Below are 1,097,654 nucleotides of genomic sequence, written 5' to 3' on the forward strand. Positions count from 1 at the left end.
CATATGGGCCTTTTGATTTATGCCAATCATCTGTTTCTAAGATGCGAACCAAATCCCTTTTAGTAGATTGATAAGGGGCTGTAAACCTCAGCTCTCCACTATATTGCCCAGCTCATCTTTTATGTGTTCCATGCAATCTGATTCTTGAGCTTTTGTGGATGGATTTTTTAAAGCCAAACTGGCAGCCACATAAGGTGGGGGGTCCTCCTCTACAGAGTCTTCTTGCCAAACATAGTAAATTTGGGCAGTACTTTTATTAAACATCTATGTCAGGCCAGTTTCATTTGCTAATTTAGCATCTGTCTTCCATGTGCAAGCTAATCTCCACATTCCTTCAGTGCACAGAAGAGGACCATAATCGTGCAGAAAAGTTTGCCATACTTGTAAATCAAAAGTTGCTTCAGATTTTAAAGGTTTATCCGTTCTTTTGTCCATTCATACCCATTTATCTAGGGGCTCATTATAGGCAGAACCATACCTTTGTTTCATATATTCTCTAGCACTCCTCTTGCGCTGGGCATTTTCTGAGGGTCTCTCACCCTTCATTCCCTTATTTCATTTAATGCCCATAATGACTGGCTAGTCTTTTCTCTTCTCTACTTGTGGCTATACCCTCTTGCCTCTAAAACAAATAGTACAGTAAATCTGCAGATTTACAAGAGTAGTCTCCACTTATCTACGTGGATAGAAGGGGTTTATGACAATAGCCAAAACACACACTAAGAGATCCTCCTCATCTCTTCTCTTCTCTGTGGGTTTTATCTGACCCTACCATGCGCCTCTGACCCAGGTCACCCACAAGGAGTCAACGCAGAGAAATGCAGAGGATTCTTTCTATCCACACACAGTCCAACCTGTGAAGGGGACACAAACACATTCACACACACGTTACCAAACCAGAACGGTCCGACACTGGGTCTGGTTTCCTTGAGAACCAACAGATAAGACACAAAGGAAAGGCAGAAAATATAAGCAAACTTAAAGCGGAGTTCCGGGCACGAAAACTTTTTTACAGTGAACATACCCCCGGGACAGTCAGGGCTAGTACATTCCACAATGGCTAGACTCTGATCTGTCCCGGTTCGCACTTACCTGCAAGAAGAAATACTCACTTATAAAAGTTCTTCTCCAGCGTTGCCATCTCTGTTGTGGGCAGCTGAAGCCGGCACGATCCTCTTCTGCGTCCTCTTCCGTGTCTTCTTCTCCCAGAATGCGCCTGCACCGGCCCCTCTCGTCACTTCCGGTGCGGCGCCACATTCCTCCACAGCTTCTGGGCATGCCCAGAAGCTGTTTAGCAGGGAGTGCGGCGTCGCCCCGGAAGGGATGAGCGGGGCCGGTGCCGTCGCATTGACTCCTGGGAGTGATGACGTTCAGCTCCCAGGAATCATTGCAAGCCAGGAAGTGACGGCGGAGCCGCGGCGCAGAGGGAGGAAGTGGAGAGTAGGTGAGTATATTTAATCAACAATTACAAGGTGAGTAAAAAAAAAAAAATACCTAACTACCCAATTCCTTTTCAGGTGAAGGAGACCAAGCGGACGGGCACAAAAAAAAAGGTCGATTTTGTGCCCGGAACTCCGCTTTAAGGACAGCTTACATAGCCGGCATTTAGAGGTTTGCGTTCCCGATGATCCCGATCAAAGCGTGGTTCCTTCTGGAGACTGCCCACTCCTGATATCTGACTTTCTTTTTTTTTTTTTTTTGTAGACTTTTCTGGTTGAGACCCTAAATAAAAGTTAACTCGACAATTGCAGGAACAGATTCACAGGACGCAATCTCTGTGTTTAAAATGTCCATTCATGACAAAATGTATTATTACATGTTATTTTATACATAGATAAGAAAGGGTTGGTGTGGGATGTTATTAAAAACTAACAAATAGAAATATGTTAAAGACTAGTGAATAGAAATAATATCATAAAAGTAAAACCCTGAGAGGGGAGTGGGGATAAAGTTAGGGAGAGCTTCTAGCAGAAGTTGTGTCTGTGAGATAAGTGAAGGTTACAGAACACATTTCAACAAAGGAAGTGTCAAAAACTGTATTTTCATTCCTTTTTGAGACTTTTTGTGGTGAATAAGTAGGGGTACAATGTTGTTAAGGGGGGCTACCAGATTCCGATAAACCCCCTGCCTGCAGACCTCCACAACCACTGCCCAGGGTTGAGGGGAAGAGACCCTTGCCCCCAAAGCAAGCCCCCAATATTGAAGGCCTAGTATGGTTTGGGGGTCGGGGGGAGGGGGGCACTTGCTTCCCCCCCCCTTTCCTGGCTTGCCAGGCTGCATGCCATTTTTTTCACATTTTGTAATATGGGCAATGTTTTTTTTTTAAATTCAGCTGTCAGCAGGGAAGCCAGCTGATGATTCATCCGTTGTTAAGGACACGGTGGTCAGCTTACCAGGCCGCTCCTTAACAACCAGCTATTCACTATGCTCTGGTTGGGGGTGCATTGCTACAGCCAATCGGATCTTAGAATACACGCAGTGCATTGTGGGGAGCTCGGCGGGCGAACATCCCGCTGAGCTTCCCGCAAATTCGGGTGTTCGACGAACACCTGAATGGGTGCTGTTCGGAGCCGAACCGATGCTTGGCCCGAACCGTTCGTCCATCACTAGTGATCAGTTAAAATCACTTTAACCACTTCAGCTCTGGAAGGTTTTACCTCCTTCATGACTTTAACTGAGATTTACACAGCTCTGCCACAGTGCAGTCCTGTCTGGCAGAACAGGTGACTTGATGTTTCCCAGTTGCAGGTAAAGAACAATCTGGGATGAGCAGCTCCAGGAAGATCACCCTCCTTTGTCCCCTGAAGTTCCCACAGTGACTGTCAAAAACAGACCTATGCTACATTGTCAGAACCACAGACCAAGCAGGCAAAACCTTGACAAGTACTTTTCATCTGAATTTCCATTTATTTTACTGTCGCCGTTTACTGTCTATTTTTGTAAAAAAAAAAAATCTCATTAAATGATATTTAACCACTTGCCGACTGCCGCATGACTATTTATGTCGGCAGTCAGCCCCTCACAGGCAAAGCGACGTAGGGCTACGTCGCTAGCCTGTAAGGGTTTTGGGAGCGAGCGCGCGCCGCCAGATGCGCGCTCCCGCTCGGTCACAGACCCCCCCCCCGACGCGTGTGCCCGGCGGACCCGATGTCCACCGGGCACTCGCGATCGTCCGTTACAGCGGGAGAAAGGCAGGCTGCTAGTGTAAACATGGCCGCCTGTCAGTCTCCCCTGTGTAAGCATGGTGATCAAACGGTTCTACTATATAAGACTGTTGATCTCTGTTCTTACACATCAAGCCACAACCAATCACAGTTAGAAACACGCCCCTAGGACACACTTAACTCCTCCCTCTCCAATACAGTTAACTTCTTCACTGCCAGTGTCATTTTTACAGTAACAGTGCATATGTATAGCACTGATTACTGTAGTAATGTCACTGGTAACCCCAAAAGTGTCAAAAATGTCAGTCAAGGGTCCGATCTGTCCGCCCCAATTTCGCAGTCCCACAAAAAAAATTGCAGATCGTCGTTAAAAAAAAAAACAACAAAAATGACAAAAATCTTTCCCTTTGTTAGTAAACGCAATAACTTTTGCGCAAACCAATCAAAATATGATTTTTGCAATTTTGTTTACCAAACATATGGTAAAAAAAAATTGGCCTAAAATGTTAAAAAATTTTGATTTTTACATTTTTTTGGGGAATTTCATATAAAAAATGTGAAAAATATTGTTATTTTTGCAAAATTGACGCTCTTTTTTTGTTTATAGCGCATGATCAAAAAATCGCACAGGTGATCAAATACCACTAAAGAAAGCTCTGTTTGTGGGAAAAAAAGGACGCCAAATTTGTTTAGGTACAGCGTTGCACGACCGCGCAATTGTCCATTAAAGTAACGCAGTGCCGAATCGCAAAATAGGACCTGGTCAGGAAGGGGGTAAAATCTTCCGGGGCTTAAGTGGTTAAAGTATAAGCTCACCTTTTCAGAAAAAATGAAAAGGGGAACACTGTACAACTTCCCACACCCAGTCCTCTCTGTGGGTGATGAGCTGTTAGTGCCCATGCAGCATGTGCAGCGGTCCACATATATTAAATCCCCATTCTTCTTCCTCTGCATTCTGCAGTTCTTCGGGGACAGATCGTAATTATTTTGATTGGTTAGTATTTGCACATAGAATCATTCTAAACTGTCCCCGAAGCCATACAAAAAAAAAAAAAAGAAGCAGGAGAAGGATGGAAATTTCAAAACCCCAGACCACTACAGTTGCTGTGTGGGTGCTGGCAGCACATCATCGATAGAGGTAAGTACAGCAGGGATCGGTTGAGTGGGATGTAGGGTGTTCACCTTTTCATTTTTTTCTGAAAAGGTCAACTAACCCTTAAAAGGCTAAGTTCACCTTTTCTTGAAATAATCCAATGGAGTCAAGGGGCTCCAGTAAGTAGAAAATATTGGGCAGCCTTGTTAAATGTTCATTCATTTTATGTCATACTTGCAGGCCATTTAGACCCCCACCAAAATCCTGCCAAAAAACTCCCAGTCAGCAATATCCACATCCTATCTTGTTGCTAGGATGCAAATAACATTGGTTTTCACTCTTGTAACGCTGCTAGGGATTGTCCAACAGTTTTATCGTCCTAGCAACAAGGAAGGACTTAGAGATTGTTGTCTTGGAGTTTCTTAGCAAAGGTTCTGGTGGGAGTCCCTAATGGCCTGCAGGTATGACAAAAACTTTAATGAACATTTTACAAAGCTGCACTGTTTTTTAATGTCTGCTGGGGTCCCGTGACTTCATAGTTTATTTTTAGGCAAAGGTGATGCTAGCCTTTAACATTGGTATGCTTATAAAACCTTTAAAGACCTTCTTGCCTCATTCTTTATTGAACATAGCAAATCCACCTCAGACTCCTGTCATTTTCTGGCTCAGAGATTGCAGGCTCACATTACAGTCCTCCCAAAACCAGGGAAAGACCTGACGTTTAGTAGTAGTTTTAACCCCATATCCCTAATATATGTGGATTTTGAACTCTATGGCAAAATTCTAGCAGCCCCTCCTCTTCGTATCATTCACCATGACCAGTTATTGTTGGCAGGCAAGCCAGTAACAATATCTCGCCCACTGCGGGTTGTTTCTGCTAAGTATTTATATCCACTTGATGCCAAATCGTGTACATCTGGTTATACCTGGGTTATGGCTGCAGCTTGCCATTGTCCTTGCATTGATTTTTTACAGCTGTAATGCTTTTTCATCTAAAAGTAATCCTAGTGGCTGATTAGCCGCTGGATTGCTTTTCAGACAGCAGGAGGGGACAGCTCCCCCACCCCCTCCTGTCTTCGACTGGCACTTCTCTCGGCTCTCCCATGTGCTCAGGAAACCCAGTATCTAATTCAGCTATGCCGCTGGGTTATCATGAGGTGCCCAGTCGACTCTATGGTCTAGGAGGCCGAAAGAAACTACATGGCATCACTTCCGGTTAGGCAGATGTAAACACTGCCTTTTTTTTTGTAAAGCATGACATCAACTTTCTTTTTTATTTTGATCTCATGCTTTTCAGGGTAGAGGAGAGATCTGAGGTCTTATAGACCCTTGATGTGTCCATAAAGAGTACCTGTCAACCTTTATTTCTATCACAAAGGGTGTTTACATTTCTTGTAATAGAAATAAAAGTGATAAAAAAAAAATGCTGTAAGTCCTTCTTAAGTTTTTTGGAACTCTGCATTCATGTTGATCTCGACTATCACTGGTATTATAACGACCCTTGATCCATCTCTAGCCTTATTTGGCATCTTAAATGACAAATTTCCTAAACAATTTTGTAATGTAGTAATGCATATTCTCATAGCTGCTAGACTTACAATTATGAATAGGTAGAAGCAGGATGAGGCCCCTAATGTAACAGAAGTTATTCACAAAGTGAACTTACATTGCTCATATGAATACTTTTTTGCACTATCTAATGAAAGGAGCCAGAGCTTTAAAGGTATTTTAAAGTTGTTTTTTTTTTCTTTAAAATAACAAACATGTTATACTTATCTGCTATGTGCAGTGGTTTTGCACAGAGTAGCCCGGATCCTCCTCTTTTAGGGTCCAACACCAGCACTCTTGGCCCTTCCCTCCTGCCTGGTGCCCCCACAGCTAGCAGCTTGCTCTGGGGGCACCCAGGCAGGCACAGACTGTGAAATATGTTGCATTTCATTTGGAAATCAAGGTCCCAGAGTCTGGAGGAAGAGTGGAGAAGAACAGAATCCAAGTTGCATGAGGTCCAGTGTAAAGTTTCCACAGTAAGTGATGATTTGGGGAGCCATGTCATTTGCTGGTGTTGGTCAACTTTGTTTTATCAAGTCAAAAGTCAGCGCAGCCCTCTACCAGGAAATTCTAAAGAACGTCATGCTTCCCTCTGCTGACCAGCTTTATGGAGATGCTGATTTCATTTTCCAGTAAGTGCCAAAAGTACCAATACCTAGTTTAATGAACATGGTATCACTGTGGTTGATTGGTCAGCAAACTCGCCTGACCTAAACCCCATAGAGAACCTGTGAGGTATTGTCAACAGGAAGATGAGAGGCACCAGACTTAACAATGCAGACGAGCTGAAAGCCCCTATCAATGCAACCTGGGCTTCCGTAACACCTCAGCAGTGCCACATGCTGATTGCCTCCATGCCACGCCATATTTATGTAGTAATTCATTCAGAAGGAGCCATCTGGGAAGACGTCACTGATGACGAAATGCGTCGGATTTGGCTGTTACTGAAGACTTCACGCTTGCTTAGCCATCACTCGCGGTGTTCCTTTCCTGACAGTTTGCAGGTTTTTTACTCATTTGAGCCCGTTTACAACTCATCGAAGGTACTTTTTATATATTTTAAACAAAAGGACTTAAATGTTAGCAGGCTTCACTATGCTTGTTCATTTTTTTTTTCCTGATCCATTTGGAGCTGCTGATGAGCAGCCACCGCCAAATCTCGGATGCAAGGTTATTTTGTGCTTTTATGACCATTATAATTTATGGTCTATGCTATCTTGTAAGAAGCGTATGCTAAGTGTTGGTGCTTGGTGGTGGATTTCATCAATCAACATCAATCAACATTACTTACACACCTTTTTGCACTTTATGGACACTTTTGTTTAATATTGAAAAGGACTTTTTCGTTTATAAGGACTTTTGTATCTGTATAACACTGGATTTTGCTTTTACTGTATTTAATTATATCACTTTCATATGATTGATTTTTTTTCAGTGATATATTTTGCTCATTATTTATTCACTGCATGTTTAGTTGTTTTCATGCCACATTATTTACCATATGATTATTCATGATTGCACTATTAGGATTTAGTGCCGCTTCTTATTTTTATAGTGCATAATATACTGTACATGTACATACTTTTCAGTAAAGCAACATTTCTGTATTAAAATACTTTTTTTTTTTATTATTGGTCTTATGTCATATTCTAATTTTCTGAGATATTGAATGAATTGTGAATCATCAAAAAAAAAGAAATGCTTGAAATATATCAATGTTGTGTAATGCATCTATATAAAATATAGGAGTTTCACTTTTTGAATTGAATTACTGAAATAAATTAACTTTTTGATGATATTCTAATTTTATGAGATGTACCTGTACACTCTCTGATCTGTAAGAAAATAATAGTTAACTGGACACCAAATTCCAGTCTACCTGAGCGACATCAATCACAGAGATCTGTTAAAAAATGTTTCTCCATACACTGCAAGGCTTCAATAACAGTTGTAACAGAAATAATATTTTTGTGGAACATTTTAACTGATGTCTTAATCAATTTATTGCTCTAATTTAGGTTTGATATGAGCTGTGCTGCAGTCAAGGTGATGTTCATGTTTGTCTTTCCTCCTACACTTCTTTTAAATGAGTTTTATATCCTCTGAACGTTAATTATGCAAATTGTGCTATTTGTGGGGATTTAATGACCTATGCACCATTAAACAAACATTCACAGCGCATTTACTTTTTTAACATGTATTTGCATCTAAATCACACTGATACATGTGTAATGAGTTTACTTACACCGTTCTTTGCAAATAACAATAACAGCAATATGGAATATTGCTCAGGAAAAAAAAATGATATTTTTAGAAGGTAAAAAAAAATAGACAATATTTTGTTTTATATTTATGCACTTAAAACCAACATTTTGTTATATTCTACAAACAGATATTTAATAACAGGTGCACCCATGACACTTAGTTTGTCAAGCAAGCGGGACTTAAAAACAAATGGCAGCACTGTCTGCCTGCTGTTTGGCAGTCAATGAATGACTATTCAAGCCAAGCAGTCTGTTCTAGGAAAAATGTAATCACCAGTCTCAGTGATATGATCTCTCATTGATTAGGTCCGTTTTATGCTATTTAACCACTGGCCTCAGGAAGATTTACCCCCCTTCCTTACCAGGCCATTTTTTGCGATATGGCACTGCGTTACTTTAACTAACAATTGCGCAGACATGCAATGCTGTACCCAAACGAAATGTAGGTCCTTTTTTTCCTCCACAAATAGAGCTTTTTTTTTGGTGGTATTTGATCACCACTGCTTTTTTTTTTTGTGCTATAAATAAAAAAATGACAGACAATTTTGAAAAAGAAACAATATTTTTTACTTTCTGCTATAAAAACATTTCCAATAAAAAAATTGAAAAAGTCTAATTTCTTCATCAATTTAGGCCAATATGTATTCTGCTACATATTTTTGGTAAAAAAAAAAATTCCAATAGGTGTATATTGATTGTTACATATAGTTACATAGTAGTTGAGGTTGAATAAAGACAACAGTCCATCCAGTTCAACCTGAGTAGGTGTGTGTGGACCTATTCATTTCCCATACCCCTGAATGTTTTGATTTTGGAAATGTATGTCCAAGAGTCTTTTAAAAGTAGCCATACTCCCCGCAGTTACTACCATTTGTGGAAGAGAGTTTCACAATCTTATTGATCTTACTGCAAAAAACCCTTTGCGTAGCCTGAGGTTAAATTGCTTCTCCTCTAATCGCATTGTATGGCCTCGTGTCCTCTTACATTCCTTGCGAATGAATCGTTACTAACTGACACTTTTTTAGGGACCAGTGACACTAATACAGTGATCAGTGCTAAAAATATGCACTGCCACTGAACTAATGACACTGGCAGGGAAGGGGTTATAATCAGGGACAATCAAAGGGTTAACTGATTTCCTAGCCAGTGTTTTAGTGTACTGTGGGAGGTGCCGAAGAAGTCAACGTAGCTGTACACTCTGACGTAACGCGTATAGGGGGCGGAGCCTACGTGCCTGACGCCGACTATCTTCCGGGTAGCGCTACACACTGAATGCCATACAAGCAGGCACGGCTTAGTGCCTGATAAATGTGAGTAATATTTCATATCTCTAATAAAGCCTGCAAAATATTTAAAGCAGAGAGCACTAGATTTTTTCCTTATATCTCTATTGCATGTCCCGGCAACCTCCGGAGATGAGAGGCTGAAGAGTCATTCCCTGGGGTCCTTTGTCTTCATACAGGCTAATGCTGGCCCGTTTGGATCTTATGCTGAGGTGAGAGGCTGATTTTCCTGGTGGAGGGATTTGACACATTGGTGTTTGTTACCATTTCTCACGGGATCAAGGCTCCTTGGGTACTACTATGGACACTTGAGCACAGCATTTTTTGAATTGCACTTTGAGCACGACATTATTTGAACTGTATATATGGACAATTTTATTGTTTATACGGACACTCAGTAATATTATTCTGTGCACATCTGGCGCATCACGTTTTTCATTTATATTTCTTTGATTGTGAGGTGTGGACACGATTAGTGTATGCTGCCGGTTATATTTATTTATTTTTATGCACATTGATATTTATTGCACTTCATGTGAATTTCCTACACGGTTTTGCGCTGATAGTTTTTTGTTTATATACATTAGATATCAAAACTAGGGGGGGTACTCATAATTTTAACCACTATATCATACCACTGAAAAAACTAAATAAGTATATATATAAATAAGGTCACAAAATACGGGAGTAATGCAATATGCAATGCTACCTCTTTATTGTACTTACCAAACACCTACAGACAAGCTTTCAAGAGTTTTCCTTTCTTCCTCAGGTATTGCTTCAGACCTGAAAATGAGGAAAACTCTTAAAAGCTTTTCTTTATAGTTTAAAGCAATTTCAGCAAACAGTTTACCCAGTAATAACCCCTAGTATTGATGCCAGTTTACACAGTAATAACCCCTAGTATTGGTGCCAGGTTACGCAGTAATAACACCTAGTTTTGGTGCCAGTTTACTCAGTAATAACCCCTTGTATGGGTGCCAGTTTATGCTGTAATAGCCCCTAGTATTGGTGCCAGTTTACGCAGTAATAAATCCTAGACTTGATGTCATTCTCCCAGCGTGGAGGAGGTAGGGAAGAATAGTGAGACCTGCCAACCACAGTGATAAAAGTGTTAAGGCCAGCCGTGACAGTGGTGGTGGTCTTAACACCTTTATCAACTTCATGGGAGATCTTTATGACTTCCCCATGGGTCTCCTGATGCACTACAGTACAGCGCACCTCTCCATCCGGGACTCCTTCCCTCCGCCCCACACCGTGGTGAAACTAAGGGAGAAGGCTGCTACAGTGCACCTCTTCAATCCAGGATTCATGCCCCTACAGCAGGGGTGCCCAAACTTTTGAGGAGTGAAGGCCACTTTAGCAACTTGGTAACCGGTCGCAGACCACAATGAGTGGAGCAGACAGATGACAGGTACGTGTCCACTCAGCATATGCAGGGCAGACATGGACACAGCCCTCTCTACTCTATGGACCCTCCAATCCGATTCATCCAGAAAGAAGGGGATTGATGCCCTTCTCTTTTTTTAAGTGGATCGGATTGGAGATAGGTGGGTGTAAACGGGTACAATTCCATTTACAACTGCCGCGCTATAAAGGTGAATAGAGGGTCTGATTGGGTCCACCTGAAAAAGAGACAGGTGGACCCAATTGGATTTATTGTGTGAAAGGGGCCTAAGACTGCTTTCACACAGATGCACTGCATTTTTCCTGCACCTCAACTGATCTCAATCTTCACTTCTTCCTCAGGATTCCTGCAGGTATTGCTGGCTACTGCTGTCCCCCAGGCTGGTACTGCTGGTGGGTACTGCTGGCTTGTACTGCTGGCTAGTACTGCTGGTGGGTACTGCTGGCAGGTATCGCTGGTAGGTACTGCTGGCGGGTACTGCTGACTGGTACTACTGGTGGGTACTGCTGGCTGGTACTGCAATCTGGGCTTACAGACCTGCCATCCCAGAGCAGGGGGTGGGATCCTGTTGAGGGGCACATGGGGGGGCATAGCATAATGTTGGGGGGGGCACCGTCCCCTCTGCCCCCGCCCCCTCCCAGTGACGCCACTGCCCTCCATCCACCTCTTTGAACGAAACCCATCATCCACCATTCGCTGGCTGAATGAGAAAAAAAAAATTAACCGCATACTCAGACGAAGAGGCCTAAGGGAAAAAATCCTGAAAAAGTCGCAAAATACTAAATTTTTGTCAAAAGTTTGAGTTAGGTGTTTGATTTGTCTGCCGCAATGTCGCAGTCCTGCTAAAAATCGCTGATCGCAGCCATTACTAATAAACAAAATAAATAAATAAAAATTCCACAAACATATTGCATTGTTTGTAGACACTATAACTTTTGCGCAAACCAATCAATATGTGGGATTTTTTTTTTTTACCAAAAATATGTAGCAGAAAGTTTGAAATATTTGCAAATGTATTAAATTTTAAATGTAATAAATGTATTTACAGCCTTTTATCAATACTTTGTTGAAGGACCCTTGGCACCAATTACAGCCTCAAGTCTTTTTGAGTATGATGCTACATGCTTGGAACACCTATTTTTGGGCAGTTTCTCCCATTCTTCTTTGCAGGACCTCTGAAGCTCCATTAGGTTGGATGGGGAGCGTCGGTGCACAGCTATTTTCAGATCTCCACAGAGATGTTCAATAGGGTTCAAATCTGGGCTCTGGCTGGGCCACTCAAGGACATTTACAGAGTTGTCCTATAGACACTACTTTGTTATCTTGTCTGTGTGCTTAGGGCAGTTGTCCTGTTGGAAGATGAACCTTTGCTGCAGTCTGATGTCCAGGGCACTCTGGTGCAGGTTTCCATCAAGGATGTCTCTGTACATTGCTGCAATAATCTTTCCTTTGATCCTGACTAGTCTCCCAGTTCCTGCCGCTGACAAACATCAAAACATCCCCACATCATGATGCTGTCACCAGCATGCTTCACTGTAGGAATGGTATTGGTCAGGAGATGAGCAGTGCCTGGTTTCCTCCAGGCATGGCGCCTGCCATTCAGGACAAAGAGTTCAATCTGTGTTTCATCAGACCAGAGAATTTTGTTTCTCATGGTCTGAGAGTTCTTCAGGTGCCTTTTGGCAAACTCCAGACGGGCTGTCATGTGCCTTTTACTGAGGATTGGCTTCAGTCTAGCCACTCTACCATACAGGTCTAAATTGGTGGAGTGCTGCAGAGATGGTTGTTCTTCTGGAAGTTTCTCCTCTCTCCACAGAAAAACGCTGGAGCTCTGTCAGAGTGACCATCAGGTTCTTGGTCGCCTTCCTGACTAAGGCCCTTCTACCCAGATTTCTCAATTTGGCTGGGCGGCCTACTCAAGGAAGTGTCCTGGTGGTTCCAGAGAAAGTTTTCTGTACCCTTCCCCAGATCTGTGCCTCGATGCAATCCTGTCTCAGAGGTTTATAGACTATTCCTTGGACTTCATGGCTTGGTTTGTGCTCTGACATGCATTGTTAACTGTGGGACCTCATATAGACCGGAGTATGCCATTCCAAATTATGTCCAATCAATTGAATTTAGCACAGGTTGACTCCAATCAAGTTGTAGAAACATCTGAGGGATGATCAGTGGAAACAAGATGCACCTGAGCTCAATTTTGAGCGTCACAGCAAAGGCTCTAAATACTTATGTACGTGTGATTTTTTTGTTTTTTATTTTTTTTAAATTTGCAAAAATTTCAAACAACCCTCTTTCACATTGTCATTATGGGGTATTGTTTGTAGAATTTTGAGGAAAATAATGAATTTAATCAATTTTGGAATTAGGCTGTAACATAACCAAATGTGGAAAAAGTGAAGCACTGTGAATAATTTCAGGACGCACTGTATGTTCACCTAAGAAACCTGCTAGTGACTCACTTCCCACTTTGTATTGACAGAAATCAAAGTGCCTGAACTCTTACTGATAATACAATCTGTCTTCCAGCTCCTTAGTAATCATAATAATACAAATTCAGAGCCTTCAATTATATATTTCTCTTATTCTGAGCTCAAACAGACTATGTTAACATAAATAAGGGAGCAAATATAAATCATTCATAAGTAAGCCTTTACATCTATGATAATATAAAACTTAATATTCAGATTCTAGCAAAAGACCAATTGTGGAAGGTTCCCTGGGGAATTGCAAGCTCTAATTAGAATAGCAAAAAAAAAAGTTATGTGCGGGATAATAATATAGTGGAGGGGGTTAAGGTTAACGTATATCTAAACCCAATCATTAAAATATCATATAATATTTAACAAGTTGATGTTATTTCAATTGTATTTGAAATATTTTTTAAATCTGCAGCTCCTATTAAACTGATTCTGGTGATCCTGCCATGGCACTTTCTGACACCACTCTCCCATTTAAGCTCCTGCATTGAAAAGCCTTGTTTACATGGGTGCAGATTAATCTGTAGTCCAGTGTTTGCGCACAGACGATATACAGGTGTCCCAGGTATCTGCATGAAGTCAATACCATTCATGTCAACTGGGATGTAGCAGCTGCTTCCAGTTTAACATCCATGTAGGTAGGGCCACTGATAGAAATCATGGGGCCCTGTACAGCATACCTGACGGGGCCCCCTTCTGTCCCACCCTCAACCCCACCCCTGGCCATGCACCTGGCCCCTTTCTAGACCCCGCCTTGAAACAAAGTGCAGGAACAGGCTGGATGAAGTACATGTAGGTGATCCAGCCTGCCGTGCCACCCTGCTGCAGTAAATGTACTGAGGGTGGACGGCAAGCAGTTAAAGGGAAAAGATTGGGGTTGGGTCCATGTGATAGGTCTGATCAGGTTCGCCTGTTGTTTTTTTTATGGAGTGATGGATCTAAATGGACTTGTGTCAATTTACACCCGCCTACCTCCGATCCAATCCACTAAACAAAACAGAAAGGGATCTGTTCCCCTCTATCTAGCACATCGAATTGGAGGACAGTCGGGTGTAAACGGACAGCCAGTTTGTTTACACCAGCCATCCTTAGAGCAGAGTGGGCTGTGTCTGTGTCCACTCTACATAAGCTGAGTGGTCACAGACCTGTCATCTGCCCCCTTCGCTCAGTGGGGGATCAGTGGACAGATCCCCGCTGAACAAAACAGATTCCACTCCGCGGGAAAGCCTGGATAATAAACATCAACACAGGGAGATTAAGATCATCAGCATTATGATAACACACAGTCAGCAGTCAGCAGGTGCTCTATCATGGCTGGCACTGTCACAGTGTGTCACAGGACATGGCTGTTGGGTGCCGAGACCTTGTTAACTTATGACCAATAAGTTAACAAAATTTAGCACCCAAAAGTCATGTCCTGTGACATACTGTGACAGAGAACCTCTGCTGACTGCTGCCTGTGTGTTATAGATGGTAATATGGATGGTGACATTATAGGAATGTACAGTGTGCTGTAGTATATCCTTCACCCACCCCCAGCAGCTGCCTGCCGCCGCCGCTCACCTCACTGCCTCTTGCTCTCTGTCACTCAGGCCGACTACTGGCTGAGCGGGGAGTTGAGCGGAGGAAGATCACTCCACCAGGGAAGGAAACAGGCAGCTGCAGCGGCAGGCCGGCACTTTAAGCAGCGGAGTGGGCTAAGAATGCACTGCTGGAAAAAAGTTCCTTTACTCCCACATCATCAGAGAGGAGGGGCCTGGAACATAGCAATAATACACCCCCTAAGCTAGTAGGAGCAGCTGAGTGGGGGTGTAGTTTAGAAAACTGGTTTGTTTTTTTATTTTGTGCTGTCTGTGAGGCTGCCCAGCCCCCCCCCCCCCCCCACGCTGAGCTGAGGATGCCAGTCCCAGTACAACAGGGCGGGTTGTACTGGTCTATCAACGGCCCTGCTTGTAGGAACCCACATTGTCTGCATTCAGGGACACGCACCTACATGGATGTCAAATAGAAAGCAGCATCTGTTTCCATGCACACATATGTAAGGGACTGCCTGCATGCGGATGCATGAAACACCAGTGCATCCTGTACAAGCAAACACTGCATTAGTAAGACCTTATCTGGAATATGCAGTAAAGATGTGGGCACCAGTTCTCAAAAAGGATATTGGGAAATTGGAGAAAGTGCAGAGAAGGGCAACCAAACTGAATAGAGACATGGAGGAGCACAGCTATGAGCAATGATTAGAGGAACTGAATTTATTCTCTCTTGAGAAGAGGAGATTAAGGGGGGGTGGGGGGGGGATATGAGCACCATGTAAAAATACATAAGTGGTCCATATAGGGAACTCGGTGTTGAGTTTTCACTTTCAGGTCATCAGAGAGGAGAGGGGCACTCTTTACATCTGCAGGAAAATAAATTTCAAATACAGAAAGGTTTCTTCATAGTAAGAGCTGTGAAAATGGGGAATAGACTGCTACAAGAGCTGGTTCTTGCCAGCTCAGTAGATTGCTTAAAAAAAGGCCTGGATGCTTTCCTAAATGTACATATGATGACACTAGAAAAAAAAAAAAAAACAGGAGAAAATAGAAAAAGAACAATGGAAAGGTTTTACAGTAAGGGATTTCTTAGCACTTAAATATCTCATGGATCTGCTAGAGGGAAATGAGTCTTCTGCGGGTGACTCTGCAAAGAGGGGTTCACCAGAGGTGGCTCTGGAGCTCTCCCCTCAGACACAGCCCCCCGTGGAGCCTCCAAAAATGAGGAAGAATTCTATAAAATTCCCTCCTCTACAAAAAAACCCCAACATTTGTGCGTTCTTATCTCAAGTCACTTAGAAAAATAAAAATATGGATTTTGGGGTTCCCTCAAATAATAATCGATCCGCTGAACACTGGCAAGCAATAAATAGATTACGTAAAGATGAGAACCTTATAATCAAAATGGCAGATGGACAGACACATGTATAGAGACATGTGTCTGGACATTCTCTCCAATAAAGATTGGTATGCCAGAGTCTTAGAGGAAACAATTTTGAAATTTAATAGTGACTATGATGTGCTGTTAAGAAATGCATATAGAGAGGGAATTATCAGCTAGGACATTTTTGAAGCCTTGCAAGTCCCCCATGCCAGGGTTCCATCTTTTTACGCATTACCAAAGACCCACAAAAACATCAAAAAACCTCCTGGTCATCCAATTATTTTAAGAATAGGAGCAAAAACTGAAAAAGAAAGTCGTTTAGTTGACGTATTCCTATGACCACATGTGCTTAGCCTCTCATCATATATTCAGGATACGATGGATTTATTGTGAAAACTGCATAACATCACAATACTAGCAGAAAGTATGTTAGTCTCTGTTGATGTAGAGTCTGTCTACTGCAATATCCCTCACACCACAGGCATAGCAGTGGTGGAGAAATTCCTACACAAAATGGAGTTATCTACTAGACCCTAAAGTGCATTCATTACGCAGGTACTCCATTATATCCTTACACAAAATGTTTTCACTTTTGACGGCTCCCACTACCTCCAGGTACAGGGGGTTGCGATGGGGACATGTTGTGCCCCATTGTATGCCAACCTGTACCTGGCGGGTGTGGGAGCAGGAAGTATTTTCCGATGAATATTATTCTGTGTACCTGTCTAGCATTTTGTGCTCTACAGGTATATCAATGACATATTAATGATGTGGAATTCTAGTGAGACGGCCCTACAAGAATTTATGGATGATCTGGCAATCAATGCATTTAATTTAAAATTCACCATGCAAAGTGATCCAAAAAGTATATCATTTCTTGATATCAACATATACAAACAGGAAGATAGTACATTGGGAACATCCCTGTTTAAAAAAACCCACCGTGGGAAACATTTTACTTCACACATCTAGTGCTCACCCCCAGGCCCTGATCAGGAGCATACCATACTCACAATACCTAAGAATTGAACAGAACTGCTCCAACTTGGGCCAATTCAAAAAAGAGGCAAAGCTATTGAGATCTAGGTTGCTCCTGAGAGGCTATACAGAAACCACTTTGAAAAAAGCATATAATTAGACATGCCAAAAAGATAGACATGAGATGCTGTTTGCAAACAAAACCAAAAAACAACCCGATACAGTGAGAATTGTCACCACATATTCTGGGCATCACTACCTGGTGGAGGAGGTCATAGCAAAACATTGGCACCTTTTAACTGGTGATCCAATATTGAAAAATCATTTTAGGGAATACCATCAACTCAGATATAGGAAGGGTAGGTCACTTAGAGATCGTCTAGGCCAGAACCATTTTCAGGAAAATTCCCCTCTGTTGGATACTAGAAAGGGAATATATAGATGTGGGAGGTGTAAATACTGTAAGTGGATTCTGAAAGGATCCTCATTCATATTGCCAAATGGACGCACGCACACTATAGTACATCATGTGGACTGCCGAACTCAAGGAGTCATATACATTATGTTCTGTAGGTGGGGGGCATTCTATGTTGGGAAAACAATTATACATCAGAAAGGATATATGATCATATCTATTATATTAGAAAGAACCTCCTATATACACCTATAGAAAGACACGTTGTCCTCAAACATAGACATGATACATCCATGGTTCGATTCACTGTCCTTGAAAAGGTGTTGGAGGACCCTAGAGGTGGCAATTTTGATAGAAAGCTATCACAGCGAGAGGCAATGTGGATTTTCCGCCTCAATGCTACCTCTCCACCAGGCCTTAATGATTCGTTAAGTTTTAAGCCATTCTTATAACAGCTGCTCTGGCTTTTTTTTTTTCTCTTTCCATTGTTGTGATATTAGTACAAAATATAGAATAAACATTTAGAACTTTTGGTAGTTTGTAATAACTCCATATTACATATTGCAAGCAATAAGGGTTATTGTGTGACATAAATGGAGGAACGATGCTGTACCACTCAAGACATAATACACTTGCTTGAGCCTCAGTTGTTATGGTGATATACAGTTATTGCCGATGGTGCTGATAATAACATTTTGTGACATCTCAGAGCCGTTTAGTCCCACAGGTTCCTAGGCATGGTTAATAACTGGGGACAAAGAGGCACTCTTATGTTCTCCTTTTTTAAACCAAGCAGGTGGTGTTGAGGGGGTTGGAGCTAGGGGAGCTTATGTGGGATATTCTGTATGGTTTTATTTTAATTTCTGCTTTGTGGTGTTTTTTTGCCACACGGGCCATGTGTGTCATTGATTGCCCTGGTTGGCTGCGATACCGTGGATCGTGTGGGCTGGGAGCTCAGGGGGTGTTAGATGCCCGGCCCCAGTTTCCTCCCAAATCCTCTGTGCCATTCGCGTAAGCATGGGCAGTTTTTGCTTTCACGCATGTGTGATCGGGTGGGCCTGGTAGGGGGGACTGGCGTACGAGCAGGGACAGCTGCGCCATCGGGCGGTAAAGTGGGAGTGGGAGTGGATGTGCATGATTGACTTGATTGGATGCCCTGGTGGTGATGGGCCTTTTTCATGCATATGCCCATCTGTCTATCAATTGCATACACACAGGCCACATTTGTACACTGATTGTTTGTTACGGTGAAGAAACCTTTTCCATATTTTGAGACAAAATCTCTTTTCCTCTAGACGCAAAGAGTGCCCCCTTGTCCTCTGTGATGACCTTAAACTGAATAACTCAACACCAAGTTCACTATATGGACCCCTTATGTATTTGTACATGTTGATCATATCTCCCCTAATCTCCTCTTCTCAAGAGAGAATACATTCAGTTCCTCCAATCTTTCCCCATAGCTGAGTTCCTCCATGCCTCTTATCAGTTTGGTTGCTCTTCTCTGCACTTCCCCCAGTTCCCCGATATCCATTTTAAGAATTGGTGCCCAAAACTGAACTGCATATTCCAGATGAGGTCTTACTCATGATTTGTACAGGAGCAAAATGATATCTCTCTCTCTGGATTCCATGCCTCTCTTAATACAAGAAAGGACTTTGCTTGCTTTGGAAATCGCAGCTTGGCATTGCATGCTATTATTAAGCTTATGATCTACCAGAACACCCAGATCATTCTCAGCTATGGATTCCTCCAGTTCTACTCCCCCTAGTATGTATGATGCATGCATATTATTAGCCCCCAAGTACAAACTTTACATTTATCAACATTAAACCCTTAATCTGCCACATAGTTGCCCAATAAAACAGTGCATTGAGGCCAGCTTCTAAGTTGGAGACATCCTGTAAGGAAATTATTCCACTGCAAAGCTTGGTGTCATCTGAAAAGACTGAAATTGTACTTTTAATCCCAGACTCTATATTATTTATAAAGATATTTAAAAGTAAGGGTCCCAACACTGAACCTTGGGGTACACCACTGATAACCTTAGACCAATCAGAGTAAGAATCATAAACCACTACTCTCTGAATTCCATCTTTTAGCCAATTTCTATCCATTTACAAACCGATCTTTCCAAGCCAGAAGACTTTAGCTTACACATTAGCCGTGTGTGTGGGGAACTGTGTCAAACGCTTTTGTAAAATCCAAGTATACCCTGTCTACAGCCACCCCTCTATCCAAGGTTTTACTTACCTCCTCAAAAAGAAATCAGGTTTGTTTGACATCTTCTGTCTTTCATGAATCCATGCTGTCTGTTGCTTAAATTTTTTTTTTCCAGCAAGAACTAATCTATGTGGGCTTTTATTAAACTCTCCACTATCTTCCCGACTATATAAGTTAAACTAACATGTCTATAGTTACTTGGCAAAGTGTTTGATCCCTTTTTAAATATAGGCACCGCATTGGCACTACACCAATCCAGTGGTACTATTCCAGTCCTTAACGAGTCCCTAAAAATTAGAAACAAAGGCTTTGAAATGACAGAGCTCAATTCTTTTAGGATGCGTGCGTGGATGCCATCTGGTCCAGGCGCTTTATCCACCTTTATTCTGTCTAAATAATTCTGGACCATATCACTTTTGAGCCATTGTGGATCATTTGGGGCTGTGTCAATACCATCCTCATTATGGTCATGAGCTCCCCCATGCTCCTTTGTATACACAGAGCTGAAGGAAGTATTTAATAAATTTGCCTTCTCTTTGTCCCCAGTCGCCTACTCCAGATTGTTTTGTAAAGGGCCTACATGCTCAGACCTGACCTTTTTACTATTAATATATTTTAAGGATTTTTTGGGGTTTGTGCAATCTTTTGCAATATGTCGTTTATTTTGAATTTTTCCATCCTTGATTTCCTTTTTACATATTATGTTACTGTATATTCTTTGTAACAATTTACCAAAGATAGTGTTCCTTCATTTTTATATTTTTTAAACGCTCTTTTCTTTTTGTTTATAGCTTTTTTAACTTTGGCCGTGAGCCACATAGGTTTTATTTTTAGCCTTTTTATCTTATTGTCCATGGAAATATACTTTGCAGTGAGCTTGCATCCAGTCTTTTTGAAAAATTCTCATTTCTGTTCTGTGTTCATCGATGCCAACATTCCCTCCCAGTCTAAGTCTTGGAGAGCAGCTTTCATCCTTGGAAAATTTGTTCTCTTAGCGCCGGTTCACATTACCGCGACGCTACTTCCCGGGGCGACCTCCGAGATCGCGGTGCGAGCAGCGCGCCGCGACCTCGGAGCGGCCGCCATGGACTTCATAACATTGAAGTCTATGGCGGTCGCCTCCTGGTCGCCCCAAAGAAGCTCCGGACCCTTTTTCTAGGTCGGAGCGACTTGTGTCGCTCCTATTAGAACGGGTCTGCAGCTTCTCTATGGGAGGCGACCTGCGGCGACCTGTGAGGTGACCAGGTCGCCTCACAGGTCGCCCTAGTGTGAACCGAGGCTTAAAGTTAAGTGTTTTTATATTTCCTGTATGCGTTTGTTGCTTACAGCTGACATTAAATTAAATCATATTATGGTCACTGCTACCCAGATGTTCTTTCATATACATATTATTAATAAGCTCTTCATGGTTACATAAAGCCACATGTTTTCATTGTGCACCGTTACAACCTTCTAGCCGCTGGTGTTCTAACAACCAATGACGTTATTGGTTGATAAGGAAAACGTTGGGCGCCTGCACTGCACTTCCCTCTCCTGCCCCTCTCTGTCAGCATTGGGTTTGCATTAGCTGAATAAGGGAGGGAAACTGAGGGAAAAGAGAAACATTGGAACACTAGTCAGTACCAGTGTGCAAAGGTGTATGTGCTTTGGAAGAATAAATCATATCTAACGTTGGGTGTCCTACATGTGTGAATGTTTCTACATTATGTCAAACTAATATTTACATATCTACATTTTAGAATAGGGTGCCCCAAGATTGTGCATACTTTTAAAGGGTGCCTTGAGTGAAAAAGGTTGCGAAACACTGAACTAGATGGTCTTTTTTCAATGAGACTAACTATGTAACTATGTAATGGCCCTTCGCACAGAAGTATACTTTAGTAAACTTGTGTGAAGGCCTTACTCTGTCTGCCTATGACATTTTTTTTTTTACTACCCTCTTACCTAATACCGGGTTGTCCTCAGTTCACCTATTCACCTGCCCAGAAAATCCAGAGTTGTCCTGCTGTTGATTGCTTCTTCATTGCTACTGCTGAGTCTCTTCACTGCCATCCTATTCAAAGAAATCATTGGGAACCAGCCTCTTCTTGGTTCAGCTCCTGAAGACATGCCTGCCTGTCCACCATCTACCTTTGTCTCCTGAATGAAAGCCCATGCCTCCTGGGATATGAGACATGCATGTCCCAGGAGACACCAGAAGCGTAGCACCTCATTCTTGCCTTGATGAAAATGGAGGACAGGAGTGGGCCCTAAGTGCGGTTCACACTCTTGCGGCTGCGGCGATCACATGTAATATCGGAGCGCACTGCTCCTTCGTTACATGTGACCGGCTGTGCGGTGCGAATTCAGCCGTACACTTGTATGGCTAAATTCGCACTGCACCCGCACAAAAGTCGCACATGACCCTTTTTTTCAGCCGCATCAGGATCGGATCGCACAGTGGTTCACACTTGTGCGATCCGATCCTGTGCGAACTGTAAAGATCGCACTGCGATATGCGATCAAACTGGGGGTGTCGTTAACATTTCATTGACACCCCCAGCGTATCGCATATGGCAGTGTGAACTGCCAAGGGTGCGTTTGCGATGCGGGAACAGGCTGCAAATTCGCAGCCTTCCCGCATCGCATAAGTGTGACCCGGCACTAATAGATATAAGTTAAAAAAAAATGTAAACAAAGAAAATAAATATAGAAAAATTCTCATGTGCTGCCCTAGTCAAAATAAACAACAGACAGCTGCTGAAAGCACCAACACCAATAACCAAAATAACAAAGAACTAATGCTCTGTTGCTAAATGATATGAAAAGGTAAATAACCTCCAGAGGTGCTGACACACAAGAAAAAACTAAGCACTCCAGAGAGAAACCCCTCCAAAATGTTGCAATAGGTGATATATCACTGTGTATCCCAATATAAACTGAAAATTAAAATAATGAGAGTAAGAAATAAAAAGTGAAGTAAAAAGAGCTAAAAACGAAAATGAATTCACATATAATAAATATAATATGTGAAGCCAATAATAAAATGATATAATATACCAATCGCTATGTGAACTATCAAAACAAATACTTAATATGAGTATAAACACCTGCCAGAGGTGAAGACACCTATAAAGACAATGGGGGTTATTTACTTAAACTTCATGGTGCAAAATCTGGAACAGTTCTGCACAGAAGCCAATCAGCTTCCAGGTTTTATTGTCAAAGCTTAATTGAACAAACTGAAGTTAGAAGCTGATTGGCTACAATGCACAGCTGCACCAGATTTTGCACTCTCCAGTTTTAGTAAATCCAGTGTAACCAATCCCTTAATCCAATAAATACAAATACTTGAGAGCCCATTCACACTAGCACGACTTTTGAGGCGACTTGTGTCGCCCCAGGTCACTTGACATAACAAAAGCAATGTTAATCAATCAGTGCTGTCTTAATTGGCACTACTGAAGTTGCTCCGACTTCAGAAAAGGGTCCTGTACTACTTTGAGGCGACCTGTGATCCGACTGTCCCATATACTTCAATGGGAGTCGCCTCCTTATCTTTATTGACACGTCTTGTTATCAGACTTTCCAGGAAGAAGAAAGAGATTAGCCAGGCATTCCCCACAGACAAAGTCGCCTGTCTCTTCAAAGTAGTGCATAAGTCTCTTCCAAGTCTCTTCCAAGTCTCTTCCAAGTCTCTAAACAAGTCTCTTCAAGTCACGGGGTGACTTTCTGGTCGTGGTAGTGTGAACCGGCTCTTAAAATATGACAATAGTAGATTTAAATAATAAACACATGGGAAAATTCAATGAACAATACTAAAGATCTACTGAAACATGACAACATTTTTTTTTTTTTTTTTTAATGAATTCAAGTGTAAATTCAAAAGACCCAATTACACATAAACATTTATATAATAGCATATTTCATAAAGTCCCAATTATATGTGAAACTTCATGACAAAACAATACCCATAAGATAAATGTAAATGTGACCCTCCACCAGCCAGCATGCTCCTTTTATAAAGCCTTATGGTATTCATGGTGGTCTTAAAACTTGCCCTCAGGAGAAAGATAAACCAGCAACATTTAGCAGGAAAACAAAGAGACAAAGAACTTCCATAGTGCAGCAAATTTTGATTCAATCCACATACAGTATAATACATAAAAAGCCACTCACAGTGTATCTAGCAACAAAGGGCTTAATGAGACACCAAATGTGTGCGCAGGAAGTGACGTCAACCAGCTTCTGGTCCGACGCGTTGCATCACAGAACACGTGACTTCATCAGGGGAGGAAAATAAAAATTGGATTTGTGTATTGTGGAGGAATGGAGGGTTGTGGAGAAAAAAAAATAGTTTTCTACTTTGTGAACAAAAAAGTGTGAGAGGGATAGGTGGCGCTGCCTAAGGGGAGAGTGGTGAGTTGTATTTCGGTCTGGCGTACCACAACCAGAAAAAATATATATTTAAATTGTAAAAAAAAAAGAAATGTGTAATATAAGTGATAATTATTGCATAAATAAATATATATACACCTCATATAAATAGTAAATTAATAAATAATTAATATTAATATTATTTAACCACTTCCCGCCCGCCCTATAGGCAAATGATGGCGGGAAGGTGGTTACATTATCCTGACCGGACGTCATATGACGGCGGCAGGATAATGCACTCCCCCGGGGGGCACGCAGATCAGCGATCGGTGATGCGGCGTGTCACTCTGACACACCGCATCTCCGATCTCGGTAAAGAGCCTACTGACATAGGCTCTTTACCATGTGACCAGCTGTGTCCAATCACAGCTGGTCACATAGTAAATAGGAGGTGCCTGACAGGCACAAGTAGAGGAGAGCCGATCTGTGGCTCTCCTGACGGGGGGGGGGTCTGCACTGGTAATCAGAGCATTAATTACCAGTGCAGACCCTTGGGGGGTGCCACTAGAACCACCAGGGATGCCCACCCATGACCCCAGGGATGCCCACCATGGCCACCAGGGATGGAAATCAGGGCTCAGGGAGCCTGCCAGTGCCCTCCCCATCAGTGCTGCCCACCAGTGCCCTCCCCATTAGTGCTGCCCACCAGTGCCCATCATTGCTGTCCATCAGTGCCGATCAGTGCCGCCTATCAGTGCCCAACAGTGCCCATCAGTGCTGCCTATCAGTGCCCATCAGTGCTGCCTATCAGTGCCCATCAATGCTGCTTATCAGTGCCCAGCAGTGTCACCTATCAGTGTCCACCAATGCTTCATATCAGTGCTACCTATCAGTGCCCATCAGTGCTATCTATCAGTGATGCCTATAGTGCCGCAAATTAGTGACACCCCATCAGTGCCACCCAATCAGTGCCTGTCAGTGCGGCCTCATCAGTGCTCATCAGTGCAGGAAAAAAATGTATCTATTTACCAAATTGTATAATATAAACAAAAAAACGTTTTTTTTTTTTCAAACTTTTCGGTCTTTTTTTATTTGTTTAGCAAAAAAGAAAAACCTTGCGGTGTTCAAATACCACCAAAAGAAAGCTCTATTTGTGGGAAAAAAAATAACATAAATTTGGTTTAGGTACAGTGTTGCATGACCGCGCAATTTTCATTCAAAATGCAACAGCGCTAAAAGCTGAAAATTGGCCTGGGCAGGAAGGGGGTGAAAGTGCCCAGTATTGAAGTGGTTAAAGTGGCATGTGCTAAAGGTTGAAAATATGTAAGTGACACTATGAACAACAATGTAATACACCATAATCATAAAAAAAGTATAAAAAAGGGAAAACATGTACACAGGGATGAATAAATAAATACGTTCAATCCATCAAAATCCACTGTTAACAATACTCCAGAAGGTGACTATGTGCTAAAAAAATTGATAAGTGCTGTGGACCGAATGTAAAAAAGTGGTTGAAAAAGAGAAATTTCCAAACACTCGCCCAGCGCTTAATGTTAAAAGGGAGAAAACACACAATGATAAAATAATTATAAATTTTAAAATGTCATAAAATTTGCTGATCGCAGCCGCTGTAATAATAAAACAGTCTGTAGAAAATATAATAAATACTAGAATTGAAAAAGGTTCAGCATTAATTACATACAGCAGCGCTCAATATGTGGTGGCATATTAAAGATCATATAGTCCTCATAAACGAGTGATATAACCGCCAAAACCAGTCTCTGTTTAAAACAAAACCAGATATTCCATGTATTAATGATTCTCCCAGTGCTTGATGTATATAATCCGGCATTCACCTTCACCACATCATGCGTGACCCCTTAAGAATGGACACTCACCAGAAATACTGTGGTCATACGCCTGTTGCAGGAAGCTGAACTCAGCACTTCTCACGTTGACCTGTCACTGTGGATATTGTACCTTCTGTATAAAGTCTGGGCTCTTAGGCCGTTGACATTACAATGACTGGACCAGGAGTACTAACAGCTGAATGAGGGCTTGGTGCTTGACCACATCAGTAGCGGTTCACTGCCTTGTGGAAGTTCAATTCTTTGTCCCTGACTGATACTCATGTGTGGAGGTCATCTGATGCTAACAGAGGTATTCCGGAGTGTCAAGGGTTCAAGCAACCAATGCTTACAGGCGTATGACCACAGTATTTCTGGTGAGTGCCCATTCTTAAGGGGTCACGCATGGTGTGGTGAAGGTGAATGCCGGATTATATACATCAAGCACCGGGAGAATCATTAATACATGGAATATCTGGTTTTGTTTTAAACAGAGACTGGTTTTGGCGGTTATATCACTCGTTTATGAGGACTATATGATCTTTAATATGCCACCACATATTGAACGCTGCTGTATGTAATTAACGTTGAACCTTTTTCAGTTCTAGTATTTATCACATTTTCTAAAGTGCTGTGGACCATTGCAAATAAATTATTTTATGGTGATATGCCCCAAACACAATAACGTGAAAAAGTGTTGCAGTGTGTGAATGAATAGGACACTTTAGAAAATTAATGAATAAATATACAGTATAGTCCATAGAAATATCAGTCCCAGACAAACATGAAGGTGGATGGTGGAAATAAAAGTGCTCGTGCTCCCCGCATTTCCAGGACTGCACTCACCAGAACGAAAAACCCCTGGGTATCACGTCCCAATAGCTGGATGATGAATCTGTTTGGTACAGGTAGGCCTGAGGTTCCCACAGGGATATCACATCCCAATCTCTCAATAGGTATGGTTAATTCTCAAACTGAGCCGCTTAGGCCATTGATGCCGGTCCGATATAGCAATCTCCAGGTGAGTAAAGATGGAAAGACCACATAGCGTAAATCCGCATATATGATTTTATTGAAGAAAAAATATATTGTACTCACATGTACAGATATATAATAAGCGTGTTAAAACTGCAATTACAGATGCGTTTCAACGACCAGAAAAGGAAGTGACATAATGGGGCTCTACTAGTTTCGTCGTGAAGATGTCATCAGAAGCGTTCATTACGTCCTTTCGTCACCTCTATATACACCCAGGTAACCAGGCAATGGGGTGTCACTCTTCAGAAGCTCTGCTAACCTGTCCTACTGCACAGGCCAAACCCCTAAGTGTTACTAGGTAACGGGAAGCGGCGAATAACAATAGAACTCCGCTTATATTGTAATTAACATATTGGAACAAATCACTGGCTGATGTTTAAAAAATAATAATGTGAAATTTGGTATAAATACATAAATTGTATTCAAATAGCCGAATGTATATTAAATGCCACTAAAGGGATATATATGGAGCCCCATGATCTGGTTAATATATACACTGTAGGGTCAATAGGAATACCATAAACATTATATAGCATAAAATCCCATATATCAAAAAAAAAAAGTAAAATGTAATAAATACGGTTTAAATAATTTTGAGTATTACAAGGACTCAAACCCATATGTATATATAAATAATGAGTAAATATATTTAATGTATGATGGATAGTAATGTAAAAAATTGCTAAAAATTAGATTGTTAGATGTTACATTTATGAGCTTTTCCTCCACCTTCTGGGCACGCCTCCCTGAGGATTGGCTGGAGGTCCATAAATATTCAGACTGCCTGTTCTGTTCTCCTTCCCACTATACTTCCAGAAGACTCCAGAAGACTCCAGAAGACAGGGGGGAGTAGCAGAACAGCAGTGTGTGAGACACTGAACAGCTCGAAAAAAATCAACCCCTTCTCCATTGTTTACAGAAGAGCTAACTAAATTTACTTATTCTGAACTAGGATTTATGCTAATAAATCCTGAAACATTCTTGGCCACCATTGAGAACCCGTTCTATCCTTTGGTAGGGAACAGCCACAAATCCATTACAATACAAAGCACTATGTAACTGGTCAGATTGCATTTTTCTGGAGATTCCTATAAAGCCAGGAGGCAATCAAACTCTCTGCCTTTATAAACACCTTGCCTATACAATCCAACACAGACAACACTATCATGATTTTACTTTCCCTTTCAGATACAAAGCACATTACCTCAAAAATGATCTAAACAGCCATCAACCACCAGAATATCTGCCCATACTTGAATAAATCTGTGACATTTTTAATAATGTCCCTTTCTTTTCCAGGGGAATAATATTCTCAATGAAATGGATCTATCATGCACATTCATATCATAAAAGTAATTTCTTCAAATTGGGAAAAGGAAAAAAAAAAGTTTGATAATGTTTCAGTGAATCACTTTCTTATTCTACAAGATAATCTCCCTGTGATAGCAGAAACGGAGGCGATCTGACCAGTAATATCCGATAATGCTGATAAATGGCAGCGTTCGGGTAATTGCTTCATAAAGTTATAACTATTAAGGCTGCATCAAACTATTCATTTTACATTACTCCTGAATAGATGAAGCACAAAATCCTGGGAGCGAAATACGAATCATTTCAGACGACGGTGAACTTAAAAAACATTAAAATGTGAAAAGAGGGAAGTTAAAGTGGAGATTCCAGCAGATGTATGAAGAAAGTTTTGTAAAATGAAATAAATTGAATGTTTTAGAACAGAATATATACTTTCAGAGGGAGAAGCGTACCTTTAGCTGTTTAGCGGCATTACCACTTCTGTCTCCAACATTGACCTCTTATGGCTTTACTGAAAACATTTGAATACTGTAGTACCTGGAATAAGTTACAGTCAATGAAAGTATAAGTAAAACCAATCACTAAACTCTCATACATTCTTTACCATTTTAAAGCTGAACTTCAGAATAAGCAAATACTGTGTACATACTGTACAAAAGGCGTGTGTGTTATTTCTTGAATCTTGGTGTACTTTGTGTATTTCTTCCAGATCTGTGCAGAAATCCAGTGTGAACCTTTAACTCTGTGCAAGAGCTTCCAGTAATACAGACCACTCCCTGCTGCTCTCTCTTCTTGTGCAGGGTGACCGGTCTTGTCTTCACCCCCTCCTGCAGTTTTCTGCAGGCAGCTTGGAGTGGGTGGAGCCTGCTGGGCTCCTCTCACAGCTTTGCTCTTTGCACAGGCTTTGTGCAGCACAGTGATGATGTCACTGCTACTTTCACAAGGCAATATTTGTGTCTGTAAAGGCATTAGGTGTATACAAAGAAAATTATTATTTATTTATTTTTTTTCAAAAAAGCTTTATTGAAAGGTTCATATAAACAAAGTATATTTAACAACAATGGAACCAATCCCATCATCATTCTTGGAGGTTCAAATATGTAACGTGGAGCATATGTAAACAGAATAGAACAGGTTTATAACAAAGGTGTTTGTTAGATTGACTGAATCATTAAACAGTAACATCAAGAAGAGATCAATGTTAAGGAACATTTTGTATTCTATAGAAAATGCGGGAGCATAATCCAGTATATCAAGTTTCATATTGAGTAGGGGAATTTCTATCAGATATGGTATCTATACCTTAAAAATATGATTAACCCTTTTCTGACAAGAGGTAATTAATACCTAGATGTTCAGGTCAAATTTAGTAATGACAGCATATGTCGATTAACTTTGCAATAAGTAATTTGCATGCCTAAATATTTTTTAGGTTTTTATTTGGTATACTTTTTTAATTCAAAACATTTTTGTTTAATTATAGGCTGACAATTGATTAAATTGCATGTTTTTAAATTTATTTTCTAACTTTTAATTAATTTATTATCATTTTCATACTGCAACTAACTTACATTAATAATAGATGACACTGAAGACAATCATGAAAATATATAATAAAATACTTACAAAAATGTGAGGGGTGTACTCACTTTTGTGATATATATATATATATATATATATATATATATATATATATATATTTATATTTATACACATACACAAACAAATAAAAAACGGAAAAATTGGGCGTGCAAAATTATTCAGCCCCTTTACTTTCAGTGCAGCAAACTCTCTCCAGAAGTTCAGTGAGGATCTCTGAATGACCCAATGTTGACCTAAATGAATAATGATGATAAATAGAATCCACCTGTGTGTAATCAAGTCTCCGTATAAATGCACCTGCACTGTGATAGTCTCAGAGGTCCGTTTAAAGCGCAGAGAGCATCATGAAGAACAAGGAACACACCAGGCAGGTCCGAGATACTGTTGTGGAGAAGTTTAAAGCCGGATTTGGATACAAAAAGATTTCCAAAGCTTTAAACATCCCAAGGAACACTGTGCAAGCGATACTATTGAAATGGAAGGAGTATCAGACCACTGCAAATCTACGAAGACCTGGCCGTCCCTCTAAACTTTCAGCTCATACAAGGAGAAGACTGATCAGAGATGCAGCCAAGAGGCCCATGATCACTCTGGATGAACTGCAGAGATCTACAGCTGAGGTGGGAGACTCTGTCCATAGCACAACAATCAGTCATATACTGCACAAATCTGGCCTTAATGGAAGAATGGCAAGAAGAGCTGTTTTGCAAGAGGAATGGGCAAAAATTTCAGTCTCTCGATGTGCAAAACTGATAGAGACATACCCCAAGCGACTTACAGCTGTAATCGCAGCAAAAGGTGGCGCTACAAAGTATTAACTTAAGGGGGCTGAATAATTTTGCACGCCCAATTTTTCAGTTTTTTATTTGTCAAAAAAGTTTGAAATATCCAATACATTTTGTTCCACTTCATGATTGTGTCCCACTTGTTGTTCATTCTTCACAAAAAATTACAGTTTTATATCTTTATGTTTGAAGCCTGAAATGTGGCAAAAGGTCGAAAAGTTCAAGGGGGCTGAATACTTTCGCAAGGCACTGTATATATATATATATATATGCCTAAATTGAGTGCTAAAACATTATTGCTATAGCTGTTTTTTTTTTTTTTTTTTTTTATATATATTTATGAATATTTTACTCTACTTGTAAAGTCTTCAAGCCTCATTGTGAATCCACTGGACACACAGATACATTTAGATCACGATTAGATATTAAATCCTCCCAGAAGATGGTTGGTATATCTCTATCTGATGACAGCCATCTCCCACTTTATATTATTTCCTTTTGATAAGACACAAGTGCTCTGCATGTGGAATGTAGTATATAAAATATAAATCGGATCAGTCTATGGATGTGTCAGATGTATGTTGATGAATAGCAGGAAGCCAAAGTGATTTACTCTATAGGCCGTATATCTTTAAGTCAGTTAAGTGCTGGGTGAGTCTATTAGGAATCAAGAGATCCCTTTGCGATGCTTCATGGTTCACTAATAATCCTGTGTCTGAAATGTGTAATATTAACTTTCTTTCACAAAGTCCATCAATTCTGTATTCTTTTCTTTTTGCAGAAATAACTACTTATACATTTTGTTTCATTTTGTTAATGCTGTGGGCGATGAGACTAGTTTATTATATTTATAAATGCATGAGCTAGAGAATATGCATTACATTTCTGTTCAGTAAACTTCGTGAAAATCAGTGACTAAATATGAGGTACACATACACACTGCTTGTTTAAAGTGCAACACTAGCCAAAACTTTTTGGGATTGATGAAGAAAGGGTTAAAGTGTATCCAAACCAAAAAAAAAAAAAATTAATATTAGATCACTTCTTGTCTCTTTATTAAAATTACACCACTGAATTTTTTTCTGATATAGATTCACAAAAAATACCTGTTATCTTGATATCACCTACAATTGCAGCATATGCCAATGATCTCTTATTCTTTATATCATAGTCACTTTACCCAATCTGATGCTGGAATTGTTATCAAATTTTAAAATTAACTACCAAAAATTCAAAGCCTTTAAAGGAAATATTCTGGATGATGAATTATGCCACATAAAACATCGTTTTTGATTTCAGTGGGCACAAACCGCCATTAAATATGAAGGGACTATGATCCAAGAAGATCCTATCTACATTTATAACTTATAATCCCCCCCTTCCCTTTTAAAACATATCTAAACTAGGTGTATCCATACCTGGTATGGAAGATGTAATATCGTTAAGATGAACATTTACCTAGACAACTAGAGCACTGCATATCAATATTTCGAGAGCGTTCCTTCAAAAAGTCAAAACCACTTTTAACCGCTTGCCGACCGCCGCAAGTAGATATACTGCGGCGGTCAGCCCCTCACAGGCAGAGTGACGTAGGGGTACGTCACTAGCCTGTGAGGCTCTGGGGAGCGCGCAGTCACGGACCCCCCCGCGTGCGTGACTGGCGGACCCGATGTCCGCTGGTCACTCTGCGATCGTCGGGGGAGAGGGAGAAAGGCAGGCAGCTTGTGTAAACAAGCTGCCTGTCATTCTCCCCTGTGTAGAAACACTGATCATACGGTTCTACTATGTAGGACCGTTGATCAGTGTTCCTACAGCTCAAGCCACAGCCAATCACAGTTAGAATCACGCCCCTAGGGACACACACAGCCCCTCCCTCTCAAATAAAGTTAACCCCTTCATTGCCAGTGTAATTTTACAGTAACAGCGCATATGTATAGCTCTGATTACTGTAGAAATGTCACTGGTAACTCCAAAAGTGTCAAAAATGTCAGTCAAGGGTCAGATCTGTCCGCCTCAATGTCGCAGTACCGCAAAAAAAATTTGCAGATCGCCGCCATTACGTGTTAAAAAAAAACAACAAAAATGACAAAAATCTTTCCCTTTGTTAGTAAACGTGATAACTTTTGCGCAAACCAATCAAAATACGCTTTTTGCGATTTTTTTTTACCAAACATATGTAGCATAAAACAAATTGGCCGAAAATGTTAAAAAATTTTGATTTTTACTTTTTTTTGGGGGGGAATTTCATATAAAAAAATGTGAAAAATATTGTTATTTTTGCAAAATTTACGCTCTTTTTTTGTTTATAGCACATGATCAAAAAATCGCACAGGTGATCAAATACCACCAAAAGAAAGCTCTGTTTGTGGGAAAAAAAGGACGTCAAATTTGTTTAGGTACAGCGTCGCACGACCGTGCAATTGTCCGTTAAATTCACGCAGTGCTGAATCGCAAAATACCCCCTGGTTTTTTAGCAGCCAAATCCTCCGGGGCTTAAGTGGTTAATGAATCCATATGCAACCATATACTAGCAAGAACTCATCCATCATTTGTACAAACTTCAGGGAGGACCTGGTCTACCTGATATGTTATTATATTATCTAGCTATACATCCAAACCGAATAGTCGACTGTTGCAGACACAATACCCTAAAATGATGGGTCAAGAGAGAAAAAGCTGTCTACTCACATAATGCTTTTTAACACATCATGGTGCACATGTTACCAAAGCTTGAAATCCTATCTCACCCTAAGACCCACCCTAGCAGCCTACTCAAAGTGTCATGACTGTGCATGTGCCTTCTTGAGGAGGGGGACACATCATGTTTGGAGGGAGAAAAATGCTGACTATGACCCTAAGAATACCATTCCTACAGTCAAGTATGGAGGTGGAAACAATATGCTTTGGGGCTGTTTCTCTGTTAAAGGTACAAACTGACTTTTCCGCATTGAGGGGCCAAAGGATGGGGTCATGTATTGTAAAATCTCGGATGAGAACTTTCTTCCCTGAACCAGAACAATGAAGATAGGTCATGGATGGGTCTTTGAGCATGACAATGACCCAAAACATACCACCATGGCATAAAAGAAGAAAATGACCGCACACCACCACGGAATCCAATGAAGAAAAGTTCATTTATTCACATAACTGGTAGTGAACAAGAAAATAGCAGTCGTGTGAAATGCGTCTATTGTCCTACCCTGATGTACCTTGTACCACTTATGTGAATAAAGGAACTTTTCTTCATTGGATTCTGTGGTGGTGTGCGACCATTTTTTTCTTTTATGCTTCTCCTGGTGTCGAGCCGAGGTTCAGCACCCACTTTGAATCGTGGACTTTGACTAGACTGTGCGGTGTTATCTCTCTTCATTTTACTACCAAGGCAACAAAGGAGTGGCTCAGGAAGAGACACATTAAGGTCATGGAGTGGCCTAGCCAGTCTCCAGACCTTAATTCTATAGAAAATGTATCGAGGGAGCTGAAGCTTCGAGTTGTCAAGCGACAGCCAAGAAACCTTAAGGATTTAGAGAAGATCTCTAAAAAAAGGGGGACCAAAATCCCTCCTGAGATGTGTGCAATCTTGGTCAAGAACTACAAGAAACCTCCTACCTCCTACTGTGCTTGCCAACAAGGGTTTCTCCACCAAGTACTAAGTCATGTTTTGCTTTTGGAGCAAATACTTAATTTATAGCATTTATTTTATGTGCTTTTTTTTCTGGATTTTTGGTTGATATTGTGTCTATCAAATAGAATACACCTGTGATACAAATTATACAGTAGAGCCTTCATTTCTTTTTTAAGTGGGCAAGCTCACAAAATCTTCAGGGGATCAAATAATTATTTTCTCCACTGTATGTAATAATTCTTTATACAGTAAATACAGTCATTTGGTAAAGGGGTAGAATTATTGATTTACAGTATGTCTGGAATAAAGCGGTTTTCAATGCATGACAGTGTTTTGCAAGATTTGTTAGCTGCAGCTTAGCATTGCATGCTATTGCTAATTTTGCGATCTAAAAACCATATAGATATCCACTTACTCCCCTGCAACTCCTCTTACTGTTGGGGTCCCCCAAGGTTCTGTCCTTGGACCGCTACTATTCTCAATCTATACCTCCTCCCTGGGTCAGCTAATAGCCTCCCATGGCTTCCACTACCATTTTAATGCTGATGACACCCAAATCTACCTCTCTACCCCTCTGCTCACCCCAGCAGTCTCCTCCCTCATCACTGATCTATTAGCAGACATATTAGCCTGGATGTCTCACCACTTCCTCAAACTGAATCTATCTAAAACCGAGCTCATAATATTTCCTCCTCCACGTGCCCCTTCCCCGGAATTCTCTGTCAAGATCAATGGAACAACTATCAGTCCTTCCACACATGCCAGGGTGCTAGGGGTAACCCTGGACTCTGCACTGTCCTTTCAGGCTCACATCCAGTCCCTGTCCAAATCATCCGCCTTAACCTCCGCAACATCGCTAGAATACGGTCCTTTTTAACCAATGACACCACCAAGCTTTTAATTCACGCCCTGGTTATCTCTCGCCTCGACTATTGCAAATCCCTCCTCATTGGATTACCCTTACATAGATTATCCCCCCTTCAATCCATAATGAATGCTGCTGCAAGACCTATCCACCTTACCAACCGTTCAGTGTCCTCCACCACTCTCTGCCAATCCCTTCACTGGCTTCCACTCACCCAACGAATAACATTCAAAGTGCTAACAAAAGTTTACAAAGGTAACTACAATGGAGGGGGCAAAATGGGACTTTAGAGGTGCAAATGATGGAGAAAAATCTGGATTCTCAAAAAATACACATTTTATTAAACATAAAGGTATAGGACAAGACACAACATTAATTAAAATGTTAAAAGCAAGAAAATGCACTCGATAATATCAACTCTACATGTTTCGCCATCTTCATAATAGCTTCTTCAGGAGTTTTGATAGATATTTCTCGAGAGTGAACATTTCTAAATTGCAAAGAAAAAACATGAAAATAGAGCACTTATTAAATACAATAGGGCATATATCAATGGTCCTATATTGAATGCCCGCATAAATTTCTACTATTTTAGTGCTAATGGCAAGGAGTACCTTAGAAAGACCTGAACCTTTTCATTTGCCGGAAGTGGAAGCGACGTAGGTGCAGAGGCAGGGGTGAGTAGGGAGGAGGGGACTGAGACACCTGATCCCTTAACGTTGACCCATAGAGAAGATGATAGCCAAGCCGAGAATAACACATGAAAGGATGATGAGAGACTGCAATATAGGAATACATTTGAGAAATATAAATTACATAGATATCCTATGGATAGCTGGATATCAAATTTAACATCATAAGTATATTTACCAGTTCAGTTCAGGGGTATAGAAATACCACAAAGGGCACCCCAATAGTGATAATAAGGAAAAAGATATCCCACAGTTTCCAAAGAGAGAGATATTCCTTTAAAACAATAGAAAAGAATACTATAAGCATAACCTCCATAAGGAGAGAATTGCTAGCATTCTATTAATTGTAAAAAGTATATATACGGTAGAAATACCATTTACCCTGGTGATCCAATGTTATATATATCCAGAGAATATGCCGTAGAAATTGGTTAAATCAGAGGAAATGTTTGAATGATGCGCTCCAATGCGGGGCTGCATAGGGGATAAAGATAGAATATACAGAAAAGGGAGAGGTTGAATCGCCATATTCAATGATCGAGAAATGAAAAAAAAGGCCAATAAAGAGAAATTCCATTACCGCATGTGTCTCTGAAAAAACGTCCTCTTCCCCGGTGGTCTAGTGGAGTACAGACCAATGGCGCCGGCATTTATACATCTCCTCCACTCCCTCGGCGTCTGACGTCACCGAGGGAGTGAGAGCGAGGCATGCCCACCGGCCAATCGGAGCCCAAGGAGGAAGTGCGTCATTACGGCGCAACGGCATCACATGGTCCGGCCGGAAACCGGAAGTCGAGGATAATAACATCCGGTCCGGCCGCCATGTAGCGCTGTAAGCAGAGAGAAGCAAAGGAGAGAAGAACTAGGCCAAATAGAGGGAAGATCATTCCTCCAAGTGGGCTAAATAGTCCTAAGTAGATAAAGATCGACATGATAAAAACAATGCCAAAAATTATACTCTAATAGAGGTACATATGGAGAAATTGTAAAGGATCCTATAGGAACTCTGTCACATACAAGGACCCAAAACACAATTACAATAATGAGGACACAATTAATCAACTCAATTAATCCATTGAATGATTGAGTGAATAAAAAAGGAGAAAGAGATCTATTAGAAAATATTTTTATAGGGCTCCAATATAGGACGGCTGGGAATGAAGGGCGGTGTCTCTACTGACCAGGCAGGACCAAAGTACCTGGAAGCAATGTAGAGCACCACGGGTGCCCATATGGGCAACAAGGATGGGAGCAGGAAATTTAGACTCAGTCCAAGGATCCTCCCATAAGATGGAATTAATTTCACCATCCAAAACTAAGCACCCATAGTCGCATACACTTACCGGCAAGGATCAGGAGATTATTATAAAGTTAAACCAAGAAGGATCCTTTGTTCAATCACAAACTGATGGATTCCATCTGAAAAATACAATGCAGAAACAGCTGCGCAAAAGGATATAATACATATTCACAAGGTGAATCCACCATTCCGTGGATTTACAAGTTGGGGGCAACGCATGTCTCAGTACAGCGACCCTTAAAGCAACAGGATGGAACCAGCAGTGGAGTACAGATACTCTCTGAGAGAATATGACCGTATGGTGTGGTTACGGCTGAACTTCTTCGGACCCAATCCACTGGAGAGATCCAAGCGGTTCGTGAAGAACTTAGTGTTCGGGACTCTGCTAGACAGGGCAGAGAGAGAGGGCCAGCTGGCACGTTGGGAGGAACTCCAGCGGCAGGTACAGTTAAGGGAAGAGGAGAACCCAGTCTCCATTCCCCAGCGGCAGCCTGATTTATTGGGAATTGGGAGCCCAGTCTCCATTCTCCAGCGGCAGACTGAGTTACAGGGGGCAGAGACAGTCAGTCCTGTCGCCCAGCAGCAGATTGATTTGTTGGGAATTGGGAGCTCAGTCTCCATCCCACAGCAGCATGGTGGTGTATCTAAAGGGGAGACAGTCGGTCTCCCCCTCCAACAACCCGTCTCCAACCAGGCTACTTCTGTAGTAGCGCTGGTACCAGGGCAGAGTACCGCTGGTCTCTGCCCACTCAGCAACCCACCAAGGCAGTCTACCAGTCCCCAACACAGCCAAGGTGAGGCACCTGGACATGGACAAATTTCTCTTCTACCCAGGTGTAGTAACCAGTTATTTTGGGTGGGCTGTACTGCTGTTTCTGTTTTGTGGGTGGGCTGCTGGACTAACAAGGGCACTGACCGGCAGAAGGTCAGATACCCTGTTAGTCTGTTTGGAAAAGGGGAGAAATGTGACGAGACCAATCTCGCCACTGGGCATCGGAGAAGCCTGGTTGCTCGCCTCCTGCAATGTGACTATGGACTCTCTCATCAGCCCATGCTAAACGTAAACCCCATGGCGATTTGACTGTGTGTGTGGCATCTGAGCGCTGTTTGGATATGTTGAGCGCTCAGATCCAGGCTATCTGGGGATGGGTTGAATGTGGGGGTTCTGTTCAGTAGACTGGGAGTTATGCATTTTTGTGTCTTTTTGTGTTTCTGTAACCATGTGGCAAATGGAGTCTTGCCTCTATCTTGCAAGCTAAACCTTATTCCTGTAAACTGTAAGGCACAGGAAGTGCACTCCTAATATGGTCATTCCAGGAAGTTCTGAGGAGACGGACTGTCTGAGGTGGCTCTCCATTCACCTATTGTCAGGTGTGCTAATGACCTCACCTGTTGTCTGCTAAGGGATGTATTGACACTGAGAGTAATGTGTATTGAGGGCTCGTTAGGGAACCATTGTTCTGTATCTGACCAATCCCTGTTGACTCATTTTCAAGTCCTCATTTGCATGGCAGTCCTTCTGGTCAAGTTATCTGACCAATCACTGCTGACTCATTTTCAAGCCCTCATTTGCATGGCTGGAGAGGACCTTATTGGGAACTGCAGGTACTGTGCAATTGACCAATGGGAAAGCGGTTGTTGGGGGAAGGATGTTCCAATTTCTGTATAAAAGTGTGCTGTGTTCTTCCAATAAAAGTTGTTGTTCCTGTTTTACCCTCAACTCAGAGCTTTGTCTCGTTCTTAGGGGGATTCACTGTATGCTGTTGGAGACTGATTGCTAGGAGTGTAAGCTGATGTATGCTTTTCCTGTTCGTCTGCTAGCAGCTATTCGTGAGGTTCCAGGTTGGAGTGCTATTTTGTATCCAGTTCGGGAGTTTGGTGTTCTGCAGTAGCTGTGCCTGTCTCTCAGAAAGGGGCATATCGCCTAAACGGATTTTAACCCCTTGTCTGCTGAAACGGTCCGTTACAGTGCCGTATCGCAAAAAATTACCTGGTCACGAAGGGGTGAAAACCTTCCGGAGCTGCAGTGGTTAAAGAAGAATGCTACAAAAAAATTATTACCATATATACTCGAGTATAAGCTGAGTTTTTCAGCATGTTTTTTCATGCTGAAAAAGCCCCCCTCGGCTTATACTCGAGTCACGTTGTCACTTAGCTTTACCCCGGTAAGTGTGCATGCCCCGCCACCACTTGGGAAAGCCCATACACGTTCAGCTATTTGTGGGCTCATGGCATATGCGCAGTGACATGTTGGCGCCGGGTGGCGCCATTTTTAAATAAAAGGCGGAAAGGTAGGTGAGACTTCTCTGCAGCACTGCAGGTAAAGGTAAATGAGACTCCTGTACCATGCCCACAGTACTGAATCACCTGTACTATCAGTGCCATGCCTGTATCATATCTGTGCCATGCCTGTACCATATCTGTGCCATGCCTGTACCATATCTGTGCCATGCCTATATCATCTGTGCCATGCCTGAACCATCTCCTGTGCCATGCCTGTACCATCTCCTGTACCATCTCCTGTGCCATGCCTGTACCATCTCCTGTACCATCTCCTGTACCATGCCTGTACCATCTCCTGTACCATCTCTGTACCATCTCCTGTACCATGCCTGTACCATGTCCTGTAGCATCTCCTGTACCATGACTGTACCATCTCCTGTGCCATGCCTGTACCATCTCCTGTACCATCTCCTGTACCATCTTCTGTACCATGTCTGTACCATCTCCTGTACCATGCCTGTACCATCTCCTGTAGCATCTCCTGTACCATGACTGTAGCATCTCCTGTAGCATCTCCTGTAGCATTTCCTGTAGCATCTCCTGTACCATGCCTGTACCATCTCCTGTAGCATCTCCTGTACCATCTCCTATACCATGCCTGTACCATCTCCTGTACTATGCCTGTACCATCTCCTGTACCATGCCCACAGCCCTGCATCTCCTGCTCCATGCCCGCAGCCCCTGCTCCATGCCCGCAGCCCCTGTTTTGGGTCTCGTGGTGGTCCAGTTGGGTCCAGTAGCAACTGCATTTCCCATCCTAGGCTTATACTTGAGTCAATAAGTTTTCCCAGTTTTTTGTGGTAAAATGAGGTGCCTTGGCTTATATTCGGGTCAGCTTATACTCGAGTATATATGGTAGTTAAAGCAACAAGTGCTTTTTTTTTTTTTTTTTAAACACAACTATTCCTTTATACGCTTATTGGGATTTTTTTTTTTTTTTTTACCAAAAACATGTAGCAGAATATATATATTGGTCTAAATTGATGAAGAAATTTGACTTTTTACTTTTTTTTTATTGGGTATGTTTTATAGCAGAAAGTAAAAAATAATGTTTTTTTTTTTCAAAATTGTCAACCATTTTTTGTTTATAGTGCAAAAATTAAAAACTAAAAACCGCAGAGGTAATCAAATACCTGATCATGAGAGGGGGTAAACATTCCAGGGCTAAGGTGGTTAAAGAGCCAGAAAGTAGATCAGCAGCACAGATCTGCAAAAAAAAAAAAAAAAAACAATGGAAAAAAAAGTTAGTGAATAATTTGTCCTCCAGTTCGGATATATTTTACCCAATAACTTGCACATGTATATCTATTAAAAAAATTATAGTTTCTCTTGAATTCAATTGATTTGATGGTGCTGTTATTTGTGCCTGCCATCATTGGCAGCAAAAGTCTCAATTCAATCATTTGCAAGTCTCTCCCCGTGTCTGTTTCAGGAGTAATCCCCCCGCTGGGTTAATTTGGATCCAGGTGACTTAATACATTTGGAGACTTGTGCATCGGGCTTCATGTCTGCCCCAGCTAATCATTTACATTTAAAATGATAATCATTGGTGTATGGCATTCTAAGTGTGTCATTTTCAATCCTTGATTAGATTTTTTTCTCCCTGTGTTCTGCCAAGCCAAAGCATGTGTAAAAACAATTAAAAGTTTGAGCTGGAAAGGGATTTAATTACTCTTTGAATTCCGTGGAATATATAACACAGCTGTTCATCTCCAAATGCAAAACCTGGAATTAGCATTTTCACAAAAAAAAAAAAAGTGATTCATCTTCAATTCCAGGTCGATGATAATTATTCAATGTTTAATTAGAAGTCGCTTCCATGTTCAACATACCTGATCATTTGCCAGTTGAGAATAAGTCAGGTTTGTTCTTAGGAGCACTGAGATTCTGGCTCAAAAGACCAATGAAATACATTAACCACTTACAGTATATGCTTTGCTGTTTAATAAAGGGCACTGCAGAAATCACCCTCAGGAGTCAGTGCGCCCAATAATGACTGATGTCAGCTGTCGCTGCACAACTCCGTTCATAGACACAAAGTACAGAGCTGATTTGAGTGGCTCTGTACCATATGATTGCTGTTATGACCAATCATAGTGATCACAGGTGTACACAGTGCAGTGTTTACATCTGAGAAGGCTCTTACAATGAAGGAAGGAAAAACTATAAAATGAACAAATCATTTATTAGAACCAGATCAGTGGCTGCAGCAGATTCAGGGTGGGGGGGGGGGGGTTGATTGTGGGATTGTTTTTGTATAAAAACCCCATGCCTCTCTTATCCTGCACATCTGTACATTAACCCCTTTTTCTTTATCCTCCCACTGTATGTGCCCTGCAATTTAAAGTGACAATAAACTCTTGTTTTAAAGAATTAAGATCTATTAAAGTGGTTGTAAGCCCTATTTCCGAACTTGTACCTATAGGTAAGCCTTTAATAAGGCTTACCTATAGCTACTGTAAATATCTCCTAAACTTGCACCGTTTAGGAGATATTTACTTTTGATGCAGCCGATGATGTCATCGGCACATGCGCTCTGAAGAAACGGCCACCCGTGCCGTTCCTTCGGGAGTGATGTAATCGCCCTTCCAGCCAATCAGATGGCCGGAGGACGCGAACCAGGAAGCAGGATGGCCGAACATGTGAGCAAGCTTCGTTCTAAGTTAAGTATTTCATAATGAGCTAGTATGCGTTGCACACTAGCTCATTATGCCTTTGTCCTTACAGATTTTTTTTTCTCATGTATTTGCCGAGGGTTTACTTCCTCTTTAATGTATGAATGTTACGTATGTGTTCTTAAAGTGGAGCTCCATCCAAAAGGGAAAGCTCTGCTTATATGCACCCTGTCCCCCTCATTGACACATTTGGCACTTTTTGGGGGGGAGGAGGGAGTGGGTACCTGGTTTTGACAGGTACCCACTTCTACTTCCGGCTCAGATTGCCACCGCAATCTATGAAGCTGTTCAGCCCCCACCCCCGCAGCCTTTTTGGACACACACTGGTCCCAGAAAACTGCAGGACCATTCACACAGCACAGTGTAACTTGCGCATGCGCAGTAGGAAACTGGCTGTGAAGCCGGAAAGGCTTCACTGCTGGTTTCCCTTACCTAAGATGCCGGCACCTGCACTCTAAGCTGATTGAAGATTCAGATTGGATCCTTGTACAGGTAAGTACCTTATAGTAAAAGTCAGTTTTTTGGAAGACTGAAGCTCCTCTTTACCTCAAAAAACAACATTTTATTGCTCTCCAAGTCACAAAATTCCTTTTTTTTTTGCTGCTGTGATCCCGACATTCTGTTAGAGGTTGGCTACATCTATCCTGAGATGGACTATGCATAGAGCAATGCACATGACCACAACTAGCATGCACCTTACATTCCAAACAGGAATTAAGTGGGAGAAGGAAAGGTTTGGATACTCTCAGAGGACATTACAAGGAGGCAGGAAAAACACAGAAAGAAATGATTTATAGTGGTTGTAAACCCTTACATATAACCAATGAAGTGATTGGCCTCAGGTGATACACAGAGACTAAACAGATCATCCTGCATACAGTAAATTGTACCTGTTTATCTACAAACTTCTCTTCTCTACATCAATAGAGTGTTCAGAAAAAAGGGGGCAGAGAGGTAAAATTACACTCCGCAGAGCTCAGTGAGGAAATTTCTGAGAGCTGGTTGGAGGGAAGGGACACACCCCCTCCACTCAGCTCACAGGAACAGAGCTGAGGCTGTCATTAGCTGGAGGTCCCTCCCCTGTCACCTTTTTTTCTCAGTTATCAGGAAAATGTATCAGAAGTGATTCACATTGATAAAAGAGGAATGAAGCAACAGACAGAAATGACACTTTGTGCTCTTAATTGAGACAAGCACATACTATAGAGGGATATGATTTGTTCATGTTTCATGTCTGAAGTTTACAACCACTTTAATGAAAAATAGATGACAGGGTCATTAAGTAGTGGATGTGTATGGATTATTTTTGGAGATTCAGGATATTGTTTAGAGTCTCCTCCTCTTCCATCTCTGTATGACCTGTACATTCAATGTATTTAGTGCACCGTTAACAAGCTCAACGTTTTCTTCTCCTTAATACCAGTATGGATTTTTTTTTCACCAAAAACCATGGGGTATTTACTTCCCAAAAAAGAGGCCATTTGGAGGGTTTTTCATATTGTCCTAGAATTTTTTATTTGTTACTAAATGCATTGTAATGAATCTGAGATAACACATGGGGATGCTATCAAATAATGCTTGATATACCCAAACCTAAAGACTTAGAAAATTATGAAATGATGCAACACCAGTCAGTATAGCACGAACATAAAAAAAAAATCAAGAAAGTAAACAGTGTTTCATGTGCCAAATGTGAAGTCTCTCTTAAATCAATCTCCAAATATTTTCAGATAAAGACCTTCTACCACCTTAATCAAATGCACACTCACTAAACCATAAGCTATAACAGGTACAGAGGACACAGCATGTTTATCAGGCACAAATGCTCCCCAGATGATGTCACGCTTACCCTAACACAAGTGGTAACACCATGGCTGGTTTTTGTGTTTTGTGGTCTTCACCTATAGCAGCCCCCTTTCCTAAAAGGCAACGAGGCCAACCAGTACTTGGTTGCCCCCCATCACTTATACACAATGCAATAGTGCCTGGTTACCACGCGGTGGCATGCGCGGACTGAGCACAACAAACAGGTACTTGCAGTTGGCAGACAGGCAGAGTGGTTCGATGACAGTCCAGGTACAAGGCAGGCAAAGTTCAGAATAGTCAGGATCAAATCCTTAGTCAAAAGGCAGGCAGAGTTCAGAGAATAACCAATATCCCATCCGAGGTCACAAATGAGGGAATCCAATCTAGCAGAGCAGGGCAGGCAAACAGGGAGCTTAGAGCACAAATTAAATATTACAAGCATGAGACTGCAGGCTTGGCTGGCTTAAATCAGGTTTGGTCTCTACCTAGAAACTGACCATATCAATCACCTTGCAGGTGAACAGACATACAGGGATGCATCATAGCCAAAACCAGGATGCTGGAATGAGACCAGCAGCTGTCAAAGAACAGGAGTTGATTACACTCTCCTGACAGGTGTGTATACTTTCCACTCCAGAATCCCTCATCTTAGGCAGCGGCAAAAGGCAACTCCTACTGGAACAGATAGAGCATACACAGGAGTTGAGAGAGCCACTGAATACCTATTTTCGAATTAACTAGTTTTGTCTAAATGAACGTTTTCAAGGGGTCTTTAGGATGGTTTATAATGTGTCACCTATTTACGATTGTGGGTATCTTTGTTTTTTTCTGATTCACAAGCACATATCATTTATATTTATTAAAACAACATATATTTTTTTTATTAAATTCTTCCACCATGGCTCTTTTTGGTGTTATGGGCAGGACAGTGAATTATAACTATTGTACATGTAAAAATGCCTAATATCTAGAAATCTTAAATATATGCACCTTTTTATTAACTATACAGCTCTGATGTATATAAAAGCCTACACATATTGGAGGTCCCTGTACTCGTAATAAAAAGAAGAAAATAATTAAGTGAAAATATTTGTAATAGTATTACATTTACAAACTGTGATACACATTAATCAAACTAAAACATTAAGGCCCCTTTCACACATGCAGACCGTTCATTTAATCAGTTCAGTCATGTCTAAATGGATGAAGTCAATCAGTTTTTAATCAGCGCTCATCAGGTTTGCATCAGTTTTTTTTACATCCACTACCAATCAAAAACGGATGAAAAACTCACCATTTGTCAGTTTATACCCATTTTTCGTCCGATCTTTTTTTTTTTTTTAACAGGATAAAAATAGAGCTTTGATCAGTTTAAAAAAAGGGATGATGATGGAGGCTGATGTACACTGATGTAAATGGATGATCCCCCATTTACATCCCTTTTTCCATAGAGATGCATTAATGTCCATTTTTCATCCGTCCACGGAGAATGGATGGAAAATGGACAAATGAACAGCATGTGTGAAAGTGGCCTTAAACTACATTTTTGTTATTATAAAAAAATCAGAGCTGGGAATTTATTAAAACTGTGTTAAAATTATATATATATGGATGTAGCACCCTCCTAGGTAGGTGCTAGGTTAACCACTTCCATACAGAGCAGTTAGACCCCCTTCCTTCCCAGACCAATTTTCAGCTTTCAGCACTCTCACACTTTGAATGACAATTGCACAGTCATGCTACACTGTAACCAAACAAAAGTTTTATCATTTTTTTCACACAAATAGAGCTTTCTTTTGGTGGTATTTGATCACAACTGGGTTTTTTTTTCTTCGTGATATAAGCAAAAAAAGAGCAAAAATTTTGAAAAAAAAAAAACACTTTTTTTTAGTTTCTATTATACAATTTTGCAAAAAATTAATTTTTCTTCATACATTTGGGCCAAAATTTATACTGCTACATATCTCTGGTAAAATTAACCCAAATTAATGTATATTATTTAGTCTGTGTGAAAGTTATTGAGTCTAGAAGCTATGGTACCAATTACTGAAAATTGATCACACCAGATGTACTGATGGCCTATCTCCTTTCTTGAGGCCCTGAAATGTCAGGACAGTACAAATACCCCCCAAATTACCCCTTTTTGTAAAGTAGACAGTCCAAGGTATTTAGTAAGAGGCATGGTGAGTTTTTTGAAGTTATAATTTTTTCCCACAATTCTTGGGAAAATGAAGAAAAAAATGTTTTTTTCTTTTTTTTCCCAAAACGTTGTCAATTTATAAGCTATTTCTAACACATAGCATGTACACAGCAAAAATGACACCCCGAAATTCATTCTGCTACTCCTTCTGAGTATGGTGATACCACATGTGTGAGACTTTTACACAGCCTGGCCACAAAAATAGACTCCACGTCCAAGTAGCACCATAAGGCATTTTAGGAGCATAAATACACATAAAACTTTCTTACTACCTATCACACTTTTCAAGGCCCTAGAGCACCAATACAATGGAAAAGTCCACAAAATGACCCCATTTTGGAAAGCAAACACTCCAACGTATATTCTATGAGGCATTATAGGTCCTTTGAACATGTCATTTTTTTCCACAAGTTTTTGGAAAATGTGGGAAAAAAATAAAAACTTTTTTTTTTTACACAAATTTGTCAATTTATAGGATATTCCTAACACATAGCATGTACACAGCAAAAATGACACCCCAAAATACATTCTGCCACTCCTCCTGAGTATGGCAATACCACATGTGTGAGACTTTTTCACAGCCTAGCCATATAGAGGGGCCCAACATCCAAGGAGCATCATCATGCATCCTAGCCACTTGCCTAGGCCTATTTTTGACATTTGGTGTTTACAAGCTAAAATCAGTTGTTTTGCTAGAAAACTGCTTAGAACCCCAAAACATTATATATTTTTTTTAGCAGAGACGCTAGAGATTAAAATGGAGATTATTGCAATATTTTTTATCACACCGTATTTGCGCAGCGGTCTTCCAAACGCAATTTTTCTGGAAAAAATTCACTTTTTTTAATTAAAAAATAAGAAACCAGTAACCAGTAAAGTTAGCCCAATTTTTTTCCATAATGTGAAATATAATACGCCGAGTAAATAGATACCCAACATGTCATGTTTCAAAATTGCGCACGCTCACGGAATGGCGACAAACTTTGGTACTTAAAAATCCCCATAGGCGACAATTTAAAAATTTCTACAGGTTGCCATCTTTGAGTTACAGAGGAGGTCTATGGCTCAAATTATTCCCCTTGCTCTAACGATCGCGGCGATACCTCACATGTGTGGTTTGAACACCGTTTACATATGTGGGCGGGGTTTCCGTATGCGTCGCTTCTGCGCGCGAGCTAACGGGGACAGGGCGCTTTAATTTTTTTTTTTTTTTTACTATTTTTTTTATTTATTATTTTTTATTTTTACACCGTTTAACAAAAAAAAAATGGATCATTTTTATTTCTATTACAAGAAATGTAAACATTACTTGTAATAGAAAAAGGCACGACAGGACCTCTTTTTTGTGAGATCTGGGGTCAAAAAGTCCTCAGATCTCACAAGTACACTAAAAGATAGAAAAAAAAAAAAAAATATTATATAAAATGAAAAAAAAAAAAGGACCTTTAAACCGGTTGCTAGGCAACAACATTTTCCATAGCTCCGGTCCTCCAAGACCATAGAGTCAAGTGAGGGCAAGCTTGCCCTCACTCGACATCCTGTCTGTGAGGATCCGGGACCGGATCGTTTTCCCCGCTGCCGGCGGGTCCGGTAAGTGGGGAAAAGGACCGGACGCGGCGGGGGGGGGGGGCACCTCTTCCGCCATCCCGGAAGGGTGATCCCACGGCGAATCCGCCGCTGGGACCACCCTTATCGGAAAGCCAACCGTCCACCGTTTAAAAAAATACCAGGGTTATGGCAGCTATCTGCTGCCATAACACCGGTATTTAGGTTTAAACGGAGGACGTGTATAAACCTTTTTGGACTTGGACATGGTGGCTGTATGAAGGGTGACAGGTACTCGGGTACTTTGTTGGGCAGGTGACAGGCAGGTGACAGGTACTCTGGTACTGATGAGCAGGTGGCAGGTACTCGGTACTCCGATAGGCAGGTGACAGGTACTCGGGTACTCTGATGGGCAGGTGACAGGCAGGTGATAGGTACTGATGAGTAGTACTGATACTGATAGGTGATACTGTACTGATGGGTACTGATGATCAGTTCTGATACGTGATAGGTACTGATGAGTACTGATGAGTAGTGATGGGTACTGATGAGCAGGCGGCAAGTACTCAGGTACTTCAGGCGTCAGGTACTCTGATGAGCAGGTGGAAGGTACTCGGGTACTCTGATGGGTAGGTGACAGGTACTCGGGTACTCTGGTGGGTAGGTGACAGGTACTCAGGTACTCTGATGATGGGTACTCCGTTGACAGGTACTCAAAGTACCCGAGTACCTGTCATCAGAGTACCTGTCATCAGAGTACCCGAGTATCCGTCATCAGAGTACCCGAGTATCCGTCATCAGAGTACCCGAGTACCTGTCATCAGAGTACCCGAGTACCTGTCATCAGAGTACCCGAGTACCCGTCATCAGAGTATCCGAGTACCCGTCATCAGAGTAACCGAGTACCTGTCATCAGAGTACCTGCGTACCCGTCATCAGAGTACCTGCGTACCCGTCATCAGAGTACCTGCGTACCTGTCATCAGAGTATCCGAGTACCTGTCATCAGAGTACCCAAGTACCTGTCATCAGAGTACCCGAGTACCTGTCATCAGAGTACCCGAGTACCTGTCATCAGAGTACCTGATGGGCTGGTGACAGGTACTCGGGTACTTTGATGGGCTAGTGACAGGCGCTCTTTATTGGGGGGGGGGGGCAATCAGTGTGTTTAGCGTGCACTGTAATCGGTAACTAGCTGTTACCACACTCTCTTCCTCACACAGGATCAGTGTGTGAGGAGGAGAACACGGTGACAGCTAGTTACCGTGTTCTCTGTTGACATTTGTGACCGGCTGTGATTGGACACAGCCGGTCACGTGGTAAAGAGCCAATTTCATTGGCTCTTTACCTAGATCGGGGATCGACTCTGTCCGAGGGACGAGCCTCGTCCCCGATCGCTGCTCTGCGCGCCCCCGGGGGCGCGCATTGCAGAGAAAACGAGCGGCTCGTGCTGGATTTCTATTTATATTGGCTGTTTACCTTGATCAGGGATGGGCTATGTCCAAGGGATTAGCCTCACCCCCGATCGCTGCGCTGCGCGTCCCCGGGGGCGCGCAGTAGTAGCTAGAGCGGGCGGACGTCATATGACGGCCGCCCGGATCCGTACAACCACTATGCCGACGTCATATTACTATGACTCGGTATGGAAGTGGTTAAACTCATAATTGACCCTATACTGCTTATCAGGAGGGTCTGATCTGTCAGTTAGCCTGTCACATGTTTCCAGGTGTGTTCTGTTGAGTCTGGGGAATCTCCCCACTGTATCCAATGAGGGACCTTGGTGGACAATGGAGGAAACCTAGCCAATAGCACACCAAGGTTTATGACTGTCCCAGTGGGTGGGTATTGCTGCAATGCATCCTGGGATTGGGAATAAATCTGGAGGGAGCATTTGACAAGGCGTCTTTGGGCAGGAAGCCAGGTCCCAGGAGGAGGGTGACGACTGTATCTCCTCCTGCTGCTGAGGAAGGTGGTCCAGGCAGTCGGCCTGGGGACCAGGGGTTGAGCTGTGCTGCAGAGGATCCAGTGTCTGCTGACCAAGTGGAGCTGCTGGGCAGGATTCTTTTGGAAAAACAGTATCTTGAGTACTTAAGCATCTGCCCAGTGGTCTGCCTAAGAGAGGGGACCACTCCAGAAAGGTCAAGGGGATCAAGGAGTCAGCTAACCCGGTGTGTTACAGTAAAGGGGGTGCCAGATCCTCCCTGCTTATTGTGCATAGTTTAGTTCCGTTGGATTATCCCACTCATCCCTTCTCCTATCCAAGTTCCTAATAAAACATAAAAACCAAAGAAACTGGACTGATCCTTGTCTGAGGTAAAATCACTTGGAAACATGTCTGAATGTACTACTGCACTTGCTAATGGTAACCCGTCTTCAGCAGCTCCCTTGGGAGTATTGCTACATGTGTGTGTGTGTATATATATATATATATATATATATATATATATATATATATATATATATACAGTACAGACCAAAAGCTTGGACACACCTTCAAGAGGTAGTCACCTGAAATGGTTTTCACTTCACAGGTGTGCCCTGTCAGGTTTAATAAGTGTGATTTCTTGCCTTATAAATGGGGTTGGGACCATCAGTTGTGTTGTGCTGAAGTCAGGTGGATACACAGCTGATAGTCCTACTGAATAGACTGTTAGAATTTGTATTATGGCAAGAAAAAAGCAGCTAAGTACAGGAAAACGAGTGGCCATCATTACTTTAAGAAATTAAGGTCAGTCAGTCCAAAAAATTGGGAAAACTTTGAAAGTGTCCCCAAGTGCAATCACAAAAACCATCAAGTGCTACAAAGAAACTGGCTCACATGCAGACCGCCCCAGAAAAGGAAGACCAAGAGTCACCTCTGCTGTGGAGGATAAATTCATCCGAGTCACCAGCCTCAGAAATCGCAGGTTAACAGCAGCTCAGATTACAGACCAGGTCAATGGCACACGGAGTTCTAGCAGCAGACACATCTCTAGAACAACTGTTAAGAGGAGACTATGTGAATCAGGCCTTCATGGTAGAATATCTGCTAGGGAACCACTGCTAAAGAAAGTCAACAAGCAGAAGAGACTTGTTTGGGCTAAAGAACACAAGGAATGGACATTAGAACAGTGGAAATCTGTGCTTTGGTCTGATGAGTCCAAATTTGAGATCTTTGGTTCCAACCACCGTGTCTTTGTGCGACGCAGAAAAGGTGAACAGATGGACTCTACATGCCTGGTTCCCACCATGAAGCATGGAGGAGGAGGTGTGATGGTGTGGGGGTGCTTTGCTGGTGACACTGTTGGGGATTTATTCAAAATTGATCACATACTGAACCAGCATGGCTACCACAGCATCTTGCAGCGGCATGCTATTCCATCCGGTTTGCGTTTAGTTGGACCATCATTTATTTTTCAACAGGACAATGACCCCAAACACACCTCCAGGCTGTGAAAGGGCTATTTGACCAAGAAGGAGAGTGATGGGGTGCTGCGCCAGATAACCTGGCCTCCACAGTCACCGGACCTGAACCCAATCCAGATGGTTTGGGGTGAGCTGGACCGCAGAGTGAAGGCAAAAGGGCCAACAAGTGCTAAGCATCTCTGGGAACTCCTTCAAGACTGTTGGAAGACCATTTCAGGTGACTACCTCTTGAAGTGTGACTCTACAATTTTCATAGTCATGAAAATAAAGAAAACTCATGGAATGAGAAGGTGTGTCCAAACTTTTGGTCTGCACTGTATATATATATATATATATATCCCTAAAACTGTAAAAATTATTATGATGGCCAAAATAGTCACAAAGCTATTGTTACAGTGACCAACACATACTGCAACTGCTAAATTTGGCCTGAACATTGAGGGATCCTTATTGAATGATCCCTGGCCATAAAAATGTAATGGCCATATTGAATGAAAATAATTAAAATGCAATAAAAGCTGTCATACCCACTGCTATTAATGCCTAGGAGTGCCATCTTTTCTTTGACAAATTAGTTCAGTTTGCTGACAAATTGTATCCTCTGTTAAATAATTATATACAGCTACACTGTTGTAGTGGGACCCCTTAGTTGATTTTGGATAAAGTGCAGCGGGATTTGACCCCCTGTCAGGTTTTTTGTTTGCTGTTTAATTCCCCATCAGGGAAATTCACTCACCCTCTCTAGTTGTCCTGCTTATCATTATCATCAAAAGTCAAAGTGAAGAAAATCACATATTTTTAGTTGTCACTAGAACAGAAATAGAGAGAAAATCTTCCAATGGGGACACTAGTTTTGGTGGCAACTGGGGATTCCCTCACTTTGGAGGGATTTCCTCTCACTTCCTGTTTTGACTATGGGACAGGAAGTGAAGAGAAATCTCTCCAATGGAACACAGAAGAACTGCTAGTTCTACTTCAAGCAAAGTTGTATTGTTCTTGGGAAAGTATTACAGCTGTACCCTGGGGAAAGTGAACTTTTCCACTGTGCAGGAGCTTCCTAAAATAAAGACGGGTCACTGCTGCTTTCTCTCCTTGTGCAGGGTGACTGGTCTTGTCTCCGCCCCCTCCTGTAAGTTTCTGCAGCGAGTATGTAGTGGGTGGGGCCTATTGGGCCCCCTCCCACAGCTCTGCTCACTGCACAGGCTATGTACAGCGTAGTGAAGATGTTATACTACTTTTTTTCTCAATAAAAAGTTTTATTGATGAAACAGACATTACAAACTGTAATACAAAAGGGCAAAACATTATGAAAAGGGGTCATAGTATAAACAGAAAAAAATGGAAATATTAACAATAGTGATGTTACATTGGTGAAAACAAAAAGAGAAAAGGTCAGAGCACAAACAATTACTGTATGTTACAAAATAAGAAAAATTATGTTTGTCAACTTTGCTTTACAAAAATAGCAATGTAGGTAATTATCTACTAGAATTAAATAACATAAGACAATTAGGCCTTAAAGGGTAACCTAATTTCATAGGGAAAAAATAGCAAATAAAGAAAAAATAATATAGCGTATACAATTGTAACACAAATCATATTGTAATTAAATGTTATTAAAAATTACCTTTCCTTTTCAAGCTGCAGCTCTGTAATTTTCTGAAAATGCAATGCAGTATGGCTACTTGGAGGTGTTCTGTACACAGAATGTATACTGACCACACCCCCAGAAACATCATTTCCTGCTTGTGTGATTGGCTCACCAATTTTCCCAGAAGTCTGCACTAAGATACAAGTCAGATTTCTGGCATCCCCTGCAACAAAAATGTAATTTTTGGTTAGATACTCCCAATAGGAACATGTATAAAGGGATGCAGGCCCAGCAGCTTTCCTCATCAGTGCTCTGCAGCTGCACAGCTGATTAATAATTATGAAGCCACTCCCATTAGACTCACTTAGCACAGGAGCACAGAGGAGCAAACAGTGATTTCTTCAGTTTGTTAAAATCAGGGGTCAAGTCCTCGGAAAAAAAAAGTGTGGGAAAGAGCTAGCGCTATGAGCAATGTGTTTAAGTTAATACAAGCCAAAAAAACATTTTTCCATTTACACGAAGGTCAGGTTAATATAACCCAGCCAGCACGGAGTTCCTCCTTACATCAGAGTCTGCAGAATTCCCCCTTACAGTGCAAGGGAAGGGGAATGCTGCAGATTATGATCTAAAGGGGAACTCTGATATAAGGGGAGCTCTGGTGACCAAAGGCCCCCTTATATAAGAGTCCACTGCGTTCCCCTTTTCATCAGAGTTCCCACTTACATCAGGTCTTCAGCATTGCCCTTTACATCAGAGTTCCCTTTCACATCAGTGTCCACAGAGTTCCCTCTTGCACTGTAAGTGGTAATCCTGCAGACTGATGTAAAGGGGAATGCCAGAAACTCTGATGTGGGGGGGGGAGGCGACTCTGGTGACCACCTTCCGCAGAGTGAATGCACTAAGCTGCGGGGGTCCTGAATTGATATTAGGGGGAACCTTTATATCATTGTCCCCTTACATTATTGTATTCACTCCCCCTCACATCGGTGAACCTCCCCCCAATACAGATGGTCAGAGGTTACGGACATGGTACAGGAGGTGGTCAGAAGCTGCGGACATGGTACAGGACATTGTTGTAGGCTGCAGACATGATACATGAGATGGTTAGAGGCTGAAGACATGATACAAGAGATGGTCAGAGGCTTCAGATATGGTACAGTAGATGGTCAGAAGCTGCAGAAATGGTACAGGAGATGGTTAGAGGCTGCGGACATGGTACAGGAGATAGTTAGAGGCTGCGGATATGATACAAGAGATAGTTAGAGGATGCGGACATACTACAAGAGATGGTTAGAGGCTGTGGACAGCCACATTTTAATGGGTGCCGCTGAAGTTAACAGACATTTACGGGCAGCCTATAAATTAAAGGGTGGTTGGCAACACTGCCCCACACAATAGTGTCCTCCTCTGCCTCCTCTCTTCACCCTTCCCTACAGTAGTGTGCTCCTCTGCCCCCCTTAACCACTTAAGCCCCGGAAGATTTTACCCCCTTCCTGACCAGGGGGTATTTTGCGATTCGGCACTGAGTGACTTTAATGGACGATTGCACGGTCGTGCGACGCTGTACCTAAACGAATTTGACGTCCTTTTTTGCCCACAAACAGAGCTTTCTTTTGGTGGTGAAAGGGTTTATGTGATTCCGCGCTTAGGATAGGGAGTGTATATGGAAAAAATTACACCGCACCTGGCTGCTGCCCACTTCAAAAAATGCAACCCTAAAAGGGGAGCATTTAGATAGATAGGGGAAATGGAAGAAGTGATTGGCGCTGCCCAGTGGGGTATTTGGGAAATCAATCTATGGTTGCTGCACTCCTGAGTTGAGTTTTATATAAAAGTCTGTGCAATATAATTTATATTAAGACCTGTGTATAGCCTTATAAAATCATGAAACAAATAACTAAACTGTGTAAAATCAGAGGTGGTCTATGCGCATAATCTAAACATGAAGTAAAAACCTTTAAAATTGGGTAAACATATACATACAATATGTGCAATAGGTGAATATAAAGGTAGACGGAAATGAGTGAAATTGAGAGTGTGACCACGTCATTTCCGTCTACCGAACCCGAGGCTCGGAACGCACATCCGGCGGTTGGCACGCACGCTAATCCCAAGAGTGCACCGCGAGAGAGGAGGTTGCGGCTCCTATGCCAGACGGGCATACGTTAGGTTCCACTATTATGTGAGTACATGTCTTCTTTACTAATAAAGTTGATTTTAAAACGATAACACACTATCGGAGGCTCCTTCCCTTTTCTTCTCCATACCCGGGTACTGCACTGGAGTTTATTATACCTACTGAGCTGACATCTGATTACCAATAACGGAGAGAGATCGAGGTCTGGGGATATCCTGATTGCCAGTGTATGGGAGCGATCCCTTATTATCGACCCGCTGTTTACCCCTGTAGGGGTAAGGGAATCTGGTAAGCGCAGGACCCCAGGCTCAAGGGAACACTTTTTCCTTCCGCCCACCCACCACACTCTGGGCTTAGAGAAAAGAGCACCTTATCCACCATATACGGACTATATATATATAGGACTTTTTTGGATCTATCAAATCACCGAGATTGCACATGTCTTTGGATTTATTTGTTTAATAATTTATACGGACACCTTTACCTTTTGTGCTGCCGTTTTTGCACAGCTATATATAAGAAGGATTTTTTTTCACCTTTGCACTTTTACACTTATTCGCTTGTAGCTACATATATATATATATTTTTTGCACTTATATTTATTAGAATTTTATGGATATATTTATTGATTGTGATTCCATGGTTGCTAATTTATGATTAGTTATTTAATTATTTAATTATTTATCACTCCACTCCTGATATACACCATTGCACTTTTTTTGCACTTTATATTCACCTATTGCACATATTGTATGTATATGTTTACCCAATTTTAAAGGTTTTTACTTCATGTTTAGATTATGCGCATAGACCACCTCTGATTTTACACAGTTTAGTTATTTGTTTCATGATTTTATAAGGCTATACACAGGTCTTAATATAAATTATATTGCACAGACTTTTATATAAAACTCAACTCAGGAGTGCAGCAACCATAGATTGATTTCCCAAATACCCCACTGGGCAGCGCCAATCACTTCTTCCATTTCCCCTATCTTTCTTTTGGTGGTATTTGATCACCTGTGCGATTTTTTGATCATGCGCTATATACAAAAAAAGAGCGTCAATTTTGCAAAAATAACAATATTTTTTCACATTTTTTTATATGAAATTCCCCAAAAAAAATGTAAAAATCAAAATTTTTTAACATTTTCGGCCAATTTGTTTTATGCTACATATGTTTGGTAAAAAAAATCGCAAAAAGCGTAAAAGCGTATTTTGATTGGTTTGCGCAAAAGTTATCACGTTTACTAACAAAGGGAAAGATTTTTGTCATTTTTTTTTTTCCATTTAAAATTGGGGCCAGACGGCGCCACTGAAAAACTGTGCATGTGCTCACCTGGCCGAAAATGGGCGAGCATGTACAAGCTTTATCGAGCCTGGCAGGCTTCAGAACGGAGCAGGCTCAGTTAGTGCTGATGTAAGGATTTTTGACACCCTAGGCGAAACCTAATTTTGCCGCCCCCTGGCTTCACCCCCTTTGCCCTGCCCATGTATTATACGGCAAACAACCTAGACATGAGTCCCCACTCATGCCCATCAGCTTAAGGTAACCACATTTCCAAACTGCCTATCAGGGACACTGCCCCCCCCCCTTCCCAAAAAAGATTATTTCAAATCCCTCGCCAACAATGGAATTTATCACCCCTTTCCCTCCTGTGTGGCTATCTCTATCATAGAGCACTAGGAGGAAGTGATGTCACTTTAGAGCAGCGGTCTCAAACCTTTTTGACATGGGGGATTGATTTTGTAGAAGAAAATTTTGCCAAGGACTGGAGGGGGGGAATGTAGTTTCAAGGTTGTCGGGGAATTCGGTGGCTGTGATTTGTCATGCAAATGGCTGGTGTTAGAACTTAAATCATCCCAACACCATGCTTGATAGTGTCAGGATGATTGAAGCATATTATTTCTATTATTACATTGTAATATATAATAAAATAGTTCAACTCACCATAATGCAGAATTAGTGGGAACTCCGAGCTTGTCACTTGCCACCAGATACAGTGTGCCACCGTCGCCTGCCACCAGACGCAGCTTGTCACTTGCCACCAGATACAGCGTGCCACCATCACCTGCTACCAGATGCAGTGTGTCACTTGCCACTGTTGCATGCCATCAGTAGCAGAGTATCACTTGCCACTGTCACCTTCTGCCAGATGCAGCGTGTCACTTATCACTGTCACCTGTCATCAGATGCAGTGTGTCACTTGCCACTGTCGCGTGCCATCAGATGCAGCGTGTCACTTGCCACTGTCGCCTGCCATCAGATGCAGCATGTCATCTGCCACTGTCGCCTTCTACCAGATGCAGCATGTCACTTGCCACTGTCGCCTTCTGTCAGATGCAGCGTGCCACTTGCCACTATTGCCTGTCCCCAGATGCGGCATGTCACTTGCCACCCACAGCTGGCCACCAGATGCCGTGTGCCACTTGCCATCCGCAGCCTGCCACCAGATGTTGCGTGTCACTTGCCACCTGCAGTGTGCTACTTGCCGCCCTCTCTGACCCTTCTCGTCAGCTGGGCATGCTGGGGGCTGCAGTTTCCCCAGTCCATGGGACTACATGTCCCACGATCCTCTCTGCTTCTTTTTTATTTATTTTTTTTCCTCTTGCCAATGGGCAGGAAACAGAGCCCTCTTCTGCCAGCGGCGGCTTGGGGGGGGTCCGAGGAGGGGGCAGCAAAGTTTTTCCATTTTCATAGGCCAGTCCTGCAGGACGCTGCTGCTAAAGGGAACAACGTTCCTGCGGTGGAAAAAGTACAGGAAGGCCGTTCTCGAGTCCTGCTTAAAATCCTTTCAATGTACATAGATCACCCAGCGGGGAGTGTTTTTTTTTTTTACACAAAAGTGGAGTTACGCTTTAAAGTAAATCTGGGTAAAGTTCCGATAAGGAATCACAGGTTTCATCTATGGTGATTCATTATTACTACTGTTACAAGGTAATTTCTGGGTTTGCAAAGGCATTAAGTGCAAACAAAGTAGATTTATATCCTTTTTGGCTATATAGAATATATTTAATTTAAAGTTTTGTGCCTGGAGATCAGCTTTAACAGTTAATTTGCTGACTATAATTAGTAAAAACAATAACTATAATAATTAGTAAATACAATACTAATAATACAATACTAATAAATACAGTAATTAGTAAATACAATAACAATGACTTTAATTAGTAAAAACAATAACTAAGATTTTTTTTTTTTTTCCTGGGGGCGTGGTTTGGCACCGGACCTCGATGGCCGCTTGATAGAGCCGCTCTGTGCATAGGGGGATAAAAACCTGCTTTATCGCATATTTCCCTGCGGTCAATTGCCATGCTTCGATCCGGCCGAAGCACCTCAGCCAACAGGGTGTTATCGGATCCACCAGCGGGCCTCGGGAGTACTCCACTAGTGCTCCGCTCACAGACTATGGAACAGCGCGCGGCCTCCCCGGCTCCCGCCCTAGGCCCTTCCGCTCTCCACGCGAGCTTGCAGTCTCACCCGGCCTCTACATCTACTATGGCGGCACCGATTCCTAGCCTCCAGGACCTACAAAATGTTGCCTTGGACATTAAACAAACTCTTGGGGCAGCCATCACAGAGCTCACAGCGGAGCTTCGATCGGTTACTGCCCGTTTAAACGACACGGAGAAAGCTACTGCTACACAGGGCTCTGCCATCCGGCAACTGCAGCGGTCCTCAGACGCACATATTGCCCATATGATCGAAGTCAACCGGCAAATCGAGGACCTCGATAATCGGGGAAGAAGGCATAACATTCGCCTTCGAGGCCTCCCTGAAAGAGTTGAGCCTCAAGATCTGGAAACAGCACTCAATAACATATTTAATGACCTTATGGATCGCCCCCATGACTCTCCAATCGAGTTTGAGAGGGTGCACAGGGCCCTCCGTACCAGGGGTGGTGACTTGGATCCCCCAAGAGACGTTATTGCCTGTCTGGTCAGTTTCCCTCTCAAGGAAGCCATCTTGAGGAAGGCCAGATCTAAAGACACGATTCGCTTTAATGGCTCGGAAGTGAAGCTGTTTCAGGACTTGTCAGCCATTACTCTGCAAAACAGAAGGGCGCTGCGCCCCCTGCTGGAAGTTCTTCAAACACGGGGTATTACATATAGATGGCGTTTCCCTTTCTGCCTTTTCGCCTCCTCGGGCAACAGAAACGCTTCTCTGCGCACCCCGGATGACCTCACTGCTTTTTGCGCAGCACTCGACATACCTGAAAATGATCTTCCCGAGTGGTACTGCTCGTTTTTTCCCCCAGACCCCTGGATTCAGGTCTCCACAACGGGAACACCGAAGTCTCAGAGGCAGAGCCACAAGAGCAGACGCACGCGTCATCGTTCCAGCACTAATTCATCTAGATCCAGAGAAGACAAAACAGGCACCCCGCGCCGCTCCCCGCATGAAAGAAGAGATCGTCCGGAACCCTGAAGTCCTCTCACTTGGTGAATGATTCTGTTTTATCCCCGGTGAGTGACCCACCTGCTCCCTAGCTCTGTAGGTTCATGGAGTATTACCCCCCCCCTGCTTCTTACATGCCCGAGACGCCCATGACATACATCCCTTGAGACTTTCCTTATCACCTGGAGGACTGAACCGCTGCATACCGTGAACTGGCTAATCAATGTCCTATGTATTGAACTTGCCCAACTCCGGAACTTTGCCACGGTCCCTGTAACCCTCCTACCCGTCCACCCCAACCCGTAGTTATAAAGTCTCTTATGATGCTTGCCCACAGATTCCCCCCTTTCCTATCCCCCCCGGATTGGGTCGTGTAGGTCTCCTGCCTGGACAATGATTGACCTAGATGATCATTTTGCTTATGCCTCCAGCTACCAAAGTTGTAGTTGGGGTGAGGGGTAGTTGATTTTGTTATTCCATTTTCTATGACACCGCTCATTACCATTAGGTTTATGAGAGTAGCGCTCAAGAGTCATGGGTTTTTACTTGCATGTTTGGGATATGCTATGGATTTCATGCGTTGAATGATACTGTCTGCTTGGGATGTGGATGGGTGACACGAGTTGTAAAGCGTGCTTATGTAGGTCCTTTGAATGGGATGGGGTAGGCTGAAAGGGACGTACACGTGTATATGCTTAGAGACAGTGTGCAGCTTTATAAAAAGTGCAGTAACATGCTTACCACACGGTGACATCTATATTCTAATGCACATCTGATATTTAACTTGAAATGGCAATGCAGATAATGGGTTGCAGAGATATAGAGTCTGGACCCCATGCTACTTGATTTATTCTCTGTTGATCTATGTGCACTGATTTAATAGTTATTTTTGAGTTTTAAGCGACAGGAAGTCTAAAGTGGGAACCTTAATACCCTGTCTAGCACGCCTACACGACACTCCAGTTACTTAACTACTGTTCCTATCTAGATGATGCATTGCTTGATTATTCATCCCCCTATTACGACTCTGGGGTTCTAGGAGGTGGAACCCCTATATAATGGGACCTTTCACGGGCTACATAATTGGTCTCTCTGACATACCTCCGAGTAGCGTATCTAGACATGACAGAATCTCATGTATGATTCCATCTTATACCTAGCTCAGATTGTAGCCTACTGTCAATGCACCCCCCTAATCTAGCGCCTACTGGATTGTACCATTTCTAATGGTGCACTCCAACACCCCTCCTACAAAAGCAGGGCTTACGGGGAATCCAACCAGTGGGGGGAATCTTAATTTACTTGACCCCTTTCTCGTTAAAACCAGACTAACACCAGATTTCAACATGGCTAGCAGTGGCTGGGTAAAATAGTGTCCAGTTCTCTTGAAAAGTTGGGGGAGGTCTTTTCAATGTCTATCCATGCTGCGATCTAAGATTATTGAATATTTTTATAGTTAATTAGGTGGAACCACTCACTGGGGAATGTTATGGCCCCACTGTTATCACTGAAGTTTCCTTTTCGATTTAACACCCTATTTTGTTTCCTTATTCTTTATAGTAGGTTTTTTCTGGAAGGCTATCGAACTCAACCCGTCGGTTTGAACATGGTGAGTTTTGGCCAGTTTGTTGTTCAATTATACACAAAAATTTGCTTCTTTAGAACTCCCCCACTTCATGCACAGTTCTCTGTCCGGCTAGTGACCGCTTGTCATACACACTCTCCAACACAACGGTAACTCCTAGTTACTGTTGACCCATAATACAATTTGTATTATTTCTACCCCGCACAGAACCTAGGCGGATCACTTGGAACCTACCTTCTCTGCGGGGTTCAATCACCCTCCTATCTGACTTTATCTCAACTCTATTTCTTTTGCCCAAATCAGGCCCTATTACCTAATCTTCCATCTACTTTCTCCCCCCTCCTACAGCCTATCCTGATCATTTCCTTTGCTTAATACCTTTTTTATTTTGAGGCCCGAGGCATAAGTGTCTAGCACATCTAGCTCACTTTTGCCGTTGCTGAGCTTTCTCTACATCAACCCGCCCCCACTGTCTCTCTTACCTTTCTACCCACTTTTTCCACCCCCCCCCCCAACCCTTCCTTTTTTTTTTTTTCCCTACTGAACATGCAGAACACTCCTCCTCCCCCCTGGGGTCAATTATGCAAATTAATCTCAATCAATGCCCAAGGGCTGAATATCCCTGAGAAAAGGTCTCAATTGTTAGCTGAGGCCCACAGGATGCGTGCACAAATACTTCTGATCCAAGAGACACATTTTAAAGAAGGCGAGGTCCCCAAGTTAATGAACAAAAACTTCCCACTTTTTTTCCATGCGCCTACGGTAGGCACTAAAACTAGAGGAGTATCCATACTACTCTCAAGGCAGGTAGATTTTCAAGTGGTTGATGTCAAACGCGACTTGGAAGGCAGATTCCTCTTTATCAAGGGGAAACTAAACTCAAGACCAGTAACTATTGCGAACATTTATGCTCCCAACTCAAAACAAGTCCCATTTTTTCGCTCAATGAGTCAAGAGCTACTGGACTTCGCCTCGGGGATGCTGATACTTGGCGGGGACTTTAATGCCCCCCTGAACCCTCACCTGGACTCGTCTACTGGCTCTTCTGTACTCCCCTTTCGGGCACTGCGACAAATAAATATACAATTGCAAAAACTGAGGCTACATGACACCTGGAGAATATTGAATTCGGACAGTAAAGATTACACGTTTTATTCCGCCCCCCATGACAAATTCTCTAGAATCAATTATTTTTTTATTTCCCAAACAGATTTACCCCTATTAGTTTCCACCTCCATCGAACCCAGAGTTCTCTCTGATCATAATCCCATCTCAATGACGATCCGATTCACGAATACGGATACTAGACGTAAATCCTGGCGTCTAAACCCCTCTCTTCTGAGAGATCTAAAAGTAAAAGATGAGGTCCAAGAAGCACTCTCCACATTTTTTGCAGAAAACGACATCCCTGACTCGTCCCCAATTGGCCAATGGGAGGCTTATAAATGTGTGCTCAGAGGGAAACTCCTCTCACTGGCTGCTACCCAAAAAAAAGCCAGGCAAGCCACTCTCGAGTCTCTTTTTGCCAAATTGGGTGCTCTCGAGAGAGCTCATAAACACTCTCTTGCCCACGATACCCTATCTGAACTCACAAAAACTCGACAAGAGATTAGAGACATCCTCAACATTCAGAGTCACCGTAGACTTGCGTTAAGTAAAAGAATCTTTTTCGAACAAGGCAACAAAAGTGGCAGACTGCTGGCCAGAGCGGTGCAGACACAGAAAACATCAGCCAACGTTCATCTCATAAAGGATAACGCAGGCACTAAACACTGCTCCACAGAAGCCATTGCCAAACAGTTTGAATCCTTTTACCACACTCTATACAATCTCCAACCCTCACTTCATCACCCTATGTCGCCTTCCACCAGATTAGAGAAGATGAAATCCTTCTTAGAGAAACATTGCCCTCCCCCTCTTTCACGCTCAGACGCCTCTGTTTTGGAATCACCCCTAACAGAGGAAGAATTCGATAGAGCGATTAAGGAGATGAAACCCGGTAAATGTCCCGGGCCGGATGGATTCTCTTTATTTTATTACCGTATGTTCTCAGACTCTCTTAAACCACAATTCCTTAGAGCATTCCGAACATTGGCTGACACATCTCACAGTTCCTCCACTTTGTTGGAGGCCCACATTACGGTGATTCCCAAGGAAGGCAAAGATTCTGCACTGGTTGGGAGTTACCGTCCAATATCTCTCTTGAATGTCGACGTCAAGATTTTTGCCAAGATCCTTGCGAATCGCCTACTCCCACACATTCCCTCACTGGTTTCTCTTGATCAGGCGGGCTTTGTACCCGGCAGGGAGGCTAGGGACAATACCACGAGAGCCCTGAACATACACCACTGGCTCACTACTCGAGGTGTTCCGGGCTTCTTTCTTTCCCTGGATGCCGAGAAGGCGTTCGATAGAGTGGCCTGGGACTATCTCCTGGTTACCCTGGAGTCTATGGGCATTTTACCTCGGATGCTTTCGTCTATCCGAGCCCTTTATACGAACCAGACTGCTAGGGTTAGGGTCAATGGCCACCTATCGGACGCCTTCAATCTATCCAATGGAACCCGGCAGGGGTGTCCCCTCTCACCAATCTTGTTCATCCTTTCAATTGAACCCTTTCTAAATATGACACGCGCCAATACGAATATCAAGGGAATTGATATAGCAGGCTCTTCTCATAAAATCGCCGCGTTTGCGGACGATATGTTACTCTTCCTGTCTCAACCCCATATTTCGCTCCCAAATTTGCTTCAAGATTTGGAATTCTTCAAATCTCTCTCTTATCTACAAATTAATTATACCAAGTCCTTTGCCCTTAATATATCCCTTCTCCAGTCGGAAGTCATACGCTGTGCCTCAAATTTCCCGTTCAAATGGGTCGCTGAGTCCATTCCATATCTCGGGATCCTAATACCCCGAAATCTGTCGGACCTCTACAGGTTGAATTACCAACCACTCCTCAACTCCGCCAACGATACCCTTAGATCCTGGAAGGCGATACAGGTATCTTGGTTCGGACGAGCCTCCCTCCTCAAAATGTCGATACTACTGAAATTCCTATACCTGTTCCAAACAGTCCCAATTCAACTCCCAAATTCATTCTTCATTTCTTTCAAGTCATGCTCCCAGAAATTTGTCTGGGGAGATAAAAGACCCCGAATCAGGTATCTCCAACTGACGTCCCCCAAAGAAAGCGGTGGCTTAGGCCTTCCGGACCTACATACATACTATAAGGCCTGTATATTAACTAGATTAGTGGATTGGAACATCCATTCATCCACTAAAGCAGTCATTGAGCTGGAGAATGCCTTCTCGACCATTCCTCTACAAGTCCTATCCTGGCTCCCATACTCAGTGCTAGAAGAGGACCTGAAGACTCATCCTCTCATAGCCCCCCCACTAAAGCTACACAATACGTGGCGCAAAGCCAAGAGAATAAATCTGGCAGCTGGTCCCCTAACATCAATTCGCTGGAACCCCGCTTTTCCATCAGGCATGTCCATTTCTTTCCTCCAAGACATCTGGCCGAACGCAAGAATTCCTGCTAGACTCTTCTTCCACAAGGGGTCCCCCTTGTCCTGGGAGGAGATTAACCAAAATATTCAACCTTACTCTATCCCACTGTGGATATTTTTCCAGATTCGTCATTTCCTGACTCACCGACGAGCCCTATCTGACTGGACAAGACCTTTGACGGGGATTGAGGCTCTTTGCGAAAGACCTGGCCCCCAGAGACACACAATCTCGACCCTATACCGCATTTTACTATCCCCCCCGCCAATCTCCTCCTCGTCTTTTGTCCAAGCTTGGTCCAGGGACCTGCATCTATCCCTTACGGAAGTGGAATGGTCCGCTATCTGCCAGACCATCCAAAAAGCCTCAATAAGCGTTACGATTCAGGAGAATGGATATAAAATCCTAACTAGATGGTACCAAACACCTGATAGACTTCACAAATTTTGCCCTACCGTCCCAAATGTGTGCTGGAGATGCAATAAAGAACTGGGAACTATGCTACACATTTGGTGGGAATGCACAGCTCTCAGACCCTTTTGGACGAAAGTCCACAACTTGATCAAAGAAGCCACCTCGTCTGACTTAGATTTCTCTCCAATGCAATACCTACTGCATTGGACACCTTTGCATAGACACAACTACAGGAAATCACTGGCCATGTACATGGTGACAGCAGCTAAGTTATGCATCCCGTGTCACTGGAGATCAACCACGATTCCTTCCATCAAGGAATGGTTCCATAGACTGAATCATATTGAGCAAATGGAAGAACTGATTAGCATTGCTCATGACTCCTTCTCAATATTCGCCACTAAATGGCAGGCATGGTCCAGCTTTAAAAATTCTTTGTCCTATAACTCGGTTATGACCTCCTCCTAAATAATGTGAATTTAAATGGACTTCAAAGTCCTACAATGATACTGTACCCCGGGGGGATGGGGGTTCCTGCTTTTCCCTCTCTCCCCACTTCCCCTACTTCTCTTTCTCCTCTTTTTTCTCCAACATATGCTACTCCCGCTGTCACACCTGAACCCCATCTCTTATCTGAATGGAGGCGCAACCTCTATTAGTGTATCCCACCAATAACCTGCACTTTGATTGATAAAATTTGTCGCATTATGATCTAAACTGGCCAAACCTCATTGCTCATTAGAATGCCTTGAAATTGTTAATCATACCTGGGTATGATTATTTATGTATTGTTACTTCGCATCGCTATTTATGGTATTCACAATTTAGCTATTTGTGCACTAAGGTCAACTAATGTCTTTCTCCTCTTTGTAAGTTAAAGATTACTCCTGAGTTGGTCCCTTGGACCCAACAACTGTAACCTGGCTGTGCCCACTGTAATGCATTTCCTTCCTCTTATGATAATTCTGGTCTCCTTGCCCTCTGAGTGTGACAGACGATAACAATATTACAGATGTGCCCATTCTCTCTTCTGTTTTTGTCCTTTTGTTTTGTCATATTTTTGTTGAATCCTATTTTATTGTATTACCTTTTGCTTGACTTGTATTGTACAACTTTCACAAAATAAAAATCTTTATGGAAAAAAAAAAAAAAAAACAATAACTAAAATAATTAGTAAATACAATACTAATAATTACTAATAATTAAATACTAATAAATACTAATAATAACTACAATAATTAGTAAATACAGTAATTAGTAAATACAATAACAATGACTGTAATTAGTAAAAACAATAACTACAATAATTAGTAAATACAATACTAATAATTACTAATAATTAAATACTAATAAATACTAATAATAACTACAATAATTAGTAAATACAGTCATTAGTAAAAACAAAAACAATGACTGTAAAAACAATTACCGATGTCTAAATTAGAAGATTTCCAGTTTAGTTAATTTTAAATTCATTTTAGCAGATTCTGTAATTCTGTACTCCAAGCAATAGTTATTCATAACATTTAGAATTCTCTGTAGATTGGACCAATCTGTAGGAATATATTCAAGTGAACCAATTAATTTGAAATCCATCTTATTTTTTAAATCGGTTTGATCCTTATTGATTACAATTTAACTTTTATTAGGATGACTCTCAGTAAACTCTTTAATTTCTCAAAATATAGACAAAAAGGCTCAGATTTCTTCATTTCCCGCACATTCTCTGGCTGTCCGGTTTTCATCCATACAGCATAAAATATCAGCATCACAGAAACAGCTACAATTATGATTGCAGATTCTGATCAAAGGGAATCATTTATGGGGCTGACGCGGCAGTATCCTGGTGGGACGATTTTTTTTTAGTAACAGCAGGATGCTGTGAAATTGAAAGTAAGTGCGAGACTTTCAACCCCGACTTTTTACACGGCAGCGGCTCTGAGCTATGAAAAGAAGACAGCTTTTGTTGTCTTCCAGTGTTACAACATACATAAATCCTTAGTGATCCTATACTGTACACTATCTGCAGATGATAAGCACTGATAAAACACCATTTAGTAACAGACTCAATCAAAGATAAAATCAGACATAAAACAATACAGCTACAACGTTGGCATTAATTGTCACTGGCATCCTTAGTTATTATTGGCTGCATAATTCAGCTTGATGAATATGAACAATAATTGTGTCATATAAAAATGTAAAACTAACAACATAGCCTGAAAGTTTTTTTTTTTTTTTATCATTGCAAATGAACATTTTTCAGCTGTAGCTGAAATAATTTGGTGTATATGCTCTATTGCCTGATCTATTAGTTTGCCTGTCACATGTTTCCAGGTGTGATTCACTGGGTCTGAGGGAGTGAACCCACTGTATCCAATAAGGGATCTTGTTGGACAGTGGAGGAAACCTAACCAATGACACATCATGTTTTATGGCAGTCCCAGTTGGAGGGCATTCCTGCAATGCGTCCTGGGATTGACCATAAATACGGAGGGGACATGTGACAGGGTGTCTTTGGCGGGAAGCTAGGTCCCAGGAGGAGGTGGCAGCTGTCTCTCCTCCTGCTGTGTATGAGGAAGGTAGTCTTAGGTGGTCGGCCTAGTGAACCAGGTGTGAAGCTGAGCTGCAGACGATCCAGAGTGATGACAGTGGAGCTGCTGGCAGAGTCTCTTGGGAAAAACAGTGTCCGTGAGTACCAGGAGGTTTGCCCAAGGGTCTTCATAGGAAGGGGGACCACTCCAGAGAAGCCAGGGGGATCAAGGAGCTAGCTAGGAAGTGTAACAGTAAAGGGGGTGCCGTGTGATTGACCCTGAAGAATAGGAACAAAGGGGTGCCAGGAAGGCCCTGAAGATTGTTCTGCAGTACAGTCCAGTTTACCTCAGACAGTTCATTTCTTACTACTTCGCTGCTACTGACAAGGTGAAGCAGTGGCCTAGCTGCACTTAGCATTATTTAGTCCTCCCAGCTAATTGTGCATAGTTTTATACGTTGGAGTATCCCACTCATTCTCTTCTCAAATCCAAGTTCTCAATAAAAACACAAAAACCAAAACTCCTAGACTGTTTCCTGACTGACCCAAAATCACTTAGAAAATGTTGAACTGTCATGCTGTTGCTAATGGTAATCCAGGGGAACCCATAACCAGCAGCTCCCAAGGGAGTAGTGCTACACAAGGAAGAAGAAAAACATAGTGTAGTGGGTGCTGCCAGCTGTGTAATTTTCTACGCTGTTTGCCCTCCCTCTGGTATACTGGGCGAAAGCACAGGGCTGTGGGTGGCTGCAGCTAGCTGCTGATGGTGAATCTGTGTAATTCTCCACTTGCTCTCTGCTTCTCCCCCTCTCTCCTGGTAAACAGCAGAAGGACCAATCAGCAAAGAGTGAAGAGGATGATGGGACATGTATTCCTGTATAGAGTGCTGCCCATTGGAGACTAATGGGTGAACTACAACTCACAGGTAGCTTTGGTAAAAGAGGAGGACAGAGCAAAAAATTTTCCGGGGCAAATTCTTTGAGATGAGCAGATAGAGAGAGAGAGGCTGCAACCGTGTCATTGGGGGTCAGACAGAGCAGAGCTAAATGTGGAGGGTTGAAGCCACTTCCAGGATATGATCAATTCAACTAAAGCCGTCAACTCAGTGCTTCTTCTTAAAAGATCCTTTATTGATGCACAACAGCAAATACAATGTCCATAGATGCTAACGCGGTTCGGCCTCAGCCTTCCTCAATGATCTATGGACATTGTATTTGCTGTTGGCACTCTTTCTTCACATAATTTATATGGCGGTAGAGCTTGGGTGAGTCTTGTACATACTTCCAGGATATGAATCTGGCTGCACTGCTTACCATAGTCGCCCCGGTCAACCCTGAGTGAGGAGACACCTAACCAGAGCAACCACTGCTGTTGTGTCGCTGGATCTGGTGAGAGGGCCTCACGGCCACTGCTTGCTATAAGTACCTTATAGCTATAGTACTGCCTGCAGGCCATGTTGACACCGTTAAAGCATGCCAAAGGTTACTGGGCCCCAACATTTAGTGTGCTGAAGAGTCAGAACTAAAGACTGCTCCTTCACAATTTCCACCCAGAGACCTTTTGCCCCTTTGTGGCATTAAAGAGGTACCTCTTTAGAGTGCACTCTAAACTATTGTAGTATCAGTGCCAATCATACTGCATTAAACAATTACTTACATTGGTTAATGCTGATTTGCTAATTCAAGTATTTATTTCAGTTAGTGGTATAGAATCTGATTTGAGTTATTTTGGCATAGGTATTACTTTGTCTAGAAGTCTGTCTTCAGATTTTCCCACTGTGTGCTCAGTTATGTTTTACTGCCATTTATTCTAAATCCATATTAATAGAGGAAGGTGTTTATACTTGAGCCCCTATACATGCTTGCAGTGATTTTTATTTAACCAGATGTGTCAGAGGGGTTGAGGTTGTTCTTGGAGTTGAGACAAAGAATAGCATTGTTTAAGAATTGCATTTGTTAAAATTATTGTAAAGGCTTCTCTGCATGAAAGTAAAAAACCTTCAGAATGCATCTCCACCCGCAACCACCTTAATACTTACCTGAGCTCGATCTCAATCCAGGGATGTGCATGAGAGCAGCTGCTCTCCTGGGTCTCTGCCTCCTTATTGGATCAGAGGAAGCAGTGGGAGCAGATACCTGTCAAGCTCATACCGGGACACACAGAGTAGGGCTCGGGAGCAAGCACATGTCGGTGCCCCCAAAGCAAGCATGCTATGGGAGCAATCAGCGAGGAGGGGGAGGAGCCAGAGGTGCCAGTGGGGGACTCAAGAAACCAATGCACAGAGCAGGTAAGCAAAACATGTTTGTAATTAAAAAGATTTAGTATCACTTTAAAAACACTTGCAAACAGTAGCTGTGAGTGTAATTTTATACAGAAGCTGCTCCTGTAATACAGAACAGGTCTTGGCTGTCATTTTGACAGCAGGGATTTGCATGTAATAGCGGCCTGGAGAATGGCAGCAGGTGATAAGGAGCAGAACATAGGAGATAAGCTCTAGGAACTTGGTTGATGTGTTTTTTTTTCTTTTTTTTTACAGGTAGGACCTTCGACAAATCTCTTACATCCAAAGTTCAGAAGTGGTAAGGATAAATCCTTAACCTAAATGCACTTAGCCTTTAAAGGGTTAGTTCACCTGTAATTACATTTTCCAAAAAAATCCCTATGCACTATAATGTCCTCAGTACATGAATATTCAGTGAAATGCTAGATGCCTGGTTCTAATTCTGGCCATCTGGCTTACTTTAGGTTGTTGATCCAATACTAGTATTCTAATAAAGACTTTTGGCCTCCTGATGTTCATACTTGTTCCTAGTCAAAAATATAGAAGGGTCTAAAAGTCAGTCAACCAGCTTTTTCCAAAGAAAGTCATTAAAGGCAGCCCCATATTTTTCTCTTGGCACCTTTACTTTGGGAAGACCCCTTGGCACTAAGCCGCACTGAGGTCATTTTAGTGTTCAATCTACAAATCTCTGCATTTGATACAATCACAAACATAAAGAGGAGAACCCTTATAAACATGATCATGCCGAAAATTACTTTCAGCTAAATCCTGTAACACTATTTCATACTATGCGTTTCCTGTAAATGCCTTATACTTTCCCTTAAATGTTTATAACCTAATGTGTCATTGATCATTCCCTTATCATCATTTTATTACTAGGAAGATATCAAAGTCTTGGGATAAAGAAGAATCACCTCTGTGTGACCAAAACCGAATCCTTAAAAGCACCAGGTGCTCTGTGTGTGCTGTGCACAGTTAGACTCAGCATCAAGGTCTCTGGAAGGGGGCCCTAGTAATGATGCAGCACAATGCCAGAGGATAGCTTTGATTAGCACTCATGATTTGATGTAATGGCCGAGTCCCCAGGCAGCTGGGCAGACTCTGCAGACACCCGCTGCCAACCTCGCTAGCCATAATCAGCATCCCCTTTGCAACAACATGACTCTCTGACTCCAGTTTTGATCTTCACTGTCGCAGAATGCCCCTTCAGAGGAATGAAGACAATAACGTTACAGCAGTCAGAAGGATCCCAAGCATGGTTTCAGGTGAAGCAAGTTCGTTACCAGCAGCAGAGTTTACTTCTAGAACAACTAAAACCCAACCCTAGGATCAGCCCCCACTATAGTTTTTTTCTTAAATATATATACATACCTTTTTCAAAGTCTTCAGGTTAGGTGACATGCAGGGTACTCTTCTTTTAATCCTGCGCCAATGATGGGGGATCCTGAGTGATGCACAGAGCAGTGTTTCTCAACTCTGGTCCTCAGGGCACACGAACAGGCCAGGTTTGCAAGAAAACTGAAATACATCATAGGTGATATAATTTGCTGCTCAATGACTGCAGTATTCTAGTCTGCATCTCCCCAAGGTAAAACTTAAAATTTGGCCTGTTAGTTTGCCCTGAGGACCGGAGTTGAGAAACACTGGCATAGAGCAATGCCGATGCCATGACTATCTGCATCTTTATATTGTGAACAAAGGGCAGATTGGTCGGCCCATGAACTGAACTCACAGTATTTCTCTCAAAAAACTGAGGACTTCATGTGGGGAAAAAAGTACTGCAGAGGACAGCTCTCGATTGAAGGTGAATATTGCCATCTCAGATGCATTTTTCTTTTTACCACCTTCTAGGGGTATATTTTGAAGGTAAAAAAGAGATGAGCTTTAAAGTAGAACTGTGGATAGGCTATGGGCATTTACATATTTTACATCACTGACCTATGTAGCTGGAGGCACTGTGAAAAACCTCATCCTCAAAGTTCACAATAGAAACAGTAAGGTTCCCTTAGCCAGGTATCAGCACCCTGCCTTCCTCTCTTCCTATCATGTTGCTCTGTTGCTGTATGTTAATATAAGATATCAGAAGGCTGTTAGGATGTCACTGCTAGGAAGGAAGGGGGGGGGGATGGGCTTGAGCTGCTGAAAGAGTGAAAATAAAATTGTGAAAGTTAAGCTGCAAGCTTTGATGAAGAATGATGATGAATTACTACATAGTGTCCACAGCTACAGAGATCATTGGAGGCTTGTTTTAAAGTTTATTTACTGCCAGTTAGGAGTATGTATGTAAATATTACAGTTGGGTGAACAGTTTAGTCCGGGCATGAGTTCAGACTGAACATTGGCTGTTCGCCTGTTAAAAGAACACCCGAATTATCAGGGCATTCGACCATTTGTTCAGCCCGCTTAACGACCACAATGCACTGCGCCACTGCACAGTGGAAGCCCTGATTGGAAGCAATGAAAGCTTTGCCCAATCAGGGCACATAGCACTGTCAGAGCCATGATTGGTCACTGTGATGATGACTCTATTCAATCATGGCTCATTGCTCTTAGTACCACCTCACACTATAAAAATGTTCTTCCCATTGCGGCTATTTGCAGTGTGATATTGGCGTGGAGAGAGATGAAACAGGGCTCTGTTCAGTGCTACTAGCGAGTTAGTGTGCTATAGTGTACTATTGTGATTCTATTGTGAGTGTAGAGTGTTCGTTTAATGTGAACCTAGTGATACTGCAGTGTGAGTGTAGCGGGACCAATTATTTTTACTTTAGTGTCATTTTATTTTGTCAGGGCAGGTTTCCTGTAATATATTTCAGTGTGTTACTGCACGTTTATCGCAGTATATTGCAGTGTGTTATTGCAGGTATAACGAAGTATATTTTAAATCCGTTATTTCACATTTACAGCAGTATATCGGAGTGCATTACTGCACGTTTAATGCAGTATATTTTATTGCAGGCTTACTGCAGTATATTGTAGTGCCTTAGTGCACACTTACAGCAGTATATTTCAGTACGTTACTGCATGTTTACCACAGTATATTGCAGTGCGTTATTGCAGGTTTAACTCAGTACATTTCAGTGCGGTATTGCACGTTTACCGCAGTATAGTTCAGTGCATTACTGCACGTTTAACACAGTATATTTCAGTGCATTGCAGGTTTACTGCAGTATATTGCAGTGCAATAGTGCACGTTTAACGCAGTATATTTCAGTGCATTATTGCAGGTTTACCGCAGTATATTGCAGTACGTTAGTACACGTTTAACAGTTTCAGTGTGTTATTGCACGTTTAATGCAGTATATTTCAGTGCGCTAGTGCATGCTTACTGCAGTATATTGCAGTGCTTCAGTGCAGTTTTACTGCAGTATATTGTAGTGTGTCAGTGGAGTGTGTCTGTGTAGTGAGTACTCAAGGTGAAGTGCACCAAATACCACTTTCCATTGATTAAAGTGCATCCACTTACACATTTCCCTATCTTTATTACAATTTGTTAATAAGCTCACCCCCCATCATATCTGGGGGGCCAACAAGGAGAGACAGACGTTCCCATGGCACTGTAAGGGGGCCAGCAGCATCTGCATTCACAGACAAAGGAGGACCTGGTCCATCCTCAGGCAGGGCATCATTTCCACTGTTTAGTGATGTTGCCCATGCTATCCAGCCACAGCATGCAGAAGAGGTGGTGGACTGGCTTACTAAACCCTCCTCATCCTCCTCACCCTCCATCACCCAAGTAGAGCCTAGTGTGCAGTCCACCAGAGCTGCCAGAGTGGCTTCTTCTGCCTCTTTGTCCACCACCAACACCCAAAGCCCAATTTTTCCGCCATCATTTTGCCTGGCATATCATTTAAATTTTTGACTTTAAGCCCAATTCTTGCTTTCATTAAGAGTACCTCTATAGGGTTACGTTGTGAATGCACCACCGACACCCATAGCCCAATTTTTCCACACCTACACCAGAATTTATCCCAAAAATCTCTAATCTTGTTCCAAGTGCACTACATTGTGGCCTCATCATACAGACTGGCTCCCCAAGCCGTTGTTTACAAAATAAAGAAATCTTGCAGGGAAAATGTCATTTTTTTTTTTTTTATAAATGTCATTTTTGCTGCAGCAGGTTCTATACACAGTACAGATGTGCCACTTTACAGGCATACTAAGGGAACCCCCCAGGCACTACATTTAAATGCATTTTTAATTTTTGTTGCTATTTCTCATTTTTATGGTTTCACGTTAAGCATCAATAAATCACTTCTCATTTAGGAATAATGTTTTTACAAACTTTGTGTTCATGTCCCTCAGGGCAGCACCTGGTCCCCTTTGCCCTTTTTATGCCCAATAATTTGCATATAAGCCTTCAAAATGGGCACTTTTGATATTTCAAGTTCAGGTCCCATAGACTTCAGTGGGGTTCGTTATTTAGTACTGAACGTTTGCGATGTTTGAACGTTCTGCCATGAACCGAACTGGAGGTCGTTTGGCCCATGTCTAGTATATATGAGAACTCTCATAGCCCGCCCATAGTTTTATGTTAAGGGTGTCCATAAACCATCAAGGGGGGTCAGTTGCCTTCAGGTTCCTTTCTTAGTTGCGTGGTGCACAAACATGGTTGTATGTCGCAGTGCACCTAAGCTCAGCAGAAAAGGGGAAGAGGAGAATGACACTGCTTTTTGTTCAGTTGGTCTTATTAGTCTACCTGCCTACAGCAACTTATGGTGCTATGTTTGCCTTCCTAGTGGCACTTATCACAAAGGTTACAAAAGTGGTTGGAACATATATTTAAATTTGCACAATTGTTACCCCTGAACTTGATCATGTTACAGCGATTCATGGGTTCCTTAGATAAAGGATTGTCATCCAGTCTATCTAAAATGTCTGTATTTACTGGTTGTCATTTTGTATCTATAAGTAACTTTTCTCCAAAACAACATTAAATTGTATCTAAACCCTACAACTTAACTTTTACTAAATTTAAAAGTTTAATCTTTTTGTTATACTTTTTTCTTTCAAATAAATCATTCTCAGTAATCCTCAATTAATTTACTCAATTCAGCTGCGACATTGTCACCCTGTTCTACTGATTTCAACTGCCATCAGCTGCCACTGAAGCACAGAGACACAAGATTTATTTAAAAAATCTAGAGGATGAACACAGCATAGAGAGAGAAAACTGAAACAATGTAAACATGTTAGATGTACAGGTGCATCTCATAAAGATAGAATATCATCAAAAAGTTCATTTATTTCAGTAATTCATTTCAAAAGGTGAAACTCATATATTTTATATACTGTAGATTACACACAGAGTGATATATTTCAAGCATTTCTTTCTTTCAGTTTTGATGATTAATGGCTTACAGCTAGTGAAAACCTGAAATTCAGTATCTCAGAAAATTAGAAAATTACATAAGACAATAAAAAAAAAAAAAGACTTTTTAATACAGAAATGGCTAAAGTGTGTCTATGTGCAGTATAGTATGCACTCAATACTTGGTTGGGGCTCTTTTTGCATGAATTACTGCATTAATGTGGTGTGGCATTGAGAAAATCAGCCCGTGGCACTGCTGAAATATTATGGAAGCCCAGGTTGCTTTAATAGTGGCCTTCAGCTTGTCTCCATTGTTGGGTCTGGTGTCTCTCATCTTCCTTTTGACAATAGCTCACAGATTCTCTATGAGGTTTAGGTCGAGTGAGTTTGCTGACTGAGATAATGAAATTTGTGTTTTTACTAGCTGTAAGCCTTAATCATCAAAATTAATAGAAAGAAATGCTTGAAATATATCACATCTATATAAAATATATGAGTTTCACTTTTTGAATTGAATTACTGAAATAAGATAATAAGATAACCATCCGATGATATTCTAATTGTATGAGATGCACCTGTATATATACTCTTCCCCTGTATAAGTATCACTTCCCCTTTGTGTAGGGCATATATATATATATATATATATATATATATATATATATATACAGTTGTGCTCATAAGTTTACATACCTTAGCAGAATTTATGATTTATTCACCATTTTTCAGAGAATATGAATGATAACACAAAAAACTTTTCTTTCACTCATGGTTAGTGTTTGGCTGAAGCCATTTATTATCACTAAACTGTGTTTACTCTTTTTATATTATGACAACAGAAACGACCCAAATGACCCTGATCAAAAGTTTACATACCCCAGTTCTTAAGAGCATGTATTGTCCCTTTTAACATCAATGACAGCTTGAAGTCTTTTGTGGTATTTGTGGATGAGGCTCTTTATCTTCTCAGATGGTAAAGCTGCCCATTCTTCCTGGAAAAAAGCTTCCAGTTCCTGTAAATTCTTGGGCTGCCTTGCATGAACTGCACATTTGAGATCTCCCCAGAGTGGCTCAATGATATTGAGGTCAGGAGACTGAGATGGGCACTCCAGAACCTTCCCTTTACTCTGCTCTAGCTAATGACAGGTCGACTTGGCCTTGTGTTTAGGATCATTGTCCTGTTGGAATGTCCAAGTACGTCCCATGTGCAGCTTCCGGGCTGATGAATGAAAATTTTCCTCCAGTATTTTTTGATAACATATTGCATTCATCTTGTCATCAATTCTGACCAAATTTCCTGTGCCTTTGTAGCTCATGCATCCCAAAAACTTCAGCGATCCACCTCCGTGTTTCACAGTAGGAATGGTGTACCTTTCATCATCGGCTTTGTTGACTCCTCTCTAAATGTAGCATTTGTGGCTGTGGCCAAAAAGCTAAATTTTGGTCTCATCACTCCAAATGACTTTGTGCCAGAAGGTTTGAGGCTTGTCTCTGTGCTGTTTGGCGTATTGTAAGTGGGATACTTTGTGGCATTTGCGTAGCAATTGCTTTCTTCTGGTGACTGGACCATGCAGCCCATCTTTCTTCAAGTGCCTCCTTATTGTGCATATTGAAACAGCCACACCACATGTTTTCAGAGAGTCCTATATTTCACCTGAAGTTATTTGTGGATTTTCTTTGCATCCTGAGCAATTTTCTTGGCAGTTGTGGTTGAAATTTCAGTTGGTCTCCCTGACCGTGGTTTGCTTTCAACAGAACCCCTCATTTTCCACTTCTTGATTAAAGCTTTTTTTTTTTTTTTTTATCCCTTTCCTGTTTTATACAGTTCAACTACCTTTTCCCGCAGATCCTTTCACAATTCTTTTGCTTTCCCCATGACTCAGAATCCAGAAACGTCAGTGCAGCACTGAATGACAGATGCAAGGGTCTGTCGGGAGTCCAGAAACTCAATGACCTTTTATACACATGCACTAATTACAAGGAAACAGATCACAGTTGAGGATGGTTACCTTTAATAGCCATTCAAACCCCTTTGTGTCAACTTGTGTGCATGTTATCAGGCCAAAATCACATGGGTATGTAAACTTTTGATCAAGGTAATTTGGGTAGTTTCTGTTGTCATTATGATTTAAAAGGAGTAAACACAGTTGATTGATAATACATGGCTTCAGCCAAACACTAACCATGGGTGAAAGAAAAGTTTTTGTGTTATCATTCATATTCTCGGAAAAATGGCCAAGAAATCATAAATTCTGCCAGGGTATGTAAACTAATGAGCACAACTGTGTATACACTGCCTGGCCAAAAAAAAAAAAAAAAGTTGCCACCAAGGAAAAGGTGACACACGTTGGACCACCTTTATGTTGGAGTACCCTTGTTCCCGGGCATGGTTTTCACCCAAAAGGACCCTCCCGGCTTTCTCTAAAAGCCACTTGGCTTCTCCCTCCTTTCATCTCTCTCTCTGCACTCTTCATCTATTCTTTTTCCTCCAGTTGTGAAATCCTTTTTCTGCTCCTCATGCTATCAGATGGAGTGTGCAGAAGGTTGAATACTTGTTTCCAAAGGGGACATTTTTTTTTCCTCTCATTTTCTTATATTTTGATAGCCAACACAAGGTTTTTTCTTTAGACATGAGAGTGGTTCTTTGAATTCTCTTCTCCCTCTCTGTAGGATGCAAGCGGCTCTGGCTTTGACATTCGCTAGACTGGTGGCTCTAGATGAGGGCCAGAGGAGGGGAAGCCTTCCGGTGCTCCAGATACCCTTGATGGGGTCTCCATGTACACAGTTTGATCCCATGGGGGAGGCGTGTCTGACTCCCACCGGGTTGGAGTAGCTCTGGCATTGCTCCCTTCCCCTAGCCCGGAATCTCCTGGGCCTTCTACGGCAAGAGGCTTAGAGGGTGTAAGAAGCTTTTGCTACATATGCTTAGTTTAAATTATACTCTCTCTGTCTCTATATAATTACACAAACGACTCTAAAGGGTTTAAACTATTTGTATTGTACTTGTTCATTTACATCTTTGGGCCTTGCAGGCTAATTTATTATCTGTATGTCCTTTTTATTGCGATATTTAATAAACATATTGAAAAGAAAAAATGACTAAAGGGTCCTTTAAAGTCAGGATCTCTCCAGAGTCTTGAGTCAGAGTGACTTCAGCTGACAGCAGTCTCTAGCCTGTTGTCGGCTGAACACATGTCAGAAGAGTGCAGAACTAATATAGTAGATATAGGAAATGTACCATATCTTCCTATCCATTTTCTAATGCTAACTGAAAAAGGATTTAAAATAGTTAATGTCGACTGAAAGAGTTTAGCTCCATTTTAATTATAACTCCATAGTTTGGGGACATTGTTTAAAATCATGGGTTGGCTTCACAGAAAAATTTGATACAGTAGGTGTCTGTTATAACCAGAGATCCCCTTTAAATGGTAAACATTGCTAACATAGCCATTTCTTTTTGACCTAAATATTCAATTTCAGAGAGTTTTTTTTTTTTTGACAGGAAATGAGGAAAACAAAGCTGGTAATTGGCACTCAGTTTTGAAAACACTTCACTAGACTATCTCGCTCCAGTGTAAATGATAAAACTCTGCCCACATTATCCCAATTCTCCGTCTTCAAAACATGCCATTTAGGCAAGCTGCGTTAAGTAATTGGCATAACAATGGTGATAATGGTATATTTGGAGGAAAATGAAGGTAAGGAAAATAATGTGTACTGACAGAGTGTATGATGAATAAACAATGCCAACCAAAAAAAATGCAAAACACAAATTATAGCGAAGCTTTGAATGGCTAAAGTCATCGAGGACAATTGTGGAAAATGTGTTAAGTGATACTGAATGATATCCCTATTTTCCATGTAATCTATTTTTTACTGTGTTGTTCTGCCTCCTTGTATCATCCTCTCTGAAGTCCTGAAGCTCTCCTTTTCCCTCTTACGTCTGTTTGTTCGGAATGAGCAGTGCACGTTAGTTGCGGTCATGTACACTGCTCTGTACACACTATCAAGTCCATAGCCCATAGTCAATCTTGGGGATGACTACGTTCCTACATACAAGGGAGAATTATGGTAAACAAGCATAGCCACCCTCTTCCTCCCAGCAAATTTTTTTTGTCTTAATCCCTATAACAGATGGGATGTAATTATATGATGTACACCGTGTTTCCCCAACAATAAGACCTACCCTGAAAATAAGACCTACTGTTATTTTCAGGGAAGGCTGCAATATAAGCCCGACCCCAAAAATAAGCCCTAGTTTAGTGTCTGTAAAATCCTAGCATCCACTCTATTACTGTGTTATATAATGTCCAGGGTGTTTCTGTAATCTAATAGAGTGAAATACCTTTGTTACAGCGCCGCTCAGCCCTCGGCTGATTCCCCGCTCTGCTCTTCTCCTCTTCTCATAGCTGTCAGCGGGGGATCTCAGTCCCTCCCCTCTGCAGTGTTCAGAGCAGGTCACAGAAGCACATATTCCTGTATCTCGGCTCTCTCCTCCCTCTGCTGGCGCTTCCGTGACCCCCAGCTGTCAGCGGGGGAGAAGAGAAGGACAGCATAGCGGGGGATGAGCTGAGCGGCGCTGTAACAAAGGTATTTCACATTATTATATTACAGAAACACACTGGACATTATATAACACAGTAATAGAGTGGATGCTAGGATTTTACAACCACATTTACTAGGTTCACACAGGGGATTCCTGACAGGCAGGGAGGGAAGAGAAGACAGCACATTACAGATAAGACCTACCCTAAAAATAAGCCCTATTGTGTCACTCTTTTAGTGGCAAAATTAATATAAGACCTGGGCTTATTTTTGGGGAAACCTGGTATGTCTAAAAATTGGAACTCTACAGTACATACACATATATATGTAGCACTACTCCCATGGGAGCTGCTGATATCGGGTTCCCCTGGGTTGCTCATAGCAACAACTTGTGGATTCTTAGTACTTTAGATTCTTGGCTCAGTCAATAAACAGTCCAGGGATTTGGTTTTTATTGTTTTATTTTAGAACTGGGATAGGAGAAGGGATGAGTGGGACACTCCAACCTGGTAAACTATGCACAATCTTGAGGACTTCTAGCTATAGTATTTGAAGGCAAACTACTTGGTAGATTACTCTTCAGGGTTTTACTTGGCACCCCCTTTCTCTCTAACTGTGTGCGCTCACTTTCCATCCACTGACCTCACTGGAGTGGTCCTCTTCCTGGGCAGAGCCCTTGGCAAGCCTCCTGGTACTCGCGGACACTGTTTTTTCCCAGGTAGCTTTGTCCTCAGCTCCACTGTCAGTTTCTCCAGGAACTTCAAGGCTCAGCTCCACACTTGGCTCAATAGGCCGACTTCCTGTGACCACTTTCCTCAGCATGTAGAAGGAGAGACAGCCGTCACCCTCCTCCTGGGACTCTGCTTCCCACCAAAGACACCCTGCCTCATGTGCTCTCCTCTTTTATGGTCAATCCCAGGATGCACTGCGATGGTGCCCTCTGAGTCTCCCGCAAAAGCCTGTGCATCATTGGCCAGGTTTCCTCCACTGTCCAACAGGCCTCCGTATTGGATGCAGTGGGGATACTCCCTCAGACTAGATGAATGCACACTGAGCACAGAGAGCAGGACTAACTAAAGATCCGGCTCCCCTGATAAGCAGAAGAGCAGATAAAAGCTTTTGTTCCTAGCACCTATCTAAGAGGGTGCTACATATATATTTGACTTTTTTTGTTTATATTGGCAGCATTGTTATTCAAATATAGAAGACATTGTTCTCCATCCTGTTTGGCGATCCCAGCAGTTGTACCTTTGGTTTCTATTTTGAGGAATTATAGGATACTGGCAACAGTAAAGCCTTTTGGTATTTAACCACTTTACCACCGGAGGATTTTCCTGCTAAAAGACCAGGGGTTATTTTGCGATTTTTTACTGCGTGACTTTAACGGACAATCGCGCGGTCGTGCGACACTGTACCTAAACGAATTTCACGTCCTTTTTTTCCCACAAACAGAGCTTTCTTTTGGTGGTATTTGATCACCTGTGCGATTTTTTGATCACGCGCTATAAACAAAAAAAGAGCGTAATTTTTGCAAAAACAACAATATTTTTCACTTTTTTTTATATGAAATTCCCCCAAAAAAAAATGTAAAAATCAAAATTTTTTAAAATTTTCGGCCAATTTGTTTTACGCTACCTATGTTTGGTAAAAAAAATCGCAAAAAGCCTATTTTGATTGGTTTGCGCAAAAGTTATCGCGTTTACTAACAAAGGGAAAGATTTTTGTCATTTTTGGTGTTTTTTTTTTTAACGAGTAATGGCGGCGATCTGCGATTTTTTTTGCGGTACTGCGACATTGCGGCGGACAGATCGGACCCTTGACTGACATTTTTGACACTTTTGGGGGTACCAGTGACATTACTGCAGTAATCAGTGCTATATATATGCACTGTTACTGCAAAAATGACACTGGCAGGGAAGGGGTTAACAGTATTGGACAGGGAGGGGTTAAGTGTGTCCTAGGGGCGTGATTCTAACTGTGCAGGGACAGGTCTACTAGTGTAAAAACAAAGATCAACAGTTCTACATAGTAGAACTGTTTGATCTTCACTTTTACACAGGGAGAACTGACAGGTGGCTTGTTTACACAAGCCGCTCTGTCTTTCTCCCGCTGTAGCGGCGATCGTAGTGTGACCGGCGGACATCGGGTCCGCCAGTCACACTCCCGCACTCCTCCGTGAACGAGCCGAGGCGGGCGCGCGCCTCGGCGGGCGCGCGCCCGCCCGCTATTGGCTCTGGAAGGAGTGACAGGCGAGCGACGTAGACCTACGTCACTCTGCCTGGCCGGGGCCGACTGCCGCAGTAAATATACTGTGCGCAGTCGGCAAGCGGTTAATAAGGTACCTTCTTTATCCTACATATCTCTTACAGATGGGTCAGTATTGGAACCCTTAGAATGTGACACTCATGTTCCATTATAATGTATATTTGTTTTGTAACTTGCGTCTGTATACTTATTGATATATTTGCATTATAGGTCATTTGTACTGGACCTCTGAAGTAGAGATACAAACCTCGAAATGCGCCAGTTGCCATCCTGATCTGTTTTATTCTTATTTACAAAAATATACTGTTTAAGCCTCTGACTTTAAAATCCTACAAAAAGAGGGTTCTCCAAACCCTGCAAAACCAACTGCACAGAGCAGGTAAGTATAACATGTTTATTATTTTAATGAAAAATAATTAAAGCTTTACCATAACTTTAAGCCTGCCATACATGGGTGAAAAATCAGCCAGTTAGGGTCCTTTCACACGAGAGGTGCGCTCGGCGGACTCCATTTTGCGCAGGGGGATGACAGATCCATCTCCGCTCACTTTGCAGAGGAGACAGATATCAGAACTCTATGGGATATTGGATGAAAATGGACCGCCTGTCCGTTTTCATCTGATCCTATCCGATCCGATCCTCCAGACGGAAGGAAAATAGGTTTCCATCTGTCCGGATTTTTTGGACAGAATTGGATAGCAGCTGGTGTCAGCGGACGTGTCTCGGCTGACATCTGCTGCTCCATAGAGGTACATGAAGCATCCGATCAGGTCCGCCTGAAAAACTGACAGGCGGACCTGATCGGAAAGCCTTTGTGAAAGGGGCCTTAGGGTTATGCTCAAATGATCAGAGCCTCCAGCTATAGCCTGCAACACTGATCATTATATTCTATAATCCAAAATAGGCAGCGCCAGTGGAAAGTCTCTACAGCACAATAAAAAGTCCATATATTCAGTGAGCCAGAAGAATCACCGCACACCACTGGCTAACAGATGGAAGTATTCGTTTCACACAGCACCATCTGAGTATAAGGTAATCTGCTTACCAGACGGTATTGACTCTCACATTATAGAGAAGTCAACACCAGTCTGCAAATGCAAGGAAAGATGGTATTCACATGTTATCACTATGTTGTCTTTTACGACCAATGCAGATATAATGAAAATCTTTGTGCATCTGCTGAAGTGCTTACGTCCCAATGTTCCGACCCTCCTTAGGTGGAATGTTGGGACATAAGTGTGCTATTGAGCCACGGCCTATTCATATTGATGTATACATGCTTTTTTATATCACTGCTTGTGAGTGCATTATTTTTAAAGGTTTTTCCTGCCTCCAAAGAACCCAAAAAATGCCCAAAAAAACGCTTGCTACTAAACCGGCAAGGTGTGAAAAGCGAGAAGCCACTAACCTGTTCTATAAGTGACAAAATACAAACAATCTTTTTTTTTTTTTATGGTTCTGGACATGCTAGAGAGCTGAGACTTCACAGGTACACTTTTTAGACCCCCCAAATACTAAATCCAATTGGCTCTCTATCAAAAATGACACTTTTTAAGAACTTTTTTTTTGTGTGATTAATAGTCCCTGGGGTATGACCCAGAACCCTAGGTACTTTTTAGGGGCATTTATTGGGTTTTAGGGCTTCAAAATTGTGTTTTTTGATTACCGAAGTTCGGGTCCCATTGATTTCAATGGGGTTCTGAAATCCGGGCCGAACTTTCGGGAAGTTCGGATGTTCTGGCCAGACCGAACTTTTGAAAAGTTCGATCATCCCTAGTCCTGACAGACAACATAGTGATAACATGTGAATACCTTCTTTCCTTGCATTTTCAAGCTGGTGTTGACTTCTCTATAATGTAAGAGTCAACACCGTCTGGTAGGCAGATTACCTTATACTCACGTGGTGCTGTGTGACACGAATATTTCCATCTGTTAGGCACTGGTGTGTGGTGATTCTTCTGGTTCACTCAATATATGGACTGTTCATTGGGTTGTAGAGACTTTCCACTGGCGCTGCCCCTTTTGTGTAATCAGGGCTGGCCCAAGACATTGTGCTACCTGGGTCCAAGAATGAAATGCTGCCCCCCTCAAATAAAAAATAAAAAATATCACACCCAACAAAAGGACCCCATATCCATTATTTTATGTAAATATAACCTTTAGAAAATATTATATATACTGTTATCTTCTTCCATAACTCACCACCAGACCAGTCCACCAAACACTCACTGTCTGTCCTCAGTCCTCCTGTCCCTCCTGTGTCTGCCGTGCCCACCACCCTTGAAAATCCAACCTGCCCTGCGTAAGATGGAGTACGCTGATATCTGACGTCTGACACCAAATCACATGAGGGAAATTCCCCGGAGGAGGTACTCTGCCTCCTCATACTCATCAGTTTGCATCAGTATGAGATGGGGAAACGCCACCCGTAACATGCATAATCTATGGCTTACCCTAGTTTTCCTGGAGTTCATCTTTAAAAATAAGTAGAGTTCTGCTTTAACTAACAGAAGCCAGTCTAATAAATATTTTAGTAGGCATCTAGGCAGGGAACACACTGACTACTGGCTACTGCACAATACATTCCATAGTGCTGCATAAGGCCTCGAGCCACAAGTTGGGAAGCTGGGCTATAACCAGGAGTTATGCCCATGGGTATCATTGTTATTTGCCCATGTCAACCAGATCTCAAGAATTGTAATTATTCCTAAAAATAGTAATAGTAGTATTAATTTAAATATAGAACAAGTAGTGTGAAAATTAAATTAGTTTTATTATGTGTGTGAGAGCGAAAAATGGAAAAACTATAGTTTAGTAAAACCCTACACCAAGAACCAAGTCTGCCAATATCATCTAAGCACCAGCCAAGAGTGAGAGGTGATGGAGAATTTACTGCCCCAAAAACACTCTCGCTCAAATGAAAAGTTACACAGTGTTTTCCTTCCGTAAATGGACCAGCAATCAGTCTATAGTTAGCCAAAGTGAAATCATAGATTGACAATACCTAATCTCTTTCTTATGTGGCCTTGCTTCTAATTTACTGTTTGTATAGTTCTGTTTTTGTAAAGGCACTGCTACGCACTTCCAGACTCCGAGGATTACGTTTGGACCTTATCGATATTTCTAAGAGCTCTTAAACCCGCAAACACCAGAGGTAGCAATTTTCTAAAGTAGTTTGTTTTCTCTTGTGTCCAGCATATGCTTTCCAACATATGTTTCTTGTCAAACATTCTGATGAGTTTTTTTTCTTTCCTGAATTGATGTCAGTCAGAATTAAGCTAACAAAAATGGAATTTTCAAATTGAAAAATCAACTGTTTTTTTTTTTTTGTACCGCAGTATGGAAAAGTTATTTAATTTAATAAAAAAAAAAAAATCCCACAATTCTAAAAACAGAGCTGGAAATTTTGGGTGCCAGTAAAAATAGCAAAATTGCAATTAATAGTGAGAAAATGTAATCTTCATTTATACAAAACAATAAAAAATGAAAGTTTTTGCTATTTCATACTGTAGTTTAGCAGGTATCGAGGATGGAAAAGAAAAGAAGACCAGCAGTTTAATTTTAATCACTTTAAGTTACTTTGCCTAGGATGGATTTCATTGGCTTCAACAGGTCAACTAACCTTCACATTGTTTAAAGCGTAACTCCACTTTTGTTGAGAAAAAAACATTCCCCTCTGGGTGATCTATGTACATTACAAGGATTATACCAACTGTTCCTATCCTGGTTATTCTGAAGAAATCCCAGTGTGTTCGTCCATATCCATATGGTGAGTCTAAGCCCTGGCTCACACTGGGGCGGCTTCAAAGTCGCCCGACTCTGAAGCCGCCCCGTACAGAATGACTTTACCACGGCTTGCAAACAACTTCTTTAATGGAAGGCAATGCAAGCCGCTCCGAAGTTACTGCCAAGCAGTGCAGGAAACTTTTTCTAAGTCGGAGCGACTTGAGTCACTCCGATTAGAACGGTTCCATTGCACTAAATGGAGCGCAACTTGTCAGGGGACTAAGACGCTTAACAAGTCGCCCCATTGTGAACCGAGACTAATGGGAGTCGTTCCTATTATCAACCAGCTGCAGCACCTGAAAAGCTCTAATGAGGAAAGTTGCAGACTCTGCATCCCTTTATATGTGATTTCCCTTTGGGAGTATCTAACCAAAAATTACATTTCTGATGCAGGGGATGCCAGAAATCTGACTTGTATCTTAGTGCAGACTTCTGGGAAAATCAGTGAGCCAATCACACAAGCAGGAAATGATGTTTCTGGGGGGCGTTCCGTACACATTCTGCGTACATTTTGTGTACAGAACAGTTCTGGGTAGCCATATTGCATTGCATTTCACAGAAAATTACAGAGCTGCAGATTGAAAAGGAAAGGTAATTTTTAATAAGATTCAATTACAATATGACTTGTGTCACAATTGTATACGCTATATTTTGTTTTGTTTATTTGCTATTTTTCCCCCCACAAAAGGGGAGTTACCCTTTAAGGCCTAATTGTCTTATGTTCTTTAATCCTTTTAGATAAATACCTACATTGCTATTTTTGTAAACCAAAGTTAACAAAAATCATTTTATCTTATTTTGTAACATTGATTGTGCTCTGACCTTTTTCTCTTTTGTTTTTCACCAATGTAGCACGACTATTGTTTATATTTTATTGCATCTCAACTTTTCCTGTTTATACTATGACCCCCTTCTAGGGCTTTTATAATGATTTTCCCTTTTACAGTTTGTAATGTCTATTTCATCAATAAAAGTTGTAAAAACATCTTCACTGTGCTGTACATAGTCTGCGCAGAGAGCAGAGCTGTGGGAGGGGCCCAGTAGGCCCCCAACCACTACATTCTGCCTACATAAACCTACAGGAGAGGGCGGAGACAAGACCAGTCATCCTGCACAAGCAGAGAGAGCAGCAGTGACCGGTCTTTATTACAGGAAGCTCCTACACAGTGGAAAAGTTCACTTTTCCCAGGGAACAGCTCTAATACTATCCCAGGAACAATACAACGCTGCTTGAAGTAGATCTAGCAGTTTTGGTTGGGCTTCTATGTTCCATTGGAGAGATTTCCCTTCACTTCACAGTCAAAACAGGAAGTGAGAGGAAATCTCTCCAAAGTAAGAGAATCCCCAGTTGCACCAATAATTTATGTGAGATAAAATCCAAAATGTTAACCTCTTCCTTTAAATGGATGTAGCACTGTCCCCGTAGGGCTTTCTGTGTGATGAATTCTTGGTCCTCCTCTAAATATCTGCAGTCACTTAGGCTACAGTTCACACATTCATCCTTACTCCCAATGGCTTGTTACTCAATAAACATTCCAGGGGTTTTGGTATTTATTGTGGAACTTGGATGGGAGAAGAGAATAGTGAGATACTCCAACTAGAACTATTTGTAGTTGATAAGGACAACTCTCACTTGGCCTCACCAGGATACTTGTGGAAGCAGTCTCACTGCTTTAACCATGCTGCCACTTTTAAGGAAGGTGTTAAGTCTTCTTGCTCTCTCTTCAGGAACAGGCATGGTGAACTATGTTATCTTTAGGACACTCTCTAGCATCTCCTTTACTGACTCCCATTCACTGACTCTTCTAGTTGAAGGGATTGCCCTCCTCAGGACAGATCCCTTGACACAGATCTGTACTCACTGTATGCAGAATCAGATCCTTTCCAGGGTTTCCTTTCCAGTCATCTCTGCAGAACCTCCTGGTTCAGTTCCTCTCTACTCTTTAGGCTCTCAGGTCGACCACCTGAGGCCGCATGGCAACTTCTACAGAAGAGAAGGAGGCACTTGTGCTGTGCTCCACTGAATGTAATGCGATTCAAATAATTACCCGGGGTGTGTGAAAGCAATCGGGAGGCAGCACAACCATCTAAATGCTTCCATCTGAATGGCAGGAGTCTGCTTGTCAGATTCACACACAATCTTGGTGGCTGTAGCCACAGGGAGTGTGCGTAAAACACGTACAACGTACTGACCTAGCAGCATTTCAGTATTTTCAGTGTTGCCTTTAAAGCCACATAAAAAGACCCCACCTTTAGGGATTTTTCTTTTTTTTTTAATTGGTACATACTCTCTATGGCAGTGATCTGTCCCTATGCCTTTTTTTTACAATAGTTTGCCTATGAGCCCTAAAAATGACCAGATGTTAACTACTTTCCACCCATTTAACTTACTTATACAGCGGCAAGGTGGCACTGCTGCACCAGATCATGTACCTAGTATGCGATCCAACATTTCCGGGTCTGGGGTGCGCGCGGGGGCACCCGCCGATCATTCAGTACAGAGGCAGAGTGGTGATCTGCCTATGTAAGCAAGGCAGATCACCATTATACATATATATACATATATGTGTGTGTGTATAAATAACCCTATACAGAAGTTCAGATGTTATGCCTGCCTCCAAAGACGCCCAAAAAATGCCCAATAAACTCCTGCAACAACACACCTGGGCGTTTTTGTTGCAGGCGTTTATTGGGCATTTTTTGGGCATCTTTGGAGGCAGGCATAACATCTGAACTTCTGTATAGGGGTATATATACACACACACATATATGTATAAATACACATACACACATATAGGTGTGATAGGAGCGGAGCCACATCCCTGCAAATAATTTCATTAGCGCATGGATGGGGTTCCGCTACTTTCACACCTATATGTGTGTATGTGTTTATATAAATATATGTGTGTGTGTGTATATATACCCCTACACAGAAGTTCAGATGTCGTGCCTGCCTCCAAAGATGCCCAAAAAATGCCAAATAAACGCCTGCAACAAAAACGCCCAGGTGTGTTGTTGCAGGCATTTATTGGGCATTTTTTGGGCTTCTTTGGAGGCAGGCGTGAATCTGAACTTCTGTATAGGGGTACATATACACACACACACACATATATATATACATATATATATATATATATATATATATATATATATATATATATATATATATATATATACATACACACATATAGGTGTGAAAGGAGCGGAACCCTATCCATGCAAATTATTTAATTAGCGCATGGATAGGATTTCGCTCCTTTCACACCTATATGTGTGTATGTGTATATATACATATATGTGTGTGTGTATATATACCCCTACACAGAAGTTCAGATGTCATGCCTGCCTCCAAAGACGTCCACAAAAAATCCCAATAAACGCCTGAAACAAAAACGCCCAGGTGTGACAGGAGCGGAGCCACTACCCTGCTCTACTGCAATTCTAAGACAAACAATCTTTTTCTTATGGCGGTCACCCTGACATGGATGAGTTCTGTCACCCTGGCATAGCAGTCAGAGTCAGTTCCCCCTAAACTACATTACGGTCACCCTGACACTTAACACTTTCCCTACAGAAATTAGATTTTTGAATCTAACTATAGTGGTACAGTGCCTTGCAAAAGTATTCGGCCCCCTTGAACTTTTGCCACATTTCAGGCTTCAAATATAAAGATATAAAACTGTAATTTTTTGCGAAGAATCAACAACAAGTGGGACACAATCATGAAGTGGAACGAAATTTATTGGATATTTCAAACTTTTTTAACAAATAAAAAACTGAAAAATTGGGCGTGCAAAATTATTCAGCCCCCTTAAGTTAATACTTTGTAGCGCCCCCTTTTGCTGCGATTACAGCTGTAAGTTGCTTGGGGTATGTCTCTATCAGTTTTGCACATCGAGAGAATGACATTTTTGCCCATTCCTCCTTGCAAAACAGCTCAAGCTCAGTGAGGTTGGATGGAGAGCGTTTGTGAACAGCAGTTTTCAGTTCTTTCCACAGATTCTCGATTGGATTCAGGTCTGGACTTTGACTTGGCCATTCTAACACCTGGATATGTTTATTTGTGAACCATTCCATTGTAGATTTTGCTTTATGTTTTGAATCATTGTCTTGTTGGAAGACAAATCTCCGTCCCTGTCTCAGGTCTTTTGCAGACTCCATCAGGTTTTCTTCCAGAATGGTCCTGTATTTGGCTCCATCCATCTTCCCATCAATGTTAACCATCTTCCCTGTCCCAGCTGAAGAAAAGCAGGCCCAAACCATGATGCTGCCACCACCATGTTTGACAGTGGGGATGGTGTGTTCAGGGTGATGAGCTGTGTTGCTTTTACGCCAAACATAACGTTTTGCATTGTTGCCAAAAAGTTTGATTTTGGTTTCATCTGACCAGAGCACCTTCTTCCACATGTTTGGTGTGTCTCCCAGGTGGCTTGTGGCAAACTTTAAACAACACTTTTTATGTTTATCTTTAAGAAATGGCTTTCTTCTTGCCACTCTTCCATAAAGGCCAGATTTGTGCAGTATACGACTGATTGTTGTCCTATGGACAGAGTCTTCCACCTCAGCTGTAGATCTCTGCACTTCATCCAGAGTGATCATGGGCCTCTTGGCTGCATCTCTGATCAATCTTCTCCTTGTATGAGCTGAAAGATTAGAGGGACGGTCAGGTCTTCGTAGATTTGCAGTGGTCTGATACTCCTTCCATTTCAATATTATCGCTTTCACAGTGCTCCTTGGGATGTTTAAAGCTTGGGAAATCTTTTTGTATCCAAATCCAGCTTTAAACTTCTCCACAACAGTATCTCGGACCTGCCCGGTGTGTTCCTTGTTCTTCATGATGCTCTCTGCGCTTTAAACGGACCTCTGAGACTATCACAGTGCAGGTGCATTTATACGGAGACTTGATTACACACAGGTGGATTCTATTTATCATCATTAGTCATTTAGGTCAACATTGGATCATTCAGAGATCCTCACTGAACTTCTGGAGAGAGTTTGCTGCACTGAAAGTAAAGGGGCTGAATAATTTTGCACGCCCAATTTTTCAGTTTTTTATTTGTTAACAAAGTTTGAAATATCCAATAAATTTCGTTCCACTTCATGATTGTGTCCCACTTGTTGTTGATTCTTCACAAAAAATTACAGTTTTATATCTTTATGTTTGAAGCCTGAAATGTGGCAAAAGGTCGCAAAGTTCAAGGGGGCCGAATACTTTCGCAAGGCACTGTATATAGTACCCTAACTACACTAGATATCCCTTTCCTCACACTAATAATTGCTAAATGACACTTTTGCAGCAGGAGTAACAGAACTGCTTCCACTCTCTTCCACAGCCCCTGTATTACAGTGCTAGCGATTTGGCGGGGGCTATGTTATATACTGGGGGGGCGTATTCACTACTGATTGGCCTCTGGACCCCCTAGTCACTCCAATCACATTCCTAGCATCCTCCTGCCCCCTCAATTGACTTTTACTGATGTTTCTGTTCCAATCACGGGCTTTTAAAGCCCAGTTCCTGTCCCATTGCATTTTGGTCGGTTCTGGTTGCCGAATTCCTAACTTTTTCCGCAAAAAGTTCGGAATTCGGCCGAATTTCGAACAGTCAATGTTCGGGTGGAACCGATGGTCGACCTGAACCATTTGATCATCCCTAATCACCATTCTGTCAGCAGCTAGGCACACAGTTAAAGCATTTGTTACCCCCCCCCCCAAAAAAAAAATAAATAAAAATAAAGATCCTGTAAAGTATGTTATACAGCACAGTGCTTGTGCTGTGTAATTTGGCCCACCGTATCACCTAAAGTACCTGGCTGATCCTGCCAGTTTCTGCCCTCCTCTCTGCAAATTGACCACAACATATCATGGCTGCTGAGCCCTGACGCCATGGTCAGTGTATGATCCTCTGTCATTCGCAGATCTGTCTGCTCTCCTGTGTCCTCCCCCACCTCCCCTCCCTTGCCTGTCAGCTAGTGACAGTGCCCCCCCCCCCACTCTGCTGCTGCAATAACTTTGCAAATCTTATATAATCCTTTGTTTTTCATTATACTAGGTTCTCCTGTCTCTGTTTTTTATAAAAAAAATTCCTTTTATTACAGTTTTCAGAGCGCCAAACAGCGCTCATGTGACCGGCCAGTTTGCTCTCTCAACTGCTCCTCTCTTCTGTCTCCTGATGTCAGCAGCAGAATGTCGGCCCTGCTTGCTGCAGCTGACAGGCGGGGAGAGGAGAAAGGCAGCGGGTCACATTATTGCCAATTGGCGCTCTGAAAACAGGTATAAAATGCATTTATTTTCTTATAAAACACAGAGACAAGGACAACCTAGCATAAAAAAAATCACAGAGGATTATACCAAGTTATATCGCCCCTGATGTTTAACCCCTTCCCAGTGTCATTAGTACAGTGACAGTGCATATTTTTAGCATTGATCACCATATTGGTGTCACTGGTCCCCAAAAAGTGTCAAAAAAGTCAGGTAGTTTCCAACGGTCCCGCTATAAGTCACTGATTGCTGCTAGTACTAGTTAACAAAAATAAATAAATAAAAATATCCCATAATATGTAGACCCTTTAACTTTTGTAAAAGGCAATCAATATACGCTTATTGGGATTTTTTTTTTACTAAAAATATGTAGCAGAATACATATTGGCCTAAAATCATGAAGAAATTCGATTTTTTACATTTTTTTATTGGATATGTTTTATAGCAGAAAGTAAAAAAAATATATATTTTTTTTCAAAATTGTCTATTTTTGTTTATGGCGCAAAAAATAAAAACCACAGAGGTGATCAAATACCATAAAAGAAAGCACTATTTGTAGGAAAACAAGGACATACATTTTGTTTGTGTACAACATCCTATTACTGCACAATTGTCAGTTAAAGTAATGCAGTACCATATCGCAAAAAATGGCTTGGTCATGAAGAGGGGTAAATCTTCTGGAGCTGAAGTGGTTAATAACAAGATTCACTTTTCATAGACATCTATGGGATTTGAGTTTGCTTAATTGCAAACAAGATTCCCCAATGACTGGGCAAATTAAACTCGGCCAGATTCACCCACACCCATTCTTTGCTTAGAATCCAATAATATGTAAATGACTGTGGAAAGTTATGTGTTCCTGTGCCTTTTTAATAGGGGTTATCCACTTCCAGAGACTGATGCACGAAGGAACGCTATTCGTGCCGTGACCTCCTCTATAAGTGTAGAATATAACTGAGAAAATAAGTTTCCACCATTATTATTAATGCTACTTTCTTCTTTCACATGGCGAAGGACTTTGGGCAGCTTGGGCACAACATCTAAAAACACAATTATAAGTAGCTATCTAAACACAGCCTAATAATATTGTCAATTATATCTTCATTGAGTAATTATTTCAGTCAATTAAGGACAATCTGTCACTTTTCTAAACACACAATAATTTCCTCTTCATCTGTAAAAAAATAAAGAAGAATGATTAATAACATTGAACGGGTCGCATTGCTGACCATGGGAACACTTCACAATGATGGTCTTCTTACCAGGGATGTTAATGGGTTGGTTCTACACCTGGGTAAACAGTTGAGGCAAACTTTAACCATTGCTTTTAATAATTGCAATACTTATTATTTCTAAGCATTGACCTAAGGATTGAAGGTCTGTTCCTTCCAAATTTGATCATTCAGGTTTTCCTGGCTGTTACTACAGCCTTAAGTACCAAGAGAAAACACCTATACTGTCAATCAATTACTTTTAAGTGAACGAGTAGTACGTTACCCTGCGCACCAAGGCCTATTGTTTGGCCGATTTTATTCACATTTTATTGATTTTATGCACTATATTTATTGCACTGTTTGATGTATACAATTCATGTGTTATATATTTATTGCTTTTATGTCACTTTAACGCTGCTTTACTTTGTAATAATTAAAATGTACAAGAACAAAAATAATATAATATATCACAGCTTGCCAGTACTTAGATGTGGTGGCTGCATTAGTGTTCTAGTAGCATTTCAGCAAGTACAGAAAATACTTGTGGAACTTGCCAGAAATACAGTATCCTTGTCGCATACCAGCACATTATGAGAAACTTACCTTAAAACGAGGACCTCCAGCGCTGAGCTGTTACTGCTGAGAGAGCTTTCATCTTTCCCTGGTCTTGCTCCTGGGTTCGCAGCCTCCAGGTAAATGAGTGGCCAGGGGCGCGATGATGTGTGCAGGAGCCGCCATTTACAGGACGGGCTCTGAAGCTCCAGCATGGTAAGCTGGCCCTTCAGAGCACATGCGTCGGTGACATCATGCATGCACTCGGAATATCTCCCAAACAGTGCAAGTTTAGGATATATTTACAGTACCCACAGGTAAGCCTTATTATAGGCTTACCTGTAGGTATAAGTGGTATAACAGAGTTTAGTACCACTTTAACATGGAAACATAGCTCCCTATGCGAAAAAAAACGAAACTCTCTGGTCAGAAGTCATTAGTTTCTACCATGTTCTCCAGGGGCTTTGTTAAGGGGGCTTTAAATAACCTTCAGGCCTAAAATGTGCATTTTAACACATATGCAAAAATGACTCTGGTAACAAAAAGGGTAAAACATCTAAACTTTCAATGTTGTAAAAGTATTATGTGGCAAATAAGGAATATTTTTAGATAGGAATGGTTCCAAGATTCTATAAAACAGCTCTGTGTATTTTTCTTGGATCTGCTGAACATTTGCTTAAAACACCGTACTCTACAAGTTTTTTGTCCAGTAATACATTTTCTCACAGCTCCTTGTTAATAAAGATGCTGGCTTTTCTGTCTTGCATACAGATAATCATTAAAGGAATCACGTACGAGTCCTTTTGGGACATATGATTACATAAATTTGTTGCAACGAGTACACAACTGTGAGAAATCACATGACAAATTACAAATCACATCAAGAAGCACTTTCAATTTGAGCTTTTCCTAAACACCCCTGATAATTTCTTTGTTAAGATAACCAGAAACGGTTGGGTTTATACAAGGATTTGAATATTTAGTCTGAAAACATAAACTAGAAATGGGAATTTTTTTATTTATTTGGATCAACTTTTTCTAAATGCCTCTTCAGCTTCAGACCCCGGATGTGTGTGTGTGATATTGATGGAGTGATAAAAGTGAAAGATGGTTCAGATGGATCTACTGTAAAGTGATTTTTCCAAAGCAGCAGATCTGTGGTTGAAATTAAATATTGGTGGATCCTGTTATGGTCCTAGGCTGCTACTTATCTGACAACAACAAAGGAAGCACTTGCCGGGCAGTAAATCTTTGGATGTGTACTGAGGCAGTGCTGGCGCTACCTATAGGCAAGGTAGGCATCAGCCTACAGTGCAAGTCAGTGGGGGGCGCCACTATGGGGATGTGGGCATTCCTCCCATCCAGCCCTGACCTCTGGCCATTCAAACAATTTACTTAATTGGAGTGGTAACCAGCAGGGCTTTTTTTTCAGCTGACGCCAATGCTGCACGTTTCTCCCTGACTCCCTGTCGGCACTGGTGACTCTGCCTCCCCCCACCGGTACTCTGTGGCCCAGGGGCAGACTAACCAATCGGGTGCTGCCCTGGGCGTGCATGGAGAGTCAGGAGGCAGCAGGTGCTGGGAGTGAGACTGCACCCGGCTCCAGGAAGCGGCAGGGACAAAGAACAGCTCTGAAGACTTCCCAGGACCGATGGACAGGCTAACCGGAGCCGGAGAACGAGGACGGGTGGGAGGTGCAGGTAGCCAGGGACAGTTGCATTTGACAGTAAATCGATCCTCTGGAAGGATCAGCTCCATGACCTCCTGTCCTCACCCAGCTACAAGAACGGGCCCTGCCCACTGCTGGCATGGTAGGTACTGTACTGAGTTACACACACCTTCCCACAGACTGCAGAGTGGGCTAGGAGTCTCTCTCATTACCCCCCCTTCTCCCCCTCTTCTCCCTCCCCTGTCCTCCCCCCTGTCCTCCCCCTCTCTCCCCCTCTTTTCTTCCCCCCTCTCCCCCACTCTCCTTTCCTCTCCGCCTCTTCTCTCACCCTCTCCTCTCCCCTCTTCCCCCCCTCTTCTCCCATTTCCCCTCTCCTCTCCCTTCTCCTCCCCCCTCCTCCTCTCTTCACTCCTCCTTCCTTCTCCCCTTTCCCCTTCTCTTATCCCTCCTCCCCCTTCTCCCCTCCCTCCTCCTCTTCCCCCCTCTCTCTTCCTCCTCCTCTCCCTCGTCCCCCTCTCTTTTCCCCTTGTAGTACATAACGCACCCCTCAACCCTGTGCTCAGTACGTAGCACACCCCGCAACCCTGCGCTCATTATGTAGCTAACCCCTGAACTCTGCACACAGTATGTAGTGCACCTCGCAATCCAGCACTCTTTATGTAGTACAATAGTGTAGTTAAAAAATGCAGACCTCTGTATTCTGTGCATTATGCACTTCTGACCCCTGCATTGTGTGTATTACATATTTTTGTTCCCTGCATTCTGTGCAATACACACTCCTGACCTCTGCATTCTGTGCATTACACACTCCTGTCCCCTGAATTCTGTGCAATACACACTCCTGTCCCCTGAATTCTGTGCAATACACATTCCTGTTCCTTGCTTTGTGTGCATTACACACTCCTGCCCCCTACATTCTGTGCATTTCACACTCCTGACCTGTGCATTCTGTGCATTACAAGCTCCTGACCTCTGCATTCTGTGCATTACACACTCCTGACCTCTGCCACCTCCACTGTATGCATGAGTCAGGGGCGGAGCCAAGGGGACAACAAAATGAGGTTTTGTCTATGGTGTCTAAAATCCTTGTACCAGCTCTGAACTGAGGAGCACCAGCTACAAGAGATCAACACTCCTTGAATGACTTTATGGAAAATGTAATGGTTAAAAGCATTAAATACAGCCAACTGGTTTTGAGGGGGGAACCCCCACCCCTCTTCTTCAGGGCTTGAGTAGTTGATGCTAATAAAATCACAGCAGGATGCACTAAGGGACCTGTGTTGAGGTTTTTTGAAGACTAACATCTCCTGTTGACACTAAAGGCTGCCAGCTGCTTCAGAGTTTTAGTCAAACAGTTGCTGTTAACTTTTTGACCTCATAGACTGTCTTCCAGCTTTGGGGTGTGCATAAGAGTAGAAGAAAAACTAAGGCCTTTTTTCTTTTTTAAACTATACTCTTATTTGGCACCATTACAATTAATCAGAAGCTGAGAGATAATGGGGTTGATTTATTAAAGTGTTACTAAACCCAGGATCCTGCATTCACTATATCTGTTCTCTGACAGTACACAGAACATGGGAATGCAATTATTTTAGTAAATATAAATGTACGCGGTGACAGACTACTATTATCTGACACTGCAGACTTATTCTCTGCTCTCTCAGACTGTCTTTGTGCTCTCCTAGTGTTGGTCTACGATTTCATGCATCATACTCCTGAGACTGGAAGAAAAGAATTGTGGGATCTGTAGTCTTCTGGAAAGACAGTTCTGCACTCCTGAACTGTTTGAGAACTACACCTCCCAGGAGGCCATTCGCTCCAGGGGAGAATTGTGGGAGAGACTAGAAAGGTATCTGCTGAACAGGCCCAGAGTCTCTTGCTTCCTGGGATCCATCGTGTGTGCATTGGTCCGCCACAGAGAGAGAGAGAGGACTGCAGCCTACTTCACACCACCCAGCTGTCTGCAAACTTAGCCCAGGTGGGAAGCATGACACTAGCTACATCGCGGACATCCCTGCAGTATCGCCAGTGGCGGTCGGACTATAGGGGGCGCAGGGGCGCCGCCCTCCCAATCTGTGGCCCAATAAAAAAAAGAAAAAAGAAAAAAAAAATACAATTTTCAGCCCACTAGGGGCGCCAGACTAACTGGTGGCTATTGGGGGGGTGGGGTTTTGCACCCCACGTGCGTGCAGCAGAGCCGCCGATTGGCGGCCTTCTGGGGGTCATCGGGCGCAGAGCAATGCGCCCCGTTACTCCCCACTTTACTGATGTCCTGGCTGTAATTGGTCCAGTCTCCAGCCTGGACCAATAATAGAGGACATCCCTGGTGACGTTGTGAGGGGGGCGGTGCGTGCGTTAGTTATCACCTTCCCATCCGCCATCAGAGAGGAGGGCAGCGGGCGGCGCGCATGGAGGAAGAAGACGTCCGGTCCGACCGAGTCTCCTGATTCGACTCCCGAGCAGCACGCCAGGGACGGTGACGGCACGCATGCAGGTCGAGGAGGAAGAAGACGTCCGACCGAGTCCCTAGCAGCACGCCAGGCACGGTGACGGCAGTGGCACCAGTGTGAGGTAAGTAAAGTGATGCCTCAGGGGGGGCCACACACTGCTTTGAAGGGGGCATGTACGCTGGTCACTGCATTGAAAGGGGCATGTATACTGGTCACTACATTGAAGGGGGCATGTACGCTGGTCACTGCATTGGGGGAATGTATACTGGTCACTACATTGAAGGGGGCATGTACGCTGGTCACTATATTGAAAGGGGCATGTATACTGGTCACTACATTGAAGGGGGCATGTACGCTGGTCACTACATTGAAAGGGGCATGTATACTGGTCACTACATTGAAAGGGGCATGTATACTGGTCACTACATTGAAAGGGGCATGTACACTGGTCACTACATTGAAAGGGGCATGTATACTGGTCACTACATTGAAAGGGGCATGTATACTGATCACTACATTGAAAGGGGCATGTATGCTGTTCATTACATTGAAGGGGGCATGTACGCTGGTCACTACATTGAAAGGGGCATGTTCGGTGGGGTTTGTGCTAGGGGGCCTGTACTGTGGGGTTTGTGCTAGGGGGCCTGTACTGTGGGGTTTGTGCTAGGGGGTTTGTGCTTGAGGGGTTTGTGCTGGGGGGGGGTCTGTACTGTGGGGTTTGTGCCACTCTCAGTCAGTGTATCCCATAATAGGGTGTCTCTCACAGTATATCCTATAATAAGGCCCCTGCTCCCTATTATGGAATATACTAGTACTGATGGACCCTTAATATGTGATATATTGGGAGAATTTGTTCACGCGAGCAAAATACAGGGGACAAAATGGGTGGAGTCTATAAGGGGTGGGGCTTCTGAGAAATGGGAGGGGTCAAAATGGAAGGGCGGGGTATTGCGTCCCACCATCTTAAAACTTCACCAGCCGCCACTGAGTTTCGCTGATTGTGTTGGAGTCGGTGGGACTCACTGAATCAGCAGAGCACAGCCATCTCAGAGAGTTGACTTTGCTTGTTCTTCCAGGAGTTTTAAGAGGGTCATCAGGATTGGTGAGAGAGCACCTGCTCAAAGTCCAGTTATCAATTGCTACAGCATCTCTTGAGCACTGTATACAGACACCCTACTTTTGGATCAGTTAGTGGATCATCATTAATCAGAACCAGCTATCTTGCCTTTCCAGCCTCACACTGTGCTACACTTGGGAATCATTTGTTCTTTGAGCTCCAACTGCTGGTGAAGATAGAAGAAAGGCCTTCCATTCTGAACATTGCATTTGTATTGCTTTTAAAGGGGACACGCTACTGGTATCTAGATTAACTCATCTCTCATTAGGATACAGGTACTATAGGCCGGCCTGGGGTTCCCCTTTAGTAGGAGTTTTTTATAGCAATGTATAGCTTTCTGGGAGATTCATTCACTTATTTTCTGGTACTGTCTGGTACTCTGTATATTGGTGTTATTTGCTTGTTACTATAACTGTTTTTTTTTAACTGTTCTCTTAGTATTATTTCAACTGAGCTTGGTGGTTCACCCAGGGTCTAGTTTAACCACTTCAGCCCTGGAAGTTTTTACCCCCTTAATGACCAGGCCATTTTTTGCGATTCAGCACTGTGTTCCTTTAAATGACAATTGCGCGGTCGTGCGATGCTGTACCCAAATAAAATTGATGTCTTTTTTCCCCCACAAATAGAGCTTTTTTGGCGGTATTTGATCACCTTTGCAGTTTTTATCTTTTGCGCTATAAACAAAAAAATAGTGACAATTCTGGAAAAAAAACAATATTTTTTACTTTCTGCTATATAACATTCCCAATAATAAAAAAAAAATGTAAAATCAAAATTTTTCATTATTTTAGGCAAATGTGTATTCTGCTACATATTTCTGGTAAAAAAAAAAATTGCGTCTACAAACTAGGGGAAAGATTTATTTCATTTTTATTTATTTATTTTTTTTTTTTATTAGTAATGGCAGCGATCAGCGATTTTTAGCGGGACTGCGACATTGCGGCGGACAGATCGGACACCTAACTGACATTTTTGACACTTTGGGAGGGACCAGTGATATTACTACAGTAATCAGTGCTAAAAAATATGCACTGTTACTATAATAATGACACCGGCAGGGAAGAGGTTAACACTAGGGGTGATCAAGGGGTTAAGTGTGCTCCTAAGGTATGCTTTCTAACTGTGGGGGGGGGGGGTGGGAGACTCAATCACAGGAAGAGAGAAATCTGTGTCTCAGCTTAGCTGAGACACAGGATCTCCCTCTGTCTGTGTGACAGCTGAGCTGTCAGCCTTGTTTACATAGGCAGACGGAGCTCCTGTCTCTCTAGCCGACGATTGCGGGAGGCCAGCGGCGATCGTGCCCGCCCCTCCTGTGGTCCAGCTCCCGCTGTGTCTGCACGCACCCCCTGGAGTCTTAAAGGCATATTACATACATATGCCGCAGTATATCTGAGTGGAGAGGTCCTTAAATGGTTAATAATACCTCCATTAAGCCTTCATTTGAGTAAAGTCAATCTAAAGAGTTAAAACAGATCTGCATTGTGTCATTTAATGGTATACACAACATATTTGAACCTAGAGGGTCAGGAGGGCTGGACAGTTCACAGGGTCAGAGCAGTGCAGAAGAACATACAACTACAAGCAACCAGTGGTGGGATTCAAAAATTTTAGTAACCAGTTCCGACTTTCCCAGCAGAATGACCAGCGTGCCCCCTTTCAATGCACAGTGACCAGTGTGACCCCCTTTCAATGCAGAGAGACCAGCATGCCCCCTTTCAATGCACATTGCCCCCAATGATTGCAGAGTGCCAGCCACAGCATTGTCCTCAATTATTGCAGAGTGCCAGCCACAGCATTGCCCCTAATGATTGCAGAGTGCCAGCCACAGCATTGCCCCAATGATTGCAGAGTGCCAGCCACAGCATTGCCCCCAATGACTGCAGAGTGCCAGCCACAGCATTGCCCCTAATGATTGCAGAGTGCCAGCCACACATTGCCCCCAATGATTGCAGAGTGCCGGCCACAGCATTGCCCCCAATGATTGCAGAGTGCCAGCCACACATTGCCCCCAATGATTGCAGAGTGCCAGCCACAGCATTGCCCCTAATGATTGCAGAGTGCCAGCCACAGCATTGCCCCCAATGATTGCAGAGTGCCAGAACACAGCATTTCCCCCAATGATTGCAGAGTGCCAGAACACAGCATTGCCCCCAATGATTGCAGAGTGCCAGAACACAGCATTGCCCCCAATGATTGCAGAGTGCCAGAACACAGCATTGCCCTCAATGATTGCAGAATGCCAGAACACAGCATTGCCCCCAATGATTGCAGAGTGCCAGCCACAGCATTGCCCCCAATGATTGCAGAGTGCCAGTCACAGCATTGCCCCCAATGATTGCAGAGTGCCAGCCACACATTGCCCCCAATGATTGCAGAGTGCCAGCCACAGCATTGCCCCCAATGATTGCAGAGTGCCAGCCACAGCATTGCCCCTAATGATTGCAGAGTGCCAGCCACAGCATTGCCCCCAATGACTGCAGAGTGCCAGCCACAGCATTGCCCCTAATGATTGCAGAGTGCCAGCCACAGCATTGCCCCCAATGATTGCAGAGTGCCAGAACACAGCATTGCCCCCAATGATTGCAGAGTGCCAGAACACAGCATTGCCCCCAATGATTGCAGAGTGCCAGAACACAGCATTGCCCTCAATGATTGCAGAGTGCCAGAACACAGCATTGCCCCCAATGATTGCAGAGTGCCAGCCACAGCATTGCCCCCAATGATTGCAGAGTGCCAGCCACACATTGCCCACAAAATGATTGCAGAGTGCCCGTCACAGCATTGCCCCCAATGATTGCAGAGTGCCAGCCACACATTGCCCCCAATGATTGCAGAGTGCCCGTCACAGCATTGCCCCCAATGATTGCAGAGTGCCAGCCACACATTGCCCCCAATGATTGCAGAGTGCCAGCCACACATTGCCCCCAATGATTGCAGAGTGCCAGCCACAGCATTGCCCCCAATGATTGCAGAGTGCCAGCCACAGCATTGCCCCCAATGATTGCAGAGTGCCAGCCACACATTGCCCCCAATGATTGCAGAGTGCCAGCCACAGCATTGCCCCCAATGATTGCAGAGTGCCAGCCACACATTGCCCCCAATGATTGCAGAGTGCCAGCCACAGCATTGCCCCCAATGATTGCAGAGTGCCAGCCACAGCATTGCCCCTAATGATTGCAGAGTGCCAGCCACAGCATTGCCCCCAATGATTGCAGAGTGCCAGAACACAGCATTGCCCCCAATGATTGCAGAGTGCCAGAACACAGCATTGCCCCCAATGATTGCAGAGTGCCAGAACACAGCATTGCCCTCAATGATTGCAGAGTGCCAGAACACAGCATTGCCCCCAATGATTGCAGAGTGCCAGCCACAGCATTGCCCCCAATGATTGCAGAGTGCCAGCCACACATTGCCCACAAAATGATTGCACAGTGCCCGTCACAGCATTGCCCCCAATGATTGCAGAGTGCCAGCCACACATTGCCCCCAATGATTGCAGAGTGCCCGTCACAGCATTGCCCCCAATGATTGCAGAGTGCCAGCCACACATTGCCCCCAATGATTGCAGAGTGCCAGCCACACATTGCCCCCAATGATTGCAGAGTGCCAGCCACAGCATTGCCCCCAATGATTGCAGAGTGCCAGCCACAGCATTGCCCCCAATGATTGCAGAGTGCCAGCCACACATTGCCCCCAATGATTGCAGAGTGCCAGCCACAGCATTGCCCCCAATGATTGCAGAGTGCCAGCCACACATTGCCCCCAATGATTGCAGAGTGCCAGCCACAGCATTGCCCCCAATGATTGCAGAGTGCCAGCCACAGCATTGCCCCCAATGATTGCAGAGTGCCAGAACACAGCATTGCCCCCAATGATTGCAGAGTGCCAGCTACAGCATTGCCCCTAATGATTGCAGAGTGCCAGCCACAGCCACAGCATTGCCCCCAATGATTGCAGAGTGCCAGCCACACATTGCCCCCAATGATTGCAGAGTGCCAGCCACACATTGCCCCCAATGATTGCAGAGTGCCAGCCACACATTGCCCTCAATGATTGCAGAGTGCCAGCGATCCCCCGCACTTACCTCTCTCGCAGCTTCTCTTCAGTCCCCGGCTCCCCGCGTCTCCGAGTCTTCAGTTCTCCTGCGGTGCCTCCTCCTCGTCCAATGGCACGGTGTTTGCCTTTCGGCCAATCAGGAAGCGGGAGGACCCGCTCCCTGATTGGCCAGGAGGAGGATCCGTGTGACAATAGCGAATTCTCATTCGCTATTGTCACAGAATGGGCGGGTCGGGGCGCACTGCTCCGCTCCTTGGCCGCCACTTCTGTGGCTGCGCGGTCCGAGCGCGGGACATTCAATTGTACTGCGCTCGGACGCGCAGAGGGATTCAGCCGGTTCTGCGAACTCGCAGAACGTTAGTAACCGGTTCTATGGAACCGGTCCGAACCGGCTGAATCCCACCACTGCAAGCAACCCCTAAGGGGGCAGTGCTACATAAACTACTAAATATCCTTTTTCATCAGCAGTATATAGCAGTCTTATGACTTCTATGGAGTGTCTGGTTAAAGCTTGTAGGGGGAATTTTCATTGTACTCTGACTGTCCTATTAGGCTGCAGGACATCTGACCCTCTGTATAGACCAGGGATGGGCAAACTTTTTGACTCGAGGTTCGCAATGGGTTCATATATTGGACCCGGGGGCCGGACCAAGAGTAGATGGCAAAAAACACTGTAAAAAATTGCGTGACTTTGAGGTCACAAAAGTGTGAAAACGGCCTTCAGTAATTAAGGTATAGTGTGCCCCCTTTCAATGCAGAGTGACCAGAGTGCCCCCTTTCAATGCAGTGACCAGCGTGCCCCCTTTCAATGCAGAGTGACCAGCGTGCCCCCTTTCAATGCACAGTGACCAGCGTGCCCCCTTCAATGCAGTGACCAGCGTGCCCCCTTTCAATGCACAGTGACCAGCGTGCCCCCTTTCAATGCACAGTGACCAGTGTGCACCCTTCAAAACAGTGACCAGCGTGCCTCCTTCAATGCAGTGACCAGCGTACCCCATCAATGCAGTGTGCCCCCCCCCCAAGACCAGTGCACGTACCTGCAGCGGCGGCTTCTCCTCAGTCCCCCGGCATCTCCTTGAGTCCTCCTGCTTCCTCCTCGGCCAATGGCATGGGGTTTGGAGGATCCGTGTGACAATAGCGAATTTTCATTCGCTATTGTCACACAATGAGTGGGCTTGGGGCGCACTGCTCGGTGCCCCGGGTCCACCCTTTGCTGAAGCCTAGGAAATGAATAAATTAGCTAGCGCTCCGCGGGGCCGGATTAAAAGGTCAGCCGGGCCGTAGTTTGCCCATTCTTGGTCTAGACAGTGCTGATTGGCCCTGTGCTGATCACATGCACCCTCCCAAGAAAAAAAAAAAACTGTCTAGCAATAAACACCAAACTGAGCATGTGCAGAGTGCCCCCAAGGCTCTTTTCTTTTAGGAGATGGATTGGGGACAGTGGAAGAAAGGGAGGATCAGAGAAGACAGGATCAAACAACCTTTTTATACGATGCAGAGGATTAAACCCTTAGGTTTCACAGTGAGTATAACAAGCATGCTTTACTGCATACACACACTGATTTTACTGTTGTGGGTTTGGTAACACTTTAAGGAAATGTATAAAGGAAAACTACAGTGCAACCAATACATGTGGAGGTTACCTGCGAGTACATCAGGTGGAGGATTCACAAGGTGTATTACCAAAAAAGAAACTCACTATTGTATGGATCAGGATAATATGTGTCACAAGTAGACCTGTATTTGAAAGACTAATATTTATAGACAGTATATATGGACTGATATTTCACATAGGAATTGCAAGGACTGTATATTAACTGTGCGAGAAACCACGCCATGCATGTTGCTTTTTGGTTCATGTGTACATCAGTTTTTCTATCATTTGTTATAGAGGAGGGTGCTGCGACTATTGCTGTTAAGGTATCACTAGTATGAAGCACTATCGTTTTTGGTTTATTCTTGGTTTATTGCATGCGTAGCTATATATGTATGAGGCTAGGCACTTTCTAGGGCAGCACTTGGTGTTTTTAACCCCTGATTGCCAAGCATCACAAAACTAAAACTAAAAAGGGGGTAATTACAAGTCATTTTGCATAGCCTCTTATAATTTTGACTCCATTTTTAAAAAAAGCATAGCCATGACTGGTCTCCACTGAAGCATACAGGACTAATTCAAGATTGTTGCATTTTTTTAAACTCCTGACATTGGATCTCAAGTATCATCCAAATTAATCAACTTGACATCAGAGGGAGTCAGCATAATTTTTCGGAGCTGTCAGCAAATTAGCAGATTGTAGGGAGTGGAATTGTGAACCATGAAATTATAACATCCTTTAGCTTCATCAGTTGCCACGTCTTGTAACTGATAGGTGTCAGTCCAATTTTATGGTCTGTTGAACTGTGAATATATAATCTATGGCCTTTAAAAAAAAATTGAAACTAACTAATTTCTTATTTGCACTGAAACAATAAACAAACAAAAATAAAAACAGCCTGCTTTTTATGTTTTGGTGTTTATCTGTGATTAATTACATTAAAACAAAATACGTTTATAATAATGAAAATATTTATATATATATATATATATATATATATATATATATATATATATATATACACACACACAATGCCTTGCGAAAGTATTCGGCCCCCTTGAACTTTGCGACCTTTTGCCACATTTCAGGCTTCAAACATAAAGATATAAAACTGTAATTTTTTGTGAAGAATCAACAACAAGTGGGACACAATCATGAAGTGGAACGAAATTTATTGAATATTTCAAACTTTTTTAACAAATAAAAAACTGAAAAATTGGGCGTGCAAAATTATTCAGCCCCCTTAAGTTAATACTTTGTAGCGCCACCTTTTGCTGCGATTACAGCTGTAAGTCGCTTGGGGTATGTCTCTATCAGTTTTGCACATCGAGAGACTGACATTTTTGCAAATTCCTCCTTGCAAAGCCGCTCAAGCTCAGTGAGGTTGGATGGAGAGCGTTTGTGAACAGCAGTTTTCAGTTCTTTCCACAGATTATCGATTGGATTCAGGTCTGGACTTTGACTTGGCCATTCAAACACCTGTTTATTTGTGAACCATTCCATTGTAGATTTTGCTTTATGTTTTGGATCATTGTCTTGTTGGAAGACAAATCTCCGTCCCAGTCTCAGGTCTTTTGCAGACTCCATCAGGTTTTCTTCCAGAATGGTCCTGTATTTGGCTCCATCCATCTTCCCATCAATTTTAACCATCTTCCCTGTCCCTGCTGAAGAAAAGCAGGCCCAAACCATGATGCTGCCACCACCATGTTTGACAGTGGGGATGGTGTATTCAGGGCGATGAGCTGTGTTGCTTTTACGCCAAACATAACATTTTGCATTGTTGCCAAAAAGTTCGATTTTGATTTCATCTGACCAGAGCACCTTCTTCCACATGTTTGGTGTGTCTCCCAGGTGGCTTGTGGCAGACTTTAAACGACACTTTTTATGGATATCTTTAAGAAATGGCTTTCTTCTTGCCACTCTTCCATAAAGGCCAGATTTGTGCAGTATACGACTGATTGTTGTCCTGTGGACAGAGTCTCCCACCTCAACTGTAGATCTCTGCAGTTCATCCAGAGTGATCATGGGCCTCTTGGCTGCATCTCTGATCAGTCTTCTCCTTGTATGAGCTGAATGTTTAGAGGGACGGCCAGGTCTTCGTAGATGTGCGGTGGTCTGATACTCCTTCCATTTCAATATTATCGCTTGCACAGTGCTCCTTGGGATGTTTAAAGCTTGGGAAATCTTTTTGTACCCAAATTCGGCTTTACACTTCTCCACAACAGTATCTCGGACCTGCCTGGTGTGTTCCTTGTTCTTCATGATGCTCTCTGCGCTTTAAACTGACCTCTGAGGCTATCACAGTGCAGGTGCATTTAAACGGAGACTTGATTACACACAGGTGGATTCTATTTATCATCATTAGTCATTTAGGTCAACATTGGATCATTCAGAGATCCTCACTGAACTTCTGGAGAGAGTTTGCTGCACTGAAAGTAAAGGGACTGAATAATTTTGCATGCCCAATTTTTTAGTTTTTTATTTGTTAACAAAGTTTGAAATATCCAATAAATTTTGTTCCACTTCATGATTGTGTCCCACTTGTTGTTGATTCTTCACAAAAAATTACAGTTTTATATCTTTATGTTTGAAGCCTAAAATGTGGCAAAAGGTTGAAAAGTTCAAGGGGGCCAAATACTTTCGCAAGGCACTATATATATATATACACACTATATTGGTAAAAGTATTGGGACACCTGCCTTTTACACACACATGAACATTATTGGCATACCAGTCTTAGTCCGTAGGGTTCAATATTGAGTTGGCCCACCCTTTGCAGCTATAGCAGCTTCAACTCTTCTGGGAAGTCTGTCCACAAGGTTTAGGAGTGTGTCTATGGGAATGTTTGACCATTTTTCCACAAGCGCATTTGTGGGGCCAGGCACTGATGTTGGAGAGAAGGCCTGTCTCGCAGTCTCCGCTCTAATTCATCCCAAAGGTGTTCTGTTGGGTTGAGGTCTGGACTCTGTGCAGACCAGTCATGTTCCTCCACCCCAAACACGCTCAGCCATGTTTATGGACCTTGCTTTGTGCACTGGTCCAAATCATTTGGTGGAGGGGGATTGTGGTCTGGGGTTGCATTTCAGGGGTTGGGCTTAGCCCCTTAGTTCCAGTGAAGGGAACTCTTAAGGCATCAGCATGCCAAGACATTTTGGACAGTTTCATGCTCTCAACTTTGTGGGAACAGTTTGAGGATGGCCCCCTCCCGGTTCCAACATGACTCCACACCAGTGCATAAAGCAAGGTCCATAAAGACATGGATGAGCGAGTTTGGGTGGAGAAACTTGGGGTTGGGGTCCTGACCTCAACTCGATAGAACTTTGGGATGAATTAAAGTATACACTGCGAGCCAGGCCTTCTTGTCCAACATCAGTGCCTGATCTCACAAATGTGCTTCTGGAAGAATGATCAAACATTTCCATAGACACACTCCTAAACCTTGTGGACAGCCTTTCTAGAAGAGTTGAAGCTGTTATAGCTGCAAAGGGTGGGCCAACTCAAAATTGAACCCTACGGACTAAGACGCGTGTAAAGGCAGGCATCCCAAAACTTTTGACAATAGAGTATACTTTAGTGACCTCCTCCGAGGGTCTGGTAGGTTACGTCAGCTATCAGAAAGCAGCCTCCAGGACTTTCTACTTTGTACCATCATACACAGGATCATTATGGAGTTCAGCGCTCCTACAATACACAAGAAAACACATAATTGTCACTGGAACAGACGTCTCCTTTGAATGATTGAAGCGGTTATAGTTTCAAAGGGTGGGCCAACTCAATATTAAACCCTAGGTACTAAGACTGGGATACCATTAAAGTGCGTGTAAAGGCCGGCATCCTAATACTTTTAATAATATAGTGTGTGTGTGTGTATATATATATATATATATATATATATATATTCCCGTTATTATGTATATAATCAAATTTTTTAACATTTTCATTCAAAGCAGGCTTATGATGCACACATTACGCAGTGTTGGTGCCAGACAGCCTATTTGAGGGATGCTCTAACTTAATGTTAGTGCTGACTGGTTTTCAGGTTGTCCTGACCTGTATCCTGCATATACTTCCTATAATTGACATTACGCCAATGTTGGATCCTGCTTCATACAGCTGCCTGCTACATTCTGACCTCAGCTTCATTCATGATCTTTATTCACTTGTGATTCTGTACTGTTCTACCTGATCGTTATCTACCCCAGATTTCTCTGTGTCTCTGCTACTGTCTCTTATTCTGTCCCGTAAAATCACCTATTGTCAGCTCTGGACTAGTCTGGAACCACCTAGGATGGCTGATGGACTCTGCTATCCTAAACCTGCCGCCCAACTGAAGTTCCCCTTTAACTTCTGCTGGTTTCTCTCATGGTTCTGCTGATCTCTCAGCTTCCACTTCTGGTCACATTCTCTGCAGGATCATTCTGGTTGGCATCTCCACTACTTCGAGGTCCTAAAATCAACATCTCCTGGCACTCAAGTTCTTCCTGTCCCTTGGCACCATCATGTAGCCCTCACCTCTGAAAGGGTGGCTGATTGCCACAGGTTATGTTCCCCAATTTGAGGCAGCCAGGCACACAGCAATCATCGTCCACTCTGGCTCATTGATCAGTCAAGGGCAGTGTCTTTTTATGCTTGATTTTAGATTAAACTTGGATGGAGGGATCTGTAGGATACCCAGCAGTACTGTACACTAGTAAGAGGACACTCTGCTCCCAATCCACAATTCTTAGCATACTAGTTCCTCCCATAGAAGCCCAGGGAAGGAGCAACACTGAAGCATTGTAAGCTTTGTCTCAGTCCAGGCAATCGCAGGCACTCATGCTCTAGGGGGAGAGCAGCAACATAGTCACTAGTATTCTAGGCTCAGGTCTGTACTCACAATGTCCTTGCATAATTGGTTGCCTCCTTCCAATATCAGCCAGACATTCACCCGTGAGATTCCCAGACCAGATTCTTAGTGAAATCCTTGAACCATCTCCAAGGATTCTCTGAAAAGTAGGCCCCCCTACCACTATCCTAGCTGGGATCTCAATGAATGTATGTATAACTTCAGCTAAGCTGCCCAGAACGGCAGTAGTCCTTCAAGCTGTGGACTTCTCCTCCTGGACAAGACACCACTGTTCCAGACTCCTAACTATTTGTATACTCTTCAGCCTCCTACTGGGCACACCTCCACAGTGATTGGATGAGGCCCCATACATATTCAGACTGCTCATTTGGCTTGCTCTACTCCTATGTTTTGGGGCCTTGCAGAAGGCAGGGAAAAGCAATTATACCTGAAATCCCATGAGACCCAGATAAGACCAAAACAATCAACAACTGCTTCACTGATTACATACATTCATTTTCAAAAGTTAATCTGGTTGAAAAAAGACACAAGGTCATCCAGTTCAACCAACAGAAGAGCCCAAAAAGAACTAAATTTACCTGACATCCTAGAACCTAACTAGGAGGGTGCTACAATCTGTTCCTGTTCCAGGGGTGCTTGGGAAGGCAATACAGGAGAGCCCACCCTTGTTATTTCAGTTTCCTATCAGGTATGTGACAATTTCTGTTTACCACAGCGCTTTGCACTGCAATAAAGTCCTGCATGTAGTCCCTATTCTCAGTGCACACTGCAATGTATTTCGGTGCTTAGCTGGATATCCACTCTAAGAGGTGTCCCTGCTTCAACTGGGTTTTTGGCTGCTTGGTTGGTATTGTCCTTTAAAATTAGTTTTAAAAAAAAATTGCGCAAAACCACTTCAGTATATTCTGTGAAAGCATTTGTGCTGGGAGGATAGCATTAGCTAAGAACACTGTGCTCTAAAGTAGCTCTTGACTTTTTTTTTTAATAAATATCAGATGGATGATGTGTCCTCTCATTAAATGGACGCCTTAGGGAACGTTCTGGTTGTCAGGGAAAAAGTTCTTTGGGCTACCTGAGCTCATTATCTGTTCTATAAAGTCCTAATTGTTAGGCCTATATAGTTGCATCCATAGGGATTTTTTATATCAAATAAACTGGATTTTCATGGCTGTATATCAAAGGTTCAATTGTAGAAAGCACATTTTGTTCACTTAGAAAACAGTGGGCTTTGTTTTTCTCTTGTAAAAGATTAATGTTGCTTCATAGGTGTTAACAGTTTTTAAGGTATCTGCAAGAACAATATTGCAAAACTGTTAAAACTAGGGATAGACCGAAATGTTTTTTTTTCAGAGCCGATACCGATATTTTGTACATTAAAATAAAGACAATTTTTGACACAAATCTGGTACTGAACATGTTAATTTTTGTTTAATGCTTAATGGCTGGCTTGCTGGCACCATGAGGTGGGTGGCTAGCTGTCTGGCACCCTGTGGTGGGTGGCTAGCTGTCTGGCACCCTGTGGTGGGTGGCTAGCTGTCAGGCATCCTATGGTGGGTGGCTGGCTGTCTGGCACCCTGTGGTGGGTGGCTGGCTGGCTGGCACCCTGTGGTGGGTGGCTGGCTAACTGGCTGGCACCCTGTGGTGGGTGACTGGCTGGCTGGCTGGCACCCTGTGGTAGGTGGGTGGCTGGCACAGGGGCTGTGGGTGGCTGGCTGGTACAGGGCCTGTGGGCGGCTGGCTGGTACAGTGCCTGTGGCTGGCTAGTATGGGGCCTGTGGGTGGCTGGCTGTCTGGCACCTTGTCTGTGGGTGACTGGCTGTCTGGCACCCTGTGATGGGTGGCTGGCTGGCTGGCACCCTGTGGTGGGTGGCTGGCTGGCTGGTACCCTGTGGTGGGCGGCAGGCTGGCACGGGGGCTATGGGTGGCTGGCTGGTACAGGGCCTGTGGGTGGCTGGCTGGCTGGTACAGTGCCTATGGCTGGCAGGTACAGGGCCTATGGGTGTCTGGCTGGTACAGGGCCAGTGGATGTAGGTGGCTGGCTGGAACCAGGTTGTGGTGGGTGCATGGCTGTGATACACTCCCACTAGTCCCGACTCCAGACGAGGCTGTCCAAGGTGAGGGAGGCGACCTAAGAAGGCACAATGACGTCACAAAAATGTCGGCAATATCGGCCAGTTCCGGGACCGATACCCAGTGGCGGCTGGTGCTCAAAATTTTTGGGGGGCGCGAACAGAAAAATCGAATAGGCATTGCAGCAAAAAAACGCGGCAAAAAATTGCATGACTTTGAGGTCACAAAAGTGTGAAAGGGGCCTTCAGTAATCAAAGTATAGTGTGCCCCCATTCAATGCAGAGTTACCACAGCATGCCCCCATCAATGCAGAGTTACCACAGCGTGCCCCCTTTCAATGCAGAGTGACCACAGCGTGCCCCCATTCAATGCAGAGTTACCACAGCGTGCCCCCATTCAATGCAGAATTAGCACAGCATGCCCTCATTCAATGCAGAGTTAGCACAGCGTGCCCCCATTCAATGCAGAGTGACCACAGCGTTCCCCCATTCAATGCAGAGTGACCACAGCATGCCCCTATCAATGCAGAGTTACCACAGCGTGCCCCCTTTCAATGCAGAGTGACCACAGCGTGCCCCCATTCAATGCAGAGTTACCACAGTGTGCCCCCATTCAATGCAGAGTTAGCACAGCGTGCCCCCATTCAATGCAGAGTGACCACAGCGTTCCCCCATTCAATGCAGAGTGACCACAGCGTGCCCCCATTCAAAGCAGAGTGACCACAGCGTGCCCCCATTCAATGCAGAGTTAACACAGCGTGCCCCCTTTCAATGCAGAGTTAGCACAGCATGCCCCCTTTCAATGCAGAGTTAGCACAGTGTGCCCCCATTCAATGCAGAGTTAGCACAGCGTGCCCCCTTTCAATGCAGAGTTAGCACAGCGTGCCCCCTCTCAATGCAGAGTTAGCACAGCATGCCCCCATTCAATGCAGAGTGACCACAGCATGCCCACATTCAATGCAGAGTTAGCACAGCGTGCCCCCTTTCAATGCAGAGTAAGCACAGCGTGCCCCCATTCAATGCAGAGTTAGCACAGCGTGCCCCCTTTCAATGCAGAGTTAGCACAGCGTGCCCCCTTTCAATGCAGAGTTACCACAGCGTGCCCCCTTTCAATGCAGAGTGACCACAGCGTGCCCCCATTCAATGCAGAGTTAGCACAGGGTGCCCCTATTCAATGCAGAGTATCAGGGTTCACAATGTTCTTTACATCAGGTCCACAATGTTCTTTTTTTTACTTCAGAGTTCCCACTTACACTGTAAAGTAAATAAGTAACGTGTGGGTTAACACAATATTATGCTTAAATATTGATATTTGCACTGAAATTAGCCATTTTATGTAATTTTTTTGAATTGTCTGTAAAAAATGTGGCTCTGTCGTGTAAATTTTGGACACCCTCAGAAAATTTCACTTAGGGCAGTTGGCAACACTGCACCCCATTAAAGTGCCCCCTCCCTCCACTATTTATCCTGAGCACCAGGTGCCGTCAGATGGGCACTTATAGGTGGCACTGATGAACACTGATAGGTGGCATTGATGGGCACTGACATGCACTGATAGGCGGCACTGATGGACACTGATAGGCGGCACTGATGGGCATAGGTGGGCGGCACTGATAGATGTCAATAATGGGCACGTGTTGGCGGCATTGATAGATGGCAATGATGGGCAGCACTGATGAGGAGGGCATTGGCAGGCTCTCTGACCCCTGATTGGCATTCCTGGTGGCTATGGGTGGGCATCCCTGGTGGCCATGGTTGGGCTATTCCTGGTGGCTCTAGTGGCTTCCCCCAAGGGTCTGCACTGGTAATCAATGCTCTGATTACCAGCACAGATGTGCTGGTAATCAGAGCATTGTCAGGCGCGAGCTGAGGAAAGCCGATCAACGGCACTTCCTATTTTCTATGTGGTCAGCTGTGATTGGACACAGCTGGTCACATGGTAAAGAGCCTACGTCATAGGCTCTTAACTGGAATCGGAGATGCAGTGAGTCAGAGTTACACACCGCACCGCCGATCGCCGCTCTGCGTGCCCCCCCCCCCTGCTGGACATCCTATGACGGCCAGTCAGGATAGTGCAACCACTTTGCCGCCCTCATTTTGCAATATGGTGGGCAGCAAGTGGTTAAGGTAATACCTTTCATCTATCCAAGCAAGTGGTAGGTATATGTCAAAAGTTCTGTATTGTAACTATGTTTGATTTCACAGTGCAGGGTTACAGTGTATATAAACTAAAAACAATCAGCACAGTGGTGTAGTAGTTAGCACTTTCACCTAGCAGCAAGAGGGTCGCTGGTTCGAATACCAACCATGACACTACCTGCCTGGAGTTTGCATGTTCTCCCTGTGCCTTCGTGGGTTTCCTCCGGGTACTCCGGTTTCCTCCCACACTCCAAAGACATGCTGGTAGGTTAATTGGATCCTGTATAAAAAAAAAAAAATTGGCCCTACTGTTTGAGTTAGGAACCTTAGATTGTAAACTCCTTGAGGGCAGGGACTGATGTGAATGTACAATGTATATGTAAAGTGCTGTGTAAATTGATAGCGCTATATAAGTACCTGAAATAAATAAATAAATAAAATAAATGTAATATATTACAGGTGAAAAAAGGGAACCCTCATTAGTGTGCCACCATCCTAATAATTAACCACTTGCCTGCTGGTCGCTTAAACCCCCTTCCTGCCTAGGCCTATTCTCAGCTTTCAGCACTGTCGCACTTTGAATGACAATTACTCGGTCATGCAATACTGTACCCAAATGAAATTTTTATCATTTTTTTCAAACAAATAGAGCGTTCTTTTGGTGGTATTTAATCACTACTGGGGGTTTTATTTTTTGCTGAACACACAAAAAGGAGACCGAAAATTTTGAAAAAAAAACTCCCAAAAAGCTATTTTTATAGTTTGTTATGAGATTTTGCAAACAGGTAATTTTTCTCCTTTACTGATGTGCGCTGATGAAGCGGCACTGATGGGCCCTGATAGGCACTGATACGCTGCACTGATGGGCACTGATAGGTGACACTGATGGGCACTGGTAAGGCAACACTGATATGGCCGACACTGGTGGGTACTAATATGTGGCACTGATGGGTGGCACCGATTGGCACTGATGGTGGCACTGTAGGGCACTGGTAGGTTGCACTGAAGGGCACTGATAGGTGGCACTCATGGGCACTAATGGGCACTAATAGGTGGCACTGATGGGCAATGCTAGGCACTGTTATGTGACACTGATAGGCAGCACTGATGATGGGGCACTGATTGGCACTGATAGGTGGCACTGGTGAGCACCGGTAGGTGGCACTGACCTGCACTGGTTGGTGGCGCTGGTGGGCACTGGTAGGTGGCACTAGTGGGCTCAGTTGCTCTTCCTCTTTGGGACTGATGTCCCTCTGACAGCAGCCGGTGATCAGTTTTTTTTTCTCCTCATACTGATAGCGTGAGGAACAAAAAAAAAAGCTGATCGCCGGTTGCTGTTTACATCACGTGATCAGATGTCATTGGCTGACAGCTGATCACGTGGTAAGGGGCCAGGACCAGCCCCTTACTCTGATCTGTGATAAAAAAAAAAGGTGTCTGAAGCTGAAAGACCCCAACCACCAGCCCGGCGCTTATGGATAAAATATAACAGTATTTAGGGATAAAATTATAAATATCTAAAATATTGTATTAAAATACTTTAAATAATCATATAAAATCATGTGTATCCTTGTAGTACACCAGCAGCCACTGTAAGTAAAACTTCTGTGTATATAAAATGTATAAAATGCAACTCAATCTCCGGATCCTAATCAAGCATTATAGACATTCAGCAGCGCTTAAACATACACTGAAAATGTTAAAAGAGTCCATCCACATATCTAAAACAGTTCGTAGTGTTCAGAGTCAGAAAGTGTCCAAACGCAGTGCAGGAGAAACAGGTATAGTATGTATAATTTTCCTCAGATGCGAGGCACCAGTGTTCTCAAACAAAGGTTCAACAGCCTTCACCACACCGTCTGTGCTCCCCTATGCAATGGGCACTCACCACATCTCACATTAAATCAAGCCTGTATGCATAAGTTGCATGAGCCCTTGCTTCCAGTTAACCAGCCGTTTCCAGTGATTATACTCCAACCAGGGATATTATCAAGGGTTTCCTCAAGCTCAGGATCAGGCACCGTATCTCATCCAGATGAGAATGCAAGCAAACAACAGGAAACAGGAGATAGCGTAATATTGCTTAAACTTTATTTCCCAAATATACAACGCTCCAAATCCCCCTCAATATATCTGCTTACACTTCATCAAAATTCACACGCTTTATAAGTAATGTCTGGGACTAGGACAGTACCGCTGCTCGCCGACCGCGAGTCAAGGCGCCTCCTTGGAACAGGATATGTCGCTCTGCGGCCGCCTGGCGAGTTCCGGAATGTCAGCTGGTACTTCCTTTTGTCTCCAGGGTAGCAACGTACATGCGTCTTGACGCGTTTCGTCACGTGGGACTTCAACTGAGGACGCTGGTACGTTGCTAAGCTTGGGTTTATGTATGCAGCCGGAGGACCTCCCCCTTCGCATTCATTGGTTCCCATAATCACCGGACCTTATAGCTCCACCTCATCGCTACATAGCGGAGTATGGGCTCGGACTGGATATTACAATGGATGTTTTGAACCAATCAAATGGTACTCAGAACTTCTGCAAGTGCTTCTAAATATGGGTACAATGCTTACCTCCTTTCTCTGTGATAAGCCCTTAATCCCCTAGGCATGCCTCCCCGGTAAAAATAGCCAGAATTTGACCCCACGATCACATCGGCGGCCGATCACAAGTCTAATCATGTATGGTCCATGTTTATTATGAAACATTGTTTCTCCATGCTTTTAGGAGTCTGGATGTATATCTACCCATATTTCATTAATTGTATAGCCAGTCATATCCGGATGTATAAACAATATCAATACAGTAGACCTTACGATCGATATACAATAAAATCAATAAATTCATTAAAATCAGTGCCAAACCAATTCATTTAAAATCGGAATCATATTTCAAATAGGACATAATCAATTCTATTTGTGGCACATGATTCTAAATACAGGTTCTCTGGTGCTCATATCATGAAATAAATATATATGTTCTAATAAAATCGTTGTAGGCTAAAATTGCTTCATGTTAAAATGTTAAATCCTTAGAGTATAAAAATCTTAAAACCCCAAGCATATAGTGTACTAAAAACATACTAGTTAATAATTACTTAAAAAACAGTTCAGGTCCAAATCTATATTTAATCCTTTCGGCGTCAAAGAATTTGTCTTGTAAATCCATTCTGTTTCTTTTTTAGAGAGCTCCCTTACTCTATTACACCCCCTCCAGTTGGATGGCATCTTTTCGATGCCCCAAAACTTAAAACTTAAGACCTGAGGGGTCCCTGGAGTGTTTTTCTCTAAAATGCAATGGGACACTGTGTTCTTTAAAGCCAGTGGTAATCTTATAGATATGCTCTGAGATTTTAATCCCCAATTTTCTCTTAGTCCTGCCTATGTAGAGCAACCCACAAGGGCATTCCATCCCATATACTACATGTGTCGAGACGCATGAGATAAATTGTTTAATTTCAAAAGATTTGCCGTTTGCACTGGACGTAAACTCCGTAAGCCCTCTAAAGTGAGTCTCATGGACTCGCTGATCACAGAGCGAGCCGTGCGTGCTCCCCAGGGAGCACGCAGGCAGCTCATGCATGGGAGGACGTAGATGGACGACCTCCCGGCAATTTAGGTCCGCGCTGTAGCCGTCTTTCGACTATAGAGCGGAGGGGAAGAAGTTAATAGAGAAAAAGGCCACAGGCTCTCCAAACAGGAGAAAAAAAGGAGGGGGGGGGGTGGGGAGAAAAGGAAAAAATCCTATCACAATAAAGGTTTGTAACTGAGTGCCTTGTTCATACTTGGTACCTCAGTAGCCTTTGGATTAAAAATCTGCAAAATGAAAAAAAGAAAGAACATATATATACTTTGATAGTATATTGACTGTAGCTTTTGTAATTTCTCTCCTAGATACTTACCATTTTAGACTGCAGCCTATTGAACAGCTCACCTATATAAATAATATCCTTTCTTTGAAAAAATATCATGGGGAAACCCCCTTTGGGAACTGCTACATTAACCCACGGTGAATGAAATTGAATATCTATCCTGAACTTTCTAAGTAAGCCTATCTGGGTAGATCTATGCATATTTAAACAGGATAATAATAGATCCCATGACCCCTATACAGTATCTCACAAAAGTGAGTACACCCCTCACATTTTAGTAAATATTTTATTATATCTTTTCATGTGACAACACTGAAGAAATTACACTTTGCTACAATGTAAAGTAGTGAGTGTACAGCTTGTATAACAGTGTAAATTTTCTGTCCCCCTCAAAATAACTCAACACACAGCCATTAATGTCTAAACTGCTGGCAACAAAAGTGAGTACACCCCTAATTGAAAATGTCCAAATTGGCCCCAAAGTGTCAATATTTTGTGTGGCCACCATTATTTTCTAGCACTGCCTTAATCCTCTTGGACATGGAGTTCACCAGAGCTTCACAGGTTGCCAATGGAGTCCTCTTCCACTCCTCCATGACAACATCACGGAGTTGGTGAATGTTAGAGACCTTGCACTCCTCCACCTTCTGTTTGAGGATGCCCCACAGATGCTCAATAGGGTTTAGGTCTGGAGACATGCTTGGCCAGTCCATCATCTTTATCCTCAGCTTCTTTAGCAAGACAGTGGTCATCTTGGAGGTGTGTTTGGGGTCCTTATCATGTTGGAATACTGCCCTGCGGCCCAGTCTCTAAAGGGAGGGGATCATGCTCTGCTTCAGTATGTCACAGTACACGTTGACATTCATGGTTCCCTCAATGAATTGTAGCTCCCCAGTGCCAGCAGCACTCATGCAGCCCCAGACCATGACACTCCCACCACCATGCTTGGCTGTAGACCTCGTTGCCGCCACACACGCTTGACACCATCTGAACCAAATATGTTTATCTTGGTCTCATCAGACCACAAGACATGGTTTCAGTAATCCTTGTCCTTAGTCTGCTTATCTGCAGCAAACTGTTCGCAGGCTTTCTTGTGCATCATCTTTAGAAGAGGCTTCCTTCTGGGGCAACAGCTATGCAGACCAATTTGATGCAGTGTGCGGTGTATGGTTTGAGCAAGGCTGACCTCCCACCCCTTCATCCTCTGCAGCAATGCTGGCAGCACTCATACGTCTATTTCCCAAAGACAACCTTTGGATATGACCCTGAGCACGTGCACTAAACTTCTTTGGTTGACCAGGGCGAGGCCTGTTCTGAGTGGAACCTGTCCTGTTAAACCTCTGTATGGTCTTGGCTACCATGCTACAGCTCAGTTTGAGGGTCTTGGCAATCTTCTTACAGCCTAGTCCATCTTTATGTAGAGCAGCAATTGTTTTTTTCAGATCCTTGGAGAGTTCCATGTTGAACTTCCAGTGACCAGTATGAGAGAGTGAGAGCGATAACACCACATTTAACACACCTGCTCCCCATTCACACCTGACTGAGACCTTGTAACACATGACACCGGGGAGGGAAAATGGCAAATTGGTCCCAATTTTGACATTTTCAATTAGGGGTGTACTCGTTGCCAGTGGTTTCGACATTAATGGCTGTGTTGAGTGATTTTGAGAGGACAGCAAATTTACACTGTTATACAAGCTGTACACTCACTATTGTACATTGTAGCAACGTGTAATTTCTTCAGTGTTGTCACATGAAATTATATAATAAAATATTTGCAAAATATGAGGGGTGTACTCACTTTTGTGAGACACTGTATTTATAACCTTACACATTTGCACATCTAGGTAAGCTAGGCCCGATAAGCCACCTTTACCTGTCCGCCCTGGGCTGGTTTGTTTGCCCCCAGACTGCATTACTGCACTAGGAACTGGAGAAATACTGCCACAATGTAAGCCATACATATCTATAGATTTGTACATCTTTGTTGTTCAAAAGATATACATTAGACCAATATGAGTATACTTTTAACTTTAATTTTGTTTGTTTGAAGATAATTGTGCTTGTCCCCTCATTGTTCAATGGTCTTAAAGAAGCTATTAGCGAAACGCGTCGACCTTCCATTGGACAAGAGTATTTGTAAAACCTATACATTATCTAAGCGCAATATATTTTTCTCCATGCTAGGTAATTTGTAGGGTATATATGCACAGAACTGATGTTCAGGGGATGACCATGTTTAGATGGCCTACCCCTTGCTTTATCTGTGTTTGTGTAAACAATATATTTTACACTATTTGTTCAATAAAATTCATTTTTTATTCAAGATTTTGTACTAGTGTCTCATGTTCTGCCCTTGAAGTCCACTTTGTTTGACACAGAAGCTCCTGTTTTGAGAGCCGGTGGCCTTTTGCTGTAGGATTATATATATCAACTTACCAGTCTTTAAGATGGAGGTGATGGCTGCATTTGTTTTCTTTTTTTTTTTTGTAAGGAGCACAATATGATAACACTTGCAAGAAAGAAGCATTTATTGCTCCAATGCCCGGTTACAATATGCCCAACAACACCTTAACACGCCTCACAATGTCTGGAACACTGTAATCTGGAGTTATGAGACCAAAATAAAGCTTTATGGTCACAACCATAAGCGCTATGCTTAGTGTGGGAGTCAACAAGGCCTATACCATCCCCATTGTGAAGTATGGTGGTGGCTCACTGATGTTTTGGGGGGTGTGTGAGCTCCAAAGGCATGGAAAATCTTGTGAAAATTGATGGAAAAATGAATGCAGCATCTTATTAGAAAATACTGGCAGACAATTTGCATCTTCTGCATGAAAACTGGGCATGGGATGCTCTTGGACTTTCCAGTACCACCATAACCCCAAGCACAGGGCCACGTTGATCCTCCAGTGGTTACTGATGAAAGTTCTAGAGTGGTCATCACAGTCTCCCAGTGGCGTAGCGTGGGTTGTCAGCACCCGGGGCAAGGCAGGTAATTTGCGCCCCCTAACCCGTGGGATTTTAGCACTCGAGTCTCTTCCACTAGATTAGTTGAAGAAACCCTTACCCCCTAAGCACATGTATTGTTTGTTATGAAAATACTGATGTAATTAAAGTAAAATGCATCTAAGTACAAGTTTGAATGACCAGCTTGCCCCCTTTCAATGCAGAGAGACCAGCGTGCCCTCTTTCAATGCAGAATGACCAGCGTGCCCCCTTTCAATGCAGAGAGACCTGCGTGCCCCCACTCAATGCAGAGAGACCAGCGTGCCACCTTTCAATGCAGACAGACCAGCCTGCCCCCTTTCAATGCAGAATGACCAGCGTGCCCCCTTTCAATGCAGAATGACCAGTGTGCCCCCTTTTTAATGCAGAGTGACCAGCATGCCCCCTTCAATGCAGAGAGACTTACCTGCAGCAGCGGCTTCTTCTCAGTTCCCCGTGTCTCCTCGAGTCCTCTCGCCTCCTCCTCGGCCAATGGCATGCATTCGCCTTTCGGCCAATCAGGAAGCGGGTCTCGGACCCGCTGGGGTTGTCTCGGACCCGCTGTGGGTTGTCAGCACCCGGGGTCCCTTGCCCCGGGTGCTGACAACCCACGCTACGCCACTGGGAGACTGTGATGACCACTCTAGAACTTTCATCAGTAACCACTGGAGGATCAACATGACCTGACATCTTATTAAGACAAATGGGCAGCTATACCACCTGCAAGAATTCAGGGCCTCATAGACGACTATTACAAAAGACTGCACACTGCCATTGATGCTGAAGAGGGCAATACTTCTTGCTGTTATTTGTTTTATGATTGGTACATAAAGTGCATTACCAATTCTCCAAGTGTATTCAAACTTTTGAGCATAACTTTACTTTAATCACTTTGGCATGGACCAAAACAATTTTTACATTTTTGCTATGGCAAAAATTAGAGTGCAACTCATTACTTAAAGTGGAAGAACAGCCTAACTATAACTATACCGAAATATGTTCCCTCCCCCAATCCTCCTACTTATCCTGCCTAACCTGCAAAACAAGATGTGTATACTTACCTATTTTTTAATCCACTCCTATCACAATATCCCACAGGTCTGGCTCCCCTGTGTCAGTGAGCAGTTGCTGCAGGGGAGAGGAGGGAACACTGACAACGGCTGGGCCATGGTAGCCTATAGGTGACATCACTGCTCCTGGAGTTCATAGCTTTTGTTGAGCGTTCCCTGAGTCTGAGCTGCAGGATTACATGGTTGGACGGGATTAAAAATAGGTAAGAACATAGATCTTTTTAAACAGGTTAGGCAAGACAGGTTGGAGGAGGGGGGAGGGAACATATTTAGGAATAGTTAAAGTTCGGGTTTTCTTCCACCTTAAGATATCAAAGTAATACATATATTGATTTTCAGGATAAACAAGGCTTTCTTTTGTTGATATCATCTTGCAAAAAAATATATTTTTTTTATGCAATCCATAAATAAAGATTACGCTCTCTAGCTCCCTTGTTACCTCTTCCCATGCTCGCCTCCAGGACGTCTCCAGAGGCTCTCCCATCCTCTGGAACTCCCTGCCCCAGTATGTCCGGTCAGCTCCTACCCTGTTCGCCTTTTAGCGATCCCTGAAAAACTCACTTATTTAGGGAAGCCTACCCCAAATCCACCTAAGAACTGTATCTGAGTCACCTCCATCAAATCATTCCCTGCAGATATTACCTTTTGTACAACCTACCCCTCCCTTTAGATTGTAAGCTCCATGAGCAGGGACCTCCTGTCCCTTCAGTATAGAACTGTATTGTAATTGTACTGTACTCCCTCTACATTGTAAAATACTGCGCAAACTGTTGGCGCTGTATAAATCCTGTATTATAATAATAATAATGTAAAAAAATAGCGTTGGGCTATCTCTGTATGGGTGACTAGCATCGGGGAAATGACAGCAACAGGAATCGGCTGATTCTTGCAGCAGCTTTTGCTACCCGTGGGGGGCTAGCTGCGGCTGCTAAGCAATGCAAACTTTAATAACAGGTCATCAATGGCCACAGATTACCTGGTGTATTGCTGCTGGAGGCACTTTGTGTGTCATTTGAAGCCTCGTACACACGCACCGATTGTTGGCCGTGAATTTTCGGCCGCCGCCCGATCGGCCGATTATCGGCTTGTTAGTATGATGCTTCCGACAACCGACTGCGACTTTTCGGCCGAACAAAATCTGGTGTGCATGCTATAAAATTTTTGTTGGCCGTCAGCAGAACGGCCGATTGTTCCTCAGTCAGTACAGATTTCGGCAGACAAAAATCAGTTGAGCAAGACTGGGCATGCTCAGAGAAGAAAAAACACACGGAAAGTTAACCATCACATGACATCACTTCTGCGGTTGGTTGTTGTTGGCCGACAAAATTCGTGTGCAGTCTAGAGAACATTTCAAGCAACACAACAACACTGGACAAAAGACAGCTGATCGGTCGGCCAACAATCGGTGCGTGTGTACGAGGCTTTAGTGTACAGGGCTGGACAGCCGCAGTTAGCCCCTCACAGGTGTAAGCAGATTTCTGCTGCCGTCATTCACACTGCTGCTAGTCACCTGTGTGAATGTAGAAGTGTTAAATGAAAGCCCCCCTTGCCAACCTCCAAATATTTGCTAAAAATATCAACCCTATCTAAAAGCCCTTTTTACTTTCCTGTAGCCACAGTCATGTGACGCCCCAACCCCAGGTCTTCTCCTCTTCTGTTTACTTCCTGGTTTTCGTCCTTCTTCAGGTCAACACATCCATGCCTGCCTGACAGATGGTTTGATGGGCTATTTCAGGGTCCCCTCAGTATTAAGGAAAAGAAAGATGTCAGCGAAGAGGGGTTAAGGGGACCAGCAGTCTCAGAGGGGCATCTCAGCACCGGGTCAGTGGCCCCACAACTTGAAAAAAGGGCAGTATGGGATTAAGATTGGGGACCAAGATGAGTATATCACAAGGTAAAAAAGAAAAAAGTCTAAGGCCTCAGCCTCAGGGGTGCTAAGGCCCACATGAATGAGCCATTTGCTCATGAGGCTGGAGCCGCCTGGAGCTATGAGCAGGCAGCCTATGTTATTAAATGGTGATGCAGCTGCTGTACAGACACAGCTGCATGTCCTAATTTGACAGGTGCGCAGGGGACAGGTTGCATTGCATGGAAAGCAAACTGTCAAAACGATAGCCTGGAATGGCTAATAAAAGCATAAGGAGGAGCCCAAGCAGAGGGAGAGGGACAGGGCATTCTATGTATGCCCTGTGTACTTTTATTACACTTTTCAAGGTAATTGAAGCAGGCCTAATATCTACAACTAAGTAATGTAATAATTAATGTAAAAAAAAAAAAAAAGAGAAGGCGACACTTACCTACTCATGTGCAGGCACAGAAATTTTGCTTTCATCCTCTTTAATCAGCCTCCACCGGCGTTCTAGGCTCCTCCCCTCTTGCAGCAAGTTGGGGGCTAAGGAGGCACCCATGTGCATAGGCTTCCATAAAGTCCCATACCAAGCCATGTTTGCCCATAGACACAGAAAGCCACATCCCTGCTTTCTCCTCACAGGAGTTTGACTGATGGCAGCCGATGTGACCACTGCCCTCAATTTTTCCTGACACTGGAGCCAGTGGAGGTAACATGGAGCAGGTAAGTGTTTAGGGATAGATGCATAGGACAGGTGGTGGGGCATTTTTTTATCTAGCTATGAATTGTTTTACATAATTACATTAGTCCAGCTTGGGCCATACCTGTGGGATTCCTCTAGAATCTAAAAGTCACTGATCTTCACTTGCTTCCGGGTCCCATGCTGAGTGGCTTCCCTGATGCATTCTGAACTCAGGAGGAAGGCCACTCAGCATGGGCGCTATTCAGAAAATGATTTGCAATTCCTAAATAAATGCAAAGGTTCTCTGATTAGAAAAGGTGATGTCCATGATAAAATGCAAAGCATTTTCTGAATGCCGCCCAAGCTCAATGGCCGACCTCGTGTGATCATTCAGAAGCAGGGTAGCCACTTGGTGCAGGACCCAGAAGCTAGTGGAGATCACTGTAGTAGTGATGCCTATTACAGGTATTTCCAGCTTTTAGAGGAATCCACAGGTACAGTATATATGCATAGTTACATTATTCCAAACTGGACCAATGTAACTATTTCAAAGTATCCATATCTGGATCTCGTCTTTAAGGTAAAAAACATTTAGATTTTAGTAATATTTAAAAGTCAATAAAGGCAAACTTACAAAAAAACAAAACAAAAACATGCCATACTTCTCTGCTCTTTGCCCAGAGCAGCCCCGATCCTCTTCCTCAGGGGTCCCCTGCCAGTGCTCCGAGCTCCTCCCCCCACCGAGTGCCCCCATAGCAAGCCACTTGCTATACGGCACTCTTGTGTGCTTGCTCCCGAGCTGGCTCGGGGGGGTGGGTAGAGTCTGTTGCAGAGGCTTAAAAATTATAGAATAGAATGCATTAAGGTAAGAAAAAAAAAAAACATTTTGCCTTAACCAGTTCCTGACCGCCCACCACAAATTTACTGCGACAGGCAGCCCCTCCTGCATAAACCGACATAGTACTACGTCAGTTGCGTGCATGGTGCTGGGGGGCGAGCGCGCGTCGGCGGTGGCATTGGGGATGCCGATCACGGTGCCGGCGTCCACGATTGCCGCTGGCCACCCGCGACAGCTGACCGTTCTTCTCTCTGAAATGATCACAGAGCGCCTGTGATCCTTCTATATAGGATCACAGGTCTCTATGGTAATTTCAAAAGCCCATCCCCCCCACAGTTAGTAAACACTCCCCTAGGCTTACATTAAACCCCTTGATCACCCACTAGGTTAACCCCTTCCCTGCCAATGTCATTATTACAGTAACAGTGCATATTTTTAGTACTGATTACTGTAGTAATGTCACTGGTCCCCCCCAAAAGGGTCAAAAATGTCAGTTTGGGGGTCAGATCTGTTGGTCGCAATGTCGCAGTCCCGCTAAAAATCGCAGATCGCCGCCATTACTAGTAAAAAAGATAAATAAATAAAAATGACATAAATCTTTCCCCTAGTTTGTAGACGTGATAACTTTTGCGCAAACCAATCAAAATACGCTTATTGGGATTTTTTTTAACCAAAAATATGTAACAGAAACCGAATTGGTCTAAAAGGATGAAAAAATTTGATATTTAATTTTTTTGGGGGGGAATATTATATAGCAGAATGTGAAAAAATATTTTTTTTTTTTTTTTCCAGAATTGTTTCTATTTTTTTGTTTATAGCGCAAAAAATAAAAATCGCACAGATGATCAAATACCACCAAAAGAAAGCTCTATTTGTGGGAGAAAAAGGACATCAATTTTATTTGGGTACAGTGACCCACCAATGCGCCATTTTCCGTTAAAGTAACGCAGTGCCGAATCGCAAAAAATGGCCTGGTCATTAAGGGGGCAAATCCTTCCGGTCCAGATCTGAGACCACTTGAAGGACTGTATTGGTCGATATGCAAAGATTTTATTGATTCAGTCCTACAACAGCGGCTGGCAACAGATAAGTCTTTTCACTGTACAAATATAAAAATCTCCATCTCCACAATCACCTATTATGTTACTTTCAAAATGATCAACTCCAAGAAACAAATTGGCTCTTCGGAGCCTTACAACATATACTTACAGCATAACCTTGGAGAGAGCGGGAAGGACAAACGCCATTGTTTCTACCTATCAGTTACTTACAAAGGTTTATGCTGACACTTCTGTGAACTTCGGTCTTTGAACAAGAAAGAAATTATTTTAAGACCACTTATGAACATTCTTTTAAACATCAGTGTAGTTTGTTTAGCTTTGAATCTGTGTTCCCTTTAATGTTAGACACAGGAGTATTCCTTTTATTCCCCTTTTATGTCTTTAGATTCACAGAAAATAAATTTGCCTTATTTCGACGATTTTGCATCCGTTAGTTTTTAGATCAGCACTTCATTTCTGGGGTCTAGAAATGAACTGTTTTAAGTTTTGTTAAATACTATATAGTTCTTACTATTAGTTACCAATTGTTACATGGTAATCTAATCATGGTAATCATATTGCGCTTTGTAAATTTAGGATGCTTTGATTTTAGCTTGCTCTATAGTTTTCTATGGCCCTAACAGCACCTTTACTATATAATAGAGTCTCTGTTATGTCCTCTAAGCTTGGGCAGGTACAGTGTGACCTTACGTATTCTTTCTCAGCCTGATACTCCTGCCCTGATATGGAAAAAATTAGATAAAAAAAAAGTTGACTATGAGGACATTCCAGAGAACCCTCTTCTGAATCCATTCCATGTGTGTCTACGGTTTATTCATCTCTTTTGAGACCTTCCTTTGTCGTCACACATTCAGATGCACTGAGAACCAAAGAGGTTTGAAAAGGGGAATATGCACTCAGATAGCAGCAATCTGAGCATATGCAATTGTGCTGGTGATGCCAAATCCTTAGAAATTATCTATAGAAGAGGAAGGATTGGGAGACAAGGATTTTTTGGCACAACATAGTACTAAAATTCAAATTTTTATTTGTAAATATAAATAAAAACAGGGGAAATCACTTAAAAGTGACCTAATAATCTTGGTGGCGGTTCCCCATCCGGGGAGGGTCGCGTGTTTGTGGTTTGTGAGCTCCAGGAAGTATCTATTATATGGGTCTCTCTCTACCTCAGACTCATACTACAGTTAAAAGCACAGTACTAGGGCTGTGACACCAGCCAGATTTGTGTGAATCCTTGGTCGTTACGATTCCAAGGTTCTCTACCTCCTACTATCTATAGGAGCTTCCTGCAACGCACGATACCCTCCTCGTTATTTACAATTGATGTTGATGCACTTGTCTAGTTCTATAATAGTATACAGAATATTCCATTAAAAATGCTCCAGATGAAGCTTTGAAAAAGGCGAAACATGTTGAGCAATGTTGAAACTGTACACATGCATGTTTGAATACAACATCAGCTGGTCTGTTCGGACGGCAGCCCGTGTCTTCTGGCACCCGTCGGCAGGATTCCTCTGATGTCAAGTATTTGTTTATAGAAAAGTCTGCAATTGCCTATGCATTTTCTGTACGGCACTAATGTGTATACAAACTGCTACATAATCTGTATATATATATATTTTTTTTTGGGGGCCTTTTATTAGGTCACTTTTAAGTGATTTCCCCTGTTTTTATTTATATTTACAAATAAAAATTTGAATTTTAGTAATATGTTGTGCCAAAAAATCCTTGTCTCCCAATCCTTCCTCTTCAACCAGAGAGGTTTGATGAAATTTGGCTGGTTCAGCAAGGAATAACCAATTTTTCCACATGTGGTCACTGCAGTTGAACAGAAATTGATCTACCAACCGAAGAAGTCAAAAACTAAATGACCATGGAACTTTTTTGGAGGCCATACAAACACAAATATAAAATATAAAAGCCATCATTTTTGTTGAGTACATAGCAAGATAAAAATAAGTTAAAAGCGAAGTAATGCACAACAAACTATTTTTGTTTTTTACAATTTTCACTTTTTAATACATAGTTGCAAAGTTCCTTCATACAGAGATCCATTAAAGTGGTGGTAAACCATGTTCTACCACTTGTACTGTACCTACAGACAAGCCTACAGTAAGGCTTACCTGTAGGTACTGTGAATATCTCCTAAACCTGCATAGTTTAGGACAGTGATGGCGAACCTTGGCACCCCAGATGTTTTAGGTCAACATTTCCCATGATGCCCAACTACAATTCAGAGTGCATGAGCATCATGGGAAATGTAGTTCCAAAACATCTGGGGTGCCATGGTTCACCATCACTGGTTTAGGAGATATTCAGAGTACATGCAGCTGGTGACATTGCCACTGCATGTGCTCTGAAGGTCCGGCATACAATGGCGGACCTACAGGGCCTGTGCCGTAAATGGGGGCTCCCACAGCATGTGAAGAAGTGATGCCATCGCGCTCCCGGCCACACATTTAGCCAGAGGTGTGAACCCGGAAGGAAGACCGGGGGAAGGTGTCAGCTCTCTCAACGGTAACAGCGCAGCGCTGGAGGGCTTTGTTCTACAGTAAGTCTCTCGTGACGTGGTAGTATGCAATGCATAATAGCACATTATGACATTGCCTTGCAGGGGATTTTTTTCTCCATACCCGGCCATTTACTACTGCTTTATCATTGTGCCAGTCAACAGAAAATGATGAAAAACATCATTAACCGGTTGCCGACCGCCGCACGACTATATACTGCGGCGGTCAGCCCCGGCCAGGCAGAGTGACGTATCGGTACGTCACTAGCCTGTCACTGACTTGCGAGCCTATCGCGGGCGGGCGCGCGCCCGCCGAGGCGCGCGCCCGCCGCGGCTCGTTCACAGGCAAGTCAGTGCGTGTGACCGGCGGACTCGATGTCCGCCAGTCACACTGCGATCGCTCCTGTGAAGGGAGAAAGACAGAGCAGCTTGTGTAAACAAGCTGCCTGTCAGTTCTCCCTGTGTAAAAGTGAAGATCTGACCGTTCTACTATGTAGAACGGTTGATCTTTGCTTTTACACCAATAGGAATGTCCCTGCACAGTAGAAAGCATGCCCCTAGGACACACTTAACCCCTCCCTGTCCAATAAAGTTAACCCCTTCCCTGCCAGTGTCATTTTTGCAGTAACAGTGCATATGTATAGCACTGATTACTGCAGTAATGTCACTGGTACCCCCAAAAGTGTCAAAAATGTCAGTCAAGGGTCCGATCTGTCCGCCGCAATGTCGCAGTACCGAAAAAAAAATCGCAGATCGCCGCCATTACGCGTTAAAAAAAAAAAACACCAAAAATGACAAAAATCTTTCCCTTTGTTAGTAAACGCGATAACTTTTGCGCAAACCAATCAAAATACGCTTTTTGCGATTTTTTTTACCAAACATAGGTAGCATAAAACAAATTGGCCGAAAAATGTTAAAAAATTTTGATTTTTACTTTTTTTTTGGGGGAATTTCATATAAAAAAATGTGAAAAATATTGTTATTTTTGCAAAATTTACGCTCTTTTTTTGTTTATAGCGCGTGATCAAAAAATCGCACAGGTGATCAAATACCACCAAAAGAAAGCTCTGTTTGTGGGAAAAAAAGGACGTCAAATTCGTTTAGGTACAGCGTCGCACGACCGTGCAATTGTCCGTTAAAGTCGCGCAGTAAAAAATCGCAAAAAAACCCCTGGTCCTTTAGCAGCCAAATCCTCCGGGGCTTAAGTGGTTAATCTCAACGCTTTTCGGGAAACATTGTTCATTTCATCAGGAGGTTGATGGTGTAGCTACTCATAGTAGCCAGGGGACCAAAGAACTACTATTCCCAGCATCAGATGGAATCCATAGATGAAGTATATGGGAGTTGGGGAGACAAGAAAGTTACTGGGATGGAGGTATATGACCTAGTTTTTGTTTTTTCGAGTTATCAATCGACTTCTGTTCAACCCTGTTGGATAAAAGATGCTTCATCAGCGGTTGCCACACTGATCTGTGTATTCTGACAATCGGGGAGTCTCCCCACTTTTAGAATAATATTGCACAGTGGGGAGGATTCCCCCACCCATCTCAATTGTATTGAAGGGCGAATCAGTGCAGTTTTTTTTTTTTTCTATCAGCCTGCAAACCTGAACCATCTATGGCCAGCCTAAGTAATGGTGAGTGATGACCCTGAGTGAAAGAACACATCTTCGGCATCCCTATAGGCTAGTATGTTCCTCCCTGTTGTTGCAGACTTTAGCTGTGCTTTGCTAATCAGTTGCCTAATCAGTTTACTGTTCCAAAAGCAGGTCTGAGAATGTAATCAAGCAACTGATGGGCAAACTAAATAATACATAGTAACATAGTAACATAGTTAGTGAGGTTGAAAAAAGACATCAGTCCATCCAGTTCACCCTATGATGTGTGTGTGTTTGCTGTTAACCGTACATTGTATACCCCTGTATGTTGTGGTCTTTAAGGTGCCCATCTAATAGTTTTTTGAAACTATCAATGCTCCCTGCGGATACGACTGTTTGTGGAAGAGAATTCCACATCCTTACTGCTCTGACAGTAAAGAACCCCCTTCGTACTTTAAGGTTAAACCGCCTTTCCTCTAGTTTTAGAGAGTGGCCATGTGTCTTATTGTATTCCCTTTCTTTGAATAGGTTTTCCCATATGCTAGGGTCGCCAGTACAGTATTTGTACATTGATATCATATCCCCCCTTAATCGTCTCTTCTCCAGAGAGAATAAGTTCAGTGCTTGTAGTCTTTCCTCTTAGCTGATGTCCTCCATTCCCCTAATTATTTTTGTTGCCCTTCTCTGGACTCTTTCCAATTCCAGCACATCCTTCCTGAGGACCGGTGCCCAGAACTGGACAGCATACTCCAGATGTGGCCGAACCAGAGTCTTGTAGAGAGGGAGAATAATCTCTTTATTTCTGGAGTGAATCCCCTTTTTTATACATCCCAGTATTCTGTTGGCTTTGCATGCCACTGCCAAGCCTGTTGTCTACCTTTTCCCCCAGGTCCTTTTCCATCCTAGACTCACCCAGAGGTTCCCCCCTAGTGAGTAGCTTGCCTTTCTGGTTTCTGGCACCCAAGTGCATTACTTTACATTTTTCGACATTAAACCTCATCTGCCATGTAGTTGCCCATCCCATTATTTTGTTCAGGTCCGCTTGTAAGGTTTCCGCATCCTGCATAGAAGATATTGGCATGCTTAGTTTAGTAACATCCGCAAATACTGAGATTGCACTAGATATCCCCTCCTCTAGATCATTTATGAATAAATTAAACAAGATTGGTCCCAGGACAGAACCCTGGGGGACCCCACTTTCCACACCCGCCCAATCCGAGTACTCCCCATTAATCACCACCCTCTGGACTCTCCCCTGGAGCCAGTTCTCTATCCAGGTACTCACCCTATGGTCCATACCTACCTTCCTTAGTTTGTACAGTAAGCGTTTGTGGGGAACGGTGTCAAAGGCCTTTGCAAAGTCCAGATACACCACATCCACAGGCTTACCTTTATCTAGGTGGCAGCTCACTTCATCATAGAAGGTTAATAGATTGGTTTGGCAAGAACGATTTTTCATGAATCCATGCTGATTACTACTAATAATACCATTATGACCACGATATGTTCTTTCCCTTTTGCAATCAGCAGTAAGTTGGTTTATCACGGTCCCCCTGCCCTTCCCCTCCCCCACTCTCTGTAATAAAGTGCCTAAAACAGCAGCTGTCACTACAGGGATAGACTGGGGATTTGCACACAAAAAAATATTTCAACAATGCTAATAAAAATTTTTAAATCAGTGATTAATGCTTTTTATTATTATTTATTATTATTATTATTATTATTATTATTATTATTACTTAACCTGTTCCTGCCTGTGCTATAGCCAAAAGAAGGCTACAGTGCAGGCCTAAATTGCTAGGAGGGCATCCATTTACGTCCTCCCAAGCATGAGCTGCCTGATTGCTCCCTGCGGGGGGCGCGCGGCTCTCTCTTTGATCAGCGAGTCCATGAGACTCAGCTGGTCACAGATCGGAGTAAGGGGCTGGCCAATGACAACTGATCATATGATATAAACAGAGCCCGTAATCGGCTTTTTTTTTCCTCACGCTTATCAGTGTGAGGAGGGAAAAAAAAAAACGATCACCGGGTGCTGTCCCATCAGTGCTGCCCATCAGTGTCACCTACCAGTGCTCCCCAGTGTCACCTACCATTGCCCACCAGTGCCCATGAGTGCCACCTATCAGTGCAACCTATTAGTGCCCTTCAGTGCCACCTATCAGTGTATTTTAGTGCCGCCCTTTTGTGCCACCCATCATAGCCACCCATCAGTGCCACCCATCAGTGCCCACCAGTGCCGCCTTATCAATGCCCATCAGTGCCGCCTTATCAGTGCCTATCAGTGCCCATCAGTGAAGCCTATCAGTGCCTATCAGTGCCCATCAGTGCCGCCTCATCAGAGCACATCAGTGAAGGTGAAAAATTACCTGTTTGCAAACTATAAAAACTGTTTTTTTTTTTGTTTTTTTTTTAAATTTTCGGTCTTTTTTTGTTTGTTCAGCAAAAAATAAAAACCCCCAGTGGTGATTAAAAAACACCAAAAGAAAGCTCTATTTGTTTAAAAAAAAATAATAAAAATGTATTTTGGGTAGAGCGTTGCATGACCGCGCAATTGTCATTCAAAGTGCAACAGCGCTGAAAGCTGAAAATTGGCCTGGCCAGGAAGGGGGTTTAAGTGCCTAGTAGGAAAGTGGTTAATGTAGTTAATGTGAATTTTGTACTTCATCAAGAGTGGAGATTCTGATCATCAAAAATAAAAATTGGTGTCTTGTTACAAACATAGAAGGCTTCTATTTTGTATACCGTTTTAATAAATTTCCTTCTCATGTGTTTTTTTTTTTTTTTGGTATTATAGTTGACAATTGGATGAAATGGTTAAAAAATTAATAAAAACTGTTCTGGTTATCTTACAACTAAAACCCAAATTCAGGCTAAAAAAATATATATATATATATATATATATATATATATATATATATATATATATGTATATATATATATTTAAGCCCCTAAAAAAGGGGGTGTGATTAAGTGCCCATTTGCATGGGATTGTGGCCACCCTCAGCATAAGGTTTCAAAATATAGGCTTAGGGGCAGTTATGTACAGTTAGGTAGTTATTGGGTTAAATATCCTTCTAGTGCTGGGGCAGGTATTAGCCAATGAAAAGTCATGGAAGTGTCTGGAATGCAGGGGAAAGGCTATATAAGGCTGAGGTAGTCTGGAGTTCCTCCTTTTGCATCTGAAGAGCAAGAAGGAAGTTCCCCATCCCCCCTCCCCGTTTTTCGCAAGCACCTTTGTGTGGTTGGGTCACCCTGGTATTCTAGGGGGGATGTGTATTTTCTGTGTTCATTTTGAGATTACTGTTGCTCGAGTTATGAAAACTGAGCAATTACAATTCATCTGTTTTTTTTAAGTGATGTTATTTGATCATTTCAAATGTTTTGATGTTTACATATATTAAAACCAATAAAGTGTGCCACGGCCATTCTTTGCCAACATACTGCAAGTCTGTTTGGTCTTATTTCATTAAGTGTGGGGTCAAGTCCATTTGGGGTGTGAAAGGTGTGGCCTACAGTCCCATTTGGCGGTGTAAAAAAAGTGCAACTCTGGCTGCAATACTCACCTCTTCAATGGTGCTGTCCCCACAGTATTAGCTTTCTGCCACTTAATTCTCTCAACCTTCCAGGTTGACCGATGTTCATTGTCATTCAGTCTGGAAGACTGAGGACATCCTGTGAATGTAGGGTTTTAAATACTCATTAGCTTATCTTTTTGCATTTGGAACTATGCTAACAATTTTGCTCTGACAGGGAGAGAATACAAGCGAATAAGAGCACACCTACCTATCCCTGAGAGGTAAGGCTACATTTCAAAAATACATTGAAAATGAAGATTCAGCTTCCCAAAAATATAAATAAAGTGCAAAAAGAGGGGGTTGTAAACGGCGCTACCTCTGTGCAATAAATGCTGATAAAGTGCAAACAATTGCAATCAAATATTAAATAAATAAGAGGATGTGTCCCATAAAACCATAAAAGGTACGTGTATATATACTGTGTATACTTAGTGACTTTAAAAAAATGGATAAGATGTCCTAATGTGTATTAGGTAAAACTCAGGAAGTGCTGAGGTGCAATAAATAAATAAATAAATATCATAGACGGGGTATTTATTGTGATAAACAAATAATACAGTGCAATAAATTAGAATAAATCATGTGTTGGAAAAACTTGTTCAAAGCACTATTACTATTGTGGACGTAACATGCCGATAGAACCAAAATTAAGTGAATAGTGGTGATGAGTGAAACAGAAAAAATCCCTTAGGATAAAAAAGCAGCAGCTGCGAACACCTGTATGACCACTAGGTGTCGCGCTGTGTATACAACCTGCCGTATGTATGAGTCAGGCCAATGTAAGTTTCATGGGTTCCCCCTCCACGGTCAGCAAAGCACCAGTTGACGTGTTTCCATATGGAGAAAAAGAGAGAAGGGGAGCCCTGTGAAGAATCAATCACAAATAGTAAGTGAAAAACGTAGCATCCACTCACTGTGATAGCTGCCTCGGATCAGTAGCAATCGCCGGGAAGCTTCCGCGTTCCACGGCGGAAGAGTCTTGCAACCGGAAGTGACGCTATGACGCAATGGACCTGCCCTACGCGTTTCGTCATCGACGTCTGCTGGAGCACCTCACACTCCATAGCGCTGGTCACTTTCTGCCTTTATCAGCTTCCCAAAAATGCCCATCCCTGACATAGTTCTCTTTCTACATTAAAAAAAAAAAAAAAAAAAATTATAATAATAATGTTATCTGAATATTTGTCAGTTCAGTATGAGGTTCCATCATAAAAATTTTACAGATAAAATATTATTCCCACTGTGCATTTACCTATTTGCATTGTCAGTTTTTATTTATTTAGCTATCAATAGCAAAAACAGATAAGTGTCGGCTTAGCAGAAATCATACCGTACCTATTAACTTTCTTTCTCTCGACTCCTCTTTCATCCCCATAGTCTGGGAAAAAAGCCGAACAACTTGCAGCCGTTGTCAACATTTCCAAAAAGAAATGTTCTGCACTATGAATGCCTTTTGTGGCAGACTCCCGTAATGACACACACACATTACAAATGAACTAGGTTTGTATGAATCGCCTTAACCACGCACTTCATACATCTCCCACGTTCCACTTTCAGCCCATAATAAGAAAAAAAAAAAACAGAACAACAACTTAATAGACTTTTGCAGACCGGCGCCCATAGAAAACACGCGCTTGTTATTCATTTTAAGGGAGAATAGACCAAATTAGGAGAGCAACGGGAGTTGCATGTGTTGCCATTCTGTACCCTGCAAAGTCATTTATCACAACATGAAAACTTTTCCATCTGAAAGGGACTTCAACCTACAAAATAAGTGGTGCCTAGAATTATACATTACCCTGTGAATAATGTGGCCTGCTTTTTCAAGGTGAAAGAAAACCTTTCATAGAATTTAATGAAAAAAAAAAAAAAAAAGGAAAAAATAAATGTTTTAAAAATACCTTTTTTGATTAAAGCTGAACTTCAGACAGATGTAATAAACACAAATGAATGCTTCTACATAATCATTATTACTCTTTAACAAATTGCCTGAACTCGTTACACTGTATTCTCAGACCTTTTGAAGGAATTAAAACTTAACTTTACACGCAGGAGTGATTCACTTTTCTCACCACACATCTCTCCCACTAGAAAACATCACCTTTATTACTTCAATTAAAAAATACAGACACACTCATTATGGGTTGAACTGGATGGACTGATGTCTTTTTTTAACCTCACTAACTATGTAACTATGAACAAAATTATAAACGTAACACTTTTGTTTTTGCCCCATTTTCCATGAGCTGAACTTAAAGATCTAAGATTTATTCATAAATAGCATGGAGGACGGGGTCAGTAGCTCAATTTCAGTTTTTGCAGATGACACAAAGTTAAGCAGGGTAATAACTTTACATAGTGAGGCAGAAATCTTGTATGTATGCGGGTTGGCCCACATTTGCACAGGCATAGCAGCCCGTTGATTTGAATGGGCTGCTATGCCCTCGTTTTCCGCAGAAAACAGGTGCATGCAGCATTTAAAAAAATTCAGTGGCCTTGAAATCCATCATGCTTTTGCACCATGCGACTTACCTGCAGTTTCTGCACTGGCAAGCTTTCTGCATTTTTATATACGTGGGCCCAGCATTTTAAAAACACAGTTTGCATGTGCAGGAACTGCAGGTAAGTCGCATGGTGCAAAAGCAGGATGGATTTTACGGGCCATTGCATTTTTTTTAATTCTGCATGCACCTTTTTTCAGCAGAAAACGCAGGCATAGCAGCCCATTCTAATCAATGGGCTGCTATGCCTGTGCAAATGTGGGTTGCCAACCCACATACATAAGCCATCAAGCAGTGTCTGGCCTACCTGGTGACTGGACCTGGTGCTCAGCTCTGATCCGATGGCCTGCACTCTGATAACGGCTCCACTCAGTCCCACTCCTACCCCGAGGTGCCGCCTCCCATACAGAATAGTGCGCATGGCAAGGGGCGGGATCGGAGCGTTAGTGGAGCTCAAGGCCCTGCCTGCTCCTTCCTTGTAACACAGTGTGCTGCCGATGCCCAGGTAGCCCTGACCCCGATCTCAGTAAAATCCGACCCACTCAAACTTAGCTCGTGACCCACCAGTGGGTCGCAACCCACAGTTTGGGAACTCCTGTCTTAGATCATTGAGTTCAGCTCATGAAAAATGAAGGCAAAAACAAGTGTTTCATTTATAATTTTGTTCAGTATAAATAAAAAGATAAATAACTCTATTTCAAACTTCCATATTGGAGATTAAGTTTCTTACAGCTGAGTGCAAAAGAAATGATTCTACAGCAAACAACAAAATGGAGATCAAAGTAGCTCAATGGAGGAAATAGTCCACCAGTTTCAGATAAATTTCCTCCTAGTCAGAGCTAACACTCCTTTTTCTAATACTGACTGAACCTGGTTCTCGAATCCTGCACTCATCTGTGAATACATTTTAAAATATCAAACCACCTGCTCCCACAAACCCAACATGTTTCACCCAGTTGGGGTTTCATCAGGGATATGTTATTGTGACAAACTGATCTAAAGGTAGTCCCCGAGCTATCAACATTCGAGTTACGAATGACTCGTACTTACTAACAGAGGGAGAAATCAGAAGTGAGAGGAAATGTACCCCTAGAAAGGGAAATTTACTCCTCTAAGCGTTACCATAGGAAAAAGTTGTCTCCACCAATCCTTCTTTACATGACAACTCAAAGTTTTCAAAAGTCAATTGTCACAGGGACAGAAAGTGAGGTGAAACCTTCTGAACAGGGGCACAGACAGCAAAACAAACATTATGAGAGTGTAAACCTTTCCCTATGCTATCCAAATTTTTTTGGACTGGAGTTACAACCAGTTACAACTTACATACAAATTCAACTTAAGAACAAACCTACAGACCCTATCTTGTTTGTAACCCAGAGACTGCCTGTAAATGGGCCCTATAAATGTGCCCAATGGATCCCCCTGAGGAAGTCACGTGACTGAGTGACGAAATGTGTTAGGCAGAGCTTTGGGTGACATCATCGCATCATTGCGTACATCACATAACCAAATGTAAAGAAGTTGCTTTGACTATTTATGAGCCGTGGATGTACCTGCGTATTTGCTTTGCCATCTAAGTGCACAGATGTAAGGTGCGCTAAATAATGTGAGTGTTTTCTGCTGAGTTTATACACAATACAGTATTTTAAAAATGGCAAAGCACTAATTAAATTTTCTTTTCTGTATTATTGGTTCTGAGGACTGGAAGAAGAGAAATACAAGCAATAGAGAAAGACTAGGAAATCCCGTTTTAAAGGGGAGCACGCTTTATATAGCCTAATATAATATATTCATCATTATGAGGAGGTGAGAGCACAACTGGTGTTATTGCACTGGAGTGAAGGTGGAAGGTCACACATTTATATTTGTGAAAGTGAAGCTAAATATAAAAAGACTTTGATTTGCTGTGAAATAAATTGGCACAATTGAAGAGATTATCATTACTGACTTGATGTGAATTTTATTTTGATTGAACAAGCATTGCACTGTTTTGTATCATATTTGTAATTATTAATGCATCATTACATTTATTTTTCAATACAAGCAGTGTAAGTACTTAAACTTGATCTGGCATCAGCCTCTTGCACTCCCCGAACATCAGGGTTTAAAGTGGTTGTAAACCTCAGATATGAAATATGAACAAAGCATATCCCTCAATAGTGTGTACTTGTCTAAGTCCAGAGCACTAAGTGTAATTTCTGTCTGCTGCTCTGTTCCTCTGCTATCAGTCTGAGTCACTAATGATAAGTTTTCCTGACACCAAGAGAGAAACAGTGACCGGGGAGGGAACCCCAGCAGATTGACAGCCAAAGCTCTATTCCAGTGAGCTGTGGGAATTTAGGTGTGTCTCTTCCCCCCAGAGTTCTGCAGAGTGTAACTTCAGCCCTCCGCCCCCTTTTTTCTGAACTCTTAGACAAGCCTATAAATTCAGCACTGTAAATGGATGTAAAGAAGACTGCAGATAGACAGGTACAACCTATGTTGGAGGATTTGTTTCACCTCTGTGTATCACCTGAGGATAGTCCCCTCACTGGGTATATGTAAGGGATAACAACCACTTTAAATCTGAGAGGAAGAATCAGTTCATGCACCGACAAGAAGCATACTGATAGTCACAGGCTGGGCTCAGAGAACCTGAGTTGAATCATGTTAACTTTCAGATTAAGGGCATCTAGTGTCTGAAAAGAGTACTGCAGGAGAAATCTCTTAACATTACACAAAAGGCTGTATTTTTTATTTAATTTTTTTAAGTGCTATTCATTTTTGATATTTTTGTCTGCAGCTTTGTGTTGAACATTTCATAGATGTCTGAAGCGTAGCTTATCTTAGGATAGTGAGAGTCTGTCAAGAAGGAAATATGGCGCTGCCATTGCTGAGACAATCAGAGGGCCAGAGGTCACCTGAAATCTGACTGTAGTTAACATGTCAACTGCCTGGCCTCACGGGTCACAGGTGAGGTTGGGTAAAGAATACTCTAGTGGTCAGGCTCAGACAAGTAAAGCTACATAAGGTAGGGAGATCATATATAAACGTAGCACTCCCTGACCCCCAATGTCATATTATCACAGAAGCAGAGTAGGCTATCATTTGACATTAAGGTCGGATCCTTGGCAGTTGCGGAGTAATGAGTAGAGAGGATGACCAGTTAATTTCCAGAGCAAAGAAGTTTATTATATCCAATTCAAACTCCTGGGAGAGATGGTTAGGTAACAGGACACCTCATCGACATGGCAGACTTCAAAAGAAGAACAAAAAGCATTTAAAGCCCTTACCAATAAAGGACCTTTATTCCAATCTGGCATTCTCTGAATTAAGTTCCTGGCTGCAATGCAATGGATGGTTCAGCTACCAACTCCTTATGGGGAGATCACTAAACTTCAGTTGAGGACCAAACTTCTGCTTAGTTTCTCCAGTCCAGTTTAGACTGATGTTCCTCCAAGGTGCTTCTTTCCCCTTGCTCAGTACTTTAAGCCAGTGTTTCTCAACTCCGGTCCCCAGGGCACACTAACAGGCCAGGTTTTAAATATTACCTTGGGGAAATGCAGACTAGAATACTGCAATCACTGAGGAGCAAATTATATCACCTGTGATGCATTTCAGGTTTCTTGCAAACCTGGCCTGTTAGTGTGCCCTGAGGACCGGAGTTGAGAAACACTGCTTTAAGCCACAATCCTATACCTCTTTTCAGACACATGGACACCCTCTCCAAGTTGTAGGCCCAAAAGGATCAGACATAGAACTGCATGCCTCCCCTAAGGTAATTCCCCAACATTTATATGCCCTTCCAGGCTGCACCACTGGCAACACATAAACCCCAGTGGTTGGCCAGGAAGCGATAAATATTCATAATTCAGGCCATTGCAGCTTCCTAGCTGCAGTCAGAAACAAACAATAACAAGAGCCCAGGAGAGACCCACCTAAAGTGGATACCTACTTTACATTTGTTACATGTTTCCATTCAGATAGCATAACTTAAGAAATAGCATAACTTAAAAAAAAAATTAAAATGCAACTTACCTTTTTAGCTATTCTATTCTGGACCCTCCAGCAATGACTAAGGATGATCGAACTTTTCGACCTGTCCTCAAAAGCGCTGTAAATGTCATAGGCATTTCAATAGAAGTGAATGGGGGCAGTTGTAAAGCATCAACACCTGCTGAACGCAAGATAACACTAATATTGCTGTGTTTACACCTCCATCAGCTTTTAGATAGGTGCAGTCTGTAGTCCCCACTGCAGGTGATGCTCAAATGAAGTAGCAATGCAAAAGGAAAAGGAAGTTGTGAGGAACTTGGTTCCTCTTTGTCACAAGGAGACAGCTGTCTGATTGGATGCTGGCACCCCATGTGACTTCAGCGGCCATCGTGGGTCAGGCAGAGTCTATTTAAGAGTAGGGATGATCGAACTTATGAAAAGTTCGGTTCGACCAGAACACCCGAATTTTCCAAAAGTTCAGCCCGGATTTCAGAACCCCATTGAAATCAATGGGACCTGAACTTCGGTAATCAAAAAACACCATTTTGAAGCCCTAAAACCCAATAAATGCCCCTAAAAAGTGCCTAGGGTTCTGGGTCATGCCCCATTAACTATTAATCACACAAAAAAAGTTCTTAAAAATTGTCATTTTTGATAAAAAAGCCAATTATTGAAAAAAAAAAAAAAGAGAGATTTTTTTATTTTTACTTTGGATTTAGTATCTGGGGGGTCTAAAAGGTATGCATGTGAAGTTTCAGCTCTGTAGCATGTCCAGAACCATGAAAAAAAAAAAAAGATAATTTTTCAGTAGAACAGGGATGTGGGTCGGGACCCTCCTCCTTTAACTTTAACACCTATATGATCTTTTTTTCTGGTTCTGGACATGCTACAGAGCTGAAACTTCACAGGTACACCTTTTAGACCCCCCCCCAGACACAAAATCACACAAAAAAAGTTCTTAAAAATTGTCATTTTTGATAAAAAAAGCCAATTATTGAAAAAATTAAAAAAAAAAAAAAAAAAAAAAAGAGATTTTTTGATTTTTACTTTGGATTTCAGATCTGGGGGGTCTAAAAGGTGTGCATGTGAAGTTTCAGCTCTGTAGCATGTCCAGAACCATAAAAAAAAGGATTGTTTGTATTAGAAAACTTTCTGACAGGGGGGTTTGCTTCGCTGCTGTAACACCTTGCCGAATCGCAAAATACCCCCTGGTCGTTTAGCAGCCAAATCCTCTGGGGCTTAAGTGGTTAATAGAAGGCATTTTTTTGAGTTCTTTGCAGTCAGGAAAAACTTGTGTATAGTGGTACTGTGCACAAGTTCTGATGTTTTGCCTGCCTCCAAAAACCCTCAAAAAATGCCAGCAAAAACACACCTGGGCATTTTTTTTTGACGCTAGCGTTTTTTTTTGGCATTTTCTGGGGTTCTTTTGAGGCAGGCAAAACATCTGAACTTGTGTATAGTGGTGTATATACACACATACATATATTTATATACACACCTAGACATATATAGGTGTGATAGTAGCAGAAATATATGCTTGCGCTAATGAAATCATTTACAGTAATATATTTCTGCTACTGTCACACCTATATATGATCTTTGCAGTCAGGAAAAACATCTGAACTTGTGTATAGTGGTACTGTGCGCAAGTTCTGATGTTTTTCCTTGCCTCCATAAACCCCCAAAAAATGCCAGCAAAAACACACCTGGGCATTTTTTTTATGACGCTAGCGTTTTTTTTGGCATTTTTTTGGGTTCTTTTGAGGCAGGCAAAACATCTGAACATGTGTATAGGGGGTATATATAGACATATATGTCTGAATATATACCCCTAGACATATATAGGTGTGATAGTAGCAGAAATATATTACTGTAAATGATTTCATTAGCGCAAGCATATATTTCTGCTACTATCACACCTATATATGTCTAGGGGTATATATTCAGACATATATGTCTATATATACCCCCTATACACATATTCAGATGTCATGTCTGACATCAAACATGTCCTCAAAAAAGCACTGGCAGTGGCAGACCCTGCAGCATAAAAAATGCTTGGCTGGTGAGAAGCCATATGGGTGTGATGAAGCTATTCAGAGAAAAGATCATTTCTCTATATCGGTCACTCTGCTATGGAGGGGTTTTGTCACCCTGCCATAGCAGTCACTGCCAGTTAACCCTACACTACACTACGGTCCCCTTACACTTAACACTTTCCCTACAGAAACTGAATTTTTGAAGCTAACTAAAGTGTAAAGGAGCACTCTAACTACACTAGATATCCCTTTCCTCACACTAATAAATGCTAAATGACACTTTTAAAGTAAAATTCACAGAACTGCTTCCACTCTCTTCCATGTCCCTGTATAACAATGCTAGGAATATGGCGGGGGCGATCTTATATACTGGGGGGCGTATTCACTAATGATTGGTCTAGGGACCCCCTAGTCACTCCAATCACATTCCTAGCATTCTCCTGCCCCCTCAATTGGCTTTTGCTAATGGTTCTGGTCCAATCACGGGCTTTTAAAGCTCATTTCCTGAAGCATTGCATTTTGGGCGGTTCTGGTTGCCGAATTCCGAACTTTTTGGGCAAAAAGTTCTAAATTCGGCCGAACCTCAAACACCCAATGTTCGGGCCGAACCGATGGTGGACCCGAACCGTTCGATCATCCCTAATAATGACTACATACAATAGTTATCTTTGTGTACGAGAAGGTTGTGCAGCTGTGTTTGCCTGAATTACCTTGTCTGTATGGGATGTTATGACTAAGCGCCTCCTGGCGTGAAAGGCGTCAAAATTTACTCTCCCTGTGTGCTTTAACCGCTTGCCGACTGTGCACAGTATATTTACTGCGGCAGTCAGCCTCAGCCAGGCAGAGTGACGTAGATCTACGTCGCTAGCCTGTCACCGGGTTTTGAGCTAATAGCGTTCACAGAGGAGTCCGGGCGTGTGACCGGCGGACCCGATGTCCGCCGGTCACACTACGATCGTCGGTAGAGCGGGAGAAAGGTGGGCGGCTAATGTAAACAAGCCGCCTGTCATTCTCTCCTGTGTAAAAATGGAGATCAGACGGTTCTACTATGTAGGACCGTTGATCTCTGTTTTTACAATAGGAGACCTGTCCCATCACAGTTAGAAACACGCCCCTAGGACACACTTAACCCCTCCCTCTCCAATACAGTTAACCCCTTCCCTGCCAGTGTCATTTTTACAGTAACAGTGCATATGTATAGCACTGATTACTGCAGTAATGTCACTGGTATCCCCAAAAGTGTCCAAAATGTCAGTCAAGGGTCCGATCTGTCCGTCGCAATGTCGCAGTACCGCAAAAAAATCACAGATCGCCGCCATTACTCGTTTAAAAAAAACACCAAAAATGACAAAAATCTTTCCCTTTGTTAGTAAACGCGATAACTTTTGCGCAAACCAATCAAAATACGCTTTTTGCAATTTTTTTTACCAAACATATGTAGCATAAAACAAATTGGCCGAAAATTTTAAAAAATTTTGATTTTTACATTTTTTTGGGGGGAATTTCATATAAAAAAAATGAAAAATATTGTTATTTTTGAAAAATGGACGCTCTTCTTTTGTTTATAGCGCATGATTAAAAATGGCACAGGTGATCAAATACCACCAAAAGAAAGCTCTGTTTGTGGGAAAAAAAGGACGTGAAATTCGTTTAGGTACAGCGTTGCACGACCGTGCAATTGTCCGTTAAAGTCACACAGTAAAAAAACGCAAAAAACCCCTGGTCAGGAAGGGGGTAAAATCTTCCGGGGCTTAAGTGGTTAAGGACTTTTTCATTTTGCCATTAAAGTCTGTGGATTTTACTGTATATCAGTGTGCAGTCATCCACCTTTTGCTATTGTAACTCTGTCTGAATTGTGCAGGCAGATCCTTATTGTTGCATTGTGTGGGATGGAGGACAGACTTGGGACATGCTCACTCTAACGTTGTTAAAAAAAACCTTACGGTCAGCCATAACAACTCCTCCTGAGAAACATCTAAAAGGTAAACAATATTAACAAAACATTTTTTAGGCATGCTGTATGAATGACAATACATAACAAACATATGATTAGTACAGTTTTTCTCAAATTTGACTGCAAAAGTTGGATTACCCTTTAAGATGATTACAGACTAGCAACTCTAAATTTAAATAGATAATCTTGTTTAGGGCAAGGTGTCTTCAACTTTTAAAATCTGCAGCTTTCATTAAAGCGGAACTACACTGCATCAGAGCACCATAAATCAAAAATGCTATTTAATTCATCTTTAATACTCAAAGAAAACTCGCCAATCAGTCCATGTATTTTGCTGAGAAATCACTTTGAAAAGCACCCATCCTAGCATTTCTGGCCCGTGGCCATCTTGAATAAGGGCAGATGATTAATTTTGCATTTACTTCCTGGAATCCATCTGTCCTTAGTTCAGGCATGCAGAAAGCAGGGTGTGCTTATCTGAGACAACCCTTCCTCCCCTCCTGAAGAGTCTTGGGATGTGTGACATCATTTGCCTAGACATGGAAACCATAAAGTAACTGAAGAAATATATAAAAAAAGTAAATTTGATATACTTTACTATCTATTTATAAATGTTAGCAGAATAAGGATTAAAAAGAGTCATTGTTGATTGAGAGAGTTAAGTTCTACTTTAAAATATTACCCAGTGATGTTGCCTTTAAGGTCTTTGTTCAGGTACTTTATTGTGTGAAGCAACAATGCTCTCTTCCTGCCACCCACTTCCTATGCCATTACTATGTCACCTGCGCCCCCTAGCAGGGACTGCAATGCCGACACACATTACCAGGGCACATTCCACAGTTGTCACCTCACCATTAGGAAGCAAGTCCAGAGCAACAATGTGCAGCTGACAAGCTGGAGTAAGTGTATGGGACAGGCATTTTCTAAAGATGATCAGCAAAAATAAAATGAAAAAAAAAAAGAAAAGAAAAAAATCAAAAATTAAAACAGTTTTTTTTTATTTCATTCTTTTTATTAAAGGGACATTTTTTATTTTATTTTATTTTTTTATTAATACAAAACAGAGCCTATTGGGCATACCCAGGCTCAATACATTTTCCTATTTCATTTTAGGCCTCTTCTTTATTAACACATCTTTTTCCTATTATAACCTATAAAAACAAACAACAAAAAGACAAGAAAGAAAACATTTATTCCCAAGCATATTATCGCATCATAGCAACATTTCATTATTAGCTAATTTTTGCTTCCTATTTCCATATTTTTCACTTTGCCTTTACCGTATACCTATATATTACATCAATTTATCAAACTGTTTTTAACTAAAAAAAAGAAACAAAAAAAAAAAAAAAACAACATGGAAATTGTTTATTATACATGGTGTTTTAGCACTTATACCTTGGTTAACCACTTTACCACCGGAGGATTTTGCTGTCTTACTTCTGGGCCACTTTTTGCGATTCGGCACTGTGCGACTTTAACTGACAATTGTGCAATCATGCAACGCCGTACCCAAACGAAATTGACGTCCTTTTTTTCCCACAAACAGAGCTTTCTTTCGGTGGTATTTGATCACCTGTGCGATATTCACTTTTTGCGCTATAAACAAAAGAAGAGCGACAATTTGAAAAAATAACAATATTTTTCACATTTTTTTATATTAAATTCCCCCCCCCCCCCAAAAAAAAAATGTAAAAATCAAATTTTTTTATCATTTTAGGCCAATTTGTTTCCTGCTACATATTTTTGGTAAAAAAAATTGCAATAAGAGTATTTTGATTGGTTTGCGCAAAAGTTATTGCGTTTACTAACTAAGGGAAAGATTTCTGTAGTTTTTTTTTGTTTTTTTTTTAACGAGTAATGGCGGCAATCTGCGATTTTGTTTGCGGGACTGCGACATTGCGGCGGACAGATCGGACCCCTGACTGACATTTTTGACACTTTTGGGGGTACCAGTGACATTACTACAGTAATCAGTGCTATAAATATGCACTGTTACCGTAAAAATGACACTGGCAGGGAAGGGGTTAATTTTTATTGGTGATCAAGGGGTTAATGTATGCCTGGTGCTTACTGACGTGTGTGGGGGGAGGTGACTATGTGACACAAGGACAGATCAGATGTTCAGCTATGCTGAACCCTGCAATCTGACCCTGCCTGTCACTTAGGAGATCCGCCCGCTTGTGTTTACACAAGCAGGCGGATCTCCACACTCGATTCCCCAACGATCGGGGAAGAGCAGCGGCGATCGCCGCCGCTCCTCCCCTGGCCCGACTCCCGCTGTGACTGAATACAGTGGGGGCGAGCCTCCGGCGGCGCGCACGCGCCGCCGAGAGAGGAGAATGTCTGTTGATGTAGTACTACGTCGCCAGACGTTATCGAGCCACTTTGCCGCAGTAGAGCTCTAGTGAGCAGTGCGGAAGTGGTTAAATTCTGACCATTTTAGAGCTAATAGGGAAAGTAAATGCCATTGAATTAGGGTTTACCTTTTATGGTGGAGCAATCAATCACATGTGCAGATGGTAAAGCCTGGATGCAGGATTGGTGATGCTTCAAGCAAGTCACAGTATAAATGACACAAGACTATCTCCATGGTATTATTTTTTATTTCTCTACAATACCAACTCATCCTGACAACATTCAGTGATGGGAAATCACTTTTGAGTATTGCATTACCGTGATTGCACAAACCTGCTGAAAAGAATCATCAGGTGCTGTGGGTGACTACAAACCTTGTACGCTCAGGAAATGATACAACAATCTGTATCACTGTACATGATGAGTTGTCCAATTCCCCCGAGAATTCTGTGTCTGTCTATCTCACATGACGATGTGACAGCTGAAAATAGTTGGCATCATTTTGGTTCGGGAAGCCATTCTGTCTATCTCTATGGTATCATCCGAAGATAATGGATCAGCAAACAAGCACAATTTGTGGGTAGTGTAAAATGAAAGTATTCTTTTTTTTTATCTAAAAATGCTGCAGTAAAAAAGTTTACTCAACTCATCAGTTAGCAGCAGAGTGCAAAATGCTTGTCAATGAATATGTTCAATAAACAAATGAATCACTAATACCACAATATACCACAAGACATGGCAGTGGAAGCATCTCAGTTTTGGGCCTTTGGCTACCAGTCACTTGAGACTGCAGCATCTATTGTTTCTAGTGAGACAGATACTGGCTGATACAGTTAGGCAGCACATCGTTTATTTCGTTTTTTTCATTCAACCAAGGGGCCAAGAACCTGATGGTCACTCTGACAGAGCTCCAGCAACCTTCCAGAGGAACAACCATCTCGTTGCCGACCAGTCACGTTGACTGTACTGCGGCAAAGTGGTTAGTTATCGTCCAGCGACGTAGACTCGGAGGCTCGCTCCCGCTGTATTCAGTCACAGCGGGAGTCGGGCCAGGGGAGGAGCGGCGGGGATCACCGCCGCTCTTCCCCGATTGTCGGGGAATTGAGTGTGGAGATCCGCCCGCCTGTGTAAACAAAGTGGGCAGATCTCCTAAGTGACAGACAGGGTCAGATTGCAGGGTTCAGCGTAGCTGAACCTGCGATCTGTCCCTGTGTCACTCAGTCACCTCCCCCCACACACGTTAGTAAGCACCAGGCATACATTAACCCCTTGATCAACAATACAAATTAACCCCTTCCCTGCCAGTGTCATTTTTACAGTAACAGTGCATATGTATAGCACTGATTACTGTAGTAATGTCACTGGTACCCCCAAAGGTGTCAAAAATGTCAGTCAAGGGTCTGATCTGTCCGCCGAAATGTCGCAGTCCCCGCAAAAAAAATCGCAGATCGCCACCATTACTCGTTAAAAAAAAAAAACACCAAAAATGACAGAAATCTTTCCCTTAGTTAGTAAAAGCAATAACTTTTGCGCAAACCAATCAAAATACGCTTATTGCGATTTTTTTTTACCAAAAATATGTAGCAGAAAACAAATTGGCCTAAAATGTTAAAAAAAAATTTACATTTTTTGGGGGGGAATTTAAAAAAAATCATAAAAAAATGTGAAAAATATTGTTATTTTTTTCAAAATCATCGCTTTTTTTTTGTTTATAGCGCAAAAAAAGTAAAAATTGCACAGGTGATCAAATACCACCAAAAGAAAGCTCTGTTTGCGGGGAAAAAAAGGACGTAAATTTCGTTTGGGTACGGCATTGCATGACCGTGCAATTGTTAGTTAAAGTCATACAGTGCAGAATCGCAAAAAGTGGCCTGGACGTAAGACAGCAAAATCCTCCGGTGGTAAAGCGGTTAAAGGCACATGACAACCCACCTGGAGTTTGTCCAAAGACACCTGAAGGACTCTCACACCATGAGAACCAAAATTCTCTGGTCTGATGAAACAAAGATTGAACTCCTGTCTGGAGGAAACCAGGCACCGCTCATCACTTGGCCAGTACCATCCCTACAGTGAAGCATAGTGGTGGCAGCATCATTCTGTGGGGATGTTTTTCAGTGGAAGGGAATGAGAGACTAGTCAGGATTGAGGGAAAGATGAATGCAGCAATGTACAGAGACATCCCTGATGAAAACCTGCTCCAGAGCGCTCTGGACCTCAGACTGGGGTGAAGGTTCATCTTCCAACAGGACAACAACCCCAAACACACAGCAAAGATAACAAAGGAGTGGCTATGGGACAACTCTATGAATGTCGTTGAGTGGCCCAGCCAAGGCCCAGACTTGACCCCATTAAACATCTCTGGAGAGATCTGAAAATGGCTGTGCACCGACACTCCCCATCTAACTTGATGGAGCTTGAGAGGACCTGCAAAGAAGAATGGGAGAAACTACCCAAAAATAGGTGTGCCAAACTTGTAGCACCATACTCAAAAAGACTCGAGGCTGTAATTGGTGCCAAGGGTGCTTCACTAAAGTATTGAGCAAAGGCTGTGAATACTTATGTACATGGGAATTTTGTTTGTTTTTTATTTTTAAGAAATTTGCAAATATTTCAAACAGATTTCTTTCATGTTGTCATTATGAAGTATTGTTTTTAGAATTTTGAAGAAAATAATGCATTTAATTCATTTTGGAATAAGGCTAAAACATAACAAAATGTGGAAAAAGTGAAGCACTGTGAATATTTTCCAGATTCACTGCATATACAATGTCACAAGGAAAAAGACTAAGTTCTCATGGGGTTCAGAACAGCAGACCTCATTCCTGGCTGCTAAAGAAGCCATTTTGCAGCATCAGGGATTGGGACCCGTGAGATAAGGAGTACCATTTTATCTGGATGTAGTGGAGCAGGATGGTACCATATCTTAGAGTCTGTGGCAACCAAATGAAAAGAAAGAACAGAGAGCAATGCCAATTGGATTTTGGTCCAAACAACTGACAGGAGCATAGAAGGGATACACGCCCCTAGAGAAGCACCTGTTTGAGGCCTACACAGCATTAGCATTTGTAGAGACCATTACAGAAAAGGACACAGTCACCATCCGTACTGCATTGCCAATAGCAGAAAGGATGAGAGATAACTGACTGACCACTAGGGCAACTGTAGCCCAGAACCTGATACTGAAGAAATGTAAGCGGTACCTTCAAGAAAGAGGGGGTATTAAAGCTGGGGATGTCAGAGACATTTCAAAACAGTTGGCCGGGCTTGTTACTTTTACCAGCACCCATACAGAAGAAGAAATTCCTGTGCTGCAGTCATACCTCATTAAGAGAGGCTCCACCCTTTGAGTCTCTGTCAGAAAACAAGAAAGAGTCAGCATGGTTCACTGATGGTTCAGCCATAGTCACCTCGTCTGGGCGTAAATGGACAGCAGCAGCCTGTAACCCAAGTACAGTCCTGCAGGAGACCAGAATTGTAGGGTCCAGTCAGTATGTAGAGTTGAAAGCTGTAGTGATGACTCTTCAGGAGGATCCTTCACATGTCACTATCTACACTGACAGCTGGGTGGTCTTTAGAGAACTGACAACTTGGATGCCCACCTGGAAGTCCAATGAATGAATGACTTATGGAAAGGTGGTGTGGGGAGGTAAGGAAGTCTGGGACTTCATCTGCAAGAAAGCTCACTCCCGCACCTTAAAAGTGGGGCATGTTGACGCAAATGTGCCCCTTGCCCCAGACTTTGAGAACTATAACAGAGTGGCAGATGAAATTGCCAAGGTTAACGCAGTTGTGCCAACTGATCGTGAGTTTATGAACTTGGCCAACTGAGCCCACAAGCAATCTGGACATTTGGGGCAGAAAGCAACATTTGAATGGGGGCACAGCAGAGAGGATTGCCTATATTCATGGACATGATAAAGACTAGGGAACTGTACAGTGTGTGGAGAAGTGCGACAATAGTCATTGCAAATGCAACCCACTGGGTCAATTAGGTGGGAGCGAGAGGCCTGCAAAGATTTGGCATATTGACTTCATTGGTCCCCTGCCCTGGGGAAACAATGGACTGAGGTATCGTTGCACTGAAGTGGACACCTATTCAGGACTTTTGCTTGTTGATCCTTGCAAATGTGCAGATCAAGTCGCAACGCTTCAACTGCTACAGAAACTCATCGTTGATTGTGTCTTTCCCAAACAAGTCAAAAGTGATAATGGCTCACAACAATACAGTAATGGGCCAAAGATTCTGAAGTGTACTTGTTTTGCCACATCCCATACCATCCACAGGCAGCTGGTTTGATTGAAAGATACAACGGGCTATTGAAGGACCAGATACGCAAACTTACATCCACAAATACACTAAGGGGGTGGGATCAGGTCCTCACACAGGCAGTCATGTTATTAAATTCTGGGCTTATAGCTAAAAGCACACATATGAGAGGATAGTGGGGGCTGGGGCACAGATCCCACAGCTGGAGTGCAGAGTTCAGTACTTACGTAGGGTTCCTGAAACAACAGGGCTTAACAGGTACCAAGTTACTGCTCCCCATGACATAGAAACCAAGAGTGACATATCTGAAGCTGAAGCCTATCTAGGTAGGAATGAGAGGAAATCTGTCAGGAAGGTTTGAAGTTATATTTGCATTGGCAGATGAGCTTCAGCTCAGTGGCTGGGACTCTGATTGGTTAGTGGAGACTTCTCAGCAAGAGTGGAAAGTGAGGCTCTATAACATCAAACCTTCCAAAATAAACAGCAGTGATCAAAAGCACACTGTAACCTAAGTTAAGTAACTTTTAAGCTTATTTCAACTGTTTACAGACCATAGGCTGTTTATTTGTTAGTGTCACGGTGTAACGTGGCAGAGCCTGACGTAAGAGGAGTGGCTTACCGGGTAACTGGCATTGCACAGGTTCACCAGAGGCGCGGATTCTAAGTGTTAGCCGGTTTTCACCAGGGCCCCAGATGGTGGGGATGGACCTGGCTGCTTGCTAACACCAGGTCACGGCCCCCTGGATTCCCTGGGAGAGCCAGAAACAGATCCAGGACCAATAGCCGGTGACCTTTAGTGCATGTAGTGGATGTGGCTACTCTGGCTTTTAGTGCATGCAGTGGGTGTGACTACTCTGGCTTTTAGTGCATGTAGTGGGTGTGACTACTCAGAAAGTAGAAAAAATGTCATAGCATCCATGATTAGTGGCCATTGAATGGAAAAATGTCCCAGCGTTGATGGTCACAGTCACTTCTACGGCAAACAGCTCAGTCCAGAGGATGCCTGAGGATGCCTGATCATTTCTATCACAGACAGTTTGGCCTAGCCGCTACCCATTGACTATTGTGGAATATGTCCTGAACTTTCAAAACAAGATTCTGTTCTAATTTGGGACAGCCCCACAAGATTTTACAGTTAGGGTTTAGATGCACTTTTTTTGCCACTACAAGCTAAAAAGTTTTTACCATTTTTATTTTCTAATAATTTCTGGAGGGCTTTTCTTGTTGCTTGCTCTCCAATTTTATCCCAGGTAAACAGATCAGGACGAGACAGGAGGATAGTCAGGACAAGCCAAGGTCAGGGCGGGCAGCAGGTAATCAGAATCCAAAGACAAGCCGAGTCAGGTAAACAGGAACAGCAGATATAACAGGCACAGGATACAGGAGAGCTGAAGACAACACAGCAATCACCTAGAGTGACAGCTGTGTTTAAATAGGCCGTTTTGGCGCCAATTTGGTAGCCTCAAACTACACTGAAGTAGCCTCAAACTCTGCCGAGGTAGCCTCAAACTTCCACCAAGGTAGCCTCGAACTCCACCAAGGTAGCCTCGAACTCTACCAAGGTAGCCTCAGCGCATGCACATAGGCGTTCGCCGGTTAGCGACACCAGTGCGCCTGCGCAGGGTATTGAGTCCCTGACAGTTAGGAAGTAGGTAGCATTTGGCTTGTTATAGGTACCTGTACTGTATATATGTTATAGGTACATGTATATCAGTCTTGTATGGTATTCAAAATATTGTAATAATATTGTAATGTACAGCATTTTTGTTTAGTAAAAGCACATTTATACTCTACAGAGGTCTGAGCTTCCTTGATTATACTGCAAAGTAATCTTGCTAGATAGACGCAAGCAAAACAATTGGGGGCTTGTCTGAAACAGTGGGTGGAGCTACTCACAGGAATGCTGAATTTAAATAAATACAAGCTTTTCAGGTAAGGAGGGGGGGGGCGGTTTTGGCTTGGGGGATTATGTATGAGACCATACTCCATGTAACACCCCATATATGGGTGTACCATGAAACCTAGTCCAAAACTTTGACTTATGCCCTGTACACACGTGCAGATTGTCGGCCGAAAATGTTCGGCCGCCGAACGATCGGCCGATTTTCGGCTTGTTAGTATGATGCTTCCGACAGCCGACAGCGCACTTTCGGCCGAAAAGAATCTGTCGTGCAAGCATTAAAATTTTTGTATGCCGACACCAGAGCGGCCGATTGTTCGCCAGTCAGTACAGAATTCGGCCGACAGACAGCAGATTTGCAAGACTGGGCATGCTCAGAAAAGAAAAAACACAGGGAAAGTTAACCTTCACATGACATCACTTCTGCAGTCGGCTGTAGTCGGCGGACAAAATTCTTGTGCAGTCTTTTGCACTTTTCAACAGACACGACAGCCCGGGGACAAAAGATGGCCGATCGTTCGGCCGACGATCTGCACGTGTGTACGAGGTATTAGCCTTTAGGTTGGCACTACAAATAAAAATGTTCAGGCAATTTTCAGAACTTTTAATCTTCTCTTAATGCCAAAATCTTTGCAATCTACTCCCCACAAGCTCAAACAACCACCATAATTCATTTGATCATGATGTCAAAACTGGGCATTACATTGGCAACTTCACTACTGTATTTAATTTATAAAAAGGTCAGCTTAAAATAGGAAAACACTGCAGCAATTGTGTTTAAAGCTATATAATTTTCCAATTGAGTTTGATTGGGGCTATTGCAATCCAAGCTCCTCTAGGTCAAAATCAGCATTTTATTTGGTTGTCTTTAAATTGAAAAAAAAAAAAAAATTGCAAGTTAGATTGTACTATTACATTTTCATATGTATGGCCAGTTTTAGACTTGTCAAAGACAGGGCAGATGGCTCCCAAAATTGACAAGTGTATACCCTTAGATGGCCTGCACAAGTGCTGAAAAAGTGCTGAGAAATAAAAGGGACTGGACAAAGAGTCCCCCTTCCCAGACCTGTCAGAGAACATTGACCCTTCAACCATGAGATTGTCAGACATGATTTGTCAATTGTCTATCACAATCATTCTAAAACAGGACTCCTTAAAACCCTAGGGTTCCCCCAGAGGTTGAAGGTGGTCCTTGAGCAAGGAGAAATTTCTGCCTCTTAGATAAGTTATCACTGACACCAATGACCTTTTCAGCTATCTGTGTAGAGGGCATTCTGTCCAGTGACCAATAATGTAAGGAGCATTCTTCCCACTGACCACCAATATAAGGAGCTTTATTGTCACTAACCTCCAGTGTAATGGGGCCCTTCTTCAGTCCTCTGACCACCAATGTAAGTGTGTCTTTCCTACCCAGACCCCCAATCTAAGGGAATCCTACCACACTGACCACCAATGTCATGGAGCAGTTCACTGACCATTGTAAGGGAGGACTAAACAGACCACCAGTGTAAATGGGAACTTTACTGACCACTAATGTACAGGGGCACTTTCCACTGACCAATAATATGTAGGAGCACTATAGTTTACATCAGCTTTTTTCAATCCGGGTGCTCAGGTACCCTGAGATGCCTTCAGGTTTCTTCAGAGGTGCCTTGGCAAATTGCCTAAAATATGCTCCAAAAATGTATACAAGTCAGCAGGTGGATGAAGCCTGTCTTTTAGTTACACAAAAGCAAAAGTTTTCTAGTGCACCATTACAACCTTCTAGCCACAGCACCCTTATATAAAACTATTAGTTTCGTTTTTTACATTTTAAGGAGTGCCTCAAGATTGTGTATATTTTCAAAGGGTTCCCTGACTGAAAAAAGGTTGAGAAACACCGGTTTACATGGCCTGCACTTCTTTTATGGGCATTCCTATTATTTGTTCAATTTAATTAATATTAACCCCTTAATGGTGGCGCTCTCGGCCCTTTAAGAGGTTTCTGATGCCGTGAGGCGGGGCAGGGTTTCTGATCATGTGACCGCCGTGATTGGCTATCACAGCGGTCACATGATCGGAAAGTTCCTAATCGGAAGTAGAGATCATAAGCTTTTCATGTGTATATATATATATATACCCCTACACAGAAGTTCAGATGTCATGCCTGCCTCCAAAGACGTCCACAAAAAAGCCCAATAAACGCCTGCAACAAAAACGGCCAGGTGTGAAAGTAGCGGAGCCACTACCCTGCTCTACTGAAATTCTAATACAAACAATCTTTTTTCTATGGCGGTCACCCTGACATGGAAGGGTTTGGTCACCCTGCCATAGCAGTCAGAGTCAGTTCACCCCACACTACACTACGGTCACCCTGACACTTAACACTTTCCATACAGAAACTAGATTTTTGAATCTAACTATAGTGGAAAATAGTACCCTAACTACACTAGATATCCCTTTCCTCACACTAATAATTGCTAAATTACACTTTTGAAGCAGGAGTAACAGAACTGCTTCCACTCTCTTCCACAGCCCCTGTATTACAGTGCTAGCGATTTGGCGGGGGCTATCTTATATACTGGGGGCGTATTCACTACTGATTGGCCTTTGGACCCCCTAGTCACTCCAATCACATTCCTAGCATCCCCTGCCCCCTCAATTGGCTTTTACTGATGGTTCTGGTCCAATCACGGGCTTTTAAAGCCCAGTTCCTGTCCCATCGCATTTTGGTCGGTTCTGGTTGCCGAATTCCAAACTTTTTTAGCAAAAAGTTCTGAATTCGGCTGAATTTCGAACAGTCAATGTTCGGGTCGAACCGATGGTCGACCCGAACCGTTCGATCATCCCTAATGAAGACAACGCTGGATCCCTGGACTGGTAAGTGTCCTTGTATTACAAGTTAGCAGCTACAGGATTTTTGTAGCTGCTTGCTTTTAATTAATTTATTTTTTTGGGAGGAGGGGGGCTGAAGATTCTCTTTAAGTACGTGAATACGTCTAAAAAAAGTTTTCTGCAGCCGGTTACATAATGTAACTTTTGTAGCAGTAGATAACATATAATCTACTGTAACTGGTTTCTTTGTAGCTATTTCAACACTAGAAATAGAGAGCCTTGGTAAAATAACTGGGACACACTCAGGAGACCAAAAAATAGAACATTTCATTTTAGAAGGTAGAAATATATAGAAATCTGACCGAAATCCCTGAAGTGTCACTTTCCCACTTCAGTGACCAAAGAGCAAAGGAGATGAAAGTGATGAACAGAGCAAAAGTTCCATTACAGAATGTACCTAGACTCTAGGAAGAATATGGATGGAAGGAAGGAGGAAATTGCATAAGATAAACTCTCTGATATAATAGGATTTAAGTTTTGAAAAGTTGTAAAAACTGACCCATTTATTATACTTGGCACGTTATCGGCTTTTGTGGCTAGTCGAACACTGGAAGAAAAGCCTAATTGAACTGACCATTCTCCATATCCACCCACTGCTAATTAAAACCATCAAATGTAACAACTGAATATTAATGGAAATTAGTTTTCTGATAGCTTTCCAGCATCATCAGAGTGTCTCTCTATCCTGAAGTCACACATGAGAAACTTGCATTCAGAATGACTTAGAGGGCATGTCCTACCTACCGAGTGGTTTTCATTTTTGTCCCAGCATTTCTAGAAGAATAGAAAGTTGTTATAGCTGCCAATTTTCAGATCTTATATTTCTCTCTAGTTTCAAGTAAGCAAAAACCATTGTGTCCTCTGGTTCCAACATTTCCCTCTATTTGAGTATCAGATGGAGGCTACAGGATCACGTGAGAAGAGGTTCCAGTGCCATTCAAAGATTGTGTGGAAAATTTGCTGAATATAGCCAGAGGGAAGTATATACCATTAACACTGAAGATAATATGGTGTTTTGCTGTTATTTATTGAGATCTATAGACCAAGCTGAAATGTACACACACACAACTGGGGGTACTAGTGAACAACAGGCTTGGCAGTGGCATGCAATGCCAAGACTCTACAAGCAAAGCCACCAAAATAATGGCATGCATAAAAAAGGGGATTTACTCCAGAAATAAAGATATTATTCTCCCACTCTACAAGACTCTGGTCCGGCCACATCTGGAGTATGCTGTCCAGTTCTGGGCACCGGTCCTCAGGAAGGATGTGCTGGAATTGGAGAGAGTCCATAGAAGGGCAACAAAAATAATTAGGGGAATGGAGGACATCAGGTATGAGGAAAGACTACAAGCACTGAACTTATTCTCTCTGGAGAAGAGACGCTTGAGGGGGGGATATGATATCAATGTACAAATACTGTACTGGAGATGACCCTAGCATAAGGAACAAACTTTTCAGAGAAAGGAAATATAATAAGACACGTGGCCACTCACTAAAACTAGAGGAAAAATGGTTTAACCAAATACGTAAGGGGTTCTTCACTAGAGATGTATAGAACTGTTCGCCGGCGAACAGTTCCCGGCGAACTTAGCATGTTCGCGTTCGCCGCTGCCGGCGAATATATGCGATGTTCGGTCCGCCCCCCATAAGACATCATTGAGGCAAACTTTGACCCTGAACTTTACAGTCAGCAGACACATTTCCAGCCAATCAGCGTACCTCCCTCCCACACCCTCCCACCTCCTATAAATAAGCAAGGGCAGCATCCATCTTAGATCATTCTGAAGCAGTGTGTGTAGTGAGAATAGGGAGAGAGCTGCTGCTGCTGCTGCTGCTGCTGCTGTTAAGCTAGGGACAGTTAGTCAGTGTTCCTGGTCTTGCAGTGTTCTTGGTCCACTACTGCTGTAATATCAGCACCCCAAAAAGCCCTTCTAAGGGCTGGTATTTGTGTTTTTTTTTTTTTTTTATATATATATATATATATATATATATATACCTAGCGTCCCCAAAAGCCCTTTTAAGGGCTGGTAATTGAGTTGTTTCTTCATATATATATATATCTATATCTATCTAGTGTCCCCAAAAGCCCTTTTAAGGGCTGGTAATTGAGGATTTTTTTATTTTTATATATATACATATATATATATATATATATAGTGTCCCCAAAAGCCCTTTCAAGGGCTGGTAAGGTAATAGATTTTTTTCTTTATATATATATATATATATATATATATATATATATATCTATTGTACACTGCAGTTGCCTGCCCGCTGTGTGTGAGAGGCCACAGACCTACCACAGACTGTACTGTGTGCACACCACACTCATTTCGGGTGGCACAGGCACAGTACCTGGCATTTTAAAAAATATTTTTTTTTTCTCTGTCATAATTGCAGTGAGTGCTGTGTCAGGTCCACAGAGTGCACTGTACCCACTGCAGTGCACTGCCCACCACTGATATATATACGTTGGCACAGCATCTTGTTGCAATAAATTGAAAAAAAAAATATTTTTTATTATTGCAGTTGCCTGGGCTGCCAGTGACTGTCAGGTCCACAGAGTGTACTGTGCCCACTGCAGTGCCACTGTGTGCCCACCCACCACTGATATATAAGGTGGCACAGCAGCTTGCAAAGTAAAAAAAAAATATATATTTTTTTAAATTGCAGTTGCCTGGGTGCCAGTGACTGCTGTCAGGTCCACAGAGAGTGTACTGTGCCACTGCCCACCCACCACTGATATATAAGGTGGCACAGCAGCTTGCAAAGTAAAAAAAATATATATATTTTTTTAAATTGCAGTTGCCTGGGTGCCAGTGACTGCTGTCAGGTCCACAGAGAGTGTACTGTGCCACTGCCCACCCACCCACCACTGATATATAAGGTGGCACAGCAGCTTGCAAAGTAAAAAATATATATATATTTTTTTAAATTGCAGTTGCCTGGGTGCCAGTGACTGCTGTCAGGTCCACAGAGAGTGTACTGTGCCACTGCCCACCCACCACTGATATATAAGGTGGCACAGCAGCTTGCAAAGTAAAAAAATATATATATATTTTTTAAATTGCAGTTGTCTGGGTGCCAGTGACTGCTGTCAGGTCCACAGAGAGTGTACTGTGCCACTGCCCACCCACCACTGATATATAAGGTGGCACAGCAGCTTGCAAAGTAAAAAAAAATATATATATTTTTTAAATTGCAGTTGCCTGGGTGCCAGTGACTGCTGTCAGGTCCACAGAGAGTGTACTGTGCCACTGCCCACCCACCACTGATATATAAGGTGGCACAGCAGCTTGCACTCATAGTACAACAGTAACAACACATTAAAAAAAAAATGACAGGCAGAGGCAGGCCACCCCGCAAGGGCCGTCGTGGTCGTGGTGCTGTGATTTCCTTAGGCTCTAGAATAATGCCCAGTGTTCAGAGGCCACCACAGCCCCTGAACTCAAAAAATTCTGAGGCCATAGTTGACTGGCTTACACAGGACACCCAATCGTCTACAGCTTCCGCTCGGAACCTTAATGCACCATCCTCCTCCAGCTCAGCTTCGGGCACCTCTCAATTTACCACTCGCCAGCCCGCCGGCACCACCACCAACACTAGCACCACAGCCGCTTCACTTGATCCGTCAGAGGAGTTATTTTCACATCAGTTTGAAGAAATAAGTGATGCGCAACTATTAGTGCCAGAGGATGTAGATAACGGGGATATGTCTCAGTCAGGCAGCATTATACACATGGACGTACATTGTGATGATGATGATGTTGTACCTGCTGCTGCTGCCTTTGCTGAGTTGTCAAGTGAAGCGGCTGATGATGACGATGTGTCTGTGGATGTCACCTGGGTGCCTGCTCGAAGAGCAGAAGAAGAGGGGGAAAGTTCAGATGGGGAGACAGAGAGGAGGAGGAGACGAGTTGGAAGCAGGGGGAGGAGGTCATCGCAAGGAGCTAGTGGCGCAGTCAGACAGCATGTAGATTCGGCACCCGGGGTCAGCCAGACAGCACGCCAATCAACGCAAGCTGTTGCCACCACCAGAATGCCGTCCTTGCAAAGCTCAGCAGTGTGGCATTTTTTTTGTGTGTCTGCCTCTGATATCAGCGATGCCATTTGTAACCTGTGCCAAAAGAAACTGAGTCGTGGGAAGTCCAACACCCACCTAGGTACAACTGCTTTGCGAAGGCACATGATCTCACATCACAAACGCCTATGGGATCAACACATGAGTAAAAGCAGCACACAAACTGAAAGCCACCATCCTCCTCCTGGTCCAGCATCTTCAGCCACGTCAACCACTGCTGTCCTCCATGCCCCCTATCAACAACCCGCCCCTCCGCCTCTCACCTTCAGCAGTTCCTGCTCGTCACCTGCCCACAGTCAGGTGTCTGTGAAGGAAATGTTTGAGCGCAAAAAGCCAATCTCGCAGAGTCACCCCCTTGCCCGGCGTCTGACAGCTGGCTTGTCGGAACTCTTAGCCCGCCAGCTTTTACCATACAAGCTGGTGGAGTCTGAGGCCTTCAAAAAATTTGTCGCTATTGGGACACCGCAGTGGAAGGTACCCGGCCGAAATTATTTTTCACAAAAGGCAATCCCCAACCTGTACTCTATTGTGGAAAAAGAAATCATGTCACGTCTGGCACACAGTGTTGGGGCAAGGGTCCATCTGACCACTGATAGCTGGTCTGCAAAGCACGGTCAGGGCAGGTATATAACGTACACTGCGCATTGGGTAAACCTGCTGGCGGCTGCCAAGCATGGAATGCGTGGCTCTGCTGCAGAGGAGTTGGTGACACAGCCACGACTTGCAGGCAGGCCTGCTGCCACCTCCTCTACTCCTCCTACTCCATCCTCTATGCTAACCTCCTCGGCTGAGTCCTCTTCTGCTGTTGCGTCTTGCTCCACACCAACTGCACCCCCCCAGCTCCCCAGGGGCTATTCCACATGCCGGATACGACAGTGTCACGCTGTCTTGGGGTTGACTTGCCTGAAAGCAGAGAGTCACACCGGACCAGCACTACTGTCCGCCCTGAATGCACAGGTGGATCAGTGGCTGACCCCGCACCAACTGGAGATCGGCAAAGTGGTGTGTGACAACGGGAGCAATTTGTTGGCGGCATTGAATTTGGGCAAGTTGACACATGTGCCGTGCATGGCACATGTGTTGAATCTGATTGTGCAACGTTTTGTGCAGAAGTACCCAGGCTTACAGGACGTCCTCAAGCAGGCCAGGAAGGTGTGTGGCCATTTCAGGCGTTCCTACACGGCCATGGCGCACTTTGCAGATATTCAGCGGCGAAACAACATGCCAGTGAGGCGCTTGATTTGCGACAGCCCGACACGTTGGAATTCAACACTGCTAATGTTCGACCGCCTGCTCCAACAAGAAAAAGCGGTCAACGAGTATTTGTATGACCGGGGTGCTAGGACAGCCTCTGCGGAGCTGGGTATTTTTTTGCCACGCTACTGGACGCTCATGCGCAATGCCTGTAGGCTCATGCGTCCTTTTGAGGAGGTGACAAACCTAGTGAGTCGCACTGAAGGCACCATCAGCGACATCATCCCATATGTTTTTTTCCTGGAGCGTGCCCTGCGAAGAGTGCTGGATCAGGCCGTAGATGAGCGTGAAGAGGAAGAGGAAGAGTTGTGGTCACCATCACCACCACCAGAAACAGCCTTACCATCGATTGCTGGACCTGCGGCAACACTGGAAGAGGAGTGTGAGGAAGAGGAGTCAGAGGAGGAATGTGGCTTTGAGGAGGAGGAACACCAACCACAGCAGGCATCCCAGGGTGCTCGTTGTCACCTATCTGGTACCCGTGGTGTTGTACGTGGCTGGGGGGAAGAACACACCTTCAATGACATCAGTGAGGACGAGGAATTGGACATGAGTAGCTCGGCATCCAACCTTGTCCAAATGGGGTCTTTCATGCTGTCATGCCTGTTGAGAGACCCTCGTATAAAAAGGCTGAAGGAGAACGACCTGTACTGGGTGGCCACGCTACTAGACCCCCGGTATAAGCAGAAAGTCTGTGACATGTTACCCAATTACCGGCAGTCGCAAAGGATGCAGCAGCTACAAAATAAGTTAAAAACTATGCTCTACACAGCGTATAAGGGTGATGTCACAGCACAACGGGAATCCAACAGGGGAAGAGGTGAAAGTAATCCTCCTCCTACCACCACAACCACGCCGGCAAGGACAGGACGCTTTACAGACGTCTTGTTGATGGAGGACATGCGGAGCTTTTTTAGTCCTATGCATCGCCACAGCCCTTCGGGGTCCACCCTCAGAGAACGACTCGACCGACAGGTAGCAGACTACCTTGCCTTAACTGCAGATATCGACACTCTGAGGAGCGATGAACCCCTTGACTACTGGGTGTGCAGGCTTGACCTGTGGCCTGAGCTATCCCAGTTTGCCATTGAACTTCTGGCCTGCCCCGCTTCAAGTGTGCTGTCAGAAAGGACCTTCAGCGCAGCAGGAGGTATTGTCACTGAGAAGAGAAGTCGCCTAGGTCAAAAAAGTCTTGATTACCTCACGTTTATTAAGATGAATGAGGCATGGATCCCGAAGGGACTGACAGTGGGGGATGCATTTGACTAAAAAAGGCCTGGTGATGACTGAGATGCCTTGGCCTAAAAATGGTCCACACGCTGCTGTATATAATCATTCTCTGCATGCCGGATGACTTACGTGACGTCTCCGCCACCAACTACGGTTCAAGCAGCAATGTTTTAGTGCACTTTCTGCCTTAAAACCTCAATTTTTCAGGCCGCTGCTACAGCAGCGGCTGCAACAATACCTACTTTTTCATGCATGTGTACATGCCTAATTTTTCTGGCCTCTGGTGCTACACTGTGGCTGCAAAAAAACAAAAAACAAAAAAAAAGGCACATACATGTGTCAATTCCCCTTCGTGATCGTTACCTTGTCGTGGTGAAGGGGCTTGCGTATCACAATGAAGCGATCACCTCTAGGATTGTGTTGGCACACCCCAGATGATAAGGTCGTTGCTTCATTGTGTACAGACCAAAAGCGATCCGCAGGATAATTTTTCATAAAAAAAAACATTCATTTTCTTTCATTCTTTCTGCGGAGCTGGGTATTTTTTGGCCGCGTTACTGAATGCTCATGAACAATGGCTGTAGGCTCATGCGTCCTTTTGCGGAGATGACAACCCTGGTGGTCAGTCGAACCCAAGGCAACATCATCGACCTCATCCCATATGCGTTTTTTCTGGAGCGTGCCCTGCGAAGAGTACTGGATCAGGCTGTAGATGAGCATGAAGAGGAAGAGTTGTGGTCCTCATCACCACCAGAAGCAGCCTTGTCGTTGTCAATTGCTGGACCTGTGGCAACGCAGAGAGAGGAGTCTGAAGAAGAGAAGTCAGAGGAGGAAGGTGGCTTTGAGGAGGTGGAATACCAGCCACAGCAGGCGTCCCAGGGGGCTTGTTCTCACCTTTCGGGGACCCTTGGTGTTGTATGTGGCTGGGTGGAGGAAGAGACCTTCAATGATGTCAGTGAGGACAAGGAACGGGACATGGCTAGCTTGGTATCCAACCTTGTGCAAATTGGGAGTTTGCGGTTGTGCAAATGGACTGACTGACTGTTAAACGGGGAGTTTGGTCTGTCAGAGTTTGGTCTGTCACTGTGAAGCGGGCAACGGGCGTAACCCTTACACTACTTGACCGATAAAACATCATACCTGATCGTATTCACACACTGGATGTTTTAGTGCTGGTTTACACTGCCGCTACCACTAAAGTAGCGTCGCTTCCAGTGCGACTTTGGCGCGACTTAGCGCGACTTTGGCGCGACCTCATCGCGAGGTGACTTTTTATTTGGCCAATCACAATATCATGTTTTGTTACCGTCACCTAATTTCCTTTTCCTGTTTTTTGTTTTACATATTTCCCCATGTGTGCAGTGTTGTCTGTGTCATAGCTCAACTGATAGGCATGTTTGCCTTGGCATATCATATTTCAGCTTGCCAGAAAGAAAAAAAGACAGCTGGAAAGACACTGCATTAGTTTTCTACTAAAAATCATAAGAAAAATGCTGTTTTTTTTGGGTTGTGGACATACTACAGAGCTGAAACTTGACAGGTACACTTTTTAGACCCCCCAGACACTAAATACAAAAAATGACATGCCTGCCTAAAAAAATGCCCGATAAATGCCTGCAAGAGAAAAAGACAGCCGCAGAGAAGCCGTATTCCTGAAAATATAAGAAAAATGCTGTTTTTTAGGGGTTCTGGACATGCTACAGATCTGAAACTTGACAGGTACACTTTTGTGACCCCCCAGACACTAAATACAAAAAATGACATGCCTGCCTAAAAAAATGCCCGATAAATGCCTGCAAGAGAAAAAGCCAGCCGCAGAGAAGCCGTATTCCTGAAAATATAAGAAAAATGCTGTTTTTTAGGGGTTCTGGACATGCTACAGAGCTGAAACTTGACAGGTACACTTTTGTGACCCCCCAGACACTAAATACAAAAAATGACATGCCTGCCTAAAAAAATGCCCGATAAATGCCTGCAAGAGAAAAAGCCAGCCGCAGAGAAGCCGTATTCCTGAAAATATAAGAAAAATGCTGTTTTTTAGGGGTTCTGGACATGCTACAGAGCTGAAACTTGACAGGTACACTTTTGTGACCCCCCAGACACTAAATACAAAAAATGACATGCCTGCCTAAAAAAATGCCCGATAAATGCCTGCAAGAGAAAAAGCCAGCCGCAGAGAAGCCGTATTCCTGAAAATATAAGAAAAATGCTGTTTTTTAGGGGTTCTGGACATGCTACAGAGCTGAAACTTGACAGGTACACTTTTTAGACCCCCCAGACACTAAATACAAAAAATGACATGCCTGCCTAAAAAAATGCCCGATAAATGCCTGCAAGAGAAAAAGCCAGCCGCAGAGAAGCCGTATTCCTGAAAATATAAGAAAAATGCTGTTTTTTAGGGGTTCTGGACATGCTACAGAGCTGAAACTTGACAGGTACACTTTTGTGACCCCCCAGACACTAAATACAAAAAATGACATGCCTGCCTAAAAAAATGCCCGATAAATGCCTGCAAGAGAAAAAGCCAGCCGCAGAGAAGCCGTATTCCTGAAAATATAAGACAAATGCTGTTTTTTAGGGGTTCTGGACATGCTACAGAGCTGAAACTTGACAGGTACACTTTTGTGACCCCCCAGACACTAAATACAAAAAATGACATGCCTGCCTAAAAAAATGCCCGATAAATGCCTGCAAGAGAAAAAGCCAGCCGCAGAGAAGCCATATTCCTGAAAATATAAGAAAAATGCTGTTTTTTAGGGGTTCTGGACATGCTACAGAGCTGAAACTTCACAGGTACACTTTTTAGACCCCCCAGATGCTAAATCCAAAGAAATTTTTTATTTTTATTTTTTTTTAATTTTTCCAATAATTGTCTCTCTATCAAAAAATTATAATTTTTAAGAACTTTTTTTTGCGTGATCCCTCTCCGGCATGCCACAGTCCAGGTGTTAGTCCCCTTGAAACAACTTTTCCATCACTATTGTGGCCAGAAAGAGTCCCTGTGTGTTTTAAAATTCGCCTGCCTATTGAAGTCTATGGCGGTTCGCCCGGTTCGCCGGTTCGCGAACATTTGCCGATGTTCGCGTTCGCCGTTCGCGAACCGCGAATTTTAGGTTCGCGACATCACTATTCTTCACTGTCAGAGCAGTAAGAATATGGAATTCGCTTCCACAAGCAGTAGTATCAGCAGGGAGCATCAATAGTTTCAAAAAACTATTAGATGGGCACCTTAACCACTTGCCTATCGGGCACTTTCACCCCCTTCCTGCCCAGGCCAATTTTCAGCTTTCAGTGCTCTCACGCTTTGAATGACAATTGCGCGGTCATGCTACACTATACCCATATGAAATTTTTATCATTTTTTTTCACACAAATAGAGCTTTCTTTTGGTGGTATTTAATCATCTCTGGGTTTTTTATTTCTTAAAAAAAAAAAAAGAAAAAATTTGAAAAAAAAAAGTTTTTCTTATTTTCTGCGAGTAAATTTTGAAAATAAATACATTTTTCTCCTTCACTGATGTGCGCTGATGAGGCGGCACTGATGGGCACTGATAGGCTGCACTGATGGGCACTGATGAGGTGGCACTTATGGGCACTGATGAGGAGGTACTAATATGCCGCACTGATGAGCACTGATAGGCGGCACTGATAGGCGGCACTGATGAGCACTGATAGGCAGCACGGATGAGCACTGATAGGTGGCACTGCTGGGCACTGAGAGGTGGCACTGCTGGGCACTGAGAGGCGGCACTGACGGGCGGCACTGATGGGCACTGAGAGGCGGCACTGCTGGACACTGATGGGTGGCACTGATGGACACTGACGGGTGGCACTGATGGACACTGACGGGTGGCACTGATGAGCACTGATGGGCGGCACTGATGAGCACTGATGGGCAGCACTATCAGTGCCCACACTCAGTGCCCATAGTGCTGCCAGTCAGTGCTCATCAGGCACTGATGGGCACTGACTGGCAGCACTATGGGCACTGATTGTTTTCACTGATGGAGGGCACTGTGGGCCCTGATGGTGGGCACATTGTATTTTATTTACCTCTGTAGTAATCAGGGCACTGGTGATCAGTGCCCTGATTACGTTCCTCTGTGTCCCCGAACGGCTGATCGGCTCTGCTCCTTCCTCACACTGCAGTCTCTGTGTGAGGAAGGAGAACTGGCGATGAGAAATGATCTCATATGTTTACATATGAGATCATCTCTCATTGCATGGGCCGATCACGTGGTAAATGGCCGCTGTGATTGGCCATTTACCACGATTTGTGATTGGCTGTGTCCAAGGGACACGGCCGACACAGATTTTCCCCGATGCGCGCTCGCGGGAGCGCGCGGGGAGCCTGTCTCTGGCAGGCCGTATAAAGACGGCCTCCCGGAAATTAGAGTCCGCGCTGTAGCCGTACTTCGGCTATAGTGCGGATTGGAAGAAGTTAAAGACCACAACATACAGGGGTATACAATGTATGGTTAACATCAAACACACACACACACATCATAGGTTGAACTGGATGGACTGATGTCTCTTTTCAACCTCACAAACTATGTAACTATGTAACTGATCAATTGCTCTCTTTAGATAGATCCATTAAACATTTCAATTAGAGAGAGGGAGGGAGGGAGACAGCTTATATTTTACTCTCGCTTTAGAAAACTCCTAATGATCTCTGTTTGGCAGTGCAAAATCTGGAGAAGCTGTGCATGGTAGCCAATCAGCTTGGATCTTCAGCTTGTTCAATTAGGCTTTGACAAAAAAAAAATGGCAGCTGATTGGTTTCTTTGCAGAGCTGCACCTGATTTTGAACTCTACAGTTTTAGTAAATCAACCCAAAATAATTTAAAGTGTTAGCAAACCTTTGTTAAAAAATTGTATATGTAACATTATACCTTATAACCTTCTATGGATGTTGTGCCTGCTTCTGCAGCCTGTGTTTGCAGCACAATCTTCAAACAAAATAGTTACATAGTTACATAGTTACATAGTTAGTGAGGTTGAAAAAAGACACAAGTCCATCCAGTTCAACCTATGATGTGTGTGTGTGTTTGCTTTTAACCGTACATTGTATACCCCTGTATGTTGTGGTCTTTAAGGTGTCCATCCAATAGTTTTTTGAAACTATCAATGCTCCCCGCTGATACGACTGCTTGTGGAAGAGAATTCCACATCCTTACCACTCTTACAGTGAAGAACCCCTTACGCACTTTAAGGTTAAACCGCCTTTCCTCAAGTTTTAGTGAGTGGCCACGTGTCTTATTGTATCTCCTTTCTCTGAATAGTTTGTTCCTTATGCTAGGGTCACCAGTACAGTATTTGTACATTGATATCATATCCCCCCTCAATCGTCTCTTCTCCAGAGAGAAAAGGTTCAGTGCTTGTAGTCTTTCCTCATAGCTGATGTCCTCCATTCCCCTAATTATTTTTGTTGCCCTTCTCTGGACTTTCTCCAGTTCCAGCACATCCTTCCTGAGGACCGGTGCCCAGAACTGGACAGCATACTCCAGATGTGGCCGGACCAGAGTCTTGTAGAGTGGAAGAATAATCTCTTTATTTCTGGAGTGAATCCCCTTTTTTATACAACCCAGTATTCTGTTGGCTTTGCTTGCGGCGGCTTGGCATTGCATGCTACTGCCAAGCCTGTTGTCTACCAGTACCCCCAGGTCCCTTTCCATCCTAGACTCACCCAGAGGTTCCCCCCCTAGTGAGTAGCTTGCTTTCTGGTTTCTGGCCCCCAAGTGCATTACTTTACATTTTTCTACATTAAATCTCATCTGCCATGTAGTTGCCCATCCCGTTATTTTGTTCAGGTCTGCTTGCAAGATTTCCACATCCTGCATAGAAGATATTGGCATGCCTAATTTAGTATCATCTGCAAATACTGAGATTGTACTAGATATCCCCTCCTCTAGATCATTTATGAATAAATTAAACAGGATTGGTCCCAGGACAGAACCCTGGGGGACCCCACTTTCCACTCCCGCCCAATCCGAGTACTCCCCATTAATCACCACCCTCTGTACTCTCCCCTGGAGCCAGTTCTCTATCCAGGTACTCACCTTACGGTCCATACCTACCTTCCTTAGTTTGTACAGTAAGCGTTTGTGGGCAACGGTGTCAAAGGCCTTTGCAAAGTCCAGATACACCACATCCACAGGCTTACCTTTATCTAAGTGGCAGCTCACTTCATCGTAGAAGGTTAATAGATTGGTTTGGCACGAACGATTTTTCATGAATCCATGCTGATTACTACTTATAATACCGTTTTCATTACTAAAGTCTTGTATGTGGTCCCTTATCATCCCCTCCAAAATTTTGCAGACTACTGATGTTAGGCTGACTGGCCTATAGTTACCCGGGATATATCTCTGCCCCTTTTTAAATATTGGTACCACGTTGGCTTTTTTCCAATCAGCTGGCACCATACCCGTCTGTAAACTATCCTTAAAGATCAAGAATAATGGTCTGGCAATCACCTGGCTGAGCTCATTAAGAACCCTTGGGTGCAAGCCATCCGGTCCCAGGGATTTATTTATGTTAAGTTTCTCTAGTTTAGCTCTAAGTCTATCCTCTGTTAGCCATGGTGGCACTTCCTGAGGTGTATTATTTAGTTCGGCCTTACAAGCGGGGGTTCGTGTAGCCCCCCGATTCCTTTGTATGACCCCCAATATAACCACCCAGAGGGTGGCTCTTTTGCCATACAGGGTATTCCTAGAACCACCCTCCTGTGTATGCAGGAGGCCAAATGATGCAGACGGATTTAGCACATAATCATTGGGCATTTAGTCCTGATGCAGAAGGTTATCTGGAGCTAATGCATGCGCTGAGACAAAGGGGAGGGCAGGCTGGAAACAAGGCATCATGGAACATGTATTCCCTAAGCAAGGGATAACAAAATTTACGACCCTGGTATAGCCACTCAATGTGTGGCTCTTTTGCCATACTGGGTATTCATAGAAGCACCCTCATGTGCAGACTCTTGGCGAGAAGTACTAAGGTTTAGGAGGTAATAAAGTAGGCACGCCTGCACAGTATGTGCTAGTCAGGAATGATGCAGATGGATTTAGCACACAGATGCAGTATGGCTGGATGCAGGTAATCATTGGGCATGTATTCCTGATACAGAAGGCCATCTTGAGCTACTGCATGCGCTGAGACAAAGGTGAGAGCAGGCCGGGCACAAGGCATCTTGGGACATGTATTCCCAAAGCAGGGGATCACCCGACACTGCAGTAAGTGCTCCCAGATCCTGAAGTTTGGGGAAGCAGCGCTCTGTGATCTGGAGGTGGCAGCACTGAGGTGTAATGTAAGTGCCAGCACACATTTGCTGTAAATACTGTACTGGTGAATGTTTCCCTGGCTTGTTAAAGTGCAGTCATTCAAAAAACTTGGAGCATTTAATTTTCCTATACAAAATGTTTGTGTAGAAATTAAAAAAAAATGTACACAAAACCATTACATCTTATGCTAATTGTAAATGTAATTGATTTCCTGACTGTAGTCCAGTTGCAATGTGTCATGGAAACCACTGGTATTTCACTGGTTGATTTGCTGCCCAAAGCCAAACTCTTAAAAACCTAAAAAGTATTGGGCTGTGCTCACACTGCAAAGGAGAGTTTTTGTACTTTAACTTACCTGAACCTCTACTCGCCGGCATATGGTGTTCCCCCACGCTCTGGCAGAGAATGGGGGAAAAGACACTGCGGGGGCCAATCTAGCAGCACGGGGGTGTGGAGGATCAGGTATGTAAATGTTCTTTTCTATGCCCCCTGGATCTAAAAAACCCTTGAAGTGTGCATGCAGCTCAATTGCAAGGGATGATTTTTTGGTTTCCCAGGGTTGGGCTTTAAAGGAAATCTGTTACAGGAAAAGAAAAAGTTACCCTTACCCCTCTGATAATCACCCTTTGGCCTTTCAATGCTTTCCTACAGCTTTTCTGTGTAAGCTCCACGTCAGCACTCACGAAGGGTTATTATCTCCTTCCCATGTGAGTGTTTGGGGTTGACGCAGGAATGAGCACTGCGTCCTCAAAGGAAGGGAAGACGGTCACATGCTCCTTCATATGTGAAAGTACTGGGTATTTCAAAGGGCTCCAGAAAATTAACGGAGAGGTGGAGAAGTACAGCAAAGCTGAGTACTGGTGGGTTGTGCTTTCAAGAGAACCTGTCACTTTGGCCTGGATAGTCATAGCGACAGATTCTCTTTACTGGAAAATTGCAGAGGAATGAATAAAAAAGTTGCCTTTACTGAAAATACTATTTACCTGGCTGTTTTTAGTTTTAACACTTCCTAAGTCACTGGCCTAGCCTGGGAACATTGGAGTGATATTAGACCTCCAGATCTGCACACTTATAGAGTATGGATAGTCAGTTTTTTTTTTTTTTCCTTAGGTTTTCATAAAGTATTTGAACTTCTGCCAGGTTTTTTTTTTTTTGCCATCTGTATCCCCACCAGGTCGATTCACCCTCTCTATTTGTCTTTATGTATGCATCTGCTGTATGCATAGGCATACGCACAGGGTGTGCCGAGTGTGCACACTCTAATGCCCAGCCACATTTGGCACACCCCAGGGCTTTTATGCTGGCAAAATGTGTGGGATCTCCATTTCAGCACCTCTGCTAATTAATATATGGCAGTGCTGCAAGTGGGACTATTATTTAGTTGGATGTGTAACTCTTATAATTGAATCCACTGACCACGGAGTAAGCAGGCAGGCGGTCGCATTTTCCAATGCTACTTCCATAGTTTCGGCTCCAGCATCCCTGACAGCTGAGTATCACCCTGCCACCTGCTGTCAGGGATGCTGTAGCTATAGAAGTAGCATCAGGGCTGAATTAATCCCATTGTTTTTATCATCTAAAGTCTTGGCCGCTACCACTGCGGGGCTGCCACAGCCCACCATTGCCCTGTGTCCGCCGCCTAGAAAATTATTGGTTGCTAGGACCACCCCAGGCAAAGGAGGAGAATGTTCCCTTTTCCTTCCTACTCTGCCTCCGAGTGCTCCACCTCCCGGCTTCCGCCCTGCCAACAATAGAACCAACTGAGGTGAGGGTGACTCGCACAGTATATGTGCAGCACTGCAGCGGGCAGGGAGAGAGGGTATCTTCTTGTGTAGTGCAATCATTCTCAGTCACACTGTGTGGGGCACCAGGGAGCAGCTGAGAAATGGAAACCCAGCTTGCTATGCTGGGATTTGTAGTCCCATGGAGGAGAGGAAAAACACACACATACTGGGGAAGGGGGAGGGGCTGGTCATATAAAGTAAAAGACTCTGCACTGTGAGAGGCTGCTATTGCTGACCTGACCCCTTTATAGAAATACCTATTGTCTGGCACACTGATCTAAAGGGGAACTCTGCAGACTCTGGAGTAAATAGGAACTCTGATGTAAGTGGGATCTCTGTGAACTCTGTGGTAACCAGAGACCCCCTCACATCAGATGCCCCCCTTACATCACGGGCTGCAGGGATCCTCTTCGTGTCAGAGTTCCCCCTTACAGTGTAAATAAAGGGGGACTCTGATATAAGGGGTCTCTCATCACCTGCATCCCCCCTTACATTAGAGTTGCCAGCATTCCCCCTTTATCAGAGTCCCCCCTTACAGTGAATATAAAGGGGGACTCTGATGTAAATGGGGACTCTGGGAACTCTGATATGAGAAAATGCTGGAAACTCTGATGTAAGGGGGGACTCTGGTGACCGCATATTTGCACGCATGTGTGTTTGAGCTTTGGGGTGCACACCCTAATGCAATAGGCTGCGCACACCTATGGCTGTATGCACTGCCTGCCCCTGGTGGTTGGCTTTAAAACCCCCGAAGGAGAATATGGAGAGACAGAGAAAGTCACAGCCACATGCCCTGTATATGCTGATAAACCAGAAGAGACTATTATAAACAACTAGGGAGGTAGTAAAGTGCAGGTCTCTAACACACTGGTGCTCAGTCATATTGGAACAGGAAGGGGCCATCCCCAAACTGTTCCCACAAAGTTGGGAGCATGAAATTGTACAAAATGTCTTGGTATGCTGACGCCTTAAGAGTTCTTTCACTGGAACTAAGGGGCCAAGCCCAACCCCTGAAAAACAACCCCAGACCACAATCCCCCTCCACCAAATGATTTGGAGCAGTGCTCAAAGCAAGGTCAATAAAGACATGGATTTGCCAGTTTGGGGTGGAGGAACTTGACCGGCCTGCAGAGTCCTGAGCTCAACCCCACAGAACACCTTTGTGATGAATTAGAGCTGAGACTGCGAACCAGGCATTCTCGTCCAACATCAGTGCCTGACCTCACAAATGCACTTTTGGAAGAATGGTCAAACATTCCCATAGACACTCCTAAACCTTGTGGACAGCCTTCCCAGAAGAGTTGAAGCTGTTATAGCTGCAAAGGGTGGGCCAACTCAATATTGGACCCTACGGACTAAAGCTGAATACACACTATACAACTTTTGTTGTTAGATTTCCTTTACATTTACCTTCAACTATGTAGTGCAAGAGCCTGTCTGATTGCATACAAATTGTTTAGATTTGACCTCATATTATATGGTTTTGGTCAGAGGCGTAACTAGAACCTTCAGGGCCCCGATGCAAGAAACCATGAAGGGCCCCCCAGACCCCTGGCCGGGGCCCTTCCCTTCAAGCCCGGGGCTCTTCCCACTAATCCTGGGGCTCTTTAATCTCATTGCATGGCCTTTTATTATGGTCCCGCATCAGGATCCTTTCACAAGTTTTGCAGTGGGCCCCCTTCCTGCAATCTTGGGGCCTCCCCACAGTGGTGAAATGCCAGGGCCCGGTCGCAAGTGAGATCCTAGAAGTTCACCCACTGGTTTGCTACCGGGCCCCCTGGAGCATGGGGCCTGGTAGCGATTGCAACCCCTGCAACCCCTGTAGTTACGCCCCTGGTTTTGGTAAATCTAAAGGAAAACAATCTAAAGACAATTGTATAGTGTGTATGGCCCATTAGATTGAGATGCCATTAAAGTTCATGTGAGTGTAAAGGCAGGCATCCCAATACTTTTGGCAATAGAGTGTATATAAAAGATTAGAGTGCCACATTGGATAGTACAGTTCATAAAATATTCATTTCACAAAAAAGAAAAGCCTGTCTAAGTGGAGAATTCTTCTCCCAAGTGAAAGAATATCTTCCTAAGGGAACGTAGACAGCAACAAATAAACTTATGGGGGTTTTAACCCTTCCTACTTTAAAAAAAAAAAAAACAAAGAAAAAAGTTTGGGCTGGATAAAAATTTAGCTCCGGTCAGCAGTGCCATCTTAAGAGCATTAAATGGCCCCGGGCAATGCAGTGCACTGGGGCCCCACCTACGAATCACACACGAGAATAAAAATGCAAATTGTCGATAAGGCGATATTTATTGGTACAGCAGTGCCAGGCTAATGACAACTTCCAAGTTCGGTGGCTGGGTCCGGTGAACACACACACACGGACGGGAGTCAGACTCAACTATGCTATGCGTGCCTGTTCCGGTGGAGGTGGACAGGGATTCCTGCAGTTGTGGGCTCCCTCATCACGGCCCAAGTGGCCTGACAGCAGTGCAGGGCCAATAGGCGCTTGCCACCTGCTAAGTTCGGCGGCGGGATGCACAAGGGAATCGGGACTAATGCTTGGCTGGGGCTGGGTCGCTGGACAGCTAGGGCCCCCTGGGCAAGTGGGGCCCCCGGGCAACTGCCCTGTGTGACCTGCCGGTCAGAAGCTAAGATAAAGCTGAAGCCATTGATTCAGCATAGCAGTCAGGCAATTAGCATTTTCAGTAGAACTAGCCAGCATGGGCAGCCTATGTTTTTCTTTGAAAAGCAGTGTATAACTATATCAAAAAGGCCATTCTTCTTAGTGCTCCTATCTGCCACTTCTTGGATAGTCACACTGAGAGACTATTTTATGTTTAATGGTAAATAAGGCTAAATAAAATAGCAAGACACGCTGCACAATTACTCTGAAAAAGCAGCGACAAGCTAAGACATGACACAGAAGGGTTGTAGGAGGAAGAGTGGCCACTAGACTTTATAGAAAGTCATTATTCACACAAAACATGGATGCCTGAAGTGCCTAGAGTGCTTACATTAGTGCAAATATTAGTAATTTCTCTATTTTAAGAGTGTGAAGTGGTTTTATCAAACACCCTTGAAAGTATTATAAAACTGCCGCTATTACAGAAGATGAATATGTATTCAGCAATTACAGTCCTTACCAAGCATATATCTTTATACATTGGAAGGAAGTAAAAATTTATAATAATGAAAAATAATGTGCTGCTGATAGCCTACAGCTAGCCTGTACTGACAATAAAGGTAGTAAATTGACAGCAGTAGCGGACCTAACATAATTTATATATTTTTTCATGTTAGGTGGATGTAATCTAAATAACGTGTAGGTGTAACACTTTCAGGTATTTATTACTTCTCACCGAGATCACCGTTTTCCCTCTTGTAATGATGTTGTATCTGCTTTTCTCTCCAAAAGGAAGGATCTTTGTTCAGGCATCATCCAGGGTCACCGTCAACTTCCCGGGCCAAGATGTAGATTTATAAAGTACCTAAACGATAATGTTAACCACTTCTGGACCCAAAGATTTTCCCCCTTAATGACCAGGCCATATTTTGCGTTACTTTAACGGACAATTGCGCGGTCGTGCGACACTGTACCCAAAGAAAATTGACGTCCCTTTTTCCCCACAAATAGAGCTTTCTGTTGGTGGTATTTGATCACCTGTGCGATTTTTTATTTTTTGCTCTATAAACAAAAAAACAGCGACAATCCTGAAAAAATATATATATTTTTCACATTCTGCTATATAATATTCCCCAAAAAAAAATTAAAAATCAAAATGTTTTAACATTTTAGGCCAATTTGTTGTTTGCTACATATTTTTGGTAAAAAAAAAAAAAAATCGCAATAAGCGTATTTTGATTGGTTTGCGCAAAGGTTATTGCGTCTACTAACTATGGGAAAGATTTATGTCATTTTTATTGTTTTTTTTTTTTTACCAGTAATAACGGCGATCTGCAATATTTAGCGGGACTGCGACATTGCGGCAGACAGATCACACCCCTAACTGACATTTTTTACACTTTTGGGGGGACCAGTGACATTACTATAGTAATCAGTGCTAAAAATATGCCCTGTTACTGTAATAATGACACTGGCAGGGAAGGGGTTAACATTGTGGGTGATCAAGGGGTTAAATATGAGCCTAGGGGAGTGATTCTAACTGGGGGGGCGTGGCTTCTGAAATTACCATAGAGACATGTGATCCTATAAAGAAGGATCACAGGGGCTCTATGACCATTCCAGAGAGAAGAACAGTCAGCTGTGTTTACAACAGCTGACCGTCCTTCTGTGTCGCCAGGAGCGAACGCGGGTGTCAGGCGGCAATTGGAGCCGCCTGACCCGTGCATGGGCTTCCCCGCTGCCGAGTGGGGGCAGGAGCGTGCCACCGGTGGTGCGCACTCGTCCCCTAGCTGCCTGTTCATGACCTACGTCGATTTGCACAGCAGAGCCACATTGCTGCAGTAAATATGCAGGGAACCGGATAAGGAAGGATCTTTGTTCAGGCATCATCCAGGGTCACCAGCAACTTCCCGGGCCAAGATGTAGATTTATAAAGTACCTAAAAGGTAAATGTTAAATAAGGGCACATGTAGGTGTCTGCATGTAAATTTAGTTATCTTTTACAGCATGGCCTCTGATTTTTTTTTTTTCCAGGGAGGGGTTCAATCTTGTGCTACCAGAGAAAAATATTTAGGTGGTGACCGTTTGCATAAAGTGTGGGAGAGATCTAAAACTTGAACCTACTCATTGGGTACTTAGTAGCATTTGGCACAGTCCTTGTACACAGGATATCCTTTAATTACTATGGCATATGCAAGAGCGCAGTTGTCAGGAGTACATAATGCACAGGGAAATACACAAAGAATGACTAAAACTTAAATCTGTCCCCAAGCCAAATCCCCCCCAGTACAGCTACCTCCCTCCCAGTAGTAAAGATCCACTCTCCTCAGTACAGACCTGCCCCCAGTACAGATCTCCCCCAAGTACATAGCTCCTCCCCAGAACAGATTCCCTCTACAGTACAAATCCCCACCCTGTGCAGATTTTAACCCAGCACAGATCTCCCCCCAGCACAAATATTCCCCACCCAGTACAGATATCCAACCAGTCCAAATCCCCCAATTACAGATCTCCCCCCCAGTACAAATCTCCCCCCAACAGTGCATTAACCCCCAGCACAAATCTCCCCACCCTGTGCAGATTTTAACCCAGTACAGATCTCCCCCCAGCACAAATATTCCCACCCAGTACAGGTATCCCCCCAGTCCGAATCCCCCAATTACAGATCTCCCCCCACAGTACAAATCTCCCCCCACCAGTGCATTAACCCCCAGCACAAATCTCCCCACCCTGTGCAGATTTTAACCCAGTACAGATCTCCCTCCAGCACAAATATTCCCACCCAGTACAGGTATCCCTCCAGTCCAAATCCCCCAATTACAGATCTCCCCCACAGTACAAATCCCCCCCCCCCCCACCAGTGCATTAACCCCCTGGTACAGAGCCCCCCTATCCCCAGTTCAGCTCTCCCCCCTCCAAGATATTCACTAACCAGTATAGGCATTTCAGAGTGAGATGAAGTCCTTCCTCAGCAAGTCTCCAAAGTGAGGGGAAATTCCCTTTTTGACAGTTGTCACCAGAACAGATGTTCCCATTGGAAGGTTTCCCTTACCTTCTGCTCTGATAAAAACTGTAAAATATCGGACTTCCCATCCTATTCGGTCACAATAACCGTTATCAGGACAAATATAAAGGTTGAGACACAGACAACAATAACAACCTAACAGACTTTTTTGTTTCTGTATTTAGCAATTCCGTTTATTCAGAGTCAGAAGTGTCAATATGAGAAAATACAAGCATATGAAAAAGAAAAAATTCAGAATAGTCAGTTCATAGTAAGTACAGAAGAATTTGAAGGAGGGGGGGGGGGGGGGGGTCATTGAATGAAAATTCTAGCGAAAAGTTGTGACTCATGTGACTATTGGTATTGGTGGAATGAATAGTGCCCCCATTATTGGTATTGATGGGAGGAATAGTGCCCCATTGTTGGTAACAGGGGAAGGAATATTGGCCTATCATTGGTTTTACTGGGAAAAATAGTACCCTGTCTTTGGTGTCAGTGCAAGAAATAGTGTCCCATTCTTGGTGTCAATGGAAGTAATAATGACCCATCATTGGTGTCAGTGGAAGTAATAATGACCCATCATTGGTGTCAGTGGGAGTAATAGTGTCCTGTTGTCGTTGTCAGTGGAAGAAATAGTGTCCCATTTTTGGTGTCAGTGGAAGTAATAATGACCCATCATTGGTGTCAGTGGGAGTAATATTGCCCAAAGTCAATGATTACACGGCGCTCTCTGATGGTGGGTGGAGAAAAGTCAATGATTACACGGCGCTCTCTGATGGTGGGTGGAGAAAAGTCAATGATTACACGGCGCTCTCTGATGGTGGGTGGAGAAAAGTCAATGATTACATGACGCTCTCTGATGGTGGGTGGAGAAAAGTCAATGATTACATGGCGCTCTCTGATGGTGGGTGGAGAAAAGTCAATGATTACATGGCGCTCTCTGATGGTGGGTGGAGAAAAGTCAATGATTACATGGCGCTCTCTGATGGTGGGTGGAGAAAAGTCAATGATTACATGGCGCTCTCTGATGGTGGGTGGAGAAAAGTCAATGATTACATGGCGCTCTCTGATATTAATATTGCCCTGTTGTCGGTGTCAGTGGGAGGAATAGTGTCCCATTGTTGGTATCAGCTGCAGGAATTATGCCCCAATGTTGGTGTCAGTGGAAGGAACAATGCCCTGTATCTGTGGAAAGAGTAGTCCCCCAAGATCCGGATAAAGGAAAGCATAGGGCCACATCTGGCCCCTTGGCTGCAGTTTGCAAACTATTGCCCTGTGCTTCTGGGTTTTTTTCTGTTTCCACTGCCAGTTTGCTATGTTCCATGGGAGAACACATTTACTTTTGAAAGTCAAAGTCACTTATTTTGCATCACTGAGATGTTTTTATTCCTAAATATGACCTTTGTGTTCTACATAACGCTACAATAAAGTGCTCACATTTTACTTTATGATTTGGTTATTTTATTTTTCCTGCCTGTGGTTGAAGGCTTTATGTTTTTTTTTTGTTGAGTGTTGTTAAGTCATACAGCATATTTGTTACACAGGTTATAAAAAATACATTAGTTATGAAGCCTGAAAGTTATTGATTTACACTGCTTGAATTTAATAGTTCCAAAACCCCCATTAGAACCATTTAACAATCATTCCAAGCTTCAAAGTCAAAAGTGTTTCTTTTGAAAGGAGACCTGGGTTTGTATTATATTAACCGATACAATATACCCATCGGTTAAATCCACATTCCTCCGACCTTCTAATTATGAAAACCATAAAGCTTGTAAAATGTTTGATTGCTTTCTCTATGTTTGCTAATGGAACTCCACATCCACCCGTCTGCACGAGATCAACTATTTTCACATCCCATGTGATATATTAAGAGAAATTAATACCATACCTGCGTTTTAAGTGCTCTCCATTTAATCCCCAATGGTGATATACAATAAAGCATGACATGTACATTTACACTTGCATGAAGATAGGCCACAATTACAAAAAAAAAAAAAAAATATCAAACATCTGAATAAACAGTTAAAATGTCATGAGACCTACAAGGTTAAAATCAATGTATTATTAAAGTATACAATCATTTTTACATAGGCAGCAAGGTAATACATATAAATCACCTCTTCAAGGTCAATAGAAAACAAAAATATATATTATAATCTGCAACAGTAGCTATAATTGCATACTGTTTGTGTAAAATTACAGTTTATAAAAATGTACACAAGCCTAGGGTGGTATGTTGGGTTCCACATGTTATTTTCCTTATGTATTGTTAACATGACATATTTTAATGCTGATTTTAACACTTGGACTGCAATTTGAACCCCTTGAGCCTTCAGAATCCTAAATCAAATCTTTAATTCACTCACAAGTCTCTCCTTTATTTTTCTGTAGTCACCAATACTCAAGAAGTCACCAAGCTCAAGAGCTTCTCTTGTGCTGCTTTCCCTCTGTAGAAAACAGTTTAGTTGTAAAAAATAGGGATGGGTGAACGGTTCGGCCCGAGAATGAGTTCAGGCCAAACATTGGCTGTTCACCCATTCAATGAACACCCGAATTATCGGGGTGATGACCATTTGTTTGGCCTGCTGAATGACCACAATGCACTGTGCCGCGCACAATGCATTGGAATCCCTGATCGGCTGAAGCAGTGAAGGCTTTGCCCAATCAGAGCCATGATTGGAGAAAGTAATGATGACTCTATCATGGCTCATTGCTCTTAGTCCCACCCCACACTATAAAAGTATTCTTGCAATAGCGGCTATTTGAAGTGTGATACTGGCTCTGCTCAGTGCTACTAGAAACTTTGTGTGCTATTCTGATTCTATTGTCAGTGTAGAATATCAGTTTAGTCTGAATCTAGTGATAGTTCAGTCAGTGTAAGTGTAGTGACTATTCATTTTTACTTTAGTGTCACTTTATTGGGAATCTAGTGATAGTTCAGTCAGTGTGAGTGTAGCAAACTTTCATTTTTACTTTAATGTCAGTTTGTTTTGTCAGGGCAGGTTTACTGCATTATAGTTCAGTGCGGTACTGCGCGTTTAACACAGTATATTTCTGTGCGTTACTGCACATTTAACGCAGTATATTTCTGTGCATTAGGGCATGTTTAACGCAGTATATTTCAGTGCCTTACTGCACGTTTATTGCAGTATATTTCTGTGTGTTACTGCACATTTAACACAGTATATTTCTGTGCATTAGGGCATGTTTAACACAGTATATTTCAGTGCGTTACCGCATGTTTATTGCAGTATATTTCTGTGCATTACTGCACGTTTAATGCAATATATTTCAGTGCGTTACTGCACCTTTAACGCAGTATATTTCTATGCATTACTGCGTGTTTAACGCAGTATATTTCTGTGAATTACTGCACATTTAACGCAGTATATTTCTGTGTGTTAGTGCACATTTAACCTGTTGCCGACCACCCGCCACAGTTTTACAAGGTGACCCGGCTGCGCGAACCGGCATAACTGTACGTCAGTCACGCGTGGGGGTAGATGCATGCCCGCTGTCCCCGCGATGTACTGATTCAGTTCAGAACCGATCAGTCATCAGGTCCAGGCCAATGATTTGTGGCCTGGACCTGGTGATCGGTTCTGACCAAATGCAGAATGTTCTGTGCCTGTGTAATGTAAACACAGGCAAAGGAAATTATGCAATCTCCTTTCCTGGAGACGTTTGTGGTTCCAGCGTGAGAGAAGAGAGCATCAACAGTGAGTACACAAGCACTACACTGACACCAGTACACATAGGTACATATTTACCCCTGATAACCCTCCAGATAACCCTTTCGCTCCCTATCACGGTGTCACTATATACAGTACACCGATAATTTACTGATCACTGTATTAGTGTCACTTGTGATGCCAGTTAGTGTGAATGGCAGTTAGTGGTAGTTTAGCAGCAGTCCCGGACAGGTTTAGGGTTTACTAGCCATATATCCCATAATAAAAATTGTACTCCCCGAATGCCCCCAGTTAATCCCTTCACTACCCTGTCACAGTGTCACTATTATAGGTTTCAGATCTCTTTTCTGATCACTGTATTAGTGTCACAAGTGACGTCAGTTAGCATTAACATTAGTTAGCGTCAATCCAGGATAGCGTCAGATTGCCCACCACATATTTAGTAATACATTTTAACCCTTTGAAACACACTAAACACCACCATTACTAGTATAGTGTCTGAACGGATCAATATCTTTGATCAGATCAGAACTATAGTAGTGTCTGCAATAGTATAGTATAGTGTTTCTAAAACACAGTGTTAGCAGGATCAGCCCTGAAACCTGCCAGCACCTGCGTTTACCCCCTCCAAGAAGTGTAGTATCAGCAGATTACTGTCACTTCCAATACACAGCACACTAAACTGCAGCATTAGCAGAGTCAGGCCTGACCTCTGCTAGCACTAGCAGGCGCTTTTTTATCTGTGAGTCACACTAGGTACCTATGAATTTCTTGGCCAAAATGTTCAAACAGTGGTACACTAGTGAAGAGGCCTACACGCTGCTGAGCATGACAGATGAGAGCGATGGGGAATCTTTACTATCAAAATCAGGCTCAGCATTCGGTAGACTCAGTTTGCAGATACCACCATTTTACTTGTTTTACTGTACTGTATGCGAATATAATGTAATGCTTTATTACATAGTTTTCTTTGCAGATGCCACCATTCTACTGTAATACTGCACTGTATACTATTATATTGTAATTTTTTATTGTCACAGTGTTTTATTGTTAACCATTGTTTGCTTTGCAGGTACGCCCATCAGCTGCAGTACTGATTTGTTTATCCTGACAGCAACAGCGTTTGCTCTCAGCATATACGTAAATCAATGATTGTAGCACTGTAGGAGGTGATTTCACCACCGCAGTAAAAAAAAAAAAAAAAACATATATGGCGAAGCAAAGGGGATGGGGTGGACACAGAGGGCGGATCATTTTTCAAACACCTGTGACAAAAAAATGTAATATTCAATGGGCTCAACATGCCTCTCAGAAAATGATTTGGGGTGTCTACTTTCCAAAAAGGGGTAATTTGGGGAGGGTTGTACTGCCCTGCCAGTTTAGCACTTCAAGAAATGAGATAGGCAGTCAGAAAGTAAAAGCTGTGGTCGACCATGGCAGGGCCTGTTCTGAGTGGAACCTGTCCTGTTAAACCACTATATGGTCTTGGCCACCATACTGCAGCTCAGTTTCAGGGTCTTGGTAATCTTCTTATAGCTTAGGCCATCTTTATGTAGAGCAACAATTATTATTTTCAGATCCTCAGAGAGTTCTTTGCCATGAGGTGCCATGTTGAACTTCCAGTGACCAGTATGAGAGAGTGAGAGCGATAACACTAAATTTATTACACCTTCTCCCCTTTCACACCTGAGGCCTTGTAACACTAACCAGTCACTTGACATCAGGGAGGGAAAATGGCTAATTGGGTCAAATTTGGACATTATTACTTAGGGGTGTACTCACTTTTGTTGCCAGCAGTTTAAACATTAATGGCTGTGTGTTGAGTTATTTTGAGGGGACAGCAAATGTACACTGTTATACAAGCTACACACTCACTACTCTACATTGTAGCAAAGAATAATTTCCTCAGTGTTGTCAAATGAAAAGATATATAAAAATATTTACAAAAATCTGTGGGGTGTACTCACTTTTGTGAGATACTGTGTATTGCAATTTGGAGGGGCCACCGCTATGCCCCTGCCCTCTTCACCAGTCCAGTGTACCTCTGCCACCTCACTCCCAGTGACAGAATGATGGGCTCCTGTCGTTAGACATGTGCAATTTTTTTCAGTCCGAATACAAATTCTGACACATTTCTGGCTACATCCGAATCCCTGAATGAAATAGTAACAAATAGTAACGAATTTCATTGAAATCCATTAAGTTTTGTTTATTTGTTTTCTAACGAATCACAAATTTTCAGAACAATTAGAATTCAGATCGGCCGAAAAAAAAAGCCGACTAATTCAAATTCTGTGTGAAGAATAGCTGGTTGTTAAGAAGCGGGTCTGGAAGCTGGGGGCCACGTCCTTAACAACTGATACACTGTAAGTTATCAGTTGTCAGCTGAAATGTAAACAAAACAATGCCAGCAATAAAAAACTTTAAAAAAAAATGGTGTAGGGGTCCCCCCCTAATCCATGCCAGGCCCTTTGGGTCTGGTATGGATTTTAAGGGGAATCCTACTCCAAAATTAAAAAAAAAAAAAAAAAAACGTTGTGGCCCCCCCCCATACGAGACCCTTATCTGAGCATGCAGCCTGGCAGGTCAGGAAAGGTAGGGAAGCAATTTGTTTATTCATTTTCTAATTCCAAATTTTCAGAATGATTCAGATCGGTCAAAAAATAAAACCAATTCAAAGTCTGTGTAAATAATAGCTGGTTGTTAAGCAGGGGGCCAGTATATAGCAAAAACGAGTAAATAGTAGGACTTTAAATACCCCTCCAGTGATCACGCAGATACATTCATGTATAGAAAAATACAAAATTTTTTTTCTGACACTAAAATGTCTAAAAACTTATATTAGATGTCAAATTAATATCAACAAACATTGTCCACTGCAAATATGCATGGCTATTGTTCGAAAAATAGAGCTTAGGTCGACGCGTTTTGTGGAAATCACTGCTTCCTCAGGACCTCCTGTCTCTTACATAAGTGCATATGACCAAATAAATATATTCTAAAGACAAAGGATATAAGTTACAAATCATCAAGAAAAATAATTGAGTTTGTTTAAAATAATCATTACGTTAGACAGGTACACGATAGCTATCCCTGAAGAGAAGCTTGGAGTGGAGAAGAAAGGAGAACAAAATATAAGTAGCACTGCCCCCGTGAGGACTGCTAGATATTCAATCTTCGGGTCCCCTTGGTTACCAGCACTCAGCTATAGCAGATACAATTTCTTAATTCTTCTTGGCTCTTACTTCAATAATCAGTCCTGGGGTATTTGGTTGTTTTGTTGTTTTTTATATAATGGGGATAGGAGAAGGAAATAGTGGGATAATCTGATTTAACTATTCACAGTATTTGAGGACTCCTATCTTCTCTACTTCGCTTGAGGTATGGAACAGCCAGGCTGTTGACTCATCCTGCCACACTGGATGAATAGAAATTTAATCTCTTATCTTTAACAAGAGCCTATGCACTCATTCGTCAGGTTTCCTCCCACTGTCCAACATGCCTCCCTATTGGACCAGCGTGAAACACCCTTCTGACTGAATGAATCGCATACTGAGCACAATGAGCAGACCTCACTAACAGATCCTGCTCTCTGGTAGGCAGAGAACAATATAGATTTACCTGCAGCTCTTCTTGTAAGCAGATAGAGCTCAAAACTATACTCTCTCACTAGCACCTACCTAGGAAGGTGCTACATATATAAATATTCTACCCTTTTCTAGAATGATTTCATTCATGTATAATATAAACTTTTCAGCTGCCAAATTGTATATGGAGATATGATAGTGGGAAATCATGTGATGTTGGTAAAGGTCTCTCTGGCCTGTGGGAGAGTGATCATCCCCAGAGTAGAGGAAGCAAAAAATATATAATAAATTAATAAAGGAGCATATGATGATAGCTGGCTAATAGGTTGAAAGTGTGAAATGGTGTTAAAGGGGTGTGAGCGGTTTGTGAATGGGGGTGTATAATGATGCAATGCAGCATAATGATGGTTTAACAGGTGTGGATAGGTAGGCTTGTGATATAAGTAAGACCTGTGAATAATGTAAAATGTTGCCTGATAGGTGAAAAACTAATAGGTTTGTGAGCGTTTAATTGTAAGGTTATATGCGAGTGAAAAACAAAAGCAAAACTGTGAAATAAACTCAATAACATAGATACTGTAAATCAATAAGTGAAGGGTGAGAAAGTGTCATAGACAAAAGGAATAGAATGGGGGTAAAGGCAGCTAAATATAATATATTGTAAGAGTGACTACTTTTCATACATGATAACATGGTAAATGCTGCAGTGTGAAATGCTTACCTGTGTGTGGAAGAGCACTGGAGCAACCACTCAGTGTGAGAGTAAGAGAAGCAAGCCTGGCTTGATTGTCCAAAGCTGCCTGTATACTGTATACCCCACCTGGGGAGGTGATCACCTCAGGAGGTCGCTCATAGCAGGGGCGGGGACCAATACAATGGTTCCAGGCTCTATTTTATTGGGACGGCTCCTTCCCCACCCCAATCCATTAAGCCCTAATGGAAAAGGGGTAAGGTGTGCCCTGGAAAAGGATCCCGATGTTATACATGTGCAATTTGTTTCAGTCGGACAAATTTTTGGTTACAGCCGAATCCCTGAATGAAATAGTAACAAATAGTAACGAATTTCATTTAAATCCGTTAAAATTCGTTTTGTTTATTCGTTTTCTAACAAATTCCAAATTTTCAGAATGATTAGAATTTCGGATTGGTTCGAAAAATAAACGACTGTTTCAAATTCTGTGTGAAGAATAGCCGGTTGTTAAGCGGCGGGCCAGGAAGCAGGCCACCATGTCTTACCCACTAGCAGCTGAAATGTAAATAAAACAATGCCAGGAATACAAAAATGTTTAAAAAAATGGCTTAGGGGGTCCCCCCCAATCCATGCCAAGCCCTACTCCAAAATTATAAATAAAAAAATGTTGTGGCCCCCCCCACCCCCAAAATCCATACCAGACCCTTATCTGAGCATGCAGCCTGGCAGGTCCGGAAAGGGGGGGGAACAAGCGAGCGCCCCCCTCCAAAACCATACCAGGCTACATGTCCTCAACATGGGGGGGGCTCTGCCCACCCCTCCCCAAAGCACCTTGTCCCCATGTTGACGGGGACAAGGGTCTCTTCCTTACAACCCTGGGCTGTGGTTGTGGGGGTCTGCAGGCAGAGGAATTTTTGGAATCTGGAAGCCCCTTTACCAAGGGGGTCACCCCTTTGTGAATGAGTAGGGGTACATTGTACCCCTACTTATTCACAAAAAAAGTGTCAAAATAAATAAAAACAGTACACAGGTTTTTGACAATTCCTTTATTTAAAAAAAACAAAAAAAACAATGTTTCCCGATGTAGATCTATGGCCACTTACGCCGCCTATCGCACCCAAAGAAAAATAAAAGCTCTGCCCTCGAGGACAGCTGACTGCCGAATGCCTGCTTTATTGTTTGACAGTTATTAAATAGGTAAGGGGTGTGGCCACCTGGTGACATCACCTGGTGGACCCACCCCCTTGTGATGTCACCGACCGGAGATGCTGGGTCGGTGACGTCACAAGGGGTCATTGCCAGGTGGCTCCCGTCCTTACCTATATAAGAACTGTCAAATGACAGAGCCTGCAGTAGGTGGTCAGCCTTCATTTTTGGCAGAGTTGTTTTTTTTTTTAGGATCTGGCGGCAGTGTCATGCAGGCACCGCCGTTTGATAGTTCTTATAAAAGTAAGGGGTGGAGCCACCTGGCGATGTCTAGATTGTAAGCTCTAACGAGCAGGTCCCTCGGATTCCTCCTGTATTGAATTGTATTGTAACTGTATTGTCTGCCTTTATGTTGTAAAGCACTGCCCAAACTGTTGGCACTATATAAGTCCTGTATAATAATAATGTCACTGACCCAGTGATGTCACTAATTGGCCATGCCCCTTACCTATTTAGGAACTGTCAAACAGAATTTGGCGGTTAGCTGTCCTCACGGGCAGAACTTTTTTTCTTTTGAGTTCAGCCGTGCGGCGGGCGGCATGATTGAGGATGGATCTACATCAGGGGACATTGTTTTTTATTATTATTTTTAATAAATGAATTGTCAAAAACCCGCGTACTGTTTTTATTTATTTTTGACACCTTTTTTGGTGAATGAGTAGGGGTACAATGTATCCCATATTCATTCACATAGGGGGGGGGGGGGGGGGGATCAGGATCTGCGGGCCCCCTTGATAAAGGGGTATTCCAGATTCTGATGAGCCCCCTGCCCCAAACCCCTACAACCAAAGCCCAGGGTAGTGGGGAAAAGACCCTTGCAACCATCAACATGGGGACAGGGTGCTTTGGAGTGGGGGGCATAGCCCCCCCCTGCCCCAAAGCATCCCCCCCTATGTTGAGGGAATGTGGTCTGATATGGTTCAGGAGGAGGGGGGTGCTTGCTCGTCCCCCCTTTCCTTTCCTGCTAGGCTGCATGCTCAGAGAAGGGACAGGTATGGATTTGGGAGGAGGGCACGCCATTTTTTTTTTGTTTAAATTTGGCATGGGGTTCCCCTTAAAATCTATACCAGCCCTGAAGGACCTGGTATGGATTAGATTTTTTTCAAAATTTTTGTATTGCCGGCATTGTTTTGTTTACATTTCAGCTGTTAGTGGGGAAGCCCGCTCCTTAACAGCCAGATATTCTTTACACAGAAATCAAATTGGTCGATCATTTTTCAGCCAATCTGAATTTTAATCATTCTGAAAATTTGGCAGACCTCATGTGTCCACTTGTTGACACCTTCCTTCCTGTACCATGTGGCTATGGGTCTGTATAACTCGGATTCTGTCCCAGTTGCCTAGGGAAACCGACTGTTGGAGAGGGAGCTAAGACCCCGATCCCTTCTCTACGGGAGGACCCGTCACTGACATCAGGTACCCTGCTTATAACCGGCTGCAGTGTACCTTGCATTAGTTACTTCCTCCTAGGCCTTGTCCTGCCAAGTTAACCTTGTAGCAGTGGCTTTGCTTTATACCATACTATAATGTGTGCTTTACTGGCCCTAGTTCTTTCATATGTCAGGAACCATCATGCACCCCTTTAAATCACTTAACACAGTTGATGCAACTTTTACCTAAACATCTTGGTAATACAGTTCAGTGTGAACATTAGAACGTCCTTAACTATCTCTATTAGGCTGCCTAGGTATGCCTCAACAAGGCATGCTTGTGGTTCTCCAGGAACTGGTAAATCTCCGCACTCCAGGTGCCTTCTGCTGCACTACAAGCAATCCTTATCCGGTCTCTCCAGCATCAGCAATCACAACATTTCTTCTGGAGGGGGACTCTGAAGTAGCTGAAGATTACATCGTTAGGCTTGTCTTTTCTTCCTCCAATGGTGGCAGCGGCTCTCTGTGCACAGCCTTTCCCCCTTTTTGTTTACTGCACAGGGGAGGGGGCAGAGCCCAGAAAAGACCCCGGAACTGCAGAAAGAGGTCTAACCCCTGCCCAGCCTGGGCCGGCAACCTGCCTACAACCATAACATTAACTGATTGCTCTCCTCTCTCCTTGCTTTCCAAGCTCTCGTTGGAGGATGAAAGTTATGGTGTGTAAATAGCTTCTCTGTTAAGAAAAATTACTTTGGCCTAAGTAGTTAGAGCTACATCTTCAATTTCCCTGCGGAAGAACACGAGTCACTTCCAGACGACAGCGAAGCTGTAAGTATCACTTGTCTCCTCATGAATATTCAGAAAAGTAAACTTCACTAACTAGTGGAGCTTGTAGTTGCAAAGGAATTAAAGCAGAAAGTAACATAGAATGTTAATGAGGATAAGTGAAACATAACACACAAGGAGCACATAGGTGCTATAAAGTCATTATGATGGTGTGATGCTGGAGGTGTGACTTCAGCTTAAACTAGTTTCTGGAAAGTAAGTAAAAAATACAATTTAGACAGAGCTGTGCAGTATTTGAAGTGGTGCATTAACCTTCCTAGCGGTATTCCCGAGTGTGACTCGGGGTAAGATTTTAGTGCCAAAAGCGGTAACCCCGAGTCACACTCGGGGTAGCGCTAGGAAGATCGCTGGATGCTGGAGGAGGTTTTACTTACCTTTTCTCCGGGATCCAGCGATGTCTGCGAGCGGTGTGCGGCGGCGGAGCTCTCTCCCGATCGTCTGCGAGCCCCGGCTTCCGTCTCCGGCGACGTGACGTCCGCCGGGGGGTGGAACCGGCGGCAAATTCGAATGTAAAATGCACCAAACACACTGATATCGTTCAAAATAAAATAAAATCACATTACATTACCCCCCAGTGCCCTTTCCTGCAGTTTTACTGTACTTTTTATGTAAATATATGTATATATATATATATATACATATATATACAGTATATATATATATATACATATATATACAGTATATATATATATATACGTATATATATATACACATATACATATATATATATATACACACACACACATATTATATATATATATACATATATATGTATATATATATATATATATATATATATATATATATATATATACATACACACGTATATATATATATATATATATATATATATATATATATATATATATATATATATATATATACACACGTAATTCTTGTGAATGAGCAGCCCAAACCAACTGTATACATTATATATATATATATATATATATATATATATAATATATGTATACATAATATATGTATACATACATATATATATATATATATATATATAATATGTATAATAAATGTATACAGTTGGTTTGGGCTGCTCATTCACAAGAATTACATGCTTTCAGCACCTAAAATAATGGTACCGCTTTCAGCACCTAAAATCCAAAAGAATCATACCGCCAGGGAGGTTAAAGTACATGCCTGTCAAAACCCAAATTCAAACTGAATCTGAAAGGATAAGTCCAGGCAAAACCTAACTAAGGCTAAACCTGCTCTGTGCCACATTCTAAACCTAATCTATCTAACCCTCTATAGCAAAAATTGCTGTACTTACCTTTTCTGCACCCGAGCCGGTGAGGTCTCCAGTGACAGAAGCTCTGTGCAGGAGAGGACCGAAAACAGCTGTGAAATGAATGGGAAGTGACGTCACCCATAGACTTACTATGGGGCTTCAGTTGTCAAGTGCCTCTCCTGCACCCACCTCCATGCTTAGCGTTAGTTATGTTTTGCCTGGACTTATCCTTTAAAGCATTTTTTTTTCTTTATTTAGATAGAAAGTGGATGGGTTAAAACTAGTGATGAATAAACTAGCTGGGGTTTGCTTAGCAATTGCCAGCCCCAGATTACAATTTCATTGAAGTCCAGGGGAGATGATTCTAGTAATATTTTTTTCCTTGATATTTTTCAAAGCCAGTTTGCAAACTTTTGGAAAAATATGGCATGATAAGCTGGGCACTGCCTTGGGAATAATGCACCAATGCAATTATTTTTTAACTACTTGCCATCAAATGACAGCGGGGCGGTGCTGCTCTTGTTCTGGGAGGACATCATATGATGGTGCCCCCAGAACGGCTGCTCTCGCACGCCTGCAGGGGGCACGCAGCGTGGCAATGGCGGCTGCGCCATGTTCCTAGGACAAGACGCTACCCCGTTCTTGGTAAAGAGCCAATGACGTGGCTCTTTAACCATGTGATCGGCTGTGTCCAATCACAGCAGGTCACTTGTAAATGAGGAAGTGCCGTTTATCAGTGCTCCTTGCCTCACACTATGAAAGTGTGGCGAGGAGAGCCAATCAGCGGCTCCTCCTCAAAGGGGAGTCCAGGACAGGTAATCAGGGCACTGATCATCAGTGCCCTGATTACAATAAAGAAAAAACAATGCCTATAAGTGACACCCATCAGTGACACCAACCAGTGACCCCAATCAGTGCCCGCAGTGGCCTCAATCAGTGCCCACAGTGACCTCAATTAATGCCCATTAGTGATGCCAGTCAGTGCCCATCATTGCCTTCTCACCTATGCTGCCCATCAGTGCTGCCCATCAGTGCCGCCCATTAGTGCCGCCTTTTAGTGCTCATCAGTGCCGCCTATCTGTGCCCATCAAAATGTACTGACAGTAATTAAGAAAAACAGTAAAAAATAAAAAAACCCAGCAAGTGATTAAATACCACCAAAAGAAAGCTCTATTTGTATGAAAAAAATTATAAAAATGTCATGTGGGTATAGCATTGCATGACCACGCAATTGTCATTCAAAGTGTGACAGCGCTGAAAGCTGAAAATTGGCCTGGGCAGGAAGGGGGTGAAGGTGGCCTGCATTAAAGTAGTTAAAGGAGAACTGTGGGCAAAAACGTTATCCCATGTCCTTGTTGCGGATCTCCTACCTTCACCGACTATGCTGTCCAGCTTCATGTATGCTCAGTAGTTCCTCTGTAATAGCCTGATGATTTTGAAGTAAAACCGTTAATCCCCTGGGGTTTCCTGTTTGTAAGACCAGTGGCTGCTATTCCTCCTGTTCCCCCAGCCACCGGTCTTGGCACATCCTATTTGTAGTTCTACCTACAGCAAGAAGGGATGCACTTTTGTCCCTGCTTGCAGGCGGAGGGGTCTCATAGACCCTGCTTGTGGGCTGAGGGGTCTCATAGACCCCTGGTCTGTACTGCCCATGGAGGTGGTGTCCTCCTCTTCCTCCCTCCTCCTCTGCTCTCTGCCAGCACTCATCACCCCCCAACACCCCCCTCCCATCAGCCATCTGTCACGGCTGCACAGGGATCATTAGAAGAGCCAGTCAGATAACAGAGCGGGGATCTCCCGCTGTGACAGATCTTGCAGGTAAAATGCCGGTCATTGTAAAGTCCCACCTCCTGGACCGACTTCTGTGATAGACAGCACACTGGTCTAATGCCGGTCCAGGAGGTGGAACTTTACAGCGACCGACCTTTCACCTACAAGATCTGTCACAGCGGGAGATACCCACTCTGTCATCCAGCCGGCTCTCCTAATAATCCCTGCTGCACTTATGGGCACTGATGAGGCTGCACCTATGGGCACTGACAAGCTGCACTGATGGACACAGATAGGCTGCACTGATGAGTACTGATAGGCTGCACTGATGGGCATTGATGAGACTTCACTGTTGGACACAGATAGGCTGCACTTATGGGCACTGATGATGCTGTGCTTATGGGCACTGATGAGGCTACACTGATGGGCACTGATAAGCTGCACTGATGGGCACAAATAGGCTGTGCTTATGGTCACAGATGTGCTGCACTGATGAGCACTGATAAGCTGCACTAATGGACACAAATAGGCTGCACTTCTGGGCACTGATAAGGCTGCACTTATGGGCACTAATATGGCTAAACTTATGGGCACTGATAAGTTGCACTAATGGGCACATATAGGCTGCACTGATGGGCACAGATAGGCTGCATTTATGTGCACTGATCAGGTAGCACTGATTGTAATTGTCGTGCGCATTTAGCACATCAAAAGCTGTAGGCGAAATCCATTTGTTCAAGTCTCAGCCATGTTGTCCTAATAGCAGTGATCTTACCCCCCTCCCTCCTCCTTTAGTTCATGGAATTCATAGGTTTACCTTTAACAAACTTCAAAAGAGCCTGTTATCTCAACATAGAGACATCAGAAACCAGCTCTTAGGCCTTTGCAGATCTGTAAATAGCGAATTGAATTCTGTAGGTTTCCGCCGTCCAGGCCTATTGTAAAAGTTTGACAAAATCCTTTAAGAATAAATAGCATGCCATAAAATGATATCCAGAACTAATGGGTATCGTAAAGGCACTCGGAGATGGAAAGTTACTCTTCAGAGACCTCTGCCAAATTCAAAACTTAGCAAATCCACACACAATTCATAACATCAGACAGAAACATGACACATTAATTAAAAGTATATATTTGAATCGGAAATATCATAGGGAACAAATCAAGGTCATACATGACTAAGCTAGCACCTGCAGAAGGGAAGATCGCAATCAGATATCTCCTGAGTGACAGGTTTATCTGAGATACCCTGTGTTTGGTATCTCTAGACATGAAATTCAATACTGAACAATAATCTATCCGTTTCAAGAATGCAATCAGTACATATTGGATGATCTCAATAGTGGTATAAAACTATGTGTAAGGGAGGGCCATGATACTGTCATAAACATGATGGCCACTCCTCAGATGCTTTATTAATCAGCTGGCCTCTGTCAACACCTTTTGATCCCAGAGAAACAGAGGGAACATCTGTCAAGTTTGAGAGCCAATAATACCTGGCTCAACGACTGAACTCTGATAACACCCAGGACATTGATTGCCAGTATCCTTCCTTCTTAATTCTGCCTCATTTCTCTTTTGCTGTATTATGTCTTTATTTCTTTGAAACACTCTTTTTTCTGTAAACATTTTATTTGTACCCATTTTGACCTTTTCACTATTAAAACCCTATTCTTAAACCTTTTAAAACTGTCTTTAAGGCTCTCTTGTAATGCAGACTAAAGGAATCCCTGTATCTTCAAGAGTGTTACTGTAGTATAAATCTCTAAATATACCTGTCTGTGGTGACAGTGTGTGTACAGAGGTTTTTTTTTTTTAAATCATAATTGTAATGTTAAATTTGTGGAAGTTCCTGACTCTTAATTGATTAATTGGCCTAGTGACAATCCCTCCCAGGCTGCTGGCACCTAGATTGGGTCCCATAAGCAGGAAAATCGTTGCGCCGGGTGCAACTGAGGGTGACATTGTTACGTAAGTGACGTCGGGGTGTGAGATTGGTAAGTGATGAAGCTGCACTGATTGGCACTGATGAGGCTGCACTGATGGGCACTAATAATGACTCGACTGTTCTGTGTGTGCCTGTTCCCGTGGAGGCGGACAGGCATTCCTGCAGTTGTGGGCTACCCCTCCATGGCCCAAGTGGCCTCACAGCAGCGCAGGGCCGACAGGCCACCTTCACACCGGAATCGGGACTAATGCTTGGCTGGGGCTGGGTCGCTGGGTGGCTGGGTCGCTGGGGCCCTCCGTGATAGTGGGGCCCTCCGGGATAGTGGGACCCCCGGGCAACTGCCCAGCATGCCCATTCAGTAAGATGGCCCTACCCTAGCTGCAGGTGCGTGACCGACGTAGCCCCACGTCGGTTTGCCTTGGAGAGCCACACTGCCGCAGTAAATAGACGGCGTGTGGTCGGCAACCGGTTAAAGCATAAACAATCTGGTCCCAGTTTTCTAAGTGTGGTTATGCAGATTTGCCCATCCCTGCTGATGGTTCTAGACAGCAGGAGAATCTCTGGATTTAAGGTGAATATTGCAGCAAAGCTAACTTTGTTGTATCTTTTCATGGATTTTACATTTTTATTGTGTTTTTTTTTTTTTTTAATCAAATCAACACTATTTTAAAATATAAACGTTGTACAGTCCTCAGGCTGCCAGCTTTCCTACTATCTCTCACTGTAACTGTGCTCTATGTAGTGTGTATATTTTCCTGCATGTGAGATCAGAATTGTACGGTACGGTAAGAATTTCACTTTAATAAAATAACGGTACTTTTTTTTTTCTAAAGGTCACCCCATCTTTTAATAACGTTTCTGAACTGTAAATATTCAGGGATTTTGAGTAATTTATGAACACACTTAACAACCTATTAGGAGAGAAAATGAATGCCGCAATCAGACCAAACCTTCCTGCAGCCTTGTTACATTAGCTTTAAACATAATTTTTGTCATTAATTTGTTGAATTATACAGGAACTCCAGCGACACCATAATAGAAATGTGCATATTCAACATTACCTAAATTCTTCTAGAGAGATTACCTTGGAAATTAATTGCGAAAGCAATCTTCTGGCTAAATGAGTGAAGTTCATAAATTGATTGATCCGGGGTGTCATTATCTCCGCAGTTGCAGTCTCCAAACTCCACAATGTATGGTCTGGGGAATACGTTGTTTTCAATCCATGCATTGGTATTGATACAACATGAAAAATATTTAAAGCTGAACTACAGGCAGAGATAAAGGACACAAATGATTGCAGCTGTGTAACCATTAACCACTTCCGGACCGCTTACGTTATATTTACTGTGGCAGGGTGGCTCCTACAGGCAAAACGACGTAGATCTAGGTCGCTCACCTGGGAGAAGCTAGGGGGCGAGCGCGAGATGCTTGTGTCAGGCAGCTCTGATTGCCGCCTGACACCCGTGATCGCTCCCCGCAGAAAGAGAAGGACGGTCGGCTGTTGTAAACACAGCCGACCGTCCTTCTCCCTGAAATGATCATAAAACTCCTGTGATCCTTCTATATAGGATCACATGTCTCTATGGTCATCTCAGAAGACACGCCCCCACAGTTAAAATCACTCCCCTAGGGTCACATTTAACCCCTTGATCACCTATACTGTTAACCCCTTCCCTGCCAGTATCATTATTACAGTAACAGTGCATATTTTTAGCACTGATTACTGTAGTAATGTCACTGGTACCCCAAAAAGTGTAAAAAATGTCAGTTAGGGGTCCGATCTGTCCGCCGCAATGTCGCAGTCCCACCAAAAATCGCAGATCGCCGCCATTACTAGGAAAAAAAAAAACATTAAAAATGACATAAATCTTTACCGTAGTTAGTAGATACAATACATTTTGCGCAAACCAATAAAAATACGCTGATTGCGATTTTTTTTTACCAAAAATATGTAGGAGAAAACAAATTGGCCTAAAATGTTAAACATTTTTGATTTTTACATTTTTTTTGGGGGAATGTTATATAACAGGATGTGAAAAATATTGTTTTTTTTTTTCCCAAAATTGTCGCTCTTTTTTTGTTTATAACGTAAAAAATAAAAATCGCACAGGTGATCAAATACCACCAAAAGAAAGCTCTATTTTTGAGACAAAAAGGACGTAAATTTAGTTTTGGTACAGTGTCGCACGACCGCGCAATTGTCCGTTAAAATAGCGCAGTGCAGAATCGTAAAATCAGGCCTGGTCATTAAGGGGGCAAATCCTTCCAACCTTAAAGTGGTTAATATGTAATTAAATGTATTTTTTAAATGTAAGCAGTATAAATACGTGACTAAGACCTGGTATGGGCCTTTTGGCAGTTCCTGAACAGGTCTCAGAGGGAGAGAGGAAGAAGCAACACAAAGAGCCAATCAGTCCCCATCTCTCTTGACATTTCCTAGCCCTTTCCTCTTTTGGGAATTTCTAATCACTCTCTGTGCAGACTGAGTTCCCCTAATCCACCTCTCGCCTTCCTATATAACCTTTTATGTAGCTTCCAAGGGAGGGGCGAAGCGGAACCCTATAGAGCAGGTGTTTTCCAAACTTTCTAAACAAAGGGCCGGTCCTTCAGGCTTTAGGAGGGACTGTGGCCAGTGGAGTAGAAAATGCCCCAGCGTCAGTGGGAGTATACAATGCCCCATCATTGGTTTTAGTGGGAGGAATAGTGCCTCATTGCTGGTATGAGTGGGGAAAATAATGTCCCATCAATGGTGTCAGTGGAAGGAATAGTGCCCCCTCGTTGGTGCCAGTGGAAAGAATAGTGCCCCATCACTGGTGCCAGTGGAAAGAATAGTGCCCCATCATTGGTGCCAGTGGAAGGAATGGTGCCCCTTATCGTTGGTGCCAGTGGAAGGAATGGTGCCCCATTGTTGGTGTCAGTGGAAGAAATAGTGCCCTATCGTTGGTGCCAGTGGAAGGAATAATGACCCATCATTGGTGCCAGTGGAAGGAACAGTGCCCTATCGGTGGTGTCAGTGGAAGGAATAGTGCCCCATTGTTGGTGCTAGTGGAAAGAATAGTGCCCCATCATTGGTGCCAGTGGAAAGAATAGTGCCTTATCCTTGGTGCCAGAGGAGAGAATAGTGCCCTATAGTTGGTGGCAGTGGAAGTAAAAGTGCCCCACTGTTGGTGTCAGTGGAAGGAATGTTGCCCCATTGTTGGTGCCAGTGGAAGGAACAGCGCCTCACCGTTGGTGTCAGTGGAAGGAATGTTGCCCCATTGTTGGTGCCAGTGGAAGGAATGGTGCCTCATCAATGGTGTCAGTGGGAGGAATGGTGCTCCATCATTGGTGTCAGCTGGAGAAAAAGTGTCCCAAGGGACAGATAAAGGCAAGCAAAGGGCCGCACCTGGCCCCCTGGTCCAAGGTTTGGAGACCACTGCTATAGATTGTCATTTGAGTAACAGCTTAGAGTCTGTTGTGGCTGCTGACATCACATCTAAGATGTTGGCCCCCCAACATTATTCTCAGAGCTTTTGAATGCCCACACAAGGGAGGCTTTTAAATGTAAATAATATGCCTAAAAAAATATAAAATGCTCACATAACTTATCAAGAGGATTATTATTGACCTCCTAGAATGTCTGATGCATGCATGTTTTTTGATGCATTATTGTCCTCCTAGAATGTATGATGCATACATCCTTCCTCCAAGTGCATAACTCTATATAGCCCAATTAAACAGTGTATTGAGGTCGGCTTGTAAATTGGAGTCATCCTGTAAGGACATAATTCCACTGCATAGCTTGGTGTCATCTGCACTGAAACGGTACTTTTAATCCAGTGTTAATTTTGTCAATTACTTTGTCGACTAAAATAGGACTAACACTAAAACAATTCAGATGTCTAAAATAGGACCAAAACTAAAATGACAGTTTAGTCAAAAGACTATGACTAAAGCTAAATCAAAATTTGACGTCAAAATTAACACTGCACTACCACATAAGAATAAGCAGGGGACATCTACTAAGCTGCTGAAAGAAAAAAAAAATAAGAAAAAGGCTTTTCTTATTTTTTTTCCTAAAGTGATCGTAAAGTCTATTTTTTTTTTTTTTTTTAATTAAAAATAGCAAACATGTTATAATTACCTGACGTGGATTTTCACAGAGCAGCCTGGATCCTCCTCTTCTCGGGTCCCTCTTCCACTCCAGAGTCCCTCTTCCACTCCATCCCTCCTGTTGGGTGCCCCCATAGCAAGCAGCTTGCTATGGGGGCACCCATGCTGAGTCACAGCTCTGTGTGTCCATTCATAGGCAGACCACCGTTCTGTCATTCTCCTGAACGATCGCGGGTGTCCTGCAGCCATTCGCGCCCCCTAGAGCCCTTTTACAAAATCACGTACAGGTACGTGATTTTGCGCTTAAAGCCACCTCGCCACAGTAAATGTACGTGGGGCATGTCCTTAAGTGGTTAATGTTGGTAATATATTCAGGTAATTTGTGCAAAGGCATTATAGCCAATAGAGTTTCCTTTTTTTTTTTTTTTTTTGGGGGGGGGGTTACATTTTAAAATTGCACTCCTGTTTTTCAAAAAGCAATATTTTTGTTTGTTTATGAAACTTGGTTTTATTTATTAAGAAGTTATATAACAGCTAATTTTGTGCCTGTAGTGCATGTTCAAACTTTAATACAATAAATAATAACATGTTATTAGATTATTACTCCAGGAGTAGACTGTATATGAGTTTTGCAATTCTAGAGAAATGCTTAAATAACGCATTACAATTTACTTAAAGCTATTAGATTTTAGTCAGCTAAAACGTACTGGAGATTTTAGTAGAGTAAAATATGATTAAAACAAAAACAATTCAGATGACTAAAGTACGACTAAAACTAAAATGGCATTTTAGTCAAAAGGCAAAACAAAATCAAAATTTGACGTCAAAATTAACACTATTTAATCCCAGACCCTTTATAATTTATAGAGATTTTAAAAAGTAAGGACCTCAACACTGAACCGTGGGGTACACCACTGATAACCTTAGACCATTCAGAGTAAGAATCATTAACCACTACTCTCTGAATTCTATCCTACAGACAGTTTTCTATGCATTTACAAACTGATCTTTCCAAGCCTGTAGACTTTTTTTTTTTTTAAATCTTTATTCTTCTTTTATTGATTATTATTATATTATTATTATATAGGAATTTTATAGCGCCGACAGTTTACGCAGCGCTTTACAACTTGAGGGTAGACAGTACAAATACAATACACTTTAATACAGTGGGAATCAGAGGGCCCTGCTTGTTAGAGCTTACAATCTAATTGATAGAAAACATAACAAACTAAAATACAAAACAAAACTTCAACAAACAAAAAGATATGGGCAATATGTCACAGTGCAGCAAAGCCAAAAAAGGACCTACAATTATATGATACATACATTACTCGGTCAAGTACAGACGAGCAAAAAAAAAAAAAAAAAACATAAAAGAGCTGAGAAATGATATGAAAAAAAAAAAAAAAAAAAAACATCCATGAGCTCAAACAACCGAGGACATATCGGAAGCTGTTGAAGGTTCCGCTAGCCACTTATACCAAACTTTATCATATTTCTTTGGACATCCCCTGTGAGTGTATGTGTTTTTATATAGTGGTAGATTTTTATTTACAAGCTGTTTCCAGAAAGAAAGGGAGGGCGGAAAAGGTTGTTTCCACTGCATCGTAATAGATTTTCTGCCTGTAGACTTTTATTTTACACATTAGCCGTGTGTGGGAAACTGTGTCAAACGCTTTGGAAAAATCCAAGTATATCCCATCCACAGTTACCCCTCTGTCTATGTTTTTGCTTATGTATTCATAAAAAGAAATCAGATTTGTTTGACAACTTCTGTCTGGCTATTGCTTAACCACTGGAGGATTTTGCTGTCTTACGTCCAGGCCACTTTTTGCGATTCGGCGCTGTGCGACTTTAACTGACAATTGCGCCGTCGTGCGATGCCGTACCCAAACTAAATTTACATACTTTTTTTCCCCACAAACAGAGCTTTCTTTTGGTGGTATTTGATCACCTGTGCGATTTTTACTTTTTGCGCTAAAAACAAAAAAAGAGCGTTTATTTTGAAAAAAATAACAATATTTTTAACATTTTTTTATATGAAATCCCCCCCCCCCAAAAAAAAAATGTAAAAATCAAAATTTTTTTAAATTTTTGGCCAATTTGTTTTCTGCTACCTATGTGTGGTAAAAAAAAATCACAATAAGTGTATTTTGATTGGTTTACGCAAAAGTTATTGCGTTTACTAACTAAGGGAAAGATTTCTGTCATTTTTGGTGTTTTTTTTTAACGAGTAATGGCGGCGATCTGCGATTTTTTTTTTGCGGGACTGAGACATTGCGGCGGACAGATCGGACCCTTGACTAACATTTTTTACACTTTTGGGGGTACCAGTGACATTTCTACAGTAATCAGTGCTATAAATATGCACTGTTACTGTAAACATGACACTGGCAGGGAAGGGGTTAATTTTATTGGAAAGGTAGGGGTTAATGTATGCCTGGTGCTTACTAACGTGTGTGGGGGAGGTGACTGAGTGACACAAGGACAGATCGCATGTTCAGCTATGCTGAACCCTGCAATCTGTTACTGTTTGTCACTTAGGAGATCCGCCCGCTCTGTTTACACAAGCGGGCGGATCTCCAAACTCGATTCCCTGACGATCGGGGAAGAGCAGCCACCGCTCCTCCCCTGGCTCGACTTCCACTGTGACTGAAAACAGCGGGAGCGTGCCTCCGGGGGCGCGCAAGCGCCGCCTACAAGGGGAGGAGTCCAGCGACAGAATCGAGCCACTTTGCCGCAGTACAGTCCCAGTGACTGGTCGGCAAGTGGTTAAAATAGGCTGTAAAGCCGTGGTCATGTGCCAATCATTATTAACCACTTGCCGACCACCCCACGCAGATTTACTGTGGCAGGGCGGCTTGGCTGCGCATAATCACGTAGATCTACGATGATTAGACACAGCGGGAGCCAGGCCGCGGGAGGAGCGGGTTTGATCGTCGCTGGCCTCCCACGATCTTCGGCTAGAATGACAGAAGAGCCTCCTGCCTATGTAAACAAAGCAGGTGGCTTTTTCTGTCAGAGAGGCAGGGAAAAATCGTGTGATTCAGCTAAACTGAATCACAGATCTCTCCCTGCCTCTGTCCAACCCATCCCCCCCACACAGTTAGTAAGCACAAAAGGGAACACATTTAATTGATCACCACCAGTGTTAACCCCACCCCTGCCAGTGTCATTTATACAGTAACAGTTCATATTATTTAGCACTGATTACTGCATTAATGTCACTGGTCCCCAAAAAATGTCAAAAATGTCAGTTAGGTGTCCGATCTGTCTACCGCAATGTTGCAGTCCCGATGAAAATCGCTGATCGCCGCCATTACTTATAATAAATAAATAAATAAAAAGTTCATAAATCTATCTCGTAGTTTGTAGACGTGATAACTTTTGAGCAAACTGATTAAAATACGCTTTTTGGGATTTTCTTTTTACCAAAAATATGTATCAGAATACAAATTGGCCTAAACTGATAACAAAATTAGATTTTTTAGTTTTTTTTTATTGGAAATGTTTTATAGCAGAAAGTAAAAAATATTGTGTTTTTTTCCAAATTGTCGCTCTTTTTTTGTTTATAGCGCAAAATCTAAAAACCGCAGAGGTGATTAAATACCACCAAAAGAAAGCTCTATTTGTTGGGAAAAAAAAGACATCAATTGTATTTGGGTTCAGCGTCGCATGACCCCTCAATTGTCCATTAAACAACACAGTGCCGAATCACAAAAAATGGCCTGTTCATTAAGGGGGTAAAACCTTCCTGAGTTGAAGTTGTTAAGGCAGATTTCCTGGACTTAGTGAGCTACAAGGGCACTGTAACTCCTTGCTCTCTGTACTGACTCTGTTACTCTGATGACACTTGTACACTTCAGACACTCTCATGCCTAGAGGACATTACTTCCAGGTTTGCAGCATTTTGATGTTGGTACTACTGGGCCTGTATCAGGCTCCACCAATCTAGCAGTTCATGTCACCTCTCTCCCAGTGACACATCCCGTGGCTACTGTGGGATACAGGAAAGGCTCTGTTATCTCGCTCTCCAACCTCTGGGCTTGCTCTTACTCTCCCAAGGTACCTCAGACATCTTTCCAGTAACTCCAGGCTGGGTCCTTAGGCACTCTGTGCCATGGATCCGGTCCCAAGGAGTGGCAAACTGGCCGCTAGTGGAAGTGCCAAGCACCTAACCCCCTCCACTACCAGAGTGGCCCTTACCCATCTCCTGGATGATTGGCTGCCTTGCATGTGACACATCTTCCTCTAGCTCAGTCCTCTTCTTATGTTGCAAGCTCTGTTCTTTGAATACACTGTGTATGCATCCCTTTGAGAGACTTCAGAGGTGGCGGCTTGTCCATTGGGGGTGCAGGGGTGCCGCCCCCCTATCCATGCGTCCAGCCCCCTAATCTACATGCAGGGCGCCAGATGCATGGATTCCAATGGTGTTTTTTTTTAAGCACATGATTAGAGCCAGAGCCTCTAATAGGCTTCAAAAAAGGGTGGGCTTGGGGCGCAGAGCACTGCGCCCTGGGCCCACCCAGTTGTGTGACAATAGCAAATGAATATTCACTATTGTCACACGGATTCCCCTCCTGGCCAATCAGTAAGCGGTCCTGAGACCCATTTCCAGATTGGCCGAAAGGAGAAGCCATGCTATTGGCCAAGGAGGAGGGAGGAGACAGAGGGGAAGCCCAACCCATGGAGGAGACTGAGGGGGAAGCCGCCGCTGCCTGCCAGTCCTGGGTGAGTGAGCTGGCAACCGGGGGGGGGGGGTAGGGTGTGCTGGCTGGAGCTGGTGTGGTCGGGGGGGGTAAGGGTGTGGTCTGTCTGCCGCCCCTGGACTTCAGACCAGGCAATTAACAGTTAACAGTAACTTTACTGAAGAAAGGCAAACATGCAGGAGCAGTTCCTTTTAAAGCAGCTTCTCACACAAAATCCTCCCACTCCCAAAAGATGGCCGCGGAATCCTCCACAGCAACAAGCGTCACGCCAGTAAAGCTCTGCCTCTGGCTCCATCTTTTGGGAGTCCAGAGCTACTGTCACATCGGTTTTACATGCTGTACATGCTGTAACCTACTGGATATTGTGTAAGTGGCCAATTGTCTTTTAAATAAACCTTTAGTTGTGATATACTATACCATGAGGAGTCTCCATTTTTATCTCTGATATGAGGTCTGCTGAGCACTTCTACTGGGCTGCTTGACATAGAGGACTTTGGGATCTGGGATTGGCTCCACATGAGAGAAGGTTTATTGGGCACGCTTGACTGATCTCTGTAATGGGGGTCTGTCAGATCCGGTAAGAGGCTTGGACACCTGGTGTTTGCTGGTGGTGGCTTCTGGATTCACAGTCTATTGTTTTTTTGTCCAAACCACGTTTATACTGGATTCCCCATTCATATATGTGTGTGGACTTTATATGAACTTTTCTTTCCACTTGATCTTTTGTGGACTTTAATATAAAAAGTGCTGCATGTTATTCAAGTTTATTTACATCCACATTTCAGGATTGGTGCAAGCTGCTTTTCTTCATTTACATAGGGTTTGTTTATCAGGATTAGCACAGTAATTTACCCTTATTACATCTTGGCAGTGTTTCCCAGCAACTCTCTCATGGCAATTCAGTGGGCCCTTTTTATGTGGATCTCTGGAAAAATGATGGGAAAATCGAGCCAATCAATTCCTCATATCCACCACACATCTACATTGTAACAATTTATACATGACTGGATCAGTAAACTTGAAGACATGAGCACAGACAGGAGAAACAGCACCGTTTGAGACAGATAGCTGCAGAACATGAGTCAGCACAGCAGAAAAAACTTTAATGGCTTGTAGGCACCCGCCTGCAATTCTTTCTAGCTAAAAATCTCTTCTATGTGTTCTTTTAATAAACTCTATAGTATACTGTATTCCCTACTATAGAGGTTGTCGTGGCATACCTATCTCGCATTTTCTGGATACCTTATTGGCCTTTACAAGATACCTTGCTGGATATGCAGGATGCCTTGACTGGCATTTAGAATGGTTATCTTAAACAAAATGTCTTTTGAGTTAATCTCATTTTACTTTGATTTCTTTACATGTGTCACTGAGCTTGCAAAGGCTAAGAATATATCAGATGACCGAAATAGTGGAAATTCCCTATCTCTCAGAATATCAACTCTGTCTGGACATCTGACCACAAAGCCAATAATATCTTCTAAAAAGCCCCTTTGGAACTTTTATTGAACGTCACCAAGAAATTTCCCATATGACAGAGAATCACGATCTAGATTGACATAATGCTTACTATAATTAGTTGTTAACTTTGATTGGATAAAAGATGTTAATAACAACCCATTTCTTGTACGTCAGATTGTAATGACAAACCCATTTTTGAGTATATTTAAACTCCAGCAATGTTGTAATAAATCAGGTCACTATGATTCAGCCATCTTGAGTCTTGTCTGATCTCATTATATATATAGCTATATATTGTCTGATTTGGTATCACTGACTAACAGGTAACAGGTATTTTGTACCTGAGGGAAAATTCCACAACAATTTGGCGAGCCAGCCAGGAGAGGTGACGTCATCTGCGGACGGAGTGAGACATCTGGACTGCATTGGATACACTGAAAATATCTGGCCAGGTAAGCCCATTGTCTGCTTACAATGTTTTTCAGTCCATCCAATGACGTCCAGGTAACTCTGTTTTATTTTTGACGTAATACCCTCTTAAAGAACCTAAACCCTTAGTCGGTGTATATATTGCTACTAACATTTGTTGCGAAAGGTGAGGTTGGGTCAACCCTCACCACTGTGGGTGTCTTGGACACACAGGAACGTGACCCCCAGTTGTGTTCTGGTAAAGCGGTCTCATTTCGGAGTGTCCATTTGAGACGTAGCAAACATTGAATGTATATGACTGTTTTAGCCTGACATTTCATATACATGTAAAGGTTTCTATCTCTATGTTATAGTATATATGTAAACATATGCATATGGTAATAGGCTGTTTTTAAGGCCAGGTCACAGAGAACTTGGAAGTTATAGGTAAGTCCAGGTCACAGAGAACTCGGAAGTTAGAGGTAATTCCAAGTCACAGAGAACTCGGAAGTTAGAGGTAATTCCAAGTCACAGAGAACTCGGAAGTTAGAGGTAATTCCAAGTCACAGAGAACTCGGAAGTTAGAGGTAGTTATTCCATTTTTTTTGGATAACAGTGAAATGGGAAACTGGGTTTCCGTAGATACCGACCAGGGGTCGATGAGAAAGGTCATTAGGACCATGGCCTTAGAGTGTATGGGTAACAGGGTTACCAGATAAATGGGGCAGACCAGGGAGTTTGCATTCGAAGATTAAATCCTCTGGGAGCATAGTTTTTGGGCTACACAGCCAATTAAAGTGTTCTGTAGTTGGACAGCTAATAATCCTAGTTGTAGGATAAGATAAGATAGGATATGGCAGATTTTTGTAAAGTGTATGAAACAGATTTGGCAAGAACAAACTTAAAATCAGTTGCAGAAATATGGAAGCAGGAGAGTATGAAGTTGAATGAGTATTGATATTATGATAAATGAGTTGAAACAAGTATAAACAATAATGTGTTGAATTGTTTCATGAGTAGTGTTGAGCGAACACGGACTGTATTATTCGTGTTCGTACCGAATAATTGGATTTTTTGTACCCGAACACGGACACGGACACTTTACTGTATGTTCGGGAAAAAATCCGTGTTCGGTCGTTTTATTTCTGGGTTTTGCATGCTTTGGCGCTATTTTCATGGCGGGCTTTCAACAGCCAATCAACAATCGTTTAACTGGTGTGCCTTAAGCCATCCCAGCCATGCCTGCAAATGTCTCAGTAGCTGTGATTGGCCGTCTGAAGCATGTGACCAAGTCTTTATAAGTTCCAGGCAGCCGCAGCGTCTTCATTCTGCTGCTTAGATCAGGGACAGAGCACACATCAACGTGCTGGCTGCTGATTAGGGAAAGACAGGCAGGAAAAAACCATTTGTGTCCGGATAGAATTGAGGGACAGGTCGGAGTGTTTAGGCAGGGCGAGTTGTAGGCATTTTAGGGATAGAGTCTGCTGAATTATAGGGTCAGTGTCTTCTACAAACTACAATCGATATTGCTGTGTGGGGGGTGGGGTCTGCACTCAATCCTGATCTACGATCTCTTCTCAATCCTGTTAGGAAGAGGCTGCTGCTGCTGAATTTTAGGGAAACTGTGTTCTACAAACTACAATCGATATTGCTGTGTGGTGTGGGATAGGGGATAGGCAGGTGTCAGTGATCCACATCCATTTTTCTGTGTGTGAGCTGCAGTGAACACAATCTTTTTGGGCTGCAGTGAACACAATCTTTTTGGGGTGCAGTGAACAACGTCCTTTTTGGGGTGCAGTGAACAAAATCTTTTTGGGGTGCAGTGAACAAAATCCTTTTTGGGGTGCAGTGAACAACATCCTTTTTGGGGTGCAGTGAATACAATCTTTTTGGGGTGCAGTGAACAAAATCCTTTGTGGGGTGCAGTGAACACAATCTTTGTGGGGTGCAGTGAACACAATCTTTTTGGGGTGCAGTGAACAACATCCTTTTTGGGGTGCAGTGAACACAATCTTTGTGGGGTGCAGTGAACACAATCTTTTTGGGGTGCAGTGAACAAAATCCTTTTTGGGGTGCAGTGAACACAATCTTTGTGGGGTGCAGTGAACACAATCTTTTTGGGGTGGAGTGAACAAAATCCTTTTGGGGTGCAGTGAACAACATCCTTTTTGGGGTGCAGTGAACAAAATCCTTTTTGGGGTGCAGTGAACACAATCTTTTTGGGGTGCAGTGAACAAAATCCTTTGTGGGGTGCAGTGAACACAATCTTTGTGGGTGCAGTGAACACAATCTTTTTGGGGTGCAGTGAACAAAATCCTTTTTGGGGTGCAGTGAACAAAATCCTTTTTGGGGTGCAGTGAACACAATCTTTTTGGGGTGCAGTGAACAAAATCCTTTGTGGGGTGCAGTGAACACAATCTTTGTGGGGTGCAGTGAACACAATCTTTGGGGGGTACAGTGAACACAATCTTTTTGGGGTGCAGTGAACAAAATCCTTTGTGGGGTGCAGTGAACACAATCTTTGGGGGGTACAGTGAACACAATCTTTTTGGGGTGCAGTGAACAAAATCCTTTGTGGGGTGCAGTGAACACAATCTTTGTGGGGTGCAGTGAACACAATCTTTTTGGGGTGCAGTGAACAAAATCCTTTTTGGGGTGCAGTGAACAACATCCTTTTTGGGGTGCAGTGAACACAATCTTTTTGGGGTGCAGTGAACAAAATCCTTTGTGGGGTGCAGTGAACACAATCTTTGTGGGGTACAGTGAACAGAATCTTTGTGGGGTGCAGTGAACACAATCTTTGGGGGGTACAGTGAACACAATCTTTTTGGGGTGCAGTGAACAAAATCCTTTGTGGGGTGCAGTGAACACAATCTTTGGGGGGTACAGTGAACACAATCTTTTTGGGGTGCAGTGAACAAAATCCTTTGTGGGGTGCAGTGAACACAATCTTTGTGGGGTGCAGTGAACACAATCTTTTTGGGGTGCAGTGAACAAAATCCTTTTTGGGGTGCAGTGAACACAATCTTTTTGGGGTGCAGTGAACAAAATCCTTTGTGGGGTGCAGTGAACACAATCTTTTTGGGGTGCAGTGAACAAAATCCTTTTTGGGGTGCAGTGAACACAATCTTTTTGGGGTGCAGTGAACAAAATCCTTTGTGGGGTGCAGTGAACACAATCTTTGTGGGGTACAGGGAACAGAATCTTTGTGGGGTGCAGTGAACACAATCTTTGGGGGGTACAGTGAACACAATCTTTTTGGGGTGCAGTGAACAAAATCCTTTTAGGGTGCAGTGAACACAATCTTTGTGGGGTGCAGTGAACACAATCTTTGTGGGTTACAGTGAACACAATCTCATACTTCTGAAGATTTGAGGGTGCTGCCTGTTCCATACTCCTGCTCCTACTGCTCAACCATCCTTTTAGGGGTACAAACAATAGTAATTGGGGCCTAGTGTGGTGGTGTACGTGTGAGATACATACACTTTCTTTTTGATCATATTTTCTATTCCGCTATTCAATTAAATCCTTTGGGGATCAATTAAATTGCGTGATAGTCTGTGTCGGTACGTGTGAGATCCACCTTTCCAAGTTTTTGGGGTTCATCTCATACTTCTGAAGATTTGAGGGTGCTGCCTGTTCCATACTCCTCCTCCTACTGCTCAACCATCCTTTTAGGGGTACAAACAATAGTAATTGGGGCCTAGTGTGGTGGTGTACGTGTGAGATACATACACTTTCTTTTTGATCATATTTTCTATTCCGCTATTCAATTAAATCCTTTGGGGATCAATTAAATTGCGTGATAGTCTGTGTCGGTACGTGTGAGATCCACCTTTCCAAGTTTTTGGGGTTCATCTCATACTTCTGAAGATTTGAGGGTGCTGCCTGTTCCATACTCCTCCTCCTACTGCTCAACCATCCTTTTAGGGGTACAAACAATAGTAATTGGGGCCTAGTGTGGTGGTGTACGTGTGAGATACATACACTTTCTTTTTGATCATATTTTCTATTCCGCTATTCAATTAAAACCTTTGGGGATCAATTAAATTGCGTGATAGTCTGTGTCGGTACGTGTGAGATCCACCTTTCCAAGTTTTTTTGGTTCATCTCATACTTCTGAAGATTTGAGGGTGCTGCCTGTTCCATACTCCTCCTCCTACTGCTCAACCATCCTTTTAGGGGTACAAACAATAGTAATTGGGGCCTAGTGTGGTGGTGTACGTGTGAGATACATACACTTTCTTTTTGATCATATTTTCTATTCCGCTATTCAATTAAAACCTTTGGGGATCAATTAAATTGCGTGATAGTCTGTGTCGGTACGTGTGAGATCCACCTTTCCAAGTTTTTGGGGTTCATCTCATACTTCTGAAGATTTGAGGGTGCTGCCTGTTCCATACTCCTCCTCCTACTCCTCAACCATCCTTTTAGGGGTACAAACAATAGTAATTGGGGCCTAGTGTGGTGGTGTACGTGTGAGATACATACACTTTCTTTTTGATCATATTTTCTATTCCGCTATTCAATTAAAACCTTTGGGGATCAATTAAATTGCGTGATAGTCTGTGTCGGTACGTGTGAGATCCACCTTTCCAAGTTTTTGGGGTTCATCTCATACTTCTGAAGATTTGAGGGTGCTGCCTGTTCCATACTCCTCCTCCGACTGCTCAACCATCCTTTTAGGGGTACAAACAATAGTAATTGGGGCCTAGTGTGGTGGTGTACGTGTGAGATACATACACTTTCTTTTTGATCATATTTTCTATTCCGCTATTCAATTAAAACCTTTGGGGATCAATTAAATTGCGTGATAGTCTGTGTCAGTACGTGTGAGTTCCACCTTTCCAAGTTTTTGGGGTTCATCTCATACTTCTGAAGATTTGAGGGTGCTGCCTGTTCCATACTCCTCCTCCTACTCCTCAACCATCCTTTTAGGGGTAAAAACAATAGTAATTGGGGCCTAGTGTGGTGGTGTACGTGTGAGATACATGCACTTTCTTTTTGATCATATTTTCTATTCCGCTATTCAATTAAAACCTTTGGGGATCAATTAAATTGCGTGATAGTCTGTGTCGGTACGTGTGAGATCCACCTTTCCAAGTTTTTGGGGTTCATCTCATACTTCTGAAGATTTGAGGGTGCTGCCTGTTCCATACTCCTCCTCCTACTGCTCAACCATCCTTTTAGGGGTACAAACAATAGTAATTGGGGCCTAGTGTGGTGGTGTACGTGTGAGATACATACACTTTCTTTTTGATCATATTTTCTATTCCGCTATTCAATTAAAACCTTTGGGGATCAATTAAATTGCGTGATAGTCTGTGTCGGTACGTGTGAGATCCACCTTTCCAAGTTTTTGGGGTTCATCTCATACTTCTGAAGATTTGAGGGTGCTGCCTGTTCCATACTCCTCCTCCTCCTACTCCTCAACCATCCTTTTAGGCGTACAAACAATAGTAATTGGGGCCTAGTGTGGTGGTGTACGTGTGAGATACATACACTTTCTTTTTGATCATATTTTCTATTCCGCTATTCAATTAAAACCTTTGGGGATCAATTAAATTGCGTGATAGTCTGTGTCGGTACGTGTGAGATCCACCTTTCCAAGTTTTTGGGGTTCATCTCATACTTCTGAAGATTTGAGGGTGCTGCCTGTTCCATACTCCTCCTCCTACTCCTCAACCATCCTTTTAGGGGTACAAACAATAGTAATTGGGGCCTAGTGTGGTGGTGTACGTGTGAGATACATACACTTTCTTTTTGATCATATTTTCTAATCCGCTATTCAATTAAAACCTTTGGGGATCAATTAAATTGCGTGATAGTCTGTGTCGGTACGTGTGAGATCCACCTTTCCAAGTTTTTGGGGTTCATCTCATACTTCTGAAGATTTGAGGGTGCTGCCTGTTCCATACTCCTCCTCCTACTCCTCAACCATCCTTTTAGGGGTACAAACAATAGTAATTGGGGCCTAGTGTGGTGGTGTACGTGTGAGATACATACACTTTCTTTTTGATCATATTTTCTATTCCGCTATTCAATTAAAACCTTTGGGGATCAATTAAATTGCGTGATAGTCTGTGTCGGTACGTGTGAGATCCACCTTTCCAAGTTTTTGGGGTTCATCTCATACTTCTGAAGATTTGAGGGTGCTGCCTGTTCCATACTCCTCCTCCTACTGCTCAACCATCCTTTTTGGGGTACAAACAATAGTAATTGGGGCCTAGTGTGGTGGTGTACGTGTGAGATACATACACTTTCTTTTTGATCATATTTTCTATTCCGCTATTCAATTAAAACCTTTGGGGATCAATTAAATTGCGTGATAGTCTGTGTCGGTACGTGTGAGATCCACCTTTCCAAGTTTTTGGGGTTCATCTCATACTTCTGAAGATTTGAGGGTGCTGCCTGTTCCATACTCCTCCTCCGACTGCTCAACCATCCTTTTAGGGGTACAAACAATAGTAATTGGGGCCTAGTGTGGTGGTGTACGTGTGAGATACATACACTTTCTTTTTGATCATATTTTCTATTCCGCTATTCAATTAAAACCTTTGGGGATCAATTAAATTGCGCGATAGTCTGTGTCGGTACGTGTGAGTTCCACCTTTCCAAGTTTTTGGGGTTCATCTCATACTTCTGAAGATTTGAGGGTGCTGCCTGTTCCATACTCCTCCTCCTACTCCTCAACCATCCTTTTAGGGGTACAAACAATAGTAATTGGGGCCTAGTGTGGTGGTGTACGTGTGAGATACATACACTTTCTTTTTGATCATATTTTCTATTCCGCTATTCAATTAAAACCTTTGGGGATCAATTAAATTGCGTGATAGTCTGTGTCGGTATGTGTGAGTTCCACCTTTCCAAGTTTTTGGGGTTCATCTCATACTTCTGAAGATTTGAGGGTGTTGCCTGTTCCATACTCCTCCTCCTACTCCTCAACCATCCTTTTAGGGGTACAAACAATAGTAATTGGGGCCTAGTGTGGTGGTGTACGTGTGAGATACATACACTTTCTTTTTGATCATATTTTCTATTCCGCTATTCAATTAAAACCTTTGGGGATCAATTAAATTGCGTGATAGTCTGTGTCGGTACGTGTGAGATCCACCTTTCCAAGTTTTTGGGGTTCATCTCATACTTCTGAAGATTTGAGGGTGCTGCCTGTTCCATACTCCTCCTCCTACTGCTCAACCATCCTTTTAGGGGTACAAACAATAGTAATTGGGGCCTAGTGTGGTGGTGTACGTGTGAGATACATACACTTTCTTTTTGATCATATTTTCTATTCCGCTATTCAATTAAAACCTTTGGGGATCAATTAAATTGCGTGATAGTCTGTGTCGGTACGTGTGAGATCCACCTTTCCAAGTTTTTGGGGTTCATCTCATACTTCTGAAGATTTGAGGGTGCTGCCTGTTCCATACTCCTCCTCCTACTCCTCAACCATCCTTTTAGGCGTACAAACAATAGTAATTGGGGCCTAGTGTGGTGGTGTACGTGTGAGATACATACACTTTCTTTTTGATCATATTTTTTATTCCGCTATTCAATTAAAACCTTTGGGGATCAATTAAATTGCGTGATAGTCTGTGTCGGTACGTGTGAGATCCACCTTTCCAAGTTTTTGGGGTTCATCTCATACTTCTGAAGATTTGAGGGTGCTGCCTGTTCCATACTCCTCCTCCGACTGCTCAACCATCCTTTTAGGGGTACAAACAATAGTAATTGGGGCCTAGTGTGGTGGTGTACGTGTGAGATACATACACTTTCTTTTTGATCATATTTTCTATTCCGCTATTCAATTAAAACCTTTGGGGATCAATTAAATTGCGTGATAGTCTGTGTCAGTACGTGTGAGTTCCACCTTTCCAAGTTTTTGGGGTTCATCTCATACTTCTGAAGATTTGAGGGTGCTGCCTGTTCCATACTCCTCCTCCTACTCCTCAACCATCCTTTTAGGGGTAAAAACAATAGTAATTGGGGCCTAGTGTGGTGGTGTACGTGTGAGATACATGCACTTTCTTTTTGATCATATTTTCTATTCCGCTATTCAATTAAAACCTTTGGGGATCAATTAAATTGCGTGATAGTCTGTGTCGGTACGTGTGAGATCCACCTTTCCAAGTTTTTGGGGTTCATCTCATACTTCTGAAGATTTGAGGGTGCTGCCTGTTCCATACTCCTCCTCCTACTGCTCAACCATCCTTTTAGGGGTACAAACAATAGTAATTGGGGCCTAGTGTGGTGGTGTACGTGTGAGATACATACACTTTCTTTTTGATCATATTTTCTATTCCGCTATTCAATTAAAACCTTTGGGGATCAATTAAATTGCGTGATAGTCTGTGTCGGTACGTGTGAGATCCACCTTTCCAAGTTTTTGGGGTTCATCTCATACTTCTGAAGATTTGAGGGTGCTGCCTGTTCCATACTCCTCCTCCTCCTACTCCTCAACCATCCTTTTAGGCGTACAAACAATAGTAATTGGGGCCTAGTGTGGTGGTGTACGTGTGAGATACATACACTTTCTTTTTGATCATATTTTCTATTCCGCTATTCAATTAAAACCTTTGGGGATCAATTAAATTGCGTGATAGTCTGTGTCGGTACGTGTGAGATCCACCTTTCCAAGTTTTTGGGGTTCATCTCATACTTCTGAAGATTTGAGGGTGCTGCCTGTTCCATACTCCTCCTCCTACTCCTCAACCATCCTTTTAGGGGTACAAACAATAGTAATTGGGGCCTAGTGTGGTGGTGTACGTGTGAGATACATACACTTTCTTTTTGATCATATTTTCTATTCCGCTATTCAATTAAAACCTTTGGGGATCAATTAAATTGCGTGATAGTCTGTGTCGGTACGTGTGAGATCCACCTTTCCAAGTTTTTGGGGTTCATCTCATACTTCTGAAGATTTGAGGGTGCTGCCTGTTCCATACTCCTCCTCCTACTCCTCAACCATCCTTTTAGGGGTACAAACAATAGTAATTGGGGCCTAGTGTGGTGGTGTACGTGTGAGATACATACACTTTCTTTTTGATCATATTTTCTATTCCGCTATTCAATTAAAACCTTTGGGGATCAATTAAATTGCGTGATAGTCTGTGTCGGTACGTGTGAGATCCACCTTTCCAAGTTTTTGGGGTTCATCTCATACTTCTGAAGATTTGAGGGTGCTGCCTGTTCCATACTCCTCCTCCTACTGCTCAACCATCCTTTTTGGGGTACAAACAATAGTAATTGGGGCCTAGTGTGGTGGTGTACGTGTGAGATACATACACTTTCTTTTTGATCATATTTTCTATTCCGCTATTCAATTAAAACCTTTGGGGATCAATTAAATTGCGTGATAGTCTGTGTCGGTACGTGTGAGATCCACCTTTCCAAGTTTTTGGGGTTCATCTCATACTTCTGAAGATTTGAGGGTGCTGCCTGTTCCATACTCCTCCTCCGACTGCTCAACCATCCTTTTAGGGGTACAAACAATAGTAATTGGGGCCTAGTGTGGTGGTGTACGTGTGAGATACATACACTTTCTTTTTGATCATATTTTCTATTCCGCTATTCAATTAAAACCTTTGGGGATCAATTAAATTGCGTGATAGTCTGTGTCGGTACGTGTGAGTTCCACCTTTCCAAGTTTTTGGGGTTCATCTCATACTTCTGAAGATTTGAGGGTGCTGCCTGTTCCATACTCCTCCTCCTACTCCTCAACCATCCTTTTAGGGGTACAAACAATAGTAATTGGGGCCTAGTGTGGTGGTGTACGTGTGAGATACATACACTTTCTTTTTGATCATATTTTCTATTCCGCTATTCAATTAAAACCTTTGGGGATCAATTAAATTGCGTGATAGTCTGTGTCGGTACGTGTGAGATCCACCTTTCCAAGTTTTTGGGGTTCATCTCATACTTCTGAAGATTTGAGGGTGCTGCCTGTTCCATACTCCTCCTCCTACTCCTCAACCATCCTTTTAGGGGTACAAACAATAGTAATTGGGGCCTAGTGTGGTGGTGTACGTGTGAGATACATACACTTTCTTTTTGATCATATTTTCTATTCCGCTATTCAATTAAAACCTTTGGGGATCAATTAAATTGCGTGATAGTCTGTGTCGGTACGTGTGAGTTCCACCTTTCCAAGTTTTTGGGGTTCATCTCATACTTCTGAAGATTTGAGGGTGTTGCCTGTTCCATACTCCTCCTCCTACTCCTCAACCATCCTTTTAGGGGTACAAACAATAGTAATTGGGGCCTAGTGTGGTGGTGTACGTGTGAGATACATATACTTTCTTTTTGATCATATTTTCTATTCCGCTATTCAATTAAAACCTTTGGGGATCAATTAAATTGCGTAATAGTCTGTGTCGGTACGTGTGAGATCCACCTTTCCAAGTTTTTGGGGTTCATCTCATACTTCTGAAGATTTGAGGGTGCTGCCTGTTCCATACTCCTCCTCCTACTCCTCAACCATCCTTTTAGGGGTACAAACAATAGTAATTGGGGCCTAGTGTGGTGGTGTACGTGTGAGATACATACACTTTCTTTTTGATCATATTTTCTATTCCGCTATTCAATTAAAACCTTTGGGGATCAATTAAATTGCGTGATAGTCTGTGTCGGTACGTGTGAGATCCACCTTTCCAAGTTTTTGGGGTTCATCTCATACTTCTGAAGATTTGAGGGTGCTGCCTGTTCCATACTCCTCCTCCTACTGCTCAACCATCCTTTTAGGGGTACAAACAATAGTTATTGGGGCCTAGTGTGGTGGTGTACGTGCGAGATACATACACTTTTTTTGATCATATTTCCTATTCCGCTATTCAATAAAAACCTTTGAGGATCAATTGAATTGCGGGATAGTCTGTGTCGGTACGTGTGAGATCCACCTTTCCAAGTTTTTGAGGTTCATCTCATACTTCTGAAGATTTGAGGTTGCTGTCTGTTCCATACTCCTCCTACTCCTCATCCATCCTTTTAGGGGTAGAAACGATAGTAATTGGGGCCTAGTGTGGTTTTGTACGTGCGAGATACATACACTTTTTTGGATCATATTTCCTATTCCGCTATTCAATAAAAACCTTTCTAGGGCAAGATCTTAAATTACAGAAATATGAGGAGACCGTCAAATAAGGGCCGTGGCCTGGGTCGTGGTGCTGCTGGTAGAGCTCCTGTTGCAAGGAGAGGACGTGGTCGATCTGTGCCAGCTACACGCACAAGTGAAACACCTTCCTCAAGTGTGAGTAGGCGACAGAACCTGCATCAGTATTTGGTAGGGCATCATACGCCCCTAGAAGTGATGAGGCCAGAACAAGTGGAGGCGATAGTAGATTGGTTTGCTGCTGACAGTGCCTCCAGTTCCTTCACATTGTCTCCCACCCAGTCTACTGCAGAAAGGTCACAGTTGGCACCTGCAGCCGATGTCCAACCGTCTTTCACCTCACCCCCTTGCAAATCAGGCAAGCAGTCTGAGCCCCAAGCCATACAGCAGTCTCTTCTTCTTTTTGATGACTCTGTCAGCAGGGTTTCCCAGGGCCATCCACCTAGCCCTGCCCCAGAAGTGGAAGAGATTGAGTGCAGCGATGCCCAACCACTTATTTCTCAAGATGAGTACATGCAAGGATCATCGCAGCACGTCTCCGATGATGACGAAACGCAGGTGCCAACTGTTGTGGCGTTCAGCATTGTGGAGACCGACAAGGAGGGCAGGGGTGAAGACTGGGTGGAAGATGATGTGGAGGACGATGAGGTCCTCGACCCCACATGGAATGAACGTCATGCAGGTGACCTGAGAAGTTTGGAGGAAGAGGCGGTGGTCGCACAGAGCCACCAGCACAGCAGAAGAGGGAGCAGGGTGCAGAAGCGGAGCGGCGGTGCCCTAGACACTACGCCCGCTGCTGCCCAACACAGCAAGGGAACGAGCGCACCAAAGTCAGCTCAAAGGAGTTCTCTAGCGTGGAAGTTCTTTAGAAAATGTGCTGATGACAGGACACGAGTGGTTTGCACCCTGTGCAATCAGAGCTTGAAGCGAGGCATAAACCTTCTCAACCTGAGCACAACCTGCATGATCAGGCATCTAAGTGCAAAGCACGAGCTGCAGTGGAGTACACACTTTCAAAACCAAGAAACGTCTCTGGCTCATCCTGCTTCCTCTTCTGCTGCAGTCTCGGCCGATCCAGCCACATCTGTAGTGATACCGGCACCTGCCACCCCGCAAACAGACGATCTGTCAGCAACACCACCACCTGGGTCACCAACAACCATCTCCACAATGTCCCGTGGAAGCGTTCAGCTTTCCATCTCCCAAACACTTGAGAGGAAGAGGAAGTACCCCCCTACCCACCCGCGATCCCTGGCCCTGAATGCCAGCATTTCAAAATTATTGGCCTTTGAAATGCTGTCATTCCGTCTGGTGGAGACGCACAGTTTTAAAAACCTTATGTCGGTGGCTGTCCCACAGTACGTCGTGCCCAGCCGCCACTACTTTTCCAGGCAAGCCATCCCTTCCCTGCACAACCAAGTGGGGGAAAAAATCAGGTGTGCACTGCGCAACGCCATCTGTGCCAAGGTCCACCTAACTACCGATACGTGGACCAGTAAGCACGGTCAGGGGCATTATATCTCCCTAACGGCACACTGGGTAAATGCAGTGGCGGATGGGCCTGAGGCGGATAGCAATTTGGCGCATGTCCTTCCACCACCGAGGATTGCAGGGCGCTTCAGTTTGCCTCCTGTTCCTAACTCCTCCTACTCCGCTTCCTCATCCTCTACCGCCTCCTCATCCGGACAGCGTAACACCTTCACCACCAACTTCAGCACGGCCAGGGGTAAACGACAGCAGGCAGTTTTACAACTTGCCTGTTTGGGGGACAAACCACACACCGCGCAGGAGTTGTGGAGGAGCATGGAACAGCAGACAAATGAGTGGTTGCTGCCAGCGAGCCTCAAGCCCGGCCTGGTGGTGTGCGATAACGGGCGAAATCTCATAGCAGCTCTGGGCCTAGCCGGTTTGACGCACATCCCTTGCCTGGCGCATGTGCTGAATTTGGTGGTGCAGAGGTTCCTTAAAAACTACCCCAATATGTCAGAGCTGCTGCAGAAAGTGCGGGCCGTTTGTGCGCACTTTCGGCGTTCTCACCCTGCTGCTGCTCGCCTGGCAGCGCTGCAGCGTAACTTCGGCCTTCCCGCTCACCGCCTCATATGTGACGTGCCCACAAGGTGGAACTCCACCTTGCACATGCTGGAAAGACTGTGCGAGCAGCAGCAGGCCATAGTGGAGTTTCAGCTGCAGCACGCACGCGTGAGTCGCTCTGCGGAACAGCACCACTTCACCACCAATAACTGGGCCTCCATGCGAGACCTGTGTGCCTTGTTGCGCTGTTTTGAGTACTCCACCGACATGGCCAGTGGCAATGACGCCGTTCTCAGCTTAACTATCCCACTTCTATGCCTCCTTGAAAAAACAATTCGGGCGATGATGGAAGAGGATGTGGCACAGGATGAGGAGGAGGAGGAGGATGAAGAGGTAACATTTCCAAGGCTTTCAGGGCAGTCATTCGCAAGGGGCTCCGAGGGTGGGTTCCTGCACACAGGGCTGCTGTTAGGAATGATGGGGCCCCGTACAGCCTACCTGATGGGGCCCCCTTCAACCCCATCCCTGGCCCTGCCTCAAAACAAAATGCAGGTTTGTCACCGTTTACGTATATGTGCGGGACCAACATGCATGTTTGCAATTACGCGTGAGCAAGGGGGAATGGGGGCTTTAAAAAGGTTTTACATTTTATTTTATTATTTATGTTACTTTGTGCAAAGTTGCTGGGGCTATCATGCTGCAGGGATGACCAAGATATCACCCTTCCAATCCAGGGACGTGCCGGTGTTCTGTCAGAATAGCGCTACCTATCAGATTCTGCTACCGGAAGTAATATACAGACGACAACAACTTACTGCGCATGCGTCATGCATTCCAACATGGCTGCTATGCGTTCCAATAGGTTTCCTAATGTGACAGAACACGAAGCAGCAGCGGACATCTTCTTACACCCACGCAAGTCTTCAATTTTACATTTATTTTATCAGTAAACTCACGTTATAGAATAAATCACAGTATTACATTTGTATTATTATTGTATTCTAGTAAGTATAGCGAGAAACCTGCGGCCAATGTGGTGACGGCCACCTTGGTACACCCCGCACTGCTCAGCGACAAACTGATTCTATAGTGAAATAGATTGTTCCACTCGGTTGCGGTGAAATAGTCTATTTCAGTATATAAGGTGAGTTTACTGCTAAAATAAATGTAAAATTCAAGACTTGCGTGGGTGTAAGAAGATGTCCGCTGCTGCTTGGTGTTCTGTCACATTAGGAAACCTATTGGAACGCATAGTCGCCATGTTGGAACACATGGTGCATGCGCAGTAAGTTGTTCTTTCCGAATGCCACTTCTGCTAGCAGAATCTGATAGGTAGCGCTATTCTGAAAGGAACACTGATACATCGATGGGCGGGAAGAGGTTAAAGGGGAGTGGTTTGACTGCACATGTTTACTGTCCCCCAAACACAAGTTTAAAGTAGCCTCTCACTGTGTCCTATGATCACCAGCATGAAAATCACACAGTCAGCAGGTGCCCTGTCACAATGTCACATGGATGCTGGGGATGCTGACTTTGTTATGCAGCAACACTCACTACAGTCATAGCTTAAAGTCAGCATCCCCAGCATTCATGTGACAATGTGACAGGGCACCTGTAGCCTGTGTGATTTTTATGCTGATATCATAGGACACAGTGAGGACTCTGTCCTCTGTTCTTCACTCACTGTGTCCAATCCAGCCACGCTGTCCTCCTGCTGTTCCCTGTCAGCTGCTGAGCAATCTGCCTCCGTACATGATCACACTCTGCACTTGAGTAAGGGGAGGTGGGGCTGAGCAGAGAATTATTGAATCCCTCCGCCAGGCAAGGCAGTGGACAGCAGCAGCCAGGACTTTATGGCAGCAAATCACCATGGAACTAAATCCCATGTATACATGCAACCCGAAAATGGAAAAAAAGTCCCGCCACTGCACTCACCTCCTGGGCCCTTCTGCTGTCATTATAGGGCCCAGGAAAATGTAATTACACCCCAAGAAATTACAAATTAGGAAAAGGTTTAGAAAAAACGATTTTTTTTTGAACATGCAGAAATTAACTGTGATGCTGCCCGGGCCCCTTGTAGAGCTGATGGAGCCCGGGCCCGGTACAACAGGGCTGGTTGTACTGCCCTATCAGCGGCCCTGCCTGCACACACAAACGCCAGGGACACAATTGTCCAGCAGGGGCACAGTTCTGGAGGATGAGGAGGATGAGGAGGAGGAGGAGCTGGAGGAGGAGATGGAACCATGTTCACAGCAGGGTGGCACCCAGGCCAGCTCATGGCCATCACTGGTGCGTGGCTGGGGGGATACAGAGGACACGGACGATACACCTCCCACAGAGGACAGCCTTTCGTTGCCTCTGGGCAGCCTGGCACACATGAGCGATTACATGCTGCAGTGTCTCCACAACGACCGCCGAGTTGCCCACATTCTAACTTGTGCTGATTACTGGGTGGCCACGCTGCTGGATCCCCGTTACAAGGACAACGTACCGTCCTTAATTCACTCACTGGAGCGCGATCGCAAGATGCGCGAGTACAAGCGCACGCTGGTAGACGCCATGCTGCTGGCATTCCCATCTGACAGCCGCAGTGGAAGCACAAGGCAGAGGAGGAGGAGGAGGAGGAGGAGGTCGCCAACGCAACCAGGGCACCGCCAGCACCTCAGAAGGCAGGGTTAGCATGGCCGAAATGTGGAAAAGCTTTGTCAGCACGCCACAACAAACAGCAGCACCAGCAGCTCAGATGGAACGTCTTAGCAGGAGGCAGCATTTTACCAACATGGTGGAGCAGTATGTGTGCACACGCCTACATGTAGTGAATGACGGGTCTGCCCCCTTCAACTTCTGGGTCTCCAAATTGGGCACATGGCCTGAGCTTGCCCTTTACGCCTTGGAGGTGCTGGCGTGCCCTGCAGCCAGTGTATTATCTGAACGGGTATTTAGCACGGCTGGGGGCGTTATAACAGACAAGCACAGCCGCCTGTCCAGAGACAATGTGGACAAGCTCACGTTCATTAAAATGAACCAGGCATGGATCCCACGGGACTTTTCCGTACCTTGTGCAGAATAGCAATGGATACCGACCTTACCCACCCATTGTTCCATTTTTGCTCTTTCTCACTCTTTTGGGGTGTACCCTCATTTAAAATTTGTGAAAAGAAGCAGTGTTGGCTACCTCGTCCTCCTCCTCAGGGCCAGATTAACGTAGGGGCTATTGGAGCTGCAGCTCCAGGCCCCTACCTTTTATATAGGCCCCGGGTTGGCCATATTCACTGTTACCGCTCTTCTGTCACTTGTAAACACAGAAGTCTGGCTTCTATGCTCGCTTCCCCAGGCAGCACCCTCAGAACCTCCCCACACAGCGCGAAGGCCGGACAAGGAGGGACAGTTGCCGATGCATGGATGTGTTTATGGGCTTCAGAGACAGCATCCCATGTTGAATTAGGCATGCATGGCTGCACCCTTCCTCCTCTGGGTGCATGGCAAGGCACGGCCCTTAAGGCCCTTCAAAATCCTCAGCACCAAGCCCATGATGCTCTTAATCCGGCCCTGGTCCTCCTCCACCGCCGCTTCCACCTACACCGCCCATAGGTGTGCGCAGCCTATTGCATTAAGGTGTGCACCCCAAAGTTGAAATACACATGCATGTGTTTGCCAGCAGGGAGAGTAATGTATCGGGGCCATGTACCTGTAGGCAAAGAGAAATAGAGCAGAGCAGGTCCGAGGGAGATCTTTCCCATCTCCTCACTGGCAATGCTATGTGCCCTAGGTGATTAGGGTGTGCCCAGGCACACCCGGCACACCCTGTGCGCATGCCTATGTCACCACCACATCCACCACCACCTCAACCTCCCTCCTACTCCATATGGGCCTCGTGCTTCAGAGATGAAGAAGAACATTGTTTTATTTTTCTGTTTTTTTTTGTTGTTTTAAGTTATTTCCCTATCCACATTTGTTTGCAGAGCACTTGCCATGCTCTTAATTACGTTTTGCTGCCATTTGCAGCACTCTAGCCCTTTCCTTTGGTGTTTTAGAGCCATTTTAGTGCCTTAAAGTTCGGGTCCCCATTGACTTCAATGGGGTTCGGTGTCCGGGAAAAGTTCGGTAAAAGTCCGGGACACGGACCCGGACTTTTTTTTAAAGTTCGGCCGAACCCGTCGAACACGGACATCTAGGTGTCCGCTCAACCCTATTCATGAGAAAACACAGCAAATCTTGTATTCATAAGAAAAAAGTAAGGATGCTCATTGCCCTTTAATTCATAAGCCTGTCGTGGTTACTTTTAAGACAGGAAAAAAAAACAGGCTCTGTGTCTTTGATATAAAAAGAGGAAGTCGTTTTATAAGCTGGGAGTTTGTAGCACGGAGAAAAAGATTGTTTCTTTATATGATAAATGAACGGCATATGATATTTTTGGGGTTATTCTGTATTAAAGTAAACTAAGATGAAAAATAACATGTTGCCCTTCAAACCAGGAATCTTTGTTTAGACATTAAGGGTTACCGCAATTAAACCCTATTGGCACTGAGCCAAAAGTTTTAAAATAGAATAACTTTTTATATAATTATGGTATATTAAGTGGTATTTCAGGGGCATCCTCCGTAACCAAAGGGGAACCTCTGATAAGATTTTTGAAATTCGGGACAAAGTTTTAGAGGATATTTGTTTGAAAGATAAAAGTACATTACTTCCTGTCATTATGGGTGTATAAAAAGTGACCTACTACAAATAGTGTAAAGACAGGACATTAGAGCAAAGAATTGCAGCCAGCCCCTCTCCCCCAGATAGACAGGAAATAAGGTATACAGCTAACCTGTGTCCGCATGTCCCATCAGAAGCGTCTGAGAGGTTTACAATAGGAATAACAGTAGCAAGGGTGAGAGTGGTTTCCTGCCTGGCTTCAAAGGAAAGGGGAAGTCATTTAAAAAAAAAAAAAAATGTTTGTGTTGAGTTAAAATGTCAGTGTTCAGTTTCAGATGAAGTGCCCATTAATCCAGTATGTAGCATAAGTCTCTTGCCAGCTTGACCCAGTGATAAAAGGCTCCTCTCTAAAGCCCTGATGAGACCCTTTATGTAGATGGATCATGTTTATAAACAGAGGAGGGTAAGCCTGTAACTGGGTATGCAGTAGTAACAGCAATAAATAAACAAAAGGAATGCAGAGGCATTAAATCTAAAGTTCTAAGCACAAGCAGCTGATGGTTTTGGCAAAGGCCTGTGAATTTTAAAGAGTTAACATTCACATTGACATGATTTTGGTCATATTTTTTGAAAGCTTGTAACTTTTTGACCTCAGCCCAAGTTCTCTCGGTAAGTCAATAAAGCATGCACATATAATAGAGACTGTTCTTAGTCTTCCAGTGTTCCACCAAGGTGGCCATTTATTAAAAAAAAACCAAGGCACATGCAAGAGAGGACACAGAAGAAGCTGCAGGAAACGCAAGGGCCGACAGAGCAGCGAAGAAGGCTGCACTGGAACAGGTCCCTATCCGGGTACTGACACTCGTAGGAAAGCAACCAACTCCTGTAAGTATGGCAATCTTGATATCATTGCAGAAAAAGCCCCCTCACAGGAGCGTGAGAAGTGGCGGAAGAAAGGTGCAACACAGGATGTAACTGGTTGCTGGAGGACGGAGGAGCATTTCTGTCTGATCTCAGGCCCTATACCCGAGGGTGGCAGCCGCAGCTCACGGATCGTGTCATATCTCAAAGACTCTAATGACCACCTTGGTAATACAACACTGGTTAGCACCAGGTTTTCCTGGAGTAGCTGCAAAATATACTGCTTCTTGTCTTACCTGTGCTAGGTACAATGTTGGTAGAGCTGTAAGCACCCCATAAAAGCACCGCCTAATTCAGACTGTCCTTTCCAAGGAGTTCAAATAGATTACATTGATTTCCCACAGTCTGGTCCCGATGCACATGTATTAGTTCGTATAGACATTTTTCAGGATGGCCTAAGGCCTGGCCAGTCTCTAGGGGTAAAGTACAAACCACAGGAAAAAGGCTTTTGCCCCAGGTAATGTGCAGGTATAGAATCCCAGAAACTATGGAAAGTGACAGGGGTACTCACTTTACAGGAAGGGTTCTACAAGAGATCCTATCCACACAAAATATTGAGAAAGCCTTTTACACTCCATATCATTCACAGAGTAGCGGAAAGGTACAAAAGGTTGTATGAAAAAAAAAAAAAAGTTGAGTAAAATAGCAGAAACAAGTAGATTGTTTTACGTTTTTTCCTTTGTCAGGAACACTCCCAAGAGAGGTGTGGGTACCTGAAGCAGGTCTCTATTTACCACAGCAATTGCAAGCCACACACTCAGATCTCACTAGATGTGTTGCAACGCTTTAAAAGCAATTGACAAAAATGCATAATAGTGTGTTTTCATTCCTACCAGATCCAAATGAGGATACTAAGTCATAAAGTAAGGCTACTAAGAGTGCAATTGGTTACACCAACATCCCTCAAGGTAGAAGGGATACATGGATTCACGCCAGTCATTGAAAAAAGGTGGTACAATGATTTTGTTTTAATTTTTAATATGTATGGGAATTTTGGGTATAAAAGAGACAGACAACCTAAGGCCCAATGTACTGTTAAGTTTAAATACCAGGTAGCCAGGAAGTCAGGGTACTCAGGGTGCTAGATATGTCCACAATTACACCCAGAGTCCCAGACTATACCTGTGCTAGTAAACCCACTTGCATTAGAGGATCTAAATCAGACAGGGTTTTCAAAATCCTATAGAAACATTACCAGTACACAAAAGGACATGTTAATTCCCCCAAAAGTCGCAGGTTTTAAGAATCCTACAGTGTGTATAGAGTTCTATGGAAATAAAACTGATGTAGGGAGGGTGGACTATTCACAAGCACTGATAAACATATCCTGCCCACAGCTGACTGTGAACAGCCCATGAAATGAAACATGCATGCATTACAGAAATGAAACTGTTAAACATAAAATATGAGCCATATTGAATGACAATATGGACATCTCTCACCTAGGAGAAGCCCTCAGGTTTCTGTTGTTCAGACAGAAACTGGGGTATTATGCAGAAAAGTTATTAATACCCATTTTCACCCCAGGGTGGTCACATTCAGGGTTGGGAATCTATTGTGTCTGTGGCAATAAGGCCCATAGTTGACTTTCTCAGTGTGTCACAGGAACAGGTACTATAGCCTCTTTATTTCCAATAGTGTCCGCCCATCTTAATGAACACAGTCTTTTGGAGGTTTTGCTTTATCTCCTAAAATAATGAAAGTGGTGTATTTATATTGATGTTTATGATAATTGTGATCTCTAGTTATCTGTTGAATTAAAATAATTATGTGTTTGGTTGATAAGGTTACCAAGGCCAAGGAGACAACCTATTTCAACTTTATACGGAAATAAGAAGTGATTGATGATGCTGAGTATGCTGTAATGAGAAATCTGTCACCTCAAACCCCCCATGTATGAAGTAATCTCCGCCTCAGAACCTTACCAAGACTCGGACACCCCCCACTGAGGTTTGCCCTCTGGGCCAGTGTTCCAAGCGTAAGGGGCTGCTCCCTTGGAGGAATCTGATAAGCGGAATAGGTAGTTAGTTAGCCTGATCAATAAATTCTCAAGAGGGGGGAGATGTCGTGGCATACCTATCTCGCATTTTCTGGATACCTTATTGGCCTTTACAAGATACCTTGCTGGATATGCAGGATGCCTTGACTGGCATTTAGAATGGTTATCTTAAACAAAATGTCTTTTGAGTTAATCTCATTTTACTTTGATTTCTTTACATGTGTCACTGAGCTTGCAAAGGCTAAGAATATATCAGATGACCAAAACAGTGGAAATTCCCTATCTCTCAGAATATCAACTCTGTCTGGACAGCTGACCACAAAGCCAATAATATCTTCTAAAAAGCCCCTTTGGAACTTTTATTGAACGTCACCAAGAAATTTCCCATATGACAGAGAATCACGATCTAGATTGACATAATGCTTACTATAATTAGTTGTTAACTATGATTGGATAAAAGATGTTAATAACAACCCATTTCTTGTACGTCAGATTGTAATGACAAACCCATTTTTGAGTATATTTAAACTCCAGCAATGTTGTAATAAATCAGGTCACTATGATTCAGCCATCTTGAGTCTTGTCTGATCTCATTATATATATAGCTATATATTGTCTGATTTGGTATCACTGACTAACAGGTAACAGGTATTTTGTACCTGAGGGAAAATTCCACAACAAGGTTAAACTAACCAGTCTGTAATTACTTGGAGTAGTCATAAGTATGTGACATACAGAACATATTACAGACTACAGCAGTCAGGGGTATGTAACATACAGCACTGTGTGTTACATACCCCTAATCACTGCACTAGAGACATGGAGCCCAGTGCTAGCGACAATCTTCTGGATAAATATGGTTGTAAACTTTTCCCCACTCTATCCAAAATGGAATAATATGCCAAGCACAGGGGTACTTGCAAGTACTACAAGGTGCCTGGTCCTCATCAGTAATGTTGTTTGCTGAATTTGTTGGACCTGACAGGTTTAGGCCTCTTTCACACGGTCCGCCTCCGTAGGCGGATCCGTGTTGCTCAGCGGGGATCGACCCGCGATCCCCGCTGAGCCGGCGGATGACAGCTCCGTCTCCGCTTGCAGAGCGGAGAGGGAGGTGTCTCCGCCCCCGCTGCCCTCTATGGGGGATCGGATGAGAGCGGACCGCCTGTCCGCTCTCATCCGATCTGATCCGATTACTGAATGGATGGAAAAATAGGGTTTCCATCCGTCCAGATTTCACAGACAGGATCGGATACGGATGGCAGCGGGTGTCAGCGGAGGTGTCTCCGCTGACATCCGCTGCCCCATAGAGCTGCATGGAGGATCCGATCAGATCCGCCTAAAAAACTGACAGGCGGATCTGATCGGACCGCCCGTGTGAAAGAGTCCTTACCCTAAAACGTAAAGTCCAAGCTGGAAATATATGTGTGAAAACAGATGCAACACATATTCCTATCACTGTTGAATTATATGACATAATGCCTGTAGCATTATGTACTAGTACTGGTACAAGTTACCCACTGGAATCTGCAGCCACCAAGATAACGGGTGATAACTGTTTATCATAAAGTTTATGAGGAGTCACTTGTCACTGTGTATCTTCAGGCGGCATTCATATAAAGTATAGATTGATGTATTTACTGCCACGCCGAGCAGAAGATAAATTACTGAACTGAGACTGAACCTCATTTAAATTAATTCTGGCCTACTTATCTATCGCTGAAGATTATGTATCATATAAAACTGGCATTTCAAACATTTAGAGAAAAGTATGTTCCAGGAGCGGTGACGTCGCCTCTGTTTCCATGATGAATAATGACAAGGGAAAAGTAGTAAATTATCTATAGAGACACAGCTCTGATCCTATTCCAGATAGATGGAGCATGCTGTTGGTCAAAAAAGCCTGCAAATAAATAAGTATAAGAAAAACAGGGAGACAACAAGATAACAAGAGTGTTCAACAGGTATAACGGGAGAAACTTTTGGTCCTATTCAGTGAAGGGTTCCTAAAGGATATCTAAATGAAACAACACTAATGTACAATATTGTGCCTTATCAATCCTTAGATATGTCTGATGCGTTCATTTTCTTTTTCTCCCATTGTCAACCTAGGTACATTTATAAATGGCATGGTAAGCAAGGAGTTACCACAAGCTTCTGGCTGCTGCCACAGCCATTAGTTTTTTACCTTGGCTTATCAGCTGGCGAAGGGCTTTCCAACAAAAATTATCTGATCCAATAACTTTTACAGAGCTCTAAATGTGTCACCCCCCACCCCGTCCCCTTCATGGTTCTCAGGTTCTCCTGTTCATCCAGGAAGCACAGGACCATGGGAAACTGCTCCGACAATTACAACAGGAAGGGATCAAGGAACACCTGTTCCCTGATTCCCCTGGGATCGAAAAAAATGCAGACATTCAGGAGACAGCAGGATCAGAGGAGATGAAGGGAACAATTTAGGGTTGCCACCCCATCCCTTTAAACCTGAACACATATTAGTCACTTTACAACCGCCCGCTTCAGTTATACTGCGGCAGGCAGCCGTTCCTGGGCAAACCGCCGTTGGTCACGCGCAGGCAGCTAGGGGGCAAGCGCGCACCGCCAGCGGCACGCTCCCGCCCCGCTCATCAGCGGGGAAGCCATTGCACGAGGCAGGCGGCTCCGATTGCCACCTGACATCCGCGATCGCTCCCCGCTGAAAGAGAAGAACGGTCAGCTGTTGTAAGCACAGCTAACCGTTCTTCTCTCTGGAATGATCACAGAGCTCCTGTGATCCTTCTATGTAGGATCACAGGTCTCTATGATCATTTCACAAGCCACGCCCCCCCCACATTTAGAAACACGCCCCTAGGTACACATTTAACCCCTTGATCACCCACAGTGTTAACCCCTTCCCTGCCAGTGTCATTATTACAGTAATGCATATTTTTAGCACTGATTACTGTAGTAATGTCACTGGTCCCCCCAAAAGTGTCAAAAATGTCAGTCAGGGGTCCGATCTGTCCGCCGCAATGTCGCAGTCCAGCAAAAAAAAAACGCAGATCGCCGCCATTACTAGTAAAAAAAAAAACAATAAAAATGACATAAATCTTTCCCGTAGTTAGTAGACATGATAACTTTTGCACAAACCAATCAAAATATGCTTATTTACCAAAAATATGTAGCAGAAAACAAATTGGCCTAAAATGTTAAAAAAATTTGATTTTTACATTCTATTTTTGGGAATGCTATATAGCAGAATGTGAAAAATATATATATTTATTTTCAGAATTGTCGCTCTTTTTTTGTTTATAATGCAAAAAAAAAAAAAAAATCGCACAGGCGATCAAATACCACACCACTCTATTTGTGGGAAAAAAGGACATCAATTTTATTTGGGTACAGCGTCACACGACCGCACAATTGTCCGTTAAAGTAACGCAGTACCGAATCGCAAAATATGGCCTGATCATTAAGAGGGCAAATCCTTCCGGTCCAAACGTGGTAATTACACAGGTTCTGTGGGTGATTAAGGTGGCAATTAAACTCACTTAGTGCCTTACCTGCATTAAATTACCCACAGAATCAAAATGTGTTCGGGATTAAAGGGATGAAGTGACAACACTAGAACTAGAAGTCCATGACCATCAGAAACCACTAGGCCTGTAGCCTGATTGAAGCTATATTCACCCTAGCAATTGTGGGATGAACAGGGGATAAAGTAGCAGGCCTAGGGAGAAAAAAAAAACAATATATATATAAAAAAAAAATATATATATATATATATATATATATATATATATATATATATATATATATATATATATATATATATATATATATATACATCTAACCTTGAACATTCCAAAAGCATATGATTGACTTCTTAGCACACGACCGATGCACCACTGCATGCAGGTATCCATTAGTAAATCAGCCCAGGTGTTTCACTCATTGTAACAAATGCAACAAAATAAAAAAAATAAAAAAAGAAGCAAAAGGGACGTAACAGTAAACATTTCTAAATATACATACATTCATACATTTTGCAGTCAATATATCCTAATTGTATACAATATTAGCATATACCGTATATAACACAAAGCAACAAAATGTACAAAAATAACAAATTAAATGAAGAAGCACAATTGTTTTCATTGGGATCTGGAAATGTTTTTATCGGACTATTGTTATGAAGTGTCAGTAATGCAGGAGATGATTAAGGAAGTTAATCTATTATTAAAAGCAATGATTTATCAGAGAACTACAAAATTGTTATCGCTTTTGATATCCAATTTATTGAATGGCAAAAAAACAAAAGCCTAAGAAACAATACAGTCGGAATCTGTAATTACTTTTTTTATTCACTTTTATCTAGAAAATGCAATTCTATGGAGCATTTTTCAAGTAACATTGCCTACAGCATGGGCGCCTCATTTTACTCAGTAATACGCTTCAATTTCTACATCTGTGTTTATTAAGATTTTCAAAGATTCACACTGAAACAAATTTTTTTTTTAAAAAACTAGAAAAACAAACCGTCCCATTATAACCATTAATCAGATAAGGTAGTTGTATTAAAGAAAGGAGAAATCTGATTGATTGCTTTTCAACAATTTAATTTTGTGGAATAGTATTTGCTTTAAATAATTCTTTAAGCGGAACTTAAAGCAGTATTAAACCCAAAACCAAAAATGTAATAAATTTCAGCTCACCAATCATTAGATGCGGTGGCTGTATTAGGATCCCATCCGATCCGCTAGACGGATGGAAAAAACGGACAGGCGGATCTGAACGGTCCGCCTGTGTGAACGAGCCCTTAGTTTGGTTTTTAGGCTTTTTTCCCCCATGTTTTCACCTGGTGATCTGGCCAGTAACATACCTCCTCTATTAGAGTGCCCCCACTCTGGATGAAGGAACAACAGAGACAGCTGTGGAAAGTAGCATTGTTAATCTGGGGGGTGTTGGATGCACTAGTAGATTTAGAACCACTAACAAATTGAAACCAGCTAACAGTTTATGAGCAGTTTCAGCAACAGTTTTTTTCCCTATAGGATAAATGTTTTGCACGAATAAATAAAAGCTTGTTGGCAGATGCAGTCTACTTTCTTCACTGTGGGTGGCGCTCATCCACAGTGGCCCTGTAGCTGGAGAAGAAGCCAAGAGGAACACAGTTCTGCTATGGTTTCCTGAGTCACTGGAAAAGCAATCCAGTTGGATGCTGCCATTCCATGTGACTCTGGTAGCCATCTTGGGTCAGGCAGTGCCTACTTAAGGCCCTGGCTCCTAGGTTTGGCACAATTTTGGGAGTTGGTAGAGTAGGGACAGGTACCTCATCTTTTGAGGTCAGTACTAGCAGTAGGAAAAGGTTCCTGACGAGAAGAGAAAGGGTAGGGTCACAACTCTTTTGGACATCTTCCCGCTTGGGCATGAGACAGCCAGGCCACACTCTGCTCTCAGATGCTGTTAGTCCAGCTGATACCTGCTCTCTTCACACTATTGGAAACCGTGAGTGTGCCTGGTTGGACAGTATTCCCACCGGGTTTGTTGTGAACTGTTGTACTATTTCAATACAAGTTTTCCATTGCACCTGACTGTGTGAATTATTGCCACCACAGCATGCTGCACCCCACCTACAACCTGATCATTCTAAGCACTAACTATACTCCAACTGCTTTACCAGCCTACCCACTATCTGCTCTGTAACTTCTATATCTGCAGGACAACCTGTTCTGTAGAAGAACAACAGACTTACTGACCAGATCATCAGATGAAAATAGAAGAAAGCCTAAAAAAAATAAAACTGCAAAATCACATCTACGAATTATTAAGCTGCATTATAATTATTATTTTGGGTTTAATACCATTTTAACTCCTTGTAGCAACATTTTTTTCTTTTAGGTCCTTCCACATCTCTTTTACCAAAATGTAAAAACATTTTCGGTCTAGGCCGGGCTTCACTGCCTTTTGAGATTGCTATGTTACAGCTATCCCAGGAGGCAGTGTACCCTGTATCTGTTCCCTTGCTTTTAGCGCAAGCACATACATTGGAAAGGATGGTTAAACACACTTGTGTGATAAGCATGAGACTGCAGGCTTTGCTGGGTTAAATCAGGTTTGGTCTCCATCCAGAGATTGGTTACAGCAATCACATTCCAGGTGGACAGACAGACAAGGAGAAAGCAAAACAGCCAAAACCAGGATGAGACCAGCTGCTATCAAGGAGCAGGAGCTCCACATGCACATATACCCCAGGAGATTCCAGGAGTTTTTGGTGAAATGTCGCTATTTTGGCAAAATGCATTAGAGTCAATAAGGAAGGCAAAATTGAAAAGGGTTTTGGTCAATTTTAAGGGTGTAACAGGCTTATATAGGCTTCTGAGGGTTAACGTGATTCTAAAGGTTCTATGCATTAAGATAAAAAAAACCTTCTGTGTGCAGTCCCCCCCCCCCCCCTCCATACTTACCTCAATTGAGCACGATTGTGCACGAGTGTCCAGCTAAGCAGGAGAAAGAGGGGCAGCGCCAAACCGCGTCTTCTTGTCTGAATGGACACACAGAACTGCGGCTCAGCTGAGGTGCCCCCAAAGCAACTTGCTTGCTCTGGGGGCACTGAACAGGAGAGAGGGGCCAAGACAGCTGGCAAAGGATCCAAGGACAGGAAGATCTGGGCTGCTTTGTGCAAAACCACTGCACGGAGCAGCTAACATGTTTGTTATTGTTAAAGAAAAATAAAATGAGACTTTAGTATCACTTTAAGCTGGCCATAGATGGGTTGAAATCTGGCTGATTCAGCAGTGACCAGCCCAATATCAATCCATCTATGGCTGTTTCTGCTCAAGAGAAATCTATCTAATGATTGGGACTGCTGGGAAAAAAAAGATCCATCTATTGCCTGCTTTACAGAAGCTCCTTTTAACTATCCTCGACCAGTTCTTGTCCAAAAAAAACAGCCCTTTACTAGCTTCAGTATTGAACCCCTTCCCGCCCACACTATAGCCGAAGGACGGCTACGGAGCATGCTTACTTTGCTGGGAGGGTGTCCATGGACGTCCTCCCATGATTGCTGATGTGGGTGGTACGCTCTGTGATCGCTGAGTCCTTCAGACTCATCTGATCACAGATCAGGGTAAAGGGCCAATCACAGTGGCCCTTTACCACATGATCAGCTGTGTCCAATGACAGCTGATCACAGATGTGAACACAATCTGGTTATCGCCTTTCCTTTCCTCAAGCTGACAGAGTGAAGAGGGGAGAATAACCAGCTTGTGTTAAAGGGACTGATTATCAGTGCAATCCCAACAGTGCCTAGCAGTGCTGACAATCAGTGCTGCCAATCAGTGCCCATCAGTGCCTCCTCATCAGTGTCACCTATCAGTGTTGCCTATCAGTGTCCATCAGTGCCTATTAGTGCTGCCTATCAGTGCCCAAAAGAGCCACCTATCAGTGCCCATGAGTGACACCTATTAGTGCTGCCTATCAGTGCCCTTCAGTGCCATCTATCAGTGCCCATCAGTGCCACCTAGCAGTGCCCATCAGTGCCACCTGTCAGTGCAGCCTCATTAGTATTGCCTCACCAGTGCACACCAGTTCTGCCTCATTAATGGCCATCAGAGCCACCTATCAATGCTGCCTAATCAAAGCCCAATAGTGCCCATCAGTGCCCAATGCAGCCTATCAGTGCCCAACAGTGCATCTTCTTATGTGCATATCATTGAAGAAGAAATATTTCCTGTTTGCAAAATGTTATAACAAACTATGACTTTTTTTTTTTTTTTTTTTGATTTTCGGTCTTTTATTGTTTGTTTAGCCAAAAAACCCAGTGGTGATTAAATATCACTAAGAGAAAGATCTATTTGTGTGAGGAAACACAAATGATAAAAATGTCATATGGGTACAATGTTGCATGACTGTGCAGTTGTCATTCAAAGTGTGACAGCGCTGAAAGCTAAAAATTGGCCAGGGCAGGAAGGGGGTGAAAACAATAAAACAATAAAACTACTTTAAAAAGTCGCCTTCCCATAGATTTAGTACATTTGAGAAAACACAATATCTAAATTTGTTATTCGTAAAAAAAAAAAAAAACACTGACAAAGCACTGTAAAAAAACAACTAAATTCCATTTTAAAAGGCCAAGCTTCATATGTTTTTCACATCAAGTCTTATTACTTTGTGTGCACTTTTCTGCTACCTTGCTGTTGCAAGAAATATACTTATGTTATACAAGTTTATGTAACACAAGTTAATTAAGTCGCAGCAAGATGGAGTTTTGGGTTTCATGAAAACTCTGCTCTGATGGATCAGGTTGCCTTTGTAAAATTCTAATCTTGGAAGCCAAATTCTTTCCTTCTTTTGTTGCTTGAGACCACATTTTTCCCTCACTTGGGACTTAGATCAAAGTTATTATAACTTATGATCACTTTAAAGAGATTTCTGCTAAAATATTTAAAATAAAAATATTTATTACTAACTGATAAAGCAGACACTCTGACTTAAATCAGAATACCGTTGAAAGGTAAATGGAGATTGTTTCTCTTTGAAAAAGCAGACGTCGGCTTCAGTTGTAAGACTAATGGAGAATTTGACCACAGAAAGTTTCAAGGATTTTATTTAGAACAGATGAGAATATTATGTTTCCCTTAATATATTTTACTCCTTTAATTGCCAAAATGTCAAGTTTGTTGCCCACATCTTATCCCAATTTTCACTTTGCTTGTTTATTGTCCCCTTTGTCGCTATGTTTTTGTTTGTATTGTCCTTATTTCTCATTTGCTGCCTGTTTATTGTCCCATTGCCTGTTTATTGCCCCGAATGTATTGTCACAATTGCCTGTTTGTTGCCCATACATTATCTTGGTTGCCTCTTTGTTCTCCACAGTGCCAGTTTAGTGCCCATGTTTGTATTGTCACAATTGCCTACTTGTTGCCCATGCATCATCACAGTTGCCTATTATCCCTATTGTGTGCTTGTTGCCCATCAGTACTGTAACATATTGGACTAGGTGGGACTTTAAGTGAGACCCAAGCTGGTGTTGCCCGGCGTCTCCATCCCTATAACAAGAAAAAAAATGAGGTTGAAGGATTGTAAGAGGTGCATGAAAGTCAGCCAGCCCCCAGTCTGATGTACTCACCCTCCAGTCTGTCACCAACCAAATAGACCTGTCTCTTGGTACAAAGAACAGGGGTTTAGTTGACACACATTTGCAAACGCATGTGAAAGCTGCAGAGCCACTTCACTGCACCCTGTTAAATCTGCAGTCCTAACACTCCTAATTTAGTGTCCTCACACTGGAGGCACATGGCTGCTAATGGGTGGATGGGGGAACAGGTGAGAGGGAGACAGCCCAACCTCCCCCAACCCATCCCCATCCACGACTGGCTGTTGTCTCAAAGACTCAAATAATTAGGTTATAATGATGGTACAAACTGGAAGAGACCAGCTGAAAAGCATTACACCTCCATCCCCTTGGTGGATGCAGTATAAAGATAGGAAGGGATTTTATGTATGGGGCATGGTCTGTAAAGCACAATGCCTTTGAAATCCCTAATTTCTTATTTGGGACTTTATGTGAGACAAGCAGGTCATGCTATTGGTCTCCATCCCTGTATACGAAAAACACTAAGGTCAAATCAAAACTGCATCCACCAAAACGCACGAAAATCGCACGGTGGGACTTTAGATGAGGCACCAAGCTGTAAGCAAGGCGTCTCCATCCCTGGTTGCTTAAACATATTGGACTAGGTGGGACTTTAAGTGAGACCCCATCCACCCATTAGCAGCCTCCAGTGTGAGGGCACTAAATTAGGAGTGTTAGGACTGCAGATTTAACAGGGTGCCGTGAAGTGGCTCTGCAGCTTTCACATGCGTTTGCAAATGTGGGTCAACTAAACCCCTGTTCTTTGTACCAAGAGACAGGTCTATTTGGTTAGTGACAGACTGGAGGGTGAGTACATCAGACTGGGGGCTGGCTGACTTTCATGCACCTCTTGCAATCCTTCAACCTCATTTTTTTTTTTTGCCCATCAGTACTGTTGCTCCCTCTTTTCCCACATATTTTCTTTATTGCATTTTTGTTGCCCTGGTCTCATCGCAATTTTCTCTTTTTTGCTGACGAGTTTTGGTCTTTTCTTGCCTGTGTACTGTCCCCATTGCCCGTTTGTGTCTACATATTGTCAGAATCAGTCATGTGTTGCCCAAGTATCATCACAATTTCCAATTTATTGCCCACATGTTGTGCCCATTGTCAGTTTGTTGCTCATGCATTGCCCCCATTGCCACTTTGCTGACTGCCTATTGTTCCTATTGCCCATGTACAGGCGGTCCCCGGGTTACAAACAAGATAGGGACTGTTCTTAAGTTGAATTTGTTTGTAAGTCAAAGCAGGTACATTTTTTAAGTGTAGCCCCAGCCAAAATACATTTTTTGGATAGCATAGGGAAGGCTTAGCACCCCTGTAACATTTGTTTTGCTGTCTGTACCACTGTTCAGAAGATTTCACCTCACTTTCTGTCCCTATGACAATTGGATTTTGAAAATTTTGGGCTGTTGTGGAAACAAGGATCGGTGATAAAGCTTCAGTGGAGACATCTTTTTCCCATGAGAACTCTTAGAGGAGTGAATTTCCCTTCCTAGGGGGAGATTTCTCCTCACTTCCTGTTGTCTCCCTCCGTATGTAAGTAGGATTCGTTTGTAAGTTGGATGCTTGGAAACCCGGGGACCGCCTGTAATGTAATATTTTACAGTTTGTTGCCCATGTGATGCTACAAATGCCAGTACGTTATCCTCATTTGCTGCCCACTATATGTTCCAATTGTTAGTTTGTTGCCCACATTTTTTGCCCATATATTATAACAATTGTCAAGGTAGAATAAAGGATACCAAAATACGCAATACACAGTCAATGGGGCCCATGGATTGGTCCCATTGACTGTGTAGAAAAATGAAATGGCGCCTCCTATGAAGCTAATTTCTTTTCAAGCAGCTGCCATCAATTTTGGTATATACCAAAAAATGCATAGAAATCTTTTGTTGAGGCACTAGCTAGTAAACCAAATTCATATCCACATAAAAAACCAACATAAACACCAAATACATGAAAATAAAACAGCATCAGCAGCACTGAACTGTTTTATTTTCATGTATGTGTTTACGTTGGTTTTTTATGTGGATATGAATTTGGTTTATTAGCTAGCCCATAGACTGTGTTGTCCATGTATTATTGCAATGGCTTGTTTGATGTCAATGTATTATCACAAATGCCAGTGTGTTGCCTGGATTTGTTGTCCATGCATTCTAAAAATGAATTTATAAAGTTATGAAGTTGTAAAGTTATGTAATGCGCCACTAGACTCTGCAAACTAAAATTATAAAGAAAACTAGAATTGGAAAGAAAACTTAAAAAAGAAAGTGGGAAAAAAGTAGAATCACAAAAAAGCTGCACAACTACAGGAAAAATGTTGTAAAAAAATATATGTGGGTCATTTCTTTATTGAATATTAAAGTATTTTTTTTAAGCTTGTACCTACAGGTAAGCCTATAGAAAAGGCAGAGCAAAGGGAGAGCTGAGAGAGACGGGCACAGCACTGGATCGAGATTGGGCCCAGGTAAGTCTAAGGGGGGCTGGGGGGAGAGCTGCAATAGAAGGTTTTTTCCCTTTTCCCCGTCACGCCGACCATGTGCAAATATGCAGCCCCTCTGAACTGGGCTTTTTTCTGGTGGGTCTGCGTATTTGCATATCTCCCTTTGTGCTGGGAGAACCCTGCACGGGGTCTAATGATCGGGACCTGGAACGTCCGATTCCGGGTCACCTGATGGCTGGGATAGCCTCTGATTGGCTATCACAGTGATCAGTCACCGTGAAGCCCGCCCCCCTGTTTTCTGTCTCTGTGAATTGACGAGAAAGATACATTGTACCACTCTCTGTCCTTGCAGAGATAGAAAAAAAAAGTGTGTGTAGAAATAAAAAATAAAATAAAATAATTATATTAATTATTAAAAACATAAAAAAATAACTAGATCAAGGTTTGATCTAGGTCAATGCCAGGGTTTGTGTTTCCCAGGGTCAAAGGTCAAGGGTCAATATCAGGGTCATAGGTAAGGATCAGCATTTTTTTGAAAGGATTTTTTTTTTTTAATTAGTATCAGTGTCAGTTAGTATCAGTGTCTGTGTGTTGTAGGTAAAATAAAAAAAAATGTGCACTATTGTTTCTGGGCTGTACTACAGCTACAAACAACAACTAACATGCAAATATGTTGATATGCATAGGCGTGCACAGGGAGTCTACTAGGTGTGCCTGGGCACACTCTAATTACTATGCTTCAGAGTGGAGAGTGGGGGAAGGGGCTATAAAATATGTATGTTTACTAGAAATTTACTGGCGCCTTCCTTTTCTATATGAACACTGTGAACACACTGTGTTCTTTCATAACTGAAGCATAATAAACTGTTTACTATGCTTCAGCTTGTGAATGAATAGGTAACTGTTAGCACAGAGCACTTTCCATTCATTCATCGTCCAGTGCAGCTGAGGCTGCAGAGAAAAGCATGTGTGTTTGAGCTTTGGGGTGCACACCCTAATGCCATAGGCACTGCACGGGTAGTATGCGATCTTCAGGAGCAGAATAATTTATTTTAGGTTGTTCTTTGATGGTAGGTTATAGTAGTAGCAAGAAATATACAGTTAAAGTGGAGTTCCACCCTAGAACATTTTTTTTAGATAAAAATACCCCCGGGACAGTTAGGGCTAGTGCATTTAAGCAACGATAGCCTCTGAACTGTCTCCTGTTTCACTTACGTTTTAGAAGAAATACTTACCTTGAAAATGTCTTGTCCAGCGCTGCCATCTCAGGTGTGGGCAGCTGAAGCCGGAGCGCCCCTCTTCCTGTCCTCTTCGGTGACGTCGGAGTCCCAGAATGCCCTGCTCATCACTTCCGGTGCAGGCGCGTCATCCCTGCACAGCTTCTGGGCATGCCCAGAAGCTGTGCAGGGAATGACGTGCCTGCACCGGAAGTGACGAGCAGGGCCGGTGCAGGCGCATTGACTCCTGGGATTGATGACGCTCATCTCCCAGGAGTCAATGCATAGGAGGAAGTGACGGTGCGGGCTGTGGCTGCAGAGGAAGGAAGAGGAAGGAAGGTAAGTATATTTTCATTAAAAAGAAGGTAAGTGAAACAAAAAAAAAAATGTAATTATCCAATTCTTTTTCAGGTAAATTAAAGCAAGCGGACGGTGAAAAAAATATTTTCAGGGTGGAACTCCGCTTTAAATTGAAAAAAAAAATACTATTTTGGGCCAGTTTACCTTTGGTAATAAAAACAGTCAGCAGATATCCATCACTATTTACCACCAAAAAAATGCCCAATTCGTCCTGTAAAAAAAAACACGGTATAATCCACCTGGATGCACAAAGTAGTTGTGATGATATGTAAAGCTTTTACTAACACATGTCAAAGTTTCAATAGTGTGCTTAGGCATTAACATTTGTTTTTCCCTTATACATGAAGGGGTTAAGGATAATGTCCCCCTTTGGGTATGAGGCAAATTGTGAAAGTAATAGTCTTAAGCAGTCTAGTCTAGAGCAGTGTTTCTCAACATTTTTTCAGTCAAGGCGCCCTTTAAAATTATGGACAATCTCGAGGCACCCTTCAAAATTATGGACAGTCTTGAGGCGCCCCATTCTAAAATGTAAAAACGATTCTGATAGTTTTACATAATGCAGCAATAGCAGTACATGTAGGACACCCAATGTTAAAGATGATTTATTCTTCCAAAGCAAATACACTTTTGCACAATGGTACTGACTAGTATTCCAATGTTTCTCTTCTCCCTCGGTTTTTCTCCATCACTTAGCTAATGAGACCCCAAAGCTGATGGAGGGAGGAAGAGAGGGTCAAACTAGAATGATATGGAGGCACACTTTTGCAAACTGGTACTGACTAGTATTCCAATGTTTCTCTTCTCCCTCTCTTAGCTAATGAGACCCAAAAGATGACGGGGAGAGGCAAGTCGTAGTTGTACAGTTTTACTAACACATGTCAAAATTGCAAAATTGGGTTTAGGCATTTAGATGAGTTTGTAGCCACAAAGAGGTAAAAAAAACCTTCTACCTTTAGAATCACCTTAAAGCAGAGTTCTGCCCCCGCCCACCCCCTCCAAAAATTAAAAGTCAGCAGCTACAGATAATGTACACATACTGTAGCTGCTGACTGTTAATATTAGGACACTTACCTGTCCTGGAGTCCAGTGTTGTCGGCACCGCAGCCGATGTTTCCATCAGCTGCCAGGTGCTGCCGCCGCCATTGCCGGTAAGGAAACCCGGCAGTGAAGCCTTGTGGCTTCACGGGCGGGTCCCTACTGTGCAGTGGGGGGAAGGAGGATGGGTCCTAACTTCGCTGCGGCGCCCTTTCCCAGAAGTGGGGAAGGATACCTGTCAAAATCAGGAACCAGTTCCCCCCTCCCCCCTGAAAGGTGCCAAATGTGGAAGCAAAGGAGCGGAAGTTCCACATTTGGGTGGAACTCTGCTTTAATGGTGCAAAGTAGCCATAGTTAAGTAAATTCCAATCCATGGCCCAATTATGATTAAATGAATTACCTCCATCTATGTATTGTAAATGTGGGACTGAACCAATGCCCCCGCCCTCTCACATTCAAGCTAAGATATTTTACCCACAGCCTATACTCAAAAAAAAAAAAAAACCTGCATGACAAAGGCACAATGAGCTAGTATGCATCGCATACTAGCTCATTATGAAATACTTACCTTAAAGCTGAGTTCCAGCCATTCACTTACCTGTTCAATGGTCCAGCGATGCGGCCGCCCGAAGCCTCGATCCTCTGCCTCGGCGTCGGCATCACTGCTGTGGGCACCCGGCTGTGACAGTTTGCGGCTTCACAGCCGGGTACCCACTGCGCATGTGCTAGTCGCGCTGCGCGTCTTGATTGGCCGGAAATCTTCTCGGACCTCTGACGTGTCCCAGAAGATTGCAGGGAGGGAGGGGGAGAGGAGAACTTCCGTTCAGGGCGCCGCGACGCTCCGAGCGGAAGTGGGAGCGGGTACATGTCAAAACTAGGTACCCGCTCCCCCCCAAAAAAAATGACATGCCAAATGTGGCATGTCAGGGGGTTAGAACCACCTAAAGCGGAAGTTCCATTTTTGGGTGGAACTCCGCTTTAAAACGAAGCCCCGACACGGACCCTGCTGTGGGAGTGGACATGATCTCTCCATGTCTCTTCCGAGTTCGGCGGCTCCGGAGCTGGGAGTGGCCGGAGTCGCGATGATGTCACTCCCGCGCATGCGCGCGGGGGATTACCTTTCCAGCAACTTCCCGGCAAGGAACTCTGAAGGTCCGCCGGACCTTCAGAGCGCATGCGCCGCTAGCGTCAGCGGCTGCATGCAGTGCAAATATCTCCTAAACGTGTAGGTTTAGGAGATATTAATTGTACCTACAGGTAAGCCTTATTATAGGCTTACCTGTAGGTAAAAGTCAACAAAATGACTATACTACCGCTTCAATTTAGCACCAGTGGTGGACAAAGAAAACAGTAGGCCTCCAAACTAAGTTTTAATGACAGTTATTTTCAGCACTAAGATCCAATGAGAACTGAAGACAAACATTTACAAGGCTGAAAATATCTATCGAATGACGAGTAAAATTTGCAATTATAGCTCATTGAGATATAACAATGATCTTTGAGAAAAAAATAAATGTTATGAAAAAATAATGAAGAATATTATTAGATAAAATAGTAAATGTTGTTGAGCTCAGTATATCACTGCCATATAACCATACCATATAGCACTCCGGCGGCACAATAAACTGCGTCATTCCTCCATAACAAATTATGTAAATGGTCATAAGAACATATCACACTGTTACAGAAAATGATATCACCCAGCAAAAGCACACCAATGCCCTAAATACGATGAGGCTCAGTATAATTATCCCTATTATAGTGGATGTTATTGTACATTTTCCGTTACATTAGTGATCGGTGTTAATGCATCCGCTACATTGATAGTCAGTGTAAATGCACCTGCTTCATTAGTATTCAGTGTAGCGGCCCCACTAAATTGTTGGTCAGTGTAAATATCCTTGTCACATTTGTATTCAGTGTAAATGCATCTGTTATATTTGCGGTCTGTATAAAGTCGCCCTTTGCATCAATAGCTTATTATGATAGTAATTATTCCCTAATGGCATTGATGTAAATGCATGTGTTACATTAGTGGTCAGTATAAATTCCCTTATTACATTGGTGGGTGACACTAGATCCTTCATTACATTGACTTTCAGTGACCAAGGGGCCCTGGTATATTGGGGTTCAGTGGTAGAAGAACCCTGTTTCATTGGTTTTCAGTAGAAAAAGTGTCCCTGAAAAAGTATTCCTACCCCTTGAAATTCTCCACATTTTTTTTACAACCAAAAGCGTAATGTATTTTATTGGGGTTGTATGTGATAGGCCAACACAAAGTGGCACATAATTGTGAAGTGGAAGGAAAATGATAAATGGGTTTTACAAATAAACATTTGAAAAGTGTGGCGTGCATTTGTATTCATCCCCCTTTACTTTGATACCCCTAACTAAAATTTAGTGGAACCAATTACATAGTTACATAGTTGGTGAGGTTGAATAAAGACAAAAGTCCATCCAGTTCAACCTGTGTAGGTGTGTGTGGCTGTAATCATCTTGCATACCCCTGAATGTTCTGATCCTTGAGATGTACGTCTAAGAGTCTTTTGAAAGCCACCATACTTCCCGCAGAAACCACCTCATGTGGTAGAGAATTCCACAATCTTGTAGCCCTAACAGTAAAGAACCCCCCACGTTGCCTGAGGTTAAAACGCTTCTCCTCTAATCGCATTGTATGCCCCCGAGTTCTCATGCAATCCCTTCGACTGAACAGCTTTTTTTCTAAGCCTAGATCCCCATTTAGATATTTAAAAATTGCTATTCAGAAGTCACCTAATTAGTAAATAGAGTCCATCTGTGTGTAATTTAATCTCAGTATAAATACAGCTGTTCTGTGAAGCCCTCAGAGGTTTGTTAGAGAACCTTTGTGAACAAACAGCATCATTAAGACCGAGGAACACACCAGACAGGTGAGGGATAAAGTTGTACAGAAGTTTAAAGCCGGGCTAGGTTATTTTTTGTTTAATCGATTTTTATTGAAAAAAAATTCAGAAGAAAAACAAAGCAACAACAAAGCACATTGTTACAGAGTATGTGAAGCATGAGAAGAACATCTATGAGATTAGTAACAAACAACCACACAGTATGGATATACACCACATGTAACCTGTACCAATCAGCAATTGGAAGAACACAACCCAGGGTTAGGTTATAAAAAAATACCCCAAGCTTTAAACATTTCACAGGGCACTGTTCGTTCAATCCGTCATTTGAAAACCTACCAAGACATGGCCGTCCACCCAAACTGACAGGCCGAGCAAGGAGAGCATTAATCAGAGAAGCAGCCAAGAGGTCCTTGGTAACACTGGAGGAGCTGCAGAGATCCACAGCTCATGTGGGAGAATCTGTCCACTGGACAACTATTAGTCGTGCACTCCACATATCTGGCCTTTAGGGAAGAGTGGCAAGAAGAAAGTCATTGTTGAAAGAAATCTATAAGAAGTCCTGTTTGCAGTTCATGAGAAGCCATGTGGGGGACACAGCAAATATGTGGATGAAGGTGCTCTGGTCAGATATGACCAACATTGAACTTTTTGACCTAAAAGCAAAACGGTATGTGTGGTGGGAAACTAACACTGCACATCACCCTGAACACACCATCCCCACTGTGAAACATGGTGGTGGCAGCATCATGTTGTGGGGATGCTTTTCTTCAGCAAGGGACCTGGAAGTTGGTCAGAGTTGATGGGAAGATGGATGGAGCCAAATACAGGGCTTCATTCATCAAAGCATATTCATGTGTTTGAATGGCCCAGTCGAAGCCCAGACCTAAATCCAACTGGGAATCTCTATTAAGACTTGAGAATTTCTGTTCACAGATGCTCTCCATCCAATCTGACAGAACCTCAGCTATTTTGCAAAGAAGAATGGGCAAAAATGTCACTCTCTAGATGTGCAAAGCTGGAAGAGACATACTCAAAAAAACTTGCAGCTGTAATTGCAGGGAAAGGTGGTTCTACAAAGGAGTGACTCAGGGGGGCTGAATACAAATGCATGCCACACTTTTCAGATATTTATTTGTAAAAAATTTTTAAAAACCTTTTATCATTTTCCTTCCACTTCACATGTTCCACTTTGTGTTGGTCTATCGCATAAAATCCCAATAAAGTACATTTACATTTTTGGTTGTAACATGAGAAAAATGTGGAACATTTCAAGGGGTATGAATACTTTTTTAAAGTACTGTGTATTGGTGTTCAGCAGAGTCCTGTTATATTGGTGGTTAGAGGCAGAAGGGTCCTTTTACATTGGTTGTCAGTGAAGTGCCCCCAATAATAGGTGTTTAGTAGGAGAAGGTCCCATTATATTGTTGTCATTGGGTGAAGAGGCTCCATTTATTGGTCGGAAGTCAGTGGTTCCTTATCAGAAACAGAAGTTTCTCTAGATATGCTGATTCCCAGACCATCTATGCCACATCTATGAGATTACCAGCATCAGGCATCACCCACAGACCTGGAAGCTGCCATAGTCATTTAAATAACAGAAAGCACCCTGGTTATCATTGGGTCACTAGTGCCTCGTTTCCACTGAGCGGAACGGTTCGGGTCGGTACAGTTTGGAAGGGTTAGAATGGTCCGGTCTATTCAGGTGAGCGTTTCCACTGCAAGTCGGGCAAACAGGGACCATGCGGGGTTTACACCAAATGAGGTGTTTGTTTTGCTCTTTCACTTGACGTGAGCATTGATGGTTTCCTGTCCGCCAATCAGAGGACTCTATCGTGTGATGCCAGTAGCTCCGCCCTAACCGTACCGTACCATTTCCTATGGCCCTACATCTGAAGCAGGACCAGGAATGGTGCGGTTTGGTTCGGTTGTATGGGCCACTTTCATAATGGAAACACTCAAATTAGCGTACCGTACCGAACCGACCCGAACCGATCCGCTCAGTGGAAACGAGGCATAAGACTCTGGGGCCCATTAGAGCCTACACAGGCTGTACAGTTTATATTGTGCCACTGCAAGGCATTATACACCCCTGCAGAGTCTCAAGCTAACAAGGTTCCATAGATTCCAATGTTTCACGCTAAAGGCACTGCCTGAAATGCATTGCGAACCTTTTAATAATAGTAACCTTTTAATAGTAAAAACTAAAATGTTGAGGCAGCACTGGGCATTCCTCATTCAATTACTTTTGTACAGACAAACCTTGTTAATGTTAACTTTATATGACATTGCTTGTTGAATTAAATGGCTAATATTGTCCGTATGTTCACAGTGCCAACATTTTATTGAACCAGTGATCAAACAGCAGTTTTTGGCACAGGTTTTTTCGGTACCTTTAAAAGTGTCCTATCTGGTTAGCAATATAGGAGCTTCAAGGAAATTATTTTTATCCTTGCCCCACTATTAGGTGAGTTTCTCCCTGGAACAAATGTGCAACACCTGATATGCACATGCTTATATGCAGACCCACTGAGTAATGAAGGAAGAATAAAGATGACAGCTCTGGAATGTGTCCCTTAAACAAATAGCCAACAAGTTAAACTCTAATATTTTAGATCTGACTGATTCCTCATAAGTTGACCATCTGATGAAATCTGGCTACAACTGTTTTGCACCAGCAGACAGGGAAACATCTGGCCTCTACCCTCAGGATAAGTTAAGGTTGTCTCTTTTGCTGCTCTACAGCATAAACATGCTAACATGCACTTAGGTACAGCAAGAAGGTAAGGCAAAAAAAATATATATATATATTAGTGATCGACCGATATTGGTTTTTTTTTAAAACCGATACCGGTATTTTGGTCATCGGATATCGGTATCGGCCGATATTTTCGGACATGTAAAAAAAAATTATTTTTTATTTTTATTTTTTACCAGGTACTCCTGTGGAGGGATCTGGGGGTCTAAAAGACTCCAACCCCCTCCTCTGCACTGAAAAGCATTCAAAACGCCAAGTTAGCTGTTTTGAATGCTGTAATTTTTATTGAATTTGGTGCCGAGTCATGACATCACTTCTGGGTTTTTTACAAGGAGACCCGATCAGAGCCGAATGCGGCTTTAATCGGGTCTTCGGCGGCCGTGCAGGTAGGATGCCTGGGTCTCCGGATGGGATGAGAGACCGGGGGAGCCGTGGAAGGCGGCGGAAGGGGGGAGACTGGGAGTGAAGACAGCTGGGGGCAGCATAGCACTGCCCACATTACAGCACCTGCACCACTGCAGCAAGAAGACTGGAGCATCCACTCACTCTCTGCTTCCCACTGCTGATCACCAGAGACATTTAGGGCGAGACCGAGGGACTGGGACTGAGCCACTGAGAGCAGGATACCAAGGGTACCCAATCCATACCACAGCCGTTTTACACTCTATACCACACTTATTCCAAACCTAAATTGCACCTATACCAATCCTACACCACATTATATTGAACCTTTACCGCATCTGAACCACATCTATCTTACACCTATGCCGAGACTATTCTGAACCTATACTGTACCTATACTGCATACAGGTTAACTGGGATTGTCGATAAGTGCACTGACACTTTTAAAGACCCCCAACACTAACTGCCAGAAGGACATCTCAAAAGACTGCTCCTCCCATAATAAACATTCAGCAACCCCCCTTTGTTCCCCTGCCCTTTTCACTACCAACCTTCTTTTCTTTTGAACAGTGGTCTTGGCAATCTTCTTATAGCCTAGGCCATCTTTATGTCGAGCTACAATTCTTTTTTTCAGATCCTCAGAGAGTTCTTTGCCATGAGGTGCCATGTTGAACTTCCAGTGACCAGTATGAGAGAGTGAGAGCAATAACCCCAAATTTAACACACCTGCTCCCCATTCACACCTGAGAACTTGTAATACTAACGAGTCACATGACACCGGTAAGGGAAAATGGCTAATTGGGCCCAATTTGGACATTTTCACTTCGGTGTGTACTCACTTTTGTTGCCAGCAGTTTAGACATTAACCACTTGCCCACCGCTCACATTGAGCGTACTGCGGCAAAGTGGCACGATCCCGTCCAGCGACGTAGACCTACGTCGCTGGACTCCTCCCCCTGTAGGAGGCGCGCTCCCACTGTTTTCATTCACAGCGGGAGTCGGGCCAGGGGAGGAGCAGCGGCGATCGCCGCTGCTCTTACCCGATCGTCGGGGATCGAGTGTGGAGATCTGCCAGCTGTGTGTAAACAGAGCGGACGGATCTCCTAAGTGACAGGGACTGACAGATCGGAGTGTTCAGCATAGCTGGACATCCAATCTGTCCCTGTCTCACAAAGGCACCTCCCCCCCACACGTCAGTAAGCACCAGGCATACATTAATCCCTCCCTCTCCAATAAAATTAACCCCTTCACTGCCAGTGTCATTTTTACAGTAACAGTGCATATATATATATCACTGATTACTGTAGTAATGTCACTGGTACCCCCAAAAGTGTCAAAAATGTCAGTCAAGGGTCCGATCTGTCCGCCGCAATGTCGCTGTCCCGCAAAAAAAAAAATCGCAGATCACCGCCATTATGCGTTAAAAAAAAAAAACACCAAAAATGACAGAAATCTTTCCCTTAGTTAGTAAACGCAATAACTTTTGCGCAAACCAATCAAAATACGCTTATTGCGATTTTTTTTTACCAAACATATGTAGCAAAAAACAAATTGGCCAAAAATTTTAAAAAAATTTGATTTTTAAATTTTTTTGGGGGGGAATTTCATATAAAAAAATGTTATTTTTTCAAAATAAACGCTCTTTTTTTGTTTATAGCGCAAAAAGTAAAAATCGCACAGGTGATCAAATACCACCAAAAGAAAGCTCTGTTTGTGGGAAAAAAAGGACGTAAATTTCGTTTGGGTACAGCATCGCACGACCGCGCAATTGTCAGTTAAAGTCGCACAGCGCCGAATCGCAAAAAGTGGCCTGGACGGAAGACAGCAAAATCCTCCGGTGGTAAAGTGGTTAATGGCTGTGTGCTGAGTTATTTTGAGGGGACAGCAAATTTACACTGTTATGCAAGCTGTACACTCACCACTTTACATTGTAGCAAAGTGTCATTTCTTCAGTGTTGTCACATGAAAAGGTATAATAAAATATTTACAAAAATGTAAGGGGTGTACTCACTTTTGTCAGATACTGTATACTGTGGCACTACTACTATTACGTTCAGTGATTTCCTGTGATATTGTGTGTCTGTACACTCAACCAGGTGTGTCAGAAGGTCTAAGATTCTTGAGAAGGTCGAGGCAAACAACAGAGGACCTATCCTATCCAGCAGCTCCTACGGGATTAGAGTTACAAATAATAAAGCAATACAAAAAACAGGGAGAAAATCCAAAATGATGGTTAGTTTTGCAGTCCAGATGGTCTTTTGTGGATCCCTGACTACAATTGGGCTGTTAAAGGTTTTCTTTAACCACTTGCCGACTGCTCACTGGAGCTCTACTGCGGCAAAATGGCTAGTTCCCGTCCAGCGACGTAGACCTACGTCGCTGGACTTCTCCCCTTGTGGGCGGTGCACGCGCACCGCCGGAGGCTCTCTCCCGCTGTATTCATTCACAGCGGGAGTCGGGCCAGGGGAGGAGCGGCGGCGATCGCCGCTGCTCTTCCCCGATCGTCGGGGAATCGAGTGTGGAGATCCTCCCGCTTGTGTAAACAGAGCGGGCGGATCTCCTAAGTGACAGACAGTGACAGATTGCAGGGTTCAGCATAGCTGAACCTGCGATCTGTCCCTGTGTCACTCAGTCACCTCCCCCCACACACGTTAGTAAGCACCAGGCATACATTAACCCCTCCCTCTCCAATAAAATTAACCCCTCCCCTGCCAGTGTGATTTTTACAGTAACAGTGCATATTTATAGCACTGATTACTGTAGTAATGTCACTGGTACCCCCAAAAGTGTCAAAAATGTCAGTGAAGGGTCCGATCCAGGGGTGGACTGACAACTCATGGGGCCCCCGGGCAATCAGAGATCATGGGGCCCCCTGTGTCCACGCAAAGCCCCACCTACAAATTGCAGCTCAGCCACATAGGGTGGGCATTTAAATATCTACCACAGCATAGCCTGCATGGAAGTTCCTGGCTTCTTTCTGTAGTGTGTAGCCTCTCATGGGGCCCCCTACTGACCCTGGGCCCTCGGGCACTGCCCTAATCCCCAAATGGTCAGTCCGCCCCTGGTCCGATCTGTCTTCCGCAATGTCGCAGTCCCGCAAAAAAAATCGCAGATCGCCGCCATTACTCGTTAAAAAAAACCCACCAAAAATGACAGAAATCTTTCCCTTACTTAGTAAACGCAATAACTTTTGCGCAAACCAATCAAAATTCGCTTATTGCAGAAAACAAATTGGTCAAAAATTTTAAAAAATTTTGATTTTTACATTTTTTTGGGGGGAATTTCATATAAAAAAATGTGAAAAATATTGCTATTTTTTCAAAATTTACGCTCTTTTTTTGTTTATAGCGCAAAAAGTAAAAATCACACAGGTGATAAAATACCACCAAAAGAAAGCTCTGTTCGTGGGAAAAATTTTTTAATTTAGTTTGGGTATGGCATCGCACGACCGTGCAATTGTCAGTTAAAGTCGCACAGTGCCGAATCGCAAAAAGTGGCCTGGACGTAAGACAGCAAAATCCTCCGGTGGTAAAGTGGTTAAATACATTAAATTTCCCCCTTTGTAACCTGTACTACAAAGAACAGTGAGGGTGCATACATGAACAAGGAAGGAGTCCACATGACCCTTTTACCATAGCAGATTGTTTTTATTTTTTCAGTTGAGCAAATATTGGATTTAAGGCAAACAGCTTTTTACATGTTTGCCTCCAGCCTGCTCTTCGTATAATAATTTTGCATCATTCATCACATTTCTTGTTCATTGTCCCTACAACAATCGAGCAGCAGAGAAAAAACTGAGGCTAAACCAGAAAAAAAGTAATATAATTTTTCAGACAATGGAGTGTGGGAATCGGAAGACTGACTAAACAGAATTCATTTAAAACACTTAAAATATATTTATGTTAACTGTGTTTAGCCGTTTGAAGGATTTCTGCTTTGAGAATTACCGTAATGCAAAGATAGTAAAATAAATAAAAGGCATTTATTTGTTTTCTTTTGCATATACACATTTTAATGTTCTTGGTAATAAAGCAAATTCTGGTTGAAATAGTTTTTACTGGCCAAGCTGGCCAAGAACATTTGCAACTATTAACCTTTTATGATGATGATGTTTATAAATCTCCCCAGGCCCAAAACTCCGACTTCTGAGTCTTATTTTGGCACTGATCACTTATTAGGCAGAAAGCACATCCACAATACATCTATAAAATTAATCTTGTAATCTTTTTAATGTGGACAGATGTTCAGCGCAAAGAAAAAAAAATCCAATTTATCCCCCAGCCATTAACAGACTGAAAATATTAGCCTTCTGATCGCTTACATAGGATCTCTTTTTTTCACTTCTTGTTCGGTTGCAGTTTGCTCTTCCACTCAATACTTTAACTTCCTATTCAAAAGAGGTTACGTGACCTATTGGCGTGAAAGCACTTGTGTGTGCCAGTTTTTACTCACTGATCTTGTCAGGTCCTGTTTACAGCTGGACAGGTTTCAGTACAGTAAGCAAAATGAAGTCATTGGAGAGTTTGATTGTGGATAATGCAAACTTTCAAACATAATTTGGAGGTTAAAGCTGATGTCCATCAAATATAAAAGGACTCAAATGAATACAACTCTGTGTTCATTAAGACATCCGGCCTAAGTACCTGAATTTGACTTGGTATCAAGTTCTTGCACATACCTGGGAACTTTTGAAAATCATAATTCTTGAGAATGGGTGAAGAGTGGGGGTAGGGTATGGGGCAGGGCTAATAGTTATGCACACCGCACACTGCGGCAAATAGTGGGCGTGGCAGAAATTATGCAGACATTGGGAGACTGCAGAAGGCAGATGTATGTAGCATACATAGTGCAGGAGTCAGGTGTGTTGTGTACAGAGTGTAGGGGTCTGGAGTAAGTAACCTCAAGAGTGGAGGGGTCTGGAGTAAGTAACCCCAAGAGAGGAGGGGTCAGGAGTAAGTAACCCCAAGGGTGCAGGGGTCAGGAGTAAGTAACCCCAAGTGTGCAGGGATCAGGAGTAAGTAACCCCAAGGGTGCAGGGGTCAGGAGTAAGTAACTCCAAGAGTGGAGGGGTCAGGAGTAAGTAACCCCAAGAGTGCAGTGGTCAGGAGTAAATAACCCCAAGAGTGGAGGGGTCTGGAGTAAGTAACCCCAAGAGTGGAGGGGTCAGGAGTAAGTAACCCCAAGAGTGCAGGGGTCAGGAGTAAGTAACCCAAAGAGTGGAGGGGTCAGCAGTAAGTAACCCCAAGAGTGCAGGGGTAAGGAGTAAGTAACCCCAAACGTGCAGGGGTCCGGGTATGTAATGTACATGCAACATACACACACACTTCATATAAATACATGCAACATACATACACACTGCATCACATACTTACACACTGCATACAAATATAACATACATACAAAATACGAACACACAGCATACACATATAACATGCAAACCACATGTATACACACTGCATACATAAACACTTACCTCTCTACTGGCAATATTAGTTCCTCATGTCCGTGCTTGTTGGTGGCAAGCCAATGGGGGCAATCCCCACTGCCTTCTCTACTTTGACTCTGGCACAGCTTTTCTTCCTGCCATTGTCAGGCACAGCGGCACAGCTCCTTTTCCCATACATCTCCCTCCATCCTCCTAATCCTCCACAGATAGCTGGTAATTGTAGGGTGTAGCATGTTTGAAATGATGTCATGCACTCTATGCTTTGCTTACACCTCTGGAATTCAAAAGATGTAAGCAATCCAATATTGATCTGGCAACCAGAGATAAATTCCGGTATTGCCAGGTCACTTTTGGCAAGTTCCCAGCTATGCTCTTACAATCTACTGTACAGTCTGTACAACAGAGCTCAGAAAGAGGAAGGAAGAAGCATCACAAGAAGCCAATCAGACATGCTGTAGTGAAGAGAGAATGCTACAAATGGGGTTTATTACAAAGGTAAACAAACTTTGAACTTCAGACAAGATTTTCAAAACTTTATAAAAACGGAATCCAGGCAGATTCGCCCATCTCTATTCACCATCATGCCATGAGATCCAGAGAAATGCTCAGCATTCCAAATCTCGAAGAAAAATGCTGTAGCTCAGTGCAGGATTGTCTTTTTATTGAGATTTGGACTACTCAGCATTTCCCATAATCTCACCAGAAGGAGCGTGTCACCCTCACCGATGGCACCGTGGGCAAAAACCAAGGGAAAGGTAAGTATATTATCTTTTCAGGAGTGTTTTTCTTTAGCTTTAACCACTTTCCGACCGCCCGCCGCAGTTTTACTGTGGCAGGCTGGCTCGGCTGCGCAAAACAAGCCTTATGTTGGTCGTGCGCATGGTGCTGGGGGGCGAGCGCGCCGCGGGGGGCATGCTACTTCCCCCACTAGGCAGCGGGGATGCCGATCCACATAACCAGTGACCGCGATTGCTGCAGGGCACCCACGATCGCTCCCCGCTGAGAGAGAAGGACGGTCAGCTGTTGTGAACACAGCTGAACGTTGTTCTCTCTGAAATGATCACTGAGCGCCTGTGATCCTTCTATATAGAATCACAGGTCTCTATGATCATTTCACAAGCCCACCCCCCCATACAGTTAGTAAACACTCCCCTAGGCTCACACTTAACCCTTTGATCACCCCTAGGTTAATCCCTTCCCTTCCAATGTCATTATTACAGTAACAGTGCATATTTTTAGCGTTGATTACTATAGTATTGTCACTGGTACCCCCAAAAGTGTCAAAAATGTCAGTTAGGGGTCTGATTTGTCTGCCGCAATGTCGCAGTCTGGCTAAAAATTGCAGATCGCCACTATTACTAGTAAAAAATAAAAAATAAATAAAAATTACATAAATCTTTCCCTAAGTTTGTAGACGCAATAACTTTTGCGCAAACCTTTGGCGATTTTGTTTTACCAAAAAATATGTAGCAGAATACAAATTGGTCTAAAAGGATGAAAAATTTTGATTTTTATTTATTTTTATTTTTTTTTTGGGAATGTTATACAGTATAGAAGAATGTGAAAAATATTGTTTTGTTTTTTTTTCAGCATTGTCGCTCTTTTTTTATTTATAGCGCAAAAATAAAAATCTCAGAGGTGATCAGCTACCACCAAAAGAAAGCTCTATTTATGAACAAAAAGGACATCAATTTTATTTCGGTACAGTGTCGCACAACCACGCATTTGTCCGTTAAAATAACGCAGTGCCGAATTGCAAAAAATGGCCTGGTCATTAAGAGGGCAAATCCTCCAGAACTGGTTAAAGGATAAGTCCAGTCAAAAACGAACTAACGCTAAACCTGCTCTTTGCCACATTCTAAGGCTATTCTATCTAACCATGTAAAGCAAAAATCACTGTACTTACCTTTTCTACACCCGATCAGGTCTCCAAAGATGGAAGGTCTGTGCAGGAGAGGACCAACAACGGCTGTGATATAAATGGGAAGTGACATCACCCATAGACTTACTAAGATGCTTCCGTTGTCGAGTGCCTCTCCTGCAACCGCCTCCACGCTGAAGCCGCCACTGACAGATCAACGTGGGACCGGGCCGGATCGGGATAAAGTCTATCAGTGCAGAAAGTCCACTTTATCTTCTGTGGGACCCTGCCTGGGTGCCCACAAAGGGTTTGCATTCCTTGAGAGTGTCAGTTACATAAGTCCATAGCCCCGCTTGCCTCCCTTCCCATGTGCTCCAGCCAGCCTCAGTGCCCTTCTCTGTTTTATAGCAAAACAGGGCAGACTGCAGAACCCAGAAAGACTGGGATAACACAGAGCCTATGTCAGCCCTTTACTAATGCCCTGGCAGCCTGCTAGGTAAGCATAAATCACAACTTTTGAGTAACATGAGCATAGTTGCCAACATTTGAAAAATATTTCCAGGGACACTTTGCAGCACAGTTATAAATTACTTACCACACCCACTTCCCTAAAGCTCTGCCCACTCCACATGATTAATCTCCGCCTACGTATTATCAGATTCTAGGGTCTACTCAATAAAGAGAGAATTACAGGAAATTGAAAAGGGAATTTTAAAATTGAGGCCATAGTAGCAGAGTTGGAATAATTCTCCCATTCAGCTGCATTATTTCTGCCTAAAGTTTAAAATTCTCATCACAATTCCCTGCAATTCTAAAGTGTCAAATGTGCTCAGGTGTGACCGTACAAAAAATGTAAATATAAATAAAGTGCAAAGTGTAAATAAGTACATTGCCGGGACAATGTAAATTACCCGGGAGAGGCTCCTATTTGCTGGGACTGTCCCGGGAAAAACGGGACAGTTGGCAAGTATGCATGAGTTTGCATAGAAAGACATAACTAGTACAAGGTCTTGCAAAATTAAAGAACACTTACATTTTGTACCACACTGTAAGAACCTGCTTACAGATCCCTACAGAGGCTTATGAGGAACATGAGTTCTTCCTGCCCTCCACTCTCCCTGTATGGTGGTGCTGTCAGTTTCAGCTGTGCAGGGAGGCCAAGCTACACCTGCATACAAGTTGATTGAGTGATGAAAGAGCAGCAACATACTGATCCATGATTTTGATTGATCGTGCTGTTTCTATATGTCTGATCTTTAAAGTCTTACTGTTTATTAGTCATATTTTATTGATGCTCTTCATTTCATTTTAAATATAACTCAGCTGCATTTAAGAAACTCCCATTTGTGATAATGCATTTGTACATTTTCCTATGTCCATAAATAAAGAATTTAGAAAAAAAGAAATAGATAAATCTCTGTCTTTTCTCCAAAAATGTGTCAACTGGCAAAAATTAAATAAGCGAAACACCGATGGATATAATGGTGAGAATATTCTAAAATGATTCACTTCTTTTTTGGCTTAGTCAATGCTTTATTGCTTTGGACTGGGCCTGTTACAGAAAGGGGGGGGGGGGGGTTTCAAGTCTCTCGACTTGGAGCACACAATATACTGGGATATTACACTGTGACGATAAACTTTTATGAGGAACCATGCTATATTTGAATATAAATATGTGAGGGACAATGAATAATGCCCATTGTTACAGGGGAAACCCAGCTGCTCACTCCGCGTTTTACTCTCTAGACGGTCTAGATCGGCCTTTTTCAACCAGGGTGTCCAGGCACCCTGGGCTGCCTTGAGGTTTCTTAAGGGGTGCCTTGGCAAAGTGCCTACAAATTGCCCCAATATTGTATAGAAGCTGGTGGGTGGATGAAATCTGCCTTTTAGTTACACAAAGTCACAGGTTTTCATTGTACGCAATTACAACCTTCTAGTTGCCAACCTCCTAAGGACCAATTACATCACCAGTTGATAAGGAGGATGTCAGTTGCCTGCATATCATTCTTGTTTGACCCTCTCTTGTGTCTATCCATCATCTTTGGGGTCTCATTAGCTAAGTGATGGAGAAAAACTGAGGGAGAAGAGAAACATTGGAATACTAGTCAGTACCAGTTTGTAAAAGTGTATTTGCTTTGGAAGAATAAATCACCTTTAACATTGGGTGCCTACATTTATTGATGTTGCAGCATTATGTAAAACTATCCGAATAATTTTTACATTTTGGAATGGGGCGCCTCAAGACTGTCCAAAAGTTTGGAGGGTGCCTCGAGATTGTCCATAATCTTAAAGGGTGCCTGGACTGAAAAAATGTTGAGAAACACTGCTCTAGACTAGCTAGCCCCATCTTTCACAATTTGCCTCATACCCAAAGGTGGAAATTATCCAAATGGTAATGCCTAAGCACAATATTGCAACTTTGACATGTGTTAGTAAAACCGTACATATCATCACAACTACTTTGTGCATCCAGGTGGATTATACCTTGTTTTTTTAGGACAAATTGGGCTTTCATTTGGTGGTAAATGGTAATGGATATCTCCTGATTTTTTTGTTTATTGTCAAAGGAAAACTAGCCCCAAAATAGTAAAATTTAGCTGTATATTTCTTGTTACTACCAGAACTAACCACCAAAGAACAACCCAAAATAAATTCTCTTTCTCCTGGCGATTGCAGTGATACCACATATGTTTATATAAATTGGTGTAAAACTCCCTGACACTAGCCATTTGCTCATTGTATTTATTAATATTTATTATGTATTTTCCATGATATATCACATTCAACTTGCCATCACTATAGACTGTGACATTATATCTGGCAGCGCCACCCACCTCACCACCCAACACATATCTGAATATAGATCCTACACTATATTTTGAGGTAGGCTGCAGCCATTATCTTATCCATTAGCGCGGAATTCCCATTTTTTAAACCATCCCTGACACTAACTGACAATGATATAAATTTACAATTTTATTTTTATTTTTATAAATACTGCCCAAAATATACCGACTATGACCTTTGACCCTTACCTACCAAACACTACCCCGGCATCGACCTAGATCAAACTTTAAAGTAGAACTATAGCCACATTTTGTTGGACTGTACTTCTATGGATCACAGGAGTGCAACTAGTTTTGCACTCCTGTGACCCGTTTTCAGCAGACAGAGGTCTGAAGTCTGCTCTCTGCTGATGTCACAGAAGTCAGTCCAGGTACAGTGTCATCTTGACAATGGAAGTCAGGATCCGCCTGGTGCCTGGACCGACACGCGGCTCAGCCTCTCAGCGAGCTGCTGAGAGCCTGAGCCGGCCGCTTTCCTCTCCTCCACAGCCCAGCGTTTCAGTAAGTGAGGAGGGGGCCGAGCGGTGAGCTGTCAGCAGCTCTTTGATCCGGGAGCTGTCAGGATTGAGCGATTGAAGACCGGTTCTCATTGTAGAGGCGCCAGGGGACAGATGCAGCATTGGACCGATGCTGGATCCACCCAAGTAAGAATGTGTATGGAAAAGAAACTTCCATACATCTCTTTTAAGGTTTGTTATCTAGGTATTTTTTCTTTGTTTTTTATTTTTTTTTTTTTTTTTTACACAGTGTTGTCTGTTTATCTCTCTCTAAGAAGCAAACAAACAAAAAGGCACAAGCATCTAGTGCATCACCAATGGACATTTATTCAATCAAAAAGGGGGGATAAAAATTAACACTCACAAGATAACAACTAAAAATAGACCATGAGACACTCATGAGTCGTTGACATGGAGGGGTGTATAGCTGACGTGTTTCGGGGGCACACCCCCTTCCTCAGAGCGAAAGATCAGCCTAGCTCTGAGGAAGGGGGTGGGCCCCTGAAACGCGTCAGCTATACACCCCTCCATGTCAACAACACGAGTGTTTCATGGTTTATTTTTAGTTATCTTGTGATTATTCCTTTTTTATTGAATGCATGTCCATCAGTGATGCACTAGGTGCTTGCTCCTTCTTGTTTGTTTGTCTTTTTAGTGTCACTTCGGATTACCCCATCTGAGAAGGCTGCATCCACCTAGGTTTTGGAATTGCCACTACCTTGCTACGTTCCACCACAGAGGACCTCTTACCGCTGGAGGTGTTGGCTAATTTCTATTTTTTTCTCATTCTGGAAAAAGAGAGATACAATGAATCTTTCCTCTCTGTTCACAGAAAGAGACTGGGGCAGGCTTTACAGTGACTGATCACTGTGATAGCCAATCCGAGACTATCACAGCGATCAGGTGACCCAGAACCAGGAGTTCCAGGTCATGATCGTTAGTATGGGACCCAGGGCTCATGCTGACACCCCGGTCTCTGTGCAGGGAGGGCGCTGTGATATGCATACTGTATATGCAGCCCCACGGATAAAAGCCCAGTCCAGTGGGGCCACATATATACATACTGTTGGCGTGAAGGGTTTAAGGAACCTAATAACCTATAACAGTAACACCTTCATTGCATTCCACTAGATAAAAAAAGACTACAAGATGTTATGTGGATAATATAAAATATGGATAAATGCAAAGGGTAACACATTTTCAATCATAAACAATTTTTAACTTGCAAATTTAGGATGTTTGCACTTTATGACCGCCCACCGCAGTTATACTGCGGCAGGCAGCAGCTCCTGCGCAAACCGCCGTAAACATCAGTCACGCGCAGGCAGCTAGGGGGCAATCGTGCACCGGCGGCGGCGTGCTTCTGCCCCTGCTCATCAGCAGGGAAGCCAATGCAGCGGGCAGGTGGCTCCGATTGCCGCCTGACATCCGCAATTGCTCTCCGCTAAGAGAGAAGGACGGGCAGCTGTTGTAAACACAGCTGACCGTTCTTCTCCCTGGAATGATCACAGAGCTCCTGTGATCCTTCTATATAGGACCATAGGTCTCTGTGATCATTTCACAAGCCACGCCCCCCCCCACAGTTAGAAACACGCCCCTAGGTACACATTTATCCCCTTGATCACCCATTCTGTTAACCCCTTCCCTGCCAGTGTCATTATTATAGTAACAGAGTATATGTTTAGCACTGATTACTGTAGTAATGTCACTGGTCCCCCCAAAAGTATCAAAAATGTCGGTCAGGGGTCTGATCTATCCATCACAATGTCGCAGTCCCGCAAAAAATAGCAGATCGCCGCCATTACTAGTAAAAAAAAAAAACAATAAAAATGACATAAATCTTTCCCGTAGTTAGTAGACGCAATAACTTTTGCGCAAACCAATCAAAATATGCTTATTGTGATTTTTTTTACAAAAAATATGTAGCAGAAAACAAATTTCACTTTGCATAGAATACCCAATCACGTGCAAGAAAAAAAAACAAAAAACACCCCTTTTGTTTGCAAATGATTGGATGATAGAAGACAACAGATCTTCATCCAATTTACTATGTTCTGGGAAAAATCCCCTTGTAAAAGGTAACTTCATTTGCAAAGTGAGCTGTCTGTTTGACTTTAATAAATTAACCATGGTACGTCAGGAGGCAACTCCAGTGTTAATAACTCTTGAATTCCTTTTTTAACTTAAACTTTAGGTGTTTTACCCACTTGTTTTCCATGTGTTACAATATGATTGAGCACTGTTAGCATACACAATCTCTTTTCTTTAAAGCTGGGCAACTTTAGGAACTGCCATATTCATCCATCCAACAATCTAGATAGGCCATCTGTTGAGGAACATTGGAACTAAATCTCAGAGCAGCCTCCTTTTTTGTCAAATCAAAAAACCAAATTGTTTTGAAAAAGATAGGATAAATAAAAGGAAGAATAAAAAAAATAAAAAATGAGCTGATTTCTTTTTGCTGCAAACCCTTTAAAGTGATTGTAAAGTATTTTTTTAATGAAAAAGAACAAACATGTTATACTTACCTGCGCTTTTGCAGTGGATTTGCACAGAGCAGCCCCAATCCTCCTCTTCTCGGGTCCCTCACTGGCCCCTCTCTCCTGTTGAGTGCCCCCACCGCAAGCAGCTTGCTATGGGGCAACGGAGCCGAGTCACAGCTCCCTGTGTCCATTCATAGACATGGAGCTGTGGCCCGTCCCTGCCCCCTTTCTATTCTCATTGGCTGACTGACTTTGATTGGCAGCAGCAGGAGCCAATGGCACCGCGCTGCAGTCTTAGCCAATGAGTAGGGAAGTCCTGGATGGCCGGGACATTCCTACAACATCCCTGGATCTAGATGGACCTTAGGTAAGTATTAGGGGGGCTGAGGGGGGCTGCTGCACACAGAAGGTTTTTTTTATCTTAATGCATAGAATGCAATAAGATAAAAAAAAATCTTCTGCCTTTACAACTACTTTAATTGGGAAAAGAACAGATGCATGGAGACCACAGGTAATACCGGTAACTATGTTGTAGTCCTTTGCCATCTGCTTGCCTCTATTGAGTGCAGCTTCCACAGTACAGTGTGCTTTTTATAGTTGCTTGGAATTCAGTGTTTATTATACATATAGTTATATAGTCAGGTTGGAAAAAGATGCAATTCCATCTAGTTCAACCTATAGAAAAAAATAAATAAATAGAAAACCTCTGAACACAGAACCCTATACTAGCAGCTGATCCAGAGGTAGCCAAAAAAACCCTATTCACCTCTTTAAGACCGGAAGGATTTGCCCCCTTAATGACCAGGCCCTATTTTGCGATTCAGCACTGTGTTATTTTAATGGACAATTGCGCGGTCATGCCATGCTGTACCCACAAATAGAGCTTTCTTTTAGTGGTATTTGATCACCTGTGCGATTTTTATTTTTTGTGCTATAAACAAAGAAAGAGCGACAATTTTGAAAAAAAAAAAAAAAACATAGTTTGACATTCTCAAAAAAAAAAAATTGTAAAAAATCTAAATTTTTTAACATTTTAGGCCAATTTGTTTTCTGCTACATATTTTTAATAAAAAAAAAAATCGCAATAAACATATTTTGATTGGTTTGCACAAAAGTTACCGTGTCTACTAACTACGGGAAAGTTTTATGTCGTTTTTAATGTTTTTCTTCTTTTTTTTTTTTACTAGTAATGGCGGCAACCTGCGATTTTTTGCGGGACTGCGACATTGTGGTGGACAGATTGGACCCCCTGACTGACATTTTTGACACTTTTGGGGGGACCAGTGACATTACTACAGTAATCAGTGCTATAAAAATGCACTTTTACTATAATAATGACACTGGCAGGGAAGGGGTTAACAGTATAGGTGATCAAGGGGTTAAATGTGACCCTAGGGGAATGATTCTAACTGTATGGGGGTTGGACTTATGAAATGATCACAGAGACATGTGATCCTATATAGCAGCATCACAGGAGCTCTGTGATCATTTCAGGGAGAACGGTCGGCTGGGTTTACAACAGCCGACCATCCTTCTCTCTCAGCGGGGAACGATCGCGGGTGTCAGGCGGCAATCTGAGTCGCTTGACCCATGCCTCAGCTTCCCCGCTGACGAGCGCGGGCGGGAGCGCGCCGTCAGCGGCGCGCGCTCGTCCCCTAGCTCCTCCCAGGCGAGCAACGTATCCCTACGTCGCTTTGCCTGTACGAGCCAGCCTGCCGCAGTAAATATACAGGAGCTGGTCGGCAACTGGTTAAAGCATGGTCCAATATGCTCAAGCGGAAGAAAAGATTTCCACATCCTACAATGAGTTGGTAGTATAAATACACAACGATTGTTCCTCTTTGAATTGGAGCAGAGGGACTGTAGAGGAAACGCAGACATGACAAAAGTCATGATAATAGTACACAACGAAATGACGTTTGGATACAATAAGGTAACTGATACAAGGCCTTTACTACTTCCTTATTAGGAATGAAGGAACAGAACACTTTATGCAAGAAAAGAACCAAATGGTCAATTTCTTCTGCCAGTTTTCCCATCCCGCTGAAAATCCAGCTTTATTAAATCCTCCGTATTACAAAGCGATAAAACAATACAAGTTCTCTTGAACTGTAATACAATAAAAACTTTACAAGCCCAAGAAACAATTGTCCAATAAACCAAATGTTTGCAAATGCTGTAAAAATTGTATCATGTTATTGTTCCAGATAATAAAAGTCTAAATTGCAGTGGAGTTATAATCAGCCATCAGTAAAAAAGAAAGAAAAAAAAAAAAAGCTGCTTGGATATCGCCAAGTATTCCACAAAGTATAGTCTTTGAGATTTTATTTTTATTAGCATTTGAGCATATGATTCTAAGGTTTATTTTGCATTCTGGGGAATATGAATGTTGCAGAAAACCTTGGGCTCTTCGCAATAAATTAGACGTAAGCTTTGTCACCAGCTAAGCAAAAATATTGTGTAAAGGTAAAAAAAAATTTAAATCAGACCAGAACCTTACTTATTTTGGGTGAAAGGGTAGGCAACGCACATATTAAAAAAGATTCAGTAAGTACGGTGTAGCACTGCCCCCTTGAGGACTGCTGAAATGTGTACCTCTGGATCCCTCTGGGTTACCGTTAGCAACTGCAGCATACACAATTGAACTCCTTTCTTCCTTGCTCAGTCAATAAACAGTCTAGGGGGTTGCAGTTGTTTTTGTGTTTTTTTTTTTTTAAATAGGGATAGGAGAAGGGAAGAGTGGGATGATCCAGAATTGAATTATTCACAAAAGATGAGGACTCCTGTCTGTAGATGCAGCCAGGCTGCTAATTCACCTTGCCACTAGATGAACTTTAGAATAACGTTTCTGATTAGATGATTTGATTGAGTAACTATATTCAGGGTACTCGCCTAGCACCCCCTTTCACTCCACCAGCTGACACCCGTCCTCTGACTATACTACTCCAGGGTGGCCCCCTCTCAGGTCAGGCCCCTAGACACGATACTCACTACACTGTTTTTCCAGGGTCTTAAGGTGTCTCAACCCCTCCAGTCAGTTCTCCTGGACCTCTGGGTTCAGCTCCTTCCTTCTTGTCTCCAGGCCAACTGCCTGTGACCACATGCCACCTGCTACAGAAGAGAAGGCAGATGCCACCCTCCTTCCAGGACTCTGCTCACCAGACAAAGACCCCTAGCACATGTGCTCCTGGCTTTTATACCACACCCCAGAATGCACCTAGACAACCAGTCTGTGCCAATCACTGAGGCTGTATCAAAACCTGTGTATCCATTGGCCTGGTTTCCTCCACTGACCAATATGCCTCCCTATTGGACCAGTGTGGAACACTCCATAGACCAGATGAATCACACACTGAGCACTATGAGCAGACCTAACTCACAGATCCTGCTCTCTGTTAAGCAAAAAGCAATATAGAATTTGCCTGCGGCTCCTCTGATAGGCAGGCAAGAGACAAAAACGATATTCTCTCTCTAGCACCTACCTAGGAGGGTGCTACAATGGCAAGCTTAGCTTTTACAAGATATAGATTCTATAACAGATGTAAGTAAACTAACGGAAAGTTTGTGATACACTTGAGCTGTCATCCAGACTGACAAAAAAACAAAGATAAAAGCCAAAAATTGTTTAAAATAATAATATAATATAATATAATAATAATAATAATAAAAAAATAATGTTTAAAAAAACTAACACATAAAACGACATTCTCTCTCCTGAAAAAAAAAAAAAAATAATAATAATAACAAGAGCAGTTCACGCCCTGTCTCACTACAGAGGGCAATGCTAATACAGTGATCTTCACTAACTCCTGGGTCCTATACTGAGCTGCTGCCCTGCTGTATTCTGAATACACGAGATTGCTTGCTCATCATGGGCACCATTCAAGGAACACTTTGCATTTTCTTAACTAATGCAAAACATTTTTTGATTGGACAAGGTGGAGAGGCGGGGAGAGTGTAGGCGGTGCAGTTTGCCCTCCCCTCTGTACATGGTGCTGTGTTGCTGACCACTTTTCAGAGGGAATGGAATGTAGCACCGTCCTAGGTAGGTGCTAGGTAGGTGTATATAGATTTTGGCTTCTTTGCTTAACCACTTAAGCCCCGGAAGATTGTACCCCCTTCCTGACCAGGGGTTTTTTTTGCGATTTGACGCAAATCGTGACTTTAACGGACAATTGCACGGTCGTGCGACGCTGTACCTAAACGAATTTGATGTCCTTTTTTTCCCACAAACAGAGATTTCTTTTGGTTGTATTTGATCACCTGTGCGATTTTTTGATCATGCGCTATAAACAAAAAAAGAGCGTCAATTTTGCAAAAATAACAATATTTTTCACATTTTTTTATATGAAATTCCCAAAAAAAATGTAAAATCAAAATTTTTTAACATTTTCGGCCAATTTGTTTTATGCTACATATGCTTGGTAAAAAAAATCGCAAAAAGTGTATTTTGATTGGTTTGCGCAAAAGTTATCGCGTTTACTAACAAAGGGAAAGATTTTTGTCATTTTTTTTTTTAACGAGTAATGGCAGCGATCTGCGATTTTTTTTGCGGGACTGCGACATTGCGGCGGACAGATCGGACCCTTGGCTGACATTTTTGACACTTTTGGGGTTACCAGTGACATTACTGCAGTAATCAGTGCTATACATATGCACTGTTACTGTAAAAATGACACTGGCAGGGAAGGGGTTAACTGTATTGGAGAGGGAGGGGTTAAGTGTGTCCTAGGGGCGTGTTTCTAACTGTGATGGGACATGGCTACTAGTGTAAAAACAGAGATCAACGGTCCTACATAGTAGAACCGTCTGATCTCCATTTTTACACAGGGGAGAATGACAGGCGGCTTGTTTACATTAGCCGCCTGCCTTTCTCCCTTCCCGGCGAACGATCACGAGTGACCAGCGGACATCGGGTCCGCTGGTCACACACACAGACTTGTTAGGGAACGAGCCGGGGCGGGCGCGCGCCTCAGCGGGCGCGCGCATGCCCGCTATTGGCTCACAAGCCAGTGACAGGCTAGTGACGTACCGGTACGTCACTTTGCCTGGCCGGGGCTGACTGCCGCAGTATATGTACTTGCGGCGGTCGGCAAGTGGTTAACAGGGAGACAGCCAGGTAAATCTAGAAGCTGTCTGCTTAACAGGAAGCTGTGATTGTAAGATAGAACCTGCCCAATGTGCTCTGTTGCTGCCCATCTTGGCTTGATGTTTCACACTGATCCAATAGTGACACAGTGTATTGGACAGTGGGAGGAAACCATGCAGATGAGAGCAGGGGATATCTGTACAGCCCAGGCCAATAGGCATGGGAGGTGCCCTGGTGCATGCTGGGTGACTGTTCTCATATCTGAGGTGCACATGTGGCTCCTCGTCTTCGGCTGCAGAGCGGTGTCCAGGTGGGGATGGGGCTGCTGCCTCTCCCCAGCACAGGCTGCCATGCAGGTGGTCGACCTGAGGGCCAGAAACAGAGATGCTAAAACCCAGGGACACTTTTGAGGGCAGACTGAGGGAGGATTTCCATGGATCTCGTCTGGGATCACGGAGGAAGGTGTCCTGCGATCAGGGCCTTGTTGGTATAGACTTCCCACAGGGATCCCAGAGTCTGTTGCTGTTAAAATCCCCCTCTTGGTGCTAGAAAGTCAGCAGGCCTGGGTGTAAGCTAAAGGGGACACTGGCTAGTGTCCTGAAGAGTTCGCTGAGTCTGCTGCTAACACAAACAAAGGACTTATTCTTCCCATGCAAGTGCTGTATGATTGCGTAGAAAAGCTGTTATTCAGTTCCACCAAGTGAGACCAAGTAAGAGTTGTCCTCACCTGTACATAATTGAATTTGGAGTATCCTACTAATCCCTTCTCCTATCCAAGTTCTTCAAATAAAACACCAAAAACAAATCCCATAGACTTTTATTGGAGACAACGAGCGAAAGTGTGTGTGTGCACCTGGCAGTGTGTGATAATACCCAGTATCTGGCAACAGGATAATCAGAGGGAGGCCCAAGATAGATCTACAGTATATTCAGCGGCCCCTACGGGGGTAGTACTACATATAGATAAATTAAATGGATCTGTATACTGTAATACACTGTATACTCAGCAGCCCCTATGGGGGTAGTGCTACAGAAGGATGAGAGGACCGTTGTTCCTCTGAAGCCTCCGTAGGTGTCACCAGGGAAGCAATGGTCTGATTGGATGCTGTAACACTGGTAAACCTCAGCGGCCATCTTTGATGAGGGCAATGCTTATGAATAGCAATGTCTCCTTGCAGTTGGTGTGCACTAGCAAATTGGATATAGAATGTATGTATCAGTTTTGTAATGCTAAAGCTGTCAATTTCGCTCATCTCTACACATTGGCAGATTTAAAAAGATTGACAATTTTTGAAATTCTATTAACATGTAAACTCTTATATGAGATCTTAGTAACTGGGTTTAGATTTACTTTAGGGCTTCATCACATGTGGGGCAAGGAACTGCCGCTCTTCTCAAAGTGATTTACGCTTTGATCACGTTTCAGATGTGTTGGACTCTACATCCACGGCTTTAGGGCACTTGCATAGAGCCCCTATTTACTTAAATGCGTCAAGCCCTATGAATAAGTGATATATGACGAAACGCGTCAGAGCCGTAATCACTCTATTCACTACATGCTGGTTACCTGCAGATATCTGTAAGTTTAAATTAAAATTTTGACCATTTTAATAAATCTTATTGAAGAATTTTTTTACTATGTATGTTCACTCTGGCTTGTTTCTATATATTGGTGTGCTGCCGGGAGACAAAGCCATCACAACCCAGGAGTATATGGAAACAGTTTGATTGACCATCCCTCATGATTGGACTACTTTGGCCTGTTTGACCCATTTACTATAAGGTACCTGGGTCCATATTTTCTGGTGAGCACATATGCCTCCTATGTTGGTGCTGAGTTCTTTCTCACTGACAACTATGGAAATCTGAACACTTCAGCTTCACTTTCGATTTTCCATTATTTTTCACATTGTTATATGAATTATAGGCTCACCTACTGTGACATGAATGTATTGTTTATGTTACTGATTTTCACAGTTATATGCACAATCTAGTGAATGCATATTGATTGAGCACCACACTTTCTTTTTATGCGCAAGATTAGTGGGCAGTAGCACCCGCCCAAAGCAACAGGAGATATAATTCCTGCCGCGGCCATGAAACATCATGGCTGCGGCATGTGTGCACCCCTTGCTGCTGCCGTTGCAGCTCAAGGGAGGGGGGGGCAGGGCTTGGACAAGGGGTGGGCAGGAGGGACGGTTGCCCTGGGTGCAATGTTTTTTTGCAGGGATGGGGGGGCGCCTTGACCCTAACCCTAAGGGAAGGGGGGCGCTGTTTGGCATCCTTGCCCTAAGCACTGTATGATCTGCACTGTATGATCTTGTTCCGTCACTGGGGGGGGGGGGTTGAAGTTAATTAAAACTGTGGCTCAACTGTGGAGTTTTACCACCCTCCCCCCAGCCCTACACCTGAATTTCATATCTCCGTATAATAATAACAACACATTTTTGAAAGTGTGATTCATTGTCTACAAAGATATATCGGCTGTTTTGAATATTTTCTCTAATCCCTTTATTACAGCTCCACCAAGTGCAGAGAACACAACAATAAATAATACCAACGCTTGATTGTATAAAACCATGACTGAAAGACACTGACTAATAAATCTGGCTGTTTACTAACCAGTGCGGAGAGACTGTGCCAGCCAGTAAATAAAACGTACGTAATGGCGCGCGCCCCGATTAACTTCACCACTCAATCATGTTTACTGATCACTTATTTGTTAGATGTTGCGACCTCCAATTTTATCTTCACATTTCATCAATGACAGATCACAATGGAGTTAATACAACATATTTATAAGGCTGACGCGGCAAATGCCCTATTTCTACTGCCACTTGACCGACCCGTTAAAGAAAGTCAATTAGTCCGGATATGTAAACATTATCGCGTTGGTTGGATGGCGAAACCGAAGAGTGGTGCTCTTAATGAATTTTCGGAGTCTGAGGTTAACAAATTCAATTTATCGTCCACTCTGACGCTTTTATTTCATTTTATGTTTGAGAAACTGCAGGACACGCTCTCTTTCGACTGACTGATGTCTATAAATGAGGATGAGATGGTGCCTCCTCAATAAAATTAAACTGGCTCCAGAAACCATTTTAAATATTGAATTGTGGCTTAAGGTGCTAAAACTGCAAATGTCTTTTCATATTAAAAAGCAATGTCAATAGCTACGTTTATTTTACTGTGAGAGGCAGCATCTAATAAATGTCTTCATATCAAACTCAAGGACTTGATTTGATTTAAACTCTAGGAAAAAAGTTGAGCTAAATGCATATACATACTGTATATAATATGAGCTGTTTAACCGCAAAGGATTTATATATCAATCAGTACAGTCCAGAGATTTACACTGATCTGCCACACAGCAGGGCAAAGTGTTACCTGGTAGGGGAGGAGACCATACTTGCCAACTGTCCCGTTTTTGCCGGGACAGTCCCGGCAAATAGGAGCCTGTCCCGGGTAATTTACATTGTCCCGGCAATGTACTTATTTGCACTTTGCACTTTATTTATATTTACATATTCAGTTTTTTGTAGGGTCACATCTGAGCACATTTCACACTTTAGAATTGCAGGGAATTGTGATGAGAATTTTAAACTTTAGGCAGAAATAGTGCAGATGAATGGGAGAATTATTCCAACTCTGCTAATTTGGCCTTAAGTTTTAAATTCCCTTTTCATTTTCTTGTAATTCTCTCTTTAGTGAATAGACCCTATAATCTGATGATAAGTAGGCGGAGATTATTTATGTGGAATGAGCGGAGCTTCAGGGAAGTGGGTGCGGTAAGTAATTGATAGCTGTGCTGCAAAGTGTCCCTGGAAATTTTTTTAAAATGTTGGCAACTATGGGAGACCTGGTCTTTCTCTGCTGCAGGTCTCCTTCCAACTCTGTGACTGGACATTCGGGGTCCTTCCACGCGGCTTTTCACCCAGTGGATTCCGTTTTGTTCAGCAGGGATCGATCCGCCGATCCCCACTGAGCAGGCGGAGGACAGCTCCGTCTCTGCTTATTTTGCAGTGATGGAGCTGTCAGAGCCCTGTTCTCCCCTCTATGGGATATCAGATGAAAACGGACCGCCTGTCCGTTTTCATCCAATCCGATCCTCCAGACAGATGGAAAATAGGGTTGGATTTCACGGACAGGATCAGATTGGATAGCAGTGGGTGTCAGTGGAGATGTCTTCACTAACATACACTGCCCCATAGGGATGCATTGAGCATCTGATCAGGTCGGCCTAAAAAAACTGACAGGCGGACCTGATCAGAAAGTCAGTTTGAAAGGGGCCTAAGGCTTCTTTCGCACGAGTGGCCACAGGGTGGTAAAAACGAGCGGTTGATCCTAATTTTTACTGCCCTCCCAGTAGTGGAGATAGTGCCACTCAGAGCACCTGATTGGCTCCTTATTCAATTTTTCCTTCTCCAAGTCTGAGCTCTATTGCACAAGGACTGTGAGAGGCTGATACCAAGCCAAATTCAGGTACTTGCATAAAAAAAAAAAAAAAAAGAAAAGAAAAGAAATACTGTAAAATGGTCCAATTGTTCATCCATGCTTAACAATAACTATTACGTTAGGAGTACAAATTATTATCAGATGAACCGTGCATATTGTATTTACCATTCTTCCAATATAAGTGCTGTTTGACACATTCTGTATGATAACTTTTTACTTGTACAAATTATCCAGAAAATAATAAAACTTATGAAAAAAATAAAAATGCAATAAATGATGTATAAAGTGGTTCTAAAGGCTCATTCTATGCATGAAAGTAAAAAACCTTCTCTGTGCAGCAGCCCCCCTAATGCTCACCTAAGCCCCATCTCGATCCAGCGATGTGCATGAGAGTCACAGCACTCTGGGGACTCTCCTTCCTCATTGGTTGAGTCAATCACAGCCACTGAGCCAATGAGGAGAGAGAGTGGGCGGGGCTGAACCAGGGCCTTGTATTTGAATGAGCACACAGAGCCGCGGCTCGGGAACAAGACGGCTTGGCTGCCCCCATTGCAAGCTGCTTGGTCTGGAGCCACTCAGCAGGAGGGAGGGGCCATGAGCGCTGGCAAGGGACCCGAGAAGAGGTGGATCGGGGCTGCTCTGTGCAATACCACTACACAGAGCAGCATAGGCGTGCATTGCATTAGGGTGTGCACCCCAAAGCTCAAACACACATGCGTGTATATATATATATATATAGAGCAGTGATGGCGAACCTTGGCATGAGACGGTCAGAGACTGCAGACATGATACAGGAGATGGTCAGAGACTGCAGACATGATACAAGAGATGGTCAGAGACTGCAGACATGATACAGTAGATGGCCAGAGGCTGCAGACTTGATACAGGAGATGGTCAGAGACTGCAGACATGATACAGGAGATGGTCAGAGACTGCAGACATGATACAGGAGATGGTCAGAGACTGCAGACATGATACAGGAGATGGTCAGAGACTGCAGACATGATACAGGAGATGGTCAGAGACTACGGACGTGATACAGAAGATGCTCAGAGACTGAGGACATGATAGAAGATAGAAGAGCACTAGGGGAAGCAGAGAGCACTGGAGGAGGTGAAGGGCACGGTGGGCAGGGGGACAGGAGAGAATTAAGAGGGGGTTTGCAAAGCATTGTAGGGGGCTTGGAAGGTGCAGGGGGTAAGAAGCACTGGGGGGGGGGGCGAGCAGGGAAAACCAGGGGGGTGGAGAGCACTGGGGGGGACAGGGAGCACTTGGGGGTGGGCAGGGAAAACCAGGGGGGTGGAGAGCACTGGGGGGGGACAGGGAGCATAGGGGGGAGGGAGATAAAAAGCACTGTGGGGAGCTGAAGAGCATGGGGGGGGGCTAAAGAACAGGGGGTCTAGTGCACTGGGGGGGGGGGTTAAGAGCACTGGGGGGATAAGAACACTGGAGGGGGGGGGGGTTAAGAGAGCACTGGGGGGCCAGCAAAGGAAGTTGTATAGGAGGGGGATGGGGCAGCTGCATATAGAGGAATTGATCTTTCCCTATTCTTCCTGCAGGAGGGAGAGGAGGACAATCAGTTATTCAGCAGCTGCAGGAAGGATAGGGAAGGATGAATTCCTCTATATGCAGCTTCCCCATCCTCCTCCTATCCAACACAGAGCACACACACTTGGGCAATGAGCACTCACCTTCTTCCCACTAGGCCCCGCCCCTTCTTCCCGCCGAGGCTCCGCCCCCTCCTCCCCGCCGAGGCTCCGCCCCTTTCTTCCCGCCACGGCTCCGCCCCTTCATCCCGCCGCGTCTCCGCCCCCCGCTTGCAGCATGGATTGAAGGAGCTGCCACTGCAGCTGCCTTCACACTGCCATACAGGATCTCTCAGAGGACGCTGGCTGATACCCCCCAGTGCGCCCCCCTATTGGTACCCCACTGTGTGTGTGACACAGTCACTGTCATGTAGCTGCTTGCAGGGAGAAAGACCAGCTGTCAAAACTTAGCGGTGATGTCGGGGGTGGGCGGGATCAAGCAGCTGTCAAACACCAGCCAATGATTGGGCTGCTTAAGAAAGGGGCGGAGTCACATAAATGAAGCAGCTGCCCAGACCCCATCCCATTGGCTGGTGTTTGATAGCTGTTCGGTCCTGCCCATCCCCGACATCACACTGAGTTTTGACAGCTGGTCTTTCTCCCTGCAAGCAGTAACATTACCTGACAGTGTCACACACATGACAAGCCTCACTGTCTGCTGGAGCCAACAGCACAGCCGCCTCTCCACCGAGCAGTGGCGGCTGGTGCTCAAAATTTTTGGGGGGGGCGCAAAAAGAAAAATGTAATAGGTATTGCTTCGCGTCAAAAAACGCAGTAAAAAATTGCGTGACTTTGAAGTCATGGTACAGGCAGGGGCGGGCTGGGCCAGGGGGCAAGGTGGCAATTTCCCCCTGGGCCGATCTGATCCCCCCCAGAAAAGGCCGCTCAGTTTCTTCCTTAAAGTTCAGGATCAGTATGCATTTATTGTGACTGGTATGGCCGCCCGGAGACCTGGTTGCTAGATCACCAGCCGCTTGGCGTCTAGCAACCAGTGACGTCACGAACGGTCTCCAGAGGAGGAAGGCGAGGCAGAGTGGAGAGGACCTATCATGCAAAGCGGATCATCTTCCGCGCCGATTACTGGCTCCACCTGCCTCTGGCTCCTCCCTCCATCTTCCACTGTCGGGACTCGGGTAGCTGCAGAAGAGAAGAAGAAGAGGTATGTGCTTACAATGGGAGCTTTAGCTTACTTGCCATTGCCACTGTGGGAACAGCAGCATTCGTTGCTTTTAACTACATACACTGGCCGGTGATGTATGTAGTTAGAAGCTCCATTCCTGGTTTCTGTCTCTCCCCCAGTCCCCCTTCCCCCGAAGTGTCCTCCTGCACTCTGATCTCTGTCCCCCCTTCTGATCATCAGTGCCGTGCAATAAGAGGATCGGGAGGCGGAGCACACACTGCAGGAAGGGAGAGAGGTCAGCTGAGTTTATTCTAGAAGTCTGGAGGTAAGCTGCAACGTTTCTGCTAGGAGGATTTGTTTTGCAGTGAAGGGTCCTAAGTAAGAAGTACTGTAGAAGAGAGTGTGTGTGTGTGTGTATGTGTCTATGTATGTATGTGTGTATGTGTGAGTATGTGTCTATGTATGTATGTGTGTATATGTGTATGTGTGTATGTATGTGTGTGTGTGTGTGAGTATGTGTGTATGTATGTGTCTAAGATAGCAGCCCCCCCCCCAGAGTTGACAGACATTTCCCAAACTGACACACAGCCCTATCTATACCAACAAACTCCAATTACTATGTCCAGTAAGGGCTCTTTCACACGAGCGATCCGATCAGATCCGCCTGTCAGTTTTTTAGGCGGATCTGATCGGATCCTCCATGCAGCTCTATGGGGCAGCGGATGTCAGCGGAGACACCTCCGATGACATCCGCTGCCATCCGTGTCCGATCCTGTCCGTGAAATCTGGATGGATGGAAACCCTATTTTTCCATCCGTTCAGGGATCGGATCGGATGAGAGTGGACAGGCGGTCCGCTCTCATCTTATCCCCCATAGAGAGCAGCGGGAGCTGTGACACCTCTCTCCGCACTGCAAGCGGAGATGGAGCTGTCATCCGCCGGCTCAGCGGGGATCATCGGATCGATCCCCACTGAGCAGCACAGATCCACCTAAGGAGGCGGACCGTGTGAAAGAGCCCTTAATGTGAATTTAATTTATGACCATCCTTTTTAACCCTGTATCAACCAAACTCTGTACAATCAATAACTCACCACCTAACTAAACACTCTATAGGTCCTTCCACACGGGCATTTTGTCCAGCGGACTCTGTTTTGCTCAGCAGGGATTGATCCGTTGATCCCTGCCAAGCAAGCGAATGACAGGTCAGTCTCTGCTCACTGTGCAGAGACGGACCTGTCAGATCCCTGCTATCCTCTATGGGAGATTGGATGATAATGGACTGCCTGTCCATCTTCATCATATCCAATCCTCCAGACGGATGGAAAATAGGATTTCATGGACAGGATCGGATAGCAGCGGGTGTCAGCGGACATGTCACCACTGACATCCACTGCTCCATAGGGGTATATGGAGTGTCCGATTAGGTCCGCCTGAAAAACTGACAGGTGGACCTGATCGGAAAGCCCTACTGTCATACCCTCCACACTCCTCTCCTGTACATACCGCCCACTGTCATACCCTCCACACTCCTCTCCTGTACATACCGCCCACTGTCATACCCTCCACACTCCTCTCCTGTACATACCGCCCACTGTCATACCCTCCAAACTCCTCTCCTGTACATACCACCCACTGTCATACCCTCCAAACTCCTCTCCTGTACATACCACCCACTGTCATACCCTCCACACTCCTCTCCTGTACATACCGCCCACTGTCATACCCTCCAAACTCCTCTCCTGTACATACCACCCACTGTCATACCCTCCAAACTCCTCTCCTGTACATACCACCCACTGTCATACCCTCCACACTCCTCTCCTGTACATACCACCCACTGTCATACCCTCCACACTCCTCTCCTGTACATACCACCCACTGTCATACCCTCCACACTCCTCTCCTGTACATACCGCCCACTGTCATACCCTCCACACTCCTCTCCTGTACATACCGCCCACTGTCATACCCTCCACACTCCTCTCCTGTACATACCACCCACTGTCATCCCCTCCAAACTCCTCTCCTGTACATACCACCCACTGTCATCCCCTCCACACTCCTCTCCTGTACATACCGCCCACTGTCATACCCTCCACACTCCTCTCCTGTACATACTGTCCACTGTCATACCCTCCACACTCCTCTCCTGTACATACCACCCACTGTCATCCCCTCCAAACTCCTCTCCTGTACATACCACCCACTGTCATCCCCTCCACACTCCTCTCCTGTACATACCGCCCACTGTCATACCCTCCACACTCCTCTCCTGTACATACTGTCCACTGTCATACCCTCCACACTCCTCTCCTGTACATACCGCCCAGTGTCATATCCTCCACACTCCTCTCCTGTACATACCGCCCACTGTCATACCCTCCACACTCCTCTCCTGTACATACCACCCACTGTCATACCCTCCAAACTCCTCTCCTGTACATACCACCCACTGTCATACCCTCCACACTCCTCTCCTGTACATACCGCCCACTGTCATACCCTCCACACTCCTCTCCTGTACATACCGCCCACTGTCATACCCTCCACACTCCTCTCCTGTACATACCGCCCACTGTCATACCCTCCACACTCCTCTCCTGTACATACCGCCCACTGTCATCCCCTCCAAACTCCTCTCCTGTACATACCGCTCACTGTCATACCCTCCACACTCCTCTCCTGTACATACTGCCCACTGTCATACCCTCCACACTCCTCTCCTGTACATACCGCCCAGTGTCATATCCTCCACACTCCTCTCCTGTACATACCGCCCACTGTCATACCCTCCACACTCCTCTCCTGTACATACCACCCACTGTCATACCCTCCAAACTCCTCTCCTGTACATACCACCCACTGTCATACCCTCCACACTCCTCTCCTGTACATACCGCCCACTGTCATACCCTCCACACTCCTCTCCTGTACATACCGCCCACTGTCATACCCTCCACACTCCTCTCCTGTACATACCACCCACTGTCATCCCCTCCAAACTCCTCTCCTGTACATACCGCTCACTGTCATACCCTCCACACTCCTCTCCTGTACATACTGCCCACTGTCATACACTCCACAATCCTCTCCTGTACATACTGCCCACTGTCATACCCTCCACACTCCTCTCCTGTACATACTGCCCACTGTCATCCCTCCACACTCCTCTCCTGTACATACTGCCCACTGTCATACCCTCCACACTCCTCTCCTGTACATACTGCCCACTGTCATCCCTCCACAATTCTCTCCTGTACATACTGCCCATTGTCATACCCTCCACGCTCCTCTCCTGCACACAATACCCACCAGCATACCCTCCTTAGCATGTGTCCTTAGTCCCTTTCTTTGCATCAAATGTGAGACTTCAGGGATCTGTTTAGCCCCCTGTTATCTCACCAAAGCTCCCTGCACCCACCAGCGTTTTGAAAAATAAGGTATAAAATCATTAAATTAAAATGAAAAAATAAAAATGGAAAAAAATAATTGTAAAAATAAAATAAAAAAATCCAAAATGTGGCATAATTTATCTACACCCACTGTGTGCCGCAATGCACTATGCACACTACAGGTCACCATCTCCCTGCTAAGTTTCCCAGGGCAGTACTTTTCCCAGGGGCCCATGATGCTGGTAAGGTGGCACTGACCTCATTTCTTCATTGGGTCACCAGCTTTAAGTCTTCTGCCTGTCTGCACGTTCATGAGCTTCATGCCCTTCCACGTAGGCCTAATGCATTAATGTTGCATCATATTAGCAGCCATCTTTAAACCTGGGGGCTCATGATCTCCTATTGCCCGGGGGCCCCATGAGTTGTCATTCCGCGCCTGCCTGAAGACAAATTCCTTGTTTGGTGAACATGCTGGCCATACATTCCAAAGCTAGAGAATCAATGACCGGCAGCTCTGTGTACAGATCTCAGAGCACCTCCAAGGAAATGTACATCTATGGAGGTTCAATGCACAGATGAGAACACCAGTCTGTCTGCGTTCTGATCTGTACATTGGGCTCACAGATGTACAGTACATTCTGGGAGGTGTTTGGAGTTCCATGCAGGCTGCCGCCTGTCATTGATCTCAGCTGGTGGGCTGCATAGAACATCTGTGCAGTGCACCCCACGAAGGTATATGGATTGGATGTATGGATCAGTGTGGAGGGTATGGTGGAGAGTATGGTACACGGATGTATGGATCAGTGTGGAGGGTATGGTGGAGAGTATGGTGCACGGATGTATGGATCAGTGTGGAGGGTATGAGGGAGAGTATGGTACACGGATGTATGGATCAGTGTGGAGGGTATGAGGGAGAGTATGATGCATGGATGTATGGATTGGTGTCGAGAGTATGGTGTATGGATCGGTGTGGATTGTATGGTGGAGAGTATGGTGCACGGGTGTATGGATCGGTGTGGAGAGTATGGTGCACGGATGTATGGATCGTTGTGGAGGGTATGGTGCACGGATGTATTGATCGGTTTGGAGGGTATGATGGAGAGTATGGTGCACGGATGTATTGATCGGTGTGGAGAGTATGGTGGAGAGTATGGTGCACGGATGTATGGATCGGTGTGGAGGGTATGGTGGAGAGTATGGTGCACGGATGTATGGATCGGTGTGGAGGGTATGGTGGAGAGTATGGTGCACAGATATATGGATAGGTGTGGAGAGTATGGTGCACAGATATATGGATAGGTGTGGAGAGTATGGTGCACAGATATATGGATAGGTGTGGAGAGTATGGTGCACGGATGTATGGATCGGTGTGGAGGGTATGGTGGAGAGTTTTTTTGTTAAACCTCCTTTGTTGCTATTAAAATAAAATTATGATACCACATTGTATCAAATTTGTCTTACTATATAACATCAATATCCGTTTTAAAACAAGGTGGGCATGGATGGTGAGTTTATTCGGTGGTTCAATGGGCCACTTGACTGGACTTGCCCCCCAGGCCTAAGGCTGCCAGCCCTCCCCTGGGTACAGGCATGGCACAAGTGATGGTACAGGAGATGGTATAGGCATGGCACAGATATGGTATAGGCATGTCACGGGTCATGGTACAGGAGATGGTATATGCCCCCTTTCAATGCAGAGACCAGTGTACATGCCCCCTTCACTGCAGAGTTCAGCGTGCGTGCCCCCTTCAATGCAATGAACACTGTGCTGTGCCCCCTTCAATGCAATAAACACTGTGCTGTGCCCCCCCAATGCAGAGTTCAGCGTGCATGCCCCTTTCAATGCAACTGTGCTGTGCCCCCTTCAATGCAATGAACACTGTGCTGTGCCCCCTTCAATGCAATAAACACTGTGCTGTGCCCCCCCAATGCAGAGTTCAGCGTGCATGCCCCTTTCAATGCAACTGTGCTGTGCCCCCTTCAATGCAATGAACACTGTGCTGTGCCCCCTTCAATGCAATAAACACTGTGCTGTGCCCCCTTCAATGCAATAAACACTGTGCTGTGCCCCCTTCAATGCAATGAACACTGTGCTGTGCCCCCTTCAATGCAATGAACACTGTGCTGTGCCCCCTTCACTGCAGAGTTCAGCGTGCGTGCCCCCTTCAATGCAATGAACACTGTGCTGTGCCCCCTTCAATGCAATAAACACTGTGCTGTGCCCCCCCAATGCAGAGTTCAGCGTGCATGCCCCTTTCAATGCAACTGTGCTGTGCCCCCTTCAATGCAATGAACACTGTGCTGTGCCCCCCTCAATGCAATAAACACTGTGCTGTGCCCCCCCCCCAATGCAGAGTTCAGCGTGCATGCCCCTTTCAATGCAACTGTGCTGTGCCCCCTTCAATGCAATGAACACTGTGCTGTGCCCCCTTCAATGCAATAAACACTGTGCTGTGCCCCCTTCAATGCAATGAACACTGTGCTGTGCCCCCTTCAATGCAATGAACACTGTGCTGTGCCCCCTTCAATGCAGAGTTCAGCGTGCGTGCCCCCTTCAATGCAATGAACACTGTGCTGTGCCCCCTTCAATGCAATAAACACTGTGCTGTGCCCCCCCAATGCAGAGTTCAGCGTGCATGCCCCTTTCAATGCAACTGTGCTGTGCCCCCTTCAATGCAATGAACACTGTGCTGTGCCCCCTTCAATGCAATAAACACTGTGCTGTGCCCCCCCAATGCAGAGTTCAGCGTGCATGCCCCTTTCAATGCAACTGTGCTGTGCCCCCTTCAATGCAATGAACACTGTGCTGTGCCCCCTTCAATGCAATAAACACTGTGCTGTGCCCCCTTCAATGCAATGAACACTGTGCTGTGCCCCCTTCAATGCAATGAACACTGTGCTGTGCCCCCTTCACTGCAGAGTTCAGCGTGCGTGCCCCCTTCAATGCAATGAACACTGTGCTGTGCCCCCTTCAATGCAATAAACACTGTGCTGTGCCCCCCCAATGCAGAGTTCAGCGTGCATGCCCCTTTCAATGCAACTGTGCTGTGCCCCCTTCAATGCAATGAACACTGTGCTGTGCCCCCTTCAATGCAATAAACACTGTGCTGTGCCCCCCCCCAATGCAGAGTTCAGCGTGCATGCCCCTTTCAATGCAACTGTGCTGTGCCCCCTTCAATGCAATGAACACTGTGCTGTGCCCCCTTCAATGCAATAAACACTGTGCTGTGCCCCCTTCAATGCAATGAACACTGTGCTGTGCCCCCTTCAATGCAATGAACACTGTGCTGTGCCCCCTTCAATGCAGAGTTCAGCGTGCGTGCCCCCTTCAATGCAATGAACACTGTGCTGTGCCCCCTTCAATGCAATAAACACTGTGCTGTGCCCCCCCAATGCAGAGTTCAGCGTGCATGCCCCTTTCAATGCAACTGTGCTGTGCCCCCTTCAATGCAATGAACACTGTGCTGTGCCCCCTTCAATGCAATGAACACTGTGCTGTGCCCCCACAATGCAGAGTTAGCGTGCATGCCCCCTTCAATGCAACTGTGCTGTGCCCCCTTCAATGCAATGAACAATGTGCTGTGCCCCCTTCAATGCAATAAACACTGTGCTGTGCCCCCACAATGCAGAGTTCAGCGTGTGTGCCCCCTTCAATGCAACTGTGCTGTGCCCCCTTCAATGCAATAAACACTGTGCTGTGCCCCCTTCAATGCAATAAACACTGTGCTGTGCCCCCCCAATGCAGAGTTCAGCGTGCATGCCCCTTTCAATGCAACTGTGCTGTGCCCCCTTCAATGCAATGAACACTGTGCTGTGCCCCCTTCAATGCAATAAACACTGTGCTGTGCCCCCCCAATGCAGAGTTCAGCGTGCATGCCCCTTTCAATGCAACTGTGCTGTGCCCCCTTCAATGCAATGAACACTGTGCTGTGCCCCCTTCAATGCAATGAACACTGTGCTGTGCCCCCACAATGCAGAGTTAGCGTGCATGCCCCCTTCAATGCAACTGTGCTGTGCCCCCTTCAATGCAATGAACAATGTGCTGTGCCCCCTTCAATGCAATAAACACTGTGCTGTGCCCCCACAATGCAGAGTTCAGCGTGTGTGCCCCCTTCAATGCAACTGTGCTGTGCCCCCTTCAATGCAATAAACACTGTGCTGTGCCCCCTTCAATGCAATAAACACTGTGCTGTGCCCCCTTCAATGCAATAAACACTGTGCTGTGCCCCCTTCAATGCAATAAACACTGTGCTGTGCCCCCTTCAATGCAATGAACACTGTGCTGTGCCCCCACAATGCAATAAACACTGTGCTATGCCCCATTCAATGCAATAAACACTGTGCTGTGCCCCCTTCAATGCAATAAACACTGTGCTGTGCCCCCACAATGCAGAGTTCAGCGTGCATGCCCCCTTCAATGCAACTGTGCTGTGCCCCCTTCAATGCAATAAACACTGTGCTGTGCCCCCTTCAATGCAATAAACACTGTGCTGTGCCCCCTTCAATGCAATGAACACTGTGCTGTGCCCCCACAATGCAGAATTCAGCGTGCATGCCCCCTTCAATGCAACTGTGCTGTGCCCCCTTCAATGCAACTGTGCTGTGCCCCCTTCAATGCAATGAACAATGTGCTGTGCCCCCTTCAATGCAATAAACACTGTGCTGTGCCCCCTTCAATGCAATAAACACTGTGCTGTGCCCCCTTCAATGCAATGAACACTGTGCTATGCCCCCTTCAATGCAATAAACACTGTGCTGTGCCCCCTTCAATGCAATAAACACTGTGCTGTGCCCCCTTCAATGCAATGAACACTGTGCTGTGCCCCACAATGCAATAAACACTGTGCTATGCCCCCTTCAATGCAATAAACACTGTGCTGTGCCCCCTTCAATGCAATAAACACTGTGCTGTGCCCCCACAATGCAGAGTTCAGCGTGCATGCCCCCTTCAATGCAACTGTGCTGTGCCCCCTTCAATGCAATAAACACTGTGCTGTGCCCCCTTCAATGCAATAAACACTGTGCTGTGCCCCCTTCAATGCAATGAACACTGTGCTGTGACCCCACAATGCAGAATTCAGCGTGCATGCCCCCTTCAATGCAACTGTGCTGTGCCCCCTTCAATGCAATGAACAATGTGCTGTGCCCCCTTCAATGCAATAAACACTGTGCTGTGCCCCCTTCAATGCAATAAACACTGTTCTGTGCCCCCACAATGCAGAGTTCAGCGTGCGTGCCCCCTTCAATGCAACTGTTCCGTGCCCCCATCAATGCATAGCGCCACAGCATTGTTCCCAATCACTGCAGAGCGCCACAGCATTGTCCCCAATCACTGCAGAGCGCCACAGCATTGTCCCCAATGATTGCAGAGTGCGCCACAGCATTGTACCCCAATCACTGCAGAGTGCCACAGCATTGTCCCCCAATGATTGCAGAGCGCCACAGCATTGTCCCCCAATGGTTGCAGAGCGCCACAGCATTGTCCCCCAATGATTGCAGAGTGCCACAGCATTGTCCCCCAATGATTGCAGAGCGCCACAGCATTGTCCCCCAATGATTGCAGAGCGCCACAGCATTGTCCCCCCAATGATTGCAGAGCGCCACAGCATTGTCCCCCAATTATTGCAGAGCGCCACAGCATTGTCCCCCAATGATTGCAGAGCACCACAGCATTGTCCCCCAATGATTGCAGAGTGCCCACAGCATTGTCCCCCATTTATTGCAGAGTGCCACAGCATTGTCCCCCAATTATTGCAGAGCGCCACAGCATTGTCCCCCAATGATTGCAGAGCGCCACAGCATTGTCCCCCAATTATTGCAGAGCGCCCACAGCATTGTCCCCAATTATTGCAGAGCGCCACAGCATTGTCCCCCAATGATTGCAGAGCGCCCACAGCATTGTCCCCCAATTATTGCAGAGCGCCCACAGCATTGTCCCCAATTATTGCAGAGCGCCACAGCATTGTCCCCCAATTATTGCAGAGCGCCCACAGCATTGTCCCCCAATTATTGCAGAGCGCCACAGCATTGTCCCCCAATGATTGCAGAGCGCCACAGCATTGTCCCCCAATTATTGCAGAGCGCCCACAGCATCGTACCCCAATGATTGCAGAGCGCACACAGCATTGTCCCCCAATGATTGCAGAGTGCCCACAGCATTGTCCCCCAATTATTGCAGAGCGCCACAGCATTGTCCCCCAATTATTGCAGAGTGCCACAGCTTTGTCCCCTAATGATTGCAGAGTGCCAGCATTGTCCCCCAATGATTGCAGAGTGCCAGCATTGTCCCCCAATGATTGCAGAGTGCCACAGCATTGTACCCCAATTATTGCAGAGTGCCACAGCTTTGTACCCCAATTATTGCAGAGTGCCACAGCATTGTACCCCAATTATTGCAGAGTGCCACAGCTTTGTACCCCAATTATTGCAGAGTGCCACAGCTTTGTACCCCAATTATTGCAGAGCGCCCACAGCATCGTACCCCAATGATTGCAGAGTGCACACAGCATTGTCCCCCAATTATTGCAGAGCGCCACAGCATTGTCCCCTAATTATTGCAGAGTGCCACAGCATTGTCCCCTAATGATTGCAGAGTGCCAGCATTGTCCCCCAATGATTGCAGAGTGCCAGCATTGTCCCCCAATGATTGCAGAGTGCCAGCATTGTCCCCCAATGATTGCAGAGTGCCAGCATTGTCCCCCAATGATTGCAGAGTGCCACAGCATTGTACCCCAATTATTGCAGAGTGCCACAGCTTTGTACCCCAATTATTGCAGAGTGCCACAGCTTTGTCCCCCAATGATTGCAGAGTGCCAGCATTGTCCCCCAATGATTGCAGAGTGCCAGCATTGTCCCCCAATGATTGCAGAGTGCCAGCATTGTCCCCCAATGATTGCAGAGTGCCAGCATTGTCCCCCAATGATTGCAGAGTGCCAGCATTGTCCCCCAATGATTGCAGAGTGCCACAGCATTGTACCCCAATTATTGCAGAGTGCCACAGCTTTGTACCCCAATTATTGCAGAGTGCCACAGCTTTGTCCCCCAATGATTGCAGAGTGCCAGCATTGTCCCCCAATGATTGCAGAGTGCCAGCATTGTCCCCCAATGATTGCAGAGTGCCAGCATTGTACCCCAATGATTGCAGAGCGCCACAGCTCACTTACCGGTGGTGATCGAGTCTTCTCTTCCAGTCCAGATGACCTCCACTCCTCTGGAGACGCTGTGCGGCTGCGGCCTGGTGAGGTGACTGCCTGGTCGGGTCGTCCGTCTCTCTGAAGACGATTCCGGTGTCCGGTCTGCTCTCCGAGTCTCCGCTGAGTCCGCTCCGCTCTGCTGTGCCCGTCCGTCCACCGCACTGACTCGTGACTGACGTTCGCGACGTCAGCGGGGTCACGGGTCAGCATCGGATGTCCTGGATGATGATTGGTCCAGGCTGGAGACTGGACCAATCACAGCCAGGACATTCCGAAAGTGGGGGTTTCCTAGCGCTGTACCCTGCGCCCAGGTTACGCCCCAGAAGGCAGCCAATCGGCGCCTCTTCTGGGTCGTAAACCCCACCCCCCCACAGCCTCCACATAGGCCGGCGAACACAATTTTTTTTTTTTGAAAACTTTATCGATTTTTTTGTAATTTTTTTTTTTTTTAATTTTTTTTTCTTTTCTTTTTTTAGGGGGGGGGGGGGCGGCGCCCTGGCGCCCCCTATGCACAGGCCGCCACTGCCACCGAGTATCTCACTACCCTCAGTGCCAAAGATGGAGATCTGGCCCTACACTAACAGACACAAGGTGATTAGGGTGTGCCCAGGCACACCAGGCACACCCTGTGTGCACGCCTATGCAGAGCAGGTAAGTATAACATGTTTGTTATTTAAAAAAAAAAAAAAAAGAAACCCTTTAGTGTCCATTCACACTGGTACGACTTGTCAGGCAACTTGGTCAGCCTGACAAGTCGTGCACTGTCGCTCCCATAGTGTAGTACAGGACCGGTTCTAATATGAGCGACACAAGTCGCTCCGACTTAGAAAAAGGGTCCTGTACTACTTTGGGGCGACCTGGAGGCGACTTGCATTGACTTCCATTATGTGAAGTCCATGCAAGTCGCGCCGAAGTTGCGCTGCACGCAATTTCACAGGTCGCCCCCTAAGTCGGAGCGACCTAATGTGAACGGAGTCTTAGAATCCTTTTAACTAATACAGAGTTGCACTAACTTGTTTCCTTCTGTCTGCCTGCAGTTTAGGAAATGTATATTGGTATTGTATATTTTCTTTATTAGTATTGAATATTTTCTTTTGTTATTATGTGGAAACTAAAAACAAATAAATAAACAAATACAAATTATATAAAATATATTTTTATTCTTTTTTAATAAGGCAAATATCAAACACTGTCCTCTCTCCAGACAGTACAAAAAAATATAAAGAGACAGATCACAAATAACGATCGAATACAGAGGTACATAGAAAAGTTTATAAGGAGCCAAAAAAGTTTTTGGGGAGAAACCAGCCCTATGCGAAATAGAAAAAAGAGAGGTATTACCCCTTAGGGGGCAATAAAATATGGGCTTTTAAATGGAGACTCCCAAATAATCACACATTAATACAGTGAGCAAAATAATAATAAAAAAAAATACAATAATTATTAAAAAAAAAATAACAATAAAACAAAATAATAATAAAAAAATTGAAAAAAACAGAGCACCTTTACGAGAGTATCTTTAGAAAGCAGCGAATGTATAATTTAATATAGGTGAATCTTGTATTGCATGTATTTTACATTACAGTGATTGATTCACTTGCAGTAAATATTTGGTTAATGTAATATTCAGTGTTAAAAAAAAAAAAAAAAAAAACATGCCCCCCAATAAGAAGAGGACTAAATTACCTTAAATACAAAAAAAAAAAAAGCAAAAAACTCTAAGCTCCTGAACCAGGTAAAATATGGGTTTCCATTATGGTAAAATTTTGCTGATGATGAAATTGACAATTTTTTGGTAAAATCAATTTGCAGAATCCACTTTGCTGAGCATCTTGCTGCATTACAACGTGGCTTAGAAGTGGGGTGTACGGCTCACACTATTACAACCAGAGCGGACTTGGCTTTTTATTTTGTGACAGCTTTAGCTTTTTCTTTTTATTTGTGTGTTTATCTATAGTCCACAGCTTGCAAGAAGGCACGGATAAGATAAATGATTAAAAGTACCAGGAGAGAGTAGGAGATTAGGAAATATCCAGCCTCTGTGTGATGCTTTTAGTTGTTGAAAACCACCATAAATGTACACTGAGCATTCATACAGTACATTTAAAGCAGTATTAAAGTCTCAGCATTATTTTAGTTTAATGCATTGAGCACAGTAAAATAGACCCAAGTAAACTATTTATTAAAATTCTTACCCCAGAATTTGCAGCCTACAATCTTTTAATGCTGCTGGCTTTTGCTTTCTCTGTGCTACTTCCCTGAACTTTACGTCTTCACAGGCAAGAGTTAACAGTGGACAGTGCAGTCTCCGGTCATTTTGTTAGCTTGGAGAAGGTGGGTAGGGGAAGGAGGGACAGGGGAGTGCCTTGCCATCCTAGTCTATGGGGCTGTGTGTTTCCATTGATGCACACGTTGTCGGGAGACACAGCTCTAGTCCCTGCATGCAAGGGTGGCACCATATGCTGCAAGAGAGGGGAGACACCCTGAAACAGGAAACCTGGGACAGTGATCATGGATAGATTAAACTGGAACATAGGCAATGATTTAGCCTAGGTTCACACTTAACCACTTTAAGACCGGAAGGATTTGCCCCCTTAACCACTTGCCTTCTGTGCACTTAAACACCCTTCCCATCCAGGCCAATTTTAAGCTTTCAGCGCTGTCACACTTTGACTGACAATTGCGCGGTCATGCTACACTGTACCAATGATATTTTTATCATTTTTTTCACACAAAAAGAACTTTCTTTTGGTGGTATGTAATTATCTCTGGGTTTTTTATTTCTTACAAAAAGAAAGAATAAAGACAGAAAATTTTGAAAAAAAAAAAAAAGTTTTTCTTATTTTCTGCGAGTAAATTTTGAAAATAAATCTTTCTCCTTCACTGATGTGCGCTGATGAGGCGGCACTGATGGGCACTGATAGGCTGCACTGATGGGCACTGATGAGGTGGCACTTATGGGCACTGATGAGGTGGCACTTATTGGCACTGATGAGGAGGTACTAATATGCCGCACTGATGAGCACTGATAGGCGGCACTGATAGGCAGCACTGATAGGCGGCACTGATAGGCGGAACTGATGAGCACTGATAGGCGGTACTGCTGGGCACTGAGAGGTGGCACTGACGGGCACTGAGAGGTGGCACTGCTGGGCACTGAGAGGCGGCACTGACGGGAGGCACTGATGGGCACTGATAGGCAGCACTGATGGGCACTGGCGGATGGCACTGATGGACACTGACGGGTGGCACTGATGAGCACTGATGGGCAGCACTGATGGGCAGCACCATCAGTGCCCACACTCAGCGCCCATAGTGCTGCCAGTCAGTGCTCATCAGTGCCTAGATGAGCAGGCACTGATGGGCACTGACTGGCAGCACTTTGGGCACTGATTGTGGGCATTGATGGGGGGCACTGATGGCGGGCACTGTGGGCACTGATGGGGGGGCAATTTGTGTATTTGTTTTACCTTTAGTAATCAGGGCACTGGTGATCAGTGCCCTGATTACATTGCTGTGTGTCCCCGGCGCTGTGAGGCTCCCCCTCCTTCCTCACACTGCAGGCTCCTCTCATTGGACGGTCCGATCACGTGGTGAATGGCCGCTGTGATTGGCCATTCGCCACAATCTGTGATCGGCCGTGTCCAAGGGACACGGCCGACACAGATTTTCCCCGATGCGCGCTTGCGGGAGCGCGCGGGGAGCGGGTTACTGGGAGGCCGTATAAAGACGTCCTCCCGAAAATTCAAGTCCGCGCTGCAGCCGTATATAGGCTGTAGCGCGGATGGGGGGTGGTTAATGACCAGGCCCTATTTTGCGATTCGGCACTGCGTTACTTTAACAGACAATTGCGCGGTCGTGCGACCCTGTACCCAAATAAAATTGATGTCCTTTTTTTCCCACAAACAGAGCTTTCTTTTGGTGGTATTTGATCACCTCTGTGGTTTTTATTTTTTGCGCTATAAACAAAAAAAGAGCAACAGTTCTGAAAAAAAAAAAACAATATTTTTCACTTTGTGCTACATGACATTCTCAAAAAAAAAAAAAAAAAAAATGTAAAAATCAAAACTTTTTAACATTTTAGGCCAGTTTGTTTTCTGCTACATATTATTGGTAAGAAAATCGCAATAAGCGTATTTTGATTGGTTTGCGCAAAAGTTATCGCGTCTACTATCTATGGGAAAGATTTATGTCATTTTTATTGTTTTATTTTTTTTACTAGTAATGGCGGCGATCTGCGATTTTTTGCGGGACTGCGACATTACAGAGGACAGATCGGACCCCTGACTGACATTTTTGACACTTTTGGGGGTACCAGTGACATTACTACAGTAATCAGTGCTAAAAATATGCACTGTTACTGTAATAATGACACTGGCAGGAAAGGGGTTAACCCTGTGGGTGATCAAGGGGTTAAATGTGAGTCTAAGGGAGTGATGCTAACTGTGGGGGGGCGTAACTACTGAAATGACCATAGAGTCCTGTGATCCTATATAGAAGTATCACATGGGCTCTATGACCATTCCAGGGAGAAGAACCACTCTTCTCTCTCAGTGGGGAGCGATCGTGGGTGTCAGGCGGCAATCGGAGCGGATCGGGGGTGGCATCGCGCTCGCCCCCTAGCTGCCACTAGGCAAGCAACGACTTCTCAGGTCCCTCTTCTGCTCTCCTGGCCCCTCCCTTTCTTTCAGTGCCCCCTCAGAAAGCTGCTTGCTTGGGGGATTCACAGCTCCTCGTATCCATTCAGCTGAGGGTCGGCCCGCTCCCTCTCTCTCCTGATTGGCTAGCTAACTTTGATTGACAGCAGCGGGAGCCAATGACACTGCTGCTGTGTCTTAGCCAACGAGCAGGGGAGTCCCGGGTGGCTGAGAACGTCGTGGACATCACTGTATGGAGATGGGGCTCAGATACTCAGAACACAATTCATGGTCATGTACAGTACTTCAATCAACAAGGCACCTGCTCCTGTACATTACTCCAATCAACATGGCCTATGCTCCTGTTCTGTACTCCAATCAGCATGACTCATGTTCCTGCACAGTACTCCAATCAATACGGCCCATGCTCCTGTAGATTACTCCAAGCAACACGGTTCGTTCTTATGTACAGTACTCCAATCAGCATGGCCCATGCTCCTGTAGATAACTCCAAGCAACACGGTTCATTCTCATGTGCAGTACTCCAATCAACATGGCACCTACTCCTGTACAGTACTCCAATCAGCATGACTCATGCTCCTGCACAGTACTTCAATCAGCTTGACTCATGCTCCTGCACAGTACTCTAATCAGCATGACTCATGCTCCTGTACAGTACTCCAATCAACAAGGCTAATGCTCATGTACAGTGCTCCAATCAACACAGCTCATGCTCATGTACAGTACTCCAATCAACAAGGCTCATGCTCGTGTACAGTACTCCATTTAACACGGCTCATGCTTCTGCACAGTACTCTAATATATAAGGCTTATGTTTCTGCAGAGCACTCTACTCATCAATTCCCTTTCCTCAGCTCAGTACTCCAATCAGCAAAGTTCATTCACATTACTCAATTTTTAACCAAGAAGGCTCATGCTTCCACACAATACTCCAATCAACAAAGCTCATGCACCTGCGCAGTACTCCAATTAACAACACTCATGTTCCTACGTGGTACTCCAAGTAACAATACTCATGGTCTTTCATGGTACTCAAACCATGATGGCTCCTGCACAGTTCTCCAGTCAACACTTGTTCCCCTGCACAAAACACCATTCAACATGGCTCATGCTCCTGCATATACAGTACTCAAATTAACAACATTCCTGCTCCTGCAGAGCTCCCCAGTCAACAACACTAAAGCCCCGTACACACGCAACGATTATCGGCCGACCGATCGTCTGTCTTTTGTCCAGAGTGGTGTTTTGTTGGTTGGAATGTGCCTAGACTGCACACAAATTTTCTCGCCCAACAAAAATCTGCTACAGAAGTGATGTCATGTGTTGGTTTGTTTTCTTTGTGTTCTTTCTTCTCTGAGCATGCCCAGACTTGCTCATAAGATTTTTCCCTGTCGAAATCTGTACTGACTGCACGAAAATCGGCCGTGTTTTGACGGCGGACAAAAATTTTATAGCCTGCACACCAGATTTTTTTCGGCCGAAAAGTCGGAGTCGGTTGTTGGAAGCATCATACTAACAAGCCAAAAATCGGCAGATCGGACGTTGGACGAAAATTCCCTACCAATTTTTGACGCGTGTGTGCGGGGCTTTATGCTCCTGCATGGTACTTCAATTAACAATCGATGTTCCCTTGAAAAAGCAAGACTTAAAACAGTAAAACATAAACAACTACACCACTTATGGTTAGAGCTTACTAAACTGGCCAACTGAACTGTGCATTCTTTCAGTAAATGCTTGATACATGTTTTGCTAAGATATCTGAAGAAAATGCTACTCAATGGCAAAGACATTATCCCTTAAGAAAGGTGGCATTGGATGTTATAATAACAGCTTTTAAATGTCCTTGCCACCAAAGGTAAAGCTGGAAAAAGGAAGGAGTGAGGTGAACACCAGCTCTGGAACTCGGTGCTCCAACCCTGGGAGCAGCAAGAGTCAGAGCCAGGGCTGTTCTTAATTATCTCTCTCCTCAGCAGCAGGGCCATTAATCCAAGCCAAGCCGAGCATATTGTCAGATGCTTAGCTCTTTTGTGTTTCCAGTTGCAGCAGGGAAATCAAGGTCAGGATTTGTAGAATGGATGATGTTTCCTTTGAGTCATCATACCGGTAAATCCTCCTACCCACCTGTCTATGCTGGCCCTCGTCTCCATAGCCAAGGTGGTGGTCAGCCGCCACTAATGCTCACTCACAGTGGTTCTCCTGATAGGGAAGTTTCTTCTACACACCGTCAAGGTATAACTTATGGCTCTCGTGATGTGCAACAAGTCTTTCTGTGCTGTCATTGTTGGCAATGTCTCACAGAACAAATACAATTCCTCCAAACTTTCTAAAATTATAGATGAAAAAAAAAAAAGTAAACCAAAGAATAATGAAAATGAGTAAGTTTAAAGTCTTGAAAATTGTGAAAAATAAAAACCCTTAAAGCCAATGTTTAGGTATAAAATTTTACTTTATAGAGATTTCCTCTCACTGCTAGAGATGTATAGAACTGTTCGCCGGCGAACAGTTCCCGGCGAACTTAGCATGTTCGCGTTCGCCGCTGGCGGCGAACATATGCGATGTTCGGTCCGCCCCCCATAAGACATCATTGAGGCAAACTTTGACCCTGAACTTTACAGTCAGCAGACACATTTCCAGCCAATCAGCATACCTCCCTCCCACACCCTCCCACCTCCTATAAATAAGCAAGGGCAGCATCCATCTTAGATCATTCTGAAGCAGTGTGTGTAGTGAGAGTAGGGAGAGAGCTGCTGCTGCTGCTGCTGCTGCTGTTAAGCTAGGGACAGTTAGTCAGTGTTCCTGGTCTTGCAGTGTTCTTGGTCCACTACTGCTGTAATATCAGCACCCCAAAAAGCCCTTCTAAGGGCTGGTATTTGTGTTTTTTTTTTTTATATATATATATATATATATATATATATATACCTAGCGTCCCCAAAAGCCCTTTTAAGGGCTGGTAATTGAGTTGTTTCTTCATATATATATATATCTATATCTATCTAGTGTCCCCAAAAGCCCTTTTAAGGGCTGGTAATTGAGGATTTTTTTTATTTATATATATACATATTGTGACAGGAAGTCAGGTAAATCTGGGAAAGTAGTCACAGGAAGGAGATACATTTCCACCTGATTTAGAAAGTTCACTGATACTATAGGGTGTTGGCTGCAAAAAGAGCCAGCAGGAAGTTGAAAACCATTCAGCTGTTCAGAATGAGGAGATCAAGGCCTCTATAATTTGTCCAGAGAAAATCTATTGAGTGCTGCCTCCTGTCGCCGTGTGGGCTGGGAGAGGAAGGCAGACAAACGGCTGCATCCTGACGCCATGTGGGTAGAGGACAGTCCTGTGTGCCCCCTGAAAGCTGAGTGAGCATGGGGAAGACCTCCTGAAGCAGTGTGCGCTCAGGAGGGTAAAAACGAGTGAAGACGTCTCAAAGGTGAGAAGACGAAGTGTTTCTGTGTGAAAGAAAACAAAGGGACATGTTCAATGGACAATGTTTGTGCTGTGTGAAAAGCAAACAAATGGACATTTGAGTGTCTGCTGTAGGATCAGCAGTGTCGGCCCAACAGTAGGTTGGGAAGACTTCTTAGGTAGGTTCCAGCGTGAGAAGGTAGCCGCCCACAGAGGCAAGGATTTATTTTGTCTTTTATTTTATTTTGGCTGTTTTGACGCTTGCAATTGTGTGAAGTAAATTGCATGAATAAATCAGTCTTGTTTTCAACTTCTGCTCGGCTATCTCTCTGTGAAAACGCACCCCCAAAGGGGTCATCCACGCCTACCACCGAGCTAATCCCTTACATATGGTGGAGGTATGCAGTGGGCATAAGCAGAGATCCCTGCAAGGAAGTGCAAATGTTTGATGAACTTTGTCTGGTGCATGAGATTGCACAATCTATGTGTGCAGGAGAGAAGATCCTAAAAAAAAAAAAAAAAAAAAAAAACGTGTTTTAAAGAGACAGCGGTCTCAACATTTTTGATGAACTTTGTTGTGTCTGGTGCAAGGGACTGCACAAACTGTGTGCGCAGGAAAAGAGATCCCGCAAGAGAGAGAAAAACTACATGTGTTGAAGAGACAGTGGTCTGAAAATTTTTTGCTGGACTGTGAAAAATTTGTTTGTGGAGTTATTGAAGATGGGGCGTTCAAAACGCCTGAAAAATGCAAAGCTAGATGAAAGGAGAGACCGGATTCTATGGATGGAGGGGATGTTACCGTCTGAACCAGCCCCATCCATGCCTAAAGAGAGTCTACTAAAGAGGAAGGTTGTTGTCCCTAGCAACACTGATGAAACTGCTATGGAGACGCAGTGTGCTCAGATGAAAAGTAAGCTCAAAATGGAGGAGATGTTGAAACAACTGATTATATCAAATACAGCTCAACAGCAGGCAAATGCGGATTTTCAGCGGAGCTTTGCAGCTCAACAAAAGGCTCATCAAGAGAGCATGGCAGGCTGGAAACAGAGACGCCAGCAGCCAATGGAGGCCATCGGTTTGGAGGAAACCGAGTATGTGTGCAGGGCTGAGTTGGATGCCTTGCAACGGAAAATGGAAGAAAAGGAACAAGCCTTGGAATTGCTTAAAATGGAGCATAGAAACTTGCAGGAAACGAATGAACTACTCAAGTCTCATGTGTCACAGTGGGAAGAATCCACTGCTCTTCTTTTGGTCGAGTTGCAAAAACGCAGAGAGACTATAATGGAGAAAGATACCATCCTCATGGAAAAGGAAAGTGAAATTCAGACTTTGCAGAAGCAAAGTATGGCTGATATGTTGGAGTTGCGTAATCAGCTGGAAAAAAGTCTTCAGTCTTTGGGAGCTACAAAAATAGACCTGCAGGAGTTGCAGGAACAGAATGTTGCTCTGAAAGCGACATTGTCTCTCAGCGACAAAGAGAAAAGTGAAAGAGAGGCTAAATTACTGAGTACTGTGTATGAGCTCACTACTTTGAGCAATGTGGTAGATGAATGGCGTGCGGACTGTGAAAGTTGGAAAGGGGAAGCCCAACGTGTCCAGCAGCAGTTAAAGGAGAAAGAAGCCTGTGTGGCAGAATTACAGTCTCATTCCCAGAAACTAGCCAATGAGGTGAAGGCTCTTATGCAGGGAAAAGGAGATTGTGAACATAAGAGGGAAAAAGTAGAGGCACAGCTTCTGGAATCGCAAGTCAAGGTGGCAGAAGGTGACCGAGTGTGTGCCAAGCTGTCAGAGAAGGCAAACCGACTGCAGGTTGAGTTGGACAATGTTACAAATCAGCTTTCTCAAGCAGACAGCAAATCTAGAGAAATTGCGGAAGATTTTTCTATCTTGGAATCGCAGCTGCAAGACACGCAGGAACTCTTACAGGAAGAGAGGTGTCAAAGGCTGAGTTTTAGCACAAAGCTCAAACAAATGGAAGATGAGAAAAATGACTTCCTGGAACAATTAAAAGAGGAGGAGGAAGCAAAGAAAAACCTATCAGAGCAAGTCGCAACATTGCAAGCTCAGATAGCAGATATGAAAAAACGCATGGAAGAAAGCGTTGGTTCATTAGAGTGTGTTGAAGATGTGAAAAAGAAGCTTGATCAGATGCTTGGTGAGGAGAAGACTGTGTCTGCAAAATATGCAGAAGAACGCGACCGTGCAAAAACGGAGGCGCGTGATAACGAGAGCAAAGCCCTGTTCTTGGCTCGCTCTTTGGAGGAAGCTCTAGAGTGTAAGGCTGAACTAGAAAGTGTTAACAAACAGCTGCGTACAAAAATGGAAGAATTGGTCAGCTCCAAGGATGATGTTGTGAAAAGCGTTCAGGAGCTAGAAGAGTCTAAGCGAGTCTTAGAACAGCAAGTAGAAGAGATGAAGATTCCGTTGCAGGAACTGGAAGAGGAATTCCAGGCAACAGAGGATCTGTCCCAAAGAGGGGATAGTGTGCCTGATGCAGTTTTTAAAAGGATCAGTGTTTTGGGGTCTGTCCTGAGTGAGCCTCAGAAATGTGATGACATGTGGCTTGAATCACCCCTTTGGAATAAACCGTTCCTTCAAAAACTTCAAGCATTGGAAAATGTATCATTAGAACTTCAGCAAACAAAGGAGCTGAGTAAGAAATGTGATGATTTCTCAGTTCAGGCTGAAAACCTAGTGGGGAAAACTAAGGCTGTTGGTGAAAACGTGAAGCAAATGAATAAGTGCCTTTCAGGGAGTGTTTCCAAAATGGAACTGGTGAAAGACGGGTGGCAGAAGTTTGATCGTGATCTTGAGATGCATTCCATGTGGAATTCAGATAGAGAAAAAGAACTAGGTGACCTTGAGCGGTCAAATAGTTCAGCAGAAAGTGCATTGAAGAAACCTGTAAAAGAATGTGTTGCAGTTCCATGCTTCTTCACTGATGCAGAGAGGAGGTCTATAATGGATACCACCCAGATGATCGCTGGGTTCAACTGTGTTGTTGCCTTTAACCCCTATGTTGGTGTAAGGAAAGTTGATGATGTTCTGGTTGACTACTTCTGTGAAGAGTTTGGCAAGAAATATAAACTGAATATCAAATCAAATAGTAGGCCTTTACTGCGACTCGCTCAGGAGGGCAAAAAGTTTAAGAAGTTGATGAGTGCAAATGCTTCAAATCTGCCTATGAATATGAAATGTTTGGTGAATGATATTGATATCTCTGGGAAAAGGAACAGGGGTCACTTTGAAGAAATGTGTGACAGCCTGTTGTCTCAATTGGAAAATCCTCTGCACAGCATCTTAGAGCAAGCAAAGCTCAAGAAGGAAGATCATTCCCTTTTACAACAAAAAGTCAATGATTGTGTACAGCTGTATGGAGAGGCAACTCAAGTCACAGAGGGATGTCAAGAGTCCCTACTTGGAACAAGGCTTAGTGAAGCAAAGGTTCTCAAAGTTTTGTGGAAAACATTTATGGATTGCAGAGAGAGGCGTCTTAAGAATGTTGAAGACATTAAGACTAGCCCAATTGAGTTGCCTATGGATCACGGTCCTCCATGGTGGATTGGACAGACGGTTATGAGGGACAAGCTGTCTGACATTTATGAGAAAGCTGTCAATGAAGATGACAGAAACGAGAAGGAGCAAAATGATGCCAAAAATGCAGTTGAAGAATGTGTATATGAGATGAGAGACAAACTGTGTGGCATTTATGAGAAATCTGTCAATGAAGATGACAGAAACAGTTTCACCCGGAAGCTTGAGGATACTAGGAGGCTTATCAGTGAGTCAGCAGTGCTTGACACATGCGTGCCTGGAAATCTGTGTCCCAACCCTAGGGTTGAAACAAGAGGGGGGGGTATGTGACAGGAAGTCAGGTAAATCTGGGAATGTAGTCACAGGAAGGAGATACATTTCCACCTGATTTAGAAAGTTCACTGATACTATAGGGTGTTGGCTGCAAAAAGAGCCAGCAGGAAGTTGAAAACCATTCAGCTGTTCAGAATGAGGAGATCAAGGCCTCTATAATTTGTCCAGAGAAAATCTATTGAGTGCTGCCTCCTGTCGCCGTGTGGGCTGGGAGAGGAAGGCAGACAAACGGCTGCATCCTGACGCCATGTGGGTAGAGGACAGTCCTGTGTGCCCCCTGAAAGCTGAGTGAGCATGGGGAAGACCTCCTGAAGCGGTGTGCGCTCAGGAGGGTAAAAACGAGTGAAGACGTCTCAAAGGTGAGAAGACGAAGTGTTTCTGTGTGAAAGAAAACAAAGGGACATGTTCAATGGACAATGTTTGTGCTGTGTGAAAAGCAAACAAATGGACATTTGAGTGTCTGCTGTAGGATCAGCAGTGTCGGCCCAACAGTAGGTTGGGAAGACTTCTTAGGTAGGTTCCAGCGTGAGAAGGTAGCCGCCCACAGAGGCAAGGATTTATTTTGTCTTTTATTTTATTTTGGCTGTTTTGACGCTTGCAATTGTGTGAAGTAAATTGCATGAATAAATCAGTCTTGTTTTCAACTTCTGCTCGGCTATCTCTCTGTGAAAACGCACCCCCAAAGGGGTCATCCACGCCTACCACCGAGCTAATCCCTTACAATATATATATATATCTAGTGTCCCCAAAAGCCCTTTTAAGGGCTGGTAAGGTAATAGAGTTTTTTCTTTATATATATATCTATATATATCTATTGTACACTGCAGTTGCCTGCCCGCTGTGTGTGAGAGGCCACAGACCTACCACAGACTGTACTGTGTGCACACCACACTCATTTCGGGTGGCACAGGCACAGTACCTGGCATTTTAAAAAATATTTTTTTTTTCCTCTGTCATAATTGCAGTGAGTGCTGTGTCAGGTCCACAGAGTGCACTGTACCCACTGCAGTGCACTGCCCACCACTGATATATATACGGTGGCACAGCATCTTGTTGCAATAAATTGAAAAAAAAAAATATTTTTTATTATTGCAGTTGCCTGGGCTGCCAGTTACTGTCATGTCCACAGAGTGTACTGTGCCCACTGCAGTGCCACTGTGTGCCCACCCACCACTGATATATAAGGTGGCACAGCAGCTTGCAAAGTAAAAAAAAATATATATATTTTTTAATTGCAGTTGCCTGGGTGCCAGTGACTGCTGTCAGGTCCACAGAGAGTGTACTGTGCCACTGCCCACCCACCACTGATATATAAGGTGGCACAGCAGCTTGCAAAGTAAAATAAAATATATTTTTTTAAAATTGCAGTTGCCTGGGTGCCAGTGACTGCTGTCAGGTCCACAGAGAGTGTACTGTGCCACTGCCCACCCACCACTGATATATAAGGTGGCACAGCAGCTTGCAAAGTAAAATAAAATATATATTTTTTAAAATTGCAGTTGCCTGGGTGCCAGTGACTGCTGTCAGGTCCACAGAGAGTGTACTGTGCCACTGCCCACCCACCACTGATATATAAGGTGGCACAGCAGCTTGCAAAGTAAAATAAAATATATATTTTTTAAAATTGCAGTTGCCTGGGTGCCAGTGACTGCTGTCAGGTCCACAGAGAGTGTACTGTGCCACTGCCCACCCACCACTGATATATAAGGTGGCACAGCAGCTTGCAAAGTAAAATAAAATATATATTTTTTAAAATTGCAGTTGCCTGGGTGCCAGTGACTGCTGTCAGGTCCACAGAGAGTGTACTGTGCCACTGCCCACCCACCACTGATATATAAGGTGGCACAGCAGCTTGCCAAGTAAAAAAAATATATATATTTTTTAATTGCAGTTGCCTGAGTGCCAGTGACTGTCAGGTCCACAGAGTGTACTGTACCCACTGCCCATTGTGCCCAACACTCCTATAGGGTGGCACAGCACCTTGCACTCATAGTACACAACACATTAAAAAAGAAAATGACAGGCAGAGGCAGGCCACCCCGCAAGGGCCGTCGTGGTCGTGGTGCTGTGATTTCCTTAGGCCCTAGAATAATGCCCAGTGTTCAGAGGCCACCACAGACCCTGAACTCAAAAAATTCTGAGGCCATAGTTGACTGGCTTACACAAGACACCCAATCGTCTACAGCTTCCGCTCGGAACCCTAATGCACCATCCTCCTCCAGCTCAGCTTCGGGCACCTCTCAATTTACCACTCGCCAGCCCGCCGGCACCACCACCAACACTAGCACCACAGCCGCTTCACTTGATCCGTCAGAGGAGTTATTTTCACATCAGTTTGAAGAAATAAGTGATGCGCAACTATTAGTGCCAGAGGATGTAGATAACGGGGATATGTCTCAGTCAGGCAGCATTATACACATGGACGTACATTGTGATGATGATGATGTTGTACCTGCTGCTGCTGCCTTTGCTGAGTTGTCAAGTGAAGCGGCTGATGATGACGATGTGTCTGTGGATGTCACCTGGGTGCCTGCTCGAAGAGCAGAAGAAGAGGGGGAAAGTTCAGATGGGGAGACAGAGAGGGGGAGGAGACGAGTTGGAAGCAGGGGGAGGAGGTCATCGCAAGGAGCTAGTGGCGCAGTCAGACAGCATGTAGATTCGGCACCCGGGGTCAGCCAGACAGCACGCCAATCAACGCAAGCTGTTGCCACCACCAGAATGCCGTCCTTGCAAAGCTCAGCAGTGTGGCATTTTTTTTGTGTGTCTGCCTCTGATATCAGCGATGCCATTTGTAACCTGTGCCAAAAGAAACTGAGTCGTGGGAAGTCCAACACCCACCTAGGTACAACTGCTTTGCGAAGGCACATGATCTCACATCACAAACGCCTATGGGATCAACACATGAGTAAAAGCAGCACACAAACTGAAAGCCACCATCCTCCTCCTGGTCCAGCATCTTCAGCCACGTCAACCACTGCTGTCCTCCATGCCCCCTATCAACAACCCGCCCCTCCGCCTCTCACCTTCAGCAGTTCCTGCTCGTCACCTGCCCACAGTCAGGTGTCTGTCAAGGAAATGTTTGAGCGTAAAAAGCCAATCTCGCAGAGTCACCCCCTTGCCCGGCGTCTGACAGCTGGCTTGTCGGAACTCTTAGCCCGCCAGCTTTTACCATACAAGCTGGTGGAGTCTGAGGCCTTCAAAAAATTTGTCGCTATTGGGACACCGCAGTGGAAGGTACCCGGCCAAAATTATTTTTCACAAAAGGCAATCCCCAACCTGTACTCTATTGTGGAAAAGGAAATCATGTCACGTCTGGCACACAGTGTTGGGGCAAGGGTCCATCTGACCACTGATAGCTGGTCTGCAAAGCACGGTCAGGGCAGGTATATAACGTACACTGCGCATTGGGTAAACCTGCTGGCGGCTGCCAAGCATGGAATGCGTGGCTCTGCTGCAGAGGAGTTGGTGACACCGCCACGACTTGCAGGCAGGCCTGCTGCCACCTCCTCTACTCCTCCTACTCCATCCTCTTTGCTAACCTCCTCGGCTGAGTCCTCTTCTGCTGTTGCGTCTTGCTCCACACCAACTGCACCCCCCCAGCTGCCCAGGGGCTATTCCACATGCCGGATACGACAGTGTCACGCTGTCTTGGGGTTGACTTGCCTGAAAGCAGAGAGTCACACCGGACCAGCACTACTGTCCGCCCTGAATGCACAGGTGGATCAGTGGCTGACCCCGCACCAACTGGAGATCGGCAAAGTGGTGTGTGACAACGGGAGCAATTTGTTGGCGGCATTGAATTTGGGCAAGTTGACACATGTGCCGTGCATGGCACATGTGTTGAATCTGATTGTGCAACGTTTTGTGCAGAAGTACCCAGGCTTACAGGACGTCCTCAAGCAGGCCAGGAAGGTGTGTGGCCATTTCAGGCGTTCCTACACGGCCACGGCGCACTTTGCAGATATTCAGCGGCGAAACAACATGCCAGTGAGGCGCTTGATTTGCGACAGCCCGACACGTTGGAATTCAACACTGCTAATGTTCGACCGCCTGCTCCAACAAGAAAAAGCGGTCAACGAGTATTTGTATGACCGGGGTGCTAGGACAGCCTCTGCGGAGCTGGGTATTTTTTTGCCACGCTACTGGACGCTCATGCGCAATGCCTGTAGGCTCATGCGTCCTTTTGAGGAGGTGACAAACCTAGTGAGTCGCACTGAAGGCACCATCAGCGACATCATCCCATATGTTTTTTTCCTGGAGCGTGCCCTGCGAAGAGTGCTGGATCAGGCCGTAGATGAGCGTGAAGAGGAAGAGTTGTGGTCACCATCACCACCACCAGAAACAGCCTTACCATCGATTGCTGGACCTGCGGCAACACTGGAAGAGGAGTGTGAGGAAGAGGAGTCAGAGGAGGAATGTGGCTTTGAGGAGGAGGAACACCAACCACAGCAGGCATCCCAGGGTGCTCGTTGTCACCTATCTGGTACCCGTGGTGTTGTACGTGGCTGGGGGGAAGAACACACCTTCAATGACATCAGTGAGGACGAGGAATTGGACATGAGTAGCTCGGCATCCAACCTTGTGCAAATGGGGTCTTTCATGCTGTCATGCCTGTTGAGAGACCCTCGTATAAAAAGGCTGAAGGAGAACGACCTGTACTGGGTGGCCACGCTACTAGACCCCCGGTATAAGCAGAAAGTCTGTGATATGTTACCCAATTACCGGCAGTCGCAAAGGATGCAGCAGCTACAAAATAAGTTAAAAACTATGCTTTACACAGCGTATAAGGGTGATGTCACAGCACAACGGGAATCCAACAGGGGAAGAGGTGAAAGTAATCCTCCTCCTACCACCACAACCACGCCGGCAAGGACAGGACGCTTTACAGACGTCTTGTTGATGGAGGACATGCGGAGCTTTTTTAGTCCTATGCATCGCCACAGCCCTTCGGGGTCCACCCTCAGAGAACGACTCGACCGACAGGTAGCAGACTACCTTGCCTTAACTGCAGATATCGACACTCTGAGGAGCGATGAACCCCTTGACTACTGGGTGTGCAGGCTTGACCTGTGGCCTGAGCTATCCCAATTTGCCATTGAACTTCTGGCCTGCCCCGCTTCAAGTGTGCTGTCAGAAAGGACCTTCAGCGCAGCAGGAGGTATTGTCACTGAGAAGAGAAGTCGCCTAGGTCAAAAAAGTCTTGATTACCTCACGTTTATTAAGATGAATGAGGCATGGATCCCGAAGGGACTGACAGTGGGGGATGCATTTGACTAAAAAAGGCCTGGTGATGACTGAGATGCCTTGGCCTAAAAATGGTCCACACACTGCTGTATATAATCATTCTCTGCATGCCGGATGACTTACGTGACGTCTCCGCCACCAACTACGGTTCAAGCCGCAATGTTTTAGTGCACTTTCTGCCTTAAAACCTCAATTTTTCATGCATGTGTACATGCCTAATTTTTCTGGCCTCTGGTGCTACACTGTGGCTGCAAAAAAACAAAAAACAAAAAAAAAGGCACATACATGTGTCAATTCCCCTTCGTGATCGTTACCTTGTCGTGGTGAAGGGGCTTGCGTATCACAATGAAGCGATCACCTCTAGGATTGTGTTGGCACACCCCAGATGATAAGGTCGTTGCTTCATTGTGTACAGACCAAAAGCGATCCGCAGGATAATTTTTCATAAAAAAAAACATTCATTTTCTTTCATTCTTTCTGCGGAGCTGGGTATTTTTTGGCCGCGTTACTGAATGCTCATGAACAATGGCTGTAGGCTCATGCGTCCTTTTGCGGAGATGACAACCCTGGTGGTCAGTCGAACCCAAGGCAACATCATCGACCTCATCCCATATGCGTTTTTTCTGGAGCGTGCCCTGCGAAGAGTACTGGATCAGGCTGTAGATGAGCATGAAGAGGAAGAGTTGTGGTCCTCATCACCACCAGAAGCAGCCTTGTCGTTGTCAATTGCTGGACCTGTGGCAACGCAGAGAGAGGAGTCTGAAGAAGAGAAGTCAGAGGAGGAAGGTGGCTTTGAGGAGGTGGAATACCAGCCACAGCAGGCGTCCCAGGGGGCTTGTTCTCACCTTTCGGGGACCCTTGGTGTTGTATGTGGCTGGGTGGAGGAAGAGACCTTCAATGATGTCAGTGAGGACAAGGAACGGGACATGGCTAGCTTGGTATCCAACCTTGTGCAAATTGGGAGTTTGCGGTTGTGCAAATGGACTGACTGACTGTTAAACGGGGAGTTTGGTCTGTCAGAGTTTGGTCTGTCACTGTGAAGCGGGCGACGGGCGTAACCCTTACACTACTTGACCGATAAAACATCATACCTGATCGTATTCACACACTGGATGTTTTAGTGCTGGTTTACACTGCCGCTACCACTAAAGTAGCGTCGCTTCCAGTGCGACTTTGGCGCGACTTAGCGCGACTTTGGCGCGACCTCATCGCGAGGCGACTTTTTATTTGGCCAATCACAATATCATGTTTTGTGACCGTCACCTAATTTCCTTTTCCTGTTTTTTGTTTTACATATTTCCCCATGTGTGCAGTGTTGTCTGTGTCATAGCTCAACTGATAGGCATGTTTGCCTTGGCATATCATATTTCAGCTTGCCAGAAAGAAAAAAAGACAGCTGGAAAGACACTGCATTAGTTTTCTACTAAAAATCATAAGAAAAATGCTGTTTTTTTTGGGTTGTGGACATACTACAGAGCTGAAACTTGACAGGTACACTTTTTAGACCCCCCAGACACTAAATACAAAAAATGACATGCCTGCCTAAAAAAATGCCCGCTAAATGCCTGCAAGAGAAAAAGCCAGCCGCAGAGAAGCCGTATTCCTGAAAATATAATAAAAATGCTGTTTTTTAGGGGTTCTGGACATGCTACAGAGCTGAAACTTGACAGGTACACTTTTTAGACCCCCCAGACACTAAATACAAAAAATGACATGCCTGCCTAAAAAAATGCCCGATAAATGCCTGCAAGAGAAAAAGCCAGCCGCAGAGAAGCCGTATTACTGAAAATATAATAAAAAATGCTGTTTTTTTAGGGGTTCTGGACATGCTACAGAGCTGAAACTTGGCAGGTACACTTTTTAGACCCCCCAGACACTAAATACAAAAAATGACATGTCTGCCTAAAAAAATGCCCGCTAAATGCCTGCAAGAGAAAAAGCCAGCCGCAGAGAAGCCGTATTCCTGAAAATATAAGAAAAATGCTGTTTTTTAGGGGTTCTGGACATGCTACAGAGCTGAAACTTGACAGGTACACTTTTTAGACCCCCCAGACACTAAATACAAAAAATGACATGCCTGCCTAAAAAAATGCCCGCTAAATGCCTGCAAGAGAAAAAGCCAGCCGCAGAGAAGCCGTATTCCTGAAAATATAATAAAAATGCTGTTTTTTAGGGGTTCTGGACATGCTACAGAGCTGAAACTTGACAGGTACACTTTTTAGACCCCCCAAACACTAAATACAAAAAATGACATGCCTGCCTAAAAAAATGCCCGATAAATGCCTGCAAGAGAAAAAGTCAGCCGCAGAGAAGCCGTATTACTGAAAATATAATAAAAATGCTGTTTTTTAGGGGTTCTGGACATGCTACAGAGCTGAAACTTGACAGGTACACTTTTTAGACCCCCCAGACACGAAATACAAAAAATGACATGCCTGCCTAAAAAAATGCCCGCTAAATGCCTGCAAGAGAAAAAGCCAGCCGCAGAGAAGCCGTATTCCTGAAAATATAATAAAAATGCTGTTTTTTAGGGGTTCTGGACATGCTACAGAGCTGAAACTTGACAGGTACACTTTTTAGACCCCCCAGACACTAAATACAAAAATGACATGCCTGCCTAAAAAAATGCCCGCTAAATGCCTGCAAGAGTAAAAGCCAGCCGCAGAGAAGCCATATTCCTGAAAATATAAGAAAAATGCTGTTTTTTAGGGGTTCTGGACATGCTACAGAGCTGAAAATTGACAGGTACACTTTTTAGACCCCCCAGACACTAAATACAAAAAAATGACATGCCTGCCTAAAAAAATGCCCGATAAATGCCTGCAAGAGAAAAAGCCAGCCGCAGAGAAGCCATATTCCTGAAAATATAAGACAAATGCTGTTTTTTAGGGGTTCTGGACATGCTACAGAGCTGAAACTTGACAGGTACACTTTTTAGACCCCCCAGATGCTAAATCCAAAGAAATGTTTTATTTTTATTTTTTTTTAATTTTTCCAATAATTGGCTCTCTATCAAAAAATTATAATTTTTAAGAACTTTTTTTTGCGTGATCCCTCTCCGGCATGCCACAGTCCAGGTGTTAGTCCCCTTGAAACAACTTTTCCATCACTATTGTGGCCAGAAAGAGTCCCTGTGTGTTTTAAAATTCGCCTGCCTATTGAAGTCTATGGCGGTTCGCCCGGTTCGCCGGTTCGCGAACATTTGCCGATGTTCGCGTTCGCCGTTCGCGAACGGCGAATTTTAGGTTTGCGACATCACTACTCACTGCCAGGTAGGCCTATGGGAGAAAAAAATGTAAATTAACAGGGATTGTAACCCTTACCCACTGTAAACAAAATTTTAAAAAATATATGTTTTGGCTATACATATACTGTCAGGGATTAACTATTATGCGCAGGCGCATTGGCACTGCAAACCGGCGAGCGCCTATGCGCATGCGTGTACGCAGAGGAGCCTTGAATAGTTAGAGGCTACCATGGAACAGTTCGAAGCTACCATGGAATTGTTTGAGGCTACCTATCATTATTGACGCCAAACGTCCTATTTAAGGGGAGTGGTCACACTGAATCCTTGCTGTGTGACCTTCAGCTCTCCTGTCTCCTGTACCTGAATTACCTGCTGTTCCTGATCATCTGACCCGGCTTGCCTTCGACCTTGATTACCTGCTGCCTGCCCTGACCTCGGCTTGTCTTGACTACTCTTCTGCCTCACCCTGATCTGCATATCCACTACTGGCTATTGGACCTGGACCTGCTCTTGGCCTGGCTGGGGAATCCGGAGGACCGCGACCTGGTGTTAGCATGCAGCCAAATCTATCCCCACCATCAGGGGACCTGGTGAATATCGTCTAGCACTTAGACTCCGCACCTCTGGTGAACCTGTGTCCTGCCAAGATATCCTGTCAGCATCCCTGTCCTGGGATCGCACATGGTTCCAGGCTCTTCATCCGGTGAGACATTCCTCTACACGTCAGGCTTTGCCACGACATCCCTGACATATGCACTTTAAATCTCCGTATGCTTTTTCATTTTTCATTTTTTTTTTTTTTTTTTAATTGTTATTTTATTGTTCAACTTAAGTTTAATTTTTTAAAGCTTAAGTTTAGGTAAACATTTCTTTTAAAAAATCAGCACTATTTGAATTCTAAAGTCCTCTGCCCCCACCCTTTCATTCATCCACCCATACTCCATTAATAGATTGCTTTTCATTTATGGACACTATAGTACAGCTTATAAGAGCGCCTGTGTCAGGTCCAGTGCTTGTAATAAAGGCTTGTATTAAAGGCCTTGATGACGTCAGTGTATGACGAAACGCGTTGAGCTTGGTCACGTGAAATCACCAGGCATGGTAGTCAGCCATTTTGTTTGCCAACGATGTATGGTTTAACATGCTATTTTACCTGTACTGTTTGTGAGTATTTTAGTGTTTTTTTTTAACCACTTTACCGCTGCTCACTAGAGCTCTACTGCGGCAAAGTGGCTCGATAACGTCTGGCGACGTAGACCTACGTCGCAAGACGTTCCCCTCTCTCGGCGGCGCACGCGCGGCACCGGAGGCTCTCTCCCTTTGTATTCAGTCACAGCGGGAGTCGGGCCAGGTGAGGAGCAGCGGCGATCGCTGCTGCTCTTCCCCGATCGTCGGGGAATCGAGTCTGGAGATCCGCCCGCTTGTGTAAACAAAGCGGGCGGATCTCTTAAGTGACAGGCAGGGTCAGATTGCAGGGTTCAGCATAGCTGAACCTGCGATCTGTCCCTGTGTCACTCAGTCACCTCCCCCCCCACACATGTCAGTAAGCACCAGGCATACATTAACCCCTCCCTCTCCAATAAAATTAACCCCTTCCCTGCCAGTGTCATTTTTACAGTAACAGTGCATATTTATAGCACTAATTACTGTAGTAATGTAACTGGTACCCCCAAAAGTGTCAAAAATGTCAGTCAAGGGTCCAATCTGTCTGCCGCAATGTCGCAGTCCCGCAAAAAAAAATCGCAGATCGCCGCCATTACTCGTTAAATAAAAAAACACCAAAAACGACAGAAATCTTTCCCTTAGTTAGTAAACGCAATAACTTTTGCGCAAACCAATCAAAAATACGCTTATAGCGATTTTTTTTACCAAAAATATGTAGCAGAAAACAAATCGGCCTAAAATGATAAAAAAAAAATAGATTTTTACATTTTTTTGGGGGGGAATTTCATGTAAAAAATGTGAAAAATATTGTTATTTTTTCAAAATTGTCGCTCTTTTTTTTTTTATAGCACAAAAAGTAAAAATTGCACAGGTGATCAAATACCACCAAAGGAAAGCTCTGTTTATGGGGAAAAAAGAACGTAAATTTTGTTTGGGTACGGCGTTGCATGACCGCGCAATTGTCAGTTAAAGTCGCACAGCGCCGAATCACAAAAAGTGGCCCAGACGTAAGACAGCAAAATCTTCCGGTGGTAAAGTGATTAAATAAATGTTGTTATTATTAATATTGGGCAATAAAGTGTCTTCTTGCCTATCCCTAAATCCATCATGATCTGAGGCCCTGTCTTTGGTGGAGTGTGCCATAGTCAGAGGATTACAGAAGCCAGTAGGTCTTGTGGATATGGAGATTTGGAGTGGACTATAAGGCGTTTTTGACCGCTTTTGGCTAAGTGGTCCATCATATAGGATAAGAATTAGTGTGTATTTCTGCTTCTGGTGGTGGACATCTCATAGCACCTTTCTATGTGGAACTGCACCTGTTATATCCTTATCCTTGAACTTTCATGTGATATTGATATGGACTTCATTTGTGCTTAATGTAAAAGAGCTGCATTCACATTTTTTTTTTTGTAGTTGTTTTGTTTCTGGAAACTGTGCTAGCTGCTTTTGCCTGTATGATTTAGGACATTAAGAACATGGGTGTATTGTATTGTATTATCTACTATATTGCAGCTACCAATCTTTAGATGTGGTGGCTGCATTTGTTTTCTTTTTTAATGTGTTTTCCCCAACGTTTAGCTGCGTCAAGCATTTGAGAGGTGAATAATTTCATTGGCCAGAATAATAATTTATTCTGGCCACTGAAATGAACTAACACTCAAGTGCTGAACCTGCCCAGTGTTAATGCGCATTTAGACATGTTCACGCTCATCAAGCATTATTTTCTGCCAAAAAGCATCTCCTGGTCCTGGATGCTCTGGCTGTGGGTTTTTTTTCTGCCTGTAAATGCCTATGTGTGCATGGACACATTGGCTAACATGGAGGGGCTTTTATAAGCAGCAAAAAAAATGCCAGACCCCCTAGGAGCAGCTAAAAAGACATCCAGTGTGCATGAGGTCCAAAGTGTAAATAAAGGTATATTTTTTTTTCTTTTTTTTTTAGTTTTGGATAGTAGAGAGAGGGATTTCTGTTTTTATCCCTGTAAGGGAAAAAAAAAAAAAAAAAGGATTTTTAATAAAGAAATGTTGGCTTACTGAAAAGTATGTCCATGTACAGTATAGTGTGCACTCATTACTTGGTCAGGGCTCCTTTCGCATGAATTAGTGCATCAATGCGGCGTGGCATGGAGGCGATCAGCCTGTGGCACTGCTGGGGTGTTATGGAAGCCCAGGTTTCATTGATAGTGGCTTCCAGCTCTTCTGCATTTTTGGATCTAGTGTCTTGCATCTTCCTCTTGACAATACCCCACAGACTCTCTATGGGGTTTAGGTCATGCGAGTTTGCTGGCCAATCAAGCACAGTGATACCATGATCAATAAACCAGGTATTGGTACTTTTGGCAGTGTGGGCAGGTGCCAAGTCCTGCTGGAAAATGAAATCAGCATCTCCATAAAGCTGGTCAACAGAGGGAAGCATGAAGTGCTGGTGTTGGTCCACTGTGTTTTATCAAGTCCAAAGTCAGCACAGCCCTCTACCAGGAAATTTTAGAGCACTTCATGCCTCCCTCTGCTGACCAGCTTTATGGAGATGCTGATTTCACCTGCCCACACTGCCAAAAGTTCCAATACCTGGTTTAATGATCATGGTATCACTGTGCTTGATTGGCCAGCAAACTCGCCTGACGTAAACCCCATAGAGAATCTGTGGGGTATTATCAAGAGGAAGATGAGAGAAACCAGATCCAACAATGCAGACGAGCTAAAAGCCACTATCAATGAAACCTGGACTTCCACAACACCTCAGCAGTGCTGATTGCCTCCATAGCACACCGCATTGATGCCGTAATTCATGCAAAAGGAGCCCTACCAAGTATTGAGTGCATACTATACTGTACATGGACATGCTTTTTTTCTGTAAGCCAACATTTCTGTATTAAAAATCTTTTTTCTTTTTTTTTGTTATTGGTTTTATGTAATATTTCAATTTTCTGAGATACTAAAATGTTGGGTTTTCAATAGCTGTAAGCCATAATCATCAAAATTAAAATAAAGAAATGCTTAAAATATATCACTCTGCGTGTAACACATTTATATAAAACATATGAGTTTCACTTTTTGAATTAAAATATTGAAATATATAAACATTTTGTTGATATTCTAATTTTATGAGATGCACTTGTACATACTCAGCTCCATGCTGCAACATTGGTCTAAAGCTGCAGCTATCCCCAGCCGGCTCTAAGCCTGAGTACTGAGCGATAACATGAGTGCTGATCATTTGTCAGTCCCGCTCTCTGCTCTTCCAGTGCTCACTCGAGCGCTGGGTAAGGAGAGGTCGGGAGCAGCTGATTCAAGCTCTCAGCAGAGCGTTGAGAGCCAGAGCCAGCTATCAATCTGGCAGCTGAGTGGATCCTGACCAGTGGCGGCTGGTGTGTTGAGGGTGCAGGGGCGCCGCCCCCCCATCCATGCGTCCGGCCCCCTAATCTACATGCAGGGCACGGGACGCATGGAGTGCAATGGTTTTTTTTTTTTCAATCACCTGATTAGAGCCAGAGGCTCTAATAGGGCGATGGAAAGGGTGGTCCCGGGGGGCAGAGCAGTGCGTCCCGAGCCCACCCATTGTGTGACAATAGCGAATGAAAATTCGCTATTTTCACACCGATCCTCCTCCTGGCCAATCAAGAAGCCGGTCTAATACCGGCTTCCTGATTGGCCGCATGGCAAACCCCATGCCATTGGCCGAGGAGGAGACGGGAGCGGTAGGACCAGAGAAGACACGCCGCCAGGGTGAGAAGAAGCCACCCGCCGGAGTGAGAAGAAGCCGTCGCCGGAGTGAGAAGAAGCCGTCGCCGGAGTGAGAAGAAGCCGCCCGCCGGAGTGAGAAGAAGCCGTCGCCGGAGTGAGAAGAATCCGCCCGCCGGGAGTCCGGTACCTGCTCCAGGCAAGTGCACTGGTCTCGGGGGGTGGCACACTACATTGAAAGGGGGCATGCATGCTGAACTCTATATTGATTGGGGCACGGCACAGCACAGTGTTCATTGCATTGAAGGGGCACAGCACAGTTGCATTGAAGGGGGCACGCACGCTGAACTCTGCATTGTGGGGGCACAGCACAGTGTTCATTGCATTGAAGGGGGCACAGCACAGTTGCATTGAAGGAGGTACGCACACTGAACTCTGCATTGTGGGGGCACAGCACAGTGTTCATTGCATTGAAGGGGGCACGCACGCTGAACTCTGCATTGTGGGGGCACAGCACAGTGTTCATTGCATTGAAGGGGGCACAGCACAGTGTTCATTGCATTGAAGGGGGCACAGCACAGTGTTCATTGCATTAAAGGGGGTACAGCACAGTGTTCATTGCATTGAAGGGGGCATGCACGCTGAACTCTGCATTGAAGGGGGCACAGCACAGTGTTCATTGCATTGAAGGGGGCACAGCACAGTGTTCATTGCATTGAAGGGGGCACAGCACAGTGTTCATTGCATTGAAGGGGGCATGCACGCTGAACTCTGCATTGAAGGGGGCACGGCCCAGTGTCCATTGCATTGAAGGGGGCACGCATGATGATCTCTGCATTGAAGGGGGCATGTAGGTTGGTCACTACATTGAAGTGGGCATCTACGCTGGTCTCTGCATTGAAGGGGGCATGTATGCTGGTCTCTGCATTGAAAGGGGGCATGTACGCTGGTCACTGCATTGAAAGGGGGCATGTACGCTGGTCTCTGCATTGAAAGGGGGCATATACCATCTCCTGTACCATGACCTGTGACATGCCTGTACCATGACCTGTGACATGCCTGTACCATGACCTGTGACATGCCTGTACCATATCTGTGCCATGCCTATACCATCACCTGTGCCATGACCTGTTCCATGCCCTTACCATGACCTGTGCCATGCCTATACCATCTCCTGTACCATGAACTGTGCCATGCCTGTACCATCACCTGCGCCATGCCAATACCATCACCTGTGCCATGCCTGTACCATGACCTCAAAGTCACGCAATTTTTTGCCGCCAGCCGCCACTGATCCTGACAATATGGTTGGGATTCTTCCAGAGCCTGGAGTGCCAGCTAGTCTGTTATTAGCTGACTCACAGGAGAGCAAAAGTAAGATCACGCCTGTAACTTAGGAGAGACGTATAGCTTAAAAAGCTTTGGACATGTCACTTTTAATCAGAATGATCTTTACGTTTGTAAACTTACTTTGTGAAGATCCCCACAAATTAACTTCTTTGAATTCTGTGACAAATAGTCACTATGCCCTGTGAGTAGTCACTGTTGTGTCACACATTTCAAAGAGCCTTCCTTCTGATCAACAGATCTGCTGAGAGGAGGAGTTTCAGGAGGTCAGTACAGGAATCACTGCCAGCAGGCAGCAAGGTACCATGGGATATATAGTCCTTAGAAATTAGGAAGAAGCTGCAAAGCATGCAGGGAATCCAGGATGTTGTGGAAGATGCCAAAAAACAGTATCTCTCCTGCGCTCAAGTGGTATGCGGGAAGGTGAATGTTCAAGGTGGTCTTTCTTGCACAGATAAGGTGGTCTTGCTGCCCCCTCAGGACCAAGGGTATCCAAAAAACACTGTAAAACAATAACAAGAGAAGGGCGCACCGACCTTGAGCATTACCACTAAAAAGTTTATCAAAATCAAAATGGGTAGCGTACATTATACTTACAAACATAGGATGTATACAAGCATGTAGGAAATGGGAACCACTCACCTCCAGAACACTGCTTGTATATATCCTATGTTTGTGAGTATATTGTACGCTACCCATTTTGATTTTAATAAACTTTTTAGTGTTGTGGAAGATGGCCGGCAGACCGACAGCACTCACAACATGAGTGTAGATTTTCAAGTAAGCATATTCTGGATTTTTATTCTTGTTTTTATTGTTATTACAATGCTTATGTAATAAAGTGAAAGTGTATGCTGTGACCTAATACCTCTTTTAAGTAAATATAATGTGTTTAATAAATGTCCTTTGTGTCAGCTTGCCATTCATTTTTAGATTTCTGTAGTAGTCATGTAGAAGTTTCATAGTAGTTTGTGGCACTATATAAATCCATACCATACACTACTATACCGAATTATATTGCACTGTAAATTCCTGTACTATATTATGCTACACTATACTATTCTACGATATGCTGTCCTATTCTAACCTACAATAGATATTATTATGGGCTATCAATATTTGTAAAATTATAAATCAGACAGGTTCCCCTTTAAGAAAGGCATATCTGACAGTATGATTGAATAAAGCAGTTTCTGCGAGTCTGTCAATGTATAAGGGAGGACGCATTGTATTAAAGCTCACTCAAGTAGACTTAATAACTGCAGTGAGAGGGTCCTCAGGGCACATGATGTACAGGCATCTGTTCGCTTATGAAGGCTCATCATGAACTTTATATAGATGAGTTTAAAAAAAATTAAAAATCAAACACCCTAAGGTAGCAGTGCGCACACCGCTCATTGCATGCTAATCACTCTTTATTTCCAAAGCGCTGAACAATTTTGATAGTGTTTTCCTTTTATTTAAAAGAATCCATGTGCGCAATCCAATCGTCATGGGAATTCTCGGCATCACAGGTGATTTCATTAGAAATACATCCCACAAAATTACATTTTCGTTGCTATTCCTGTGTGAACCCCCAGGGCTAGGAGAGAGTCTGGATGCAATTTTCAATTTCGAAGAAATACAGACGCTTTGGGCTACGGAGACGGGATTTTCCTTCTATTGGAAAGGAAATTATTGAATAAAAATTTTACACACCTTAAACAGAATCCTACTCATTCTTAACATACTCTTTTTTGCCGTTCTGTAGTAGTTGCATACAGTGTATGGCAGCTGTCGGTGAATGATGTACTGAAGTCAGGAAAAAATCATGTTCAAAGCTGATCTCCAGGGACGGAAAAAAATCTGCTTTCCCACTCAACCTTCTTGAACCTAATCTCTCTCTCTCTCTCTCTCTCTCTCGCTCTCCCCCCCCCCCCCCTTCCCAGTAGCTCACCCTGCTGTTCGAAGTAGCGAGGTTAGGGAGCTGTCAAGAGCAGTGTTTCCAGGGGAAGACTGGCAACTTTCAGCCCAGGGGGCAAGTACAAATCAGAGGCCCATGGTGCAGCGACTCGGCCCCCTCCCACTCTCCCTCTTCCCAACCTCCTCTTGACCCCTTTTCCAGGCTGAAGCCCTGCTCCAGGTACTCTCTACTCACTGGCTGAATCTGGGTTCCCAACCTGGCTAGCAGGGGGCGGTTGGGGGGAGCTGGGACAGCTCGGCTGGGGCTGGCCAGGGGAGGAGAGTCTCAAGTGGGGCATGAAACCGGCCTCTGCTCAGAAACAGTTTACACCATCTATGCTGGGGAGGAAGGCCTGCGCTCTGTTCTTTTTTTTTCAAATATTTTATTTTATTTAGTCAGGCAAAAAATCGTAACAACAGAATACATATGGAACATCCACTGTACACAGTCCTCCAGCGAAGGCAAAGCAAAATGTAATGAAGACAAAACCATCATGTGCAACATAATGTGCCAGATTGGAAGTGAAGGCATCAGATACGGATCCCACCGGGGTGGGGGGGGGGGGGTTACCATGAAACCCTAAGTTAGAAGGCATACCCGAATAGATCGGAATTGTGCAATAACATGTTATAGGCAAGTGGTGTATCATGGTAAGGGAAGCCTCTGTAGTCATTGCGTGTGTAGTGGCATATGGTGCTATAAAAGTGTGTGAAGGGAGAGAAAGGAAGCAGAGGTGAGACAGGAAAAGGGAGAGGAAGAGGAAAAGAGGGGGAAGAAGGGGGGCAGGGGGGAGAGAGACACGGCGCTGGGCCAGGACACCCCACCAAGCCATCCACGTCACCAGGGCTCATGAGCACATCAGGGATTTCCCCCTGTCAGAGATAAGAAACATTCCAGTATCCCTATATCTTCTCGTATTTGTCACGTCTATGTAGCGCCGTGAGGGTCAGGTCCTCTATCTTATTGATTTCTTCCAGCCTGCGCATGCAGTCCCTGATGGTAGGTATCTGTAAAGTCTTCAAATATAATGGAATACAAGACTTCGCTGCAGATAATACATGGGGTACAATCGATTTTCTGTATTTTCGCAGCGGTATGCTAGTTGTAAAAGAAAGAAGGCCGGGGTGTCTGGGATAGTGTGTTCCGTGAGGACCCGTAGAAGGGAGCCAACTGCGGACCAGAATCCCCAAAGTCTAGGGCAGGACCAAAAGATGTGGAGGAGAGTACCCCGCTCCTCCCGACACCTCCAGCAGGTGTCAGATGTCCCTGGGAACATCTTGCTCAGGAGGGACGGTACTCTGTACCACCTAGTCAGCACCTTGTAGTTAGATTCTTGAAGTTTGATACAGGTCGGTGTCAAACAATCTTGCAAAGGTTTAGTCTTTGAGTCGGCAAGATCGTCAGCTGTAAATCCCGATCCCATTTGGAAATTAAGGCAGGGGTAAAGTCCTCTTCAGGAGACACCAATAGATTATAAGCTTGTGAAAGGGTCCCTTCCCCTGAGCAGAACTTCATAAGCAGTAAGTTCCCGACTGAAAAGGTCCGGCGTAGGTAAAGAGGGGAGAAAGTGGTGGAGTTGAGCCGCTTGCCAAAAATTCAATGCGTATCGGCCGTTAGGAGCAGTCAACGCCTCGATCGAGGGTCAGCCATCGGGGTGGGTGGGAGAAGAGCGAGGCTGTCACGGAGATGGTTACCCCAATCGTGGGGTGGGATTTAAGAGATGTTGAGCAATGATCCCGACACCACGGAGCACTACCCAGAGGAATTATAGATTGGGCTTGTTCTAGGCGAACCCATAGCTTATTCACCCCATGCCTGCGCCAATCCAACAGATGGGCTGCCTGGTAGTATTTGGTCACATTGGGGAGGACTAGACCTCCGTATTGCTTGGGTAGGGACAAGAGTGTGCGAGCTATGCGTTGCGATCCAGAACGCCAAATGTATCGTATGAAGAGGGAATGAAGCTGCCTGAAAAAGACAGACGGTAACCTGATAGGGAGCGCCTGAAGAAGGTACAAGATCTTGGGGAGTACTGACATCTTGATAAGATTGCACCGTACGAACCTAGAGTGGATGCCTCCGACCCAAGATGTGAGGAGCTGACGCACCGTCGTAAACAGCGGGGAGAAGTTAAGGATGTATAGCCTCGAGAGATCCGGGGCTATGCAGGTACCCAGATAAGTCAGTGCCATTTGAGTCCAACGGAATGGCAAAGATGATGAAATCTGAGCCAGGAGGTTAGGTGGCATCGCTATTCCCATCGCTTCCGATTTACTGTAGTTGATCTTTAAGTTGGAGCAGGCGCCGTATACCTCTAGTTCCTTAAGGAGATTGGGGACAGAGATTACCGGATTAGAGAGGGAAAACATCATGTCGTCTGCATAGGCCAAGACCTTGCATTCCAAGCCCCCTACTTCAAGCCCTGAGATATCAGGGTTGGCTTTAACCCTGCAAAGAAAAGGTTCCAGGGAGAGCGCGAAAAGCAATGGGGAAAGGGGGCATCCCTGGCGGGTGCCTTTGGCGATAGAGAGGGAGTCCGAGAGCACCCTATTGCATTTCACTTGTGCGGTAGGGCCAGAGTAAATGTGTCCAATCCACGACAGCATGGTAGTTCCGAGACCAATCGACCGTAAGGTAGCTGTCATAAATCGCTAGCTGACGCGGTCGAAGGCTTTTTCCGCGTCTGTGTTCAGGAGAACGCAGGGAGTGCGCGACGATCACACCACATGTATAATGTTCGGCATCTTAGAGGTGTTGTCACGTGTCTCCCGTGTTGGAGCAAACCCCACCTGGTCCAGGTGAATCAGGCACGTCATGAGAGGTCCGATGCGATTCACGATAATTTTCGAGAAGACTTTTAGGTCCACATTCAGTAGCAATATCGTGCGATAACTGTTACAAAGTGCCGGGTCTTTCCCCTCCTTCGGTATGAGAGAGATATGAGCTCGGAGCGAGTCTACAGAGAAAGCGGATTTGTTAGAGCCCAGGAGGTTGAGCCAAGCCAACCAGTGTGGGCCCAGAGTCTGAAGAAAAGTCTTATAGTAAGGGAGAGTGAAGCCATCTGGGCCTGGTGCCTTGCCCACTTTGAACAAACTCAGTGCCCCCTGGAGTTCCAGCATAGAGATTGGGGCTTCCAGCTGTTCTCTCTCTTCTTGTGAAAGACAAGGCAGTCGTGCAGTAGCCATCTGAGCAGGTAGATTATAGAGGTTGGAGTAGAACGCTTTAAATTCATCTGCTATCAATCTAGGTAGGGCTACCTTCTGTCCTGTGGATGACTGGACGTGGGGTATGTAATTCGCCAATCTCTGTGCACGGACGGAAGCCGCCAGTAAACGGCCACATTTGTCTCCAGATGAATAGAACGCCTGGCGAGATCTTTGTAGATCCGCCTTTGCCTTCGCGAAAAGAAGGTCTTTCACCTTTTGGTGAAGAGAGAAGAGTTCCATCTCTACCTCTCTGCTCAGGGAGCGTTTGTGTCTGGTTTCAAGAACGTGAATATCACCAAGTAGATTTTCCAACATCTGTAAGCGGAGCTTTTTAAGATGTGAGCCATGCTTGATGAAGACGCCCCTAACAACTGCTTTGTGGGCTTCTCATATCATCCCAGGGTCACAGTCCTCTGTTGTATTTTCACAGAAATAATCTGTGAGCTGCCGGAGAATCTAAGCTTGTACCTCTGTATTCTGAAGCAAGGAGTCACTAAGACGCCACACCTTGGTCCCTACTCCCGTGCCCTCCGATAGGTTAAGTCAGAGAAATTAGCGCGTGATCCGAAAAAGTAATCGAGCTGATCTCAGTAGCTCGTACCGCGTGCAGTTGGTGGTGCGGGGTGAGAAAAAAGTCAATGCGGGAGTAGGTCCTATGGGGGGGGGGGCGAAAAGAAGAAGTAGTCACGTTCACCACCATGTTGTAGATGCCAAGCATCCACCAATTGCGCATTATGGAGGGCTTGCAGGAACCATTTCCGGATCCCGTGTGAAACTGAGGACACCCCAGAGGAGGTGTCAACTGTGGGGACTAAGGGGATGTGGAAATCCCCTCCCATGATCAATTGGCCGTCTTGGAACACAGCGAGTTTCTCCAGGACACCCACCATGAAGGAGTCTTTCCCGTCATTAGGGGCATAGATAGATGCAAAGATGAGGCAGAAGGAGCCGACCGATCCCTTGAGAAATACGTACCGTCCCCCAGGGTCTAGCAACGAACCCTCACAAGTCTACGGCACACGGGCAGACAGTGAGATGGAGACCCCTTTGGATTTCGTCACAACATTAGTTGCATGATACGAGAGCAGATAAAACCGATTTTTGAGGGGGGGGGTAGGAGAGCAATAGGGGGTGCAGAGCAAAGAGGGCCTGAGAGCACGGGGAGGGGGGCAGCAGAAAGAAGCTGGATAGGAGGAGCGGTGGGGCAGCTGCATATATAAAAAACAATCTCTTAATTTTCCTCCTGCAGTCTCTGAATGCCTGCAGGAGGGAGAGGAGAAGTGGTCTTTAAGAGGCTGCAGGAGGAAATTATAGAGATTGTAAAGGTAGTATCCAAAGCTATATGCCATTAACTCTGGAAACCAAGTGTATCAATATATAGAAATATATAAAAAAACACAGTTATAAAAAAAAAAACCTCACACTCCATTCCCAGTTGACACCTGTAAGAGGGTGAAACGCGCCAGGCGGAGTAGCTGCGCTTGTCACTTTTGCACGGTCTGCACTGCCTTTATTCTTGAATGTTCTAAAGTCATTTTATGGATGTAAGTGCAATATTTTTTTCATTAAAGCTACAGGACTAGAACATAATGCACTATTAGTTCGTCCATTCTATGCACACAAGATCATATCCACTGTCGAGTGAACCTGTCGCATTGAATATAGGCTCCCACTGTTGGACCCTTGATGTGTATCAGAGTTTGGTATTGAGCCTTTGTATATGCGGAGGAATTTCTTATCATACTGCATGATCGCAGCTTTTGGTAAGCGGCCATTATCTATCAATCAGCATGAAGGTGGATCACTGAGCACCTGGAGGAATATTTATTTCAACATGTTTAACATTGTTTTACTGGCTGTGGACTTTCTGTCACTTTTTCACTTTGGGACTGGATCTGTTCTAATTGTTCAAGTTTTTTTTGTTTGTTTTTTTATCACATAAAGGTTACTTTGTTTCATATTGTGTTTTTTTTTTTATATATTTCTATATATTGATACACTTGGTTTCAACAGTTATTGCCATATAGCTTTGGATACTACCTTTACAATATTCATCATATGCAATTTTTTGTATGATTTTAAGGTAGCGCACTTTACTTATATTTTTTCACATGTACTTTTCTTCTATTCAGGAATATTAAGTGCAGTAATCTACCATTTTCAGTCAGGACATCCTCATTCCTTTTTTTCCAATTACAGAGATTGATTCTTCTATATTCAGCCACCCCTCCGCTCCTCCTATCCAGCTGCAGGGGGAGCCGCACCCACTTTCCCTCTGGTCCGACGTCTCCTCCAGCTACTTTCTAATAATGGTCACAGGTCAGCTAACCTGTAGTTTTCGAAAGTTTGAGTGTGAACCAGGCAAGGACTTTTCAGGCACAATTTTAATAAAAAGACATTTTATTTAAAGACATTACATTAAAATCAGCAATGAAAAGTGCATATATCTCAGAGAAAGACAGAATAAGTACATATCATGATATACAGAAATTGAGGAAATAAAATCCTACTGAATTAGGACAATAATTGATGAGTATTTACGATGCTCAGTGTTTACGATGCTAAGTATTTACGATGCTCGACATGTTTCGCTTTAAGTATAAAGCTTCATTAGGAGCTAATCATATCACTGTGTAAGAGAGTGGACAAACATCATTCAAACAAGAATCAATATTTTATGGACATCAAAAGACTATCAACATTAAGTATCAAAATAGTTGATAGACATATGCACCATGCAGGAGAACAACATTGATATACAATAATGCAAGGGTTAGACAGTCTCAGTTAGCTTGAGTCCAAGGGGAGCAGATATAATCTGGGGGACCGGAACACCAAACATGGAATCACATGTGGGGAGACCCCCCTGTAAAAGGGGGTATATATCTCTAGCAAAAATACTAAAAGGTAACAAAATCAAAAATGATGCATACCTGTATCTTTGTTGTAGTGCCATGAGCCAGGTAATTGGGCTCATCACAATGAGTTAACAAGAAAGGTGATCAATGATTGCAATTGGATTCCAGGTGTCAGAGAGTTGTAGAAATAGACTTATTTTAGGACCTGCTGGTGCATAAAACCAGCCAAGCCTATATTAGAAAAAGGAAATTTTTGATGGTTAACCATTATCTTCAATTAGGACAGCTCACCCAGGTGCGCAGAGAGGTTGTGGGATACAGAATGATATCATAGAAAATTTTTAGACCCAGTTTAGGATGAAGTATAAGAGGCTATGGAGTCACACATTGTGAAATCCAATGATGAGAGTAAGAGTTATACATAATACTGTAAAACCAAGGCCCAATATCTTTATATATATGAAAAAGAATGACCCACAGGCAACCAAGGGTAAAGAAAGGAAAAAGAGAGTCACTATATTTGTAATGGCGCATACCTGAAGCCTGATCTTTACAACGTCTGAGTTCAAAAGTTAGGAGCATATAGGCAAAAATGGCCCCCAGAGGAAGCGCTGATCGTGCGCATAATAAAGATACTCAGTACTGAAAGAGAGAGGCCAGAGGTATTTAGATAGCCTTCGATGTTCAAAAATGCAGCAAAGTGGTCCAAAATATATGTCTGGTTGACTCACCGAAGTATGGGTCCAAGTGCACATGATCACCTTGCTCGGATGGGGAACCGCCACCATAGTTGAATTATTGTCCTAATTCAGTAGGATTTTATTTCCTCAATTTCTGTATATCATGATATGTACTTATTCTGTCTTTCTCTGAGATATATGCAATATGCACTTTTCATTGCTGATTTTAATTTAATGTCTTTAAATAAAATGTCTTTTTATTAAAATTGTGCCTGAAAAGTCCTTGCCTGGTTCACACTCAAACTTTCTAAAATCATTGGGATGTGGCACATTATGTAAAACCTTTTGTGGCGATCAGAGTACTGCTATCTGAATTCGCTATCCTGTCTAACCTGTAGTTTTCACCCCTCCAGTCCAACAGTTGAAGTTAACTGGTCGACAGCCCGCTGTGGAGAGGTCCTGAGTGAGCAGGGTGGCCTTGAGCAGCCCAGCTGCCTTGATCTTCACAAGGACATGAGGACCAGTGGCCCTAGCCCACCGGGCAAATGTTTAGTGTGCCCTATTGCCAGTCCAGGCCTGATAGACGCACACAGCTCAGAGAGAGCCTATACATGTGCTTCCATAATAAGCAGCTTACTATGGGGAAGACACAGAAAAGGAGGAGCCGAGAGTGCACTTTGGGGACCCCAGAAGAGGAGATTCTGGGCTGCTCTGTGCAATACCATTGCACAGATCAGGTAAGTATAACATGTTTGTTATTTTAAGAGAAAAAAAGCCTTTTCTTTAGAACCACTTTAATGCTCCATAATGTGATGCATTAACCACTTAAGGATATTTATACTGCACACTGGACATATACTGCATCAGGGCGGCCCTAAAGCACAAAATCATGTACATGTACGTGATTTTGCTTTAAGGCTGTAGGAGGCACGCGCGTTGCCTGAGCTGTGCTCCTGCTGTGATGCTGTGATTAGACACAGTGGGAGCTAGTCCGTGGGACCAGCAGCTGCGATCACCGTCAGCCTCCTGCGATTCTTAATTAGACTGACAGAACAGCCGCCTGCCTATGTAAACAAGGCAGATGGCTGTTCTGTCAGACAGGAAGGGTGAGATTGTGTGTTCCTAGTAATCAGGAACACTGATATCTTTCTTACTGCAGTTAGTCCACTCCCCCCACAGGTAGAAAAAACTCCTTAGGAGCACACTTAACCCCTTGATCGCCCCTGATGTTAACCCCTTCCCTGCCAGTGTCATTTATACAGTAACAATTGGAGATGGGCTTCGTGTTGAACCTAAGTTCGACTCGAATACTGCCCGTTAACCGAATGGCGAACAAATGGGCTTCTTCGCGGAAACTTCGAGTTCCTGCATCCATAATGCACTGCACGCTGGCAGTGCGTTATGTGATTGGCCCAAGCATGGACTTTGACCTCTGATTCCACTTGACTTCTTGACTTCCACTGAAATCCCCGCTGGCCAAGGGAAACTAACCCACAACTATCTCAATTACAAGCCTGGTATTCTACCACCTATGCCACTGTCAAGCCTGAGTATGCTGAACACACTCTCCCTGCCTAACTAACTAACTAACTAACTTTTATCTCACCCACTGTGTGTAGGATGAGAGAGTAGTTAGTTAGGCAGGGAGAGTGTGTTCAGCCTAAGCAGGCTTGACGGTGGCGTAGGTGGTAGAATAGTAGGTTGCAATTGAGAGGTTGTGGGTTTTAATCCCTTGGCCAGCAGGTGATTTGTAAGTGCAATTCTATAGTTATTAATATATTGGCAGGGAGAGAGATTTTTGCTTTTAACAGTTTGTTGAGATCAGATAGTGCAGTGTATACCACAAAATTATATATATATAGGCACTTCAGTTTATATCAGTTTATTACAGTATTGCTGAAAAAAACGGCACCAAAATTAGGAAAAAAAAACAGTGTGGGGTTCCCCCTAAAATCCAGACCAGACCCTTATCCGAGCACACAGCCTAGCTGGCCAGGATGGGGGTGGGGGCAAGCACCCCAAAGCACTGTGCCCCATGTTTATGGGGACAGGGGTCTCTTCCCAATAACCGTGGGCTGTGGTTGTGGGGGTCTGCGGGTGGGAGGCTTATCGGAATCTGGAAGCCCCCTTTGACAAGGGGGCCCCCAGATTCCAGCCTCCTCCCAGATTCCAGCCTCCCCCCTATGTAAATGGATATCAGGTACATTGTACACCCTACCCATTCACCAAAAAAGTGTACAAAAACATTAAAGACAAAAGCCAGTTTTGCAATGATCATTCGTCCGCCCGCAACCGAAAAATAGAAAAAAAAAAAGAAGCTCCTGCCTCTTCGGATGCTTTCCACGCTAATGAGCTGTTTGAGTTTGACAGCTCTTTTATAGGGACCTGACGCTAAGAGCCGCCTCATAATGCACTGCTCAGGTGGAGTAAATAAATTACATAACGTCAATAAATTATTCACTGCACCTGATCAATGCATTGTGGGGCGCTCGCGACGTCAGATCCCTATAAAAGAGCTGTCAAACTCAAACAGCTCATTAGCGCAGGAAGCATCTGAAGAGACAGGAGATTCTGATTTTTTTCTATTTTTCGGTTTCGGGCGGGCGACTGATCATCGGGGGACACTATTTTCTTATTTCTATTTTTTAAGAAAGGACTTGTCCAAAACTGGCTTTTGTCTTTATTTTTTTTGTACACTTTTTTGGTGAATGGGTAGGGGTACGATGTACCAGATATCCATTCACATGGGGAGGTGGACAGGGATCTGGGGGCTCCCTTGTTAAAGGTGGCTCACAGATTACAATAAGTCTCCCTCAGACCCCCACAACCATAGCCCATGGTTGTCGGGAAGAGAACCCGGTCTCCATCAAAATGGGGGCAAGGTGCTTTTGGGGTAGGGAGGCAGAGCAACCCCCCCTGCCCCACAGTACCAACCCCTCCCCCTCATGTTGAGGGCATGTGGCCTGGTATGGTTCAGGAGGGGTCGCTCGCTCACCCCCACCCCCATCCTGGCCAGTCAGGCTGTGTGCTCGGATAAGGATCTGGAATGGATTTTAGGCGTTTTTTTTTTTTTCATTTTTTTATCTGTATTGCTTGGAGCCGACAACACATTAAAGCCGCGAACAGGTTTAAATGACATTTTTTCCTTTAGAAATGTCAGTATTGCTGCAGCAGGCTCCATACATCACACAAATGCGCCACTTTACAGGCACATTAAGGTCCCCCGGGACGATATTTAAAAGAGTTTTTATTTTTATTGTTTCACTTTAAGCATTATTAAAATCACTATTCCTGTAAAAGTTATTGTTTTAAAAATTTTGTTTTGCATTGATTCATGTCCCCCAGGGCAGTACCCCGGTCCCCATACACTTTTTTTGGGCCAATAACTTCCATTTAAGCCTTTAAAATGAGGACTTTTGATTTTTCATGTTTGTGTCCCATAGACTTTAATGGAGTTTGCATGTTCGTTAGAACATTTCCCCTGTTTGAGATGTTCTGGTGCGAACCGAACAAAGGGGTGTTCGGCTCATCACTAGTAACAATTAGGGCCTAGGGTTCTGGGTCATGCCCCAGGGACTATGAATCAGACACAAAAAAAGTTCTTAAAAAATGGCTATCTATCGTTTTGATAGAGAGCCAGTTATTGAAAAAAATTATTGAAAAAAAAAAAAGAGATTTCTTTGGATTTAGTGTCTGGGGGGTCTAAAAACTGTACCTGTGAAGTTTCAGCTCTGTAGCATGTCCAGAAGCAGAAAAAAAAAACAGATCATTTTTCTTAGAATTTCAGTAGCACAGGGATGGTGTTACCCTCCTTTCACACCTGGGCGTTTTTGTTTCAGGCGTTTTTTGGGCATTTTTTGAAGGCATTTGGAGGCAGGCATGACATCGGAACTTCTGTATAGGGGTATATATATAAATATATATGTGTGTGTGTATATATATATATATATATATATATATATATATATACATACAGTATATGTGTGTGTGTGTGTGTGTATATACATATACATATATATACTATATACACACACACACACATATATATATATATATATAGAGGTAAAGAGGAAGGTGTATGGCGCTGCCAAAGTGTACTAGTGATTCCGTATGTCCAACAATGATGCTAAATGTGTATTCAATATCAATCTCCACTGTGAATCCTAAATTAATAAAGTGTCGGGTGCATCATATATGTGACAAGTATAAATATGTGCAATAATATAGGGGATCCAACTTGTGAGGAATTAGTAATAGTGCTAAAACCGTGAAGTAAAAATATATGCAAATAGGTGTAAAAGGGTATTGAATAAAAATATATATATATAATTGATGAGTAATATCTAGAAAATAAATAAAAAAATTAATGAAGAATATAAAATGTGAAAACAGTTGGGTCCACTCAAATAAAAATGTGAAGATCTAAAACCTTATAATTGTACAGTAACAAACATCATATATGGCATAAACTGAGTAAACGATAGATGTATAAATCTTATGGCAGCAATAGTCCAAGTATAAGTAAGTCCGTGATAACTGAAAACCTAAAAAAGGAGGGTGGACCCACCATGGGAAAAAAAACCTTCCTAAAATAGGGAGCAGAAAGTGACTTGAGTGCAGGTGCTCTAATGACGAATATTTGGAGGTGCTCAGATGTTTAGTGACAATTCAGTGCTCCCTGCACCCCTTGGACCGCACTCACCAGAGCTGTACACCCCTACTCTGACACTTAAAAGTATCCCTACAAAAACTAGATTATTGAATCTAACTATAGTGGTATATAGTACCCTAACTACACTACGTATCCCTTTCCTCACACTAAAAGAACAGCTCCATACAGCAGAAGATAATTGCAAAATGACACTGGAGCTTTACAAGCAGCAGGAGAAACAAATGCTTCCACTCTCTTCCACAGCCTCTGTATTACAGTGCTAGAGGTTTGGCGGGGCTATGTTATATACTGGGGGCGTATTCACTCCTGATTGGCCTCTGGACCCCGTAGTCACTCCAATCACATTCCTACCCCCTCAATTGGCTTTTACTGACGTTTCTGGGCCAATCACAGGCTTTTAAAGCCCAGTTCCTGTCCCTTTTAGAGGTGTACCGAACTGTTCGCCGGCGGACAGTTCCCGGCGAACTTAGCATGTTCGCGTTCGCCGCTGCGGGCGAACATATGCGATGTTCGGTCCGCCCCCCATAATACATCATTGAGGCAAACTTTGACCCTGAACTTTACAGTCAGCAGGCACATTTCCAGCCAATCAGCATACCTCCCTCCCACACCCTCCCACCTCCTATAAATAAGCAAGGGCAACATCCATCTTAGATCATTCTGAAGCAGTGTGTGTAGTGAGAGTAGAGAGAGCTGCTGCTGCTGCTGCTGTTAAGCTAGGGACAGTTAGTCAGTGTTCCTGGTCTTGCAGTGTTCTTGGTCCACTACTGCTGTAAGGACAGCACCCCAAAAAGCCCTTCTAAGGGCTGGTATTTGTGTAATTTTTATATATATATATATATATATATATATATATATAGATATATATATATATCTATATATATATATCTAGTGTCCCCAAAAGCCCTTTTAAGGGCTGGTAATTGAGGATTTTTTTTTTATTTATATATATATATATACATATATATATATATATATATATATATATATATATATATATATATATATATATATATATATCTCTATTGTACACTGCAGTTGCCTGCCCGCTGTGTGTGAGAGGCCACAGACCTACCACAGACTGTACTGTGTGCACACCACACTCATTTCGGGTGGCACAGGCACAGTACCTTGCATTTTAAAAAATATTTTTTTTTCCTCTGTCATAATTGCAGTGAGTGCTGTGTCAGGTCCACAGAGTGCACTGTACCCACTGCAGTGCACTGCCCACCACTGATATATATTCGGTGGCACAGAATCTTGTTGCAAATTGAAAAAAAAAATATATATTTTTTATTATTGCAGTTGCCTGGGCTGCCAGTGACTGTCAGGTCCACAGAGTGTACTGTGCCCACTGCAGTGCCACTGTGTGCCCACCCACCACTGATATATAAGGTGGCACAGCAGCTTGCAAAGTAAAAAAATATATATATATTTTTTAATTGCAGTTGCCTGGGTGCCAGTGACTGCTGTCAGGTCCACAGAGAGTGTACTGTGCCACTGCCTACCCACCACTGATATATAAGGTGGCACAGCAGCTTGCAAAGTAAAACAATATATATATATATTTTAATTGCAGTTGCCTGGGTGCCAGTGACTGCTGTCATGTCCACAGAGAGTGTACTGTGCCACTGCCCACCCACCACTGATATATAAGGTGGCACAGCAGCTTGCAAAGTAAAAAAAAAATATATATTTTTTTTAATTGCAGTTTCCTGGGTGCCAGTGACTGCTGTCAGGTCCACAGAGAGTGTACTGTGCCACTGCCCACCCACCACTGATATATAAGGTGGCACAGCAGCTTGCAAAGTAAAAAAATATATATTTTGTTTATAATTGCAGTTGCCTGGGTGCCAGTGACTGCTGTCAGGTCCACAGAGAGTGTACCGTGCCACTGCCCACCCACCACTGATATATAAGGTGGCACAGCAGCTTGCAAAGTAAAAAAAAATATATATTTTTTTTTTATAATTGCAGTTGCCTGGGTGCCAGTGACTGTCAGGTCCACAGAGTGTACTGTACCCACTGCCCAACACTCCTATAGGGTGGCACAGCACCTTGCACTCATAGTACAACACATTAAAAAAAAAATGACAGGAAGAGGCAGGCCACCCCGCAAGGGCCGTCGTGGTCGTGGTGCTGTGATTTCCTTAGGCCCTAGAATAATGCCCAGTGTTCAGAGGCCACCACAGACCCTGAACTCAAAAAATTCTGAGGACATAGTTGACTGGCTTACACAGGACACCCAATCGTCTACAGCTTCCGCTCGGAACCTTAATGCACCATCCTCCTCCAGCTCAGCTTTGGGCACCTCTCAATTTACCACTCGCCAGCCCGCCGGCACCACCACCAACACTAGCACCACAGCCGCTTCACTTGATCCGTCAGAGGAGTTATTTTCACATCAGTTGAAAGAAATAAGTGATGCACAACTATTAGTGCCAGAGGATGTAGATAACGGGGATATGTCTCAGTCAGGCAGCATTATACACATGGACGTACATTGTGATGATGATGATGATGTTGTACCTGCTGCTGCTGCCTTTGCTGAGTTGTCAAGTGAAGCGGCTGATGATGACGATGTGTCTGTGGATGTCACCTGGGTGCCTGCTCGAAGAGCAGAAGAAGAGGGGGAAAGTTCAGATGGGGAGACAGAGAGGAGGAGGAGACGAGTTGGAAGCAGGGGGAGGAGGTCATCGCAAGGAGCTAGTGGCGCAGTCAGACAGCATGTAGATTCGGCACCCGGGGTCAGCCTGACAGCACGCCAATCAACGCAAGCTGTTGCCACCACCAGAATGCCGTCCTTGCAAAGCTCAGCAGTGTGCCATTTTTTTTGTGTGTCTGCCTCTGATATCAGCGATGCCATTTGTAACCTGTGCCAAAAGAAACTGAGTCGTGGGAAGTCCAACACCCACCTAGGTACAACTGCTTTGCGAAGGCACATGATCTCACATCACAAACGCCTATGGGATCAACACATGAGTAAAAGCAGCACACAAACTCAAAGCCACCATCCTCCTCCTGGTCCAGCATCTTCAGCCATGTCAACCACTGCTGTCCTCCATGCCCCCTATCAACAACCCGCCCCTCCGCCTCTCACCTTCAGCAGTTCCTGCTCACCTGCCCACAGTCAGGTGTCTGTCAAGGAAATGTTTGAGCGTAAGAAGCCAATCTCACAGAGTCACCCCCTTGCCCGGCGTCTGACAGCTGGCTTGTCGGAACTCTTAGCCCGCCAGCTTTTACCATACAAGCTGGTGGAGTCTGAGGCCTTCAAAAAATTTGTCGCTATTGGGACACCGCAGTGGAAGGTACCCGGCCGAAATTATTTTTCACAAAAGGCAATCCCCAACCTGTACTCTATTGTGGAAAAGGAAATCATGTCACGTCTGGCACACAGTGTTGGGGCAAGGGTCCATCTGACCACTGATAGCTGGTCTGCAAAGCACGGTCAGGGCAGGTATATAACTTACACTGCGCATTGGGTAAACCTGCTGGCGGCAGCCAAGCATGGAATGCGTGGCTCTGCTGCAGAGGAGTTGGTGACACCGCCACGACTTGCAGGCAGGCCTGCTGCCACCTCCTCTACTCCTCCTACTCCATCCTCTTTGCTAACCTCCTCGGCTGAGTCCTCTTCTGCTGTTGCGTCTTGCTCCACACCAACTGCACCCCCCCAGCTCCCCAGAGGCTATTCCACATGCCGGATACGACAGTGTCACGCTGTCTTGGGGTTGACTTGCCTGAAAGCAGAGAGTCACACCGGACCAGCACTACTGTCCGCCCTGAACGCACAGGTGGATCAGTGGCTGACCCCGCACCAACTGGAGATCGGCAAAGTGGTGTGTGACAACGGAAGCAATTTGTTGGCGGCATTGAATTTGGGCAAGTTGACACATGTGCCGTGCATGGCACATGTGTTGAATCTGATTGTGCAACGCTTTGTGCAGAAGTACCCAGGCTTACAGGACGTCCTCAAGCAGGCCAGGAAGGTGTGTGGCCATTTCAGGCGTTCCTACACGGCCATGGCGCACTTTGCAGATATTCAGCGGCGAAACAACATGCTGCCAGTGAGGCGCTTGATTTGCGACAGCCCGACACATTGGAATGCAACACTGCTAATGTTCGACCGCCTGCTCCAACAAGAAAAAGCGGTCAACGAGTATTTGTATGACCGGGGTGCTAGGACAGCCTCTGCGGAGCTGGGTATTTTTTTGCCACGTTACTGGACGCTCATGCGCAATGCCTGTAGGCTCATGCGTCCTTTTTAGGAGGTGACAAACCTAGTCAGTCGCACCGAAGGCACCATCAGCGACATCATCCCATATGTTTTTTTCCTGGAGCGTGCCCTGCGAAGAGTGCTGGATCAGGCCGTAGATGAGCGTGAAGAGGAAGAGTTGTGGTCACCATCACCACCACCAGAAACAGCCTTACCATCGCTTGCTGGACCTGCGGCAACACTGGAAGAGGAGTGTGAGGAAGAGGAGTCAGAGGAGGAATGTGGCTTTGAGGAGGAGGAACACCAACCACAGCAGGCATCCCAGGGTGCTCGTCACCTATCTGGTACCCGTGGTGTTGTACATGGCTGGGGGGAAGAACACACCTTCAATGACATCAGTGAGGACGAGGAATTGGACATGAGTAGCTCGGCATCCAACCTTGTGCAAATGGGGTCTTTCATGCTGTCATGCCTGTTGAGGGACCCTCATATAAAAAGGCTGAAGGAGAACGATCTGTACTGGGTGGCCACGCTACTAGACCCCCGGTATAAGCAGAAAGTCTCTGATATGTTACCCAATTACCGGCAGTCGCAAAGGATGCAGCAGCTACAAAATAAGTTGAAAAGTATGCTTTACACAGCATATAAGGGTGATGTCACAGCACAACGGGAATCCAACAGGGGAAGAGGTGAAAGTAATCCTCCTCCTACCACCACAACCACGCCGGCAAGGACAGGACGCTTTACAGACGTCTTGTTGATGGAGGACATGCGGAGCTTTTTTAGTCCTACGCATCGCCACAGCCCTTCGGGGTCCACCCTCAGAGAACGACTCGACCGACAGGTAGCAGACTACCTTGCCTTAACTGCAGATATCGACACTCTGAGGAGCGATGAACCCCTTGACTACTGGGTGTGCAGGCTTGACCTGTGGCCTGAGCTATCCCAATTTGCCATTGAACTTCTGGCCTGCCCCGCTTCAAGTGTGCTGTCAGAAAGGACCTTCAGCGCAGCAGGAGGTATTGTCACTGAGAAGAGAAGTCGCCTAGGTCAAAAAAGTCTTGATTACCTCACGTTTATTAAGAAGAATGAGGCATGGATCCCGAAGGGACTGACAGTGGGGGATGCATTTGACTAAAAAAGGCCTGATGACTCAGATGCCTTGGGCTAAAAATGGTCCACACGCTGCTGTATTTAATCTCTGCATGCCAGATGACTTACGTGACGTCTCCACCACCAACTATGGTTCAAGCCGCAATATTTTAGTGCACTTCCTGCCTTAAAAAACCTCAATTTTTCCGGCCGCTGCTACAGCAGCGGCTGCAACAATACCTATTTTTTCATGCATGTGTACATGCCTAATTTTTCTGGCCTCTGGTGCTACACTGTGGCTGCAAAAAAAAAAAAGGCACATACATGCGTCAATTCCCCTTCGTGATCGTTACCTTGTTGTGGTGAAGGGGCTTGCGTATCACAATTAAGCAATCACCTCTAGGAGTGTGTTGGCAATGTTGGCACACCCCAGATGATAAGGTCGTTGCTTCATTGTGAACAGACCAAAAGCGATCAGCATGATAATTTTTCATAGAAAAAACATAAATTTTCTTTAATTAAAAAAAAAAAAAAAAAGAGGACAGCCTCTGCAGAGCTGGGTATTTTTTGGCCGCGTTACTGAATGCTCATGCACAATGGCTGTAGGCTCATGCGTCCTTTTGCGGAGGTGACAAACCTGGTCGGTCGAACCCAAGGCAACATCATCGACCTCATCCCATATGCGTTTTTTCTGGAGCGTGCCCTGCGAAGAGTACTGGATCAGGCCGTAGATGAGCATGAAGAGGAAGAGTTGTGGTCCCCATCACCACCAGAAGCAGCCTTGTCGTTGTCGATTGCTGGACCTGTGGCAACGCAGTGAGAGGAGTCTGAAGAAGAGAAGTCAGAGGAGGAAGGTGGCTTTGAGGAGGTGGAAGACCAACCACAGCAGGCGTCCCAGGGGGCTTGTTGTCACCTTTCGGGGACCCTTGGTGTTGTACATGGCTGGGTGGATGGCTGGGTGGAGGAAGAGACCTTCAATGACGTCAGTGAGGACAAGGAACGGGACATGGCTAGCTTGGTATCCAACCTTGTGCAAATGGGGAGTTTGCGGTTGTGCAAATGGACTGACTGTTGGCCAATGGCCAGGTGACAACTGCACCCTGTTGGAGGCAGGGGCGCAGCGCAAGGTAGTGAACCCGATAGCAGACTGCTGCGGATGGACCGGAACATGAGCCCAAGATTCCCCAGGGCGCGGAGTCTAAGACCCAGCAGGTGTTCACCATAGCCTCTAGTGAGGAGGATGGACTTGGCTGCAGCTGGGCCCAGGTCGCGGCCCCTGGGGTCCCCCAGGTCACGCTCCATAGGGAGAGAAGGGAAGCAGCCACTCAGGACACACGGAATGGTGATGGGTAAGCCGAGGTCGGGGTAAAAGCCAAACAGGAACAGTCAGCGACAGAGCCAAGCCAAAGTCGGTACACAGTAGATCAAGCACACAGGAAACAGGAAACTAGCAACAGGAAACAGCAAAGCTAGCTGGCCTGCAGTGCACTGGTTAATATAGACTTCCTGTAATGGCGTGGGGTGGAGCCAAACAGGGAGGAGAGATAATAAAAACAGCCAGAAGGAATAGTCTGGCCCTTAATGCAGACATGAGGAATGAGGAAGGATAAGGAGGGACAGGTAAACTACCAGACATTTATTGCATGTCCATGACAATGGGGAGTTTTGTATGTCAGAGTTTGGTCAGACTGTCACTGTGAAGCGGGCGTAACCCTTTCACTATAAATATAATAAATAAGAGTAAAAATCTGCCTAGTTGCTATTTCAATGATATTGGTGACCAATCCAGATTGTACTGTGTATGGTGTGCTATCCAAAAATGTAAAATAAAATAAACCTGTGTGATATAAATTGTTGAAAATCGCACTTTATATTTGGTAACACTGTATGATTATTGAAGCGGATAACACATTTATTGATATACTCAGCAGCATTGGAATCACATGAAAACATTGACTTTTCACGAAACAATTTATATCACACAGGTTTATTTTATTTAATTTTATTTTATATTTTTGGATAGCACACCAAACACAGTACAATCTGGATTGGTCACCAATATCGTTGAAATAGCAACTAGGCAGATTTTTACTGTTGCGCAACACTATTTATTGTATTTATATAGCACAGAGCACTTTCTGAGGAGTGAGGTGTTTGCGGCAGTTGTAAAATCTAGATTAGGGGGGTAGCTCACAGGATTCCAATCTGATTTTGAGTAACCCTTACACTACCTGATTGATACAATATACCTGATCGTATACACACACTGGATGTTTTAAAGCACGTTATTCCAAACAATTTAGGAATTTTAGGTGATTTATGCCCTTTATGGAATAAAACCCGACTCTGCATCAACTACGTAATTTTCCATGGGAGTTTTGCCATGGATCCCCCTCCGGCATGCCACAGTCCAGGTGTTAGTCCCCTTGAAACAACTTTTCCATCACTATTGTGGCCAGAAAGAGTCCCTGTGTGTTTTAAAATTCGCCTGCCTATTGAAGTCTATGGCGGTTCGCCCGGTTCGCGAACATTTGCCGATGTTCGCGTTCGCTGTTCGCGAACGGCGAATTTTAGGTTCGCGACATCACTAGTCCCTTTGCATCTTGGACGGTTCTGGTGACCGAATTCCGAACTTTTACCGCAAAAAGTTCGGAATTCGGCCGAATTTCGAACACCCAATGTTCGGGTCGAACCGATGGTCGATCGAACCGTTCGATCATCCCTAGTAACAATGCCCGCCGCATTTGTCCGCCGAAATGTTGCAGTCCAGCTAAAAATCGCTGATCGACACCATTACTAATAAAGACACAAAAACAAAAAAAGTCCATAAATCTATCCCATAGTTTGTAAATGTGATAACTTTTGCTCAAACCAATTCATACACACCTTTTGGGATTTTTTTTTTTACCAAAATATGTAGCAGAATACAAATTGGCCTGAACTGATAAAGAAATTAGATTTTTTTATTGGGATTTGTTTTTTTTATAGCAGAAAGTAAAAAGTATTGTTTTTTTTTTTTTTCAAAATTATCAGTCTTTTTTTGTTTATAGGGCAAAAAATAAAAACCACAGAGGTGATTAAATGCCATGAAAAGAAAGCTCTATTTGTGGGGAAAAGAAGGCATCAATTTTATTTGGGTACATCGTTGCACAACCGCGCAATTGTCACTTAAAGCAATGCAGTGGCGTATCGCAAAAAATGGCCTGGTCATTAAGGGGGTAAAACGTTCTGGGGCTGAAGTGGTTAAAGCACATGCATCAATGTAACGCATAGCCAGTGGTTCTTTAAGATGTACAATCACTGATGTGCCAAAACATTTGTACAATAGAGCACTAAGCACACCTTCATTTTACCATTCACTTGCTGTTTGACTGAACATGTTTGCCTTCCGTAACACCAATTGTAAAGCCAGTTCCAGAAATCCACACTGAGCTGTTTTTACTTGCCAGCCATCTGATGGACCATTGGTCGGGAGTGACCAGCCTTAAGCAGCTCTGAATGCAGAAGCATGCGAAAGACAATGAAACATGAATATAAATACACTGAATATAGAGTATCATATTATAACCTTTTCCTTGTGAAATGAGCATGAAGCAGAATGGGAAGCCTGGGGGTTCAGTGACTTTTGTCTTTACTTCCTTGCTCATTATAATGTCGCCATCAGCGTTATCCACAGCTCCAGAAATGAACTTGCTGGAATGCAAAACAGGGATATTATTTGCGGTAGATGAAGATTGTTAGAGTTAGTAGCCTTTAAAGCTGAACTTAGGGGGAGGGGGGGGGACACACAGTTTTTGTCCATTTGCTGTGTAAAAATTAATTGTCCCACATTTGGCTGCTGCCAATGTTCTTTTCATTTTGCTCCCCATAGTACTGTGAATGTTGAATGTCCAATGCCGAGACTTTTAGTTTGAATGGTAGTACATTATACACAGATTGTTTGCTGTCCTCCATTTAGAAGCAGTCTTGTATTCTTTTCACTGAATGCTTTCTTTGACGGCAGGAGGAGAACGGTGGCGTCCATCTGCATTTATTTTTTCACAGAAAACCTTGCATTCAGTGAAAAGAATATGTAGCCATTTGCTTGGCTAAAGTAATATGGAAATTAAGACATTGCCCTTTATTCTTCCTCTACTGCACAAGTGTCAAACACAAGGCCCGTGGCCAAATGCAGCCCCCCAGGCCATTTCATGTGGCCCTCGCACCTCTCCTGCAGCTGCGGCACCCCCCTTGTCTCTGCCCCCACCTTGTCTCAGTAGTCGGCAGCAGAGAGGACAGATCTCCTTTGCCAGATCCTGCCCTTCTCTGTGCAGCTGCAGAAAAGCTTGACTTTGCCCGACTCCCCCCCCCCCCTTCTCAGCAGTCTGCAGCAGAGAGGAGGGCAGAATTCCTTCTACAGATCCTGCACCTCTCTGTGCAGCCGCAACACCACCTTGTCTCTACCTCCCCTGGACTCAGCATTCAGCAGACTCTGGAAGCTGACTTCATCCCTCCTCTGGTCCTCCTCCAGACCCTGCACTTTCTTCTTCCCAGATCCACCTGCATTTTCTTCTTGGCAGTAGCACAAGGTAAGGGGGTACATTGTGATGAAAGGAAGGGTGGGTGACTCTTGACTTATTATGGTGGGGGGCTCTTGTCATCTTGTGTAAGAGGGGTGGGGCGCTCATCTACTCATACAGATACAACCGACCCTTTGAGGGAAACCATAATGCTGATGCGGCCCCCAATAAAATTGAGTTTGACACCCCTGCTCTACTGACACTCTGATGTTATGCTGCACAATTCTCCTCTGGCCTGCAGGGGGAGAGCTAATGCCAAGCTAGCCCATAGACTTCTTTGCAAAGTGCTGAGCATCCTGGGAGTTGTAGTTTGAGACAGCAGCCATATAATGGAACGAATAGACTCTTTTCACTGGATCCCAATAGGCACCGTGCAGTAGGAAGGGTGAGAGATGATTTTTATTAACCACTTGTATCCGCTCTTTAAAACGCAAGAGTAAAATGCCAGGAGGGCGTAAATGGACATCCTTCCATTCTCGCGCTGCCCACGTGCCCCCCCTTTGGACATTGGCTGATCACAGATAAGGGTAAAGGGCCAATCACAGTGGGTCCTTTACCATGTGATCAACTGTCAGCCAATGCCAGCTGATCACGGAAGTAAACAGAAGCCAGTAACCAGCTTTTTTTCTTTTCTTCACGCTATCAGCGTGAAGAAGAGAAGAAAGCCGTTATTTGTCTTCTGTTAGAGGGACATCAGTCTCCTTAGTGCCCACCAGTGTTGCTAATTAGTGCCCTCCAGTGCTGCTAAGCAGTACCCACCAGTGCCATCTATCAGTGCCCATTAGTTCTGCTAATCAGTGCCCACCAGTGCCACCTGTCAGTGTCCATCAGTGCTGCCAATCAGTGCCCGTCAGTGTCTCATCATCAGTGTCACTTATCAGTGCCGCCATTCAGTGCCCATCAACGCCACCTATTATTGTCTATCAATGCCTCCTATCGGTGTCACCTCTCTGTGCCGCCTATCAGTGCACCTCAGTGCCACCTATCAGTGCTACCCATCAGTGCAGCCTCATCAGTGCCGCCTCATCAGTGCCCATCGGTGCAGCCTATCGGTGCCCATCAATGAAGGAGGAAAAATTCCCTGTTTGCAACATTTTATAACAAAATAAAATTTTCGTTTGTTTTTTGTTTGTTAGTCTGCAAAAAATAAAAAACCCAGTGGTGATTAAATATGACCAAAAGAAAGCTCTATTTGTGTGAAAAAAATGATAAAAATGTATTTTGGGTACAATGTTGCATGACTGCACAATTGTCATTGAAAGTGTGAGAGCGCTGAAAGCTGAAAATTGGCTGAAAATTGGCCTGGGCAGGAAGGGTACCCCCTTCCTGCCCAGGCCAATTTTCAGCCAATTTTCAGCTTTCAGCGCTCTCACACTTTCAATGACAATTGTCCAGTAAGCAAATGGTAAACTGCCCAGGAAAGCTCTTGCTCTTGGCACCGAAGGAATGAGAGAGAGCACCTCTGTCTGGATATTCACCTGCCAGTGGGAGACCATACCATTCGAGATCCAAGCCTAAAACCTCGTACACACGCAATGATTATCAGCCGACCGATCGTCCGTCTTTTGTCCAGAGTGGTGTATTGTTGGTTGGAATGTGCCTAGACTGCACATTAATTTTCTCGCCAGACAAAATTCTACTTCAGAAGTGATGTCATGTGTTGGTTTGCTTTCTTTGTGTTCTTTCTTCTCTGGGCATGCCCAGACTTGCTCATTAGATTTTTCCCTGTCGAAATCTGTACTGACTGCATGAAAATCGACCGTGTTTCGACGGAGGACAAAAATTTTATAACCTGCACACCAGATTTTTTTCGGCCGAAAAGTCGGAGTCGGTTGTCGGAAGCATCATACTAACAAGCCGAAAATCGGCAGATCGGTCGTTGGATGAAAATTCCCTGCCGATTTTCGACGCGTGTGTACGAGGCTTAAGACTGGGTGTAAGGACACCTGGGGGGGCAGCGCAGCACCGCCCACAGCACCCGCACCACTGCTGCAGGGAGACTGGAGCACCCAATTCATATTGTTTTTACATATGCATTTTACGTTTCCCTTAATTCACCCAACATGCATATATGTCTACCTTTGTAACCACATTATGAGGACCCCTATCCACCTAAAACCTAAATAGTTCAAAAAAACTTTATTAGGCATACACTATTCCTATTCGTTTATAAATCCGTATGCTTCTTTTTTTTTCATTGTGGCACTTTGTGTTGCATTTTTGTTCATGCGTCACTTCTTATTGTGTACACATGTTCATGTTTACAATCTAAAATCCTATCCTGGGCTTTTCTTTGGGTAAGGCAATCCACATGAACCCCATCCTACCAAAAGCATTTGCAATATGAATATCTGATTGTCAAGGAAAATATTTAATTATGAGTTTTTAAATTATTTACATGTAAGCTGTTTTTTTGGTTTTATTATGCTATACAACATGTTTTTTATAATGTTGCCGGAGTATAAAGCTACTATGAATGTAATTACATAGGGTCAAAAAACGAATTATAAATGAGTAGTGGGATAGCCAAAATGAAAGTATAAATAAAAGCAAAATTGTATTTATTTTTTTGGATAGAGGAGAGTTGGATTCGATTCTAGAACACCTGTTAGTTTTTATTGCTGTCTGTGCCCCCGTTAAGAAGATTCCCCCTTTCTATTTTTCCTGTTTAACATTATCATCATAAGTGAAAGTAACAGAAAACCAGCTGAACATCGGCCGTTTTTTTTTTTTTTTGAAATGGCAAATTTCTCCCGACATTCGGCCCCTTGTGTACCCAGCTTTAAGGCAGCCATACACAATTCAAACTGTTAATGGGCAGCAGTGGCAGCTGGTGAATGAATATTTGGGGGGTGGCAAAACCAACACCCCCCGGGACGGCTGGCCGGCAATCAAATCTACCACCCCCTCCCCAGACAGCCAGCCGGACAGCCAGCATTCTTATCTTCTCCTTCCCCAAGCGACTTTGAATCTCCTCTGGCCGTACGTCTCCTCCCTCTTACTGGTCAATGGCCAGTAAAATCTCTTCTCTTTTCAGCCAATCAGGAAAGGGGTCTTCCTGATTGGCTGAGAGGAAAATTAGTGTGATAATAGTGAATATTAATTTGCTATTGTCATACAACTGGGTGGGCTCAGGGCGCAGTGCTCTGCGCCCCGAGCCCACCCATTGTTGAAGCCTATCAGAGCCTCTGGCTCTAATCACGTGCTTCAAAAAAAAAAAAAAGTCCCCTATTGGAATCCATGCGTCCAGCGCCCTGCATGTAGATTAGGGTGCCAGACACATGAATGGGGGGGGGGGCAGCGCCCCTACGCCCCCAATGGATGGGCCACCACTGATGGGCAGGCTAAATGTACCAAGTTGATTGATCAATCAACTTCGGTACAACCAGCCTGCCAGATTCGCTTCTGATTATCACAAGTGGCTGTTATACTCGCTAGCGATAATACGTGTCTTCTCCTGGCAGGAAAGGCTTCCCCTACCCCCCATTGAGAGAATGCAATTGCTGATTCCCCTGTTAGCACTGCCTGTGTTGATGGGGGAATCATGCAAATGTATTTTCTGCAACCCGTAGTTGCAGGAAAGAAATTTGCACCGTGTATGTCCGGCCTTAATTTGCCAGAGGGTGAGGTACTGCCTAGAGGGTCGTTTTCAGCAGGAACAATGAAGCCCAAGCATCAACATCTCCTTTAGGGGTAAGTGTTTGTGGGGCGGGTCAAGGTGACAAGGTGATCGTCACGTCCTCAATACTCCCCTCCTCGCTGGGTGCCAAGTGAGAGTCACATTAGAAGCCTACTCCGGGGTGGGTTGTTCTGGGCTACATTTTTGAACAAACTCTAGTAAATTCTCTTGATGTCTATACAGCAACGGTCACTTGTGCATTTAGGAGGGACATGCAGAGCCAATGCCCTCTCCACCTGTCCAGCTTATCCCCGCTACCTCACTCCCAGTATGGATATGGAGTCCCACCGAGCACCTAGTGCAGACTCCATCCATGCACTTCACTTGACACTTACTCTTCTGTACATGTGTACAGATATAGGACCCCAGTGGTGCAGATCTACACCCGTTGCTATGGGGGGACAGATTCCGGCCAATGGAGTGCCGACAACATCTTCTTCGCTGCAAGGGGCTATCTCACCTGCCACATGTACACACTTAACAACAAGCTGCTAGAGAAAATTTTGTTACCCCTGGTAACCACTTGTGTGCTTCACGCTGTATTAACTCTTGTACTGTTGTCTTCATACCCCATGTACTTAGTAACCTGATTGTAGACTTCATGTGCCGATTACTTACATTGCAACCCTTTAGTAACTTCAGACCAGGTAAGGACAAAGGTTCAAGGCTCAGAATAAAATGCAGACATTCCCCTAACATCACTAGTTCCTAACTTCAGGCTTGTGGCTGCCCCAACATACCTGCTTAGATTAAGTACATAATTGGATTAAACTCCAATTCTGGCGATTCTCTGGTCCTCCAGACTCTGATGAAAGCATAGCAGCATTCTATTCCTGCATCTGTGGGCCCTCTGGATGTCCCTTATTCTCTTCCCCCTTTTTAGGCTCAGGCTTTCTCCTCTCTGGGTGCGGACCCTCTTTTTTTATTTTATAACATACGGAACCAGTGGGCTGGATCCAGCAAAACCCACAAAACAGAAAACTCAGGAACACACTTAACTCTTAACTTCTTGACTGGGCAGTGTAAACAGACAGCCGAAACTTCAAACTACCTACACATTACAATAGCAAAAGTGTGTCCATTGGTGCATATTGGGATGGTGTTTATCAGCAAGAGAGACATGGTTAGGGGACAGGCACAGTCCTGTGCTGGGTTGTTCAAAATAGTGCAGTGGTGGGCAAATAAAGTGGTGAGGGCAGGGTGAGTGGGTATATTTTAAAGTTGTGTGGGCAGGAGTGCCTGGGGGAAGAGTGGCGAGGCCAGGGATAAGTGGGGGAAGAGTTGTGAGGGCAGTGGAAAAGTGGTGAGAGCAGGGGAGGGTTGGGGGATGAGTTGTGAGGGCAGGGGTGGGTGAGGGTAAGAGTAGTAAGGGCAGCAGAAGATTAGTGAAGGCAGGGTGGGTGGACAGGGGACAAATGTTGAGGGCAAAGGGGGTGGAGTTCAGAAGAGAGGTGAGAAAGTAGGGATAAAATGTGTAGAGCAGGGCTTGTACAGCAGAGTGTATAGAATACCACCCGTATATTGCTCCAAACATTTAATGTTCATGTGTTGACAGTTTTAGAATTATATTGTTCAACTGTGAGGAACTGCAATACAGAATAGCAGTAAACTGGACACATATAGGGGATGCACGGGGCAAAGACTACTGGGTATGGAAAAGTCATTCAAAAAAGCGGCCATGTTGTTAGATGGAACAGGGGGGAAAGTCTGGGGGGATTGCGATTATAGTTGCCACCTTTTCTTTAAGCCAAACCCGAACATTTTAGCAGCCTGGGACACCTTTGGGTGCTCCAAGGAGAGTAGTAATGTGGGGAGCATAGTGAGTCGCAGCGAACAGTGGGTGTGCCCAAATTTCTCTTTCTGACATCGCCCTGCCAGACAGTGATGCCAAACTTGCCCCCAGACATCCGCTCACAGCTCCCAGATGCCAACAGATTTGTGTGTGACTATCTTGGTTACTTGGGGTACCATGGCCCAGTCTGAATCATGTGTTTCCTGAAACCCGGACACATAATTCAAAACCTGGACTGGAATTAACCTGGTTAATCCTGGACAGGTGGCAACCCTAGATGTGATGGGCACTTATAATTTTAAGATTGTCCCGTTTAGGTATGTTTTTCATTTAAACTAAGAAAACATTTTATATTCCTTACCACCTAACCTAGTGATTATCCGTTATGTATATTGTGAACATCAACTATCCAAAATCCCCTAAAACCTTTACAAATACAACGCAAGAGCAAACCTCCCCTACCCATCGCCTAGATTTTGTTTGAAAATGAATGTGCTTCACTTTAATGTGAAAAAGCCTAAAATCACACAGCTTTACAGAGAAGTAAAATAATCTAAAATAATTAAACGTTCATTGTTAGCAAAGCTGAAGATAAAGGTCAGGGAAGGAGGGAATATTAAAAAATCTGAATAACAAAGAAGCAAAGGTTTCAGCCTGTGTGGGTTTTACGTTCGCTGATAATAGTTACCCTATTTGAATAGCCGGCTTTAATCTTTCAGATTTTTAATCACAAAGTATCGTTTTTCCATATCAAGCCGATACATCATGGCAGCAAATTATGTTGTCGATGTGCCTAGTGTGCGCAGTGGGTGTTTTGCGGAGCATGAACCTAAAACCATTTTCCTAATTGAACACCATGAATCCCTGAGATGCTGACAGAGCGGATATCATCTTTCATTTCCTCTCGTCCTCATCCCCAGATATTAAAGAGAAACCGAAGCTTATTTCACAACCCCTTTGACATCAGTCTTGTAATTGTCACAGGGTATTTTGTCAGATAAAGCCATGAAACTCTTTTATCCCATCCAGGCTCCGTCATCCGCACAGACCCCTGCAATCAGAAATATAGGGACTAGCTTAGACTTTAAAGATTATAATTGCCTGCGGAGATCAAACTTTTAATATTTAGCTCAAACTTTCTGAAATTTGAAGTAAAGGAGAACTGTAGTTTTTTAAAGGCTTTCTCAATAAACAGAGATCAACTTTAAGGCTTCTGTGGATGGGCTTTGGGCTTGCGTCAATGAGTAAAGGAAGCTTGCTTCCAAGTGCATCCTGCTTGCATTTGACATCAGTTTGAGATTTTTCTGAGATCAATCACAGTTCACTGACAGGTGTATTTGACCTGTAATTCACCTCCTTCTGACCTTAATTTGACACCCTGCGTGAACCTGCCTTTACGTTCCTATTTTTTTTTGCATGCAGAGGGATGCAAGCTCCGCTATGAACAAATGCCTGTTGGCACAGGTCCAAAAGCTGAACTCCAACAGTTTACCAAGATGATGCACACTGAATTATTTATACAATTTGTGAAAGCAGTAAAACACTTTGAAACAGACCCTCGTTTACCTCTGTAGCTGTAGGCATCCTGGAGAAATTGATCTTCAAAATTACAACAAAGACCCTGAAATCATAGCTCTTTTCCTATACTTTTTATTGCCCCAGCTTCCTTCCAGCCTAATAAATTTGTAATGAATATGCTACTATAAACAAATTTAAACCTGATTTTGAAGTTTGTTGTTACCTAAAAAGCCTAGTACACATGGGCCGAATGGCGGGTGGCATCGACCGGTTTAGTAGAAACCAGCCGACATTTGGCCCATGTGTACTATTTAGCATAAGGTTAAAAACACTTGCAAATCCTGCATCTAGATAGGATCATCAACACAGTATACCTGGCTCCTGTCACAGACTCCATGATGCTAAGCCAACCAATAGCTGCAGAAGAAGGAGAGAGCGAGGCTGCAAAATGGCCACCGTGCTTACGAAACCCCCGTGGAACATACGTGCGTCGTGTACCAGGCTTAAGAATGTTCTACTTCACAGTACATGCAGCTAGAGGGGTCAGTGATGATTTGTTTTAAGGCTTGTCTACTGCTTGTAAATAAAAATTGTAAATACTTTAAAGTCCATGTCTGGGAACAGGTGCACTTTAATGAGTTCAGCTCTTTGTACTTATTATGTACAGTATGTCAAAAGACTAAATCCTTAAGCACAAGCTGATGGCTAATGGTTGTCTTTTAAGTGAGAGTGATGTGGCACCTGTACAGCCACCAATGACATTCACAGTATGGATGACGCTGTGTTTCCATTCCCCCACCCTGGCGGCACTTCCCCTCATGGTTCCTAGGCTCTCCCGCTTTTACCAGGAGCACTGGACCACAACCACAGACTTCATGATGAGCCGGGGGGAGAGTGTGGCACCATGGGGGGGGGGGGGAGCCGACAATGTGACTTCAAGTTACAGATCCTCCATTTCCTACAGATCCTCCATTTCCTGGCAGGTACAGCCATTGGAGCATCTAACTCAAAAGCAAATCTGTGCTCAATTAGCTATTTACTAACCCCTCATAATAGCAATATAGTAAGGATAAATAAAAGAAAAAAACACACCTGCAAATGAAAATGCAAATGCTTGCCCAGGGTGTGCATGTGTTTATAAATCGTGGTCACACCACACATGTGAGGTATCACTGTAAGAGCAATAATTCTGACACAAGAACAGGGTCTCTGCTTTCATAAAATGTTTAATGTTCTGGGGGTATAAGCAATTGTATGGCCAAAGATATAGACTTTTACATGTGTGCAAAAAATACAAACAATTGCTTCAATGCCAAAGAAGTTAAAGGGTAACTCCACATTTGTGGGGGGGAAAAAAATAGCAAATAAAGAAAAAACAATATAGCGTACACAATTATGTCACAAATCATATTATAATTGACTGTTATTAAAAATTACCTTTCCTTTTCAATCTCCAGCTGTTGTAATTTTCTGAAAATGCAATGCAATATGGCTACCTGGAGCTGTTCTTTACACAGAATGTATACTGACCACACCCCCAGAAACATCATTTCCGGCTTGTGTGATTGGCTCACCAATTTTCCCAGAAGTCTGCCTGAAGCTGGATACATACTATACAATTGTCTTTAGATTTTTTTTCCTTTAGACTTACCAAAACCATATAATATGAGGTCAAATCTAAACACTTTCAATTTGTATGCAGTCAGGCAGGCCCTTGCACTACATAATTGAAGGGAAATCTAACAACAAAAGTTGTATAGTGTGTATCCAGCCTAAGATAGAAGTCAGATTTCTGGCATCTCCTGAACACAAAAAGGTCATTTTTGGTGAGATAATCCCAATAGGAACACGTCTAAAGGGATGAAGGCCCAGCAGATTTCCTCATCAGAGCCCTGCAGCTGCCACAGCTGACAGATAATTATGAAACCACTCCCATTAGACCCACTCAGCACAGAGGAACAAATAATGCTTTCTTCAGAATAACAAAAGGTAGGAATCTGCAACAAAGTTTGTTACAATCCTTGTAATGTACAGAGATCACCCAGAGGGGAATGTTTTTTTCTCAACAAAAGTGGAATTATGCTTTAAATAACATTTACAGGTCTTGCCCCTTCCCCAGTCTGTGACTGGACAATGAAAGGAGGAGCAGTAGACTGATGATCTCACTGTCACACTTCTCCCATCAGCATGTTCTTTTTAAGCACATGAGCACTACTACGCATTGGAATGGCTCTTTGGACTGATTACCCTGGTACATTCAGTGACATGTACAAATATTAAAATATCAAATATTTGTTTCTTACATTAAAATTTAAATTCAAAACAAAATGTTGTATTGTTGTTCAATGTAATTATCTCGAATTGTACAATGAAGCGTTTGCATTACATAAAATTTTATGTTGCCTTTTTATTGATCCACAAGGTCAACGCGTTTCTCATTTCTAGCTTCCTCCAGACTGTATTTCTTGATCCAAAACTGCAAAGTTTGATAATGTTACAAAACTTGCAGTGTTAATATTGTTAGATATTTCTTACAGTTTTATTAAAGAGGTTGTAAACCTCAGATTTTTTTTTTTTTTTAAACGAACACCTGAAAGACAAACACATAATGAGCTAGTATGCATTGCATACTAGCTCATTATGAAATACTTACCTTAGAACGAAGCCCCGAAGTGCTGACCGCTCACCTCTCTCATGGGTGACATGTTGTGTCGACCTTCTTCCGGGTTTGCGGCATCCGGCCATCTGATTGGTTGGAGCCGCCATGACGTCATTCCCGTGCATACGCGCAGGAGCTGACGGTCACGGCACGGGGCTCTGAAGAAACGGCACGAGTGGCCGTTCCTTCAGAGCGCATGCGCCAGTGATGTCACTGGCTGCATGATGCAAAGTAAATATCTCCTAAACGGTGCATGTTTAGGAGATATTAAATCTTAATATAGGCTTACCTATAGGTACAAGTTGCAGAGGATGGTTTACTTCCTCTTTAAATGTTTTTCTGTTCAACTGTGAATAATAAACAGAGACCTCAAATGTTCACACAGTGGGGCAGGCACAGAGATATTGTTTATAAAACAAGGGGGGAAAGCATAGGTCCCTTTAACAGGTGGTCCTGCCCAAGTAGTTTTTGGGCCATGTCCCTGTCAATTTTCTAGGTGAGCGGTAGATGAGGACTGGTGTGTGGTTTTACAACTGGGAAAAAGTTTGTGGAGCAACACCACTTTCACATTGGATGCACACAGAAAACCAAGAGTATTAGGTGTAGGTGTCCGCCTTAGGAGAAGCATTTGTGACTGCTTCCTAGTAGAGATGAGAGATGCTGATAGCAAGAGCCATTTCACTGGGAGAAGAATGTTGTGTCATGTCTCCCCAAAACTGTGTCAGCACTGGACTCTTCTTTATGGAGTTGCTTTATTAAAAGAAAAAGAAAGACGTTGTCTGTGAAGAAAAAGCTTCCTTGTTCTGCTTTTGGAACTTTGCATTTCTTTAATAATATAAGAAAATAATTACCTTCCTATTTTATGAATGACAGTCCCATTTGGACATTTTTTTTTTTCTTGCTTAAGGAGTACTCTTGATAAAAAAAAAAAGCCATACATGAAAGAAAGGGAGCAGGAACCTGTGAAGATTTAAAGCTTTGGTAGTGGTGTGAGTGAACCACTTGCCGACCGGCCCATAGTAAAAATATGTCATTACTAGGGTTGAGCGAACACCTAGATGTCCGTGTTCGACGGGTTCGGCCGAACTTTAAAAAAAAGTCCGGGTCCGTGTCCCGGACTTTTACCGAACTTTTCCCGGACACCGAACCCCATTGAAGTCAATGGGGACCCGAACTTTAAGGCACTAAAATGGCTCTAAAACACCAAAGGAAAGGGCTAGAGTGCTGCAAATGGCAGCAAAACGTAATTAAGAGCATGGCAAGTGCTCTGCAAACAAATGTGGATAGGGAAATAACTTAAAACAACAAAAAAAAAACAGAAAAATAAAACAATGTTCTTCTTCATCTCTGAAGGACGAGGCCCATATGGAGTAGGAGGGAGGTTGAGGTGGTGGTGGATGTGGCGGTGACATAGGCGTGCGCACAGGGTGTGCTGGGTGTGCCTGGGCACACCCTAATCACCTAGGGCACATAGCATTGCCAGTGAGGAGATGGGAAAGATCTCCCTGGGACCTGCTCTGCTCTATTTCTCCTTGCCTACAGGTACATGGCCCCGATACATTACTCTCCCTGCTGGCAAACACATGCATGTGTATTTCAACTTTGGGGTGCACACCTTAATGCAATAGGCTGCGCACACCTATGGGCGGTGTAGGTGGAAGCGGCGGTGGAGGAGGACCAGGGCCGGATTAACAGCATCATGGGCTTGGTGCTGAGGATTTTGAAGGGCCTTAAGGGCCGTGCCTTGCCATGCACCCAGAGGAGGAAGGGTGCAGCCATGCATGCCTAATTCAACATGGGATGCTGTCTCTGAAGCCCATAAACACATCCATGCATCGCCAACTGTCCCTCCTTGTCCGGCCTTCACGCTGTGTGGGGAGGTTCTGAGGGTGCTGCCTGGGGAAGCGAGCATAGAAGCCAGACTTCTGTGTTTACAAGTGACAGAAGAGCGGTAACAGTGAATATGGCCAACCCGGGGCCTATATAAAAGGTAGGGGCCTGGAGCTGCAGCTCCAATAGCCCCTACATTAATCTGGCCCTGAGGAGGAGGACGAGGTAGCCAACACTGCTTCTTTTCAAAAATTTTAAATGAGGGTACACCCCAAAAGAGTGAGAAAGAGCAAAAATGGAACAATGGGTGGGTAAGGTCGGTATCCATTGCTATTCTGCATAAGGTACGGAAAAGTCCCGTGGGATCCATGCCTGGTTCATTTTAATGAACGTGAGCTTGTCCACATTGTCTCTGGACAGGCGGCTGCGCTTGTCTGTTATAACGCCCCCAGCCGTGCTAAATACCCGTTCAGATAATACACTGGCTGCAGGGCACGCCAGCACCTCCAAGGCGTAAAGGGCAAGCTCAAGCCATGTGCCCAATTTGGAGACCCAGAAGTTGAAGGGGGCAGACCCGTCATTCACTACATGTAGGCGTGTGCACACATACTGCTCCACCATGTTGGTAAAATGCTGCCTCCTGCTAAGACGTTCCATCTGAGCTGCTGGTGCTGCTGTTTGTTGTGGCGTGCTGACAAAGCTTTTCCACATTTGGGCCATGCTAACCCTGCCTTCTGAGGTGCTGGCGGTGCCCTGGTTGCGTTGGCGACCTCCTCCTCCTCCTCCTCTGCCTTGTGCTTCCACTGTGGCCCCGCTGTCAGATGGGAATGCCAGCAGCATGGCGTCTACCAGCGTGCGCTTGTACTCGCGCATCTTGCGATCGCGCTCCAGTGAGTGAATTAAGGACGGTACATTGTCCTTGTAACGGGGATCCAGCAGCGTGGCCACCCAGTAATCAGCACAAGTTAGAATGTGGGCAACTCGGCGGTCGTTGTGGAGACACTGCAGCATGTAATCGCTCATGTGTGCCAGGCTGCCCAGAGGCAACGAAAGGCTGTCCTCTGTGGGAGGTGTATCGTCCGTGTCCTCTGTATCCCCCCAGCCACGCACCAGTGATGGCCATGAGCTGGCCTGGGTGCCACCCTGCTGTGAACATGGTTCCATCTCCTCCTCCAGCTCCTCCTCCTCCTCATCCTCCTCATCCTCCAGAACTGTGCCCCTGCTGGACAATTGCGTCCCTGGCGTTTGCGTGTGCAGGAACCCACCCTCGGAGCCCCTTGCGAATGACTGCCCTGAAAGCCTTGGAAATGTTACCTCTTCATCCTCCTCCTCCTCCTCATCCTGTGCCACATCCTCTTCCATCATCGCCCGAATTGTTTTTTCAAGGAGGCATAGAAGTGGGATAGTTAAGCTGAGAACGGCGTCATTGCCACTGGCCATGTTGGTGGAGTACTCAAAACAGCGCAACAAGGCACACAGGTCTCGCATGGAGGCCCAGTTAAATTAAATAGCGGAATAGAAAATATGATCCAAAAAAAGTGTATGTATATCACACGTACACAACCACACTGGGCCCCAATTACTATTGTTTGTACCCCTAAAAGGCTAGATGAGGAGTAGGGGGAGTATGGAACAGGCAGCACCCTCAAACCTTCAGAAGTATGAGATGAACCCCAACAACTTGGAAAGGTGGATCTCTCTCACACGTACCGACACAGACTATCCCGCAATTCAATTGATCCTCAAAGGTTTTTATTGAATAGCGGAATAGGAAATATGATCAAAAAAAGTGTATGTATCTCGCACGTACACAACCACACTAGGCCCCAATTACTATTGTTTGTACCCCTAAAAGGCTAGATGAGGAGTAGGGGGGGTATGGAACAGGCAGCACCCTCAAACCTTCAGAAGTATGAGATGAACCCCAACAACTTGGAAAGGTGGATCTCTCTCACACGTACCGACACAGACTATCCCCCAATTTAACTGATCCCCAAAGGTTTTTGATTAAATAGCGGAATAGAAAATATGATCCAAAAAAAGTGTATGTATATCACACGTACACAACCACACTAGGCCCCAATTACTATTGTTTGTACCCCTAAAAGGCTAGATGAGGAGTAGGGGGGGTATGGAACAGGCAGCACCCTCAAACCTTCAGAAGTATGAGATGAACCCCAACAACTTGGAAAGGTGGATCTCTCTCACACGTACCAACACAGACTATCCCCCAATTTAACTGATCCCCAAAGGTTTTTGATTAAATAGCGGAATAGAAAATATGATCCCAAAAAAGTGTATGTATATCACACGTACACAACCACACTAGGCCCCAATTACTATTGTTTGTACCCCTAAAAGGCTAGGAGTAGGGGGAGTATGGAACAGGCAGCACCCTCAAACCTTCAGAAGTATGAGATGAACCCCAACAACTTGGAAAGGTGGATCTCTCTCACACGTACCAACACAGACTATCCCCCAATTTAACTGATCCCCAAAGGTTTTTGATTAAATAGCGGAATAGAAAATATGATCCCAAAAAAGTGTATGTATATCACACGTACACAACCACACTAGGCCCCAATTACTATTGTTTGTACCCCTAAAAGGCTAGGAGTAGGGGGAGTATGGAACAGGCAGCACCCTCAAACCTTCAGAAGTATGAGATGAACCCCAACAACTTGGAAAGGTGGATCTCTCTCACACGTACCAACACAGACTATCCCCCAATTTAACTGATCCCCAAAGGTTTTTGATTAAATAGCGGAATAGAAAATATGATCCCAAAAAAGTGTATGTATATCACACGTACACAACCACACTAGGCCCCAATTACTATTGTTTGTACCCCTAAAAGGCTAGGAGTAGGGGGAGTATGGAACAGGCAGCACCCTCAAACCTTCAGAAGTATGAGATGAACCCCAACAACTTGGAAAGGTGGATCTCTCTCACACGTACCAACACAGACTATCCCCCAATTTAACTGATCCCCAAAGGTTTTTGATTAAATAGCGGAATAGAAAATATGATCCCAAAAAAGTGTATGTATATCACACGTACACAACCACACTAGGCCCCAATTACTATTGTTTGTACCCCTAAAAGGCTAGGAGTAGGGGGAGTATGGAACAGGCAGCACCCTCAAACCTTCAGAAGTATGAGATGAACCCCAACAACTTGGAAAGGTGGATCTCTCTCACACGTACCAACACAGACTATCCCCCAATTTAACTGATCCCCAAAGGTTTTTGATTAAATAGCGGAATAGAAAATATGATCCCAAAAAAGTGTATGTATATCACACGTACACAACCACACTAGGCCCCAATTACTATTGTTTGTACCCCTAAAAGGCTAGATGAGGAGTAGGGGGAGTATGGAACAGGCAGCACCCTCAAACCTTCAGAAGTATGAGATTGTGTTCACTGTACCCCACAAAGATTGAGTTCACTGCACCCCACAATGATTGTGTTCACTGCACCCCACAAAGATTGTGTTCACTGCACCTCACAAAGATTGTGTTCACTGTACCCCCCAAAGATTGTGTTCACTGCACCCCACAAAGATTCTGTTCACTGTACCCCACAAAGATTGTGTTCACTGCACCCCAAAAAGGATGTTGTTCACTGCACCCCAAAAAGGATGTTGTTCACTGCACCCCAAAAAGGATGTTGTTCACTCCACCCCAAAAAGATTGTGTTCACTGCACCCCACAAAGATTGTGTTCACTGCACCCCAAAAAGATTGTGTTCACTGCACCCCAAAAATGATTTTGTTCACTGCACCCCAAAAAGGATTTTGTTCACTGCACCCCAAAAAGGATGTTGTTCACTCCACCCCAAAAAGATTGTGTTCACTGCACCCCAAAAAGATTGTGTTCACTGCACCCCACAAAGGATTTTGTTCACTGCACCCCAAAAAGATTGTGTTCACTGCACCCCAAAAAGGATGTTGTTCACTGCACCCCAAAAAGGATTTTGTTCACTGCACCCCAAAAAGATTGTGTTCACTGCACCCCACAAAGGATTTTGTTCACTGCACCCCACAAAGATTGTGTTCACTGCACACCAAAAAGGATTGTGTTCACTGCACCCCAAAAAGATTTTGTTCACTGCACCCCAAAAAGATTGTGTTCACTGCAGCCCAAAAAGATTGTGTTCACTGCAGCCCAAAAAGATTGTGTTCACTGCAGCCCAAAAAGATTGTGTTCACTGCAGCCCAAAAAGATTGTGTTCACTGCAGCTCACACACAGAAAAATGGATGTGGATCACTGACACCTGCCTATCTCCAATCCCACACCACACAGCAATATCGATTGTAGTTTGTAGAACACAGTTTCCCTAAAATTCAGCAGACTCTGTCCCTAACAGGATTGAGAAGAGATCGTAGATCAGGATTGAGTGCAGACCCCACCCCCCACACAGCAATATCGATTGTAGTTTGTAGAAGACACTGACCCTATAATTCAGCAGACTCTATCCCTAAAATGCCTACAACTCGCCCTGCCTAAAAACTCCGACCTGTCCCTCAATTCTATCCGGACACAAATGTTTTTTTCCTGCCTATCTTTCCCTAATCAGCAGCCAGCACGTTGATGTGTGCTCTGTCCCTGAATCTAAGCAGCATAATGACGCCGCTGCGGCTGCCTCGAACTTATAAAGACTTGGTCACATGCTTCAGACGGCCAATCACAGCTACTGAGACATTTGCAGGCATGGCTGGGATGGCTTAAGGCACACCAGTTAAACGATTGTTGATTGGCTGTTGAAAGCCCGCCATGAAAAGAGCGCCAAAGCATGCAAAACCCGGAAATAAAACGACCGAACACGGATTTTTACCCGAACATACAGTAAAGTGTCCGTGTCCGTGTTCGGGTACAAAAAATCCAATTATTCGGTACGAACACGAATAATACAGTCCGTGTTCGCTCAACACTAGTCATTACTTTGACATTTAATACCGGTGTGATAGCAGTAACTTGCTGCTATAACCCTGGTATCATTTTTTACTATGGCCGGTTCTGCATCAGATAAAAGTGGTCCCAGGGACGGATTCACTGTCGGATCACTTTTAGAAGCGGTTGTTTACGGGCTTACCAGAGCCATCGGTAAAGCCCGGAAGTGATCCGATACAGCCGGTTGCTGGGCAGGAAGTCGAGTGAGGCTAAGATGGCCGCCACTCGTCTTTATACTCTTGGAGGACCTGTGCAACATCTGATGTCACTTCTGGTTCTCAGGACAAAACATTTTTTTAAAAGTCAAAATGCAAAAAAAAAAAAAAAAAAAATATTTTGCTTTTAAAGGTAAATGAGAGAACTGAAAAAAGATGACCTGTCATCTTTATTTCTATTACAAGGGATTTTTGCAAAGGGGGGGAGGGGTACATTTGTTGTTAAGGCTCTTTCTCAAAGAGGGGCTATTTCTATAAGTGGGAGCGCTTCTGACTCTGCACTAATCATCTAAATGTGTCATCTAAAAACTTCTTCACAGGTATGGAAAGGAGCTTGGACTTTACCCATCAGGCGCTGGCAGGGGTCAGCATAGAGGAGGGAGGAATGGAGGAGACGCAAGCAGCAGAGGTACACAGCTGGGTGACTGTTAGGAATGTTAGGGGGAGGAGTGTCAGGGAGGCCAGTCCTGAGTTGATAGACCCCAACATGTTTGCCGAGTTGCAGGTTGAGGGGGATATCAACTCAGGGGTGGCAGTGCTGGAGCATGCGCCCTCCCCCAGCTGCCAGGGGGGGGGGTCGGCTCCAGGAAGAAGGGGGGGGGGCGTAACTCAGGAAAGGTTAGAAAGGTTGTGGTAGTGGGGGACTCAATTATCAAGAGGACAGAGAGGGCAATCTGTAAAAAAGATCTCGTGAACCGAACAGTATGTTGTTTACCGGGCGCCCGCGTTCGGCATATCGCAGATCTGGCAGACAGTTTGTTGTGCGGGGCTGGGGATGACCCAGCGGTCATGGTGCATGTGGGCACTAATGACAAAGTTAAAGGTAGGTGGAGGATTCTTAAGAACGATTTCAGGGACTTAGGTAATAGATTGAGGAAAAGGACCTCCAAGGTGGTTTTCTCTGAAATACTGCCTGTACCTCGAGCCACACAGGAGAGGCAGAAGGAGATTAGGGAACTTAACAAGTGGCTGAGGAACTGGTGTAGGAAGGAGGGGTTTGGGTTCCTGGAGAACTGGGCTGACTTCTCAGTCGGCTACCGGCTCTTTAGTAAGGATGGGCTGCACCTTAATGGGGGCGGTACAGCTCTTTTGGGGAGAAAGATGGCCACCAAGTTGGAGGAGCTTTTAAACTAGGAGACGGGGGGGAGGGCTCAGAAGTAGAGTCAGTAAGGAGGGAGCAAAGGACTGAAGGCAGTTGTAGGGTCAGCAGCGACAGTAGGTCCACAACGTCTATTGGTAGGTCTGTGCGGGAGAACCGCAGACCAAACAGGAATAAACATAACCAATCACGTTTAACTTCCGTAAAACTAAGAGGGGTATATGCTAATGCCAGGAGCCTAGCTAATAAAATGGATGAGTTGGAAATGTTAGTACATGAGGAGGACATAGACCTAGTGGGAATAACGGAGACTCTGTTCGACCCCTCACATGACTGGCTGGCAAATATCCAAGGGTATTCAGTGTACCGGAAGGACAGGGTAGGATAAAGAGGGGGAGGGGTATGTCTCTACGTCAAGAATAATGTAAGGGTGATAGAGAGGAGTGACATTACGGAAGGGATGAGTATGGAGTTAGAATCCGTGTGGGTAGAACTCCATAGGGAAGGAGAAATGGGAAAAGTAATTGTGGGGGTTTGCTATAGGCCACCTAAACAAGGGGAGGAGGTAGAGCTGGAATTTTTAGAACTTTTGGGTAAAGTGGCAAAGCTAGGATCAGTCATCATATTGGGGGACTTCAATTATCCCGACATTGACTGGGGAGAGGGGACTACACACTCACATAAGGGCCGTCAATTCACGGAAACCTTACAGGATAATTACATGTCACAGTTGGTGGATTCCCCTACCAGAGAAAACACAATCCTGGATCTATTGATCACTAATGACCCAGACCTAATCTCGGAGGTAGGAGTCCAGGACAACCTGGGCTCTAGCGATCACAGGATGATCACATTTAGGGTAAATAACAATATAGCAAGGCAAGTGGGGAACATAAGAACCCTTAACTTCAGAAGGGCAAACTTTCCAAAATTGTACTTGTTGATGGAAAGGGTAAACTGGGACCGAACCCTGGGATCCCTCACCACAGAGGAAAAATGGGAATGCTTTAGGAACATATTAAGCAAAGGCATCTTGCAGTGCATTCCTATGGGAAATAAATTTAGAAGGGACAAAGCCAAACCTGGCTGGCTAAACCGGAGCGTTAAAAAACTTATTAGGGGAAAAAAATTGGCCTTCAGGAAATATAAATCAGAGGGCACAGTATTGGCTTTCGACCAATACAAGGAGGCAAATAGGAAGTGTAAACACAAAATCAAGATGGCTAAAATAGACTTTGAGAGACAAATAGCGGAGGATAGCAAAAAAAACCCAAAGAAATTCTTTAAGTATATCAACAGCAAAAAAACTATGGCAGAGCATATTGCACACATAATTAACAATGATGGGAGGATGGTTACAGAGGACACTGAAAAAGCAACCGTACTGAATGCTTTTTTCTCATCAGTCTTTACACAGGAATCGGAGGGGTACACTGACCATGACTGTATAGTTAGTAGTAATACACAGGACTTGCCACTATGGCTAACAGAGGGTGAAATCAGGGAAAGGCTGGATAAACTCAACACAAACAAATCACCAGGCCCGGATGGCGTACATCCGAGAGTACTCAAGGAACTCAGTAAGGTTATATCCAGACCACTGTTCCTGATCTTTGCGGACAGTATTAGGACAGGAGATGTACCAGGGGAGTGGAGGAAAGCTAACATGATTCCGATATTCAAAAAGGGTCAGAGGCATATACCGGGAAATTATAGGCCTGTCAGTCTGACATCAGTAGTATGTAAACTTCTGGAGGGGATGATAAGGGACTATATCGTAGAGTTTGCTAAGGACAACAGCATCATCAGTAGTAACCAGCACGGGTTTACAAATGGGCGTTCTTGTCAAACCAATCTCTTAACATTCTACGAGGAGGTGAGCTGTGAGCTAGATAGGGGCAGACCAGTGGATGTGGTGTACCTAGATTTTGCTAAGGCGTTTTATACAGTTCCCAATAAGCGCTTAATTTATAAAATAAGGTCTGCAGGTATCGACAGCAGGGTTTGTTCTTGGATACGGAACTGGCTAAAAGGGCGTGTCCAAAGGGTGGTAATAAACAGCACATACTCAGACTGGTCTGAGGTAGTAAGCGGGGTCCCCCAAGGCTCAGTCCTAGGACCAACCTTGTTCAATTTATTCATAAACAGCATTGAGGACGGGATCAGTAGTTCAATATCAGTTTTTGCAGATGACACAAAATTAGGCAGGACAATAACAGCACAGCATGAAGCAGATATCCTACAGAATGACCTGGACAAAATAACGGAGTGGGCAAAGACATGGCAAATGAGGTTTAACGTGGAGAAATGTAAGGTTTTACACTTGGGGACTAGAAACATAAAAGCACAATACACGTTAGGAGGGGAACCCTTGGGAGAATCAAAAATGGAGAAGGATCTGGGAGTCTTGGTTGATGATAGACTAGGCAACAGCATGCAATGTCAAGCGGCAGCTGCCAAGGCTAGCAGAATATTAGCATGCATAAAGAAAGGGATGTATTCCAGAGATAAGACTATAATCCTTCCACTTTATAAAACTCTGGTCCGACCTCATCTGGAGTATTCGGTCCAGTTCTGGTCACCAGTCCTCAGAAGGGATGTGTTGGAGCTGGAGAGAGTCCAGAGAAGGGCAACTAAACTAATTAGGGGATTGGAGGACCTTGATTATGAGGAGCGTCTGCAATCGCTTGATTTATTCTCCCTGGAGAAGAGACGCCTGAGGGGGGACATGATAGCAATTTTTAAATATCTAAATGGGGATCTAGGCTTAGAAAAAAAGCTGTTCAGTCGAAGGGATTGCATGAGAACTCGGGGGCATACAATGCGATTAGAGGAGAAGCGTTTTAACCTCAGGCAACGTGGGGGGTTCTTTACTGTTAGGGCTACAAGATTGTGGAATTCTCTACCACATGAGGTGGTTTCTGCGGGTAGTATGGTGGCTTTCAAAAGACTCTTAGACGTACATCTCAAGGATCAGAACATTCAGGGGTATGCAAGATGATTACAGCCACACACATCTACACAGGTTGAACTGGATGGACTTTTGTCTTTATTCAACCTCACCAACTATGTAACTATGTAACTATGTTCACACTGCTGCAACTCCACCCAAAGCTGTAATACTGAAAACTGCTCTCCTTTTTGTTCTGTCTTTAACTGTGGTATGTTCACACTGCTGCCACTCCACCCAAAGTTGTAATACTGAAAAATGCTCTCCTTTATGTTCTGTCTTTAGCTGTTGTATGTTTGTTTTGTTTAACCATCTGTAGACTGTTCTCATTGCATTGCTTTATTGTCTTACCTTTCAATTTATAGCCTGTTTCCTATCTGTTAGCTGTCCTCTTGTAAATCTGTTTCTGAAGTGAAATGTTGCTCTGTTTAGCCAGTCATACTTTAGTAATTCCTGATTAGTTAATTGGAAAACACCCACCGCATCTCTAACAGTATATAAGAAAGCCTCTCTTGGGGGAAGGCACGTTTGCAAAGGGGGGGGGCACATTTGCTGTTGGGGCTCTTTCTCAAAGTGGGGCTATTTCTATAGGTGGGCGCACTTCTGACACTGCATTTCAGCGAATGCACAAAGTGAATGAACACATGAAAGGCTGAGCTAAACACCACACAGACTACAGGTGACCTTGTTTACCTCTTCAGCTCTTTCTCCTTGTAACATGCACTCTCTACCACTCCTTCTGACAGCCGTGTGCTCTCTCCTTAAACTCTCTTTTTCACCCCTCTTCTCCACCCAGCAGCTTACATATATCACCCTCACTTCTGTCCTCTCCTTATTACTGCACTCACCATCTCCTGCTATTTCTAAATCCACACGCACACAACACCTCCAGGAAACTGGGGCATGTCCCTTCATATAAATCACACTCTCATATTACCTCTCACCTTTTTTCTACTCCTAACATCTGGAGATATATCCCCAAACCCTGGGCCTCCATCATTTACCTGTACTGAACACACCCATTACCCTGCACCATCTGGCTGCCGCCACAATCAGCGTAATTTATTTCCCATCTCTCTTCTTCCCAAGACCAGACTCCCTCTCTCTTGTGCCCTTTGGACTGCCCGCTCTGTCTGTAATAAAATCACCTCTATCCATGACCTTTTTATCACTAACTCATTTAATCTACTCACCATTACCGAAACCTGGCTTCATGAATCCGGCACTGCGTCTTCTGCTGCCCTATCCCAAGGTGGTCTTTTCTGGACTCACTCCCCAAGACCCAGTGGACGCGCTAGTCAGCCCCATACTTAAAAAGCCCTCACTGGACCCAAACAATATTAACAACCTACACCCTATTTCCTAGCTCCCCTTTTCATCCAAACTCCTTAAACATCTGGTCTACAACCGACTGAGCGACCACCTTGCAGAGAATAGCCTTCTTGATCCCCTTCAGTCTGGATTTTGGCCTTAACACTCCACAGTGCTCTCCTAAAACTAACAAATTATCTACTAACAGCCAAAACCAATGGACACTATTCTGTACTCCTACTCCTGGACCTTTCTGCTGCCTTTGATACGGTTGACCACCCCCTCCTTCTCAAAAAACTCCACGCCTTTGGTCTCCATGACTGTACTCTTCACTGGTTCTCTTCCTACTTATCCAACCGCACCTTTAGTGTTACTTACAATTCTACTTCCTCCTTTCCTCTTCCTTTCTCTGTTGGGGTCCCCCAAGGTTCTGTTCTTGGACCTCTCCTATTTTCAATCTACACCTCCTTTCTAGGAGCTGACGTTACCCAAATTTATTTATCCACCCCTCGGCTCACTCCCACAGTCTCCTCACGTGTCACTAATTTACTATCAGATATATCGGTCTGGATGCCACACCACTTCCTCAAACTCAATCTATCCAAAACCGAACTTATAATTTTTCCTTCACCACATGCCCCTTCCCCCAATCTCTCAGTCAAAATCGATGGCACAGCTATCAGCCCATCCCCCCATGCCAAGGTCCTAGGTGTTGTCCTGGACTCTGAACTCTCCTTCAAGCCTCACATCCAAACACTGTTCAAATCTATCCGCCTCAACCTCCGCAACATCTCCAAAATATTCCCCTTTCTAACCAATGACACAACAAAGCTCCTAGTCAACTCCCTGGTCATCTTGCGCCTTGACTACTGCAATTCCCTTTTGAGTGGCTTACCTCTACATAGGCTACCCCCCTTCAATCTATCATAAATGCTGCTGCCAGACTCATCTACCTTACCAATCGCTCAGTGTCCGCTACTCCTCTCTGTCAATCCCTCCACTGGCTTCCGCTCACCCAACGAATGCAATTCAAAATACTAACAACATCTTACAAAGCCATCCACAATTTAGCCCTCAGCGACATCACTAGCCTAGTCTCAAAATACCAACCTAATCGCTCTCCTCGTTCCTCTCAAAACCTACTGCTCTCTAGCTCCCTCATCACCTCCTCCCATACTCACCTCCAGGACTTTTCCAGAGCCTCTCTAATCCTATGGAACTCCTTACCCCACTCTGTCCGATTATCTCCTACTCTATTAGCTTTTAGACCAGGAATGTCCAACCTGCGGCCCGGAACCTCAGGCAATGCGGCCCACTGCCCCCTGACAATTTTTTTTTGCTGGGGAGGAAGGAAGTCGGGTCAGGGGCATGGCCACAGCAGCTGCCAACTAACGGTAGGCAGAGGCTGCCTCAGAGGGGAGGGGAGCAAGTGCAGTGTTTCTGACTCCTACCACCATGACCACTTTAAATCACTGAAGTGGTCATGGTGGTCAGAGTGTTCCTTTATTATCGCTCAGAAGAAGTAAACCTCTGTATACTGATTCCATTTCATTTGATCATCCTCTAGTTGTATTAAATTAGTGCGGGGGAGCGTGGCGGCGCGGGAAGGGAGCAGCAGCATTTTATTACTTATATACCTTAACTATAGTATATATTTTATATGCGGCCCGAGAAAATGTCTCTACACTCAATGTGGCCCAGAGAAGCCAAAAGGTTGGACACCCATGTTTTAGACGATCCTTGAAAACCCTCCTCTTCAGAGAAGCCTATCCTACCCACACCTAACAACCGTACTTCCATTTTCTCCATCAGCTCATCCCCCACAGTTATTGCCCCTTGTTTCACTTGACCCTCCCTTCTAGACTGTAAGTTCTAATGAGCAGGGCCCTCCAATTCCTCCTGCATTGAAGTGTATTGTAACTATATTGTACAGCGCTGCACAAACTGTTGGCGCTATATAAATCCTGTATAATAATAATAATAATTTACAGTCCTTGTAATAGGAATAAAAGTAAGCAAAAACATAAAAAAATAAAGGAACAGTGTAAAAATAAAAAATAAAAAGTAAAATAAATAAGCAAAAAAAATAAAAATTGAAGTGCCCCATTCCTTCGTGCTTGCACTTAGAAGCGAATGCATAAGTGAGTCGTAAGTCATGCCCACATATGTAAATGGTGTTCAAACCACACATGTGAGGTATTGTTAAAGTAAGAGCAATAATTCTTTAACTGCAAATAGGTAACCTGTAAAAAAAATTGCCTATGGAGATTTTTAGTACCATAGTTTGTCGCCATTCCGTGAGTGTGCACAATTTTAAAGCATGTTAGGTTTCTATTTACTCAGTATAACATCATCTTTTACATTATACAAAAATTAAGTGTAACTATTGTGTTTGTTTTTTAATTCAATAAGTTGTATTTTTTCCTAAAAAATTGCATTTGAAAGACTGCTGTGCAAATACCGCGTGGCAAAAAATATTACAACAATCGCCATTTTATTCTCTAGGGTTTCTGCTGAAAAAAAATGTATAATGTTTGGGGGTTCTAAGTAATATTCTAGCAAAAAATACTAATTTAAACTTGTAAACAAAAAGTTCCAGAAAAGGCTGGTCAGCAAATAGTTTAGCCAGGCTGGTAGTTATCCTGTATCTACAGTGGTGATGGTCTTCACACTTACTGGTTCCATTCCAGGTGACTTGGGACTTTTGGGTACCTTGGGAAGAAGAGAAGAGAAGAGCCGAGGGCAAAAGAGCAGAAGAACGGACAGCAAAAGAGCAGAAGACCAGAAGACCAGGAGAGGGAGAAGACCAGAGAAGAACAGAGGAAGATTTTTAATAAACTTTCCAAAACGTCTCCTGTCGTTATTTACATACACTGCCTTTTATGGGGTGAATAGGTAGGGGTACAGTGTACCCCATACCCATTCACATAGGGAGGGGGTCCAGGATCTGGGGGGGCCCCTTGTTAAAGGGGGATTCCAGATTCCGATGAGCCCCCTGCCTGCAGACCCCCACAACCACCGGCCAGGGTTGTGGAGATGAGGCCCTTGTCCTCATCAACATGGGGGCAAGGTGCTTTGAGGTGGGGGGTGCAGAGCCCCCCCTGCCCCAAAGCACCAACACCCCCCCATGTTGAGGACATGTGGCCTGGTGTGGTCCAGGGGGGTGGGGCCTTTTCGCTCGTCCCCTCCCCTTTCCTGGCCTGCCGGGCTGCATGTTCGGATAAGGGTCTGGTATGGATTTTGGGGGGGACCCCACGCCATTTTTTCCCATTTTGGCGTGGCGTTCCCCCTTAAGATTCTCACAGCGCAAGTCGGATGCGACTTGCGGTGCAACTTCCATTCAAATCAATAGGCTCCCATAGGGAACCATTGATTTTGAATGGAGGCAGAAAAAAACGCTGCTAAAAGCAACGTGGCAAAACGTGCAATAACGCCAATGGAAAAAGCTACTGAAAGCACGTTTTTACAGCTGCTTTTTCCGGCGTCAGAACTAACTTTGACGCACGTTTTTTCTAACGCCCCATGTGCATGGGGCCTTAAATTCAAAGTTCAATACTGCTTCCCTTGTCCTTCCTCTATTTCTGTTTTTCCTTTTTTGTTTCTTTTTTTATTTATTTATGTATTCTTACTTTACCTATTTTACCATGTTATTATTTAGCCAGTGAACCATATATGTTTTTCTTTAGATCTCAATGGTGTTTGGAGACATCGGTAGTTTCCACGCAGGTCTTGTTTTGTGAAAGCCCCTAGTTTGTGTTGTAGGAAGACTTTGATAAATACAAACTCGACAGGTACCCCCTTTATCCTTTTTTCTATTGGAGGATTTTGTTGCTCCGATATTGAAAAAAAAAAGCAGAGAAATGCATAATAGATTGTAATTCAAAGCTAAGAAAAGTGATTGATGAATCTTTTCAGAACTATGGAAAGGTGCCTTTGAATGGCTGAAGCGCCTATGAGTATATTTGCATTAATGATGCAGGTTTTGAAAAAGCAATCAATGTAAGCACAAAAGAAATGCATGAAATAAATCATACAAAAGTATCAGGACTTCAACACTTATAAATAATTAATTCAGGATCTGAGATGGTTAGGAACCAGCGTGTAATCATTATTCACTGCTCTACATGCTTTAAATTAGCTGCAATTCGGAAATGTTTTTGAGATGCGGTGAATTGCTGAATGATTTTCAGGCTCACAATCAAGGCTCCTTTTTTTGGTACATGTAGGATATAGCAACTTATGATGAGCTTAGCTAGTAGATGAAAATCCTAGGCTAGTTGTCCCAGAGAAGAAACAATAATAATAAAACTGATTATTGGAATGTATAAAGTGTTCCAGGGTTACGAGCAAGAGCAAGAAGGGCTATTGATTTTAGTTGCTAGGATTGGATCTCCAATGAATATCTAAGATGTTCTGTGGCCTGGGGGTAAATCAGGATTTGAGTTGTATGCAGCTCACTCATACCATAATCAGATTTCTACATAAAGGTTAAATATATTTTTATTCAATGTATTTTTGTAATGCAATGGGTGTAAATACCTTAAATGGAATCAGCCTCCTGCAGTCTACTGTACAGCTATCAGAGAGGGGATGGTGCAAACAGCACAAAGTGATAGTTAACCACTTCTGGACCGGAAGGATTTGCCCCCTTATTGGCCAGGCCATTTTATGCGATTCGACACCGTGTTACTTTAACAAACAATTGTGCAGTCATGCGACGTCGTACCCAAATAAAATTGATGTCCTTTTTTCCCCACAAATAGAGCTTTCTTCTAGTGGTGTTGATCACCTGTGCAATTTTTACTTTTTGCAATATAAACAAAAATAGCAACAATTCTAAAAAAAAAAAAAAAAAAAAAAAAACAATATTTTTCACATTTTGCTATATAACATTCTCCAAAAAAAAAAAAAGTAAAAATAGTTGTGGCACTGCCCCCTTAAGAGCTGCTGGTTTTTAACACTTTTGGATTCCCCTAGGATACCCGTAGCAACTTCAAGCAGAAGTCTTAGCACTTTACTTTCTTGGCTCAGTCAATGATCAGTCTAGGGGTTGATGTTTTTGTTGTTTTTATTTTATATTGGGATGGGAAAAGGGATGAGTGGGATACTGCAACAATTGAACTATTCACAATTCTGAGGACTTCTAACTTGAGAATGCCGCTACTTCATCCTGCCACTGAATGAATCTGAGGTAAATGTTCCTTATAGTATTTCTATTCAGGGCACTCACCTAGCACCCCCTTTCCTCCAGCTGACACCCGTGCACTGACTACATTACTCTGGAGTGGTCCCCTTCCTGGTCAAACCCTTAGGCAAGATCCTCTGTACTCACGGTACTGCAAGTTGCTCCACATGTCCGGATATTTGAAATTCCTGCTGTTTTTTCTCCTCTTTGTCAGGTTCTGCAAGGATGGACCAGATGTATTTAGATTGGTCAGGGCCGTCCATGTCCATGTGATGGTGCTGACCAATTTGAATCTGCCTGGTCTGTCCTGACAGCACTAGATGAAAGTAGAGAAAGCAGTGGAGATTTTGAAATCCTCAGAACGGTGGAGTAACAGCAGAGACTGGGGACAGTACCAGATTTGATCCTTGGGGGGGTCCAGGGCACTTCAAGTTTGGGGGCCCCCAACATAGAAATTAGTCTTTCATGGGTCATCGAAGTTCTCAGATAATTCTTTATCAGTGTCAATTTTCCCAATGACTTTTCTCCCACATAACTGGTGACCATCATGCTCAAATAATATATTCTAAGAGCTACATTAACACCTGCAAAAGGTATCAGCAAGCCCTTCATCGTGTAATAAAACAGCCAGTTGATATAGAGAGAGATATGACCAGAGCTTGGCAAAGGCTGCAAACTGAACAATTTCCTCAACAGATGCACTTCTGAAGTGTCTAGGGAAAATAAGTTTAATTTTTTGATAAAGAAAGTCTAGTTCTCCCTCTGGCAGGGGGGCCCTTCTTAAAAATTAGGCACTGCCGGGGGGGGGGAAGAGGAGGAAGAGGTCTGGTGTTAGGTCACTTTTACAGATTTTCTGTTAAGGTGAACTAACACTTTAAATACCATATTTTCCGGCATATAAGATGACTGGGCGTATAAGACGACCCCCCTTATTTTCAAGTTAAAACATAGGTTACTCGCCGTATAAGACTACCCCCCTTTCCGAAGCAAGGCAACACCATTGAAAAACATCAGATTTCTTATAGATCTCCAAGGTACCCCAAGTACTGTAATACATGTAATCTCTCATAATATCTGCAAGGTACCCTAAGTGTAAGTATTACCAGTAGATGTAATCTCAAGACGCTGGCTGTGCGGGAATCCTGTACCAGTATACCGTATGTACCGTAGCTTCGGCTACATTCAGTATACCACGCTGAGCCAATCACAGTGGGCGATGTATTATATTATTGTATGCAAAGCCTGCTCGCATTGGCAGAGTCAGAGAGGCGGGCTGATGTTACTTTGCCAATCCGAGCAGGCTTTGCATTCAATAATAGAATACATTGCTCTCCCTGATTGGCTCAGCGCGGTACACTGTATGTAGCCGAAGCTCCGGTACATACGGTATACCGGTACAGGATTTCCACACAGCCAGCGTCTTGAGAGATTACATCTACCGGTAATACTTATACTTAGGTTACCTTGAAGATATTATACTCGGCATATAAGAGGACCCCCCATTTTTGGGGGATTTTTTTGAGGTTCAAAAGTAGTCTTATATGCCAGAAAATACAGTATTTTTTAGGTTATGCTATGTTAATGGGAACTTGTAACAAAAATAAAGTAAATGTTATCACAATTTGGCTGCAAAAGTGGACTATACACACAATATGCCTGTCAACTGGGATTTGCTGTGGTGTCTATGTGTGGTACATGTAGATCTCTACTTTATTTTTCTTGCTTTATTATGTTATTATTTTTGTTATCATCTACTCTAGAAAACTGCATAAACTATTGAACACATTTCAACAGATGATATTAGCAATGGTCTTGAAGAAGCAGAATTATTCCATGAAACACGTTGACCTGTCAGTTGGAATTGTGTGAAATATATATTTATGGTTGCAATTTGGATGGTCAAAGTGTTAAACATTATACCCTGAGTATGTTAGTGATGGTTCAAAAGTACATATTTGTCTAAGGCTTTACTGAATATAAAATATAAATATAAGTAAATTGGAGATTTTGATATACAGTATTTTCATTGAGTTCCATAATAAAAGTACAATTTCATATGCCTCCTATTTATTTATCTATTTTGTGAGATGATAGAACTCCAAGAAGAATGCTACAGAAAAAGGCAACTGATCGCACACAGGACACCGACTCACTGTGACCAAAACTAAGCCAGGCAATTTAAGATGCATTTTGCCCCTTAGGTTTAATCATTGAGGCAGTTAACTGCTGCAGTTGCCTCAACAATTAAGCCCACTATGGAGGGAAACACATCTGAGGGACCTCTGCTGCAGGTGGAGAGTAGAGCTGAAGCCATCTTGCATCACCTGGTTTTGTTTCGGTCACAGTTAGTCTTGCGTGCAATCGGTTGCCATTTTTCTATAGCATACTGTAGCCTGACATGCTGTTTTTTATGATCTGCACCAGTTCATTACATGTCATGTTGGCTTATATCAGTGATAGGAGCATTACAGTGGTACTTTTTCTTTTGTTACTCTAGGACAGTGGTGTCAAACTCAATTTCATTGAGGGCCCTCAAGGGGCTGGTTGTATCTGTAAGACTATGTATGCAGAGTTCAGGAGAGTGCTACATTCAGAGTGCTGAGGTCAGGAGTGCACTGTGTACAGAGTGTAGAGTTAAAATGTGCACTGTGTACAGAGTGCAGAGTTAGGATGTGCACTGTGTACAGAGTGCAGAGTTAAGGAGTGTACTGTGTACAATGTAAAGAGTTAAGGAGTGTACTGTGTACAATGTAAAGAGTTAAGGAGTGTACTGAGTGCAGAGTTAAGGAGTGTACTGTGTATAGAGTGCAGAGTTAAGGAGTGTACTGTGTACAGAGTGCAGAGTTAAGGAGTGTAGTGTGTACTGAGATCATTGGTCATCATCTGCCCCTGCCATGAGTGCATGCAGGGCAGGCAGGTATTTGTGAGAGCTGTGAGCTGCCAAGAGAAAAGCTGTCCTTGTAAACACAGAAGGCTCCTGTGTTTACAGGTAATAGTGGTGAACAGGTAGCAGAGAGCGAGAGCCAGAGGTGGCGGAATGGAGTTCCACCATGTTTTGGCTAAAAAAAATCCCTGGCTGCAAAGGCCACATGAAATGGCCTGGAGGGCCGAATTCGGCCCCCGGGACTTGTGTTTGACACATGTGCTCTAGGAAGTATGCATTTTACTGTACCCAGCTTTTTTGGGAATTTGTATTTATTCTGGGTGGTAAACACCTTTGTTGGGAACAGATAAAATTAAAATACAATTTTATGATATTATTGTTTTCTATGTATTATATTTATGCTTTTGATGTCAGAATGTCTGATTTATTTGGTACTGCACATGAGGGTTTAATCAATAGACTCCTGCAGGATTGTTTCAGTAATTAAACAAGAGTAAAATCAAATTACTGTTCTAATGTTCAGATTGAAGAATTTACTAGAGAAGAAATCATCCTTATTTTGCCTTTCTTTTTTTTTAGATAAATCCAAGTGAAAGATATTGAAGGGCAGATTATTCCACTTGGCCTACTCATTCAATTTTTTTCCTAACATTCAAGAGGTTCCAAATTACTTTAAGCAGAATTGGGAATACAATTTTAATAAATGTTTTTTGGGTATCTTAACAATACTAAAATAACATTATAAACAGGAAATTGGAAAACTAGTTACTGAAATTCAAGAATTTCAGCCAAGGTTTCGGCTTTTTCAAACTCTTCTACATAGAGAAAAAGGAAGATGAGCTCGGGCAACATCTGGAGCATTATAATAAGGACATTATCTGATAAAAAGACAAAAAACATTGTGAGATATCATCTGGCATTCCTGAGCAGGAAGGCATATAGATAAATGAAACATACATATGTTAAGAAATCTTTGAAATCTGCTTCAAATGTTAAAAATGTCAAAATGTGAAGATGATGATCGTAACCATTCTGATGCATCTTTCCTAACTTCTAAGATTTCCTGTCACTTGGATTTCAGGCAAGTATAAGCAGGCAATCACTTGGATAACTTGGTATTCACATGATAACTATAGGTGGTGTTAATGGCAACTATACTGAAATACATTTTTATGGTAATTCATCTAACTTTCTGAGCACACACGATGAGAAAAATAAAAATATTTCACCTAATCTGGAGGATAAATTGGAGAAAAAGATTGATGATTATGTATAAAATATTACAATATGAGGTGAACCTATAGAAATTACACACTCTAAAGACCAATCACGACTTCTGGCTTCGGGGGTAAAAAATTGTAACAAAATGCAAAAGAGCAAAACTATTGGGAATTCTGCCAAAAAGACAATCACTATGGACCAATTTGTGAATAACAAGATATACATAGATAATGAAAATACTGTAGCTTTGCAAGTATAAACTTTTCATTATATCATCTATCTGAAATTGAAAACCGGTTACATTCGGGTCTTATTTTTGTCTGTTGAGAAATATTGATAAATTTGCCTGAAAATGAATTTGAAAAATTATTCACAAGGAATCTGTAAGTAATACAGATGGGCTGTGATTAGCCATGTCTGTACTGTGACCAATCACAAAGATCAACACAATAATACACATTGAATGGCATGAATGGAAGCCATCAATTGTGTACAATTGTCATGTGATCTGCTGTGATTGGTCACAGCGATCTCATGGTACCCACAGCTGACCGGTACACAGATCTGTCATCCATTGTGTGCACCAGTGAAAAATCATCATATGACATCCACCCAGAACTCGAGAGTTCCTGCACAGCCATCATTTGACTATAGATGTGCACCACCTTACAGAAGGGCCCCAATGACAGCCGGCTAACCTTCACAAGGGTACCACTTTGTCTGTAATCTATACATCCACCTGCTATTAGGACTGTATGCATATAGTGCACCAGGAATGTTTTTTGAGTAGCTATTGCTAAGACTTACAGTGAGGTTTCTTTTATGCAATTCATGCTTTCACAGTTGATACTATTCTTACTGATATTGGCTAGTGTAGCAGAGCTTAGCTTTATTGGAGTGTAAGTTAGTTGATGGTGAGAGGTAAAATGCTGAGACTAACCTGCTTGTCAGTGAATCTTCCATATTTTGTTGTCCTGTTTATTTATTTTATGCATTGCATTTGCTTACCCTTCAATTTTATATTTATCTTCACATAAAAATAAAGGAAAAGAAAAAAGTGGGCTTTTGTAGGCCAAGATGAGATGGTCAGAATATGGTACAACACAGCAGATTTGTTAAAAACGCATGTTTATTAATCTATACTTGCTCATAAAAAGGCATGTGCAAACATGCTCTGAAGACATACCTACATTTAACATATAATAACATACAAACAAGAACACGGATATAGATAACCAAGTGGCGGGTCTCAACAAGAGAGTTGAAAAATGGTCCCTGCGCAGCCAACACGTTTCAATTGGTTTTGCTTCTTCAGGGCTTAAGAGACCAAGAAACCAACTAGTGTTCCCTCGTGTGTAAAATCATGGGGCAGACGGCAGATCCATGAGTAGACTCAAATAGTATAAAAGACGTGGACTTTATGTAGAAATACAATGATGATGGAAGGGTGGATTACACCCTCTTTATATTGTATATATGCAAACAAAGTATTGGGGTGCATGTGCATACATATAAGCACACGCTGTATTAGTATACGTTAATGATGCCCCAATACTATAACTGTAATAACATTAAAGCGGAGTTCCAGCCATTAGTGATGTCGCGAACATAAAATTCGCCGTTCGCGAACGGCGAACGCGAACATCAGCGAATGTTCGCGAACCGGCGAACATTGCGAACCGCCATAGACTTTAATAGGCAGGCGAATTTTAAAACCCACAGGGACTCTTTCTGGCCACAATAGTAATGGAAAAGTTGTTTCAAGGGGACAAACACCTGGACTGTGGCATGGCGGAGGGGGATCCATGGCAAAACTCCCGTGGAAAATTACGTAGTTGACGCAGAGTCGGGTTTTATTCCATAAAGGGCATAAATCACCTAACATTCCTAAATTGTTTGGAATAACGTGCTTTAAAACATCCAGTGTGTGTATACGATCAGGTATGATGTTGTATCGATCAGGTAGTGTAAGGGTTACGCCCGCTTCACAGTGACAGACCAAACTCCCCGCTTAACGCACCGCAAACAACCGCAAACAGACCAGAACTGACCAAAATGGGACAGGAACTGGGCTTTAAGGGTTAGGGTTAGGTTTAGTGTTAGGGGCTAGGGTTAGGGTTACGGTGAGATACTTAGGGTTAGGGCTAGCCCTAACCCTAATTCTATTTTTTTTCTGGTTCTGGACATGCTACAGAGCTGAAACTTCACAGGTACACCTTTTAGACCCCCAGACACTAAATCACACAAAAAAAGTTCTTAAAAATTGTAATTTTTTGATAGAGAGCCAATTATTGGAAAAATTAAAAAAAAAAAAAAAAAAAAAAAAAATTCTTTGGATTTAGCGTCTGGGGGGTCTAAAAAGTGTACCTGTGAAGTTTCAGCTCTGTAGCATGTCCGGAACCAGAAAAAAATACGAATTAGGGTTAGGGCTAGGGTTAGGCTTAGGACTAGGGTTAGGGTTAGGGTTAGGGCTAGGTTTAGGGTTAGGGTTATTTTTATGGCTAGGCTTAGAGGGTTAGGGTTAAGGTTAGGGTTATGGTTAGAGGGTTAGGGTTAGGTTTAGTGTTAGGGGCTAGAGTTAGGGTTACGGTGAGATACTTAGGGTTAGAGTTAGTACCCCTCTAACTTTAACCCTCTAACCCTAAGCACTAAAAATAACCCTAACCTTAGCCCTGACCCTAACCCTAGCCCTAAATCTAACCCTAAAGCTAACCCTAGCCCTAACCCTAATTCTATTTTTTTTCTGGTTCTGGACATGCTACAGAGCTGAAACTTCACAGGTACACTTTTTTAGACCCCCCCCCCCCCCACAGACAATAAATCCAAAGAAATTTTTTTTAAGTTTTTTTTTTTTTTTTTAATTTTTCCAATAATTGGCTCTCTATCAAAAATGACAATTTTTAAGAACTTTTTTGTGTGATTTAGTGTCTAGGGGGTCTAAAAAGTGTACCTGTGTAGTTTCAGCTCTGTAGCATGTCCAGAACCAGAAAAAAAGATCATTTTTCAGTAGAGCAGGGATGGTGGGAACCCCTTTTACACCTATATGATCTTTTTTTTCTGGTTCTGGACATGCTACAGAGCTGAAACTTCACAGGTACGCTTTTTAGACCCCCCCCAGACACTAATCCAAAAAAAGTCATGCCTGCCACCGTATATATCAGTGGTGGGTGGGCAGTGGCACTGCAGTGGGCACAGTACACTCTGTGGACCTGACAGTCACTGGCAGCCCAGGCAACTGCAATAATAAAAAATATTTTTTTTTTCAATTTGCAACAAGATGCTGTGCCACCAAATATATATCAGTGGTGGGCAGTGCACTGCAGTGGGTACAGTACACTCTGTGGACCTGACACAGCACTCACTGCAATTATGACAGAGGAAAAGAAAAAATATTTTTTAAAATGCAAGGTACTGTGCCTGTGCCACCCAAAATGAGTGTGGTGTGCACACAGTACAGTCTGTGGTGGGTCTGTGGCCTCTCACACACAGCGGGCAGGTAACTGCAGTGCACAATATATATATATATATATATATATATATATATATATATATATATAAATATATAATACTCAAATACTTTGAGGGGCTTTTGAGGACAATAGATATATATATATATTTATATATATATATATATATATATCACAGAACAAAAAAAATTACACAAATACCAGCCCTCAAAAGGGCTTTTGGGGACAATAGATTATATATATATCACAGAACAAAAAAAATTACACAAATACCAGCCCTCAAAAGGGCTTTTTGGGGACAATATATATATATATATTGTGACAGGAAGTCAGGTAAATCTGGGAATGTAGTCACAGGAAGGAGATACATTTCCACCTGATTTAGAAAGTTCACTGATACTATAGGGTGTTGGCTACAGAGCTAGCCAGCAGGAAGTTGAAAGGCCTTCACCTGTTCAGAATGAGGGAGTTAAGGCTCTATAATTTGTTCAGAGAAAGTCCTATTGATTGCTGCCTCCTGTCGCCGTGTGGGCTGGGAGAGGAAGGCAGACAAACGGCTGCATCCTGACGCCATGTGGGTAGAGGACAGTCCTGTGTGCCCCCTGAAAGCTGAGTGAGCATGGGGAAGACCTCCTGAAGCGGTGTGCGCTCAGGAGGGTAAAAACGAGCGAAGACGTCTCAAAGGTGAGAAGACGAAGTGTTTCTGTGTGAAAGAAAACAAAGGGACATGTTCAATGGACAATGTTTATATGTGAAAAGAAAACAAATGGACATTTGAGTGTCTGCTGTAGGATCAGCAGTGTCGGCCCAACAGTAGGTTGGGAAGACTTCTTAGGTAGGTTCCAGCGTGAGAAGGTAGCCGCCCACAGAGGCAAGGATTTATTTTGTCTTTTATTTTATTTTGGCTGTTTTGACGCTTGCAATTGTGTGAAGTAAATTGCATGAATAAATCAGTCTTGTTTTCAACCTCTGCTCGGCTATCTCTCTGTGAAAACGCACCCCCAAAGGGGTCATCCACGCCTACCACCGAGCTAATCCCTTACATATGGTGGAGGTATGCAGTGGGCATAAGCAGAGATCCCTGCAAGGAAGTGCAAATGTTTGATGAACTTTATCTGGTGCATGAGATTGCACAATCTATGTGTGCAGGAGAGAAGATCCTGACAGAAAAAAAAAAAAAAGTGTTTTAAAGAGACAGCGGTCTCAAAATTATTTGATGAACTTTGTTGTGTCTGGTGCAAGTGACTGCACAAACTGTGTGTGCAGGAAAAGAGATCTTGCAAGAGAGAGAAAAACTACATGTGTTAAAGAGACAGTGGTCTGAAAATTTTTTGCTGGACTGTGAAAAATTTGTTTGTGGAGTTATTGAAGATGGGGCGTTCAAAACGCCTGAAGAATGCAAAGATAGATGAAATGAGAGACCGGATTCTATGGATGGAGGGGATGTTACCGTCTGAACCAGCCCCATCCATGCCTAAAGAGAGTATACTAAAGAGGAAGGTTGTTGTCCCTAGCAACACTGATGAAACTGCTATGGAGACGCAGTGTGCTCAGATGAAAAGTAAGCTCAAAATGGAGGAGATGTTGAAACAACTGATTATATCAAATACAGCTCAACAGCAGGCAAATGCAGCTCAACAGCAGGCAAATGCGGATTTTCAGCGGAGCTTTGCAGCTCAACAAAAGGCTCACCAAGAGAGCAGGGCAGGCTGGAAACAGAGACGCCAGCAGCCAATGGAGGCCATCGGTTTGGAGGAAACCGAGTATGTGTGCAGGGCTGAGTTGGATGCCTTGCAACGGAAAATGGAAGAAAAGGAACAAGCCTTGGAATTGCTTAAAATGGAGCATAGAAACTTGCAGGAAACGAATGAACTACTCAAGTCTCATGTGTTACAGTGGGAAGAATCCACTGCTCTTCTTTTGGTCGAGTTGCAAAAACGCAGAGAGACTATAATGGAGAAAGATACCATCCTCATGGAAAAGGAAAGTGAAATTCAGACTTTGCAGAAGCAAAGTATGGCTGATATGTTGGAGTTGCGTAATCAGCTGGAAAAAAGTCTTCAGTCTTTGGGAGCTACAAAAATAGACCTGCAGGAGTCGCAGGAACAGAATGTTGCTCTGAAAGCGACATTGTCTCTCAGCGACAAATTGAAAAGTGAAAGAGAGGCTAAATTACTGAGTACTGTGTATGAGCTCACTACTTTGAGCAATGTGGTAGATGAATGGCGTGCGGACTGTGAAAGTTGGAAAGGTGAAGCCCAACGTTTCCAGCAGCAGTCAAAGGAGAAAGAAGCCTGTGTGGCAGAATTACATTCTTATTCCCAGATGCTAGCCAGTGAGGTGAAGGCTCTTATGCAGGGAAAAGGAGATTGTGAACATAAGAGGGAAAAAGTAGAGGCACAGCTTCTGGAATCGCAAGTCAAGGTGTCAGAAGGTGACCGATTGTGTGCTAAGCTGTCAGAGAAGGCAAACCGACTGCAGGTTGAGTTGGACAATGTTACAAATCAGCTTTCTCAAGCAGACAGCAAATCTAGAGAAATTGCGGAAGATTTTTCTATCTTGGAATCGCAGCTGCAAGACACGCAGGAACTCTTACAGGAAGAGAGGTGTCAAAGGCTGAGTTTTAGCACAAAGCTCAAACAAATGGAAGATGAGAAAAATGGCTTCCTGGAACAATTAAAAGAGGAGGCGGAAGCAAAGAAAAACCTATCAGAGCAAGTCGCAACATTGCAAGCTCAGATAGCGGATATGAAAAAACGCATGGAAGAAAGCGTTGGTTCATTACAGTGTGTTGAAGATGTGAAAAAGAAGTTTGATCAGATGCTTGGTGAAGAGAAGACTGTGTCTGCAAAATATGCAGAAGAACGCGCACGTGCAGAAACGGAGGTGCGTGATAACGAGAGCAAAGCCCTGTTCTTGGCTCGCTCTTTGGAGGAAGCTCTAGAGTGTAAGGCTGAACTAGAAAGTGTTAACAAACAGCTGCGTACAGAAATGGAAGAATTGGTCAGCTCCAAGGATGATGTTGTGAAAAGCGTTCAGGAGTTAGAAAAGTCTAAGCGAGCCTTAGAACAGCAAGTAGAAGAGATGAAGATTCCGTTGCAGGAACTGGAAGAGGAATTCCAGGCAACAGAGGATCTGTCCCAAAGAGGGGATAGTGTGCCTGAGGCAGTTTTTAAAAGGATCAGAGTTTTGGGGTCTGTCCTGAGTGAGCCTCAGAAATGTGATGACATGTGGCTTGAATCACCCCTGTGGAATAAACCGTTCCTTCAAAAACTTCAGCAAACAAAGGAGCTGTGTAAGAAATGTGATGTTTTCTCAGTTCAGGCTGAAAACCTAGTGGAGAAAACTAAAGCGGAGAAAACTAAAGCAAGTGATATAAATCTGGGAGAAAAAAGCAAACGCCACCTAGTGGAGAAAACTAAGGCTGTTGATGAAAACGTGAAGCAAATTAAGTTCAAGTGCCTTTCAGGGAATATTTCCAAAATGGAACTGGTGAAAGACAGGTGGCAGAAATTTGATCGTGATCTTGAGATACATTCCATGTGGAATTCAGATAGAGAAAAGGAACTAGGTGACCTTGAGCGGTCAAATAGTTCAGCAGAAAGTGCATTGAAGAAACCTGTAAAAGAATGTGTTGCAGTTCCATGCTTCTTCACTGATGCAGAGAGGAGGTCTATAATGGATACCACCCAGATCGCTGGGTTCAACTGTGTTGTTGCCTTTAACCCCTATGTTGGTGGAAGGAAAGTTGATGATGTTCTGGTTGGCTACTTCTGTGAAGAGTTTGGCAAGAAATATAAACTCAATATCAAATCAAATAGTAGGCCTTTACTGCGAAAAGTTTAAGAAGTTGATGAGTGCAAATGCTTCAGATCTGCCTATGAATATGAAATGTTTGGTGAATGATATTGATATCTCTGGGAAAAGGAACAGGGGTCACTTTGAAGAAATGTGTGACAGCCTGTTGTCTCAATTGGAAAATCCTCTGCACAGCATCTTAGAGCAAGCAAAGCTCAAGAAGGAAGATCATTCCCTTTTACAACAAAAAGTCAATGATTGTGTACAGCTGTATGGAGAGGCAACTCAAGTCACAGAGGGATGTCAAGAGTCCCTACTTGGAACAAAGCTTAGTGAAGCAAAGGTTCTCAAAGTTTTGTGGAAAACATTTATGGATTGCAGAGAGAGGCGTCTTAAGAATGTTGAAGACATTAAGACTAGCCCAATTGAGTTGCCTATGGATCACGGTCCTCCATGGTGGATTGGACAGACGGTTATGAGGGACAAACTGTCTGACATTTATGAGAAAGCTGTCAATGAAGATGACAGAAACGAGAAGGAGCAAAATGATGCCAAAAATGCAGTTGAAGAATGTGTATATGAGATGAGAGACAAACTGTGTGGCATTTATGAGAAATCCGTCAATGAAGATGACAAAACAGTTTCATCCGGAAGCTTGAGGATAATAGGAGGCTTATCAGTGAGTCAGCAGTGCTTGACACATGCGTGCCTGGAAATCTGTGTCCCAACCCTAGGGTTGAAACAAGAGGGGGGGGTATGTGACAGGAAGTCAGGTAAATCTGGGAATGTAGTCACAGGAAGGAGATACATTTCCACCTGATTTAGAAAGTTCACTGATACTATAGGGTGTTGGCTACAGAGCTAGCCAGCAGGAAGTTGAAAGGCCTTCACCTGTTCAGAATGAGGGAGTTAAGGCTCTATAATTTGTTCAGAGAAAGTCCTATTGATTGCTGCCTCCTGTCGCCGTGTGGGCTGGGAGAGGAAGGCAGACAAACGGCTGCATCCTGACGCCATGTGGGTAGAGGACAGTCCTGTGTGCCCCCTGAAAGCTGAGTGAGCATGGGGAAGACCTCCTGAAGCGGTGTGCGCTCAGGAGGGTAAAAACGAGTGAAGACGTCTCAAAGGTGAGAAGACGAAGTGTTTCTGTGTGAAAGAAAACAAAGGGACATGTTCAATGGACAATGTTTGTGCTGTGTGAAAAGCGAACAAATGGACATTTGAGTGTCTGCTGTAGGATCAGCAGTGTCGGCCCAACAGTAGGTTGGGAAGACTTCTTAGGTAGGTTCCAGCGTGAGAAGGTAGCCGCCCACAGAGGCAAGGATTTATTTTGTCTTTTATTTTATTTTGGCTGTTTTGACGCTTGCAATTGTGTGAAGTAAATTGCATGAATAAATCAGTCTTGTTTTCAACCTCTGCTCGGCTATCTCTCTGTGAAAACGCACCCCCAAAGGGGTCATCCACGCCTACCACCGAGCTAATCCCTTACAATATATATATATATATATATATATATATATATATATATATATATATATATATATCCCAAAATAACCTCAAATACCAGCCCTAGGAAGGGCTTTTTGGGGTGCTGTCCTTACAGCAGGAGTGTACCAAGAACACTGGCTAACAAGACCGAGAACACTGACTAACTGTCCCTAGCTATAACAGCAGCAGCAGCAGCGCTTTCCCTGCTCTCAGTAACACAGAAATGATCTAAGATGGATGCTGCCCTTGCTTATTTATAGGAGGTGGGAGGGTGTGGGAGGGAGGTATGCTGATTGGCCTGGAATGTGTCTGCTGACTGTGAGATTCAGGGTCAAAGTTTGCCTCAATGATGATGTATAGGAGGCGGACCGAACATCGCATATGTTCGCCCGCAGCGGCGAACGCGAACATGCGAAGTTCGCCGGGAACTGTTCGCCGGCGAACAGTTCGGGACATCTCTACCAGCCATTTCACTCACCTGTCCAACGGTCCAGCGATGCGGCCGCCCAAAGCCTCGATCCTCTCCCTCTGGTCTCGGCGGCGCCGGCATCACTGCTGTGGGCACCCGGCTGTGACAATTTGCGGCTTCACAGCCGGGTACCCACTGCGCATGCGCGAGTCGCTGCACGTCTTGATTGGCCGGCAATCTTCTGGGACCTCTGACAGGTCCCAGAAGATTGCAGGGAGGGAGGGGGAAGGAGAACTTCCGTTCAGGGCACCGCGGCGCTCCGAGCGGAAGTGGGAGCGGGTACCTGTCAAAACTAGGTACCCGCTCCCCCACCAAAAAAATGACATGCCAAATGTGGCATGTCAGGGGGTTAGAATACCTAAAGCGGAAGTTCCACTTTTGGGTGGAACTCCGCTTTAAATCACCATATCCACATCCATAAGATGATCTATTTCATCCTCATTAAGGATCTTGTGTGATTAACCAGGCAGATAGTTATTTAAATAATATTCCCGGGCAAGTACTCACTCCCTTGGTCATAGTGGGGAAGGGAGAGGAAACCAGAGGATGTCATAGGGAGTAGTTATAAGCTCCTCACAAAGGACAGTCCTCTTGTGTCCTTTGAGAGGAGCTTATAACTCCACGTCTTTTATACTATTTGAGTCTACTCACGGATCTGCCGTCTGTCCCATGATTTTACACACGAGGGAACACTAGTTGGTTTCTTGGTCTCTTAAGCCCTGAAGAAGCACAACCAAGCGAAACGCGTTGGCTGCGCAGGGACCATTTTCCATCTCTCTTGTTGAGACCCGCCACTTTTATCTATATCCTTGGTCTTGTTTTTATGTTATTATATGTTATATGTATGTATGTCTTCAGAGCATGTTTGCACATGCCTTTTTATGAGCAAGTATTGATTAATAAACATGCGTTTTTAACAAATCTACTGTGTTGTACCATATTCAGACCATCTCATCTTGGCCTACAAAACCCCACTTTTTTGTTTTCCTTTATTTTTGTGTGAATTACATAGGGGTGTGGCCTACTTTTTACCGTAATATTTTTTGTTTATATTTTTCTTATTAATACTCAAGTTGCTTTTGGTCTATTTTTTTACACAGGTGTGAGCAACCTATAACCAGGTGTGTTGGTGGGGATCGAGCAGTTTAACCGCTTCCCACGAAATCACGTACTTGTACGTCATTTTGCTGAAGTGGTTGTACCGGAGTGATGCCTGCAGCTAAAGACATCATCCTGGTACCATTTTATAAGAGCTTACAGTTGGCTTTTTAGTAATAACAACTGATGCGGCTAATCAGCCACTCTGCTGTCATTACAAGGACGTTCCCCCCCCCTCCCACCTCTCTGCCCGGGTCTCCCGTCCCACCGGGAGACCCAAATGACCAGCCCAAGTGGCCAGAGTCCCGAACAAAGCCAGATTCGGCTTTGATCGGGTCTCTGATGTAGTAATCTGGAAGCGATGTCACAAAGTCCTTTGGTTTACTCGGCAGCCAACGACACTGATTTTTTAAAAAAATGACAGTATTCAAAAATGCTGATCTTGGTGTTTTGAATACGGTACTTTGAAGTGCAGAGGAGGGGTTTGGGGTCCTTTTGACCCCAGATCTCTCCATAAAGAATACCTGTCACAAGGGATGTGTACATTCCTTGGACAGCAATTAAAGTGATCAGAATTTATTTTTTTTTTTAAATGGACAGTGTAAAAAAAGAAAAAGAAAATTAATAAGAAAAAAAAATGTTTTAAAGTGCCCTATCCCTCCGTGCTCGCGCGCCCAAGAGAACGCATATGTAAGTCGCGTCCGAAAATGTAAACAGTGTTTAAATCACACAAGTGAGGTATCGTCACGAACGTTAGAGTAAGAGCAATAATTCTAGTGCAAGGCCTCCTCTGTAACTCTAAACAGGTAACTGATAAAAATGTTTAAAATGTCACCTATGGAGATTTTTAAGTATTGTAGTTTGTCGCCATTCCACGAGCGTGTGCAATTTTAAAGCTTGACATGTTAGGTGTCTATTTACTCGGTGTAACATCATCTTTCACATTATACAAAAAAAATGTTACTATCTTTACTGTTTAGGTTTTTTTATTCATTGAAGTGTGTTTTTTCCCAAAAAATTGCATTTGAAAGACTGCTGTGCAAATACAGTGTGACATAAAATATTGCAACGAACGCCATTTTATTCTCTAGGGTCTCTGCTAAAAAATATATATACAATGTTCGGAGGTTATAAGTAATTTTCTATCAATAAATACTGATTTTAAAGCGGAGTTCCACCCTGGATTTGTTTTTGTTTTTTTTAATACCCCCGGGACAGTCAGGGCTAGTGCATTCCACAATGGCTAGCCTCTGATCTGTCCCGGGTTGCACTTACCTGCAAGACGAAATACTTACCTTGCAAACGTCTTGTCCAGCGCTGCCATCTCAGATGTGGGCAGCTTGAAGCCAGCGCGTCCTCTTCGGCGTCTTCTTCCGCCTTCTGTGGTCCCACGATGCTCTGCGCCGGCCCCGACGTCACTTCCGGGTCGCGCGCGTCACCCCTCCACAGCTTCTGGGCATGCCCAGAAGCTGTTTAGACGGGGATGACGCGCGCGACCCGGAACTGACGTCGGGGCCGGTGCAGGCGCAATGATTCCTGGGAGCTATGACGTCCAGCTCCCAGGAATCATTGCAGAGCCAGGAAGTGACGACGGGCCGCGGCCGAGGAAGGAGGAAGAAGGAAGTAAGGTAAGTATATTTTCTTCGCTACGAGGTAAGTAAAAAAAAAAAAAATATGCGATTATCCATTTCTTTTTCAGGTGACCCGGAGCGAGAAGATGGAGGTAAGTATAAAAATAGGGTGGAACTCCACTTTAACTTGTAAACAATAAATGTCAGAAAAAGGCCTGGTCTTGAAGTGGTTAAAGAGTTGTGGGAGAAAAGAGGGCCCATCATACTAAGCAGCTCCTGCGGGGGTAGCACTACATTAGTATTAGTATTATATATTATTAGTATTATACAGTATTTTATTATCTGCCATTTAAATAATTTTTAAATTATGCACATATGTTATATTTTTTTATGGATTTATATCTGATTATTGGAGTGGTGGCTTGCATATATAAAGCATTCCAAGCAAAGCTGGCGGATATGCCAGTATGGTTTTTAACACTTGTTGTATATACCTTTTCATTGCTAATCAGCTGTTTGTTCTATATCGACACTTCTGGTTTAAATTTTCTATTCTTCGCAGTGTGCTTGCTTGTAGATTGATGGTGCTGTGGCTTTTCTGCCCAATAGGTTATTTCTAGGTGTCATCTCTCTACTGTGCTGCTGGGCATGAACGGCAAACAGAGAGGACAATACCGGCGATGCTTGATGCGCTTTAGCATTGGTGACAAGGTTTATGTCATCACACACGCATTGTGTTTTTGGCTGTCCCTGCGCACCTGAAGTGATGTACTAATGGGTGGGAGATAGCAGTTGTTAACCACTTAAGCCCCGGAGGATTTTCCTGCTCAAAGACCAGGGCCTATTTTGCGATTCGGCACTGCGTGACTTTAACGGACAATTGCGCGGTCGTGCGATGCTGTACCCAAATGAAACCGACGTCCTTTTTTTTCCCACAAACAGAGCTTTCTTTTGGTGGTATTTGATCACCTGTGCAATTTTTATTTTTTGCGCTATAAACAAAAAAAATAAATTTTGAAAAAATAACAATATTTTTCACATTTTTTATATGAAATTCCCCCCCCCAAAAAAATCAAAAATTTTTAACATTTTAGGCCAATTTGTTTTCTGCTACATATTTTTGGTAAAAAAAAAATCGCAATAAGCATATTTTGATTGGTTTGCGCAAAAGTTATTGCATTTACTATCTAAGAGAAAGATTTATGTCATTTTTATTGTTTTTTTTTTAACGCGTAATGGCGGCGATCTGCAATTTCTTTTTTTGCGGGACTGCGACATTGCGGCGGACAGATCGGATCCCTGACTAACATTTTTGACACTTTTGGGGGTACCAGTGACATTACTACAGCAATCAGTGCTATACATATGCACTGTTACTGTAAAAATGACACTGGCAGGGAAGGGGTTAACTTTATTAGTGATCAAGGGCTTAAGTGTGTCCCTAGGGGCGTGATTCTAACTGTAAAGGGGCGTGGTTTGTCATGTAACCACAGAGACATACGATCCTACATAGCAGGATCGTATGATCTCTGCAGTTACACCAGGGAGAATGACAGACGCTTTGTTTACATCAGCCGCCTGCCTTTCTCCCTCTCCAGCAGGAGATTGCGAGTGGCCGGCGGACATCGGAGCCACCGGTCACTCACACGGGGATGCCCGTGAACGAGCGGGGGCAGGAGCGCGCCTCCAGCAGGCTCCTGGGCAAGCGACGTAGTACTACGGCGCTTTGCCCAGGAGGGGCTGACTGCCACAGTAAATATACTGTGGGCAGTCTGCAAGCGGTAAAAAGGAGGTTGGGGGGTGAGAGTAATGCGATTTCCTTGCAAAGGGTAGCTGTTCGAGAGGACTTTTTTGGATGTGGATGACCCACCAATGGCAAGATTCTCAAGTAAATATCATATTTTTCCTCAACAAAAATTACCAAAATAGGCCAGAAGGGGAAGAGGTGGAACTTTGAGTGATGCCAGAAATCATGTAATCAATAGAAACAATGTTATATAAAAAGTTATAAATGTATTAACATGAGTTAAAACATCCCCACAAAGTGGGACTCAAAAGACAAATAGTTAAAACAACAACATACACGATCAAACTCAAGTAGCACATCACAGCATGGGCCTGACAGTGTAGTGCACAGCAGGTTACAGTCCCATTGGTTCTTGTCCAAAGCCCCAACGCGTTTTAACTTATCCAAATCTTCTTCAGGGAGATGCTGGACAGTAGGATAATTTCATATTTTTCCTGTTGCTTCCATTCTGAGAGCTTCTTCTCCATCCTGTTTTTGGTACTGTATTCCCTCCATCAACCCACCTTCTTTGTTAAATGCTCTGCATGTCTAAAACAGTAGTAGAATATACATTTTTCCCTCTGTGGATGTCTGTGAGGAGTTTATTTTATGCATCTTTCTAACTAGAATAATGTAAGTAATTAATGCTATGTGATATGACTGACCATATGTTTTCCTTAATGTATGTGTTTTGTTTTATTATGTTAGCTCTTCATTTTTTGTCATTATCTACCCTAGATAAAGTATATAGGCCATTAAACACTACATTTAAACAGATGACATTTGCACTAGTCTTGAAGAAGCGGTTTATTCTGGGAAATGCGTCAATTTATATCTGTGGAACGACGTGAAAAATGCATTTATGGTTGCAAACTAGATGGTTGAATTGTTATGTAATCTATATCTACATTTTATATGCTGGTAATGATCTTAATGTACATATTTGGCTCAGCTTTTATTGATTTATACGATTTAGATTTTATACTCTAAGGTTTGGATATATTTTCTTCGAGTGCTGTAATAAAAGTCCTATTATCTATTTGATATACTTCCTATTTATTCATATATGTATTTGCAGGACAATAACACTCTAAGAAGTGTGGTATTTATATCTGCACCCACTTTTTTTGGTAACTTGAATTTATTTTTGACATAACTAGCACAACTCTGCTTTGCACAATTTGCAAAAGCCATCCAAATGTTTGGGCAATAGAAGAAGCCTTAAGGCCAGGTTCACATATGTGCGGCTGCGGGTTCATGCCTGGGGTCCGATGCGAGTCTGTTCACCGGTACAGGTGCAATTCAGGTCCGAATTTTTGCCTGAATTTGCACCTGAGCCGGACCCAAACAGGCACAGGACCCTTTTGCAATCTGCTCTGCGGTCACCCTGTTGTGAACTCCAATTATGCACATCCATGAGATCTGGTGTAAACATCATTGGGGAGCTGGCAAGAGAGCTGGGAAAAGGAAGCCAGCCACCAATGATGATTAAAAAAAATGGCAGCATGGGATTAGGATTTTGTGGGAGCACATTGCAGAAAGAATCATGTTGACACAGGTTGAAAATACATGTGTAGCACTGTCCTCACAGGGCCTAATAAATAGTTACTTGACGGGCTCCCTTGATTACCAGCACACAGTTACCTTGAAATATAGTCCTTCGATCCCTCCTTGCTCCTGATGGCTCATCACACAAATAAACAGTCTAGGGATATTGTTTTTTTTGGTGTTTATTTGGAACTGGGATAGGAGAAGGGAATAGTGGGATACTCCAGTTGAACTATTCACATTAGTTGAGGACTTCAATCTTCAGGCCTTCTAGGTTAACTGGAAACAGCTAGACTGCTTAATCCACACTGCCACAATTTTAGAAAGGGTTAAGTCTCTTGCTCTTTACTTCCTAACAATGCGACTTGGTGGATAATAACTTATCTTCAGGACACTCTCACTCACATCCCCTTTCAACTGACACCCGTTCACTGACTATCCTAGGAGCAGGGGTGCCCCCCCTTCAGTCAGGCCCCTTGACATGAGATTCTGTACTCACTGTACTGCAGAGACAGATCCTCAAGTGTCTCCTCTCAGTCAGCTTCTCTCGACCTCCAGGTTCAGTTCCTCACTGCTACTCTCCAGACCCTCAGAACGACCCCCTAAAGCTGTATAGCACCTCTACAGAGGAGGAGCCAGCCGTCCCCCTCCCTCTGGGACTCAGCTATCCAGATGAAAGACCTCAAGCACATGTGCTCCTATCTTTTATACAGTATCCCAGCATGCACCAAGGCACATTTCCTCTGCCAAATCACCAGGGCTGTATCAAAAGCCTGTACACCCATTCATCAGGTTTACTCCCACTGTCCAATTTGCCTTCCTATTGAACCAGAGTGAAACACTCTCTAGACAGAACGAGTAGCATCCTGAGCACAGACCTCACTAACAGATCCTGCTCTCTGGTAGGCAGAGAACAATACAGATTTACCTGTAGCCCTTCTGGTAAGCAGACAGAGCTCAAAACTATACTTTCTCCATAGCACCTACCTAGGAGGGTGCTACACATGCTTATGTACATTTTAATAGCATTGACAGTTTAGTAAGCAGGGGATAGACCTCTCAAACACAGTTCATGAATCGTCCTTTTTTTGACAATAGCTTGCTTATTTCCTCTTCAAATGGCCAGAACTAAATACCAAGGTTTGTCCCTCATAGACCTTATATGGTTTAATGTAAGGTTTGACAACATCAGACTTCAAGCAAGTTTCAAAAATGTGTTTGTGACCCAAATGCAGGCAGATTTACTGATCAATCTGAGAGACTTTAATGTTGCTTTAAAGTGGAGTTCCACCCTAAAATGTAACTTCCTACCATCTTTTTGCTCCGGGTCACCTGAAAAACAAATGGATTATCGCAATTTTTTTTTTTTTTACTTACCTTGTTTTAGAAGATAGTATACTTACCTTACTTCCTCTTCCTCCCTCGTCACTTCCTGGCTTGCAATGATTCCTGGGAGCTGAACGTCCTCACTCCCAGGAGTCAATGCCCCTGCACCGGCCCAGAAGCTGTGCAGGGATGACGCTGCAGCCCCGGAAGTGACGGCGGGCCGGTGCAGTGCATCGTGGGACCGAAGAGGACGGAAGAGGATGCAGAAGAGGATCGCGCTGGCTTTAAGCTGCCCACACCTGAGATGGCAGCACTGGAGAATACATTTTCAAGGTAAGTATTTATTCTTGCAGGTAAGTGCAACCCGGGACAGTTCAGAGGCTATCCATTGTGGAATGCACTAGCCCTGACTGTCCTGGGGTATTTTTATGTATTTTTTTTGTTTTAGGTGCAACTCCGCTTTAAGATCCCCAAAAAACTATTTCCTAAATTTTAACTCCAGCTTATATACAATATATATATATATATACTCTGTCTTGGGTAGGGAAGAGTTCAATTTCTGACAGTTTTTTCTCTTCTGTCTGAGACCCCGCTGGGGAAATTTCTCCTCGCTTTCTGTCCCTGTAACACTTCTATAAGAAAAGAGGGGTTGGACTATCTGTGAGATCAGAAGACACAAACAACAATAAAAAAACATTTTTAGAAGTTCTAAACCGTCCTTCCTCTACCAAAGAAGTGTTTTTGTCTATGCTCCCATTGGAAAGATATTCCATTTCTTTTTGTCTTGATAGGGACAGTCATTCGTAAATGCATCTCCTATATCCTTCTCATTATGGGGGCTGCCATTGACCAAAACTCTCAGATCCCGCTGATTGAGAGCCCTGATGGAGTTTGGATAGATCCGCACTATATACTGTATACATTACACTATAAAGGTGGACCATTTTTATATGCAGAGAGCATGCTTGGTGACAAGTGATTAGTTGTGAGATGGGACCTGGATAAGGAGATAATGGGGTTGATTTTATTAATGGCAAATAGTCTGCTTACTTTGTGAGGGAATTTTCCTGTAGCTTTGTAACTGTAGTGAAATTCACTTTGCAAAGAATACCCAATCCCATGCCAAGAATAAAAAAAACACAGTATTTTTGCTTGCACATGATTGGATGATGGAAGTCAGCAGAACTTCACCTCAAACACTTCCCTTGCGAAGTGCCTCTTTCCTTGCAAAGTGAACAGTCCAGATAGCAAACAATTGTGCCGCAAGTTTAAAAATGACTTGATAAGCTATTTCTAGACTTGCCAGGCTTTACAAGTTTGTTGCACAATTGTAGCAAGTCCGCATTGCATGACTCAAGATCAACTTTCTTTGCAAATATTCTGCAAGTCTGCTGCAAGTTCTAGTTCCGTTTTGTTGTGCAATAGTCATCCCACCAAAGGGGTCACTGTGGCTGAATTTTTCATGCTGTAGACTTGCAGAGCTCTTGCTGTAGACTTGAATGGTATGCGCTACCAGATAGCAGTATACTGAGCGCACATGAGTGTAAATAAGTGCCACATCCTACATAGACTAGAGATAGGTTGTTGGAGAAACATGGACTTTAAAGGCACTGAGTGTATTAAAATATAACAATTTTATTGATACACAACTGAAAATACATCAAAGACATAAGTAGCTGGTCTCAAAAAAGGCGTCAGTATATGTAACCTCCATAACAAACTAATGAGGTACAAACACAAACAAGAACAATGGTAACTGCGGTATTTTTAGATACTTCACATCAGAAGGAACTCACAGAAGATGACAGGTGTGTGTACTGTCGTCCATCGAGATCGGTTGATGTGATGATAGGTATACAGAAATTTTATAGAGCCAGGTTGCTCGACATGTTTCACTTGAGAAGCTTCTTCTGGAGCTAATAGTTCAATGCTCTGTATATAGTCAAAACATCAACATGGTATAGGGATCAACGCCTCAGTATGTTGGCGTCTACTTGCTGTAGACTTACCACTGCAACTTTGCTCTTGCTAGAGACTTGCCACGCAAGTTTGCTACAAATTGGAAAAGTACCAACTAGAACTTGCGCTTCAAGTGCTCTTGCAAGTGTACAACTTTCCAGTAAAAATGTGCAGCAAGTTATCAGACTTACAATTCAACACAAATTTGTGGCAAGTTATCCTTGCTATCTGGGAGCCTATTTGCCTTTAGTAAATTAATCCCACTATTTGGAGGCAGTAACATTATATTTTTATTCTCTATGACCCTTATGACCATTCCATGAGAATGGAATATTCCATGAGAATGGAATTTCATGAGATTGGAATCAGTCATGAAGAAATTCCATATGAAATTAGTAGGGTGGCATACATTTGAATTCTGAAATTACAGTTGTGAATATTTATGATATTGCTATCAATGCTGATGTGGCACATGGGGCACTACTACAACACAATGTATGATTGTATACATGTGAGGCATACAGTAGGTTTATGTCTGTTTGTAGCCAAGAAGCTTTTCTCCTATGTAGTGTCACCATTAGGGATGATCGAACGGTCCGGGTCGACCATCGGTTCGACCCGAACATTGACTGTTCGAGGTTCGGCCGAATTTAGAACTTTTTGCTGAAAAAGTTCGGAATTCGGCAACCAGAACCGACCAAAATGCAATGGGACAGGAAATGGGCTTTAAAAGCCTGTGATTGGACCAGAACCATCAGTAAAAGCTAATTGAGGGGGCAGGAGAATGCTAGGAATGTGATTGGAGTGACTAGGGGGTCCATTAGTGAATACGCCCCCCCAGTATATAAGATAGCCCTTCCTAGCATTGTAATACAGGGACGTGGAAGAGTGGAAGCAATTCTGTTACTTCTGCTCTCAAAGTGTCATTTAGGGGTATATATATACACACACACTTATATGTATTTATACACATACACATATATAGGTGTTATAGCAGAGAAGCCATATGGGTGTTAATTATTTCATTAGCGCAAGCATAGTGTTCTGCTACTTTCACACCTATATATGTGTATATATACATATAAGTGTGTGTGTATATATACCCCTACACAGAAGTACAGATGTTATGCTTGCCTCCAAAGACCCCCAAAAAACCGCTTGCTACAAAACCGGCAACCGGCAAGAACCGGCAAGAACCAGAAAAAAAAAAAACTTTTTTTTCTGGTTCTGGACATGCTACAGAGCTGAAACTTCACAGGTACACTTTTTAGACCCCCCCAGACACTAAATCCAAAGAATTCTCAATTTTTAAGAACTTTTTTTTGTGTGATTAATAGTCCCTGGGGCATGACCCAGAACCCTAGGCACTTTTTAGGGGCATTTATTGGGTTTTAGGGCTTCAAAATTGTGTTTTTTGATTACCGAAGTTCGGGTCCCATTGATTTCAATGGGGTTCTGAAATCCGGGCCGAACTTTCGGGTAGTTCGGGTGTTCTGGTCGAATCGAACTTTTCAAAAGTTCGATCATCCCTAGTCACCATTATCCCAACTTATAGGTATGACTGATAAAGTGTGGTCCAGTGGATTACAAACAGATATAACTGTAATTTCAAATTTCATCACAACCAAACATTGCTGCAATTTGTGGCCCCATAGATTCTCCATACATGTTCACTATCCGTGGAATATTCTGATACCCAGTGAAATACAAATACGTGAATATTTTATATAAACGTTGGCCTGGATTGGTCCTTATTGGATTTGTTATTTTCACAAAAAGGTCATTATGACCCAGAAACTCCAGCCTCCACCAATTTGTTCTCATGTGATGAACCTTTAATTTAGCCCTGGAGTCTACAACGTTTTGCCCATGGGCCAAAGACATGCCCACTGCAAGATTTTATCTGGCCCACAGCTAGAGTCAGTGGCCTCTCAAATAGGCCTTCAGGATCCCAACCACGTTGTAAGTTAGTGAGGTACAGGTGGATTCTGAAAGGGATTCTGGTGAGTGAAGGGGCTCTGATGGGGACCCTGATGTAAGAGAGGACTCTAAAATAAGGGGGACCTTGATGTAAATATGATTCTGATGGGCCCAAGTTTTTTTGGAATTTATTTTCTTTTATTCTTTGAATGTCTTTCTTTGTTGTTCTGAATCATATCATGCTGATTACAAAAATAGCAAAACTCATTCATTCATGTATAACATTTTTATGAACAGTGAATATTTGTAAAATATACAATGTGGCACTTGTATGGAAAAAGATTGGAGACCCCTGATCTAGCCTATATGAGATATTGTTTTCAGCATATGCCATTTCATAAATACCTGTATGAAATATTACCCTGATTATATCAATTATTGGACTGGAAAGTAGTAGAGCATTTTTAAATATTTTTTATATTGTATTTAGTGCATCCCCTAGAGAGCCGCTTGTAGTTTGGACCTTTTTCCTCCATTAGCGCACACAGAGCCAGGCACATAGCATTTTTTTTCAGTCTCTCTCTTGCGCAAGAAGCAGTCTAGGAGTTTGTTTTTGTGTTTTTTTATTAGGGAATGATGAACTTGGATGGGGATAACCCAGAACTGTAGAACTTGAACAGGCTGAGGATTAACCTTCTGGCTGCACTTGTCCACTTCTTTACAAAAAAGGCATTTACTTGTTCAGCTGCACCTGTACAACACCTGATGGTATTGCACTCCTGCTTGGCTGTACTAGCACATTTCAGGCTGTACTAGCAAACGTCCCACAGAATCTCTATACTGCCTGTGACCTGTCTTCTTTCCTAAAGACTAAAGCAATACACTGTCACTCTTGCAGCACTGAGGTCTTGTACTCACAGCCACAGGATCATCGGTTGCCTCAGAGGCGTAACTAGAACCTTCGGGGCCCCAGTGCAAGAAACCATGAAGGGCCCCCTGGGGCCCTTTACTCTCGTTGCGGGGCCCTTTATTACGGTCCCGCAGCGGGACCCTTTCACAAGTTCTGCAGTGGGCCCTCTTCCTGCCATCTTGGGGCCTACCCACAGTGGTGGAATGCCAGGACCCTGTCGCAAGTGGGACCTTTGCGATCCTGGAAGTTCACCCACTGGTGTCAGTAGGTTTTTTTTTTGGTATTTTAATTGTATTATTTTTATCATTTTATTTAATTTTTTTACAATGTGACTGTGACTCTGTCCATTCAGAAAAGGAAGGAGCTGGTAAATTACATATTTACCAACCCCTTCCTGGTTCTCTATTGTGACACATCCCCTGCAGCAGCCGGCAGGAGAGAGAAGGGAGCATTCTGAAGGGGGGGGCAGCACAGAAGGGGGGGGGGGGACCGGGGCAGCACACAGGGGCCCAGAGACAGCAGAACACAAGTATACTGGATAGGAGAAGTGGTGGGGGCAGCGTACAGAGGAACCAATCTCCTCCATTTTCCTCCTGCAGCTACAGAAGGAAAAAAAAAGGAGGACATTGATTTCTCTAAATGCTGCCCCCGCCTCCCCTCCTATTCAGGTGTACAGGGGAGCCACATGGGCCCCCTTGAGCATGGGGCCTGGTTGCGATTGCAACCCCTGTAGTTACGCCCCTGGGTTGCCTTCTTTTGATAACCACCAGTCCCTTTCCATGTGAGGGAGATGAAGACTTCTGACCCCTGGATTTCTGGGTTGTTGCTTGTTCAAGTCCTCCAGCTAAGCCTAGCTGGGACCCTCAATGCCTTCTGCTGGCTCCATCCCTGGCTTCTGCCCAGGAGGGAAGGGCCCCTTAACAGGGGTCTCCTCCTGGCTGGACCCTGAATTGCTGCCTTCCTTCAACCTGCTGCAATCTCCCCTGGCTTCTCAGGCTGAAACTATTTAGGGGGAGAGCAAGCAGCGCCAATCTAAGTGTGGTATTTTAAGGTCATCCAATCACCTCTAACTCGGAGCTCCAGAGTCCACCGGCGCATGTGGGAACATAGGACAGTGTGTATCTCAGCTATCCATCCAGACAGGACCATTGCAGTGGGGCTTACTATTGTATATGTCTGCTGCCTTCCTTTATCTTGCGAGTTTTATTACTTTTATTAAAACTGGTGCTTAAAATATTACACTTAGCTTAGCGCTGCTTTCTCTCCTTCAGAATTACCTACAGAGCTGCTTCTTACTCTGACAGCCTGCTGCCTCTACTTCTATGTGCCTGCCTTGGACTAAAGTATAATAGGAATATCCTTGCATTTAATGGACTGCCTATTTTATCCATAATACATAAGATTACAATGGGGAAAGGTTTGGGACTTGACCTCCTGACTAAAGCTTGGTACCTCCATCCCTATTTTTTGAAAGGGAAAGGGGAATTAGGACTTTAAATGAGATGCGTGACTCTAAGTGGGTATGAATACAACTAATTACCTAAGGTAATTCATATATGTAGGTGGAATGGTGACATATAATACAATATAAAAGATGGTAATGTTGAGAGCAAGTTTATTCAAAAAACTCATCAGCAAATGATAAAATGATTGCATGATAGAAAAATACATTCCAGATACAATGGTTTCCATGGGCTACAATTGGATCATAACATATAGAACATATATGTGTTATGGATATCAACAAACAAAAATACACGTTGAACAGAAATATGTAACAGTAAGTATAGAAACGCATGATTGTGATAAATTTGCATCAACAGGCTTGTCGCGTTTTGTGGAGTTCGCTCCACTTCATCAGGAGACGATGCATGCATATCTACAGAAAATGTATAGATAAACAGTAAATGTACTAAGTAATATCAGTATAAATACCAGTATAAAACACAGGAGGAAGGGTGGCGCAAAAAAAAAAAAAAAAAACACCAAATTGGTGGAGTCCCCTACCCTGATTTGACTCATGGTTGACTAGAATCAACTTGTGGTGCTAGCAAGTCAAGGGTGGTCTGGGGATGTCTCCACTGGGAGCTGTGGGAGTACTGCCCATTAATGTCAAGCACCCTATGAGATGATCTCAGGAGAATTACTGATATCTGTTGTAAGCAATGTGATGGTAAACCTAACAATCCTACTAGGAATCTGTAAGGAGTAATATATAATTATAAGTGGCGTGATCAATATGATAATGATAGTGATGAAGTGCTGAAATATGTGATATAGCTGAAGGTTACATCCCAAGGGAGGGAGGAAAAACCCCAGTGCAAAAAGTTTCTACATAGGTGGATCACAATGCAAATGTGAAAAAAAAAAAAAAATAGATAACAAATTAGTATGGATAGACCTAAGAAACCAAAAGTGGCATAAGGAATGTGTGAGTGAGTATAGACCCTAATGCTGGGGGAAGATATAGGATAATCTGAGGGATGTAAGACATGGTAAAGTGAGTCCAAAGGGAATAATATATGTCAAATGAAATGTCCTAAATTAGATGCAGGAGAAGACAGTGAGCAATATAAACCAAGTGCATAACCTCACAGTGCATAGTATAGCCATTGTCCAAGATACAGAGTAGCCCAGCATGGAGAAGAAAAAGAAAAATTGATAGGGAGTGTATCGTCCTCAACAGGATGGTATATATACCATCAATGTAGCCACAGGTGACTCCCAACGTCACACCAAAATGCATGACAAGAGGAGGAGCCACTCCTGAGTGATCTGGTTCACACAGGCATTGGCGCCAACGCTCCCTCGCGTAGTGAACGCCCAAAATAAAACATGTAAATATTAGTACACAGTATTACCATGGATTAACAATTGTCTCCATTCATATTGCAGCAGATCACCACACAAGGGGGCCTGCCAGCTGAAGCCATGGCTGTAAGCCATTTGCAGGGTTACCCACTTTAATCACGCACCTCCATCCCTGATTTAATAGTACAATGGAGAAAAGTTTGGGACTTTAAATGAGGCACCTCCCCCTCTACTATTAGTACATAAGATGTTTTCTATACCCATCGGCCATTGGTCACTCACTGCTATAGTTTTCCCCCTCCCAAGCACTTTACATATCCATTGTCAAACTATTTATGGGCTCTTCCCCACCTTCTGTGCACACCTCCCCAGGGATTGGTTGAAGCCCCATAAATATCCAGACTGCAGCCTCTGCCCTCCCACCTATTAGGTTGTGGAAACTTTCCACAATCCAGGAAAAAGGAGCAGAGCAGCAGCCTATAAAACCCTGAGCAGCAATAACCAATCAACCCCTGCTCCACTGGTTATAGTGAAGCCAAACCAGTTTACCTAACAACTTTACCTAAACCCAGAAGGGTGCTACATGTAAATTGGGGTACCTGGGTAGTTGGCTGGACGGGGCTGTTTTTTAAATGGTTTTGAGCATAATAAATGTATTTTGGACAAGCAGATACATGGTTGCATAACTGTTTATTTTGGACATCAATATGTATTCATTCAGGTCTATATCAGTCCCCATAATGAGGGGATCGTAGGAAATGAATATGTTTATTTAGTAAACTACTTGGGAAGACTCCGGATCTCAGTGAACGCTGTAGTACCTTTTTTTTCACATTTTGGGACTATCGGGTATCTTTGAAATACAGCCCTCTACACTGTTATGAATAAGAAGCATCTGCAGTTGAGTACGACGTTTTTGTGTTAGTTCCTTAGTGAATACACAGCTATCTACACTTGTCAATCACCCAGCTAATACATCTGCCTTGCTATGCTGCCAATAGATATAATATGCTACAAAGTCCTAAAGAAGGGACGCTATAGAAGGATACTAAAGTCTGTGAAGAGAAGCAATTGACACAGAGACCTGCCAACAATAAGATGGAGTGAGATAAGATTACATGCAGCGTATTCACTCTGTGTTTGGTTCTCAATAAAAGCCAAGAAATCTAAGAAAGCAAAAAATAAAATCTGACTACAACCACCATGGCGTATCAGAGCAGAGCTTCTTCTCTATCTCCTGTATTTTCATTTATTTTATTGTATAGTGAGTGCAAAGAGAAAACACTGCAGCTGTAGTTGGAAAAGTTAGATTTAATACTAAACTTCAGGCAAATATGAAATAATATATGCAAATGATATCTGCCTCCTGTACTCCCCTGTGCAACTCAGGCTGAGAAAAAGAAAGAGCATTACAAAGAGACAGGGTTTTTCCCACTGCAAATATGCTGACAGGAGAACAGAGAAGAGTGAGCAGAAGGACAACCCCATGAGTGTACTGCTGCTCCTTTGTCATTTGTCAGACTGGAGGTGTATTCTGTTATATTGTTTGTGAGGCCTATAAATCCCTGGCCTTTGTGCCGATCTTCACTGTGACAGCATTATGCCATTGCAGGAGGCTTCAGGACACGGTGAGGATCCTGTAGATAGATGATTAATAATGCATTTTTGTTGCCTCTCAAAAAATAATCTTCAACTCTGCAGCATGAAAGAGAGAAGATTGAGGATCAATTGTGTCATTTAAAGTGGTTGTAAACCTCAGACATGAAATATGAACTAAGCATATGTAGCACTGCCCCTTTGAGGACTGCCAGATTTCACACTTGTGGGTCCCCCTGAGTTACCATCAGCAACCTTAACATGCACAGTCTCTCACTTTCCCTCTTTGACTTGTCCAATAATCAGTCCAGGTGTATGTAGTTGTTTTTGGGTTTTATTATCAATTAGGGTTGGGAGAAGGGAATAATGGGATACTCTGAATTAACTATGCACAATATTGGAGGACTTCTATCTCTCGGTACAGCCAGGCTGTTGATCCACCTTGCCACTGAGGTGAATTTAGTTTTAAGTCTCTTTCCTAAGATGACTTGATGATCTAAGGTTATCTTCAGGACACTCTCCTAGTATCCTCTTTCTTGACAGCCGGCACCTGTCCACTGACTATCCTACACGTGGGGTGGCCCCCCTCAGGTCAGGCCCCTTGACACGAGCCCCTGTACTCACGATACTGTTTTTCTAGGGTCTCCATTGTCTCCCCTCCAGTCAGCTCTCCTGGACCTATGCATTCAGCTCTGTTCCTCTGGCCCTCAGGATGACCACCTGAGGCCATGTGTCACTGCTACAGAGGAGGAGGCAGCCGCCACCCTCACTCCGGGACTCTGCTCTGCAGCCAAAGACCCAGCAGCACATGTGCTCCTGACTTTTATACAGTATGTCAGAATGCACAGAGGCAACCTGCCCCTGCCAATCACCAGGACTGTACCAAAGCCTATGCATCCATTTGTCAGGTTTCCTCCCACTGTAAAACATGCCTCCCTATTGGACCAGTGCGAAACATTCTCTAGACATAATGAATCACATACTGAGCACAATGAGCAGAGCTCACTAACAGATCCTGCTCTGTAATAAGCAGAGAGCAATATAGATTAGCCTGCCAATAGATAGCCTGCACCTCTGATAGGCAGACAGGGCCAAGGCTTACCTGTAGGTACGGTGAATATCTCCTAAACTTAGACTGTTTAGGAGATATTCACAAACAATGCTGCTGATAATGTCACCGGCGCATGCGATCTGAAGGGACGGCATACCCGTGCCATACCTTCAGAGCTACATGCCAAAACCAAGGACTCCCAGATGTATGCATGGGAGTGACATCACCAGGGCCCCATCTATTCATAACAGCCATAGCCCGCAAACCCGGAAGGAGGTCCAAGGGAAGATGGCTGAGACAGGAGGGATCCGCTTTACAGGTAAGTCTGTCATAATGTGCTAGTATGTGGTGCATACTATTACATTTTGACTTAACCCTGCAGGGGAGCCCACTTTTTTTTTTTTGTGGCACTTTACTATTGCTTTAAGAGCACTAAGTGTACTTTCTGTCTGCTGCCCCGTTCTCCTGCTATCAGCATGAATCACTTCTGACAAGTTTTCCTGACACCAAGAGAAAAATGGTGACAGGGGAGGGACCTCCACCAAATTGACAGCCTCAGCTATGTTCCTGTGTGCTGTGTGGAGGCGGTCCCTTCTCTCCAATCAGCTCTCAGAGCTCTCCTCACTGAGCTCTACACAGTGAAACTTCAGCTCTCCATACTCTTTTTCTGAACTCTCAATCAAGCTTTATAAAATCAGCACTTTGAATGGATGTAGAGAACAGAAGACTGTAGATAAATACATTGATGTAGGAGGATTTGGGGGTTTACAACCGCCTTGCTGCAGATTGATTTAAGTATTTCTGGTATTTCTGGTAATTAGCTTAGTTTTATCATGCATTTGGGGTAATTGTTAGAATGGGGTTGGGGTAGTGTTTAGTAGCGGCGGGGGGGTCACTTGCCCAAGTAGAGCTTTAGGAAGGACAGGAAAAAAGCCATCAAAAGAATAAGCTTACGAAACTCCAAAATACCAAAATACTCCAAAATACCACATTCGGCTGGACATGTCCATTTCCTAGGGCTGTATTAGAATATTAGACACAGAAATTGTCTTGTATATCTAATCATTGTTTAGCTAGCCATCTGTGTTATATAATTAAAGCTCATTTGGCCAAAATGCTTCAAATAATTATATATTCCCACTTACAGTACATACAAAATATTACTATATTTCATAGTAGAACTTTGACAAATATGTTTTTCTTTGTTTTGACTTTACTAGGGAAGTTTTAGAACATCTTCTAGCTTTTTACTGCTATTAAAAAAAACAAAAGTTCTAAAATGTTCTATTCTACTAAAAAAAAAGAAAAAAAAAGATACCCATATACTAGAATTCTACTTTACTATGCATAGATTACAATACTATAATGCAGAGGTACCCAAACTATGGGGCAGATGTGGCCCTTTGTTTACCTTTTTCTGGCCCTTGAGGCACCAGATGTAAATGATGTTGCACTACTCCTTTAACAGACACCAATAATGGGGGACTGGTTCTCTTGATGATACCAATGATGGGGCACTATTCCTCTTTTTGAAACCAATGATCGGGCCCTATTCCTATAATTGACACAAATGGTGGGGCACAACTCCTCGAATTGGCACCATCAATAGGACATTATTCCTCCAATTGGCACCAGGGATAGCCCACTATTTCTCTCATTGACACAAATGATGGGTCACTACTCCTCCAATTGGCGCCATCGATGGTACATTATTCCTCCAATTGAAACCAACGATGGGGCACTATTCCTCTCACTAATAGCAATAACAGGCCACAGCCCACCCCCCTGAAGTCTGAAGGACAATAAATTGGCCCTTTGTTTTAAACTGCACCAAACCTTCCAGCTATCCCAGATCCTGTGGGGTTGTCCCACTCACAGCACTAAATCCTAAGGTTCAGATCATGGATATTCACCCCAACATCATGAAGCTCAGTGTCATAGGGAAAGGGGGAGAGAGAGGGGGAGAGAGAGAGGGGGGAGAGAAGGGGAGAGAGAGAATGGGAGAGAGAGGGGGAGAGAGAGAGGGGGGAGAGAGAGAGAGAAGGGGAGAGAGAGGAGGAGAGACGGGGGGAGAGAGGGAGGAGAGAGGGGGAGAGAGAGAGAGGGGGAGAGAGAGGAGGAGAGAGAGGGGGGAGAGAGAGAGAGGGGGGGGGGAGCGGGGGAGAGGTGGATGGGTTCACGTGACCGGCGTGTGACCGACTTTAAAAAGGAACCTGCAGTACTTTTTTGCGATTTTGATCCAGAGAGTGTAAAGTTGAATCAAAGCTGCACTCAAAGTCGCACTCTAAATCGCACAACTGTAGAGTCGCACTAGTGGAAATGTAGCCACCAGTGGCGGCCCGTGCATAGGGGGCGCCAGGGCGCCGCCCCCTACCCCTAAAAAAAGGAAAAAAAAAAGAAAAAAAACAAAACGAACAAATAAAGTTGTACAAAAAAAAAAATTGGGTTCGCCGGCCTTGCCTGAAGGAGCTGGTGGCTAGGGGGGGGGGGGGGGGGTGGGGTTACGTCCCAGAAGAGGCTGCCTTCTGGGGGCGTAACCTGGGACTTGCGATTGGACACCCCCACTTTCTGATATCCTGGCTGTGATTGGTCCAGTCTACAGCCTGGACCAATCATCATCCAGGATATCGCTGACGTCGCAATGGGGGCGGTGTCGGTGCGTGCGTCAGTCATTCACCGTCACCGCCACTCAGAGAAGAGGAGAGGCCGCCCGCCGGTTCCCGCCGCCGAGACGAGGGAGAAGGACCCGCCGCAGAAGAGGAGGAAGAAGCTGAGCCGCGCCGCCGCCAGGTAAGTTTGAAGGGAGCACGCACGCTGGTCTCTGCATCGATTGGGGTACAATGCTGTGGGCACTCTGCAATAATTGGGGTACAATGCTGGCACTCTGCAATCATTGGGGTACAATGCTGGCACTCTGCAATAATTGGGGGACAAAGCTGTGGCGCTCTGCAATCATTGGGGGACAATGCTGGCACTCTGCAATAATTGGGGGACAATGCTGTGGCGCTCTGCAATCATTGGGGGACAATGCTGTGGCGCTCTGCAATCATTGGGGGACAATGCTGTGGCGCTCTGCAATAATTTGGGGACAATGCTGTGGCACTCTGCAATAATTGGGGTACAATGCTGGCACTCTGCAATAATTGGGGTACAATGCTGGCACTCTGCAATCATTGGGGGACAATGCTGTGGCACTCTGCAATCATTGGGGGACAATGCTGTGGGCACTCTGCAATCATTGGGTTACAATACTGTGGCACTCTGCAATCATTGGGGTACAATGCTGTGGGCACTCTGCAATCATTGGGGGACAATGCTGTGGGCACTCTGCAATCATTGGGGGACAATGCTGTGGCGCTCTGCAATCATTGGGGGACAATGCTGTGGCGCTCTGCAATCATTGGGGTACAATGCTGTGGCACTCTGCAGTGATTGGGGTACAATGCTGTGGCGCTCTGCAATCATTGGGGTACAATGCTGTGGCACTCTGCAATCATTGGGGTACAATGCTGTGGCGCACTCTGCAATCATTGGGGACAATGCTGCGGCGCTCTGCAGTGATTGGGGACAATGCTGTGGCGCTCTGCAGTGATTGGGGACAATGCTGTGGCGCTCTGCATTGAAAGGGGCATGCACGCTGAACTCTGCATTGATGGGGGTACGGAACAGTTGCATTGAAGGGGGCATGCACGCTGAACTCTGCACAGTGTTTATTGCATTGAAGGGGGCACAGCACAGTTGCATTGAAGGGGGCATGCACGCTAAACTCTGCATTGTGGGGGCACAGCACAGTGTTCATTGCATTGAAGGGGGCACAGCACAGTTGCATTGAAGGGGGCATGCACGCTGAACTCTGCATTGTTGGGGCACAGCACAGAGTTCATTTCATTGAAGGGGGCACAGCACAGTGTTTATTGCATTGAAGGGGGCACAGCACAGTGTTTATTGCATTGAAGGGGGCACAGCACAGTGTTCATTGCATTATGGGGGCACAGCACAGTGTTCATTGCATTGAAGGAGGCACAGCACAGTGTTTATTGCATTGAAGGGGGCACAGCACAGTGTTTATTGCATTGAAGGGGGCATAGCACAGTGTTCATTGCATTGAAGGGGGCACAGCACAGTGTTTATTGCATTGAAGGGGGCACAGCACAGTGTTTATTGCATTGAAGGGGGCACAGCACACAGTGTTTATTGCATTGAAGGAGGCACAGCACAGTGTTTATTGCATTGAAGGGGGCATAGCACAGTGTTCATTGCATTGAAGGGGGCACAGAACAGTGTTTATTGCATTGAAGGGGGCACAGCACAGTGTTCATTGCATTGAAGGGGGCACAGCACAGTGTTTATTGCATTGAAGGGGGCACAGCACAGTGTTTATTGCATTGAAGGGGGCATAGCACAGTGTTCATTGCATTGAAGGGGGGCACAGAACAGTGTTTATTGCATTGAAGGGGGCACAGCACAGTGTTCATTGCATTGAAGGGGGCACAGCACAGTGTTTATTGCATTGAAGGGGGCACAGCACAGTGTTTATTGCATTGAAGGGGGCACAGCACAGTGTTTATTGCATTGAAGGGGGCACAGCACAGTGTTTATTGCATTGAAGGGGGCATGCACGCTGAACTCTGCATTGTTAGGGCACAGCACAGTGTTCATTGCATTGAAGGGGGCATAGCACAGTGTTCATTGCATTGAAGGGGGCACAGCACAGTGTTTATTGCATTGAAGGGGGCATAGCACAGTGTTCATTGCATTGAAGGGGGCACAGCACAGTGTTTATTGCATTGAAGGGGGCATAGCACAGTGTTCATTGCATTGAAGGGGGCACAGCACATTGTTCATTGCATTGAAGGGGGCACAGCACAGTTGCATTGAAGGGGGCATGCACGCTGAACTCTGCATTGTGGGGGCACAGCACAGTGTTTATTGCATTGAAGGGGGCATAGCACAGTGTTCATTGCATTGAAGGGGGCACAGCACAATGTTCATTGCATTGAAGGGGGCACGCACGCTGAACTCTGCATTGAAGGGGGCATGTACACTGGTCTCTGCATTGAAAGGGGGCATGTACGCTGGTCACTGCATTGAAAGGGGGCATATACCATCTCCTGTACCATATCTGTGCCATGCCTATACCATCTCCTGTACCATCACCTGTGCCATGCCTGTACCATCACCTATGCCATGCCTATACCATCACCTGTGCCATGCCTGTACCATGACTTCAAAGTCACGCAATTTTTTACTGCGTTTTTTGATGCGAAGCAATACCTATTACATTTTTCTTTTTGCGCCCCCCCAAAAATTTTGAGCACCAGCCGCCACTGGTAGCCACTAGGCCAGAGTGCGATTTAGAGTGTGACTTTGATGCAACTTTGATCTAACTTTACACTCTCTGGATCAAAGTCTCATCAAAAGTTGCATCAAAGTAGTGCAGGTACCTTTTCAAGGTCGCTGATTTTCAAAGTTGCATAGATGGGAACATAGATGGGAACGGGTGCCATTGATTAGTCGGCACTAGTGGAAAGGTAGACTTAGTGTGGTTGGGGTTGCCTGTACTATGATCATTGTAGACTTCCACCCTGTGTCCAGCTTCATTCTCCTATGGAAGTCTTCATTCAAGGCCCAGCACAGCTGTACTGTATATGTGCCCCCCACCATGTCCTGTGTGATTGGCTCTTTTTTTATTTCTTAATTTTCTCATGAATTAGGATGTACAATGCACCCTTACTGATGAAAGAACACTAGGCAGGAAACTATGATCAGCTCCTCCTATTCTGTATACGCCCACTGGTTACACAGGAACAGTGCCCCTCCCAGGAAGTGATGTCACTGGCTTTTAGTAGCCACACCCACTTGCTGCTATTGGACTTGGCAGGAAGAGGAACTGAAGTCATGTGACAGCACTGAAAACAACTGCAAAATAAAGGTAGAAAAACTGGGATTTTTTCATCTTGACACATAAGGCTGAACGTCGCTCACATTAATGATTGCAGGGGAGAGTTTAGGTATTAAGCTGTACTTCCGCTTTAACTTTCCCATGTCCCTACATACTGTTAATAAATATATAGCTTTATGTTTACATCGAGTTATCTCTAGAACATTTATAGCAGTCCACTTGGATATCGGACTGCTCAGTGCTTTTGCAGATCTTCTTCTTCCACTTGGATTTTTACTAAGCTCATAATCTCAGCCCGAAAAAAAAAAACATGAAAACAAGTGTTTGGATCTCAATACCGAAAGCAACCAATTTCAATTAGTGCCAAATCTGCAGAACTGCACCAAGGTTAAGTGAAAAATATGATTACATTTTCATTTGCTCTACAATACTGCAATATTGACGTTGGAGCTCAAAGAAGATTACGATGTGGATTTTGCAGCAACACAGTAAACAAGCAACTAAGCTTATTAAAAGCAGAACAGAAAATTGAAGTTATTACGGGAAGCTGATTAGGAGAGTTGAGTCAGTTTTTGGAAATACTAACTTAAAAAAAAGAAAAACTTAAAATGAACTTTGGGAATTTGTGTGTGTGTATAGTAGGGGTACAAGGACTGGGTATATTATATAAAACGTTCTGTGGTTACAACATACTTTCATTATTTAAAGCATTGTAATAACAATACAAATTATAGTTATTTTGACAGTATGTGATGCCTGTTTGCTGGCCATTTCTTTTCACAACATCTTGGATATTCTGCATGCTTAGCAACTTCTTCTCCATTTCTAAGAACTACATATCCAATGGTACTGTGCTCCTTGCAAACAGTGATTCCTGTACTGACTCCGCCTCCTGAAACTCCTCCTCTCAACATCTCTTTAGATCAGAAGGCAGGCTCTGTGAAATGTGTGACACAGCATTACTCACAGGGCATAGTGAATACCCGTCTCAGGATTTAAAGTGTTACTAAACCCAGGTCCCTGCATTCACTATATCTTGTCTCCCATAGTAGAACATGTAAATGCAATTATTTTTGTGTCTAAATAAAGCTTGTAAGAGGAGTTTTCATTCTACTCTGACTGTCCTGTGAGGCTGCAGGACCCCTGGCCCCCCTGTCTGGACAGTGCTGATTGGCCCTGTGATGATCACATGCACACTCTCGTGAAAAAGAAAAAAACTTTCTTGCAATACAGACCAAACTGAGCATGTGCAGATTGACTCTAAATTTGTCTGATCAAGAGAGGAATTGGGGACAGCACAAGAAGGGGAGGATCAGAGAAGACAGGATCAAACAGCCTTTTTAAACAATGCAGAGGATTAACCCCTTAGGTTCCATGGTAAGTATAACAAGCATACTTTACTCCATATACAGACTGATTTTACTGTTGTGGGTTTAGAAACACTTTAGGCCTCTTGCACACGATACTCCTGTTTGAGCATCTCCTTTTTCAGCCGTAACTTTTGTCTCATTGAAATGCGTGCATTTTCGCGCAAATTCACCTATATGCATTTGCGCAAATTCGCGCCTCTGAATATGCAAATTTTTTTTCAGATCGACAGTATGGGATCGTGTGCGTTCATTTGATCATATTTGCGCGCATTAGGCGTAGATTACTGTCCAAAAATGCAGATTTTTCTATTTTGTTCTTACTGAAGAATACGCGGCGCTCATTTACGCGCCTGTGTGCATAGGCACATTAGAATGAATGGGCTGTATTTTAGCTCATAAAGAAAAAAAGCTGTACTGAGCATTTTTAAGCTGCAGTGTGAAAGGGGCCTTAGAGAAGTTTATGTATGGGGACCTTTAAAAAGTAAGTTTGCAAAACCTCAAAATCATTCAAATTAAAAAAGAAGTTTTTTTTTTCAGAAATCCTACTTACCTAGGTGGATGCACCATTGGTCCGATGCTGCATCTGTCCCCCATTAACTCTAAGACTGAGAACCGAGCGATCAAAGACCACTGATCACTCAGTTCTCAGAGCTCTGTGAGCAGAGAGCTGGTAACTGTCAGTCTCAGCTCTCTGCTCTGTTCCACCCCAGTGCTCATTGGAGTGATGGGGTGTGGAGGGGAAGGAGCGGCTGGCTGAAGATCTCAAGTGGCTCGCTGAGAGGCTGAGCCAGGCGCTGGTCCAGGGCTGTGGGCGGATCCTGATATTATTTTGTGATCTTGCCCCAGCCTGGACCGGCTCTGTGACGTCAGCCCGCTGTCTGCTGAAAACAGGTCACAGGAATGCAGAATGAGCTTTGGCTGTACTTCTCCTTTATTAGAAGTAAGCCACAAATTATTAAAATAAAAATTTGAAATGCATATACAGTACAAATTTTTTTTTTTTTAACGTAGATACACATTAAGGATAAAATAGTTCCCCACCCTAAATGGCAAGAAGTAGTAAAAGGAGTTTCTGAGGGATATCTACAGAACTTCTATAAAAATTATATGTGGTAATATTTACCACTTTAGCCCCAGAAGGTTTTACCCCCTTAATAACCAGGCCATTTTTTTGCGATTCGGCACGGCATTGCTTTTACTGACAATCGCGCGGTCATGTGATGCCGTACCCAAATACAATTGATGTCCATTTTTCCCACAAATAGAGCTTTCTTTTGGTGGTATTTGATCACCTCTGCGGTTTTTAGTTTTTGCACTAAAAAAACAAAACAAGAGCATCAATTTTGAAAAAACACCAATATTTTCTACTTTCTGCTATGAAACATTCTCAATAAAAAAAATTTTAAAAATCGAATTTTTTTATCAGTTTAGGCCAATTTATATTCTGCTACATAGTTTTGGTAAAAAAATCCTAAAAAGCGTAAAATATATGGTTTGCCCAAAAGTTATAACGTTTACAAACTACGGGATAGATTTTTGGACTTTTTTTATTTTTTTTATAGGTAATGGCGGTGATCAGCGATTTTTATCGGGATTGCGACATTGCAGCGGATAAATCTGACACAGGGTGACACTTTTTGGGGACCGGTGACATTAATACAGTAATCAGTGCTAAATATTATACACTGTTAGGCTCCATGTACACGGGACGTTGTTAAAAGTCCCTTTGAATGCTGGAATTTTTAGGACGTTTGAAACGTCCGTTCGGTCGCGTTTGTACCCGCGTTTAGCGGGCGTTTAGCGGCGTTTGCGGGCGTTTGCGTTTAGAAGCGTTCCTAGAGGTCAAAAAAATTATTCCCCTTTAAAATGGAAAAACGCGAACGCTAAACGCGGGTCATCGCATTCAGATGCGTTCGGACGCGTTTAGACGCGTCGGATGCGTTTGTGCGTTTGAAACGCCGGGAAACACACGTTCGAACGCAAATAATTGCGTTCTAAAAAAAAGTCCCTGAACGCAACTGCCTGCAAATGACTGTAAACGACCTGGTGTACATGGACAGATAAGATAAAATGTAGATGGGTTCAGGGGCTTCTGAAAAAAACGCCCAACTGCTCCTAAACGACCATTTCCAGCGTCCCGTGTACATGGACCCTTACTGTATAAATGACACTGGAAAGGAAGGGATTAACACTGGGGGTGATCAAGGGGTTAAATGTGTTCCCTATATGTGCTATCTAACTGTGGGTGGATTGAACAGAGGCAGAGAGAGATTGGTGATTCAGCTTAGCTGAATCACACGATCTTTCCCTGCTTCTCTGACAGGAGAGCCTTCTTTCATTGTTTACATTCCAGACGTCTCCCCTGTTAGTTTTGCCCAAGATTGCAGGAGCCTGGTGGGTGATTGAGTCCACTCCTCCCATGGACTGCTTCCCGCTGTGTCTAAACACAGCGGGAGCGTGGCTCTGGAGTCGCGCGCGCACTGCCGAAACTGCGTGCACATAATCACATAGATGTGCGTGATTATGCGCCCTGCCGCAGTAAAACTACGTGGGGCGGTCGGCAAGTGGTTAAGTATCAAATATTAAAAAATTGTACTAAAGCTTAGGCATAAAGTTTATTTTTTTGATGGCACGAATGGGAGGGGCAACTGTCTCGGGCATTACAGTTTAATTTGGGGTTGGCAGCGTGACCATCACTCTCTGCTAAGAACTGCTAAATTACGCCCTGGGTTGCTGCCCAACATGTTGCCTGGGACAGGGCACCTTGCGGAGTGGCAGTGGATGACCTTGTCCTGGCACTGCAATAAGCAGGCAAGTAATATAGAGTGCAAATTCTGAAAGTTTCATAACTAATTTGGGTAAACCTCTCAGCTTGAGATGATGTCCTTGTTTCCTTCGAAATACATCTATATAAACCTGAGAAATATGATTTGCGAAGCCTTTCAAAGGACGCTTTCAGGCTGCCGTTGTTACTGCTGATGAATAGAGCTGCATCCGAGCCCCCCGTACTGTATTCTTCTATCTCTGCAGATACATTTCACGTACAGGAGATGGTAACTCACCGCTTACTTATTGGAATTAATGATGCGTTCTGGAAAAGGAAAAAAGTGCATGTTTGATCTCCGGGTTGTAATAAAGATAGATTGTAGCGCAAATTAAATCTGTGGCCATGTCTTGCATTTGTTTTACATATCTTAAATGGAAACTTCAGCTATCAAATACTTAACGTGATAAATTGCTCTATGCATTATCATAAATCAGTAAACAACACTGAGGAAGACGAATGATTGCACAGTCTGGCGTGTATCACTAAACCCGCATTAGGATTGGAAAATCATTTATTCGCTGTAAGAAACATTGGTTTTGTAAACATTTCTTCCCATAAATATTGTTTTTGCTTCAAAGAAAAACTTTTGACTCAGGATAAAAGATTGTCCGAAAACTTCGGTAGTATCGGATTATGGGTATGTAGTATTTCTTGTTCTTACAGCTCCAACAGAATCTACAAATAAGGTCCCAACGGCTGAGAACAAATTACCAATTAACCGGTTGCTGACCGCTTACCGCATATTTACTGCGGCAGGGTGGCTCTCCCAGGCAAACCGACGTAGGGCTACATCGGTCACTTGGAGGCAGCTAGGGGGCGAGCGTGCGCGGCCCCCGCTCGTCAGCGGGGAAGCCGATACACGGGTCAGGCAGCTCCAATTGCCGCCTGACGCTCGCAATCATTCTGATTCTGAGAGAGAAGAACAGTCGGCTGTTGTAAACACAGCTGACCGATCTTCTCCCCTGGAATGATCACAGAGCCCCTGTGATCCTTCTATATAGGATCACAGGTCTTCATGGTCATTCCACAAGTCACGCCTCTACGTAACATTTTAACCCCTTGATCACCCATAATGTTAAACCCTTCCCTGCCAGTGTCATTATTACAGTGCATATTTTTAGCACTGATTACTGTAGTAATGTCACTGGTACCCCCAAAAGTGTCAAAAATGTCAGTTAAGGGTCCGATCTGTCCGCCGCAATGTCGCAGTCCCGCAAAAAAAATCACAGATCGCCGCCATTACTCGTTAAAAAAAAAAAAACAATAAAAATGACATAAATTTCCCGTAGTTAGTAAATGCAATAACTTTTGCGCAAACCAATCAAAATACGCTTATTGCAATTTTTTTTACCAAAAATATGTAGCAGAAAACAAATTGGCCTAAAATGTTAAACAATTTTGATTTTTACATTTTCTGGGGGGGAATTTCATATAAAAAAATGTGAAAAATATTGTTATTTTTTCAAAATTGTTGCTCTTTTTTTGTTTATAGCGCAACAAGTAAAAATCGCACCGGTGATTGCTCTATTTGTGGGGGAAAAATATATAAATGTAATTTTGGTACAGTGTCGCACGACCGCGCAATTGTCCGTTAAAGTAACGCAGTGCCGAATCGCAAAATATGGCCTTGTCAGGAATGGGGTAAAATCTTCTGGTCTTAAAGCGGTTAAAAATACGCTCATTGAGAATTTTTTTTCCAAAGACATGTAGCTAAATACATTTTGGCCTAAATATATGACAAAAATGTAATATATTGGATATTTTTTTACTGTCAAAGTAGAAAAATATTGTTATTTTTTCAAAAGTTTCGCATTTTTTTATTAATATTGCAAAAAATAAAAAGCGCAGAGGTGATCAAATACCACCAAAAGAAAGCTCTGCTTGTGGAAAAAAAAGGACGTAAATTTCATTTGGGTACGGCGCTGCATAACCACGCAATTGTCAGTTAAAGTCGCACAGTGCCGAATAGCAAAAAGTAGCCTGGACGTAGGACAGCAAAATCCTCCGGTGGTAAAGTGGTAAAAGGGGACCCTTTATAAGCCCATTTCACACTGACAGAGTCTGCCAGCAAATTTGTCTGCTCGGCAGGGGATCTCTGCGCTAATCCCCGCCGAGCAGGTGGGTGACAACTGACACATGTCCGCTAACATCCGCCGCTCCATAGAGAGCAATGAATGGTCCGAAAAATGTCCAGTGTGCCAGAGGCCTTATGGCCCCTTTACATGGATGGACCGATTGGGTCCGCCAGTCAGTTTTTCAGGCGGACGCGATCGGTCCATCCATATAAAAGGGGCCATAAGGCCTTTTACAGCTGCTGTTTTTGGCGTCAGACGATTTTCTTTACAGCCAATAAATGCACCAGCATGTTATCCTATGTGTCCATGCACACATAGGCTATTATGAGCAGTTTTTGACGGGGGCAGTTTCTGGCTGAAAAAAAAAGAAACAAAAACGAAAGTAGTGGGTTTTTAGTGGCATTTTGCTGCTAACTGGCGTTTTTTTTAACGTTTTTTTAATCTATTGCTTTTTTAAGCCTGGGTTCTGTTTCGAGGTGTTGTTCACGGAACATAGCCTGGGTTCACACTGGTGCATGCTGAACACCGCATGTGATTTGCATCAAAAACACACCACATTCCTGTGCTTATCACATGTGATGTCTGTAAGATGCAATTTGAGCCATATATTTTGTATGGCTCAAATTGCATCACATTTGCACCAAAATGTTGTAGGACCCTTTTTTCCCCGCACCTGAACACCCATGCAATGCAATTCTGGCAAGCATTGCATTGTGGGAAAACAGCTAAGAGGTGATTTTTAGCTAAAAGCACCAAAAACGCTAAAAAATGCTGAAAAACGTCAATGCAAAAAAGATAAGAAACACTGAAAAACTCACTACAAAGCTACTGGCATTTTTATAACATCCAGTGTGCATGAGGCCACGCAGGGTTTTGTTGCACTTTGAAAGCCTTCCTATTGGTGTTTTAATATCTACTGGTGGCTCTGGCTTTCAGTGTTAAGTTGAGAGCCAGAGCCAGTTGTGCCCCCTCTCCAGCCTTGCGTTTCAGTGAGCGCTAGAGGGGCAGAGCAGAGAGTGGTGACTGACAGTCACCGCTCTCTGCTCAGAGCAACAAGAGTTATTAAATTTTACTTTTACTGTTAGAACAGTAAGGATGTGGAACTTCCTTCCACAATCTGGGGTGTCAGCAAGAAGTGTTGACAACTGAAAACATTTTTTTTCAATAAGCATATTAGCATACACAATATACAGGCATATGGGAAGTGGTAGCGACATAAATGCATACACATACTCACATGTGCATGGGCATCCGCAAGGGGGGTGGGGGGGGGGGCAAGTAGCACAGGACCCGTTCTAATAGGAGCGACACAAGTCGTTCCGACTTGGAAAAAGGGTCCTGAGCTTCTTTGGGGCGACCGGGAGCGACCTGCATTGACTTCAATGATATGAAGTCCGTGCCGGCCGCTCCGAGGTCGCGGTGCGAGCTGCGCACCGCAACCTCACAGGTCGCCCCCGCAAGTCGGGTCGCGCCTGTGTGAACCGGCTCTTAAGGGAACAGGATAAATATTTATTTTTTTAGGTTAACAAACACTCTAAAAATAAATTCTGCTGTTTCCCATTTAAAAATAAATACTGGCGAGTCATGGCTCATGCGGTGACTGATGTCGCCTTCATGACATTGTTGAAAAGAGGCGGAGCATGGGTGACCTTAAAATGATGCACCCCCCCCCCCCTGAAAAAAGCACATGTATGGAACTGGATGGACTGATGTCTTTATTAAGCCTTACCAACAATGTAAGAAAAGTTGATATTTGCCCAAAACTTCTACAGCCTACAGGGTTTTTCTTGACCCATTGGCTGTTTGTGCATAGCTAGGGTAAGCCAGTACTCTTACTCCCTGTTGCATTTTTAATCATTTTTATCCAGCGAGGAGATGAAAAGACAGACAGTCTCCTATGAAGGGTAATCATAAAAAGTTCTTCTTACACTGTTGCTTTGCCAATCGACACACTCTGCAAAGCTGAACCAAAGAAGGGGATTTTTGAGACAGAACACAGCTAGCATCCATTACTTCTATGCAGATAAAATTTAACGCAACAGCCATTTGGTCAACACTAGAGATGAGCTAAGGCGTGTTCGAGTTTCTACGTGCCCAATCCCGCCAGGAGGTCGACACTGCAATCCACTTATCACAGGCAGTGAGACATTTCCCAATCTGTGCAGCTGCGGATCGGGAAATGTCTCACTGCCTGTGATTAGCGGAGTGCAGTGTCGGCTTCCTGGCAGGATCGGGCACGTACGAACTCAAACACGCCCCAGCGCATCCCTGGTCAACACTGGTAAACATCAGTACCCTCCTGATCCTTATTTAGCTATTTAGACCAATTAGCTGAAGTTTGGGAAATAAGAATGGTGGTAATCAAAGGTCAAAGAGTCTACCTACTAAGGAGAAGATGGGTTGAGAGAGCTTCCAACTAATTTGTCAGTAAAGGATAAAGTGCCTTCAATGGGGATGGTCAGAATCTTGTTAAGGCAAGACACTGGAGAGTCAATTTCATTTCATGGTAAAATCCCCCAGAATAGGATAGAGGTTAGGATAGCATTTTAATACATTTTTTATTTATGTTTAGTGCTAAAATCTTAAATTAGAAATTTTTATTGGTTTCAGGTAACTATTAAATATTGCTCATGAATGTTTGACATTCATCACTTGCAGCCAACAAGATCAAAATGTGTTTGAAGAAAGACACATAACCCTTTACTCTTTGCTGGCAAGGTTGAGAACGTCTTTTGTAGTAGACGAGGGGTGTCCAAACTTTTGACTTTCCTGGGCCACATTGGAAGAAGTGGAATTGTCTTGGGCAAAACATAAAATACACTAACAATAAGGATAGCGGATCAGCAGAAAAAGCCGAGCTGATCACTAGTTAACAATAACTGATATAGATCTTCATTTTTTTGTAATATTTTTTATCATAAAAGTAAAACTAATACGATATTTGACACTGTTTTTGATAAAGGAACGCATCAATATTTGGTTTGATGGATGTAGTAGCAATTTTCAATAAATTCTCAAAGTGTTTATCAGATATTTTGGTTCTAATTTTGCCCTTCATGTGCTTCATCCTTGGAACTAGTTGCTCACAATAATGGGCCATACACACTATACAATTGTCTTTAGATTTTTTCCTTTAGATTTACTAAAACCACATAATATGAGGTCAAATCTAAACACTTTTAATTTGTATGCAATCAGGCAGGCCCTTGTACTACATAGTTGAAGGTAATGGGCCATAAACACTATAAGATTTTCTGAAGACTTTTTCCTTCAGATTTACCTTTTCTATGTAGTGCAAGGGCCTGACAGATTGTATACAAAATTGAAAGTGTTTAGGTTTCACCTCATATTATCTGGTTTTTGGTAAATCTAAAGGAAAAAGTCTTCAGAAAATCTTATAGTGTGTATGGCCCATAAATCTAAAGGAAATCTACCAACAAAGTTGTATAGTGTGTATCCAGCTTAACCACTTGCCGACTGCCTAACTCCGATCTACGTCGGCAGTCAGCCCCTCACAGGCAAAGTGACGTAGGGCTACGTCACTAGCTTGTGAGGGTCTAGGGAGCGAGCGCGCGCCCCCGGAGGCGCGCTCCCGCTCCTGCGTGGTCACGGACCCCCCCCCGCGTGTGACCGGCGGACCCGATGTCCGCCGGTCACTCGGCGATCGGCGGGGGAGAGGGAGAATGTCAGGCAGCTTGTGTAAACAAGCCACCTGTCATTCTCCTTGCTGTTAAGACACTGATCACTCGGATCTAGTATGTAGATCCGTTGATCAGTGTCCTTACAGCTGAAGCCACAGCCAATCACAGTAGAAAGCACGCCCCTAGGGATACACACAGCCCCTCCCTCCCAAAAAAAAGTTAACCCCTTCACTACCAGTGTATTTTTACAGTAACAGTGCATATATATAGCACTGATTACTGTAGAAATGTCACTGGTAACCCCAAAAGTGTCAAAAATGTCAGTCAAGGGTCCGATCTGTCCGCCCCAATGTCGCAGTACCGCAAAAAAAATCGCAGATCGCCGCCATTACACGTTAAAAAAAAAAACAACAAAAATGACAAAAATCTTTCCCTTTGTTAGTAAACGCGATAACTTTTGCGCAAACCAATCAAAATACGATTTTTGCGATTTTTTTTTACCAAACATAGGTAGCATAAAACAAATTGGCTGAAAAAGTTAAAAAATTTTGATTTTTACATTTTTTTTTTGGGGAATTTCATATAAAAAAATGTGACAAATATTGCTATTTTTGCAAAATTGACACTCTTTTTTTGTTTATAGCGCGTGATTAAAAAATCGCACAGGTGATCAAATACCACCAAAAGAAAGCTCTGTTTGTGGGAAAAAAAGGACGCCAAATTCGTTTAGGTACAGCGTCGCACGACCGCGCAATTGTCCGTTAAAGTCACGCAGTGCCGAATCGCAAAATACCCCCTGGTCGGAATGGGGGTAAAATCTTCCGGGGCTTAAGTGGTTAAGTGATGCAGAAAACAGATGACATGAATAAAGCATGATTGGAGTGGGAGATTTTTCTTTGGGGAAATAAAACTTATAAAAGTTCAGTAAAGAGACACTGTTAAATTTTTTTTCCATCGCATGTGTTCTCTAAGACTCCGTTCACACTATGTCGGATCCGACTTCGGGCCACCTGTGAAGTCGCGTGCAGCTCGACTTCGGCGCGACTTGCAGGGACTTCATAAAATGAATGTCTATGCACGTCGCTCCAGGTCGCCCCGAAGTAGACTTGTGTCGCTCCTATTAGAACCGTTCCTGTACTACACTATGGTACGCGACGGACCGCGACTTGTCAGGCTGACCAAGTCGCGGTCCAAGTCGGATCAGTGTGAATGGGCTGTAAGTGTAGGCGCATTTTTACAAAAAAAATAAATAAATAAATAAACATTTTTAACCTCTTAAAGACTGCCCACTGCAGTTTTACTGTGGCAGGCTGGCCCTCCTGCGCGAACCGATGTAGCTCTACGTCGGTCGCATGCCTGCAGCTAGGAGACCCCAATGCACGGGGCTGGCGGCTCCGATTGCTGCCGGCCACCCACGATCGCTCCCCGCTGAGAGAGAAGAACGGTTAGCTGTCGTAAACACAGCTGACCGTTCTTCTCTCTGGAATGATCACAGAGCGCCTGTGATCCTTCTATATAGTATCACAGGTCTCTATGGTCATTTCACAAGTCCCTCCCCCCACAGTTAGAATCACTCCCCGAGGCTCACATTTAACCCTTTGATCACCCACTAGTTTAACCCCTTCCCTGCCAGTGTCATTTTTTACAGTAACAGTGCATATTTTTAGCACTGATTACTGTAGTAATGTCACTGGTACCCCCAAAAGTGTAAAAAATGTCAGTTAGGGGTCCGATCTGTCCACCGCAATGTCGCAGTCCTGCAAAAAATCACAGATCGCCGCCATTACTAGGAAAAAAAAATTAAAAATGACATACATATTTCCTGTAGTTAGTAGAGGCGATAACTTTTGCGCAAACCAATCAAAATACGCTTATTGCAATTTTTTTTTTTTTACCAAAAATATGTAGCAGAAAACAAATTGGCCTAAGTGCTGGTTCACACTGCCGCTACCACTAAAGTAGCGTCGCTTCCAGCGCGACTTTGACGCGATTTTGACGCGACTTTGGCGCGACTTTGACGCGACTTTGGCGCGACTTAGCGCGAGGCAACTTTTTATTTGGCCAATCACAGAGCTGAAAATTGACAGGTACACTTAGACCCCCCAGACACTAAATACAAAAAAATGACATGCCTGCCTAAAAAAATGCCCGCTAAATGCCTGCAAGAAAAAAAGACAGCTGGTAAGACACTACAAAAAATTATAAGAAAAATGATTTTTTTTTAGGGGTTCTGGACATGCTACATAGCTGAAACTTGACAGGGACACTTTTTTGACCCCCCAGACACTAAATCCAGAAAATGATATGCCTGCCTAAAAAAATGCCCGCTAAATGCCTGCAAGAAAAAAAGCCAGCCGCAGAGAAGCCGTATCCCTGAAAATATAGTAAAAATGCTGTTTTTTAGGGGTTCTGGACATGCTACAGAGCTGAAAATTGACAGGTACACTTTTTAGACCCCCCAGACACTAAATACAAAAAAATGACATGCCTGCCTAAAAAAATGCCCGCTAAATGCCTGCAAGAATAAAAGACAGCTGGTAAAACACTACAAAAAATTAAAAGAAAAATTATTTTTTTTAGGGGTTCTGGACATGCTACATAGCTGAAACTTGACAGGGACACTTTTTTGACCCCCCAGACACTAAATCCAGAAAATGACATGCCTGCCTAAAAAAATGCCCGCTAAATGCCTGCAAGAAAAAAAGCCAGCCGCAGAGAAGCCGTATCCCTGAAAATATAGTAAAAATGATGTTTTTTAGGGGTTCTGGACATGCTACAGAGCTGAAAATTGACAGGTACACTTTTTAGACCCCCCAGACACTAAATACAAAAAAATGACATGCCTGCCTAAAAAAATGCCCGCTAAATGCCTGCAAGAATAAAAGACAGCTGGTAAGACACTACAAAAAATTAAAAGAAAAATGTTTTTTTTTAGGGGTTCTGGACATGCTACAGAGCTGAAACTTGACAGGGACACTTTTTAGACCCCCCAGAAACGAAATCCAAAAAATGACATGCCTGCCTAAAAAAAATGCCCGCTAAATGCCTGCAAGAAAAAAAGACAGCTGGTAAGACACTACAAAAAATTAAAAGAAAAATTATTTTTTTTTAGGGGTTCTGGACATGCTACAGAGCTGAAACTTGACAGAGACACTTTTTAGACCCCCCAGAAACGAAATCCAAAAAATGACATGCCTGCCTAAAAAAATGACCACTCATGAATGCCAGCAAGAATAAAAGACAGCTGGTAAAGACACTACAAAAAATTAAAAGAAAAATGATTTTTTTTTAGGGGTTCTGGACATGCTACAGAGCTGAAACTTGACAGGGACACTTTTTAGACCCCCCAGAAACGAAATCCAAAAAATGACATGCCTGCCTAAAAAAATGACCGCTGATGAATGCCAGCAAGAATAAAAGACAGCTGGTAAAGACACTACAAAAAATTAAAAGAAAAATGATTTTTTTTTAGGGGTTCTGGACATGCTACAGAGCTGAAACTTGACAGGGACACTTTTTAGACCCCCCAGAAACGAAATCCAAAAAATGACATGCCTGCCTAAAAAAATGACCGCTAATGCCTGCAAGAAAATTATGCTCTTTTCTTGTTCACTACCATTTTTTAGCAAAGTCGGATGACAAGTCGGATTACAGGTCGCTTCAATTAAGATAAGGAGGCGACTCCCATTGAAGTATATGGGACAGGTCAGATCACTGGTCGCCTGAAAGTAGTACAGGACCCTTTTCTGAAGTCGGAGCGACCTTAATAGCGGCAATTAAGACGGCACTGATTCATTTACATTGGTTTGGTCATGTCAAGCGACCTGGGGCGACCTGGGGCGACACAAGTCGCCTCGTGAGTCGCCCTAGTGTGAATGGGGGCTGAATGTTAAAAAAATTGATTTTTATTTATTTATTTATTTATTTATTTATTTTTGAATGTTATATAACAGAATGTGAAAATTGTTTTTTTTTTTTTTTTTCAGAATTGTCGCTCTCCTGTAGTTATACTCCTGACACTATAACTGTTGCGCAAACCAATCAATATACATTTATTGGGGTTTGTTTTACCAAAAATATGTAGTAGAATACATATTGGCCTAAACTGATGAAAAAATTCGATTTTTTACATTTTTTTATTGGGTATGTTTTATAGCAGAAAGTAAAAAATTTTGTTTTTTTCTTCAAAACTGTCGGTGTTTTTTTTTTTTATAGCGCAAAAAATAAAAGTCGCACAGTTGATCAAATACCACCAAAAGAAAGCTCTATTTGTGGGAAAAAAAGGACATTAATTTTATTTAGGAACAGCGTCGCATGACCGCGCAATTGTCCGTTAACGTAACGCAGTGCCGAATCGCAAAAAATTGCCTGGTCATTAAGGGGGAAAATCCTTCCTGTCCAGAAGTGGTTAAGTAAAGCCCCGTACACACGTACCGATGGTCGGCTTACAAATGTTCCTCTTTTCTCCCCGGGATGTCGGTGTCTGCTGAAAAGTGCAAAGACAGCACAAGGACAGCACAAGAATTTTGTCCACCGACTGCAGAAGTGATGTCATGTAATGGTTAACTTTCCCTGTGTTTTCTATTTTCTGAGCATGCCCAGTCTTGCAAATCTGCGGTCTGTCGGCCGAATTCTGTACTGACAGGCGAACAATCGTCCGTTCTGGTGTCGGCATACAAATATTTTCATGTTTGCAAGAAAGACTTTTGTCCGCGGATTGTGCGCAGACATCTGTCGGAGGCACCATACTAACACGCGTACAATCGGCAGATCCTTCGTCCACCGACGTTTGTATGCCGACGATCGGTACGTGTGTACGGGCCTTAAGTTTACAATTATGTGTTGGGCCACAGGTTGGTCACCCCTGTAATAGATGAACACAATTTACCAGCAAACATAAAGATAGCGCTGAACTTTCTCTAGAAGGGTCAGCTTGCATTTCAATAAAAATATATTTGATGTGCTCTGTAATGAATGCATATTTGGTTTATAATATTGAAAATGTTAAAACAAATCACTAGAAAACGTATATTTGATTTTCTGCTAGAAATAATATATCATATGTAGAAAATACACACTTGCGTCGTTTGATTATTATTTTTTTTTTCTCAGCAGAGACTCTGAGAATAAATTGTTCATAATAAATGAAACAACTTTTCCTGACATCTGAATCAGGTAACAATGTACACCACTCCATTCAATTCGGATAGCAATGCTTCCATATTTCCAGAAACCTGAGCGCTCTTCAAAGCACATAAAAAGTAGAATGTAATATATTTTATTTAGGCAGCACCTGCTAAATAAATAAATATAGTGATTGATCTGTGTTGACAATAAGTAAACAAATAGAAAAATAAAATGTTGCATAATTGATAGGTGTCATAAATCATTTAGTGCATGCAATATTGATCATTATTGACTATCTATCAGTGACGACTCTGATATAGTAGAGTTATGCAGCAGAAACCCAGTGAACAATATTCTCTTGTATATCCTGCCAAACTTAAAAGCAAAGTTTGTAAAATAGATAGATTACATTCTCTTGGCACAATGGCTGCTACAGCTGACTGCAATGGAAAGTTCACTTTAAGGCCTGTTTCACACGGGCTTCAGCTAGTATAAGAGCAGTGTGAACAGCAAGCTTTGACAAAGCATTTGCAGAGCTTTCATCAAGCTTTGCTGACGATTTTAAAGTATCATTCAGCTTCAGTTTGTAAATTTTGAGCACAGATCCTAAGGCCCCTTTCACATTCAGTTCATCAGTTCAGTCACCTCAAAATGTATCAGTTTTTCATCCGTTTTTTGCCAATTTTTTATCCATTTTTCGTCCGTTTTTCATCCATTTTTCATCCGTTTTTCGTCCATTTTTCATCCTTCTTTCATCCGTTTTTCATCCATTTTTCATCCATTTTTCATCAGTTTTTCATCCATTTTTCATCCGTTTCTCATCCATTTTTCATCCGTTTTTTTTTTACATCCACTGCCAATGCAAAAACGGATGAAAAACGGACCATTTGTCCGTTTACATCCGTTTTTCGTCCGATCCGTTTTTGACGGATGAAAAATAGGGCATCCATCTGTTTAAAAAAACAGACATTGATGGAAGGCCTCTTTCACACATACAGTCCGTTTGACCGTTTTTCATCCATCCGTTGACGGATGAAAAACGGACATCAATGCATCTCTATGTAAAAACGGATGACAACGGATGATCATCCGTTAACATCCATTTTCATCCGCTTCTGTCAATGTCTATTTTTCGGATGAAAAATGGATGAAAAAATGGATGAAAAAGGATGAAAAACGGATGAAAAGGGATGAAAACTGATGAAAATGGATGAAAAACGGACGAAAAACACATTTTTACACATTTTGACCTGACTGAACTGATGAACTGAATGGACCGTATGTGTGAAAGGGGCCTAATAGGAGTGATGATTGCCACTTTAACCACTTAAGCCCTGGAAGATTTTACCCCCTTCCTGACCAGGGGGTATTTTGTGATTCGGCACTGCGTGACTATAATGGACAATTGCGCGGCCGTGCGACGCTGTACCTAAACTAATTTGACGTCCTTTTTTCCCACAAACAGAGTTTTCTTTTGGTGGTATTTGATCACCTGTGCGATTTTTTGATCATGCGCTATAAACAAAAAAAGAGCCACAATTTTGCAAAAATAACAATATTTTTCACATTTTTTTATATGAAATTCTCCAAAAAAAATGTAAAAATCAAAATTTTTTAACATTTTTGGCCAATTTGTTTTATGCTACATATGTTTGGTAAAAAAAATCGCAAAAAGCGTATTTTGATTGGTTTGCGCAAAAGTTATCGCGTTTACTAACAAAGGGAAAGATTTTTGTCATTTTTGTTGTTTTTTTTTTTAACGCGTAATGGCGGCGATCTGCGATTTTTTTGCGGTACTGCGACATTGCGGCGGACAGATCGGACCCTTGACTGACATTTTTGGCACTTTTGGGGTTACCAGTGACATTTCTACAGTAATCAGTGCTATACATATGCACTGTTACTGTAAAATGACACTGGTAATGAAGGAGTTAACTTTTTTTGAGAGGGAGGGGTGGTGTGTGTCCCTAGGGGCGTGATTCTAACTGTGATTGGCTGTGGCTTGAGCTGTAGGAACAGTGATCAACGGTCCTACATAGTAGAACCGTATGATCACTATTCCTACACAGGGGAGAATGACAGGCGGCTTGTTTACATCAGCCGCCTGCCTTTCTCCCTCTCCACCCGACGATCGCGAGTGACCGGCGGACATCGGGTCCGCCAGTCACACGCGCGGGGGAGTCCGTGACCGCGCAGGAGCGGGAGCGCGCCTCCGGCGGTGCGCGCTCGCTCCCCAGAGCCTCACAGGCTAGTGACGTACCGGTACGTCACTTTGCCTGTGAGGGGCTGACAGCCGCAAGTATATGTACTTGCGGCGGTCGGCAAGTGGTTAACCACTTTAAGACCGGGACTATTTTTGTCACTTGGTGTATAAAACTACTTAGAACCCCCAAACATTATATATTTTTTTTAGCAAAAACCCTAGAGAATAAAATGGAGATTGTTGCAATATTTTTTATCATACCGTATTTGCGCAGTGGTCTTCCAAATGCAATTTTTGTTGGGAAAAATTCACTTTTTTGAATTAAAAAATAAGAAAACAGTAAAGTTAGCCCAATTTTTTTCCATAACGTGAAAGATAATATTACGCCAAGTAAATAGATACCCAATATGTCATGCTTCAAAATTGCGCACGCTCGCGGAATGGCAACAAACTTTGGTACTTAAAAAACCCCATAGGCGACATTTTACAAATTTCTATAGGTTACCAGCTTAGAGTTACAGAGGAGGTCTAGGGCTCAAATTATTGCTCTCACTCTAACGATCGCGGTGATTCCTCACATGTGTGGTTTTAACACTGTTTACATATGTGGGCAGGACTTCAGTATGCGTTCGCTTCTGCGCGCGAGCTAACAGGGATAGGGCGCTTTAATTTTTTTTTCCTATTTATTTTATTTATTATTTTTTATTTTAACACAGGTTTTTTTTGTTTTTTTAATTTTGATCATTTTTTTTTTACTATTACAAGAAATGTAAACATCCCTTGCAATAGAAATAGGCATGACAGTTCCTCTTTATTGTGAGATCTGGGGTTTAAAAAGACCCCAGACCTTACAACTACACTAAAAAAGAAAGAAAGAAAAAAAAAAAACGTTGAAAAAAAATAGGCCCTTTAAACCGATTGCTAAGGATCGGCATTTGACGTCGCTCCGGCCCTCCAAGACCATAGAGTCGAGTGAGGGACATCTTGCCCTCACTCGACTTCCTGTCTCTGAGGATCCGAGACCGAATGATTTTCCCCCGCTGCTGGCGGGTCTGGTAAGCGGGGAAAATGGCAGGGACGCAGCGGGGTGGGGGGGCGTAAGAGCGATTCCTCTGCGAATCCGCCACTGCGTCCACCCTTATCTAACAAGCCGTTCGCCCACTGTTTTAAAAAATACTGGGGTTATAGCAGCTATCAAAGTACCGACGTAAAACTGCGGCGGGCGGTCGGCAAGTGGTTAAGCAAGTTGCTAGCAGGCTTTCAACAAGCACCAAGAAGTGCTTAAGCCTGCTAGCAGCTTTTTTAACACCTTCCCAGCACTGTTGTTCTGGGAGAACATCCCCTAGCCCACCCAAAAGCACCTTGTCCCCATGTTGATGGGGACAAGGGCCTTTTCCCCACAACCCTGGGCTGTGGTTTTGGGGGTCTGCGGGTAGGGGACTTATGGACTTATCAGAATCTGATAGCCCCCATTAACAAGGGGGCTCCCAGATCCCAGCCCCCCCATTTGTCAATGAGTATGGGGTACATATTACCCCCTACCCATTCATCAAAAAAGTGTAAACGTGAATAAAGATAGTAAAAGAGTTTTTGACAAATCCTTTATTTGTCAAAAACTTTATTTTACTTTTTGACATTTTTTAGTGAATGGGTAGGGGTACTATGTACCCAATATCCATTCACATAGGAGGGGGCCGGGATCTGGGGGCCCACTTGTTAAAGGGGGCTTCCAGATACTGATAAGCCTCCCACATGCAGACCCGACAACCCCGGGCTGTGGAAGAGGCCCTTGTCCCCATCAATATAGGGACATGGTGCTTTGGAGGGGGGAGGCGTTTGCTCGCCCCCCCTTTCCTGGCCTGCCAAGCTGCATGCTCGATTAAGGGTGTCTGGCATGGATTTGGGGGGACCCCATGCAGTTTATTTTATTTTGCCATGAAGTTCCTCTTAAAAAAAATGTAAATTACATGCTGGTGCCTTGGGTGTTGGTGGTGCCTGAATACTGTAACCCCCCTCACAGTTACTCTTTTTTTTTGGGGGGGGGGGGTTTATACCTTAATAATATGAAGTGTGGAAAGGAAATACAGTGCTTGGATGCAATACTTTTGTGCTTGGTGCACTCTAAACCGTTTTATTATAGTTTGTTTTGTTTTTTGTTTTTTAATAAAGAAAAAATTAAGAAACCCAAAAAACAAAAAATGTGAGGAGGCATGCCTGCAATGCAGAATGGAGGAACAGCAATTATGCCCTAAATATTTCTAGTGCTGCTGTGGAAACATAGAAACATAGAATGTGTCGGCAGATAAGAACCATTTGGCCCATCTAGTCTGCCCAATATATCTGAATCCTATGAATAGTCCCTGGCCCTATCTTATATGAAGGATAGCCTTATGCCTATCCCATGCATGCTTAAACTCCTTCACTGTGTTTGCAGCTACCACTTCTGCAGGAAGGTTATTCCATGCATCCACTACTCTCTCAGTAAAGTAATACTTCCTCATATTACTTTTAAACCTTTGCCCCTCTAATTTAAAACTGTGTCCTCTTGTGGTAGTTTTTCTTCTTTTAAATATGCTCTCCTCCTTTACCGAGTTGATTCCCTTTATGTATTTAAAAGTTTCTTTTAAAAAAAAAAGGAAACCACTGCTGACGCAGAAAGAGGAACACCTGTGACGCAGAAGGGGGGGACAGCAATTATGCCCTAAATATTGTTAATGCTGCTGCGCCAAAAAAAATTAATAAATAAATAAAAAATGAAGAAAATCACTGCTGATGCAGAAGGAATAGCACCTACGATGCAGAAGGGAGGACAGCAATTATTCCTTAAATATTATTAGTGCTGCTGCGCCACAAAAAAAAAGAAAACCACTGCTGACGCAGAAGGAATAGTACATGTGACATAGAAGGTGGGGAGCAATTATGCCCTAAATATTATTGGTGCTGCTGCTACAAAAAAAAAAAAAAAATAGAAAAAAAACACTGCTGACGTAGAAGGAATAGCACCTGCGACACAGATGGAGGAGTACTAATAACGCAGCAACAGAACCTGATGCTGCAAAAAAATATATCAATGAAAAAAAGAAAGCGTGTAAGCAGCCTTGTATAGTGTGGGGCGTGGACTAAGCCCCTGAGCCATGATTGGCCAAAGGCACCCTCACAATACATTGTGCTGTGATTGGTCAAAGCATGCAGGTCAGGTACATGCTTTGGCCATTTATCAGCAATCAATGCACTGCGGGATCGCTTGTGCAATATGGGGCCCTCGTCCGCGAGCGAACTTCCTGCCAAGCGCCCCGTTTGTTTGTGTGTTCAACGAACACCCAAAGTTTGAGTCGAACTTACGTTCAACTCGAATATCGACCCCATCCCTACTCTAAAGTGAGGGAATCCCTGGTTGTCAACAGGGTCACCAGAACTGGTGTCACCATTGGATGATTTTCCATCTATTCTTGGAACAACGCAAAATGTAGGATTTTCTTTCACTTTCAGTGATAATGGTAAATATGACAAACAGAGAGAGTGAATCTCCCTAACATGGCACAGACAGTAATACAAACCTGACAGGTGTGCTAGTTCCTCTCCCCTCTATCCCAAACTAAAAAAAAAAAATTGCTTTTAGTTATACTAGAAATAAAGTATAGTTTGGATGCTTAAAAAAAAAAAAGTAAAGTTCAGTAGAAAGCCCACTTTTTTAACTTTAACAGTTATAATTGAATGCATGCCTTGAAAGTATCTGTTTTTAGAAACAGTTTAATCAATGGGTTTAGTTCCGCTTTAACAATTAAGGTCAAATTTTAGAAGCCATTTCCTAAAAGAAGGAGCAGAGGCTAATTTCTAGTGTTGTAGAATTATACTTTTTGCTACAGTTAGCCGAAACAGAGTAAGAGATCATTGCTGTGAACCCTTAAGGTTGCTTTGTAGGAAGAAATAACAGTTTTCCTGGATGCATGGGTAGGTTTGCTACAGTTATTTGTTTGAGGGCCCATACAGTAATCCTCCAATAGGATTAACGCGCCTTTCACACAGGGAGTCCGTCAGACGGACTCCATTTTTCTCAGCGGGGGATCGTTCCGCCGATCCCCCCACTGTGCAGGCGGATGACAGCTGTTTGTCCAGAGCTGTCAGGTCCCTATTCTTCTCTATGGGGAAATCGGATGAGAACGGACCGTCTGTCCGTTCTCATCCCATCCGCTCCGCCAGACGGATGGAAAATAGGGTTTCCATCCGTCCGGATTTGACAGATCGGATGGGATTGGATGTCAGCGAACATGTCTCCGCTGACATCTGATGCCCCATAGAGATGCATGGGGCATCCGTTCAGATCCGCCTGAAAAACGGACAGGCAGATCTGAACGGTCTGCCTGTGTGAAAGGGGCCTAATGGTGCAATCTTACCCCAAGTGATGGAATGAGCCAGCCAAGTCACTGCCTTCCCAATATTAGTTAAATATATGAGACCTGAACTTATTAAGATGGGCCTGAGCCCTGGACCAATAGACCAAAAATGTACAGTTAGTTTCTTTGGTGGAGAAGAATATAGGAGACACATGGGCTAAGAAATTAATTTAGTTATTTTGCTCATATAGTAACTTAAAAACAATTTTTTCCCTATTTTCTGGTCATATGACCCCATATGTGTTCAGCCCTGGAGGGGCCACTAAAAAATAGACAGGTTCTCTCAAGTAGTACAAAGGCTCCCAGTTATACAAGCACAGTCCCAGGCATACCTACCATTCAGGCTCAGTGTATGGGATGTCTTTTTAGTATTTATTGCAATGCTGAGGAACTTTAACAAGAGAGGAATTAGGGTCACAGGATACTCCAAAGCAATCAGTAACAATGTTGGGAGTACAAACTTTTCCTTCTAATTTTCCAACAGCATCTTTAGGGAGGTAGAAGGCAATGACTGGCATATCTAGCACACCCCACAACAGCAGTCCCTATTAGTGATTGTAAAGTCTGTTTTTTTTTTTTAAACAAACATGTTATTCTTACCTTCTCTGTGCAATTGGTTTTGCACACAGCACCCCGGATCCTCCTATTCTCGGGTCCCTCATTGCTGCTCCTGGCCCCTCCCTCCTATTGAGTGCCCCCCACAGCCAGCAGCTTCCTATGGGGGTACCGAGCCGAGCTGCAGCTCCATGTGTCCATTAAGACACAGAGCTGCCACTCGACCCCGCCCTCTCTCTCCTGATTGGCTCACTGAGTTTGATTGACAGCTGCGGGAGCCAATGGTGCTACGGCTGTATCTAAGCCAATCAGGAGGGAGAGTCCCACGATGGCTGAGGGACTTGTGGACATGGCTGGAGACAGATGGGGCTCAGGTAAGTATTAGGAGGTGCTGGGGAGGCTGCTACACACAGAAGGCTTTTTATTTTAATGCAGAGAATGCCTTAAGATAAAAAAACCTTCTGCCTTTACAACTCCTTAAAAACTCCTTCTGCCACTAAGTTCTCTTGTGGTACTTTGACAACTACAGTGCATCCGGAAAGTATTCACAGCGCTTCACTTTTTCCACATTTTATGTTACAGCCTTATTGCAAAATTAATTAAATTCATTATTTTCTTCAAAATTCTACAAACAATATCCCATAATGACAATGTGAAAGAAGTTTGTTTGAAATCTTTGCAAATTTATTAAAAATAAAGAACAAAAAAAAATCACATGTACATAAGTATTTACAGCCTTTTTCTCAATACTTTGGGAAGCACCTTTAGCACCAGGCCCGGACTGGCCATAGGGCACACAGGGCATTTGCCAGGTGGACTGGGGCCTCCGGGCCACATGGCCTTCTGGGTCCTGACTCACTATCCAGCTGCGCTGCACCTTAGGCTGACGCCGCTCACCCAGCTTCTTGGCGGCCGGCACCCGTGCCGTGAGAGCCAGGGTGCTGAAATTATGTGTCAGCTGACTATGAAGGGGGAGGAGCTGGAGGAGACCCCTTCAGCCTGATGTTAGGAAAGGTGTCTCTGGAACCGCACAGCCGCACATACCAGGGCCTGAACTGTTGATAAAGTGAGTGCGACTAATGCCAAAGGGGATTGTCTCTTTGCTGGACTGGGGCTGTAAAGGTAAGAAAACATCACTCAAGGCCATAATTGCTGTCCTATAATTTAGACAGCAATTATTTATGGTTAGTTTGTGTTTCAGCTATCCGGTGGAGGCAAATATTGCACAAGTGACATATATTTTCTACACTTGGCAACAGAGCATTTTCATCCTTTGCACTTGAATTTATTTTTCTGGACACCTTCATATGATCAAGGACACCTTTTTTAAATCTGTTTATTTATTTTTTTGACAGTCACATGTATATTGAGCAATCAAGCAATTTTTATTTAAATAATTTATTGATATGGACACTTTTGTTTGACCAAGAACATCTTTCCAGAGATGTTTTTTTTCCGGTTCAAGTGTGGGCTCTGGCAGGACCACTCAAGGACATTCACAGAGTTGTCCCATAGCATATTCTTTGTTATCTTGGCTGTGTGTTTAGGGTCATTGTCCTGTTGGAAGATGAACCTTCGCCCCAGTCTGAGGTTCAGAGCACTCTGGAGCAGGTTTTCATCAGGGATGTCTCTATACATTGCTGCATTCATCTTTGCCTGAACCCTGACTAGTCTCTCAGTTCCTGCTGCTGAAAAACATCCCAACAGAATGATGCTGCCACCACCATGCTTCATTGTAGGGATGGAATTGGCCAGGGGATGAGTGGTGCCTGGTTTCCTCCAGACAGGAGTTCAATCATTGTTTCATCAGACAAGAGAATTTTGTTTCACATGGTCTGAGAGTCCTTCAGGTGCCGTTTGGCAAACTCCAGGTGGGTTGGCATGTGCCTTTTACTGAGTGAGTTCCGTCTGGCCACTCTACCATACAGGCCTGATTGATGGAGTGCTGCAGAGATTGGTTGTTCTTCTGGAAGGTTCTCCTCTCTCCACAGAGAAATGCTGGAGCTCTGTCAGAGTGACCATCAGGTTCTTAGTCACCTCCCTGACTAAGGCGCTTCTCCCCCGATCGCTCAGTTTAGCCGGGTGCCCCGCTCCAGGAAGAGTCCTGGTGGTTCCAAACTTCTTTTTTTATTTACGAATGATGGAGGCCACTGTGCTCATTGGGACCTTCAATGCTGAATAAACTTTTCTGTATCCCCTCCCCAGATCTGTACCTCAATACAATCATGTCTTGGAGATCTACAAGCAATTCCTTCGACTTCATGGCTTGGTTTGTGCTATGGCATGCGCTGTTAACTGTGGGACCTTATAAAGCCAGGTGTGTGCCTTTCCAAATAATGTCCAATCAATGGAATTTATGACAGTTGGACTCCAATTACGTTGTAGAAACATCTCAAGAATGATAAGTGGAAGCAGGATCCACCTGAGCTCAATGTTGACTGTCATGGCAATGGCTGTGAATACTTATGTACATTTTTTTTTTTTCATTTTTTTTTTTTTTTATAAATTTGAAAAGATTTCAATCAAACTTCTTTTACATTGAAAATACATTACAGAAAAAAAAAAACCCTTGCCACATTGGGTGACTAACTACAAGCACAGGAACCAGACACCTTGTCTTGGAGCAGTCTATTGCTGTCCAGACACTTGACTTTCACACAGAATAAATGAGAACCCATAGCCAATAGTCACAGAACAGTCATAAAAATGAAATGATTGGCATGGTATAGTACAGGACAGTTCAGACTGGCTTTTGATACTTGGTACACTGTAACGTTACTGCAAGACAGCTTCTGCTGGAGGGGTGGTTATATGCCAAGTAACCGAATCACACTAGCTCACTGAAAAGGGTTTTTGGAAGGTTCTACAGCACTTTTCCCTTACGCTGTCCTTGCCTGTCAGGAATATTTCCCTGCGCTATCCCTTACCAGCAGGTTCCTCTGCCTAACCTGCCACTTGCTCAACTGCATGCCGAAATGACATAGAATTTGCTATTTATAGGCTCCCTTGTTAAAATGGCTGCCTGAACTCCCATGGGACTTTGGCAGGATATCAGCCTCCCCAGAGAGAACTAACATAGACTCTTATGGGACAACTTTCCCTTAAGAGACTCCTTATCCCCTGTAGCATCGGCACAGTGCCACCTACAGGAAGGAAGAATACCTTCACCTATCTACAACCTGGCTTGATAAACTTCAATCGAAAAATCAAAGGAGCCAAGTAGAAAATTCACAGACCACATGTAAATGTTCAGTTCTATTAATGGTCTTCTCTCTACTTCCACCTGTGCTCTATGGGGTTGATTTACTAAAACTGGAGCATGCAAAATCTGGTGCAGCTGTGTATAGAAATCAATCAGCTTCCATGTTTTAATGTCAAAGCTTAACTGAACAAGCTGAAGTTAGAAATTGATTGGTTACTATGCAGATGTGCACCAGATTGTGAGTGCTCCAGTTTTATTAAATCTCCATCTTTCATCAAAATATCCCCTTAGTTGTTTCCAGGACTATAAGTGTGGTGGTATAGTGCTAATGGCACCAGCAGTGGTCATTACTAGTTATTGAGTTATTATTACTATTATTACACAGGATTTATATAGCACCAACAGTTTTCGCAGCGCTGTACAGCATGAGGGCAGGCAGTACAGTTACAATACAATCAGGGCCGGCGCCAGCAATAGGCAGGTCAGGCAGCTGCCCAGGGTAGGGGGAGCATCAAAATCCGGATCCACAGCCATTTGCTGGGGATTCAGATTTTTAAAATACCTATCCCTCTAGCAGGCAAACTAAAATTTCCACCCTGCGCCCCATAGAAGAGAGGGCGCAGCATGTAAGCTTTTGTTTGCCTGCTGTTTAGTACACAGGCCGCTGTCAGCATGAAAGAGCCAGAGAGCAAAAGGCAGACAGGACGGTGAGTGTGTGCCGCTGTCAGAGCAGATCCAATGAGGCAGAGGTAGCAGGGAGGAGGCATGGGACCTGCTGTCAGGCAGCATGGAGGTGTGCGCTGGCTGTGCACACTGAAGTCAGGCCGGCAGAGGAGGAGTTAAGGATGGAGGAGGCTCCCCGCTTTTTGCAACTACCGCTGCCGCCGCTACCAGTGATTCGGGTGAGCTCTTGTCATGCCTGCCCCAATGACAGCTAACTCACTCTGATTGTTGCAGATTCCTCCACTGAATCATCTGGAGGAGAAACTGCGGGACTGGTGAGATCTGAGGGGTTGGTAAATCCAAGGTGTGTGTGATGGTGGAGGAGTATCTGATGTGTGTGTTAGGGGAGCAGTGATCAGAGTGAAGAGATCTGAGGGGTGTGATCAGACTAGGAGAATAGGGAGGGGGTGATCAGGATGGGGGGGTATCTGGGGGTGTAGTGTAATCAGAGTGGGGGAATCTGGGGAGATGTGTTATGGGAGAGGTAGGTGTGTGTGGGTGTGGGATAGGGTGGTCTGAGTGAAGAGATCTGGGGTAATCAGACTGGGGGTATCTGGGGGAGTGGTGATCAGGCTGGGGAGGGGGGTCTATAGGGATGTGAACAGAGTGGGGGGTATCTTGGGGTGTAATCAGGGTAGGGGTATCTGGGGAGGTGTGATTGGGGGGGTTATCTAGGGGTGTGATCAGAGTGGGGGTATCTGGGGGTGTAATCAGGGTAGGTGTATCTGGATGGCGGTATATGTGGATATATTCAGGGTGGGGAAATCTGGGGAGGTGTAATCAAAGTGGGAGTATCTGTGGGGGGGGGAGGGGTTGTGAGAGTTTGCTAATGGGGGGAACCCAGCTATTGGAAGTTTTGGTTGGCCTCACCTGCCAGCTGCCTGTAGCCAGTGAGGAAAAGCGAGGAATGCATAACCCCACCCCCTCATAACGCAATGTCATTTAGTGGAAGTTCAGCACAGCTCCATTTTCAATAGTGTGTGACGTCCTTCCCGTTGCACCCCATCACATTAAGGGAGCAATATGACAGAGGTACCAAAATGCGTCTTTGCCTATTTTGATAAAAATCCTTGCACCGGCCCTGAATACAATTCAATACAAGAGGAATAAGAGGGCCATGCTCATTAGAGCTTACAATCTAGGAGGGAGGGTCAAGTGATACAAAAGGTAATAGCTGCTGGAGATGAGCCAATGTGGGCAGGATAGGTTGTCAGGGATCATCGAAAAGCAAACAGAATAGGAAATAATCAGACAGAATGGGGTAGGGAGTCCCATAGGATGGGAGAGGCTGTGGAAAAGTCCTGGAGTCGAACATGGGAGAAGGTGATGAGGGAGCTAGAGAGCAGGAAGTCTTGGGAGGAGCGAAGAGAACAATTAGGTTGGTATTTTGAGACTAGGCTAGTGATGTAGCTCGGGGTTGAGTTGTGGATGGCTTTGTAAGTTGTTGTTAGTATTTTGAATTTCATTTGTTGGATGATTGTAAGCCAATGGAGTGTCATTGGTTAGAAAGGGGCCTAGAGGCCAAAAGAGTGTACAGAGTCCAGGATTACACCTAGAACCTTGGCATGCTGGGATTGGCTGATAGTTGTGCCATCGATCTTGACAGAGATATCAGGAAGGGACACGTGGGGGAGGAACAAATTATGAGCTTGGTTTTGGATAGATTGAGTTATTGAGTCATTGTTCATTATTATTATACAGTCCATTTGTCAAGGTGCTGTACACACCAACTGTTGGGGTTGTTGTCCAAACCTTCTGCAGCCAACAGTACTAATTTAGTCTTATTGGTGAAAAAATTATTTTGCATTTTATGACTTAGAGCCCTTTCACACCGAGGCGCTTCTAAACTTTTTCAGGTTCTTTTTGGGAGCTTTTAAAGAGTTTTTCAGGCGCTTTTGAAGAGCTTTTTAGGCGCTTCCCATTCATTTCAACAGAGAGAGGCATTTTTGAGGCGCTTTTTTAGTGCTCCAAACATGCTCCAAAGATGCCGATTTTGTCACCGCCAGCGCACCACCCCAGTATGAAAGCATTTAATAATTTTAATGGTAATAGGTTTTCGTGAGCTTTTCAGGTGCTTTTTTTTTTTAGCACCAAAGCGCTTGAAAAGCGTCTCCGTGTGAAAGGGGTCTTATGAGAACCATCTTTTTGTTCATTAAAATGGAACATTCTGAGCACTACCAAGGGTCCCATGTGCATCTGTTCCCTATAGACCGTGCATAGGGATATTGATACAGTCCCTTGTATATGTCCTTTACTTATGTCCCTAATATATGCACATGGGCATTGATACAGCCCGTTATACATATGTTCCAAAAAACAATATCTCTCCTGCGCTTGAGTGGTATGCGGGAAGGTAAATGTTCAGGTGGTTTTATTGCACAAATTAAGTGGTCTTGTTGCCCCCTCGGGACCAAGGGTATCCAAAAGGCACAGCAAGAGAACAACAAGAGAAGGGCACACCGAGCTTGTGCATTACCACTTAAAAGTTTATTAAAATCAAAGAAGGGTAGCGTACAATATACTCACAAACGTAGGCTACGAACAAGCATGTAGGAAATGGGCACCGCTCGCTTCCAGAACACTTCTCTACTGCTGGATAGCGTGATGGCGTCCTCAAAACCTGGTATTGGCTAGGGAGGACCCTCTTTCTCAGAGCCAAAATCCCTCGAAATGCATAAGCCATACCAGGTTTTGAGGACACCATCACGCTATCCAGCAGTAGAGAAGTGTTCTGGAAGCGAGCGGTGCCCATTTCCTACATGCTTGTTCATATCCTACGTTTGTGAGTATATTGTACACTACCCTTCTTTGATTTTAATACATTTTTAAGTGGTAATGCACAAGGTCGGTGCGCCTTTCTCTTGCCGTTTCCTTTTATATATGTCCTTTACTTATGTGCCTAATACACTACCTTGAATTGATCTATTTTTCATATACACCTTGAGCGCCAACATCATTTGTATCTGTTTGTATCCCTATATGGATATCACTTTTGCCCTGTGGGAGGCTATGGTTTTAAGTTTGATCCAGCACAGCCCTCTATATATTTATATACCTTTTATGCGCTACATTGTTTGGTCTTGTGTTCATTATTATAATACCTGTTTTTGTAAGCATTTATTTTTACTCAGAATTTATACATCATCTACTCACACAGCCCTATATTATGTAGACTGCATTTCTGCACTCCTGGTCTAAAGCCTATGAAAAAAATCATAACAGCCAGATGTATGGAAGACCACCGCTATTCTCTTCAAATGGCTTTACCAAATACCATTGTTTTCAACATCTGTGTGTTATCATTAAGATACATCTCCGCATCACACCTAATCAAAGGATTAAGACATTTTCTGCGCCGTATAAGCTCCATCGAACGCTGCCTTCCCGCCAGCCCACCCTTGTCATATCATCATCTGATTAGAAGTTTCCCGATTGCTTGCAGATGTGTTGGGCCTGTCAAACCATAGATGCCTAATCCTGCACAGGGCCAGGTAGGCTGACCTTTAAATCTTTAAAGGATATGTGATGCAGGGGATTATATCACCAGATGGAGGTGAATTATGAGTGGCAGACATATGGAGGGATCTTGTTTTCCTTCTCTGTGTCAATAAATCACCCTGGGGAACATCCAGATAGTCAAATATGATATATATTTAAACTAACAACTACAAGGGAATGACAGTCAGTCCTGGCTACCTTAATGAGGAACACGTTCCAATAGCTCTGTGAGTTTATTTTCTGTAAAATTAGATTTCACACAGGGCTGCACAGTTGGGAAATGGAACAAGGTGGTATAATAGTACAATAATGACAGCCAGGGACAGACTGATACCAGGCCTTGTGAATAATATATTTTACAGGGTGCTAGCTGAGAAGCCTATATCTACGTTGGGTGTCTTATTTAACTAGATATCTGGATTACTTGGTTTTGCATTCATTCATATATTATTAAGTGAAATAAATGTAATACAAATTTGAATAAATGTTTGTTTTTACTTCTCTGACATCAATTTCCCTGCAAAGTTTACCATTCTTTCACATGTGAGTGGGTTGACAGCTCAAGTAGGATTGCATCATTTCCACCCTAATGTTAACCGGTTCCGGACTGCCCGCCGCAGATTTACTGCAGCAGGCAGCCCCTCCTGTGCGAACCGAAGTAGGTATACGTCAGACGCGCGGCTGCAGCTAGGGGGCGAACGTGCGCCGCCAGTGGCGCGTTCCCGCCGCCACTCAGCAGCGGGGACTCCGATGCATGGGGCCGGCAGCTCCGATTGCCAACCACGACCCCCCCCTGAGAGAGAATGGTCAGCTGTTGTAAACATAGCTGACCGTTCTTCTCTCCGGAATGATCACAGAGCTCCTGTGATCCTGCTATATAGGATCACTGGTCTCTATAAACATTTCAAAAGCCCAACTCCCATACAGTTAGGAACACTCTCCTAGGCTTACATTTAACCCCTTGATCACCCCCAGTGTTAACCCCTTCCCTGCCAGTGTCATTATTACAGTAACAGTGCATTTTTTTGGCAGAAATGTCAGTTAGGGGTCCGATCTGTCCGCCGCAATGTCGCAGTCCCGCAAAAAAACACAGAAAAAACACAGAATGCCGCCGTTTCTTGTAAAAAAAAAAACAATGAAAATTACATAAATCTTTCCCGTAGGTGGTAGACGCGATAACTTTTGTGCAAACCAAGCAAAATACGATTATTGCAATTTTTTTTTTTTACAAAAAATATGTAGCGGAAAACAAATTGGCCTAAAATATTAAAACATTTTGATTTTTAAATTATTTTTTTGGGGAATGTTATATAGCAGAATGTGAAAAATATTGTTTTTTTTTTTGTAATTTTTTTTGTTTATAGCGCAAAAAGAAAGCTCTATTTGCGGGAAAAAAAGGACATCAATTTTATTTAGGTATAGCGTTGCACGACCGCGCAATTTTTTATATACTATACTACTTTATTTACAGTTTTAAGACAGACTTGGAAGGTTACTCTACTCTTTCAACATTACCCACATTCCTATTCTCACTAATTGTTGACCAGCACATACTTGACACCAACTCCTATGCAATGTGCATATCTACTCTTCTGTCTCATCTTTCTTTCTATTTTTCATCCTTGCTATTACCTTCCTATTGACCATATCATATGTCCTTCCTATATCTAACATATTACTCTATCACCTATATATGTGATAACTTTATCCAGTATCATATATTATATATTATATACAATACTACTTTATTTACAGTTTATGACAGATTTGGAAGGTTCATTCTCCTCCGTCTACACTCACCTACTATACATCTTCCATGGGCCCCACTGTTAGCTTGGTCGGTTGGACCCTTTAGCTCACGGGTCAGGCATCCCCCACCGCCGCCTCATTTAGCTCATTATGACTCCAGATACATTGGCCTGTGAGTATTTGGCACTCTATTTGAGTCCCTCATATTTACAGAATACTCCTTCATATTTTTATATATATTTTTTCTACTCCATTATTTTTTGCTGTTTCTCCAATATATGCATGTCTCTCTCTTTTTAGACATATTTCTTATGCATTTACTCTGAAGAAGCGAGGGTACAGCTCCCGAAACGCGTCAGTTCAAGATGCAGTATACTCATTTACTATGATATATGTATTTATGGCTATATTTGTGAGACTGTTATATACTGTACTATTATGATGTATACATTATATGATTTACTACCATGAATGTTATGCACTGTTTATATTTTATCTCAATTGACATTTTAATGCATCCCTGTGCATGATGTCTTTTTCCTTGTTTATTTTTAATCTACCGCAATAAAAGCTACTTTTTTATTATTTTTATTTCATTTGGATTTTCTTTTTTTTTTTTTTTACCTTCAGCCATATGTACTGTAACGCTCCTGCGTTTTATGTATAATGTGGATTTACAGCTGCAGAAATATTCCACTTCAGTAGTCATGTAGAGAAACGCTGAGACACCAATCCCAACTCCCAAGACTCATCATGTGTGGATAGTCTCAATTCAGCAAGTAGATACACACACTCAATAAGATGTTCCTAGAGTGACTTATATGTATAGTAATATAGTGATGATAGGCTGAAGAGACAGGTTGGGTAGAGATGGTAGATGACAGACACTTGAAAGGAATGTTCTTGAAAGTAAGATAGTAGCAGATGGGATGCAGATAGGTTAAGCAATCATGTATGGTAGCAGATGATAGAGTAGCAGGTGAACATACAGGATAGACCAACCCAGTGCAAGAGCAGATGGTATTAGGCTCAAGAGCTAGCAATCTTAGTTAATGCAGATGTAGTAATAGTCCTTAGTATGCAGAGCTAGATAGTGTAAGCTTTAGTATGAAGGTTATAGAGGTTTCCCCTGTGGGGTACTTATCACTAGTAGCAATGTAGTAGAGGAGAGGTTCGGCAAGAGAGGATGATCCGGTAGCGGGATACAGGGATCAGCAGCGTAGTTCCGATAGCGAGGTATGCTTGCAAGCATGAGAGCTTCAAGGCAGATTATGCGGCGTTGAACGAACATGTGAGTGAGACTGCCGGAGGTTGAAATAGCCGCTCCAGCGGCGCTCAGTGATGACAGCATCGGTCTTAAAGGTGTATGCGCACCTTACCAAAAGAGAATGGTGGGGCGCATACACTTAGGAAAAGTGGAATTAGGGTACCAAAGGTACCAGAACATTACAGTACCCCCCCCCTTAAGGCCGGCTCCTGAAGGCCTCTGGAGCTGGTTTGTCTGGGTACTTCGCATGAAAGTTGCGGATTAATCTAGGGGCATGTATGTCAGAGGTGTTTAGCCAGGTGTCGTCTTGGGGCCCATAGTTCTTCCATCGAACTAAGTATTGAAGTTTTCTTCTGTGGATACGAGAATCCAGAATCTCTTTTATCTCATATTCTTCTCCACCTTCAACTTGTACAGGAGGAGGAAGAGGGATAGTAGGCCTTATTCCTTGGTCAGGAACATGGGGCTTCAGTAGCGACACATGGAAAATGGGATGTATTTTGAGGTCTATTGGCAATGTAAGCTGTACTGCAGCTTTTCCAATAAGTTTCTTGATTGGGAAAGGTCCCAAGAAGAGAGGTCCAAGCTTTTTGCTAGGGATTTTCAGTCTTAAATTTTTTGTTGAGAGCCAAACGAGGTCCCCAATAGCATACTGAGGAGAAGGTCTTCTGCGAAGATCATAGTACTTCTTTTGTTGACTATGAGCGTGTGCAATGGTAGTATTAAGCAAACCCAGAGAGTCCTTTATTTGGGTAAGATAGTCTGAGGCTACTGGCTTATTTGAAGGAAGGATGCGTGGTGGAAGAATAGAGGGATGAAACCCATAGTTCAAGTAGAACGGACTCTGCTTGGTCGTACTGTGGGTTGCGTTGTTGTAGGCAAATTCTGCCAGAGGGAGAAGATCCACCCAATCATCCTGTTGGTAAGAAGTGTAACAACGTAAATATTGCTCGATGCATTGGTTGACTCTTTCAGTCTGTCCGTTGGTCTGCGGATGGTAAGGAGAAGTGAGCTTCCGCTCAATTCGTAGTATGTGACATAGTTCTTGCCAGAACTTGGAAATAAATTGTGATCCACGGTCAGACAGAAGAGTTTTTGGGATACCATGTAACTTAAAGACATGTTTCATCAGGAGTTCTGCCGTTTGTTTGGACGAAGATAGTCTGCGAATAGCAATGAAATGTGCCATCTTTGTCAGATGGTCCACTGACACCAAGATGGTATTAAATCCTTTGGAAGGAGGTAGTTCTACTATAAAGTCCAAGGACACAACTTCCCATGGAGTTTGGGGTATTGGTAGACTGCATAGTAGACCGGATGGTCTCGTAGTGTCAATTTTGGACCTGGCACAGACATTGCATGAAGAGACTAATTTTTGTATAGATGTTTTCATGTCAGGCCACCAGAATTGTCTGGTAATCAGATTAAGAGTCTTTGTCATACCCATATGTCCTGCCATAGGCACATCATGCGATAATTCCAAGATCTTGGTGCGCATGGTAGGTGGTATGTAAAGTTTGTCGTTGTAGTAGAGGAAGCCTTCTGCATCGGTATTTAGTTGTGGTGGGGGTGAATCCAAACTTATACCATGCAAAACCTCTTCCTTCAAAGAACGGACAACTCCAATAATACGCTTGTAAAGTATTATAGGAACGGAAGGGATTTCAAAGTAGTTTTCTTCAGTTAGTCGTGATAGTGCATCCGCCTTTTTGTTCTTATCTGCAGGTGTGTAGGTCACTAGGAAGTTAAACCTTAGAAAGAATAGTGACCATCGTACCTGTCGGTGAGAGAGAGTTTTGTTAGTCTGAAGATATTGAAGATTTTTATGGTCCGTGTATATAAGTATTGGTAATCGGGTGCCTTCGAGTAGATGTCGCCAATTCTCCAGAGCCAATTTTATAGCAAGCAGTTCCTTTTCACCCACGGGGTAATTTACCTCTGGACTGCTTAACCGCCTTAGCGGTAAACCCGAGCGTGACTCGGGGTAGGAATTTTCTGGTATTAGCGGTATCCCCGAGTCACGCTCGGGGTCAATGGGCAGAGCGTGCAGACAGCGCAGCGGAGCTTCTCTTACCTTATCCTGGCGATCCAGCGATGATCTTCCATTGCTGTGACCGCCAGCGAGATCTCCGCCGCTCGTCTGTCGGTAGGAGGACTTCCTAGTTCCGTTCCCTGCAGCAGCAATGCTGCATGGGAGCGGAACTAGGGAGGGAAATTCAAAAAAAAAAAAAAAAAAAAAACGTTGCACAAAACACATAACACATTTTATATTATATATATGCATATATATATATGCATATATATATATGCATATATATATATATATATATATATATATATATATATATATATATATATATATATGCAAATATATATATATATATATATGCAAATATATATATATATATATATATACATATATACACACACACACACATATATATATATATATATATATATATATATATAAAATTATATTATTGATTCGATTATAATTCATGCGTTATATATATATATATATATATATATATATACACACACACATATATATATATATATATATATATATATATATATATACACACATATATATATAATATATAGCGCATGAATTATAATCTAATCAATAATATAATTTTATTATATATATTATATATTAAATAATAAAATAATATTATTGATTCAATTATAATTCACTTGTTTGTGTTTCAAATTTATCACATCTGGGATGTCTACTAGACTCTTGTTTTGGTCAGGTTTAAGTCAGTAATTACTAAGAATTGTAGGCCTATAATACATAACGCCAAATTTCCATGAAAAGAATTGTACCGCTTTTGGAACAGAATTCCTGACAGAATCATACCGCCAGGGAGGTTAAGGATTTAGAAAAGAAGGCGACTGGATGGAGTGGTGAAGTGTTAGTTGGTCGTTGGGAGAGTATTGCTCCTACTGCCATGTTTGACGCATCTACTTCCAGAATGTATTGGAGGGATGGGTCTGGATGGCGTAGTATGGGAGCAGAAGTAAACCTTGTCTTTAACAGGTGAAAAGCTTTATTTGCTTCATCTGACCATTTGAATGGTCTCTTAATGCTAGTGAGCTGTGTGAGGGGTCTCACAATGGCAGAGAAGTTCCTGATGAATTTCCTGTAGAAATTAGAAAATCCAAGGAATCGCTGTAGCGCCTTGCGGGTGGTTGGTGTAGGCCAATCCTGAATGCAGGATATCTTACTCATGTCCATCTTGATTCCTGTTTTGGATATGATGTAGCCTAGAAACAGTACCTCTTCTTTATGAAACAAGCATTTTTTCAGTTTCACGTATAGGTTGTGTGCAAGCAATCTCGATAATACTAGTCTTACATGTCTTATGTGTTCAGAAAAGGATCGTGAATATATAAGTATATCGTCCAGATATACCACAACACAGACATCTAGTAAGTCTCTGAAAATATCGTTTATAAATCGTTGAAAGGCTTCAGGGGCGTTGCATAGCCCGAATGGCATTACAAGATATTCGAACAATCCGTATCTGGTTCTGAATGCAGTCTTCCACTCGTGTCCATCACGGATTCGAATGAGATTGTATGCCCTTTTCAGATCCAATTTTGAAAAATAGGTAGCTCCACGCACCTGCTCAATGAGTTCAGGGATAAGCGGTAGAGGATAGCGATCTTTTATTGTAATAGCATTCAATTGCCTATAGTCGATGATAGGCCTGAGACTTGAGTCCTTATTGCGGACAAAAAAAGAGTCCTGCTGCTGTGGAAGAAGTGGAAGGTCTAATAAAACCTTTTTTCAAATTCTCATCCAAATATTCTTTGAGATGGGAAAGTTCATCCTGTGAAAGAGGATAAACATGACCGAACGGCAATTTGCTATTTGGGAGTAGATCAATACTACAATCATAGTCTCGATGGGGAGGTAGTGCTTGAGCATTTTTCTCAAGAAAAACCTCAGAGAGATCCTGATAACATAGTGGTGCAATCTCATCTGTCACCACAGACAGGATCTTCCCGGAAGACGGGAGGTTAAACGTACCCTCGCAATAGCAAGAGAGAAAGGCCAGGGTCCGTTCCTTCCAATCTATGGTTGGTTGATGTGTGTGTAACCAGGGAAGTCCCAAAACAATGGGAAAGTGGGGTGAAGGTATTAGATCGAAGGTAGTGGTCTCCATATGAGACCCATTAGTAGTGACTAGGAGTGCCTGTGTCTGATCAGTGATCGGACCAGAGGATAAAGGAACACCGTTAATAAGACTCACTGAGACAGGTTTAGGTTTAGAAATAATAGGGACTTTATTTAAAGCAGCAAAACGTATGTGAATATAATTTCCACAAGATCCTGTGTCAATCATGGCCTTAGTAGTAATCCTGTTCTATTCCCACTGTAATGTTAAGCAAACAAAAAGGTAAGGGTTAGTAATTGAAGTTGTCAATCCCCCTAGGAGGACATGTGAACACTCACCCTTCTTTTTATAGACTAGGGGACAGACGTTTATCTTGTGATCCGGGGATGCACAGTACAAGCAGAGATTACCAGATCGTCTTCTGGCTCTTTCCATAGTTGATAGAGGTGGGCGTATGGTTCCTACCTCCATAGGAGTGGGGTCATCGGCCGAAATCCGAGAAGAACTGGATAATGGCATTCCCATTTTTTCAGCCTTTCTTTCTCGTAGTCTTCTATCTATGGTGATACTGAGTTGTATCAATGCATCCAGGGTTTTTGGCAGATCCGCTCGGGCGAGCTCGTCTTTAACGGCCTCTGATAGGCCAAGTCTAAATTGAGTTTTCAGAGATGCATCATTCCATTCTGAATCAAGGGTCCATCTCTTGAATTCTGCGACAAAATCTTCCACAGGTCTCCTACCTTGTTTCAAGGACCTTAATTGAAGATCGGCAGTACTCTGCCTATTGGGATCATCATATAGGCTAGTAAGTTCTGCTAGAAATAAGGTATAGGATTTGAGAAGCTGATCGTTTTTCTCAAAAAGAGAGTCTGCCCAGGCCCGAGGATCGCCTGTTAGGTAAGAAATAATAGTACAAACCTTAATGTGATCAGTAAGGTAGGTGCGGGGTTTTAGCAAGAAAAGTAACTCACATGCGTTTTTAAATTCGCGAAATTTTTTGGGATCGCCTGTAAATACCAAAGGAGGATTTATTTTGGGTTCAGGGGACTGAGCAGTGGTAAGTTGTGTCAGTCTGGTTACCTGCTGCGTCAGAGCCTGATTTTCTTCTCTTAATTCAGCAAGTGCGTGTATTAACGCAGTTACTTGCTGTTTTAATTGTGTCACCTGAGTGGTTATTTCTGCTGAATCCATTTGAGGTTCGTTCAATCTGTAACGCTCCTGCGTTTTATGTATAATGTGGATTTACAGCTGCAGAAATATTCCACTTCAGTAGTCATGTAGAGAAACGCTGAGACACCAATCCCAACTCCCAAGACTCATCATGTGTGGATAGTCTCAATTCAGCAAGTAGATACACACACTCAATAAGATGTTCCTAGAGTGACTTATATGTATAGTAATATAGTGATGATAGGCTGAAGAGACAGGTTGGGTAGAGATGGTAGATGACAGACACTTGAAAGGAATGTTCTTGAAAGTAAGATAGTAGCAGATGGGATGCAGATAGGTTAAGCAATCATGTATGGTAGCAGATGATAGAGTAGCAGGTGAACATACAGGATAGACCAACCCAGTGCAAGAGCAGATGGTATTAGGCTCAAGAGCTAGCAATCTTAGTTAATGCAGATGTAGTAATAGTCCTTAGTATGCAGAGCTAGATAGTGTAAGCTTTAGTATGAAGGTTATAGAGGTTTCCCCTGTGGGGTACTTATCACTAGTAGCAATGTAGTAGAGGAGAGGTTCGGCAAGAGAGGATGATCCGGTAGCGGGATACAGGGATCAGCAGCGTGGTTCCGATAGCGAGGTATGCTTGCAAGCATGAGAGCTTCAAGGCAGATTATGCGGCGTTGAACGAACATGTGAGTGAGACCGCCGGAGGTTGAAATAGCCGCTCCAGCGGCGCTCAGTGATGACAGCATCGGTCTTAAAGGTGTATGCGCACCTTACCAAAAGAGAATGGTGGGGCGCATACACTTAGGAAAAGTGGAATTAGGGTACCAAAGGTACCAGAACATTACATGTACTCACCTCATGTAAAGTCCCATGGGCCATTTTCCCTTTTTCCTATGTATGTATCGGGATGGAGGTGTGTTACTGATGTTACCAGACCATAAACCCTTTCTTTTTCCACGACCACGCAATTGTCTGTTAAAGTAACGCAGTGCCGAATCTCAAAAAATGGCCTGGTCGTTAAGGGGGCAAATCCTTCCGGTCCAGAAGTGGTTAAGAGTGAAGCAATAAATAAAACTGCTGATCAAGATGTTATCGCTCACTGATGCAATAGAAATAGTCCTACATGAATAGAGATTAGAGAGTAACTTTATCAAAATTAGATTTGCTGCAGAGTTACAGAATTTGACATTGGTGACAGTTTACTGGAGACAATGCTCTTTAATCTGCTCACTGGGATGCTTAGGGGAAATCTACTTGGAAAAAAATATCTAATTTATGATTTACTTCATTTTTAGGGTCATTTTATTTATTTGATTGAGCATTCTTTATTTTTTTTGTATTTGTGTATATCTGATTGGTATATGTGCAATAGGTGTAATATAAGTGTAATTTTTTATTTTTCTTCCATTTTTGTTTCTGTGGAAACAAAAGTAAAATAATAATGCTAACAATGGGCAGTGTTTCGGCACATAAACAGGTCCAGAATAGATGAAAAGATCTACCTTAACCCTCAGGTGCCATTTAAAGTCCATTGTACCCTGAAAAACAACAAAACCCCACCTTAATATCACTGTCCCTATTAACTTCAATATATTTTACTAAAATGGCAAAAGTTTGCCAAATTAAGAGAAATCTCAATATTGCTTGTCCTTACTTATGACTTTATCAGGACTTATGCAAATGCAGAAGCAAACAGGCAACTAGCAGTGATAAATGATAACCTAGGCTGCATTTATATCCAATATTTCAACAATTAAAGTATATCTAAAGTCAAAACATTATAAAATTGTACATGGACTGTGGATAGTTGAACTCTTGTCAGGTTTTTACTGCTGTCTCTGTCCCTACTTGAGATATTTGACCTCTTTATTTGTCATGGCAACCCTTGTCAGTTTGACTATTTGAGAAATTCAACATTTTATAGAGGGGGGAAACCTTCTGATAAGGTTATGCCTCGTACACACGCAACGATTATTGGCCATGAATTTTCGTCCAACGTCCGATCGGCCGATTTTTGGCTTGTTAGTATGATGCTTCCGACAACCAACTCCGACTTTTCGGCCGAATAAAATCTGGTGTGCAGGCTATAAAATTTTTGTTGGCCGTCAACACAACGGCCAATTTTCGTGCAGTCAGTACAGATTTCGGCAGACAAAAATCTGATGACCAAGTCTGGGCATTCTCAGTGAAGAAAAAACACAAAGAAAGCAAACCAACACATAACATCACTTCTGAAGTAGAATTTTGTTGGCCGAGAAAATTTGTGTGCAGTCTAGGCACATTCCAACCAACAAAACACAACTTGGACAAATGTCGGACGATCGGTCGGCCGATAATCGTTGCGTGTGTACGGGGCTTTACCTGTTCCACCTGCAACTGTCTAAGATGGGATTACTCCTTACTTCGTAAGATTCTCTCTCACTTCTCGTGACATCGGGAAAGGAAGTGAAGAGGAACTTCCCTAACAAGACACAGGAAAAATAAACCTGAGTTGAGATTTAAACAGTGTTTACTCTAGCAAAAAAAAAAGTTTGAGTTTTAGATATACTTTAACGTATAACTAAACCCCAAAACAAAAATGTAAGATATTGCAGCTGAAAAGTTTCCAGATGTGGCAGCTGTATTAGCTCAGGACAGAAGGAAGCTCATGTTCCACAATTAATCGAGGGCTCCCTTTTACCAGTTCGGTTTTCACTGGACAATATTATGTTCCTCCTGGTGGGTCTTACTGTCACCTCTGCTGATTTGACAATAGCAGAGTTGCCGAGATTTACTCCTTATGCTGCCGATCTTTAAATAGAATGGTGTCTGGTTTCCTTTTTTCATTAAACCTAGTGCAGGCTCAACCAGCAGATAGCTGATGAAACACAAAATGTAATAGGGGAAGAATGTAACTTTATTCTGTATAAAATTTATTGAATGTACCATGTGAACAGAACTGCATAAATATCATTTTGTTTTACCCATTCCGCGAAAAGTTATAGATTCTCTTCTAAGACCCATCTCCCGAGTCCCCAATGCTCCTTTGATCATTAAATAGCCATTGGCTCTTGGGTATAAGACAGCATGTGACCTCCCCCCAGCATGGACCCAAGTACCCAATCACCAACCCAGAAAACTCTCACTTGATGAAGTGGAGAAAAAAAGTTAACCCTTTGTGTAGCCCTACTCCCATGGGAGCGGCTCAGTGTGGGTCCCCCTGGGTTACCACTAGCAACAACAGTACTTTCAGACATGTTTTCAAGTGTGAGCACCTTAGACAAGAACCAGTCCAGTTTCTTTGGTTTTTATAGCCGGTTCACACTATGGCGATCCAACTTAGGGGGTGACCTGTGAAGTCGCGTGCAGCGCGACTTCGGCACGACTTGCAAGGACTTCATAAAATGAATGTCTATGCATGACGCTCCAGGTCGCCCCGAAGTAGTACAGGAACCTTTTTCTAAGTGGGAGCGACTTGTGTCGCTCTTATTAGAACCGTTCCTGTATTACACAATGGACCGCAGCGGTCCACGACTTGTCGGGCTGACAAGTCGCCTGACAAGTCGTATTGGTGTGAACGGGCTCTAAGGGTTTATTTGAGAACTTGGATGGGAGAAGGGAGAAGTGGGATACTCCAACAACTGAACTATGCACAATTAGGCAGGGACACTGAATAATGCTACTTGGCGTTTTGTTAGGGCTGACTGATGCTGGTTAACGCTGACTGATGCTGGCCTCAGCAAGGCAAGATACTAGAACTTCACCTCTGACTGTGGGAAAAGTCATTTTAAGCTCCCTAAGGCACTCCTTCCTGAGGTAGCTGACATTAGAGCAAACTGTATTGCTGAACACTTCAGTGCCCTTCCTGGTTCCCCCTTTTACTCCCTAACTTCAGGGTTTAACTACTTGGCACCCCCTTTACTGTGCACTCCTGGTTAGCTGGCTCCTTGATCCCCTTTGACCTCTCTGGAGTGGTCTCCTCTCTTAGGCAGACCCCTGGGCAGTTCTTGAGTACTCACGATGCTGTTTTTCCTGAAGATTTCTGCCCAGCAGCTCCACTTGGTTAGCAACTCTGGATCCCTTGCAGCCCAGCTCAACCTCTGGTCCCTAGGCCGACTGCCTGGACCACCTTCACACTTTACAGAAGGAGAGACACCCATCACCTCCTCCTGCAACTGATTCTCCTGCCAAAATCCCAGGATGTATTGCAGGAATGCCCTCCCACTGGAACTGACATAAAACAGAGTGTGCCCCTGGCTAGGTTTCCTCCACTGTCCAATGAGCTCCCTCGTTGCCTGCAGTGGGGACACTCCCTCAGACCCAGTGAATCACACTTGGAAACATGTGACAGGCTAAACTAATAGATCAGGCTCCCCTGATAAGCAGCAAGAGCCACATATATGCTTTGCCTAGCACCTACCTAGGAGGGTGCTAAATCTGTAAACTGCAACACTGTCGGACAGTTTTGCTTTTATCTTTAGGGTTACTTTGCATTAAAGCAAGGAAGTATAATCCCTGTAGTCTATTAATGTGCTTCACTGAGCAGAAATGCCACACATTTTAAACTACACTGTGCAAAAAAATGAAAGAAACACTTTTTAATCAGAGTATAGCATCAAGTCAATTAAACTCCTAGGATATTGATCTGGTCAGTTAAGTAGCAGAGGGGGTTGTTAATCAGTTTCAGCTGCTTTGGTGTTAATGAAATTAACAACAGGTGTACTAGATGGGCACCAATGAGATGACCTCCAAAACAGGAATGGTTTTACAGGTGGAGGCCCCTGAGATTTTATTCCCTACTCATATTTTCTGACTGTTTTTCACTAGTTTTGCATTTGACATCAATACGTGCTATTGTCAGAAGCTTTGCTGTGTCTCCCAGCACAGTCACAAGAGCATAGAGATTATTCCAGGAGACAGGCTGGAGGAGAGCTGGACAGGGCCGTAGAAGGTCCTTAACCCATCAGCGGGACCAGTATCTGCTCCTTTGTGCAAGGAGGAACAGGATGAGCACTGCCAGAGCCCTACAAAATAACTACCTGCAGGCCACTGGTGTGAATGTCTCTGACCAAACAATCAGAAACAGACTTCATGAGGTTGACCTGAGGTCCTTACATCTTCTAGTGAGCCCTGTTCTCACTGCCCGGCACCATGGAGCTTGATTGGAATTTCTAATTGAACACCAAAATTGGCATTACCGCCACTGGCACCCTTTGCTTTTCACAGATGACAGCAGGTTCACCCCCAGCACATATGACAGACGTGAAAGGGTCTGGAGAAGCCATGGAGAATGTTATGTTGCCTGTAAAATCAGTCAGAATGACCAATTTGGTGGTGGGTCAGTGATGGTCTGGGAGGCATATCCATGGAGGGACTCACAGACCTCTGCAGGCTAGACAATGGCAACCTGACTGCCATTAGGTATCTGGATAACATCCTTGGATCTATTGTCAGACCCTACACTGGTGCAGTGGGTCCTGGGTTTCTCCTGGAGCATGACATTACCCAGTACATGTGGCTAGAGTATGCAGCCAGTTCCTGGAGGATGAAGAAATTGATACCATTGAATGACCTATATGCTCACCTGATCTAAATCCAATTAAACACCACTGGGACATTATGTTTCGGTCCATCAGATGTCCCCAGGTTGCACCTCAGTCTGTTCAGGGGTTTATTGATGGCCTGGTTCAGATTAGAGGAAATACCCCAGGAAACCATTCAGCATCTCATTATGAGCATTACCCGAAGTTGTCAGTCATGCATGCAAGCACGTGGGGGGGCCATATAAACTACTGAGTACCATTTTGAGTTAAAGCAATGAAGTTTCAGCAAAATGGACAAGCCTGCTGCATCATTTTTTCACTTTGATTTTTGGGGTCTCTTTGAATTTAGCCCTATGTAGGTTGATCATTTTAATTTCCATCAAACTATGTGGCATCCTTTCATTCCAAGCACATTACACAGTCCATATCAGTATAGATATCCAGCATGATATTTTTCCCCATTGAGATCTGATGTGTTTTCAAAGTGTTCCTTTAATTTTTTTTGAGCAGTGTACTTACAATTGTAGGAAAACCATACAGCACATACAGAGTATTATAAATGTGTATACAACACCCATGCACGTTACCTAACCTTTCTAGCAATTGAGTAGTGTTGGGCGAACTGTTCAGGCCGAGCAATAGTTTGCCGAACACTCAAATTTCCTCAGCGTTCGGCGGGATGTTCCGGAACATCCCGCCGAGTGCAGTCAATATGTTGTTAAGGAAGGGGACCGGGTGCAGCGGGCGTCATGATTGATGATGGATCTATATCAGGGGACATTGTTTTTTATTCTTTTTTTTAATAAAGGACTTGTCAAAAACCCTTGTAGTGTTTTCATTTATTTTTGACAGTTTTTTTGGTGAAATAGCAGGGGTACAATGTACCCCACACTCATTCACATGGAGGAGGGAATCTGGGGGCCCCCTTTCTTAAAGGGGGCTTCCGGATTCCTATAAGCCCCCTGCCCACAGACCCCCACAACCACCGCCCAGTGTTATCCGGAAGAGGCCCTTGTTCCCATCAACATGAGGACAAAGTACTTGTGCTCATGAGGACAAAGTGCCCACCCAGCAAAAAGCACTCATCCCCCCATGTTGAGGGCATGTGGCCTGGTATGGTTCAGGAGGGCGGGGAGGCTCACTTGCCCCCCCCCCCTTTCCTGACCTGCCAGGCTGCATGCTTGGATAAGAATCTGGTATGGATTTTGGGGGTGACCCCATGGAGTTTTTGTTTATTTCATTTTGGTGTTCCCCCTAAAATCCATACGAGACCCAAGGGTCCTGGTATGAACTGGGGGGCACACCATTTTTTCTTTATTTTTTTAGTTAGCCAAGTGTCAACAATTGCAACCAGAAGTCAATTTAACCACTTCTGGACAAGAAGGATTTGCACCCTTAATGACCAGACCATTTTTTGCGATTCGGCACTGCATTACTTTACCAAACAATTGCGCGGTGGTGCGACACTGCACCCAAAAAAATTGATGTCCGTTTTTTCCCCACAAATAGAGGTTTATTTTGGTCATATTTGATCACCTGTGCGATTTTTATTTTTTGCGCTATAAACAAAAAAAGAGTGACAATTCTGAAAAAAAAACAATATTTTTCACTTTCTGCTATTTAACATTCCTAAAAAATGTTTTATTTAAAAATCAAAATGTTTTAACATTTTAGACCCATTTGTTTTCTGCTACATATTTTTAGTAAAAAAAAAAAATTGCAATAAGTGTATTTTGATTGGTTTGCGCAAAATCGTGTCTACTAACTACGGGAAAGATTTATGTTATTTTTATTGTTTTTTTTTTTTTTCTTTTTACTAGTATTGGCGGCGATCTGCGATTTTTAGCGGGACTGCGACATTGCGGCAGACAGATCGGACCCCTAACTGCCATTTTTGACACTTTTGGGGGAATCAGTGACATTACTACAGTAATCAGTGCTAAAGATATGCACTGTTACTGTAATAATGACACTGGCAGGGAAGGGGTTAACACTGTGGATGATCAAGGGGTTAAATGTGAGCCTAGGGGAGTGATTCTAACTGTATGGGGGAGGGGCTTTTGAAATGATCACAGAGACCTTTGATCCTATATAGAAGGATCACAGGAGCTCTGTGATGATTCCAGAGAGAAGAACGGTCAGCTGTGTTTACAATAGCTGACCGTCCTTCTCTCTCAACGGGAAACGATCACGGTTGGCAGGCGGCAATCGGAGCTGCCAGCCCTATGCATTGGAGTCCCCGCTGACTAGAGGGGGCGGGAGCTCGCTCCTGGCGGCGCGCGCTAGCCCCCTAGCTGCAGGCGCGTGACCCACGTAGAGCTACGTTGGTTTGCGCAGGAGGGCCCCCCAGCAGCAGTATACAGCTGTGTTTACAATAGCTGACCGTCTTTATCTCTGAGCGGGGAGCGATCGCGGGTGGCAGGTGGCAATCGGAGCTGCCGGCCCCATGCATTGGAGTCCCCGCTGACTAGTGGGGGTGGGAGCGTGCCAACGCTGGTGTGCACTCGCCCCCTAGCTGCAGGCGCGCGACCGACATAGAGCTACGTAGGTTCGCGCAGGAAGGGCTGCCTGCCGCAGTAAAACTGTGGCGGGCGGTCCGGGAGCGGTTAAAAAAGAACAATAAAATAGGCATGGCAAGAAGATGGAAAGGAAGCTTACACAGGGCTAGGACTTAGTGATCCAACAGGAGAACAGAATGGGCAAAATGAATGAGTCTCATAAAATAAAAGAAGGAGAAGTCATGGCTACCCCTTCTCTCCCAAAAAACTCAGCACCACCAAGTTGCAACAAAGCATCAGTCCAAACAGCCTGAATTGTACTGGGACAGCTCCAAAAAGGGAAGGAGAATTTGGGATAGAGTTATCAAATGCGAATGACTTTTTCTAAGTGAGGTTAAACAGGGGGTGGAAAATCTCATGTGTCTCGGTTTTAAATCCTGAAAGGATTAACCATCACTGTAGGTTGTTCTAGGCTGCTGATGGAGTCAGTGATGTTTTCTGATGAGCTGCGATTTATAATCTTGCCATCTTATGTAATCGTGCATTTTCTGCTGCAGTATTTCTTTGGTAGGGTATGGCTGAATCTGTAGAAGAAAAAAAGTCAGTTAATCAGCTGCTTCATTCAGCAAAATATTGCACATTTGTTTTGGACAAATGACTGTTGATGAATAACATGGTCGTTTTCAGTCTCTACAAAATGACAGTTGAAAAGGGAAGGACAACAAACTGATGGCACAAAGATGCATTCAATATACACTATAATACCAATACCAAAAGTATTGGGACGCCTGCCTTTACATGCACATGAACTTTAATGGCATCCCAGTCTTAGTCCGTAGGGTTTAATATTGAGTTGGCCCACCATTTGCAGCTATAACAGCTTTAACTCTTCTCGGAAGGCTGTTCACAAGGTTTAGGAGTGTGTCTACGGCAGTGATGGTGAAACTTGGAACCCCAGATGTTTTGGGACTACATTTCCCATGATGCTCAACTACACTGCAGAGTGCATGAGCATGATGGGAAATATAGTTCCAAAACATCTGGGGTGCCAAGGTTCGCCATCACTGGTCTATGGGAATGCTTGGCCATTCTTCCAGAAGCACATTTGTGAGGTCAGGCACTGATGCTGGAGAGAAGGTCTGGCTCACAGTTTGTGCTCTAATTCATCCCAAAGGTGTTCTATCAGGTTGAGGTCAGGACTCTGTGCAGGACAATCAGAAGGGAGAAGCGGAATGGGATACACCGCTCCAAAGCTTGCTGCAGGCTGAATATCCAGGGAAGGCTGTAATGATCCTAGAGCGCTGGGTGCTCGCCAAGGTCCACAGCCTGGAGATCCATGTAATAGAAGAAAAAAGTGGCACTTCCAACACTCAAGGAAACAAAGGTTTATTGCAGATACATAATTCCAACACCCGACATACAAGACGACACTGGGTCAGCAGACGCGTTTTACACCACGTGCTTAATCATTGCTGACTCTGTGCAGGCCAGTCTACTTCCTCCACCCCAAACTCGCTCATCCATGTCTTTATGGACCTTGCTTTGTGCACTGGTGTGCAGTCATGTTGGAGCATGAAGAATCCATCCCCAAACTGTTCCCATAAAGTTGGGAGCATGAAATTGTCCAAAATGTCTTGATATGCTGACGCCTTAAGAGTTCTCTTCACTGGAACTAAGGAGGCAAGCCCAACCCCTGAAAAACAACCCCTCACCATAATCCCACCTCCACCAAATGATTTGGTCCAGTGCACAAAGCAAGATCCATAAAGACATGGATGAGGGAGTTTGGGGTGGAGGAACTTGACTGGCCTGCACAGAGTCCTGACCTCAACCTAATAGAACACCTTTGGGATGAATTACTATAGAGTGGAGACTGCGAGCTAGGCCTTCTTGTCCAACATCAGTGCCTAACCTCTCAAATGTGCTTCTGGAATAAAGGTCAAACATTCCCATAGACACTCCTAAACCTTGTGGACAGCCTTCCCAGAAGAGTTGAAGCTGTTATAGCTGTAAAGAGTGGGCCAACTCAATATTGGCAAAATGTGAAGTGTCATCATAGAGTGGCACTATGGACACACCATGATACTCAGTGCCTCGTCCTAAATCATAGAAATCAAAAAAGAAGCAAAAATGGACTTTGATGGCACAACATACTATTACAAACTCAATATTGAACCCTATGGACTAAGACTGGGATGCCGTTAAAGTTAATGTGTGTGTAAAGGCAGGCGTCTCAATACTTTTGGTAATATAGGGTATGTTTAACTCTGGGAACAAAAAAAAACTTTTTTTTTTCTATTTTAGTATTGGATAGAGTGGGGAAGGGTTAGAAATTCTATGTGTTTTTTATTAATGTCTGAGTACTCAGCGTTGAGATTTTTCATTCAGCATGGTCACCATCAGGATAAGAAGTGAAGCAGATTCCTCCAGCAGGAGAACAGGCAGCAATAGGAACTGTTTTGCTTTAACCACTTTACCACCGGAGGATTTTGCTGTCTTACGTCTGAGCCACTTTTTGCGATTCGGCGCTGTGCAAATTTAACTGACAATTGCGCGGTCGTGTGACGCTGTACCCAAACAAAATTTACGTCCTTTTTTTTCCCACAAACAGAACTTTCTTTTGGTGGTATTTGATCACCTGTGCGATTTTTACTTTTTGCGCTATAAACAAAAAAAGAGCGTTTATTTTGAAAAAATAACAATATTTTTAACATTTTTTTATATGAAATTCCCCCCCAAAAAATGTAAAAATCCAATTTTTTTTAAATTTTTGGCCAATTTGTTTTCTGCTACCTATGTTTGGTAAAAAAAAAAATCACAATAAGCGTATTTTGATTGGTTTGCGCAAAAGTTATTGCGTTTACTAACTAAGGGAAAGATTTCTGTCATTTTTGGTGTTTTTTTTAACAAGTAATGGCGGCGCTCTGCGATTTTTTTTGCGGGACTGCGACATTGTGGCGGACAGATCGGACCCTTGACTGACATTTTTGACACTTTTGGGGTTACCAGTGACATTACTGCAGTAATCAGTGCTATATATATGCACTGTTACTGTAAAAATGACACTGGCAGGGAAGGGGTTAATTTTATTGGAGAGGGAGGGGTTAATGTATGCCTGGTGCTTACTGACGTGTGTGGGGGGAGGTGACTGAGTGAGTCAGGGACAGATCGGATGTCCAGCTATGCTGAACCCTGCGATCTGTCACTCCCTGTCACTGAGGAGATCCGCCCGCTCTGTTTACACAAGCGGGCGGATCTCCAAACTAGATTCCCCGACGATCGGGGAAGAGCAGCGGCGATCGCCGCCGCTCCTCCCCTGGCCCGACTCCCGCTGTGAATGAAAACAGCGGGAGCGCGCCTCCAGTGGCGCGCGAGCGCCGCCTACAGGGGGAGGATTTCAGCGACGTAGTACTACGTCGCTGGGCGATACCGAACCACTGTGCCGCAGTACGGTCAATGTGACCGGTCGGCAAGTGGTTAAAAAACGTGTTTCAGTGTAGTGTTTTTTTAAAAACCTTTTTTTTACAAAATCTTTTTTTTTTTGTAAGAAAAGGTTACAAAAACAGAGCCTGCAGGCATACCCAGGCTCGAAAAACAAAAACGGTAAGAAAATAAAAACATGAACAACAAAAACAGCCAAAACCCCAACTACATAACAGCTGCCTTAAGGAGATTGAGTGTGTACTCCAAAAAATGGAAGAACCTCAAAGAGGAAGGACTATTATAGAGCGTTAAACAAATGAGTTCAAAGAAAGGTGGCCAGTGGCCCGGCATCCCCCCAACCATAACAGCAAGAATAAAGTGGATTAACGTGCAGTAGTCACAATATCATCACAGGCATCGACAATATCATCGTGGTGTCTTCCACTTCTAACCAAATACTCCAAACTTTGGTGAATTTTTGGGGGCACCCCCTATTGGCATAGGCATCTTTATATAGTGGTATTACAGAGTTCACTAATGCTTTCCACATATTTAAAGTAGGAGCCCCATCACCTCTCCACCGCAACACTATTAGTGCCGGTTCACACTAGTACGACTTGTCAGGCGACTTGGTCAGCCTGACAAGTCGTGCACCGTCGCGGTCCATTGTGTGGCACAGGAACGGTTCTAATAGGAGCGACAGAAGTCGCTCCGACTTAGAAAAAGGGTCCTGTACTACTTTGGGGCGACCTGGAGCGACTTGCATAGACCTTCATTTTATGAAGTTCGTGCAAGTCGCGCCGAAGTCACGGTGCACGCGACTTCACAGGTCGCCCCCCAAGTCGGATCGCCATAGTGTGAACCGACACTTAGCATTCTCGCATAGAAAAGCAGGAGACCCAACAAGATATGAGCCGTGTAGAGTGAACCAACGCATTAACAAGTCCCAGAATGCAAACCTCGACCTTAGGCGGTACGGGAAAGGTAGTCAATTGGGTAATGAAGCCCAGGACCTCTGACCAATATGATTGTAAGGACAGGCAATGCCATATCATATGTGTGTATGTGGGTGCATCCAACTGGTAATGCCAGCATGTCCCCGGTACATTGGGAAATATCCTATGCCAGTGGTTCTCAACTCTGGTCATCAGGACCCACTAACAGGTCAGGTTTGCAATATAACTAAAATACATCCCAGGTGATATAATTTGCTATTCAGCGATTGCAGTACTCTAGTCTGCATCTCCCCCAGGTAATACTTAAAATCTGGCCTGTTAGTAGGTCCTGAGGACTGGAGTTGAGGACCACTGTCCTATGCAATCTAGTTGGTGTTAGGTGAAATTTGTGTAAGATTTTAACCACTTAAGCCCCGGAGGATTTGGCTGCTAAACGACCAGGGGGTATTTTGCGATTCGGCACTGCGTGACTTTAACGGACAATTGCGTGGTCGTGCGACGCTGTACCTAAACAAATTTGACGTCCTTTTTTCCCACAAACAGAGCTTTCTTTTGGTGGTATTTGATCACCTGTGCGCTTTTTACTTTTTGCGCTATAAACAAAAAAAGAGCGTAAATTTTGCAAAAATAACAATATTTTTCACATTTTTTTATATGAAATTCCCCAAAAAAAATGTAAAAATCAAAATTTGTTAACATTTTCGGTCAATTTGTTTTATGCTACATATGTTTGGTAAAAAAAATTGCAAAAAGCGTATTTTTATTGGTTTGCGCAAAAGTTATCGCGTTTACTAACAAAGGGAAAGATTTTTGTCATTTTTGTTGGTTTTTTTTTAACGCGTAATGGCGGCGATCTGCGATTTTTTTTGCGGTACTGTGACATTGGGGCGGACAGATCGGACCCTTGACTGACATTTTTGACACTTTTGGGGTTACCAGTGACATTTCTACAGTAATCAGTGCTATAAATATGCGCTGTTATTGTAAAAATACACTGGTAGCGAAGGGGTTAACTTTATTTGAAAGGGAGGGGCTGTGTGTGTCCCTAGGGGCGTGATTTTTTACTGTGATTGGCTGTGACTTGAGGTGTAAGGACACTGATCAACGGTTCTACATAGTAGAACCGTGTGATCAGTGTTTTTACACCGAGGAGAGTGACAGGTGGCTTGTTTACACAAGCCGCCTGACTTTCTCCCTCTCCCCCGACGATCGCCGAGTGACCGGCGGACATCGGGTCCGCCGGTCACACGCGCGGGGGGGGGGGTCCGTGACCGCGCGGGAGCGCGCCTTCGGCGGCGCGCGCTCGCTCCCCAGACCCCCCCAGGCTAGTGACGTTAATTAACGTCACTTTGCCTGTGAGGGGCTGACTGCCGCAGTAAATATACTGTGAGCAGTCGGCAAGCGGTTAAATTGAACCAAATGGTCTCTGGAAGAGACCAAGTATTTGAAGGGGTAGTCCCAGATATCCTCCCTGTCCTCTGAGTCCAGCTCCGGCACCTCCGCCACCCAGAATGCCCGCAACCCCTCCAGACCCATGTGCACACTCGGCAGTAAGGTACAACTAGAGTCTTTATTTGAATATAATTAGATATAGATGTAGCAGCAGATGTGTGTTAGCCAATGACAGAAGGGGGAATCGTTCCTCAAAAGCTTGAGCTATAGTCTTTCTAGTTAGCCAAGAAGCAATATTATTCTAAATCCAAACTTCTAGTGATAGACGTGAAAATTATCAGCCTAAATCTCAACACCAGGGCAGGGTTGGAGGTTCTGCCTGGTTTTGAATGCCATTGATATTGAATTGTTCAGGCTTATAAATACAGTATATATTTTGGATGTGTTTATATGTAAATATTTGAATGGGAGACTGTCTATCCTCCAATACAAGGTCATTTTTATTTAAAGTAACCCTAAATATTCAGAGTTCTGGAGGATTTTAAAATTTTTGTCTGGTACAGTACTTGACATTTACAAAGCAATTTCTATATCTCATGTAAGCCATGAATAATGACTTCGAGGAATACTTGTTAATATATTTCTATCTGCCTTAAGTGGTAAAATGATGCCTGGCTGAAGATATGGATTGAGATAACTGCTATATGCTATATCCTATGCAACTACTTCCTATAAGAGATACATCTTTTTTGGATTATATTAACCAGTTCTGGTCCGGAAGGTTTTACCCCCTTAATGACCAGGCCATTTTTTTTTTTATTCGACACTGCGTTACTTTAACGGACAAGTGCATGGTTGTGCGGCGCTGAGCCAAAATAAAATTGATGTCCTTTTTTTTCCCCCCACAAATAGAGCTTTCTTTTGGTGGTCTTTGATCACCTCTGTGATTTTAGTTGTTTGCGCTATAAACAAAAAAAGAGCGACAATTCTGACAAAAAAACTCTGTATTTTTCACATTCTGCTATATAACATTCCCAATAAAAAAAAAAAATGTAAAAATCAAATGTTTTCATCATTTTAGGCCAATTTGTATTCTGCCACATATTTTTGGTAAAAAAAAATATGGTTTGCGCCAAAGTTATCGCGTCTACAGTCTGGGGGAGAGATTTATGTCATTTTTATTTATTTTTATTTACTAGTAATAATGGAGATCTGCGATTTTTAGTGGGACTGCGACATTGCAGGGGACAGACCCCTAACTGACATTTTTGTCACTTTTGGGGGGACCAGTGACATTACTACTGTAATCAGTGCTAAAAATATGCACTGATACTGTAATAATGACCCTGGCAGGGAAGTGGATAACCAAGGGGCGATCAAAGGGTTAAGTGTGAGCCTAGGGGGTGTTTTCTAACTTTGAGGGGGATGGGCTTGTGGAATCAACACAGAGACCTGTGATCCTATATAGGAGGAACACAGGCGCTCTGTGCTAATTCCAGAGGGAACAATGGTCTGCTGTGTTCACAACAACAGACCACCGTTCTCTCTCCACGGGGAGCGATCGCGGGTGCCCGGCGGCAATCGCAGCTGCCGGCCCCGTGGATCGGCTTCCCCGGTGTCTAATGGGAGCGCTCTCCAAAACTGACATACGTATACGTCAATTCGCGCAGCCGAGTCAACCTGCTGTAGTATATCTGCGGCGGGCGGTCGGCAAGTGGTTAAAGTACTAGGTCATATGAATATATACTCTGGAGTGAAATTCTCAAGCAAATCTGAACTATCTAGTTGGAAATAATTACCAATACATAATATACACTGTAGTGTGATACTCGTGAACTCCTTAAAACAAACCAGACCCACCAATTTGTTTGTTTTCCCAAAACCTGTTCACATGGGCAAACTATAGCATATGCTACATCCATTTATGTGAATTGGGATGCAGCGACATCAAATGGCTGGTGTCATAGCTGATCACATGTGCAGCACCATTGCAGATGCAGATCAAACAGAGGCAGCTTCCTTAGCTGTAAGAGGATGTAGTTCCACTTTAACCACTTAAGCCCCGGAGGATTTGGCTGCTCAAAGACCAGGGCCTATTTTGCGATTCGGCACTGCATGACTTTAACAGACAATTGCGCGATCGTGCGACGCTGTACCCAAATGAAATTGACGTCCTTTTTTTACAACAAACAGAGCTTTCTTTTGGTGGTATTTGATCATCTGTGTGACTTTTACTTTTTGCGCTATAAACAAAAAAAGAGTGACAATTTTGAAAAAATAACAATATTTTTCAAATTTTTTTATATGAAATTCTCAAACAAAAAATGGAAAAAATCTATATTTTTTACCATTTTAGGCCAATTTGTTTTCTGCTACATATTTTTGGTAAAAAAAAAAACGCAATAAGCGGATTTTGATTGGTTTGCGCAAAGGTTATTGTGTTTACTAACTACGGGAAAGATTTATGTCATTTTTGTTGTTTTTTTTTTTTTTTTAACTAGTAATGGCAGCGATCTGTGTTTTTTTTTTGCGGGACTGCGACATTGCGGCGGACAGATTAGACCCCTGACTGACATTTTTGACACTTCTGGGGGGGCCAGTGACATTACTACAGTAATCAGTGCTATAAATATGCACTATTACTGTAAAAATGACACTGGCAGGGAAGGGGTTAACTTTATTAGTGCTCAAGGGATTAAGTGTGTCCTTAGGCGCGTGATTCTAACTGTAAAGGGGCGTGGCTTGTGATGTAACCACAGAGACATACAATCCTACAAAGCAGGATCGTATGATCTCTGCAGTTACACCAGGGAGAATGACAGGCGGCTTTGTTTACATCAGCCGCCTGCCTTTCTCCCTCTCCAGCGGGAGATCGCGAGTGACGGGAGTGACTGGCTCCGGCTCTCAGCAGCTCAGGTCCAGGCATGTGGGCAGATCCTGGCGCCATTGTACTTCTCCTTTAAATGTGGCGGTTGCAGTCATTTTCTTTTTTCCCCTTATTTTTACCTAGTAATTTTGCCAGCAAGTCTTTACATTTTATACTTTGTTTAACAGACCAAACTGTCCAGCAAAAATGGCAAGTTAAAATTTTTTACCACTGAAGGGGGTCCTTACCATGGTCCACTTTTATTAACCACTTGGAGACCCCCCTCCCGCAGATATAGTGCACCAGGACAGCTCTCCTGCGCGAACCGACGTACCTGTAGGTCAGGTCGTCCTCTGGGTTTGGGGCGTACACCCACGCCGCTGGCAACCTGCTCCGGTTGTGATTGGACACAGTGGGAGCCAATAAGCAGGTCCAGCGGCCGCGATGGGTGCCAGGACCCACTGAATGTTTGGTTTGTAAACAAGGCAGACCACTGTTCTGTCACAGAGGAAGATGGAGATCTTGTGTTTCTGCTTAGCAGGAACATGGATCTCTGTCTTCCCCAGTCAAAGCATCCCCCATACAGTTAGAAAGCACTCCCTAGGAGCACACTTAACCCTTTGATCGCTCCTGATGTTAACCCCTTCCCTGCCAGTGACAGTGCATTTCTTTTAGTATTGATCACTGTACTGGTATCACTGGTCCCTAAAAAGAGTCAGTGTCAGATCAAACAGAGGCAGCAGCTATTTATCCACTGCAATATTACAGTCTCGTTAAAAATTGCTAATTGCCACCATTACTAGTAAAAAAAAATATAAAAATAAATATTCCATTAATCTATCCCATAGTTTGTAGATGCTATAACTTTTGCCCAAACCAATCAGTATAAACTTATTGGGGTTTTTTTTACCAAAAATATGTAGCAGAATACATATTGGCCTAAACTGATGAAAAAATTTGATTTTTTTACTTTTGTTTATTGGGTACGTATTATAGCAGAAACTGTCAGTCCTTTTTTGTTTATAACGCAAAAAATAAAAACCGCAGACGTGATCAAACACCACCAAAAGAAAGCTCGATTTGTGGGAAAAAAAGGACATACATTTTCTTTGCGTACAGCTTCGCACGTCCGCCCAATTGTCAGTTTAAATGACGCAGTGCTGTACCGAAAAAAATGGCCTGGTCCTTAGAGGGTAAAACCTTCCGGGGCTGAAGTGGTTAATGTATACCAAAAAAAAAGGAAAAATGAAAAAAACTGGTATAATTCAGATAACCACAATTTATTCACATAACCGCCCCCAAGATGGCAGTGTTCACTATTTTGCTTTGCCATAGCTCTAATACAAGTGAGCAGTGCAATCTGGGAAATGTAGTCTCGAAGGAAGATCTTGCATACAGTGAAGCTGGGGTCACAACTACAAAGCCCATAAGTACCAGTAAAGGGGAGAGACAATATAAAACAGAAAGTCAGGGAAGGAGCTGAGCAGTTAGAGAGAGATGCTCCAACCAGGAAGGTGTGTGTGTGACCCTGCCATGCTGTTTGGTGGAGTGGGACTGCATTCTACAGGGCTGTATTAGAGCTATGGAGTAGGCTGCTGCGCTGAGCACCAAATCATAGGGATAACTTGAGGGGGATCTTCTATCATCCAGAGTCGCTGACTGTGCTGCATTCATCCTGATCGCCACACCCGTATCACTACCCCACTGCACAGACAACTCATTATCCCCTAAGGATTACCGCATAAGGACTGAAAGGGTCTCTGATCCACACAGTTGCTATAATCCTTCCTACCTGCCCCACAGGCCTGGCAGGGCCATTACCCTTCATTGACACTGCTCTCCCAACATTAACTCTTTCCAATCCACTCTCGGGTGCTTTAAATAGGCATACCCACTGACTGAGTTTAACCCTTAATTTAACCTTTCCTGAACTCTACGCCCTAGAAGTTCACACTGCTTTCCGCGCTAACTAAAGGACCCCAACTGAGCCGGCTTATGTTAACATCAAAGGACTATTCAGATCTTGTGGCCTGCCTGGTGGCAGCACTAGTTTTCTGATAGTGTATCAAATTCTCAGGCCTAATCCTAGCCCCTCTTAACCTAAAGTCTTCAAGTGAACTAGCCTACCATACTTTTTGTTAGCCTTCCACAGTCACCAGGGGCATAATTTCTCGGTCAGAGAGAGCTATTGTTTATGCTGTTAGTACTGCAGTACACTCTGAGTCCATGCTTAAAGGTACTTGGGTTAACTGCATTGCATTTGTATTGCACTGTTTTCTCATGTATTGACACTGAATTACTGATTCACTGTGTTATCGTTACACTTTGGTCTGCCTATACAATCTGTTTATTTTCCAACAGTCAGAGTGTGCCGTTCTTGTGTGACTGCTGGGAGTTCCCAGCCAGGGTATTCTGGTGGTACCAGTAGAAGTGAGGTTCCAGCTAGGACCAAAGAAAGAGCAGAAGACCAAATATAACCAACAGCTCCTGCAGGGCTAGCTCTACAAGCATACTGTATAGTGAATGGACAAAGGTAAATGCACAAGACCACATCAGTGTGTCAGAGGCAAAGATCCTTGAGTGTTCTTTCTCCACAGATCTGCTCTGTTAACAGATTCTTATGGATCTTCTGGACTCTGATAAGTATTGAGAATGTTCGATTGAGAACTAGCCCATGGTGGGCCTCTTTTTAGAGCAGCCATCTTGTTTGTTGAACTGTACTGATGAAATAACACTGTATAAAACGGTGTAACAAATACAAGGGTGTGTCTGTTGCTCCTCCATCCAGAGTGGAGACACCCCAAGACAGGAAGTCTGTTACCACTAGGTGAAAATACGACCAACCATGATCAGAATGTCTGCATTTGGATCCATGCACTTGCTCCTTGACATATCATTTGACATACAATTTTTCCGTGCAGCAGCTGCCTGTGCATCCACTTCTATGGGCTGCTTCAACATAGTTCCAAGGTGAATGTACACACATCAGCCAGCAGCTATGCATGGAGGACTAATTGCCTGTCTGGCTAAGTCCTAAAACAATCCAGAATAGGTAGCATACAGCATGACATAGCGCAAAATAGTTCAGAGTAAGTAACATACAACATGACATAGAGAATAAAACAGCTCAGGAGGATAGATAATGTACAGCAGAACATAGATAATAAAACAGATCATAGTAAGTAATGTACAGCACGACACAGAGAATAAAACAGTCCTGAGTAAGTAACTTACAGCACAATATAGATAATAAAACAGTTCAGTGTAAATAACATACATCATGTCATAGAAAATAAAAGTCTAGAGTAGGTAAAGTACAGCATGACATAGATAATAGTAATCGGAGTAAATAACGTACAGCATGTCATACAGAACGAAAAAGTTCCAGAGTAAATAACATGCAGCATGACACAGATAAAAAAGTAGTCCAGAATAGGTAACATACAGCACAACATAAATAATAAAACAGTTCACAGTAAATAACAAACAGTACAACATTTATGATAAGTAACGTACAGTAGGACATAGAAAAACCGGGGGGTTGGAAGGCACGGGGGGAAGGGGGGAATTGGAAATCACTGAGGGGGGATCCAGGGAGCGCATGGGGGTGGAGAGCACTGGGGGAGCCAGAGAGCATAGAGGGGGGGGAGATGAAAAGCACTGTGGGGAGCTGAAGAGCACAGGGGGGGGCTAAAGAGCATGGGGGGTTAAAGAGCATGGGGAGGGCTAAGGAATGCTGGGGGGGCCAAGAGCACTGGGGGGTTAAGAGCAGGGGGGGTGTTTAGAGCACAGGGGGATGTTAAGAGCAGCGGGGTGTTAAGAGCACTGGGGGGGGTGTTAAGAGCGGGGGGGGTGTTAAGAGTAGGGATGATCGAACGGTTCGGGTTGACCATCGGTTCGACCCGAACATTGGGTGTTCGAGGTTCGGCCGAATTTAGAACTTTTTGCTGAAAAAGTTTGGAATTCGGCAACCAGAACCGACCAAAATGCAATGGGCCAGGAAATGGGCTTTAAAAGCCTGTGATTGGACCAGAACCATTAGTAAAAGCCAATTGAGGGGGCAGGAGAATGCTAGGAATGTGATTGGAGTGACTAGGGGGTCCCTAGGCCAATCATTAGTGAATACGCCCCCCAGTATATAAGATAGCCCCCGCCAAATTCCTAGCATTGTAATACAGGGACATGGAAGAGAGTGGAAGCAGTTCTGTTAATTTTACTTTAAAAGTGTCATTTAGCATTTATTAGTGTGAGGAAAGGGATATCTAGTGTAGTTAGGGTGCTCTTTTACACTTTAGTTAGATGCAAAAATTTAGTTTCTGTAGGGAAAGTGTTAAGTGCCAGGGTGACCGTAATGTAGTGTAGGGTGAACTGACTCTGACTGCTATGGCAGGGTGACCAAACCCTTCCATTTCAGGGTGACCGTAGTGTAGTGTAGGGTGAACTGACTGCTATGGCAGGGTGACCAAACCCTTCCATATCAGGGTGACCGCTATAGAGAAAAGATAGTTTCTCTTAAGTCAAATTCGGTGCACTAATATGGCTTCTCGCCGGTCAGCCTGCTTTTTGGCTGCAGGCGTTTATAGACATTTTTTGAGGACATGTTTGGAGTCAGGCATGACATCTGAACATGTGTATAGGGGGTATATATACACACCCATGTATGTATATATACACCTGCACATATATAGGTGTGAAAGGAGCAGAAAACACTACTTGCGCTAATGAAATAATTAACACCAATATAGTTACGCTCCTATCACACCTATATATGTGTATGTGTAAAATACATATAAGTGTGTGTGTGTATATATATATATATATATATATATATATATATATATATATATATATATCCCTATACAGAAGTTCAGATGTTTTGCCTGCCTCCAAAGAACCCAAAAAAATTTCCAAAAAAACGCTAGCGCCAAAAAAAAAAAACGCCCAGGTGTGTTGTTGCAGGCATTTTTTTGGGGGTTTTTGGAGGCAGGCAAAACATCTGAACTTGTGTATAGTGGTATATATACACACACACTTATATGTATTTTACACTTACACATATATAGGTGTTATAGGAGCGGAGCCATATTAGTGTTAATTATTTCATTAGCGCAAATATATATTTCTGCTACTATCACACCTATATATGTCTAGGTGTATATATACATATAAGTATGTGTGTATATATACCGGTATACACAAGTTCAGATGTTTTGCCTGCCTCAAAAGACCCCAAAAAATGCCCAAAAACATGCCTGCTACTAAACCGGCAAGGTGTAAAAATAGCGAAGCCATATCTCTATTCTATAAGTGACATAATACAAACAATCTTTTTTTGTATGGTTCTGGACATGCTACAGAGCTGAAACTTCACAGATACACTTTTTAGACCCCCCAGATACTAAATCCAAAGAATTTTTTTTTTTTTCAATAATTAGCACTCTATCAAAAATGACAATTTTTAAGAACATTTTTTTGTGTGATTAATAGTCCCTGGGGTATGACCTAGAACCCTAAGTACTTTTTAGGGGCATTTATTGGGTTTTAGGGCTTCAAAATTGTGTTTTTTGATTACCAAAGTTCGGGTCCCATTGATTTCAATGGGGTTCTGAAACCCGGGCCGAACTTTCGGGAAGTTTGGATGTTCTGGCCGAACCAAACTTTTGAAAAGTTCAATCATCCCTAGTTAAGAGCACTGGGGGATGTTAAAGATCAAAAGCTTAGTCGGAGTTCCCCACTTGTAGATAATATTGTGGTTCCTCAGACATTTGTTAATGGTATTCAGCTTTTTATGCAGTTGCATGGTATGCTGGGATAGGTCAGCAAAGAATTGTAGATTTTCATAAGATTGTGGAAAGTTACCCATGTTGCGAGATGTGTACAGAAGCTGTTGTTTTACATGGTAGAATGCTTACATGGTAGTATGCGTAGTAGTGTATCCCTGGGATTATGCTCTGGGATGAATGAAGGCTTGGGTATACGGTGTATTCTATCAATGATTAGGTCCGCCTCTTTAAGCTCTGGTATCAGCACTTTAAATAAGTCGCAGGTATACATTCAGGGATACTGAGGCTGTAGAGATTCCGGAACCCCTCTTATTGTTAAGTGATTCCGCCTGGAGCAATCTTCCAGATCCTCTAGTTTAGCTTCATCCATGTTTTTGTCATGGGCATCCAACAGGTCATTGATAGTGTAGGCAAATTCATCCATCTTAGATTCTATATGGTGCACCCTATATCCCATAGCCTGCATTTCACCAGTAAAGTGCTTAGTAAGTTGTATAATGTCAGCATGCAATGTGCTTCTGAGTGAAACAAGCATATCCTTAAGTGCATTTTCTGATATTGGCTGATCTGTGGCTGAAAAGACTTTATGGATTCAGGCAGGTCTCTGGTAATATTCAGGAAGTCAGAGATAGGGGAATAATTGGCCACCTCACCCCCCTGTGTCTGCAATCAAACTTTGAACTTAGCTGGGCTCCCATGTGTAGGTGTAGAGATCGTTGGTGACCTAGGAGAACGGGGAGAAACTCTGTGGGCAGAGCCGCCTGTCAGCCGCTCTGACACTGAGGAGCGGTTGCCTTGTGGAGCAGCATGTGCACCGGCGGTGCTTATGCTTCTATTTACCAAACGAGAGAGAGAGAATAATAAAAAAAAAACATCAGTCTCATTACCTTCCCGCAGCGGCCGCACACAGAATGGAAGAGGTGGGTGGAGCCATTCTAGGCATGGAGGAGGACGAGGAGGATCCTCCCCCGCTGTGCATGCTGGTCCCTCTCCTCTCTTCCAGACGTCACTGGTTGCTAGATGTCAATCAGCTGGCCATCCCAGTAACCAGTGTAGCGCAGAGCCTGAAACTACAGCAGCTGGCACCCGCAGAGGAACAAACTGGTCGGGGGGGGGGGGTAGTTGCGGGCTAGACCACCAGGTAAATTAAACTGGGGGGGGGGGCAGAGTGGGTAAATTGCCACCCTGTGTGGGGCCCCTTGTCAAGTGGGGCCCCCGGGCAATTGCCGGGCGTGCCCATTCGGAAAGACGGCCCTGGTCCCCACTGTATACAATAGGGGAGCCTGTTGGACAGAGGAGGAAACCCAGCCAGTGACACACAGACTTTTGTAACTATCCCAGTGGGTTGGCACCAACAGTGGTGGATCCTGGGATATGTGACAGGGTGTCTTTGGGTGGGAAGCCAGGTCCCAGGAGGTGGGTGACGGCTGTCTCTCCTCCTGTTGGTTGTGTAAAGTGGTCACAGGCAGTCGGCCTAGTGGACCAGGAGTGTGGTGCTGAGCCAGGAGGTCCAAGAGACTGACAAGTGAAGTTGAGGCAGAAGCAACCTTGGGAAAAACAGTGTCCGTGAGTACTTAGAAGCATGCCAGGGGTCTGCCCAGGAAAGGGGACCGCTCCAGTAGAGCATCAACAGACAGGAGTTCAGCACACACACAAAGTTAGAAAGGGGGTGCCAAGTTAGACCCTGAAGAGTAACTTAAACAGGATCATACTTTTTATCTTCACTTCAGTAGCAAGGTGAAGCAGCGGCCTTGCCGCACACATTTCAGCTAGTGTCCTCAGAAATGATGCATAGTTCATAGTTGGGAGTATCCCACTCATTCCTTCTCCCATCCCAGTTCCAAATAAAAACACAAAAACCACCATCCCCTGGACTGATTATTGTCTGAGCCAAGGACTTTAAATGCCGTTCTGCCTGCTATCGGTTGTTAATGGTAACCCAGGGGACCCGCAACGTGTAAATCTCAGCAGCCCTCTAGGGGGCAGTGCTACATATAGAATATAAGTCATGTACAGCACAGCACAAAGAATCGAGCAATCCTGCATAGAGAATTTACAACACAACAAAGAGAATTAAACAGTCCATAGTAAATAATGAACAGTGCGGTATGTTAGCTTGTGGGTTAGCACCCCCTTCTGACCAGAGGTCATTTTCACTTATCAGGCCCGACATCAGAAGGGAAATGTGAGCCTTAATCTTCCTACTGGTTGACCACCACGATCCAGCACTGACATTGAGACAGTTCAGATAGACAGTGCAGAACACCAGTATTCCTACTAGCTTTTACAGACATTCAGCTCCTTAAAGTGTTAAACCCTTCCTAAAGTGTTAAAGTCCTAAATCCTCAACAGCATAATTAGTCTGTATATGTAGTGGGAGGGTGCGTGTGATCAGCACAGGGCCAATCAGTACTGTCCATACAGAGGGTCAGGAGTCATACAGCCTCATAGGACAGTCAGAGGAGAATGAAAACTCCCCCTTCAAGATTAACTAGTGCTTGCCCAGGCACTGATAGAAGTCACACGAGTGCCATATACTTCTAATGAGAAAAGGTATTTATCAGTTATATTTATTAAAATAGTTGCATTTCCATGTTCGATGTACTGTGGGAGACCAGATATAGTGAATGCAGCGTCCTGGGTTTAGTAACACTTTAGGGACTACGACGAGCCACTCAAATACATATCCAAGGCGTTGCTACTCCATGGATAAAGACTAGGTTCCTGGGACTATCCTCATGCCACAGCTGAGGATCACATGACAGGAATCTACTGTAGCCTCCGAGGTATCTCAACCCATATGAACCACCCCATCATCGGGACTCTTTGTCACTCAGCCACCACCGCTTACATCCTGAGCTGAATGCTACACTTTTCTCTTCCCGCATCTTCATATTACCCTTAAACAGGATTATTGTTTAACATAGTCCATACACATCACTTCCCAGGAGTCACTGAACGGGCCACACAATGCTTTTCCCAATGCTTTACTTAAGGCCCAAGGTAGATACAACTTTTCTGACACATCAAAATATTGGCTTAATAGTTCACAACATAGTTCCCACTTCACATTATTATACAGGGCTGCTGCGGTGCAATGTTGCCATTCCTACATAAGAAGAACATCTCCAAACATAAGTCCCAATCCTTCAGGCCTTATAAAGGGTACCTGCAAAGGGGATAACAACGTCTGCATGGTGACTTCATCTTTTCTCTCATTATCAGGCTCTACACAGCCCTAAACCCAATCAGAGCATACAGAGTCCAAAGTAAGTGATGTACAGCACAGTGTAGAGAGTAAAGCTGTCCAGAGTAGATTGCGCACAGAGGGGGGAGGTAGTGATAAAGGGGTCCAGAGTAAGTGACTTACGGCACAGTATACAAAGTAAAGCAGTCCAGAGAAAGAGATTTACCATATAGTGCACCAATCAAAATGTATTTTCTATGAGGACTCATTTTTGACCAAATAATGGCTCTGTCCTTGGGGCAACGCTGGTAATCAGGTGGCTGCTGTGTTGCTGTGGTCTTCTGAAAACTGAGAAGGCCATCACTACCCTCACTTTCCAGTGGTTTCAGGCCTAGTTCAGAGGGGATCCCAACCTACACCTGAGGCCCATAGGAATGGAGCCTTGGATAGTGGGAAGGTGCTTCTGCCACTGATGGACCCCACAATGTTTAACCATTCTCACACCTGACCCAAAATGGCTACTAAAATCCCTGTCCCAGGGTATTGGCTGTGTACTCAAGTCTCCCAGAGACCCAATGAGCAGTCCAACATATTGAACAGCAGCACCACTCACTATCCTGGCTTCTGAAGGGTATATTTACCCAGCTGAGGATCACCTTATACAGACATCCCAACCTGCAAAAACTCATTTCAGGGAGGTGGCACAACTAGAGGATGAAAAATGAAATGGAATCAGTATACAGAGGCTTACTTCTTCTGAGAGATATTAAAGGAACACTCTAACCACCGTGACCACTTCAGTGATTAGAAGTGGTCATGGTGGTAGGAGTCAGAAACACTGCACATGCTGGGACATTTACAATTATGTGCTGGGGGCTAGTTGCACCCCTAGCACATGTCACTTACTGCTGGCGGGTACTGCTGGTCTCTCTGGTCTCTCTGGTGGATCACACTCTCTGGTGCTGGTCTCAGGGGATCACACTCTCTGGTGCTGGTCTCTGGGGATCACACTCTCTGGTGCTGGTCTCTGGGGATCACACTCTCTGGTGCTGGTCTCTGGGGATCACACTCTCTGGTGCTGGTCTCTGGGGATCACACTCTCTGGTGCTGGTCTCTGGAGATCATACTCTCTGGTACTGGTCTCTGGAGATCATACTCTCTGGTGCTGGTCTCTGGGGATCACACTCTATGGGTCTGGGTATAAATTGGTCACACTCTGGTGCTGGGGTCTCTGTGTATATTGGTCACACAGTTTGGTTCAGAGGAGGTAAATTGGTCACACTGCTCTCTGGTGCTGGCCTCTGGGTTAATTGGTCAGAGTTGGTTTCAGAAGAGGAGGTAATAATACATACAGATGGCGAGGTCTCTTTGCAGTCAGTGTTGTGGCCAATGGCGCCAGTCAAACTGCTCCTGGAGTGGAAGCACATGGCTGAAGTAGAGAGCAAAGCCGCTGCTTCCTCTGTATGCCACTCCTCTGACAGGCGGAGTGCATTTGATATCACTCCGCCTGTGAGCCGGACCTACAACGGAAGTAGTGGCTCAGTTCTGACACTGCAGTCCTGAGACTGACACTGACACTTACAGCCGCTCTCACTCTGCCAATGCCGGGATATCGCCCTGAGCTTGCGGGTGTCCATGAGCTCAGGGTAGAAAGCGGGAGTCTCCCGCGACTTGCGGGAGACTTGAGATGTCTGCCTTATATGATTGCCTTCAATGAACATATCAATGAGATACATATTGATTTATGCTTCTTTACATTACACAGTTTACAGGGTTAACGGCCACATGAAATTTACACATTATGAAACACATGGCTTGCAAACTTTCACAACTGTTCCCAATGGTTGGAAGCCTTAGTAGAGGTACTGCGGTGCTCGTGGTGCAGTATTAACCACTTGCTGAGTACCGGTACGTCACTAGCCTGGGAGCGAATAGGGGCCGAGCGCGCGCCGCCGAAGGCACGCTCCCGTCCCCGCTCGTACCCAACAAAGCCGGCGCGTGTGACCAGCGGACCAGTGTAAACAAAGCCGCCTGTCACTCTCCCCTGTGTAAAAGCACAGATCACTCGGTCCTGCTATGTAGGACCGTTGATCTGTGCTATTACACCACTAGCCACATCCAATGACAGTTAGAAACACGCCCCTAGGGACACACTTAACCCCTCCCTCTCCAATAATGTTAACCCCTCCCTCTCCAATAATGTTAACCCCTTCCCTGCCAGTGTTATTTTTACAGTAACAGTGCATATGTATAGCACTGATTACTGTAGTAATGTCACTGGTAACCCCAAAAGTGTCAAAAATGTCAGTCAAGGGTCCAATCTGTCCGCCGCAATGTCGCAGTCCCGCAAAAAAAAATCGCAGATCGCCGCCATTACTCGTTAAAAAAAAAAACACCAAAAACGACAGAAATCTTTCCCTTAGTTAGTAAACGCAATAACTTTTGCGCAAACCAATCAAAATACGCGTATTGCAATTTTTTTTTACCAAAAATATGTAGCAGAAAACAAATTGGCCTAAAATGATAAAAAATTTAGATTTTTACATTTTTTGGGGGGGAATTTCATATAAAAAAATTTGAAAAATATTGTTATTTTTTCAAAATTGTCACTCATTTTTTGTTTACTGCGCAAAAAGTAAAAATCGCACAGGTGATCAAATACCACCAAAAGAAAGCTCTGTTTGTGGGAAAAAAAGGACGTAAATTTTGTTTGGGTAAGGTGTTGCATGACCGCGCAATTGTCAGTTAAAGTCGCACAGTGCCGAATCGCAAAAAGTGGCCCAGACATAAGACAGCAAAATCCTCTGGTGTTAAAGTGGTTAAGATGGTGCGCTATTTTGTGAGACCAGTTCCAGTGTTTACTCTTGCTGATCTCCAATACTCCATCTCGACTCTACTGGCAAGATCCCACTCCATCCAACCCCCCCCCCCCAAAAAAAAAATTTCCTCTTGAACCCAGCTTTTGCATTTAGCAGCCAACACAGGCAACCAATTTAAAACTGTAGGTAGTGTCGGGAATTCAAAATAAAGAACTATAATAAGAAAGTGCATACACCACATCTGATCACCACTAGGCCTTTTGGGTAACTATAAAATCTTTCATTCTAAAGGCAACAATATTTTCACTCTCCATTTCCTGTATGTGCATTAATCCTAGCAATCGCCGGCTTGTGTATGTAAGCACAAACCCTTTGTGTTTTGCCAATCCTTCTAAAAAAGAAAGCCATGTGTGCAATTTATGAACCCTCCCCTACTTATAAACTTAGTCAAATCTGGTGGGTAAAATAAAAGCAGATTTATGGAAGAAAGCTAAGTATGTCTTTCCATTGAATTATTATGTTTGATACAGCTGAGTGTATCTGCTGTGTACATTAGTTGTATATCAGGCAGGTGGGTCTAGTAAATGAAAAAAAAAATTCTCTGGGAACCAAAGGTCCAATATTTTTATGTCAGGAGGAAAGAAACATATGAAATAAATCAGGAAGAACATAATCAGGGAAGCTAATGGATCTCTTTATAGGATGTTAATGTGCATTGCAGGAAAAAACAAAGTTAATTTATATCCTGCTGTTATGTTTCTATTCTTGGTCTATAACATCTCACGCTAAAAGTCAAGAGACATCTGAGTCATCAGATTCCATTTTTAGGTACATTAGGGCTGCTTCTTTCCTAGAAATTTAACTTAACCACTTGCTGACCAGCCGCCGTAGTTATACTTCAGCAGGTTGGCCCTGTTAGCCCCCGTTCACACTGGGGCGACCTGTCAGGTGACCTGGTCGCCTGACAGGTCGCTGTAGGTGGCCTGCCATACAGAAGCTATGGACCCGTTCTAATAGGAGGGACACAAGTCTCTCCGACTTAGAAAAAGGGTCCGGAGCTTCTTTGGGGCGACCCGGAGCGACCTACATAGACTTCAATGTTATGAAGTCTGTGCCGGCCGCTCTGAGGTCGCGGTGTGAGCAGCGCGCTGCGACCTGTGAGGTCGTCTGGGGAAGTCGGATCGCCCCAATGTGAACGGGGCCTTACGCTAAACGACGTACATGTACATTGTGTCATGTAGAGGTAAATGGGGGAGCCAATCAGCAGGTCCAGAGGACACGATGTCAGCCAGGCACCCGCGATCGCTCCCCATGGAGACAGAACGGCGGTCTGCCGATGTAAACACGGCAGACCGCTGTTCTGTCAGTCAGTGGCGGCCTGTTCATTGGGGGCACAGGGGCGCCCCCCTATCCATGCGTCCGGCGCCTACATGCAGGGAGCCGGACGAATGGATTCCAATAGGGGATTTTTTTTTTTAAGCACATGATTAGAGCCAGAGGCTCTAATAGGCTTCAAAAAAGGGTGGGACACTGCGCCCTGAGCCCACCCAGTTGTATGACAATAGTGAATGAACATTCTGAGGGAGAGGAGGGAGGGGGTGGTAGATTTGTTGGCCGGCCGTCCCGACGGGAAGGGGGGGGATGTTGGTTTTGCCCCCCCCCCCCAAAATTTTTATTCACCAGCTGCCACTGCTGTCAGTGATGAACCAGGGATCCTGAGTTCCTCCTATTTAGGAACACAGGTGTCTGTGTTCATGCAGTGAATACAACCCCCAAACAGTTATAAAGAATCCCCTAGGCACACGTTTAACACGTTGATTGTCCCTGGGGTTAACCTCTTCCCTGCCAGTGTCATTAGTACAGTAACAGTGCATATTTTTTAGCACTGATTTCTGAAGTAATGTCACTGGTCCCCCCAAAAGTGTCAAAAGTGTTTGTCTGATCTTCTGCCACAATGTCGCAGTCCCACTAAAAATCACTGATTGCTGCCATTACTAGTAAAAAAAAATAATACATTAAAAATTACATTAATCTTTCTCCTAGTTTATAGATGTGATAACTTTTGCGCAAACCAATCAATATACACTTATTGAGATTTTTTTTTTTAAGCATAAATACTGTATGTAGCAGAATACAGATTGGCCTAAAATGATGAAAAAAAAAGGTTTTTACATTTTTTTTATTGGGATTGTTTTATAGCAGAAAGTAAAAAATATAGTTTTATTTCTTTCAGAATTGTCACTCTTTTTTTTTTTATAGCGCAAAATAGAAAAATCGCATTGTGGGGAAAAAAGGACATCAATTTTATTTGGGTACAACATCGCACGGCCCCGCAATTGTTATTTAAAATAACACAGTGCTGTATCTCAAAAAATGGCCTGGTCATTAAGGGGGTAAAACCTTCCAGTCCTTAAGTGGTTAAAGAGACAATGCCACTTTCCACTGAATAGGCAAAGTGAAAAAGTCAAGTGGTGCCAAGTCAACCAGGTGACTAATATTAAGGGGCTCTCTCATAAGAACGGTACAAACACTCCTAGAGTCTTCTGTAATGCTCTATATCATCCAAGGTAGACTTCTAGTTGCAGAGTAAGCTGAGTCTGCAAGTCTTGTAATAGGACATACCCAGTGCTTGAAGGAAGTGCTTTCCTCCTCTGCCCACCCCTTTCTTTTGCTTTGGGCTTGTGTGGGCAAAAGTGTAATTGGTGCTTTGTATTCTACTTTGAAACTCTCAGTCCCTTTAGAAAATAGCACAATGTATTGTGAACAGCATCCTGGAGAATTCCCAACTCCCCTAAAGACACTGGTCCCAGCCAAGTATCACCATGGACATCAGAGTAAGAGCAAAAATTCTAGCATAGGAGCTCCTGTTTAACTCTAAACTGATGAGCTGTTCAGGCTTTTTAAGTGTCAACTATGGAGATTTTTGGGTACCATATTTTTTTTTTCTGCAATATCACGGGGACACACAATTTTAAGAAATGACATATTTGGTATATATTTATTTGCTGTAACCTCATCTTTTATACTTTACAAAATAAATGGGTTTTATATTGTGTATGTTTGCACTAATATTTATCTTATTATTATTTTTTCATGAAAATGTGCATTTAATAAACATGTGCGCAAATATCTGAAGCACCCTCCCAGATAGGTGCTAGGTAGGGAGAGATTTGGCTCTGCCAGCCTATCAGGAGAGCAGCAGGCAAAACATAGCTGCACTCTGCTTATCAGGGGAGCCTGATCACTAATTAGGCCTGTTCAGTGTGTCTGATGTGTGATTCATCTGGGCTGGAGGAGTGTCCCCACTGTGTCCAACAGGGAGGCCGTTTGGACAGCGGAGGAAACCCAGCCAGTGGCACACAGGCTTTTGTAGCTGTCTCAGTGGGTTGGCACAGACAAGTGGTGCATCCTAAGATATGCTATAAAAGCCGAGGACACATGTGGCAGGGTGTCTTTGGGCGGGAAGCCAAGTCCCAGAAGAAGGGTGATGGTTGTCTCCTCTTCTGAAGCTGTGGATGGTGGTCACAGGCAGTCAGCCTAGTGAACCAGAAAATGTGGCTGAACCCAGAGGTCCAGTGGAGGCTGACTGGTGGAGTTGGAGGCAACGGTGGTTCTGGAAAAACAGTGTTCATGAGTACAGAACAATTTGCCCAGGGGTCTGCCAGGAAGGGGACCACTCCAGAGGCTAGAGTCAGCGGACGGGTGTCAGCACACAGGCAGTGAGAGTAAAGGGGGTGCCAAGTTAGAACCCTGAAGAGAATACCCAAGCAAGAACCTTTAAAGTATCTTCACTTCAGTGGCAAGGTGAAGCAGCGGCATTGCCACATTCTACAGTTTGCTGTCCTCAAGACTGTGAATAGTTTAGTCCCGGTTCACACTTGTGCGATGCGGGAACGCTGCGAATTCGCAGCCTGTCCCCGCATCGCAAACGCACATCTGGCAGTTCACACTGCCATATGCGATACGCAGGGGGTGTCAATTAAATGTTAAGGACACTACCAGTTTGATCGCATATCGCAGTGCGATCTGACAGTTCGCACAGGATCGGATCGCACAAGTGTGAACCACTGTGCGATCCGATCCTGATGTGGCTGGAAAAAAGGGTCATGTGCGTGTTTGGTGCGGATACAGTGCAAATTCAGCCATACAAAGTGTATAGCTGAATTTGCATCCGCATATCCGATCGCATGTAATGAAGGAGCAGTGCGCTCCGAATTACATGTGATCGCCGCACTCGCAGTAATGTGAACCGGCCCTAATAGTTGGAGTATCCCACTCATCCCTTCTCCTATCCCAGTTCCAAATAAAAACACAAAAACAACATCCCCTGGATTGATTATTGACTGAGCCAAGGACTTTCATTGCTGTTTATCTGCTATCAGTTGCTAAGGGTAACCCAGGGGGAATCAAGAAAGTGTAATTCTCAGCAGTCCTCGAGGGGGCAGTGCTACATATCAATAATTTGCAATTATCATCTTTTTATTCTACAGGGTCTCTGCTTTTAGAAAATACATAATGTAATGGGGGTTTAGGTCATTTTATTGCCAAAAATTAAGGTTTTTACATGTGTACAAAAAATTAAGAAATTTGAGCCGAACTGGTTAAATAAAACCTTTCCCTATTTGATTGCGTATAGGATGCCCTCCAGCCAAGAAATGAAGTGGGCTCTATTTTGCTGCAGCTCCTAATGCACAGTGTGCAGTAAAATCAGAGTAAGTCGTTTCAGTACAGGAGAGGAGCCTGTATAACTGTGCAAGACTGAAGGTAAGGCTGGAGTTCAATTTGCAGAATGATTTTGATGTTGGACATCCATCCTCACCCAACAGTTGGGTAGAACCAAAGATTCTGGTGGTGGCCACTCCCTGTGGGGCTCCTTGAAAGATAAAAGAGGCCAACTAATATTTTGATTGTTCAGCAACCGCAGTTGAGTGGAGATGGCATTTGAAACAACATCTTATTTGTAATTAGATCTAAATTCTTCTTAGAAATAAATAGCTATTAAAATATGGCTTCTTACGCTTAACAGAATCTACTTTCAGATGCTACAGACGTGTTCAGACTTATTAAATATGCACTTATTATTCATATGTTTATTCTGCAAACTCCGCAAACGTTAATGATATTTCACTTACACTGTAAATCTTATTTAGCCGTGATGTTTTCATAAACATTTCAAAAACTTTCCGACGGTAGACGTATCAATGGCTCAGTGCCGGTATCAAGCTCGATGTCTAAAACCACTCGACAGGTGTCAACCTTAATGGAATCACCATGTCAAACTCACCCCTTTCCCACCTCCTTGGGAATTTACGCAGACTATCGAGACAAACCACTAAGAGTGCATTACCATGAAAACCACATTACACGTAAATGACTTCAATTGGGTTTGGTTGTTTAATCAAATCAAAAATGAAAAGCGAGATTGCCAAAGTTACTAGTTTGCCTTAACGGAGCTGAGAAGTCATTGGAAGTTAAATGTTATGCTATGAATTTTAATGATATTTATCTAGCACAGGCAATCAGAGGGGAAATATACCTAGAACTTAAAAGAAATTATAATCTTATGAAAAGTAATTTTAATTAAACCTAGCAGCTCTAGGAGATGAAAAAAATAGAAAAAAACACAGTCTTTGAATTCAAGATTGTGTCTTTCTCAAGCAGGTAAGACTTTGTGTACCTAAAGTTACTGGAGAGTACAGTAAGTAGGAAAACAGAGAAAAGCTGCGCTTAGATCAATTGGTTCACTGCAACATATTCAAATGTCACATATAAATTAATATTAAGATTAATATTACATTTCAGCTGCTGCACATATGTCAGGACAAACATAAACAAGATATAAAAACAGGGAGGTGCAGCGCTAAATGGCGGAGATAAAATGAATCACAAAAGTCCATAAGAAATTGGGCTAGTCATGCAAGTAATAGCGACGTCATTGTTGACGAAACGCCGCGTCGGGCGGGTACTGGAACGTGTGACGTCATCGCGCTGGAGGACGTAGTGGCCATCTTTATGGTTTGAAACAGAGTACACACACGCTCAAGCCATTCTGAGACTTTGTAAGTGCAATTCTTTTATGCTCAATAAATTAATTTTGTGATCAGCATTACTGCACTATGAGTGTTTTTATTTTCCTTGGGGCCATATATTAACCCTTTCCATCTAGGAGAAACTTGTGTACCTGGTCTAGCCCAAGCGAGGTCTATAGGATATCTGGATCCTTGGATGAGCCTGCATTCGGGTTACATGCTTTGCACAGTTGTTATAGCCTGATGGTAAGTGACAGTGTGTTTGGTGCTAATCGGTGGTGGTGACACTTGTTGGCCTGATGATCATCTGGACTCCTGACTCTTACTCAGAGGTGGTGGCTATTACTTGCATGACTAGCCCAATTTCTTATGGACTTTTGTGAATCATTTTATCTTCGCCATTTAGCGTGGCACCTCCCTATTTTTATAGTACAGTAAGTAGGGCCTGGAGCAAGAGACTGAGGATTTTTTTTTTTTTATTGGTTGAGCCAGATGGGCTATGTAACTATGTAAAGGGCTAAATGACCAGCTTGTAGGTGGACATTAAGCACAAGGGGTTACAGCTCAACTCTAAGCAAACAGCCAAATACGTACACACAGTGCAGGGACAAGGTCAGCCAGCTCCCAGGGCAAAGAAGCCAAACTGTTTGGCAGGAGGGGCAGCTGCCCTTGGCTATATGGATGGGGGCGCCAGTGAGCTCATTTTGATACAAAGCATTTTGACAAGCAGATGACTGCTGGGGGTAGCATCCCCTAGCACATAATGAAGGGGGGGGGGGCTGATAGAGAGTTGCCCCAGCCATCCGCTTCTGAAGCCCCTTCATTATGTGCTAGGGGATGCTACCCCCCAGCAGTCATCTGCTTGGCAAAATGCTTTGTATCAGAATGAACTCACTGGCACCCCCATTTATACAGTAAACCGCTGCGCCAAGGGCAGTCGTCCCTCCATCCCACCCCTTGTCCCGGCCCTATGTACACAATTAAAACACATGTATAAGTGTGGTGTTTTGTATCTCTTTCCATCCTGTCCTGGGATTTACAAAACTTTGCCACACAGCACAACTAGGTGGATGACACACCTTACAGGCCAGGCCTCGTTCACAGCACCATGTGAGGGCCGATGTTTATCCCGCATTGGAATGCACAGGCAACCCCACTGATGTCTATTGAGGTGCAGCAGCTTAACGGACACAGACGTTGCTCCCAATTTGACATTCATGCAGGTGCAGATGCATTCCAGGCCATGCACCCACACCTACAGGGATTTAAAATTAGAAGCAGTGTCTTTGTCTGTGCAGCCACTGCATCCCAATAGACATCAGTGGTACTGCCTACACAGGTGTATGTAAGCAACATTTCCTGTGATTCCCGGGCAGTGGGTGGGCCCTTGACAACCTGGGCTCACAGGAAGTGGACTATGAGTCTGGGTGTCATTCAACCCAGATTAAAACCAGCGCTGGTTATTGGGTGAGTCTGCGTGGGATACTGACTATAGTAGGAGGAGCTGCCTTTTTGAAATTCTTCACATGGGGACTGATCTATTTACTTTTATACTTGAGCTTCCTTAAGGGCTGGTTCACACCAGAGGCTACGTTCAAACACAGCCGCTTGTGATTTGTTGGATGACAGCAGTACTAATGCCTCGATCCAGGTGCATTCACACTGTTCACTCGTTTTTTTTAATAAAATTTATTGAAATGTCACACAGGGATATTTTATTAAAGCGTAACTCCACTTTTGTTGAGAAAAAAAAACATTCCCCTCTGGGTGATCTCCGTACATTGCAGGGATTTTACCAAACTTTGTTGCAGATTCCTACCTTTTGTTATTCTGAAGAAATCATTGTTTGTTCCTCTGTGCTGAGTGGGTCAAATGGGAGTGATTTCTTAATTATCTATCAGCTGTGGCAGCTGCAGGGCTCGAATGAGGAGATCTGCTGGGCCTGCATCCCTTTAGACATGTTCCTATTGGGAGCATCTCACCAAAAATTACATTTTCATTGCAGGGGATGCCAGAAATCTGACTTGTATCTTAAGCAGACTTCTGGGAAAATTGATGAGCCAATCACACAAGCAGGAAATGATGTTTCTGGGGTGTGGTCAGTATACATTCTGTGTACAGAACAGCTTCTGGTAGCCATATTGCATTGCAAATTCAGATAATTACAACAGCTGCAGATTGAAAAGGAAAGATTATTTTTAATAACATTCAATTACAATATGATTTGTGTCGCAATTGTATACGCTATATTATTTATTCTGTATTTTTTTTCCCCACAAAAGTGGAGTTACCCTTTAAGCTCTATTAGCCAAAGAGTGGTGCAGTGTTGTGGACTGAAAACAGTTGTTTATGCAGTAATTTTATTTTTTTCAGGCCAAGCCTGATGATTGGAGGAGAGCAGATCCCAGTACAGCTAGAGAACTGACCACAGTGTGTTCTGCTTAGTGTGGTCAGTTTTTGAAAAGAAAGCAAAAAGACTTGCAGGGACACCAGTGATTTAACACAAAGTAAATCATAGAAAGAGAACAGGATACGTTTTTATACAAGTTTCTGGTACAGCAGGTACACATAAGGAATATGAAATGTTGGGTTTAAATATTCTTTAAGGAATTCTCCACTTTTGTAAACAAAAAAAAATTGATATAGCAAATAAAAGGACTGCACACGCCAAAGTATAATTTTATGTTCTTAAAATGACCTTTCCATTTCTATGCTGCAGCCATAATAAAATTCTAAAACCATTGAAATGTCAATGCAATATGGCAACCTGAAGGGGACCCCTGAAACCCCCATAAATATAATTTCCTGCTTTTGAGATTTGCTCCACTTATTTTCCCTGAAGATTGTATTTTGGCACAGGAAAAAAATGTAGGTATCCCTGCAACTAAAAATTTATTTTTGGTGAGATACTCCCTAAAGTTGGCTATACACTAGTAGGGATGATCGAACTTTTGAAAAGTTCGGTTCGACCAGAACACCCGAACTTCACGAAAGTTCGGTTCGGATTTCAGAACCCCATTGAAATCAATGGGACCCGAACTTCTGTAATCAAAAAACACCATTTTTAAGCCCTAAAACCCAATAAATGCCCCTAAAAAGTGCCTAGGGTTCTGGGTCATGCCCCAGGGACTATTAATCACACAAAAAAAAGTTCTTAAAAATTGTCGTTTTTGATAGATAGCCAATTATTGAAAAAATTAAAAAAAAAAAAAAAAAAAGAGATTTCTTTGGATTTAGTGTCTGGGGGGTCTAAAAGTTGTACCTGTGAAGTTTCAGCTCTGTAGCATGTCCAGAACCAGAATTACAGCATACCAAACCTTCAAAAATGACTTTTTTGCTTAACCGCACCTTTCTTTTGCTCCTAATCAACGGCTCAGCCAATGTGTATGATGGGGACATAATGCAGTGCACTGGGAACAAGATTAGAGGTTTTTTTGGAAAAAGGTGCTGTCTCTTTAAATGTGCATATAATTAACGGGTGTATTTCCACAATGGGGCTTTTATTACCAAATGTTTCAAGAAGTCCAAAGATGTATGTAATTGCACTTTATTTCATGTAAAATGGTGTTTGGTGCACTTTAACTTGAAATCTCACAAGAAACAGACATATATGCACGGATACATTGAGGGTTAGGGGTAGGGGCCACAATGTAGTGCAGAGTGAACAAGATTAGAGATGTTTTGGATGAATACTGTTGTCTCTTGACTTTGAATAGAAGTAAAGGATGCTTAAAAATTGGGCATTTGGTGGTGCGGACGATGCCTTGACACCATATCCCTATGAAAGTGCTGGTAATGAAAGCAATAATTGCCTTTGTAAGGAAAAAAATTACAATGATATGCATCTGTGTGACAGGTGCGCAAAAATTGTTGTTTGGGTGTTGGCGGAGCCATACCACTGTAAGCCCAAAGAGCTGGTGTTGAAGAAGGCGTAAAAATTATGAAGGTGTGCACCTGTGGAACAGGTGCGCAAACATGGTAGTTTTGGTGTTGGCGGAGCCTCCCCACCATAACCCCAAAGAGCTGGCTTTGAAGGAGGCCCAAAAATTGTAAAGGTGTGCACCTGTGGAACAGGTTCGCAAACATGGTAGTTTTTGTTTAGCATAGCCTCCCCACCTTAACCCCAAAGAGCTGGTGTTGAAGGAGGCCCAAAAATTGTAAAGGTGTGCACCTGTGGAACAGGTGCGCAAACATTGTCGTTTTTGTGTTAGCATAGCCTCCCCACCTTAACCCCAAAGAGCTGGTGTTGAAGGAGGCCCAAAAATTGTAAAGGTGTGCACCTGTGGAACAGGTTCGCAAACATGGTAGTTTTTGTTTAGCATAGCCTCCCCACCTTAACCCCAAAGAGCTGGTGTTGAAGGAGGACCAAAAATTGTAAAGGTGTGCACCTGTGGAACAGGTGCGCAAACATTGTCGTTTTTGTGTTAGCATAGCCTCCCCACCTTAACCCCAAAGAGCTGGTGTTGAAGGAGGCCCAAAAATTGTAAAGGTGTGCACCTGTGGAACAGGTTCGCAAACATGGTAGTTTTTGTTTAGCATAGCCTCCCCACCTTAACCCCAAAGAGCTGGTGTTGAAGGAGGCCCAAAAATTGTAAAGGTGTGCACCTGTGGAACAGGTTCGCAAACATGGTAGTTTTTGTTTAGCATAGCCTCCCCACCTTAACCCCAAAGAGCTGGTGTTGAAGGAGGCCCAAAAATTGTAAAGGTGTGCACCTGTGGAACAGGTTCGCAAACATGGTAGTTTTTGTTTAGCATAGCCTCCCCACCTTAACCCCAAAGAGCTGGTGTTGAAGGAGGACCAAAAATTGTAAAGGTGTGCACCTGTGGAACAGGTGCGCAAACATTGTCGTTTTTGTGTTAGCATAGCCTCCCCACCTTAACCCCAAAGAGCTGGTGTTGAAGGAGGCCCAAAAATTGTAAAGGTGTGCACTTGTGGAACAGGTTCGCAAACATGGTAGTTTTTGTTTAGCATAGCCTCCCCACCTTAACCCCAAAGAGCTGGTGTTGAAGGAGGCCCAAAAATTGTAAAGGTGTGCACCTGTGGAACAGGTTCGCAAACATGGTAGTTTTTGTTTAGCATAGCCTCCCCACCTTAACCCCAAAGAGCTGGTGTTGAAGGAGGACCAAAAATTGTAAAGGTGTGCACCTGTGGAACAGGTGCGCAAACATTGTCGTTTTTGTGTTAGCATAGCCTCCCCACCTTAACCCCAAAGAGCTGGTGTTGAAGGAGGCCCAAAAATTGTAAAGGTGTGCACCTGTGGAACAGGTTCGCAAACATGGTAGTTTTTGTTTAGCATAGCCTCCCCACCTTAACCCCAAAGAGCTGGTGTTGAAGGAGGCCCAAAAATTGTAAAGGTGTGCACCTGTGGAACAGGTTCGCAAACATGGTAGTTTTTGTTTAGCATAGCCTCCCCACCTTAACCCCAAAGAGCTGGTGTTGAAGGAGGCCCAAAAATTGTAAAGGTGTGCACCTGTGGAACAGGTTCGCAAACATGGTAGTTTTTGTTTAGCATAGCCTCCCCACCTTAACCCCAAAGAGCTGGTGTTGAAGGAGGCCCAAAAATTGTAAAGGTGTGCACCTGTGGAACAGGTTCGCAAACATGGTAGTTTTTGTTTAGCATAGCCTCCCCACCTTAACCCCAAAGAGCTGGTGTTGAAGGAGGCCCAAAAATTGTAAAGGTGTGCACCTGTGGAACAGGTGCGCAAACATTGTCGTTTTTGTTTAGCATAGCCTCCCCACCTTAACCCCAAAGAGCTGGTGTTGAAGGAGGCCCAAAAATTGTAAAGGTGTGCACCTGTGGAACAGGTGCGCAAACATTGTTGTTTTTGTTTTAGCATAGCCTCCCCACCTTAACCCCAAAGAGCTGGTGTTGAAGGAGGCCCAAAAATTGTAAAGGTGTGCACCTGTGGAACAGGTGCGCAAACATTGTCGTTTTTGTTTTAGCATAGCCTCCCCACCTTAACCCCAAAGAGCTGGTGTTGAAGGAGGCCCAAAAATTGTAAAGGTGTGCACCTGTGGAACAGGTGCGCAAACATTGTCGTTTTTGTCATAACCAAAATGAGGTTCTGTGAACGTAAAGAGAATGAGAGGAGGGTTTGAGGGTGGCACCATGGTCCAGGCTTAAACTGAGGCTCAACTGCCACATCACAACGATAGCCTAGGCTACAAGGTCTGCATCAGGTGCATCAAAGCTTGATATCCACGACTGATTCATCTTAATGAATGTCAAACGGTCGACTGAGTCGGTGGAGAGTCTAGTTCGATGGTCTGTGACGAATCCTCCTGCTGCGCTGAATGCCCGTTCCGATAGGACACTGGAAGCAGGGCAGGCCAACAACTCCATGGCATACTGGGCCAGTTCTGGCCAGTGGTCTAATCTTAAGACCCAGTATGCCAGTGGATCGGATTCGTCACATGAAAAGCCCTCTGTGTCACTTTGTGCCCTCACGTAATCGTCCACCATGTGATGCAGACGCTGTCGATGCGATGTGGCAGCTGAGAGGCCTGGGCGGTGAGGACTAAAAAAAGACCGAAAGGCATCCGTCAACCGCACGCCTTCTCCAACGCTCCTCTCGTGACCACCAGTAGAATCCATGGTAGGTTGTCCCCGCCCCTGCACCCTACGGGAGTCGGGGAACATGTTCACCAGATTCCTCTTGAGACTGTCCTCAAGGGATTTGATCCTGTGGACTCTATGGGTGGATGGGAAAAGCTCCGAGACTTTACACTTGTACCGGGGGTCAAGTAGGGTGGCCAACCAATAGTGGTTAGTCTCTTTAATGGCCTTGATTCTGGGGTCCTTTCGCAGGCTCTGGAGCATGATGTTTCCCATGCGTCGCAAATTAGCGAAGGCCTGAGAAGCTGACTCCTCGGGGTCACTCATAACGACATTATCTTCAACGGGCTCCTCCTCCTCCCAGCCACGTACTACTCCAAAGTGTCCCGAGGGAGTCAAACTAGGCCTTGCAGATTGCCGCATGTCTTCCTCCTCCTCCTCCTCAAACCCTGCAAAAGTTCCCGCAGAATCGTCCTCCTCCTCCTCTTCCACCCCTGGATCCTGCTCGGGCCTCTGGGAGCTAGGCATAATGGGGTCAGGATTCTCAGGATAAAGGGGGCCTTGAGAGGCAAGGAAGTCCTCCTCTTCCTCCTGCTGCTCTGCCTCCAGTGCCCTGTCCATAATGCCACGCAGAGTGTGCTCCAACAAAAACAGTACCGGTAGGGTGTCACTGATGCATGCGCTGTCCCGGCTGACCATCCTTGTGGCCTCCTCAAATGGCGAGAGGACAGCGCATGCATCCTTAATCAAAAGCCACTGCCGTGGTGAAAAGAAGCCCAGGCGCGCAGAGCCAGTGCTGGTGCCGTACTCGCATAGGTATTCATTGAGGGCCCTCTGCTGCGTGTACAGGCGCTGCAGCATAGCCAAGGTGGAGTTCCAGCGGGTGGGCATGTCACAGATGAGGCGGTGTACCGGCAGGTGAAACTCGCGCTGCACTTCGGCCAAACGTGCAGTGGCACTGTACGACCGCCTGAAGTGACTGCACACCCTTCTTGCCATCCTTAGCACATCCTGCATTCCCGGGTACGAGTTCAAAAACCGCTGTACCACGAGATTCAGGACATGCGCCAGGCATGGCACATGGGTTAACTTTCCCTGACGAAGGGCGGCCAGGAGGTTTGACCCATTATCAGTAACCACCATCCCTGGCTGCAGCTGGCGTGGTGTCAACCACCTCTGGGCCTGTGCCTGCAGAGCCCCAAGAATCTGAGGGGCAGTGTGCTGCCTGTCCCCTAGACACACAAGCTGCAGCACTGCGTGACACCTTTTGGCCTGATACATAGAATAGCCCTTTGAACGTTTACGTGGTATCTCATCATATTCAAAGGACCATTCTGCAGAGGAGGGCATGGAGGAGGTAGAGGAGGAGGAGCAGGAGGGGGTAGAAGTGATCGATCTACCCGGATCAGCGACACCACCAGCTGTTTGCAGACGTGGGGGCAACACTGGCTGCAGCACCGAGCCCTGGCTACAATCCCTTCCACTGGCAAGCAGTGTCACCCAGTGAGCAGTGACAGAAATGTACCGTCCCTGCCCATGTTTGCTTGACCAAGTGTCAGCCGTCAAGTGTATCTTACGGCTGACTGACTTGGCCAGGGATGACACTACATTGCCTTCCACATGTTGGTATAGGGATGGCAGGGCCTTACGGGAAAAGTAATGCCGACTTGGCACCTGCCACTGTGGAACTGCACATTTTGCGAAGTCACGGAAGGGAGCAGACTCTACCAGGTTAAATGGTAATAGTTGCAGAGCCAGTAGTTTAGCCAAACTACTGTTTAGACGCTGGGCATGTGGGTGGCGGGGAGTATACATTTTTTTTCGTTCCAGCATGTGTGGAATCGAAATTTGGCGTCTAGATGATACAGCTGGTGGTGTGCTGGAGGTAGATGCGACACTGCCTGCTATATCATCATCCCTGCCAGTGGAGGCTGCCAACAGGTGACGAGTGACTATAGCAGGGCCAGGAACAGACTGATGTGCAGGTGGAGCAGGTGGAGCAGATGGAGCATGAGGAGGAGCGCGAGGAGAACTAGGAGGCCGACTGACCAATCTTTGGCCCTTTTGTGGGTTCTTTAAATGCTCCTGCCAACGGGCCGAGTGGTGGGTTGTCAAATGCCTGTTTAGGCAGCTTGTACCCAGGTGGTTGACATTTTTGCCACGTTTTATACCCTTCTTACAAATCTTGCAGATCGCAACTGTTTTATCTGCATGGGATGTCTCAAAAAAGGCCCAGCAAGATGAGGTGTGTATAGTGGCCCGGGAGACAACAGGTGCGGCCTTAGATGGAGTAGGCCGTCTGCTCTCCCCTCTTGCTTGCTCTGCCTCCTCCTCAACCTCAGACCCAACATCTGACTCCATCAAAGACTGAGCATCAGGCCTGGCCTGGGAGACAACAGGTGCGGCCTTAGATGGAGCGGGCCGTCTGCTCTCCCCTCTTGTTTGCTCTGCCTCCTCCTCAACCTCAGACCCAACATCTGATTCTATCAAAGACTGAGCATCAGGCCTGGCCTGGGAGACAACAGGTGCGGCCTTAGATGGAGCGGGCCGTCTGCTCTCCCCTCTTGTTTGCTCTGCCTCCTCCTCAAACTCAGACCCAACATCAGACTCCATAAAGGACTGAGCATCAGGCTGGAGTAGATGGCCGACACTGTGGTCAAACAGCTCAGCTGACTCCTCTGCCATGTCTGAAATTGGGTCTAAGGGAGGACATGAGGTGGACATGGACTCATCTGTATTTGTTCTGACAACTGCAGAAGACTGACCACTTTTCTCTGCCTGGGTCACTGTAGTTGCAGATGATGCCGATGATGAGGGTTTGTTCATATAGTCCACCACCTCCTGTACATACTGTGGACGTATAGCTTGGCCACTGCCGGAGAACAATCCAAATGGTGGCCTGGCTGAGGACTGACCACCACGTCCACCCCTGCCTCTAGACACCCTAGAAGCTGTGCCCCTTTCCGCAGCAGGGCCACGTATGCCTTTTCTTGGTCTACCAGGCATATTTGTCACTGATGCGTTGGCAACTGTGTGCGGTGAAAAACGCACACTGCTATGCGACCCACAGTTGTCGCTGGATACAGCACAGCAGTTGCGGTTCACGCACAGTAGCAAAGCCTTTTGCACAGTGGACCTAACGCTTTGAACAACAGGCGTTAGGTTGTCACTGATGCGTTGGCAACTGTGTGCGGTGAAAAACGCACACTGCTATGCGACCCACAGTTGTCGCTGGATACAGCACAGCAGTTGCGTGTCACGCACAGTTGCAAAGGCTTTTGTACAGTGCACCTAACGCTTTGAACAACAGGCGTTAAGTTGTCACTGATGCGTTGGCAACTGTGTGCGGTGAAAAACGCACACTGCTATGCGACCCACAGTTGTCGCTGGATACAGCACAGCAGTTGCGGTTCACGCACAGTAGCAAAGCCTTTTGCACAGTGGACCTAACGCTTTGAACAACAGGCGTTAGGTTGTCACTGATGCGTTGGCAACTGTGTGCGGTGAAAAACGCACACTGCTATGCGACCCACAGTTGTCGCTGGATACAGCACAGCAGTTGCGGTTCACGCACAGTAGCAAAGCCTTTTGCACAGTGGACCTAACGCTTTGAACAACAGGCGTTAGGTTGTCACTGATGCGTTGGCAACTGTGTGCGGTGAAAAACGCACACTGCTATGCGACCCACAGTTGTCGCTGGATACAGCACAGCAGTTCCGTGTCACGCACAGTTGCAAAGGCTTTTGTACAGTGCACCTAACGCTTTGAACAACAGGCGTTAAGTTGTCACTGTATTTTGCTGCCTAGCAAGCACGTATACCTGCTGTGATACAGCAGCACTGTGCCACGTGCTCACTAAACAGAACCCTCACACTTTCCCTACAGAAACTAAATTTTCAAATCTAACTAATGTAGTACAAAGTTCCCTAACTACACTAAATATCCCTTTCCACTAAATAGAAAGCTCCATACAGCAGAAGACTGACACTGTCCCTTAAGTTTTTTTTTTTTTTTTTTTTTTTTTTTTTTTAACTCTAAGAACCAGCACAATCGCTGTATCTAACTACACTGGCTGTAAGCTAAATACAATTCTGCTATATGGAGCTTTAGAACCACTCGATATGTAGGAAATGTAGTGTAGCAAGCAGGAGTCAGACAGAACTGCTTCAACTCTCTTCAACAGGCTCTGGATAACTGTGCTAGGGGTTAGGCGGGGCCATCTTATATAGTGTGGGGCGTATTCACTCCTGATTGGCCTCTGGTCCCCGTAGTCACTCCAATCACGTTCCTAGGAGACTCCTGCCCCCTCATTGGCTTTTGCAGACGTTTCTGGGCCAATCACGGGCTTTTAAAGCCCAGTTCCTGTCCCAGTGCATTTTGGGCGGTTCTGGTGGCCGAATACCGAACTTTTGCCGCAAAAAGTTCGGTATTCGGCCGAATATCGAACATCCAATGTTCGGGTCGAACCGATGGTCGACCCGAACCGTTCGATCATCCCTATACACTAGTAGAATTTAGTTTGAAATGTTTAATTCTAAGAACATTCATACAATCTTCTAATAGTTAGAAGGGTCGAATAGTTGGTCGTTTTCGACCACAGTGATGAGAAAATTCTAAGGGGGAATGGAAATTTTTTCTTTTCGAATGAATGGATTTTTAACAGTGTAAGTGGTCTTCATTCAGGAAAGTCTATTTGTTCCAAAATCGAATCCTAAAGGCAAATGAAGTTGTAAAGAACATTTGTACAACATTTCTCAAGCTATCAGAAATCGACTATTGTATGGCAAACCTAAGCCCGATCTCTGAAAAAAACAACTTACCGCGCTCTACCCAATATCCTATTTAGGATCATGAAAAGAAAAGGCAGTGCTCTGACTCAGGCTCCTGTTAGCCATTAACTACTTCTGGACCGTAAGATTTTCCCCCTTAATGACCAGGCAATATTTTGCGATTCGGCACTGCGTTACTTTAACGGAAAATTGCGCGGTAGTGCGACGCTGTACCTAAAATTGATGACCTTTTTTTCCCACAAATAGAGCTTTCTCTTGGTGGTATTTGATCACTTTGTGTGATTTTTTTTTTTTTTTTTTTGCGCTATAAACAAAAAAAGAGCGACATATCTAAAAAAAAAAAAAAAAACAATATTTTTCACTTTCTGCTATAATATAACAAAAAAAAAAAAAAAATCAAAAATCTAAATTTTTTAACATTTTAGGCCAATTGGTTTTCTGCTACATATTATTGGTAAAAAAAATTGCAATAAGCGTATTTTGATTGGTTTGCGCAAAAGTTATCGCGTCTACTAACTACGGGAAAGATTTATGTCATTTTTACTGTTGTTTTTTTTTTTTTTTTACAAGTAATGGCGGCAATCTGCGATTTTTTGCGAGACTGCGACATTGCGGCGGACAGATCGGACCCCTAACTGACATTTTTGACACTTTTGGGGGGACCAGTGACATTACTACAGTAATCATTGCTAAAAATATGCACTGTAATGGTAATAATGACACAGGCAGGGAAGGGTTAACACTGCGGGTGATCAAGGGGTTAAATGTGAGCCTAGGGGAGTGATTCTAACTGTGGGGGGGGGGTGTGGCTTGTGAAATGACCATAGAGACCTGTGTTCCTATATAAAGGCATCACAGGAGCTCTATGATCATTCCAGGGAGAAGAACGGTCAGCTGTGTTTACAACAGCTGACCGTTCTTTTCTCTCAGTGAGGAGCGATCGCGGGTGTCAGGTGGCAATCGGAGTCGCCGACCCGTGCATCGGCTTCCCCGTTCCCGAGTGGGGGTGGGAACACCCTGCTGGCGGTGCGCTCTGGCCCCCTAGCTGCAGGGGCACCACCGACGTAGATCTACATCAGTTTGCGCAGGGGGGGCCTCACTGCCGCAGTAAAAAGGCGGCAGGCGGTCGGGAAGGGGTTAAATGTTCAATCATCCAAAGCAGTCGGCAGAATTGAGTTAAGCTGAGAATACAAAGCTTTCTGACTGGCTAAATCTCAGTGAGGAACGATCGTGGGTGTCAGGTGGCAATCGGAGTCGGCGGCCCCATGCATTGGCTTCCCCGTTCCCGAGTGGGGGTGGCAGCACGCTGCTGGCGGCGCGATCTCGCCCCCTAGCTGCAGGCGCACCACCGACGTAGATCTACATCAGATTGCGCAGGGGGGGCCTCACTGCCGCAGTAAAAAAGCGGCGGGTGGTCGGGAAGGGGTTAAATGTTCAATCATCCAAAGCAGTCGGCAGAATTGAGTTAAGCTGAGAATACAAAGCTTTCTGACTGGCTAAATCTCAGTGAGGAACGATCGTGGGTGTCAGGTGGCAATCGGAGTCGGCGGCCCCGTGCATTGGCCTCCCCGTTCCCGAGTGGGGGTGGCAGCACGCTGCTGGCGGCGCAATCTCGCCCCCTAGCTGCAGGCGCACCACCGACGTAGATCTACATCAGTTTGCGCAGGGGGGCCTCACTGCCGCAGTAAAAAAGCGGCGGGTGGTCGGGAAGGGGTTAAATGTTCAATCATCCAAAGCAGTCGGCAGAATTGAGTTAAGCTGAGAATACAAAGCTTTCTGACTGGCTAAATCAAAGATTGTGACATATTCCACCCACCTCTCTGCCTCAGCCAATCAGAGGAAGTTTTGTATTAAGAGAATACAAAGCTGCCTATGAATACTCAGCCCAACTCAATTTTGTTTCAGGGGTGGAAAAGGATATTCTGTTCCTGCTGCCAAAACACAGCGCTGTATATTGTATGTACTAAGGCTACATACAGTGTATACAGCATGCACAGCAGGCACACCTGTTAGTATAGAAAATGGTTAATTTGGGCCAGCTTGGCCCAAATGAACTAGTTAAAGTGATAGTCAGGGTGGAGATCAGCATTACTAAAGGAATTTAGGCACCACATCTTTCCTTATTGTAACATTGAGATTTAGTAATCATGAAGTTACATTCAGGAATAAGCCTGGAAAGAACATGTGTAGTGGTCACCCCCGGTGTGGCCACCGAGAATACACCCCGGTCTCTCTTGCTAGTACTGAGGCTGCCTGCCACAGACACAGTTCCATGCACACCAATACAGACTCAGTCTAGGGGATGTATTTTTAGAATTTATTATTGAATAACTTGAAACAGGAAGGGGGTTTGGGGATCAGAATACTCCAAAGAATGTCAAAAGTTACTGGGGGACTAATCTTCTCTAAGCAACTTTTCCTGGAGGTAACAGGGGATGGCCAGTAAATCCAGGACTCTATAAGAGCATTCCCAGGTCATGTAGCATCTTTTGGCACTTAGTTCCCTTCTAGCACTTACACACCCACAGCAAGGTCTTCACTCACAATGTCCCAGGAGCTGTGTCTTCCTCTCAGTATCCACAGGTAGTTCCTTAGTGAGGACTTCGAGACAGTGTCCTCCAGCAAACATAATCCTTTAGTAATCTTCTCTAGGCCCTCAGCCCAGCCCCTGCTGAGGCCCAGACTGAAATTTCTTGCCTCAGTAAATCTTCATCAAAGGGCAGCAGCTCCAGGAGAACTGGAACCCTCCCTGGAGAGGAACGAACACTCTGGGAAGGCCTTCCAAATATTTATTGTCTCCTCAGCCACCTTCAGGTTGTCTCCTTCCAGGGATTGGCTGGGGTATGATAAATATTCATACCGGACATTTGACTCTCCCTGCCCTATGTTCTGAAAGGGAGAAATGAAACACCCATCCAGGAATCTCTGACCAGACAAAAACAATAGATTACTGCGCCGTTGATTGCAGTGAAGCCAAAAAATAAATTTGGCCTAGCAGTCTAACTAGAGGGTGGAGCTACAAGTGGTACAACAAACAGCTATTTTTTCATAAAAAGGTACGAATCTGCAACAAATGTACATAGATTTCCAGGGGTGGTTTTTTTGTTTTTTTTTTTCTCAGAAAAAGTAAAAACTGTACTGAAAGAAATAAATAGGCTGCAATATCTCTTCTGTACATTTGAACATGATTGCCTGTCTCTCGCTTCCATACATTCTGGATCACTGACCTGGATCAAACATGCAGAAAGTTGGGTTCCAGGTTGGTAATTTAGAAGGCAAAGAATTCAGAGGATCAATGTGACAGTTAGGCACCTGTTATTTTTAGAAAGAGGTAAGTGTAATGTTCCGGTACCTTTGGTACCCTAAATTACACTTTCCACAAGTGTATGCGCCCTACCATTTACTTTTGGAAAGGTGCGCATACACCTTTAAGACTGGAGCTGTCATCACTCAGCGCCGGACTAGATGGCTATTTAAGGCGTCGGTTCTCACTCACATGTGTTCGTTCAAACACCCTTATCTGGATGCTAACCTTGCTTGAAGCTTCCATGCTTGCAAGCTTACTTCGCTGACGGAACCTCGCTGCGCTGATCCCTGTATCCCGCTACTGGATCATCCGCCTCTCCTGAACCACCCTTCGGCTGTATCGCTAATAGTGCTAAGTACCCCGCAGGGGAATTCTCTATAAACTTATACTAAGCTTACACTATCTAGCTCTGCATAGTAGAGACTGTTTATCACATCTGCATAAACTAGATTGCTAGCTCTTGAGACTACTGCTACTTTTCTGCACTGGGTTGATCTCTTTTGTATGTCCACCTGCTATTCTATCATCTGCTATCATACAACATTGCTAAACCTTCCTGCATCCATCTGCTACTGTCTCACCTTCAAGTGTCTATCACCTACCACCTCCACTCAACCTATCCCTCAACCTTCATCATTGTGTTACCACATGCATAAAGTCACTCTAGGAACCAGCTTGCTAATTGTGTGTATTTACTGGCTGAAATAAGACCTTCCACACATGATGAGTCATTGAGGTTGGGAATGGTATCTCAGCATATCTCTTACATGACTGCTGACGTGGAACTATTTCTGCAGCTGAAAATCCACACCGTATAAAAACGCAGGAGCGTTACAGTAAGCAGTTTTTGATATCATATTTCTTCTGTGGCAGGTTTTCTTTAATTGCTATGTATTTCATATGACTCAAACCCTTAGTTTCGCTATCATTATTTTCTCATTCTTCATGGTGATTTATTTTAATGTTTCAATGCCTTTCACTTGCAGATCGGTCTTTTATCTAACCTTATATGCCATGTAATTTCAAAGTAATGCCTTCGGTATCATTTACTGGAGTGCAAATGGAAATTTCCTCTGGCTCTGGTCTCTAGGAGATACTCAACAAATATAATGAAGGCTTGTTTCTGTCTAGTAATGGCTTTGACTGATCCAACAAGCTCAGCCACAGCCGCAGTCTAAAGCCAAGCATGAGACAAGATTGGCTGGGTGTGATATTTATTGAACAGAAAACCTTAACTTGACCCTGTCAAGATGGAAATATGGAGGCTGCCCCTGACTTGATTTTAAAGCTGAACCCCAGGATTTTAGCCACTTTGTACAATGTGATGGATTACTAGGGATTAGGTCCAACAAGGTGCATGCTACCTTGTGGACTTATCTCTTAAATCTACCATTTTTATTTTTACTATTGCTATACTTCCGGTGCTCCGAGGCTGGACCCTCCAGGCTCAGCGCATGCAGCTGCAGTCACCTGACCCTCCCTCCTGCCCAATCACACAGCACTTTGTATTACGTGAGCTAATTTACAAAATATAAATGGAAATCAACAGCAGAGAGGAGGGCAGGCAGAGGTGCTACTGTATGAGAGAGCAGCATCTCCCCTGTCAGAGCTTTAGAAATGTAACCATAGCATTACTCCTGGAGCTACGGAAATCTGTCAGATGTAAATTAAATAGATGTCCACGGGGTGGCATACACCTCAATGAACTTAACTCATAGTGTGCCAGCACATTATACAGATTGGCTGAATTCCTGGAGTTCGAGTTTAGAGAAGCATACTCCACGGCAGTGATTTCAGATCTTGCTTCACTGTCTAGCACAGCTTTTCTTGTCCAGGGTAACTCAAGATCTTGCTGGGGGTTTTCTTGGTAGTGAGCAGTGGCATATTGATCTTCAATCCAGTGTCTGCCTAATTTTCAAGCTAATGTCCCTCAACAGAGCAGTGCAGAACTTCTCCTTTCATCTCCAAAGTAAGTAGCAAATGACATAAAAGATCTTTTTAAGCTGACTGCAAGTATGGCATTCTTCCCCAATGTAAAGCATAATCTTTTTCCTACTGACCAGCAATGCACTGAAGTCTAATGTAACTACTGCCTCCCAGTATAAGAGGACATTTGTCCCACTGACCACCAGTGTAACAGGGGATTATTCCTCTCACTGGTGGTCAGATATTTCATTGATACCCTTTTCCCACTGACCATCAATGTAAGAGGGTCCTTCTCCCACTAACCACCAATTTAAAAAGGATCATCTTCTACTCACCACCAATGTACAGGGACCATCCCTTACTGACCATTAATGTATGGAATCACAGAGATGAAACAAATCCACCTACATGGGTTTTACTTGTTTATCTGAAGTCTTAGTCCAGAATAACACTCTGAAGAGCTCAGTGAGGAGAGCTCTGATAGCTGATTGGAGGGAACAGACACACCTCTTTACACAGCACACAGGAACCAAGCTGAGACTGTCAATCAGCTGGAGATCCCTCCTCTGTCACCATTTTTCTCTTGGTGTCAGGAAAACGTGTCATAAATGATTCATGCAGATAGCAGAAGAACAAGCAACATACAGAAATTACCCTTAGTGCTCCGGATTAAGACAAGTACACACTATATAGGGAGAACGAATCAATCAGATTCCACATACCTGGAAACACACACATGTAAAAAGACAATAAGTAATCAGTACGACAAAAACCAGATCAAAAAGAGATATCCAAAATATCCTAGAGCGGTCCAATTTCCAAATAGTAGCAAAGTGCAATCACCAATATCCCACTGACCCCCCTGTTACCATGGCAACATGTTCTGGCCACATCTGTCAGCCAGGAAGTGAAAAATAACCTCTGCTGCTTTCCAAAGACTTTGTTATTAGAATACTTTATTATTCCCAAAGTATCTTTTTGAAAAGTGGAAAAAAATACCCAATGATCCTGCCAGAAATCTTATGCGCTGATAACTACATGAGCACTCAGGATGTACTGTTATTAGTTAGCATTGTTCCCAGCTTTCACTGGACAGAACACCTCCACCTAAGAGATAAGGTGAGGGGGGGGGGGTTATTCTGTAGTCTTAATAGACCTCCCCTCCTAAGGTGACAATGCAGCTATTTTGATAGGTACAGTACAGTAAGTATGTTAGGCTGGCCATACATTATACAATTTTTGTGTTAATTTTCCTTTAGGTTTAACTTAAACCATGTAGCACAAGGTCCTGCCTGGTGGCAAACAAATTGAAATTGTTTAGGTTTGACCTCATATTATATGGTTTTGGTAAATCTAAAAGAAAATTGTATAACGTATGGCCAGCCTTACTGGCAGGATTGCCATGCACAAATGAAGGAAAATAAACTGAAAAAAGAAAACAAATGCAGCAACAATATCCAAGGCAGCCATAACTGTAAGGGGAGCATTCACCTAACTGGCCACCACCAATGTATAGGGGAATTATCCCAATGACCACTAATGGTCTTATCGTTGCAGGGGTTTCCTGAAAACAGAACATTTTTGAAGGGTTCCTTCAGGATGAGAAAAGGGCTGACATAAGGACTACTAAACTGCAATTTTTATTTTTTTTTTATTTTTGGGTTTACGTTTTAATCCAGTGTTTCTCAACCTTTTTTTCGGTCAAGAGACACTTTAAAATATGAACAATCTTGAGGCACCCCGTTCTAAAATTTAAAAACTATTCTGATAGTTTTACATAATGCAGCAACATTAATACACATAGGACGCCCAACGTTAAACTTGATTTATTCTTCCAAAGCAAATACACTTTTGCAAACCGGTGCTAACTAGTATCCCAATGTTTCTCTTCTCCCTCAGTTTTTCTCCATCACTTAATGAGACCACAAAGCTGATGGAGAGAGGCAAGGGAGGGTCAAACATGGATGATATGCAGGCAACTGGCATCCTCCTTATCAACTGATGATGTCATTAGGAGGTTGGCAGCTAGAAGGTTGTAATGGTGTACAATAAAAACCTGTGGCTTTGTGTAACTAAAAGGAAGGTTTCATCCACCCACTGGCTTGTATACAATTTTGGGGCAACTTTTAGGCAGTTTGCCAAGGCACCCCTATAGAAACCTCAGGGCACCCCAGGGCTGGAAAAATGCGGTTTTACACAGATAAAAGTGTATTCATCCATAAGCATAAGCGAATCTGTTCCCTGATCATAAATAAGTCATCTGATCTCCTCTGCAAGGCTTTACAGAATTTTCTCTCTCATATTGTTATTTTTACATACTTTGAATTACTGTAGCTGCCCGGTCTCCGCACAGAGATATACATATATTGATTTGCTCTCCACCTGTAATTTTGGCTGCTGTGGGAATGTAGTTTGTAGGAAATGAGTGGGCAGAAATCATATATATTTTATTTGCTTTATGCTTTGCTGCGTAAATTAAATATTGCTCTATATATTTTCTTTTTTTTAAGCCAACTGGACTCTGCAACTGCTGTATTTTAAGTATAAAGCTATATTTTTTGCTGCAGGTGGATTATATTACTCAACACCAAGCAGAAGCACACTTCATATCTAAAGATCTAAATTCGAGACATGTAGGCCACTCGAAAAATATGTTCAAATCAGAGAAAAAATGATACTTCTTTTTTATGTCCGGCTTCTTGGGTCTAAAAGTACAGTTAGCATATGTGGACCTATTACCATATTGATTTTTAATACTTTATATGTTTAATTGTCTGTGCATAGGAACATACAAGTAAATGCTCAATTGTTCTGCCCTTTTTATTTAGCAGCATAGCACCATGAATTACTTTAAATGTTGAGTGACCACATGAACTAAGAAAAAAAACTCCTGTGACATTCATTTTACGGCAGGTATGATATATACATTTTCACTATTTCTCCCCTGCCCATATGGTTTGCCAGATACCGGGTTACTTAATACAATTACATATACATATATATTTTTTTCTTTAAAGTTACTGATTCTAGGTATTTCATACCGGCCTATATGCCTACTAAGGATTTCCCCGGACCAAACGTGGATCATTGTGGCACCCACGGTCTTGCCGCTTACCAGCCATTTTCTACACTATTCTCTTGTCCATTGAACTATGTATATGGGAGACTTGGCACTCCTCTTTCGGTGAATACCATTTTTAATTGACAGCCCAGTTATCTCTATAGGAGGACTTCCTTTGGTAGGTACCCTTACTGAATGATGATGACACTTTATATAAAAATGGAATCCTTTCTGGATATGTCTTTACCTGCATAATACTAAATGTAAATGTATTCATATAGGTATAATTAGTGTATTGAACTTTGGTTGACCCCTGAAGAAGGGTATTACACCCGAAACGCATAGGGTCCAGTCCGGTTCTCTCCACCAATGGTACCTAGGAGTCTTCTGTACGGAAACTGGTCTGTCCTTGCATGCAATTTTAAATTTTGTGTATATCCAGCTGTTTTGTTGGGTATACATTAATTATGCATCATTAGTTATTGTTTGTTTGTTTTTAGCTATGTATAATAAAAATTGAAGTTGAAATACTCTATTGTATACTCTTTTCAGTGTTTCAGTGGCATTCAAAGTCCCAAACCATTGGGGGTACCCTCTTTCTATCTGTGACATTCAGCTGGTCTGAATAATGATGCAGATAGTGACAGGAGAAGAGCCTGTTTCAGCTGTGAGAGGTTCACTGTATGGGCGTGAGACTGACTGGAGACAGGAGGGTGTTGCCCACTAAAGAGTATTCCTCAATCAGTCAGTGCTCCCTCCTGTGAAGACAAGGCGCACATGTCCAAGCCTGTCTTTCCATATAGGTAAAAACTTTGACCAGACTGACATCTAATGGAAAGAGATGGGTCACTGCAGGGCCAGGATAAAGGGATGGGAAAGAGGGGAAGCTGCCCTGGGCGCTGTGGTTTCATGTGAGGTGGGAGGCGTTTCATGGAGACCTGAAGAAGGAGGCCACCCCTCTGAAACACGTTGTCTTAGCAACCAGACTTGTGTCATGTCAGGGGACCTCTCCTCTGTGCACTCAAACTAGTGTGCTCTTTGAGCGGTTGTCCGTCCCTCCTCTGCCTTGCTTGTGCGGCGCCGGCTGGACCGGGCGCATGCGCACTTCGTACAGCTCCCTCGAGGCAGAAGGATTCACTCCGGATGTCACGGGTCTTGGAGGCTGCTAGCAAGCGCAGGACGAGCGGCTGGCTGGCGGGACTTGGAGGAGAGATTTTGCCTAGGGAACTCCAGGAAGTGATCTGCTCTGCATGACTTTCATATACGCTTGTGAGTGATGTTTTATGGCTTTGTTTTAATTCAATAAAACGGTGTTATGCTAGGGCGGTTGTCCGCTCTGTCCTTTGTTTTTTCATACAGTTTCATGGAGAGTGCCTATCTACAAGCTGGCAGGAGTACTGGAAGAGGGGAAATTTTTGTTTGTGGAAAATTTTGGTTTGCAAAGGGATATGCTTGGGGTTAAGCGTGCTCACAATTTTTTGGGGGGTGGGGAGGGATTGGATCTTTGCTGACACATAATGCTCATACATTTTGTGGAGGGGGGCGTTATTTGGTATCTTTGCCCTGCGCGCTAGATGACCTTGTCCTTGCACTGGGACTCTGTCTTGCAGAGAAACAGTTCTCAACTAGGCAGAAAGCCTTACTGACCAAGCTGGGAAACTCCATAGATGGGAGGCTGAAGTTTGCTCGTGCCGGTATAGTGGTAACTAGACTTTGCAAGTAACGCTCATCCTGAAAGGGCCCGCTGGTTTTTCAAAGGTTCCACTCCCAGATTAGTGCAGCGGCAGCCAGGCACACAGCAACAGTCACTCTTTCTGGCTAAATGAACAGTCTAGGTTGCCCTTTTGACATTTATTGCTGAATAAAGTTGAATGGGGCAGAGGGAGCTGTGGCATATTCCTTTAACACTGAACAGTAACAAGAAGACACTTTTAATTTTGTCACTACTTCTTTGAACAGTCCCTCTAGTAGAAGCAAAGGGAATGGCATTCAATGCCAAGCTGCTGCAAGCAAAGCCAACAGAATACTGGCATGTATTAAAAAGGGATTGACTCCAGAGATTAAACAAAATATTTTCCCTCTCTACAAAACTCTGGTCCGGCCGCATCTGGAGTATGCCATCCAGTTCTGGGCACCGGTCCTCAGGAAGGATGTGCTAGAACTGGAGAGAGTCCAGAGAAGGGCAACAAGAATAATTAGGAGAATGGAGGACATCAGCTATGAGGAAAGACTACAAGCACTGAACCTATTCTCTCTGGAGAAGAGACGTTTGGGAGGGGACATTATATCAATGTACAAATACCGTACTGGTGACCCTAGTGTGACAGAACCCACTGTCACTGTGTGATTTGGAGGGGACTGTGCGCAAGCCTCCTATCGACAGACTATGGGCCAGAAGATACTGGAGACCTGGGGACATGGGGACATGCTGGCATTGAGTTAATGTAATGTAATGCTACAGCCCTCCTCCCCCAATCCCCCCCCTCCTGTTTCTGTGTCTAATTGTGTGGATTCATGACACATAGACAATGGTCTGGACTGGAGACATCTCTCCGCAGGGGGTGTGTATTGAGAGACTGCCTGTTTACCATAAGCTCATCAGGTTATCTGTAGCCTGTTTCAATGTACAAATGTTCAGTTCCCATTGGTTGTTCCTTGTCCCCTTCCCCCCTTTGGCAAGGCTAAGGGGAGTGTCCCTAACTGTATGTTTTGGAATTTAATGAACAGTTTAAGCTCTGGATGTTTAACCTTTAACACCTGTGTGGATTGTCTCGCGATTGAGGGGTTAAGGGCTGGGTATGGCTTCTCCGCAGGCTGTGGGTGCGTTTGGAGGACAGGAGACACAGGTCCGGCGGAGGTGCCCACCTGGGGTACTAAGATCCGTTACACCTAGCATAGGGAACAAACTTTTCAGTGAATGGGAATTTAAAAGGACTCGCGGCCATAAAATTAGAAGAAAATCGGTTTAACCTTAAATTGCATAGAGGGTTCTATTGTCAGAGCGGTAAGGATGTGGAATTCTCTTCCACAAGCAGTGAGGTGTCAGCGGGGAGCCTCGATAGTTTAAAAAAACTATTAGATGGGCACCTTAACTACCACAACATACAGGGTTAAATAATGTACTATTGACATAAAGGCTTATACACACACTCATCATAGGTTGAACTGGATGGACTGGTGTCTTTTTTCAACCTCACTAACTATGTAACTATGTATTATAGCTGAAAGCACTGTTCCTTTGGGAAAAACCCAACAGGCTAGTTGTACACAAGTCGATCAATGCATCAACTTGTGAACGGCCAGCCAGCACACACATGGGCTAAATTTTGATCCATGTATGGCCAGCCTAAGGTTTTTTCGTCTAGTTGAGAACTCTTTCTCTGCTAGACAGTGTACGTATGTGATCTGACACTTCTGGGTCTGGGGCCTGCACGGGCGCCGCTGGTGACCCGCTCCCACTGTGATCACACGCACAGTGGGAGCCCAGCGGCAGGTCCCGCAGACTCGATGTCCGCTGCCCCCCCCCCCCCCCGACTGTTCAGCACAGAAACAGAATGGTGATCTGCCTATGAAAACAAAGCAGGTTTCCATTCTCTCAGTAGGGAAGGCATTGATTCTGTGTTCCTGCAAACTGAGCACTGGCTAGGAACACATTTACCCCTTTGATTGCTGTTAACCCCTTCCCTGCCGGTCTCATTAGTACAGTGACAGTTCCCCAAAAAGTTTTATAAGTGTTAGTGTCTGATTTGTCTGCCGCAATAACGCAGTCCCGCTATAAGTCACTGATCGCCACCATTACTAGTTAAAAAAATAATTAAAATGATCAGTGTTGCAAGATATAGCTGGTGGCACTGTTCATTGGAGTAAAAAACCACCAGGCTGGTTGGACACAAGTTGATCGATACATCAACTTGTGAATGGCCAGCCTGCCTACATACAGGCTGAATTTTGATCCAGGTATGGGCAGCCTAAGGGTTTTTGTCTAGTTGAGAATAGGGATGATCGAACTTTTGAAAAGTTTGGTTCGTCCAGAACATCCGAACTACCCGAAAGTTCGGCCCGGATTTCAGAACCCCATTGAAATCAATGGACCCGAACTTCGGTAATCAAAAAACACCATTTTAAAGCCCTAAAACCCAATAAATGCCCCCAAAAAGTGCCTAGGGTTCTGGGTCATGCCCCAGGGACTATTAATCACACAAAAAAAAGTTCTTAAAATTTGTAATTTTTGATAAAAAAGCCAATTATTGAAAAAAAAAAAAAAAAAGATTAGGAGATACGCTCCTATAACACCTATACATGTCTAAGTGTAAAATACATATAAGTATGTGTGTGTACACAAGTTCAGATGTTTTCCCTGCCTCCAAAAACCCCAAAAAAATGCCTGCAACAACACACCTGGGCGTTTTTCTTTTGACGCTAGCGTTTTTTTCGGCATTTTTTTGGGTTCTTTGGAGGCAGGCAAAACATCTGAATTTGTGTATAGTTCTATATATACCACTATACACAAGTTCAGATGTTTTTCCTGACTCCAAAGAACCCAAAAAATGCCCAAAACAACGCTTGCTACTAAACCGACAATATGTGAAAAGCGAGAAGCCATATTCCAGATCTATAATTGCACTAATACAAACAATCTTTTTTTTATGATTCTGGACATGCTACAGAGCTGAAACTTCACAGGTATACTTTTTAGACCCCCCAGATACTAAATCCAAAGAAATTTTTTTTTTTTTTTCAATAATTGGCTCTCTATCAAAAATGACAATTTTTAAGAACTTTTTTTTGTGTGATTTTGTGTCTGGGGGGTCTAAAAAGTGTACCTGTGAAGTTTCAGCTCTGTAGCATGTCCAGAACCAGAAAAAAAAAGATCATTTGTATTAGTGCAATTATAGATCTGGAATCACACCTATATATGTCTAGGTGTATATATACAGACATGGGTGTGTATATATACCCCCTATACACATGTTCAGATATCATGTCTGACTCCAAACATGTCCTCAAAAAAGCACTAGCAACGCCTGCAGCATAAAGAATGCTGACTGGTGAGAAGCCATATCCCTGAAGCGAAAGTGACTTGAGAGAAACTAGCTTTTCTCTATTGCGGTCACCCTGCTATGGAAGGGTTTGGTCATCCTGCCATAGCAGTCACTGTCAGTTCACCCTACACTACATTACGGTCACCCTGACACTTCATACTTTCCCTACAGAAACTAAATTTTTGAAGCTAACTAAAGTGTAAAGGAGCACTCTAACTACACTAGATATCCCTTTCCTGACACTAATAAATGCTAAATGACACTTTTAAAGTAAAATTAGCAGAACTGCTTCCACTCTCTTCCATGTCCAGTATAACAATGCTAGGAATTTGGGGGGGGGCTATCTTATTTACTGGGGGGCGTATTCACTAATGATTGGTCTAGGGACCCCCTAGTCACTCCAATCACATTCCTAGCATTCTCCTGCCCCCTCAATTGGCTTTTGCTAATGGTTCTGGTCCAATCACGGGCTTTTAAAGCTCATTTCCAGAACCATTGCATTTTGGTCGGTTCTGGTTGCCGAATTCCAAACTTTTTGGGCAAAAAGTTCTAAATTCGGCCGAACCTCGAACACCCAATGTTTGGGCCGAACCGATGGTCGACCCGAACCGTTCGATCATCCCTAGTTGAGAACAGTTTCTCTGCTAGACAGTAGCCCAGTCTCTTTCCATTAGTGATCAGTCTGGTCAAAGCTCTTATCTATGGAATCAGATGGGCCTGGACATTCACCTTCGTGTATGTGCACACGCTGCACCTCAAGCAAACCTGTCTACACAGGAAGAAGCCCTAAACAATTTGGGAATACTCTTTTTTGTGGGCAACACCCATCTGTCTTCAATTAACCTCACACCTACTCAGTGACAGACTATATCGAACAGTATATATATATCACTTTTTATTTTGCCCATGGTTACACTTTAACCACTTTACGACTGCCCACCATAGATATGGTGGTGTGGCTGCTTTGCGACAGACCACGTACCTAGTACTTGATCTGACACTTTGCTGCCATGACCCCGGTATTTAACTTTAAATTAGCGGCGTATAACTGCGGCGGGGGCGGTCTGGAAGTGGTTAAAGAAAAAATATCTTCTCATAAGATTATGTGCACATTTAACCTTTTTAACCACTTAAGGACTGCGCCACACAGATATACTGCGGCAGGGCGGCTCTCCAATGTGAACTGACATACCTGTACATCGGCTCACACTCAGAGCTGTTTCTCACTCTGTAGTATTCCCCTTTGCTTCTCTCACAGCTGCTACATAAAAGGTTATAGTCATATTTTCTAGCAGAAGCACACATGAATAAAAAATAAGGAATAAAAAAACAAAAATAAGGATGAAATAAAAAATATAAAATGAATACAAATAAATGGAATGAACAAACACTGCAAGTGAGCATTTAAAATGTTTGATTTTTCTGTGCTTTTCTCCGTATATTTTTTAGGCTGATGACAGCATCTCTTTAGAAAGTGTTACTAAAGGCAATTTTTATTTTTTAAAATTAAAATTACAAACATGTTATACTTGCCTGTGCTTTGCAATGGTATTGCCCAGAGTGGCCCGATCCTCAGCCTTTGGGTTCCACTCCTCCTCTTTGGCACCTGCTATGGGGGCAGATGCGCAGGCTCACTCTCAAGCTGGGCTGTGTGTGTCTATAGACACACATAGCATGATTCGGCCCTGCTCCCTACTCACTGGATGTGTTTGACAGCAGTAGGAGCCAATGGCTCCCGTTGCTGCCTCCATGTCCAGTGAAAAGATAGAGAATGCATGGGCAATAGTAAGTATTAAAGTGGGGCTGGGGGGAGTTAATCTTGAAAGGTTTTTTACTGAGCACCGCTTCACACAAAAATTTCTGTGTTCAGAATGTGTTTCTGCATGCGCATTTACAAGCATTTTTTATGCATTCCGGGACATTTTTGATGATTTTATTCCCCCCTCTTTTTTGCCTAATCTCATTTCAGGACATGTGTGTCCCGGTGTGTATTTCATGTGTTTTGGTGCATTCCAGATGTGTTCCATACAGAAAATATACAACATGTATTACTGTCTCTGACTGTACTGGACCACACTACATGGTGTGAACTAGGGGCATTAGGATACATGTGTAGTACTCCCTAGCTAGTGTGCTAGATTAGTGTATATGGTTGTTAAGTGTAGGTAAATTGGCTTTGCTGAGAGCCAGGCCTGGGCTGAACCTGAATCAGGAATGAGTGATTCAGGGAGACTGGATGACTCATCAAGCAGCACCTCCAGTAACTCCCCCTGCTCTCTGGAACCTTGGAGAAGCTTTCAGAAGTGAAGGAGGGAGTTTAGGAGGAGATGCTTGCAGGGGGGGGGCACCTCCTAAATACTCTGGGGTCATGCCAGCAAGCGGCAGTCAGGTGGAAGATGGCGAAGGAGTGCTGAAGAGGCTGTTGGAGGCCCTTGAGGGTGCCCTCTAGCCTGAGGAAGGGGGGGGGTGACATCCGGCCTGGGGCTTGGGTTCTGGAGGGATACTCTACAACACAAGGTAGAATCCTTGCCTTGATACTGGAGCAAGTGTGAGGATAGCAGGAGAGTGTCAGCATGTCCAGGAGTTCTCCAGGATAAGTCAGCCAGGTGGGCTGGTGAGCGTGCAGTCTGGGAGGACTGTGGGAAAAATGTCAGTCTGGGAGGACTGTGGGAAGAGTGTCAGTCTGGGAGGACTGTGGAGAGAGTGTCAGTCTGGGAGGACTGTGGGAAGAGTGTCAGCCTGGGAGGACTGTGGAGAGAGTGTCAGTCTGGGAAGACTGTGGAGAGAGTGTCAGTCTGGGAGGACTGTGGAGAGAGTGTCAGTCTGGGAGGACTGTGGGAAGAGTGTCAGTCTGGGAGGACTGTGGGAAGAGTGTCAGTCTGGGAGGACTGTGGGAAGAGTGTCGGTCTGGGAGGACTGTGGAGAGAGTGTCAGTCTGGGAAGACTGTGGAGAGAGTGTCAGTCTGGGAGGACTGTGGAGAGAGTGTCAGTCTGGGAGGACTGTGGAGAGAGTGTCAGTCTGGGAGGACTGTGGGAAGAGTGTCAGTCTGGGAGGACTGTGGGAAGAGTGTCAGTCTGGGAGGACTGTGGGAAAAGTGCCAGTCTGGGAGGACTGTGGGAAGAGTGCCAGTCTGGGAGGACTGTGGGAAGAGTGTCTGTCTGGGAGGACTGTGGGAAGAGTGTCAGTCTGGGAGGACTGTGGGAAGAGTGTCAGTCTGGGAGGACTGTGGGAAAAGTGCCAGTCTGGGAGGACTGTGGGAAGAGTGTCGGTCTGGGAGGACTGTGGGAAGAGTGTCGGTCTGGTAGGATTGTCTGGGAGGACTTTGAGTGCCTCTGGTTGAGGCCTTGTCAGATCCACTAAAAGTGTCCAAGCTGGGACTGTGTTTTCTTCAAGCAAGGGAGTGCTGGAGGAAGAGGAGTGTACATTGCTGTACATAGCAAGAGTTGTCCCTTGAAGTTGCCTGAAGTCAAGTAGGCATCCTATAATCTCCCTAATCCCTATCCAAGTTTTATCCCCTCAATAAAATACAAAAACAAAAAGAGTGCTGGACTGTTTCCTGACTCAAGTGTGTCTGTGGAAAATCAGTGTGCCTGGCTGTGCAGGGTGGGGGATCCATTTCACTTTAGCCTTTAAAACCACTCTAAGGAAGAAAAGGCTGCCTCCAGGTAAACATGCTCTCACTTTCTGTATTGCTTTATAGTATATGTCCCATTGTTGGGAACTGAGAGGTGCTTTGATGCTACAGTTTAATTTCACATGTATTTTTTAATTTTTAAATCATTATCAAAGAATATTTGCATTGTGCTGATCATTTTCACATGACATGCCACAGTTTCCCTTTAAATCAATCTGAGAAATATCTTAATTTGTGTATGAAGAAGAAATTCTGAGACCGTCATCGACATTTTAACTTTTTTTTTTTTGTCACCTTGAAAAAAAAAAAAAAAAAATATTACAGCATATTTCATTTTTCTTGAAATGTCTTCATTAAATGTCTAAGAAAATGTAATTCGGCCTAAAGAAATGTGAAACTGGCTTTTCTGACTGGAATGCTTAAATTCACAAAGAAGATAATTGAGGATAAAATGAAAAGATGTGAAGGTTATAGGGGTGGCAGTCATTTGTTTTAGCTATTCGTGTTGAATACTTATAGAAGAGATTATGCATTGTGAAACACTTACAATGAGGCAACTGTCCAGGCCTTGTAGCACATTATCTAAAGTCGGCCTAAGTAGTAATTAAAATAGATTTACCAAATTTAAGCCACTTTAGGAAAAAGAATGCATACAAAACAGATAATTATGCCGCAAGTGAATTGGTAAAAAGCCTGTAAGGTGTAAAGGTTAAAATAAGCGTGATTAACGAAAGCATTAAAAAAACCCCGTCAAGGAATAACAGTATCGGGACCAACAAAGAAGACAGGAAATCTAAATGTGTTGGAATTGATTGTGTTATGGCCAGGAAATTTTAATTATGAAATTGAATATTTTCTTTCTTCGCAGGCAAGTTTATTTCAGGTTAATGCATACACTGTGTTTATGTTCCATCACCTGTGTGTCTTCTAATACCGAAATCTGAAGTTGGTATAACTAGGAGGTCTATAATGTTTTGAACGCGCCCATGGTGAATGAGGGCAGCTGAGGGACCGGGAGGGAGTATCCCTCATAGAGGTGTCATAGAATGGAATCAATGGTGTCTGACCATTATAGGTGGTCACCCAATAATAGGGGGTAAGTCAAATCAAAATGCTCAAATAGTCTCCTAGCCAGAATAAGCCCCATCATCATAGGTGGTCACCCATTCATAGGGAGTAACCCAAGTCAGAATTGTCACGGGTTTGTCTCCCAGCCAGAACATTCATTCAATTTAGAGTATATGTATGCATGGATATATTTCTGCCATTATACACAGATCACCTTCATTAATAATTTTGGATATAGCAGGGAACGAATAAAACCCCTTTTGGGTTTTTACTGCTATCCATATGAGAGCAAGGTGCAGTGTGCTGTGTCGGCAAGCAGGGAACACACAAAAGCCGAGGTGGATGAGAACAAAGTATAAAGTAGACATGTGAAGAATTGAAAAGTTTGTTTAGTTTTGGACTAGTTATGCTACTAATTTTGTTTTGTTGATTCATTTTGGAATTGGTTTTGTTTTAGTTTGTTTAAATTCATTTAGTTTATTCATTTTCTAACGCATTCCAAATTTTTGGATTCGGATTGGTTAAGAAAATGATTGACCCATTCAAATTCTGTGTGAAGAATAGCTGGTTCTTAAGGAGCGGACCTGGAACCCGGTCCTCAACAACTGAGGACTTATCAGCTGTCAGCAGGGTTGAAAAATAAAGAAAAAAATCAGCGTGGGGTCCCCCACAAAAGCCATACCTGACCTTTACCCGTGCATACAGCCCAGCAGGCCAGGAAAGGGGGGTATGGAATGAGCGAGTGCTCCCCCCCTCCTAAACTAAACTAGGCTCAACACAGGGGGTTGCTTTGGGGCAGGAGGAGCTCTGTCACCCCCACCCGAAAGCACCATGTTCCCATGGTGATGGCAGCAAGGGCCTCTTCCCCACCAGTGGTTGTAGGGGTGACTTATAGGAATTTGAAAGCCCCTTTAACAAGAGAGCCCCCCCCCCCATCCCAGCACCGCCCTCTCCCTATGTGAATGAGTATGGGATACATAGTATGACTGTATGAGTACTACTCGTTCACCAAAAAAGTGTGAGAAGTAAATAAAAACAGAGACAGTTTTTGACAATTTCTTTATAAAAAAGGAAACAAACAAACAAAAAATAAATGTCCCACAAGTAGATCCAACATCAATTACGGTGCCCGCCGCCACCAGTGAGCCAGAAAAAAAAAAAAAACTGCCACCATCTGCCAGCTCCACTGTCTAACAGTTCTTAAATAGCTAAGGGGCACGGTCCCCCCGATAACGTGATTGGGAGACCTTGCCCCTTGTGACATCATAGACCGGGGCGTGCTGGTTTGATGATGTCACAAAGGGCAGGGCCGCCCGGGGCCATTGCTGGGTATCCCCGCCCCTTAACTATTTAACCATTTCTGGACCGGAAGATTTTCCCTCTTAATGACCAGGCCATTTTATGCGATTCGGCACTGCGTTAGTTAGTTAGTAACTGAAAATTGTGCAGTCACGCAATGCTGTATCCAAATAAAATTTATGTCTTTTTTTTCCCCCGCAAATAGAGCTTTCTTTTGGTGGTATTTGATCACCTCTGTGATTTTTATTTTTTGCGCTATAAAAAAAAAAAGAGCGACAATTCTGAAAAAAAAAAAAAAATGATATTTTTCACAATCTGCTATATAACATTCCCAAAAAAAATTAAAAATCTAAATTTTTTTAACATTTTAGGCCAGTTTGTTTTCTGCTACATATTTTTGGTAAAAAAAATCGCAATAAGCATATTTTGATTGGTTTGCACAAAAGTTATCACGGAAGATTTATGTAATTTTTATTTAATTTTTTTACTAGTAATGGCAGCAATCTGCAATTTTTAGCGGGACTGTGACATTGCGGCGGACAGATCGGACCCCTAACTGACATTTTTGACACTTTTAAAGGTACCAGTGACATTACTACAGTAATCCGTGCTAAAAATATGTATTTTTACTGTAATAATGACACTGGCAGGGAAGGGGTTAACACAGTGGGTGATCAAGGGGTTAAATGTGACCCTAGGAGTGTGTTTCTAACTGTAGGGGGCAGAACTGGGGGCGGAAACATAGAGACCTGTGATCCTACATAGAAGGATCACAGGAGCTCTGTGATCATTCCAGGGAGAAGAACAGTCAGCTGTGTTTACAACAGCTGACCATTCTTCTATCAGCGGGGAACAATCGCGGATGTCAGGTGGCAATCGGAGCTGCTTGCCCCATGCATCAGAGTCCCCGCTGCCGAGTGAGGCCGGGAGCCCTCCTTTTTCTGCCAGGCTGCATGTTCTGACAAGGGCCTGGTATGGATTTTTTTTTTTTTTTTGGCGTGGCCCCACTGCGATTTTTTTCATAAATTTTTCATTGCAATTCTTTTTTTACATTCAGCTTTTAGTGGGGGTGAGTCCGCTGATAAGTCATCGGTTATTAAGAATGCGGTGGCCAGCATTCCGGGCCTGATCCTTAACAACCAGCTATTCTTCACACAGAATTCGAATCATCAAATTATTTTTTGACCAATCCGAATTCGAATCATTCTGAAAATTTGGAATATGTTAGAAAATGAATATCAAAACAAAATGAACCGCTTCAGCTCTAGAAGGTTTACTCCCCTTCATGACCCGGCCATTTTTTGCGATATGGCACTGCGTTTCTGTAACTGACAATTGCGCAGTTTTGCGACACTAAACCCAAATAAAATTGATGTCCTTTTTTTCCCACAAATAGAGCTTTCTTTTGATGGTATTTGATCACCTCTGCGTTTTTTATTTTTTGCGCAATAAACAATAACAGACTGACAATTTTGAAAAAAAAAAAAAAACAATATGTTTTTACATTCTGCTATAAAATATATCCAATACAAAATGTAAAATAATCAAATTTCTTCATCAATTTAGGCCAATGTGTATTCTGCTACATTTTTGGTAAAAAAAAAAAAAATCCAAGAAGCGTATATTGATTGGTTTGCACAAAAGTTATAGCGTCGACAAACTATGGAATATTTCTATGGAATTTTTTTTTTTTACTAATAATGGCGGCGAGTAACAACTTATAGCTGGACTGTGACACTGCAGCGGAGGAATCGGACACTTTTAAAACTTTTTTGGGGACCAGTGACACCAATACAGTGATCAGTGCTAAAAAATAGGCACTGTCACTGTACTAATGACACTGGCAGGAAAGGGTTTAACTGGAGAAAGATAACAAAAAGAGGGGCGCACCGACCTAGTGCATTACCACTAAAAACATTTATTAAAATAGTAAAATGCATAAAATATACTCACAAAAATGGTGGGAAAGTACACACAAATCAACAAATCAATAAATCAGTAAAGACGTCTCCAAGGTAGCCAGGCACTGCGTAATGCTGGACGGCGTGCAGCAAACCGCACGGAGCTGCTGTGGCTAGGCTGATGCGTTTTGAGGGCGAACACCCTTCCTCAGAGCCAAGAAATGCTGCTCAGGAATGGGTTTAACATGAGGGACGATCAAAGGGTTAAATGTGTTCCTAGGGAGTGCTTGCTAACTGTTTGGGGAGGTGCTTTAACTGTGGGAAGACAAAGATCTGTGTTCCTGCTTAGCAGAAACACAGGATCTCTGTCTTCCCTACTAACAGAACGGCGATCTGCCTTGTTTACATAGGCAGACCGCCATTCTGCCTCTGTCGGGAATGAATGGAGGGTTGCCGGTGGACATCAGGTCTGCCAGACCCGCTGATTGGCTCCTGCTGTGTCCAATCACAGTGGGAGCGGGGTTGCCGGCAGATCCTGAAGTACAAAATCACAAATTACAAGATTAGATGGGAAGCAAGTATATAAATGAAACACAAACATAGAAACTTATTTTTAAGTAGAGTAGGGGAAGGCTAGACTCTCTGTCAGATTTTATTTTCTATTAATGTTTATTTTGTATATAATCCCTAACTCTCTGTGTGGTGAAAAAAAGTAACCATGCCTTACGTGACTTGATTTTTGGACCACTTATAGCCTGCTGGCGCCATCTTGCTTGACAAAAGTCAACTGAACCAGGTGAACAAAGTGGAATCCAAAGTAGAAATCCTGGGTCAGATGAACAGTGCCGGCATCCAATCAGACGGCCATAGGGGGAAGTTCGTCCATCTGTGCTGTTTAGCGTGGATGGAGAAAGCAGATTTCTTTATTTCAGCCCGCCAGCAAAACAAAAAAATCCAAATTTGTTTTTTTTTATGTACTCAGAGTTGAGCTTCAAGAAGTCAATGCTCTATCTTTCCCTTCACAAATTAATTATATATGACAGAAAATGCAAATGTATTTTAACTCAGTACTAACATAACTTGCTTTATTTTGTTCCTGACATTTATTATTATGTTTCTGTGTTTTTTTTTTCCTTTCCATATGGGCTCAATAATTTCCATTTGGAAGGCAGCAAGTTTTCGATTATCTTTCCAAACCATCTAGCGTGGCGGCCAGTATCGGATGCAGTACAGACCTGCCAATGCCTCGTTTTTCCATATGTTGTGCCATGTACGTCCCCAGGCTCACTATAACTAACCAGCAGAAATCACAGAGACTTACGTGTCTGGACAATTTATGGAGGTACGCGTCATCCATCTGTTTTTTGAAAAACTCTTTGGATATTACAATGCACTCAGCTCCATCAGAAACCAGAGCCATGCCCAGGGTGTCTTCATAAATGGTGTACACCAGGCCCTAGAGGAAAATCGTGATATTACATGAAAATAATCACAACTATGTTTATTCAGTCATTGTACCCATTAAAGAGTAGCTTCAGGCAACAAGTACAATCAGTCAGTTAACTGCTGTGAAATAAAGAGGAACAACAGCAGCATACATTTTTATTGCATTGGTGTTTTATTAGTTGGGCAATTAAACATAATGGAAGAGTCGTTTTGCCATCTTTCTCTTCCATACTCTCTTCCCCGCTATATACAGTATAAACTAACTGAACGACTTTCGTTTTCTAAAGCACTGTGTATAATAAATACAGTAACTGCCATTTTTTTTTTTGATAAAATACTTGTTAACTCCTTATTTCATCCTTTGTTGCATTTCGGTGCTAGTGATCCCCTGCAGCCATTTTCAGTCTGCATGTACCCAAGTGTCCTTTTCATGGAGTTTCTCAGGGTTTTTTTCCTGAGGGTGGCAACAGGAGACATTGGCTGTCTAAGATGGTTTCAAAAAGCCACTTGTAGTCTCCACTGAAAGCCTGTGTGACAGGGTGACAACACAGAAGCACCTTTGGGAGACAGAGACAAAGCGTTGTCACCCTATAACAGAAAGAATCTTCAACACAATTCTATAAGAACAAACAGGATCCTTGGTTTAAAGACTCAGAGTTTTTATTCCAATCCATCAACATTGGAATTTAGAGAATAATAGCCGTATTAAGGTTATCGGAGTTCCGTCCCATAGAAATGTCCCTTTGTACCTGATTATGGAATGATATTCTAGTTAAGATAATTCTGTAAACCATATATATATATATACTCCTTATATCGTTTTATATCTTATGCACAAATACCGGTTCTGTCCTTGTTTTAAGTACTGATTACTCTAATAGCATTGATATATACAGTATATTATTGTGTAGAAAAGAAATCAGGTGCGCTAAAATTCACTAGTGTCACAAATCAGGAAAAGGTGTGACACTATAATGAGTGTCCCCCATATACCTGTGATGTGTTTCCAAAATTGATGTGCACTTGAACGGGTGTACAGTAAATACTATGCACCCTGGTGCATATACTTGGGTGTGTTATGGTGAATAGGTGATGATAAATGGATAATGTGATACCAACATAAACCAACAAAGTGCACAAGTAATTCAAAGAAAAAGTGTCCAATATTTCAATGGTTGCCACCTCAGTGTATAGTCCATATACATATAAAAGTGCATAAAGTCCCAATCGTCCCCTCACAGGCTAAAGTAAAATCCACTCTGTGGGTTCCTCTAGATCCGTGGGGTGCAGATGGGTTCCACCACCTTTGTGGCGATTAGCCCCTTACCATAGAGAAAAGAGGTTAAGGAAGGATAATCAGCCCAGTAGTGTCTTGGGAATTCAGGGAGGTCACCGTGAAATAATCAGATAGTAAGTGTGGCCTCTTACCGGATCGCTCAAACCAAAAGGCGACTGTCTCACTGATCTTTCGGTGTCTCAACCCAATCCCGGTCCACTCTTGTTCTGGGTGTTACTCTCCGCACAGGTGAGGGCTTCCACGTGTATCTCACAGAAACAGAATCAGACCATAGCGCAGTACCTTTGACAATTTATTAAAACAAAAGTATCCAGTGCACTTACAGTTAGATGTTAACTAATGGACACAGGAAACCGATACCAATATTGGAGAGGCCGTGGCCGTCTGCAGTGCGGTCCTCGGCAACTTGCAATGACGATGCGGCGCTCCTCTGTGACGCGTTTCCACTAAACAGTCGTCTACGGAAATAGGAGTGTCACTCCTATTTCCGTAGACGACTGTTTAGTGGAAACGCGTCACAGAGGAGCGCCGCATCGTCATTGCAAGTTGCCGAGGACCGCACTGCAGGCGGCCACGGCCTCTCCAATATTGGTATCGGTTTCCTGTGTCCATTAGTTAACATCTAACTGTAAGTGCACTGGATACTTTTGTTTTAATAAATTGTCAAAGGTACTGCGCTATGGTCTGATTCTGTTTCTGTGAGATACACGTGGAAGCCCTCACCTGTGCGGAGAGTAACACCCAGAACAAGAGTGGACCGGGATTGGGTTGAGACACCGAAAGATCAGTGAGACAGTCGCCTTTTGGTTTGAGCGATCCGGTAAGAGGCCACACTTACTATCTGATTATTTCACGGTGACCTCCCTGAATTCCCAAGACACTACTGGGCTGATTATCCGTCCTTAACCTCTTTTCTCTATGGTAAGGGGCTAATCGCCACAAAGGTGGTGGAACCCATCTGCACCCCACGGATCTAGAGGAACCCACAGAGTGGATTTTACTTTAGCCTGTGAGGGGACGATTGGGACTTTATGCACTTTTATATGTATATGGACTATACACTGAGGTGGCAACCATTGAAATATTGGACACTTTTTCTTTGAATTACTTGTGCACTTTGTTGGTTTATGTTGGTATCACATTATCCATTTATCATCACCTATTCACCATAACACACCCAAGTATATGCACCAGGGTGCATAGTATTTACTGTACACCCGTTCAAGTGCACATCAATTTTGGAAACACATCACAGGTATATGGGGGACACTCATTATAGTGTCACACCTTTTCCTGATTTGTGACACTAGTGAATTTTAGCGCACCTGATTTCTTTTCTACACAATTTTATCACCATTTGGTTCGAAGGTTGCAGCTATTCACACTATTGATCCTGCGCACTTATTTAATTTTATACACATATACAGTATATTATGATATACCATAATTTGTAACGAGATTATGCATTTCTCTCTTGTACCACTAATATACCCTCAATAAAAAAGTTTGTAAAAAAAAAAAAAAACAGAAAGAACCTGAACAAAGACGTTTATGGCAAGATTGTAGGAATTTTCTAAATAAGAGCTGCAGATTTAAAATCTAGACCAGGATTTCTCAACCAGGGTTCCTCCTGAGGTTGCTAGGGGTTCCTTGAGCAATGGGTAATTTCTGCCTCTCAGATAAGTTTCCAATGACACCATTGTTCCTTTTAGCTCTCTGTAAGGGGATAAATCTTCCCAATGATGACAAGAGTAAGGAACATTCTTCCCACTGACTCTGTAAGGGGGTGATTCTTCCCAATGATGACAAGAGTAAGGAACATTCTTCCCACTGACTCTGTAAGGGGGTAATTCTTCCCAATGATGACAAGAGTAAAGAACATTCTTCCCACTGACTCTGTAAGGGGGTAATTCTTCCCAATGATGACAAGAGTAAGGAACATTCTTCCCACTGACTCTGTAAGGGGGTAATTCTTCCCAATGATGACAAGAGTAAGGAACATTCTTCCCACTGACTCTGTAAGGGGGTAATTCTTCCCAATGATGACAAGAGTAAGGAGCATTCTACCCACTGACTCTATAAGGGGTAATTCTTCCCAATGATGACAAGAGTAAGGAACATTCTTCCCACGGACTCTGTAAGGGGTAATTCTTCCCAATGATGACAAGAGTAAGGAGCATTCTTCCCACGGACTCTGTAAGGGGTAATTCTTCCCAATGATGACAAGAGTAAAGAGCATTCTTCCCACTGACTGTCACATTAATGTGTCATGAGTTGTAGATTTTTAATTTTTAGCAGGGGTTCCCCGAGACCAGAAATTTATTTCAAGGGTTCCTCGGTGTTGAAAAGGTTGAGAAAGGCTGATCTAGACTAATGCTTTTGAAATTACATTAAGACAGTAAAGCAGAACTTGAGTCTGCAATACTCACCTCTGCAGCAGTGATGCAATAGCCGTAAGCTCCCTTGCCACTGCCAGCACCTTTGGCCGTTTTTTTTTTTTTTTCCAGCTTTGTGCTTTCATGGTTGCAGTTTTTATTTTTTTTGTTGCTGGGCAAAGTTCCACTTTAAAGTGGAGTTCCACCCTATTTTTATACTTACCTCCATCTTCTCGCTCCGGGTCACCTGAAAAAGAAATGGATAATCGCATATTTTTTTTTTTTTTTTACTTACCTCGTAGCGAAGAAAAAATACTTACCTTACTTCCTTCTTCCTCCTTCCTCGGCCGCGGCCCGTCGTCACTTCCTGGCTCTGCAATGATTCCTGGGAGCTGAACGTCATAGCTCCCAGGAATCATTGCGCCTGCACCGGCCCCGACGTCCGTTCCGGGTCGCGCGCGTCATCCCCTTCTAAACAGCTTCTGGGCATGCCCAGAAGCTGTAGAGGGATGACGCGCGCGACCCGGAAGTGACGTCGGGGCCGGCGCAGAGCATCGTGGGACCAAAGAAGGCGGAAGAAGACGCCGAAGGGGATCTCGCTGGCTTCAAGCTGCCCACATCTGAGATGGCAGCGCTGGACAAGACGTTTGCAAGGTAAGTATTTGTCCTAACAGGTAAGTGCAACCCGGGACAGATCAGAGGCTAGCCATTGTGGAATGCACTAGCCCTGACTGTCCCGGGGGTATTAAAAAAAAAATAAAAAAATCCAGGGTGGAACTCCGCTTTAAAGTGTCTGTAGCAAACCTTTGCTTTTTAGAAAAATTGTTAGAATTCTTCATAACCACTTGACCTCCAGAAGATTTACCCCCCTTTATGACCAGGCCATTTTTTGCTATACACCATTGCATTATTTTACCTGACAATTGCGCGGTCATGCAACGCTGTACATAAATAACATTTATGTCCTTTTTTCCCCTACAAATAGAGCTTTTTTGGTGGTATTTGATCATGACTGGGTTTTTAGTGTATGACTAGATTCTAAACAGTATAGGTACTTACTTTTCTCGTGCCATCTTAAGAGCATTAAAGGGCCCCGGGCAATGTGGTGCACTGGGGCCCTGCCTACACAGTCACCCACGAGAAAAAAAAATGCATATTATCGATAAGGCAATATTTTTTGGTACAGCAGTGTCAGGCTAATGACAGCTTCCAAGTTCGGCGGCTGGGTCCGGTGAACACACACAAAGATGGGAGTCAGACTGGACTGTCCTGTGTATGCCTGTTCCTGGAGGTGGACAGGCATTCCTACAGTTGTGGGCTCCCCGTCCACTGCCAAAGTGGCCTGACAGCAGTGCCGGGCCGACAGGCGCTTGCCACCTGCTAAGTTCGGTGGCGGGATGCACACTGGAATCGGAACTAATGTTTGGCTGGGGCTAGGCAGGTGGGGCCCTCCCTGGCAAGTGGGGCCCCCCGGGCAACTACCCAGGATGCCCATTTGGTAGGATGGCCCTGACTTTTCTTGCTATGCCTGCAAAAGGGGCCAGCCTGAAGTGATCTAGGAAGGCTTCTTCTTTTTTTACTAAAGTTCCACTTTAAAGCGAGGTTCCAGACTATCGTTTCTGAGCAGAGAAAGCTGTGCTTTTGGCTCTCTCTGGATACTGTAAGCCTGGATTAGGTCTGGAGTATAAAGATTCCAAAGTGTCTTGGGTGGGACGGAGCCTTCAATCCTGTGTCTGGATTTTATTGGATGCCTCCAGCCTGTGGGAGTACACAAGTGTGCATGGTCGTTCTATACTCAAGCCTTAGGATAGCTCAGGGCTTTCTGTTTGGAGACAGCTCCTATACTGGAAACAGGAGGTCTCACCCATGGGTTAGAGTAGCCCTAACCAGGAGTCAAGAGTCAGGAAGTCTCACCCAGGTGTCAGAGGAGCCCCAGCCAGGAGTTAGGAGACAGGAGGCCTCCCCCAGGGATCAGAGGAGCCCCAGCCAGGAGACAGAAGGTTTCAACCAGGTGTCTGAGGTGCCCCAGCCAGCAGCCAATGAAGTTTGGTACCAGGAGTCAGGTGGACTACTTTTGGTGTGTCAGGAGAACCCCTATTCAGAGGCCAGAAGTGGACTGTGAAGCAGGGTAATGCGACTGGATGCTAAGTGAACCAGGAGAGCAGCACAGTCAGAGGAACTGGAAGGAATAGAAGCAGTGTTGCTGACAAGGGAGCCTGATGGCTCAGCGTTTTTAGTTGACTATTCATGTTGATGTGGCAGAACCCCTGCATGGGCAACTGATGTTATGTGAACTTTCCATTTTGATGACTAAAAGTGAACTACCATGCCCCAAACTACAGTTTGGACTGGCACAACTCATTGGTAAAAACCCCATTGGAAAAGTTTCCCTACATTCTGGTTCTGGGGACAATCCAAAATTTGGGATTTTCTTTCTCTTTCACTTTTGGTGATAACAGTAAAAGGAGGTTGAATCTCCCAAACAGGGACACAGACAGCAATACAACCTTAATAGGTGTTCTAATTAGTGATCGACCGATATCGTTTTTTTATTGACGATACCGATATTTTGGTCATCGCATATCGATATCGGCCGATATTTTCGTACATTTTTTTTTTACTTGGCAGGTACTCTTGTGGAGGGACCTCGGGGTCTAAAAGACCCCAAACCCCTCCTCTTCACTTAAAAGCATTCAAAATGCCAAGTTTGGCTGTTTTGAACTCTGTTATTTTTTTGAATTTGGCGCTGAGTACCCGGAAGTGATGTCATGACATCACTTCCGGGATTTTTACATGGAGACCCGATCAGAGCCGAATGCGGCTTTGATCAGGTCTTCTCTTCGGTGGCCGTGCAGGCTAGTTGCCCAGGTCTCCCAGTGGGACGGGAGACTGGGGCGAGCCTTGGAAAGGTGGCGGGAGGCATCCCCTCCCGCTCCTTGTAATGACAGCCGAGCGGCTTCTCAGCCGCATCGGTTGTCATTACATAACAGCCGACCGTCGGCTATGGACGCCCGTACCGGGGTGATAGAGATAAAAGAGGTAGTGCTGCGCTGCCTCTCAAATGCAATATGTCCTTGATATTGTAAATAAAGAACTCTTGATGGTAGTAATATATTTAAAATATAGATAAAATAAATATGGTGTTCAAACTACTGCAATAATATAATAGACAATAAATATACAGAAAAAAAGCAATATCCGGTGATATGTGAAAGGATGTGCAAATTGCAAGGAGTTGTAAACAAATGAGATGAGGTAGCCAAATATGAAATTAATATAAGGTGCTAAGTGCTGAGAAACATGTGATTATAGTGATACGAGAAGTGTTGTTTAGCCAAATGATAAAACATTGCATATATCCGTCCAATCGATAGAAGATCTTAATATGGTGAAAAAAAGTAGTAATCCATCAATACATAAATAAATATAGAAGTGCTTTCCAAATAAATAATAATTATGTATATCTGTGCAATTAAATAAAGTCCTTAATGGAGTGAAAAGAGTTAAAAGTTCTTCCGCAGTGTCACCAAAAGTTCATTTATTGGATGTGACTAGTATTGCATATGAATAAACTTCCACAATGGTGTAAACAAGGATATAGGTATCCTTTGGGGGTGCAGAGAAATAATATTGAGGTGAATCCTTCACTCGTGGATGTTTTTGAAGAAAGTGGTGGTGTTCTTCTGTGCAGTGCCACCCAAAAAGTGTGCCTGGCCGCTCACTTTCTTTAAATACAGCCTGTTATGTTATAGGTGTCTCCTGGGGTCCTGGATGGATGGGGCCCGCTCAGTATCTTCAGATTTCACTGCTCCTTCTATTCCTGAGGGGTGTCTCTTAGGGATGGGGTTATATGAAAGAGCCTCTCATAGTGTAGTATATTTCCATTGTATTAGAAAAAATAGTAATAAGCAGATTCACATTTAAAATTTCAGAGTTCGGCGCTCTGAATAAATGTGGGCCTCACTTCCGGGTTTACTCCGTCTATGCCCTATGCGTTGCGTCACGTGCGCCGTGACTTCTTCCAGGGATGACGGAGGATGTGCTGGAGGACTGATTCATGTGCGGACTCGCCGCTAGAGGCCAAAATTGGATTGCAATTTACAACCATGTTGTTGTAGCCGTTATATGGTTTAAATGCATTACCTTTATACAGTAATGGGTGAAGTTGGTTAGATTGGTCTCGCCATAGGGTACTAATCAGGGACCGTAGTATATATATATAGCGGCATATAGGTGTCACATTATATATTTGACTGGAAAAAAAGGCATCTAGGTGGATCGAATCACTAACTACAAAAAGAGTGAAAAATAGATGCTAAAAACCGGGAGGGACATGCACACCTTCCAAGAGCATGGAAGCTAGCTGCAGGCATCACTCCGGTACAAGCACTTTCGTGAAATATCGGCAATATCGGTAAGCTCAGGGCCTGATTCTGATATATCGGAGAAAGTGCATATCGGCCCCCGATATATCAGCTTTGCCGATAATCGGTCGATCCCTAGTTCTAATCCCTACAGTCTATCCAAAAACAAAAAATAAAGGTTTTCCTTTAGTTATACTTTAAAATACATATGTAGCTCATAATGCCTATAGGTATCCTTATATCCATGGCTCACTTTTTTCCTATTGCCCTTTACAAGGGAATATAAAAGGGAAAGCGAATAAACAAACGTGATTGCATACAGTACCTCCTCCTGTACAGACTTACAATGACCCTTATTCTTGTTAAAAAAAAAAAAAAAAAACCCGTGTGAATCTTATCTCATTTAAAAGCCTCTATTCTGTGGATGTTAATCTTATCAGTCTTTCCTAGTGGTGTGATCTTTGTTCCTTTGTTCGGTATCCAATAACTCAAACCAACTTTCCCAATTCGGCTAAGAGAAAATGTTGCTTACTTTTAATAAGGTTAACGCTGCGATATTTATCTGCAAGGCGCCACAGTAACCCATGAGGCACATGTATGACCTTATTGCAGTAATGAGGTCAACAAGTCCTCTTCCTTCTTAACAAAACCTGGTCTTTAATTAGAGCGGTCCGAACACTGGAAATATAAAAACAACTTTCACCAGATGTTATCTTTCTCTCTCTTTCTTGTTTAGTGGATTTTATTGAAGAATTTTTGATTACAATTGAAAGATAATTGTAAGAACATACACACATAGAATATGTCATTGACTTTAAGTATAGTCCAGAGGGGATTGGGGGGAAGCAAAGTGTCCTTCTCGTTACAACATGGTCAAGTTGAAAAACAGTCCATCAACTTAAACCAACAGAAAAAACCCCGTAATAAATGAACTGAAAAATAATACATCTACTGATGCAACAATAGCTACAGTGTTGCATTAAAGAAGAATGTCAGGTAAGGATATTTTATAGCTAAAGAAGTTACATTGATCCAGCTTGGACCAATGTACCTATTGCCCGTGGAAGCTGGAAATCACTGAAGTAGAAACCCCACTTCCACTTATCACCACTAGCTGTCAGGTCCCATTTTGAGTGGCTCCCATGATCCAATCTGATTCTATGATTGAATGAATTTGAAAGTGTATTGTTATCACTCTCCAATCAGAGAGTACTTTGCATTCATTGAGAAAATGCAAAGCTTTCTCTGAATGGTGCCCATGCTAAGCAGTTAACCTCCTGTGAGATCCCGCAGGTATGGTATATACATAGTTACATTGGTCCAATCTGGAGTCCAGCTCTAAAACCAATAGAAATTCCCTTTTAATAAAGAGCATTTGAATAACAAACAAAAAGGATTACAATAAGCGCCCATTCACACTGGCGTGACACGACTTTGTGGGGTGACCTGTGAAGTTGGGGTGCACAGCGTGCACCGCAACCTCGGCGCGACTTGCACGGACTTCATATAATTGAAGTCAATGCAAGTCGCCTCCAGGTTGCCCCAAAGTAGTACAGGACCCTTTTTCTAAGTAGGAGCGACTTGTGTCGCTCCTATTAGAACGGGTCCTGTACTACTCAATGGCGAGAGTGCGACCGCGACTTGTCAGGCGACCAAGTCGTCTGACAAGTCGCGCTAGTGTGAATGGACCCTTAGTAGTGACATCATGTATATCATTCACCAACACAAATAAACTAGTGCCACAGGGGTATTGATACAACAAAAAAGAATAGATATTTTGTCAAATCTTGGGAATTTGGTTATTAATTATTGTTTTTAACCTTTAAGGTCACTATGCCTGTCACCCCTGATGGGTTCACACTGTGAACATGCAAGACTGTAGTTCCCTATTGAGCTACTACCACCTCACTAAAAGGTCCTATGTGTAGATCATTTTTAATTCCCTTGTTTATTGCTATCTGCGGGGCTAAGAAAGTGAGAACCTGTGCCACCAGTAACAAATGAGCAACAACAGGGTAGTTCCTTCTCCCTTTTCTATCTAATCCAATTGCTTGCTAGCAAGCAAACACCATAGTCCCATTTGTACTAGAAATCCCCTTTTAAAGCTCTTTTAAAAAAGCAGTATTGATTGTTGGTGTCTGGTGAGCTCAGCTGTCTGTCACTCTGCTCTTTACCCCCATTGGCATCCTCCCTGCCAGCATATGAGCACTGTGGGCCTTCTGGGAAATTAAATGTAGGATAACATATCAAGGACTATAGGAATTCAAAGAGAATGGCTTTGGGGTACAGTCTTGTATTTGGGTATATGAATACTACAGTATGTATCCTTAGATTTCAATCTCTTTCATTTCTCTTGGACTCCTAAGTGATAAGACTTCATTCTCTAAGGCGTGAAAAGAAGATGTTACCGATTGGGCTGATGGATCAAGCATGATCAGGTTGGTGAACGATCTTTCTGATGAAAGATTATGGTACAAACATACAACCGAGGGACATTTATTAAGCAAATTAGTGACACATCCGGGCTGGATCATCCACAAGATGACTTATGTTGGTGCCAGGTGGCATGTCCGGGGGCTAGCACATATAGATAGCTCACTAATATTATCAACCGGCTTTTAACAGAAGTGATTCCAGCAGTAATAGAGCTTCCCTATGCTTTTGCCTCCTTCTGGCTCCAGCACTCATTGGCCTCCTCTGTGAGAGTCTAAGGTCTGTTAGTTCTGTTCAGGATGAAAATCTGAAGTTTGGTGGAGGTCCACACTGAACTGGGAAGTGCTCATTTCTGATTAATTTTGGGTCAGAGCTGTCACACCTCTAGTTCAGTGGCCAGGTTAATTGCAGATCAGGGCACTGTTTCCCATTGTACATGCAGTGCAGGCAGAGAAAGCATCAACAGATTAATAGACCCCTGATGTCTCATTAGGGGTCATTCTCACGTGTGGCAGCCCTTGCTGCCCTTTTGAAAAGGAATCTATGGTGGATTCATTTTTAGAGGACGGTTGATGGGCAGTTGGGAGGCAATATGTTACCTCCTTTTCACTTGTTTTAACCCTAAAAAGGCAGAACCACTGTGCTGCATTTTATGCAGTTGCAATTGCTGCACAACTCCATTACCTTTAGCAAGTTGTGATCAGTGGCAGTACAGCTTGCCAAATTTGATTTTTTGGGTTCATGGCATGTGTACAGCCCTGAGTGGTTGCATGTTTTTGTTCAGGTGGGCAGTTAGGAGGCGGTAAAAATGGCCTCATGTGTCTACTTTTACCACCCCCCAGCTGCACATTTTATTGAGTCCTTAAAGAGGAAGTAAACCCTCCTCAGGAAGTTGTACCTATAGGTAAGCCTATATTAAGGCTTACCTATAGGTACTGTAAATATCTCCTAAACATGCACCGTTTAGGAGATATTTACCTTTAATGCAGCCAGTGACGTCACTGGCGCATGCGCTCTGAAGGAACGGCAGATCGTGCCGTTCCTTCAGAGCCCCGTGCCGTGACCGTCGGCTCCCGCGCGCGTGCGCGGGAGTGACGTCACCGCGGCTCCGGCCAATCAGATGGCCGGATGCCGCGATCCCGGAAGACGGGCGACTATACATGTCGCCCATCATACAGGTAAGCGGACGGCACGGCGGGGGCTCGTTCTAAGGTAAGTATTTCATAATGAGCTAGTATGCGATGCATACTAGCTCATTATGGGTTTCTCTTTCAGGATTTAAAGAAGAGAAAAAAAAAAAATCTCGGTGTACAACCTCTTTAAGGGAAATCCTTTACATTTGATGGATAATACGGAGATCATGTTTGTTTGTTTTTTTTTTACCAAAAAACATTTTTTTACTGAAAATATAGTTTTAATAAACTTCTGTGCAAATATTTGGCAACAGACAAAACAGGGTCTGCCATCCTCCCAAAAGCACATTTACAGTAGTTTCCTTTGAGGGGCTTCTTTATGGCCACTGTCATCTGCCTGCTTTGAGGGTGCATTACAAAGTCTAAGTGATTTAAATCAGTGTGATTGGAAGCATTGATCCGTGCGCCTAGCTTTCATTTTATTCATAATGTTTTCATATTTTTATTAAAATCTGTTTGGTTTTACATGTAGAGTTACTTTATCTATTTGGTATGGCTTGCAAGCGGTGATTATTAAAGAGGAAATGCTTGAAGTTCAGCTGGGAGTACTGTTAAGCGCTGTGAGATCCTCCTATCATAAGGCTGCATTCACACCTGAGCGTATCCATTTCAGGCGTTTTTTGGGCTTTTCTTTGAGCGTTTTTTCGAGCGTTCTTTGGGCGTGTCTCTGGCGTTTTTTGGGTGTTTTATGAGCATTTTTAGGGTGTTTTATGAGCGTTTTTTGGGGCATTTTTTGCAGGCGTTTTGATTTATGCAAGAACATGGGTGTGTTAAAAGGGGTGGGGACCATCTGTGTGTTTGAAAAACGCCAGTGAAACGCAGATAACGGCGTTTTATTGCATTCCTTTGGGACCAGAACAGCTCTTGATCAGCCCAAAAAGAAGCTCCTGTACTTTTTTGAGCTACAGGCGTTTTGCTTCAGGGGACACAATGCTGAGATGTGAACGGGGGCCATTGAAATGAATGGGATTTTGATTGTTGGGCGTTTTGGATTTTCACAGATGAGCGTTTTATGAGCTGAAAAATGCTCATCTCTGAAGTCTCAAAACGCCCAACAAGCATTTCAATGGCCCCTGTTCACATCTGAGCATTTTGTCTCCTGAAGCAAAATGCCTGAAGCTCAAAAAAGTACATGAGCTCCTTTTTTGGCAGATTACAAGCGTTTTTGTTAGATGTCAATGCCTTCCTCCAAGCACCTGCAAAAAACGCCTAAAAAAAAACGCCTGAAAAATGCCTAAAAAAACCGTCAGAAAAAACGCCTGAAAAACACCCAAAAAGCGGCCTGAAAATGATATGCTCAGGTGTGAATGGAGCCTAATAGTTGCTGCTTTGGAAAACATGTAAGGAAGAAGAGATTGGGGAGGAGATGACAGTTTGATTTACGGTCAGTTTACACCAGAGCACGGTACAGGAAACCTGCATTCTGTCCGTTTTTCCCACCTTGCGTTCCATACTCACTGTAATTGTGATCTGCAGCAAGTGTCAGTGTTAGGGCCCATTCAGACCAGAAACTGCGCTTCTACTGCATGTTTTTGCATGCACAGTTGCATGCACTTGATGCATGTTTACATGCAGTTGACATTCGTTTTTCCCACCGCGTTTGTCCTTTGAGGCCACGCCACTTCCATTCTTCTTTCTTTCATAGGGCTTTTTTGTGCACTGAAATGTGTTTGCACACATTTACATGCATTTGTGTGTGTTTTTGCACTTTTGCAATGCAGAAAAAGGCATTTTTGCTGTGTTTTGTTCACTGCACTGCATTGCACTGTAATGGTGTGAACTATGCTCATAGGATAACCTGGATTTCTGACTGTCTATGCAGTGGAAATGCAGTTAAAAATGCATCTAACTGCATCTAGTGTGAATGGGCTCTTCGCTTAATGGCACCCTAAATGCAGTAGTATCAATGGGATCTGGTTCCTGTGCGGATTTATTAAAGTAGGGCATGCACTAGCTTTGTGTGGTTTGGTGCAATTTCAGCCCATTAAAATGAATGGGCTGAAATGGCACTACACCTGGATTGCATGAGAATCACACAGGAATGCACAGTGCGATTTATGGAGTGAACCGGCCCTAAGCTTTTTAGATTGTCTTGTAATAAATAGGTCACTGTTTTCTGGTGAGCCCTCTGTTTGCATGCAGATAGTGCAATTTACTGGACACCAGATGCTTTGTAATGATCAGTGTATAATCAACACAAGGTGTGACACATAGAAGGTTGTTTTTAAATTGGATGGGAAGATTGCACAATATTACACTATATCTCTGTTGGACTTTTTTGTTTTTGTTTTATCTTGTGTATTTATTTGGAAATTTATGTTGCAAGGTTCAGACTGAATTTGTTTAGAGTGCACTATATCAATTGGTTTTATATATATATATATATATATATATATATATATATATATATATATATATATATATATATACACACACATATATATATATATATATATATATATATATATATATATATATATATATATACATATATATATATATATATATATATATATATACATACATACATATACATATATATATATTTTTTTTAACATATGTGGTTATAGCTGCACTTATATTAATAATAAGCGAAGAGTAACACAAATTACAATACATTCATATTAGGTATTTTTCTGTACCTGCAGAAGCCAGTGGAAATGTGCATGTTTTTTCCTTTGCATATTTATAAAGTGACATTCACTAAGCACTAAACCCTGTAGATCAGGGGGTTGCCAAACTTTCTAAAAAAGGGGCCAGTTTACTGTCCTTCAGACTTTAGGGGGACAGGACTGTGGCCAGTGGTAGTAGAAAATGTTCCAGACTCAGTTAGAGTAAAAAAAGCTTTGGGTTAGGTGGTCAGTGGAAGCAGAAATTGTGCCTCATCGTTGATGTCAGTGGAAGAAATAGTTCCCCATATTTGGTGTCAGTTGCAGGAATAGTCAGTGCTGTATCTTGGCCTAGGCCAACAAGGCCTAGGCCTAGGGCAGCACATTGCAGGGGGGCAGCATAAAAGCTGCACTACGCACTAGAAAAAAAACAGCCTCCTCCCGACTCGCCCACTAAAAAGGGTCCCTGCTGGCTTGCGCTACACACTTTTAGTATAGTGCCAGTCTTTTAGGGCGAATTGGGCTGGAGGGCAGGGTCCAGGAGGCAAATCAGTCTGGCACCCCCATAAAGCGGTCATACTGCTACCTCCTGGTATGATATGGTATGATATGATGGTATGATTATGGGCACTGCTGAGGCTGACCCTATGGGAACTGATGAGGCTACATTGATAGACACTGATAGAATGTGATTGTGGTCTGTGGTTTACAGATGACAGGGCGGGTCATAAACAGGAAGAGGTGTGGCCTTTACAGGAAGGGGGGCATCATATTTAAATTAGGGGGTGCACCAGTTTAGTCTGGCCTAGGGCAGCACAAAACCTAAATACACCACTGGGAATAGTGCCCCATTGTTGGTATCTGTGGAGAAGAATAGCGTTTCAACGTTTACAGTGCCTTGAAAAACTATTCATACCACTTGAAATTTTCCACATTTTGTCATGTTACAACCCAAAACGTAAATGTTTTTTTATTGTTTTATTTTTTTTTGTGATAGACCAACACAAAGTGGCACACAATTGTGAAGTGGAAGGAAAATTATAAATGTAGTGGAATCAATTGGCTATAGAAGTCACCTAATTAGTAAATAATCTCAGTTTAAATACAGCTGTTCTGTGAAGCCCTCAGACGTTTTTTAGAGAACCTTAGTGAACAAAGAGCATCATGAAGGCCAAGGAACATACCAGACAGGTCGGGGATAAAGTTGTGGAGAAGCCTAAAGCAGGGTTAGGTTATAAAAAAATATCCCAAGCTTTGAAAATCTCACGGAGCACTGTTTAATCCATCATTCGAAAATGGAAAGGGTATGGCACAACTGCAAACCTACCATAATGAAAAGAAATGGCTGCACTCAAATGTGGTCAAAATCCAGGTTTATTGGACATCCCAATGTGGCAAAAAAGTGACAAGGTAGACACGTTTCACACACTAGTACATGTGCTTAATCATTACGGTAATGATTAAGCACACGTACTAGTGTGTGAAACGCGTCTACCTTGTCACTTTTTTTCCACATTGGGATGTCCAATAAACCTGGATTTTGACCACATTTGAGTGCAGCCATTTCTTTTCATTATTGACTGTTCACGGAGGCGAGCCGGGGCGAGCACTGCTGTTGGTCATCAAGCTTCCCATTACCTTGAGCAGTGTATTTCTTTTCTTTGCATGCAAACCTACATGACATGGCCGTCCACCTAAACTGACAGGTCGGGCAAGGAGAGCATTGATCAGAGAAGCAGCCAAGAGGTCCATGGTAACCCTGGAGGAGCTGCAGAGATCCACAGCTCAGGTGGGAGAATCTGTCCACAGGACAACTATTAGTCGTGCACTCCACAAATCTGCCCTTTATGGAAGAGTGGCAAGAAGAAAGCCATTGTTGAAGGAAAGCCATAAGAAGTCCCATTTGCCATTTGCGAGAAACCATGTGGGGGACACAGCAAACATGTGGAAGAAGGTGCTCTGGTCAGATGAGACCAAAATTTAACTTTTTAGTCTAAAAGTAAAATGCTATGTGTGGAAGAAAACTAACACTGCACATCACCCTGAACACACCATCCCCACAGTGAAACATGGTGGTGGCCGCTTTTCATCAGCAGGGACAGGGGAGCTGGTTAGAGTTGGTAAGAAGATGGATGAAGCCAAAAACAGGGCAATGTTTTAAGAAAACTTGTTAGAGTCTACAAAAGACTTGAGACTGGAGAAGAGGTTCACCTTTCAGCAGGCCAACGACCCTAAACATACAGCCAGAGCTACAATGGATGGTTTAGATAAAAGCATATTCATGTGTTAGACTGGCCCAGTCAAAGTCCAGACCTAAATACAATGAAGAATCTGTGGCAAGACTTGAAAATTGCTGTTCACAGACGCCCTCCATCCAATCTGACAGAGCTTGAGCTATTTTTTCAAAGAAGAATGGGCAAAAATGTCACTCTCTAGATGTGCAAAGCTGGTAGAGACATACCCAAAAAGACATTCAGCTGTAATTGCAGCAAAAGGTGGTTCTATAAAGTATTGACTCACGGGGGCTGAATACAAATGCATGCCACACTTTTCACATATTTATTTGTAAAAAAATTTAAAAAACATTTATCATGTTCCTTCCACTTCACAATTATGTGCCACTTTGTGTTGGTTTATCAAGTAAAATCCCAATAAAATACATTTACATTTTTGGTTGTAACATGTGGAAACATTTAAGGGGTGTGAATACTTTTTCAGTGGGGGGAATTATGCCTCATTGTTGGTGTCAGTGGAAGGTATAGTGCCCCCATCAATGGTGTCAGTGGGAAGAATGGTGTCCCATTGTTGGTACATTGGTATCAGTAGAGGGAAAAGTGTTCCATATTGTTGGATTTATGCCCCATTGTTGGTCAGTGGAAGGAATAGTGCCCCACTGATGGTGTCAGTGGGAGGAGTGATGCATCATTGTTGGTGTCAGTGGGAAGAGCAGTGTCTCGTATCAGTGGGAAAAATTGTGCCCCAAAGGCAGGATAAAGGCAAGCTAAAGGCCACAATTTGGAGACTACTGGTGTAGATGAATAACTGTAATTTAAAACACATGTACCATGAAGATAAATAGTCACATAGTTAGTCAGGTTGAAAAAAGACACAAGTCCATCTGGCTCAAACAATAAAAAAAAAAAAAAAACAGTAAAGAAAACGCAACCATACAATCCCATATACACAACCCTATACCCGCAGTTGATCCAGTAGAAGGCGAAAATACCCCAGCAAAGCATGATCCAATTTGCTACAGCAGGGGAAAAAATCCTTCCTGATCCCCCGAGAGGCAACCGGATATTCCTGGATCAACTTTACCTATAAATATTAGTACTCACTTATATTAAGTACACCAGGAAAGAGTCCAGACCTTTTTTAAAGCAATCTCCTGAGCTGGCCAGAACCACCTCTGGAGGGAGTCTATTCCACATTTTCACAGCTCTTACGGTGAAGAAACCTTTCCATATTTGGAGATGAAATCGGTTTTCCTCTAGATGTAAAGAGTGCCCCCTTGTCCTCTGTGCTGACCTTAAAGTGAACAACTCAACACCAAGTTCACTATATGGACCCCTTATGTATTTATACATGTTGATCATATCCCCCCTTAATCTCCTCTTCTCAAGAGAGAATAAATTCAGTTCCTCTAATCTTTTCCATGCCTCTTATCAGTTTGGTTGCTCTTCTCTGCACTTTCTCCAGTTCCCCGATATCCTTTTTAACTACTTAAGCCCAGGAAGATTTTACCCCCTTCCTGACCAGGGCCTATTTTGAGATTCGGCGCTACTTTAACGGACAATTGCGTGGTCGTGCGACGCTGTACCTAAACGAATTTGATGTCCTTTTTTTCCCAAAAACAGAGCTTTCTTTTGGTGGGATTTGATCACCTGTGCGATTTTTTGATGATGCGCAATAAACAAAAAAAAATAGCGACAATTTTGCAATGAAATTCCCCCCCAAAAAAAATGTAAAAATCAAAATTTTTTAACATTTTAGGCCAATTTGTTTTATGCTACATATTTTTGGTAAAAAAAAAAAATTGCAAAAAGCGGGGGGGGGGTCCATGACCGAGCGGGAGCGCGCGCTCGCTCCCCAGAGCCTCACAGGCTAGTAACGTACCGATACGTCACTTTGCCTGTGAGGGGCTGACCGCCGCAGTATATGTACTTGTGGCGGTCGGCAAGTGGTTAAGAACTGGTGCCCAAAACTGAACTGCATATTCCAGATGAGGTCTTACTAATGATTTGTACCGGGGAAAAATGATCTCTCTCTCTCTGGAGTCCATGCCTCTGTTAATACAAGAAACAACTTTGCTTGCTTTGGAAACCGCAGCTTGGCCTTGCATGCTATTATTAGGCTTATGACCTACCAGAACATCCAGATCATTCTCCGTTATGGATTCCCCCAGTTCTACTCCACCTAGTATGTATGATGCATGCATATTCTTAGCCCCAAGTGCATAACTTTACATTTTTCAACATTAAACCTCATTTGCCACATAGTTGCCCAATGAAACAGTGCATTGAGGTAAGCTTGAAAGTTGGAGACATACTGTAAGGAAGTTATTCCACTGCAAAGCTTGGTGTCATCTGTAAAGCCTGAAATGGTACTTTTAATCCCAGACCCTCTGTCATTTATAAAGATATTAAAAAGTAAGGGTCCCAACACTGAACCTTGGGGTACACCACTGATAACCTTAGACCATTCAGAGTAAGAATCATTAACCACTACTCTCTGAAATCTATTTTTTTTAGCCAATTTTCTATCCATTTACAAACTGATCTTTCCAAGCCAAGACATCCACTTGCAGTGAATGTCACATTCACTAGTTCATAAATATGCCCCTAGGTCTCCAAAATGTGTAGATTAATGTGAACCACACATAGCAAATTGGAGTTATTCTGCTTTGCAAACACTTACTGGACCAAGGAGCTTGTTTTAATTCCAGGGCTCTCTTTTAATATGTGAAAGATCAATTGAATAGACCGCCAGATAAGCATCTGAAAGTCGAGGCTGAGTATTTCCAAACATTGATTTCCGCTTACATCCCAAATATGAACACAGGGCACAAACAGATCAGATACAAATTTTAACACCCTCACTTTTTCTTCCTCCCTATCTACATCAACTTTGCCCAGCAGCTTTTTATACTACGATAAGGTCTCTGAACTGCGGTGATATCCAATTCCTTCTCTAACATCTATTTTATTACACATAGAAAGCACTGATGACTATCTACGTATCTGGTGTAACAAGACACTATTATTGTACTGACTTGCTGGAATGATTATTTCAGTACAGTTAGAGAATGAAAATGAACCAGAAACTTTAAACTTTTACTTTTGTTTTAAAGCCTCTTAGTTGCAATTATTCTACTCAATAATATATTAGTAGGCTAGTATTGTTATGTTTTTTAACCAATAGAAGGTTTTTATGAAGTCAAACAGCATTTCTTTCATCTTGCAGCAGCTCTTTCTTTAAATCTTCTCTGATCAAAGTTCATTGATGCCTAATGTGTGTGTGTGTGTGTGTGTGTGTGTGTGTGTGTGTGTGTGTGTGTGTGTGTGTGTGTGTGTGTACACTGAACAAAATTGCCCCTATTTTTAATGAGCTGAACTCAAAGATCTAAGAAAGCCAGGACTCATTCGTCCACTCAAGTCGGAATTTTGTCCGCCGACTACAGCCGACTGCAGAAGTGATGTCATGTGATGGTTAACTTTCCCTGTGTTTTTTCTTTTCTGAGCATGCCCAGTCTTGCAAATCTGCTGTCTGTCGGCCGAATTCTGTATTGACTGGCGAACAATCGGCCGCTCTGGTGTCGGCATACAAAAATTTTAATGCTTGCACGACAGATTATTTTCGGCCGAAAGTGCGCTGTAGGCTGTCGGAAGCATCATACTAACAAGCCGAAAATCGGCCGAACATTTTCAGCCGACAATCTGCACGTGTGTACGGGGCATTAGGCACACCTGTGCAATAATCATGCTGTCTAATCAGCATCCTGATATGCCATACCTGTGAGGGGGATGGATTATCTTGGCAAATGAGAAGCGCTCACTGACACAGATTTAGGCCCCTTTCACATATGGAGTCCGTTCAGATCCGCCTGTCAGTTTTTTGGCGGATCTAAACGGACGCCCCATGCATCCCTATGGAGACATGTCCGCCGTCAAAACCGGAAAGATGGAAACTCTATTTTCCTTCTGTCTGGTGGATCGGATTGGATGAGAACGGACAGACGGTCCATTCCCATCCGATTCCCCCATAGAGATGCATAGGGACCTGACAGCTGTGTCTCTGCACACATTGTGGAGACACAGCTGTCATCCGTCTGCTCAGTGGGGGACAGAGATGTATAGTAACTTAGTAGAACTACTTCACGACTGTGCTTAATTACTGAAAGGCGGTATCTGTACTTTCCTGGAGTAGAATTTTTTTCTCCTACTTCCACTTTTAATTCACTACATTTTTTCGATGATTTCAATACTTCTACTCCGATATTTTTTTTTTGTGATTCATAGTTACTCGTTACAATTATAAAAATTACCACTGCCAGAACAGTAGATGGCCGGTTTCATGAAGTTCAAAAAAATGTGTATAATGTCATGTGTAAATCAGCGCATACGAAAATAAATGCTACTGTATGTATAAATAAAATGGTCTACATATCTGCTGTTAAGGGGAAAGAGAACCTCCCCCAACCAAGGAGAGTCACAAGCGTACATAGACCTTTTTTCTGGTAAGAGGCTGATTTTGCTTTTTTCACTGGAAGTTGAGAGCACAGGTTTTGCAGTTTTGTTTCACTGGAAGAGTCTATTTGGATATTATTTTGCACTTACCTTCATCCGCCGGGTAAGGGGGAAATCCACAAGGTGGTGGGAGGAGTCTGCACCTATTATTTGGAATAGCACCTGTTTAAATCCTGCACCTTTGAAAATATATTCATCTTGTTTTGTCACATATATATGGTATTATGGCATTATATATATATGGACTTTTTATTGACTTTGATTTCATTCACTCTTCCTTTATTTCATTATTGGAATATATTGTTGTATATCACATTGGTTTATATATGATTTGCGCACCAATAAGCTGTGGAGAAAAAAAAAAACATGCAGGGAAGAGAAGGAGGGATGCTTTAAAGGGGAAAGTGAGGGACATACTTTATCTGTTTTTGTTTACAAAAAGTTAAAGCCAAAGGAATTATGATTGTCCTTTAGGTTAATCATTTGAAATAATAAAAAACAATATGATGTTCAAACTTTTGACTTCTTTCTTTAATAACTACATAACACAGTACTTGTACTTTTACTTTCAGTACTTGAGTAGCAAAATTTAAAAAAAAAAACTACTTGCAATACTTAAGTACAAAAAATGTTGAATACTTTAGTACTTCTACTCAAGTCACTTTTTGATCGAGCACTTCCACTTCTACTCAAGTCACTTTTTGATCGAGCACTTGTACTTTTACTCAAGTATGGGTTTCGAGTCCTTTATACAAGTGTGGCAGGGGATCAGCGGATCGATCCCCCCGCTGAGAAAAACGGAGTCTGCCTGGCGGACTCCATGTGTGAAAGAGCCCTTTGACAGATTTGTGAATAATATTTGAGAGAAATAGGCCTTTTGTGTACATAGAAAAGGGTCTTAGATCTTTGAGTTCAGCTCATGAAAAATGGGGGCAAAAACAAAAGTGTTGCGTTTATAATTTTGTTCAGTATATATATATATATCTATCTATAGATATATATATATATATATATATATATATATATATATATATATATATACACATGCTCTTTGTTTCAGTGGGCAGTTGGGTGAAGCTAGCATTGAATGTATGTAATGGCAAGAGGTGCTGGGATATGCTGGAGGATCTATCGATTCTAGCTGCTGGGGATCTATTATTGCTGGAAGGGGTCTGTAGTTGAGGGGGCCTGCTGTTGCTGTCAGGGAATCTATTGGTCCTGGGGGGATCTACTGTTAGGGGGGTGTCTATTGTTGCTGGGGGGGGGGGATCTAATGTTGAGTGAGGGGTCTATTGTTGCTGGCTGCTGAGGGGTCTATTGATGTTGGCTGCTAGGGGATACATTTTTGCTGGAGGAGATCTCTTGTTGCTATAGTGGATCTGTTGTTGGTGGTGGGGTCTGTTATTGCTGGAGGTCTCTATTTTACTGTTTTTCCTGTTATAACTAACAAACTGTGCCCCTAAGGGGTTCCCTAAAACAAGCAGGCATCATTTCTTGTTCCTAACCCCGTGGGGCTGCATATATGCATACCTGTGTTTGTGCTGGTAACAGGCTGCACAGCATGCTCCCAGCACAGAGATCAGGCTCTCACTGGGAGCCCCAGGTCCCCGATTGCTGTGATAGCTTCTGATTGGCTATCACAGGATCAGTCACTTTTCAGTCCGCCCCTGTGTTTTTTCTACTCTTGAATGGCACAAAAGATACATTGTATCTTTTTCCCCTTGCTAGAGGAGAAAAGTGTAAACAAAAAAAATAAAAATGTAAATAATAATGATAAAAAATAAAGAAAAAAAACGGAAAATTGTATCATACTTACCGTAATTTTCCTTTCCTGGTGCCTATCCATGGCAGCATACTAGTGATAGAGCTCCGCCTCGACTCCACCTTCAGGATCAGTGAATAGCATAAATTAAAAGGTATAGCCCCCCCCATCATTCTCCGTAAATAGGAAAACCGAGGGAGGGATAGTATGCTGCCATGGATAGGCACCAGGAAAGGAAAATTACGGTAAGTATGATACAATTTTCCGTTTTCCTGGTGCCTCCATGGCAGCATACTAGTGATAAATAACTAGCTTACACGGGTGGGATAATGCTTAATCAAAAAATAAAGTTTAATTAGACAAAGACATTGCTGCTTGAACAACTCGTCTTCCAAATTCAACCGTCGTTAGGGCCCCTGGATCAACTCTATAGTGTCTGAGAAACGTGTGCTGTGACGACCAAGATGCCGCCCTGCATATTGTCTCCAATGAGACGTTTGCTCTCGTTGCCCATGAAGTTGACACTGCCCTTGTTGAGTGTGCGTTCACTCTGGAAGGAACATCCATGTTTTGTGCAGTATAGGCCTTTTGAATGGTCTTGACTACCCAGGATGCCAAGGTCCTTTTTGAGGCTTCCTTTCCTCTGTTTTTACCCCAAGGAATCACGAAAAGCTTTTCCGAGTTCCTGAAGGCTGCTGTCATTTCCAGATAGGCTTTTAATATCTTGGGAACATCTAGTTCCTGACACAAATCTGAGAAGACTGGTAATGCCCATGGTTCACTTAAGTTGTCTGGTGTAGTCACTTTCGGAGTAAAACCTCGAAGAGGCCGTAGCTCCACTCTGTCAGGAAAAAACGATATATGCTCCTCCCCTATTCCTAGGGAGTGCAAGTCTGAAATTCTTTTGCCGGAAGTGATCGCCACTAGAAAAACTGTCTTCAAAGTCAGGTTCCATAGCGAAATTTGCTCCACCGGCACAAAAGGGTGTTTGGACAGCATCTCCAGAATCAGAGGAAGGTCCCACTGAGGAAAGGGACTTCTACTTGGAGGACGAATCTTAAGAACTCCTCTGAGAAAGGTGATTACCAGCGGATTATCTGCCCATCTGATGCTGGTTGCCGCTGAAATCGCTGACACCTGAACTTTAAGTGTACTCAAGCCGAGACCCCTGTCTAGGCCAGACTGAAGGAAGGCCAATACATTTGAAACAGAAGGCGTGATGGGATCAAATTCTTCTGTTTCCGCGTAGGACACAAACCTATTCCAGATCTTAGCATATACGGAATTGGTTGCTGGCTTTCTGGCTTTGAGGAGAGTATTGATGACTTGCTGGGAGCATCCTAAGGATTCAAACCGCCTCCTCTCAACAGCCATATTCGAAGGTTCAGAGTCTGTGGTCTTGGATGGAACCTCCCCCCCTGTGATAGTAGGTGAGGAAAGGGGGGAATCTTGATCGGGGAGCATACGCTCATGCGTAGGGCCAATGGAAACCAAGGCCTCTTCGGCCAATACGGAAGGATTGCCAGTATCTGTACTGGTTCCCTCGTCAATCTCAGTAAGAACCTGTGAATTAGGGGACGTGGTGGAAAGGCGTAGCCTGTCGTGAACCGCCATGGGCAGGACAGAGCATCCACTTCCTCCGCTTGCGGGTAAGGGAGACGTGAGAAGAAACTCGGGAGCTTGGAGTTCTCTGGAGTTGCGAATAGATCTACTTGTGGGAGATCCCATAGGCTGAGGATCTGCTGAAAAATGTGCGGATGTATTGCCCATTCGTTGGTGTCCTCGAAGTCTCTTGATAAATGATCCGCCACTGTGTTCAATCTGCCTGGTAGATAGGCTGCTCTGAGGGCCACCAGATTCCTTTCTGCCCAGATCATAATGGGCTCTACTTCCCTCAGGAGGGTCCTGCTGCGGGTTCCTCCCTGCTTCTGGATGTATGAAACCGCTGCCCTGTTGTCTAGGCGTAGTAGGACCCTCTGCGCCCTCACCTGAGGAGCTAGTGAGGTTAGTGCCATGAATGCCGCCCTCAGCTCCAGAATGTTGGAAACCAAGCCTTTCACCGGAAAGGACCATCTCCCCTGAATCTGTATTGTTTCGCAATGCGCTCCCCATCCCTGGCTGCTCGCATCCGATGTGATCATGGTCCAGGAATGAGAACCCAGATGGTGAGGTTTGGCGAGATTCTCCGGATCTGTCCACCAATGAAGGCCTCTGCGCATTATCGATGTTATCTGGATCGTTTGCGAGAGTTGACGTGTGCGCCACTGGGACAGGAATCCCGACTGAAAGAACCTCAGGTGCCAATGTGACCATGGCACTAGAGGGATGCAGGAAGACATTGAGCCGATCAGACTCATACATTGTGAAGCTGACATGTAGTCCCTTCCTATGGCATGAAGTGTCTTTTGAATTATTGCTGTTGCCTTCATTTGGGGTAGAGAGACCGTGCCTCTGGCCGTGTTGAATTCTGCCCCTAAGTATACCATCACCTGGGTTGGAGATAGTTGACTCTTCTGCCGATTTACTAACCACCCTAGATCCTTCAGGGTTTGTAGTAGAATGTCCCTGTGGAGAATCAATTTCCGTGGACAGTCGGCTAGGAGGAGGATATCGTCCAGGTAATGATATACTCTTAATCCTTTCTCCCTTAGGGGGGCAAGGGCCGATATCAAGACCTTTGTGAAGACTCTTGGGGATGTGCACAGGCCGAAAGGCAGAGCTTGAAATTGTAGGTGGGCATGACCTACTGCGAACCTTAGATATTTTTGGAAGGCGGGAAGTATAGGAATGTGTAGGTAGGCATCTTGCAGATCCACAGATATCAACCAATCCATAGGCTGTACTGTTTGGATTATTGTCTGTAAAGACTCCATCTTGAATCTTTCCAGATGAATATAGCGGTTTAGACCTTTCAAATCTATAACCGGCCTCCAACCCCCTGTCTTCTTCTCCACCAGGAACAGGGTTGAATAGAAACCTGTGAAGCGTTCCCCATAGGGTACCGGTACCGCCGCTTGTTGAAGTTGAAGTGAAACTAGAAAGTCCTTTAAGGCCTGTGCCTTCTGTGGGGATGATGGTAGTGTCGTCTTTTTGTAAGTCGCCCGAGGTGGTTGCTGTTGGAATGTCCAGAAGTGACCGTAACGGATGGTAGAAAGGACCCAAGGGTCCTGGCATTTTGTCATCCAATTTGGTAAGAAGTGGCGAAGTCGGGCTCCCACTGGATCGGTCACTTCTTTTCTGGCGTCAAAAGGACTTTGTCTCCCCTTGTGGGGTAGTGAGATTTTTATTTTTTCTGGATGCAAGAAAGGAAGACTGGGTACCTTTCCAGGGCCTCTTATTGTCCCTGAATGGACGGGTCTGTCTGTAGCCTCTAGAATTTGACTGGCGGAACCTTGAGAGGAAACCCCTTGTTCTGCGTTCCTTCCTATCTTGTGGAAGAATACCAGTCTTTCCTCCAGTGACCCTGGAAATGGCCTTCTCCAATCTTTCACCAAATAGCGATTTACCATCAAAAGGTATTTTGCACCAGCTCTGCTTTGATGCCAAGTCAGCCGTCCAAGGCCTCAACCATAGTGCCCTCTTAGCCATCACTGAGTGGAGCATTGAACGAGAGGCGCACCTAATTGTGTCAATGGCGGCTTCTCCCACGAAGTCTGCCGCTAACTTCAATTCCTCAAGTGACTTGATAATATCCTCTTTAGGGACATCCTGTCGCAGAGCTGTCTCAACGTTGTCAGTCCAGGAATGAATGGCACTTGAGACTGAAGTCAGCGCAATAGCGGGCTTACAAGCTGCCCCTGCGGCCAGATAGCCTCTTTTTAGGTCAAGATCAATGCGCCTATCCAATGGATCTTTAAATGAAGTTGAATCTTCCATTGGAAGGGTCATGTTCTTCGCTAGACGCACCACCGCTGCATCCACTACTGGCATGGAGGATAAGGCTTGTATTCCTTCTTCCGGCAACGGATAAAATTTATTCACTCTGTTGAAGGAGAATTTTTTATCTGTCTTACTCCATTCATTCTCAATCACTTCCCTTATTTCTCCCATTAAAGGGAAAGCGACTTGTTTCCTCTTGAGAAAAGGGAAATATGACTTTGACTTAGGCCGGGGTTCCGCTGGTTCATCCCAGGCGATGGCCTGCTTAACCGCCTGAATAAACGGCTGAACTAAAGCAAAGTTGAAACCTGAAGGCTCTTCTTCATCTGAAGATTTGTCCGAATGTTCCTCCGAGGAAGGATCTCTAGTGGCTGGAACTGCGCTAACAGTGATAGCGGAAGGACCTGCGATCACCGGATCCGATTCCTGTGGCTGAGAAGCCTGTGGTATAGGACGAGCTGGGATGGTGGACATCAGCTCTGAAATTGAGTCCTTCATTGTTTGTTTAAGTAGATCAACTACTTGGCGGCTCTCCGTGTCACAACTGGCCGCATAATCCCTGAGACAGTCTTTACAGACCAGCTTTCTCGGGAGGGGTTCCGCGCCACAAGACCAGCACTTTTTTCTCGAAGAATAATGTGGTGAAGGAGAGCGATAACGGCTTCTGGATCTTGATCTCTCTGGGTATCTTGAGGAATGTGACCTGCGATCAGGACTGTGGTCATCCCGTCTTCCCGATGACTTTTGAGATCTCTTCGATGGTACTGGACTATGACAAACCAAAAATAATGGATGTCAATGGCGCACTCTTTTTTTTTTTTTTTTTTAATACTCACGAAAAGTTGGTCCCATACCTATTACGGTCAGGTGGATCTTGGTTTCGTGAGGAATGACTCATGGTAAGGGCAAAAGGATCAGCTGAAAAAGGAAAAATTATAAAAGAAAAATATGTATACAAATATATATATATACATATATATAAAGGAAAGGTAAGAACGACAGCCTGAAATTACCTACCGAGTGAGAGCAAACAAAAGGGGTCTGCAGGGCAAGGCTAGCTGAAACCGAAGACACTACCACTCTAAACTTCCTGCCTTAAATACCTCAAGCTCCACCTCCACCTGAACCGAGGTACCAATAGGATACAGGAAAGCCTTTAATCGGATCCCCCCCTTTTCTTTTTTTTTTTTTTTTTTTAGTACCGCCTCTTTAAGGGAACAGCCAAGTATGCTGTCCCTAATCCATTGCCAAATTTAACCTCCCCAGTCTGTTTCCTGATATAATCATTTGTAAAAATGTACTTGTTTTAAATTATCATTAATCTATATTTTATTTGTCCTTTTCCCCTTCTTCTTTTTTTTTTTTTTCAAGACCACGGCAAAATGGCCGCCGTGATCTCTACCGCGCATGCGCCGCCGCCGCGAAGTTACCGCGCATGCGCAGCCGCCGCCGCAACCCGACGTGTCGCCGCACCGCTGCTCCCACCGAAAAAATGGCCGCATCGGGAGTCAATGCGCATGCGCCGACCGTCGCGTCATCACAGCGCGACCGGCGCGAACGAGACACGAGGACGCCACGGCCCCAGGACCCGACATGGAAACCCTCGGCAGAAAGGAAAATAAATGCTAACAAAGGATACAAGGCACAAACCCCAGGTACAGCTTAAATAAAAGCAGGCATATTAAAATGAATAAATAGTGGGAAAATTCTACCTAAAGGGGAGCCAGTACAGGAAACAAACACACCATAGTAGACAAAACAGAAAAGCCAGGACAGACTGCTGATCCTTCTGCCACCATAACTTCCACCTCATATGTAATGATTTCCATATACATACGTATCAACACAAATGTATTTATATATGCATATAAATATATCTTTAGAAAAGACGGCATATTTGTTCCACGTTAGGAAACGCCGTTACTCACAGACCCCAGAAGATCCACAGAAGGGGTTCCCAGTCTTATTAGCGCGTTTAGCGGCCCAAGAACAGGGACTGCACACGGGAGAGGCTGAACCCGGTGGAAGCTGCCCGTTTTCACAGGCAGAGGTAGGGACATACTGCCATCTTCACTGCTCAAGAGGTATGAGGAAAAAAAGGAGAATGATGGGGGGGGCTATACCTTTTAATTTATGCTATTCACTGATCCTGAAGGTGGAGTCGAGGCGGAGCTCTATCACTAGTATGCTGCCATGGATAGGCACCAGGAAAACAATATTCAGGGTTTGATCTAGGTCAGGGTCAGAAATAGGGGAAAAAGTCATTGACAGAGTCAAAGGTCAGGGTCTAAAAGTCAGGGTCAGTGTATTTTACGTTGGATTAAAAAAGTTTTCATTTAGTGTTGGCGTCAGTGTGTTTTAGGTAGAATAAAAAAAATGATTTTGTTCTTTGGTAGGTCATAAAATAACAGTCAGGTTTCCGCTGATAATAAAAAATTAGATATCCATTACCATTTACTATCAAATGAAAGACCCATTTATCCTCAAAAGACAAGGTATAATCCACCTGGATACACTAAGTAGTAGTAATATGTACAGTTTTACAAACACATGTCAAAGTGGCAAAATTGTGTTCAGACATTGGGATTTGTTTTATTATGCGTCGTGAAGGGGTTATTAAAACCATGCGTTATTTGTTTTAATTCTAGGCTGACAAATTTGTAAAAAAAAAAAAAATGAAATTTAGAGCGCTTTTTTCTATTTATTACTTTTTAATTTTGTCAGTGTTGTAAATCCTGTATCTGCTGACTTTTAATCAGGGCTTTTTTTTCTCATAAAATAGGTGAAAGAACTCAATAACGACCCCCAAAACCCCCCTTTCCCCTCTTACACACACACACCCTCCAAACCGAGTTCAGTGAGGGGGTTACACACAAAGTGCAGAGTTCAGAGTTGCACTACATGCAGAGTATGGGGATGCGCCATGCATATAGTGCAGAATTCAGGGGTGCACTACACACAGAATGCAGACTTCAGCCTTCTTGCGCAAAATAAACAAAAAGCACCGCCTGAGGAAGCAGCACGCATGCTCCGAACGCGAGAACCCTCCTGCCACTACCGGATGTGACGGAGGACACTAGAAGGCTGCCCAGGATTCAGGAAGTGCCGGACTTAGCCTCTCTCACTTGCAAGGAGATTATCCAGTGGGGGTGTCAGCATCCGCACTACACCTCAGGCACCTGCATCTCCCTTGTCCCCATCCTGCACTCAGTGAGAGCCGCTTAGAAGATCAGATCTGTGGGAGCCGCTTAGGAGATCAGATCTGTGGGAGCCGCTTAGGAGATCAGATCTGTGGGAGCCACTTAGAAGATCAGATCAGTGGGAGCCGCTTAGAAGATCAGATCAGTGGGAGCCGCTTAGAAGATCAGATCAGTGGGAGCCGCTTAGGAGATCAGATCTGTGGGAGCCGCTTAGAAGATCAGATCAGTGGGAGCCGTTTAGGAGATCAGATCTGTGGGAGCCGCTTAGAAGATCAGATCAGTGGGAGCCGCTTAGGAGATCAGATCTGTGGGAGCCGCTTAGAAGATCAGATCAGTGGGAGCCGCTTAGGAGATCAGATCTGTGGGAGCCGCTTAGAAGATCAGATCAGTGGGAGCCGCTTAGGAGATCAGATCTGTGGGAGCCGCTTAGGAGATCAGATCTGTGGGAGTCGCTTAAGAGATCAGATCTGTGGGAGTCGCTTAAGAGATCAGATCAGTGGGAGCCGCTTAGGAGATCAGGTCTGTTCAGATCTGTGGGAGCCGCTTAGAAGATCAGATCCGTGGGAGCCACTTAGTAGATGAGATCTGTGGGAGCCACTTAGGAGATCAGATCTGTGGGAGCCGCTTAAGAGATCACATCTGTGGGAGCCGCTTAGGATTTTAGATCAGCGGGAGCCGCTTAGGAGATCAGGTCTGTTCAGATCTGTGGGGGCCACTTAGAAGATCTGATCTGTGGGAGCTGCTTAGGAGATCAGATCTGTTCAGATCTGTGGGAGCCGCTTAAGAGATCAGATTTGTGGGAACCGCTTAGGAGATCAGATCTGTGGGAGCCGCTTAGGAGATCAGATCTGTTCAGATCTGTGGGAGCTGCTTAGGAGATCAGATTTGTGGGAGACTTAGGAGATCAGATTTGTGGAAGCCACTTAGGAGTTTAGATCAGTGGGAACCGCTTATGAGATCAGGTCTGTGGGAGCCACTTAGGAGATCTAATCAGTGGGAGCCACTTAGGAGATCAGATCTGTGGGAGCTGTTGGAAGACAAACTGTCACTTGTAAACACAGAAGTCAGACTTCTGTGTTTACAAGCGATAGTGATGAGCAGGGAGCAGAGGGCCTGAGCCAGAGGTGGTAGAACTGAGTTCAACCAAGTCCCAGCTAAAAAAAAAACCCTGCTTTTAATAAAAGAACTCTTACCAAACTCTTACCTGTCTAGGGATCTAGTGCGGCGGTCCTCACACGGGCTAGTTCTTAACTAGTCCAGGTTCCCAGCGCCAACATCTTTGTATGGGAAGCTAACTGTGACAGCTTGTTGTTTCACAGCCGACTTCCTACTATGAATGCGTGAGCGTGTTGCGCTTTGTAAATGGTCCCGCAGCCTTCTGGGACCTGTGACTGGTGGGGAACAGAAATATCAGTAACTGCAAAGAATGAGAGACACCGGCAGCACTTAGTGTCATATGGTGGATCTCAGGAAGGATATTTATTATTGTATACAAGATCCCGCACTAATATATACATTATATTACCAAAAGTATTGGGATGCCTGCCTTTACACACACACATGAACTTTAACCACTTGCCGTCTGCTCACTCGAGCACAACTGCGGCACAGTGGTTCGTTATCGTCTGGTGACGTAGACCTACGTCGTCAGACACTCCCCTTTCTCGGCCGCGCGCGCGTGGCGCCGAAGGCCCGCTCCCGCTGTATTCAGTCACAGCGGGAGTCGGGCCAGGGGAGGAGCAGCGGCGATCGCCGCTGCTCTTCCCCGATCATCGGGATCTAGTGTGGAGATCCGCCTGCTTGTGTAAACACAAGCGGGCGGATCTCCTAAGTGACAGGCAGGGTCAGATTGCAGGGTTCAGCATAGCTGAACCCTGGATCTGTCCTTGTGTCACTCAGTCACCTCCCCCCACACACGTTAGTAAGCACCAGGCATACATTAACCCCTCCCTCTCCAATAAAATTAACCCCTTCCCTGCCAGTGTCATTTTTACAGTAACAGTGCATATGTATAGCACTGATTACTGCAGTAATGTCACTGGTACCCCCAAAAGTGTCAAAAATGTCAGTCAAGGGTCCGATCTGTCCGCCGCAATGTCGCAGTCCCGCAAAAAAAATCGCAGATCGCCGCCATTACTCGTTAAAAAAAAAAAAACACCAAAAATGACAGAAATCTTTCCCTTAGTTAGTAAACGCAATAACTTTTGCGCAAACCAATCAAAATACGCTTATTGTGATTTTTTTTTTACCAAACATAGGTAGCAGAAAACAAATTGGCCAAAAATTTAAAAAACTTTTTAATTTTTACATTTTTTAGGGGGGGAATTTCATATAAAAAAATGTGAAAAATATTGTTATTTTTTCAAAATTTATGCTCTTTTTTTGTTTATAGCGCAAAAAGTAAAAATCGCACAGGTAATCAAATACCACCAAAAGAAAGCTCTGTTTGTGGGAAAAAAAGGATGTAAATTTTGTTTGGGTACGGCGTCGCACGACCGCGCAATTGTCAGTTAAAGTCGCACAGTGTCGAATCGCAAAAAGTGGCCCAGACGTAAGACAGCAAAATCCTCTAGTGGTAAAGTGGTTAATGGCATCCCAGGCTTAGTCCATAGGGTTCAATATTGAGTTAGCCCACCCTTTGCAACTATAACAGCTTTAAATAGATTGTGTATGATTCTGGAAAATGGTTATTATTATAAAATTAAATATAAAAAATTATATATAAAATTACTTATCCCTGATGCTGCTTGTATAGTGACTGATACCTCAGGCAGTATGGCTAATTGAAAAAATGGGGAGAATACCGCGCTTCAAGGATCATTATATAAATAGCATTAAGCAATTAATCTCTCTTAATTACCTGTGCAATGTTAAACCAACAATACATGCATGTATCCAATACCTTCAAAATTGTACATACATATAAGTATTCAATATAAAGTGCTCAGTGACTTAGGTGCAATCACAAAAAAATATATAAGTGCATATATTGTAGAAAAAAATGGAAATATTGAGGGTAAATAAATAAAATAAAATGTTGTCTCAATTATGATGCTATATATCAATAATTAAATAAATACCATTATAGAACCAAATATTTTCACAGAAAAAAAGTGCTTGGTGATATCAGTGCAATCCCAGATATGAAATATAAAGTGCATAAAATTATTAATTCAGGTGCTAATGCTGTATATTCCTTCAAAAACTGCACCGTGCGTATACTCCAATGCTCTTTACCATTATCTAAAAATAAAAGTGATTTTTCAAAAGTGCTTAGTGCTGATGATCAAATAAACCGTGCTAGTTTGTTTCAAATACAAACTTTCACATATATTATATTATTTTAAATGAAAACAAGTCCATTCAGTAAGGTGCTTCAGTGTCCCAGGGAGGATATCCTCATCCCAATCTCAGTATTAATACACCTCTTCACCTCTATCATGTGCTATAAGAGTGCTTGTGCTCTTCAGTGTGATTCACTTCTAGGTGTGCAAACCGCTCACCTTACTCCTGAATATAATACGCCTTGGTTATTTATGCCAGTCTAGGGGCTTCACTCCTATCTCCAAATAATTATCCTTCCATCCTTCTGCGGGACTTGCAGGTACAATTCACAACCCACTGGTATAATTGCATGGGCATCCGCAGGTAGGGGCAAATGCCCCCCCCCCCCCGAAACTCAACTTCCCCTTTCAAGTGGTTGTTAAGCCACTTTATATCATCCTGTCTGGTTTGTTTAATAATCCTGTGTACCCCTGTGTCTGTGTCTTAAAAAAATAAGCCGTTCTTTACCAGTTTTCAGAGGGCCGAGCACCGCTCACGTATATCGTCAGCTCTCTCCTCTCTCCATATGACAGCTACCTACAACGGGTGGGGCCAAGGATTCCTCACTGATGTCAGTGGTGAGGGGAGGAGGAGGAGGAGGAGAGAGGCGGTGGGTCCCGTGAGCAGGGAGTAGTGCTCTGAAAACTTGTAAAGAACAGCTTATTTTTATAAAACACAGACACAGGGGCACACAGGATTGTTAAACAGACTGCAGACAGGATATGAAACTTTAACCACTTCAATACCGGGCACTTTCACCCCATTCCTGCCCAGGCCAATTTTCCCCTTTTAGCGCTGTTGCATTTTGAATGACAATTGCGCGGTCATGCAACACTGTACCTACACCAAATTTATGTCATTTCCCCCCCGCAAATAGAGCTTTCTTTTGGTGGTATTTGATCACCTCTGGGTTTTTTCCTTTTTGCTAAACAAATAAAAAAAGACTGAAAAGTTTGAAAATAAAAAAAGTTTTTTTTGTTTAGGTTATACAATTTTGTAAATAAATAAGTTTTTTCCTGCACTGATGAGCACTGATGAGACTGCACTGACAGGCACTGATGGGGAGGCACTGATGGGGAGGCACTGATGGGGTGGCACTGATGGGGTAGCACTGATAGGCGGCACTGATATGTAGCACTGATATGCAGCATTGGTGGGCACTGATAGGCGGCACTGCTGGGCACTGATAGGCGGCATTGTTGGGCACTGATAGGCGGCACTGATGGGCACTGATAGGTGGCATTGATGGGCACTAATGGGCACTGATAGATGGCACTGGTGGGCACTGATAGGCGGCACTTATCGGCACTGACGGGTGGCACTGACAGGTGGCACTGATGGGCACTAATGGGCACTGATAGGCGGCACTGGTGGGCAATAATGGGCACTGGTGGGCGACACTGATAGATGGCAATGATGGGCACTGGTGGGCAGCACTGATAGGGAGGGCACTGGCGGGCAGCACTGATAGGGGGGGCAATGGGGGGCTCCCTGAGTCCTGATTGCCATCCCTGGTGGCCATAGTGGGCATCCCTGGGGTCATGGGTGGGCATCCCTGGTGGTTCTAGTGGCACCCCCCCGAGGGTCTGCACTGGTAATCAATGATCTGATTACCAGTGCCAGCCCCCCCCCCTGTCAGGGGAGCCGCCGATCGGCGCTCCTTTACTCGTGCCTGTCATGCACGAACTAAGGAAAGCCGATCAACGGCTGTTCCTGTTTTACTATGTGACCAGCCGTGATTGGACACGGCTGGTCACATGGTAAAGAGCCTACGTCAGTAGGCTCTTTACTGAGATCGGAGATGCAGGGTGTTAGGCTGACACCTCGCATCACCGATCGCCGCTCTGCGTGCCCCCGGGGGGCGCGCAGAGCTGTATTATCCTGCCGCCGTCATATGACGTCCGGTCAGGATAATACAACCACAATCCCGCCGTCATTTTGCTATAGGGCGGGCGGGGTGTGGTTAAATGAAACTACAGCAGCAGGAGGGGGGGGGGGCACTGACACAGGAGCAGACAGGCAGGGAGAGAGGGGGGAGAGAGGACAGAGAAGGACAGGGCTGCAGATGACGGAGGCACGTAAACTGACCACAGTGTCAAGGCTCAGCAGCCATGGTATACCGTGGTCAGTTAACATAGGTGATAAAAGGGGCCAAATTACACAGCAAAGCACTGTGCTGTATAACATGCTTTAAGGGAACAGGATACATTTTTTTTTTAGGTTAACAAATGTTTTAAAAATAAATGCTGGTGTTTGCTCTTTAAAAATAAATACTCAAAATAAGTATAATGACTAAGCCCCTCCCCTTCAGGACATTGTTGAAAAGGGGGGGAGCATGGGTGAACAAAAATGATGCCCCCCCCCCCCCCCCCTGAAAAAAGTTCTGCGGACGCCCATGTATACTTGCAGGGTAATATTGATCTTACATGTATCGCTCTCCCCTTCACTCCTTTCACGCCAGTTAACTGTATTTCTCAGAAAAAGTTTTAAGCCTTCCTGGTGTAGTATTCTCAAATTTTATTAAAATAAAAAGCATAGTAACTTACAGTTTAAAAACAATTCAATCTGCTTGCCGCGGGGTTCCTTCATATATCGCATAGTGTCACTTCCAGGTACGTGTCCTAATACGCCCTACGCATTACGTCACGCTATCACGTGATTTCTTCAGGGGATTCAGCTTTGACTCTTCTGGGAAGGCTGTCCACAAGGTTTAGGAGTGTGTCTATGGGAATGTTTGAGCATTCTTCCAGAAGCGCATTTGTGAGGTCAGGCACTGATGTTGGACCAGAAGGCCTGGCATGCAGTCTGCACTCTTCATACCAAAAATGTTCTATTGGGTTGAGGTCAGGACTCTGTGCAGGACAGTCAAGTCCCTCCACCCCAAAATCGCTCATCCATGTCTTTATGAACCCTGCTTTGTGTATGGGTCCAAATCATTTGGTGGAGGGGGGATAATGGTGTGCGGTTGTTTTTCAGGGGTTGGGCTGAAAAAAGGAAACTCTCATGGTGTCAGCATACCAAGACATTTCGGACAATATCATGCTTCTAACTTTGTGGGAACAGTTTGGGAATGGCCCCTTCCTGTTCCAACATGACTGTGCACCAGTGCACAAAGCAAGGTCCATAAAGACATGGATGAGTGAGTTTGGGGTGGAGGAACTTGACTGGCCTGCAACTTAACCTAATAGAACACCTTTGGGATGCATTAGAGCTGAGACTGCGAGCCAGGCCTTCTCATCCAACATCAGTACCTGACCTCACAAATATGCTTCTGGAAGAATGGTCAAACATTCCCATAGACACACTCCTAAACCTTGTGGACAGCCTTCCCTGAAGAGCTATTATAGCTGCAAAGGGTGGGCCAACTCAATATTAAAGAGGAGCTCAAGTCACCTGTAGTAAAAATAAGAGTCAGTAGTACAAAAAGTGTAGCTGCTGACTTTTAATAAAACGCAACTTACCTGTCCCAGAATCAAGCAGTGAGCTCACCCCAGGCGGTCTCACCAGCTGTCTTTGGTTCCCAGCGCATGCATATTCAGTGTGGACACCTGGCTGTGACAGCTTGCGGCTTCACAGCTGGGTGCCCACTGCACATGCGCGAGTCATGCTGCACATCGTGAGTGGTGGATGCAGTCTTCTGGGACCTGTCAGCATCCCAGAAGACTGCAGGGGGAGGGAGGAAGGAGAACTTCTGTTGCCGAGTGCGAACAGAAGAGGGAAGCGGGTACCTGTCAAAATCGGGTACCACTCCCCCCCTGCCACCCCCCACTCCTCAAAAGTGCCAATTGTGCAAGAGGAGCGGGGGACGAGTCTTTAAAGAGGAACTTACCCTTTTCGGTGGAGTTCCGCTTTAACCACTTAAGCCCCGGAGGATTTGGCTGCTAAAAGACCAGGGGGTATTTTGCGATTCGGCACTGCGTGACTTTAACGGACAATTGCGCGGTCGTGCGACATGGTACCTAAACGAATTTGGCGTCCTTTTGTTCCCACAAACAGAGCTTTCTTTTGGTGGTATTTGATCACCTGTGCGATTTTTTGATCACGCGCTATAAACAAATAAAGAGCGTCAATTTTGCAAAAATAACAATATTTTTCACATTTTTTTATATGAAATTTCCCCCCAAAAAAAAGTAAAAATCAAAATTTTTTAACATTTTCCGCCAATTTGTTTTATGCTACATATGTTTGGTAAAAAAAATCGCAAAAAGCGTATTTTGATTGGTTTGCGCAAAAGTTATCGCGTTTACTAACAAAGGGAAAGATTTTTGTCATTTTTGTTGTTTTTTTTTTTTAACGCGTAATGGCGGCGATCTGCGATTTTTTTGTGGTACTGCGACATTGGGGCGGACAGATTGGACCCTTGACTGACATTTTTGACACTTTTGGGGTTACCAGTGACATTTCTACAGTAATCAGTGCTATACATATGCACTGTTACTGTAAAATTACACTGGCAGTGAAGGGGTTAACTTTATTTGAGAGGGAGGGCTGTGTGTGTCCCTAGGGGCGTGATTCTAACTGTGATTGGCTGTGGCTTGAGCTGTAGGAACACTGATCAACGGTCCTACATAGTAGAACCGTATGATCAGTGTTTCTACACAGGGGAGAATGACAGGTGGCTTGTTTACACAAGCTGCCTGCCTTTCTCCCTCTCCCCCGACGATCGCAGAGTGACCGGCGGACATCGGGTCCGCCGGTCACACGCACGGGGGGGGTCCGTGACCGCGCGGAAGCGGGAGCGATGAGTCTCACAGGCTAGTGACGTACCCCTACGTCACTCTGCCTGTGAGGGGCTGACCGCCGCAGTATATCTACTTGCGGCGGTCGGCAAGCGGTTAAACCTTAGGGACTAAGACTAGGATGCCATTAATGTTCATGTGCATGTAAAGGCAGGTGTCCCAAACATTTTGGTAATATAATGTATATTGAGAGTGGGAAAGTGATCATTTAAAGTACACTACTACCCAAAATATAAAATTACCATGGTAATGAGAGTTCTGGCTCCCAAATATTTAATACTTTGTGATCCTGCAAATCCACCTGCAGTGGGTTCAGTGCAGCATTGTCATCCCGTACAGCGGTTTCTTGATGTACGATGACACCACTGGCACTTATCCACCAGCGCCCAGAGGAAGGATCCCAAAGGGAGCTCTGCATCAATTTCTCTAAATGAAGGGAACCCTCTTGATCCCTCTTTCTAGCTCTGACAGAGTTAAGACCTTGGTGGCTCCTGTAAAAATGTGATAGGGCAAGAGAATTAAAGTAAGAAGGTAAGTTAGAGAATCCAACTGTGAGAATAATACTGCTGGTAATGCAATAATCTACCGATATAGCTGAGGCACAAGAGTAAATGTCCATCCTCTGTTGTACAAAACAACAGCCTAGAGGCCTGCTTCAGGTCAGGTGCCTTGGAAAAATGCACAATATACCAAAACCACAGATGTTTGGCATGCACCATACCAAGTTTTAATAGTGGGTCAAGAAGTAGCTACACATTTTAAGTGCAATCAGCTAGATTTTCCTGCACATGACCCACTGGAGCCCATAGTGGGGGATGGAATAGTCCTCTATGGTCTCCTGCCAGCCTACAGGAATGTCACAGCCCCACATTCAGGTCAGTGGAAATACTGGAGCCCAACACCTGCCTACAGCTTTCCAGGAGGAGAGAGCTAAATGTGACAATGTTCATTAATAGCAAGTTGCACAGCAGGCAGGATGTGGGACAGAGTCAGTGAGTCAATAAATCTGGACTTTGAAAAGGGCTATCACCCTCCTTAGATTTATGTTCATATAGTAGTGTGTGGGAGTGTAGATGACTATGTGCATTAGTTACAAATCATATGGCAGGTAGAACAGTTTGTACAATATATACAGTATGTCTCAACCGGGGTTTGGCTGGAGATACTACACTGCCTGGTCAAAAACAAAGTCGCCACCAAAAAAAAAAAGGTCACACACTCTAATATTTAGTTGGACTGCCTTTAGCTTTATTTACGGCAAGCATTCGCTGTGGTATTGTTTCGATAAGCTTCTGCAATGTCACAAGGTTTATTTCCGTCCAGTGTTGCATTAATTTTTCACCAAGATCTTGTATTGATGATGGGAGAGTCGGAGCACTGCACAAAGCCTTCTCCAGCACATCCCAATGGGGGTTGAGTTCTGGACTCTGTGGTGGCCAATCCATGTGTGAAAATGATGTCTCATGCTCCCTGAACCACTCTTTCACAATTTGAGCCCGATGAATCCTGGCATTGACATCTTGGAATATACCCGTGCCATCAGGGAAGAAAAAATCCATTGATGGAATAACCTGGTCATTCAGTATATTCAGGTAGTCCACTTCGCATTGTGGAAAGGCTCTTACTTTCACTATTAACCTCCTTGGCGGTATTCCTGAGTGTGGCTCGGGGTGGAATTTCAGTGCCATTAGCGGTAACCCCCGAGCCACACTCAGGGAACCGCCAGAGAGCATCGCTGGATCCTGGAAGAGGTTACTTACCTTGTCCCTGGGATCCCGCGATGTGTTCCTGCAGCATACGTTGGCCGGATCTTCCGTCTGATACTCTGTGCCCCGGGTTCCGTCTCCTGCGAGCGTCACGTCGCAGGGGGGTGGAACCGGCAGCAAATTTGAAAAGTAAAACACACAAACACACTGATATATTGTAATCCTATTGGATTATATTACTAAATAAAATACATTGAAATTAGTTTTCCCCCCAGTGCCCTTGCCTGCAGTTTTACTGTACTATATATATATATATATATAGATATATATATATCTATATATATATCTATATAGATATATATATCTATATATATATATACACGTGTATGTATATATATATCTATATATATAGATATATATATACAGTATATATATATACACTTTAACTTTTTTATAGTTATTTATTATATTATAATTTATGATTTTGTGTTTCAAACTTTATTATACCCGTGATGTTATAAAGAAGAACGCACAGTAAAAAGTTTACACAAAGTTGTCAATTTATAAGATATTTCTAACACATAGCATGTACATACCAAAAATGACACCCCAAAATACATTCTTCTACTCTTCCCGTGTATGGCGATACCACATGTGTGAGACTTTTGCACAGCCTGTCCACATACAGAGACCCAACATCCAAGTAGCTCTTCCAGGTGTTCTAGGAGCATAAATTACACATCTAATTTCATACTCTGATGAGCTGCAGAGAGGTATTTAGGTACTCTGATGGGCTAGAGACAGGTACTCGGGTAATCTGATGGGCTGCAGATAGGTACTCGGGCAATCTGGGCTGAAACAGGTACTCGGGCAATCTGGGCTGAAACAGGTACTTGGGTACGCTGGGCTGTAGACAGGTACTCGGGTACTCTGGGCTGGAGACAGCTACTCGGGTACTCTGATGATCTGCAGATAGGTACTCGGGTACTCTGGGCTGCAGATAGGTACTCGGGAACTCTGATGGGCTACAGAGAGGTACTTGGGTATTATGATGGGCTGCAGAGAGGTATTTGGGTACTCTGATGGCCTGGAGACAGGTACCCAGGTACTCTATTGGGCTGCAGATAGGTACTCAGGTACCCTGATGGGCTGGAGATAGGTACTCGGGTACTCTGATGACAGGTACTCGGGGACTCTGATGGGCTGGTGACAGGTATTCGGGTACTCTGATAACAGGTACTCAGGTACTCTGATGGGCTGATAACAGGTACTTGGGTATGCTGATGACATGTACTCGGGTACTCTGATGGGCTGCAGAGAGGTACTTGGGTACTCTGATGGCCTAGAGACAGGTAATCTGATGGACTGCAGAGAGGTACTCTGGGCTGGAGACAGGTACTTGGGTACCCTGGGATGGAGAAAGGTACTTGGGTGCCCTGGGCTGGAGACAGTTACTCGGGTACTCTGGTGGGCTACAGAGAAATACTCTGGTACTCTGATGGGCTGGTGACAGGTACTTTGATGGGCTAGTGACAGGTACTTTGATGGGCTAGTGACAGGTCCTCTTTAGTGGGGGCAATCAGTGTGTTTGGTGTGCACTGTAATCGGTAACTAGCTGTTACCGCAATCTCCCTCTCACACAGGATTGGAGAGCTTGTTACCGTGGTTTGTTGACATTCTGTGACCGGCTGTGATTGGACACAGCCGGTCACGTGGTAAAGAGCCAATTTCATTGTCTCTTTACCCTGATCGGGGATGGACTGTATTAGAGTGACACTCTCCATCCCCGATCGCCGCTGTGCTCCCTTATTTCTAACACTTGGGCAATTAGGTAGCAGCACTAAAAAAAAAAAAAAATCTCTTGCACCATTTTCTGCTTTCTGTCTTCTGAGGAGGGTCCCCTCACTTCCTGTTCCATAGCTACAACATGAAGTGATAAGAAATACCATAAAGTAAGGGAATCCCTGGTTGCCACCAGAACTAGTGTTCCCATCAGAATAATTACCCTCTATTCCTTTTCTGGTGACAACACAAAATGTGTGATTTTTTTTCACTTCCACTTTTGGTGAGATTGCCCCTCTGTTCCTGTTCTAGTGACAACTCAAAATCCAGCATTTTCTTTATAATTTTCTCTCCTTGATAATTGCCCCCGGGACAAATAGAGAGGTTTAATCTGCCTATTGGGGACACATAGCAATAAACACCTGACCAGTGTTCTAATCCCTCTCCACTCTAAAAAACCTAAAAAAAAAAAAAAAAAAAAAAGTTTTGCCTTTAGTTATACTTTAAGACAAAAAAAAATATTTTTTTAGATATTCTTAGATACACTTTAAAGTAAGTAACAACGTTATAATGTCAAGCCATTGTAAAGGCAATTAGTTCTTCCTTGGTTGGATAGAAAGTTCTATTTTCCGGTATTGCAAATTTTCTCCAAACTACATCACGAGGGCACGGTAAGGTAAAGACAATTTCCAAAACATCAGTATCTGGCTCATCCTTTAATCATGCTCCATCTTGTGATAAAAGTATCTCAAAGTCAAACATGCAGACTGATGCAATTTAATGGACACACACAATTATAATTATCTAGTCATAGTAAAGTTAAAGATCAGGGATAAAATATTCCAAAACCCGCAATGAAGGCGCAATAACTGCCTTTAATTGGAAACTGCACATCAGACGGCACTCACGCCGTGCCGGCTAATTTATATCCAACTTACTAATCTTTATTTGGCTGCATTATACAAGTGTCTGCCCTGAAGAAAATGGAACAGAAAGATGTCTTAACTACATTTCAATTCTATATTGTAGACGGCATTTTAAATAGATGTAATCTCATTGTGTCCAAGGAGGTTCAAGAGGATCTGTCATATTTAAAAATAGCGACGGGGCGGCACAGGAAGTAAGCCGGCAGGCCTGATGGGAACCTTGAAAGGAATTCAGCTTGAGAACATGCAAGTTGTAAAGGATATTGTGGGGCCAATTTAAAATGGAGAGCAGATGCTACAGTATGATCTCCACCGAACAATGCAATGTTATACCACAAGATGGCCTATATTTTAAAATTCAGGCCATGGTAGGAAGTTTGCTACACCCTATGACAGTGACGGTGATCCTTGGCACGCCAGATGTTTTGCAACTACATTTCCCATGATGCTCAACTTACACTGTAGAGTGCATGAACATCATGGGAAAAGTAGTTCCAAAACATCTGGGGTGCCAAGGATCACCATCACTGCCCTATGGGGTTTTCTCAACTGAACACTGCAACAGAACTCTCTGATTGGAGGGGGAAGCAGTCACCTGACTTTGACAGGTCATGGGATGGACGAGGCTTAACCAGGCTTGCATCTTGAATGTTTCATACCTTTGACTGGTGCTCCTGAAATCAGTACAATATACATTTGTAAAGCATATAATTTTGTTTTAAAAATGTTTTTTTTTTTAAATTTTTTTTTTTAATAAGGTCATATCACTGCTTTATAAATGGTTGATGATGGGAGATTTTTCAAGGCTTTTTTTTGGCATTTGGTTTGGAAACTAAACCATCAGGATAGATGTACTTGGGCAGATATCTCCATATATAAACACTATATTACCAAATGTATTGGGACGCCTGCCCTTTACACGCACATGAACTTTAATGGCATCCCAGTCTTAGTCTGTAGAGTTCAATATTGAGTTGGCCTACCCTATAACAGCTTCAACTCTTCTAGGAAGGCTGTTCACAAGGCTTAGGAGTGTGTCTATGAGAATGTTTGACCACTCTTGAAGAAGCGCATTTCGCATATGTGATCGGGTCCTGGTGTTCCACCATCATTGGGGATCCCAGCCTCCTCTTGCTGTCCTGTCCCTGCTATTGACAGCACTGGTCTCTGTCTCTATGGCTTTAGCAGAAGTCCATTAGGACCCAGTGCTGGTTATTTTATAGGGGTTGATGGGCACATGTGCAGGAGGGCCAGCACTATTGGTTGGAGACAGCTGAGCCTCCCACAGGTTGCCTAGCGTGGTTATGCTACATAGCCTTCCCTGTTGACATTCAGATCAGGATGTGATCCAGGTGATGCTCCCAGTGGGATCTAATATTAAATATGATTGTGGTTTTACTGATCAGAGCCCACACCTTACTGATATGGAAACCACATGGCTGCTGAACATATGGTTAATATATATGTTATTGTACTCTTGATGCTAATAAATACTGTGTTTAGTAGATCCAACAGGGAACATCACATGGATCACATCCTGATTGGCATGTCAACAGAGAATATGCAACAATACTGCTGTTAGGTGACCGGCGGGGGGCTCAGCTGTCTACAACCAATAGTGCAAGCTCTCCTCTGAATGCACCAATCAGTCCCATAATGTAACCAGCACTGGGTCCTAAGAGACTGTCAGCGCTGGCATAGAGACAGACGCCAGACCAACGCTGATAATAGCAGGGGCAAGACAGCTAGAGGAGGCTGGGGACACCCGCAGTGGCGGAATGCCAGGGCCCAGTCACAAATGCAACCTTTGCAACCCCAGTAGTTCTGCCACTGCATTGGACCCTTATATGGAGTTCCCTGGTGTACTGGTGACATACCGCTTGCTTTCTGCCACCGTGGGGTGGGGGGGGGCCAAGACAGTAGGAAGGGGGCCCACAGCACAACAGATCAGTGGAGAGGGCTGCGGGACCAATCAAGGGGGCCCTTCAAGGTTTTTTGTAACAGGGCCCTGAAGGTTCTAGTTACACCCTTGCCACATAATATTGGTATAGAAGATTAATAATAACCCCAGACACAGCGGGAGCGGATACACCTCTCCTATCCCTCCTCCTAACCAAGGCGGATTAGATAAGATGGATTACCCTACAGCCGCCAGGGAGGAGGATGCCAGTATTAAAGCTGAAAATAAATTAAATATCCATTGTTTTAACCGGAGGACAAAATCTTATTTTATCAGGGGCAGCACCCTAAAATCAGCGATTGTTACCAGAAACCAGGGGCGACTGGTCACCCTATCCTGGATACTGGTTCTGACCTTAAGAAAGTTTCTATGTGAATTGTGTCCATAAATCGAGAGATAAATTCGTTTACAGAATATAGTGTCAAACATTCCATATGCTAGAGCCATTAAATCATATCAGTGGGGTTCTGTTTCACTTGGATGTGTGTTTTTCCAGGAGCAAATTCGTAAATATTTGGCTGCTATGAAAATCTTGGATAGAAATGGTTTACCTAAGTCTGTCAACTCTCCAACAGAATATATCTTTATACAGACAAATGTACAGAAAATTAATCATCACGTTTTTAGTAACACAGCCCATTGGATTGCATTTATTTAGGAGTAAGTAAAAATAAAATGTCAGGTTCACTTCATAAGATGGATGTTTGGAATCTATCCAGTGCAGGGTGACCTAGAAAGAGGGCCATCGTCCAACGGTTCAGTAGTATGGTGTGATCCACTAGGGTGCTGTCTATACTGACGTGCACCGCCTGTGATGTCACAATCCTAATAGTGAGACTTTATAGGGTTTTATTATTACAGTTTAGGAACCTTATTATTACAGCTGTTTAATCAAACGGGATAGGGAATCCCTCCCATAATCCCCTATATTATCTGTGAATAAATTAATTATTCTTATCAGCTCCAGAAAACCTATTATGTGCAAAATATGTAGGTTGCCCTTCTTTTCCAATGATTTTGAAGTTTTCAAGAAATGTGTACATCAAAGAAGAAGACGATATAAACATTCCATATACATACATTGTGGTACAATAGATATTGTAGGATAAGTATATGAATGTCTTCCAACGTGCATACCTGATATAACATTACTCTCAATAAACCACATAAAGATAAGCAATAAAATAATGGCATATAACAGAAGGATAAGTATGTCTTGTTTTCTAGAGATGGGCTCGATGTTCTAGTCGAACATTCGCTGAACACATAAACAAACGTCGCGATCAGCAGGAGCGCTCCATAATGCACTGCGATCTTAGTGCATTGATTGCTAATGATTGGCCAAACCATGCACCTGACCTGTATACTTTGGCCAATCTCAGCACAATGTACTGTGAAAATCATGATTGGCCACAGTCAGGGGGCCTTTGGCCAATCATGGCTCAGGGGCTAAGTCCACGCCCCACATTATACAAGGCTGCTTAAATGGCAGCCCTGTATAGTGTGTTAGTGGAGATTAGGCAGGGTAGTAAGTGGATTGTGTGTTCAGTCAGTTTAGTGCAGTCAGTGTACTGCTGTGCTGTGATTCTTGTGTAACACAGTGTAGTGGTGCCACTGAAGTGTTGGTGTATACAACACATCTGTGTCACCCCACTGATACTGTCAGGGATACCACATGCAGGCATCCAGCAAGGGTGATCAGATCAGTTGGCTGCACCAAGGAATCAGGACCCAGATGGATAAAGATGTAAATAAGTTTATTAAGCAAAATGACACACTCCAATACCAACACCAGTGACCATAAACAAGTAAACAAAATATAAATGATAACAGTACAAAACCCCAATAGAACCTAACAAACTATATACAAAGGGATGGAGCAAACAATAGCAGGACAGGACAGGGACAGGGGACAAGGAAAGCAGGGAGCCAGGTACAGGAAGCAGGATGCAGGGAACAGGACTCAGGATCAGGATACAGGTTTCAGGATACAGGTTTCAGGATACAGGTTTCAGGATACAGGTTTCAGGATACAGGTTTCAGGATACAGGTTTCAGGATACAGGTTTCAGGATACAGGTTTCAGACAGGGACACGGCTAGCAGAGAAAATACTGAAGCACTGAGCCTCAGTGAAGGGCGGGCTTATATTCCCTCAGCAGTCCTCCTCAGGTGCAGCTTAATTAAAAGAACAGTCCAGCTGCTGGGAGACACCCGCTGGTGGGCCCTGGAACTGCGCCCCTCAGTTCCAGGAACAACAGTGCCACCAGCAGGTGACCCACGTAATGACACAGATCCTGACAGATACCATTGTTTTTTAGTTGAGAACTTTTTGCAGCAGAAGCAGCATTAGGTTCCGTTGCTGCATTATTAGTACTCCCCCTTCTGTGTCGCAGGTGCTATTCCTTCTGTGTCAGCAGTGGTTTTCTTTTAATTTTTTTTTGTGGCGAAGTAACACTAATAATATTTAGGGCATAATTGCTGTCCCCCCATCTGCGTAGCAGGTGTTCCTCCTTCTGTGTCAGCAGAGGTTTTATTTTTTTTTCTGGCGCAGCAGCACTAATAATATTTAGGGCATAATTGCTGTCCCCCCTTCTGCGGTGCAGGTGTTCCTCTTTCTGCATCAGCAGTGTTTTGTTTTTTTGTTTTTTTAGTGCAGCAGCACTAATAATATTTAGAGCATAATTGATGCCCCCCTTCTGCATCACACGTGTTCCTCTTTCTGCATCAGCAGTGGTTTCCTTTTCTTTTTTTTTTTTTTTTGGGCTTTCTTCATTTTTTTTACATTTATTTTATTTTTTGTTTTTTTTTGCAGCAGCAGTAAAAAAAATCTCCACAGTTGCTGCATCCTTATTTTTTTTATTTAGAAAAAAAATATTATTTATAGTGCACCAAGCAGAAAAGTGTTGCACCCAAGCACCATATTCGTGTCCCACACTCTATAATAAAAAGTTATAAAAATCCCCCCCAAAAAATAAAAAAACAATAATAAAACGGTTTATAGTGCACCAGGCACAAAAGTATTGCACCCAAGCACCTCACTTCCATCCCACACTCTATATTAAAAAGTTATAAAAAGCCCCCCTAAAAAATCCCCATCACGTCTGAAAGGCCAACAAGGACAGGCAGACGCTCAGAGGCCTCTAAAAGAGGAAAGCAGCCTCTGTGTCCACAGTGAAAAGTAGTGGTCGTGAACATGGTGCATCCTCAGCAGTCGGGCGCACTTGTCCTTTTTTTCCGGTGCTGGAAGTGTTACTGAGCCACAACATGCAGAAGAGTTGGTGGAGTGGATAACTAAGCCGTCCTCATCCTCCTCATCCTCTGTCACCCAGGCTCAAACTAGTTTGCTTCCCACCGCAGCTGCCAAAGTGGCCTATTCCACAGGCTCAATGCCCACAGCTACTACTTCCATAGCCTCACCATCATGCATTCAATGACAGACAAGAAACTAGCAGTCATATTCCCCCAGCTGCAGCATACTGCCAAGTTTGCTCCAGTGAAGAGGAGGGAGGGGATGATGAGGTCACTGACTGTACTTGGGTGCCTGAGAGAACAGAGGAGGAAAGTGAGGAGGAGGGGAGGCACAACTCAAACAAGGCAGGCTGTTCTCCAGGGGCCAGCTTAAGGGCAGCCACCCTATTGAATCACACCACAGAGCTCCACAGGTGCAGGATGCTGCTGACTCCCCACTGACTTCCAAAAGTACATTGGTGTGGGGTTTTTTCAACACATGTGCAGCAGACCGCAGCTTTACTATTTGAAATATCTGTCTGAAGCGGATTAAGCATGGCCAGAACACCAGCCGCTTGGGCACCACATGCTTGACAAAAAAAATAACGACCAGCCATGAAAGTCCGTTGGCAACAGCACCTGAAAGACCTACATGATAAAAAACTGCAGACTTCTCCTTTGCTTCTTATCTGGGATCTCTACCCCTACTATACCTCAAGTCTTCTGAAAAACCTGCACTGAGAGGGATGATGGTATAGCAATGGGTGCCACAGGTACTTGCACTCAGTCATCTAGCAGTATACCACCTGTCGATTTCACCAGGCACATTTTAGTACCCCAGTTGCTGAACCGTAAAAAAAAAAAAAAAATACTGTCCCAGCCATCCACATGCTCAGCATCTAAATGCTAGCTTGGCAAAATTGCTAGCACTACAACTGGTGCCTTTTCTCATCTGGTAAACTTTGTCCCCTTTCGTGAATTTGCAGAATGTGCTGTACCACAGTGGCAGGTTCCAAAAAGAAATGTATTTTCATGTAAAGCCATTCCAGCTCTGTACCATCAGGTGGAAGGCAATGTTTTGGCCTCATTGGATAGGGCGGTCAGCAGAAAGATTCTCATTATTGCTGACTCATGGTCCAGCAGGCATGGTCAGGAACGTTACATTTCCTTCACGGCGCACTGGTTGACTCTGATGGCAACTAGGAATGGTGCAGGACAGGGTTCAGTGCTGGAGTTTGTTCCGCCACCACGCCTCTAAAAAAGCTTGGGGTGATTCTGCCACATCTGTCTGCTCCACCCCCTCCTCTTCTTCTTCCTCCATGGCCTCTTCTGCTGAATTGTCCTCTGAACCAGCAGTGCTTCCTAAGCGTTCAAGGGGCTATGCAAGCAGTCAGCCTAAAAGATGCCATGTGGTGCTTCAGTTCATCTGCCTAGGTGACAGGAGCCACACCAGGCCAGAGATTCTGTCAGCTCTGCAGGGGCAGGCACAGAGGTGGTTGAGGCCATGGCAGCTTGAGCAAGGAATGGTTGTATGTGACAATAGCACCAACCTTCTTTCCTCCCTCCAACAGGGACACTTGACATATGTCCAATGCTTGGCACATGTCCTGAATTTAGTGGTGCAGCATTTCTTGAACAGGTACTCAAGCTTACAAGATCTTCTGAGGCACGCCAGAAAAATCTGTGGCCATTTCCGGTGGTCATCCAATGCCAACGCTCGGCTGGCTGACATTCAACAGGAATTAAACCTGGCCATCAACCGCCTCATTTGTGACATGCCCACCAGGTAGAACTCAACATTGGCAATGCTGCAGCAGCTGCACATGCAGCAGAGGGCCATCAATGAGTACCTTTTTGAGTATGACACAAGGACAGGCTCAGGGGAGCTTGGCTTCTTTTCGCTATGGCAGTGGCTGCTAATAAAGGATGTATGCACTGTCCTGTCACCATTTGAGGAAGCCACAAGGATGGTGAGTTGCGACAGTGCATGCATCAGTGACACTATCCCTCTAGTCTTCCTGCTGGACCACACGCTTTGTGGAATCATGAACAGGGCACTTGAAGCAGAACAGCAGGAGGAAGAGGACTTCCTTTCCTCACAAGGATATGCGGATATCATTCCTGCGTGGCCACAAAACACACAGAAGATAGAGAAGGAGGAGTAGGATTGTGGCAGCATGGATGTAGAGGATAACATACAGCAGTCTTCATGGGATGGTTTTCATTCCCCAGAAAACCCAGGAGTTGTATGTGGCTGGGAAGAGGTAGTTCATGACGATGTCATCCTTAGTGATCCAGGACTCAGAATCTCATGCCTCCTCAAATTTACACTACATGGGCTCCCTGATTCCGCAAAGCCTGCGAAAGGACCCGAGCATTTGTGGTATCAAGGAGAGGGATCATTACTGGTTGGCAACCCTTCTTGATCCATGTTACAAGGGTAAATTTGCAGAGCTCATCCTGCTTTTGCAGAAGGAGCAGAGGATAAAACATCTTGAGGACACCTTGAATAAAAATTGGTGTAACACTTTTTCAGACACAGGGAGGTTACTATTTCCTGGACAACGTGTTTCTGAGGCTTTGCTCGGTCAAAGGAAGAGTGGTGGAGAAGGCAGCCGGCTCACTGATGCCTTTAAACAATTCTTTAGTCCTCAGCTCCCAGGGCTGTTAGGTTTTAGAAACCATTGACAGTGTCTGCATCATATGGTGCAGGATTATCTAGGGGTAAGAGCAGACTTGGAGACCTTTCCAACTGAGAATCCCCTGGGTTACTGGGTCCTGAGGATGGACCACTGGCCAGAAATTGCTCAATATACATTTGAGTTACTGGCCTGTCCTGCTTTCTGAATGGACATTCAGTGCTGCTGGAGGTTTTGTGATGGATAAAAGAGTGCGTCTTTCCACAGACTCTGTTGACCGACTGACATTTATCAAAATGAATCAGTCCTGGATCAACTGCAGCTTTCAAGCCTCTGATGCTGATGTAACTGACTGATCTGGGATCCCTTGAAGACTGTCTATGCTGCCTATTCTATTCCTGAATCTTGAATATGCTAGCTTTCAACAATGTTTTTGGTTCAGGGCACCACCAAAATCCAAAGCCCAATTTTTCTTCACCTGTTTGACAGGTGCATGTAATTTTACTTTTTTTGGTGAATGGGTAGGGGTACGATGTACTCGATATCCATTCACATGGGGGTGGGGTCCGGATCTGAAGGCCCCCTTGTTAAAGGTGGCTTCCAGATTCTGATAAGTACCCCACCCACAGACCCCAACAATCACAGCTCAGGGTCATCGGGAAGAGGTCCTTGTCCCCATCAACAAGGGGGACAAGGTACTTTGTGTTAGGGGGAAGAGCCCCTCCTGCCCCAAAGCACCCACCCCCAAATTTGAGGGCATATGACATGTTATGGTTTAGGACGGGGAAAGGCCACTCACTTCCCCCCCCCCAATTTTCCTGACCTGCCAGCCAGGCTTCCTGCTCGGATAAGTGTCTGGTATGGATTTTGGGGGGGACCCTAAACAATTTTTTTTAAATTTTGGCTTGGAGTTTGACATAAAACTTTACCAGACCCAAAGGGGCTGGGATGGACTTGGGGAGGGGGGGACCCTCTGCCATTTTTTTAAATCTATATTGCCGAGTGCCGGCAATATATTACGGCAGCAAGCAAGTTTAAATTACATTTATTTCTTTACAAATGTTCGTTTTGCTGCAGCAGGCTCTATACATCATACAGATGTGCCACTTTACAGGCAGACTAAGGGGACCCCCCAGGCACTAATATTTCATTTTTATTGTTTCACTTTAAGCATCATTAAAATCACTGCTCCTTTCAAAAAGATTGTTTTAAAAAAATGTTTGCAATTGATAAATGTCCCCCAGGGCAGTACCCAGGTCCCCATACACTTCTTATGGCAATAACACAACAATAATTACATATAAGCCTTTAAAATAAGCCCATCCATATTGGTTTCCCCGTCGCCCCTCTGAGATCAATATGAGGGCAGAGGGGTAAACCGTGACAGCATGGCTATAGGGCCCATATCCACATTTCCATACATTATGGAATCAGTTGAGGGAAGAACAGTATGTTAAAGAAATAGTTGGGGTACTATGTCTTTCCCCTCAACACCTCACCACCCACCCTAAACATCTCCTATGGCCTATTTCCTTGATAGTTCAAGGGGAAAAAGAAAGGAGGTAAGGTTTTCCTTCTTGACATCTCGTTCTAAAATGCTTGTTCCCTGGTTCTCAGGCTGGCTCTCCTGCTTCAATGCTTAACTAACCCAAAACAGGTAGACAAGTAGCTCTGTTTGACCTAAATCTAACTTTCCTGATTTGCATAATTATACCTGAGAAAATATTGAAGCCAGAGGATTGGCATAACAGCCATGTAAATAATATTTTCAGAAAGAGGGCAGCAATGGCAGCCCCTCCATTTTTTTTATTTTATGGCGGGTTTGCTTTAAAGCTCAGTTTACATCAGCTAAATACATGCCAGCTGCATCAAAACAAAAGGTGTGCAAAGATTTACAGGTTGTTTTCTTTAGAAAGTAGCCATAGTCTATGTAAAAAAGCCTGTTTGATTAGTTAGATTAGTTAGAGCTTCCTAATTAGTAAAGCTCATTCTTCCTGCTGATTGGAGAGCTTTAGCTCTGACTCAGAATATCCAAACAGTGACTGCATCTGATGCAATTACTAGCTGGCCTCTAATTTCCCAACTTGCTTCATTGATGAAAGATTATTGAAAAATAAAAAGAAGCCCCCCCCCCTCCCTCCCCACACTTCCAGGGTTAAATACTTGTTAACTCTAGGGGTGAGGAAGAGGGTGCTCCCTCCTAGGTGACCAGTGCCTGAAGCCTCTAAAAGGTGCTCCCGGCCTGCAGTTGCACAATGATATCAAGCACAATGATGCAAGGGCAATAGTCAGCGTCGCACTGATTGGGACAGTCAAATCGCATGTAACATTGCGTCAATGTGAATGAGGCTCATTCTTCATCAACCTTGCGAGTTGCTACAAAGATATAATTTGGCAGTCTGATCACTGGAGGAGAGGAGACTGAGGAAATGCTGCCTGTAGCAGACTGAAGACATCATCTCAGCCTAGGCAAGGTCACCTGACTGGAGCTCAAGCAGGACTTTTTAATTTAGTGCAAATGATACTGTTACTATATCGTGGCATATCTGGATTCTTTTCTTGCAGACTTGAAAGTGAAGGACCTTTCACACGGGCGGTCCGATCAGGTTCACCTGTCAGTTTTTTCAGCGGACTTGATTGGACCCTCCATTCACCCCTATAGAGCAGGTGATATCAGCGGTGACATGTCCGCTGACACCCACCGCTATCTGATCTGACTAAAGGCGGATGGTGACCCTATTTTCCATCCATCCGGAGGATCGGATAGGATAAGATCGGGTAAAAACGGACAGGCGGTCCATTTTCACCCGATTTCCCTATAGGAGAGAGCAGGACTCTGTCCATCTCCGCTCTGCACAGTGAACTGAGCAGAGACCGACCTGTCATCTGCCTGCTCAGTGGGGATCAGCGGAGCAATCCCCTGCTGAGCAAAGCGGAGTCTGCCAAGCGGACCGTCCATGTGAAAGGACCCTTACTGAAAGGTCAAATTTTAAGAACTGCCCATAAAGTGGTTCTAAAGGCTCAAGGTTTTTTACCCTAATGCATTATATGCATTAAATGAAAAAAAAAACTTCTGGATGCAGCCCCCCCCCCCTCCTCCCATTACCTACCTGAGACACATCTCGATCCCTGTGATGTGCATGAGAGGAGCAGCTCTCCTTGGCCTCTCTCCTCATTGAATGACACAGCAGGGGGAGTCACTGGTTCCCTTTGCTGTCAATCACAGCCAGTGAGCCTATGAAAATGGAGCTGGGCAGGGCTGAGTCAGTCTCCGGAGCGAGCCTGCTCAAGTGCCCCCATAGCAAGAGGCCTGCTATTGGAGGCACTCAGCAGATGGGAGGAGCCAGGCCTGTTGATGGGGGACCCAAAGAAGAAAAGGATCGAGGCTGCTCTGCGCAAACCATTGCACAGAGCAGGTAAGTATAACATTTTTTTTTTTATTCCTTCCTTTAAAATCACTATATGTAAGTTTTCAGACACTTGGGGAATTTACTGGCAAACAGAAGGAACGTAAACCCTTGCAGCTTTGCACGTTGCACTACATGCTGTGTACACAAGTCACTTTTATAATGACAGATCCTAACCCAGGCGTATTTATTTGGAGACATTCTCTTTTTGTATATTAGATCACAAGCTGTATCTACTGATGAGAGCATGACTGTTTGCAGGATTCCTGGAGTGAAAATAGATTTTTATTAGAAGGCTGTGTCATTGAGATGGATGGATGGAATCAATCATTTGCCGCTCTCTGCATTGGTTACAAACATTCAGATTCCATTGTCAGTTATAGACAGATAAAATGACCAAATCAATGCAACAAATGCCGACATGATTCCCAAATGACCACTTCCATCCATACCTTATCACTATGACAGAGCCATGTAATAGAAAACAGGAATAAAAAAGTAAAAGCCGCCATACACAGCTCAAATCAATAGATTCCACCATCCACACAAACACATCTCAACTGCTAACTATATTAACACGAAAGTGAAAAGACAGCACTGAACCCAAAAGGTTGTCCAATTGGTGTTATCCATTATCCAATAGTATTGTATTGATGTTGATGTTGAACCAAATATCTACACCCTAGCGAATCTCCATAATTTCCTTCATTTGTTGTGCAGAATTATTATTGTTCATTAGTATGCTGACATCAAGGGTGTTTTTGGGCCATTACAATTTGTTTACTATGTGATTTTGGTTTCCCCTCTTTCCCCCTTCTTCTGCTTACTGTTAGTTAGTTCAGTCTTAGATAAACCTTCCTCATGTTCCCTCAACCAGTGTTAGACTCCATGCAAATTGGGCTTAAAAAAAAGTTCCGCCAGTTCCTTTGGCAGAAAAAAACTTTCATATAGAGCTTTTTTTGTATATAGTTTAGACAAGTTTAGGAGAGTTTTACGTTTTTCTGCCAGAAAGCTCCAATCAGAAACCCAAACCAGAAGGGTTTTTTTTCCTGCCTCTAAACATTGAGCTCAAAATATGTCTCTAATCAACCTAATGTGCATGGACACATAGGATAACATTGAGCTGTTTCTACAGGCAAAACACAAAACTCCTGTAGTAAGAGCAGATTTTTAAGTCTGTGTGCGTGGAGCTTTAGTAGTTTGCAGAGACAGGGCTTAGTAAATCATTGTCTCTTTTACTTTAACCCTCCTCTTATGTTTGCTTTCTGTTACTATCCATGATGTTAATGGGTCGGTTTTGACCCGTGTCTTAAATCAGCCATAAAATACCCTCGGAACAATTATTTATCATCAAATTTGTTTCTTACCTCTTGGTTACCTTGTTAGGCTTCTTTATCCTTGAAAAGATTGGTTTTAATATTTTTCGTGTGACCCCTTAGACCTTTCTTTTGATAGCATACCTCTCATTTTCAAATTTAAAAAATGGTAAAATAAAGTCAGCAACTCTGAAATGTATTGGTCCTATGTTTCTTTAGTTTATTTAGAGAAGCAGACAAGCATTCAAAGAGATAGGCCCCTCCCTAACTACAGCTCACAGGGTTGAGAGGTGATTGGCTGTCAGTGTTACTAAGCAGAGAGAGTGTTTATGATTTTTGTTTTGGCACTTATTAGTGTCCTATAATCCTATATTATAACTGGGTCAGAATTGACCCTAACACCATAAACGTCTTAATTTTTTACCACAGTATTTTATAATTTAGTGAAAAGGATTCTTTTTCTATTACATTGTTTAAATAGAGGTTCCTGACAAAGTAAAAAAATCTTGATGCAATAAACAAATTTATGTGATACTTATAGACATTCAAAAATGAAAACGGGTCGGTTCTGACCCTAACATAAGAGGAGGGTTAAAAGACTGGAAAAATATTCTCTGTACTGCAATTAACTGATGTAAAATTGGTATGGACTTAATTCATGTGTCTTATTGAAGCGTTAAAGTAGAACTATAGGCTAACCTTTTTTTTTTTTTTGTTCCGATAGCGTTCAGGAGGGTTATAACTCCTGTGTCTCAATGGGGAAATTTCCCTTCACTCCCTGTCCCATAGCCAAAACAGGAAATGAAATGAAAAGAAATCCCTGCAATTTCAAGGAATCCCTTGGGCCCCCCTAGGCCACCATGTTCCCTTTATTATGTTTTTGGGGACAACCCAAAATGTGTGATTTTCTTTTACTTTCACTTTGAATGATAATGGTAAAAAGACAAATAGAGAAGGTGAATCTCCCTAACAGGGACAGAGACAGCAATAAAAAACTGACAGGGGTTCTAATCCAGCTCCACTGGTTTCAAAACTACCCCTTCATCAGGGGTATTTTTGATTCCAAACAGCTGTTGAAGAGAACCTGTAACACCATTTCCTAGTGGAAACTCCGATGAAGAAAAAATTGCATTTTGGACTCCCAAAAAATGCAATTGTTGTTTCTTTTATTGTCCTCTTGACCCTTATTGGAATAAAATTGTGTCTGGGCTATTGTATTCAGCCACTGTTCGGCCAGCTCCGACAATTACTGAAATTGACTTTTGCTGAGCAGTGGTGCTTGCATCACCCACAGAGCGAATTTTTGTCAATTTAGCAGGAATGTGAAATTTGAGCCATCTATGGGAACCTTTAGTAGCAAAATATTCAAAGACTAATAGACCAGCATAACTGAGGGCCTAAGAACATGGTTATGAAATGTAATAAATGAGGGGTTCGGAATTTGTTGGGTGAAAGATTACATTGTAGAGGAGTGCTTAACTCTAAAGAGGAGCCAACATTTCAAAAAAAACTGCAGAGCTGGAAAGTTGTCCTACCCACCTATCTCATATAAATGTAGCACCCTCTAGTGTGTGCTAGAAGTGGGTGTAGGAGAAAAGCCTATTGCTGGCCAGGAATAACCTGTGTCACGGAATTGGGTCAGGTTTATTAGAGGCAAAGGCTGGATAGGTCATCTTGGCAGCTCTCTCTGGTACCCCCTGGTCTGGAAGGTTGGAAAACCATAATTATTTGTGAGGCCTCAGCCAATCTCCAGAGGTGGGCCAGTAGGGGGTTGAGACTGCCCCATAAATAAACATGGGTCATGCCAACAGGGGCTCAGGTGCAGGAAGGATCCTGCAAAAAACACAAAGGGGGGAGGCTTTCCTGGACAGATGGGAGCAAGACAGGACAAAGTAATGTGGGGCCTAACAAAAAGGGGAGACTGCCACATGTAGCCAGGCTCCCTTGAAGACAACGGTGTGCTTAAGTCTTCTATCCTTTCCCTGGGAGATTTCCTGAGAGTCAGCCAGGTGGGCTGAGGAAGAGTAGGGAAGCAGTCAGGAGGGCTGGTGAAAGAGGCAGATGCAGCCAGGTGGAATTGCCTGAATAATTGGTGCTGGAAACAGTGGCCACAAAGGAAGCTGTTTCTCTCTAATTGTGCTACTTTTAAGGGACTTTGGGTTCCTGCCTGTAATGGGCTGCTACTGAACTGACAAAGGCCTGTCATTTCCCTCAAGACTGAACCAGCAGGAGCTGTACAGAGGAAGAAAGGAACAAAGTGTGTGCAGGTGGAAGGCTAAAGATGTTGTTTATAGGAAGCTGTATATGCAAAGCTGTATATAAGAGACTATAAATAGGAAGATGTCCCTGAAGATCTTGTTCAGGTCAAGTGGGCATCACATAATCTCCCATCCCTATCCAAATTGTTAACCCTCTAATAAACAACAAAAACAAAGTTCTGGACTGTTCCCTGACTCTGAGTGCATGTGAAGATTCTGCAACTCCCACGGGGGTAGTGCTATATGATAAAAAAAACTCATGTAAGGCTGTCTCTTGGCAGTCAGTGGGTGAGGAGGATCTTTGGTATCGGAAACATTTGTAGGAAGATGTGGTAGAGGTACATCTGCCTATATGAAACCCTTTGGTACTTGTGGTTGTCTACCGAAATAATACGGAGAATTATTGCGTACAGTAAAGACCTATTCATACAATGACATGTGTTCTGGAAATGCACAGTAATGCAATGTTAATGTGTGTTACATTAACTATTTCTCAATTGTACCCCAACACAAATATACAGTGCAGAGCTGTGGGATGGGGCTGGCAACCCCATCCACTGTAGGCTGCCTGTAAAAAACTACAGGAGGGGGCAGGGACAAGACCAGTCACCCTGCACAAGGAGAGAGAGCAGCAGTGAGCGGTTTTTATTACAGGAAACTCCTACACAGAGGTAATGTTTCACACTGGATTACAACACAGATCTGAAAGAAATACACAAAGCACACCAAGATTTAAGGAAAAATACACATGACTCTTGTATATAGAACATATTTGCTTATCCCAGAGTTCAACTGTAATACACACTGCAGTGTAGTCTGAATGAGCCCTAAACTCCTATCTACTAATAGGGAAAAAATCTTTATACTTACAAAAACTTCTCCAGCCCTGAGAGTTTGAATATGGATAAATAATTGTGGTATTCTTTCATCTTCCGGTGTGTTAGATAATAGCGGGAATCTTTTGCCCATTACACCCCTGTTAATCTGTGCACTGGTTCTGGCTGCCTCATTCAATTTTCTTTCTTTCTGTAACAGAGGCAGGAGATGTTCCTCTTCAGTAAAATTATATGGCGGGTCCTCATATTCATCTCTGTTCTAGGAGAAAGAAAGGCACTGTATTTATTGGAAGATATCCCAAAGCTGATAAAAGCATTGCAACAGACAGAATAATTGGATTTTTGATTTACCATAAAATCCATTTCTCTGAAGTTTATTGATGGACACAGCTCCTTATCTTCTTGACCCTTGGGTTATACTACCCCCTACAGGAGTAGGACACTAGGCAGGAAAAAGCTTGACTATGCCTATGGGGCAGTCCCAGGGGGTATACTCCTACTCTTAGCTACAGGCATTCAGTTTTGTTACAAGCAGTGTCAGAAGAAAGCCACTCCACAGAGGGGCGGGTGCTGTGTTTGTCAATGAACATCAGAGAAATGGATTTTACGGTAAGTCAAAAATCCCATTTTCTCTTTCGTTTATTGATGGACACAGCTCCTTATCTTCTTGACCATTCGGACATCCCAAAGCAGTGTTAAACATGAGGCGTGGAAACAGCAAGAAAAATTCCCAAGGCTAAACCGTAGCCAACTAGGTAACATGGAGCTCAACCATAAACAACTGGAGCTCACCTGAAAAAAACAATTCCCCCCTTAAAGAGGACCAGGTCCTCCAAACAGCAGCCTGCAAAACCTTGCAGCCAAAAGAAGCATCTGCAGATGCCAACACATCCACCTTATAAAACTTTGTAAAAGTGTTCACAGACGACCAGGTGGCCGCCTTGCAAACCTGCAGCACTGATGCCTGATGACGTATGGCCCAGGAGGCACTAAACGCCCCAGTAGAGTGCACCTAAACAGTGAAAGGAGGAACCTGACCCCTAATGGAATAGTGTAAAACAATTCTCCTGCGCTCTAGTGAAATATGATGGAGGGAAGAGAAATGCTTCCGATGGACTTAGATGGGTATGACTTATGGTCTTGCTGCCCCCTCAGGATCAAGGGTATCCAAAACACACTGGAAGACAACAACAAAGAGAGGGGCGCACCAACCTAGTGCATTACCACTAAAAACATTTATTAAAATAGTAACAGGTATATATTATACTCACAAAGCAGGTGTGAATATTGCACACATCAACATGGTCAACATGGAATCTCCAAGGTAGCCAAGGCACTGCGCAATGCTGGATAGTAGCAGTTTCATGCGGTACACTGCATGCTATCCAGCATTACGCAGTGCCTTAGCTACCTTGGAGATTCCATGTTGACCATGTTGATGTGTGTAATATTCACACCTGCTTTGTGAGAATAATATATACGTGTTACTATTTTAATAAATGTTTTTAGTGGTAATGCACTAGGTCGGTGCGCCCCTCTCTTTGTTGTTGTCTCCCTAGTGGAATAGGCCTGAATCACCGTCTGTCTGATCCATCTGGAAATGGTTGCAGCAGAAGCGGTCAACCTTTTCATAGGTCCATCCGTGAGTACAAATAGTGAGTCTGACTTCCTAAAAGACTCCATAGCTGCCTGGTACACCCTGATTGCCCAAACCACATCCAGGGAATGCAAGACAATTTCCTTAGGATGTTTAGACCTGGGACATAGAAAAGGCAACACAATGTCTTCATTCAAATGGAAATCAGAGACGACCTTTTGAAGGAATGATGGACAGTGACGAAGAACCACCTTATCTCTGTGAACAACCAGGTAAGGTGAACAACAAGTCAACGTCACCAGCTCTAACACCCTGAGTAATAGCCACCAAAAAGGCCACCTTCTGGGACAAGGTAATCAGGGGAACCTCCTGAATATTTTTGAAGGGATATTTCTGGAGAACTGATAACCAAATCGAGGTCCCATGGCGGCATGGAGACTGTACTGGAGGAGCCAAGTGTCGAACTCCCTGGATAAAGGTACGCACCAAGGAAAGTCTGGCCAATGGACATTGAAAGAAAACCGCCAAGGCCAAAACCTGGCCCTTAATGATACCCAAGCCCAGGCGCTGCTCAACCCCTCATTGAAGGAAAAGGGGGAACCCCAAACAACGCACAACACGCAATGTACATCTTCCAAATACGATGGTAGATCTTCCTAGAGATAGATTTTCTAGCCTTTAACAGTGTAGGATTTGCTGATTCAGACAAACGTCTATCCTTCAGCAGCTGGCTTTCAACGGCTAAGCCGCTAAAGCCAGCAACTATAAGCAGGATGGAAGATTGGCCCTTGGGACAGCAGACCCTCCCTGAGAGGAAGAGCATCGGTGACCAGCCATACCAGATTGGCGTACCAAGATTAGTTAAATCAGACTGGAGCCACTAGAATATGTCTGTGGCGTCGGCCAGAGTATCTTGAGACCATGCCACAAACCTCTGTACCTTCCTTGAAAAGTGTACAGTAGAGAGAGCTGGAACAAATCTGTTTGCCCACCTTAGAATGCCGGCTACTTTCCGAGCCACCAGGATACTTCTTGTGCCCCCTTGGTGATTGACGTAGACCACGGCTGTGGCATTGTCCGATTGAATTCGTACCGGACACCCCTGAAGACAAATTGTCCAATGATCCAGACAAAGTCTGATCGCTCGGAGTTACACTACATTAATCGGTAGTCTAGACTCTTCCAGAGTCCAGACCCCCTGAGCACAATCTGTGCCGAGGACGCCTCCCCAACCGGACAGGCTGGCATCTGTGATGATAACCGTCCAGTACAGGGGGAGAAAGGATTTTCCCTGTCAAAGTGCCGGAAAAAGAAGCAACCTCTAGAGACTGTGGATTCTTGTCCCATTTCACCAGAATCTCTTTTTCCTCTGTGCAAACAGAAACGCCTCGAAGGTAGACACCATCAGGCCCATCCCCCGCATGCAAGCCCGGAGGGTCGATTGTCTGCTGGACAACAGAAGCTCAATTGCCTCCTGCAATGGCTGGAATTGTTCCAGAGGAAGAAACCTTCTGGCTATGGTTCGCAGAGTAATCTCAAAGTTGTCCATCAGAGCAGACGGAGGCTCCACTCGCAGAAGAAGATCGTCCAGGTACCCCAGTAAAGCAATCCCCCGCTCACGCAAAAATGCTAGCACCGGGGGCCAACACTTTTGTGAAGACCCGAGGAGCAGAGGCGAAATCAAAGGGTAACGCCACAAACGATAGATGTCGATAGAAGCAAGAAAATCCTCCTGCTGTAGAGACACCACTACCGTGCGAATGGACTACATTCTGAACATCTGTACCCGTACAAAGCAGTTTAGCGCCTTGAGGTCCAGAATTGGACGTACCTTGCCTCCCTTCCTGGAAACTGTAAAGAGATTTGAGTAAAACCCTTGAAAATGTTCCGAGTCAGAACTGAAACAATCACCCCTTGAAGTAACAAGTCTTGCACTGCCCCAAAGAGACCCCATAAGCACTCTGGGGACAAGTGCAGGTTGGAAGGGAAGAACTTTTCTGGAGGAAAAGACCGAAACACTATCTTGAAGTTGGACCGAGGACATTGTGGACCCACTTGTCCTGTACCAGAGAGGTCCACGGATCCGTAAACCAGCAAAGACGTCCCCCCACACCAGATATGGGTGAGTGGGCCCCTTCATGCAGAGGGAGCCTTGTCCGTAGGTCTGGAAGAGTCCGCTCATGTCTTGCCAGACCAGGCCCTCTTGGAACCTCTGGTGAAGGCCCTGAAGGACTTTGATCCCTTGTCTTGAGACCCTGAGGGACAAAAAGGCCTCTTATGAGATGAGTAGAATGGCCCATGTCTACGACGGGGCTCCTTGCCCTTGGTAGCCTGTGGAAGAAAAGTACTCTTCCCCCTTGTGAGACCCATAATGATGTCATCCAAGGAAGCTCCAAACAGGCGATGCCCTACAAGGGGGAGATCATATAAGGTCTTCTTAGAAGTCTGGTCTGCAGACCAGCATTTGAGCCAGATAATACACTGAAGGACCACTGCTGATACAGACAGCCTAGACCAACTGATCCGCCAGCTCCGCAAAGGCAGGGGGAAGTTGTTTCCCCTTCAGGTCTCAGCATAAATGTTTAGCCCATTCGATCAGAATTTGCAACACCGGGGCAATAGTAAATACCGGCCTAAGTGCCAAACCAGCCACAGTGAGCATATGGCGGGCCAGAGCCTCCGCCCTCCTATCAGCCAGATCTTTAAAGGCCGGGGACTCCTCAACCAGAATTAAGGTAGCTTTGTTTACCTGGAAAATGGCGAGTCCACTACAGGTGGGACCATCCACTTTTTAAGCAGGGAATCCTCATAAGGATACCACATAGCAAAACGCTATTTTGGACAGCCCCACTGTTTTGTGCCATTTTTTTCAAAGTAAGCAGAAAAGGGGAACACCCTCACCGCTTTGGCGGTGCTGTGGGTGCCAAAAGGGACCGGCGCCTCCTACGCAGCATCAGCCGCATCCTCCATTTTTAAAGTTTCAAGCACTGACACAATCAGTGCATCCACCGGTGCCTTTTTATGTGCACTAGAGGAGCAGAGGAATCATCCTCACTATCTGAGGACTCAGGGTGCATGGACGCAGACCCAGTAGGGTCATTCGAGTCCACAGCGGCCGAAACAGATTCAGGGTTTGATGAGACAGATGAGGCAGGGGAGGGCGGGGGGGGGGCTATATACTAAGCTCACTGGAAAACATAACAATCAGGGGAGGGCCGCCAACTGCGATCCTGCAAAGCCGACATCGACCAAGGGCCCACAAATGGACCACCTACTGGACCCTGCAAAAAAACAAGTAGTCGCCCTCCGAGCCCCTTCCTAGAGGCCCGCATATTAGGAAATAGCCCCCTTAAAAGGGGGCCACCCACCGTGACGCAGACGCACAGGCAGGGAACCCTAATGATCTTGTGGCGCTAAAAAGGGGCAGGTGTCCTACACAATAATGGTGGCATGGCTGCCATCAAAAAATAAACCGCCCCCACAGCGCCACCCCTTCCAAGGGAGGCACAAAGCTGGCCACATTGCCTAGTAGGCCGCAAGTCTAGGCCTAAATTTTTGTGGACGCCCAGCTGTTTGGACATGAGCCCCAGCGGAGCTAACCACCCAGAAGTAGCAGAGGGGAGGGTAGATGTCCAAACAGAGGGTAATGGCTTCAGCCACCCTTACTGGGGTCGCCCCACATAGCTCCCGACCAGTAGGCTGCAAAGCCGTGGCCTAAATTTTTGTCCGGATATGGCTGCGTGAAGCACGGACCCATAAATGCTAAACCATCTGCTCCCTCCGCCCAACAACTGCAGTAGGGAGCCCAGAGGACATGTCCGCCTTAGTTATCAACGCCCAGGGTGGTGAGGAACCCTGCTCAACCACCCGTTGCACACCAAGAAAAACCCAGCCAGCAGCAACTCCCCCCTTAAGAGCCTGTGACAAAAGCCAACCTAAAACCTCACCCAGGGAGAGGGGAGGGGGGGCTGGAAGACCCACAGTGACCGCCAAGAGGGGCTGGGGGGAAGGAGGGGAACCCAAGGGTCCCACCGTCCCAGGGAGGGGTCCATGTCCACCCCAAAACCCTCCAGGGGAAGAGGGTGAACAGCTACATACCACACCAGGAACAGGGTGGGCACCGCTCCTGACAAACCACCGCTCCATCAGAATGGGGGGGGCTGTCAGCCAGGAGGAACGCTGCAACTCAGGCCGAGGCCAGGTCATATGCGCCCTCGTGAGACGTTTAACTCACAGGCAAGCTCAATATATGCGTGCTCGCTGGGCAGACTGGGGAGATCCTCTGGATCCAGATTATCCAGTCTGTCGCCAAGCCTGGCAGTTGATTGTAGATTCTCGCAGGAACAAAATAACAAAGATAGGAAAAAGTTCAATTTAAAAGGAAAAAATTGCCAAGACCAGAGATCCCAGCAAGGAACCAGGTCCTTACTCCTGACTAGGCAGAAAAAAACCGAGTGCTATAGCTGAGAGTGGGAGTATACCCCATGGGACTGCCCCATACTGTAGGTGTAATCAAGCTTTTTCCTGCCTAGTGTCCTACTCCTGTAGGGGGGCAGTATAATCCAATGGTTAAGAAGATAAGGAGCTCTGTCCGTCAATGAACGAAAGAGAAACATAGTTTTAACCTGTGGTTTTATCTGATATTCTATCAAAGTGGAGACACATATCAGTGTATTATCAAGCGAGAATATTAAGAATACCTTTATTGCTATTGCTGTGCCCCTTTATCAGTTAATCTTTAAGGGACATTTCAAACAAAGAACACAAATGTAATATATTGCATCTTACTAGTCCATAGATGTGATGGCTGCATTTTTTTTCTTTTTGTCAGCCTCCTTGATGGCAATATGGCGGAAAATGCACTCTGTTAGCTTAGTGAAGGGAGGAGGGGAAGCAGGAGAGTGTCTTGCTATACTAGACTATAGAACAGTGTGTTTCTATTGTTGCGCACAGTGTAAGAAGATATAACTCTAATCTTTACTTGCAAGGGTGGCTCCATAGGATGCTGCAAGAGAAAGGAGCCACCCTGAAACAAGAAACCTGGGTCAGTGCCCATGGCACCAAATTAAACTGGAACTTTAAAAACATTGAACTGAAAGTGCCTAAGAAAAGTGAGTGTTTAATATCACTTTAATGGATGTTTTTTTGCAAAGGGATTAAAGTGTATGTAAATCTAAAGCGTTTTTTTTTTTTAACCACTTGCCGACCGCTCACTCGAGCTCTACTGCGGCAAAGTGGTTAGTTCCCGTCCAGCGACGTAGACCTACGTCGCTGGACTCCTCCCCTTGTGGGGGCTCGCTCCTGCTGAATTCAGTCACAACGGGAGTCGGGCCAGGGGAGGAGCGGCGGTGATCACCGCCGCTCTTCCCCGATTGTTGGGGAATCAAGTTTGAAGATCCGCCCGCTTGTGTAAACAAAGCGGGCGGATCTCCTAAGTGACAGACAGTGACAGATTGCAGGGTTCAGCATAGCTGAACCTGCGATCTGTCCCTGTGTCACTCAGTCACCTCCCCCCACACACGTTAGTAAGCCCCAGGCATACATTAACCCCTCCCTCTCCAATAAAATTAACCCCTTCCCTGCCAGTGTCATTTTTACAGTAACAGTGCATATGTATAGCACTGATTACTGTAGTAATGTCACTGGTACCCCCAAAAGTGTCAAAAATGTCAGTCAAGGGTCCGATCTGTCCGCCGCAATGTCGCAGTCCCGCAAAAAAAAACGCAGATTGCCGCCATTACTCGTTAAAAAAAAAAACACCAAAAATTACAGAAATCTTTCCCTTACTTAGTAAACGCAATAACTTTTGCGCAAACCAATCAAAATACGCTTATTGTGATTTTTTTTACCAAACATAGGTAGCAGAAAAAAAATTGGCCAAAAATGTAAAAAAATTTTGATTTTTACATTTTTTTTTTGGGGGGGGGGAATTTCATATAAAAAAATGAGAAAAATATTGTTATTTTTTTCAAAATTTACGCTCTTTTTTTGTTTATAGCGCAAAAAGTAAAAATCACACAGGTAATCAAATACCACCAAAAGAAAGCTCTGTTTGTGGGAAAAAAAGGACGTAAATTTCGTTTGGGTACGGCTTCGCACGACCGTGCAATTGTCAGTTAAATTCGCACAGTGCCGAATCGCAAAAAGTGGCCTGGACGTAAGACAGCAAAATCCTCCGGTGGTAAAGTGGTTAAAGAAGTAGTAAAGGATTAGAACCTCTGTTATATTTTTATTAGTATTGTCCAATCCATTTAGAATCCTGCCCTTTCTGTCTTTTGGGTGTGCACAGCCAGTGGTGATACTGTTGTAGCCAGATATCTGTGCAAAAGGTGCAACAGAGTAAAGCCTTGTACACACGCAACGAATTTCCGCCGACCGATCGTCTGTCTTTTGTCCAGAGTGGTGTATGTTGGTTGGAATAGACTCTGTTGGCTCTAGACTGCACACGAATTTTCCCGTACGACAGAATTCTACTTCAGAAGTGATGTCATGTGTTGGATTGCTTTCTATGTGTTCTTTCATCTCTAAGCATGCCTAGTCTTGCTCATAAGATTTTTCCCCGTCGAAATCTGTACTAATGATACGAAAATCGGACGTGTGTGGACGGACGACAAAAATTATATAGCCTGCACACCAGAATTTTTTCGGCCGAAAAGTTGGAGTCGGTTGTCGGAAGCACCATACTAACAAGCCAAAAATCGGCAGATCGGTCGTCGGACGAAATTTCCCGTCCGAATTTCTTATCGTGTGTACGGGGCTAGACACATCCACTGATGTTTTGGGACCACGCTAAACCCCTTTCTCAAGGTGACAAATATGAAACGTCTGTTCACACTGATGAGATCATCTCTCTGATTTCTCCTCCTATAGGCTTGTTACTTTTACCACTGCTCATTGACTGCTTGTGCTACTTTTCCCTCCTACCTTTTATATATGCCTGATTTCAATATTTTACTCATAAATATATATACAGTATAAATATACTGTATACACATATGTATATATACACTGCTTATAAGAATTAAAGGAACACCTTTTAATAGTATAGAATATAGCAGAATGTGAATTAACCTCCTGGGATATTGATCTTGTCAGTTAGGTAGCAGAGGGGGTTGGTAATCAGTTTCAGCTGCTTTGGTGTTAATGAAATTAACAACAGGTGCACTAGATGGGCAACAATGAGACAACCTTCAAAACAGGAATGGTTTTACAGATGGATGCCACCTACTCATCTTTTCTGATCATTTTTCACTAGTTTTGCATTTGGCTAGGGTCAGTGTCACTACTGACTACTGAGGTTGCACAGCAGTCCAACTCTTCCAGGATGGCACATCACGTGTCATTGCCAGAAGGTTTGCTGTGTCTCCCAGCACAGTCTCAAGAGCATGGATGAGATTCCAGGAGACAGGCAGTTACTCTAGGAGAGCTGGACAGAAGGTCCTTAACCCATCAGCAGGACTGGTATCCAGTGGCGGAGCTAGACTTTTAAAACAGGGGTGGCAAAGGGGTGGCTAGGTATTATTTTGGGGGGTCAATATACAAAGTGTAATTTAGTGTCAGATTCGTCCACCGCAATGTCGCAGTCCCTCTAATGATCGCTGCCATTACTAGTAAAGACAGGATACAGGTGGCGATCAGAGGATACAGACAGGATACAGGTTTGCCCCCAATGATTATTGCAGAGTGCCACAGAAATGCCCCCAATGATTATTGCAGAGTGCCACAGCAATGCCCCCAATGATTATTGCAGAGTGCCACAGCAATGCCCCCAATGATTATTGCAGAGTGCCACAGCCTTGCCCCCAATGATTATTGCAGAGTGCCACAGCCTTGCCCCCAATGATTATTGCAGAGTGCCACAGCAATGCCCCCAATGATTATTGCAGAGTGCCACAGAAATGCCCCCAATGATTATTGCAGAGTGCCACAGCCTTGCCCCCAATGATTATTGCAGAGTGAGACAGCAATGCCCCCAATGATTATTGCAGAGTGAGACAGCAATGCCCCCAATGATTATTGCAGAGTGAGACAGCCTTGCCCCCAATGATTATTGCAGAGTGCCACAGAAATGCCCCCAATGATTATTGCAGTGAGACAGCAATGCCCCCAATGATTATTGCAGAGTGCCACAGCAATGCCCCCAATGATTATTGCAGAGTGCCACAGAAATGCCCCCAATGATTATTGCAGTGAGACAGAAATGCCCCCAATGATTATTGCAGTGAGACAGCCTTGCCCCCAATGATTATTGCAGAGTGAGACAGAAATGCCCCCAATGATTATTGCAGTGAGACAGCCTTGCCCCCAATGATTATTGCAGAGTGCCACAGAAATGCCCCCAATGATTATTGCAGAGTGCCACAGCCTTGCCCCCAATGATTATTGCAGTGAGACAGCAATGCCCCCAATGATTATTGCAGAGTGCCACAGAAATGCCCCCAATGATTATTGCAGAGTGCCACAGCAATGCCCCCAATGATTATTGCAGTGAGACAGCCTTGCCCCCAATGATTATTGCAGAGTGAGACAGCAATGCCCCCAATGATTATTGCAGTGAGACAGCCTTGCCCCCAATGATTATTGCAGAGTGAGACAGCAATGCCCCCAATGATTATTGCAGAGTGCCACAGCAATGCCCCCAATGATTATTGCAGAGTGCCACAGAAATGCCCCCAATGATTATTGCAGAGTGCCACAGAAATGCCCCCAATGATTATTGCAGAGTGCCACAGCAATGCCCCCAATGATTATTGCAGAGTGCCACAGCCTTGCCCCCAATGATTATTGCAGAGTGAGACAGCCTTGCCCCCAATGATTATTGCAGAGTGAGACAGCCTTGCCCCCAATGATTATTGCAGAGTGAGACAGCAATGCCCCCAATGATTATTGCAGAGTGCCACAGCAATGCCCCCAATGATTATTGCAGAGTGCCACAGCAATGCCCCCAATGATTATTGCAGAGTGCCACAGCCTTGCCCCCAATGATTATTGCAGAGTGCCACAGCAATGCCCCCAATGATTATTGCAGAGTGCCACAGAAATGCCCCCAATGATTATTGCAGTGAGACAGCAATGCCCCCAATGATTATTGCAGTGAGACAGCCTTGCCCCCAATGATTATTGCAGAGTGAGACAGCAATGCCCCCAATGATTATTGCAGAGTGAGACAGCAATGCCCCCAATGATTATTGCAGAGTGCCACAGCAATGCCCCCAATGATTATTGCAGAGTGCCACAGCAATGCCCCCAATGATTATTGCAGAGTGCCACAGCCTTGCCCCCAATGATTATTGCAGAGTGCCACAGCAATGCCCCCAATGATTATTGCAGAGTGCCACAGAAATGCCCCCAATGATTATTGCAGAGTGAGACAGCAATGCCCCCAATGATTATTGCAGTGAGACAGCCTTGCCCCCAATGATTATTGCAGAGTGAGACAGCAATGCCCCCAATGATTATTGCAGAGTGCCACAGCAATGCCCCCAATGATTATTGCAGAGTGCCACAGAAATGCCCCCAATGATTATTGCAGAGTGCCACAGAAATGCCCCCAATGATTATTGCAGAGTGCCACAGCAATGCCCCCAATGATTATTGCAGAGTGCCACAGCCTTGCCCCCAATGATTATTGCAGAGTGAGACAGCCTTGCCCCCAATGATTATTGCAGAGTGAGACAGCCTTGCCCCCAATGATTATTGCAGAGTGAGACAGCAATGCCCCCAATGATTATTGCAGAGTGCCACAGCAATGCCCCCAATGATTATTGCAGAGTGCCACAGCAATGCCCCCAATGATTATTGCAGAGTGCCACAGCCTTGCCCCCAATGATTATTGCAGAGTGCCACAGCAATGCCCCCAATGATTATTGCAGAGTGCCACAGAAATGCCCCCAATGATTATTGCAGTGAGACAGCAATGCCCCCAATGATTATTGCAGTGAGACAGCCTTGCCCCCAATGATTATTGCAGAGTGAGACAGCAATGCCCCCAATGATTATTGCAGAGTGCCACAGAAATGCCCCCAATGATTATTGCAGTGAGACAGCCTTGCCCCCAATGATTATTGCAGAGTGAGACAGCAATGCCCCCAATGATTATTGCAGTGAGACAGCCTTGCCCCCAATGATTATTGCAGAGTGAGACAGCAATGCCCCCAATGATTATTGCAGTGAGACAGCCTTGCCCCCAATGATTATTGCAGAGTGAGACAGCCTTGCCCCCAATGATTATTGCAGTGAGACAGCCTTGCCCCCAATGATTATTGCAGAGTGCCACAGCAATGCCCCCAATGATTATTGCAGAGTGAGACAGCAATGCCCCCAATGATTATTGCAGAGTGCCACAGCAATGCCCCCAATGATTATTGCAGAGTGCCACAGAAATGCCCCCAATGATTATTGCAGTGAGACAGCAATGCCCCCAATGATTATTGCAGAGTGCCACAGCAATGCCCCCAATGATTATTGCAGAGTGCCACAGAAATGCCCCCAATGATTATTGCAGAGTGCCACAGAAATGCCCCCCATGATTATTGCAGAGTGCCACAGAAATGCCCCCAATGATTATTGCAGAGTGCCACAGCCTTGCCCCCAATGATTATTGCAGAGTGCCACAGCAATGCCCCCAATGATTATTGCAGAGTGCCACAGCCTTGCCCCCAATGATTATTGCAGAGTGAGACAGCAATGCCCCCAATGATTATTGCAGAGTGAGACAGCAATGCCCCCAATGATTATTGCAGAGTGCCACAGAAATGCCCCCAATGATTATTGCAGAGTGCCACAGCAATGCCCAAAATGATTATTGCAGAGTGCCACAGCAATGCCCCCAATGATTATTGCAGAGTGCCACAGCAATGCCCCCAATGATTATTGCAGTGAGACAGCAATGCCCCCAATGATTATTGCAGAGTGCCACAGAAATGCCCCCAATGATTATTGCAGAGTGCCACAGAAATGCCGCCAATGATTATTGCAGAATGCCACAGCCTTGCCCCCAATGATTATTGCAGAGTGAGACAGCAATGCCCCCAATGATTATTGCAGAGTGCCACAGCAATGCCCCCAATGATTATTGCAGAGTGCCACAGCAATGCCCCCAATGATTATTGCAGAGTGCCACAGCATTTGCCCGCAATCATTGCAGAGTGCCAGCGTCGTAGTCCCCCCCCCCCCATGAGACCGGCTTACTTACCTCACGGACGGACGGTCATCACAGCAGCTTATTATCGGTCCGCGGCTCCCTGCATCTTCTCAGTCCTCCCGCCGGCGCCTCCTCGACCAATGGCACGGCATTTGCCATTCGGCCAATCAGGAAGCGGGAGGACCCGCTCCCTGATTGGCCGGAGGAGGATCCATGTGACAATAGCGAATTTTCATTCGCTATTGTCACAGAATGGGCGGGCTCGGCTTCGGGACGCACTGTTCTGCTGCTCCCTGACCCTGGCCGCCAGCTTAGAGGGATCAGCCGGTTCTGCGAACCGGCTGATCCCATCCCACCACTGCCTGTGATTCCTCCGCTGCCAGCCTGGATCGGGGTGGCAACAGGGGTGGCAGGGACTTTTTCTGGGGTGTCAATTGACACCCCAGCTAACCCTCTGGCTCCGCCACTGCTGGTATCTGCTCCTTTGAACAGGATGAGCACTGCCAGAGTCCTACAAAATTACTTCCAGCAGGCCACTGGTGTGAATGTCTCTGACCAAACAATCAAAAACAAACTTCATGAAGGTGGTCTGAGGGCCCGACGTCCTCTAGTGTGGCCTGTGCTCAATGCCAGGCACCGTGGAGCTTGATTGGCCATTGAACACTAGAATTGTCAGGTTCGCCACTAGCGCCCTGTGCTTTTCACAAATGAGAGCAGGTTCACCCTAAGCACATACTGTATGACAGATGTGAAAGGTTCTGGGGAAGCCATAGAGAACGTTATGCTGCCTGTAACATCGTTCAGCATGACCAGCTGGACTAACCTGCTGCATCATTTTTTCACTTTGATTTTTGGGGTGTCTTTGAATTCAGCCCTCTGTAGGTTAATAATTTTCATTTCCATCAATCAATGTGGCATTTCATTCCTAAACACATTAACCAGTCCAGATCAGTATAGATATCCAGCATGAGATTTTACCCCATTGAGATCTGATGTGTTTTCAGTCCTTAATTTCTTTTGAGCAGTATATATATATATATATTGTAGAGAGGCGACCCCGGGTCACGGGGTGTGTTAGCAATCTGCACCTGGTTTTGATTAAGACAGGCCTGCTGATTGCACACCTGTGGGCTGGGTTCATATTATTTCCAGGGTTAGTAATCAGGGCTCCCAGTTGGAGACAGCTGCACCCAGGCAGACAGGAGGTCTGGCCCAGGAGTCAGGAGGACTCCAACCAACAGACATGAGGTCTGTGTATGGGAGTCAGGAGGGCTCCCACCTTCCCTGAGAGAGAGAGAGGCCACAGTTGGCAGACAGAGATTACAGGTCTGCAGGAGGCAGATGTATTCCGCAACAGCGCGGTAGGAAGCTGATCCCAAGGAAGCTACAAGGGAGCTTGGCCAAAGGATACTTGGGTTGGTCCGAGGATCAGACCTTAGGCCCAGGCATGAGGCCTGCAGCAGCCGTGTGGCATGTGAGTAAGTCAGGAGGCTGAACTAACCATATACAGTAATGGTGGAACCCCTGCAAGGGAAAATTGCTGTTTTGTGAACTTTCTTTATGCCTTTAAATAAAAGTGGGCTGCCATGCCCTTAAAAATGCAGTCTGGACTGGCACTTCTTCTTTAAATCCCATGCATCATTTGAGCTGAATCACCTTGAATCGTTACAATATATATATATATATATATATATATATATATATATATATATATACAGTAAAACCTTGGTTTGAGAGTAACTTGGTTTGAGAGCGCTTTGCAAGACAAGCAAATTTTTTAAATACATTTTGACTTGATATACAAGCGATGTCTTGATATACAAGTAGCGTCATGTATAAAAAAGAAGAGAGGAGCCTCTAAAGTGTATGGTTACATTTAATGAAGATTCAATATTTAGCAACTCACATGGTTGATGATTAAAAGAGGCATCCGGGGTAAAGCTGTCCACATAGACCATCCTCCGCACTGCCATCTTCATCATCCCTTCCCCGCTGCACTCCACGAGTGATTCAAAGCCTCACTTTCAGATCACTCTACTGCAGGCTATTCTTCCCGGTTATGATTGCAGACTGACAGTGGTGAGAGCCGGTGGTTCAGAAGATGGTCTATGTGGACAGCTTTACCCCAGATGCCTGCATACTTAGATGTGCCTGTTTTAATCATCAACCATGTGAGTTGCTAAATGTTGAACCTTCATTAAATGTAACCATATTGCTACACTTAGAGGCGCCACTCATCTGTTTTATATTCTGTAGCGCTGCTAGATTTAGCTTCTAATCCCCTTGGGAAGGCTGCATATTGTAGATGGACATTTTATGGTTACACAACCTATCACATTGCTATAATCTTTGTATATAGACTATAAACTGAAGGACTTGTGGAACGAATCATCTGAGTTTCCATTATTTCTTATGGGGAAATTCGCTTTGATATAAGAGTGTTTTGGATTACAAGCATGTTTCCGGAACGAATTATGCTCGCAATCCAAGGTTTTACTGTATATATATATATGTACATATTTATTCAAAATACCTTTAAAGCTAAGTGGCATAGATATACCCTTTAATTATAATATCAGTCTAGAACCAGGCAATATTCATACCTCTGTGTTTTCCTTTGGAGAGTTGCAGTGCGGTGTATTTTAGGCACATTTGCATACCTTCCCTGTGGAAGGTACTTTTTTTGCAAACTGTACTAAAGACGCAGCGAACAGGATTATTTTTAACACAATGCACTAAAATGAAAAGATGTGAATGCAACTAAATACTAAAATATTCATATAATAAAAAAATATAATCTGGGTTGCAAACCTACAGCTAGTTCTCATTATATAAAGGAATGTCTCTTAATTACACTGATAATTTACCATGCCACAGAACAGATTTAACATAGCTCGCAGCTGGTAACCAGGCCATATATATCCCTCATCTATCTTTATCATTTCTATATCCAGGGCATTAGTCATAATAATTAATATATGGAAGATGCCTTAACATATGTGCTCCCTAATGACACAGTTGTGTATATCTAGAATCTATCCTAACGCAGCCCAGGCACTTACTGCTCTTCTGTATCTTCCATCTGTCATCCTAGCGGGGTGCTGAGAGACCTGGAATTCCAAGATCACTTTTCATCCTTATAAGGAATGCCAAAATTTCCCTGGAATTTAGACCAGCTTAAAACAAAAAAAAAAAAAAACTCCCTGTCCTTTCAGGTGTGCTGCACTACATAAATGACCCATTTACAGATCCGTTGCAGAGCACCGCCACATACAGTAATGCACTTCTGTGCACTGTGCTGCTCTACTTGGCTAGAAATAATGCAAGTCCTTATTTTGTTCCTTCTGGTACTTGACAGCAACAGTCTGCAATAACGTAACGCAGTTTACCATGCATGCCTAATGCCATGCACTAGAACATAAAGGTGGTATAGGCCCTTTAAGGGATAGTCCATCTTCACTTGGCTTAACCACTTTTATACCCCCTTCCTGCCCAGGACAATTTTCAGCTTTCAGTGCTGTTACACTTGAATGACAATTGCGCGGTCATGCAACACTGTACCAAAATGAATTTTTCACACAAAAAAGCTTTCTTATGGAGGTATTTAATCGCCACTGGGTCTTTTAATTTTTGCTAAATAAACGAAAGAAGACCAAAACATTTTTGAAAAAAAAAACGTGTTTTTCTTAGTTTCCGTTATAACATTTGGCAAATAAATAATCTTTCTTTATAAAATTAGGTATACTCTATTCTGCTACATTTCTTTGGTGAAAATAACCCAAATCAGTGTATATTATTTAGTCTGTAGGAAAGTTATAGAGTCTACAAACTATGGTATATAAATATAAATGGATCAATCCTGATGTACTGATTTACAGTGGTGGCTGGTGCTCAAAATTTGGGGGGGGGGGCAAAAAACGCTGTAAAAAATTGCGTGACTTTGAGGTCATACATATCAATGATTTCTTTTTTTTTTTTCTAATTTCTTGAGGCCTGAAAAACACTGAGACAGTACAAATATCCCCAAAATGACCCGTTTTTGTATAGTAGACAGTCCACGGTGTTTAGTAAGAGGCATGTCTAGTTTTTTATTTTTTGAAGTTGCAATTTTTGTCACAATTTTTTGGAAAATAAAGAAATAAAAAAAAAAATATTTTTTCTTTCAATTTTTTTTTTTTACATACTATCACCAATGCAGTATAGCGTCACCATATAACTGGTGTGGCAATGATCAGGGATGCTGACTGGTGACAGTATGTAAAAAAAAAAAAAAAAAAGAAAAACTATTTTTATGTTTTGTTTCTAATTTTTGTAAATATTTTTTCTTTTTTATTACACTTTTTTTTTTTTTACAATTTTTTTTAACACACTGTGACCAGAGCAATACTGTGTTACCATAGTAACATTGTGTTACTCTAGCAATACCACGTTACCATAGTAACATTGTGTTACTCTAGGGAGGTGATCAGGACTTTTTTTTACATACAGTATTATGACTGCTTATAACAGTGAATTTCACTGAATTTTCATTGAATGAAATAGCTTCATTCAATGTTTACTATTGTGGTTAGCTGTGATTGGCCAATCACATGGTATAGACGGGCTGTGATTGGCCCTGCCTGTACCATGTGATCACTGCCCGTGGGGTGTACGCGAGGTGAGTTTTCGAAAAATGTCATATGACGCCCACCAGGAACGGTGAATGTCTCTCCTGTCCGTGATTGTACTATAGGAACTGGTTAAAGCTGAAGTTTAGATATGGCAGTTTTTACATAGTTATATTGGTCAAACTTGGACCAATGTAAATATGTATGTGTCATACCTGCTGTGGGATCCTCGTGAAAGTTGCTACAGTGATCTCCACTAGTTTCCCGGTCCCATGCTGAGCAACACAGAAGGTTGCTTGCTTGGCTCTTGTGCCAATCAGGGAACTGTTTGCATTTGCTCAATGAATGCAAAGTGTTTACTGAATAGACAGGGAGGGTGGGATGGGCGGTGGCGGCACAAGACCGGAAGCTAGTGGAGATTAATGTAGTAGAAGCGCCTACTACAGTGATTTGCAGCTTCCATGGGAATCACACAGGAATTGCACATACATATTGACATTGATCCAAGGTGGATCCAATGTAAAAATTGCCATACCTGGAATTCATCTTGAAAAAAAAAAAAGAAGTAGGAAATAAGTAGCTAATAGGCAGATACAGCTGCCTGGACACCACTCTTTAGATTCTGGACCCAGACGCCATTCAAAAAGCAATTACCTCCTGTGGTTGCTGGTTTTAGTCTACCCACTTAGAGTTGGTTCACACTGGGGCGATACGACTCTGTACTACTTCGGGGGCGACTTGTGCATTACCATGCACCATGACTTCGGAGCGACTCGCATGGACTTCACATAATGGAAGTCTATGCAAGTCGCTCCGAGGTCGCCCCGAAGTAGTACAGGACCCTTTTTCTAAGTCGGAGCGACTTGTGTCGCTCCTATTAGAACGGGTCCTGTAGCAGTCAATGGACCGCGAGGGAGCGCGACTTGTCAGGCTGACAAGTCGCGCTAGTGTGGATCGACTCTTACACATTTATTGTTAATGTTTATCAAGAGCATTTAAAAGTATTATTTACACACAAAAAACATGCTTCTGTCGCAGGGCATGCCTGCAATTAATCTTTAAGCTCTGTGCTCACTTTGCGTAAAAGAGCCACTTGAATAGTAGGATAGGAATTCTGGGAAGCTCTGTTCACAATACTGTCCCCATGGTTCATAGAAAATACCTGGCTACAAATTAAATTACTAAAGCAATTTGTAATAAGTTAAAACTACTTATCACAAAATGTCCTGCATAGCAGAATATATTTAGGCATTGGAGGCAAGGCAAGTGGAGTTTTTCTTTAAACCACCCCTATGCATCAGCAGAAAGTCAGACATGTACAAACAATAGTATTTCCCCTCACCTTCTTTCTCAATGACAATGGTCACAAGTACAAAAAAGGGGTTAAACCTTCCCAAAGGGAAGGCAGACAGCAAATCAAAACGTAACCCTTTCCCATCCAAAAGCAAAAAAAAAACCCCAAAAACATTTTATTTTTTCTAAAGATACCCTTTACATTTCCAAAGATTGTTCTTTAAAGCGGAGATCCACCCAAAAGTGGAACTTCTGCTCGTTTGCTTCCCCCCCCCCTCTAGTGCCACATTTGGCACCTTTTAGGGGGGAGGGGGGAACGGGTACCTGTTTTTGACAGGTACCCTTTCCCACTTCCGGTAGACGGCGCCACTGCACTGCCCCTCGGAAGTTTGGCCCCCTCCTCCTTCCTTAGGGTTCTTCAACTTACATCTACCTGGAGGCCATGCTGTAACGGTTGCCGTTTGCAGGTGAAAAGAGATAGTTGCCATCACAACCATACATGTCTTTTCAAGTCTGGAGGTTGTATGTCAAAAGCCCCTGTGACAGGAGAAAACAACCCGGGCCTCACCCATCGGTGTATTACACGTATATCTAAAAGACTATTTCATCACTCTTGCATATTTCACGTTCTCTAAAGTTGGGTGGTGGAGTTAGGATATTGGCAAGAGCAAATACTTCTCTCCCTTGTTTTGTGATACATTTCATTATGATGAACATTTTGGTTAGCTTCCAAAAAAAGAATAATCAACAGCTTTTAAGACTATTCCAATTAGTCAAACTGGCAACTTGCCTCTAGGGGAGACCTCCAGTAATGACAACTGTCATACTCTTTGGTAAGATCTTTCCTGTTGTCACCGTAACAGCAAAAGAGGAACCTGTTTTATTATAAGCAAAGCTGTCTAATGAAACTGATACTACATCGGTTCAATCCATGTCTACCAGAGATGTATAGTAACTAAGTAGAACTACTTCACTACTGTACTTAAGTACCGAAAGGCGGTATCTGTACTTTCCTAGAGTATAATTTTTTTCTCCTACTTCCAATTTTACTTCACTACATTTTTTCAATGATTTCAATACTTCTACTCCGATATTTTTTTTTGGTGCTGCATAGTTGCTCGTTACAATTATGAAAATTACCACTGCCAGAACAGTAGATGGCAGGTTTCATGAAGCTCAAAACATGTGTATTATCAGCGCATACGAAAATAAATGCTACTGTATGCATAAATAAAAGCTGCATTTGAAATAATAAAAAACAATATGATGTTCAAACTTTTGACTTCTTTCTTTAATAACTACATAACACAGTACTTGTACTTTTACTTTCAGTACATGAGTAGCAATTTTTTTTTTCAAAACTACTGGTACTTTTACTTTCAGTACTTGAGTAGCAAATTTTTTTTTTAAGTACAAAAAATGTTGAATACTTTAGTACTTCTACTCAAGTCACTTTTTGATCGAGCACTTCCACTTCTACTCAAGTCACTTTTTGATCGAGCACTTGTACTTTTACTCAAGTATGGGTTTCGAGTACTTTATACAACTCTGATGTCTACAAGGGCAGAAGGAAGTAAGGTGAGTTGCTTGTACAATTTATTGACACCTGACCATTGTACCTATATTGAACATCCCATTTTAAAACCTTGGGCATTAATACAGAGTTGGTTCTCCTTTTGTTGCTATTTTTTTTTTTTAATCAATGTTTTATTGGAAAACGTACTCAATACAAAGTAATACAATTGTTGAGCAATAACATTAGTATACAAACCACAAATTCAACCTGTAAATAATTCAAGCTCCGATAACCTATGCAGAATGTCGAGGGATTCCATCGACCATAAAAGCATGTTAAAATAAGATGGATATTGAGTAACTTTTTCACTTACACCAGACACCAGGAAGTAGAGGTGGGAGGTAGGGTGAAGGGAATGTCTGGCGGGAGGGGAGGGGTAGGTGGGGGTGGGGGAAGGGGAGAAGGGAGTAACCAGTACCTCGTGAGTGTTCAAAACTGCAAAAAAAAAGGCTACTGTCATCTTATATGTATAAGGCAGTTCTACCTCAACACCCTATGAAGCACCTATATAGACACCATCGCTGCCAAGCACAACAACCTATGCAATATCGGTAACGTGAAATAAAGTGTAGCCGTATGAGTGTTGGCAATTGTCCACCAAGTCAGTATTGGGGTCTCAGATCAGTTCAGAGGGGATGCGAGAGGCCCTGCAGGAGTAAAAGGATTGGGAGTCGGTAGGTTCCATTTGCGATCTATGATCGATCGGGTCAGGCGAGGATCCAATGTGGGTCCCACCAGTTCAATGTTTCTTAAAGAGGTGAGATCAGAGGAGAGTTCAGCAATAGTGGGGGCGGTGTCCGACATCCAGTGTCGCAGAAGCAATCTGCGGGCTGCCATCAGGCAGTTGACCAACCATGGTTTGAAAAGTGCTATGCATTTCCTGGAGTCTTTTGGCAATGGTAGACTTTCCGGATCTAGGCAATTGAACACGAGTGGGAAGATGTCTTTGGGGATGGACACCCCCAGCATTTTGGTGATGTAGCGTAATGTTTTGTCCCAGAAAGATGATACCTGCGGACAAAGCCACAGCTTATGCAGTAGAGAAGGAAAATGTTCTTTGCAGAGAGTGCATAGATGATGTGCTGGGTCTTTCGACCATCGGATGTGAGGGTAGTATGCTCCATGGAGAATTTTAAACTGCTGCTCCCTCCAGAATTCACAGGTTACATGTTGTCGAGTTGTCAGGTAGCTCTTCAAGATCCTGGATTGAGCATCATGTGATTTGAGCAGTTTATTCCACGATTTAGCGACTGAGTGCGCAGATCCCCGATAGAGTTCTTGGAGTAGTGGCTTATATAACTGCGATATCCTGTGTTTGGCCTGCAGAATCCATTGGTCTATCAGGGTGGGGCGGAATCCTAATGAAGATTATAAATCATTCACATAGCTTATACATTGCCTGAAATACAAATAGTGGCCTTTCGGCAGATCGTGTGTCTTGGCAAATGAGTCATAATTTAAAGGGATCCCAGTATCCGCGTCAAAAAGCTGCACCATCAACTTTATCCCCCTTTGGGACCAGGCCCCATATGCCGAATGTTGCTGCGCCTGTGGGAAGCCAGGGTGGTTATGAATGGGAAGATGTCTGGACAATCGTTGGGAAGACCCCAACCTCTTCCTCGTCTCTCTCCAAGCTGCCACCGTATCTCTAATCAGGATATTGTGGCGGAGAGCGTTGGGGACATCCCCTGTCCCACAGTGCAGCAAAGCGACTAAGTCGTGTGGAGCAGCCATTTGGGTCTCCAATGAATAATTTGTATACCGCGATTCTCTGCTGATCCAATCTAAGCAGCCCCGCAGAAGACACGCAAGGTTGTATATTCTCGTGTTAGGAAGATCAACCCCCCCCCCTCCCTCCGTGACATATGCAGCTTGTTGAGGGAGATACGAGGCCTTTTCCCATGCCAAATAAAACAAGACACTGCTTTATGGAGTCTATTAATATCCAAGTGTTTTAGTAAAATTGGGATCGTCTGCATAGGATACAGAAGTTTCGGGAAGGTGGTCATTTTATACAAGTGGCACTTGCCAAACAATGAAAGTGGCAAATTAGCCCAGGATTTTAACTCGGCTACCATCTTGTCAAGTACCGGTGTAAAGTTTAAGCGGTATATGGTGGAGGGAAAGCGCCCTATTTTGACACCCAAATAGGTAATGTGCGTGGTCGCTATTCGCAGGCTTGACGACGCTGCCCACTGAGGAGTGCGCGTCGTGTTCAGGGGTAATATCTCGCTTTTGTGGAAGTTGATACGGAGACCCGAGCACAAACGGTAGTCTGCGAAAATGTCCTGGATGAAGGGGAGGTCGTGACCTGGATCTGACGTAAAAATAAGCACATCGTCCGCAAACATAGCGGTGCGCAGTTCCTCCGTTCCCACTCTTATGCCTCTAAGATCGGGATGTGAAAGCAGATACCTGGAGAGGGGTTCTTGAGCTAGATTGAACAGTAGAGGCGAGAGCGGACATCCCTGCCTCGTCCCCTTGAACAGTCGGAACGAGGGAGAGATGTGTCCCGCTATCACCACCTGCGCCTGCGGACTCGCGTACATCATCCTGATTAAGTGTAAAAATTTGCCCGAAAAGCCTACTTTGGTGAGGACTCGATCCAGCCATTGGATATTCACGTTATCGAAAGCCTTTTCGGCATCGAGAACGATTATCGCCGCGTCCGTGCTCGGGTCTGCTTTGGAAGCCTCTAAAGCTAATAATACCTACCTAATATTAGATGTTGCAGATCTGCCTTTTGTGAACCCTGATTGCGTGGGATGAATGATAGAGGGCATTATGGACGCCAATCTGTCCGCCATCAATTTGGAGAGAAGCTTGGAGTCCACGTTGAGAAGTGAGATTGGTCTATAGGAGCCGGGGTCTAGAGGGTCTTTCCCTTTTTTATATATCAATTTTATATGGGCTTGATGGCCCGTGGGGAGGTAAGGGTTGCCGTCTAATATATGATTGTACACTAATTGCAGCGTCGGGGCGACCCCGTCGGCCGCTAACTTATAGAAATCTGGGGTGTATCCGTCGGGGCCGGGGGACTTGCCTGACGTGAGAGATTTTATGCCCTTGGTAATCTCCTCTAGCGAAAGAGGCTCGTTCAATTGTGAAAGTTGTTCCCGAGTGACCTGCGTGAGGGGGACCTTAGAGAGCCAGTCCGAGGCAGTATCCTCGTCCATATGCTCCTGACTGTATAAAGATTGATAAAATTTTGCAAAGACGTAGTTTATGCCTTGGGGGTCCTCTACCCTGTTACCGTCGGCATCTTTAAAAGCAGAGACTTGCGTCGGGGTAAAGGGACCCCTACAGAGAGAGGCTAGCAATTTGCCTGATTTATTTATTTATTATACCATTTAGGAATGGTACTTCCAATCCTGGTGCGATTTGTAAAGCAATTCCCATTTCGTCGCCCAGTCGTCGAAAGTCGCCTTGGCCTTGCGCCAGCGTTCTCTGTTTTCCTCGTTGTTTCTCAAGTTTAACGCAGATTGCGCGTCTCTCGGCAGGGAGCTGGCTGTCATAAATTCTTTGGCAATAGTCTTTTTGTACGCAGCAGCGTAAGATATAATATTACCTCTGAGCACGGCTTTCCCAGACTCCAACAAGAGTACGGGGGAGACCGTCGGCGAATCATTGAGAAGTACAAAATCTGCCCAGACCTCCCTGATGAGTGAGGCATTCCAGGATCTTTATTTAGGAAGGAGGGGAACCGCCAACACTTAGCAGTTGCAACCGTCGAGTAGATCGTCAGGTTAACCGAAACCGGGGCGTGATCAGACACGGCAATGTCGTGTATGCGCGGGGTGACCGTATAGGGGAGCATTTTGTGGTTGGCAAAAATGTAATCAATTCTCGTAAGCGCGTGATAGGGATTTGAGAAGAATGAATATTCCTTGCCCTCTGGGTTATTAAGTCTCCAAACATCTGAGAGTAAGATACTATCCGCAAAATCCCTCAGCAGAGGGGAGTGACGTGGGGATCTGGGTGTATGTGCGTCCTTTGCAGAGGACCTATCCTCTAAGGGGTGCATCAGCGTGTTGAAGTCACCTGCCACCAGAAGTGGTAGATGTAGGAACGGGGCTATCGTGTGTGTGACTGACTGGAAGAAAGAATCAGTGGGAGCATTGGGAGCATAAATCCTGGCCACCGCCCATTCCTGCAGGGCGGTCGCCAGGTGCAACACAACCACCCAGCCAGCATCATCCGTAACAGATGATTTTACTATTGTGTTAGAATTTTTATGTAGGAGTACCATTACGCCCGCCTTCCCCTTGACTGCTGGGGAGACCAGAACCTGCCCTACCCATAATTTTTTCATGCGATGGAAGTCCTTGGCTTCCAGGTGCGTCTCCTGCAGGATCGCGATGTCAGCTTTCAGACGTTTCAGATGTCTGAGCACTGCCATGCGCTTGTTGGGAGATCTGAGGCCCTTAACGTTCCATGAAATCACACTCATGGTGGGTTCCAGGGAACAAGAGCTAGATGCCGGTTAACAATCGTGAGTTTAGGTGTCACGGGGTGTGCATTGTTGCTGGTCAGCATTGGCGTAGAGGTAGCCGAGTGAACCCAGAATTCAAGCGGTGGTTGAGGTACAAAGGGGGTGTGAGGCATAGGGTATAGCCCAACAGGGGCATAAGGGTATATGGGGAACAAAGAGCAATCTGAGTTAGCGGACTTCTCTTTTTTCCTCATGGGAGCTCGCTCGCGCATTGGACAGCGTTACCAGACGTAGTCGTCACAGTGCCCCCTCAGCCGGCAACACAAAGGAACACTGTCGGCGGGCGTGTAGGTGGACCTGAATGAGGGTCCCGCACCGGCGAAAGGGACCATAGATGACAGTACAAGTAAAGGTGTGCGGGTCGAGCGGATGACAATCAGAACAGAAACTGTTAAGCAATAACCATGTAGAAGCGGTACAGGGAACATAATACTCATAACCAGCCGTCAGGCTTGAGGGAGGACAGTGACATGTACAGAAACTCGTCCGCGCATGTCAGTGCGTCCCAAACGGGTAACAGAAGCCATAGCACAGTGACCAAACCAACATAGTACAAACATCGTAGTCATATTTACCAATGGTATCTAAAGGAGTAGTCCGTCACTGGCGAAACACAGGATGATCGCATTTTGCCTCATTTAAGAGGTGGCGGTGAAGGTGGAAGCTGTCATCCAGGGTGTCTTCAACGGTATTTGCGTCTGTAAAAGGGGCCTGAGACTCGTTGCTTTTTAGCCGGATCTTTTCTGGGGCTCCGTTGTTCCCGGGCGCCTTGAGGGCGCTGGGGGGAAGGTGTGGTGGGGCGATCCAGCGTGATGTTGAAGTGGCGCTGCAAGAAGTGGTAGGCCTCATCAGGTGTGGAGAAGGACTTCTGTTCGCCAGATGAGTCTGCGAGGCGTAAGATGGCGGGATAAGCCAAAGTAAATTTGATGGATTTCTGGAACAAAGCCTGACATATTGGCTGAAAAGCTTTCCTGCGACGTGACACCTCCTGGGAGTAGTCTGCAAATATTAAGAGCTTGTGCCCGTCAACTTGTAAGGCCTTAGAATTGCGGAAGGATTTCAGAATATTTTGCTGGTCCATATAATTCAAGTACCGCACGATCACAGCGTGAGGTGAGCCTCTGTCGTTGGATGGGGCCCCCAGGCAGTGGGCTCTTTCCACCGAGCAGGCTGACTGGATCCCTAGGGCCGTAGGCAGCCGCGTGGAGGCAATGTCACATAGAGCATCAGTCCCATAGGTTTCTGGCAGCCCTATGATTCGGAGGTTATTTCTCCTCGATCTGTTCTCCAGATCATCCACCTTTTCCAGTAAATACCTTTGGGTCTGCCTGGCTTGCTGATCCATAGCGAAGGATCCCTGCAGCTCATCCTCCAGGTCAGACATCCTGTGCTCCATCTCCGTCAGTCTGTGAGCATGGTCACCGATTTCTTTCCGCAGCTGTGCGATCCCATCCGAGACAGCCCTGTCCACAGCATCTTTGATGGTAGGGGAGAGAAGGGTGGCTACTGCCTGGGCTAATGAGGCGATCTGAGCCTCTGGTATAGGGCTGGGTGGCAGACCAGATCCCGCAGTGCCAGTGTGTGAGGCCGTGTCCTCCATGGTAATCTCGGAGGAGGCCGCAGCTGAAGCCGGGGGCTTTATTTGTGGGGGAGGCGGAGCTCCGCTGTGCTGCGGCGGCGCGGATCCGTGTTGGAGAAAGCGATCCATGGCCGCTCGGTACCCGGGACGAGGTGCAGGTTATGTGCAGCGTCCGCCGGCTTGTTAGGGCTGAGAAAGCCGATTAGTTAGCAGATGATGTCTGGAGCCGGTGTCCCGCGCTGCTGCTTACATGGGCGCCGGAACCGGAAGTTTTTGCTGCTATTTTAACCTCTGTTCCATTAAGAAGGTTTTCCACAAGATTTTGAAGTGTATTTGTGAAACTTTTGCTTCCGAAAAAAAAAAAACAATAATAATAAATTGTGTGGTCAGGTACTGACGTTGGAAAAACCTGGCTTGCAATCAGCATTCCAAATAATCACTAAGGTGTTCAGCAGGGTTGAGGTCAGAGATCTATGCAGACCACTCAAGTTCCTCCACACCAAATTCATCAAACCATTTATTTATGGAGCTGGTTTTGTGCACAGGGGCACAGTCAAGCTGAAACTTCAGAAAAGGGACTATTGCCCCAGTGGTAAATGTAACGGTAACAGTAAATTTGAGAAAGGTCGGCAACCCAGTGTTCAAGGCTCTAAAATCTTCTTTATTATATGTTCATTCGTAGTAGAAAAGATCCAACACAAAGAGAATGCTGGTGTGTTTCAGCCCTTTATGGGCTTTAGTCATGAACTGTAGTCATTGGCTATGACTAAAGCCCATAAAGGCTGAAACGAGTCAGTTTTCTCTTTGTGTTGGATCTTTTCTACTCTTAATGGACATATAATAAAGAAAATGTTAGAGCCTTGAACATTGGATTGCTGACCTTTCTCAAGCTGAATGTCTGATTGAACAGGCGTGGTCTTGGCACAGGTGGGAGTTCCCTACACGTTATTTAGAGATTAAGGGTAGCAGCACCAGACTTAAACTAATACTAAAGCTTTTTTTTTTTAAATAAAATAATAAACATGTTATACTTACCTGCTCTGTGGAATGGTTCTTCTGGGGTCCCCCGTCAGCGTTCCAGGCTTCTCCTCTTTGGCAAGTGCTCCCATGCATCAGACACAGAGTGGGCGGCTCAGCCCTGCCCCCCGCTCCCTCGGCAAAAGCATTTGATTCACAGCAGCGGGGGCCAATGGTTCCAGTTGCTAACAATCTGCCCAAGATGTAGGGAAACAGCATCGAGAGCCGCTGCTATCTTGCACATTGCTGGATCGATCAGATCGGGCTCAGGTAAAAAAAGGGGGGCAGCACAGAAGGTTTTTCACCCTAATGTATAGAATGTATTAAGGCTTTAGAACCACTTTAACTATAACATTACCCTTCATTGGGAACACCTGTGGGATGTCCACATATGTTTGGCCATATGGTGTACAAGGAACAAAGTTTATGTATCCATCTTGTGACAAAACTCTTCAGGTTGAACATAACTTTCAAACTTCCATTCTTCTGCTCTCTAGTTTCAAGGGCTGCATTTGCCTGCAGTCAACTGTTCCCTTCTGCTGCCTTTCAGTTCACAGTGAAGGGACAAATGATTTCTTTTAATTAGCTTTCATTACATTTAATTGCCTGAAGATGCTTCCTAGTTAGGGAGAAAAAAAGTTGTCAAAACACTTTGAACAAATCAATCACTTATTTTTACTAGACGATTACTTTGCCATTTTCCTGTCTTCATTATTGTGTTCTATCCAAAAAGTAAAGATAGTTTTTAAAGGTTAACAACAATTGCACTAAAACTGTATTTATCGTGATTAATGAGTTGATGGAGACTAATAACTTTTTAGAGTAGTTTTAAGCAGGTCATAAACAACCCAATCCTATTCTTGACTTAGTACTACCCTGGGGGGGCCAGTTATAAGGTAGTTCATGACCCGACCAAAAGACAGATAGGAGGCAATAACAGTCCATTCCATCAGGCGAGATGAAAGAAAAGTCGGGTTCCAGCAAGACACTTCCAGCAATGGCCAAGAATAGGCGGTGGGATTTGCCAAAACGAATAAAAATGACAGACTTCTGTGAGAAAAGGCAGGTGATAACTGCGCATAAACAATGCAGATTTCTTCAGGAGAGGGTATAGTAAATGTACATTGTAGAGATTACAGATGTTGGTACACCAAGCACTATGGTGACTGAGTCTTATCAATGTCAAATGGCGGGTCACAGGATCTCTTTAATGCCAAACTATACCTACTGCAGGCCTTATTTGAAAGTCATTTTACTCATATTAACCAATGAGAAGCAAGTAGGCCTACATAGGAAAATACGTGCTCTGATTAACTAACGCCTGTACCTTCCTTCTCCAACACTTTATATATGCAAGGCCAGGCTACTCAAGCCAATCTAAACTATTATAAGTCATGAATGTAGCATGCCAATGCCAAACCCATAACCATAAACTACTGCTTCAAGCTCATAAAATATGGAGCGTGCCCAGTCAACCAAATTCAATTAGATGTGTTTGATGTGATTTGTCTGCCATAAATCCATAATAACCTCTAGTAGTTAATATCAGCACCCTCTAACTTCCAGTGTGGATGCCAGGCAAGTATTATTGTACTTCCTTCTTGGCTTGGTTTAACAAATTGTGCATTCAGTGCAAGGATCATTATATCTCTATAAAACTTGACTACCCCATCATCACCATATATAAATTTTATGCGCCTCATGCACTGGATTTCATTCAGTAGATTGTTCATGGTTTTTTATTAATGCATTAAAGAAATTTTCTGCTTCGTGGAATATTCATATGCTGTAATATAAGGGGTCCATAGGACTTCTAATAAATGGGATATTGTTCTAAAACAAGGAGGCATTGAAAAGAAAACTAAATACAAGCAATTATCAATTTGACTTTTTCCCATTCTAAGGAAGAGAAGGTGAGATCATCTGCAAGTTAAATTGCAAAATGTCAACCCAAATTCCTGAAACCCTGAAAAATGTTGTGACAGGGCCTGCCGCCTCCACTACATCATGACGATTAGCGGTACAATACCTACTACATCACGGTAGCTGACAGTCTCTAATAATGAAAGCCCTCTAAGCTTGCTGACTAGTGTAGTAATATCTGCACTACTACGGAAGACAGCATGTTACAGATAGCCATTTCTGAATAGTTAAAAGAATATCCAAACAGAAATCCTGGTATTAAAGGCCAACTTCAGCCAAAACATTTTTTTTGTTGTTTTTGATAAGAGTGGGTAAGAGTCAGAACTTCAGCCAAGATTTCCTCATTGGGAGGTCTCCAATCCAGGTGACACAAGGACAAGAAATAAAAGGATGAGGGTGTCAGGAAGACATTGACAACACTAAAAACCTAACCAATGTTCTAAGCCTTCCCAATTTTTTTAGGTAAATATGCTTTTTCTGTCTTTGTGACTCCTCTCCCCAGAAGCAACCACTTTTCCGAATGGGATGGGGCTCATGTTCCCCACCAGCCAGGAAACACATACAATTTGGATGTTCGACATTTGGCAAACAGGCAAACTAAAAAGGCTGTTTGCCAACCCTTCCTCCTTCAAAGTGAACATTTCACTGCATCCAGAAGTCATTCATTTAGTAGTGGTAGTTTCTATGTTTTCCACCTTATTTTTTGGTGTGGTTCCCCTTTTAAAATCCATACCAGACCCTAATCAAGGATAACAGTCTAGTATAGATTTCTAGAGGAAACCCTAGGCCATCTCTTTTGACTTTTTGTATTGTTCCCCTTACAATCCATAGTAGACCATTGCATTGGTTCATGTGCCCCCTGACAGTCCCCACATCTCTGTGCCCTGTCTCTGTCTCCATTGCCTGTTAGTCCTAATGGAGAGAACTGATTTTTAAGATTGGCCTCTTATTGACTTCACATTAAAGTTGGTGTAAAGAATGAAGGCTTTTTTTTTTACTTTAAAGCATTCTATGCACTAAGGCAAAAAAAAAAAACATCTGCATGCAGCCCTGCCCTCCCTTATTCTTAACTGAGACTGATCTCGATCCAGAGCAGAGGCTCTCTCCCCTTTTGGCTCAGAGGCAGCAGTGGGAACCATTGACCAGTGAAGAGAGAGAAAGGGGCGGGGCCGAGCAGAGCTCATGAGCAAGCCTGCACAAGTTCCCCCATGGCAAGTGGTTTGCTATGGTGGGTACTCGACGTAGGGGAGGAGCCAAGAGCGCCAGTTGGGGGACCCAAGACAAGGAGGACTGGGGATGCTCTGTGTAAGACCATTGCATAGAGCAGGTAAGTAAAACATGTTTTCTATGTTTAAAAAATAAAATTTGATCCTTTGCGATCACTTTAAGTTTCCCAATGTTTGCATTTTTTCGAGTAATTTGCCTAACTTGCACTCAAATTTGCTAAGCACTTCTTCTTTGCTGGCCAAGAAAACTGCGCCATCTGACTTGCTAGTAAGAGAACAGCAACACGGTGATGGAGCACCTCCATAGAGGAGGGGTAAGCTTTCTGTTAGAAAACATAATGGTTGTTCAACTGACATGGAGCTAAGGCTTCCCTTCATGCTCAGGGGGTTGCTGTTACTCTGTGAGTAATGCAAGTTCCTGGGGAGGATGCAGCTCTTACTTATCAAGACTCACATACTTGTCCTAGATAGATAGCTAACAAGATCCTGTAGTGCTAAATGAGAACAGCCTTTGTACCAGATACCAGAGGAATTAAAAGAACCCCTTTAAAGCTATGTTCCATTTCACTCATGCACCCTTTGTTGCTCATATTTCAGTTAAATAATTTATGATAAATCACTTTCTTTTTGTAGCTTAAATCTGAGACTTCTGACTGTCACAACATGTTTTTGTCTTGAAGCTTTCAACAATGCTCACATGTGTTTCCAGCCTTTTTGGAATATTTTGGGAGACCAGACTGATTCTTCTGTCTGGATGGAAGCAAGCTGTCAAAGAAAACCTGTACTCCATTCTAAGCAAAAACCACTAGATGGCTGCTACTACCTTTATCAGCCAAAAAAATGAGTCTGTGTCCAACTCAGATTAATAGTCGTTTGGCTTTAAGGATTTATACTGTATATGTTTGCATACTGTAAATATAACTATTAGATTGTAATAGATTTCTCAGAACTTAAAGCTAATCTCCAACCTGCTTATCACCTGATGCCCCTGTCTTGCCTCTAACTAATCGCTGGCATAGAAAAGTCCTAAATGCCTCTTTTAGTCACCTAAATGTATGATGACGTGATATTTCAGTCTTGCATCTTCTCTCTTCTTCCATGCAGGGGGGGGGGGGGTCTTTCTTCGGATGCCCCTGCGCCTGAAGAAGGACTACAATGATGCTGTGTGTTGCAGGTATGAATGCAAGCATCAGGTGGGGTACACAATGGTCACACTCACAATGTCTCCCGCACACAGTGGTCACACTCATAAGTATTCTGCCACATCGGGGTCACACTTACAAGAGCTCCCGTACACAGTTTTCACACTCACAAGGGCTGCCATACACAGTGGTCACACTCACAAGGGCTCCCGTACATAGTGGGTACACTCACAAGAGCTCACATACATAGTGGTCACCAGAGGTGGGGGACTCAAGTCACTGACTTGACTTGAGTCAGACTTAAGTCACCAGTTTGAGGACTTGAGACTTGCTTGGCTAAAATTAATAAAAGACTCGACTTGACTTTGACTTGGTATTCATGACTTGAGACTTGACTTTGACTTGAGACATATGACTTGAAATGACTTTACTTTTTTAAGTTATTAAATATTTGCATTTTCTCAAGATGTGTTAAAGAAAAATTAATGTACCGGTTATGTTTCTGACACCACAGTCACTTAAAACACCTCAGTGTGTTCTGATTTTTAGGACACTGGCTGTTTAACAGTGGAAATACTTAACATTTTTTAGTGACTGTGGTGTTGAAACATGACCGGATGAAGGATTTTGAGCTGTTTTGGCATTCAAAGTGTTTCTGTAATATGCCAAGAAAAAAGCACTAAGCAGTTTTGTTAATGTTGAAAATAAAACAAAACCTTTCATGACCACTAACTTTTAACCTAAAGGGCTCACGACGTCTGTACAAGAGTGTGGTTCTCCTGCCTGCCTTATCTTCAGGTCAGCATAATCATGAAACTGTATACCAATGTAATATTTGATGTGATGTAAAATTATGATTATAATGTATATATTTCTTTCATATCCCTTTAGTGCAGCATCTATCTGGTCTTTGTAGTGCCCTGATGAAGCTATAATTGCGAAACGCGTTGGTTTTTCAGGGACCGTTAGACTGCACATACATTGAGATCCGTTGGTGTGGTATATTGTATCCTCACAAGCACATAGTAATCACAAATCCATGTATTTTAATATGTCTGTTATTTTGCTATGTTATTTTTGTTTTTTTTTAACCATATGGCAATAAAGTTGTATATGTTTTTTACATATTGGTGTTGTGATTGCATCCCTCCAACCATACACATGCCGATATAGTCCCGCTTTTCTGGACCTCTCTTGGTCTTTGTGTTTCCTTTTCTTTTGTTAACTTTTAACTGATTTAAAGGTGAAAATTGGGGTAGATCAGCATATTGACTTCATTTGTGACTTGACCAAAATAAATGACTTGATTTACTTGACTTCTAGCAGGGACTCGACTTGACTTGCTTGCTTTTCGCCACAGTAACTTGGGACTTGCTTGAGACTTGAAGGTTAAGACTTGAGACTTGCTTGTGACTTGCACATGTGTGACTTACTCCCATGTCTGGTGGTCACACTCACAAGGGTTTCGGTATACAGTAGTCACACTCACATGAGCTCCCGTACACAGTGGTCACACTCACAAGAGCTACCGCACACAGTGGGCACACTTACAAGGGCTCCCATACACAGTGGTCACACTCACAAGGGCTCCCGTACACAGTGGGTACACTCACAAGAGCTCCCGTACATAGTGGTCACACTCACAAGGGCTCCCTTACACAGTGGGTACACTCACAAGAGCTCCCGTACATAGTGCTCACACTCACAAGGGCTCCCGTACACAGTGGTCATGCTCACAAGGACTGCCCTACACAGTGGTCACACTCACAAGGGCTCCCGTACACAGTGGTCACACTCACAAGGGCTCCTGTACACAGTGGTCACACTGACAAGGGATCCTGTACACAGTGGTCACACTCACAAGAGCTCCTGTACACAGTGGCCACACTCACAAGGGCTGCCATACACAGTGGTCACGCTCACAAGGGCTGCCTTACACAGTGGTCACACTCACAAGGGATCCCATACACAGTGGGTACACTCTCAAGGGCTCCTGTACATAGTGGTCACACTCACAAGGGCTCCTGTACACAGTGATCACACTCACAAGGGTTTCCGTACACAGTGGTCACACTCATAAGGACTTCGGTACACAGTGGTCACACTCACAAGGTCTCCTGTACACAGTGATCACACTCACAAGGGCTCCTGTACATAGTGCTCACACTCACAAGCGTTCCCGTACACAGTGGTCACACTCAAAAGGCCTCCTGTACACAGTGGTCACACTCACAAGGGCTCCTGTACACAGTGGTCACACTCACAAGGGTTTCCGTACACAGTAGTCACACTCATAAGGACTTTGGTACACAGTAGTCACACTCACAAGGTCTCCCGTACACAGTGGTCACAGTGGTCACACTCACCAGGGCTCCCATACACAGCGTTCACACTCACAAGGGCTCCCGTGGGCTTACAGCAAACATAATGCAATGGAGCAGTTATAGTGAGAGATAAGAGATTTTTTTTATAGTTTTTTTTACCTTGGTGTTGATATAAATCTTCGATAGCAGTGCCTGGTTTCCCATTTTTTTTCTTTTTTATATTAGCTTGATAATTAGCCCTACAAATGGTCAGAATGTAAAGCCCCAATAAACTCAAAAGCAAACATGTAATAACTTGCAGCTTACCAACCATTAGATGTGTCTTTTCTTAAGCTTTCTCTCCTCTGTTGTCATCTGGTGATCTGGCTAACTAACACACCTCAGTATTAGAGTGCTCCACCTCTGGATGAAGGAGCACAGGGGACACCTTTAGACAGCAGCATTGTCAGTCTGGGGGGGGGGGGATGTTGGTGTTAAATGTGCTAGCAGCTAAAATACACCAACAAATTGAAGCCATACTCCAGCTAACACTTTATAGGTAGTTACAGAAAACAGTTTTTTTCCTTTTGTGATAAGGGTTGTACATGAATAAATAAAAGCTGATCTTTATAAGCACCCTTTGGTAAATGGTTTGTCTCTTCTCTGTAACTGATACATTCTGCTGGAGAGTTTGTTTTTTCGAAAAAAAACAAAAAAAAAACAGACTTGCTGACTGCATCGGCAGGGGAAAATAGAAGAGAGAGAGCCTAAGAAAAAATAAAAACAAGCAATGTAGCCTTCCCATCTAAGAATTGGTAAACTGCAATATAAGAAATGTTTGCTTTTGGATTTATTACTGCATTAACAAAACTATTTGTATCTTTTAGACTTTAAAGAGATGTGCGTCAAAGTTTCCAAACTTCAAGCTGGATTTGTGAAAGTGATAGATTGTTATGGGTACAACCAATAATTCAGTACATAGCCTAAGGCTGGGTTCACACTTATGCAAATTGGATGAGGGTATCCTCGCATCCAATTTGCATAACAGGAGAGTGTGATCGGCTCTCAATGGCACCCACCTCCATCGGAGCCACGGTCCAGCACTGGAAAAGGGTCCTTTGCTTCTTCTGGTCTGTTTCAGGTCCGAATTCAGGCAAAAATTTGGACCTGATTTACACCTGAAACAGAGAACAGGGACCCCCTGCTATGAACTGCGGCCGCAGCTTGTCTAAAACCAGCCTTAAAGTGGTTTTCAGCAGCCCTGCTAATACTTACCTGAGCACCATATCGTTCCATTACCAAGAGCCTCGGCAATCTGGGAATCTCCCTCCTCCTTGGCTGAGACACAGCAGCAGGTGCCATTGGCGCCCGCTGCTGTCAATCAAAGCCAGTGAGCCAATGAGGAGAGAGAGGGGAGGGGCTGAGCTGTGGCTCCATGTCTGATTGGACACACAGAGCAGCGGCTTGCCATGGGTGCCCCAAAGCAAGTTTCTTGCTGTGGGGGCACTCAGTAGGACTGAGAGGCCAGGAGCAAGGGACTAAAGAAGAGGAAGAGCTGGGCTTCTCTGTGCAAAAACCACCACACAGAGCAGGTAACTATGACATCTTATTTTATTTTTAAACAAAAAAAAAAAAAGACTTTAAAGAGATTGTAAAGTCTCGTGTTTTTTTCAATAAAAATAACAAGCATGTTATACTCCTCTGTGCAGTTGGTTTTGCACAGAGCAGTCTGCATCCACCTCTTCTCAGGTCCCTCTTAGCCTCTCCTGGCCCCTCCCTCCTGTTGAGGGCCCCCACAGCACGCAGCTTGCTTTGGGGGCACCCGAGCTGAAATTACAGCTCTGTGTATCCATTCAGACACGGAGCTGCGGTTTGGCCCTGCCCTCTCTCTCTCCCAATTGGCTATCTAGCTTTGATTGACAGCAGCGTTATCCAATGACGCGGAGGGGAGCTCCAGATGGCTGAGACAGTCATGGACATCGCTGGATCGAGATGGGGCTCAGGTAAGCATCGGGGGGGGGGGGGGCTGCTGCACACAGAAGGTTTTTTAACTTAATGCATAGAATACATTAAGGTAAAAAACCTTCTGACTCTACATCCCCTTTAATATCACTTTAACCCTGGTAAGCTAAGTCACAAGAGCCAATAATATAATGGAAAAGGTAACCCTACCCCCTTTCTATAGAAGCATGAGCTTTCAGCAGCCATAGTGTATTGGAGAAGTGGTAGGACAAAGTACCACAATATTTTTTGTTTATTAACGATTTTTAATGTTGGTGTTGATACATGTCCCCCATGGCAGTGCTTGGCATCCCTTTTTTTTTTTTCTTTTTACAATAGCTTGATTATTAACCTTTACAAATGGCCTGAATTTAACAGCAGGATTTGATCCTCATAGAGCGGGGTTCCACTATTTTAGTGTTTATTAAAAGTCAGCAGCTACAAAAAGTAGCTGCTGACTTTTAATAAACACACACTCACCTGTCCTATGATCCAGTGATGCAGCCGCCCGAAGCCTCAATCCTTTCCCTCTCCTCTCGGTGGCGCAGGCATCTCTAGTGTGGGCACCAAGCTGTGACAGCTTGCGGCTTCACAGCCGGGTGCGCACTGCACATGCGCAAGTCGTGCTGTGCGTTGTGAATGGCCGGGCAATCTTCTGGGACCTGTGACGTGTCCCAGAAGATTGCAGGGAGGGAGGAAGAGAGGATAACTTCCCCTCGAGTCGCCTAGGTGGCCCGAGCGGAAGTGGGAGTCAAATCTAGGTATCCGCTCCCTCACCAAAAAATGACATGCCAAATGTGGCATGTCAGGGGGTCAGCAGTATTTTAACCACTTCCCGCCCATCATATAGCAAAATAATGGTCGCAAAGTGGTTGCTCTATCCTGGCTGGGCGTTCGGTGGTGCGGTGTGTCACTCTGACTCATCGCATCCCCAATCCCAGTAAAGAGCCTATGACGTAGGCTCTTTACCATGTGATCAGCTGTATCCAATCACAGCTGGTCACATAGTAAATAGAAAGTGCCATTGTTCGGCTTTCCTCAGTTCATGCCTGACAGGCGCGAGTAGAGAAGAGCCGATCGGTGGCTCTCCTAAAGGTGGGGGGGGGGGGGGTCTGTGCTCGTAATCAGAGCATTGATTACCAGTGCAGACCCTTGGGGGAAGCCACTAGAGCCACCAGGGATTGTCCACCCATGGCCACCACGGAAGCCCACCCATGGCAACCAGGGATGCCCACCCATGCCACCAGGGATGCCAATCAGTGCCCAGGGAGCCTGTCAGTGCTCTCCTAACCAGTGTTGCCCATCACTGCCCTCTATCAGTGCTGCCCACCAGTTCCCGTAGTGCGTATCAGTGCCCATCAGTGTCTCCTATTAGTGCCCATGAGTGCCACCTATCAGTGCCGTCTATCAGTGCCCATCAGTGCCACCTATCAGTGCCGCCTATCAGTGCCCACCAATGCTGCATATCAGTGCTACCTATCAGTGCCACATATCAGTGCCCATCAGTGCTGCATATCAGTGCCGCCTATCAGTGACCATCAGTGCTGCATATCAGGCTACGTTCACATGTGGGCGTAGCGGATCCGGAATCATTGCAAATTGCGGGACACCTGTACGATGCCCGGGATTTGCAATGGCACCCCACACGCTGTGTGATGTTGCCGCGATTTCCGCCTGCTGAATTGCGGTAACATCGTGCAAACAGAATCGCGGGGACGCCTGTCGCCCAAAAAAGGTACAAGAGCGTCAGGCGTCCCGCGATTCTGTTTGCGCAATGTTACCGCGATTCGGCAGGCGGAAATCGCGGCAACATCGCACAGCATGTGGGGTGCCATTGCAAATCACGGACATCGCACAGGCGTCCCACGATTTGCAATGATTCTGGATCGCGGGCAGAATCGCGGCGATTCTGCCTATGATCCGTTACGCCCACATGTGAACGTAGCCTTAGTGCCACCGCATCAGTGCCACCCCATCAGTGCCTCCTCATCAGTGCCTGTCAGTGCAGGAAAAATTTATTTATTTACAAAATTTTATAACATAAACAAAAAAACTTTCAAACTTTTCGGATTTTTTTATTTGTTTAGCAAAAAAGAAAAAAACTTTGCAGTGATCAAATACCACCAAAAGAAAGCTCTATTTGTGGGGAAAAAAATGACATAAATTTGGTTTAGGTACAGTGTTGCATGACCGTGCAATTGTCATTCAAAGTTCAACAGCGCTAAAAGCTGAAAATTGGCCTGGGCAGGAAGGGGGTGAAAGTGCCCTGTATTGAAGTAGTCAAGCAGAAGTTCCACTATTGGGTGGAACTCCGTTTTAAAGAGGTTTGCCACAAAGTTTGCAAACTTCAGCTTAGATTTGCCAAACTCTTTGCAAACTAAACCCAGGCAGATTCTCTCATTACTACGGGTGAGATAATAACATGATTGCCACTCCTAGCAAGGGGGACTCCACAAAAGAGGGTCCAAACTCACAATAGAAACAGCTCAGTATTTACAGAACAAGTAGATTATTAGAGAAACTTTCTTTGTTAGAGATGGGAAGATTGTTAATTATTAAAAAAAAAAAAAAGTAGTGGAGTTAAAGATTTATGTTGTCTATTAGATCATGAACAAACACAAACCAAGTGCAGGATCTGTTTGGTTTCATGGATATTAAAGGAAAAAAAAAGGCTTTGGCACTCAGCAGCTTCATTTATCTTTGGCATTACACAAACATTCAATACCTGGACTTAGAGGCACGGGGCCAAAATACAGAATGTTCTTGAGGAAAAACCAAGGGATTTGTGCTCTTGCAAAGGGGAGCAATAAAACAAGTGGAGCTCCAGCGGACCGGGCCAACTAGTGAAATATGACAAAACTATTACAATGTCAACTTTGTTAAGAATTGTTGAGAGACCGGCGAGCAACGGGCTGGTAGATTTAGAACAGATTCAGACATAGGCAGGCACAAGGAGTATTTTATGCTTTAGGAAAAAGAGCAAAACATTTCTGTGGCTTGGTTATATATGACAAAATTTTCTGTATTTATAAATGAAATATTTTAAATGATGGACTAAAGAAAGTCTAAACAGTGAATTATTCATATTTTTTTTTTCTCTTGCTGAAAGCACACAAGAAAGCCAGATAATATTGGAGTCTGCTTTCAGGTAAAGAACGCATTGGTAAAGGCTCAATCAATGCATCTCAAACTGATAGATAGATCTGAAAATTATCTTAGGGGTTCTGGGGTAATAAGGTTGAGAAAGGCTGCTCTAGGCAGATGTAAAAGACACAAATTAACCACTTCAGATCCGGAAGGTTCACCCCCCTTCATGACCAGACCCATTTTTGCGATTTGGCACTGCGTTACTTTAACTGACAATTGCGCTGTTGTGCGACGCTGTACCCAAATAAAATTGATGTCGTTTTCTTTTCCACAAATAGAGAGTTCTTTTGTGGCTTTTATTTTTTGCGCTATAAACAAAAAAAGACCAACAATTGTGGAAAAAAAAAAAATATTCTTCTGACGCCAACATGGCAGCATACACATGATATAGCTCTGCCCCTATATCCACCCACAGGACCGGTTTACATCTATAAAAGCGTGACTGAGAGCAACCTCCCCATTCTCCTTTTTGTCCTCAAAAGATCAACACCTACAGACTGTCATATTAAAGACAAAAGCTCTTACCTGCCGACTACATCGGAGTCCGTCTAGGTTCAGCCTCTCCCAGGTCGAAGCCCTGCATCTTAGGCATGCCAATGGCGCCAACAAGATGGGGAACCCCTTCTGGTGGTCTTCTGGGGTGAGGAGTTCTCTTAGTAGAGATGGTGTCCCTCTCGTGGCTCCCATGTTGTGGGATCTGTTTATTGCAGCAGGGGCAGCATATCTCCTGTCTCTTTCCTTCTTTCCTTTGGTGTCTTTCTGTTAGGGGGGGCCGGAGTTTGCATCAAATGTCCCCATATATTGATATATATTGGTATAAAGTGTTCCCTGGTGGTCTAGTGGATTATTGTATGTGTAATAACTCCCTTTCCTTACCGCTCGTTGTATAGGGGTAGGAGGATGCCGGAGCGGCTGACTTCCGCATCCTGGGCGTCCCCATGAGATCCGGAAGGCGCGCGCATGCGCAGTAGCCTTTCGTGTCCGCCGTGGCCATTTTCCTGAAGCCCGAGAGACACCGGCGCATGTGCAGTGCGTCCTCGGTGCTCGGTGGCCATCTTGGAGGGGGGAAAAAGTCATTTTCCCTCATCCAAGTTAATTTTCTATTAATAAAAGCTGGGGGGGGGGGGGGTCACGGTGATTTGAGTACCCTATTTAACCCCCCCCCCCAAGCCAACAGATAGTATACAGATAGGAAATTATTAGAAATCTTCCCTCTTCCTTTCCTTTCTATGGCTATGCACCCCCCCCCCCCCTGCACCTTTTGGTATTCCATTTCAACATGAGCTTACCGCCACACACACAAAACCACCGCCATATCAGGTAAGAGATAACATCGGGTAAGTAAGACGAAGCGGGAAAAAAGAGTGCCCTATGCCCTGACGAGCACGCCTTTTTATCTATTTCAGCCCCAGTCGCTCGCATTCCCGATACACGAGGTCCAGAACCTCTCTGGATCACCAAAGTGTGTCCAGGGCAGAAAGCGACTCCTCGAGTTCTGGCAGGCCTCAAGCACGAGGACGCAAATGCTCTCAAAAAATAAAAACACACAGCATCGCCACAGCAGGCACAGCGCTCGAGAGGCAAATGCTGGTCATGCGGAGACGACCCAATGGAGGGCAAATTAGTGTGCAGTCTCTGCTCCAGACAGCTAGCCAGAGACCAGGAGCTTGAAAGCCAGCAAGTCTCAACCCTGCTGAAAAGGGTAGTTCAAGACTCGCTGGCGGAATTTTCAGGGCGCCTGACGCAACCAATGGCAGGTGGGCAAGTCACGGCCCCCATACCGGCTCATGACCCTGCCCCCAGGCCTCCTCGGAAAGGGAAAGGCCCGGTACGTCAGGGATAACGCCAGCTCAGTGGACCCCGCAAGCTGAATCCCCAGGTTCAGCGACACAGCTGAACATCCGGGAAGAAGGGGGGGAAGTAACCTCTTCCTCGGCAGAGGGCCCAGAGGACTCCGGATTCTAATTTTCTATGGTTTCGCCATTTATAAAAGCCGTAAAGGTGGCACTGGAATGGGAGGACCCAAACCCCCCCAAAAGAGGGGGAAGACTTACTACCCCATGCTGCAAAAGCAAGTCGCTACCTTCCTTCTTATGTCAGAAATAAGAGGTCTGTTTCAGGAGGAATGGGAGAAGGGAGAAAGAAGATCCGCTTCTTCCAGTAGACTCCAGAAGCTATACCCTCTCACAGAAGAAGACGGGGCGTCATTGTCTAATCTGCCTGTGGTGGACGCGGCAGTCACCAGACTGGCCAAAATGTAACCCTCCCAATGGAGGATTCCTCCTCCTTCAGGGATGTTCTAGACAGGCGTATCGACACTGACTTAAAAAAAGCCTACCTTGCAGCAGGTAGCGCCTGTAAACCAGCAGTGGCATTAACATCTGTGGCAAGCGCCATATTAGTATGGACGCAAAATTTGGAATGCGCCATTAATAGCCAACTGGCGAAAGACCAGATCATTAAAGCTCTGGATGAAATAAAACTCGCCGAGGACTTCACGGGGGAAGCGGCCATAGACATCATTAGGTGGTCCGCCAGAGCGATGCTCAGCTCGGTGACAGCCAAGAGAGCCCTGTGGCTAAAACCCTGGGCGGCAGACCCTTCATCAAAGCAGAATTGCTGCAAGCTTCCCTTTGATGGGAAAGCCTTATTTGGCCAAAAATTGGAGACGGCCATCTGCAGAGTCACGGGCGGAAGGTCGGGTTTTCTGCCTCAAGACAGAAAAACCAGGAGACAGAGGGGACGACCCTCCAGAGGGATACCGAATAGGTTCCGGGAATACGGGAACTCTCGGTACAACAGAGACTCTAGAAGGAACTGGAGAGGCAATCAATCCACCTTCTTGAGAACTCAAAGAAACAAGGCCCCTACAAATCCCCTGCCTCCCAGAAGCCCTTTTGACGCCAAACCAGTCCAGAGGTAAACAGTTGAGGCGCGATGGCTTAGATTTGCCCAAAACTGGCAGGATCATTGTCAGGACCGGTGGGTGAAGTCCAAAGTCCGGCAGGGCCACTATTGGCCATTCAAGCATCACCCCCCAGAGTATTTCTTTACCCCCACCAAAACATCACAGTCTGCCTCGAAGATGTCAACACTCAAGGAATATATCAATATCCTGCTGGATCAGGAGGTGATCGTAGCAGTTCCTGCCTGTCAGAGGTTTACAGGGTTCTACTCGCCTCTGTTTCTGGTCCAGAAAAAGACAGGAGGATTCAGGCCAGTGATAGACCTCAAGAGGTTGAACCAGTTTATCAGTTTGGAGAGGTTCAAAATGGAATCTCTCAACACGATAATCCAAATAATCCAACTGGAGGACTGGATGATCTCAGTGGGTCTGCGTACACCGCAAAGCTCCAGGAAGAGCTCCACGAATACCATATACACCAGGATATGGGAGAAGTTTGCAAGCTTTGCGATCAGCCAAGTAACCAAGTAACCCCAATATTTTGCAGATCCTTTCTTTTCTGCAAACGGGGCTAGATCTAGGGTTAAGCCTAAGCTCTCTGAAGGTTCAAGTTTCGGCTATCTCGGCCTTTACGCAGAAAAAATGGTAAGCAAATCCGCTGGCGGAACGGTTTATGAGAGCAGTTCTTAGGCTTCGTCCTCCGAAGAGAAATAGATTTCCCCAATGGGACCTGGTGGTAGTCCTATATTTTTTGACAAACCCCCCGTTTGCTCCAACGCAGGACTGTTTATTAGGGAATATCACCCTGAAAACTGCCTTCCTAATTGCCATAACTTCAGACGGGAGAGTGTCAGAGCTCCAGGCCCTGGGTGCTACTGTCCCGTATACAACTTTCTTTCTGGATAGAGTGGTATTAAGACCACTGGATCACTTTGTGCCTAAAGTAGCCTTGATATTTCATCTCAACAGTGAATGGGTACTCCCGGGATTTCCAGAGGAGTCAGAGGCCAACCTTTAGGAACTGGACATCCCTAGGATCCTAAAGGCCTATCTACAGGCAACGGCCGCCTTCAGACAATCTGAGAGGCTTTTCATCATTCCTTCCGGGAAAATGAAGGGGAAGGATGCCTCAGCCAGAACAATATCAGCATGGATAGTCAGAACCATTCAAAATGCATACATAGTGTTGGGAAGGAACCTCCTGAGGTGGTAAGAGCTCATTCAACCAGAGCAGTGTCATTATCCTGGGCATGTGCAGGGGTGGCTCTGGAGACAGTGTGCAGAGCAGCCAGCTGGTCTTCCCACCATACATTCCTGAAACATTACAGGGTGGATCCAGCAGCTCTCACTACGGTGGAGTTCGGGAGAAAAACTATTCAGGCATCTATGTCTAACTGTTAAATAAAGACTGAGTTTGCAACATTAAACCCTCCCTCTCAGAAGCTCATTATTTATCATGTGTATGCTGTCATGTTGGCGTCAGGAAAATGGAAAATTGTATCAAATACTTACCGTAATTTTCCTTTCCTGACGCCAATACATGGCAGCATACGGACCCTCCCTCTTGATCTTTATGCTTTATACGAAGAATGGGGAGGTTGCTCTCAGTCACGCTTTTATAGATTTAAACAGGTCCTGTGGGTGGATATAGGGGCGGGGCTATATCATGTGTATGCTGCCATGTATTGGCGTCAGGAAAGGAAAATTACGGTAAGTATTTGATACAATTTTCCATTTTTTTACTTTCTGCTATAAAACACACCTAATAAAAAATGTAAAAAATCTAATTTCTTCATAAGTTTAGGCCAATATGTAATATGTATTGATTAGGGCTGCTACATTTAATCGAAAGATTGATGTATCGCGATTCGACCCTTCGCGATTCTGCATCGATGCTGCGACCGGCTGTAATCGATGTTCTAATGACGTCATGAAGCGCCGCCCCCTCCCTCTCCGCACAGCGATGGCTCTTTAAAATTCCTAGCCGCGCCCTCTTTTCCCGCCTCCCGCTGACGTCATCCCCAGTCGCCCGGCGTCGCTGCAAGAGGAGACACGAGGAGCGAGTGTCCCTGACTGTTGGAGAGGAGAGAATGAGATGGACTACGGTGTGCAGTGTTCACGTTTACACTTTACACATGCCTGATCCCTCCAGTAAGCTGACACTGCACTCCGCTTATCACATGCAGTGAGACACTTCCCGATCAGCAGCTGCACAGATTGGGAAATGTCTCACTGCCTGTGATTACCGGAGTGCAGTGTTGGCTTCCTGGTGGGATCGGGCACGTGAGGACTGTCATCTCTACTCTCAGACATTCAGTCTGCTGCGGGAGACTTGAGTGTCTGTCAGAGCAAACATCCCCCGCTCCCACATGCGTGCTGGTCGTCCTCCTCCTCCAGCGAGTGTCTGTCCTGACTCCTGACCCTCCTCCAGCAAGTGTCCATGTGTCCAACCTCCTCACACAGGCCTCTGTGGGCAGAGGGAGACCCCGAGTCAGCGTCCTGGACCCCAACTCCCAGTCCTCCTTGGCTCAGGCGTCTGCAGTGACTCTCATCATCAGTGATCAGGTACTAATCTAAGTCTTCATACTATTACAAATGTTGTTAACAGGACACTGCCAGGGGGAGTGGCAGAGCCAGGTGAGGGGAGCACACTGAGGGAGAGGGGGAGTCGGACTATCCGTTTAGGTCACAGCACCGCAGATTCTCCAACCCGGATATCCCTGAGGAGACCCCTATCCAATGCCATGTATATAATATATATCACATCCCTGATATCCCTGAGGAGACCTCCATACACCAGTGTATGGGAGTCTCCTCAGGGATATCAAGGATGTGATATATACATGGCAGTGTATAGGGGTCTCCTCAGGGATGTGATATATACATGGCAGTGTATGGGGGTCTCCTCTGGGATGTGATATATACATGGCAGTGTATGGAGGTCTCCTCTGGGATATCAGGGATGTGATATATACATAGTGGTGTATGGGGGTCTCCTCAGGGATGTGATATATACATGGCAGTGTATGGAGGTCTCCTCAGGGATATCAGGGATGTGATATATACATGGCGGTGTATGGGGGTCTCCTCAGGGATATCCGGGATGTGATATATACATGGCAGTGTATGGAGGTCTCCTCAGGGATATCAGGGATGTGATATATACATGGTGGTGTATGGGGGTCTCCACAGGGATGTGATATATACATGGTGGTGTATGAAGGTCTCCTCAGGGATGCGATATATACATGGTGGTGTAACGCCACCATGTATATATCACATCCCTGAGGAGACCCCCATACACCGCCATGTATATATCACATCCCTGATATCCCTAAGGAGACCCCCATACACCGCCATGTATATATCACATCCTGAATATCCCTGAGGAGACCCCCATACACCGCCATGTATATATCACATCCCGGATATCCCTGAGGAGACCCCCATACACCGCCATGTATATATCACATCCCGGATATCCCTGAGGAGACCTCCATACACCGCCATGTATTTATCACAACCCCGAGGACACCTCTATACACCACCATGTATTTATCACATCCCTTAGGAGACCTCCTATATGTTTGCAGTGCACTATGGGCTGGGCATGGGCATTGGGCAGTAATCGTGATGCATCGCGGAATCGAATCGTATCGAATCGCGACCCTAATAATCGTAATCGCATCGAATCGTGAGGTAAGTGAAGATGCACAGCCCTAGTATTGATGTCCTTTTCTTTCCCACAAATAGAGATTTCTTTTGTGGCTTTTATTTTTGTGCAATAAACAGAAAAAGACCAACAATTGTGAAAAAAAAATAATATATATATATATATTTTTTACTTTCTGCTATAAAACACACCTAATAAAAAATGTAAAAAATCTAATTTCTTCATCAGTTTAGGCCAATATGTAACATGTTTTTGGTAAAAAAAAAAAAAAAATTCCAATAAGCATATATTATTGGTTTGCGCAAAAGTCTACAAACTATTGCATATTTTAATTTATTTTTATTTTTTTACTAGTAATGGCGGTAAACAGCAACTTACAGTTACATAGTTAAATAGTTAGTGAGGTTGAAAAAAAGACATCAGTCCATCCAGTTCAACCTATGATGAGTTTGTGTATAAGTGTTTATGTCAATAGTACATTGTATACCCCTGTATGTTGTGGTCGTTATTGTGCCCATCTAATAGTTTTTTTAAACTATCGAGGCTCCCCACTGACACACCTGCTTGTGGAAGAGAATTCCACATCCTTACCGCTCTGACGGTATAGAACCCTTTACGCAATTTAAGGTTAAACCGCTTTTCTTCTAATTTTTGCGAATTTACGCAAGTACTTTTATATTCCCTTTCACTGAATAGTTTGTTCCCTATACTAGGGTCGCCGGTACGGTATTGATATAATTTCCCCTCTCGAGGGTCTCTTCTGCAGAGAGAATACGTTCAATGCTTGTAGTCTTTCCTCATAGCTGAGATCCTCCAGTCCCTTTATTAGCATTGTTGCCCTTCTCTGGACTCTCTCCAGTCCCAGCACATCCTTCCTGAGGACCGGTGCCCAGAACTGGACAGCATACTCAAGATAAGCCGGACCAGAGTCTTGTAGAGTGGGAGAATTATAATTTTTTTCTCTGGAGTTAAACCCTTTTTAATACATGCCAGTATTCTGTTGGCTTTGCTTGCAGCAGCTTGACATTGCATTCCATTGCTGAGCTTGTTGTCTGCTAGGACCCCCAGGTCCTAGCAGAGGTCCCAGGACCCCCAGGTGGAAGAAAAAAAGTGCATTGTGAAAGCTTTGGAATTAGGTACATTTTTTTATCCTTTGGTCACTTTATACCATACACGTGCAGGCACCATAATGTACATTAGGTGCCTGCTCCAGGTTTCGGAGCACGCTGTGTGCCCCAGGACACTGGGCACCGCGGATTGTGGATCCCAGTACTTGGGGCTGGTGATCATGTGATCGCATCTCAGTGTCAACACACTGGCCTAAATGTAGGACAAAATTTGATTTTTTTTGGATATGTTTTATAACAGAAAATCGAAAAATATAGTTTTTTCATCATTTTCGGGCATTTATTGTTTATATTGCATAAAATAAGAAACCCAGTGATGATCAAATACCACCAAAAGAAAGCTCTATTTGTGTGAAAAAAAATCATATAAATTTAATTTGCACACAGTATCGCAACACTGCGCAATTGCCAGTTAAAGTAGCGCAGTGCTGAATAGCAAAAATCGCCTTGGTCATGAACAAGGTAAAATTTTAAGCTTAAATGGTTAATGGGCTATGCATTTATATCTTTTTTTTATTCTTGTTTTAAGGACTGGAGAACTTGGTTTAGGTTTCAATTCATATTGGGGTTGATTTACTAAAACTGGAGAGTGCAAAATCTGTTGCAGCTCTGCAAAGAAACCAGTCAGCTTCCAGGTTTTATTGTCAAAGCTTAAAGGAAAACTCCAGTCAAAAATACAATTTTTCCTATTAATAGTATGTTAAATATCTTTATTATTATTCATTTTCTGCTTGTGTAGCTTAGAAAATCTTATCTAAGCTGGACAAATAGCTTCTTCCTGTTCTTCACAGACAACGCTATCTCCCTTTATCTGAATTTGCTAAGCTGTCTTTAACTTCCTGAAAAGGTTGTCGGTCTGTCTTAGACAGGCATACCTAGACCTGCCCCGCCCCACCCTCATCCCTCCTATCCTTCACCATTATCTCCTGTCTTCATAGCCTTTTTTAGACCAGCAGCTTCTCCTAAAAGAGGGGTGGGGGTCACGTGACGGGTGCAATATATGAAAGAAATAAGGTACAAGGGAACATTTATGAAAGTTTAGAAGGATACAGATCGATTTTTTTTTTTTTTTTAAACAATTTTTATTGAATTTTAAGTGCATAACAGACAAATAAGTTAGCAACATTAGTTAAGTACAAAGTACAAGCTTAAGAAAGGATCTAACAATGGACAACTAACCAGCAATAGAAAAGTAACATACAGTATTGACCTGAGATATAGACGGGCATTAGCCATAAAACCTCAACCAGCCAAAACACCTCTGAGCCTTAACCCCCTAGTGCGGGAAAAGGAACCCGTAACAGTCAAACTATAATATATCTGAACAGAGGAGCGGTTTAGCAGTGAAAAGGCTCTATGTAGGTTGGGGGAAAGTGCAAACAGGTTGATTGTGGTATAACAGAACAGGTCCTAAAGTACTCCAATATCCCGGATGCAGGGCAACCGGGAACAGGAGAGAGGGAGTCGTCTGCATATTGGTAAAAAAAGTTCGGGTATGACGTTTGGGCTGAGGGTGCGCGCCGTCCGGGCCCACCAGACGGCCATTAGGCACCGTGCATAAACGGGGGGGGGGGGGGGAAGAAGGCACTGGGGGGAGGGGGGTGAGAGGGGGGAGGAAAGGTAAAAAGGAGAGGGAAAAAAAGAAAGGAAGAGGGAAGAGAGAGGAAGAAAAAGAAAAAAAAAAAGATGGGGGGGGGGAGCGGAGGTAGCCTGGCCAAAAGCGGAAGCGTTCCCCCATAAGGGAGATCTTGTCATGTAATTGAGACAGACTTCAGGTGTGATCCAAGGTGAAAAACTTTTATTGGCATATGCGAATTCCGCTGTAGACGTGTAGTGAATCCAGCATGCCCACGTTCTGTAAAATATAGTAGGGGAATCTTTTGCAACGTGAATGAGTTCTTCAATTTCGGCTATTGATCAATTTCTATTGCTCATTATATGGAAGTGATGTCACTGACTTTCAGTAACCACACCCACTTGCTGCTCTTGGACTCAGCAGGAAGAGGAATAGAAGTCATGTGACAGCACTGAATAATGCAAAATATTTGGTGGACCTGTCCTACCATACAATCGTTCTGGAAAAAGGTCCATGACCTAACCCATAGAATCACCTCAATTACACTGGACTATACACCTGCACAATTTCTCCTCCACCATTGCACATCAAACAGCTCACTTTACTATAAATCTCTTGCTATGTTGTAAATAAATGCAGCCAAGATTGCATACCTAAACTCTGGGGTAAAACAAGACCCCCATCGATAAGAGAATGATACATTCGTATCAACAAAATCACCAAAATGGAAGAACTTATATCCCTTTCTTCAGACAATCCAAATAAAGTTACAAACATTTGGTCTTGCTGGGTACACTTCAAGTCTTCCTCTGAATACCAACAATCATATCTAACATGATATTAAAAACACCTTTATTATTTTACTCTCTCCTAAGACAATTAGCTATTACAACACCCAATGCATTCCGAGATAGGTTTTATACTCCCAATGTGCACATACACCATCATCAAATCTGATTGTGTCTACTTTGACTTACAATAGCTAATAATTTTCTTCAAAGAGTGGCTGAATTCCTCTTATTTCCTTTTATACCTCCCCATACCTTTTTATTAGTCATTTCTTTACCTCTCTCCCAACTCCCACTCCCTCATTAAATACAAGGTCGACATATCTTGGATGCTTGTGCTGGACACAGGCACTCTGTCATTCGCATTTCCTGACGCCAACATGGCAGCATACACATGATATAGCTCCGCCCCTATATCCACCCACAGGAACTGTTTGAATCTATAAAAGTGTGACTGAGAGCAACCTACCCATTCTCCTTTTTGTCCTCAACACCTACAGACCATCATATTCAAAACAAAAGCTCTTACCTACCGACTATGTCGCAGTTCCGTCTGGGTTCAGCCTCTCCCAGGTCGCAGTCCTGCATCTTAGGCATGCCAATGACGCCAACAAGGTGAGGAACCCCTTCTGGTGGTCTTCTGGGGTGAGGAGTTCTCTTGGTAGAGATAGTGCCCTCTCGTGGCTTCCATGTTGTGGGATCTGTTTATGGCAGCAGGGGCAGCATATCTCATGGTTCTTTCCTTCCTTTCCTTGATGTTTCTCTGTTGGGGGGGCAGGGGATTGCATAAAAACTATTCCCCTATATGTATATCGATGTGTAGACTTTTATATAACATTCCCTGGTGATCTAGTAGCTGGTGTATGCAAAAGCTCAGTTTTGTATTCTTACTGCTAGTTGTATAGTTGAAAAAAGTCATTGTATGTTGAAAAGGTTATTTCCCTCATCCAAATTAACTTTATTATAAAAAGCTGGGAGGGTAATGGCTATTTCAACAGCCTATTTAAACCCCCTCCAGCCAAGAAGGAAAAACATGTCCATAGAAACAGGATGTCAAGAAAGCAGCACGCCACGGACAGTCTACTAAAACAGGTAAGTGTCTTATGGGGGGACGTTGGAGGGGGGGGAGGGGGATAGGAAATAGAGAGAAGGCAGTTTTTTGTATTTTATGACTATTTAAAAAGAAAAAAGGGGGGGGGGGGTTTGTGTGTGTATGCATATATGTATATGTATGTATATGTGTGTATATGTGTATGTGTGTGTATATGTGTATATATATATAGATATATATGTATCTATAAAAAAAAATGTTTTTTTCCTTTTCTAGGGGTTTTTACGGAGGGGCGGCGGGAGGGGATAGGGATAAAAATATATAAAGGTTCAGTGTGTTGGCATAGATTTAAATAAACATAGGTGTTCATTTCATGTCACAAGGTATCTTTGCATGTATATAGATAAGAAAATTATTAGAAATCTTTCCTCTTCCTTTCCTTTCCTCTCTATGACTATGCAGCCCCCCCTGCACCTTGGTATCCCATTTCAACATGAGCTTACCGCCACACACACAAGACCACCACCATATCAGGTAAAGAGCCAACATCGGGTAAGTAAGAAGAAGCGGGAAAAAAGAGTGCCTTATGCCCGGACGAGCGTGCCTTTTTATCTATTCAAGCCCCAGCCGCTCGCATTCCCGCTACACGAGGTTCAGAGCCTCTCTGGATCACCAAAGTGTCTCCAAAAAAAATAAAAAGGGCAGAAAGTGACTCCTCGAGTCCTGGCAGGCCTCAAGCATGAGGACGCAAATGCTCTCAAAAAAGAAAAAACACAGCATCGCCACAGCGGACGCAGCGCCCGAGAGGCAAATGCTGGTCGTGCGGAGACAAATGAATGTGCAGTCCCTGCTTCAGAGAGCTAGCCAGAGACCAGGAGCTTGAAAGCCAGCAAGTCTCAACCCTGCTGAAAAGGGTAGTTCAAGACTCACTGGCGGAATTTTCGGGGGGGCCTGACGCAACCAATGGCAGGTGGGCAAGTCACGGCTCCCATAATGGCTCATGAGCCTACCATCCAGGCCTCCTCGGAAGAGGACTCCGGATTCAAATTTTTAATGGTTTCCCCATTTATAAAAGCCGTAAAGGCGGCACTGGAATCGGAGGACCCGGAACCCCCCCAAAAGATGGGGAAGACTTACTACCCCAGGCTGCAAAAGCTTAAGGCAGAAATAAGAGGTCTGTTTCAGGAAGAATGGGAGAAGGGAGAAAGAAGATCCGCTTCTTCCAGTAGACTCCAGAAGCTATACCCTCTCACAAAAGAAGACGGGGCGTCATTATCCAATCCGCCTGTGGTGAACGCGGCAGTCACCAGACTGACCAAAAATGTAACCCTCCCAATGGAGGATTCCTCCTCCTTCAGGTATGTTCCAGACAGGCGTATCGACACTGACTTAAAAGGAGCCTACCTTGCAGCAGGTAGCGCCTGTAAACCAGCATTAACATCTGTGGCAAGCACCATAAGAGTATGGACGCAGAATTTGGAATGCGCCATCAATAGCCAACTGCAGAAAGACCAGATTATTAAAGCTCTGGATGAAATGAAACTTGCCACAGACTTCAAGGGGGAAGCGGCGATAGACATTATTAGGTTGTTCCGCCAGAGCAATGCTCAGCTCGGTGACAGCCAGGAGGGCCCTATGGCTAAAACCCTGGGCGGCAGACCCTTCGTTGAAGCAAAATTGCTGCAAGCTTCCCTTCCACAGGAAAGCCTTATTTGGCTAAAATTGGAGACGGCCATCTCCATAGTCATGGGCGGAAGGTCGGGTCTTCTGCCCCAAGACAGAAAAACAAGGAGACAGAGGGGATGACCCTCCAGAGTGATACCGAATAATTTCCGGGAATACGGGAACTCTCGGTACAACAGAGACTCCGGAAGGAACTGGAGAGGCACTCACTCCACCTTCTTGAGAAATCAAAGAAACAAGGCCCCTACAAATCCCTCTGCCTCCCAGAAACCCTTTTTACGCCAAACCAGTCCAGAGGGAAACGGTCGGGGCGCGATTGCGCAGATTTGCCCAAATCTGGCAGGATCATTGTCAGGACCGGCGGGTGCAGTCCACAGTTCGGCAGGGCCACTATTGGCCATTCAAGCAGCACACCCCGAGTATTCCTTTACCCGCACCAAGACATCAGTCTCCCTCGAAAATGTCAGCACTTCAGGAGTATATCAATATCCTGCTGAATCAGGAGGCGATCGTAGCAGTTCCTGCCTATCAGAGGTTTACAGGGTTCTACTCACCTCTGTTTCTGGTCCAGACAAAAAAAAAAAACAGGAGGTTTCAGGCCAGAAATAGACCTCAAGAGGTTGAACCAGTTCATCAGGTTCGAGAGGTTCAAAATGGAGTCCCTCAACACGATAATTTTAAATAATCCAGCCAAGGGACTGGATGATCTCAGTGGGTCTACAGAACGCATATCTGCACGTCCCAATACACAAAGCATATCAAAAGTTCCTCAGGTTCGCGTTAGGGGAAGACCACTTTCAATTTGTCTGCCTCCCCTTCGGGCTGTCAACGTCCCCGCAAACCTTTACCAAGGTACTAATTGCAGTCTTGGCCCCCCTCAGAGAGAAGGGGCTCAGGGTCCACCATTTTTTGGACAATATTATTCTTATAGCCCAAAATTTAGACCTCTTACTACAGCAAAGAGACTTACTTTGGCCACCCTAAGGACATCCGGCTGGATAGTAAACCTACAGAAAAGCCAGCTGGAACCTACGTGGAATATGGTCTACCTGGGATCCCAATTTAACACTCAAGAGGCCACAGTCTTTTTACCTTTACAAAAATTCCCCAAGATAAGGGAAAAAGATACAGCAGACCCTAACAATATCGTTGATGTCAGCAGCCCAATGTATGAGCCTGTTAGGGACCAGGGCGTCCTGTATTCCGATGCTTCCATGGGCACATCAGAGACTCAGTATCTTCCAGCTGGGCTTCCTAGCGCAGTGGAGAAAACTGCGACTAGCTCAACCCATTAGGGTCAGCTTCCAAATGAGCCAAAGTCTTTGGTGGTGGACACGCCAAGACATTTTTTTGGGACACCGGCCGTTGGGTCCACAAGATTGGATCACGGTCACTACGGACGCAAGAGCAGCAGGGTGGGGAGCTACCTGCGAAACACACAAGACTCAGAGCAGATGGGAATTCTCGACACAGGGCCTAGTTTCCAACGTCCTGGAGCTCCGGCAGCCTTTATGGCTCTAACCACCCTACTACCCTACATACGTGGGCGTCCAGTCCTAATACGCATGGACAATACAGCAGCAGTGGCATATGTACAAAGGCAAGGAGGAACACAGTCGTTCTCTCCTAGCAGAGGTAGAACCAATAATGACATTGGCACAACAACACCTGGCAGATCTAAGGGCAAGATATCTGCCAGGCAAGCAAAACATGGAAGCGGACATTCTGTCATGGCAGTGCAGGAACCCCAATGAATGGGCTCTTCACCCGGAAGTCTTTGGGCAGATCGTCCTCCAGTTAGGGCTCCCACTAGTGGATCTCTTTGCTTCCTCAACCAACTACAAGGTAACCCACTTCCTCTCGCGCTACCCTCACCCAATGGCGGAGGGGACTGACGCCTTGACACATGTGTGGAGGGCACAACTGACCTACGCCTTTCCTCCAGAATCACTAATACTGAGGTTTCTGAGGAGGCTACTGGCAGAGAATCTGGAAGTCATTGCGATACTTCCATACTGGCCACGCAGACCATGGTTTTCCCTGGCAATGGATCTGAGCATGTATCCTCCGGTCATGCTGCCAGAAACCCCGCTTCTCCTGGTGCAAGGAGACATCCTACACCCGAATCCATCTCGGCTGACCCTAGCGGCCTGGAGGTTGAAAGGCAAGGGTTACAAGACCTAGGATGTTCACACGTACACTGCAAAGCTCCAGGAAAAGCCCCACGAATACCATATTCACCAGAATATGGGAGAAGTTCGCAAGCTTTGCGACCAACTGGCAGTTCGAACCAAGTAACCCCAATCTTTTGCAGATCCTTTCTTTTCTGCAAATGGGGCTAGATCTAGGGTTAAGCCTAAGCTTTCTGAAGGTTCAAATTTCGGCCATCTCGGCCTTTACGCAGAAAAAATGGTCAGCAAATCTGCTAGTGGAACGGTTCACGAGAGCAGTTCTTAGGCTTCATCCTCCGAAGAGGAATAGGTTTCCCCAATGGGACCTGGTGGTAGTCCTAAATTTCCTGACACAACCCCCGTTTGCTCCAACGTAGGACTGTTCATTAGGGAATATCACCCTGAAAACTGCCTTCCAAATTGCCATAACTTCGGGTGGGAGAGTGTCAGAGCTCCAGACCCTGGGTGCTACTGTCCTGTATACAACTTTCTTTCCAGATAGAGTGGTACTAAGACCACTGGATCACTTCGTGCCTAAAGTGGCTTTGATATTTCATCTTAATAGTGAATGGGTACTCCCGGGATTTCCAGAGGGGTCAGAGGCTAATCCTTCAGGAACTGGACATCCCCAGGATCCTAAAGGCCTATCTACAGGCAACGGCTGCCTTCAGACAATCTGAGAGGCTTTTCATCATTCCTTCAGGGAAAATGAAGGGGAAGGATGCCTCAGCCAGAACAATATCAGCATGGATAGTCAAAACCATTCAAAATGCATATAGAGCGATTGGGAAGGATTCCCCCGGAGGTGGTAAGGGCTCACTCGACCAGAGCAGTGTCATCATCCTGGGCAGCACGTGCAGGGGTGGCTCTGGAGACAGTGTGCAGAGCAGCCAGCTGGTCTTCTCGCCATACATTTCTGAAAACATTACAGAGTGGATTTAGTAGCTCTCACTACGGTGGAGTTCGGGGGAAGAACTATTCAGGCATCTTTGTCTACATGTTAAAATAAAGACTGAGTTTGCAACATTAAAACCCTCCCTCTCAGAAGCTCATTAGTTATCATGTGTATGCTGCCATGTTGGCGTCAGGAAAATGGAAAATTGTATCAAATACTTACCGTAATTTTCCTTTCCTGATGCCAATACATGGCAGCATATGGACCCTCCCTCTTGATCTTTATGCTTTTTACGAAGAATGGGGAGGTTGCTCTCAGTCACACTTTTATAGATTTAAACAGGTCCTGTGGGTGGATATAGGGGCGGAGCTATATCATGTGTATGCTGCCATGTATTGGCGTCAGGAAAGGAAAATTACGGTAAGTATTTGATACAATTTTCCATTTTTCCAACTATGACCTGTTGGATTCTTCCCATGTTGAATTCAATAAACATTTACAAAGATGCATTATAAGAGTCAACTACATTGTTTTCATGGGTTGTATATCTTTATTGTGCTGTCCTTTTCAAGTATATAATAACGCCCACTGCTGGTCTTTCTGCTCTGATCCATGTAACAATTTGTATTCATTTGTCTTTTCTTTTTTCTTTTTTTTCTTCTTTTTACTGTATTCCTGTTTAAATACTCTGTATTGTTCAATATGCATCTGTTTGACATTTACATTGGTGTTTAAGTAATTTTACCAAACCTTGTATTCTTTTCACTTGTAAATTGAAATAAATGAGTTTGGAATAAAAAAACATTATGCAAAATAAAGGTAAAAAACAGATTTTTTCATTTTGACACATAAGGCTGAACTCCGCTCACATTAATGATTGCAGGGGAAAATAGAAGGTATTAGGCCCTTTCAACAATAGGGACCATTCATTTCATTGGTTCAGTCATGTTTTTTTGTCATCAGTTTTTTTCAGTCAACATCAGTTCTTCATCCTTTGTCATCCATTGTCATCTTTTTTTCATCTGTTGTCATCTGCTTTTTATTCGCTGTCATCTGCTTCTCATCCGTTGTCATCTGTTTTTCATCCGATCCATTTTTTTAATGGATGAAAAATAGAGCTTTCATCTGTTCAAAAAAGCGGATGTTGATGGAAGCTGATGAAAACAAATGTAAATGAATGATCATCCATTTACATCCGTTTTTTCATAGGAATGCATTGATGTCTGTTTTCCATCCGTTAACGAATGGATGAAAAATGGACAAACGGACAGCATGTGTGAAAGGACCCTTAAGCCCCGTACACACTATCAGATTATCTAACGATCTGCCGTCCGTTTTTTGTTGCAAGCTAGTCTGATGTGGAAAGTGAAGGTTATTTTCATACGAATTTTCCCGTACGACAGAATTCTACTTCAGAAGTGATGTCATGTGTTGTATTGCTTTGTATGTGTTCTTTCGTCTCTGAGCATGCCTAGTCTTGCTCTTAAGATTTTTTCCATCGAAAACTGTACTAATGAGACGAAAATCGGACGTTGTGTTGACGGACGATAAAAATTTTATAGCCTGCACATCAGGGTTTCTTCGGCTGAAAAGTCAGAGTCGGCTGTCGAAAGCACCATACTAGCAATCCGAAAATCGGCGATTCGGTCCTCGGACGAATTTTCCTTTCAGATTTTCTTATCGTGTGTACGGGCCTTTAGGCTTGACTTCTGCTTTAACTGAACAAGCTGAAGTTAGAAGCTGATTGGCCACCATGCACAGCTGCACCAGAATTTGCAATAAATATTTTGAGTACAGTATATTATAAGTTTAATTTCTAATGTCACAACAGCCATACATGTACGTATATTGACAAATGTATAGATGAGCTTGATATTACTGTGTCCTACACATTCACTTTACATACATTTGGTCTGCAACAAAATAAATGTCTCGTTTTGTATTCTACGTGTTGTGCTGGTGACATTTCACTGTTTGTTGGACGGCACCATCTGTCAGTGGTTCACCATAGCACCGGCTATTGTAAAGGTTTATGCCTGTAAAGAGTGCGCTGAATTTTATGGATTTTTACCTATTCGTAGACACAGACTGTAATAATAATGTGACATGGGGATTCGGGAAATCTCAGCAGAACTGACAGTGCAACTAAGGTCAGAAACATAATGATAGCAGAATGGTAAAATCCAAACCAGGAAACAATTTGCAGTCTTGATGAACCCAGTTTTAACCTCTTCCCACTTGTCATCAATATTAACCACTTAAGGACCGGAACGCTTTACCCCCTTAATGACCAGGCCATTTTTGCGATGAGGCACTGTGTTACACAATTGCGTGCTCATGCGATGCTGTACCCTAATAAAATTAATGTCCTTTTTGTCCCACAAATAGAGCTTTCTTTTGGTGGTATTTGATCACCTCTATTAAAAAAGAATAGCGCACACATGCAAAAGAAATTACTACCAAATTTAAAGACAATCCATAAATAAAAATGGGGATTTGGTCCCACCATATGGCCATATAGTGCTCAAGCCCACCACTACGTCAAAGTACCCCATTATCAGTGTTTTTTATGGATAGTGTAGGACCCACTGATAATGGGGTACTTTGACGCAGTGGTGGGCTTGAGCACTATATGGCCATATAGTGGTGGGACCAAATCCCCATTTTTATTTATGGATTGTCTTCAAATTTGGTAGTAATTTCTTTTGCATGTGTGCGCTATTCTTTTTTAATATACATGTCTTTTGGTTCATAGCTGCACCAGCTTTAGAAATACATGGGTATGCTCCCCCAAATTTTTTGCTTGTTTATTATGTATTTGGTCTGACCAGACTACCGAGGTTGAGCAACCCACCCCACCCCCCACACACACCTGTACTCTATCAGTGTGCACTATCAAGTGGATATAGGAGGAGTCCCCTGTAGTGCATTTGCACATCTTTCCCAGCAAGGAGTATTATCTCCAAGGGTTAGAAAGGCTGGATTCATCTCTTTTTCATGGATAGTGTAGGACCCACTGATAATGGGGTACTTTGACGCAGTGGTGGGCTTGAGCACTATATGGCCATATGGTGGGACCAAATCCCCATTTTTATTTATGGATTGTCTTCAAATTTGGTAGTAATTTCTTTTGCATGTGTGCGCTATTCTTTTTTAATATACATGTCTTTTGGTTCATAGCTGCACCAGCTTTAGAAATACATGGGTATGCTCCCCCAAATTTTTTGCTTATTTGATCACCTCTGCCTTTTTTTTTTTTTGCACTGTAAACAAAAAAAAGATTCTGAAAAAAATATATATATTTTTTACTTTCTGCTATAAAACATTCCCAATAAAAAAAAAAATCAAAAATCAAATGTTTTCATTAATTTATGCCAATATGTATTCTGCTACATATTTTGGTAAAAAAAATCCCAATAAGTGTATATTATTTGGTTGGGGCAAAAGTTATCGCATCTACAAACTAGAAGATAGATTTATGTCATTTTTGTTTATTTATTATTTACTATTTACAAGTACTGGCAGGGATCAGTGATTTTTAGCGGGACTGTGACATTTTGGCGGACAGATCGGACACTTAACTGACACTTTTGGGTGGACCAGTGACATTACTACAGTAATACATGTAGCAAGGTTTCCAGGCCTGTGGCCTGATGTGGGTCTGCCATTAGTACCGGTACTCTCTTCAGCCCAAGTGAGCTGCGACTCTGGGTGTGATAACTGAAGCAGCGACAACTCCGGCATCTTTGTTTGTGGCTTTTTATTTGGTTTAAAGGGGATGGGAGAAGGGAATGAGTGGGATACTGTCACGTACCTGGAGATGGAGCCTGACGTGGAGAGGAAGGCGATCACTTACACCTCCGGCCTAGTACCCCTGATAATGCAAACAGGAGGCACTTAAGCCTGGAGTGGCACGAGTGCCTAGTAGTTCAGATGGTGAAGGCTGCAGATGCGAGGTCCGTGCGTACTTGGATGCAGGCCGGATCGTGATGCAGACAGCAGGTATTTGGCAGACTGACTGATCACAGGCAGCAGACACTTGGCAGGCTGATAGGAAGCAGACAGCAGGAATAAGGATGGCCAGTTACACAGCAGGGTTGGGCAAGCCGGGTCAGTAACTAGCAGGCACGTCAGGAACAAAGCAGATAGCAGCAGAGTAGTCAGGTTCAGGCTGGAGTTGGCAACGGCAGACAGGCAGATAGTAGAATAAAGCGGAGACGTAGTCGAAGAGCAAGCCAGGGGTCGGTTCAGGCAGAGTTCAAGCGTGGTCAGACGGATCAGGACAGCAACAGAGTAAACACCAGGAACAGGAAGCAGGAAGCTGTAGACCATAAGGCAAGGTCCTAGTGCAGCAGAGGTGTTTATATAGGCCATTTGGCGCCACTTAGTGGTGGGCGTGGAAAGTGAACAGGAATTCTCTGTCCATAGGTTTGGCTAAATTGGCTTTCTCTGTTGGTTAACAAACACTCTCCGTCTGCACATAACTATGTGCCTCCGATTACTTCTTCCCTGACACTGCCCCCCCCCCCCCTTACGGGCAGCCTCCGGATGCCCAACTGAGTAAATTTTTCAGGGTACCTGCAGTGGAAGGCCTGAATTAGTTCCTGGGCGTGAACATTCGATTCTGGTTCCCACGAGTTTTCTTCAGGTCCATAGCCCTTCCACTTGATCAGATATTGGAGCTGATTCCTCCTTTTCCTACAGTCTAAAATGGCCTCTACCTCATATTCCTCTTCGCCATTAATGACCACTGGTTCAGGAGGACCTGAGTTCCGTTCGGGAAAGGGATTAGAAACTGTGGGTTTCAGTAGAGACACATGAAACACAGGATGAATCTTCAGTGAGTCTGGCAATATAAGTTCATAGGAAACATCATTTATCTTCCTCTTTACTGGAAAAGGTCCCACAAATTTGGGACCAAGCTTTTTCATAGGACAAGCCAACTTGAGATTGGTGGTGGATAACCAGACTTGCTCACCTGGTTTCAAAATTAAATCCCCCCTTTTCTTCTTATCAAAGAATCTCTTGTTGTCCTCCTGTGCCTTAGAGATTGTTTCCCGCAAGATTCTGTTGTTATGTTGGAGAAATTCAAGGGTGTCTTGTACAGCTGGATTTGAAGAGTCAGGAACAGTATTGGACAGAAATAAAGGGTGAAACCCATAGTTAGCAAAGAAAGGAGATTGTTTTGTAGCAGAGTGTCTTGAGTTATTGTATGCGAATTCAGCCAGCGGTAATAATGAAACCCAGTCATCCTGAGAAAAAGAAGTAAAACAACGGACATACTGTTCAAGAGTCTGATTAGTTCTTTCTGTCTGACCGTTAGACTGAGGGTGGTATGCAGAGGAAAATGAAAGTTCTATCTTTAGTGTTTCACAGAGAGCCCTCCAAAACTTTGACGTGAATTGTACTCCTCGATCGGAAACAATGTTTCCAGGAACACCATGAAGCCTCACAATTTCTTTTATAAAGGCTCTGGCTGTTTCCATTGCGGAGGGTACCCCTTTCAAGGGCACAAAGTGAGCCATTTTAGAAAACCGGTCCACGACAAAGATGGCTGAGCACCCTTCAGATGTTGGTAGTTCTACCACAAAGTCCATCGAAATCATCCTCCAGGGTCTATCGGGGACTGGAAGGGGCCTAAGTAAACCCCAGGTCTTATTTCTGCTACTCTTGTTATGAATACAAATGGTGCAAGAACTCACGTATTCCTTACAATCCTTGTCCAAATTAGGCCACCAGAACAGGCGCTGTACCAGATCCGTGGTCTTATGAACTCCAAAATGTCCTGCCAAGGGATGATCATGGCATAGTCCCAGAACTACTAGTCGGACACTGTCTGGTACAAATATCTTATCCCCAGACCACAGTAAGCCTTCTCTAGCAGCTAGCGTTGTCCCAGGTGGAAAAGGAACCCCCAATAAGGCCTGCTTGATTTGTGACAAGAGATCTGTTTGCAGCACCAAAAAGTTTCCTGCAGATAATATAGTATCTGAAGCAGGTGGGTCTTTGGGGTCATCAAACATTCGGGACAAAGCATCAGGTTTGACATTCTTTGATCCTGGCCTGTAGGTTATATGAAACAAAAATCTTGAAAAAAAAAGTGCCCACCTGGCCTGACGTGGCTTCAAACGTTTGGCTGCCTTCAAGTACTCCAGATTCTTGTGATCTGTATAAATCAAAATAGGATGCGCTGCCCCCTCCAAGAGGTACCTCCATTCTTCCAGAGCCGATTTGATCGCAAGCAGTTCACGATCTCCCACATCGTAGTTTTTCTCAGCAGGGGACATTTTACGTGAAAAAAAGGCCACTGGGTGTAACAGAGTCTTTGGGCCCTGGCGCTGTGACAGAACTGCCCCTACTGCGTTTTCGGATGCATCTACTTCCAAGACATAGGATAACGCTGGATCTGGGTGACTCCGAATGGGTGCTGATGTAAAGAGTCCCTTGAGAGTCTCAAAAGCAGCTTGTGCTTCAGGTGGCCAACAGAACCGAATGCCCTGCTTGGTCAATTGAGTGATGGGAGCGATAATGGCAGAAAACCCCTTAATAAATTTCCGATAGAAATTTGCAAATCCAACAAAGCGCTGGACTCCCTTCTTGTCTGATGGTGCAGGCCACTCTAATATGGCAGAAACTTTCTGTGGGTCCATTTTGATGCCTTAAGTAGAGATGATTAACCCCAAGAACTGAATGCTTTGCTGTTCAAAAACGCACTTTTCTGCTTTGGCGTAAAGTCCATGTACCCTGAGCCGACCGAGGACCTTCTTGACATGACCTCGGTGAAGCTCCAGAGAAACAGAAAAAATCAAAATGTCATCAAGATACACGATAACAAAAATGTCCAGAAAATCCTTGAGGATATCGTTAACAAAGTGTTGGAAGGTTGCCGGTGCATTACATAGCCCAAATGGCAAATACTCAAAGTGCCCAAATCTGCTACGAAAGGCCGTCTTCCAGTCATCTCCTCCTCGAACACATACCAGATTATAAGCTCCCCGTAAATCCAGCTTGGTAAATACTGTTGCTGATCTAAGTCTCTGGAACAATTCTGGAACTAACGGAAGAGGATACCGGTTCTTGAATGTAATTTTATTCAACTCACGATAATCCACACAGGGCCGGAGAGAGTGGTCTTTCTTTTCCACAAAAAAGATACCTGCCCCTGCTGGTGATGTGGAGGGACGGATGAAGCCTTTACTCAAGCTGTCATCAATGTACTCTTTCAATGTCTCTAGTTCACGTTCAGATAGAGGATAGATTCGTCCAAATGGAATTTCAGCCCCAGGCAGCAACTCAATCGGGCAGTCGTAGGATCTGTGAGGCGGAAGTGTGTCCGCTCCACGTTTGCTAAATACGTCCAAGAAGTCATGGTAAACTGCTGGGACGACTTGGTGTAATTCAGCATCAGAGTCCATGCATAGTAAAGGCAATGGTGGAGCTGAAGGTCCTGGGAGGCAGTGTTCATGACAATATGAAGATTGAAAGTCCACTTTGCCAGTCACCCAGTCAATACTGGGGTTATGTGCCTGTAGCCAGGGTATACCCAAAATGACTGAAAATAGAGGGGATGAAATAGCATCCAAACATAACAGTTCCTTGTGACCAGATGGTGAGGTTAGGACTGGCAAAGGTATAGTCTCTTGAGTGACTGTTCCAGATCTTATGCTGGAACCATCAGCCAGATATACAGAAAGTCCCTGGGCTTTGGGCTGCAAAGGTATCCGATGCTGAGTGGCAAAAGCCAGATCAACAAAGCAGCTGCAGGCTCCTGAGTCAATTATAGCAGAGACTGGAACGGTTCTTCCCGAAAGCTGGAACGAGATAGGGAGAGTAACATGAGTGGAACTAGAAGGCACTGGTGGCAGGTTAACAGGTAAGATGGTCAGACACTTACGTGCCTTTGCTGGACAGTTCCTCACGGGTAGTGTCCTGCTTCCCCACAGTAGAGGCATAGGTTGTTCTGCTGGCGGCGTTGACGTTCTGCAGGCGTTAGCGAGGTGCGTAGCAGCCCCAATTGCATTGGCTCGGGTTCCTCAGCTGTGGGTGAGGCAGCAGCGACTGAAGCCATGTTTGCTGGTGGCGGGGCTTTAGGCAGCATCCATATGGGACGGGCGTGACCGGAGGACCTTTCCCACCTTCGTTCCCTGAGGCGGCGATCAATCTGGATAGAGAGATTAATAAGTCCTTCCAGTGAGCTGGGTACCCCTACACGAGCCAGTTCATCCTTTAAGGGTTCAGCTAGGCCCAATCGGAACTGGTAACGCAAGGCGGCATCATTCCAGCAAGTGTCAGCACTCCAGCGCCTGAACTCTGTCACATAATCTTCCACTGCCCTGCGGCCTTGCTGAAGCGAGTGAAGGGCCGCCTCTGCTGATGCGGATCACTGAGGATCATCGTAGAGTTGTGCCATAGTGTCAAAAAAGAGAGTCAGGGTGGACAGCTTGGCATCGTTTTTTTCCAGCAGATGGTGAGCCCAGGCTTGAGGTTCGCCTTGAAGTAATGATATGACGAACCCCACCTTGATTGCCTCTAAGGAGAAGGTGCGAGGTTGTAAAGCAAAATATAATTCACATGCGTTGCGAAATGCACGGAATTTGCTACGATCACCAGAAAATCTCTCAGGCATAGGAACTCTGGGTTCTGGAGGCAGCATCAGGATCGTGGGTACAGCTGTGGCTTCTGAAGAAGCAACTGGATTAGCGGGAATCGCATCAGACGCTGAAGTCGCTGGTGCAGGAAGTGTCAGGATGCGATTTTCCAGTTGGGTGTACCCCTCTTGTAAGTCCTTAATGGCTTGTGACAATGCTGTGATGTGTCGGCAGACCTCATCCAGGGGAGATGTCCCTCTCTCAGGCTCCGACATGGCCTTATGGTACTGTCACGTACCTGGAGATGGAGCCTGACGTGGAGAGGAAGGCGATCTCTTACACCTCCGGCCTAGTACCCCTGATAATGCAAACAGGAGGCACTAAAGCCTGGTGTGGCACGAGTGCCTAGTAGTTCAGATGGTGAAGGCTGCAGATGCGAGGTCCGTGCGTACTTGGATGCAGGCCGGATTGTGATGCAGACAGCAGGTACTTGGCAGACTGACTGATCACAGGCAGCAGACACTTGGCAGGCTGATAGGAAGCAGACAGCAGGAATAAGGATGGCCAGTTACACAAAAGGGTTGGGCAAGCCGGGTCAGTAACTAGCAGGCACGTCAGGAACAAAGCAGATAGCAGCAGAGTAGTCAGGTTCAGGCTGGAGTTGGCAACGGCAGACAGGCTGATAGTAGGATAAAGCGGAGACGTAGTCGAAGAGCAAGCCAGGGGTCGGTTCAGGCAGAGTTCAAGCGTGGTCAGACGGATCAGGACAGCAACAGAGTAAACACCAGGAACAGGAAACAGGAAGCTATAGACCATAAGGCAAGGTCCAAGTGCAGCAGAGGTGTTTATATAGGCCATTTGGCGCCACTTAGTGGTGGGCGTGGAAAGTGAACAGGAATTCTCTGTCCATAGGTTTGGCTAAATAGGCTTTCTCTGTTGGTTAACAAACACTCTCCGTCTGCACATAACTATGTGCCTCCGATTACTTCTTCCCTGACAGATACTTGAGGCTTGAACTAATTACATGTGGGACTTTACTCCTGAAAATGCCCGTTGGCGCTTCCATGACGCCAGCCAACGCTCACTAACGCTGTGAATATCCTGTAGAACACAGAAGTGCTGAATCCTCGACTATTAGTCCAGAAGATCCAGGACTGAGAACTGTAGAACTCCTGACACTGTTGTGCTTTATAAGTAACCGAATAACCCCTTTGACCAGCTTGAGGTAGTATGAGGTAGAACTCTGTATAGCTGTACTTGCAACTGACACACTCTGTAAAATTCAGGGCCCAACCACAGGTGCCCCCTTTAACTTGAACTCTTCAGGGTCCACTGATTATGTACCCCCTCTTTAGCTTCAAGGTCCTCAACCTAGGTACCCCCTTTACAGCTAGCTGTGTAGGCTTTCCTGGGACTAAACCCCTCTCTCTCTCCGGAGATTCTCGGCCCACCGGATCCCTTCAGCTCACTCAGCACTCTCTGGACACTCAGTCGACACCCAGAGAAATCCACTTCCTCAGACAGGAGGAGAGACAGCCGCACTCTCCTTCCTGAGACTCTGCTCCCGCCAAAGACATTGTGTCATGTGCCACCCCCAAACTTATACCCACTCCCAGAATCCTTTGCAGCACAATCTGCCTCCTGGGGTAGTTACAAGCCTGGATGTGTCCCCTGATTGGGTTTCCTCCACCGCCCTATGAGAAGCCTCTCACAGGAGTCAGTGGGGAGACTCCCCCTTCAGCAGGCACACCTGGAAACCATGAAACCCTGACTATTAAATCACAGCCCTGCTGTTAGGCAGACAAGGCCCACTATACCTTTACCTAGCACCTACCTGTACGGTGCTACATACAGTAATACAGTACAACTTAAAATATGCACTGTTACTGTGCTAATGACACTGGCAGGGAAGGGGTTAACACCAGGGATGATCAAAGGGTTGAATGGGTGCTTTCTAACTGTGTGGGGGTTGTAATCACTGTTCCTAAAAAGGAGAAACACAGGATCCCTGTGTTCATCACTGACATAACAGCGGTGTGCCGTATTTACATAGGCAGACCACCATTCTGTCTCCATGGGGAGCGATCACGGGTGCCCGGCGGACATCACGTCCGTCAGACCCGCTGATTGACTTCCCCTCTAGCCATTTGGCGCACGTGCCCTCACTATCTGCTACATGAAGGGATGTGCAGGTACGTTGTTTCCCGTAACAGAGCTGACCTGTCGTTTCCCGTAACTAGAGCAGCTAGTCTGCAAGTGGGTAAAATGTTCCATAGCACAGTGCCTTGTGTCATAGATACGTTTTAAAGCATTCTACTGCAAAACAGCTAGATCTGTTACAATGTTGAATCTGACAGCCACACTGGGAACGCCTCAAATTCATACAATCACCCTGATGTCATAGTGACCACATGACTTTGTTTCCAAACAGGCCAGCAGAACTGTCATTGTGCCTCTCTCTAAGGCACATATGTCAAACACAAGGCCAGCAGGCTGAATCAGCCCTCCAGACTATTTCATGTGGCCCTCGAACCTCTCCTGCAGCACCTTCTCATCTTGGCCCCCGCCTTGTCTCAGCAGTTGGCAGCAAAGAAGAGGACAGAACTTCTCCCACCAGATCCAGCACTGTCTCCCTTGCCCACCCCCCCCCCCCCCCCTTAGCAGTCAGCAGCAAAGAACAAGACAGAACTCCTCCTCCAGACCCTGCTTCCCAGCTATGCCTCTGCTTCTCCCCAGAAGCAGCACACGGAGAATATTTACATAGTCTTGCAGATTGAACTGGCCCTTTTAGCCCAACCATATTGCTGATGTGGCGCTCAATAAAATTGAGTTTGACACCCGTGCTCTAAGGCTTGGTTCATACAGTACTAGCCCATGATCTGTCAGGCGATCAAGTGGTGGTGATCCTGTCACCTTCTTTCTGTATGCCCCCCCCCCTTTTTTTTTTGTTCTATGGCAATTTACAATAGGACTAATGTTCTGCAAATAGTCGTTGGGCTTATGGTTGCAGCATGACCCCATTGACTTGATAGGCACTGCCACCTGTCAACTTGGTATTCTTCATTAAATGTGCCAGAGCCACCACCCAAAGCAAAGCAGTCACGGTATGTAAACAGCCTTCTCCAGCTGAATTTTAAATTTTAGGTTGGTAGTCAAACCAGGGTTCAGCTATCTGTTTTTATATACAGTATATATGTGTGTGTGCAAGAGGCAAAGAAAGGCACTTTCATAGAAGCAGTCAGCTGTGTCTGGCTGAGAAAAAATATATTATTAGCCAGACACAGGCTTTAAAAAGTAAAAATAAAAAAAAAATGATTTAGAAAATTAATAAATGTAAACATTTTAAATAATAAAAAATTAAAAAAAAAAATGGCTGTTGAAGTGACAAAAAATGTTTTTTTTTTTTTTTTTTTTTTTGATGGTATTTGATCACCACTGTGTTTTTTTATTTTTTGTGCTATATAAAAAAAAAAGGACTGAAAATTTGGAAAAAAAAAAAACACTATTTTTTACTTTCTGCTATAAATCATATCCAATAAAAAATTGAAACAATCCAATTCCTTAATCAATTTAGGCCAATATGTATTCTGCTATATATTTTTTAGCTAAAAAAAAATCCCAATATTGATTGGTTTGCACACAGGTTATAGTATCGACAAACTAAGGGATATTTAAATTTTTTTACCAGTAATGGCGGCGATCAAGGACTTATGGCGGGACTGCAATATTGCGACAGACATTCTGACACTTTTTGGGGACCAGTGGCACAAATACAGTGATCAGTGCTAAAAATATGCACTGTCACTGTACTAATGACACTGGCTGAGAAGAGGTTAACATCAGGGGCGATCAAAGGGTTAAATGTGTGCCTAACAATATGTTTTACTATACTGTGTGAGGTGCTTTCACTAGGGGAAGAGGTGGAATTTATCCCCTGCTTTGCAGGAACACAAATTCCATCCCTTCTCTCCTGTCAGAACTGCCTTGTTTACATAGGCAGATCGCAGTTCTGTCTCTCTGCCTAACGATTGGTGGGTGCCGGAGGACATTGCGCACCGTGCAACCGCCAAAACTGCTATAGGGCACCTGAAGGGGTTAGCATAAGTAGACGCACTGTCCAGCTGCAGCAGCTGTCAGCCTCCCATACAGCTTGACAGGCAGCAGGGCTGGGCGGTGCACCTGTGCCCTTCATCTGCCTCTGAATGCCAGGGCCTCAAACATCGGGGTTATACAGCCAGTGCGCATGGGTCCTAAAGATGTACCTGTGCTTACATGTCCAAGGACGCATTGTCCAAAGTGCCCTTATTCCTATTACACTGAGGATAAAAAGTGCTGAAAGCCATAAGTGTTTTTTGACGTACGATTTATTTGCCGACAATAAAAGATGACATGGATTGTAGAGTTGTGCGCTGTTTTTCCAGAACCAGCTCTCTCCAAGTTAACATCATATGACATTTCACAAACTGACTGCAGAAAGCCATTGTTTGTGCTCGCTAATGTAGCTACATGATACAGTTGTAAAATTGATTGCCTCCAGCTCGGTTTCCCTCTTTCCACGACACATTTCTCCAAACACAAAGCTCCTGCCATCATCATTCAAGTAATAAATTATTCCACATCAGAGCAAGAGGTGCACAGCAAGCAGAGTCGCCGTGTACCGGCTCCAGTGTTTATAATGATCAGATTTATAGATGGATGTAATGACGGGGAAATGAGGATACTGGATGTTTTTGTGTTTGTATGGAAAGAGTAAATGGCATGGGTGGAAAACCAGTAATGTGAGATAGGGAGATAATATTTGGACACTACTGACGTAAAGAGCAATGGCAGGCAAAGATCAGAGGGTATATATCAGGGATATATCTATAGAGAAATACCAGGATGCCAGGGAACTACTAACTCTAAACTGTGTGTAGCACTGCCCCCATAAGGACTGCCAGAGTTACACTTTACGGGTCCAGCTAAGTTACCAGCACACTATAGTGACAGAAACAAATCTTTACTTTCTCCTTACTCGGCTCGCTCCAATAATCAGTCCAGGGGTATTTCGTTGTTTTGTGTTTAATATAAATTAGGGATAGGAGAAGGGAATAGTGGGATACTCCAAATTAACTATGCACAATGTTTGAGGAATTCTATCTTCAGATACAGCCAGCCTGTCACTATGGGTGAATTTGTATTAAGTCTCTTTTCCTAAGATGACTTGGTGAACTGGCAATTGTCTTCAGGACACTCCCTAGCATCCTCTTCCTTTTCTCTGCCAACACCCGTCCACTGACTATCCCACACGTGGGATGGCCACCCTCAGGTCAGGCCCCTTGACACAAGTCCCTATACTCATGATACTGTGGTCCCATGGTCTCCAGTGTCTCCCCCTCAGTCAGCCCTCCTGGACCTCTGGGTTCAGCTTCTCTCATCCATTCCTCTGGCCTCCAGGATGACCTCCTGCAACCACATGCCATTGCTACAGAAGAGGAGGTAGCCGCCAACCCTACCCCCGGGACTCTGCTCTCCAGCTAAAGACCTTACAGCACATGTGCTCCTGGCTTTTATACAGTATCTCAGAATGAACCGAGGTGACCTGCCCTCTGCCAATCACCAGGACTGTATTAAAGCCTATGCACCCATTCACCTGGTTTCCTTTCACTCCTCCAATATGCCTCCCTATTGGACCAGTGTGAAACACTCCTTAGACACAATGAATTGCTTTCGGAGCACACTGAGCAGACCTTATTAACAGATCTTGCTCTCTGATAGACAGAGAACAATATAGATTTACCTTCAGCCCCTCTGGTAAGCAGACGGAGCTCAAAACTATACTTTCTCCCTAGCACTTACCTAGGAGGGTGCTACATGTGCTAAAGGCAGAAAGCCAATTTCTGTTTTCTCCATGTTTTTGTGTTAATGTGCATGACACGTGTAGTATAGATATCTGCCAGAAATGCCCGCTTGCTAGGCCAACCCTTCCCACCCCCCACTTATACTATAAAAGACACAACAACTTTTGGAGTAAAAATGGCCATTGCAGCCTTTTATTACAAAACAGCAATTTCAAATAAATACCATAATGTTCCTTGGTCCGGCAGCCGAGCGAGGAGGATGCAGGCACTGAGGGCTCCGTGACAGAGCCATCCATCCACCTCCATCCAGCTCATTAAAGTCCCCCATCGGGCTCCATATCCACTGGGGTGGCTCCCCGTATGCATCTGCACCTGCCCAGCCGCTTATTGACACCCGGGGGGCCCGCCGCCTACCTCTGCAGCATTGAGGCCTACCTGCCGGCTGAAGCCGCGGTCTTTCCTGCCGGAGGCCGCGATCCGCGAGTCGGAGCCCCGGCGCATCCACGATCCATCCTGCCTAGGGCTATCCCCTCCGGGTCTCCTGCAGCCCCATCCGCAGCCCGTGGACCATAGGCAGGGAAGGCAGGCCGGATTGCCGATCGGCGGGACCCGTGGCCTAACCGCGAACCGCCGCCTCTGGATCCCCGGACTTGCGCAGGCCGCATCTGTGGGGGGGTGTCCCATCAGGCCCTCGACCATCCTGAATTCCTCTTTTGTGACCTCCGCAGCACCCCCCCACCGCCACCACTGTGCAGGGAGGACATTTGCCAGCACTCCCAGACAGGGCCCACAGCAGCCGGCTGCCATCTTTACTAGGCCCCAACGCCTTCCATTGCTTCGGGGCTCTCTCTGTGGACTCACTGCACCTAGTACAGCCTCTACCCCCAAACCAGTCAGCATAGACTTCCTCCTCCCCGCTGCCGCACTTAATTCCCAGTCCATTGCTAATGGGCCCTATACTGGATGAACTATCACCTGCCCAGCAACGCTGACTAGTTCCGCTATCACTATCCTTTGAGGGGGCACATGTGAGGGACTCAGTGAGATTGCCATGTCTGCCTGAGCTCCGCTCTGAAACGTGACACCCCGCCGCCTGCATCGGTGACCAGCCGCCTCGCACCTAACTTGAAAACCCCTCTCAGCCTACCTCAAACACCCTCCACCCCACCATGGTGTCAGGGGGCGCCAAATCTAAGCTCAAAAGCCGTAACATCCGCGATGTCCTGGTGAGGGCCTCCACCAAAATGGCATCACCGTTAGCCTCCAGCTCGGGCTCCGGCACCTCCAGGACTCCCAGGTTTGCCCTACCCCACTCTGACGAAGGTGAGTCTGATACGGACTTTCCGCACAGGGGGTCGGTACCTATGGTCCCCCACAGTCTGAACTCCTCCAACACTTTGAGCACATTCTCCAGAAGGCACTGAAGCACACCTCAGAACAGATCACAGATAAGCTCACTAGGGAGATCAGGGAGCTAGGCCAACGTACCTCGGATCTAGAAATTAAAGCCGACGAACTTGAAGTATGCATCTCTAATCACTTTGAAGACTTGGAAGCCCTACGAGAAGAAAATAAGGCCCTGCAGGCCCAATTGGAGGATCAGGAAAATAGGGCCAGACGCTCTAACATCAGGATCCGGGGGATACCTGAAACCGTGGTGGATCTGTAGTCCACCATCACGGCACTCTTTCAGGAGCTCTCACCCTCTATCCCCATTGAACGCCTGGAAATGGATCGTGTTCACCGAGCCCTGGCCCCACGCAAACCCGAGGGTCCACCCAGGGACATTATAGCAAAACTACACTTCTATAGAACCAAGGAGCAGCTCATGCAGGCCGCCAGACGCAAGGGCGTCCTTCAATTTCAAGGCTATGACTACCAACTTTTCACGGATCTCTGCAAAGCCACGATCTCTAAACGCAGAGAATTTAAACCCCTGCTGCAAACCCTCCAGCAGAATCACATTGTATATTCTTGGGGTTTTCCGTTTTCGGTACGAGTTACCCATCAAGATCGCAAGCATACCTGCAAAACTACTGCTGAGCTACGGTGTCTTCTTCAGGAGCTGCACCTGCTTCCACCTTCACCACCATCCACTCCTGCACCCCCTCCGCAGCGCAGACGCTCTGCATCGCGCTCTCCGCAGAAACCTGCCACCTCCACTTCAACTATCCCTAAGAGGAGCCGACTTCTTTCCCCGATACCAACTTCTGCTGACTCTATGGACTGAAAGTCCCACACTGTGCTACCTCTTGGATCCCCTACTCTACCTGCCATGTTCGAGTTTTGCGGGCACTAGCCCCACCTGAGGCTCCTCCTCCTGCTTGCCGAACTTGCTTGACTTGTTTTGAGTTAGGCCCTTTTTTACTGCTACCTGCTTGTTATTGAAAGTATCCCCTGGTCACCACTACACATCTTGTCTACTAGCAATATTTAATGGCGGTTGTGTCACCTGTCGGTTGCCACTGCTGCCTCCTTTTCACCTCCGGAACCCTCCCTTTTGGAGACTTCCAGAGGTGGCTCGTCTCCCTCAGTGTGGTCAGTTAATCTCTGCACTGACGGAAAGGTTTTGTGTTTTTTTTTTTTTTTTTTTTTTGTTTTTGTCTTCCCTCCCCCTGACCTCACTCCTCTCCCTGTCTACTCCAAAGTCTTGTTAGTCCCCTTCCCTTCCCTCCCGGTGCTTCTCCGCGATCCTCTTTCCTCTGTCTTTCCCTTCCCCTCCCTTTGCTCGCCGGGGGGTTCCGACTCCCTTATCCACGTTTTCTGAGTGTGGCTATTCTCTCCCTACTGACCCATGGCCGCCCTGAACATTTTGACCCTTAATGTACAGGGTCTTAATTCCCCACAGAAGCGCCGCAAGGCCTTCCGTTCGCTAGCCTCGCTGGATGTGCATGTTGCCTGTTTGCAGGAAACTCACTTTTCTGCCTCACATACCCCTAACTACCTAACTGCTTCTTTTCCTCAGTTTTTTACAGCCTCTGCCACTGTCAAGAAGAGGGGGGTATTGATAGCGTTTCATCGGACTGCTCCATTCACGCTTCATACATCTATTGCGGACCCTGAGGGTAGGTACCTTATACTTGTTGGCACTTTACTGGACACAGACGTGACCCTGGCATCGTACTATGCACCCAACTCCAAACCAAACTCCTTTCTTTCTCATTTTCTTCAAATTGTTGACCATCATAAGAAAGGTACGACTATTCTTTGTGGGGACTCTAACCAGGTCCTCTATCCTTTTTTGGACCGATCTCCTCTGGCACCCTCTCACTCCCCGCATCGACTCACCTTTCAGCATCTACTCCAAACTCATTCCTTAGTCGATACTTGGCGTGAACACAACCCATCCAGGAGACAATACACTTTTTATTCTAATCCTCACAAAACCTCCTCGCGTATAGACCATATCCTCACTTCCGTGGCGACTTCTCCCTCTCTCTTGGCATCTTCTATTTTACCAATTCCCTGGTCTGACCACCAGGCAGTCGTTTCTTCTTTCGATTCCCTCATCCCTAAACAACATACTTTCTCCTGGTCTTTGAACAATACCCTTCTTACTCACCCTGCCCATCGACTTGAAGTAGCAGCTGCACTAAAAGACTATATCACTCACAATGACACCACTGACGTTACTCCACTCACGATTTGGGAAGCCCACAAATCTGTACTCAGAGGCACCCTCATCAGCTTAGCTTCCCGACGTAAGAAGGAACGCCGCCGAACCTATCAAGTCCTAGACTCCGCTTTTACCCAGGCCCATGACTGCTTCCAAGCTCACCCCACCCCTGAAAATAAGAAAATTCTTGACAAGGCCACTCTGGAACTAGACCTCTTCCTGACTGATTCAGCCGAAAAACAGATCCGACGCTCCCAACATAAGTTTTATACTAAAGCGAATAAACCTGACACCTTCCTTGCCCTTTCTCTTCGCAATGCCACTGTCACCCGAAAACCGATCCGATTGAAAACTTCCCCCACAACCTACACTAGCAACCCCGTCAAAATTCTTGAAACCTTTCGCCAACAACTCACCAAACTATACTCCCAGTCTCAGCCCCCGACTGACTCCCAAGTCTCCGAGTTTTTCTCTGACATTACCCTGCCCACTCTATCTGATTCTCAACGCGAAGCCCTGGAACAGCCTATCACAGATCTGGAAATTAGTAATGCGATCAAAGGCCTTAGGCTTAACAAACGGCCTGGCCCTGATGGTTTCACCGCATCCTACTACAAACATTTTTCTGACCTCCTAACCCCCATGCTCCCTAAAGGCTTACAACTCTATACTTAAAGGCCACTCCTTTGGCCTGGATTCCCTCAAAGCAGCCATCTCCATGATACCTAAACCACAAGCTGATGACTCCTCCTGGTCCAATTACCGCCCAATCTCTCTTCTTAACATTGACATAAAAGTGATGACCAAGATACTGTCTACACGCCTTAACCCGATCATAGGATCGCTGATCCATAAAGACCAAACAGGCTTCATCCCTTGCCGGCAAGCTGGAGACAATGTGCGCAGGGCCATACATCTTACCTATCTTGCCCGTCGTCGTAACATCCCTGCATGCTTTGTCTCCCTCGATATCAGAAAGGCATTTGACACTCTGTCTTGGTCTTACTTACAAACTGTACTGCACAGATGGGGTTTTGGTCCTCACTTTCTTTCCTGGATCTCCTCGCTATATTCTTCCCCGTCAGCGTTTGTCCGTTATGCTGGTTTTCAATCTTCTACTTTCCCTATCAAATCCGGTACCAGACAAGGCTGCCCCCTATCCCCTCTCCTCTTTGCACTCGCAATTGAACCACTAGCCCTCAAAATCCGTGCCAATCCTGATATCAAAGGCCTTGAACTGGGTGGTCATCACCACAAACTATGTCTGTTCGCAGACGATATCCTCTTGTTCCTCACGTCCCCTTTCACCTCTGCCCCTAATCTTCTTCGCACCTTGACACAGTTCGCGAAAATCTCGGGCCTAGCTGTTAACCCCACTAAATCAAAAGCGCTCAATGTCTCCTTACCCCCCCCTCTCCTCTCCCACCTACAAACGGTACTCCCCTTTTCCTGGGCGACCGGCTACCTGCCCTATCTAGGAATTAAGTTGACAGCAGACCCCCGGGAGCTTTTTACAGCCAACTATCCACCCATGCTACTTCACCTTACGAAATTGATGAACTCCTGGTCTTCCCTGCCTCTTGCCTGGCTGGGACGCATCACCGTTACCAAAATGGCTATCCTGCCTAAAATCTTGTATCTCTTTCGAGTGCTACCTATTGGTGTCCCCTCTTACTACCTCCGTCAAATCCAACGACGAACTTTCTCCTATGTCTGGGGTAAGACCAGACCTAGAGTTTCACGCCGAATCCTCCATCTTCACAAACTACAAGGCGGTTTGGGTCTCCCACAATACGCCAAGTACTATCAGGCGGCCCAATTAGCTCAGCTGACTAAATGGCATGCTGCTCATGAAATCCCCCTATGGGTGTCCCTCGAAGCGGTCGAATGCGATCCCCTCTCTGTTGCTAATTTATTATGGCTGACACCGTCGGACCGTCGGTCTGTTTCGAATCCTATCCTATGTCATTCCCTGCGTCTTTGGGATACCCTTAAATTTAAGTATCAGCTCCAATCCCCCCATAACCCCCTGCTTTCATTTCTACACAACCCATCCTTCCCCCCAGCCTGGGAAGCCCCTTCGGCATTCCGTAATTGGGTGACCGCTGGCCTTCTCAGAGCACATTCCATGATCACGTTCAACTCCTTTAAGCCTTTTCCAATGCTTTGTGAATCTCACAATATACCGAACTCGGAAATCTTTCGCTACCTACAAATTAAGCACTTCCTGGCCAAATGTATCCACACTGACTCTTCCTTACCCAACAAGACTTCTTTTGAACACACTTGCCTCCATGACCCACATGCCCGGGGCCTCATATCCTCGTTATACACCAGACTCACCGACTCCCCCGACCGTACTCCTCCCGCGTATACTACTAAGTGGGAACAGGATCTTGGGTCCGCCATAGATGTTGAAGATTGGTCCAAAATCTGGCAATCAACGAAGACGGCCTCACAAAATATTGTAGCCTCGGAAACAAACTACAAAGTGCTGATGCGGTGGTATTTAGTACCCGCACGCATTGCAAAATTTTCACCCTCCTACTCCGCAACATGCTTTCGAGGTTGCCTGGAGCCAGGCACACACTTGCACATTTGGTGGACTTGCCCATTGGTGCAAAAGTTTTGGCAGGCCATCTTCCATATCCTCTCCACCCTGATGGACGTTCCGATCTCGTCTGACCCTCTACTGGCTCTCTTGAATGTAAAACCGGATAATGTGTCCAAATTTCGCCACAAGCTGTTCCTACAGGTCACAACAGCGGCTAAACAAACCATTGCCAAAGCGTGGAAATCCCCACACCTGCCGTTGACTGAAGTGAAACACCGAATCACCAACGCTATGATCCACGCCAAAATCGATGCTGTTTTGACGGATACAGTCGAGAAATATGATAGAATCTGGCAACCTTGGGTTGACAATTTTCTTCCCCCCAATTTTGATAGCTCCCTACTGCTGCCCTGAACCAAACCTGGGGACCCAAAACCCCCACTCCTTATGTACTGGCCCCCCCGGCGATCCTTTTTTCTTCCCCCTCATTCTACCCCTTCCCCTTTTCTCCTTGTCCCCTCTTGTTACCCCCTTCTCCCTGTCCCCCCCACGCCCTGCTTCCTTCCTTCTGCATACATATGTTGTAGCTCCTACAACGTCTGAGTTTGTTCTACCTTGTCATTTTAGCTACAGTTTACAGGTTACCCGTTCGACTTGTTCCCTCATTCTGGCTTACTGTAGCCTATGTTTTCCCTGTTTGGTAGATACCCGTGAGGATCCTCTCATCCCCCTGCCTTTTCCCACACAATACGGTAGACTTGGGTACTGTTCCCTTTTAGTTTAACAATTGGTTGGTTTTGCCTCCCCACCTAGGCACAGTGTGATCCCTATATGGGGTGCCGGTGGGTTGGTAATGCCAATCACTACTCTCTCGTGACAACCCATTTACCACCCCTTGTCTACTAACCCTCACGATTTTCTGTAGTTACAGTTATTGGTCATGCTCTGTTACCGAGCTTTGATTACATTACCTTGCATTATTCTGTATGTCAAACGTTGTTACTCACTTGCATTATTTAATAAAATACTTGAAACAGAAATACCATAATGTTCCTTATAACAGAAACTGGGAAATTAAGCTTGGTGGTCTTCGAGGACAACAAAACATAACTATTCACTGTGAAAACATTTGCTTACACTTAGGCCTCGAGGCGCAACACACCAGCTCGGAGATAATCCTCATTATTCGCAGTGACCTCCATTTTACATATTCCGAGTTAACCCCTCGTTAACAGGAATGTACCCGAGAACCCCATACCACCGATGGGTCCCGATCATTCTTATTATCCAGAATTCTCTCCTCCTCCAAAGACCCACCATTGCCAGGCTGCCATAACAACCACAATAGCAAGACATAACCACAGGGAGGGCGGGTGGGAAGCTTCTTTCTTCTGTGCTGATCCCGACTGGCCCCTTAACCCCACCTCACTCCTCCTAAACTTCTTTTGACCCCCTCCCAGCCACAGATCCCTGCCCCCATAAGGCTTGCCACATTACACTGACCAAAACATTAACCCTTTCCTGGCTGCAGTCCTATACCCCCTTGTCATGCCGTCCCTCAATTTTTTTTTTTACTCTGGGACTCCCTTGATACTGGGTGCAATACACTCCCCATCACAATGAGTGCACTGGCTCAAAATGGTGCCATTTATTCTCAAAGACACCACAATAGGCTTTCATATGGACATGCACTGCAGTGCAGCACAACGCGTAGGCACACACTAATGTGCGGTGGGGCACTCTGCCAAAAAATGGTATATGCACCATTTTTGGTAGTGAACCGCAGGATCGATTTACTTAAAGCAAATAGACTGTGCACTTTTCAAATGCAGTTGCTCCAGAGCTTAGTAAATGGAGGTGAGGCATCACTTTGCAAAGAGTACCCAATCACGTGCAAGAAAAAAAAAACAGCATTTTTGCTTGCACATGATTGGATGATGGAAGTCAGCAGAGCTTCTGCAAATTTTCTAAGCTCTGGAGCAACTGCTGTTTCAGAGCACAACTGCACTTTGCAAAGTGCACAGCATTTTTGCCTTCAGTAAATCAACTACAAAGTGTATTAATGTGGGTTGTGCTGCAGCACGTCCATCCGGGGCCATTCAGAATGAATGGCATTGCACTGCACCTGTGCGCCTAACATGCTTTGCCCCAAAAACATGATGTGGTTAAGCCTTTAAGCCGAACTCCAGGTAAACTGCAAAATACACAGAAAATACACGTGGGGCAATTGTTGTACCTTCCATTGCAGACGTATGAAAAAACGTACTGTGCACAGACCTGCACACACAGGCAGCTGCTTTACATGTCGACTGCTCCACCCACCAGCTTGTGATTGACAACTGGCTGACTGATCTGCTCCCGAAGGATCATGGTTGCAAAGGATCATGGGACATGTAGTTCGGATGTCAGACGATAAAAAGCCAGAATAAAGTACTTATACTAGCTACATTTTTAAAAAATATTTATTGATGTATTAATTAGGGATGGACCGATTATCGGCAAAGCCAATATATTGGGAGCCGATATGCACTTTCCATGATATATCAGAATCGGCCCCTGAGGTTACCGATTTTACCGATATTTCGGGAAAATGTTTGTACCGGAGTGATGCCTGCAGCTAGAGGCATCACTCCGGTACCGGCATCCATAGCCGACGGTCAGCTGTCTTGTAATGACAACCGATGTGCCCCCTCCCACCGCCTTCCGCGGCTCACCCAGGTCTCCTGTCCCACTGGGAGTCCCGGGCAACCAGCCTGCATGGCCGCCGAAGAGAAGACCCGGAAGTGATGTCATGACATCACTTCTGGATACTCGTGCCAAATTCAAAAAAATTACAGCATTCAAAACAGCCAAACTTGGCGTTTTAAATGATTTTAAGTGCAGATAAGGGGTTTGGGGTCTTCTAGACCCCCAGATCCCTCCACAAGAGTACCGGTAAAAAAAAAAAAAAAAAATTAATGTAGGAAAATATCGGCCAATATCGGCCGATACGGATATGCGATGACCAAAATATCAGTATCGGTATCGGCAATAAAAAAACGATATCGGTCGATCACTAGTATTAATGATTAATTAATTTATCTGCTCACAGATACACATAACACAGTAAGAATACACATGTGCAAACCATTCTAACAACGATTCTAACATTTGAATTTCTGTTCACCAGGTCCTGAGATTTACGCCATCCTACCAGACATCCCAGCCAGGCTGATAATTAAATTTTTATTTTACATTACTTTTTATATTACTGAAAACTGAAGATAAGCATTACCGCTAAGTCACCAAACTCCCCCCAACATGTGACTGTGACTGTAATGTGAAAGAACAACAATAGACTAATAGGACTCGTCCTCTACTCTTTTTCCCCCTGCCAGTGTGTTCCTTATTTGTACATGACCCCAAGGCCATCCTGAATTAAGCCACAGACCTGCTTATTGAAGGTTAGGGGTGGAAGTGTTCTTCCATCTTCTCCTCAGTGTCCAAACAAGTCCTTCTGGTAGCTTAGCCCTGTACAGTGCTCTCACTTACTCGGATACAGGCTACAGACCTACATGATGTTGATCAGGGGTGACCTGTTCCCATATCTAAACCGGCAGGCCTCACCAACAGCTGGTATTAAAAGAGCACAGTCTACACCCACTACATCACAAACAAACAAATGGCCACTGCCCTCACCTATTACTGGCCTTTGCAGCAAGGAGCAGATGGAAGGGCAACGCATGCAAAACAAATCCAATAAATTCCAAGCTCAACTTACTGACAAGCCTGCCAACCAACCAAACTGACCTGTCAAACAGTACACGTTAAAAACAGGGGCACAGGGGAGCACTGGACACCCAGCATCTAGCACCATGGCAGCAAAGGTGTCCACTGCATCCCCTCACCTCTACCCTCTGCCTATCCATTATAACGTATGTGCTTCCACTGTGAAGACTCTCAAAATTTAGAGTTAGGACTACAGAAAACAGGGTGCCTTGATCAGGTTCTGCAGTTTATGCATGTATTTGCAAATGTGTGCAGACCCCTGTTTTTAACGCATACTGTTAGACAGGCAATTCGGTTGGTTGCAGGCTGGTCTGTAAGTTGAGCTTGGAATTTCTTTGGTTTTGCTTTCCATCCACTACATCAGTGGTCCTCAACTCCGGTCCTCGGGGCCCACTAACAGGCCAGATTTTAAGTATTACCTTGGGGAGATGCAGACTAGAATACTGCAATCACTGAGCAGCAAATTATATCACCTGGGATGAATTTCAGTTATCCTGCAAACCTGGCCTGTTAGTGGGCCCTGAGGACCAGGGTTGAGGACCACTGCACTACATCATCCAAGGAGGGTCAACAAACAAATGGGGGACTACACCTGCCAACAAGCAGGTGACCTCAGTAATCATCTAGGCAGGCAGCTGCTTGGCACAAAACCAGGAAGCTAGGGGCAATCACTGTAGTAGCAGTGCCTACTACAGCGATTTCCAGTTTCCATGAGGATTCCACAGGTATGGCACATACATACTTACATTAGTCCAAGCTGGGCCGATATAACTATGTAATTATGTAAAAATTGCCACACGTAAGCTTCAGCTTTGTATACAAATCTTGACTTCCCCTGTATAAAGGCTGGACCAATAAAAGTTGGCAACAAAAGATAATTCCTGGAATTCTGCTTCAAGTGTAATATTACCTCTTTTTATGTTCAAGCCTTCTTGATCCTCCACTAAACTGAAAGGAAATCTTAACTGGCCAATCACAATGTTCTGGAGGTATGAAGGGCAGTGGCAAGGCTTGACATTCACAGAAAAAGACGCCATCTGCCTACAGGTTCAGCTGCTTATACCACTGAGCCATAACTTTATGACCACCTACCAAATATCGAGCAGGTCTCCCTTTTGCTGCCAAAACAGCCCTGACCCATCAAGGCATGGACAACACTAGATGTCTGAATGTTGGCGTATGTGGCTCCAAGCCTTCAGTAGTGAATTATTTACATCCTGTAAGTTGCCAGGTTGGGGGCATCCATGAAAATGACTTTTTTTTCCAGCTCATCTCACAGATTCTCAATTGGATTGCTATCTGGAGAATTTGGAGGCCAAATCAACACTTCAAACTCATTATTGTGTTTCTCAAACCATTCTTGCAGTGTAGCAGGGCACATTATCCTGCTGAAAGACACCACTGCCATCAGGGAATGCTGTTTTCCATGGAGGGGGGTACTTGGTCGGCAACGATGCTTAGGTAGGTGGTACGTGTCCAGTAATATCCACATGAATGGCAGGACCCAAGGGCAGAACATTGCCCAAAGCATCACACTGCCCTCTTAGCAAAGTGCATCCTGGGGCCATCTCTTCCCCAGGTAAGCAATGCACACACAACCGCCCAGCCAGATGATGTAAAAGAAAACTTAATTTTTTGGTCCATGTAACCTTCTTCTAGTGCTCTGTGGTCTGGTTCTGATGCTCACATGCCCATCGTAGGTGTTTTTGGCTGTGAACCCAGGTCAGCATGGGCACCCTGACCCGTCTCCAGCTACGCAGCCCCATACACTACAAACTGCAATGACCTTTTTTTCTGCTTTCAACACATCAACTTCAGGGACAACATGTTTAATAGCTGCCTAATATATACCACTGACTTTCAAATGCTATTATAAGGAGATAATCAATGTTAATCACTTAATCTGTCAGTGATTATAAACATACGGTTGATCAATGTATATCAACATCTGCTGGTGATTTTGACATACATTGTGTATTTCACAAAAAGACATGTATTTTCTCATCATATTTCCAGTTTTGATTGCCCAGGTTTGTGACGGCTCGGTTAACTTTAAATGTATTTTTACCAAAACTTTAAGAAACTGTTTACTCTAGCAGAGCGTAAAATGCTAACGAAGATCGACGCGAAGAACTCACAGAACATTAGGCTGCGAGAATACTTTGGTGATGTTTGTATATATTACAAACAGACAAGAGATAACGGGATCCTTTATATTCCATTATTGAATATGTGTCAGCAAAACTACACTGTCTTGTTTATCGAATTAAACACAAAAGAGCTAATCAATAAACATTGCTTGAAATGTAATTGTCTAGTCATAAAACAAACTGCACAAACTTTCTTTTTTCATTTGTTTAATTATATCCTGGACAAATATTCCATTTTTACTACACATCAGGAAAGCATATTGAGCCGCATTAGATTAAATAGATAGATAATTGCACGGGTATTTTAGTGCTCAATATTATCATTAATAATACAGTGATTCTGGGTAGCTTTACAGACGTGGCAGCTTGAAGTGAAAGTTTACCACTCCACCTTTTCTTTTTAATAAAAGGCAAACTCTAGCCAACAAAAATATTTATTTTGCTTTAGCTTATGTGGGAAAAGGTAAAATTTATATAAATACCTAGATTATTTAATTCAGCCAAAGCTTAACATATACGATAACATTTATTATGGTACTTGAAAATTAAACATTTTTTGACAATCTTACTATCACATGGAAAAGCAAAATTCTATGAGATCTCTGATACCCTTGATGCAACCTGTGATGTTATGGCTTGTATTTTTGACATCTGGAGGTTGATTTACTAAAATTGGAAAGTGAAAAATCTGGTGCAGCTGTGCATGGTAACCAATCAGCTTCTAACTTTCCCATAGAGATGCATGGAGCGTCCAATTAGGTCTTCCTGAAAAACTGACAGGTGGACCTGATCAGAAAGCCTGTGTGTCCGCATATCATCCCATCCGTTTGCGGATGATATACGGACATAATGTATGTCTATGGGATTGCGGATGTCAGCGGATGACACCGCTGACATCCGATTTTGCGTCCTTTCCATTTTTTAAACAGAAGAAAAATAGGGTTCTGTTCCGTTCCAAAAATGGAACAGAACTGAAAGCACGCAAATCGGATGTCAGCGGATGGCTATCCGCTGATACCGCAATCCCATTGACATTCATTATGTCCGTATATCATCCGCAAACGGATTGGGTGATATACGGACGCACAGGCTTTCTGATCAGGTCCACCTGTCAGTTTTTCAGGTGGACCTAATCGGATGCTCCATGCACCTCTATGGGTCAGTGGATGTCAGCTGTGATATCTCTGCTGACACCCGCTGCTATCCGATCCGATCCTGTCTGTGAAATCCAGACGGAAGGAAACAGTGGCGGCTGGTGAAGTTTTAAGATGGGGGGCGCAAGACCCCGCCCTTCCATTTTGACCCCTCCCATTTCTCAGAATCCTCCACCCATTTTGTCCCCTGTATTTTGCTTGCGTGAACAAATTCTCCCAATATATCACATATTAAGGGGTCCATCAGTACTAGTATATCCCATAATATGGAACAGGGGCCCTATTATGGGATATACTGTGAGAGACATCCTATTATGGGATACATGGACTGAGAGTGGCACAAACCCCACAGTAAAGACCCCCCCCAGCACAAACCCCTCAAGCACAAACCCCGCACAAACCCCTCAAGAACAAACCCCACAGTACAGGCCCCCTAGCACAAACCCCACAGTACAGGCCCCTTAGCACTAATCCCACAGTACAGGCCCCCTAGCACAAACCCCACAGTACAGACCCCCTAGCACAAACCCCACAGTACAAGCCCCCTAGCACAAACCCCCACAGTACAGACCCTCTAGCACAAACCCCACAGTACAGGCCCCTTAGCACTAATCCCACAGTACAGGCCCCCTAGCACAAACCCCACAATACAGACCCTCTAGCACAAACCCCACAGTACAGGCCCCTTAGCACTAATCCCACAGTACAGACCCCCTAGCACAAACCCCACAGTACAGGCCCCCTAGCACAAACCCCACAGTACAGGCCCCCTAGCACAAACCCCACAGTACAGGCCCCCTAGCACAAACCCCACAGTACAGGCCCCCTAGCACAAACCCCACAGTACAGGCCCCCTTCAATATAGTGACCAGTATAAATGCCCCCTTTCAATGTAGTGACCAGCATACATGTCCCCAATGCAGTGACCAGTATACATGTCCCCAATGCAGAGATATGCGTGCGTGCCTCCAATGCAGTGACCACCAGTGTACATGTCCCCAATGCAGAGCTATGCGTGCGTGCCTCCAATGCAGTGACCAGCAGTGTACATGTCCCCAATGCAGAGCTATGCGTGCGTGCCTCCAATGCAGTGACCACCAGTATACATGTCCCCAATGCAGAGCTATGCGTGCGTGCCTCCAGTGCAGTGACCACCAGTGTACATGTCCCCAATGCAGAGCTATGCGTGCGTGCCTCCAGTGCAGTGACCACCAGTGTACATGTCCCCAATGCAGAGCTATGCATGCGTGCCTCCAGTGCAGTGACCACCAGTATACATGTCCCCAATGCAGAGCTATGCGTGCGTGCCTCCAGTGCAGTGACCACCAGTATACATGTCCCCAATGCAGAGCTATGCGTGCGTGCCTCCAATGCAGTGACCACAAGCGTACATGTCCCCAATGCAGAGCTATGCGTGCGTGCCTCCAGTGCAGTGACCACCAGTGTACATGTCCCCAATGCAGAGCTATGCGTGCGTGCCTCCAGTGCAGTGACCACCAGTATACATGTCCCCAATGCAGAGCTATGCGTGCGTGCCTCCAGTGCAGTGACCACCAGTATACATGTCCCCAATGCAGAGCTATGCGTGCGTGCCTCCAATGCAGTGACCACCAGTATACATGTCCCCAATGCAGAGCTATGCGTGCGTGCCTCCAGTGCAGTGACCACCAGTACACATGTCCCCAATGCAGAGCTATGCGTGCGAGCCTCCAATGCAGTGACCACCAGTGTACATGGCCCCAATGCAGAGTTTAGCGTGCATGCCCGACAGAGCAGTGCACTTACCTGGAGGCTGGAGCCTGTGAGTCACGGCGGCTTCTCCCTCTCCTCTTCTTCGTTCGGCAGAGGGCGGCGGGAAGGTGAGCGGCGCTTCTCCCTCTCGGCCTCTTCTGCGGCGGGCGGCGGGAAGGTGAGTGGCGCCGGCTTCTGCTCTGGACTGGACTCCTCTTCGGCGGCGGGAAGGTGACCGGGCGGTGACGGTGAGTGACTGATGCACGCACCGGCACCGATACCAACGAGGTCAGCATGGATGTCCTGAATCATGATTGGTCCAGGCTGCAATCTGGACCAATCATGATCCAAAACATCACAAAAGGGGTATGTTGTAGCGCAGTGCTCTGCGCCACAGTTACGCCCCATAAGGCCGCCAATCGGCGCCTCTGCCGGGGTGAAAACCCCACCCCCCCCCCCCCATAGCCACCAATGAGGCGGGCGCCCCTAGTGGGCAAAACAATTGATTTTTTTTTTATCTTTTTTTTTTTCATCTTTTTTTTTTTCTTTTTCTTTTTTGGGGGGGGGGGGGCGGCCCTATCGTCCATTTTCATCTGATCTCCCATAGAGGAGAGCGGGGCTCTGACAGGTCTGTCTATGCAAAGTAAGCGGAGACGAAGCTGTCATCCGCCTGCTCAGCGAGGATCAGTGGATCAATCCCCCGCTGAGCAAAATGGAGTCTGCCTGGCGGAAAACAAGTTTGAAAGGACCCTTAAGCATTGACAATAAAATATGGAAGCTGATTGATTTCTAAGCACAGCTGCTCCAGATTTTGCACTCCAGTTTTAATAAATCAACCCCCTAAAATTGTCTTGTATTTAACGTGAAAAAGTATTAAAAAGTCAATTATCAAAATAAAAAAACAAATAAAATAAAAATTATATTATATATATATATATATATATATATATATATATATATACAGTCAGGTCCATAAATATTGGGACATTCACACAATTCTAATCTTTTTGGCTCTATACACCACCACAATGGATTTGAAATGAAACAAACAAGATGTGCTTTAACTGCATAATTTCAGCTTTAATGTGAGGGTATTTACATCCAAATCAGATGAACAGTGTAAGAATTACAACAGTTTGTATATGTGCCTCCCACTTTTTAAAGGACCAAAAGTAATGGGACAATTGGCTGCTCAGCTGTTCTATGGCAAGGTGTGTGTTTATTCCCTCATTATCCCATTTACAAGGAGCAGATAAAAGGTCCAGAGTTAATTTCAAGTGTACTATTTGCATTTGGAATCTGTTGCTGTCAACTCTCAAATATGACATCCAAAGAGCTGTCACTATCAGTGAAGCAAGCCATCATTAGGCTGAAAAAAAACAAAACAAACCCATCAGAGAGATAGCAAAAACATTAGGTGTGGCCAAATCAACTATTTGGAACATCCTTAAAAAGAAAGAACGCACCGGTGAGCTCAGCAACACCAAAAGACCCGGAAGACCATGGAAAACCACTGTGGTGGATGACCGAAGAATTCTTTCCCTGGTGAAGAAAACACCCTTCACAACAGTTGGCCAGATCAAGAACTCTCCTGGAGGTAGGTGTATGTGTGTCAAAGTCAACAATCAAGAGAAGACTTCACCAGAGTGAATACAGAGGGTTCACCACAAGATGTAAACCATTGGTGAGCCTCAAAAACAGGAAGGCCAGATTAGAGTTTGCCAAACAACATCTAAAAAAGCCTTCACAGTTTTGGAACAACATCCTATGGACAGATGAGACCAAGACCAACTTGTACCAGAGTGATGGGAAGAGAAGAGTATGGAAAAGGAAAGGAACTGCTAATGATCCAAAGCATACCACCTCATCAGTGAAGCATGGTGGTGGTAGTGTCATGGTGTGGGCATGTATGGCTGCCAATGGAACTGGTTCTCTTGTATTTATTGATGATGTGACTGCTGACAAAAGAAGCAGGATAAATTCTGAAGTGTTTCCGGCAATATTATCTGCTCATATTCAGCCAAATGCTTCAGAACTCATTGGAGGGCGCTTCACAGTGCAGATGGACAATGACCCGAAGCATACTGCGAAAGCAACCAAAGAGTTTTTTAAGGGAAAGAAGTGGAATGTTATACAATGGCCAAGTCAATCACCTGACCTGAATCCGATTGAGCATGCATTTCACTTGCTGAAGACAAAACTGTAGGGAAAATGCCCCAAGAACAAGCAGGAACTGAAGACAGTTGCAGTAGAGGCCTGGCAGAGCATCACCAGGGATGAAGCCCAGTGTCTGGTGATGTCTATGCATTCCAGACTTCAGGCTGTAATTGACTGCAAAGGATTTGCAACCAAGTATTAAAAAGTGAAAGTTTGATTTATGATTGTTAATCTGTCCCATTACTTTTGGTCCCTTAAAAATTGTGAGGCACATATACAAACTGTTGTAATTCCTACACCATTCACCTGATTTGGATGTAAATACCCTCAGATTAAAGCTGAAAGTCTGCAGTTAAAGCACATCTTGTTTGTTTAATTTCAAATCCCTTGTGGTGGTGTAAAGAGCCAAAAAGATTAGAATTGTGTTGATGTCCCAATATTTATGGATCTGACTGTATATATATATATATAATTTTCTAATTCTTTAATTGACCCTGTTGAAGACATTCTACATCTTTGTATGTCCTTATGATGTCCATACATGAAATGAGGGGTGCGGCCATTACTGAGAGAGGAAGACACAGACAGTAATAAAATTATTGTGAGAACTTCTAATTCTATCCTGCGCTGCTAAAATACATCCATTAATTAGAATTTCTATCACTTCCTGTCCAGTATCTTCTAAATAAGGACACAAATGGTGACAAACTTTTCCCTGTTCTTTGCAAAACTGAATAAAACATTTTGGTTGGTATTGGGGTTTTAGGTCCCCTTCACATCCGTCCATTTCATTGTGCACGTTAACCCCTTGCCTACATGGCACTTAAACCCCCCTCCTGCCCAGGCCAATTTTCAGCTTTCAGCGCTGTCACACTTTGAATGACAATTGCACAGTCATGGAACACTATACCCAAATGACATTTTTATCATTTTTTTCAAACAAATAGACCTTTCTTTTGGTAGTATTTAATTTTACTACTGGGGTTTTTTATTTTTTGCTGAACTAACAAAAGAAAAAAAAACAACAAACTGTTTTTATAGTTTGTTATAAAATTTTGCAAACAGGTAATTTTTCTCCTTCATTGATTTGCGCTGATGAGGCGGCACCGATGGGCCTTGAGATAGGCACTGATAGGCTGCACTGATGGGCACTGATAAGGCGACACTGATGGGCACTGATAAGGCGGCACTGATACAGTGGCACTGGTGGGCACTGATATGTGGCACTGATGGGCGGCACCAATAAACACTGATGGACAACACTAAAGGGCACTGGTAGGTGGCACTGAAGGGCACTAATAGGTGGCACTGACCTGCACTGGTAGGTGGCGCTGGTGGGTACTGGTAGGTTGCAGTGGTGAGCACAGTTGCTCTTCCTCTTGACAGCGTGAAGAGAAAAAAAAGCTGATCGCCGGCTGCTGTTTACATCACGTGATCAGCTGTCATTGGCTGACAGCTGATCAGGTGGTAAGGGGCCAGGACCGCTGATCACAGAGCGAGCTGTGTGCACACTGCAGGGAGCGTGCAGGCAGCTCATATATGGGAGGATGAAAATGGACGCCCTCCCGGCAATAAAGATTCACGAAAAAGTAAATGTACAGTGTCTTGCACTGTAACATGAGAGAGGCTGATACCAAGCCAAATTTGGGTACTTGCTCTACCTACATTTAAAAATAAATGTAATTATATATTCATAAATACATATTAGCTTTAAAGTATAACAAGACCCAACAACTAAAATGTATTATATTGCAGCTTACAGTTCTTAGATGTGGTGGCTGCATTCATTTTGTAGAGCTTACCCCTGGTTGAGTCTCTTGATATTTATTTATGTATTAATGGTACTTATATAATGCTGTCAATTTATGCAGAGCATTACATCTACATTGTGCATTCACATCAGTCCTTGCCCTCAAGAAGCTTACAATCCCTCACTTACACATTCATACATACACATGCTAGGGCCAATTTAGACAGGATCCAATTAACCGGAAACCCAAACAGGCACACGGAGAACATGCAAACTCCAGGCAGGTAGTGTCATGGTTGGGATTCAAACCAGCGACTCTTTTTTCTGCTAGGCAAAAGTGCTAACCACTACACCACTATGCTCTTAGTTCTGCCAGCTTTGTGAACTGCTCTGTCCCCTCTGACACACTTAGTTAGATATTGAGATACTGCAGACACCTGTTTGAGCTTAACTACTGGTACACTAGCACAACTATATTAGCACATAGGAAACATGCATCAGTCAACATGATTGTAAATAAAGTGAGTACCGTATATTATTACAGGGCCAAGAAAAATAGCAATAAACATAATCAATAAAGAGGCAAAGGAGCCTATTTGAATGCAAAAAAACAAACTGATGTGATTGCCAGGCTTTAATATGGTAATTAATCTAGACCACAGTGGTATTAAGCAAAATTGGCGAGTATCAGCAGTACTTGCAAAGGACAGCATAAACAGTGAACTGTATAAATAAACAGCAATGTATGTGCACACTGTGTATATCTCCCTGAATATGAGAATAGGTATGTGTATATTTTCCTGAAAAAGGCGTACCCCTGTGAGGCAATTGTACAGTATTTGGCACCTTATTTGTAAGCTCCAGCCAGCCAACAGTGGGGCCCAATCTGTATGGTGGTGCACTTAAAACTGTCTCTTTAGACTGCATGCAGTGATTTGTTTTGGGAATGCTAGGAAAATAGGCAGTCTCCTTTTGTACCGAACTGATGACAGTAGTAAAGTAAGGAGAACTGAAACTGCTCCCCTGTCCTGGCACACTACTAACCTTGTCCTGGGCGCTGGTCAGTTTGCTGTCCTCAGAAACCCAGCCACTGATAACTCAGTCCTGAAGATTAGGCTCAGCTCTAGGCCCTCTGGTCCTCAGTAGCTCTCTCTCTCTCCCTAGTGTAGGCACAGACACACACTGGCAACAGGTCTGTACTCCTCCAGTCCCTGCATTCCAAGACTCAGCTCTGTTGCTCAAAGCCCAAAATGCTGCTCTCCTCACCTTCTGCTGGAGGGTGTTTTGTTCCTTGTACTGTAGTCTGCAGCCCCATCCACTTCAACAGTGCAGCACCTCCACAAAAACTACATGTCCCAATGTCCTGTGCAGCTGCATTATCATCTTCTTGCTGCTGATGAATACACAGCCCGCTCTGTCCTCAGAATCCAGTGCTCCTCTAGCCGGCAGAGCACCTGACTACAAAAAGTTTGAGCAAATACAAAAAATACCCGTTGCTCTTGCCTGAAATGCTATGTCATTGTCACCTTTGGGATCTGCTCCAAAGAATATCTTGCTTCCCAGCTGTTTTCTGTAAACTACAAATTGCCTTCCCTCCCATGTAATGTAGATAAAAAGATAAAGACATGTTTTTTGTGACAACCATGGCTCCCTCCATAGATACAGTGGAGGAGTGATGTAGCCACTCACATAAAGGGAGTGAGTTATTTGTAGGATTACCAGGTGAAAAAAAAAATCAAAATAAACTTGAAAAAAGAAAACAAATTCAGACACCAAACCAAGGATTAATAAACTGCAATATAATACATTTTGGGTTGTGCATTTAGATATGCTTTAATTGATGTCGGCTTTACTTTTTATATATAAGATTCCATATACCCTTTAATAAAGTAACAAAGCATTTACAGATCTGAGATAAAATTACAAGTGTTAAATACAATCTCTCTACAGCATTAGAATATAGCCTCATATGTGACTGGGTTACTTTAAAGATACCCAGTCACCATTTTTTTAAAGTTCTAAAACAAACGCACGTGGGCACAAAAAGGTACTTAAAGTAGGACTCTTTTTTTGCCACAAAATATTTATTCTAACGGGAGTTATCAACTCCATTAGACTTGCAGGAAATCGACTCTTCCTGAAGTGTCGAATCCTTTGATTTCTGGGCTGCTCACAACAGTTTCTTCCCCCAGCCCATATGCCATATCTCTGTTATTCCTGCAAGTAGAAAAATTACAAAATATTTGAAGTCACTGCATAGTAAACACGATATTGTTGTTGATTATCTGCAAGTTTGATGGAACGGATAGAATAAATGTATTCTTCTTTAGATATAAAGATATTCTTTATATATTTTCTACATGTGGACCTTCCATAAAGTGCTGACATTGCTAACATTTGATGTGTTGTTATGAGTAACCTCTCCCTTTGTCCTCTGCTACAAATTCTTAGAGAAGCCACCTCTTATGAATAAATCATTATAAACTGTACCTGCACTGATGAGCTCATCTTGGATTCCTCAATGGCTGTGCTTCTACTCTGACTTCGACCTAAAACATAGAAATATAATGTTAAAGCCATTCAATGGATTTAGTCAGATGAAGAATATAATGCATTAGCCAACCCTAGTAATCAAGGTTATCTAAAATATGTAAAACTTAAATACAATAAAGATTCAGCGCTGAATTTTAAACAATATGTTGACCAGCAGCTGACACTCAAGGGCAATCTGAACACCTTCAACATATAACATAAATCATAGTGCAGTGCAGTCATATACACAAGCCCTCTTGTATGATTGAAATAAATAAAAATAAAATAAAGAGATGACCCAATATCTAAAATATGTATTGACTAACAGCAGCCAATCAGCTTTCTTTGCTCAGATGCCATTTTGCAGGCCAACTTCAGATCAGGTGCTGTGGTGACCATTGTTATATAATGTACTATTGTAAATTAGCTGTACTAGCCTACTGGACTGTTTCGTTTCATCTCCATTTATTTACTAAAATGTAATAAATTAGGCTTTCTCTATGTAGGGGCAGGAAGGAGCCCGTAGTGGGTGTGTTTGGGAAATGTTCTACTGCATTGCAGACATGTAAGTAAAAAAAGGTCCCAGATCCCCATATCACTGACAAATGGTAGTAGATTTGTGCAATACAATATAGACTGAATAAAAACTTAGTAGGAAGACAATGTTTCCTGAATACGTTTACATAGCTGTAGCACCTTCTAGCTAGTGTGTTAGTTGTTAAAGTAGGCAAATTGGCTTGGCTGAGAGCTAGGCCTGTGTTGAATCTGGGTTAGGGATTAGTGACTCAGAGAGGCTGGATGACTCAGCCAGGAGCTTCTCTGGTGCCTTCCCCTCTTCTCTGGAACATTGGAGAATGTTCTAGACACAGTGGGTGGTGGTTAGGAGGAGCTGTTTGGCATATTTATGAGGTCCTTGACCAATCCCCAGCAAAAAAAGTACTGGAAGGGGGTAGGCACCTCATAAACAGCCATGAGTCATGCCAGCAGGGGGAGTCAGGTGGAAGATGAAGATGGAATGCTGAGGAGGCTGTCGTTGGCCTTTGAGAGCATCCCCTAGTCTGGTGGGGGGGGGGGTGACTTCGGGCCTGGAGCTTGGGTGCTAGAGGGACCCTCTACAACACAGGGAGGAATCCTTTCCTCGAGGTAAAGGAGCAAGTGAGAGGACAGGGGAGCAGGTCAGCACGTCTGGGAAATCTTCTGAGAGTGGGATGATGAGTGTCAGTCTGAAGGACTGTGGAGAGAGTGTCAGTCTGCAGGATTGTGGGAGAAGTTAGCCCGGAGGGCTGGTGAAAGGGGCTGCTGAAGCTAGGAGGGCTGGCATGGCCTAAAGCGGTGGTGCTGGGAGCAGGGACCACAGAGAGCAAGTGCTGGGAAGGTGTGAGCTGTGTCACCCCATCTGTTCTCCAAGTATAGGGACTGCCAGTCCCTGCCTGTAATGGCCCTTTGCTACAAAAATACTACAGGGTGACATAGCTGGGTTTTGCAAGAAGAGTGTGCTGGAGGAAGAAGAGGAGCTGTATATAGACTGTATATAGGAAGAGTTCTCCCTGCAGTCTGTGTTAGACTGGGCATCCCATAAACTCCAATCCCTATCCAAGTTTAATACCCTCAATAAAACAAAAAACAAAGTCACTGACTGTTCTCTGACTCTGAGCGCTTGTTGAAATTCGGTGTGCCTGGCTGTGCAGGGTGGGGGGTCCCATTCTGCTTGCGGCTCCTTAGGGGGTGGGCTACATATTCTATACATGTTTTCCTTCTTCCTGTTGAGGAGACACTACAGTGAATATCTCCAACGTGCCCCCATTTGAAGATTTCCCATTCTATTCCTATTTTCAGTTTGAAATGTTGGATTTTCCCTCACTTTCAGTGTAAATGTTAATGAATTCAAGGACATAGGCTTGTCATTTATGGATCAAAATTCTAGGCTAGTGTAGCCTTTCAGCTGCTGGAGCTACTCGTCGGACTAGCCTGTCTCCTCTTCACGGTTGATAGTAGGGCAGCCCGGCAGGAAGTCTGTACATAAAAAATTGCCACCCTCCAGGCCTTTTCTGGCACTTTTGTAAAAATCTGTATTTTTTGCTAGAAAATTTGTTAAAATCCCAAAACATTATATATATTTTTTAAAGCAGAGACCCTAGATAACAAAATAGTGGGTTTTGCAAATATTTATGTTATGCGACTATGATGCAGGAAGAAGACTGCACTCAAGGTGCTGTTGCAGTGATCAAGGTGAAGGAGGAGAGAGCAGGAAAGTGTTGTATCCCAATATAAATAAAAAGGGAGCTGCTAGAAGTGGATGTGCTAGAATAGCCTGCCTGATATCTATGCAGTCATTTTTGAATGGGATCAAATCGTATGTCATTGCACCAAAGCAGTACATGCTCTACTTTTGGAAATGCACTGCAACCAGATTGCATGGTACTTTTGTATCATGCCACCCAAACGTAATAAGTTTGCAACCTGGATTTGGGGTGTCAAGGACATCGCACTGACACACTGCAGACCGCAAGGGCAGTGTGTTTTGACTGCAGTGTGGGAAATGTGCACAGATCATGGGTTTCCCGCACAACGTTCTAGTGTGAACAGCAATCATAGTGAAAGAAAGGGAACAAACTGGTATTTCACACAGAACCAGCAGTTTAACAATGTGTTCTGAATGTGTTATGAGCAAGCACTAGTTAAGCATGAAACGCATTGACAGCTTCCCCCTACTTTCACTGTGATTGATGTATTTTTAAGGACTTTTTGTAAAACAAAGATGGCTACTGGAGTGCAGCTGTTTAGAGTTTCTATTTTCCTATACTGCACAGTTAGGAGCTGAGCTAGCAAATGGTGAATGTCGCGCTTGTTTAGCACAGATTGTGTGAGATTGATCACCATCAGGAGGTCATCTGCAGCATTGATGTGGTGAGAGGTCTTTGGCCACCCTTATTTTTTTTATACTTGTGTAGCACTACTCCCTTGGGAGCTGCTGGTTACAGGTTCCCCTGGGTTACCCTAAGCAATGACATGACAGTTCATAATTTTTAAAGTGCTTTGGCTCAGTCAGGAAACAGTCTAGGAGTTTTGGTTTTTGTAGTTTTATTGAGAACTTGGATAGGAGAAGGGAATGGGTGAGATACTCCAACTTGTATAAACTATGCACAGTTTGCTGGGACAACTAGATATTTCTGATTGTAGCAAGGCTGCTGCTTCACCTTGTCACTAGCGATGACAGAGTAATTAATGAACCGCTTTAGATAAGCTGTACTGTACTGCAGAACAATCTTCAGGGCCCTTCCTGGCACCCCTTTTGTTCCTATTCTTCAGGGCTTTCTACATGACACCCCCTTTACTGTATCACTCTCTGTGTGAGCTAGCTACTTGATCCCCTGGACAGACCCTTAGGCAAATCTCCTGGTACTTCCCGAGAGACTCTGCCAGCAGCTCCACTGTCAGCTCCACTGGATCTTCTGCAGCTCAGCTCCACACCTGGTTCACTAAGCCGACCGCCTAAGACCACCTTCCTCACACACTGCAGGAGGAGAGACAGCTGTCCACCTCCTCCTGGTACTCTGCTTCTGGTCACATGTCCCCTCAGTATTTATCGTCAATTCCAGGATGCATTGCAGGAATGCCCTCCCACTGGGACTGCCATAAACCCTGATGTGTCACTGGCTGGATTTCCTCAACTGTCCAACAAGCTCCCTCATTGGATGCAGTGGGGACACTCCCTCAGACCCACTGAATCACACCTGGAGACATGCAATAGGCAACCTAATCAGGCTCCCCTGATAAGCAGAAGAAGCAAATATGATGTGTTTTTCTAGCACCTACCTAGGAGGGTGCTACACTTCTTTGCCGTCACAGGGATTTGCTGCTGCCAGTAGAGTTCTATCCAAAGGAGACTGCACACGCTAGGCTGTATATGACATACTCCTGACTCCTGGTTGCTCAATAATAGTTACTATTAATGAAGTTCTTCTTCAAGGCATTTGTGTGCAGAAAAGCATATGTAATGGTAGACCTTCATATTTTACAAATCAATGTGCTGAGGTTTATACATATCTGTTAGAATCTTTCTTGTAGCATAGTAATTACAACATATTTTCTGGGTACAAGGACTGTGGCATACGTTACCGTGTACACTAGGGCTATGGAATTAAAATTCACAGAGGTCTGGATGGTAACATTTTCTTTCTGCAGTGGTCCGAGTCTCATTTTTCTTCTATGATTCAGGTATTTCATATCACAGCTCCCTTTACATTAGTGTCCTCAGTCCCCCCTTTCCCATCACAGCCTCCCCTACATTACAATCCCCTTTCACATCAGAGCCCCCCAACATTACAGCCCTGCATCACAGCCCTCCTTGCAATCACAGCCCCCATTTAATTACAGTCTTCCTCCATACATCACAGACCCTTCATATCACAGCTCCCTCCTTTCACATCGCAGTCCCCCCCATATCATAGCCCCCCCAAATCACACTCCCCCCATCTCACAACTCCCTCTATCACATTATAGCCCCCTCCCTGCCCCTATATCACAGCCCCGCCTTCTCACATCATATCTCCCCCATATCAGAGCCCCCCATATCACATCACAGCCCCCATACCACAGCTCCCCCTCTTGCATCACAGAATGGCCAGGTGGACTCCTCTTCTGAATGTACTCGCCTGCTGTCACTGAACTCACTGTAGGAAAGAGGGCAGAAGGCACAAACGTCTGCACTGAGGGCGGGATCTGCCCAACTCTTCTTGCTAAAAAGCTTGTTAATATGAAAGGCTGGACAGCTGCCGCTCCCCCTGTAGACCTTTCTGTGCTTCCCGCACTCCTCCCTGCTCCCTCCCAGCAGCGGAAGCAGCAGGCGAGTACATTCAGAAGAGGAGTTGACCCTGCAATTCCCCCATCCTCTTCCCTGCTGTGACTTCAACAGCAGTGGCGGTGGCAGGTAAGTGCATACAGAAGTGGAGTCCAAGATGCCATTCCTCCCGCTCTCTACAATGCTGTGATTTTTAACAGATGCAGTGGTGGGAGGAGAAGAGTCCACTCAGGCTGCTAAGTGGTGCAGCCACGGTCCGGACAGGGCTGTTCCGACCGTGGTCCGCCATTTAGTGGCGCCTGGTATACACAATGGGGTATATTTACTAAAGATAAATAGATTGTGCACATTGCAACTGCAGTTGCTGTAGAGCTTAGTAAACAAGGTAAAGATTCCATTTACAAAGAATATCTAATCACATGCAAGTAAAATAAAAAACAGCATTTTTGCTTGCACATGATTGGATGATGAAATGCCAAGGTCTTACCTTGCCTTCCTGTTGACAGCCATCTTGGACATGTGCAGACTGCTGTCTCTTATAAACTCTGTTTGCATCGTCACTTGCCTGTTGCCTGGGCGTTGCTCAGTAATCATGTTGCACACCTGACTATATACGTATATCACCTGTTGGCTTGCAGTCCTTGACCTTATGTTTGTGCTCCAAGGTGCATCACTGCTAGCAGTCTTCTGTTCTCCGTGTTCCTCCATGCATGACCTGGCTTGGCTGACGACTTCCCTGGCTCTGGACCCCACATTGGCAGATGACCCCGCATCGGCAGACAACCCGCCTCTGGACTTGACCCCTGCTTGGATGACTACCTGCTTCTGGACTTGATCCCGGCTTGGATGACTACCCACTTCTGGACTTGACCCCAGCTGTTCCTGATTTCACTCCTTACTCTTGGTGTTTATTTATTATTGTTGCTCCAATAAACTGCTTTATTTTACTTGCATCTTCGTGTGGTTTCCTGGCACCCTGACATGAAAGTCAGCAGAACTTCTCCTTATTTATTAAGCTCTGGAGCAACTGCATGTTGCAAATTCTATTTGCCTTTAGTAAATCAACCCCAACGAGTAGTGTCAAGTTTAAAGCCCTTCCCAATGTTAGCGCAATGTTGCCACACCCACAATGTGTCACAATGTGGCAGCACCTTGTCTAATTACTGTTTCGGGGTTATGCAGGACTTAACTCCCCCCTCAGGAAAATAAAATTATCTACAGCCCCGCTCAGCCCATCCCAGCCTTTCTACTGGGACAGATTACAGTGAATTACTTGAGAAATTCATCCATGACACCTTCGCCTAAGAGACATCTAAATGGTAAATATAAATAAATATATATATATATATATATATATATATATATATATATATACAGAGTGTATTTATTATTTAAGTATACTGTTTGAGAGGGAACACTTAGCAAACATATAATGGGGTGTTTTCAAATTTGATTGCAAATGTGGTAATACAATTTAAATATCCCAGTGGATTCATTTACATTGGCAATTAGAATTATTAGATCAATTAAAGTAAAAATTCAGGAACACAAAAACGATTTGAAGCGTCGTCCCTGGGACATGACATAACGCATCTGTGTCACGGCACTTTGTCTAAGCAAGTCACAACGTGGCAAAACTCAGATGGCAAGTGTTGAATCGGGCGTCAGTGTCCCCGCGGGGTGATGATTGCACTAAAGTGCTACTGCAGGGAGACTTTATGGATTAGGCATTTGAACACCATATCCCTGCAGAGCTCGAATGAATCAGTTCATCCGAGATGCTTCCTGTAAACTCACACTGTGATATCTTGCCAACGACGACAATATGTGTTATTTCTTCAAGCAAATGTTACACTTCTTAAAGCAATCGTTACAGCTGGGAAGCTGCTGCCAAATATGTTGCTTTATAGAAATGACAGGGTTGCTTATATCTGCTTTGGCATGTGTGTGGGTTGGTGGCACATTGTTATTTCTTGATTCATTTTAGTATGTTTCATAGGTTTACTGCTAGAATGTCTTCTAATACAAAGGCTATACCAAAAGGAATGCAACAGTGGGCATAACTTTTTTATTAACCCCTTTGCGCCTAAGGGGAAAACAAATCTTAATGCCTAAGCCCAATTTTGCAACTTTGACATGTGTTAGTAAAACTGTACATCACAACTACTTTGTGCATCCAGGTAGATTATACCTTGTTTTTTTTCAGGACAAATGGGTCTTTCATTTGGTGGTAAATGGTAAGTGATATCTCCTGACTTTTTTATTATGAAAGGAAAACTGTTCCAAAATAGTAAAAAAAAAATCCTTTTTTAAAATGTAGCTGTATATTTCTTGCTACTATCATAACCTACAACCTATGAACAACCCAAAATAAATTCTCCTGCTCCTCGCGATCGCAGCGATACAAGATATGTGTATGTTAGTTGTTGTTTGTACCCGTAGTACAGCCCAAAAACAATAATGTGCATTTTGCATTTTTTTTTTACCCTACCTAAACACACTGATACTTACTGCCCCTTATAGTAATTTAAAAAAAAAAATCCTGTCCAAAAACTGCTGACCCTGACCTTGACCTTTGACCCTGACCTAAACACTGTCTGGGGCCACCTTTGATGCCCCCTATGCCTTTGCCTTGTATGTTGACAAAAACTTGTAACACCCTCCAAAGTAGGTGCTAGGTAAAGTATAGTGGTCATATATTTTTTTCCCCCCGGGGGGGCTCCCCGCGAGCCGAGAGCCCGGCACGGGTAAGACATCTCCAATGGGGACCATTATATAGATTTTTGGCCCCCTAACACCTGGAGAAATAAGCGTCCTCAGTCTGGTAACACCTGGGTGCTAGCTCCCAGGAACTCCATTTCTGAACCCCTAGTTTACTCTAAGGGGCACACGCACTACCCGTGCCTGGGGCGTCATCTGATATAGATTTATCTTATCTCTAAATTGGCCCAATAAAAGTTTTTATACAACTGAGGGACACTAAAACACTTACTGGCTTTAATAATTTTCTATTTGATGTATTAAACAGTTTCATTTTCAGCCAAGCCTCACTTTAAGATAAGTCCTCTTTCCCTCTTTTTCAGATTTACATTTCTTGTTTTTGCTGCATTAATGTACCGCTGCACTTTGGGCGGACATATAGTTATGTCCGTCTGTAAGTAAGGGCGGAAGTAATTATCGACGTTAACTCTGTGGAACTCTCCGCAGTATACGCAGCTAGAGCGGATATGATGTCACCGCCAAAACCCGCGGGATTTCCCGTGGGGAGACTAGACGGAAATGACGGCATCATAAGCGACAACAAACACACTACACGGGGATCTCGCGATATTTACCGCGAGATCACGGGCCATCTATCAGTACATAAGGGAACACCGAGAGTCAGTCCGGAGAGTTATCTCTCCGAGTCACTGCAGGACTGCCGTCCCTCTATGCTTCTTCACTTGTACCAACAGTAAGTACCCCTCAGGGGACCTGGATCGTTATATTCATGTTTTATTCACACCTAAGGGGATCTTCTTTCCTCTTTTGCCATTAGGACCTATATGGTGGACGCTACTGAGGCCATACTATATAGCCTTAGGAATGACACGCTGCCAGCCCTTGTGAACATTGTGACTCCAGGGATGTCGTTACTTGCAATTTGAACGGTACCTCTCTACTTATTTGGGATACCTATTTATATTAGATACATATCTAAATGCACAGCTGTATATACATATACATTGTTTCTTTATATTCATTTTAGGCAAGTAGGGGTACCTATACTAAAAACCCTGAATACATTCTCACATTTTTCTGGGCACCATATCCATTGAGGTCGATAGGACACTCTGGACTGTCCAATAGAACAGTGAGGTAAGATACCCCAAATAGAATAAGTTCGGTACTGTCTATTTTTCATAAGGGTCACAAGATACATTCATGGCTCCCATCCCTTTTCCCAATAGGACCAACAATTCAGTAAGTTCGGAGATACTCACACCGGAGGATAACTATCTGGAATTCTTTCGGAATTTTTTCTTCTTTTTTCTCTTTTTATCCCAAGAAAACTTTCTTTTCAAACTTTCAAATTTTTATATATGGCAAATCATCACAGCAGGTGAATTGATTTGAACATCCTCTCCTTATATTGCATGATTAATTAAATATACATAATTCTAGGATCCCTGACAGTCATTAATTACTATTTCCAGGTGAAGATTATCTTGTTACTAAATACACCTGACTCTAGCTCTCGTCTTGTGGGAGAATCACTACATCCCCTGAAGGGTAATTGTATGGGGTTCCAATTTCTTGCAGGTATGTGACCTTTACACAAGTGGTATTTCATCCGGAAGGTTTTTCTTTTCTTTTCTTGTTTTCCGTCTCTTTTTTTCTTTTTCTTTTTCCACTGCTCTCTTTTAGCTTCGTTTCTAACTGTTGGGGGGTTTCTATTTCCCCACGGGGTGGCACCTTCCGGGCTGGGGGTTTGGTGGCATCCTGGGTAAACCAGCAGAGATTTCCATGGCAATTTGGGGCAATATGTTGTCGCAGCTGCAAAGTTACTTGTATAAATGAAAAGTGTTCAAATATGTATTTGTTTGTCCTTTCCCGGGACTTATAATTTGCATGTGGTTATGCTTTTCAGGAATATATGCAGATTCCCTGAGGAAGATTTCTGTATTAGACAACGTTTTGAAACGCGTTGGATTCTGCCATTTACCTGTGACTGTATTGTATCTTAATGATATTCCCTATTTTTGAATATATGGTAACATAGTTATGATGTTTTTGCCAACACTCACCCTTTTCAAATAAATTTCATGTTTTACTTAAATTCAACCTTTCTCTTGAGAGATTTCTACTGTTACCTCTAAAGTCCCACCCAATTCAGGGGGGGTTTCTTCTTTACAACTTTAACGGGATTATGGTAACACATTACCTCGAAACTGTCTACATATACTCAAAGTATAGTGGGCCTTGTCTGCTTATCAGCATGGCCATGATTTTCAGCTAGGCTGGCATGTGTTACCAGGTGTGCCTGTTGAGTTGGGGAGTCTCTCCACTGTGTCCCAACGAGGGCTCTCATTGGGCAGTGGAGAAAACCTGACCAATAGCACACCAGGGCTTGTATCCATCCTGGAAGGGCAGATTCTGCCACAGAGCATTCTGGGAGGGGGTATAAGTCTGTGGTCTTTGGTGGGAAGCAGAGTCCCAGGAGGGAGGGTGCGGCTGTCTCTCCACCTGTCAAGAAGAATCGGGTATCCCAGGCGGCTGGCCTGAGGGGATACAGGGCTGAGCTGAGCTGCAGGAAGAATCCAGTGTGCTGAGGACCAGCAGAGCTGTGAGGGATCGAGTTCCAGAAAAGCATTCTGAGTCGTGAGTACTGTGAACTGTCCCTGGGGGTCTGCCTAGTCAGAGGGAACCACTCAGAAGAAGGTCAGAGGGATCCAGGAGCTAGCTAACCGGTGCAGGAATAGAGTAAAGGGGGTGCCAGTGTTAACCCTGAAGAGTAAAGGGGGTGCCAGCGGTTGGGCCCTGAAGTGTACAGTGTTACAGTGTTGAGAGTTGCAGCAGTGTCTACAAGTGGCTACCTCAGTCAGGAAGGACTGGAGGAAGCAGTGTAAATGACTTTTGAGCTAACCAGAGTGTCAGAAGTCAGTCTTCAGTTCAGTGACAGCAAGTCAGTATCTACAAGTGCCAGCAAGCGTTGGTCGGCATTCAGCTGGCGTCAAGCCAACGTTTAAAGGCATTTTTCTTCAAGAGTCCCAATTTGTACCTAGTTGAGGCAGAGGAGTATCCCACTCATTCCCTTCTCCCATCCCCATATAAAATAAACAAAACAAACCAAAGATGCCGGACTGTTCATTGTCTCAGATCTCGCACTTGGGCAATCAGCTTAAAAGTGCTGTTGGTGTTAACGGTAACCATGGCAGACCCACATCAGGCTCACTGCCTGAAAACACTGCTACACACTATTTTAGGGGGCAGAATAGGGGGAAGAATAAATCCAGTATATACCAGTTAGAGTTTGTAAGTCAAATTTGTTTTATCACACCTAAAGAATAAACAATTCTGCATATTGCCTTTGAGTTCTCCTTGTATTTCTTTATTTGATTAGTTGAAGCCTTTGCTGGAAGGGGATCCACCTGACCGAGCACCCCAGCTGTTTACTTGACAGAGATGTCTGACCGCGGGTGCTTTGGTTGGTTGTTAATGGGGTAATACAGACAGCCCACTGGCCTTATTTAGGGCTTGTTTACATCGGAATCAGACTGAGAAGCAAATGCCAGGAAGAGAATGCAAGGCTTTTAGGTGCTTTCAGGGAACAATGGATTGTTTCTGAAATAAGTTTATTATACATTTACTGAGCAATTGCTGTGTTTTTACCATCTGTGCACACGGTATTCCCATTGATTTGTAGGAAGGAGTAAAAACAGCTAAAATACAGCAGAATAAGACATGCTGGGTTTATAAAAACACGACACAAAGTGATGGATGGGAAAGACAACAATAAACATAAGTTAATGTTGCCCTATGCCATCCAATTCAAAACTTGAACACTGCGTAGCATTTCCACAAAAAATGATTGAAGTGGATCTAAACCAAATCGATAAAGTTTCACAAGAGCTTAAATATGTTATTGTGATTTAAAAAGTCATTTTCAATATTTTTAAAGTCCAGCTCCAAGAAACTTAAAAAATGTTCCCTCTTAGTGGGACTGTGGCCACATTGCAGGGGATATCTGCATGTTTAGGTCTAGGGGACATAAAAAAGATCTACTTATCTGCTCCTCCTGGTTGCTAGACTAATCTCCGCTGTGTCTTCTCACCTATGCTCCAGCGGTCTAAGGTCCTGACATTATCAAGACCAAAGCAAGGTCCATAGCTCTGCACTGAATGTGGGGGCACCGAGGAACAGTCCATCGCTGAGTGCTATCTGTAACGCTCCTGCGTTTTTGTAGTAGGCTGGATATGCAGCTGCAAAATCTCCACTCAGTAGTCATGTAGAGATGTGTTGAATAACCAGATCTAACTCTCCAGACTCATCACTGTGGGCCTGTCAGCTTCAACATACAGAAATATACACACTCAATAAGATGTTCCTGGAGTGGTGGAATGTATATGACAGTATGAAGGTGTTGTGCTGAAGGGACAGGTGTGAACAGTGATAGAGATGGTAAGTACTTGATAGGTTTGTTCAGGAGAGTACTAGATGGTATCAGGTAGAGTGCAGATAGGTTAGTAATCGAGTATGGTGACAGGTGGTAAGGACAGCAGATGACAATTACAGGATAGACTAACCCAGGGCAAGGATAGATGGTAGTAGACTTAAGAACTAGCAATCTATGTAACAGTGCAGATGATAGATGGTAGTAGACTCAAGAGCTAGCAATCTATGCAACAGTGCAGATGATAGATAGTGTAAGTAGGTTATGGAGGATTCCCCTGTGGGGTACTTATCACTAGTAAATGTTAGTAGTAGAGGGGTCCAGTAGAGAGGGGAAGATCCGGTAGCGAGATACAGGGATCAGTAGCGAGGTTCCGGTCTGCTCCAGGTAGAAGCAACCAGCTGGAGGTTCCGACAGCAAGACAGGCTTGAAAGCATGTGGATACACAAGGCAGGTTGAACGAACGATGTGAGTGAGAACGCCGGCGGTTGAAATAGCCGCTCTGCGGCGCTCAGCGATGACATCATCTGTCTTAAAGGTGTATGCGTACCACCTAGTAAGAAAGGTGGGACGCATATTTGGAAGGAAATAGATTATTAAGGGTACCAGAGGTACCGGAATCTTACAGTACCCCCCCCTTAAGGCCGGCTCCGGAAGGCCTATAGCACTGGTTTCTCTAAGTATTTCGAGTGAAACCTTCGTATAAGCCTAGGTGCATGAACATCAGAGGTATCCAACCAGGTGTCGTCTTGGGGTCCATAGTTCTTCCATCTTATGAGATACTGGAGTCTTCCTCTATGGATGCGAGAATCCAAAATCTCTTTGATCTCATATTCTTCTCCGCCTTCAACTTGTATTGGAGGTGGAGGCAAGATGGTAGGCCTTATTCCTTGGGAGGGAACATGGGGCTTCAGTAGCGACACATGGAAGATGGGATGGATCTTAAGATCTGCTGGTAAGGTGAGCTGTACTGCAGCTTTTCCAATAAGTTTCTTAATTGGGAAGGGTCCCAAAAATAGAGGTCCAAGTTTTTTACTAGGGATTTTTAATCTTAAGTTTCTTGTTGATAGCCAAACAAGGTCCCCAATAACATACTGAGGAGAAGGTCTTCTACGAAGGTCGTAGTAGATTTTTTGTTGACTATGAGCGTTTGATATAGTGGTATTGAGTAAACCCAGAGAGTCTTTTATTTGGATAAGGTAATCCGAGGCTACTGGGTTACTTGATGGCAGGATGCGTGGTGGAAGACGAGTGGGATGAAACCCATAATTCAAGTAGAACGGACTTTGCTTAGTAGTACTGTGGGTTGCATTGTTGTAAGCAAATTCCGCCAGAGGGAGGAGATCCACCCAATCATCCTGTAGGTATGATGTATAGCAACGTAGATATTGCTCAATGCACTGGTTGACTCTTTCAGTCTGTCCGTTGGTCTGAGGATGGTAGGGAGAAGTGAGCTTTCGCTCAATCCGTAATATTTGACAAAGTGCTTGCCAAAATTTAGAGATGAACTGTGAACCACGGTCGGACAAAAGAGTCTTTGGAATTCCATGCAACTTGAACACATGTTTCATCAGTAGTTCCGCTGTTTGTTTAGACGAAGGTAGTCTACGGATAGCAATGAAATGTGCCATCTTTGTCAAGTGGTCCACTGACACTAGAATGGTATTAAATCCCTTAGAAGGTGGTAGTTCTACTATAAAGTCTAAGGATATAACTTCCCATGGAACCTGGGGTATTGGTAGACTGCAGAGTAGACCAGATGGTTTTGTAGTGTCAATCTTGGACCTTGCACAGATGTCACATGAAGAAACAAATTTTTGTACAGACGTCTTCATATCAGGCCACCAAAACTGCCTGGTAAGCAAATTAAGGGTTTTCGTCATACCCATATGTCCTGCCATGGGCACATCATGTGACAACTCCAAAATCTTGGTGCGCATAGTAGGGGGTATGTAAAGTTTGTCGTTGTAATAGAGGAAGCCTTCTGCATCAGTACTCAGTTGTGGTGGAGGTGAATCCAATCCTATACTGTGCAAAATCTCTTCCTTCAAGGAACGGACAACACCAATAATACGTTCATAGGGTATTATGGGAATGGAAGGGATTTCGGCGCAGTTATCTTCGATTAATCGTGATAGCGCATCCGCTTTTTTATTTTTGTCTGCAGGCGTGTAGGTCACTAGGAAGTTGAATCTTAGGAAGAATAATGACCATCGTACCTGTCGGTGGGAGAGAGTTTTGTTAGTCTGGAGGTATTGAAGGTTTTTATGATCTGTATAAATGAGTATTGGTAACTGGGTACCTTCGAGTAGATGTCGCCAATTCTCCAGTGCCAGTTTTATGGCAAGTAACTCCTTTTCACCTACTGGGTAGTTCACCTCTGGGCTGCTTAGTGATTTTGAAAAGAAAGCAACTGGGTGGAGTGGTGAAGTATTTGTTGGTCGTTGGGAGAGAACTGCTCCTACTGCCATATTTGACGCATCTACCTCCAGAATATATTGGAGGGATGGGTCTGGATGGCGTAGTATGGGAGCAGAGGTAAAGCTTGATTTTAACAAGCAGAAAGCTTGATTCGCTTCTTCTGATCATTTGAATGGTTTCTTTATACTTGTCAGTTGTGAGGTCTCACAATAGCGGAAAGGTTCTTGATGAACTTCCTATAGAAGTTGGAGAATCCAAGGAATCGCTGTAATGCCTTACGAGTTGTTGGTATAGGCCAGTCTAGAATACAGGATATCTTGCTAATATCCATCTTAATTCCAGTTTTGGATATGATGTATCCTAGAAATAATATTTCTTCCTTAAGAAATAAGCATTTTTTTAATTTCACGTATAGATTGTGTGAGAGTAATCTGGATAACACAAGTCTTACATGTTTTATATGTTCAGGCATAGATCGCGAATAGATAAGTATATCGTCCAGGTATACTACGACACAGACATCAAGTAAGTCTCTAAAGATGTCATTTATGAAGCTTTGGAAGGCTGCGGGAGCATTACACAACCCGAATGGCATCACAAGATATTCGAATAATCTGTATCTGGTTCTGAATGCTGTTTTCCACTCATCACCGTCACGGATTCGGATTAGGTTGTATGCCCCTTTCAGGTCTAATTTAGAGAAGTAAGTAGCCCCGCGCACTTGTTCAATGAGTTCAGGGATGAGCGGCAAAGGATAGCGATCCTTTATCGTAATCGTGTTTAATTGCCTATAATCGATAATAGGCCTAAGACTGGAATCCTTATTGCGGACAAAGAAAAGTCCTGCAGCTGTGGAAGAAGTAGAGGGTCTGATGAACCCTTTTTTCAAATTCTCATCCAAGTATTCCTTGAGATGAGAAAGTTCATCCTGTGAAAGGGGATAAACATGACCGAAAAGGCAATTTGCTGTTAGGGAGTAGATCTATAGTGCAATCATAATCCCTATGGGGAGGCAACACTTGAGCATTTTTCTCAAGGAATACTTCGGACAGATCCTGATAGCATAGTGGTGCAATCTCATCTGACACCACAGACAGGATCTTTCCATAAGATGGGAGGTTACACGTAATCTCACAATAGTGAGAAGGGAAGGCCAAAGTCCGTCTTTTCCAATCTATGATTGGTTGGTGTGTGTGTAACCAGGGAAGTCCCAAAATAATGGAAAAATGGGGTGAGGCTAGTATATCAAAAGTGATGGTCTCCACATGAGACTCGTTGGCAGTGGCAAGGAGTGCCTGTGTCTGGTTGGCGATTGGACCAGAAGACAATGGAATACCGTTAATAAAACTAACAGAAACAGGTTTAAGCTTTTGAAATAATAGGTATTTTATTTAAGGTAACAAAACGTGTATCAATATAGTTTCCACAAGATCCAGTGTCGATCATAGCCTTGGTGGTGATCCTAGTCTGGTCCCACTGTAATGTTAAATGAACAAAAAGATAGGGGTTAGAAAAGGAAGTCGTTAATCCTCCTAGCAAGACATGTGAACACTCACCCTCTTTTTTGCGGACAAGGGGACAGACGCATATCAAATGATCCGGGGATGCACAGTACATGCAGAGATTTCTGGATCTCCTTCTGGATCGTTCAGTAGTCGATAAAGGTGGACGTATAGTTCCTACCTCCATGGGAGTAGGGTCAACGGCCGCAATCTGAGAAGGACTAGTTAATGGCATTCCCATTTTTTCAGCCCTTCTTTCTCGCAGTCGTCTGTCGATGTTGATACTAAGTTGTATCAAGGCATCCAAGGTGCCAGGTAAATCCGCTCGGGCGAGCTCGTCTTTAACAGCTTCTGATAACCCGAGTCTGAATTGAGTTCGCAGAGATGTATCATTCCACCCTGAATCAAGGGTCCATCTTTTGAACTCTGCTACAAAGTCTTCTACAGGTCTCCTTCCTTGTTTTAAAGCCCTTAATTGAATATCAGCAGTACTCTGCCTATTGGTGTCTTCATATAAACTAGCGAGTTCTGCTAGAAATAAGGAATAGGAATTGAGAATCTGATCATTTTTCTCAAAGAGAGAGTCTGCCCAGGCCCGGGGATCACCCGTTAAGTATGAAATAACGGTACAGACTTTAATCTGATCAGTAGAGTATGTACGAGGTTTTAACAAAAAAAGCAATTGACATGCGTTTTTGAATTCACAAAATTTTTTCCGATCACCTGTAAACACTAGGGGAGGTTTTATTTTACGTTCAGGGGGCTGAACAGTAGTAAGCCGTGAGAGACGGGTTACCTGCTGCGTCAGAGTCTGATTCTCTTCTTTTACTTCAGTAAGAGCAAGTATTAACGCATTTACTTGTTGTGTTAATTGTGTCACTTGAGTGGGTAATTCTTCTGAATCCATTTTTTTTTTCTCTGGTTCGTTCAATCTGTAACGCTCCTGCGTTTTTGTAGTAGGCTGGATATGCAGCTGCAAAATCTCCACTCAGTAGTCATGTAGAGATGTGTTGAATAACCAGATCCAACTCTCCAGACTCATCACTGTGGACCTGTCAGCTTCAACATACAGAAATATACACACTCAATAAGATGTTCCTGGAGTGGTGGAATGTATATGACAGTATGAAGGTGTTGTGCTGAAGGGACAGGTGTGAACAGTGATAGAGATGGTAAGTACTTGATAGGTTTGTTCAGGAGAGTACTAGATGGTATCAGGTAGAGTGCAGATAGGTTAGTAATCGAGTATGGTGACAGGTGGTAAGGACAGCAGATGACAATTACAGGATAGACTAACCCAGTGCAAGGATAGATGGTAGTAGACTTAAGAACTAGCAATCTATGTAACAGTGCAGATGATAGATGGTAGTAGACTCAAGAGCTAGCAATCTATGTAACAGTGCAGATGATAGATGGTAGTAGGCTCAAGAGCTAGCAATCTATGCAACAGTGCAGATGATAGATAGTGTAAGTAGGTTATGGAGGATTCCCCTGTGGGGTACTTATCACTAGTAAATGTTAGTAGTAGAGGGGTCCAGTAGAGAGGGGAAGATCCGGTAGCGAGATACAGGGATCAGTAGCGAGGTTCCGGTCTGCTCCAGGTAGAAGCAACCAGCTGGAGGTTCCGACAGCAAGACAGGCTTGAAAGCATGTGGATACACAAGGCAGGTTGAACGAACGATGTGAGTGAGAACGCCGGCGGTTGAAATAGCCGCTCTGCGGCGCTCAGCGATGACATCATCTGTCTTAAAGGTGTATGCGTACCACCTAGTAAGAAAGGTGGGACGCATATTTGGAAGGAAATAGATTATTAAGGGTACCAGAGGTACCGGAATCTTACACTATCTTGCAGGGAGCAGAAGATCTTGTAGGTAAAAAGGCTTTTCGTCTCCCCTAGACTAAATGAGCAGTTAAACCTTGCAGTGCAAGGATATTCAGGTGGGGCTTTCAGAGGCGGGCTTTAAGTTTCAATTAAAATCAAACCTGGTGACCCTGCCAAGACCTTGTTCAGGCAGTTCCTGGTATAGAGTGAAACCTTGCTTCTAGTTGTGCTTCTCAGTTGCCACTCTCTTACGTACATGTGCCCATTGTCTGAAACTGCAAGCAGCCATGCAGACAAACATTGCTCAAGCATGGTCCACTGTTGTCACTTTTAGAAAGCCAGTCCAATGATGAGCAGCCAATGGTGGAACATGTGCATGTATAGAGGAAAATGGCTAAAATGGCCTGAAGAAGATCAGCAGTGCTGAGAAGCACAAAATAATAAAAAAAAATCCCCACAATACACATAAAAGTAACACAATATCTCAAGTAATGGTTTACAGTGGAACATACTGGAAGTAAGCATTTATTCTGAGTTGAATCTGCTGCAGGCACTATAATAGTAAGCAATCAGCTCAAAATCAGATCTTCATGGAAATTTGGTGCCATAATCAGAGCACAAATTACTTTAACCCCTAGTAACCCTAATTGTGACGCTCAAAGCAACCCTAAATATGGCACCCATAAGTCATAAACCTTATGTTCTAGCATCAGGCTAGTGCTTGCGCTCCTTTTATAGTCTAATTTTAGCTTCACCATCTTCACTCATCCTTCACTGCGCTGATCTAACACCAGCCCTAATACCAACCTGTGAAGGTTCTTGCTTTTAATTTGTAGTGGAGGACTTAACAACCTCCACTATGTGACTAACATTTATTCATTGGCTTCAAGCCCTGTCCATATGCACTCCCTGTGTCCAATTGGATCACTTCATTGACCAATAAGGATGTATTCATTGGACAGAGGGAAAATAGATGGATGATGTTTACTCCAGGAGTTGAGTTCAATCTCAAAGTCAAGGAGGTCCAGCCCATAGTAACAAAGTCGAACAAGTTCAGAAGAGCACAGGGGATATTTTCTTCTGGATGACAATGTCCAATTTGCTCCAGTGGGGAAAAAAATCTCCTTTCTGACCCCCCCCCCCCCCAATAGGATATTCCATGGATCAAATAACCCTGGTGTTATTACTTATTAATGGTCCTTCTCCGTCCCCTCCATCACCATTACAGCAACACTCAACCGGCATTCATTAATTTTATCCTCTCATGTACTCTATCCTTTCACACCAATTCACATGCTCCCGAATAAGCCTGACACAATACCTACACATATCATAACTCGAGCGGATAACACGCTCTTACCTACCATAGCGAGATAGACTGTGTTTCTCATGAACACTCTTTATATTGTCAGACTCGTTTGCCGTCTTAACAATCCCAGTAGAGATGTTACTTGATCCTTCATACATGTTCATTTGTTTATTCAACCCTGGTTTCTCAACTATAACGTTTGACCTACCTCTAAGTCCTGTTAAATTTCCCAAACCTGTCTGATCCTCATCTTCGGGATTACCATTGCACTTGGATTACAACAACTTAACCTGATCGTAATATGTTATATCTTATTCTTTGCGCAAAAATTTGTTTTCTTCAATGGATGTTACAATTCTTTGTATTTGCTGTATGACTTATACTCTTTATTCAATAAAATGTTTTGGAAAAAAAAAAAAATAAATAAATAAATGGTAATATCCAGTTATATTTTGTGCATTTAAAAATGCATCTAGCAATCTTTCAAAACAATCTACTGAGCTGGCCGAACCAGTTCTTGAGGGAATCTAGTCCACACTTTTATAGCTCTTACCTTAACGTATGTGGAGCCGGTTTAATTTCTTTTTCTCCAGAGGTAAAGAGTGCCCCCTTGTCTTTTCTGATGACCCTAAAGTCATTTAATTTAATTGCAACTAATATTACCTGCATATGACTTGAATTAAGCTTCCTGTAAACCCAAATACAGCAGCAAACGGGAAAAGGGAAGGGCAGCACTACATGCTGGTCAGGCTCTCCTACATGAGCATGTGCTGAGAAGGAGGAGAGAGCAGAGAAGTATCTCATCAGTCTGCTCCTGCTCCTTCAGGATCTAGCCACAGGCCAGGGGTGAAGAGAAGACCTAGCTGTGCTGCTTAACTGCAGCAGAGAAAAGTCAAGTCACCAAGCTGATTGTTTCTATGTGGCATGGCTGTGTAAATCTTAGGACTGGGTGAACAGAATAACAGGTTCTCTTGAAAAAAAAAAAAAAAACAGTTCCTATATATATATATATATATATATATATATATATATATTTCAAATCTGTGATTGCCTGGAGTCTAACCAAAATTGACGACAGGTTCACTTTAATTAAAATTTAATTAAAATTGTACACCTGAAATTGCTCTTCAATTTTGAAAAACACACTGGCAAAAATCTTCTCACCTCCGTAGAAGAAGCTATACAATATCTTTCTTTTCTGTCCTCTAATATTTATTGATTTTCTTAATGTGTCTGTTTAAATCAATTAGAATATAGGAGAAAAACACATCCCGGCACTCAAAGTAAGATGCATCCTGCTAATAAACCGCAAGAAAATCATTTAAAATGTAATGAGGTTTCAATCTAAGCGTCTCTGTATGATGATGATTCACGCTGTGATAGAATTATAATGTCATTCTAGTGTTTCCATTAGGAATGCTGGCCCAATTGTTTATACTTACTGGCACTTAGAAAAGGCGGTGTTTTCTGCGTTGGCACAGCTTTCAATACGCGCACTGATCCCTTAAAAGAAAATATATGTAATTTTAAAGGAAAAATCAACTTTCAATTAACAATGGATGTAATGTATACAATTACGGCACATGGCATTTTGTAAAACACCACTAACAATTACCTTTCTTTTTTAATTTGCAGGCCTATGTGATTTTTAATGGCCTATTATAAGAAGGCTGCTTATACATCAGTTGAATTTTGTTTGAATATTTTTTTGTTTTAAGAACATTTGTCTGATTTTCAAATTGGTCAAGTGGACGTTTGTTTTTGACCACAAAGGAGGAGAATGGAAACATTTTTCTTTTCTTTTTTTTTTTATAACAATAATTTGTATTGAGTTTTCAAAGGAAAGTAACAAACAAGGGGTTAATAAACATTAGACAACAATATTAATAATAACAACAACAACATTTCCAAAGTCCAATGTCATTCAAATGCATAGTGCAATGTATGTAGTAAAGATGCAGTCATAAAGATAGATTACAAGGTCTTATTGTTAATTGAAATAACAACTTAGTAGTGTATATTCGTAATACCCTATAATCAACCACAAAGTAAGATGAGTCCGATCGTCCTCCCCTAGCACCAATACCCATAGGATCAATGACCTTAGTGCCAGGGGGTGACATTGGATTAACACAACATATCAGTTATCAATTTCTCAGATGTTGAGCATGCGGCCAGATAGACCAAGATTTTTGAAATTTATAATATGTCAGTGTATTTATAGCCAGAGATTTCTCTGACTGAAAGTTATTATTAACCAATGAAATTACTTCTGAAAAGTTGGGGGCGAGTATGGATCTCCATTTTCTCAGGATAAGAGTCCTTGCTGCTAGGAGAATGTGTGTTATAACTTGTCTGTCGGGAGGAGGGTATTTATCAATACCTACATTGAGTAATGCAAGCTCTGCCTTAGGTGGATACAGGATTCCCATACATGAGGCTATACATTGAAAGACAGATTTCCAGAAGCTAATTAGAGAGGGTCATTCCCAAAGTATATGTTGTAACGTGCCTACCTTACCACAGTCTCGCCAGCAGAGAGAGGAGATAATAGATGCCATTTTCGAAAGTCTATATGGGGTGAAGTGCCACCTGTTAGTGATTTTTATTGTCATCTCCCAATGATTGGTACAGTGAGAGTATTTGTAGATAGACTGTATAGCATGTTGCCATTGGTGTATGGTAAGGTTTCTTCCCATTTAGTCATATGTGTAGTTTTTTGTGGAGGGTGTTCTTTTCGTATGGTGTTATAAAAGAAGGATGTGCCTTTTTTTTTTTTTGGGGGGGGGGGGGGTCGTACATAAAGGAGTGCCATGATTCTGCATTCATAGATAGTTCAACGAGAGGATGTTTGGCTAATAGTATTAGAATCTTTGAAATTATGGAATTTACTTCTAGCGTAAGATTAAACTCCTGGATCAAGTCTTCCCTATTTTTGAGTTTGCCCTTGTTGTAGAATTGAGATAAAGTCTTGATGTTGTGAGGGGGTATAGTTTAAGTCTGTGAATTTTAGTTTCTAGGAGAAACAATGGTGGGGAGTAGCTAGGGAGTATATTAGTCAAGGGGTGTTTTTAAGACGATTTTCTCCAAGCAAGTAATGAAGTTTTGATGGTTGGTGGTAGCTTAAAGAGATTCCATGGAATCCATAGATCTCCAATGAGCATTAGTCGAAAATCTTTAGAGGGGAATAAATTGGTCTCTAGGGAGGACCAAAGGGGTAATTCTTCATTTGGGAACCAGTGTTTAATCTGATCTAGACGTGTAGCCCATAAGTAGGCTGGGAGGTCCAGAAGTCCAGCGCCTCCTAAGTGTTTGTGTTTGGTTAGTACGTCCTATGCTATGCATGCTTTTTTATTTATCCAGAGGAATTTTTTGAGAATACCTTCGATGGCTTTCAAAGGGATTTATTAAAGGGAATTGGGAGGGCTCGGAAAAGGTAGAGAATTTGTGGTAGGACAGTCATTTTAATGGCTGCAATTCTGGCTCCCCATGATATTTCCAATTTAGCGATACATGTTAGATCTGTGTTTAATGTTTGTTTTAAGGGGGGGGGGGGGGGAGGATTGTGGAAAGCAATGTGGAGATATGTGGTATGAGATAAACTCCTAGGTATGAGATTTTATCCTTTGTCCATGAGAAAGGGCATTTTTTTGTAAAGTTTTACTTATGTCTGGGGGTACTCCAAGGTCTAGGACTACTGATTTAGAGTTGTTTATTTTATAATATGATAGTCTGCTAAATTTTTGTAGAATGTGGTAAGCAGCAGTCAGGGATACCGTAGGATCTGTGAGCATTAGTATAATATCATATTCGAAAAGGTTAATTTTATGTTCAGTATCGCCTATTGAAAAACCATGTACCTCAGATGATAAGCGGAGTGATTCAGCTAGGGGTTCTATGGAGAGGTTGAATATAGTAGGGGAAAGGGGGCATCCTTGGCGAGTGCTGTTAGAGATTTTAAACGTTTTAGAGAGTGTGCCTGATGTATAAATCTTGGCTGTAGGCTTAGAATACAATGCTAGGATAGCGGATAATATGTTACCCTGTAGACCAAATTTCACTAGTACGGCTTTCATGTATTCCCAATTCACTCTGTCGAACGCCTTCTCTGCATCCAAGGCAAGGAGGAGAGAAGGCGTTCGACTTTTTTTGTCAACATGGAGGATATTTATTAATCGTCTGGTGGCGTCAGATGTTTGCCGTCCTGGTATAAACCCCATTTGATCTCTTAATTAGAGAAGGCAGGATAGTTTGAAGGCATTTGGCAAGCAATTTCGCATACATTTTTAGGTCAGTATTTAGTAATGAAATGGGTCAATAGTTAGAAGGTAGCGAAGGATCTTTTCCAGGTTTGGGGATGGTGACAACAAATGCTCCCAGCATTTCTTCAGGGAAAGCGGAAACTTCTGAAGCTTTATTAAAAAATTTGTAAGGTGGGGTGCTAGAGTTTGATAGTGGAGTTTGTAGTACTCGCTTGGAAAGCCATCTGGCCCAGGATATTTTACATTAGAGAGTGATAATATCGTTTTACTGATTTCTTCTATATTAATAGGGGCATTAAGTTTGGTAAGTTGTTCTTCTGTGAGAAGTGGCAAATTAAGTTTGTCTAAGAACATGGAGATTTCTTGTTCAGATGGTTTATGTATAGAGGGGTCATTTTCTAATTTGTAAAGAGATTGATAATAGTTTGCGAATTCATCCGCTATTTCTTGGGGGTGGGTCAGTTTAAGGAGAGAATTGGATTGCGATAGATGAGATATTCTAGACTTGGCTTGTCGTGATTTAATTCTATTAGCTAGGAATTTGCTGGCTTTGTTTCACCTGGCATAGTAGGTTAATTTAAGTTTGTGAAATTGTTTGTCTTGCTGTTCTAGTAGTAGTGCTCGCAATTCGTTTCTGAGGTTATGGAGGGTATTAGAGATTTTTGGGTCAGGGGATACCTTATTTTTAGATTTGTGTTTGTGGATCTGGGACAGGAGTGAGGTAAGTTTGGAGTTGTACATTTTTTTTTTGTTTGGCATTCTGTTGGATACAAATCCCTCTCATATACGCCTTGTGGGTGCCCCATAATATCCATGGGTCGGGTACAGAGTTAGAATTGATTTGAAAGAATTCTTTGAGATGCTGGGATACATAATTGCTACCGTCCCCATATTGCAGAGATTTGATATTACATCGCCATACATGAGTTCCACCTCTTGGCATCCCCTCCTCCACGGTCTGCTCAATCACAGCGTGGTCTGACCACGTGATATCCTTGATGGCCATGGAGGAGGTTCTCCTGAACAGGAATAGATCTACCATGAAAAAATCTATCCTCGAGTAGGATCGATGCCTGGAGGAGTAGAATGTGTACTCTTTTTCAGATGCATGCTGACATCTCCAGGCATCAAACAACTGCTCTTCGTGTAGCACATGTTGCATGGTGACTCTACGCCCACTAGGTGGGGATGAAGAGTCCATCAATGAGTCTACCATCAGATTAAAATCTCCACATATTAGGAGATTCCCATATTTTACCTTTGATATCAATTTAAACAACCTCTTAAGAAATCGTAGTTGGTGGGTATTGGGAGTGTACAGAGATACGAACGTAATTGGTAAGCCATTTAAGTCTCCTGTAAGTATGATGTAACGACCGTCTGGATCCTCCACAACCTCTTTGACCTTTAAGGAGATAGTGTTCTTCACTGCTAGCATAATGAATTTTTTCTTCTCCGATGATGTTGCTAAAAATATGTGTGGGAAGTCTTTGAGCGTATATTTCGGGTGGTTATCGAACTGAAAGTGTGTTTCTTGGACAGCTACTTCGTCCGCCTGGGAAGTTTTTGCCTCCTTCCATAATGCATATCTCTTGGCCCGGGTGGTTAAGACCATTTGTGTTGATAAATATACACTTAAAATGCATGATAATTGTGGTGTTGGTTGCTTTGGTAGTGTGGTAGCATCTTGGTTGTGGACTGGTAGGGAGTCATACCTCTACTCAGAAAAAAAGTGATGTGATTGAGCTGGTATTGTTTGGACATTGGAAAAAGACTTAGATAAAACAGAGGGAAAGTGAACTGGGTATAAAAAAAGGACCTTGAATATGGTCCGGGATTAACTGAAACAGTTAACATAGTGTGGTATTCAGAGGCCATGTGGATGAAGTCCAATCCTATGGCCTGGGACCGTTCCAGTGACGATGCGCATTTTGGTTTCCTCCATCATTTGCTTTTTTATTGGAAGATCTTTTCCTTGAGACTACTTGCCATTCATTCTGAAGTGGGGCAGGAATCGGGGTGGTGCATGGGGAGGCTTAATTCGGAGGGAGAATACCCCAACATGTGAGCAGATTGATGCCTTCCTCCAGTGTGGAAATGGTGGTGGTGGAACCATTGTGCGTAATGGTTAATGATGCGGGGTACTTCCACTTATGGAGGATCTTGTGGTTTCTCAATGCCTTGGTGATAGTGGCAAGGTTCTTTCTTTTCTGCAGTGTATGCCTGGAAAGATCTGGTAAGATTTGTAGACCCTGGAAATCTATCGGGAGATCACTCCTTTGCCTGAATGCAGTGACTATTTTTTCCTTGGTCTGGAAAAAATGGACTCTCAAAAGGACATCTCTAGGGACATCTGATGCCAGGAAACTTGGTTTTGGGAGTCTATGGATCCTATCAATAGATAAATCTGCTTCAGGAAGGGTAGGCACTAAGGTAGAGAAGAGACTCCGGGATTCCCCTTAGTTTAATATTATTCCGCCTAGATCTATCCTCTAGATCGGCGACCTTATCCTTCAACCATTGGATCTCATCTGAATGAGGATTATGTGCATCCACCATGGTGTTAAAAGATAATGCATGGTATTTTATTTTATTTTATATTACAATATAGTAATAGAAATAATGTGATTTGATCATCCTGACACCATATCAAGCACAATGTCTTGATGATTTAGGTACTAACACCAGCAATTCGCCCGACAAATCACCCGCCGCCAAGTTCCCTGTCAACCCCGAGACTACATTACCACACCCACCCGATCCTTGGCAACTTTTTTTCTTCTTTTTTTTTTTTATTGGGAAGGGGGGAGGTGGTGTCCCTGAATAGCAGTTTATGAATGTGGTCACCCTAGTCTGGGCCTAAAGTTATCTAATCTGGCCTGAGGCAGAGGCCTTAGAAACTAGAAGATAGTGACAAATCTAGGCCTAAAGTGTTCTAAGCTGACCTGAGACAGAGGCTTTGGAAACTAGAAGATAGCAGCTAGTCTGGGCCTAAGGGGGGATATGCTGGTCTGTGGCAGAAGTCCAAGGACCTAGAGATAGCTTCCTGCCTGGGCCTAAAGAATCTTGGAATTCTTTAGGCCTTCTGCTGTTTTTGGGTATCTTGTATCAATGTCCCTGAGATAAAAGCCAATAAAATTCCAAAAAGGATTGAAGGGACTAAAGCCTGTTGTCATAGGGAAGTCATTTTTTAAAGTGTAGCTGCAGGATGGGTCACCATTACAAAGGCAGCAAAGTTTATAAAAATCTAGAAGCTCCTTCCAGAGTGAGTGCAACAAAGCATAATCTGACAAAATAGCAATTTACATTTTATTGGCAAATCTTAGATTATCAAAACATTTGTTCTTTTTTATAAAGAATAAAAAAAAGTTGATCTTCTGTGTATTATCAGATTTTCTGGGCTAGGGATGAAGGTCACTTTTTCAAAGATGAACTGCATTTATCCTTTAAGACAGTTGTTACCATGAGCACTAATTGTTATAGTTGCAAATGAGTTGGATCCTAGCAGGACTGGTCATCGATTCACTGTCCCCCAAGCACAGCAGCTTTCAAAGCTAGCACAAAACTTCTGGGACATGCCCTTGGCCGCCTTCCATATGTGATAATACTGATTTAAGACAATGCTCTGTAAAGCTCTGAAACGTATTTCCTGCAAATCAGCAATTTTCACTTCACTTTCTATCGTGTTTCTTGTAAACTCACGACCGATAATTACATATTGAACAATAAATCAAAAACAAGCGGTAGAGTTGTATTGCGGATGCACCATGGCTAGTGATAAATATATTTGGTTCACTTACGCTTTTGATTACATAGATTTTCGAAGAGACCTTCGAGTCTTTTGTAATAACCGTTCCTGGCCTATTAAAAAAAGATAAAAATAGAGTCGAACAAAGTTTATATCTGTTATGATAGATTTCAGCAGGGTTTATGTCCTGCAAAGACAAAATAGAAGCTAAAGTTTATTCAAAGTTCTACAGACACAAACATTTTATCTCCGCTGGCTTCCTTCTCGTGAAACAGGAAAATATAAAGCCATAACTACTGCTATAAGGAAAGTCTATTGCCGATATAATGCCCTGCAACATAATGTGGATAGACTTTAATTCATCACTTGCAGTTCTGGCTGCTAATGAGTTATCAACATTTATTGGAGTCATTACTTAGCTTTATTTTCACTTTATACACTGACAGCGGAAATATGGAAGCAGTAAGAAGTGCATTAGAGCCAGGACTGAAATTCACTCCTGGTAGCTCCATACGTGGGATCTTTGAGCAGCCATAGCCAAATGTCTCAAAGAACGAGGACAGAAAGATATTAGTGTGTACTTCTATTTACAACGACCTGTCCTGATCCTGGCAGGGTTTGGCTGCCATGGCACAGTATACAATTTTTTGGGAAAGAGCCAGAAACATTTTTTTTAATAAAAATATTAAAGTGGAGTTCCATCAGTGGCTATAATGTTTGCCAATCACATTCCCATTAAGTTTTGGTTCATTTTTTTTTTTTTTTTTTTTAATTTTTTACCTTTTTTTTACTTTTCTACATTTACCATGGCGGGGACACACTTCTGTCCATCCTCGCCATGGCAAGGTACCTAATTTCCCCTTTCTCATTGGCTCCTGGGATAGCAGTGTCATCAATCCCAGGGGTCAATGGGCACCCCTCTCTGCTAGCATTGCGTTATTCCCAGAAGCGGGCTTTGTATGCAATACGCATGCACAAGATCTTTTTTGCCCTAGATCTCTCAAAAAAGAGGACATGTCATCCTTATTTCTATTACAAGGGATGTTTGTAATAGGAATAAAAGTGATACAAAAAATAAAAATAAAGGGGCAGTGTAAAAATAAAAAGTAAAATAAATAAGAAAAAATGTAAAGCACCTATCCCTCTGTGTTCACGCACAGAAGAGAACGCATATGTAAGTCACGCAAGCATGTGTAAACAGTGTTCAAACTGCACATGTAAGAGTGTGTACTGTAAGAGTGAGAGCAATAATTCTAACGCAAGAGCTCCTCTGTAACTCTAAACAGGTAACCTGTAAAAAAATGTTTAATCGCCGCATTTTACAAAAATAATTGGGGTAATATCGTGTTTTGATTTCTTTAATTCATTAAAGTGTAATTTTTCCCAAAAAATTGTGTTTAAAAGACCGCTGTGCAAATACTGTGTGACATGAAATATTGCAACAATCACCATTTTATTTTCTAGGGTCTCTGCTAAATATATATATATATATATATATATATATATATATATATATAATGTTTGGGGTTCTAAGTAATTTTCTAACGGAAAATACAGGTTTCAATTTTAAAATAAAAAGTTCCAGAAAAGGCCCACTCTTCAAGTGCTTTTTAAAGTGCATCTAAAGGCCAAACCTTTTACTTTAGAGTGGGGATTTATTAGAAAAGCTATCAGGTTTTTGTTGCCGGTTCATGATGCTAGATCTCCAATTATTAATAACCAGTGTTGTGAAAACTCTCATTGATCAGGCTGCCTCGCTCTGTTGAAGTGGCTCACATATACTAGAGCACCCTCCAAGAGAAGAGGGGTTTTGAGATAAATCCCAAAAAATCCAAATATGTAGGAGGTAGTAAGGGAGCCCCACCAATGGTCAATTTTTTGGCCATTTGGCCATTTTCTTTTTTTTATTAGTTACTCAACAGGACCACACTTAAAAAAAAAAAACAAAAACGTAAAAGTAGATTATTTTCTAAGCAATTTATGTATGGTTTAAATTGCACACAGTCTAAGTAACGGCACTTCATAGCCAGCAAGCTCCACATTGCACAAACTGCTACTGGTAGGATCAGGTTTTATGCACACAACTATTATTACAATCCAGTTGGGCCAACTAATTTCAGGGTTCCATTATATATAGTTAGGTTGAAGAAAGGCACAAGTATATCTAGCGCAACGAATAAGCCTTGATGAAGGAGGAGTGTCTGAACCACTGAAATGCATTGGCTCTTATTCCTTTGATTATCTAAATAAAACTGGACTCTTTGATCATTGGTGTGGCACTCTGACTGCTTTTTACTGTTTTTTATTGCTGTCTGTGCCCCCTTTATGGAGAAAAGGGAAAATCCAATATGTCGAGTTGTCACTTGTTCTGGTAACAACTGTCTAAGAGGTCATTTCTCTTGTTTTGGATAGATTTTCTATCACTTTCTGTTGTGTTTAGAAGAAATGAAAGAAAATCTTACCAATGGGATACAGATGAAAAAAAATTGGGTTTCAACCCTTCCCTACTTTATCCAAAATGAAAAAAAACGTTTGGTAATTAAATATTATTTATAGACTCTGTTGCAGGTACACATGAGTGACAGGCAAGGGAACCCATCACATTGTTGGTCCCATTCCATAAAGTATCCATTTAAGTAATGTGGTGTTCTGAGTATCTATGAGGGTAAATGTGACAGGTACCTGTAGAAGGTATGGACACAGATTCTGGGATTGTTGTAAGGAAGTTTATCAATGGGCCACCCACTAAGCAAATCAATGCTGTGTAACAGTTGCATATGGTCGGGACCTTTCTGGGATTCGCTGTTCAGGAAAATGTTTAAAAAGTCCTGGCAAAAAAAAAAAAAAAAGATGAGTGAATACATTTCAAAAACTTTGGAATAAATAAAAGAGTAATTGCAGTTACTGAAAATGTATATCAACGGTCTTTACAGAAACACAAATTATTTCTTACTTGCAGATTTGAATAGAGAGTTTTAGAGCTGCTGACTTGTTTTTGAAGGTGCAAGTTCCTAGGCTGTCATAATTATCTCTTTCTACACTATATAGGAGGCAGTGGCGGCTAGGTGAAGTTTTAAGATGGTGGGGCGCAAGACCCCGCCCTCCCATTTTGACCCCTTCCATTTCTAAGAAGCCCCACCCCTTATAGACTCCACCCATTTTGTCCCCTGTATTTTGCTTGCGTGAACAAATTCTCTCAATATATCACATATTAAGGGGTCCATCAGTACTAGTATATCCCATAATAGGGAGCAGGGGCCCTATTATGGGATATACTGTGAGAGACACCCTATTATGGGATACACTGACTGAGAGTGGCACAAACCCCATAGTACAGATCCCCACCAGCACAAAACCCTCAAGCACAAACCCCGCACAAACCCCTCAAGCACAAACCCCACAGTACAGGCCTCCTAGCACAAACCCCACAGTACCGGCCCCCAAGCACAAACCCCACAGTACAGGCCCCCTTTCAATGCAGTGACCAGCGTACATGCCCCCTTTCAATGCAGTGACCAGAGCACATGCCCCCTTCAATGTAGTGACCAGCATACATGCCCCTTTCAATGTAGTGACCAGTATACATGCCCCTTTCAAAGTAGTGACCAGCATACATGCCCCCTTCAATGCACAGTGAACAGTATACATGCCCCCTTCAATGTAGTGACCAGTATACATGACCCCTTCAATGCACAGTGACCAGTATACATGCCCCTCTCAATGCACAGTGACCAGTATACATGCCCCCTTAAATGCACAGTGACCAGTATACATGCCCCCTTCAATGCACAGTGACCAGTATACTTGCCCCCTTCAATGCACAGTGACCAGTATACATGCCCCCTTTAATGCAAAGTGACCAGTATACATGCCCCCTTCAATGCACAGTGACCAGTATACATGCCCCTTTCAATGCACAGTGACCAGGATACATGCCCCCTTCAATGCACAGTGACCAGTATACATGCCCCCTTCAATGCACAGTGACCAGTATACATGCCCCCTTCAATGCACAGTGACCAGTATACATGCCCCCTTCAATGTAGTGACCAGTATACATGACCCCTTCAATGCACAGTGACCAGTATACATGCCCCCTTCAATGCACAGTGACCAGTATACATGCCCCCTTCAATTCACAGTGACCAGTATACATGCCCCCTTCAATGCACAGTGACCAGTATACATGCCCCTTTCAATGCACAGTGACCAGTATACATGCCCCTCTCAATGCAAAGTGACCAGTATACATGCCCCCTTCAATGCACAGTGACCAGTATACATGCCCCTTTCAATGCACAGTGACCAGTATACATGCCCCCTTCAATGCACAGTGACCAGTATACATGCCCCCTTCAATTCACAGTGACCAGTATACATGCCCCCTTCAATGCACAGTGACCAGTATACATGCCCCCTTTAATTCACAGTGACCAGTATACATGCCCCCTTAAATGCACAGTGACCAGTATACATGCCCCTTTCAATGCACAGTGACCAGTATACATGCCCCCTTCAATGCACAGTGACCAGTATACATGCCTCTTTCAATGCACAGTGACCAATATACATGCCCCCTTCAATGCACAGTGACCAGTATACATGCCCCCTTCAATGCACAGTGACCAGTATACATGCCCCCTTCAATGCACAGTGACCAGTATACATGCCCCCTTCAATGCACAGTGACCAGTATACATGCCCCCTTCAATGTAGTGACCAGTATACATGACCCCTTCAATGCACAGTGACCAGTATACATGCCCCCTTCAATGCACAGTGACCAGTATACATGCCCCCTTCAATTCACAGTGACCAGTATACATGCCCCCTTCAATGCACAGTGACCAGTATACATGCCCCTTTCAATGCACAGTGACCAGTATACATGCCCCTCTCAATGCAAAGTGACCAGTATACATGCCCCCTTCAATGCACAGTGACCAGTATACATGCCCCTTTCAATGCACAGTGACCAGTATACATGCCCCCTTCAATGCACAGTGACCAGTATACATGCCCCCTTCAATTCACAGTGACCAGTATACATGCCCCCTTCAATGCACAGTGACCAGTATACATGCCCCCTTTAATTCACAGTGACCAGTATACATGCCCCCTTAAATGCCCAGTGACCAGTATACATGCCCCTTTCAATGCACAGTGACCAGTATACATGCCCCCTTCAATGCACAGTGACCAGTATACATGCCTCTTTCAATGCACAGTGACCAATATACATGCCCCCTTCAATGCACAGTGACCAGTATACATGCCCCCTTCAATGCACAGTGACCAGTATACATGCCCCCTTCAATGCACAGTGACCAGTATACATGCCCCCTTCAATGCACAGTGACCAGTATACATGCCCCTATGATAGCTGTATAAGGCAGGGCCGGGCAACCTACACTAATCAATCTATAAGCTAGGCAGGGCACATGGAAATCCATTACAGACCCGGAAAAAAATATATTTTCTGACTGTTGGAGGTATTTTATTCTGAAATCATAAACATGAAAGACAGCCAATGACCTAGCATTTTTAGGGCCTGTATACACAAATGGATTGCGGTAACATTACGTATGTTGTGCACCCCAGCTCACCTTTCCCAGAAAAGTACGCAGAAACATACTTCTGTGACTGTGAGTTGTGGGGAGCTGCCTAAAAATGCTGCTATGCCTCTTTAGAATGTGTTACTGCAGTGTTAGGCTGTCCCCAGTCTGTGCTGATGTTTTTTATTCTGGCCTGGGTCTGTTGGTTTTGCTTAAGCTCAGGGCAGGGATTGATTGCTTACCTGAGGCTGTTACCAGGAAGAGGCTTCAGAGTCCAGAAATTAGTCTGGGAGCCCGGAGGAGGGTAAGTCTGGGCCGAGAGTGAGACCGAGAGTGCACTGCCACTGAGAGACGAGACGAACGTTCCGGTCCTCCGACGGTCCTCCGACACACTCCTCTAGCCAGGTCAGGTCCGTGAGAGCAGCTTCTTGCTTTTTTCTTCTGACAATCACTGCGGTCTGCGCCGGTGACGGTGCGTGACTGATGCACGCGACGTCAGCGGGGTCAGCATCGGATGTCCTGGATGATGATTGGTCCGGGCTGGAGACTGGACCAATCACAGCCAGGATATCACGAAAGTGGGGGTGTCCTAGCGCTATGACCTGCGCCCAGGTTACGCCCCAAGAAGGCAGCCAATCGGCGCCTCTTCTGGGTCGTAAACCCCACCCCCCCCACAGCCTCCACATAGGCCGGCGAACGTGATTTTTTTTTAAAACTTTATTGCTCTTTTTGTAATTTTTTTTCCTTTTTTTTAGGGGCCACTGATAGGAGGCATTTCCAACCTACGGCCCGTAGACCACTACAGGATTTTATTCAACCCACAGCTGTTTTGCATAGTCTCTGCTCTGATTGAGACCCTGATGTAAAAGGGGTGCTCTGATGTAGACTCTGACATAAGGTGTACTCTGCTGTAAGAGGGGACTCTGATGGGAACTTAGATGTAAGGGGGATTCTGATGAGGACCCTGATCAGTGGCGGCCCGTGCATAGGGGGCGCCAGGGCGCCGCCCCCTTAAAAAAGGAAGAAAAAAAAATGACAAAAAAAAACAATAAAGTTATAGAAAAAAAAAACGGTTCACCGGCCTATGTGGTGGCTAAAGGGGGGGGTGGGGTTTAAGACCCAGAAAGGCGCCGATTGGCTGCCTTCTGGGGGCGTAACCTGGGCGCAGGAAAGAGCGCTTGGCCACCCCCACCTTGGTGATATCCTGGCTGTGATTGGTCCAGTCTCCAGCCTGGACCAATCATCATCCAGAACATCGATCGCTGACGTCGCAATGGGGGCGGTGCCGAAGCGTGCGTCAGTCACTCACCATCACCGCCGCTCACCTTCCCGCCGGTTCCCGCCGCAGAAGAGGACGAGGGAGAAGCCACTCCGCTCACCTTCCCGCCACCACAGAAGAGGACGAAGGATCGAGGCGGGGAGAAGCCGCCGATAGCCGAGCCACCGCCAGGTAAGTGCATTGGGTTGGGGGACAATGCCGTGGGCACTCTGCAATCATTGGGGTACAATGCTGTGGCACTCTGCAATCATTGGGGTACAATGCTGTGGGCACTCTGCAATCATTGGGGTACAATGCTGTGGGCACTCTGCAATCATTGGGGTACAATGCTGTGGGCACTCTGCAATCATTGGGGTACAATGCTGTGGCACTCTGTAATCATTGGGGGACAATGCTGTGGCCACTCTGCAATCATTGGGGTGCAATGCTGTGGGCACTCTGCAATCATTGGGGTACAATGCTGTGGCACTCTGCAATCATTGGGGTACAATGCTGTGGGCACTCTGCAATCATTGGGGTACAATGCTGTGGCACTCTGCAATCATTGGGGTACAATGCTGTGGCACTCTGCAATCATTGGGGTACAATGCTGTGGGCACTCTGCAATCATTGGGGTACAATGCTGTGGCACTCTGCAATCATTGGGGTACAATGCTGTGGCACTCTGCAATCATTGGGGTACAATGCTGTGGCACTCTGCAATCATTGGAGTACAATGCTGTGGGCACTCTGCAATCATTGGGGTACAATGCTGTGGCACTCTGCAATCATTGGGGTACAATGCTGTGGGCACTCTGCAATCATTGGGGTACAATGCTGTGGCACTCTGCAATCATTGGGGTACAATGCTGTGGGCACTCTGCAATCATTGGGGTACAATGCTGTGGCACTCTGCAATCATTGAGGTACAATGCTGTGGGCACTCTGCAATCATTGGGGTACAATGCTGTGGGCACTCTGCAGTGATTGGGGACAATGCTGTGGCGCTCTGCATTGAAAGGGGCTCGCGCGCTGAACTCTGCATTGATGGGGGCACGGAACAGTGTTCATTGCATTGAAGGGGGCACAGCACAGTTGCATTGAAGGGGGCACGCACGCTGAACTCTGCATTGTGGGGGCACAGCACAGTGTTTATTGCATTGAAGGGGGCACAGAACAGTGTTTATTGCATTGAAGGGGGCACAGCACAGTGTTTATTGCATTGAAGGGGGCACAGCACAGTGTTCATTGCATTGAAGGGGGCACAGCACCATATTCATTGCATTGAAGAGGGCACACACGCTGATCTCTGCATTGAAAGGGGGCATGTACGCTGGTCTCTGCATTGAAAGGGGGCATGTACGCTGGTCTCTGCATTGAAAGGGGGCATGTACGCTGGTCACTGCATTGAAAGGGGGCATGTACGCTGGTCTCTGCATTGAAAGGGGGCATATATCATCTCCTGTACCATGACCTGTGACATGCCTATACCATATCTGTGCCATGCCTATACCATATCTGTGCCATGCCTATACCATCTCCTGTACCATCACCTGTGCCATGCCTGTACCATCACCTATGCCATGCCTGTACCATGACTTCAAAGTCACGCAATTTTTTACTGCGTTTTTTGACGCGAAGCAATACCTATTACATTTTTCTTTTTGCGCCCCCCCCCAAAATTTTTGAGCACCAGCCGCCACTGACCCTGATGTATGAAGGGACTCTCATGGGGACCTTGATGTAATGGAGACTCTGATTGGGACTCTAATGTAAAGGAGGCTCTGATGAGGAACCTGATGTAAGGGGGGCCCCCTAATGTAAGAAAGACTCTGATGGGGACCCTGAATTAACATGGACTCTGATCAGAAAGGTGTACTCTGAATGTATTTTTTCTAAACCTTTTTTTTATGGCTCAGGTTTATTTGTAAGGTTTTTCCTTTGTTGTACTGAGTTTTTTTTTTTCCTATGTTCTGAATTATATTATTGCTGATTACAAAAAAGCTCCAAATAAAATGTATTTATCCAGTTACATTTCTTTCCACTCGTTTATATAAATGCATTTTTTGGACCACTAATATTTGTAAAATATACAATGAGGCCCTTGTGCTGAAAAGTTTAGAGACCCCTGCCAAAGGGGACAACTGATATACATACACTTGTTCCAGGTCAGTCTCCAAGTAGTAAATAAAGCGAGAGAAGGACAGCTGTAGAGCTTGCACTTCCCTAAACAAGTCAATGGGTAATATTTGAATTATCGTATATACTCGAGTATAAGCCGACCCGAATATAAGCCGAGACCCATAATTTTACCACAAAAAAGTGGGAAAACTTATTGACTTGAGTATAAGCCTAGGGTGGGAAATCCAGCAGCTATTGGACCCAACTGGACCACTACAAGACACAAAACAGGGGCTGCGGGCATGGTACAGGAGATGGCACAGGTCATAGTATAGGCATTGCACAGGTCATGGTAAGGGCATGGCACAGGTCAGGGAACAGGTGATGGTATAGGCATGGCACAGGTTATGGTACAGGCATGGCACAGGTTATGGTACAGGCATGCCACAGGTCATGGTACAGGCATGGCACAGGTCATGGTACAGGCATGGCACAGGTCATGGTACAGGAGATGATATAGGCATGGCACAGGTGATGGTATAGGCATAGCACAGGTGATGGTATAGGCATGGCACAGTAAGTACAGGCATGGCACAGTATGTACAGGAATTGCACAGTAGGTATAGGCATGGCACAGTAGGTATAGGCATGGCACAGTAAGTACAGGCATGGCACAGGAGATGCAGTGCTGCGGGCATGGTACAGGAGAATGTCCTGTACCATGCCCGCAGCACTGCATGAGGAAATGCAGGGGCTGCGGAGGAGTCTCACTTACCTGTCCGTGAGCCGCTTTCGACTTAAAAACCACGCCGTCCGGCGCCAATACTTTGTCACCGCAAATGCGCCGCCGATGCTCGGGAAAACCCGAACACGTTCGGCTATTCCCGGGCATGCAGCACATGCGCAGTGACACGTCGGCGCCTAGCGGCGCCATTTTTAAAAACACAGTGAAGCCAGTGACTCGAGTATAAGCTGAGGGGGGCACTTTCAGCATGAAAAAACATGCTGAAAAACTTGGCTTATACTCGAGTATATACGGTAGTCACCAAAATATAACCGTAGCTTTATTCTTCATTTGTATGCTGTGTTGGTTTATGGATGTAACTATATCGTTTAATGTTGGTGGAGTAAAATTAATTGTCTTTTGGGTCTGCACCCAGCCTTTCTTTAACCACTTCAATAGAGGGCACTTTCACACCCTTCCTACCCAGGCAAATTTTCAGCTTTCAGCGCTGTTGCACTTTGAATGACAATTGCACAATAATGCCACACTGTACCCATAAGATACACAGAGCTTTCACACAGAGCTTTCTTTTGGTGGTATTTAATCACCACTGGGTTTTTTATTTTTTGATAAACAAGTTTCTGTTATAACATTTTGCGAAGTAATTTTGATCCTTCACTGATGTGCGCTGATGAGGCTGCACTGATGAGCAATGATGTGCACTGATAAGGCGGCAGTGATGAGGTGGCACTGATGGGCACTGATGAGGATGAGGCTACACTGATAGTTGGCACTGATGTGCACTGATAGGCGGCACGCCATGATTATCTGTGTATATGTCTCCTGACACACTTGACGGTTACCGGCTGTGGCAGCGCGTGAGGAAAGGAATGCCGATAATCGACAAATGTGTTTAAATTTGATCAGCTGTGGTAGGACACAACTGATCACATGGTAAAGGGCCACTGTAATTGACCCTTCACTGTGATCTGTGCTCAGCTGTGTCCTAAGATCACAGAGTGCGCCATATGCACGCCCCAGGGGACACGCAGGGGGCGTGCTTCTGGGAGGGCATCCATGGACACGCTGTCGCCATCTCTTGGCTATAGCACTGGTCAGAAGTGGTTAAGGCTGAGCTATAGACAAGCAACTAAGTGAACATCTGAGCCACGTATGTATTAGCTGTTCTGCCCGATAAATATTTGTATTTTTGGCCACCTAGTCCTCAGCAGACAGCACAGCCAAGTTAATGACCTCACTTTTCTCTACTACAGGTAACCAATACAGCATAGTCACCTCCCTGCTCCCCAACCTATGATTGGACAATAAAGGAACATCAGCAAATGGATGAAGGGAAAGCAGGGAAAGAAAAAGCAGAGCAGGGAAAGGTAAATCTATAACTTCCATCGTCAGAACAGAGCTCTGCCGCCTCTCTTCCTGATGATCAGCGGGTGGCGGCGGACATCCATTCATTGGCACGGGCTGATCAGCCATTGCTTTAACTAATCACAAAAACAAAACCGGTGCATGCACCCCCCTAAGCAGAAGTGTGGAATCGCGTATATATATATATATAGTGCCTTGCGAAAGCCCCCTTGAACTTTTCGACCTTTTTTGCCACATTCAGGCTTCAAACATAAAGATATAAAACTGTATTTTATTTGTGAAGAATCAACAACAAGTGCGACACAATCATGAAGTGGAACGAAATTTATTGGATATTTCAAACTTTTTTAACAAATAAAAAACTGAAAAATTGGGCGTGCAAAATTATTCAGCCCCCTTAAGTTAATACTTTGTAGCGCCACCTTTTGCTGCGATTACAGCTGTGAGTCACTTGGGGTATGTCTCTATCAGTTTTGCACATCGAGAGACTGAGATTTTTGCCCATTCCTCCTTGCAAAACAGCTCGAGCTCAGTGAGCTTGGATGGAGAGCGTTTGTGAACAGCAGTTTTCAGTTCTTTCCACAGATTCTCGATTGGATTCAGGTCTGGACTTTGACTTGGCCATTCTAACACCTGGATATGTTTATTTGTGAACCATTCCATTGTAGATTTTGCTTTATGTTTTGGATCATTGTCTTGTTGGAAGACAAATCTCCGTTCCAGTCTTGTGTTGCTTTTACGCCAAACATAACTGTTTGCATTGTTGCCAAAAAGTTAGATTTTGGTTTCATCTGACCAGAGCACCTTCTTCCACGTTTGGTGTGTCTCCCAGGTGGCTTGTGGCAAACTTTAAACGACACTTTTTATGGATATCTTCCTGAAAGTTTAGAGGGACGGCCAGGTCTTCGTAGATTTGCAGTGGTCTGATACTCCTTCCATTTCAATATTATCGCTTGCACAGTGCTCCTTGGGATGTTTAAATCTTGGGAAATCTTTTTGTATCCAAATCCGGCTTTAAACTTCTCCGCAACAGTATCTCGGACCTGCCTGGTGTGTTCCTTGTTCTTCATGATGCTCTCTGCGCTTTAAACGGACCTCTGAGACTATCACAGTGCAGGTGCATTTATACGGAGACTTGATTACACACAGGTGAATTCTATTTATCATCATTAGTCATTTAGGTCAACATTGGATAATTCAGAGATCCTTACTGAACTTCTGGAGAGAGTTTGCTGCACTGAAAGTAAAGGGGCTGAATAATTTTGCACGCCCAATTTTTCAGTTTTTTATTTGTTAACAAAGTTTGAAATATCCAATAAATTTTGTTCCACTTCATGATTGTGTCCCACTTGTTGTTGATTCTTCACAAAAAATTACAGTTTTATATCGTTATGTTTGAAGCCTGAAATGTGGCAAAAGGTCGCAAAGTTCAAGGGGGCCGAATACTTTCGCAAGGCACTGTATATGTGATCCTGCGCAGAACGGCAGCCCTGTAGTAGCAAATATGCTATGGGACGGTCGTTAAGTGGTTAAATCATGGAGGTTCAGCATCACACATGGGCCTTACCTAGGGTGGTCTGCATGCAAACACAGTTTGCCTAGGATGGTCTACTCCTCCAGTCTGACTCCTGAAAGCATTTTGACATTTGCATAGCTCTTCTCAAGAGCCAGCCAACTGTTTGTATCGAGTCTGAAAAATCATGAGAGGATTACTGAGGCAGGGGGCTGTGATGTTTTCAGGACGCTACAGTATGTACAGCATCCTGATGGCTACTCCCACCAGTCATGATCAGCATTGTATAGAGAAACACAGAGACCTAGTGATGACATCACTGAATCTAATATAAGGTATGTAATTAACATGGAAAGGTTTTATTTAAACATTTCATTAGCATGTTAATGAGGGGAGAAAAGAAGGACCTAGGAAAGCAAAAGTATAGAGAGATTAAACATTAGCTTTATCAACTTTTACCCAAAATTTGGTCCAAGGGTGTTCTTGTAAGATCGCAGCTGGAGTATAACATGATGGAGCTTAGAATGTTAAAGGACTGTATGAACAGACTTTCTAGTTTCTAAAGAAGTTAAAGGTTTGTAGATGCTATATAAATAAATTATTTTTTTGTAGAAAAGTAAAAAAGTAATTTGGCAAATGTATGAGTAGACTTTTAGCTTCTATTGGAAAAATATTGAAGGCCTTCCCTGCTAGAATTAGACCATCTATTTAATGATTATATACCACTATAAAATGAACAGATTTAGAAAAAAAAGGCTCAGCTCTTAGGAAGGACAAGGGTTCCTGGAACAGATTTTTTTTCCAAAAAACTCTTCTTTTTTCTAGAAGAAAATAAAATGATGAGCTAAGTCAATTGTATAACATTATGGTTCTAATCAATCTCTCATATTCTACAACATTTGCAGAAATGATTCCTTCGTTCTGAATAAATTTTACCATTAATCACTTGGCAAGACTGAAATTGGTACTATAATGTATAATCAGAACATCATATTAAAATTATGCTGTGAATTACCGGGCTCGTATATTACTCAATGTAAACGAAGGAGGGTTTCATTACACGCCGTGTGATTTATTTCTGTGCAGTCAGAAAATTGGAAAACCTACATTCTGAAGCACGTGCCGCTGATATCTGCAGACAAGCTCGAGTGACATTTATTTACTGGTGACTTTCCACATGCTAATTCTGAGAAGTAACTAATAGCATTGAAGTTCATCTTGTGCTTTGAAGGCAATTATTTTGGTGTTAGTTTAATAGTGCAGTCAGTGGCATGGATACATACATATTCAACTACTTTATTGTTTTTCTACAAATAGGCCAATAATGATGCATTATAATTGTGATTTTAAATAGTGTAACCCTAGTGATTGCCATTGTGGCAGCAGAATGGGCGGCTTAGCAAAGTTTTCTCTTTTGTTGATCATTAGCTCAATCTTGCACTGGAGAGTTCCAAATTCTACTAAGGCCAAGTCCGCACTAGAAGCTAATGACATGGGTTCAGCCCTAGTGGTGAGTATCTACATAGTGCTGACCACCGATGGGGATGCTGGAAATAGACTGGGTCCCCCTTACCTGTTCCAAGGCTGCCTACCCTGTTACCATTCCCAACAGCACACTAACAAACTCAGGTTCAGTCTAGAGCAGGCATGTCCAACCTGCGGCACGGGGGCCGCATGTGGCCCGGAACCACAGGCAATGCGGCCCCCTGACAATTTTTTTTATTTGCTGGGGAGGAAGGAAGTCGAGTCGTGGGCACGGCCACAGAGGTTTCCAACTAACTGTAGGCAGAGGCTGCCTCGGATTAGATCATCCACTAGTTGTGTTAAATTAGTGCTGGGGGAGGGGGGGGCGCGGCAGCGTGGGAAGGGCGCGGCAGCGTGGGAAGGGCGTAGCAGCGTTTTATTACTTATATACCTTAACTATAGTATATATTTTATATGCGGCCCGAGAAAATTTCTCTACACTCAATGTGGCCCAGAGAAGCCAAAAGGTTGGACACCTATGGTCTAGAGGTATTTTGAAGGTTTATTGCTGCTCTTAAGAAAATGCAAAGAGGAGAAATTAGGGGGGGTCAGGATACTCAAAAGCACATGCAGATGTTGGAGGATAGATTTCTGAAAAGTCTTCCAGCTGTGTTGAGCCCTATAGTAACAGCCTCAAAATAGTGCTAAGCAGAGAGGGGACAGACTGCAAACCTGAGACTCTTTAAAAACAGACACAGTCCTGAGGAGCAGCAACTGCTTCCTTCTAGCACTCAGAATTACTTCCAGAATTGGAGCTATAGGCATTAAGTCCTATTCTCAATGTCCAGGCAGCAACTTCTGTCCAGCTTGGCTGCAACACCCTTTCTTTCTCTAGCCCAGCTTCTTCAGGTAGCTTTTTTCAGGCAAAGTTTCTTTAAGGCCCTCAGCACAGAGCACTTGCTGAGGTCTAGTACCAGTGGTTCCAGGGATGAGCCTCAGAGGAAGAAAAAGCCTCTGATTAAATCCCCCAGACATTTATCTTCTCCACAGCCCCATCTTCTGGGTCAGCTTCCCAGGGATTTCCTAAAGTCAGATAAACATTCATAGTCTAGTGACTAATCCTCCCACATTATTTCTGGACTATTCTTCCGGAAGCAGGCCAAAGCAATCAGCTACCTGGTTTATCATAAACCTAATCAGACCTAAGAAGTAAATTGCAGCTCAGCTGGATATAGCAGAGCCGTATACTAAATGTAGCAGCCAAGGGCAGGGGCACTACCCCTAGTTATTTATTGGGCAATAAAAGGTGTCTTCTTGTTGTGCTGCATTAATGGATAAAGCTGAACTTTAGGACAACAGTTAAGACATACAACTAATTATTCTCCCTCCCCCTAGCTTGTGATTGAAAAGTAATTGAGCAGCAAACGGCTGTTGGGTAGAGATGTATAGAACTGTTCACCGGCGAACAGTTCCCGGCGAACTTAGCATGTTCGCGTTCGCCGCTGCCGGCGAACATATGCGATGTTCGGTCCGCCCCCCATAAGACATCATTGAGGCAAACTTTGACCCTGAACTTTACAGTCAGCAGGCACATTTCCAGCCAATCAGCATACCTCCCTCCCACACCCTCCCACCTCCTATAAATAAGCAAGGGCAGCATCCATCTTAGATCATTCTGAAGCAGTGTGTGTAGTGAGAATAGGGAGAGAGCTGCTGCTGCTGCTGCTGCTGCTGCTGCTGTTAAGCTAGGGACAGTTAGTCAGTGTTCCTGGTCTTGCAGTGTTCTTGGTCCACTACTGCTGTAATATCAGCACCCCAAAAAGCCCTTCTAAGGGCTGGTATTTGTGTTTTTTTTTTATATATATATATATATATATATATATATATATATATATACCTAGCGTCCCCAAAAGCCCTTTTAAGGGCTGGTAATTGAGTTGTTTCTTCTTATATATATATATATATATCTATATCTATCTAGTGTCCCCAAAAGCCCTTTTAAGGGCTGGTAATTGAGGATTTTTTTTATTTATATATATACATATATATATATATATATATAGTGTCCCCAAAAGCCCTTTTAAGGGCTGGTAAGGTAATAGAGTTTTTTCCTTATATATATATATCTATATATATCTATTGTACACTGCAGTTGCCTGCCCGCTGTGTGTGAGAGGCCACAGACCTACCACAGACTGTACTGTGTGCACACCACACTCATTTCGGGTGGCACAGGCACAGTACCTGGCATTTTAAAAAATATTTTTTTTTCCTCTGTCATGATTGCAGTGAGTGCTGTGTCAGGTCCACAGAGTGCACTGTACCCACTGCAGTGCACTGCCCACCACTGATATATATACGTTGGCACAGCATCTTGTTGCAATAAATTGAAAAAAAAAATATTTTTTATTATTGCAGTTGCCTGGGCTGCCAGTTACTGTCAGGTCCACAGAGTGTACTGTGCCCACTGCAGTGTCACTGTGTGCCCACCCACCACTGATATATAAGGTGGCACAGCAGCTTGCAAAGTAAAAAAAAATATATATATTTTTTAATTGCAGTTGCCTGGGTGCCAGTGACTGCTGTCAGGTCCACAGAGAGTGTACTGTGCCACTGCCCACCCACCACTGATATATAAGGTGGCACAGCAGCTTGCAAAGTAAAATAAAATATATTTTTTTAAAATTGCAGTTGCCTGGGTGCCAGTGACTGCTGTCAGGTCCACAGAGAGTGTACTGTGCCACTGCCCACCCACCACTGATATATAAGGTGGCACAGCAGCTTGCAAAGTAAAATAAAATATATATTTTTTAAAATTGCAGTTGCCTGGGTGCCAGTGACTGCTGTCAGGTCCACAGAGAGTGTACTGTGCCACTGCCCACCCACCACTGATATATAAGGTGGCACAGCAGCTTGCAAAGTAAAAAAAAATATATTTTTTTTTAAATTGCAGTTGCCTGGGTGCCAGTGACTGCTGTCAGGTCCACAGAGAGTGTACTGTGCCACTGCCCACCCACCACTGATATATAAAGTGGCACAGCAGCTTGCAAAGTAAAAAAATATATATATATTTTTTAAATTGCAGTTGCCTGGGTGCCAGTGACTGCTGTCAGGTCCACAGAGAGTGTACTGTGCCACTGCCCACCCACCACTGATATATATGCCTGCAAGAGAAAAAGCCAGCCGCAGAGAAGCCGTATTCCTGAAAATATAAGAAAAATGCTGTTTTTTAGGGGTTCTGGACATGCTACAGAGCTGAAACTTGACAGGTACACTTTTTAGACCCCCCAGACATTGAATACAAAAAATGACATGCCTGCCTAAAAAAATGCCCGCTAAATGCCTGCAAGAAAAAAAGTCAGCCGCAGAGAAGCCGTATTCCTGAAAATATAAGAAAAATGCTGTTTTTTAGGGGTTCTGGACATGCTACAGAGCTGAAACTTGACAGGTACACTTTTTAGACCCCCCAGACACTAAATACAAAAAATGACATGCCTGCCTAAAAAAATGCCCGCTAAATGCCTGCAAGAGAAAAAGCCAGCCGCAGAGAAGCCATATTCCTGAAAATATAAGACAAATGCTGTTTTTTAGGGGTTCTGGACATGCTACAGAGCTGAAACTTCACAGGTACACTTTTTAGACCCCCCAGACACTAAATACAAAAAATGACATGCCTGCCTAAAAAAATGCCCGATAAATGCCTGCAAGAGAAAAAGCCAGCCGCAGAGAAGCCATATTCCTGAAAATATAAGACAAATGCTGTTTTTTAGGGGTTCTGGACATGCTACAGAGCTGAAACTTCACAGGTACACTTTTTAGACCCCCCAGACACTAAATACAAAAAATGACATGCCTGCCTAAAAAAATGCCCGCTAAATGCCTGCAAGAGAAAAAGCCAGCCGCAGAGAAGCCGTATTCCTGAAAATATAAGAAAAATGCTGTTTTTTAGGGGTTCTGGACATGCTACAGAGCTGAAACTTGACAGGTACACTTTTTAGACCCCCCAGACACTAAATACAAAAAATGACATGCCTGCCTAAAAAAATGCCCGCTAAATGCCTGCAAGAGAAAAAGCCAGCCGCAGAGAAGCCATATTCCTGAAAATATAAGACAAATGCTGTTTTTTAGGGGTTCTGGACATGCTACAGAGCTGAAACTTCACAGGTACACTTTTTAGACCCCCCAGACACTAAATACAAAAAATGACATGCCTGCCTAAAAAAATGCCCGCTAAATGCCTGCAAGAGAAAAAGCCAGCCGCAGAGAAGCCGTATTCCTGAAAATATAAGAAAAATGCTGTTTTTTAGGGGTTCTGGACATGCTACAGTGCTGAAACTTCACAGGTACACTTTTTAGACCCCCCAGACACTAAATACAAAAAATGACATGCCTGCCTAAAAAAATGCCCGATAAATGCCTGCAAGAGAAAAAGCCAGCCGCAGAGAAGCCATATTCCTGAAAATATAAGACAAATGCTGTTTTTTAGGGGTTCTGGACATGCTACAGAGCTGAAACTTGACAGGTACACTTTTTAGACCCCCCAGACACTAAATACAAAAAATGACATGCCTGCCTAAAAAAATGCCCGATAAATGCCTGCAAGAGAAAAAGCCAGCCGCAGAGAAGCCATATTCCTGAAAATATAAGACAAATGCTGTTTTTTAGGGGTTCTGGACATGCTACAGAGCTGAAACTTCACAGGTACACTTTTTAGACCCCCCAGACACTAAATACAAAAAATGACATGCCTGCCTAAAAAAATGCCCGATAAATGCCTGCAAGAGAAAAAGCCAGCCGCAGAGAAGCCATATTCCTGAAAATATAAGAAAAATGCTGTTTTTTAGGGGTTCTGGACATGCTACAGAGCTGAAACTTCACAGGTACACTTTTTAGACCCCCCAGACACTAAATACAAAAAATGACATGCCTGCCTAAAAAAATGCCCGATAAATGCCTGCAAGAGAAAAAGCCAGCCGCAGAGAAGCCATATTCCTGAAAATATAAGACAAATGCTGTTTTTTAGGGGTTCTGGACATGCTACAGAGCTGAAACTTGACAGGTACACTTTTTAGACCCCCCAGACACTAAATACAAAAAATGACATGCCTGCCTAAAAAAATGCCCGATAAATGCCTGCAAGAGAAAAAGCCAGCCGCAGAGAAGCCATATTCCTGAAAATATAAGACAAATGCTGTTTTTTAGGGGTTCTGGACATGCTACAGAGCTGAAACTTCACAGGTACACTTTTTAGACCCCCCAGACACTAAATACAAAAAATGACATGCCTGCCTAAAAAAATGCCCGATAAATGCCTGCAAGAGAAAAAGCCAGCCGCAGAGAAGCCATATTCCTGAAAATATAAGACAAATGCTGTTTTTTAGGGGTTCTGGACATGCTACAGAGCTGAAACTTCACAGGTACACTTTTTAGACCCCCCAGACACTAAATACAAAAAATGACATGCCTGCCTAAAAAAATGCCCGCTAAATGCCTGCAAGAGAAAAAGCCAGCCGCAGAGAAGCCGTATTCCTGAAAATATAAGAAAAATGCTGTTTTTTAGGGGTTCTGGACATGCTACAGAGCTGAAACTTGACAGGTACACTTTTTAGACCCCCCAGACACTAAATACAAAAAATGACATGCCTGCCTAAAAAAATGCCCGCTAAATGCCTGCAAGAGAAAAAGCCAGCCGCAGAGAAGCCATATTCCTGAAAATATAAGACAAATGCTGTTTTTTAGGGGTTCTGGACATGCTACAGAGCTGAAACTTCACAGGTACACTTTTTAGACCCCCCAGATGCTAAATCCAAAGAAATTTTTTATTTTTTTTTAATTTTTCCAATAATTGGCTCTCTATCAAAAAATTATAATTTTTAAGAACTTTTTTTTGCGTGATCCCTCTCCGGCATGCCACAGTCCAGGTGTTAGTCCCCTTGAAACAACTTTTCCATCACTATTGTGGCCAGAAAGAGTCCCTGTGTGTTTTAAAATTCGCCTGCCTATTGAAGTCTATGGCGGTTCGCCCGGTTCGCCGGTTCGCGAACATTTGCCGATGTTCGCGTTCGCCGTTCGCGAACGGCGAATTTTAGGTTCGCGACATCACTACTGTTGGGATCATCTGTCTACAGAGCATACCAGTTACCTTTCAAGTTTATTTATACGTGGGCTGTATCAAAAATAATGAAAAAGTGGGCATAACTTTTTAACTTACATAGGCATTTAAATTGCAAATGATGGTAAAGTAACTTTTCCTCTATAGTAGCTCTTCTTTTTATTTGCAGCTAAACAATGTATTGGAAACAGAAGCAATGTGCCATCATTGGGTTCTTGACAAAGTCCAAAACTGATGGTCTTTCAATGCATGGTATGTCTTCAAATCTGGTTTCAAATTCTTTGAAATTCTTCATCCATCTGTGTAGATGGCTTTTGTCAATGGCTTCATATTCATAAACCTTCTATAGCTTTCTGTGGATGCCAGACAGCCTGCAACCCTCCTTTATTAAGAGCTCAATAACTCATTGACAGCACAAAGCTTCTGCTTGTAATGCATTATTTACCTGCAATGAAAAAGAAGAAGAGAAAGAGTTACTCTACCAACATGTGAAAACTGAATGACCTATGTAAGTAAGTAAAAAAGATATGCTCACTTTCACATGAATTTCAAAACAGCCCTCATGTATTTGAAATTGTATTCAAATTCAATGTTTTCCCCCACCGATCTGGTCTTATATCTCTTTTATATGCTGCTCAGGTTTCTTGCACTAACAAACCTACTTACATCCTTGATTTGGAACATGACCTAGGAAAATCTTTAGACATTACAGAATGGCAAAAGATTTGGTTGGCAATAGGTACGATCCTGCTATGTAGGATCGTATGTCTCTGTGGTTACATCACAAGCCATGCCCCCCCAGTTAGAATTACGCCCCTAGGGATACATTTAACCCACTGATCACCAATAAAGTTAACTCCCTGCCAGTGTCATTTTTACAGTAACAGTGCATATTTATCGCACTGATTACTGTAGTAATGTCACTGGTACCCCCAAAAGTGTCAAAAATGTCAGTCAAAGGTCCAATCTGTCCACCGCAATGTCGCAGTCCCGCAAAAAAATCGCAGATCGCCGCCATTACTAGTAAAAAAAAAAACAATAAAAATGACATAAATCTTTCCTATAGTTAGTAAACGCAATAACTTTTGTGCAAACCAATCAAAATACGCTTATTGCGGTTTTTTTCTTACCAAACATATGTAGCAGAAAACAAATTGGCCTAAAATGTTAAAAAATTTAGATTTTTACATTTTTTTGGGGGAATTTCATATAAAAACATGTGAAAGATATTGTTATTTTTTCAAAATTGTCGCTCTTTTTTTTGTTTATAGCGCAAAAAGTAAAAATCGCACAGGTGATCAAATACTACCAAAGAAAGCTCTGTTTGTGGAAAAAAAAGGACATCAATTTAATTTGGGTACAGCGCCGCACGACCGCACAATTGTCTGTTAAAGTCACGCAGCGCCGAATCGCAAAATATGCCCTGGTCTTTGAGCAGCCAAATTTTCCGGGGCTTAAGTGGTTAATACTTTTGCACAAGAAGATGCACATACAGTATAATTCTATTTCGCCGGTACTGTATATGGCCCCTGTGAGACTGTCACATTTTTCTCTTTCAATTTCCTCCCCTGTACTTTAGAGGGTGCAACACCAAAGGTACCTTACTCCATATTTGGTGGGAATACCCAATAGTCTTTTATGGATAAAAGTTTATAGTAGGATTTACTGTATAAAGTTCTTCACAAACCTTTAGATATGAATCCTTGGGAGGCGTTACTTCATAAACCAATTTTAAACTTTAGAAAATCAGAAGGAAGATTGATTTCCTTCTTCTTTTTGATCGCACAACAAATGATTGCTAAGGCTTGGTGACTACCATCCCTGAACCTTACAGAGGTAAAACAAAGAATTCATGAAACCATGATCCATGAAAAATAGACTTTTTGAATATATGGCCTCCATGGTTAAATTCTAAAACCAAAATTGATATTGATAATTCTTTGCTTTCTCTTTAATTTTTCTCCCCACTACCATTCTCTCTGCCCCTTTTTGAAAAAATAGCAAAACCCAGTAAGCTTAATTTCCCCCCTGTCTCCCTTCTTTTATTTTCCTTCTGCTCTTTCTCTTACCCCCCTATTATAATGTATATTACCTCACTCAGATTTTTATATTGAACATTTTTATCTTCCTCGCTCTTATGATGTGTGATCATTATACACTCCTCTTCATATTTGAATATGATCACATCTTAAGGCTGGGTTCACATATGTGCAAATTGGATGCAGGTTTCTCCGCATCCAATTTGCATGACATGGAGCCAGTTCACACAGGTCTGGGCGGCTGCAGCTCACATTCCAAAAGGGTCCTGGTTCAGGTGCAAATGCAGGCAAAAGTTTGGACCTGATTCTAACCAGAACCAGTGAACAGGAACGCACAGGACCCCGTGCTGGGAACTGCGACCGCACATATGTGAACCTGGCCTAAATGTCCTTGTTTTTTTTCTAACTTGTTATATCCTTCATTTAGTTTATACTTGTCTCTTATACTATGCCCATAATATGTTCAATAAGTTTGCATGTAACTTTATTTATATTATATTTTTCTCTTTACAATTCTACTTCTTTCTCTCCTCTTCCTTTCTCAGTTGGGGTCCCCCAATGTTCTGTTCTTGGACCTCGCCTATTCTCAATCTACACCCCCTCCCTGGATCAGCTGATAGCTTCCCATGGCTTCAAATATCATTTCTACATTGACGACACCCAAATCTATCACTCTACCCCTCAGCTCACAACATCAGTCCCCTCAAGCAACACTCATTTACTGACCGACATATCAGTCTGGATTTCACACCACTACCTCAAACTCAATCTATCCAAAATAGAGCTCATTTTATTTCCTCCCCCAATTGCCCATTCCCCTGACTTCTCTATCAAGCTCAAAGGCACAACCCCAGTGTCCCTGCATACCCGGGTGCTAGGTGTAATCCTGGACTCTAAACTCTCTATTCGGCCCCACAACCAATTACTGTCCAAAGCTTGCTGTCTCAACCTAAGCAGCATCTCCAAAAAAATGGAAATATGCCCCTTCCTAACCAATGACACCACAGAGCTCCTAAATTGGTTCCCTTGTTATCTCTCTCCTCGACTACTGAAACTCCTTCCTCATTGGCTTACCTTTAGATAAGCTATCCCTGCTTCAGTCCATCATGAATGCTGCTGCCTGACTCATCCACCTTACCAAATATTCAGCGTATGCCACCCCTCTCAGCCGATCCCTCCACTGGCTTCCGCTCACCCAACAAATTACATTCAAATACTAACAACAACTTACAAAGTCATCCACAACTTGACCCCCAGCTACATCACTAACCTAGTGTCAAAATACCAACCTAATCATTCTCCTCGTTCCTCCCAAGACCTCCTGCTCACTAGTTCCCTTTTCATCTCCTCCCAAGCTCGCCTCCAGGGTGTCTCCTAAGCTTCTTCCATCCTCTGGATCTCCCTACTCCAATCTGTCCGACTATCTCCTACTCTGTCCATTTTTATGCAATCCCTGAATACCTCTCTCTTTAGTGAAGCCTATCCCACCTCCATCTAACAACTGTACTTTTATTTTTTTACATCAGCCCATCACTCACAGTTATTACCTTTTGTATTACTTGACCCTCCCTTTACATTTATAAGCTGTAATGAGCAGGGCCCTTTCATTCCTCCTCTATTGAATTGTATTGTAACTGTACTGTCTTCCCTCGTGTTGTAAAGCGCTGCGCAAACTGTTGGTGTTATATAAATCCTGTATAGTAATAATAATTAAAAAACCTCAATAAAAATATTGTACCACAAATTCAATGTTTTCACACACCTTCAGAATTGACACCCCATGGGAAGTGGTACCTGCAGTTGCCCAGTCAGGATGAAGGGTAATCTTCATGATCCACTCTGGGGGTCTGTTGGGACCCCCAACTAGACTTTTCTATATGACAGCTTGGGAGTCTGACATTGATGAGTTGATTAATGTAGATACATGGCAAGAAGCTTCCAAACACATCAATAATGTTTCTCTCATTGAAGCCAATTTTAAAGTTCCCTCAAGTTGGTATCTAGTCCCCCCTCACCTCTCAGTAATGTTCCCTGGTTCCTTTTCCCTGTGTTTTTGAAATTGTGGGCATTATTACACTGTTCTTCAAACATGGTGGCAATGCCCCAAAATCAAAAACTTCTGGGATGGGTTCTCTGCATATGTACATACAGTTACAGGCTTCCAGATTCTAAGACGTCCACCAGTGGTACTTCCTAACAAACCTGTTCTGGTATCTCACAATGCTCTCAGGCATTAACCTTTTTTATGTTCTTAACTGCCAAAATGTCATATTAGCTGGAGCTGGGAGAACTCCAAATGTATCTCTCAGGGATCATAAAACAGTGGACACATGCTAGCATTCTAAGGGACAAATACCAGTGATTTGAGAGAACCTGGGATCCATGGATTAAAAAAATACAAAAGCAAGCACAACTATGACAAGTCAATCCCATTTATAATATATCTGAACACTCTCCTGTTCTCACTATACCATTCTTTCCTTTCTTCCACATATTTTCTAACATATTGTTCATTCTAATCACATACCTATTGTGACAGGAAGTCAGGTAAATCTGGGAATGTAGTCACAGAGAGGAGACACATTCCCACCTGGTTTGGAAAGTTCACCAATTACTATAGGGTGTCGGCTGCCAAAGGCAGCAGGAAGGTGTAAAGAAGTTGAAAGGCCTTCAGCTGTTCGGAATGAGGAAATGAAGGCCTCTATAATTTGTCCAGAGGAAGTCTATGGATTGCTGCCTCCGGTCGACGTGTGGGCTGGGAGAGGAGGACAGACAGATGTGTGCCTCCCGACGCTGAGGAAGTCTGGGAGAAGGACTGCTGCCTCCTGTCGCCGTGTGGGCTGGGAGAGGAGGACAGACAGACGTGTGCCTCCCGACAAGCTGGTGAGCATGGGAGAAGACCCCCTGAAGTGATGTGCGCTAAGGAGGGTAAACAAGTGTGAAGACTACTTGAAGTGAGGTCTTGGATCATTTCTAGGTGAAAAGAAACAAAGGGACATGTTCCATATGAAGAGGAAAAGGGACATGTTAAATGAACTGTTTGCTGTGTGAAGAGATTATAAATGAACTATTGATGGTCTGCTGTAGGATCAGCAAAGTCTGCCCAACAGTAGGTTGGGGACAGACTCTTAGGTAGGTTCCAGTGTGAGAAGGTAGCCGCCCACAGAGGCAAGGATTTATTTTGTCTTTTATTTTATTTTGCTGGTTTTGACGCTTGCAATCTGGTGAAGAAAAATGCATTAATAAACCAAACTGTTGTTTGCAAGCACTTCTCGGCTATCTTCTTGTGAAACATCACCCCCCAAGGGGCCATCCACGCCTACCACCGAGCTAATCCCTCACACTATCTATAGCTTAAAGCGTAGTTCCGGCCACAGAATCTTTTTTTTAATGTCCCCCAGACAGTGACCCTCCGACCTCTATATATCCGCTAATCCTGTTTTATACAGTGGAATAATAGTTTTCCAGGCATAAAATCTTATTTTATAAAATTTCTGCAGAGCGCCGCCATCTTTGTGCTGGTTCGCCGAGTCCGCTGTGGGGAAATGTCTGCCCTGCTTCCTGGTTGTAGTGGGCGGAGGCCGATGACTCCAGCGCGAAATCTCGCGCATGCCCAGTACTATGCGATCGGCATTGTATAGGGATGCCTATCATCGCGTTATTTCCTGTTTGCAAATAATGCGATGAGAGGAGCGGCCGGCCGCCTACGTCACTGCCCATTGCATCCTGGGAGCGACGAGTAAGAGCTCCCAGGACGCATTGCGGGACAGGAAGTGACGGCGCGGGCCGGGGCCGAGGAAGGAGGAAGTGGATCTAAAGGTGAGTATATTATCCTCTGTAAAAAGGTAAGTACAAAAAAAAAAAACGCCGGGAATATCCAATTCTGGCCCATGGAAGGATAAGGAAGCAGATGTCATAAAATGTAAAGGCATGATTTTCTGGCCGGAACTCCGCTTTAAACCACTTTAAATGAAAAGAACTCTATGAAACGTCATACACTTTATATTGATCATTGAGGGGGTTTGACTGTGCTCTTAGATCTCTTTCACAAAATTGCAGCAATGTTTACTACTCTCTGAAAAGTGATCAGGGGTGGATCACTTTACCGATGGTGGTATAGCAGTTATAGCAGGCATTCAGGAGGTGATCCAGTTGCTTTTTTTTAAATCCCAAGGGGAATTGTGTATTAAAAGTATTGCACCGCAACTACTAGCCAAGTGTTTGGTTTGAGGTTGCAGAGCGCTGCCATTGACCTTAATAGGTGAGATTGACAGGTGGTGCCGTCTGTAAAACTCTGCAGGCCCAGTAAAAGTTGTTACAGCCGTGAAGAAAAGCATTGCAGCCTCAGAATGTGTACAGCTCTACCCAGCTGTAATATTATAATTTAGGTGGAAAGGTAAAACCATGGCTCAGCCGCCTGTTTTTGCACCCCCCTTCCCGACTGCTTGTGTGAAAGAGCCCTTATACTGTTGTAATTCATAGATGTATATTGAAAGTTTATAAATGCATGTTTAAGCCAGTAGATGGTAGCTGAAAATAATATACTTTTCTTAGGCTTCATGTACTGGGGACGTTTAAAAATGTCCTGAACGCTGGGACTTGACAGCTAGTAACCGACGGATAAAAATGTCAGTTTTGCCGCATTTACCTGCCACGTTTATGACATGCAACATCATAGGAAACAGCTCTGGACAAGCTCTGCTAGTCATTGCCCTGACAGGGCTGCACCTCATGCTGCTCCAAGCTCAATATCCCCAAACTGCTCCTACCATATACAAGAGGAACCTGGATCAACTACCCCCTGGAGGTCACTGAGGGCTGCTACAACCCTCCTTCAAAGGCAAAGACTAACAGAGCTTGTCGGGAGCTGTTTCCCTTGATGTCACGGTGACAAGTGCACGAGGACCTCCTTTGCTTGACGTCATCTGTCATTCTGGCTTCCTGAAAAGTGACCCAGCCCTGCGGAACAAAACATACCCTATTGGATTACTAAGACCAAAGGAGAGGAATATTGGGGGGGGGGGGGGACGCTGAGAGGATCTCACAGCCATTTACACCTTGTATAGGATCTACTGCCCACATTGACCTTTGTAATGAGGGTCAATGTGATTTGGTGAGAGGCTGTGTGATTGGGTGTTGGTGGTGGTCCTCACATCACTAATAGAAGATTATATCAGCTGAAGATTCTTTTTATGCTCTCTCCTTGGATGTGGACACTGTCTCAATGAACTAATTAGCGCTACACTTATTCCTACTGTTTTGATCGATCTTTTGCAATATTCAAGATTTGGTGCTGGCTGCTTTTTATGTTCATTAATTTTTATGAATAACTATCTATGCCAGGCACAGCATATTGTTGTCTATAATGATCTCTAGTAGTCATGTTTAAAGTCCCCCCATCCACACCTGTAACAGGTCCACTGTCTCTGACCATCTCTTATAGTATAATAGAGTAAGTGGTGAGGGAATATGGCGCTGCCTGGGAAAAGGGGTGTTTGGGATTTATAGCTGAGTATGAGTAGAGTAGTAATAAATAAGGTACTTTAGTAACAAAAATCCATATGTGGATAAACCATACCAGTGTAAATTCAGCAAATAGTAGTAGTGACTGAGTGCACAAATTTTGCATAAAATGGTAAATATAACTTAAATACAAAGAAATACTCTCAGAGAATACATTTAATAATAAATGGCTAAATGGTGCATAAAAAGTGTAAGGTGGCCAGTGATGTAAATCCAATATCTGGAGGAATCAATCAGATGGAAATACTTGAATATAGGAGGACATACAGATCAAATAATGGTGACTAAGTGTGGTATGGAGTGAATAGTGAAGTGATCACAATAAATAGTCCATAATCTCGTGAGCATCCCGTGGTATGACCAATCTTCATGCGATAATTCCCAGAAAATACTTGGGGGTAATGATGTGACGTTTGAGTGCTTGTGATCTCTCTAATATTAGATGCACTAACCAGAAATCCCCACCCCACACAGGGGTATTAGACAGAGATATACACGGGGGGGGTGGGTACTGTGTAGGGATGCCCGGTCCTGGGAGGTACTCCTAGGTTCCTAGTTCTCAATTAGGGGTCCTCAGTAACCCAGCTAAGGCTTAGTCCCAGCCTATCCTCGAATGATGGGATGGTGTATCTCTCACATAAAATTAACAGGGGGGGGGGACACATACAATACTGCAAACCAGGTTTATTAAAAGTAAATGGTATCGTAGTCACATAGCACAAACAGTAAAACAGCGAGGTAGTGGGTATCCGGAATGCCATGTGTTCCACAGGAGTCCGGAACAGGAAGTGACGTGATGGCGCCATACGCGTTTCATCATAAGACATCCTCAGCAGACTGTTTGTGCTATGTGAGTACGCTACTATTTACTCTTAATAAACCTGGTTTGCAGTATTACACTATGTGTCCCCCCCCCCCCCCCTTGTTCATTTTATGTGAGAGATACACCATACCATCATTTGAGGATAGGCTGGGACTAACCCTTACCTGGGTTACTGAGGACCCCTAATTGAGAACTAGGAACCTAGGAGTACCTCCCAGGACCACCCAGGACCGGGCATCCCTACACAGTACCCCCCGTGTATATCTCTGCCTAATACACCTGTGTGGGGTGGGGATTTCTGGTGAGTGCATCTAATATTAGAGAGATCACGAGCACTCAAACGTCACATCATTACCCCCAAGTATTTTTGGGAATTATCGCATGAAGATTGATCGTACCACCGGATGCTCACGAGATTATGGACTATTTATTGTGATTACTTCACCATTCACTCCATACCACACTAGGTCACCATTATTTGATCTGTATGTCCTCCTATATTCAAGTATTTCCATCTGATTGATTCCTCCAGATATTGGATTTACATCACTGGCCACCTTACATTTTTTATGCACCATCTAGCCATTTATTATTAAATATGTTCTCTGAGAGTATTTCTTTGTATTTAAGTTATATTTACCATTTTATGCAAAATGTATGCACTCAGTCACTACTACTGGGCCCAGATCTGTGATACCCAGAGAGTTGCACTTTATTCTCACAGTCACTTTATACCACTGTTATTAATTTATTCAGTTGACTCTTATCTTTGTGCAATCTGTGTCACTTAGTCACTTTACTGGACGCACACCCAGGTTGCCTAGACCGCTGCACTTATTGGCACTAGTCACTTTATATACCATTGGTTTTTATTTTATTTATTTTATTTTTCCTATTTATTGCTCTATTTGCTGGATTTACACTGGTACGGTTTAGCCACATTTGGATTGTTGTTACCAAAGTACCTTATTTATTACTACTCTACTCATACTCAGCTGTTTATCTCCCAACCACCCCTTTTCCCAGGCAGCGCCATATTCCCTCAACCCTTACACTATTTTACTTATTGATATAACCTTTGGTTACATCTGAGGGAGGCTGCAGCCATTCCCCTTCATCTTAGCGTGGAACCTATTTAGTTTACATCTTGTATAGTATGTCTTCAGTACCAGGGATGGCAGTGGAGGCCCCCTATACGTTGTAAATTTCCACTGGAACAGAAATATCACTCTAACATTAGAATAGGTGCCAAAATACTATTTTAAAGCTCCAATATTTATTGAAAGCACTTACCTGTCTAGATATGGCAAGCAATGAGACGGTATCATGGCACACCACTGTGGCATTTCTTCTGGCATTAGTCAATATAGCAACATCCTAAAACACAGTAATATAAAAAATCAAAAAAGTAATGTTTATTGAAAAAAATAGAAAAGCGACGAAAGATTAAGAAAGTGGTGTGTTATATCTCTGATCCAAATTTTGGGGGTAAGGCAGACCATACACATTGCAAATTTCTTTCTTTCCACGATTTCCCCATCAACACCGACAGTGCTGACAGGGGAATCTCTCTTGTCGAGCTATTGTCTGCTCACAGCGGGGAGGGGATCCATCACAGCTGGGAGAAGACAGTGATTATCGCTAGCGGCTATAGCAGCCGCTAGTGATGATGGCAAGAGAATCTGGCAGGCTGATTGTACCCAAAAAAACCTTAAGACTGGGATAACACAAAGGTAATAAATATTATCTCAATCACCCTGTGCTTTAGGAGAAAAAATTAACAAATAATAATCAATATGAACACATACAGTATATAGCTGCTGCTTAATATATAGCGATAAATGAAAAAAATGTGTCAATCCCTTCAAAAAGTCAATGAGAGTGAAAAGTCCAACACATAAGCAGCGCTTAAAAGGAGTGTGACCCCTTAATGCATCAACGGTGAATCCGCGAGCACCTCAATATTGAGAGGATCAATGGAGTGTAGATAAGATCAAGGAATCCACCACACCACGTGACCCCCTAGGGTAATGCTCACTCACCAGACATATATAATCAGAGAGTCTTTTATATCCTCAATCTCATCGGACAGGACCAGGTAAGGGCAAATCCAGACTCCTTAGACCTCCATATCAACTGAGCAGTAATTCCCAATTTCCCCTTTGGGTCTTGGAAAAAGGATCCTTGTAGCATGCTTTCAGTATCCTTTTTCCAAGACCCAAAGGGGAAATTGGTAATTACTGCTCAGTTGATATGGAGGTCTAAGGAGTTTGGATTTGCCCTTACCTGGTCCGGTCCGATGAGATTGAGGATATTAAAGGCTCTCTGATTATATATGTCTGGTGAGTGAGCATTACCCTAAGGGGTCACGTGGTGTGGTGGAAGCCTTGATCTTATCTACACTCCATTGATCCTCTCAATATTGAGGTGCTTGCGGATTCACCATTGATGCATTAAGGGGTCACACTCCTTTTAAGCGCTGCTTATGTGTTGGACTTTTCACTCTCATTGACTTTTTGTAGGGATTGAAACATTTTTCACTGATTGTAGCCAAGTTGATCGATCAACTTGGTACATTCAGGCTGCCCATTAACGGTTTGAATTATGTTTGGCCGGCCTTAACCTTTTTGCTGTAAGCAGAGTTGCATATAAGAAGCCCCCATTTAATACAGAATATTTCAAAAATTGTTTATTTATCAATGTTTTCACACAAGATTCAACCAACTATTGGATACATTTTTTTCTTGCTTGACTTTTGATATCTGCCTGATAAGTATAAAAAAATAAACTGTTGTGTCAGCTGTTTAGAGCAGTCCTATGTACACTTCCTGTGTTATCCCAAGAACGTGAATTAGTCCTTTTAGTTATCTTGGAATACAGATCAATTACATTTTGGGGTTGATTTTACTAAAGCTGGAGAGTGCAAAATCTGGTGCAGCTCTGCATGGTAGCCAATCAGTGCCTAACGTCAGCTTGTTCAATTAAGCTTTGACAAAAAAAAAACTGGAAGCGAATTGGTTTCTATTCAGAGCTGCACCAGATTTTTCACTCTCCAGTTTTAGTAAACCAACCCCTTTATTGGAGACAAAATTGGGAAAGAGGGCTGACACCACTTACAGTTCATCCGGGTAGTATTCACGGAACTTCACTTTTTCCACATTTTGTTATTTTACAGCCTTATTCCTAAATAGATTAAATTTGTGATTTTCCTCCAAGTTCTACAAACAGTCCCCCATAATGACAACTTGAAAGAAGTTTGTTTGAAATCTTTGCAAACTTATTAGAAATAAAAAAAACAAAAAATTACATGTACATAAGAATTCACAGCCTTTGCTCAATACATTGTTGAAGCATCTTTGGCACCAAATACAGCCTCAAGTCTATTTGAGTATGAAGCTACAAGCTTGGCACACCTATTTTTGGGCAGTTTCTTCCATTTTTCTTTGCAGGACCTTTCAAGCTCCATCGGGTTGGATGGGGAGCGTCGGTGCACAGCTATTTTCAGATCTCTCCAGAGATGTTCAATCAGGTTCAAGTCTGGGCTCTGGACGGGCCACTCAAGGACATTCACATAGTTGTCCCATAGCCACCCCTTTGTTTTCTTGGCTGTTTGCTTAGGGTCATTGTCCTGTTGGAAGATCAACCTTCACCCCAATCTGAGGTCCAGAGCGCTCTGGAGCATGTTTTCATCAAGGATGTCTCTGTACATTGCTGCATTTATCTTTTCCTTGATCCTGACTAGTCTCCCTGTTCCTGCCGCTGAAAAATATCCCCACAGCATGATTCTGCCACCACCATGCTTCATTGTAGGGATAGTATTGGCCAGGTGATGAGCGGTTCTTGGTTTCCTCCAGACATGATGCTTGCTATTCAGGCCAAAGAGTTAAATATTTGTTTCATCAGACCAGAGAATTTTGTTTCTCATGGTCTGAGAGTCCTTCAGGTGCCTTTTGGTAAACTGCAGGCTGGCTGTCATGTGCCTTTTACTGAGGAGTGGCTTCCGTCTGGCCACTCTATCTCACAGGCCTGATTGGTGGAGTGCTGCAGAAATGGTTGTTCATCTGGAAGGTTCTCCTCTCTCCACAGAGAAATGCTGGAGCTCAGGTGCTTGGTTCCCCTCCCCCCCTTACTAAGGTCCTTCTTCCCCAATCGCTCAGTTTGGCTGGGCGGCCCACTCTAGGAAGAGTCCTGGTGGTTTCAAACCTCTTCCATTTACGGATGATGGAGGCCACTGTGCTCATTGGGGCCTTCAATGCTGCAGACATTTTTCTGTACCCTTCCCCAGATCTGTACCTTGATACAATCATGTCTCTGCAGAAAATTCCTTGGACTTCATGGCTTGGTTTGCACTCTGATATGCACTGTTAACTGTGGGACCTTATATAGACAGGTGTGTGCCTTTCCAAATCATGTCCAGTCAACTGAATTTACCACAGGTGGACTCCAATTAAGTTTTAAGCCCCGTACACACGTACCGACTGTCGGCCGTTAATATTTACGGCCGACGACCGATCGGCCGATTGTAGGCTTGTTAGTATGATGCTTCCGACAGCCGACAGCGCACTTTCGGCCGAACAGAATCTGTCGTGCAGGCATTAAAATTTTTGTTGGCCAACACCAGAACGGCCGATTGTTCGCCAGTCAGTACAGATTTCAGCCGACAGACAGCAGATTAGCAAGACTGGGCATGCTCAGAAAAGAAAAAAGACAAGGAAAGTTAACCATCACATGACATCACTTCTGCAGTCGGCTGTTGTTGGCCGCCAAAATTCGTGTGCAGTCTTTTGCAGTTTTCAACAGACACGACAGACCTGGACAAAAGACGGCCGATCGTTCGGCCGACGATCAGTACGTGTGTACGGGGCTTTAGAAACATCTCAAAGATGATCAGTGGAAACAGGATGAACCTGAGCTCAATTTTGAGTGTCATCACAAAGGCTGTGAATACTTTTATACATGTGATTTTTTAATTTTTTATTTTTAACACATTTGCAAAGATTTCAAAACAAACTTCTTCCGTGTTGTCATTATGGGGTATTGTTTGTAGAATTTTGAGGACAATAATGAATTTAATCTATTTTGGAATAAGGCTGTAACATACCGTAATGTGGAAAAAGTGAAGTGTTGTGAATACTTTCTGGGTGCACCGTAGTCCACAAAAATGCTGTGTTTCCATAGTCAACCACCAAAGGAGCCAAAAGCGTTTCTGGCAGATCAACAGGCATTTTTTTTACTTGCATGTCTTTGGGCAATGTGCATGTATTGCAGATATGTACTACTACTATACATTTTTTTTGCCCAGACATACACTTTAACTTACTCAGCATAATTCTGTATTACCCCATCAATACCAGGCTATTTTTCATTATGTGATAGTTTGTGTGACAGTTACTTGCTCATGCAACACTTTACCCAAAATCGTTTTAAACCTTTTTTTTTTTTTTGACAGATAGAGCTTTCTTTTGGTGGCACTTAAAAGAGAAGTATAGGAATCATAATTTTTTAAAATCATACTTACCTAGTTCAATGCAGCATTGGTCCTATGCTGCATCTGTCCCCCGCTGGCTCTAAGGCTAAGAACCAAGCGATCAAACACTGCGGATCACTCGGTTCTTGCAGCTCCTTGAGCAGAAAGATGGTTACTGTCAGGCAGCTTGGCTGTGGAGGGGGTGGGAGTGGCTAGCTCAGGCTCTCAGCAGCTTACTGAGAGGCTGAGACGGGTGCTGGTCCAGGCATGTGGGCGAATCTTGGCCATATGTTCGAGATCTTGCCCCAGCCTGGACCGGCTTTGTGATGTCAGCTGACAGCGGGCTTCAGCCTGCTGTCTGTTAAAAACAGGTCAAAGGAGTGCTTTGGCTGTACTACCCCTTTAGAAACCACTGGGCCTCTCATTTTTTTATTATATATGGAATGATATCCCCACCTTGCTCTTATGGTGCTCTCTTTTAACCCAAATAAAGCTATATCCACTAGTGATTAATACAATATAAGCAGCTGTATTTAAAAAACCTTGTGTCAAACCCCACATGAATACAACACTTAGAAAACAAACTGTTATCCATGGTAACAAATTGTAACAGAAATAAACATCAAATCCACTTAATTCCTCAGTGAGACAAAAAGAAAATAGTGTCTCTATTAAACAATGTGTCCATAAAGAAACATGAAATCTTTGATCAGCTACAGCCAGGAAATTTCAATGATGTTTATTGCCAAAGATGTACACGGCGGAAACATTTTTGATTTTTTTTTCGTTAAGTGAATCATTTTGTTTCTTCATATTCGTTATGTTAGAATGATTTTGTATATTCTAATTCATATTGTATATCTGTTGTTCCAAATCGATTTGTGTTTTGGAAATTATCTGGTAAGATTAGCTATATTCGTTTTGACGTGTTAATTTGTTATTTTGGGAGATTACTTATGCACTTTATGAAACTTTGAAAAGTTGGGAGCATGAAATTGTCCAAAATGTCTTGGTATGCTGACACCTCAAGAGTTTAGTTGACTTGAACTGAGGGACCAAGCTCAACCCCAACCCCTGAAAAACAACCCCACACAGTAACCGCCCCTCCACCAAATGATTTGGACCAGTGCACAAAGCAAGGTACATAAAGACATGGATGAGCGAGTTTAGGGTGGAGGAACTTGACTGGCCTGACCCCAACCCGATAGAATACCTTTGGAGTAAATTACAATGGAGACAGCGAGCCAGGCCTTCTCGTGCACATTAGTGTCTGACCTCACAAATGCGCTTCTGGAAGAATGGTCAAACATTCCCATAGACACTCCTAAACCTTGATTACAGCCTTCCCAGAAGAGTTGAAGCTGTTATAACTGCAAAGGGTGGACCAACTCAATATTGAACCCTACGGACTAAGACTGGGATGCCAGACTGGGATGATAAAGTTCATGTGTGTGTAAAGGCAGGCGTCCCAATACTTTTGACAATACAGTGTATGTCTGTATTTTTTCGGTAAATTTTTTATTTATATTTCAGGAGCAAAAGAACTTTTATAAATAAAGAATTACAGAGAACATAGATCAAACAGGTCAAATAAAATCACAGTTAGCAAAAAGAAGAAAGAGTTAGACTTATGTGGACGGTACAGAAGCGGCTGACATTAAATAAGTAATACCAACAGTGAGAGATCATGTATAATGTTTCATAGACCTCTTGTACTTATATGAAGTAGTAAGGGTAATATCAAAAGCTACGTCACGTCACTGAGAGAGGCTGAACAAGCTTTTAAATATTTAGAATAGCTTTGCATACAGATGTACTTCTGAAGTTTGCCCAAGTTTGCCATCAGCAATGAAGTTTTTTTGGAGCTTGGCTTCCATACACACTCTTCTAACCACTTGCCGACCGCCGCAAGTACATATACTGCGGCGGTCAGCCCCGGCCAGGCAAAGTGACCTACCGGTACGTCACTAGCCTGTCACTGGCTTCTGAGCCAATAGCGGGCAAGGCTTGACAAGCCTGACAAGTCAGTGCATGTGACCGGTGGACCCGATGTCTGCCGGTCACTCGCAATCGTTCGCCGGGAAGGGAGGAAGGCAGGCGGCTAATGTAAACAAGCCGCCTGTCATTCTCCCCTGTGTAAAAATGGAGATCAGACGGTTCTACTATGTAGGACCGTTGATCTCTGTTTTTACAGTAGTAGCCATGTCCCATCACAGTTAGAAACATGCCCCTAGGACACACTTAACCCCTCCCTCTCCAATACAGTTAACCCCTTCCCTGCCAGTGTCATTTTTACAGTAACAGTGCATATGTATAGCACTGATTACTGCAATAATGTCACTGGTAACCCCAAAAGTGTCAAAAACGTCAGTCAAGGGTCCGATCTGTCCGCCGCAATGTCGCAGTCCCGCAAAAAAAATCGCAGATCGTCGCCATTACTCGTTAAAAAAAAAAACACCAAAAATGACAAAAATCTTTCCCTTTGTTAGTAAACACGATAACTTTTGCGCAAACCAATCAAAATACGCTTTTTGTGATTTTTTTTACCAAACATATGTAGCAGAAAACAAATTGACCGAAAATGTTAAAAAATTTAGATTTTTACATTTTTTGGGGAATTTCATATAAAAAAATGTGAAAAATATTGTTATTTTTGCAAAATTGTCACTCTTTTATTGTTTATAGCGCATGATCAAAAAATCGCACAGGTGATCAAATACCACCAAAAGAAAGCTCTGTTTGTGGGAAAAAAAGGACATCAAATTTGTTTAGGTACAACGTCGCACGACCGCGCAATTGTCCGTTAAATTCACGCAGTAAAAAAAATCGCAAAAAAAACCCTGGTCAGGAAGGGGGTAAAATCTTCCGGGGCTTAAGTGGTTAAAGGGTATACATTTTATTTTTCCAAAAATATTTGTATTACCATAAATCATATTGATCAAGTCTGAATTTGACATGTGCTTGCGCTGACTAAAGTTAGGTCCACTTTAAAGCTGAAAAAAATACATGGGTATATAGTATATCAGATATATAGTATTTTAGCTGCCAAAGGATTTGTATTTGTGTCCATCCAATTTTGGGACTAAAGCTGCCCATAGATGGATCAAATTGAGGCTGGTTCAGCAGGGGCTGGCTAAATTTTGTTCTGTCTATGACTGTTCCTGCTTAACAGAAGTCAATCCAATGAATGGTATCATTCAAGTGCGACTGTTGGAAAACTATTGTCGATCAGCAACTGTAGCCAATAGGTTGCAGCCGCTGAACAGTGTTTTTCTGGCAGCAGAGGAGTCTGGCTGCAAAAATACAATGGCACAGTGGACTGGATTTCTCCATTCACCTTGCATGTGTGGATTGGGGAATCCATTTGGGTTTTTTCGATCAGCCTTAGGCTGATTACAAAAAAAAAAATTAGACATCTCTGGCCAGCCTTTCACATCCATACTACACTGCACTGGCAGGGCAGAAGACCTGATTTGTCTTTGTTAGGGTTAAGTAATATTTACAGGTCTCGTCCTATGCCACCCTATGACTGGACAGTGAAAGGAGAAGCAGCACACTGATGAGCTCATCTCTCTTCCACTCTGCTCTCTTCTCCTATCAGCTTGTTCTATATATAGGCATATATTGTAAACATTGCAGCACGACTGAATCGCTTCTTGTACTTCTTCTTTACCCAGTCCAACATCTGCTACAGTAGACTGCAAGAGGAAGATACCAAGTCAAATGCACTACTTGCATTTAACCGCTTGCCGACCACCCGCCGCACATCTACTGCGGCAGGCTGGCTCGGCTACGTGAATTGACGTAGGGGTACGTCATTTCACAAGCCAACCCCCCCCCCCCACAGTTTGAAAACACTCCCCTAGGCTCACACTTAAACCTTTGATCACTTACTGTGTTAACCCCTTCCCTGCCCATGTCATTAGTACAGTAACAGTGCATATTTTTAGCACTGATTACTGTAGTAATGTCACTGGTCCCCCCAAAAGTGTCAGAAATGTCAGTTAGGGGTTTGATCTGTCTGCCGCAATGTTGCTGTCCCGCTAAAAATTGCAGATCACCGCTGTTACTAGTAATAAATAAATAAATAAATAAATAAAAACGACACAAATCTTCCCCTAGTTTGTAGACGTGATAACTTTTGCGCAAACCAATCAAAATACGCTTATTGCATTTTTTTTTTTACCAAAAATATGTAGCAGAATTTAAATTGGCCTAAAAGGATGAAAAATTTTGATTTTTATTTATTTTATTTTTTTTGGGGGGGGGAGGGGGATGGTATATAGCAGAAAGTGAAAAATATTTATATATTTTTTTCCACAGTTGCAAGGCAACTTTTTTCCAATCTTCTACTGTCCAATTTTGATGAGCCTGTGCCAACTTTTTTTGAAACACTCAGACCAGCCCATTTGGCACCAACAACCATGCCTTGTTCAAAGTCACTTAAATCACCTTTTTTTCCCCCCAATCTGATGCTCGGTTAGAACTTTAGCAAGTTGTCTTTACCACGTCGAGATGCCTAAATGCATTGAGTTGCTGGCATGTGATTGGCTGATTAGCAATTTGTGTTACCAAGCAATTGAACAGGCGTACCTAATAATGTGACCTGTGAGCATATATTTGTCAGTGAAGGAAAGAGAACTACAGTTAGTGGAACAATTATGAGTGAAATATATGAATTTCATATTAATCAATCAATTTGCATGAATTAATAAGGATATGAATAACATCTTTGGCACATTTATATATCAGCATTAATTATTTGAACCACATAGACTACATAGGAGGATTTTACAGCACTTATTGATTAATTAATGACATTTGTTTATGAAGAAGGACATTATTCATGTTATTTAAGTGAATATTTTATTGATGGAATTTTTTTTGATGTTGGTTTTCTCACATCACGCATGTTATGTTTTGATCACATATCATAAGACAGCGCTGCACCGAGATAACGGTATATAGTGTAGCACGTTTATTGAATAAAATATTACTGTACAGTTAAATTTGCACTCACAAAGTCAGTGGAAATGGGCATGTAACTAGCTCCAAGAAGGGTCACCAGTGGGGAGTCATATCCAGGCTGAAGCCACTGGGATGACAGGAGATTGATGCAAAGGTATAAGCAAACTGCCAGGGAGCCACCAGAAGGGCTGTCAAAGGAGCTATTAGATGCCGACGACGCAGGAGCTGCTCAGGAATGCGTTTTAGACGCCACCTCCTTCATCAGCCTGCATTAGGCAGGAGGCAGGACCTGGCCTTCGAAACATAGCCTCAAGGCAAATAAATTCACATCTGTATCAATACATCATGATAATGAATTTTAATAACCACTTCTGGACCAGAAGATTTTGCCTCCTTAATGACCAGGCCAGTTTTTGCGATTTGGCACTGCGTTACTTTAAATGATGTCCTTTTTCCCCACAAATAGAGCTTTCTTTTGGTGGTATTTGCAATTTCTATTTTTTGTGCTATAAACAAAAAAAGAGTGACAACTTTGAACAATCTCGATTTCAGCTGCGACATTCAGATGGTAGAGTCAGAATATAGCGTAAACAACATGAAAGCATGGATCTAGCCTGCCAAAAGGTTTTGGATTTGGACCAGAACAGTCCTCAGATATATCTACTGCCTTCCCAATTTTAGTATATGTCCTGCCGAAGCGAGGACGTTAATGTGCGCACATTGAAATGAACCAAACTCTGACACTCAGTTCAGCCATTAGTTTGTTCTGATGTATTAGTTCCTCTTTTGTCCTTATAACGACTGAGGAAAGTCATAAACAGGAAATAGTCATATATAATACGTATAAGGTGGTGATTGAATGATTGGAGTATCTATGTGTCTATGTCTTCCTTCCAGGACATGACGAGGTCTTATTTTGGGTGTTGTCTCCCTGTTCAAGCACCATCTTGCTTCTACGAAAGGAGGGGTGATCTAATTGCATTTTGAGTAAGGTAGTAAATCTCAGCAGTAACATATATACATATATACATAAGGTATGCACCATAAGGTGAAATAGGCATTTCACTAATATAACCAGTATTACATCCATTACATATCAAAGGTTAAGGCTAGTGGTGTAATGGTGTGGGGGATATTTTCTTGGCACACTTTGGGCCCCATAGTACCAATTGAGCATCATTTAAACACCATGGCCTACCTGGGTATTGTTGCTGACCATGTCATCCATCCCTTTATGATTACAGTGTACCCATCTTCTGATGGCTCCTTCCAGCAGGATGATGCACCATGTCACAAAGCTCAAATCACCTCACCACAGGTTTCTTCACCATGACAATGAGGTCACTGTACTCCAAAGGCTTCTACACTCACCACATCTCATCCAATAGCAAAAGCACCTTTGGGATGTGGTGAAACAGGAGATTCACATCATGGATGTGAAGCAGACAAATCTGCAGCAACTGTGTGATGCTATCATGTTAATATGGACCAAAATCTCTGAGGAATGTTTCCAACACCTTGATGAATCTATGCCATGAAGAATGAAGGCAGTACTGAGGACAAAAGTGGGTCCAACCGAGTACTAGCAAGGTGTACCTAAAAAAGTGGCCAGTGAGTATATATATGTTGTATATCCATATTATAATGTAAGAGTGGGATTACAGGCAAAGCGTCCTGGTCTGATGAGTCTACATTTCAGCTGCAACATTCAGATGGTAGGGTCATAATTTGGCGTACACAAAATGAAAGCATGGATCCATCCTGCCTGGGAGATTTGTATCATGGATGTGCAGCCGACAAATCTTCAGCAACTGTGTGATGCTACCATGTCAATATGGACCAAAATCTCTAATGAATGTTTCCAACTACTTGTTGAAACTATGCCACGAAGAATAAAGGCAGTTCTGAAGGCAAAGGGGGTCCAACCCAATACTAGCAAGGTGTACCTAATAAAGTGGATATACCCTCACGTCCAGTATTTGATACAATACATAATTTGGGTTAACTGCACGAAAGTGGCCTTACCCTTTAATACTCATGGCCTGTTGATGCATTTTCTAGAAACTATGGGGGAGATTTACTAAAACTGGAGCACTTGGAATCTGGAGCAGATGTGCATGGTATCCAATCAGCTTCTAAATTCAGCTTTTTTAATTAGGCTTTAGCAATAAAACCTGGAAGCTGATTGGTTTCTATGCAGAGCTGCACCAGATTTTGCACTTTTCCAGACATGCCGTCCAGATGCAACAGAGGACCTGTCTTTGCTGAGCTTACTATGGCCATACTAGGCTACATGACCAAAGAAAAAAGTTACACCTCATATATAGACCACCTATCTCGTACTTGATCAGAGGCCGAGGTGCTGAGAGGGCTTCCCTTGTGGCTAAGTGCAAGGCACCCCTGGAGGTGGAGACAGGGAGTACTGTGCCCAAAGGAACAGGGGACACCGGCTGTGGCAAGCTCCGGTAAAGAGGTGACTGCTGTGGTAGTAGACACGTAGTGCGTGCTGAAATGCAGGATGCCTTGAAGGTGACTGGAGGAGGTAGCCAGGCGTGTGACAAGAGCGAGGTCAAGGTCAAGCCAAGGGGTCAAACACAGTTCATCAAGCAGTAGAGGAGTCCGTAGGAGCAAGCCGGGGGTCATACACGGGAACAGCAGACTGAAGCAGAGTAGGTAAACAAGCCGATGGTCGGAGCCGGGAGGAGAGACAAGACAGGTGAGACAAGCCGGGTCGGTAACAGGTAATCCAAGTAAACAGGAACAGGAAGCAGGAAGCTGAAGATCATCCAGCAACTAATGGCTGGAGCAGGCTAGTTTAAATAGGCCACTGGGCTTCGCTGCATTAGTGTGGGCGGAAGATCCAGCTCTCTTGTGGGAAGTTCCCTGACACCACCGTACTGGGGCCAAAAGTGCTTTATACCTTTCTCCCATGTAGAAATTAAGAAATGACTGAGAAATGCTAATATTATGTTTACTTACCATATTTAAATGTCAGTAAGCAATGTTAGGCGTAGTCCGGTATCAAAGTATCATGCTATGGTAGATATTTTGATTGTAAGCATAGTAAATGTTAACAATGCCCAGAAGGGTCATTTGCTTGGCTTTACAGCTAAAAATTCAAAACTGTGTGACAAAATGTGAGTATGACTTGGATAATGAAAGACTTGGAGAACCCGGGGACAGAACACAGATCACTGTCACTGTTCAATCAAGCGGCAGGGAGGAGAGGAAGGGAGGGGAAGGGATATCCAGCATCTTACAAATATGCCTGGGCTGAGTGTCTCCCGAAATTTAAAGAGGAACTTAACCACTAAAAAAAATCTCCTTTCCCCACCTCTCTTGCACTAGAGTTTCTCAAAATCTGGCGCGTGTGCAGATATGCTGCTGGTCTCTGCCATTTATTTGGGGCCTGGTAGAAAGCGGCAGCACATCTGTGCACAAGTGGAAGAGTTCTTTGCGTGCACACAAATGCCCCCATTTCTGGTAGCTGAGCACTGGTAGCACGACATTTGTGCACATGTGCAAAAATCCATCACGCGTGTGCAGCTGCGCTGGACCCACACTTTTGTTCTGCGCATGCACCGTGAGTGCACCTTTGGTAACTCACTACATCCTGGGATTGCTATGTTAACACCTATTCCAGGAGGCAGTGGGGTCCAGCCAAGGCCAGCAAACAAATCATTAAAGAGGTAAAAATTATAATAATTTTCTTTTTTTACGTTTGTGTAAGGAGGGGAGTGCAACAAAAAAAGGTTGCTTTCCTGAGTAAAGTCTTGCTCTAAAGGGGCCTCCAGCCAGTGAATTGGGGACACAAGGTACATCTAGGACCAAATCCATGGACACTTTAAAAGTGGGGTCAGCCTCCTGAAAGTAGGGACTGTCTGTTCACTATACCGTTGTAGCAAATTAGACTGAGTTTTTATGGATTGGTTGACTCTTCTTAACCACTTAAGCCCCGGAGGATTTTCCTGCTAAACGACCAGGGGGTATTTCGCGATTCGGCACTGCGTGACTTTAACAGACAATTGCACGGTCGTGCGACACTGTATCTAAACGAATTTGGCGTCCTTTTTTTCCTACAAACAGAGCTTTCTTTTGGTGGTATTTGATCACCCGTGCGATTTTTACTTTTTGCGCTATAAACAAAAAAAGAGCATACATTTTGAAAAAATAACAATATTTTTCACATTTTTTTTTATATGAAATTCCCCCCCCAAAAAATGTAAAAATCAAAATTTTTTAAAATTTTCGGCCAATTTGTTTTATGCTACCTATGTTTGGTAAAAAAAATCGCAAAAAGCGTATTTTGATTGGTTTGCGCAAAAGTTATTGCGTTTACTAACAAAGGGAAAGATTTCTGTCATTTTTGGTGGGTTTTTTTTAACGTGTAATGGCGGCGATCTGCGATTTTTTTTGCGGTACTGCGACATTGGGGCAGACAGATCGGACCCTTGACTGACATTTTTGACACTTTTGGGGTTACCAGTGACATTTCTACAGTAATCAGTGCTATATATATGCACTGTTACTGTAAAAATACACTGGTAGTGAAGGGGTTAACTTTATTTGGGAGGGAGGGGCTGTGTGTGTCCCTAGGGGCGTGCTTTCTACTGTGATTGGCTGTGGCTTGAGCTGTAAGGACACTGATCAACGGATCTACATAGTAGATCCATGTGATCAGTGTTTTTACAGCGAGGAGAATGACAGGTGGCTTGTTTACACAAGCTGCCTGACATTCTCCCTCTCCCCCGACGATCGCCGAGTGACCGGCGGAAATCAGGTCCGCTGGTCACACGCGCGGGGGGGTCCGTTACCGCGTGGGAGTGCGCCTCCGCGGGCGCGCGCTCGCTCCCCAGAGCCTCACAGGCGAGCGACGTAGACCTACGTCACTCTGCCTGTGAGGGGCTGACTGCCGCAGTAAATATACTGTGAGCAGTCGGCAAGCGGTTAAAGCGGAGTTCCACCCTGGAATACTTTTTTTAATAAAAATACCCCCGGGACAGTCAGGGCTAGTACATTCCACAATGGATAGCCTCTGATCTGTCCCGGGTTGCACTTACCTTTTAGGACAAATACTTACCTTGAAAAAGTATTTTCCAGCGCTGCCATCTCAGGTGTGGGCAGCTTGAAGCCAGCGCGATCCTCTTCTGTGTCCTCTTCCGTCTTCTTCGGTCCCACGATGCACTGCACCGGCCCCGCCGTCACTTCCGGTGCGCGCGCGTCATCCCTCCACAGCTTCTGGGCATGCCCAGAAGCTGTTTAGAAGGGAATGACGCGCGCCCCGGAACTGACGTCGGGGGCGGTGCAGGCGCAATGATTCCTGGGAGCGATGAGGTTCAGCTCCCAGGAATCCTTGCAAAGCCAGGAAGTGACTGCGGGCCGTGGCCGCCGAGGGGAGGAAGAAGGAAGTAAGGTAAGTATTTTCTTCACTACGAGGTAAGTAAAAAAAAAAAAATGTGATTATCCATTTGTTTTTCAGGTGACCCGGAGCAAGAAGATGGAGGGAAGTATCATTTTAGGGTGGAACTCCACTTTAAACAATTGTAGGGTTCTGAAAATATTTATGACAAAACAAAAACAAAGAGGCCACACCAACCTACTGTATTACCCTAGGCTCTCTTTATTATGAATGCATTAAAATAAAACTCAGAAAAGAGTTGAATTCATAAGCTTATTAAATCAATGAAACACAAGCTATGGTCCCTCGAAGTTCAATAACCGCACCTGGATGACAAAAGGTTGAAAAAAGGTGAAAACAACTATTTTGTGAAAAAAAATATTTATGAAACACATTGGGGTTGATTTACTAAAACTGGAGATTGGAAAAACTGGTGTAGCTCTGCATTGAAACCAATCAGCTTCCAGGGTTTATTGTCAAAGCTTAAATTAACATGCTGAAGTTTGAAGCTGATTGTGACGGTATTCACTGTCCCTGGAAGTGAAAGACAGATAATTAATAGTTTGAATTGCTTCAGATGGGACAGTAATATTTGTCAGCAATATCTCCATATAGAAATATGAAGATTTATTCCCACTTTACACTGGAAGACTTAGACTGTTATAGACCATTGCCATGAAGTCTGAATCCTAAATAATGTGTTTATTCCATGTTCCTCCATGCCAGACAGGCTTCCCTATTGTTTGTGTATTGAAATGGAATGTGGATTGTGCCTGTCCCATTGTTAAATGTTAATGACCTCACATTGTTCTGTCCAGATGGCCAGCTAATTAGTTCAGGATTAATTCTGTTCCTGTATACACTTTCATCTGCATATGATAATGTAATCATTCAACCCCTGACCTGTGTGTAGTAATTTGATGAGAAGAGGGATGTGCTTGTGTGTATAAATTGAGTGTGTGTCTGTTCGATAAACAGTCTGTTTTTACCCCTTCATGAAGTCTCGACTCATGTTTGGGGGGGGGGGTATGCTACAAGGGACTGCTATGCTCTTCATACTCCCTTGGATAATCACTAAGCTCGTGTAAGAGCTTGTCCCTGCTGCACTCTCTGGGCAAAGAGAGGTTCACCCACGGGAACCTGGAGCCTTGTCGTAGGTCTAGGGTGGGTAGGAGATGGTGAGACCCCAACCAAGCTGCGGAGGTTCGTGGGGTCTGAAGTGGTTACGGTGTCTGATGGAGTGCTTGGAGCCTTCGGGAAGCACTAGGAGCATCCATCAACGGAGGTACCAAGTCGGGGTGTCAGTTGATCCGTTACACTAATTGGTTACCATCAGAGATGTATAGTAACGAAGTAGAACTACTTAAGTACTGTACTTAAGTACCGAAATGAGGTATCTGTACTTTCCTAAAGTAGAATTTTTTTCTCCTACTTCTACTTTTACTTCACTACATTTTTTCAATGATTTCGATACTTCTACTCCGATATTTTTTTTTTGTGCTGCATCGTTACTCGTTACTTTTCTCTGCCTTTCCCTTTTTCTTTTTTGTTTGGTTTCCCTCCTTACTGCTCTCTCCTACTGTTTCAATTATCCTCCCTATTCTGCCTTCCCCCCTCCCCTCCCCTTTTCTATAGGAAGGCAAAGGTAAAGATACCCCCCTTTTTCATGGGTACCTGGTCTCTGGCCATTTGGGTAGCGTTGTTCCGCTCCAGGCTTCCGCTGGGCCGGCGTGGAGTGCTCCAACATGCGCCTCTCGGCGCTCTGGCATGTGTGGCGGCCTTCGGCCACTCCGCTCCTCCCCTCCTTGTCTCCATTCGCTGACGTCTCAGAGCTAGGAGGCGGGGATTCTGGCGGCCGCGCAGTAGAGGCACGTGCGCATGTGCAGTGCGATCGAGGCACTGGCGGCCATCTTGGTTAAGGGAAACATGGGGGGGTCTCTGATGTAAGTTAAGGGGGGGCTTTGTGTGGGCGGTCTCTGATGTAAGTGGACTCTGTGTGGGGGGTCTCTGATGTAAGGGGGGCTCTGTGTGGAGGGGCTCTGATGTAGGGGGAGCTCTGTAGGGGGCTCTATGGGGGGGATCTGATGTAAGGGGGGCTCTGTGGGGATGGTCTCTGATGTAAGGGGGCTCTGTGTTGGGGTCTCTGGATGTAAGGGGGGCTTTGTGTGAGGGGTCTCTAAAGTAAGGGGGCTTTGTGTGGGGGTCTCTGATGTAAGGGGGGCTCTGTGTGGGGGGTCTCTGATGTAAAGGGGGCTTTGTGCGGGGGGTCTTTGATGTAAGGGGGCTCTGTGTGGGGGGTCTCTGATGTAAGGGGGTGCTGTGTGGGGGGACTCTGGTGTAAGGGGGCTCTGTGTGGGGGGTCTCTGATGTAAGGGGGCTCTGTGATGTAAGGGGTCTCTGATGTGTGGGGGTCTCTGATGTAAGGGGGCTCTGTGTGGGGGGTCTCTGATGTAAGGGGGACTCTGTGTGGGAGGGCTCTGATGTGGGGGGCTCTGATGTAAGGGGAGCTCTGTGTGGAGGGGCTCTGATGTAAAGGGAGCTCTGTGGGGGGCTCTATGGGGGGTGGGCTCTGATGTAAGGGGGGCTCTGTGGGGATGGTCTCTGATGTAAGGGGGCTCTGTGTTGGGGTCTCTGATGTAAGGGGGGCTTTGTGTGGGGGGCTCTGATGTAAGGGGGCTCTGTGGGGGGGTCTCTGATGTAAGGGGAGCTCTGTGTGAGGGGGGGGGGTCTCTGATGTAAAGGGGGCTCTGTATGGGGGTCTCTGATGTAAGGGGGCTCTGTGTGGGGGGTCTTTGATGTAAGGGGGGCTCTGTGTGGGGGGTCTCTGATGTAAAGGGGGCTCTTTGTGGGGGCTGGGGGGTCTCTGCTGTAAGGGATCTCTGATGTAAGTGGGGCCTCTGTGGGGGGTTTCTGTTGTAAGGGGGCTCCGTGGGGGGTTTCTGTTGTAAGGGGGCTCCGTTGGGGGGTCTATGATGTAAGGGGGGTCTCTAATGTAAGGGGGGCTAAGTTTGTAGTGATCATAAAAAAGAAAAGTCAAATGAAGTGCAAAAAAAGGGCAAGAAAAAATGTGCAGGGCGCTGGTGTGGGCGCCACAGGATCAGCTCGCACAGGGTGCTTGAACACCTAAGGCCGGCCCTGGTTGGGAGGTTCTTTCCCATTAACAGCAGATATGAAATTATATTCATCTTGTTTTGTCACATATATATATTTGAAGATTCACAATATTTTGAACTTTTTATTGACTTAGATTTCATACACTCTTCCTTTATTTCATTATTGGAATATATTGTTGTATATCACATTGGTTTATATATGATTTTGCGCACCAATAAGCTGTGGAGAAAAAAAAACATGCAGGGAAGAGAAGGAGGGATGCTTTAAAAGGGGAAGGGAGGGACATACTTTATCTGTTTTTTGTTTACAAAAAGTTACAGCCTAAGGAATTGTGATTGTCCATTAGGTTAATCATTTGAATAAATCATTTGAAATAATAAAAAACAATATGATGTTCAAACTTTTGACTTCTTTCTTTAATAACTACATAACACAGTACTTCTACTTCTACTTTCAGTACTTGAGTAGAATTTTATTTTTCAAAACTACTGGTACTTTTTACTTTTAGTACTTAAGTAGCAATTTTTTTGAAAAAACTACTTGCAATACTTAAGTAAAAAAAAATGTTGAATACTTTAATACTTCCACTTAAGTAACTTTTTCTGCGAGCACTTCCACTTCTACTTAAGTCACTTTTTGATCGAGCACTTGTACTTTTACTCAAGTAGAAATTTTGAGTACTTTATACAAGTCTGGTTACCATGCACAGTGTGCACCAATTTTAGTAAATCTCATCTCATATTTCAGCAAGCCAAATGTTACTCAGCTACATCAGGCTTACATCTACCTATTTATCAAACCATTTGCATTCATATGTGTTATCACTCCCTTGTCTGATCACTCTCTGTCAGTGTGAAGGTGCCATAAGTAGCACACTCTGCCTTGGGCATGTTCTGTGAGTTATTTAGAATTATTGTTTTTCTATCTTGACATTAATTAATGGCCTCACGCATTTTAATTGGTTTAAGCAAATTAAGGAGTTTGAGAACATTAGTAGCTATGACAAAGAAATATTAATTAGCCTTCAGACTAAAATTAATGTAAAAGATACTCTGTTTCGGCTAATAGGGTAGATAAATCATACAGGTGATAATGTGCAGAAAGAGACATATTTGTATTATTCAGTATTCCGTTCAATTGCAAATATCCATGAAAATGTCATTAGCACACATGATCAGAGCTCAAGGTAATTTCATTATTTTATTCCTGACAAAGGTTTTTCATCCTGGATCAGAAGAAGGCACCAACCAGGACCTTTTTAGGAAGATCACACAGTGGCTTGGTGTGTAATAATGTTGCTTTGCAACGTTTGGATGCAGTTCCCAGCAGGGCACAATCTCCATGGAGTTGATATTTTTTTGATGTGGCTCAGTCTGGTATTAAAGCTTGTAAGCTGTAAACAATTACATTTTTGAACATTAATTGGTAATTAAGGCTGAGCAGAGGGATTTGGGGAAAACTCATTTTGCCACAAAATTCCTTAATACTAAAACAGCCTTCTCCACTAGGTTTCTGTGGAACTCTAGGATTCCTCCGGAGGTTGCTAGGGGTTGATTGTGCAGTGAGCAGTGGTGGATTTATCATGTGCCTGAAGGTGTCCCTATAGTTCTAGAAATAACCTCACTCAGCAGAGCTATAAGCAACTGACCAGTGGAGCTTCTCCTCTCATATCTCAGACATCACTGACAACAATGATCATGTTAGCTGTCTGTAATTGTGGCATTCTTCCCACTGACCACAACGGTAAGTATCATTCTTCCCACTGACCACCAATGTAAGGAGCGTTCTTCCCACTTACTGTTAATATATGTCCTTCTTCCCACTGACCACTACTGTCAGGATCATTCTTACCACTGACCACCAATGTAAGGAACATTCTTACCACTATCCCAAAATGCGAGGGGCATTCTTCCCATTGACCACCACTGTAGGGATCATTCTTACCACTGACCACCAATGTAAGGATCATTCTTACCACTATCTTAAAATGTGAGGGGCATTCTTCCCACTGTCCCCCAAAGGAAGTAACATTCTTTCCACCGTTTACCAATCGAGATGGGCAAACGGTTCGGGCTGAGCAAAAGTTCGGCCTGAAAATCGCCTGTTCGCCTGTTCGGCGAACGCCTTAATTTTTGGGTCATTTAGCAGAATGTTCAGTGCATCAAGCACAAGTGCAATCAGGGCACAGAAAATAGCTGGTTGTTAAGTAGAGGGCCAGGAAGCTGGCTACGGCATCCTTAACAACAGACGAGTCATCAGCTGTCAACAGCTTCCCTGCTGACAGTTGAATGAAAAAGAAAAAAAAAAAAAATGACATTTAACCACTTAAGCCCCGGAAGATTTTACCCCCTTCCTGACTAGGGCCTATTTTGCGATTCGGCACTGTGTGACTTTAACGGGCAATTGCGCGGTCGTGCGACGCTGTACCTAAACTAATTTGACGTCCTTTTTTTCCCACAAACAGAGCTTTCTTTTGGTGGTATTTGATCAACTGTGCGATTTTTTGATCATGCGCTATAAACAAAAAATTTTGCAAAAATAACAATATTTTTCACATTTTTTTAAAGGAAATTCCCCCCCAAAAAAATGTAAAAATCAAATTTTTTTAACCTTTTAGGCCAATTTGTTTTATGCGACATATGTTTGGTAAAAAAAAATTGCAAAAAGCGATTTTTGTAATTTTTGTTGTTTTTTTTTTTAACGAGTAATGGCGGCGATCTGCAATTTTATTTGCGGGACTGGGACATTGTGGCGGACAGATCGGACCCCTGACTGACATTTTTGACACTTTTGGGGTTACCAGTGACATTACTACAGTAATCAGTGCTATACATATGCACTGTTACTGTAAAAATGACACTGGCAGTGAAGGGGTTAACTTTTTTTGAGAGGGAGGGGTTAAGTGTGTCCCTAGGGGCGTGTTTCTAACTGTGAATGGTTGTGGCTTGAGGTGTAAGAACAGTGATCAACGGTCCTACATAGCAGAACCGTATGATCACTATTCTTACACAGGGGAGAATGACAGGCGGCTTTGTTTACACTAGCCGCCTGCCTTTCTCCCGCTGTAACGGAAAATCGCAAGTGCCCGGCGGACATCGGGTTCGCCAGGCACACGCGCGGGGGGTCCGTGAGCGAGCGGGAGCGCGCCTCCGGCGGTGCGCGCTCGCTCCCCAGAGCCTCACAGGCTAGCGACGTAGACCTACGTCGCTTTGCCTGTGAGGGGCTGACTGCCGACGTAAATCAGCGTTAGGCAGTCAGCAAGTGGTTAAATGGCAACCAATGCATTACCATTGCTGGCAATACATTTTTTTTTTTTAAATGGCGTGGGGTCCCCCTCAAAATCTATACCAAACCCTTTTACGAGCATGCAGCCTGGCAGGCCAGGAAAGGGAGGGATAAGCGAGCGCCCCTCCCCCTCATGAACCATACTAGGCCACTTGGATCTACATGGGGGGGGGTGGCATTGTTTTTTTATGTACAATGTACCCTACCCTATACCCATTCATATAGGAAGGGGGCTGGAATCTTGTTAAAGGGGGCTTCCAGATTCCGATAAGCCCCCTGCCCGCAGACCCCCACAACCACAGCCCAGGGTTGTCAGGAAGATGCCTTGGTCCCGCTCAAGATGGGGACAAGGAGCTTTGTCCCTAAGCACCCCCCCATGTTGAGGGCATGTGGCCTAGTATGGTACAGGAGGGGAGGCACTTGCTTGCCCCCCTTTTTTCTGACCTGCAGGGCTGCATGCTCAGATAAGGGTCTGGTATAGGTTTTTGGGGGGACTCCCACACCGTATTTGTTAATTATTTTTGTATTGCCGGTTATGGTATTGTATTGCCATCGATTTAAATGTCATTTTTCTTTTCTTTAGAAATTTGCTGCAGTAGGTTTTATACATGATACAGATGTGGCACTTTACAGGCAGACTAAGGGGACCTCCGGGCAATTTATTTAAAGGAATCTTTCATTTTTATTGTTTTACTTTAAGCATCATTAAAATCACTGCTCCTGTAAAAATAGATGGGGACAAGGAGCTTTGCCCCAAAGCACATCCCCCCCCCCCATATTGAGGGCATGTGGCCTGGTATGGTTCAGGAGGGGGGCACTTGCTTTTTCTGACCTGCAGGGCTGCATGCTCGGATAAGGGTCTGGTACAGATTTTGGGGGGGACTCCCACACCATATTTTTCAATCATTTTTGTATTGCCGGCAATAGTATTGTATTGCCGGCAATTTAAATGTAATGTTTTTTTCTTTATAAAATTTGCTTCAGCAGGTTTTATACATGGTACACCTCTACAGAATGCAATAAATATATATAGTCACAAAAAAGTGCAGCACTCTCCTTCAATAAACTGCAATCAAATTAGAGAGCATGAATAAATATCTGAAACCAGTGCAAAAATCATTTATATATAATAAATGTACGGGAGTCCATCTTTCTTTTAAATATATACAGTCCATCAATAAATGATTCAATGTCCGTGAAAAAAGTGCAGTCCCATACACCAGAAACTCTTCTTCAGTAATTGCCTCTGATCACCACAGTGCCCTTCACCCCACCTATGGGTGTCTTCTCACCTGCTTGAATGGACCTCACTAATTAAAAGAGGTCTATATGCGCTTTGCAGTGTTATACGTGGCATCGCTCCCACTGGCTGTGCACTCAACCTTTGAGAGCCTGAACCTTTAAGAAAGCCCATTTGGCGCTACGCATGAGGTGGGCAGTGACATAATCAAGCTGGGACTAGGTGGAGCTGTGTGTGCAGAGGATTGTATTTTGAAATGCTTGTTTTTACTTCTAAAATGTGAGTGGATTCTTATATGGAAATAAATACTTTTTTTATTAGCGATTTGCACTATGGTTCTTTCCTCTTGCCTCCTATATGATTGACACCTCGCGGAGAGCCATGGGTTTCGAGTGTACAGCCAGTGGGAGCGGTGCCACTTATATCACTGCAAAGCGCATATAGTTAGTGAGGTCCATTCAAGCAGGTGAGAAGACACCCATAGGTGTGGTGAAGGGCACCGTAGTGATCAGAGGCAATTACTGAAGAGTTTCTGGTGTATGGGACTGCACTTTTTTTTCACGGACATTGAATAATTTATTGATGGACTGTATATATATATTTAAAAAAAAAGATGGACTCACATAAATTTATTTTGAATAGATGATTTTTACACTGTTTTCAGATATTTATTTATGCACTAAACCCAGGGGAGGACTGGGAAGGGGGGCAGGGTGGAAATCGCCCCCCCGGGCTGCTCTGATGCCTGGTAAAAAGGCCACTCTCAGGACTGGATTAATGAAGGGGCCAGACACTGTATACAGCTGCCGGTCGCCACTACACAACGTTGTACTTGCAGAGCTGCAGTGGAGCGGTATGATTATGCAGAGTACGCTCCTGCACCCGGCTGGCACAATACTAACACAGTCACTTCCCTGTCCGGCAGAGTGATCTCCACCCGACAGGAGCTTCCTAGGCCCCACCTGGTGTGATGTCATGTATTTTTGTTAAACCTCCTTTATTGCTATTAACATTAAATTATGTTACCACATTGCATCATGTTTGTCTTGCTTCATAACATCAATATCCGTTATAAAACCAGATGGGCATGGATGGTGAGCTCATTCGATTGTTCAATGGGCCACATGACTGGACTTGCCCCCCAGGCCTAAGGCTGCCAGCCCTCCTTTAAGAAAGCCCATTTATTGAAGAAAAGCGCTGCACTTTTTGTTTGTGACTATATTGATGGAGCACTATTCCTCCTACTGACACCAACAATGGGACACTATTCCTCTCATGGAGACCAACAACGGGGCACTATTCTTCTTATGGACACCAACGATGGGGCACTATTTCTCCCGTAAACACCAAGAATGGGGCACTATTCCTCTCACAGACACCAACGATGGGGCATTATTCCTCTCACAGACACCAATGATGGGGCACTATTCCTCCTACAGACACCAATGATGGGGCACTATTCCTCTCACAGACACCAATGATGGGGCACTATTCCTCTCACAGACACCAATGATGGGACACTATTTCTTTCACGGACACCAACAATAGAGTGCTATTCCTCTCAAAGACACCAATGATAGGGCACTATTCCTCTCACTGACACCAACAATGGAGAATTGTTACCGACACCGGGACATTTTCTACTGCTACTGGCCAGAGTCCATCCTCTTTAAAGTCTGAAGGATAATAAATAGGCCCTTTGTTTAGAAAGTTTGAAGACCCCTGCTATAGAGGAAGAGTTACTCTACCAACATGCACAATTTGATTTGATTGATGTAAGATAATAAAAAAGTTATGCCCCCTTTGCATTACGTTCGGTACAGCCCTTGTAGTATTGTTTATCCTCAAAGAATCTCTTACATAATCCAACCTCCATTCCCCACTGGGGTGGTGCAGTCAGTGAGTGGCAGAAAAAAAATGTAAAGAGCGCACATCAGCTGCATTGGCTTGATGGTTGTGTAAATGGTGCCTACCATGAACATTTCAAAGAAACAGTACAAAAAAAACCCTTTAAGGAGAAATAATGACTACCTGTGACATTTTCTCTTTTTTTGCAGACAGTAAAGCTGCTTTTTCCTTAGGCTGATATTCATTAAACTTACAATCATGCCTCCAGGCGTGTCATTTATTAACCTCCTCCCGATTTATATCTCAGGTTTAATGATATCCATAGAACTGGCCTTCCCAATGAAATACTGTATTTTCTGGCGTATAAGACTACTTTTGAACCTCAAAAAATTCCCCCAAAAATGGGGGGTCGTCTTATACGCCGAGTATAATATCTCCAAGGTAACCTAAGTATAAGTATTACCGGTAGATGAAAATTAGGGGGGTCGTCTTATACGCCCAGTCGTCTTATACCCCGGAAAATACGGTAACTTTATGTAACATACACTATATTACCAAAAGTATTGGGACGCCTGCCTTTACACGCACATGAACTTTAATGGCATCCCAGTTCCTAGTCAGTTGGGTGAGTTGGCCCATCCTTTGCAGCTATAACAGCTTCAACTCTTCTGGGAAGACTGTCCACAAGGTTTAGGAGTGTGTCTATGGAAATGTTTAACCGTTCTTCAAGAAGCACATTTGTGAGGTCAGGCACTGGTGTTTGATGAGAAGGTCTGGCTCGCAGTCTGCGCTGTAATTCATCTCAAAGGTGTTCGGGTTGAGGTCAGGACTCTGTGCAGGCCAGTCAAGTTCCTCCACCCCAAACTCGCTCATCCATGTCTTTATGGACCTTGCTTTTTACACTGGTCCAAATCATTTAGTGGAGGAGGATTTGGTGTGGGGTTGTTTTTCAGGGGTTGGGCTTGGCCCCTTAGTTCCAGTGAAGGGAACTCTTAAGGCATGAGCATACCAAGACATTTTGGACAATTTCATGCTCCTAACTTTGTCGGAACAGTTTGGGGATGGTCCCTTCCTGTTCCAACATGATTGCGCACCAGTGCAAAAAGCAAGGTCTGTAAAGACATAAATGAATGAAGTTGGGGTGAAGGACTTCAACTGGCCTGCACAGAGTCCTAATCTCAATCCCATAGAACACCTTTGGGATGAATTAGAGCAGAGACTGCAAGACAGGCCTCCTCATCCAACATCAGTGCCTGACCTCACAAATGTGCTTCGTGAAGAATGGGCAAACATTCCCATGGACACACCTTGTGGATAGCCTTCCTAGAAGAGTTTAGGCTGTTATAGCTGCAAAGGGTGGGCCAACTCAATATTGAACTCTACGGACTAAGACTGGGATGCCATTAAAGTTCATGTGCGTGTAAAGGCAGGTGTCCCAATACTTTTGGTAATACAGCGTAAGTGTAACTGGGTGCAATATGTATCCATGTATCTATGGAGACTGAGACAGTGTGTTCCCAGCACCGTAGCTAAGCTCCCAATGCTTACATGTGATAATGTGATAGGATATTTCTGATCATGTGACCACTGTGACAGCCAATCACAATGGTCACACGTTTGGTAAGCCCCCCTCCGCCTCCTAACATTTAGATCCTATTGAAGGGCCAGGGGCATCTGCAGCAAGGGGTTAAGCCTGAGCTCCGGGATAAGCAAATATGGTCTAAATACAAGGGTCAAGTGTATTCTTCCTTGAATCTTGATGTGCTTTGTGTATTTTCTCCAGATCTTTGTAGTAATCCAGTGTGATACTTTACTTCTGTGTAGGAGTTTCCTACAATAAAGACCGCATACTGCTGCTTTCTCTCCTTGTGCAGAGTGACTGGTCTTGTCGCCGCCCCCTCCTGTAGTTTTCTGCAGGCAGCCTGTAGTGGGTGGAGCTTGTTGGGTCCCTCCTACTGCTCTGCTCTCTGAACGGGCTACGTAAAGCAAGATGTCACTACTATGTTTATAAGGTAATATCTGGGTTTGGAAAGTGCACAAAAAGTGTATGTATACAGTTTGTGGCTATTGAGGAATATTCGAGGGGTGTTCAAGTCAAACCGGGACTTTTAATTTTACAGGTAGAAAAAGGGATGCTAGCGTGGCGGTACTACATGCAGTAATAAGTAGCAAGTGTGTCCTATTACTGATAGGTGGCACACATGTCGCAGGCCAGTCCAAAGACCGTTAACCATTTGCTTACTGAGCACTTATACCCCCTTCCTGCCCAGGCCAATTTTTAGCTTTCAGCACTGTCACATTTTGAATGACAATTGCGCAGTCATTCAACACTGTACCCATATGACATTTTCATAATTTTATTTACATAAATAGAGCTTTCTTTTGGTGGTATTTAATCACCACTGGGTTTTTTGTTTTTTACTAAACAAACAAAAAAAAGTCAGAAAAGTTTGAAAAAAAAAACAGTTTTTTCATATTTTGTTAAAAAATGTTGCAATTTTTCTCCTTCACTTATGTTTACTGATGAGGCAGCACTGATGGGCACTGCTAGGCTGCACTGATGGGCACCGATATTTTCTTCTGACAGCTTCAGGGAAAAAAAAAAAAAAAATACCTGGCTTCTGTTTACTTCAGTGAGTGCCACCCGCGCTCCCAGGGGGAGCGCCAGCAGCATGAGAACAAGAGGACGTCTATGTATGCCCTCCCAGCATTTTAAGCCTGGCTGTAACCATCTTTCGTCTATAGGGGGGGGCACCAATTGGTTAATCAAGTGGGCATGGCACAGGTGATGGTATAGGCATGGCACAGGTGATGGTATAGGCATGGCACAGGTGATGGTATAGGCATGGTACAGGCATGGCACAGGTGATGGTACAGGCATGGCACAGGTGATGGTATAGGCATGGCACAGGCATGGCACAGGTGATGGTATAGGCATGGCACAGGTGATGGTACAGGCATGGCACAGGTGATGGTATAGGCATGGCACAGGTGATGGTACAGGCATGGCACAGGTGATGGTATAGGCATGGCACAGGTGATGGTATAGGCATGGCACAGGTGATGGCATAGGCATGGCACAGGTGATGGCACAGGTGATGGCATAGGCATGGCACAGGTGATGGCATAGGCATTGCACAGGTGATGGCATAGGCATGGCACAGGTGATGGCATAGGCACTGCACAGGTGATGGCACAGGTGATGGCATAGGCATGGCACAGGTGATGGCACAGGTGATGGTACAGGCATGGCACAGGCGAGGGCACAGGTCGGCTTCAATCACTTACCTTCTGACGGCGGCGGGATGGCGGAATTCCGGGAACCGAGACGAGCAGCCCCATGGACGTCCTCCTCTTCAGTCTTCTGTCTTCTGGTCCAGGCGGCGGGAAGGAGATCGGGCGGTGACAGTGCGTGACTGACGCACGCACCGGCACCGCCCCCATTGCGAGTCAGCGATGTCCTGGATGATGATTGGTCCGGGCTGGAGACTGGACCAATCACAGCCAGGATATCACGAAGGTGGGGGTGGCTCAGCGCTTTTTCCTGTGCCCAGGTTACGCCCCCAGAAGGCAGCCAATCTGTGCCTCTTCTGGGTCATAAACCCCCCCCCCCCCATAGCCACCAGGCCCAGCGCATAGGCCTGCGAACACGATTTTTTTTCAAAACTTTATTTGTTCTTTTTGTCATTTTTTTTTTCTTTTTTTTTTAGGGGTGGCGGCGCAGCACGTCTTGGATGATGACGAAACACAGGTGCCAACTGCTGCGGAATTCCGAATTTTGGAGACTGACAAGGGTTGCAGGTGACCTGAGTTGTTTGGAGGAAGAGACGGTGGTCGCACAGAGCCACCAGCACAGCAGAAGAGGAGCAGGGTGAAAAAGCGGAGCGGCCGTGCCCTAGACACTACGCCTGCTACTGCCCAACGCAGCAAGGGACCGAGCACACCAAAGCCAGCTCACAGGAGTTCCCTAGTGTGGCAGTTCTTCAGACAATGTGATGATGACAGGACATGAGTGGTTTGCACGCTGTGCAATCAGAGCCTGAAGCGAGGCATAAACCTTCTCAACCTGAGCACATCCTGCATGATCAGGCATCTAAGTGCAAAGCACGAGCTGCAGTGGGCTGCAAACCTCAAAAACTAAGAAAGGGGTGGCGGCGCAGCACGTCTTGGATAATGACGAAACACAGGTGCCAACTGCTGCGGAATTCCGAATTTTGGAGACTGACAAGGGTTGCAGGTGACCTGAGTTGTTTGGAGGAAGAGACGGTGGTCGCACAGAGCCACCAGCACAGCAGAAGAGGAGCAGGGTGCAAAAGCGGAGCGGCCGTGCCCTAGACACTACGCCTGCTACTGCCCAACGCAGCAAGGGACCGAGCACACCAAAGCCAGCTCACAGGAGTTCCCTAGTGTGGCAGTTCTTCAGACAATGTGATGATGACAGGACATGAGTGGTTTGCACGCTGTGCAATCAGAGCCTGAAGCGAGGCATAAACCTTCTCAACCTGAGCACATCCTGCATGATCAGGCATCTAAGTGCAAAGCACGAGCTGCAGTGGGCTGCAAACCTCAAAAACTAAGAAAGGTCTCTGGCTCCTCCTGCTTCCTCTTCTGCTGCTGCAGTCTCGGCCTCTTCATCCACCTCTGTAGTGACAGTGGCACCTGCCACCCCGCAAACAGAGGATCCACCAGCAACACCACCACCTGGGTCACCAACAACCATCTCCACAATGTCCCGTGGAAGCGTTCAGCTTTCTATCTCCCAAACACTGGAGTGGAAGAGGAAGTACCCCCCTACCCACCCGCAATCCCCGGCCCTGAATGCCAGCATTTCAAAATTCCTGGCCTTTGAAATGCTGTCATTCCGGCTGGTGGAGACCCAGAGTTTTAAGAGCCTTATGGCGGTGGCTGTCCCACAGTACGTCGTGCCCAGCCGCCACTACTTTTCCAGGCAAGCCATCCCTTCCCTGCACAACCAAGTGGGTGACAAAATCAGGTGTGCACTGCGCAACGCTATCTGTGGCACGGTCAGGGACGTTATATCTCCCTAATAGCACACTGGGTAAATGCAGTGGCGGCTGGGCCTGAGGCGGATAGCAGTTTGGCGCATGTCCTTAAACCACCGAGGATTGCAGGGCGGTTCAGTTTGCCTCCTGTTCCTAACTCCCCCTATTCTGCTTCCTCATCCTCTACCGCCTCCTTTTCCGGTCAGCGTAACACCTTCACCACCAACTTCAGCACAGCCAGGGGTAAACAACAGCAGGCAGTTTTAAAACTTGCCTGTTTGGGTGAAAAACCACACACCGCGCAGGAGTTGTGGAGGAGCATGGAACAGCAGACAAATGAGTGGTTGCTGCCAGCAAACCTCAAGCCCGGCCTGGTGGTGTGCGATAACGGGCGAAATCTCATAGCAGCTCTGGGCATAGCCGGTTTGACGCACATCCCTTGCCTGGCGCATGTGCTGAATTTGGTGGTGCAGAGGTTCCTTAAAAATTACCCCGATATGTCAGAGCTGCTGCAGAAAGTGCGGCCGTCTGTGCGCACTTTCGGCGTTCTCACCCCGCTGCTGCTCGCCTGTCAGCGCTGCAGCGTAACTTCGGCCTTCCTGCTCACCGCCTCATATGTGACGTGCCCACAAGGTGGATCTCCACATTGCACATGCTGGAAAGACTGTGCGAGCAGCAGCAGGCCATAGTGGAGTTTCAGCTGCAGCACGCACGCGTGAGTCGCTCTGCGGAACAGCACCACTTCACCACCAATAACTGGGCCACCATGCGAGACCTGTGTGCCTTGTTGCGCTGTTTCGAGTACTTCACCAACATGGCCAGTGCCGATGACACCATTCTCAGCTTAACTATCCCACTTCTATGCATTCTTGAAAAAACACTTCGGGCGATGATGGAAGAGGATGTGGCTTAGGATGAGGAGGAGGAGGATGAAGAGGTAACCTTTTTCCAAGGCTTTCAGGGCAGTCATTCGCAAGTGGCTCCGAGGGTGGGTTCCTGCACACACAAACGCCAGGGACACAATTGTCCAGCATCGGCACAGTTCTGGAGGATGAGGAGGAGGAGATGGAGGAGGATATGGAACCATGTTCACAGCAGGGTGGTACCCAGGCCAGCTCATGGCCATCACTGGTGCGTGGCTGGGGGGATACTGAGGACACAGAGGATACACCTCCCACAGAGGACAGCCTTTCGTTGCCTCTGGGCAGCCTGGCACACATGAGCGATTACATGCTGCAGTGTCTCCGCAGCGACCGCCGAGTTTCCCACATAGTAAGTTGTGCTGATTACTGGGTGGCCACCCTGCTGGATCCCCGTTACAAGGTAAACGTACCGTCCTTATTTCCCTCACTGGAGCATGATCGGAAGATGCGCGAGTACAAGTGCATGCTGGTGGACGCGCTGCTGGTGGCATTCCCACCAGACAGCGGGGGCACAGTGGAAGCACAAGGCCAAGGCAGAGGAGGAGGAGGAAGAGGTCGTCAACGCAACCAGGGCACCGCCAGCACCTCAGAAGGCAGGGTTAGCATGGCCGAAATGTGGAAAAGCTTTGTCAGCACACCACAACAAGCAGCAGCACCATCAGCTGATATGGAACGTCTTAGCAGGGGGCAGCATTTCACTAACATGGTGGAGCAGTATGTGTGCACACGCCTAGACCTACTGAATGACGGGTCTTCGCCCCACATGGCCTGAGCTTTCCCTTTACGCCTTGGAGGTGCTGGCGTGCCCTAATGCCAGTGTATTATCTGAACGGGTGTTTAGCACGGCTGGGGGCGTTATCACAGACAAGCGCAGCCGCCTGTCCAGAGCCAATGTGGACAAGCTCACGTTATGGCACTTTTCCACTGCAAGTACCGGCTCGTACCGGCTCGGCTCTACTCGGCCCTGCTTGGCCCGGTTTGCTTTTCCACTGCTGGTACCGCATGGTATAGTGTCGGAACGGTTCGGTACGGTACGGTATAGGTTTGCTTTTCCACTAAAGTAGTACTAAAGTTAAGTGGGTGGGATAACAACGGGGTGGGTGGGATTCTCTGACCAATCAGTGGCTAGTAGTGACTGCATGCAAAGGATTGTGGGATATGGTACCAGTTTGGTACCTGTTGGAACCACAATCGAGTAGGTACTGTTTTTTCAGAGCCGTACCGTTCGGTTCCATGCAGTGGAAAAGCAAACCTATACCGTACCGTACCGAACCATTCCGACCCTATACCATGCGGTACCAGCAGTGGAAAAGCACAAAAGCGTACCGAACCGGTACGGTTCCATGCAGTGGAAAAGCGCCATAAAATGAACCAGGCATGGATCCCACAGGACTTGTAGGCACCTTGTGCAGAATAGATATGTATACCCAGCCATTGCTGGATTTGATCTTTCTTACTCTTTTGGGGTGTACCCGAATTTAACATTTTTTTTTAATTAAAAACCATATCCAGCGTTTAACTACCTCGTCCTCCTCCACTGCTGCCGCCACTTCCACCTACACCGCCATATCCTCCGCCACCTCAACCTCCTACTCCATATGAGCCTCGTCCTTCTCCTACAGCATTCAAGATGATTATTTTTATTTTTCTGTTTTTTATGTTCTTTTAAGTTATTTCCCTATCCACATTTGTTTGCAGGGCACTTGCCATGCTTTTAAGATGATTTTGCTGCCATTTTCAGCCCTCTAGCCCTTTCCATGTTTGTTTTAGAGGCATTTTAGTGCTCAAAAATTCGGGTCTCCATTGATTTTAATGGGGTTCGGGATCGGGACAAAGTTTGGGTTAAGTCCGGGTCACGAACCCGGAGTTTTTTTCAAGTTCGACATTTTTTTTCCCTGCAATTTTTACTGCGAACTGACGCGTTTAGTGTTTTTCATGCTTTTTTGGGGGAAAATTTGTTATTGGGCAGATTTAAAAATGCAAATTGCAGCAAAATCATGGTAAAACACAGGAAAAATGCACTACATGCACTATATGCTATTCTGCAGCTGCTTCACTGAAGTCTATTAAACCAAAAAAAAACACCATTTTTATCTTCAGGAGACTTCAACCACAGTAAGGTGATGAGATGCTTAGCCGCAGTAAGACATTTAAACGTTTCACAAAATGGCCTGGTTTGATCATTAAAGTGGTTGTTAACCCACTCTGATAAATTCATTTAATCCTGTGTGTTTCCTAATGATAAGTGCTCTTGTCTCTGTGTTTTATAAGAAAAGTCTATACCTGATTTCAGAGCACCGCTCAGCGCTCACGTGACCAGCCACCTCTCTCCTCTCTGTGTCTGACAGCTTCAGCAGGTGCCGTGCTGTGCCATCCTCAGTATGTCGAAAATTAAATGTTTCCACTTCTTGAAATGTTATTCTTTTATTATTTAAACTCAAAAGTCTTTGAACGTTCCATGTGTTTTTGTATTATTTTATATATAAAGGTTTTTGTGCCTCAAGTTCAGCTTCATAGCTACTAGCGGGAGTGCAGGTAAACCATAGTCTGGCCCAGGTCTAAGCCTGAGCCATTGAATCTGTGTCAGGGTTATTAAAGTTCAGGGCTAGATGGCTCATTCAGGCAGCTCTCTGGTGCCTCCCCTTGGTTCTAGAATATTGGAGAATGTTCTAGAAATTAGTGGGCGGAAGCTAAGAGGGGCTGCTCTGCATATTTGGAGGTAGCCAATCCCCAGGAAGTGGGCCTGGTAGGGAACTAAGGTGTCTTTAAATATCAGATGAGCCATACCAACAGGGAGTCAGGTGGAAGATGGAGAAGCAGTGCTGAGGGAGTCTGTCGATGTCCCTTGAGGAACCCCTGCCGGGAAGGTGCTGTACCTTGGGCCAGAGCTCGAGTGGCTGGCCTGGAAGGATCCTACCACAGATGGCAGTTGGAGGTAAGCTTTCCGGAGAGGCAAAAGGAGCAAAAAGAGACGGAGTGAGTAGATCAACATGGTGAAGGGACAGACAAGGAGAGAGACTGCCAGCTGTAGCAGATCTCTCTTGAAGACAGCAGTGTGCCAAGTCTTCATCTAACCTTGCCCTGGGAAATCTCCAGTGTGTCCGTCGGGCAGGACTGGTGCAGAGTGTCAGTCAGGAAGACTGGAAAGAAGAAGCAGCCAGGTGGGCTGGTGAAGCAGCAGCCGGGTGGGCTAGCATTTCTGCAAGCAGTAGAACTGGGATCAGTGTCTACTGGGAAGAAGAAAGTATTGCAAGATGCAGTTAACTCCACGTGTGCTACTTTTCCAAGGGACTATGAGTTCATAGCATGTAAGGGGCTTTTTATATGCTAACATAGAGACTGTTAGATCCAAAAAGGAGTGAACCCAGCGAAGCTGTACAAGGATCAAGTATTGTGCTGAAGGAAGAAGTAGAGCTGTAAATAGGGAGGAAGTTGTCCATGGATCTTCTGTTGCTGTGAAGTTGGGCATCCCATAATCCCTAACCCCATCCAAGTTATCATCCCCTCAATAAAACAACAAAAAGAAAGCTCTAAGACTGTTTTTCTGTGTCTGGATGCATATTAAAAATGCTATGTGACTGGCTGTGCAGCAGTGGGGAACCCTAACATTTGCAACACTTAAAGGGGTATTGCTACAAAATAAAAGTGTTATATATCCAGGGTTTTGAAATACATGCAGGAACCCCCTCCCTTCTGAGTCACCCCCTGCCTCCATCCTCTACCCACCTCAGCTCACGGTCCCTCAGTTCCACCCCCTACCTCTCAGTACTGCATACCTAATACAGAACCAAGCACCATTGTGTGGTGCTAAGTATCTTTTTTGGAATTCTTTAATGATAATAAGAAAGGCAGTAAAATAGATCCCCAGCAACAATAGGCCCCTGCTAGCAACAATAGATCCTCCTTAACAACAATAACCCCCCCCCACCCCAACAGCAATAGTCTCCCCTTCCACCAACATATCATCTTCACAACAATAGACCCCCTCTTTCCCAGCAACAATGGACCCCCTGCAACAAAGTACTGACCAGGCAACAATAGACCCCCAGCAGCAACAACAGATCTCCCAGCAGTCAGCATCAATGCACCCTCCAGCCATCAGCATCAGTAGACCTCTCCCTCAACAGTAGATTCCTCCACGCAACATAGGACCCCCCTCCCCAGCAATAATAGACCCCCATGCAAAAATAGATCCCCTCCAGTGACAATAGATCCCCCAGCAGCCAACATCAACAGACCCTTACATACATTCAGTGCTGGAGGTGCCGGAGTTGCGTTCTCCCAGGTTCCCGCTGAAAAAAAACCCCTGTGTATATCTATATATAGGACAAATAAGAAATGTAAAGCTACTTGAAAATGAACGTGTGTGTGAACATGTGCGCACATTACTGACAGTAATGTTACACTATATGCTAATGTAATTGACAAATCATTTTAGCTGTGCCTTAAATCACAGCTCTACGGCTATCTAAAAGCTATTAATAAAAGATTTTTTAAAAAAATTAACATATGTACAAAAATATGGTAATGGAGGGAGTATTCCTGCAAAGCATGTAGAGTAGAATGTCTCTCCAGGATGTAACAGGGAGGATGACACAGTACGCCTAACTATTCCTTAGTTCCCCGCCATCACGTTCTGCAGGAATTGGCAGTTCCCGTTAATTAGGAAGCCCACAGGTAGATAAGTTAGGTGCAACTAATTAGCGAGTCTGTACTCTAGCAGGATGTAACGTCTCTTCCCCCCGATGTCTGGGCTTCTGGAAGTTGCTCGGAGCTCTCCTTCGCAGTGGGGTCTCTAAGGTCTCCGCTGCCAGCTGGGATTTCATGCTATTGAACTCTCTCTCTCCCTGAAAGTTTCTCTTAATGATTTGAATTAATTTACTTTGGAGTTTGTAATTTCCAGCACCAAAGTTTTCTATCTTTTCTTTTCTTAAAACGAGGTGGCTGCGCGTCGAAGCTTTGCCTGTTATTTTTGCAGATGCTATACAGCTGGCTTGTTCCTGGCCTAAAAAGCCTAATTGGAACTAAAGTGAAAAAACTAAACAACACTAAACTCAGCCCGTATATGCAGTAAAGCATGCTTGTTATACTCACTGTGGAACCTAAGGGGTTAATCCTCTGCATTGTGTAAACAGACTGTTTGATCCTGTATGCACAGATCCTCCTCTTCTTCCACTGACTCCAAAATATGTTCGGATACGACAAAGTTCCTGGAGTCACTATGCACATGCTCCGTTTGGTGTGTATTGCTAGAGATTTTTTTTTTTTTTCTTGGGAGGGTGCATGTGATCAGCATAGGGCCAATCAGCACTGTCCAGACAGAAGGTCAGGGATCCTGCAACCTGATATGACAGCCAGTGCAGTATGAAAACTCCTCCTTCAAGCTTTAAAAGAGATGTATGTTTTTTTTTTTTTTTTTAGATTTATACTTATCTAGGTGGATGCTGCATCTGTCCCCTGCGGACTCGAACAGTGAGAACCGAGCGATCAAGCACTGCCAATCGCTCAGTTCTCACAGCTCCCCAAACAGAGAGCTGCAGACTGTCAGTCAGCAGTTCTCTGCTCTGCTCCCTCCTCGTTCATTGGAGCGCTGGGCTGTGGAGGGGCAGGAGCAGCCGGTTTAGGCTCTCAGCGGCTTGCTGAGAGGCTGAGCCGGGTGCCGGTCCAGGGATCTGGACAGATCGAGACTCAATGGTCGTGATGACGCCTGAGCCTGGACCGGCTCTGTGACGTCAGCAGAGAATGGATTTCAGCCGACTCTCTGCTGAAAACGGGTCACAGGAGTGCAACATGTATTGCACTCCTATGATCCATAAGAGAAGTACAGACAAGTGAGCTTTAACCAGACACCGATAGAAGTCACAAGACTGCTATATACTGCTGATGAGAAAAGGTATTTAGCAGTTTATATTTACCAAAACAATTGCATTTCAATGTTCTGTGTCCCGTGGGAGACCAGATATAGTGAACGCAGGTACTGGGTTTAGTAACACTTTAAAGTATAACTAAAGGCAAACATTTTCTTTTTTGGATAGAGTGCAGAGAGTTTAGAACCCCTGTCAGTTCTTATTGCTGTCTGTGCCCCCATTAGGGAGATTCACCCTCTTTATTTGTCCTGTTTACCATTATCATTGAAAGTAAAAGAAAATCCCAAATTTTGGGTTGTCCCCAGGGGAAATCTTCCAATGGGAACACTAGTTCTGGTGACCTGGGGGTCCCCAAGTGTAGCATATCCCATGTAGGAGCCGCTGGTGAACAAGGATCCCCCACCCTGTACAGCCAGGCACACCGAATCTCCACAGTATACCAGAGTCAAGAAACAGTCCAGTGCTTGTTTTTATGTTTTATTGAGGGAATAAAACTTAGGGTAGAGAAAATCTATGGGATGCCCCTTTGACTTTAGAACTTTTCAGGGACAACTTGGCTATTTACAGTCTATTTACTCTTCTTCCTCCAGCACTCACTTGCTTGTAGAAACAACACAGAACCAGCTGGAACACTGTTTGATGAATCTAACGAAAAAAAGGCACTTTGTCAGATTTAAGCAAAAGCCCTTTACAGGTCGGGGCCGCGGGCCCCTTTAGTTGTGTAGAGAAAGATTCAGTGTCCAGCTACATTCCTGTGGCTACTAATCCCAGTACCACCTCTTCAGGCACTGCCAGCCCACCTGGCTGCAGCTGCCTCTCTCACTAGCCCTCCTGGCTACTTCCCACAGTCCCCCCAAACTGCACACTTCACCAGCCCACATGGCTGACTTCTTCTGGAGACCTCCTGGATGTGCTAGCTGACTCCTGCTGTCCTCACTCTTACTACAATGCAACTCCTCCATGCCAAGACTCTTCCATGTGTTGTACGAGGATCCCTCCAGCACCCAAGCCCCAGGCCCTAAGAACCACCCCCCCCCCAACTAGACTAGGGTGTTACCCTCAAGGGCCACCGATAGCCTCCTTAGCACTCCATGTCCATCTTCCACCCAATTGCCCTAGCTGGCATGACTCAAAGTATTGGCTGGGGCCCTCCACAATACCCCAAGCAGGTCCTCCTAACCTCCCACCCATTCTTCTGGAAGCTTCTCCAAGGTTCCAGCAAGTAAGGGGAGGTACCAGAGGTTCTACAAGATAAATCCTCCAGCCACCTGAGTCACTCACCCTGACCCATATTCAACACAGGCTTGGCTGTCAACCAAGTCTAAATTTACATACACTAAAAAAACTGTATACAGCTAGCTCACAAAGCTAGAGGGTGCTACACAAGGAATTCCCTTAATTTGTAGGGATTTCCTCACCCTTCCTGTCTTACCTATGGGACAGGAAGTGAAGGGAAATCTCTGTTTGATGAATCTAACAAAAAAGGCTCTTTGTCAGATTTAAGCAAAAGCCCTTTATAGGTCGGGGCCAAGGGCCCCTTTAGTTGTGTAGAGAAAGATCCAGTGTCCAGCTACATTCCTGTGGCTCCTAACCTCCCACCCATTCTTCTGGAATCCTCTCCAAGGTTCCAGCAAGTAGGGGGAGGTACCAGAGGTGCTGCAAGATAAATCCTCCAGCCACCCAGATTCACTGACCCTGACCCATATTTACCACAGTCTTGGCTGCCAGCCAAGCCTAAATTTACATACACTAAAAAACTGTATACAGCTAGCTCACAAAGCTAGAGGATGCTACACAAGGAATTCCCTTAATTTGTAGGGATTTCCTCACCCTTCCTGTTTTGCCTATGGGACAGGAAGTGAAGGTAAATCTCCCCAACGGGGCACAGATGGCAAAAAATAAACCAACAGGGGTTTTAACCCTCCCTTGCTCTATCTATGAAAAAAAAAATGTGCCTATTGTTTTACTTTATAATATAATGAAATGCAAAACTATTTTAGATTTGAATAGAGTGGTGAGGGGTTAGAACCACTCTCAGGTTTTTCTACTATCTCTAATTGTCCTGATGGCCAGGATCACCAGTAATGAAAGTGATGGGAAAATCCCAAATTTTGGATTGTCACCAGAACAGGAATAGAGGGAACATCTTTCAGTGGGAACATCTGTCTAAGAAGGGATATCTCTGACATTGATGTTGATTCCGCAGGACAGGAAGTCGAAGGAAATCACAGGGGAGGAGTTTGCATATTCACTCTAGGACTGGAAGTGTGTTATTCAAACGTTTATCAGGGAAGAGTGTGGATAGTAGAACTACAGGCAAATATGTGCAATAGAAGAGTACAGAGGGTGTGACAGTGAAGGCTTACATATTATATTATATAGGATATCGGGTTAGTGAGCGGATTGTACCCGTGTTAGTGCAACTGAAACAAAAACAGTTGAGTATTGTCCAAAATACATTTTTTGATTGCACTAACCCTAAAGCAGTTGTAAACCGCTGGTTGGTTTGTTTTTTTTGGACCTGCAAGGTAAAGACATAATGTGGTAGTATGCAGTGGCATGCGTGGGCTACGGCATGTGCGGAGGAGCTGCCATTCACGGCAAAGGTATCTGAAGGAACGGCACGGGTGGCTGTTCCTTCAGAGTGCATGCTCCGATGACATCGGTTACGTTTAGGAGATATTTACAGTACCTATCGGTAAGCCTTTTTATAGGCATACCTATAGGTACAAATTATATATTAGAGTTTACTTCCTCTTTAAATTGTTACTAAACACTCATCATAAAAAAACTATTAATACATGTATTAAGTGTATTATCTGCTGTACATACTCACTCATTCACTATGGTATTCATTTTGTGTATTCTGCAAAAAAAACTGGTATATCCTGCTGCTCTCTATCGCCCCCTTCTGTTCATGTCCCTAATGCAGTTGGGGATTTTGCAGAGCAGTGTTGCCAAGTCTGCACATGCTCAGTTTTCAGTAAGTTTCTATGCTGAGCATTTCCTCCCTATCACATCTGAGCAGCCCATGTGACTATAGAGTCACACATGTGGGTGTATACATCATGGTAAATGACAGTCCACTCCCTCCCTCCTCCTCCATGCCCACTAACCAGCTAAGCACAATGAAGGTGGTATATTACATCTTGATTGATGGAGGTTTCACCTCCCTCTTATTCTAAGGCACAGGCTGGAGGTGTGTGACACTCTGTCAGAATTCCACCCACACCATGTTATTGCCAAAAACTGATAGGCACTGATAGGTGGCACTGATGGGCACTGATAAGCAGCACTGATAGGTGACACTGATGAGGAGGCACTGATGGGCACTGATTGGCAGCACTGATTGGCAGAATGATGGACACTGATTGGCAGAATGATGGACACTGATTGGCAGCACTGGTGGGCACTGATTGGCAGCACTAGTGTGCATTGATGGGACTGCACTGATAATCAGGACACTGATAGTGCCAATGTCCCTTTAACGCAGGCGGTTACTGGCTCTCTTTTTATCTCCTCATGCTGTCAGTGTGAAGAAAGAAAATCACATGGAAAAAGGCTGCTGTGATTGGCCCTGTACCCCGATCTGTGATCAGCTGAGTCCAAAGGACTCAGTGATCACAGAGCGCTACCTGCTTGCCACAGGGTTCGCGTGGGCAGCGCAATCATGGGAGGATGTCCATGAATGCTCTCCAGGCAAATTAAGCCCATGCTGTAGCCGTCTTCCAGGTAGGGGGAATACGTACCACTTCCGCTATGGTTTGTCACAGTAGAAGCCAATCAGGGGGCGCCGGCCAATGGATGTCTGCTGGCACCTGCTGATCGTCGAGGAGAGAGGCTGGATAGAGCTCTGCATTGTTTACATATGTCATATACATTGTATATACACATATACAATATACACATATTACATACATTGTCCTGACAAGGGGGAAATTATGGATTTTCTGTCCCTGCGAAGCAGGGAATACAATCTATCACATCCCTAAGTAAAAACAGTACATATAGTTCACACAAACACTGGTTAGACACACATTTAAATCTTTGGTTGCTCTAGATGTTGTTTAACCCCTTCCCAGCCAGTGTCATTAGCAGTGGCAGCTGGTGCTCTATGGGCCCGCAGTGCTCTGCGCCCCGAGCCCACCCTTTTTTTGAAGCCTATTAGAGCCTCTGGCTCTAATCACGTGCTTCAAAAAAAAAAAAAAACATTGGAATTCCATGTGTCCGGCACCCTGCATGTCTGCATGTAGATTAGCGGGCCGGACGCATGGATGGGGGGCAGCGCCCCTGCGCCCCCAATAGATGGGCCGCCACTGGTCATTAGTACAGTGACAGTGTATATTTTTAGCACTGATCATTGTATTAGTGTCACTGGTTCCCACAAACTGTCTAAAGTGTCAGTTAGTGCCCAATTGTCCATCATATTATTGCAGTCCCACTATAAGTCGCTGCGCTGATCGCCACTATTACTAGTATAAAAACAAATAAATACAAATTCTAGTATATACCCCATAGTTTGTAGACACTACACCTTTTGTGCAAACCTATCAATATATATGTTTATTGGGATTTTTGTTTACCAAAAACATGTAGCAGAATACATATTGGCCTAAACTTAAGAAGAAATTAATTTTTTTTTTTTTTTATTGGATATGCTTTATAGCAGAATGTAAAAAATATTGTTTTTTTTTTTTTTCAAGCTTGTTGGTATTTTCTTTTTTATAGTGCAAAAAATAAAAAACGCAGTGGTGATCAAATACCACAAAAAGAAAGCTCTATTTGTGGGAAAAGAATTACATAAATTAGATAAATTTTATCTGGGTACAGCGTCGCATGACTGTGCAATTGTCAGTTAAAGTAACACAGTGTGTATCACAAAAAAAGGCCTGGTCATGAAGGTGGGCAAATCTTCCGGATGGCAAGTGATTAAACAGGGATGACCACTCTACCCTCTCATTCTATGGCCCAGTCCTTTCCTTATCTCACCAACTATTTAGTGCGTGTGCGTGTGTGTCTGTGTGTGTGCATGCGTACGTGCGTGCATGTGTGAGTGTATGTGCTTGTTTTTTCCAAAAATTGCCCTGCTTACAATTTTGCTAAAACTTTGTGTGTCAGTACTGCTTGGACCTTAGAAAGGGGTACACCACGAAAGTTTGTCCTGAAAATGTCAATGTTAGTGCAAATAGAAAAAACAGAAATGATTCTTCCTATGAGTAGACACAGAGGACAAGGGGGAACTTTTTGGGTCTAGAGGAAAACATTTCGTCTCCAAATATGGAAAGGTTTCTTCACCGTAAAATGAAAAAGACTCCCTCCAGCGGTGGTTCTGGCCAGCTCAGTAGATTGCTTTAAAAAAGACCTGGATTCTTTCCTAGGTGTACATAATATAAATGGGTACTAATATTTATAGGTAACGTTGATCCAGGGAATATCCGATTGCCTCTCGGGGGATCAGGAAGGATTTTTTTTCCTTTGCTGTAGCAAATTGGATCATGCTTTGCTGGGGTTTATTTTCGCCTTCCTCTGGATCAACTGCGGGTATAGGATTGTGTATATGGGATTGTATGGTTGGGTTTTCATTACTGTTTTTTTTTTTTTATTGGTTGAGCCAGATGGACTTGTGTCTTTTTTCAACCTGACTAACTATGTAACTTCAGACAGTGGTTACCTAAGAGTAGAATTATATATCCTTCGGGTTGTAAGAGGGACTTACCCTGTTGGATGATAAAGTTGGCGTCCTCTGTGCCCTCTCGTATTACTCAAATTGAGAAGACACGGGGGCCTTAAATATGGCTACCGAACGCCCACGCATGCAGAAATAGAAATAGAAAATGTACCACAAACAGTACTCAATTGTTCTTTTTATTACGTATTGGCCTTGGTGCAAGATTTCTTGATGTAATGTTTCAACAGTGCAAGTCATACAGTCAGGGTTCATTTGCATGGGTGGCTGGGGGGGCTGTCAGTAAAAGCAGGCAACTGAATCACCGTTTTTCTTTCCAATAGATTTTTATTTATTTTTTTTTTATAAGAAAAAGTATAAAAGTACAAAGAGAGGTGGAGAACATTCACCTGTCTGAAAAACACACTGAAGTAACATGTAATCCACCTTATAGGGCTGTTGAAATGTAGCATGCACAGATACAATCAGAAATTAGGCCTGTTGGCCCCGTAATTTCATCTTAAAACCAAGGAACAATATATATGAATTTAGGTAAATAAATGAAGCAATGAGGGAAGAATGATCAGACATGGCAAGAATTAAACTGTAGCTGTACCCATGCTGCGGCCTTGATGCTTTGCTTCATAGCCACATTAAAGGTTAAAGGGTGGGTCGCATTGGGCAGGCGGTACTGATGATAAAGTAAGTAAATTGTGCCATGCAACAACCGTCCTGCAACGGCACAGTGCAGTGCTGTGGCATTTTGAAAATGAAAGCAGGCAGTGAGAAGGCAGCATATTGTTTCCAATAAAAAGAAAAACCCAACAGGCAGCATAGCTTAGGGTATTCAGAGACCACTTGGTAGGGCCCATGAGGCTTACAGCCAACTAGCAAATAAACTTAACAGAAAAACACAAAATTGTATTAGGCCAAATATGAAAAATGACATAACCAAAGATTTATTTTATTAAATACAAAACCACCCCCACCACCATTACCACTTGAGCTCCAGAAGATTTACTCCCCTTCATGACCAGTCCATTTTTCATGACAAGGCCATTTTTTGAGATACGGCCTTGCGTTGCTTTATCTGTATACAAATAACTTTTATGTCCCTTTTTTTTCCTACAAATAGAGCTTTTATTTGGTGGTATTTGGTCACCTCTGCATTTTTTTATTTTTTTGCGCTATAAACAAAAAAAGATTGACAATTTTGAAGAAAAAACTAAATTTTTTACTTTCTGCTATAAAACATATCCAAAAAAAATGTAAAAAAGCTATGGCACATGCGCGGAGTTCCCAGAGATGGCCATTTAATCTCGGAGCTCTGTCCCGCTTCAGCCATCCGCCCAAGCCTGCAGAAATCTGCTTGTGTGACCCCGCACCCATCCATTACCCAACGATAACAGGGAGACCCAGGTCCCTCTTCATGTTAGGGGGTGCTTGAAGGGACTTATCCCGTTTGTTAGGCACTGATCCCCGGATCTCAGAGAAATCCAAGATGGCGCCAGGCGAGCTCCACAAGGCTGATGCAGAGGGAGAGGCCATGGAGACTGGCACCGAGCATTCTTCACACTCAGTTACCACAATGGGACTGTCCGCAGTGAGTACAAACAGTATTCCAATCCCCTTACCTGCCTCCACAGAATCTCTATTAGAGAGGACACTGTACAATCTTTTTTAACCCCCATGGGGGACCTAGAAGGGAGTCCTTCCCTGCCTGATAGGCAGTCCCTGACTCCAGCAACTAATCTCTCTGAGCTCTCATCACTCATGGTCACTTTCTCTAAAATGCTAGGTAAATGTATAGTGGGCCTTGTCTGCCTAACAGCAAGGCCATCATTTCTTTTGGTTAGGGTGTCATGGTTTCCAGGTGTGCCTGCTGAAGGGGAATTCTCCCCACTGGCTCCTGTGAGAGGCTTCTGATAGGGTAGTGGAGGAAGCCCAATCAGGGGACACATCCAAGCTTGTAACTACCCCAGAAGGCAGATTATGCTGCAAAGGATTCTGGGAGTGGGTATAAGTTTGGGGGAAGCGCGTGACCCGGTGTCTTTGGCGGGAGCAGAGTCCCAGGAGGGAGAGAATGGCTGTCTCTCCTCCTGTCTAAGGAAGCGGATGTCTCGGGGGGGCCGCCCGAGAATCCAGAAAAGTGCTGAGTTGAGCTGAGGGGATCCGGTGTGCCGAGAACCAGCGGAGAGCGAGAGAGGTCCAGTCCCAGGAAAGCCTACACAGATCGTGAGTACTGAGGATTGCACCTGGGGCTCTGCCTGAAGAGTTAGAGGAGGCCACTCCGGAGGAGGTTCTGGGATCCAGTGTCAGCTAGCTGTAAAGGGGGTACCTAGGTTGAGGACCCTGAAGTAACAGAGGGGGTACATATTCAGTGGACACTGAAGAGCTAAAAGTGTAAAGGGGACGCCTGCGGTTTGGGCCCTGAATTGTGCAGAGTACCAGTTGAGAGTTACAGCAATACAGTAATTCACAGCAAGCTGTAAGATTCTGGTACCTTTGGTATCCTTATTTCCCATTTCTACCTTAATATTGCGTCCCACCTTGCTAACTAGGTGGAACGCATACACCTTTAAGAACTATGACATCATCGCCGAGCGCCGCTATGAGCGGCTATTTCAATCGCCGGTTTTCTCTCACTCATTGCTCGTTCAAACCACATGCTTGACCAGTCTTGTCCTATGCTGCCGGAGCTTCTAGCTATTCCTTTGCCTGAACATAACCAGAACCTCGCTACCGATCCGTATCTCGCTACCGGATCACTCTCTTGCTACTGGACCTTGCTACTACTAAACCAACTTGTGATAAGTACCCCACAGGGGATTTCTTCCTAACTAACTTACACTATCTACCTCTGCATACTAAGGACTGTTACTATGTAAGCACTATTCCTATCATCTGCATAACTTCATAGATTGCTAGCTCTTGAGCCTACCATCATCTACATCATTGCACTAGGTTACTCTCTCTTGTATACTTCATCTGCTGTCCCCTACCACCTGTTACTATACATGATTGCTAAACCTATCTGCATACTACCTATCATCACCTACCACTCTCCTGAATATTACTTCTGAGTGCTCACCATTTCTAACGCCTGTCTCTCACCTCTATACTATCATATACATCCTATCACTCCAGGAACATCATATTGAGTGTATGTATATTTGCATAAAACAGGCTGTGCACGGTGATGAGTACTGAGAGTTGGATATGTTTGTTCAACACATCTCTACATGACTACTGAGTGTAATAATTCTGCAGCTGCAAATCCATTCACTAACAAAAAACGCAAGAGCGTTACAGATTGAACGAGCCCTAAAATATGGATTCAGCAGAATTACCCACTCAAGTTATGCAGTTAAAACAACAAGTAGATGCATTGATACTTGCCCTTACAGAGGTAAAAAACGAAAATCAGGCTTTGAGACAGCAGGTTGGCCGTCTCGCACAGCTCTCTGCTGCTCAGCCCCGTGAGCCTAAGATAAACCCTCCTCTAGTGTTTACAGGTGATCGGAAAAAATTTAGTGAATTCAAAAACGTCAATTGCTTTTTTTGTTAAAACCTCGTACCTACCCTACTGACCAAATTAAAGTCTGTACCACTATTTCCTATCTGACGGGTGATCCCCATGCCTGGGCAGACTCTCTCTTTGAGAAAGATGATCCACTTCTCAACTCCTATCCTTTATTCCTAGCGCAACTCGCTAGTTTATATGAAGACCCCAATAGGCAGAGTACTGCTGATACCCAATTGAGGGCTTTAAAACAAGGAAGGAGACCTGTTGAAGACTTTGTGGCAGAGTTCAAAAGATGGACCCTTGATTCAGGGTGGAATGATACATCTCTAAAAACTCAGTTCAGACTCGGCCTATCAGAAGCCGTTAAAGACGAGCTCGCCCGAGCAGATTTACCTGACACCTTGGCTGCCCTGATACAGACCAGTATCAATATTGACAGACGAATGCGAGAAAGAAAGGCTGAGAAGATGGGATTGCCATTGTCCAGTCCTTCTCGGATGTCGGCTGTTGACCCTACTCCTATGGAGTTAGGAATGATACGTCCACCTTTATCCTTTACCGAACGTGCCAGGAGAAGATCCGAACATCTCTGCATGTACTGCGCCTCCCCGGATCATTTGTTAAGCGGCTGTCCCCTTGTCCGCAAAAAAGAGGGTGAGTGTTCAAATGTCTTGCTAGGGGGACTAACGACTTCCTTTTCTAATCCTTATCTTTTTATTCATTTGACATTACAGTGGGACCAAACTAGGATCACCACCAAGGCTATGATCGACACAGGATCTTGTGGGAACTATATCGATACTTGTTTTGCTACCTTAAACAAAATACCTATTATTTCAAAACTCAAACCTGTCTCTGTTAGTTTCATTAACGGTATTCCGTTATCCTCTGGTCCAATCACCAATCAGACACAAGCATTCCTTGTCACTGCCAATGAGTCTCATATGGAGACTACCACTTTTGATGTACTAACCTCACCACATTTTCCCATTATTTTGGGACTTCCCTGGTTACACATACATCAACCAATCATTGATTGGAAAACAAGAACTCTAACCTTCTCTTCTCACTATTGCGAAACCACGTGTAATCTCTCATCATATGGAAAGATCCTGTCTGTGGTGACAGATGAGATTATACCTCTATGTTACCAGGATTTGTCGGAAGTCTTCCTTGAAAAAAATGCTCAAGTGTTGCCTCCCCATAGGGACTATGATTGTTGTATCGATCTACTCCCCAATAGCAAGTTGCCCTTCGGTCATGTTTATCCTCTTTCACAGGATGAACTCTCTCATCTCAAGGAATACTTGGATGAGAATTTGGCGAAAGGGTTCATCAGACCTTCTACTTCCTCTACTGCTGCAGGACTCTTCTTTGTCCGCAATAAGGATTCAAGTCTCAGGCCTATTATTGATTACAGGCAATTAAATACCATTACAATAAAGGATCGCTATCCCTTGCCCCTCATTCCTGAACTTATTGAACAGGTGCACCGGGCTACCTACTTTTCGAAATTGGACCTGAAAGGGGCATACAACCTAATCCGAATCCGTGACGGGGATGAATGGAAGACAGCATTCAGAACCAGATACGGATTGTTCGAGTACCTTGTGATGCCATTCGGGTTGTGTAATGCTCCCGCAGCCTTTCAACGATTCATAAATTACATCTTCAGAGACTTACTTGATGTTTGTGTTGTAGTATATCTGGACGATATACTTATTTATTCTCAATCTTTATCTGAACACATAAAACATGTAAGACTCGTGTTGTCCAGACTACTTGCACACAACTTATACGTAAAATTAAAAAAATGTTTATTCCATAAAGAAGAAGTACTATTCCTAGGATACATCATATCTAAAAATGGAATCAAAATGGATATGAGCAAGATATCCTGTATTCTAGATTGGCCTGTGCCAACAACTCGTAAAGCATTACAAAGATTCCTCGGATTTTCTAACTTCTATAGGAAGTTCATCAAGAACTTCTCTGCTATTGTGAGACCTCTCACACAACTCACAAGTATAAAAAAACCATTCAAATGGTCAGAAGAAGCAAATGGAGCTTTCCGCTTGTTAAAATCAAGCTTTACTTCTGCTCCCATACTACGCCATCCAGACCCATCCCTTCAATACTTCCTGGAGGTAGATGCGTCAAATATGGCAGTAGGAGCAGTTCTCTCCCAACGACCAACAAATACTTCACCACTTCACCCAGTTGCTTTTTTCTCAAAATCACTAAGCAGCCCCGAGGTGAATTACCCAGTGGGTGAAAAAGAGTTGCTTGCAATAAAATTGGCATTGGAGAATTGGCGACACCTACTTGAGGGTACTCGATTACCAGTTCTCATATACACAGATCATAAAAATCTTCAATACCTTCAGACTAACAAGACTCTTTCCCACCGGCAGGTACGATGGTCCTTATTCTTTTTAAGATTCAACTTTTTGGTGACCTACACTCCTGCAGACAAAAATAAAAAGGCGGATGCGCTGTCACGATTAACCGAGGATAACTACGCCGAAATACCTTCAATTCCTATAATACCCTATGAACGTATTGTCGGTGTTGTTCGTTCCCTGAAGGAAGAGATTTTGCACAGCATAGGATTGGATTCACCTCCACCACAGCTAAGTGCTGATGCAGAAGGCTTCCTCTATTACAACGACAAACTTTACATACCCCCTACTATGCGTACCAAGATTTTGGAATTGTCGCATGATGTGCCTATGGCAGGACATATGGGTATGACTAAAACATTTAATTTACTTACTAGGCAGTTTTGGTTGCCTGACATGAAGACGACCGTACAAAAATTTGTTTCTTCTTGTGACATCTGTGCAAGGTCCAAAATTGACACTACAAAACCATCTGGTCTACTTTGTAGTCTACCAATACCCCAGGTTCCATGGGAAGTTGTGTCCTTAGACTTCAAAGTAGAACTACCACCTTCCAAAGGATTTAACACCATCCTAGTGTCAGTGGACCATCTGACCAAGATGGCACATTTCATTTCTATTTGAAGATTACCCTCATCCAAGCAAACAGCGGAATTGCTAGTGAAACATGTCTTTAAGTTACATGGTATTCCAAAGACCCTTCTGTCTGACCGTGGTTCACAGTTCATCTCCAAGTTTTGGCAAGCTCTATGTCAGATACTACGAATAGAGCGAAAACGTACTTCTCCTTACCACCCTCAGACCAACGGACAGACAGAAAGAGTCAACCAGTGCATTGAGCAATATCTACGTTGCTATACCTCATACCTACAGGACGATTGGGTGGACCTCCTCCCGCTGGCGGAATTCGCTTATAACAACGCAACCCACAGTACTACTAAGCAAAGTCCATTCTACTTGAACTATGGGTTTCATCCCACTCTTCTTCCACCACGCATCCTTCCATCAAGTAAACCAATAATATGCTATTGGGGATCTTGTTTGGCTATCTACAAAAAATTTGAGATTAAAGATCCCTAGTAAAAAACTTGGACCTTTATTTCTGGGACCCTTCCCAATTAAGAAACTCATTGGAAAAGCTGCAGTGCAACTCACCTTACCGGCAGATCTCAAAATACATCCCATCTTTCATGTGTCGCTACTAAAACCACATGTTCCTAACCAAGGAATAAGGCCTACCATCTTGCCTCCACCTCCAGTACAAGTTGAAGGCGGAGAAGAATATGAGATCAAGTAGATTCTGGATTCTCGTATCCACAGAGGAAGACTCCAATATCTCATAAGATGGAAGAACTATGGACCCCAAGACGACACCTGGTTGGATACTGCTGATGTTCACGCACCTAGGCTTATACGAACATTTCACTCGAAATACCCGGAAAAACCAGTGCTATAGGCCTTCCGGAGCCGGCCTTAAGGGGGGGGGTACTGTAAGATTCTGGTACCTTTGGTACCCTTATTTCCCATTTCTACCTTAATATTGCGTCCCACCTTGCTAACTAGGTGGAACGCATACACCTTTAAGAATGATGACATCATCGCCGAGCGCCGCTATGAGCGGCTATTTCAATCGCCGGTTTTCTCTCACTCATTGCTCGTTCAAACCGCATGCTTGACCAGTCTTGTCCTATGCTGCCGGAGCTTCTAGCTATTCCTTTGCCTGAACATAACCGGAACCTCGCTACCGATCCGTATCTCGCTACCGGATCACTCTCTTGCTACTGGACCTTGCTACTACTAACCCAACTTGTGATAAGTACCCCACAGGGGATTTCTTCCTAACTAACTTACACTATCTACCTCTGCATACTAAGGACTGTTACTATGTAAGCACTATTCCTATCATCTGCATAACTTCATAGATTGCTAGCTCTTGAGCCTACCATCATCTACATCATTGCACTAGGTTACTCTCTCTTGTATACTTCATCTGCTGTCCCCTACCACCTGTTACTATACATGATTGCTAAACCTATCTGCATACTACCTATCATCACCTACCACTCTCCTGAATATTACTTCTGAGTGCTCACCATTTCTAACGCCTGTCTCTCACCTCTATACTATCATATACATCCTATCACTCCAGGAACATCATATTGAGTGTATGTATATTTGCATAAAACAGGCTGTGCACGGTGATGAGTCCTGAGAGTTGGATATGTTTGTTCAACACATCTCTACATGACTACTGAGTGTAATAATTCTGCAGCTGCAAATCCATTCACTAACAAAAAACGCAAGAGCGTTACACAAGCTACCTCAAGCCAGTGCCAGGCTGGAGAGAGTGTTCAGTGACTTTGCCGTGCAGCAGTGTCAGTAGTTCTATGCTCCACAGTCCTGAGTCTTCTGGACCTAGAGTCGAGGATTCAGCACTTCTGTCAAGTTACAATGTGTTCTAAGCGTCAGTGAGCGTTGGCTAGTGTCGGCTGGTGTCAAAGCAGCGTTAACAGACATTTTCTGGATAAAGTCCCAAACTGCATCTAGTTAAGCCTAAAGGAGTATCCCACTCATTCCCTTCTCCCATCCCCTTTATCTACAATAAAACCACAAAACAAAGATGCTGGAGTTGTCCATGTCTCAGTTCTCACACCCAGGGTCGCAGCTCACATGGGCTGGAGAGGTAACCGGTAACAATGGCAGACCCACATCAGACCCAATGCCTGGAAAACCTGCTACACTTGCAAGGGGCCTTGCACAAACAGCCACTGAACAAAGAGGCCATTGAACAAAAAGTGAACCACGCGATCTCCAGAGCTTACCAAAACACGGCCCGCATCCAGGGTCTGAAAGACCAGCTTGAGTGCACTTGGGAAAGTTGATGACCTGGAAAATAGATCCAGGCATCTCAATTTTAGAATAAGAGGCCTTCCATAATCCATTAAAGATGTGCAGTCGGCAGTCCTCTCCCTGATCAAGGACCTAATACCAGAACATTGCCTGGAGCTGGACAGAGCACACAGGGCATTGAAACTACCTCGCTCTGATGGCCTACCCAGGGACATTGTTGTGAAACCACACTTTTATAACGGGAAGAAGATGTTATGCGGAGATCCAGAGAGGCTGACCAAATCTCTGTTCAGTTGTACCCTGTTCAGGTGTTTGCTGATTTAGGACTTCAACCTATCGCCTCCTCACAGCATGTCAGGAGCTCTCTGAAAAGAGATTGCTTTTCAGAGGGGTGGTAGTATGGCAGCACAAATGAACTAGGTCTTAGAAAGTGAAACCCAGAGAAGAAATAGATGGAGGGTCTGCATGACAAAGGGGAGTAACATAAGGAAAGGGTTAGAAAATGTGAGTTTAGTGTGGAGGGGTTGTAGGTCTTACTGGACTGCAGGCTGAAGGTGAGATGGGCAGAGTGGAGATGCAAGGGTTGTTAACATGAAGGATGCTGGCTATTCATTCCAGAAAGTTCAGATGAAGAGTAAGAACATGTGAGTTCATAATGTCCTTAAGCCAGATGGGGCACTGAAAACATGGGCAATTCTATTTATAAATTGTGCCTTTAACCACTTAGCGCCCCGCTCGCAATGTATTTGGGGGCGAACAGCTGCATACCCATACGTTTCTGCCAAGTTCCGGATTTAGGGCGCGATCTGTCAGCAAGTCTGGGCCGATGATTCACAGCAAGGACCTGCTGATCGCCTGTGTGCAATCACAACCCAGAGCTCTGTGTTGGTAAACAATACAGAGCTCTGTACAGAGGGAGGGATCTGTCAGTTTCTCATCCCTACAAAGCAGCACACTTTACACATAGTTAGGCACACATTTGACCTCTTGATTGCTCTAGATGTTAACCCCTTTCCAGCCAGCATCATTAGTACAGTGACAGTATATAGCATGGGCGTCCATCCTGCAGCCCTCCAGATGTTGCGTAACTAAAAGTCCCTTAAGGCATTGAAAGGCTAACAGTTGTAAGCATGGCTCCCAACTCGGCAAAGGTATGATGCAACAGCTGGAGAGCTGCAGGTTGGACAACCATGGTATTATCACTGATCACTGTATTAATGTCACTGGTGATGTCAGTGGCAGTTAGTCAGTTCCCCCTAGCTTCAATTAGTGTCAGATTGTCTACCCCACTACTGCAGTCCCATTATAAGTTGTTGATTGCTGCCATTAGTAGTATAAAAAAAAAATTCCAGTATATATACCATAGTTTGTAGATGCTATAACTTTCACGTAAACCAATCAATATACACTTATTGGGATTTTTTAAATAAAAAACATACAGCAGAATACATTTTGCCCAAAATGTAGGAAGAAATTAGATGTTTTATTGGATATGTTTCATAGCAGAAAGGAAAAAATATTGTTTTTTTTTTTCAAAATTATATAAATTTGTTTGGTTACAGAATTGCATGACCGCGCAATTACCAGGTAAAGTAGCACAGTGCTGAATAGCAAAAAAAGACCAGGTCATGAAGAGGGTAAAACACCCAAAAAACCCTCCTGGTCCTATTGTTGACATTTTTTGTGTGCTGTTATGTTAATTCTAGCGCTGCCCCCATGTGGGTTGCTTGCAGTTTTATGTTTTTCTGTGCTGCTTTGACCCTGTGAACAGTCCAGCCCTCCTGACACTTTACGTTCAGACATGTTGAGTATACCTTTAAATAACATTCTGACACAATGCAGATCTGTTTTAAATCTTTATATTTACTTTACGCAAAAGGAAGGCTTAAAGGAGGTTTTAATCAACTAGGCCCTAGGTAAACCACCAGGACTCTGTTGAAATAATACTAGCAAAACTGTTAAAGCGGAGTTCCACCCAAAAGGGGAACTTCCGCTTTAGGTAGTGCTAACCCCCTGACATACCACATTTGGCATGTCATTTTTGGGGGGGGGGGAGCGGGGACCTAGTTTTGACAGGTACTCGCTCCCACTTCCACTCGGACGCCGCGGCGCCCTGAGCAGAAGTTCTCCTCTCCCCCTCCCTCCCTGCAATCTTCTGGGACATGTCAGAGGTCCCAGAAGATTGCCGGCCAATCACGAGGCGTATCGCAACTTGAGCATGCGCAGTGCGTACCCGGCTGTGAAGCCGCAAACTGTCACAGCCGGGTGCCCACACCAGTGATGCCTGTGCCGGAGAGCAGAGAGGGAGAAGAGTGAGGCTTCAGGTGGCCGCATCGCTGGACCGTTGGACAGGTGAGTGTTTTAGGCTGGAACTCCGCTTTAAATAACCATTTGCAGTAACAAGCAAATAGAACAAATGATTCCCAAATGCAGCAAAGTGTGGGACAAGCAATGCAAGATAGCTGGTTCTGACTAATGATGATCCACTAACCAATCCAGATGTAGGGTGTCTGTTTACAGTGTTCAAAGGGATGTAGTAGTAGCTGATAACTGGACTTTGAGCAGGTGCTCTCTCACTAATCCTGATGACTGTTTTATAACTCCTTGAAGACCAAGCAAAGTCAACTCTCCACGCTCTGGGACACTGAGATAGCTGTGCTCTGCTGATTCAGTGAGTCCCACCGGCTCTCGATGCTGCAGGGATGTCCGCAACGTAGCAAACATCATCCGTCCCCCCTGGGCTGAGTCTGCAGACAGCTGGGTGGTGTCCAGTAGGCGGGAGTCCTCTCTCTGCGGTGGACCGATGCACACACGATGGGAAGAAAAAGCATGTGGGCCTGGTCAGCAGATCCCTTTATAGTCTCTCCCACAATTCTCCCCTGGAGCGAATGGTCTGCTGGGAGGTGTAGTCCATAAACAGTTCAGCAGTGCAGTAATATATTTTCAGAAGACTACAGTTCCCACAATGCTCTCTTCCAGTCCCAGGAGTATGATGCATGAAATCCGAGACCAACACTAGGGGAGTACAGAGAGCCTAGGAAGCAGTGGACAAGTCTGAAATATCAGACGACCGTAGTCTGCTACCGGCTACATAATGATATGTTATGTATTTCATTTTATAAATTGAATAGATACTGGGGGCCTTTAAACCCATGTCAAGCAGTCTGTGTTATTATTTTAACCACTTGCCGACTGCCTAACGCCGATCTACGTCGGCAGTCAGCCCCTCACAGGCAAAGTGACGTAGGGCTACGTCACTAGCTTGTGAGGGTCTAGAGAGCGAGCGCGCGCCCCCGGAGGCGCGCTCCCGTTCCCACGTGGTCACGGACCCCCCCGCACGTGTGACCGGCGGACCCGATGTCCGCCGGTCACTCTGCGATCGTCGGGGGAGAGGGAGAAAGTCAGGCGGCTTCTGTAAACAAGCTGCCTGTCATTCTCCCCTGTGTATGAAGGATGATCATACGGTTCTACTATGTAGAACCGTTGATCACTCTTCATACATCTGAAGCCACAGCCAAACACAGTAGAAAGCATGCCCCTAGGGACACACATAGCCCCTCCCTTTCAAAAAAAGTTAACCCCTTCACTGCCAGTGTATTTTTACAGTAACAGTGCATATGTATAGCACTGATTACTGTAGAAATGTCACTGGTAACCCCAAAAGTGTCAAAAATGTCAGTCAAGGGTCCGATCTGTCCGCTGCAATGTCGCAGTACCACAAAAAAAATCGCAGATCGCCGCCATTACGCGTTAAAAAAAAAACAACAAAAATGACAAAAATCTTTCCCTTTGTTAGTAAACGCGATAACTTTTGCGCAAACCAATCAAAATACGCTTTTTGTGATTTTTTTTACCAAACATAGGTAGCATAAAACAAATTGGCCGAAAATGTTAAAAAATTTTGATTTTTACATTTTTTGGGGGGGGAATTTCATATAAAAAAAATGTGAAAAATATTGCTATTTTTGCAAAATTTACGCTCTTTTTTTGTTTATAGCGCGTGATCAAAAAATCGCACAGGTGATCAAATACCACCAAAAGAAAGCTCTGTTTATGGGAAAAAAAAGGACGCCAAATTCGTTTAGATACAGCGTCGCACGACCACGCAATTGTCCGTTAAAGTCACGCAGTGCCGAATCGCAAAATACCCCCTGGTCAGGAAGGGGGTAAAATCTTCCGGGGCTTAAGTGGTTAAGGGTTAGTAGTGGACCGAGGTTGACAAATCCTTTGGTCATGTGATTTCTTACATACAAGGTCCAATAAACGTTTTCAATAGCAGTATATGGTCAAGGAAAAGTCACATGTTCATTCAATAGTTTCTTGGTGTTTTCTGCCTAGGCTATAACTCTTCAAACTCAAGTCATTTATAAGAGTTTAGCAGTCTAATAAAAAAAAAGTGTAAATACAACTTCTCAAACATTTCAACAAAGTTTGTTAGCAACAGTCTAAAGTCAATCTAAGCTCTGGGTAGATTCGTGGCACCGAGCCCTGATTTGTGATGTTTGTCTGTACGTTTTCATTATTGCTTGATTGATTGATTTTAAATCAGCACAGAGGCACTGGATGCCTCCCAAGAACACTCAGCACAAACAGGAATGAATTAGTCATTATAATTTGCAAATGTTCCTTTATCTGTAGCATAGCCGTCTCTGCCTGCTTCATGCAAATGGGAATACAATGAACAAGTGGCTACTTACCCCAAAGTACTTCCCTTTCTTCAGGAGGGCTACCGTCTTAGAGAAAAGCTCCCCTGTCTTCTTACTGTGTGACACTTTGGTGACAACGGCAGTGCCGGAGAGAATCAGGTAAAAGTTCTGAGCGACGTGACCCTGACGTATGATTACTCTTCCGGGCCCAAAACTGAGGAGAAAAAAAAAAACAAAACAAATGACTGAAGATTGTTACCATGCACAGCACATAGCGCTGGTGAAGTCAAGGTTTTTTTTTTTTAATAGCTGCGCATTTCATAAATATTCAGATTAGCCAAGCAAGTTAAGAGATATCACGCTCCATTTTAACAACTGTCTGGCACTTGTACAATAAATAAAGATTAGAAGGAAATAAAAACTTTCTCTTTTTATAGGGAGTTTCGAAGAGATATGTTGGTTTGCCGATAATGCCTTAGAGTATTAACATTGACATTTCCACAGAGCAATTTGGTTTGTAGAAATAAATTATGTTTTTTTTTTTTAAGAAACTTTATGGAAACAAAAAATACGATACATGGAAAATCTGGGATAATGATGAACAACACATTTTACATTTTAGAGGGTCAGAAGCCGAGCAACAACATAGAGACTCGTGACTGACCTAGGTGATATAGCAGCCAGACAAAAATTATCCAAGGTCAAAACATAAACACACTAGAACCCTAGTTGGATGGATCTTTGGCATACAAAAGGCTCTAAGGCCGAGGGAGGCGTACCAGAAAGAGAAGAGAGAGGGGACAAAAAGGGGAAGGAGAAGAAGGGGGGGGAAGGAAGTTGGACGATGACACCCGAGCCACAGCAATTTTGTCCTACCCAGGAGCATTATACAAGAAGTTATCTGAGGAAGAGGTGGCAATCACATCCTTAGGTAGGGAATCCAGAAAGTCCTGCTAGTTATTAGAAAAGCAGTTTGCGGAGGAAGGAAGATTAAAGTCCGTATTGAACCGATCTCTGATCATGAGACTTAAGAGGTCACGGTGAACTTGCGATACAGAAGGGCCCACTGTGGAGATCCAGTTGGCGAGTATAACTCTGCGGGCTATCAGTAAGCATGTGAGGATCCAATTTGGTGGGTGTGGTGGGGGACGGCTAGTCCATACCTGGAGCTGTTTGTCTCAGTGTCCATAAATGAGTAGAAAGGGGGCTTTTGGTAGTTGCAAAAGCGTGACCCGTTTAATGTGTGAAAGCACTTGGTCCCTAAATTATGTGTTTTGGGATAGAAATGTGGGGGCTGCCATAGTTGGTTTTAAAGCGGAGTTCCGGGCACAGAAATCATTTTTCAACAAACATACCCCCGGGACAGTCAGGGCTAGTACATTCCACAATGGCTAGCCTCTGATCTGTCCCGGTTCGCACTTACCTTTTAGAAGAAATACTCACTTATAAAATTTCTTCCACAGCGTTTCCATCTCTCTTGTGGGCAGCTGAAGCCGGCGCGGTCCTCTTCGGCGTCTTCTTCCGCGTCTTCTTCTCCCAGAATGCGCCTGCACCGGCCCCTCTCGTCACTTCCGGTGTGGCTCCGCATTCCTCTACAGCTTCTGGGCATGCCCAGAAGTTGTTTAGCAGGGGAATGCGGCGTCGCCCGGAAGTGACGAGCGGGCCCGGTGCCGTCGCATTGATTCTTGGGAGCGATGACGTTCAGCTCCCAGGAATCAGTGCAAGCCCGGAAGTGACGACGGAGCCGCGGCACAGAGGGAGGAAGTGAAGACTAGGTGAGTATCTTCGATCTTCAATTACAAGGTGAGTAAATAAAAAAAAAAAAACTAACTATCCAATTCCTTTTCAGGTGAAGGTGTAAAAGTGGATGGGCACAAAAAAAAAAATATCGATTTTGTGCCCGGAACTCCGCTTTAAAGAAGTAAGTTGATCTTTCAACCCATCAAGGATGAGGCCAGTGTTGGTCAACCAGAGTTCCATGGAATCTTAGGGTTCCTCCTGAGGTTTCCAGGGGTTACTTCAACAGTAAATAATCAATTGGTTTCCCACCTACATTTACCAACCATGCCAGCAGACAAATTACCAGGTCTACGTTGACCACTAATGTTAGAGAGCCCCACAGTTTTTACTGTCTACCTTTCTTTTTTGCTTTTAATACTTATTTCAAGAACATGTAGGCAGGTGCAGTCTACTTTATCCATTGCAGGTGGTGGTCTTCTGCAGCAGCACTGTTGTTGGAGAGGAACTCAAGAGGAACAAGGTTCCACTATGATTTTCGCGGTTACTGCGGAAGTTACTCTTTTGGATGCTGCCATGTGAGTAACCTATTTAGAGCACTGGCTCCCAGGTTTGGTTGAGCATTTTATGAGTTGGTAGAGTAGGGACAAATACCTTGCCTGTTAGGAAGAGTATTAGCCTTAGGGAAAGGTCCCTGACGAGGAGGGAAATCGTAGGGTCACAACTCTTCTGGGCCTCTTTCTAATTGGGCACTAGATGGCCAGGCCGCATTCTGCCCCTCTCTACCGATGCGGTCAGTCAGTTGCAATCTGCTCTTTTAAAGTTACTTGAAGGATAGCCTGTCTACCCATTTATTGTAACTGTTGCTGAAATATTCCAATACAAGTTCTGCCCTGCATCTGTCTGTGTGAATTACTGCCGCCACACGTGCTGCACCCCACCAACAATAAACATTACTGAAAATTATTTTGTAGTGGGTTTGTAATAAATGATCTTCCTCTGGTGCCAAATACACTAGGTACGACACATTGCTTATTCTTTTTTTTTTTTTTTTTACTTTCTTCAACTTATTGATTGCACTAATGTACAATGAGCTGTAGGTATAATACATTTTTACAGTGGTTCCCTAAGAATCTGAAAATTAACTCAAAAGGATCCTCAGGGGTAAAATAGCTGTCATCCATATCCTTACTTTACTGCCTATGAGTCAATGACCAGAACAAGTATTCAGGAGGGAAGTGCAAACTTTTCAATGTTCCCTGGCTATATGCTATTTCAAGGTCAGTGATGAGTTTGATAGCAAAATCAATAGCTGGATAACAGACCTGGAGCCTAGATGTTTAAAAAAAAAGTCAAGAGGTCCCATATTTCTTTCCTACATGTTCTGCATTTGGATTGGTTTCATTATTACTTTTCATCCAAACATAAAACTATACTCCAAAACATCTGTGTACATTAAAGGCCAACCCTAGAGAAAATAATATTTATTTAATTTTGGATGTAGAGGGTAAGAGCCGGTTCACACTGAGGCGACACGACTTCGGGGGGCGACCTGTGAAGTCGCGTGCACCGCTGTGCACCGCGACTTGCAGGGACTTCACATAATGGAAGTCTATGCAAGTCGCTCCGAGGTCGCCCCAAAGTAGTACAGGACCCTTTTTCTAAGTCGGAGCGACTGCTCCTATTAGAACTGGTCTTCTACTACTCAATGGACCGCGACCGACCGCGACTTGTCAGGCTGACAAGTCGCCTGACAAGTCGCGGCAGTGTGAATAGGCTCAAAGGGTTGGAGCCTGTTTCAGGTTTTCATTGCTGTCTGTGTCCCTATGTGGGAGATTTTCCCTCACTTCCTAACATGACAGGAAGTAATGAGAAATCTCTTCAATAGACAAACAGACAATACACATTTTATAGTTAGCAGGGGAGGGCTGGACCTTCAATGTTTTTATATTTTCTGTACTTTCTGGTCCTGGTGATGACCAACCCCTATTTCTTGTATGGGTGTCACAGTGGTAGAAAGTGAAGGAAAACCTCTCTAATGGTCTCATACAGAGAAAAAAATAAAAAGAAATGACAGAAATTTTAGCCCTTTCCTATAGTCCTCCTATAAGTCATTAGAGATGTCGCGAACATAAAATTTTATGTTCGCGAACGGCGAACGCGAACTTCCGCAAATGTTCGCGAACGGGCGAACCGCCATAGACTTCAATAGGCAGGCAAATTTTAAAACCCACAGGGACTTTTTCTGGCCGCAATAGTGATGGAAAAGTTGTTTCAAGGGGACTAACACCTGGACTGTGGCATGCCGGAGGGGGATCCAAGGCAACACTCCCATGGAAAATTACGTAGTTGACGCAGAGTCGGGTTTTAATCCATAAAGGGCATAAATCACCTAACATTCCTAAATTGTTTGGAATAACGTGCTTTAAAACATCCAGTGTGTGAATACGATCAGGTATGATGTTGTATTGATCAGGTAGTGTAAGGGTTACGCCCGCTTCACAGTGACAGACCAAACTCTGACAGACTCTGACAGACCAAACTCCCCGTTTAAGGCACTGCAAACAACCGCAAACAGTCCATTTGCAGTGGGCACAGTGCAGTCTGTGGACCTGACACTCACTGGCAGGCAACTGCAATTATATTACAGAGGAAAAATCGAATTACTTTTTATCTGCAAGGTGCTGTGCCACCCTATATGAGTGGTGGGCAGTGGGCACAGTACAGTCTGTGGACCTGACACTCAATGGCAGGCAACTGCAATTATATTACAGAGGAAAAATTAAATATATAAATATCTCTACTTGTACTAAATTAATAGACGATGTTGTAATCCACTGCACTTTAGGAAATACAGGTAAGACAAACCTGACAGAATAACACAAATAACAAAAAAAGTGGAGTAAATATAATAAAAAATAAAATTCATCCAGAAAAAACAGGAACTGGCTTTTTCATTCGAATTTCAGTAGCGCAGGGATGGTGATAACCTCTTACCAAATAAATAGGATGATAACATATACCAAAATATATGAATCAGATGTGATAAATATAAGCATAAAAATCATAAATACATAAAAGCATGAAATCACATCTATAGGAGTCCATAAAGTCCATAGGTATAAAGTGCATAGAGCAATGAAAGTGCAAACATGAAGGATCACAGGTGCAACTTCACACTCACCAGACGCCTATGCCTAACCACTCTCATGGACTAGCCAACAACAGCATATAGTAAAATCAGGTTTCCTCCAGATCTCTGATTTGTGCTGCAAAGACTCCTCTGGAAGATTTCCTGGTAAATTTATAGTGAGTCTGAATTTCAGATACTTCTGCTGGCACTGTGTGTTGGTGGCAAGCAAGGGTGGTCCCTATAAGTTGCACCTGTGATCCTTCATGTTTGCACTTTCATTGCTCTAAGCACTTTATACCTATGGACTTTATGGACTCCTATTGATGTGATTTCGTGCTTTTATGTATTTATGATTTTATGCTTATATTTATCACATCTGATTCATATATTTTGGTATATGTTATCATCCTATTTATTTGGTAAGAGGTTATCACCATCCCTGCTTTACTGAAATTCGAATGAAAAAGCCAGTTCCTGTTTTTTCTGGATGAATTTTATTTTTTATTATAGGAAAAATTAAATTATATAAATTAAATATAATTATATTACAGAGATAAAATTAAATTAATGTTTTATCTGCAAGGTGCTGTGCCACCCTATATGAGTGGTGGGCAGTGGGCACAGTACAGTCTGTGGGCCTGACACTCACTGGCAGGCAACTGCAATTATATTACAGAGAAAAAATGAAATGACTTTTTTATCTGCAAGGTGCTGTGCCACCCTAAATGAGTTGTGGGCAGTGGGCACAGTGCAGTCTGTGGACCTCACACTCATAGGCAGGCAACTGCAATTATATTACAGAGGAAAAATTAAATGAATTTTTTATCTGCAAGGTGCTGTGCCACCCTATATGAATGGTGGGCACTGGCAGTGGGCACAGTTCAGTCAGTGGGGCTGACACACACTGGCAGGCAACTGCAATTATATTAAAGGGTAAAAATTAAATGACTTTTTTATCTGCAAGGTACTGTGCCACCCGATGAGTGGTGTGCACAAAGTACAGTCTGTATATATATAGAAAAAAAATAAGTAAAAGCAGACTGATATACCAGCCCTAAAAAGGGCTTTTTGGGGTGCTGTCTGGATGCTGTCCTTAAAGCAGGAGTGGACACTGGCCTAGCTAATGATTTTCCTATTAAGTCAGCAGCAGCAGCAGCAGCACTCTCCCTGCTCTAACTAACTCTGCAGCTTCAGAATGAATCTAAGATGGATGCTGTCCTTGCTTTTTTATAGGAGGTGGGAGGGTCTGGGAGGGAGGGTATGCTGATGGCTGGAATGTGTCTGCTGACTGTGAGGTTCAGGGTCAAAGTTTGCTCAATGATGATGTATAGGGGGCGGACCGAACACCGCATATGTTCGCCCGCCGAGGCGAACGCGAACAAGCGATGTTCGCTGGGAACTGTTCGCCGGCGAATAGTTCGGGACATCTCTATAAGTCCACGTATGCATATTGGCCACTATGAAATGTCTGGGTCTACCTATCCATTTTTAATAGCTTCTATACAAGACTACCTCCTAGTCAGATAGCAATTAGCCAGCTTAGCCCAAATTAACTATGTAAAGTGTAATAAAACCTGGAATTCTACGTTAAGGGTGCCCTAGACTTTAAAGGGCTCCTGATGGTTCCTGAAGCTCTGAACCCTTTTCTTGTGCCAAAAATAAAGCCCCCAATAGCCTCACTATTTTACTGTTTTTCACTTGAAGAAAACATTGACAATGAAAAAAAAAATGAAAGCCATAGTACACAAAAAACAATCAAATACGCATAAAATAAAAGAAAATAAAATCACACATAAACCCCCATATAAACAACACAAAGTGAAATAAACTAAATTCACCCCAAATACATCCATTCCCCCAAAAAAAGACTGTAAATAAAAAAAAAAACATAAAAAAAACAAAAAGCAAAGCAGACCTTAATTTCAAGCAAATTTTGCCTAAACAACTTAAAAATGAAACTGGGATTTTCTGCTGTAAAATTTCACCCTCAAACTAATCTAATTTTGCAACATCATTTTAGTTGAAAACACTCTGTTGTTGACCATAGACACATCTTCATAAGTACTAGACATGTCTACCTAATTAAAGTGGCCACTGAGCATACATTTCCTGTAATTTGAAGGCCTAAGTCCCGGTTCACACTACCGCGACTTGTCAGGCGACTTGGTTGCCTGACAAGTCGCGGTCCATTCTGTGCTACGGGAACCGTTCTAATAGGAGCGACTTAAGTCGCTCCGACTTAGAAAAAGGTTCCTGTACTACTTTTGACACAAGTCGGAGCGACTTGCATTGACTTCCATTATGTGAAGTCCATGCAAGTCGCGCCAAAGTCGCGGTGCACGGCGACTTCACTAGTCGCCCCCGAAGTCAGATTGCCATAGTGTGAACCGACACAGAGTGTGCTAAAATATAGTTTCTAATGTGTCACAGTGAGGGTTAAATACCCTCTGGAGACATTATTGTGAACGAGGCAAATGAACGAATCATACACTTCCTCAACAAAAAATGGAAGATATAACCCTTCTTCATGACTAGTCCACTCTAGAATAGTTTGCGTGCATCTGGAAATCGCAAGAAATTATTAAGAGGAACAAATATTATTTTCACCCAAGAAACTGTCGAGCTGAAAGAGACATTCAGTCTGATAAGGGCACAGAGTGCGAAGAAGTACTAATCCTGGATTTCAAATGCTGGCAATGAATCTAGGTCAGTGTTTCCATACAAGCCAGATATGTTTTATTTGATCACAACGTCAAGTTGATGTGGGAGCTTCTGTCTGACATTATCAGTCTCACCAACCCTGTGAACTGAGCATTAGACACTCTTTGATAATGTTACATAACAGAAGTAACGTAGCAAAGCTCTGACCTTTTCTGGAACAGAAGAAAGACCTGCATGCATTTCATTATCTCTGCAAGGTGTATTTCTACCTGACCATAATGTGTGTGCTCAGCCTTGGTGAATTATGTTTGGATAAGTGTTGATTGCTCTCATCTTATGGGCAGAAGTATAATTGCTTCATTAAACTAGTGATGATGGCAGGAGCTGTATGATGATGCCCTATGACCCAATGTCCAATGACTTTTGCATTTGGAAAATACCCAGACATGAGGGAGCATTAGACCTCCCTCCATTCTCCCCAGGATGCAGTGTTATGGTCTAAGAGCCCAACTGACAGACTGGGAAACTGTCAGGCTATAGAGGGAGGAAAGTCATTAGCAGAGATGTCAACCCCTGAGTCCAATGTATACGGTGGTAAGCATGGGACGCTCACAAAAACTGGACATCTCCACATTGCTTAATTCACCCTATAAATAGGAACTTATCAATGCACACAGTAAAAAAGACATTGAGTGAACAGTTAAAGATGTACAGTACATTCAGCAGAGATGTATAGTAACTAAGTAAACTACTTCACTACTGTACTTAAGTACCGAAAGGCGGTATCTGTACTTTCCTGGAGTAGAATTTTTTTCTCCTACTTCCACTTTTACTTCACTACATTTTTTCAATACTTCTACTCAGATATTTTTTTTTGTGCTGCATAGTTACTCGTTACTATTATAAAAATTACCACTGCCAGAACAGTAGATGGCAGGTTTCATGAAGCTCAAAACATGTATTATCAGCGCATACGAAAATAAATGCTACTGTATGTATAAATAAAAGCTGCATTTGAAATAATAAAAAACAATATGATGTTCAAACTTTTGACTTCTTTCTTTAATAACTACATAACACAGTACTTGTACTTTTACTTTCAGTACTTGAGTAGCAATTTTTTTTTCAAAACTACTGGTACTTTTACTTTCAGTACTTGAGTAGCAAATTTTTTAAAAAAACTACTTGCAATACTTAAGTACAAAAAATGTTGAATACTTTAGTACTTCTACTCAAGTCACTTTTTGATCGAGCACTTCCACTTCTACTCAAGTCACTTTTTGATCGAGCACTTGTACTTTTACTCAAGTATGGGTTTTGAGTACTTTATACAACTCTGACACTCAGTGAGTAAAAACGGATGCTGAAAATCAGTTTCAGGATGCAGGACAAATGGTTTTATATATATATATATATATATATATATATATATATATATATATATATATATAATGAAAACTGCACAGAGAACAAGAAAAGTGCCATTGTGCAGTGTCTATGCATACTACAGCCATTCTCAAACAGGGTTCCATGGAAGCCTTTAGTTCTTTTAGACCAGTCATTCTCAGTCTTATTGAGACAAGGGCCTGGTAAATTCTTTCAAAACCTTCTATCCCCCAACAGTAAAAAAAAAAGTTTATACTCACACAATAAGAGCCGGTTCACATATGAGCGACCCGACTTGCCGGGGCGACCTGTGAAGTCGCGGTGCGCAGCTCGCACCGCGACCTCGGAGCGGCCGGCACGGACTTCATATCATTGAAGTCAATGCAGGTCGCTCCAGGTCACCCCAAAGAAGCTCAGGACCCTTTTTTCTAAGTCGGAGCAACTTGTGTCCCTCCTATTAGAACGGGTCCTGTGCTACTTTATGGCAGGCGACCCACGGCGACTTGTCAGGCGACCAGATCGCCTGACAAGTCGCCCCAGTGTGAACGGGGTCTTAAAGTTTAAGAATGCAAAACATGTATTGAAACTGTGGAAACAACAAGCAAACAAAGGGGCACACCGGCCTAGTGCATTATCCTTTAGAAGGTTTATTAAAAAGAAACGTTAAAATACTCACAAACGAGTTCTTGATAAAAGCATATCACACAAGGAACGCAGTCCTCAGCATAGAGATCCAAGGGTGAGCCGTCCCCTGAAGTCGTGAAGGCTTCAGGCGACGGCTTTTATCAAGAACTCATTTGTGAGTATTTTAAAGTTTCTTTTTAATAAACCTTCTAAAGAATAATGCGCTAGGCCGGCGCGCCCCTGTGTTTGCTTGTTGTTTTCAGTGATTCCAGAATACCCTCGTCGTTTAAGGGGCAGCAAGGTTGAAGCGTTTTCCTGGGTTGCTGTGTTGATAGCTCCAAAAACAGCCACAAGATTGTAGCAGAGGTGGACAAAAATACTACACTACTCAGAGTGCAAGGAACTGGTGCTTTGCACCAAACATTTATGTGCTGTTATTGAATTTGTGGAAGGCTCTGGATGGGACTGGGTGCCACCGTGGGGGGTTGGGGTAATGGGGGTTCTGGAGGGGATAAGAAAATCTGCAGCAGACTTGGTGGCCCTGTAAGGAATGTGGCTTCTGAAAGAGGCTAGAGGGGGAATCTGTTGGAGGTTGAGGGCACTATGGGATGCTGAAGGCCCTGCAACAGGCTGGGGGGCACTGTGGTAGGTTAGGGGATCTGCAGCTGGCTGGAGGCCCAGGTTGAGGGAGGTTGTACCACAGCAGCTACTGTTATAGAGGTTGTTAGGGGTTCTTTGAACTGCAGCTAATTGACATCCCATCTGATGGTGCCTAAATAGTTCCTGATCCAATGATACTTGGCAAAGCCAGCAGCATGGCACCAATGACCTGTTCAGCTGTCCGTAAGAGCTGCATTCTGACCACCAGTGTAAGCAATGTATTCTTGCCACTGACCACCAATGCAAGGAAATTTCTTCCCACTGACCACCAATGCAAGGAAATTTCTTCCCACTGACCCCCAATGCAAGGAAATTTCTTCCCACTGACCCCCAATGTAGGGGGGGAATTATCCCACCCACCACCAACGTAAGGGGCATTATTCCCATAGACTCAAACTTATAATTTTAGCAGGGGTTATTTAATGGGTTCCTGTTGGATAAGTCTGTTAAAGAATAAGGAAAAGGCTGAGAATTATACCCAGCATACAAGACAATAATATAGCCCTGTGCAGGGTTCATACAAACAGAACACAGACAGGTATTGAGAATTAGGTCCTGTTCCCACCTGAGCATTTTTCAGCTTGTAAAACGCTCAGCTCTGAAGCTCCAAAATGCCCAACAAGCAAAATCTGATTCATTTCGATGGCCCCTGTTCACATATGAGCATTCTGTTGCCTGAAGAAAAAGGCCTGGAGCTCAAGAAAGTACATGAGCTTCTTTTTGGCAGATTACAAGTGTTTTTTGCTCCATAGACTTCAATAGAAATGCCTGACTTGAGCAGAAAAACGCTTGTAAAAAGCTTGTAAAATGCTTGTAAAACGCTTGTAAAATGCTCAAATAGCAGCTCTCCACCCCTAATTTCCTCTCCCTCTCCTCCTTCTCCTCCTAGTGCTTTCTACTGGCTAAACAAAAAGCCTGAAGCTGTAAAACGCTTGTAATACATTTCTAAAATGCTTTAAAAAAGCTTGTAAAAAGCTGCAAAAAAAAGCTTAAAAAACACCCGGAAAACAAACACCAGTAAATCAATACACTCAGGTGTGAATGGAGCCTTAGTGCCGGTTCACACTAGTACAACTTGTCAGGCGACTTGGTCAGCCTGACAAGTCATGCACCGCCGCAGTCCATTGTGTGGTACAGGAACGGTTCTAATAGGAGCAACACAAGTCTCTCCGACTTAGAAAAAGGTTCCTGTACTACTTCGGGGCGACCTGTAGCGACTTGTATAGACATTAATTTTATGAAGTCCGTGCAAGTCGCGCCGAAGTCGCGGTGCATGCGACTTCACAGGGCGCCCCCTAAGTCGGATCGCCATAGTATGAACCGACACTTAGACCTAGCATACAGAAAACATGAAGTGGTACTATGCCACATTTATACCCAAAGAACAAAATAGAAAATAATAAGTGTGTATAGCAAAACACATAAATAGTACTATGTAATGTCCCTATGCTCTGTATATGTTGTCACTTTTTAAGAAACTGTACCCAAAAGAGTGAAATGCACAGTTACTGAATTTTACACAAATGAATATGTCGTGACTGCATTGCAAAATCTAAGATATCTGGTAACTACGCAGAGATGAGGGACAGGTAAGGTTTCTGGTGAATGAGAGGAATCAAGGGAGATTTGAACTTGTTTTCAGGGTGACAAGGGTAAAAAAAAAAAAGTGACTCCTTTGATTTAAAGTGAGTTGACAAGGTTGTATTAACCCTGTGTAAGCTTCAACACCATCCAACATGGAGCTTACAGAGGGTTTGGACCACAACAGATGAACAGAGCATCGGGGAGTCCAGTGAAGATGGTGAAGTGGGGGTGGGTTTGTTCTTTCAAATGTAAAAAGGGACAGAGTCTTTTTAAAGTGACCCTGCAGCTATAGAAAAACTTTAAAAGCAATCCACAGCTATAAAAGAAGACGGGTATACCTTTCCTACTGTCTGCACCACCAAAGACCACCTTGGGAGTGTCAGTCTGCTAGGATCCCCACAACTTTTGTTAGTTCCTCTGTTTGTTCCCCACTTATTACACTTTACAGTAGTGATGTGGACGAGTCATGTACCTGGATGGAAAGCGCAAGATATCAAGGACAGTCTGTCTTACTGCTCCAATCCAAACACCCTTGGGTAAGAGGACAAGGAATGTAGGGACAAAAGTGTGACATGAATGCCAGTAGATAATGTTGGTGTCAATGAAACTTGAGGGTGGACAGCAAGATAAAGGCCATTGATGTGAAATGGTCAAAGACTACCTGCATCGGCAGTGGGCAGACATGACAGGGGTCAGTACAGGAGCAGGTAAGGAAGAGTTGCAGAAGGGTCAGAAGAGGCACCGATGCAGAGGCACACAAGCATGCACAATCCTATGTTCAAAACTGTGCATGCACATGCTTAGGTGTACATGCTGGAACCAGGCAATGCAGCTTCACACAATTCTCCTAATAACAGAAGGAAGTACGAATAAAAGCTGTAGGTGACCCAGATAAACCTCAAATTGACAGTTTCCCTTCAGACTTTAGCAAAATATTTCTAAGTATCAGAGTACAAATGCCCTATTTTCTTTTACAGGTATGACTTGCATTTAAGGTTTTTTGCTAGCAACAAGGTTGCTTTACACCAACTTCAAGAATCTCCCTTGCAGTGGTGCCCTCCAACACTGCAAGGGTTAAATTGTCATTATGTTTAGGAGTAGAGGACTAGGAAGAAATACTTAGCTCTTTCCTCGTTCCAGCAGGGTCCCTCCAGCGCTGCAAATTGTCCCCCATAGCTGCCTCTGTAAGCTGCATCCTTCTTTAGTCGCATTCCAGCCTCCTCTATGTACAATACAGGGTTAATGTCCCTATATTGTATGTGATGATGCTGGGACTTCGCTCACAGACAAAAGCTTTGGGTGGAGGAAGAGAGCACTGGTGCCTGCCGGGACAGGGAGTAAGGTAGGTGATACAGCCTACACTGTGCACCCCTAGACATAGAACAAGTATTTATCCCTGTCAGCGCGGAGGCGCCACTGCAATAGTGATTTTTTTTTTTAATTCCTGGAGTTGGGCTTTAAAGTAGAACTGTAGGCAGTTTTTTTTTTTTTTATCATTTTGCATAGAGAAAGGGAGGGTTATAACCCTAATCAGGCTATTTTTTTTGCTGTCCCAATAGGGAAATTTTGCTTAATTTCCTATCCCACAGTCACAACAGGAAGTAAGAGGAAATCCCTTTGAAGTGGGTCAAGTAGAAAAAAGGACCAATGCGCTACCTGAGGGGTCTGACTCTAGGTGTGGTATAGCAATATGTGGAAAATATGTGCAAAAAAAAATATATAGATGCAAATGAATCAAATACAACAGAAAAAGCAGCCAATCCTATTCGGTGTCCCCACCGTAAGTGACAATGTGCAAACAAAAGAAAAAATCGGCGCTAATTCATCAATAATAAGGAGTGAAGATGTGATACTCAAAAAATAAAAAAGTAAAAATAGAATCTCGTGCAACATAAATGTTCAATAGCGTGCAACAAAAAATTATTCAAAACAAAGTCCAGATAATTCAAAATGATATATGAAAAAATCATAAGTGGATGAGGTGATGATTCTTCAAATAAACTGTGAATCTTGATGCTTGAGCTATATTCAAACAAAGTGTCCCTCTTTATCACCAAATAAAATAGTGTGTAGTGGCCGCTTACCTCAATACACACCAAACACGTGTGTATAATAGTAGAGCTCCTTGCGATGTTCCTCAGATTCCTCAGATTCCTTCTGTTATGGATGGAATCCCAAACAAAGCAGCACCTTATTCTTCACTAATGACATCCACCGTGCCAAGATGTCTCATAGAGATAAAAAAAGAGGGACCATCATGGTGCAGTATGTTCCAAAAATTTTTTTAACCAAGTGAAAAAGTCACGTGCGTAGTGACGCAACGCGTCGGGAGGAGCCGGGTGACATCACTTCCGGGTTTACGGCCATGGCTGGAAGTTGTGATTGATACCGCATTGGCGGTCAGCGGTCGTTTGTATCGTCTATTGTGTAAGTGTACTACATCTTTGACTAAATATTTTTTGGAACATACTGCACCATGATGGTCCCTCTTTTATTATCTCTATGAGATATCTTGTCACGGTGGATGATTCGTCTAGAGATCAGAGGTCATTAGTGAAGAATAAGGTGCTGCTTTGTTTGGGATCCCACCATCCATCCATAACAGAAGGAATCTGAGGAACATCGCAAGGAGCTCTACTATTATACACGCGTGTTTGGTGTGTATTGAGGTAAGCGGCCACTACACACTATTTTATTTGGTGATAAAGAGGGACACTTTGTTTGAATATAGCTCAAGCATCAAGATTCACAGTTTATTTGAAGAATCATCACCTCATCCACTTATGATATTTTCATATATCACTTTGAATTATCTGGACTTTGTTTTGAATAATTTTTTGTTGCACGCTATTGAACATTTATGTTGCACGAGATTCTATTTTTATTTTTTGATTTTTTGAGTATCACATCTTCACTCCTTTTAAGTGGGTGAAAATCCTGATAGTGCCTAGACCTAGTGTCTCCATCAGTGTTCTAACCCCTCTCTACTCTATCCAAATTTAAAAAAAGTTTTGTCTTCAGTTATAGTTTAATGAAATGGTAGACTTTATCCTTAAGGACTTTATACTGTATATTAAAATGATCATAATTTCAAACTTTCACAATCCCTTCAACAAGTTGCCTAGCATATTCAGTCAAGTTGACCTGAGTGACTATGACACCCACACTTCAACTTTAACAATACAACCAGATCTTTGTTTCGTCACCTCCAGAAAAGACTACAAAGTCCTCAGCGTTTGGTTGTGACAAAACTAGAAGCTGCCATGCACTCCTGACACCAACACATTTTTTACATGGTTTGAAAGTTTCTAGAGGAAGCTGAAGGCAACATGTTTAGGGTCAAGATGAAGGGCAATATAAAAAGACATTTTATTTGATATTAATACTTTGTGAATAACAGCGCAAAGACTGATGGGAAGAATGGCAACAAAAGTCGATGGGAAAGGGCAGCACAGAGATACAATCTTATTTTGTGCATTACATAGACATTAAATTAGTACTACTCACAAGAGATAGAGTGAAAGCACACAATTACAGGAATGTTATATTTTTAACTCCTGTGATGGGATTTTTTTTTTTAAATACCATCATATGCACAGGAAAAAGCAAATTTGAAGAAATACAGTACAAAAACATAAAGTAGGACTTAAAAAAACCTGAATTTAAAGTGGAACACAACTTTTAGTAACAAAAATTGAGAGCAGACAGATTTTTATTGCTGACTGTACATACTAATCTCCTGAAGTCTCTCCTTATATGTTTTATCCCTCTGACTTTGAACCATTTTTGTCACTCGTTCTATCTTATCAATATATTTTTTTAAGTGAGGTCTCCAGAACTGGACACAGTTTTCTAAATGAGGGCTATATAAAGATTTACATAAGGGAATCAAGACCTCTTTCCTTCTCCCGGTAATCCCTCTAGTGCAGGGGCAGTCTGGGCTGGGTGTAATTCCCCCCTGCGCAGCTCTGATGCCGAATAAAAAGGCTGCACCGCCTTTGTCTCAGATATGCCTAAAGGCTTAATGGTGAAGAGGAGGAAATAGTCCCCGCTGGTGTCCTATCGAGTGTGAAATGAGGACAGAGCGCATGCCGCCCCCCTGCATGGATGGTGTATGAGCAAAGGCTGGTTCTGGGCCCCACTCGGGACTCTCATCTGCCCCAACCGAGCTGCCCAGCTCTCCCCTGCAGTCCCTGGCCATCCAGTCTGGTAACCTGGCATCAGTGCAGCGGGCGCTGTCCATATGGACCTGCCCAGTGAGCAGAGAGTACCTGGAGCGGGGGTCAGGAGGAGGCAGGGAAGAGGGAGAAGAAGGGAGGGGGACTGAGTCACTGCACCAAGGACCTCTGGGTTTTACTTGCCCTCTGGGGCAAAATGTGCCAGTCATCCCCTGCTGCTATAACAAAAGATCCATATGGAGAATCTGGACCTCCTTCCTCCTGCTGGTGATCCCTCTAGTGATAACTAAAGATCTATATAGTGGGGCAGAGCCGAACTGGGAGTGTGAGCAGAGCTGCATCTGCAACTTCACCTTGTCACTGATCCTTTCCCCTGTGGGCTATTGTGGCTGCTTATCATTCTACTCAGCAAGGCTTCCTGAATCTGGTAAGAAGCGGTGGCCACGGGTCAAAATGGCACGACTGAAGTTCTCCCTCAAAGGACATAAAGAGGCACAGAGAAATCTAAAGAACATGGGGCCAGAGCAGGTAGATCTTCCTCAAGACCAGCGGAGAGAGACAACCCAGGGGATATACTATTTTATACAAAAAAGCTGTCTGAAGTGCAGGGACAGAGCTCCACAGCAGAGACAGCAATTGCTGCTGCTCCCTAGTCAGACATGGGGAGTCAGAGTTGGGGGACGATGCCATCTCTCTTCATGACACAGCAAAGAGAACAGATGCTGAGGAGTTTACAGAGGGGGAAGAGCAGCCTACACTCAGCTAGATATTGCAGGCAGTAAATCAGTGCACTGCATTGGTGCACAAGTCACATAGCAAGTGACCCGGATGACAAGTTGCCTCCTCCAATGGCTGAAACTCGCTCCACCACCCACTTAGCACAGGAAAACTGGAACAAGATGGAGGACATCGAGAACAGGCTTCAGCAGAATAATGTTCGTATTGTGGGGTTGGCTGGGAAAGTTGAGGGCAGGGATCCCACAGCCTTTATTGAACACCGGCTTCTGGAACTCTTTGGCAAAGATGCCTTTACTCCATTATTTGCAGTCCAGAGGGCACATCGTGTTCCCACCAGAGCCCTACCTGCCAGTTCACCCAGACCTTTTCTTGCCTGTCTTCTACACTACCGAGATAGGGAGAGAGTGTTACAATTATCCCCGAAACGGCACACTACACAGTATAACAGAGCTCAGGTCTCCTTCTACCCCGACTTCTCTCTGGAGGTACAATGCAAGCGAGCAAAATTCCTTGAAGTTAAGCAACATCTACAATGCTTAAAATTACCCTATGCCATGCTCTACCCGGCTAGACTGATCGCCAGAGGTCAGACGCACTTCTTCAACACTGCTGGGGAGGCTGCGGAATGTCTGGATGTCCATGAACTGTCACTGAGAGCCCCCAGAGCCAATGAAGAAAATGCCTTACCACTACTACGCGGCGAAGTAGCACAACCTTTATACTGAAACCTGTAGACCTCTGCCGGGGAAGTGGAATGTTTAGTATTTTACAAGTTTGCTCCTAACATGTTACTTAAATTGGGTATGCAAAAACGGTTAATACAATGTGTTCAATCTCAAGATGACAACTGGGAGGGGCCTGGGAGAGATCTCAGCAAATAGAAGGAAGAGCCTATCTCCAGAAAGCCACAGGATAGTGCCAGGAGGTTACCATCCTATGTTTACAGTTGCGAGGCACCGTTGTGCCTTTGTGGTTTGCTGCTGACTTTTTTATTTTCCTTTTGTTTCCAGAGAAGTCCTGAAACTGTTACTTCACATGTGCATCTGACAGTTGCTGATATGTACCTGGTTCTTTGGGATAAGCCCTGCTTGCATCTCTGCGTGGATGCTGTTACTCTCTCACAAAGGTCAGTGTATGCATTACCTAAAGTAATACCATAAGGTGGAGGTCCCAATTGTATGCTGGAACGTTAGAGGCCTAGCCCACCCCGTAAAGAAAGCTATGGTTAACTGTGCCCAACATAAGTACCAACCTATCATTGTGGGGCTGCAAGAAACACACCTTACAAAAAAGATGCAATACTGCATTCGCTATGCCTGGGCAGGATGTGGCTACCACTCTGTGCATACTTCTTATTCCAGGGGGTTTCAGTACTTATCGTTAAAAATGTAACGCTCCATGAACATTAGGTACTGGTGGATACCCAAGGCAGATGGGTGTTTCTGTACTGTACCATTTATGCTGTTACATGCATAGTAGTGGTGGTATATATACTCCCCCAGTTCTCCACAGTGGTATTACGAGACCTGGTGATATTTATGCTAGATAAGCCTGACGCTCCTCTTTTTATTGTAGGAGACTTTAATGGGATTCTAGACCCTACCATAGATAAACACACTCCATCTCTTCAGAACTCGACCTCAAGGGATATGACTATCTAGGTTCCTGGACAAGATGGGCTGGTCTGATCTGTGGCGTCTTCGAAATCCTGATGTTCAATTAGTTTCCGCGTACAATGATAGATCTTCCAAGAAGTAGATTTCCTTTTAACAGCATAGGAATCACTGATTCAGACAATCCCCTATCCTTCAGCACCTGGATTTTAACAGACAAGCTGTCAAAGCCAGCGACTGTAAAGCCGGCTGGAAGATTGGCCCTTGGGACAGCAGGTCCTCCCTGAGAGAGAGCTTTCAAGGAAACATTGGCAACCAGCCGCACCAGGTCGGTGTACCAGGCCCGAAGAAGCCAGTCTGGGGGCACTAAAATGACCGGAATCCCTTTTGCCTTAAACCTGTAGAAATCTTGGCAGAAGCTTGAGAGGAGGGAAGGCGTAAATCAGATGATACTGACCCCACAGGGCAACCAGCGCGTCTGTGGCGTCCGCCAGAGGATCCCGTGGCCGAGCCACGAACCTATGAAACTTTCTGTTGAGCCAAGATGCCAACATATCTACTTCAGGGATGCCCCACTAGAGACACAACTGATGAAACACTTCCGGGTGAAGAGACCATTCCCACTGGTCTATCACCTGCCGACTGAGGTAATCTACCTGCCAATGTCCCACTCCAGGAAAGTGAACGGTGGGGAGGACTGGAACTAAATGTTCTGCCCATCTGAGAATGCTAGCTACCTCAAAAGCCTCCAGGACACTTCTTGTGCCCCCTTGGAGATTGACATAAGCCACGACCGTGGCATTGTCTGATTGAATGCACACTGGACAGCCTTGTAGACAATTCATCCAATGTTCCACGCACAGCCTAATCACACGTAATTCAGGACGTTGATTGGTAGTCTGGATTCTTCCAGGGTCCAGACCCTCTGAGCAGAATTTCTGCTGAGGACGCCTCCCTATCCAGACAGGCTGGCATCCGTGGTGACCACTGTCCAATACAAGGGTAGGAAGGGTCGTCCTCACTCTTTCGTGACAATTCTGTCAAAATAAGTGGGTAGGGGGAACACCTTTTGCCACTCTGGGTGGTTTGTGAGTGCCAAGGGAACCTGCGCCCCTGTCGAAGCTGGGTCCCTCATTTTTAGAGACTCACGCACAAAAATAATCAGTGCCTCCACCAGCGTCTTTTCGTGTGTAGTTGCAGACGGGGAAGAATAATCCTCACTATCTGAGTATTCAGGGAGCGTGGTTGCAGACCTATCAGGGTGACCCACATCCACGGCAGCAGAATCAGATTCAGTATCTGATGAGACAGGGGAAGGCAGGGGGCGCTTTTTGCTAGTCTGTGGCCCAAAAGCCACCTCCACCCAAGACACAAGGGACTCCAGGACCGCCATCAGTGCATGGATCGATTGTCGGGACCTGGGGACCCTGCAGCCTCAGGATCAGGTGGGGAGGCCTGCTCCAAAGACTCCATTAGCCACCAGGGGGCCCACAAAATAAGTGTAAAAACACTGCTAAGGGCACCCCAACCATTCTGGCAGCACCACCCAGTCGCCAGCTACAAGCACCAACTGACCCTCAGTAGAGAGGGAGAGAATCCCACCAGACTCCCCACCCACAGAACCAGGCACCACAAGTCACCAGGAGAACTTGCACTGCACATATGCGATCAGGAAGTGAAAAGTATCCAGGAACCAGCACTAGAGGATGGGGAGGGGCTCTCACTGCCGAAAATGCCACCCTAGGGCTCCACTGTCATGGCTGCCACTGTTTTCAATGCCAAACAACCACAAAATAGCCGCCGTGAATTGTAGCCTATGGGCTTCTCTGGGACCCAGGAGGTGTCCCTAGCCACAGGACAGGCACAAGGCAGGACGGGGGGCCCTGGCAGGAGCCCCCATCAGGTATCCCCTGCATAGCTGATCGTCTGGTCGCTGGTGGCGCACCCCTCCCGGCCCCTTCGCCAGCATGGCACCCAGTCCCCACTGCAGGGGTTGTCCAGACCACCCATACAGACCCTGCAATGGTGGAGGGGGTGGGGGTGTAGGATCGGGGGACAGGTGAGGGGGTTGCCAGGAAGGAGGAGAACCGGCAGGTCCGACCCTCCCATGGAGGGGCATGCATCCATCCCAAAACCCTCCAGGGGAAGAGGGGGGACAGCTACTCCCCATACCAGGAACCAGGCTGGCAGATCCTCCTCTCCATCGAAATGGGGGGGGGGGACTGTTGGCTAGGAGGAACGCTGCGACTCAGGCCGAGGCCAGGTCGTATGCAACCTTGCGAGATGTTTAACTTTCAGGGCCAGCCCCCGTCCAGTGGGGTTATGGTGGGGAGATTATGGACTCCCCATTGAAATATATCTGCAATATGGTGCTCTGCTTTTACCGCAGTTGCTGAAGATCTTTAATGATAGAAGCCAATTGCCTCTATATATGTCCAGAGCATGCATTATTTTACTTCTAACAACTGGTAAACCTTCCACTGAGCCTAACTCTTACCGCCCAATTTCACTCCACCAAACAGACATCAAAATATTGGCCAAGTTGCTTGCTCGCAGGTTGAAAAAAGTGATCTCCAGTATAATCCATCTTTACCAGGCAGGCTTCATGTACAACAAGTTCACAGTGGTGACCCTAAGACGCTTGTACATTAACATGCAGACTCCATCTGAGAATGTGGGTAACAGAATTTTGCTATCACTAGATGCCCACAAAGCCTTTGACAGTGTGGAGTGACCATTTCTGTGGGCGGTCTTGACTAAACTTGGCTTTTGGGATGGTTTTATATCCGCAGATCAAAAAAGCAAGGGGAATTCCAGTCACTACTTACCAACCAGCCAGCGACCAACCGAATTAACCTGTCTAACAGTATGCGTTAAAAACAGGGGTTTAGTTGCACACATTTGCAAATACATGCGTAAGCTGCAGGCCACGGCAAGGCACCCTGATATCTGCAGACCCTTCCAGTGCTCCTTACTGTTACTGTTAAGACCAGTTATAGATGGGGGGAGGTGACCACTTTTTGCAATATCGTTTATATTAGTCAAACAACGCACTGACACATTTGCTGCCATTGTGCAATGTGCTGGGTGTTCAGTGTGACCCTGCGCCTTTAAGGAGGGGTGGGCTCCCTCCAGTCACCTGTCCTCCATCTATCTCATCAGAATGCATGTGCTCCCATTGTGGAGACTCTTTAAAGGTAGAGTTAGAGTCTGCAGATATCAGGGTGCCTTGCCGTGGCCTGCAGCTTACGCATGTATTTGCAAATGTGTGCAACTAAACCCCTGTTTTTAACGCATACTGTTAGACAGGTTAATTCGGTTGGTCGATGGCTGGTTGGTAAGTAGTGACTGGAAATCCCCTTGCTTTTTTGATGCTCGGATAAGGGTCCGGTATGGATTCGGGGGGGCTCTAATTTTACATTTTGGCATGGGGTTTCCCCTTAGAATCCCTACCCAAAGGGCCTGGTATGGATTTGGGGGGGGCTACTCTGTTTTTTTTTTCTTAGAATTTTCTATTGCCCGCATTCTTTTGTTTACATTTCAGCTCTTAGTTATTAAAGCGGAGTTCCGGGCACAAAATCGACCTAATCGATTTTGTGCCCATCCGCTTGCTTTGCTTCACCTGAAAAGGAATTGGATAGTTAGAATTATTTTTTTTTTTTACTTACCTTGTAATTGTAGAAAGAAATACTCACCTTTCGTCACTTCCTCCCTCTGCGGCCTCGGCCCGCGCCGTCTCTTCCGGCTTGCAATGATTCCTGGGAGCTGAACGTCATCACTCCCAGGAATCAATGCGCCTGCACTGGCCCCGCTCGTCACTTCTGGTGTGACGTCGCATTCCCTGCTAAACAGCTTCTGGGCATGCCCAGAAGCTGTGTAGGAATGCGGCGCCACGCCGGAAGTGACGAGAGGGGCCGGTGAAGGCGCATTCTGGGAGAAGAAGACACGGAAGAGGACGCAGAAGAGGACGCGCTGGCTTCAGCTGCCCACAACAGAGATGGCAACGCTGTGGAAGAAATTTTATAAGTGAGTATTTCTTCTTGCAGGTAAGTGCGAACCGGGACAGATCAGAGGCTAGCCATTGTGGAATGTTCTAGCCCTGACTGTCCCGGGGGTATGTTCACTGAAAAAATGTTTCTGTGCCCGGAATTCCACTTTAAAGACGTGGTGGTCGACTTCCTGGCCCGCTTCTTAGCGACCACCAGCTATTCCTCACACAGAATTTGAATCTGTCAATTTTTCAACTGATCCAGATTCAAATTGTTCTGACAATTTGGAACACATTAGAAAATGAATAAACAAAATGAATTTCAACTAAATTTGTTACTATTTTATTCGGAGATTCGAATATAGCCAAATCTCAGAATAACCAAAAATTGTTGGGGTATTTGTCCCCTCATATATATAAAAAAATGTGTAGCGCTTACAATAAAGTGTCAAATTGAAACTTAAATCAGTGAAACCATCATTGTGAAAAAGTACCAAGTCCAAAAAAAGTTTATATATGAAAAAATTAAAAAAAAACTTGTGCATAAAGGAGAACCACAAGTCCCAGCATGCAGATGAGATTCTCAGTCCCTCCACGACAAACGAGAGGAAGCCACCAGTTGGATAACACAAAAAGGGGAATGGCCTCTTACCAGAGGCTGTTGGTTATCCAAAATGAAAGGAAAAGCCAAAAAGCGCTTATAAACAGTTGTAGACCACCAGAAAAGGATCATCTGACTCGGCTGCTCAGGTCAACTCACAGGAGGGCATATAGGGCACATGGGGTCCATATACATATTTATCTGCATGCTGGGACTTGTGGTTCTCCTTTATGCACAATTTTTTTTCTACATTTTTTTCACATATGAACTTTTTTTTGGACTTGGTACTTATTTAGAATTATGGTTTCACTGATTTAAGTTTCACTTTGACACATTATTGTAAGCGCTACAAGTTTTTTTATATACATGAGGGGACAAATACCCCAACAATTTATGGTTATTCTGAGATTTGGCTATATTCGAATCTCCGAATAAAATCGTAACGAATTTAGTTGAAATTCATTTTGTTATTCCAAATTGTCAGAACAATTTGAATTTGGATCACTTGAAAAATATTAACCTTATATTGGATCCCACACCAAGATGGCCGCCTGAGATCTCAAAAGATCACAGCATCCAAACAGATAGCTGAGAGACTGACGGAGTCCATGAGGGGACAATTTAAAAAAAAAACACAGGGAATTTCTGCGCTACAAATGTGACAATTTGATAAAGTGATATAAAAAAATTAGTGTGTAAGCAGCTTTCACAGACCTATAGAAAAAAGTCCAAAACAAATACAGTATATAAAAAAACATGTAGTGCAGTGGACCCCATCCTCCGTCAGTCCCGCTGTACCAGTGTCTCGCGATCCCCTCAATGTCAGGCAGCGGGACACCACTTCATCAGCCCGAAGTTTTGAAATGCTCTTGGTTTTCTCTCCTCTCCTCGCAGCACTGACAAGACGGGCTAGGCAGATTCTGATTGGTCAGCACCGTCCATGTAATGGCTGTGACCAATCAGAATGCCTCTTGTCCGCACACACGCTGAGAGGTATGGATAGGAGATTAAGCTGCAGGAATTTCAAATCCTTGGAAAGGTGAAGTGGTGTCCTGGTGCCTTACAGCAGGGGATCACCAGACACTGGTACAGCAGGACCAGAGATGTATAGTAACTAAGTAGAACTACTTCACTACTGTACTTAAGTACGGAAAGGCGGTATCTGTACTTTCCTAGAGTAGAATTTTTTTCTCCTACTTCCACTTTTACTTCACTACATTTTTTTGATGATTTCAATACTTCTACTCCGATATTTTTTTTTTGTGCTGCATAGTTACTCGTTACAATTATAAAAATTACCACTGCCAGAACAGTAGATGGCAGGTTTCATGAAGCTCAAAACATGTGTATTATCAGCGCATACGAAAATAAATGCTACTGTATGTATAAGCTGCATTTAAAATAATAATAAAAAACAATATGATGTTCAAACTTTTGACTTCTTTATTTAATAACTACATAACACAGTACTTGTACTTTTACTTTCAGTACTTGAGTAGCAATTTTTTTTTTCAAAACTACTGGTACTTTTACTTTCAGTACTTGAGTAGCAAAATTTTTTTAAAAAAACTACTTGCAATACTTAAGTACAAAAAATGTTGAATACTTTAGTACTTCTACTCAAGTCACTTTTTGATCGAGCACTTCCACTTCTACTCAAGTCACTTTTTGATCGAGCACTTGTACTTTTACTCAAGTATGGGTTTCGAGTACTTTATACAACTCTGAGAAGGACCGGGGGGATGGAGAGGGGGTCCAGTGTAAGGTCACCTTACAGATTTTCTGTGAAGGGGAACTTACACTTTAAAGTGTATTTCCACTTTTGCAGTCAAATTTGAGAAATCTCCACTATATGTTTTTGTATGAGCTCCCATTCATATAGCATACCTATAAAAATATATATCATGTATATTTCTTACCTTTGAAAGGTGTTTCTTAGGAGAAGGTGTCATGGCCAACTGCAAGCATTACTGAAGAAGTTCACAGTGAGTTTTTCCCAATAGAATGGTTTTGGGCAGGCTGAGCTTCCTCTCAATAACATACGATTAAGAAACCTGGCTTTCAAATTTCTAACCCTTTGGCTGGCCATACATGAGCCATTTTTTTTACATTAAACCAGCAGGTTGAATGAAAAAAAATGACCTGATTCCCCCATCCACATATTTGAGGTAGATAAGGGAATCCCCCTACTGTGTCCTTGTGTTCTGATAACGGGGAAACCTCCCCACTGTCAGAATACACAGATCAGCATTGCAGCCAATTGCCTGTGGTGCAGATCGAGCACAAAATTACAGACAGGGTGGTTGAACAGAAGTATATTGTCACTAGAGCAATGATCCATGCAAAGATAGAAGCAGTTCTGTTGGCTAAAGTTAGTAAATATGAACGCCTATGGCAACCATGGGTTGATCATTACCTTCCACCTAACTTTGACGCCTCCCTCCTGTTACCCTAATACACCCTTTCCCACGACACCATTGTTAATTAGGTTGGGCCAGATTTCTCCCCCCGGCGATGTTTCCCTTCCACTCTCCCCCCCTTTTTTTCTTTTCCCGATCTTCTCTTCTTCCCCCTCCAAAGTTCACCAAACTTATAGTGCTACATCCCTAGGACAAATGACCAGTACAAGGCCTACCAAGGCTATAAACCTCTTGTAAGGACTATGTGTCATTATCCGTTCAGTCCCTATCTCTCCCGTAATCCCTACTCTGTTCACGTTTTTTCCCGTTGATGTTGTATTCTTTCCTCATTTACCAGTTATTTAATGGATGCAATGTTTGTCATGGAATGGAGGGGGTGCTGTCTCCCTTGCCCCTTTAGGCACAGCTTGTTCCCTTTTGGGGTGCCTGAGGATGTGTGACAGCTTAGATATTGCCCCTTCCAACCCGCACTACTGCAACTATCAATGTTTTTTTTAGTTAACCTGCACCAATTGTTACTGTATCCATAATTGTACATTTCTTCTATACACCTGTAATCAATACAAGTTGTAACAGATAATGTTCATTTTCTTTTGGATGTTCTTCCCCTTTTTTCTTTGTAAACACTAATAAAATGATTATAACAAGAACAGAAGTATATTGATAGATTGGCCACTGTTAAACCACAGTGGCCACTTACAGATCCTAATTCATCTGGTCCTGAATCTAAAGCCCCGTACACACGTACCGATCGTCGGCCGAACGATCGGCCGTCTTTTGTCCAGGGCTGTCGTGTCTGTTGAAAACTGCAAAAGACTGCACACGAATTTTGTCGGCCAACAACAGCCGACTGCAGAAGTGATGTCATGTGATGGTTAACTTTCTTTGTCTTTTTTCTTCTCTGAGCATGCCCAGTCTTGCTAATCTGCTGTCTGTCGGCCGAAATCTGTACTGACTGGCGAACAATCGGCCGTTCTGGTGTTGGCCAACAAAAATTTTAATGCCTGTGCGACAGATTCTCTTCGACCGAAAATGCGCTTTCGGCTGTCGGAAGCATCATACTAACAAGCCTACAATCGGCCGATCGGTCGTCAGCCGAATATTTGCGGCCGACAATCGGTACGTGTGTACGGGGCTTAAGTCCATAAGGCTGGTTTCACACTGCTGTACTGAGATTTGACCGCAGCGCAGGTGTACCCGCGGTTTTTGTGTGATAAACCTGTGGTTTCCCATAGACATTCTATTAGGTCACATATTTATGCTGCGTTCTCTAAAAGCGCACCAAAGATGCAGCAAGCAGGACTTTTGGTGCACTTTAAAAAAAAAAAAAAAACGTATCAAAGTGCTCAACCTAATAGAAAGTCTATGGTAAGCTGGGAGTTAACCGCACAAAAAAACGCAGGTACACTTACTGCCAACCTGCAGTGCCGCAATGTGAAACCACCCTAAGAAAGAGAAATCCAAAAGCATGAAATAAACAGAAAGTAGCAAGATGCACTTTTTTTTCAAGCACTGTACAAAAGTCGATTTAATCATTCCTAATTGTAGCCAGGTGTGCAGTTGCGGTGTGACCAACTTGCAGTGCTGAGTATTGACCAGAAGGTGGTGAAGACTCCAGGCTGATTTTGTTACATCACTGTAGCTGATTGTCAATATGCAGATAGAACCTACTCATGTGATACAATGAGCACAAAGACTCTCTGCTGCTAATATCTGCCACCACACATGAACGACAGTAATATAATCTCTCAGATCTGTTATATTTGTAACAGGCATTGCCTTTATCCATTGCTTCAAATCTTTTAACCGGCCTGTTCCAGCTGTGCTGAGTTCGATAATTTATTTTCCTATTAATACAGTTTTAAGAAAGAATCTTTCATTAGAATTACACTTAAGGAAGACGCCTCTGAGGTCTCAAAAGGCTGATTTACTTTGATTTCATCTTTGAAGAATCCTCATGACGATCCATTAAAAGTTGCATAAAATGAAGAAAGGAGGATTAGCTGAAAGGACTGATCTCAATATGAACAGTAATATTTCCTATACGCAATGTAAATATGTTTTTATTTTTTCCATTTACCAGTCTAGCCTTAAAGTGACACTGAATAGCCTAAAGGCCCGTACACACGTACCGATCGTCGGCATACAAACGTCGGTGGACGAAGGATCTGCCGATTGTACGCGTGTTAGTATGGTGCCTCCGACAGATGTCTGCGCACAATCCGCGGACAAAAGTCTTTCTTGCAAACATGAAAATTTTTGTATGCCGACACCAGAACGGACGATTGTTCGCCTGTCAGTACACAATTCGGCCGACAGACCGCAGATTTGCAAGACTGGGCATGCTCAGAAAATAGAAAACACAGGGAAAGTTAACCATTACATGACATCACTTCTGCAGTCGGCGGACAAAATTCTTGTGCTGTCCTTGTGCTGTCTTTGCACTTTTCAGCAGACACCGACATCCCGGGGAGAAAAGAGGAACATTTGTAAGCCGACCATCGGTACGTGTGTACGGGGCTTTAGTCTGCAAAAGTAATCCATACACATACACTCAGTGCAGAGTTCTGGGGCGTGCTACACACAAAGTGCAGAGTTCCAGGAGTGCGCTACACACAGAGTGCAGAGTTCCAGGAGTGCGCTACACACAGAGTGCAGAGTTCCAGGGTGTGCTACACACAGAGTGCAGAGTTCCAGAGGGTGCTACACACAGAGTGCAGAGTTCCAGAGGGTGCTACACACAGAGTGCAGAGTTCCAGGGTGTGCTACACACAGAGTGCAGAGTTCCAGAGGGTGCTACACACAGAGTGCAGAGTTCCAGGAGTGCGCTACACACAGTGTAGAGTTTCAGGGTGCACTACACACAGAGTGCAGAGTTCGATGGTGCGCTACACACAGAGTGCAGAGTTCGATGATGCGCTACACACAGAGTGCAAAGTTCGATGGTGCACTACACAGTACAGAGTTCCAGGGTGCGCTACACACAGAGTGCAGAGTTCCAGGGTGCGCTACACACAGTGTAGAGTTCCAGGGTGCACTACACACAGAGTGCAGAGTTCCGGAGGGTGCTACACACAGAGTGCAGAGTTCCGGAGGGTGCTACACACAGAGTGCAGAGTTCCAGGAGTGCGTTACACACAGAGTGCAGAGTTCCAGGAGTGCCCTACACGCAGAGTGCAGAGTTCCAGGAGTGCGCTACACACAGAGTGCAGAGTTCCAGGGTGCGCTACACACAGTGTAGAGTTCCAGGGTGCACTACACACAGTGCAGAGTTCCGGAGGGTGCTACACACAGAGTGCAGAGTTCCAGGAGTGCACTACACAGAGAGTGCAGAGTTCTAGGGTGCTACACACAGTGTAGAGTTCCAGGGTGTACTACCCACAGAGTGCAGAGTTCGATGGTGCGCTACACACAGAGTGCAGGGTTTGATGGTGCACTACACAGAGAGTGCAGAGTTCCAGGGTGCTTTACACACAGAGTGCAGATTTCCGGGGTGTGCTGCACACAGGGTGCAGAGTTCCTGGGTGCGCTACACAGAGTGCAGAGTTCTGAGGTACGCTACGGGTTCTGAGGTACGCTACACACAGAGTGCAGAGTTTAGCCCTCTTCCACAGCTGCTTACTTCTGCATCCCCCATCCACATCTTACTTTCACCCCTCTTAAGCTCTGACCTCTGCATGCAACCCCCCCTTCTACTGCCCCCATCTTCTCCCCCCTTCTTAAAAGCTCCACCATCTTCCACATGTCTTACTTTTGTTGCTGTATTAAAGTGATTGTAAACGTTCACCTTGTAAAACAACCTATTCAGTTTAAAATAGAAATGAAAGGAAAATATTTTTGTATAGATAAAAAAAAAAAAACATTATAAAACCCCTTTTTCCTTTTTTTTTTTAAATAAGTGATCACATTCCCTCTGTTCTCAGTTGCATAAGAGCTGGGGGAGGAGAAGCACCAGCACACTGAGCTTCCCGATGAATGGCTGTGCAGGGGGGGGGGCAGGATTAGTCTGATCTTGGGGGGGAGGGAGAGCACACTGAGTTCCCAGCATAGCTACAGAACTGACAGGTGTGTTCTCCTGCTTAGTGTGGTCAGTTTTTAATAGGAAAGCAGAGGGACCAGCAGTAACACCAGGGATTTCACACAAAGGAAGCAATACAAAGGGAACAGGAGACTTTCTCCTACATGTATATGGTACAGCAGGCACATATCAGGAATATGATGGTTTGGGGTAAAAACGCTTTAAGATCAAGCACCCAGTTGGCTCTAGCTCCTCTCTGCACACTGTAGGTGGCTCTGCCTTTTCCACTTGGGGAGATCATCCAATGGGGGTGTTGGGATCTGTACTGCACCCTGGGCACCTCCCTTGTTCCCATCCTGTGCTCAGTGGGAGACACTCAGGAGATCAGATCTGTTGGAGCCACTGGGAGACAAGTGGTCACTTGTAAACACAGAAGCCGTACTTCTGTGTTTACAAGTGATAGTGGTGAGCAGAGAGCAGAAGGCCTGAGCCAGAGGTGATAGAACTGGGTTCAACCAAGTTCCAGCTTAATGGCCTACTTGTAATGGCCTCCGAGCTCCCAAATTCCTCTTATTCCCTCTCACTTCTGTTTTTTGAGAACGAGCAATGCACATTAATTTTGGTCATGTACACTGCTCTATGCACACTACAAATCCCATAGTCCATCTTGGGAGTGAACAAGAGAGGATGGCTACATTATACAGTAGGACCATTGAGAACAAATGTAGCCCCCCCCCCCTGAGAACAGGAAGTTGGATGGCAGCAGTAAAAAAAAGAAATTTGGTGATTTTAATTATACTGAGAGCACTAGAAGGTCTTTTTTAAGTTAAAGCGGAGTTCCGGCCTCGGGGGTCAAATTTAGATAAGAATACCCCCGGGACAGTCAGGGCTAGTACATTCCACAATGGATAGCCTCTGTACTGTCCCGGGTCGCACTTACCTTTTAGAAGAAATACTTACTGAAGGGGAATGACAGGACCTCTAACTAGTTGCTTGCAACCATTTTCTAGCGTGACCTGTGTCACGCCATTTTAATGCAGCTCTAACTTAAAATGAGTTATTTCATTAAAGATTGCTTTAAGTCTTTAGTTACAAGAACAATGAAACTTATAAGTCACCCCATGTTTTCAGTGTCTTGACACCTTAGATAAAGATACATTCTGTTTCCTTTGTTTCTAACACATTCACTTCCTCAATTTCTATTAAGAGCCATAGGGTTTAGACAAGGCATATTTTGCAATTTCTAACGAACATTTTGTATTAACTCATTGTTTAACTTTTGAGAGACTTGACTTTTTCTGAGAGCACTCTCCCCCCCTCCCAACTGTATTTCCTGTGACATTTTCTGTATAATAGTTACCCCACTTGCTGAATAAACTTAAGAATGCTTTTGACTGAACACTGGTTGCATGTGTCTTTTTCACAGGATAAAGCATTCTCCAGAGCTCTGCCTTTCTTTTACACAGAACAGAACTGGACTTTGCTATAAGTCAGGGACTTATATATATATTTAAGGTATCTAGGTATTTCAATAGAAAAATCACCTACACTTACCTTGAAAATTTCTTCTCCAGCGCTGCCATCTCGGATGTGGGCAGCTGAAGCCAGCGCGATCCTCTTCTCCCAGAATGCGCTGCACCGGCCCCGCTCGTCACTTCCGGTGTTGGCACGTCATCCCTGCACAGCTTCTGGGCATGCCCAGAAGCTGTTGGGCAGGGAATGCCACGCTTGCACCGGAAGTGATGAGCGGGGCCGGTGCAGGCGCATTGACTTCTGGGAGTGATGACGTGCAGCTCCCAGGAGTCATCGCAAGCCGGAAGTGACGGTGCGGGCCACGGCCGCCGAGGGAGGAAGTGGAAGGAAGGCGAGTAGATTTTCTTCAATATCAAGATAAGTGACCAAAAAAAAAAAATTGTGAGCATCCATTTCTTTTTCAGGTGGCCCCAAGATAAGTGACCAAAAAAAAAAAATTGTGAGCATCCATTTCTTTTTCAGGTGGCCCAAAATCAATTTTTTTCGATTTTGAGGCCAGAACTCCGCTTTAAGAATACATACTTGAACAGAATATTTTTTTCAAACCAGAGTTTAGTGTAACTTTGAGGTAAACCCATTCTTTTCTTTTATAGTCCGGACACTTTCAACCCCTTCCAGTCCAGGCCAATTTCCAGCTTTCAGTGCCGTCATAGTTTGAATGACAATTATTTGGTTGCAACACTGTACCCAAATTCAATTTTTATTATTTTTTGAGACAGATATCAATGGTCGAAAATTTTGAAAAAGAATTGTTTTTCTTAGTTCCTGTTTTAAAATTTTGCAAATAAATAATATTTTATCATACAGCTGAGCTAACATGTACTACATTTCTTTTGTAAAAATAACCAGTCAGTCAATGTATAATATTTATTCTGTGTAAAAGTTATAGAGTCTTCAAACTATGATTTTTGTTTTTTACTTCTTTTTGACATACTGTTACCAGAGCAGTGCAGTGTTACCATTGTAACACTGTAGTACTCTGGGGGAGGGGGGTGATCAGAGTTTTTTTTTTTTACTACACTGTGATTTCTTATTACAGTGAGTATCACTGTAATAAGCAATCATTAAAAGTTAAAATCGCGAAACCTAATATGCTTCTGTGATTGGTCACAGTTATTTAATGGTACGGGGCCACTGTGATTGGCCCTGGTACCATGTGATTGCTGTGACAGCTGTATTTACTACTGTTCATGTGGTTGTTTTGATTGGTCACAGCAACCACATGGTACCAGGACTGTTCATAGCAACTAGGGATGATCGAACGGTTCGGGTCGACCATCGGTTCGACCCGAACATTGACTGTACGAAATTCGGCCGAATTCCGAACTTTTTGCTGAAAAAAGTTCGGAATTCGGCAACCAGAACCGACCAAAATGCAATGGGACAGGAACTGGGCTTTAAAAGCCCGTGATTGGACCAGAAACATCAGTAAAAGCCAATTGAGGGGGCAGGAGGATGCTAGGAATGTGATTGGAGTGACTAGGGGGTCCAGAGGCCAATCATTAGTGAATACGCCCCCCCAGTATATAGGATAGCCCCGCCAAATCTCTAGCATTGTAATACAGGGGCTGTGGAAGAGAGTGGAAGCAGTTCTGTTACTCCTGCTTCAAAAGTGTCATTTAGCAATTATTAGTGTGAGGAAAGGGATATCTAGTGTAGTTAGGGTACTATTTTCCACTATAGTTAGATTCAATAATCTAGTTTCTGTAGGGAAAGTGTTAAGTGTCAGGGTGACCGTAGTGTAGTGTAGGGTGAACTGACTCTGACTGCTATGGCAGGGTGACCAAACTCTTCCATGTCAGGGTGACCGCCATAGAAAAAAGATTATTTGTATTAGAATTGCAGTAGAGCAGGGTAGTGGCTCCGCTACTTTCACACCTGGCCGTTTTTGTTGCAGGCGTTTATTGGGCTTTTTTGTGGACGTCTTTGGAGGCAGGCATGACATCTGTACTTCTGTGTAGGGGTTTATATACAGAAGTTCAGATGTTATGTCTGCCTCCAAAGACGCCCAAAAAATGCCCAAAAATACGCCTGCAACAACACACCTGGGCGTTTTTGTTGCAGGCGTCTTTTTGGGCATTTTTTGGGCATCTTTGGAGGCAGGCATAACATCTGAACTTCTGTATATGGGTATATATACACATACACACATATAGGTGTGAAAGTAACAGAACCCTATGCCTGCGCTAATAAAATTATTTGCAGGCATAGGGCTCCGCTCCTATCACACCTACTGTATATGTGTGTATGTGTATATATTACATATATGTGTGTGTGTGTGTATATATACCCCTGCCTCCAAAGACACCCAAAAAATGCCCAAAAAAATGCCTGCAACAAAAACGCCCAGGTGTGTTGTTGCAGGCGTTTTTTTGGGCATTTTTTAGGCGTCTTTGGAGGCAGGCATAACATCTGAACTTCTGTATAAGGGTATATATACACACACACATATATGTATTTATACACATACACACATATAGGTGTGATAGGTGCGGAGCCCTATGCCTGCAAATAATTTCATTAGCGCAGGCATAGGGTTCCGCTACTTTCACACCTATATGTGTGTATGTGTATATATACATATATGTGTGTGTGTATATATACCCCTACACTGAAGTTTAGATGTCATGCCTGCCTCCAAAGACGTCCACAAAAAAGCCCAAAAACGCCTGCAACTAAAAAGGCCGGTTGTGAAAATAGCGGACATGCTGCAGAGCTGAAACTTCACAGGTACTCCTTTTAGACCCCCCCAGACACTAAATCCAAAGAAATCTCATTTTTTTTTTTCAATAATTTTTTCAATAATTGGCTCTCTTTTAAAAACGACAATTTTTAAGAACTTTTTTGTGTAATTAATAGTCCCTGGGGCATGACCCAGAACCCTAGGCACTTTTTAGGGGCATTTATTGGGTTTTAGGGCTTCAAAATGATGTTTTTTGATTACTGAAGTTTGGGTCCCATTGATTTCAATGGGGTTCTGGAATCCAGAACTTTCGGGAAGTTCGGGTGTTCTGGTCGAACCGATCTTTTCAAAAGTTCGATCATCCCTAATAGCAACCTGGTACAATGATCGTGATCGGCCGTGTCCGCTGGACATGATGCATGCTCTAGAGAGCTCAGGGACAATGTTGGAGGATGTACGGGACCCGCATTGGCTCTGCTCCTGTCTGGCCATTTATGTGCTATGGTTGGAAGGGAGGTGGTGAAAGGCATTATAAACCTTCCTACCTGCATCTTGTGTTTTTCACCTTCATAAGATGTGGATTGATCATGTACTTTTCTGGTGTCATTTGTTGCCCTGTACGTAAATCATATAGTCAAGTAAATACGTCCGGTGTCAGAAATTTCTGTCTGTATTCAAACATGAGACATGGCACTGCTCAGGTAAATTAATGCCTATTTTTGGTCTGAGAACTGACACTTCCTGTGATGAAATGACATATCCCACATTCCCTGGGTCTCTAGGTCTAGTGCTCTGCAAGTGAACGCTATGCAGTTATTAGATCTGACACAGACAAATACAGAGAGATCACCATGCAGTGTTTTACCACATTAATGCCTCATACACACGATCAGATAATCGGACAACTTATCATTTGCATTTTGTTGCGTGATACTAGCATTGAATTCAACAATGCGCACTAAATGTATGATTTTTTTCATACGATTCTGGAAAAGCTTCCTGGTTGCGTAGCTACATATTGGATGGTGCAAAAATAAAACAATGGCAGCCAGGCCTTTTCTGGGTTATTTTCGTGTCTCTGATCATGCGTGGTCTTTGTCTATTGATTTTTAGCGGACGCATACTGTACTGATTAAACGATTGTCATTCGCTAGGCTATCGTACAACAAAAGTTTTCATGTTTGTCCCTTCAAATTTTGTTGGATGAAATGTCGTGATGGGTTGTCAAAAGCTGTGTACTAACGATGAGATTATCGTGCGATCAATTCTAAAACAGTTTTTTCGTACGATTATCTGATCATGTGTATGAGGCATTACAGTCCCACATTTGTGATTCCACACAGAGGAATTGATGATCCATAGATTGAATGCTGTGTGACCCGGAACATGAATTTACCTGTCCTCTGGCAAATAGGGACAAGGTAGGTCAATGAATACATGGACATATGGAGATTGATCAGCCAGGACACTACAAACTGTAAGAAAAACAAACAGCACAGGGAACTACACTAACAACAAAAACATTTGAAAGTGTATAATAGGGATAGACCAATATGTTTTTTTAGGGCCAATACCGATACCGATATTTTGGTCACAGCGTATCGGTATCGGCCGATATGGGCTGATATTTTGTACATTTAAAGCATTGAAAAATAAAGACAATTTTTGACACAAATCTCGTACTGAACATGTTAAATTTTGTTTAATACTTTATGGCTGGCTTGCTGGCACCCTGTGGTGGGTGGCTGGCTGACTGGCACCCTGTGGTGGGTGGCTGGCTGGCTGGCAACCTGTGGTGGATGGCTGGCTGGCTGGCACCCTGTGGTGGATGGCTGGCTGGCACCCTATGGTGGGTGACTGGCTGGCTGGCACCCTGTGGTGGGTGACTGGCTGGCTGGCACCCTGTGGTGGATGGCTGGCTGGCTGGCACCCTGTGGTGGGTGGCTGGCTGGCTGGCACCCTGTGGTGGGTGGCTGGCTGGCACCCTGTGGTGGGTGGCTGGCTGACTGGCACCCTGTGGTGGGTGGGTGGGTGGCTGGCTCAAGGGCTATGGGTGGCTGGCTGGTACAGGGCCTGTGGCTGGCTGGTACAGGGGCTGTGGGTGGCTGGCTGTCTGGCACCCTGTCTGTGGGTGGCTTGCTGTCTGGCACCCTGTTTGTGGTTGGTTGGCTGTCTGGCACCCTGTGGTGGGTGGCTGGCTGGCTGGCTGGTACAGGGCCTGTGGGTGGCTGGCTGGTACAGTGCCTGTGGCTGGCTGGTACAGTGCCTGTGGCTGGCTGGCTGGTACAGTGCCTGTGGCTGGCTGACTGGTACAGGGCCTGTGGCTGGCTGGCTGGCTGGTACAGGGCCTGTGGCTGGCTGGCTCGCTGGTACAGGGCCTGTGGGTGGCTGGCTCGCTGGTACAGGGCCTGTGGGTGGCTGGCTCGCTGGTACAGGGCCTGTGGGTGGCTGGCTGGCTGGTACAGGGCCTGTGGCTGGCTGGTACAGTGCCTGTGGCTGGCTGGTACAGGGCCTGTGGCTGGCTGGTACAGGGCCTGTGGGTGGCTGGCTATGGGTGGGTGTATGGTTGTGATACACTCCAGACGAGGCTGTCCAAGGCGAGGGAGGTGGCCTAAGAAGGCAGAATGACGTCACAAAAATATCGGCAATATTGGCCAGTTTCGGGGCCGATACCGATATATCGGGGAAAGGGCATATCGACTATGCCGATAATCGGCCTATTCCTAGTGTATAATGCCTTCGGGCTACAGTGGTGATCATTTCTGATATCTACATGAACAGAATACTAGAGGGAGAGGATAGAAATCATTACATGAAATGCTGCAAAACAGCAAGCAAAAAAGAATTTAAAGTCACATAAATCACACCACGATAATAATAATAAAGTATGTGCACTTACCAAAAATACATTTCAGATTCCTTTTTAAAAAAAAGCCTATCTGTCTTCACATGAAACAAAATGTTTGCAAAGTATTAGAGGAGAATTATAGAATGGATCATGGATCCTGCATCAAAGCGAAAGCAAACAGAAGTGTAATTGTTTTCTCAAAGGAAACATCTTAATCTTGCATATGTCTCTTTGAACATCATAGCAGTTTTCCCTTCTAAATTGTATATGCATGCAAATAAAGAGTTAGTGAAACTTGGTAACTGTAAGACGATTGATCTCATAGAGTAAGAATTAGATATACTACTAAGCACTTTATGAAAGCCATTTATACCCAGTTGGATAAGGAAGATTATACAGTATGCTAAATAACACGCTGTAAGCAGAAATTACATTTCCCAAAGGCGATAGTGTAGCTGCCACCTGCTGGTGAGATCTGGTATTGCATTTGTGAGGTCAGGCACTAATGTTGGATGAGGAGGGCTGGCTCACAGTCTCTGCTCTAATTAATCCCAAAGGTGTTTTATCGGGTTAAGGTCAGGACTTGGTGCATGCCAGTAATGTTCCCCCACCCCAAACTCACTCATCCATGTCTTTATGAACCTTGCTTTGTGCACTGGTGTGCAGTCATGTTGGAAAAAGAAGGGGCCATCCCCAAAGTGTTTCCACAAAGTTGGGAGCATGAAATTGTCCAAAATGTCTTGGTATGCTGAAGCCTTAAGAGTTCCCTTCACTGGAACTAAGGGGCCAAGCCCAACCCCTGAAAAACACCCCCACACCATAATCCCCCCTCCACCAAATGATTTGGACCAGTGCACAAAGCAAGGTCTGGCAGCAAAAGGGTTAATAAACAGGCAAAAAATTTGGGGGAGCATACCCATGTATTTCTAAAGCTGCTGCAGCTATGAACCAAAAGACATGTATATTAAAAAAGAATAGCGTGCAAATGCAAAAGAAATAACTACCAAATCTGAAGACAATCCATAAATAAAATGACGCAGTAGTGGGCTTGAGCACGATATGGCCATATGGTGGGACCAAACCCCCATTTTTATTTATGGATTGTCTTCAGATTTGGTAGTTATTTCTTTTGCATTTGCGCGCTATTCTTTTTTAATATACATGTCTTTTGGTTCATAGCTGCAGCAGCTTTAGAAATACATGGGTATGCTCCCCCAAATTTTTTGCCTGTTTATTATGTATTCGGTCTGACCAGACTATCGAGGTTGAGCAACCCTCCCCACCCCCCCACACACACCTGTACTCAATCAGTGTCCACCATCTAGTGGATATAGGAGGAGTCCCCTGTAGTGCATTTGCACATCCTTCCCAGCAAGGAGTATTATCTCCAAGGGTTAGGCTGGATTCATCTCTTTTTCATGGATAGTGTAGGACCCACTGATAATGGGGTACTTTGACGCAGTAGTGGGCTTGAGCACGATATGGCCATATGGTGGGACCAAACCCCCATTTTTATTTATGGATTGTCTTCAGATTTGGTAGTTATTTCTTTTGCATTTGCGCGCTATTCTTTTTTAATAAGCAAAAGGGTTAATGCAGTCTTCACATATCAGCTCAGCAAAACTTATTTGCAGCTCAGTGGCAATAATGAACACTATCAGTCTGTAAAAATTACAGTTGCCATTAACCAAACCTGAAGATTCCAATATAATTTTCAGTCATGCAAAACTCTGAGCTTCTCTCTTCTTTTCACATCTAAAGTGTTTAAAAATTGCCCTAGTTAAAATTTTATGGGAATATTTTTTTCTTTATTGGACTGCAGAACGAAGCAATTTCCTGCTAAGGCATGTCACTTTTAAAATGAAGGATATGAAATGTAAAAATAGAATTTCAAAATATGGAGGAGTGAACGATAACCATTTAGGTACACCACTGAGTGTGCTGCGGCACAGAGGAGCAGCTTATTCATAAATGGTTGATGAGCTGATCCTGTCTCAGTAAGCCCAAGGCTTTTTAGTATGGTCTGACTTATGCAAATAAATCCTTTAAAGAGCAATGAGGTTGAGAAGTTTTGCTAAAGAAAGCCAAGCAATAGCTAGTGGTAGCTTTGTAGTTGCACAGTTGTGGCATTAAACCAGCTGATCAGCAACCAATCAACCAGATCAAACAGATTTTGACTAAAGGCCCGTACACACGTACCGATCGTCGGCATACAAACGTCGGCGGACGAAAGATCTGCCGATTGTACGCGTGTTAGTATGGTGCCTCCGACAGCTGTCTGCGCACAATCCGCGGACAAAAGTCTTTCTTGCAAACATGAAAATTTTTGTCTGCGGACACCAGAACGGACGATTGTTCGCCTGTCAGTACAGAATTCGGCCGACACACAGCTACAAATCCCAACACGCATGATCAAACCAAATGAGTTCCCAGGAGAATTTTCTCTAGTAAACTCAACATTTTATTCAGAAAGAACTTTCGGCTCGCGGCAGTCCAAGAAATAGGTGAAATGCGGAGCACATGCTCATCTTGATAAATGTGAGAAGAAGGAAGATGCTGCTCATAATGCCATATTTTTCTAATAAAAAGGCATGTGTTCTGTTATGATGAAGATAATGTTTGTCTATTCTATCTGTTCTATCAAATTTTAGAATTAAATAATTTGAACTCTTCACCATTATTATTTTGTAAACAGCAAAGATCTAACTATTGATATGACCCTTTATTCTTGTATGAATTAATGTCTAAAACATATTTTTCAGGTTATGCACAATATTAAACATGTTAACAAATTCAGATAGGCCATTTTTTATTTTCATTTTCTTTATTTTTTGTATCTCAGCAAAAAAAACCAAAGAAAACATTAATACTTTCCGTATAACTAAACATAAAAAAGGTCCATTTGGACAAAATTAAACTAGAAACTGGCAAACAGGGGTAAAATAAATAATAGGGGGTTACAAAAATTAAAGTTGCTGGTAACTGAAATCAGGTTGCCATGAGGGCAGGTTTGGATCCTGCTGGCCATATTGCCACTGGCCATGTGGCATTTGGCGAGGTGGTGGGTGTTGTGGAGGTGGAGGGCACGGGTGCTCCTGGCATGCATGGCTGTGCTCAGTAAGTATGCCGTTTTCTGCGTTTTGCAGCACATCGAGGATAATTTTTCTGGCATACTGACACTGCCTGAGGTCCACCTTATCCAAAATTTTGGCCGTCATGTTGCCGAAGGACTCATTGGCCTCCGGTTTCCGACGTAGGGCTATGGTGGCCTCCTGTATGAATTCGTCTGTGATATCATCCACGTGCTTCCTCTTTTGCCTCCGTTTGGCAGGAGGAGGTGGTGGTGGAAATAGTTCCACAGGCTCCGCAGGCTCCCCAGGCTCCTGGCTGCAACCTGGCTCCTCCTCAGTGACACTTCCCTGTTGATGAAATGAACAATTGATTAGAATGTTATAGTGTATATAAAAAGTCATGTTTGTTATATTATTGTGAACAAATAGCAGACTTTACATACAGTGGCGTATCTAGGGTCTCCAGTGCCCTTGTTGAGGAGCTGTATTTGGCAACAACCCCCCCCCCCCAAGATCAATGTAAAACTGTAACCCACCCCCCAAAAAAAAAATTAAAGGGCATTAAAAGTTTCTAATTTGCCCCTTGTTTGCCCAGTGTAGAGCTCTCTAGTGGGCAATCATTGTCTCGGGTGTGAAAAAGAAAGAGAGGGTTGAGAGCTAGAGAGAGGGAGAGAAAGAGGGGGTGTGAGAGAGAGAGGAGGGGGTTGCAGAGAGAGAGGGGCCTGAACTTGCAGAGGGCTTGATGTAGGGCATTGAGGGTGAAGCAGTGCAGGGAAACAGGAATAAGGAAGCCACCTGCCTTGCTGACCCAGAGTGAGAGACCAGAGACATGGAAGCAAGGATGGATGGATCATTTGCAGGAGCTGTTAGTTTTGTATTAAAAAAGGTTGAGCCAGAGGAATGCTGAGGCTACAGCAGTGTTTGTTAGGACCAGAGGTGTGCTGGGGATGCAGCAGTGTTTGTAAGACCGGAGGTGTGCTGGGGATGCAGTGAGAGGCAGTCTCAGTCTCCTGGTCTTTTGGCTCAGCTGCTCTCAATGTTTTACACCTGAATGAAGCAGCTCTCAATGTTTTACACCTGCATGAATCCGCCTGCAAACTGGGGGTTCTGGGGTGTGCAGGCTGAGTGGATTGTTAAAATAAACACTAAAACAATGCCAATGTTTTTGTGACCCACCCCCCTTGGCCTGCGCCCCTGGCGGTTGCCTGTCATGCCAACCCCTTGCTATGCCCGTTTACATAAAGGGTCAATTATGGTTTAGCTTATAATTTTGTTACATGATTAAATTTTAGCAGACAATATATTGTGAAATGCCATACCTGAGTAAAACTCTCCTCCAGGAAATCCTCATCCTGGCTTGGATCTACAGACACTGAGCCCTCTGCCGAAGTCGAAGGCAGCGTAGAAATTGACGGCCTGGATTCCAAGGTGTCTGCCAGGAATCGCAGGTTATCATAGTACCACAGCCGTGGTACATGTACATTCCGTGCACCTGCTCCAGACTGGGTGGACTATTTTTTTTACCTCCCGCCTGTAGGCAGTGCGAATGCTGTTTATTTTTTTGCGTATATAATTAAAATTTGCCCCAGGACAGACTTGCTTGTAGAAGGCCACCAAATGTTCCATGGCCTGTTTTTTTAGTTTCTTATTTTTAGATTCTGCCGACTTCACTTGCCACAAACACGGCAGTTGCCTGTACTCATCAATGAAACTTATTAGAAAGTTGTGGCTGGTGTAATTGTCCACCATATTGCAGGACAGTATATGCCTGCAAGACACAACACAACACAAAACATATTAAAATAGCATGTATTTTGGCACATAATAAAGATATTCCTAATAAAAGCTGTATAGGGCCCAAAACACACACTTTCTATTAAAAGAGTCCTACCTTTGTTTGTGGGGAAAAGTCGTGATTCGCCGCTCGATCGTGCTCCAACCCTCGATATGTCCGCTAGCGAATCGTCGGCCGAACGAACTTGCGCCCTTTAAATACAGCGCAGGCGTCAACTCCTCCTCCAGTGGCAGGCTTGTGCAGGGGTGTGTACGTGCCGAAGATCAGGCCTACATGCGACACTCACACCTGAAGCAGAGGAACAATCGTTTTTTAATTACGAACCATGTCTCAACAATCTGGGAGCTCAATTAGTGTGGGCCGAAGTGATTGGGCCACCAGAAAATCAAGGGCTACACCCATGACAAAGGCAGAAATGGTGGAGATGGTCTCCATTTTAGAAAAAATGGACTATGATGGCAAGTTGGCAAATTACGATCGGCCCAATGCCAGGAAAGATGGCATCATGGATAAGGTGGTGGCCTGTTTGGTAAAAAAATTTGGTGTGGAGCGATCGAAAGATCAGATTCGTAAACGGTGGTCTGACCTGAAACACCGTGAGCAGGATCAGCTTTCCCAAATCCATCGGATTTTGAAAAAAAGTAAGTTTTATTTATTTTTTTTTTTTTTAATCATGCAATATGTTTTTTATAATTTGGTGTATGTTGTATTAACATGTCTAGATTATAATGTCTATGTAAAAAGTTAGATTACTCATTTTAGTTGTCATGTCGTGATTTGATCGATCTATTGTTGATGTTTTAGTATATGACATTAAAAGTCAGGAAGCCATAGTTAAAAATATATGTATTGTGTTGCAACGAACGTTCTTTCCTGCACGAATCTTCTCAGCAAACATTCCTATTAATCACAGATTATTATTCAAACCTTTAAATAGGAGAAAAACGTAAACTCCGTGCCAAACAATGGGAAAGGAGGAGGAGAAGTTTGGCAGCTCCATCGGCAGTTGTGGAAGAAGAGGAGGACATGGGCCCAGATGGTGGCACAGATTCGACTAAAGGTAATTGGTTCCTATGCACTGTCAAACATTAATGTACCATATTTTTCGTAGATAACCATGTACATGTCTTCATATTTGTTACTGAAAGAGCTATCAAGCAGGGCACCATGTCCTAACAAATGTACCTCTTGTGACTTTTATGATATGGCCAATGTTTTGTATTATGTAGATGAAGACATTATGCCTGAGGTTATTCTGGTGGAGCCAACAAGTGACCAGACACCAGAACAACAAGAAGGTTGGTAGTCACAGATTTTTGTGTAGTGGGATCATAGAAATATGTGTATTTGCAATGATTGTTTAACCTTATATTCTTGTATTCCCTTACAAATTTACATTGCAGATGTTGCATCATGCCAGGATGTGGCATCCCCAGCCAGCTCAGAACCCAGATCTCCTGGCAACTTGCCAAGCAGCGTGGAAGCCACTTCCCAAAATCTTGAGGATCCCGGACCAAGTGTCCAAGAGCCAATTGTGTGCCCACGTAGGTTTTTTCAGAATGATTTTTATCAGTGTTATTTTTAGCCTCCAATTTACAACACTAGTTCCCTATGGGAGCCTCTTTATTTGAATGGAAGTCGCACCGTAAGTCGGATCAGGATGCTCTGACTTGCGGGGCCACTTGCGTTGTGAAGATTTTTGAGGGGGAACTACACCAAAAAATTGAAGAACCCACCGTGGGTGTCCCCCCCAAGTTCACAACCCGGCCTTTTGTGTGTGGTATTGAGTTTGAGGGTATGCCCACAACAAAAAAACAGCGTTGGTTACCCCCAAAACCCCTACCAGACCCTTATACAAGCATGCAGCTTGTCAGGCCAGGAAAGAGAACGAGCAAGCGGAACAAACACCCCCTGGACCACAGCAGGACACATGCCCTCAACATGGGGGGGTTTTGTTGCTTTGGGCCAGGGGGCCTCTGCACCGCACACCCAAAAGCACCTTACTCCCATGTAGAGGAGGACAAGAGCCTCATCCCCACAACCCTGTCTGGTGGTTTTGGGGGGTCATGCGGCCAGGGGGTTCCTAGGACTTTGGAAGCAACCTTCAACAAAGGGTGGCCCCCAGATCCCGGACACCAATCACTGTGTGAATGGGTATGGGGTACATAGTACCCCTACACATTAACCACATAAATGGAAGTGTATGTGAATAACGACAGGAGACGTTTATGAATTGTTCTTAAATATCTTCATCCGGTCTTCTCCACTCTGCTCTTTGGATCTTCTCCTCTCCACTCTTCTGCTGTCCAATCTTCTGCTCTTATGTTGTCTGCTCTTTTGCCCTAGGCTCTTCTTCTTCCTCCTGTCCTCCTCCAATGCTGTTGCCGTGCATTTTGGCCGTCTCTGTTCTCTGTAGCTTAATATATATACATTACGACCATGCCCTCACAATGACGTCATCATGCGTTCACACCCCTAATGAATATATAGTAAGCTCAGGAGACCGGCAGAATCATCAGCAACAGGATCAGAGGAGGACAGGAGGAAGAAGAAGAGCCTAGGGCAAAAGAGCATAAGAACAGGGTAGGTATTAACTCGAGAGTAATTAAAAATAACCTGGACACCAAATGTTTCTCTATTATGACCTCATGTAGGTGATTCACATTGACTCAGTTGTATATTTTTTTACAGATCATGATTTACCTACTTGCACTTTAGCAAAACTAACCCGTGAGGCACTCCGATGTTGCTCAGACCTCGAGAAAATCAAGGAAACAGCAACGGCATTGCAATCAAAAATGCGAGATTTTGTCGACATGATTGCCAAATTTTAAAAAGTTTTAAAGACATTTTTTATGTTTTTATTGGTTCCTTTTCTTACAAAAGTTTTGTAATATTTTATGATATCTTGATGGCACTCAGTTGTTAAGAGTGTACCCACGTTTGGGAAAAAAACTTGAAAACACCCTAACCCTAACCCTAACCCTGTGAATGTTTTGAAAAAAAAAATTTGTACATTCAACAATGTGTGTTCCATTCTTTTTTTGACATTCGTTGGGGGGTCGAGATCTAAAGCTGTGTAAAGAAGCATTACATGTATGATGGCTGTCCTATTCCCACATTTACATGTTAATGAAAGCATTTTGGACACTGCCATATGCGAGTTGCTGGAGGTGTCAATGAAATGTTAAAGATCCCAACCGTTTATACGCATATCACAGTGCGATCTGACATTTCATACAGGATTGGATCATACAAGTGTGAACGACTGTGCAATCCTATCCTGATGCAGCTGAATAAATGCATCATGTGCGACTTTTGTGCGAGTGTAGTGCGAATTGAGACATACACTTTGTATGGCTACATTCACACTGAACACGCACACAAGTCGCACATGACCCTTTATTTCTGATGTATCAGGATTGGATGGCACAGTTCTTCAGACTTGTGTAATACAATCCTGTGGAAAAAGTAAGTGGTGGGTCACCCTTATGCGATGCAGGAAGGATGCAAAGTCGCAGACTTCCCACATTGCATAAGTGTGACTCAACACTCAAGGTACTAGCAGTCCTAGGATTCAATATGGCATTGATATTGGCAGTGTAGGGAGATCAGTGTAATCTATAGTGTATTGCTTGTTCGTTGCTCTAGTTCACTTTCCATTACTTATATATATAACACTTTGAGATGAACAATGATCAAGTTTCACATAACACTGACATATCCTAACATTGGTGGGCAGTGAGAAGGATGTCATAAATGAACACAACATAACAGGTGTAGGTACGTTGTTAATACCCTAATGTATTATATTAAATATATACTATGGACAACTTCTGGACAAGAACCACCAATGTAAGGTGACATTAGATGAACCATGGGTGTGACCTAGTTCTCAATGTGACAGGGTTTGTGTAAATTTTGTGGGGTGCAGAAGGCCCTTGTATTTACACCACTGGCTCAAAAATAACACATGGCCATCATCACTTTGGATCAGCTGGTGAGAGACTACAGTAAAGAAACACACTGATGAATGTATTAACCCTTCCAAAGTCACACATATATAACACATGATTAACCCAAATAATTGTGTTTGGCATATGTGCCCAAATGATTAGAATCCACAATACTGAATCATTGCAATTTTTTTTTAATGTGTTGAAAAATAATATATCTCTGACATTTATCTTGTGTGTCCAATCTTTAACAAGATTAATGGGTGTGTGACAGTGATTGCTGCCAGGACACAGCTCCTCTCCCCACGAAATAGTCCAGATATTCCTGGCGGATCTGACGGGCCCTGTGTGATGCCAATGCTGACCGTCCAACTTCCATTGACGTCATGGACTCCACTTGGTTAGAAGGTTGGGCCTCTCCACTTGTACCTGGCATAGCAGGGTCAGTATCCAGTTGCTGCAATACATAATTTTGTGCATTCCTGCGTAGGAAGTTGTGCAAAATGCAGCAACACAAGACCACATTATCCACTTTGTACAGTGCCAGGTTTATGGACGTCAGGAATATCCGGAACCGGTTGGCCATTATCCCGAAGGCATTCTCCACAACTCTGCGAGCTCTGGACAACCGGTAGTTGTAAATCCTTTGGTCTGGGGTGAGGTTCCTCTGAGGGTAGGGCTTCATGAGATGCTCCCCAAGCGCAAAAGCCTCATCTGCAATAAACACAAAGCTCATACCCTCAACAGTTTGCTCCCTGGATGGCAGGTTCAGAGTGCCGTTCTTTAGACGACGAGCGAACTCCGTCTGATCAATAACTCCCCCATCCGAATTGCGGCCATTTTTGCCAATATCCAAAAAAATAAACTCATAGTTTGCATTAACTATGGCTAGCATGACTATACTAAAAAAACCTTTATAATTATAAAAAAATGTGCCGGAATTCGGAGGGGGGACAATGCGGACGTGCTTCCCATCAATAGCACCCCCACAATTGGGAAAATTCCACTTCTCCAGAAATTGATCAGAAATCTCCAGCCATTGCTCTGGGTTTGAAGGAAACTGTGGGGAAAAAAAAAAAAAAAAAATTAGTGCTTGAGCACATCACATTATTAATTACACACACAGTTGTCTGTTAAATGCTTATGCAACTTGCTAAAAAAATAAACAACAGGAAGGCAAAGGTTTGGATATGGGGATGTAACATCTACATACATTTATTTTCAACCTCCTATTGTTCTTATATTGTAAAGGGCCATACACACTAGAAGATTCTCTGAAGACTTTTTCGTGCAGATTTACCTTTTCTATGTAGTGCAAGGGCCTACCAGATTGCATAGGATTTGAAAGTGTTTGTTGGACCTCATATTATTTGGTTTTGGTAAATCGGAAGGATAAATTGTTCTGACAATCTTCTAGTGTGTATGGCCCATTATACTCACCAGCTAGAGCTGAGATTTACAAACTACGGCCCTCCAGCTGTTGCAGAACTACACATCCCATGAGGCCTTGTAATTCTCTGACATTCACAGACATGACTAGGCATGATGGAAATTGAAGTTCGTGAACAACTGGAGGGCCATAGTTTGAAGACCTCTGAACTTGAGCTTTGGTATATGCTGACTTTGAGATTTAGCATGTGGGTGGGGGATGGGTAAGTAAAACTGGGCATTTATACATCAATAAGGGCTTGTGGTCAGTGAAGGTTTTAACATCATTACATAAACATACAGAATCATAGGTGGGAATGGATGGACTGATGTATTTTAGATAAATCATTAACTAGGTACTAAAACATTGGCCAAGGAATAATTGTTTGAGGGAAAGCAATAAAATTTGAAAAATTCGACATACTGTTAACAGGCAATGCGTTTAGGGACACATAGGAGAGAATGGTGGGGTGGTTAGTGGGTAATTTTACAAATGGTTAAAGATAATCTACATCTTTACTACTATGTGCATGCGGACAGAGGGTAGTTTACAAATAATGGCCTGTGTCAATTGCTGTACATCCAAAAACATCATAATTCGGGTGAAACTAGTAATACATGTAATGTAATGTAAAAAATCAAACATACCTTGATATAGTCCTTCTGCAAGACCTTGATGATGGCAGAGCAGGTCTCAGGGATGATGACTCCAAGTGCTTGGGGGGAGATGCCTGTGGTGAACTTCAGATCCTGCAGGCTTCTCCCTGTTGCAAGATACCTCAACGTCGCAATTAACCTTTGCTCAGGAGTAATTGCAACCCGCATACAAGTATCCTGCTTCAGAATATAGGGGGACACCAGGGCAAGAAGACGGTAAAAGATGGGATCCGTCATCCTCAAATAATCCCTGAAGTCATCAGGATTATTTTCCTGGAGCTCCCTCAGCAAGGACATATGAGAAAATTGATCACGGTTAAGCAACCAATTTTTCGTCCAGGAGGTCCGCTTCTTCTTCCTATTGCTCGTACGTCGTCTCAGAGCCAAAACTCCAACACTAACGACAGCAACGGACGAATTCACGGTCGCCATAATAAATTCTCGAACGATGTCTCGGAAAATAGCGAAATGTCGTCAACCAAACAAATGCTACCGAAATCAGCGCGAGATGCCCAGAAGGGTCACGGCCAAACACTCACTTCCTCTTTTGTAGCGGCGAACGTGCGTGGAACGTAGTGACGTCATTTTCTGTCGGAAGACAAATGTCCTGGGCAAGTTTTGAGCACTTTTCAACAGACAAACAACAAACACACCAGCCGCGAACATTTGTAGGACGTTCTGTCGGCCGACGATCGGTACGTGTGTACGGGGCTTTACCTGTACAGCAGTGGTGGCTGGTGAATGAAAACCAACACCCACATCAGTGGGACAGCTGGCTGGCAATCAAATCTACCACCTTCTACCTCCTCCCCCCTCCCGGGACGGACGGAGTGCTCTGCGCCCCGAACCCACCCTTTTTTGAAGACTATTAGAGCCTCTGGCTCTAATCATGTGCTTCCAAAAAAAAAATAAAAAAAATCCCCCATTGGAATCCATGCATCCGGCGCCCTGCATGTAGATTAGGGTGCCAGATGCATGGATAGGGGGAGCAGCGCCCCTGCGCCCCTAATAGACAGGCCGCCACTGCTGTATGGTCCCTTTCACAGGGGCTTTCCGAATGGATCTGCCTGTCATTTTTTCAGGCAGACCGGATCGGATGCTCCATGCAGCCCTATGGAGTGGCAGATGTCAGCGGAGACATCTCCGCTTACACATACTGCTATCCAATCCAATCCTGTCCGTGAAATCCAGACGGATGGAACCCCTATTTGCCATCCATCTGGTGGATCGGATAGGATCAGATGGGAACGGACAGGCGGTCCATTCTCATCTTATCTCCCATAGAGAACAGCAGGGATCTGACAGCTCAGTCTCTGCACACAGAGCGGAGACGGAGTTGTCATCTGCCTGCCCAGCGGGTATCGGCGGATCGATCCCCCACTGAGAAGAACGGACTCTGTCGGGCGCACCGCCCATGTGAAAGGAGCCTTAGGGTCTGTTCACACGGGCTTTCCGCCCTGCGGACTTCGTTTTGCTCAGCCGGGATCGATCCGCCAATCCCCGCTGAGCAGGTAGACGACAGGTCCGACACAGCTGAATGTGCGAGGCGGAGCTGTCAGAGCCCCGCTCTCCTCTATGGGAGATCAGGTGAAAATGGACCACCTGTCCTTTTTCATCGGATACGATACGATCCTCCAGACGAATGGAAAATTTCATCCGTCTGTATTTCATGGACAGGATCGGATCAGATAGCACTGCCTGACATCCTCTGCTCCATAAGGGGTGCATGGAGCATCCAATCCGGTCCACCTGAAAAAGTGACAGGCAGACATGATCGGAAAGCCTGTGTGAAATGTGAAAGGACCCTTAAGCCTTGTACACGCAATCAGATTATTGGACAAATTTTCTTTAGTTTTTTGTTGCATGTTAGTCTCATATGGAAAGTAAAGAGGTTACTTCCATACGAAAATTCTCCTACGACAGAATTCAACTTCAGAAGTGATGTCAGTGTTGAATTGTTTTGTATGTGTTCTTTAGTTTCCGAGCATGCTTAGTCTTGCTCTTATGTTTTTTTCGGACGAAAACTATACTAATTAAACGAATATCAAATGTTGTGTTCATGTATGATGAAAATTTTATAGCCTGCACATCCAGTTTTTGTTGTACGAAAATTCATAATCCCCTGTCGAAAGCACTATTCTAACGATCTGAAAATCAGCTGATCGTTTGTCGGAATGGGGCCAATTACGATAAGCTGCAGGAGAACTTAATGGGGTTCACTACGATTAGCTGTGGTAGATTCAATGGGGTTCCCTTTGATTACCTGCAGGCATGTGATCGTTCATGCAGTGATTACCCGGGCCGTGAATTATCGGCCCTGGATTCAGACAGGGACGATCATTCGCAAGTTGTCAATGTATGAGTGAGTACATGTGATTGTTCTCAGATAGTTGCAGGAGCTGTTAGCATCCCATTGCTTTCAATGGGGTTTCCTGCCCTCAACTAATTGCACCCGCTGGGTCTCCAGCAGCTAATCACACATGGCCCCATTCACAAGTTCTAAAATCCCTTTCTTGGAGTGCAATACAGGACACAGGAGACTTAAAAATGTAAGTTCATCTTATAGAAAAAATAATAAATACACATATTTTCGCAGGTAAAAAAATTTGCATTTATTCGTTTTTCCTTTCAGAGCCTGTAAAGCATTGGTGTCATGCAGCCCTGTCAGTATATCTGTGTACCTGTACATTCCATACGGCCAGACAGATACACTGACAGGAAGAAATCAAAGAACTACCCCACAGTGCCATGGCAGATCATTGAGAACTACAAGCCGACAACTGCAAAGGATGCCGGGGCTTGTAGTTCATTCACACACATAGCTGTGTAAATGAATGATGCGGCCGTGTGGGCAGAGCCAGGGCCGAGCTGGGAATAAAATTCAGCCCTGGAAATAATTTCATACCAGCCCCATGGTATACCGACCCAACAGCATTTTAAAGCACATTTGAAGAGTGTATTATATATACCTGTAGATAAGACAGATATGAAAGCATAAAGGGCTATATATATATATATATATATATATAAGAAAATTCTGGTTAAAAGTGGTGTAAAAGTGCGGGCATGGTACAGGAGGTGGTCATAGGCTGTGTGGGCATGGTACAGGAAATGTCAGAGGCTGCGGACATGGTACAGGAGGACATATCAGAGGCTGTGGGCATGGCACAGGAGATGCAGAGGCTGCAGACACGGTGCAGGAGATGCAGAGGCTGCGGACACAGTGCAGGAGATGCAGGGGCTGTGGACACGGTGCAGGAGATCCAGAGGCTGAGGGCATGGTGCAGGAGATGCAGGACTGCCGACATGGTGCAGCAGATGAGGGGGCTGCGGACATGGCAGGAGATGCAGGGGTTGCGGGCATGGTGCAGGAGATGCAGGGGCTGCAGACATGGTGCAGGAGATGCAGGGGCTGCAGACATGGTGCAACAGATGCAGGGGCTACGGACATGGCAGGAGATGCAGGGGCTGCGGGCATGGTGCAGGAGATGCAGGGGCTGCGGGCATGGTGCAGGGTTTGCGGACATTGTACAGGAGATGCAGAGGCTGCGGGCATGGTGCAGGAGATGCAGGGGCTGGGGACATGGTACAGGAGATGAAGGGGCCGCCGGGCATGGTGCAGGAGATGCAAGGGCTGCGGGCATGGTGCAGGAGATGCAGGGGCTGCGGGCATGATGCAGGGGCTGCGGGCATGGTACTGGAGATGCAGGGGTTGTGGGCATGGTACTGGAGATGCAGGGCTGTGGACATGGTACTGGAGATGCAGGGCTGTGGACATGGTACTGGAGATGCAGGGCTGTGGACATGGTACAGGAGATGTCAGAGGCTGTGGACATGATACTGGAGATGCAGGGCTGTGGACATGGTACAGGAGATACAGGGCTGTGGACGTGGTACAGGAAATGTCAGAGGCAGTGGACAAGGTACTGGAGATGCAGGGCTGTGGACATGGTACTGGAGATGCAAGGCTGTGGACATGGTACTGGAGATGCAGGGCTGTGGACATGGTACAGGAAATGTCAGAGGCTGTGGACATGGTACAGGAAATGTCAGAGGCTGTGGACATGGTACTGGAGATGTAGGACTGTGGACATGGTACAGGAGATGTCAGAGGCTGTGGACATGGTACTGGAGATGCAGGGCTGTGGACATGGTACAGGAGATGTCAGAGGCTGTGGACATGGTACTGGAGATGTAGGGCTGTGGACATGGTACAGGAGATGTCAGAGGTTGTGGACATGGTACTGGAGATGCAGGGCTGTGGACATATTACTGAAGATGCAGAGATGTGGACATGGTACTGAAAATGCAGGGCTGTGTGCAAAAAGGAGCAGAAAAATATTAGGTAAGGGGGAAGAGGAGGAAGGAGCTAACTAGGGATGATTGGATTTAACAAAGGGTTAATACAGGGTTACATAGGAATATATTTTATTAAAAATAATAAAAAATAAACTATAAAAACAACTTGTAAGGTCTCTTAAAAGGATGGTATATGCAGATCAAAGGTTGCAACTTCTACAAATTACTGAAATAGTAAATGCAATGAAACAGTATCTTAATTGGTTTGTAGCACCCTCCTAGGTAGGTGCTAGGAAAATGCATATGTGGCCCTGTCTGCTTATCAGGGATGCCTGAATTGTTAGCTAGCGGTCACATGTTTCCAGGTGTGTCTGTTGAGTCTGGGGAGTCTCCCCACTGTATCCAATGAGGGATCTTGTTGGTCAGTGGAGGAAACCTAGCCATTAGCGCACCACGGTTTATGACTGTCTTACTGCAGTGCACCCTGGGATTGGATATAAATCTGTGGGAAGCATGTGACAGAGGGTCTTTTGGTGGGAGCATCAGTCCCGGGAGGAGGGTGATGGCTCATGACCGACGTAGGTCTACGTCAGTTTGCGCAGGAGAGCCACACTGCCGCAGTAAAAAGGCGGCGTGTGGTCGGCACATGGTTAATCAATGCACAGAGCAGGTCAGTATATCATGTTTTTTTAATTTAATTAAAAAATTATTACATTTTAATCACTTTAAAGTTTAACTCCAGCCATTTTTTTTTTTTTTTTATTGGAAAAAGGTTATAACAATGTTGCCAGGTTTCTATTTTTGTTTGTCACCCTTATTGGGGGGATGTGTCATCACTTCCTGTCCCTGTGACAGTCATACAAGAAATGGGAGGAGGGGCTGTCACCAGGACAGGAAGTCACAGGCAGCAATAAATACATTTTTCCCTATCAAACGTTGTATCTGCCCCCCCCCCCCCCCTATTAAAAATGTGTCACCATTAAAGAAATTTTACATCACTTCCTGTCCTAACAGGAAGTGAGGGGAAATACTTCCAATAGGAGCACAGACAACAATAAAAACCTGACAGAGGGTCCAGCTCTTCCATACTCTAAAAATTAGGTTTTGGTAATGACATCTCCTTCTAACAAAGGAGTTATGAGTTGACTCTGCCCTGGTTAGTTCACATCGGTGCAGCTTTGAAATCGCGCTACTTCAGCGTGATTTCAAAGCCACACATCAGTGCAATTTGTACTGCCGATTTCATTGCGACTTGCGACTTCATTTAACAGAAGTCACTGCAAGTTGCAATGAAATCGGTAAAAGATAGTGCAGGAAACTTTTGTTCTGTGCAAACTGTTGACGCTATATAAATCCTGTATAATAATAATCGCTGCAACATTTGTCGCGCCGATATGAACGGTTCCATTGTCGGCAATGGGGCACGACTTGTCATGTGATTTGGTAATGTCAATTTGGTTTGTCAAATCACATGACAAGTTGCACCGGTGTGAACGGGGCTCTTAGTTTACTGATCTGCAAGCTTGTTCCAGGTCAGCCCCTCATAAAAGGATTGGGACCAGAGGCAGCCAGGCAGCTAGCATTTCCAAGAGCAGTTCAGTACAACTTTCCTTACAGCATCTATGTCTTTAGATGAGGTGGCTCCCATCAGATGGTGCACTCTCTGCTCACATTCTAAAAGATTTCGGCACTTATCAAGCATCTTTCATCATGGAAAGCCATACCTGTGATGCTGATTGCAGCAACTATAACTAGAATATTGCAAATTGCAAATGGCAGAGTTAGCCTTTGTAACACAATACCTCCAGCCCCATTCATTGTGTTTACAACCCCCATCTTGGTCGTTCGAGGTTTTATTTTACATTGTTTTGTGTTTCACTCGCCTTTTTTCTTCCTACCAAGCAGCCCATTGTTCATTTAAAAAGTGATTTTCTATCATCGCTCATCTCTGGCCCAGCTTTAATTTCCTTGTCGGCTCTTCTTACATTAGTTAAAGCTGTTCTATTTCCCCCCTTCCATTTCTGTAGGTGCTTCTAGGCCTGGTTCATAATGAAATGTCAATGGAAAATGTCCCCAGGTACAGATTTGTATATACCTATACCGGCTGCTGGTTACACTTTATTAGCCTTAAATTGAGTTATCCATTATTCGTGAACAGAGGCTGTGAGATACAGGTAAGGAAAATAAATCTCCCCAAAAAAAAAAAATAGTTTTATTTGTTTCGATTCAAAAGGAAATACATTGCTTTTTCTGACCCATATTCCACTGAAAATATTATAAAATATCATGATAAATCATAGTAAAATAGCAGGTTGTCCTAAAGCTGGCCATTCACACAGAGATTAGGCCATCCAACTGACATGGAGCTATCATTGGGAGGTATTAATTTCTATGAATATTTGATTATCACTCTGCTAAACCTCTAGCTCAATAGATCACTTTTTTGCACCTATTTTATTATTATTATTGTTAACCAGGTGCTTAGCTTTTCCAAGAGGAGGCAACCAAAAAGACACTGTGCTGAAGCTGCCCCATATGTTCATACAGGGCTCCTATGTTGGCATAAGCAATGCTGTTTCACCTTCACCCACTAGAAGGAGCCAGTGAGATGTGACAAAATGACTGGGACAAGAAAGACTTTGATGCAAACTGCACTGGACTATGGGAGATGTCGTATGCTGAAATTACTCTGTCGTGGAAGCAGATGAGGTGATTACAACTCTCAGGGGAGGCCTATAAGGGAAGGAGAGGGAGAGCAGTTTTTACCAGGCTCTGGGCAAAAGGACTTCCTCATTTCTGCAGGAGGACCAGAGGACACAGAGTCGCAGAGAAGAGATTCGTACTAAGGGCAATGCCAGAGGAGCTCCTTGTTACCGAGCATCTAAGCTGGAGTCTTCCATGTGCACAAGACTGGTGAATAGCTGTTTGTTGGGTTCACATTACCATTGCTAGCATATGGGGACTGATCTTTATTAAGGAGCATTAATCACTGCATACAGACTCTTAAAGGAATGGTAATTAAGTGCACCACCTTACAGACTGGGCCCCACCAAATAGCTGGCAAAATAATAAGAGCAGAAAGAGAAATTAAGGTTTTGACTGCCTCATGATCATAACCCTTTGCACTTAGCACAAGACACCTCTTAGGAGCTGCATACAAAGGGTCCTTTGGGATATTTATTGGCTACTGTCTAACACAAACCACAGTTATGCTACAGGTTGCTATACTAGGTACTGCTATTTTTGATGTTGATCTTTGCTTGATGTATCCCTGTGTTATGTTTTAAGTGAGAGTCTCCATAACTTAAAGCGGACGTTCAACCATTTTCATACTCCCCCCCCCCCTCCTCCACTGCCACATTTGGCACTTTTTGGGGGAAAAGTGTAGCGGGTACCTGGTTTTGACAGGTACCCGCTGCCCCACTTCCGGTACGTGCCTGTTTTACTTACTTGGAGCAGATTAAAGAATCGGCTCAGGTGAGGACATCGCTGGATCCCTGGACAGGTAAGTGTCCTTATATTAAAAGTCAGCAGTTACAGTGTTTGTTGATATCTGTTGTTAAGGATGCAGCGGCCAGCTTCCTGGCTCACTCCTTAACAACCAGCCGATGTTAAAGATCCCTGTAACTAAACTGACCAGAAAACTGTGGCTATTTTACTCCTCTACCCCTCTCCTCCCCCCCTAAAACAGAAGGAATTTCCCTTATATACAGTATACTACTAGAGAAACTTACCTTCCACAAAACAAAACCTTTTCACCAGTGGGAAGATAACTTAGGCTCTGAATTCACCCCCTCCCAATTGACCACTGCTCTAAGATCAATTTACAAAGCAACACACTGTGTACAACATTGGGATATGACCCAAAAAACACCCGCCGCTGGTATCTCACTCCCCTTCGTTTGACCCGGATCTTTCCTGCACGCTCCCCTCTATGCTGGAAGCCTCCTATACATGTTTTGGTCCTGCAAATGTATTGTGAGCTTTTGGAATAAGAATTTTCAACTTTTCAGAGATAACGGGTGTCAGGGAAAAGGCCATGGAAGAACTGGCATTGCTGCCAATACTAGAGATGGGCGCATCAGGCACACCACCATACGCATGCGCATTGGCAAAAGAATGGCGATTTGCACGGGGCGTGAATTAGTGAATGTGTGTGCGGAATGGCGCACACATAATGTGACAGATGAGGCCATTTGCTGGCCTATATAAGTTTGCTGCTGATTCCATCAAGTTGCTGGATTGTCCTCAGCCTTCCTGTGTCCCTGAGCCTCTGTTTACTTACCTTGGATTTCCTGTTGTGACCCGGCTTGTTCCTGACCGGTCTGATCTCTTCTCCTGGTGTAGACCTTCTGGCTTGTTCTACCAACCTTGCTTCTGTATGATCACCTGTGTATGGCCTCGGCTGCTTTATGGACTTTGCTATTTCTACCTGCCTGCCTTCCTGTTGTGTCCTCAGCCAAGTTCCTGTTTCTGCTACCTGCCTTTGCCCCCAGACGAATTACCCATTTTGACCCTCAGCCTGGCTTCTATTACTGTTTTCTGTGTGCCCAAGTTTGCCAAGTACATCTGGAGTTTCCTGAGAGACATCTGTCTTGCTGTGTATCCTGTCATTTCCAGCATCCACCAAGTGATCGCCGGCCCAGCTCTTCAGTACCTTGTTGGCAACCTGTGCTTCTTTGGGCGCTACACCTCCTGTACCACCTTCAGGGGTGTACCGCACTTAGCCGCAAGGGGAGCCCTCTCAGCATCTTGGCCTCGGATCAGATACGGGACAACAGGATTTTTTAATAAAACCCTCTCCTTAACTGGCAATCTTGAACCTAGGTCTAGAGGGAATTCCCAACCAATTATATCTATCCATCTATCTATCTATCTATACAATATCTCACAAAAGTGAGTACACGCCTCACATTTTTGCAAATATTTTATTATATCTTTTCATGTGACAACACTGAAGAAATGTTACTTTGCTACAATGTAAAGTATTGAGTGTACAGCTTGTATAACAGTGTAAATGTACTGTCCTCTTCAAAATAACTCACAAGTTCTCATGTGTGAATGGGGAGCAGGTGTGTTAAATTTGGTGTTATCGCTCTCGCTCTCTAATAGTGGTCACTGGAAGTTCAACATGGCACCACATGGCAAAGAACTCTCTGAGGATCTGAAAAAAAGAATTGTTGCTCTACATAAAGAGGGCCTAGACTATAAGAAGATTGCCAGGACCTTGAAACTGAGCTGCACCACGGTGTCCAAGACCATAAAGCGGTTTAACAGGACAGGTTCCACTCAGAACAGGCCTCGCTATTGGTTGTCCAAAGAAGTTGAGTGCATGTGCTCAGCGTCTTATCCAGAGGTTGTCTTTGGGAAATAGACGTATGAGTGCTGCCAGGATTGCTGCAGAGGTTAAAGGGGTGGGGGGTCAGCCTGTCAGTGCTCAGACCATATGCCGCACACTGCATCAAATTGGTCTGCAAGGTCTTTAACATCCACTAGCTCCATGATGTTGTCATGGGGGAGTGGAAGAGGACTCCAGTGGCAACCTGTGAAGCTCTGGTGAACTTCATGCCCAAGAGGGTTAAAGCAGTGCAGGAAAATAATGGTGGCCACACAAAATATTGACACTTTATGCCCAATTTGGACATTATCACTTAGGGGTGTACTAACGTTTGTTGCCAGCGGTTTAGACATTAACGGCTGTGTGTGGAGTTATTTTGATGGGACAGGCAATATACACTGTTATACAAGCTGTACACTCACTACTTTACATTGTAGCAAAGTGTCATTTCTTCAGTGTTGTCACATGAAAAGATATAATAAAATAATTGCAAAAATGTGAGGGGTGTGCTCACTTTTGTGAGATACTGTGTGTGTGTGTGTGTGTGTGTATATATATATATATATATATATATATATATATATAGGTTGAACTGGATGGACTTATGTCTTTTTTCAACCTTACTAACTATGTAACTATGTAACTATGTAACTATATATATATATATATATATATATATATGTTATATTATACAACACACTTTTTTTGTGAATATCTAACCCTGCAAAATAAATAGGAAATATGCCAAAAGGTTTTAACAAATTTGCTCATCTATAGAATTTCAAGTATTTTCCAATAAAAGCATGTACACCATAAAATCCAATTTTCCCTACAACTGATATCATAGGTACAAGGGGACATTACAGTATTCAATCATATGTTAGTTTAAAATGCTTAAGGACTCCAATAGCAGGATCTCTGAACTTCCTTCCATCTGCCATGGATAACGCACCAACAATGGTATCAAGTGCACAAAAATCCTCATAATTGGTATCAGCCTGTTGCAATCCAATGTGCAGAAGAACATTTTGATTGGGAGAGGGAGGGGTAGCACTGCAAGCAAATGTACTGACAAGTAATATGCTGATATGAGGAGAACGTAGAATGAAGTGAGCAGAGAGGCGACCACATAACTCTCCTGCTGCTCTATCACTGTTCAGTCAGATAGCTGGGTGTGGAGAGAAGGCACCTCTGGGAAGGCTGTGTAATTCTCAGAGCTTTGAGAACAGCAATGCAAATACTTTAAGTAAAACTGCTCCTTGGAGTTCAATTAGAAAGTCTCTGCATTTAGCAGGTTATTATGCCCCCAAGCCAAGTCTGGGCTAGATAATGCTGGATGTCTTCCAACCAAAATGAGGTGGGCTCTATCTGACTTGCTTCAGCTTCTAGTGCACACTGTGAGAAGCAAAATCAGAGCAATTTCAGTACAGGAGAGGAGACTGTACAACTGTGCAAGTATGAAGGTAAGGCTGAAGGTCAATTAAAAAAAAAAAAGGCTCATTGGATGGAAGCGGCTGGCTAGAGTTCAACTTGCTGAAAAGTGAGGCCCGGAGCAGGAGCGGAGTGATAGCATAGGGCCAGCATGACTAGGTAGACAGGGGAGTGGTAGGGGTTAAATTAGGAAACAAGTTCAGACAGTGGTGTCATGGGGGGGAGCCTAAGTTGTTTAGGTTAGCTTCAGGGGGAGGTGGGGCTGGCAGGCAGGAAGAGGTGGGATCGGCTGGGGGGCGCCAAAATCCCCTCACTCGGCAGAAGAAGCGTCCCTCCCTCATTCCCTATTATTTAAAATCTATTTGTTGGTTCCTTGGTGGGGGTTTGTTCTTTTGCTTTGTTTTGACAGGTTTGCCTGGGATGTCGTAGCAGCTGTGGCGTCTTTTTGTTGGTCTTTGCTGGCAGGTGCAAGAACCTTTAAGACAAGGTAATGGTTCGGGACCCACTGGTGGTAGGTTCCCTCTGGTGCGTTCCAGTTGAGGTCAGTTTGACTGGAAGGAAACATGGGTACACTGCGGGTAGAGTGTTGTCTCAGAGCTGGAGTTTTGCGGCTGGAGGCCTAGCATGTTTAACCACTTTACCACCGGAGGATTTTGCTGTCTTACGTCCAGGCCACTTTTTGCGATTCGGCGCTGTGCGATTCGGCGCAACTGACAATTGCGCGGTCGTGCGACGCCGTACCCAAACAAAATTTATTTCCTTTTTTTCCCACAAACAGAGCTTTTTTTTGGTGGTATTTGATCACCTGTGCGCTTTTTACTTTTTGCGCTATAAACAAAAAAAGAGCGTTTATTTTGAAAAAATAACAATATTTTTAACATTTTTTTATATGAAATTCCCCCCAAAAAAATGTAAAAATCTAATTTTTTTAAAATTTTTGGCCAATTTGTTTTCTGCTATCTATGTTTGGTAAAAAAAATCATGATAAGCGTATTTTGATTGGTTTGCGCAAAAGTTATTGCGTTTACTAACTACGGGAAAGATTTCTGTCATTTTTGGTGGGTTTTTTTTAACGCGTAATGGCGGCGATCTGCGATTTTTTTTTGCGGGACTGCGACATTGCGGCGGACAGATCGGACCCTTGACTGACATTTTTGACACTTTTGGGGGTACCAGTGACATTACTGCAGTAATCAGTGCTATAAATATGCACTGTTACTGTAAAAATGACACTGGCAGTGAAGGGGTTAATTTTATTGGAGAGGGAGGGGTTAATGTATGCCTGGTGCTTACTGACGTGTGGGAGGGGGGGTGACTGAGTGACACAGGGACAGATCGCAGGTTCAGCTATGCTGAACACTCCGATCTGTCACTCCCTGTCACTTAGGAGATCCACCCGCTCTGTTTACACAGGCGGGCGGATCTCCTCACTCGATTCCCCGACGATCGGAGAAGATCGGCGATGATCGACACTGCTCCTCCCCTGGCCCGACTCCCGCTGTGACTGAAAACTGCGGGAGCGCGCCTCCGGCGGCGCGCGAGCGCCGCCTACAGGGGGAGGAGTCCAGCGACGTAGGTCTACGTCGCTGGACGGGAACGAGCCACATTGCTGCAGTAGCAGCAATGTGAGCAGAGGTAAAGTGGTTAAGTGGGCCCGCAGTGTAGTATTTATCTGAACATTAAAATGGGGGGCCTCAAAGACCAACAAAAGCTTTAACTGTTTTTTGACGTTTCTGTTTTAAGGAATGGTTTTTTCCTTTATGTTAATTTATGTTAATTTAATTTGAAATTGGTTAATAAAAGGGCTGCTATGGCCAATTTTATTCCACTCACGGTGTCGTCTCGATTATTGGGATAAGGTAAAGGTGAAAGGGGGCAAGTGGGTGGTAGGTTGGCCATTCAGCCAGGTTTATAGTGACATCTGTTCTACGCTAGTCAAGAAAGTACAGCGGTACCTACCATTCATACCATCCAAGCTGGGCTAAGTTCTCCTGCACATGAACAGGATATGCAGCAAAGGAGCTCACAGTTGTCCTCAGGGAAAGCATTGCCTGTAATTAAAGAAATAGTCTCATTCATATGTAAACTTTAGATTGCATTGTCACAATTCATTGACTCTGGAATCAATCCTGATATCATAAAGACTTCAGAACTCCTCGCTACTATTCACCCTCCTCTCATATAACTCCCACTGCCAAATAAATTGTTTATGAATGTTAAACTATGTTAGGTTACTGAAATATCATTCAGATGATCGATACAGAACAAAATCATTGTAAATTAAATTTAGTACAAGCGACTGACAGCTTTAGCACCTGCTTACCAAACATTAATAGCAATTTTGAAGAGATTTGAGAATTTGTTATGTGGAATGTGGCTTGATATATTCTGAAATATACAATACACACTGATGAAAATCCCCAAACATAATTAGATATTGGTTTTGTCTTTTAATGAATTGTCTTACTTTAGTAAGTATTATGAAAAGTTACTTTGAAAAATATCTTAAAGGGGTACACTTTTTTGAAAATTGGAAAGTATATGTAAGACCAATGTCTAAAATCCTATATAGGCTTTAACTGGTTAATGTGGTTTTTAAGTTATTTTTGTTCTTTTTTTTTCTTTAATTGCAGCTTTCCTTAAAACATTATGGTGATTCTGCCACTAAAACCCTTCTTTCGGCACTTTCTGTTACAGGTGACAGCGCCCTGTTCATGTCTCACATGTGTGCTCTTGCATTGTCACCCCGTCACAAAGGCTTCCACTGGACATCTCAAGTTGTGGTTACCATTCGCCCCAATTTCTTAGGGACAGTCTCTGTTTTAGGGTGTCTGTTTATGGGTAAAAAAAACCTGGCCACATGGTGGTGCAGGTCTGTTCTGGAAAGGGAGGGGGGGGGGGGTTGTATTATATACCAGCGTAGACAGGGCCGCAGGTATATACTTAGACAACTGTTTGGAATGGGGCAGGTGGTAGGAAAGTCAAAGACAGTGGTCAGATGACAATGGTGGTAATGAGGCTGTACTTAGTGGCTGCAGGCAGGAGCGAGGAGAGGCTCTACATGAAAGGAGAAAGCAAAAAAGCAGTGCCTACTAAGTGTAGCATAGAAAGTTTAATGAGGGTAAAAAGAAATAGTGCACTCACAAGGGTGAACGATATGCCAGCATGGTAAGTTGAACAGGTCATCTGCAAAGTCTCTCTGGGCCAGTGACGGATGGATGCTGCTGTGTCGATGAGCTGATGGCTGTCAGCTTCTTTCAGTCAGCGTTGGTGTTTCCACGGTGCCCGGGTCTGTGCAGAGGCGCAGTTGACGTCACATCCGACAGCTGAGAAGGCAGAAGAAGCGTTCAGAGCATGCCTGATGAAGGAACTCCGAACGCGCGATTCTCCTGCCTTCTCAGCCTTAGGGAACTTCTCAGCCTTAGGGAAGGTCACAACAGGGGAAAGATGTCTGTACTGGGGGGGGGGAGGGGTCTGTAATAAGAGGTATTGGGGGGTGGATTGTACTGAGAGGGATCTAAGGGGAGAGATTGGTGTGCTGGGGATACTGAGAGTAGGGGGACATTTTTTGTTCTATTGACCTGTAAATTACATTTACCTGACCTCTGCACTCCATGTGTTACACACCTCCTGCACTCCGTGCATTATGCATTCCTGCTTTCTCCACTTTATGCATTGCACACTCCTGCTCCCTACACTCTGTGCGCTGTACACTTCTGCCCCTTGCACTCTGTGCACTGCACACTCCTGCCCCCTGCACACTCCTGCCCCCTGCACTCTGTGCACTGTACACTCCTGCCCCATGCACTCTGTGCACTGCACACTCCTGCCCCCTGCACTCTGTGCACTGTACACTCCTGCCCCATGCACTCTGTGCACTGCACACTCCTGCCCCCTGCACACTGTGCACTGCACAATCCTGCCCCCTGCACTCTGTGCACTGCACACTCCTGCCCCCTGCACTCTGTGCACTGCACACTCCTGCCCCCTGCACTCTGTGCACTGTACACTCCTGCCCCATGCACTCTGTGCACTGCACACTCCTGCCCCCTGCACACTGTGCACTGCACAATCCTGCCCCCTGCACTCTGTGCACTGCACACTCCTGCCCCCTGCACTCTGTGCACTGCACACTCCTGCCCCCTGCACTCTGTGCACTGCACACTCCTGCCCCCTGCACTCTGTGCACTGTACACCCCTGCCCCATGCACTATGTGCACTGCACACTCCTGCCCCCTGCACTGTACACTCCTGCCCCCTGCACTCTGTACACTGCACACTCCTGCCCCCTGCACTCTGTGCACTGCACACTCCTGCACTCTGTGCATTGTACACTCCTGCCCCATGCACTCTGGGCACTGTATACTCCTGCCCCCTGCACACTCCTGCTCCCTGCACTCTGTGCACTGCACACTCCTGCTCCCTGCACTCTGTGCACTGTACACTCCTGCCCCCTGCACACTCCTGCTCCCTGCACTCTGTGCCCTGCACATTCCTGCTCCCTGCACTCTGTGCAATGCACACTCCTGCTCTCTGCACCCTGAGCACTGCACATTCATGCTCCCTGCATTCTGTGCACTGCACACCCTGGCTCCCTGCACTACATGTGTTACCTACTTCTTATTCCTGCACTTTTTGCAGCATTACAAATCAGCAAGAATTAGTAATGATCACATATGCCTGCACATACTGTATGTACAAGTATACAACCTATGTATAGACAAAAGGTTTTTTTTTTTAAGCCAGTAAAGCATATTGTCAATATTGTTTAATTTATGCTGACCTCTATTGCAAGTATATCTAAAAACAATTTTTGAAAAGAGATTATCTTTAAAGAGTCAGCCCTCCTAAAACCCAATTTAATAAATGCTGCAGGAGCAGATCAAAAAACGGTCTGCCCCGTGTGAAAGGACCCAAAAGTAGAAAGGAGCAGCTAAAATTCCCACATAGACGACAAGAGCAGAGTTGGGAAGTGTGGCCGTGAAATCTTAAACTGACCATAGATGGATCCACATTTCCCGCTTAACTGTCTGAATTTCAATCCATGTGTGGCTGTCCCTATTCAACAGAAGTCGACTGATCAATGGAATGTTGGAAAATGTTGAATTCTGACAGCTGAGAGTCCAACTGTCTGAATACAACGTCCCAGCAAGAGGATTCTTCTATACACCTCACTTGTGTGGATGGAGGAATCCAGTAATTTTTTTCATTAAGCTCGCTGACTGATTGAAAATAAACAAAGTAATCTAAGGCTAGCTTAACAGTTTAAAACAAAGGGATAACTTAGCCCATTAGGCTAGGGTGACCAGACGTTTCCGGGGACAGTCCCCAGACTGAGGACACTGTCCCAGAACCAAGCCTGTCCCTGGATTCGGGGTCAGAATACCGTAGACAGGGCATCCCATGCTGGCTGAGAAACAGCCTGGTGGCTCAAATGCCGACAACTCTGTATCTTATGTAGTCCTGTGTCCAGTGCTCTAATGTGTTATGCAATCCTGTGCCCAGCGCTCTGTGTATTATGTAGTCCTGTACCCAGCGCTCTGTGTAGTATGCAGTCCTTTACCCAGCGCTCTGTGTATTATGCAGTCCTGTGCCCAGCGCTCTGTGTATTATGTAGTCCTGTGCCCAGCGCTCTGTGTATTATGTAGTCCTGTGCCCAGCGCTCTGTGTATTATGCAGTCCTTTACCCAGAGCTCTGTGTATTATGTAGTCCTGTGCCCTTTGTATTATGTAGTCCTGTGCCTAGTGCTCTGTGTATTATGCAGTCCTGTACCCAGAGCTCTGTGTAGTATGTAGTCCTGTGCCCAGCGCTCTGTGTATTATGTAGTCCTGTGTCCAGCGCTCTGTGTATTATTCAATCCTGTGCCCAGTGATCTGTGTATTATGTAGTCCTATGCCCAGCGCTCTGTGTATTATGCAGTCCTGTACCCAGTGCTCTGTGTATTATGCAGTCCTGTACCCAGCACTCTGTGTATTATGTAGTCCTGTGCCCTGTGTATTATGTAGTCCTGTGCCCTGTGTATTATGTAGTCCTGTGCTCTGTGTATTATGCAGTCCTGTACCCAGTGCTCTGTGCATTATGCAATCATGTGCCCAGTGCTCTGTGTATTATGTTGTCCTGTGCCCAGCGCTCTGTGTATTATTCAGTCTTGTGCCCAGCGCTCTGTGTATTATGTAGTCCTGTGTCCTGTGTATTATGTAGTTCTATGCCCAGTGCTCTGTGTATTATGCAGTCCTGTACCCAGCGCTCTGTGTATTATTCACTCCTGTGCCCAGCACTCTGTGTATTATGCAGTCCTGTACCCAGCACTCTGTGTATTATTCAGTCTTGTGCCGCTCTGTGTATTATGCAGTCCTGTGCTTAGCACTCTGTGTTTTATGCAGTCCTGTGCCCAACGCTCTGTGTATTATGCAGTCCTGTACCCACCACCCTGTGTATTATGCAGTCCTGTACACAGCGCTCTGTGTATTATGCAGTCCTGTACCCAGCGCTCTGTGCATTATGCAATCATGTGCCCAGCGCTGTGTATTATGTAGTCCTATGCCCAGCGCTCTGTGTATTATGTAGCCCTGTGCCCAGTGCTCTGTGTATTATGCAGTCCTTTACCCAGCGCTCTGTGTATTATTCAGTCTTGTGCCCAGCACTCTGTGTATTATGCAGTCCTGTGCTTAACACTCTGTGTATTATGCAGTCCTGTACCACCGCCCTGTGTATTATGCAGTCCTGTACCCAGCACTCTGTGTATTATGTAGTCCTGTGCCCAGCGATCTGTGTATTATGCAGTCCTGTACCCAGCACTCTGTGTATTATTCAGTCCTGTACCCACCGCCCTGTGTATTATGCAATCATGTGCCCAGCGCTCTGTGTATTATGTAGTCCTATGCCCAGCTCTCTGTGTATTATGTAGTCCTGTGCCCAGCGCTCTGTGTATTATGCAGTCCTGTACCCAGCGCTCTGTGTATTATTCAGTCCTGTGCCCAGCACTCTGTGTATTATGTAGTCCTGTACCCAGCGCTCTGTGTATTATTCAGTCCTGTGCCCAGCACTCTGTGTATTATGCAGTCCTGTACCCGGCGCTCTGTGAATTACGTAGTCCTGTGCCCAGTGCTCTGTGTATTAAGCAGTCCTGTGCCATTTGCCAATAAAAAAAAATGTCCCCGGATTTAATTTTAAAAATCTGGTCACCTTACATTGGGCCCCACCTGTAATTAATGTATCATTAGATAACATTTAGGACAATTGAATATCTGTATGCAAAATGCAATGCAAAACATTTCCCTGGCCCTTTAGCCATTGTTTCTTTATTATATGTGTGGACAGTCATGGGTCTACCCTTCTCTCCAAAATAAGACAATGGGTTCTGTTGATAATCTCTGTCACTTTAATAGGCACACATTTTCTAGTTGTTTTATTTGCAGCCTTTAAGTGAGTTTTTTTTTTCTGAGGTATAAATCTATATGATGAATGTAGCAGTTAGGACAGGTCAAGGGGCGTATCAATTTTGCAGGCCAAACTTTCAGTATGTCAATATTATAACAATTATTATTTTTTTTTTAATATAAAAAAAAATCTCTTTTAATTTGTACTTTGATATGAAAAGTGAATTCAGTAGACAGAGCTCAGTAGAGTGTGGTGGGTTGATGTTATACATGTCTAGCTGTTTACATGTGCCATAGAAAAAGATTCTTCCAGAGATGGATGCTTGTGATACCTGTTGCTAATTTAATTTCTGGAACGTACCAACTTTGCTTCTTCTGTTGTTCTCTTCTTTGGTGGACTTGAAAGGATTTGTTTGGCTTCAGAACTGAGAACCATCTTCAAACCCCAAAACAACAGAAACACAATAATGAATGCAATATCATAAAATATTAAACATTATTTTATAATGTCAAAACAGTTAGCATTAATTATTTATGCCTTAGGCCAGCCTTTCGCAACCAGGGTTCCTCCAAAGGTTGTGGTGGAATGATCTCTTGGCTGTGTAGTTCTTGGGTCGGCAGAGTCAGTGGTATGGCATCGTTCTGTCACTCAGCAAAACCAGTGGTGTGGAAACTTTCTTCTTGTCCCCCATGGAAGTAACCACTGACCCAATAAACATTTTAGCTTTCCATAAGTGGGGACTTTCCATTTACAACCAGTGTAACAGCACATTTTCCCCACAGATCACCAATGTAAAGGGTGGGCAGAGGGGTCCCTTTCCCTCTAACCACTAATGTAAAGAGTCCCTTTCCCTCTAACCACTAATGTAAAGAGTCCCTTTCCCTCTAACCACTAGTGTAAAGAGTCCCTTTACCTCTGACCACTAATGTAAAGGAGCCCTTCTCCTCTGACAACTAATGTAAAGGGTCCCTTTCCCTCTGACCATCAATGTAAAGATGCCCTTCTCCTCTGACAACTAATGTAAAGGGTCTCTTTCCCTTTGACCATCAATGTAAAGGTGCCCTTCTCCTCTGACAACTAATGTAAAGGGGTTCTTCTGCACCACCAATGTAAAGGGCATTCTTTCCACTAACAACTGATGTAAAGGGCATTTCCCCACTGACCAACAATACAAAGGGCATTCTTTCCACTGACCACCAATGTAAAGGGCATTCTTTCCACTAACAACTGATGTAAAGGGCATTTCCCCACTCACCAACAATATAAAGGGCATTCTTTCCACTGACCACCAATGTAAAGGGCATTCTTTCCACTAACAACTGATGTAAAGGGCATTTCCCCACTGAACAACAATATAAAGGGCATTCTTTCCACTGACCACCAATGTAAAGGGCATTCTTGCCACTAACAACTGATGTAAAGGGCATTCTTTCCACTAACAATTGAGGTAAAGGTCTTTTTTCCACTGACTAACAATGTAAAGGGCATACTTTCCACTAACCACTGATGTAAAGGGCATTTTTATCCACTGATCCCCAATGAAAAGGGCATTTTTTCCACTGACCTCCAATGTAAGGGGGCTCTAATGACTACCAATGTAGAGGGGCCCTCCTCCTCTGACAACCAATGTAAAGAGGCCCAGCTCCACTGATCACCAAGGTAAAGGGGACTTATTCATAATCAGCAAGGATGAGCTTGTGTTTGGTTCAGACTAGGTTCAGTTCATATCTGGAAGTTATCTGTATTGCTGGCCCAATGAGCTACGGCAGGAGATTCCCGGATCTGGGAATGAGTCTGACATCATTGTCCTAAAAATTGCTCTGTGGCCATATTCACATTCTGCAGGTTCACACAAACTAAGTTCAGACCGAGTTCAGATCCAAACCCAGCTCATCCCTCATGAACAAGCAATAAAAGACACCAGTTTTCCAATTTTCTATGTCATCCTTTTCTGGTCAATATTACTTAGGTTCACTTCTTAATTATTACTGAAAATAAATAAGTCATATAGAGCAGAAGACTAAATCATAGACATAAGGCAAACTTTTTAGTTTTAGACCCTCAGTCAGGTTTTTGATGCTGCAAGTGTCCCTGTTGGCGGTGAAAATGTGGTTCAACCAAAACTTTTTTTCAGAACGCGGGGGAACTCAGTTCCGGTACCTCCAGCACTAAATGTATGTAATGGCAAGGAGTCCTGGGGTGTGCTGCAGAGTCTGTTAATACTAACTGCTGGGGATCCATGGTCGTTAGAAGGGATCTATTTTTGCAGCGGAAGGGGCTGTTGTTGCTGGTGGAGGATCTATTGTTTCTTGGGGGTGGGTCTTATGTTCCAAAAACAGCATCTCTCCTGCGCTCAAGTGGTATGCGGAAAGGCGAATGGTCTGAATGGTCTTCTTAGCACAGATAAGGTGGTCTTGCTGCCCCCTCAGGACCAAGGGTATCCGAAAACACTAAGACAACAACAAGAGAAGGGCCCAACCTTGTGCATTACCACTAGAAAGTTTATTAAAATCGAAATGCTGATTTTTGGCTCTGAGGAAGAGGTTTCTCCCTCGAAATGTGTAAGCCAAACCAGGTCTTTGTGGACGCCATCAAGCCATCCAGCAGTAGTGTTCTGGAGGTGAGCGGTTCCCATTTCCTACATTCATGCAAACATCCTATGTTTGTGAGTATATTGTACGCTACCCATTTCGATTTTAATAAACTTCTTAGTGGTAATGCACAAGGTCGGTGCGCCCTTCTCTTGTTGTTGTCTTACAGTGGGTCTTATGTTGCTTGGGGTCAGTTGCTGGGAGGGCTCTACTGTTGAGGGAGAGGTCTATTGTTGCTGGCTGCTGGAGGGTCTATTGATGTTGGCTGTGGGAGACCTGCCATTGCTGCAGGGGGTCAATTGTTGCTGGGATACTTTATTGCTGGGGGGATCTATTGTTGCTGGCTGCAGGGGATCTATTTTACTGCTTTCCTTATTATCATTAACAGGTTCCATACAAATGACTTAGTACCACAAATGTTACATGCTTCTTTATTCTCTAAAAGAGGTGGCTCTAGGAGGTGGGTAGGGAGTGAAACCAAGGAATGGTGCTTGGAGGTGGGGAGGGGCAGAGACAAGGGGTTATTTGGAAAGGAGGAGTTCCTGCACACATTCTCTAAAACAAAAAAAAAAAAATAGCCCAGGGGTCAACCACCTGTTTTTAACGCTTCTAGCCGCAAGTTTAAGGGTCCTTTCACACGGCCTTTCTGCCTGGCGGACTCCGTTTTGCTCAGCGGGGGATCAATCCGCTGATCCCCGCTGAGCAGGCAGAGGAGAGGTCCATCTCCGCTTACTTTGCAGAGACAGACCTGTACGATCCCCACTCTCCTCTATGGGAGATCGGATGATAACGGACCACCTGTCCATTTTCATCCAATCCGATCCTCCAGACGGATGTAAAATAGGGTTTCCATCCGTCTGGATTTCACAGACAGGATCGGATCGGATGGCAGCGGGTGTCAGCAGAGATGTCACCGCTGACATCCGCTGCCTGATAGAGGTGCATGGAGCATCCTATCAGGTCCACCTGAAAAACTGACAGGCGGACCTGATCAGAAAGCCTGTGTGCAAGGGGCCTAAATGAGGCTTAGGCTGCATTCATACATGAGCAGAGCAATTTTCAGGCATTTTTATTTGAGAGTCTAGTTAATCAACGACATGATGAATTATGACAACTACAGCTCTATAAATATAAAGCATACCTCCATTTTCGCTTTGAACAAAGATCGGTCAAACAGAAGGTTTTCGGTTTCCGTCTCAAAGCCGACATATTCACTGAAGGAGATGGGCTCCGTCCTGGAGGCAGCGTAGTCTCTTTGTAGAAGAGAGAAGACCCATCAGTCATCATTATTGAATAAACTGTACAAGTATGTTGGTGAATGAGCAGCACACTCATGCATCAAAACAATCTCTAGCTCCTGTTCACTGAATCTTTAGATCACTTTGTTTTTCTGGAAATGGATGCTGAGTGTAATCTGTCTCTTATTTATATATATATATATATATATATATATATATATATAGGAGCAAGGAGCCGGCAAGGAGCTCTGAAGGTCCAGCAAGATACGCCGGACCTTCAGAGCTCATGCGCCGCTGGTGTCAGTGGTTGCATGCAGGGTGAATAACTCCTAAACTGTGCAGGTTTAGGAGATATTCATTTTACCTTCAGGTAAGCCTTATTATAGGCTTACCTGCAGGTAAAGATTTAAAAGCGGAGTATACTACAACTTTAACCACTTCGATACCGGGCACTTTCACCCCCTTCCTGTCCAGGCCAATTTTCCCCTTTTAGCGCTGTTGCATTTTGAATGACAATTGCGCGGTCATGCAACACTGTACCTACACCAAATTTATGTCATTCCCCCCCCCCCCCCCCCCGCACAAATAGAGCTTTCTTTTGGTGGTATTTGATCACCTCTGGGTTTTTTCCTTTTTGCTAAACAAATAAAAAAAGACCGAAAAGTTTGAAAAAAAAAAAAAAGTTTTTTTGTTTGTTATACAATTTTGTAAATAAATATGTTTTTTCCTGTACTGATGAGCACTGATGAGACTGCACTGACAGGCACTGATGAGGAGGCACTGATGGGGTGGCACTGATAGGCGGCACTGATAGGCGGCACTGATAGGCACTGATGGGTAGCACTGATAGGTAGCACTGATATGCAGCATTGGTGGGCACTGATAGGCGGCACTGCTGAGCACTGATAGGCGGCATTGATGGGCACTGATAGGCAGCACTGATGGGCACTGATAGGTAGCACTGATGGGAACTAATGGGCACTGATAGGCGGCACTCGTGGGCACTGATGGGCACTGATAGGCGGCACTTATCGGCACTGACGGGCGGCACTGATGGGCACTGATATGCGGCACTGGTGGGCAATAATGGGCACTGGTGGGCGACACTGATAGATGACAATGATGGGCACTGGTGGGCAGCACTGATAGGGAGGGCACTTGCGGGCAGCACTGATGGGGAGGGCAATGGGGAGCTCCCTGAGCCCTGATTGCCATCCCTGGTGGCCATAGTGGGCATCCCTGCGGTCATGGTGGGCATTCCTGGTGTCATGGGTGGGCATCCCTGGTGGTTCTAGTGGCTCCCTCCCCCCCCGAGGGTCTGCACTGGTAATCAATGATCTGATTACCAGTGCCGACCCCCCCCCCCCTGTCAGGGGAGCCGCCGATCGGCGCTCCTTTACTCGTGCCTGTCAGGCACGAACTAAGGAAAGCCGATCAACGGCTGTTCCTGTTTACTATGTGACCAGTCGTGATTGGACACGGCTGGTCACATGGTAAAGAGCCTACGTCAGTAGGCTCTTTACCGAGATCGGAGATGCAGAGTGTCAGGCTGACACCTCGCATCACCGATCGCCGCTCTGCGCGCCCCTGGGGGGCGCGCAGAGCTGTATTATCCTGCCGCCGTCATATGAAGTCCGGTCAGGATAATACAACCACAACCCCGCCGTCATTTTGCTATAGGGCGGGCGGGATGTGGTTAAGGAGAAGCTGCAAAGCATGCAGGTGTAGCACCCTACTAGGTAGGTGCTAGGTAAAGGCATTTGTTTGTTCTTCTGCTTATCAGGGGAGCCTGATCAGTAGTTTTGCCTGTTACATGTGTCCATATGTGATTCGCTTGGGCTGAGGGAGTGTCCCCACTGTATCCAAAAGGGGAGCCTTTTGGACAGTAGAGGAAACCCAGCCAGTGACGCGCAGGCTTTTGTGGCTGCCCCAGTGGGAGGGCACAACAGTGGTGCATCCTGGGATTGGTCGTAAAAGCCAAGGGCACATGTGACAGGATGTCTTTGGGCGAGAAGCCAGATCCCAGGAGGAGGGTGACGTCTGTCTCTCCTCCTGTCAGTGTGGAAAGTGGTCACAGGCAGTCGGCTTAGTGGACCAGAAGTGTGGTGCTGAGCTGTGAGGTCCAGAGGATACTGACGGTGGAGGCAGTGGCAGAGCGACCTGAAGAAAAACAGTGTCCATGAGTACCAGGGAGCTTGCCAGGGGCAGGGGCAGACTGGCAACTATTGGTCCTGGGGGCAAGTACAAACCAGAGGCCCATGGTGCAGCGACTCGGCCCATCTCAAACTTCCCGTCCTCCTCCTTACCCCCATTCCAGGCTGAAGCCCTGCTCCAGCTACTCTCTACTCACTGGCTGAATCCGAGTTCCCAACCTGGCCAGCAGGGGGTGGTTGGGGGGGAGCTTGGACAGCTTGGTTTGGGCTGGCTGGGGAGGAGAGTTTCCAGTGGGGCATGGAACCGGCCTCTGCTCAGACAGTTTACACCATTCATGCTGGGGGGGGGGGGGGGGGGTTGGAGGCCTGTACTCTGTCCTTATCTTAAACCCGCACCCAGTAGGTCAGTGGCGGAGACTTTTTACTTCTCCTCACCAGGAATCCTTTAGGCATGTCTGTGGCAGAAGCGGTGCAGCCTTTTTACAGGAAATCAGAGCGGCCCAGGGGACAATTGTCCCCCTGCCCCCTGGCCCAGTCCTCCCCTGGCCAGGGGTCTGTCCAGGAAGGGGACCACTCCGGTGAGAGTCAGTGGACAGGAGCTAGCACACACAGCAAGTAAGAAAGGGGGTGCCAAGTGAGACCATGAAGAGTAACCTAAGAGTGAAGCAGCGGCCTTGCCACACACAATACAGTTAGATGTCCTCAGGATTTGTGCATAGTTACTAAGTTTGAGTATCCCACTAATCCCTTCTCCCATCCAAGTTCAAAATAAAAATACAAAAAACCAAATCCCCTGGACTGTTCATTGACTGACTTAAAGAGATAAGTTTAACAGACTGTTGCTATGGGTAACCCAGGGGAATCCATTTTCAGCAGCCCCCAAGGGGGCAGTTCTATACAGGGAATCTAGGAATTTGTCGAAAGAGATGGCCAGCAGACAGGCAGATCTCACAACATGAAAGAAGATTTTTCAAGTAAGCTTTTATTGGATTGTCAAAAATTAACTATTATTTGTATTGTTATAACAATGCGGACATTATAAAATGAAAGTATACGATGTGACCATAGAACCCTTTTAACTTTTGCTTTTTGAACACAAATCTTTAAACTACAAAAGGCAAAGAAAAAAAAAAAACATACAGAATAGATGAGCTGATGGTGTATCCAATAACAGATGTAGTGTTCCCCCTTAGTGGAATTTTTTAGGAGATGTAACACTTCTATGGAGCGGGTGTGATGCCCTCCTCTGAAACAGACGTGTTAGGATTGAGTGTTGATATTGACTTTGAAACTTTGCAGAGTCAAGGGAAAAATTCTGCAGGCCCAGACAACAAATTATCGGCTTCTTTCCGTTGTGTCTTACCAAACGTTATCTTGAAGTTTTAGGCATTTCTAGCAATTCGACTTGCTAACGTAATCTACACATGTGAAAATATTCCACGGGGACATAAGAAAATAAAAAAAAATCACCTATAAATCATTCAATTTCTCTCCCAGCCCCAGCCGCGTCTTTAGTTTAAATCCGAATCCCGTCATAAATCCTGAAATGACTCTCATTTACGATGAGCGTGGTCGTTTTGTTTAACTTCAGAAGCACGTTATAATTTTAGATTTTGCTGGTTTTACAGACATTTCATAGAAGGGGGAGGTAAAATGCACCGTTTGGTAAATCCATATGTTTTCACTTTCTAGAATTTAAAGGGTCAGTCTGCCCAAAACTCATATTTTACTTTGTAAAGTGCCAGGGAGTTAAACCGCACACAGGTTTGTTGTATCTCACAGGGACTCTGATGCTGAAGCCTTTTCAAGTTTAATTCACAAAAGCATGTGGTCCTTTCATTGCTATAGATACATTTTGCTTTATTAATATTAATAAAATAATATATTTAATATATTAATAATATATTTAATAATATATTTAATAATATATTTAATAATATATTTAATATATTTATATATAATAATAATAATTTTTAATTTACTAAAAAAATAATTAAAATCAAAACTTTTTTTTTTGCAATCATTTTTTTTTGAGTTTCATAGAAAGTATACATCTTGGTAATAAAACATTGGTGCTTTCAACATATAACATAGCAAACAACTTATATTGCATAGCGTGAAGAACAACATATGACGGTCATGACTAGACAGCGCACAAAATTGTTTTTAAAACATTGAATGTGTTATCATATATAACTCTGAGGTAAGGGTATCGGTCCCCCTCCCACCCCATTTGGGAACACACTGTGTCATAGGGTAGAAGACGACAGCCAACCCCAGACTCACAAGTTTATATTTAATTCGAGCTTTGCTGATATAATCCAGCTTTAAGGGTCTCCATGACTGTCCCCAAGGGGGCAGCCATTGAGACCAGAGTTGACAGAATGGGAAAGAGAGATAAGTAGAGAGCCTCGAAGGGGATGAAGTGAGGAGGAAGAGACGAGAATTAGAATATAGTTTTCGACACCTATTGTGTAGGGTCTACATCAGACTCTGTTTGGTCTAGACATAACTTTGCATCAATGCTTGTGAGCACTACCTGTTGGACAGGGTTGTATTTCTAGTTATGCAAGATTGAACTCCTGGGATGTGTCAACCAGGGTGCCCATTGTCTGTAGAACTTATTACTTCGTAGATGGGTTTTGGCGAACAAGAATTCCATCTGACAATGCTGATTTAAAGTAGAGATGAGGGAAGTAATGGATGGAGGGACTGGGTCTTTCCAGGCTCGAGCTAGTACTATGCGGGCTGCAATTAGGATGGGCTGCAGAATTGGGCTGTATGATGCCAGAGGTGGCACTCCAGACCAAAGAGAGCCATCTGCGGTGATAGGTGCCTAGGGATGTGGGTTGTGTCTGAGATTAAGGCAGACACTTTCTTCCAGTAGGGCACAATGCAGGTCAGTTCCACCGCATAGGGAATATGTGAATATGTCTCCGATAAAGTCACAGTTCCTCCAAAATTTTGGAGAATGGGTTGTAGAGACGTGAGCCAGTCTTTCGGTAGTGTAATACCACTTGTAGAAGATTTTCATATGATTTTCCCAGTGGGATAAATTTTTGGATATGGAGGTGGGGAGTTTGAGGGCACGGTTCCACACTTCTGGTGATAAGGAGATTTGGAGGGTCCTTTCCCAATATCTCATGTTGGAGTGTTTGTCTGTGGTCGCTGGTCTAGATAGGAGGTCATATATGAAGGAGATTCCTTTAGTATTGATATTTGAAAGGAGGTAGAATGAGAGCAGTTCCTTTGAGTTTTTTTCCACGTCAGCGGTGAGTGTGGAGAAAATATTCCTGAGGAAGATGTAGCAGTCCTTGCTTGATAAACCATAAGTCCTGGATAGTTGTTAAAAGCTTTTGAGGTTTTGTTCGCAAAAGAGATCTCCAATTGACGAGATACCTGCTTTAGACCCAAATTTTTTATTTATTTTTTTTGATAAAAAGGAGGAGGATTAGAATATTTTTTCTGTCCCTATTTTTCCTGTTTCCTATTACTGTTACCAGTATTTCTAAATGGAAAAGAAAATCCCAAATTTAGGGAGGAGGGAATCTTCCTATGGGCACATTAACTCTGGTGACCAGGGATTCCCTCAATTTGAGAAAAAAGTGGAAAGCCACAAGCACAAATAGCAGTACCACGGACACAGAATTAGGAAATTATGTAAATAGAGGTGTCCTGGTAAACCCCTTCACTCACAACGGTGTCAATTGTACAGCACAAATGAGTGATACTCTTAATGGTAAAAGGCATATAGAAAAAACAGGGACAACCAGAACCAAAGAGGGGGAAGGCCCTAAAGCACCATATAAGAGTAAACGGGGTATAAATGAAATAGTTCCCTAACAAAAAATGCTGACACAAATTTATATCAAAATGACAATAATTTATTAGAAATACAATGTAATCCAATGTGAAAGAAAAAAATGAACCAAACCTTCCCCTTGATCACAGTAAAAAACAGACTATATAGTCATTAAAAACAAGAACACATGCACCCCACACACATACTGCTGCTGAGCATATATAGAATAATTGATAACTAAGATAATCAAATCAAAATCATGGGTCAAACCAGGGCTATCACACAAAGCCTATCAGTGTCAGGACCCTGATGGATATCGGCTGAAACCAGTGAAGGATCCAGGCACTGAGCTAAAGATGATGAATAGCTGCTGGATAGATACACACACACACAGGCAGACCAAAATTGCGCGTCCCAACCAATTCGGTAAGGGACCAGTACTGTCTGGGTGTGGTAAGCCAGCCAACAAGATGGAGCCTGTCTAACACTGGAAGTAAAGCATTACCTCATAAAGCAGGAAATGCACAGCAAGGCCATATCTCAAAGAGAAAGGGCATAAAAAGAGGGGGCTCTAACAATTCCAGTGATAGACAGAAAGGAGCCTAGCATAATCACATAAAAAATTCCAATATCCATATAATAAATAAATGAATTGGATAAGTGTGAACTAGGCAATAAATAGTGTATTCATATAACCAGTTCCTCCTGAGAGGCACAAAGAGGAACCAATACTCTAAATGGAATGAAGAGAATGATGTCCCACATGGAGAGATTAAATCCCTCCACAAGTGATAAAGCCAATGAGCTATGGAGCGGAAAAGGACACAACAGAGTCAATTAATGATGAAGACTGATACTGTCCATACCGTCCAGCGGGGTACCTTTGGAAAATTGCATGCCAGAGAGTGCTTCTCAGTAATTTGCTTCCATCAAACAGCCCAAACACTTTAGAGTGATCCAGTATATACTTCTGAGGCTGGTAAATGTGTAGAAATCATGTAGCACCTGATGCAGCAGGAGTCATAGATCAGCACATGAATAGGTGCAATATAATGAGTAACAGAAAACCTCCGCAGATCAGTGCATCCACTCAATGCGGGTCTCCAAAATTGGAAAGCAAATATTTCAAAGTCACGACCACACACTTAGGGCTATACTGCTTCTGAATATTAGCAGAAACTGGAAAGCTGTAACTCACAGGATACAATGATGCAAAGTTATCACTAATAGCACGGAAGTTGGAACCATTCAGTGCGGGTCTCCAGGGCTGGAATAAAGTATATATTCACCATTGCAGGCACATGTACAGAGTCTGACACTGGGATTGGCCCTGGATCAAATGGCCGAGTGAACACTCTAGGAATAGAGGTGGTTGGGGTCGATGCAGAGCCTGTAGGGCATGCACACAAAAAGAGAAGCACTAAAAATGAAGGTACCTCACAGGAATCATAGTGGATGGATCAGCAAATGTATGGTAGATCAGTACCAAAAAAACTGCAGAGTCCATGGCATCTCCAAATAGCTCAAACATTAAAGGCTGACATTCAATCTCGACCTCTCATGCTCCAGGCTGACGAGAGCTCAGGTGAGACACAGCAGACAGGTGGTGTGACTTCAATACATTTCGCTGACCAATCAGCTTTGTCAATTTGGAAGGATTTACTCTCACTTCCTGTTTCTGTCAATACGAACAGGATGTGAAGGGGTATCCCCCCCCCCCCCCCCCATGAGACACAGATGGCAAAAAAAAAAATTGACCCTCCCTACCCTAAATTTAAAAAAAAAGTGTTGCATTTAGTTCTAATTTGGGGTATCAGTCCTTATACTTACTTGAGCCCTATGTCAATCCAGTGCTGTGCATGAGAGCAGCATCGCTGCTCTTTCTCATCTCACTGGTTCAGTGACGCCAAGGAGATCCATTATTTCTTGCTGCTGTCAATCACAGCCAGTGAGAAGGGAACAAGGGCAGGGCCGAGCCGCACTGTGTGTGTGTCAATGGACACACAGAGCATGGCTCGAGAGCAAGCCTGCATGAGTGCTCCCATAGCAAGCAACTCGCTATGTGGGCACTTAGCAGGAGGGAGGAGCCAGGAGTGTAGGCAGAGGACCCGAGGAGGATCTGGGCTGCTTTGTGCAAAACCATTACACAGAGCAGGTAAGTATATTTGTTATTTAAATAAATTACCTTTACAATCAATTTAAGGTTTTGGTCAATATGACGACATAAGAAATTGGACGAGTAGCATGCACCACATTAACAAAGCAGATAGACCAGTTTCAGGTTTACCTGCACCACTAATGCCAGTTTCTTCTTCAGAGTGAAACAGAAACTGGCACCAGTTCCACACCTAATTAACAAAGGGATCACAGCGGTTTTTAGGTTTAAAAAAATGCCGCAGACCCCCGCCAGATTGGCTAAGACTTATGGGATGTGAACTGTCTGCCAGTAACCTGGACTGAATACATTACATGGCCAGAACATGCATATCGGCAGAAAGCTCCTTTCTTATATGCCTAGCTGTGACAAATGCAGGGTTAAAAGCTTTCCTTTTGCCTCTAGCTCTCAGCTGAGCAAGGGGGGAGGGCAGGGTGGACAGAGATAGCTAGAGTAAGCAGCTCTTGCTCTCTATGCCCTGTCTTGTACTCTCTTTTTCATTTTCTCAGATCGCTTCGTTAATTCACCAATCAAGGTAAAAATATGATGTATGGGAAAAATTAGGCTAGCTAAAGAGAACCGTTCCATTTCCCAAGCATAAAATATAGCGGCACGCTCGTAATCCTATCCATCATACTCCTAGATCCTCAACTTGGGTCCCTAGAAGCCTGATAGATAGAGCTCCGGAAGCATTATTATAACTTTGTGGACACCATGAAACCTAGGGTGATATATTAGCTATGTGTGGTATCTTTTGCTAATATACTTCTTCTTTCCCCAAAATATCCAGCCTAAAAAACTGAACTGCACTGTTACTGACATACACATTTCGACATTTTGTTAAAAGTCAAACCCTCATCTCCATCTTTTTATTCTTTTTTGAACTATAGAAGCTCATCACCATATTTAATCACTATCCTGGGCTTGTTGGCGGAACCTACTCACCCAACACGCGGAGGTACCCTTCGCCCGGTGCGCGCTCATCAATGCCTGGGACCAGGCGGAGCCTGTGATCAGCTCCCCGACTTAAAGATGAGCCTTTACTGCGTGCAATAATAAATGTGCAGAGCTGAAAAGTGCATTGTCCCATGTCACTACACACTGTAACTTGATATAGGTTGCATTAAGAGGGACATGCTGAGCCTGCGCCCACTTCACAAGTCCAGCCTACTTCTGTTACCTCATTCCCAGTAACAGAATGGGGGTCCCACCATGCACATAGCGTGGACTTCATTCATGCTCCCACTTAACTCTCCTCTTACCGAACCTCGTGACCAGGCCATAGATCTCCGTATGCTATATAGCAGAAAGTGAAAAGTGTTGTTTTTATTCAGAATTGTCGCTCTTTTTTTGTTTATAGCACAAAAAATAAATCGTACAGGTGATCAAATACCACCACAAGAAAGCTCTATTTTTGGAAAAAAAGGACATCAATTTTATTTGGGTACAGCGTTGCACGACCGCGCAATTGTCTGTTAAATTAACGCAGTGCCGAATCACAAAAAATAGCCTGGTCATTAAGGGGGAAAACCTTCCCGTCCAGAAGTGGTTAAGCTGCTTTATGAGTTCAGGGGAGAAAAGCAAACGTCCTGTGTGCATGAGGCCTCAATAGTTTACTATTTTTTATTTCTACTAAAGGCAGAAAATCCCTTTAACACTGTCTTACAAAGACATGACCTTAAAACTCCTATTCCTCATTCCTGACTGTTAAGGGGAATGAAAACTGATGAATTGCATGTTAAAAGTAGAAAGATAAAAAATATTTTTGACATTTTTGAATTCTTATTCTTCCAAATTTAGGCTCACATGTGTTCTACATCTGTGTGTGAGGCATTCAGAAAAGAAGAAGTATGGAAATTTGTACGCACATCAGAGGTGAGACTTGGGATCCAGCCTTAGGTCAGCTGAGCAGTCATAAATCGGTATCTGTTGCATTGATTATCTATAGCAGGGATCCTCAAACTACGGCCCTCCAGCTGTTGCGGAACTACACATCCCATCAGGCATTGTAAAACTCTGACGTTTACAGACATGGCTAGGCATGATGGGAATTGTAGTTCCTGAACAACTGGAGGGCCATAGATTGAAGACCCCTGATCTATAGGCTAGGAACTCTAGGAAAGCATCTAAATTTATTGTTTAGCTACACTCACTGCACACTATTAGGTACACCTTGCTAGTACTGTGTTGGACCCCTTTGTGCCTTCAGAACTGCCTTCATTCTTCGTGGCATGAATTCAACAAGGTGTTGGAAATGTAGCACCCTACAAGGTAGGTGCTAGGTAAAGTATAATGGGCCTTGGCTGCCTAACAGCAGGGCCATGATTTTCAGCTGGGCTGTCATGTCTCCCAGGTGTTGCTGTTGAGGCTGGGGAGTGTCCCACTGGCTCCATGAGAGGGTTCTCATTGGGCAGTGGAGGAAACCCAATCAGTGGCACATTCAGGCCTGTATCTACCCAAGAAAGGCAGATTCTGCCGCACAGGATTCTGGGAGTGGGTATAAGTTTGAGGGGAGCGCATGACGCAGCGTCTTTGGCGGGAAGCAGAGTCCCAGGAGGGAGAGTACGGCTGTCTCTCCTCCTGTCGGAAGGATCGGGTGTTCCGGGCGGCTTGCCTGAGAGTACAGATAGAGCTGAGCTGAGCTGCACAGAGGATCCGGTGTGCCGAGGACTGCGGAGTTGAGGGGGCCCAGTTTCAGGAAAGCATTCCAAGTTTGTGAGTACTGTCACTGCCCTTGGGGGTCTGCCTAGCTGAGAGGGGACCGCTCCGGTGAAGATCCAAGGGATCCAGGAGCTAGTTAGCGGTAAAGGGGGTGCCTAATAAGAGGACCCTGAAGTATCAGAGGGGGTGCCTAGTGAGAGGACCCTGAAGTGTCAGAGGGGGTGCCTAGTGAGAGGACCCTGAAGTGTACAGAGGGTGCCTAGTGAGAGGACTCTGAGTGTGTAAAGGGGCGCCAGCGGTTGGGCCCTGAAGAGTTAGGTGTACAGCGTGCAGTGTGCAGTGTACAGTGTTAAGGGTTACAGCAGCACAAGCAGTTACAGAGAGCTACCTCAGTCAGTGAAGGGCTGGAAGGAGCTCTTCACAGGACTTTTGAGCTACACTCAGTGTCAAGAGTCAAGTCTTACTACAGTGCAGGATCTTTTGAGTTAACCTGAGGGTTAAAAGCTAAGTTCTAGCACAGTCCAGCAAAACGGCATTTTTCAAGCGCCAGGAAGCGTTGGTCGGAATTCAGCTGGCATCAAGACAGCGCTGACAGGCATTTTTCTACAAAAAATTCTGCTGGTGGGAAAGATCCCTGAATCCACATTGTTTGTGTGGATGCAGTGATCTGTCAATTTAACCAGCTGGCTGAAGAAAATAAACCATCTGTGTGTACCCTGCTTTAGACGGAAAAACACCACTTAAGGCTGGTAAACATAGGCCGAATATTGGCTGGTATGGGCCAGTTCAACAGAAACCGGCAAACATTCGGCCCATGTGTACAGCAGCCTGTCCGAAAGAAGACGGTCTGAAGACTGGCTTTTAAAAAAACAGGCATGCTGAAAAGCCAGCATCAGCGCTTGCAGCCATGCAGGGCCTTCATAGCCACAAGGCGAATAATGCAATTGTTCAACGCCCCAAAGCCCAGCAAGACCCCAACAATTATGTGATTTTTTTTTTTTGTCCATGTTCTGTAACTAGGGACATAAAGATGGTAGAAAGTGCTGTAGGTGCTGTAGAATCTGTCATCATTGTTGGTTTCTGTGGGATCTACAATCACCCATGATGTATGTCTCTGATCAGATTGTTATCTTGGAGCATCACAGTAAAGCCCTGGATTACACTATGGCCAAAGCCTTGAACTTTGTTTTATAGGTTTTTATGATTGTGCTAACGTTTTTAGAGAGTTAGGTATGATAAATAATGGTCTTCCTTGAGGAGTTATTGGGAAAAGGAGAGCAGCTATGGAGAAAAAAAAAAACAGAGGAACCAAGTGATGTTACCTGGTTCCTGTAGGCTGTTTTTCCACTATTCATCAGACATGGGAGTAAGTCACACATGTGCAAGTCACAAGCAAGTCTCAAGTCTTAACCTTCAAGTCTCAAGCAAGTCCCAAGTTACTGTGGAGAAAAGCAAGCAAGCCAAGTCGAGTCCCTGCTAGAAGTCAAGCAAGTCAAGTCATTTATTTTGGTCAAGTCACAAATCAAGTCAAAATACTGATCTACCCCAATTTTCACCTTTAAATCAGTTAAAAGTCAGTGGTCAGGAAAGGTTTTGTTTTATTTTCAACATTAACAAAACTGCTTAGTGCTTTTTTCTTGGCATATTAAAGAAACAAGCAAAAAATTGGGGGAGCAAACCCTGAACATGTATATCTAAAGCCGGTGCAGCTATGGACCAAGCAACATGTATATTAAAAAAGAATAGCGCAACCATGCAAAATAAATGACTATTAAATATGGAGACAATCCATAAATAAAAATGGGGGTTTAGTCCCACCATATGGCCATATCGTGCTCAAGCCCACCACTGCGTCAAAGTACCCCATTATCAGTGGGTCCTACACTATCCATAGAAAAGGGGTGAATCCAGCCTCTCCAACCCTTGGAGACAACACTCCTTGCTGGGATGGATGTGCTAATGCACTACAAAGGACTCCTCCTGTATCTACTTGATGGTGGACTCTGATAGAGTACAGGTGTGTGTGGGGGGTGGGATGCTAAACCACAGAAGTCTGGTCAGACCGAATACATAATAAACAAGAAAAAAATTGGGGGAGCAAACCCTGAACATGTATATCTAAAGCCGGTGCAGCTATGGACCAAGCAACATGTATATTAAAAAAGAATAGCGCAACCATGCAAAAGAAATGACTATTAAATATGGAGACAATCCATAAATAAAAAGGTCAGACCAGTTATCTCCAAGGGTAAGAGAGGCTGGATTCACCCCACCCAATTTTTTGCTTGTTTATTATGTATTCGGTCTGACCAGACTTCTGTGGTTGAGCATCCCACCCCCCCACACACACCTGTACTCTATCAGAGTCCACCATCAAGTAGATACAGGAGGAGTCCTTTGTAGTGCATTAGCACATCCATCCCAGCAAGGAGTGTTGTCTCCAAGGGTTAGAGAGGCTGGATTCACCCCTTTTCTATGGATAGTGTAGGACCCACTGATAATGGGGTACTTTGACGCAGTGGTGGGCTTGAGCACGATATGGCCATATGGTGGGACTAAACCCCCATTTTTATTTATGGATTGTCTCCATATTTAATAGTCATTTCTTTTGCATGGTTGCGCTATTCTTTTTTAATATATTAAAGAAACACTTTGAATGCCCAAACAACTCAAAATCCTTCGTCCGGTCATGTTTCAACACCACAGTCACTAAAAACATGTTAAGTATTTTCTTTGTTAAACATCCACTGTCCTAAAAATCAGAACACTGAGGTGTTTTAAGTGACTGTGGTGTCAGAAACATAACAGGTACATTCATTTTGCTTTAACACATCTTGAGAAGATGCAAATATTTAATAACTTAAAAAAGCAAAGTCATTTTGAGTCATAGGTCTCAAGTCAAAGTCAAGTCTCAAGTCATGAATACCAAGTCAAAGTCAAGTCAAGTCTTTTATTAATTTTATTCAAGCAAGTCTCAAGTCCTCAAACTGGTGACTTGAGTCTGACTCAAGTCAAGTCATGTGACTTAAGTCCCAAAGTCTGCTGTTCATTTCCCCTATGAAGCTTCTCTCTTTCCACCAGCTCCCCTGATCACCCTGTCCGTCATATCAAACTGTTCCACAGCCTAACTTGCTAGTGGTGCCATAACAGCCTAGTAGTAGGCATAAACGATAGAGCTATGACTTAAACAGGACTGGGTTATGGCTTATATTCTTACTTTAACTACACACTAAGAATCTATAAATAAAATGCTATGTGTGTTTTATGTTTGAAAGCCTAGAACACGTCTCATCTTCCTAGATGCCCAATACATTACTGGCTCATATTTATTCCTTACATAAAATATGATTCGTATAATCTCTGTCATTTACAACAATAATTTTATTGCTAGAATTAATAATTAATACAGCCCGTAAAGCTCCAGGGATGATATCATTCTTACCTATAAATTTTTATGAGGTTGCGAATAACTTGAACTACAAGAACAGCTGTGCGGAACTTCTGGATGTACTGCAAAAGAGGATGAGAGATTATTACACCTGCAGGAGACCATTTTCATATTAGGTTAATTTAAAGTACAACAGTTGTTAAAGACCAACTCTTCCTAAATACGATTTCAGCTTTGTGTGGTTGCTGTCACATGGTGGCTTCTTAAAGTGAACCTGTGTCCAGACTTCACATACAAAAATATTTACGTAAAAGTAAAAGCACTTTAAAAGTAGCCCTCATAGGTAGCTGTAGGCATTGTGGAGAAAATCAGCTTCAAAATGTACAACAGAAGCACTGAAATCTTACCTATTTTCCTATTAATTTCTATTGCTGCAGAAATTTGGCAGCCTGCTGACCCTCTATTGTGGGTGTGTCTAAGCACCTGGTACCCAATGTGCCCCCCAGGGAACACATGAGACCCTTGGGGCATCTGCGGACAGTGGTCTTTGCTTTCCTTACTTAGGTTCTTACTTGACCTAGTGAAGGAAACTATTTTTTACACTGGATTCCAGTAGTCTAGTGCAATGTTTCTCAACCTTTTTCAGTCAAGGCACCCTTTAAAATCTTGAGGCACCCCATTCTAAAATGTAAAAAAGTAAAGTCAATTTTTTACATAATGCAGCAACATCTTCACACGTAGGACACCCAACGTCTGAGGGAATTCATTCTTTCAAATACACCTTTGCACAGTGGTACTGACTAGTATTCCAGTGTTTCTCCTCTCATTCCGTTTGTCTTCCCCACTCAGCTGATGTGACCTCAGTGCTGGGACCAGGGGTGGGGCAAACGAGGAGTCTGTCCAGGCGTCCTTGGTCCTCCTTACCAACCGATGATTTCATTGGTTTTTAGGACACCAGGAGCTAGAAGGTTGTAATGTTGCACAATAAAAACCTGTGAAGTGTAACTAAAAGGCAGACTTCATCCACCTGCAGGCTGGTATACAACTTTTGGGCCACTTTTTAACATTTTGCCAAGGCACCCCAGAAGAAACCTAAAGGCACCCAGGGTGCCTGGGCACCCTAGTTGAAAAGGGCTGGTCTAGTGGTTAGGTTTATTTCTTTAACACTGTCCTACCTTATGTGCTGTCCATCCCTTCTATCCTTTATTCTTATTTTTTTCTCTGATATTCTATAGTGGATCTTGCTAAGAGAAATGTTAAATGTTGCAGAAGTAATTTTCAAAGGGAGCCCAAAGGAGTAATTTCTAAAATGTGTTATCTCTAGCAGTCTTATATTATGTGCGTCTAATCTCTAACAATCTCCTGAAGTATAGACTCTAGCCTTTATCAACTCATACCTACAGTCTTTGACCATCCCCTGTTGAATGCCTGCAGTTTCTGACAGCTTTCTGTAGCACTATATTCAACAAATATTGTATGTGGGCTTATGCAATGTCAGGGGCTTCACTTTGAGCCTCCTACATCAAGAAAGATGAATACCACTAGTTTAAGCTGTCAGAAACCAAGAGAGACCTGACTTTGCAGTCTTTGTTATGACCTTTGAGAATGAATTACTGCACACTACATGCAGTTAGAGTGGTCAGTGGGGGCTTCTTTTAAAACTCTGTTACTGCTTGTTGAGAATATTTGCATACTATATTGCCCATAATCTGGGCACAGTTGCACATTAATCACTTCAGCTCCAGAAGATTTACCCCCCTTCCTGACCAGACCAGTTTTTGCGATACGGCACTGCGTTACTTTAACTGTTGTGCGGTCATGCAACGCTGTACCCAAATAAAATGTATGTCCTTTTTTTTTCCACAAAGAAAGCTTTCTTTTGGTATATTTTATCACCTCTGCAGTTTTTATTTTTTTGTGTTCTAAACAAAAAAAAGACAGACGATTTAGAAAAAAAAATGTTTTATTTTCTGCTATAAAGCATATAAAATAACAAAATTGAAAAAAAAAATCATATGTTTTCATCAATTTAGGACAATTAGTATTCTGCTATATATTTTTGGTTAAAAAAAAACCCAATAAGTGTATATTGATTTTTTTTTTTTACTAGTATTGGCAGCAACCAGTGACTTATAGCGGGACTGCAATATTGTGGCAGGCGAATTGGACACTAACTGACACTTTTGACATTTTTTTGGAGACCAGTGACACTAATACAGTGATCAGTAATAAAATATATAGTCACTGTGTTAATGACACTGGCAGGGAAGGGGTTTAACATCAGGGGCGATCAAAGTATTAACTGTGTGCCTAGCCTATGTTTTTGTACAGTATGGGAGATGCTAGAGAAAGATATGGATCCTTGTCCCTGCTTTGCCGGCGTACATCAAGTATGCAGTGTTAGCTCACCCAGAAGTGTTGGATCACATACTAGGTACGTGATCTGGCGCAGCAGTTCCACCTTGCCGTCGTATATGTAAGTTATATGTTCAACAAGTGGTTAAGTCCAATGTCACATAGGAGATTCTGGTGATAGCAGGATCAGCAAATGGAGGCCTTATATGTCCTAATGGAATTGCTCCCTTTCTAGCCTGTAAGGCAGGCCATAGATGATGCAATTTCTTTCCTGCAAAAACAAAGCTATTATGTACTCCCGGGTGGGGGAGCCGTCCATGCTGGGAGAACACAGTGATCATTGTTGGTGGCTATAGCCGCTGGCAATAATCGCATGTAGAAATTCAGCATGCTGGTTGTACCCAAGTCTATTGATGGATTGATTTGGACTCAATCAGCCTACCCATAGAAGGTTCACATCTCGGCCAGTCGCTGCTGAACTAGGCGAGATTTGAACCATCTATGGCCTGCTTAACACTGCTAATTCTCTAGAAAGGAACAGAGGAACAAGAGATAATAACAGATAAGTGGCTCTATATAAATCTCAGTAGGATTGCTCATCTGAAACTGCCTTATATCATTTAGGTATTTTGGTAGTAAGATAAACTATATGGCCAAGGGTTTGTGGACATCTAACCTACGTGAGCATGTTGGACATCTTATTCTAAAACCATCTGCATTAATATGGAGTTAACTTTAACAGTCTGTTGAGATGTTAGTACATCTCTCCGCTGAGCTATTGTGTTCTGACGGGAGGCCTACCCCCCCCCCCCCCCCACCTCGTCAGAACACACTGATCAGCACTTGCAGCTATTGGCAGTGAGCACTGATCGGATGCTGGTCAGCTGTTGATTTTCCAACACGCCCATTCAACAGAGGTCGGTTGTTAGGCCGGCTTCTGCCAAACATGCTACTTTACACACTGGGCGAATGTCGGCCGGTTTCTGTTGAACCAGTTGATACCAGCCGATATTCGGCCTGTGCGTAGCAGGCTTAATGCTAGATAGAGCCTGAACTGGAGAATCTGTACCCAAAAAAGGCAAGCAGAGAACAAAGGATTATTCACCAGTATTGCTTGGGATCTCTATGCAGCTGATCATTTCCAAATTAGACTGAATTGTTCAGTCCTGTATGGAGGCTGCCATCTTGGCAGAGGCAGGGCTTTTCTTCCTCATTTAAAATCTGCTTCGATTAATAGTGATCTGATGGTGGGAGAATATTTAAGAAGCAGCAGATCCAGAGAATGAGTGAAGCAGGGAGAATTATGTTTTGCAGAGTAATGACAACACCAAAACTCAACTAAAATCTCTTTAGACTAGCAGTCACAGGCACCAATACCTTAAATGATCTCACATTGCAGATATACATCTATGAGGCTACAGGCACACCTACCAGGAAATTTATCAGAAGAATAACTGTGCTATAAGCGATAAACATAAATAGAACACAATATAGATTCAATCAGAGTAGCAATTCTCCAATGTGATATTGACACAAATACAAGCATATAAACAAAAAAGTAGAGTTGCTCTAGAAATATTACTATATATTTTGAAAATTAAGTACACAGAATAGAATATAGACTGCGGAAGTTGCAATATGAAGTCCCAAAGAAATTTTGAACTCGAAGAACTTGAAAACCTTGGAAACCGATGCCTTTCTTTCAGAATCTTGTTGGTTACTCTCAGTGTAGAAAGTTTCAAGCATGTGTGTTTAATGGGTGTAGAAATAGAAGAACTAAAGAATTCAGATCCACCAGCACCTCTAGAAATGATAAAATTTAACCCTTCATTACCTGTTCTACCGCGGGAGTTGTATACCTATTACAATGTCCCTGTGGTCTCCAGTATGTGGACAGGACCAAACAGGCCCTTCAGGTGAGACTTAACGAGCATATTAAAAATAACAGAAAGGGTTTTAAAAATATCATTCTGTCTCTAAACATTATGCTCTTGCCCATAATAGGGATCCTAGGGATACTATTTTTTTTAGGTATTGACAGATATAGCCCACATTGCAGGGGGAGCTCTTTGGTTAGAAGGATGACTGTAATATTTCTAGCGCAACTCTTTTTTGTTTATAAACCTACCAGGAAGCGTATTATTATTTCTAAGGATGAATAAAGGTAAGATGCTTTTTACCTTAATGCATTCCCTGCATGTAGGTAAACAAATGTCTTAGTTGCTGTATCCCCCCCCCCCCACCTCCCTATATACTTACCTGAGTGCTATCTCAATCCAGCCCTTTGCTCGTCTGCAGCCAGTGTTGCTTTCTCTCCCTTTTGGGACAGTCATAGAGGCAGCAGCAGGAGCCATTGGCTCCTGCTGGTTTTAATCAAATCCTGTAAGGAGGGAGCAGGGGCTGTGACCAAGCCATACTTTGTGTGTCTATAGAGCGAGTGAGTGAGGCGGCACATGTGCCACCATAGAAAGCGGATTCCTACTGACACAGTTCACTGCCCCACTGACTGACACAGTCCACTTTTAAGGTAAGTTAAGTTTATATATTTACAGTGACATTTGTTTTATTATATTTTTCTTTGTTCTCCTTACTATTTAGTTAGGCCTTGCTAGTTACTTTCTGAAAAATTGGAAGGGCTCCGCACCCCGGTGATCTTTGATCGCCTTCATGTTGTTCAGGTAGATCCTCACTGTCAATTGATTGTTATCCTGTATATTATAAAGAGCATGGGCATGCCTGCAACTTAACTGTACATTAGATGTTATTTCAACTGTATGTCTCTTTTGAAAGACAGAATTAGCAATTAACATACCGTATTTTCCGGCTTATAAGACGACTGGGCGTTTAAGACGACCCCCCTAATTTTCATCTACCGGTAATTCTTATACTTAGGTTACCTTGGAGATATTATACTCGGCGTATAAGACGACCCCCCATTTTTGGGGGATTTTTTTGAGGTTCATAAGTAGTCTTATACGCCAGAAAATACAGTATCTAGATAATCTCTATTGAATATTAAATCTTTACTTTTTGAGTTCTGGTACACTTTAAAAAGACACTGTTGCCAACTTTAAAAATGAAAGTAAAAGCACAGAAAAATCTAAAATATATTTTTGAATGTCCACAAAGGTGAGGCTTTTGCAAGTAAATAACATGCCTAATATGAATTGCATGCACATATAATCTAATAGAAATAGTGTAGTTAAAATTAATAGTCTGGCAACAGGGTCTCTTTAGGAGGATTACAAACAATTGGCCTGGAAAGATAGTTTAACCACTTAAGGACCAGGCCTATTTTTGTCACTTGTTGTTTACAAGTTAAAATCAGTATTTTTTTGCTAGAAAATTACTTAGAATCCCAAACATTATATATGTATGTATGTATGTATGTATATATATAAAAAATAAATAATATATATATGTATATATATATATATTATTTTTTTTTTTTTTTTTTTTTTAGCAGAGACCCTAGAGAATAAAATGGATTGTTGCAATACTTTATGTCTTAGACAATGGCTATACTATGCACTGTGAGGTAATGTACTTGGTTTATATTGCTGACTGCCTTCTCCTGCATTTAATTTAAGAGTAACAAATATCTTTGGTCTCATTTTACCATGTCTTACATCCCTCAAATTGTCCAATTTCTTCCCCCAGCTTTCGGGGGTATACTCACTCACACATTCCCTATCCCACTTTTGGTTTCTTAGGTCTATCCATATCAATTCGTTATACATTTTTCTTTTCACATTTGCATTGTGATCCACCTTTGTAGAAACTCTTTGCATTGGGTTTTTCCTCCCTCCCTTGGGATGTAACCTTCAGCTATATCACACATTTCAGCACTTCATCACTCTCATTATCCTATTGATCACCCCATTTATAATATTATATAATACTCCTTACAGATTCCGAGTAGGATCGTTAGATTTACCATCACATTGCTTACAATAGATATCGGTTATTATAGGAGGTCCTCTCATGTAGTGCTTGACATCCACGGGCAATACTACCACAGCACTGGGTGGAGACATCCCCAGACCACCCTTGACTTGCTAGCACCACAAGTTGATTCTAGCCAAACATGAGTCAAATCAGGGTAGGGGACTCCACCAATTTGGTGTTTTTTTTTTTTTTTTTTAGCCCCACCCTATCCCCTGTATTTTATACTTGTATTTATACTGATATTATTTAGTAGATTTACTGTTTGTCCATACATTTTCTGTAGATATGCATGGATCTGCTCCGGATGAAGTGGAGCGAAGTCCACGAAACGCGTCAAGCCTGTTGATATATATTTATCACAATCATGCGTTTCTGTACTTACTGTATACATATTTCTGTTCAGCATGTATTTTTGTTTGTTGATATCCATAACACATATATGTTCTATATGTTATGATCCAGTTGTAGCCCAGGGAAACCATTGTATCCGGAATGTATTTTTCTATCATGCAATAATTTTATCATTTGTTGATGAGTTTTTTTAAAACAGTTTGCTCTAAACATTAGCATCTTTTATATTTAATATATGTTACCATTCTACCTACATGTATGTACATATATGAATTTCCTTAGATAATTAGTTGTATTTATACCCACTGAGAGTCACGCATCTCATTTAAAGTCCCAATACCCCTTTCTTTTTCAATACTTTGTCACACTGTATTTGGGCAGTGGTCTTACAAATGCAATATTTTTGGAAAAAATACACTTTTTTAAATGTAAAAATAAGAAAACAGTAAGGTTAGCCCATTTACCCAACATGTCATACTTCAAAATTGCACACGCTCGTGAAATGGGAGGAGGTCCAGGGCTAGAATTATTGCTCCCGCTCTTACAATCACAGCGATACCTCACATGTGTGGTTTTAACACTGTTTACATATGTGGGCATGACTTGCATATGCGTTTGCTTCTGCATGTGAGCTCAGAGGGACGGGGCGCTTTAAATTCTTTTTTTTTTACCTTTTTATTTTTTTATTTTTACACTGTCCCTTTAAAAAAAAATTGTTTTCGATCACTTTTTTTCCTATTACAAGGAATGTAAACGTCCCAGTCAAACAAGTCATTTTTTTCAGCAAGAAAAAAAATGATGAGTCCTTTAAGGCCATAAGGAGGAAGCGACGTATGGCGTCTCTCCAGTCCTCCAAGGCCATAGAGTCAAGTGGGGACCATCTTGCCCTCACTCGACTTCCTGCCTGGGACATGGACAGATCGGATTGTATTCCCCGCTATCGACAGCTCCGGTAAGCGGGTAAAATTACCAGGAAGGGACGGGAGGGGGATGGACACCTCTTCCGCCGCCCATAAAAGTGATCTTTGCCGCTGGGACCACTTTTATGTGAAAGCACACCGCTGGCTGAGTAAGAAAATACTGGAGTTATGGCAGCTATCTGCGGCCATAACACCGGTATTTAACTTCAAAGTAGCGACGTCAAAGTAAAACTGCGGTGGGCGGTCCGGAAGCAGCTAAAAAGGTAAAATACACCCGTATTCAAATTTTGAGCAATTTCCAACCAGCAGCATTCAGTCCTCACCGGGCATTACATTTTCTGATAAAACATCACTTTTTATTGTAGATCAGCATAATTTTGACTGCATTAAAGGCACACAGAATCTTTCACCTGAAACCTCAATGACTGAAACAGTATTGGATTTTAGACTAGCTGTCTGCCAAGTGGCACTTTTATAAATCTCTGAAACGACATATAAAAATTTCTTTCCACATTACAATATTTACTGAATAAACCCATTTTCTATTTCTTATTTGACTTGGCTTCTGTACTCTGTTCTTTCAGTTTCAACAGATGTAATAAAGTTTATTTTTCTCAAGGACTCGGCCTTTCTGTCAGGCGGTGTCATCTCACACGGTTCCTCTCTGAGGATCCGTCACAAATTACTGAGCCCAATATTTCATCTTTCAAAGACCTCATCTTCATTGTCCTTTGTCTGCCGTTCCTCACTCCAATAAACATTTCTTTTCATTCTGCTAGGCTAGTAGGAAAATACAGGTATTATATCATTTATATCACCTGATCTCATAAGGAGTTCAAATGTGGAACAAGGCAGTGAGGCAGCCAATCTGTTTGTTGGGTCACTACGTGCATGTTTAAAATACTAGACATGTGGAAAAGGCTTTTATAAGGATAGAAATATTATCCTTCGTGCATGAAAGTGCCAGATCTGAGGGAGGATTGCTGCGCTGCATCACCTATTAGGATGAAGACAACATTGTCTTTTGTAGTCGATAAAGGCATGGCCTAAGATCGTATTGTAGTGCCCCATAGTGGTGGTTAATAAGTGAGGTCCTGTGCCAGGGGTTTTACTGTAAAACATGAACATATGAGGTCGGGGTTACCTCCTTCTGGCAGTTGGGGTACTCATTGCCATTATGCGACATCTGGGGCATGTCAGATTGTAGGGGGCTGCAAGGCCAAAGAACACAGCCAACCTCACAGTCCATGGGTGGTTTGCCTGGTTCTCCCATCTATTTACAGAGAGGTAATGTGGGCAAAGCTTTTACAGGACAGTCTTTTATACTCTACAACAACAGTGGAAACCTCAATGCAGTGTCTAACATCCTAAGGGCCATGGGGACAGGTATCAGTGTGGTTCAATATTGCTGGTGTGGTGGAACAGAGTGGTAAGTGACTAAAGGAAAAGTAAGTATGAGCTGCTATGGATTATATAAAACATGTGTCTGTGCTGCTTTTAAAATTATAAAATATTTTAGTGTACCATGTGATTGTAATAAAGTGCACAAGTGATATGTAAACAGTGATACTCAAACCATATATCATTGCACAAATATAAATTCAATTAAGTAAATCTCCAGCACAATTAGAATATGTAAAAAATGATATATAGTCTATAATCAGCAGTCTGTTATAGAAAAAAGTGCTCAGTGCAAGAAAAGTGCTTCTTATATTCTTCAGTGACTTCTTAAAAGTGCTCTGTGCTCAGATCCTTCCATTCAGTGCTCCCCTCTCAATTCCCCACTCACCAGATATAGGAGGGGGAAGCGCCTTTCAAAGCCTTTAGAGATGGCGCACACTTCAATTGCAGTTGAGATCATTATACCTATGTGGCTGAGGATTATCAAGATGGTCTCCCAATCGATTCACCCTAGAAGTATAAAAGAAGATATCTCCATAGTGAAGTACCGTAACACAATTTTTATTCATTGCTTTTGATAACGCTCCGATTGGCTGGAGAGAAACGCGTCAAGCCGTTGCCCGCACGTCACAACGTCACATCAGTGGTTGGAATGCAGGAAGCGGAAGCAGCGTCCACCACCAGGAAGGAGTATTGGCGTTCTTATTACTTTTGTTTTGTAAGTGTTTATTTGTCATTTATGAGAATAAAAATTGTGTTACGTCACTTCATTATGGAGATATCTTCTTTTATGCTTCTGGGGTGAATCGATTGGGAGACCATCTTGATAATCCTCAGCCACATAGGTATAACGATCTCAACTGCAATTGAAGTGTGCAAAAACCTCCACCATCTCTAAAAGCTTTGAAAGGCGCTTCCCCCTCCTATATCTGGTGAGTGGGGAACTGAGAGGGGACCACTGAATGGAAGGATCTGAGCACAGAGCACTTTTAAGAAGTCACTGAAGAATATAAGAAGCACTTTTCTTGCACTGAGCACTTTTTTCTATAACAGACTGCTGATTATAGACTATATATAATTTTTTACATATTCTAATTGTGCTGGAGATTTACTTATTTGAATTTATATTTGTGCAATGATATATGGTTTGAGTATCACTGTTTACATATCACTTGTGCACTTTATTACAATCACATGGTACACTGAAATATTTTATAATTTTAAGAGCAGCGCAGACACATGTTTTATATAATTCATCTAAAGGTACCCCATTTTTGTCTAGCAGCAGCTCTAGACACATTAGAGCACTTTATATTGATTTAAATAATTTATACAATTTTGAGACACTATTTATTTTATTTTTATTTTTTTTTGGGAAACATTTTATTGAAAATCTTTAAGGCATACAGGTAAAGGTGCATTAAATGCATATACAATAGTTATAGAACACCAAAATGCAGTTAAACTCATCTCAGTAGTCGTAACAATAACACGTGGCAAGTGGCACATAGTTAATAACAAGGAACCTATTACAACTTATAAAAGTGAAAAAGCACCTGAGCTGGGCCAAAAAGTTAAGGCTGTTTGAGCAACAGAAACAGCGTTTGAGTACCAAGAAGGGTGCAGACTGAGGGGGAATGTGCGCCCAAAAGGCAGGAGGGAGGAGGCACTGTGGGATCCCTTGGCCATATCTGAGGGAGATGCGGTCCGTGCTACAGAAACTTAGGAGGCCCCTGGGCACACGAATGGGGGGGCAGAAACCTCCACGGGGAAAAACCTGCGCCCGAGGGGGTTTTAAGAGGACCCTGTTCAGAACTAGGGGGAACAAGGGGAACCAGCAGAAGGGAATGTTGGAGAGGGCGGATAATTGGTACGTGCATGCGGACTGCTAGGTCATCCTAGTGTATGGAAACCACAATATTTTAGGGGGAGGGGGGAGAAATCAAGGGGTAGAACAAAAGGAATGGGAATGAGGTGACGAGACAGGAACAGGATGGATGGTCAGGGAGGAAAGGAAAGAAAGAAAAAGGAAAAAAAAGAAAGAAAATAAAAAGGAAAGGGGGGGAGGGAGGTATAAGAACGGAAGAACCCGTCACAGCTACGACCAGAGAAGGAGAATGCTACTGTTTAGCCTGCCGCGCCTAGCAGCTTACTATATTCGGAGGAGAAGGAAAAGTGTAGCCAAGTGGTGTAATACTTGTCAGGGGAATCATGGGCTTGATGGGTCAGGTCTTCCATCTCCGCTATCCTACCCACCCTACGGAGCCAGTCCGCAACAGTGGGAGGATGGGGAGACAACCAGCAACAAGGAACGCACATTCTCGCTGCGTTAATGAGATGGAGAGTCAACGATTTCTTGTATGCTTTTTGTGGGATGGGCGTGTGGTGGAGGAGGTACTGAGCCGGGGAAAAGGCTGAGGAATAGGTGGTGATGTGTTTAATAAGGGAGTGGACCTCCTGCCAGAAGGGTTTTATAAGAGGGCATTCCCACCAGATGTGAAGCAAAGTACCGGCGTGAGTGTTGCACCTCCAGCACATAGGCGACGTTTCCGACGAGAATTTGTGCAAAATATCAGGGGTCGTGTACCATTTGGAGAAGATTTTAAAACCACTTTCTTGCACATAGACATTCCTGGAGCCCTTATGCATATGGGTAAAGATCCTATCCCAGTCCTCTCCATTAAGTGAGATAGCGAGGTCTTCTTCCCACCGATCACAGAGTCGAGCGACCCTAAGGGGGAGTCTTGGGGAAAGGATGGAGTATAAGGCGGAGATTAAGTGACGTTGGGGTTGGGGGGTCTGGCGAGCGCACAGGTCCTCAAAGGGAGTGGCATCTCTACGCCAGGCAGTGAGATCCTTAGTATGTAGTAGGAAGTTCCTGATTTGCAGATAGTTGAAGAATGGGATCCTACATTTGGGGAACCTCCGTAAAAGGTCCGAGTAAGTGAGAAGGGAGTCCCCCCTGAAGAAATGAGCTGCCCTGTGTGGGACGTCAGTCAAGGGTACAAGCGGATCGAGGTGTACCAGGCCAGGGATGAAGTCTGGATTATGACACAGGGGGACCATGGGGCCCAGACTGGAGGACATGTCTAAGGTCTTACAGAGCTGGCGAAAGACAAGTAGAGTGGGATGTGTGAGGGGAGGTTTCGCGCAGGGAGCCGGAATGGGATTGGGGCTAGACCATGGTAGGAAGCGTATGGGGGAGGGGGACATTGAGTCCTCAAGAGTCACCCAGTCCTTCGTGAGGTGACCACAGTGCCAGTCAACAATCCTAGACAGGTGACAGGCCCAGTAATACCTCCCAAGGTGGGGTAAGCCCAGGCCCCCGGATGACCTTGAGGCGGTTAGGAGATCCCAGGACAATCTAGGACGCTTGGAGCGCCAGATAAAATCGGAACATATTCGTCGATAAGATTGGAAGAATACGGGGGGAATTTTTATGGGAACCGTTTGAAGGATATATAACAGTCTAGGGAGGATGTTCATTTTTATGATGGCCAATCTGCCAAACCATGAGAAGGACCCATGCTCCCATTTATGCAAATCCGACTTGACTGCCATAAGAATGGGGGTGAAGTTTTTAGCGTATAGGCCGAACAGCTTGGCAGGGATCTGGATACCCAGGTAAGTGATGGCCTGAGGTTCCCACCGGAAAGGAAAGTTTTGCTGACAAAAAGATTGAAGGTGCGCCAGTAGGGAAACATTCAGTGCCTCGGACTTCGAATAATTTATTTTAAGATTGGAAAGTGCTTGGAACATATCCAGGTCCTTCAGGAGGTTTGGCAGAGTGGTAACTGGTTGCGTGAGGAATAGTAAAATATCATCGGCTATTTATTTTATTTATTTATTTATATAATTTATTTTCACCATAAGCGCAGTTACCCTTACCATACATGAGCTGCTATGGGACTGGGCATTAACCTCGCTGTAAACGGCATCCCTCAAGGGTATATATGAACCTTTACACCAGTAGTTCTCAACTCCTGTCCTCAGGACCCAATAACAGGCCAGGTTTGCAAGATAACTGAAATACATCCCAGGCTATATAATTTGCTGCTCAGTGATTGCAGTATTCTAGTCTGCATCTCCCCAAGGTAATACTTAATATCGGGCCTGTTAGTGGATATTGAGGACAGGAGTTGAGAACCACTGCTTTACATCAGCCTGCTCAATAAACAAAATGTCCTGTCAGGGAACTTGCATCTCTGGCTTTTTGCTGAATTGATTAACTGGCGCTATAGAGTCCAAATAATGGTAGGGTGTCACAAAGATTCCCAGCACTTCAATGTCTTTTATAGTATAATCAACAGTCCTGCTCAGAAATACATGGCCATCAGTGGTCCAATTATTTTCCATTTGCCATAGGCTAGGTTTTTCAGATAAGCTTCTATATTTTGCAGCTAGGCCCAAATCAGGGACCTCCTTGTAGGCAGGTGCCTAGTTGTTGTTATGGAAATGTATGATTATTCTGCAACGTGTGACTGATGCTGCAGGGGTTAGGTTAGTAGTGACAAAGTTTCCCCTGCAGGTTTGTCACTTCCCCTTGTGAAGGGTATAAATGCAGGGGAGCCAAAATCGTGGGGAAGGTCCAGTGTGGGAAGCAAGCAGTGGCTACCCATATTCCATGTAGTTCTTCTTCAGGCCACATCACTCTCCAATGGAACCCATTCTGTGTAGGGAGACCTCATTGTATGGCTCATTGCAACGGACTGCTGCATCTTGAGGTATGAGTGGCACAGTTATACACCATTTTCCTAAAGCAATTAGCTTAACCAATGTCATATAGCCAACTTGGAGTGAAACCATATTAACCTTCTGGGTTATGCCGTGACCATTATAAGAGTAATCAAGTTAACCCTTGTGGTTTAGTGTAAGTAAGTGAACATCGCATTTAAGCTTTATGGTTGTGGAGTAAAGGTAAAGAGAAGGAGCAACAGCCAGCTGGCGGTGAAAGTGGGTGACGGTGACATGTGATAGGAGCCCTGGTGATGAGGGAACAGGTGTACTTCATGTTCCTCATCTAGCGATTGATTCTGCACCTTGGAGCGTGCAGAGGTAAAGGGTTCACATAGGAGCCTAGCCTGGGGTCACAATGCGTAAGGTCTTGTAGAACAGAAGTACAGTGGTTTCCCTGTGTGTGCCCTAAGAGGGGGAATTAGCTAGGGTATAGAGCCGAAACTGTGAACTAAAGGTGACATTGGGGGTTACTTACTAAAACTGAAGAGTGCAAAATCTGGTGCAACTCTGCATAAAAACCAATCAGCTTCCAGGTGTTATTGCCAAGACTTAATTGAACAAGCCTAAGTTAGAAGCAGATTGGCTACTATGCACATCTACACTAGATTCTGTGTGCTTCATCTTTAGTAAATGAACCCCAGTGTCTGATAAATACATGAGAGAGCTGGTGGAGTATAAGACAGGCTCAGCATTAACTACTTAAAACGCCACAGAATCCAGTGTCAAAGTGGATAAGAACAGATCCAGTCACTGGCTGAGGGACGTGATGCTTCGGTAAGTGTTTGGGGCAGCAGTGTCAACTGGCTTCCATTCTGAAAGTGTTAATGCCCAAACAGAATAGTGAGTTGGAATTCTTCTTTAAAAGGTTTGATGGTGTGAATCCAGCCCCTAGGGGGTGACCTCCCATCCCTCTGGATCCACTCTGGAGTGAATATACAGTACGTTGCCTACTTACCACTACCTGCTTGAGTTCTCTATGGTCATCGCTGTTCCTATGCACCAATCAACTAATAGTTCCTCCCCTTAGTTTATATACCATAGACAGAAAAAGGTAAGGCCAGCCCAGAGTGGTTAGAGACAGAGCATGGTTCTACACTGAAAGGAAACCAACCCCTTTTACAAGATTGTATGAATGGCACAGTTAAAATGTAACTATGAGTAAAATCAAAAATGATCTGATGACCCCATAACATAATTTTTATACCAGTAGATCCAGTGATTTTCCATTTTTTTTTTTTTTTAGCAGGGTGATAATTCTGCAGTCTATTTATTGCAACCTTGTCACCCTGGGTGGGTAGTCATAGATGAACATGTAGTTGTATATGGCCTTTAACCTCTTGGCACCAGCCGTAGGCAAATATACGGCCCGGTAAAACAATTTACCGTGCTGAGGGCACACTCCCTGCACACTCCCAGCACGGTAGCCAAAGTGGCTTGTTATGCTCCCGATGGATACTTGCGATATGGAGCATTATGATGATGTGTCTACTGTGACAACCAATCACAGCGGTCACATGAACCAAATACCCATCTCCTATTCTCAGCTTTTAGAACTCTTAAAGGGCTGGGTGGCGTGAAAGGGTTCAAGCGATGTTGTTACTTATTCAGTGAAAGTAATTGTGTAAACACTATCACTGAATGAGCATAATTTTGGTGCTTCCATTTTAGAACTTGAAATCCCCTAATTTTGCCCCTAATTTTGCCCCTAGTTTTGCCCCTGCCAGCTTATACATGTCCATACACAAATATACATAAATAGAATTTATGGCAATTCCTGCTAAACTGAACAAGATTTGTTCCCTGTGGGCACCACCTTGGTCAACAAATGTCAAATTTTTTTGGCAATTGACTTTTGCCAAAGGAGCCAGGTGGAAAATTCTCTGTCGAACAGCCCCTGCATGCAATCAGATGCGGCACTGATTAGGCATTTTTCGCAGGTGTTGGCAGTCAGAATAAAGAGCTGGCAGATTCGTCCTTCTACGCTGTTTAGTGTGGATGGGGGCTGATTGAGAAAAACCATACCATGTATGGTTAGCATTAGGTCTAGCACAATCAGGAACCAATCATTGTGGTTCTCAATCATGTGATCAGCATGCCAATCATCACATGAGGTTTGTTCACAAACAAAACTGTTGGCTGTAAATGTGGAATGGAGTGTGTATATTAAAAAAGAAAATCTATAGAATATATCTTTTCTTTTTACACTTTCTGGATTTAGAACCTTATAAAAAAAAATGATGAACAGTGTAGTTATTAAAATACTGTACCAAAATACCATCTTTATATATCTATAAAATAAATAGTGTAAGTATCATTTAGGTTGTCAAATTAGTTAGTGTGGTTGCCAAGTTATCTGCTGCATATCATTTTTGTTGATGTCAAGTAGTTGTCTACTGCATTAACTGCATATAATTTGGTCTTGACATCTGGGCTGCAATAAACACATGAAAGGGCTACAGAGCTAAGAGTTTGACGCCAACCTGTTGGTTTGACCTGGTTTTCCTTAACCACTTAAGCCCCGGAAGATTTTACCCCCTTCCTGACCAGGGGCTATTTTGCGATTCGGCACTGCGTGACTTTAACGGACAATTGCGCGGTCGTGCGGCACTGTACCTAAACAAATTTGACATCTTTTTTTCCCCCAAAAACAGAGCTTTCTTTTGGTGGTATTTGATCACCTGTGCGATTTTTTGATCATGCGCTATAAACAAAAAAAGAGCGTCAATTTTGCAAAAAATATTTTTCACATTTTTTTATATGAAATTCCCCCCAAAAAAATGTAAAAAATCAAAATTTTTTAACATTTTTGGCCAATTTGTTTTATGCTACATATGTTTGGCAAAATGAAAAACGCAAAAAGCGTATTTTGATTGGTTTGCGCAAAAGTTATCGCGTTTACTAACAAAGGGAAAGATTTTTGTCATTTTTGTTGTTTTTTTTTATCGCGTAATGGCGGCGATCTGCGATTTTTTTTTCCGGTACTGCGACATTGCGGCAGACAGATCGGACCCTTGACTGACATTTTTGACACTTTTGGGGTTACCAGTGACATTACTACAGTAATCAGTGCTATAAATATGCACTGTTACTGTAAAATTACACTGGCAGTAAAGGGGTTAACTTTTTTTGAGAGGGAGGGGTTATGTGTGTCCCTAGGGGCATGATTCTAACTGTGATTGGCTGTGGCTTGAGGTGTAGGAACAGTGATCAATGGTCCTACATAGTAGAACCGTATGATCACTATTCATACACAGGGGAGAATGACAGGCGGCTTGTTTACATTAGCCGCCTGCCTTTCTCCCTCTCCACTGATGATCGCAAGTGACCGGCGGACGATTGGGGCCGCCGGTCACATGCGCGGGGGGGGGGGGGTCCGTGACCGTGCGCGTGCTCGCTCTCGAGACCCTCACAGGCTAGCGACGTAGTACTACGTTGCTTTGCCTGTGAGGGGCTGACCGCCGCAGTAAATAGTCGTGCGGCGGTCAGCAAGTGGTTAAGACTGCAAAGTAATGCTTTCATTGTGCCCATTAGGCATGGTTAATTGATCATTAGTGTCTAAAGGGCAAATTCTGTTCACTATTCTTTTACTGCACAAAAGCATTTGGTGGCTGAACATAGACAATAATACATCAGCTTGGGGCTCAACAGCAGGAAGTGGTTGGCAGGATTGAATGTGCCAATTATAGCTTAGTATGGAAATCTAGGAGAGGAGGACCTTGCTGTTTATTATTCCCCCGGTTCTGCAGAGGAGAGAAGGAAGTGTAGCATTGCCCCCTAGAAGACTGCTGAGAATTGCACTTTCTGGATTCCCCTGGGTTACCCCTAGCAACAGTCTGTGGAAACTTATCACTTGAAATGCTTAGCTCAGACAATGAACAGTCCAGGGGATTTGTTTTTTTGTGTTTTATTTAGAACTGGGATTGGAGAAGGGATGAGTGGGATACTCCAACTATGAACTATGCACAATTCTGAGGACAACTAGCTGTAGTGTGTGCGGCAAGGCCGCTGCTTCACCTTGCCACTGAAGTAAAGATAGAGAATATGATCCTGTTAAAGTTACTCTTCAGTGTCTTAGCTTGGCACCTCCTTTCTCACTTGCTGTGTGTGCTAGCTCCTGTCCACTGACTCTCCACTGGAGAGGTCCCCTTCCTGGGCAGACCCCTGGCAAGCTTCCCGGTACTCACGGACGCTGTTTTTCCCAAGGTTGCCCTGCCTCCAACTCCACTTGTCAGCTTCCTGGACCTCCAAGCTCAGCACCACACTTCTGGCTTACTAGACTGACCGCCTGTGGCCACCTTCCTCAACAGCCGTCACCCTCCTCCTGGGACCTGGCTTCCCGCCCAAAGACACCCTGTCACATGTCCCCTTGGCTTTTATAACATATCCCAGGATGCACCACTGTTTGTGCCAACCCACTGGGATAGTTACAAAGCCTGTGTGTTACTGGCTGGGTTTCCTCCACTGTCCAACATGCTCCCCTATTGGATACAGTGGGGACACTCCCTCAGACCAGATGAATCCCACATGCAACAGGCAGAACTACCGATCAGGCTCCCCTGATAAGCAGATGGAGCAGACTATGTTTTCTTCCTAGCACCTATCTAGGAGGGTGCTACAGAAGTAAAGCCTTTTTTGTCTGGTTCTGGCACTGCATCTGTAAACGTTGACTTATAGAAGGCATGCATCAGCAAAAGGTCCACCTGGGATCCTGTAATGCAGAGTTGTGCTAGAAGGAGACGCTAGGACTAAGCTGCGGTCATCAATATAGAGATTATCTGGCTTTGAGTATTTTAGGTAATACTTCAGAATTTAGAAAACTGTCACAGTGACTGTGTTTACTGGCTCAGAAAACTGTTAAGTCAATAGTCTCTGCCTGCCTAGCTAAGGGATAGGGGTGAGTTTACTAGAGCATAACATTTGCAGCACTTTAATTGCCTTTTAATACCATTGAGAAATACATTTTCGGTTCACTAAAGGTCAATACAACAAGTTGCATACATTTTTAATCTGCATATATTATTTTTGTTGTGATAATATTAAAACATTAAATTCAAATACCATTTTTCCATAGGTGTCTAGTCACTTTTTTCAGTAGTAGTAATATATACACTGTAAGCCCACAGAATTCTAATGGCTCGTTTCCACTGAGTGGTACGGTACGGTTCGGTTCAGTACAGTACGCCTTTTTTTGCCGTTTCAATTGTGAATGGTACCCTAATTTCGAACCGTTCCGTACCACTTTTTTGGGACCCTTTCGTTGGGGTACCAAGCACATTAGTACCGTACCAACAGGGTGGAGCTAACTCTGCAGAACTTTGATTGGTTGACAGAGAATCGTCTATCACAACTTTCCTGCTACACCACGCCTATCATGAAAGGGTACTATTGGCAGTGGAAACGCAAGCTGTACCTTTCCGAACCGTACCATACCGTACCGTACCGAACCGTACCGTACCACTCAGTGGAAACGAGGCATTAGAGAACCAACTACACAGGTTCGCCTGGCGAAAATAATGTGCAGGTTTGCCAAAGAAAATAATGTTTTAAATCATAATGCACTGCATGGCCTTTCAACTATGGCTAGAAGCAGAGAAGGGCTGGCAGCCTTAGGCCTGGGGGGCAAGTCCAGTCATGTGGCCCATTGAACAATCGAATCAGCTCACCATACATGCCCACCTGGTTTTATAATGGATATTAATGTTCTGAAGCAAGACAAACATGATGCAATGTGGTAACATAATTTAATGTTAATAGCAATAAAGGAGGTTTAACACAAATACATGATATCACACTAGGTGGGGCCTAGGAAGCTCCTGTCGGGTGGAGATCACTCTGCCGTCTGCTGGACAGGGAAGTGACTGTGTTAGTATTGTGTCAGCCGGGTGCAGGAGCGTACTCTGCATAATTATACCGCTCCACTGCAGCTCTGCAAGTACAACGTTGTGTAGTGGCGACCGGCAGCTGTATACAGTGTCTGGCCCCTACATTAATCCAGTCCTGAGAGTGGCCTTTTTACCAGGCATCAGAGCAGCCCGGGGGGGCGATTGCCACCATGCCCCCCTTCCCAGTCCTTCCCTGGCTAGAAGATTCAGAAGGGCCAGTATGGGGACTTTTGAATCAGCCAGCCTCCACACTATAAAAAGAAAACACAGAGAAGCCATAGTGTCAGTATATTGGAAGTTTCCATAGAGAAAGCTGAAAAACTGCATAGGGAGAGATTAGGGTCAGTTAGGGAATTGTACTTTAGTTCTGCTTGATAGCTCAACCCCTTTGCTGCTTTTTTAAGATTGTTATTGATAGGAGCCTTTTGGCTTTCATTTTGTGATTAATTTGAGGTTGGAGGTACATTTCTTTTAGGTTTGAGGATGGAGGTATTTTTTTTTTCTTGTGGTGGGGGGTGGGCAGTGGTAGTTTTTGTTTCTTAGTCTGTGTTGATAAGGTCTTTATTTTAGAATAAACTTTCTTTTTGTTTGGCTTTTTTTTTTTTTGCAGCAAGGTTTCCCATTAATAAAATGGGCTTTTGTTACCAGGGTGTGATTTTAGGGGTTTTACTTTTTGAGGAGGTATGTTTTTTATTGTATGTTCATTTTTAAGTCGATATGTTTTTTTTTTTTTTTTCTAGACTTTCCTTTAAAATGTTTCATTGTTGGGAGCTCAAAGCCAGTGTTAATTTTGTCGACTAAAACCGACTAAAACGTTTTCGTCGACTAAATTAACACAATTTTAGTCGACTAAAATACGACTAAAACTAAAACAATTCAGATGACTAAAATACGACTAAAACTAAAATGGCATTTTAGTCAAAAGACTAGAACTAAAACTAAATCGAAATTTGCTGCCAAAATTAACACTGGTGCATGCTCAAAGCTTAATACCATAAATAATAACATATTCGATTTTTCACTCCAGGGCCAGCAGTAGTATATACTGTGTTTGGAAATTGTAGAGAAATGCTTAAATAATGCATTACAAATTACAATTGAACTACACCCATTCGATTATAGATGACTAAAATGAGTTTTAGTCGTCTAAAATGTAGGACGTTTTAGTCGACTAAAATGTAGGACGTTTTAGTCGACTAAAATGTACTGGAGTTTTAGTCGACTAAATACGACTAAAACTAAAACGCTTGCAGAAGACTAAAATGGGACTAAAACTAAAATGCCATTTTAGTCCTAAGACTAAGACTAAAACTAAATTGAAATTTGCTGCCAAAATTAACACTGCTCAAAGCACATCATTACTTTGTAACTGTTCTTGTAGCTTTTGTTTGAAGTAAGCTGTTGCATTGTTTGAAAAAAAAAAAAACTAAGTGCAAAAACAGTGTGCATCTAAACCTAAAATAAGGCTTTAGACTCATTCCAATGATAAGGCGAATAGGTCATAATCTGTCCCATTGGCTAAAGGAACTGAATGTGCAAATCAAGTTGGTTAATGGGGCAGTGCAGCAGTGCGGAGTGCCACCTCCCTGAAATGACTTTGCCACCTCCCTGAAATGAGTTTTTGCAGGTTGGGATGTCTGCCTATTTGTTTCTCTGGGCATTGTTACCCTTGTACCATTATTAAAGTGTCAATAAACCCAAATCATAAAAATATCAGTCAATAAATGGTGTATTACATGCTGTTCATATTTATTCAGTCACTATGATTAATATATAGGATCGTATAAGGCGTGGTGATGTCAGCACGTCGCTAAGCCGATGCGTTTCATCACAAATGACGTCGTCCTGGGGCACTGGTTGGCTGGTACTTGAGGTTCACTGCTGCAGATGTAACAGGCGGTTCAGGGCATCCAAGTGGTAATGCTGAGTCTGGCACTACAGTAGAATCAGGCAAAGCATAGTCTAGACAAGCTGGGTCATACGCAGGTAGATCAGAGTCCAAATGGTACAGAATCTGAAGCGAGCAAAGCAGGGTCATAACTAGCCGGGCCATACACGATATATACAGAGCAGATATCAGCTGGGTCAAGCAGGAGCACACCAGGTAACAACGCTATCATGAGCACTGGTGGTATGCTGATACAGGTGATTTAAAGGTGAGCTGGCCAATCACTGTTGTTTCCCAGGGAAAGGCTTTGTCAGGTGAGTTTTGCTGGGTCTTAAAGGGATCCTAGTACTGACAGTACCCCCCTTCCTCGAGGAGTTGCTCCTGCAGCCCCAGGCTTACTTGGAAAAGGAAGATGGAACTTCTTCTTAAGTCGATCAGCATGAAGATCGTAAGCTGGGACCCAAGATTAATCCTCTGGCCCGAAACCTTTTCAATGAAGGAGATATTGTAAGGAATTGCATACTCGTCTGGAATCAAGAATATATGTCACTTCATATTCCTGACTGTCCAAGATGTCCACAGGTTTTCGTTCATTTACTTGGAGGCTGGTATGAACAGGCTTCAACAATGAAACATGAAAGACATTTGGAATGCGCATAGATGGGGGAAGTTTTAACCTACAGGCCACAGGATTAACAATCTCCAAAATTTCATAGTGCCTGATGAATTTTGGGCCAAGTTTTTTAGATGATACATGCAGGGACAGATTCCTAAATGATTGCCACGCTTTGTCACTAACTTTATAACCTGGTGCCTTTGAGCGCCTCTTGTCACTCATGCTCCTAAAAGCCTGCACAGAGCGAGAAATAGCACGAATAACATTAAACCAGATTTTGGAGAAATTTTAAATTTTAGTGTTGGCATCTGGAACATCGCAGGGTGGAAGATCAAAGTGACACACACGAGGATTCAACCTATAAACACAGAAGTCAGGAGAGGTCCCTGTACATGCTGGCACAATTATTAAGGGCAAACTCCACCCACGGAAGGATGTTGACCCACTCCACGTCATCATTGGCCATTAGACAACGTACCATCTTCTCTAGAGTCTGATTAGTCCTTTCTGTTTGGCCATTTGTCTCAGGATGATATGCTGAAGAGCTGAGAGCAAAGTGCCTTCCAAAACTGGGCTATAAACTGAGAGCCACGGTCTGAGACAATGTTAATTGGTGCCCCATGGAGCCTGAAGACATGTTTAATGAATAAAGACTCCAGTTCTTTAGCTTATGGAAGTTTCGGAAGCGGGACAAAGTGGGCAATCTTACTGAACCTTTCCACCCCCATTCAGATCATGGAACATCCCTGGGATGGAGGCAAATCAATGATAAAGTCCATAGATAAATGGGTCCAGGGACAGGTAGATATCGGAAGAGGACGTAGGAGACCAGAGAGCTTAGAGGTACTGCTCTTGCTTCTGGCACAAACTTCACAGGCCTGGAAGAAGGCTAACACATCCTGCCTAATTGATGGCCACCACAGGTTGCGAGAGATAATCTTGAAAGTCTGTCTAAAGCAGGGCCATCTTACCGAATGGGCACGCTGGGCAGTTGCCCGGGGGCCCCACTTGCCCAAGGGGCCCCAGCGACCCAGCCCCAGCCAAGCATTAGTCACGATTCCCTTGTGCATCCCACCACCGAACTTAGCAGGTGGCAAGCACCTGTCAGCCCTGCACTGCTGCCAGGGCACTTGGGCCATTGAGGGAGGAGCCCACAACTGAAGGAATGCCTGTCCGCCTCCACGGGAACAGGCACACACAGGACAGTCATGTCTGACTCCGGTCCGTGTGTGTGTTCACAGGACCCAGCCGCCCAACTTTGAAGCTGTCATTAGCCTGGCACTGCTGCACCAATAAATATCACCTTATCGATAATTTGCATTTATATTCTTGTGAGTGATTGTGTAGGCGGGGCCCCAATGCACTGCATTGCCTGGGGCCCTTTAATGCTCTTAAGATGGCACTGGTCTAAAGCCCGGATGTGCTGCAAGTTTCGATGCATGTACCTGCTGCAATACCTGCAAATGAAGAGCCAAGGGCACAAAAAGCATACCAAAGCACTCCCTCTGAGGGAAAGGACTCAGCCTGTGCAGGTAACAAGGCCTCAGAGATGTCAGTCTGGGTGATGGGCAAAATCCTATCCTCAGGGATAATGGGTTGTGGAGGAAGCGGAGGAGGAGACCCTAATAAAAAAAGGTTTGAGACAAGACGTTAGCCCCTAATGTTTTTTGGCCCTGGTAGATAAGAGATTGTGAAGTCAAATCTGGAGAAGAACAAAGACCACCTGGCTTGACGTGAGTTCAATCTTTTAGCAGAATGGACGATTTCAAGTTTTTTGTGGTCAGTAAAAACTATGAATGGAATAGCGAGCTCCCTCCAGCCAATATTTCAATTCCTCCAAAGCTAGCTTTATGGCTAGACGTTCTCTGTTGTCTATATCATAATTTTGCTCTGCTAGGGAAAATTTATGGGACAAGATGGCACAGGGGTGGATGGCAGCATTTACAGGATCCTTTTGTGACAAAAGTGCCCCCACCTCTACCTCAGATGCATCTACCTCCAAAATAAAAGGCAGCTCAGGAACAGGATGGCATAGAATTGGTGCAGAGGTAAAGGCTTTCTCCAGCTGAGTGAAGGCTGCCTGGGCTTCGGTAGTCCATTTTAACTTAGTCGGAGCCTTCCTAGTGAGAGAGGTGATGGGATGTACAATGGTGGCAAAGTCCCTAATGAATTTCCCATATAAATTTGAAAAGCCCAGGAAGCACAGGTCTGAAAGTGGTGCCAAGTCTAAAATGGCTTGAATCTTGGCTGAACCCATAGGGAGGCCTGTGTCAGAAAGGAGGTAGCCCAGGAAAGGTACTCGTTTTACATGGAATAAACACTTTTTGGGCTTTACAAAAAGAGAGTATGTCCTCAGCCTGGCCAATACCGAGCAGACGTGCCTCTGATGTGTTACAAGATTGGGAGAGCATATCAAAATGTCATCTAAGTATACAAGCATGAAGCAACCCAACGGGTCACGGACAATGTCATTCATAAAGTTCTGAAAGACAGCTGGCATATCCCTGAGCCTGAAAGGCATGGCAAGACATTAATAATGGCCATTACTGCTGTTGAAGGCTGTTTTCCATTTGTCTCCTGCACGGATGTGCACTAGATTATAGGCTCCCCTTAAAACCAGTTTGGAGAAGATTTTGACTCCCTGGATTTGGGAGAATAACTTTGTGATGAGAGGAAGAGGATACCGATTGGGAACAGTTATCTTATTTATACCTCTGTAGTCAACACAAAACCTCAGTCCCTCATCCTTCTTCGGGACAAAGAAGCATCCTGCGCCCGCAGGAGAAGTAGAGGGATGGATGAATCCCTTAGCTAGGTTCTCCTGGATATACTCTTGCAAAGCAAGATCCTCTGGCTCAGACAGTGGAAAAACTCTCCCTCTCCCTACTTTTGGGGGGTGGCTTTACAAAGGGATCCTTTACTGTGATGTGCCCAGGGCATCATACATTTAAATATAGCCTTGGCTGGCAGTATTATAAACTTTAGGCAAACCTGATTGGTCCTACTAATGTCCCTTCCTGTCCCAGTCTGAGCTCTCCTGTGCAGGGGTTACAAAAATCTAGAGAAATCATGATAATTATACTAGTCTATAATGCATAGAGTGATTTATTTATCAGCTTCCCACCCTAGATCTGCACAATTTTCATATGCTGGGGGTCCTTTAGGGCTAATTCACACAATGTGTGGTGACAGGCATTTTACTGCAATGTTTCCTATGTGTCCCATTCGCACTACAATGCAGCATATGGCTGTGCACTAGCGTGTTGTGATAAAATGCAGACATGCTGTATTTTATTGATGCGCACTGTGCTGAATGTACATTGCCTTGAATGAGGTGTACGTTTTGTACAGTTCACATAACGTTTGTATAATACAAACAAAAAAGGCAGCTTTTTTGTTTGTAAAGCTGTCATAGTAATCACATGCAGGCTGAACCCTTTATTTAAAAAAAAAAAAGCCTCAGTCTAAATATGGCTGTGTGCCTGTGTTTTTAATACTGTACTTGTTAGATGCAATTACAATACTAATAATAATAATTATATATATATATATATATATATATATATATATATATATATATATATATATATATATAGTATCTCACAAAAGTGAGTACACCCCTCACATTTTTGTAAATATTTTATTATATCTTTTCATGTGACAACGCTGAAGAAATGACACTTTGCTACAATGTAAAGTAGTGAGTGTACAACTTGTATAACAGTGTCAATTTGTTGCCCTCTCAAAATAACTCAACGCACAGCCATTAATGTCTAAACCGCTGGCAACAAAAGTGAGTACACCCCTAAGTGACAATGTCCAAATTGGGCCCAAAGTGTCAATATTTTGTGTGGCCACCATTATTTTCCAGCTCTTCCTTAACCCTCTTGGGCATGGAGTTCACCAGAGTTTCACAGGTTACCACTGTAGTCCTCTTACACTCCTCCATGATGACATTATGGAGCTGGTGGATGTTAGAGACCTTGTGCTCCTCCACCTACTGTTTGAGGATTCCCCACAGATGCTCAATAGGGTTTAGGTCTGGAGACATGCTTGGCCAGTCCACCCCCTTTGCCCTCAGCTTCTTTAGCAAGGAAGCGGTCATCTTGGAGGCCCGTTTGTGGGTCATTATCATGTTGGAATACTGCCCTGTGACCCAGTCTCCGAAGGGAGGGGATCATGCTGCTTCAGTATGTCACAGTACATGTTGGCATTCATGGTTCCCTCAATGAACTGGAGCTCCCCAGTGGCGGCAGCACTCATGCAGCCCCAGACCATGACAATCCCACCACCATGCTTGACTGTAGGCAAGACACACTTGTCTTTGTACTCTTCACCTGGATGCTGCCACACATGCTTGGCACCATCTGAACCAAATAAGTTTATCTTGGTCTCATCAGACCACAGGACATGGCTCCAGTAATCCATGTCCTTAGTCTGCTTGTCTTCAGCAAACAGTTTGCGCGCTTTCTTGTGCATCTTCTTTAGAAGAGGCCTCCTTCTTGGACAACAGCCATGCAGACCAATTTGATGCAGTGTGTGGCATATGGCTTGAGCACTGACATGCTGACCCCCCACCCCTTGCAATGCTGGCAGCACTTATACGACTATTTCCCAAAGACAACCTCTGGATATGACGCTGAGCACAAGCACTCAACTTCTTTGGTCGACCATGGCGAGGCCTGTTCTGAATGGAACCTGTCCTGTTAAACCGCTGTATAGTCTTGGCCACTGTGCAGCTCAGTTTCAGGTTCTTGGCAATCGTCTTACAGCCTAGGCCATCTTTATGTAAAGCAACAATTCTTTTTTTCAGATCCTCAGAGAGTTCTTTGCCATGACGTGCCATGTTGAACTTCCATTGACCAGCATGAGAGAGTGAGAGCGATAACACCAAATTTACCACACCTGCTCCCCATTCACACCTGAGACCTTGTAACACTAACAAGTTACATGACATCGGGGAGGGCAAATGAATAATTGGGCCCAATTTGGACATTTTTACTGAGGGGTGTACTCACTTTTGTTGCCAGCGGTTTAGACAATAATGGCTGTGTGTTGAGTTATTTTGAGGGGACAGCAAATTTACACTGTTATACAAGCTGTGCACTCACTACTTTACATTGTAGCAAAGTGCTATTTCCTCAGTGTTGTCACATGAAAAGATATAAAAAAATTTACAAAAATGTAAGGGGTGTACTCACTTTTGTGAGATACTGTGTATGTATGTATATATATATATATATATATATATATATATATATATATATATATATATATATATATATTATCAGTTTATACATTAAATCTGTGCATTACATTTTACGTCTGTAAAATGTATATAAATATATAGAAATAAAACTTTGGGTAAGCAAATTAATCAGAGAGTTACTGTCACGTTGAATTTGGCCTGGATATGATGCTTCAATGACCTTTGCACACAAAAGCATTAATGTACACAAAGTTGCATTATTCACTGCTTTTTCAATCTACCTAGAGTTCAGTTTTAAGTAGCAATGGAGATTAGGAAGCAAAATAAAATAATAACAAAGAGACAAATACATTTTTAAAAATTGGGAAGTGAGAATTTGGTACACATTTTAATCATGGCGATAAGAAAGGCAGTGGTGAAGAAACACTGTTCAGTTTTGCTGTGTCAGTCTAGAACAAGAGTTTTTTGCACATCTGAACTTGTTGGTATAATTGAAGCAGGGTGAATTATAGACCGTGATGGATTCATGTAAAACTGTGCTTTTCCGCTCCAGTTATTCTGCTGTGTTCATATTTTTCTCTATAACATTGAAGGGGGATGCTCTGGCTGCTGAGAATTACATTTCCTCTGGATAGGATGTCTATTGAACTCCCTGTGTGTTTTATGCTGCACAGTGATACTTGTGAAGCGTAATTCATAGTTTTTTAAAAATAAACCTAACCTAAACTGTGCTGGAATAATATAACGTTGCAGTTGGGTAAGCAAAATCAGCTTCACCTTTCATTGAGCATGTGCCCTGCAGATAAATTGTAACAGATAGCATGAGTGGTGGCAAGACATGGCCATGTTTTGTAGAAAGGTCAAGGAAAATGTTAGAACAACTTGAGCCGGTCAAGAGCCAACATCAAGTTTTTCCTCATTTCAGTGTCATATACTGTATAATCATGATCTCAACAGTTTAGGATGGAATTTGCCACCTGCATACATTGTGAAATCTAGACCCTTCACCAGTGGCGGCTGGTGCTCCATGGGCCGGGGGGGCTTTAGATGGACCGCACCATACCCCCCCCCCCCGGACCACACCAGGCTGCACACCATAGCCCCCCAGGACCACAGCAGGACATCGCCCCCCCCCCCCCCGGCTCACTCACCCTGGACATCTGGATATGTGCAGCAGCAAACGGCGGCGGCGGCCTCGGCTTCTTCCCCCTTCTGCGTCTCCTCCCTCCTCCTCCATGCCCAATGGCATGGCTTCTCCTTTCGGCCAATCAGGAAACTGGTCTCAGGACCCGCTTCCTGATTGGCCAGGAGGAGGATCCATGTGACAATAGCGAATATTCATTCACTATTGTCACACAACTGGGTGGGCTCGGGGCGCAGTGCTCTGCGCTCCGAGCCCACCCTTTTTTTTTGCCTATTAGAACCTCTGCCTCTAATCCCATGGTTAAAAAAAAAAAAAAAAAGTCCCATTGAACTCCATGCGTCCGGCGCCCTGCATGTAGATTAGGGGGCCGGACGCATTGATGGGGGGGGGTGGAGCCCCTGCGTCACCAATGCACCAGCCGCCACTTCCCTTCACCTCATAATATTGCCACCAGGGTCCCTGTACAGTTTTCCTTTTGTACCCTTTATCATCTTCTGAAAAATCTTTCCCTTTGTTAGTAAACGCGATAACTTGGTTGTTGATAGACTAGGCAATAGCATGCAATGTCAAGCTGCAGCTGTCAAAGCCGGCAGAATATTAGCATGCATAAAGAAAGGTATGTATTCCAGAGATAAGTCTATAATCCTTCCACTTTATAAAACTCTGGTCTGACCGCATCTGGAATATTCTGTCCAGTTCTGGTCGCCAGTCCTCAGGAGGGAAGTGTTGGAGCTGGAGAGAGTCCAGAGAAGTGCAAATAAACTGATTAGGGGATTGGAGGACCTTAATTATGAAGAGCGTCTACAATCGCTTGATTTATTCTCCCTGGAGAAGAGACGCCTGAGGGGGGACATGATAGCAGTTTTTAAATATCTCAATGGGGATCTCAGCTTAGAAAAAAGCTGTTCAGTCGAAGGGATTGCATGAGGACTCAAGGGCACACAATGCGATTAGAGGAGAAGCGTTTTAACCTCAGGCAACGTGGGGGGTTCTTTAATGTTAGGGCTACACGATTGTGGAATTCTCTACCACAAGAGGTGGTTTCTGCGGGTAGTATGGTGGCTTTCAAAAGACTCTTAGACGTACATCTCAAGGATCAGAACATTCAGGGCTATGTGAGATGATTACAGCCACACACACCTACACAGGTTGAACTGGATGGACTATTGTCTTTATTCAACCTCACCTACTATGTAACTATGTAACTTTTGCGCAAACCAATCAAAATACGCTTTTTGCGATTTTTTTTTACCAAACATATGTAGAATAAAACAAATTGGCCGAAAATGTTAAAAAATGTTGATTTTTACATTTTTTGGGGGGGAATTTCATATAAAAAAAATGTTGTTATTTTTGCAAAATTGACGCTCTTTTTTTGTTTATAGCGCATGATCAAAAAATCGCACAGGTGATCAAATAACACCAAAAGAAAGTTCTGTTTGTGGGGAAAAAAAGGACATCAAATTTGTTTAGGTACAGCATCGCACGACCGCGCAATTGTCCGTTAAAGTCACGCAGTGCCGAATCGCAAAATAGGCCCTGGTCAGGAAGGGGGTAAAATCTTCCGGGGCTTAAGTGATTAATAGCCAGATAAGGGGACCGATGGTTGCTAACATAAAGTGCATTTACCTAACACCAAGATAATCCAGAAAGTATAAGGTATGTAGCGCCAAAGGATAAATACAATAAATACAAGCAAAGTGTATATCAAATGACAAAAAATATATACAGTATGTATGTAAATAAATAAATAAATATAAATATGTATCACAATAAAGGTGCAAGTGCTGTTAAATTCAGTCATAATAAAATGATCCAGGTGGTAAAAAACTATTTCCGTGAATGATGAGAATCTATAATAATAAAACGCAAGTGTCCCTGCGTCCGTCCCTGTGTCCGTGGATTGCGCTACTGCGCATGTGCACCACGGACAGCGGATTCCCGCCCACCTTTCAACATCCGCCGGCCCTGGCTGGGGCAGGCGTTCTGATCTGTGGAGACTGCCACCCCCCCGTAGTGCGGAGACTGCGGCCGGCCCGCGGCCTTTAGGAGAGGCTGGGGATTGGGCCTGAATGGGGCGCCCAGGATGACGGACACCCGGAGGAGGCGGAGGAGGTGCCGGGAGGACTGAGGAGACGCGGGAAGCCAGGGACTGAACGGAAGAGAAGCTGCCGTGACCGCGGGGGGGAAGCTGGCATCTCTGCATTGATTGGGGGCATTGCTGTGGGCACTCTGCGATTGGGGGCATTGCTGTGGGCACTCTGCGATTGGGGGCATCGCTGTGGGCACTCTGCGATTGGGGGCATCGCTGTGGGCACTCTGCGATTGGGGGCATCGCTGTGGGCACTCTGCGATTTTGGGCATTGCTGTGGGCACTCTGCGATTGGGGGCATCGCTGTGGGCACTCTGCGATTGGGGGCATCGCTGTGGGCACTCTGCGATTGGGGGCATCGCTGTGGGCACTCTGCGATTTTGGGCATCGCTGTGGGCACTCTGCGATTGGGGGCATCGCTGTGGGCACTCTGCGATTGGGGGCATCGCTGTGGGCACTCTGCGATTGGGGGCATCGCTGTGGGCACTCTGCATTGATGCCCCCCAATTGCTCAGTCTAAAGGTTTGCGCTCAGAAAATGTTTTACTTGCTCAGCACAGTAAAAAATTAGAGGGAACATTGGCAGAATAGGTAGGGAATTTTGATAACATCGTAAGGACTGAGGCACAAGTCTTACTGCGCATGAGCAGGTGCATGCGCACCAACGGATAGGGCAGCGCCATCTCTTATAACAAACATACATCCCATCTCCATGGCACACACTGCTCCGATCGGACAATCCTATTCCCTACCCACACGTGCACGCCCACTGTCTCATTGTCGGGTCGGCGCAGTGTGGGGCATGGGGATCAGATTGTCGGGTCGGTGCAGTGTCGGGTCAGCGCAGTGTGTGCCATGGAGATTGGATGGATGTTTGTTATAAGAGATCCCGCTGCCCGACCCGTTGGTGCGCGTGCGCCGGTGCATGCACACTAGGACTTTTGTCTGACCTCTTACGATGCTATCATAATTCCCTACCTATTCTGCGCATGCCCAATAGGACGTGTGACGCAGGTACAAGCTGCTGCATGACGTATCCACAGCTGATCTCAATCAGAAATGACGTAGATAGGGAAATCTGATGGGGTAGGAAAATCTGATAGAACACCGGGCGAACTGTTGAAGCGTCGGGTGTGGGGTAGGGAAATCTGATAGAACACCGGGCGAAACTGTTGAAGCGGCGGGTGTGCGCGGGCACGCGGCGGATGTGCGCTCGCGCGGACTTACTGCTAAGCGGCAGCGGGTGTTACAAGTGGCGGCCGGCGAGCGATGTCACGGGAGAGCCGCTCGGTCAGCTCTGCGCGTTTCCCCGATGTTGCTAGGGCAACAGGGACGCTATGTGCAGAGCTGGCTACGTCATGCGGCTCTCGCGTTGTTAGAGAAAAAGAACGAGATAAGCGAGAACCGCTCAGTCAGCTCTGCGCATGTCCTCGATGTTGCTAGGGCAACAGGGACGCAGAGCTAACAGAGGCTCTCGCTTAACTGGAACAAGTCTGTTTTTACAAATGTTTGATCACATATGTTCTAGCACCCGTTAATTTAACGGGCTTAATGTCTAGTACTTCAATAAATAAATAGTGTAAATAAATAAATAAGTGCTCGTGTGAATAAATATATCTAATGATCACGTATAAGTATACACAAGTGGAAATAAAATAGGTGCAAAAAGTCCATAAAAAGTGGGTATTATCTTCTATGCTGTGCTGGTATCAAGTGGCCAAGTGCTGGTGCTTCAATATCATAAAGTGACCTGGTGCATTAATGATAATGCTGGCCGCTCACCTCCTGGTTTGGCTCACAAATTATAATAAGCCAAACCCGCTTTTTGCACACACAGGTGCTAATAGGCATGGATAGGTTACTTCCTCCTTTCTTCTCTCAGGTGCTTCAGGTAGGATATAATGGCCAGATCCGCAGTGTCACAGACACAGTGAAGGGGATGGGGTTGTCACCTCCTCTCAATCCTCTCTCCACCATCACGATAAGGTACATGTATAAAATAAACACAGCGACCTAGTGCTCTCTGTAACAACTACTTTATTGGGGTAAAATACAGCAAAACACTCACATGGACTGGCACTCAGCCAGTGCAGGTGTTCCGTGAGAATTACCTACCCGTGAGAAAAACCTACCCTCGTCACTTCCGGTACTCGGCACTGTATGTAATGCAGCGGGTACATTAAAACAGCTGTGCTGAAATCCGAGTCATCTCCGCTCCTGTCCCGGTCACTTCCCTGCTCTCGGATAGTAAATATAAAAGCGGCGGCGGCTGTACATAAATCACGGAGCCGAAAGCCGCTTTTATATTTACTTGCCGAGAGCAGGGAAGTGACCGGGACAGGAGCGGAGATGACTCGTATTTCAGCACAGCTGTTTTATGTAAGCGCCGCGTCGGTAGGTTTTTCTCACGGTACACCGTGATCGTTTCATACTAGTGTGCATGCGCACTAGTAAGCTCCTCAGTTCTTCCATCAGGTATCCGGAGCTCTGAGCATGCGCACTGCTGCGCTGCTCAGCTGTTTCTGGCCGGAAGTGACGAGGGTATGTAATTCTCACGGGGTAGGTAATTCTCACGTTACACAGGCATGGACAGCGATATGGGTGCTACAGCCTGTGCAGGCTCCTCCCCCCGTAAGCGTTACGTCGAAACCACGACTTCCTCAGCAGGGGTTTATGGACTTTTTGCACCTATTTTATTTCCACTTGTGTATACTTATGTGTGCTCATTAGATATATTTATCCGCACGAGCACTTATTGTGACACTATTTATTTATTGAAGTATTCTCATCATTCACGGAAATAGTTTTTTACCACCTGGACCATTTTATCATCACTGAATTTAACAACACTTGCACCTTTATTGTGATACATATTTATATTTATATATATATATATATATATATATATATATATATATATATATATATATATATATATATATATATATATATATATATATATTTTATTTTTTTTTGTCATTTGATATACACTTTGCTTGTATTTATTGTATTTATCCTTTGGCGTTACATACCTTATACTTTCTTCATCCTGATAGGACAGCCAATACAGTATGAAAACTCCTCCTACAAGCTTTAACCAGGCACTGAAAGAAGTCACAAGACTGCTATATACTGCTGATGAGAAAAGGTATTTAGCAGTTTATATTTACTTAAATAATTGCAGTTCTGTGTACTGTGGGAGACCAGATACAGTAAATGCAGGGTCCTGGGTTTAGTAACACTTTAATTTAGCTATACATGGGTAGAATTTCCTTAAAATGTTGGTACAGAAATTCTGAACAAGTGTTTGTCAGAGCATGCAATAGTATCATCAGTGGCTTAACAAATTTTGTTAGAAAGCCCTGAAATTTAGTTTAAATGTCATGCCAGTGGTTTGAATGTTAACGTGGTATTGTGGGACGCACACAAGTGATGTAAAGTTTACGCCTACATCCAGGGCTGGGACAAGGGGTGGGCAGGAGGGACAGCTGCCCTGGGAGCAATGATTTATTGTGGTGATGGGGGCTCCCTGTGCCAGGTGCTTCTGTTATGAGGCTGACAGGAGTAGCGACAGCAACATCACTGCTAACCCTAAGGGAAGGGGGCGCTCAGTTTGGCATCCTTGCCCTGGGCGCTGGATGATCTTGTCCTGGCACTGCCTACACCCGACCACATACCATAAATACCATATATAAAACAAAGGAACGTTCATGACAGATGACAAAAGGTTTACTTCCAGAATAACCTTTACCTAGCATATACAAGTACAATTTTTCCTGAAACCACATTCACAGTCAGAATTTCATTTGTTCGGAAACGGGAAAGATTTTCCATCCTTCACCTTAAATTTTTCTTGTCACTACAGTCAAAAACGGTCACCGAAACTGTCCCCATTAACCATTAAAAATTTAAACTAATGTTTTGAAAATTATCATTTTTAAACAAAATTTTAACTATGTATGGCTAGCCTTAAAGAAGGAATGAAGATGAAAACCTGGGAGCAAGTACGTTTTTAGCAGAGTGAAGGGTCAGAAAAATGGGTTATAGAACCCGTTCCTTGAGACCACCCTATCACTCATTGACCCTGTCTAACAGCTACATATGTAGCACTACTCCCGTGGGAGCTGCTGGTTGCGGATTCCCCTGGGTTACCCATAGCAACAACTTGACAATGCAGCATACTTGGCTCAGTCAGAAAACAGTCCAGGGGTTTTTTTTTTTGTTTTATTTTAGAACTGGGATAGGCGAAGGGATGAGTGGGATACTCCAACTGAATAAACTATGCACAATTTCTGGGACTTCTGATTACAGCTGGCAGCTACAAGGCCACTGCTTCACCTTGCCACTATAGTGAAGAAGATTTAAGCGAACTGTACTGTACTGTTAATCACTCTTCCGGGTCCTACTTGGCACCCCCTTTTTCCCTGCTCTTCAGGGTTCTACACGGCACCCCCTTTACTCTAACACGCTGTGTGAGCTGGCCCTTTATTCTCTGACTTCACTGGAGTGGTCCCCCTTCCTGGGCAGACCCTTTGGCAAGTCCCCTGGCACTCACGGACACTGTTTTTCCCGTAAGACTCTGCCAGCAGCTCCACTGTCAGCTTTACAGGATTCTCTGCAGCTCAGCTCCACACCCAGTTCACTAGGCTGACCACCTATGACCACCTTCTTCATGCAACAGGAGGAGAGACAGCGTTCCGCCTCCTCCTCGAACTCTGCTACCTGCCAAAGACGCCCTGTCACATGTCCCCCCAGCTTTTATGAGCAATCCCAGGATGCACTGCAAGAGTGCCCTCCCATTGGAACTCTCACAAAAGCCAATGTGTCACTGGCCAGGTTTCCTCCACTGTCCAACAGGCTCCCCCATTGGATGCAGTGAGGACACTCCCTCAGACCCAGTGAATCACACCTGGGAACATGCAACAGGCAACCTAATAGATCAGGCTCCCCTGATAAGCAAATGGAGCATAAAATGCTTTGAGCCTAGCACCTATCTACGAGGGTGCTACACAAAGTTACATAGTTAGTCAGGTTGAAAAAATACACAAGTCCATCCACTTCAACCAATAAAAAAAAAAAAAAACAAACAACCATACAATCCCATATACACAATCCTATACCCACTGTTGATCCAGGGGAAGGCAAAAGACCGCAGCAAAGCATGATCCAATTTGCTCCAGCAGGGGGAAAAATTCCTTCCTGATCCCCCTGAGAGGCAATTAGATATTCCCTGGATCAACTTTACCTATAAATGTGAGTACCCAGTTCACGTCGGCTTGTTGCAGGCTGGTTGGTAAGTGAGCTGGGAACTTTTGTTTGTGTTCAGACATGTGTTGCCCTTCCATGTGCTCCTTGCTGCAAAGGCTAGTTATAGGTTGGGGTGGTTGCCACTTGTTTGCATAGTCTGTGAATTGGTGAGGGGACGCTCTGGATAACTTCAGCTGCCATTGTGCCCTTGCTGGGTGTCCAGTGCATCCCTGTGCCTTTAAAAGGAGAGGTGAGCTCCCTCCGGGCATACCTGACCTTCATTTTTCCATTATTATATATGTGCTCTAACTTGGGAGACTCTCAAAATGATAGAATTAGGACTGCAGTACACTGGGGTGCCGCGACGTGGCTGCTGCAGTTTACGCAAATATTTACAAATGTGTGCAAACGAAACCCCTTGTTTTTAACATGAACTGTTAGATAAGGTCAATTCGATTTGTTGAAGGCTGGCTGGTATGTGAGCTGGCAATTTTTGTTTGTCTTTTGTAAATATTGCAGACTTTAGTTGCTCTTTACATTTCTTGTGATGCTCTTCACATGCACCAGGATAAGCTCGACACGCGGGTATCTAGAATTTTCTGAAAGGCAGAGGGCAGGCAGCAATAGCAGCCTCCAAGTTCCTCTCATGCCAGGTTGCCTCTAACTAATATCACAAGTTGAGTCTTGATTGATTGGGACCTTTTACCATGAAGTTATGATCTATGGGCTTTATAAAAACACAGCTTCTCAGTTACAACCAGGCAGCTGGTAATGTTTGCTGGACACTGAAATGCAGCATAAGACAAATGACAGTAGCGGCGTAATACAAAACACATGTCCTGGAACCGACGTTATACGGAACCTCTCAGCTGCAGAAATAGGTTTATGCAGCTGCTGTGAAAGGGATGAATTACGCTGTATTTGTGTGATGGAAGGCTTATGGAGAACAACATGACACATATCCAAAGTAATGGCAAATTTACTCTGGCTAGGCTATCACCTTGCCGTCACCAGTCACCTTAATGTGTTATAAAAGACCTGCTTAGTGCAAATAACACAACAGAGGAACTGCAGCTTAGATTAATGAAAGTTAATATGTGAACGATGGATCGGGATGATGGTACATAATGTTAGCTTTTAAGGTTCTGTTTAGTCTCTGTATTGTTTTATATCCCTAATACAATTGGAGATGTTTTACGTGCTGAAATAAAGTGCTGTCTTAAATAGTTGATCGTTTTTCTTTTTGGTGCTTTCTTGGCTCATCCACTGAGAGGCCAGTCCACATTTCCCAGGCAGTATGGCAGTTCAGGTAATGTTAAAGGGAACCCATGAAGATTATACACTGTGATATGGGGACTGCTTTGCTGCTTAAAGCGAAGTTCCGGTGTTCTAAAATTTAGTCGGACCCGTGAAAATTCCGGACCCTCGTCACCCCCGGGGACGCTCCGTCACCACCTGCTGCTGCGAGCCCCGGTGCGCATGCGCACAAGGCATTTTCAAGGTCCGATGAAATTCTAAGACTTACGAACAGCTGACTGAGAGGAGGAGGGGCTGAGGTGGGACGCACACACCGCTGCGGGAAAATGTTACAACACCGCCGCGCAGAGCTGACTTAGAGGAGGCGGGAAGGAAGTGAATACTCATACTAAATAGTAATGATAAAAAATGTTTAGTATTTCTTATTATTTTTTTTTTCATTATTACTATTTAGTATGAGTATTCACTTCCTTCCCGCCTCCTCTATGTCAGCTCTGCAACATGTTCCTTGCTCGATGACGCGGCGGTGTTGTAACATTATCCCGCAGCGATGTGTGCGTCCCATCTCAGCCCCTCCTCCTCTCAGCTGTTCGTAAGTCTTAGAATTTCATCGGACCTTGAAAATGCCTTGTGTGCATGCGCACCGGGGCTCGTATCAGCTGGGTTATGACGTAGCATCACCGGAAGTGACGAGGGTCCGGAATTTTCATGGGTCCGACTAAATTTTAGAACACCGGCCACCAAAAAAAAATGTCAATGAAAATACCCCGGGACAGTCAGGGCTAGTACATTCCACAATAGATAGCCTCTGATCTGTCCCGGTTCGCACTTACCTTTTAGAAGAAATACTTACTTTGAAAATTTCTTCTCCAGCGCTGCCATCTCAGGTGTGGGCAGCTGAAGCCAGCGCGATCCTCTTCTGCGTCCTCTTCCGTCCTCTTTGGTCCCATGATGCACTGCGCCGTCACTCCCGGGGCTGCAGCGTCATCCCTGCACAGCTTCTGGGCATGCTCTAGGATTAACGAAAACTTCTACCTACCCCTCTCTCTAAATCTATATCTTTCTTGGTAAAAGCTAGAGTAGCGTAAGCATCCAGCACCTGGTCCTTCTCCTCTCTTTTTACTTCCGATGTGTCCTTTTTTCAAGTATTCATGTCATTGCCTGCTTTTGTTGGTTAGGTGCAGAGTGGTGCATTAGGCAGTAAACACTCAGAGTTGCGGTTTGCAAGAAAGTTGTATTGAAACAGAAAGTCAATAACACAAACAGGCCCAGCGGGACGATCACCCATCTACTTACAACAAAAAAGCAAATAGACAACGATCAGAAGATGCAGGGATGCCAACAGCGTCTGCCATGAGGAGCAAAGTGCTGCCTGGCTGGTCCAACCGATAAGGGAAGCTTCCTGAAGAGGTAGACATAGTCCCTGCTCAATCCCTACTTCACAAAAAACTTTCCCTACAGCTATCACTGTCCCTGATAGACGGAGAACCTGTCCCTAACCTGTCCACTCACATAAAGAGTGCGAAAATCAGGGGTCAGAGTCTTAAATAGGCTCTGCCTGTCCTAAGATGACCACCAGGGCCACATGGGGCATGTGTATCCAACTGGATCACCGCCCGATCGACCGAGGAAACCATAGAGAAACATAACTTCATTTAACTTCCTCTCCCATCTGCATTGCCGCTGTGGACAAGCGCAACCTGCAGTGGAGAATACAGACTGCATCTGTCTACATATTGGCTGCCCACAAGAGGGTGCTCTCGGTATCAAGAAGAGGACTGATGGTAGTGAAGCAGACTGGCCAGCATGGGTTAGTGTGCCACGCTAAACTAGTAGTTTCTGCTGGCGGCAGCTGCAGCAGTGAGGGACCTGGATGCCGGGATCTAATTAATATGACTGACTTAACCAAGTAAGGGAACTTTAAACACCTGGAAGGATAGGTAAGAGGAAGGAGGGAGGGAGGGACAGAAAAAAAATTGCTGGGCAAAGTTGGGCATTAATTATTTTTTAAGGTACAGGCTCCAGGGCTGTAACTGTAAACCTGTAAGATTTTGGATTCTCGTATCCACAGAGGAAGACTCCAGTATCTCATAAGATGGAAGAACTATGGACCCCAAGACGACACCTGGTTGGATACCTCTGATGTTCACGCACCTAGGCTTATACGAAGGTTTCACTTGAAATACCCGGAGAAACCAGTACTATAGGCCTTCCGGAGCCGGCCTTAAGGGGGGGGGGGGGGTACTGTAAGATTCTGGTACCTCTGGCACCCTTATTTTCCATTTTCTTTCAATATGCGTCCCACCTTTCTAATTAGGTGGTACGCATACACCTTTAAGACGGATGACGTCATCGCCGAGCGCCGCAGAACGGCTATTTCAACCGCCGGCGTTCTCTCTCACGTTGTTCGTTCAACCTGCCTGTGTGTCCACATGCTTACAAGCTTGTCTTGCTGCCGGAACCTCCAGCTATTCTCTTTTACTTGGAACAGACCGGAACCTCGCTACTGATCCCAGTATCTCGCTACTGGATCACTCCCTCACTACTGGACCCTTCTACTACTAACCTTACTAGTGATAAGTACCCCACAGGGGAATCCTCCATAACCTTACTTACACTATCTACCTTAAGGACTGTTACTATCTAATGCATACTAATTCTATCATCTGCACTGTTACATAGATTGCTAGCTCTTGAGTCTACTACCATCTATCCTTGCACTGGGTTAGTCTATCCTGTATTTGTCATCTGCTGTCCTTACCACCTGTTACCATACTCGATTACTAACCTATCTGCATTCTACCTAATACCATCTAATACTCTCCTGAACATTTCTATCAAGTGCTTACCATCTCTGTCACTGTTCACACCTGTCCCTTCAGCACATCATCTTCATACTATCATATACAGTGGGTACGGAAAGTATTCAGACCCCCTTAAATTTTTCACTCTTTGTTATATTGCAGCCATTTGCTAAAATCATTTAAGTTTATTCTTCTTCCTCATGAATGTACACATAGCACCCCATACTGACAGAAAAACACAGAATTGTTGACATTGTTGCAGATTTATTAAAAAAGAAAAACTGAAATATCACATGGTCCTAAGTATTCAGACCCTTTGCTGTGACACTCATATATTTAACTCAGGTGCTTTCCATTTCTTCTGATCATCCTTGAGATGGTTCTACACCTTCATTTGAGTCCAGCTGTGTTTGATTATACTGATTGGACTTGATTAGGAAAGCCACACACCTGTCTATATAAGACCTTCCAGATCACAATGCATGTCAGAGCAAATGAGAATCATGAGGTCAAAGGAACTGCCTGAAGAGCTCAAAGACAGAATTGTGGCAAGGCACAGATCTGGCCAAGGTTACAAAAAGATTTCTGCTGCACTTAAGGTTCCTAAGAGCACAGTGGCCTCCATAATCCTCAAATGGAAGCCGTTTGGGACGACCAGAACCCTTCCTAGAGCTGGCCGTCCGGCCAAACTGAGCTATCAGGGGAGAAGAGCCTTGGTGAGAGAGGTAAAGAAGAACCCAAAGATCACTGTGGCTGAGCTCCAGAGATGCAGTCAGGAGATGGGAGAAAGTTGTAGAAAGTCAACCATCACTGCAGCCCTCCACCAGTCGGGGCTTTATGGCAGAGTGGCCCGACGGAAGCCTCTCCTCAGTGTAAGACACATGAAAGCCCGCATGGAGTTTGCTAAAAAATACCTGAAGGACTCCAAGATGGTGAGAAATAAGATTCTCTGGTCTGATGAGACCAAAATAGAACTTTTTGGCCTTAATTCTAAGCGGTATGTGTGGAGAAAACCAGGCACTGCTCATCACCTGTCCAATAAAGTCCCAACAGTGAAGCATGGTGGTGGCAGCATCATGCTGTGGGGGTGTTTTTCAGCTGCAGGGACAGGACGACTGGTTGCAATCGAGGGAAAGATGAATGCGGCCAAGTACAGGGATATCCTGGACAAAAACCTTCTCCAGAGTGCTCTGGACCTCAGACTGGGCCGAAGGTTTACCTTCCAACAAGACAATGACCCAATTGAGCATCTCTGGAGAGACCTAAAAATGGCTGTCCACCAACATTTACCATCCAACCTGACAGAACTGGAGAGGATCTGTAAGGAGGAATGGCAGAGGATCCCCAAATCCAGGTGTGAAAGACTTGTTGCATCTTTCCCAAAAAGACTCCTGGCTGTATTAGATCAAAAGGGGGCTTCTACTAAATACTGAGCAAAGGGTCTGAATACTTAGGACCATGTGATATTTCAGTTTTTCTTTTTTAATAAATCTGCAACAATGTCAACAATTCTGTGTTTTTCTGTCAGTATGGGGTGCTATGTGTACATTCATGAGGAAGAAGAATGAACCTAAATGATTTTAGCAAATGGCTGCAATATAACAAAGAGTGAAAAATTTAAGGGGGTCTGAATACTTTCCGTACCCACTGTACATCCTATCACTCCAGGAACATCTTATTGAGTGTGTATATCTGTATGCTGAAGCTGACCCACAGTGATGAGTCTGGAGAGTTGGATTTGGTTATTCAACACATCTCTACATGACTACTGAGTGGAGATTCTGCAGCTGCAAATCCAGCCTACAACAAAAACGCAGGAGCGTTACAAAACCTGGCTTCACTACCTTCTGAGTCACTGACTTAGAATGAGCATGAAGGTTGATAATGCAGACTTCCCATACTTTACTAACTGCATCACCGTTCCAGGTTAGTAAAACCAGGATTACAATGACAGCCATGGAATCTGCAACCTAAAAATAAATCATTCTGATTGCTGCTAGGAGCAGCTAACTTGTGGTTGGAGTCAGTGGCCCCAGTTGCCAGGCATCTGACGTTCAAGTGATGTTGTGCCAGTGGACCCAGCTGCCTTATTTACATAGTTACATAGTAGTGAGGTCGAAAAAAGACACCAGTCCATCCAGATCAACCTATGATGTGTGTGTGTGTTTGATGTTAACTTGCATACCCCTTTATGTTGTGGTCTTTAACCACTTTACCACCGGAGGATTTTGCTGTCTTACGTCCAGGCCACTTTTTGCGATTCGGCGCTGTGTGACTTTAACTGACAATTGCGCGGTCGTACGACGCCGTACCCAAACGAAATTTACATCCTTTTTTTCCCATAAACAGAGCTTTCTTTTGGTGGTATTTGATCACCTGTGCAATTTTTACTTTTTGCGCTATAAACAAAAAAACAGCGTTTATTTTGAAAAAATAACAATATTTTTAACATTTTTTTATATGAAATTCCCCCCCCAAAAAAAATGTAAAAATCTAATTTTTTTTAAATTTTTGGCCAATTTGTTTTCTGCTACCTATGTTTGGTAAAAAAAAATCACAATAAGCGTATTTTGATTGGTTTGCGCAAAAGTTATTGCGTTTACTAACTAAGGGAAAGATTTCTCTCATTTTTGGTGTTCTTTTTTTTAACGAGTAATGGCGGCGATCCGTGATTTTTTTTGCGGGACTGCGACATTGCAGCGGACAGATCGGACCCTTGACTGACATTTTTGACACTTTTGGGGGTAAAAATGACACTGGCAGGGAAGGGGTTAATTTTATTGGAGAGGGAGGGGTTAATGTATGCCTGGTGCTTACTGACGTGTGGGGGGGGGGGTGACTGAGTGAGTTAGGGACAGATCGGATGTTCAGCTATGCTGAACACTCCGATCTGTCACTCCCTCTCACTTAGGAGATCCGCCCGCTCTGTTTACACAGGCGGGCGGATCTCCAAACTAGATTCCCCGACGATCGGGGAAGAGCGGCGGCGATCGCCGCCGCTCCTCCCCTGGCCCAACTCCCGCTGTGAATGAAAACAGCGGGAGCGCGCCTCCGGTGGCGCGCGAGCGCCGCCTACAGGGGGAGGAGTCCAGCGACGTAGGTCTACGTCGCTGGACAATAACGAGCCACTGTGCCGCAGTAGAGGCACAGTGAGCGGAGTTAAAGTGGTTAAGGTGCACGTCTAATAGTTTTTTGAAACTATTGATGTTCTCCGTTGATACCACTGCTTGTGGAAGAGAATTCCACATCCCCACTGCTCTGACAGTAAAGAACCCCCTACGTATTTTAAGGTTAAACTGGTTTTCCTCTAGTTTTAGTGAGTGACCACGCGTCTTATTGTATTTCCTTTCTCTGAAAAGTTTGTTCCTTATGCTAGGGTCGCCAGTACAGTATTTGTACATTGATATCATATCCCCTCTCAAGCGTCTCTTCTCCAGAGAGAATAAGTTCAGTGCTTGTAGTCTTTCCTCATAGCTAATTCCCCTAATTATTTTTGTTGCCCTTCTCTGGACTCTCTCTTGCCCTTCTCTGGATCCAGTTCCAGCACATCCTTCCTGAGGACCGGTGCCCAGAACTGGACAGCATACTCCAGGTGTGGTCGGACCAGAGTCTTGTAGAGTGGGAGAATAATCTCTTTATTTCTGGAGTGAATCCCCTTTTTTATACATGCCAGTATTCTATTGGTTTTGCTTGCAGCGGCTTGGCATTGCATGCCACTGCCAAGCCTGTTGTCCACTAGGACCCCCCAGGTCCTTTTCCATCTTAGATTCACCCCCTAGTGAGTAACTTGCGTTCGTGTTTCTTATATCTGACTCTTAGCTACCATTGCATCCAGTCACGTTACTAAAGCTGGCCACACACATATAGATTTCTCTCGTTATGCCCCCTCACTTTTCATGGACTGAATGAGAGAAATGTATTCCTCTATTCATGCTAAACAGCATTGACAGAGAAATCTCCGCTGCCCGCTATGGTAATCAGTAGCGCCTGCTCCTGTGTCTGCTGAATACCCAGACTGTTCAGTCAAATATTTTCTGACCTGCCCCTTCAGCAAACTTTGATCAAAAAATTGACCTTTATTGAGAGGAGGGGTGCCAACAGGGCCACCTAGAGGTCGTATTTCAACCAATTCAACTAGAATCAACAGGAGTCCTGTGGAAACCCACAAGAGGGATTTAAAAGATTGCAAGGCAGGGCCAAGAAGTGGAAAGATATGAAAGGCAGAAAGCATACAGAAAGAAAAGGACGAATACAAAATGTCATAGAGTGAGTGACTCCTGCTGTTCAATGCATCTTATATTTAATATTTGGCATATGACAGATCTAGACGTTGATCCGCTACATGCATGCTCCCAGAGCCTCTGCCGTGTTAATGCAACTGTTATGGGAGCAGATAGACAGTGGTGTTTGAATGGTACATGAGCAAAGGGAGCTAGAGCAAAGTTTTATTTCAGGCTCAGTGACATGATGGCTAAAGGCAGAGAAAATAAACCATCTTTTCCCAAAGTAAAATCATGCTGCAGTGACAAGGTCTCTTTAAAGCAAAGCTTCACACTCTCAACCAACATTGACTATTTTTAATCCTTATACTGCTAGCATTAGTAAATGAATATGAAAGTATATCATATTTGCTTGTTTTAAACACTTAAGCCCCGGAAGATTTTACCCCCTTCCTGACCAGGGCCTATTTTGCGATTCGGCACTGCGTGACTTTAATGGACAATTGCGCGGTCGTGCGATGTTGTACCTAAACGAATTTGACGTCCTTTTTTTCCCACAAACAGAGCTTTCTTTTGGTGGTATTTGATCACCTGTGCGATTTTTTGATCATGCGCTATAAACAAAAAAAGAGCAAAAATAACAATATTTTCACATTTTTTATATGATATTCCCCCCCCCCCCCCCAAAAAAAAAAATGTAAAAATCAAAATTTTTTAACATTTTAGGCCAATTTGTTTTATGCTACCTATGTTTGGTAAAAAAAAAAAATCGCAAAAAGCGTATTTTGAATGGTTTGCGCAAAAGTTATTGCGTTAACTAACTAAGGGAAAGATTTTTGTCATTTTTGTTGTTTTTTTTTTAACGAGTAATGGCGGCGATCTGCGATTTTTTTTGCGGGACTGCGACATTGCGGCGGACAGATCGGACCCTTGACTGACATTTTTGACACTTTTGGGGTTACCAGTGACATTACTACAGTAATCAGTGCTATACATATGCACTGTTACTGTAAAAATGACACTGGCAGAGAAAGAGTTAACTTTATTTGAGAGGGAGGGGTTAAGTGTGTCCCTAGGGGCGTGATTCTAACTGTGATTGGATGTGGCTACTGGTGTAAGAACAGAGATCTACGGTTCTACATAGTAGAACCGTGTGATCCCCATTCTTACACAGGGGAGAATGGCAGGCGGCTGTTTTTAGATTAGCTACCTGCCTTTCTCCCGCTCCAACGGACGTTCGCGAGTGACCGGCGGACATCGGGTCCGCCGGGCACACGAGCGGGGGGGTCTGTGAGCAAGCGGGAGCACGCCTCCAGCGGCGTGCGCTCGCTCCCCAGAGCCTCACAGGCTAGCGACGTAGTCCTACGTCGCTTTCCCTGTGAGGGGCTGACTGCCAACGTAAATTGTCGTTAGACAGACGTCAAGTGGTTAAACTTTTTTTTTTTTTTAATTTCTTTGGTTACTTCCTGGTTTCCATGCCTAGGCAATGATGTCTTACATCCCAGGAGTAGGGGAGGAGAAACACAGGATCTCTGTCTTTCCTTGTCACAGAACGATTTGCCTTGTTTACATAGGCAGACCACCGTTCTGCCACTGTCGGGAACGATCAGTGGGTCCCAGCAGACCACGGATCCGCTGGACACGCTGATTGGCTCCCGCTGTGTCCAATCAAACCCTTATAAGGGGATTACGTACAGGTACGTGATTTCACCTGTAAGAGCCACTGTCCCGCAATATACAGTATCTCAAAAAAGTGAGTACACCCCTCACCTTTTTGTAAATATTTTATTATATCTTTTCATGTGACAACACTGAAGAAATGACACTTTGCTACAATGTAAAGTAGTGAGTGCACAGCTTGTATAACAGTGTAAATTTGCTATCCCCTCAAAATAACTCAACACACAGCCATTAATGTCTAAACCAGGGATCTTCAAACTACGGCCCTCCAGCTATTGTGGGACTACACGTTCCATGAGGTATAGTAAAACTCTAACATTCACAGATATGACTAGGTATGATGGGAATTGTAGTTCCTGAAAAACTGGAGGGCCATAGTTTGGAGACCCCTGGTCTAAACCATTGGCAACAAAAGTGTCTTCAGTGTTGTCACATGAAAAGATATAATAAAATATTTACAAAAATGTGAGGGGTGTACTCACTTTTGTGAGATACTGTATATATGTGGTGCGGTCGGCAAACCTGGAGCAATTAAATCTGATCATACAATAACTGAAAACTGACATGTGTCATTCGCAAGCCAAAGTTTGCAGGCCATTTCCCAAGGCCTGGTCGTCCTTGGTCAAAGGAGAGCCCACGTAGTGGTGGTGTCACATTGCTATCGTATCTCTGTACTTCTAAGTTTTTATTGTCTAGTGTCATTTTCATTCCGTTATGACTTTGCAGAATAAGGCCACGTAAATATACAGATCTGATAATATAATATAATCTTCTCTTAACAACAAAACGTGTATTTAAGCTTATGCTTCCCTTCAAGAAACTACATTCTTGGTGTATCCAAAATATATATTTCCATGGAAACCAATTTAAAGGCATTCGAAGGTCAGAATTCGTTTTAAGAACATTATTATCATGCACGAGAATACTTATGGAATAAAAGTACTTTATCTGCTTAAATAGGAGAAGTATGGTGTATCTTTTGCCTTTAGGTGTAATACTGAACAGAGCTCATTATGCAGATCATCAAACTGAAGATAACAAGCTAAGGGGTATTCCAGGTTAAAAAAGAAATTCCCGTGTTCCGGCAATTACGATGGATAATAGTTCTAATTAAGGTGTGTGTATTGGGAGGGGGGGGGGGGTAGTATTGGAGGTTCACTCTTTGTGAAAGTGGAAAAACTTCTCTAATATAAAAAAGTATAAAACTAGACCTCCAGCCAAACTTTTTTTTTTTTTTTTTTAAATAGGATGAGGAAAGGTTAAAACTTGTGGCAGGATTTTGTTTTTTTGTCTATGTTCCCATCACTTCCTGTCCTGGAGACCACCTGGCGCAAGAGCAAAATTGAGAAGAAATCTCCCTAAGGCCCCATTCACACCTGAGCATTGTGTGGTTTGAAGCTCAAAGCTCCAAAACTCCCAACACAGGGAATAGTGTAATTAACTTTTTCACCTCTTTGGACACAGTACGTCCAAGGAGTGAACCATTAAGCAGAAGATTGTGTTGTTTTTTCTCAGCCGGCTGCCAGTTGGAAAGTGAAAGTGATCTGGTGGCTGTATATGCCCCCCCTTGCGTGCGTGGTTCCTGGGCTCTCCTGCTCTTACTGGAAGCCCGGGACCATGCCCAGTCACTTCAGGATGGAGAGAGGAAGGCAACCAAGGAGAATTCATTATTTGATTTCCTCTTCACTGAATGGAATAAAGGGGCACAATTTGGGCCCACCTACTTGAGATTGTGGCCACCCATCCACAATAAATTGATAAATGAAATGAGCTTTAAGGTAGCTGGCAATAAGCGGGTCCTTCCGCTTTAACCACTTGCTGACTGCTGCACAACTATATACGGCGGTAGTCAGCCCCTCACAGGCAAAGTGATGTATAAATACGTCCCTAGCCTGTGAGGCTCTAGGGAGCGAGCGTGCGCCGCCGGAGGCGTGCTCCTGCTCGCTCACGGACCCCCCTGCGCGATTGAGCGGCGGACCCGATATCCGCCGTTCACTCACGATCCTCTGTTACAGAGGGAGAAAGGCAGGCGGCTAGTGTAAACAAAGCCGCCTGTCATTCTCCCCTGTGTAACAGCACAGATCATACGGTTCTGCTATGTAGGACCGTAGATCTCTGCTGTTACACACACAGCCACATCCAATCACAGTTAGAATCACGCCCCTAGGGACACACTTAACCCCTCCCTCTCAAATAAAGTTAACCCCTTCACTGCCAGTGTCATTTTTACAGTAACAGTGCATATTTTTAGCACTGATTACTGTAGTAATGTCACTGGTACCCCCAAAAGTGTAAAAAATGTCAGTGAAGGGTCCGATCTGTCCGCCGCAATGTTGCAGTCCCGCAAAAAAAAAAAACGCAGATCGCCGCCATTACTCGTTTAAAAAAAAAACAATAAAAATGACAAAAAACTTTCCCTTAGTTAGTAAACGCAATAACTTTTGCGCAAACCAATCAAAAATACGCCTTTTGCGATTTTTTTTACCAAACATATGGTAAAAAAAAATTGGCCTAAAATGTTAAAACATTTTGATTTTTACATTTTTGTTTTGGGGAATTTCGTATAAAAAAATGTGAAAAATATTGTTATTTTTGCAAAATTCTCGCTCTTTTTTTGTTTATAGCATATGATCAAAAAATCGCACAGGTGATCAAATACCACCAAAAGAAAGCTCTGTTTGTGGGAAAAAAAGGACGTCAATTTCATTTGGGTACAGCGTCGCACGACTGCGCAATTGTCCGTTAAAGTCACGCAGTGCCGAATCACAAAATAGGCCCTGGTCAGGAAGGGGGTAAAATCTTCCGGGGCTTAAGTGGTTAAATATGTAAAATGTAAGATTCAATGGGAACCAATGGAATTTTGGGAATGTTCTGGAATCCTGGGAAAAGCTACTTTATGTAAGGGCTTCTGTATTGGGATTTCCTATGGCAGAACATCATCAGAAGATCTTCCTCCCTCCTACCCTAGTTGAGAGCACTTTTACGTGGTTGGGTCACCCTAGACTTCTAATATTTCTATGTCAAAATGTGGCTTCTGCTGCTGCTCTGAAAACTGAGCAATCACATTTGTTAGTTTCATTAAAGTTATGTGGTTTTATAAGGATAATAAAAGTATGGTGAAGTGTTTTCATATATTTAAAACCAAAAAAGTGATGCAGCAATTTTTTGCTAAACTCTGATCTATGTACGGTATTTATTTGGTTTGTGTCTGCAGAGAGCAGGGATGTGCAGTCAGGGGAGGCAAGGGAGGCAGAGCCTCACCTGCCCTTAACATAAATTAAAAAAAAAACGATTGAGCTTTGAGGGACGTACCTGGGTGACCTATGGGCCCCAGGGACCCCAAATGTGGGGAGTAGGTACCTGAACTCCTCCTTGACCACTGGTCAAAATTGAGGCTCCAAGCACCTATAGTTCTGGGGATACGGGGCTCTTTGCGCAGCCTGTAAGAATCAGAGAGGATGGGCTCACAATGCCTCTGATTTCTTGTCAGAGGCACTGAGCTCAATGGACAGCTTGGTTGGAGCCTTGAACCAATGGTAAAGCACCATTGGTCCAAGTTGTCCAATAAAAATGCTGCAGTGGAGGCTCTCCTCTCACTGCAGTGTCATAGAAGGGGGCATGTGTCCAGCCCAGCCCTCTTAACTACAAGGAAAAAGGTATAAGGTTTACCCATAATCCCATGTTTTTCTCACACAGTTAAGAGGGAGAAGCTGCTGCTGCAGCAATGGTACTTTTTCTAATCAAGCAAAATAATATATTATTATGCTATATGTTATAACATAGTAATTTATTATTTATCTATTTACTGTGAAATTACTGGTTTGAAGTTAAAACTTCAGTAATTTGTCCATTAAGCCACCTGCTTGAGTACAGTTTTTGAAAATATAGTAAATTACCTTAAAAACAATATATAATAATTATTTGTATATTACTTACTTATAATAATTAACCACTTGCCACCTACAGTAAGTGAATTCTGACACTTTTCTCTTACATGTAAAAATCATCATTTTTTTGCAAGAAAATTACTCAGAACCCCCAAACATTTTATATATATATATATATATATATATATATATATAGCAGCCAGCCTAGGGGAAAAAATGGCAACTTTTTATGTCACACGGTATTTGAGCAGCAATTTTTCAAACGCATTTTTTAGAAAAGAAAACTGTCTCATTAATAAAAAAAAAAAAAACACTAAGGTTAGCCTGATTTTTTTTTTTTTATTGTACAATGTGAAAGATGATGTTACATGAGTAAATAAATACCTAACATGTCACATTTTAACCACTTAAGCCCCGCAGGATTTGGCTGCTAAACGACCAGGGGGTATTTTGCGATTCGGCACTGCGTGACTTTAACGGACAATTGCGCGGTCGTGCGACGATGTACCTAAACTAATTTGGCGTCCTTTTTTTCCCACAAACAGAGCTTTCTTTTGGTGGTATTTGATCACCTGTGCGATTTTTTGATCACTCGCTATAAACAAAAAAAGAGCGTCAATTTTGCAAAAATAACAATATTTTTCACATTTTTTATATGAAATTCCCCAAAAAAAATGTAAAAATCAAATTTTTTTAACATTTTCGAGCTAATTTGTTTTATGCTACCTATGTTTGGTAAAAAAAATCGCAAAAAGCGTATTTTTATTGGTTTGCGCAAAAGTTATCGCGTTTACTAACAAAGGGAAAGATTTCTGTAATTTTAATTGTTTTTTTTTTTAACGCGTAATGGCAGCGATCTGTGATTTTTTTTGCGGTACTGCGACATTGGGGCGGACAGATCGGACCCTTGACTGACATTTTTTTACACTTTTGGGGTTACCAGTGACATTTCTACAGTAATCAGTGCTATACATATGCACTGTTACTGTAAAAATACACTGGTAGTGAAGGGGTTAACTTTATTTGGGAGGGAGGGGCTGTGTGTGTCCCTAGGGGCGTGCTTTCTACTGTGATTGGCTGTGGCTTGAGCTGTAAGGACACTGATCAACGGATCTACATACTAGATCCGTGTGATCAGTGTCTTTACACCGGGGAGAATCACAGGCAGCTTGTTTACACAAGCTGCCTGACTTTCTCCCTCTCCCGCGCCGATCGCAGAGTGGCCGGCGGACATCGGGTCCGCCGGTCACATGCGCGGGGGGGTCCGTGACCGCGCGGGAGCGGGAGCGCGCCGCCGGCGGTGCGCGCTCGCTCCCCAGACCCTCCCAGGCTAGTGACGTACCGCTACGTCACTCTGCCTGTGAGGGGCTGACCGCCGCAGTATATAGTCGTGCGGCGATCGGCAAGCGGTTAAAACTGCGCACACTTGTGGAAGTAACTTCAGTACGTAAAAATCTCCATAGGTGATGTTTTAAAAAATTTTACAGGTTACATGTCTAGTGCTAGAATTATTGCTCTTGCTCTAACGTTCGCAGCAATACCTCACACGTGTGGTTTGAACACCGTTTACATATGCTAAAACAAGTCCTTATGCTGGTTAAATTAGTAAACTATGAGAACTAATGAAGATGCCATATATAATCTATATAATCAGAGAATGGTTCAGATTCTATTCGTTTATTATATAGACTAAATATGGCACTTTCATCAGTTCTCATAGTTTACTAATTTACCCAACATAAGGACTTGTTTTAATAAAATCAGGACTGTTGGTAGCTATGTAGAGAACAGTATAAGGGCTCTTTCACACGGTGGCTCCGATTTTTTCTTCTGCTGCGGCACTTTTTTTTTTTCACGGACACAGATGACACTTGTGTCATCCGCTCCGTATGTCCGCATATCATCCCATCCGTTTGCAGATGATATACGGACATAATGTATGTCTATGGGCATTGCGGATGTCAGCGGATGACACCGCTGACATCCGATTTTGCATCCTTTCCGTTTTTTAAAACGGAAGAAAAATAGGGTTCTGTTCCGTTCCAAAAAACGGAACAGAACTGAAAGGAAGAAAATCGGATGTCAGCGGATGGTCATCAGCAATCCCACTGACATGCATTATGTCCGTATATCACCCGCAAAAAAATGGGATGAAATACGGACATACGGAGCGGCTGTGTGAAAGAGCCCTGATTGTTTTTTTTTTTTTTATTTCTGCATTCTGTAACAGCCCTGTACTTGACCAGTGAAATCTCAGCATTTACAGAGCTGTTCAGAATGTAGAAAAAAGAAATAAAAATATGCTGTCCAAAAGATTCCTTTCACCAGACCCTTATTTGTCTGGGAGAATCTAATTGACTTCCTTGCGTCCTGACGTGAGGGTTTTTAAGCGCTAGCCAATTGGCTGAAGATGATGATGGAATGTTTCATCTCACAGCGCTTGGCTACGCTGTGGGGGTTTATTCACTAAATAATATTATTATTATACAGGATTTATATAGCGCCAACAGTTTGCGCAGCGCTTTACAATGTGAGGGAAGACAATACAGTTACAATACAATTCAATACAGGAGGAACTAGAGGGCCCTGCTTGTTAGAGCTTACAATATGGGGGATGTATCTGGCTCTAAGGCCCCATTCACACCTGAGCTTGTAGCTTGAAGCTCAAAGCTACAAAACGCTGGAGGAGAAAAAATCAATGCTTCTCTATGGAGATGGTTCACATCTCCACTCGAAGTCGCATGAAGCAAAACGCCTGAAGCTCCAAACGTTCTGGAACTTTTTTTGTAGCTCGAATCAGGCAGATTTGGGCGTTTTAGGCGCGTTTTTATCCCCATAGAATTACATAGAAACGTTTGTGCAACATTTGCACATTTTTATGTGCTTTTGCACGTTTTGTCATGCGACTTGGTGCCTTTTTCTGACCCAGGAAGTGGATGAATAACATAGCCATAAATGATGAAACAGATGATCTTTTATCTATTGGCTAATAAAAAAAGGCCCAAGAGCAAATACACCGCATAAAACGTGCATAAACGCACATGGAAACGTGCCAAAGTTGATCATAAAAACGCACCAAAATCGATCATAAAAATGCCCAAAGACGTTACGCTCAGGTGTGAAGTCAGCCTGATACTAGCCAGTGCCTCACCAGCCACTGACCTCACCGCACGTCCCTGGTAGAAAGTTGTTTATTGCATTGGTGTGGCCTGGCTTACAATCTCATGAAACTAGAAGCAGCAAAGATGTTGTCACTTCCGGTTTCAGAGCTTCCATTCACTGGCAGGTAGAGCCAGGGGAGCATCTAACTGAACAGATGTCTGCTCAGTTAAATGTTTTGGAGGGCAAGGGAGACATTAAGGTCTATTAGACCACCAATGTACCCATAAAGAATTTCTGTCACCTGCCCGATGCTGTACCATGGGGGTTTGTTCACCTGTTCAGATAGCAATAAAATTAAATTTAAAAACATTTAATAAAAAATGAAAAAAATACAACTATAATAAAATGTATAAAAATAAATAAACGTAACCCCTGTTGCCCCACACACCTGCAAATGCATACGCAGCCCAGGTTGCACACATTTATGTAAACCACAATGAAAGCAACAATTCTAGTGCCAGAGCTCACAGTTAACGCTAAACTTTAAAAGTGTCTCATATGTAGATTTTTTGGGTGCTGTAGTTTTTTTTTTCTTTGTTTCTTGATATTACAGGTGCACCCAATTTTACGACTTGACATGTTTGATATCTATTTACTCAATCAGTGGCGTACCTAGAGCATTTGGCACCCGGGGCGGATCCTATATCTGGCACCCCCCCCCCCCCCCGACTTTAAAATGTAAAAACACCCACAAAAAAATGTAATGTGTTCAAGAATATTTTTTGCACAAATTTCACAGACCCCCCATCACAGTGCCCCTTGCAGTCTGCCCTCCGTCTCTCTAATCACAGTTCCCCCTTTTGCACTCTCTGCCTCCCCTGCACAGTCCTACCTTCAGCATAGATAGATAGCTAATATTAGCAATGTGTTTAAGTTTGAGTAAGAGATTGGAGACTTGCTAAAGGAGATATTCAGGGACTACAGACATGATACAGTAGATGGTCAGAGACTGCAGACGTGATACAGGAGATGGTCAGAGACTGCAGACGTGATACAGGAGATGGTCAGAGACTGCAGACGTGATACAGGAGATGGTCAGAGACTGCAGACGTGATACAGGAGATGGCCAGAGACTGCAGACGTGATACAGGAGATGGTCAGAGACTGCAGACATGATACAGGAGATGGTCAGAGACTGCAGACATGATACAGGAGATGGTCAGAGATTGCAGATGTGATACAGGAGATGGTCAGAGATTGAGGACATGATACAGTAGATGGTCAGAGACTACAGACATGATACAGGAGATGGTCAGAGACTGCAGACATGATACAGGAGATGGTCAGAGACTGCAGACATGATACAGGAGATGGTCAGAGACTACAGACATGATACAGGAGATGGTCAGAGACTGCAGACATGATACAGGAGATGGTCAGAGACTGCAGACATGATACAGGAGATGGTCAGAGACTGCAGACGTGATACAGGAGATGGTCAGAGACTGCAGACATGATACAGGAGATGGTCAGAGATTGCAGATGTGATACAGGAGATGGTCAGAGATTGAGGACATGATACAGTAGATGGTCAGAGACTACAGACATGATACAGGAGATGGTCAGAGACTGCAGACATGATACAGGAGATGGTCAGAGACTACAGACATGATACAGGAGATGGTCAGAGACTGCAGACATGATACAGGAGGTGGTCAGAGACTACAGAAATGATACAGGAGATGGTCAGAGACTACAGACATGATACAGGAGATGGTCAGAGACTGCAGACATGATACAGGAGATGGTCAGAGACTGCAGACGTGATACAGGAGATGGTCAGAGACTGCAGACATGATACAGGAGGTGGTCAGAGACTGCAGACATGATACAGGAGGTGGTCAGAGACTACAGACATGATACAGGAGATGGTCAGAGACTGCAGACATGATACAGGAGATGGTCAGAGACTGCAGACGTGATACAGGAGATGGTCAGAGACTGCAGACATGATACAGGAGATGGTCAGAGACTGCGGACATGATACAGGAGATGGTCAGAGACTGCAGACATGATACAGTAGATGATCAGAGACTGCAGACATGATACAGTAGATGGTCAGAGACTGCAGACATGATACAGTAGATGATCAGAGACTGCAGACATGATACAGGAGATGGTCAGAGACTGAGGACATGATACAGTAGATGGTCAGAGACTACAGACATGATACAGGAGATGGTCAGAGACTGCAGACATGATACAGGAGATGGTCAGAGACTACAGACATGATACAGTAGATGCTCAGAGACTGAGGACATGATACAGGAGATGGTCAGAGACTGCAGACATGATACAGGAGATGGTCAGAGACTACAGACATGATACAGTAGATGATCAGAGACTACAGACATGATACAGGAGATGGTCAGAGACTGCAGACGTGATACAGGAGATGGTCAGAGACTGCAGACATGATACAGGAGATGGTCAGAGACTACAGACATGATACAGTAGATGGTCAGAGACTACAGACATGATACAGGAGATGGTCAGAGACTGCAGACATGATACAGGAGATGGTCAGAGACTACAGACATGATACAGTAGATGATCAGAGACTACAGACATGATACAGTAGATGATCAGAGACTACAGACATGATACAGGAGATGGTCAGAGACTGCAGACATGATACAGGAGATGGTCAGAGACTACAGACATGATACAGTAGATGGTCAGAGACTGAGGACATGATAGAAGATAGAAGAGCACTAGGGGGGCCGGAGAGCACAGACGAAGCAGAGAGCACAGACGAAGCAGAAAGCACTGGAGGTGCTGAAGGGCCCGGTGGGGGGGGGGGGGGAACTGGAGAGAATTAAGAGAGGGTTTGGAAAGCATTGTAGGGGGGTTGGAAGGTGCAGGGGGTGGATTGCACTGGGGGGGACAGGGAGTACTTGAGGGGGCGAGCAGGGAAAATCAGGGGGGTGGAGAGCACTGGGGGGACAGGGAGTACTTGGGGGGCGAGCAGGGAAAATCAGGGGGGTGGAGAGCACTGGAGGGACAGGGAGTACTTGGGGGGCGAGCAGGGAAAATCAGGGGGGTGGAGAGCACTGGAGGGACAGGGAGTACTTGGGGGGCGAGCAGGGAAAATCAGGGGGGTGGAGAGCACTGGGGGGACGGGGAGCACTTAGGGGGGAGGGAGAAAGCACTGTGGGGAGTTGAAGAGCATGGAGGGGGGCTAAAGAACAGGGGGGGTCTAGTGCACTGGGGGGAGAGGGGCTAAAAGCACTGAGGGAGGGATTAGGAGCACTGGAGGAGGTTAAGAACTTTGGGGGGCCAGCAAAAGAACTTGTATAGGAGGGGGATGGGGCTGCTGCATATAGATGAATTGATCTTTCCATATTCTTCCTGCAGGAGGGAGAGGAGGAGAATCAGTTATTCAGCAGGAAGCTGCAGGAAGAATAGAGAAAGATGAATTCCTCTATATGTAGCAGCCCCATCCCCCTCCTATCCAGCACACACTTTTGCAATGGGCACTCACCTTCTTCCCGCCGAGGCTCCGCCCCTTATTCCCGCCGAGGCTCCGCCCCTTATTCCCGCCGCGGCTCCGCCCCTTATTCCCGCCGCGGCTCCGTTCCCTTATTCCAGCTGCGGCTCCGCCCCCTTATTCCCGCCGTGGCTCCGCCCCCCCACTAGCAGCACGGACTGAAGGAGCTGCCAGCCACTGCAGCTGCCTTCACACTGCGGGATCTGTCTGACTCTGAACACACCGGGCAGGACACCGGCTGACACCCCCCAGTGAGTGGCACCCGGGGCGGACCGCACCCCCGCCCCCCCCATTGGTACGCCACTGTACTCAATGTAACCCAATCTTTTATATTTTAGTAAAAATGGGTATTAAAATGTGTGTGTTTGCACTAAAATTCAATGCAGGAGTCTGTGATAGTGGGCCCATGTAGTTTGCCAACTCTGGGTTTCTTAGGGCACGGAGTCTAATTCCCAGCCTGCTTCTTCAACAGGGCCCCTGATGGTGGGGATGGACTTTCAGCAAGCTGGAACCAGGTTGCGGCCCCCAGCTATGCCCAGCTGAAAATGCAGAGACCACTTAGCGGGTGCAGAATACAACAGCAGGGGTCTGAAGGTAAAACCAGGAAACAAGCCAAGGTCAGGGTAGGCAGCAGGCAAGCACAGACAGTAGACGAAGCTGGGATTGATACATGGGTAATCAGACAAGATACACAAAGTAGTAAGCAGACAGGAGCTCAGAGAACTGTGAAGTTGCTCAGGCAATATGGGCCTGACTGAGCACATGGATATATAGGGAAACAAACTGGAAAGTGGGCCAGGAAGTGATGGAGGGGAAAGGAAATATTAACCCACAGAATAGCAGGCAATGCCCATAGGTGAGTGCAGAAGCCAACACAACATGTAAAAGGAATCAGAGGACTAAGAGAACAACTGCAGCAAGGAGGTAAGAAAACTCGGCCAGGGTAACTGCGGGCTAAATCATGAAATTAGTTTTCAAAAAATGTTTTTTTTTTTTTTTTTTAAATATGCAATTGATAAACATGTTCTGCAACATAAACATTTATAACTATCATCTGTTTATTCTACAAGGTCTCTTCTTTTAGAAAATATATCATGTTTGGATGGTTTAAAGCGGAGTCCCACCCAAAAGTGAAAGCTCCACTCATCAGTCTCCTCCCCCCTCTCCGGTGCCACATTTGGCACCTTTTGGGGAGAGGGGGAGCGGGTACCTGTTTTTGACAGGTATCCGTCCCCACTCCAGTTGGACCTTGCCACGGCGAGGTACTTCAGAAGTTCAGGCCCCCCTCCTCCTTCCACCGGGCCATTCAGAACACGCAGCATGCTTTGCACATGCGCAGTATGGAAAAGTCTGTGAAGCCTCAAGGCTTCACTGCTGGTTTCCCTTACAGGCTATGACAGTGGCAGCACCCGAGAGCCGATGGAAACATCAGCTGGGTTGCCAACATCTCTGGATTCCAGGACAGGTAAGTGTCCTAATATTAAAACTTTTAATTTTTTTCGGTGGGGGGGGGGGGGGGCTGGAGCACCGCTTTAAGTAATTTTGTGGCCAAAATGCAGATTTTTACATGTGTGCTAAAATGAAAAAAAAAAAAATACTGCTGAGCGGCCAATCTACACAATAATGCATCCCTTTCCCATATATCACATGAGCAATTGTCTAGGTTTTAGGGTATGTGAACAGCCCTAAAGGGATCCTTATACAGCAATTTCTACAAGAAAGGTCCTTTTATCACTTTTTATGTATCCACCACTGCAAGACAGCTTACATACTGTAGCTTTATGTTAACATTTTAGAATTTGCCACTTTACACCCGTGATTTAGCCTGACACCGGTTATATGTGAGGACCCCAGCAGGGATTCCTGATGATTAGCTGTGGGAGGAAGCCCCATTAAAGCAATCGCAGCCCTTCACATGTAATTGTTCATGCAGTGATCACCTGCGAGTGATCGGCCCTGGACACAGGCAGTCATAGATGATTGCTAGATTAGCGATTACATGCAAGCAGGATCCTGCAGCTTCCCATTGCTTTCAATGGGGCTGCCTCCCACAACTTATTGCTGAAAACCCCTCGCTGGGGTTCAGCCCATTTGTAGATGTGAATGTGGCCTATTGTTCCACCATAATGCACAGGCCACTTTATCGTCCCACCCTAACAAAAAAATATATATCACTTGATAGACTGTATAGCTATGTTAACTTTTCAACTGATACCTTATGAGTTAAGGGTGCCATCCCACATTCAGTCTTCTCCGTGTTTTCTAAAGCTTCCAGCTGCAGAATATATCCTGTAGAGACCACTGCTTCTGTTTCAGAGTCATCATCCAAACTTCTGTCCGTTAAAGGAGTGTTGGGTTCAGGTTCAACCACAGAGGAGCTGCAGGATCACCAAAGAAGAGAGTTAGATTAGGTCTCAATGAGCTTATTAATGGGAATACGATTTTCATAAAAAATAGATTACAAAGCTATTAAGTAGTGAATGTGTATGGATTATTTTTGGAGAATAAAGACAATGTTTAGTGCAGGGTAGCATACCTCCCAACTTTTGAACTTGAGAATGAGGGACATTTCAGAAAGATAGTGACTGGCATTGCACTATGTGCGTCACAGCAAAAAGTGGATGTGGCCAGACACTATAGTGGGAGAAGCTTAAGGGCCCTGGTTAAACAAAACCTGGTACCTATAAAATATGGTTTGATTGCTGTGCCACAAGCTGGAGTCTACAGTGTGAACCAACCCTTAGGGAGAGAGATTGGAGAGAGGAAAAGATCACTGTTATATGGAAGAAAGGATCACTATGGTATATTGAAGAAAGGAAGGAGGGATCACTATGGCATATGGAAGGCAGGAAGGATCACTATGGCACATGGAAGGCAGGAAGGATCATTATGACACATGGAAGGCAGGAAGGATCACTATGGTACATGGAAGGCAGGAAGGATCACTATGACACATGGAAGGTAGGGAGGATCACTATGGTAGATGGAAGGAAGGATCACTATGACACATGGAAGGCAGGAAGGATAACTTTGGCACGTGGAAGACAGGAAGGATCACTATGGCACATGGAAGGCAGGAAGGATCACTATGACACATAGAAGGAAGGGTCATTATGGCACATGGAAGGCAGGAAGGGTCACTAAGGCAAATTAAAGGCAAGAAGGAAGAATCACTAAGGCATATGGAAGGCCGGAAGGATAACTATGGTACATGGAAGGCAAGAAGAATCACTACTGTACATAGAAGGCAGAAAGAAAGGATCACTTCCCGCCCACACAACCCCTTCACAGCCATGGGATTGGGTGCATGCCGGGGTTTGTGGGCAGACACAGGGGGACAGGGGGAGGAGGTGGAGCAGATCTGGTCTCCCCTTCTCTTACATTCTTTAGAGAAGGTGGGCAACCTGGCGGGTGGGTGAGTGTGCTGACTGATTCTGACACTAGCATCTGCTGCGAGACTCAGCCTAGATTCGCGTGACACTGGGATATACTTTAAATCCTGGGGCAGTCCCAGCGAATCCGGGATGGTTTGGGAGGTATGCAATATTCAGTGGTACGGTGTTGGCCAGAACTACAGTGGAAAAAGATTTGGGGTACTTATTTAAGATATCTGCATACTGAGCAGTGCAGACATGCAGTGTGAAAAGAGAATAGAGTTCTAGGATGTATCACTAGAGGTGGAAAAAGTAAGAGTGTAGCGATTCTGACTGCTCCTGTGTATGACATTTCATACCGAAGAATTATGATAATGTGTCAATGTGATGTCAGATGTCATGGAAATCCTGCAAAGCTCCAGTAAAGTGCAGAGTATCCATGTTGTGTGTGGACATTCCTTTATTCCTGAATATTAAAGACTAAGGCCAGGAGTGTGAGACATTATGGCGGAGGGGGTCCATCTACAGTAGGTAAGGGCCTGTGATATCCAAGAAAAAGTGGGGCGGGGACTTGTGTAGATTGGTGTCAACACCTAACTACTCATAAGCGCTCCTTACAAACAGATTACTAAGAACTACATCCAGCATGTGGGGGAAGAGAAATGGTACTGTGCATAGTCCATACATACCGAATAATAACTGGTACCAAGAATTACACATAGCATGCAGAAGAAGAGATTTACTACCGTGCAGAGTCTTAATAACATATAGTGAGAATTATACCCAGCATGCAGGAAAAGTGCTACTGTGCACAGCCTGTACATGCATAATATAGGGGGTCATCGTCATATGAAAATATCAGGACTGTGAATAATATATGGGGTCCCCATCATATGGAGATATTAAGACTGCGTATATTATAAGGAGTCCTCATGTGAAAATATCAGGACTGTGTATAAAATACAGGATCCCTAGCATATAAAGATATCAGGACTGCATATAACATACGGGGTCACCGTCATTTAAAGATATCAGGGCTGCTCTCTCCCATTATCAGTCGAAGCCCTATTGGAGGAAACGCGTCAGGAGGGAGGCGTGCCGTCATTGCGTCACTCGGCGTCCGTGCTGCAGCACCTCTTTGCATTAAGGCTCCCTTCACACCTATGCAGTTTTCTTTTGAGCGTTTCTGCAGTGCTTTTTTGCATGTTTTTACCGTAATTTTACCTGCATATTTTTTTTTTTGTGGAAAATTTGTTTTTGGACAGATTAACGACTTTACCCCCCTCCCCTCCCCCTTCATGACCTGGCCACTCTTTGTGATACGGTACTGCGTTATTTTAACTAATCGTTGAGCAGGTTTTGCGACTCTTTACCAGAATAAAAATGTTGTCCTTTTTTTTACCTACAAATAGATCTTTCTTTTGGTGGTATTTGATCACCCCTACGGTTTTTATTTTTTGCCCTGTAAACAAGAAAGGACTGACAATTTTGAAAAAAATAAAAACATTTACTTTCTGCTATAAAACATACCCAGTATAAAAATAACATAACATGGAAAATTATGCCTGAGACTTCCATTTTGTGTATACTGACACACAATACATAAAAGTGATACATGAAGATCCATCCGTCCAATATCAGTGCTTGACCTCACAAATGTGCTTCTGGAAGAATGGTCAAACATTCCCATAGACACACTCCTAAACCTTGTGGACAGCCTTCCCAGAAGAGTTGAAGATGTTATAGCTGCAAAGGGTGGGCCAACTTAACATTGAACCCTACAGACTAAGACTGGGATGCCATTAAAGTTCATGTGTACTTAAAGGTTCTATGTTTTGTTAGTTCTGAAATATTAAAATGTAAGAAACTAAAAAAACAAAAAAAAACATAGGGAGCCTGTAAAAGGAGCTTCCTGTAATAAAGACCGGTCTTTGTTGCTCTCTTGTGCAAGGTTACTGGTCTTGTCTCCGCCCCCTCCTGGAGTTTTCTGCTGGCAGACTGTAGTGGGTGTAGCCTGCTGGGCCCCTCCCACAGCTCTGCTCTCTGCACAAGCTATAAACAGTACAGAGATGATGTCACTGCTATGTTTACAAGATAATATCAGGGTTTAAAAGATTTTGTGATATTAATATTAGTGTACCAGCAAATAATCAATTCCACAGTAACGCAAGCACTGCTATTATGCAGTGGACAATCAGATACAGTGGGTACGGAAAGTATTCAGACCCCCTTAAATTTTTCACTCTTTGTTATATTGCAGCCATTTGCTAAAATCATTTAGGTTCATTCTTCTTCCTCATGAATGTACACATAGCACCCCATACTGACAGAAAAACACAGAATTGTTGACATTGTTGCAGATTTATTAAAAAAGAAAAACTGAAATTTCACATGGTCCTAAGTATTCAGACCCTTTGCTGTGACACTCATATATTTAACTCAGGTGCTTTCCATTTCTTCTGATCATCCTTGAGATGGTTCTACACCTTCATTTGAGTCCAGCTGTGTTTGATTATACTGATTGGACTTGATTAGGAAAGCCACACACCTGTCTATATAAGACCTTAAAGATCACAATGCATGTCAGAGCAAATGAGAATCATGAGGTCAAAGGAACTGCCTGAAGAGCTCAGAGACAGAATTGTGGCAAGGCACAGATCTGCTCCACTTAAGGTTCCTAAGAGCACAGTGACCTCCATAGTCCTCAAATGGAAGACGTTTGGGATGACCAGAACCCTTCCTAGAGCTGGCTGTCCGGCCAAACTAAGCTATCGGGGGAGAAGAGCCTTGGTGAGAGAGGTAAAGAAGAACCCAAAGATCACTGTGGCTGAGCTCCAGAGATGCAGTCAGGAGATGGGAGAAAGTTGTAGAAAGTCAACCATCACTGCAGCCCTCCACCAGTCGGGGCTTTATGGCAGAGTGGCCCGACGGAAGCCTCTCCTCAGTGTAAGACACATGAAAGCCCGCATGGAGTTTGCTAAAAAACACCTGAAGGACTCCAAGATGGTGAGAAATAAGATTCTCTGGTCTGATGAGACCAAAATAGAACTTTTTGGCCTTAATTCTAAGCGGTATGTGTGGAGAAAACCAGGCACTGCTCATCACCTGTCCAATACAGTCCCAACAGTGAAGCATGGTGGTGGCAGCATCATGCTGTGGGGGTGTTTTTCAGCTGCAGGGACAGGACGACTGGTTGCAATCGAGGGAAAGATGAATGCGGCCAAGTACAGGGATATCCTGGACAAAAACCTTCTCCAGAGTGCTCTGGACCTCAGACTGGGCCGAAGGTTTACCTTCCAACAAGACAATGACCCTAAGCACACAGCTAAAATAACGAAGGAGTGGCTTCACAACAACTCCGTGACTGTTCTTGAATGGCCCAGCAAGAGCCCTGACTTAAACCCAATTGAGCATCTCTGGAGAGACCTAAAAATGGCTGTCCACCAACGTTTACCATCCAACCTGACAGAACTGGAGAGGATCTGCAAGGAGGAATTGCAGAGGATCCCCAAATCCAGGTGTGAAAGACTTGTTGCATCTTTCCCAAAAAGACTCCTGGCTGTATTAGATCAAAAGGGGGCTTCTACTAAATACTGAGCAAAGGGTCTGAATACTTAGGACCATGTGATATTTCAGTTTTTCTTTTTTAATAAATCTGCAACAATGTCAACAGTATGTTCTGTCAGTATGGGGTGCTATGTGTACATTCAGGAGGAAGAAGAATGAACCTAAATGATTTTAGCAAATGGCTGCAATATGTAACGCTCTGGGTTTTAGCTCAAGGATACTGGATTTGCAGCTGCAGAATTCCACTCAGTAGTCTTGTAGAGATCTTGTTAAATCACCTGATCCAACTCTCTTGACTCATCATAGTGGTTCAGCCTGATTCAGTATGCACATATACAAACACTCAGATAGTGATGTTGCAGGAGTGATAGTAATTATGCAAGTAGCAGTGAGATGTTACACTGAAGGTATAGGCTCTGAGGAGTGATAGTAGATGATGATAAGCACTCAGATAATGATGTTACAGGAATGATAGTAGATGATGATAGATAGCAATCACAAGAGCTAGCAATCTAGTATAATCAACAGGTGATAGATAATAGCAAGCAAGATATACAGGTGTTGCTACGTTTAGTTCGGTAATGCAGGTTGTAACATATAATAGGCACAAGAGCTAGCGATCTAAGTTTAGAAATGCAGATGGTAGATACTGGAGAGCATGTATCCTAGAGCTAGCAATAGTTCTTATAATGCAGGTATAGATAGCAAGCGTTCTTGATAAGAGGGGGTCCCCTGTGGGGTACTTATCAATAGCCAGTAGTGAGGGAGTGTAGGACAAGGTAGCGAGGCTCCGGTCAATCCAGGTATAGGGTATGTAGCTGGAAGATTCGGCAGCGTCAGGTTAGGCAGGTATCAGGAGCGGTTGCACGAACAATGTGTGAGTGCAGACCGTCAGTTGAAATAGCCGCTCAGTGCGGCGCCTGATGATGACGTCAGCACTGTTAAAGGAATACACACCTTATATGCGTTCCACCTACCTGAGTGGTGGAACGCAACCCGGAAGTGAGATGATAGAAAGGCACTGAGAGTGCCAGGATCTTACAGTACCCCCCCCCCCCCCCCCCCCGTAAGGCCGGCTCCAGAAGGCCTATAGAACTGGTTTCTCAGGGTACTTGGTGTGGAACCTTTGTATAAGTCTGGATGCATGAACATCAGAAGCATCCAACCAGGTGTCATCTTGAGGTCCATAATTTTTCCATCTGATGAGATATTGGAGTTTTCCTCTATGGATACGAGAATCCAAAATCTCCCGAATCTTAAATTCTTCTCCCCCTTCTACTTGTACTGGAGGTGGAGGCAAGATGGTAGGTCTAATTCCCTGATTAGGTATATGTGGTTTTAGTAAGGATACGTGAAATATAGGGTGTATTTTGAGATCTGTCGGTAATGTGAGTCGAACTGCAGATGTTCCAATGACTTTCTCGATCGGGAAAGGTCCCAAAAACAGAGGTCCAAGTTTTTTGCTGGGGATTTTCAATCTCAGATTTTTCGTGGATAACCACACGAGATCTCCAACGGTATACTGAGGGGAAGGTCTTCTACGAAGATCGTAGTACCGTTTCTGTTGGCTGTGGGCATGAGAGATGGTGGTGTTCAGTAAATCCAAGGAGTCTTTTATTTGCGTAAGGTAATCAGTAGCCACCGGGTTACTTGATGGTAGGATGCGTGGAGGAAGAAATGTGGGATGAAACCCATAATTCAGAAAGAACGGACTTTGCTTAGTGGTACTGTGGGTTGCATTATTGTAAGCAAATTCCGCCAGAGGAGGAAGATCCACCCAATCATCCTGTAAATAGGAGGTGTAACAGCGCAAGTATTGTTCAATACATTGGTTGACCCGTTCAGTTTGTCCATTAGTCTGTGGGTGATAGGGGGAAGTAAGCTTCCGCTCAATACGTAATATACGACATAGAGCTTGCCAAAACGTAGAAATAAATTGTGAACCCCGGTCAGATAAAAGGATCTTTGGAATTCCATGTAACTTGAACACATGTTTAATTAGTAGTTCCGCTGTTTCTTTAGATGATGGTAATCTGCGAATGGGAATGAAATGTGCCATCTTGGTCAGATGGTCCACTGACACTAAAATGGTAGTGAATCCCTTGGAAGGTGGTAATTCCACTATGAAATCTAGGGACACAACTTCCCATGGAACTTTGGGTATAGGTAGACTGCAAAGTAGCCCGAATGGCTTTGTAGTCTCAATTTTGGACCTAGCACAGGTGTCACATGAGGAAACGAACTTCTGTACAGACGTCTTCATTCCAGGCCACCAAAATTGCCTGGTGAGTAAATTTAATGTTTTGGTCATACCCATGTGTCCTGCCATAGGTACATCATGTGTTAGTTCCAAGATCTTAGTGCGCATGTCAGGAGGTATGTAGAGTTTGTTATCAAAGTAAAGGAAGCCTTCTGCATCAGAATTTAGATGTGGTGGTGGTGAATCCAATCCTAGACTATGCAGAATCTCTTCTTTTAAGGAACGAACAACGCCAACAATACGATCTTGTGGTATTATAGGGAGTGAAGGGATTTCTGCACAGTTATCTTCGGGTTAACCGTGATAATGCATCCGCCTTCTTGTTTTTATCTGCAGGTTTGTAGGTCACTAGGAAATTAAATCTTAGGAAGAATAATGACCAACGCACTTGCCGATGGGAAAGGGTTTTGTTGGTTTGGAGGTATTGGAGGTTCTTGTGATCCGTATATATGAGTATTGGCAACCGGGTACCTTCAAGTAAATGTCGCCAATTTTCAAGTGCCAATTTTATGGCAAGTAACTCCTTTTCACCCACTGGATAGTTCACCTCTGGGGCAGTCAGTGCTTTGGAGAAAAAAGCAACTGGATGGAGAGGAGACGTATTTGTTGGTCTTTGGGAGAGAACTGCTCCTACAGCCATATTTGATGCATCCACCTCTAGGATGTATTGTAGAGATGGGTCTGGATGGCGTAATATGGGAGCAGAAGTGAAGCTTGATTTTAGCAAGCGGAAAGCTTGATTCGCTTCTTCAGACCATTTGTACGTCTTTTTCACACTTGTGAGTTGAGTTAACGGTCTTACAATGGTAGAGAAGTTTTTGATGAATTTTCTGTAAAAGTTTGAGAACCCAAGGAATCGTTGTAATGCCTTACATGTTGTTGGTATAGGCCAATCCTGGATACACGATATCTTGCTTTTATCCATCTTAATGCCATTCTTTGATATGATGTATCCCAGGAATAACACTTCCTCCATATGGAATAGGCATTTCTTCAATTTTACATATAAATTGTGTGAGAGCAATCTGGATAATACAAGTCGTACATGTCTTACATGTTCAGACAAGGATTGTGAGTAAATGAGTATATCATCCAGATATACCACAACACAAACATCGAGTAGGTCTCTGAAGATGTCATTTATAAAACGCTGGAATGCTGCGGGAGCGTTGCATAATCCGAAGGGCATCACCAGATATTCGAATAATCCATACCTAGTTCTGAATGCCGTCTTCCACTCATCCCCTTTGCGTATGCGGATGAGATTGTATGCCCCTTTTAAATCCAACTTTGAAAAGTAAGTGGCTCCACGCACCTGTTCAATGAGTTCCGGAATGAGAGGTAAAGGATAGCGATCCTTTATTGTGATGTTATTTAATTGCCTGTAGTCAATGATAGGCCTGAGACTCTGATCCTTATTGCGGACAAAGAAAAGTCCTGCAGCTGTGGAAGAAGTAAAGGGTCTAATAAACCCCTTCGCTAAATTCTCATCCAAATACTGTTTGAGATGAGAAAGTTCATCCTGAGATAGAGGATAAACATGTCCGAAAGGTAGTTTACTATTAGGGAGTAGATCAATGGAACAATCATAGTCCCTATGGGGAGGCAACACTTGAGCATTTTTCTCAAGGAAAACTTCAGCCAGATCCTGATAGCATGGTGGTGGTGTGATTTGATCTGACACCATGGAAAGGATATTTCGGTACGATTGGATCTTACACGTGGTCTCACAGTAGTGTGAGGGGAAAGTCAGTGTTTGTGTTTTCCAATCGATGTTTGGTTGATGCATGTGTAACCAGGGAAGTCCCAGAATAATGGGAAAATGTGGTGAAGGTAACACATCAAAAGTGTTTGTCTCAACATGAGACTCGTTAGCAGTAACTAGAAGTGCTTGAGTTTGTTTAACGATTGGACCAGAAGATAAGGGAATACCATTAATTAAACTAACAGAGACAGGTTTAGATTTTGAAATAATAGGTATTTTATTTAAAGCAACAAAACTAGTGTCAATGTAGTTCCCACAAGATCCTGTGTCGATCATAGCCTTGGTAGTGATTCTATTTTGGTCCCACTGTAAAATTAATTGGATGAAAAGATAGGGGTTAGAAAAAGAAGTCAGTCGTTAAACCCCCCAATAATATATGTGAAAACTCACCCTCTTTTTTGCGGACAAGGGGACAGACGCTTATTAGATGATCAGAGGAAGCACAATACATGCAAAGGTTCTGAGATTTTCTCCTGGCTCGTTCAACAGATGATAATGGGGAGCGTATGATCCCTACCTCCATGGGAGTAGGATCAGAAGACGAGAAACGAGAAGGATTGGGTGATGGTACTCCCATTTTCTCAGCCTTCCTTTCTCGTAACCGTCTGTCAATGTTGATACTGAGCTGTATTAAAGCATCCAAAGTGCCAGGTAAGTCCACTCGGGCGAGCTCGTCTTTAACGGCTTCGGATAGACCAAGCCTGAACTGGGTACGCAGAGATGCATCATTCCACCCTGCATCAAGGGTCCATCTCTTGAACTCTGCTGCAAAATCTTCAACAGGTCTCCTTCCCTGTTTTAAAGCTCTCAATTGGCTGTCAGCAGTACTTTGCCTATTTGGGTCTTCATATACACGGGAGAGTTCTGCTAAAAACGCAGGATAGGAATTGAGAATAGGATCATCTTTCTCAAAGAAGGAGTCTGCCCAAGCCCGTGGATCACCTGACATATAAGAGATAGTAGTGCAGACTTTAATACGGTCTGTATTGTAAGTATGAGGTTTTAAACTGAAAAGCAATTGACATGCGTTTTTAAACTCACGAAATTTTTTCCGGTCACCTGTAAACACTTGTGGAGGGTTTATCTTGGGCTCACGGGGTTGAGCAGCAGTAAGCTGTGATACACGGGCCACCTGCTGTCTCAAGGTTTGATTTTCCTTTTGTACTTCAGTAAGAGTATGAACTAATGCTTCTACTTTTTGTGTGAGGTGCATCACATGAGTGGCCATTTCTGCTGAATCCATTTTTTAAGGTTCGTGCAATCTGTAACGCTCTGGGTTTTAGCCTTAAGGATACTGGATTTGCAGCTGCAGAATTCCACTCAGTAGTCTTGTAGAGATCTTGTTAAATCACCTGATCCAACTCTCTTGACTCATCATAGTGGTTCAGCCTGATTCAGTATGCACATATACAAACACTCAGATAGTGATGTTGCAGGAGTGATAGTAATTATGCAAGTAGCAGTGAGATGTTACACTGAAGGTATAGGCTCTGAGGAGTGATAGTAGATGATGATAAGCACTCAGATAATGATGTTACAGGAATGATAGTAGATGATGATAGATAGCAATCACAAGAGCTAGCAATCTAGTATAATCAACAGGTGATAGATAGCAAGCAAGATATACAGGTGTTGCTAAGCTTAGTTCGGTAATGCAGGTTGTTACATATAATAGGCACAAGAGCTAGCGATCTAAGTTTAGAAATGCAGATGGTAGATACTGGAGAGCATGTATCCTAGAGCTAGCAATAGTTCTTATAATGCAGGTATAGATAGCAAGCGTTCTTGATAAGAGGGGGTCCCCTGTGGGGTACTTATCAATAGCCAGTAGTGAGGGAGTCTAGGACAAGGTAGCGAGGCTCCGGTCAATCCAGGTATAGGGTATGTAGCTGGAAGATTCGGCAGCGTCAGGTTAGGCAGGTATCGGGAGCGGTTGCACGAACAATGTGTGAGTGCAGACCGTCAGTTGAAATAGCCGCTCAGTGCGGCGCCTGATGATGACGTCAGCACTGTTAGAGGCATACACACCTTATATGCGTTCCACCTACCTGAGTGGTGGAACGCAACCCGGAAGTGAGATGATAGAAAGGCACTGAGAGTGCCAGGATCTTACACAATATAACAAAGAGTGAAAAATTTAAGGGGGTCTGAATACTTTCCGTACCCACTGTATCTGCAAATGATATAATATCAGGGTTTGCAAAGGCATTTGGTATACACGACTTGGTTTTACAGTAATACCTTGATTTGCGAGCATAATTAGTTCCGGAAACATGCTTATAATCCAAAGCACTCGTATATCAAAGCGAATTTCCCAAACAGAAATAATGGAAACTCAGATGATTCGTTCCACAACCATTTATTGGTATAAACAAAGATATGCTGCTGTCATATCTATAGTACAGTACTGTTTTAACATGCCATCCCCTCCGGTAAATAACATTATGTGTGCCAATGGGTACACAGTTTTTTATACAGCCTCAGTGATTGCCACAGACTGGTTGTCTCGGTGCATTCTGGGGTGTGGTATAAAAGCTAGGAGCACATGTGCTCTGGGTCTTTGGCTGGTGAGCAGAGTCCCGGAGGGAGGGTGGAGGCTGCCTCCTCCTCTGTAGCAGTTGGTGCATGGTCGCAGGCGATCGGCCTGGTGGACCAGAAGGAAGGAGTTGAACCCAGAGGCCCAGGAGAACTGACTGGAAGGGTTGAGACACTGGAGACCCTGGAAAAACCCTGGAAAAACAGTATCCAGGCTGTTCCTGATGAAGTCACATCGACGAAACGCATAGAGCGTCACCACGTCACTTCCGCTAACTTCCTGTCTTTGGAACACACGGTGTTCCAGAAGTGTTTCTTGTATCCAGAACAACTCTGCTTTATCACTTTTATCGCTTCTTTTTCATCCACATTTGTGAGTACGATATATGTCGCGCCTACATATGTATATGGTGTTCAAACCACACCTGTGAGGTATCGCCACGATCGTTAGTACAAGAGCAATAATTCTAGCCCTAGACCTCCTCGGTAACTCTAAACTGGTAACCTGCAGCAATTTTTAAAGCATTGCCTATGGAGATTTTTAGGTACTGTAGTTTGTCACCAAAAAAAAAATATATATATATATATATTTAATGTTTGGGAGTTCTAAGTAATTTTCTAGCAAAAAATACATATTTTAAGTGTCAGAAATAGGCCCGGTCCTTAAGTGGTGAAGATAATTAAATCCCTTTGTGAAGGTTTTTATGTAGAGCCTACTCTTGAAGCAACAGGATAAAAGCAAGAACTGGACAGCTTTGTCTGGTACGTTTCCATTCTGATTTTTTTTTTTTAAGTTTGATTGTACTGTATATTTAATTCCCAAGTGTGCCATTTATTTTTCATCCTTTGCACTGCTGACGCTCAGTTTCCCTTGACCCTACACTCAATGATAACCTGTAGCGAGATGACAGCTTTTACGTGTTGATATACAGCAGATTACTGCTTCAGCTACCATAGACGCTCAAGTTCTTTGCAACTACATAAATACAGAGTGGACACAAAATGACTTAAATTGAAATCAGAATCCAATTTTCCACTGTAAGTGTCTGAGTCATATATCTCTTTATGCTTGTGTGCCGGGTCATATCCGCAGACTTTGAACTTAGTAAAGAGACATGGGGCCCAATTTACTAAACCATGTTCGCATTCCCTGCCAAGTGAGTGAATTTGAGGCATTGGCCAAAAAAAATCTTCATTGCGTACCTGTATTTACTACGCAATGTCACACTGCACAATAACAAATGTGGCTTACTTAGGACTGTATTTTCCAGCATCTGAACGTGTCCCAACTTGGTGCTGACGTTCCTGCAAGAATAAGGCTATTTGACATTTTTTAGTTACCTTAAATGCACATATAACACAGGAACAAGACCATGTAGTGCCCTCCTCTAGTTAGACTGCCAGGTTAAATAAATTTAGCTCTCGGCTTTGCTGTAGTGAGTGGAGCAGTGATTAATTGTTTTGGTCTGTTCTGGGTTTCCTAAGCTGAGAGTTTCATTCCTTCCACCTGCCCAGTGGCGGTTCTACATTAAATTGCTCCCCGGGCGAGACTCCCTCCCGGCGCCCCCCCCCAAAAAAAAATAACATGACAAAACTTCACATCTTGTACACACCACACATTTTATTGTAGTAATAAGTACACCAGTCACTACTTCCACCACACATTTCTCAGGCAGGGCAGGGCCCAACGCCAAAAATCTCCTGTACAGACAGTACAGTCACCTCACCAGTCACTGGTTTAGTCAACCTCAAGTTCAACCTTCCACACATAATCATTGATTTATCATTTGACACATACATTTCTCAGGCAAGAAGACAGGCAGCGCCACAGTGGTGCCTGTTGGCCATCGCACTAAAACGCAACATTAGCATCCTTATCAGACGGCCACCAGAAGAAAGGAAAATAAATCAGCAGATAGTGAATGGTATATTTTTTTTTAATAAAAAATATTGTACCAAAGATTCTGCTAGAATATACACAGCCTAAATTGGCCCGAGTATGTGTGTACAAATTTGCTATGCACATGCCTTATTACATTCTGGAGGCTAGCCCAAAGCCTTAGCAATTTGAAGGGTGCAGTAAAGACCAGATGACCTACATTGTAAAAATTTACCAAGAAAAGTTTACAGAAAAAGGCTTTCAAGTGTATCTGACATGGTCCAGAGGGCTGGACCCTAGAGCCACTGAGAGTCAAATATGACCAAATGGATATATCCCTTTAAATGTAAATCAATTATTTCCAAGTAGTTCCTTGTGCTTCCAAATATTTATTCAGGTCCTTTTTATGTACAAATTCCACAATGTCATGAAAAATTCAACAGCATTAAACAGCAGAAGGATCCTGCAGCCTGAGAGTCGGTGTAGTACAGCAGGAGGTGTGTGATGGAGGAGGTATCACACCCCCCCTGTAACAGTAGACTCCCCGAGAGGCTCACCCAGAGACTAGTAACACACAAGGTCACATCCCCGAGGCCGCACTGTGTTCAGTAACCCGCCTGACAGGAGACCGAACTGGGAAAAATGATATATTGATTACTGTCCATTACCTCATGCTACATGAAGGAAACTTATCAATGAAAAGCATGCAAGGACAGTAAGTCACCAGAAAGTACAATCATTCCTTCCAGGCACTGGAAAGTGGCACCAACTACCTCATTTCTTTTAGGAGAGCAACTTACCTGCAACTGCAAGTATAGTGACGACTACTACAGACAATACACTGTACAGTCAGTCAGTGTGTACACTGCCCTCCTCGCCTTCCGCGCCGCCGCTGCTGTGCTGTGTGTGTACAGTACGAGTCCTCGGCTCCTCCTCCGACCTCGCCTTCCACCCGCCGCTGCTGTGCTGTGTGTGTCACACTCTGTGTAGTGTACTCTCGGCTGAGTCGGCTCCTCCGCTCCCCCCCCCCCCCGCCACTAGTTCTGACTGAGCACGGCTGCTGTTGCAATACGATCGATGCGGCACAATCCCCGCTCCACTGGAGCGGCTCCAGGCAAACTCCAGCCGCCGGCCCGGCTCCTTCAGCAGCAGGGGCGGCAGCGGCGCCGGCGCCCGCAGCAAAGATCAGATAATTTTCTTTTTCTCCACCACCGCGAGGGCCGCCCCCCCACGTGATGCCGCCCCGGGCGGCTGCCCCGTTCGCCCGTGCCCGAAACCGCCACTGCACCTGCCTCTGAAAGGAGTTTCCGGAGTATAGGGCAGGGAGATTCAAATGATTATATATATCATGCCCCTGCCCATCCCTGGACAAAGGCAGAAGAGCGCTGCGGGGGGGGGGGGGAATAAATGTTTGGGAAGCCTTGACAGAGTGCTCCACTCCCTCTCCATCCGGTCCTCTTGGGGCCCCCGAAGGCAGCTTAACTAAGGCAAAAAATTGCTGCTGAGCTGAAGGCCTGGAGAAGATTGCTGATGGATTTTGCTGGAATCCGGACGTGCATGTTGGAAGACCAGCAGCTGACTGACTCCCGATCAGTGCTCTCAGCCAATGGCTGAGAGCGCTGATTGTAGTGTTCTGGCTGGGGGGCCATCAACATCTCAGCCGGGGAGATCACTGCACTAACCTTGCATGGTTAGTACAGCGGCTCCGACTGGAGCTGAAAAAACAAATACTGTGTACCCAGCTTTACAAGAAACAAAAATTATGTTTAAATTGCCAGTAAATTGCATTAATCTGCCAGCTTGATTTTCTCTGTAAAAACGGGAACTCCCCTTGCAAAATACATACCATACCTTTAAGGGTCTAGTATACATTATAGAGGACTGTTTGGAGGAGGTCCCATCCTGCTTTTTACAAAAATTTTCTAATAAAATAACAAACATATTTTACCTACCTCATCTATGCAGTGGTTTTGCACAGAGCAGCCTGGATCCTCCTCTTCTCGGGTCCCTGGTTGGAGCTCCTGGCCCCTCCCTGTTGAGTGCCCCCACAGTAAGAAGCTTGCTATGGGGGCACCCAACCTGAGCTGTAGCTCTGGGTATCCATTCAGACACAGAGCTGCCATTCAGTCCCTCCCCCTCTCTCTCCTGATTGCCTAACTGGGTTTGATTTGCAGCAGCAGGAGCCAATGGCGCTGCGTCTGAGCCAATCAGAAGAGAGAGTACCGGACGGCTGAGGCACTCATAGACCTTGGTGCATAGAGTTGTAGAGTATAAGTATTTGGGGGTGATGGGGGGTGGGGCTGCTGCACACAGAAGGCTTTTTATCTTAAAGCATTGAATGACTTTACCTTCTGACTTTACAACCCCTTCATGCCTAAGCCTTTTTCTGACATTTGATGCTTATCGGTATTTTTTGCTAGAAAATTACTTAGAACCCCCAAACATTATATAAATATTTTAGCAGGGACCCTAGAGAATAAAATCGTGCTCATTGCAATATTTTATGTTACACTGTATTTGCGCAGCGGTCTTTCAAAAGCCTAATTTTTTTGTATAATGTGAAAAATATTGTTACGCTGAGTGAATAGATACCTAACATGTCATGCTTTAAAATTGCACACTCGTGGAATGGCGATAAACTTCGGTACATAAAAATTTATAGAGGTAATGCTTTAAAAATGTAACGGTTACCTGTTTAGAGTTACCGAAGAGGTCTTGTGCTAGAAATATTGCCCTTGCTCTAATGATCGCGGTGTTACTTCATATGTGTGGTTTGAACACCGTTTACATATGGGCGCAACTTACGTATAAATATAAAAATATTGCAGCGCTCAATAAATAAAACAATATGAGTGCAAGTTCTATGTGATGTCCCAATGATGGGATGATCACTGAAACAATAGAAAATTATTGTAGAAAAGTCCATATTTATGCAAAAATAAAATATTCCAATGTTGTGATGAACAATAATGGTCACTCGTGAAAATAGTGTCCTCTACCTTACTGTATAGATGAATTTCAAACTCACCAGAGCTGTATGCTTTCTAGGTTATAGGACAGCAAAATGGTGTGTATTCATAGACCTCCTAGTCATAGAAAGTCTGGAAGCCTAAAGATAACACTGTCAAAGTCCTCCTCCAAACGGGTAAGATGTTCAACATGCCACATATAGAAATCCAGATAAAAAGGAAAGGCTCATGGTGTAGTATCAAGGTAATTCAATTTAATAAAAAGCACAAAATACATATAAAACACTGACAAGTCAGTACAGTGTAAACAGAGTTCGATGGTATGATAAAAACGCTCACATCAAAAGCCACCACTTCAATGGTTGGAGTGGTGGCTGGACCTTAGTCGTATAAAGGTAGCTCTACGGCCGTTTCAGGTACACACGTGTCATCAGGAGCTTTACAGACAATACCTCTGGTAGTGATATTTATATGAAACCTACCCTGGGTCCAATCATGTTTCCAACAGGCAGTTGGGGACAACGGAAACTTACATCGTCATTTTGTTGGAGTCATATAATACTAGGTATGTTGATATCGTGGAGGAAATATCATAAAAATATAACAGCATTTAACATATCTAATGTTTAACGTGTTTATCATTGCTGAGAATATTGGAATCATATTGTAAATGTAAAAAATGTAGAAAGCCTATGTGTGGTGTTAACCACCCATCGGTACATCACTTCCGGTTGGGAGGGGGGACCGAACAGCGGTACATCACTTCCGATCTTTGGTAGTGAATAGAGGGAAGGAGAGAGTGGCACGTCATATCATCACTTCCTGTTGACTGACAAAATGAATGAGGAAGTGAAAACAAGCATCCTGGCTATATCGGACACCATTTTGGATTATGGACCCAAAAGTTACATACTCAAAAACAGGGAAAAAAAACTTTTGAATGGTGATTCTATCCCTGTTAATGAGTTAGCATAGATAATGCTAATGGTATAATTATTCCCATCAGCAAGAAAGTATGAATTGTAAAAATCTAAACATCATCATACATAATAATACATAGTCACCCAATAAAATACCATGCAGAAGAAAGAGGAAAAAGAGGAAAAGAGGGACAAGCCTAAAAAAGGCAACCATATGTTAAAATCTTAATCAAACGTGAAAAGAGGGACAAAAAATTGGGACAAATTGTCCATGGGTAATCAAAAAGGCCAAAATATAAACGGTCATAAAAACATATGTTGGTTGACAAGAACAGTTTTAACGTGAGTCAATAAAGCAACTAACATCCCAGTCTATATTTAATCCTAAAGTGGAAAAACGTTTTAATTCATATGCCCATTTCCTCTCAAATTTGGAGAGCTCCCTGGTGCAGTGGCAGCCTCTCCATTGGGGCTTAAGTTTAGCTATACCTGTAAATTTTAAACAACTCTCTGTTGTTGCACCCTCCTAGGTAGCTGCTAGGAAAATGCATATGTGGCCCTGTCTGCGTATCAGGGGGGCCTGAATTGTTAGCTAGCTGTCACATGTTTCCAGGCGAGTCTATTGAGTCTGGGGAGTCTCCCCACTGTGTCCAATGAGGGGATCTTGTTGGTCAGTGGAGGAAACCTAGCCAATGGCACACCAGGGTTTATAGAAATACAAGGTAATAACCGCGCTAATGGAAATTACATAAAGCAGCAACTTCAAGTGTGACCACCCCCTAAACGAAATCTATATAACAAGTCGCGCTAATTTGAAAATGATGGAAAATAAAGTCCATAAAAGTCCATATGTAGAAGAATCACAATATTCTGATTAGGCTCCCTATGGGTATGTGCTTACCAGAAATGGTAAATGATTGGGCAGGTTCTCTATAATAAAATCTTGTCCCCTTGATAGCAGACTGGAACCAATAACCTTGTGTTGATTCAGTGGTCGTTGAATCGTGAAATAAATAAAAAACGCAATAGCGTAAAACCCAACACAAATGATAATAAGTGACTTGAAACACCAAAGTGAGTGATGTAAAAATGAGGTTGTGTAGATAAACACCACCAATGTGAATGTTCAAAAGCAAACAATTGCTAGTAGTGGGACACCTATAGGTACCCCTTACCAAAATCCGTGAAGACAAGTGCATAAAGAATAAATGCTATCCTTCAACAGCTGGAGTCGCCTCTTACCAAGCGAAGGAAAATTGGACGCCAAAGTGCATAGAAGTGATCATAGATGAAACAAAATCTTCTGTGCAAAAGACCTCCACCAATTGAACTCGCCTCTTACCAGAAAAATATATATATAAGCCAAAATGCAAAAACCAATCATAGGTATCAAGTGAATACGGTGCCAGCCTTCACCAGTAAGATTTGCCTCTTACCCAATGGGATTATTCCAATCGCCTGTAGAGATATCAGACCTCATAAAGGAAACTGATGCAAAGTCCGACCCGAATGTCTCCAGGGAATGCCAGGGTAATCACCACCATATAAAAGAAACAGCTCTAATTTCCCAGCATTTAATCCTCACAGCACCGTGTTGTCATAGTTCAGCCTTGATGGTCATTTCACCATCAAACAAACATTATGGCAGCAAGCCATGTGCTCACATCTGTAGGCCAAAGGGCAGACTGCTTCACAAGTGGGCGTATTTATAGGTAAATCAGCCTTTTTTTCACCCAACTTTATTTGTGATAGTACCAAACTGACAAAGCTCACAAACTCTAAAAACGTTGAAAATAACTCTTTTTCTCTTGCAGGAAGTGTTCGCATGTGTTGCTGCTCCTGGACAACCAGGGTTTATGACTGTCTCAGTGGGCGGGATCTACCGCAATGCACCCTGGGATTGGATATAAATCTGTGGGGAGTATGTGACAGAGGGTCTTTTGGCGAGAGCATCAGTCCCAGGAGGAGGTGATGGCTGTCTCTCCTCCTGTCAGAGAGTGAAGGTGGTCCAGGCAGTCAGCCTAAGGGGATCAGAGGTTGAGCTGTGCTGCAGAGAGGGATCCAGAGTGTTGCTGACCGAGTGGAGCTGCTGGGCAGAATTCTTCAGGAAAAACAGTATCATGAGTACTTCAGATCTGCCCAGGGGACTGCCTAGGAAAGGGGACCACTCCAGGAGGTCAAGGGGATCCAGGAGCCAGCTAACCAGTAGCTGTGGCAGTGAAAGGGGGTGCCAAGTCTTAAAGCCCTGAAGATAGGGAAGTTAAAGTGGGCGCCAGTGTGGGCCCTGAAGTTGTCAGCAGTGCAGTCAAAGGGTACAGTCAGCTACCTCAGGAAGGAGGACCACAGAGAGCTAAAAAGGACTTTGATAGTCAAAGGCAAAGTCACAGTGTCAAGTCAGCGTTAACAGGCATCCGGCCAGCGTTAACCAGCGTCAAGCAGAATTTACTAGAGTCCCTGCCTAATTGTGCATAGTTCAGTTCTTGGAGTATCCCACTCATCCCTTCTCCCATCCAAATTCCTAAATAAAACCTAAAAACCCAAAGATACTGGACTGGTCTTTGTCTCAGTGCTCACACTTGGAGAAACATGTCCAAAGGTACCTTTGTTGCATCCGGTGACCCAGGGGGACCCAGAGCCAGCACCTATGCTAGGAAATCTGCTACACTCTTATGACAAACTCTGAAATGAGCCGACAAGCTATGTTGTTTAAAGCCTTTTTTGATATTATAAATGTGTTCACGTAATTGATCTCTTAATCTGCGTATGGTTCTACCTACATATTGTTTGTTACAAGAACATTGTAGGACATAAACTACGTGTGTGAATTCGCAGGATATAAAATCATCTATAATATATTCTTTGTTGGTAACAGTGGAGATAAAATTATTAATGCGTCATTTCCTCCAAGGAGTAGTGGTGCAGATGACGCATTTGTTACATGGATAAAAACCTTTTAATTCTTTAAAGAAAGATGACTTAGCAGGAGGAATGATGATATTAGGAGCTAGTTTGTCTTGTAAATTGGGAGCTCGTCTGAAAAAAACTTCAGGTTTATCTGGTAAATGTGTTTTGAGAATAGGATCTGCTAGTAAAATATTCCATCTCTGTTGAAAGATTTTTTTAATTTGGTAGTATTGGGAAAAAATGGGCGAAATGGTTTTTCACGTTGTTGCAGATCATCAGACAATAAAGAATCTCTGTTTAGTTTTGCAACATCTTCAATAATGGAGTCTAGATTAGTCTCGCTATATCTCCTTTTCCACAAATCGTTTTTAAGTATGGTACATTGTGTATAATAATCATCTCTTGGTTACCCATGACTCATGACAACTACCTGTTCTTCCTTGCCTTGTTAGCTAACCTTCTGTAGTGGTGTTACACATACTGCAAAGTGCTTTTACTAGACCCAGGTTCTTTAGGAATACGCCAAGACCCAACATGCACCCCTTGAATTACTTCAGACCAGGCCCAGAATTTAATTTTACTGAATTTTACTGAAAATTCAGCATAGCATGTTTAACAGGAATAAACATCCATTGCCTATCCAACTCTAGTTGCAGCTGCCCCACCGTACCTGTGCAGGTAAAGTTATTTTGGGTGTAGTCAGTAGTTGGGGAATCTTCAGTGGAGTTGTCCATTGTTACAGGGATCCTGGTGAGTCGGTGCTCCGAAAGTGAACCACAGGTCCCAGAAAGTTTTAGCAGAGTTCCTGTTCTTTTGCCCATTCTGCTCTCGCAAGCTCGAAACCCAAACCTCTTCCCTTTTATATATATCACAGGAAAGGGAGGCGGAACCCCAAAAAAGCCGGCGAACCTGACCAGGGAAGGCAGCAAGAAATAGTAGCCCCTTCCCACAGACCTGGGCAGCCAAGTTACCAACTTAACATAGTTCAAGCCTGAGTAGGGAGCTCTCACATTTAACAGTGGTGGCAATACAACTGCTTAAAGGTATAATTTCCTGTTGCGGCATGAGGTTCAGCTTGGTGGACGCAAACACCCCATTTAGTCTGGCCGTTTGTTGCACAGACAACATTCAGACCAAATTCTACTTTGGCCTGAAACAGAAGCTGATCCATACCAATTGCCCATTCACACCAATAATATCTGTTGCATTTGGGCTTTTTAAAAGTTTGAATAGGCTTCTGGAATGCAGAGAACTACATCACATAATAAAGGACATTGCAGCAAATGCATTACTAAAATGCACCCTAGTGTGAATGAGCTCTGACGGTGACAGTAAAAAAGTACTAAATGTAAAAATAACATAGCCTTTGCTATGCAGAAAATATTACAGTGTGCATGGATCTAATGTAGTGAGCATGAATAGAACTGCAGGCTTTAAAGGAGAAGTATAGCCAAAGCTCGTTTGGCTGTACTACTCCTAAAGATCACAGGAGTACAGATTGTTTTGCACTCCTATGACCCATTTTCAGCAGAGAGCGGGTAGAAGTCCACTCTCTGCTTTCATCACAGAGTAAGTTCAGGCTCCGCGTCATCACAACCATGGAGTCGGGATTCGCCTAGATCCCTGGACTGACACCCAGCTCAGCCTCTCCGCGAGCTGCAGAGAGCCTCAGCCAGCAACTCCCATCCCCTCCACAGTCCAGAGGGGGCAGAGCAGAGAGCTGTGACTGACAGTCAGCAGCTCTCTGCTCACGGAGCTGTGAGAACCGAGCAATTGGTGGGGTGGAGGTGCCAGGGGGACAGATGCAGCGTCAGACCGATGCTGCATCGTCCAAGGTAAGTATTAATTAAGAAAAAAAAAACATACTTCTCTTTTAACCATGGCAAGTGCTCATACATGCTTACATACCTTGCTACTTGCAAGTGGAGGTTTCAATTATAAAAATCTATACATACACTGCCGTATTTGCTCCAACAGCACAGTGTGCTGGTCTTTTGGAGCGTTCCCTTTATTTTAGCACATTTCACACATTGTCATTTTTGTGTTATTTGTAAAACCCAGCTCTATACCTTTGTTATATTTGTTCATTAAGTGCAAAAAACATCACTTAAGCCTTGTACACACTGGCTGAATGTCGGGCAACATCAGCTGGTTAAAAAAAAAACATCCAACATTCGGCCCGTGTGTAAGGCAGCCGGTCCGATAGAAGCCAGCCATTTGGCCGGCTTCTGTTGGATAGGCATGCTGGAAAACCTTTTACCCACTGGGTTTAAAAAAACTATTAGGCCTCATGCACACTGAACATTATCAAAACGTCAGTAGAAAGCTGTAGCTGTAGACAGTGGCGTCACTAGGAAGCGGGGCCACAGGGAGCCATGCCCACCCCAACATTATGATGTACCCCCCATGTGCCCCCCCAACAGGATCATACCTCCTGCTCTGGGATGGCAGGTCGGTAAGCCCAGATTGCAAGTTCTTGACCCATCATCCCCGAGCATTATTGTGAAGAATAGAGCCGCACTAGAGGAAGCAGAGTCGATGCCCAGGTTCACTTGTGGGAAATCTAACAAGGTAAATAGTACCTTCATGCATGTAGCATTGTCCCCGTAGGGCTTGCTGTATGATGACTTGTTGGGCCTCCTCTGATTACCAGCACACAGTCACTTAGGATGCAGTTCACACATCCCTCTTTACTCTCGATGGCTCGTCACTTAATAAACAGTCCAGGGGTATTGGTTTTTAGTATTTATTTTGGAACTTGGATGGGAAAAGAGAATAGTGGGATACTCCAACTGGAACTATTCACAAAGGATAAGGACAACTCTCACTTGGCCTCACCAGGTTTCTTGTGGAAGCAGCTGCACTGTTTAATCCATACATGTATGGAAAGGGTTAGATCTCCTTGCTCTTTCTCTCTAGCAATTGACTTGGTGAACTATATTGTCTTCTGGACACTCCCTAGCATTCCCTTTACTGACACCCGTCCACTGACTCTATTAGCTTCAGGGGTGGCCCCCCTCAGGTCAGGCCCCTTGACACAGATCTGTACTCACTGTATTGCAGAATCAGATCCTCCAGTGTCTCCCCTTTCAGTAAGCTTCACAGGACCTCTGGGTTCAGTTCCTATCTAACACTCCTTAGGCCCTCAGGTCGACCCCACAAGGCCGCATGGCACCTCTACAGAGGAGGAGGCAGCCTCCCCTTCCCTCTGGGACTCCGCTATCCAGATGAAAGGCCTCGAGCACATGTGCTCCTGGCATTTATACAGTATCCCAGCATGCAACGAGGCACTTTCCTCTGCCAAATCACCGGGGCTGTATCAAACACCTGTGCACTCATTTGTCAGGTTTCCTCCCACTGTCCAACATGCCTCTCTATTGGACCTGTGTGAAACACTCTGCAGACAAATGAATTGCACCTGAGCACATTGAGCAGACCTCACTAACAGATCCTGCTCTCTGGTAGGCAGAGAACAATATAGATTTACCTGCAATTCTCTTTCTAGCACCTACCTAGGAAGGTGCTACATCCACCCCTGCCAAACTGAGCCATGTCCTCACTGGCTCTGGGCATTTGCCCATACAAAAATTTAGAAAGAGTATTCCACAAACTTGGAAAGGGGGGAAAAGGGAAATAACATTTGTACAGGGCCATTGGGCATACCCCATGTGTAGCCAGTGAATACAATAAGTTACGTGAAAAAATATATATCTCTACTGTACAATATTTACACATAGGAAGGCACCGGATGCATTTGGACCAATGCACCCCCCCCCCCTTCCCCCCCAGCAAACAAAACAGATAGACATCCTAACTAACTAAATGATAAAAAGAAGAATATCCGCGCTTCCCAGAATAAATAGCAGCCAGCATTAATCACAGAGAATGATGAAAAGTATGTATAAGTAAAATGCAGCACTAAAATAGTCCACAATAAATGATGAATCCACACTCAGATGATATATGAAGCATCCATATTCACCAGTGATGTCATATCCTCATGTGTCAAGGTGCTTTTTGTGAATACCGAGGCAACACATCGTCTCCTGGCGGCAAGCTATTCTTGCTGGAGCCTAAGCAAAGCTTGCCTTACTTGTGAGTTTCTGTAAGAAACTCTTCAAAGGATCCTTTACTCTGGCATCTCTCTCTCTGAAGAGGCAATGAGCTGCTACCCTTGTCTCACAAGGTAGCAACGTGCACAAAGTTTCCTTCAGCATTACTCTGGCCCACTGATCTTCTTAAAGTGTCCTTTTCAACACTCCCTTTAACAGCAGCAATGGCCCATGGCCAAGAATATCTTCACAAAGGGTCCTTTAAATAAGTCGCTGTGAACTAGGGTGGTTGCCCCCTCCAGGTAGTAGCCCATGGCTTTAACTTAATGTCAAAGGGACTCTTCAAGCATACCAGCCCCTTTGTAACTCTTTTTTTAGTCAACACAGTCAATACATCACACTCTTCAGGCTAACTAGCCCCTTGATAACTCAACTTTCTGACAGAAATAGGAACTCGGCACACCTCAGTAGTAGTGATCAGGGCGGTCTTTCCCTAAGGACTTAGAATACTGATGGCCCAGGCTTGGCCTTTTCCATCTGGGCAGTTGGCCTCTACCCGATCAATGTAGATGGTTCCAATTCGCCTTGATAGACAGGAAGGTGTTCCACAACTGAGGCTTGGATTGGTTCCGGTGTGGCTTGGGGATATATAGAAAGTCCCAGGTGGCTTCTTCACACCAAGCCCCTCGCTTACTCTCGATTTCTTCCATTATCTCCCAGGGAACATATGGATAATCGTACCCATACTCCATGGCCACCTTCCTTTGGACAAGGCGTTGGAAGGGTGAGAACCTGGGTAGTTTTTTCCTGTCTCCTCTCCAAGGGGGGTGTACAGGGTTTCCACTTTCCTGATCAGACTGGAGTAGGTTTCGTTCTATGCCCAAACCCGGGCATAGGTGGGGACAGATCTGGGACCCTAGCGGCAAAGGCCTCACAGAGCCCCAAGTTCCTAGCGCACTGCATGTGAATGACAGGTGCCTGTCTCTTCACTGAGTGAACTGGAACTCCTGGGGCTTCTTCTCTCCTCAGTTCCCCAGTCTCCAGTTCTGACTTCCAGTCTTCTATTCCCTCTTCCAGGGACCCACAACGATACTGTAAAATTGGTGACCCTACATCAATGGCCCCGGCCTCCCCCTCACTGGACAAAATGGAAGCTTTCAACTTCTGGGCCCAATGACTCCCCTCTGCGTCTGTAAGAGCTAGACTGTCAATTGTTCTGACAGTTGCTGATGCATCTTGCGGCCGCTGCTCGGCCCTCACAACTTGCATGCACCTCTGAGACATGGGTCTCCCTGGTTTTGCAGATAGTAGTGCGGGTTTGCATCACTGGTCCCGGCCCCTGCGGTACTTTCGGGACTCTACATCCTCTTTTACCAGGAATAGCCACTCTAGATGTCAGCAGTTCCTGAGTGGTTCCTGTCTCGCAGCTCACAGTCTTCTGGGGTGGCAATCACTCCGTTCCGTCTGTAACATGTCACTGCAGTGCCCACACTGACTCCACACCCACAGCTGTATGGACACATTCAGGCATCTGCTACATACCAGTCCTAGATGCTCCGTGTCCCCTCCGCTGCACAGGGCCACACTTCCTTTGGGCACTAGTCACACCCTGGTGTCTCACAGGGTTGAATTCGGCAACTCAGTCTGCTCAGAAGGTACTCTGCGAACACGTGGGATAGCCCCTGCGCTCCGGCTTACTCCGGCATCCGCCATTTTGCTCCTACACACACGTCTGCACCTCAGTTACAACCGATGGTGGAAGTGACGTCTAAGCTCCCTTCCTCCACTCGGATTGGCGGCCCACAGGTGGCAACTCCGCCCACAGCCCCAGGCTAGCTGTCTCTCTGTTGGTGGCTCCTCCTGCAGGGCAGAGCTCTTGAGCGTGCGCTTTCACGTGAGGTGCAGTAACCCCTTCGCCACTGCCATAACTCTGCCCAGCCTGCACGAATGGTACTGAGATGCAGATTGTGTTCCACTGCCACAGATACACATACATCTGCCTCTTCTGTCTGTACTTGAGCTTCAGTTGCACTTCTCCATTGACAAGCCAACCAAAATCCCTTACTTCTGTTAGAAATTGTCCCACTGTAACCGGCTGCACGGCAGACATTTTTTTCACAGTACATGTACAGACACAACCCCTGACGCACCGATCCCCGTGTCCCAGGTCACTGCTTTCTTGACCATAACTTGAAATCACACTTGCACTGATTACTGTAAAGCAGACACAAGTTTCTCCTACAATACAGCACATCCTTTCTCCACTGACACTCCAGCACCTTACTTGAGAAGACATAGTGTTTCCTAAGTAAATGTTCGGTTTTTACTGATAGCAACCATTGCTGTAACTCAGAGGTAATCCCGGACGACGCCCCAAAATGTAGCACTGTCCCCGTAGGGCTTGCTGTATGATAAATACAGCATCCACTTTACTGACACCCAGCCACTGACTCTTCTAGCTTCAGGGATAGCCCCCCTCAGACCTCGAGCACATGTGTTTCTGACATTTATACAGTATCCCAGCGTGCAACGAGGCACTTTCCTCTGCCAAATAACCAGGGCTGTATTAATCGCCTGTGCACTCATTTGTCAGGTTTCCTCCCACTGTTCAACATGCCTCCCTATTGGACCAGTGTGAAACACTGCAGACAGAATGAGTTACACCTGAGCAAATTGAGCAGACCTCACTGATAGGCAGAGAACAATATAGATTTACCTGTAATCCCTCTGGTAAGCAGACGACTTCAAAACTATACTTTCTCTCTCTAGCACCTACCTAGGAGGGTGCTACATGCAGATTATTTATCCTTTAAACTATTTGCAAGTAGTCTAGTCACTGAACAAGCATTTTTGCAACCTTGCCAAAAGGTATTCGAACGTGTACCCTAGAGTTAGGCAAAGATATGTGCAGAGCAGAGAGCATTGACACTGGATATCTACTTTCTAGGCTGCAAAAAAAAAAAAAAAAAAAAAAAAACATTGTTCAGTGATTGGCTCACTTGCAATATTAAGAACACTTTTTAAGGGCTGTGTTCAGCTTAGCTTGAAGGACAGCTCCAGCCAAGCAACTAAATATACAGCTGAAACAAATTCACTATATAGCAAATATTTTCTCTGTAAAAAGGTTTGAAACCTTTTTCATATACTGTACAACACTGGTAAGATTCTACATCCCTACAAACTTTTATTCCCCTACCTCTAGCCTGCTTTGTGGACCATGGGGTCTATTTATAAAAAAACTAGCAATTGGCAATTGAGAATTGGGCAAAAACAAATGCTCTTTAGGCTTTTTTCTCTTCTGAATGAATAATCCTTTTTATAAGCAGTATTAAAGCGTTTGTTACCCAAAAAAAAAATGTGATCCTGTTCCCTTAGCCTGGGTTCACACGATTGCGAAAACAGACATCGCATTTGATTTGCATGGCATAGCTGTGCAGATCACATGCGGTGTCTGTGCAATGCGAATTCAGTCATACAGTATGGCTGAACTTGCATTGCATTCGCACGAAAATGCTGCAGGAACCTTTTTTTCCCCACACGTGGAAATGGGTGTCTACACCATTGCAATCTGATTCCTGTCCGAATTCCCAGTTCGCACTGTGATCTGTGGACCTCTCTGGCGGTGTCAATAACTTTGTATTGGCACCCGCAGTGATTGCACAGGGCAGTGTGAACAAGGGAGATGCGATGCAGGAACCTGCACAGGAATCGTGCTGGTTACCGCATCGCAACAGCGTGAACCCAGGCTTAAAGCATGAATAACAGCACAGGGCTTGTGCTGTGTAATTTGGCCCTCTCTATCACCATAAAATACCTGGCTGATCCTGCCTGGTTCTGCCCTCCCCCCTGTAAACTGACCATGGTTTCTCATGGCTGCTGAGCCCTGACACAGTGGTCAGTTTACGTGCCTCCGTCATCTGCAGCTTTCCTCTGTCCTCTCTCTTACCCCCCCCCCCCCTCTGCCTGTCAGCTGTGTCAGTGCCAGCCCCTCCCCTCCTGCAGAAATAACTGTTATTTTCAGGCACTTACCTGTCTTCCCTAATGATTTGTGCCCTGTGTATCTGTTTTAATAAATAAATGCTGTGCTGTACTGTATTTTCGAGCGCCGCTCAATGCTCACGTGACCAGCTGCCTCTCTCCTTCTCTCTTCCTCCCGACTGACATCATCGGGGGATTCTTGGTCCCTCCCGCTGTAGCTGTCAGATCAGGAGAGGGAGCAGCGGCCAGTCACATGAGCGCCATGAGAAAGGACTGGATCACCCGGACACTCCACTTAGGGCCTTATTATAGGCTTACCTATAGGTACAAAGAATCGATGGAAGTTTAGTCACGCTTTAAAGCGGAACTCAGATGTAAAAAGCATAAATGAATGCAGCTCTGTAGTCACTATTAAAATAATTGTAAACAATCACCTTGTAAAACAACCCATTCAGTTTAAAATAGAAATGAAAGGCAACACATTTGAATAGATAGAACAAAAAAAATTATAAATACCCTTTTCCCTTTTTATAAGTGATCACATGCCCTCTGTTCTCAGCTGCATAAGTGCTGGGGGAGTAAAAGCAACAACACAATGAGCTTCCCAGTGATAGGCTGTGCAGGATGGATGTGTCAGGACAAGTCTGATCATTGGAGGGGAGCAGGCTAAGTTCTCAGCGAAGCTAGAGAACTGACCACGGTGTGTTCTGCTTAGTGTGGTCAGTTTTTAATAGGAAGGCAGAGGGACTGATAGAGACACCAGGGATTTCACACAAAGGAAGCAATACAAAGAGAACAGAATACTTTCTCATACAAGTACATGGTACAGCAGCCACATATCAGGAATATGAAACTTTGGGGTAACAAACGCTTTAGGTAAATCTATTTTTAACGCAAACAGTGTAAGTAGATGAATTTGACCTATCAGCCTCCTGTACTCCCCATACAGCAGAGCTGGAGTGAGAGAGTCGGAACCAATACAAGGATACAATCAGTTTGTGCTGATAGGAAGAGAGAGCAGAGTGACAGAGAGATGAGCTCATCACTCTGCTGCTTCTTCTTTCTCTGTCCAGTCACAGGCAGGGGGCGGGTCCATGACGAACTGGGGTCAGAGGAAGTGTTTTGAATTATGCTGGCCATCAGACTGAGGACATCTAGTGGCAGAAAAAAACATCCTGGGGAGGAAATTGTTGGATTGAAGGTTATTATTTACGCAAAATCTGATTTTGTATTTTCTTTTATCCTTTAACACCGCATTCACATTGATCCGACTTGTCAGGCGACTTGTCAGCTTGACAAGTCGCGGTCTGTCACGCTCCGATTGTGTAGTACAGGAGCCGTTCTAATAGGAGCGACACAAGTCGCTCCGACTTAGAAAAAGGGTCCTGTACTACTTCGGGGCGACCTGGAGGCGACTTGCATAGACATTCCTTTTATGAAGTCCGCGCAAGTCGTGCCAAAGTCGCACTGCACGCTACTTCACAGGTCGCCCCCTAAGTCGGAGCGACCTAATGTGAACGGACCCTTAATCGGTTGTATACTCATGAAAAAAAAAAAAACACTGCAGGACAAAGGCATAATGAGCTAGTATGCAATTCATACTAGCTCATTATGAAATACCTACCTTAGAACAAAGATCCTTGGGGGGTGGTAGGGGTAAATGGGGAAAAAATGCAAAATGTTAAAACATTTTTTCTAATTTGTTTTTGTTGTTTTGTATTGTTAAAATTCATAAGTAAAAAAAAAAAAAAAGAGCGAAGCCCCGACACATTCATCTGGACAACGCTGAGGGCACTGACATGCTCCCTCGGCGTCTCTTCCTGGTTCGGTGGCTCCTGCGATGTGAGTGGCCGGAGCCGCGATGACGTCACTCCAGCGCATGCGTGTAGGAGGTTCACTTTCCGGCAAGACCCGGCAAGGAGCTCTGAAGGTCTGCCGAACCTTCAGAGCGCATGCGCCGCTGACGTCAGCGGCTGCATGCAGGTTTAATATCTCCTAAACCGTGCAGGTTTAGGAGATATTAATTGTACCTACAGGTAAGTCTTATTATAGGCTTACCTGTGGGTAAAAGTCAAATAGCGGAGTATACTACCGCTTTAATGGACTATTCAATGTTATCTTGTTATTTTTGACTGGTGTTTTGCCTTAAAGTCAATATCCAGCAACTGAAGAATTACTCAATATCCTAACACCTGTTATTCTAAAAAATGCAGTGTCGTTGCGGTATTTATCTTAAAATATGAGGTATTGGGTTGAGGCGCTGGCCTAAGTGTTACCTTTATGTGTTGTACTAGTTGCAAAAAACGTGAGTGCTTTAATTATAGTGACAAATCTCAAACATAATTAATGACTATTGGATGCTGTAAGAGTGTTAAATAGTGTCATACAGAAATCATATAGAGGTAATGGTATTAATCATACAGATCTTTATAACAATGTGCAAATTATCACAATCCAGTGCAAATAATCGCAAAAACAAAAACAATGTGCAAAAAATACAATAAAGTGCTGGTGCAAAGTGTCCAAAAGAATTAACTTCTCATCCATAATTTATATGTTTCTATAAAAAATTCAATTTCAAAGTCTCATTCCCCTAAAGTTGTTGCTGGGCTTGCTGGTCTTTATAGTGCCATACATGGAGTGACAGTATTTATCTTGTCCCCTGCAAAAATTCTGTTCAGCCCACTAGCTGCATCCTCATTTCTGGAATGAATGACGCCCAGCCTTGCTCAACCAAGAGGTCAGAGCACAGACAGTTATGGCCCATGGACTACAGAAAGTGTAGCCATCAGCCAGTATGCCACCACTGGCAGTACATGCATGTTACTGGTGTGTAATGTGTGTGCTCTGCTCTGCCTCATCCACAAGGTGCCATTAGATCAATAACTGGGAGGAGGTCATATGAGCGCCCCCTCAAGGCCTTTTTTTAGGTGGGTATGTAAGCAGGTGCTTAGGAGTTGGTTTAAGGCAGCTTGGGTTTTACAGGCTACGAGGGATAGGCAGGGGTTAAGCTTGCTCTGCATTTTCCTGGGCATTTTCTGGGTTCTGCGCTCCTCCTTGTGCTGTAAATAAATAGGGGAATGGCTCTGCTCAGAGGAGTCCAGAGACCTGAATGGGAAGAACGGAGAGGTCAAGCTTGAAGATGTGATGATCAGCAACACCCGGAAACCACTGACAGGACCTGCCTAACCAGGACTCTACCACTTATGGACTTCCACCTTGGAGAAGTATACACCAAGTAGTCTGGAGTATATTCTTTCATTACGGAGACATCATGCTATTGCATTTTTGGAACATATTGCTCAAAAGTTACTGTAAATCCTTTCACCTATCTTAAGCCTATTCAAAGTTATTCAAAAGGGTGCATGAAGGTACATGGTGTATCTAAAGCCTAGTACATGGAGGCCGAATGTCAGCCAGTTTTCAGTAAACCGACCGACATTCAGCCCGTGTGTATGGCAGCTGGTATGACAGAAGCCAGCCATATGGACGGATGAGCATGCTGGAAAACCAGCAGCCAACTGGCTCCCAATTAGCACTCTAAGCCAATGGCTGTGAGGGCTGAATGGAGTGTTCTGACAGAGCACAAAAGAACAGCAGGAGAGATCGCTGTACTAACAATGAATTGTTAGTACAGTAGCTCCAACCGGAGCTCTTTGAAGCTGGGTTGAACGAAAAAACATCTAGTGCTGTGTACTAGGCTTAAAGTAGAATTCCACCATAACACTAAAATCCCTGCATCTATAGGCATCCACAATCTAACATTACCCTATCGAGCCCTGTAAAGAAGAAATCAATATACTGTACAAGTGTACATACCTTTTTTGAAGGCAATCTGACCCGATCCCACGCTGACCTGACAGCCGCAGCTTTGCTGTGGAGGCAGGAGCAGAGGACACAGCCGACAATGGAAGCCCCATAGTAACACTATGGGCGACATCCTTTCCCATTCATTTCACAGCCGTTGTCTTCGGTGTCCACTGCAGAGTTTCCCCACTGGAGACCGATCGGATCGGCTTCAAAAAAGGTATGTATATTGATGTGGCACTGCCCCCTTGAGGACTGCTGGATTGTTCACCTTGAGATCCCCCTGGGTTACCAATAGCAACTGCAGCATGCACAATTTAACTCCTTACACTCTGGCTCAGTCAATGAATAGTCTAGGGGATGTAGTTGATTTTGTGGTTTCATTTAATTTAGGGATGGGAGAAGGGAAGAGTGGGATACTCCAACTTGAACTATTCACAGTAAATGAGGACTCCTGTCTGAAGATGCAGCCAGGCTGCTGATTCACCTTGCCCCTTGGATGAATTTAAGATTAAGTCTTTGTGTAGATGACTTGTTAGGATGAATTATCTTCAGGATACACACCTAGTACCCCCTTTCACTCCAGCTGCTGACACCCATCCTCTGACTATTCTACACTGAGGTGGCCCCCCTCAGGTCAGGCCCCTAGACATGACCCCCTTTTCTCACAATACTGTCTTCCCAGAGTCCCCAATGTCTCTACTCCTCCAGTCAGCTCTCATGGACCTCTGGGTTCAGATCCTTACTTCTGGTCCCCAGGCCGACTGCCTGTGACCACGTGTCACTGCTACAGAGTAGGAGACGGTCATCACCGCCCCCTCTGGAACTCTGCTCACCAGCCAAAGACCCCACAGTACACGTGCTCCTGGCTTCCACACCACACCCCACAATGCACGGAGACAATCAGTCTGTGCCAATCACTGGGGCCGTATCAAAGCCTGTGTACCCATTGGCCAGATTTCCTCCACCATCCAACATGCCTCCCTATTGGACCAGTGGGAAACGCTCCCCAGACCAGATCAGATGAATCACACACTGAGCACCACCAGCAGACCTAACTCACAGATTCTGCTCTTTGGTAAGCAGAAAGCAATATAGATGTCCCTGCTTCTCTTCTGATATGGCAGACAGAGCCAAAAACTATACTCTCTCTCTAGCGGCAACCTAGGAGGGTGCTACACTGATTTCTTCCTTTACAGGGCTAGATAGGATCATGGAGGTCTATAGATGCAGGGATTTTAGTGTTGTGCTGGACTTACACTTTAAGAGAACAGGGCCTGTAAAGCACATACGGGGTGAAGAGCAAGGAATGGAAGGGTATTTCAAGGGGTTAATTCAGGCAAGGAGTTGATGGGAGTGTACTTGCTATGGGTAACCATGAACTTATAACAGCAGCCAGGCAGTGAAGAGTGGTACCCGGCAAGGGTGACAGGTCCTCCAATAGCGACCAAGAAATCAGGACCGAAACCCGCGGTACAGAGACCCCAAGGACCTAGCCACATGGTACGGGAGAGATGAATAAGTTAATCAAGTGCATGCATGAGGTTTGCAGATAGTGCATAGCAAGACTCCATTCTGTCACTGGGAGTTAGGTGGCAGAGGAAAGCTGGACTGGTGGAGCGGGAGACAGGCTCAGTGGTGTTCCCCTCTAAATGCGACATTCACAGCTGCACAAGGTGTATGGCTTGCTTTAAATATGGGGTTCTGCCTTAAAGTGGATGTAAATCTGATTCGTGAAATTTGACCTAGGCACATAAATATGCAGTGTTTTCTTATCCCTCTCCACAACCCTTAGTCCTGTGGTTTTTCCCTGCTCCGTTCTTCTGTTATCAGCATGATAACTTCAGACAAGTTCTACAACAACCATGACAAAACCAGGCTGAAATTTGTGTTGGGTGGGTGCTATAAATAGATTATCAGAGAGCTTGTCTATTCACATCAAATTCCTTTCTTCCTTTGCCTATGTGGAGGGGAGTGTGTGCCTTTCCTCCAATCAGTTGTCTCACAGTGTTTGCCAAGACTCCACACCCAGTGCTGAACAGGAAGAGAAAAATTCTAACACAATGTGCACTTTCTAAAGAATATAACAAGCTGAAAACAGCAGATATACATGCAAAACTTATGTAGAGAGATTTGTTTCATCTTTGTGTATCATCTGAGGCTGTTCACTTCACTGGGTACATGTGAGGGTTTACATCCACTTTAATGTTGAATTCACATGACTGTGGTCCTGCCTGGTCCTGGGCATTAGTGAGCGGGTACACGAGAAAGGTATCCCCACGTGCAGAGCAAATAGGCCCAAAACACAAGTAAATGGGTATGAAAAAAAAAACAGCTCCATGTTCAGGGTGCCGGAGAAAAAGGGCCTATATATTTTTAGTTGTAGGTGAAACTGGGCTTGCATTGTGGTAATGAATGCTACCCAGTGTGCCTTATCCCGCATTTTGATTGAGTTCCCAACACAGTAAGATATGTTCCTGCTCCATTTTTATGTGACACAACGCAATGAACATTGTGTGATGTGGTGTACTGTAACGCAGCTGCATATTAGAGAATTGTTGGGGTGCCTTTTAAAATTATTGGTACTGCAGCACATTGAATCCTTGGTGGGTTGCTAAGTGCGCTATTGCGGTAATGCACACGTTACTGCAATGCAATGTTGTGAATGAGCCTTTACAGTACACATTATAATAAATTACTAATATATGTGCTTACTATAGTTTCCCTTTAAATGCACCCCTGCCCTAATGTGTTGATCCACAACAGGTGTATAATAATATATATAATTAGTACAATGATCATAGAATTTACACAAATGCCCTGATGTAGCCTTACAAATGAAAAGCAAAACATTTTTGTATAGATATAAAAAAAAAAAAAAAAACATTATAAATACCCTTTTCCCTTTTTTATAAGTGATCACATTCCTTCTGTTCTCAGCTGCATAAGTGCTGGGGAGGAAAAGCAGCCGAACATTGAGCTTCCCAGTGATAGGCTGTGCAGGAGGGGTGTGTCAGGACAAGTCTGATCATTGGAGGGGAGCAGGCTAAGTTCCGAGCACAGCTAGAGAACTGACCACGGTGTGTTCTGCTTAGTGTGGTCAGTTATTAATAGGAAACCAGAGGGACTGATGGGAACACCAGGGATTTCACAAAAAGGAAGCAATGCAAAGAGAACAGAATACTTTCTCATACAAGTACATGGTACAGCAGGCTTATATCAGGAATATGAATCGTTTTGGGTAACAAACGCTTTAGGTAAATCTATTTTTAATGTAAATAGTGTAAGTAGCTGAATCGACCTATTATCAGCCTCCTGTAGTCCCCATACAGCAGAGCTGGAGTGAGAGAGCCAATCAGTTTGTTGTAGGTTTCATTGTAGGTGGAACTGGGCTTGCATTGTGGCAGTGCCGGGACAAGGTCATCTAGAGCCCAGGGCAAATATACTAAACTGCGCCCTGCAAGATGTTTGAGCATTATGGGTCAGCAAAAATTCCCCCCCAAAAATTGAACACGAATCTGCATGCTTTTCCCCTAAGCATAAATTCCCCCCCTCCTCCGATGACAAATACGCCCCCCCCCCCCTACTGAAATCCCTCTTCCCAGCACAGATCTTTGCCCCTCATCCCCCCTATCCCCCCAACGCAAATGCCCCCCCCCCAAAAAAAATCCCCCCTCCTAGCACATATCTTCTACCCTATCCCACTCCAAATCCCCCCTCCCAGCACAAATCCCCCTCCCCCAATCCCCCCTACTAGCACAAATACTCCCAACTTCAAAAAAATTCTCTTACTAGCACAAATACTCCCCAATCATCCTTACTAGCACAAATTCCCCCTATCCCAACCCCCCCCCCCCACACACACACACACACACACCATATCACCTCTTCTAGCACAAACCCCCCAAATCCCCCCTTCTAACAAATTCACTTCTCCCATCCCAATACATATTCCCCTAAATCACCACTCCCAGCACTTCCACCCAAATTTCCCCTCCTGGAACAATTCTTACTCCCTGCCATCCTCCATCATATTTCCCCTCCCAACACAAAGCCCCCCCCCCCAATCTCCCCATCCCTTATCCTGGCCCTGTATTGTGGTAATGAATGCTACCCAATGTGCCTTATCCCGCATTTTGATTGAGATCCCAACACAGTAAGATACAGTATGTTCCTCCTCCAAATAAGAATGCGCTGTAGAAAATGTCCCTATGGGGCGGTCACCATGGACATGAGTGGATATAACAGTGCCACGTCCTAATTAAAAATGGAGCAGGAACATGGTCAAAACAAGAGCTAGGTATTGTGTATGTATATTGATCTATACTACTATTACATTTATTCAGATGGGATTCCAATTAATCCCCACCTCCTTAGCTTTGCTGCCATGGTTGCTTTGGTATTATGTATATTCCTGGACTAGTGTATATCACCAACTTTAGTATTTAAATTGTGTTAATGGAGTGGACCTGAAGTAATATATGTGTATGTGTGTATTTTATACATGTATACATATACATATGTATCTTACCTAGATATATGATGGGGCAGTTTAGCTAACCTTATCTGTCTAACACATAGATATCCAGCGGTTTAGAACTTGCTGGATGGATATTATGTAGATTGACAGCTATGGTATTCACTCCTATCTTTAATTTACATTATAATCCATTCCTAGCCTGGAGAGGTAAATATACATATATATTTCCTTAACTTATAAGGACTATATTGGCACTTTTCCACTGCAAGTACCGGCTCGGCTCCACTCGGCACTGCTTTGCCCAGCTCGGCTCGGTTTGCTTTTCCACTGCGTGATACGAGTCGGTACCTTTCGGCACTGTATAGGCTCTACTCGGCTCGGTTTGCTTTTCCACTAAAGTAGTAAGTGGGTGGGATTACAATGATTCTCTGACCAATGAGTGGCTAGTAGTGACAAACAATCAATGCTGCATGCAAAGGATTGTGGGATATGGTATCGGTACGGCCCGCTTGGAACCCCAACCGAGGTGGTACTGTTTAAGCGAGCCGTACCGAGCCGTACCATGTAGGGGAAAAGCGCCGCTGTACCAAACCGTACCGAACCGTTCTAACACATAACATGCGGTACCATGTAGTGGAAAAGTGCCGCTGTACCAAAATGTACCGAACCGTTCAAACACATACCATGCGGTACCATGCAGTGGAAAAGCAATAAACCGAGCCAAACTGTTCCGTTCCATGCAGTGGAAAAGCGCCATATGTGTACTGTCTTGAAAGATAACTTCTACCTTTGCTGTTACCTTTTAACTAATGCATCAGTAATGGCGCAGCCAAAATAGTCTACAGTAGCTTATTTTATTCTTGGATATCTCCTTTTTAAGGATTACTGCCCATGGATGCGTCCCCACCTTCAATATTCCTGGATTGTTCCATGGGGAAACCTTCCTTTCGGCAAATATAGCCGTGTTTTTATTATTTTTTACACTAATTTTGTTTGAAAATATATATATTTAAATATGATTAACTACATGTTACTAACATTGATTGACTTGACTTATTTATTGTAAAATTTCTTGTCAATTATTGTCTTATTTATTCTATGCTGTTGTTTTAGTGCTCACTGAGGAAGCGGGGAAGCGCGAAACATGTTGAGCCTGAGCTACAAAACAGACGTCAAGCATTGGGATTGCCTTACTACCAGCTTCTACTACTGAACTCTCTTTCCTGTCAAACCACTGACCATTGCTAATGGAATCTGGAAAAGGAAGTTGCGGCTTTATCTTGTTTGAAATCTCGAGTTGTATTCAGCATCCATATGCTCAGTGTTGTGCATACAGTATGTATAGATACACTTGTGTGTCCACATTTTGTAAAAAATCTTTTTTTAATTGTGATTCATAAATATGGAATATACATATTTATTTAAAAAAAATAAATACTTAAATAAATATGTGTTTTATTCTAATGGGTTATTTGAGATTATGTGCCATTAAAGTCCATATTTAATGGCCTGAAGAAGGAGCGCATGCTCCGATAACGCGTCGCCGCAGCGTCCCGCATCACTGCCAGGAGTGACGTCAGGATCCCAGGACCCACGAGTGCCAGCGTTCCACCAGCTGACGGGGAGCCCGCGGACACCACCGAGGCTGCCCCTGCGCATACGGAGGAACCCCCCCTGCCGCTCTCATCTGGACCCACTGCCTCCACCACCAGGACCCGCTCCAGTGATGCCCCTGATGATCAACATTTCTTGATTAACTGCCTCTCATTCACCGATAAAATGTGAGTGTGTTACTGCTGTACTTCAATAAATGTCTTGCTGCACTTAGAAGGCGCTGCGCTTTCTTCCCTCTTGTCTCCCCCCAGAGATCACTTCTGTCTCTTCCGCCGGCAGCCGCTACAGTGGACAGCTACCCCCTGAACTTTGGGGGCCCCCCTACCCCCGGTTGTTTCCTTCCCCCCCCCCCGGATCCGCTGGACTAGCCCTAACTGAGATCTCTTCTTAACCATTAACCACTTGCCGACTGCCGCACGACTATTTACGTCGGCAGTCAGCCCCTCACAGGCAGAGTGACGTAGATCTACGTCGCTAGCTTGTGAGGGTCTAGGGAGCGAGCGCTTGCCCCCGGAGGCGCGGTCACGGACCCCCCCGCGTGTGGGTCCGGCGCGCGTGGGAACAGCTGATGTAAACAGGCCGCCTGTCATTCTCCCCTGTGTAGAAACAGTGATCATACGGTTCTACTATGTAGGATCGTTGATCACTGTTCCTACACCTCAAGCCACAGCCAATCACAGTTAGAATCACGCCCCTAGGGACACACACCACCCCTCCCTCTCAAAAAAAGTTAACCCCTTCACTGCCAGTGTAATTTTACAGTGACAGTGCATATGTATAGCACTGATTACTGTAGAAATGTCACTGGTAACCCCAAAAGTGTCAAAAATCTCAGTCAAGGGTCCGATCTGTCCGCCACAATGTCGCAGTACCGCAAAAAAAATCGCAGATCGCCGCCATTACGCGTAAAAAAAAACAACAAAAATCTTTCCCTTTGTTAGTAAACGCGATAACTTTTGCGCAAACCAATCAAAATACGCTTTTTGCAATTTTTTTTACCAAACATATGTAGCATAAAACAAATTGGCCAAAAATGTTAAAAAATTTCGATTTTTACATTTTTTGGGGGGAATTTCATATAAAAAAAATGTGAAAAATATTGTTGTTTTTGCAAAATTGAAGCTCTTTTTTTGTTTATAGCGCATGATCAAAAAATTGCACAGGTGATCAAATACCACCAAAAGAAAGCTCTGTTTGTGGGAAAAAAGGACGTCAAATTCGTTTATGTACAGCGTCGCACGACCGCGCAATTGTCCGTTAAAGTCACGCAGTGCCGAATCGCAAAATAGGCCCTGGTCAGGAAGGGGGTAAAATCTTCCGGGGCTTAAGTGGTTAAAGTCCATATTACCTAGCTCTCCTTTTGACCTTGTTCCTGCTCCATTTTTATGTAACACAACGCAGTGAACATTGTGCCATGTGGGCACTGTAACACAGCTGCATTTTGAAGAATCCTTGGGGTGCCTTTTGAAATGATTGGCACTGCAGCACATTGAACCCTTGGTGGGTTGCTCAGTGCGCTATTGCGGTAATGCACCTTCACGGTACACATTACAATAATTAACTAAAATCTGTGCTTACTCTTAATTCACTATAGTTTCCCTTTAAATACACCCCTGCCCTAACTCGATGATCCATAACAGGTGTAAAATATTATATATAATTAGTAGAATGATCATAGAATATACACAAATGCCCTGATGTGACCATATTTTGACTATTCGCAATATGCTTTGACAATGAAACACCAGACTGCTTTATCTGTTTTTATTCCCATTCCAGCGAGCTATCTCATACTGCATCAGCATTTTCCAGATGATCTGAAAGAGAAGCAGCAGAAGTATTTTTATACCCAGATAGGAAAAATAATAATAATAATAAAAAAAAAAAAAAGGTTCAGCCAAATCAAGTCATTTTCAGCTGCCTGATTTTGTTACACATTCTGCAAGCATTGAGGTCATAACAGCTCAGACTTCCCTTCAGACACCCCAGGAAAAAAGCCATACACCCCCAATTGTATCTTATACATTTTTCCTTTTTGTATGTTTATGGTAAAACAATGGGAATCCAGAAGGTGGAAATCTACTGCCATCTACTGGCAGGCAAACGTAGGTAGTGTCAAGGAAAGGATAAAGCAGCATTGTGCTGGTAGAATGATATTCAGATTTTTTTTATTTATGTGACTATTGTATTCGGCAGAGGGAACCTTGAAATAACAGTCCGCCCGGAATGTGTAAAGGAAAACAGCTTTCATTGTATTCCATTTGAAGATGGTTCTATTTATTTAGGGAGAATGGAATACCAATTCAGAGACCGGCTTTACAGGAAAGTCATATTGCAAGTAGATTTGATTATAAATATATTTGTTATTTCCAGCACCCTAATAATACGGTCAAAGAGAAACTGTGCTTTAACCATTCAATGGAAAGGAAGAAAGGAAGGGGTTTTACCTACTGGGCACTTTCACCCTCTTCCTGCCCAGGCCAATTTTTAGCTTTCAGCAATGTCGCACTTTGAATGACAATTGCGCAGTCATGCAACACTGTACCCATATGAACTTCTTTTGGTGGTATTTTATCACCACTTGGTTTTTTTTTGTTAGCTAAAAAAATGAATAAAGACTGAACATTTAAAAAAAAAAAAAACAACTTTTCACAGTTTGTTATAAAATGTTGCATTTTTTCTCCTTCAGTGATGTGCACTGAGGAGGCTGCACTAATGGGCACTGATAGACGGCCCTGATGTGCGCTGAGGAGGCTGCACTAATTGGCACTGATAGGCGGCCCTGATGTGCGCTGATGAGGCTGCGCTAATTGGCACTGATAGGCGGCCCTGATGTGCAATGAGGAGGCTGCACTGATTGGCACTGATAGGCAGCCCTGATGTGCGCTGATGAGGCTGCACTAATTGGCACTGATAGGCGGCCCTGATGTGCACTGATGAGGCTGCATTAATGGGCACTGATAGGCAGCCCTGATGTGCGCTGATGAGGCTGCAATAATGGGCACTGATAGGCGGCACTGATGGGCACTGATGAGTGAACACTGATGGGCAGAGATAGGCTGCTCTGATGAGCACTGATGAGGCGGCACTGATAGATGGCACAGATGGGCACTGATGGACACTAATAGGCTGCACTAATGGGCACTGATAGGTGACACTGATGGGCATTGCTAGGCCGCACTGATGAGGCGACACTGATGGGCACAGTGGAAGGGGGCACACGAGAAGGAGGAGGGGGGATCAGAAGCAGGCAGAACAGGGAGGAAGATCAGTGGTCGGAGAAGCAATTACAGGAATAATGCCCTGTGTGTGTGTATCTCCCTGCAGCAGCTGAAAGCTGGTAGGAGGGGGAGAAACGTTTTTTTAGCTGCTGCAGAGAGCCGCACAGGGCTTCCTTCTGTAATTGCCCATCCGCCCGACCACACCGATTCCTTGTGCTGTTGGGGCCCCCCTGTGTGCCCGGGCCCCCAACACGAGGACTGGTGGTCTCTCCCTATCAGTGGCCCTGTACAGAAGTGTTAAACCCAAAAACAAAGATGTAATATACAGCAGCTTACCAGTTCTTAGACGTGGTGTCTGCCTTAGTTTTCTTTTTTATGCAATTTTTTTCAATTATTTTAGACTGGTGATCTGGCCAGTAACACACCTCCTGTTTGGTGTCTCCACTCTGGATGGAGGAGCTACAGAGCCACCTGTGGACAGCAGCATTGTCAGTCTGGGGAGAGGGTAGTGTTAGATGGACTTTACTTACAAATTAAAGCTGAACTCCAGCTAATACTTTATAAGCAGTTGCAGCAACAGTTTTTGTTTCTTTTGGGATAAAGGTTTTCCATAATTAAAGGCTGACTGACCATTGTAAGCACCCCTGTCAGTGGTAAATGGCTTGTATCGACCTGCTAACTACCACTTTTGCTGGACAGCTTGGTCTGTTAAAGAAAGTTTAAAAATCACAGACTTACTGTCTTGATCACCAAGTAAAAATAAAGAAAAAAAAACTAAAAAAGAAAAGGAATGCAGCAACCACATCTAAGAATTGGTAAACTGCAATATATTATATATATATATTTTTTTTTTTTTTTTGCTTTAAAGCTGAACTCGGGCTAACACTTTCTAAGCAGTTATAGCAACAGTTTCTTTCCTTTTGGGATAAAGGTTTTTACAAAAATGAATAAAATCTGACAGTGGTAAGAATACCTGTTAGGGGTAAATGGTTTGTCCCAACCCTCTAACTGCCACTTTTGCTGGACAGCTTGGTATGTTAACCGCTTGCCAACCACCCCACGTAGATATACTACTGTAGTGCGGTCACCCTGCACTGGATCACGTATCTGAAATGTGATCAGCACTTCCAGGTAAGAAGCGCGCATGTGCCCGCCCACCTGCTGCCCCGGCTGTGCTGTGATTTGTTACTGCATATGTTGATCAGCGGGTCCCGGCCAATGATTGATCTTCGGGACCCACTGATTGGCTCTGTCATTCAGGGAAGGAAGTTCTGGTTTTTAAACAACACGGAGCTCCGAATAGTGACAGGCGATCGTGCAGGGAAAAAAAAACCAGCAAGTTCACTTAGTAAAAGCAGCACAGAACGCACACAGTAAGAATCGTTAAGCACACATTTAACCCCTTGATTGCCCCTAGATGTTAACCTTTTCCCAGCCAGTGTCATTTGTACAGTGACAGTGTATAGTATTAGCACTGTATTAGTGTCAATGTTGATTTCAGTGTCAGTTAGTGTACCCCCCCCCCCACCAGCGTCTGCTAGTGTCAGATTGTCCGCCACAATATCACAGTCCCACTATAAGTCACTGATTCCCACCATTACTAGAATAAAATAAAAAAATTCAGCATCTATACCAGACGCTATAGCTTTCACGCAAACCAATTATTATACACTTATTGGGATTTTATTTTTACTAAAGACATGTAGCAGAATACAATTTGGCCAAAATGTATGAAGAAATTCGATTTTTTACATTTTTATTGAATATGTTTTATAGCAGAAATTAAAAAATATGTTTTTTTTTTCCAAAATGTTTGGTCTTTTTTCTTTTATATCACAAAAAATAAAAAACCCAGTGGTGATCAATGCTGTCTCCTGCTGTTGTGTCGGCATCTGCTGTCTGCCATTTCCTATTCAGCCATGGGGCGTGACCATCTGGTGACGTCATTCGGAGACCCCGCCCCTTGTGACCTCACCGCCCGGGGCTCGATGGGGTGGTGACATCACAAGGGGCGGGGTCTCCCAGATGACATCACCATATGGCTCTCTCTGCAGCAGCTGAAATCTAGCATTTTCTCATCTCCCTTCTGCCAGCTTTCAGCTGCTGCAGAGAGAGCCATACAAGGGGTCAGTTCCAGTTACTCCCCCGCTGCACCAATCACCCTCCCTGTGCACCATATGTTGCCCCCTGCCGCCCAGGCCCCCCTACCCCCACAGTGTTGCCAGCTTCCCTCCTCTCCTTCACACCAGTAGCTACAAGCACATAACAGGATCAACTTGTAACAGAGTGATGGGAAGAGAAGGGTATGGAGAAGGAAAGGAACTGCTCATGATCCAAAGCATACCACCTCATCAGTGAAGCATGGTGGTGGTAGTGTCATGGTGTGGGCATGAATGGCTGCCAATGGAACTGGTTCTCTTGTATTTATTGATGATGTGACTGCTGACAAAAGCAGCAGGATGAATTCTGAAGTGTTTCCGGCAATATTATCTGCTCATAGTCAGCCAAATGCTTCAGAACTCATTGGACGGCGCTTCACAGTGCAGATGGACAGAGACCCGAAGCATACTGCGAAAGCAACCAAAGAGTTTTTTAAGGGAAAGAAGTGGAATGTTATGCAATGGCCAAGTCAATCACCTGACCTGAATCCGATTGAGCATGCATTTTTTTTGCTGAAGATAAAACTGAAGGGAAAATGCCCCAAGAACAAGCAGGAACTGAAGACAGTTGCAGTAGAGGCCTGGCAGAGCATTACCAGGGATGAAACCCAGCGTCTGGTGATATCTATGCGTTCCAGACTTCAGGCTGTAATTGACTGCAAAGGATTTGCAACCAAGTATTAAAAAGTGAAAGTTTGATTTATGATTGTTAATCTGTCCCATTACTTTTGGTCCCTTAAAAAGTGGGAGGCACATATACAAACTGTTGTAATTCCTACACAGTTCACCTGATTTGGATGTAAATACCCTCAAATTAAAGCTGAAAGTCTGCAGTTAAAGCACATATTGTTTGTTTCATTTCAAATCCATAGTGGTGGTGTATAGAGCCAAAAAGATTAGAATTGTGTCGATGTCCCAATATTTATGGACCTGACTGTATTTGGGGGGGGGGGGGGGGGGCTGTCAGGTAGGCTGTATGGGGCCCGGTGGTTGCTAACAGCAGCCCCGCATGTAAGTATGCATATCTCATACCTGATGGTCCACTGTGGATGCTGACAATCACTGTAGTAGTCGTTGCTACTACAGTGAAAGCCCTGGTCTTTCAGGTCCTCTGTGAGCGGCTTCACCTCTGCACACTGACTACAGTGGGTTACTCAATCGGCACTGCTACCATTAATAGAAAACCTTGTATATACTTGTAAACCTTTTGAATGCAAGGTGTTTTCTTGGTGGGTTCTGTGGCAGGACCATCACCACCTCCACCTAGGGTTGCCACCTCATCCCTTTAAACCAGGATGCACATTACTTACACAGGTTCTGTGGCTGATTACGGTGGTAATTCAACTCACTTGTGCCTAAAGTGCATTATATTAGCCTCAGAACCTGTGTAAATAATGTGTCCTGGTTTAAAGGGACGAGGTGACAACCCTACCTCCACCTCATTCTATTTAGAGAATGCCTTGTTTTCACTGAGGGAAAACAGAACCGAGTATAATTTTGTGGTGCTAAATAGTTTGTATGGATTTTGTTAATGAGAACACAAAAAGGAGTAAAGTAGATTCCCCCCTGCAGCCAGCAACAATAGACCCCACCCCATCAACAATAGATCCCCCACACAACAACAGACTACCCCAGCAACAATGGACCCCACCCCAGCAACAAAAGTTCCCACACAGCAACAATAAACCTCACCCCAGCAACAATAGTACCCCCACAGCACCAGTAAACCCTACCCCAGCAACAATAGTTCCCCTACACCAGTGGCTCTCAAATCCGGTCCTCGGGACCCACTAACAGGCCAGATTTTAAGTATTACCTTGGGGGATGCAGACTAGAATACTGCAATCACTGAGAAGCAAATGAGATCACCTGTGATGTAATTTAGTTATCTTGCAAACCTGGCCTGTTGGTGGGTCCCGAGGACCGGATTTGAGAACCACTGCCCTACACAACAATAGACCCCCCCCCCCCACACACACACAGCAACAATGGACCACCCACAACAAAATACCACCCCAGCAACAGTAGACCTCCAGCAGCAACAACAGATCCCCCAGAAGTCTGCATCAATAGACCCTCCCGAAGCCAGCAAAAATAGACCTCTCCTTCAACAGTAGACCCCCTATCAGCAACATATGACCCCCCCCCCCAAGCAACAATAGATTCCTCACCAGCAACAAGAGACCCTCACACAAAAACAGATCCCCACAAGTGACAATGGATCCCCCAGCAGCCGGTATAAATAGACCCTCCAGCACACCCCTTGTCATTACATAAATTCAGTGCTGGAGGTGCCGGACCTGCGTTCCCTCGCGTTCTTGCTGAAGAAAAGCCCTGAATGTAAGTATGCAATACAGATAATGCACGGAGTTCAGCTTTAACTTTTTTTTCCCCCATTGGTTATTTTTTGTAGCATTTTAGGGAGGGGGAAGAAGAAAGGGGGCACCAGGAAAGAAGACCTTGCCACAGAGATGGAAAGACCACTTTAACCACTTGCCTTCTGTGCACTTAAACACCCTTCCCATCCAGACCAATTTTTTTGCTTTCAGCGCTCTCACACTTTGACTGACAATTGCGCGGTCATGCTACACTGTACCCATATGAAATTTTTATCATTTTTTTCACACAAATAGAGCTTTCTTTTGGTGGTATTTAATCATCTTTGGGTTTTTTATTTTTTACAAAAAAAAAGAAAAAAGACAGAAAATTTTGAAAAAAAAAAGGTTTTTCTTATTTTCTGCGAGTAAATTTTGAAAATAAATAAATTTTTCTCCTTCACTGATGTGCGCTGATGAGGCGGCACTGATGCGCACTGATAGGCTGCACTGATAGGCACTGATGAGGTGGCACTTATGGGCACTGATGAGGTGGCACTTATGGGCACTGATGAGGAGGTACTAATATGCCGCACTGATAGGCGGCACTGATAGGAGGCACTGATAGGCGGCACTGATGAGCACTGATAGGCGGCACTGATGAGCACTGATAGGCGGCACTGCTGGGCACTGAGAGTTGGCACTGCTGGGCACTGGGAGGTGGCACTGCTGGGCACTGAGAGGTGGCACTGATAGGCGGCACTGCTGGGCACTGAGAGGCGGCACTGATGGGCACTGATAGGCGGCACTGATGGGCACTGGCGGATGGCACTGATGGACACTGACGGGTGGCACTGATGAGCACTGATGGGCAGCACCATCAGTGCCCACACTCAGTGCCCATAGTGCTGCCAGTCAGTGCTCATCAGTGCCTAGATGAGCAGGCACTGATGGGCACTGACTGGCAGCACTATGGGCACTGATGGGGGGGCACTGTAGGCGGGCACTGTGGGCAATTTGTGTATGTGTTTTACCTCTTGTAATCAGGGCACTAGTGATCGGTGCCCTGATTACATTTCTTCTGTGTCCCTGGCGCTGTGAGGCTCCCTCTCCTTCCTCACACTGCAGGCTCCGTGTGAGGAAGGAGCGCCGGCGATGAGAGATGATCTCATATGTTTACATATGAGATCATCGCTCATTGGACGGCCCGATCACGTGGTGAATGGCCGCTGTGATTGGCCATTCACCACGATCTGTGATCGGCTGTGTCCAAGGGACACGGCCAACACAGATTTTCCCCGATGCGCGCTCTCGGGAGCGCGCGGGGAGACTGCTTCTGGGAGGCCGTTTAAAAACGGCCTCCCGAAAATTCGAGTCCGCGCTGCAGCCGTATATAGGCTATAGCGCGGACCGGAAGCAGTTAACATATGTATAGGGGTACACGTTTCAGGGGAGGAGGGGGATGTTTTAAAAATAGAAAACTAGAGTTATGCTTTAGGCCAGGCTCACACTTATCCGGTGCGTTAACCCAAGTCGTCGTATATTATTGTGGTTGCGAGGAATATTGCACTTATGGTAAGGACAGACACTTTAATTTGTACTTAGAAACACAGTATATAAAAATCAGAAAGCCTCCAGAAATAATAGATTTTTATTAAAGGGATGTAGATGTCTTGACAAGGGATAAATAGTTTCAAGATAAAAGAGAGAACACAAACACATTTTTCTTTATCTCTTGAAGAGTTTATTGCGGTACATTTTGTCCTCCACCGAAAGTCCACAAAAGAGTTGTCAATATTTCACAACTGGCTTTTCTAGCTATTTGCTTATTCAAAAAAATGGAAAATGCACCGATGAAGCGTGATAGCATCAATTAGCTCTGTAATATCTGCAACATTTCAAAAGAACTGAGAAGTCTTGCAGTTATATCTCTGGAGTTTCCAAAAGAATAAGAAACCAATGAATCCATCTTACTAACAACTAAAAATAATAGAAATGTAGGTTTTGGCAGGTGTTACGCTTTAGAGCTTTTTTTTTTATTATGATTTTTATTAATTTAATTTTAATCAATATTACAAAATATTTAACCTCCCTGGCGGTCTGATTATGTCCAGATTTCTGTGCTAAAAGCGGTACATTGTTTTGCATAGAAATCTATTGTTTTACATTTTAAAACTCTCCTTCCACTGTGATCCCCCGCCGTCCTTCCCTGCCATCCTCCGCCGCCGTCCTCATGCCATCCTCCCGCTGTATGCTCAGCCAATGCCGGCACCTGTCTTCCGACTCCCTTCTCTGCGAGCGTTTCAAAGCAGGGAGGTGGAACCGGCGGCAAATTCAAAAGTGTAAATACACCAACATGACATGATACAAAGCTGTGATCCGGATTACACTGTATCATCCCATTTCACCACAGGATTTCACCTGGTGACTTTTCCAGTGCCCTGCCTATGCTTTTCCAGTTCTTTGTGCCTGGAAAATAGAGAACGACCATGGCGTCCAAAAAGCATTCTTTTTGCGCAAAAAGTGCTTTTAGACAAACGGGAAAACAGCGACAGCGAAACTGAGTTACTTGAAGAACTGAGCGATGTCGATTCATGGGAAAATTCGTCATCAGGTACAGAAAGTGACGACAGCGACGATTCTGATGTCTCTTTCTGGCACATCGTTGGAAATTCTGAAGAATCATTTGATATACTTCCCAAATTCCACATGCTCTGTGCCAGAAAGAGACATCAGAATCGTCGTCACTTTCCGTACCTGATGACGAATTTTCCCACAAATCGCTATCGCTCAGTTCTTCAAGTAACTCAGTTTCGCTGTCGCTGTTTTCCAGTTCGTCTAAAAGCGCTTTTGCGCAAAAACAAACGTTTTTTGGACGCCATGGTCGTTCAAAATTTTCCAGGCACAAAGCACTGGAAAAGCACAGGCAGGGCACTGGAAAAGTCACCAGGTGAAATCCTGTGGCGAAATGACATTATACAGTGTAATCCGTTAGGATCACAGCTTTGTATCATCTCATTTCTGTATTTACACTTTTGAATTTGCTGCTGGTTCCACCCCCCTGCGTCGCAACGCTCGCAGGGAAGGGAACCGGAAGACAGGTGTCGGCAATCAGCCGTGCACAGAGCAGGGAGAGACTGTGAGGAGGCCGAGGAGGACGGCGGGGGAGCGCAGGGAGGTCGAGTAATGTTCTGGAGTAATCCAGAGTGTGGCTCCCCCAGTAACCCCCCCCCCCCCACTGTGCTGCCCCCCCTTCCCCATTGTGCTCCCTTCCCTCTCCTGCCAGCTGCTGCATGAGATGTGTCACAATAGAGAACCAGGAAGGGGTTGGTAAATATGTAATTTACCAGCTCCTACCTTTTCTGAAAGGACAGAGTCATAGTCAGTGACATTGTAAAAAAAATAAAATAAAATGATAAAAAATAATAATTTTAAAAAGAATTAAAAATACTAAAAAATAAAAACTACTGACACCAGTGGGTGAACTTCCAGGATCGCAAAGGTCACATTTGCAACCGGCCCTGGCATTCCACCACCGTGGGGAGGCCTTAAGATGGCAGGAAAGGGGCCCACTGCAGAACTTGTGAAAGGTCCTGCTGCTGGACTGTAATAAAGGGCACCGCAATGAGAGTAAAGGGCCCCAGGATCAGGGGGAAGAGCCCCAGACTTGAAGGGAAAGGCCACGGCCAGGGGTCCCTTCATGGTTTCTTGCACCAGGGCCCTGAAGGTTTTAGTTACGCCTCTGTCCAAATCATTTGGTGGAGGGGGTTATGGTGTGGGGTTGTTTTTCAGTGGTTGGGCTTGGTCCCATAGTTCCAGTGAAGGGAACTCTTAAGGCATCAGCATACAAAGACATTTAGGACAATTTCATGTTCCCAACTTTGCATTAACAGTTTGGGGTTGGCTCCTTCCTGTTCCAACATGACTGTGCATCAGTGCACAAAGCAAAGTCCATAAGGACATGGATGAGTGAGTTTGGGGTGGAGGAACATGACTGACCTGCACAGAGCCCTGACCTCAACCTGATAGAACACCTTTAGGATTAATTAGAATGGAAACTGCGAGCCAGGCCTTTTCATCCAACATCAGTGCCTGACCTTACAGATGCACTTCTAGAAAAATAGTCAAACATTCCCATAGACACACTCCTAAACCTTGTGGACAGTATTCCCACAAGGATTGAAGCTGGTACAGCTGCAAAAGGTGGGCCAACTCAATATTGAACCCTATGGACTAAGACTGGGATGCCATTAAAGTTCATGTGCATGTAAAGGCAGGCGTCCCAATACTTTTTACAACATAGTGTATCTCTTAAACACAGACACATAAACTGAGTATCAACACAAAGTATAGAAACCCTCACAAAATTCATGTGTTATATACTGTAAAAAAATTAAATAAAAAACTATTACCATTGCTATAATAGTCACTGGTATATGATCAAAATGTATATTTTATTTATGCGCAACTCTGTATTCCTTGTATTTCCTGCTTATCTATGTTGAAAATAAAACATTTTGAAATGTTAAATATATATACTGTATATATTAAAAAGCAACATGAACCAATATCAGACATGGGAGTAAGTCACACATGTGCAAGTCACAAGCAAGTCTCAAGTCTTAACCTTCAAGTCTCAAGCAAGTCCCAAGTTACTGTGGAGAAAAGCAAGCAAGTCAAGTCGAGTCCCTGCTAGAAGTCAAGCAAGTCAAGTCATTTATTTTGGTCAAGTCACAAATCAAGTCAGAATACTGATCTACCCCAATTTTCACCTTTAAATCAGTTAAAAGTCAGTGGTCAGGAAAGGTTTTGTTGTATTTTCAACATTAACAAAACTGCTAAGTGTTTTTTTCTTGGCATATTACCCACATGGAAGAAAAATATATTAAAAATATATTAAAAAAAAACATTTTTTATTTTTCCCAAATATATTGGAAATATATTTGAAATGCTACAATTTTGGCCATATTCAGTATATTTCAAAATATTTTTTCCCTAAATATATTGAAAATACATTTTTCTTACATATGGGTAAAGAAACACTTTGAATGTACAAACAGCTCAAAATCCTTCGTCCGGTCATGTTTACACACCACAGTCACTAAAAACATGTTAAGTATTTCCATTGTTAAACAGCCAGTGTCCTAAAAATCAGAACACACTGAGGTGTTTTAAGTGACTGTGGTGTCAGAAACATAACAGACATTAATTTTGCTTTAACACATCTTGAGAAAATGCAAATATTTAATAACTTAAAAAAGTAAAGTCATTTAGAGTCATATGTCTCAAGTCAAAGTCAAGTCTCAAGTCATGACTACCAAGCCAAAGTCAGGTCGAATCTTTTATTAATTTTAGTCAAGCAAGTCTCAAGTCCTCAAACTGGTGACTTAAGTCTGACTTAAGTCAAGTCATGTGACTCGAGTCCCCCACCTCTGCCCAATATCCAACCAGTCCCCAATATGCCAAATATCAGCCAGTGACCAGGGTGCTCATCCTGGCATCACCAGGTTCATTGAGATACAGTAAGTTGTAAGTACAATAAAAGTTGTTTGGAGATCATTTCTAGCTGTAACTGCAGTTTTCTGTGAGATGGCGCGTCTCTCTTTATATATGATGGCGAAGGGAGAAGGAGAAAACTTCCCTCTAGATTATTTATATGTTTTCCTGCTTTAACATAGGCACATCTGTAAAATTCATTTTCTCTAGGGGTCTGTCCTATGTACCGAGTTATGTGGTGCCTAGCACCAAGTCTATTTAAATCAATTTAAAACTTTTTTATCTGTATTTTGAAAATTTGAAAATTAAGAATTGGGAAAAAAAACGTATGCGCTGACCATCTTAACAAATGATATAAAATGTATAATTGCTATTAAGAACCAAGTAAAACTAAACTGCTAATATATCTCCAGCTAATGTCTGGCAGGATCAATAAGTTCTAATTACTACAAAATCTGGTAGCTAGTAAATAATGTTAAAGAAATAAAGCAATAACACGATAGTCAACATGTGCAGAATTAAAGCAGAATGGTTCAATCCCCGGGTAGCTGAGAATTCAGAATGATGACAGGACTGGTGCAAATTGCTCTACCCATGGCGCGGCAACTGCCACTTAGGTTATTCTTCAGCAATAAAAATCGGAGGTTCTAGCCTTTCCCAAGAGGGTTCTCATTATTCCCAACTCTATCCCAAAAAAAAAAAAAATATTAGACTCACTTTAAGGTCCCTTTCACACAGCTGACTTTACCACCCCTCTGAGAAAAAGAGGTGGTTGAGAAGGAGTTTGGTGATATTCAGCCTTCTGAACGCTTTTTTTCCTTTTGCTCCCAATGGAGATTTTCCATTGAAATACCACAAGGTAACCACACTTAGCACCTGGTTGGTGCACGGTTCTTGACTTCAATTGCACGTTTGGCAAACTGCACCACCAGCCTAATGCAGGCATCCCAACCTGCAAAAACAAATTTCAGGGAGGTGGCAAACTCATTTCAGGGAGGTGGCACTCTGCGTCGCCCCCCCCCCCCCCCAAACTAATTTAACACAACTAGAGGATGATCAAAGGAAATGGAATCAGTATACAGAGGTTTACTTCTTCTGAGAGATATTAAAGTAACACTCGAACCACCATGACCGCTTCAGTGATTTGAAGTGGTGATGGTGGTAGAAGACAGAAACACTGCACATGCTGGGATATTTACAATTATGTGCTGGGGGATAGTTGCACCCCTAGCACATGTGACTTAGGCAGCCAGAAAATGTCATGTCCTTATTCATACGTATGTACAAGGACATGACATATTATGACAAAACACAACTAGTTATTAAAAAACATATTGCAACAATTTACACACGCTAATTCACATACCTTTCCTACTTATTTTGCAGACTGCTGGTGTGGTTACTGCTGACGGTTATTGCTGGCGGGTACTGCTGGCAGTTCCTGCTGGTGGGTAATGCTGGCGGTTACTGCTGGCGGTTACTACTGGTGATTACTGCTGGCGGTTACTACTGGTGATTACTGCTGGCGGTTACTACTGGTGATTACGTCTGGCGGTTACTACTGGTGATTACGTCTGGCGGTTACTACTGGTGATTACTGCTGGTGGTTACTGCTGGCCGGTAATGCTGGTGGGTAATGCTGGTGGGTAGTGTTGGTGGGTAATGCTGACGGGTAGTGTTGGTGGGTAATGCTGGCGGTTACTGCTGGCAGGTACTTCTGGCTGTTACTGCTGGCTTGTAATGCTGGTGGTTACTGCTGGCTTGTAATGCTGGTTGTAATTGCTGCTGGGTAATGCTGGTGGGTAATGCTGGTTGTTACTGCTGGTGGTTACTGCTGGCACTGCTGGTAGGTAATGCTGGTCATGCGGGTACTGTTGGAGGAAGCAGCGGTTGCAGTAGAGAGCAGAGCCGCTGCTTTCTGTATGGCTCCTGTCACAGGCGGAGTGCATTTTATATCACTCTGCCTGTGACAGAGCCAGAACTATACAGGCAATGACTCTGTCACTAACTGCAGGCATCCTAACTCTCCCGCGGCAGCAGGGAGATCGCACGGCACTTGCGGGTGTCTGTGAGCCACCAGCCAAAGGCGGGAGACTCCCGCAAGTCGCAGGAGACTTGGGATATCTTCTAATGCAACATGCTGAGTTATATTTTCAGGACCTCCCTTTTCAAGGTAAGTGAAGCCCTATTAGTTATCATGAAATTCTTGAGTATATTCCATATCAGTGCAGCGCTACTCAAAGCAATTGTATGTCCCCCTGGTGCCCAACATGTGGCCTGTTGGCCCTCTATATGCAGCCCCCACATATTGGGCACCATACAGGAAGATGTGTAGCAGCAGGGTGCCAGGCTCTGGAATGCTCTTTGCGTTCCAGCACCCAACACTGAATGAGAGAGACTTTACTATGGGCAGAGATATTTCCACCCACATAATGAGCAGCGCAGAAGTGTGTAATGGGTAAGTGATCACCCATGGGGGGATAGGGGCTATCTTTCACTGCCATGACCATCGATGGCCTGGGACGGTTAACTTTTACTGCCACTGACCACCAATGCAGGGGTGGGGGGGTTAAATTGCACTGCCACTGACCACCAATGTGGGGGGATAATAGCACTGATACCAATGCTGGGGGTTATTATTGCAGTCAGTGACACCAACATTAGGGGTTATAATTGAACTCACTGACACCAATGTTGGGGGTTTTTATTAAACTCCCTGATACCAATGTTTGGGGTTTTTATTACGTCCACTGACACCAATGCTGGAGGTTAATATTCCACTCACTAACATTAATGCTGGGGGTTATTGTACTACACCTTTTTCAGTGTGCATTGTTATACACTTCAAAAAATGCAGCAGAACTGACAATTTTGGACATTGAGGTGAACAAATGTGCTACTGTTGTGTGGCCCTGTGGAGGTTTGGGGGGCTGCACTTAGGACCCCCAATTAATTTTCTAGCTGACCTCCACTGGTATAGTCTAGGTCTATTGTGTGAGTGACTGTTTGTTATGTCATGTCCATCTATCGCATACAGTTCAAATCCCAACCACAGCACTACCTGCCTGGAGTGGCTTTCCTCCATGTACTCTGGTTTCCTTCCATGCTCCAAAGACATGCAGGTAGGTCAATTGACTCCTGTCTAAGGTGGCCCTAGTATGTGTAAGTATGAATGTGATTTAGGGACCTTAGATTGTAAGCTCCTTGAGAGCAGGGACTGATATGAATGTAAAATACATATGTAAAGTGCTGCATTAATTGATGGCACTATATAAGTACCTAAAATAAATAAATACTCACCTTTCCGATGGTCGCTCCCCAGTGCTGGCATCTTCTCTCGTGTGCCGGTCTTCGACCGTCTTCATTAGCCAGCACAGGATGACATCAATCCCGTGCATGCCATGGAGCCACTCAGCCTGGCACACAGGGACTGGCCCAGCTTTATAGGCTGGGCTACGCATGCACAGCTCAGTTTACAGCGCCAGAGAAGACAGTGCATTTTATTGCATAGGAATCATTGCAAGTGTGATAATAAAAGCCTAAAAAGTCCACATGCAGTGCTAAAAAAACACCTAGATATAGTCCAAATTTCAGTAGAAGGGAAGAGATGAAAACCCCGCACCAACTTCAGTGTGAAACAGAAGCACACCACACTGCTATCGTTATAATATCTCCTTACCAGAAGATAGGTGAAACAAGCAGTATATCAAGGGCCTTCCCAACAGCCAACATCAGATGGACGATTCAACACTCTAGCCGACCAGTATATGGCTCACACTGGATCAAAGATCAATGGAATGGATCCAGGATTGGTATCTGATAATAATCCTCCACTCGGCTAGACTCTCCAAACACAAGGAAAAAAACCCACGTGACAGATATAAAAATCTCATAGTGAAGTATGTTTGGCCAAATTACAACATTTATTAAAATTGTACTTACAATAACATGGGTGAAATAAGCATAAAATGATATCCAATGTTGCGGCTCTAGCCTGCTTGTATCCCACAAGAACCGTTTGATGCGTTTCAACCAATAGGCCATCGTCAGAGGCGTGGCCTACTGAAACAAGTATGCCTATTTATCCTAAGAAACCGGAACTTGCGTCAACGGCCGGAACTAGCGTTAACCGGACATTGACAACCAGAACTATCGGACCTACGTCCAATGCGTTCCAAAACCCGTAAGTAATGAAGGATTCTATATCGGGAAGTAGTCAACCAGGATTCCCCAGTCCAAATCACATACAAACCTGAAAGTAATTAAAAATATACTGGGTACATTTTAACAGTGCCAAGTCAAAAAGCAAAACGTGAGACAAGGCTAGAACACCAGCCTGTCTCTATATTAATGTAGAAAATTGTGGTTGATGATAAAAACCTATCAAACACACGCCCAGCGCTAGTAGTCCCTACGAAATACTAGATGATAACACAAAGTATTGACATGCAACACAATACTGATGTAACTCCAAGTATTAGCATGTAACACTGAACTGGTGCAACAATAAATATAAATAAATCAATAAATATATATATCTGATTAGCAGCCGCTGTAAATAAACAGTACTATAAATGAAGTGCAGTTAATAACGTGTCAATACACAAAATCAGTCACACTCAGCAGCGCTATACTCAAAGTCATCCGCTCTGAGTATCAAAAACGTCAAATATAAAACAAAATGCACAGGACCATCATACGAATGTAAGTGTCCATTACATAGAGCAGTCTCTATAACTCCCCAGTGAGGTCTTCTACTGTCAGAGTGACATGGAGTTCATAATCCCAGATCGAATGAATAGTGGTACTTCAATCCAGATAAAGTGAAATGGGTTCACCACCACACCTCCAGTGCTCCCCTCTAGATTAAACACTCACCAGACCAACAGAGATCAGAAGCCTCTATGTTATTGCCTTTCAGTTGTCTCTCCAAATTAATAGATACAGATCACTGCGCGCTGTAGCTTCCTGTTTCCTGTGCTCAGACTCTCCAGTACCATGTGACACAATTTGACCAATGGGAAAAGACAAGAGTAGGGCTCGGATAGTGTGATAACGTTTTCAACTGTTTATTGCTAAAAACACAATCAATCCACCCCCCCCCCCCCCTGTTAAACATGCTTACATTCAAGTGTAGGATATTCAGCATATAAGTTAACGGAATACCGCCAGTATGTAGCCCAATCCGGCCGATCAGTCAGCTCCCCGCAGATCTCCCACCTCTGCTATGGAAGACACGGCTTCTCTGCAAGGACATCCGACTCCTGGTGTCTCCACGATAGCGGCGTGCTGGCGTGCTGACGCGTTTCATTGTAAAACGACTTCAACAGAGAACCTGTTGAAGTCGTTTCTTCAAAGATTCCATCCCGTCTCCAAATTTCTGATTGTTATTACTTTTTTAAGTTTTAATGTATCGATATCTTTCAACACCAAATCCTTAAACACTGAAATTGATGGAGCTACATTACCCGGTGGAGCTACATTACCCGGTGGATTGAAGAGGGAGGCGTTAGACAAACCCGATTGTCTAACACCAACATCTGCTCCACATGTCACTCTGGGTGGTTTTGAAAGGAGATATCATTTAATGTTAATCTTCCTAATGTATTTTTGCACATCCATGAACGCCCCAAATTTACTTAGAGGCTTATCAGGGTCAAATTTCAGGCCATGATTCAACACAAATTACTCTTACGGAGGTTGAAAATACCCGCATTATTTATACCCTTCTCCTCTTTTCGGATCTCTTAACTTGCCATTTAAAGACCAAGTTATTCTTGTAATCTTCTAAATCTCTTACCTATTTTTTCTTTGCTCCTGATCCTTTTTTTTTCCAGCACTTTCTTTAAATTATCCAACTTATTTTTATAAGACAATTTACCTTTAAGTTCCATGATGTCGTCATCTAACTTTTTGAGCTTGTGTCTCTTCCGTGCAATTAGAAATCGCAACAGGTCGAGCCCCACATCGTTAAAATATTTATTCCACCCCATGAGATCCTGCTCATCCTTCTGGGCAGTGATCTCAAATCTCAGGCTCCTGGGAACCATATTATCTTTCAAATACTTCTCCAGAAAGGCCACATCCCAGTTAGCATGAACTTCTGAGATCAGGAGGTTTTTAAGGTGTACAAATAAGCCACCCATATCTGAATTCTGTTGTGCCTCCAAACTGCTAAAAGCATCCTTAATAAAAAGCCTGCATGCTCAATGTTTGTTATAGCAGAACTTCAGTTCCTCTTTAGGTGTATGTAACTAGACTCTATATTGTTTGTCCAGTAAAAATGTATTGAAACAGAAATGTTCACACCTTGAAGTAAAGCGTCGCGATTGTGGCAGTGTGGACAGATGTGAGCAGTAGGTCGAGGGGGTCAGGGGACAGTAAAAACAACCACCGGTTTTTACTGCAAAACATTGGTGTTAAGCACCAACAATCCCGCGCAGTGGAATGAAATTATAATATATTATAAACAAGTAAATAAATATATAAATTAAGGGAGCTCCAGCATAAACGTGAAAAACGCAACAAGTGACAAACTTATATAGTGAAATATAATAGCCGCGCTCAACCAATGTGTGAATAATTCCTGGGATTATACAATAGATGTAATGCAAACAAATATGTAGTGCAAACAAAGGTAATATTGTGGAATTTCAATAACCCAAGTGATTGGTGTTAGATGAATAATACCTAAACATAAATATGAGTGTACATGTTCAATACATTGATAAATTGCAAAAAAAATAAATAGCAAAATGAAGTGGTAAAGTCAAATCAGTCCCAGCAATAAGCTATTGTGGGATATAAAACCACAGCAGACAGTCCAGATAGGTACAAGGCTGGAAATCCTAGAAAGGTGTATCTTCTGACAGCAAGACCTGCACCAAAAAGACTTATGGCGCTTTTCCACTGCATGGAACCGAGCGGTTCGGCTCGCTTTTGTGCTTTTCCACTGCTGGTACCGCATGGTATAGTGTATGAACGGTTCGGTACGGTTCGGTACGGTACGGTACGGCGGCGCTTTTCCACTGCATGGAACCGAACGGTACGGCTCTCAAAAACAGTACCTACTTGATTGTGGTTCCAACAGGTACCATACCCGGTACCATATACCACAATCCTTTGCATGCAGTCACTACTAACCACTGATTGGTCAGAGAATTCCACCCACCCCGTTGTTATTCTACCCACTTAACTTTAGTACTACTTTACTGGAAAAGCAAACCATACCGTACCGTACCGAACCGTTCCAACACCGTACCATGCGGTACCAGCAGTGGAAAAGCAAACCGGGCCAAGCAGGGCCAAGCAGGGCCGAGTAGAGCCGAGCCGGTACTTGCAGTGGAAAAGTGCCATAATTTCACCCGGTGGTACAAGCCGCTTACCAGATCAGATGAACCCCAAAATTATAAGGTGTCAATGGTAGCCTTAGTCATATATATATATATATATATATATATATATATATATATATATATATATATACCAGGTGGTTAGGATAAATTCAGAAGTAATCCTCCAGCCGAATCCTATATGTATCACGATTAGAATTGTACCATCTACAGTATGTAGCTCCAATTCAATCATACATGGATAAAAGAGAGAGCTCCATGGTGAAGTAAATCAAATCAGGGATGCTTTATTAAGTGAAATAAAACGTACAATTTGGCTTCTTGTAACACAGCAGACATTCAAAGAGTAAGTGCCGAATGCCGAGGTAGACGCGCTTCCGCGTTCCAGGATGTGTTCCACTGAAAGCCGGAAGTGGCGTACTGGCGTAATGCGATCAAACTTCCCGACATGTTTCGTCAGCGCGCGAGCTGACGTTTTCAAGGGTCATGACGGTCATGAGGGTCATTGAAGGTAATGTCTGCTGTGTTACAAGAAGCCAAATTGTAAGTTTTATTTCACTTAATAAAGTATCCCTGATCACCGTTTTTTACTGCCTCTTTGCCACCCATGAGAACTTTAGCCTTATGAATACAGTAAACCCCCGTTATATCGCGGTTCAGTTTTTGCAGTCCCGGTATTTTGAGGTTTATTTCTGTAAGACTTATTAATATTATTATACTAATTAAATCATTGTTAATTAAATATTTTTGTGTTTTCTATTGCTCTTGCTCTGTCTCTCAGTATCTTTTATGTGTTTAAATGTGTTTCTATTGTTTTTAAAGTGTGTTTAAAGACCTTAAAATGCTTCTAAAAGTATAGTGACAGTTATAAAAACATATAAACAATATAAAAAACAAGCTGCGCTAGAAATTGAAACAGTCCATATGAATGTCCATAAATGTAAATGTAAAGTGATGACACTTGTGCAGGTACCGCTTACCAGATTCCAAACAATAAAGAACCAAATAGGTGAAGGCAGGTATCTTCAAAAGTGAGACGCGGTAAACTTCAAAGGACTCCAATATGATTCTCCTCAGTGAAACATTAATGAAAAAAAAGAAAACAACACCATAGTGTAAACCGATAATGGAATGAGGAGTAGATGCACCAAATAGGTTATGACCTGTGCAGGTACCGCTTACCAGAAGTGACAGATTTTGTAGCCAAAATGTAGTATGATGACTCCACCAGGTCTCAAAGAATGAACAGCAAGCCTGCACTCTTGTGATGCAAATCTCCAGAAATGGGTATTATATAAAAAAGAAAAAAAGGGCAAACGCCATAGCGTAAAACCAAAAACAATAGGTAATGACAACCGAAATGTGTGAAACTGGAATTCCAGTGCTGAATGTGGTAATTGAGTAGTGAAAGAGTGACAACCACCACCAAACTGAGTAGATACCCCTTACCAGATATAGCAAGAGGAAATTCAGATAGTCTCCCCAGTGTGATTGTCCGCTTACCAGATGGACTAATATATAAGCATGTAGAGATAAGGGGTCCCGATCATGCAACCAAGAGGGCACCAGTAAGGATGGGTACTCTTACCGACTCCAGGTGGTATATGAGCGGGGGTTCAGAGTAACATCGGGCTAAACTCCAATTGGACTCCTCCAACCAAGGCTCAGGAAGTAGTGCAGGTTAACCGAGGAATAAGGAGGGGAGAGCCATAGCATAAAATCCAACGATAATTTATTCAAAACATAAAAGTTGCACTTACAAACATCAGATGACAATACGTGGGTAGAAGGGAGGTAACAGCCGCCGGCCGGACGGCTCCGCTCGCCCGTCCTTCGTAGACAAATGCGTAGGTGTGACGTCAGCACGCCGTGACCTGACTAGTTTCATCAAAGATGATATTCTCAAAGGTTTGAGAATGTCATCTTGCTGCTAAGAAATTCAAATCCTAAAGTACATCTAAACCCAAAATGTTTTTGCTCTTTTTGGATAAATTAGGCAAGGATTAGATCCCCTGTCAGGTTTCTATTGCTGTTTGTGCTTTCACTGGGCAGATGCACTCTATATTTGTCATGGTGATTATTATCACTGAAAATTAAAGTGAAGGAACATTTGGAGTTGCCACCAGATCAGGAATAGAGGGGAAATAATTTAATGGGGATACTTGCTAATACACATGTGCAATTAGTTTTGTTACAATTCAAAATTCAGACAAAGTTTTCAGTATGCATCTGAATCTCGGAATCGCAATAGTAATGAATTTCAATGAGTCCAAAATAAATTATAACAAAACAATGAATTAATTGAATTAATTCATATTCATTTGTTTCATTCTGAACTTTTGTTTGAAGCATCCAAAAATAATGTAACAACATATATTATATTGCATTAATATTTTTCATTATTATAGAAAAATGCACTACAGCACATATAAAATGGAAACATATTGCCATTAATACAGTAAGGTATAAAAGTGAAATAAGATGATGACTCCTACTTATTATCAGAATCTCCGAAACATAACATAACGAATGAATACAATATTAATTAATCTACTGAAATAACAAATAAACACATTAAACATATATAGCCAATCTTCCCAAATACGAATAGACTTGGAACAAAGAATTTTTGAAACAAATCCAAATATATGAAACTAATTTCAAATAATCAAAACGATTTCCGAAAATGAACCATTCTAATATGAATATGACGAAATTGAATGAATAATTTAACGAATGAACCCGAAACTAAACAATCTTTTTTCGTCATGCACTTTTCTACACGCTAAAGTAACAACTGAAAGGGGATTACCCTCACTTTGGAGAAAGTTCCTCAGGAAATGAAGGGAAACGTTCCCAATTAAACAAAGATGCAAATTCCTCCTTGCAGTGAGTCTGCACCCACATTGCAGGTGTTAAATACTCATTTAGGTCTAGAAGAGAAAAGCACTTTTACTTACTCCGCTTCTCCCCACACTCCAGCGATGGACGGACCAGTGCCATCCTCACATCCAGTGCAGGGCTTTTGGTCTTGATGACGTCATGACCTTAGACCCCTGGAGTATGGGGGAGAAGACACTGTGGGGACCAGTCTGGTGGCATGAAGGATTGGATAAGTAAATGTAATTTTACATGCTTCATAGACCTAAATGTATGGAATTTATGTGCAGCTCCATTGCAAGGGAGAATTATCAATTCACTGGAGTTGGGATTGAAATTTTTCCTGTTCTATCCAAAATGAAAACATTTTTAACATGGAGGAACCCTTAAAATAACTTTACGGTCTCACGGAACCCCTGCAAATTTATTTTCCAATAATTTTTATTGAACAGTATTTTACAAGAGAAAGTTATAAATCACATTATATAATAATAGTGGGGTAATGCAAAATCATACATCTCCACAACCTTACAAAAATAATAATAATAATAAAAAAAAAAAAAAATTGAATCACATATGGTCACGGAAATCAGGACCTACTGAAGTTCATGCTTGCGGTAAGCCTAAATGCATGCACAAAGATAACAAAATCTTACCACCACGGTACATTTCTAATTAAACAAGCATATGGTCAAGATGGCTACTTTGCCTAACAGTAAACCACCAAGCCACAATGCGATGTTCAGAGCTGAGTCTCAACAGAAGACATCTATACTATTGACCGAGTACACACTCCACAGTCTTGTGCACTGACATAATGTATGATACCTGACCAATTGGAGAGAATGACTTCGCAACCCAAAAAATAGGAGTCCACATTCTACACAATCAGCGTGGGAATGTCGCTTCCCAGAAAAGGGACAGACAGAAAAGGACTAAAAGGAAAAAAGAAAAGAGAGGATGCGCCAGCTCTTAACTACTTTTATCAACTTTATAGTACATTAGCATGATGGTCAGTGGGTAGAAGGCTCCTTACATTCATGGTCAGTTGGCCGGCAGCACTGATCATTCTGGATAAACCCAACAGGCTGGTTGTACACACATGGATCGAAATTTAGCCTGTCACTATCCATGTATGGCCAGTTTTACAGTCAAAAATATCATTGATGTCTGTGGTTGGGTATCAAAAAATTGTCAAAAATTGATTGATGCTCAAGGAACCCCTAGTAACCTCTGCAGGAACCCTAGAGTTCCATGGAACCCTGATTGAGAAAAGCTGCTTTAGATAAAACAGCCCTAGCAATCTACCTTTCCTCTTTGATTATATAACCTTGTTGTAACTCATGCTTCTGTATTTGCCAAGCACTTGATTTATACCACCAAGTATCTTGCCTTTCCCATTGCAAAGCCGCAACACCTACTTGTCTACATCAAGTGGGTCCTCCATGGTTGGGAGCTCATTGTTCCTCTCTTGGGTCATACTTCTGTCTCTCTCCACAGGCATCAATGCCTAAGCAGCTCCAAGTGGCATCTACCTATTCAGCTTAGTAGAGGTATATAAAAGCTGTCCTCTTGACCTGATTCTATCCAAGCAGTAATAAGCTCTTCAGCTCAGCAGTAAACACTGTTATCACACATGATATACAGGCAGTTTCACATTTCAGGGCTGACAGATCCAATGAATGATGTCCTGTTTGCCAGGCCAGTACAAAGCTTCCAGTTGCCATGTTTGTGTTTGTTTAGAAATAGTACAATGATTTAAAAGGAGTTACCAAATAAACATTCAACCAAAGCCAAATGGAAGGTAAATAATGTCATAAAGTGAAGGAATGAAGAGAGGGTGAGGTCGGAGGCTCACGTGTCCCGATAACAGGCCGTAGAAGAATGGAGGCTGTGTAAGGATAAGCCCAAGACAAACTGTACATAGTCAGATACTGTACAGAGGACATGTCATTCATTGTACTGCGCACTGATTATGGAACGGTTGACAAATGCTTGGGAAGGGATTAGCTTATTCTAGAAGGGAAAACTCATTTTAGGAGTACATGTACTGAAGGCAGCTAAACTGAAATGTTAGGGCCCATTTACACTATTTGCATTGGGATGCGCTAAACGGCGTTGCCTTGCTCAGTCCCAACGCAATGACAAGCCAATTTGTGGTGCAGTGGTGTGCATTAAAAAAAGTACTATATACTATACACCATACTTTATTTTTAGGGCAACGGGCTGCTGCAAAAACCACGCATCTCAACACCACTGTGTGCATAGAACCTAATACCTAATGAAATGTCACTTGTTGATATTGATATTTCAATATAGGTTTAACAAAAGAAAAAGTAAACAGTCAGGTAAGGTGCATCAGCACTGTGTATTCCCAGCACTCACCAGCGGCCGTACCTAAAGTGGTTGTAAAGGGTGAAGGTTTTTTACCTTCATGCAATCTATGCATGAAGGTAAAAAACGTTCAGTGTGCAGCCCTAATACTTATCTAAGCCTGGTCTTGATCCAGCGATTGGCACTAGACCCGAGGCTCTCCCGGGTCTCTCTCTCCTGATTGACTGAGATGCCATTGTCAATCACAGCCAGTGAGGCAGCTGAGTCACGTTCTGTGTGTTTTTTGGATGCAGAGAGCCAGCTTGGGAGCGAGCACGCCTGAGTATCCCCACAGCGAACGGCTTGAGGGCACTCGGCAAGGGGGAGGAGCCCAGAGCGTTGGCGGGGGACCTGAAAAGTGGAGGATCGAGGCTGCTCTGTACAAAACCACTGCACAGAGCAGATAAGTATAACATGTTTGTTATTTTTTTTTATAATTTTTTTCCTTTACAATCATTGTAAGGTGTATGTCCAAATTTTTTTTCTTAGAATTTTTTTCTTTTTCTTGCAAAAAGTGTGCAATGGTAATGTAACCGGGAGGGGACTACAGTTGTCTGACACTGCAGACTTATTCTCTGCTCTCTCAGACTGTCTCTGTGCTCCCCTATTGTTGGTCTCGGATTTTCATGCATCATACTCCTGAGACTGGAAGAGCATTGTGGGAACTGCAGTCTTCTGAAAGCTATCACTGCACTACTGAACTGTTTGTGGACTACACCTCCCAGCAGGCCATTCGCTCCAGGGGAGAATTGTGGGAGAGACTATAAAGAGATCTGCTGACCAGGCCCACGCTCTCTTTCTTCCCAGGATCCATCGTGGGTGCATCGGTCCACCGCAGAGAGAGAGAGGGGACTACGGCCTACTGCACGCCACCCAGTCATCTGCAGACTCAGCCCAGGTGGGACGGAGGACACACACTACATTGTGGACACCCCTGCAGCATCGCTGATTGTGTCGGAGTCAGTGGGACTTACTGAATCAGCAGAGCATGACCAGCTCAGTGTCTCACAGCGTGGAGAGTTGACTTTGCTTGTTCTTCCAGGAGTTATAAGAGGATCATCAGGATTGAAGAGAGAGCACCTGCTCAAAGTCCAGTTATCAATTGCTACAGCATCTCTTTAACACTGTACTGTATACAGACACCCAACAATTGGATCAGTTAGTGGATCAACATTAATTAGAAAAAGCTATCTTGCCTTTCCTGTCTCACACTGTGCTACACTTGGGAATCATTTGTACTTTGAGCTCCAACTGTCAGTTACGATAATAGCAAGGCCTTGCATCTTAACATTGGTATTTTATTGCTTTTAAAGGGAACACGCTACTGGTATCTAGATGACCTTATCTCTCATTAGGATACAGGTACTATAGGCCAGCCTGGGGTTGCCCTTTAGTAGGAGTATTTCATATAGCAATTCATAGATTCATTCACTTACTGTGTATATTGGTGTTATTTGCTTGTTACTGTAACTGGTTATTTATCTGTTCTTTTAGTATTATTTCAACTGAGTCATAGCGGTTTACCTATGGCCTAGTTGATTAATACCTCTTTTAGGCCTTCCTTTTGAGTAAAGTAAATCTAAGGAGTTAAAACAGATTTGCATTGTGTCAGTGTATCATTTAAAGGTATACACATGTCTGAACCTAGAGTGTCGGGGGGGGGGGGGGGGGCTGGACAGATCACAGGGTCAAAGCGGCACAGAAGTACATGCAACTACAACCCCCCAAGGGGGCAGTGCTACATTTGGGGGCTCGTCCAGTATGTTCTTTGCTGCTGCACTCCCTAGTCAGCCCAGTCATGAGCCATTGAGAGGGAAAGATGTACCCAGTTGCTGCAGCCCCCTGGGGGAGGGCTCAAGGAGCTCAGATGGAGGGAAGCACTTTTATAGAGATCTCAGTAAGTGAGTGTACAGAGAAGGTGATCCAACAGTGGGTGAGGGCCTTAGTGCCAGAGCAGAGGGCCTACATCTTGGGTGTGAAGGTAGGGTTTACTGTGAACTACTGAACTATGTGTAGGTGTTGATGGGTTGTCAGGAAGATATACCTGTCTGTTTCCGGGAAGAAGAGCTATCCTTGATGGAAGGGGTAATTGCTCGGGTGGTCCCACTGCAAGAGAGGGAAGAGACCACGGAGGGACTAATGCCACCGCAGTCCAGTGTGGAGATAATGGGACCAGTTGGTGAAGACTCCTGTGGAGAAGGTGCCCCCCCCCCCCCCCCCGTTTCCTTTTATATGGACATGAGCTGACTAGTTGCGAGTTTGGTGAAGAATGGTTGCGGCAATGTGAACCAAGGATATAGGAAACTCCGGTCCCTTTTGGGGTAATTGCTCGGGTGGTCCCACTGCAAGAGAGGGAAGAGACCACGGAGGGACTAATGCCACCGCAGGCCAGTGTGGAGATAATGGGACCAGTTGGTGAAGACTCCTGTCCAAGGATATAGGAAACTCCGGTCCCTTTTGGGGCAATTGCCAACTCCGGGTGGAGAAGAGGAATTTGCGGCATGGATGAGTCAGGCCACCCAGGCAGTAGAAGAATGGAGCGTGCAGAGGCTGTGAAGAGACAGCGGCTTAGTGAGAGCCACAGAGGTCCAGCTGCTGAAGTGATCCGTAATTTGCGGATGGGAAAGAAGGAATGTGTAGCTATAGATTATATAGACACTTTGTATACTGTTTTTGGAAGGGTAGAGAAGACCCGGGATCTTTTGTACAAGTTCAACCACACCCACCAACAAAGAGTGGAGAGACTTTTAGAATACACTTCTCAAGTGGAAAGGATATAACACCAGATCATCCTCAAGAGGGGCATAGACTCCAATAATGCTGACCAGGCTCGACTGGATCGGGTCTTGCAAGGGGCCCGTCTAAATCATCCCATTGTGTTGAAGTTACTGCTAAACAGATGGTCCCTACTTACCCTGAACTGACAATAGAAGTAAGGGAGGAGGAAGCTTTGTTGGAAGAGAAGAGTCAAGGGGCTAGAGAGCTGGTTGTTGGAGGGGGGAATAAGGAAAAGCTTCTGCACTTGTTGTCCTTGCAGAACCTAGTTTCTCAGATGAGGATAGTAAGACCGAAGCAGACCAGGAAGGGCGTGAAAGCCCAGGCAGCAAGAAGTCAGCTGACTCCCCGAAATCTTCGCAGAATTGATGACTCAAGTAGCTCAAGCTCAAACTCAGGCTCTGATGCGAGTGATGGAGACCCAAGGGAAAACGCAGGAGCAAAGACTCAACCTTGGAAGATCACGGCTGTTTCCAACCAGGGAAAGGAGATGTTTTGAATGTGGAGAAGTTGGGCATTTCAAGGCTAAATGCCCCAAGAAGGAACCCAGCCCAGAGTTGCTGGCAGAAGTGTTAAAAGCCTTACAGAAGATACTCTTTCCAAAGAAGGAGGGAAACTTTTGGGGACCTCACTGAAGGAGCCATTTGAGCATCCTGGGACCAGACAGAGCTCCAGAGTCAGAAAAGTATTGAAGAAAAAACAGAGGAAGAAGTCTTCTGCTTGTCCTTCTACCTCTTCACCTGTGTCTAAAAGTGAGTTGCCTGAGTTAGGGGGAAAGACACAAGAGGTCAATGAACCCTCTCCTAAATGAGTTAGGAAAAGGACTCTAATACCATGGAGGAAGATAGTTAGGGCTCAGGCTATGGAGTCACTAGTCATAAATGTGCCAAAAGAAGTTGTAAAAAGGACTCCATTGCCATGAAGGCAACTAGTTAGAACCCAGCCTATGGGTGCACAAGCCAGAAATGTGCAAAAGAACTTGGTAGGGTCCTCTCCAATAGTTTTGCTACAAGTGGAAGGGATCTACACTAAAACTCTGCTTGATACTGGAGCCCAGGTAGCACTATTATACAGGGATTTCTATGACAAGCACATGAAGCATATCCCTCTGTACAAGCTGGGAGACCTGGAGATCTGGGGCATCGGCACCCAAAAGTTCCCTTACGATGGATACATACCTATCAAGATAACATTCGACCCTTCATTGGCTGGGAAGCCAGAGACCTAGCGGTTGTTTGTCCTCGGCCTCCGGGAGCAGGACAGAATTCATTGTTGATAGGAACAAACACTGACCTAGTGCAAAGATTTCTCATCCCACTGGCCGCAAAGGGCTCGGTTGCAGAGGAGATACACCTACAGCTGAGACATGCCTTTCAGGGTTTGGTCCAGGAACAAAGGGCACCAGCTGAAGGAGTGGGAAGACTGTGGCGATTGGAAACCTGAGAGAAGGTGTTTCAGCTTGGAGAGAGAGTATGTATGAAGCCACTGTCAAGTTATCTTTGGATAGAATTGGTCCCAGAACTCGTGCCCATGAATATGTTGTTGAAAACCGGGGGGGGGGGGGGGGAGTCCCGGTCAGTGTCTGAAATGTTACAGGTCAACCTGTCAGCCTAAAGCCTCATATAGTGCTAGGACGGGTGAGTGCGGCCACTCCTTTGACGTTGGATGATTTGGTTCAGAAGGCCACCGGAGGGGACCGGGAAAGAGAATTTCAATTCAACGTCCTGCTATGCCTCTCAAGGGGAAGGAGAGGATCAAAGCTCAGTTAGCGAGATGGGAAGAGATGTTATTTAAGATTGACATTGATGTGGGTTGTGCCAAGAGGGTTCAACAACTAATTCAGCTCAGTAAAGAGAAACCTTTCTGGTAGAGAGCTCGGCGGACCTTGAAGACCTTCGGGAACAATTAGCTGAAGAAGTCTAGGGTCATTAGGAAATTCAGAATCCATTACGTGTCCCCCATTGTGGTGGTGCACAGAAAGAATGGAACCATTCGAATGTGTATTGATTATAGGACGCTAAACCGAAGAACCATACCTGATAAGTACAACACCTCTCGGATAGAGGATGCCTTGCAGTGTCTGTCCGGAGCAAAGTGGCTCAGCGTGCGAGAGCTGAAGAGCGGATATTACCAGATACCAATGCACCCTGATGGCTGAGAAAAGACGGACTTCATCAGTCCATTGGGATTCTTCGAGTTTGATCACATGCCACAGGGATTGGCAGGAGCCCCAGCCACCTTTCTGATGTTGATGGAGAACACAGTGGGAGATATGAATTTGATAGAGGTGCTTGTGTACCTGGATGATATCATGGTGTTTGGCAAGACCCTAGAGGAACATGAGGCATGACTCGAAAAGGTCTTTCATAGGCTTTATGCAGAAGAGCTGAAAGTGACGTTGGAGAAATGCCTATTCTACCAGACGTCAGTCACTTATTTGGGGCATGTGGTCTCGGCCAAAGGAGTAGCCACTGACCCACCAAAGCTGGAAGCTGTTACCACTTGGCCTTGACCAGGGACTGTTACAGAGCTGATCTTGCTCCAATTATAAAAGATTTGTGAAGAATGTTGCGCAAATTGTGAGACCTCTGAACGAGTTGTTGCAGAGGGAAGGGAATGAAGATTCACAGAAGTTGAGTACAGGGGAGCAGCGGCTGTTTGGGCCCAGAAGACCGTGTGAGCCTGTTCAGGATCAATGGACTTCGAAGTGTAAAAAAGGCTTTTAGACATCTGAAGGAGAGCCTTACTGAAGCCCCAGTTCTAGCCTATGCTGACCCTTCCAAGTCCTATGAGTTGCATGTGGACACTAGCTGAGATGGGCTCGGAGGAGTTCTGTATCGAGAGATGGCAGGGAAGCTTCGTCCAATAGCTTATGTGAGTTGAAGTCTAACTCCCTCTGAGAGGAACTACCCTGTGCACAAGTTAGAGTTTCTGGCCCTCAAGTGAGCAGTAGTAGACAAGCTGCGAGATCACTTGTATGGAGCTTCATTTGCAGTTAAAACAGATAACAATCCTTTGACCTACCTGTTGTCTACTGCTAAGTTGGATGCCACTGGACATAGGTTGTTGGCTGCACTGTCTGATTTTCAATTCCGTCTCAAGTATCAGCAAGGGAAAGGAAATCGGGGTGAAGATGTTTTATCTTGAAGACTGTATGTTTCAGATGATGGTACCAGGAATTGGATACATTTGACCCCCGAATGAGTTAATGCAGTGTGTCATTGGGTAGAGCATCGTCATAAGGGGGCCACAGGAACTGAAGTCATGGGAGTTACCCCTGTTGGAATACCTCAGTATTACTGTGACCTGAATCATGTGCGCAGTCAAGAATTGCCTCAGCTGACAAAGGGGGATCTGAGAAGGGATCATCGGGAAGATCCACTATGTGACCTTGTCAAGAAGGCATTGGTAGCTCCCAGATGCTGCTGAAAAGTTTGGTTGATGGTGCCAAAGTCGTTTACAAAGAATGGGAACGAATGCAGTTGGAAGATGGGATTGTATATCAGAAGTGCCCATCTGAAGAACCAGAAGGTGTTCGACAATTTTTTCTTCCTGAAAAGCACAGGTTGATAGTGTTGACAGCTCTTTATGACAATCATGGACACCTGGGACCAGATAGAACTCTTAAGCTAGTTAGGGATCTTTTCTATTGGCCATCCATGAGGACTTAAGTTAAAACTTATTGCCGCTCTTGCCTTTGGTGCAGTTAAAGAAAGACTTTGCCCGGCAGGGCTGCCCCAATGGGCCACCTATGAAGTCAAGGGTCAATGGAACTGGTGTGCATTGATTTCTTGTGTCTAGAACCTGACCTGAGTGGGCGCAGAAATGTCCTGGTTGTGACAGATCATTTCACCCATTATGCTCAAGCTTTCCCGACCAAGGATCAACAAGCCAGTACAGTTGCCAAGAGGAGAAAGTGGCCTGCCCCAGCGTCTTCATTTGGATCAAGGTCAGGATTTTATATGTAAATTAGTAAAACGGCTGTGTGAACTGCTAAACATTTAAAAGTCCAGAACCACCCCTTATCATCCTCAAGGGGATCTGCAACCAGAACGTTTCAATTGCACTTTGTTGAACCTGCTGGGTACTTTACAATTAGAGAAGAAACAAGACTGGGGTGACCACCCTGCCGCTTTAGTTCACGCTTACAATAGCACGGTGAACAACTCTACTGGGTACTCTCCCTACTGGCTGATGTTCAGGAGGGAGGACCATCTGCCCGTGGACCTAGCTTTTGGAACGTCTACACATCGCACCTTTCAGGCCTCTTATCGAGAATATGTCAATAGACTTCGAAGTAATTTGAAGAGTTCTTATGAGAAAGCTCAGGAAGCATCCACTGCATTCACTGCAAGGTAACAAAGAAACAAAAGAAATTTCGATCTCAAAGTGAGAATTCAGGACTTGCAACCAGGAGTGCCAGGTAAACACAAACTAGCTGATCAATGGCGTTCCCAACCTTCATTGACTGCAGATGGATACCTGGGCTTCCTGTGTATCAAATTTGCCCAGAGGAAAAGACAGGTCTGCTTAAAACCTGGCATGGAAACCACCTTTTGCCCATATCTGAGGCCATTCGGATGTCTTCACCCCCTTGTTCTGATACACCCTGCTCTCCTACTTTAAGGCCTAGAACCCGTTGGACGCCCAAACCTGCATTCTGAGAGGATGAGGAAGAGGAGAGTGATGAAGAAGAATTGACTCTTAACTGGTTGTGGGTTCCATATGCCATATGCATTACATGGTCAGCAAAAGGCTAAAGTGACTCTGTGGTTAAAATAAACCTGATAATAAATGTGGTCTCTGCAAAGAATACAGTAAATACTTCCAAAAGTGTCAATATCCTGGTCTGCCACTGAGCACTGATTTGCACTTCAGTTTACAGTATACACTAGTGACATGGGGGTAGGCGGGAGGACCCACTGAGCACAGTGGGATACCATCAATCTGACACCCCTGGAAGTGTCCAATTCTGAAGAGAGATTTTTCTTCACTATAGCAGTATTGGGTGGCATCAGGAGAGGTGAGTATTCAGTTTCTTCTTTCCAGGGGCGCATCCCTTGATCTTCTAAAGGCAGGGTGAAACCTCCAGAGATAGGGAATGAGCTAGCATTTACCCCAGGGCCATTTTGTTTGTTGTTGATGTGTACTGGTGAGTGGACATACTGGATGCCTTGGCTGTAATACTATCAGCTGGGCTTCCATTATGCCCCCAATTAACTTTCAGAGGAGAGATGGGCCACCTCCAGGCTCACCTGCCCCATATCTATCCATTCGCTTGCATGTGCTTCCACTGTGAAGGCTCTTATAAATCCATTAGAGTAGGACTGCAGGTAATACAGGGAGCCGTGGAGTGGCCCTGCAGCTTTCACATGCGTTTGCAAATGTGTGTTAACTAAACCCCTGTTTTGACGCAAACTGTTAGACAGGTTAATTTGGTTGGTAAGCAGACTGGCTAGCAGATTTAACTGGGAATTTTACCTTTGTTTGTTTCATGTGTGGAGCCCTTCCATGTGTTCTTTGCTATGAAGGCCAGTAATAGGTGGGGGCAGTGGCCATTTTGTTTGTTGTTAATGTGTACTGGTGAGTGGACATACTGGATGCCTTGGCTGTAATACTATCAGCTGGGCTTCCATTATGCCCCCAATTACTTTTCAGAGGAGGGATGGGCCACCTTCAGGCTCACCTGCCCCATATCTATCCATTCGCTTGCATGTGCTTCCACTGTGAAGGCTCTTATAAATTCATTAGAGTAGGACTGCAGGTAATACAGGGAGCCGTGGAGTGGCCCTGCAGCTTTCACATGCGTTTGCAAATGTGTGTTAACTAAACCCCTGTTTTGACGCAAACTGTTAGACAGGTTAATTTGGTTGGTAAGCAGACTGGCTAGCAGATTGAACTGGGAATTTTACCTTTGTTTGTTTCATGTGTCCATCTATACAGCCTGACCAGTGCCCATCAATACAGCCTGACCAATGCCTAGCAATGCAGCCTCACCAGTGCCCAGCAATGCAGCCTCACCAGTGCCCATCTAATGCAGCCTGATCAGTGCCCAGCAATGCAGCCTGACTAGTGCCCATCCAATGCAGCTTCTCCAGTGCCCATCTATGCAGCCTGACCAGTGCCCACCAATGCAGCCTGACCAGTGCCCATCAATGCAGCCTCACAAGTGCCTTTCCAATGCAGCCTGACCAGTGCCAATCTAATGCAGCCTGACCATTGCCCAGCAATGCAGCCTGACCATTGCCAGCAATGCAGCCTGACCAGTGCCCATCCAAAGCAGCCTGACCAGTGCCCATCCAAAGCAGCCTGACCAGTGCCAAGCAATGCAGTTGGACCAGTGCCAAACAATGCAGCCTAACCGGTGCTCATCATCCAATGCAGCTTCACCAGTGCAGCGTATCAAAGAGAAACGGAGAGCTGGCCAGATCATCACACAGGCCGGCTTTGCCTGCTGTATCAGCTTTAATTTAAATCCCCGGGCACCTGCCTTCACATAAATACCACCTCATGGATCAGCTCCTACCTATTGGACAAGTGTGCTGTCTATCAAAGGAGCCAAACCTGGAAGCAGGACTATTTGTGACTGCGGGCGCCCGGCCATTTAAATTAAAGCTGACTCAGCGGGCAACACCAGCTTGACCCCCCCCCCCCCCCCCCAGTGGTATGCTAATATGGTGCCCCCCCCCAGCTCAGCACCCACCCAGGATCGGCCCTGCACCTAGTGCCGCCCCTGCAATCTGGGGACAAATCCAGACAGTGTCCTCAGTCCGTAGACTGTCTCTGAAAACCGGGGACGTCTGGCCACCTTACCAGTGGGTCTTCCCACCTTGGTTTGGCTTCTTACACATGACAAGACAACTCAGGATCACCTCAGTATTAGTAGGCCCCAGTCAGGCTTCTGGGCCTACAAGCAGAGCTCACTTCTGCAGCACCTCCCCAGGCCAGAGGCCTGAGGCAAAAAAGCGAACATATGGCCCACCTAGGGTTGCCACCTCATCCCTTTAAACCAGGACACATAATAATTACACAGGTTCAGGGGCTAATTTAATGCACATAAGGCACCAAGTGAGCTTAATTACCAACTTAATCAGCCACAGAACCGGTGTAATTAATGTGTGTCCTGGTTTAAAGGGATGAGGCGGCAAACCTAGGCCCACCCCACACCATATATCCTCAACCAGAATGCACTAGTGGCCAAGAATCGACTACTGGGGTGGCTGGAAGGAATATAAATATTAATAACTCATTTTAGTTGTACTATCTCATACTATGGTCTGTGGTACCAGTGACATCTACTGGCGACAGTGAGAAATGCACAACCTAATTGAGTTTAAGGAAAGCCAGAAATAAACTGTACAATTAATCTGAGTTTCCTGCAGCCCAGGCAAAAACTAAATTTGCATGGTAACCACAGTTTAGGTCCAGGGGGCTACACTTATCTCCAGTTTTATTTTAGAAAAAATTGCTTTAAACCATAGACAGGGAAAGTCACAGAGAAACGTCTGCAAAACCAGAACTATTCATTGTAAAAGGATAACAAAGTCATCCATCTAATCAAAAGAGTTTGTTCATTTTCTCTTTGTGTGCACTCACTGGTGTCTTTACATAATGAAGTTCAGCATTGATCTAAATTACTCTTTAGTAACAAACAGTCAACATCACACAAGCCTTTCATTTCCTCAAGTGCAGCTCAATGGCAAACAAGCCAATTTACCTTTCTGCTGGGAAAACCTCAGCTCAGGAAGATTTCCATTAATTCAAGTCAATGAAGTTGACAATATCCACACACATACAGCAGACGGTCACCTGGAAAAGTTAAAGGCAGCCTACGACGGTGAATTGACAATTGCTCCATCTAAACAGGTTTTGAAAAATGCCACTGCTTGTAGTTTAAAGCATATTTCCACTTTTGAAGTCGAATTTGAGAAAACCCCACTATATGTTGGGGTGGTTCCTCCTCACACTCCAGGGTGCTGGGTGTTATCATAGACTCTGAGCTCTCCTTCAGCCCCCACATCCATTCACTGGTTAAATTTTAGCAGGGCTTTTTCTCTTAGAGAATAGGTGCAGGAACTCAACCACGAGTGAAGCGTTCAGGGGAGTTACACAGAGTACAGAGTTCAACCCTCTTCCACAGCTGCTTACCTCTGCATTCCCCATCCACATCTCACTTTTACCCCTCTTTAGCTCTGACCTCAACACACAATCTCCCCATTGCTCCATCTTCTTCCCCCCTCCTTAAAAGCTCCGCCATCTTGCACATGTCCTACTTTTGTTGACCTATTAAGCTGAAGCACCCAGCCAGCTCTAGTACCTTCTCACACACTGTAGGTGGCGCCGCCTCTCTCACTTGCAGGGCGATCATCCAGCAGGGGTGTCGGCATACGGGCACCAGGAACAAATGGAGATCACAGAGGGTCAGCCTAAAATGCGATGCCCTTCTCCCGCCCGTGACCACACTGCACCCCGGGCACTTGCATCTCCCTTGTCCCTTTCCTGCATTCAGTAGGATCTGCTCAGATCTGTGAGAGCTGTTGGGAGACAAGCTGTCTCTTGTAAACACTGAAGCAAGACTTCTGTGTTTACAAGTGATAGTGGTGAGCGGGGAGTATAGAGCAGTGTTGCCAACCGCCCGTAGATTTACGGACAGCCCGTAAAATCAGGGCACTTTTCTCCTGCCCGTAAATGCCCGTAGCAGGAGAAAAGTGCCAGTAAATCTACGGCGGCGGCGGCAAGGTTAGAACTGCGCGTGCGCGGCGCGCAGTTCCGGACTCGGAGATCCCCGAAGCGAGCCGAGTTCTCTTCTCTCGGCTCTCGCAGAGACCTGTGACGTCAGCCCCAGCTTCCCCCCTCCCTCTCTCGCACACCAAGTGCTGCTGCGCGTCTCGGCCAATCACAGCCTCCCCTGACTCTGCACCTGACACATGCCCAATGGACGGAGCTGTGTCAGATGATCATGACCACGGCCCGCCCCGCCCCTGCCTCTGCCACCGCCATCATTTAAGTTTTCCCGCCGGGCCGGTGTACTGCCGATTTTTTCAACTACACCGGCCGCCAGGCGCCGGCTAGGGACAGTGTGGTCACTGTGGTGGTAGAGTCTGAAGAACTGTGCCTGGCCCTGGCCCTGGGGATACTAGAAGATGCAGCTGGCTGGAGTCTGGACAGATGGTGGAGTGGACAGAGCAACAGACTGACAGCAGAGGCAGCCACCCGCAGAGCACACAGAACAGAAGAGAAGAGGACTGGTGAGTGGGGCTCCAAGCCTCCGACAGCTAGCAGGGCAGACTGGAGTAGAGAGATGAGTCAGGAGGCAGAGGACATCAGTGTCCTGCTCCTGCGCCCCCTTCACCTCTCCACAGACAGTGTCACAGCTTCACTCTGCAGTAATGTCACTGATATGACTATGGAGAGGTGAAAGGGACTTAGGAGGAGGACACTGATGTGCTAATATGAAGGGGGACATAGGAAGAAACTACTGTGAGGGGTGAGGAGGGCACTTCCATGTCCGCAGTCTCTGACCACCTCCTGTTCCATGTCTGCAGTCTCTGACCATCTCTTGTATCATGTCCGCAGCCTCTGACCACCTCCTGTACCATGTCCGCAGTCTCTGACCACCTCCTGTACCATGTCCGCAGTCTCTGACCACCTCCTGTACCATGTCCGCAGTCTCTGACCACCTCCTGTTCAATGTCCGCAGTCTCTGACCACCTCCTGTTCAATGTCCGAAGTCTCTGACCACCTCCTGTTCAATGTCCAAAGTCTCTGACCACCTCCTGTTCAATGTCCGAACTCTCTGACCACCTCCTGTTCAATGTCCAAAGTCTCTGACCACCTCCTGTTCAATGTCCGAAGTCTCTGACCACCTCCTGTTCAATGTCCGAAGTCTCTGTCCACCTCCTGTTCAATGTCCGAAGTCTCTGACCACCTCCTGTTCAATGTCCGAAGTCTCTGACCACCTCCTGTTCAATGTCCGAAGTCTCTGACTACCTCCTGTTCAATGCCCGCAGTCTCTAACCATCTCTTTTCTTTTATCGTGTCTGCAGTCGTCTGGAGAGGAGTCAAGAGTGAGAGCCTGCGGAGTGGAGACCAGAGCCGTCTGGCTGAGCCCTGCACAGTGCACCTGAGGGGAGGTCAGTGACAGCGCCGCCAGACCAGTCTGAAGGGGGGGGGGGGGGTCACTGATGTAAGGGGGAGAGAATACAATAATGTAAGTGGGCACTGACCTTTGTTTAACTTAAACTCATTGCTAATAGCACTATCTACATGTTTATAGTTTAATTATTCATATTTGCACGGTTTAGCACTGAAAACGGCTATTTTATGTACATTTTTGCAGTGCCAGTAAAAAATTGGTGCCGTCCGTAAATTTTGGACGTTCTGCCAGTAAATTTCACTCCGGGGGGTTGGCAACACTGGTATAGAGCTCTAGCCATGAGGTGATGGATATGAATTCCAGCTGAAAAAAAGCTGTGAATCTTAACCTCGACAACATTTCCAGAATTCGGTCCTTCCTGACTAACGACACCACAAAAAAACGTACTCACTCCTGGGTTATTTCCCGCCTTGACTACTGCAACTCCCTCCTCACTGGCCTACCTTTACACAGGCTATCACCCCTTCAGTCTATTATGAATGTTGCTGCTAGACTAATACACCTGCTCTTCTCTGCCAATCCCTTCACTGGCTTCCACTAGCCCAGCGTAAAAGAATGAAAATACTAACCACCAGGGCTGCTGATAAGGCAGTACAGCCGGCCCTGTTGTAATGGGCCCAGGCCCCATCAGTTCAAAAGGGGGGGGGGGGGGTCCGGGGCATCTGCTAAGCAGGAGGTCTGGTTGTACTGTCTTATTGCAGACACCAATCCTCTTCTGCCTCCCCTTGCAGCCTTGACAGATTTTCCTCTTTTTCTCCCTTTCGGCTGCAGTTCAGGGGGGTTGGTTCTAGCACATGCACCCCTTCCATATCCTGTGTGCCCCTTTCCCCCCGCAGCACTGATGACTTCCCTCCTCTCCTCTCCTGCTAGAAGCTGCTGGGGGTGCCCAATCTCCTGAAAACAAGATCCTGCTGGCAGCACAATGATTGTGCTGTACAGTAATCCCCCGCTACATCGCGGTTCAGTTTTTGCGGTCCCGGTAATTCGCGGTTTTTTTTGTAATGTTATTTTACTATATAAATCATTAAAAATGAAAGATTTTTGTGTTTTTCATAGCTCTTGCTCTGTCTCTAAGTATCTTTTATGTGTTTAAATGAGTTTCTATTGTTTTAAAAGTGTGTTTAAAGACCTTAAAATGCTTCTACACGTACAGTGACAGTAAAAAAAAATCATGCCTACAATGCATTTTAATAGGGTTTTTCTATTTCGCGGAATTTCACTTTTTGCGGCTGGGTCCGGAACGTAACCCCCGCAATGGAGGGGGGTTTACTGTATATCCTTTTTTTTGTGATAAGTTTGATAAAAGCTCAGCAGGTGATTTTCACCAAAACAGGTACTCAACAGGCGGCCATCACTAAGACAAATGGTATCACTACATTTTGGTACAAATCATCCAGCACACAAGTGGTTAAGTTTATTTTTTGATTTTTGTAGTATAATACCCCTGATAAATACACTGACCCAGCACCCAACCACAGGAGGAAGCGAGCAACTCCCGCTGGAAGCTTTGATCCTCATGTGTACATAGATCCCAAGGGGGGTCCCAGATGAATTCAAAGCCAAGGGATCAGGTAAAAGCTGGTTTTGAGTCTTTACTCCCCATAATAAGAATGTCGATTGGATTAACTACATATATTATAACCAACAGAGATTTGTGAATTACACCAGGGATGCCCTCCAGGGAATTGCTGACCAGTTAGCCCCCACTTCCTATATGACATTCCAGAACCGGATGGGCCTTAGATATGGTGTTAGCTGAGAAAGGAGGTGTCTGTAAAATGATAGAAAAAACGGGAACCTGTTACATTCCTGACAACACTGGTCCAAATGGTAAGGTTACTCTAGCTATCAAGAAATTGGACGATCTGTCGTTTGAGTTGAAGAAGAACTCAGGTATTACAGACCCTTGGGATCAATATTTTAGCTGGATGAGTGGGTGGCAGAAGGCGCCCAGATAGGAGCAACAGTACTGATAATCCTAGTTCTTTTAGCCCTGATTGTATGCTGTATTCTACCATTTGTAAAGAAGCTAATGAGCAAAGCTGTAGACAATAGCACACCTACATTTCTCCACCAAGAAGAAGAAGACCGCCTTATGATGAAACAGGACAACCCCTTTGCCCCTCTACAGTGACTCCCTGTTCATAATTTCACAGTTCTATAGGGTTATAGGGATAGATAGCACCTGACTGCCCTCTCCAGGCTGTATCGAGGGGGGTGGTGAACTAGTTACTGCTCTTCTCTATGTACAGCCCTAAAAACGTTCCCTAGGAGTATGGGCCAGGTGAGTAGGCACTTTAGTATGAGGGAAAGAAGAAATATAGCCATTTTAGGGGGGACTGTGAAGGAATGTGATGAACACTTGTGAATTAAGCAAAATGTCTATTTTTCTATGTGTATTTTTCTATACATGTACATATATTTTTCCTGTCTTCCTTACTCAAAATGGCCGTTACTAGATACCCCCCCCCCCCGTCCACCGAGATGGAATGTGAGAAGAAAGATGGAGCCTTGGCACAGTGCCTTCAAAAGAAGATAACATTCATGAACTCGAAAGGGGACCACCTTATAACGAACCTGACTAATCAGAAAGCTGCAAATAATCAGTATTATGCTAATATTATGCTTATGACGTACTAACTTATGACACCGCCTACTAACTATATAATAGACTGTACATTAGAAATAAACAGGAAGTATCATTTACCTGAACAATGTGTCAGTCTGTGATATCCTCGTGCATGCACTCTAATTACCTATCTAATCAGATCCAGCAGCAAGAAATCTATTTTGAACCTGATTAAGGTTCGCAAAACATTTACAGGGGCACACAAGGGGGTGTTTCAGGAAGGAGAGCTGAAAAAGGGGCCAGTAAATATGTAATTTACTGGCCCCTTCCATTCCTGAATGAACACAGTGAGCCATCAGTACCAATCACTCCTGTGTCTATTCGTTCGTGAAGCATAGTAAACTGTGTTTCCTATGCTTCAGTTTGTGAATGAGCAGGAAGCCTCGGTGTGCTTCCTATTCATTAATCTGTGCAGCTGAGGCTACAGAGAAAGGGACTGATAAATCTATGTCCTCAGTCACTTTCGGCCAGGGGAAGGGGTCAGGAGGTAGACTGTGTGGGGCCCCATGATTTCTAACAGCAGCCTTGCTAACCACAATGTACAAAGCCACCCACAACATTGCCCCCAGCTACATCACCAAACTCATCTGCAGATATCACTCAGATCATCCTCTCTGCTCCTCCCAAGACCTCCTGCTCTGTAGCTCCCTTGTTACCTCCTCCCATGATTGTCTCCAGGACTTCTCCAGAGCCTCTCCCATCCCCTGGAACCCCCCTGTCCATCTTTAGGTGATCCTTGAAAACTCATTTATTCAGGTAAGCCTACCCCAACTCCACCTGAGAACTGTATCCGAGTCTTCTCCATCAGATCATCCCCTGCAGCTTTTACCTTTTCTACCACATTTCAGTCCGAATTTCTGTCTGAATTTGAACCTAAAGCGGACCAGAAGACGCACAGGACTCCTGTGAAATTCACACCGGAGCAGCTCTAGAGATATGGGAACTGTCTAAATAGAGAGCCGGTCACAATCTCCTGACATGCAAATTGGATGCGGAGAAACCCACATCCAGTTCGCAATAGTGTGAACCCAGCCTTAGATTGTAAGCTCCATGAGCAGGGCCCTCCTATTCCTTCTGTACTGAACTGTATTGTAATCGTATTATCCCCCTTTATATTGTAAAGCACTGTGTAAACTGTTGTGGCTATATAAATCCTGTATTATTATTATTATTATTATTATATAGGATTTATATAGCCCCGACAGTTTACGCAGCGATTTACAACTTGAGGGTAGACAGTACAAATACAATACACTTTAATACACTTTAATACAGTAGGAATCAGAGGGCTCGTTAGAGCTTACAATCTAAGAGGGAGGGTCAAGAGTTACAAGAGGTAATAACTGTGGGGGAGGGGGTGATGGAGAATATAAAAGTAAAGTTGTTAGGTGGTTTCTAGATAGGTTTCTTTGAAGAGATGGGTTTTCAGGGATCGTCTGAAAGTGGACAAAGTAGGAGATAGTCGGACAGATTGGGGTAGAGCATTCCAGAGAATGGGAGAGGCTCGTGAGAAGTCCTGGAGGCGAGCATGGGAAGAGGTGACAAGGGAGATAGAGAGCAGGAGGTCCTGGGAGGAACAAAGGGTTGGTATTTTTAGACCAGGTTAGTGATGTAGCTGGGGGCCAAGTTATGGATGGCTTTATAAATTATGGTTAGTAACTTAAATTTAATTCGTAGGTTGAGTGGCAGCCAACGGAGGGATTGACAAAGAGGGGTAGCAGACACAGAGTGGTTTGTATAATAATAATAATAATAAGTTATGTGCTCCCATTCACGCAGCATGTCTGAATTTTTTTTATTTTTTTAATCTCTTACCTTATAGGGATCATTCACACATGCAGCAGGGATAATGATGCTAATAATCAGATAATGGAGAAGGAAGAAGCGCTGGACCAGCAGGTTATTTAAAGGTGATGGTGTGTGCCTTGACAGTGGAGGGGAAAGAACAGCTGAATTAATAAGAAATAAGATGTCAGTTTGTTCCTTGTTAGATAGTGGAGGAGGAAGAAGTGTTGGAAATGTATGTTGTATATAAGGCCACTATGTGCCTTATCAGGGGAAAAGAAAACAGTTCTGGATCAATAAGGTAACTATTACTGCTGCAACATTATAATCGCACCCCTCACTGCCCCTTGATATTTCTCAGACATAGGAAAATTAAAAAGATCCACCTGAAATATGGGTGGGATATATTAACCAGTTGCCGACTGCCCACCGCAGATATACTGCGGCAGGGCAGCTCGGCTGCGCAAACTCACGTACAGTATATCTTCGTGATTTCGTGCACGCAATCTCGGCGGGGCATGCGCGCTGCCAGAACCACTCTCCCGTTGTGTTTAGGCACACCAGGAGGCAGGCTGTGGGAAAAGCGGCGGCGATCGCCGGCGGCCTCCCGCAATTGTCAGAGAAACTGACAGAAGTCCCGCCTGCTTATGTAAACAAAGCAGACGAGTCTTCTGTCACACGGGCAGAGAAAGATCAGGAGTTTCAGCCCGATCTCTCTGTGCCTGTCACAGAGCCATCCCCCCCCCCCCCCCACAGTCAGTAAGCATATTTAGGCATACATTAACCCCTTTGATCACCCCCAGTGTTAACCCCTGCCAGTGTCATTTATACAGTAACAGTGCATAATATTTATCACTGATCACTGTATTAATGTCACTGGTCCCCAAAAAGTGTCAAAAATGTCAGTTAGGGGGCCGATCTGTCCGCCGCAATGTCGCAGTCCCGCTAAAAATCGCAGATCGCCGCCATTACCAATAAAAAATAAAATAAAAAGTCGAAAAATCTATCCTGTAGTTTGTAAAAGCTATAACTTTTGCGCAAACCAATTAAAATACGCTTTTTGGGATTTTTGTTTTACCAAAAATATGATATGTAGCAGAATAACCCGAACCAGAACCCCTCCTTCCTACACCCCTCTTTCCTGGTGTAGGAAGGAGGGGTTCGGGTTCCTGGTGAACTGGGCTGACTTCTCAGTTGGCTACCGGCTCTTTAGTAAGGATGGGCTGCACCTTAATGGGGACGGTACAGCTCTTTTGGGGAGAAAGATGGCCACCAAGTTGGAGGGGCTTTTAAACTAGGAGACGGGGGGAGGGATCAGAAGTAGAGTCAGTCAGGAGGGAGCAAAGGACAGAAGGCAATATTAGAGTCAGCAGCGACAGTAGTTCCATAACCTCAATTTGGGGGTCTGTGCAGGAAAACCTCAGACCAAACAGAAATAAAAATAATCACCATTCCACAATAGACAGCAATGCAAAGAGAACAGGATATGTTTTAATACAAGTACATGGTACAACAGATGTATGTAGCATTACCCCAAAAGGAGCCGCATGGTAATTTGAGTCTCTGTTCTGCGCTTCGACTCCAAGAAAACAACCTCAGCACTTCTGACACATCAGGTTAAATGAAAGTTACTGCAGGCATTTATAAGAACACGAGTATAGATAACTTTAATTTGGCTGGGAATTTGCACTAGGAAATAGACACAAGAACGTTTAGTGGTAAATGAACTCAATCTATTGGTGTGGGTTGTAAAAAATGGAAGTTGGAGCATAAATGAGCACAAAGAAGGTAGGTTTAGACACAGGCTGCTAGACAGTATAATCACTAAGCTAACTTAGAATAGAGTTCTGTACCACTAGACTGGGGTTAACTCATAAATTAGCAAATTCAGAAATAACTAGTGCATTTAACCGAGGGGCGCTCAACTGGTGGCCCATGGAGCCCTCTGATGCGGCCCACGACCTCCTGCCCTGGAATGGCTGGTTGGCAAGCCCAGATTGCAGTTGCAAACCCACCATCGTAGAGCATAGTAGTGGATAGAGCTGGTGCCGGAGGAAGCAATTGGATGTGGAGGGAGCTAGGACCACACAAGACAATGGTTTTTCCATAGAGCCGGCTCCTATCCCAGGTAAAGTGCATTTGGTAACACTCAGCCCAGGACAGATACCTTTCTAACAGCCAGCGATGCCAGCAGAAACTGGAAAATAAAAGGTCAGTTTATTAAACATCACAGTTTAGCAATGGGCATATTATGTATTAAACATCATAATTTGGCAATGGGCATATATAAGCACTTTTAAAAAAAAAGGGTTACTAGGCTGCTCACACTGTTTCACAGGTGCAGGACACTGCACCTTCAGCTTTCCTGCGGGTTAGCTGCACTGAGCCATAGACTTCTCTTAAATCCTATGGGTTTGGTGTGCTTTCTGAAAGTGCGCTAAAACTCCTGAATGCAGGATTTTTGGTGCACTTTTTAGAAAAGCACCACAACTGCGAGATACGCCCGGATGGCGTACATCCGAGAGTACTCAAGGAACTCAGTAAGGTTATATCCAGACCACTGTTCCTGATCTTTGCGGACAGTATTAGGACAGGAGATGTACCAGGGGAGTGGAGGAAAGCTAACGTGATTCCGATATTCAAAAAGGGTCAGAGGCATATACCGGGAAATTATAGGCCTGTCAGTCTGACATCAGTAGTATGTAAACTTCTGGAGGGGATGATAAGGGACTATATCGTAGAGTTTGCTAAGGACAACAGCATCATCAGTAGTAACCAGCACGGGTTTACAAATGGGCGTTCTTGTCAAACCAATCTCTTAACATTCTACGAGGAGGTGAGCTGTGAGCTAGATAGGGGCAGACCAGTGGATGTGGTGTACCTAGATTTTGCTAAGGCGTTTGATACAGTTCCCCATAAGCGCTTAATTTATAAAATAAGGTCTGCAGGTATCGACAGCAGGGTTTGCTCTTGGATACGGAACTGGCTAAAAGGGCGTGTCCAAAGGGTGGTAATAAACAGCGCGTACTCAGACTGGTCTGAGGTAGTAAGCGGGGTCCCCCAAGGCTCAGTCCTAGGACCAACCTTGTTCAATTTATTCATAAACAGCATTGAGGACGGGATCAGTAGTTCAATATCAGTTTTTGCAGATGACACAAAATTAGGCAGGACAATAACAGCACAGCATGAAGCAGATATCCTACAGAATGACCTGGACAAAATAACGGAGTGGGCAAAGACATGGCAAATGAGGTTTAACGTGGAGAAATGTAAGGTTTTACACTTGGGGACTAGAAACATAAAAGCACAATACACGTTAGGAGGGGAACCCTTGGGAGAATCAAAAATGGAGAAGGATCTGGGAGTCTTGGTTGATGATAGACTAGGCAACAGCATGCAATGTCAAGCGGCAGCTGCCAAGGCTAGCAGAATATTAGCATGCATAAAGAAAGGGATGTATTCCAGAGATAAGACTATAATCCTTCCACTTTATAAAACTCTGGTCCGACCTCATCTGGAGTATTCGGTCCAGTTCTGGTCACCAGTCCTCAGAAGGGATGTGTTGGAGCTGGAGAGAGTCCAGAGAAGGGCAACTAAACTAATTAGGGGATTGGAGGACCTTGATTATGAGGAGCATCTGCAATCGCTTGATTTATTCTCCCTGGAGAAGAGACGCCTGAGGGGGGACATGATAGCAATTTTTAAATATCTAAATGGGGATCTAGGCTTAGAAAAAAAGCTGTTCAGTCGAAGGGATTGCATGAGAACTCGGGGGCATACAATGCGATTAGAGGAGAAGCGTTTTAACCTCAGGCAACGTGGGGGGTTCTTTACTGTTAGGGCTACAAGATTGTGGAATTCTCTACCACATGAGGTGGTTTCTGCGGGTAGTATGGTGGCTTTCAAAAGACTCTTAGACGTACATCTCAAGGATCAGAACATTCAGGGGTATGCAAGATGATTACAGCCACACACATCTACACAGGTTGAACTGGATGGACTTTTGTCTTTATTCAACCTCACCAACTATGTAATAGAAGTCTATGGCAAAGCGCGGCTAACCTGCAGAAAAGCTGCAGGTACACTGCTCTGCACCTGCAGTGCAGCTAAACCGCGGTGCATCAGTGTGAAAGCAGCCTTAGGCCCCTTTCACATGGTTGGTCCTTTCAGGTCTGCCTGTCCATTTTTCAGGTGGACAAGATTGGACCCTCCATTCACCTCTATGGAGCAGTGGATGCAAACAGACTTGTGTCCATTTACACCAGCTGACCTCCAATCTGATCTCATTGGCTAAAATAAAAAACAGAAAGGGATCCATTCCCCTCCATTTGGGAAAGTTCAGATCGGAGGGCCCATAGAGCAGAGTGGGCTGTGTCTGCTCTGCATATGCGAAGTGGACACAAACCTGTCATCCACCTGCTCTGCTCTGCTCAGTGGGGGATCAGCAGACCGATCCCCCGCTGAGCAAGCGGATTCAACCCTGTGTGAAAGCAGCCTTATAGGGGGCTCAGGGCTGTAGGAACTCATTTACATTTGTGGTTTGTGGGCATTAAAACACCAATGTATATATACAATGCATGTATAATCTTTTCCCTGATGAAGTCATGTGGTGTAACGTGTAGCCCAGAATAATGAACTGTTATTCCCCATTGACAGCTTTGAGTATTTTTATTTCATGTAAGTGCAATTTTAATTTATAATAAAGTGTTACCATACAACTTTACAGCATTGGGGGCTTCCTCTTTATCCCGACATGACACAAAAGTAATTTTACACAGCGTGGGTTGGGTGCTCTTAAAGGGACTAGTACCCTGATTTCCAAGATGGAATACCTGGTGTAATATGAGGACCCTAGTGAGTGGGAGGCCACACTGCAAGTACACAGAGGACCCCTACACTGGATATTGATTTGAAAAAACAAGCAAGATAGGATTATACCTGCATTGTAGATCATATTATTAAAGTGGAGTTCCACCCATTTTTGGAACTTTAGATCTATGTAATCCCCTTTAAAATGGCTTTTACCAATGGAAACTTTTTTTTTTTCTTGCTAGTAAATACCTTAATTTCTGCTTTATTCCTCCTCTCCTCACTTCCGGGTCTGATCGGCGATGACGTCATTCTGCGATTCGCAGTGTGTGCTGGGATGTATTACATTCCAGAAATCTCGCAGGAGCTGAGCTGTACTGAGCCGTGCTTGCCCCGCCTCCGCCCCGCCTCCTCTCATTGAGTTGTATGCAATGTATTCAGGCCGTTCTCTGCCCCGCCTCCGCCCCGCCTCCTCTCATTGAGTTGTATTGTATGCAATGTATTCAGGCCGTTCTCTGCCCCGCCTCTGCCCCACCTCCGCCCCGCCTCCACCCCGCCTCTGCCCCACCTCCGCCCCGCCTCCACCCCGCCTCCTCTCAGTGAGCGAGGACTGAAATCATTATATCCTTACTGAGCTCACGGAGAGGGGGCGGGGCAGAGAACGGCCTGAATACAATGCATACAATACAACTCAATGAGAGGAGGCGGGGCAGAGGCGGGGCAGAGAACGGCCTGAATACATTGCATACAACTCAATGAGAGGAGGAGGGGCAGAGGCGGGGCAGAGAACGGCCTGAATACATTGCATACAACTAAATGAGAGGAGGCGGGGCGGAGGCGGGGCAGAGAACGGCCTGAATACATTGCATACAATACAACTCAATGAGAGGAGGCAGGGCGGAGGCGGGGCAGAGAACGGCCTGAATACATTGCATACAATACAACTCAATGAGAGGAGGCGGGGCAGGCGCGGCTCAGTACAGCTCAGCTCCTGCGATATTTCTAGAATGGAATACATCCCAGCACACACTACGAATCGCCGAATGACGTCATCGCCGATCGGACCCATATTACCATATGATTTGGCACAATTATTTCATGAACTATCACTGTTCAGTGATTATAATAACTGGCACATTTGCTTGATGAACTACCACTCAATTATCATCATATGAACTTATATGGTTGATCATATAGTGAACATTTAGCACAATTGGCTCACTATTTAGTTTTATTTTTGGTTGGCACAATCATTTTGAGTATTAAATTACCAGCACTGATTCTATCTTTGATAAACACATCATATTTACCTGCTCTGTACATTGGTTTTGCACAAAGCAGCCCCCATCATCCTCTTCTAAGGTCCCCTGTGAGCACTCCTGACCCTGACCCCTTGCCGAGTGCCCCCAGAGAAAGCTGCTTGCTCTGGAGGCACTCATGCATGATTGCTCCCAAGTAGCCTCTGTGTGTCTATGCTGTGGAAGGAGCATCAGACCAAAAGATAAGAGTCCAAATTCATTTATTGAAGTTGTGTTAAAAGACACAAACCCCCTCCTTTATCAGGGCTACAAAAAAAAAATAATATAATGTAAAAATAATTGTGACTGCTGCAATCATGAGCCTAAAAATTGTAAAACATCATGGATGACATACATGTACATGTGCATCCAAAAATACCTGCATATTCACAAACATGCATACATGCAATAAACTGAAGATGAAGAGATGAGGGAATATTAAATTTTAAGTGATATGTTGCGATGGGTTCATTTTCAAAATAATAATAACAGATTCTACATGGTTAGTAGATGACATTGCACCATTATATACACTCACTAGCCACTTTATTTAGGTACACCTGTTCAATTGCTTGGTAACACAAATTTCTAATCAGCCAATCACATGGCAGCAACTCAATGCATTTAGGCATCTAGACGTAATGAAGACAACCTACTGAAGTTCAAACCGAGCATCAGTATGGGGAAGAAAGTGTCTTTGAACGTGGCATGGTTGTTGATGCTAGACAGGCTGGTCTGAGTATTTCAATAACTGCTGATTCACTGGGATTTTCACGCACAATCATCTCTAAGGTTTACAGAGAATTGTCCGAAAAAGAGAAAATATCAAGTGAGTTGTAGTTGTGTGGATGGAAAAGCCTTGTTGATGTCAGAGGTCAGAGGAGAAAGGGCAGACTGGTTTGAGATGATAGAAAGGCAACAGTAACTCAAATAACCACTCGTAACAACCAAGGTATGCTGAATAACATCTCTGAATGCATAACACATTGATCCTTGAAATAGATGGGCTTCAGCAGCAGAAGACCACACCGGGAGCCACTCCTGTCAGCTAAGAACAGAAAACTGAGGCTACAATTCGCACAGGCTTGACAAAATTGGACAATAGAAGATTGAAAAGACATTGCCTGGTCTGATAAAAGCATGCATCCATCCTGCCTTGTATCAACTGTATCAGCTGGTGGTAGTGGTGTAATGGTGTGGGGGATATTTTCTTGGCACACAACTGAGCATTATTTAACCACCACAGGCCGACAGGAGTATTGTTGACCATGTCCATCCCTTTATGACTACAGTGTACCCATCTTCTGATGGCTCCTTCCAGCAGAATAATGCACCATGTCACAAAGCTCAAATCATCTCACCACTGGTTTCCTAAACATGACAATGAATTCACTGTACTCCAATTGCTGGATCATGGATGTTCAGCCGACAAATTTGCAGCAACTGCGTGATGCTATCATGTCAATATGGACCAAAATCTCTGAGGAATGTTTCCAACACCTTGTTGAATCTATCTCACGAAGAATTAAGGCAGTTCTGCAGGCAAAAGGGGGCCCAACCCGGTACTAGCAAATGTGTACCCAATAAAGTAGCCATTGAGTGTATTCAAAACTGAAATAATACACATGAAAGCAAAAAATTCAATGTAATAATAAAAAAAAAAATGCATATGCATATATATATATATATATATATATATATATATATATATATATATATATATATATATATATATATATATATATATATATATATATATATATATGTGCATGTAGTAACCATAGAATGCATGAAGGTAAAAAAAAAGCCTTCATCCTTTACAACTACTTCAAGCATAGTTGCAGAATTTCATTAATATTTCTAGCCAAGCACTAATAATCCATTTTACCTGCTGCCTGGAACTTCTATATAATAGATCCTCTAGAAGGCATTTTATGCCAACCTACTATACCGTGTACACATCAGTCTTCCAGAACTCAATGCGAGGAATAAAACTCACAGCCCTAAAATATCTTCAAGAATAATGTGAATATCACAACAAGGCGACGGGAAAATGTGGCTCGTCATTGCAAAATTGCACTACACGCTGTCATTAACTCTTCCTACAGATGTTCATTAACATAAATCATTCTAGATAGAAGCTTTATGGAGGTCTGGGGGATTCAAAGGCCATTGGAACTGCTGGCAGGCAAGCTGATCTAATGGAGAGTGTTGAAGCAGGGAGGTTTTTTTTTTCAGTTAAACTTTTCTTTTTTGTCTGCATTGGTCTATTTCTGCTAAAGAAGAACTTGTTAAACCCCACTTACAACTAAATTCGCAGCATAATGTAAATACAATGTAATTTCAGTAAACCAAATTGAGGGGCTTATTTATAACTGTCACAAATAATTGCCATAATTCCTATGATTGTCAGCTCCATCTAGTGCTCATATTGCAATCTTTTATTGAAATATCTGGAAATTATCTGAGGCTGGGGAAATTTTTTATAGGAGATCCAACATGTTGCACCTGTGACACACACTGATCGCGGGTGCAATGCTCTGCAGGTTTCATTGCAAGCAATTAGTATTTGCACATTGATCATTAGATCAATGTCACTGCATTTGCAACTTTTTGCAGAAAGTGAACAGAGACTTTAGAGTATGCAGTATCTAAACGTAGGGTCCCTGCCATAAGCAATAGTGTATCTATAGTCTATACCACAGGTGTCAAACACAAGGCCCGCGGGACGAATGCGGCCCCCCAGGCCATTTCATGTGGCCCTCGCACCTCTCCTGCAGCTGCGGCACCCCCCTTGTCTCTGTAGTCGGCAGAAGAGAGGACAGAACTCCTTTGCCAGATCCTGCACTCCTTTGTGCAGCTGCAAGAGGGCTCATCTTTGCCCCCCCCCCCCTTCTCAGCAGTATGCAGCAGAGAGGAAGGCAGAACTCCTCTTACAGATCCTGCACCTCTCTGTGCAGTCACAACATCACCTTGCCTCCACCTCTCCTGGTCTCAGCATTCAGCAGACTATGGAAGCTGACTCCACTGGAAGCCCTCCTCTGGTACTCCTCAAGATCCTGCACTTCTTCCTAGATCTACCCGCATCTTCTTTTTGGCAGCAGCACAAGGTAAGGGTGTGCATTGTGATGTAAGGAAGGGTGGGGGACTCTTAACATCTCATGTAAGGGGGCATGGAGTGCTCTGGACATCTAATCTTACAGATATAACTGGCCCTTTGAGGGCAACCATAATGCTGATGCGGCCCGCGATGAAATTGAGTTTGACACCCCTGGTCTATACTATACTCTATACTTTAGTGCTGCTGAGCTGTGTTTAGCCTCAGCCTTAATTATTAGTTCTGCTTTTCTTAGGTTTTCCAGTATGTTCAATCTTATTGATAAAGTGGTTGTAAAGGCTGAAGATTTTTTTAGCTAAATGCATTCTTTGCATTAAGGTTAAAAAGCTTCTATCGTTAGCCCCCCTGAAACTTACCAGAGCCCGATCTTAATTGCTGCTCTATCTCTCCCTAATCACTTGACCTAGTGAGAGCAGTGGGAGCCATTGGTTCTTGCTGGTGTTATCCAAATCTAGTGATGAGGGGGAAGGGGACGTGGCTGAGCCACAGTGTTTGTCTCAATAGACACACAGAGTGTGGCTTTGCATTGAGCCTGCAGTTGTGCCACCATAGGAAGCAGCGTCCTATGGAGGCACATAGAGAACAGGTGGAGCCCAGAGTGCCGACGAAAAGAAGAGGATCAGGGCTGTTCTGTGCAAAAATGTTGCACAGAGCAAGTATGACATTCTTGTTATTTAAAAAAAAAAAAAAAACACTTTTACTTCTGCCTGTTGCTGGGAAGTGCCCCTAACAACCACTGAAAAATGTAATGCCAGTGTTGCATGTAGGGGACCTGGATTAGGCAGATGTTGGAACCAAACTGTACGAGTCCTGCCCATCTTCTTCATGGATAGAGCACTCATGTACCTGTTTTTGTAGCCATCACCTTAGACACATCTCTCCCATCCAGAGGCCCATTCACATATTTCCTGGCCTGAGGCCTAACACTTGAAATTAAGAAATGTCCACACTCTTGGATATGACATTTCATATTTGACATACTGTCAGAGCTTCAGCGCAGAACGCCACTAGCACAAATATACATCCTGCAGCAGTCTTTTCAGTAGAAAGGGGGAAGCCTGGAGATAGATGCACAGCATTAGGCGGAAGCCTGGACATGACTGGGCTTGCAGGGAAGGTTGCTACCCATTAGGGGTTAATTATTCAAGCTAAAAATTTAAGTAGGTGATTGGTTTTTAGGAAGGTAGGGCAGGGTGGGGCAGGGTGTGGCAAGGTGGGGTTAGCAGGGGATAGTTTAGGGTAGTACCAGGGGTCCGTTCAGTTGCAGACAAGACAGCAAAAGGAAAACTTCTGCACAACTTCTGTAACCCTCTTTTCTTTAGCAATGGTGGATTTGGACTCCATGCTGGCCCAAATACGCAGTGCGGCCTTGGTGCAAGGCCCGCAATGGCTTCAGTCCCATATGACTGATTTGATGCAGGGGTCGGGGCAGGTACCAGCATCGCCTGCCCCAACTTTGTCATGGCCTAGGAGGTCAAGGCCTCCTGAGCGCCTCAGCCCTGAAACGACCCCTAGGGTCCGCCGCCGCTTAGGGAGCCCCCCTAGGGACCCTTCAACCTCCAATGCAGGTAGGAAGCCTCCTACGGGTGCTGCGGGGGTTGGGAGGAATCCTCGTCATCTGTGGGGCCCTGGCAAGCAGAGCGTGGTCCTCTCCAGCGCCATTGCCCCCTCACCTGCAGTTCCGGAAGTTGCGACTGGCTCCCGGGTCCTTCCAGCAGGAGTGCGGTCCGGCATGGGAATGGAGTGCGGGGTCCGGGTGCGGGCCTACCACCGGGTGCGGCCGTGACCTCTCGTGGAAGAAGCCGAGGTACCAGGAGTGTCCCCTGCGTCCCCTCTTCGGTTCCGGACCAGAGTGCAGCGCCCGCCGCTGCTCCATTGCGGCGGAGCGTTCGGCGGGAAGAAGAAGAGGCGGGACCGAGTAGCGGTGCTCGAACGGAGGCGCCCGTCGATGACATCACTGGCCTGCGACCTGGCTACGGAGGCCTTCCAGGGACAAGTAGAGCGGCGTCGCCTGCCGATGACGTCACCATCCAGCGTCCCGGATACGGAGGCCACCCTGGTCCAAGTAGAGTGGCGGCTCCCGGCGATGGAATCTTCGGCCTGACTGGCGGCAGCGGTGGCTCTTCAGCCCCTGGCCGAGTGTCCTACTCGGCAGCAGGAGAGGAGCGCTCTGAGGGAGAACTGTCGGCGTCTGATGAAGAGGATCCGCTGGACATCGAGGCAACACCACATTCTGGACACGGACGAACGGCTGAGCGGAGGCCTTCACCGGGTCAGCCCGGTAAGTCAGTTTCTTTTGCCTCTCCTTCCCTTCTGTTTCCTTCCTCCTCTGTGCCAGGCTTTTCTTCTGTTACTGTGGTTGGGACTGACACGTTCTTTTCTTCTGGGATGTCAGATGTGCTTGCTGCCCCTGGGCCCTCTGCATTGTCTACGTTTCTTGGTTCGTCCACTATTCCTGCAGGGGAGCCCTCTTTGCCTACTACAGGGGCGGGGGTCCAAGGTAGCGGTGGGGGGACACAGGGGTCTGGGGGATTGAGTACACCTTCGGTCCCGGATGGGGGGTTAGGGGGCGTGTCATTGCTGCATACTTTTTTACCTGGCTTTAAGGATTTATTGTCCAGGTGCGAGCCGGCATTAGCGCTGCGCCTGCGGGGGCACCGATACATGCATGGGTTGCTTCGGCTGGGGGGGCTGCAGCATTAGCAGGGTCACCAGCAGGACTTTCTTCTGAATCCTGGCCCCCGGCCGTGTCAGCCGGATCCACTGAGGTGAGTTTGGTAGCGCCAGTCCCGGCGCCTTCAGCCCGGGCCCCCGGTCGTGTCAGCTGGTACCACTGAGGTGAGTTCTGTAGCGCCGGCGCCGGCATCCTCGCCGGAGGTGCCGCCATCGTCTAAAGGGGCGTCGGGGGCAGCTGAGGGGGACAAGGAGCTTGTGCGCCTGGCCGACTCTGCAAAATGTGAAGTATATGTCTGCTTCGCGGGCCCATTGGGAGCGCATTTGAAGCCGGAAGTAAGGGAAAAAATCTGGCGAGGTGAGTACGTGGAGATCTTTTCGCTACTGCCTTTAGAAAAGTTCAACTTGGATAGGGTCAAGCCGGACGAATCCAAGAAGGAGGAGGAAGAAAAACGCCGTTTTCGTTTGATTCCGCGTTCTTTCAGCAATTGGTTGCAGGTGTTTAGCATTCTGGCCAGTGTCATTGGCGAGAAGCACACCGATCAGTGTTCCCCCCTCTTTTGTTATTTGGATTATGTCGGTGAAGCTTATCGGGTTTATGGCGGTACGGCCTGGCTACGTTATGACGAACAATTTTGTCAGCGCAAGGCCCTCAGACCAGCTTTGCGCTGGGATCATAAGGACTTCAGTCTACCCCAATCGGGAAGCTGCCGGACTCTTGCTGGAGGGTTTTTCGCAGGGTTTTCACATTCCTTGTACTTTGTCAGTGGCGCCCCCTCCTGGGGGGAATTTGAGTTCCGCTAGGCTGCATTCTTCTGTTGTTTCCGCGAAACTTATGAAAGAGGTTCGTTTGGGCAGGATGGCTAGCCCCTTTTCGTCTCCGCCTTTGCCGAACTTGGTGGTATCCCCTCAGGGAGTGGTTCCGAAAAAGGAACCTAATCAGTTTAGGCTGATTCACCACCTGTCTTATCCCCCAGGGGCTTCGGTGAATGACGCTATAGCGAAGGACTTATGTTCTGTTTCGTACGTATCGTTTGATAAGGCAGTGGCCTGGGTTCGTCGTTTTGGGCGGGGGGCCCTTATGGCGAAAACAGACATTGAGGCTGCTTTTAGACTGTTGTCGGTTCACGCGGACAGCCTACATCTTTTAGGTTGTGAGTGGCAGGAAAAATTTTTCGTTGACCAATGTTTGCCTTTGGGTTGCGCCATTTCTTGTTCTCTGTTTGACACATTTAGTTCCTTTTTGGAGTGGGTTGTTAAGGACGTTTCCGGGCTTTCTTCAATAATTCATTATTTGGACGATTTTCTGGTCATTGGTCCTCCCGGGGAGAGGACGTGTGCGACGCTGTTGGCTACGGTCCAACAGCTTTTTGATTATTTTGGGGTCCCCTTGGCTCCTGACAAGACTGAGGGGCCGTGTACGGAACTGCGTTTTCTGGGCATTGTCATTGATACGATGGCAATGGAATGCAGGCTTCCGGTCGACAAATTGTTGGACCTGCGGGGAGTCATCGCGGGGACTTTGGCCGCACGGAAAATTCAGTTGCGTGCCCTGCAGTCTCTGCTCGGTAAATTGAATTTTGCCTGCCGCATAATGCCCATGGGACGGTGTTTTGCAGGCGGTTGGCGGCGGCCACGGCCGGCGTCCGGGCACCGCATCATTTCATTCGATTATCCAGGGACCATCGTGATGACTTGAAGGTATGGGAGTTGTTCTTGAGCTCCTTCAACGGCCGTTCTGTCTGGTTGGAGGCTCCGGTGACAAATTTTGACCTGGAACTGTATACTGATGCGGCTGGCTCTGGGGGTTTTGCGGCCTATTTTCATGGTCAATGGTGTGCGGGCGAGTGGCCGGCCTCCTGGCGGAGTTCAGACTTCATACATAACTTAGTACTGTTGGAGTTATTTCCCATTGTGTTGGCGGTGGAGCTGTGGGGCAGGATTTCAAAAATAAATGAGTCTGTTTTCATTGTGATAACCTGGGGGTAGTTCAGTCGCTAAATAGCATTACTGCTTCTTCGCCACCGGTTATTAGGTTGCTTCGCCACCTGGTGCTGAAATGTTTATCGCTTAATTCCTTTTTCTATGCTGTGCATGTGCCGGGTGTTGACAATTCGGTGGCTGATGCCCTTTCTCGATTCCAGTGGGACAGGTTTCGGATGTTGGCACCGGATGTGGAGCAGAACGGAATGCCTTGTCCCAGGGATCTGTGGAACATTGTCTTGCCGCAGTAATGAATCTGGTTCGAGCGTCTGTTTGTCCTTCCACTTGGACCGCCTACGAAAGGGTTTGGGCGACATGGCATCGGTTGGTGAGTGAGGTGGGGGGTCTTTCAGGTGATCAAGATCGGCTGTACCTGCTTCTTTATTTTGTGGGCCTGAACTTTGAGCAACGGGTGTCGATCTCTACGTTAAGCCAGAAGATGGCGGCGTTGGCCTTCTACTTTCAATTGTCGGGGGTTGCTGATGCTACGAAGCATTTCCTCGTTAGGAAGGCGGTGCGGGGTTATAGGAAGGGTTGTCGGTCGGTCGATTCCAGGCGCCCGGTCTCCTTTGACTTGTTATCCCGGCTGGTGGATTGCTTACCGGGTGTTTGTTCTTCTGACCAGGAGGTGGACCTCTTCAGGACGGCATTTATTTTGGCGTTCTTTGGAGCTCTCAGGATTGGCGAATTGGTGAGTAATTCCAGACGGGGGGATGGAGGCTTGCAGTTGGGTGATGTATGTTTACATCCAGACAAGGTTCTAGTCTGGATACGCAGGTCTAAAACGGACCAGCTGGGCCGCGGGGCTTGAGTGGAACTGGGGGAGATTCCGCGGTCCTCACTTTGCCCCGTGTCTGCGGTGCGGCATTGGCTGCGGGTGCGCTCCGCTCGACAAGGTCCTCTGTTGTTACGTGCCGACGGCACTGCACTGTCCCGATTTCAATTTACGGCGGTCTTCCGTAAGTGCTTGGAGGCGGCTGGTTTTCCGGTGACGGATTAGTCCTCTCATTCTTTCCGCATTGGAGCTGCCACAGAGGCGGCTCGGTGGGGCCTTAATGATCAGGCCCTGCGGAGGATTGGACGTTGGGAATCTAGGCGTTTTCGCTTATATGTCCGTCCGCATCTGTTGTGAGGCGGTGGATGAGGTTTTCTGTTTCTGGTCTATAGGGGTCCGGGGGAGGTCCTTATTTAATATTCGTTACAGGTGTTCTTCGTTTTTCTATGTTGGTGTTTTGTGCGTACATGGGATGTATGTTGGTATGTGCTCCCTTTTGTTTCTTACAGGATCCACAGATGTCTTGGTCTGGATTTTAGGACACTCTTACGTGGTTTGGGGTGCCAGGAGGGCGGCTGTTAGGCCGGAAGGTCGCCAATTGGGCTTGAGCAGGGATGAGGTAAAAGTGCGGTGGATAGGTGTGTCGGGAATGCTATGGTCGCGGGTTCTTCCCGAAGTCCATCGCTGTGCTCGTCTGGAGAGGCCGCCTGACATCCTTCTGTTGCATGCGGGAGGTAATGATCTGGGCCTCCGTTCCTCCAGGGAATTGATCAGGGATATTAAACTGGATTACCTGAGATTGCGGACACTTTTTCCTCAGACAGTGGTAGTGTGGTCGGACATAGTCGCCCTGAACCTCTTGGCGTCTGGCTTGATCGGTGGTTAGCCTGAACAAGGCCAGGATTAAGGTAAATAAGGCGGTGGCCACGTTTTTTGTGCGCAATGGGGGGCTGGTGATTCGTCATCTGGAGCTTGAGCAGGACCCGGCCCTTTATCTTCGGGGCGACGGGGTCCATCTGAATGCGGTGGGCATTGACTTGTGGACCTTAGGTCTACAGGAAGGTATTCACAGGGCTCTGTGGGTCTGGAGGGCTACACGGCCATAAGGGGTCATGCCTGTGTGCTGTGGCTGGGGTTTTTAGGGTCTTGGAGGGCTGTGACTACTTGGAAAGGGAATATGGAGGGGTAGGGCCCATCTTAGGTATGGGTGTACCTACCCCTGGCAACGTCAGTAGGCTGTATCACGGTATCCCAATGGTTAATAGTCCTTGAGCTGGTGCAGTGGCGGCTGAGGGCCTGGAGGTCTATTGGGGCCAGGGATACAGCCAGGGGGAAGTCAAGTTGCCTTCCAAGACCCTAAATGGTCATTACACTTTAACGTTTGTTATTGGATTGTTTTGTTTGAATAAAATGGTAATTCTTGGTTAACTAGTGTTTTTATTAGTTGGTTGTAATAAAGATGGCTGCTATGGCCTTTTAAAATCCAAAACAGTAGTAGTGTCTTTTTCTTAAGATAAGTAATGGGGGGTTTGGTTAGTTTGTGGTTTATATTAGGCAAAGCAGCCGCAGCATCTGCAATACTGCAGTCAAGCACAACTCATATTTTTGCCATCTTCCCTCCATTCTTCTCCTAGAGAGCACCACAGAGTTGGGACAACTTCTCAGAGTCTACTAAGCCTGTAGCCGGACATGCTCCCTGATGAAATCCATTCTCAGGGATCGGCTAGCACTCACATATGAGGATGCTATCACAGTATCTCAAGGCCATATTCACCACTCTATAGACCCTACAGAAGAAGGTCAGAGGTAGTCAAGGTGACTCCAGCAAGCCCACATATGTTCTGCGTCACTTCTCGGAATTTAGCCCTGCACATAGTTTTGCTTTGCCTCTGTAAGGTTCTTGCAGTAAACCCAAGTAGGGAATTAAAGCTCCATAGTGTATTATTATGCTTTACTATACAGAAATGCCACACATACAACTGTAGGAAAAAACAACTGCATGCAAAAAATCACAAAATATGCATAGAATATACACAAGCTTTCTATCTTTCCCAGTAAATTAGCATTGATAATGTATGCAAGAGGGATACACTAACAATGACTTATCTTGGGTTGTATATTTGGTGCCATCCCCAGGTAAAGTTCCTAATTTCAGTCTTTTTATCATTATTCATAATGAAGTTAACTTCCAGGATGCAGGATCTTCCAGGCTGCTTTTTGCTTCTCCGAAGTCCTGCAAAGGACTGTTTCTTTGTCTTCCATCCTTTCCCCTCCCCCCACTTCCTGCCTACATAATTTCCTGTCCTGAGCTTATTAACCAGTCCAACAAGTGTATTTACATATTATTAGGGGAGGCCTAGCTTCCAAAAACAAAACATGTAACTGAAATCTAACAATTCACACATCTATGCTTTAAAAATCACCAAAATAGCTAAAGCAACACAACAGGACCCTTTAAATCAACTCAGTGTAGGACTACATCTTTGCAGCTCTGGGGTTTTCTACTCCCATACGACAACTGATCAGACCCCCACCAACAGTTGGCATTTATATGGGCCCTAACCTCATATATAACATAGCAACAGTTGGGACTAAACTTAAAGGGGCACTTCACATGCCAACATGCATGCTGGGGAACAGTTTATATTTTTGGTGGACCCCCCTGAAACCCCCTTGGCCTCCCATGCTCTAATAGGGGAGGGTTTGCTGTTTTCCTTGACCTCCCATGCTTTCTGCCTAGGAAGGACACATGTGCTCGGGAAAGTTAGGTCCAAAGCTGGAGCCTAAAGCTTGCACTGCAAGGCTGAAGTTGCTTTCCAGGACAAGTGAAGCTAAGCTTTGGACAATAGCACTAGGGGTGAACTTTCACTACAGAAGGACAGTTGGGAGAAGTTGCATTAAAGCTTGGACCACTCATTCCGTGAGCAGAGTGTATCAACTGCTTACAGGTAGAAGAATACAGGCTGTCAGTCAGGCCTAAAGGTTCTTTTTCCAGCATGGTTTCAAGGTTTTGTTTGGAGTCTGTGCATTGTTCTTTTGGGTATCCTGCTTCCTAACCCTCTTTCCCTGGAGTTTTTTTGGCCTTTAATAAACTCTATTCATTGCCCAAAAATGACTGTCACTTATCTGTTCACATCCTGCCAACATGTCTACCATCCTACCCTGACATGACATGTTAGCCTACCTGACCTCTGGGGGTCCCCAATTGCCATTTTCTACTCCCAGTAGCCACAGCCTGACCCCCCTAAAGTATGAGGGACAGTAAACTAGCCCTTTGTTTAGAAAGTTGGAGAACCTTGGTCCAAAGGTTGTATGAAAGGTTTAGTCTAGTAGTACACGTTTGGATTAATTAAATAGCCCATAGGTCTATACACCAGAGCAAAAACAAGGATCATTATGGAGAAAGGAGGGATTTGTTCCAAAAGATGAACAGTCCCTCCAAATGAAGAACAGTTGACGGGTTTGCCAATGGAAGATTTACACAGACAGCAATTAAAATTTGACAGAGAAAAAAAAGTTTTTGGCTTTAGATATTCTTTCAGAAATCTGAGCATGCATTACAAACAATGTATAGTTTTCTGTCTAGACTGAAGTCCATATTTAAATCAGAATAATAAAAACGACAGCTGAATGGGATTTTATGATAAACGTTATACTCCATATTAATGACTGTGGGATTGGTGCTTATGACTTATGTCATGCTTTATATAGTATTTATAATAAGGTGTATGAGCATGCTTAGAGCATTACTGCTAATGGCTTTAAAACTCTGCTACTTCCAAAGAACTGACATCCAGGGTATTGTTGGAAAAAACACACCTGCTGTCAACAAAGAGCACTTAGTGCCTGAGCCGTATGTCTAAGCCCTATGGTATTACTGGCTTTCAAAAAGAAAGCATGCATACAATTGGTAGTTCTAGCTGTAGGTAAACTTTTAGTTCAAATAAAAAATTATAATGATTTAGGTTCAATTTATTATAATTGTCTAAATATATTTTCTATTCTGTTGCTTTATTTCAGTTTTTTTTCTCATTTATATAAACATTTTGTTTCACAAATGGACATTTTGTACATGACAAAGGATTCACATAGATCTATGAGTTAGCAAAAGAGACAGCACAGCAGATCATGACAAGGGGTACAGAGGTGAACAGTAAGCAAGGGGTACAGAGGTGAGCGGTGGACAAGGGGTACAGAGTTGAGTAGTGGACAAGGGGCACAGAGGTGAGTAGTCTACAAAGTGTTATATTCTCCATGTTGTGAGAGACACAGGACTCTGGTCTGGAATAATGGATGTTTATTCAGGACTCACTGTACACTACAACATGCATTACAGGACAGCTCTGTATATCAATGCATCTCTTACATGTCTCTAAGATGGCCACTCTGCCCCTTGACCCTTGTCATCACTCCTGGGTGGAGCCAGCCTTAAAGAAACAGTACATGATAAACCCTTCAGGTATAAGACCTTCCATCCATCCCTAAAAAAAAAAAAAAACAACAACAAAAAAAAAAAAACACAACAAAACGAGAATAGGCATAAAACAGTAACTAATAATTGTCCCATGTAGTCCTCCAACTCAGGATTTACATGGCTTCTTCCGTGTCCGGATGTGAGAACAACTTCCAGGGACGCTACGGGGAGAAAACAGCAGCAGATCACTTTCGGCGGGCCCGTCGAAAGTCTCGTAACCGGTCTTGCATTTGAAACTGGTCAGGAGGGCGACAGTGTGAGGACAGGCGCCCAGCGACTCGGGCCGGAGGAAGCAGGGCTGGCCGGAATGGACACCGGCGGGGCCAAGAGGGGATCCCCTAGCTCAGAGGGTGAACAGACCTCTGGACCAGGGCTGGAGGGCTCTGTTGGAGCTGAGTTCAAAAGTTCAGAGTCCCCCCAAGCATCAGTCTCAATGCCTCCTGATCCGGTAGGAGCAGATCATTGAGACACTGGAGGTGCAGCGGATGTCAGGGATTCGGGCAGCTGAGAACGAGGACGCAATTGGTCCACATGCCATCTGCAAATGGAACCATCTTCCAGGCAGACCCTATACATTTTGGGTCCCAAAGTCTCTGCGACGATAGCAGGAAGCCAACGAGTGTTGGAAGCGCCATAAGATTGAGCCAATACATTTTGCTGGGCTGTAAACCGGGGAATCTCGTCGTGTTCGACCCTCTTATCTTGGGACTGCCGTACATGTTCCTGGACCGTTTGAGGGCGGAGCATGTCCAAAGCAGTCCATGGCTGCCGACCCAAAAGAAGTTCAGCTGGAGTTTTCCCAGTGGTTGCATGTGGTGTGGTTCTGTAAGCAGAAAGGAAGGAGTCCAGCTGCTGGGGTGACAGGGACTGTCGTTTACTCGTAGCCACAGTAGCTTTGAAATAGCGTTTGAAGGTCTGTACAAACATTTCTGCTTGACCATTTGTAGCCGGGTGGTAAGGTGCGGTCAACTTGTGTTTGATGTTGTGGGCAGTCAGGAAACTCTGAAACTCCTGGCTTGTGAATTGTGCACCGTTGTCTGTGACAATTTCTCTGGAGTATCCAAACATAGCAGCGAGATGTAGCAGTATGGAAATCGTCGCCTTAGTCGTCGGCTGGGTAACAGGAATGACCTCAGGCCACTTTGAATGGGCATCAATAATGATCAAAAAGGTGTGTCCTCTGATCGGGCCTGCAAAGTCCAAGTGTAGGCGAAACCAGGGAACCGTGGGCCAAGTCCAGGGCTGAACGCACCCTCGAGGAGGGTCTCTTGCAGTTTGTGCACATCCAGCACACGCATTCACATATGTCGTGATATCTGAGTCTAGGTTCGGCCACCACACATAGCCTCGGGCCTTTTGTTTCATACGTGTGCCCCCGGGATTACCAGTATGTAGCAAGTCCAGAATGTGTCTCCGGAGGGTCTGTGGAACGATCACTCGGTCTCCCCATAAAACACAGTTGCCAGCCACAGTTAATTCCAGACGCCTACGGGAGTAAGGTTCATAATCCTGTGTGACAGTTGCAGGCCAACCGTATCGTACCCAGGAGAGTATTGTCTTAAGGAAGGTATCCTTGGCTGTGTGGGCTGCTACCTCCCCAGAAGACAGAAAGGACAGGCTGGTGTAACGACAACTCTTGACTGGTGGAGAAGAGTCTGTTAATGTCCTTGTCAGACGGGACATGGCGTCCGCATTAGCATTGGCATCATGGCTACGATACTGGATTTTGTAGCTATATGCTCCCAAGAATAGGGCATAGCATTGAAGACGGGCCGCAGTCGTCTGGGAGATGCCTTTGTCAGGGCTAAAGATCTGAAGGAGTGGTTTATGATCAGTCAGTATGGTGAATTCCCTACCATACAGGTAAAGATGAAACTTCTTATTTGCCCATATGAGCGCTAGAGCCTCTTTGTCAATGTGAGAGTAATTGCTTTCTGCTTTTGTCAAGGACCTGGAGGCGAATGCCACAGGTTTCCCTGACCCATCTGGTAAAACGTGAGATAGCACAGCCTCTAGACCATAGGGTGAGGCATCACAAGCCAAGGTGAGAGGCCTTTGGAGGTCATAATGCACGAGCATGCGTGACGCCAACAGCTTTCGCGTAGAAACTTCAAAAGCACGTTGGCATGCAGCCGACCAGTTCCATTTGGAGTGTTTCTCCAAAAGCTTGTTCAACGGAAATAAAGTGTGTGCTAGATCTGGCAGGAATTTGTGATAATAGTTCAGCAAGCCCAGGTATGATCGCAGCTGTTGGACGTTGGTTGGGGCTGGAGCTTACTAAAGCATCAACTTTGGTTGCCGTGGTGTGTATACCCTCTGCATCCACAAGGTGGCCACAAAACTCCAATTTAGGTACCATGAATTGGCATTTCGCCAAGTTCTCTTTTAGACCCTGCTCTTGGAGTCTCGCCAACACATGTTCCACGTTACACTTGTGTTCCTGGTCCGTCAGGCCTGTGATGAGCATGCCATCTAACAGGCACTGTGTGAAAGGAATGTCCACCAAAATCTCATCCATTTTGTGTTGCCAAATGGCGGGGGCGGAGGCTACACCAAACACCATCCGAATGTATTCATACAGTCCCTTGTGAGTGTTGATGGTTAGAAACTTGCGGGACGAAGGGTGGACCTCAAACTGTAAATAAGCGTGCCTGAGATCAAGCTTGGTGAACTTTTGACCTCCTGCAAGAGAGGCAAACATGTCATCTACTCTGGGTAGGGGATACTGGTCTATCTCCAGTTGAGAATTTAGTGCCATGCGGAAATCGCCACAAATACGTAAGTCCCCATTCACTTTCTTTACTGGTACAACTGGTGATGCCCACTCGCTGTGCTCTACCTTTGAGAGGACACCTTGTTCCTCCAGCCGGCTTAGTTCAGCTTCCACACCTGCTCGGAGTGCGAAAGGTACCGTCCGAGCTTTGAAAAACCTAGGCTGGGTGTTGGGTTTCAGCCTGAGTCTCAACAGTCATGCTTTAATTTCCCCAAATGGTTATCAAAGACTTGTGGGAATCGCTGTTTCAGGGATTCCACCCATCCCTCTTCATGCCCTGATGGGATGGTCACGGTGTTGCAGGGGTTAATGGCGATATCTGGCATGCCAAAGTGAGCAATCCAGTCTCTCTCAAAAAAAGGGGGCCCCCCATGTTCTAGGATATACAATGGCATTCTCTTCGTCTGACCCTTGTAGGATACCTGTACTTTCACGTAACCCAGTGGGTGGAGTATCTGCTTTGAGTATGTCTGCCGTTTGATTGGTGTTGGACGGACAGTTGTTCGGATCAGAAGTCTTCTCCATTGTTTCTGAGTGATAACTGAAACTGCTGCTCCTGTGTCTACATCCATCTTGAGTTTTTTTCCTTCCACGGTTACCTCTACAGTCATTGCTGAGGGTGCTGAATGCATATGATGTATGTCTAATCTGTGGAGCACTTCCTCATCCTCTGATTCCGATGACGATGTATATCTTCCCACCACATATGCCTCTGTCCTGGTGTTCAGAGGTTGTTTATTTCACACCTTCTTACTACGGCAGACTCGTTTCAGATGGCCTGCCTTACCACAATTATGACAGAGCTGATCCTTAAACCGGCAGACTTTGTGATCATAGTCTGTATTCCCACAATGGTAGCAAGCTGACTCCTGGCTTGGTGAGGGTCTATATTTACAGTTAGCTGCAGTTGGCTTGACTGCTGTTCTGAAAACTTCCTCTTTAACCTCTTCCCTTCTGCTCTGGGTGTTCAATGCCTCTGTATCTTCACAGCCATTTCCATCACTGAAGCTATCTCAATTGCCTTTGTAAGGGTAAGGTATTTCTCTGTTAAAAGTCTCTTTTGGCTGGACTCACTATTTAGTCCCATGACAAACTTATCCCTCAGTGCAGTCGGTAAGTACTCCCCAAAAGAACAGGTTGAGGCTAGTCTGCGAAGGGCGAGCACATAAGCCTTAATATCTTCACCCGGCTGTTGCTGCCGCTGATAGAACCTGAATCTCTCTGCAATCTCTAGTGGTTTAGGCTGGAAGTGATTCCCTAACAGTGTCAGGAGCTCTGCCAAAGTCTTAGTTGCTGTTTTTTCAGGGAAAAGGAGATCCTTAATAGTGTCATATGTCCTAGCACCAACCACTGTCAGAAATACTGCTACTTGCCTGTCGCCTGGGATGGCATTTGCACAAAAATACTGTTCCAGTCTCTCAATCCAGGAACTCCAGGTTGTCTGTTCTCCATCAAATTCACTTAATGTCCCGATCAATGACATTTTCCTGCTGGGCTCTGTGGGTGTTTGTATCCAGGTGACAATCCAGAGGTTTTTTTTCTTCTTTTCTTTTCTCACACTGATAGTAACCTTGTAAGTCCCATCCTCGTCGCCACTGTTATATTCTCGGTGTTGTGAGAGACACAGGACTCTGGTCTGGAACAATGGATGTTTATTCAGGACTCACTGTACACTACAACATGCATTACAGGACAGCTCTGTATATCAATGCATCTCTTACATGTCTCTAAGATGGCCACTCTGCCCCTTGCCCCTTGTCATCACTCCTGGGTGGAGCCAGCCTTAAAGAAACAGTACATGTGAAACCCTTCAGGTATAACACAAAGGGTACAGAGGTGAGTAGTGGAAAAGGGGTACAGCGGGGAGTAGTGTACAAGGGTTAAAGAGGTGAGAGGTGGACAAGCAGTACAGTGGTGAGCAGTGAACAAGGGGCACAGAAGTAAGTGGTAGACAAGGGGTGCAGAGGTGAGCAGTGGAAAAGGGGTGCAGAGGTGAGCGGTGGACAAAGGGTGCAGAGGTGATTGTTAAATAAAGGTTTCAGAGGTGAGCGATGGACAAGAGGTGAAGAAGCAAAGTGGTGGATGAAGGTTTTAGAGGTAGGCAGTGTATGAGGGGTTCAGAGGTGAGTGGTGGGCAAGGAATACAGAGGTGGGCATTGGACAAGCGGTGCAAAGGTAAGAGGTGGACAAGGGGTGCAGAGGTGGGCGGTGGACAAGGGGTGCAGAAGTGATTGATGGATGAAGATTTCAGAGGTGAGTGGTGGATGAGGGGTGAAGAGGTGAGTGATAGGCAAAGGGTGTGAGGTCTGCTCTTTGCTTAACAGTGCCTAAATATATCAATAAAATACTGATTTAAGGTAGGCTCAGACAAAGTGTTATCTAGTTGTTTATATTCTTTGTTCGGAAAGGCATATGTAATGGAACAGTTTTATATCTGTGAGACTCTACTTGCACAACAGATATTTTGTGGGTAAAAAGACTGTGACACATGCATGCTGTGAATACAGAAAGTAAGCTCAGGTTCTAGTTATCTATGCCCATATAAGCCCCCCTCACTGTTAACATAATGTGGCCAAGCCCAACGTTTGCCACAGAGTTCTGGTTTAAGTGTAGCAGCAAGAGTACTTTGTAAACACCTCTTTCACGATTATTAATTGGCTTTAAGATTTTGCTACCCTTGATGGCAAGGCTATAGGGTGCTGCTATCATGTTTTTGGAGCTTAAACATCCCTAGAGTACCCCTGCTGCTGTGTACCACATGCTTGTAGGAGGGGCAACTGTGTGGCAGTAATTTAAAGGACCAGGCTAGACAACGCTGTGGCTTTTATCTTAAGGTGCGTTGTATAAGTAAGACCCTTTAACTGTTCTGTAGCAAGAAAGTTCACTTATATAAACCTTACATGTGGCATGTCTCCTTAGGCTTACACAGTGCGCCTCCCAGATGGTGTGCAAGGATGTGGCAATAAAGATGCAGTCTGGGCAACAGAGTCCTTTCCCAAACCCCAAGCAGTACATAGGGGCCTCGAAGCCATAACTAGTCTGTCCTTGCTTTTCAGGAACCTTTCCTTTGCGCTTAAGCCTATCTCTCCCCTCCAGTGTGTACCAGTCCCTATCTTTGTACTCCCCACACTGCAGGGTGCACCGGAATGGCCCAACAGGGACTATATATAGCCTCTGTGGGTCCAATATGGCTTCTCTTGTCCAAATAAATATAGGTTCCCCCCAAATGGCTGCTGAGAGCTCAGTGCAGAGGATGAGTCAGCAGGGTTCTCCTAGTGCCAGAGGTAAGCAGCAATCATGTGATTCCTGTGTTTTCTTCTAGCAGCTAACCAAAAAGTGAGTGGGCAATCTGTGAATTGCCACTTCATTCTCTGTGCTGACTCTCACTTGAGGTGCATCATGGCTCAGCAGGACAATGGCAGATGCTCTCATAACACCCTCCAACATGCTTTAGGTGTGCATGCACAAGAAAAAAAGACTTTGCACATACAAGATTTTGAATGGCTATTTTCATGATGCGGATCTATTGCAGATGATTCAGCCAGGTTATTTGAGCCCTCTGAAGTACCAGATCCATTTATTTAAGTTCTTTTACTTTGTTGCAATGTACTTTGCCTGAACCGCTCCCCCATGCCATTACAAGCCACCCCTGTTCATGGAAAAATATTCTTGTACTTTTTGCCAGAATCAGACGCAGATGATTCCATTTGGAGACAGCTAGCTATCGGGTACATTGGGTCAAACATTTAAAGCTCTTTAAACCTCTTTGAAGCATCATTACCCTAGCTATTACATCGTTGTGCTCAGCGCTACAGGCTACGCTCTGATAAAGGGGACGAAGCTGGAAATCACATCAGTGTCTTGTTAGTGCAATTATGGAAACGTTGAATTGTGGACAGCTTGTGCCTACAATAAACACAATGTTCAAAATCAGAAATGATTCAAAAAAGCAAGTTTGAGAGCAGAGGACGAGAAACATGAATCTCAAAGGAGAAAATTAGACATTAACCAACGAGGCGGACGGGTGAACTCCAGAGAGTAGCGCTGAGTGCCTCTATTCAAACAAATGTGTGTACATTAAATGCTCTTCCTGCTGCTGTTGGAAAGTGGCTTTTCTAAACGGGGACAAAACAAAGTATAATCCGTGACACCAAAAGGAAGCATTAAAGTAACTTTCTGCTCTACAGATTATCTCTGATTATTACAAAAATTATGTTACTGCTGCGTGTTAAAGGGAACTCGATAGTAATTTTTTATTTTTTTAATACATTTTTATTGATTTTCCAGCATAATACAATTTACAAATAAAAAATAAATAATAGAAAAAAAAAATTCCAGTGTATATCCTCATACATCTATCTATATGTTTAACATATCGATAGTCATTTTTAAATCAACCTTCTTTTTGCCAATTATTACAGGAACAGCAGCCAGGTATGAATTATTCAGCAAGATGTTTTTGAGTTTTTTTCACATTGTTTTTTTCACACTTGCCCTCCGGAAGATTTATCCCCTCCCTCTTCCCGGCCTCCTCCTGACCCCCATTCCAGGCTAAAGCTCCGCTCCAGGTACTCTCTACTCACTGGCAGAATCTGAGTCAGCAGGGGGCAGTTGGGGGTAGCTGGGACAGCCCTTTCAGGGCTGCCTGGGGGAGGAGAGTCTCCAGTGGGGCATGGAACCGGCCTTTGCTGAGACACAGTTTACACCATCCATGCTGGGGGGGGGGGGGGGGGGGCTGCACTCTGTCCTTGTCTTCATCTTGCACTCAGTAGGTCAGCAGTGGGGACTTTTTACTTCTCTTCACCAGGAATCCTTTAGGGATGTCTGTGGCAGAAGCAGTGCAGCCATTTTAGGGGGCATCAGAGTGGCCCCGGGGGGCAATTGCTGCCCTGCCCCCTGGCCCAGTCCTCCCTTGGCGGTCGTGCAATGCTGTACCCAAATAAAATGTATGTCTTTTTTTCCCCACAAATAGAACTTTCCTTTTGGTGGTATTTGATCACCTCTACGTTTTTTTTATTTTTTACGCTATAAACAAAGAAAGACTGACAATTCTGAAAAGAAACATTTTTTACTTTCTGCTCTAAAACATATCCAATAAAAAAATGTAAGAAATCAAATTTCTTCGTCAATTTTAGGGCAATATGTATTCCGCAACATATTTTTGGTAAAAAAAAATCCCAATAAGCGTATAGTGATTGGTTGGCGCAAACGTTATAGCGTCTACAAACCATAGGATATATTTATGGGATTTTTAGTTATTTGTTTACTAGTAATGGCAGTGATCAGCAACTTATAGCCGGACTGCAATATTGTAGTGGACAAATTGGACACTAACTGACACTTTTGACAGAACCAGTGACACTAATACAGTGATCAGTGCTAAAAAAATATGCGCTGTCACCAGAGCCGGTACAAGGGCGGGGCAAAAGGGGCGGGTGCCCTGGGCGCTAACATTTACTGGAGAGAGGGGGGGCGCCACTACTGGAAAACTAGTTCTTTCATACACTGTGCTGACTGTGACTGTGAGTAAGTGTGGTTTAATGCTGGCCGCCAGCCGCTATCTGCCTGCTGTGCCGAGTGCAGGAGGAGCGCACTCGGCACAGCCTGAAGCCGTCTGTTCTTCTACTTCTTCTGTCAGTGTCAGGGAGAAAACATCCCCCCCCCTGACAGGCGCTCTGTAGTCTGTCCCGGCCGTCGCCGTGACGTCACGCACTGACGCTTCTGCTGAAGCCTTCAGCCACTACCTCGAGGAACTGAAAGCAGAAAAGAAAAGCACATCCACAGCCTGGCACTGTCTGCCTGTCTGCAGCAGCAGCAGCAGCGTGAGTGAAGCCTGCCTGCCCTGGTGAAGTGAACCATTCAGATGGAGGGGGATGGGGGGGGGGTCTGTCTGGCTGAGTCTAGAGCAGGTAAACTCTTCAGAAGTTCAGATTAGTGTGAGGGGGGGTCTCTCTGGCTCAGAGCAGATAAACCCTTTAGATTAGTGGGGGAAACTAATCTAAAGAGTTTACCTGCTCTGAGCCAGAGAGACCCCCCCCCCTCAGCCTCAGCTCAGGGGGGGGGGGGTTCTGTGTGGGGGGGGTCTGTGTGGTTGAGAGCAGGTCAGCTCTTTAGATTAGTGGGGGAAGAGCAGGTAAACTCTTTAGATGGGGGGGGGGGGGAGGGAAGGGGGGGTTCTGGCTGAGATGAGGTCAACTATTTAGATTAGGGTGGGATGGGGGGGGGCTCTGTCGGGCTGAGAGCAGGTCAATTATTATTTAGTGCTGCTACTCACTGACCTTTAACCACTTGCCGTCTGCTCACTCGAGCACTACTGCGGCAAAGTGGTTCGTTATCGTCTGGCGACGTAGACCTACGTCGGCAGACACTCCCCTTTCTCGGAGGCTCGCTCCGGCTGTGTTCAGTCACAGCGGGAGTCGGGCCAGGGGAGGAGTGGCGGCGATCACCGCTGCTCTTCCCCGATCGTCGGGGATCGAGTGTGGAGATCCGCCTGCTTGTGTAAACAAAGCGGGCGGATCTCCTAAGTGACAGGCAGGGTCAGATTGCAGGGTTCAGCATAGCTGAACATGCGATCTGTCCCTGTGTCACTCAGTCACCTCCCCCCACACACGTTAGTAAGCACCAGGCATACATTAACCCCTCCCTCTCCAATAAAATTAACCTCTTCCCTGCCAGTGTCATTATTACAGTAACAGTGCATATTTATAGCACTGATTACTGTAGTAATATCACTGGTACCCCCAAAAGTGTCAAAAATGTCAGTCAAGGGTCCGATCTGTCCGCCGCAATGTCGCAGTCCCGCAAAAAAAAATTGCAGATTGCTGCCGTTACTCGTTAAAAAAAAAACACCAAAAATGACAGAAATCTTTCCCTTAGTTAGTAAACGCAATAACTTTTGCGCAAACCAATCAAAATACGCTTATTGCGATTTTTTTTTTTTTTTTAACAAAAATATGTACCAGAAAACAAATTGGCCTAAAATGTTAAAATATTTAGATTTTTTAATTCTTTTTATTGGGAATGTTATATCGCAGAATGTGAAAAATATATATATATTTTTTTTCCGAATTGTTGCTCTTTTTTTGTTTATAGCGCAAAAACTTTTAATCGCACAGGTGATCAAATACCACCAAAAGAAAGCTCTGTTTGTGGGAAAAAAAAGACATCAATTTAGTTTATGTACAGTGTCGCACGACCGCGCAATTGTCCGTTAAAATAATGCAGTGCCGAATCGCACAAAATGGCCTGGTTATTAAGGGGGAAAATACTTTGGGTCCAGAACTGTTTAATTCACACTGACACTGGTGCCACTAATGCAGCAGTGACTAGGGGCATTACAATAATTCTCTCAAGCTGCATTTTTACAAATTAAGTCAAACAGAGCCGGTGGGGGGGGGGGGTGTAGATGTGGCAGAGTGAGGGGTTAAAATATTGCTTCTACAAACTTCAATGTTGGGGTTTCCTTTTGCAAACATTTCCATCAATGCTGGGGAATATTATTGCATCTGCTGACATCAATGCTGGGAGGTACTGTTAGTGGAGCAAAGGGGATTATTTTACTCCTACTTGCTCTTCAGTCAGTCCTCAACATTTTAACTTTAAGGGTCCTTTCACACAGGTGATCCGATCAGATCCGTCTGTCAGTTTTTTAGGTGGATCTGATTGGATCCTCCATGCATCTCTATGGAGCAACGGATGTCAGCGGAGACACCTCCACTGACACCCGCTGCCATCCATATCCGATCCTGTCCGTGAAATCTGGATGGGTGGATGGATCTGGATGGATAGATGGAAACCCTATTTTCCATCCATCCAGGGGCCGCTCTCATCCTATTCCCCATAGAGAGCAGTGGGGCTCTGACACCTCCCTCTCCACACACAGTGCGGAGACGGAACTGTCATCCCCCAGCTCATCGGGGATCGGCGGATCGATCCCCGCTGAGCAGCACGGATCCGCCTATGGAGGCGGACCGTGTGAAAGAGACCTAACCCATGAAGGTTGAACAGGTTTAAAATAACACTGTGGAAGCACTGGAAATACTAAGGGGGGGAGCTAAAGAAGGTAGCTGCCAGCATAAGATGTCAATGTCATCTTTCAAATAAAATAGTTTATATATTTTTTTCTTTTAGTCAAATGCATTCAGCATTTCCTGAACAGAAGTCCAGAAAGGGTTACTGACTGCAGCATCACAAAAGTAAAGTAAGTTTAGTAAATGTATTGTACGGATATATTGTACTACAGTAAAAAGTACCGTATATACTCGAGTATAAGCCGAGTTTTTCAGCACATTTTTTTGTGCTGAAAACGTCCCCCTTGGCTTATACTCGAGTCAAGGAAAAAAAAAAAATTCCCTGTCCGCTCCTACGGGCTTAAGCTTTAAAAATGGCGCCGCCCGTCGCATACATGTCACCGCGCACGCGCCGCCGCTCGTGTGATTTCGGCTATTCCCGGCCTCTCCCGAGCGGCGGCGGCGCTCGGGAGAGGCCGGGAATAGCCGAAAGTATACGAGCGGCGGCGGCGCGTGCGCAATGACGTGTCGGCGCCGGGCGGCGCCATTTTTAAAATGAAGGCGCCTCTGGAACAGGTAAGTGAAACAGCTGCACTACCTGCCATTATGCAGGGCTGCGGGCACACTACAAGGGATGCAGTGCTGCGGGCATGGTCCACCTGTACCATGCCCACAGCACTGCATCTCCTGTAGTATGCCCACAACCCCGGATGCTCTTGTACCATGCCAGTCACCCTGCATTCTCCTGCACCATGCCAGTACCCTGCATTCTCCTGCACCATGCCAGTCACCCTGCATTCTCCTGTACCATGCCAGTACCCTGCATTCTCCTGCACCATGCCAGTACCCTGCATTCTCCTGCACCATGCCAGTACCCTGCATTCTCCTGCACCATGCCAGTACCCTGCATTCTCCTGCACCATGCCAGTCACCCTGCATTCTCCTGTACCATGCCCGCCGCCCTGCATTCTCCTGCACCATGCCAGTACCCTGCATTCTCCTGCACCATGCCAGTACCCTGCATTCTCCTGCACCATGCCAGTACTCTGCATTCTCCTGCACCATGCCAGTACCCTGCATTCTCCTGCACCATGCCAGTCACCCTGCATTCTCCTGTACCATGCCCGCCGCCCTGCATTCTCCTGCACCATGCCAGTCACCCTGCATTCTCCTGCACCATGCCAGTCACCCTGCATTCTCCTGTACCATGCCCGCCGCCCTGCATTCTCCTGTACCATGCCCGCCGCCCTGCATTCTCACCCTAGGCTTATACTCGAGTCAATGATTTTTCCCATCTTTTGTGGTAAAAGTAGGGGTCTCGGCTTATACTCGGGTCGGCTTATACTCGAGTATATACGGTACTGTAGAATTTTTAGGAGTTGTTTTTACACCATCAAGTTGGTGATCTTAGGGTCCTTTCATATGGTCCGCACCCGCCGACGGAGTAGTTCTGCTCAGGGGAGGATCGATCCCCGCTAAGCAGGCGGATGACAGCTCCGTCTCCACTCTGTGTGCAGAGACGGAGCTGTCAGATCCCCGCTGTCCTCTATGGGGGAATCGGATGAGTCTGAGAATGGATTGTTTTCAGCAACTTTACAGAAATATTTATTAAGTATGAATATTTTGTATTGGAGCACTGGCTACCTCAAGAAGGATTACAGTTGAAAGTTATATATGTTTCAGTGAGAAATATTAATGTAATCCCTTGATTTTGCACTTTTACGTATTAATAGTTTGTATTGATGGTCCTTTTTTTGTTGAAGGCCATGTATGTCGGTGGAGAAATGTTTTTTGTTTGTTCTTTTTTTGCACTTTTCATATTTATATGAATAATTTATACTGGAGAACTGGCTACCTCAGGAAGTATTATATTTGACAGTTACCGGTATATGTTTCAGTGAGAAATATTAGTGTAATACCTTGATTTTGCACTTTTATATAATAATATTTTGCATTGAAGGTTCCATTTTGCTGAAGGCCATGTATGTTGTTTGATAAAGGTTTGTTCTTTTTTGCACTTTTCATATTTATATGAATATTTTGTATTGGTTGGGGCACTGACTACCTCAGGAAGGATTACAGTTTAAAGTTTTATATGTTTCAGTGAGAAATATTAGTGTAATCCCTTGATTTTGCACTTTTACGTATTATAGTTTGTATTGATGGTCCTTTTTTGTTGAAGGCCATGTATGTTGGTTGAGAAGTTTGTGATACTTTTTGTTTTTGCATTTTGTGAATATTTGGTATTGTGGCACTACCTCACACAAAATTAATGCAAAACCGAAAACTTTAGTATGTTCGCATGGGCCCTGACAGAAAAAACAGTTAACAGGCCTTTCTATAAGCACTTTAAGTGCCTCCAATAAAAATACATATAATTAAAATGTGTGAGTGAACTCTGTTTCTATCGCATTAAACCTAATTGAATTTGTATTGTTTTAAGTATTTTCTTGTTTTGAAACTACATTGATTCTTATATTACACCCAGGATGGGATTGGGGACGGGATTGGGGACCAGGGGGGGGGGGGGGGGGGGCACAGTTTGCCATCTTCGCCCTGGGCACCAAATTACCTTGTCCCAGCCCTGGCTGTCACTGTACTAATGACACTGGCTGGGAAGGGGTTAACATCAGGGACGATCAAAGGGATAACTTTGTTCTTAGCCAGTGCTTGTGTACTGTGCGGGAGTTGCTTTGACTAGGGGAAGGCATTGATCCACGTCACAGAATTAATTCCTTTGCTATTGATAGAACGGCGGTCTGCCTTGTTCGCAAAGGCAAACTACTATTTTGGCTCTCTGCCTAATGATCAGCGGGGGCCAGCAGACATTGAGTATCCACAGATCAGCTCCCGCTGTAATTATACTAGGTACGAGATCCTACGCAAGAGAACCACCTTGCTACCTTATATGTAAGTTGGCAAGTGGTTAAAAAAAAAATTTCGACCTGGAGATTAGTTAAAACCCAAAAAAGTATATATTTTCTGAATGCAGGCACCATAGAGAATAAAATAGTAGTTCCAATTTTTTATATCACACACACGATTTATAAAATGCTAAATTTTAGTACAAAAAAGTTAATTTTAGGGTGCACAAAGGCAATAGGTAAGATGAGGTTGCACAGAGGAAATAGATACCCCACATGTCAAGGCTTAACATTTTGTGTGCCAGTGAAATGACAACAAATTTCGATACCTTATATTTTCCACAGCCAACATTTTAAAAGCCCCTAAAGATCATCAGTTTACAGTTATTGATTAATAATGGGCCTATAATTATTGCTCTCACTCCAACATAAGCAGTGATATGTAGCATGTGTATTACAATCAACATTTTATTGTGTAGGTGCCCCTGCCGCATGTATTTACATTTGTATGTGCCATTATGTTGGGGTGGTGGAGGATCAAAAATTTACATATGGCATATGGCAGTGGGGTTAAAGAGAATATATAGTGGTTTTTTGTATATTTTCTTATTATCAAAAAGAGGAGTTAGGAAGCGCCAAACTAGTACCACATCCTGTTAGGAGATTCAAAAAAGTGGAAAACAGAGGGGAAAAAAAAAACATATGTAGACTTTACTGGTACCAGATTAGAATATGCCATATTTTTCATAATAATATATATTTTATTAAATCAAAACAAGCTAAAAGTTCATATAAAAACAACATATTGTACAAATCATGTCTGAATATCTCAAATTGGGTATCCAAGAGATCAACGCGTTTCACAAAAGTGCTTCCTCTGGACCTTTTACCTTGGCAAATAAAGAGATAACCTATTTCATATATGGAAAGAAAATTTTACAATCATATTTTTTATATAACAGAAAAGGAAAAAGCAAAAAATAAATCAATGAGAACTCAAATAATTTGGTGAATTTATATATATATATATAGATATAGATATATTTATATATATATATATATATATATATATATATATATATATATATATATATAGATATATTTATATATATATATATATATATATATATATATATATATATATATATATATATATATACACACACACACTTGCATGCTCTTAATCATCATGTCCCCCGTCAACAATACAACTTACACAGTCACTTGAGAGTATCCATCCAAATGGGCTAAAGATTTGTGTGAATATTGTACATTGTACATGATTTGTACAATATGTTGTTTTTATATGAATTTTTAGCTTGTTTCGAATTAATAAAATATATTTTTTAATGAAAAATACGGCATATTATTTCAATCTGGTACCAGTAAAGTCCACATATGTTCCTTTTTTTCCCCTCTGTTTTCCCCATTTTTGAATATATTTTCTTATTATGTTTAGGACTAAAAAGCTGAAATCCAACCAACCTTTTTTTAACTTTTATAATTAAAAAAAATGAACAGCCTGTTAAAGGATAAAAAAGGTTTTGGTGTTATATTCACCTTCAATCTAAAGCTGTCCCTTGAAGTACTGCTTTTGCACCACTAGGTGTCCTCAGTCTGATGGCCAACATTATTCAATCCACTTCCTCTGAGTTCAGGTTGCGCTGGACCGGGCTAGAGCCTGTTACTAGACAGTGAAAGGCGAAGAACAGTGATGACCTCATCTGTCTGTCCATCTGCTTTCTCTTGCTATCAGCATTCTCCTTGTCAGCACATGAACTCATTGTTCCTTGAGCTTACAGAGCCAGGAAGGTGGGATATTAGGTTCTTATACTACTTGAAATTGAAAAATAAATACATTTAAGGACATGTTAATGATTATGATTACAGAGCTTCAGAGTTCAGATTTAAATATATATTTATTTTAATCAGCTAAATATGACATATTGCATTTAGACAGGGCTTTTTTTCTCAGAGAAAAAGTGCAGGTACTACCCCCTTCTGAGTCACCCCTTGACTCCGCCCCCTACCCACCTTTGAGCACATTCCTTGGTACCACACCCTAGCGACCTCCCAGTACCATCCTTTTTGGAGAATACAGAACCAAGTATATCTTTTTTTTGGTGCTAAGTCATTTGTATGGAATTTGTTAGTTTTAACAAGAAAAGCAGTAAAATAAATGCCACTAGCATTTACAGACCCCACCACCTACAATAGATCCCCCAGCAACAACAGATGCACCCACTAAAACAAGAGATCCACTTCAGTAACAATTGGCCCCCCCAACAAAAATATATTTCCTTGCAGCCAACATTAATAGAACCTTCAGCAGCCAGCAACAATAGACTCCTCACTCCACAATAGATCCCACAGCAACACTAGGCCCTCCCTCAACAGTAGATCCCCCGGCAACAACAGACACCTCCCTCAACAGTAGATCCCCCTGCAACAACAGACACCACTTTCAACAGTAGAAATCCTAGCAACAATAGATCCCCCTCTTTTAACAGTAAGCACAACGGACCCTCCCAACTATAGACACCTGTCTTTGACAATAGATCCCCCCGTGCAGCGCTAGAGGTGCCAGGACTGCATTCCACCAAAAGCTCACTTGAAAATCTTCATGTTGTGAGTGTTGCCTGTCTGCTGGTCATCTTTTTCCACAAGGTCCTGGGTTCCCTGCATGCCTTTCAGCTGCTCCTCTACTGTTTACTTTTCATTTCTAAGGACTACATATCCCATGGTACCTTGTTGGCTGCAAGCTGTGATTCCTGTACTGACTCCATCTCCTGAAACTCCTCTTCTCTGCACCTCTGTGAAATGTGTGGCACAGCAGTGCCTACCCACTGGACATAGTGACTACGTGTCACAGAATTCAAGGAAGTAAACGTGTAGGATCTTCACAAAGTAAGTTTACAAACCTCAAGGTCATTCAGATTAATAGGAGTAAGCCAGAAATATTTGAAATATAATGTGGAATGAGTATATCATTTTACATTTTGACCACTCTTTAAAAAAAAAAACGTTATAACTTTTATGAAACACCTAAGCCCTTGCAGCACCTCTTCCATAAGTTAACCACTTGCCGAGCGCCCACAGTATATTTACTGCGGCGGTCAGCCCCTCACAGGCAAAGCGACGTAGTACTACGTCGCTAGCCTGTGAGGCTCTAGGGAGCGAGCGAGCGCGCGCCGCCGGAGGCGCGGTCCCGCTCGCTCACTGACCCCCCCGCGCGTGTGAGCGGCGGACCCGATGTCCGCCGGTCACTCGCGATTGTCCGTTACACCGGGAGAAAGGCAGGCGGCTAATGTAAGCAAAGCTGCCTGTCATTCTCCCTTGTGTAACAGCAGAGATCATACGGTCCTGCTATGTAGGACCGTAGATCTCTGCTGTTACATGAAAAGCCACATCCAATCACAGTTAGAAGCACGCCCCTAGGGACACACTTAACCCCTCCTTCTCAAATAAAGTTAACCCCTTCCCTGCCAGTGTCATTTTTACAGTAACAGTGCATATGTATAGCACTGATTACTGTAGTAATGTCACTGGTACCCCCAAAAGTGTCAAAAATGTCAGTCAAGGGTCCGATCTGTCCGCCGCAATGTCGCAGTCCCGCAAAAAAAATCGCAGATCGCCGCCATTACTCGTTAAAAAAAAAAACAACAAAAATCTTTCCCTTAGTTAGTAAACGCAATAGCTTTTGCGCAAACCAATCAAAATACCCTTTTTGCGATTTTTTTTACCAAACATATGTAGCATAAAACAAATTGGCCTAAAATGTTAAAAAATTTTGATTTTTAAATTTTTTGGGGGGGAATTTCGTATAAAAAAAATGTGAAAAATATTGTTATTTTTGCAAAATTGTCGCTCTTTTTTTGTTTATAGCGCATGATCAAAAAATCGCACAGGTGATCAAATACCACCAAAAGAAAGCGCTGTTTGTGGGAAAAAAAGGACGTCAATTTCATTTGGGTACACACGACCGCGCAATTGTCCGTTAAAATAACGCAGTGCCATATTGCAAAAAATGGCCTGGTCATGAAGGGGATAAACCTTCCAGGGCTGTAGAGGTTAAACACTTGTTAAAGTCACGCAGTGCCGAATCGCAAATAGGCCCTGGTCAAGAAGGGGGTGAAATCTTCCGGGGCTTAAGTGGTTAAGACCAGTGATCAATTACTGGATTGTGGTAATGGCATTGCCCAGTCTGGTTGGATGGGACGTCTTGCCACTTTCTCTGCCACGAGATCTGTAATGACCCTGCCAATAGACAGCCAAAGGGAAGTGTATACTTTACCAGGCAACAATGTGGGCACCCAAAGAAAGACCCTCCCAAACCTGCATTCCAAAAGAGAGAAGCAACCTGGTGCATCATACAACCTTGGAATCAGGTATTTTATATATTTTCTGAGAGTGATTAACTAGGGGGGGATTAAGGTATTGTTTAGTAGGGGGCTCCTGGACCTGACTGTAGCTCCAAAACTTTATTTTATTATTCAATTTAAAAGCATGTTAAGCACTAACAAAAATAAAAATATGTTTTGACCCAGCTGGATCTTGTGAACAAGCTTGGGTCTTCGAACCAAACCGCAGAATCGAAACATGGGTTTTATTTTGGAGTTTTTTTGAGTGCTGAATTAGCTTTATTATGCTGCAGTAATGCTTTTAAATGAAGAAGTTCCATTAAAACCCAATTCTGCTCATATGCTTTTTTACAAAAATCGCTTCCCTCTACTTCCTCCTCTATGATGAACAGTCCTAAAGCAGTACTCACTCTTCTGCACTCCACATCCTCCTCTGGTCCTGGTGCTTAGTCTTATTTCAGGTTGAATGATGATCAGCATCATTCAACCGGAATGCTAGGATGGGGGCTTGAGATAGGGGGATTTGTGCTGGGAGGGGGGATTAGGAGTTGGGGGAGGAGGATTTGTGCTCGGAGGGGAAACTTGAAGGGTAGAAGAATTGTACTAGAAAGGGAGAATTTTTTTCTGGGAGGGAGGAAGTTTGTACTGGGAGCATATACGGAATAAGAGGATTTGAGCTACGCATTCAGGTTAGCGCATTATTTTTTTTTTTGGGGGGGTGGGATTTTTGCTGACACATAATGCTCATATATCTTGGTGGGGGGGGGGAGCAATTTGGCATGTTCGCCCTGGGCTCTAGATGACCTTGTCCTGATGGGCACCACAGAAAGAGAAGCATCCCAGAACATTATGACCATTCTATAGAGGCAGGGTTGCATCTAACCTGTCTGATCTGGGGGTGCAGTAACAAAAGTCATGGGGCCTGTTTTGGGGCCTGTTTTCCGAACTAAAAAAACAATACATAAACTGCTAAAGTAATGAAACAAAGGCAATGAACTGGGTAATGTTAGCGGTAAAGCATTTGGGCTAAACTGCACAGGCCAATGTGAGGTCAAAACTAAACAACACTTTCAGTTGTATCCATTTAGGCAGGTCTTTGTATTACATAGTTGAAGGTAAAGTTCAAGAAAACTGTACAGAAAATTGTATATTGTAGGCTGGCTACAATAAAAGGACACTTTAAAATGTGCAGTTTTTCTGTATTGGGGGGGGGGGGGGGGGGTCCGAAAACCAGTCAGTATCTGGTGTGACCACCATTTGCTCCACACAGTGCAACACATCTCCTTGGCATAGGTTGATCATGTTGTTGAGTGTGGCCTGCGGAATGTTGGTCCACTCCTCTTCAATGACTGTGCAAAGTTGCTGGATATTGGCAGGGCCTGGAACACGCTGTCATATACGCCGATCCAGAGCATCCCAAACACGCTCAATGGGTGACATGTCCAGTGAGTATGCTGGCCATGCAAGAACTGGGATGTTTTCAGCTCTAATAAGCTCTAAGTGTATTCAGACTGCAGTACACTGATGGCTCTTCACAATCTCATTCAATCCCACCACCTACTCCTGTACCTGCTGGTCCTGGGGTGTCCATATCAGGGACTAGCGCACTGCTGTCAACACATTTATCTGGCAACAATGATAGCCATTAGTACAGCTGCAGCTGCCCCCCTGAGTTCCCTCCTGCTCTGCACACACAGATGGCTGTCACCAGTGGCGGCTGGTGCTCCATGGGCTGGGGGGGCAGCAGATGGACCACACCATCCCACCCCCCCCCGAACCACACCAGCTCGCCCGCAGTACAGCATACCATCCCTCCCACGACCACACCAGCTCGCCCGCAGCACAGCATACCACCCCCCCCCCTCGCCGGCTCATTCACCCTGGACTAAAGTGGAAAGCAGGCGGCGGCGGCTTCCCCCGGCGGCGGCGGTTTCCCCTGCGTCTCCTCCCTCCTCCTTGGCCAATAGCATGGCCTCTCCTTTCGGCCAATCGGGAAACGGGTCTCAGGACCCGCTTCCTGATTGGCTGGGAGGAGGATCCGTGTGATAATAGCGAATATTCATTTGCTTTTGTCACACAACTGGGTGGGCTCAGGGCGCAGTGCTCTGCGCCCCGAGCCCACCCTTTTTTGAGGCCTATTAGAGCCTCTGGCTCTAATCACGTGCTTCAAAAAGAGAAAAAAAAAAACATTGGAATCCATGCCTCCGGCGCCCTGCATGTAGATTAGGGGGCCGGACGCATGGATAGGGGGGGGGGGGGGCGGCGCCCCTGCACCCCCAATGCACCTGCCGCCACTGGCTGTCACTGTTACTGGAAGAATCTGCAGTGTGTATAAATTGCAGGGCTCTCTCTGTCTGTAAGCAGTGCAGAATCTTGCAGTAGGATGATCAGGCGGAGGCATGCTTAGCCCCACACAGGGTCCAGTGCAGCCAGGGGTGGTGCCACTGAGATCTGGGGGGTTCAGCCCACCCCAGTAACCCCTTGATCTGGCCTTGTAGAGTTTTTTTTTTACTCTGTACGAGCACAATATGAGAGAATTACCCATTACCGCTCCTGGCGCTTCTATCTTAGCCCGGTCTTTCTTCCAGGTTTACACTCTCTAGTCATTTGAATGGCCATGCCGCAATGATGTCACTCCCATGCAAGTGTACTGGAGTCACAGTCGTGGGACAGCTCTCTCTGAAATTAGGCCACACTAAGTGTGCCATGAATGCAGAGCTGCTGTGCATGTGCCCTATCATCACTGGCTGAAGCCAATGTATCTTATAAGCGGCACAAGTTTAGAAGATACACATACAGCACATACAGGTAAGACTTGGTATATAAGCTTAGCTGTAGTATAGCGCTACCCCCGTGAGGGCCACTGGATGTTTGGGTCTTTCCCCCACACAGCCAGGCATCAGGTATTTTCACACTTTCTCAAAGGCTCAATCAACAGTCTAGGAGATTTTGTTTTTTTTTTATTTAAGGCATAAACTTGGATAGAGAATTGGGATTCAGGGTTGAAGAACTTGGATAAAAACTTGAGGACTTGCTAATATCTCTGGCTGCTCAGAACTGGCTTCAACAATGCTGTCCATCCGGGGAAGTGAGGGTAAAGCTGCAACTACAGCAAAAAGTTTCAAAACTGAAGAGGTAGATACTGCTCCTAGCAGGAATACCAAAGCACCTGGCTACTACTGTCCCAAGCTAGACATTTAGGGATGCTTCTGGCTGCTTTGTGCTGGCTCTAAGCTGTCCTCTGCTCCCAGACATGTAGAGTATTGTGCCTTACTGTCTTCTCTGTACAGGCTTGAGGTAAGTTGAAATGGAAGTTGAAACTCAGTCCCTTTAAGTGGTTCCTGCAATCCAAGAGGCTGTTGTATGGGCACAGATACAGGCCGGGTCTTCTCCTGCTTTCTCCCTGTTGCACTCTCTATTCTGGCACTCCTTCTGCCCAGGGGCAGAGCCCCCCCCCCCCCCCCGGCACAGGGTTCCCTTCCCGATGACTGGAATCTGCTCTCGGACTGCCAAGCTCCTGAGTATTTATGGGTTGTCCCATCCGTTTTTGGGGCTCGCCCCCCCAGGAATTGGTGGGAACTCCGTAAATTTGGTGGGTTTTTGGTGGGTAACAGAGCCACAGCCGTGGAAGCATTGCATAGTCAAAATTCTAATTTACCCCCGCTCCTCTGCCTACAGAGGAGTCAACTAAATTTACCTCCCTCGCGCTCTCTCTCTCTTCTAGACTTCCTTTTTCCCAGGGGTAGAGCCCCCAGCACTGGAGTCCTCTTCAGGCAACTGGACTCTGCTGTTAGACTGACAGGCTCCTGCGTATTTATGGATTGTTCCCCCACCTTCTGGGCCTTGTCTCCCCAGGGATTGGGCACTTCACAGTCAAAACAAAATTTACCCACGGTCCTCTGCCTATAGAGGAGCCAACTACATTTACCTTACCTAATAACACTGAGGGGGCTAGAGTAGGTACATGCTTTATAATAAGAGTTTACTAGTGCTTTAACTGATGTATACTTTGTGATGTGCTGATAATTTGTCTGAGAACTGCTACTGATGATTTGCTTTACATTTTCCAGGACCAATTTCCAAATTAGGGAGTATTCATAAAAGCCATTTTCAGCTGTTCCCCCACACCGTTAGACACGACTCTTGACTACTCACTACTACTACCACTCAAGCCTTGACTGAGCCTGGCAAAAAAAAGCCTGAAAATGATTAATCAATTTAACAAAGCAGAAATATTGTTGTGCTTTGTACTTATTAACAATAGCGAAAAAGTAACCCAAATTTCATCCCCGAGATTCAGAAGTACATGGTGAGCTGGTTCAAACAAGCAAGCTCATTACTTCATATTGTCTGGTGGTGAACTAAAAAAATATAAAGGATTGACTCTGGATAAAGCCTGCAATATATTATTTAGAAGTAATAGTCATGTAGAGGTGTCAGGAGGTGGTATTTTTTTCCTGTTGCGGAAACCTACGTTACAAGGAGAAATAGAAATGAGTTTTCATTAAAGAAATTGTCCTGATTATAGCATTGGGAATTGCGGTGCAGTCATTTTCAGAAATTGTCCTGTTTTGATGAATTATGGATACAGTGTTCATGAATTATTCCAACATTTTAGTATTCTTTGTTGTGCTTCTATTTACATATGATTAGGCTGTAAGATTTGAAATGACTTTAGAACTCAAATTTAAATGCAGAATTTGGTGTCTCCTTTCTGTATACCAATTTCTTTGTCACCTGAGAAGTTAAACAAATATTCGGCAAACAGAAACTGTAATTTAGCACCAGGTTTTGTGACCAGGGGTCAGCAAGCAATAAAGTGGACCTGTCACTTTACTCATTCATGAGCTCCCGCGTTGTCCTGTTTAATTACTGCAGCAACGACTAAAAGACTCTCTGTTGGTATCGTGATAGCTTTTGTTGGAACTTACATAGCAATAAGGACTTCACCCTCTGCCTCCATATAAAAGTCCCTTTGCCCATAATAAGTAAAGTGACAGTTTTTTTAAAACTTAGTGTGGTTGATTTAAAGCGGAGTTCCATCCAAAAGTGAAACTTCCACTCATCTTCTTCCACCCCCCCTCCGGTGCCACATTTAGCACCTTTCATGGGGAGGGCGGGGAACAGGTACCTATTTTTGACAGGTACCCTTCCTCACTTCCGGGAGACAGCGGCGCCGTCCCTCGGAAGTTCCGTCCCCTTTCTCCTGCCCCCCGGCGCCGAATCAATGAGAATGCGCAGCGTGCTTCACACATGTGCAGTAGGGAACTGGCTGTGAAGCCAAAAGGCTTCATTGCCGGTTTCCCTAGAGTGAATGGTGGCAGCAGCACCCGACAGCAGATCTGAAAAGCAGTTGGGGTGCTGACATCGCGGGCTCCCTGGACAGGTAAGTGTCTATATATTAAAAGTCAGCAGCTACCATATTTGTAGCTGCTGACTTTTATATTTTTTTCCACGGCTGGAACACAACTTTAAGAATTTAAAGGAGAACTAAAGGTTTCTTCTTCTTCTTTTTTTTCTTTTTTATGCAAATACTCTAACTGTTATAGAAAAAGCAGTACATGCATGCATTTTTGCAAATCTGTATCGTTCTCCATAGGTTTCTTATCTATTATGCAGGCAAAGCTACAGAACCTGGAATTCTCTTTGACCTCTTGTTTTAGCTTTTTAACCCCTTTACGACTGCCCGCCGCAGATGTACTGCGGCAGGCAGCCGCTCCCAGGCAAATCGCCATACATGTACGCCGCTCACTCTCGGGAGGCTAGGGGGCAAGCCCGCGCCACCAGCAGCACGCTCCCGCCCCCGCTATTCAGCGAGGAAGCCGATGCAGCAGGCAGGTGGCTCCGATTGCTGCCTGACACCCGCAATCGTTCCCTGCTGAGAGAGAAGGACGGTCGGCTGTTGTGAACGCAGCCGACTGTCCTTCTCCCTGAAATGATCACAGAGCTCATGTGATCCTTCTATATAGGATCACATGTCTCTATGGTCATTTCAGAAGCCATGCCCCCCACAGTTAGAATCACTCCCCTAGGCTCACATTTAACCCCTTGATCACGCATAGTGTTAACCTCTACAGTGCATATTTTTAGCACTGTTTACTGTAGTAATGTCACTGGTCCCCCCAAAATTGTCAAAAATGTCAGTCAGGGGTCCGATCTGTCTGCCGCAATGTCGCAGTCCCACAAAAAATCGCCAATACTAGTAAAAAAAAAAAAAAACAATAAAAAAATGACATAAATCTTTCCTGTAGTTAGCAGACGCGATACCAATCGCGCAAACCAATCAAAATACGCTTATTGTGATTTTTTTTTTACCAAAAATATGTAGCAGAAAACAAATTGGCCTAAAATGTTAAAAAATTTTGATTTTTCAGTTTGTATGTTTTTTTTAAATGTCATATAGCAGAATGTTTTTTTCAAATACCACCAAAAGAAAGCTCTATTTGTGTGAAAACAAGGACGTAAATTTTGTTTGGGTACAGCATCGCACAACCGCGCAATTGTCTGTTAAAGTAATGCAGTGCCAAATCGCAAAATAGGGCCTGATCATTAAGGGGGCAAATGCTTCTGGTCTTAGAGTGGTTAAGAGAGTATTTAAAGGAGAACTGAAGGTTTCTTTTTTTTAATTATTTAATGCAAATACTCTAAATATTATAGCAAAAACAGTACATGCATGCAGATGTAGCACCCTACAAGGTAGGTGCTAGGTAGAAGCATAGTGGGCCTTGGCTACCTAACAGCAGGGCCATGATTTTCAGCTGGGCTGTCATGTCTCCCAGGTGTGGCTGCTGAAAGGGGAGTCTCCCCACTGGCTCCATGAGAGGATTCTCATTGGGCAGTGGAGGAATCCCAATCAGTGGTTCATTCAGGCCTGTATCTACCCCAGAAGGCAGATTCTGCCGCAGAGGATTCTGGGAGTGGGTAAAAGTTTGAGGTGAACGCATGATGCAGCGTCTTTGGCGGGAAGCAGAGTCCCAGGAGGGAGGGTACGGCTGTCTCTCCTCCTGTCAGAAGGGAACAGGTGTCTCGGGTGGCTGCCTGAGAGTCCAGAGAGAGAGCTGAGCTGCAGAGAGGATCCGGTGTGCTGAGGACCAGTGGAGATGGAGGGGTTCAGTTCCAGGAAAGCATGCCAAGTTCCTGAGTACTGTGAATTGCCCCTGAGGGTCTGCCTGAAGTGTAGAGGGGACCACTCTGGTGAAGGTCCCAGGGATCCAGGAGCCAGCTAGTGTCAAGGGGGTGCCTAGTGAGAGGACCCTGAAGTGTTAGAGGGGGTGCCTAGCGAGAGGACCCTGAAGTGTAGAGGGGTGCCAGCCGTTGGGCCCTGAAGAGTTAAGTGTACAGTGTGAAGTGTACAGTGTTAAGAGTTGCAACAGCACAAGTAGTTACAAAAAGCTACCTCATTCAGTGAAGGTCTGGAGGGAGCTGTTCACTGGACTTTTGAGCTAAACAGAGTGTCAGGAGTCAAATGTCTTACAGTCCTGGATCTTCTGAGTTAATCTGAGTATTAAAGTCGAAGTTTCAGAACAGTTCAGCAGAACAGTATCTTCAAGCGCCAGGGAGCGTTGGCAGGAATTAAGCTGGTGTCAAGACAGCGCTAACAGGCATTTTTCTGTACAGTATCCCAGTTGAACCTAGTTGAGCCAGAGGAGTATTCCACTCATCCCTTCTCCCATCCCCATTACAAAATAAACAAAACAAACCAAAGATGCCGGAATGGTCATTGTCTCAGTTCTCACACTTGGGTTTTCAACTTAAATGTGTTGAAAGTGTTACCAGTAACGATGGCAGAACCATATCAGGCCCAATGCCTGGAAATATTGCTACACATATTTGCAAATCTGTGTCGTTCTCAATAGGTTTCTTATCTATTATGCAGGCAAAGTTGCAGAACCTCGAATTCTCTATGACCTCTTGGTTTTAGCTCTTTAAGCTACACAGCTTATGTCACCCTTTCTTAACATTTTTCTCCAGGTGACCCTTGAAATAACTTTCAAGTCTCAGGGAACCCCTGCTAAAATTAATTCTTCAGAGGTCAGTGTGTAAGCGAGTTCAAAATAGCCAGTTAGGTGCTGTCCCGGACGGGAGGGTATGAGCTTTCCCGATTCTTTGGTCTTTTGGCAGGGTTTTGCTCTTGGTCCGATCCCCTAATCCTGTAATTTAAAAGAGGGACAGTAATCCAATAAGAGAGTTCCCCTGGCAGAGAGCCCTCAGGAGTTGAGAGTTGAGGGAGAAACCTGATGCCCATAAGGGAGAGAGATAGAGAACAGCACCCATGAGGAGCAGGAGAAAGTCATTCACTACTAAATGGATGTAAAGTCATTAGAACTTGGAATTCACCCTGAAGACGCCAGCTGCTGTAAAATGCCTCTAAGAAACCCTGTATTACATGGACTCTACCTTTGCAGGTATACCAGGGCACCACATAGCCTGAGTTAGGGCTAGGGATATAGAAAATAATTAGGTCTATGAATGTTGGACTTTGTGTAGCATCCTCCTAGGTAGATGCTAGAGAGAGAAATAGTCTGGGTTTTGGATCTTTCTGCTTACCAGAAGGAATGTCAGGTAAATCTATATTGTTCTCTGCCTACCAGAGAGCAGGATCTGTTAGTGAGGTCTGCTCAATGTACTCAGGTGCAACTCAGTTTGTCTGCAGTGTTTCACACTGGTCCAATAGGGAGGAATATTGTACAGTGGGAGGAAACCTGACAAATTAGTGCACAGGCATTTAGTACAACCCTGGTGATTGGCAGAGGAAAGTGCCTCTGTGCATGTTGGGATACTGTATAAATGCCAGGTGCACATGTGCTTGGGGTTTTTCAGCTGGATAGGCGGAGTCCTGGAGGGGGGGGGAGGCAGCTGCCTCCTCCTCTATAGAGGTTGCCATGCGGCCTCAGGTGGTCGACCTAAACGCCTTAAGAGAAGACAGGATCTGAACCCGGAGGTCCTCCAGAGCTGACTGGAATAGAGACACTGGAAGGATCTGATTCTGCATACAGTGAGTACTAATCTGTGTCAAGGGACCTGACCTGAGGGTGGCCATCCCTGCAGCTAGAAGAGTCAGTGGACGGGTGTAAAGGGGATGCTAGAGAGTATCCTGAATATATGTGGCAGTATGGTCAAGCAGTGTGACTGCTTCCACAAGCAACCTGGTGAGGCCAAGTGAGAGTTGTCCTTATCAAGTGTATATAGTTCCAGATATGCAAGAAAAAGAGTAATGCCTGGAGAATGGCTCAAGGAGACCACATCCCATTGAAATAGGCAAGAAAGTAAACCCCACAAGGGGGAAGGGCCTAATTCATCACATTAATGCCAAAGGTAACAGTGCCACCTACTGACAAAAGGGAGAAGCACAGCCAAACAAGGATTAGGAGAAAATCCAATGATCACAAAGACTACAAATCAGCCAGGCTAGCTACCACCTACCGTAGCACAGCTAAATGTATTAGCAGCCCTGCTTAGGACAAGGGTGCTACACAGGGAATATTGAATGTACAGTGGAAATGAATAAAGAGAGAGAATATGTTTATCAACATTCTCTTTTATGACATCACTTTCTACACAGGGGCTCCAGCCTCCCCTTCAGTCTTGCACAGTTGTACAGGCTCCTTTCCTGTTTTGAAATTTCTTAATTTGATTTGATTGCACACTCTGAGCTTTTCACAGTATGCATTATGATCTGCGGTAAAACAGACAGAACCTGCCTCATTATCTAGCTGTTTCCACCTCACCCTGAATGTCCCTGTCTAGCCCCTTTAATTTATTGTATTTCAGTTATTTTTATAATTATGGAGGCTCAGCATCACATCTGTTACCCAGCGCAGTGGCACTGATTGCTGTTAGAACACAACAGTCATAGTGGGAGGTTCACTCATCCACGCTGTATAGCGTCCAAGGAGAAATCTGTTAGGCCCATAAAGTATAACTGAATGGCATTTTTCTCTGTCTTTTGAATTCATAGTGGCAATGGTAGACCACGGCTTTTAAAAAAAATACTTCTTTCTGTACAGTATATACAAAAAAGATTAGTGGGACCTAATATGAGGTACATGTGAAACAGGTACCTCCATCCCTATTCTAGATAATGAAGGGGGGGAGGGGTATTTGGGACTTAACATGAGGCAAATACCAACTAATTAAATAAAAATTACATTATAACATATTTATTACATAATTGCATTGGTAATGGCAATTGCATACATGTATATATAATTAATTTAGTTCATATATGTACATGGAGGGGATATTTGGGACTTTACATGAGGCAAATGACAAGTAAGTAAATAAAAATTACATTACATGTTTATTACATAATTACATTGGTAATAGCAATACATGTATATATATATATATATATATATATATATATATATATATATATATATACACATGTATATACATGTATATATAAAAATAATGTAGTTCATGTGCATGGATAAAGGACATTTCATATATATACATAATGTACCGCAGCAGCACATTCCAGTGACCATTATGCCAATAGGTAGACCACAAATGGTGATATTACATATAATGAAGTAGTTGATGATGACAAGAGATGTATGTATATAAAAACTGTAGATATTATAAGATAAAAAACATAAATATACACACAAGGTGATATTCACCATCCATTCGCTAATCATACCAGTCTAAACTTAGCTTGTGTGTCTTCCTTCCAGAACATAGTCTATTAAAGCTAGGTGGCTGCTGACCTGAAGAGGGAGGCTACGCCTCTAAAACATGTTATCATAGCAACCAGTGCTGGGCCATAGTTTCCATCCTCCACTACCATCTGCCGGAGTTGTTCCGTCCCCATAGTTATCGGCTTCTGCCTGGATTCTTGTGCGCATGTGCGGGATTTACTGCGGGGACAGCGGAGTCCGGCGCAGGTGCACTAGGCAGAGACGCCGGAGGTGCAGCGGATCGCTCGTCCTGAGGGGAGCTTCACTTTCCAGGGGACTTTGAGTGGGTCCAGTGCGGGATCTGCCGGAGGTGCAGCGGATTGCTCGTCCTGAGGGGAGCTTCACTTTCCAGGGGACTTTGAGTGGGTCCAGTGCGGGATCTGCCGGAGGTGCAGCGGATCGCTCGTCCTGAGGGGAGCTTCACTTTCCAGGGGACACTGAGTGGGTACAGTGCGGAATCTGCAGGAGGTGCAGCGGATTACTTGTCCTGAGGGGAGCTTCGCTTTCCAGGGGACACTGAGTGGGTACAGTGCTGGATCTGCCGGAGGTGCAGTGGATCGCTCGTCCTGAGGGGAGCTTCACTTTCCAGGGGACTTTGAGTGGGTCCAGTGCGGGATCTGCCGGAGGTGCAGCGGATCGCTCGTCCTGAGGGGAGCTTCACTTTCCAGGGGACACTGAGTGGGTACAGTGCGGAATCTGCAGGAGGTGCAGCGGATTACTTGTCCTGAGGGGAGCTTCGCTTTCCAGGGGACACTGAGTGGGTACAGTGCTGGATCTGCCGGAGGTGCAGCGGATCGCTCGTCCTGAGGGGAGCTTCACTTTCCAGGGGACACTGAGTGGGTACAGTGCGGAATCTGCAGGAGGTGCAGCGGATTACTTGTCCTGAGGGGAGCTTCGCTTTCCAGGGGACACTGAGTGGGTACAGTGCTGGATCTGCCGGAGGTGCAGCGGATCGCTCGTCCTGAGGGGAGCTTCACTTTCCAGGGGACAATGAGTGGGTATAGTGCGGGATCTGCCGGAGGTGCAGCGGATCGCTCATCCTGAGGAGAGCTTCACTTTCCAGGGGACACTGAGTGGGTATAGTGCGGGATCTGCCGGAGGTGCAGCGGATCACTCGTCCTGAGGGGAGCTTCACTTTCCAGGGGACACTGAGTGGGTACAGTGCGGGATCTGAAGAGGCCATACAGCGGAGAGGAACCTACATATACCCAGTGCTTGCTGTACCATGTGAGTGCATTTCATATTGATTAATTTTCCTTTAATAAAAACTATAATACACTAGGTTGGATGTACGCCTGGTTTTGTTTATCTTTTGCACATAAGAAAAAAAACATAGCTGCATCTTGTAAAGCTCTACGCGTTTCATGGTAAAAAAAACACTTCCTTAGGAGAAGAAGCAGCGTTGTATCTATAAACAAATATAAGTACCAATGTAAGCTAATATTTTAACTGAAACATCAAAGATCAAATTACATGAGAGAGGACGGGAATAACCAATCCTGTCTACTTACATGAAACTACAGTGAAATGAAATGACATTACAGTACAAGCAACATGCGGTATTGCCAGATCAAGGACACTGGGATAGTCTTTTCCGGGAACTGTGGTATTGGGATCCACGCAGGACCCGGGTGCCTAACGAAAGGTGTGTCCACAAAAGTGCAATCTCCATGGAATACTGGATGAGTAGAAAGACGACACCGCCAGGTGTCCAAAGATACTTGAATTGCAAATGCCACTCCTACATAATGTAAGGATGAATAAGAATAATTATACAACCAATGTCCATGGAGAAAGTAAAAAGAAAAGACTATGCCAGTGGCCCGGATCTGGCAATACCGCATGTTGCTTGTACTGTAGTTTCATGTAAGTAGACAGGATTGGTTATTCCCGTCCTCTCTCATGTAATTTGATCTTTGATGTTTGAGTTAATATATTAGCTTACATCGGTACTTATATTTGTTTATAGATACAACACTGCTTCTGCTCCTGAGGAAGTGTTTTTTTTACCATGAAATGCGTAGATATCATGGACATGTAATAGTGTCTGCAGCTTACCTTTTCCTTCATGTCTGCATTAGAGGCCAGACTCTACTTCTGGCTGCTTTTTATCATCTCTCCTCCCTGTTTTTCTCCGCCCCAGGCCATTCCAGGAAGCCTATATTAACCAGTGCACTGCAGGTCTGCTTTGCTGCTCAACAGTGTTTGTTAGTTGTTTCCTGTCTGCCGTGTGCTTGATCTACCTTTCAGTGTACCGACCTTGGCTTGTCTCTGACTACTCCTGTTTGCCTGTGACCCTGACCTTTGGCCTGTCCCTTGGTTTCCCTCGTCTGCCTGTTGTCCCAACCTCGGCTTATCCATCACTATCCCTTGTGTCCTGAGTCGCTGCTTCCCCTCTCTCCCTACGGAGCATGACCCGGGGGACCCCAGAGGCCACGACCTGGGCCCAGCTGCAGCCAAGTCCATCCTCACCACTAGAGGCTCTTGTGAACACCTGCTGGGTCTTAGACTCTGTGCCCTGGGGAATCTTGGGTTCACGTTTCTGTCCATCCGCAGCAGTCAGCTACAGGGTTCACTACCTTGCGGTGCACCCCTGCCTCCAACAGGGTGCAGTTGTCACCTGGCCACAGATGACCCGAGAGTAGAGCTTTACAAGACGCAGCTATGTTTTTTATCTTATTATATCTACAGTTTTTATATACTATACATCTCTTGTCCTCATCAACTAATTCATTATATGTAATATCACCTATTGATATAATGGTCACTGGAATGTGCTGCTGTGGTACTTTATGTATATATATGAAATGTTCTTTATCCATGCACATGTATGAACTACATTATTTTTATATATACATGTATGTAATTGCTATTACCAATGTAATTATGTAATAAACATGTTATAATGTAAGTTTTACTTACTTACTTGGTATTTGCCTCATGTTAAGTCCCAAATACCCCCCCCCCCCCCCCCTCATTGTCTTTCTTTACAGTGCCTGCACATTTTCATTTCCTGCCCATTTAGTATTAACACAAAGTTATTTGACCTTTTATTAGCAATTTATAGACTTCATGGTGTGATAGGACTTGGTGCACTTTCATAAAATGGCCCTGTTTACATCAGTATCCCAGACGATGAGCCCATTATACTGCAAATATAATTATAGGAGTTTGATTTAATTATGTATAAAAAGCATTCAGGGTCACTAGGGTCAGGACACAAATACAGAATTACTAAGAATTTTCAATCCTGAAATAGCAAGAAGACAAATTTAAAGAAAATCCATTATTTTTCAACACTGTCTGTATTAGAAGCACTGTTTATATTAATGGTGAAGATGAAATGCAAGTTCTTAAAGGGGTCTGCATTTTAGCAGACAATCGCCAGGCCTAAACACTGTCACATGTGTGGGGCCACAGTGACGTCATCTACTTGGACATTAGAGTTAACCCTGGGTGGACTCCTACAGTGGGGAGGTTGTGACGGACTGCAAAGTGATGTGTATGCCTTACTGGGGGGGGGGGGGGGGTGAGCTAGCAGGCACTGTCACTTTGCCATGAATGAGCAAATGCTTGGATCTTCTGATTGGTGTATGAGGTTGCTCTGTGAAGTCTGGTCACGGTTGACCAAGACCAAGGCCAAGACTACTTTTAATTGGAAGACCAAGACTCCCCATGAATGATAACTGTGGGGTGTTTTAAGTGTTTCTATCCTCTGATTGGCTGCATATAACATTGATGGACCAGTGGGGATGAGGAAGGGGGAATCTGCATGTGCTGAGCCAGAGCTAGACTTTTCTGGTTTAAGCTGAGCTTAGTTTTGAGGTATCTGTATTGCTTCTGCAGAAATTCTCAGCTAGACGCTTGCATTTCATTTATGCTATTAAATTTAGTCTATCTAGACTTGTGGTCTCCCAACTGTAACCCTTTGCTGTCCTTGAGGCACTATTCTTCTCAATGATATGAGGCATCATTCTTCCTACTGACACCAACAGTGGAGCATAGTTCATGCCACTGACACTAATGGTGGGGCACTATTCTTCCCAGTAATATCATTGATCGGGCATTATTCCTCTCAATGATATGAAGCACTATTCTTTCCACTGACACCAATAGTGGGGCACTATTCCTCCCACTGATACCAATAGTGGGGCACTATTCCTCCCACTGACACCAATAATGGGGCACAATTCCTCCCACTGATACCAATGATGGGGCACTATTGCTCCCACTAATACCAATGATGGGGCACTATTCCTCCCACTAATACCAATGATGGGGATCTATTCCTCCCACTGATACCAATGATGGGACACTAGTCCTTCTACTGATACCAATGATGGGGCACTATTCCTCCCACTGATACCAATAATAGTGCACTATTCCTCCCACTGATACCAATGATGGGGCACTATTACCCACTAAAATCATTGATGGGACACTATTCCTCCCACTAATGCAATGATGGGGCACTATTTCTCCCACTGATACTAATAATGGGACACTATTCCTCCCACTGATACTAATGATGGGGCACTATTCCCCACTAATATCATTGATGAAACACTATTCCTCCCACTAATACCAATGATGGGGCACTATTCCTCCCATTGATACTAATGATATGTAACTATTTCTCCCACTAATATAAATGATGGGGAACTATTTCTCCAACTAATATAAAAAAAGGGCACTGTTCCTCCCAGTGATACCAGTGATGGGGCACTATTCCTCCTACCGACATCAACAATGGGTCACTATTTAGTCCACTTATACCAATGGTTGGTCACTATTCCTGCCACTGATACTAATGATGGTTAAACACTATTCCTCCCAGTAATTTCATTGATGGAGCACTATTCCCCACTAACATCATTGATGGAACACTATTCCTCCCACTAATACCAATGATGGGGCACTATTCCTCCCACTGATACTAATGATGGGGCACTATTCCTCCCACTAATATCATTGATGGGGCACTATTTCTCCCACTAATACCAATGATGGGGCACTATTCATCCCACTGATACTAATGATGGGGCATTATTCCTCCCACTAATATCATTGATGGGACACTATTTCTCCCACTAATATAAATGATGGGGCACTATTTCTCCCACTAATTTAGAAAAAAAGGGCACGGTTCCTCCCACTGACACCAGCCATGGGACACTATTCCTCCTACCGACATCAACAATGGGTCACTATTTATTCTACTAATACTAATGATGGGGCACTATTCTCCACTAATATCATTGATGGAACACTATTCCTCCCACTGATACCAATGATGGAACACTATTCCTCCCACTGATACTAATGATGGGGCACTATTCCTCCCACTAATATCATTGATGGGGCATTATTCCTCCCACTAATATCATTGATGGGGCACTATTTCTCCCACTAATATAAATGGTGGGGCACTATTTCCCCCACTAATATAAATGGTGGGGCACTATTTCTCCCACTAATATTAAAAAAAAGGGCACTGTTCCTCCTACTGACATCAATAATGGATCACTATTTATTCTACTAATACCAATGATGGGGCACTTTTCCTCCCACTGATACCAATGATGGGGCACTATTCCTCCCACTGATACCAATGATGGAACACTATTCCTCCCACTGATACTAATGATGGGGCACTATTCCCCACTAATATCATTGATGAAACACTATTCCTCCCACTAATACCAATGATGGGGCACTATTCCTCCCATTGATACTAATGATATGTAACTATTTCTCCCACTAATATAAATGATGGGGAACTATTTCTCCAACTAATATAAAAAAAGGGCACTGTTCCTCCCAGTGATACCAGTGATGGGGCACTATTCCTCCTACCGACATCAACAATGGGTCACTATTTAGTCCACTTATACCAATGGTTGGTCACTATTCCTGCCACTGATACTAATGATGGTTAAACACTATTCCTCCCACTAATTTCATTGATGGAGCACTATTCCCCACTAACATCATTGATGGAACACTATTCCTCCCACTAATACCAATGATGGGGCACTATTCCTCCCACTGATACTAATGATGGGGCACTATTCCTCCCACTAATATCATTGATGGGGCACTATTTCTCCCACTAATACCAATGATGGGGCACTATTCATCCCACTGATACTAATGATGGGGCATTATTCCTCCCACTAATATCATTGATGGGACACTATTTCTCCCACTAATATAAATGATGGGGCACTATTTCTCCCACTAATTTAGAAAAAAAGGGCACGGTTCCTCCCACTGACACCAGCCATGGGACACTATTCCTCCTACCGACATCAACAATGGGTCACTATTTATTCTACTAATACTAATGATGGGGCACTATTCTCCACTAATATCATTGATGGAACACTATTCCTCCCACTGATACCAATGATGGAACACTATTCCTCCCACTGATACTAATGATGGGGCACTATTCCTCCCACTAATATCATTGATGGGGCATTATTCCTCCCACTAATATCATTGATGGGGCACTATTTCTCCCACTAATATAAATGGTGGGGCATTATTTCCCCCACTAATATAAATGGTGGGGCACTATTTCTCCCACTAATATTAAAAAAAAGGGCACTGTTCCTCCTACTGACATCAATAATGGATCACTATTTATTCTACTAATACCAATGATGGGGCACTTTTCCTCCCACTGATACCAATGATGGGGCACTATTCCTCCCACTGATACCAATGATGGAACACTATTCCTCCCACTGATACTAATGATGGGGCACTATTCCTCCCACTAATATCATTGATGGGGCATTATTCCTCCCACTAATATCATTGATGGGGCACTATTTCTCCCACTAATATAAATGGTGGGGCACTATTTCCCCCACTAATATAAATGGTGGGGCACTATTTCTCCCACTAATATTAAAAAAAAGGGCACTGTTCCTCCTACTGACATCAATAATGGATCACTATTTATTCTACTAATACCAATGATGGGGCACTTTTCCTCCCACTGATACCAATGATGGGGCACTTTTCCTCCCACTGATACCGATGATGGGGCACTGCTCCTCCCACTGATACCAATGATGGGGCACTTTTCCTCCCACTGATACCAATGAGGAGGCACTATTCCTCCTTTTACTGACTACCAACCCTGAGGCCATATTTATTCTTACTGATACTGGACCCGAGACATTTTTCTACCCTGATTGGCCACAATCTGGCCCCCCCCCCCTCCCGTAAAATCTGAAGGACAGTAAACTGGCCCTTTGTTTGAAAGGTTTGAAAACCCCTGATCTGGACCAATACTTTTTTTTTTTATTCAAATAATTTTATTGATAACAACAATGTCAATACAAAAAAAGAAGGCAGCTTCTCCCAAACATCACATATGTCCTGCAATCTGTTCCTGTAACACCACAGCATCAGTCAATTAAAAACCGTAACATTATGCCTCAATGTAGTCAACATTTATCACTATCCAGTAGATGCATACAGTATTGACAGTTGTAATAAGGCTGATTTAACTAATCCTCAATAGAATATTGTGATTATAATGAAAGATTTATTTGATCTGACGATAAACCAGAGTATAACGATTATAGAGATTCTTTATGACTAAGTCAATGGCAAATGTCACATCTCCCGCACCTTATTATCTACGTATCTCTTAAATAATTTGGGGAAGCAAGACCTGGAATATTTACCCATGGGCCTCACAGCCTCTTATACTGTATGTGATTTAGAATGCTTTCATTTTGATAAAGTAGTTTCCCTATAAGAACAATGAAAGACTTGCTATTCCTTTCCTTAAAACAGATCTAAACCTTAATTTAGTGGTATATAATTTGCCAAAGCCCTGTGTATCATAAACAATTGCCTTTTGTTCATAAAATGCTTTTTTCATAGTATAAAGATCCAGTCAGTTCCTGTGCTGACAAGAAACATTATAGGAAGAGAGAGCAGAGGGACAGCAAGATGAGCTCATCACTCTTCTGCTTGCCTTTCCACTGCCCACAGGTTGGGGAGGGTCCAGGATGACCTGGGCTCAGAGGAAATGGGTTTACCAGTGCTGGATATCATGAGGAAATATCTGGAGGTGAATATTGTACAAAATCTGTGTATGTCATTTTATATTTTAATGGGCTATTCATTTTTATTTTATTGTTGACAAGAGTTCTGCTGTAAAACCTTCTTGTTGTGTTAAAATGTGTCTTCCTCTTGACCTATCATATATCAGTTTAAGGAGTAAGCATTGTATTTTATTAGATGTCTGGGAACTATCTATATTAGTAGCAGAATCATAGCTAGAACCTTCAAGGATCCGATGCAAGAAACTATGAAGGGCCCCCCTGACCACCGGGGCCCTTTCCTCTGATCTGTATTTGAGTGCCATAGACTGCAATGTAAAATCACAAAAGTCACACGCAAGTCACAGAGAAATTGCAAGTAAGTTTCAAACAAGCAGTGTGAATGCAGCCTTTAAGGTCCCGCATTCGTCTTGACACCCCCCCCCCCCATGCTGCGGGAACGTCAGGGCCCAGCTACAAGTGTGACCTCTGCAACCCTGGTAGTTCCACCTCTGATTGGTAGCACTCTAGTTAAAATGAAATGCAAGTACTTAAAATTGCCTGCATATTTCTGGACAATTGCCAGGACTGAACACTGTCCCGTGTGTGTGTATATGTGTGTGTTAAAAATGTAAGAAAGGTTGAAATCGGCGCTACCTTCAAAGTGCTAATGTGCCAAATGAATAAATAAATAGTGTATAAAATAAAGTGCTAGTGTGTATTATTTATTTAAAGTGCTCATATGCTGAGTGATAACGGGTTAGATATTGCAACACTTATCAATCATAAGTGCTAGTGCCAGAAAAAACTTAAAAAGAAACCAACCCCAGTGCTTTATTCAAATTAATACTGTGTATTACAGTGGTAAATCGTGGAAGTATACATAAATAGCATATAAACAGAAAGTGCTTATTTTATTGTATAATGACTGTAAAATAATAACCTGTTATTATGACGTGCTGTGATCAAAAAGTGATGTGAAACTTCACATATATATACAGGTGAAAAAATAAATGAAGTAGTGAGTCCTCTCTAGTAGAGAAATGAGAAAACAGGTGTTGATAAAAAGAAAAAGGAGAGCACGGGTTGCAAACACCAATGTAGCCACTAGGTGTCGCACCCGGCCAGTATACCACCTGTATATCAATAGGGACCAATATGGAATCCTGGGGTTCCCTCACCACGATCTCTCCTCGTCCCGAGTACCTCAGAATACAAAAAGAGAGAGAGAGAGGGGGACCCCTTGGTGCGATGTATGGTGCCAATCTTTAAAGGGCGAGGTAGTAACTCACGGTTAGGCTGTCCTCGATCAGTGAAGAGAAGCCGGGAAGCTTCCGCGTTCCACGGCCCAAGCTCCAAATACCGGAAGTGACGTAGTGACGTAAGACTCCACCCTACGCGTTTCGTAATACAACGTCTACTGGAGCGGCGTCAACATATCGGGCTCCCGGTGTTAAATAGCCGCACTGTCTCCTAGGTAACCAAATGGCTTCCGCCGCCATATTGGTGCTCTCAGGTCCTCCGTCCGGCTTCAGGTCTGAGAGCACCAATATGGCGGCGGAAGCCATTTGGTTACCTAGGAGACAGTGCGGCTATTTAACACCGGGAGCCCGATATGTTGACGCCGCTCCAGTAGACATTGTATTACGAAACGCGTAGGGTGGAGTCTTACGTCACTACGTCACTTCCGGTATTTGGAGCTTGGGCCGTGGAACGCGGAAGCTTCCCGGCTTCTCTTCACTGATCGAGGACAGCCTAACCGTGAGTTACTACCTCGCCCTTTAAAGATTGGCACCATACATCGCACCAAGGGGTCCCCCTCTCTCTCTCTTTTTGTATTCTGAGGTACTCGGGACGAGGAGAGATCGTGGTGAGGGAACCCCAGGATTCCATATTGGTCCCTATTGATATACAGGTGGTATACTGGCCGGGTGCGACACCTAGTGGCTACATTGGTGTTTGCAACCCGTGCTCTCCTTTTTCTTTTTATCAACACCTGTTTTCTCATTTCTCTACTAGAGAGGACTCACTACTTCATTTATTTTTTCACCTGTATATATATGTGAAGTTTCACATCACTTTTTGATCACAGCACGTCATAATAACAGGTTATTATTTTACAGTCATTATACAATAAAATAAGCACTTTCTGTTTATATGCTATTTATGTATACTTCCACGATTTACCACTGTAATACACAGTATTAATTTGAATAAAGCACTGGGGTTGGTTTCTTTTTTCTTTTTAAGTTTTTTCTGGCACTAGCACTTATGATTGATAAGTGTTGCAATATCTAACCCGTTATCACTCAGCATATGAGCACTTTAAATAAATAATACACACTAGCACTTTATTTTATACACTATTTATTTATTCATTTGGCACATTAGCACTTTGAAGGTAGCGCCGATTTCAACCTTTCTTACATTTTTATCACTTTTAACCCTTTCAGGGTTGGTTGTTGGCAGCTTACACCTTAGGTCTTTTTTTGTATTTATTATAAACTCCATAGCGCTGGTCACCTCCTGCATAAAACATATGTGTGTGTGTGTGTGTGTGGGTTGGGGGTTTGTTCGATGACTTCATACACTCAGGTAAGCTTCAACACCATCCAAAACCAGAACTTACCCAGGGTGGACTTCTATACCAGGGAGGTGACAAAGGACAGCAAATTGGTGTATATCTGACTGGGGGAGTTGTAGGCTTTCACAAGACACTGTCAATGTGCCCTGAGGTGCTTGTATCTTCTGATTGGTGTGTGAGGTTGCCTCCAAGAACTCTGGTCAGGCCAAGACCATGTTTGAAAAGCAAGACCAAGACTCTCCATGAATTGTCGCAGTCCAGCTAAAAATCACTGATCGCCACCATTACTAGTAAAAACAATTAAAAACATAAAAATTCCATAAAAATATCCCATAGTTTGTAGACATTATAACTTTTGTGCAAACCAATCAATATACGCTTATTGGGATTTATTTTATTTATTTTTTTACAAAAAAACATGGGACATTCGTTTTATTTGGGTACAGCGCTGCACGACCGTGCAATTGTCAGTTAAAATAACGCAGTGCCATATTGCAAAAAATGGCCTGGTCATGAAGGGGATAAACCTTCCAGGGCTGTAGAGGCTAAACACTTGTGTCTTCTGATTGGTTTTTGAGGTTGCACATAAAATTGATTCACTACTGGAGGAGGGTTCCGCATGGGCTGGGTAAGAGCTACAATTTCCTAGTGCAAGCCAGTGGCGGCTGGTGCTCGCTAATTTGGGGGGGGGGCAGCAAACCAATGCGCGCATCCCCCTCCCTCCTCGGTCGGTCATTCAGTTGGCAGGCGACGCATTCCTCCCCCCCCTCCCGGTCGGTCAATCGGTCGGTCAGTCAGTCAGTCAGTTGGCAGGCGTCACATCCCCCCCCCCCCCCTCTGCCTCCTTACCTCCTCTTTCCTCCTGTTCGAGCCGAGGAGCGCTGGATGGCTGAGCCGCTGTCCTTCTCCTCCAGCCGTGTCTCTTCTGCCTCTTCCTGGCCACTGGCCAATAAGATCGCTTCTCCTTTTGGCCAATTGGGAAAGGGGTCTCACAACCCTCTTCCTGATTGCCTGGGAGGAGAGTCAGTGTGACAACAGCAAATATTTATTCGCTATTGTCACACAACTGGATGGGCTCAGGGCACAGTGCTCTGCACCCCGAGCCCACCCCTTTTTTAAGCCTATTAGAGCCTCCGGCTCTAATCACGAGCTTCAAAAAAAATCCCCTATTGGAATCCATGCGTCAGGCGCCCTGCATGTAGATTAGGGGGCCGAACGCATGGATGGGGGGCGGTGCCCCTGCACCCCCAATGGAGGGTGCAAGCTGTGATTCAATTTTACATTTCCTTAAAGCTCAGGCAGAAATTCTTAGCCATATATGTTTTTTTATATCATTTATACTATTAGGTTTAGTCAGTCTAGATGAACACTGTTTTCTTTTCCCAAAAATTTAATTTTTCTGTCCTAGCAGTAGCACTTAACTGCGTGATGGGCGATGTAAATTCTGGATTACTGGCTACAGTCTTGACAGATTTATGCTTGTCCTCCTACAGAAGCAATGCCTTTACTTCCCTAATGGCAACCTTGCTCCTAAAATACACCAAAACTTCCATTATTGGAATAACCCAATATATAGTGTTTATCTTTTCTACTATTTTCTGTACAAAAATATAATTAACAAAATTAAATAAGAGTATTAGAAAAATATAAAAACCAATAGTCTCATGTTATCCTTTCCTTTAACAATATTTTCCCATCTGTAACTTAAATTCTGCAAGTGTTTTCCTTCCACTTTCAAAGCCCCGTCATTTATTTGTAGCCTCGTTTTTCGGCTCAAGTAGTTTTAATCGTTTTTATTTAGTGTTTCTACACCACCAACGCAGTGAAACATTTTTAAAGTCCTTCTTCCCTGCATTTGTCAGACTCTGTGGAGAAACACTGTTAATTTAAGTTTTATGATATACCATTAAAGAACAGACGCCAGAAGGAATATAACTGGATGGCAAAGGATATTGCAAGCTCTTGTGGCTGGGAGGCGAGGAAAAAAAAAAGTGCGACAAGGAGCCAGAGGGGGGGGAAATTGGCATCAGTGGCCGAGCTGATCCCAGGCAAGGACTAAGGTTAGGCAGGGCCAAGGAAAGCCAAAGCAAAGATAGAAATATTTTAATAAAGCCTAAGAATTTTTGTTTGGAAAAATCTATTTAAATGCCTTTTCATTTGACTAAAAAGACATTTATAAGAGAACAGTATAAGCCTTCAATGGCCAGTGGGGCTCCATGATGAATGAGATTTTTATCTTCGGTAAAACTGGAGCTGGATAGGGCAAGTATGTTTTATTTAGCAGGATATTAAACTCAGCATGGAGTTTCAAAAAAAGAGAAAAAAAAAACAGCTGTTGCTGGAAAATCTGGACTTTGTAAGGAGGAGGAAAAAAAAAAGTTTACAGAGCCCGGGAGAAAAATGAACAATAAAGAGTAAATTTATTCTAAAGCCTCTTGCAAAAATGTTATTACATTTGGGGATTTATACATTCCAGAAAGTGCAATTTATTCATATGTTTATAACAAATAGATATTGATGTCTTTAGCTGTCAATATGTGAACAACATTGGCTGGGATTTGTATAGGCTCTACAGGAGTTTTTTATGAGTTGCCAGCAAGATGGATTTACTAAACCAAGGTTTACATATATCTGCCTATAACATATAGGCTGTCAATTTTTTTATTTTATCGGTTGTGTTTTAACCACTTTACCACCGGAGGATTTTGCTGTCTTATGTCCAGGCCACTTTTTGTGATTCGGCACTGTGCGATTTTAACTGACAATTGCGCGGTTGTGCGACGCTGTACCCAAACAAAATTTACGTCCTTTTTTTCCCACAAACAGAGCTTTCTTTTGGTGGTATTTGATCACCTGTGTGATTTTTACTTTTTGCGCTATAAACAAAAAAATAGCATAAATTTTGAAAAAAATAACAATATTTTTCACATTTTTTTATATGAAATTAACCCCCCAAAAATTTTTTTTTACATTTTTGGCCAATTTGTTTTCTGCTACCAATGTTTGGTAAAAAAAAAATTAAAATAAGCGTATTTTGATTGGTTTGCGCAAAAGTTATTGCGTTTACTAACTAAGGGAAAGATTTATGTAATTTTGGGTGTTTTTTTTTGTAACAAGTAATGGCGGCGATCCGCGATTTTTTTTGCAGGACTGAGACATTGCGGCGGACAGATCGGACCCTTGACTGACATTTTTTACACTTTTGGGGGTACCAGTGACATTACTACAGTAATCAGTGCTATAAATATGCACTGTTACTGTAAAAATGACACTGGCAGGGAAGGGGTTAATTTTATTGGAGAGGGAGGGGTTAATGTATGCCTGGTGCTTACTAACATGTGTGGGGGGAGGTGACTGAGTGACACAGGGACAGATCGCAGGTTCAGCTATTCTAAACCCTGCAATCTGTCACTGTCTGTCACCTAGGAGATCCGCCCACTTTGTTTACACAAGCGGGCGGATCTCCAGACTTGATTCCCCGACGATCGGGGAAGAGCAGCGGCGATCGCCGCTGCTCCTCCCCTGGCCCGACTCCCGCTGTGAATGAATACAGTGGGAGCGAGCCTGTGGCAGCGCGCGTGCGCCGCCCACAAGGGGAGGAGTCCAGCGACGTAGGTCTACGTCGCTGGACGGGAACTAACCACTTTGCCGCAGTAGAGCTCAAGTGAGCAGTCGGCAAGTGGTTAATGAGGTCTGCACATTTGCAAAAAAAAAACTGATATAGAAGCCACTTTGTAATTTAAAGTATATTTAAATTCAAATGCTTAAAATACTTTTTTAACCACTTCTGGATCGGAAGGATTTGCCCCCTTAATGACCAGGCCATATTTTGCGATTCGGGACTGCGTTACTTTAACAGACATTTGCACGGTTGTGTGACGCTGTACCTAAATAAAATTAATGTCCTTTTTTCTCACAAATAGAGCTTTCTTTGGGTGGTATTTGATCACCTGTGCGATTTTTATTTTTTGCGCTATGAACAAAAAAAGAGCGACAATTCTGAAAAAATATACTGTATATATTTTTCACATTCTGCTATATAACATTCCAAAAAAAAAATTAAAAATCAAAATATCAGTATTAAAAAAAACAATATCGGTCGATCACTAGAATGAATGGTCTGGCAACAGGATTCCTTTAACCCAATGTTTTGTTTTCAATCCAAAATCATCCACAATAAAGTGACCCATACAGTTAAAAAAGGAATATCGGGATCTATACCCCAAAATGAAGATATTTATAAGTTCAAACCACTTTAAGAACTTGGAGAAGGCATCTGGGTAAAACAGAGGAATATGAGGCTTAACCTAATTGCTCAAAATCCTAATTAAGAACTACACTTTCCAAAAACTGAGAGTAATGCAGGAAGGGACCTTCCAAAATGTGCCCAGTATACAAAGGTGTCATCACGGGGAATCCTCTCCTCCAGATTCTCTATCATGAAACCTTTTGTATTGGGAGAAATATGAAGCAGTTGACTGGCAACCACACAAAGAACAATGAGATGGCAGCCCTGGCTACCTCCCCTTTCTGACTGTTCCTCCTCATAGGCTTCAGAGTGCTCAACATGTGTGTGTGCCCACACCATCTAGTAGTTTGGGCTATACTAATTCTAATACTACAGTATATAAGGATGTCCTTAGCCTTAAACATCTGAGCCCTGCTTTTTACTCTGTACCCTTTCCCTATTCCGGCTTTCAATGCATTGTACTTGCAACATGTGTACTATATGCTGCTCTTGATACCCTCACCCTAGATTCCTGCTGCCTAGCTCAGCCTTTTTCAACCAGGGTGCCTTCAGGTGTCACCAGGGATGCCTAAAAAAGAGAAGAGAAACATTGGAATACTAGTCAGTACCAGTGTGCACAGGTATTTGGTTATAAGAATAAATCACCACTAAGGGTTGGGTGTTCTACACATATGATGAGAGTGGGGGGAAGAGATTGGACTTTATAGGCACCAATATTAAAATAGTATATTCTTTATTAGAAAATTTACAAAAGCACATAAATAGCAAAACACAAAAAAAGAAACATATAAAAAGGACAACATATCATATACATCAATTATTACAATAAGGCGGCAAAGCCTCAAAACAGTTGTGCAAATCACATAGCCTATCAGGTATTGATTATTTGTACAGCAATCACAAGTGATACAAGAATGACCTGTGTTCATGAGGCGGCCCTGGAGAAGGGATAGCCGTCTCCAAAGGGTCGTCTGTATATAGTAGATGCAGATGTTAGGTTGAATCCCAGCTGCCCTACATGTTTCGCTTAACCTAGTAAGCTTCTTCTGGAGCATATGATAGAGGCAAACATCTCAGAAAGATTTTTCTGGTGAAAGAACCTTATGATGAATCAAGCCTTAAAGGCTAGAAGGAATAATAACGAGGGGGATCGGTACGCTGTAGTTGGAGCAAAGAGCCTGGTAGGATTGCCAAGCATAGGTACGGAACAAGGTAGTGGCTTATTATTATGGAAGTTTTGGTCCCATGAGGAGGTAGTATGTGGCGGCCGAATGGAGAAAAAGCCCCGGCCTACAGACCCAAAACACGGGCAGGTGAGGTAAGTAACCTCATGTGCCTAAAACCCAGGTGTGTTCAGGCTGTGAATGCTACCGCTACAGCGACCGTATGTGTGTCCCCCCCGGATGGGGATACCGCCAACATTCTACACATATGGGTGTTGCTGCATTAAGTAAAACAAATAATTTTGTTTTTTTAATTTCAGAATGGGGTGCCTGGAGATTGTGTGGAAATGTAAAGGGTGCCTTGATTGAAAAAAGTTTGAGAAACAGTAACCTAGCTAACCGATTTGCTTGTTTCAATCCTACTTTGTTTGTGATTGCCAACTACATCTGTCTGCTGTTAGCCCTGACGTTCTTTCTGTGCATCTACCTGGAAATATGGAGCTCAACCTTCAGCTTGTGAATGCAAACAGCCATTGCCAACAGGGTGAGTCTGGGATTTGCTTCCTTTGGAGGGTTCCACTGAACAAGTCCAACGTCCATTAACTTTCTTTGGTTCTTGAGTAAGCCCATACTATCTTCAGGAGATAGAGAGGGTACACCTTCAAGCCTGGTACATGACACACAGCTACTCATAGAAGTGAGCCTATGAGTGTGTAAAAACTTAACCAACGTGAGTGGCAAAGCCAAATTTGGTTCATATTTGCATATTTAATTGCTATTTTACTGAATCAAAAGTTTTGCAGTTATCAAGATATATAATCTAGACTATCTGATATGTCTAATTCTTGGTTATCCTCTCTGATTACTCTAAATTATGGCTTTAATGATATTGCTCAGTCACAATTTTATATTTCAGCTAGGAATTTTCAGATTTTTTTTTATTAGGGAGATAGGCCTATATAATTTGAAATCCTTTCCTGACTTTAGCAAAGTAATTACCCAATCAAAAAAAAAACAAAAAACCTCTACCCGTGCCACATCCCACAAGTAGAATCTACAAAAAAAATGCAAGAGCTAGTCTTACAGCTGGTGGACTTTACTGGCACATTACATGAGACAGAGACTGTATTTTATTGGTACATACAGTATCTCACCAAAGTGAATACACTCCTTACATTTTTGTAAATATTTTATTATATGTTTTCATGCGACAACACTGAAGAAATTACACTTTGCTACCATGTAAAGTAGTGAGTGTACAGCTTGTATAACAGTGTAAATTTGTTTTCCTCTCAAAATAACTCAACACACAGCCATTAATGTCTAAACCGCTGGCAACAAAAGTGAGTACACCCCTAAGTGAAAATGTCCAAATTGGGCCCAATTAGTCATTTTCCATCCCTGGTGTCATGTGACTCGTTAGTGTTACAAGGTCTCAGGTGTGAATGGGAAGCAGGTGTGTTAAATTTTGTGTTATCGCTCTCATTCTATCATACTGGTCACTGGAAGCTCAACATGGCACCTCATGGCAAAGAACTCGCTGAGGATCTGAAAAAAAGAATTGTTCTACATAAAGATGGCCTAGGCTATAAGAAGATTGCCAAGTCCCTTAAACTGAGCTACAGCACAGTGGCCAAGACCATACAGCGGAATAACAGGACAGGTTCCACTCCGAACAGGCCTCACCATGGTCGACCAAAGAAGTTGAGTGCACGTGCTCAGCATCATATCCAGAGGTTGTCTTTGGGAAATAGATGTATGAGTGCTGCCAGCATATCTGTAGAGGTTGAAGGGTTTTGGGGGGTAAGTCTGTCAGTGCTCAGGCCATACGCCGCACACTGCATCAAATTGATTTGCATGGCTGTCATCCTAGAAGGAAGCTTCTTCTAAAGATGATACACAAGAAAGCCCACAAACAGTTTGCTGAAGACAAGCAGACTAAGGACATGGATTACTGGAACCATGTGCTGTGGTCTGCTGAGACCAAGATAAACTTATTTGGTTCAGATGGTGTCAAGCGTGTGTTGCGGCAACCAGTTGAGGAGTGCAAAGACAAGTGTGTCATGGTCTGGGGCTGCATGAGTGCTGCCAGCACTGGAGAGCTACAGTTCATTGAGAGAACCATGAATGCCAACACGTACTGTGACATACTGAAGCAGAACATGATCCCCTCTCTTTGGAGACTGGGCAGCAGGGCAGTATTACAACATAATAATGACCCCAAACACCCCTGCAAGATGACCACTGCCTTGCTAAAGAAGCCGAGGATAAAGGTGATGGACTGGCCAAGCATGTCTCCAGACCTAAACCCTATTGAGCATCTGTGGGGCATCCTAAAAAGGAAAGTGGAGGAGCGCAAAGTCTCTATCATCCACCAGCTCCATGATGTCGTCATGGAGGAGTGGAAGAGGACTCAAGTGGCAACCTGTGAAGCTCTGGCAAACTTCTTGCCCCAGAGGGTTAAGGCAGTGCTGGAAAATAATGGTGGCCACACAAATTATTGACACTTTGGGCCCAATTTGGACATGTTCACTTAGGGGTGTACTCACTTTTGTTGCCAGTGGTTTAGACATTAATGGCTGTGTGTTGAGTTATTTCGAGGGGACAGCAAATTTACACTGTTATACAAGCTGTACACTCACTACTTTACATTATAGCAAAGTGTCATTTTGTCACGTTTCGCTATAATGCGTAGCTTCCTCAAGACTATTAATGGAGGGTGTCAAACTCTGTTGGATATAACAAGAACTTTTTACAAAAAACATATATGTTTCTAATTATACATATTTATATACAGAATTATAAATTGTAGTAATCAATGATGTCAAATCACATATACAGCAGGGGATAAAACAAGTTCAATGCCCATTAACTTTCTTTGGATCTTGAGTAAGCCCATACAGTCTTCAGGAGACAAACCTTCCAGCCTGGTACATGACACACAGCTACTCAATGGAGTGAGCCTATGAGTGTGTAAAAACTTAACCCACCTTATAACGTGAATGGCAAATACAAATTTAGGTAATATTTGCATTTTCATTGACCATTTTACCAAATCAAAGGTTTTGCAGTTATCAAGATATATAATCACTCTATCTGATATGTCTAATTCTTGGTTACCCTCCCAAGTGAGAAGGCTCTCTGATTACTCTAAATTATGGCTTTGATGATCTTGCTCAGTCACAATCCTGGACTTCAGCTAGGAATTTAAGAATTTAATTTATTAGGGAGATAGGCCTATATGATTCGCAAAGGCTTTAGCAAAGGAATTACCAAATCAGCTCTCATTGATTGCAGAATAATTCCTTGATCCAGAACATTAAGAACCTTAGAAGCTACTTGCCCTCACTGTTTGCCCCAACCTAATCATTTTCATATTAGTGGACAGCTTGGTCTGCATTAGGGGTGAGTAGAGTGATTTTTGTAATATTGATTCTGCTGCAGAATTCCAGCAAGAATGTCACCAACTGAACTGCATGCAATTTACTTGGAAAAAAAGTTCTTTTTTTTTTTTTTAATATCTGTGAAAACATACAAAACAATGAGGCTCTGAGAAGCCTCTTTGTCACGTAAGAATGGGTCAAGAAAATGTTAAAAGGACTTCTGCAATCCTCAATGGCCATGTAAAGCCCATGGATCCTTAACACCAAAAAAACATCCTAATTCCATCTTCCTCCAACCCAACCTGGGCAGCTCCAACATTTTGTTGAAATCTCCCAATTTTCATTATCAATTTTACTGATTCCTAGTCTGCATGTGCATATGGAGAAAATATAAATAAATGTATGTGAAATTAAAGGAATTGTACAGCCAAAGTTTGTTTGGCTGTACATCTTCTATGGATCACAGGAGGGCAGTTTGTTTTGCACTCCTGTGACCCATTTTCAGCAGAGAGCGGTCTGAAATCTGCTCTCTGCTGACGTCACAGAAGTCGGTCCAGGTACCACGTCATCACGACCATGGAGTCAGGATCCGCCAGATCTCTGGACCGACACCTGGGTCAGCCTCTCAGCAAGCCACTGAGAGCCTGAGCTAGCAGCTCCCTGCCCCTCCACAGCCCAGGGCTCCAATTGCAGAGCAGAGAACAGTGACTGACAGTCAGCAGCTCTCTGCTCGGGGAGCTGTGAGAACTGAGCAATCGGCGGTGTTCAATCGCTCAGTTCTCAGTGCAAAGGTGACGGGGGACAGATGTAGCATCGGACCGATGCTGTATCCCCCTAGGTAACTATATATTTTAAAACAAAAAGAAACCCAAACTTTTTTTCAAGAAAGCAGTATATTCTTCATACTATCATGATGTGTATTAACTACATAGAGTTATCTGAATTCTTTATTTTTTAGTGATAGAGGTGCTTTATATAGTGTGAAAATAGACTTTTGCCCACCAAACTCAACTTGTTTAACAATTGACATAGTTCTGGATGACACTGGATTTTAAGGCTGGTTTGCTTCATAGGTAAAAAATATTACAGAACCCATTAGATATAAAACTATTAAAATGAAGGTCAGCTGTGATTTTACATAAAGAATATAATTCAAATTTAGCCTTGGAACTGCAAATGATGATTAGAGTATTAAAGGATTACATGAAGTCTTGGATACATATTTGCCAATGTAATTGTTATTTTAGCCTTGTGCACAGACCAGGGGACATAGTATACAAGATCTGGATGGCGTGTATAACTGTTTTCTGGTTGGATGTGGCAAGAATTTTTAAAGACAGATTTTTTTTTTTTGTAAGGCCTCATTCACACGGGCGTACTTGAGCATACACCTGTGCGAGTGCTGTGTTTGTTTGCCAACACGAGGATGCAGAGGTGCTACGTGCATCTCTCTCTCAGTCCAATTCATGTTAATAGGGACTCAACAGCTGCATGGACACAGCCACTGTTCCCAATTTAAAAGATGTGCAGGTGTGCGTGCGCACCCCCGAAAGGAACACCTGTGCATTTCCATGGGGGCAAACATGATCCTTGCATCGGTATACGCTTAAGTACATACACGTGATCGAGCTCTTAAAGCAGTAGTAAACCATGGCTGCTTAAAAAAAAAAAAAACATGTAAGACAATTGCATAATGTGCACAGGGTGACAATACAAGGGGAGAAATTGTGAGGCAAGGACACGCTGAAAAAATATGTGCCTAAACAAAAATTTCCATAGCAGCATCACCCCCTCCAGGCATACCTGCCCTTAATTTTTCTACTGCTTTGTATGCTCCAACAAGGAGACTCCCAACTATAGAGGTAGGAGCGCACTATACAGAGGAGCCAGGACGAGGCATAAAGACCTACGTGTAGCTCTGTCCCCGTAGGGCTTGCTGTATGATGACTTGTTGGGCCTCCTCTGATTGCACACAGTCACTTAGGGTACAGTTCACACATTCAACCCTACTCCCAATGGCTCATTGCTCAATAAACAGTCCAGAGGTGTTGGTTTTTAGTATTTATTGTGGAACTTGGATGGTAGAAGGGAATAGTGGGATACTTAAACTGGAACTATGTACATTGAATCAGGACAGCTCTCAATTGGCCTCACCAGGTTGCTTGTGGAAGTAGTCACACTGCTTAAACCATACTGCCACATGTATGTAAAGGGTTAGGTCTCCTTGCTCTTTCTCCAGCAATAGACTTGATGATCTACATTCTCTTCAGGACACTCACTAGCATCCCCTTTACTGACACCCGTCCATTCAATCTTCTAGCTGCAGGGGTGACCCCCCACAGGTCAGGCCCATTGACACAGATCTGTACTCACTGTACTGCAGAATCAGATGCTTCAATGTCTCCCCTTCCAGTCAGCTCTGCAGGACCTCCGGGTTCAGTTCCTCTCTAGCTCTCTAGGCCCTCAGGTCGACTACCTGAGGCCACATTGCACCTCTAGAGAGGAGAAGGCAACCGCACCCTCCCTCTGGGACTCCGCTATCCAGCTGAAAGACCATGAACACATGTGCTACTGGCATTTATACAGTATCCCAGCATGCACCAAGGCATGTTCCTCTGCCAAATCACCAGGGCTGTACCAAATGCCTGTGCACTCATTTTTCAGGTTTCCTCCCACTGTCCAATATGCCTCCCTATTGGACCAATGTGAAACACTCTTCAGACAGACTGAGTTGCTCCTGAGCACATTCAGCAGACCTCACTAGCAGACCCTGCTCTCTGGTAGGAAATATAGATTTGCCTGCAAACCCTCTGGTAAGCAGAAAGGATTCAAAACTATACTCTCTCTCTCTAGCACCTACCTAGGAGGATGCTACATCCACCCCCTGCCAAACTGAACCATGTCCTCACTGGCTCTGGGCATCCGCCCCTACCAAAATACCTATACAAAAATATACACAGAGTATCCCACAAACTTGGAAAGGGAGAAAAGGGAAATACCTTACTTACAGTGAGACTGCCCCCTCTGTAGAGGTGACCTTCTCACTCACAGAATCTCTGACGTAACATTCCCATAGAGATTTCCAACACTGCTGGCCCCCTAAGGGCACACTTGACTCGTCGCTCTGTTGTGCACCTGTAATAGACAAAACAGAACAATTCCTGCCAAGCTAACTAACACATTATCATAGTTTCTACTTTTTTCCTATCCTAGTCAGACCCACGAGTTAGGATGAAAAAATGCGGAGTCCACCCGACTAGTGTTCACAGTGTCCCTCTCTCTGTAACACCAAGGCAACACATCTTCTCCAGGCAACAAGCTATTGTTGCTGGAGCCTGAGCAAAGCTTGCCTTACTTGTGAGTCCCTGTAAGAACTCTTCAAGGGATCCTTCACTTTGGCATCCCTTTCTCTGAAGAGGCATCTTTCTCTCAAAAGGTAGAAACTCACACAAAGTTTCCTTTAGCATCACTCTGGCCTACTAGCCCAAAGGATCTTCGTTACGTGTCCTTTCTCTGCACTTGATTATCCTGGCCCACTGGCACAAAGGACCTTAACAAAGTCACCTTCAAACAAAGTATCTTCATCATAAAGTGTCCTTTCTCAGCACTCCTTTTAGCAACAGTAGTGGCCCAAGGCCAAGAAGATCTTCACAACGGGGTCCTTTGATAGGATGTCTCTGTGAACTAGGGGGTTTGCCCCCTCCAGGTAGTAACCCCTGGCTTTAACAGGAGAAGCTCTTTCTGGCAAAAGTTCTTTCTCCCAGGTGAAGAAAATGTAGCAGTTTTGCTGATCTCTATCTTCTTTTGCAGGGATAGAAGGGAAGGGAGTTTTCGGAACAGGGCCTCCAGTCCTAACAGAAACTTTAGTGTCAAAGTGTAACGTTCATGCGTTTTTGTTAGTGGATGGATTTACAGCTGCAGAATTATTACACTCAGTAGCCTTGTAGAGATTCTGTTGAACAAACATATCCAACTCTCAGGACTTCATCACAGTGCACAGCCTGTTATGCAATATACATATACTCAATCAGATGTTTAATGGAGGGATAGAATATATGAGAATGTATAGATGAGAGACAGGCTATTGTATGGTGAGCACTAGGAGAAGTATTAGGAGAGTTGCAGGTGATGGTAAAGCAGATAGGTTCTGATGTCAAGTATAGTGCAGATGGTAAGAGGACACAGATGGAGTATACTTAGACAGAGTAGCCTAGTGCAAGGATAGTTGAAGGTAGTCCCAAGAGCTAACAGTCTATGCAGATGATAGGGAATAGATAGATACAGATAGTCCTGGTAATTGCAGTAGATTACAGTAGGAGATTGGTTAGTAAGGAATCCCCTGTGGGGTACTTATCACTTAGATAGGTTAGTAGTAACAGTGTCCATTAGAGAGAGGTGATCCCGTAGCGAGATACGGATCAGCAGCGAGGTTCTGGCTTCAGTTCAGCAAAGGGAAATGTCAGCAGCTCCGACTTCACAGGAGAAGGTGCGGTGAACATGTGGTTTGAACGAGCAATGAGTGAGAGAAAGCCGGCGATTGAAATAGCCGCTCATAGCGGCGCTCAGCAATGATGTCATCCGGTCTTAAAGGTGTATGCGTCTCTTGGATAACAAGATGGGACGCAATTTAGTAAGAGAGAAATATAGAACAAGGGTACCAGAGGTACAAGAACATTATACAAAGGGACTCTCCAAGCACAAAACTATACTCTCTCTCTCTAGCACCTACCTAGGAGGGTGCTACACACATATATTTGCAAATGTGTGCAACTAAAACCTCTGTTTTTAACATGAATTTGTTGACAGGGCCAATTTAGCTTAATTGCTGCCTAGCTGGTAATTGTGCCAGGAAAGCTTTTTGTTTTTGTGCTGTGCAATGCTCTTCCATACGCACCTTACTTCAAAAGCTAGTTATAAATTGGGATAGTTGCCATACTTGTTTAGCTTGCAAGTTTACACATTTTGGAAATAACTTTAGAAATGAACTTAACATTTTAACACTTTTAGAAATCGGGTTAACATATACTTTAAAGCAGCCAAAGTGAGCTAAAAGTCTTCTGACTATTATAAATACATATCTTGGTTTTAAAAGAGTACATCAATTTATCCGGGTCTGAAAAGACTTCCTTTTCTGACAGGAGGAGCACCAAAGAGCACAGATTAAAGGAAGCGATTTTTATGAAAAGATGTAACTGATCATAATCAGGCTAAAGGCAAAATCGCAGTAGCCTATAGCAAGCAATTAGATTTCACGTTACAAATGTAATCTGACTCAGTAATTCTGACTGGTGCATTTGCAGATTTGAGCAAGTCTATTTCTCTTAAAACTCTCAAGCAGATTTAACCTACAGGTGTGTATTTATAAAAAAAAATAATATGTAGCCAAGTGAGGAAATTGCTACCAGCATAATTAAGGCTGACGTACTGTTCCTTTAAAGTTCGCTGTTTGTTCCGAGGTTCTCCTGAAGAGTGGCATGTTGGATTATGGGATATGTAGGTCCAGAAGAGAATGAAGACTGAATGAGATGGTCAGATGAAACTATACTCCCAGGGAGCCGCGGGTCCTGCAGGGGGTTGTGGGGAGGTCTATAAATAAGGGCTGGGTCAGAGTTTCGCTCTCTTGCCTTGGGGACCACGTGTGAGGTGGACCAGAGCTGGAGACCTGCTGCTGGGAGCAGAGGGAGTGAGACTGAGGCCTAGTGTGGAGGCACTAGTGAGAGGTGGCAGAGGTCACTGAGAAGTGATTGATCCAGAGTGACAACATCTGCGAGTGGTAGAAAACATTGCGGAGGAGTGACCAGCCCAGTGCGGAGGACAGCTGGAGAGGAGTACTCAGGAATCGGGTGAGAGATATCCCATCGTACTGGGTACAAGAGCTCACGGACACAGAGAGGGTCTGTGATGCAGTGTAATTACAGTGAGGACTAGGAGTTAGCGGAGTGGTTGCCATGGGACACTGCGGAGTCTGCCTAGTGTGTGGTGAGTGGCAGGGCCGGATTAAGAGCATCATGGGCTTGGTGCTGAGGATTTTGAAGGGCCTTAAGGGCCGTGCCTTGGCATGCACCCAGAGGAGGAAGGGTGCAGCCATGCATGCCTAATTCAACATGGGATGCTGTCTCTGAAGCCCATAAACACATCCATGCATCGGCAACTGTCCCTCCTTGTCCGGCCTTCGTGCTGTGTGGGGAGGTTCTGAGGGAGCTGCCTGGGGAAGCGAGCATAGAAGCCAGACTTCTGTGTTTACAAGTGACAGAAGAGCGGTAACAGTGAATATGGCCAACCCGGGGCCTATATTAAGGTAGGGGCCTGGAGTTGCAGCTTCAATAGCCCCTATGTTAATCTGGCCCTGGTGAGTCGTGACAACCTCTACATACATACAGTGGATCATACTGTTTATTTTAGTCAGAACCCGGATAAAAGTACCCCTTTCCCCTTTGGATTACAAATATCATTCTTGGAATGATTTGAGCTCCTACTGCCGGCGAAGACCAGCAAAGCCTTGCTCAGGAGGAGACTCACTTAATTCAAGGACAAAGGGGGCCCCCTATAGGTGATAGAGTGCACTCTGTCAGGTTACACTTTTTATTGAAGTATATTCCATTAAGAGTTATTCATGCAGCTGAACTAGTTAGATCTGACTGTCTTATTATCAATGAATATAGAGTCAGATATCTGATTTGTCACTCTCACATTTTTAGTAGAATTGCACTGTTCTTGCAATCATAGGTATATGCTTCTTCAGTCAGGTATCATTATATCTATTTGTTTCTGATATTATTGAAGTAAAGGATTCTGAGTCTTGGGTTACCTTGTGCTTTATTGGGATTTCAAGATTCAGAATCTCACTCTGGTCCCAGACAGTCATAATTCCTGTTGTGTTGAAATCGCATTTGTTCCTTCTTCAATTTAAAGTCACTAAAACTGATATACCTATATATAGGTGTCATTGTTGTGAATTCTGAATTATCATGTCAGAACCCATAGTGTCAAGCGGGTTTGAGGTGCCTCAGGGTCAAGGAAGTGAGGAGAAAACAAACATACTTAGCAGCCCCTGTAGGGGGCGTGCTACATTATATATATATATATATATATATATATATATATATATATATATATAGCGTTTCACCCTGAGAAAGTGCATGTCCATTTGTTCTAAGGGAATAGGGCAAAAAAAATGAATGTTATTAGGCTGTTTCCTGTGCTGGCCAAAGGTTTTCATAGATTTAAACCAGAAAATACCTAATTTTGCTACTAGATGACGCTAAGTGCCATAAAAATTCCTGTGCTACCCAGCACCATCTAGTGGCCAAATGTGATATTTTTGCTTTTAACCTCTTCAGGACTGCCAGCCTGCATTGGATGTACATCGCTGGCCTCTTCTGGGTACAGGGTGCGCGTGTGTGCCCCCATCTGTCATCTCCTACTGGGATTAGACCCAGCAGGATTATGTCAACAGGTCCCAGCCAGAGTGATTCCTGGCCGGGGACCTGCTGATCAGTGTACAATCACAGGTGTACAGAGGGAACAATCTTTGTTTTTTCTCTCTGCAAAGCAATGAGGAGGAACAAAGAGATTTTTAGTAAAAAGCAGCACATAATACACACATTACACTTTTTACGTACACACTTAACCCCTTGATAACCCCGAGGTATTAACCCTTTCCCAGCCAGTGTCATTAGGACTGTGTATAGTATTATCACTGATCCCTGTATTAGTGTCACTGGTGATGTCAGTATCAGTTACACAGTTTCTACAAAGTGTCAGTCAGTTAAGCCCCGTACACACGCACCAATTGTTGGCCGTAAATTTTCGGCCAACGTCCGATCGGCCGATTGTCGGCTTGTTAGTATGATGCTTCCGACAACCGACTGCGACTTTTCGGCCGAAAAAAATCTGGTGTGCATGCTATAAAATTTTTGTTGGCCGTCAACAGAACGGCCAATTGTACAACAAAAGGCCCCCACATCCATTATTTGATATAAATATAACATTTAGAAAATATTATGTATACTGTTATCTTCTTTCAAACCTCCCCACAGGACCGGTCCACAAAACACCAGCTGTCTGTCCTCAGTCCTCCTGTCACTCCTGTGTCTGCCCAGCCAACCGCTCTAGAAGATCCAGCCTGCCCTGCGTGAGATGGAGTGCGCTGATGTCTGACGTCATTGCGCACACCACAATCACGTGAGGGACGTTCCTTAGAGGAGACTCTCTGCCTCCTTATACTCATCAGTTTGTACTACGGGCGGCAGTATGAGATGGGAAAATGGCTCCCATAATGTGCCGAAAACTGATGACCCACAAAACTGCTGGAAAAACAGACTTGGAAGTCAACCTCTCCAAGTTCTGCCTGGGTCCAAAGGACCCAGCGGGGCCCATGGTAGGGCTGGCCCTGCCTGCCCCCACAGGGATGGACTCAGTGGCATTCGTGGAGGTGCTTTGATCCAGTCAGAGCACTTTTATACTCAGTTAAAATGATTCATCATCCGGGTCTTCATCTACCAAACCCACACCGAACCAAAAGGACTAGTTTCTGGATTGTTGTCATTCAGGAAAGGCCAGTTCCTCCTTTATCTTGTCCCATTGTCTGTCAGCAGATGAGGCGAGGTTACTGGTTAAATACCATCTATCCACCCCTCCCTGCATAGAGTGGACTTCCACACATTATTTTCCAAGCTCAGTGGTGTTTGTGTATGGGGGTGAATAGTATGCATGTGACGTGTTGCTAACAGCTATCTTACCAGTCATGACAACATTCTCAGATTTTTTATGTTTTGCATTGGTGGTAGTGTGTGTTTTTATATTTACTATAATTTGTCCTAATAAAGCTGTGATTTTTACAAATACCAATAGTGTTCCTGCATGAGGTGTTCTTTGAGATCCTTGTTCTTATATTTAGGCTTGGTTTCCACTAGTGCGGCTACGAAGTCGTGCTACTTCTAGCACGACTTCGTAGCGAAAGTAAACTGCTGCTTCAGTGAGACTTGTCCCTCATATATAGAGGGAAGTCGAACTGAAGACGGCTCAAAAGTAGTGCACGATCTACTTTTGAAGTCGCCGCAACTGAAGCCGCAGCAGTGGAAACGGGCCCCATTGAAAACAATGGGTTTTCACTTGCTGTGCGACTTGACATGTGTCAAGTCGCACCGCAAGTCGCACTAGTGGAAACCGAGCCTTATTTTATTTTCTGCTTGCTTATACTACTTTGTAATTTCTTGGAAGATAATAAAAATTATATTAACTTCTTCCGGCCCGCGATATAGCCGAAAGGCGACTACAGCGCGGGCTCTAATTTCCGGGAGGCCGTCTTTAAACGGCCTCCCAGAAGCAGGCTCCCCACGTGCTCCCGCGAGCGCGCATCGGGGGAAATCTGTGTCGGCCGTGTCCCTTGGACACAGCCAATCACAGATCGTGGTGAATGGCCAATCACAGCGGCCATTTACCACATGATCGGACCGTGCAATGAGAGATGATCTCATATGTAAGCATATGAGATCATCTCTCATCGCCAGCTCTCCTTCCTCACACAGAGACTGCAGTGTGAGGAAGAGGAAAGGCGATCAGAGGTAAGGGGACACAGAGGAATGTAATCAGGGCACTGATCACCAGTGCCCTGATTACACAAGAGTGAAAAAAAAATGCCATAAGTGCCCACAGTGCCTGCCATTAGTGACCCCCATCAGTGCCCATAGTGCTGCCAGTCAGTGCCCATCAGTGCCTGCTCATCTAGGCACTGATGGGCACTGACTAGCAGCCTTATGGGCACTAAGTGTGGGCACTGATGGTGCTGCCCATCAGTGCTCATCAGTGCCGCCCATCAGTGCCACCCGTCAGTGTCCATCAGTGCCACCAATCAGTGTCCATCAGTGCCGCCTCTCAGTGCCCATCAGTGCCGCCTGTCAGTGCCGCCTCTCAGTGCCCAGCAGTGCCGCCTCTCAGTGCCCAGCAGTGCCACCTATCAGTGCTCATCAGTGCTGCCTATCAGTTCTCATCAGTGCCGCCTATCAGTGCCACCTATCAGTGCTCATCAGTGCGGCATATTAGTACCTCCTCATTAGTGCCACCTCATCAGTACCCATAAGTGCCACCTCATCAGTGCCCATCAGTGCAGCCTATCAGTGCCCATCAGTGCCACCTCATCAGCGCACATCAGTGAGGGAGAAAAATGTATTTATTTTCAAAATTTACTCACAGAAAATAAGAAAAACTTTTTTTTTTCAAAATGTTTTTTTTTTTTTTTTCTTGTAAGAAATAAAAAACCCAGAGGTGATTAAATACCACCAAAAGAAAACTCTATTTGTGTGAAAAAAATGATAAAAATTTCATATGGGTACAGTGTAGCATGACCGCGCAATTGTCATTCAAAGCGTGAGAGCGCTGAAAGCTGAAAATTTACCTGGGCAGGAAGGGGGTAAAAGTGCCCGGTAGGCAAGTGGTTAAAAAAAAAAGAATGCTCTTGTGTGAAAACAAAAATATTTTCTTAAATGATTTTATATTATAATTATATTTCACTAGCGTGTTGCATGACTGCACAATTACCAGTTAAAGTAGCACAGTGCTAAATAACTAAAATGGCCTGGTCATGAAGGGGGTAAAACTTTCCGGAGCTAAAGTAGTTAAAGCCTAACTCCACTTTTGTTGAGAAAAAAACATTCCCCTCTGGGTGATCTCTGTAAATTACAACAAATTTAACAAGCTTTGTTTCAGATTCTGACCTTTTGTTATTCTGAAGAAACCAGTTTATTTCTCTGTACCTCTGTTCTGAGTGGGTCTAATAGGAGTTGTTTTATAATTATCTATCAGCTGTGGCAGCTGCAGGGCTCTAATGAGGAAATCTGCTGGGCCTGCATCCCTTTTGACGTGTTCCTATTGGGAGTATCTCAACAAAAATGAAATTTTTGTTGCAGGGGATGCCAGAAATCTGACTCTTAGGCAGACTTCTGGGAAAATTGGTGAGCCAATCACACAAGCAGGAAATGATGTTTCTGGGGTGTGGTCAGTATACATTCTGTGTACAGAACACCTCCAGGTGGCCATATTGCATTGCATTTTCAGATAATTACAACAGCTGCAGATTGAAAAGGAAAGGTCATTTTTAATAACATTCAATTACAATATGATTTGTGTCGCAATTGTATACGCTATATTATTTTTTCTTTATTTGCTGATTTTTTTCCCTATGAAAGTGGAGTTACCCTTTAACCACATTAAGACTGCCGCCACAAATGTACTACGGCAGGCAGCCTCTCCTGCGCGAACCAACGTAGCCCTACGTTGGTCGCGCGCGTGGTGCTGGGGGGAGAGCGTGCGCCCCTGGTGACTCGCACCCACTCCCACTAGGCAGCGGGGATGCCGATGCACAGGACCAACAGCACCAATTATCGCATGACACCCGCGATCGCTGCCTGCTGAGAGAGAAGAACGGTCAGCTGTTGTAAACACAGCAGACCGTTCTTCTCTCTCTGAAATGATCACAGAGCGCCTGTGATCCTTCTATATAGGATCACAGGTCTCTATGGTCATTTCACAAGCCCATCCCCCTGCAGTTAGTAAACACTCCCCTAGGCTCACACTTAACCCTTTGATCACCCACTAGGTTAACCCCTTCCCTGCCAGTGTCAGTATTACAGTAACAGAGCATATTTTTAGCACTGATTACTGTAGAAATGTCACTGGTACCCCCAAAAGTGTCAAAAATGTCAGTCAGGGGTCCGATCTGTCCGCCGCAATGTTGCAGTCCTGCTAAATTACTAGTAAAAAATGAACTAAATAATTAAAAATGACATAAATCTTCCCCTAGTTTGTAGACGCGATAACTTTTGCGCAAACCAATCAAAATATGCTTTTTGTGATTTTTTTTTTCTACCAAAAATATGTAGCAGAATACAAATTGGCCTAAAAGGATGAAAACCTTTTATTTAACCACTTTACCGCTGCTCACTAGAGCTGTACTGCAGCACAGTGGCTCGATAACGTCTGGCGACGTAGACCTACGTCGCCAGACATTCCCCTCTCTCAGCGGCGCGTGTGCACTGCCGGAGACTCGGTCCCACTGTATTCAGTCACAGCGGGAGTCGGGCCAGGGGAGGAGTGGCGGCGATCGCCGCTGCTCTTCCCCAATCGTCGGAGAATCGAGTCTGGAGATCCGCCCGCTTGTGTAAACAAAGCGGGCGGATCTCCTAAGTGACAGACAGGGTCAGATTGCAGAGTTCAGCATAGCTGAACCTGCGATCTGTCCCTGTGTCACTCAGTCCCCTCCCCCCACACACGTTAGTAAGCACCAGGCATACATTAACCCCTCCCTCTCCAATAAACATTAACCCCTTCCCTGCCAGTGTCATTTTTACAGTAACAGTGCATATGTATAGCACTGATTACTGTAGTAATGTCACTGGTACCCCCAAAAGTGTCAAAAATGTCAGTCAAGGGTCCGATCTGTCCGCCGCAATGTCGCAGTCCCGCAAAAAGAAATCGCAGATTGCCGCCATTACTGGTTAAAAAAAAAACACCAAAAACGACAGAAATCTTTCCTTAGTTAGTAAACGCAATAACTTTTGCGCAAACCAATCAAAATACGCTTATTGCGATTTTTTTTTACCAAAAATATGTAGCAGAAAACAAATTGGTCTAAAATGATAAAAAATTTTGATTCTTACATTTTTTTGGGGGGGAATTTCATATAAAAAAATGTGAAAAATATTGTTATTTTTTTCAAAATTGTCGCTCTTTTTTTGTTTATAACGCAAAAAGTAAAAATCGCACAGGTGATCAAATACCACCAAAGAAAGCTCTGTTTGTGGGGGGAAAAATGATGTAAATTTCGTTTGGGTACGGTATTGCATGACCGCGCAATTGTCAGTTAAAGTCGCACAGTGCCGAATCGCAAAAAGTGGCCCAGACGTAAGACAGCAAAATCCTCCGGTGGTAAAGTGGTTAACATTTTTTTTTTTTTTTTTGGGGGGGGGGATTTTTTTATATAGCAGAATGTGAAAAATATTGAAAAATATAGTTTTTTTTTTCAAAATTGTCGCTCTTTTTTTAGTTTATAGCGCAAAAAAAATAAAAAAAATCGCACAGGTGATCAAATACCATCAAAAGAAAGCTCTGTTTGTGAGGAAAAAAAGGACATCAATTGTATTTTGGTACAATGTCGCACGGCTGCGCAATTTTTTGTTAACCACTTGCTGACTATGCACTGTATATTTACAATATAAAATAAGTTGCGCTGTGGATGATGTATACAAGTTGATTGTATGGTGAAATAGTAAAGAATCCGAATAATGTCCAAAATGTGGAAACAAAAACGGGTAACTTGTGCAGGTACCGCTTACCGGAAATAAGATAAACAAAGGCCCATCAGTATGTTCAAAATACATCCTAGGGATGATATAGGGATGATATTTACGTTGGCTAAGTGTCTCTCCCAGGCAGAATCACCTTAATAAATGTCATCTGCCTGGGAGGAGCTAGGGGGCGCGCTCCCGCCCCCGATCGTCGGCGGGGAAGCCAGTGCGGGTGTCAGACGGCTCCGATTGCCGCCCGACACCGGCGATCTCTCCCTGCTGACAGAGAAGGACAGACGGCTGATGTAAACACAGTCGCCCGTCCTTCTCCCTCGGATGATCACAGAGGCTATGCGTTCCTGCTATATAGGATCGCATGTCTCTGTGATCATCTCACAAGCCCAACCCCCCCCCCCCCACAGTTAGAATCACTCCCCTAGGCTTACATTTAACCCCTTGATCACCCACACTATTAACCCCTTCCCTGCCAGTGTCATTATTACAGTAACAGTAGCACTGATTACTGTAGTAATTTCACTGGTCCCCCCAAAAGTGTCAAAAATGTCAGTCAGGGGTCCGATCTGTCCACTGCAATGTCGCAGTCCCACAAAAAATCACAGATCGCCGCCATTACTAGTAAAAAATAAAAACAATAAAAATGACATAAATTTTTCCCCTAGTTAGTAGACGCAATAACTTTTGTACAAACCAATCAAAATACGCTTATTACGATTTTTTTTACCAGAAATATGTAGCAGAAAATAAATTGGCCTTGGGTTAAAGAAATCCTGTTGCCAGACCATTCATTCTAGTGATCGACTGATATCCTTTTTTTTATTGCCGATACCGATATTTTAATTTTAAATTTTTTTTTTGGGAATGTTATATAGCAGAATGTGAAAAATATAGTTTTTTTTTTTCAGAATTGTCGCACTTTTTTGTTCATAACGCAAAAAAATAAAAATCGTACAGGTGACCAAAAACCACCAAAAGAAAGCTCTATTTGTGGGACAAAAAGGACATCAATTTTATTTAGGTGCAGCGTCGCACGACACAGCTGACCGTTCTTCTCCCTGCAATTGTCCATTAACCACTTTACCACCGGAGGATTTTCCTGCTAAAAGACCAGGGGTTTTTTTGCGATTTTTTACTGTGTGACTTTAACGGACAATTGCGCAGTCGTGCGACGCTGTACCTAAACGAATTTCACGTCCTTTTTTTCCCACCTGTGCGATTTTTTGATCACGCGCTATAAACAAAAAAAGAGCGTAATTTTGCAAAAATAACAATATTTTTCACTTTTTTTTATATGAAATTCCCCCCACAAAAAATGTAAAAATTTTTTAACATTTTCGGCCAATTTGTTTTACGCTACCTATGTTTGGTAAAAAAAAATCGCAAAAAGCGTATTTTGATTGGTTTGCGCAAAAGTTATCGCGTTTACTAACAAAGGGAAAGATTTTTGTCATTTTTGGTGTTTTTTTTTTTTTTAACGAGTAATGGCGGCGATCTGCGATTTTTTTTGCGGTACTGCGACATTGCGGCGGACAGATCGGACCCTTGACTGACATTTTTGACACTTTTGGGGGTACCAGTGACATTACTGCAGTAATCAGTGCTATACATATGCACTGTTACTGCAAAAATGACACTGGCATGGAAGGGGTTAACTGTATTGGACAGGGAGGGGTTAAGTGTGTCCTAGGGGCGTGCTTCTAACTGTAGTGGGACATTCCTATTGGTGTAAAAAAAAAGATCAACGGTTCTACATAGTAGAACCGTCTGATCTTCATTTTTACACAGGGAGAACTGACAGGCGGCTTGTTTACATAAGCCGCTCTGTCTTTCTCCCGTTCTACCGGCGATCGTAGTGTGACCGGCGGACATCGGGTCTGCCAGTCACACTCCCGCACTCCTTCGTGAACGAGCCGAGGCGGGCGCGTGCCTCGGCGGGCGCGCGCTCGCCCGCTATTGGCTCTAGAAGGAGTGACAGGCGAGCGACGTAGACCTACGTCACTCTGCCTGGCCGGGGCCGACTGCCGCAGTAAATATACTGTGCGCAGTCGGCAAGTGGTTAAAGTAACGCAGTGCCGAATCGCAAAATAGGGCCTGGTCATTAAGGGGGAAAATCCTCCGGTCTGAACGTGGTTAAAGTAACGCAGTGCTGAATCGCAAAAAATGGAGTGGTCATTAGGGGGAAATCCTTCCGGTCCAGAAGTGGTTAAATCAATGAGAAACATTCATCCAGAATATGCAATAGCCTAAAAAAAATAAAATTTTTGCCCAAGTTGCACAGAACAAATGTACACGCACTTTCACCGATTGAATTGCTATGGTTTCTGTTTTTTTTTCTTTTTTACAAATACACCCCTTAAATGTGAGTTGGGTTTTCCCATATGTTATATTACAGCTTCAGTTCAGATGACCATCTGGAACACTTTCTAGGTGTTTTGTGCATACAATGATAAAATATCGCTGTTACTTGCTATCAGGACCTCAGGACCAGCCTTGCATTGACGACGGACACAAACAAGGTGAAACTCAACATTATCCCCGATGGCGTATGAGTTTTAGGTAAACCGACGAGCTGTAGATTGCCGTTTCTGTCTATCTGACCTCTTCACATCCCAGCCTGGAATCGAACATTATGTTTGTAATAGAAAAACAATCTGGAGTAAATTGAAAAGAAGGTTCTGATCCGGCTCCGCTGGCTCCCGAACATAAATGCGAGACATTAAGAAGCAATGTCGTGTACAACTGCTACAACAAGGTAATCGCACTATCTAACACCGTACAGGGTTAGAGAATTGAAGCTTAAAAATGTCATTAGTGTCTGCTAATAGAATCGCCCGCCTAAGCATCGGCCCTTAAAATTGCTCCTGGTACAAGCATAATTACAGAACTGTCACAATGCAAGGCTTATTCGGAAATCCGAAAGAGGAATGATGTACAAATATTTATTTATATATATACATATCTTTTATTCTAGCCTCAATCCGGTACTCAACCAGAACATTGTGAGCACGTGATAGTGTTATCGGATACATAGTCCAAAATGAAAAAAAGTATGACATTATAAAAGAAAAAATGTGCACTGCTATAAACAGCACTGGCTGGGAATACAATAACAACATAAAGCAAAGAAAAACTGAAAGAAAAAAATAAAAATCCATTTTTTTTGTGTAAACAACGAATCCTGTCAATCAACTTTGTGAAAGAGATGATCAAATGCAGACATGTGTGCCAACCACAGCTGCCCCCACATTTACGAGGGAGAGTGAATGTAGCCACAAAGGCACAAGAAGTCTGTCGTTTGGAACATTACCAACCTAAAATAAAGGGAAATAAGCTTGAAAGAAATTTAAAAAATGCAAGGGGAGGACTGGGCCAGGGGGGAAATTGCCCCCCGGGCCACTCTGATGCCCCATAAAAAGGCTGCGCCGCTTTTGCCACAGACCTTCCTAAGAGATTTCTGGTGAAGAGAAGTAAAAAGCCCCCACCACTGACCTACTGAGTGCAGGATAAAGACAGGGACAGAGTGCAGCCCTCCCCCCGGCATGGACGGTGTAAACTGTGTCTGAGCAGAGGCCGGTGTCATGCCCCACTGGAGACTCTCCGCCTCTGGCCAGCCCCGACCGAGCTGTCCCAGCTTCCCCCAACCGCCCCTGTTGGCCAGGTCGGGAAACCAGATTCGGCCGGTGAGAAGAGAGTACCTGGAGAGAAGCTTCAGCCTGGAATGGGGGTCAGGAGGAGGCCAGAAAGAGGGAGAGTGGGAGGGGGCCGAGTTGCAGCACCATGGGCCTATGGTTTGTACTTGCCCCCTGGGCTGAAAGTTGCCAGTCAGCCCCTGATCTAAGGGCTAGTAAGTTGCAATATATTAATTCGATTACCTTCATCTATATAAGTACCTGTAATAAAAAAATAAAATCAAGACCAACCATGTGAACTTGGTATTAGGTGGGAGCACAAGATAGGGATACCCAGGAACAGTCCATTTAGAATTGTCCTGCACTTTATTTCAGCAAGGCAACAAACATTGTTTCATTGCGGGACGACTTTGTGTACAGCAGGTCCATTGCATAAAACTGAAATCTGCTTGTAGATGTCACTCAGGGCCGGCCCTACCATGGGTCCCACTCGGTCCATTGGACCCAGGCAGAGCTTTGAAAGGGGCAGCAAATTGACATCCAAGATTTTTATTCCAGCAGTTTTGTGTGTCATCAGTTTGCGGCACGTTACGGTTGGCATTTCCCCATCTCATACTGCCGCCCGTAGAGCAAACTGATGAGAATGAGGAGGCGGAGCGTCTCCTCCAGGGAACTTCCCTCACATGATTGTGGCGTGCGCAATGACGTCAGACATCAGCGCACTCCATCTCACTCAGGGCAGGCTGGATCTTCTAGGGCAGTGGCTGCAGTGGACACAGGATTGACAGGAGGACAGACAGTGGGTGTTTGGTGGACCGGTCCTGTGGTGAAGTATGGAGGAAGATAACAGTACTGTGTATATAACATTTTCTAAATGTTATATTTAATAAAGTTACATCTGGGTTTTTTTTCGTTTTTGTTTGTTTTTTTGTCCCTATACCCCACAAAGAAGCCCCTTAACACCCCCCCCCCCCCCCACACACACACACACAAAGTAGCCCCTAAACCCCTTCCCCCACAATGCAGTCCCTACAAATATTCTGCACATAGACAAGGTGCTGTTGCATGTAAATCTGACTTCCTGATACATTTTACTTTAGTTTTAATTATGATATAGAATAATAGATGTGGGGACTTTTTTGGTGGGCATGGGTTTTTTTTTTTTTGGGGGGGGGGGGTGCATTTCATTCTTGGACCCAGGCAGCACAATGTCTTGGGCCAGCCCTGATGTCACTAACTAAACTGAGGTCTGCACCTGATTAATGGGTTGTCCCCTAATGAAGGGGTCCCCAACACATGGGCTGCGGACCAGTGCCGAACCGTGGCCTGTAGATGACCGGGCCGCACAGCAGGAGGTAGAGACTGGAATGAGGAAGCATGCTGTTAGAGAGAAAACGGGGGGGGGGGGGTAAACTGCAGGGGCACTGTGATGGAGGAGGCTGTAATAGCTATGGCCACTGTAATATAAAGGGGACTGCTCTGTAAAGGGGCACTGTTATCATTACAGTGCACCTTTTCGGTGCAGTCCCTTTTATATCACAGCTCCCCTTTACAATGCAGTCCCCTTTACATCACAGACCCCCTTTAAAGCAGTCTCACAGTGTCCTCAGTTCTCCTTCCTATCACAGCCTGGTTACATTAATGTAAAGGGGCACTGTAATGTAAATGGGGGCTGTAATGTGAAGGGAAAATGAGGACACTGGGACTGCTTTAAAGGGGGACTGGGGACACTGATATAAAGGGAGACTGTGCAGTAAAGGGGGTCTGAGATAAGACTCCATGAATATCCCATCTCCCAACCCCTGCACCAACAACCCCCCTATTGGCTGCCATGAAACCAGTCCCTGCGCCAAAAAGGTTGGGGACCGCTGCCCTAATGGGTTCCCAACAAAAAAAAATGGGCAGCACTTGTACCTTATTTAGTGTTTTGTCAGCAGTCAGACTTTTCACCCAGCAGCAGATTCCCACTGAAGAGCCCTGGGCATTAGTCAGTTCACATGCAGTATTTAAGGCCTGGGGATAGCTGAGACTAATAATGAGGGCTGGCCACCATGTTAACATGTGGACCTAGGAATGGAGGCTTTATCCTACCCAGAACTGTACAAAGGCTCGAGGCTCCAGGACCTGGGCTAATCCCAATCAATTGCTATAAGCCAACAGTCATTTTCATACTTTCATTGCAAGATGTAAACTAACAATTACACTGTATATTTTTAAGGTAGTATTTTCTTTTGGTAAAGAAATCTTGGTAATTTTAGTAGGGTTGTTTATGTACACTATATAACCAAAAGTATTGGGACGCCTGCCTTTAAACGTACATTAATTTTAACCACTTAAGCCCCAGCCCTATTTCGGACACTTTTTGTTCACGCGTTAAAAACAGTATTTTTTCCTAGAAAACTACTTAGAACCCCCAAACATTATATATATTTTTTTAGCAAAGACTCTGGAGAATAAAATGTCGGTCATTGCAATATTCTTTATCACGCAGTATTTGCGCAGCGGTCTTTAAAGCGCCATTTTTTTGGAAAAATTTTGAAAAATCACATTTCACTGCATTTAAAAAATACTAAACAGTAAAGTTAGCCCATTTTTTTTTGTATATTGTGAAATAACATGTAACGCCGAGTAAATAGATACCCAACATGTTACGGTTTAAAATTGCGCCCCCCGGTGGGATGGCGACAAACTACGGTCAATAGAGATCTCAATCTGCGACACTTCAAATTTATTTAACCGTTACCAGTTTAGAGTTAGAGTGTAGCTCTTTTTTTAAATTATTGCTCACGCTCTGGCGATCGTGGCGATACCTCACATGTGTGGTTTGAACAGCGATTTCATTTGCGGCTCGACTTCCGCATACTTTTTTTTTTGTGCGCGAGCTAACGGTGACGGGGGCGGCTAAATTTTTTTTTTTCCCATTTATTTTATTTATTTTTTTAACTTTATTAAAGTATTTTTTAAAAAAAAAAAAAAATCTGATCACTTATAATGTAAACATCCATTGTGACACCAATATGTAGTGACAGGTACACTTTATGGAGGGATCGAGGGTCTAAAAGACCCTAGACCCCTCCACTACACTTCCCTGTATGCAAAACGCCGAAAACGGCATTTTTGCATACAGCCGTTTTTCAAATTTGCCGCCTTTTGCAGCACAGTAACCCGGACGTGACGTCATGGACGCCGCCTCCGGGTTACGTTATCGGAGACCCGATCGAAGCCGTTTCCAGCTTTGATCGGGACTCCATCCAGCCGGCGGACATGCCGGCTGGGTGCTCGGGGCTCCCGGTGGGACGGGAGCCCTGGTAACAGCCACGGAAGGCGGCGGGAGGGGGGGGACATCCCCTCCCGCCCCCCCCGGGTACCGATCGAGCGGCTCCCGAGCCACATCGGTCGGTACCGACGGAAAGCCAACCGTCGGCTCTAAACCACGGTACCGGGATGATGCCTCTAGCTAGAGGCATCATCCCGGTACACTACTGCAAAGTTTACCGACGTAGATCTACGTTAGTATGCGGTAAGTGGTTAATGGCATCCCAGTCTTAGTCCGTAGGTTTCAATATTGATTTGGCCCAATGACTGCGACATTGCAGCGGACAGATCGGACCCCTGACTGACATTTTGGACACTTTTGGGGGGACCAGGGACGTTACTACAGCAATCAGTGCTAAAAATATGCACTGTTACTGTAATAATGACACTGGCAGGGAAGGGGTTAAACCATGGGTGAGGAAAGGGTTAAATGTGAGCCTAGGGGGTGTTTTCTAACTGGGGAGGGGGGTGGGCTTGTGAAATAAACACAGAGACCTGTGTTCCTAAATAGGAGGAACACAGGAGCTCTGTGTTGATAGCTGAGAAAATAACGGTCTGCTGTGTTTACAACAACAGACCGCCGTTCTCTCTTCCCGGGGAGTGATCGCGGGATCCCGTGGATCGGCTTCCCCGCTGGCAAGGGGGCGCGCGTTCAGGGGCGAACCACCATACAGGTACGTCAATTTGCGGGAACCTGCTGACCTGTCGCCGTATATAGGCGGCTGGTTGGCAAGTGGTAATTAAGATTCACTATGCTTTTGAGAAATCTTTGTCTTTTGTTTTGAATAAGTTCACAGCTTTTGACTGATCTTGGAAACCCTGCATTATTGGAAGAAAACCAGTTTCTCTGTTGTTTCTGTTAACAGCCCTGGGTGGGCTGTTTATTTACGGTTATCTGTACACTTTATTTCTGTGTAGAGCTTACTCCTGTTGGAGGCGCTTGAAATTTGCCCAGGTTCTTCCCTGTGTATTGCCCTGAAGCCAGGCACACAATCTCAGCCACACTTTTCCTCAATACCCAGTCTAGGGGTTTTGTTTTCGTTGTTTTTATTTTTGGAGAACTTGGATAGGGTTGAGGGACTTGATTGGGATCCTCCAAAATCATAACTGTATACAGATTTGAGGACAGTGAATTTCTGAAAATTTGAAACATAAGTCCTTGCTTATAGCAAGCTGAGAACTTGGCTTTGTAGTTGAAACAGTTAAATGCAGACTTCTTTCTTTAGAGCAGGGGCATAACTACAGGGGTTGCAGCTGCAACCGGGCCCCATGCCCCAGAGGGCTGTGCGGCTCCCCTGTACACCTGGATAGGAGGGGCATCGGGGGCAGCATGCAGAGAAATCACTGTCCTCCTTTTTCCTCCTGTAGCTGCAGGAGGAAAATGGAGGAGATTGGTTCCTCTGTATGCTGCCCCAGCCACTCCTCCTATCCAGTTCACTTGTGTTCTGCTGTCTCTGGGCCCCTGTGTGCTCACCTGGCCCCCGCTCCCCACCACACTGTGCTCCCTTCCCTGCCGGCTGCTGCAGGGGTTTTGACACAATAGAGAACCAGGAAGGGGTCGGTAAATATGTAATTTACCAGCTCCTTCCTTTTCTGAATGGACAGAGTCATAGTCAGTGACATTGTAAAAAAATAAAATAAAATGATAAAAAGAATACAATTAAAATACCAAAAAATAAAAACTACTGACACCAGTGGGTGATTTTCCAGGATCGCAGAGGTCACACTTGCGACCGGGCCCTGGCATTCCACCACCGTGGGGAGGCCCCAAGATGGCAGGAAGAGGGTCCACTGCAGAACTTGTAAAAAAGGGCCCCGCAACGAGACTAAAGGGCCCCAGGATCAGTGGGAAGAGCCCCAGGCTTGAAGGGAAGGGCCCGGGACAGGGGTTCGGGGGGCCTTTCATGGCTTCTTGCACCGGGGCCCTGAAGGTTCTAGTTACGCCTCTGCTTTAGAGCACTAAGAGTAGTCTCTTCACAAAGAATCAGAAAGACTGAGCTCTTCAGGACACTAGCCAATGTTCCATTTAAACAAACAAACAGCTGACTTTCTAGCGAGAGAGAGGTGACAGAAGCCCTCACAGCAGTCTGTACTCACAATATGTCCAGGGACAGTTGGCTGCCTCTTTCCAACCTCCAAGCGACACCTTTCTCCAATGATACCAGACTAGATCTTCAGCAGGCAGCCCCTTAGTCAGCTCTCTGTAGCTTCAGCATACAGGCCCTCAGGTCGCCCATCTGAGACCTCACGAGCAGCAAGCATTGTTCTGGGGGGCTGCAGCCCTCCAGGTTGGACTGATCCTCTCCAGGAAAAGACCCAGAAGCTCAGTCTCTCAGAGATTTTATGCAGTGTCCCAGCAGCTTTCAGGGTCCGTCTCCCTGAGATTGGCCAGGGCTGCATAAATATTCATACTGCCATCCTCGTAGCTCCAAACCTATGTTCCAGAGAAATCTCACAGCTCTCTCACTGGCTACAGTAGTAAGCTCAACTAAATTTACCTAACGCAATAATTACAGCCACACTGGTTACAGTGAGGCAACTTAAAGGAGGCGTACAGCCAAAGCTCGTTTGGCTGTACTTCTTCAGTGGATCACAGGAGTGCAGATCATTCTGCACTCCTATCACCTGTTTTCAGCAGACAGGGGGCTGAAGCCACAGAGCCGGTGCATATGGTCTGAATTTGCCCACATGCCTGGACCCACACCAGGCACAGCCTCTCAGAGCCTGAGCTGGCGGCTCCCACCCCCTCCACAGCCCAGCGCTAAAGTGAATGCGGGGGGGGGGGCAGAGCAGAGAGCTGCTGACTGACAGTCACAAGCTCTCTACTCAGGGAGCTGTGAGAACTGAGCGATCAGCTGTGTTTGATCGCTCGGTTCTCAGTGTTAGAGCCGGCGGGGGACAGATGCAGCATCGGGCCGATGCTACATCCACCTAGGTAAGTAGGATTTGAAAAAAATATCTATATTCCCATACTTCTCTTTTCAATTTGCCTAACAAAATACACCCAGCTCCACTAAATACAGTAAACCAGCAATAAATCTAACTAATCCTAATAATCCTAAAAAAAACATTTTTTGCTATAAATTTGCATACACGTTCAATACCAGTTTGGATCTGGGGTGCCCAAAAGAGTTCCATTTTTAAATAATTTAGGTATTACTTTAAATTTCACAGCAACTCAATTTCACAGCAACTCAGAGTAACTGTACCTGCTGCAAAATGAATAAACTGAGCCTTTTGTTAAAGGATGAAGGAAAAATTGTCACAAATGAAGTGGCTAAACCAGCCGGCTGTGCCATCTCTCACGGGAGTGCTCTGTAAATATTAATTATGGAGAACATGTCAGAGGATGAGCCTGGATGTGTCTCTGCACATCTCGTAAAGGTCTGAAACAGACATTTCTTAGACAGGGCAATGATCCAATCTAACACAATCTTTTAGTGCTGGTAATTTCTGCTGTTAAATGTGAATCAATTTTAGTAAGGTTAACACGTAATTGTCATTCGAAAGTACATTTAATAAAACCTACAAAATACCCAAATGTTTCAGTAAGCTGTAATGACCTGTCAGGAAGCATGGATTGTCTTCATCAATGCTGTGTTATTATGGTTATGTAGAGTTTAGCAATGGAGTTGGACTTCCAGGAAGGTAAGCTCCAACCAGGCATAACCATTTCTTAATTAATTAACGGGAATCTATCACCTTGTCCATTCAAGGAAAGGCTCACCCACTAATACTTACCTTTGCCATGCCCTGCCCCCCTCCCTAACTACTCCAGTTGTTGGAGCCCTGGAACATATCCTTGTGTATTCTGTGTTGGTCAGTGTCAAAGCTTACACTGGGTTAAAGACCTTCTTACCTCCTTCACATGACAGTGCTCATGTTTGGCCATTGGCAGTGCATCCTGAAAAGACAGAGAGAGGATAGCATGCTCCTCCATACCATCAAGCAGTGGGTATTTCCAAGGGTTCTAACAAATGGAATGGTGGGGAGAGCGGCAATGTTAGTGTAGCCCTGCCCCCGAGGGAGTGCCTTGTTGCATGGGTATCCTCTTCACTTCTTGTGCCCTGAGCCTGCTCCAACCCATCTGACACTATTAGTTCTGTCATTGTGAATAATTGAGACCACAAGTATTGCAGTGAATAATCAATTTATTGCTTTTGACTTTTTATGCAAAAACAAGAATATGCAAACAGAATCAGAAATAACACAGATGTTGCTAAAGGGATAGATCCTGAATCCCCAACCAAGGATTGAGGCCTTTTAGTTCAGCACTCAGGATCCAGAACACAGGCCACACATACATATACACAAACAAATGTGTATGTATGCTAGAGGATTGCGTTCAGCAACAATAAACAATACCCTAAACAAGCTGATGTAATTAGAGAGTGACCACAGATAAGAGTGACTACACGTGGTGACTTGAATGCAAAGTAAGCAATATATCAATATTAGAACAAGTATCAGAGCGCACTCTGTGTTCTAACGGGGGCCCCCTTTATGATGAATTGCAAGAGTCTCCTGGATAGTGAGGCCTCACTTGTCTTCACCGGCAAGGAATTCCCAACAATCCGAGGAAAGTATTTGTAATCCAATAAAGGTAGAGATGATGAACTGTATTCCCCAAAGCAATCAATAGTTGTACTCCACAGAGAAGCAAACGTAATAAATCCTAATGCGTCCCAACAGGTTAACAGCCTAGGACTGGATAGAGGGCTTGAGGCCTGGTTCACCCACCTCGCACTATATGTATATCTGCAGTGTCCAGTGGTTTAGTTGAATGTCAGTATGGCCTTATGAAAGTACACAGTTTAGTTGTCCTGCCCTGATTCAGCCTAGGACTGTGTTTAACAGAGATGTGGATACTGGATGTCTCTCACCCAAACCGGGAGCTCCGCTCTCCTCTGCCACCAGGCCCCGCTTCTCTCAGAGTCTCCGTCCGCCTGTCAGCAACCTTCCGCTCGGCCGCCCCACCGAGACTCCTCCGCTACTCACACGCCGGCTTCACTCCGGTGTCCGCCACTAGGCCTCGGCCTAAGTTCCTGCGATCCGCAGCAGCTCTTCTCCTTCTTTCCAGCACGCTGTCCTCGAGGCAAGAGAGCGATGTGGAGTCCTGCCCCCCTTTATATAGACACTCCCAGCAAACTCTGCGCTTCCTATTGCTCCCTGGGTGAAGGGTATCTCTCTCCCAGCAGTCAATGATCTTGCTCCTCCCGTACTATATCTCCCATAATACCACTGTCTTTGCAGAACTTTAATAACTATCACAGTTTGAACAACACCAGCCGTGCGACCCGGCTACATTAATATCAGTTGGAGGCAAGTGGAGTGTAAAGATTCTCCTTAAACCAGACTAAGCGCCTGATGGAGTGAAAGGTGCAAGATTACCTGTTGGATTTTTCCTGTATCAGATCACATCAATAAATGTATAAGTTGAGCGGCTCCTTGCTTGAATTTTTGCCATAATTGTTAGTGGATCACTGATTATTTTGCAGCCTGCAGCCTTTGGTTGATGAGATGGTGGTGGGAGACCTTGATTATTTACAACTAAGGAGACACAGCAAATCTGCTTTGCATCTGTAATTTTTATCCTGGCATGCATCTTCTGCACTATGCTATTACAGCAGCACAACTTTTAGTTGCCTGTATCATCTCCTGCTTCTAAACTAAAAAACATGTATGCCAATGTGCCCACATGGCACCAACCTTCTCAGCACAATATGACCCCACATATACACATAGATGCATGATGTCATTGTTGCACAGCAAATAATAATTTGATAGGAAGCTGCAGGTCTACCAAAAAAAGAAAACAAGTCAAAAGCTTGTTTAAGGAGACAGTGTCATTTTGGCTATGCAATGCGGTTAGCCCCTAAACCCCCATATATTCTCCTTTCAAACAAATGCTTACTGCTGTTACTTTCTCTTCCACAGTTGTCCCAATACCATCACAATACTTGGGAGAACCAGGTATGGAGAAGAATGTAACCTCCTACCTTATGACAGTGCTCCAGTATAGGCAGAGAATCACTAGGCCTGAGCACTGTAACATGATGCAAGGGGGGCACTGCTCCTCCAGGTTGCCAATACTGCTCATTCTAATGTAGCACCCTCTGAGTTAGGGTATAGGTTGCCAGACAAATTTATTTTTGCTCCTCTGTCGCCAGTGGAGCAGTGGTTGATTACTTTGAAATCTAGGGCCTTCTAGGATCACAGTGGGAGGAAGGACAGAGTGGCAGCCTGAGTATTTATACAGTTCCAGCCAATCCCTGGGGAGGTATTCCAGTAGGTGGCTGGAGAGTCCTGAGGCCTGGAACAGGGCTTTAGTTGGTCTTGGGTCCAGTCCTGTAGGAGGAACCCCATGCTAAAGGGCCTCTACCCCTTGGGGCAGTCTGCTGGAAAACTGTTTGTCAGTCATCTAGGTCCCATCTGTATCATAGCTGGGGAGCCTATTTCAAGTCTGGTCTGGGATTTTGTCTCAAGAGCTCGCTGAAGAGTACTAGTTGGGGAAAAGCGTCCAGCTGTCCTGTCGTATTGTGTATTTGTTTCTCTGTCACTGAAGAGTGCCTGGTGGATATCGATATGGTGAAAAAACAAAGATCTTGTGGCATTGCTAGTACTGAGCTCGACTAAGCCCCGGTTCACACTGATGCGATGCGGGAAGGCTGCGAATTTGCAGCCTGTTCCCGCATCGCAAGCGCACCCCTGGCAGTTCACACTGCCATATGCGATACGCTGGGGGTGTCAATGTAATCTTAACGACACCCCCAGTTTGATCGCATATCGCAGTGCGATCTTGCAGTTCGCACAGGATCGGATCTCACTAGTGTGAACCGCTGTGCGATCCGATTCTGATGCGGCTGCAAAAAAGGGTCCTGTGCGTCTTTGCTGCGGGTGCGGTGCAAATTTAGCCATACAAAGTGTATGGCTAAACTCACACCGCACAGCCGATCGCATGTAATGAAGGAGCAGTGCTCTCCGACATTACATGCGATCGCCGCAGCCGCATCAGTGTGAATCGGCTCTTAGAGTCTTAGTGACTGAGTACAGCTTTCTGTTCTTCAAAAAAAGGCGCTAGTCATTATTCAGCCAGTGGTGATTTTCTTAGGAACTCTATTTCATCTACCTGTTCTATTACTCAGTGAAAGATCAGTGGGAAGAAACTCATTTATCAGGTGTCTTCCCACTGTCCAATATGCGTCCCTATTGGACCAGTGTGAAACACTCCAGACAAACTGAGCTGCACCTGGGCACCATGAGCAGACCTCACTAATAGATCCTGCTCTCTGGTAGGCAGGGAGCAATATAAATCTAAAGTACTTGGCAATCTCTCTAGTAAACACAAAGATTCAAAAACTATACTTTCTCTTCGAGCACCTACCTAGGAGGGTGCTACACATGGAAAAGGTGATGTACATTAATATAAAGGTGCAAACCAATAAGGGTGTAGACTAGTGGTTGCCCTCATAGATACAGAGCCTTTCACTTATCAGTAATAGTAAGAACCATTCATATCTACATTGGAATATCTTACGTCACCTTGCCACCTGGGGGACTGGTGTGTGTTGGTGTCTGCCCAAGAGACTGATTTTGCATGTTGACTTCCCACCTTCTTGGATTCTGTTACCCCGCATGCTGTCCAGTATCCACACTGAAATATGGATTTTTGTGAATACACAAGTAAAAATTGCTTTTTGCACAAGAGCACTTCTCTTCTTTTTTCCTGATGGACTTTACTGGATTGTTTATGAATGTTTTTACCCATTCTTATTTACAGTTTTTGATATATTTCAATTTCTTACCTAATTGAATTTATTCACTCTATGTTGATAGCGCAACATGTTTTTCATTATTAATAATGTAGCTCTACCCCTGAAGGAGCCACTTGAATTCTTGTTTGCCCGGGCCGCCCACTGATTAATCCACAGCCAGTCACAGGGTACTTTCTCCACACTGCCAGGTGCACACACTCTTGCCCTCGTTATATTCAATGACCAGTCTAGGGGATTTGTTTTTATGTTTTATTTGGAGATCTTGGTTGGATAGGAGAAGAGATTTAGTAGGATACTCCAAATTAACTATTCACAGGTGAGGACAACTTTCTCAATATAACTGTGTAGCAGATTATCAGTAGGACCATACAGCAGCTGTACAGAATGAACAAGACCCTTTGTAGCAGAAGTAACTCAGTGAACTTTGCCTCTTCAAGACACTAACCAGTGTCCCTTTTAGCTTGCACCCAGCAGCTGACATCTAGCACCCAGAGGGCAGGGATGTGCAGTCAGGGGGGGCAGGGGAGGCAGAGCCCCTCTTTCCATGGACATAAAAAAAAAGACTTCTTGTCAGAGGCACTGAGCTCAATAGACAGCTTGGGGCCTTGGACCAATGTTAAAGCACCATTGGTCCAAGCTGTCCAAAAAATGCTGCAGTGGAGGCTGTCCTCTCACTGCAGTGTTATAGAAGGGGGCATGTGTCTAAAAGACAAATGCTCCCTTCCAGCCCAGCCCTCTTAACTACAAGGGAAAAACATATATAGATATATCGGGGGCCGATCTGCACTTTCCCCGATATATCGGAATCAGCCCCTGAGGTTACCGATATTGCTGACATTTCCGGAAAGTGCTTGTACTGGAGTGATGCCTGCAGCTAGAGGCATCACCCCGGTACCGGCGTCCATAGCTGGCGGACGGCTGTCTTGTAATGACAACCGATGCGGCTGAGAAGCCGCTTGGCTGTCATTACAAGGAGCGGGAGGAGACGTCCCGCCCCCCCCCCGCCTTCCGTGACTCGCCCGGGTCTCCTGTCCCACCGGGAGACCCGGGCAACCAGCCTGCACAGCCCCTGAAGAGAAGACCCGATCAAAGCCGCATTCGGCTCTGATCGGGTCTCCATGTAAAAACCCGGAAGTGATGTCATGACATCACTTCCGGGTTCTCTGCGCCAAATTTAAAAAGAAAATGACAATATTCAAAACAGCCAAACTTGGCGTTTTGAATGCTTTTAAGTGCAGAAGAGGGATTTGGGGTCTTTTACGAAAATATCGGCCAATACCGATATGCGATGACCAAAATATCGGTATCGGCAATAAAAAAAATGATATCGGCCGATCACTAGTTTGTGGATATCAGGGTTACCCATAATCCCATGTTTTTCTCACACAGGGAGAGTCTTCTGCTGCTGAAAAGGTACTTTTTTAATCAAGCTAAATAATATATTACTATGCTATATGTTATAACATAATAATTTATTATTTATCTATTTACTGTGAAATTACTGATCTGAAGTTATAACTTCAAACTTCAGTAATTTGTCTGTTAAGCCACCTTCATGAGTACAGTTTTTTAAAATATAGTAAGTTACCTTAAAAACAATATATAATAATTATTACCGTATATTACTTACTTATGGTAATTACTGTAACCACTTGCAACCCAGGCCAATTCTGACACTTCTCTCCTACAAGTAAAAATCATAATTTTTTTGCTAGAAAATTACTCAGAATCCCCTATACATTATATATATTTTTTCGCTATTGTCACACAACTGGGTGGGCTCAGGGCGCAGTGCTCTGCGCCCCGAGCCCACCCTTTTTTGAAGCCTATTAGAGCCTCTGGCTCTAATCACACGCTTCAAAAAAAAAAAAAAACCCCATTGGAATCCATGCATCCAGCACCCTGCATGTAGATTAGGGGGGCGGACACATGGAAAGGGGGGGCTGCGCCCCTGCACCCCCAATGGACGGGCTGTCACTGGGAAAAAGCCCCAAAAAAATTAAACTAATGCAGCCACCACATCTAAGGATTGTTAAGCTGCAATATGCTACAGTACATGTTTGGTTTTAGGTTTAATATTATTTAATATTATTAATTTTCAGCTTAAAGAGGAAGTAAACCTGCTGAAACAAATGTGAAAATAAAAAAACCTGTAAAGACAAAGGCATAATAAGCTAGTATACATCGCATACTAGCTCATTATAAAGTACTTACCTAAAAACGAAGCCCCCATCAGTGCCACCCCATCAGTGCCTGCTCATCAGTGCCTGTCAGTGCCGCCTCATCAGTGCTCATCAGTGCAGGAAAAAATTTATCTTTTTTTTATTTGTTTAGCAAAAAAGGAAAAACCTTGCGGTGATCAAATACCATCAAAAGAAAGCTCTATTTGTGGGAAAAAAATGTCATAAATTTGGATTAGGTACAGTGTTGCATGACCGCGCAATTGTCATTCAAAATGCAACAGTGCTAAAAGCTATAAATTGGCCTGGGCGGGAAGGGGGAAAAGTGCCCGGTATTGAAGTTGTAGCGGCCCCTTTGGCATCGAGTAAATAACAAGAGGAGAGCTTCTGACGGGTGCAGTACTTTTATTCTTTTGCATCAAAGGTGTGCAGGAGGGTTGAACACCACCAACGTTAATCTCATTAACACCTTGAGCATCGTAAACCATGAGCACCATAGCACCGTGAAAACTGTAAAACGACATACAATACATTTGTTTACAGTGATCACCAAAAAGGGGGGTTACAAGGTTAATTACAAATGTGAAATTACAAGGTGGATTTCAGTTGTCTGCACACATATCTAAATTACATTACACATCTAAGGAAACATGACTACATGTCAAATGATTTGGATTATCTATAGCATATTTTAAACTAACAGCATGGACACAATTTTTGTCTAACAATATATATACTTTATATATAATGCACTTTTACTGCATACCTCGCTCCGCTTGCCAAGGGGTGCAACTTTAAGCCTTAGAAATCCTCTCTAGCAATCATCTTCCATGAGGTTCTGCTGACATGCTCTGTATGTGAAATCTGAGTCACAAAAAAGGCCTTCCCTAAGGAGGAGTGGTCTAGTGATTCTGCTGATTAAACATTCCCCAGGAAAACAAGAGGAAGGCAGAAAGGTTCCACCTGGCAGTAAGTGCTGAACAAATATTTAAAGTGATAAGCGGACAGTTACAGAAGTGGTTAATGAAGCCGGACCTCACCATACAACTGGCATCTCTTCCGTAAACTGGTACACTTTAATATTTATGGGAAGTCCCCTATCCATGCAATTGTCAGCATTTGCCTCATTTACACAAAACAAGAAGCAGATTTGTCCCCCTCCGAGGCACGTCCTCTGTCAGCAAATGCTTTTCCACTCATTATGATGCAAAACAAAATGCTGCTCTTGAAGAAAATGCATGTTTTTTGCACAGAAAGGCAGGATTTAGTATTCATTTTCAGCAGTGGCTGAATTACCAAGCAGCGTGAAATGGAATTAAGGTCATAGTTTCAATCCATCTGCATAAATCCTGCATGTGTTTAAATTATGCAGCCAAAGAGTGTCAAAGAAGAACTCAAGGCAAATATAAAAATTGTTAGTTCATTAGAATTTATCATTTTGATTTTCAAAATCTTCCTCAATTGCTGTTGGACCTTCCCTGTGATAAGTGATCTCACTAAGCAGCAATAAGACACAAAATGAGGATGAAGCTTGTCAGAGATGGCTAGCACAGGAGGTGGTTGATATAAATTTATTCGATTTGGAGGTTTAAAGCGTATCTAAACACAGGAACAAAAATTCAGTGTATTGCAGCTCACCTTCCCTTAGATGTAGTGGCTAAAATCGTTTTTTTTTTCACGCTATTTCCTTCTTTCGTTTCACCCGGTGATCTTGCCAGGAACACACTTCCTGTCGGTGACAACTGTACTGTATCCAGGAGCAGTGTTGTCACCATAGGAAGGAAGTGTGTTAGAACTACACTATATATTGTCAAAAGTATTGGGACGCCTGCCTTTACACACACATGAACTTTAATGGCATCCCAGTCTTAGTCCGTAGGGTTCAATATTGGTTGGCCCACCCTTTGCAGCTATAACAGCTTCAACTCTTCTGGGAAGGCTGCCCACAAGGTTTAGGAATGTGTCTATGGGAATGTTTGACTGTTCTTCCAGAAGCGCATTAGTGAGGTCAGGCACTAATGTTAGAGAGAAGGCCTGGCTTGTAGGCTCTGCTCTAATTCATCCCAAAGGTGTTCTTTCGGGTTGAGATCAGGACTCTGTGCAGGCCAGTCAAGTTCCTCCACCCCAAACTCGCTCATCCATGCAATTTTCAGTTAAAGTAACGCAGTGCCTTATCGCAAAAAATGGCCTGGTCATGAAGGGGGGTAAATCTTCCGGAGGTCAAATAGTAAAGGATAAATGTATAGTGTTACTGGCAGTAAGTAAAGTTTTACAGTTTTCTTTTATTTTTGCTTTATTGATGGCTGCTTTCTAACTCCAGGAGGTGGGCTGTTTAGTACTGGCACCTTTCAGACAATGCTTTGCATTTTCTGAATGAAGGCAAAGCCTTCTCTGATTGGACAAAGTGGAGATACAGGGCGGTGACATTCACAAAATGCAAAGTAGTCTCTGAAGGTCGCCTGTTCCGAGCTGCCAACCTCCTGGTTCAAAATGCATCAGGCTGGCCACTCAGCGAGGGAATTGGAAGCAAGTGGAGATCAATGGAGTAACGTGTCTACTTCTGTGTTTTAGAGCTTGTAGGGGCATTGGCCCAGTTTGGTATATGCATAGTTACTTTTGGCCAATCATACATTGGGGCATTTATTCCGAAAATGCAAAGCATTACCTAAATAGCACCCTTGCTGAACGCCCAACCTCCTGTGTTCAAAATGCATCAGGCCAGGCAATCCACTCAGCACTTGAAAGCAACTGGCAATCACTGGAGTAGTGATGTCTACTGTAGTGATTTACAGCTTCCAGGGGCATCAGTCAAGTATGGTATATACTAGTGATCGACTGATATAGTTTTTTTATTGCCGATATCGATATTTTGGTCATTGCATATCGGTATTGCCCGATATTTTCGTACATTAAAAAAAATATATATTTTTTATTTTTTTACAAGTACTCTTGTGGAGGGATCTGGGGGTCTAAAAGACCCCAAACCCCTCCTCTGCTCTTAAAAGTATTCAAAATGGCAAGTTTGGCTGTTTGGAATGCTGTGATTTTTTTTAATTTGGCGCAGGGAAAATGGAGAACCGATCAGACCCGAATGCGGCTTTGATTGGGTCTTCCCTTCGGCGGCTGTGCAGGCTGGTTGCCTGATTCTCCCGGTGGGCACTCTTTACGTCTAGAAGAAAACAGATTTCGTCTCCAAATACGGAAAGGTTTCTTCACCGTAAGAGCTGTGAAAATGTTGAATAGACTCCCTCCAGAGGTGGTTCTGGCCAGCTCACTAGATTGTTTTAAAAAAAGGTATGGATTCTTTCCTGGGTGTACATAATATAACTGGGTACTAACATTTTTTATTTTAGATAAAGTTGATCCAGAAGAAAACAGATTTCGTCTCCAAATACGGAAAGGTTTCTTCACCGTAAGAGCTGTGAAAATGTGGAATAGACTCCCTCCAGAGGTGGTTCTGGCCAGCTCAGGAGATTGCTTGAAAAAGGCCTGGATTCTTTCCTAGGTGTACATAATATAAATGGGAACTAATATTTATAGGTAAAGTTGATCCAGGGAATATCCGATTGCCTTTTGGGGGATCAGGAAGACATTTTTTCCCCCTGCTGGAGAAAATTGGATCATGCTTTGCTGGGTTTTTCGCCTTCCTCTGGATCAACAGCGGGTATAGGAGTGTGTATATGGGATTGTATGGTTGGGTTTTCTTTTTTGTTTTTTATTGGTTAAGCCAGATAGACTTGTGTCTTTTTTCAACCTGACTAACTATGTAACAATGTTTGGTATTTCAATTTAGAAAAAAACAAAAACAGGAGACTTTACAATCACTTTAAGTCAGTTTAAATCTGTCAAGTTTGTTTTTTAATAAAACTTCCTTGCCACTCCTTATTAACCCTTCATTTACTATAATCAGCAGTCTTAAAGTGGAGTTCCACCCATTTTATTAAGTTTAGATGTATGTAATCCCCTTTAAAAATGCGAGATTTCGTCACTAGGCGATTCGCAGGGGCTGCTGGGATACATCCCAGCAGCTCTTGCGAATCGCCGAGTGATGTAATCGCCTATAGGCGGCCGGACCCGGAAGTGCAGATGAATAAAGAAGAAAAAAAGGTATTTCCTTGAAAAAAAAAAAAAATAAATAGTTTCCATTGGTAAAAGTATTTGTAACCACTTAAGCCCCGGAAGATTTTACCCCCTTCCTGACCAGGGCCTATTTTGCGATTCGGCACTGCGTGACTTTAACGGACAATTGCGCAGTCGTGCGACGCTGTACCTAAACGAATTTGACGTCCTTTTTTTCCCACAAAGAGAGCTTTCTTTTGGTGGTATTTGATCACCTGTGCGATTTTTTGATCATGCGCTATAAACAAATAAAGAGTGTCAATTTTGCAAAAATAACAATATTTTTCACATTTTTTAATATGAAATTCCCCCCAAAAAATGTAAAAATCAAAATTTTTTAATGATTTTGGTCAATTTGTTTTATGCTACATATGTTTGGTAAAAAAAATTGCAAAAAGCGTATTTTGATTTGTTTGCGCAAAAGTTATCGCGTTTACTAACAAAGGGAAAGATTTTTGTTGTTTTTTTTTTTAACGCGTAATGGCGGCGATCTGCGATTTTTTTGCGGTACTTTGACATTGTGGCGGACAGATCGGACCCTTGACTGACATTTTTAACACTTTTGGGGTTACCAGTGACATTACTGCAGTAATCAGTGCTATACATATGCACTGTTACTGCAAATTGACACTGGTAGTGAAGGGGTTAACTTTATTTGAGAGGGAGGGGCTGTGTGTGTCCCTAGGGGCGTGATTCTAACTGTGATTGGCTGTGGCTTGAGCTGTAGAAACAGTGATCAACGGTCCTACATAGTAGAACCGTGTGATCACTGTTTCTACACAGGGAAGAATGACAGGCGGCTTGTTTACATCAGCCGCCTGACTTTCTCCCTCTGCAGCGACGATCGCAGAGTGACTGGCGGACATCGGGTCCGCCGGTCACACGCGCGGGGGGTCCGTGACCACGCGGGAGCGCGCCTCCGGGGGCGGGCGCTTGCTCCCTAGACCCTCACAGGCTAGCGACGTAGATCTACGTCACTCTGCCTGTGAGGGGCTGACTGCCGCAGTAAATATACTGTGAGCAGTCGGCAAGTGGTTAAAGGGGATTACAGACATCTAAACTTATTAAAATGGGTGGAACTCCACTTTAAATAACTCCTTTTTCACCTCCACTTAATTATTGTTTTCCTGCTGTTTTTTTTTTTTGTGTTCACTTTTATTTTACCATTCATAAATAAAACTTTTTTTGTTTGCTTTGTTCATTAATATTTTTACACCTTATATTTACAAGTTTCACATTAAAAAAAAAGTGCAAAATTAAAAAAAAATACTTTTCAGTGCTTTGTACCATTGCTGACATCTGAAGTGTAAACAAAACTGTTGCGGTAGGGTCCTTTCACACGGCCGCTCCGTGTGAAAGGTCCGCTGCGGGACTTTTGTTTTTCCACGGAGCGGATGACATTTCTGTCATCCGCTCCGTGTGCCCGCATATCATCCCATCCGTTTGCGGATGATATGCGGACATAATGTAAGTATATGGCACTGCGGATGTCAGCGGATGACACCGCTGACATCCGATTTTCCTTCCTTTCCGTTTTTTACACGGAAGAAAAAATGGGGTTCTGTTCCATTCGTAAAAACGGAACAGAACTGAAAGGAGGAAAATCGGATGTCAGCGGATGGTATTCCGCTGACACCCGCAGTGCCATTCACTTACATTATGTCCGCAAATCATCCGCAAACGGATGGGATGATTTGCGGACACACGGAGCGGCCGTGTGAAAGGACCCGTAGGTATCAGAAGTTGGTATCGGTGAATAAAAAAAAAAGACATGAAACTCTGTAATGTTATACGTATATCCTCAGGTCGCTGGCAGCAGGCTGTAAGCCTTCCTTGCAACCAGAAATGCCCATTTTCTATACACCGTATTGGCCAAACCAGTGTTGTGCATGAGTCCTAATAGAACTAGCAGCAAAGAAAAAAAAAGTACATTAGAGAGTAGTCAGCGGCCAGTCTAGCCGCTTGTAAATAGTTTTTCCTTCCTGATTAGAGTTGCACTTTAAATGTTTTTTAATAGATCAAACAGAGCTAGTCATGAATAGTTATGTGTTTATAAAAAGCCTTTGAAAAAATCTCACATCCATTACAATCAGGTATTTGAGATGCATAATGAGAGGTTATTACAATAATGGAATATCGCATCTTCATTTGGTGGTGGGGAGGTGGATTAAAGGACAAACCGTGTCACGTATTCCACATGAAATCTGAATACAAATGACGCCGTTTCTATTGCCTTTTTACTGCATGGATCACTTTTAATTGGCTCATCATTTTTTTTGCAACATATTTGATAGCCTAATTAGACCTAAAAAGGTAGTTTGATCATTGGACGAGGCAGATGTTTCCAAACTTTTTATTAATATGAAAGTTAAATCTCAATGTTCTTTTGTTTTTTCCCGACAGAAACTGGTTATGAGTTATTAAAGTTGAACTCTGTGCAAATGTAAATGACACAAATTAATGCATCTCTGTATTCATTATAACATCATTAAGTGTACTTTTTAATACAACTAGTGTAAGTACCTGAATGTAACTTGTTAATGGCTGCTTAATAGCTGCTTGCAGTCTGTACAGCAGAGCTGAGACTGGGGGGGGGGGGGGGGGTACGGGGTGCAGCACAAGGAGCCAATCAGTTGTGAAGCAGTGCTTATGCACTAATAAGGGACATGCTGACAGAAGGAGAAAGTAGAGTGACAGAGAGATGAGCTCTTTTCTCTTTTACTGTCCAGTTATAAGTGTTCACATTCCCTCTATTATCAGCTGCATAAGAGCTGTGGGTGGAGAAGCAACAGTACACTGATCTTCCCAGTGAATGGCTGTGCTGGGAGGGTGTGTCAGGACAAGTATGATCATTGGAGCACAGCAGGCTGAGTTCTCAGCATAGCTAGAGAACTGACCATGAATAAGAAAGCAGAGGGCCTGGCAGGAACATCAGGGATTTCACACAAAGGAAGTAATACAAAGAGACAGGACACTTTCTCATATAAGTACATGGTACAGCAGACATATATCAGGAATATGAAATGCTGGGTTTACATACTCTTTAATTAAAGAAGAGAAAAATCAAATCTCCTTCCCTGCTAGATAGGACTGTGCTGTGTGACAGAGCTGTGTAAATGTCAGAACTTGATGGACAGAAATACAAACTCTTTGGTATCTAAAACTGCTCTTATGTGTTATTAATATTGGTATTATACAGGATTTTTATAGCGCCAACAGTTTGCACTTTGCAAAATGGAGGGAGACAGTACAGTTACAATACAATTCATTGCAAAAAGGGAATCAGCGCCCTGCTCATTAGAGCTTACAATCTGAAAACGAGGGTCAAGTGATAAAAAAGGAAATAATTGTAGGGGATGAGCTGATAGTAATCTCTAAAGAGATTGGCTTTCATTGATCATCCAAAGCTGGATAAAGTAGGAGATAATCGGGAAGATTAGGGTAGGGAGTTCCAGAGGATGGGAGAGGCTTTGGAGAAGTCCTGGAGGCGAGCATGGGAGGAGGTGAGAAGGATGATGGAGAGCAGGAATTTTTAGGCGGAATGAAGAGGATGGTTTGGCTGGTATTTTGAGACGTAGTTGGTGATGTAGCTGGGAGCAGAGTTGTGGAAGGCTTTGAAAGTTGTTGTTAGCATTTTGAATTTAATTAGTTGGGTGAGTGGAAGCTAAAGGAGGGATTCGCAAAGAGGGATAGCAGACACCGAACCGGTTGGTAAAGTGGATGAGTCTAGCAATAGACTTCATGGTGGACTGATATCTTATGTAAAGGTAAGCCAACAAGGAGGGAATTTGTCAGAGAATGTTTTGCACAATCTGCTAATGTCCAATGGAATCGCAGATTGGCACTTAGAAATTCGTCAATGCTAATGCTCATGTGTGCACGGGTACGGCCACAAAGATGAATGTGCCATGGCGTACGCAATGGAGCCCAGTGGCCTATTTAAAGCCAGCAGTATAAGCCGCTAGTTGTTAAATGATCTTCAGCTCCTCCATGTGTTCCTGAGTTCCTGTTTCTGCTATTGGATTTCCTGTTATGGACCCGGCTTTCACCAGAGCCCCTGATGGTGGAGATGGATTTTGGTGCATGTTAGCACCAGGTCGTGATCCTCAGGATCGCCCCAACAGGAGGTGAGCAAGCCAGGGTCCAGTAACAGATAGGGATCAAGCAGAAGCGTAGTCGAGGAACAAGCCAAAGGTAGGGTTGCCACCTCATCCCTTTAAACTAGGACACATATTAATTACACAAGTTCTGAGGCTAATATAATGCGTATAAGGCACTAAGTGAGTTTAATTACCATCTCAATCAGCTTCAGAACCTGTGTAATTAATGTGTGTCCTGGTTTATAGGGATGAGGAGGCAACCCTAGCCAAAGGTCAATAAAAAAATAATTACAGGTTGGGATTAGGCAGAAGCATAGTCGAGGAGCAAGGCAGATTTAAGTAACAAATGGTAGCAAAGATACGGACGGCAGCAGGAGAGACAAAAGCGGGATATTGGCTGGAGAAGTCACAATATTCTGGCAACCAAGAAGTGCAGAGACATGGCTTAAATCAGGAAGTTCATGGGAGGAGCAAAGAGTTCAAGGCAAATAGGATTCAAGGCGGGATCATTCAAGGAATTGTACAGGGAGCTGTCCAGCTTTCCAGGTGGCTCAGCAAGCAGAGACATTGCCAGAAGCAGCCGAGGTCCCAGGTTCAAGTCGAGGTCCTGACACAGGGAGTGAATTAGTAGCTTTGTGGTGTCATTAGTTAAGAAGAGACATATTATGAAGGTTGAAGCAGCATGATTTGACTAGTGATAGGAGCTGTAGAAAGAGAATAAAAGAGCTCCAATAACAGAATCTTGGCAGACCTCAAAGGAAAGAGGAGGAAGGAGGAGATAGCATTGGAAGTAACTAAGAACAATCGCTTGGAAGCCAAGGGGATGAAGTCTTATAGGGAGGAGGGGGTGGTCCACTGTATCAAAGGCAGCAGAAAGGTCTAAGAGTATAGAGGAGTGACCACTGGATTTAGCAGTTGTTAAAAAAAAATAAGTTGCTGGTGAGTTTTAGGAGAGCAGTTTCTGTCAAGTGTTGCAGGCAAAATCCAGACTAAAGGGGTCAAGAAGGTCATTATCAGTGCGGTGATAGCTATACTGTATGTATTCACATGTGTTTTTAGCTATCTGCAGACTGCATGCCATTTTTCAGCTTAGCAAGAAAATAAATAAGCCCAGCTCCTGGGAAAGAAATTTCAGTTCATGCATGTGGGTATAGACATAGAGGTCCAGGGCTTGGGTGGTTACAGTACACAGAAGATGGCCCAGGATAGCCCCATATTCCTGTAGGACACTAGCTGGGAGTTTCAGCAATCAGGATTATCCAGCAACTGTCTACAGATTGGTCACTACTAGAAGGACCACCCTGCCTACAGACTACAGGGAAGAACAATTGGGACCAGTCTATTCTGTGACCATGGTATTAGGTAAGTATTTGGTGCTTTTGGTGTACATTTTTAAAAATAAAACTAGCTATTAGCTAGGGTGGGTGCAGTAAATAGGGAAAGTTTTTTTTAACTAGAGATGAGCAAAACTGTGAGTGGCCAACGCAGGAAGAGCGAAGAAAAGGAGACAATGTGCTCATGGGGAGGCGAAGGTATAAAGCAAACCTGTGGCTTTGCCTGTAGCAAAAATAGCAAACACACCAACTGCACTCAATGCACTGTTTCATTGGGCAACTATGTGGCAAATGAGGTTTAATGTTGATAAATGTAAAGTTATGCACTTTGGGGCTAAGAATATGCATGCATCATACTGTTATACCTGAAGGCGAGCAGGTGGGGAAGCTGAACTAAGCCGGCTGGAGGAACAAGGTGTCATCTCAAAGGTAGAGCACAGCGAGTGGGCATCACCAGTTGTACCAGTAAAGAAAGCGAATGGGGACTTACGCATTTGTGGCGATTTCCGCATGGCACTAAATTCTCAACTGGAGATAGACCAGTATCCCCTACCCAGAGTAGATGACATTTTTGCCTCTCTTGCAGGAGGTCAAAAGTTCACCAAGCTTGATCTCAGGCAAGCTTATTTACAGTTTGAGGTCCACCCTTCGTCCCGCAAGTTTCTAACAATCAACACTCACAAGGGACTGTATGAATACAATCGGATGGTGTTTGGGGTAGCCTCCGCCCCAGTCATTTGGCAACGCAAAATGGATGACATTTTGGCGGATATTCCTTTCACACAGTGCCTGTTAGATGACATGCTCATCACGGGCCTGACGGACCAGGAACACAAGCATAACGTGGAGCTTGTGTTGGCCAGACTCCAAGAGCAGGGTCTAAAAGTGAACTTAGCGAAATGCCAATTCATGGTACCTAAATTGGAGTTTTGTGGCCACCTTGTGGATGCAGAGGGTATACACACCACAGAAGCCAAAGTTGATGCTTTAGTAAAAGCTGCAGCCCCAACCAACGTCCAACAGCTGCGATCATACCTGGGCTTGCTGAACTATTACCACAAATTCCTGCCGGATCTAGCACACACTTTGTTTCCATTAAACAAGCTTTTGGAGAAACACTCCAGATGGAACTGGTCAGCTGCATGCCAACGTGCTTTTGAAGTTTCTAAGCGAAAGCTGTTGGCGTCACGCATGCTCGTGCACTATGACCTCCAAAGGCCTCTCACCTTGGCTTGGGATGCCTCACCCTATGGTCTAGGGGCTGTGCTATCTCACGTTTTACCAGATGGGTCAGAGAAGCCTGTGGCATTCGCCTCCAGGTCCTTGACAAAAGCAGAAAGCAATTACTCTCACATTGACAAAGAGGCTCTGGCGCTCATATGGGCAATTAAGAAGTTTCATCTTTACCTGTATGGTAGGGAATTCACCATACTGACTGATCATAAACCACTCCTTCAGATCTTTAGCCCTGACAAAGGCATCTCCCAGACGACTGCGGCCCGTCTTCAACGCTATGCCCTATTCTTGGGAGCATATAGCTACAAAATCCAGTATCGCAGCCATGATGCCAATGCTAATGCAGACGCCATGTCCCGTCTGACAAGGACATTAACAGACTCTTCTCCACCTGTCAAGAGTTGTCGTTACACCAGCCTGTCCTTTCTGTCTTCCGGGGAAGTAGCAGCCCATACAGCCAAGGATAATTTCCTTAAGACAATACTCTCCTGGGTACGGTACGGTTGGCCTGCAACTGTCACACAGGATTATGAACCTTACTTCCGTAGGCGTCTGGAATTAACTGTGGCTGGCAACTGTGTTTTATGGGGAGACCGAGTGATCGTTCCACAGACCCTCCGGAGACACATCCTGGACTTGCTACATACTGGTCATCCCGGGGGCACACGTATGAAACAAAAGGCCCGAGGCTATGTGTGGTGGCCAAACCTCGACTCCGATATCACGACATATGTGAATGCGTGTGCTGGATGTGCACAAACTGCAAGAGACCCTCCTCGAGGGTGCGTCCAGCCCTGGACTTGGCCCACGGTTCCCTGGTTTCGCCTACACTTGGACTTTGCAGGTCCGATCAGAGGACACACCTTTTTGATCATTATTGATGCCCATTCAAAGTGGCCTGAGGTCATTCCTGTTACCCAGCCAACGACTAAGGCAACGATTTCCATACTGTTACATCTCGCTGCTATGTTTGGATACCCCAGAGAAATTGTCACAGACAACGGTGCACAATTCACAAGCCAGGAGTTTCAGGGTTTCCTGACTGCCCACAACATCAAACACAAGTTGACCGCACCCTACCAACCGGCTACAAATGGTCAAGCAGAAAGGTTTGTACAGACCTTCAAACGCTATTTCAAAGCTACTGTGGCTACAAGTAAACAACAGACCCTGTCACCCCAGCAGCTGGACTCCTTCCTTTCTGCTTACAGAACCATACCACATGCAGCCACTGGGAAAACTCCAGCTGAACTTCTTTTGGGTCGGCAGCCATGGACTGTTTTGGATATGCTCCGCCCTCAAACAGTCCAGGAACATGTACGGCAGTCCCAAGACAAGAGGGTGGAACACGACGAGATTCCCCGGTTTACAGCCCAGCAAAAGGTATGGTCTCGATCTTATGGCACTTCCAACACTCGTTGGCTTCCTGCTATCGTCGCAGAGACTTTGGGACCCAAAATGTATAGGGTCCGCCTGGAAGATGGTTCCATTTGCAGACGGCATGCGGACCAATTGCGTCCTCGTTCTCAGCTGCCCGAATCCCTGACATCCGCTGCACCTCCAGTGTCTCAAGGATCTGCTCCTACCGGATCAGGAGGCATTGAGACTGATGCTTGGGAGGACTCTGAACTTTTGAACTCAGCTCCAACAGAGCCCTCCAGCCCTGGTCCAGAGGTCTGTTCGCCCTCTGAGCTAGGGGATCCCCTCTTGGCCCCGCCGGTGTCCATTCCGGCCAGCCCTGAGTCGCTGGGTGCCCGTCCTCAACGACACTGTCGCCCTCCTGACCGGTTTCAAATGCAAGACCGGTTACGAGACTTTCGACGGGCCTGCCGAAAGTGATCCGCTGCCATGTTCTCCCCGTAGCGTCCCTGGAAGTTGTTCTCACATCCGGACGCGGAAGAAGCCATGTAAATCTCCTGAGTTGGAGGACTGTATTGGACAATTATGAGTTACTGTTTTATGCCTGTTCTCGTTTTGTTGTGTTTTTTTTTTTTTTGTTTTTGTTTTTTTAGGGATGGGTGGAAGGTGTTATACCTGAAGGGTTTCACATGTACTGTCACTTTAAGGCTGGCTCCACCCAGGAGTGATGACAAGGGTCAAGGGGCAGAGAGGCCATCTTAGACACATGTAGAGATGTATTGATATGCAGAGCTGTCCTGTAATGCTGTACAGAGAGTACTGAATAAACATCAGTTGTTCCAGACCAGAGTCCTTTGTCTCTCACAACATGGAGAATATAACACATACATACTAGGTGGAGTAGAACTGGGGGAATCCATAGTGGAGAAGGATCTGGGTGTTCTGGTAGATCATAAGCTTAATAATAACATGCAATGCCAAGCTGCGGTTTCCAAAGCAAGCAAAGTCCTTTCTTGTATTAACAGAGGCATGGACTCCAGAGAGAGAGATATAATTTTGCCCCTGTGCAGATCATTAGTAAGACCTCATCTGGAATATGCAGTTCAGTTTTGGGCACCAGTTCTTAAAAAGGATATCGAGGAACTGGAGAAAGTGCAGAGAAGGGCAACCAAACTGATAAGAGGCAAGGAGGAGCTCGGCTGTGAGAAAAGATTAGAGAAACTGAATTTATTCTCTCTTGAGAAGAGGAGAGTAAGGGGGGATATGATCAACATGTATAAATACATAAGGGGTTCATATAGTGAACTTGGTGTTGAGTTGTTCACTTTAAGGTCAACACAGAGGACAAGGGGGCACTCTTTACATCTAGAGGAAAACAGATTTCGTCTCCAAATACGGAAAGGTTTCTTCACCGTAAGAGCTGTGAAAATGTGGAATAGACTCCCTCCAGAGGTGGTTCTGGCCAGCTCACTAGATTTCTTTAAAAAAAGGTCTGTATTTTTTCCTGGGTGTACATAATATATCTGGGTACTAACATTTTTTTTTTTTTTTAAGTAAAGTTGATCCAGGGAATATTATGCGATTGCCTCTCGGGGGATCAGGAAGGTATTTTTTCCCCCTGCTGTAGCAAATTTGATCATGCTTTGCTGGTTTTTTTTGCCTTCCTCTGGATCAACTGCGGGTATAAGATTGTGTATATGGGATTGTATGGTTGGGTTTCAATACTGTTTTTTTTTTTTTTTTTTTTTTGGTTGAACCAGATGGACTTGTGTCTTTTTTCAACCTGACTAACTATGTAACTATGGGCCTGATTCATAGTACGGCGAATTGGCGTTTCGGCGTGATTTTGCGAAGCGGCGATTATTTAAGTCTGAAATTGGCATTCAAAGAACGGCGGGCGGAAAATAGCGCCTAGTGTGAGATTCATTAAGATGCAATATGGTCAGAGCGCGACTTAAAACCACGCCAGCTAAAAGCTCGACTAAAGTTTAGCCAAATTTTCCCCTGTACCCCCAAAAATCCCAAATCACTGTGGAAGGTGTGGAAGTCAATTTGGAGATGACTTGCGTTTAAAAAATCTCAAAAACTGACTTAGAAAGAGAGATATCTGCGAAAGTGTGGAAAGGTTAAACAGCTCCTCCAGCCGCGAGCTGCGAACTCGCGAATGTGCGCATGCGCAACGCCAAATTGGCTCAAAAAATTTCGCCAGCGCGATTTTGGGTCAATTTTTTTTTGAATACCGCTTGCAAATCCGCTGTCTCGCCCATAGAAAATGGCAAAAACCGGCGGAATTGGAAAAACATGCACACTTCCAACAAGGGATCCTTTAGTAAACACCATCACATTCCATACACCTTTCCTGCTAACTCCGAAATCATAGCAGTCAAATCTACAGTGTTTATATAGAACCTCCACATTCTCTGAAAAAACCCACAAAATATTACATTGGGGAATTGGTCGTCAGATAGAAAAAAAATAGATGTAAAACATATTTCAAAGAAAGATTATTAGCATTTCACACATATCAAGGAAATGTCACAATTTTGACAATATTTTATGTGTTTCCAAAGAATGTTTTTAGAAATATATTGCAAATACTACCTTTTCTTCCATATGGGTATGGCCAAGTGTTACCATTTTACTACACATTTAACTGAAGGTATATATATATATATCCCTTATACTTGGCTAATTAGCAAAGTATGCCCAACAAACAAATAGAGCTTTAGCTCACAATATTGCTACATATTGACTTTATGGGGCATCTTTTGTATTTTGTTCATGTCTTTGGATTAAAAGTTTGCTGATACACATGCCTTTTTCAAACATGAACAAAATTAATGATGTCAACATTTGGAGGATTGGAGATATCCAAGTGTTGCCCATACAGAGGGCACCTTCCGGATTCGAACTTACAAACCTACAGCAGGAAGGCAGACTCCCTAATCATTGTGCTATTTCTCAGTGAGCGTTGGGTGTTTTCCTCATGCCGTCAAAATGCTCACATGGGAACAGGGGCCATTGAACTGAATAGGATTGGATTTTTTGCCTGTTTTGGGAGCTGATCCTTGAGCTGGACAAATCCCCCTCAAACGCCCCCAAACGGGCTACGTTCACATGTACGTGTTTGTGGTCTGTTTTTGGGGCTTTTGTAGGTGATTTCATATAACAATGCCTGCCCAAAAAATGCATGTCAAAACGCCTGTGAAAACGCCAGCCAAAATGCACATAAGAACGCCTGATATAATTGCCACGCCAAATTTAGGGATGTTCATGAGTGATGAGTCAGATTGTTGGCTTACATTTCTGTTCAATCGTCACAATCTCACTTCTCAAATCCCAAAAGGTGTGTTTCAATTGTTTCCCTAAATATATATTTCTCTCTCTCTCACGTAATTGTATATATATGTATGTATTCCTGTATCTAAACATTCTAAATAATGACTAGCAAACTTCAAGAGAGAATTTTTTCAATTCACATATACTATACACACCTACATACATTTCTATT

The 1,097,654-nt window shown here is 44.1% G+C and overlaps 2 protein-coding genes and 1 pseudogene across 4 annotated transcripts; 1 reads left to right on the top strand and 2 right to left on the bottom strand.

Moving 5' to 3' along the window:
- Positions 1-440,445: 440,445 nt before the first annotated feature.
- On the bottom strand, positions 440,446-966,306 carry LOC309545257 (cyclic nucleotide-binding domain-containing protein 2-like). Of its 2 annotated transcripts, XM_082244394.1 has the most exons (15): positions 966,232-966,306; positions 903,499-903,661; positions 845,049-845,116; positions 830,739-830,850; positions 827,367-827,441; positions 821,585-821,676; positions 761,297-761,459; positions 706,337-706,420; positions 679,208-679,353; positions 676,578-676,638; positions 669,958-670,018; positions 649,466-649,524; positions 558,787-559,011; positions 500,648-500,782; positions 440,446-440,869 (listed from the first exon to the last, which is right to left on the bottom strand). In XM_082244394.1, exons 1-15 carry the CDS (start codon positions 966,288-966,290, stop codon positions 440,771-440,773), a joined length of 1,602 nt encoding a protein of 533 aa, XP_082100520.1. In that variant the 5' UTR covers positions 966,291-966,306; the 3' UTR covers positions 440,446-440,770. The 2 variants fall into 2 exon arrangements, with proteins under 2 accessions (XP_082100520.1, XP_082100521.1); XM_082244395.1 differs by lacking the exon at positions 500,648-500,782.
- On the bottom strand, positions 788,202-808,725 carry LOC309546748 (putative nuclease HARBI1; the record flags this gene model as incomplete). Its single annotated transcript, XM_082246442.1, has 4 exons — positions 788,202-788,415; positions 796,199-796,277; positions 806,902-807,532; positions 808,549-808,725. 4 exons carry the CDS (start codon positions 808,723-808,725, stop codon positions 788,202-788,204), a joined length of 1,101 nt encoding a protein of 366 aa, XP_082102568.1.
- A 32,542-nt stretch (positions 966,307-998,848) lies between the features above and the next one.
- On the top strand, positions 998,849-999,541 carry LOC309547850 (integrase/recombinase xerD homolog; annotated as a pseudogene). The gene has a single exon. The product of its transcript is annotated as an integrase/recombinase xerD homolog (transcript).
- Positions 999,542-1,097,654: the final 98,113 nt, after the last annotated feature.

The sequence above is a fragment of the Pelophylax lessonae genome (genome assembly GCF_965119305.1).
Source record: "Pelophylax lessonae genome assembly, chromosome: 2".
NCBI classification, from domain to species: domain Eukaryota; kingdom Metazoa; phylum Chordata; class Amphibia; order Anura; family Ranidae; genus Pelophylax; species Pelophylax lessonae.

Excerpts from the sequence above, each read along its gene's own strand:
- LOC309545257 (XM_082244394.1), bottom strand. The coding sequence starts at position 966,290 with ATGACCCAAGAGAGGAACAATGAGCTCCCAACCATGGAGGACCCACTT. Across the intron at positions 821,677-827,366 it reads CAACAGAAGAAGCAAAGTTG|GCAATGCTTTCCCTGAGGAC; the intron begins GTACGTTCCAGA and ends CTTTAATTACAG. Across the intron at positions 679,354-706,336 it reads TGCTTGCCATATCTAGACAG|GACTTTTTAAACATTTTCCT; the intron begins GTAAGTGCTTTC and ends TTTTTTTGCCAG.